General features: G+C 36.2%; 1 protein-coding gene, 1 long non-coding RNA gene and 1 other non-coding gene across 6 annotated transcripts; all 3 read left to right on the forward strand.

Annotated features, from left to right (window-relative positions):
- Positions 1–190,049: 190,049 nt before the first annotated feature.
- On the forward strand, positions 190,050–914,176 carry PCDH9 (protocadherin 9). Of its 4 annotated transcripts, XM_052705569.1 has the most exons (5): positions 190,050–190,498; positions 191,726–194,895; positions 511,897–511,962; positions 656,580–656,781; positions 909,535–914,176. In XM_052705569.1, the coding sequence occupies exons 2-5, from the start codon at positions 191,860–191,862 to the stop codon at positions 909,906–909,908; spliced, it is 3,678 nt and encodes a 1,225-aa protein (XP_052561529.1). In that variant the 5' UTR covers positions 190,050–190,498; positions 191,726–191,859; the 3' UTR covers positions 909,909–914,176. The 4 variants fall into 4 exon arrangements, with proteins under 4 accessions (XP_052561529.1, XP_052561525.1, XP_052561526.1 ...); XM_052705565.1 differs by lacking the exon at positions 511,897–511,962 and having other exon boundaries at positions 656,706–656,781; XM_052705566.1 differs by lacking the exons at positions 656,580–656,781; positions 909,535–914,176 and having other exon boundaries at positions 511,897–512,149.
- A 39,359-nt stretch (positions 914,177–953,535) lies between these two features.
- Positions 953,536–953,609, forward strand: TRNAN-GUU (transfer RNA asparagine (anticodon GUU)). Its single transcript has one exon. It is a non-coding gene; the product is annotated as a tRNA-Asn (tRNA).
- A 90,866-nt stretch (positions 953,610–1,044,475) lies between these two features.
- Positions 1,044,476–1,055,506, forward strand: LOC128092142 (uncharacterized). The gene is made up of 3 exons (XR_008211658.1): positions 1,044,476–1,044,561; positions 1,050,349–1,050,489; positions 1,054,664–1,055,506. It is a non-coding gene; the product is annotated as an uncharacterized LOC128092142 (long non-coding RNA).
- Positions 1,055,507–1,089,514: the final 34,008 nt, after the last annotated feature.

Genomic DNA, 1,089,514 nt, shown 5'->3' on the forward strand with positions numbered 1-1,089,514 from the left:
CCCTGAACCTGCTGTTTGTTAACAGAGGTCTTGTGGGGGATGTAAAGGTTAGAGGTGGTCTGGGGCGTAGTGATCACAAGATGCTAGATTTCTCAATTCTTGTTGAACCATGGATGGGAATCAGCAGAACTGCCACCTTGGACTTTGGGAAGGCAGACTTTAACCTCTTTAGGACCATAGTTGAGAGGGTCCCTTGGGAGGTAGTTTTGGAGAGCGTGGGAGCCCAGGAAGGCTGGGAATACTTTAAGGAATTAATTTTAAAGGTGCAGGAGCTGACCATCCCCAAGTCATGGAAGACAAGCTGATGGGCAAGGAGGTAGGACTGGCTGAACAGAGAGCTTTGGCTGGAACGCCAGAGCAAAAGGACAGTTTATGATCTGTGGAAGAATGGGCAAGCTACTTATGATGATTACAGGTACATAGTGGAGCTGTGCAGGGAGAAAATTAGAAAAGCCAAAGCCCAGCTAGAACTGAACTTGGCCACTAAGGTAAACAATAAATATTTCTATAAAAACATCAACAGCAAGAGGAGGGCTAGGGAGAATCTCCATCCCTTGTTGGACACCGAGGGCAACGTGTTGACCAGGGATCAGGGTGAAGCTGAGTTACTTAATGCCTTCTTTGCCTCAATTTTTAATAGTAAGATTTGTTACTCCCTCGGAATACAGCCCCCTGCACTGGTAGATAGAGATGGGGTACAGAATAGGCCCTGTATGATCCACGATGAGATGGTTTTGAATCTGCTCCAAAAGCTGGATGCTCACAAGTCCATAGGGCCAGAAGGATTGCACCTAGAGTGCTGAGGGAATTGGCAGATGTGGTTGCCAAGCCACTCTCCATCATTCTTTGGCAGTCCTGGCTAACCGGGGATGTCCCAGTGGACTGGAGACTGGCAAATGTGACTCCCATCTTCAGAAAGAGCCAGAAAGATGATCCTTGTAACTACAGACCTATGGGTCCCACCTTGGTACTGGGGAAAATTATGTAACAGGTAATACTGGGAGTCATCATGGACAAGTTAAAGGTCAACCAGGAGATCAGGCCCAGTCAGCATGGGTTTATGAATGGTAGATCATGCATGACAAGCCTGATTTCATTCTCTGACAAGGTGACCCACTTAGTGGATGAAGGTAGGGCTATCAGTGTGATCTATCTTGATTTCAGTAAAGCCTTTAACACTGTCCCCCACAACATTCTCGTGGAGAAGCTGCCTGCCCACAGTTTGGATGGACGTGTGCTCCAGTATCTGAAACACTGGCTGAATGGCTGAGCTCAAACAGCTGTGGTCAGTGAAGTTAAATCCAGCTGGTGGCCAGTCATGAACAGTGTCCCCCAGGGCCCCTTACTGGGGTCACTTCTATTTATGATTTTTATGAAGGATCTTGGTGAGGGGATTGAGTGCACCCTCAGTATGTTTGCAGAGGACACCAAAGAGAGAGGGAATGTTGATGTACCTGCAGGGAGAAAGGAACTACAGAGGGACCTGGATAGACTGGATTGATGGGCTAGGGTTAACTGTATGTGTTTCTGTAGGGTCAAGCGTCAGGTCCTGCATTTTGGTCACAATAACCCCAGGCAACCTTGATCATATAATGAAGAATAAATGAAATAATAAAAAAACAATGCTTCACTTTGTAGTTTGTTTTTAATTGATAACCGCTCATATTCCACATCTGTCACTTTTATTTTCCTGACTAGCTTACAGTAATATGGTCTTCCATTACTCTCTTGTGAGATTAATCAACCTTTTTTGGAGTTTATGTTTTCTCCTCGTTTCAGTACTGTAGTTCAGCAGGTGCTGTAAGATGTCTAGATTTCTTTTACAGTACACTTGGAATCAAAAACAAATAGAGAGAAAATTTCAGGAACAGAGATCTGAAATTTTCTCTCTTAGAAGTACTATGCACTTTTGTTTAACATATCATTGGCTAAACAACTAAGCAGATTTTGAAGAGGAAATGAAATATCCTTTGTCAGTAGTGACCGAGCTACATAGTGTCCTTCCTCTAATGGTCATAAAATCATTTAAGGAATTTTAATGAGTACAGGCACACCTTACATTTTCTCTATGAATATAATAAATACTATGAATATAATAAATACTATATATACATACATATTTTTTTTCATGGTTTTATGGTTTTGGTTATCGGTATTCCACATCATAACATCATGTGGCGCACTGGGAGTTAAAGAGTTAATGCTCCAGTTCCACGTACCTGTCCCAGAAGAGAAGAAGAACTACATACCCCAGAGAACTTTGCATTTGGAGGGGAGATAAAACACCTGGCAATGTCACGAGACCTCATTCTCTTCCCTTCTGCTCACCCTGATTGCATGTCTCACCTCAGCATTAGAGTAAGGCCTTCAGTTTTCGGAAACTCTCTCTGTTTACTTAATTTATTAGCTTCCATTCTAATCATATTGTATTATATAACCATAGAGAATCACATAAACATAAAATGGCCTTAGTTGAAAAGAACCTCAAAGATGATCGAGTTTCAACCCTCATACCATGGTCAGGGTCACCAATCACTAGACCAGGCTGCCCAGAGTCACATCCAGCCTGGCCTTGAACGTCTCCAGGGATGGGTCATCCACAACCTCTCTGGGCAAGCTGTTCCAGTGCGTCACCAGCCTCTCTGTGAAAAACTTCCTCCTAATATCCAATCTAAACTTCCCCTGTCTCAGTTTAAAACCATTTCCCCTTGTCCTATCACAATCTATTCCTTCTCCTTGTTGATACACTCCCCTCAAGTATTGGAAGGCCACAATGAGGTCTCCCTGGAGCCTTCTCCAAGCTAAGCTTCCCTCAACCTTTCTTCATAGGAAAGGTGCTCCAGACCTCTGATCATCATTATAGTGTGTTATCTTGCATTTCGGTATTATATTTGGTAGATTAATTTGTTTCTCCTCAGACCACTGTCACTTTTGTTGTTTTTGGGCCCATCTCTCTAATATTTTTCCTGTTTCCCTTTTCTGGGGTGAGGATCTGCAGCTCCCTCTGACCCGCTAGTCACGGAACAGGGCTGAACCAGCCCATAAACTGTTGACAATATATATAGCTATTTTGTTTTCATTGAAGTTTTGTGTTGTCATTCTGTTCCATATACTTGTCATTGCATGTTGAGAACAGTAAAACCCTTCCTGTCAGACAAGATCTTTAGGAGATCTAGATAAATGAAATATCTGCTCCAAGATCCACATGGCATTTAGACTACAAAATAGCACTGAGCTGTACAGGCTTTTCAAGATACTCTGAAACAGACAACTTGAGACACCTAATGAATTCTACTAGGAGGTTTTGTTATAAGCTTTTGAATGAGCTAGGATCTGCATTCAATTTAACTTTTACTTTTGGAGGTTTCTTTTTGTGGACCTTGGTATAAATATATTGTTATCTACCTCCCAGAAGAGGAGAACTAGAACAATAATTGTTCAAAAAGAATCATGATCTTTCTGTAACTTATATAATGTTAATGTTCAACCACTGTGAATCAAGCATACTTTTATTTCTAGCTCCACAAAAAATGGATAGACAAATGTCTTAATTTCTAATCTCCAATTCCTTCTGTTAAACTTAATTGTATTAGCAAAACCTTCATATCAAAACTCTTGTGGTAATGGAAAATTTCATCCTAGTTTTTACTTTTTATGGATTAATTTTCAAATTACAAAGAATGTGCAATTTACATATGAATCAGTTAAAGCATGAAGGACTACTCGACATTCTTAACATTCAGAATGCTATAATGATGCCTTTAATTTTTATCAAAATGTGCAATAAATATTTGTGATTTTTTCAAAATAACTCATGCAATAAAATTGTAGATAAAAAGGAACTACATTGAGATATACATTGTCCAATATCTCAGCATGAATGTAAATCTAATGATGTAAACGAAGTTGTCCTGTTTTTCAGAAGAAGCTAGTAGGAAATTCTTCATAATGACACTGATGTGATTGGGATCACAGCAATACACATTTGCTATTTCTTAAGATGACCACAGAAAACAAACAAAGCTTACAAATAGGAATATGAAAGCTTAGGAAAAGATCTAAAACATGGGCTGAATGTTTTTGTTTTGATTAGTGAAGCTATGTATCAGGAATTGGTTTTGTTTGTCTGTTTTCTTTGCAAAAAAAAGAGTTCAGCAACAAAAGCAGTCAATGCAATACGTACTTCATATCTTGGTATGCAACCTCACTAGCTGAAGTGGAAAAAAAAATAGCTAACGATTCCAGAATCTTCAGTTATTGTCATTCCACAGTCTTCTTGTTCTCTGAGAAATGGGAACTTAATCAAAGCTCTAATGACAACTTCCAGACACGGTAATAAAAGTAGTCTGACTCATAGAGGCAATGTGTTGTCTTCAATCTAAAATTTTCAAATCCATTCTGCACAGCTTTTCTCATGGAAATCCTCTGCAATAATCAGAAGAAATATGCATAGCCAGCTGTTATGACACAGGGTACTCATTTCTTAATTACTTTTTTTTTTTTTTTTTTTTTCTATAGTTGCATATATGGCATTATTCCAGTAGACTGAAAAATTCTCCTAACATACTTAGGTATTTGCAAAGTACCAGTAGCTGCACATAAACTTAAGAGAATACATTTTCTAATACTTAAAGTGTAGCAGAATATAACTATTCATACACTGCATCTTTTTGTCATTTGATATTTTATATCAAAGAGAAACTACCTAGAAGTTCTGTAGGGTTAGAGGGTAACCTTATTTTTCTAAAAGATTGTCTTTTTTTTTTTTTCCTCAGATTTATTTTTTCTAAATCCAGGTATATTCTTTTCTTGGGTTGTAAATGCCAAGCCTTCAACATAATCCCTGTCAGAATAACCAGTCCATTCATACTACCACAAGGCAACAAGAGCAACATGCATTTAGTAGAGAAAACTAAGAGATATAATAACAGAAATACTTCCTGCAGTTTCTTTATTTTTTTTTTTTTTCCCCAAAACTCATGTATTTTATGGACTTCAAGTACACTTTAGAGGCAGATGATGACAAGCATAAGAACAAATACTATTGTTATTTAGAGGATAAACAAGTGCCAAATATTTTAGTCCTGCTCTTTGTTGTATATATAAATATTTATTTATTTTTCAAATAAATTTCTAACATAATTTTCCTGTTCAGATATAACTTGTGTATATAAACAGTAAATCTGATTTACTGTTTATATTTTTTACTGAATTTACTGAAAATTTACTGAACAATTTACTGAACAAAAGTTACCCTTTAGACCTAATGGCTCTACTAAATAGAATTTCTTGGGGAGACCAGCAGAATAAATTACTCTTTAAACTGCCTACTTTCTCCATTTTATTATACCAGTGGTTTAGTTACAGGTAGATGGATAATCTCCAAATACCTCAGCAGTGATCAGTTATATCCGGATCTATCCAAGAATTTTTGTTGTTGTTGTTGTTGTTTCTTTGTTATAGTACTTCCTTAAGCAGTTTTGTGGATTTGTTTTACTTTTGAGGAAGAAAATTAAAATGATTTTGTTGTTGTTGTTGAATTATAATATTAGATTTTCCCCAATGTACTGGGAAAATAAGTCTTTAGTAATATCTACACAAATAAATAGTAAGAGAGTGCCATGACCCACTCTCTGACCTTTGATGGAGAATCTCATCTCTTTTCCATATGGTTAAAATGTCTCCAACTCCCTGAGAAGCTTGGTCTTACACAGAACACTACTAAGATTTCTCACCCATTCTGCTCCTCAAATCGTCTTTGTGGAAGTACTGTCTTTCAAAGTGTAAAACCAGTCATCACAGACTGATTCTCCTTGGTCATGTCTTTACTATCTTTACCTGGAAACTAAGTGAATATTCATGATGACATTTCTTTAAGAGGATTGCTTATTTTTCCTATATTTTTTGGAAATTTGGAAATTCCAATCTGTAGAAGTTCAGTGGCATAAAACAAGTCTTACTAACTTGCCATAATTTTTAGTATGAAGGTTCTTAAAAGGAACTGGTGTTATAACATTTTCTAGTTAAAGCATGTTCAAAGATACTAGTAATATGCAGTTACAATTGACCTTGGTAATTTTTTTTTTTTTAAAGTGCATATTTTTCACATCTGATAGCATAAATAATACTCAAAGATCCTAGTATTTTAACTTGTGCAATGTAACGTATTGATTTGCAAGTGCAACCTGAATTTTTTCTTTTATCTGGAGTCTGTACATAATATTAAAATAAATATGTTTTGTAGTGTTTGCTAACATTGTAAAAATTGTATTTTTAACTCTAATGTACTTTGATTACTGTTGGACTTGATGAAGAGCACTGACAAAAAAGCCTAAAAATAGAAATTTTGAAAAAGAAGAAAAGATACAAGTTTCTGTGAAGTAATTTTCTCATTTTTATGTCTAGTTGCATGGCATTTATTTCTTAATTAAATGTAAAAAAAAAAAGAATATATGACAAATAATCAAATTTTAAAATTCAACATTTGTATTCCTTAGTACAGGCTTAAAATTTTCTTTCACGGACAGCTTGTCAATAAGCTTATTCACTGAAATATTTACAGACATTTTGCAAAAGAGGATGTAAAGGATGTAAAACTCAGCTTAAGCACACTTCCATATCTTATTCAAGAAAGTACATAGACAGTCTTTTAGGTATTAACAAAGCTGTACAAGTCACTGACCTAAATAATTCATAGAACAGTACCAAAGCAGCCTTCTGTCAGTGACAGATACACTTGTCATTACACAGTCCATCACATCCTTAGTGAGTAGATCAGGCTCAGCCTATAGTAGGAATGTCTGACAACAACAACCCTGTCATGCTAATTGCTAGAGCAAATTTTATGTTAGCTTTATGTGGAGATAAAATATTTAAAGCAAATAACTTGGATAACCATGAGCTGGCAGTTTAGGGTGCTTTATGGAAGATAGATATTGAAATTAATTTATGCTTTAAGAATATGAACAGCCTATCAGGAAATGTTCATGGTATAAGCTGTCTTAAAATATTTAAATTTAACTGTTAGACTACCATAAGATTTTTTTTTCTTTTGCTAGGTCTATAAATAAGAAAACTATGGTAATATGCAAGAAATAGATAATTAATTAATAAAAAATAGGCATTTTTTTTATTCTAGATAAATTAATGTGCTTGCATGGGAGGATATAAATAAAAGGTATTGATAATGCAGACCAAACTGATAAATTGCCACCCAACTTATAACATTTCTCTTTTAGGAATATCTGTTAGTTGTAACAAAGAAATTGTGTCTTCTCAGGAGCATTTTCAATATGATCTCTCTGTCATTAGGGATACAAAAGACAGACAACCTTAATCTGGATGACTATCATGACTAACAGAGGGTGTGTGAAACAATGGCGTGTGACTGTTATTGGTGCAACCATTCCTAAAAAATTCTCAATAGAGAAACTCATGTACATATAACTGAGCTTTTATATAATCTCTTCTCAGTATTTCACATTTCACTATGCATTGGTGCAGTTTAGGTTAGCTAATGGTAATCTCAAAATAAATGAACCATTTTTCTTCAGATTCATTACAAGTTTGAAATAAATTGTTATTATATTCATGAAAAATATTTTACACATTTCAGATGAACATCTATAATTCCATTGCCTCACGGTCTACACAATATTTTTGACTGAACTGAAACTGCTTACTTATCTTGTATTTCTCAAAGCCTAGGTAAAGTATAGATTGTTAGGATTCCTTCAGTCCCTTATTGGACATTCATGCTATTTTTATCAGCTAGTTAACTTATTTTCTATTGCTGCTGGGTTTTCAAGTAAGTCTACCTAAGGTTACTAGTCAACCTTCTTTCCTTCATCATCAAGTCAGTTCTTAACAATGTCTGCTCTAGGAGTCCCAACACTGTAGGAAAGCAGGGTTTTGATTTAACTTTAAAAAAGATAGCACATACACAGATTCCTAACTGCAGTTCCAGAACAGGTCTATTAGGTGTATATCTCAATTAAAAGTTTCTTTAAAATATTCAGTCAAATGTAAGTAGATTAAGTAGATGTTACTTTTTTTGTTTTGTTTTGTTAGAAGTTTCTACATGATAAGGAGGTGTTTGTTTGGCCAGTGGTCTTAATGTGGTGTCTTGAAAAACAAGTCTATTAATTGGGATTATAGCATTATGGAATACATTTTAATTTAGAAAAATAAATATTGGAACAAAACTAGCATATTTCCCCTGCAAGAATGAGTTTGATTTAACTTCATTTAACATGAACATAAAAATAATTTGTTTTGTTAAAATAGCATTTTTTTCTCACATTTATTTCTGATAGAACACTGGTCTTCATACTTATTGTGTTATAATCAGTGATAGTATGCAAATACTAGGAAAAAAAAATTAGATGCATTTTTTCCTTCAGCAAAAAAACCCTACAATATAGTACTCTGATATACAAGAAATATTGGATACTGAAAAAAGAAAAATCAAATCTTCCCAAATTATGACTTTTATTCAATTTCTGTGTGACTTTATATCATTATTTTCTTCTTAAAATGTTGGCATTTATAAGAAATTGAGCCTAGAATAACAGCTTAGGGGCCCAGTTCAAGGTGAATTAAAACCCTGGCAAACTAATTCTCTAGATATTTGTAAAAGATGTGTTCCTTTCTTTACTAATAAAATGCACATACCCTGAGTTCTTCACCCAGAATTGTCAAGACTTTCTTCTAACAACTCCAGACAAAGTGGTTGATTTTGTGTCTGTCTTGAGAACTGTTTTTAACAGTTTTTGACAATGGCAAATGCATACTGTAAGAGCTGATTAAGCGCAGATCACAATCACATCCATTTTTGTATCAAATTCCTTACATAACAGATTTGTGGCTGGAATGTATGTCCAAAGTGGAAACCAGCTAACTTTTACATTTTCTTAAGTATTTGAATCTTCCCTCTGCATCCAAACCTTCCTTTCTCCTCTCCCAGGGGACGAATCTAACCACTAGGCTGGGGACAAAAAAAAAAAGGAAACATATCTTCCTCACATTTGTGATATTTGTAGAACCACACAGAATGATATAAAAGACATAGGGAAAGTAGAACAGGGCACATGACAAGGAAACACGATAATTGGACTAATAAATTGGAAGCAAGGAAATCCTTAATTCTGATTTCTGCTCCTACAACAGCTTGCTTGCTTTCCATTTCATAATATAAAAATATACTTTTTTAAAATAATCTTTTCTAAATGAAAATTTCCACCAGTGGCTTAATAGTAAGGGAACATCTTTTATTTATTCTTTCTCATCCCATCTATCTTAAATTCTTAGCTGCAGAGTCAAAGGTCTGTCAGAAGAGCTGGAGAGAGATCTCACTCCCTTTTCATTGCTTAACTCACTCTCCTGAGTGTTTGAACTGTCTCAGACTGAGGAATTCACAGAATTAAGATCTGTTACATCTTGAACCTGTGCTCTAGGCTATTCTGTACAAGGTGAACAACACTGGCACTTCCAGATATGTTTAAAGGGGGCAGAGGATGAAAAGATCCAAATCTCTACATGGAGAAAGGCTGTCAGCCTAAATGGGGGAATTTTTCACCCTATGAATCCCCATCTGAAAGAACTGGTGAATTTTGGGCAGTGAAGGAAATACATGATTTCCCCTACTGTTTCTGCTGGCTAATTTGTGTGTCTCCCTGCTTATTATGCTGCCTACTAAAAATCTCACTAAATGTATTGAATTCTTTCCTTGAACTGCAGATAGAAGATTGGCATCTAATGAGAAATTAAATATTTTGTTTTGAGATCCAATGCCTCTGACTGCTTCGAAGGGTAATTCACCTCACTAATAGATTTTTATATTTTTAATGAAACTCACTGTTTACATACAGCTCTCTTCCGGGACGATAGTGAAAATTCATTACATCACTACAGTAATGACAAGGCATGATTTGTTAGAGACAAGATTGTATTGAACATTTCTGAACACAACATACAAAGGAAATGATGAAATTCTCATTTTACTACAAGTTATTAAAAAAAGACTAAATATTACTTTTCATAGCAAAGTCATGTCTGTTTTGTAATATCAATCAAAACATTATCTCTAAGTTTTAGGCAAAAATATATGAAAAGCCAGATCTCATGGGCCATTAGTTTAAGCATTAAGATCTCCTTTATTGTACAGTTGCTGGTTTCGAATTTGCTTGGTTTTACTACTGATAAAATTCTTTTCATAGTTCCATGCTCAAGAAAAGCAAATGCACTAACATGAACAAAATAAAATCAGTCTTCAATACAAACAGCGGTGACAATGCTGTGTCAGTACCAAGTACTTAAAGTGTGTTAGACACTCATTTTCAATTTTATATGTAATCTATTTCATTTTAAAATACAAAAAAAAAAAATGTTCAAGTACAATTTTTGATGATTAAATGTACAACTTGTGGTAAAATGAACTTCAGATCAACATTTTTTTAATATGTCTGTTCTGTTGAAGAAATCATTCTGTAGGAAACACTCAAATAATTTCTTGCTCCCTACTTCTGAAAACCCTTATCCAAGATGACTATCTACAAAGTGCTAAGAGTTTATGCAATAGAATACAGACCAAGCCATCCCCTCTATTCATGAAAATTAAAAATAAAAAATAAGAAAAAATAAGAAAAAAAAATTAAGAAAAAAAAAAGTATTACCTGTAAGTATGGAGGTACACTTGTAAAATGAGAAAGGAAAATACCAGTTTTGCAGGTTTGTTGGTTAGCTTCAATGGATCACTGACGGGAGATTGAGTTTTTGTAGACATGGTCAGACAGAAAGTCAGAGGAAAAAGAAGAGTTCATGTCTGGCATGGTATCATCTCCTGGTCAGAAGCCATCATACATTAACAGTAGCAGTCATGACGGCAGCAGGAGCTTAAATCAGACGCTAACAGCAACACATTGATGGTGATCACCCCCTTGGATTCTTCCACAGATAAACATCTGGTAAATTATCAAAGATATCCTTCTTCTGAGGCCACTAACACCACTTAGTCTTTCATCCATCTTGAAAAATTTCAACTGAACAGCAATAATTTGGCAGAGATATAAAGAAATCAAGAACAGTGGCTGAAAAAATGGTGGAGCAACCATCCTCACACAGTGTCAGCGGTTTATGGGCTGGTTCAGCCATTCCGTGACTAGTAGGGTGGAGGGATTTTGCAAAATCTGCGCCTCCGGAAAAGGGAAACAGGGGACTCCAAAATAATTAAAAACAGTGGCAACGATCTGAGGAGAAACAAAGTAATTTACTAAATATAGCATCGGAATGCAGGATGACACACCATAATACAATATAATCAGAATTGAAGCTAATAAATCAGATATAATAAGAGCGAGAATGTCCAAAAGGTGCATAGGCCTCACCATAACACTGAGGTGAGATGCGCAGGCTGGTTGAGCAGCAGGGAGACAAAGAAGAGCAGACAAAAAAGAGCCCATCAGGTGACCTTGCCAGGAGTTATGTCTCCTCTCTGACCACAAAGCCCCCTGGGGTATGTAGTTCTCTTCTGGACAGGTACTCGAAACTTGAGTATTAACAGTTAAACTCCCAACACACTACATGATGTTATGATGTGGAATACCAAATAACCAAAAATCATAAAACCATGACACACAGTTTCACAGGCATATACGGATCCTAAATTTTCTGTTTCAAAAGAATTTCATACCATATTCTTTTAGTAAAGTTTTATTTTGTTTTGTTTTGGTTTTTTTTTAAAAAAAGGTTTTAGTTCTGCCATCTTTGTCCAGTTCTGTACATGCATATTTCCAGTGGAATCAGCAAGTACATTCTGTAAAGTAAATGAAGTTTGAAACTGGAATCAGTTCCTTCCTACCTTCAAATAATTTTACTGATCCCAGCAGCAGAGCTGAATTGCTTCTACTATTTCAAACAAGGAAATGTGAACAAGGAAAGGTGTATACCTTGTGTTCAGACAATTAGTCTACAGATAATATCTCTGTTTAATGCATGCTTTTGGGCTCATTGTCTAGACTTCTGGTCAGTCTAGACTTGTGGTTAGTAAAAGAAAGGCACTGCTAGAGGTACTATCACATTTAATTTTAAATCTGGCTCTATAATTCAAAGACACTGACTCCTGAAGAATTCTACTTCTCTTCACAAATTGTAAAGAGATCTCAGTTTATTTGCATTAATGACATCATCTCTATGCAACATTTATAAAATAATTTGAGATGAGCCAGATTCTAAATTCCAGAAGAGGGGTGGCCAGCAGGGACAGGGAAGTGATTGTCCCCCTTTACTCTGCTCTTGTGAGGCCCCATCTGGAGTACTGCGTCCAGCTCTGGAGCACCCAGTACAAGGAAGACAGGGAGCTGCTGGACAGTGTCCAGAGGAGAGCCACAAAGATGATCAGGGGGCTGGAGCACCTCTCCTACAAAGACCGGCTGAGGGAGCTGGGTTCATTCAGCTTGGAGAAAAGAAGGCTGTGACCTCATTGCAGCCTTTCAGTACCTAAAGGGAGCCTACAAACAGGAGGGGAATCAACTCTTTGAGAGGGTAGATATTGGCAGGACAAGGGGAAATGGTTATAAGTTGAGGGAGGGAAGATTTAGGTTGGATTTCAGGGGGAAATTCTTTACAGAGAGAGTGGTGAGGTGCTGGAACAGGCTGCCCAGAGAGGTTGTGGATGCCCCATCCCTGGAGGTGTTCATAGCCAGATTGGATGGGGCCCTGGGCAACCTGGTCTAATATTAAATGTGGAGGTTGTTGGCCCTGCATGAGGCAAAGGAGTTGGAGCTTCATGATCCTTGAGGTCCCTTCCAACTCTGCCCATTCTGTGTTTCTGTGAAATTGAGATTGTTCTACTGCATTGCTCATTAGGAAAAAAACAAGTTGTCCTTCACTGGAAAACAGACACTGCTCTCCTCTCTTTGCCCAAAACTCTCCAAATGTTAGTGGGTTTTTTGTTTGTTTGTTTGCTTATTTGTTTATTTTTGTTTGTTTGTTTGTTTTTATTTTATAAAATAGTACCCATTCCAAAGGCACTGTCACATTTTAAGTTTCTTTCCTGTCTTCATTGTCCATAATTTTGTGGTGCTTTAATCACTTTGAGGATCTCTTCTGCTCTTTTTTTATTATGACATTTACTCAAATTTACTATTTCTTCAAGTTCAAACTGAGTTAAAGATGGCTTTGCAATTAAATGATTATTCATCCAAATGCAGAAACTTATAATAAGCTGTTATTTGTCAACTAATCAGCCAAATAGAACAGTCTAAATTTAGTTACACAGCTTCTAAATCTTTTGCGTATTTACTATTCTTTACCACAAAGAGCAGCCTAGGAATAAATTACTCCAAACTGAATGCTAATCTCTGCTTTCATGCAGAAAGAAATATCTTAGGATTTCATAACTGTTATCTCCTTTTTTCATTGCCTGTACAAAATAGCAGTGTTACAGGGAAGGTAAAAGATTCTTTCTGTCTCCTTTCCTCTGTACTTCTTTTAAGAAAATGGGAAATAAATATATCTATCACAAAACACTACTTGACTAAAGGTATGACTCTTGTCCATTTTGGTTTAGAAGAATCCAAAGTTTTAGATCTTTAAAAAGTTTGTCAAGTTGGAAATGTGTCACCATTTTAGGACTATTTATTCCAGCTCTCTTTTCCTTGTAAGAAACAAGAACATTTCAAATAATACATAATTGTCCACATGTAGATCATAAGACATACACATGTAGAACATAAGACAAATATATTAGTTCTTCATTAAAAACTTAAGTTTACTCCAATTGATGGGGAAAAACAAAGTGCTAGAAAAATCCTCGTTTAGCTTGATTTCTTTATACAGTGCCTGATTAAGTCTTGGCAACACTGTCTATGGAGAGAGAGTTGGAACAAGATGATCTTTAACATTCTTTAAAATCCAAGCCGTTCTATGATTCTATGATATATGTGAACTGTAATCTAATAATACTTAATTTGTGATAATGCTTGACTTAAAAGATTGTGCTACTGTCATTAAAATGATACACAAAATTAATGTACTGTATTTTAAATTGATTAAAATGTCCATTTCTTAAATTTTCTTTTGTGAAAATGGTAGCTAATTAGAAAATTTTAATCAAATCAGCAATTTCTGTTTCAATCACATAGTAGTTTGTGTTTTTCCCAGTGTTAGCTCAGTTTTTTAAAATCTTACTAAGAAAATGCACAAAGTTTTTGCAAGAGACGTGTAATTGACAAAAATCCATTAAGGTGGAAGTCCAAAAACTAAAAAACATCTACACAACTGAATACTGTCAGTCTTTTGAATGTTGGATAATAACGTTTCAAAATGATCACACTGAATTATAAATCATTGGATTGCCCAAGTCACTGTTTTATGTTATGAAGTCACTCTTTAATTATCTACTAACTACTAGAACAAAGAACACAACATAATGTTTCTGATTATCTCTTTCAAACTCTCTGTGTTATTTGACTGGCCATGTGTTGTTTTCTGATCACTAGAAGAATTATTAGTCTGTTCCATTTCATTAGCTATAAGCCTGCATGCGATTGTTTTCTTAAAAGTCTTCACATCAGATGCATAGAAAAAAGATGCGATATATACATCTTCAGTGGTTTGACTGCTGAGTACAGTAAATTTTAAAATATATTTTATACATTATACATATATAATATTTAAATAAATGCTATGTATATTATATGTATGTACTATATATACATATGCTCTATTTTTTGTATTGGGTAACAACCATGCCAGATGTATCTTGCTCATGAGTTCCTAAGATCAACCACTGTGCAGTATAATAAACAATTAAATAAACATTTTCTATCTTTAAGCCATTCATGTTGTACTTTTTGCTAGCACCCACTTCAATGACTTCTCTTGGAGAAAGATTTTACAGTTTCGGCTGGGATGGAATTTTTCTCTTTAGAGTGTTTAGTATGTTTTTCATTCCAGGAGAAAAAAAATGTTGATAACACATCCTGATGTTTATTGTTTCTGCCAAGGCCATTCTCAGCAAAGGGCCCAAGGAGCGGAAAAGGGACAGAATTAGGACATCAGACTTAAACTGATCAAAGGGATATTCCATATCATATGGCATCATGTGGAAGGAGTTTTGAAAGAGGTAGGAGTTCACCCCTTTCTTCTTCTGCTGCTTGGGAGCATAGGTTGGAAGGTGGTGAATAATTATTTGCACACCACTTGTTAGATACATTCATATACGTATATATATATAAGTATATACATAGGCTATTATATATAACTATATAAAATCTATGTGATTATTATCCTTTTCCTTTGTCTTAGTAAATAGTTTTATCTCAACACATGAATTCTACTTTTTTTTCTTCTTTTTTTTCCCCTATTCTATCCCCCATCCCACTGGGAAGCAAGCAAACAACTGTGGGGTGCTGAGCCATCTTCTGGGTTAAGCCCCAACATCCATGCATAACAGTGAGTCTGAATCATTTAGTGATCCAATGGAAAATATCAATGGGGTTCTCCCACATTGAGTTTTGTTTGGCTTACTACTGCATTTTTGCTACCAGGCTTTCTGCTGCACTCTTTCAAGGTAGACAAATTTTGAATGTAAAATAAATTTTGGATATAAACAAACTGAATAGCCAGTTATTGTCTTGAATCAATGATTTGCTGTACTGTCAATGTACAGAATAACAACAAATACAAAATCTGTAGAGTTCACAATTGTTGCCATAATTACTGGTGTTGGAATCAAATCTGTTTTTAAATTGTGATCATGTAGTATGCCAGTTCTACAGTAAGAGACTGAATTCACACTGTTTGAAAAGGGAGAGAAGCAGGTGTATTGAGAGGCTAATGGAAGGATAATACATCCATCTAGTTTTAAAAAGAAATGAATAAGGATGCATATTCCCAATCTATAATACAAAACAATATTCAATAAAACAATAATTTCAAAAAGTCAGAAGAGATTATAGAAAATACCTCAGAAACCACCATTCATTAGTAAACACACATGATGTAAATTTAGAATACATTCTTTTTGTTCATTGGAAGCTCCATCAATATTTATTATTATATAATATATAAAATATATTATATTTTACAATTTATTATATAAATATTATATTATATTATATTATATTATATTATATTATATTATATTATATTATATTATATTATATTATATTATATTATATTATATATAATTTTACAATATAATATTATTATATAATTTTACATAGCTTTTGAGTATTTCAGTTATCCAAGTATTTTTAAGATGAAGTCTGAGTGATTTTGTAAATAAAACTTTTTCTCAGTGAATGGTCTTAATGTAATGCAAAATAACATACTACATAGTTATTTTTTGCAACTCACATTGAAATCATCAGCAACTCTAAATTACTGAAAGGCAATACATAAATTTGTCTGCAATACAGTAAGTAATTTTGCGTATCAATTATGCTGCACTCCATAGGAAAAAAAAAATGTTGGAAATAAGTTGATAATATTCATCTAAAATTACAGATTCTTCTGCATCTCCCAAGGGTAAAAATATATTAACTATGTTTTGCTGTAGTTGTTGCTCTTGTTGTTTTGGGTTTTGTAATTTAATGTGACAGTTATCAATGAAATATGTTTTTCATCATATTGAAAACTTATATCTGTTATGAACAAATAAATGCAGTTTTGACAAATAAGACTTTTATATATTTTAAAAACATATTCCTAAAAATTCTCCTTATTTTCACACATCTTTATGAAACTTTGAAAATGATAAAGAAAAAAAAGTTCCTTTATGAAAAATTCAATCAATAATAATAGTGATAAAAATGCCTTTAAAAAAGTGTTTCAAAATACTCTGACAGTGTTCTCAATGTACAACTTTTCAAACAACTAGCAGGTATTAAGTGGTCTTTTTGTGTTAAATGTGGTATTTGAGCAAATCCTTTAATTCTTCTTTTAATGCTAAGGACATTAAAATTGAGAGGTCTGAGTAGCTGCAAACTACTGGCTTAATTTCATCCACTTTATATTACAGGGTTTTTTTTGTTGTTCTTTCATTGTCGCTTTCATTTAAACAATCTGACCTTCAAACTCACGTATTTCTGTATTTATTTTTACCAAGCACAGTTTTACATTTTTGGTGACTGTGTAAGAAGATTGCATAGATTACCAGTTCCCACATCCAAATTAATGTCACATCTATAACAAAGTGGTATGCCCTTCTATCATCAAACACAATAAGACCGAGATTGGGAAATTAGTTAATATTAGCATATAGACCTTCTGGCAGGAAAAGGAAGCTTCCTACTTGGAGCTGGGCACTCAGCTGGGTTTGTGAACTCAAAGCTGCCACTGGCCTCATTATCTCATTTGTCTTAGTTAGTCTAAATTGGCAGTTATTTCCTCTTTGCAAATGTTTGTTTTTACAAATGGCCATAACACAAGGACTTTTTTTTTTTTTTTTTCCTGAAATTTAATGAAGAACACTACAGCTTTAAGTGACTTCCAAGGATTTTCTTAGGGAATTTAGAAAACTATCCTTTTTTCAGCTGACATAGTTAAATGTAGTATAAAGTTATGGAAAGTGAGGTTAGGAAACTAATGTGAAATAAATTTCCCTTTTTCTGTTGGAAATTTTTTTAAGTAATGTCAACATGTCTTGCAATGAAATATTTTGGAAACCATAACGAGATCAACAACAACAATAAAAAAAACATTGGCACAGTCATGATGATGTATGTACATACATTTAACAATGCCAACAAGAATAGGCAGGCAAGAAGGTTATTTCTCTTATTAAATAACATCACATTGTACTCTGGGCCACAAAATGACAGTGACAGAATTTTTCAGTTAACCATCAAAGAAAGCCATTGTACAAAAGAGATCTATAAATGTTACATAATATGCTTTTATGCATAGTGATATCTGGCACTGCAATCTGATTTCAACTCATATTCTGAAAATGACATTTCTAAAGCCTATTTTAAGTCCTAACAACGATTTTATGGCATAAGATGAATTCTTTTTCCCTTTTTCATATTTGCACATTCTTCAGAAGGATGGAGTTAAAATAAATAAATAAATAAATAAATAATGAAAAAAAAGAAGGACTTTTGGCCCATCTTTCAGAGCAGTTATACAAGAATAAATGAAAATGATTATGCAGAATAGAACTTATTAACTAATTATTTTCTGAAATGTTTTCAGTGGTAAAAACTGTTTTGCAGAAATAAGCTATTTATCTCTTATAAAATACTTCTGTGGCTTTATTGCCTTTCACTTAAATACTTTGCTGCCTAAGAACTAAATTGTAGAACTGTGAATGAGATTTTATTCTTTTTCATCCAGTGAGTGTATAACATAGCATGCATAAAAAGACTATAATGTACAGTTGCCCTTTCCAAGCAGAGTAGTCTAATTATGTTGTGGAATCAGGAAATAGCTTGCATGTTCCCATCACATGTCTATTAGTTTTGTGGATGCATAACTGGAAGATCCAGAGGCTGGGAGGATCCTAGCCATTTTTCCTTAATGCCAGTTGACAATATAAGTTTTTTTTAAGCTGAAAAGGTCTTTTTGTTTATTTCTTTCTGCTTATTATGTATTTCTTACATTTTGTCATGTTCTTAGCTGGTGTCTTCAAATGCTACCAGTCATGAAAGACTCAATCATATTAAGGTGTATTAAGCATGCTGTCTGGTTTTCTATACACACAATTCCTCCTTCAATATAGATATATTTTGTCTAGCTTATAAAGAAACTGAGGTTCAGTCTAAGAGATCCTTGACTATTCACAAAGAAATTTGGAAAGTATGCAAAAGCAGATAAACAAGTGACCAGAGAACACCTAGGTCTGAAAGGAGGAAACATAAGCCATCTAATGCCCAGATGATGGGAAGGAAGAAAATATATTTCAGATTCCCCCTTTTAAATATTTTGAATGTTATGGAAGCTAGTAACAAATTGAGTTTCTGGTCAACTTAATTACTTTTAATGTTGTTTTAATAATAATAATTCTTTAATATTGTTTAGATATTACCTATTTCATGGATTAATTCTGTTACTAAGTAACACTAGAACATAGAATTCCATAGTGCACGTTGTTGGAAAGGAATGCATATTGTACTGACTCTGTTATACAGCTCTGTATTATGTTTCTTCTCTAATCATTGAATAACTAAGAGAAATGACATAAAACTGAAGACATATCAACCTTTTTGTTGTTGGGAAAAGCTAAGCTGAAGTGTTTATTTTTTTAAATCTGTTTTATAAAGTAGACATAGGTCTTGTAAAAGTCAGCTTTTCCTCATGATCAAACAAGCATGTTAAGACTCATTATGAAGCCTGCTCTGAGAGTTGTATCTCCTATACTTATTACGCTGGCCAACAACATCAGAAGCAGACATTGGTGGTGTGGAAGTGGCCATGTGACAGGAGGCATCAGAAGGGCAGCTTGCCCAAATGGTGTTTGACATGGAAGTGCATATGAAGCAAAGGTGTGTCACTGAATTCACCCATGCAGAAAAATGACACATACTGACAATCACTGACATTTGCTGAAAGCTTATGGAGACCAAACAGTGGATGTGAGCACAGTGAGGTGGTGAGTGCTACATACCAGTAGTGGTGACAAGAACATGAAAGACAAACCACATTCTGGACAGGCATGCACAGCTGTGATGAAACAAAATTAACAGCATCTCAACCAGCAAATTTGCATCTCATCTGTGCAAATTGGCAGATTATGGCCAGGGAGTTGTGTATGGAGCTGGATACTGGCTTCAGTACATTAGAATTGGTAGTGACAGTGTTGAAATAACACAAAGCATGTGTCAAGTGAATTCCACATATGTTCATGCAGGAACAAATAAGAGTGTGTAGGTGGTGTCCTGGATCACTTAATTACCAATTATAAGACATGGTGTCACCCCTATGATTTGCAGTCAAAATGTCAGTCCATGGGGTGGCAACATGTGAATTGCCCATTGAAGAAAAAGTTTGTAATGCGAGTCTCAGCAGCTAAAGGATATGAAGTGGATTAGAAAGGATTGCTTCTTCTGGATTTCCTGAAACCCAGACAAAACATCAGCTCTAACTGCTACGTCATGATGCTAACTAAGAAGGCTCAAACTTCCATAGTCAGGTCAGAGAAGACAGTTTTGCAGTGTGATTACACCAGTGTCTCGCTCCAATTTATAGGAGGGAGATGAGGTTCTTTTAATATCTGTATACCTGGCGTGAGATTAAGAAACAACGGTTCATATCTTAGTCCAACCAGTTTGTTATAAATCCTAATCAGGGAGGCAGGGAAGGGAAGGATGGCGATAGGAAAGGTAGGAAAGAAGCAAGAATCGCGTAAAGCGGGGATAGTCACCACCAGGATCCTGCAGCGGTCCTGTTGCACGCCATTTTGAAGGTCCAAGGCAAAAGCAGCAGGGGGGGAAGATCAGCAGCATGGCCGGCCTTGGGCAGCAAGCAGGTAGCAGAGGCAGTCGCAGAGCCAATCCAGGAGTAAGCAGCAACGCTCAGGTAGCAGGCCCAGGAGAGTTCGTCAGAATGCAGGAACTCTGTAGTGAGGAATCTGATGTCAGACACCTGTCCTCGTGGTATTCAATTCCTCTTTTATCCTGCTTGTTCTCCTGCCTACTTGACATCCCTGGGTGCTTGAGCAAGAGTCGTGAGTATACCCTGAGATGGCCATCATCCTGAGATAAGTCCACACAAAAGACCACTTCACAGCTATTAAGCTGCAGCTCATCTTTCTCTGGTTACCCCTGGCCTTGTCCATCTTGTCCCCCAGACAAAGGATTTCACAACCCTTGTCCAGGACTTGTCCATCAAAGTTCTCCAGGTGAAGGGTTTCTCAACCCCTGCCCAGGACTTGCCTGGACTTGTCCATCTGTGTCCCCAGCAAGCTTTGAGACAATGATGTTTTATGGAATAATATCTTACAACGAGGCCCTGTACCAATTTGAAGACGGTGGAGCACATTGCCAATCTTGGTTGGATTGTTCTACTACATCCACCATACATTCTGAATTTCATCATCATAGAATCATGATAGAATCATTTGAGATGAAAGGGACCCTTAAAGGTCATCTAATTCGAGTCCTTCACAGTGAACAGGAACATCTACAGCCAGTCACTTTCTGACTTCCATCTGTTTGAGATGCTGAAGGACTGACCGTATGGACAACATTTTCATAGCACAATAGCATAAGCTTTCAATGCATCACAGAACTATAAGACAGTGGGTCACCTCTGTTGGTGCAGATCTGTATGACCACAGTATCCAGGATCTTGTTCATTGCTCATGAAAATGCACAGATAATGGTAGTGGCTATGCTGAAAAACAATGCTTTGTAGCTGTTTTTGTTCTACCAAATAGTGCTATTCTCTTTGTATCTATTGTAGATTCCATGGAAATAAATAGGAAGCATTGCTTTTGAAGTGATCTATGTATATTATTTATTTATTAAAATATTCCTCTAACTTAATGAGGAAAGCTAGGGATTTGTGACAGTTTAGGGGCATTTGTGATAGATATTCAAGTTATAAAAACTTGATTTTTTTTAACACCATTTTCACTGATCCAGAAGTCTCTCAATTTGGATTTATACTTTATCCTATCTTTCACGACATTAAAAAAAAAAAAAAAAAAAGCTGATATCTTCTAAATGCTAATATGAAATCACAAAAATAAGAACTAGTGTTATGCCAGCAAACTATAATCAAGGAAAATTGGTTGCAAAAAAAGTACAAGAGAGCCTCATAGCAGGAGAAGGCTTATGGAGAGACCATAAGTTAATTAGGTAGACACAGCACTGATCTTGAATAGAACTAGTAGAGCTAGTTCTTTGAACTTCCTGAATTCTTCTCTCCATATATTCAGGGTTGAAGTTTCAGTGGAAGTTTTGTTCCTATCACCAAAGTTTTTAAACTCAATAAATCCATGGTCTTTGTGACAAAGATGACAGCCAGTCATCACATCACCCATAGCACTCTCTCTGTTTGCAAACAACAAATGTTAAATTTGTTTCCCTTAATACCTGTACCAGGAAGCTATCTTTAATGTGCTTACAGAATTCCTTGGACTTGTTTGTATTGTCTAGTATGATATTCTCTGGGATGTTAAAGTCATTTGTAAAGACAAGGGTAGCTAATGTAGAGATAGATCTCAATTCCTTACAGAGTTGGTGGTCAATAGTAGACTCTCACATTTGTTTGTCACTTAATCCTTAACCAGAAGGTCTCAACTATGTCATCAACTTCAAGCAAAAGCCCTTCCCTCACACATAGCTCCACTTCTCCCCCTCACCTGCCCTGAGAGAGTTTCAAGGATTGCTTCCTTCCCAGAATGTGTCTGAGAAATGTGTCCTTGTTCAAATTTTTAAGAAGCTGCTATATACAGCATGGACTCCATGGGCACCCAAAGTTAAATCACTGGAACATCACCCATTAGAAGCTTTTTCTGCAAATCATTCTGTGCCCATCTCTTCATTGAACACAGTGAGCACTTCAGTATACCAAGGCCCTAACAAGCACTAACACAAACAGAATATGTCTCTGAAAAATAGGGAGGAACTGAATGAATAATTACACATCTTAAGCAACTGTTGAACTGAACTCAGAGGGTCTATGTCTGCCCTCAGGTACACATTAAACCTCCACTAAGTCTGTACCTGCAGTAGATGCTGAAGACAGAACAGTAGCAGTAGCACTGCAATTTTCACATTGATCTTATGTCTTATCACTGCCTGAAGGGAACACATTTAAGAATGACAGTTATGCTTAATGAATCTTTGTCCCCTCTAAAAGTACTGCCAAAATAAAATGTTCCATGTGATATCACAGAATCACAGAATCACAGAATTGTAGGGGTTGGAAGGGACCTCCAGAGATCATCGAGTCCAACCCCCCTGCCAAAGCAGGTTCCCTACAGCAGGTCGCACAGGTAGGCATCCAGGCAGGTCTTGAACATCTCCAGAGAAGGAGACTCCACCACCTCCCTGGGCAGCCTGTTCCAGTGCTCCGTCACCCTCACTGTAAAGAAGTTCTTGCGCACATTTGTGCGGAACTTCCTATGCTGCAGTTTCCAGCCGTTTCCCCTTGTCCTGTCTCCACTCACCACTGAAAACAGTCTGGCCTCGCCATTCTGCCCCCCACACCTTAGATATTTATAGACCTATAAACATTTATAGACCTATATAAACATCTATAAAAGCCTGATACTGAAATAGTGTCACCACTTTGTTTCACATAAAATAGGGAAATAGCTATCCAATGACAAAGACTTGTAGTCAACAGCAACTCCTTTAAACAGATAGTAGAAAGTTTTAATTTCTTATATCTCAATTTCCAATATCTTGAGCTGTAATTTCTCCAGGTCTTTCTTTTCCCATACTCAGCTCAGAATTCTGTTTTCCTAGTAAAAAGTGAGCAAGGATTTTGTTGACCAAAGTAGAAAAGCTAGCAGAAACAAAGGTTCAGACTGTAAATTTACGAATTCAGATTCTGTTACTTTTAGTACCATTCCAGAGTTATTGTAATGGTGTTTACTTTGTCTTTATAATACTCTACTTGCACCGGTATGAATCAAAGAAACATGCGAAAAGCCTTCATAGTTATTAATATGATACTGTCTTTCAAACTATTTTATTTATTCCCATTTTAACCATCTCAGCTTGGTTATCTTAGCTAAAAAAAGCTCCCACTCTTGAGGAAGGTCAAGGGAGGTGATCCGCCCCCTCTACTCTGCTCTGGTAAGGCCTCATCTGGAGTACTGCATCCAGTTCTGGGCTCCCCAGTACAAAAAAGACAGGGACCTCTTGGAAAGAGTCCAGCAGAGGGCCATGAAGATGGTGAAGGGCCTGGAGCATCTCCCCTATGAAGAAAGGCTGAGTGAACTGGGTCTGTTCAGCCTTGAGAAAAGAAGACTGAGGGGGAACCTGATCCAGGTCTATAAATATCTAAGGTGTGGGGGGCAGAATGGCGAGGCCAGACTGTTTTCAGTGGTGAGTGGAGACAGGACAAGGGGAAACGGCCGGAAACTGCAGCATAGGAAGTTCCGCACAAATGTGGGCTAAAGAACTTCTTTACAGTGAGGGTGATGGAGCACTGGAACAGGCTGCCCAGGGAGGTGGTGGAGTCTCCTTCTCTGGAGATGTTCAAGACCTGCCTGGATGCCTACCTGTGTGACCTGCTGTAGGGAACCTGCTTTGGCAGGGGGGTTGGACTCGATGATCTCTGGAGGTCCCTTCCAACCCCTACAATTCTGTGATTCTGTGATTCTCTACTATGTAAAAAGTGTTATTCCTATTTTGTTCACCTTTTGGAATATTTGAATCTCAAGATATTGCAGCATTCCTAGACTATAAGCAAAACTTCAAGTCCTCTAAAAGGATTTGCTTACCATCACTGAGATAGCATCAGACAGTTCTGAGTACCTTGGAGCTGAGGTACTCTATGTGGCAAATATTCACTTTGCAAGTATATTTATATTTTATAGTTTATTCTTTTTAAACTTTACTTCTTCTGCTTTTCTGTTAACTAAATTACTCTTTGAATGCCTGAAACTATTTCTGTTCATACAGTCATTTTGATACTGATTACTTATTATTTTCTACTAATTTGTCTCTGCCTCTGTAGTTATCTGTAGAACAGAGAGATTGTCTTCCACCTAGAACTTAAGTAAACAGTAAGCATTCTCACTCTTAAACACAACTGGATGTGTTTCAATTTCAGTATTTCATGTAGCCTAAGTTAATTATGAAGTATAACATACACAAGTATCGTAGTTGTAAAACTGTGTTTTGGAAGTATTCTACTAGTTCTAATTAGAAAATGCTTATGATTCTAAACTCTGAGTACTTTAATGGAAATTGAAAATTATTCTACATCAACACTGAGAATTTTCACGTTAGCAAACATAAGCTTATGACACTTCGAAATGGCCACTTTTTCCTAGTCGGAATGACCAGATACCCAGAGGCGTCTACAAACATTTATCCTTGAATATCTGAACAATTTCTTCAAAAAGGCTAGGCCTGAATATCTGATCCAGTGGTATCAGAGAATATTTGATATTCATTTCTCGTGCTAGATAACAATTGATCTTTCTGTCATTTAACTCTTTTATGTTTGCTTCTATTCTGGTTCTCCCTAAATTGCATCTTTTGACCGACATATCTTTATGACTGCTGAGCTCTCTTGATACATTCTCAGAACACTGCATCAAGATGGAATCAGCTTGTTACTGCATTATTTCTAAAAAACCTCATAATCAATCTAGCAACTTAATTTAATTATATATGGTACCAGTATTCTATTTTTTTCTTGAACTTTGCCTTTAGTGCAAGTTACTCAAGTTCTCCTTTTCACAAGCTTCTGGATACACGAAATCTTAACAGAAACCAGGCTCTCAAAAGCAAAGAATGATCAATTTTAGATCAGGAGTAACTTTTCTGTGCCTTCTGTGTTGGAGAAAAAAAAGTAATAATAAAAAACTTTTCTTTTTATGACACCTTATCTACATGAGAACATTTATTAACAATCTTTTTTTTTTTTTCTTTTTTCTTTTTTCTTTTTTTTTCCTACAGCGAAGAGTTAGTATCGGCACTCAGTCGAGTTAGAGAGCTCTCGACAGTTTCTTGTAGCATCAGAATAGTTCTCCGAATAGTTCTCCGAATATTTATTGTGTTCAACATACATCTCATATACCATTCACTTACAAGCCAGAAATTCCTGTCCCCTTATCAGTTAATTGGTCTAGCTTCTCCTAAACAACAGTGATAAAGGATGAAAGGTTTCGTAAGTGTGATAAGGTTAACAATGCATAGAAGACCCTCTGTTTACTCTTAGATACAGGCAGCTGCCATTTGCTCTCTGTCTTATACTCCAAAAGCCCAAGGTTTCACAATGATAGGGTCTATCAAGAAGTCTGATAAACTCTTTGGTGACTCGCTACAGTTGCATCTACCACACAAGTTAGTACTTTATTACAAACAAAAGAAGCACTTGCCTCTATGGACATGAAGATGATCATATATAGATGGGCACTGAAGTTTTGGCATTTGGTTGGATTTTGGTTAATGGAGTCTAGAGAACAACAGAAAAAAAAAACAAAAACAAAAACAAACAAAAAAAAACCAACAAAACTAGTCATTTTACAATGAACTGCACTGCTTGCTAAATTTCATTCACTAGTTATTACTAGATCCTCATTAACTTTAATGGTAACATAAATACCTTGATAAACATAGAATTGCACACAGAGAAAACTAAATTTAGCTGTCTGCAATCAGCATCTGCAGTGAGCAACTGCAGTCTATGACTGGGGGGCTGAATCCTGTTTCAAGTTGAGAAAAAAACACTTGGGAATGGAATTCAATTCAAGTAATGTATTTTGTCAATAACTTGCAGTAAAGTTTAGACGCTAGAATCTGAAGAGAAAACCAAGATTCAGCACTGTTGGCCCAGTTAGTGCAAAAGAACAGAGAGAAGGGGAGAAAATGGAGGCTACAAATGCTAATTAAGTAGTGCTACAGAAAATCATAAAAATTGTAATGTAAAACTGCTCAGAGCTAATGCAGTTCACAACTTAAAATCATCTTATACTTTGAAAAGTTTATAACATCCTATTTTGATCACAGTTTAATTCTTTATCCTGGATATGTTATGTCTAGCACATCTTACACAGGCTTTGCCCTAATTACCTAAAATAGTTCTCCCATAGTAATGCAAGGATTTCAATTTTACACCTACTGGATTAAAAAGCCACAACAGCAAGCTGTGTATGTGTGATTATTTCCTGAAACTCAATTTAAAATCATTTTTATAAAACCTTTGTCACTTACTGGAACTGCTTTATTATTACTGTATTTCATACTCCTCTTATTAATACAAATAGTAATTTTTTATATTTTTGTGTATTGCTGAGACTGTCCTTTTTTTGAATTTATCTGTCAAATATTCTACAAAAAGAATTCTGCAGAATTAGAAGATTTAAAAATATATATATTTCACGTTAATATGCTGTAAAATTATTTAAAGCATTATCGTTTCCCGCTGTGAACTGAGGAAACTGAGGCATTAACATCTAAGGCAGGAATATCTTCCAAGCACAAAATTAGTGGCAGAGACAAAATGAGAACTCTGTTGTCTTCAGTATGTGAATAAAGTTTCCTTTGTGAGTGGCAAAATTTCTTAACTCATGAGATTGGGATGTCTGTCTCTGTTTTTTTTTTTTTATCCTTTGATTCTTCATTGCCTCCTCAGAATCTATCCTTTCCAGCTCTACTGTTAAATCTGATTTTTCATGCCAAATTCCTCACTTTAGACGTCTAAACTGGTATGCCAACCCCTTCCTTATGGCCCGTGCAGCAGTTCATACACCATCCTGAATATGATGCTTCAGATGGATCCTGACTTCATTAGTGTTGATGTTTGTCTCTCATTCTGTTTTTTGCATTATAAATAGTGGAAAAAAATGGTCACTTTTAAGACCTACTCATCTCATCTCATCTTTTTCAGACCTCCATTACTGGAGCAGTGTATATCAAATCATAAAACTTAAGATGGCTAGCACAGATGCATGTACTTACAGTGTTGTTTTTGTCATACATTTAAAAAAACAAAAATCTTGCCCTACACTTTTCTCTATAAATTGTCTAAGCTCAGCAACTAACAATCATCTGTAAGTATATGGAGATCTATATGGATCTGGCAGATGTTTCACTCACTGGTCTTAGGCCCTCGTACTGCAGCTGCTGGCAGTCAGTCTTTTGTCTTCTACAGACTCTCAAATAACTGGACTCTGAAGATGTCTGAAATGAATACAATCTCCTCTTCCACACCTCCGCTTTCATAAATGTGCTACAAACTGGTAAGTATGCAAATTTTCACATATCCCCTTTTTCCTTCTCCAACTACCCCAGCTACAGCTTTCACTACTCAGCCAGTTAAAAGGTAGAATAACAAAATACTAAAGATATGCATGTACAAACCTGTAACATACATCATGTTTATCATACATCTTTTATGTTTGAAAATTCTATGGTCCCAAATTCTCCATCTTGCCTATCATTACCTCTTATTCTTCACCTTGCATCAGATTATCCCAAATCATTGAGGATTTTGTGAGTTAAAGTTCTTAGCCTTCAAACACATCAGGTAAATATGATACTAAGATAAAAACACTGCCAAAAAGAAGATTAATGACTTTTTGATTTTCATAAAGTGTGTAGGGTCTTAAACCACCAGGCTATATGAGTCATGCACTAGAGTAAAGATAGTTAATTGTTCATACTGTGTGTGTCCCTTCAGTTGTAGGGAAATAACAGCAGCCAATTAACAGAAAAAGTACAGATCTCTATAGTGATACTTTTAATATTAGTCACTTACATAGCATTCAGAATTGTTTGTCTCTTGAGGATTCTCCCGACATGCTCAAAAGAAGGACTGCAGCAAAACACTAAAAATATATGTTTTTTGTTTCTTGAGGCAAGCATGCTTTGGCTTGTTGTTAATTCAATTCCTTTCAAAGATACAGCCAAAAATCTTAAAACATTGTTTTGATGAAACAATACATTTTGACCTCAAAATGTTGAATTACTGCTTCTTAGTTCCTTTAAGCTTTTTTTTTTTTTCTTTTTTTTTTTTTTTCTTTTTAGAACTTCTGTTTAGAAATGGCTTATCAATGAGAAGAAAGGCTAATTTGTAATACTTTTATTTCTCAGGACTAATTTTTTATCCTACTGTTGTTAATAGCAAAATCTTAAATATGAAATTAAAATCTGACCATATTGTCTTTGGTTTCGGGAAGCATTAGGCATATATGGTCTCTTTACATCCCCTCCGTTTAGAAAGATGACTTAAATGATCTGCCAAAATCCTTGTCTCACTCACAATACACCAGATCTATACTGTATTCAACTTTTTGCTTCATAATTACTATTAGTTACTTTAGTAGCTTTAAATGTGCTACTAGATAAATGAAGGGTGATGGAAATATAGAAAGTTATTAATGCAACTCCTCCAAGCTTGAATTCCCTACTCACATTCAGGCGCTCTGTGTACTGATTCAAGGCACTTTAATATTACTCAGGACACCCAAGGCAGCTAAACAAGGTTCTAGCAGATATGAAGCACAGCTTGAAAAAGATCAATAACTTTCTGTAGAAGTAGAGTACTCAAGGGTATGTCCAGCAGCTCTAGAAGTGTACATATGGAGTAAAGAGCAATCCACTGGGAACTTCAGATATTATTCAATATTGTTTTTGTTTTTGTTTTTGTTGACAAACTATAGACATTTAATGTTGTGCATCACATTCATCTGATACTGGTAGATTTCACAAGTGACTTACAGAAACTATTCATTTTATAGTACCAGCATCTGTAGGTTCATTAGGATGCTCAGCAGTACCTAAAATGACACTAGACAACTGTAGTAGGCAGCCAGTGTCTTCAATTTGTTGGTTTTTTTTTTTACCAGGGGACACATTCACACACAGGGTCGAACTGTCCAAATCAAAATGCCTAATATCAATTTGTATTTAGCAAATACACTATATTTACTGGCAACAACTGCAACTGAAGCTACATTAGAACATCTTCAGTCACCTCTATGTAGATTTGGATTTCCTTAGCTGTGAGTTGTATTTTGTACAACTGAATCCTGCTCCTATACATAGAAACCTCTATCTATTTCTAACTGTAAGGTTATTACACATTCCTGTCATCACTTTGATGAAAATTGATTTCCTCTGTTTAATACTAGACTTCAGAATGAGGCTATGTAAAATTATCTCAGGTTGCACAGCTATCTAGTGATTTATTTTGGCCCCAGTCAAGAAAGCTGTATACCTAATTTAGGTAGACTAAATCGTCACTCATTAATATAGATTCTAGGCATTTTCAATTTATTTTTCCCAGTCAGTAGAGTAAGAAGTTTATTTTACTTGAGTGAATTATATAACAGGTTCCTAGAGATATCTAGCCAATGTAAATAATTTTTTTCTGGAGAGTTATGAATGTGTGTTAAAACATTTTAAATGTACACTGTCCTATGTAATGTGTATCTTCTGTATGTACAATTCCTTCAAAGCAAAACCTAAAATAGTCTCATATCATCATAAGCAACAGATATCACAATGTTAGAACCTCTTATAGTTTCTAGTGGAGTATATATAAAAATATTTTCTTTTAAAACAGTTTTGGGGTGCATTGCATTTATGTTGAGGTGTTTATAATGTAACAATCTACAGTTGACTAGTTGATTAATCTTACCATTATAAAAGAAAGCTGACATATAACCTACTTAGGATTCCTCTTTTTTTTCTCATCCCTCTCTTCACAGTGAATAGTATTACATATTCACTATATTTTTGACATTGCTCCTTCTTCTTTGATAAAAGCTAAACAGCAATGAAACAGGAACTCTTTTGAGTTCCTTTTTTGATGTTTTTAATATTATTTTGCTTCTGAATCATATTCATGATTTATTTTGTAAATTTGTAAGTTACACATGAAATTTTAAAAAACAAAACCGGCAACTTTGCACAAAATAACCCAATGTTTAAAAAAGTAGATATTATACTTTCTTCTATTTATTTGATCAATCTTACAATATGTGATGTTTGTCCTGAGTTGATCAGCAATTCTTGTATCTGCTAAAGAAGTATTTTATTCATTTCTATAATCTTGGGTTTTGTTTCATACCGAAGTATTTATTGCTTAGAGATCTGCAAGCTTGATGGAAGTGATTTAACTTGCATAACTTATATGTATTTGATTGTTCTATCAATTTAGCACACGTTTGACTTACAAGAAAGAGAGATAACTATTTTAAGTAATGCAGTTTCACAACAGTTTCATCTGTTAGAGGACAGAAAAGGATGCAAGGGGTGTCTTCATGGGAAGAAGTTAATGGCTCTGAATTTCATTCTGAAAGACTGTAAATCTTTTTAATGTGCTGGTTATCTACTCAGCTGTCTATATGATCTCTCTACAGTGTTTATGTATTGTATTCTTCAATGAGAGGAGGACATCAACCTGTTATCAGCCTCTTTAATGAAAGTTCTTGCAATCTGGAAGATTTTGGGAAAATCTATCAAAGAAGAAAACTACCTCCAATGAAAAACAGCTGTAATGGTGTTATCTTAAGACCTTTTGCCACCTTTTTTGGCAAAAATACTTTTGTTAGATCTACCTTAAATGTACACCAATTCATACAACTTACTAGAGCTGTGTAAATATCCAACTGAATGAATAGATATAGCTTTAGCTTATTGCTGATATTATCAATTGCCACAAATACTGTATTTATATTCCAGTGGACAATATATATTCCATTAAGCTTCTAGAATATTAGCCCCCTTACATACTAAAATTCTGCTAGCATGTCTGATCAGATTGCATGCGTGGGGCTAGATGATAACAATCAATAAAATATTATATAAGAGGAAGATACCACTTTAGTATATTTTCCTGATGGATCCTCCGTAAATTTCACAACTGCTATAGAAATAAATCTTAGTGATGTTATGTGTGTTAATGATTCAGTTCTTCATTTCAAACTCTGTGCAATCTCACTTGTATTTAAATAATACAGAAAAGGAGTAGCAATGAATCTAGCAACGTTTATTGCACACATAAATGCAATACTTCCCATTATAGCCAGGAATAGTACATGATGTTTTCAAAATAACAAGCGAAATTAGTTTCTAAGTAGAAATGAATCAAGCATAGAACATATGCATTATATATGTTCTTGAAAGGAAAATTGAATGTTTCACACTATACTGCGTGATTCTCCACAAGTCAGTTATAACAAACATGACGGATTCCCTTGTGATTTTATGGTAGGAAAAGCTAAAAAAAGTGAAAACATAACATTTTATCTGTGTTTTTTCTCTCTTTTAAGATTGTGGTAGAGAAACAAAATAAACAACAAAACATCTTAGCACAGTAAGACAACTTCCTTTAAAGGTAGCAAAGGGGAACTCTAGCTCAACTAAGAAGAATAAACAGTAGTATTGTGCCAGCCTAATTTATTACAAGTATCTGCTTTTTCCCTTCTTTAATTTTATAAAGTAAGCATACATTTCTATTTCTAAATATGTAAATTATTTCATTAATATGCATTTGACCAGGCCTGTCAAACAGATAATGTGGTTTCTTATAAAGGACTCTACTGTACGTAAGGACCAGTTTGTACTTCTATATGAAGTACAACAATTAGAAAACTAGAGTTCAGGGAAAAAAAGTTTTCAACAAGGCCAAATGCCAGGTCCTGAACTTTGGCTGCAACAACCCCAGGCAAAGCTTGGGAACTGGGACTGGGACGGGGTGGCTGGAAGACTGCATAGAAAAAATTGGACCTGGTGGTATTGATTGATGCTCAGCTGAACATGAGTCAGCAGTGTGCCCAGGTGGCTAAGAACGCCAATGGCATCCTAACTTGCATCAGAAACGATGTTGCCAGCAAGAACAGGGAAGTGATTGTTCCCCTGTACTCAGCTCTGCTGAGGCCTCACCTCGAGTACTGTGTCCAATTTTGCGCCCGTCAAAGCAAGAAAGACATTGAGGCCCTGGAGCGGGTTCAAAGAGGGGCAACAAAGATGGTTGAGGGGTCTGGAGCACAGGCCATATGAGGAGCAGCTGAGTGAGCTGGGATTGTTCAGTCTGGAGGAGGTTCAGGGGAGACCTCGTTGCTCTCTATAACTACCTGAAGGGAGGTTGTAGTGAGATGGGGGTCGGCCTCTTCCCTCGTGTAACTGGTGATAGGACTAGAGGGAATGGCTTCAAGCTGCACCAGGGGAGATTTAGTCTGGATGTTAGGAAATACTACTTTTCTGAATGAGTGGTCAGGCACTGGAATGGTCTGCCCAGGGAGGTGGTGGAGTCACCGACCTTGGAGGTGTTCGAGGAACTCTTGGATATTGTATTGAGGGACATGGTTTAGTGAATTCTATTGGTGATGTGTGGATGGTTGGACTGGATGATCTTGAAGGTCTTTTCCAACCTTGGTGATTCTGTGATTCTGTGAAAAAAAAAAGATTCTTTCAATTTCCAAAAATTTTCAACTATTCAGGACTCTTGACATGCAGAAAAGTTGTAAGTATCACACTGGAATGTAGGAAGTGTAGTATTTATGTTATCTGCTTATAAAGAGAATTTCTTTTCATAAAAACAATATGAAGAAATGTCAAAGATATTTGTGATTTATTTCAAAGTGTCTGCAAAATAAGAGCATTTCTACCAGATCTAGTTATTTAAAAACATGAAATCAAACACCATGGATTCATTTTAAAAAAAAAACAACATTTGTACCATGCTCCGAATTTAAGACCAAAGTCATCTAGATTATGAACCAAGCATTTTATTATTAAACTGTAGTCAAATAATATAGAGCAATGTATTCAGGAAATGGAAGTTTCACTATGATAGTATTAACCCTCAGCATTTACAGTTTTCAATTATCAAGCTACACACAACTGTACAAATATTTCAGTTTATTTATTTATCTAAAAATCTAAATAAAGTCTCTAATTGTCTTTTTTTCTGATTTATAATGCTACCTGGAGACCCTCTCAGCAACAGATGAAAAAGGAGCATGCACAGTGTCTGTTGTTGCAATTCATCTCCTAAATAAACTACTATAGAAAGAGAATTTTTTTTTTTTCCTTTCTAAAAATTCAGATGGGAGTCATTTTGTGAAGATAACCAAAAGTGTAAGAAGTAGGTGTACTATGTGTAACATTTGTATGACATTACAAACTTACAGCATTAGGAGGTATTAACTTACACTGAATTGCAGATCACTTGAAATAGGATGTAGGAACACAGTATATAGTACCACCACAATTAAGGCAATAGGAACCATTATTCATCTCAGAGAAAGTTAGGTAACATACTTCATGTCCTACTTAAGATGGTGTTACATATGTTCTTTAGAACCTAACTGGCTTTGTGATAAAATTATAGGGAGCTTACTCTAGAGAAAGCACTATTGGTCAGGTAGGATTACTACCAGAATTAAAGGAATATTGTATATTATTCACTCTCACTTATTCAGCATTCACAGGATAGTCCTCTGAAACATTCCATGTATAATTAGTTTCAAACTCTTAATTATTCCTTCTATTTGCATTTAGAATATTGTTAATTATTACCGTCTTGTTTCATTGCAATAAAGACCAAAAATTCCTGAAGAAATGTGGTGTTATATATGAGTTTCTTTCAGACCTGTGTGCCACTTACTGAGTTAACAGTAATATTTCTTGTCAACATGATAGATGTTTTTTTTCTTCGAGTTTTCCAAGAGTGTCACAGAGCTACATAGATCAATCTATGCCCATGACAGGGGAGCATTAGGCCCCTGCCACTCCCCCCTCCCCTGGCCCCACAAAATGGGAAGGGAAAAGGAAAAGGGATAGGGAGATGGGAGCTGAGCTCAAAGAAGGAAGAAAAAAACAGCGGCAACGATCTATGAAGGAAAACTTATTTTACTAACTATGATATCGGAATGCAAGATAACACAATATAATACAATCTAATTGAATTTGAGACTAATAAATCAAATAAGATAGAAGAGAGAGAGAGTTCCTGGGATCAAGTCAAAACTGCAAAGATTGGAATGGCTAGGAAAGCACCCTCCAGCACCCACTGCGAGGCAGTAAGAGACTGCCCCCCAGAAGGGCCAGATCCCATGACTTCCATGATGTACAGGGGTAGGTACCTGAAATTGGAGCATTCACTTTAACTTCCAGTTCACCACATGATGTTACGATGCGGAATACTGAAAACCAAAGAACATAAAACCATGACAAAGAGCTTTCCAGTAGTCAGCAATTTTAATTTTGGCAAATCTGCATAATTGGTTATAATGAAACATGATAGAAGTATTAAATCTGGGAATGGAACGATCAATACCCTGGACCTGCTGATTACACTTCTATGATTACAGCTCAGAATGTTTACAGTATTCTTTGATAGAAAGGTACATTGCTGAATCATGGATTATGTTTTTGAAATTACAGTGAACATCTTGTTTTACATAGGCTATTTGGATGTAGTTTTTCAGAAAACTCTTATTTTTAGTAAATATCTAAAAAGTTCTTTGCTTTCTCCTCAACTTAAAATTAATAAATTTCACCCAACTTTCAAACTTGTTAGCATTTCAATACTAGAAAGCTCAGCAATATAACATATTTAAATGAATATGATATCACCAGGGGCATCAGTAATTTGTCTTTAAATAGATATAACTAAATCTTTTGTTCTGAATAGGAAGAAACAGGGAAATTTTGGACTCAACAGTCTTATCTATTGATGATAAATATAAGACAGACATCTAGTTAGGTTAGATGAGTTACAATCTAAGGAACATCATGAGTGAGGATATACTAAGTGGTAAATCACAGTGGATATAGACTCTAGAGTTTATTTAGGAACCAAGCAGATTAGAGCTTCTATTCTACTTTTATTCACTCATTCCTCTCCAGCATTACGTATACTAGATTGTGACATTTCTTCTCTGCAGAAACATCTCTATTGGTTCAGGAGAACTGTGTAGAAAATCATATTGGCTCTTGCCATACTTCTGCCCACATTCACCAATATCAGGTATTATTAGAGAAAGGCTTGAAGATCTCATCTTTGGGATCTTCCTCTACTCCTGATATATTTCCTTTACCTTCTTCCTTCAGAGATCACCTCTTCCAAAACCTAAATATTCAACATGCATATGCACAAAATATGATCAGACTCTTCACTGGTATTTCAGTATCATGTTTCAAGACGTGTCACTTTTAATTCAGTCCAAGCTTTATCAGTGTTACTACACGCACTCATGACCACATGATAGCATTCACATTTAAGCTTTTTTTTTTTCCTTTTTTTTTTTTTTTTTTCCTACTTCTGATGGGATCATGCAAGAAATATTAGGGTTTTCATGGTATCAGTTCTTAATACAATGTAAAGAGCTTTGGAACAGATGTCAATACTCAGAAATTATTTTTTATGTTCATAATAAGTCTTCTAAATTTTTGCTTTGTCTCTGAAATTCTTATTTTTTATAGGATTATTACTTTCCACAGTCTAATAGGGTATTACTTTCCACAATCTGAGTATCACAAAACGAGTACTTTTTGACTACTCATATTGCTCACCATCACTTTGGGGCTATTCCAGATGATGCAACTATATATTCACAATGAGATAATTTATCAAAGTGAAAACCATTACTTAATTTCAATATTTGATCATCATATAAAAATTTACTAAGCAAAGCAGCAGTAAAAATAAAATAATAATAATAAAAAAAAAGTGTCTTAGTTTTAATAAAATGCTTATAACTGGAAGTCAAGACTGAGGTATAACTTGTGCTGAAGTGCTTAACATTTTCAAAAAAGATCTGAAAGATACTATACTGACAATAGTAATGAAGGATTCTATATACTAAAAGCTATAATCCAGCCAGTGTTCTCAGATTCAGAAGTTATATGGAAATTATCCATGGTAAAATAAATACTAAATAAAGCTTTATTTATAAAATTAAATGTCATGATGAAAAATTCACAAGGCATTGCAATTTATTGCATAATAGAACAGATAATTTTACACTAAAGCTAAAATATTCCATATTCTAGACAGAATACAGTGTCATTTTGTCTCATAAGGAATTCATAGTATTTTTATTGCATAACTTCTGAGCACCCCCAATTTTCTAAATGACTAAAGCTTTGAAAACACAAATCATCACGTAGCTGATTTCTAAAATACATAGGTATTCCATGAAAACAAGGGTCAGAAAAGGACGACAAATGAATGGTTAATTTGTTTGATGAGGCTCATTGCAGGTCAAATAGATCTGTGTGTATTCCGTGATCATAATTTCTCGGAAGCAGACAGGCATCTCTTTCTTTTTATCTGCCTAAAAGGGGCTGCTGGAGAATTTGTATTGATCAGCTTAGAAAAAAGTTCTGTCTGTATGTCATGATCATCATTTATCGGAAATGAGTAGGATGAACTTAATTCCATTTCAACGTGCAGAACTGTAAATAAATGCTTAGCTTAACTTCCAGATACACCAATAGCTGTATTTAAAACACCCTTCTTTTCTTACGAAGTTTTTGAAAACCTTGAGCCTGGTTCATCAAAAATGACAGCTATGCTTTTGAATAGTATGCTATTTATTCCTTTTTATACTGACCGTTAAGTTTGTCACTGACAACGCAAAAAATACCACCATGTTAGATGAGTGGAAAAAAGCACATTTTAGGTACTTGCAATGTCTCTCCTTATAGAAAAATATATATAAGCATTGTACCATTGCAGCATTTGTTTTCAATTCAAATTGCACTTTTCAACAAGTAGTTCACCTGACATATATTTCAACTGAAATAGATTAACATTGCAGAGCAAATTGATTTTTACTTGCTAAATATATGCCACAAATATTCACACTTTCAAATGATGGGATTTTCAGTGGATTTCTATAATGAGTATTGATTATTGCTAGTATAAGTCAGAAAAAAATACTTTAGAAATGTTTCATACTTGGCAGTCTGAATTGCTAGTTCTTCTACTGTTATATTTTTATCTGGAAGTTTATGATTATTATTAGCTGAATACTGCTGAATATGCTGGTGGCATAATGGTTTACACCTCCTTTGCAAAACACTCTTTCCTTCTCAAAGTCTTATATCAGCCTACAGGGAAATCAAAGTCTACAATGAAAGCCGATAGTGAGATAAAAAGAAATAGATATTTGTGTTGGAGTGTTGTTACGCGACACTATGGGGACAAATACGTTCTTTTGGGGACACTGGGCACAGTGATGATAGCACTATATTGTATAGAATCATAGAATCATAGAAGTGCCTAAGTTGAAAACGACCATAATGATCATCTAGTTTCAATTTGCCTGCCATGTGCAGGGTCACCAATCACTAGACCAGGCTATTGTGGTCTTTTTTTAACATAATTTTTGGGTCATTGTAACAAAGGTTTTTATAATTAGAGTAGGATGGTATTTTCATAATGACAATATATTTAACAAAATTTTAACAGTAATGTAGCACAAAATTTTTAGTACAGTTTAGCTTATTGCTTCTAATCACATTGGACTTTCTGAAAATCAAGTAAAATCTAAATACTTGTATAAGTATCATATAATAATCAGTCTAAACTTGAGACATATAAAGGAATACAAATCAATTACTTAGATCTCACAGGAGGCAAACAACAGTTGCGGTGTCTCATACCACCAAGGAATCACAGATTTTTCCATTCAGCAGCAGTTCCTCTACAAACATCATTTAAGATTTGTAGAGGCTTGATTTTATAGACAGGGCTCCATGTGATGTAATGTTTAATTGTTTCATGATGGGATCATCACAGGAACCTGGATGGCTGGATGCCTTGGATCTTCAAGGCCAGTAAAGAGGAAAGAAGGCAGCCTGGTGTCCAGGAATGCTGAGAGTGATACAGAAGAGAGGAAGTTTACCTAATGTGTAGTACTTCCGCTGCCTAATGAGGAGGAGAAAGGGGACTGATAAGAGACCAGCCAGTTTGGCCACAGAGAATGGCTTTTTACCTTATAAAATAGCATGATCTTCGTTAAATATATTTTCCAAGAATCAGAAGCAGGAAGTACTAGTCACACGTGTTCATTTCTTTGACTCATTCACATCTCATTCTTTCTACTGTTTTACTCTGCAGTCTTCATGATCTGTTTGTTGACAAAATATATAAAAACCTATACTTTCCTGAGGGTTTGATCATCTTGCTAGTTCTTGATTGTTCCGCTATTGAATTTTGAGATCTATAAGGTGAAATTTATTGGATGATACAATCAGCCTTGTCAAATCCTGTCAGTTTTGAAGACAGAAAACAACACTGCAGATTTGAATAGATTTCAACTCAAATAGAATTTTAGTAGATAAGTGAGTGCATCAAAGAAAGTGAGAGAGTCACAGCTGGATCAAACCAAAACAATGAAAAGATTGAATAAAATTAGGTCGTAATTTTATACATTTTTTTATGTTTGCTTGTTTTCTGAGTAAGTTTCTTTGGCCCTTGTGAAAGGAACGTTCTTTTTTATGCTTCTCTTCACTTTCTATTGAAAGGATACTGCATGAGAAGAAAAAAAGCAGAAAATGCCAACAAAAGCTTTATTAATTTAATATCAGGACAATAATATTCATATTACAAATAACAGTATCACCAGAAAACATTAGGAAGGGCTGTACTGACAAGAGTGGTCAAAAAGTAGAATCACAAACTAAAATACCAGCACATAGAAAAACTTGCAGTTCAAAAATTGTGTTTCCAGGGAACAACAATAAAACAAAAACAAAAAACACGAGAGAGAGGTTTCATAGTTCCGGTTAGCAACATGATGATGAGTGATTATACATACTTATATTAAGAATATACTTCAAAATCTTAGTTAGATCTGATGTTGAAAGCTTAACTTCTTTTGAGTTTCCAAATGACACAAATTATCTCATGTGGGAATTCTGAGCAAAAATTGTAAGAGTAGAGTTGTTTACAAGCAAGCATATTTTAATGTCCAAAAATGAGCTAGAAGAGTATATTAAAGATCTCTTCACCTTTTATGTAGAATTAATTTCACACTAGACTTTCATTCAACACATAATTTGTATTCATAATTTCATATTTTTTTCAGTGTGTTGTCAAAATCAGTGGTCTAAGAGGTGCAAATTATAAAAGATCTGAATGAAAGAAAAAGGTTGCAATGAGCTTCTTATAAGTAATAAATCATTGGAAAACACAGTCCAATTTTGCCATTTATTGTTAGTGGATTTTTCAATATTTAGAGTTCCATAAATATTATTTTTACCTGTTCTGTGGGCAATAAAGGAACAATTGCAGCATATAAATTGCTTCCCTTAAGTACTCAAAATTTTCAATACAAGATTAGTCATCAATATCACATGGTATTGTTTCTGTTTCTTGTGTACTTGACTGAAAAGAGAACAGCAGAGGATAGCAAAGACCAAGTAATAAATACATCGGTCAATATGTAAATATCTTTCTTTAAGTGAAGAAGTATCTACATTTAAAAAAAAAATGGTATTCCTCCAAGCATCCTTACAAGCAAGAACTTGCTTCTGTAAATATTTGCCATTTGAAAGTAAAAGCAGTTTAATTGCAAGTAAAGCAGAATAGAGTTCTTAGAGTTCATCCAGTTAGAATTTAAAAAGACACGTATAAATATTATTTCAATATAATTCTCCATATCTATTTACATATTTTCCCTTATACTTTTTAAATGCAGAGAAAATAAAATACACAGTTTTTAAACCAAACTTTACATTATAATTATTATTTTTTTCCAACTGAGCTTACGAAATCACAGATAATGCTTTCTGTTAGGGATTCTTGCTTGGCTTTGGTTTTTTTTTTCCTTCATTTATTATTTTTATGTTTTTAATACCCATAGTAAATATATCATATCTTTGTGTTATCATTATATTCCCTGTTGTCTTATACTGTATTTAAAGTTAAGTATCCAATTTTTGCTAAAGATCAGAAAAAAAGACTGTCATATAATCCATAAGAAAGTAATTTCCTGAATTCATTGGCCTTGCAGTTGATATCATAATGAAGCACAATTATTAGGCATTCAAATTAGCATCTCAAAGGTTTGTTGCCTGACAATGACATAACACTGTAACTAAAAAAGTAAATGTACTTCATACTTAGGGATGACCTTTGTCACAGCTGCCTATCATATGTCTTGATGATTTTATACTCTTTTTTTTTTTTTTTTTTTTTTGCGGAAAAGTTCAGTTTTTCAGCACGTCTGATGCTTCTGCCATAGAGGTATCTGCCATCTGCAATCTAGGTTCATCAGTCTGAGGAAAATGTCCAAACACTGGAAAAATAAAAAATACATTCTTTAAAAGCTTTGTCATTTAGAAGCAATGCAAAATACGAGGAGAGTTTCATAACGCTCATTCTTTTACTTGTGTATTTGATTAATAGTAGAATTCATCTAATCTGATTTTAACTGCCTTCAGGTTGAATATCTAATCTATCTATTCAGAGTTTGAACAGTTAAGAGAGAAGAACAGGCACCTCCAACTTACTCAGCTATCTCAGAATGCAACCAGATATGAGGTGAATGAATGTCCATGTAGATGTGTCACTACTTTTCTGTACTGGTGACAGAGAGCAGCAGTGTCTCTCTCTGACTTCAGGAAAAAATGTAACTCCAGGACAGTCTTTTAAACAAGCTCACCTTTGGGAAAATAATTCAATTTTACATTATCTATGCCCACAGAATCAGAGCTTTTCAGGATATGTTCACATGCTTCTATGTCTTTGAAATTATATAAACACTTGGACAGATACTGAATAGAAGTGGTGGGATCACAGTTCAGTGTTAATAGTGCACCATGAAAACAGGGGAGATTTTTTAATGAATAGTTAAAAATATACTTTTATACTGATTAACTTGACCAGTATTTACATCTGTCAGGCCAGATGCCATAGCCCTAGACTAAAGATAATACAAACAAGCAAACAAACAAACAAAAAAAGGGAGAAGCCTAAGGAGGTTTTTTTTTTTATGAAGGACTGGAAAATTTGATTCACTGGGATCTGATCATTGTTTGAAATGGTTTGGGGAAATGTATTGTGCTAATTTAAATAAAACCAGTTTACCCATTATTATTTATAGATTGGTTGACAATTCCAGCAAATCTGGATTGTACTAAAGTAATAAGTTGCATACCACATGAACTGAATACAAGACAGTTGGTAACTGGAATAGCAAGACTAGAATGTTTCTTTTTGTAAAGGAACATAAGTTCTGACAAAATTTGAGTGAGTTTTTCTTTTAATTGAGGTAAGAACTACAGTTTTATGTACACAAGTTACTTTGTTCTTTTAATATACTATATCCCCTCAAACATATAAACTTCTCTAAAATAAGCAGTAATTTTCAGGGTTTATAACATTCATTATCCCTTCTGCTTATCTTGTGTACCAGACTTGTTCTTTTTAAAAGGACATTTTTCTTCTTGATATTCCTGTTTACTTCTCACACAGTGCTTTTAAAGAGAAAATGTCACATTGTGATGTCTCCAGGTAACCTCCATGTAATGGTTTTTACCACATCTTTAGTTTACTAAAGGGCTTTTCAGCAGAAAATCCACTTCAAAGTACTACCAAGTCTGGAAATGAAACAAAAGTTCCGTAGTAAAGAAAAATCAATGATATTTCAAATAAACTAAGATTAAATCTAATTAAGCCAGTTTTAACAGAGAATTTTAAAGCCAAACAGTGACTTAACTTACCTGGTAGTAAAGCATAGGTACACCAAATCAGATGAATATAAAGCCAGCAATAAATGGCTGTATCCTTTCCGGTCAGATATTAAAAATAAATAAAAAGAGATTGAGTTGCTTTCTGACATCTTTATTCATGGTTACCAGTTACTTATTTCACAGGACATCTTTCTGATTTCAGTGTGATGAGAGTCACTAGAATTAAAATAAGCCTAGTGGCAGTAATTGGTTTTTTCCATCAATCAGATATATCAATTTGATTAACTGTCAAGCACTGAAAATCAATAAATTAAAAAAAAAAAAATCAATAAATTTTTAACATCTCAAATGTTAAAATGTTTAAATAAAAATTCAGTAAGTTGTTTCAAAATATGCAGGCCTTAACTGCTTTAACTACTTTATTTTGCACAAAATACAAGCTTTTAATTCTTTAAAATAGTATGACTCACTAAGGACTATATCCATTCATCAGTCCCAGCATGGGGAAAGGTTTATAGCATATAGTCAGCAGCAGGAAGATAACTATTTGACTTAAAGTTGCACATTCATTCCTATTTGGCATTTATAAACAGACTCTTGTTCTGTGCTCTCTAAATCTCATCTAAAATGCCAAGCTAGTAATTAGCCATTCATTTATCTTTCATCCAAGTGTACTGTCTAGTGAAGAGCTTGAAACATTAGATAACGTGCTGACATTCTGTACATATGCACAGTCTTTGTCTTAGTTGCCAGATAGGTCTGGCTAATTCTGCACAACCATAGTACACCCATATCATAAATTCAATGATAAAATAAAAGAAATCATTATAGCTGAAAGGCAAAAACGTTTTGTCTAAGCTACCTCGAACACTATTAGCAGATAACTACATAACAAAGTATTGAGTTCCAACTGTCTTATGATAGTTTACTATCTAAGTAGTCTGATTTTTTAAATGATCATGATCAGAGTTCAATTGGAGGAAGAAAAATGAGATAAGACCACATTTCAGTTACATTTACTTACTACTACAGCATTACTATTGAATTTACTGGCCTTCCTAGATGTTATTAAACAACAAAACTAATCCAGACACCTATATTCATATAAATGTTTAATAAGGAAGGCAAGATTTACCTCACTTATCTTTAACAGCATAAAGGATATGCATCTAATTTTGAGCTAGTCATCCACTGTAGGCTTGGTACTCTCCTTTGACAGTGAAGAAAGAGGGCTTAACATCTAATTTTCATTTAACATAAGGTAGGCAAGAAGAATATTGTTCTTCCTTCTGCAATATGTTCATTGCTCACTTTGAAAAGATAAAAAAATTCATCTTCTACTGATTTCTGCCAATTTAGAGAGCTTTTACCTCCAGTTCACTGGAAGTCCTCAACTTCAGTCACCTCTCAAAGAGCTGCTTTAGATTCTCTTCTTATGTCTTACAAGTCTAGTATAAACACAAGATCTTTGTGGCATATACATTTTTATTTATCAGGTAGTTATTGATTTCTACAATATAAACTATTAATTTCATTTCCAACTCATTCATATTCATTTATCTATATAAGTATTCATTTGCAATTTTGTTTAATCTGGTTACTGCCTTAAAATAACAGAAGAATATTTGTGTGTTTACTATCAGGATGTATGGTTTCTCCCTTCCTGTACTCTTAATAGTTTCAATCCTCACAAATTCCTATATGTTGTTATTGACTCTCATGCTTCTTTTTTGATGATTTGCCTTGGAATTAGTAGTTTCTTCAGGAGAAAAAAAAAATTATAAAACTTTTGCCAAAAATATTGCTAAATGTCAGTTATTTTCCCTAAACTTCTGCTCACTGGTGGCTTTTTTCAGTTCAATTTTCCAATGCAGACCATCTTCACAACAGCTGCACTAATAGCCAATACTCCATGCCAGGTCTTATTTTCTGATCCATAGAACACATTAAATCACTTTTACTCACTAGTTTGCCAATTATGTTTTTCCACTGGATGAGTTTTCTCCATCAATTAAAATTATTGGTGATCATCTAAAGTCATTTTCCTAGTTCATTGCCACAATTTCTGTGCTACTATTAAAGCTGGCACATTATGCCTTTACCAGCTGCCCTTAATCTGTCTGTTGATCTAAAAAGACCAAACTGATGTCTAAGTTTCAATATAGGATCTCAGAAACAACTATTAACAATTTGAGATCTACTTAGAACTTACCTTGTTTGTTCTTTTTGCTTCTTCTGCTTACACAGCTTTTGCATTCCCACACACTGGATCCTGCCCAGATTCTGTCACATAAATTAGATGGATCTCTTATTCCTTCTTGATTTTCACTGGCAGGTTTACTGTGTAATGAAGAGACAAATCTAAAACTTCGACCATATAAATCTTACCTAGATATTTCATGGTAAGCATTACAATAAACAACCCAAAAATCACTATTTCCCCTCATTTTTCTTTTTAATGAAGCCAGTCATCAAAATAAGTAAAGATTGAGACATAATCATAATGCTACTTCAGTAAATCTGAGAAATATGTGACTAACAATAGATCTCTATTAATGAATCGTAGAATTTTAATACATGGAAAGTGTCGTCCCATCTACATTCATAGGCATAATTCTGATGTCATTGCTTTAGTTTGTTTGTTTTCCCCGATGCACTTTCAGTGTTTCTATTTTTACTTTTTTTTTTTTAAAAACCTTTTTTCAGAGACTGCTGTACTTACTTTCTTGACTCCTCAGGAATATGCTAAATCTTGCTCAGTGCTGGAATTCGGAGGAAATATGAGAGAAGAAAAGCATCACTAAGCTGTTTAGTATTGAAAAATAAATCAAACAGTGACCTTCATTATCCACTGCATCTAAAATTCATGAAAATATTCAAGAGTAAAAATCAAATGAGAGTTAAACACTAACTTGATCCAAACTGCTTTAAATGAAGAAAGAGTGGCCACATCAACATCACAGGGCAGGTGTACTCTGTAGTCTTGGATCCACAAGTATGGTATTTCAAAGCATCCAAGACACATACCAGAAAGAAACATGGACATACACTACATCTCTGCACATTAAGGCTTCCTTTGGAAGGATATTGGAACACAGATGAAGAACTACAATGCATTCCAGATGATTTGAAAAGCAGGTGCAAAATGGTATATTTGCTCAGCAATACTAACAGCCTTTCTGACTCAAAGTATCTTTCTCTTACCATTCCTGAACTCCTAATCATTCCAAAATCAAAGACAGCTGATTCTGTGGTTAACCAAGACCTTTGATTTATCAAAATTTCTGCATGCTTATATATGTTCATATGGTTCATTGTCATATTCTCATATGCGGAAATAAAATTTTGTTACCATTTAAATAAAAGTTCTTCTCACATGATGTGCAATATCTTCTCTAGTAAGTTTTCTTTACTGATGTCTAAGTAGGTTGCACAGGCATTGAACAGAAGACCATATGAGCACTAAAACCCAAGCAATATAGCAGTTAAAATATTAGATGTCGATGTGGTAACGAAATTCCCAATTGAATTACACTGCCTTTTCATTTATACTGAATGAGATCTAGAATTCACAGCAGCAACCTAGTGGTATAAATACCCTGAAGACAATGGGAAGGGCACAAGAAGGGATTTATCAGGCCTCCCTGATGCCAACTTTCACAGAATTATTTTTGCCTCTCATAGGATCCTTCAGGAGCTTTGATACTTTGGCCTTTTTAGAAATAGGCAAATGGATCACAAATACAGTTCAGGATATGTCTATATGTTTGTGTTCTTCTCTTTGTCATATTTGTATATTATAACATTAGCATTAGTTCAATTAAATGTTTCGTGACTTCATGTTCACGATAAATTACGTAGGTTTATTGTTAGTTTTTAGAATCTTAGGTTGTTTCTCCCTTCAATTCCTTCATCTTTGGGTAAAATATAGTACAAATTATGTAAAGATAGGTATAAGTCTCACTTTCAGTTTTTAACATAAAAATAGGATCTAATTTTTCAATGGTGATAGAAATCAGCCCAAGATTTTCAATAATCATAAAGGAATAGAGAAAGAACTATAAGATTTTCACACCATAGAAAACTATTGTGTATATCTGAGATATTCTAAGAATACTATCTTCTCATGCTGCAAATTCCAAAACGCAACCATCATCAGTTTTCTATTTCTGTTTCCTGTAAAAATATGAAATTTAACTAGTTCGTAATTTAGACCAATTTTTTTTTTTTTTTTTTTTTTTTTTAATGAAGACTGAATTTGAGATGATGTCTTAGAATATGTTCTTCGGGAGTCTCAGGGGGTCTCTCTTGGAACCTGTGCTCTTCAGAATCTTTATCAATTACCTAGAAAGTGGGATTGAGTGTTCCCTCAGTGAGTTTTCTGATGACACCAAGCTGAGCAGCTGATATGACAGAAGGAAGGGATGCCACGCAAAGAAGTCTAGACAAGCTTGAAAAGGGGACCCATGAGAACATAATGAGTTTCAACAAGGCCAAGTACAAGGTGTTTCATTTTGGTTGGGGCAGTCTCAGACGCAAGAACAGACTAGAAGAAAAACTCACTGAAAACAGCTCTGCAGGGAAGGATTGGATATCTTGGTGAATGAAAAGCTGAACATTAGCCAGCACTGTGTGCTCATGGCCCACAAGGTCAACTGTACTCTGGGCTGCATCAAAAGAGGGGCAGCCAGCAGGGCAAGAGAGGTGATTATCTCCCTCTACTCTGCCCTCATGAGACCCCATCTGGAGTACATCTAGATCTGGGACCCCCAGCACAACAAAGATGTGGAGCTTTTGGAACAGGTCCAAAGGAGGTCCATGAAGATGAACAGAATGTTAGAACACATCCTACAAAGAATGATTGAGAGAGCTGGTCTTGTTCAGCCTGGAGAAGAGAAAGACATCATAACAGCCTTCCAATACTTAGAAGGGAACAGGAACAGGAAGGTGTCAAACTTTTTACACAAATAGAGAGTGATAGGACTCTTTAAACTAAAAGATGGGAAATTCAGATTAGATGTTAAAAAGAATTTTTTTTTTTACTCAGAGGGTTGTGAGGAACTGGAACAGGTTGCCCAAAAAAGCTGTTTGATCCCTGGAGGTGTACAAGGCCAAGCTGGATGGGGCCCTAGGCAGTCTGATCCAGCAGGTGATCTTAAAGGTCCCATAATAACCTAAGTTATTCTGTGATTCTATCATATGATTATTTTAACACATTAAGCACTTTCTAGCTTCAATCCTCTTTGCTAATAATTAGAATGAAAGTCATTGTAAAAAGTACCTTGTTACTTTGAAAGCTTTATTTGACTTTATTTCCTTGTTTGTTGCTTATATTTTCTGGTTCGAGTGTTTTATTATTTTGCTGTTGTTATTTTTGTTGGGTTCATTTTTTTATCCCAAAATTAATAGCTTAAAAAAATTAAGATGAAGAAGAGAATATGGCATTGGAATTCAGTTTTTGATTTTTCATTAATGCATTAATAATTTTTCACTGAAAACATTTGTAAGAAATTATTGTAGTTTACATTATATTTTCTATATTTTTCTTCTAACAAATTAAATTTGATTATTATTCCCGATTCCGATTTCTATATGCTTCATTAAGTGGATTTCAATGCATGCAAATATCTGCCTATAGCTCCTTTATGCATCATGAAACTAATATCCCATCATGAATATTAATTTAATTGAACTTACTTCAAAGTGGATGCTGAGCTGTCATTCCAAGCAAAGTTTCACTAATTCTTGCATAAATCTGCAAGCTCATAAACCTCTTCAGTAAATTATTTTGATGGGTTTAATCATTACAAGAGAACTCTTTGTATTAAACATTTATTCTTGTTCAAACATAAGTTGTCATGCTGGGGGAAAAAAAAAAAAGCTATTATGCTCTTTAGTTTGGTGTTACCAGGAATAGGAGCATTATGTAAGGTCAGTGTGTTTATCAGGTATTGAACTAGTTGGATGAAGAAAAGGTTTGCACTATGAAATTAAAAATAAAAAATGATAAAAAGAAATAAACATATATTAGACTCATTTAGAAGATATTGACAGAAGCATGATTTCTTCACTGAAATTCACATTTCTAACAGTAAGACTCAAAAACTCCTTGGAAAGATTTTGCATGATTTTGTCCCATAAAGTTTCAGGTCTTCTGTCCAAACATTTTCAGACTGACTGGCTTTATCATGAAAGTGTAACTGACTGATAATGCCAGCTATTCATGAGTCTCAGAAAGGCCAACAGGAGACAACTGGAATACAGATTTGTAATTGCTGTTCTTGAGAGGAAAATTAAAATAATGGATCTGTAAATAATGGAGTGCAACTGAATATGAATGAGAAAGTAACACCAAAGGACTTCGGACAAGTTTCCTCAGTAAGATCAGAAATGGCCTTGTATCTAACACATTTACATGAGGATCCATTTCCAATTTTTACAGACTAAATCAAATCTCTTAAGCAACATGTCTGTCTTATCAGCTTTTCAGCTGTAACAACCATGAAATATCACTTCTGTAAGGCATCTGTAACTAGAAAATTTTCGAAGTCCAATGCGATTGCCAAAAATTGATAAAATTCTAAGAGTGAATTAATTCTCAGTCAATAAGAAAGAATTTCTAGGAACACTTAGGCTTCATTGATGAAACTCAATGTTGAAATTTAAGGTTCCCACTTTAAACTGTAGTACTTTGCACAGCATCCAGATGAGACCATGATCTGAGAGACAGTGTAAAGATACTGTCTCAATGAACGGCCTTATTGTGCATAAAGTGATCCTCTCACAACTAGGTCAGCATTCAATAATATTAATAAACCTGGGGAGCTGTTTGTGTTTGTCCCAAAAGAAATATGAAACAGATAATTTGGAAAGAGTAGCTAGAGAAAGAGGAAACAAACCAGAAAATTGCATTAGTATCATAATCACATAAAATTCAGTCTAGCATTTTCTAGGTTTCAGTACTGTTGGAAATATCCAAATAATTTTTGTCAGGACGGTATCTCTGATAAAAGCAGATTTTATTCGCGATTGCAATGGCGGGTGTCCCGCAAGCAGGAACGCACCTATGGACACAACACGACAGCCTTTATACCCTGTTTTCTCCACCTTGCCTCCCCTCTTCCCCTGTTTCCCCACTGGCTGGGTACTCCAGGTTCACAATCTTATCAGAAGGTTTACATTTGATATTTACTTGTTAATTTATTTGTTATCTGGTGTCAGTCAGCAGCCATCCTGTTGTTTCCAAGATGTCTCGGTGCTCTCCTTGTCTGTTGATATGGTGATTTCCTTTAAAGTCTTCGTTAAACAAAGAGCACTGGGGGGGGGAGGGGATGATGCCAGTTGTTTCGATGTCTCTTCAGGCGCTTCCTCGGGCATGCCATGCCTTGTTCTCTGGTTTGATCTCGTGCAGGATATTCTTGCAGGATAAGTGATGTAAACTATCAGAGATCTTCCCCAAGTTAAGTAGAAGGACTCCCAAAAAGAACTATGATACCGGAGATCATGAAATAAAAAAAAATATATATTATCCAATTCTAATGCAGAAACATTTGATTCCCACAATACTGAAGCTATATGTAAGTGCAACTTTCATGATAACTGGAATAGAACCTTGATGTCAAGGCAAGATGAACAGGATTTCCAATACCTCCTACGAAATATTAGAAACAATTTGTTTATCCACAGTTCATCTGCTATACAAGTCAGCCCTTACAGGGCTTGAATCCGTGATCAAATGGGGCATATAAACCAAAGTTATTAATGGAATAACTAAAGTAAGTACAAACAAATCAAGGAATTTGGGGGCGGGAGGGAGGAGGAGGGCAGGAGGAGGAAGGAACAAAACAAACAACAAACAAACAAACAAACAAACAAACAATAAATAAATATCATCCTTCAAATCCACACTTCTCCAACTTAGAAGAATGTGGTGAAGGACCACGCCAAAGGTTTTGCAGAAGTCCAGATAGATGACATGTCAACCTTCTCCTGTCCATTGATGCCATTACTACACCATAGAAGGTCACCACATTAGTCAGGCATGATCTGCCCTTAGTGAAGCCATGCTGGCTGTCTCAAATCACCTCTTTATCCCATAAGTGCCTCAACATAGCTTCTAGGAGGATCTGCTTCATGATCTTCCCAGACACAGAGGTGAGGCTCAGCAGCATGTAGTTCCCTGGGTCATCCTTTCTTCCATTTTTTTTTCTTAAAAATGGGAGTAATGTTTCCCTTTTTTCAGTCATCAGGGACTTCACCGGACAAACATGGTTTTACAAATATGATGGAAAGTGGCTTGGCAACCACATCAGCCATCTCTCTCAAAACCCTGGGATGGATACCATTTGGCCCTGTGGACTTATATATATATTCAGTTTCATGAAAAGGTCTTGGACTTGTTCCACTGTTACAGTGGGATGAAATCCGCTCCTCTCACCCACACCTAGAGCTTCAAGGTACTATCAGACATGGGGAGGAGACTGAACACCAGTCTCTTCTGCTTGATCGCTCAGGTTAGCCACTTCAGAGCTCTTCCAGCTAGAACCGCAAAGACAAGCTACAGAGGGCTTTGGTTAGTTCCCTCATTCAGGGACCCCCAAGACAACAGAGCAGCCGGGCAGCTCTCAGCCAGGCAGTTCTCACAACAGCAGCTAACGCAAAGGGGGCATTGCCAGGGCAACAGCTTTGCAACCACCTCCCCCTCGACTAGGAAAAGCCTCCGTAGCCTCCGTAGCATCGCGTTCTTGCCAAACGGAGACAGAGGAGTCTGGGTGTGAGAATCACCTGGGCTGTTTTAACGAGGAGAAACTAAGCCACCCGTACACGGGACCACGCAGCAAGGATGGTTTTTTTCACTGTCAAGTGAGGGATAAGTGTGTGGTCTCCTGTTAATGGCCCGGCAACGGGGTAAGGGCAGAGCCAGCACTACCGGCAGCAAGGTGGGGCTGATCAGTCACACCCCATTAAGGCTATTTAGTAGTGTTAATGTGCCCGCTGGTTTGCAGTGGCTGCACCCTGCTGGAAGGTTACTGCCACAAAAATTGTGGAGACCCAGACAGAAGTCTCACTCAGAAGGCTGCAGCCAAGAAGAATGTGGAGACTCAGACTGAGGCCCCAACACAAGATGCTAGTATGCATGTCACTGGCTGTCATGACTGCCAGAGCCTGGCCTTTGCAGTGCCAGGTGATGGAAGCAGCACTTGTGTAAGATGTGACCAGCTAAACGACTTAGCCTTGTGGTCAACCTGAAGGAGGAGGTGGAGAGGCTGAGGACCATAAAGGAGTGTGAGAGGGAGACTGATTGGTGGTGCCAGTCCCTATCAGCCCCAAGATCTTGGCACACAACTGAGGCTCCACATGGAGCACATTACTTCCTGATGCTTTGCAAACAGGTGGGACAGGGGAACAGGCAAGTGGAGGAAGGGAATTGGCAGGCAGATGGTACTATAGTGAGCTCCCTGTCCTCTCCTCCCTCTAGCAACAATTTGAGAAAGGAGGAGGAGTGGAAATGAATACCAGTACCAGCTTGGCAAAGTGAGCATCCCCCATCCCAACAATCCTCGGCTCCCTAGGTGTCTCTGTGCAATAGGTTTGATACCCTGAACTCAAGGGAGAGGTGAGTGAGGGTGTGGAGGGAGGTCCACTTGTGAGGTTGCCTCAGGTGAAGCAGCCAATCCTGCACCTCAAGACTGCCTCCACCCAGAAGGACAAAAGGGTGGTTGTTGTGGGAGACTCCCTGCTGAGAGTAAGGCCCTATATGTCGGTCTGACCCTACCTGTAGGGGAGGTGTGTTGCCTCCGTGGGACACAGGTCAGGGACATTTCTAGGAAATTTCCTGGACTGATTTGCCCTTCTGATTATTAGTCCTTATTGATAGTTCAGGCTGGCAATGACAAAGTCACTGAGAAAAGCCTTAGGACTGTCAAGAAAGACTTCAGGGGACTGGGGCAGATAGTTGATGGAGAGGATGCAGGTGGTGTTTTCTTCTATACCTTCAGTGGTAGGGCAGGATACTGAGAGGATACAAAAACCCACCTTATAAGTAAATGGCTTAGAAATTGGTGCAAATACAGGAATTTTGTTTGTTTGGACCACAGGGCTATTTACTCAGCACCTGGCATGATGGCTGCAGTTAGAAGTAGCTGGTCTGTAAGGGGTAAGAGGATCTTAGCTGAGGAACTGGTGGGACTTGAAAGGTCTTTGAACTAGGTATGAAGGGGGAAGGGGACAAAATGAGGGCCGCTGGGGTTGAGCAGGTCATTCGAGGGCTTGTAGCAAACTTGATGGGTGAAGACAGTGGAATAGAAAGAGATGCAGTAGGGCAGGGGTATGCTGGCGATGCTGCTGTTCTGGGGGATCCTTGATCAGGCAGTGAGACGGAAAGCCCAGCTGAAGTGCCTTTATACCAATGCACACAGCTGGGAAATAAGCAGGATGAGTTCAAAACTGTGATGTGCTTGGAAAGTTATGACCTTGTTGCTATCATGGAAATGTGGTGGGATGACTCCTGGAATGACTCCTGGAATGACTCCTGGTGACTGGAATTACCACCATTGAGGGGTATCAGCTCTTTAGAAGGGATAGCCGAGGGAGGAAGGGTGGGGGAGTTGCCGTCTATGTCAAAGAGAAGATAGACTGGGGGGAGCTCCCTATGAGAAACAGTCAGGAACAGGTTGAGAACCTGTGGGTTAGAATTAGGGATGAGACTAACAAAGGTGATAAGGGTATACTACAGGCCAGCTGATCAAGGGGAGATTGTTGATGAAGCTTTCTTGCTTCAGATGCGGTAGGCATAGTGCTCACAAGCTCTTGTCCTGATGGAAGACTCCAACCATCCAGTTATCTTTGGAAAGACCCCACAACAAGCTGCAAGAGGTCTAGGAGGCTCCTGGTATCCATTGATGATAACTTCCTGGTCCAGGTATTGGACAGACCAACCAGAGGTAAAGTGTTGCTGGACCTGCTGCTCACCAATGCAGAGGAGATCATTAAAAGCATTAAGGTTGGAGACAGCCTAGGCTGCAATGACCACACCTTGGTTGAAATTGTGGTCTCAAGGGATGTGGGCCTGGCAAAGAGTGGCATCATGATCCTGAACTTTGGCAGAGCAAACTTTAAGCTGTTCGATGTACTGTTGGCCAAGATCCCTTTGGATGCTGTCTTTAAAAACAAAGATGTTGAGGAGAACTGGCTACTCTTCTAGGATCCCTTCCTGGCACAAGAGAGCACAAGAGTTCTCTGTCCTTCTGAATAAAAAAGTGGGCAGAGGAGGTACTAAACTGGCATGGCTCGTCAAGGACCTGCTGGGCACACTGAGGGCGAAGAAAGTCACGTACAAGCTCTGGAAACAAGGGCGTGTCATCTGGGAGGAATACAGGGAAGAATACATCTGGACTAGCAGACATGGGATCAGGAAAGCCAAGGCACAGGCAGAACTGAACTTAGCAAGGGATGTGAAAAACAGTAGGAAGACATTCTACAAGTACATTGGCCAGAAGAGAGAAGTCCAAGTGAGTGTACTTTGGTAAATGTAAAAGGAGAATTTGCTTCAACTGATGAAAAGAAGGCTGAGGTACTGAATGAGTTTTTTGCCTCAGTCTTCGCTGGCAGCCAGAATTCTAGTATTTCTAGTATTTCTCACATCCCTGAGCCCTGCATCCCTAAACTCTAGGTGGGGACTGCAGTGGTTAATCGCCCCCCACTGTAATGGCAGAGCAAGTCTGAAACCACCTCATGAGACTGGTTTTAAGTTGAGGGAGGGAAGATTTAGGTTGGATGTCAGGGGGAAGTTCTTTACAGAGAGAGTGGTGAGGTGCTGGAACAGGCTGCCCAGAGAGGTTGTGGATGCCACCTCCCTGGAAGAGTTCAAGGCCAGACTGGGTGGGGCCCTGTGCAGCCTGGTCTAATATTAAACGGGGAGTTTGTTGGCCCTGCATGTGGCAGGGGAGTTGGAGCTTTATGATCCTTGAGGTCCCTTCCAACCCTGACCATTCTGTGATTCTGTGAACGCCAGTGAAGACTGAGGTAAAATGCTTATTGAGAACCTCAGCTTTTTCCATGTCTTAGGAAGCCAATTCTCTGTCCTTATTATCAGAGAGGGAACGCTCTCCTTGATCTGTATTCTCCTGTTTATGTAGCCAAAGAAACTTTTCTTGTTATTTAAAATATTTTATGGAATCACACAGTCCCTGTGCCTCCTCCTTGAGCTCCACCACCATGCTGATCAGCTCATCCACCTGCTTCCATCTCACACAGGTGGAATCCCTGCTACCCCTGCCCTGGCAGCAGCAGGCTCACGCACTCCCTGCAGCTGCAGACCTGAACAGACAAATTTCTGGGCAGGCCTTCCATCTGGCTCGCCACAGTCTTCCTGGGGCAATTCTGCTACATGGTGGAGACCATGTTTAAACTTGAGTTCTCAGAGGCTGCCAATTGGATAGCTGGTCTACTGAGCATAAAGGAAGCACATACGTGCTGCTTGACCCTCTTCTCTTACCCACTGCTGCAGTATGGTATGGGCAGTACAGACTCATGCACTGATTTCCCCTCCCTATTCTTAGTGGGAAGTGACGCTGCTTGCATAGTGAGCTCTGTGGGTGGAAGCTAACTCACTGGCATAGGCACAACAGTTTTCTGACCTCAAAAAAGCTCTATAAAAGTTTTTTTTGGTGGCCTTTTCCACTTCAGATCCCTTGTCCAGTGCAGTCTTATCTGTTTTGAGCTGATCTCCACTGAGGCCTCACCAGCTCAGAATAGAGGGGTAGGATCATTTCCTTTGTCCTGCTGGCCACGCTTCTTTTGATGCAGCCCAGGATACGGTTGGCTTTCTGGGCCGTGCAAGGGCACATGGCTGGGTCATGCCTAGGTTCTCATCCACCAGTACCTCCTGGTCACTTTCAGCAGGGCTACACTCAATCTTTTTTTCATCCCCCAGCTTGCATTGGAAGTGAGAGTTGCTTCAATCGAGTTGCAAGATCTTGCATTTGGATTTGTTGAATCTGGTGAGATTTTCCTGGGCCCACTGCTTAAGCCTATCTAGGTTCCTCTGGATGGCATCCTGTTCCTCTGGTGTGTTGACTGCATTGCACAGCTTGGTGTCATCAGCAAAGTTGCTGAGGGTGCACTCAACCTCATTGTCAGTCACAGAATCACAGAATTGTAGGGATTGGAAGGGACCTCCAGAGATCATCGAGTCCAACCCTCCTGCTAAAGCATATACATGTTTACACATATTTCTACACAACACCTCTTAATTACAAGATCTGGAACTTTTAATTCTGTAGCTCTACAACCCATGGATGACAGAAGACTTCTGTCAAGCTGCAGAAGCTGGTGTTTCAGCAGGATTAGCAGCCACTCAATTGCTAGTGCACACTTCATACAGCACAGAATGCTCAGTTTGGAAAAAACCTTACAGATCATCAAGTCCAACTGCAAAAATGCTTAGCAAAAAGACAGGCCACACCTTTCTCCTATCCATCTCAGACCCAAACTCACCTTAAATTGATTCTGGTGAGGTTGCCTGGCTGACAGCTCAACGCTGACTTCAGACCAACATTTTAAGCCAAGCAGACTTCAGTAAGGTCTCTGAGAAGTGACTGCTGCCACCTTATTAGTTCATGTTCTATTCAACCAAAGAGAACCACACAAATGTTCAATTATCAGCAGCATTCTTCTTTACTTCAACCACTCCAGCTGACTTTGCTCGCTTTGTTTCGGCCTTCGATTTCTTCTTGTTGGGAATTTTGCTGCTTATGATGAAACAGCTGTTGTCCTAAGAATGAAGAAACAGTATTCACAACCCTGGTTTGGAAACACATCAAGAACAATTACTCATTTCCCAAGATTTTGGAACTCTTCAAAGAACTCGTTTCCACGATCATAATTCCAAAGAGTACACACTTCTCTCAAACCAACTTCCTCTCATACTACACATCAGAACCACACCAAGCTCAAGAATTCAGTACTCAAAGCATCATCTATTACTTCTTTAACACCTCAAAAGAGAAAAAAGCTTATAGTATTTTTCAAATTAACAAGTATTTACTCACCACTACTCTGACATCAAAGTCTTCTGGATTATCAGAGCCCACGCAGTTATTATCATCATCACTGAAATATATGAAATTGAAATCAAATCTGTACTTTTATAGTAGCACAGCATATATAAGCTATTCCCCTAATGCAGCACCACTTTCCCATAATGCATATGGAACACTACAGCTTATAGGTCTAGGGTGCTCCCACTTCTACACGAGCTTGCTCTCTGACTTTCTGGAACTAGATCCTAGCTACTGACACTGACAGAACCATTTCTACCACCACAACTCACAGATTTCTCTTTTCTTCTACTGGAGAGTGAATGCAGGTGCTTAGGTGCTGGCTGGAGTCAACCTCCACACTTGTCCAGGACTGAAGTGTCAAGATTTCGATAGCAGGGGGATCCCACCTGGGGTCAGTTGGGGAAGGATGGCATCTCATGGGGAGAGACACGCTGCTCACTAGAACAGGTGGCCCAAGGAGGCTGTGGATGCCCCATCCCTGGAGGCATTCAAGGCCAGGCTGGATGTAGCTCTGGGCAGACTAGTCTGCTGGTTGGTGACCCTGCACATAGCAGGGGGTTGAAATGTGATGATCATTGTGGGCCTTTTCAACCCAGGCCATTCTATAATTCTATGACTCCACATGCAGCAGGGATAGAGAGGCAGAGGCAAAGCTTTATGAAATGAACACAGCCCCCACTGCACTGCTTGGGGGGAAACTGTTTGTAGTTTCCTTTTAGTTCTCACTGCTTTCACCTGCTACTAATAACATTGGCTAAACAGATATAGCAACTAACAGTCCTCATGTCCTTGAACATAGCTGTTCTCTTGTGTATCTTCCAATGCTTCTTAGTGTGTAAAGAAGAAAATGCACTGATAGAGAAAGGATGGAATTGTATTTCAAGAATAGAGATTAATGCAGAGCAAAGAGGGAAATATAATTGATCTGGAGAGAACTGTCATTTGCTGAGACTTGGAATGAAAAGAAAAAAATGAAACAAACAAACAATAAACCCACACCAACATAAAAATAGTTACCCCAGGAAGGTTAAATTTAAAAATATTACATAATTTGAGGAAAATAAGTTCATTAGTGGTTCAATCTAGTTGAAGGAAAATATTCACTGAACAAAATGACAGTAAAATGGTGTCTTTCCTATATTTAGTAATAAATTTATTTGTTTCATATACTCACCACCTCTCAAAAAATTAATAGGTATATAGGAATTTTAGTGGAAATACTACAAGATTTTCCATCTTTATAACCACTGGAATGTGCAGAATGTTTCTAGATTTGTAAACAGATGAAGACGGAAAATTAAACAGTTGCTTAATATCTAGCTGAATTAATAAAATTATCAGACAAATATAATCTCATACTGAGTTTAAGTAGCAGGCTAGTCATGAACTGAGCAAAAATAAGTACAAACCATGATGGATTTGGCCATATAATACGCACAAAAATTATATGATTGGACCAGAGTAGTAATAGTATCAATTATCAAATAATATCAATTATTTCTAGGGATTACGTGAATTTTGCATGATTTGTACAATATATATGTGCTAGATGGGCTACAAAAGGAGCATTTGGACATTTTCATAGAGAAATAAAGTTGCAGCATATTCATATGTGGTTCCTTTACCAAAGGATTTCTGAATAACCTTGCAAGTGACAACACACAGTCCACTGAAAATTATAGCAGCTCTCCAGCTGTTTAATTTAGGATATGATAAATGGCATGCTGTTTGAGTTTCTTTACAACAAGAAAGGATGAGATGTAAAATCAAGCTCAATATCTGGCCTGCTCTTTCTATAACTTCACAGTAGAGTTATCAGAGACTGTTCCATGTGGAATATTTGAAGAAAACCTTACTGCTGTTAAAAACAGCCCAAATATATATCTGTGATATACTGTTTCATTTCAATGAGGGGTACTAAGAACCCACTGTAGTCTATACAGATCACTCCAAAAGTAATGCCTCCTTTTTATTTCAGTGGAAACAAAGAGCACAGTAACACTGTTTGATAGAAAAAAATCACAGCTACAAAACATTTTTTTCAACGTAGTCACTAGCCATGCATTTTTACCAGCAGTGAACAAGAGCCTAAGTGCCATGATCACAAAAATCTACAGCAGCGGAGGTGGAACGCTGTTTCACAGCTTCCACAATGACATTGTGCCAGGAAAATGTTGCCTATGCAGTCCATCTTTCATTGACTCAAGAACATAGAAGTCAGAAGATGCCAAATGTGGGCAAATCTGGTGGATGTGGTAGGACAATCCAGCCAACATAGGCAGTGTGCTCCAGGGTCTTCAAACTGGCATGGGTTCTGGCATTTTCATGTTGCAAGAGAAAGATCCAGCTATCACAAGCTTTGTGATATTCCAGTGCTGCCATCATTGTTTCTAATGCATTGAAGCCAATACTCCTCTTCATACACAGTTTCCTGCTCTTAATACTGCTATTTGCATGGGTGAGCTGGCTGCCTGGAACATGGCTTGATTTCCTATCATTGTCACTGCTGAAATGCGCCACCCGCTATCTCACTGTGCTTACATCCACTGTTTGGTTTCAACAAAGATTCAGCAACCATCAGTGAATGCCAATGTTTACATTTTAAAAATTTTTTTCACATGGAAGAATTCAGTGATACACCTTTGCTTCATCTATACTGCCATTTGGTCAGACTGCTGAAGGATGAGAGAAGAGCCCCACAGTAAAAGAGAGAAGGGCCCCACAGTAAAGGATGAGAAAAGGGCTTCACAGGAACTGGGGAATAGAGGTAGTTAGAGATAGTTTACAGAAGCAAATATGTAGAGGTTGTTAGAAGAATGGGGATTGTAGACACTGAGTCTGGTTTAATGAGGGGGATGAAGGCCATATAGATAAGAGTTTGAGAACAGCCTGAAGACGTCTGGCAGTGATATGATTAGATGTCCACAGGGCAAGCAAGAACTGGTTTGGGAGCTGCCCCTCCCGCAAGGTTAGAATTTTGCAGAGAGGGAGACTACAAGCTTTCGCAAGGAAGATGATGGTTCTATATTCCACAGCCACCAGGAGGGGACCTCCACGACTCACTATGCACACGTGAGGAGAGGGTCTGCATGCTAATGAATCATCAGGAATGTAATGAATATGTATCCAAATTCCTGGAAACGATTATGTATTAGTTCAGCCTATATCTGTAGTGTGCTTTTTCCTGACCATGTGCAAGTTAGGTGGAACTGTCCCCCTTGCACCAGTGTGTATGCATATCGCTAGTAGAAACATACCTGCTCTATATCCTTACAGGCTATATCACAGTTATGTGATTTCCACACGTCACTGCCTCTCTGCTGTTGGCTATTGCATGGTTACAAAATGTAACTGAATGCTGGTAAGAAGGTTCAACCTATGCTGTCGTACCACCAACATCTAATGTTGTGGGCCAAAGTAATAAAATAGGAGACAGTACTCTCAAAACAGATCTCATATTTGAAATAATCATAGTTATACTTCTAAAAATGGTAAGCAATATGTTGCTATACTCAGTGTGGTAAGTGATAAGTTGTCCCTCTGAAGCTTAACACATTTATACAAAGGGAGTTAAATAAAAGATAATAATTTTGAAATTTTAGAAAAAAAAAGAAAAAGTTTAATTATAGTAGACATTGGGAAGAAATATTTACTCTGATGACTCTGATGGTGGTGAGATGGTATGACTGAAATAGGTTGCCCAGAGATGTTGTGGATGCCCCATTCCTATGAAGTGTCTGAGGCCTGTTTGGGTGGGGCTTTGAGTAATATGATCTAATGGAATATGTCCCTGCACATGGCGTGAGGGTTGAACCAGATGATCATAAAGATCCCTTCCAATATAAACCATTTTATGATTCTATGAAATGTTGCTAATATGAATTGAAAAGAAGCAATGTGGCTTCTTCAGGCTTCACCAATTGATTGTTATCTTTTCTGGAGTTAAGCTGCTAGCTATAATTAATGCTGCCCCCAGGTAGTTGCAAGATTAACAAGTAGCTTTTACTCAGCATGTCATCAGAGGTCTCACTGGCCATGATAGCAGCAAGGGGTCACATTAATACAGATTAAATGGTGTTGAAAAAATTCTTCAGTTATAAATTTCTCTCTCCAGCTGTTTTCTCTTACAAATAAATCTGTTGCAGAAGTAGGAAAAAACCCTCTACAGAATGCAAATGTTCATCATCTTCCAATTGTCTTGGATTACCTTAGTGTTATTCATATCTGTTTCGGTCTTTATTTTATATAAATTACTCTTCACTATTCAGTTGCTTTAAATCCATAAAAAGAAGAGTGTTTGAGTTTCATGTTTGAAGCATTTGCTAGAGTATACTGTATTTATCATACACACTTTTTATGGTCTCTCACACTGTCACAACATTTATCTATCCCTTGATTCTTTTTCTCCTCTTGATACTGCAATTGTCTTTCTGCTTTTAACAGTATGCACTTTGCTGCTCTTTTCAATCCATCATATCTCATCTCAGTCACAGCAATAATAACAATCAAGAAATTAATAATAATAATTTTTAATTTGTTCTTTTTAGTGTTCTTTAAAGCACAAAGTTGAGTAAGTCACCTAGTTATCATCCCAGTTAGCAGGTAAAAAATGGTGAGTTATTTTAGATATGTTTGTAGAACTTTAGCGGTCTCCTGAAACTGTTCTTGAAGTTTTCCTAATGAACACAGTACATATCCATTATGTATCTATCTAGACGTGTCTGATGTTTATGAGAAGCTGATACAAGTTTGAATTTTATTGTAAGGTCAGGTGGCTGGCTTTGTTCAGAACAAAGAGAGAACAGGAACAAACTATTATGAGTGTAATTTGCAAAGTCAATGGACCAACCCCCGGGAGCAAAACTGGGAAATAAACTGACCGTATAGACATGCTCATTTCTTAATTAATCACAATGTAAAACAGAGTTCATGTTTAGTATCTTTTCATTATTGGCTGATAACTTCCATTATCATCTTCATCCTCCACACAGTTAGCTGAAGTTATTTATGGGTATTGGGGTGGAAAATTTGATGATATTTGATGTTATCTTTCAAGTCTTATAAAATATGAATTTTTTACCAAGCAAACTTTAAGGCATTTTAAAAGGACTGTGTCTGTGCTTGAGATGTCTGATTCCTAGCACTAAACAATGGCAACAAATAACACAAAATAATATTGATCTATCATTTGTTTCCTCTCTTGATATTTTTGTAATCTTTGTACAAGAAAGAACATGGTAATTAAACTAACTGCCTGATTCTAACAGCAACAGAGCCCAAGAACTCATGCAAGAATGTTTTCCAGAACTAATAATTATGCCATAAAGAAAGTACAAGATCACAGAATCAGAGAATGATTGGAAGGGACCTCTGGAAATCATCTGATCCAACTCTAATCCTCAACAGAAAGACTACCTAGACACTGCTGCCGAAGACCACGTCCAGGCAGGTTTTGAAGATCTCCAAGAATAGAGACTCCACAACCACTGTGTGCAGTCTTTGCCTGTGTTGTCACAAGCACAGTACAGTGCTCCCCAAAATTTAGATGGAATCTCCTGTTTTCAAGTTTATGTCCATTGTCTCTTTTTCTGGCAGTGGACACCACTAAAAAGAATCTAGCTCCATCTTCTTTGCACTCTTCCTTCAGGTATTTATCCACACTGATAAAACCCCTATGAGCTTCCACTTTTCTAGGCTGAACAGTCCCAACTCTCAACTTCTCATAAGAGATGTGTTCCAGTCCTTTGAGAATGGTGCCTTCCACTGAACTCTTTCTAGTATGTCCATGAACATACCATAGCTAGGAATAGAAAAAGAGTTGCATCTATAAAAAACTGACAATTTGCAGAGAGGTTTGGGAAGACAAATTCTATCTCCCAAGAACTGAAGATAATTTCATGCCTCCTCAAAGTACAAGATATATATATATAACGTATCTTGTTTTCTCTAATATAAATATACAGAGCTGTGAACATTTTTCTTCATGTGTATATATAACATAATATTTATAAATATTTCTGAGTGAGATAGAAAATATATATTACCAATGAATTCAGAAACATAGCTGTGACAAAAGCAAATATAGAGTATACTAGAAAATGTTAAAACTGAGAATCTTATTTCTAGATTTTAATACAATGTCTACATAATCACCCTTAGGTTTATACAGTTAGCTTATAAAGTGTGTTGTTAGAAAATCTTTGTAATCTGATTTATTGCTGCTAAACATATTTTCTTTAAAAAATAGCAAATTCACTATTTATTAAATTTACTACTTATATAAGTGGGATTTTGCACTGTTAGTAATCACTACAAATTGGTAAAAAATAATAAAATAAAACTTAAAAATGGAATATTAATACCACAGCAGTCATGCAGGCATCACTTAAGTAATGACTCATGCCACTACTCTGGTGTTCTGACCTTGCTGTCCCTCCCTAGATGAATTCTGCCGTTGTAATACTGACAGCCTTAACACTAATAGCCCTCTTGAGACCAGTAGAGGCAGCTTGAGATGATCTCAGAATGTTCAACATCCAAACCTTGAATAGCATCTGATTCATGAGGATCACAGAATCACAGAATGGGCAGGGTTGGAAGGGACCTCAAGGATCATAAAGCTCCAACTCCCCTGCCACATGCAGGGCCAACAAACTCCCCGTTTAATATTAGACCAGGCTGCACAGGGCCCCATCCAATCTGGCCTTGAGCTCTTCCAGGGACGTGGCATCCACAACCTCTCTGGGCAGCCTGTTCCAGCACCTCACCACTCTCTCTGTAAAGAACTTCCCCCTGGCATCCAATCTAAATCTTCCCTCCCTCAACTTATAACCATTTCCCCTTGTCCTGCCAATATCTACCCTCTCAAAGAGTTGATTCCCCTCCTGTTTGTAGGCTCCCTTTAGGTACTGAAAGGCTGCAATGAGGTCACAGCCTTCTTTTCTCCAAGCTGAATGAGCCCAGCTCCCTCAGCCGGTCTTCGCAGGGGAGGTGCTCCAGTCCCCTGATCATCTTTGTGGCTCTCCTCTGGACACTGTCCAGCAGCTCCCTGTCTTTCTTGTACTGGAGGCTCCAGACCTGGACACAGTACTCCAGATGGGGCCTCACAAGAGCAGAGTAGAGGGGGACAATCACCTCCCTGTCCCTGCTGGCCACTCGTCTTCTGATGGAGCCCAGGATACCATTTGCCTTCTGAGCTGCAAGGGCACATTGCTGGCTCATGTTAAGTTTTTCATCCATCAAGACCCCCAGGTCCTTCTCTGCAGGGCTGCTCTGAAGAACCGCTCTTTCCAGTCCATACAGACTGAAATGCCTGGGATTCCTCCGGCCTAAGTGCAAAACCCTGCACTTTGCTGTGTTGAACCTCATTAGGTTCACCCGGGCCCACCTTTCAAGCCTGTTGAGGTCCCTCTGAATGGCATCCCTTCCTTCCACATGTGTCAACCACACCACTCAGCTTGGTGTCATTAGCAAACTTGCTGAGGGCGCACTCGATTCCATCATCGATGTCATTGATAAAGATTTTAAAGAACTCTGGTCCCAAGACAGACCTCTGGGGGACGCCGGTCGTTACTGGCCTCTACTGGACATAGAACCATTGATGACAACCCTCTTGCTGCAGTCTTTCAACCAATTTCTTATCCATAGAGTGGTCCACCCACCAAATCCACATCCCTTCAATTTGGAGACAATGATGTGGTGGGGGACAATGTCAAAGGCCTTGCTCAAGCCCAGGCAAATTACATTGGTCACCTTTCCCTTGTCCACCAATGCTGTCACTCCATCATAGAAGGCCACCAGATTGGTTAAGCAGGACCTACCCCTGGTGAAGCTGTGCTGGCTGTCTCAGATCACATGCTCATTCCTCATGTGATCAAGCATATCATTCAGGAGGATCTGTTCCATGATCTTCCAAAGTACAGAGGTGAGACTCACTGGCCTGTAGTTGATACAGTGATACTTCCGACAGCCATGCACTCTCTTCCAAAGTGAGTTTTAAGTCTCACAGGTGACTAAAGAAAGAAAACGTTAGGTAAAACTCAGGAGAACTTTTGTCTTCTTTGTTTGACACTTGGCCTGATTAATATTAGTGTATATCTTAGAGATCCATTAGAGATCTAGTGATTAGGTTCACTATCGACTGACTTTGTATTAGCATAGCTTTTTTAGGGCTGTTTGCTGAACTACGTGAGCACAATTAGCAAAATAAATAAATAAATAAATAAAGGTACAAAAAATTAATAAATAAATAAAATTACCGAAAATAAATAAATAAAAGTACAGAGTGGAACACATATCTACTTTTAATTACTTTGATGAAGAGGCAGTTTCTCATGCTCACTTTTACACACTTTGAAGCTTTGCAGAAGTAAAGCCACACACTACATTGTACTTGCCAAGGTACTAATAATGAAGACTTAAGCATTGAAACACCAAAGTTGAAGTCGAATATAATCAGGGGTATTTATTTTGCAGACAGATAAAGAGGTGCAAAGTAAATAGGAGAAGTCTGAAAAAGAATTTGACAGTTGCACTAATTTTATGCTAGATTAAATAGAATCGAGGCACAAGAGAGTACTCATAAATTCCCTAGAGCAGAATATTCCTAGCTCATGGTCTTTGACAATGCCAAGAGGTTAGTACAGTTATCACAAAGTAAACCAAAGCTCATTTTAAAGTGTTCCTGTGGGAATAGAAGTCTAAGAGAATTATTATAGGTTTTGAAGACAGTGATAATCTGGCCAATCAATTGAATATAATTTGGCTAAGTAATAAGAATAAATTGCTAGAATACAGTGAAATTTGATTAATGATCTGATTCTCTGATTCTTGAAAAAAAAAAAAAACACCAAACATATTATCATATGCAAATATTGCATATTTTATATGCAAATACATTTTTAAGGATGGGTATCTTACAGTTTAAGTTACATATAATAAAGGGCTTCTTTACAAGGCATATGGAGTGATATATTAAAGAGAAATGTGTGAATTATTTCTACACACTAATGTTTCATAAACAAATGCTATGAGTAATTTGCAACTGGACAACAAATTTGAAATTGTGAACCCTTGAATCTCTTCAAGTATCACTGAATCAAAGAATGCCTTGTGTTGGAAGAGACAGTTAAGACCATCTAGTTCCAACCCCCTTGCCGCAAGCAGACTTGCCAGCCACAAGATCAGGCTGCCCAGGGCCCCATCTAGCCTGGCCCTGAATGCCTCCAGTGATCGGGCACCCACGACCTCTCTGGGCAATCTGTTCCAGCACCTCACCCCTCTGTCAGTAAAGAACTTCCCTCCGAAATCTAATCTGAATCTCACCTCTTTAGGTTTGAAAATACCTCCTCCACCACCCCCACCCCTTATTCTATCATTATCACATCATGTTAGAAGTCTACTTTCCTGATTATAAGCTCATTTTAGTACTGGAAGGCCAGAATTAGGTCTCCCCAGTGCCTTCCCTTCTCCAGACTGAACAAGCCCATCTCCTTTAGCCTTTCTTCATAGGAGATGTTTCCAGCCTCCTAGTTATCTTCGCAATCCTACTTTGGACACTCTTCAAGAGCTCCACTTCTGCTTGGGGCCCCAGGCCAGAATGCAGTACTCCGAAATGAACTTCATAAGGTCATAGGAGAGAGGGACAACCACCATTCTTGCCCTGCTGACCTCTTTCAATGCAGTCTAAGTAACTGTTGGCCTTCCAGGTTGTAAATATGTACTGCTGGCCCACATCAAGTTTATCATCCACTGGAACCCCAAAATTCTTTTCTGGAGGGCTTCTCTCAATCTCCCAGTCTGTACACTTACGTAGGATTGCTGCAACCAAAGTAAAACTCCTTGATCTTGACCTTGTTGAACTTCATTAGGTCCTCAGGAGCCCACTTCTCACGCTTGCCCAGATCCCTTTAGATAGCATCCCTTCTTTCTATCATGTCAACTGTACTGCTCAGTCTAGCATAATCCACAAACTTGCTGAGAGTCCACTCAATTTCACTATCTATGTCAATGATAAAGATTTTAAAGAGCATTGATTCCAAAATGGAATCATGGGAACACAGTTCATCATCAGCTGGCTTTTGGACACAAAACTGTTGACATCAGCACTCTTGCTGTGACCATCCAAACATTTCTTTCTCCAAGAAATAGTCAACTCTTCAAATCCACATCTCTCCAACTTAGACATAAAGATGCAGTGTGGGATCATATCAAAGTTTTTGCAGAATTCCAGGTAAAGTATCTTGAGACAGTTAACATTAATTCTAGGAAAAAGTATCAGATAGCTCTTTATTCTCTTTACATCTTGCCAATCATGTGAAAATGAACCTTAAGTTAAAAGTAGTGAATATGCTTATCACATATTCCACAATTCATTGAAGGTTTAGTCTTGAAGAGGTTATCACCTGTGGACGAAAGATTCCAGCTGCATATTACTGTTATTTTCAAATCACATTGTTGTTTAAATGAGAGTGACTAAGCAAACATTTAATCCATCTGCTTATGTTTTTGATGGTGACAATTAAGAGAAACACTCAAAGATCTGTAGTAATTGTTGAATTATCTGTTCCCACTATGAAATTTCAATACTATTAACTGAGATAATGAATAGAATCACTTTCATAAGGCTTTTAAAAGAACTTTTTGGACATAACTGGTACTCCAAAACAAGTTTTTATAACAAAACAATGCAATTAATGTGATTTTCAGAAATCCAAGTGGATGAATGTTTTCCAGATATCTCTAATTAGCTGAATACCAAAGTCACTCTGCCACTTCTCTAGTGTTTTGTAATCTTAAGCAGAAGAGGCTTGGAGATTTGTTCACGTAAGTCACGAGAAAAATGTGTAGAGCCCCTTTGTTCTATATTAGTACCTTTCCAGATTTTAGTGTGATGAATAGATGAGCAAATTAGTAACTACAATCTTTGAAATAATTTTTGAAGGGCTAAAATTGTAGGACATCATGTTCTACACGATATTGATGGTGACACCCTTAACGGCAAGGAATCTTGATTGTTAAGCAAAAGAGAACAAGAGACCAAAACTTGGTCCTCAAGCTAGGTATAACATATTAATTAGTGTCCACAATCCTTAAGAATAATAGTCTTTAGAGAAACATTTTCTTGGAATAAACTATTTGAAAAGTTTGAAGGCAAAATCATACATACAGTTAATTATTAAGCAGCATGGACAATGAGGGTACTTGTTTGCAGTGCAATTATTCAAAATTCAAGTCTAAAATGTACCTTTCATTTTCAAACAATCCTATCTTGAGTGAATCTTGCTGGAACAGTTTCTAGTAAATTACGCACAGTATGTTATAGTGTCATATAGAAGTGGCTTTGCCATTATTAAAAAAAAAACAACAATAGGGAGGAGCATCGCAAATTTCCCTTGTTCTTATCTATCTTGTTCTTATTTCCTAAGTCTTGTTCCTTATTTCCATTAGAGATAGAGATAGAGATTCACTTGAAGAATTTTAACTAGCCACCAGTTACCTTGAACACACTAAGACTAGCTAGTCTGGAGATATTCAAGACCCACCTGGACGCCTACCTATGTGACCTGATGTAGGGAACCTGCTTTGGCAGGGAGGGTTGGTCTTGATGATCTCTAGAGGTCCCTTCCCCTACAATTCTGTAATTCTGTGATTCTGTGATTGCCTTCAAACACTTCAGAGACCTGTTTACCAAAATTTACCAATAAATTTAAGTACAAAACATCAAGTGAAAATATCACACTGTTCCTTACTCAAATAATAATTTAGAAATCGATGAGAGGTAATATAAAGTCTTTTTCCTTCAATCAAGCAAGTGAAATATTTTCTTTTCTTAAGAGGACTGTGATAGGAAACAGCAATTGATGCACAAGCTAACAACATGTCTCTCACGCATTTTATTCAGTAGTGTGACATCTGCTACATTTGACTATCTGCAAGTCATAACATTTTTTACCACTTCTGCATAATGTTTTTGGAACAATATGAAGCATCATTAGTGTATTCCAGTTTCCAACATTATCGTCTCATGTTGCTTTATTACCATAATAAACTTGTGAATCATAGTAACTAACACAGTAGGACTCCTGTAGTGAATTCATTTTCATAACCTCGTTTGTTATCATAAATGTGATCCAGAAAACTGTAAAGTCAGCATTTCTATACAGCTTATTAATAAAGCACATTGCTGGGATGCATTAAAGCCTCAACAGATGTATTATAATGAAACATTCTACTTATAATTACACTTATGCTAACACTTAATAATAATTGGGCCTCTGTGTCTGTAGCTCATTTGCTCAATAGGAGATTTAGTCTTGTCAGAAGTAGCCATTTCCTCAGCAGGTGACCTGGTTGTAAACATAACAGAGTTTAAACAGGGCATGAAGTTAGTAACGGCATGAAAAGGGCAGATCTGCAGGTGGGGTTACCATCTGTGAAGAGGAAAATGTGAAATAATGAGATATATGGGCTTCTCTTTTTGTGGAAATCTGCTATCCAAGGGTGAAAAGAGGAGAAGCAAAGATAATGGATGAGAGAGGGAACAAGGTAGGCAGGTAAAGAAAAATCTTGACATTGAAGGAACAATTTGCTACCATGAACAATATATAGGGCTATAGTGTCAAGAATAAACAGCTGGTTATATATATTCCAGTAGTGCTGCCTGCTTTTCTTCTAGCAGAAAATGAATTTGAGATAGAATCGGCAGTTAATTTTTGAACCCCAACTTTTTCTTCAAGGGTGACATCAGCAATCTTAGCAACAGACTATTGTCCGTTACAGATTTTTTATCTCTAGTAAAAAGATAGTGATATAGTCTTATCTTAATCAAAAAACAATAGCAGCAGCCAAGCTACAAAACTATCCTTACACTCCAGAAATGTCATTGTACAATATGGAAACTCTTATGATTCCACTATAGCAACAGCTTCTTAACAAGCAGCTGTCTCTGTTCCTTTTCTAGTATGCAAAGGAGTGCAATGCATTCAAGAATTTGCAGAAATGTAGACAACCTAAGTGCCTTATCATTACCATCCCTAACAAATTACCAGCTGCATAAGTGGTACGCAATTTTGCAGCATGAGTTGATTTTGCAGTCCTCATTGTTGTACCCAGACAATAAGTAGATCAAGGCTGTATCTGCTTTTGGACTCATAGTGGAAAGATGAACAAGGTGGTACTTGGCTTTTACTTAAAGTAGAAAAATCTTTATGCAGGATTATTTTTTTCACAGTATTACAAATAGGTTTAGAATTCATGTAGTGAGCATTTTGAGACAACCTGTGGATCTGTGGAAATAATGACTGCACAAGCACATCCTCTTGTACTGTATTTTAACGCTGTATTCCAGTACAAGTAAGGTCTCTCACATCTTGTGGAAGACTGCTTAAGAGCCACTTGAGCATTGTCAACTACTGATCTGTTGGACATGGAAAAAAATCCCCTTTATAGTAAAATTCCAAGGTATTTGTAGATGTGGGCTGCTGGATTTGTTCCTACTCTGTGTGAATATATGGTGTGGGAAAGGAGGATTGCTCTGTTTCAAAACAGGGCATATCCTTTGTAGAATCTTCCACTGTAGTTAAGAACTCTTTGGCAAGAGGGAGGAGGAAGAATTTAGTTCACTCTTAAATACCGGTGAATCTCTGAATTGTAAAAGGAGCTGACAGCTTGCCTGTAAATTCTCAGTAGCTTTAATAATAACGTAGAAATATTCAAAAAATTGTTTTCTCCTACCTTTGTGTTTCTTCCTGCCAGATTGTCTTGAAAGACTTTAAGAAGTAATCAGATTGGGAGAGCTCTGAGAACGTAATGAGGGACCTCAGGAGGTTTGAAGTACTTAATTTGAAGGATACAGGGGTTGGATCACTGAATGAGACATATATCCTGAAGTTGGGATTGCACTAGAAATGTAGAAACAGAAATAGTCATCTGCTTTGGCTTATAGATTTGTTTTCTGTTAGGATGACTGCTCCTTTGGAGATGTTTATCCCTTTCCTTTGGGAGGTTTATACAACCATCTTAAACTGATGTTGATATGTCTAGGAGTATTTGAAGTGAATGCCACTCCAGGCATGCTACTGAAAGATAAGAATTAGTCTCTGGGAGAAAAATGAACAAAATCTGGCCTTCAGATACTGAAAGACCAGAAATGAAACCATATAGATCCAGTATTGATTCTTATCTCAACCTTTCAATGAAGTTCTGAATTAAATAATCTGAAAGCCCACATTGGCCTAAAATAAGTGCCTTAACTCCATAGGTGTATTTGCGTTTCATGGAATACTTAGAGCCTGAGATACCTAGGATTTTTTTTTTTAGTGAAGGAACTTGAGCTGTGTAAGGCACTCCTACATAATATTCCCACTTAGAGCTAGAGTTGTGAAGCACAGTTGGTGATGCCTCAGAATTACTCCTAGATCTGTTCATTTAAGCCCACGATATGCCTTTCTTAGGATACATGAAGGTCAAGATGCAAAAAAGCATGCTGATTATGTTTCTTTGAAGGACATTTGAGTCAATCAAAAATTATTGTCAAGTAATTTTTTTAAAGGGTAGAAATAGTATGTGTCACATATCCATTATGTCATTATCTACAGAAAGTATTTATAAGGACAGATTCTGTGTGATAATCACTACAATGCTAAAAACAACTAAATCAGCACTCTACACTTAATGAGTGTTCACTTCTCCTCTGAGGAAGTTAGTAATACAGTTTGCTTGTAGCAAAAAAAGTTTTCAAAATGTTGTTCTGAAGAATCAATATAATTGTTTTTAGTTCTCACTAATTTGATCTTTATTTTAAAATTATATATTATTCTTTTTAAAAGACAACACAAAGAACAATAACAAATATACATAAATAGAATGCAAAATAACATATTTTTATTTCTATCAGCTAAAATATTTTGATAATCAGTAGGAAAATATACATGTGACTTTGATATATATAACTTTGAAGTGTGTTTTTGGAATATTTGTTCTTTACTTTCTTCAGCTCGAGCATTTTCGGTATGAATTAGTGAATGACAAGAATACATTGGTGTAGCATTACATGAAATCATACTTGCTATGATTAACTTTAGATAGGAAACAACCCTGTCATAAAAATGCCTTCCATCTGATCAAAATCATTTATCTTCAGGCTTGAGTGATTGAACTCGATTTACCAAGGACGTAAGCCAGTTGTCTTTTTTTATTTCTGGCTTTCAGGTATTAGTGAAATATATTTCCAGATCTATATAACACAATAGGGATTTATTTATGGATTTATGGATGTTAAAATATTTAAATGCATTCTTAAGATTTTTAGATTTAGGTCTGCTTGCTCTATATAACACCCTTTTCGATGTCAGTGTCAGATTTGATCATCCACTTAGTAGAATAAGCATATAAGAAAATATTTTTTTATCAGTTAGATCAGTTCACTTAGTGCATTGTAATTCTCTAGCCCAACTCTCAATACTACAGCATTAGAGTTCATACGTTATTAGTTGATTATAAAGCTCTGTAATGCTTTCGTCCAATAGATCTCAATAAATTTTTCTTCAGAATTCATAATGGGTTTTTCTCCCACTGCTAGAAGAAATGGAAAATTATTAACTCAATAAATAGATTCTAGAATATTTTATAGCTGAAAACATCTGTCACTATGTTGTTAAAGGTTTGTTTTAATATTTAATCATTTGTGAAAGGTAGGAAAGTACATTGTCCAAAAAAGTAATAAAAAGAAAATAGCTTATGTATATTACAGTTCACCTTTAATATAGAAATATAAAACAGATTCTAAGGAAATTATCTGCCAAATTCTAGTGAATTTCAGGTTAAACCATCCTGTTACTTAAAACTCTTCGCAAGCACTTGTTGTGTCCTCACATTTTTTAGAAAAGTCATCCAGAGCCATCCAAACATATTCTGTTTTACTTTTGAAATAATATATTACTCAATGTATGTAAAGACATGAAAGTTCACTGGAGTATTTTAACTTTCTAGGTTACTAAATCACTTATTAAAAATATTTTCTGTTGTTTGTTGGTTGTTTTGTGTTTTTGTTTTGTTTTGTTTTGGTTTTTTTAGCAACCAATCTTTATAGATCTGTTTTCTTTCAATGTTGGTACAGCTTTAATTATATTTTCTTAATAACTGTTGATGAGATGGATCTTATTACTTCCTTTCCTAGACTGAAAGTAAAGTTGAATAATTAGTAACAGTTAACTTTGAAAATTAATATATGTATTTTAAAATCATATAGCATTCATGGAGTTGCATTGCTGTAATATGTATTAGAGTGGTTGAACCTTGAAAATGAACTTCTTAGATGTACAGAACCTGTCACACTGCAAACAGTGATGTATCTTGAAGTCCTGAGGGAATTAGCTGATGTAGATGGTAAACCACTCTCGATATTTGAAAAGTCCATGATTGAGAAAAAAGGCAGTGTCACAACTGTCTTTAAGAAGGGTAAAAAAGGAAGACCCAGGGAACTAGTGACCTGTCAGATTCACTTCAGTGCTGAAAAAAATCAGTGAAGTAGCATCTCAGGGTTCTGTACTGGAACCAATACTCTTTCCTGTATTCATCAGCAACTCTAACAGTGGGATTGAGTGCACCCTCAGCAAGTTTGTGGATAATACCATGCTTTGTGGTGCAGTTAGAACACTGGAGGAACAGTATTCCATTCACAGAGACCTAGGCAGGCTCAAGTAGTGGGCCCAGGAAAATCTTATGAAGTTCAAGAAAATAAAGTACAAGGTCTTACACCTGAGTTGTGGCAACCTCCACTATCAATACAAGCTGGGGGATGAAAGGAAAGATCACCGCCTCGTCAAAAAAGACTTGAAGGTAGTGATGGATGATAAGCTGGACATGAGCTAGCAGTGTGACCTCACAGCCCAGAAGGCCATCAACGGAATCTTCACCAGCTGATACAGGGATGTGATCCTGTCTGTTCTGTGCTGGTGAGACCTCATCTATAGTACTGTATCCACGTATGAAGTTCTCAGCAGATGAGAGATGTGGACCTGTTGGAGCATGTGCATGGCAGGGACACTGAAATGATCCAAGGGATGGAACACCACCTCTATGCAGACAGACTGAGAGAGCTTGGGCTGTTAGCCTGGAGAAGTGAAGGCTCTGGGGAGACCTAAAAGTGGCCTTTCACTGTCTGGAAGAGGGTTATAAGAAAAAAGGGGACTGATTCTTTAGGAGGTTCTGTTATGACAGGACAAGGGTAAGTGGCTTCTAACTAAAAGAGGGAGATTTAGATTGGAGATAAGGAAAAAGTTTTTTACAGTAATGATAGTGAAACTCTTTAACAAGTTGTTCAGAGAGGTTTGTCTCTGGACACATTCTAAGTGAGGGTGAATTATGCTCTGAGCAATCTTATTTAGTTTGTAGATGTTTCTCTTCCTTGCAGGGTAGCAGGATTAGATGACCTTCAAGAGTCTTCCTCCAAATTGAAGGAACTCGGTATACTTCATGTTCAGCTTTTTTTGTCCATCAGGACCCCCAGGTCCTTCTCTGCAGAGTTTTTCTTAATCAGCTCTAGACTGTACTCATATCTGGAATTGCCCAGATCCAAATACAGCTTCTTGCACTTGGCCTTGTGGAATCTCATTATGTTCCAACAGGCTCACTTCTCAAGCCTGTCCACATCCTTCTGGATGGCATCTCTTTCTTCTACAGGGTCAACCACACCTCTCAGCTTGTACACAAACTTGTGGAAGGTACACTTGATTGTACTTCTGATATCAGTAATAAGGATGTTGAAGAGCACTAGTCACAAGACAGACCTCTGGAGAGCATCACTACTCACCAACCTCCACCTGTACACAGTGCTTCTGACCACAGTCCCTTAGCTATCATTCTCCAATTGTTTATTCATTGAATAGTCCATATCTCTCCAAGTTAGAGATAAAGATGTGGCATGGGTTCGCATCAAAGGCCTTGTACAAGTCCATATAGATTATGTCAGTTGCTTTTCCTTTATTCGCTAGTTCTGGCATTCCGTATCAGAAGGCCACCAGTTTGGTGAGGCATGTTCTGCCCTTGGTGAAGGCTGGCTGTCTTGGTTCATTTACTCATTGTACATACATGTTTGTGTAGCTTCTAGGAGGTTCTGTACCTTGACTTTTGCACATAGGTAAGGTTCATGGGCATGCAGTTTTCCTGTTCCTGTTATCCCCTTCTTAAAAACAAAAGTTAAGTTTCCACTTTCCCAGTCACTGGGGATTCCTTTTGACCACCATATTTTTTCTAATATGATGGAGAGTGTCTTGGCAACCACATCAGCCAGTTCCTTTAGAACCCTGGGATGTAAGTTGTCCAGCCCTGTAGACTTGTACACATTCAGTCTCATGTGGCAGTCTTGGACTTGCCTTTCTCTTGCAGTGAGAGGGACTCTACTCCCCTGACCACTGCACAAGAGTTCAAGGATTTGAAAGACATGGTAAACCTGACTGATAGTGAAGACTGAGGCAAATAACTTGTTGAGTACCTCAGCCTTCTCCTTGTCTGTTGTAGCCAGTTCCCTCTTGTCATATATCAGACAGGAGATGTCTGATATATGTCTGTGTCTTGGTCTGTCTCTTCTGACTAATATATCTGTAGAACACCTTGTTATTTTTCACATCCCTTGCCTAGTTCCATCTGTGCCTTGGTTTTCCTGATTCTATCTCTGCATGTTCAGACAGCATGCCTGAATTCCTCTCAAAGGCACATATCCCTACTTCTACTACCTGTACATGTCCCTCTTTTCTCTGAGTTTGACCAGCAAGTCCTTGCTCAGCCATGCCAGTTTCCTGCCTCCTTTGCTTGATTTCTTATACTGGGGAACAGAGATCTCTTGTTCTTTCAGAAACAAATCCTTAAACAGCTGCCAGTTCTATTCCACTCCTTTATCTCTAAAAACAGCCTCTCAGAGGACCTTATTCAATAATTCCTTAAACAGATGCAAGTTCGCACTCCTGAAGCTCAGGGTCCTGACTATGCTCTTTATATTATTCAGTTGTGGTTTGAAGGAATTATGTTTGAAGGAAATATATCGTTTATGAATTAAAGATTTCAATAATAAAATCTTTTCAATAGAGTTTTAAATCGTAATTTTAGTGCATTTTTCTGAATTTAAGTTGTAGATTTGCTTGTAATATGAGAGCAGCATTTTGCAATGCAATTACTGTAATAATTCCTGTACAAGAGTTTGTATTAATTTAAAGATTATTTTTCTTGTTATTATTGACAGCAGTTGTCCTGGTTCCATCTGACAGAGTGTAAATAGAACACCAAAATTTTGGCTGTTACTGAGCAATGAGTGTCCACCCAAAGCTAGATAGGGCCACCTAGCGGGGAAGAACCACTGCCACTATCATGTGGCAGTAAGGGATGGGGTGGGGCCAGGACAGCTGGCCTGAATTAAGTGAAGAGTTATTTCATACTGTATGACATCATGTGGAAAGTATAAGGCTATGGGAGTTAGCTAAGAGTAGGCTGCTACTTAGGCATTGATTGGCGTTGGTTGGCAGGTGGTGAGACAGTTGCTAGCATAACGTCAGTCAGCAAGCGGTTCTGTTGTTAGCTGTATGTTGGCTGGCAGATAGTAATTGTACTATGGATATACATAAATATATGTGAAAAAATTTATACATAGTTGTAATTGCATTTTTGTTTCCCTTTTCCTTTTCTTTCTTAGTAAATAATTTTATCTAAACTTATGAGTTTTATTTTGTTTCCAGCTCTCTCTCTCATTCCATGGGGCACTCATTCCAATGAGTGAACAGCAATATGGTACTTAGCTGCATGCTAGGTTAAACTACAACAGTAGTATATCAATATTATTTTTTTAATGAAAATATTATTTAAAGTTTACTCTTCTAGATTGAATGTTCTCTACTAAAATAGTGACTTTTACAGAGAAAAAAAAAATTAGAATCGGCTAACTGTGTTTAACCATTAAATATTCCACTGACTTCATTGATGTATCTTTTGCAAAATACTCTGGAAAACATTATGTTCACATTCAAGATAACATTCTAGAATGTTCTTAAAATGTCTCTAAAATATTGAGATTTTATAAGTATTATCTGTTTAGATATTTAGACTTTGCCATGCAGAGACTGAAAATACAAAAACACAAACCAAAAGCTGTTAATTCTTTTGATTACTTAACAAAATCATGTCAATTTTTTTCAAGCATATCAGATTTCACTTAAAATTCAGTAGAAGTAAACTTTTTACAAGGTACGCATATATTACAATTATATTAACAACCACTCATATCAAAATGGAATGTTCCACTTCAGTGAGAATATGAATCTTAATAAAATACCCATACTTAAGGATGTAAGGCCTAATGAGCAATTTAATGCTTTGACTTTTCTGGATTATGTAAGTTAAAAATAAATAAATAAATAAATAAATAAATAAATAAGGGAGAGAAAACTTCAGGAATAAATATTTTATACAGTTTTATTGCTGTGATAATTTTTTGGGTTAATAGCAACTCTATTTGGAATATGCCTTTTAAAGTTGCTTGACTAACTCATAGCATACTGTTCTCACAGCATCTTATTTTTTTTTATATCTTGCGTCAGAAATAAGTATATATAGATTGTTATTTATAGCAGTTTAATATTAATTTTTCAACTTAATAAGTGTTAAAACTGGATATGACAAAGCAAGTTCACACTTCTTTTTCCTTCCAAAACACAAACAGTAAATCACAACCAAGCATAATTTCTGCTGTTATATATTGTAAAGGTTATGTTTATACTGTGAGTTGTGAATTAATGAGTTCTCTCAGCACCATAAACCTCCTCCACCAACACAAGAGCTAAAATGCAATAAATCACTGTTTATGTTCGGATATTTATGGGACAGCAAAGATTTAGGATTCCTCTAACAGGAAAACTACATGAATGCAAGAAGAAAAAAATTACAGCTTCTGTATGTTATAGTGGATGAACGGGATAAGAGCTTGAACATTGTTCGCACTTCTCTATAATAAAGACAATAATTTATTAAAAGCAATTTCTATAATAAAGCTTTTAGGCAATGCCTTGGCCAAAGTTGCTATATACGAACCCAGTATGTTTTCTTCTTTTGTACTGCTGAGGAACAAGACTATTACATTTTACATCTTTTTTATGTTAATCTCTTTGGTGTGCGGAAAAAAAAAAAAAAATTGATCCTTTGAGTTGCATTCACCATGCACTGAACACATTAAAAAATCTTTACATGAGCCTAAAGAGTATTACCTAATTCTACACATTCACTTTTGGGCATTCTGATTACTTTGGATGTGATTTCTCAATGTATTCTTTATAGAAAAGTATTATATTTTCCATCGTCAGTCTTTCCTTGTAATTTTCTTTCATCAACTATACATAAATTGTTTTATTATCTATCTAACTTTTAAAGAATTTTTTTTCCTATTTAATTTTTAATGTCTTAAAAATGTGAATTCAGAAATATTTTCACGATAATTTTATGCAAATGCACATACCCTCAATAGTTTATACTAATGCTTTATATTAATTGAGAAGTACCTGAAACTATAAGAAAAACATATAGCAATAGTGGAACCAGTAGCTTTTCATTTATCCAGAATTAACACTGACAGGCAGTTGTTCAAAACAGCAAAAAAGGGAGGCATTCTTATCACATCACACTGGTAAATTTTGGAACCGATTGCTATAGAATGTCACAGATGGCAAAACTTATATGAATTACAAAATCCCACAGAAAAGTTCAGGAAAAAATATGCATCAAGATCAAAGATGTAACTTGTGGTTTGGAAGTCTGTAAATTACTTTTCTGAAAGTTAACAATCTGTGTTAATGAAAATACTGTTTCAGGCTTCATACTCAACAGCATTATGTTATAACAGCCAAAGTATCTACTGTTTACTATCAACAAAACATGAAATTTTATGATCCTTTGGTCTGGATCTTAATTTACATTGTTTTACAACTTCTGTGTTCTGCTGTCATGTCAGCTTGCAGAAACCAATCCACTGCTATCTCAGATCAGAAGCAGTAAAATAGCAGTAGTTTCTATGTTTTTTAAACGAAAGTGAGTACAAGATCTTTTCTACAAATAAAATTTGAAATTTACATGATAGGTTGAGAAAGAGTAAGGTTTTGAAGAAAAACAAATGACATATGACTCTTTTAAGATGGATCTCTTTTTCAAAAAAAAAAAATTTGAGAATCACAGTATTCCCAGAAACGTATTGCTATTTTATAGATACTATTTCAGATTGACAACTTCTTAAGGATCATCCATGTCTCTTTAAGAAAATAAATCTGCACTCTTAAATTCTATACTTTTCAAGAGGAAAATCACTCTATTGTCAAAAACAATTTCTGTTGCAGTTCTTTCTCTTTTGAACCTCCAAAGGAAGTTTACACATCATGCTTATTATTTAAAACTCAAAAACTTTTATTTACTTAATGTCAATGAAAATTAATGAGACCTTCAGTCAATATATACCTCGGGGTGCTACATCTACATCCTACAAATACCTATTCCTACTCCTTTTCACTGACTGCAAAGAGAGTATATACTATAGTCTTCATTGAGATAGCCTATATGCAGTCTGCATGTAGTCAGATAATGACTTTCACCTGAGGAATAATATTATTTAATACAGAATTAAGAAGAACAAGCGTTTCATTTGGGAAGCAGACATCTGAAATCAATGAAGTCCCCTCTAGAAGACTGCTATGCTTACATAGACAGTCCAAAATTATTTTTAAAATATATGTATTTCCCCAGTTAATCAACAATCCAAAATATTCTTCCTTAGATTTAGATCAATAACTCAGAGTAGTGCTAGAAAAACATCAGCTCAAAGATTCTAGTGAAGTCTAATTCCTTAGCACACTACAAGTCATCTAGTTACAATAGTCATCCACTCAGTTCACCTTTCTTATTGGAAAAGAAAACAGTTACTGTAAGGCCCAGCAGATCAGAAGAAACAGAAGGATCAGTTGAATATTTTCAACTGAATAATTAATTATCCTGCTGATGTGATAGAACAGAATCATACCAAAGGGCTGATAATTCGTATCAGGTTTTTAATGAATTTTCTCCTTGTAGATAGCATCTGTTATGTTAAAAAAAAAAAAAAGAGAGAGAGAGAAATGAGCACAACCATATATACAAGCTAAATTATATCCATTCTCTGGTGATTATGGGCTGGACATTCTCGCAGAAAAACCTTTGAGAGCCAAATTCTCCAAATGTAAAATGAAATTAATATTTAGGATTTGGAAAAAAAAATAAAAGTCAAATGCATTAAAAAAGGAAATCACGCTGAAGCAAATTAAGCTCCAGTATTGACTTCATGCTATGATGTACATACTGAATCATAGAATTACCAAGGTTGAAAAAAACCTCTAAGATCATCCAGTCCAACCATCCACCTATTTCCCAATAACCCGCATCCCTCAGTACATCTAAACTCCTCTTGAACATCTCTAGGGATGGTGACCCCACCACCTCCCTGGGCAGTCTATTGCAGCACCTGACCACTTTCTCAGAGAATTATTTCTTAATGTTTAACCTGAATCTCCCCTGGCACAACTTGAGGCCATTCCCTGTAGTCCTATCTCTACTTACATGGGAGAAGAGACTGACCTCCATCTCACCACAGCCCACCTTCAGGTAGTAGTAGAGAGCTATATGCCACTCTGAAACTAATGCCTCCTATTTATTTCCATGAAAAGTACAACAGATAAAAAGAGCACAATAACTCTTTGGCAGAGCAAATTCTCAGCTACAAAACACTATTTTTCAACATAGTCAACACCATTAACAGATTCACACAGGGAATCTGATCAAGACACTCTACGTTTTGTGGTATGGCAGCTGTACATGGCTGTCTTGAACACATCTTTCATGTCACTGTCTCCACTGCTGAAACACAACACTCATCACCTCACTATAATATTATCCACTGTTTGGTCTCTATAAAAGTTCAGCAAATGCCTATGAATGGCAATGTGTGCAATTTCTTCTGCATAGAGGAATTCTGTCGTGCACCTTTACTAACTTCCATGACAGATGCCATTCTATCAGACTGCACCTCTGCTGCCATTTGTCACACAGCAACAAGGTGTAACAGAATATTGATGGGAAGGCTCAGCCTCTACTGCCATACCACAAATGTCTGCTTCTTACATCATGGATTGACATAATAAAATAGGAGAGATTCCTTTCAGAGCTGCCCTCATATATCATAACCTGAGAAGCAGGGCTCTCAATGACAGCAAATCTTTTTCCAGAATAAGAGATACTTCAGCATGCTGTGTACTTGCTAGTACAGAGTATGTAAACAGTGAACCTAGGAGCTTAGAAAACCAAGGAGCAAACTCTTCAAGAATTATCTGTATGAGGAAACTAGCAGCAGTAACAATAGACAAGAAAAAAAAAAAATAGAATAGAGACTCTTTCTGTGCAGCAATGTTTCTGCCCATGTTTCACACATCCATTGGAATTATATCATGATAAGGTACTTAATCAACACACTTAAGCAGGAGTACTATGACGTGCTGTCCTCTTTCAAAGACTTAATCCATCTTTCATGAAATATTAGGACAAAAAAAAAAAAAAAAATTATAAAATAATAAAATAATGTGCATGTTTCAAATTAATAGAATCACTGAATGGTTTCGTTTGAAAAGGACTTTAAAAGCAATCTAGTTCTACCCCATCTTTCATAGCCAGGGACAAGTTCCACTAGATCACTTTGCTCAATGCACCTTCCACCCTGACCTTGAACACTACCAGGGATGAGGCATTCACAACTCCTCCAGACAACTGTTCCAGCAGCTTACCACTCACATTATAAAAAATTTCTTCCTAATGTCCAATTAAATCTACCCTCTTCTAGTTTAACATTAGTCCTTCTCTTTTTCCTACACTGCCTGTAAAGTCTCTGTCCATCATTATTTAAGGTTTTCTCTACGTACTGAAAGTTGCAGTATAGTCTCTGTAGAGCCTCCTCTTGTCTGCCTCAACTCTCAAAGAGTCTTTGTAGCAGTGGTGCTCCAGACCTCTAATTATTCTCATAGCCCTCCACCACACTTATTCCAAAATGTCACTGTCTTTCTTATCCTGGGGACCCCATATTCAAACACAGTACTCCAGGTGGGCTCTCATGAGAGCAGAATAGAGAGGGAGATTCACATCTCTCAATCTACTGCTCACAATTCTGTATCTGTGTTTGGAATTACCTTAACCCAAATGGAAAACTTTGCTCTTGAGCTTGTTGAACTTACATGAGCTCACCACTCAAGTCTATGAAGATCGCTCTGGATAGTGTCTTTTTCCTATAACATGTCAACTATACCACTTATCTTGCTATCATTTGTAAATTTGCTGAGGGTACACTCAGTCCCACTATTAGTGTTACCAACAAAGAAATTAGCCGGTCCTCATTCCAAACTCAGTGGAACGCACCACTCATCACTGGTCTTCACCTGAAAATTGAACTGTTGAACTAAACCCTTCAAGTGCAGTCATTCACACAATTTCTTATCCCCTGATTGCTCCATCTGTCAAATCCATCTCTTTCCAATTTGGAGACAAGGATGTTGTGCAGGGCAGTGTCAAATGCTTTGCATAGGTCCAAGCAGATGGCGTCAGTTTCTTCCTTTAAGTACCAGTGTTGAAACACATTTTAGAAGGCCACCAAAATTGTCAGGCACAATTTGCCCTTAGGTGAAGCAACACTGACTGTCACCAGTCACCTTTTTGCTTTCCATGTACCTTACCATAGTTTCCATAAGGATCTTCACTATAATTTTGCCAGGCACAGTGCAACTGCCTGGACTGTAGTTCCCTGGCTCTTCTTTTTTTTTTTTTTTTTCCATTTTAATAATGGTTTTAAAAAGTTTTCCGTTTTCCAGTCCCTGGGAACTTCACCAGACTGCCATAATTTTTCAAATATGATGGGTAGCAGCTTAGCTTTTTCATCTGCCATTTGCTTCTGGACTCACCAATGCATCTCATCCTTTTATTACCAACATATATACATAGAAGATTTTCTTTTTGACCCTGATGTCCCTGGGCAGACTTTACTGTATCAGGACTTCAGCTTTCCTAATCTAATCCTGGGTGTTCAGACTGTTTCTCTGCATTTCTCCCAGGCTACCTGTGATGAAAATGCAATTTTAATCAATATAGCTGACAAACTGTGGTAACACCAGCTCTTTATGTCTTAATTAAGAAACTTTTTAGTCATTTGGATATGCAATTACTCATCTCTGCAGATTTTCTATAAGAGTTTACCACCCAGAATCTTTGAGTTTTTAGCATATAAAGGCTAGCAATCTATCCATCTCATTAAAAGCTAAGTTTCAGAGTATTTATAGATCCATCAAATTTCCAAGCTGTGCTTCTTGCCTGGGATGAGAACACTGTTATTACATTCATCATCCCCAGTATATGCCACCAACTATCTCAGGCAATTTTCTCTCCAGATTTTTACAAATGGTTTGTTCATGAATGCTGACTTCATTCTTAACAGTTCGGTTTAAATAAGATAAAAACAAAAGCTAAAATCCACTAACATTGAAACTGTATTGGCTGGTTCTGCTTTTCTTTTTTTTTTTTTTTTTTTTTTACCTTTCTCCAAGTAAAGTACTATTGCATTTTTTGCTATTTTGTATAAGAGAGAAGCAGTTTCTCTCATGATAAAGAAAATAAAGAAAAATATATACCAAAGAAAGAAGAAAAACAACTTCTGTTTGTTGACTAAAATTCCAGTAAGTAACCTCTCTCAGTGTTGTGCCTTACTTCGTTTACTAAACCTACAAAAGATGCTATATTAAGTACATCAAGTACAATCACGCTAGATTTGATCCAGTACAAGTTCTCATTCTACAGAGGTAAGGTCACACACAGAAGTGTTAAAATAAAAGGTCATTTAAATTCCATAGCAACAAGAATAACATTTTTAAAAACAGAGATATATAGCTAGACTATATTTTATATAACTCATGTTGTTTCGCTTAAGATTATTATGCCATTTTTCCTACTTTTCTGCCCTTTAGAAAGTGTTATGGTCAGAAAATGTTCTACTTCCATTTCTCATAAGGAAATAATTTTGTAAGACAACAGTTTCTTCCCCAGTGGTTTTGTGTGTGTGTGTGTTTACAAGTATATCCCAGTTTCTTTCTGGAGAATTAGGCTATATTTTTGGATAGTGGAAATCTACATGCAATTTAAGTGCCCAGATATTCTCATTGCATAACTGAGATACTACACTAAAATGTTGTTATTGTGTGACATATTTTATAACGATTAATGGATGATCACTTGCAACTTGCTGTAGCTGAGCTGCAATACACCAATGTGCTGATGGGTTAATAGGAGAAGGGATAGTCATATTACATATGCAGAATATACATTTCCATCTAAATTACTGTGACCATACTCTACCTATACTACATTAGGTGACAAAATGGTAAGGGAACTGTCTAAAGTAGTATTCAAATAATTACATTTCATTGTGAAATTGTGGATTATTTATTGAATACTTTATTGGAATTCTGAAATAGAAAGTTCATCCTTTTATTCCACTTGTGTTTATAGTTATTTACCACTTGATGAAGTAATGCTGTTAGGTCATACATTAGCTTGGACTTGATTGTATCATTTGCTGAAGCAAAATCTGATAAAATATAGATTAATATATAAAAACAGTAGGAGAGTTTGAAGCAAAGTGTGATAAAATAGTATTGAAATCATACACTGGAGATTTTAATAACATTGAGTACCCTCCTAAGAAACGGAATATAGAGTTTACACCACAGTCCTCTTTGTGAATCTTAGAAGAGGAAAGCAGGTGCAGTGTGCATTGGCCATACAACAAACTTTGCGAAATTCATTTTCACCACCAAAAACTTTTGAATGAAATCAATTTACATTACTTCCTACATTTCTTATCGTAAAACTTTTGGAACCAGCAACATTCAGGGCCTATGTGTTATGGAGACATGAGTTTATCTTTCAGCTAATATTTTGAATTCTGCACCAGATATTATCTCTAGATGATCACTGCTTTGTTAGTTTGAATTAACTGAGTCATCTAACTACTTGACAGGCTTTTAACATATTTATAAACTGGCAACTGCAAGAGTGTTTCACTGTTAAAATTTCTTCCTACAACTAAGAAAATTCTTAGAGTCGTCTTTCAGGATCTCTCATTTTCCCTTATGGCAATCCTTCCTGGGTCTACATAAGGGTCTTGCTGTGTTAATCATTTCTTTTATCACACACTTCTTCTGGACAAATACTTATTAGACAGTTTGGCATATGGTTGTATGGTTATAAGTGTGATTAATTTTAACTTACTATAACTATCTGAAAGATGAGACTTCTAATGTAAGCTATTTTAGATCTCTATGGAAGAAGAGAGAAATCAAAAGAGAAAGAAAGTGACACATGTCTGCTTAGGTACTGAAGCTGGATAACACACCTTTCAGGTGGCCTACCTTTCCCCATTAACCAACTGCAGTGAAAATCATGAAAATAGCCTAGCCTAGACTTTGAAACAATCTATAGCGTTTAATTTATATACCTCAGCATCCTGTTCCAACAAGCTTCCTGTAAACATAAATCTGAAATGAAAGATGAAGTGAAAGATGAACTTGGTATCGTTCTGAGTTCCACTTTATGAATGGATAGAAATATTGTTAATTCAGTTATGAAGTAACTTGGTATTTGTGTTCTGCAGTTCAGGCAGTGTTTTTTGGACTATATAATCCATCAGTGGAACAAATTTAACCCAGTAGCATATATGGTGTTTCTTAATTTCCAAATGCATAAAGCTCAACACATGTAAACCAGTAATCTGAATTTTTCACTGGAAGATACAATGACAATACAGTGAAGATTAGAAGACTTCTCAAAATCTTAGAACAGATTTTGTTCTCCCTTATGTTTTCATAGAAACCACATTTGATATGAATGATACAAATAGTAAATTCAATATTAAATGTAGTCTGAGTATGGCTTTTGTTTATTGTTATTCTTATATTATTTTCAATAATCAGATCAGGTAACAGACTAAAATACAAAGATCATAACTATACTAACACTCCTGACTTAAATTAGAAGCGACACTAAGGAGACAAAAAATACCTATGTGAAAAGAGAATCTTAATTGTGATCTAGTTGGTTTTATTAGACTTAATTAGGTCAGTGGAGCTGACCTAATTTTTTAATTAATAAATTGATTCAAGGCGACCACATGAATTGCCAGACTTTCATAAAACAGGCAAAATCATTATATTGTAGAGATTACAGAACAGTTTGTAACTAGTATTGTTTTCATTTAAATTACTAGGTTCTTACAGAACAATTATAAACTATGTTGCAGTGTAACCATAATGTAGGTGTTACTTATTATGGAGTTTTATATCTATCTATATAGATAGATATTTTTTTTTTCTACCAAGTTCTTTCATCTTTATTACATTGGAAAAGCTTATAGGTATATATATTTATCTCCCTTTTCCTGTATATTTTTCAAATAGAAAGTACAGATAATTTTAGCAAACAGGGCACATTATCAAGACCATGGGTAAATTTCTGAGAAGTTTTTTTTCTAATAATGCCTTGCAATCAGAATAGTTATTCTTTATAATCAATTCCACTGCTGTTATTTTAATTATTTTCACTTTTATGTTGCCTTAGAGAAGATTAAGTATTCCTAATAATTAGAGAACTTTTTAATTGGTTTTGAGTATTATAAATAAATCATCAAGATATTTCCCTGAAAAAAATAATTCATTGTAGACCTGATGAACTATTTCATATTCCCACAGGAATTTTGAACTCACTTGGGATTTTACCATTAAGATAAGGCATAACTTTTTAATATCCCTTAAAATTTGAAAATTAGTGCCATACACAAATGGACAAGAGAAGCAGGAGCCTTGTCTGTCCTGAAAACTTTTGTACAGAGTGCATGTACCCCAGAAAGCCTAGAATATATTTTTTTAAAATCCAGTATGTATAACTATATTTAAAATAAATTTTAGATTTCATGTCACTGAGTGGTATGATTTTTTCTTGCAGCCACCTCAACATAAGTTCCCATGTGAGAGCGTGCTAGTATGTGTTAGCGTATACTTTAAGTAAATACTCCTCTACAGAACGACTCAATACAGAATTACATCTGTGTAACTAATCAAAATTCCAAGTTTATGGACATTCTCTGCAGAAGAAACCAAACACAATTACAGATAGAAAAATGTCTTCCAGTTGTAAGTTAAATGGTATTTACCATCACTGGAACTGACTCATGGTGTTACTGTTATGAATCTTCTCAGCACTTAAGTTTATGATGTTGAAAGAACCCCATGATGTAAATCTACTGTTGACAATAAGACCAGGACTGGATGCTTCCTATGGGTTCCTCATGGAATTAATTGATGATTAAAATGAAAACAAGATTTTTTTTTGGAATCTTAGTACTTTCTTTGAATCATGTTTCTTCATGTCCCTGGGGGAAACAAAACCATATGGTAGGGTGCTTTCATTCATAAACTTCAGTATGTTAACTAGTACCATTTTTTACTTTTCTCATCCTAACTTTTGACTGCATTACTTTCTAGTTGTCTTTTTCATGAATATTTTGTTCATAATTCCTTTAGCAAGATAACCGAAAAGTAAATAGGGAGAGAGAAAGAAGTGTAAAAGGGTGAGAAAATATATGCAATGGTTCAAATACGTAGCTGAAGTTTTAAGTTGAAGGTTGACAGTCAGATATGCTTCAGAATTCCAGTACTTACTTCATCAGCTCATTACTACAATTTCCTAATTATTATCTCCAGTGGAATAATAATGTTTTATTCTCTCACTTTTTCCTACAAGAAAGGATTACAGTATCTGCAATGTTATTGTTTTTCTTTGTCTCAAGATTCAGAAGACAAACATATTTTCCATGTTATCCTTTGCTACATGCTATCTGTCCAGGCTGCTACTGTAATGTTAAGTTTTGTATTTAATGACTTTGTTTTCCTTCTTATTTTCTTCTTTGCATATTATAGCTTTTCTACACATTTTATTTTTTAAATTATTTTTACACCATATGCAGAGACAATAAAATTAAGACAATCAAATTTCAGTTTCTTTTCAGTGTGGCAGATCAGTTCTCACAATATAACACCTCAGGAATTTGTTTGCTTTAATCTTGATTTAAAAAAAAATCATCACAACTGCCTGCATGTACTGAACTAAATAAATTACTTATTAGAAAGAAGCTGTAAATAATGCAAGTAGGAAGTGATAAGGTTCTTTCATACTGAGTGCTAACAAGAAAAATGAGAGAGGGTCAGTAGTGTAATTATGAGTAATTTTTGAAGGGGAAAATCTTCCATTCAAAGGTGAACCAACCACACACAGACTAGAAGCTGCCGATAAAGGACAGTAATTTGTAGAATATTTGTAAAGAGATAAAGACATAAATACAGATAAATCAATCCTTTTCTAGTTAGTTTAAGTGTTTATGAGGTTGGGGAAATTTCAGATACTTAAGGAAAATTGTTTAAACTGTATCTAGCACCATAGATATCAAGTTTATAAATATATATATATTGTTTAACATTCTATGAACCTTGAGTGAATCAGCAATTAGACCTATTTTGCTATAGAAAGCTTTGCCAATTCACCATTAACTACTAACATCAGTGTAAAGAGTTCACAGGTGCTAAGCTCTTCTATGCCTGTTACGATAATTTTATCAGAAAATATGGGGTTCAGTGCAGAGATCCAGTCTGTGAGTACTGGAATGGTATAGAGCTACCCAGAGAGGAATAGAGAGGAATAAGACCTTTTCCAATGGTCTATACTTTAAAGGAACTGAATGACTCTAAAGTTGCAACTGTACAGTAACTGGAATAGTAATTTCTTGGCTAGTACTAGCTCAAGCAGTACACTTGTCCCTGCTGTGAGAATAGCAACTGCCAAAATCAATGCTCATTTTCAGCCACAGACAAAAAGCTCTGAGTTTCTCCTTGTGCTGTTCTGCAGCTCTTTCCAATTCTCTCTGGCAAGATGGGCAAATTAAAAAAAAAAAAAAAAAAAAAAAGCAGAGAAAATTTAGAATTAATGCAAAGACTCCAGCTGAACCAGGTACCTAAGTACATTCTCTCACTAGTAAGAATATGAGCTTCTGATTCACAGAACAATATGCTATTGTGTTCCAACCAAAATTTTTACCATCATTACCCAGAGACAATTTAAAATATATATAAATGTACATAAGAGTTCTAATTTAATGTTCACCAACAAAAGAAAAAATATATATCTCATAAAAAATATATTATATAACATTATATATTATAATATAAATATAACATTATATATTATATATATAATATATAATGTTATAATATATAAAAATATATATATAAATATATAATATAACATTATATATTATATATATAAAATATAATATTAAAAATACATATCTCATATATATATATCTCAAATACAGTTTAAAAAAACAGACTTTTTTAGCTACACTATACTCTCTGTGATGTTCTTTTTCTACATTGTAAAGAAAAATTAATAAGGATTACCTTATTCATGGAACAATATACTACAAATGAAACATCAGAAGAATAGACCTCTGTAGCAGATCATATTGTAATGCCTGCATTACATTGCTACAGCCTAAGATTTTTGTACCTATATCTTCATTTTACATGCAAGGTTGATAATGATTGTGAATGTAATATATTTTATTTGGATTTGCTGCAAGACTTTGATCAAGTTTTACATGACAGGACACAGCTTAAAGCTACAAATTTGAAAGATCCATATGAAGACACACAAAAAGGATTAAAAAAAAAAAAAACACGTTAAAAATAGACTAGTGATTATGTTTTGGAAAAAAATAAATTACTGTGATTTTATGTGGGTCAGTGTTCATGTTGGAAAGTGTTAATATCTGAAGAATGTGTGAAATAAGTAACAATACCTCAGTAACTGCTAGAAACGCAAAGAAGACACTTTAAGAAGAGAGGTGAGCTGTAGCTTCCTACAGCGGATAAAGTGTGGGAGGATTTGAGGTACCTCTTCTTCATGAAGCATGACCACATTTTTCAGGGATAATTTTTACCACACTCAGTAATTTCACTTTTTCTGCACTCGGAGTATTGCAGTCAGCAGCTCAATGTCAACTGAAAACCAGCGATAAGTGGCATTCCTCAGGGATCGGTACTGGGACAGGGGGTATTTAAGACCTTTGTAGATGATATGGACAGTGGGATGGAGTGCACCCTCAGCAAGTTGCAGACGCTACCAAGATGAGTGGTTCAATCAATACGTTAGAGGGAGGGGATGTTATCCAAAGGAAGCTGGACTGGCTTGAGAGGTGGACCCATTGCAGCCTCATAAATTTTACCAAAGCACAGTGCAAGGTCCTGCACCTGGGTCGGGGCAATCCCAAGCATAGATACAATTTTAGTGGAGAATGGCTTGAGGGCAGACCTGAGGAGAAGGATTTGGGGTGTTGGTTGATGAAAAACTCAATGTAAGCTGGCAATATGAACTTACAGCCCAGAAGACCAACCATATCCCACGGTGCATCAAGAGAAGCATGACCAGTAGATCAAGGGAGATGATTCTGCCCCTCTGCTCTCGTGAGATCTCATCTGGAGTACTGTGCCCTGTTCTGCGGCCACTAACATAAGAAGGACATGGAGTTGTTTCAGCAGGTCCAGAAGAAGGCCACAGAGATTATCAGAGGGCTGGAGCACCTCTCCTATGAGGACAAGCTGAGAGAATGGGGCTTTTCAGCCTAGAGGAGTGAAGGCTCCATGGGGACCTAACAGCAGCCTTACAGTACTTGAAGGGGGCCTACCTGAGAGCAGGAGAGGGACTTTTTATAAGAGCATGTAGTGATGAGGGAAAATGGTTTTAAACTGAAAGAGGGTAGACTTAGACTAGATTTTAGGAAGAAATTCTTCGCTGCAAGGGTAGTGAGAACAGGTGGCCCAGAGAGGTTGTGGATGAGCTCTCCCTAAAAGCATTCAAGGCAAGGCTGGATGGGGCTTTGAATCTGGTGTAGCAGAAGTTGTCCCTGTCTATAGCAGGAGGGCTGGAACAAGGTGAATTTAAAGGTCCCTTCCAACCTGATTCATTCCATGATTCTATAATTCTGTGATAATTTGTGTGGCACAGCAAGTATGTTAGGCAGCCTGAGTTTATGACTAGGATTACGACTATGAAAAGTTATTGCCTCCACATGTGCTTCGTACATTCACTTTCCCACTCACTGTCTCATGACCTGTATCATTAATGTGATCACTAGTGCTGTCCCCAAGGTTCTGCCATGGGGCAGAGGAGAGGTAAGAATACATTATGTCACTGAATTTCCTCTCCTTGATGAAAATCCATTAGTGTGCTCTGATGTCAGTCTGTTAGTTTATAGCACTGAAAAGAAATATATCTATATAATTACGTAGAAGTCTATAGGCCTTTAAAAATGTTTGTTCTAAAAAAGTTTTGTTTTTTTTTTTTTTATTTTCACATTCGTTTTTGTGCATGTCTTAAATGAAAAATAAACTGATAAATCCACATGGTAAGATGTAAATAAACTAGGCTATGTATCTTTACAGCTCTTTCAGGACAACACAATATATTAACCTTTTGTTTTCTTTTGAGTTTTATCCAGATTCAAGATTTGGAGATAGTAAACATGGTGAGAGCTGTGGCATTCCTAATTTGAGGTAGAAATATATTTCTGAAATAACCAAATTTTGGTAAATCTTGTAGCTTTTCTCACACTTGAAAACTTTTCCTTTCCACCACAGGACTTTCCATCATAACTCTCCTGGAATTAACTAGATCAAATTGGTTTTATAATCTTAATGTATCTCTGGACACACACAGGGTCTGGGGCACATCTTTATCTCCTTCTCTAGCCTTAGTGTCTGTGGGACTGTTCCTTACATTTCTTCCTCACTACTCATTGACTATGCGACATTTTCTTCTCTTTCTCAAAGACGGTTCTCCTTTGGCTGCTGTGTCAAGCCATATCGTGTAGTTGGAACCATCTGGAATCAGCTTCATCTGTCACAGGCAGCCCCTGGTCAACACACATGTTCACTTGTCACATGCAAAATATCTTTACTGCATAGGCATAGTAAATCCAAGAAATCTTTCTACCTATGAAGTTCTATCTCTACTATAAGCAGAGATCATTTGTATATTGAGAGTTTGTGAAGAGAAGCTGATTTGGATGTGTGACAATTATGGCTGTGTATTAGTGTATATATATAATATATATACTAATATATTAATATATTAGTATATAAGTATACTACTAAATGTTTAAAATTTGTGGATATTTCTTGAACAAAAAATTAGAATAGAAAAGAGAGCTAAAACTGACAATCATCTTGTTCAAAGATCAGTTATATTAATAGTCCGAGTTCAGCATAAATATTCAATTTTCTTTTAGTTGAGTTTTTCTTGTGAAAACATGTTCTTCTTGAACACTGAAAATGATTCTCCTTACCTCCGGATGCTTACTAGATTTTTTCCAAAGTGTGAAGTTTATACATTTTAGTTTTTAATGTTATGTATTATGCATAAATATTCCTCTCATACTTGTCTCAATCCAAATAACACCGTCTCATAGTGAGTTTTATTCACCAACTAGTACTTCCTCTTTACACAAAGGACTTTTTTCTTTGCTTTACTTTTTAGTCTATTGATTTTCAGTACTGTTGGTTGCTCATCAGTCCTTGCATGTGAAAACAGAGAACGTAAGAGTTTAGTTTATCTTTTTCTTTATGTTATTGTACATCTCCCTTTTAATTAATTATCAGCCAGAACTGCACTGTTCCGTGGCTTTTCTCAAATGTCTCTAGGTAAATATCTCTCTGTTCTGCTTGCAATGGATATATTACAATTTATCTTGGAGAAGTATCCCCAATTCTACTGAGGTTAATTACTTTAGATAGGTTTTCTCAGAAATTGCCTTACAATATATTATTTTGGATTTCTTGTAATCACAGGGCAGATGCTTTCATCTCAGATTTTCCATGAGATAAGTGTCCTCAAAGGTCTTAAACCTAAAGGAACAGCAGTATGCAGGAAATTGAAATTAGCTCATATAGGCCCAGATTCTATGCATATGTTACCTCATGGAAGCCAGAGGCATTTAGTCATTCCTATCATGGCTGACATTGTCCAATCTGTTTTTTAATTAAAAAGATAAATAAATAAATAGAAAAGAGAAGCAATGAAACAGCAGAACGTTTAATAGAAAGGCCACAGAAGAATGTCATACTTTAACACATAACTGTAATTGAAGAAGGATCTCATCTTCTTTAAATAAGATACAGAGAGAACATTGTTAGAGGTTTCATTAAACCCCATCAAATTCAAAAGAGTAGGATAAATTACATCTTTTGTCAAAAATAATGGAAATTATTAAACTTATTAGAGAAGTTTCCAAATTAGAACAAAATAACAACAGTAACTTGCTTGATTTTTTTGGTCAGAAGACCTCCAGAATCTATTGTTTGAGTTGCAGAGGTCAAAATGACATGAGAAGGAACAAGAAAAGAAAAAAGATGAAAATGGAGGGAGGAGAACGAAAGGAATGGCTCAAACACCTGATTGATAATAATTCTGAGAAAGTGCTATAAAAATATTTTGAGGTTTGAGCAAAAGAAAAATGTAAAACAGGAAACCATCTTTTGTCATTTCATTTCTATGCTATTTCATACAATTCAATAAGTCAGTATTTTGAATGATTTTCTTTGGAAATAGAGACATCACTTGCATTGGATCCTGACAACTGAAAAAACTTACAACAGCTCAAACTGTTATTGCGTCTCACTTTAAAAGGAGTAATATTAAAATTTAAATGGAAATCAAGTGATACAAAGATGTACATTGGTTTCTCCAAAAGTAATGCTTCCTATTTATTTCCATGGAAGCTAAAACAGATATTAAGAGTACAATAACACTACTTGTTAAAGCAAATTCTCATCTACAGAACACTATTTGTCAACATGGTCACCGCAATTAGCTGTGCATTTTTTGCCAGCAATGAACAAGAGCCTGCAAGTCCTGCTTATAAAAATCTGCAACAACTGAGGTGAACCACTGTTGCTGTTTCCACTGCAGATATGCACCACCCTCCACCTCACTCTACTCACATCCACTGTATGGTCTCCATAATCATTTAGCAAGCATCGATGAATGTCAATGGATGCAATTTTTTTTGCATGAAGGAATTCAGTGATAGACTTTTGCTTCACATACATGTTGATGTCAGATGCTATTTTGTCAAACTGTCCTGCTGACACCTGTCATACAGCAACAAAAGGTAATGGAATATTGGTGGGAAGGTTCAACCTGTACTGCCATACCATCAGTGCTCGTCTCTGACATCACAGGTCAACATACTATAATAGGAGGCATTTCATTTGAAGCAGCCTTTATGCTTTCCTTTATAATGGAAGTATATGAAGGGGAATAAAAAATACTTTTCCTTCCAAAAAATATATCCGTTAAGAAAATTGGAATATTTACTAGGTACATACTTGATAAGTGTAAAAAAGTAAAAAAGTATAATATTTTTATGGTTACCTCTTCAATGGGTTGCGTCGAAGTCACAGAACATTTTAATTTCCAAAGTTATACTTGAAATATTGTTAAGAACAAAGGAAACATCTCACATATGCAAAGCCAATAATGCATTATTTCCTAATTAAAGCCTTAACAAAAACCAAGCAAACAAACAAACAAACAAATGATTATTTGAGTTGCAGTGATTTTTTAGAATTATCAAGTCAGATATATACAAAACCTGTGCAGTGTTTGTCCCATGAGGATGATTATAGGACTGGAGCACCTCACCTATGAAGACCCTCTGAGAGAGTTGAGGCGGACAAGAGGAGGCTCTACGGAAACCTCATAGCAGCCTTTCAGTACTTAGAGGAAACCTACAATAATGATAGAGAGAGACTGTATCAAGCAGTGTAGTAATAATAGCAGGACTAATGCCATTAAACTAAAAGAGGGGAGATTTCATTGGACATTAGGAAGAAATTCTTCATTATAAGAGTGATGAGGCACTGGAACAGTTGCCCAGAGGAGCTGTGAATGCCCCTTCCCAGAAGTGTTCAAGGTTAGGTTGGAAAGTGCGTTGAGCAAACTGACCTAGTGGAATATCTAATTGACAATTTTAACCCATTAATAGAGGTTTAAAAGGACTTATGTCAATGATATATGATTTTCAAATAGACTTTCCAAACCTGAATATTGTATTCACTTCCCAATAACAGTAGTAGATTTAATTATATTATTTACTTTGTCACAGTTCATAGAATCATAGAATCTCCAAGGTTGGAAAAGACCCACGAGATTACCTAATCCAATCGTCCACACATCACAAATAGTTATGACTAAATCATGTCCCACAGCACAGTGTCCAAACATTCCTTGAACAGCTCCAGGGTCGGTGACTACATCACATCCCTGGGCAGCCCATTCCACTGCCTGACCACTCTTTCAGAGAAGTAGTATTTCCTAACATCATTTTCTGAATCTCCCTTGGCGCTGCTTGAAGCCATTCCCTCTAGTCCTATCACTAGTTACACGAGAGAAGAGGCTGACCTCCAGCTCACTACAACCTCCCTTCAGGTAGTTATAGAGAGCAATAAGGTCTCCCCTGAGCCTCCTCTTCTCCAAACTGAACAATCCCAGCTCCTTCAGCCGCTCCTCATAAGGCCCGTGCTCCAGACCCCTCACCAGCTTTATTGTCCTTCTTTGAACGTGCTACAGGGTCTCAATGTCTTTCTTGCAGTGAGGGGCCCAGATTGTAAACTATAAATATCTTGTGATACATATAGTCACTTTAAAAATCTTTTAAGATCTATTTGATTTGCTATGGTTCCTCTTTCTTAATTAGCATTAATCACTTCATCAAAGAATAGTTTGGGTTGGAATACTGGCAAGTTTGTCAGCCACTAGATCAGGCTGCCCAGAACCGCATCCAGCCTGGCTTTGAGTGCCTCCAGGGATGGAGCATCCACAACTACTCTGGGCAACCTGTTCCAGTGCCTCATCTCCTGATGAGTATAAAATTTCCTACTAATATCTAGTCTAAATCTCTGCTTCTACAATTAAAATCGTTCTCCCTTGTCCTATCATTATCAGACTGTGAAAAGTTGGTCTCCTTCCTGTTTCTAAGCTCCCTTCCCTTTAAGTACTGAAAGGTTGTAGTGAGGTCTCCCTGGGTTCTTCTTTTCTCCAGTGTGAATAAATCCAGTTACTTTAGCCTTTATTCCTAAAAGAGGTGCTCCAGCCCTCTGATCATCCGGATGGACTTCCTCTGGATTCACTCCAAATTCTTTATATATTTCTTGTTCTGAAGATTCCAGACCTGAGTGCAGTACTCAAGATAGGGCCTCATGAGGGCACAGTAGAGGGAGACAATTAGCTCCCTCATCCTGCTGGCCACCCCTCTTTCAATGCAGCCCACTTACAAATGGGCTTTTGGGTTGCAAGGGCACACTGTTGACTCATGTCCTGCTATTTCATTCACTGCACTACTTGGTGAGGGTACATTCAATCCCATTGTCTGTATGATTGATAAAGATACTAAACAGCAACATGGTGCACACCATTCAGCATGAACCACTACTTACTACCAAGCTATTGAGCTCAATCTTTGGCTGTGGCCATTCAACCAATTTGTTATCCACTAAATATAAATTCTTCAAATCCATCTCTCTCCAAAATAGAGATAAGAATATGATGTGGGATGATATTACAGGCTTTGTAATAGTCCAGGTAGTTGACACCAGTTGACCTTCCTTTGTCCACCTCATCATTGTCACTTCATCATAGAACATCACGAGATTGGTCATGGACAATCCAGCCTTGGTGAATCTGGGCTGGATTCATATCACCTCCTTGTCTTGCATGTTCGTTAATGCCACTTTAATTACTAATATATACAGTTGTGGTTTTTAATATACAAATTCTATTTAGAAAACCTCAAGTTCAGCAGGTGAACACAAATATATTGTTTTATTCAAAACTTTATGCTATTATTCTTTTATTAATCATGACTACAAGAAATAAAGGTAGTTGCTGACTATGAATTTTCCCACTTCATTAATGAGGTTGGTCAGGTTATTTGCTTTGGCTACACAATAATACTGAGCTTTGTAGTGGTACTGCAACGTTCTAATTGATGTTTTACAAATAGAAGCTAATTTATGAAATTAAAAAAAAAAAAAATAAGAAGAATCATATTTTCTAAATTTCCAGGAATACTATTTTGACAGCTCCACATTATACTTTCAAAACTGAATGCACTTCCAGAGAAAATTTTATCACTTCACCATGGTAATAAAATCTTCAGAATTGCAGTTCTTGGTTTAGAACAGGTGTGTTCAACCCACCACCTACAGACCACAAAGACTGGAACATCTAGTTATGTGGCCTGCCACCTACCGATGCACCACCATGGCGGCAGCTGCTTTCTCATCGAGTGGTCCAGCCCTCCAGACCCACCAGATGGGTGTGCACTCATCAGTAACTACCTAAACATCAGTGTACTATTAGTACTGTCTCAGCTGAAAGTGAGAAGAGGGAGAGTGGGTGCAGTGCAGAGCTAACCCTACCTCTCAAACTCAATCGAATTGAAACCTTTGATACAAATTGAAACCTGTATTACGTTACATGCTCTTGTGCCGCTTGGTGAGTAAAATGCAGTGATTAACAGTAATAACACTTCAGTCTAACGAGTGTTGTCTGTGATTCTGTGAAAAGAAAACAGCACTCCCAACAAAAGATACCTTGTGGATGAAAAAAGAGAGTTCTAAGAGAAATGGACAGAATACCTTTTTGTTGAGACAAATAGTATGGTACTGTGCTTAATTTGTAAGGAAATTGTGTCAGTTTTCAAAAATTGCAATTTGAAAAGATGTTATGTGCAAAAACATGCTGCCAAGAGTGTCAAGGAATGTTTTGTAAAGAACAAATAGTGGAGCTGAAAAAAAGCCTGTTATCTCAGTTTTTTTTTTCCTTTTTCTTTTTTTTTTTTTTTAAGATACAACTCAGACGTACTCTATTATAAAAGCTAGTTATGTAATAGGAAATCTGACTACAAAAAAAAAAAAAATCAAAACCATTTGCTGCTGGCAAGTTTATTAAGCAATGTATGGAAAACTTGGCAGATATGAAGATTTGTCCAGATTTGAGAAAAACAACAGTAAAAACAAAAATAAAAAACAGATTTTTCTAAAATCCGTTTGTCTCACGAGGTTGTAGCCAGGTAAACCGAAGAATCAGGAAAACCTCTAGAAATAAATTTGCAGACTAAATCTGCTAATTTCAAATTTTACACTTTGACAATCTATGAAAGAACTGATGCTGAATATACAGTTCTACTTGTCATTTTTATGAGGGGTGCTGACAACTAATACAATGTCACTGAAGAAATGGCTTCTTTGGTGCCATTAAAAGATACAAATCTCTTGATTTGTACAAACCAGTAAACATTACATTAAAGCATTTTTCTTTATCCTTTGTCAACATATCTGGTATAGCTACTGATAGTGCTCTGTTGGTGAAAAAAAGAACAAAAAAAACCAGCAACAACAAAAAAAACAGGACTTATAAAAATAGAATATTTAGAATATTTTATTGCTGCCAGCAACTCACATTTGATGAAACATTACAGCATCATACAACACAAAAATCGATATACAAAAGCTTTAAAAATTGATAATGTCATGCAAATCATCATTAAAGCTGTGAATTGCTAATTCCAGGAGCTCCTTAAAAGTAAAAAAAAAAAAAAAAACAAGGAAAGGAAAGGAAAGGGAAAAAAAAGGCGGGGGGGAAGGGGGGAAGACTTTTTAAATTCAAATTCAATTTTTCTACACAGCAATTGAGTACTGCCAGGTTTTTGTTTCCTGCATCTGTTTTCAGCACTTTTATTTTTTTTTTTTTCCCCTCAGGGTAATGATAAAATAATATAATAAAAAGCAATTTGGTGTAAACTAAAATGGAAAAATAAGCCTGATTATACATCTATAAGTTATTATTACTGACATGTATGCAAACTGCTAACTAGTGCTATGTGCCCTTCATTCAGCTTGCATTATTCCCTTGAGAAGCAGCACCAAAATTACTTGGGAAAAGTGAAATATAGCCTTGAACTAGTCTCACAGCTTATTTAATATTTAATAAGTAATAAGAATCCATCAAAGGATGGACTTTACCTTACCTGTGACAGCTGGAGGCAAGTACTGAAACTTGGCCTGAAAATTATTTTCTATGGAAATGACATGAGCATAAGAAACATGAGAGAAAAAAATGTTCTACTGCTATCATTTAAATATAGAGTAATCTAAGAATTGCTGACTTACTGACTTTTGCATTTATTATTACAAGCCCTCAGGTGTCAGGAGTTGTGGCTGCAGTCACATTTTTGTGCAGTTATCCATGTGTACAAATGTGAGTTAAGTAACTTTTAAGACTTTGATCGAGTTTCAGCTGAAATTTCATCTTTCCTGCTTGGTCGACCAACTATTTAGACACCATAATATCTGAGAAGTTTTTTGCTGTTATTTTGCGCATAGTTAAGAATATTGTATTTTATGTTATAGGAATTCATTGCCATTCATTGCCATTTTTGGGGAAACATACATACATTCAGCACTGCACAGCACTACCCTTATCCTGAATAAGCGTATCAGTTTATGTTTCAGTGAAAATATTAATCTTCGAGTTTCCTTTACAATATTCCCATCCTGTATAAATCTAGACTGAGAATTCTAAGAGCTTCTGATCACTTGCAGCACTGGAAACTGTTCCTATAAATATTTTTGGCTTGTGGGGGAAGGGTGAAAAATGAAAAAGAGTTGAAAATTCTTAGAAAACTTTGAAGTTTACAAGAGCAGACAAATGAGTGATTGAAAACTGTGTCTACACTGATAAATGTGCAAAAACATAGAGGATATACAGCTGAACCAGTAGTTCACCAAGGGTTCCTGAGCAACAATCACACAAAGAAAGCAACCTTCTGTCCTATGATCCTGGTTCCATTGCATTTGCTTCCTTGATGGTTGTTCTTTTTTTTTTTTTTTAGTTTAGTAAATGATGAGAGTGGATTTCAAATAGTGAAATAATGATTAGATAAGAGTACCAATATTTTTGAATATCATGACTCTTGAGCAATGTTATAATTTACCTCCGATAAGTAGTAAAAGTAGATTGAGTACAGGAAGAGAGCCCAGGAGAATTAAAATTAACTCCTACGTAAGTAACGAGAAATTAATTGAGCAAATTAAATTATCATTAATAATAAAATGTGCATAAAGATTGAAAATTCTGATTTTATCTAAGAATGAGTATAAGGCATGGTTCAGAGGTCAGGAACTCCAATACTATGCCATTTTTACACAGGTCAAGGTGATGTGTATAAAAGAAAAAATAAAAGGCTGTTAATTGGATACATTTGCAAGTATTTGCAGCAAGCACTATGAAGAAATAAAGACAACTGCAGCTCTTTAAGCACATATGAATTATTCGGCGAATCCACGGGAAACAATATGCATGTATTATCACACTAAAACAACCATAACATTTAGTTATTTAGAATGAGACAAAGGTGTGCAACTGATACATCAGTAGAAGAATTAATACTGAAATCCAAGCAATGAAAGGCATAAAACTCTAAACTTCCAATGGCATGTTTATTAACACTAAATGTATACATGAGAAAGACTTATGAAAAGGATAAAAATAAGAAAAGGTTTTCTAAACCAGGAAGGAAACCTGGGCTAAAAATGCATCTAGACAGATTAAACAAAAGATTTATTTTCATATTTGGTACTGTAAAACTTATTTTCCAGATGCATAAATGTAAGAGTCATACTCCTTGCAGAAGTAACATTTCTCTGATAAAGTACTAGAGGAACCAAATGATCTTATTCTGTGGGCCTAGGAGAGAATAAAAAACAAACAAGCAAACAAACAAAAAACAGCTAACGGAATATTAGAGAATATACAATCATTCAGTTCCCCTGTTTTAGACATCTAAGTGCAAGATTAAAAATTCCATCCTGCTTCTGGTTTTGATCTAGAACCTATGATAGACCACTGTTCAGAAGCAATGTAGAATTCAGAATTTTAAATATAAAAAGAAATAACCATTGATAGAAGAATTTAACTGAGATGACTTTGGTTTCTATGCCAATGGCTTTCATAGATTTGCTTTATTGAATAGCAGGTAAAATAGATTCTTATGATTTGCTTAGAATAATCTAGACTGAAAAATATTAGAGACAGACAAGAAGAAAAAACAGTTTAAAAAAAAAAAAAAAAAAAACAGCAGTTCAACTGGCAACAGGGAGGTGAGATTCTTTTTGTCATGTTTAGATCTAGTAAAGGACTGAGAACAACCTGGCCAGTTATATAGGCAGCAAAATCTTTGTTTAAGAGACTTGAAACTTCAGTAAATATTGATCACAACATATGGTTCCCATTGAATCTGAAAGCACTCTGAGCTGTGTAATATTCATTGGGTTGACTGTTGACTACACAATAAAAAATGTACATTAACACTATGTTGTCATTTTACTGTCAAGCAATATAGATAACCTTTAATGAACCAAAGAATGCTTCACATCTTTGGCAGAGATTTCAAAAGTCTCTGTGGTGTTTGTAATGAAGACAGAAAGATGCAGTGTTCTCATGGATTTTTTCACCTTTTAAGTTGAAAAAGTAACTTAGATATCTTCATGAGTAAAAAATCTGAAGTAGTTCCAAGTAGCAGTGAAAAGAGCATAAGCCAGAGAGAAGATCTATTTGTCTTACAAGACTTAGGTTGTTCTTGGACATATGTGGTCCATAACTAATATGACTTTCATTGACAATTTATTTAACTGAGTCCTAAGAGGCCCAAGAAGTAAGTAATTCTTCAACAATAATTATACTTCCGTCTTTAAAAAATCTGTCAATCCTAACAAGACGATGAAAAAAAGCTTACTGTGCTCTATCATCACTTACACCTCATACTGTCTTTCCTTCTTCTAAAATGCTTAAATGTAAGTCCTGAGTTGAAAAATATTTTATATCTTCTGATAATTGTCTTAATTATTTAATATATTTCATGACAAAGTAGTGAATTCAATACAACACCTGTTACTTACCTACTCTATAATCAACAGTTAGTTAAATGGAAACTATTAATGATCTCAAGGCACTCAGCAATGTCTCTGTGGAGTAAAGAAATGCTCTTTCAGCCACTCAATTTCAAATGCAGCACTGAATCATCGAACATAAATAATATCTAAGCTAATTGGCATGATATCTAGATCATCTCTAAAATGACTTCTGTAACATATATCAGCACAAGATTTTGACTGATTTTAATGGGAGCTATTTACCTGAATACTTCTTGGTATTTGGCCTAACCAGCATATCCATAATTATGGAAAAAGAACATGATAGCATATGAATATCCAACACTTGTGTCTTAATAATTGAGTGTGACCTCAAAATCCATTATATATCTTTGAGAATTGTATTAATCATTTATATTTACACTTGCTGCAGCCTTCATTCCACCACAAGTGAATTACAGGTAACAATCTGAGTGAAAGAAAAGAAAACATACCAACACAAAGATTGAACACAAATTGTTTTAACTGAGTGCAGTTCTGCACTACATTCCTCAAATGAAGATGCAAGTAAAAACAGCATAAAGCTATACCCACACTATTCTGGCAATAGTATTTAAGTGGTTAAAAAAGAACAACAGTGTTTAGTTTCTATTCCCTATCCCAAATTTGATACATATGTCTGAATAAAGATAATTACCTGATATATAAAATGTAGATAACATTATATTAAAGAAAAAAAGATTCCTGTAAACTGAACATTTGATATATTAATTTCTGAAAACATAAATATAAACTAAATGAAAGGCAGTATGGTTCTCTTAGGTGATATTTTTCCTATATAAAATAAAATCTTTCAATGCCAAGAATGAAGATGCTATTTGTTTTCTCTTTGTTTTAATCATGTAACAAGGACAATCTTTGTGAAGGAAGCAGGTGTGGTATAAATAATAACTAATGAATTTAGGAGGTAGGATTCATTGTATAATTTCAGTTTAAAAAAGCTTTTTTTCCCTAGTCTTTCAGGAACTGATCCAAGTCACACTGAAGTCAATTTGATTCTTTGCTCTGATTATTCAGTAGAGACTCAGAAGAGACAAAGTAAATAAGATACATCCTAATAAGTTCCACAGGAGCTAAAATCTTCTCCATGAAAATCAATATAACTTCTATATTTAGTTGTCTTTCATTGTAGTAGATTTAGATTTTGAGATCACTGATTTCACCTAGTCATCCATGCAATAGTCCTTAAAATCTGAATGTACTTAGAAATCCCATTTACAACCTGCAGACTTTCAGTACTTTATCTGAGTTTCTTATCTCACAGTAAGTGGAGATTTTATAGTTCAGAAAGAAAAAATTTAGATATATTAGTATCTAACTCCTTGGGATGTAGACCAGTAAGTCTGCCTTACATTTCCATTTCCATTTTTGCTCTACACGTACAGCATAATCTAAACCAATAAGCAAACGGACTAATCTGACCAGTAAGTAAAGCCATACAGTCTAAATCAGGAAACAATAGGTTGGCCATGGCCAATAGCTAAAACAACATCCAGTCACTTGCTCAATTTCACCTCAGCAGAAAAGGGAAGAGAACTGGAATGGCAAAAATGAGAAAAACTAATGGGTTGATATAAAGACAGTTTAATAAAGGTTAATAATAATAATAATAGATTTATTAAGAAAAAAAAAAAAGGAAAAAGAAAAATAAGGGAGAATAAGAGGGAGGGGAAGGGAACAGAAAGGAAGGAAAAGGAAAAAGATATGAAAAACAATTATTCATCAGCTTCTACCCAAAATTGATACCTAGCCAATCTACAAACAACAGCTGCTTTGGAAAGACAGTGTCCCAATTTTGTTGCTAAATATGGCATCAAATGATGCAGAATATTCCTTTGGTCACTTAGGACATTGCAGCTGTCCTGGCTATGCCCCCTCCCAGCCTTTTGCCCATTCCTAGTCTACTTACAATGGTTTAAAAATGAGAACCAGAAACAGGCCTTGAAATTGTGCAAGCATTGCTCAACAGCAGCTAAAATATTGATGCATTATCAACCATATGTTGAAAATGTAATGTATCTGAGAAAATTCCATAGTCTTGTATTTGGGGATTCATCTAGGAAAAAAGACTTCTATTTCCTCTGCACAGAGCTCCTTCTTTGTTTTAACATATAGCTGTTTAATATAAAATACTGAAACAATCTTATATATTGCCTGATTCTTTCTTGCCTAATGAATCTTGAATTTGATGCTGCAAAATAGCACAGCTTTTAGGATGTGAAAAAGTGGATGCTTCTTACTGAGAAAGTCTTATGCCTGTTTTTTTTTTTTAAAAAGAATATGGTAATTGAAAATGAATGTTCATGTTCAGATTGCATATTGTCCATGGAAATACTTGTGATTTTAACAAGAATGAAGGTAAGACCCTTGAACTGGACTTTTGCTTTTAAGTAACAGATCCGCAATAGTTCTTCTTTTTTATTTTTTTTCCTTACAGTATATGCAAAAGATCCAGGGACAGACTCTAACTCTTAATTCTTGTCTAGGTAATTACCTCCTAAGTAAGTTAATCAGCTTTCTCACCTACTGAAAGGACATATGAGTAAAAGGCAATTTTTGACACTAACACCTTGAAATGAGGAATAATACAAAGTGACTGATGAAACAACATATATAGCAATAAGCCATTAAGAAGATTCACTTTCCAGTTCTTGTAAATGTGATTTTATATCATGTGCAGTTCCATTTCTTCAGCTGAAGTTTCTGGCACTACAAAAAATTCTGAATTACAATTTTTATATCTTTGACAGCTAGTGATGCTATTTGCAGACTTTTACTGCTAATTATCCAGAATAATTTTCCTGATATTTTAAGACTACTTACTGCTTCCTATTGAACCCCTGTTTCCAGTTGCTTTAGGGTGATTTTTCTTTGTTGTTGTTGTTTTCTGTTTGTTTGTTATTTTTGGATGTGATATAGCTGTAAAAACATTTCAAATGTTTATATATGATAAACTTTATGGATGATAATCTGAAAAACTGTGTTCCCATCACAAAAGTAATTGTGCAGTGCTATATCTGGACGTGGCTTGGCTTAATTCTGATGACCGGCACTAAGCTGCAGCTGGCACAGCTGGCAGCAGCACACCTGCTGAGCAGAATGGGCTAATGAGAATATCTCACACCAGCACTCTTTTCCTTATTCTGTTGGATAACACAGCTCTTCAGCACAGGAAAAGTTCTTGTCCCTCTCTGTAAAGTCCTAACTCTGTTCAAATTTTTCAGAAGCCTGTTCACCACTTGCTCTGAAGTGGCAGCTACTGAAAGCACAGAGCATTACATAGTGAAACCCTCTATTTACTTGTTTATATTGCACATGCTCTTTCATTTACAAGGATTTGTACAATTTGAGAGTTCTCTTAACTGACACATACCCACATACCCACAGAAGTTCTAGATTTTACATATGATCCTGTGTTCTTCACTCACAGCTTTAATCAGCTTCACCTAGACCTTTAGGGAAGAATAATCTTAGGGCATGCCCCACACTGCATCAGCCCCTCCATAGGAATTCAGTCAGCATGCTATAGCTGTGATGATGAAAACAAAGAACGAGTCACAACCCATTGATCCCTGTATCATAAAAAGGTGAAATTAGGAATGGGAACCTGCCACTAGTTCAAGAATATCCAAAGTCTGCCACTAACTTGAAATATTTGTGAAGATTCATTCTTAACTATAAGCAAACTTTGAATATGAAGGGTTTGATGAAACACTTGATGTTTTATTTCTAACTCAAGTTTCCTATCTTTCCAAAAGCCAGTCTAAAAGATACGTTCCTACCTGAATCAGAACTTTCAAATAGTGCCTGTATTAATTGAAGCTAAAAATAATCACCTGTTTCTTTTGTTGGCCTTGCCATAGGTGAATCAAAGTTTCTTGAAAATGAACATGAATAATTAACAATGTATTCTCCCTTATTCCATTATCAAAAAACCTTTTATTTCCCAAAAAAGAGAACATAAGCCAATTTAAACAAGAGTATAGCTGTAGTAATTTGAATTGTAGGATATGCATAATTGAAACTGGAGTTAATTCTGCTTACATTCATTCTCCAAGTGCACCCTGCAAGCTAGAAAAATGAAAGATTTTAAAGTGCTTCACCTTGAACATCTCAGGGTTACAAGGGAATAACAATAAAATTACCAGCAAGGCTGTTAAAAATGATGTTTACATTCTATGATTAAAATAAATAAATAAATAAATAGATAAATAAATCAGAGAAACTGTGCTTGAAAAATTAAGGCCAATACAAGGTATGCAGCATTCAGAAGCTGTTTGATAGATGAAGTTCCATTCTGAACATGCCTGTCACATTGCAGCAATATCTCGTGACTGCTCCTGCTCATGGGATTAAAAGCATGCAGCAAGCATTATTAAATGGTAGAAGAAAATGCAAATCTAAATATTATTTCATTGCATCTTAGTGCATTCAATAGATGCACATAAAGCATCTGTGTTTGGGCCTTGTGATGCTTGTACTCCAGGCTACTGTCATTCATCTCTGCTCTCTATGGTGGCACAGTTGCAGATTTTCTTATTCTCTTGATGACAGTACACATCCCCCCTGCTATTTCAGAGCCTATTAGCACAGGTACTTAGCAAATGGTGTCAGGAAAAATCTAGGCTCTATGGAAATCAATGACAAAGCTTTTCATTGATTATAGTGAACCTTGCAAAACAGGGCTCTTATACTTTAGCTTATTGCGTTTCTTTTTATCAACATTCAGGAGCTGAAAGGATTGATCTTATGACACCTTTTATTTTTAATTTGGTTATGATGAAAATTTTTTTAATTAAAAGCCTTTATTCGGCAAAGCAAGAATTGTGGGAACTTACTTGTTAATGAAATCACTGTATTTACTATTCCCTTACAGTTGCTTACTGGAAAAGCAGCTAGGACATTTTCACATGTGTTACTACATATTTAATAAATTTTAGATCACACTGAGGACATGCAGCTGCAAATATTCTCTTAGTTTTGCTTACTGTGAGTATGTGAAAGGGAAATATTATTGTACAATATCACATAAAGCACAAGAACACATGCACACAAAAAATTAGCTTCCACTGAAATACATCTCTTCCTTTTATTTAGTATACCAAATACTCTTTAATGCTTAGTGCCCTAAACACTAATTCATTCCCCCCCCAAAAAAAAATCAGAATTTTTCACGTTATTATTTAATTAACGGTATTTGTTTCAACAAAACAAAAATTACTTTTATGTTAGCTATCTGATGTGTTTGATAAAGAAACAGTACAATGCAAACAGAAAAATATTTCTAATATTTTACAGAAAAATTATTCTACTATTTCAACTGAAATTAAAGAAATGACTCTGAACTTAAATGCAAATATAGACTTTTATAGAAACTAGTGATAAAAGAGTTCAAGAACATTCACTCTGAGTCATCAAAATGGCATGTCTTAATTAATTTTTATAACTTCAATCATATCATTTTATGTAATTATTAATGTACACGCCAGCAAATATTTTTACTAAAGCATTTCCTTTAATGTACAAGCTACTCTGTTGATTGTGATATGATTTTATGAAGTATTTTACATTTGCATACCATATTTCTGCAAAAGTCTGTTTCATTTAAAATATTTGAGACAGACCAATTCTTAAAAAGTTATTGGACAAGACTGTGAAAGTGAGTTTCTTAATTCAAGGCCTGATGAAATATCAGGATATTTCCGCTAATTCAGTGCCATTATCTACTGAGAGATCTTTTAAATTGATTCCATCACCTACAACTCAGTTGTTTTGAGTTGATCACTCCAGACTCCCCTCATAATCTACAAAAAGAAAAAAAATTGGCTGTGATTCATATCACTACAAGTAATGTGATTTCTGCCTAAGGATTCAAACTGTAAATTTTCTCTTCCTACAGTCCACTGACACTTCCTGATGTAGATGTCTAAGCTTTATTTAAAGATAAGCTCTGTTGGGTCAAATGACTGCTAGTCTCAGTACACCTTCCTTATTCAAGCTATTAAAAAAGCAAAATGTTGTACAAATGCTATAGGCCTTCACTGACTCATTGCATGGTGACATAACCTAGAAGAGCAAAGAAGGGTACAGCATGAAAACCTCACAGTGAAACACACTGAAGCTCTGAAGAATGATAGATTTCTGTTTTGTAGAACACTAAAACGAGGATGGATTCCCAGATTCTTTCAGTGTTATCATTAAGCTATGTAACTGCTAAAGAAAGTCTATCTTTTATATGTTTACCTCTGTGTGGAAGTAGTGGAATCTCCATCCCTGGAGGATTTTAAGACACATGTGGTCATGGTACTGAGGGACATGGTTCAGTGATGGCACTACGTAGGTGAACGTGGTAGTTGGACTTGATGATCTTGAGTGTTTTTTTCCAACCTGTTACTCTATGATTCTAAGGTCCAAAATGTTCTTGTTTGTAATGTGAGATGAATACTTCTAGAACGTGAAAAATGAACTCCTTTTGTGAACAGTTTGGCTCATGCTTAAAGTTTTCTATCTCAAACCCACAAAGTCACTGAAGGACTGTGGAAGAATTACTTTGACTTTGCTCATGCTGTCACAATTTTTTTTTAATTTTTTTTTTTTTTTAAACAGAATGTATTCAGATTTGAATTGATTGAAAACAAGATTGTTTTCAATGTACTAATACCAAAGTAGGAAATTTGGAGAGACAAAAATTTTAAAGAGTGACACATTTCCAGATCTTCTAATCTAACTGAAGATTTTATTTTAGCTTTCCACTGTTACGGTAACAGGCACCTTTCATTCAATGTGGAGGTAATCTCAGATCTTATTAGCTTTTCACTGCAGTATGAATCATGCCTTCCTTTACTCATCCCCAGAAATGGAAATGTGAATTTGAATTATTGCAATAAGAAAATTAAAGGTAATTTATATTTGTTTTGATGATTTTAGAAGATAGCTCCAATTTGCAGCCTTAGTAACAGGAACTGCACATCCATTTGTTAAAGCTGACTCAACAAACTGCTTGTCCCTCTGAATCTTATTTGGAGGAAAAAAAAAAACAAAAAAAAATATATGTATTAACTCATTATTTGGATATTTTCATTATGTCTTAATTATTCAAGTATCATCAGAAAAAGACATATTATAAGGTGATTTAGTTACTAACTGATCTGTTAAGCTATTTTTAATTGTCTCAATAATAAAATTCAAAAAAAAAAAAAAAGTTTCAGAAATACTCAGACAAAAAGCACCAAAAATCATCATTCATTTAAGAATATGCTTAATTTAATTTCATTCATTTAAGAATATGCTTAATTTTATTCTATGTCTAACATCACCTATTCAGGCTGGCTGGCTAAATATTTGCTTACATTTGTGGCAAAAAATACCCAGCATTGAGAGTAATGCCATGTGACCTGAAAAAAAATCCTAGAAGGACTCTCATTTTTATTTGAAAGATTTAGACCATGACTCTTTGTTCTCAATGTAGGAAACTGAAATCAAAGTTCTTTAAAGCCTAAAAGAAATGCATCTTATCCTTAGCTAGCATCACTTTACAGCTCAAACTTTGGTCTGTTAATTTAAATTGATTTGATGTGATGGAGCAGTCTGTGTTCTAAATGCTTTTCCCTAAATCACACTCAATTAAATAAAAAGCTTGCAATTTGTTGATGTTCTATCAGTGCCTAGAAGCTGTAGTATTTGTCCATATTATATAAAAGCTTATTTTGAAAAACAAAATGTCAATTTCTGTAATTCTCTTTGATATATCATTTGAATATCATTTTTCAAAACATCTCTAACCACTGAAACATTCCCATTCTGAGTGACCACATTCCATTATCCGCCTTTTTTTTTTTTTCTCAAGCACTTTGTTCAGTCCATGAATCCAGTCTGCTTTTTGCCCAGTACCTCACTGCATACATCCAGTTTCTCTGGATGAGATGGATTTTTCTCTAAAAAAAGAAAGAAAAAAAAAGATTACTTATCAAAGCACTGGATTTTGCTAGCCAGAATAAAATACTAGCACCTATGCACAACCCTCAAAATACTGTATTTTTCAGGCACACAAACAAAACTAGAACCTCCATAGTGACACACAGATTTGTCTGAAGTTATTTACTTGAACTGAATCATGTTTGGATTGAATCAGTGAATCTCATGCATTTCCAAGTCCCTAATATTAGTTAATGGTTGATCATAGGTTCCAATAAAATTTTTGACAACCTTCTTTAGTACAAAATCAAGTTAGAGCCTCTTTATGTAATAGAACACCATATGGTGATGCTGCCAACGCTATAAAATCATTGCATCCGTCTCCCTGAGACCCAGCTGCCTACAAAAATTTGACTTAATTTCAGTGCAGTGGAATAGTCTTATTTCACGATGACACAGGAAAAGGAAGCAGCACTGATTCAGCTGTGCAATTTCTCAACCTGACATTTTTTTTATTAAACAAACAAACAAAACAAAACAAAACAAAACAAAACAAAAAACACAGAACAAATCCATTAAAAAAAAAAAAAAAAAAAAGCATCTCCGCTCTTTAACTCCAGTGTGGATTCAAGATGTAGACTATGTCTCTAAGCAAAACAACACTCTGGCCTAGTTGAACTACTAACCAGGCTACTGAAGAAGAAACATTCCGTTTGCTGAGAACTTTCCCCTTTTAAAATAACCTGTGACTCCTTTCAGCTCTCCTGTGGTTATGCTGCAAATTTTCCAGCTCTGACATGAACATACACTCTTTCCCATTCTGGGCAGAGTTGTTCAAAGTCAATGGCCATGCAGCTAGCAAACCCATTGATCCACTGGTGTAGAACCATTAAGAGTTGATGGTCCTTGATTGCTCTATCAAAGCTTTCCAGCTACTGCTTCTTTACTAAATGTCAACCTCCTGCTTTAAAATGAATGCTCTAAACTGCACTTAATGTTAGCTTCAAAATGAAGCGTAAAACAAAACAGGGTATTCATAAAAATAATGTTAATAATAATAAAGTTATACATTGATAGGGACATAACCCCAAATCCTCTCTATATTTCCTGCCAAATAAAAAAAATGTAGATTGTTTTTCGTCAATTAAATACTTTACATTCTAACAAAGAGAAAGTGAACAGAGTTTGAAAGAGTACAGCAAATATGAGAATGGGACAGGGAAGTGCCTCTCTGAACAAATGGATGGATAATAGCTCTCTGACTTTATAACAAAAAAGAAAATCTGTTACTGAGGCTGAGCTAAATGAAGAGCTATTAGAATCTCAAGTATTGTCAGTCACGTGGCCAAGCCACTGTAAAGAGTCGAGTTGTATATGAGACTATTTAATGAGTGCAGTCAACTCACTGTTTGGCACAGTGTATGTGGTTACTGATAATTTGCACACTCAATCGATGAGTAAATTCTCATAATAAATCATTGATTTATTTTGTCCCATTTCACCCAGTCAGGCATATAATTACTCACAGTTCTGCAAAAAACAGAGACATTAAATTCCAAATATGCATGTAATCACAACTGCTTTTCAAATTAGCTATAATCTGTTAACTAATAATTTGCGGATTGATATTCCTACTAAAACAGCCCTCCCTTCATTGAAAGCACAGATGTATATCAATACAGCAAATGAATTTTATATGTTATCCTCTAAATAGTTGCCAGATGTTCAGCTGGTGTCACCTAGTATAGTTCTATTAAAGGCAATGTCAATTTATACCAGCTGGTCCATGTGACTACATGTCTAGGTGAAAGTGAAATTTTGTTATTTGTATACAAAGTCCTTTGTTCCACTTACTTGATTCTTCTTTAATGATAGAAAATTAGAGTCAGCTGCCTATGTTGTTTTGGTTTAAAAATAAAATGTACAGCCTAATGTTGCCTTTATATTCGTCAAAAGAATGAATTTTCAAAGAAAATGCAGAACGGGACAGTTATTCCCTGATGAGAAGGAGGACGAGCAGCTTCCAATTGAGTTAAAAACACAAGTGAAAAAAGATAGGGGAGACAGAGCACAGGAAACTCTAGAAGGACATAAATTCAGAGCAGAAAAATAATACAAAAAGTAATTCAGTATCAAGCAGTTGCAGATACAATGAGATGTAATCTCAGGTATTTGCATATGCAGTATTTTTTTTTTCCCAGAGTTTTCAAGGCTGACATGAATGTATACAATAGACCAGTCTCTCCCAGTCTTATATGAGAGTTTTGTTATGCCGCTTCTTGTTACAGCTTTGCAGTTTTTTTCCAAGCTGCTTTTATGTCTCATTTTGATATGCAAATAACAGAGGCTTAAATGTTAAATCATCTACCAAATAACATGACAATCCTATTTAATTCTGCCTTTCAAAACATTATTTTCTGGTTTTACTTAAAAAAAAAAAGAAATAAGCTCTTCTATTCAGATGAAAAACAAGGCTCCAAAGTGGGCTATAAACTAATGGGATGATTCTGAGATAAAACCAACCCAAGAATCAAAACAAGTGTTTATAATATTAAGATTGACAAGATCACAAAGGTATAATTATAAATAGTTATATATAAATATATATATATACAACGGAATAAAATTTCATTAAGACCAAGCCTTCCTCAGTCTAGTAGAAAACTGTCTCCTCGACAGAATTTTCTTCCCCTTGCTTTTAAGATATTATTTACACATATAAAAGAAGATTTATGATAATGTATTTTCAAGTGTCATGGGCAGCAGGAAGAGTAAAATAAATGTGTCTTTTACCTCCTCGTATGAAGAAATGCCATTGGAATGAATGCCTGATTAGAAGAGAATCTCTGTACTACAGTCTAAGAAAGTATCCCTATATAAGAACTGAATAATTGAATAAAAAATTGCACAGCACAATATCAGATGAAGTTGTGCTGCTAGGAGAAAGGCTTGAAAAGCAACTATCACTGCCACTGAAAGGTCCCACCCGCATAGGTAACAGAAATCACCAGGAACCGGAGGCACAGTCACACATAAATATGCTGTATCTCATGTTCACACTTCAGGGTGATGAACCACATAGTCCATCCAGGAAATTCCACAACAATATACGCTGAAAAAAAAAGCACCACAGTTGTCACAAGTGTTTTATATTGTCCTTTCATTTTTCAGGGAGTACTGGACGAAATGTTCTAACCAAATAGCATTCCATTTGAGTAACTAGGCAACAGAGGCTGAATAGTTATTGATTAAACTACACTGAATGGAATGAAATTGGTGGATTGAAAATTGGCTAAATGACTAGGCCTAGAGGGTGGTGATTAGTAATGCAAAGTCTAGTTGGAGATCATTAATTAGCAAAGTACCCCAGGTGTAAATACTGAGTCCTGTCCCATTTAACATCTTCATTAATTATCAGGGTAGAATATAACCTCAGCAAGTTTGAAGATCACAGAATCACAGAATCACAGAATTGTAGGGGTTGAAGGGACCTCCAGAGATCATCGAGTCCAACCCCTGCTGATGAGACAAGCTGGGAGGAGTGACTGATATGCCAGAGGCCAAGCTATCGAGAAAGACATGGATAGCCTGGACGAATAGGCAGGCATGAAGTTCAACTGGGGAAACTATGAAATTCTATACCTGGTGAGCAACAACCCCAGGCACCAGTGTATATGGTGTGCCACCCATTTTGCAGTTTGACAGAAAAGAGCCTAGAGATCCTGATGGACACCAAGTTGAAAAGAGTCAGCCGTGTGCCCTTGCCACAAAGAAGACTAATGATAACCTGGGTTGCATTAGTAGAAGTGCTTTCAGAGGGTAAAGGTCAGTCCTTCTCTTGTACTTCTGTTCAGGCAAGGCCACACTTGCAGCACTCTGTCCAGTTCTGGGCCAACCAGTTCAAAAGATACATGGATATACTGATGTACTGGAGATAATCTAAAGAAGAGTCACAAAGGTGGTTACGGGGCAGAAACACCTCTCCTATTAGGAGATGCTGAGAGACATGGGACTTTTAGCCTAGAGAAATGTTGGGCCAGATCTCATCAAGATCTACGTATCCCTGAAGGGAAGATACAAAAAGACAGAGCCAGGCTCTTTTCAGTGGTGCCTAGTGACATGACAAAAGGCAGAGAGCACAAACACAGAAACTTTTATGTGAACATTAATAAACACTTCACTCTTGTGAGGGTGATTAGAACGGGTTTCCCAGAGAGGAGCTGGAGTCGCTCTCCTTAGAGATATTTAAAAGCCACCTGGAATGCTCCTGAGCAACAGTGTCTAGGTGGCCCTGGTTGAGTGGAAGAGTTGGATGAGATGACCTCCAAAGATCCCTTCTAACCTCAACCAGGCTATGATTCTGTAATTCTCCTTGAATAATTCACATAAATTTATTGTGTGCTCTAATAACTGGAAAATAATGAGGAGTTTCCTTTACAAATAGGTTAATAACTGTGGTGATTTGACCAAAGTTGGGAGCAATATTAAGTAAGAAGCAATTAGCCATGACAGAACAACTCTTATGTAAACAAATCAAAACAAAAAAGCTGCATCTACCTATGAAATTAATCCTGAGATACACTTTAAGAACTCAGCAAAACAGCTGTTTAAAAAGCAAAGGATGATTAATACCCTTGTCATGGTTTGAGCTGGGAGAGAATTTTCTTCATACCTTCTTGTATGATGGCATTATTCATATTTTTGATGAAAAAACTGGTGAAAACACACTGACGACTTTGTTACAGAGCAGTAACAAGTAGCTAAGTACTTTTTTACTCATACTGTTCTGCCAGAGAGGAGGCTGGAGGTGCACAAGAAGCTGGCAGCAGACAGAACTAGGACAACTGACCTAAACTGGAAAGAGACATATTCCATACCATATAATGACATGCTTAGCAATAAAAACTGCAGTAAGAGGGAAGGGGGATGTTCCAATGTCTTCCAATGCAACCATTATTCATGATGGACCCTTCTTTCCTGGAAATGGCTGAATATCTGCCTTATGATGAGAATAGTGAATTAATTCCTTGTTTTGCTTTGGTTTAGCACATCATTTTTCCCGTTTCTACTCTACTCAATAGTTCTTGCACTTTAACCTTTCTGATTCTCTTCGCCATCCCACCTGGGGAGAGTGAACAAGTGAGCAGCTGTGTGGTGCTTAGCTACCTGCCAAGGTTAAACCTCAACATTTGTTCACTTAAAATTAGCAGATGGACTTCAGGGAGAAGAATGCAATTACTTGATTTGTAATTTGGTTCAGCCACACCCCAGTAGCATAGGTCTTCCATGGCCACAAACATGGAAACATAGTCTTATGATTCACAGACCTGCACTGTGATTACAGTATCTGCTTATAATTTTTGTGGGTACTTTATAGACTATTCTGATGCATAAATTGCAAAAGAGCTTGAAAATCAGTACATTAAAATTTTATGAAGATGGATCAAAAAGATTATCTTAAAATTTCTTCTGGGAAATGTACACTCGACGTTACAATACAAATTACTAGCAGTAAAAAAATCTAAACAGAGAGCATATAAAATGCTAAGAAAAAAATCAGTTTTGAATATCAGCACTTGATGTGGGGCATCTAGCTGTCAACTAGTGAAATATCACATAATACAGGTCCACTACTACTCTTTTGTTGAAAATAATCACTCCCTTTGACTGACTTTTCCAAATTAAGATCGTAATCTAGAGCAGAAACTGGACTCCTTATATCATAACATTTATTGACATTATTTAAATAGATCTATTTATATTTGGCAACTGAATCTCAATTGAATCAATTGAAGTTGATTAGCGAAATTTGAAGTGAAGGGACAAAATAAAATCATCTGCTGCTGGACCATTACTCTGACAAGAACTTTTTCTGTTACTGTGCTGTTATGCCCACCATGTGTTGGACAATGCAGTCCACGGTGCCCCTACATTTCTTTATAGATTGTAATGTTCACAGTGGTGTTCGTTACACAGTCTGCAGCCATTAAGAGTTGCTAAACATACTTTTAGAAGTTCAGTATCTGTGCTTTTCTTGCTTCCTGACAGACACTGAAAATGCTGTATGTGGAATCATTCCCTTTAGTCAGAGGAAAGTGTAGACATACGTAGTGTTACATATGTAGGTTTTCTTGAGATTTTCTTAGAAACTTCATAGATTTGTTTCAGGAAAAAAAAAAAAAAAAAAAAAAAAGTATTTCTCAGCTGGAGGGACTGTACAGATCAAGGTGGGAGGATATTGAAATATTGGCATATGGGATACAAAAAAAATTATTTTACAGTTTGTTTTACAGACTTTAAGGGAGAATCATCTAAACCAACATCATAAAATTTTGGAATGGAAATGTGTAATTAGGAAAATGCAATCAGATTTGATGTGAAAACTGGAGGGGTATTCATTCTCTGTAAACAAATAATTAGTGCATATATATTTCAAACAAAATCTGAGGAGTACATACACTGTCTGCAATATACGTTAATGACTGTAATATTCTCAATGGATGTCCAGATATTTCTAGGGAGTAAATAAATCTGTTACAGGGACCTGCCATTTTTCACAGTATTCTGTTTAGGGAGTGTAAATGTGGTATGATGACTGAGGAGCTGTCACTCATGGGAGTGTTTTTTAAATGCTATTCTCTACTAGAATGCTTTTATTTTCTACTCCTTCACTGAAGCAGGGTGAAGAATGACATACAGTTTAAGGGATGGAGCCTATTTGTAACCAAGTGTACAAGCATTAAGGAAATCAGAGTAAAAATAAAATGCTTAATGATCTGTTTGAGTGAGGACAGTTGGGCCTGCACAGCAATAGTTTACTAGCATTAATAGGTCAACAATAATGATACATCTTCTGGTCCAGAATAAAGCTCTCTACTAGGGGAATGTATGCTCCTCCTTGATATTTCTTTGTTTGTTTGTTTTTGTTTTTGTTTTGTTTTGTTTTTCTTCCTTGTATACAGTGTTCTTCGTTCAATGTGCAGTAAATGACTTTTCTTACAATAAATATTGTATGTCTGCTTCAAGACATGCATAATAATGAATGTTTTATAAATGAATACATTTTAGAGAGGCTTATGATAAAAAGAATGATAAAAATTATTTAGCTGGGTGTAAAAATCAAGATAATTATAATTCATTTTTCGACTTTCATTTATATGTAAAATATCATGTCTCCTTCTTAAGCCATATTATACATTTCAGAAAACTCATTACAGTTTTATTCTTGAATTGTAGCTTTTAAGTTATGAATGGCAATTTTTTATTCTGAAGGTTCCAACTTTGTACAAATTATTCTATGTAACTGCATAGGATTAAATTTTCAGCTATACATTATACGCAAACATTTGTAAATATATTGAGAGAAAAAAATCTGGAACTCTAAAGACAAATAGAAGAGAAAAAAAAAAAAAAAAAAAAAAAAAAAAAAAAGACCTACATGTACCAGCCACTGAGCTGGTAATCAAATCTGTAACATCATGTCTTGAAAGAGAATCATGGGATTGCATATTAAATACCTGACATTATTTTCTTTGCTCCCAAAGAGAATATGACTTTCCTGTGCAAAATATCCAGCCTGTAGTTTGTGTCCTGTGCTCTCAGCCCTTCAAATTGTTTAAGGCTTTAAAATTTAATCAAGGGATTTCTTAATGGAGGCTAAGGAAGAGAAACATCAGAAATACATTTGACAAAAGGGTAACAAATTTCTACTTAATTATTTACAATGACCCTATGCTGCTACTTAGAGACACAAAGTAGTCAGACTCCTGAGCATCACATCCAACAGTCTGGAAGGACAAGGGCATCAATTTGTCCTCACATCATGCAAACAGTTTTCAAGATTGCATCTTGTTGATCTTGATGAAATTACAAGTCTAGGATCTGATGCAGCATGCCAGTAATTTATGATCACAGGTCACTCCAAGCTGAATGTTTTCAGGGCACATCAAGCCTACTTGTCATTTGCATGCAACTCATTTTATCACCCAAAAGATGTTTTTCATCAGGCCACTGGGCAGACATTTACATTTCTGGAAAGCCTGTACTTGGAAAAAAAAAAAAAAAAAAAAAAGACCTATTTTCACCCATCACAGCATTAAAACAAACATCAATGCAAAATGTAATATTAAAGCAATTAACCTATTATCTTCAGGTCAGCTGTTTGCTATTTTGCCATTTACAGAACGACAAGCTCTCCCACTTGGCTGCTGATGTTTGGACTGGGCCAGATGTCTGTTCTTTCTAAATGCTGTTTCAGTTGATTATGTGACTATGAAGTGCCCTTTTTCCTGCCATTTGAGATTACTCCTAGTTAACTCTGTATCTGAGCACTTTTCCCTTATAATGTCTAATAAAGAGCAAGAAACAAGAGGTAAATTTTGCAGCTGTTATGTTGTATTGTTCTCTCTCTGCAAAGGTTTGGACAAGTTTAGTTTTCAAGACAAATGTGTCTTATTCCTAAAATGTAAGATGGGAAAAAAAAAAAAAAAGGTCCCTCCTGGTGTTCTCCTTTCTGCCTAATGACTATGGGGGGAGATAGGATTATTCATTCAGATTTAGGCATAGAATTGGTGATTCTCTGACATTATGCAGGATGAATTCTGACTGAGGCATGTATCTACTCTAGGGGAATACTATTAAGTGGGTCAAACCTTCATTAGGGTACTTAATACACAGGTTCTGTATATTACAGTGTACTCTAGCTCCTATTCTGGAAAATAACTATGGAAAATTTTAAAAGACTGCTTAAAGTGTTCTAACACAAGGGAAAAAAAACCATGTCTATACCACCTTCACGTTAGTTTAAAATAGACTAGGTGCCAAAGCTTGAAAACACCTTCCACAACAGGCTAACTGTTGCAGATTATGCATTGCAACTTGATGCATTAGCAGCTGCACTATACCAGTAGAATTTCACTAGTAAAATATTTGGAGATCAAACCTAAGTCAGATATCTTAATAGCAAAGGATGTGAATTGCTGTGATTGCACTATGCATACTTAGTCTCTGAGCTCACTACTCCCCAACTCTGAAAAAAAATAAAAAGAAAAAAAAAAGCAATAAAAAGTGCACGTGTGAGAATCCTTCTTTGTTTTTTGGCTCAAAGCTTGCTTCCTGAGGTATTTTGTATGATAAGATTCTGATTGATTTGTTGAGGAGGCAAGTGATGGGTGTGATAATCAACATCACTTTGGTAACATTTGAAAGCCCCTTCCTCCAGAGCTACTTGCTCTGTAGAAGAGTGGAAGAGAGTGCTCAGGAGTGTTTACTGGTGAAACATTTGGCCTGAGACTATACAGCTCCAACTTGATATGGGAAAACTGGGGAATGATACCATCATGTCCTGTGAAAAACAGGATGCAGATTGACATCCCTGCTCTTATCTGCTGGCAAGGCCTAGAAGTGGGAACAAAGGAGTTTCTGCTGAGATCCCAGAGACAGAAGCTGCCACTCTGTCTGACTCAACCACTTTGGATTTGAGCTGTCACTCCAAAGACAGCTGACTTAAGCACTTTGAAAGCATTGAAAAGGGGCCATCATTGCCTTGGCCCTCATTATCGTCATTGTCGTTGTCAACAGAACAACAATGCCCGATGACCCACCACTACTGAAGATCAAAGACTGAACTACAAACCACGCTGGATCCATGGTGGTGACTATGTCCCTCTTGCTTCCTATAAAGACTCCTTGCTTCTTCTTTCCAATCTTTTCTATCGCCCTCCTTCCCTTCCCCATTACCCTAATTCATAATAGTGTCCATCCTCCCCTTCCCCATTTCCCTAATTAAGATTTGTAATAAACTGGTTGGGCCAACATTTGAGCCATTATTTCTTTATCTCACGCCCGGAATATAGATAATAAAAGAACCTCCTCTCCCTCCTATAAATTGGAGTGAGAAAACATGATAGAATACTTACTGGACAATCTGAGCTAAGATGCAACCTGGTCCTGTTCAGAGCCATTTAAGTACAGTTTCTTACAATTATTTGAGTAATCAGATATGACACGTAGTTTGGACTGGATGTAGAAGTGTACTGGATGTAGAATTTTTAAACTCAAATCTCTTTTCACTTCTTTGTTGGTATATATTGTTCTGCTTCACACAATCTGTTGCCCTTGTATTTAATCAGCTTTCTACAATTAGACAAGCCTCTCCAGATTTTGTTATTATCCACCTGATAAGGCAAACAGCTCAATGAAACTTTCTAATGTGCCATTTTGTCACCAATTCAAATTCAGCAGAGGAAAAAAAATGTCACCTCTGTTTCTATTACACTACCAGAGCCATCACACAGACTTATAACGCAGGTCATACAATTTCCTCTGGATTGTTTTCTGCAACATTCATGGGAGATGAAGGTACAAAGAGCATCCAAGTTAATATTGTCTTCTGTTTGAAGAAACCAGATTAGTCTTTCAATAGTATAAGATTTGTTCCTAATTCATATATATTTTTGACTGAGAAATCAAGCATGCTTGGACAAAGTTACTCTTACTTTGCAAATGTAAACAAATATTACAAGAAACAAATATACTTTCTCTGTGTTCTCTTTTCCTAAAATGTATGTCTATCAAGCTCTGAGCAACAGTACCAATTAAATTAACCATAAAAGCTTGACATTTAATGTGGAAACAGATAACAAGGGAACACAAGTGACACCTTTCAGGGGATAAAGAAACTGAATGTGAGTCATAGCACCTGGAAACATCATTGATTCTGTATGAGACTTAAAGAGCAAATTATCTGAAGATTATAAAAATATAATTCCATAATGGATACAGCAACTTGGGTGCTGCAGTGCTATACGTCTGTTTTATAGGCTGCTGAATAATTTAGTAATGAATTTTAAAATTAGAATAAGTTACAAAGCATGATTAATATTACATGAAGTATTGTTGAATTTCATAGTATCAAAATTATGCCTGTTGTAGGGTGTTTCTTCCAGTAACGGTCAACTGTTTGTACATAGTCACTGCTTTTCCTAATTGTAAGTATTTTAGTGATGCTCTGGTGAGTGAAGTCAGCAGATGTAATATGGTATACAGCTCTTCCAGATGGTAAGCACTCCTAGCTTAATAGCCTAAAACAGCTTTTTTTTTTTTTTTTTTTTTTTTTTCCCCCTATCAATACCTAAAGCATCATTACAAAACGTTTTTTTTTTTTTTTTAACTGCAACTGTGAAGTTGGAAGAAAGTTATTGTAAATTTGTCATTATGTCATCAGAAAGACGATAAACACTGAAGCATTAATCTTGTAAATCTCTACCCGATCTTGACATACACCTGATTTTCTTTGAAGTTCCCCATGAGGGTATGGAAATTGAGAAAAGTGGTGCTGTTGAGGAGAAATAGGAACTATTTAGTTCTGTAACCTGACCAAGTGTTGCCATTTTTACCTTTTAAACTGCCATATTTATATGTTAACATCAGACACAAACCCAAAGGTATGTGAAATAGTGCAGCATAAAACTTCCTCTGTCATTAGAATATAAAAGAATATCTTATAAAATAAATTGTTTTTTGCTAACGTAATATGCAGTAATATTCCATAAGGATGATTTTAGTTATTTTTTCTTGCTATTATTTATATTCACAGAAATATTTGCTTGTATTCTGTTAGTAAATGCAGTCTTCCCAATATAACATAATTACTGAAACACTATTTCAAGATGCTGATAGACTTTTTAGTTATCATTCTGAAAGTAATAGAAGTGTTTTCATCTGACCCTTTTGGTGTAGAAAGGCACGACCCTTGGCACAGTGTTGCTGCTAACAGCTACCACTAACTACTTTCCTTATCAAAGTCTAATTACAGAGATTTAAGTGTCTGCCTGCCCAAATATAAACCAATATTAATTTTGCTTCAGTGTTACTGTCGGTCTCAGACAGCTGTGAAATGTAACATACTAGCTTGCTGTGCTAAAGAAGGAAAGAACTAGATGTCAAAAAATAAAGATATATTAAGTCCCAGATATATATTTTTTAATTTTTGTTGATGTTGTTATTAAGATACCTTCTAAATTTAGTTACCAGGTAACTAGTTGGGACCACCTTCTGCTTCTCCAAAGCACAATGAATCAAGTTGATTTTGCAGGCTTCCAGCTAAGCACTTAGCATGGATACAGACTGTTCTTTTTTTTCTCCCACTCCTGCCTCAGAACACAAGGTCACATCTCCACTCTTCCCTCCCTTGATGGGTACTCTCTAGCTGAAATCTGTTATGCAGCCATCTGTTTATTAACTATAAGCATTTTGCATCTGTAGAATATTTTCAGACATATCAACTAGCAATTGTAAAAAATTTCCATGTTCTGCACCCCAGTTTTGACAGTAAATTCTCTCTTCCTCTGCCTCTTTTAACCTTCCTTATTGAGCAAACATTGATCTTTTCCTTTGTGTTTCTTGAGAAAATAGGGAATGTTTCTGTTTCATATATTTTGTTTGTGCTCCAAAGTCCTTGCTGATACAATTATTGCAGTAATCTATCCAAGAATTTCTAAAAGCTGTTTTCTCTCTCCTGTCTGTGACTGATTGCATAGTGAGTATAAATCATTAAAGAACTGCAGTGCTAACACAGGTCCAAATTTTGGAAACTGAAATGTCATATTTAGGGTATTACAAAGTTTACTAAGGAAAATAAAAGGAATTGAAGGAAGAATCAGTAACACTTCCCTTTTTCTTATGCTACTGCAATTTCTGAGATTTAATTTGTTCTCATTAAAGTTACAAGTGCTCTTAGTGCTTCTACTCAGAGAATATCTTGAAGGCCTGTTTAGATAATTTACCTACACTCTAAGTCCATTTATTCTTGGCCTCATATACGTGCTGTATAAATATATATTCAAACTAAGAACAGATGATTGTACACAATGCAAATAGAGTACATTATTTAGAGTTCAAATTCCCAGACAGGATTATTTCTGTCTTCTTGCCTGCAATTCTGCAGTTTGCAGCATGTGGGTTCACAAGTCCTCCTCAGTTACCATCATTGTCTGGGAGTACATACACCATATGTTTTAGCAATGGTAAAGGAGTGATAGGAAGAAAGAAAATAGTCTTTCAGAGGGAAGGAGTGGAAACTTTCCAGGCATGATTCTGTTGCAGACAGGAGATTAGAAGTATCTTACAAGATTGTTTTTTAACGGATGAAGAAGATACAAGTATTATCACAACTCATTTGTTATCGAGAATATTGTGTCTTTTTTTTGTGTGTGTGTGTATTTTTAAACAAATCATAAAGAATTGACTGCATCATCCTAAAACAAGTCTCAAATTTTAAGCCAGTGAGAAAGGTACTAACTTTAACAATCCATTATTATTAACTACTAGGTGTGTGGTTGATGGGGAGAAATAGGCATCTCTTTTAAGACAGGTCTTTAAGATCAGTGGTGCTCATCTTAATTTTAAGTTAATTTTAGGAATTAGACCAAAAAAATAGTTGATTGTGAGAGTTAAACAGACATTGAGCTATACTGAAGACACTAATGAGTTGCATTTATACCACTGTAATTAATTTGTTGTATTATCCATATAAGTTACTGACAATTCTCTCTCTTTCATGAGTGTTTCAGAGTGTAGGTAAATTATCTGAATAGGCTTTTGATCTATTCAACAGGTTATTCTAGGTAAGCCTTAATGGTAGACTAGGAAGAAGGTGGATAGTACATGCAACAGATCCATAGTGACGAAATCCTTTCTTCTGTCCTTTCTTATTCAGGATGCTTGCAGGTAACCCATAATTCACTGACATCCTCAATATGAACACCTTCTGTACTACAGATTAAATTATCATTTAATTATTTAAATTATCATGTAATGATGTAAGCACGTCATATGGCTATGTATCATACAAATTACACAGTAATAATTATTTTGCATTAAAAGAACTACAGCCATCATGTAAATGATCAAAACTTCTACATTTTTCTAAGTGTAGCAATATTCAGTGGTCCTAAATCGCAAACATGAGGAACAAAATATTATTTTAAAAAATTCTTCACATAGCCATGACCTGACACTGCTTCAGACAGGGCTCTATGCAGTATGGAATATAACTGAAATAAAATATACGAGAGACAAATTTGTCAGAGACAAATAAAGATGTCTTAAAAAGTCTCTAGGCACAGATATTTTTATATGGCTATGCAAACAAAATACTAAAGCTCTGTTTAGCAGTGCATAGAATGGCCTTAACTTTAACTCTTTTATGCGAAATTCTAAATGGAAAAGGCATTAGTAATATATCTACTGTTGTTTATTTAGTACATGTCCACAGTCTTCTATACATTTCAAAGCATTATTTGCTGCTTTCTAGATTTTAATTAGTCTCTCAATCTTCCTCCAACAGAAATCTACCAGCTGTGACCATCAGTAATTCTTTTTTGACATAACAAAACATGTAGTGCTATATCCAGAGATAAATTAGTCTGGTGGGTTCAGAGACAGAAGTCAGCAAAATTAAAAGATGAATGAATTACCTAAGAGCAGAACTAGACGACTGAGAACAGAACCATTCTGTGAGTACTGTGGCATGGGTAGGTGTACAATGTAATCAGCGTAACAAAAAGAAATGCTGCGTTTCCAGTTGAAAAGACTCCAAAATTTCTATCCAAGCAGTATAAATGAAAACTCTTTCATTATATTTCTGGCCTTTTTCTACTTTCTGACAAATGGAAGTACAATTCATTTGAAATAATTTTGGTAAGCAGTTCATTCTCTTTCCATTAATCAAAACAGATATGTGCTTTGCATACCTACAAGGAGAGATATCTAACCTAGTTATCAAATATAAGTATTCTATATTTAAGAGCAAACATATTTTACACATTTTTGTCATCACCTCAAATCTGATACATCTTTATAGGTGTCCTTAAGGACAGAAATTTTGTCCAAAATGGTGCTGTAATATAAATATCTACGCTGCCTTATATCAACTGTGAGTCTGTAGATAATATTTGCATATAAAAGAGCCCTTTTTGACAGTGGAAAGAACAGAAAGGTCTGCGTTTTTCTCTATAGAAAGTTGATGTATTAATGCCAATGATGGGAGACAATAAGAGGAAAAGCTCATTGGTCAAGCTAATGATAACTCATCAATTACCATCACAAGCAAGCAGTCTTGATTTGGGTAATATTAATTTAATATAGTGACAATGAAGAAAGATCTGAGTAGTAAGAAATACTTTAAAAAAACCCCAAACAACACAACATACCCTTTATTCCCACCTTTTTCCAGGCTCAGTTTAACTACTCTGGTTAATGAAAAAAATTGCTCTGGTGTTGATTCCTCCATGGGTTGCAGGAGAATCTCTTCTGTGGTGCCTGGTGCACCTTCTTCTCCATCTTCTCTGGCTTTGGTATGTGTATATATACCAATATGGTGATTTCTCACAGTTTTTTCCTCACTTCTCACTGTCTGCATGGTATTTTCTGCCCTGCCTTATATACGCTTTCCTTGAGAAATCACCATTGTGGTTTGAATTTAGCCTAGAAAGCAAAATATCTTCACAGAATCACAGAATCACGGAATTGTAGGGGTTGGAAGGGACCTCCAGAGATCATCGAGTCCAACCCCCCTGCCAAAGCAGGTTCCCTACAGCAGGTCACACAGGTAGGCATCCAGGCAGGTCTACAACATCTCCAGAGAAGGAGACTCCACAAACTCCCTGGGCAAATGGATGTATCTTGATACATCCAACATGAAATTAATGAAAATGAAGAAGTATGAAATCTGTGAACTATTACTCTGTTACAGGAACGGTGTCCTGTATAAACAAAACTGAGTAAATAGCTAACTGGAATCCTCCTTTTACTCAGTTGTTCGTAAGCTACAAGCAGCACATTCAACTGCAAGAGATGATCACAGTCACTACAGCATAGATATTTAAAGGGTAAAACACAAGGCCTCTCTACATGCATTCTAGAAGCTCCTAAACATTCACAGGATGTATTTTTCCTCTATCTGTCTTAAAAAATTCAGAAAAGAAAACAAACAACAGCAGAACAGAAAAATGCACATAAAAATATACATATATTAAAGATTTTATTTAAAATTGGGAAAGAAATATGTACATGAGTTAGTAGCTCTGAAAGATCCTGTGTGAAAGAGATGCTTTGAGACACAAACCTATACCCCATAGCTTGTTCAATAGTATAACAAATTTCTATTAGTCAAACCCAGTAATAAATGGCAGTATCTTTGCAAGAGGTACAGAGATGTCTTTGACACTGCATTGAGGAATAGAGTTAACTTTGTGCTTAATTCTTATTCACACCTCACCTGATTTGGGAACTACATCCACTGAATAAAATTTATCCCACCTAGTATTAGGTACCTAGCCAAGCATTGCTCCTAACTTCTAAAAACAATGGATATCTGAATTACCTATGCCAGTTCAGATCTTAGCCACTTTGTTTGGTTGCCCAGATTACCTACATAAGGCCATACATAAGGTTCTTCTAAGGCCAAATTTAAAGCAGGAAGGTACAGGAAGGAAGCTATTTATTCCAGAGGGTGAGGATTTTGTCCGAGGTGGTCACACGTATTAACAGAAATGTGTGTGTGTAAATATGGAACACACCAGAGTAACATTGTGATACCATGGTTGAAAACTGAAACATAATTTTAGCACTCAAATTGAGGATAGATTTTTACTATATTTTATCATGCATTATATAATTACAAATACAGAAAAAAAACTCAGCTGGCTTTAGTTAAATGTAGTCCTCATAGCCCTTGCTTTCACAGATTTTAAACAGAAATGCAGGACGTGTTTAGTCAGCACAATATTGCTGGTTTTTTTTTTGTTTTTTTTTTTTAATAAATGACAATATCAACACATTGATAAAAACAGACCTGTTTCATCTAGTATTTTTGCCCCTATTTCTGTCAGGCAGCCTGTCTAAAACTGTCTGATTTCATGAAATGGACTATTTTATGGAGCTGTGGTAGTCATTCCATGGCTAAAGTTGTAAGTACCTTCCATTATAAGCTCAATTAGGCCCTTCCATCTAATTTTAACATCAGACTGTTCTATTAGAAATTTCTCTTGTGTGGTGTTCTAAAAGAAGATTATTTTTTTCCCTTTAGAAAGTTTGAGGGTAATTGGACGAGGCATCTGTGAGATTTGAGAGGCTGTAAAATCAATGGTAATTTGCATTTGTTACATTATCCTAATGTATTTCAGAACAGCATATCCCCAAAACAGCATGTTGCAGAAACAGCAAATGTGGTTTATTCTCCTATCTTCATTGCAGAATGAGGAGTTTATGAGCTTTACAGGACTAGACAGAACTACCAGGGCTAGGAAGAAGCAAAGCTTAAAAGATTCCAAGGAATTGGCCTGCTGTCAGAACTTTTGTTTAGTAGATATCCAGCGAAAGCAGATCTTTGGTGCATCTTCCTGCCTGAGACTAGTTAAAAAAAAACAAAAAACAAAAAACAAAAAACAAAAAACAACAGAATAAAGAATAAATAGAAAGATTAGATTAAGTTTTATCTTACTAAATATTACCTGACATATTTTTTCAGATATAATTCTTTTTTAGAATATTTGGTAAAACACAAGCAATTTGAAAGTCATGAAACTGTAGTATTCAATAGGAATATTAATAAAACTTTAGAATTAAAAACTTTAGTATTTTGTAAAATACCAACACCTCACTTACTTCTTTCTCCTGTTATTGATCACTATCACGTACCTTTCAGATATGTTCAAATACCATGTATTGACCTAGACTTGTAGGCCATGATCACATACAAAGGAATGAAACACAATTATAAAAACATAATATTAAATTATGCATACCACACAGTATTGAAATAATGTGCCAGGATAAGTTTAGGTTGGATATCAGGAAAAATTTATTTACAGAAAGGGTTGTTAAGCACTGGAATAGGCTCCCCAGGGAAGTGGTTGAATCACCATCGCTGAATGTGTTTAAAATCCATTTGGATGTGGTGCTCGGGGACATGATTTAGCTGAGGATTGTTAGAGTTAGGGTAGTATGGTTGGTATGTAGTTGGACTTGATGATCTTTAAGGTCTTTTCCAACCTGAGCAATTCTATGATTCTATGACTCTAATGGTATAATTCAAGCAAAAAGAAGTATCACTTGTTTGCTATTGTTGTTCCATTTCTCTAACTTAGGGAGCATTTTCTATAACATTTTGTAGAACACATATATTAACTACATAGACTTATCTTTATTTTTCTTTATTTTCACAGGTAATTAATATGATTTCAAATGTATATGTATAAAATGTTTAAGTAGAAATAGCCATTACAGGCTGAAGACTAATATCACTCACCAACTTGAAATACAGATCAAATTTTATCTTATATACACTGATATTCAATTAATATTTTATGTACCTTACTAAAAGTTTTAATGTACTGTATTGAATATACTTTTCATTACTTTTTCATAGAACATGTAATTATATCAGAGCAGAGACTGATTGTTCATCCAACTAATATAGAAGACATAGACTTCAGTGATCTAAAATTAAGTTTCAAAATACAAAGTAATTACCCTAAATTCTACTTATGCTATGAAAAGTGAGAACACTTCCAGAATGTAATTCAGACTACTTGAAAGCAAATATGGATGGAATTAATTTCCTCTGTCAATAAAATATGTTCTCTTTTTATTATTGGTGCACTCAATGATGAACTTCAGTTGCCTCAATTCTGTTTGATTTAGAGCGTTCTAGAATATCTGAAATGTCAAGATGGTATTGGCATACATGACAAAACACCTGTGGAGATTGCTTTGGAGCTGTAAAAGTGATGCAGGGCAAACCAAGATACTTAAAATGTCACTGTGTTTCAAGTCTGGGAAACCCAACACATGAAAGACGTGTCATGGTTTTATGATTTTTGGTTATCAGTATTCCATATCATAACATCATGTAGTGCACTGGGAGTTTTAACTGTTAATGCTCAAGCTCTGGGTACCTGTCCGGAAGAGAACTACATTCCCCAGGGGGCTTTGAGTTCAGAGAGGAGATATAACTCGTAACAAACTCACCTGATCCGTATTATGGTGTGTTATCTTGCATTCCAATACTATACTTAGTAAACTAGTTGTGTCTCCTCAGATTGTTGCCGCTGTTTTTAATTATTTTGGGGACCCCTGCTCCCTTTTTCTGGAGGTGCAGATTATGCAAAATCCCTCCACCCCTCTAGTCACTGAACCGGGCCGAATCAGCCCGTAAACCGTTGACACAGGGCAAACCAAGATACTTAAAATGTCACTGTGTTCCAGGCCTGGGACTCCCAACACAGGAAAGATGTGGAGCTTTTGGAGAGGGTCCAGAGCAGGGCCACAGAGATGATCAGAGAGCTGGAGATCTCTCCTATGAAGACAAGCTGAAGCAGATGGGCTTATTCAACCTGTAGAAGAGAAGGCTGTTGGAGAGACCTAATTTTGGCCTTCCTGTATTTAAAGAAATATTATAAATATGAGATAACTTTTTACACAAGTATGTGTGAAAGACAATGGGAATTGGTTTTAAATGAAAGGAGGAAAGATTTAGATTAGATGTTCAGGAAGCTTTTTACAGATGGTGAAGTGCAGGAACAGGTTGCTCAGAGAGGTTGTGGAAGTCCCATCTCTGGAAGCATTCCAGACTAGGTAGGATGGGACTTTGGGCAGCATGTAGTACTTGATGTAGGGGTTGGCAACCCTGCCTATGGCAGAAGATTGAACCTTAATGATCCTTGAGGTCCCTTCTAACCCAAGCAATTCTGTGATTTTGTGATTCTAAATTAAATGGTCTGGAAACAAAATTCCATGCTGCTGTCAAGTTTAAACTAATCACCCAGATTTCCTGTTCACTGAAATTTGACAAAAGCTTTTCCATCCACACTCATGGAGACAAACGTAAGCCTAAAGGGGGAATGGTTTTAAACAGGGGAGGTTTATTTAGTTTAGATATTAGGAGAAAGTTTTTCACACAGACCATGGTGACACACTGGAACAGGTTGCCCAGAGAGATTGTGGATGCCCCATTCCTGGGGGCATTCAAAGCCAAGCTGGATGCTCTGGGCAGCCTGGTCTAGTGATTGGTGACCCTGCACATAGCAGAGGGGTTGAAACTGGATTATCAGTATGGTCCATTTCAACCCAGGTGATTCTATGACTCTGTGAAAGTGTAGCTTTGTTAGTCATCTGACTTTGTACTTACTGGTGGTTTTTTATACATTACCTGGAGAATGGTTAGTACAGATCTGCCAATGGACATTACAGTGGCAATATAGTTATACTACCATAAGATAAAATGTATAATGAGTGGCTTTTACATCAAGGAAAGCAAGCATAATACTTAACTTGTGAAAATATCACAATTTAACAAAATAATTAACTGTGATCTAAAATGAAATTTTTCAGTCTCATTGACTTAACTGTGTGCTAAAACTTAGTACTTGAAAAGCTTTTTCTGAATAAAAGCTTAAAAGATAAAGGATAACAGAAGAGGAAAAAAAAAAAATAAATCACAAGAAATAAAATAAGAAAGCTAAAAATATTTTCTCTCTAGAGTAATACATTTTCTTGGAAAATATGTAATGATCTAACTGCAGTGATACTCCTCTTACAATGAAAATTTATTCTTAAATGATTTAGCAATGGCAATGTATGATGAATAAATTATAGATGAAGATTAAGTAAGGAAACATTAGCGTGTCAACTGCAATTTTTTTCTTTTCCTTTTAGTAATGGAATTAAGTCAAGGATACTTTAATGAAGATTCTAATGTTTGACAATCTAATAATTCCAATGTCTTAGTCCCATTTTACACAGATAATTTCACAATTCTTCAAAGTATTTATAGTTGTGTTTCGAAGAAAAACTGATATTATGCATCACATGGAAGGATTCCTTGAAAGAATTTAAGACACTTTTTTTTTGTTATGATACAAATCATAAGGTCTAGAGTGGTTCCTATAATTGAAGATTTTTTGAAAGTCTGAAGCACTTTGGGCAAATTTTACTGATCTACTCTTCCATTTCCTGTGCAAGTTATGTTATATAAATATTTGAATACAGTTATAGGTGTCTGTACTTAATGGACAACTGGAGCTATCAGCTGACTGCATAATGTTAATTCTGGAGTTAATGCTGAGATCCAAGCTCAGGACTTTTTTTTATGTTAGTCAAATTTACATTTTCACTCAAAGAAAGTCAGCTTTCAGGGTGATGTATTAAATACATTCAATTAGCAAACTATATGATTTTATGCAGCTTTTCAAAAATTAAAAAAGGAATACAAGTATACTGTAGCAAATTCATACTACATGCTATTTTGGTAGAGTCAATGCATTTAAACATTGTTCTGTCTGTATATCATTCTCATTCAGAAACAATATCATATACACTTCAAAGCCCCCTGTATTCAACAACTGCTTTTTGTGTCTATGTATTACACACTGCCATCTTGGTTTGCTGATAGCATATCAGAATATACATGCATATCAGAAGAAGATACATGCATTGACTCAAGACAATTGGTACAAGGTATGTCATGAACATACTCTAAAATAGTTGTCTTGGCATTCTCTCACAAAAATAACCTAAACCTAATGGAAAACCTTAACATTACTACAGAGGAATAGCTAGAACAAAAGATAAAAATTCAGTCTATAACTTCTTTGTTGTATTATATTATGAGAGAACTTTGTGTAGAAATTCAAACTCTTACTTAAAATTATCCTTCTGATTCAATAAACCATACTAATCTTGTAGCTTTGTCATTTTAACACCAGATGATACGCAAGTTTCCTCAGTGACCAGCTGATGGCAATCATATTTTCCGTTAAAGGGATGCTGTGTGAGAAACACCTTCCAAAAAATTCTTTCTGTATTCTTTAATGTTTTCATAAAGCAATACAGCATACTTCATTCCAAATTATTGCTCATCTTTCTTCAAACTTTTTTAATTAATATCTCCAATCAAAAGACTAACAGTCATTATCAGATCAATTTTTAAATAACTGTATCCCCAATGTAATGATTTTGTCATCCTGAAAATTAACTCTTTAAAATTCTCTCCCATAAACAAAACTAGTACTAAATACCAGGTAGGAAAATAGTAAATGTAGCCAGATAAACTTGAATTCATTAAAACAACATATAACTTGATAGATATTTAAAATGTTATAAAGTCTCTCTCCTTTTGCAATTTGGCATTAGCACCATCCTGCTTTTGGCAGGTATAGAGTTAATTTTACTCCTAGTGTCTGGTATGCTGCTTTGTTTTGGATTTAGGATGAGAATAATGTTAATAACACACTGATGTCTTAGTAGTTGCAGAACTGTGCTTATGCTGAGTCATAAGACATAAGAAGTTGGGAAGGGACAGAAGTAGGACAGCTGATCTAAACTGGCCAAAGGAATATTCCATACCATACAGTGTTGTGATAAACAATAAAACTGGGAGTAGTTGGCCAGTAAGCTGCAATTGCTAGGGGACTGTCAGGGCATCAGTCGGCAGGGGGTGAGCAATTGCTTTATACATCAGTGTTGTTGTTTCTTCTTTTTGTAGTTTTAGTTTGTTAGTTTTGTTTTACTATTTCTTATTAAGCTGTCTTTTTCTAGCCAGCATACTCTTGAGGTTTTCCTTTAAATTTTCTCTCCAATCCCACCGGTGGGGGGTGGAGAGTGAGCTGTGTGGTTTTAGTCACTTGCCCGGTAAAAACACAAGAAACATAATACAATTTACTTTACTTTTTATTTGTACTTTAAATGAAACTAAGCAAGGCAGGACTGACAACTCCTCATTCACAGAACTAATAAACTCACTAAGCCATAAGCCCTGCTTCAAATGAGGTATCATTTTTCACTTATCTTACACACCTGGGAGACATTAAACAATGTTTCCTATGAAGAGGACTTCCTTCCCTACCCAGAAAGCATATAGAGTCTGAAAAACAAGCTATTTTAAGATAAGTATAAGGTAATGATATTGTATAATAGAAGTGCTATGTGAGAGTTACATATAAGCAAAAGCCGATGTAGAAAATTCTGTAACTCAGATTTCTTCTGGCTGTAGAGATCTTGAGTATGGATAGTTGTTCTGCCTTTTTTTTTTTCTTTTTTTTTTTTTTCTCTACAATATGGCTGTGAGCTTTTATCTTTTACTATAAATCTTCAATTTGTAACAGGAAGATAGAAAATGTTATTTGGTCTGTGAGGTAATATAGATATTTTGTAGATCCTCTACTGGGCACTTACATTTCACAGGGTATGAACTGAATTACTCCCAGGTCATTTCCAGACCTATGACCCTACTATTTGACCTCAAGATGATACCATGTGAGATCAATTCTAAAGGTAATATAATTCAATTCTAATATCCAGAAAATAGCTTTGTCCAAGTTTTCAGTTCTATCATTTCAGCTGCACCATATGTCAGAAAAAACTGTAAATTCAAAGGGTCAAAGCTTAGAAGAAGTTCTTGGATAAGAGCTGAGGAGATAATTTGACATGACACTGAAGGATGTGAAATTCACATCTGAAGAAGGCCAAAGAGATGACCAGAGCTGATTAAATAAATAAAAAAAAAAAAAAAAAAAAAAAAAACATTTTTGCAATCAGACAGAGCTTTATAATACTCCATGTTTCAGTGCTGAAGTCTGAACTATTACTTGGTTAAATGAAAAATAACTTTCTCCTTCATTTTAGTGATTGCCAGACCAGGGCCCTAAGAGATCATTTGTCACACTCCTTAAATACAGGACAAACCTACTCTGCAGCACACACTTCCGCTTACAGTTTTCAGAAGACAATGTCTTACAGAAGTTATGATTGGAAGCTGTTTCTAGTTTGCCTTCTCATGATTGTATTCATTTTCATAAATGACAGTTGAGCAATATATCTCAGAGAGGGTGAACAGGAAGTGCAACACCAAAAATACCAAGCATACCTGAAACACAATACCTTACCCTCTGTCAAAGCACTTTTTGTGAAATACCTAGTTCCATATTTTTTAATAAGAATCATAAATAAAAGACAAAGAAAGAAAGAAAGAAAGAGAGAAAGAGAGAAAGAAAGAAAGAAAGAAAGAGAGAAAGAGAGAGAAAGAGAGAAAGAGAGAAAGAGAGAAAGAGAGAAAGAAAGAAAGAAAGAAAGAAAGAAAGAAAGAAAGAGAAAGAAAGAAAGAAAGAAAGAAAGAAAGAAAGAAAGAAAGAAAGAAAGAAAGAGAGAAAGAAAGAAAGAAAGAAAGAAAGAAAGAAAGAAAGAAAGAAAGAAAGAAAGAAAGAAAGAAAGAAAGAAAGAAAGAAAGAAAGAAAGAAAGAAAGAAAGAAAGAAAGAAAGAAAGAAAGAAAGAAAGAAAGAAAGAAAGAAAGAAAGAAAGAAAGAAAGAAAGAAAGAAAGAAAGAAAGAAACATTCACAAGCATTCAGGGAAGGGAAAATACTGAAGAGTAATCCATTCTTGAATTTTAAATGTTAACTTTATACAGCTGATTTTCCAAATAAATCATATATGTTCAAAGATAAAACATTGCATTAATATTAGATAGCTTTACCAGGGACAATGCAAGGATGTGAAGACACCAGACTATTTACAGATAGCAGGCTATGTTTCATAGGTAGTGCTAGCGCACACTGCTAATTCTAAGTATCAGATTGTAGACATCTCTTTGAATCTGGCCCTTGCATGCTCTGCTGACTTTCAACTCAGGATAGAACTAAATCCCACAGGTGTTGTTACGAGAAGTTCTTGCTTTTATCACAGAGTAGACAACAAGAGTCATTAAACTTTGATGACTTGAATGGGATAATGTTCAACAAAGAGATGTGTTCATTCCAGAATATTTTTTCTTTTGACTGTGAAAGGCATCATTACATGGTAACAAATAGTGTGGTAAAGACTTTGGTAACTTATCTAAGAATTCTGGAAAAAGAATTCTGGACAGATATAACAGACAGTCTTGCTGTCTCTTTCTCCTCTCTGGATAGGTGCAGTCCATAATAAAGCTTATAATCCTTCCCCAGCAGCAGGGCTTCTGGTAAGAATGCAGAATTCTCTAGCCATCAAGTTAACTTTCATCTACAACTAACACTTTGGTGACATGTGTGTAGAACCATTCTCCTTCCATTATGTAGATGAGAATTTCTCCCTGTTTAGTCTGTTCATGTGAAACCTAGTATGACTGGAGTGAGATAGATTGTAAGGAGGAGATAGTTGACTGTAGAAATGTAAGGTTATTTTATGGCCTGGAAGAAATATTGTATACTGAAAGGAAAGCAAAGTAGGGTCCTGGACTCCTTTACAAGTTTTCCCAAAGCTTAGGGATGTCTACCCGTCAAGATAAATCCAAGATCGAGAAGCGTGTGCAGGCATTTTTTATTTTATGTAATTACATTTTTCCTTGTGCTTGAAGAGCATGACTAATATTAATATACATTTCTATATGCACTAAGGCTGTAAAGTCAGATTGTATTATGCTATATTTTCATGGAAAAAAGGTGTTTGAAGGACAGAAAAGGCTGAACTGAAGCAATGACACCAAGAAATATTGCATTTTATCTATGTGAAGCAGCAACAGAGGACCTGTGCCCTGAAAGAACAACAGAGTTGATACCTATACTGCTAAATGCATTGACCCCAGGGAGTGATCCTTGCCCATAGAGCAAGAAGCAGAACAGACTGCTGCATATCGCTGAGCACTAGCTCACTAGACCAGTCTGGCTATATTCACAGTATATAAAAGTTTAACATAGAATCTTCTCTGACATTCATGTAGGACAGGTATAATTTTATTATTATAATTATTTTTTTTTAATTTTTCCCTAAGGAAAAATGAAAAATGTAAAGGCTGTTCTGCAGCATACCGAAGTGATCATTTTACAGTGTGAAAGTGAGGCCATGTATTAAATTCCCAGGGGTGTGTAGTTAGGGCTTGAAGGAAAGAGAAAAACGTGCTTCAGTTTTGCCTACTTCATCCTTAAAAAAGGGTTTCTGGACCACAGCAAGAATACATTTGGATGTTAGCTACTTGATGCATTGTGAGCTTCAGCATGAATTACGATTCATGCAATCTGGAGCAGCATGGGCCCTGTGTGCAGGAGGGAATTTGTAATTGAAACTGATTTACACCACAGATATGGGAAGTGCAAGAACGTACTCAAGCTAGGAGAAGTTTAGGAGCATTATCTCCCGTGTGTCTGGGGAAAATGTACCTAGGACAGGTAATAGCTAATCATCAGGTGTTTTTTTCCTTTTTAATTCAGTTTTATTTGACAGCAAGTGATTTCTGTGGCAGAGACAAAGTTTTACCGCATCAGAACAGGAATGCTAGGAAATAATGATTATCAACTCGTCTAAGGTTTTATATAAATGTATAAGAGCTTTCTGGATTAATTTTTATACCTTGTAGTTCCGTAGCATAGTAACAATATTTTATCTCCCTGCCTTGCCATCATATATCTAAAACTTTTCTTTCCTTCCAGCCACTTAACATTTAGGAAGAAAATGATTTTCACAATTAAAAGTCTTTTGCACTTTTTTTTTTTAAGTAATGCACTGTCTCTATGTACTAGAGGTAAATAGAGAGAACCTCTTCTTATTGATAATGTCTTGTTTGTTGGTAGACATCCCTACTACTTAAATACTTTTCATTGAAATGAGATAATAATTTTTAAAAAATGTCATTCAAAGATGATACAGTCCTTTAGCCTTGTACCCTTTCTTGGCACCATATGATCAGATCAAAAGAAAAGAGAGACTTAGGAGAATGTGGAAAAAGAGAAAAGAGAAAAGCTAATGCTCCTAAGTGAATAACATTTAGCCTTATCTATGTGTTAAGTGCCCAGAAGTAGCTTAATACTTGCTCAGCTATATTCATTACCTGCAGTTATTCACCAAGTACTTTTTCTCAAAGTAAATTATAAATCATTCATCTGAAGTGTTTATTCAATATGCAATATTATTTTTGTTCACACAAATTTTGGTCAATTAATGGATAAATGCAAGACAGTCATAAGATGGGAGTGGGAGTATCTTAAATTAAAAATTCATAGTTTACCCTCTCAAATAATTGTGATGTGAGCAGTAAATGTATTTCCAGTAGCAATTTTTAAGTAGAATTCCTGAAAAAAAAATAAATGTGAGTATTCTTAGAAAATGTCTTAGAGCTATTCTGTTTGTTAAAGTAGCCTTCTAGAATGGAAAACAAAACGAACAAGATTAACACAGTTCTTCCCTATCCAGAAAAGTATCTAACTAACAAACTAAATCAACCAACCAACCACTGCCATTACCAATAACAACAAAAACACTAAAAACCTGTCATTATTTTCATTCTTAAACCAATTTCAAATGTTTGGTCTTTAAGGTCTGATTTCTCCTTTCCTCCCATTTCCTTCTCTAAAGCACTCTGACATGCACTGAGCAACCATATCTGTGAAAATCTATCTGTAGCAACATAGAGGTCAGTTTCACCCTTTGGCCATGAGTCCTTGGAACAGTAGTTTTAGAAGTCTAATCTGGCCCTTTTTAGTAGCAAATGTGACAGCTCTTTGGCAGCACTCTCATAAACTCTCCCCTCTCTCATTTCAAAGTGCTTTATTACACGTCACATGTTATTTCTTAGAAGCCAGTTTAACAGGAATGATAAAAAATATTACAGCAGTGTATCAGTTCTGCACTCCTTCCAAGTCACAATATTTTGTGATGGTAACAACGGTTTCCATAGAGGACAATCAAGATGTTGCAGTGTTTGCTAGTACTTACTGCTTTTCAATCTTACTTCTGTTATCAGTATGCTAAACCCATTGATCACTCATTTGTATTGCACATGGACTCATTCATGCATACAGTGTTGAATTCCTCCAGCTGTTACTACTGTGCTTGTTCATAAAAGGGAATGCCCATGCCTAAACAACTTTTTGTAATTTTAATTACTGTGATGCAGTTTTTTTTCTCTGATATCATGTGTAATGGGGACCCAAAAATTATTTGGTCCAAAATGACAAATTAACTTTGAAGCTAAATGTGGAGTTAGAGACAAAATTACTGAAAGAGGGACAAGACGTAATGTACTCAAAGCTACTGTACAGACATAAGGCACTTATTGCTCCTGCACCTGATGCACTCACAAAACTTGCTAAGTTTATTTTTTTCTAGGTAATATTCATAACCTTTAAGCTGCTGACACTTACTTTCCCTTCCCTTTCTTGCCTTTTATTTTGTCCTTACCACTTTAATGTCTTTTCTAGTGGGAGGGTTATCAGAGTCTCAGAATTCTCAGCATCTTTTTATTGTTATCATAAACACACTCTTCAAAATCAGAAATGCCTGGATTTAGACCAGCAAACAAGTCTAGTGATGATAAACAGGTTCAGCCAAGAGTCCAGATCTCCAGACAAGAGCACAGCAACAGGTAATGCCCAAGGGTAAGGTGAGAAGTTGTCAGTAAGCCAGGATTAGTATTGGGTCTGGAATAAGCAGGGTCAGACATACCCCAGCAACTGCTGGGGAGGTATACAGTGATGAGGCAGGTCTAAGATCAAGTCAGAAAGTCAAGTCTGCAATATGCTATATTTACCATTTTTCCACTGATTTTTTAATTCCTCCAATTACAGTCAACAGCACCAGTACTAGTAAAGTGCAAAGTTCAAACAAAGTTTGACCTAATAGATATTTTTTTTTTCTTTTTGTATGCTTAACCATATCCTGTGGTAGTTACAATAATATATTGAAAAGGCAAACATTACAGGCTTGTTTTCTAGCTCACAGTATGGTATTACATTTATTTTGGATCTGTATCTTGCCTGATTAATAGAGGTATTCTGTACTCTTTTCACTAAGTATCTTCAGTATTATCCTTCTGAATACATTTTCTGAAGCAAGGTCACATCTTCCACTGTGTCTAGTAAGAGGATATTACTCTATTTCTCACAGAGTCCCCAAGTCATTCTTCTTTGCAGTTTCTGAATTATATAAACAGCAGATGTTCTGTGCCCCCGTCCATTTAAGTAATTCCTGTCAAGATCAAAATAGTAGTCTAAAAATAGCCTGTCTTGGCAAAAAAAAAAAAAAGAAAACAAAACATAAAAGACCCCATTCCAAAGTCTGGACCATAGGTCATGCTTTTCAGTCTTTACTCCTCTGGCCATAGGTACAAACACAATTCTAGTTCTTCAGGCTTTTCCTTGATTTAAAGAAAGAGATTTCCAGAGCACTTGAAATTCCAGCAAAAGATTTCATGCTATGAATTATGCTCAAAATAAATTTAAATGATTATACGTGCAGCCAAGAGGTAATAATCATACCCATACCAATATAAAAGAAAGAAAAATAAAAAGCAAAATATACACTATTGAGCTAGTTTTCCTCTGTTCAATCCAGAATTATTTGGGCCATGAACAGAAATAATAATAATAATAATAATAATAATAATAATAATAATAATAATAATAATAATAATAATAATAAATAGCTGCCTTTCTGTCTTTAAATAGAAAAATTCAAGAGGCTGTATTTGGTGACTGTAGGTCAAGTTTTAAAAGGACATGTGAAGACACACAGTTCTCTTACCTTTAATCACACTAATTTGTGTTTAGGTCCTGCTGGTACTGTGATAATCATTAGTACTTTAATTATCAATTTTTCTAGTCTTTATGTTGGATTTCTTTTTTTCTCAACTGAAGTTCTCATAAAATCTGTGTTCCATTTATGTACTTTTCATCACGTAGTTTATGGACCTTTGCAAATTCAGGAAAGCTACCAAAGGTAAATAAGCTGAAGTGGCAGAGTTTAATTCTGAACTTCACACTTTCATTCTGAAAGTATGCAAGAGGATGAAAAATTTGAATGTCACTTTTTTCTTGAATCTGTATCTATCACAACTGAGTAAAAAATCAGTTCAAAGCATCCCATGGACTGCATTAAGTCTGATAAGATTAAGATGATCTTCTCTGTCCTGATAAGATATAAACCTACATGTGATATACTGGAAAGCTATGCCAGCTTGAGAATTGTGCCTGCACAGTGAGTTTCTTTTACATGTGAAAATTCTTTTATATGCATGTGAAACTGTGATTTCTTTTAAAGCAGACAGATTAGAGCTGATTTGCGTGGACCAAGGACCCTGAAGATAATGCAGGTCAAAAAGTATCCCAGCTAACATTAACATTAACTCACATCTTCTCGCCTTCTGGCATAATGATTCTACCAATTTACAGTCATTTATACCTCAACACAATCAATTAAAGTAAGTAAAAAATATTCCAAGTGATTTTAATGCAGAAGGCACTAGTTTATACAAACTTATGAGTAATTTATGTACTTTCTCCACAGAAATTAATGATGTGGACAGTCTATTAATTCACTTATTTCACTCCTTGCAGGGTAATACATCTATGTGGTTTTATCTGAGTCTATTTTAGATGAGAATGTAAAGAGAAGCTGTCTTAGAAAGCACCTACTTAGACAAACATCTGGAAAAAGTTTCTGGACACATAGGAGAGAAAAAAAAAAAAAAAAGGGAATCATTTATATATATGACTCAAAAGCAACTCGCCATTCAGGAATAAATTATATAAAGCAACAGAAAATCTTCTAATGTGTCTAACTTTGCTGTATCATTCACATCAGAGTTTGCATGCAAAATTCAGTGATTTCCACCAATTTTCTAACAACCTGGTGAAACAGTGATTTCACTAACAGAACGTTACTAAGCATTACCAGTCTTAATCAGTCACACTTTATTCCATATTGTGATAATAATGAGAAACATTGAACACATGCAAGAATCAAAGACATACCTATATGGAGACACAGTCAGAAGGCTAGTTCCCAGCGTAGTGATTTGGACTGATTAATGTCGAAACTGCTTAAGTCTACCTCCTTGTGCAGCAGATTGACTACATTCATAGTCATTGGTATCCCTCTGGTCCCAGAGTATAGCCACCCTTACCCTTTGGAAAAATTCTGGTTAAGTGCCTGAAGATATGAAAGGATTGTTCTGCAGTGAGTGGGAGTAGTGATGCCTACACCATTAAATATTTTGTAGTAGGTGATGAACGTACAATAAGTACAAATCCAGCTGATGATGTTAGAGGAGTGTGGACAGCAAAACCCATTCAGACCCATTCTTATGTAGCATTTTTACAATGGATCCTTCAAGAGAGCGTTGGGAGGGACCTTTGGGGATTCCTGAAGGTGTCATTCTATATCCAGTAACTATCTTAGAGAAAACTACTACAAGTGGTCTAAATTAGAATCAAAAGCTGATGAGTAATACTAGTAATACTGTGTTTGGGTGATGGTAACTCATTAATTACTTAAAATCATTACTAAAAATCGTTTTTGAGTTCCAACAGATTTTTATTACATATAATACATAACGCTTTGTGTTTTGTGATTTAAACCTGATAGATAGCTAAGCTCCACACAGTCACTCACTCCCTCAGAGTGGTAAAGGGAGGAGAATTGAAAGGGAAAAATTAGAGAATTCTTGGGTTCAGAGAATGACAGTTTAGTAAGTATACCAAAGCTGCAAATAAAGCAAACACTACTTCCCGTCAGAAGACAGATGTTCAGCCATTTCCACTAAATCAGGACTCCATTACGTATAGCTGTTATTTGGGAAAACAAATGCCAATACTTTGAACATCCTTCTCCCTTCCTCATTTTTTCCCATCTTTTAGTGCTGAGCATGATGTCAGATGGTATGGAAATATTCCTTTGGTCAGTTTGAGTAAGATATCCTTCCTGCATGCCCTCCCAACTTCTTATGCCATCCAAAACTGCATCAGCAGGGCAGCATGAAAATCAGAAAAGACCTTAACTGTGCAAACACTGCTTAGCAACAACTAAACAATCAGTGTGTTACTGAAACTGTTTTCATCATGAATCCAAAACACAGCATTATACAAGATGCCGTGAAGAAAATCAACCCCTTTCCAGCCAAAACCAGTACAATTACTCATTTCAATATCATAAAATCATAGAATCCTCAGAGTTGGAAGTGATCTTTAAAGGTCATCTAGTCCAAAACCCCTGCAATGAACAGGAACACCACAGCTAGATCAGGTCGGCCAGGGCTTTATTCAGCGTTGCATGGAAAGTCTCCAGGAATAGGGCATCAATCACATCTCCAGGCAACCTGTTCCAGTGCCTTACCACCCTCTTTGTAAAAGACTTCTTTATATCAAACCTAAATCTACTCTCTTTAAGTCTGAAACCATTTCCCTTTGTTCTGTCACCACAGACTAAAGATTCTATCCCCTTCTTTCCAGTAGCTCCCCTCTAGATGGTGACAGGACACTATCAGATCACCTTGCAGCCTTCTCTCCTCCTGTCTTAACAGCCCCTGCTTTCTCAGCCTGTCCTTGTAGGAAAGATGTTCTATTCTATGTTTTGTGGCCCTCCTCTGGATGCACTCCAACAAGTCTATGTCTGTCCTGTTCTGAGGACTCCACATCTGGATGCAGTACTCCAAGTGAGGTCTCACCAGCACAGAGCAGAGCAACAGGATCAAATCCCTTGATCTGCTGAGCTCACTTTTGATGCAGCCCAGGATATGATTGGCTTTCTGGACTGAGAGGGCACACTGTTTGCTCATGTCCAGCCTACCATCCACCAGCATCCCCACATCCTTTTCAGCAGGGCTGCACTCAATCATTTCATATCCCAGCAATATATTAACTAAAAAAAAAAAAACAAAAGAAAACTGCTAATGAGAAATATATTACATAAAAAAACCTTAAATAAATTATGTAATGCTCTTACATTTATCAAATAAACTTCTAGAAGCATCAAGTGCAGGCAATAGATTAGCCTGACAAATTATTAACTCTAAATCAATGCTGATTGGTACAAATGATATTGTATTTCAGGTTATATATATATTTTTTGTTGTTGCTGTTTTTGCTGTTGTCCTTGTCTTATTGTTTATGGTATTTTTATTTTGTTGTTGGTAGTGGTGTTTGGGTTTTTATTTCATTTTGTATTTGTATCCCATATTAGAAGTTCAGCAATGACTTTTTTCACAATGAACATCAGGCCAGAAGACCTATAGTTTTGTACGTTGCTAAAGTTTTAAATGCTAGCACTGTGTCTGCTTGTGTTCTTTGACGTATTACCATGAATAATTAAAACTAAGCTACAACTGTCAAACATAAAATTGTGGCTTATATATGATGTCTTATTTTTGCTAACATTTTATTTTGACTTTGTTTATTTCAGGCAAAATTCCACATTACTTATTCATTCATCACTCAGCAGAAGTACTGTTTGCTTGTGTGTCTGTGTGTGAATAAAAAGTATAAATAACACACTGACGCTCCTGTTCATAATTTCATTGCTGTCTTTGTTGTATAATCCTGTTAAACCACTCACCAGATTTGCACAAAAATTTCCCTACGTTTGAGCTGTTAGTGCTTACGAGCAGTTTCTCTGCCTTCCTCTGCAACTACAGGTACAGTCAAATTCACAAAATAAACTGGACATTTCACTTAAGAATTTCTTGGAGTTTAGGAAACTTGGGACACTCACACGTCTGGTTTTCCTTTTTTAATTGCACATGGTAGGTTTTGTTTTTATACACTTAAAATCTTAAATCAGTTTAAAAGTGTTGTTGAGCATTTTTATCTTTGATGGTGCAGAGAACAGATTATCAGTGTACCCTTCCGGACTAAAGAAACATTGAACAAATGTTCCAGTCAACTTCCACAGTTAATTTCATCTTCTCATCTGTCCTTTCTTGCAAACGTGACAGTAACTACTGGGGGCTGTATTTTACTAATACATCATTAAAATTAAAGCAAAATCTATGTGAGCTATGATACATCATCCAAGACAAATAGTTTTATTTGCTGTATTTATTTGCTGTATCTAGCACCTTATTTTCACCAAGATTATAACAAGGTATTTTTTCAATTGCTGTGAAATTACCTACTGTATCCATATGTTAATTCTAATTCTAGTCTGCTGCGACTGCTTACCAACTAGGAAATGTAAAAAATACTGCCAATATCTTTCAATGCTAAAAAAATTACTGTTCTTTTAAATTGTCAGATTCTTTGCAGCAAATAAAGCATACTGCTTAGAGAAAAGCAAATGAAGCTAAACATGCACTTGATATTGATGCAGTCTACGCAACAGATGGCAACATGGATGCAAATAAAGTGCTTGTCCTTTTATTAATATTAGTTAATATTTACATCACTGGAATGCTCAGATGCCTCAGTTGGGAGCAGAGGCCCATTACGCTGGACACTACACAAATACACACTGGAACATTTTGTTCCAGTATCTCTATCTCCTGCTGCACACTAAACTCGCTGATTACTAATTTGTATTGCCCAGAGATTCATTCAAGCATACAGAGGGTTGATTTCCTCCAGCTGCTCTGAAAAGTTTATAGCCTAAGCAGTGGAAGAATGGAGGAAGGAACTGTAGAATCATAGAATCATCAACATCCAACTCCACTGCCACAGACAGGGCTGACAGCTGCTGGATCAAGTACTATACTAGATCAGATTGCCCAGGGCCTCATCCAACCTGGTTTTAAACACCTTCAGGGACAGGACATAAGGAAAGAAAGAAAGAAAACATTTCTTACACCAGAATACCCCCTCCACTTTCTTGTTTCTCAGGTTCCCTCCTTAATTTCTCATTGTTCCTCTTGTTTTCTTTCTCCTATCTCCTCCTCTTTGCTACATTGTCCTTACTTTTTTCTCCTTTGTTTTCATGGTCTATGCTTTTATCAGAACATCACCTGACATCCTCCAAGACTGGTGAGACTCTAAGTGCGCTAGAGGAGTTACTAATCATTGGCTGAAAACGAAATTAGGGATGCACAAAACAAAGACATCTGTAATTATTATCTAAGTTAGTGCATCCGATTTTTCAATTATTCTCTTTTCATTCAGAGGGTGATTTATTTTAAGTATGACAATTAATGTATTTTTGTATTGTACATAATCATTTCTCCACTGAAAAGTCTCTTTGGCAGATGTTTTTGTCTGAAAATTATTTCTACCAGGTAACAGAAAAAAGCTCCCAAAAGTTCATCCTTTTCCTCAGCAGGTGCATCATTCTGTCTTTCACGATTAAGCACTAGTGGTGTTTGAAACTGGATTTCAATCAGCTACTCTCTGATCCTGTGAATGGATATCAACTGCATTGGCACATAACAATATTTTCTCTCTTCTTTTCCTGCATTCTCACCTCTTAATAGAAAAAAAATTGAAAGACATTTTCAGTAGTAAGCATTTTGATTCTTATGACTGAAACACAAACCCAATATTGAACTCATAAAATATATGGTAGAAATCCAACTATCTAAAAAGGATACCTTTTATAATTTTTAAATTCAAGACATGGAAAAATCAAGCTTTGCATGGAAATTTTGTTGCAACATAACCTATAAAGTATTGTAATATAGGTATTACAGAGAAAATAAACATAAGTAAATTTTAAGTGCAAAAAAAAGCATTCCTTTCCAAGACAGAAGCATTTACACACTGAATGAGCATTAAACAAATACTTCTGAGATCAATGAAGATATTAGGAAATTATGCACATACAGAAAAAAAAAAAAAAAGGAAAATAAATATCACTTACACTTAGTAATAAGAATTTGTGTTTCTCAAAGTAATCAAGTGTTCCTGATAAAAATTAAATAAAATCTATAATATTTGCAGTTAGTCATCATTAGTTAAATCCAATTTCTGGAGAACAAACCACTTTACATCTCTTCAAAAATATCACAGGAATTGATTTGTGTGTATAGACACACAGAATTTATTTGATAAAATGTAAAATAGTTTTACTGCTAATAGAGTCTCTCTTCAGTAACTCTTGAGGACAAAAGAATTATATATTGAGGCTAAATGAAATACGTCACAGATTGCTGATCAGCACAGCTTAGTCTAAACTTACACTCTGAGAATCATAAAAATCAGTTAATAAGTATATTCAAACAGTTCTTTGGGAACTATTGGAATCACTACTGGAATCATCAGGAATCACTAAGATCTACTAACAGTGATAAATGAGGCAATCTTATATTTCATATTTCTGTAGAGAAAAAAAAAAGAAGAAAAAAAAGAGCTTTCTACTAATATCAAAACCAGTGATAATTGTACACAATTTCTATGCAGCTGCTTCTATGCAGGACTAACAATTCTGTCCTTGTTACTGTGGTACACCATCACAAGAAAAAAGATCTGCCATATTTTCCCAGACAAAACAAGAATATGCGGTCCCATACAAACACTTCCCTTTTACTGATATCACAGCTTGTCAGGGATTGTCACTTGTAAAATAGTTCCAGTAGGTTCATTTCATTAACCATGTTTGCTGTACATCCAATAGAAATATTAGGTCAATCCCTCACCCAGAAAAGCAAGGAAAAATAGATTTTCTGTCTATGTTTGATATACAGTATTTCCTGATTCTTTGGTAATAATTCTGGCTTTAAATAGAACAGAAAATAGGGAATGTAAAAAATGAGCTTAGCAATTCACATAATTGGAGGGGAAGGATGTTCTATAATGGACTTGGGAAGACTGGAAAATAGCTTAACAGTGATATTTGTGAAAGTTCCCAAATCACAATATTCTACTGACATGACTGCAAAGAGATGATATTATTTAACCATTATCTACCAACTCTCCTTCCTTATATCTACTATATCTTATTGTTCAGTATCAATAATCTGCATTTTGGACAAGACCACCTCTTACAACATACATGGTTACACAGGATCAAAATTATTATTGTTCCCTATCAGACACAGATAGAGTCTTCTGGCTTCAAACGAAGCATTCCAGACTTATCTGAATATACCCTCAGATTGCCTCAGTTAACATCTTACTCGGGTTTAAAGACATTACTACCAAATGAACTACTGTAAAAAGACACATATCAGCCATACACACATCTTTATATTTCTTTCCTGCTGGAATAGAGCTTTAGACAAAATCCTGTCAAGAATATCTAATGGTTACATGACTAGGTTCCATTGTCCAACTCTTTATCTTTCAGTTTGATGTAAGCAGCAGCTATAGAATTCATTCCCAAGCCTTAATTTTTGAAAGTAAATTTGAATGCGATGGCCTGATTTTTCTCACCAAAACATTTAGAGCATTTGCTGTGAACAGTGCATATTCTCCGTAAATTCCTAACGTTATGAATGCTATAGTAATTACAGCTTTATAGTCAAAGGCCTATTATCTACTTCAGAGTGCTTACCCAAACTAAGTTCAGATGGCTCTTTTGGCAGTGACACACTGCCGAATCAGAAGTTCTTGCTCCCCAGCTACAACTGGTAGTGCCATAACTCCTCACTGACAGCCTTGATGACTTTCCTTTTCAGACAGTCCAACTGCACAAGGCTAGAAAGGATGACAAGAACATTGTATAACGTCACAAAGTCAGATACTAGCAGTAAATCATAGACTTCAAATGCCAATAAAACTAGAAATAATGGATGCCACGTATAGTAGCTCACAATATGAAAAAAGTTTCTTTCATATTTTTTAAAACAAGTGTGACTAGAAAGCAAGAGAAGTATATTCTGGTGATGTAGATAGTGGCAGTCACTGCAGCTAAGAGGTCAGATTCTATTCTGGTTTATGTCAAGAACTCAGAAAAGTACTCTAGGTTAATACTGAGAACAAGGACCTGACCCTGAAAAGCTTATCTTAAAGTCAGAAGAATGAGCTTCTTGTCAAAGACAACTGGTTTTGCTTTGTGTGTAGTTCAGCCTGTACTGTGGAAGGCATAAATATATTGCTCTTCTGATGCATTTTACCTGGATTACAAACCATGTGTAATTAATGTTTGGTTTCTTTCTTTTTTTTTTCTTTCTTTTTTTTTTCTTTTTTTCTTTTTTTTCAGTACAGGAAAAGAAAAACAGATAAATTTTAGATGAAATTGTTCATCAGGTTGATTTCTATCACTACTGAGGTCTTTTATCGTTACAATTCAAACACATACTGATGAGTTGTTCTTAATTTAGCCTAGTTTGTATGAGGGAAGAAACATTCAAGCAGTGTGAAAAAGAAAATATAAGACAGATAGTAGTGTGGGTTGGAGGAATTTTTCTCACTCTTTTAAAAAAAAAAAAAAAAAAAAATCCTGCTGAAAAGAAGACAGGTTGTAGATTTCTCTCTTACAGTACTGTATGAGCTACATCATTTGCCATGTGTTACATTTGCCAAATGATGCTTATTAATAAAGTTAATCTTGAGCTATTGGCTAATTCATCTGAAGATTCTCTAGCACCCACAGATGATATAACTTTCTCTTAAATGTGAGTCATTCATTTAAACTAAGGAGATGTTTATTGCAATTTAAAACATTAATTAATTATAAATCTAAGAAAATGCCAGAAATAAGTGTTCATAATCCTTGTATTTTAACAGATGAAAAAGAGATTAAGTCAAATAATTAACCTTTATATGACAAAAAATGTCTAAGAGAATAACAGTTTTTCAGTGGATGTTAAACACAGTGAAAGAATAAGAGAAAGTAAGAAAAATCTAACCAGCAAAAAAACATAGTTGTTTCCAAATGGAATATATATTACATTACATATCACTCAGTACAGTAGCTGTCAGTCAATAATTCTCATTCCTTAGGCAGCATGTACGAATGTCACCACAAATCCATTCCCTTAATTACAGTATGAAATAAAATAAATTTTAAATGCTGATCATAGTTCATTAAACTACACTAAATAGCAAAGTGTAGTGACTTTACATTGCCTTTCACTGAAGAGAATGGCTTGTCTTTGGTTAAATAATGACCTTGCTAAATTATAAGGCAAAAAATAAACTGTTTTAACTAAACAGATATAGCCCTGTAATGTAAAATTACTGAAAAGATGTGATTTGGGGAAATTAAAGTTCCGTGTCTAGTATGTATTCTGCATGCCCTACAGCCTTCCCTAACCAGTAACTCCAAATTTCATTTAAATTGTAATGATTTCCTTTAAGGACAATTACGTTACCTAAGAGCAATGCATGCATAATAATGATGCTTTAGCAAGGTTCAGTATGAGAGTAATAACTGTTTATTAATATGATAATTAAGTGTTAATGCTTAGCAACCCAATTATATCTGTTAAAAAAAAACATTTTGAGCCAAATTCTAGCAAAAAGAATTCTATTTAAAGATTATAAAAAGCTACAAATGTCACAGTAAACCCACAGTTGCAGTTTAAAGTGCTGAATTTTGACTTCATTTACACCAGTCTTTGCTATAAATAAAAGTGGTCGTAAGGCCTTCTTAGTTCTAAAAGAAAATACCTTCATGTCAAGATTTTGAGGTTTCAAGAAATGCATGAATGAGCTATGAATACCATGAAATGTGAAGAAAATGAATAAGTTACATGCACGCTATAAAGCTTCTAGAAATCTCCTTTTAGATGAACTGCAGAATTTTCACATATTGTAATATTACTGAATGTTATAATCATTTTTCCTTTCTTTGGTGTAGAGTCTAGAAGTCTTTTCACATGAAACAAACACATGGATGTACACAGCACTGGAAAGGAGCAAGTTCAACACCTTCAAGTAGAAGGTAGACTAATATGATAGTGGTGATAGTCTGAAACAGAATAAGACAGACCAAAAAAACCCAAAAAGATATAACCAATGAAAGAATGTATTTATTCAGCAAAATGAAGAAAAATCTGAGGAGGAATATGAACCTTCACATCCAAAGATGTAGAATTGCACAGGAACTGTATTGAATTAGTGAACTGAGCATGAATACTGAACGTTAACTGAAGCAAGATATATTGAGATGAGGCATTATACTGGATATCTTATGATTGCAAGATACAGAGGGGTTTCATTTGGTTCCTTCATCCGGGGAACTCCGAGATAACAGAGCATGGAGACTGCCTAACGTGAAGTGGGCGTTGCCAGGGCAACAGCTCTGCATCCATGCCCCCTGCCTTAAAAAAGCCTCGGGATGGACAGGAGGAGTCGGGATGTGTGAATCACGTGGGTCGTTCAATAGTGGAGAAACCCTAAGAGACCCATTCATGGGAATACACAGTGAGGAGGGTTGTTATTACTGTGAAGAGAGTGGTAAGTGCAGGGGCAACTGTTAACGGCCTGGTAATGGGGTGAGGGTGGTACCAGCAGTAAGGGCAGCAGGGCAGGGCTGATCAGTCACACTGCATTAAGGCTACCCAAATAGTGCTGGTGAGGCTGCTGCTTTGCCATGGCTGCACCCTGGAAGAAGGCTACTGCCAGGAAACCCAGACAGGTCCCATGCACACATGAAAGGAAGGCTGCTGCTAAGAAAAATGTGGAGACTCAGACTGAGGTCCAGAAACAAGATGCTACTTCACAGGTCTCTGGCTGTAGTGAGTGCCAGAGCCTGGCCTTTGCAGTGCTACATGAGGGAGACAGAACATGTGTAAGATGCAACCAGCTAAATGACTTACTCAGCCTTGTGATTGACTGAATCACAGAATCACAGAATGGCCAGGGTTGGAAGGGACCTCAAGGATCCTGAAGCTCCAAGCCCCCTGCCACATGCAGGGCCAACAACCTCCACATTTAATACTAGAACAGGCTGCCCAGGGCCCCATCCAATCTGGCCTTCAACACCTCTAGCGATGGAGCATCCACAACCTTTCTGGGCAGCCCATTCCAGCACCTCACCACTCTCTCTGTAAAGAACTTCCCCCTGACATCCAACCTAAATCTTCCCTCCCTCAACTTATAACCATTTCCCCTTGTCCTGCCAATATCTACCCTCTCAAAGAGTTGATTCCCCTCCTGTTTGTAGGCTCCCCTTAGGTACTGAAAGGCTGCAATGAGGTCACAGCCTTCTTTTCTCCAGGCTGAATGAGCCCAGCTCCCTCAGCCTGTCTTTGTAGGAGAGGTGCTCCAGTCCCCTGATCATCTTTGTGGCTGGACCCTCTCCTCTGGACCCTCTCCAGCGGCTCCCTGTCTTTCTTGTACTGGGGGCTCCAGACCTGGACACAGTACGCCAGATGGGGCCTCACAAGAGCAGAATAGAGGGGAACAATCACCTCCCTCTCCCTGCTGGTCAGCCCTCTTCTGATGGAGCACAGGATACCATTTGCTTTCCAAGCCACAAGGGCACATTGCTGGCTCATGTTAAGCTTTTCATTCATCAAGACCCCCAGGTCCTTCTCCACAGGGCTGCTCTCAAGGACCACTCCTTCCAGTCTGTATGGATGCCTGGGATTCCTCCAGCCCAAGCGTTGAACCTCATTAGGTTCACCCGGGCCCACCTTTCAAGCCTGTTGAGGTCCCTCTGAATGGCATCCCTTCCTTTTACCATCATCAGCAAACTTGGTGAGGGTGCACTCAATTCTGTCATTGATGTCATTGATTAAGATTTTAAAGAGCACTGGTCCCAAGACAAATCCCTGGGGGACGCTGCTTGTTACTGGTCTCCACCTGGACATAGAACCATTGATGTCCACCCTCTTTCTGCAGCCTTTCAACCAATTTCTTATCCATAATGTGTTTGATCCACATGTGGATCAAATCCACATCCCTCCAATTTGGAGATAAGGATGTGGTGGGGGACCATGTCAAAGGCCTTGCTCAAGTCCATGTAAATGACATTGGTTGCCTTTTCCTTGTCCACCAATGCCGTCACTCCATCATAGAAGGCCATCAGATTGGTTAAGCAGGACCTTCCCCTGGTGAAGCCATGCTTCGACATGCCACGACTTTTCAAATATGATGGAGAGTGGCTCGGCAACCACCTCAGCCAGCTCCTTCAGAACCCTGGGATGCACGTCATCCGGCCCCATAAACTTGTACATATTCAGTCTCATGAGGTGGTCTCAGACTTGCCCTGCCCTTACAGTGGGGGGGGATTCACTGCCTCAGTCCCCACCTAGAGGTTTAGGGATGTAGGGCTCAGGGATGTGAGAAATACTGGAATCCTGGCTGCCAGTGAAGACCAAGGCAAAGAATTCATTCAGTATCTCAGCCTTCTCTTCATCAGTTGAAGCTAGTTCTACATTTACCAAAGGAGGTACACTCACTTTGGACTGTCTCTTCTGGCCACTGTACCTGTACAATGTCTTCCTATTGTTTTTCACATCCCTTGCCAAGTTCAGTTCTGCCTGTGCTTTGGCTTTCCTGATCCCATGTCTGCAAGTTGGATGGTACCTCTGTGTTTTTCCCAAGAGACACGCCCTTGTTTCCAGAGCTTGTACACGCTTTTCTTCACCCTCAGCATGCCCAGCAGGTCCTTGCCGAGCCATGCCAGTTTCCTACTTCCTCTGCCTGCTTTCTTATTTAGAGGGATGGAGAGCTGACCTGAAGGAGGAGGTGGAGAAGCTGAGGAGCACAAAGGAATGTGAGAGGGAGACTGATTGGTGGTGCAAACCCTATCGGCCTCCAGATCTTGACAGCCAGCTGAGGCTCCACATGGAGCCACGTCACCCCCTCCACCTTGCAAAAAGGTGATCGAGGGGAACAAGCAGGTAGACGGTGTTCCTGCTACCATGAGCCCCATGTCCTCTTCTCCCCCTAGTTAAAACAGTCTAACCAGACCTGACTTAGCATCAAAACCTTGTCGGCAAAGAAAAAACAACAGGTCATTGTCATTGGTGACTCTGCTGAAGGGAGCAGAAGGGCCAGTACGTAGATCAAACTCTCTACACAGGGAGATCTGTTGCCTCCTGGCAGCCCAGGTTAGAGATGTAGGGAAGAAGCTTCCTTCCCTAGTTTGACCCTCAAATTACTATCCGCTATTGCTGTTTCAGGTAGGCAGTGATGATATAGGAAGAACTCCCCTAAAGAAGGGCTTCAGAGGCTTGGGGCGACAGGTATGGAGTTCGGGAGCACAAATTATAGAGAATGATGAGGGACTAAATATGAAGGGCCAATGGATTAATAACTGGCTCCAAGCCTGGTGTGCCCAGCAGGGTTTGGGGTTTTTTGACCCAAAAGGGAGTAGCTTCTCCCACCAGTGTAAAGGGGTCTTAACATGGGAGTTGGGAAGGTTCATGGATAGAGCTTTAAACTAGGTACAAAGGGGGGTGGGATGTATCTGGGGTTGCTAGAACAGAGCCTGTGTGTAATGTGCCAGTGCTTGTAGGAGAGGGCTATCCTAGTAAGATCCCACAGTCTTGTGTCTTGGCGAAGGAGGAGGACAACTCACCCTTTTGTAGGAAGAACATGAGGGTTGGTGTTAGGTTGGCAGCTATGAAAACACCTGAGTATGGTCATGAGGGTTTTAGGACAACTGCCACTCAAAATGAGGCCCAGCTCAGGTTTTTACACTAATGCACACAGCATGGATAATAAACAGGAGGAGATGGAGGCCACTTAGCAGTCTGAAAGCTACGATATAGTCACCATCATGGAAACAGTGGAATGACTCGCACAGCTGGAGTGCTATGATAGATGGCTACTGACTTTTCAAAAGAGATAAGCAAGGCAGAAGAGGTGGTATTTCTTGAAATAGCCCTCTATTTTAAGGAAGACTGTGAATGTACGGAAATTAATGATGATGATGATAGGGTTGAGAACTTACGGGTCAGAATAAAAGTGAAGGCCAATAAGACTGATATTATTGTGGGAGTCTGCTACAGGCCACCCAATCAGGATGAAGATGTGGACAAGACACTTTATAGACAGTTGGGTGAGGTCTCAAGGTCTCTCCCCCTTGTTCTTATAGGGGACTTTAACTTCACAGGCATCTGCTGGATTTATAATACAGCAGATAAGGAAAAGTCCCATAGGCTTCTAGAGTGTGTGGGAGATAACTTCCTTAAACAGCTGGTGAAGGAGCCAACAAGTGGAAGCAAAATCCTGGATTTGCTGCTTACTAACAAAGAAGGTCTTGCAGAGGATGTAAATGTTGGAGGCCATCTGGGGCATAGTGATCACGAGATGTTAGATTTCTCAATCTTTGCTGAACCACAGAGGAGAGTCAGCAGAACTGCCACCTCAGATTTGTGGAAGGCAGACTTTAACCTCTTTAGGACCATGGTTGAGAGGGTCCCTTGGGAGGTAGTTTTGGATAGCATGGGAGTCCAGGAAGGCTGGGAATACTTTAAGGAATTAATTTTAAAGGTGCAGGAGCCGACCATCCCCAAGTCATGGAAGACAAGCTGACAGGGCAAGGAGGCCAGACCGGCTGAACAGAGAGTTTTGGCTGGAACTTAAGAACAAAAGGAAAATTTAGGGTCTGTGGAAGATTGGGTAAGCTACTTATGGTGATTGCAGGTACGTAGTGAAGCTGTGCAGGGAGAAAATTAGAAAAGCCAAAGCCCGGACAGAACTGAATTTGGACATTATGGTAAAGGATCTATAAATATCTCAACAACAAGAGGAGGGCTAGGGAGAATCTCCATACCTTGTTGGACACCGAGGGCATCATGGTGACCAAGGATCAGGAGAAGGCTGGGTTACTTAATGCCTTCTTTGCCTCAGTCTTTAATAGTAAGACTTGTTACTCCTTGGGAGTATCTTGGGAGTACTACCTACCCTGTGCTGGTAGATAGGAAGGGGGAAAAAAAATAGGCCCTGCATGATCAATGATGAGATGATTTTGGATCTGCTCTGAAAGCTGGATGCTCACAAATCTGTGGGGCCAGATATGGATTGCACCCTAGAGTGCTGAGGGAGTTGGTGGATATGGCTGCCAAGCCACTCTCCATCACTCTTCAGCAGTCCTGACTAACCGGGGATGTCCTGGCAGATGTCATTTGTCCTAGCAAATGTAACACCCATCTTCAAAAAGGGCCAGAAAGATGATGCTGGTAGCTACAGACCTACCAGTCTCACCTTGATGCCGGGGAAGGTTATAGAATAGATAAAATAGTTAAATGTCAACCAGGGGATCAGGCCCAGTCAGCATGGGTTTATGAATGGTAGCATAGGGTTATGAATGGCATCCTGCCTTCTATCAGGAACTGTGCAGTGAGCAGGACTAGGGAAGTCATCCTGCCCCTGTACTCTGCACTGGTGAGAACTCACATTGAGTATTGTGTTCAGTTTTGGGCATCTCGGTACAGAAGGGACATTGAGGTGCTGGAGCAGGTCCAAAGAAGGGCAACGAGGCTTGTGAAGGGCTTGGAGAATGTGCCCTATGAGGAGCGACTGAAGGAATTGGAGCTGTTTAGTCTGGGGAAGAGGACGCTGGGTGGAGACCTTATTGCTCTCTTCCAATATCTGAAAGCTGTTTATATTGAGAGCAGGGTTGGTTTCTTCTCACTGGTGACAGGTGACAGGACGAGGTGAAAATGGCCTTAAGTTGTGCCAGGGTAAATCTGGGTAGGATTTCAGGTATAACTTCTTTACAGAAAGGGTTGTTAAGCACTAGAATGGGCTCCCCAGGGAGGTGGTTGAGTCATTACCCCTGGATGTGTTTAAAAAACATTTGGATGTGGTGCTCAGGGACATGATTTAGCAGAGGGATGTGAGTTCGGGTAGTATAGTTAAGTTATGGTTGGACTCCATGATCTTTAAGGTCTTTTCCAACCTGAGAAGTTCTATGATTCTATGATTCTAGCTAAGCTATACAATGGTTTTCATGGGAAGACTGCAAAGACTCTATAATTGGAATCTTTGAAGCTAGCTGTCAGGCGTTACATGAGCGTAGTTGATTCTGAAGCACATGATGGCTCATCCAACTCCTCAAGACTGTTCCAGCCCTGTGATTCTTTCCTAGTTTCTTCTCCAGAGCTGCGTAAAAGGATTGACTATTATTTCAAATATTCAGAATTCTAATTAGTGGACAGATTATTTGCATTAATTCAGCCAATTACTCCTTGAAGTACTTAATATATCTGTCATTTAATTATTTCTCTTAACTGACCTGCAGTTTGAATAGCAAAACACTCATTTTTATCTCTCTGGCTGCTAGCTTTTTATTGTGTTTTTCTAATTTCTTGACAATAAAATGCTTAAAAACATTGCAATTACCATTCCCATTATCTTTGTTCTATCTATGACTTTGGAACAGAAGCTCAAGAAATAATTCACCCCAGAAAACCTAGAAAATTGCAGACAAGAATTAACCTGAAGCTAATGCCTGTTATGGAATTCTGTTTTTTAGATAACTCCATCCCCATCTCTTCAAGGCACATTTTTGAAAATGTTTGTTAAGGATGTTAAGGATGTTTCCTACCTCATCTTGTTTTGGATATAACTTTGAGGACTATTATTTTTCACATATTTGTACTACTCATGCTAAACTTGAGTTCAGAAATTTATATTATAATTATCAGCTCTTTTGATTTCCTTTTGGAAGAACTATCATTGTTTTGAAGATGGTTTTATAACCTACATCACAACAACTTCATAATGATTCAGTTCTAATGGGTAAAAAATACAACAGGGTTTAGTATTTCTAATAAGTTCTCCCTGTGGTGTCCAAACTTATGTCAATGAGTGTTTCAATAATGAACAACAGTTTTGCTCCTGAATCAAGACAGTGTTTTATTTGCAGTATATAGTATCACGTTAGCCAACATTTCTTATCAGGCAGATAGACGGTTAGTAGGCTTTTTTTCCTGTGAGAATTTGTCGGCATGCCAAGGTCAACATACAAGGGGAAGATCAGGGATGATAGATAATACAGGGATTGATTCAAAATCCACTGTAGTGATCCAAAAATTGTATGTTTACTCACTAGACACTAGTCTTTACACCACAGACATTACAATGGACAAAATTATAATATATCTTAATCATGGTAATTTGAGTCATAAAGATAATGGTAGGAGAACTGACTGACACAAAGTGTACTCTCAGATGTCTTATTAGCCCTATTCTGAGAGTTTCATTTGTAAGAGCTGAAGGAAGCAGAAAAGGAGCACTGAAATTTGTGACCTTTCATCACAACTGTAAATCATCTATAAAAAAGAAGGACGTAACACTAGCAATCTGTATTCTCCACAAAGGGAAACTTCATCCATCTCTTAGACGAGAAATGGATTCTTGGCAAACTAAACCAGCTGCGAGTGTTCTGACTTGTTTGAGCCAGCTATTTCAGTGTGATTCATTAAGGTCTATCAATACAAATTTTAAGATACATGAGTTTTCACTTATTATTTCAGAATTAGAAATCCTGTTGCAGAGAGGTGAATTAAACTTTGTGTTATTACAAAGCTGATAAAGTAAGAAAAAAGACGTATTTTCCTCTAACTCATTTATAGATTGTGCAGACGGAATATACTGAGTGCTAGAACTGCACTACAGTCAGAATCAGGAGATTCAGGAATGACTGGATTTATAGCTCTAAGAAACACAGAAACACACACATACATATATATATATAAATATAATGTATATCGTCATTAAATATTTATAAAGATAATTAATAACATTATGATTTGTGTTTAGTCTCTGCAGGGGAATTGCCCCCATTGTACTTATTTCCCCTTAGTTCTCTGTTATGCAAAAAGAGTAAAGTTGTACAGAGCAACCCAAAGCCCTTCCCACTGCAGCGCTGGTTAGGTCCTGAATCTGATAACCTGATCCTTCTGGTCTCACTTCATCCCAAGCACAGACACTTGGCCCTAACAGGGCATCTCACAGATCTTGACTAAAGCACATTCATAAGTAGTTTTGCAATGACTAAAGACAGTTAAGGAATGATCTACAAAATCTTTTTGTATTTATGTGGGTCTGTGTAAAGTTTGTCAATAGAAGACATTCCATTTATACTTCTAGGTGCAGATCTCCCTCAACAGTGGTAAGAAGCATTTGTTAACTTAGACCATATGCTATGCCGATTTCTGAAAGTCTGGAGGCTTCGCTGAACAAGCTTATTTCTTTTAGAGAGTTAATATCAGCAGTGTTTTATGTCTATAGTACCTAGTGGCTAAGTGGAGTCACCCAAACAGTGAGGGACGTGTGTTGCATTTGCAGCTCACACTGAGGAAATTCACATCCACATTTTAGAGTCCAGCTCAGTTCAGTGTTTAGCTTTCATGTGCAGCTGAATCTCTATAGGAACAGGAATGCAAAATCTCTGGTAGCAGGTGAAAAATAAGAGAGAAAGATGATTCATCAATCAGGTTTTGAGTGCACACTGGATGTGCAGGAAATTGGATCTGCTTCTGCTGGGCTACTATGCAGTGTTAAAATACATAGATATTAAATGGTATAGAGATTCAAAAATAAGTCTAGTTTCAAAGTCCAGTTTCCTACTCATATATTCTGTCCACCTGGTCTCATGTCTTTTTGCACACTGGTGTAGTTTTATCAGTAGCAATAGGAAACACCTATAACAACTGGGTTACTATACACAACATGAAAAAAAATAAAAGCAAAACACACATAGTAGTGGACATAATCCTCTCTGCATTTTTTTAACACTATTTAAACATTTAATGCATTAATATACCTTAAAACACAATAAAACCTAAACATTTTATTGTGTCTCAGTATTTATTTGCTAAAAATTAGTAAAATGGAGAAAGGCTGGGCTGTTACACATATCAGCCTCTCCAACAGACTCTTGTTCTGTTTCATTTAGTGAATGACACTGGATTTCACAAGTGATCCCAGACCACATTTTCTCTTAGTGTCACTTTGCCGTTTATTGTGTACTGTGTAGTTGGAGCTGGTATGCAACAACTTGTAGACTAATAAAGGCAAGACTGCTTCGTTCTCTTCAGCTTATCTACACAAAAACAATATCATAAACAGAAATTATTATTCAAACAAACAAAAAATAGATATATAAGAGCATAAAAATGAGAAGTAAGTTATTGATCTGTTTATTATTTTTCTCATAATGTTTTTCTGTCCTGGCTGAGGATGCAGTTTTCCTAGCACACATATAAATACAGAGGTGATTAAAAATTTTGATGACTAAAAAAAAAATGCAAAAATAAAAGCTTTTAGAGGAATAAAGCTATCAGGTGACATAAAAGACTGGGAAATTGGTGGCTGGAAAAGTAAACTGAAGTAAATGGATAGACGTTTGGAATGTAAAATTAATTAGAGGGTTAAAATGCAATACACTTGTGAGAAAAACAAACAAAAAAAAAAACCCTGTTTTTTCATTCATATACTTATATACATACATGAGTTCCATGTAAGCAACTAAAAGATAACACTGTGGCAATGTTCTCATTTATTTCAGGCTGATGGAGGAGTTCAGAACAATAAAAGATATGTTTCTCAAAGTTAGGAAGAAGAAATATAACTGAAGTGCAATAAGGCAAAGTCTGTAGCAGTGATAAAATAATGGAAGTATTTATAGTCAGAAAAATTATAGACCAGATAGTAAAAAAAAATAGATACCTGTTTATAAATGAAAGTATCACAATGAAGTGTGGTTATATTCAAAATCCTGAAGCATTAAGAAAATATTCTTAGCATCTCATTGTTAATTTTCTAGTCACTGAAAATTAGTTCTAAGTTCTTTTTGTTTGTTTGTTCTTAACACAAAAGCATACTTAACAGCGTGCATAACAACTGTCTCTACACAGCTGGGATTGATTTCATCATCAATCAGTGCCACCTTCGAGCCATAAATACTTGTACATGTCACAGCTGTGAAATAATATCGCAACAACACATTAGCATTATGCAACACTGAAGAGCTGAGAGTCATCAAACTGTATTGAGACTTCAGCACAACTTTTTAGCCAACTAGAGCCATTTGATATTATTTTTCCCCCATGTTGCATTGATGAGTAATAGAGAAATACATTTGGTAGCTGTGCCTGAGTTAATCACACTTTCTAGCCATGCTTTAAAATCAGTGGAGAAAAATGGAAACACTGGGAGATTATTCATCTCATTTTAAAGCAAGCATCTAAAATGGGTCAGAAATACTGCACCTTGAAAGGTCGTATTTCTATCCCTTGATTGTAAAGGGAGCTTACAGTGGCTACATCAAATGTAGATGTCACCACTACAAATCTCTAAAGTTTAGTTAGATGAATCCCACTGATAAATTTTAAAACTTTATTTTTCTACATGTATAAAATCTTGTTAACATATCCATGAGAACAGATAACGCTCCTCTGAGTAGTACTACTCTAGCTTGCTTCATCAAATCTCCCATGATTCTGCAAGAGGAACATACAATATTCTAAATATATGCACATTTAATTGTTTTAACATTTTCGGTCTTAGTCAAAATATTATTGTCTTCAAGGTAATATTTTCTGAAGGGAATTAATTATTCATCTCCTCAAAAAATGTAATGTTAAGGAAGAACAGCTTATGTCACTTAACTACAGACAGCTAAAAGTTAGAGATATAAGACTGAGACAGTCATCATAAGTTCCCTTGATAGTCACTGGAAAGAAATTGACACCTCCAAAGGACAATTCATCTAATCTATTCTAGATACTGATCTTAGGATGAGATGAATCTATCCCTTGAGGATCCCATCTCTCTTCATTCACGATAATGAAAAAATAGTGAGTTAGAGAAATTTAATTTTTTATGCCTAAACTAGGGCAGATTAATCTTTACTCTAGGAGGCAAATGTTGGGCTACTTTGCAGATAAATCCTGTAAAAATATAATAGGGGACAAATAGAAATCTACCCAAAATATGACAACATGACAGAAATCGGTGCATTTCTTAACACTGCACCATGTTGAATATATGTTCAGAATAATGGGCCACTTAAGAAAACTCAAGAAAATGTATGTCAAAAAGAATTTCCTGATCAAATACAGAAAGAAGATATCTGTCCTAAAGGAGACACATATTTACTGCTAAGAGTCATTTTAGGAATTCAAAGGACATGCCTCTCCTCTCCCTACTCCCCCCTCCCCCCCCCCCCCCCCCCCCAAAAAAAAAAAAAAAAAAAAAAAAGAAAAAGAAAAGAAAAGAAAAGGTTTTAGACTAATAATTTTTAGATTAACACTAAAATTAACCCTTCTGATATCTTTCTAATATTCACAGTCTAAAGAAAACCCAATCCCTGCATGTAAGAGACTTTCGATAAAGAGCCAAAGACTTCTGGGCAAATGCAGAACCTGACCTGCAGTGAATGCATGTTTGGAACTGAGAATATTTGAAAGAAACTACATGGAATATAAAATGAATACTGATTCAACTGCTCAATGAATTTACAAAAACTATCCCATGGTACATCAATTCAAATCAAACAAAGACATGTTTTAAAACTCTGATAATCACTTGCAAAATAATTTTTATTTTATTTATATAAAATTATACTGTTTATCTTGATCTAACTTGACATGAAGTGATTCAAAATGTTTCACCAGTTTCTGTTCATTTTTTTAAATAATGTTAGCTTAAAATCTAAACATCTTACTATCATACAAGAAGGAAACTAAACAAAAACTTTAGGAGATATTCTTTGCCACAAACAAAAACATCTCATGTGATAACTTAAAAATTCATAATGAAAGATAATGTCTAGAGGAAAAAAATTAAGTAGATTACTTAAATCTGTAAACTAGATATTTTTCAAGTCTATATTTTCAAAAATTTTTGTGTCCTTTTGTAAACACGCAGAATAGCTACCCTGAAGTCAGTAGCAAGTTCTCTTCCCTCATTCATTCTTTTCATTATACTGACTCTCATTTGTACAACACAAATAGCAACTCCGATATTTTACTTAAAATAGATGGTACTTGAATAGGTTGGGCATGAGAATGGAAGGAAGTGCCACCATTTTGCCCTATTGTTTAGTGCCGAGATGGAGACATGCATAAAACTATGTGAACACTAATGAGTAGGAAAGTACTGGGGTAAAGACCAGGACAGATCAGGCTGTGCAAGGTAACATTAAATGAAGTACAAGACTTGTCTCAAGAATACTTCTACTTCTCAAAAACATCAACATCATTTTGTTTTAAAGTATATTTCACTACAATTTGAATCATTATATTAATGCAGTACCAACAACCTGGACTGAAAATATTTTTCAGTCAATCTGTCTTCATAGACATATTGTTCTAGAGGAAATTTAATAATCAAATAAGTTCTCAAGAATCTTCTTAATTATTATTATTATTTTTTAAACTGTATTAAATAGGAGCAATAACTCCCCCCCCCCCCCCCCCCCATGAAATAAGTTCTCTAAAGACTTATCCTGATGAACGTAACTGTGCCTGCAAAATTTTACCCAGTGGATATGGCCTGATGCACTGACAAAGGACAGAAGGAAAATACTATTAAAATCTTGCATATAAAGACTAAAGCCAGAATTACACTATGACTCTTTGTTTGCAAACATCACAGCACCTCTGGAACTATCCACAATATGAAAGAGGAAACAGGAAAATTTCAGAATGGATGACGCAAGATTCTAATTTTTTTTAACCTACAGTTTATCAAAAGCTATATCAATGCTAACTAAATGAACCTAGGATTACAATTTTCCATAGAAATAATCTTGTTTCATAATGATTCTTTTAAAGTGTCCACAGGGGACATTAGAAAGAGAATGCCAGCCAGATAAGACACAAGTCTGATACAGTACAGCTATTTTAATGATACAATAAGGAAGTCATTAGAGATATGATCCAAAAGGTAGGTACTGAGCATAGAATTCCCCCAGTCCAGGATGCTGCAGAAGCTGAACAGATTAAGTTATTCAGAGAAATCTGTAGGGAAAGAAGAAAAAGGATATATTTGGCAATGTTAGATAGCTTGGAATTTAACTTTGAACATGGCATAAGCAGAGACAAGTTCAGTCAGAAATATTTCACAGAATCATAGAATCATGTAGGGGGAAAAGACCTTCAAGACCACCAAGTCCAACTACCATCATCTAATGTGTCCCATCATAAACCTTGTCCCTTACTGCCATACCCATGTCTCCAGCAATGATGACTCCACCAATTTCCTGCACAGCCCATTACCTCTTCACTAAGAAATACTTCTCAATATGCCATCTAAATCTCTCATGGTACAATTTGAGACCTTTTCTTCACCCCCTATCACTTGTCACCTTAGACAAGACACTGACAGACAGCCTCCTCATTGTGAGCTCCTTTCATGTAGTTGTAGAGTGGTAGGATCTCCTCTCAGCCTTCTCTTATCCAGATTAAAGAACTCCAATTCTCTTACCCCCTCCTCAAAAGTCATGTTTTTCAGTAGCTTATAACGGATATCTTGCTCTTTTCTGCACACAAATAGTCATTTACTTAACTGAAAACACGCACTTAAATTTAAAATGTTTTATTTTTTTCTTATACCAGACGATAAAATAATTCAACAACATAAGATTTTCATGTTACAGACTTCATGGCTTTCATAAATGTTTCTTTTAATTTTTACCTACATGCTGTATTCAACAGAATGATCCACGGTCTTTCATAGTGGGTAAGCACGCAAAGGTCACAGATTCAAATTCCACACCTGGCTGATCTACTCAGCAGAAATGCAGCTGAACTGTGGAAACAATTTCTGCTAAATTCAGCAGGTGCCCCAGATGTAAGTAGCCAGGAACCTCTTACTTCACTGAGACCAGTTTCTTTAATTTCATCCTTTCTGTGCACCACTGATTCAAACAGGTCTCACAAACAACATTCTATAATGTAGAAGACTTAATGAGAAAATGAAGCCAATGTTCTGGATTAATGCCTTCCCAAGTCACAGGCTGTTAAGTAGGTGCCCAGAACAATTTTCAGACACATTCTCTAATCATCAAAAGGTCTTTAGTATCTAAGCAATGACCTCAAGCATGATTTTATTAATGCTTGTGATTAACTTATTGCTACTGCATTCAGTTTCTGAAGAGAAAGTTGCTGCCAATCAGCCTTAAAATAAGCTTTAAAATCTTCCAACTTGTATGAATGTCAGTTAGACTGCTTACAATAGCTGATGCCAGGTTTTGACTATCAAATTAGAAAAATGTTGGATGCTGCACCAGTAAATGAACACACTTATAATTACAGTATTTGTTAATAAAAACACTAGAATATATTATTAAACACAAAAATTCAGAGCAAGTGCATAACAAGAAAAGATAAGTATAGATAATGTACTTTCATAGATACAATACACATTTCTTATAATCACTGTGGAAGAAGTGGTTCTCTTGAGAAATTTGAATACATAAAAGCTGGTGGTTAAAAATTTGCTGACATTAGAGAAAATATGAACATGAGGATTGGTTGGAAAAAGAATAAGGGGACTAGTGCAAGAGAATGAATTGGGTATGAAGGTTAGAGCAGAAAATTGGGGGCAATTAGTCTGGAACACTGCAGAGAGGACATTGTTCCTGGCTAGGACGTTTGCTGAGACTGCAAATCACATATTTATTTATTTCTGCTGAACTAGCCTTCTAAGTAATAAAGTGCTGCAAGGACACAGAACAAGAACAGTAACATAATTCATTTGAAATTAAGTCACAGCAACCAACCTATAGATAAATGGATAAAGAGCTACATTTTCTCCTGGCATAAATTGGTTGTAACGTCATTGGATTCAATGGAATTGTGTCTTTTTACATCAGCAGAGAATTTGTTCTACAACACAAGCAATAGTTTTGGCAGTTATGTGCTATTTTCAGTAACAGCAAGGCTACAGTAAAATCCCATTTGCAGCTCCTTGTTGATCTGTCTAGTAGTTCTGTCTAACGTCTGGAAGGGTCCCCCAAGAATTAAAAAAAGAAATCAATTTCGCTGCTGGTGACATCCAAAGACAAAGGTATGGAATGAAATTCAGACACTATTTATACCTAGCATTTTCACTGAGCTCAATAGCACCACTTTATGATGCAAAAATTTGGTACATTGTTTCCTGCAGTTCTTTGCCATTTTAAATTTCTGAATACTAGTGTAGTAATAAATAAAACATATCAAAATGTAGATTCTTTGACTTCAGCGCTGACATTTCCTTCACATAGAATTTAATCCATGGATGTATAAACTGGGACAACTTGTACAGATTGAACACTTAATCGGTTTTATTCTTAAGTGAAATACATTAAGTATTTTCTTTAGGCATCTAAAATATACATTGCAACTTACACTAATGATAATTTTTGATTTTATGAAATGCAGACTTTTACAGTGACCCCAAAAGGTGTCATAAGTTAATTGAAAGATGTGTCTCTGCAGAGGCATTGTAATTCTTTCTTGGTCGTAATTTCTTATGTATCTGCTTCTTTCTTGTTGTCTTCTTTTTGTTGTTGCTCATTCTTGTATTTTTCAGTTGAAGGGGAAAAAAAAAAACCAAACCAAAAACCATAAATCACTTTGAGAAGACAAATGGGACTAAAAGCAGCATAAGCATTGCTAAGAATGTGCCTTATATTCTAAAATATTTTTATATTTTTAATTAATGCTTATGACAATTCATGGAAACCAAGAAAACAGAAATGGCTTTTACAAAAAGGGAAAGCTTTATTTCAGAGGCACTAGCGATTTCCTAAATATTGGTATATATATTTTTAGCAAGCTATGTGAACTTCTGAGTCTGGTATACTATCTCCTTAAATTTCTTCGACAGTCTGCTTAATCACAGATAAAACAGAATGAGAATAAGAAGTTGTTACTGTCAATGCTGCTTAATAACAGTCATTTACTTAGAGATAAGACAAGTATCTTTTCATCTTTTTAAGTAAACAAAGAATATTAAAATAATCTTGTTCATATCTTCGTGTGTGACATTAATGATAGAACTACAGTTTACACTATAGGCTTGTAGAATCCAGTAAGTTTACGAATAAATGTTGCCTAAATGAAGTGTTGAAAAATTTGGGACAAGTTCAGACTTTGTGCTAGAGATCTGCCATGAATATATTCTGATGCCAGAAGCATTGCAACTTTGTTACAGTCATATGAGGCTACAAAGCAACATGCATACTGAGCTCAAACATCGTGGCTTTACTATATTGCTAAGAAGCCCAGCTGACTGTCACCTACATCTATAAGCATCTGAAGATCCACTACTCCCTGCCCAAACACAGTCTCCATAGCAGAGGTCCTGATGCAGTAATACTGCACTGTACTCTCAATGCTATGGATGCGCTGTTGAATGGCTGATCTCACCAAGGTCTTCCAGTATGCTCAACTCTCATACCTATTTTGAATAGTGTCAAAAACACTTGTATCCAATATCTTAGTAGTCTCTGAGAACTGAGGCTTTGAGAAGTACATCTTCACCTTTAACCTCAACCTACTTTGAGAGACATATTTACTCTATTGCTGTAATGAGAGTTGTGGGACTTTTCTATAGGCTTTCTTGCTGTTTAGTTTTCAGTTGTTAGGTTTTTGTTTGTGGTGTGTAAAAGAAGTATCTCAGGCTCCTGAGAATACTAGAGAAATATGGTATCGGAGAAACAATTATGCCTTCTTGAGGAAGGGGTTGAGGTCCTGGTCTCCTCTACCCTCAGCATTTTCAAAGAGCTAAACTATTTCATGTGACTTCCTGTTCAGCCTGCAAGTTCTGACACCTCACTTTCCCCATGCATTGAAAAAGGACAAAACATAATTTGGCTCCTGAGCTTTCAGAAGTTAGGCACTGTACTAGATATGCACTAGGTATATAAATCTTCTCTGCATCCCTATAAATTTCCCTGATGACCTGGGAAAGAAAAAAACATCTTGCCACACTTTTATCCAGTACAGTGTATTAATTTCAATCGTTACTACACTATAATTATAGTTAGGTATACAGAGAAGCAGATTCAAGGTTTCCTTTTCTGATGGCCTCTCATCCATATAGAAAAGTAAAATGTCATAGCTGTGCAGAACATGCTTCCTTTTTTTTTTTTTTTTTTTAAATCAGCGATGCATGCAAAGCATTAAACTATTTTATTTCCAGCCCTTTTCTAGGTAGCAATTATTTTCAAAATATTACATTCAATTTAAGCTGTTGAAACGTAATAAAAGCAGTGAATTTTGACAAGGAATGCATCTGATTTGGTAATAACAACTTTTGTCTATGTTTTGTTCATATCAAAGAAAGAAAACTCCTTTTTTAATAAAGGAATAAGTTCAGCTATTAATTAAATGCAGTCACTCACAGGTGAAGTGCAACAGATTTTCTCTCTTTTTTTTTTTCTTCATTTATTTTCTTAATTGTACATATCTGCTCAGCAATAGTAGGGGAAAAGATTATTTGAGATGAGAAAAATGTCTGCAACTTATTATGATATTTTTTTAACACCTGTCAACATCAGCAAGGTATTTTGTCAAGTTTCAGATTGAACTATAACAAATTTTAGAAAAGAAGAAAACTAAATTAGGTACCTTATACTTAAGTAAATCTGTAAGCAAAATGGCTTTCGAAGCCACAGATCAGTAGCTAGAGCTGCTTGATGAGCCACTCATTTAGGTATGAGCATGGGACTTGTTAACAGAGGCAAATGCGAGAGAAAAAGGAAGCCTCATGATGAAAGGGTTTAAGATGTCAGTAAAGCACATGTTTATGGCAGTAACATTAAGCAGTTAACTGTGATTCACAGCTTTAAAAGCAGAAGTCATTTAGCTTGCTAATTACAATAACAGCTGCAAAATTGAAGAGTTCTTCAACTATTTATGAGGTATGAAGACAAAACTGGAAACAAAGCATTAGAACGTTGGAGATCTGATCGTTAAGGGTTTTGTGCTAAAACTGTGTCATCTGAGTCCAGCAGCGTACCACCAAAAGGGATTTTAGAAACATCTGCAGACTTTTCTGCTCAATCTTTGTGTTGTATTGTAGTTTTAGTAGTTCCCAATCCTTAGACCTGCAGTTGATTGGTTTATCACACTGACCAAGCGTTTGGTATGTGACAGACCTCGACTGGATATTGTAAATTGAATTCTTACATGTGTGTAAAAGTTTTGATTCAATGAAATTGCAAATCCTTTCACAGGATGCCCAGGCCACAAAACATGGACATCTAGAAGAGTTATCTGAATTGTGACTTTTGACCCCTTCTTTTCTGTAGATAGCATGAACATGAGGAATTGCACAGTGTGTTATGCAGCAGATCGTGGTAGTCCACATTCAAGTGTATTTCCTCCTACTTTCTTTTCCAAAATTCCTCATTTTTCTTCCATTTCCTCTACAGATGTGAATCTGTTTTTGATCAAAATATATTGCATTGTACAACTCATTAGTTGAACAGCCAGCTCTGCAGTGGGTTACATACACCTTGTCACAGCCCTGCAAATACGCCAGAGATGCTCTGAACACAGTTTCTGTTTAACAGGACTTAGGAAAAATTCCTGTATCTTTTGACTGCGAGGGGGTTAGATTTCTTTCTTAGGAGAGTATAAAAGGTTCATTATTCATTTTCTTCTGATACATAGATAAAAAAATCTAGTAAAGTTATACACAGAAGGAATTTGAAGATGCCTTTAGATAGAGCTGTTCTGAGTTGATCTTACAGGATTAGCAATCATATTACAAAGCTGTGCAGGGAAATGAATGACAAGATATAATATCACCAAAGTAGATCATCAAAGTATATAAGCAGCCCTTTGATAGTTATCAAGCATTGGACAGCAACACAAAGGCAATGGAACTAAATACAATAAAAAATAAGTAGTGGTCAGCCACAGTCACGTTGGGAAATTTCATTCTAAGAAGTACTGTGCATGCTGTGGTATCTGCAGGAGAATGCAATTAACTCTTTAGAGTCTTGTTATTATTGTCTGTGTGAAAAAGATCTCCACGAAGTGAACAGGATATAAGCAACTCCCAGAACTATCTGAACGATACCCAAGAGCTGTTAAACTATGGAACAAATGAGGGAAATAAAAGAGGTAGCTGGTATTTTCTATCTCTGTGCCAGCTCAAGGACACCTAGAAATCTGGTTTCACTCAATACATGATTAAGTCTTATTCCTTTAGAATAATGGCTATAATAAAATCCACTATAGGAAATAATCCCTGTTCTTTCATTTTGCACCCTCATTTGGACTAAGAAAGGTCCCTTTGTTGGACTTTTTTCTATCTTCTTTCCATTTATTTTTGTCCCACATGCCAGCCTATATACATGAATAAAATCCACATAAAGTATGCAAAGGTTAGTGCAGATGTAGTGGAGAACTTGCCACTAAATAACACCATTTAGCTGATTAAGTTAAACTGCTAATAAAGCTAATGATAGAAACAATAGTTTTGGCAACAAGTGCTGAGAATCATGGAGGTGAATGTGACTGTTCCTTGGATCATATTCACCTTCTAATGTGCCGTTTTGATGTTCAGACAGCATGCACTGTCTGGTGGGGAAAAAAAAAAAAAGAAAGAAAGAAAAAAAAAAGGTGTTTCAGAGCTGGATAAATCAGTAATAACTGCAGAATCAGAGGATAAAAAGACTGTTTAAGATTCGGGGTGTCTCATGCCAAACTCTGAGTCCTCCGGAGAGTTCAGAAGCTCACAGCCGGCATCTTCTGGAAATGTGTCACCTTCAGTTGCTATTGATCTGTAGCTACCAACTGTTGTGCTGGAGATTCAGCTCACCAGCAACAAAGTATTGTCAGAACCAAAGATGTTGCATAACAGTGCACAGAACTTTTTGATGACTGAAGTAAGGAAAGAAGCATTTTTGAATAAGGTCAGAAATTACTGAATGATAACACATTTTCCTGTTATCTGTGAAAGTTTCACCATAGTGCAGTTGACAGAGGTGAGAGACTTCTCCAAAACACTGAGAAATAATCATATAAGCTATCTTTTTGTTTGTTTGTGTTAATACCGAAAAAGGAGCTTCTCTCTCTTATTTTTATTTTATCATACTGAATGTGAACTAATTTATTTAGTTTTGTGAAAAAATGATTTCTTTTTAATGTAAAAAAAATAAAAAATAAAAAATAAAAATAAAAAAATAAAAAAGCAGTCTTCCTGAAGTACAAAAACCAGAAGTGTTTAACAGGTTTTATGTAAAATAAATAAATAAATAAATAAAAATCTGAGATAACTGTAACATTAAAAAAGTCAAATTCTGTGAAAAAAAAAAGAATTCATATTATGAAGACTGGGATGCACACGTTGCTGAAGTGCACTTTAGTACTTTAGTATTATGCTCCTTCTTAAATTTCAGGTCTCAAAACTTACATACAAGAAAGTATTATTTTTTTTTGCTGTACTTGGTGGAAGGTAAAACTATAGATCACAGTATGGAGTCCAATTAAGACAGCTGAGCAGTGCTACCTTAAGGCCGTTCACAATAACTTTGTACAATTTCAAAAGCTGCACCTGTCACCAACAGGTGTTCTTTATAGTCTTTGAGATTATAGCAAAGATGTATTCAGACCACTGGTAGCTGAGACTTCTTGAGATCATTGTCTATCATACCCAAGCAGAAAAAATCCTTCATGCTTGTTTCTTTGAGGAACCCATTAAAAATCCACACATCTCCAAGGTAAGAGTGCTAAAGAGAGAAATGAAAAAACATGTTGATATCAAGAGGGAAGGCACCATTACTCCATTTGTATAGTAAGTTGATGCATAGTTGATGTCCTTATGATTGCACTGTAATATATTATTATATTATTGTACTGTATTGTTCAAGAAAAAGAAGAAACGTCTGGACAGAGTCCAGTGGAAGGCCACAAAGATGATTAAGGGCCTCGATCATCTCCCTTGTGAGGAAAGGGTGAGAGATCTGGAACTGTTCAGCATGGAGAAGACTGAGAGGGAATCTTACAAATATCTAATGGGTGAGTGTCAAGTGGAGACTCAAGAGCCTCGAGGCTCTTTTTGGTGGTGTCCAGTGAAAGAACAAAGGATAATAGGCATGGACTAGAACACAGGAAGTTACATATGAGCATGACAAAAATCTCTTTACTTTGAGGGTGACAGCAATGGAACAAGCTTCCCAAGGATTTTGTAGAGTCTCTTTCTCTGGAGATATTCAAAACTCACCTGGATGCTTTCCTGTGCAAACAGCTTTAGGGAACCTGCTATAGCAGGGGACATGGACTCGATGATTTCCAGAGATCCTTTACAACCTATGATTCCATGATTCTGCGATATCACCCATCAATGGTGGACTTTTCAGAAGGCTGTATCTCACGGTCCTGATTCTCTTTTGTCTGAGTTTCTGCATTTATTACCCATGCATTTTCCTTACATGTTAAAAAACTCACATTCAAATTAGAATAACATTAGTGTAGCAATTCTCTAATTGGTTAGACTTAACTTCAGATGGAGCAGAATTACAGAAAACAGTATTTTTCTTCCCTAATAGCCTCAATTTTATGATCAGCAACTAATTTCCTTTTGCTTTTACAATGCTTCGCTTATTCGTATTTCTGCTTTCCAACAAAAATGACTGGACAAAATTTATGTCAAACTTAGGCTATCGGTATAGTAAAGATTATTTTGACTTAGGAGCGTGCATTTACAGGAAAATGGAATGAGTAGAAGATTCATAAAAGCTAAGGCCCAACCTTCAGTATGTGCTGTATATTTACAGCAATGGGGGAAACACTGAGCTATTTAGAAAACCTGAAAAGTTCTGCAGCTGCTGAGGCAGTGTTATGCGGTCTTTTTAAAAGATGTGCCCTTCAGACTGCTTTCAGTGTCCTATCATGTCTTTTTCCATCTTCTGTCTTATAACATTTTCTATGCCTTGTAAACTGATAGGAATTCACTCCTCAATGGTCATACACAGAGGTTAATAAGCTCCCAACATCAGCTGACTTTGCACTCGAGAAGAAATACTCTACCCTCCATCCAGTTCAGAAATGTTACCTTCATATCCCCTTCCCTATTTTGGGAAGTCGTACTGACAGTAAGTCTTCCTCCACCTCAGCTCTTTTGGATACACGCAGGATCCATGCAGGCCATGCAGGCTGTTCCTTGTGCAAATTGCTGGTCAGCATGATGTGACACTGAGTCACATAGAGCCATTACGTAGATGACTCTACCTTTTTTCCTTCTGTCAGACCACAAAATAAGGCTTTGAGTGTTAAAAATAATTACTCATTAGAACACAGAGAAAAACAAGGTAGATATTACAATAAACATAAGGTTTGTCTGTTGAACAGCTTTAAACATTTGAAAAACAAATCTCTCTAACATCTAATGCGTCTGTCCTTCCTTCTGACCTTGCTCTGAGTCCAGCAGCTTTCACTGTGCATTGCAGCAAACTCTCTCTGGCTCTCAGAAATCTCCTCTCTGTCACCTCCGTGTCTGTGCGCTCTGCTTTCTCGCTGCTTCACACTCCAGCTGCAGGCTCCCTGCCTGCTCCACCTTGCACTTGCCAAAGGTTTTCCAGCAAAGCTTTTAAGCTTGTTCTCAGAAAACACAATCTCCCTCTCTCTTTAGAGGGTGCAAAATACAGGACAAAAAAAAGAAGCAGCTTCTGACCTTGCTATCCAGTGCAGCCTTTCACCAAACCACGCCGTGCACAGAAACTGTGAACAAACAAATAACTCAGGCTGTTTATCATGTCAGAGTAACAGGGTGGTGAATGGCAGGAAGGGCTAAAAGAATGTAAGAGATTATTGGAAGACAAGCAGCTAGTCGTATATGTATTTCTCCCACATTTCTGACTTTGTAAAATGTCATTCACTTATGTCTCAAGGAAGCAGACAACTTGCTCTTCTTTCAGAAGAACAGACTGGGAAGATACAGAGGATTATTATTACTCAGAAGGATTCCTTCTAAGGTGATAAAAGAATATAGTTATCTATACTGGAACAAACAGCAAGGTGTCTCTGCCTTGTAATATTAGAGGCAAAATATGACACTTCCTGTGACTTAAATTCCATTTTGTTATCCTTTGAAGACGTGCACAAATTCTACTATAAAATAAATAGAGCTTTGCACCCACAATTGAGAATGTTAGAGGTTAAAAAAATTCTTTACCTCTTGCCTCATTAGTGCCCTGCCACCTCTATATATTTTCATATATATGCAAGTTTATGCTGTAAAATGTGACCAGAAAGAGTTTGCTGTTGAAACGCTGTGCATTGTATCTGACAAAATACTGAGATAAAATGGAATTATGAAAAGGTGTGACATAAACCTTGGACAGTTTGTGGTGCTGTGCTAGGAGATGTACCTCATAGGAAACTATGAAATCTGTAGCCTAAAGCATGGCACCACTCAATCTATGCACAAAACTAATTTGTATGATGACAAAGTTTCAGTGAGCATATTCACATGGTAAGGCTTTTTATCATTTGAATGTACTGCATCAAAAGGGAAAGGATAAAAAGTACTCTGTCACCAGTTTGGACAGAGGTCTGTAGCAGTCTGCTGGAAAGGAAGCAGCCAGTAAATGGGAGAAAGGAAGATATCCAAATAGGTTCGGCTTTCTGCAGAGAACAATTAGAAGAATCAAGACAACAGCTATAGATTTTTTTCTCTAATGATATTTTCAATTGTAATCCTGAAAAGTTTTTACACAGTAATTAAATTAAATTTTGAGATGTCTCCAATTTACCATCATATTTTCTTGCCCCTAGCAATTACATAAATTATTGCCCCTAGCAATTAAATATTTTGAAGGATTTTTTTCTCACCTTTTCTTTCTTTTCCAGTTCCTCTGTTTCTTAGACAGCCATGAAAAGCACAAAAGAAATATTAATGCATATAACCTCCCCCTCTGTCACTCCTCCAACACTAATTTTTTAAAATATTTCAGAGTTTAAAATATTCAGAGAATATTTCACGGTTCTGAAGCTTACATAGGTACAAAGTTACAAATCACGGAAGTATTTAAAACAAAACAAAACAAAAAAACCACTATCAAGAACCAATGGGACTATCATTCAATGTACTGAGCCAGATAAGGGGGAAAAAAAAAAGAGAGAAAAATAAATAAACTTCTTCCAAATCAACTGTTTTTAAAAATACATGCATTTTTTGCATGCATCCTCTTTTCTTTGATTTCAAAGAAAACCTGTAATGTATCACTTATAAACATTTTGGCTATGGCAAATGTTTCTATATTTTTCTATAAACACTTAACATGTAAATATCGGTGGCAAAGACCATTCTCCTGGAGTGATACAAGAAGCACTGCAAAGCAACATTCTCTGAGTTTGTTGGGTTTTTTTTTGTTCTCAGAGTTCTTAGTGTCATTTCCTTTCTTTCTTTATGAACACAGAAGGAAGTGCTACTAAGGGTCTATTTCTGCAAGTAATGGGCATGCAGCTATAAAGAGACTTCAGATTTCAGGTAGCCCATGCAGAAGATCATGGCATTTGTTAAATAACTTTAAGTCTGACATTCAGAAGCAGAATTCCATCTGGAAACCATGTATACAAGTCCAGACTATTTACATTCCATGTTACCACTTACAGGCCCATGATTCCTAATCTCAGGGATAATCTGCAAAACTGGAAGCTACACTTGTCTGTATTTCTTCATGAAAGAAAGTATTAATTGAAGGAAGCAGTGATTATAAAACTTCATTTCCATCACAAACAGTGAGGCTGAAGACTGAAAAATCACAAGCAAAGTCCAGACTCTTCAGTACACATCAGAAAAAGATGAATTTTTCCACATTTTTTTCCTTCCTCTGTAGTTTCAGCTCTTTGTAAAAGAAATCTGAGCAGATAGAGTTGATGGGTGCCCTAAAATTAACACACCAAATAACAGAAATGCACACACCAATGTTCTATAAGCTTGTGATTTTTTTGCCAAAAAAAAAAAAAAAGAAATCTCCTGCCAAAACCTAAAAACACGAACTCAAATCCTTGGCATTTTCATCAACACATAACATAAATTATTTAGTTTAAAAAGTACAGGATGCTTTTCAAGCTGTAATTTCAGAATATGAAGCTTATCAGCTCCTCAAATCATAACACATCATCCTACCTTGCTCTTCCATTGAGACTGCATTTGGGATAGATGCCAATGTTACATATGATACAGCAGCAGTTTCAAATTGGTTTATAACTGACCAGCAGCAGTCAGAAATGATAATATTCCAGATGTTATGACAAAATGCGTCTCTACAGACAAGGAAATCTTATATTGGTATGAAACATAGAATCATAGAATCATAGAATCACAAGGTTGGAAACAACGTATAAGATCATCTAGTCCAACCATCTCCTCATTACCACTGCTACCACAAACTAAACCATATCTTGCAGCTCCTCATCCAGATGCCTCTTGAACACTGCAAGGGACAGTGACTCCACCACCTCCCTGGGCAGCCATTCCAGTGCCTGATCACTCCCTGAGAGAAAAGTTTTTCCTCATGTCTAACCTAAACCTCCTCTGGTACAACTTGCGGCCATTTCCCCAGGTCCTGTTCATTGCCTGGGAGAAGAGATCAAACCCCTCCTCATCACAATCTCCCTTTAGGAAGTTGTCAAGTGCAATGAGGTCTTCCCTGAGCCTCCTCTTCTCCAGACTGAACAATCCCAGCTCCCTCAGCTGCTCCTCATAAGACTTGTGCTCCAGACCCCTCACCAGTTTCATTGCCCTTTTCTTGACATCGGACCTCAACATATTTCCTGTAGTGAGGAGCCCAAAAATGGACACAGTACTCGAGGTGTGGCCTCACCAGTGCTAAGTAGAGGGTGATGATCACCTCCCTGCTGCAGCTGGCCACACTATTTCTAATGCAGGCCAGGATGCCGTTGGCCCTCTTGGCCAACTGGGCACACTGTGGGCTCATGTTCAGCCAAGCATCAACCAACACCCCCAGGTCCCTTTCTTCTTCACAATCATCCAGCCACTCATCTCCAAGCAGCCAAAGTGCAGGACCCGACACTTGGCCTTGTTGAACCTCATCCCATTCACCTCAGCCCAGCGGTCCAGCTTATCTAAATCCCTCTGAAGGGCTTCTCTACCCTCAGGTAGATCAACACCACCTCCCAGCTTGGTGTTATCTGCAAACTTACTGAGGGTGCACTCAATCCCCTCATCTAGGTCATCAGTAAAGATACTAAACAAGATGGGCGCCAGTACCGACCTCTGGGGGACGCCACTTGAAATGGGTCGCCAGCTGGACTTAACTCCATTCACCACTATCTGCTGGGCATGACCCTAGTTCCTTACCCAAAAGAGTGTATACCTGTCCAGGCCACAGGCAGCCAGTTTCCCCAGAAGAAGCCTGTGAGAGACTGTGTCAAAGGCTTTGCTGACGTCTAGGTAGACTACATCATCAGCCCTTCCCTCATCTATCAGTCTGGTCACCCAGTCACAGAAGGAGATGAGGTTGGTCAAGCATGACCTGCTGGCTGGGCCTGATCCCCTGGACACCACTAATGTGCTTGAAGCTCCAAGGCAACCTTGACATAAATTTTCAGCAAACATATTCCTGCCATTACTGCCTGTGCTATCCTATCAATTCAGTGTGATTATCTAGTCCAATACCATGAATCCACATTTAATAGATGGTTCCAGCAGCAATCCTCTGACACAATCAGCTAAAGCTTGTTCTCTCTATCTTCTTTACCCTCATCTGTAATGCTGCGTCCAAGAGTTTTCCAGTTCCATAAACTGGTGTGTAAGAGCAGGCATTTGCTTTATAAACTCCTGCTGTTTCTCAGCTGTTTATCAGTGCAACGGAGGATTTTCAATACAGCATGTAATTAACTGTTACTGAGAAACTAAAAACAGGAGCAAGAAGTGTTGTTGAAGTGTAACAGAGAAAAGTGTGATTCGTCAGGGTTCTTCCTTCCTACAGTTTTTAAATTGTACCATGTCTCTCCCACAAATGAGTTCATGAAAGACTACAGTGTTTTTCCTAGTGATCTCTGCTTATGGAAATGGAAATGCCTTGCTGACCTCCAGAAAAATAACCCTCTCTACACTACTTATAGCAAGGCAACACTGCAGATGTTTTCAGGACATTATGGCATGTGATGCATGGATAATTCAAGGACATCTCGTATGCATTCTGCCACAACTATTTGTTTGTTATGAGTTAACAAAATTCATTTTGGGCAAAAGTTAGATTTTGGGAAGTATTTACATCAAAGCTTTTACTCTGAGGTTTTACAGTCAGAGCTTCTGTATTTGTTTGGTCTTTTGCACTGAGTACAGAAACCATTTTTGCAAGCACTGAAACTGGTGGAGAGAGTCTGAGATATCTTGGCAGTGTCTTTAGCTCTGAAAAGACACCGTAAGTCAAGTCCTAAGCCACTAACAACTTGACAATGGCAAAACTTCACTGAAGTATTGTCAAGTGTCTGCACATATTAAATGTCAATACTGTTATTGAACTAGCAACTAGACTTGAATGCATGATAGTATAATCACTAATTGCAAATCTTGGTTTTAATTACACCAAATCTGAATAGATAGTGCTTTCTCTTTTCTTGCTTCCCAGTCTAAATCTTCTTTTCTTGCTGCTTCGTTTGTTTCTGCTTCATTCTTGGCGTTCTGACTACAGCCCTTTTTTCTCAATATACTCTCAGAGCTACCTAGTGCTTCCTAAATAAATGTCTGTTTCTACAGCTATGTTGCGCAAAGCATTACTTTGCTACAAAAGGAGCCTATTGCAAGTGATCACTGTTTGATGCTCCCATGGACCATTTCCATTTCCCCAGCTCTCTTATGACTGGAAGCCCAGCTGTTTGCTTTTTTCACTTCTTTCATTAGAGTTCACACTTTCTCTCCAGATACCCTACTAGAGTAACTGTCTTCCTACACCAAAACCCTCTGGAGATGTAGAAACATTAGTGATCATGTTAGAAGTACTAATGTGCAGAAACTTACCCAGTATTGCATTTGCTGTCTCTTGAGTTCAGCATAAAGAGCAGTCAGTCTCATAGCGCTCCTCAGTCTGAAAATAAAAGAGAGTGGATGAATTAAGAAAAGTTCTGTACAACTGTGGGAATGCATTTGTTTCTTCCTTATAAACACATTTACCACACTTAACAGGCAAACATCCAAATCCAGCTGAGTTCTGCTGATGAAGCACCTGTTCCTGTGGGGACATGGTTACTGCTTCTTTGCTAAGAAGCCCCATAGGATTTGCTTTTTTCCCACTCTCACCATCTTTGTATCTCATAACTAGATATATCATCTGTCCCTTCCTTACCTAAGAAAGTAAAGTCTCTTGATTTTATGAATGTATTTGAAATAAAAAAAAAACAATAAAAAAATGCTAGTGTTAATTTATTATTTTAATTGCTGCTACTACTCTGAGATTTGTACTCACCAGCCTCAAACAAGACCACAGATCCATTAACCTTGTCATGAAAGTTTAGGGGGGGGTCCTTAGTTCTGATAGTGTACAGCTTAAATAAATAAAACAAGAAAAGGTAAAAAGAAGTGCCATTTAAACACTCCACTGTAAGTGTAAGTAAGTCACTGAAATAGAAAAAGCATCATCTGACTGGCATCCTCTTTCCCTTAGCTTCATTCTGCAGCTGCTTGCAACTTTTCTTGCCAGGCAGTAATGCACTAGATGCAGTATTGTTTTTAATTATCTCAGTCACCATTCTAGTACTATCCATATTCCCATAACATGTATTAATATAGAAGTAAGCTTACTGTTGAATTCAAGTGATGTCAACATTTGTAACGGATGGTTACTTTAATTATAACAGATAAAGGAAAACTTTTTAGCCAGCATTATCTTCTGAAAGACTTTATCTGCAGCTAGTTAACTTGACAGCTTTACTGTAACTTTGTTATAATTAAATTTCTGTATCATATAACTGTCTTGTTTGATTTTATTTCATATAACAGTTTTTAATTCTTTTAATTAACATTATAACCTCATTAACCAATGGTATGTTTTTAATGCAGCTCATTTGTAAAACAGATATTAAGTTACATCCTAATGGACCCACTGCTCTCAAGTTATGTACAAATTGCACTCCTGCCTGACCCACGACTGAAATTAAACACAGCGTTAGATATTCAAATTCTTGCAAAATAACATGAAACTACCAGGAACAGGACTGGATGACACACACTTTAAAGTCCTTCTTGGCAAAGCAGGTAGGGAGTTGTAAGATGTGAAGCTGTTTCTGGTCTAGGTAAAAAATAAAAAATAAAAAAATTACAAAAACAAACAAACAAACAAAAACCACCATAAACCAGCTTTAGTTAAGGCAAGTAATAACACTTTTTGTAGCAATTTGTTATCTGTACTTAGAACTCTTAAAAAAAAAATAAAAAAAAAAGTCTTATGAGGAACCTGTACAGACCATCGTTTACTGATGGAAGGAGGGTTTGTTCTTACCACTCACTGCATCTAAGGCTGGTAACAAAAACCGCCTTGTAATGACAATTATCAATATAAGAAGGTAGTCCTAACGTGATTTTCTTTAAAGTCCTTTCAAAGATAATGCTTTGTAGCATATGTCCCCTACTATTGTTTGATGAGTTATTCCAAAGAATACATCACTTAGGAAGTAACAGGCAGTAGAAGCTAATAAAAATCTGAGACAGCAAAGTAAAATTAATCTTTCCAAGAGAAATGAATGCTAGTAAGTAGGCAATAATATCACTGCTTTTTCCAAACAAAAATATATTTGATGATGGTATATGCTATTACATATTTGCAACATTTGGCAATAAAATTTTAAAGGGTGAAATTTCAACAATTCCTATTTGCTGGGTTCAGCTGGGTTTTTAAAATATTATTTATAAATTACTTGGTATAATTTGATCACATTATATTAAGCACAAACAAGGGGTTATTTAAATATTCACAGGTCACAACAACACGCACATGATTCCCTTATTTTCTTGATGTCAATTTTACATACTATTTTGTCACCTTAATTGAACTAAACCAAAGATTCACAACAATAATGGATGCTAGTTTTATTTCTTTAAATGCTTGTGATTAAATTAACAACCTTAGGGCAGCCAAGCATTTTGTTGTGACAGTGTATTAGTCTTGCTAGTGTCTCAAAAGCAGAATGCTTTTTTTTATTAGTACTTTTGTTTTAAAATACAATTACTATGGCAACTATTTGTCTTCACGTTTTCACTTTGCTTGTCAAAATCTTTGTAGGAGAGATATTGTAGATGACATGCAGTACTTAAAAATATCCTCTAGATGACACTGTTTACTGCATTTAGAAAATGTGCAGGCGTTTATGAGAAATAGCTGCAAATTGAACCAATTACATTTGACAACCATTGTTTGAGTCTAAGCCTGTTTTATTGACGTCAGTGGACAAGATTTCAGCAGTTTCAGTGAAAATATGAAGAGGTCCTATTTTTATCTATAAAACTAAACAATAGTTTTGTATTTTCAACAGAAAAGACTGAAATTTAAAATGCAATTAAAATAGTTTTCATTGCATTCTGAGCTATAAAATGTACCATAGGAATGCTTTCTAACTGCTGAAACCCCTTCTCACACACACACTCTTAATTATTCTGGATGACTTTGTTTAAAGATGACACTGTATAAATATTAATCTTTTTTTTCAACTATTCTTTGTTCTGCAATCTACATTCAATGTAGCACAGTAAATTCGAGTTCATTAGATCAGCTAGTGCTATTTAGATGTAAATGTCTTTGAGGAGGATTAATTAATCTCTAATTCTGATTTTTTTAAGTCAAGATAATGAAGACATTTTCTGACATTTCTCTGATTGGGGAAAAAAAAAAAAAAAAAAAAAAAAAAACACAACAAAAAAAATACACCAAAAGCTAGAAATTCCCCTTGTGCCTCTGTATGAAACAGTTCATAGTAGCTAAAACTTAGAATGTGCCTGATCTTGGATTAGTAAATTAGGTTAGAATGCATTCCAGGAAGTGATTTAGTGGCTGAAACATCTAGGCTCAAGATGCTTGTCCCCTTTAGGGGCATATTGGTTGCCTCTAGAACCAATGGGAAGAGTTAAACATTTCGGAGTGGTCTCCTTTAAAAATGAATTACAGACTACTCTTTAAGCTAAATGGAGAAGAAGGAGAAGAAGGTTATTTATCAACAATCACATGTAGAGTATGTAGTGGTATGTGATGGAGCAGTGTTTAGAGCACCTTTTCAACTTGCACATTAAGACTTTGTTAAAGAATGTGAGAAACCTGTATAGAAACTGAAAGCAATTGTTAGTAGGCATGCTTTTCAATTACTTGTTACAGACCTCATACAAGTGGTAAATGAACTACCAAGAAGACATGAACCACAGGCTGGAAATCCCTGACAGTTTTCTAAGGAGAAGTAAAGATGAGAGGTTTTTTCCTCTGTCTTACATGAATCAAACCATACACCACTCTCCCACTGCCAGAGAATTCATGGAGGGTTTTGTTTAACGACATTCCTCAAGATTTTCTTTAATGACTGTTTTATGTACAGGACATAAGCAGTTCATGGAATAGAGAATACAGTGAGAAGAGGGGAAAAAAAAATAATCGGATTTGTAAATTCTGATAGGGCTTAGGGTATGTACTAGTTAGACCACGACTAAGAGACTTCTGAGCAGTCACAAAAGTAGGCCAATTTCTCAAAAATTTTACCAACATGAGTTGAAACAAGCTGTTGAGAAACTTCCTCCACTTTTTTATGAGGCCAGGCTTACAGGACTAGTTTTGAGGTAGACGTTTCTACCTAATTTTAGGCTATCGAGATAACTTTAGATGAAGCTTAGGGGTCTGATTGTGTATTGGTTTTTTTTTTGTTGTTGTTTTGTTGTGTTGTTTTGTTTTGTTTTAACTGCATAACTTCTTGGTGGTTTTACAGATTTAAGTAAGATCTACTTCTCACTAGGACGAGCAACTTCAGTGTAAATGAGGAAAATGAATTTGTAGCCTTATATCAGAGCTGCCTTAAGCTACATGGGATCACAGATCATCATCTGTAATGTTAGGGAAGATTTATGAAAATGAGTTTCATGTCATATTTTTGGGGAGGATCTTAATTTTCAGCATTACTTCATCTTAACAAAGCTAACACATGCAGGTTCTGCTCTTGAGATGATTTCCAGGTGTCTGGGGGCCCACATTTAGGCAAAGAACATTTGAAATTTAAGATCTTCCCTCCCTATTTTTAGGAAAACTGAAACACATAGAATCATAAAATCATAGAATCATAGAATGGCCTGGGTTGAAAAAGACCGCAATGATCATCGAGTTTCAACCCCTCTGCTATGTGCAGGGTCGCCAACCACCAGACCAGGCTGCCCAGAGCCACATCCAGCCTGGCCTTGAATGTCTCCAGGGATGGGGCATCCACAACCTCCTTGGGCAACCTGTTCCAATGTGTCACCACCCTCTGTGTGAAACTTCCTCCTAATATCTAACTTAAGCCTCCCCTGTCTCAGTTTAAAACCATTTCCCCTTGTCCTATCACTATCCACCCTTGTAAACAGCCGTTCCTCTTCCTGTTTATATGCTCCCTTCAACATCTTCTGAAAAAGAACCAAAGAGGTTCAGCTTCTCTAGTCTGATCAGAAGCTTACCTTCATCTAATCAAAAATAAAAAGAGAGAGAGATTACTCTGCAGTCACTTGAAAACAATGTTGAGCTTTGGCAAAAGCTCTGGCTTTCCCTTTATGAAATTTTACATTAAATGCATCCAAGTGACTGATGAGACTATCTGAGGAATACATGGATGGTTGCTCAACAGAAGAAGCAGAGGACATCAACTGATAACAACATGCAGAACATCAGACCAAACTGGATAACAAACACCTTTACGAATGGAATGGAGCATTTCACTCATGTTCAGAGACTTGGATTCAAGGCCAAATCCTTCCTGGGGAAGAGAACTGAAGTCCTGCAACTCCTTTGGTTCCCTTATGGTAGCACAGATATGTATACAGTGAAAAAAAATACCTATTTCTACAACTAGAAATGACAGTCTCCTCGTTCACTTCAATGTAATCATGTTAATAATATTTCCGTAGTTCAAAACAGTAATTCTGTCAATAACAAGCAAAATATTTTTGTACTGAATACAACCAATTACCCTCACTAAAGTCCTCTGGCACTCACACTATAAGAGAAAAAAATTAGTAAGATTCCTTACATTTATAAGAGAAGAATCAAGTGAGCAGTAATGTAACTTAAGCAATAGCTGGACTTCAGCCTTGAAATGACTGGTGTTCATTGAGGTGTGTATGAAGTTTACATAGTTGGAAAAAAAGAAGGACCTGGTAATAATTACTCGTCACTATGACAGTAGCATAAGTAGGGTGTATCTGGTACTTACAGTGACTGACATATCCCGTAATGACTGAAAGTAAAGGACATTCCCAATTACAGATATTTATTATTATTATTATTATTATTATTACACACATGTACTTTTTTCTAGCATCACATATATTTCATGTTTATCACACATATTTTCATGTTTTTACTTCAACAAAATATGTAGGTTTATGCTATGTATGTAAGCTATAAGAAAAAATGTTTAAATAGGACTCTGAGTAAACCTGAGTTACTGATTTGCAAAATGTCCTATCTCAGAAATAAGTATCCTCTCCTCATCACAGGACTGAGGTTTGCAGGCATGAATATAAACTAGTCAGGCAGAAGACCTTCAGTCTATCCAAGATTTAGAAAAGATAAGGGGGAAAGACAGAGATATGAAAAGGAATCTAAACACTGATCCCTGTAAATACTTCTGAAAATAACAACTTTCTGGCATATGTCAGATCAAGCTTTGCCAGGAAAAACATACAAACAAACAAACAAAAAATAGTGACAATTTCAAGCAACTCATAATACTGTTTTTGGGGGGATTTTTTTTTTTCTTCTGATTCTAAGGTTCTTCCCCAGGAGGGTGCATTTTGCTCACTCTGCCAGTAGCTGGACAGAGTGAAATCTGTTAGGCTTTGTTCAGGACCACTGTGGCACCTTCCTACCTTTGCAAGGACTGAAAGCAATCTAATCTATCTGTCTAGACAAGGCTTTTCTCTGGTCTGATCCTCCTCTTTGGTGTTGCTTGTGACATCTAGAAATTTGACAAGGAAAGCAATTATTGATCAGTCTGAGGTGTGTTTTGCTGTGATAATTGCCTAAGCATTGCTGTGCGATGCCCCTATAGATAGCTGCTTGCTTATTTCCTGAGGCATTTCGTCCTTAGAGAGACAGAAACATTGATAAGGAAGAGGACAAAATGACTAACTTTGATGGGGTTTGTGTTGAAATATCTGCTGCTTGTCAACATGGGAGGGAGAAGAGGTGATTTATTAGTAGTAAGAAATGAAACATAATGAAACTCTCGTATTCTTCTCCCAGACTATTTTCTGACTGTGACCACTCACTAAGTTCCCATCAGGAGAAAGTAGTGCCCCATTATCTTCATATTTTTACTTTCTGTATTGTAACTTGCCACATACCTCATAAAACATAATTCACTTGGAGGCTTTTAGAAACTTCTACTACTGTGAAACGTGACCAAGAAAATAAATGAATGCAACAATGAATACAGAGAAAACAAAATATGGATTTAAGGCAAATTTCAGTCTCTTAGATTTGTTTTCTCTTGTCCAAAGCATGAGTATTTTTAGGACACTGAAGAGTACAGAAATAAACAAGAAGATATATGGTGATGCCTAACCTATTCCCTGAAAGTATGTCAAGCACAGACCTGTAATTTTCCCCGTTTTAATGAGAGTAATTTCACTGGGATTAATCCTTTCATTCAGACTCAGCACTGCATGGGCACTCTGTTCAATTCTGGCTTCCACATCAAGAGAAGCTCTGAGAGGAATTAGCCTCCAGAAGGCCAAAACTACATCAAAGTGCTTCCCCAGAACATGGTGGCACGTACAGAGAGAGGGCAGAGCTGCCAAAAGGAGGAAGAAACACACCTTCTCTTTCATGGATCTCAAGCCCTGAAGAACAAACATTCTTTGAGAATCACAGCAATGCCACTGGGATACAGAAAGGATGCAGTTCAGGAATCTGCCCTCTTCCCTTCCACACATATATGGAAAATAAATGGGCGTATTCTGCAGGTGTTGCAGTATTTCCACCACTCGAACACAACACAAGAGATAAAACTTCAGTACCATAGATTCCTTGTTTAACTCGAATGTTAAGAGAAGCAGAAGTGTCAAAATCAAGAATATGTCATAACAGTACAGCACTTTAACAGAAATATATGTCTGCCTGCCCATCTGAAATCTAAAGAATGAAGCTGTGACTGTGTCACACAAGTATTTCCCCGGAGGAGATGGAACTTCATCAAGCTTCAATACCTTAGTCACTTTGTGCAAATGATGAGGCATGACCAAAAATCAGAAGTTGTGTAGGTTCAAATTTAGATGCAAAGATGTCAATCCCAGTAATGCAAGATAGTGTGAGTAGATATATTGATTCAAATTGAACATATTCGATTTGCAGTTAATAGAAGCAAAGAACAGGTCAGAATTTGAAAGCAGAAAAACAAAGTAAATGGTTGAAGGAGGTCTCATTCCACATTTTGGGTTTCATACTGATCCTTTCAGTGTTGCATCAACATTACTCCATCAGCCAGACTTACATTACCCTTTTGGTGGAAATGAAAACAATTTAGTAAAGCTTTCTTCAGCCATTGCTTTGTCTGAAAAAAACCAAAACCATAAGACTCCGTTTCTTTTCCTGTCTTTTTCCTCCCCCATTTCCAAATAATAGAACATAAATAAGACATCAGGTTATTTGCAGGTCTTGGAATACTTTCACCTTACACAAAAGCACACACTGGTTTGAATCAGCTTCTGTATTCTGATTCATCATCTACTTCCATCGTAAAAAATGAGAGTAACAAACAATAAAACATTTTTTTCTTTATGTGCCACATGCAATTACATCTTGTTTAAGTGGCCCAATAATTGCATTTTAAATGGCACTTCTTTATTATTCTCTTTTTGCCATTTCCAAATTGATTTTTATTGTTTCACTAAACAGTTACTAAAGCTTTGTGAGAAGGAAAAAAAATCAACACACTTTCAAGCAAACAATTCAACTCTGTATGTTAATCTGTATCTTTAAATAAGCAGCAATAATTAATGGGAGTTCGGCACCTTGCTGTATTGTACAGTGACAGGGATTAAACACTGGCACTGCAAAATGCCAGTTTTCTGCTTGTGCATTTGTAGACCCTTCAGAGCCATGAAATGACATTTGCAATCTTTGTCAGTCTAAAAAAAATGGCAAATTCAGTTAAATTTAGTTCTGCCATTCAAATGGAATAAAGGTCGTCACCTGCCCCTTTTGTGATTTGATTATCCGGGAACTGAGTTTATTTTCCACAAGGATGGTCCATTAAAAGGCCCCACTTCTGCAACTATTTACAACATTTCAGAAGCTCAAGTAGTTTCAATTATTCATTATTAACTGACTTCGCTATTGTTGTTAAAGAGTACACATTATACAGGCATAAATTGTTTGCTTAAGTGTTTTTCTTTTCCTAGAGCTGTAACAATCATTCTGCAAAACAATTAAAACACATTTTTTAAATGATAGAAATGAGTACATTAAATAAGCATCATGCACATTCAATTAACTGGCCTTCTGAAAGGCTGTACTTACACATGGTTTACATTACACAAAACATTTTTACTGACTTCATTTGAACAACTCAGTAAGTAAAAGCTCTATGTTCAATCCCTATGCCCAGGAAGAGGAAGAAACTCCAAAGAAAGCTCCAAAAATCCAGTCAAAGGTATAACATCTGGACAAAAGAAGCATACCTGTAAGGAGAAACGTGTCTGCAAGAATGTGAAAAACAGGCTCAACAATCCTTTCTGTATGCTCTTATGAAAGTTTGCAGCATTCTCCTCTTTGGCATTTATAAAATTCCTAAAGTTTTGGAGGTTAGGAGTAAAGTAGAAGATAAGCATCACTTTTTGGTACTGTTACATCATGTAAGAACTGGATTTCCTGAGGTTACCACGAGGCCAGATTGTGGTAGAAGCCTGAGTCAAGTCAAATGTCAGCGCAGAAAAAAACAAATGCTTGCCCTCTGAAGGTGAACTACTTCACGGTTTAAATATGTCTGCAACATGGGGAAATCTCACATCTTACCTGCCACACAGAACTCCAATCCTCTACACTTTCAGCAGACTGTTCAAGGAACAACCACGTCAGGAGCACTCTGAATGATCACAGCAGGAGTGGCAATTTGGCCTTGAATAATTCCTATTCGAGATGGGACCAAAGCTGTACTTGCATGTGATTTAAGCAACGTTTAAAAAACACTGCTTCCTGGGATAATAGTAAGGACTGCTAAATAGCTAGCACATAACCTGCTATTTGAACACATGCACAAAATTGTTTATAATGTATTTTCTCATTATGCTGGACTGAAGGGAATATGCTATAGGTGTGCTGTAGGTCAGGTTCCAGTGTTGCCGTTTGATGGCATGATGCTAAGAGCTCGCTCATTAGAATATGAATCAGATCTCTGCAGAAAGTGGTAGAACTGCAGGAGAGGAAAAAAGCCATTTTGCTTTAATAATAACAGACTGTAAGAGGTAATCCCAGGTACAAAATGATCAAGTGACCAGAGCCAGTTCAGTGAAGAACGATAGCATTTTGTGCTCAACACTTCAAGATTAAAGTCTTTAGTTAGCTAAGCATAATGTGAATCACTTTCATTTATAATGTATTGTGTGAGCCTGTAGCCAGTATGATACAACGTAAGCAATTCCATTTAGTGCAATTTGACTATAGCTAGTACAGAATAATTGGAGTCAGTTTCTAGCATGCTAGAATTCAAGTCAAATATGATATGGAAAAGAATTTGATACATAATAATATGGAGGCACAGATAACATGCAATGATGTGGATGAATAGTTAATATGCTGTAATACAAAAGTCATTCTAATAGGTTATGATGTGATTAGGAGACCAGTGTTTTTAAATGCAGACAAAGGCCTAATAATCACAGTAAAGAAAGGCTATTGAGGAACAGTATAAATAACAGTACATAGCTGCCATTTGACCAAACACCACGTCTTAGTTTTCCCAAATGTAAGATCAGCCAAATAAACATTTACTGGAGGATAAAACATGGCTACTCAAGTGAACATGGGAAATGTTGTACAGCAGTTCCTCAAATTTCAGAGACTGCATAATAGTGTGCTGTGTGATTCTGATTCCTGCTCAAGGACTTGAGCTTGTATTAATTTTCTTCCAATATTAGAAGTAGTCCTGACAGTTCTAGCCCCCTTGGTGCTCTGAGACACAATTTTACAATCTACTGTGCAAACACTGTAGCCTTTTTCAAGAGGTTAACAATGCATGATTAGTTAAAGAACTACAGCATTTCAAAGCAAGCACAGAAACATTAACATGGCAGAACTTCAAGTAAACACCTCCAGCTTTCTAATGTAGCTTCAGAAAACAACGGAAATGTTGTACTATCTATTTTATACTATTTGTAGCTTGAATCCAACCATGATTAGTTCTCTGTTTACTGTTTTTTTCCCTTCCTAACACAGGCTAACCCTGCATACATGAGAAGAACTCATTTATGAGCATGTGGTAATCAGTTCTGACTACAAGTTAAAGTCATCCTTGAGCAAACAGAAAACTATTCAGCTTAGCAATAAAGTTAAATAATTATTACCAGGCTATGTGATGTGACTACAATGTGACATTGAAATAACTATGGTGTGATTAGAATAAGAATGTTATATGTCTGTGATGTTACTAGAATGAGGCTATAAAACGTCTGTGATGCCATACTGCTGTGATATGACTAGTGTCAGAAAAAATGTGTGCATTATTAATGCATACATAAACACGCCATATTTCAGAAGCAGACTGCATTACACAGAAAGCTCACAGTCCTAATTATCTTCTTTATTAATGGCTGTTCTGCTTTGTATTTTAGAAGACGAAAGGATCACATACTTAATTCATTCACAGAATTCTTTTTTCTAAGTGGTTTGGCAGTGAGGTTGCTCCTTTGTGTCACTTGCTTGACTTTCAATGCTGGGGCTCTAGCCATCCTTCCTGTATTACATAATGAACATTTTTCTTAAACTATTATTAGATTCAGTTCCGTTTGCTACCATTACTTGATGTCATCAAAACCAGGATCAATTTTTTTTCTGTGTCTGTAATAGGAGTCTTTCAGACACAAATACAAAGCACTGCAAAACTAAGACTGCGTAATCTTTACACATCATGCAACAACAGGATTGCAGTGTTCACATACGGAGTGTATTATCAGTCTCTATCACTTCCAAGGGAATGTACCACAGTAATATCACTATGTGCCACACAAAACCAAGCCATGAAAATTACTGACCTCTAACAGATATGAGGAGCTTCCACAACTGCCTAACGCTGTGCTGTATGTGTGTATGTATATTGGAATCTGAAGGCAGGAGCCTGCATCTGAAAATGTAAAATCTTCTAAAATCTTCGAGGCAGTAACTTGGATCTCTTGCTGGCCAACGCTATCAACTGAAACAGCAGACACTTTTTAGTTACAATATCGCACATGAAAGAAGATAAATACCGATGTTATCTTTTCTTTTTGTATGCACATATATTTCAAAGGCTTAACCAGAAACAGCAGCCAGCGTGGCCATGTATCTGGGCATACAAATTGGATAGGTACTGTGTGATACGGCTTCCAAGTTCAAGCTGAGAAAAGCTAGCAGTAAAAGCATAGTCAAATGAAGATTCATTCATGCCTGAGAAAATGTTTTAAAATGCACTACATATAACACACCATATATAATGTACTATAATCATCCTCTTGTCACACTTTTGAGGTCAGTTGTATCATAACACATCGGCATTTTATTACACCGTCTTCCAGGCATGTGATGCTGCTTTGTGGCTAGCTGGATAATTCACCTGTGTCATTTACAGGGAAAGAGAAGTGATCACTTTTATTATTTATCAGGCCACAGAAAAGTGTTTTCCAGCTCGATGTTTAAGCAGACAGAAACACAAGCAGCTAAACAGCTCTCCCTTTCCTTCACTGAGTATCTCCGCTGACCCTTCGGGAAGGGGAAGGAGAAAGGTGTGCAGGCGTAAATGGGAGCCGAGACGTGGCTGGAGTCTGAGCAGCGTGAATTATAGATGAAAAGGCATGTATTAAATATAAAGCCGAACCACGCAGCGGCGGGCCGGGGCAGGCTGCTTGCTGCGGGCGGCGCGCCGGCAGGCCGCGGAGAGTGCGCAGCCACTGCCGCCCCGAGCGCGCTCCCTCCGCGCAGCGCGGACGGGCGCGCTCGCTGAACTCCCCCACTCCCACCCAATAAAAAAAAAAAGCCATAACATCCCTATTTTCCCCAGATTAGCCGCACATCCTCTATCACTGCTGCAACCGGCAGCGGGGCACCCCACACTCGCCAGGGCGGCCCCAGCTCCCCGTCGCGCTCTCGCCTGCTCCCGGAGCGCTGCGACCCGAGACGCACTCCGCCTCCCGCCCCCTCTCCGCGGGGCTCCGCGCTTGTTCGCCCCCTCCCTCCCCGCGCCGCCCGCCGGCCGCCCGCCAGCCGCCCCCACCGCCCGGCCGACCCAAGGAGCGACGTGCCCGGCGGCCAATGCCAGAGCCGCGCTCCGGCAGCCGCCTCCCCCGCCGGCGCGGACCAATGCGGTGCGGCGGGAGGGGGGGCTTAGCGCCGCGCACACCCTCCCTCTGGGCTTATTGAGAGTTATATCAAGAATTTCAGTTCAGAGAGAGAGAGAGAGAGAAGGAGAGAGTGTGCGTGAGAGGGAGACTGGAAGGGAGGAGGGAAAGCGCTGTCGCTTCCTCCCATCACTAAAGCAATAATCTATTAGGATTTTTTTTTTTTACCTTTGTTTTCTTTTTTTTTTTTTTTCCTTTTTTTTTTTTTTCTCTCTTTTTTTTTTTTTAATGTGTGCAACTATCAACCTAGAGGTAAGAAGGGGGAGAAAAGGAACGCCAGACCAACTCTGTCATTTCCAGTAAGAAGTTGCAGACTTGATGTAGCTGCCTCTGCTGTGGTGAGAGAGGGATGGAAATTGTGTGCAGTGCAGAGTGGAAAATACTCCCCATCTAAAGAAGTGCACCGGATTTTTGCTTGCTGCTTGTTTGCGCTGTTGCGTGTGCGTTAAGCACCCGAAGGATCGCCGCTTAATAGAAATGAAACATGGAGAGGATGACTAACGACGGAACTGTGAATTTGTTCCCTGGAGTTGCTAATTTGCCACCCCGAAGCAACACATATCTCAAGGAGGAAGCGTTTGGCTGCTGCTGATTTCTCCAAAACTGGTGGTTTACCAGATGCATTGTGCTGTATCTGCTGGAACAGATCATTGCTTAGCTGCAGCAGATCATCAAAGGTAGACAACCAACGTAAGTGCAAAGTTACCCATACAGCGTGATGCATTTCATTAACAAAATAATGATCAGAGCCAACACACAGTGTATTTATCTAGGGAAAGGATCAGTATTTCGGATTCAGTTGGTGTTGGTGGCAAAGGCTCACCTACTCCCTGTCTCTGCATCCCTACCTGCATCACTCCGCTGGAAGTAATCACGGGCAGCAGCTCCCGTGCTGCTTAATGCAGATAAGGTTAGTGCTGAGGGTGCCCAGTTCCCCCAAACTGCAGGTGCTGGAGCCTTGCTCCCGGGTAATTCACAGCTAGCAGAGCATGCAAACACAAGTCCTTCTGTCGCTTTTATTTATTTATTTATTTTCTTTATTATTTTTTTTTTAACCTGCAATATTAGTCTGCAGTATTTATGTGTGGCAGCTGCTAATAACATCCTAAAGGGAGATCAGTGTCAATGGAGAAAGGCTGAAAGGCTGTACCTTTTTTCCTTCCCTTATATTCAGAAAATATATTCACCCCCTCCATCTGTAAACATACTGGCTGCTCCTAAGTTGCGTTTGGAATTTCCAGCCCCCTTGGTTTAGACCGTGTTTTAAAACAAACAAATAAAGTTTAAGGTTATTAAACAGAAGGGGAAGTATCCAAGAGAGGATGCACTGGGCTGAAAGTGTAAGAAACTGTAAGTCCTGTTATTGTCTCATCAGTTAACAGGGATGTGAAGTCGCCAGTGACGACTGCTGCAGCAGCAGCATGTCCGGGTGGTTATTTCCCAGTACGATCACAGTAGTGGGGGATGCAAGGCACAGGGAACAGAGAGAAATCTGGTTAGCAAGAGCTGAAAAATGCGTATGGAAGCAAACAGCAAATGACATTTGGCAGCTGCCATAGCAGTTAGAATCCAGCAGAAGTACAGGAAGATTTTTACTTGCACCAAATGACTGGGTGGAGGAGGGTAGAGGGGAAACGCACGTTACGGATTACACGGTGTGCCAAGAAATTATTCAGAAAGTACGTGTTGAAACTGCAGCTACCCTTAATCCTGCAAGTAGTTATTTCTGTTCTCGCTCTCTGCAAACGCAGCCAATGGGATATTAGTGTATTTGTCCAGAGGGATTGCTTGTAAAGGGGAGCAGTAGGAAAGCATACTGCTGCAAGCGTGCCTTGCAAAAACAAGTAGTAGTTGGAAATTGTGGATTTGTCATACCTTAAAAACCAATAATGCTGTTCTGTGTGGTTGTGTTGACAGTGCTGTCTCCAAATAAGAAATGAGATGTAATGCATCCTGCAGTCCATGCATGCCTCCTCTTGCAAATTGCGCATCATTTCTGTGTGGAAACCTTTAAGTCCTAAAATCCAGGAAAAGACAATAAAAACATTATCATGGACCTGAGGGAATTTTACTTGTTGACCGCTTTGATTGCCTGTTTAAGGCTGGATTCTGCTGTAGCTCAAGAACTTATTTACACTATTAGAGAGGAGCTGCCTGAAAATGTCCCCATAGGAAACATACCAAAGGATCTGAACATTTCTCACATCAATGCTGCCACGGGGACCAGTGCCAGCCTTGTCTACAGACTGGTGTCTAAAGCAGGGGATGCCCCTCTGGTCAAAGTGTCCAGTACCACCGGGGAGATCTTTACAACATCAAACAGAATAGACAGAGAAAAACTCTGCGCTGGCGCTTCCTATGCAGAAGAAAATGAGTGTTTCTTTGAACTTGAAGTGGTGATTCTCCCCAATGACTTTTTTAGGCTGATCAAGATAAAAATAATTGTGAAGGATACTAATGACAATGCACCTATGTTTCCATCCCCTGTCATCAATATCTCCATACCAGAAAACACTCTGATCAACAGTCGCTTTCCAATCCCATCAGCAACAGACCCTGATACAGGTTTCAACGGTGTGCAGCACTACGAGTTGTTGAACGGGCAGAGTGTCTTTGGCCTGGATATCGTAGAAACTCCAGAAGGAGAGAAATGGCCTCAACTGATTGTGCAGCAGAACTTGGATAGAGAGCAAAAGGACACCTACGTGATGAAAATCAAAGTGGAGGATGGAGGTACCCCACAGAAATCCAGCACAGCTATCCTGCAAGTCACAGTAAGTGATGTCAATGATAACAGGCCAGTTTTTAAAGAGAGTCAAGTAGAGGTTCATATACCAGAGAATGCGCCTGTAGGCACTTCTGTAATTCAGCTTCATGCTACAGATGCAGATATAGGAAGCAATGCAGAAATCAGATATATTTTTGGTGCCCAAGTTGCGCCTGCGACCAAAAGATTTTTTGCTTTAAACAACACCACAGGGCTGATCACAGTTCAGAGGTCCTTAGATCGGGAAGAGACTGCTATTCACAAAGTGACAGTGCTGGCTAGTGATGGCAGCTCTACACCAGCTCGGGCAACTGTGACCATCAATGTCACTGATGTAAATGATAACCCTCCGAACATAGACCTCAGGTACATAATAAGTCCCATCAATGGCACAGTGTACTTATCTGAGAAAGATCCTGTCAATACAAAGATTGCCCTAATTACAGTTTCAGATAAGGACACTGATGTGAATGGCAAAGTGATCTGTTTCATTGAGAGAGAGGTCCCCTTCCACCTGAAGGCAGTTTACGACAACCAGTATTTGTTAGAGACCTCTTCCTTGTTGGACTACGAGGGCACCAAAGAATTCAGCTTTAAAATTGTTGCTTCTGATTCTGGCAAGCCCAGTTTGAACCAGACTGCCCTGGTAAGAGTTAAGCTGGAGGATGAAAATGACAACCCTCCGATTTTCAGCCAGCCTGTAATTGAGCTGTCAGTTTCTGAAAACAACCGTCGCGGTCTATACTTAACAACTATTAGTGCCACAGATGAAGACAGTGGGAAAAATGCAGACATTGTTTATCAGCTTGGCCCTAATGCCTCCTTTTTTGATCTGGATCGAAAGACGGGAGTTTTGACAGCCTCCAGAGTTTTTGACAGAGAAGAACAGGAGCGTTTCATTTTCACTGTTACAGCCCGAGACAATGGCACCCCTCCTTTGCAGAGTCAAGCAGCTGTAATTGTTACTGTGTTGGATGAAAATGACAACAGTCCCAAATTTACTCATAATCATTTCCAGTTTTTTGTATCAGAGAACCTACCAAAGTATAGCACTGTGGGGGTGATCACGGTGACTGATGCAGATGCTGGGGAAAACAAAGCGGTGACCCTTTCTATTCTCAATGACAATGACAACTTTGTGCTGGATCCCTTCTCTGGAGTTATAAAGTCCAATGTTTCTTTTGATCGAGAACAGCAGAGCTCCTATACCTTTGATGTCAAGGCAGTTGATGGAGGGCAACCTCCTCGCTCTTCTACAGCAAAAGTGACCATAAATGTCATGGATGTTAATGATAACAGTCCTGTTGTCATCTACCCGCCTTCTAATACTTCTTTTAAGCTGGTGCCACTCTCAGCAATTCCAGGATCAGTGGTAGCAGAAGTGTTTGCAGTGGATATCGACACCGGAATGAACGCTGAACTGAAGTACACAATAGTGAGTGGAAATAGCAAAGGTCTGTTTCGGATTGATCCAGTGACAGGTAACATCACTCTGGAGGAAAAGCCAACTCCTAATGATGTGGGGCTGCATCGCTTAGTTGTCAACATAAGTGATTTGGGTTATCCCAAATCTTTGCATACTCTTGTGCTTGTTTTTTTGTATGTAAATGATACTGCTGGAAATGCCTCTTATATTTATGACTTGATACGCAGGACTATGGAAACGCCTCTGGACAGGAACATAGGAGACAGTAGCCAACCCTACCAAAACGAGGACTATCTCACAATCATGATTGCTATTGTGGCAGGTGCCATGGTTGTCATAGTGGTGATATTTGTCACTGTTCTTGTTCGCTGCCGGCATGCATCCAGATTCAAAGCCGCCCAGAGGAGCAAACAAGGTGCTGAATGGATGTCTCCCAATCAGGAGAACAAGCAAAGCAAGAAAAAGAAAAGGAAGAAAAGGAAATCTCCGAAGAGTTCTCTTTTGAACTTTGTGACCATTGAGGAGTCCAAACCTGATGATGCAGTTCATGAACCCATCAACGGGACAATAAGCCTTCCAGCGGAGCTGGAGGAGCAAAGTATAGGAAGATTTGATTGGGGCACAGCACCACCAACAACCTTTAAGCCTAACAGTCCTGATCTTGCCAAGCATTACAAATCTGCCTCTCCTCAGTCTGCTTTTCATCTCAAACCTGACACTCCCGTTTCAGTGAAAAAGCACCACGTGATTCAGGAACTCCCTTTGGACAACACCTTTGTTGGTGGCTGTGACACCCTTTCCAAACGCTCTTCCACTAGTTCAGATCACTTCAGTGCCTCAGAGTGCAGTTCCCAAGGAGGCTTCAAGACAAAGGGCCCCTTACACACCAGACAGGTAAACGAGCACTTTTACTGGTCTATAAGTACTGCATACAAGTGCCCGATCAACCAGTATTAAAAGTGCCAGTATGTTCTTTTTTTTGTTTCAGTCTAATTTAACTTAAATATATTATGGGGGGGAAAAAAAAAAAAAACAACAACAAAAAACAACAACCAAATAAAATAATAATAGTAATTAAAAAAAAAAAAAAAAAAAAAACCATACAAAAAACAAAATCAAGAAAAGAAAAAAAACCTCAACCACATTATTGCTTACCTGGGGCTTACCCACACATTTTCAAAATGCCTCTGGTACTTTGGATTCTGAAGATTACTGATTGTTGTAGGGGTCCTTACATATGCACATGCGTATGCATAAACAGACATGTGTTGTTTTTTTTTTTTCTCCCCAGTTTTTGACTACCCAAATGTAAATGTTATTGAAGAAAAACCTCTTTTATGCCAAATTTCATTTAGAAAAACGTGACTGCTTTGAGATTGAAGGGATGTATACATTCAATGTCAAATTTCAGAGTGAGTTGGCTTGAATTTCTTTAACAGTTCAAGTTGATATGGAACTTTATTAAGTTAGTGCTACTAAAGGGGTTAATTTTTTTTTCCCTAACAAAGACAGCTGAATTTCCAAGCTACTTCATCTGCGAAGCATGTGGTTTGTTCATAGAATATAACTAAGCCATACAGAAGTCTTCCTCTGTTTTGAGTTTAAATGATTTTGTTGTAATAGATTAAAGTTGGTATTGCATAGACAGTTCCTTGCATATTTTGAAAAAATGGCCAAAGCATACTTTCAAAAGGATTGCGTTCTCTGAATACATCTGAATTATGCAGAAAGAAGTCAGCCCATTGTAAATATTTTCTCATCTTAGTAATGCATAAGTGATCTGTCATAACTCATTTTAAACTGTGAAATACGCCATATGAAGAGGGATTAGGAGGCTGAGAAACTCATATTTCAACCAAATCCAGCATTAGTTTTTCTTAGGTCTAATAATTCCTTGCTAATAAAGATTTAAATGCAGTGCTGTCTAATTTATTTTATTGGTGCTTGTCTTTTGCCACTAAATTAGAATGTCAATATAGCCTGTAGATGGCACTAAGGTACTATGTCGCTTACGCTGGCCTGGTGCCAGTCCTGCAGTAGGTAGGAAAAGGGGGGAGGGAAGGACTAAGCTGATATTCCAGCCAAAGAACCTTTTATTTAATGGTAGTTGCACTGGGCTGGTCAGTAGTTAAGTTCGTGTGTTTACAAAGCAGCTTTCCAAGTGCTTAGCTTCCACTGCACCAACTTCTTAGGTGTTAGGAATCACTGTTGTATGCCTGTTGGCACTGCACCCTCCAAGTTATGGTGATTTCTCAGAATTTTATTAGAGATACGAATCTTGCAGAATCAAGCAAGACACATTTAGGCTTGTCTTTGCAAAAAGATTTTGACAGTAGCCAAGTTTAGGATAAAGTCATTCTCTTGCTGTTGCATTAGCCTTATCTGAGATGAATGTGGTGTACCCAGAACTGTCTTGACTTTGGGTGTCTGTAAGGTGTCACACTAACAAGATACTAAGAATAAAACAAGCACTTTTGAGGCAGTTCTGCTAAAGTAACTACTCTGAGACAACCGATAACAGTGAGATACTGAAAACATCTAAGAAGGTTCTCACAAAACTGTCACCTTTCTAAGAAATTGAAGTCGTGGTGAACTCCAGTGGCAGTTTTTAAGCTGCTGTACAGCACCATATACATACTGTCTGCATAAGTTTAAGAAAAGATCTCATTTAAAACAAACAAAAATAATCTGTACAAGAGCTCTGCATAATCAGTGGTTACTTGGCTGAAGTTTTCATGAGATTTTTTTTCCCCTCGGTTTAGTTACAAAATGTAACACCTCCAACCCACACATTCCTTTTCTGTTCAGAGATGTTGTTGAATTATCTTAAATTATCTCTCCAAACTCTATTAAGAAACTCAGACTTAATCCCCCACAGTAAACTGGGAAATTTAAGGTTTGAAATATTATTTACCTGACAGAATGTATATGCTCTGCACAGTGAAATTGAATATGAGCAAAATATAATTTAGGAAAAAAACAAAGAAACAGAAAAACACCCTACAGGTGTATTTTTAGTTAGTTATGTTCATTATATTAAATGTATTGGTTTCATTTTAATAACTGTCTATGTTTCTCTATATGGATATGATTCAGGTTTCACTGAAGTCTTATTAAATCCTTTCTGAAGTCAGCAAATATTCATATCATGTGATTTGAATCACTCCCTGCAAAAGCTGCAATATTATGTCTAACTGCAAGTATAACTCTTCCTTAGGCATACAGTTATCTAAACTGAGTTTATGTACGTTTATTCTGTGGGGAAGGAGAAGGTGCTGCTGAGGTTTTGTTGTTTTTTTTCTCAATGATGCATGTTACAGGAAGTAACCTTATGTCCCCTTAACACTTTTGGCTGGAGGAGAGCAGCCAACAATGGCAGTAATCATTAGCAGTCTTTGTACTATTCTTTCTGTAATTCCTGGGATTAGGATCTTGACTAACATGCACTGGCACTGCAGTTAAATACTCTTTCATAGGTCTTTCATAAATCTTTTAAATAGATTTTTGTAGAATATGTCCTTTAAGCAAAATATTCAGACTTAAAATAGAAATCTTTCTGAACAGTAGTTTAAACTAATGTTGCAGTATTGGAAACACTTTTTCTTTTTTCTTTTTTTTTTTTTTTTAATTCCTTCATGAAGAGATATTTAATTCTGTTTTCTTGAAATTTAAAATAATTGTTTTCTTTGTCATATGCTGGAAGTTGTAGTAAATTACTTGTAATATAAGTTTTCTGTGTGTGGTTTGCAAAATGTGTGGGAATTGTGGAGAGTGTTGAAATAGGGAAAGAAATATAGGATTAGTATTTGTCTAAGAAATGCTAGCATCCTATGTTTCTACTTCAAATTTCTTTCAGTTCAAGCAAAATATACATTAAGTGTATCTTGCAGATGACTAAATTAAAACTGGTATGGAGATGAGACCCAAGTCCCCACTTGGACTTCATTTAAACAAAATCCTATTACTTCTAATGGGAGCTGGGCTCTAGAAATCTGTTAGAACTGGGACCTGTGTCAGAAAGCCTTTAGAATTCAGAAATCAATCGTTCAATCCTAATTTATTAATATTTTTTACTGATTCTGTGTTATTGTTGATAATTTTAGAGGAAATTCTGTGGTTAAGTCTTTTCTTCACATATCTCTTTGAATTGCACAGGTTGATGTTTCAGAAGTACCCAGTATAAAAACCAAAGCCTTCTTAAAGTGCCTATCTTGCAGTAAACCTGGTGGATGCTCTGAAAAGAGCATTTTTGAATACTTGAACTTGGGATTGTTCTAAATGCTAATTCACATAATTAGGAGTATGGAAAGGATGTTACACACCACCAGCTCATATAGCTAAGCTTCCAAAATCAGTGTTATGACTCATAAAGAATGCTGAAATCTATGCAGGCTTCTCAATCAGTGTTCTTTTCAGAATTTGATTGAACTTTAAAATGCACTTGAAATTAGTAAGTCAGTACACCAAACAACTGCATAGAAATATAGTAGAAAACGACATGTATTCTTCAGAGTGAAAGGCCTTTTATAAAAAGCAAATAAATAGACAAAAGCCTCCTACTCAGTATCATTAGGTTAACAACAGATTAAATAATAAAAGAAATTATGGCCAATTTGCTGTGGTTATCCCAGTTTTAAATTATAACTTTATTTAATCAGATTTGAAGCACAGCACTGGCAAATAAAACAGTTTGTAAAATAAGTTTCAGTGAAGGTTTTGAGCAAAACCTTCAGTCTACATTCCTAAGAAAACAGCATTTAGAAACGTGTTTAGCTTTCATTTAAAGTGATGGGAATGAAGCACATCCTTGAAGTCCAAATGACTTCAGATGTTGTTTTCAAGAAAGACTGCACACAGTAACTCTTATGAGTCAAGATGATGATTTGTAAATTCTGGAAATGTGTGTAGTTCCAGTACTTTCTGGAAGGCTGAAAATATGTTGTCACTGTCCTTCTACTTCTGTGTTCTGATGGTAGAAATTAGGATTTGGGGCTGAACGCATTCCACACTAAAGTCTTTTGGTTTTTATTTTTCTTTTTAATGATACAGTCAATAACTATGGAGCTTCCTTTATTCCTTTTTCAGTCAGTGGACTTTTTGCCTGACCAAGGAATGAGTAGCCAGGCTCCTGCTGATCAATGCAGATTACTTAAGCTTATCACATAAAACTTTCTGTTGGCAAATGCAGCTGATATTGTCTTATACTGCAATGTTTAAATTTGTAACTTTGGGGTTTATATAAGAGAAAAAAAAAATGCTGAAAATGTTAATAACTCTAATTTGATATGCCAAGAGTGGGAATTTCAAGATATACATGAAGGAAAGCTGCATTGGAACAGCTGTATAGAATTTACATCACCTGCAAATATTAACGTTTTGTAACCATAGCATTCCATAATTCTGTACATAATATTATTTTTAGTGACCCTGTTTTAACCTACTACTACTAGTAGGGAAAAAAAAGCAACAACAACAACAAAAAAACCACAAACAAACCCAAAAACACAACACAATTCCACTGTTTCTTTTCCTTTCCATGTTTAACTTGTTTTATAAGTTAGCATGGATGTTAGTCCTGGGTGGGGACTACTTGCCTGGAAAAATGCCTGCATGTAAAATTCAATTGTTTCTAGGTTCCATATATTTATGTATCTATATACTAAAATATTTGAAAAGTTGAAAATGCACAATGCATTTTCTTTTTATCCTTGTATAACTGAAAAATAGGTTAACGGATTTTGCTCAACTGTCTAAAGAAATTCATCTTTCAGCTGAGACCAAGCATGGAAAATTTCAGCTGAAAAGAAGAATTTTTCAGAAAGTTAAGAGCATGTGAAAACTGGGGGTTATAATGGAAATCTGAACATAACCTTAAGCTATAATACCATTTTCAGTAGTGACAGTAGAAATGCTAAACTAGGGTAGGGAACATTCTGTGTGTACAGATACAGACAGTCAAAGATTAGCAAGCTTCCTTGTTCTTTAAATGTTTCCCATGCAAAAGAATTTTATCGGATTCACTGGGGTTTCATCTGTACTGAATGTGCAAAACCAAAATTCCATAAATGCTAATAAATTTGTGGCACACATGGGAGAGTGAATTGGATCCGGAGAGTTTAATACTATTGGAATTCTGTGATAATGTTCTTTTGTGTATCGGAATAAGGAAGTGTCCTTCTTGTTTCCACTTCAGATTTTCACTTCCAAAGAATCTATTCTTCTAGCACAGCAAAAACATATCAGCCACATTTTATTGACAGCAGTTTTATTGTAGCTAGAGGCTTACAGTAAGCTGTTTATTGCTGTTCCCTAACTCAGTTGACAGCAATTGGGGAATTAATTTTCTTGCCCCTGATGTGCTTTCTTGGGTATAAACAACAGATGTTAAAGATATGAAAACTGTGACCCATTTACATGTGGCAACTCTTTACGGGCACAGCCTACCTGTTTGGAGTGCAGGTTTCAAACCCTAAGGTTTCCTTCATCAGTTCGAGGATTCTTATTTTTGCAATACAACTTTTCATCTGCACACATTCTCTTCAAGGACAAGTACGTGATACCTAATGGACCAGTCCTCATCTAGGTGAAATCAGTTCAAGAGCAGCTGAGTTCAAGTTTCATTTATTTCAGGATGTGCTGTATCTTCTCACTTTAGGATCGAATTGTACCCAATATGCGGAAGATAGCTGACCAAGTGGATCTGCCTGTTCTAGGTGATACCTGAGTTTTGGTGTCACCCTGCAAAATAGCAAATTTATTTTAAAAAATACACTCAGAAGTTTCATCAGTTGATTCTAAAGTGGAGTTATCTGACATGCATTCTTTAATGTCCATATCTTTGCCATAAGGAAAAGAAAAACAAAATCACATATTACTTTCTTCTTTTATTACTGTTTTGACTTTATGGCCTGTGTTGGAATGTATGCAGGATGATTCATTTTCATAGACCGATGTGTGCATTTAATCTGTTCATTTCTGTTTTACATCTAATAGCATTCCATTGACTGGAAAATGTTTTCTCAGTCTCTAGATGAGAAATGAATGAATGCTATCTGCTATCATATTTTACTGAAGCTGAGAGTGGGAACATCTTTGTTTCCATTGGTGTCTTTTAGCTAATCGTTTGCTGCATAAAGGGCGGCTTTAGTGTCTCACTTAACTGAGATTTTAAGTGCTTGTTTTGACACAAATATTATTGTAACTGTTCTTTTATAATTAAAATATCATATAAAATAGTTCCTTCTAGAGTAGCTGCAATATTTTTTTTTTCTAATGGGTGGTGTTCTATTAGCTATGAAAAAAAGGCTGACCTAGGACACCGTAAACGTATTACTACACTCTTGTGTTGGTTGTACAGTTACAAAAACTTGAGATAAATTGGTGTGCTTAGCAACTTTTACCTGTACAAAACCACTTGTAGATTATTCCTAGGATGTGAGGAGTCAGCAAAGCATTTGGCCCCATGTAATTTTGGTATTAATTTCATGTTGATCTTAATAGAAACATTTGTGAAATCTTTCTCAGTTTTTCTCTAACTTTCTTGGTAAGGTAGTTTAAAAATCTAATTTGTAGTCACACTGAAGTGTTCAAACTGTAGTCTTGGAAGTGTTGCTGCCGCTTTTTCTTACCTGTAGTTTCTTTTCTGACATGTGAGTAAAAGTGAGAGATCTGTTTTAAAGTTGACGTGGGATTTTTTGCATCTCCTGTTGACAAAGAAGGACAATTGAGTAATTTAGCAGTTTTCAGGAAATGACTGAGAAATGACTGCAGTTGGTGTGTAGCTTCTATAGTTTCCTATGAGATGATGTTGTACTTTTGCCATTTCTTTTGTGAAATGCCACACTGTTTTTATTTATATATTTTTTTGTGTGTATATGTATTAATATTTCTACTTGAAAGTTGTTCTCGAATATGCACAGTTCTTGCTATAACAGGAATATAAGGAGCTTTTTCTTAGAGTAGCTGTTCAGTATTTGATGTTAAATCCAAATTGAGATAAATCTGCTGATTAATGCCATCTGTAGCTCTTCCTGATGTTAACTGCTTTATAAAAAATGTAAGATAATACCAAGAGAATATTTTCGGAATCTAAAAAACATGTAAGATGAGTTGGGACTCATATGAACTAAAAATCATTTTATTTTGAGCAGAATTTGATAAAATGTGGAAGATCAGTTATCTAATTTTTCTTCCTTCCTTTATTCCTCACCCATAATCACAGGAACAAATCTAGTAGCGGTTTAAGACAGCAACATCTCCCTGCTCCAAAAAATTTAATTAGATAGTCTCTCTGGCTGATAGCTGTAAGAAAAAAAAACAATCAATATTGATTTGTAAAATGCTTTGTAGACACAAACTGATTTTCTTTCTTTCTTCTTCATTCCTTCTAACCAAATTAACTGTGAGATACTACCTGTATTTTACATTTTGCAGTATATTCATTCTGACTATGTCCTAGGCTTTCATATGTTACTAATTCTGTGGGGTTTTTTTTCTTAATTGTTAAAAAGTCTTTAAAAACTGCCAATTCGATACTTTCTGTCAACTGAGCTACTTTAGTAGTTTTATTTAGCCTTGTTTGGTCATATAGCCTTTATTACTCTTAAAAATCTAAAAGGAAATTCATGCTTCAGTTGGTAATAATAATTCCTACTCTTAACACCTCTTATAGATTGGTATCTGGCAGCAGTGTCTTTTAAATGGCTGAACCTGGCAGATATAAATTTCTGCCTCGACATCCATGCTTCTTCAAAGCTTGCAAGTCAGGAAGACAACTGGGTTTCTCAAGGAAAGGTGTTTCTATCATACATGCTTCTATATATGACCTATTTATCAAGGTATTATAATGAAAAGAAATTAAAGATTTGATACTGATCTTCATTTTAAGCACTGAGCTTTTTCTGAGTCTCCTTTTCCCTCTAGAATTTTTTGGAAGAAAGTTTAAACACCTTGGCTTAACAGAAATGGGTCTTGGAGCTACAGAAAAAAAATAAATAATGCAGAATTGTGAATTTTAATTACAGTGAATTCCCCCTTGATACTTAAAATAAGGTGTCTTCTGAAGAGTAGTATTAAACCCCTGGCTTTAGTACTTTTCCCCAGTCAGTGCTGTGCCAGTCCGTATTCTTGCAGCATGTAATGTTATGTTACATTAATGTAATGTAATGTATTTGAAGATGCGCCCAACTTCCAACTGTGGATCTAGCCTAATTTCTGCAAATGATGTTCAGAAATAGCAAACATCTTCCTTTGTATAATTTTCCACAGTATATTTAGCTAGTAGCACCTGTGTATGCAGTACATGATTTTGCTTCTGTTGATACTGTGGATGGATTGGTATGGTGTAACTTCAAATTGTATGTCAAATCATTGATGCTTCTCTGTGTTCACAGTTTACCTCTTCTGAAAGAAAATACTCTGTTTCAACTAGTTGCAGTAGCTGACCAATGCAGTAGGGTAAGATACATTCCACACTGGTGAAGACTGAATACAGTGAAGAGTATGTGCCAGTACTTTTTGTTTTGTTAGTAGAGAGCATGCGCCAGTCTAGCTTTCTTACTGAAGTCAGGAGAAGGATTTTAAGGGCAGGTATTTCTGTAGGTAAAAATATCATTTGAGTAGTGTATATGCCCACAGAAGATAGACAATGTGCTCAGTTACCTTTGGGAAAGTCTTCTTTACAACATGGATTTAATACAAGGGCTACTGGATCAACTGAAGCATTCTTTTTCTTAAGTTGTTATCAGGCCATTTGCACAGCTGACTATTTTAGGAAGACAGTACATTGAAACCCCAGTTATTTTCTTTTGGTACTGTGCTAAACATTTCTGTTTTTCGCTTCCCTGATAACTCATTCTATGAATGTAAGTAGAGAAAAAGGAAGCTGTAAACTTTTGATCTCTATCCTCTGTTATGTCTGGTCACTTGTATCACAGTGTAAAAATGCTTCTTTTACCTCTCTGTTTTAGGTCCATAGCAGTATGAATTTTCAGTCTCTTGTCAGATTGTTCACTTTCGCCATTTCAGAAATAGAGGTCAAAATATCATTGAAGTGCAAGTGTTGCCAGTAAGAGAATTTGAAATTACCTTCAGTTTGTGACAACAGTACCCTGAAACATGGATTGCTCTGAAGCCTGCAGAATCCAGAGCAGCAGGAGTTAGACCATGCACCAATAGTGAAGTTGTAGTCGTCTCCCATGTTTTTAACAGCTGCCAGATAAATATAAATAAATAAACGAAATCTGCATTTGCATAAGGACAGTAAAACTTGCCTGTTGAAATGTAATCTCTCCTGCATACAGGAGATGGACTTTCCTATTTGAGATTTCATCAGCTTCATCTCAGAAAGCTGTTACATCTGTCAAACACTTCAGTTTGAAATGAACACCTGATTTTTTTTTCTTCCTTTGTGTGCTACAAGAGCACCTGGTTGTCAATCAGTAGAAATACAAAACGAGTCAAGATAGATGATCCGCTACTGTGATTGGCATTTTATTTTTATTTTACAAGTCTTTTTTTCTTCTTCCAACTGTGATGACTAAAAAATGGCAACACTTGTCTATACTGTGAAAATAGATGAAAAAACGTGGATGTAGCAAAGGGAAGTGAGCTTTGATTCACTTTGATCCTGTTTCTCTTCACTTCTGATAGCCGTCCTTTCAAGTATTAGAACAGTTCAGATGGACAGCTGCAGGAATTGTAATTGAGAATTGTGAGAATGGCAATCTCAAGTGGTAAGTGATTGAGATTTAAATATATTATATGTTTGAAATTTAAAGACTTACTTTTTCTTCATTTTTACTAGAGAATTAATGCATTGCAACAAACTGTATGCAGCCCATAGTATTTACCTGGTAGAGCAAGACCGCTTCTGAATGAGCTGTATGGGCTTTCAGATACCTCCAGGTAAAGGGGCAGTGCAGGACTTGGAGTAATTTAAACCTCTTGATAGTTTCGCTTTTTAATCCACTTCCTTGATTACAGATCAGAACTTTTGTTTCTTGATGTGAATTTTCAATCCCTGGACTAAGAAACTGTCAAAAAGGTAGACTTTTTTTGAAGAATATTTAAATGATAGATGTATTTCCCTGACTCTGTTATTGTCTATTGATAGCAGCCCTACTGGACATCAGTGGATTTCACTATTACTCAGTGTTGTTTAAATGTAGGCTTTGGTCTTCTCCTGTGCTTTAGCAGTGGATTAAGAAATATTCTAATCTGTCACAGAGTATGAAGAAACTAATGGCATGTGAAGTATTTTAGTCTTTAAGATCTACTGTAAATGATATGAAAAACAGTGTCATTTGGCTGATGCTTAAATACATCCCTTTCTTTTATGATATACTGTCACTACCCTTTCTTGTTTCTCTTTTTAATCTCTTCTTTCTTTCTCTGAGTAATTTATTTATTTATTTATTTAATTTTTAAATTTTTTTAAGCATCCATTTGTACACACTAGAAATTTGATACTTCCTCTAAAATACTGTTGCAGCAGAGAAGTGGCACCTTTGTGTACAATGTGTTGTTACAAGTTCAGTTTGTAACCACACACTGCAATAGATAAGGACTGATGAACCAATTGGCTTCTTTAAGATGTGAAGAGCTGAAGCATTTGGAACCATATCAAGATAGAAGCATAATATGGAAAGTAAAACAGTTTTACACTAGCTAGATACTTGGTTTGTCTTGTTCCAATATATTTAAGAGAATCCAATTAGAGCAAATTGTAGTTATTATTACACATTTGAAAAGGAAATGAAATCCTGCAACAGGTAACACACATTTTCTGTCTGTAGCTTGGTGGCTTACTAAATTTGTGTTGCAAAATTTGACAGCAGAAAAACTAGGATCTGACTTCATAACTGTGGATTTGCAGCTATGATAACTGGGACAGTATCTTCTGGTTAAAACTTAAACACAGGAATTGAACAAACGTAACCCTAAGTTGCATATCAGAATCTGAAGTGTCTTTAACTTAGTGGACTTGTAGTACTAAGAGTGTGAATAGGATGAACAGAACTGGCTAGTATTTTAATGTTATGCACATACCTTTTAATACTGACAAAATCTGATTCATTTGTGATTGATACCATATAGGCATGTTACGTGTGAGTAACGGAGGACTGAAGCAAGTTTTGTGCGGTGCGTTGACTCATATTAATCGTATTCCTTCAGTGCAGGTAATGTCTGTATTGTAAAAATACAAAATCAAAATCCTCTCTATCCATCTTTACCTACAACTGTTGAAGTGCAGTGCGATACTATAGTACAGGTTTTCCTTCCAGATATTACCAGTTATTTTTGTGGCCATCCTGCATCTGTCATAGTTAAAACCAGCAGACAAAACAACTCTTTGTTGTATATTTTGCTTGGTTTTTTTTTTTTTTTTTTTTTTTTTTTTTTTTTTTCACTCTCCTGCTCCCTCCTCCCCCTCAAGGATTCTTCATGCTTTTCTCACAGGTGGCATAATGCATTCACAATTTGTAATAGGTGTGGTATCTCACTGAGACTTACATAGAAAATTGATTTTAAAAACAGCTACAAAAAAATATAACTCACAAAGCAGAACACTGGAGTTTGCAATTTGGTAACTGGATAGTGCTACTTGAATTCAGCAATTTGAAAGGGAGGTTGGAGTGAGAGATGAAAACATTTATGTATTGTTACATTTTAAAATGATTAAAAGCTCTGTGTGGGTGGATGTCTGGACTTGCAGGAAAACTTAGCCTTTTAATAAGAAACCTGGCAGTGCTGGAATGATATAAAGAATGCCACTGATCCTTGAGTCTGCTTGTTTAAAGCAGCATGCTGAGCAGTGTTCAACAGAGTGGTTTCATGCAATGCCTTCTAAGACAATTTATAGACGGTGCAGATTGATTGCAGGCCAAATACTTTTTGTTGCCAGTTAGGATTTCTGTCTGTTCTATGTATGTCACAGAAATAATTCCTGGTTTCAGAACTATCATTTTCTGGATTAGCAGAGACCAAATTGAAAAATACTCTGCATTCACCATTTCTCAATTGGTATTTTTAAACATTTGTAATGTCCTAAAGCTAGAAACTCAGCCTGTTTTAACTATTGTTGAAGTTCATTTCAGCAAGCCTCTAGCCACTGAAGAACATTATATCTTACTTCCTGCAATACTCAGTAAAGGTAGGATTCAGGAGGATCCTGTGCACTTTGTGCTGTTGTTTGATACTGTTCATGACTTTTGGACTTTGGTAGAGGTGCTGTGATAGTACTTTCAATTAAAAGCCATAGGCAACAAGCATAACAGAGGGAAGCCTTCAGACTACTTAGTATTTTGCCATTTTGTCAACTGGAGTAAAACTAGCATGAGAATAAATTGACTGTGTTAGTTTAACTGTGATCTTCACCCAAACACTGCCTATGAGACCTCAGCTCTAGCATAAAAGCCCAGCTGAAATGTTGAGGTGCTTTTTTGTGCTTGCTTAAATTTATCTCATTTTCTTTTGAAAGCAGCAGCATTAATTCTACTCCAGTTTTAAAGCCTTAAACTTTGGTTGCTCGTCTTGGATTTTCATTACTTTTACGTGTATACAGTAACATAGAAAATGAGAAACCTGCAAAACAAACAAACAAACAAATCTAAAACAAAACAAAACGTGCATATCACTGCATGTAACATTGCTCTGCAACTATTTACCACTTCATTAGTTTTTTCAATAGCATAGATAAGTTAGCATTGTCATAAAATTTGAACAGCTACCACAACCAGCTGAAGCTTATAAGCCGAAGCATAACAACTTTCACAAACTACATTAACTCTTGCAGAAGAAGATACAATTTTGTAAATAGCAACAACAACAACAACAAAAAAAAAAAAGCACATGAATTTTTATATCTATATAGCCAATTTGTTTGACATTTTCTCCAGTAAATTTTGCTGCTCTCAGAAATATGAAGAATACAAAGGGAGGAATTTATTTTTTATCTTAGTCTGCATAACTCAATTGACTGAGATAGAATTGGTCTCATTTACATTTGGACTGTGCTGTACACTCATTGCTCTTTGAACATCATGTGCCTTTTTCTCATTTTTGTTAGGGTTTTATCTTCACTGCAGAATAAGTGTATTTTACATCAAGATTGTTATTGTGAGGTAGCTGTCTAAATGTAAAATCCATGTGGAGAGAAGAAGCAGGTATTTTGTACCTTGATGTAGCTGGTTGAGGTCAGCTCTGAACAATACACTTGGGGTTGATGTCAGCTGGCTACGTACAGGTGAAACTATTATACTTTATCATTAGCAGGATTTTATACTGCATTATCTACTTCAGTGTAAAATCGTTTTACACTATCTTGCAATGTAAAGGTGCCTTTGAGGATATGAATTACATGTGTACTTATTTTAGGTTCTTTCATGCTCCTGAAGTGAGGCAAAGTGAATCTCTGCCCTGCTGTCTGGAAAAACCATACAGTTTAGTCCTGTGGTTGAAGCATAAAGTACAATCCATATTGAGCTTTCAGATTTATCCCAGGTGATATTAGCAGACATACACCTAAAAGTTCCTGCCAGGATTGCAATACTATCTGATGTAACTGCAGTGCATTTTTATGACTTCTTCAATTTTATGCTACTGTTTTGCAAACTTTGCATAATTACATCAATGATTACAGGTTCACACAGTGGTTATAACTCATACCCCAAAAATGGAGTGGTATGAAGCATCAAAATCAAACATTAATTTAATGCAGACCATTAAGTTGTGATGTTGATGGTATAGATCTGCCTGTATTCAATTTGTACATCACTAAGCCCCAGTATTTTATAGGGAACATGATCAGAATAAAACGTTTCATCCACAGTCTACTGAATTTTGACAATAAATGAGTAAAATTCAAACAATAGTACATCCATAACGGGGTAGGTAAACAGTCCTCAGCTTGAGTTGTCTTCTTCAATTTTTCTGTGATGTATTTTGAATCTGCCTTCTCCTAGGAATGCACTGCTCAGTATATGTCTCCCACCTTTGTTAAAATGTCTCCTGAATTTGCCCAAAGGCTTGAATTAATGTCAACTGAAGGGTTTATATTCCATTAAAAATGCCTCTTTAAGATTTGCTGTTTTTCCTAGTAAGCTTTCTGGATAAACAGTTCTTTTATATGTTGTGTTTCTTATTTAACTTTAAAAAAATCTCCCTTATATCTCTTAAATTATTCCTTTACCATTGTCTCCTGTCTTACTTTTTTTTAAATTTAAATTCAGTAACGTTTTTTGTTCTTTCCGCTTCTGAACTTCGTAGGTAATTTGCTTGCCTCGTGTCCTACACAAATATTCAATATGTGACTCAGCTAAGGATCCTCTCCTTTTCAGTATCTTTCTTTATTATTTTTCCCCTCCTTCCCCCCCCCCCCCCCCCCCCCCCAAAACAAAAACAAAAACAAGAAAAACACCAACAAGACAACATATTTAGTTCACCATCAGTAGTTACTCAGCTGGAGACATTTCCCATTCACATGCGATACCTGCTGGTTGCTGCTTCCAATTACGCCATATACTGGAAAGCCGTGCTGTTGAAGTATTGGAGTCAATGTTATAATCAAACTATTTACAGTGCTAGCAGTATCTCATGAAGGGTTCTGGACATTGTCTGATTTCTGCCATAAGCAAAATACTGACAAGTCCTTCTTTGTTTTGCTGCTTTTTCAGGTGGCAAAAAGCTAGACATACATTCATTATATTGTAAAATCACAACCTTCGAGATCTTGCTGAATCTGCCCTGCAGCTATTTATCACATGATTGCAGGGAATGAAAATAACATTTTTCCTTCTACTAGAATATGTTGCTAACCTTGAGGCGAGATAGTGCATAATTTTATGTGTGCCTAGTCTTGCTGTTATATATAGACTGTTCTGAGATGAATCAGTGTTATCATTTCCCAGAATTTAGCACTAGCGTTTTACCAGAGCCAAGGAGATTTCATATACTTAGGCTCTTGGCTGCGACAGTGACCAGGGATCCCAAGTCTGAGTCACATTTACACTAATGCCATTAGTGTATATAGTCATGGAAAAAGGCCAAGAAGATGCTAATATCATTTACTCCCAAGTTAAGAGGTTTTTTTCTAAGGTTAGAGCTTGCGTGTAATAATCTTTGTGCTAAAGCTGTCTGAGCCCAATTCTGATTGCGTATCCATAAATGTTGTATTTATGAAATTAGAGCAGTTCTATTGATGGTTTTGCTTGTAATCAAGAGAAGAATCTGTCTCCTCACATCTTTGTGTTAATCCCTCTTTCTTCCAGGAAACTGAAACATCTCTAAGACTCTTTTCTTTCCTGCAACGCCCATCCTTCCCTTGTGCTTTCTTGAGTAATCCCTGCTTTTTAATATAAAGCATTAATTCACTTTAAATAGCAGGAATTAGGGAAACCAGGTCTCAGTCCCTCGTAACGTTTATGAATTTAACCATCAAAGCCTACCTGGTGCATTTATGAGCATAGCTATAGTCTAGGCTTGCAGCTAATAGACTTCTTGGTTTAATTTATTCATAAGGTGATCTGCTGTATTAAACATGTTATTATATTTTCTGATATTACATCGGTACTTTCTGCCACGGCCCATTTTTGAGCCACTTAAATATATAGACAGCATTCTTTGAGTATTGTTTAAAGATAAAAATATTCAGAATATAGTTTCCAAACTAGGTTTACTGTGTTTCAGTTTTTAACATTTGTGACACTTTAACATCTTAGAAAGAGCAGAACAACTTGAAATTTATAGGAAAAGTGTTGAGGAGTAAGTGATGAAAACAACTGTAATTGCAAACCAGGGCATAACCATCGTTTTAAGAAATAACATACTTCTGAGTGTGGATGTGTTAGGATTGCCTGTGTCCTTGCAAGATCCTGTGCAGTTATAAACTAGACGTATTTATTTTCTAACCAGGGAAGGCAAAAGAATCATATTTTAAGTCCATGGATCGGTGGCAGTTTGAAGTAGTTTAACACAATAGTGAGATGCATTATGCTAAATCCAAAGCCATTGGAGCTTCAGATTATGCTGTTCTAAATTGCTGTGTGAATTTATTTTAGGTGTTTCTTAGTTGATTAAAGCTTCATAGAAACAAAACAAAAAACACCAAAACCAAACCAAGAAAAAATAAGAAAGAGAAGCTTGGTTTTACTATGTGTGTCAGGATAGCTATCCCAAAACATGAAAGCAGCAGCCTTCCTTTGCAGACTTAGCAGAGGCAGAGAATTAATGATAAATTCTGTAGAACACAGTTGGGCAAAATGCCCTCTTGTTTTATTGAGAATTTTGTTTGCTTGAGATCTGTTTTCCCCTTATCTGTGAGTTTCTTGTACAAACTGTGTTGACTCTGATCCAGTAAAGTAGAGCAAGCTTCTTAATCTGGCATGTTAAATAAAAGCTCAGCTGGGAAAGGAATGCAGCATTTTGTCTTTGCATTTCAATTGAGTTGAAACTTATTATTTTAAGCTTAGGCTGTGATAATAATCTCTGAGCCATGTAACATCACTTAGAAAATTAGGTGATAGATGCTTGGACTGAATGCAAAGATATGATGGGTCACAGCTTTCCTGTTAATAAAAACACAAATAAATAAATGCAACATTCAGACTTCCATATTCAGTTATTTGAAGCAACTCAGCTCTGACTTGCAGCACTCCTGCTGTTTTGAGTCACAGACCTTTCTTTCAACACAGACAACAAATTATGCTAATCTGCATGCTGGGCAAAAGCTCAGTTGTGAACAGCTGAAAGTCTAAAAGAAGTTTCACTTTTCACCACATCCTAGTTTTGAACTGCAATAGCTAAAGCAGAAAGGCTTGCTGCATCTAGAAGTGCGTGTTAGGCCATGCACCTCTTCCCTGAAATTCTGGCAACATTTTTTCTTCTCTTTTTGCCTTTCACCAGGGAAATTACTCATGTTTTATGCTGGTGGAATAAGAAAGACTTGGGCTTTTAATTTTAAAGCAAATGTAGTTTTCTTTTCCATTTGTGCTGAGACTGTACTCTCTGCCAACAATATGAAAGGAAATCACCAAATGTTCTGTAACTCTTTAAGCAATTATCACTGAATACTATGTTTCAGAATGTAATGAATAAATAAACACTTAAAACTTCAAAAAGAAAATCTAGCACAAATCATAAACAAGCTACTGATGCAAATACCAACATACATAATTTTTATGTTAATTCATATCAATTATAAAATATAAATACATTGTCAGTAATCTTAGGAATGACTTAGAGTATCTTCTTCTCCTGTGGTGAATGATGTGAGGCTGCATCTATGCTGAATGACTGTAACCTACTTTATCTCCCAGGAGTACTAATGATACTCAGTTTAATATACAGAAATATTTATTAAGAAGCTTACCAAAACAATATGGTGGGCTTAGACTAAGATCATACCTTAAGATCAATCCTTGAGTTGTACTCTGAATCATAAGAAGAAACAGACTATGTCAAATGGAAAGTGAGAAATAATGTAATCTAACCAATCTGCACGTTGGCAAAGTCATTGTACGCTGGCTGAGAGTTCTTTCCTATTCTCAGTTCATGTGGGTGTTTTGCACAATACTGAAGAACTGGCCATTATGATTATGCATGTCTTTTCCTGGAAAGCAGAAGTATAGGCAGGTTCAGAGAGGTCTTTATCAGCAGGTTAGTTACACAGTGCTGCTTAGAGTGAACCAGCAGGAAGAATATACAGTTGGCTGTATAAGTACTTGCAACAATGCTTTGTTGGGAATTGGAGTACGTAAGAAAGCGCAGGGGGAAAAAAAAAAAAAAATTTCTTCCTTCACAGATTTTATTGCTTCCCCTGAAACCTTCTGTCCATAATTTCTGTTGATTTTTGAACTCTCTGGAGTTTTTTGCTGGCTTTTTTTCCTCATATTTCTGGGAATTGTGACTTTTTAGAAAGTTATTGAAAGTTTTGCGACTCCTGCTCTTTTTGCTGAGGCTTAACTTTTCAATCACTTTAAAGTGCCTTGGTTTTTCTTCCCATTGTCTAACCAAAGACAACTTGAGTTTTTGCTTTTTTTTTTTTTTTTTTTTTTTCTCTCTCTAGTCCCAGCTGGAGGCTTACTGATATCGCCTTTGTTTATTTCATGGTGGTAAAACGTGGAAGTATTCACACAGAGTAACTTTTGCTTGTTATGTGGTTAATCACATTGAGGCATAGATAGGTCTGTTGTGTGCACTGGCTTGGGCTGCTTTAGAAACAGTTAATATTAGCTGTGTATACCTTAATTTATTTGCCTTTGGAATCTTAAACTTCAAAACCTCGCTGTTCCTCAAACCAATCAATTACATTCAGTTTGAGAGCTATTTTGAACAAAGCAGGCAATTACTTATATGGGATATAACATTGAATTGCCCCTGAAAATGAATTTAAAAAGAAAATACCTGTTTATAAAAATTGTATAAATTCTGAAATATCTTATGATAGAGAAATATAATTACTACTGTTTTAGTAAAGGATAACTGAGATGTAGAAAAACAGCATTGTAAAGATGGCACACATTTCCAAATCCAAGAATAGAATGTGAACTGAAGTCTATAAATATTAGATACAGTGGGCCTTCTATATAGGCCTGTGAATTAGATATAAAAATTGAAATTTCCATGGAAGAATACTGAACAGTTTTAGAAAGATGAGAATGCCAGCACAACATCAGCAGTTATTTGCATAGTATTGTCAGGGACAACTATTCTGGAGACAATTCAGTGAATCAGAGTGTTTGATTAATCAAATCAAGTCTCTGTTGTAGGAGTGCAAAGAGGTTATGTCTGCTGGCAATCTGATTTGAAATCAGATGTTTATGGATTAATGAACACAAGAAAATTGCTTCTAAGCCTCTTTTCAAGCAAAATTCTTGGTCTTTAGAAATGTGGGTAAGTAGGGAATGATTAGCTGGGTCTGACAGCACATTTATCCCTTCAAACATGCACTCTTTACAATTAAAGAAAATCTAAGCAATTAAAAGCAGACAAAATAAAGCAAAGAACAAAATTTACAAGCTGTGTTTGTTATTTTATTAACATAAGGTGATTAAGCAAATTGTAATCATGGTTTCATTACATTCTAATTGAACGATAGCAGATATAAAGATAACAGAGCTATATTATTTCATATCAATGAGGATCTATCTCACAGTCTGCTTTTTAAAGGTAGTCCAGGCCACATCTTGCACTATTATTAAGTAAAAGAAATAATTAAAAATATATGAATCTTTCTTTTTTAACAGTTGTTGTTCATTACATTATCTTGAAAATGTTAACAGTGTGCATATTATAAAAGGAAATGTGTAATCCATTTGAGCATAAAGGAAAGTTCTTCAGCTTTCATAGGAATTGACTCAGAAATAATTCAGGTACAATTTTGTGTTCCCTTTGGTCTCTTTCTTCTCTGAGAAGGCTATCTGCTTTGGTTTGATACTAAATTAGTTATATCTAAATGCCACCTTCATTTCTGCCCCCACTGAGCTTAACAGTTAATTTTCCAGGCTAGAATAAAGAAATCCTTGCTTTCATATTTTATCCGATCCCCACGGTGCAATAGACCAGTAAGAAGTGTGTAGTTCTTACCGAGTTAAGAGAATAGGAGTGCTTCTCTGAAGAAAATTGGCTGGCTTTCACTCATACATAAAAAAACGATCAATTAAAAATAGAAACAGCTGGAAGTGAACATCTTCCTCTTGTCAAAGGTGAAAATTGAAGTGTTCTCTGATTTGATTTTTTTTTTTTTAAAAGATAATTATAATTATTTTTCAATTATTCTTTTACTCACTAAAGTAACAATGATGGCATTACCTGGTTGGGCTTGTTTTTCAAAAACTGACTGTGCAGAATTTGAGGTAACTGCATGGACAACTGTGCACAAGATAACAGAATCCTAAGTTCACAGGGGAGTGAAATTTTTATTAGAACAATCTAGGGAAAGCCAGTCATCCATTAAAATCTGTGAAAATCATACAATTGCTACTAAATACTTTTGAAAAGCCTGCCTTCTCATCTCATATTAGACTCGGGAGGATCACAGAACTAAATCCTATGGGTGTTGGCTGCTGCTTCACCTGAACACTCATCTTATCTGGAGGTTAAAATATTTTCAGTGGAAACTTTAGTGATGGCAATCTGAAAAGCAAAAAAAAAAAAAGCAAAAAAAAAGCAAGATTTCAGCCATATTGTTTTAAAAAGCATAACAGGTGATTTTATATTGTTCAAGGAGAAAATTGGTGAACTTTGATCGGGTTTCATACTACATCATCATCTCAAAATTGTGTAACTTTTAGTTCTTGTTAGTATACCTCAGATTTTTTAACCGCACTACCTTTGTTAATTTTGTGTAAATTTATAGTTCTAGTTATTTATTTGAGCAGGAAAATAGTTCAGGCAAGGAGAATGTGGTGTTGCTCATCATATTGCCTTACCATCATGCATATGCATATGCATGTGCAGACGTTACAGATACACATCTGTATGCATATACAGGATTATATGTACTTACTGAAATATTGAAAAGGTTCCAAACCTTAAAAAAAAGATACAGTACTGTCCAAGGGTACATTAGTTCTAAAGTTCATGTACTGCTATTTAGTTAATGGTAAACGAGTCATAGAAAACTCACAGTCAATTTCATCACTTTCAGAAAGACTGTTACTTCTCTTTTCACTTACCCAAAACTGCTTTACATGTTCAAGTTAAGACCTAGTTCCTTAGATAGTACTGGACATTCTCTGTGTTTGTGAAAACAACTGAGGGTCTAACTTTATGACATTTGAAGATTTCCTTTACAGGATAAAAATAGATGCCAGACATTTGTCTGAAAATGTTGTGAAACTGCAGTCCAAAACAAGATGAGACTTGTCCCACACAGACATATTGTGCATATGCAGCCAGGATGAGTATGTGCTGTAGGAATGCCTGTAGATAGAGTCATCATAGAAGGTGGAAGAGATGATCAGTTTGTAATTGACAACCTCCTTAATGGGCATTTCACAGACTAAATGAGAATTGAACCTGCTAGGGATGTCACTAAGGCATTGGCTAGCATACAAAGGTAAAGAGTTTCTAACTGTAAGAAAACATGAGATGTGTCAACAAGAGTATTTATTATTCCATTTGGGTTTTCTTTCATTTTATTGTTTGTTTCTTGGTGTTAAAATCTTCAGGATCAGAACCACATGCAAGTTTGCTCCTGTAGGAGCTTTGCAGATATTTTCAAACCTGGGAAATATTTTCAGACTACAGTACTGAGCTGAGCTGTCAGATATTATGATTTCCATGTCAAGTTTATAGGACTATTGCACTGTATTAGAAAATAAAATCCTTGTCAGGATCATGGCCTGGCATGGTTGGGCACTGTATGTGCTGATGAGAAGGCCTGTCCTGAACATTTTCTTAGACAAAGTCTATGTGTAAACGTTGTTTGGGCTAACTTAAGCAGCAGTGCAGACTGGTGTGGCTTGTTTTGAAGTGCATGGTATTTACTAATACTAATACTAATACTAATACTAATTTTAGAGAACTCCTAAGGTCAGAATTAGACACATAAGCCTTCTTTTGCAGTCAGATTTCTCTTTCAGATATTGACTGTGTACTGTTGTTCAGCATGCATTAGGATCATTTACACTAATTGCATCTGAGCCTTTTATTTTCATATAAGAAACTGCACTTGGCTAAGTGTTTTACCATAAGAGTATCCTGCTGATTTGAAGTGTTGGAAAGCATACAAAGCTGTGTGACTGGTATTACTGGCAAATCATTTTTTTATTAAATTCAGCAGTGAGATCTCAACTGATTTTAAAACTACTCATAGAAAACAATTCCAGTTTTCCTCTCAGTAAAGAATTTGTTAAGTTTGGGATAGGCTTCAGTAGCCCCATCAAACTTGAACATGATTCTTCTGAACAGAATTTTCCACATTGTGCTCTGTGCCCATCAAAGCAAATGAATAAAACTAGTTCAGTGGTAGTGCATACTCCACTTATGGGTCAGTAAGTTTCATTCTACCAATAGAATGCTAAGAACCTTGACTGATGTGTGCAGGGCAGGTAGATTGTATTGTCACATTCATGACTGCTACTCTAGAACAGAGTAAAATCTTCCTAGAGTCTTAAAGGACAAGATATCAGTGAAAGTCAAATATTTCTAAAAGACAAGTCAGATCTTAGAAATAAAATGTTGCAGTGTTAAATGTCTGTGATAAATAGGAAGAGCTTTATTTTGAAGTTTCCTCTATTTAGCAGGTGATTCTGAAGATTTGTCTGTTTCTTTTTTGTTTGTTTGTTTTTGTGATTTGTGTATTTATTTGCCTTTGTATATTATTTCAGAATTAGAGTCTCTAAATATGTAGACCATTTTTTTCTTATTTAAGGATTTCATTTGGATGTATCTCTCAGCACAAACCATAGTGCAGTTAATAAACGAACAAGCTTTTCTGTAGAAAATTCAGTAGATAATCAATCACAAATCCTGGATAAGAGCTTGTAGCTGTTACTTTTCTGTGTCAGTAGAATTACTCTAAGGTTTACGGCTTCAATATAGTCAAGCAGATGCAAGGCTGATTGTTGTTGGTTGGTTGGTTGGTTTTCCTTAAAGCAAAGCAAAGCAAAGCAAAGCAAAGCAAAGCAAAGCAAAGCAAAGCAAAGCAAAGCAAAGCAAAGCAAAGAAAAGAAAAGAAAAGAAAAGAAAAGAAAAGAAAAGAAAAGAAAAGAAAAGAAAAGAAAAGAAAAGAAAAGAAAAGAAAAGAAAAGAAAAGAAAAGAAAAGAAAAAAAAAGAAAAGAAAAGAAAAAACTTCTGATTAAATGGAAACATAGGAGTACTCAAATCTGTGTTGGGATAGAAACCTTGTGGCTTGGTGTATGTATGCCTTGTCTGTGCATGTGAATGCACATGAGAGAGACAGAATATATATAAACAAATCACTTTGCAGTGTGAAAATATTGAATTAAAAGAAAAACAGAGGGGTTTAAGAGCATCTTGTATTTAACTCGAGCTCTGGAAAGTAATCTCTCCCAGTAATCTCTCTTTAACAGATTCAAGTGGAAGAAAGCCAAGTTGTTTAGTTGCACAATAGGTTGCAATCATGTGGGAGAGTTCCCAGTTGGGAGTTGAAAACTGAAAACCTGACATGCATAAATGAATGAAGCTACCCTACATGATGTGTTGATTTAAAATTTTCCCCCTCCTTAGAAGTACATCTGGGCTTCTGCCTTTGTCTGGGTACGGAAGAGGCAACACTTTGTGAGACGGAAAATAAGTATTAAATTGACATTTTGGATGTCGGTGATAATTTGTACTGACATTATGAATATTGCTTGATCCAAGTGGGCACTACAAGAGCCAAATTTAATAGACTATAGTTGTAATTTCCTGCCTTGCAGACTGCAGAGATGTTCCAGTGTTCCTTCACAACAACAATCAGGGATTACTAAAAAACAAGTCCACAGGATTGGGGGAGGATTGAAAGGATTAATGGAGTATGACAAAATTGCACCTGAGGGGGAAAATCTGTAGCAGTTTTTGTATGGTGTTGTGGTAGACGAGGCAAATTGGCAATTGCTACTGATCTTTACACATGCATGTCTTCAAAGAAAGTGTGTGAAAGTCAAATGGAATCCAGCTATGTGGCTAAGGCTGTCATAAACATTTATGTCATCAACTGCATAAATCACTTAATACTATCATTTTGAGTATTTCCATGATCAACTATATTAAGCATCAGTACACTGTAGGCCCTGTTCTAAATCATTTTTTATTCTGCTCTAACCTCTTATCCTGCTAAACTAAATCCTAAAAAAGATTAAAATGTAGAGTTAGCCTAACCCTTCTTCTCAAGAATAATTAAGGAATAGTTCTGTTTAGGAAGAAGGTTTTCAGCTTTAGAACTTTATACATATATATATATGTATACTTATGTAAATTGTTTTGTAGTCTTCATTTACATTCTAAACCAATGTTAAATAAAACCCCTTCTATCCCTCTAGTAACTATTAAAAGCAACAATAACAGTCTTAGCTGAAAGTTATTATGAGATATTGATGTATATTTAATAAACTATTTACTGCTTTGAAACATCAAAAGTTTGTAAACTGATACTTGGTTTCTTTTTTCACTGGCTTAAATCAAGGATGCCACCACTATTGATGGTAGATTTAATCAAATGTAAACAAGGAGAAGCAAGAGCAGAGCTATGCAGCTGTTTTTAAGAACTCTAACTTTTTTTTTTTTTTTTTTGGAAAAGAGCTTATCTATTACATACTGTTTATTACTGTAAGAAAAAATTGAGATTTGTTTTTGACTTACGCATGACGGTTTTAGATTAACAGATGAACTTAAACCTTCAAGAAATGTTTCTTTTTCCCAGTTTGGTACAAACATTTAAAGATTAAGTTTTGTCTTTGTAGATTAATGCTAGAGAGAGAAATTTAAAGAAATAAAAATCGCAAGCATCCATCAGTTGCTGTCTGAGGTCATCTCTCATGTATTGTGAACTGTTTAAGGAAGCTCTTCTTTAGCAGCGCTGGCTGAGGATCTTGTTATTATTTAGATTTGTTACTACAAGAACAGCAAATGATTCATTAATTCCATTAGCCGACTTTTCTGCACACTGGGAAATGTGAATGTAATTGTCAAGTATTCCTACTGTATACTTAAGCTGTCAAAGATGCTGGAAGGCTTCAGTTATCCTCTTTGAAGATACCAGTTAGGAAGGGGTGGGCTATTTTGTGTCTTTAAAACAGAAATGGGAAAAAAAATGTGCCACATGATATAAGCTAAAAGATTTATTTTTAACCAAAAGTGACATTGTAATACAAAAGCAGGATTCTGACTCATAAAGCTTCTGCACAGATTTTTTTTATTATTATTATTTATTTTTTTTTAAGACATCTTAAAAGTACAGTCTGTCAGTGTGCCATCATTGTTTTCCCTAAACCTGTCTTGTCTCTTGGAGCCACGCCAGGGAATTCTCCTTTCTGTTCTCTTTGGATTCCTCAGTCAATCCATAATGTCTCATACTGCGTACTGCTGCATGTTGTAGACAGGTGGGTGCAGCCTGATACAAGTTAGAAGGGATGTTGCACTCTTCTTGCATGCATGTAAGGCATAATCAGGGTGCATTTTTTTTAATGAACTGTCTGGTAGTTTAGCATACAGAAGAAGTGAAAAATGGCGTTTCATTACAAGCATTTCTTCCCATTAAGAGGGATAACCACCAAAATCTAGTTACTGCATTTTAGCATGGAGGAGCAGAATTTGAGAATTAGGAACTCAGCCAAATCTAGATTACATCTGAATTGGAGTGTCCGTCTAAGTGATCACTGCTATTGAATAGTGGTTTTGCGCAGAGAGAATAAAATTCTTTCAATAGAACAGACAGTTATATTGAAAATACAGTAAGGCTGTTGGGTGCAAGAGGCTTTTTTAAGTGAAGACCAGGAAAAGTACTTGAGCCTTCCATTTTCCCATGTGCTTAAAAAAACCTAGCATGCTCTCTTCCAGAGATCTTAATGTCCCAAAATTCTTTGATGGTGTTTTAAAATCCTCAGTTTGTAATTACAGATTTCAGCATATTGCTTTTATGCTAGCAATAAGGAATGCAAAGCGGCCTTGACCTCTGCAATGCTTTGAGCTGTTCAGATAGCACATTACAGAGTGGTTAAACATAACTCACATAACCCCATCATTCTCTAGTTAAAAGGATAGTAAATTTTTAAATTTATTATCAACTAACTAATTTTATGGTATGCTTTTTCCACAGTTTAAATGGCAGTCCCACATCCCCTATACATGGTTTGTTTAGTTTTGGTGTTGAAAACTTCACTTTCTCTTTAATGGTTTAATTTTGTATCATGCCTATAAAATAATTAGTAGGTCGCTGCTCACTCTTAGGTCCTGAAAGAGGAAACACATTTTACATACTTCTTAAGATGTAACTTTGTCACAGTGTGATGCTTTTTCTCTAAAATATCAAAAACAGAGAAGGAGGTCCATCTATTGGGTAAATTTTCCCTATATGTGTGATATAGTGTAATGAGTAATAAGTGTAAAGCACTTGATGTGACAATTTTCTATATAATGATTATGCAGTAGTTAGTAGCCACAATATACTATATTACTCCTGTTATGTATTTTGGAGGTGGACATTATGGATTCATAACATGGTTTAACTTGTATAAGTAGTATCAGTTTGTCTGAGGGATACTCTTCCCCCAGCTTGAGAAATATGAACTTACAGTGTTGATTTTTTGAATCTTATGAGCCACTACAGAGTGGAAAATATTTAAGGATAGCAGTGTATGTACTCCTGTGTGTTACTGAGTGTTAAATAAGCAATCAACTGATTATTAAATAAACTAATATATATATATGATGCATTATATTTATGCAAAAAAAAAAAAAAAGCTGCAAAAATCAGGTGAAGTGTTTCACTTACTGTAGTAATACGTACCATTGCTATGTATTTATCTATGCATAGTTTAGGAGAGAAGAAGATGCTGTTAATGATTCTGTAATATTTTCTTCATTGTAGTGGCCATTGAGTTAAATAAGAATTCACTGGTGTGTATAGTAATGAATCTTTAAAACTATCATTTCTAATCAGTGTTGGACAGTGGAAATAAAAAGGTATCCTCTTAAAAATGGACCTTTGTACACTTTGAGTTAAAAACTACATAAAAAGGATATAAAGTAGTTGTACATTCAAAATGTATTAAATTCCATTTTTGCTTTGCTATATTTTGTAAAACATTTCCATTGTAAACAGTATGCCTCTCACACATGTCAAATTGAAACTCTTTATTTAAAAAATATATACCTAATGTAATTAGAAGCTTATTGCACTCTCATAAATGTATATATTGTGACTTCAAAAAAAGTCTGTACTGAACTTTGCTTAAACTACAAGTATGTGGATTTCTTTCAAATTTATTTTTAATTAATGATATTAAGGATAAGATCCTTTCTAAATGTACTTTAAAATTCACAATAAAGTTTCAGAAGTTGTTTTGTACAATGTTGAGGCTTTGTGTTGAATTTTTTTTTTGAAATCTTTTAAACTGATACCTCGACTGAGTTCTGTGTTCCTTGAGCATGTGTAAATCTGTTTGACATCAACATGGTTAAAATCATACGTGTAATATTGCAAAATATAGTATCTCCGTTTACCTAAGTTCTGTCTTCATTAAATTATGCATTGCTGCTCTGTTGAACAGAGCAACTACTGGCACTTCTGTAATTTCTTCTGGAGATTCAGTCAGTATTCAAGCAACTCTGTACTGAAGGGTGAGATAAAATGAGTTCTCTGTTTTGTGTAACAACTTCATCCAGGAGACAACAGAGAATGAGTTGTATGAAATAGTTGAGTAAACACAGAGAAAAACTTGTTATCTTTAAAATATCTAAAAATCTGGTTCATTGTTCCCGGTAGGGAAGGAGGAAAAAAAAAGTAAATATGACAATATTGGAAAAAGATGCAGTGGTACAATATGTAGTCAAATATATTGCAAGCTTTCATTTTTATTCTCTGTCTTTTTTTAATGCTTTTTTATTAGCTGATTCAGTAGTTATTGAAATAAAAATATTAGTGGCCTCAGTGGGGAATATGCCTGAGTAAAGAGGTGATTAGAGCTCTGTAGAGCTTGGAATAATGATTATTTTTCCTTTCTGCCCTTTTCCCATCGGGAAAAAAAAAAAAAAAAAAAAAAAAAAAAAGATGACAATTGCTCAGATGTGGATGTTTCTATTGTAGTTTTATGTTTTGTGAAGACTGAAAATGTTGGGTAAGAGGATGATATGTTTCTTTTTTTCACATGGGGAGGACATATGTTAGTTCCTTTATATTTATCAATATTTAGTTGTTTAGGCTTTTAACTTTTTTACAACATATCACAAGCCTGTATAATCATGAGAGTTTTGCTTCTCATTAGCACTGTAGGTCTACATACATGAAGACGTATATAGCTTGATAGTTCCCATTTAGAAATCGAAATATAGCTCCTTAACTACACTAGGATTCTTACATATTAAAAATGTGATTCTGATGTCAGGTAAATCTGCTTTGAGAATGAGTTAGAAATCTGTATCTCTTTCAAAACTCCCTTACTTAGATGATCTGTTTAAATAATTAAAACCTTTTTAGAAATTATTTCATTATGCAGAACTTCAGTTAAAGTCCATGGCAAAATTAGACTTAATTGTCTTAATGTTGGATAATACTCAGATATATACTTAAAAAATGATGCTATTCCTACAGAAAATCAGATCTTTCTTTTCAAGTATCTACTTCAAAAAAGAATGAAGAACAGCTTTAAGTTGGCATAAAAAATAATCTGAGATTCAGTCTCTTAAAATATCCTCTTGATCTCTTTAGAGATAGATAGTTTCACCATACTCAGCTGTTTTGTTGGTTTTTTTTTTAGTCTAATAAAGTTTATCTCATTAAAGACGTGCTTTGTGGCTAATTCAATGCTCAATTAACTTAAAGCACTGATACTCTAAACTAGAGAACCATTTTCACATTTATTCCATGGAATGGGAATGGATGTTGAAGTAGTCTCATGTGAGGAAACACTGATGACCAAAAGGAGGTAGGATTATGTATTTTTCTTGCAAATACAGCCAGAAATTAGAAATAGTACTTCAGCATTATTGTGCAGAACAATAAACAAAACACTCATTGTCATTAGGAATAAAAATCAATGCTTTTTCTGGTTTCAGGCTTTTTTTTGTATTTGAGACCCATAATTGTCTCGTGATGTATGACTCTGTGTCTTTCTGCTAAGATTCGCATCTCTGCCTTCCTCATTAGGAATTATGAATCTTTTCATTGGGATACTATTGCCAAAGCTAAGTGATTAGTCTAATTTAGACCCTGATTGTGTAACCTGGGTTCACATTAGTTGGCAGTTAAGTCTGTGAATGGCACTGTTAAGTTCTAATATAGCACAATGGACTTGTAAATGCATACTGGTGTGCCAGGGGTTGTGTGATTCAGTACTGAATATCTTGACTCCCTTACACAGAATTATGCTGAATTCAACCACGCTTGAAGGGCCCTATATTCATCTTCAAATAACTTGCTCTCAGCAATTCCTATTGTCCAGCAGCAGAAATCCCATCCTGAGTTTTTTTATCAAGGATTATAGTACTGCCATTATTGTGGTTTTATGGTGATAAAAACAAAGATGCAGTTAAATTGGCGTATTGTATTTTCTTCACATAGTCTTCTGTATCAGGATCTTTGTTTAAGAGTCACATGTGAGACTGATGAGCACCACTTCCATGCCATTTAGTTATACTGAATACAATAATATTAACCATTTCTAGCTTCAGAGACAGATTCTGGGGGAAAAAAAAAAAAAAAAAAAAAAAAAAAAGAGGGAGAGAGAGAGAGACAGAGAGACTAGAGCCTGCAGTAGAAAGAGGTGGAGTAGGATGAACTAAAATATCTTCACTGATAGCCATCATCAAAGGGAAGAGAAAAAGAGAATTTACTGTGAACCCAGGGGAACAATTTAGTTTAGTTTTCAAACATAGATAAACTAAATAAAAATACCCTACAGAAATAACTCTGAATTCATTTTTATTTTGATCTTAAGCACATTACTCTATTTATAGTTGTAGATTTTTCTATTTCAAGTGATATGATCAATGCATACAGTTAGATTTAAAAAAGGACTTAACATTCAGACTCAGTTATGTCTGTATACATGCATTTATTTCCTTTTTTTTTTTTTTTTTTTTTTTTTTTTTTCTTATAGAAGAAAACATTTTGCTGATAAAGTTTCTGGAAGTGGTTGAATGTCTTAACTTTGCAGCTTTCTTGAAGAAAGAGAGAAGTTTCCATCTGCCTTAGTCTGAATATCTGATAAAAGCGTGCTTCATAAGAAATGAAGTCAAACGGTTTTTGTCTTTGAAAAAGGCTTCCCCTAGGTTTATGATGGAGAGCAGATATGCTGGAAGAACTTGTTCAATTTCATTCTTGCATATTCACTTTGCATTTAATACAAAATGTTTTCTTGCTTGCTACATGAAGCAGAATCTTGTCAGAGCATAGCAAAGAGAAAATACATAGTGGGCTTGGCATTCCCTGACAATATGCTTTCATTGCAACTTTAAAATGTAAATGTATGGAGAAATGCATGTCATATCCCATCATAGAGTTTCACAGCTATTGCATTCATTGCCACTAGTATGTGGCAAAGTTGTTCTTTCTTCTTTTTATAGCTTGTTTCCCTCTTGAATGAGACTATACAGTGAGTTATAACTGAGAGTAAATGTTTTGCAAACCTTAGCTGAGCAACAGTGGTCTAAGCTCCAAGTGTGTTAGATCATTAGCAGTTTAAATTAGTGACCAATGGTTAGCAGATCTCAGCACTACATTTCTTCTTCTCCATGTTCTTTCTTAAACTGCTCTGCAGCACAATTTTCAGGTCACTACTCAATGCCTTAGCAAAGGAAGTGGGTGGATTAGAATTCAGAGACATGAGAAATGTTATGTGGAAATTGTTCAGTACTGTTTTGACTGTGGCCAGAAAATATGCTAATTAAAAACATAGGAGAACATAATCCTTTTCTGAATCCAAATGGCTATGACAGTTTGTACAGTTGGGAGGCATGGGACATGCTTTAACCAGTTACAAAGCTATTTAGATGGATCAAAAAAATACAGCAGAGAAAGATTATGCCAGTGAATCCAGTTCCATATGTGTCACATCATCCTTTTTAGTTTCTTATTTTAATGTTAAATATTTGAAATACAATTTATCATTTGGAGCATATGTTAATTACAAAATAATGCAAGACCTCATTTTTCTGTCAGAAGCATTACTTTTTTAGTCTGACAGTACACAGCACTACGTTTGATAATAGCACTATCTGCAATTTGGAATGCTTTCTTCACTCCAGATTCTCCAAACTCACCTTTCTGAAAGCATGTTCAGAGATGAGAGACAAGTCCATGCTTATATGAGAAAATCACATATTCCTTAGTAAGAGAGTGATCACAGAGACCAGGTACAGAGCTTGCCCTAGAATGTTTTCACTTTGCAAACAAGAATGTCACTATTCCTTCCTTAATGGAATGTAGCAGGATAAGGAGATGGAGTTACGTGCAGTTCAGTGGCAAGATTAGGAGAAATCCATTTTACAACCAGTACACTTGGTATTTATCTTTGTGGTTGTTAAGTTTTTTGTGTGTTTTATTGCTTGTTTCTTTTTTTATTTTTGTTTTTTTCAATTGACATGCTTAATTTCATGGAGGTCTCTGGTCGGAGACTTACAGCTCTGTGGTGACTCATATCTGCATACCACGGGGGTGCAGTAAGAAAGCTTCAGTACCATCAAGTCTGTGTGTTGCTTTACTTGTTTATGCTTTTATGTGTGTATATATATATATATATATATATATATATATATATTTCATTTTGTTGTTTGTTTCTCTCATGTTCTTCTGGTCTTTCTAGGCATGCAAAAAAATTGTTTGAATTCATTTTACTTTGTTTTAATTAGTACTAGTAATTCTAATTAATATTATTTTTTAAATAGTTGTGCACTGATATAGCTTTTTTGCAGGATGACACTGTTGGAGGCAAATGTTGAATTCATCTGGATTTATACTTTTTAATATGACAATAATATATTACTTTTCTGATCTGAATCACTATACAAATACCATTGTAAACATCTTTCCTATAGACCATGACAGGAAACAAGGTAGTCTGTCTTTCTAAGGGTGACAGGAATGTCAGCTACAGTAAAAATAAATGGGAAATCAACATTATTTAAGAGAAAAAATAAGTCACTCATATCCAAAAATAGCTGGCTATCAAAAGCAAATATTTCACTTAAATAAGGGCTTAAAACTTTCTTTAAAGAGATCTATGTCAAGCATTTTAAGCAAAACAGTACAATTTAAACTAAAAATAATTTTAAAAACAATAAAAATATGAACTTCGTTAAGAAAAATCTGCCAAGAATTTTTAAAATAGTTTAAAGACACTTTCTAAAGAAATGTTGACACAGAATGCTATGTAAGAAAAGTAGTTTCTGAGAAATAAATGCTTTCATCTAGTATAATCAGCTGCCAGCTTTTGCTGTATTCTTGGGTTAAATTCATCTGACTGAGTGATCTAGTCATCTAGACACTCTTTAAAGTTAGTAGAGGGAAATGATTTGTTTCATTCCATCCTAAGGTAGGTGTTCCAAATCAGTCCTAAGTATTTAACCCTAAGAATTAATTTAAAAGGGAAGAGGAGTTAAATAGTTCATTTGTAGACATGTACCCTGTAAAGATCTAAGAATAGGTGAAATCACTTTTTCAAACATCTTATTTTGCTCAATCACTTTTATGAAAGTCTGTTTTTCTGCTTTTCTCTAAGGAATTTGCACTTCCACAGATTTCTTTTGTTTACTTTCCCGAAGGGATAGGATTTACTTTATCATTAAACCCTAATGTAGATTTAATGTGACTGAAGATGCAAGATATCAGCTTTAAGGTTTGTTGAAATATTTCTGGAGTATTTTTCCAAGTTTCATCTACTGGAGTGCAATTCTGAAGGGTATACGTTTTTATCTATGAACCTCAGTGGCGGTACAGTCCATTCCCACCCTCATCTCCATAACACCTTGAGGCACTTAACACCTTAGGCCTAGCTCGGTTTCGTTACATGTCAAGGATGCTGGGGACAGGGCTACCTTGGTTGTTCTATTTCTTTCAGTATAATTACTTTGAATCTTCTGCTTCATTGCTTTTTACTTTTTTTTCCAGGATGAAAAAGAGGATTTTAGTTTTTGATAACAGCAATAATCACAACGATAACATACTATAAGAGGGAAAAGAAAATTAAAAAAAATCAAGCTTAAATTCTGAAAGAAAGAACAGAAAGCCCATAGATATGTAATTTCAAAGATCTATAGATTTTCAATAAATGCACTAGCAAAATATTTATTTCACGGCAGGGTATGATCAACAGCCTGGAATTTGTAGAAAACACTGAGCTCTCAATCCATTCTGTTTCCCAGCTATTCTGCCCTTGGGAGCAGTGGAGCAGTCTAGAAAAGACTGCAACAGATGAATCCAGAAACTCCTTTAGGAACATAGCAATGAGCAATATATATCAGTGTTTCTCTACTGATGATATGCAGTAGGTGATCTTTCTCAAAACTCTGTTGCTCATACAGCATTAAAAAGACATACAAAAGCTTAGCATACCCATGGGGCTTGGGAGTCAGATTATTTCTCTCAGCGAGCTCGCATCTCTAAGTTAAGGACTGTGTTATGGATGTTAGCTTTGTTGGTATAATAAAGTCTCATAAAAGAGAAATATATAAAACTAGATCCATTACCATGGAAATAGTGAAAGGTCATTTCCATGGAAACCATGGAAGCTCTCATACCATAATTTTGAAAAAGCCTGTCTTTGAAGCTACAATGCATTTATACAATAAGCCTTGTTTAAAATTAAATCTATATAGGTAAAGCAATAGACATTTCAAAAATTCTTAGTACAGCCATTTGCTGGAAAGTGCATGAATATCAAACCCAGATGTATTACTCATTTTGGCTATGGAGAAGCTGTTCGGTATCTTTTTGTGCCTTTCCTCATGTTGCAAATTGCTGAGCTTTTTCACTGAGAGCAGTAACCTTTCAGGATTCAAGACTGAGGTTTCTGTTTTCTATGGTTTCCTTTACTGTCTAAACCTGATGCCAAATACTTTAACCACAAAAGAATGCTTTCTAATATATACATATATTTGTAATTAGAGAGCTCATTCAGGCAGAGTGATGAGACGATTTGCCTTTGTGAAGAATTTCTATAAAATGTAATATTTGTACAAAGAGCAGGTTTTTTAATAAATGACTGTGAAATTGTGTACAAGTTAATTCAGTCTAATTTTTTTGTTCCTTATCATCCATCATCACAATCTCTTTAGATTTTTCTTGAGACAGTTCTATAGGTAGTGCTTTTTAGAGACTTTTGAGTAGGATGTCAAATCAACTAAAGAAACAATCAGTCTGCAGGTGATGTAGAAATCTACTCTAAATAAGTAATTCTCCAGTGAGGCTTTTTTTTTCTTTCCCCCATAATGAGAGAGAATTTACTATTTCTGTGATGCCTCTATGGGTAGGTAGATGGGAAGAGAAGAATGCTGTGGCTTAATTAAAGATGAATTTCAGAAACTGGAACATGCATGCACCTGCTTTCAGTGTGGATGTACAAACAAATATGAAGTTTGGTTGTGAAATCTTTAGAAGTCTGCTAAACTAGCTTTAGCAAATAATTCAACTTCAGAATACTTGAGCATCAAAGGGAAAGAATCCTTACTTAAGATAATTTACATAAAATCATAATGAAGGTTGGAGCCAGACTACTTTATTTTTCTCTTATCGGGATCACTGAAGCAAAAGTGAGAGCATTCACTTTTACGTACCTGCTTTATTTTTAAAACAGCAAGAAGCTTTCAGACATCCTACTCCCCAGGGCTTCCTATAAAGTCAATGAGAAGAGTCGGTGATATCTAAGGTTAGGCAGACTGTGCTCTACAGGTCCTGCCCACAGAAGTATTTAGGAGTCTGTGCCCCATTAAAATCATTGGAGTGCAGTCTCTGAAATGTCTTTCCAAGCCTGACAATGCAGTTCTTTGATTACACAGGAAGCTCAGTGTTACAGCTTGGGAGGACCATCTGAATCACCCTTAGAAATAACAGTAGTTATAGGTCTATGGCTGCACTTCTTTTTCTTTCCAGATACTCTGAGTACTTCCTTTCCTGTCAGAATTTTGAAATGCTTTCTGAATACTGAACTTACATTTGAAGGAGTTTGAGATCAAAAAGTGTTAAGACCAGCATTTCTGAAGTTTTCACTAGTTCAACGAGATTTTATCAGTACTCAATTTAAAAAACTGTTGAGCCTGACTTCAGCCTGAGTCCAGGACAAAGAGAGCTTGCTGAGAATAGTATATGCATTAACTGAAAATTTGTATAAATTGTTTATCAGAAGATGTAACAACCTACAAGTAGGAAGTGATGTAGTGACAAAATGTATAGGACACTGTGAATAAGCTTTTCCTGGTTTGACATCCTGACTTAGAAGGCAATGATTAACTGAAAGGGAGAAATGAAGACACCGTGATTTTTAGTGTATGAGTAGTCATGTGCAGGGGATGGTCTTGGGTGGATTTATCATATGTCACTTCAGACTTTGAAATCAGAGATGTTTTCAATCAGAATATTCAGACATTTTTTAAAGCTATATTCAGTAAGGAAACAGCAGTGCAAGGTCTTGCCAAGATCCAGCTGGTCCCATTGTTTTAAATGCAGACTTAAACTTTTTCTTCACTGTATGCACCTATGTAACTCTTTCCATCTGGGATAGTGGGTACTTGAACTCAATCAGAGTATTCCATTTCACTAATATGAATTTAGTTCAGTGATACTCTCTGAGATTGGCCAAATACAGACGTGGATACTGCTATGCAGAAAGTCCACTTATGCTCCTTGATTGACCAAAAGAGGTAAATAAACACTGGAACAGTGAATTTTTGTTTGAATTCCTCCTCCTCCTCCTCATCCTCCTCCTCCTCCTTCCCCTTCCCCTTTCCCTTCCCCTTTCCTTTCCCCTTCCCCTTCCTCTTCCCCTTCCCCTTCCCCTTCCCCTTCCCTTTCCCCTCCCCTTTCCCTTCCCCTTTTTTGTTTTTTCCTTTTCTTCTTAGTATTCCTTACCACTGCTAATCCCCTCTGCTAATCCAAAACACAAATTTTGAGAGCAGAATTCCTTCTGACATCAGACCACCATGAACTGTGACATTTAGGTTGGGGTCTTTCAAAAAAGTCGTACTCGTATCCAGCCTTTGCTCCCTTGTCTTAGTTTCACATGTTAAAGAACTCCTCTTTCTTTTTTTAAACCATTTGAGGAGTTGCTAAGATGCCATGACATTGGTCAGGAAGTGTTCTGATCTACAGATTTCCTGGAAATCAAGTCACAGTATATTAAGAATTAGGCCAATGGCAAATAAAAATCTTGTTTGCTTATTTTGCTTGTTTGCTTTGTTTGCTTATTCTTCCCCTTCCCTCCCCGACCTGCCCATAACTTTTGTCCCAAGTCTCACTCCTGAAATTTTCCCACTAGGAAGTTATGTTCTCTTATATATACATATTTGCTTTTTGCAGGAAACTACTGAACTACTACAACAAAAAGTACACATATACTTTATTTATTTATTTATCTATCTATTGATTTATTTATTTAATCATCTACTGTTGCCAAGCAACTCCTTTTATTTGGCTTGGTTTTTTCACGTTTGGTCAGACTTAAAGCAAAATCAAGGGAGAATTCTGAATGAAATTTGTTTCATTTTTATACAGATAAACATATCAGGAGTGATATTTATAAGGTTTTCCAGTGACATGAAAACAGTTAATCCTAATGAAAATATTGAAGTTTCAGAATTTCAGTTCAGAGACGTTGCATATGAAGAATAGTTTGGAAGTCATTAGGAATGGAGGAGATGAGAAGAGACACACCGATGAGCTTTACTATAGGATTCCCTTTGTGTTCTCCTAGAGCAAGCTTTTGGGTATGTAGATTACTTTCTTATTTTGTGTAAGTTGGAAATAATTTCCTCCTTCTTGCAAAAAAAAAAAAAACAACCCTAAGTTTTTAGAAGACTAAGAGCCTCTGCAGACTTTTAATACTTTCACAGGTACTAGTTTAAGATACTAGTTTAGGTGGCATTTGTCTGTATTTCCCAGCCACTAAAATAAGGTATGAAGCAGGACCAGATCTGTTTTGTCTAGCCTAATGGGCCCAACACAAATGTTTTGCAGTTTCTCTCAGTGAAAACACAGGTACCAGGATATAACTTCATTTTTGATATTCGAAAGTCTAGATATTTTCCTTTTTTAAATTTACTTTTAAAAGAATATTGACAAATAATGCATAAAGTGGGTCTGCATTTATAAACTAATAATTGTCATTGAAGGAACTACGATATGTCTTTGCCATTATTATAACTAACTGTTTAATTGACATTTTTGAAATTAAAAGAAAAGAAAAATAGTTTTAAATTATTAAAATGGGTCAAATGATAATTTGGTGTTTCAAGTTCAAGTACAAAACGAGAACAGTATTTCTTTGTATATTTCTCTCTTTTGATGATTTGATAGTGGGAAACTGGAAAACATAAGTTTAATTTCTTTAGAGGGCATTCATCTGTTGAAAGGTCAAACAACAGATTGTCTTGAGATGACATTTTTGAACATTATATGAAAAGAGAGATGATAAAGATTGTAGAAAGAGATACAAGGAGTGTAAACTTAATAAGAAGCATTAAAAAAGAAAGTATCCATCATTTCAAATTTAAAATATATATTAAAATGTCAAAAGAATATTCATTTTAATTATCAATTTATTGTGAGATGAAGTGTATCATCATCCGTTATTGCTATTGTCTGAATTTTCTTTGATTACAAACATTATTTATATACACAACATCTTCAAGAGCTTACTGTCAAAGTCACATCCTATGTGTCTTGCTTTCTGCATTTGCAGAATATTTTACAGCAATGCTTACTACCAATTCTACAGCCAGTCTCATTTAACAAATAAAAATAAGCAGTGTGCATGTGTTTCAAGTTCCTTGATGAGAAGTAACTCTTGAAACAGAAGAATTTAGAGTATGTCAGGTGTTAAGCAAAACTAAAAAGATGCAGCTGCTAGAAAATTGTAAATTTCAAGTTATCTGCAGTCCGTATATCATATGAATCTCAGAAGCGCTTTAATTAAAGAAACAAGAGAAAATTGTCCTTGAAATACAGATTATGATTATGAAAAGTGTAATATGAACAAAAAGCAGTCATGCCAACAGCACTAAAATCTAGCTCCACCTATTCAAATTTGATGTTACTTAACAGTTATTAATAAAAATATTGTTAATTGTAATGTAGATTGGATGTATCTAAAGATTACAGGTGTGATATCTGATATGCTGTTCAAAAAAGGAGAAGACTCAATGAATTCTCTTACCATTCAAAGTATGACACTGGTCTCCCTAGGGTATGCTGTGTGCCAAAGATCAAAAGTGGGAAGAAACAAACAGTAAGGACATTCATTTGTTCTGGTTTCATGAAAAGTTCTCTCTGTGACAGACATTTGAGTTGCCTGGCAAGAACTGAGTAGGGATTGAGTTGAGAAAAGGAAATGGGAACTTCTTTCTTATCACCTCCCATATCCTCCTAAGATACAGGGAATTAGCGAAGCCATAGCGATTCTTTAGTAGGGCACGCAGTTCCTGACACTAGGCAAATTCTCCTCTGATATATCATGCTGGCCAAAGATTGGACTAAAATATAAACATGTATGCAACAAAAACCGATCTGCATTTCAAAGTAATTTGTTATTGGACAGTCTTAACATTGTCTTAGAAGATACAACTCTTCCTTGTCTAAAACATTAAATACACTGCCAGTGATAAATGAAGGGATATTACACATAATACCATAATAGAATCAGTGTTAATGAAAGACATAAGACCCATTTTTTTCATCACTGAAAACAGCAGTTAATAAAACTGTACCAAGCTAAGTTTGACTGCTCTTGTCCTTTCACAGTGTATAAACACAGGATACCTATTGACTTGTTACAGGATCCTGAGGATAAGATTTTGCCAAAGATACTTTTCAGGTCACCAGGATTGCTGTGTATGAACTGGAGTACAGGATCTTTTAGAATTTCTTTTAGTTAATGTTTGTTATGTTTTAATTATTTCTTTAATACTGAATAAACAGGTTAAGGATCATTCAGAAGCTTTTTGTATGGGATTTCCCCTCATTTTACTCCTTATATTTTTACCCATTTTGACAGGGTTTTGAAAAGTCTTTTTACCCTTTTTATTCATGTAATAATTCATTTATTTACAGGATTTTATTGCTACAACATTACTGGCAATGTAACTGAATATGTAGAATTATCAGTAATTCCTATCTTATTCTCATTATATCTATTCTTGCATACAGTAATCTAGTATAGAGTACACTTTTAAAATCTGTGTAGGTGTGTACATGTGTTTTATGATTTAAATGAAATGACAGATTTGGTTTTGTTTACATTCTCCTTCTTCAGGTAAGTGATTTTCCTACATGTTTGCTTTGGAAAGTCATTGCATGATTTTTTGTGACTACACAGAATCATAGAATGGCTTAGATTGGAAGGGGCCTTACCCCTAACATGGACGTGGTAGCCAACTACTGCTAGAGCAAGCTGCCCAGGGACTCATCCAACTTGGCCTTGAATATTTCCAGGGATAAGACATCCATGACTTCTCTGGGCAATGTATGCCAGTGCCTTGCCACCCTTTGAGTAAAAATATTCCTTCTGACATCTAACCTGAACTTCCCCTCTTTTAATTTAGTTTAAAATGATTCCCACTTGTCCTAGCACTATTGACCTGTGTAAAAAGTCAGTTTACCTCTTTGTTTAAAAGCTCCTGTTGAGTACTGGAAGGCTGCAATGGGGTCTTCCTGGACCTGGCTAAACAAGTCCATCTCCCTCAACCTTTCTTCACAGGAGAGGTGCTCCAGCCACTGATCATCTTCATAACTCTCTTTCAGAGCTGCTACAACAGCTGTGCAACTTTCTTGTACTGGGGCCCCCAACTTTCGATCTTGTAGTTCCAGTTCATCTCAGTGGCATCTCTGTTTTTAATGTGCATGCATTATCTCTGTCATATAAATATTATTTTACTTTGTTTGTTTGTTTGTTTGCTTGTGGAATGCAAGGCCAACTATCAAGCTCCCAATTACAATGATAGAGATTTTGTGAATGATCATTGGGAGCATAATACTCATTCAGAGTTTATTGGCTCCATGTTTAGACTAAATCACACATTGCAATCAGAAATAACTAGCTACATGAGAATCACTAACTTTATAGAGCTCCTAAGCTTTTCTAATTGCCAGCTATGTGAATACAAACTGAAAAACCACTTTTAACTTTCACATTTATTTTCCTAATAAGAATTCTGCAATTCACATATAGATAAATCATTTTGCTGATGAAGCATAAGACAAAACAGAAATTCAGCTCACTTTTAAATGATGTGTAATTCAAATAATAGTAAAAACTTGTTGTTAAAGATAATTGGCATGATTTTTAGACTGCCTGGGTGTATAGATCCTTAGGAGGAGAAGGGCAAAAATTAGTGAAGCTACTTTCCTGAGTTTGCTTTTAAATACCGTATGTAAAAGACATGACCTTAAGCCTAATGAAATGTAGATCCCCTCTTAACTTCAGAAGGCTTTGAATGTTGGGCTGCTTGCAGATTATAAAGCACTTACTTCTTGGTTCTTGTAAGTACATTTATGACAGTTTGTACGGTTCTGTATGTATAATACATATCATGGTAATACCCTGCTGAGACCAGACATTCAGGGCCTATCCTCCATCTTACTGGATTTACTTGCTTTTACCATGCACTTATAAAGTCCAGTTACTATCTGGCCTTGACTTTTTCAACTTCAGAAACATCTTTATGAGTGCAATTTAATGTATTCAAATGTTGTTGTTGTGTGAGAAAATGCTTTTTTAAATCTAAATTTACTAATTAATGTGGGCTATTTTTTTTTTCCTCAATATGCTCAGGGAGAGGTACTTTGACACTGTGTCAGTGTCAGCGGAGAGAAAGGTATGAAAGGCAAAAAGATCTTGTAAATAAAGCTTTATGATTCAAAAATAGTTTGATGGAATCAAGCACTTCTTGGAAATAAAGCTCATATACACATTTGATAAAATGTTTTGGAATAGCCAAAATCCACAAATGTCATGAGACCTCCCATTTCTTGTTTCTTAGCAGTTTATAACAGCTGATGCTGTGTAAGTCAAATCTATCAGAGGACACCTTTCTGCAAATTTCTACAGTCTGCCACTGTGGAGTTCCCCAAGGGCTCTGGAGAGACATGAGGAGAGGTGTTTATTATCGGCTTCATTTATTGAAGAAAACAGCTCTTACATTTAGTGGGAGGATCACAGCAGCTCAGTGAAACTCAGAGAAGTCCCTGAGCTCTGGATTTTAAATCTCCGGAGCTTGTTTGTTCTTTTATTTGCCTGTCATTGTGCACGAAACAGCATGACCACTTTTTGCCTCCCATGCCACAGTTGCCGGCGGGGGATCAGCAAAAGGCCCAGTGCAGCAGAGGGGAGGGGAGGAAGGTTGTTTACACAGATCCACTCCAGTTGGAGTTCATGTGGGAGAGATAGGTTTTAGAGACACACTAAATTTTTAAATGTGAGATCTGCGTGTCATTGAGCAGGAACCTTCCTCTCCTCTCCCTCACTGCTGTTATGCCTGGCGGAGCGAGGGATTTTCCCCCTACATCCAACTCCTCCAAATTCTCGCTAGTTTATGCCAAGCTTATCAGTTGACTGGTCACAGGGGAATCTTTTTAAGGGCTAAAACAGGCCATATCTGTGGCCCTGTAGGCAGTCAACTCATTGCAGCTCCATACCCATCGCCAACCCCACTCAGCAGTGTCACCTCATAAGTATTTTTCTATCTGTGTTCACAATTGCAAAAAAATAAAATAAAATCCACCAGCTCTTATGGAGCTCCCCTTCCTTCATACTTGAAGATCACTACTGATGCAGCAGTGACTGCTGGCATGTGATCTTCAGGCACGTTCCCTGGGAGTGGCACTTTGAGTACTACGGAAGGCTGGGTCACACATGCTGTGTTGCTCTTGAGGAAGGTGTAATTCACTTCTCTTTAGTCACTCAGCAACTTCAGTGGTCTCTTATCATTCCCCTTGGATGCCCAGCAGGTTAAATAAACAGCAATCTACTTGCTCCCCTATGATGCCTTGATCATTGCAGTAAGTCCGCAAAGGCAGAGGAAAAAAACATTTTATATGATCTCATGGATACTGCAGATTCAGCTTGGCCTTTTGTTGCTTTACATTGCCAGGCATTGTGTATCCAATATATCTGTGTGTTCTCTGTTATGCTATTTACATAAGCATGTGAAATTCTATTTGGAGATTGTACCATCCGAAAGACAAGAACAACATTCAGCATGAGATTCTTCTTATCTAACCCTAATTATCTGCAGTTATAAACAGAGTTCAGGTATAAATATGTAGTTGTAAAGAAGCAGGCAATAAGATCACAAGTCATTTGGTGTTCTTAGCAGTATAAAATGATGTACAGTTCCTTACTATGCTCTACTGAGTAAAGATACTAGTGCCATGGGATAATATTTTCTGTAGGATCAGATTATTTGTTTTTTATGTGTTTGATTGGAGGAGAAGTTGGTTCAGTATAACACATATATGTAACAGAGAATTGTAGAATCATAAAATGTACAATCATAGAATCCTTATAGTTGGAAACGACACCTGCAGACCATGTAGTGCAGCTTCTCTGCAGTGAGCAGGGACACCATAGCTAGATCAGCTTGCCCAGACTCTTATCCAGCTTTGCCTGGAAAGTCTCCAGGGATGGGGCATCAACCACATCAGTGGGCAACCTGTTCCAGTGCCACATCACCCTCACTGTATAAGATTTTTTCATTATATCTTAGCTAAATTTACCCTCTTTGAGCTTGAAACCATTTACCCTGTCACCACAGATCCTGCTAAAGAGTCTGTCCCCTTCTTTTCCTAAAGCTCCCCTTTAGATACTGACAGGCCACTGTCGGGTCACTTCACAGCCTTCTCTTCTCCAGGCTGAAGAGCCCCAGCTCTCAGCCTGTTGTCGTAGGACAGATGTTCCATTCCATTCATTTTTGTGGCTATCCTCTGGTTTCATTCCAACAGATCTACGTCTCTCCTGTACTGAGGACTCCACATCTGGATACAGTACTTCAGAAGAGGCTTCACCAGCATAGAGTAGAGGGGCAGGATCACCTCCCTCACCTGCTGGTCACATGTCTTTTGATGCAGCCCAGGAAACAGTTGGCTTTCTGGACTGTGAGGCATGTTGCTGTTTCATGTCCAGCTTCCAGTTCACAAATATGCTGACTTGGAAGGGACCTACAGAATGTTAATTGTGTTTATATTAGAAAAGTAACAACAACAACAAAAACAAACTAAGAAATAGTATTTATGCAGTATGGATAAATTACCCTTTACAGTACACATGATACTGAAAACTATACTACTGTGTACAATGTCTCTATAACGAATCACAAGCTTTTCCTCATACTAAGTCACCTATTTGTTTCATATTTCTTTCTTTTCACTCATATTTGTCTGTCTTTCACATTTGACTATTTTATTTGCCTATGGTTTCTTTCTCTCTGTTTTATCTGCCAGTCTAATCTGTCTAACCTATTTTTGGCTTCTATAGCTGGTTTATCACTACAGTATCTAGACATTAAATGCTTCAGTGCATTTCTGAAGGCTTTTATTTTAGTTAAATGACTTTGAACGCACTTAGGAAGTGTTATTAATTAGAATCAGCAACACAGTACAACTTCAGGTACTAATTAGACATTGCCCTCCCATAAATCACTTATAACTTTCCCAAATACGGAACATTTTAGCTAAGTGAACAATTTGGAGATGGAGAAAATCATTGTACGTGTTTTTGTAAATCTTTACTGAATACTCATTAGGTTTGACATGGAAAGAATATGGGATTTTTTTGGAGACCAAAAATAAATCTTACAAATAAATATCTACATTGTCAACTGTGAATTATGTACACTTTGTTCTTCCTGTGGAACTGTTCATGGGGAATAGGTCCAAATAAAGACAGAGAACTTAAAAAAGCAGTCTTCCAGTGGCAGTTTAGTTTTAATATTTTGTTTTCTTTTATGTTTGATATTATTTAAAAATTTTATATTTTTAAACACTTTTATCTCATGGAAATAAATTGCCTGTAATACTTTAAACAACCTTTAATTCTTCAAAAAAATATAAGTGTGCTTAAATCAGTCCTGTAATTTTCAAGCTAAGAACTTGAATGGTAAAGAAAATTTCCAACATTTTATGTAAGTATGACAACTTGCTTTATGTGTTTGATATTGGATCAGTGTTACTAATGAAAGCTCAAACCCTTGTAAACAAGAACTTAAATACTTTAAACACCTCAGAAAAGATCTTAGCATGTATGGGCCATGTGAGTTATGGGCAGTGTTACGCTGTTAGGCAAGGTTGCATAACCCTAGATCTACTTGAGTTAAATCTGCATGTGCATCCTTTCCCCAGAGGTTCCATGTCAGGGTTATTACCAGTGATTCACCATCTGTAATCCCACTTCAATGGCATTTTCTCAAGATAAGGAATTGGTTATGCTTTCTCTTGGTAGATTCAGGGAATAAATAAATAAATAAATAAATAAAAATGTCAAATATGTGACACTTCAGTTACACACAGAAGTGCTTTCCTTGGCAATTTTTTTACTGTGGTGGAAGTACTAGCAGGACACTTCAACAGATCATGTGCACTTAAGAAAATAAATTGACCTAATGTTATGAACTCAGTGGGGAAAAAAAACAGTAAATGTGATCTGCTTGAAGTCTGATTCTGCTCTAACGGGTTTGAAGAATAACAGCTCTGTCTTTTGTGCTGCAAATTTTGAACCACATTTTTAAACTTCGAAATTGTTGCAATGGCATTAAAAATTGGATGTTAAATGCAAATGTGCAGCGCTTTATGAGAGGAGGCTAAGATATATTTGCTTAACTTAATGATCTTCTATTTGCACCACATTAATCTTTACACAAAACCTCTATTTCTACCTTGTCTATTTCTTTTCTTATATAAGAGCTCAGTATTTTTCTCTCCAAATAATTCCGTGAAAACCTGAGCCAGCTTGCTACTTCTGGATCACGTTTAGTTTCTTATGATCCATTTTTATGAGCTTTATTATTTCAAGTAGGCCCTATTCTTCATGTTTCTCATAAAGTCAGGCAAATGTGAGTATATTCTGTGATTAAAATTGCAGCTAGTATAGTTTAGCCTCTTGACACGAATTTAAAATGAACAAGTTTTTCAAATTATTTTGCTTTCTATTAAGGTGCTGAAAAACAAGTAGGCATGCTTAGTTTATTCTTCTGCGTGACTCAATATTACTGTGAGAAATATTCCCAGTGTTAAAACTGAAGCAAAATAACTGCTCTCCAACTAGCACTTATTGGTGTTGAAAATACTAGAAGATTCTTTCTATCACGTTTACTACAAAGATCAAGGAAGGAACTTCTAAGATATTGCTGGAAGTAACAGTTTTTTTATGGGTGGTGAGAAATTGTCCATCTTTCAAAAATGGGTTGGTGTACTTCAGCAGCTATTTTCATTTAAACCTTGTTTAGACAAATTCGAAGCCCATCATAACGCGCGCAGCCTCAGGAATTCTATCTTCTTCTCTCGCGGCTCGGAGAGCACCGAGGACCAACCCCCAAATTTTAAGCTCCGCAACTTTCTGCTCCTCTATCGCACGCTGCGCAAGCGCGGATGTAAATGCATCCCATCTAGTGGGGTCTAAAATGCCCTGAGGGGAGGGAAGATTCCGCTCCTCTTCCAGGCGAGTAAGTACAGCGGCAATGTCCTTCTCAGAAGGAGCATCCTCACCGAAATAGTCCTTACAAGCTTGATGCAACACCTTAATGACGGATTCCATGGTTGTCCAGGGTGATCAGCCCTCCACCTTCCACAAGCTACCACTGTGGGATAACTTCGCAGCTGCGCTCACAGCCCCAGGGGGATCAGTCCCTCCGGCTCCTCCACCGCCTCACCGCCGCGGGCTCCTGCATCTGTTGTGCAACCGGCTGTCACACATTCACGACTGGGACATGGCATTATCACGTCGGGGTCACCACTTGTTGCCTTTGCTTCGGCAACCTCTGAATAATGTCCCGTCATGAAGTGCTCAGACAGCCCCGGCTAAATCACACGCTTTTATGACACCAATGTGGTGAGCAGCAAATGGCACTTATTGCAAGCAACACACTCTTCTTATAGTTGTCCCTTATATCACAGTGTTACCAATCACCCTTGCTACGGTTATCTGTGTCCAATAGACGTGTGGCATGTCTTGTCTTGCCATGTCTCATCATGGTTTCTCATGAGTCAAGGAGCCCCCGCAGAGGCTGATGAGTGACTGTTACAGCCCCCCTTTCACGTATTAGCTGACCACGCAAGGGGCCCACACAGATTACGCCTTGTTACACTGATGACCGTGAGAGCCCCCGCTTTACGTATTTTGTTGACTACATCTCTAACTTGTGTATTTTGTTAACTACATTAGACTGAGGCTAAAAATCTAGCAGCAGCATTTATCAGGGATGGACACACAGTATTTGCATATAGGCCAGATCAAATGATGGTCCATGATAAATCCATGTTTAAATTTGCATCTATATAAAAACTGAAATGAATTTATGACTGTCTAATGGAAGCGATAGTGGGCTTGATGAACACAGTCCGACAGCGACATGTTAGTTGCTACAGTCACCAGAAAGGTTTATCTCAGCAGACTGACTTCTGTACTTGAAAAAAAAATATCGTAAGAAGGTAGCACAGTGATTTATGAAATGTATCAGGAACTGAATCTCAGAGCTCAGAAATCTTCACATAACCTCCACGTCTGCAACTATTCCTGAAGTCATGTTGCTGAATCCTAAAGAGCTGGGAAAGAAAGCAAGCTTTTGTCAGAAGTAGAGCGTTTGCAGTTCTTTAGGAAGGCAGCTTTTGTTCAGCTCAGTGCAGTGAGTTGCAGCTCAGCAGAACTTTTTGTACTTTTTTTTGGCTGACATTGGACTGCAGCTGTGATACAGATACCTTTTCAATGGATCGTTGCTGAACAAAATGAAAGATTGAGACAGGGCAAATATTTTTATGAGATCCTCAGGGGAAGTAGGATCCCTGGAGCAAAGGGAGTGATGATCACAAATGCACATAGTAATCTGACATTCAGGGTTTACCTGAAATCTGAACTTTAAACTAAAGGACATACAGGTTACATTTAGTACACGGAGTATCAGAACAAGTGCATCTACCTTCTTTCCCTGTTACTTCCAGTACACTGTCCCATGGGCACAGCAGTCTGAGTGAATCACAGCGCCTCAGAGAGTCTGATTCCTATCAAATAGCCTTTCTTCTCCTAATTCATATTAGAATTATTCTATCAATGGATCACCAAATTATATCATCTTTCATACAGAGGCTTTTATGCAGGTGTGATCTGGAAAACTGAACTGGCTATGTATCTCAGCCAGCATGGTGTACAGTGTCCTTTTAGCTGAGTCATTTGACAGCGAAGCATCCCGTATTTTTGATGCTCAAAATATATGCACAAACAAGTACTAATTTTGTCAACATGTAAGCTGAATGTATATTTGTATGCATACATACATTTCCAATTAAATAAATAATTTTGCTGTGCTTTAGCAATGAACAGCAATTAGCTGTGGATAATGAACGAGTCATCACTTCACACAAATTGTAGGCTTAGAAGTACCTGGCACATTTGCAAAAGAATACAAAAAAAATATCTATTTTAAATATGTTGAAACTCCTCTGATGTTAGTGAAAAGTGGTGTTGGCTGATGATAGGCATGCAGTGCAGTTTTGGGCCAATTAATTCTCTGGGGTTAAAAATTATCTGTCTAATTGGTAGGAAAGGTTTCTGTCTTAAAACTGATTGCTTTATTTGTTTAGCTTAGTAAAGCAAGTCTTTATTGTGCAAATTACATGCAAGTTGTTTGTTCTGCCCACTTTTATTCCATGAAGATTTGACTTGTTATTCAACAAAAAAGACTTTTTCTGAAGAAAAGTATAAGAAATGTTATTCACAGCAGAGCAGCTTCTCTTGAACTCAACTTTTATTTCAAATTGAAAAATTAACTCCCTTTATCTAAAAATAAAATAAAATAAAAATTAGACTACAAAAAATAGTTTACAGCTCATTCTACATTCATTTAAGCATTTCAGGGTCACTTTCTTTCAATTGTGGATGAATTTTCTCACATATTAATAATGAATATGTTAGAAACATATGAGTTCAATTTCCCATACTTTGTCCAGGGCAAGTGAGTTACAGAAATCTCTTTTCCAGATCTCTACAGGGGTGCCTCAGTGAAAAAGATGACAGGGCTAAGCGTCATATCTGAAATACAAGTGGTTAGATTATCTATTCTGAGTATTTTGCTCTTGGGCACTATAGTCCTTGTAAACAGATGTTGGCAAAGTTTGAAATGAAAACAGAAAAAATGTAAATATCAGAGATTCCTAACAACTATTTTTTTCTTTCTCTCCCTCTTTAAGCTTAGATGACCACTGGTATAATAGTTTCTTGATTATTTATGAAGAGGAGAACATATAGAAGAAACAGCTTATTGTGTCATTCATACTGCCATACCTGTGCCCATCTACCACCCATATGACTCTTTAGCATTGAGAATTCTTTGGCCAGAGCTTCTAGATAAAAAGTAGCAGCAATTCAAATATTGCTGTGTTTCTGAGATCTTCTTCTGATAATGTAATATTTTGCAGCTGACATCATCCTAAAGATGTACTTTTGACTGATTTTTTTAAAAGAATGATACTTTCCTTTGCAGTCTGGTCCATTCTGGATCAAGTTCAGCATGGCGGCAGGTAATTTAACTTCACCTAGACTGATAGACTTCCCATAATGTGGCACGGTTTGGCACATGCAAAATCAAAATTATTGCAGTATGTGCAAATACAAGCATGTGCTCATGCATAGTGAATTAGAATTTTTCTCATTCCAGAGCTGTCAAAAGGACATCCATCCCCCAGTGCTCTCCTAAAACACCTGAGGCTACAAAAACAGCACTTTGTCACTAACACAATAGCTGTGTTTTGAAAACAGACTTAGTGGCATATTACTATTGCATCTGGATGGTTGTGAGGTGAGATCTACTGCTATGGACTATCACTGTGAAGTCTCTACTTATAAACCAGGAAAGACTGCACTCCAGAATGCTACAACTCTCTCTGTACCCTGTCCAACTTAGAAAGGAGGGAGTGCAGCAGCACCAAAGATAACTTTCTTAAAGTCTGACAGAAACTGCCAGACTTACTAGCTGGTAGAGGAAAGAGAATACACACTATGATGTGACTGATGGTGGTTATGAAAGTTCCAGCTCTAAAAGATCCTTCTCTGCAGATTTTCCTGCTCTTTTGCATGAATTAGAAATGGTTACTTGCAGTGCTTTTCCTTATACAGCAACAAAGCTGTCACACATTTTGTCTCTCAACAATGTTGGCTTGCATGGAATGCGAATCTGGCTCACAAGCAGCATGTAAAAGAGAGAAAAGTAAGACACTTAGCACCAGTAAGTGCCTGAACACTCTTTCTTCTTAACTTGGCATGAATATGATAGTATTTCAACTTGACATTGACATGAACATTTCAATGGCAAGACAGTAAGCCCTCTGATAAATCTATTGTCAGACTAGGAAACAAGTCTCTTTTACAGGGCAGCCTCTTTATAGCACTTATAGTAAAAATTAACCTTTCAGAAGTTAAGTTTCTGTTCAAGGGGCCAAAACAAGGACTGAAAGCAAGGATTAATTTCCCAGCAACAATCTTACCTTTTCAAATGAAAATAAAACACAGACAGGATTTTGCAGGAGGTATTTTCACAGATGAAAACATCCATCCTTTAATTTTTCTAATTAGATTCTGCATCCAGATGTGAACACAAGCAAAGAGTCTCACATGTGGAAACAACCCTTCTTTAAACTTTAGAAAATTCAAAGCAAAATAAAAAAGAAATGCATGCAGAAAACAATATTCTCTACAAGTTCACATTTTTAGGAGTAGACTTCAACGAGAATTGCTTCATTATGCTTAGTATTTTTGGCATGCAGCTTGAATATAGTACTCTTTCTGAGTACATTGCATAGAAAATCAGCTTTGATATAGCTCTCAGTGTCTTTTCTATGGTTCTCTGTATATTTCATAGTTCTCTGTTGCCATTCTGTTGTTTTTTTTTCTTTTGTTCCCCCCCCCCCAAAAAAAAAAAAAGTACATGCAAGTCTTTTCATCTGTCTCTCCTTCCTGATCTTTGTTTCCTTTTCTGTAGTTATAAGAATTTTTTATCAGCCTCTGAATCTGTTACTGTGCTAAAGCAGTGACATAAAGTGATAGCATCTGGAAGTTAAGTACAGGCATTATGCATAGAAATGATTCCTAAATCATGTATTCCACATTAAGTAAAATCTGTGGAAATAAATTTTTGTCATGGCTTGTAAGTAATGTATAAAATACTTGCCCAATACTGTCAAACAGTCATATCCACATTCAGAGTCCACAATATGTAGGTTGTCTGTTTGCATTCCATTCAGTTGTGTTTTTTCCACTTGATGGTGTAGAATCATTTGCTGTACATTCATCCATTTATTTAATTTTGAATGATCTTCTCTCTCCATGTATGGTCTTAAACAATTTATTAATCTGGAGATTATGGAGTACTTTTCAACCATTTGCATCAAGAAACCATTATTCCTTGCTGCTTTAGATGAATGCAAATTGTTTTGGTTTGTATATGGTGGCAAACTAGGACTTCTGCCAGTTTTCTTGATTGTTTTAGAGAATTCCAGACAGCTCCTTAATGCATGTTTAGAGTTGTAAGTCTCCTACTGATGGTGCATTAATAGCTGTCATCAGAAGTATCGTATAAAATATGATGGTGTCAGCAGTGCTATACAGAATGGCAGTCTCCTTGTGAACAGATCATACAGAAGAGCAAAAAGGATAGAGGATTGTTTTAGAACCTTGTTCTTTCTTTAGAGTCAGGGGGTGAGACCGTCACTTTAAATAATAGTTTTCTACTTCAGAAGATAGTTTGTTAGTTATTCTCTCTTCATGTTATGCCAAGGTTGATTTCTGTGTACTGGAGACAATAAATGTAATGCAGGAGCCTGATACATATTCATAATTTTGCTGTAAGTCTAAAGTGCTTTCCTTGTAAATTCATCTAGCTACAGATATTGTGAGCACCAAAAGCAATTACTTCACCCCAACAGTTTGGTCTAAAAAAGAATACCATTAAACTTCTTGTTCTATATTTATTGTTCTAACAGGGAACAAGAAGAACATTCTGCTGAGACACCAGTGCAAGTACCAAAATTAGGATGCTTTTATTCAATTATATTTGACAAAGCTGGACGCTTTTTTTTTCAATGTGTAATTTAGTAAATTTATGTACCTATCAAAAACAATTCATAGTGCTCTCCAGTGTTAAATTGTGGTAAAAAGGGAAGGCTAGGCAATTTTAGAAAAAGAGCAGTATGCTTTCCATTTGCAGAGGCAGGCATGAGTCTCTCAGAAAAGACTGCTAATTTTTCAAATTGTTGGTTTTCTTCTCCCTTGCCCCCTGACCCGCCCACACGCTATTAACCTACAACCAACAATCCATTGACTGGGTTCTGTATGGAGACCAGAAACCTGTATCTTGCCCCCAGTGCCTACATCTTGCTCATGAATACAATCTGTGTTAAGTCAGAGGGACAGCAGAATACAAAGAAAAGGAAGGTGTTATTTTATGGTGAAAGAAAAATTGAAAAAAGAATGGGCTAGCTTTCTAGGTGGATATTCAAAAGGCATGCCACCAGACTTGATATACAGAGAGATATATTTGTTCGTAGGTGAATAGAAGGAAGTCAAGCTTGTGACTTTATCAGATCAGAGGTCAAATTCATAGAATTGAATTAACACTGATGGATTGGTGGAAAGTCAATAGTGAAAGTTCCTGAGCATTATATATATATATATATATATATATATATATATATATATATATATAATTGTATGACAGATTAGACAATCTGACAATCTTTAGAAGAATAAAACATCAAATCAATTATTTGTTTACAAGTATTTTGCTAGTGTGTCAAAATCACAGTTGTTGAGACAAGGGAGGATAGTGATTCAATAATAAAGTTGCATGATGGAGAGAAGCAAAATTGTATTTTTTCCTATGTGATTCAAGAGACACAGTGTAAATATGATGGCCTGGAACTATTCTAACTCATGGAATTGTCTGCAGTAATTTCCATTACAGTGGACATTGACACTTTCATCAGGCAGGTAAGCAGGTAAAATAAACAGGATGAATCAGCTTGGGGAGATTCTTGTTTTTTCAGGGTTTTTGTTGGTTTGTTTGTTTCACTCTACAGGAAAGTTTACAGAGAGCCTCAAAAATATTTTGTCACAATGTGAATCTTAAAATCGTAGAATCACAAGATCATAGAATGGTTTGGGTTGAAAGAGACCTCAAAGATCCTCAGGTTTCAACCACCCTAACTTGGGCAGGGTTGCCAACCACTAGATCAAGCATTAAATTAGATTAGCCAAAGCTCCATCCAGCCTGGCTTTGAACATCTCCAGTGGGGGGGCATCCATAACCAAAATGGGCAACCTGTTCCAGTACCTCATCACCCTCTCAGTGAAAAACTTCCCCTTGATATCTAACCTAAATCTCCCCTCCTTTAGTTTAAAACCTTTCTCTCCTGTCATATCACTATTTACTCATGTAAAAAGTTGATTTCCCTACTGTTTGTAATCTCACTTTAAATGCTGGAAGGCTGTAACACAGTCTTCCTGGAGTTTTTTCCAGACTCCACCATCTCAGCTCCCTCAGCCTGTCTTAATAGGAGAGGTACTCCAGCTGTTGGATTATCTTGGTGGCTCTCTGGATCTTCTCCAAAGCTTCACATCTTTCCTGTGTTGGGGGCCCAGAACTGGATGCAGTACTCCAGCTGGGGCCTCACGAGGGCAAAGTAGAAAGAGACATTACCTCCCTCACCATACTGGCCCCTCTCTTTTGATGCAGCCCAGAATACTATTGGCCTACCAGGCTGCAGCACACTGCATGTTCATATTAAGTTTGTCATCTACCAAGACCCCTAGGTTCTTCTCAGCAGGGTGATTCTCAGTGAGTTCTTCTCCTAGTCTATTTACATATTGGGAATTTTCCCCATAGTTGGATGGTGAATTAAGATTTTTATTTCAGTGCTACCAAAATTCTCCACAGTATATTAAAATCTTGGTTTGCAAATTCTGTTAAATAAAGTCATTTACACGGAGTCATGCTTCTTTCTGTTCATGCATCATGCAGCTTATTTGGAGACTTCTGAAAAAGGAGTCTTGTGAATCAGAGACAGAAGCTCTATGGGTAAACCACAAAGTGATTTTTAAATGTTTATAAGTGGATTGAATTGTGTCCAAATATGTTCATAGACCTTGTCTTTTCTCAATCTAATGGCGTGAATTTCAGGAACTGTGCTTGTATTTAGGAATATACATAATGTGAATTGCTGCAAAACAGATCACCTTAAATATATTTGTACACAATATCAGATAAAATGCACAATTATATTTACATATTTATCATAAAAAAGCATATTATTTAAACAGAAAATTACTATTTAAAACATCTTTAACTTTTTTTTTTTTTTCTTTTTTTTTTTTTAATAAGAACAGCTGGTTTAGAACTGGTGCACACAGTATCTACAACAGTCCTTTTAAAAAATATGCTCTAAACAGTCTGGGAGTGGTGATGAATAAGGATGAAGAGAAGAGATGGGTTTAGGGACAAACCACTGTTTTTGCAGTGAATTTCAGGTTTTACTCTTACCTGCTTCAAGGCAAAAATATTTGCTTGGGGAACTTTGAATTTTTCTATTTCTTTTCTTTTATTTTTTTTTTTAATTAACCTTAGGACAAAATATGATTTCATGCAGCAATGGATTGATGGGATCACTTATTAAGGTGTAGAAAAGGAACCGTATCAACAAAATCTGTATCTGTAGAAAGTATTCTCCGGTAGTTGAGCATTGTGGTGCAGAATGGATGAGCTATGTCTGTGCATTAGAAATCTGGTTAGAAGATGTTGTTGTCCTTACCCCTTTACTATCTCATCATTATAGTTTAAATTTAGCTATTGTCACAATTTTCTGTGAAATATGAAATTGTCCTTTCCTCTGACCTGGCAAACATGCGTAAGTGGCTAGATGATTTGGCCAAGATGACATGTGAAATCTTTGGCAATAGCAGAAAATGAATATGTACCTTCCTGTAACTATTCAGTTATCTGTGAAATAGGATCATTAAAAGTCACACACAGAAAAGCATCTTACTTCTTTTGTATTAAGACAGATGTGGTATCTCAGCAGTGTCCATAGAGAAAAGCTTTGAACTCTGCTGAAGTTAGTTGTATACAACATCATTCCTAAAGCGTGGTAGCAAAGTTATAATTTTACAGGATTGGTGCATTAGGATTACTGTTTCAACTTGGTGTGATATCTGTGCAGATGACATCTTGCTAATTACTGAGAATCCAGAAAGATGAGCATAATGTACAGGAACTCCATACTGAAACCTCTTACAGGTATTATCTATCATCAAGGGAGCAGACTCTTTATTTTAGAGAATATTCCTTTAAATTGTTTGTCATTTTTTTCTTTTTCTATTTAGTGCTTTCAGCTGTTTTTATGCACCACTTTAAAAACAGTTTCAAATCCTGTATGGCTTTTCCTAAAAGCTTCATAGCTGACATGCTCTTAAAATGCTCTCTTCTTAGGCACCTGTTACAAGGTCTCTTACATGTGAGATGATGCAATGCAAATTATCTGTTCTTCCACATGCATGAGGGCTTTTTTTCCCACAAACAATTGTTTATTTCTCAAACAAATAATTTCTCAAAAAAAAAAATTCTCAAGCAAATTCTCATTGATGTGAAGTGAATCTGCCTGTGTCAAGAGTTGGAATAAAATTTGGCAGTAGATGTCAATCTGAAGAATATTGTTTGAATTTTGACTTCTGTTCATCAGCAGTACTTGCCATCATTGGTATTCAAGAACTATTTTGGACATTAAACCTTTTGCTTTATTTACATCTGTACTAATAAAATTTCCTGTAGATGTTTCATAGGAAGAACTATCACTGATAAATTTGTAATAGGGAAGCTTTCAAATCAGTACTTCTAATAAATTCAATAATATAAAAAAATAAAATAAATTTAGCCTTTTCTGAAAAGATAATGTGGTGAAAATGCTTCTATGAAGAAAGTCTGGTCTCCTATGAAGAAAGGCTGAGGGATCTGGGCCTGTTCATCCCAGAGAAGAGAATGCTTTGGGGAGACCTAAATTGTGGCCTTCCAGTACTTAAAGAAGGCTTATAAACAGGAGACAGATCAACTTTTTACATGGTCAGATAGTGATAAGACAAGAGGGAGTGGGTTTAAACTAAAAGAAGGAGGATTTGGCTTGGAGGTTGGGTAAAAATTGTTTACTCAGAGGATGATGAGGCACTGAGACAGGTTGCCCAGAGTAGCTTTGGATGCCCCATCCCTGCAGGTATTCAAGGCCAGGTAGGATGGGGCACAGGGCAGCCTGATCCAGGGGCTGGCAACTTTGACCTTGCAAGGAGGGTGGAACTAGGTGATCTTTAAGGTTCCTTTCAACCCAAGCCGTTCTATGTTTTTATGATTCTATGAAAATAGAACTGTTACAATGAGTTAGCATGGCCAAACCCCAAAGCTCTTTAAAATGAGATCGAATCATTTCATAGTTGTATCATTTTCAGTTGGAGAACTGTAATTCAGTTTTATGAGACCAATTTAATACATAGTTTTCACTGGAACATGAAGGAGGCAAGGAATAATTGTAATAATTTAAGATTACAAGTGTTTGGATAAAAACAAATGATAATTTTAACAGATCTGAATTGTCATGTGAGGTTATATAACCTGATTCATTTTTTCACTGAACAATTGCACATAACAGTTTACAATATATTTTCATATGTGGCCTTATCATTTTTTCCCCCTTAATAAATTATATTCCTCTATACAACAGAAATAATAGTATTACTTTGTCCCGAGGATATGTAAGATTTATGGAAAATAGTTATTCTCTAGGTAGAAGAACTGATATTATTTACTCCTTCACTTTGATACAGAGAAGGATGGTTATGATCTTCATGTACTTATTTATATTGCATGCATTTTCTTTTTCATTCATTTTCTGGAGCTGCTAGAGTAACTATATTTCTGAAAACTTGAATTTAATTTCCACTTGCCAAATTTAATGAAACTGCTTTAAAGAAAATTGTTTCTTTGTCAACCTGTTATAATTATGGTGACTAGACAGGTCATGTTTCTGAGCTGCTGGAATCAGAAGAAATCAAGAAAGGATTCTGGTAGAAAAGTATATTTTGTTAATAAGTATTTTTGCGTAGGTTTCCCAGTCACCTTTTCCAAACTTTTATAAAATTTAACAGTTGGTTCAGCAAAGATTTTTTTCCATGGTCATGAGTCAGGTAGCTGTTTTCCCCACTCCAAGCAGCAGTTTGTTTCTCGTTGATATTTATTTATTTTTTCCGAATACATTACCTACTACAAAAAATGCTGCAGACAAACAAATATGCAGTCACTTCTCATTCTCTTGTTATACATAGAGTGTTGCAAGGGCTAGGTTACACCTTATTTTTCTCATTCACTCAAGGCTGTAGCCTTTTCATCAAGGGGCACTGTTGTACTTTAAATTTTTATTTTCCAATACAGTCTCCTGCTGACTGAAATCTAGGTCAAAACCTTGCGACCTTATTCAGTACACATTCTTTCAACTCCTTGGCAGCAGTAATGTTTGATGACCGCAGTGCAGGTTTGTAGATCAGCCACTGAGATACACATGGAGCTTTACTGTTGCATTAAATTGTTTTTGCAAGCCTTTCTTATGCAAAGACTCAGGAGTCTATGTTGCCTGTTAAGAAACACTCAGTGGTTTTTCCAGAAGAGGAAAATCTGGGGTCACAGATTCTATCTGGGGTCACAGCAAAATGGAGCTGTTCTGTTTCTGACAATGGACAGCAGCAAGTGGCTAAGGAATAGCATGATGGCAGGGAGATCTCTGAAGTGACCTTCTGAAGAGCAGGGGTATTTATTTCTCACTGTTCCATTCAGAGCAGTTATCTAGGCATAGGTAGAAATCAGACCTCCTTCATTTAGACAGTAGGAGCAGAGGGAGTTAACTCAAAGTGATGGGAGTAGAACATGAATCAAGCAGGAGAAATACAGCTTGAGTACGAGAGAAACTACTTAGTGGTAAGCTGTATTAGAGAATCAGGCAGCTTCCCAAAAAGAGATGACGGATTTCTATTGCTTGTGGCATTTAAAGGTGAGTTGAGCAGAGCACAAGAAATACGTTAAGAAATACTCAGCCATCTCTATCAGAATGAAGCAGTATTTCTGGATACGAGTGTATTGCTACTCAGAAAATGATTGAAATATTTCCAAAATTTATTGAATAAAATAATAAAAAAAAGCATTATTTTTTTTCCTTGAGATTGGCCCTCTTTTTCTTTTCTAATTTTTTTTAACCTTTTCATCTAGTTTTGCATATATGTCTTAACTTTTACAACACTTGTTCAGTGTGTGATGAGTATGAGGATCACATAGCCTTTAATTACATATTGCAGGATATATACTTCAAACATTTATGCAGTTTAGGGAACTGGATTACTGAAAATGTATTTCACCATTTTCTTTTGCAAATACTAAATTATTATTCTAGCTAATGTCAAGTAGCATCTAGCTATGTGGGAGTAGCATTATTTAGATTGAATATCTAAATAAGCATTTCATAACCTGGGCTTTCATTGTAACTAGTTGATTGCATCTGCCATTTATGTTTTAATGAACACTCTGTCCAAAATGTCACTCAGCCTCTGGTGTTCCATAGTCTGTAGCATTTACTTTTAAAAATGTTTAATATGCAGCTGCCTGCTCACATTTATAGCACATCTCCATTGGAAGCCATCAGGTAGAAATAAGGCACTTAAAAATGTTGAGGCATCATACAGTTTTGCAATGAAGACAGTTTAAAGCTTTAGGCACTTATGTAACTTAATTTTTATAGAAGGGAAGAAAGAGATTTAGGTATTCAGAAGAAGATGAAGTCAAAGAGTGCTGTGCCAGGTGTTTCAGTCATAGGAAAGCTTAAAGCATGGAAGAAGCAATGTAGCAGCAAAGCAGGCCCGTTGAATAATTCATCACTGTCTTACACACTTCTGCTGCTGTACCATTATTTAGGAAAGAATATTATATTGTTATTGATTGCAGCACTTGCTGACACGTTTCATTTGCTGGGAGGTGTGTGTGCATGCTTTGTATTTCCGACACTTACACTATCAGCAGAGAAACTTATGTATGAGCTCTATTAAAATTTCAGAGGCTAAATGTTTTCCTCACAAACACACACACACACACACACACACACAGAGCATTTATCCTTAATTTCAGAGGCTAAGTGTTTTCCTCACGAACACACATACACACACACACACAAAGCATTTATCCTTAATGGTCCTGTTTTGAGGAGGAAGAGCTGGCTTCAGTCAGCTCTCAGGATCTTCAGGAACTCAGATAGTGTTTCCAGAGTGATAACATTTCTTAGGGGAGTACAAGCAGCTTTGCATTTACCATGAGATGGCAGGGAAAGTGGCTCCCTTCTTGTACTGCTGTAGCACCCTGCAGCACTATGAGAATACATAGGAAAGGGGCCAGAAGCATCTTCTGCCAGGACAGCCTGCCCCGATGTAGCCAAGATCACAGACAGCCCCACTTACACAAGCCAAACCCCAAGGGTGGCATAGTTATATGGATATACAGCTGTATACAAAACTAGATATGTGCCATTATATAAGCTTTTAGATTTATACTGGCACACTGTGAGAAGTATCAGTTTTTAGATTCCTTTCTGAAAAAGTGAAGGATATTTGCCTCGGTTAAGGAGAGGGGCAAGAAAGAAATAAACCACAAATATTTTTTCTCCTGATTTTTGTTCTTGCTGTTGTTTAAAGGAAATCTAGTGGAAATGAAAAAGATATTGTTACAAAATATAGATTGTCTAGAAACAGTATTGAGAAAATCCCAAGAGACTGTGGCAACCTTTCTGTCAAATGCTGAATGTGTAGGGGGGATCCTGTTCCAAATCCTTAACAGCACTAGAGATTGAATGAGAAAAACAGCTTGTATCCTGAAGGGAACCCTTTCCTTACCTCTCCTGCTTACATGCCCAAACCTATAAATAGCAAAAAAAAAAGGAGTACAGGCAAAACACAAGAGACCTTGAAAGACTCATGTAAAGAATAATCAAGTTTCTCGCTCCATTTTGAAAATACACTTGATGGAAATAAAATTAATTTTATACCAGGATTAATTCACAGTAAGATATTGATCTCTTAAAGCAAATGGCTGCCTGCTCAATGATTTCAAAAGAGTCTGGGCTCGCTCCTCATGTCTGGCTTTCTCAGGTGGAAAATCGTGAATAGATTAATAAGCAGTTGTTTCATAAATATTTACTTCTCAAATTTTGGAAAAGCCAGCTCACAATTAGCAGATTCAGAAGCTTAGCAGATTAGATTTCCCAGCGCATCAGTCATAGGTACACAGTATATTACTGCTTTATGTATGGAAACAGGTTTTGCACAGCTTGATTTTTTTTTAAAGTCTTAAAATACTAAATGAACACTGCTCAGTAGAATATTCAATAATGTAAATAGCATGTATTACATGTGTTTCTAGTTCTTGTTTGCTTTTGTTTGTTTGTTTGTTTGTTTGTTTGTTTTCTTTTATTGCCAGAAGGGAATTAGATAGTTAATATTTGGCTTATTTATTAAAACTGAGATGGCAAGACTGAAGAAAAGTTGTGGGCTTAGAAGAAACAATTTTAAATAGATTTCTGGTGGTTTTGTATTTGCAGTGATTCTGTATGGATTGCTCAATATCTGAATAGAAATTTGTAAATATAATTTTACAAAATTATTCTTCAAAATGCTTTGAGTTTGCTATGACAAAAGTACATAAGTGCTGCAGATTTAGAAATAGGTGCTTCAAATGATGCTTTTTGCATCAAAGCCATCTCTTATTTCCACAGTTTAGTTATTGTGATTTACCTAGAAGAAATCCATACATAGATTTAGTCAGTGTTTTGATTGTTGATAACCAGTGAAAATGAAAAGCTCTATATCTCTGGAACTTATTAAGAATGTTAAAAGGTACACCTTCATCATTATTTATTGTCTAGAGCTTCTGATTCATTTTCAAGATAAGTACTGGAAAAGTGGAATGCAATGTATCTTTTACAAAATGCTCAGCAAAACTCACAATAATGTGGTGGTGATTAGTGCAGTATGATGCTTACAGCAATCACATAGTACCAGTGATTATACTTTGGAGCCACTATAAAAACAAGCTGTTCCTGATGTGCTTCTCAAAAATAGGACAAAATGTTCTCCATTACTCTGTTGCTACTTAACATCGTTCTCTACGTCATTTCTTTCTTTTTTTTTCTCATGCCATCTGCAGAAAAACATGTCTCTCAACCTTCTAGATCCTGAGATAGCAATTTTCAGAGCTGTAAGAGGAATTAAGTCAGGTGACAAGAGGTGGTATGGTAAAGCCTTTCAAAAATATTGAGATAAAGAAAAAACTTGCCATCTTTGATTATTATCTTCAGTACAAGTAATTAAAACATTATTTACTCATATGGTCAAATACAAATTCACATATTTCATATTCTCTGGGGCTTTTCAGTCTAGAGAAGAGAAGGTTCTGGGATGACATTATAGCAGCCTTCCAGTACCTGAAGGGGGCCCACGGGGAAGCTGGGCAGGTAGCAACAGGAGGAGGGGAAATGGCTTTAATCTGGAAGAAAGTTGGTTTAGACCAGATATCAGGAAGAAATTCTTTACTGTGAAGGTGGTGAGACACTAGAACAGGTTGCCCGGAGGGACTGTGGGTGCCCACTCCCTGGAAACATTCAAGGCTAGGCTTGATGGGGCTTTGAGCAACCTGGTCTAGAGGAAGATGTCCCTGCCTGTAGCAGGGGGGTTGGAACGAGGTGATCACAGAATCACAGAATCACAGAATTGTAGGGGTTGGAAGGGACCTCCAGAGATCATCGAGTCCAACCCCCCTGCCAAAGCAGGTTCCCTACACCAGGTCGCACAGGTAGGCATCCAGGCAGGTCTTGAACATCTCCAGAGAAGGAGACTCCACCACCTCCCTGGGCAGCCTGTTCCAGTGCTCCGTCACCTCACTGTAAAGAAGTTCTTGCAAACATTTGTGCGGAACTTCCTATGCTGCAGCTTATGTCCGTTTCTCCTTGTCCTGTCTCCACTCACCACTGAAAAGAGACCAGCCTCTCCACTATGGCCCCCACACCTCAGATATTTATAAACCTGGATTAGATTCCCTCTCAGTCGTCTTTTCTCAAGGCTGAACAGACCCAGTTCACTCAGCCTTTCTTCATAGGGGAGATGCTCCAGGCCCTTTACCATTTTTGTGGCCCTCCGCTGGACTCTTTCCAAGAGGTCCCTGTCTTTTTTGTACTGGGGAGCCCAGAACTGGACACAGTACTCCAGATGAGGCCTTGCCAGGGCAGAGTAGAGGGAGAGGATTACCTCCCTCGACCTGCTGGCCACACTCTTTTTAATGCACCCCAGAATGCCATTGACCTTTTTGGCCACGAGGGCACACTGCTGGCTCATGGCCAACCTGTCATCCATGAGAACACCCAGGTCCCTCTCCGCAGAGCTCCTCTCCAGCAGCTCATCCCCCAGCCTGTACCAGTGCATGCAATTATTCCTCCCCAGATGCAAGACTCTACACTTGCTATTTGTTGAACCTCATGATCTTACATTTCCCTTCCATTCTAAGACTCTATGGTTCTATAAAAAAAATGAAAATTATATACTATAATTTTAAACTACTTTTAGTGCCAAAGTGCACAAATTCTTACACCTCTGGACTTCGGTCCTTTAGTCTTAGAGCAATTAAACTCATTCATTATGAAACACAGTGTTGTTTCCACAAAGAGGGCTCCTGTGAGCTAGGGAGCAGTGTGGACCAATCTGTCAGAAAACCTAAGACATGCTTCAGGTTGAGTGTGTCCTCTGCCTCCTAGAGTTGGGCAGAAGGCTGGTGAGGTGAGCATAGGCCCAAGCATCCTACTGGACTGACACCACAGCACCAAGCAGCCTGCCAGCTCTGGCTCTCTCCAGAGGCTGTATTTTACATTTTCATCTGCTTTTATTGCAGGTGAAAAAGAACGAGACAGCGTTTCTGCTGCAGGGTAGTGCTTGGAACTCTCAGGACCAGTGGGTGATGAGCTGTGAGCAGTGCAGGAAGGGCTTGAGCAGTATGCTTGAATTCATCAGGTTTTTCAGAAAGATGAACATTTGTGACCTAGTGACACAGTGAATGCTGGCATTTTTCTATAGCATATGTTGCTTCCTGGCATGTTAATGCCTTCTGTGCCCTAAAAACTAATGCCTCACAAATGCGCTGAACCACTTTGTTTGAGAAGCTCAAGGTATTATTCCACCTGTGATAAACAGGGCTGCTTTAGAAAAGATTAGCGGCCTTAGTGGGGCTCAGAAGTGTACTCTGTAATACTCTGACAAACTTTAAGCTTTACAGTGAATTATAACTGACATGATTGTAAGGAAGCAAATAGGCAAAGGGGCAAGGCAGCTAGAAAACTTTGAATGGGTTTGTTGAGTTGAGAGAAGAATAATGGGAGACACAGCTAGGAATCTTATGACAGGCTGTGAAATTGTATGACGTGAAGGTTTGTGGAAGTCAGTGAAACTGCTGGGGCTGAGCATTAAAGTAATTTCTCATTCACCAGGAGCACATGTGTCATGTAGCAAATCCCAAAGACTTTTAGCATGTACTGTGTTCTTCTACTTTGGTTCTTTTTGCTCTTTCAAATATGCTCACTCTCTCTCCCATACGCCTTCACTTTTCTCTTTACAGTTAGTTTCCTTCTTTTGCTTTTCAGTGAATATTTGATCAGCAGCTACTCGGGTACTATACAACTTCCACTCCAGGTAGCAATGGTCTTTTTCTCCCCTTTCCCCCTCCCCCTACATCTTTCACACTGACTTTTTATTCCAGCAGTTTTTATCAGTGTTGAATTCTTGCAACTCTCACTGGCACCACCATTTTCTTTTTTTCCTGTTCCACTTTAGCTTGCATTCTATATTTTATTCAGTACTGAGAGTAGAGATTGTCAGGTGCTTTATGATAAAAAATAAACAGTTGGAAACAAAGGCTTTTCCAGAAGCAGACAGAATTATTTATTGTTGAAAATATGTCACTGATCCTTTAAAATTAATTGAAATACTTTCAGTATTGGAAGCTCAAATATCACAAGGCTGTGAAAGAGCTTAGCCTAAAGCAAACTGGTGCCAATGCAAGGATCACAAGTGACTTATAGTCAATTGGTATTAGAGCTGATTGGAATCTGTGACACTTCTGTGAAAAATATGTCCCACTTTCTGGGATTAACTAGTCTTAATTTATATTTACAACGTGAAAATGGCTACTGTTGTCATAGGATATGATTGCCTTTCATATTCTGTAATGTATATGCCATGTAATTTACCATATAATGCAGCATGATTTTAAAGATTTTTCATCTTTCCTCTTAACAGTTAAGAAATGAAGCATATACTGCTTCTATGGCTTTCTCAGAGTAACACATGGAAATCTCTTTCAGAGCAAGGACAGGAGTTTCAATCTTCCAAGTCAGTGCCTTAGCACTCAGATAGTTGCTACTCTCTGACACTTCTCTAGTAATCGAGACCAAAAAGTGAAAAAGGGTAAAATGCCTATGATATATGAATCTTTATGTTGACTAAAAAGCAGAGGGAAAGAATTAACCTTAAAAAAAAAAATAAAATAAAAAAAAGGCCTTCAAATACATTTTCATTTTCTTGAAACTGGGCCAGTTGTGCATCCAGGGATTCAAGATTCATGGATTTAGGACAGCAAACACAAAGGTGTTTGCTTGTATATCCTACTGGCTGAACAACTCCCCTGGGATACAGGAGTCTTACAGATCTGCTTGTTGCATCTTTGAGACATTCTATATTAGAAAGTTGTTCGGTAAAAAAATGAAGATTAATGAAAATTACTCCTATCCCCTACTATGCTCTGAAATATGTTCAGGTTAAATTTTAGATATAAATGTAGCGGGTTTTTTTCTGCATTATTTCTATGGAAAGTAGATACCTAAGACTGCTTATACAAGAGACAGCAGGCGTGCGCTGAACAAATATTTAGGACATGGTGTGTCATGCATTCAGAGTACAGATAAAATAGATCTAATTAGACATTTTTTTCATCCTTTATTCAAATATTTTATTTTACATATATTTAAAAGAATGTTATTTATGTTTGCTGTATATAGAAGAGGTACAATTATGTACATCTGAGTGACCACTCTGCAGTGTACAGTGTTACTATGGCTCTGAATGTGGTGGATAGCAGGTGCAAAGAGAAAATATGGTCGGAAATAATATTGTCCCATTAATTAGTTTCCCATCACCACTATCTTTGTTCATGCATGTCTGTCAGTTGCTTTTTTTCCTATCTTAGTATTTACTTCTGTAGCAAATTTCAGCAAATATTCCTTTGCCAGAATTCTCAACAAGTCTCACTGCTACGCTTCCTTCATTTCTTCAGCTTAGGGGGGAACAGTGCCAGCCATCTTGCTCCCAAAAGTAAACAAGATAATGACACTTTTTTCCTTTTTCTTCCTACGACAATATGAGTAGTTATCACTTTTCACTTTGAAAAAATACTGCTTCTTAGAGAACAGCCCTGTTTTAGAAGATTTCATAAAGAATATAGTAACATGAATTTTGTAAATTTGGACTAAGGACAGCATCATCTTGATTGACATGTTTATACGCATATGTAAATTTAAAGAGCCACAAAGAATGAAAAAAACTTCTGTAATCAATGGCTATTTCAAGAACCCGTTCTTCAGCTCTGATGATAACTAGCATGACACATCTCATATCCATATAGCTATACTCTCCCAAAATTAAGATGAGCACTACCTTGCAGTCTGGGAACTGCCCCTCTTCCAAGGCACCCCTGAAACTGTGTTGTCTGTGACAGTGTTGTCTGTGTTAAAACTGACAAAACAACTGTGCTGTTACATATAATGGGCATGTTTTGCTCCTGTTTAGTTTATAAGACTGGATTAACATTTTATTTTGTATAGTTCAACAGGAAATGAAAGGGCATATTACTTACTGATAAATAATCTACATATGATAGTTTTCTACAATACCTAGTCTGACTCTCATCAATATCCTACTTCATAATGGTTGATATTTTGGTAGTATCCTTGTGATTAACCATTGATATTCAGAAGTCAAAGTCTGTGGATGCTTTCTCAGCTGGGAACCAGGCTCTAAAGGAACACATGGTTAATGTATAAAGCAATCATGACTGACTCTTGGAAACCATATGTATTTGAAAGGCTGTTATGGGAGTGTATGGTCATAACTAAGTAAAACTAGTATGCTTGGTATGCACTGTCTGATCATTCTATATGTATAGATGGGTCTAATTACAATAGTCATCGTTTTTTAGAAAAGGACATTTTTCTTCGGGTATTTCAGTGAGCTATATTAGTTGTAAAAGTGGGAAAAGATTGGTCCACTTCAGATACTGAGTTGTTTTCTCTTGCTTAATTGTATTAATCTGAATGACACTATTTCTTTTTCAGAAGTACTCTCTGTTTCTCCCTTTCTAGTACTGTAACTGACATAATATTAGCAGAACATGCTGCACATTCCTATGGCTACTTCAAAAAAAATTAGTGTCTAATAAAATTATTATTAAAACAACAACAACAACAACTTTTTGTACATAAGCACACATGTATGTTGATATGAAAATGTACCATAAATCTTCCTATTTCCTTCCCTCTTTCCTTGCTGCCTGCCTTCCTTCCTTTTTTCCATCAGACATAATGGTTTTCAGATTGTTCTCCTGTCTTGCCATTCAGCAGGGACATCAATCATTTTGATGCTGAAGATATTTTCAGGAAAATGCTCAAGTCTTTTCATATTGAAAGAAACTTGATTTAATCAGAGATCTGAAAACTTCTTTTGCCCGTCTGTGGAGTCTCTGAATTTGACTTCTCTTATGTTGCTACTGAAAAACAAAAATAAAGATATATATTTTGAAGAAGACATTCCTTTGGTTTCGCTTTTTTTATAAATAAAATGGAATGAAAATTATACCAATAGAAAATAATAGAATCATAAACTCTTTTAGGTTGGAAAGGATTCTTAAAGGTCATCTAGTCTTCTACAGTGAACAAAAACACTGTCAGCTAGATCAGGTTGCACAGATCCTGATCCAATTTGACCTTGAATGACTTCAGGGACAGGGCATCCACCTGTTTCACTGCTTCATTACCCTTTTTGTAAAGAATTTCTTCCTTATGCCCAATCTAAATCTTCTACTTCAAAATCATTTCTCCTTGTCCTATCAAAAACAAACCTTGCTAAAGGTTCTTCTTCTTATTATAAAGTATTATCATTATTATAAATAGTGTGTGTTACAGCCCATCTTTAGATTCTGAAAGGCTGTTCTCAGGTCTCCCTGCAGCCTTTTCTTCTCCAGACTGAACAGTCCCAGCTCTCTCAGCCTGTGCTCATGGGGGTGGGGGGAAGTGTATTCCATTCCTTGGATCATTTTTGTGGTCTTCCTCTGGATGTACTCCAACAGGTCTGTCCTGTACTGAGGACTCCATACCTGAATGCAGTATTCCTGGTGAGGTCTCACCAGCACAGAATAGAAAGTCAGGATCATATTCCTCGACCTGCTCAGCATGCTTCTTTTGATACAGTGCAGCATATAGTTGGTTTTCTGGGCTGTGAGGTCACACTGCAGGCTTGTGGCCACCTTGCCGTCCACCTTGCCATCCACCAGTATCCCCAAGTCCTTTTTGGTAGGCTGCCCTCAGCTTGTACTGATAGGAAGAGTTGTCATGACCCAGGTGCAAGGCATTGCACTTGTATTTATTCAAGCTCATTACGTTTTTCTGAGCTCACTACTAGAGCCTATCTGGATTTCTCTGGATGGCATCCTGTCCCTTGGGCACGTTGACCACACCACACAGCTTGGCAGCATCCACAAACTTGTTGAAGGTGCACTTGATCTCACTGTTGATGTCATTGATGAAGATACTAACATGATTTATTTTTTTTTTTTACTTTTTCTTTTTTTTTTATGGCCTCAGATACTGAGCATATGTAGCTATGAGAAGTTTACTGTTTATTTTTCAATCTCCTATGTTATTCCATTTTAGTACTGAAGCAGGAAGTTTGGCTGTGGCTGACCTCTATGTCTGCTTGAAGCCTGCTAAAAACACTCAGCACTTCATGTCTGAAATTAGCTGAGGGATTATACTTTCAGTTGAAAGGAAACACAGCATGTTTATTCGTCCAGTGTAGGTGGTGTGCTCACGTTTCTTCCAAATGCGATAAGTAAAACTAGGCAGGAGCTTTATAAGATGTATGACACAGTGCTGTGGTTAAGTTTATCAAAAATTATGTTTATATAGGCATGCTTGATTTTATCCATCAAGCACGTTATTTTTTAATCCTGATTGAAAACCCAGAGAACATTACTGCCTCCACAGAGGAGACAGAGCAGTACGATAGGTCACCTAATCAGTCCTAATACATAGTTCGTAGAAACAGTTCCATTATTGACTTCTATATGACTGTGTTCTTTCCTGATTGAACTCTTACTGAAGTGCAATACTTTTCTTATACTATCAAGTCCCTCAGAAAAATACCTATGAAATCTTTAAAATTAAGTCAAGGAATCTGTGTGACTTTAAGTAGTGTTTGTCCCACTTCTGTTGTACACTATTACCTTCTTATTCTGCTACTGTTATTTTCAGACTAGAATCTCCTGGGATGAAAGATGTGTTTTTGTTGCTGCTGTTGTTGTGTGAAACAAACAAACAAACAAATAAATAAATAATAAAAAATTGATTGCAGATTGCTATAAAGTTTGATTGAAAATCCTTCCAATCATTTAATTTGTGGGATAACAGAAGATTAGAAGTTTTATTTTCCTTGCATGGAAGCTGGTTCATATTCTTAGTGACTGCAGTGTGAACGGGATCAGTCTTTATTCATGCTATAAGGAACAACTACTACTGTGTGTTTATTTGTTTAAAAAAATTTTACTTCTCTGATAAAACCAAAATTGAATTAATTCTCTTGATTCATTTCTGACAAAGTATGGTTTTAAGTCATGACTGTTTCTACAAGTCTGATTAAAAGCCAATGACAACCATTGCTTTAATATCTCACTGATCACACTATTTCGCAAAGGCTGCATGCTCTCCTTGAGTCAATGAGAACCTTGCATTGATTTTGAGGGAAGGAAGATGAAGGCTGAAGTGCAATATCTCAGATTGTACATTCTGGTTATCAATGATAAATATTGACTTTTTTTCATGGCAGTTACTAGATATTATTTTCCCCATTTTACAAGTGACAAAAATCAAAGCTAAGGGGTTAAATGCCACAGGTGAAGAACAAGAAAGAACAAAGAGGCTCCAAACTGAGTCTTCCAGAAATTTGGCAGATACAGCAGACAGCAGCTAAGAAATTCTTCTCTGACACACACTGACTGAAGAGGCAGGGAAATGCACAGATATTTGTACTGAATTAGGTGAAGCATGGGTTAAAAAAGGCCAAGAAGCTTTTCCAGTCACAAAATGCAGTATGTGCCATTACTAATGAAGCCAGGGAGGATCCCCCCTGAGCCAGGACTTAAAGGGTGTGAGAGCTCGTGTCTGGGATCCTGATCCTTATGTTTGCTACTTGATGAGGTTTGACAAGGTCATACCAGAGTGCATGCATTCCTTCACCAGCACAGTGGGAAGTAAAATTGTAGTGTGCAGACACAGAAGCACCAAGTGAGCCTGCCTGTCTGGTATACTGCATGTAGGTGGGCTGAGATTGATTTAGCCAGGTTTCTCTAGATAACAAAGTAAGAGAAGGAGCTAAATGAGCTGGCTAGTGGTGCTCTAACCTTACGTCTTTTTTTTTATTATTATTCTTTTTTTTTTTTCTTTTTTTTTTTCCGAAAGACCTCCCACTGAAAAAGAAAAATTTCTTTAGCATTATTAAGTGATGTAACCAACAGGATGCACAGCACATGGAAAAGGATTTTGTTAACCTTTTGTGTAGACGAGTTTTGTTGTCTGGAGTTTTTGCAGAAGGGAGAAGAGGAAGAAAATAATAACTATAGGAGATTTTGTTCAAGCAAAATTGATATGTTACTAGGATTTCAGATTTCTGCTTTTCTTTTATGATCATTGTAGTTTACTAGACATTAAACTATATCTATCAGTTTAAAATAGCTGGCAAGGATTTTTGTACAAAGCTAGAAAGAAAATAGTATATTTGCCTGGTATTCCCCACGATCCATTTGTAGTATCCCTGTTACCTAGGAGAGGAAGACATATACCTCAGGTGTAGAAATCTAAAGGAGATAGGGAATATCTATAATTGGTCCCTGACTGTATGCAAAGAGAAGTGTTGAAGTGTTTCAAACAAGAAAAAAATACCTTCTTAGGCAATGTTTTTGCATTTTCACTAATTAAGAAAAGGAGAAGAAAAAAAAAAAAGCCACTAGAAATTACAATGCTTTTGCAAAAAATAGCCTGAATGTACAGTCATCAACCATAAAGGAGTGATATACATTTCAGATATATATATCAGTCTGTATCTCTGCATAACTATTTATAAATTCTCAGTATCACTGAGAGCTGCTGGGCTGCTAAGGACTTATGTTAAAAAGATAGACTTGCATTTAAATGCTGATCTCAACTTTCCACTAGGGACCACTAAACAGTCTTTCAGTGGGAAAGGCCAGGATCAGCAAAACATGAAATCATTATAGCTGCAGACTTTCTAGACCTGCTTTGTATTAAGCTTTTGAAAGGGACATTTGTTTAAGGATAAGATACTTTTATCCTGCCTCTAATGCTTAATCTTCTGCTATGGCAGAATCCCAGTGTTCTTACAGCAAGGTCACTGAACCAGGGCAGAAGCACAAACCTGTTTCTCCTCTCCAAACACCTGAGCCACTCTGCTGCAATTTAATTGTTAATGAACACCTACATTAAAAAACCTGGACATCTTCATTTAGATTCTACCCTTTACATCATAGTTCATCAAAACAGACCTATCTTAGGATGTAACACAGATTTTACATTGATGAGAGGATGATGAGGAGAATTTACTTGGGTGAATATCTCAGGGAGTATGCCAGCTTTTTCCTTCTTCACTTCCTTAACTGCAAGTAAAGAAAAGGTAGTGTTTCCACTCTCATGGACTGAGGAGTCATTCTCCAGCTTGTCATGGTCTTTCTGAATACCATTCAGGAATTTGGTGACACAAGCATCCCCAAGAAGCCTTGTGCACAACCCTCTAAGCAGGGTGTGATGTTTTCATTTTCCTGCAGCAGCTGAGAGAGGCTAGCATGAAGTGACATCCAGCAGCAGCACAAACAGCTGTTAAAAATCCACATGCATAACTCCAGCGAAAAAGGAATGTCAACCCATCCTAAGTTCAGTCATGGGCATAAATAATGTACCTCGACTTATTTTAGATATTTTCTGCAATTTAATAACAACTTTATTTTCACAATCTGAAGTCTCTGAACACCCAGGGACACAGAAGGGATCTCTTACCAATGCAGCTCTGTGAAAATTTGAATGAAGAATTGCAGAGCCTCTGGATTTTATCTGTGAGATGATTTATCCTCTAGCTGAACTGAACTAACTGAGACAATTTGCAGACACAGTCCCCATAGTCTGCAACTTATGGAAGACAAAGACATTTTTCCCAGCATGAATTTTTTATGACAGTCTTTGTACTGACTAACTGCACGTACCATCTAGCAGGAGGTAACTCATAGTTCTTTCTTCACTTTTCATGGTTATTGAAAAGATAGCAGATTCCAAGACACTTTTTTTGTATATCCCTTTTGCATCCTGTTATGCTGCTGTTTTCCTTCGGTGTTAAGCTGTTTACAAAAGGGATTCACCTTTACAATACTCAAAAAAATGGAGATGAAAACTGCAACAATCACCATGACTTCATGAACAAGCTGCTTCTTGCTGCCTTCTGAAGTAAGAGCATGTATACTTACTCTGAAGTACAAACTGCGAATAAGAATGACAGATACACCAAAGAGAGTGCTAAAAAAAATCTGTTGCATGTACATTCTAAGTACAGACCTCAAGGAAAAAAATTGGTTATCTTATAAAATCTGTATAAAAGATCTGATATGTTCCCACACAAAACAGGAATAGGAACTGAACATGTTGAGGGAGTCAGGGCTGAACTTTAGTTCAGTTGCCATTTAATATCTGCATGTATTAAAAATAGTAGCATAAAAGTTGATTGTTTAAGCTATTCAGAGATGCATGCCATGTATCTGAGACTATAATTTGACATCTGGGATATAGGAACTATTCTCAGTAACATATTTGCATATAATTCGATGATTAATGGAATAAGAAATGGCTTTTCTTAAAAATGAACAGTGGTCAAGGAAACCCTTATTCTCCTCTCTTTTTTTCCAACACCTGTGGGTCCACTTAAGTATTTATATACCTGATGAACGCTGAACAGAGGCACTGCAACAAAAAGTACTGTGCTTGGTAACTCAAATGCCTAAAGGTAAATCAGAATTGCTGAATTTTAGCTGTAAGTGAAATGTAAAAAAAAAAATGTCCGCATGTTTTGTGCAGTACCACATAATTAGCAAGGTACTTAAGCTTTCCTTCTTTCTCCTGTTGATCTTTTACATGTGATAGGTAGCATTCTGTACATGAAAAGGAGATAGAGTGCTCTCTGCAATTCTTTCAGAGTATTTCCATTTATAGAGATGTCAGAGAGCTTTTTAGTTATAACTCTGAGGAACATAAATGTCTGAGACTCTGAATTGATTAACATCTTGTGCATGCAAATCTAACACAAAAGAGAAGCTGACTTCACAGCAGATTGCTACCATATTAGCAAGCTCCTTCGAGTAGTTTGAAAAAGCGATTTGCTATTTCCTTTGGGCTGTGTAGCTCTCGGTTGCGTATGATTGTTTTTTCCCCTCTGTTTCAAGGATCTCCCGCTTTCCACCGCTACCAAAGAAGAAGCCTTCAATAGTTGCTGCCCACATTCTTCATGTTGATAAATAATATATGTAAGAATAATTTAAATTATGAAATGGAAACCAACTACTTCAGTCTTTCTGTCATTGCCTTCTTTGAGTTTTTGCAGCTGTATGGAAGAAGACCCATAGAATCTTAATTCAAATTAGAATTTCATTGTGAATATAGTACCTCAGAATAAATTAGTACAGAAAACTGTTTTGAAAAGATTCTTAAATTCCTGTTTAGCTGTCTCTGCTACGCGTGTATTATTGATTTAGTACTGGATCAAGTAAATTTCTACTGTATTGATGAAAATTTATACGGATTAATTAGCTTACAGACAACAATTAAATGAGGGCCAAATGAGCATATAACTATTTTACAATCTCATGAGTAGCAGTGGTTACTTTGGGTCAAGGATATTGTCAATGAGAGAACAACCAAGGACAAATAAGAGAGCTTGCTCTTTGCTCCTATGTTGTGTCTGTTCTAAATTTGGTTGCTTTCATGAAATTCAAACCTATCATATCCAAAAGCAGTTCTAAATGAATAAAAGTTTGTCTGGGAAGAGGGGGCCAAATTTCTAGTTGATATCTATTATCATGGTTGCACTAACATAAATAAGCTACTGTTCAAGGCGTTGATTTTGTAATCTAATTATGGTTTAGAAAATACACATGCACACTTGCGTATATGTAAGTAGCATGTATGCATTTCATTCTGGTAAGACATTTATATTAATGGAGGACATTTCTAATGGACACAGAAAGGAAAAATGCTCGTAACTCAAAATCAACACCATTTTTTATGTCAAATATAGCCCTAGAAATGGCAAAATGAAAACTGTTAAATATTTCATTATACATTTCATAGTAAAATAGGAAGAAAATTAGTTTTAGGAATCCATTCATAATTGTTTTGGTTGGCTTCCAGACTGTCCAAAATAATATGTTGTGAGGAAATCTTTGGTGAAAGTGTACCATAGCTACAACTGGTACTTGCCATTGAAGAAATTTCTTATTGTTGCTGAGATTAAAATGTCACTACAAAGAGAAAAAAAAAAAAGCAAAAAGAACACTCATCATCCAGATGATGATTGTGACCCTGCACATAGCAGGGGAATTGAAACTAGATGATCATCTAGTCCTTTTCAACCCAGGCCATTCTATGATGATGATACAGGTATTTCCTGATAGACTAACATTATGCCATTGACATAGTTATAGTCTAATGGTTGGTATTGTGAGCTCAAATACCAAAACAATATATCTGCAATACTGTAACCTCGTAAACTGAGTTAATAGGAATATCTTGACGTTGCAGTGTTTGGATCCTAACCTTAATGTCTTACTGGTCTGTATTGCCATTTAGGAGTCTTAGTCTTGGGACTGGTTCTGTTGACTTAGATATTATCCAAGCACAGAAAATGCCTTGGCAAGGCCAGAACAAAAGTATTATGTCTAATGTGGGGCTCCCGTTTGCATGAGAGACATGAAGCTATGAAGAGAGTCCAAAAGGCTGCGAAGATGATAAAGGGGATGGGGCATTTCTCCAGAGCTTGCATTCTTCAGCCTGAAAAAAAAAACAAACAAAAGAAGGCTAAGGGAAGATCTTATCAATGAATACAAGCACCCGAAGAAAGGGTGCAAAGAGGATGTAGCCATCCTCTTCTAAGTGGTGCCCAGTGACAGGACAAGAAGCAGTGACACAAATGCAGGAGGTTCCTTCTGAATGCAAGGAAACCACTTTTTACTGTGCAAGGGACTGAAAACCAGAACAGGTTGCACAGAAAAGTTGTGGAGTCTCTGTCCCTGCAGATCTTTAACATCTGCCTGGATGTCTTTCCATGAGCAGGGTCGGAAGATCAGATGACATTCGATGATATCTTCCCACCTCATTATTCTGTGATTATGTTAATTAGGGCTGCTGAATTTTTGAAGGTTCTGATCTTTCTTTATAGCCTCTTGCACCAGTGTGAAATTTCTGAGCTATCTTATGCATTCACTTGGGTTCATCTACTAGAGACATCAGCACCCAAAGAGAAGAAATGGTTGCCTTATTCTAATGAAGAATTAGTCTTATAACATTTCGTATGTAGTGGAAATTATACTTGTGCAAATATAAGTGTAAAAGATGCATCCATGCTAACTAACTTGCTAATTCCTCTTATGATAGAAATAACAAACCAGTTGAAAATGAAAACTGAAATTAGGGGCTTCTCATGGATTAAAGGCGTGGCAAGTCTGAGGGGACCCAGTGTTTTCAAAAATGATGTGAAATAAGACTGAAACTGCATCTAGCCACTGCCATGATTTGAAGCTTGTTCTTTCTCTTTAATTAAGAGGTCTGTTTCCAGTAGATTGATGCCAATGAGATAATTTTGAGATAAAAAGAAGATATAAAAATGTCTTGTTTGGTTTCAGGAAACATTGGTCGTGTGTGAGAGCGTATTTTCCACTAATTCTGCACATGGAGTACCTTAAATTACAAAGTATTAAGAGAGTAGGATAGAAGGGGAAAAAAAAAAAAAGGCAATCAGAAAGAGAAAAGCATGTGTGAGAGCTGACATCACAGCTTTTTCAGGTATCTCTTGAAGAGAGTGAATATGGAAGGGAAGGGCAGCTGTTCATCTGAAATAAGGTCACCAACAAATAGAATACCAGACACAGTTTTACTAAAATTGGGCCTGACTCATGTTGGAACAGTATGAAATAGTCTTTCTCAAAAGGACCAGTTCTCAAAAGAATTTTTTCTCAAAAGAGCTGGTTGGTCAGTCAGCTTTTAGAATGTCATATTTAGGGATAAGTAGTTGAGAAGTGCTATCATTAGCTATTCAAGCTTTCATTATAAAACCTTTGCTTTTCCTGTCTTCATGATAGTAATGAAGGTTTGCATGATAAAATAATGCTCAAGTATTTTGCCTTCTATTATATTTTTTACTGCTACTCTTCAGTATACTGCATGCCTACAGAGTACTATAAATATATCACAATATAGCTTGTTGTTTCTTATTATCAAGGTATAATGCAGCTGTTATTAGGACAATAAATTTTGAAAGCACTGAAACCCAATAAATAATAATACATCTTTAACAGAAATCCAAAATAAGAACTTCTAGTCATTTATAAAATACAACCTTTTGCTTATTTTCCTACACAAGCACAATGCTGAACAATTTTTAACATGAAGAAACTTCAACGTTCAGAGACTTAACAAAAGATACATTAGGCTGCCTTTTAAAAGACAGTTTCTTCTCTGAGTCTTTCTGAAAACTGAGGCTATTAACCAGTCAGACATTGATAGTATTCTAAGCACTGAGTTAAGTTAGGGAACAGAATAAACACAGATTTTGAGGGTAAAAAAGTTTGGGCACCTTGTAGTACAGGGTGCGAGAAAATTGATTAGGATAGATTTAAGGTTCCAAGTGAAAGAATATTTTCCTAAGTGGTACTTTTTCTGAATTCCTGTCACTCATACCTGCTAATGTCCTTTGCCACCCTCTCATTTTTCATCCTTATTCTCAATGGAGTCCTTCATGATGCTTGGATTCATTTTCTTGATTGATTCCAGCCTAGTAAAGCTCAAATAGCTGTTCTTCATGAAGATTTGGCTCATTATTTAGCTCTAATACTCATTGTTTTAATTTTGTAGATCTGTCTTATTTAGAAGAGTTGGCTAGTGTTTATTCAGCAGAGCCAAAGCTAATGGGGCATTCTGAAGCAATAGATTCTTTTGCTCCATTTTGGCAATATCAAATGATGTACTAAATAGTTCTTTAAAAAGCCTTCTGTAAAGCTGATAACACCTTTGCATTACTTAGAGCTATTTTTGTTTTGTTGCTTGTTTAAAATAGAGAAGGCTTCCTGTAAAGAACTTTGAAACTGGAAGAATAGAGATGGAAGGAAACTCATTTGCATTACTCTTCAAATTGTAATTAAAAAAAAAGGAAATAAAAATCTAGTTCCTTTGAAATCTTGAATAACTTCAGTTTGAGAACATTTTTATGTTTCAGTTTTTCATTATTTTATATTTTACCCTCAATTCTGGTATTTTTAAAAATATGCAAAGCAGCTACTAAGACTGTTATGCTATATCCTTGCATTTTTTGAGTTCTGTTGCTTTATGTTCCATTGCTGATAAATTATAGAGTAGATAATCTAATCATTTACATCTGACTAGAAAATTTAGTTGGATGGTTCTTACTCAGAACCACCATATCTTTTCTGGTGATTTTTTTTTACTAGCATTTTAAAAAAATCTGTTGGGTTTATGTCTTTCATAAGGTTGCTGATGAGATACACAATGCAATCCATAGATCAATGTAATTTGTATTACAAATATTGTGAACTGTTGTTATTTACAGTCCATTTCTAACTATTAAAATACTTCAAATGCTCTGACAATTAAAATTCCTACACTATTACAACTTTAACTGATAATTAGTAAAATTGTACCCACTCCATTTTCCATAAGAAACAGCAAGTAACCAAATAAGAATTAATGACTTTTGTTTTAAAATATTAACACAGGAAAATTGGGTATTGCAACATTTCTATTTGCTCTATCTTTAAGAAGGTTGACTCAGATTATGAATCTGTATTTGTCTTTTTTTTTTTTTTTAATCTCATGTAATTCACTTATGGCATAAAAATAATTAAACCCGAATGAAAGGTAAAATCCTAATCTGTTAAAATAAATAATAAGGCTGCTTTGGCTTCAAGTGTGAGCACAACTCTATCTTGATTGCCCACAAACATAATTCTGTAGTATCATGAATGTAAAAGCTTCTTATCTTTTTACATTATGATGATGACCTAATCTGAAGTAAATTAGTAGTCCATATTCTTTTCTCACTAAAGATATTTTCTTTACATTTCTTTTAAATGTCTTTAGTTTTAGAAGTGGATCTTTTTAGCTTGAGATATTTTTCTGCCATCTCAGAAAGTTTTATTATGAACTCACTGTAAAATTCCAAGCATGATTTATCCTCTTTAATTTTATTTACCCTTGCCTGTGTATTTCAGTCAGTTGTATTCTCAGCCTAGATTCTCTGTCAAATCTATGGACTTAGATGTCTCTGCTAAAGCTATGAACAGGAGATATATGTTCTGTTTACCTAAAAAAAAAGCACTCATCTGTATGCCAAAAGCTTCAGTTATTATTTAGAATTAACAATGTAAAATATGTAGTGCTTGGTTTTTTAGTACTTATTTTAGTTCTGTTTTAAGACAGAGGGCCAAAATCAGGAACAGTATGGAAAATTGTAATTCCATTGATGTTGGTACATTCAGCCCTCTAGCTCTGAGGCTAAATTGGCCTACTGCCTATGTATTTTAACTATCAGAGGATCTGAACCCAGAGCAATGGACACAGAAATCATTTGCCTGTCAGTCCTTTTCAATTACTTGACAGTTGGTATAGTATATTTCTCTACAGCAGTAATTATTGTTCTCAAGGGATAGTCAAGGCACAGAGCTTTTCTTTCAGACAATGCTTGTTGCCTCAGGGGAGAACAATAAACATGCAGATATTCTTAGACAGCCACTGCCACTCACAATAGCTGTTCCTAGATATACAATATCATAATACTGAGGAATTATATAATTTGTTTTAAGATTTTTTTTTAATAGTTGCCAAGAGCCTCAAAGTATAAACTAGTCCAGATATGCTGTTCATTTATTAAACTTCATCCAAATAGTATCAATAACCCATTGAAATGGTGTTGAGAGTTGCATAATAGATTGAAAAAAACATACACATTGCACAGTTAATTTCAAAGTTAGCTTTATCTGACTGGCATTTCTCTTTAAATAAATACTTCTAGATTGAGAGATCTAGTCTGAAGGTGAGAAGAGCAGTCTGCTAAGCGTTGCCATCTCTTGGCTTGGAACTTGACCAGCCAGTGGGCAATGAATAAGCAAAGCCACTCAAGCTGACACTTTTCTGGTGCCTTCTTCCTACATTCTGCTTGAGTATTAGACAAATTTGTTCATGGTTAACTAGAAACTTTGTAGCACAAAGAATAGTGGGCTCTGTCCTCAACAAATGTGAGGACAAAAGACTCAGCAACAAATGGGAATACTTTGCTATAGAATTCTCGCACATGGACAAAGTGGGCTAGGATGCTCAATCTGGGGTGCCAGCCCTGCAGCTTACTGGCCAGGGCAGTGAAGACTTTGATGCCATATTAAGCTACCCTCTCCCTCTGCACATATCAGTGTGACCTGGATACAGGAGCTGGAGATAGAAGTGGAATGGTCTGTCATTTCTTGTCATAGCCACTGCTGTTCAGAAAGTAGAATAAGAGATTCTAAAGTGGAGGCAAAATGTGCATTGCTATTATAAATGTCATTTGTTTAAACACTAAGCTCACTGAAAGGGTATTTTATCCAATTTCTTGCTTCTGAAAAACTAAAGGAATATGTCTGAGTGTTTCACCTCAATGAGCATGGTACAGAAAGCAAAGAAACATAGGTCAGCTCTTAGTTGTCGGTTTTTCCATTATATTATACATCACAAAATGAAACTTTCTGTGATTTACCATTTGCGTTGGTTATTGCTTTCATCTAATTTTGGCAAATTCATTTCTTTTTTTTTAATTAGTCTTTAAACCCCGGAATCCTTAACTCTGTCAAGATGTAAGTAAATTAGCAGAATTGATAATGAAATAGACCCCTGGTTCTAAAGGTGCTTTGGGTACTGTTGCTATGTCATTCTTTTAGTCAGTATAATAGTCATTTTTTGCAATTGGTTCTTTAACCAGTATATCTTGTTTAAAGTTTTTTTTCTTCTTCTTTTTTTTTTTTTTTAATTTATTTAGTAAATATAAGAATTTGAGGGATTGATTATTTGCAGTGGAAATTACTAACTGGATGACATTTTTCAGAGTTTTGTTTGAATAGACTTGGATTCCTTGACAGAAGTCTACACCTTTTTCATTCACAGAATTCCCACAGAAGCAGTCATTCTAGCAACTTTATCTCCTTAAAAGTACGTGAGTGACTCTGTTTTCAGGTTTGTCCTAAGATTTTACTGTGATCAACCAAGCTTCTATATGACAAGAATGAAGGAGGAATGAAAGGCCTCTTGCATCTTTTCTTAGAACTTATACATCTTCCTCTTCATGTGACTTTATGTGTATGTCTTTGTTGTGCAGAGCAGAAATACTCTAAGGATGAATGCGTGTTGGCAATAGAAAGAGGGATTGTCTGGAAACCCCATGTGGCCCACATTTATAAAAATGATGACAAAAATGGTAACAGACACAAAAAAAGGTTCTTTTTTTTTTTTTTTTTTTTTAGGGACATGGAATTTCTTCACTCATTCTTTTTGCAGGTATCTGTGAATGAAACAGTACAGGATTAGGTTCTGAATATTCAGTTTTGTAATTCTTTCAAAATAAACTCTAATCTGTGGACTTTCTGGTGATCTTATTAGGAAAAAAGAAAAAAAAAAAAAAGAGGTAAGAGAAACAATATGCTAGAGGTTTGCCCTGGGGGAAAAAAAAAAAAAAAAAAATTAACATAGTATCTTTATCCTTTATCCAAATAGAGATATACAGTGCAGAAGTATATATCCTTGTTTAAAAGATGAGCTTTGGAATAGTTGAGGCTACTGTGGCCCACAGCTGAAAGACAAGTGAGATAAAATTAAAGCTTCCTGAAAGAAATATAGACCTATTATCATACTCATCTACATTGTCCAAATGCATATGGTGACATTAACTCAGTCCTGCCTCTCAGAAATAGAGTAGGTGGATTTTAGGGTATTTATTCTTAATTAGCAACTTTAAAAAAAAAACAAAAAACACAGAAGATGGGTTTTTAGCTAATAAGATCTTAATCACATCCAAGTTCCCATCTCCCCAGCAAGTAAAGTACCACGGGATAGATGTATGTGCTGTGGGAAAGAAACTAGGCTTATTACACTGTTTGGTCATAAGTTGGTCAGAGCAACCAGATGAATATCTCATGCTTCTTAAAAGAAGGAGACTTATAATTGTCTTTTCATTATTTAACTATATGTACTTGCAATATTCAGGAACTATTGGCCATACATAGTTGACATTAAGTCTGATTTCAAAAGTTAAATCCTTAAAATAATTCATTTTTCATCAGGGACAGATGAATACTGTCTGACAATAAAACTGAGAGACAGAAATTTCTGAGTTGATTTGTAAAGTATTTATTAACTTGCATAAAAATCAAACTACTTAGAACTTTCACTAAATAAATCCCTTATTTCTGACTACCAACATATTACCCTTGGTAATTTGTTAGAATGTACAAATGTATCAGTATACTAAGGACTAAGTACAGCACATACATACAAAAAAAAAATAATAATAATAATAATTGAAAATCAAAGCATTGTTTTAGAGCAAATATAGTGTAACACATACTTACTGAGAGGACTGTGCTGCTTTGAAGTGGCTGCAGAGAAGGCTCGTTAGGTAGAATCAAGAATGGTAAAAAATGGCACAAATATATATGTGCGTGCTATCATGGATACAGTAAATGGAAAAGCTTTTCTATTTGCAGTTCTGACAGTTTAAAAGATAAGAAGTTGTGGATTGGACATCACAGAATCATAGAACCATAAAATCCTTAGAGTTGGAAGGGACCTCTGAAGACCGTGTAGTCCAACTCCCCTGCAATGAATAGGGACACCACAGCTATCATCAGGTTGCCCAGGGCCTTATCCAGCCTCGCCTGGAAAGTCTCCAGGGATGGGGCATCAACCACATCACTGTGCAACCTGTTCCAGTGCCTCACCACCCTCACTGTAAAAGACTTTTTCCTTACATCTAACCTAAATTTTCCCTCTTTGAGCTTGAAACCATTTCCCCTTGTTCTATCACCACAGACTCTGCTAAGGAGTCTGTCTCTAATAGAACTTGACTTGCACTGCAATTGAAAAAAAAAAAAAAAAAAAAAAAAAAATCTGGTAGGATAAATGGGAAAAATATTTTAAAATCAACTTTTAAAAAAAATAAAATCAGTGTTAGTCTGGATTATGAGGATTTTTTTTTATTTTTTAAAAAATATTTTTAAATACTGAGACTAGATGATGTTGTTCTAAAGACATCATAATGTCAGAAATAGACATAGTTGGTTTCCCTCTTCGCTTTATAGGGAAGTTTTGTTTTGTTGTATTCATTTGCATTTCTCCTTCATAGATTACTGAATATTTCAGTGCTGTAAATGTTGTGTGTTTTTTTGTTTGTTTGTTTGTTTTCCCAACCTCTCTCATCTTTAACCTGTGTTCTTGGTCCTGTGGTAGTGTGTGTGAGTAAGCAAGTTCCTTCACTTCAGTGACAATAAAAATAAACTATTGGAGCCTTTCTTCATATTTATCTGATTGTACTTTATCCAAAAAATACCTTCTACTTCTGTATGCTTATCTTCTCAAATGTATCTCCATTATGTTCTCCTGAGGATTAATCCATGTATATATTTTCTTTCTCAGAAATGATCTCCCATAGAGAACTAGTTCCTTTAAGGGTTTTCCCTTTCAAGGTGACCCACTGCAGGCAGACTTGGTGACTTTAATTTGTCTTTACCTTCCTCAGGCAAAGCAGAGATCACAATTCAGTAGTTTGCTGGCAAGAAAAAACAAACAGTGACAACCTTAAGCACTCCAGACTTCTTGAAAAAGCATTCAGTGTGTAAAAATAACTAAGTTCGTATTTATTTTGTTGGCCTTTTGACTTCAGATCATTTTAAGTTCACCTGGAATAATTTCAGACTCTGCCTTACAACAAGAGGTTCATACTTGTGAATAAGAGAAAAAAAAAAAAAGCCATAACAGAAATAAATCCTAAAAGATGATCCACAGCAAATTTGAAATGTGCAACTTCCCTTGAATATTTCTTCCCTTTACTTAGGAAGGAGAAACAAAGAGGGAGCATATTTGCAGTCTTTTATTCAGTCATTTTATTCTCACTTCTTCTCCAGAAAAGGTGAGATAAAGGACAGCTTATCACAACAAATAATCTGTTACTACAACAGGAGGCTTAACTTAGTTCAATCAGTGTCATATACAAAACAGAAAGAGCACTTCCCATGTGCAGATACTATTTATTCTCATTGTATTCATTGGGGAATTGTGTGACTTCAGCACTGAACTTGAAATACATAGTCAGTGTAAGTAAACTTGAAATATATAAAATCAGTGTAATTAATGTAAATGTACTGTTGTAGAGGATAGAGGATAAAATATGTTTATTTTAAATAGATGAAATTTTCTAGAAAATGGCTTTTTGTAATTCCATTGCAGTTATTACAGACAACAAGAGTTATAGTAATGATACTTCAGCTTTCTCAAAATAGGGGTAGAAAGTGGGCTTAAAAAAGCAAAATTTTAGATCTCTTTAGCCAGTAGACTAACAAAGCTAGCTTTCATAGCAGTATGGAAATGTACAAACATTTCAAGGTGTGCAGCCCTCTAGTGTTTTAGAGCTTAAATATTGTGAACAGTGGGACCAGTGGCTTTTCTACAGTGGAGACTGCATTCTGCTGCGCCAAACAACTCCAATATTTACAATATTAGCTGAAGTCTAGCAGTGGAGAGACCTGATTCAAGAAAATTACTCATACATCAGCTGCTTTGCATGTATGTTGCTTACATGAAGCAAGTGATAAGTTCCAGAAGCTTTAATAATCAATCCCACAGCTCACTGGAGAAGGTGTACTTTCTGAAGACAGATTTTGTCATTTACTTTGACAGTTCCATAGTTGCCAAATATATCACATAAGATCTGTTTATATTGTGGTATTTAGCTATAATCCTGAATTTTTTTGAATTTCATTGAATGTAATAGGACTGTTCTCTTCTATTTTCAATATGAATTTGGCCCACTGATTTAATTTAGTGCATTCTATTTCACCAGCCACTCCATGTACCAAATTTCTGAGGTAAAACATTTCCATAAAGGTGCCTGCATATACATATGGAAACCTAACATAAAACAAAACAAATCAAAACAAAAAACAACAACAACAAAAGAAACACCGAATATGAAGTTTTAGCTACATAAAGCCTATGTAAGGTGAAAACAGTAAAGCAGTTCATAGAATTATAAAATCATTTGAGTTGGAAGCAGCATTTAAAGATCATCTAACCCAACTCCACTGCAATGATCAGGGGCATATACAGCTGGATCAAGTTGCTCAGAGCCTGGTCCAGCCTGACCTTGAATCTCTCCAGGAACTGGGCATCTACCATATCCCTGGGTAATCTGTTCCAATGTCTCACCACCCTTATTGTAAAAAATTTTTTCTTTATTCCCACTTTAAATCTCCTGTCTTTCAGTTTGAGACCATTTCCCCTAGTCCTTTCACACCAGACCCTGCTAAAGAATCTGTTCCCTTCCTTTGTATAGACCCCCCTTTAAATACTGAAAGGCTGCTGTCAGGTCTCCCCTCCCCTTTCTCTTCTTCAGTTTGAAGAGCCCCAGCTCTCCCAGCCTGCCCTTCCAGGGGAGGTGTTCCCTCCCTTGGATTGTTTTTGTGACTTTCCTCTGGATGCGCTCCAACAGTTTCATTTCTCTTCTGTACTGAGGACTCTATATCTGGACACAGTACTCCAGGTGAGGTCACGTCAGCACAGAGTAAAAGGGCAGGATCATAGAATCATGCAAGGGAGGATCACCTCCCTTGCCTTGCTGACTACTTTTTTTGATGCAGCCCAGGAGCTTTTTGGGCTGCAAGAAAACATTGCTAGCTCATGTCCAGCTTGACATCCACCAGTACCCTCAAGTTTTTTTTGGCAGGGCTGTGTTCTATCCTTTCATTCACTGGCTTGTATTGATAGCAGAGCTTGCTGCGACCCAGATGCAAGACCTTGCGATTGGCTCTGTTGAACCTCATGAGGTTCGCCTGGGCCCACTTCTCAAACATGTCTAGGTCTCTCTGAATGGCATCCTGTACCTCTGTTGTGTTGACAGCACCATACAGCTAGATAAAATCAACAAGCTTGCTGGAGATGCACTTGATCCCATTGTCTATGTCACTGATGAAGAAATTCAAGAGCATCGGTATCAGTACCAAATGCTGAGGGATGCCACCTGTTACGTCCATCGATGTTATGTCCATCGAGGCTTTGAGCCATTGACCACTGTCCTCTAGATATGGTCTTGCAACCAGTTCTTCATCCAGTTCACCCATCAAATCTGTATCATTCCAATTTAGAGAGAAGGGCATTGTGGGGGACCATGTCAAAAGCCTTAATGAAATCTTGGTAGGTGACATTGGTGGCTTTTCTCTTCATAGAAGTCCACTAGGCTATTCAGACAGGACTTGCCCTAAGTTTAGGAAACTGACTTGACACATTTTCTTTCTTTCCTCAGAATCAAAATGACACCTGCTCACAGGGCAGAGTCTGTGACTCTGAATACAGTATTTAAAGTGTTGTACAGAGTTAGGGAAATTTGTATTTTAATTATATCTGAATTGAAAAATAGCATTTCTAGGTAATACTAGATAATTGTCTGCTGTATTACAAAAAAATTGTTTGAAGCTTAAGCTTAGAACAACTTTGAGTTCTTTTTGAAAAAAAAAAAAAAACTTTACCTATACTAGCAAAGATGTGAATCCATGGCCACCATATTAATCTCATCTGGTACAGTAATGAAGGACATGTAAGAAGGTGTAAATGAAAAAGATATTTCTAAACTAATACACTAAGACTTCTTTGTTTCCAATATTTATTTAGAAATCTGCACTTGAAAAACACTTTATAAATCATATTATTCTGAGCAAAAAAAAAAAAGAGAAGCTGAGGATGTCAGAAGGAGAAAAGTAGAGCTGCTTTGATTTTTCTCTAAGTTGAGCTCCAAAGCCTGTCATGTTTTTGAGCATCTGTGTGTTTGTGTGTTGATGTTTTTATCTATGATGCTGATAACCTAATGGCAAACATCATAAAAACTCTACCAGGAAAAAAAAAAAAAAAAAAAAAAAAAAAAAAAGTTGGCAAAGCATTTGCAACCACCCAGAGCAACAAAGGGGACTGTTCTAGGAGAAGTGAGAAAGCTTCTCCTGTATACTGATTTGTCACTTCCCTTGGGAAATAAAGACGTCAATGCATTTGCTGCCTTATGTGTAATCAAATCCTTCCAGGCAAAGACACAAGTGCTGTCCTTCTCCTTCCCTCTTCAGATTATATGCAAAAATGAATCCAATCTCACTTTTTTGTTTTTCTCTCAGCAATTCTGCAAATTAAAAGCTGTGTCCTGTAATTCGATTCAGTTATAAACAATCTTTCATTTCCTTATTTAAGAGTGTTGAATTTAAGTTTGTGGAGATGAATTTTCTAGTATGTTTTTTTTATGTGGATACATATATTTGCTTTTTACATGCAAAGCCATGAAAAATCAGTCACACTGAGTCTTTAGTTATCTGTGAACAAGCATCACAACTGAGTGCACCAGTGCACAAGCCATACAACAGTGCACAGTCACCTACTGATGGATAGCATATCCACTGCACTGCAGAGTGTTCCTTGAGTTATTATTATCAAAGGTGCAAAATTAGCTTTCTATTGCAAAATTGATTAGTTTTCTCTATTGTGGAGACTTCTGTTGAGTTTGATGCTCTGACAGCACCCTTAACCTATACTGGGACATTTGTCCCTTGGACTTTATTATTCCTGGCATTTTATTGTTCCTGGCATGGAGGAATTTAATCAAAGGTCATTTGGGACTTTCTCAGTATAGCCACATCAAATTCACATCTGTTTCACTCTGCAAAAAAAGGCCCATTAGTACTTATCCAACTAATACATTTATGTATGATTTCAACCTGGCTCTTCAGGAATGCTTTATGGGATGTATCCAGATGTGTTGGAATGCTTTCTGTTTGCTGTTATATCATCTCCATATAGCTCACTTTAAGGAAAATTTTTTGTGTATGCAAACTGAAACAAAACAAAACAAAACATAGTTTTTTGTTTGTTTGTTTGCTTGCTTATCTTCAATTTCTGGTTTTTTGAAGTCATCAACAGTGCTGAAAAACATATGAAATACAAATTGTATTCTCTATAAAGATTGTTATGAAGAATCAATCTGAGCTTCAAAAGCTTCAGAGAGATTGTTCTTTTGTTGTTTTGTTGCTTGTTTGTTTCTTTGGGGTTTTGTTTCTTAAGATGATCCTGTGTTCTCTTGATCAGAAAGCTGTAACTAGCAGCCATTTTGTTATATACTTAGAAAAAAATAAGAAGTCTTGAAGGGGAAAAAACTGTTTTGTTTAGTGAGAATCATTTATTCTTATGTTTCCTTTTCATAATTCCATTTTTTGTCACTTCTGTTCCTTTTTGGAAATTTAGTTCAGCTAATTTGTGAAACTAAAGATAGGGAAAAATAATTATAATAGCTGTTATATTCAGGAGATAATTTTTGCCTTTCCAGTTATGACTTGTTATTTGACAGCGTGTCTTAGTTCAGAGTGTCGCATCTTGAAAGCTCTACAGTCATTTTAGACCTTTGAAATCTCTTCATGAATACTTAATTTTGCATTTGTAGGGAAGAGTCTGTGCTGGAGAGATCTGTAGTACTGTTCAGTCTGTTTCCAATAGCTCTCAACATAGAGTGTGCAAAGATGCAGAATAAATTAGTATTATTTTGAAACACTGTTTGTCCACTGGTATGTCATCCCTTCAAATCCTTGCACTGAGCATATGAAATAGCACCAGATGCAGACAGTGATCTATGTTCCAGTATGTCTCCCAATTACCGTCATGAAGCTCTCCTGCTGACACTGATGTTTTGTGAGAAGAACAGAGAACAGCATTGGTTCCTGAATGTATGTGTGTGATGGATGGCATTTGTTCTGGTCTCTTTGTTCATCTAAAAAGGGAGTGAGAGGACAGGAGGGAGGTAGTTCTTTTATTTTGGAGAAGAGATCTCAGTGCAAAAGGTAAGGAGTGCAGCTCAGTTAAGCAGGAAGTTACAGTATGGGCAGAGGTCAGGGAGCTGGTGGAAAGTGCAGGTGGCAGACATAATGCAGAAATAGGGGTGATGACAAAAAACTTTTGAGGGACCCAGAGAGGGCTACCTAAAGTATACTGCAATCCCAATCAAGTCAGTTGCTCTGAAGCTAGGCCCAGACAGAAGGAGATGCTTTCACATATACGAGAGCTGAAAGGAACATTCCACATAATCTCACTTTATTTCTGTCATTTTACTTAGTTATTTCTATTTTCTCTGTTAAAATACATGGTCCAGTTTCAGGTCATATACAATCTCAAATTACCATTTAAAAATCTTCTGGAGTTTTTTGGGTATAGTATATAATGAAAGGGAGCGCCTTTTCATTATAAGTAAAGGGAGTACTTTATTTCAAAGGTCTGGCTGCCTTTGGCTCTTGTCACAAAAGATTGAATTTTTCAGAGCAGAAAAACGTACTTATTTTGTTAAACAACCTCCCTGAACTACTTGATGCCAAAAAAAAAAAAAAAAAAAAAAGGGTTTCTGTAATCATTGAGTCATCAGGTTGGGCAAACGACGCAGTTCAAGCATTTCTCTTTTCTTTCCCCCCTCTCTCTTTTGCTTTTAACTATTTAGGCTTTTTTGCTTTTTTTTTTTTTTTTTTTTTTTTTTTTTTTTTGAACAACAAAAACACACACACAAAAAAACAGCATATAAGATTACTTTTTTTTTTCTATTAGAAATAGTGTCTTGAAGACCTCAATCTGCTTCTGGAAACTGCGAAAATAAGCAGTAAAAGAAAGAAGATGAAAAAATATTAAATCACTTTCTCTTGTTCATAACTTCCAATAAAATTAAGTTTGAGCTACCAGATCAGTGCATGGTATCTTCAATGTACTGAACACCATGCTCTTTAGGCAAACCAGAATCCATAATAGAAGCAGTTCAATTAGAGGAGACAATTAACCATTTTACCCTTGAGTGTAAATAGATATGTGAATTAACTGAGTGAAATTTTCCTACTGAGTTCAGTTGTGCTGGAATGGATAAAATATTACTGGTTTGTGTATATTTTTTAAAAGTGAGGAAATTTGAATTGCTGCAGCAATTCTGGCAAAAATTCCCTTTCACCATTTTTTTTTTTCCTTACTTTTGAATTTCCTGAGGGTTCCAATTAATAAAGTCTGTAAGAAAAGCAGTAACAGTCTATCCACATTCCTAATGGACTTTCATTAGAAAGGAGGCCAACTTCTTGCCTGTTTCTGATCTTCTGTTTATTGGACTTAAAATCTGTCTTGTATCTGAAATCTTTATTTTTTTTCAAGATTTTTTACTAATAACTTCCTTGCCAGATAACCTCATTTTCATATTTCATACTGATTTCATGAAAAATTAGGGTGCCTAGGATGCCAACCAAACACGTAATTTCTTAACTAGAACATTTGTGAAAGACAAAAATCCGATCTATTTACATAAAATACTTACTACACTGTCATGGTTTTATGATTTTTGGTTATTGGCATTCCACATCATAACATCATGTAGTACACTGGAAGTTAAAGAGTTAATATGAAATAAAAGTTAATTGGAAGAGATAAAGTATAATCTTGGAGTTGGCTCTGTGAGAATGATTTGTTTCAAACTTCTCTGTGATGATAAAATAAATAATAAATACCTACTTCTTACTTGGACATTTTTTTAAGTAGATTTAAAAGCTTTTTGAAGGCTGTAACCTTGACTAACTCTGTTTTACAGATGGGAGGAGAAGGAAGCAACTTTTCTTACTTCACTGAACAAACTAATAGTAAAGTTGCAATTAGAAATTCAGGCCTCCAGGCTTCATGTCAGGGCCATCTAGATCCCACATAGAGTCAATAATGTAAAATGAAGGTAGTCTCAGTGCCTGTTCCGTATGGGGTATTATTAGATTTCTGTATTTGCAGAGATTTATATCTTTTGATTTGTACACGTGGCCTCGCAATTTGTACTGGGTGCATAACACAAAAACAGTAACACTAAAACATGGGAGATGGCTAGAAATTAATGATGATTATGGAAAGGAGACTTAGATGGAGGATTTGGCTCTTGTTCTTGATTTGCTAACTACTGAAGGAATTGAAAAACCAGAAAATGTGGTGACTAACAGAATCATAAAATCATTTGAGCTGGAAAGAATCTTTAAAGGTCATCTAGTCCAAGTCCTCCGCAATGAGACAGGGACATCTACAGCTAGATCAGGTTGCCCTGATCCAGAACCTTGTTCAGCTAAATCTTGCATGTTTCCAGGGACAGAGATTCAGCACATCTCTGGAGCACTTGTTCCAGTGCCTCACCACCCTTACTGTTCTTCCTTATGCCCAATCTAAATCTCCATTATTTTAGTTTGCAACTGCTTCTCCTTGTCCTTCCAACACAGATCCTGCTAAAGAGTTTGTCTCTTTCCTTCTTATAGCCTCCCTTTGAATACTGAAAGGCCACTATAAGGTCTCCCTGGTGTCTTCTCTTCTCTAGGCTGAATAGCCTCAAATATTTCAGCCTGTCCTTGTTGAGGAGGTGTTCCACCCTTTGGATTATTTTTGTGGCTGTCTTCCGGACAGCCACAAGTTCATGTCTCTCATTGACTGTGGTCTCCACACTGAAATAGCACTCTAGGTGTGGTCTCACCACTGCAAAGTAGAGAGGCAGGATTACTTACCAGTTGTGCAGGTCTTGCACTTGGTTTTTTACACTTTTTACATTATGAAGTTCTCTTGGACTCACTGCTCAAGCCTGTCTAGGTGTCTCTGGGTGTCAATCCATCTCTCAAGTGTGTCAACCACATCACACAGCTTGGTGTTATTTGCAAACTTGCTGAGGGTACACTCAGCCCCACTGTTTATGTCACTGATGAAGATATTTAAGACCATCAGGCCTTGTACGCACCCCTGAGAGGCACTACTCAGTATTGATCTCCATCCAGACGCTGATCCATTGACCACCTCTCTGGGTATGATCTTGAACCAGTTCTTTATCCATCAAACAGTCCATCTATTAAATCCATATCTTTCCAGTTTGTGCAGAACGATTCTGTAGAGGACTGTGTCAAAGGTCATATTGAAGTCCAGATAGGTGGCATCAGTGTCTCTTCCTTTGTCCATTGATAGAGTTAGATCATTCATAGAAGTCTACTGTGCTGGAACTTGTACAGGACTTGACCCTGGTGAAGTCATGCTGGTTGTTTTCTATCATCTTCTCTCTTCCATGTGCCTTAGCTTAACATCCAGGAGGATCTGTTTCATAATATCCCCTGTCACAGACATAAGGCTAGTAAGATGCTAGTTCCTTGGTTTGTCCTTCCTACTTTTTTTAAAAATGCATGCAACATTGTCTTTTTTTCAATCAACAGAAACTTTACCTGACTGCAATGAATTTTCAAATATAAATGAGTCACTGTACTAGTAACACTATGCGACATTCCTCACTAATGTTAATATGAATCAGTAGATACATACAGTCAAGATTTTCCATGCAGATTTTAACAAAATTAGTATTTGATTTAAGTTCAGTCATCATTATTTTTCTGTGCAGAGAATGAAAAGTGCATGCCGGGATATTTCCAGTTGGTAAAGAAACAACCACTACTAGGTGGGATAAGATGTTAATCTTACAGTAAGACTGGGGTCTCAACATGAATTGAACAAGTCTGATTTGGAGTATCATGTGCAATGCAGCACACAGCAGATTGCTCAAGGGGAAAATCAAATACTCAGAAGTTGAAGGGAGAAAGAGATAATTTGCTAGGAAGTCTCAAAACTGTACTCAGTTTAGACTCTGCTTAACCTCCAAGACACTTATGAAGACAAGAGATACAGAAAGTAAGGAAGAAGTGAGCAAAGAGAGATGTGAAAGGAAGGGTAACTAGATAAAAATAGTGGACAGAAGAAAATGACTAGGACATTCAAAATGATGAAGTGGAGGAAGGTTGACAAAAGGAAAGAGCCATTTTATGCTAGGGCAGATGTGGAAAAAGTCTCTTTTCAGAAGTTTTCCATCCAGCTACATCTAAGTAAAGTGCTCTCCCTTCCCCATTTCTCTATGTCTTCCCCATGCAGCCTTTTGCTAACCCCACAGTAGTGTAGGAAGGCAGGCTCAAAACCAGATACAAAGGCAAAATGTTTTGTTTAAAGTAAACTTCTTTGCTTGCATTAGATTTTAATTTTTGTCAGGCTGCAGTCACAGCTATGGGAAGCAGCAGCTCTGGCAGGGCTATGAACCAAGCAGAGTTCTGTGCTCTGGGCCGGTGTGGCAGTGAGTGAGTGAGGACTCTTGTGACAGCAGGATGCTGGGGCATTTCTCAGAGGTACCACCTATAAGAAAGCAGAACCAACAGGCTACTAGGTAAGTGACTCAAGGTGGCCATTCATTCTCCCACTCAGGAACTGTCGTAGTTTTAACCATCTTCATTATTTTGCTGCTTTCCTCTGGACTGACTTATTTTTCTGCTTTCTGGGGATAACAGAAGAACACAGAGTATTTAAAATCAGTGTATTTAAAGCTCTATTTTCATAATTGTTCTCTCTTCTAGTACTGTGAATAGTTCAGACCTTAATAATATTGTTGGACTTTTTGACTACTGTTGTACAAATGGTTTTATTGAACTGTCCAGAGTACTTTTTTCATCTTTTTCTCTGAATACATGTACTTAATTTAGAATCCATTTATACATAGAGGTAATTCACATTATTTCATCCAGTGTGTATTTCTTCGTCTACGCTGAATTTTATCTGTTGAGTTTCTTAAATACCTAACTTTGTTCAGCATTTCTGAAGTTCTTCCTGGCCTTCTCTAATCTTGAGTAACCCATGTCACTTTGAATGTGAGTTTTAAAGATTCCATTAATACTTTAAATGGTTTTTAATTTTTTGTTTTGTTTTGGGATTGGCAAGGCAATATCAGAAGTACACTGAGAATACCTTTGTTCAGCACAGCTGCAGTAATTGCTTCTGTCTCTTGTAGTTTGGAGAAAGTGAAATAAAGTGAAAATATCCATTCATAACAAGAAAATGTAAAGTCAAATAGGCACTAAGTTTTCAATATTTAATTTTCCACATTATAAAGCAGACTCTTCTTCTCTGCTTTCCCATAAATGCAGAAATGTGTAGGATTAATTAAACATTAAACCATAATTCTTCCTAAAAGAAAAGTCCTTACTAGTCATGTTTGATATAATATATTACCAAGGTGATCTTCTTCCCTATCTGAATTTTTCTCATCATTGGTTTGAAAACAATAGTAAAGAAATAAATATTTTGTTATCATATATATGTGTATTTATATATATTATTCTTATATTTTTAATGGAGGAAAAAAGGATATTATTTGGTAAATCTTCCTTTAATTAAATAATTGACTGCAGAACTGATTGCATAATGGAAATGTGTGACATTCATTGCAGCTACTGATTTAGAAATGAGACAGTGAGTCTGTGGAAAAAGGTTTCTAGGTCCTTAGGCTCTGGGGAAGAAGCATATTTACTTTCTAGTCTGTTTGCCTTCTAGAAAAGGAGGAGGAGCAGGGAATAAAGCCAACAGAATAAGGCCACTAGCATTTTTAGCTGATTATATGCAGTGTCAAGAAGGTGCTATTTGTATCTGTGGGATATTGCTATGGGCTGACAGAGTAAGAAAACAAGGAACATATGAAGCAAACTCAACAAGGCAAAAATATTCCATCAAGGAAGAAAACAAATACCAGAGAACTACATTTTTTATTTTTTTAATAGAAGTAAGTCATGCTTGCTTAAATTACTTAAGGATTTCATTTTGTAACCGTGAGATTATGAACATAACTATTGCCTTGACTGTGTTCTGTATTTTTAAAGCATTTGTCTCTATTACTAGCTTTGTTATTTTGCAGAATGTGTTTAGACTAAATGGAGTTAGTAACATAAGGAAAAAAAAAATTGGAGAAATAAATAGTCTTTATAAACCTACAAAATAGGGTGTGTGGGGGGGGAATGAGGGACAAAGATATGTACATGCACACAAATTACATATATAATATACTTATGTATTTTCAATGAATATATTTCCTAATATCATATTGGTAAATAATGAATTGTCAGGAATTCTCTGGACATGGAATTAGAGGATACTTTATTGAACAGTCTCAACATTTATCTACTTCAAACTGTCTATATTCCTTGGAAGGCAAAATAACTACTAATCCTTCAGCTCACACTTTACCTACTTTCTTTTTAGCAATAATGCTACTATTTATAGCATTTTTTTTTTTTTAATCACGCTATGATATATTTACTATCTTAGATCATATGTTAACAGCTCAACAAGTCCCATAGGAGAAGAAAGGAGACCTATAATTAATCAGATGCATAAAATCTAATCGTAACATCTATCACTATCTTTCCAAAAGGAAACCAAAAGAAGAGTGGAAAAACTATGCAAACTCAAGATGCAAACATAATTGGGAGCGGAAGTAAAAAGGAGACTGTGGCCCACTCAGTGGTATGAGTACAAAAACTCAACCTAAGGTAGAGCCTTTCTACTTCCTGACTGCCATAACTTTGATTAACCTTGCAATGTTTCAGCACAGGGTCATGCTATCTTGTTGACACTTTTCCTTTGAGATGTCAGTCACATTTCAATAACTTTCCAGTGTGGGCTTGTAAGTCCTGTCTCTTCATTGACTTTGAATGAGACAGGTTGCTTGTGAATGCAGCTTGGAGTGTCACTCAGATATTCTTGCATTGTGTTACCTTTGATTGACATGTCTGAAGTGGTGGAAAAAATTCAGAGTATTGAACCTCCCATTTTGACGGTGAGGACCCTTCATTTTTTATTATATATTTTTTTTTAATTCTAGAAGCTCTCCTCCCCTTCGCATAATAGCATGATTTCATTGTGATTGTTTTTTCTCTCTTTTTTTTTTTTTTTTTTCTTTTTTATTAACAAGCACAAGAGGGTCCAAGCCTGCAGATGTAGCAACTTAGCACAGGTTTTCACAGGGTGAAAACTGTGAGCTCCACTAATGGAAGATAATATGTTAATGATAAGAGAGAAAATGCATATTCGGGAAAGAATATTAAAAAAAAAAAAAAAAAAAAAAGTCCTATTGGTTTAGTCTTCAATATATGTAGTTTTATTTTATGTCGGGCTTGTGTAATTCCTAAGGGTTAGGCCAAAGCTCTTTAAAAAGAGCCAGCAAAAAGGAAAGAAAAACATTTTTAGTTTTCCAATGTTTATTATTACAACATAGACTGTAGCTGGTTTTGTGGAAGTTTCACTATGTAGTAGAATGCTGTGTCCCAGAACAGTGATTGTTCCAAGGCTGAGTTATTCAATAAGTTGATTTATAACATATGACTCCAGTTATAATGCAAGAGTTGCTCCATTTATTTTAAACAAAATAAATATTTCTTTGCTGTATCCACTTGAGGTTTGTAATCTTGTTTTCAGGAGTGCCCTATCTCACATAAATAGACCTACCCCCCTTCCAGTGCTAACAGAAAATGCAGGGTCCATGATGGAGGAGGGGAAAACTGCAATATAAAATAGTTCATATTTGTTTCATGGTGTTTCATAAATCTGGTTCCCAGGCAGTGGAGAAAAGTGAATAAAAAGCATTTTATTTTTCTTTAGCTACAACTATAGCTTTTTGCTCAGCGGAATGGACAGAAGTGTATGAAAACAGCAAGTGCTGGAAAGTAGTTGCAAAACAATAGCAAACAAAAAACTCTTTAATAACATAATATCCTGTAGTCAGTGAAAAGCAAGGGCATCATTAAATTCACAATAGAACGTATTTTTCTAATGCAAGTCATGAAGGAAGCAGTCATTCTGAGAAGCACAACAGGAACCACAGTCTCTATCTTGAGTATTGCCATGCCAAATTTTTGCATGCATGTCCACACATAAAGCTGAATCCTGAAACTGATCTGCCATCCGTGTAGTGATTGCACTGGGAAACTGCTGAATCTGGGGTGCTGTCAACAAACTGTACTGTGATGAGGAGAGAGCAAAGAACAGAGGTATGTTGTGGATCATTACATACAGTTTCAGTAGCAGGAATATTAAAAATAAAAAGTAAAAAAAATATCGTAACGGATAATCTGGTGGCTACAGAACCTGGCAATTGGATACCCTTGAAAGAACTGAATCCTCTCAATATTTGCGAGTGCTTGAACTACTGTAGAAGTGGGACCAGTTCCTGCAGCCACTGTTTTGTTTTTTTTTTTAAAGTGGTACTTTCAGTGACACTTTGTACAGATCTCAATTCACTACAGGTGCTTGAGAGAGCCAGCAAGGTCAACCCCACAGAAAAAGAGGCAGAAGAAAATCTAATTTACTGATCCTGAAGTACCTTAATTCCACTCTAGGTGTGAAACCCTTCATCTCTGTTGAAACATAGACTCTTTCTTATGAGTGAAGAAGCAGGACCTTAAATTTTTGAAAGTCTTTAGCATAAAAGCTGTGGGCCAGTTGCCAGATGCCCATCCATCTGAGCTGCCTCTCTTAGTTCCCATTCTCAATAGGTGAGGGGGGAAAAAATTAGGATGAAAAAGCTTGTGGGTCTAGAGGTAGGCAGTGGTATCATTTACTAATTATTGCAATGGGCAGAACAGATTCAGAACAGTAATTTAATTCGTTGTCAATTAAAAAAAAAAATTGGATGCTAAAAACAACAACAACAACAACAAAAAAACCACTATCTCCCCTTCCTCCTTGAGCAGTGCAGGATGGAACAAAGAATGGGGATTTGGGTTCAGTATATAACAGCTTCTTCCCTTCATGCTTTTCCCCTGCTCCATTGTCAGTCCTTCTATCAGAATGCAGTCCTTCAGAATAAACGTGTTCTAGCAGAAGGCCTACAATAGGCTACAGCTTGGATGTCTGCTCCAACATAGTCTTTTTCACAGAACCATAGAATGGCCTGGGTTAAAAAGGACTACAGTGATCATCTAGTTTCAATCCCCCTACTGTGGCCAACCACTAGACCAGGCTGCCCAGAGACACATCCAGCATGGTCTTGAATGCCTCCAGAGATGGGGCATCCACAACTTCTCTGGGTAACCTGTTCGATTGTGTCACTACCCTCTGTGGGAAAAAAACTTCTTCCTAACCTGAACCTCACCTGCCTCCCCTGCTTGACTTCTGCTGGGGGATGGACAGCTATTGCACTCTCAGAAGGGGTGTCCTTAAAGAGCTGCCAGCTCTGTTCTGTACTCATGCCTTTAAAGACAGTTTCCCAGGGGATCCTACTCAGCAGTTCCTTGAGCAACCAGAAGTTTGATTTCCTAAAGCATAGGGTCTGTTAGCTCTGTTTTTTGCCAGTCCCACATTCTTCAAGATTACAGACTGCAGAGCAATCTGTTCTTCTGCAGCTAAAGCACATCCTCCTTTTCTCCAATTCTGGGGTTTGCAAGTTTGCTTCTCACACTATTTTTCTTCTCTTCTCTCTTGTCTAGCATTTTGCTCTTCCTTAAATCTGTTTATCCCTGAGATGCCTCTGTCTTGGTTTCTGGACCCATCAAAGCACTGCAGTGGGGTCATTGGAGTCATCTGGAATCATATGTGTCTAGTGCAGGGTAGCCCAGGATGGTGTTGTAGCACCTGAGAAATTGAGATAGGTTCATAGATACTGTAGCAATTGGATTTCCAGGATTGGTACGTTATTTTAGGTAACTGTGAAAAATAACCCACTTTCCTTATAGGTATCAAGAGAATCTCAGGGTGAATTTCTAAGAAATAAGGAGGCACTATTTTAATTAATTTGTCTGTAAGATGTTGGATTAATCATATAACAAATCTATTCAAAAGTTCCATTTCTATTTATGTTTTCTCTAATTCCAAACAGCACGAGCATTTGTCAATTTTAATTAATACTTGTAGAATTTTTTTAAGGACTGTAGCAAAAACAATCTGTTCAAATTTGTGCAAAAACTACTGCTTGGACTGGAAACTATTACTTCTTTGAAGGCACACTGCAAGCAGATTTTGTGTTTTATTACGTAGCATATAATGGTACTAATACTAATATTAACCCTTAGCCTGTTTTTCTTCTGACTTACATACAAAGAACAGGAAAGTTGATCTGTAACAAGTACATGTATTCATTAGCCCATTAGCTATGATGAAAAACGTTTGTTGTTGTTGTTGTTTTTAAGTATAAAGCAGATAGATGCATTTGTAAATACCTAGACATCCTTGCTAGTAATTATATTCATGATGATTTTATTTTCATGAGTAGTTACACATACTTCTTAACACTCTGACATCTCTTCAAATGACTTTGAAAATAATGTTAACATGTTTTTCCTCAAAAGAGGTTTCAAATCTTTTGTTTCTTTTGTTGTTTGTTTTTTTTTTTTAATTTATGTATTTGTGTATAACATGCTACATATAACAGTAGTGCTAAAAGGTGTGTATGTGTACATATATGTATGTGTACGATACCTGTAGTATAATGTGTAAGATAAAACTAATTCTTTCAGAGGCGACTTTACAGCCACTCTAGTAACAGAAACTAATATGCTCAAGAAGAGATTTTTTAAAAGCACTCTGAAGCTCCGTGTGACACAGACTTCATTCTTCTTATACCTGTCTTGAAATCTAGCAGAGAAAAAAAAAAAAGTATTTCCCAATGGACAGCCACATGCAAAAAGAGAGAAAGCTGTGACACAAGTTTTGATATCACTCCAGGGGGTCATTATTTAACTCAAAAGCTCTGTGTATTATAATAAATGGCTGCAAAAGCCTTTTTAGGTATCTTTCTAAAAGAGGTGTTCAGAAACAATCTTCTAATATGAGCCTAATGTGTGTTTTAATATTAGATACTTACTGTACTATTTCTCCTGGTCTACTTTTATGTGGTTACTGAAGAAGTCTAAGGTGTATAAAATTAAGTGGGCAGAATCTTTCTTTAGGTCTATGAATGTGCATAACTTCTCTTCATTGCTAAGTCAAGTCGTTCATAAAAGCAACTTAAATGAGAGGGAACAGCTCTAAAGTAAAAGAGAGGAGATTTAAGTTAGATGTTATGAAGAAATTATTAACTCAGAGGGCAGTGAGGTACTGGCACAGGTTTCCCAGAGAAGCTGTGAATGCCCCATCCCTGGAGGCATTCAAGGCCAGGTTGGATAGGGCCCTGGGCAGCCTGGTCTAGTGAGAGGCAACCCTGCCCATGGCAAGGGGGGTTGAAACTGTGTGGTCTTTAAGGTCTTTTCCAATCTCAGCCATTTTATGATTCTATGATTCTTTGATAGCTAATTTGCCAGATAATTACGATGTAGGAGTAAATAAGTTGTTAAGTTAGACAGTCTGATTGCTGAGGGTACATAGATCACATTTAACTAGTGCAGTCAGTTGTGTAGTGAATACAAAGTAAAGAAAAATGAAGGGAGTGGCTAGGTTTTTATATTCATCTTTGAGTGGGAACAAAAATTTGCCTTTTTTTGCTAATCAGAATTTTCTAGGACTCTTGCTTTTTAGAATTACATCACAAGGAAATTTTATGAATTTCAGGATGAAGGGAAGCAAGGTTTTAGAAGGCAGCCAGTAGTTTTTGTTCTCTGCAGCTCTCGGCTTTCTACCAGTCTGTCTGAATCTATCTCATATATAATGGGTGTGTTTCTGCCACTCCTGCTGGGAGAACTTCATAGTCTGACAGACTTGTCATCGTGTCCTGGTTTCCACAGGGACTGAGTAGCTTAATTCCACTTTACTTCACTGTGTAAGCTATACACATCATACATTAACTTCTTCCTAAAGGAATGGAAAATACTTATGGTTTTGATTCCCACTGAACCAAGTGGGTTCTGCCCAGTTCAGCCCCTTACAGAGCACGTGCCCTGCTCTGTTAGATGGAACAACTATTTATGGGAAATGTTAGATTTGTTGTGATCCAGATGTGATTCAGGACTGTTCATTATCAGAATTCATCTGTCAAGCCTTGTTCATGGATTGTGATGGAGAAAAAGGTGTGCAGTACTAAGAAGGCAAAAGAATGGATTTAATTCTCAGATTAAGTTTCACAAGTTTTATCGTTGCTGCACATCCTCTGCACTGCAACAGCTGACTGTGAGAGTAATTGAAGTGGTAATTAAAGTGTAATTAGACTTGATCCATTGATGTAGATCAGCTTGGTTTCTGTACCAAGGTCATTTGAGTATGTGCCTAAGACAACTTAGATAAGCAAAGGTTAGATGTTTAGAAAAGCTCTTCTGTGGCACAGATAGTTAAGCAGCAGAACTGTTTTCTGATACTGCTGTCACTGCAGATCTGGGAGACATGAACATGTTAAAGGAAGGAAGAATTGCTTTCTTGTGGGTAGATGTGACTTCCAGCTATAGGATTCAGAGGCCCATAAAAGCAGTTGCTTGCCCTAAGCCATGTAGCTGAACTTCCATCAGAAGCCTGTGATAGATGAGAGAATCTAATCTTTCTCAAATCCTGATGCTCTCTTAAACATAATATTTGATCCACAGTTTTAGTTTATGGTATTTTCATTATTTTTTCAATCTGTCTGTCACTATTTATATTTCTGACCTACATACATATAGTTCTCTGTGAATTCAATTTAGATTCTTCTCATGCAAATTCTGTTTTTGCTAAAAATGTGGTTGTGGGAAGACCATCATAAACAATATATGCATTTTGTTTGAGTTTGTTCATTTTGAAGGGAAGTAAAATTATTTGCCTCCAAACTTTAAAAAATGTAGAAGAGAGAACATATTTAGTATTATAAGCAGCATCTATCATTCCTGACTCTTTATTTACATGGGCCTTTGGAGACAATAGCTGGGAAGGGTATCCTTGCAGGTGTTCCTGACAGAGTCTCTCCTGGTGTTATTCCAGTCATGCATGTACTTTGGGGCAAATATGATCTTAATTTCAAAGTCATGTGTTTCTTATTAGTTTTACTTCATTGTATAGTTTCATTTTAATTTCACTTGGCCTTTATTTTCTAACAGAAAAGTTCTATAGAAACTAGAAAATAAATTAAAAAGGATCACTGACACACTAGGAGACACACAGCTCAATAACTCATTAAGGTTTAGAGATGGTTATTACATATATTTTTATTCACAACATGCGAAGTGCGAATTCTCCATCTCTCTTTTGACTGTGCAATGTCAGTAAAATGGATTATGTTTTTTTCATTGCACAGGATATATTGTCTACTACAATCCATGAAAATAAACACAATAAAAATTGTAATGAAATGTTATTGTATAGAATAATTATTTGCTTTTAAAGTCTTACTATTTCAGCTGTACTAATTGTACAAGCTGCAGAGTTCAATTTTTTTTGAGAAAAAAAATTAGGAACATGTTTGAATTATTCATGTTTTGAAAATGGCCTGTATGACAGCTATTTTCATAACTCATTTTTACTGCAAGTTTAGCACATACCAAAACTCCCACTGAATTGAGAAATTAGAATAGTTATGATTTTACCTAAAGTATTCTCATGCTTTCTTTTAAAGAAATATCTTTCTTGTTAATATATTGCACAGTGTCATGAATGGGGAAATATAGACCCATGTCATCATATAAAGCTTTTATTCAGCAGGCTTTAAGAATTTATTCTCTTTAGCATGGACTATCTTGCTTTCTAATTAATAGATTTTTAATCTCTATTTCTCTCTAGTACAGGAAAAACCCAGACCACACATGAATGATACTTTCATAATAGACAGCTAATAAACTAGCAACAAAAAGAACAATATTAAGCCTGGGATATTTTTTTTCTGTTTTTTTTGCCTATAGGAGGGGAGAATCAGAAAATAAAGCCATCATCTCACTATTGTCTTTGTTCTCCCTCCGAGGACCACATGGAAATCTTTTGTTAAAAAGTCTTAAGTACCCTGGGTGCAAAAGAGTAAGAATTGAAAGAATTTTCTATTCAGGGACTCAAGTTGCTCAGTGTATGCAAATTAGCCTGGATCTTGGTTCATGCTTCTCACAGTCTGAATCCAAACACAGTTAGCAGCTGGAACACTAATACCCTCCTTGGAAGAATTAAGCTAGATCTATATTTATTCAGCATTTTTTTCAGGAATCTTTTTTATGCAATCAACAAGGATAATTTACTTGCAGCTTGCTGCTCTTCTATTGCAGTAGCAATGTTGATGTCCCTGAGTACCCCCAAATTAATAATTTCTTGATATATGCTAGGTTATATTGCTCTTTCCTGACCAAATAAACTAATTTAAATATGTTGCTTGTACTACACTTGGATGCTGACCCTAGTAAATTGTGGTGACATCCAGAAAATTACTCATTAGGAAAAGGTATTTAGAATAAATGAGCCAGATATTGAAGGAGCAAATGTGCTATAAATCTCATTTTTTATGTGTTTGATTTAATTTAAAGTCTCAGTTCTGGTCCGTCTTCATTTGGATATTGCTTTCTTCTTAAAAGGATTTTGAACAAAATATACATTCACCTGCCATGGTATTTTGAATATGCTCTTACCTTTGAGACACCTTAGATGTAGGAAAGTAGGAAAAGCATACTTGGCATAACAGTATATACATATATAAACACACACACACATATATATATATATAACAGTATATATATATATATAAACAACAACAGCAATAACAAAGAAAGAAAGAGAAAGAAAGAAAGAAAGAAAGAAAGAAAGAAAGAAAGAAAGAAAGAAAGAAAGAAAGAAAGAAAGAAAGAAAGAAAGAAAGAAAGAAAGAAAGAAAGAAACCAATTCCTAATGAACAACTCCTATACATTAAAATAAATAAATAAATAAAATCATGTGCCATATGGCAATTATGCCAAAAGACTGAATTTATTACCAAATAAAACTGCTGGCATATGCATTTCACAGTTTCCTCCATTCACAACTAGTGTGTTTTTAGAGGTTTTCCATAGGGTTAGTTGCCCAGACTTCTGCAAAAACAACAGTTTTTCCTTATTGCAGGAGGTGTTAGGAAATCAAATCCAACTGGAGCACCAACTGAGTTACAGGCTGGTTTTGTCTCAGCTGCATGGCACATGCCAAGTGCTGATTTTTCAGTGCAGACATTCAAAGAAGTGAATACAAAATTCTATTTGTTCTCTTACTGAATGAATTATCCTTATTGTGTTTTTTTGTTGTTGTTTTTTTTTTATTATTTCTATAAGATACTTAATATTTCAGCAGTCACTTTTCACTTTCACCACAGTGAAAATATTTTTACACATCACTTTTTCTTTTGATAAATAATCCTTTAACATCTTCAGATGTGACTTGTTTCATTGTCACTGTCATTTTATCAAATGAAATTATTTACATATACAGAGGTGTATATATAGATATATATTTACCTATATAGGAATTTGAAAATTCCTGTGCAATTTCTTCTACTGTTTCTTGATCTCTGTTAGCTTGCTAATGAATTCTCACAACCCAACATGATTTTGAGTCTTTAAAAATATTTTCTTAATATCTGAAAATCTGTGCCATCAATTTCCTTTAAAATCTATATTTTTAATTAAGTCATATTATAAAAAAATTTCTTTTCTTCCTTTCTCTCTCACCCACTGCAACCATTCATCTATGAAAGTGGATGGTTGCATCCATCTCAGATCAGATTTGTTCTCTGAGATCGTGAGTCTGTGATGCTGTTAATATGCCTTTAGCATGCATATTTAGACAATGTTTATATAGACCTTTCAATATAACTTGCATCCAACTTGCTAAACTTTTTTTTTTTTTCGTGCAGACACCTACTGAATGAACTTTCTTGGTGTTTTACAGTGCTTACTACAATCAAATTCTATTGCAAAAAGAGGGTGAAGGGGTAAATTAGAAGACATGAGATCTCCATGTTTTCACTTGGCCAGGCATGGTGACTGTCACAATTAAGTTGGAAGAGGTCCTTGAGAGGTGAGGGGGAATCCTTCAGCAAGAACAATGGTGTTTTTATTTGGCAGTAGGGGAAAAGATGCAAGGGAACACAATTGAGCTCCATAACCTTGCATGGAATGGCTTATTCAGCTATGCTTGTTCACCAATATTTCACTCCTGTTGCTGTGATTGGCATGGAGAGGAATACAGGAAAATGAGTCCACAGAAGCTCTCTTTACCGGAACAACTTACTTATCTATAACCTGTCAAGCTCACCAACAGCTAATGTCAGTATATTAAACTGTTTCTGAACGTATTCACACAGCTTACTTGGGAGACCAATTCTATGAAAAACATCCCTTCCTTTTTTCTCTATATCTTTGAATCTTTTGCCTCTCTCAGGCATCTCCTAATTTGCCTTCCTTGGCATCTGATGTCAAGGAAATAGTATAACGTGAATTTGTGAACAATATTTTCAGCAAGTTCACGCTGATATAGAATTTCCCTGAGAGGCAACATTAATAATGGGTTGGCACAACACATTTGCTGGAGTGGATTTGATGCCTTGATTGAGTTTCCGTGGTGCGTTTGTTGTTGCTTTGGGGAACGTGTGGATATTGGGTTCAACAGACCATAGAATTTTGAATTAACCTCTCTTTTCCTCTTCATGAATATAATGGCTTCACAATCTGTTCCTGCCTTGGCCTTTCATTTAAGGGAAAGAAGAGAAGCTTTAATTAAAAAAAAAAAAAAAGATTTTTCAGAGCATTGTGAGGAAAAATAAATATACATAAGGAAACGTTGATTCAAAAGAATTTCTTAGGTTACTTTCCCTCAAGAGCTTCCTGCACTGATTCACTATAAAATATTCAGTTTAGCCCTGAAGTGTAAAAGATGAAAACCATTAGCACTAAGTTCAGAAATGGCAGCTTGAGTTACACCCATTGTTTAGGAAGAAGCTTATGACGAATTTGAGAGACTCCTGGATAATTTTCAAGATTTCTCTTAAACCCAGTCAGGGGTCTCATTATAGATAAAGGTCTCTTTTTATGGGAGTTGTAATTGAATAAAGAAATTTTAGAAGATTAAGACTGAGGGGCAAAAAAAAAAAAAAAAAAAAAAAAAAAAAAAAAAGCAGCAAACCAACAGAAAAGAATAATTTATTTTTCATTTCTCATTTTTATTCCCTGATGCTGTGTTCAAAGAATGTTTTGATTGTTTTTTTTTCAGTTAACTAGAAATTTGCTCTCAGGGTTTCAAAACAGTAGAGAAAAAATCTGATCTTTACATTATTTCCAAAGCTGAAGAAGGTTTATGGTTTTGTTTTGTTTTGTTTTGTTTTTGTGGATGTGTTAGAGAGAGCTACACTCCTGAATTTGAGAGTGGATAGTGGATGAAAGAAAACAGTTACTAGCGGCTATATATGCACTGGTAAAAAATGTGCTCGGGGTTAACAGAAATTTGATGTATCAAAACTAACACGGTGATTTGTAAACTGAGGCAGAGTGTGAGCATGAAATTTATGTTCCTGCCAACGAATGTTACCTTCTTTGCACATCATTTTTGATCCCTACATTGTTACATTACAAAGAACATAAACACTACATTTACTCTTTATCTTCAATATTTCACCATATGTTTACTCCTTAAGCCATTTGCATATCAAGAAACATAATCAAGATATTTTAATTCATTAGATGCATACTTTAGCTCAATTTCACAGCATTTTCGTTGTTCATCACAGAAGCATATGTTTATTTGTAAGCTTTTAGTTTAAAATAATAATCAAAAATAGCCTGGAAAAAATAAGATTAGTAAAAGTTTTTGTTTTATTTTTAATGTGTTGCCTTTGCTTCGGCAACCTCTGATTAATGTCCCATCGTGAAGTGCTCAGACAGCCCCGGCCAAATCACACGCTTTTATGACACCAATGTGGTGAGCGGCAAAATGGCGTTTATTGCAAGCAACACACTCTTCTTATAGTTGTCCCTTATATCACAGTGCTACCAATCACCCTTGCTACGGTTATCTGTGTCCAATAGACATGTGGCATGTCTTGTCTTGCCATGTCTCATCACGGTTTCTCATGAGTCAAGGAGCCCCCGCAGAGGCTGATGACTGTTACAACCCCCCTTTCACGTATTAGCTGACCACGCAAGCGGCCCACACAGATTACGCCTGGTTACGCCTGGTGACCTTGAGAGCCCCCACTTTACGTATTTCATTGACTACATCTCTAACTTGCGTATTTTGTTAACTATATTAATGAAACATATGAACTGTTTTTCAAGTTTACTAGTTTGACCCAACCTTAGCAGCAAGACATTGATATAATCCTCAATTATTTATCTAACTATGTGATGTCCATGATTACTAAGGATAAATAAAGCCTTTTCATACTTTGTTTCCTGGGATCCTTGTTCGAAGTTGTGTAGGTTTTAGACAGCAGTTGAAATCTGGAAAAGTTAAATCAACCTTAGGGACAGACTTTCTGTACTCCAGCCTTGCAGTGAATAATCTGTCTGTAATTTACTTGCTCTAAGAATTAGCTCAACTAATACTGATCATTGTTTAGCTCTTAAGAAAACAACGTTTAAGGATAAACATTTTTAATCCCTAACAGACACTCTCAAAAGTAAGAATTTCCTTCCTTTGTTTATGAATCACTACATCCAGAAAAAAAAAAAAAAAAATAAAAGATAAAAGTTTTCCACTTTTCATTGGTTATTGAATGCTGCATGATCTTGTTTTCCAGATTTTCTTCTCTCTGTCTTAGCTCCATTGTTGCTGACAGCAACAAGCAGTAGCTGTCTTTGCAGCAACACTACCTTTAAGTACCCAAAGCACATGAAGAGTAAGTGGCCCAGCTGTTTTATTATCAGCTGACTTACTTAATACTGTCATTGAGTCATAGAATCATAGAATGGTTTTGGTTGGAAGGGATATTAAAGATTATCTACTTCCAAACATTTTGCCATAGGCCGGGTTGCCACCCATGGTATTGGGTTGCTCAAAGCCCCATCCAAGCTGGCCTTGAGCTTCTCCAAGAGGGAGACATTCACAGCTCCTCTGGACATCCTGTTCCAGTGCCTCACCGTCTTCCCTCTTTTATTTTAAAAGTGTTACCCACCCTATCATTACACTCTAAAAAAACTCCATTTCCATCTTTTCTGTAGGCCTCCTTTAGACACTGGGAGGCCAAGAGATCTCCCTGGTGTCTTCACTCTTCCAGCATGAACAAGTGGAGCTCTCAGTCTTTCTGACCAGCTCTCTTTTAAAGCAAACCATGATATGGTATGGGCTGCAAGTACACACTGCTGAGTATTTCATCAGTCAAAAAACCCCAAATCCTTCTCCTCAGAGATGCTCTCAATCCATTCTCTGCCAAGCCTGTATCTGTGTTTGGGATTGCTCTGACCTGACTCAAGACCTCGCACTTGGACCTGCTGGATTGTTTGTGAGATAACAACCAAACATTCCTACTCTCTTTTTTTCTTTTGCCTGTGTTCCTTCCATCTCCTCAGACAAGAGTCAGAATTGGTTGACAACTAGACCTTATTTTCTGAGTGGCCAGTTACCCTTTACTCTTAATTAGGGTACAGAGAGCTGAGAATTCCAAAAACTGTAAAAATATATGAAACATTTCTTTAAAACTGTTCTTCCCAGTATTTTTATCTCTACTGTAAAGTAACAGAGGGAAATTTTAGCAGAAGTTATTATATTGCCAAGTCCACATAACTGTACTTGATTTGGGAATCCAGCTCCTTGAATGACACAAAATGGAGGCAGCTTTGGTATCAAATCAGTCTGCTTTTTTACACTCAAATTGAAGGTACTTAGCTTGTTACCATATGGAACAAAAGTAATTACTAAGGATGAAAGGAAAAAGCAAGACAATTAGAATGCTTGATGTTTGTCAAAAAGCAAGCTTCTATATCTCAGAATGCTGTAATTCAGGTTTCATGATGAGGGTTTGTGGGAATGCACCAGAAGTAGTGATTTGAAAGATTTATTCACTTACTGCACTGACAAATGCAATGGAAACCTGTTCTGAGACTTGCTTTATACTCAATTGCTTCTTGTAACTGATTCATTTATCAGAGATTTGACTAGAAGGAACTCAGTGTAACATATTGATGTAAATCAGTGCAGAATGAAATATGTTGAATTTCATAGGCCTGCCTGTACAGCAGAGCTGATTATCTCTGTATCTTAAATATCAGGCATTTTCTTTATTTGCACCTGTTTAATTTGATCTTTCTGTAGTAGTATGGTAATTTATAAAGTTATATTGAAGGAATAATTTTAGATACACGGGAATAGTGTAAAGAGATTGCTCATAATTTCCTGTCTTATGTAAATTGTGTCAAGGTTACAAGAGGAGCTTTTTTTCTTTTTTTTTTGTGCCAGAATACTTTAAAAAAATGAGTATGTTTTAGAGCATTTTTTCATGTTCTGTGATCTAGCTTCAGTAAGAGTAGTTCTTCCATACAACACAACTCAGGTTTACACGTACATTCTTTCTTCGCTCTTCTTCAGGGACCCTTCAATTCTAAAAGCCACGAAGAAAATGGTCTCAACAAAAGTCCCAGAAGAAGAATCTGGGAGTGACCAAACAGAAAGAATAGGTTAGCAGTCTTCAGTCCCTGTGGTCTTTATTAGGTACTTTGATTTCACCAGGTATGCAACTCAGTAAGCAGTAGGGACCATGTTAGACTCCTTAGCTACAACGGGTTCACTAATCTTGAGTGAAAAATTCCTTAATATGGAACAGAACTCTCATTTGCCTGGGTTTCAGTCTGTGCTTTTCCCCAAACTCAGGAAATCTCCTGATTTTCTTCACCTTCCTTTATATGTTGATTCCTCTTCATGGCACAGTGAATAGGATCGAGTACTTCAGAATATGAGAAATCTGGAATCCCTATGTATTTCAGAAGTTTCTATTTATAGGATTTATGGTTATTTTCTTGAATAATCTTTTCTAATTTGAGGGTCATTAATATGTAAATAATGTGTGTACACACGGCTATGGTATTTTTATCAAATATCCTTATCTTGCCACAACATTTTACATGAATGTAAGGTTTCCGTGATATTCTCCAGTGAAATTTGCATATATATAAATAAGAAGATGGAAAATTTAAATTGAAAATGTGCTTTTTTTAGTCTTTCTTATCCAGGAGAAGACTTGAATAAATTTTATGTAGCATATTCATAAAATATTGTCTATTAGAAGTGGAATGATAGAAATATCTCGTATTTGCATCTTAAATTAAAAACAAAAATGCATTGATAAATATATAAAATATAATACTGGAATTATGATGAAAAAGTAAAGCAAAAGAAGTTAGGATACACACAAAAAATAGTTGCTTGTAGTTGACCTGAGTGATGTAAGAGTTAACTCACTAGTTGCCAAGAGAGCTGCATTACCTTTTTTGACTGACCTGCATGATACAGCACCAACTTGTCCAACAGGGCTGTGTTTTTGTTTATCTTTTGTATTGCAAAGACAGTTTCCTTAATTAAGATTTGTGTGATGACTTTAGCTGAATTTTTCTTCATTTACTCAAAGCCTTTAAATTTCTCAATAGTGCTTTTTATAGTATGCTAATTAGGGTTAATTTTACTACACTAGATGATACACAGATTTAGAAATGCATGTAACAATCCAATTTTGAATGGAGAGAGATCCTTTCTTGGCTTATTCTTGTAGCATGTATTTTCTGTTCTGACCTGCAATTCATGTATAATAAATCATTTTTAGTGCTGGCACAGGTGTCCTTTTGAATTTAAGTATGCTTTTCTTTCATATTGTCTGCTATAATTTTTTTCTGATGTATGGTTCATTATTACATCATTCTGGTGTGCAAGTATTTTTACAGCATCATCTTTTGTAACTGTTTCTAGTGCCATGGTTGACTTACCTATACTCATTTTTGAGTTTTGAATTCAAACTAATGCACAAACTTTAAAACACCGTATTTGAATGCCCCTTTCAATTTTTCAGCAAAATTTGAACCTATCTGTACCTGATTTACTCTCCAGTCTAAAAACAAATGGCCTTGATCAAGTAGTGGCTGAGAAAAGAATTCCAGAGCTCTCTGTAATTTCAGATACAGATAACTACTTATGGTTCTTTGCCTTACCTATGGGATTACAGTGCTGAGGGCTTGACTGCAGAAATTATTTATGGTAGTTCTTACACATACGGGTAGTCTTTCTCACAGGCTGCATACTTAAAGGAATACAGAATTTTCTCTTTTTGTTTAGTTTTGATTTTCCTCTCCAGTTAGAAATGAAAACAAATTGCAAGAAGAGAATATAGCTGATGATGGTTGAGAACTTCAAAAGTCACTTAGCTACCTATTCTAGTGTTTCAATATCATTCCTTAGAAGGATAGGGTTTTGAGCGTCTTGCTACAACTTTATATCACTACTTCATCATGGACAAGTAATTCCTCTTTAAAGCTACCTTTTATATCTTTTATATATTAAAAGATTGCTGTCATCTTTAGCTTTGAGAATCTCAGGTTGTTCAATCTCAGATCTTCCCGTGTTGGCTGGACTCCTGATAGTTCTCCTTTGGACTTCTTCCAGTTGGTTCATATCTCTTGAGCTGCTCAAAACAGGACAGAAACAATCCACCTCAAGTTTTACCAAAACTAGAGCAAAATAGAATTTTTATCTTCTGTATCCTGCAGATATTTTTCAGGTTATAGATCTGAGGATATATTTCCTGTAACAGAAAGAGACTTTAGATTTATTTTCAGATTAGATCCATTCAGATCTCTACATCTTCTCTTGAAAAGCATCTACCCATCTAATTATTTTCTATTTCACATTTTCACCAACTCGGTTCTTTTAGAATTTTGCATTCTAATCTACTTCACAATACAATGATGAGCCCAGTTTTGTGCCTTCTTTAAATGCAGTAAGTGTATTTCTCCATCATCTACAATATTATGAAAACTTCAAATAGATCAACTAGGGGAAAAAAAGCAAAATTAATGACTTTTACTTAATAGGCTAGTCATATATATACAGTTTTACATTCAAATAACAGTAGTTACTTAGACAACCTTTCCCTTTCGGTGTATTTTGAATGTCTGAGAATTTTCTGTGAGACTTTGAGGCTGTCTAAATGACCTTGCTGGCAACTCACCTAACCACAAGTGCTATTACCATTTTCTGGAAAAAAGTGCATCAAATGACAAAATTTGTTCTTAAATAGTTGGCTAAATTTAACTAATTCATTTTGCCTGTTTCTTACCTCCTTTTCATCCTTTTCATTGTTTCCAGGAACTTACAAATCATGCTGTTCATTTGTTCCAGGATTTTGTGACTTAGCAGCTGACAGTTTTGTTAGTCTTAAACTTCTGCTTCCAAACTTTGTTAAAGATGAACATTGTGTCTTTATATTTCCATTTTATTGTGTCTGCGTCCTTCACAGACTATTTTTCTAATGGTAAAATGATTCTGAGATGCCTTTACCAGTTCTCTAAATACTCTAGGAGAAAGTTCATTAAGAGCATCTGTTCTGTAAACTAATTTACTTAAGTACTCTACAACATTTTTGTCTACATTTTGAATTGAAGTCATTCCTTTGTTGTTTGTGTTAACTATGGTAATCATCTCCTCACTGTTGACCTTTTAAATTAAAATTAATGCAAAAAAGGTGTTAAATGCTTGGACCTTTATAGTGTCATCTGACAGTAACTTTACTTCTCCAAAGATAGCAGGATAATGCTTTTCTTTGTCCCTCAATTAGTCACTTTGAATAGACTCAGCGTGGTCAGCACAGGATGATTTTTTTTTTAAATTATGTTTTATCCTCCCAGTAGGCAGTTTAAACTAACTACTGAAGGGAATTTTCTACTGACCTTCCTATGTTTGCATTTGTTCTAAAATTAAAACAACTAGTATTCATGAAAAGTTTTGTACAAATAAGTGCACGTTATGAAACAAACAAATAAATAAATATTCAAGACAAAATTAGAAAAGCTGAACTCCAGTGTCCTGATGGTTTAATTTGTTTTTTGACACATTCAAACCTTCATTATTCCTGCACAATAAAAGTGAACAGCTAAGCAACTAGAAATCAGTTAACTGTGATCAGTAAGTCAGAGGATTTGATGATATAAGCATACCTGATTCTCTATTTACTACAGAAAACCTTCTATATATATGCTTGGATTTTCTGTAACAAATCCAGAAATTTTTAGCCATAACTATCCTACCAGGAGGGATGAAGATGTTATCAATCACTTGAAACATGAAAATGTTAAAAAGAAACAAGCAACAAAAAATGTAAAAACAAACAAAAACAAACAAACAAAACAACAGAGCTTGAATTTTCTTTGTTTTTTCCTTTAAATTTCAAATTTTGACAATATGATCTCTTTAAAATCATGTGTGATATTGTTTTTAAAAATAGTTAGCAAGCACACTCACTACTTAGCAGGTGGACAGGCTGTAATGGAGACAGGGCTTTCTAAGTAATGCATCTCCAAAAATATATTTCTCTTTCTCAGTCACTCAAGCAGAATCACCTGAATCATTGTTAAGATTACATGAAAATCTCACTAAGAGAATTGAAATAAATAGAATAAAATTAAAACTTAGTTTTGATAATACCTATGGCAATAGTTATATAACAATTTATTGCCGTATATTTGATCCTTTATAAACTGAGTTCATTATGCCATGGTAACGTAGCTGAAGTCAGTTTAAAACAGTTAAATAAGAATACTTAGACTATTTTCTAGAAGTAAATCCTTCAAAAATTTCCCTACTGCCTGAAGCAGAATGAGATTTTAGCATAGCAGTTAGCAGTCCAATTTGCAGTCTACCTGTATAGTGAAGAAATGGGAAAACTGACAACTAGAAGAATATACTCCCAGATGCGTTTTTCTTCTGATGGCACAAGAGCATTGAATGTGAATACACTGACGGTAGCTATTCAAATTTACTATTAGTCACTGGAAGCAGAGCTTCCTGACCAGGGAAGACTGGGATTTGCAATGCTGAAAATGTATTAAATCTGCCCTGGGGAACTTAGAGGGAGACTCTGTTATAAAGGAGATTAATCTTTTGGTGTGAATATGAGGAAAACAACTTGAAAGAGTGTGCTTAAAAGCTGAATCTTTCAGGACACAGAGAATCAGTCACCTATTTAAAATACTCTGCTATCAGGCCTTTGGAGATTTCAGGATGTTTTCTTATAACTAGACAACTTGGAAGAAAAACTTGCCCTATGTTATAATACAGGTTGTCAGTGATGCTAGGGTTGCTAATGCACCATAAGCACTTACAGGCAATGTACTGAAGCTGCAATAACTAAATTTCATGCCAAAAATGTCTAAATTATTTGTGATATTTTAACAGCTAAAATGTAGCTACAATATTTTCTAAGGAATTGAAAACATAAAATTGCATTTTACACTGACAGTAATTTAGACTTCAGAGAGGAGAAATGTTTTTAATTCATTCTTATGCAGATAGCATTATGTAATTCGTTATTGCCACAAGAGTGAGGTTTTTTGTTGTTATTTTTGAAACCTATGGACTGTTGCTTGGTTAGGAATGTCAGCTGCTAGCTTGCTGTAAGCACCACAGCAAGCAAAATGAGTGAAATGTGGTTACAGCCTTGAGCACCAAACATCCATCCTGTTTGCCAGCATCTTACAGGAGATTCTGAGTGTGGATGATACTAATTTATCACAGTTCCACTTATCACAAGGATGCAATTGGTCTCTCTGAGCTAATATTGAAAGAGTAGACAATGTATGCTGGAGTGTATATCCTGTAGCTTTTATCAATCTGTTTACTAAATACCGTTTTAAATAGCTTAAAATGTTTGCACAACATTACAGGAAAAGAAAAAAGCAAATTAAGTTGTAGAACAACCAACCAAACAACAAAATTATTTCCCTTCATGTCTTTGTATTTCAGAAAATATTGCATTCATTTCTCTGTTGTAGACATAACCATAACATTCTTTTACCATCTTCTAACAAAACTTTTCTACTGTATCTAAGAATTGAGTGGAAGCAACAGTCCCATCAGTCTTTTAATAATTGGAAGCAGGTTGCTCTACCTACGCAACATCTCAGATTTCACTGTTTGTCAGGGGGTGGTATGGCATGAGAAAGCCTTTCACAAATGCTCCAGGTTTCCTAAACCTTGCTTCTTGTCTTTATTAGGTCGTGTTTCATTAGCAGTAAAACTCTTTCTCATTCATCTGTTGATTAAATTGAAGGTTTGTGCAAATGCTAAGTAAAGTTTAGCTGATACTGGAACCTGCTGCAGACAGCATGCATTGGCAATCAAAATAAATTACTTGGCAATCAAAGTCAAAACTAAGGTTTTCAAGGGGTGAGTAACTATTCAGTATATGGCACAGTGTGTGTTTAAACATTTAAACATTGTTCTTTGATTTAGGTACACATTAATTGTAATAACCTGTTTCTTTCCACAACAATTTTTTTCCTGTTCTACTCTATCTATTCATTTTATCAAACTTAGCACCAAGTATCATTACTATTATCAATAATAATTTTGTATGCAATAATAATTTTGAGTGGTCTCAAACAAAATAAAATTTTGAATGTTTCTGCTTTTAAAAGAAGACTGAAGATTAAAAAAAAAAAAAAAAAAAAAAAAAGAAAGAAAGAAAACAATCCCAATTGGCTTTGAACAGTATTTTTTTCTTGATAATACAGTCTGAAAGACAATTTCTATGGCCTAATTAGTACATGGAAGCCCCCTCTTTGGCCGTGTTTGGAGAAGTGGCTTAGCAGTTTAGATGGAGTGTAGAAATCAAGAGAAATACATTTATGCCATAGAATCTGGTCCATAACCATTTGTTCAGTATTTTTTAAAAGATTGAAAAAATTTAATCTTTCTCCACCTATACTCCCAGATTCTGATTACTTAAAGTCATAGAATCATAGAATCACAAGATTGAAAACGACTTATAAGATCATCTAGTCCAACCATCTCCTCATTACCACTGCTACCACAACCATATCTCGCAGCTCCTCATCCAGGCGCCTCTTGAACACTGCCACGAATGGCGACTCCACCACCTCCCTGGGCAGCCATTGCAGTGCCTGACCACTCTCTGAGAGAAAAAGTTTTTCCTCATGTCCAACCTAAACCTCCTCTGGTACAACTTGCAGCCATTTCCCTGGGTCCTGTTTGTTGCCTGGGAGAAGAGGCCAAATCCCTCTTCACGACAACCTTCCTTCAGGAAGTTGTAGAGTGCAATGAGGTCTCCCCTGAGCCTCCTCTTCTCCAGACTGAACAATCCCAGCTCCCTCAGCTGCTCCTCATAAGACTTGTGCTCCAGACCCCTCACCAGTTTCGTTGCCCTTGTCTGGACACGCTCCAGGGCCTAAATGTCTTTCTAGCTTTGAGGGGCCCAAAACTGAACACAATACTTGAGGTGCGGCCTCACCAGCGCTGAGTACAGGGGGATGATCACCTCCCTACTGCTGCTGGCCACACTATTTCTAATGCAGGCCAGGATGCCGTTGGCCCTCTTGGCCACCTGGGCACACTGTCGGCTCATGTTCAGCCAAGCATCAACCAACACCCCCAGGTTCTTCTCTTTTTCACACTCATCCAGCTACTCATCCCCAAGCCTATAATGCTGCATGGGGTTGTTGTGCCCAAAGTGCAGGACCCGACACTTGGCCTTGTTAAACCTCATCCCATTCACCTCAGCCCAGAGATGCTGCCTGTCTAAATCCCTCCAAAGGGCCTCCCTACCCTCAGGCAGATCGACACCACCTCCCAGCTTGGTGTCATCTGCAAACTTACTGAGGGTGCACTCAATCCCCTCATCTAGATCATCAGTAAAGATACTAAACAAGATGGGCCCCAGTACTGACCCCTGGGGGACACCACTTGAAATGGGTTGCCAGCTGGACTGAACTCCATTCACCACTATCTGCTGGGCGCAGCCCTCTAGCCAGTTCCTTACCCAAAGAAGTGCATATTTGTCTAGGCCATGGGCAGCCAGTTTCCCCGGAAGAAGCCTGTAAGAGACCATGTCAAAGGCTTTGCTGAAGTCTAGGTGGACTACATCAACAGCCCTTCCCTCATCTACAGACTGGTCACCCAGTCATAAAAGGAGATGAGGTTGGTCAAGCATGACCTGCCTTTCATGAACCCGTGCTGGCTGGGCCTGATCCCCTGAACACCACGCACGTGCTGTGCCATCTCACCCAAGATGATTTGCTCCGTTACTTTCCCCAATACCAAGGTCAGGCTAACAGGCCTATAGTTCCCCAGATCCTCCTTCCAGCCCTTCTTGTAGGTCAGCAAGCCTCCAATCCTCTGGGACCTCTCCAGTTAACCAGGAGCGCTGATAGATGGCCAAGAGCAGCTCGACAATCACCCCTCCAGCACCTTCAGCTGAGGGTGTAGCCCATCTGGTCCCATGGACTTGTGGCAGTGCAGATGGAGAAGGAGCTCTCTAACCATCTCCACCTGAATCACCAGGGGTGTATTCTGCATAGCATCCTAGACTTACAGTTCAGGGCATAAAGTGCTCTGAGGATAACTGGTTTGGCTATTAAAGGAAGATGTAAAGAAGACGTGAGGACCTCAGCCTTCTCCTTATCCTCAGTGGCCACATTCCCTGCTGCATCAAGTATAGGATGAAAATTATCCTTGGTTCTTCTTTTGCTGTTGATATAAGAGGATTTTTTATTGTCTTTTACTGCAGTGGCTAATCTGAGTTCAAGCTGTGATTTTGCCTTTCTAACTTCCTCCCTGCATACCTTAGCTACTTCCATGTAATCTCCCCAAGTAGCCTGCTTCTTCCAGAGAATGTAGACATTTTTCTCCCTGAGTCTCAACAGTAGTTCCTGGATCATCCACACTGGTCGTCTACCCCTACAGCTTGCACTCAGGGACAGCCTGTTCTTGTGCCTTTAAGATTTCCATCTTGAGGAGCGTCCAGGCTTCCTGGACCCCTTTACCTTAAGAAGTGACTTCCATACCCTTAAGAAGCAACTTGATGCATATCTCCACAGCAGTTGTTTTACAATGGACAGTTTTTAACTTCACAGTTTGTTCTCTTGCTTGCTTCAGGAGGTTTTTACATTTTTTCAGTCTTCGTTCAATACTGTAACTTTCCAACATAATTCTGAGTAAGAAAGAAAATATAACTAGATTGTATGTGGAATTACAGTAGGTACTAAATATAGTAAATATAAAATTATCAATGTACAAGTCAACATCTTGAGAAGATGTTATTGTGATGGAATATAATTCAGCAAGGTAAACTTGAACACTTTGAATGGTGAAGTAGTAAGACTTGCTAGTTGTACTGTGAAATCCTTCCTCTTATTGATTTTATTTTTCTTGGAGAAAAAATAGTAATAAAAATGGATTATAAAATAAATAAAATCTACAGGGTTTTTATCTGCTACATAAAAACATTCATTTTTAACTGTCAAGACACTGGTCTTCTAATCCATATTAGTTAAACAGAACACTGTGTTGAAAAAGGAATTGCAGTTAAATCTCTAGCATGGCTGTATTTTTATGGAGGTAAAAAGACAGCTAGCAGAATTGGAAACGAGAACATTTCTTTCATTCTCTGTTGATACAGAGGACTCATTAAATCTCATATCAAGCTTGCAGGCACTATAGAGGTACAGACATTTCAGAGATCTTCAACCTCTTAGGAACTTTGGAAGTTAATGAGCCATCCCGTAGTTATTACTTTGTGTTTTATCAGGCTTTGCTCTAGGCTTTTATTTGATTTTTAGATTGTAATGTGATGTCCTGTGAGTGTATGCTGAATGACATCAGGTCTGGAAAAGCTGTATTCTCCAGCATTCCAGTACTGATGGGCTACACCATTCAAAACTCTTGATGCTATTTGAGTCTTTTATGATTCCCCAAGTGTCCCAACATCATTAAGCATTTCAGACAAGAATCAGTAAGGATTCATGAGCTCTTTGGAGTTTCAAGGAAATTTGAGCCAAGCTGAAGTCTGAAGCACTAAGTCCTACCAGTTACATTGGAACATTCAAATATTCTCTTATCTAACTGTAATATGAATAACACTTTATCTCCTTTACTTCCCTTCAGAGCCATAGGGCATTTTTTGTCCCATGATTGTCTCAGCTCTGTTCTGTTGGAGGCATTTTGTTGTCAAGATAAGGTGCAAACAGTCAAAATAGGAAGGATGACTAGCTGCCTCCATTTCCCACATATTTGGCTGACGAAAGGGACCTCTGGGACCTCTGCCTCAAATCCAATGAACATATGGAGAAAAAGAAGAACAGGATGTAAAGAGTTCAACCCCCCTTGTATTATGATTGTACCAAAGAATCAGAATCAAATAATTTTTGTAACATTTGGAGTCAGCTACTGATCTTACTTACCTGCTTGGTGTCTTCTTTCTGTGAAAGTCAGAAATGCTTAGGAAAAACAAAAAGAATGTTGTACCAAATGTTGTAACACTACCGGAATACTCCAACAAACTCCTCCAGTAAAGAAATACATCAGAAAATATTTATAAATCTAGCAAAAGGTAACCTCTCCCCATCTAAAGGTAACTAAGACCACCACTACAGTCAGTGGTGATTTATGCAATCCGCTCATGCATGGCAATAGAGTCAGCATTAAAAATGATTACTTGTCTTGACCACGTTGTGTGTTTGAACTAGTAGGTCTATGATAGAAGAAACTGAAGTTCACTCCTGTATTAAACCAGATCCTTTAGACATAGAAGTCAGTAGCAATACCTCTGTCTTCTTCTTTGAGGTTTTGATCAGAAACTCAGGAGCTATTTTCTTCATCTGGAAATATTCTTTTGGATTATTTCAAACAAAATTCAAAATTATTCCTCTTAACACATTCATTCTCCTCACCTGCAAAATTCTATCTTTTATTTGGAGACTTTATCCAAGTTTGTCATCTTACTGATTTTGATTACTGGTTTTAAAGTCAGAAAAAAAAAAAAAACAAAAACAAAAACAATTATCCTTTTTTTTCTGAAAATATATTTGTCATTCAAAATGGAATGACTACTGGAGTTCATTATCTTTTGAACTTAAGTAAAAAGTGAAAGAATGAGAGTCAGCGGAGTGAACAGTTTTTCCTTTTGGGGAAGGTTTAAGGAGGTGAGGAACTAAAAAGGCATTTGTTTTATAGCAATCAGGCATTCTTGTGCTGACATGCAGTGTTTTTCCACTCCAGTTGACATGGTTAGGCATCCTCTGACACCCTGGGGGATGTAAATCAGAGGCTGAGGAATTTAGACTTTTTACTCTCTGGAGAAATGTTCACGATATTTTAATGATTATTTATCTTTCCACCATACATTTACTTAGATGTACGTAGGTTTAAAAACGTATAAATACATATTCCCTTTCAAATATTCAAAAGGTTAAAAAGGAAAAAAAAAAAACAAAACAAATTGCCGACCTTTAGCCTGTATGGCTTGTTATCATTTTCCTATGCATTTTCCAGAGGTGTTCTAGGAACAGCCTGTTGTACAGCTGTTCTGCTCCAGCTGAACAGGTTCATAGGGAATGAAGAGCTTAGAGCAATTTGTAGGCAATGAAGCAAAAAGAAAAATCCACAAAGAAGCAGCTGATGTTAGCAGCTTTTAAAGAGATTGAAAGAAAAAGGTAAGAATAGGGAATTGAATGTAGAACAGAGAGAGAAGAACATGATTTTGGAAGAAATCTGAATTATGATTTTTCAAAACCAAAAAGAAGCTGCAGTGCTTACCTTATAAGCCAGGCTTTATCCTTTCATGCTTTTTACTGCCTGCCGAACAATGTATCTGCTTAGAATATGCAGACATTTAGCCAATTCTTTACCTTTATTGCACAAATGACTAGGAAGATGAGTCTGACAGCAAAAGCTGTATGTTAGAGCTCTGTCACTAAGAGGCATTTAGACTTGAATCAAGAAAGATGTTAGGACGTGCTAAAATTATTAATTTCATTATTTGTAGTAACATCTTTCTGAAAAGTAACCTGCATGTTAAACTCCTCAAACAAATCTTGCAGTGCCCGTTTTCCTTCTGTAATCTGGAAATAAAGGTGCTTAGTTCCTATAAAGATTATGAAGCTCAGTTCAGGGTATTTTTCACTATGGAAAACAAAACTCTTCATAGAATTGTGATTTATTACTCTGTCATTAGCATTAATAGAAATTGTTATTTGCATCTATTTCAACATTTAATTTTTCATTGCAATAGATCATTGAAAATTTTAAAGGGAAGACACACAGTATGAGTTTCCATAGCTTTGTTTATATCTTTATCACAGAGTCAAGTCCAGCTCCCTAACTTACATCACATCCCATGGGGATTGCTTAGAAAGGCAAGGAAGTTTATTAAAAAAGTGTAATAGGACACTAGATATTTCTGTGTACATATTTTCATAGGGACATGGTCTATACTGAAAATAAATATTTCATGATATAATCTGATCAATGATTATAGAAAAACAACAACACCTCTTTGCGAGAAAGAATGAAGAAAAACATTTTAAAATGTTGTAGCTACTGCATTTTTTAAAAACACATGCTAATGTTCCCTTTCAGAGTATGCTCGATACTCCTGAGGTAGGTAATAAATATGGTACAATGTCATGGAGCAGAGGGATGCATTATTATTTTTAATTGGTTCTTTTACTACCTGTGGGTACGCACAGACAACAGAACAGTGTATCAAACTTACTTTTAACCTTTAGACTTAGAAGAAGCTGGACAAGGGGTGCAAAGTGTATTTTAAGTTATTATCCTCACAGTCACCTCACTCCCTCTCTGTAACTAGTGAACATGAATGTTATCCAGTTTGTAGTGTCAGTCCCTTATATAGTGTTCCACTTAGACCTGTTGTTTTCTCCACAGGTTCTGTCATGCTTTTCCCTCTGCTTTGTGTGACATGCTATAGATTGTGTCAGATAACTTCAACATGATTCCTGCTTAGGGGAAAAAATGTTAAAAAAATTAAATGAAATCACTTTTGAGTGATGGTAAAAAAGTACAAGACTGGCATATTTTTTTTGAAACATACACGGGTCATAGCTCAGACAGAGGAGTGTGACACTCATGCTTAGAAAAAGGAATGGGATGTTTTTAAATACTGCAGGGTAAAAGAACTAGATAAAACAGAATATTCTTCTATTATGAAGACATTGTTATGCCTGAATGTTAGTATTTGCAGCACTGCTACAGCTCGTTTCTTAGTTTCAGATGATAGGTATTAACAGATAATAACCATTTGCAGAGGTAAGACAGAGGGTAAGCGAGGCTAAATTGTGCTTCTACTTTAGAGAAGCCATTCACATTGTGGACCAGGAGAACAGGGAAATTAACTTTGCTGTATATGCGGAGTGGAATGAGAACTATGTGTTTTCTTCCCCTATCCCTCTGCATGCTCTTTCACGCATATTCTCCAACCAACAAATAATGTGAAAAGTAATAATGAAGGCTGATAGAGAAGGGACCACAGTGCTGATAGCCTTTCTTCTCTTCCCTGAGAATCTGTGTTTCACAGTAAGGTATTAATATGAGCATGTTGGTGCCTTTACCAAAATTAGGCTGAGAAAATAATGTGGAGAAAAATAGCATTAAAACATCTTTCAGCAGCTTTGAGGAAGTAGCTAAAAAAAAAAACCAAAACATTGTTATCAAGAGAAGGAGACATATCTTGTGTTTTGTTTTTTTTTTTTTTTTTTAAAAAAAAAGAAAGTTAAGACTTTGACATTAGAAAGCACCAAAGCTAAGGAAAGTGCTAACAAACATTTTACTACTCCTAACTACTTCATTCAAATTTGTACTGTAGTTTTCAGATTAATTATTATATTTTCCCTGTCTAAAAGCTGTTCTGAAGTGGTGAAGAATGGAAGGTTCCAAATTCTGTCTTCACTGAAGCAGGTGTCATTAAGTGTCCAAGCATTTACACCATACGCGTAATTCTGCCTATGGTTTTGTTTGAGTAAAGCTAGCTCAGCAGCAAAGACAATTATTTTGAGAGAACTTTTATGTTACAGCTCTTTATTTTGCTACTGAGGGTTCTCTGTGTTTATTGACTCCATCCTGGGAATCCACCTCATTTCTTGGCTGCAATGACCTTTGCATTTATAACTTTTCATCAGTTTCCAAGCAGTCAGTTGAAGATGAATGCTGTGGTATTAATATGTTTATCAACAATTCTTGTGACCTGGACATAATTCCCTATCCTATCCCACCCCTTTCCCTTTTAAGCTCTGCACTAATGCATTTTGTTGAAATCCAGGAAAAGTATTAGGTTCATTGCTTCTCAGATGTTTATCAAGTTTTATGATTTTAGGCTTATATGGTAAATATATCAGATTGCCCTTTCGATCACAGTATACTGCTTTACTTTCTGCTTTAGTGTGAACACATCTAATTTCCATTCATTACACCATGTCAATGCTTCACTCTTATTAGTAACAGTAGTAACTGTAATCCAGTATTCTTCTTGCTTCAGTGTTTTTCAACCATAAACTCAGATTACAAAGGAGTTAAATACTTTTACCCCTGTCAACATATCAGGAAAGTGAGGTACTTAATTGGGAGGAACAGAAACAACTTGCTCCAAACTAAACTAAGATAGCTAAGCCAGATGAGGGGACAGAAGCCACAATTCCTGATACTCATTACTGTCATATATTCCCCTCAAAACTGAGGTTATTATGTCCCTGTGAGCCTTTTTAAACCACACTCCATTTTTTGTTCTCATTTCTCAGTAAGATACAGTCTCCTTGCCTATTTCTAACAAAAGTGATCGCAGGCAATTTTATCGAACAAATATTACATGATGATGCCTGCATAGATTTCTCCAAATATTGACATGCTCAGTTTAAATTAAATGAAGTTAATTAAGTTAATTCAAATTAAGTTTTTATATTTAAAATCTCTCTACTGGAAAATAACCAGATTTAAAGTTTGTGAGGGTTTTTTGCTTGTTCAGGTCTAGTTTATTTTGCTACATCCACATGATAAAGATAAACCTGAATAAGGCCTTGAATAAGCAGTACTATCTGTGAATATATCTTTTATGCTGTCTAAATATTATTTTGCAATATATAAAAAAGTAACATAATAAACAAATGTTTAAAAAATCACCTACAAAAATATACGCTCCCTTTGGATGTGACAGTGCCTCTAAAACGTTGTTAATAACTGGTCCTCTAGAAACAAAATCATTTCATTTAAAAAAAGAAAAAAAGAAAGAAAAAAACAGAGGCCGTCAGTTTACTCATGACATTTGAGTGGATTAGTGCCAAATTGCCTCTGAAATATATTCTGGTAGTCAAACTTTAACAAGAAAATACATACCAAAACACAATCTGTGTTTGAAACAGAATAAATTTTTGGTAATAATTTACTGAAACTAAATTTAGTTCTCTAAAAGCTTATTTATATGGAGACTTTCAGGAAAATTAATCTGTAAAAACAAATTTAAAGTGGATTAGTTAAACCTAATTAAGTCCCTGTATAGACGTTCATTCAGAATAAAAATTGCTTTGATTTGGTTTAACTTAACTCCCTTCCAAATGAATTACGACTACCAGAGATTTAATGTAGTTTAAATAATCTACTTTAAAAATTAAATGTAGAATAATTTTCCTGCATGTCTCTGTGTAGACAAGGGCTCTGGAAGAAATCTGTCTGTCTGACCCTTTCCCAGATGTTAATACAGGTGTAGACGTTAACAGAATTTCAAATACAAAGTCTTGTAAAACATGTTAGATCACTCTGAGTTCTGAAGTACTCTCTTAAAAAAAGAGACAGAATGCAGGTAACTAATCTATCTAATAGGGAGGAATTTATGATATGAGGGAAGGACTATCTTCTAATGGTGCCTAGAAACTGCAGGAAAAGTCTAATCTTCAGTTTTCAGGCTAACTTTTGGTGAGTGAACACGACTTCCCAAAGAGAAGGAATGACTGGAAATACTAATTTTCTACAGGTAATAGCAAGATGGAACATGACTTCTATCATCTGTCATCTGTTTAGAACATGAGTTCTTTATGCTGAGATTCCTGTTACACACCAGTAATAATCCCGTATAACCAATACAGTATTTATATTGTTCTTTGACAGTGTGTTTTGTAAAAGGATAACATTTCTTTCAAAATTTCAGAGTACAGTTTTGTACCATAGGTCTGAGTGACTGCCTATTTGAGCAGGCATAATGTCGGAGAGATTCTTGAAGAAAAATGACACCCATTTTTCCCTGTAGCTGTTCTGTGCGGGAATTAATATGGAAGCTTGGAGGAATGTACAGGCATGGTGACAATGAATTTTGAAAACATCTCTTCCAAGAAAGACCTTCTTAGTGTTTTAAAATAACTTCTCTCATGGGCAGGAGAGACTCAGATTGCAAATGATAACAGTAGCTTTTGTATTGGTGATTTCATAGACTCTTTTGGAGCATAGTAGGTAAATTCTTTTCATCTTGTCTTTTCTCTGCCAGTTTTGCAATCTTTCATTATTCCAATTGCAGTTCAGTTGCAATGGAATATATTTTTTTAATAAGAGACTTCAGAACCACTATAATCTGGGGCTAAAATGTTTTTATCAGAGTTAAATTATGCCCCTCTACTTAAATTAGTAGAATTAATTATACATTGGTAAATCCTCCACTCAAGCAGAATCCAGAATACTGAGAATGATATAAGAACCACTGTGAGACGAAAAAACTATGCATAAACAAGCTACTGATACTTAAGAAGACTGATAGTTCTGCATATGAAGTAAACAACAATTTCTGATGTAGCTGATTTCATTTTCAAAATTTCAGCAGTATTGTTCTGTTCAATTGATTTTTACGTGGTACAGTTTAAAAGCTGGTTTTGTTTCTCTTTCCTTGTTTAGTAACAAGCATCAGTAGACAGCAAATTTCCAATCACTATAATGAGAAATGTCACAGAAACACACATTGCAAGAGCACTAACTTTACATACTGATTGCACTGGATTTTGAAGGAAGAGGAAGGAAAAACAAAATAAGAGAATGGAATAACAGAATGATTTTGTGAACTACTTGATAATATCCTTCACATTTTATCTTTATATGAAATAAACCACACAACAATAATGAAACTATCAGTGGTGCATAAATGTCGTTCTCCACACCTTTATATCATCTCTTGGGTAAATGAAAAAATTCTAACAGGGAAAACCATAGTTAAACTGTGCAAATGGTGAACTGTAAATACAATGTTTAGGTCATTTCGAAAAAGAAGTTTTAACCAACAAAACCAGTTCTGTTGAGGTACTCCTCCTTCAGACCCACTTACAAACCTCCATCTTTTGTTGTCACACCTCTGTGAGCTGTTGCTACTTACCATGTCCATAGAAAACAAGCCCTATAAAAACAACGCAAGTTATTTTATTCTGGATGAGCACACATAATGTTCTTGCAAGTGAGTCAGATAAACCTACAGAAGAGGAGAAGTGGGAAAATGCTCCTTGAGTGAAGGGTAGCTTAGATGACTGCTTTTGAGTACATCTGACTATTGAGTTCAGGTAGTTCAGGTACAAATATGAAAAGAAAAAAAAAACAACAACAAAAAATGTTTGTTTAGTGTTCAGGTACATATGTTTATTATTCTTACAGAGTCATTCAAAACACTGAAAGTGATGTATTTACATCACATTTGTAACTTTGGTGCTGAAAATGCTTCTTCCTTTTCTTTTTAGTTTAGACTCTATGATAGATATTGCTTTGTTAAATATTTTCTGAAATCTCTGAATAATTAAGGCATAAAATAAGTGATTTAAGAGCAAAATGTTGTTTATAAAAGTGCACTTGTCAGTACTGGGGAGGTAAAAAGAAATAATCCTGCCGTGACAGTAGTCCCTCAGGAAGACCTTACCTTCCTGATATCATCCATGTTTCTTGTGGTTCAGAACACTTGTTAAGCTGAAAGAGGGGAAGAGGAGTGCATGACATTTAGACTTGTTGTAACATAAACCATTTCTTATCTCTTCCCTCAGCCCCTCTTCTCTGCCTCCCTTCTGTTTCCATTTACAACCTCACTATCCCTCCTGCCTCCTGGGACCACAACCTTAGTGTAATCTTTGTTCTTCTTGCTTCCCTCTGCATATCTGAGACAAACTGTTTCTCTCTCTCTCTCTATTTTTTTTTTTAGTCACACACACACACAAAATCCACATTTCCCTTTTTTTTTTTTTAAACTTCTAGAAGCATCATTTGTTCTTCTTCTCCTTTTTTCTTTTCTCCGAAGTGAATATTTTTATATCTCATTTCTATCTGTCTCACAGTTCCCATATCGGCCAGCCCATAGGGCTAAAATCCCAGGTGACACTACCAGTTCTACTTGTTAAACTTTTTTTTTTGTCATAAAGTGAACATTGTCCCATTGGGTTATAGAACTGAAGTCCTTTTCTTCTCTGTTTACTAAAAGACAATCTAAGAAATTATGCCAGAATGCACTGTTCTTCCAACCTAAACTGGTTCTCAGTAAGCCCAGATAGCATTTCTATGCCACTATCAACTTCTAGCTCATTTCACCCACAGTTGTTAGCAAACTTGACATGATTTTCATGTTAATTAGATGCTTGGCAGTCTAGGTTTTCATTTCTCAAATTTGTTAATCAGCCAAAAGTTCTTTTTTAGGATTTTCCAAGAAGCATTGATATCTTAGAAGAGCAGTCCAACATGCACTTTGCCTTATTTAGATTTAAAACATGAGCATCTCTATGCCTAAATCCCTTGGGGATCTGGTCTAGCTAGGTGCTCTGTGAGAAAGCTTAACACACACTGACAGCACAGAGTTTAGCAGCAAGTAGTCTTGACCACAGCCACTTACATTCAAAACAGGTTCAGAATATAAAGTAGTGCTGTCTTTCTTTCAGAACATTTGCCCAGGAAATGACAGATCTGGGAGGACCAGAATGATGCTAAGTTCCATTATGAGTTTCACCCGGAATTCTGTTGCTTCACTTCATTGGAAGAATATGAACAACAGTATTTGCATATTTTGTGCAGTGTTTTGAGATCAGTTGAAGAGAGCTGTTTAAAAAGATGAACAAATTTTAAGAGAAGCTTTGAAGCATCCAGAGTTTTACATTAATAGTTCTGCATTAATAGTTTTGAGGTGCAAAGAAATGCTGTTATAAATGGCACCACTTATGCCTTGTATTTTTCTGTCTATGCAATCACCAAGCAAATGCAGTAGTTAGATATCTTATTGCAAGTCCACGTGGGAGAGCTAAAAGTATGATGTTAATGCAGCTAAATTAAGGACCATTAAGCCCTTGTATGGAAGCTCTTATTGAGAAGTAGAGTGCTTAAGAGAAGATTTTTTTTTTTTTTTTAAAGTAATTTCTCTACATTAACTTCATAGCGTCAGTTGATTCATCACAACCTTTCCAACAGCTGATACCAGTTTTTCACAAAAGTAAATCTTTGGAATCAGACCCTGTGATGGACACAGTGGAAAATCACAGAGCACAGCAAAAAAAAAAATAAAAAAATAGCATGATAGTATAAAGCAGTGGATGCCTGCCCACTCAAACTGGGTGCTTGAGCTCAAACTTGATGTTTACAGCTGAAGTAAGCAGAAAAGTCTGTATGGCACAAGCTTTGGTAAAAGGATATTGGAAACTGTGCTATGTGAAAATGCTGTTGTGCATCCCATTTCTCCATGCAGAGGTTCCCAAAAGAATCATTTTCTTTATGTCTATGGTGCTTCTTCATGCTTTATTAATTTTTGGAGGGATTCAGCTTGGCTACTTGGTTGTCACTTTATTGTCCCAATAAATATCGACTCTATGTAAAGAAAAATATAAAACTGCCAGATAAACCAAACCATATCTTATACTCTAAAGTCAATACAAGTTCCTTCTCTGTCATTAACACAGGAATTCTGCAAACTTTTCAGCAATGATAAGGCCACATCATGGACATAAATGCTGATATTTCTATTCTCTGGAATCACCAATTTTATTTAATAATTAGATTTTGGTTGTTGTTTTCAGCTTTCATAACTCACTGATTTCAGTGGCTTCCAACTAATACATTAGCAATCTCCACCTCCACCCCAAACCCCGGCATTATACCTAAAAGTTTGTGAAAGTAAGCATAACTGTGTCAGTTTCTACCTTCAGGGTTATCAGTTATATTTCCATTCTTCAGTCATATATTGTTTTGCTTATTATAATGCTTAAGTTAATAGAGGAACAACCATAATGACGATAGAGTAAGAAACAAAAGCTTCTATGTTTCATGTGGAAAATAAACAGAATATTTTCTCATTCTAAGAGTTATCACATCTATGAAGGACAAATGTAATACTAGTTGTTACTACTGTTTTTAGGTTTTAAAGGACCTTAATAACTTCACTTTAGGAAGTGTTTTAGGAGCATAACAACCTTTTTTTTTTTTTTCCAATAAACGTCTTCTCAATTAAAAGCATTAAAAAATTAAAATCTTCTGTAGGCATTAGATAGGTTTCATTTCATTTGCATAGATGATGCTAAATAGATTTATTAATGTAATTCGGTCACTACTATCTTATAGCATTTAGCTAGGCATTAAGTGTAGACAAACAGAAGTAATATTTGAAAGCATTTCAGTTTAGGGTCATATAATTAAATTTTGATGCTGATCTTCACAAAAGTATCTACCTACGAGGGATAAGCATGACAGTCTTCACAGATAGATGCCATATCATGTGCATTTACTTTATCACAAGTTACAGCGAACTAGGGCTTGTGCTTTTTTCCTCTTCAGCTGTGCATTTTGTTGTTAAAGTGCACATAGACTTGCATTTCCCATTTAGAGAGATCAATATTTCCTGCCCTCCCACCCTTTATTTCTCTCTGCCCACCATTTTTCTTGTCAGATTGTGTTCCCCATTGCTGGGTGAGCAGTTTATGAGAAATAAACCACTGAGGCACATCAAAGCTTATAAGAGGGCCAGGTCAGTAATCCAGTAGCTGAGTTTTTCAATCCATTCTCTTTCAAGTAGCTTATTTTAAAAGATACAACAGAAATAAAACATTATTGTGTCTCCTGTTGATGTTTAACAAAACTATAGAAAGACCTTTTGCCTTAATAATGCCAGTGACATGCATTTTATCTTTCTAATTATTTATTTATAGCTGACATGAAAATGCTTCCCACTAGACATCGCTGACTGCATGAAACCAAGTTCTGCATTGCCTTTGTGAGACTTTCGTTATTATAACATGATTAAAATAGTACATTAATTATGCATCTTGCTATAAAACTGAATACAGAAGAGGAAATAAATACATATTAATAATATATTAGCTATTAAATTGTATACTTGTCATTTGAATGATATACAAACTGATACATCTTCAGTTCATGAAGACCACCATTCATGGACTTCTAAGTCCATTTACATTTCACTGCCATGGAAGGAGAAAGGTCACCTTGTTGTGCAGATGAGTACTCTTGAGATTAAGTAGCCAGCACAGCTTTATTATCAGGCTAAAATTTTCACTAAGATGTGGTTGTAGCATAAAGCCTATTGGCCTCTAGGATAAACCATGTGCAGCCTACTTTTCATCAAGATAAGTGTTTTAATTTATGAACATTAAAAAGGAGACACCTTGAAACAAGAACAATTCTGACTTTTTATTTTGTGTTTCCTTGTACTGCAGGAAGGCAGACTTTTATACTGTAGAGAAGCCAGCTACATTTTGCTGCACTGATGAAATATATTGTAGAAATAGATATTTAAAAGTTCTTATAAAGTGAGTCGTGATTAGATTGCTTAAAGAGGAGATTGTAAGACTGTATGTAAATAAAGCATGTGAAGAAATTATCTAGGAGTAATGCAATGGGTTCCAAAATCAGCACATCAAGGTGTCATTTCAGTTAAAGGACAGAGCCAATAGATTACAAAGTGCAACTGCAGCTGATTAGCTGCAGCAAACTTTCATTAAAATAAAACATTTACTTTCTTTTGGCTCAAGCTAGAATAAAAATAAATTTTTTTAATATGAGAGCTGCTTGGCAAGATTTGCTGTAGGAAATTAAATGTGCCTGGGAATGTTCATGCTAGTGAGGTCAGCTGTCATGGAGTGACCTATGTCCATATTATTAAAATCTGCTAGTTGACTATAGAAGGTGAATGCAGGCAAATTGCCAGTGGAGAACACTGTTAACTCCTGAAGCTTGTCTAAGAGATAGATGGGAGAGGCCTGTGTAATTTAACAAGTGTCTGACTTTCAGTCCTGAGCACTTGTTATTTTACAAGTAGTGGTAATGTTGTTGAGTGAGTGTCCAGAAAATAGAGATTTTCCAACAATTTTTGAGATAAGTTCCAAATTTTAGTTCCATCCTTAAATGTCATATGTATAGCTTCCCTCTTTCATAGAGTTGATATATTAGATATATTCTAATTCTAATTTTGAGTTCAATGTGAAAGACAGGGAAAGTTAGATCTTGTAAGGCTAGCTTAAGACATAAAAGCCTTCAACTGTCAGCTACATATGGATGTGTTTTCTCATTGGCTTATTATTGAACTAGAACAAATGAAAAACTTCAGAATAGGTGTGGAGTCTTAAAAGTTGTTCGATTAAACTTATTTAAAAGTTATGTCAGCTAAGATGTTAAAATAATTAATACTAACAATTTCAATAAAAGAGCAACAAAAATAGAATACTGTTGGTATTAATATGCAGCTCTAACTTGGGATTTGCAACAATAGATTTGAAAACATATAAAAATGGAAATAATATTTTATGGATTGCGAAAGTGAGAAAGAGTCAAGTACAGTGTCATGGTCAAAACTGACTTTTAGGTCATCTGGCAGTCAGCAATAGAATGAAGATATCTCAAATTCCACATTAAACCTCTATTCACTATTATGGCACCAGTGGTTGAGCGTATAGATTTATTTTTTTCTTAGATAATTTTCTATCCGAAGAAAACTGTGGTTCAGTGACTATTGAAGTCATGCAACATGAACATGACATCCCTAAAGTCAGGAGGTCAAAGCAATATGTGAATTTATACTAGACTAAAATGGCTTTCTTTCTTCCTGTCTCTTGTTTCTTGCATTTTCATATCTTCTATGTTTTCTCTGATTGAAGGCAGTAGATTACCCAGTCAAGAAAACTATCTGCTGAAAAGGAGATTCACCTGTATATAAACCCTTACTAACAAATATCTTATACATATCTTTAAAAAAACTTTCAGTGGAAATAAATCTGTTTATAGTCCATCATTATCGTTGCTCTTGAAAAGGCAGTTTTTGATATATTTTTTTTTTTTCCTAGTATCTAACCTGCATTTCCTTTGCTTCAGGTCCACACAGTCCTCTTCAAAATCAGTTCTCCAAGTCCATTTCTTTGCCTTTTATACCAACTGTTAAAATACTTGAAAATCACTAATGTCTTAACTGTGGAAAAGCTTGACTACGGCGTATATTAAAAAATGAATCTATTCCTTCTTTCACCACTATTTGCAAACCTTATATCAATTTAATTAAGACTTAGCAAACATCTTTACCATTTTTCTTTGAAAATGCGTTTATCTTCTTTCCCTTCTAGAAACACTTTGTTCATTACAGCAAACAAGAAAAAAAAATGTGAAAAAAAACCAAAAACCATTGTGATGTTGTACTGTTGTACTGTTCAATTTTTTTCACTTTGAAGCGGTGTTGCACAATTATATATTCACTGTTTGCTTTGTTTTATAAAAACCCTGGAGTGATTTCTATTAGAGAAAATGATATGCCTGGCTGTTGCATGCTTTGGCTGCTTTAGGGCAGTTCAGAGTAAGTAGGTTTGTATTATTATTATTATAGTTTTCTGGATTATTACAGATTATTATTTTTCCCTTTTTTTGTACGGAAAGTTAGAAGTAATTATACTCCAAAAAAAAGATGATACCATACCATTTCCATAAGGCCCATATGGTGTTGCTTGTTAACCTCATATATGTATAACATTAAATGTATAATTCTACATATCAACAGTTTGATCAATTACTTTTCAGTGGTGCTCTGGCAGTGTTTTATTTTCATAAATGCATGCAAATCCTTCTGTTTAAAGCATAAGATTTTCTTAACTTCTCCAAACAATCTAATGGTGTTCCAGCTCACAGAGCACAAAGAAAATCAAACAATATCAGAAGATAATTCCTTCTCAGCTATAGGGATGCTTTCCTTGTTTAAACTAACTCTTCAGCTTACTTTGGTAGTGTTTATATTTGTAATTACAGCACCTCCCAGTGTTCCTGTAAGTTATTGATTATGCTGCACTCATCCATCAAGCCTGATGAGCTGTAGAGAAAAAAAGACTTGACATTTACAGTATATTTATTTGTGGAGGAGAAGAAGTTGGAGCCATATCCCTGAAGCTTTATAAAACCCTCTTGGTTCCAGAAAATCTCAGAAATTTCCAGAAATCTGTAAATTTCATTGAATTATACCATTTTTCCTGGCACTGTCACCAACTGCTCTTGACATGTACATTAATGGAAAAAAATAGTCTCAAACATGAATATTGAAACCTCTGTCTAATTTCAAATAGAAATAGTTCCAGTTTTATCTCAAGACAGCACAGTTTTGAGAAATCTTTTGAAAATCCACTTTGAGAGGAAGTTCTTTGAAATTTGCTAAGATACCTGTGCTGAAAAATATTGCAGGGTCTGTATAGACTGACTGAAATATCTTCTTGAAGCTAGGGAAAGAATAACTGAAGTTTGATAATATGCATACCTTTGGTATTGATATGAATTATGTGATGCTTGTTTCATAATACAGAGCAGCAACATAGTGTAAGCTCTAGGAGTTATAACTTTTGTAGAGACAGTCATTTATGAGTTATGAACTTAACGAGTGTGTTTCCCTTGGGATTTGGGGTGATTCTTTCACTCTCTCCTCAGTTTGCATCCAGCTTTCTTTCTCAGTAGTGTCTGTGGCTTCTAGTCTTTATGTGGGTGGTTAGGGCACAGATATTTTTTGCTGAGCAACATGATTACATGTAAAAACAGACATGTGGATGTGCGCATGCATACACTGTCTCTCTGTCTAGCAACCATAGAAGAGTTGTCAAATCTGTCTAATGATAAAATAAAAATGCCATGCAAGAGAAGCCACTGCTTTGGGATTTCTTCATACTAGTTCTTTGACAATACGCCAAGGCATTACAACTCAGGCCCAAAATACAAATGGAGTTTGGAGTGAAAAAGGAGGAAAAAAGCAGCCTAGCAATGTAATGCTGAAGTGAGCGAATTGTTATTCTGAGAGGTGCTAGCAGCTGTGTAAGGAAACAATGGTGTAACATTCCTCTTTCATTTTCAGTTCTTGCTTGTTATCTTCCACGTCTGCATGCAGTCCCCTTTCATGAATAAGATGTGCTCTGATAAAGGAAGTGATGATACATGAAGTTGTAAAGTAACAAAGTGCGAAGTGATCATTGTCCTCTGCCTATCCTCACTGTATTTTCACACCATTAATGGTGTAACTACTAAGACTTGCACTTAGGATCTCACCTTTGTGCTTTCTGTGGTAGTGTCGTATTTGAAGTGTGATGGCGCTTGCTAAAGCACTGCAAAATATCAGGTAATTTTCATAATGCTATTCTGAACAGACACATTGTATTATTTCTCATTGTGTTGGTGGAGAAAGCAAGGTTAAGTGATTTGCTTCAGCTCAAACAAGAAGTCAGTGATTATGATCAGGCATTCATATTCTCGGTCTTTGAACACAGTTTACTTGAAATAACATCGTAATATTAAAAATCACTTCAAATTTTGCCATTGAGAAAAATTGCCAGGCTTTAATAACTAATTTTAGAATTGTTTGCATTAGCAAGTCACTTCTCTGTGTAAAAGTTTTAATTCTCCTTCTGCTAGTACTGAGATTTCTGTTTCAGATTCCTTCTCTTCATTCTCTTTGCTTTGTTTCTTGTTGCTGTTGCTGTTTTTTGTGTGTTTTTGTTGTTGGTTTGGTTTGGTTTGTTTGGTTTTTTTTTTTCCCTTCAGAGCTCTTTTATTCATTCTGCGTTCCTAAGCACTTTCCTCTCAATGAGACACTGTCTTTTTGTAGCAGTTGCCAGTTCCAGCCAGTGGAATTGTAATCAGAAAGTACCTATGATAACAGATTTATCCCCCACAGAGACCACACATAGTATGATGGTCTTCACTTAAAAAAGTAGATCCTGTGCACAGCTCAAGTTTGCAGCATGAAGTGCCAGAACAGATGCCAGAAGAATTTACTTTGGTTTGAGCTTTGTGAATTTAATAGTGTATGGTGAGTAATACAATCTCCATTGATGTTGCTGCCTGTGTTTTCATTATTTGAAGAACAGAGGATCAAGCTTCAGTCCACAATGTGGTAATTTCCCCCAATACCTAATTTAACGGAAGTAATTTCTATTTACACTATATCTTTCATTTGAGAAGCTCTCACACTATAAACATAAATTAATTAAGCTTTATGCTCTTTCTGTGCAGCATAGATAGACTTAGGAATAGTGTGGTTTAAACATTATACCGGTGTTGGGAAATTCTTCCTTTCCACATGCTCTGGGCATATTCAACACATGCATCAAATGCAAGAACTGGAAAGGATAGTATAGATAGTAGGACAGATTAGTTCTGCCCTACTGCCTTCTCAGAAGTTTAACTGAGTAAATTTGGGGTATGTCTTCCTTAAAAACATTTTCCAAATATCAAGGTAGTGGTTGTGTGCAGGTATAGATCTCCTAAAGGGGTTGGAACAATAACAGCATCTCCACTTGGCACCACCTTCTATGGCAAATACTCTTGATGTATATGACAGCTCTGTCCAGTTAGGTTAGTACCTTTTACATCTCTCAGTATAGGACACAGAGCAGCCAGTTAAAATCTGGAGTTTACAGTTCTAACACTATTGATAAATGTATTGTAAATGAAGATACTTCTTCTTTTTGAAACCCTGTTTTTTAATTTGCTGTAACTTGTGGTTTTGTTCGCCAACATATCAGCTCTGCTCTGAATAATCTATTGCCTAAAGCAGTAGGATACTGTTCCTAAAGAAGCAAACTGTCAGTGGGAGTAACAAAGAAAAGGATTATAAGGATAATGTCCAGAAAATGATTAACTGCTGACTTTTAAGTCATAGTGCTACACAACATACGTTGGGTCTGCAGACTGGAAACGTTGCACTAATTTTTAATGGCTGGATACCTTGTGCAGTTTTCCTAACAGGTACTTCTTCTCTAAAGTTGCATGATTTCCTACAGTGAAAAGAATGTAAGTTAATCTACCTAAAGAGAGTATATCTTGACATTTACCCACCACTAAATATATATCCTATTTGGATACTACCTATACAGTTTGGTTTACAAGCAAATGATTCAATTAATGGATCTTAAAGCTTTCTAGGAGGGATGTAGAGAACTTGCTGCTTCAGCAGTGGTTGCTGAAGGCATTTTGACCTCCTAAACTTAGAACACACATAGTGTTACAGGATGAATGGTCCTTATGTTCTGGCAGTGATTTCTATTTCCCTTCTGAGAAGTGTATGCATGCTCCAGCAGCAGCTCAGGCTGCTTACTAATCCTCGGGGAGGCTGCAGTGATGCTGCCATCTAAGGAGATACAAACTCCTTGGGTCTCAATACGTAGGAAACATGAGATGCTCTTCCTTCTGTGGTTGAATAGTAACCTGGTACAAATAACCTTCTGCTAGAATATGAGGGCACAGTGGAAAACTTTTTTTTTTCTCTTTTTTTTCTTTTTTTTTTCATTTCTTTTTTTTTCCTTTTCTTTTTCCTATTTATTTATTTATTTATTTATTAAGAAAAGCAGGATACATTCCAATGATTTGATGTTCTCAGCCATTAAAAGTCACCATGGATTTAATTCCTGAGACTAACACTGAACCACATGGAGCATTTCAGAGACCTAGAAGTCACTGATATCTAAGACACAGAAATGGGTTCCAATGCTAATATCTCTCAATCCCTACAGGTGAAGCTGATCGTTTGCTTTCTTGAAGATTTTTTAATTTTAATTTTTACAGGCAGCAGAAAGCTAATTATTATGGCTTTCAAAACTCTCCTCTACTGTTGTCTGATTTGATGTTCCGGTCGGCCTATTATGTGTTGTTAGGCTGTGTCAGTCGTCTTGCTACTTCTAGCTATCAGAAGGAACATCCAGGGGCAGGAAACATCCCTTAGAAGCTCCAGGGTTGTTTTATAGTCAAAGTCAGTCCTCCTACCTAGTATTACCATAAAAGTGATTGCAGGGTACATTTGTCTCATTTCTTTGTAGACTCTACCACTGACCTAAGTTGTCGTAAATTTATATGACTGGTCTGAACAAGGGTTAGACAGGTTTGGGTATTGGCTGTTATTTCTGTCACAGAATGAATCCTCCAAGGTAAGTAGAACTCAGAAAGGAAAAGAAATTCCTCTGAAGTCCTGTATCTGCATGTATGATCTTTGGTGAATTTGAAAAACACAGCAGGGATCTTTCCAGAAGCTTTTGCAAATTCTTGTGGTTTTACTAAAGCTGTTTCTTCAAAGTGCTGGAGCTTCCTGAGTAAGCAATTTTTTTTAGTACCCACTGGATTGCTTTTTATTGTATGCAAATTCACTGACACAGATTGTTGGTAGCTGAAAAAGGGGAAGTCTTTTTGTTTGATTTCCTTAACTTCTGCTTTAAAGTTACTACAGTCTGGGTGTCTATGCTAAGTTTAGTTCCTGTATTGGGTAGGCAATACTGTTAGGATGAGATGCTTGCATCTGTCAGAAAGTAAATTTAGTGTTGTAATTGTGCCATGTAATACTGACTGAAGTGGTACAAAATAAAAGGAAGAAACTAAAAAAATCCAAGAGGTTATGCTATCTAATTCTGCAATTGATTTTGAATTTAGAAGTAGAAATATGCTTTGCGTTGTAATCATGATTCCGTTCCACCACCCCAATCCCCATCCCAAAGAAGACTACATTCATTCTATTGAAATGTGGAAAGCTGGAAATTCATTTTTAGACTGTAAGAGGAAATGAAAAGGACTTCAAGATTTATAATAGAATTTCAATGTCTACTTGAAATCCAGGCTTGAATCTAAGGGCAGTCCTTTCAAGGAGCTGAATTACATCTGTGTATAATTTAATAAATGACCATTGTAACACAAGTTTTTGTACTGATTACTTAGTTCAATTACTCTAAACAAAGAATGCAACATTTTAATAGTCTCTGAAATAAATCTAGCCTAAAAGGATTGCAGAAATGTTGGAAAGATTAAAGACACTTTTATCCACAACTGAATGATTTGAAGCCAGACTCACCTAAAAGGTCATCCTGTATATCAGTACCAAGGTTACCAATTTAAAAAGCTTAATGACATCTCTTAGCTGATGGTTAAAATAGGTACTTATATTTCAGCATAAATGATAACAAGTTACTGTATGCAAAGAAACACTTAGCCACAGGTAGAGGTTAAATAGATTAATTGGTAGGCTTTTACTTCTATTTACAGATACTCCTATAAAGGGCTGGATTTTTAAAAGAAAAGATAGATGGATTAAACCACAATTTAAAATGAAACATTTATTTTTTCCATTTGAAATAATCAGGTCCCTCATTAAATGGCAAAGCAAGTTCCCCTAGAAAGCCCAGTATTTCAAGACGTAACACAATGTTCCAAAATTATTTTTCCAATTCTTTTTTTCCCCCCATTGAATACAGCTGCTTTCATATATTGAAAGATTTTATTTGCTCAGTAAATCTCTAGGTGCCTGTGTTTTCATGTTGTAGAATCACAGAATTATTTGAGTCAGAAAGGACTTTTAAAAGTTGTCTAGTTCAACTCCTTGCAACGAACAGGGACACACATAGCTAGGTCAGGTTTCTCAGAGCCCTGTCCAGCCTGACCCTGAATGTCTCTAAGGAAGGGGCTTCCACCACAACTTGTTCCAGTGCTTCACCACCCTCACTGTAAAAAATTTCTTCGTTATATATAGCCTAAATCTCCCATATTTAATTTGAAACCATTTCCCCTTGTCCTATCACAAAAGACCTTACTGAAGAATCTGTCCCCTTCTTTCTTATAGCTTCTCTTTACCTACTCAAAGGCCACTGTCAGGTCTCACTGGAGTCTTCTCCAAGCCGAACAGCTCCGGTCTTTGCCTGTCCTTGGTAGGGAAGTGTTCTTTCACCCTAGATGTTTCCTGTATCTTTTGTATAGTTTGTTTTGTGTGTCTCAGTTCATCTCCCCAGCTTTTTCAGAACCACCAGTAGCAGCCTGCCTGCCTGCCTTCCCTCCCTCACTCATTCTCTTTTCCTTCTTCCTTTCCTTCTTTCCTTACCTCTGTCTCTTTCCCTCCCTCTCTCCCAGAAGTTAGCCTTAACCAGAGCAACATGTTAAGGCTGAGAGGACAGGATACAGCTGCCTCTAAAAGCCTGTCAATGATGCTTCTTTTTAAGTGACAGGGAACTGCTAGCACAGCTGCACACTAAGGTGGATTTACACTTTTCACTGTTTTTTTTTTTTTCCCCTCCATATGAGAAATTTCTCAAAAGCTGTATAGAATAATGAGTTAACTGCTGATGCATGAAACTAAGTGAAGACACTACCTTATGCTTAATGGCAGTCTATGGACAGCCCTGTGTTTTAGAGCCAATTCTTTTTCTGGGGAGACATTGTTGAGGTCAAATATGGGGTTACTCTCTAGACTTTACAGGGAATTTGAGGAGTCTTAACTTCAGATCTGACAGTTCAAGGGTAGGAATGTAGTGAGTTAGCATTAAAGGTACAGCTTGTATCTTATTTCCTTTAAGCACATAATTGCTTCAATTTTGAAATTTTGATAGCTCACACAGTACTGTAGATATCAGAAAAGCAGTTAATTTGGGGACTTAATTTATGAGTTACGATCCATTTTAACTTTTTTTTTTTTTTTTTAATAAAGCAGAATTTAGTGGCCTCAGCGACCATTGTGCTCTCCTTTCCCTGTACTCTTCTTTTCCCTGCAGGCTCCATTAGTTACTAGTTTCCTCCAGTATGAGAAAACCAAAAGGGAATAAGGCAAAGCAGCAAGCCTAGAAAGACTGCAAGCTGATGTTTCTTTGCCTGCTTACTTCTGCTTTCCTTTCTCCTGTCTATTAATGTTGCTGCCATCACTCATATGGCAGCTATGGTTGGAGGAGGGCAGCTGGGGCAAAAGAGGACTCAGGCAGTAAGAGCAGCAAAAGCAGATGCTTCTGGATATTTGTTGCTGTGCTTAAAAATGCCATGTTAAAATCATATCTTAACATTGTAGATAAAAAATGGTCGTCATGTCCTTTCCGTAGTGTCAAGCTAGGCTGGTTGCAGAAGAATCAAACATACGTTATTTGATGTGATAGAGAAACTCTGTCTAAGGTACAGGCAGGAAGAAGAGATGCACTGGTTGGTAATGACTAACTTAATGCTAAGGGCTCAGCATATACGTAGTGAGGATAGATGAAAGAGGCTTGAGTTGCATCTGCCTGCATTTTTGCTCAGTACTGAATGGTCTTCTAAACTGAAAGTGCATCTTCAAAATTGAATTTTCTACTTGAAAAAAAACAACAATTAACATAAATGCATTTTGCAAGGAATTGCAAGCAGATGATTGCATTGTATTATTTTAATTCCACAACACTGTTACTGTCAGAAAATCTACTTCGATTTATGTTTACAAATTTATCTTTACTACAGTTATATTTTTCTTTATGTTTAACTTATTTCTGATTTGTGTTCTTGTGCTACAAATTGTGACAGGAAAAGTCCCCACCTTTAACTAGGATAACGATTTCATTAAAAAAAAGAATCTACTACTGCAGAGATCAAACCCTTTGGCTTGTAAATAAGCTGGGGAAAACACTGTCAAAATGATTAAAAGGTCTTTGAAAATGTAATTTTAACAATCAAAACCAAATTAACTACCAGTTAAAATGATTTTGTGCATTAAAAAGTGACTATAAAGTGTGAAACCAGTAGCTTCGTATGATGTAAGTTCATAAAAAGGAAACATCAAAGAAACACACAACTGTAAAATGCTAACAAAATATTTGGAAAATTAACTGAAGATTGGCCCGTAGGTGACCAGAATTTGTGGGAATACAAGAAAAACTGTTCAGAGCAAAAGCTGTGAAGCAAGATAAACAGCAAGAATTTATTTGAAAATTCTTTTAAAGAGATGCTCTAACTCGATTTAAATGAAAACACTTGCTTTGGTGTCTTAACAAATTGGGATGAGTTGGTAAGAAAACATAAAATGTCAGATGCTTTGACATGATAGAAAATATCACCTTTCAAACACCCAGCAGAATTTCAGAGTAGCTTCTAATTTGTTACTTTGCCAGTGCTGGGAAATGATTGCAGTATTTCCAAATGTCACCAGAGTAGTTTAAATCATGCCATACACAAGTGAATTTCTGAATATTCTTGTGAGTGTTTCCGACAACTGAGATCCTCTTCACTTCGGCAATTGTCTAAGCCAGAGTCTAAATAGCTCACAAACCCATCGATTGGTTTGGGCTAAAGGACTTTAATCACTTATATCACAGATTATGTTTGCATGCTCAGTACTTTGATGGGAATGAAATCCTCTTGTTAAGCTACTGTTGTGCTGAAGTCCTGTGTGCCAAAATATCTGCTGATAAAATCTCCAGCTCTCCTGTGTCAATATATGCATACAGCTGTTCATGTAGTGAGGCTTCTGGGTTGTGAAAAACCCTGTCTTTTGCATAATTTCAAAGCAGATATTCTTGCTCTTGAACCCTCTTCCTACTATCTTTCTCATGTTAAGAGGATGGACTCAACCTCTCTCTACTCACCTCATCTGCCAGAAGAGCTTATTGTTAAAATCCCTTGGTTTGTATGCCCGTAGAGAGGGAGAAGTAGCAAGGACAGATGACATTCCCTGTTCCTTAACTCTCCTGAAAGAATTCAAGACATGGCATGACAGTACATGACCTGACTCCTACTCCATTTGGAGCACTTGACTCCAGAAGTGGGAGGAAGTGTGTTAGGGATAATCATGGCACGATAGGCTGAACTATCTGAGCTGTAGGTTTTACACATCCCAATCTCTTCTCTTTGCTTCTGACTATTTTCTGCATCTCCTTGTTCAGGCTGCTGGCTTTTGCAAAGCTATTCTTGAGCACTTAAAATGGAAGGAGAGCCTGACAACGTATCAGGGATCTACACAATCCTTCTTTGAGTGCGAGACAGACATGTCATCACTGAGAATTGCAAATGCTTAGTCCCTCTTCATTTCATCCTGAGCTAATTAGTACTATGATTAGAAGAGTGGCTGCAGGCCATGACTTGCACTGCCTTTACCAGTGGTGGAGTTAAACCAACATAACTTGAGAAACTGTATGCTTTACCATCAAGACTCCTGTGAAAAGGCAACTTTTACTGGTATGTGATAAAAAAAAGCAGCGTTGTTTTTCATGGAACAGCCTTGCCTATTGTTCTGGCAATGTTAGATCAGATAGTGAACCTGCTGAGAAGCACTGAATGGGATTTGTTGGGGCAGCTGCCTCATATTGCTATCCAGGTAAAGGGGAAACTATAAAACCTGACAAGGTTAAAACATAGAATTCCTAGAAGCAGCCAGCACTAGGAATAAAGCGTAGGTTTCATATGGAGTAGCATTTAGTGATAGAATTAGAGGGAATGGCCTCAAGTTGTGCCAGTGGAGGTTCAGGTTGGATATTAGGAAAATTTTTTTCTCTCAGTAGTCAGGTTCTGGAACAGCTGCCCAGGGAGCTGGTTGGGTAAACTTCCCTGGAGGTGTTCAAGAAATGTTTAGATGTTCTCCTAAGGGATATGATTTAATGGTAAAATACTGGTGGACAGTTGGACTAGATGATCGAGGAGGTCTTTTCCTTGTTGATTCTATCATTCTGTGATTAATTCTATTTTTATTGATAAGTCAAGTACTCAATAGGGTCAAAGTTTTTCTTATTTCAAGGAGTTGGCCTATACTTTTGCTTGAAACAAAATAGTGAAACAGCTATCTCAATTATTTACAGAATGCTAATTTTATGCTTATATGTTGGCAGAAAAGTAGAATAGCATTAATTAGTCAGAATTATTTTCTAACACAAACATGTTTTCTCCCTTTGGCTAGGACTATATTAGTAAAGAAAACATCCAGGCCCCTCTCTGGTCCTCTGATAATGCAACACAGTTTGCATCCTTATGGCTAAAGCCTCTCCTGTTCTTTTGCCCTCATCTAAAGAATAAAGTCCTGATTTGTGCTGCCAGTTGGAAACCACTACCGGTTTCTTCTGTTTCACATGCAATACTCAGACACTACCTGGCAGATGCTATTTGGCATGCTTAAAAACTATGGGAGTGAGTGAGCTACCAATTGAACAGTTTCGGTATAATCCAAATACTGAACACATAATTGTGTGCCAGTGCTTGAGCCCTTGTGTTTTGTATTATAATTGTAGAGAGAGCCTGTTGTAAATGTCATACAACCAGTACGCAGGGCTCATGCTGAAGGAATAGCTAAGTACCTGTGCTGAGCACAGAACTTAATTACTAGTCATCTACATACATAAATAGTGCCATACAATATTTTTAGCTTAAAAGACTGTCCAAACATTGAGATGGGTTACTTAGGAGGATTGAAAAACCCATTTCTGCAAATGTTTAGGTAGGTTATATATACCTGTTAGGCAGGTATCTATAAAGAATACTTAATCATGCCTCACATTGGGGAGATAGCCAAGTTGATCTCTTGCAACCTAATCAGCTTTGTATAATACTGTGATTTTATAATGCTTCTTTGACGAAAGTTATGGCAAATAAATTACAAATCTCTCTTGTATTAAGTAAACAGTTCCTCTGTTTGTGTGCATTCACTGACATAGACTTACACAATAGTAAAAAACAATTTTTTTTTCATCTCAGAAATATTGATGTTACAAAAGATTCCTTTGTGTACTTTGATACTGAGATTTAGTCCGTATCTACAAACTCATCTGTAGTCATGGATGTAGAGTACATTTTAAGAACTAAAAAATAAAATTAGAAATACATGTGCACATTTTTTCTGTGATGGTTTAAGAATACTCAGAGACATTTCTTGTTTACTCAAAATTCTTATAGCGATAAAAGAAAAAGCCACATAAACATTTGATTTCCTATATAACTAAATATAAAAATTTCTTATCCATACATGGAAATGCCTTGATGTTAATTTCTTCTCCTAATTTCTTGTAGTCCATTTCCCCAAAGAGCATTCACATAGTATTGTCTCAGGATACACAATACTAAGAATTTAAGAAGTGTTCCTCTCTTCTGTAAAAATATTAGTATTTCAGGCTGTCACTAATATGAAATACATTTACAATTAGTACATAGAATGAGTATTTTTTTGCTAAAAATAAGAGCTATCATGAATTATGTCTTATGGAGGCATCATTTGAAAACTCAGTTGTAGATTCAACTAAAAACAAAGAATCCTTGGAATCCTGCGTACCAAAATCATAGCAGAAATCATGAACATTCATTTTTGTGTTAAATATCTGACACATTTTCTTGCAGTTTTTCTTTAGTGAGCATGAAAAGTTAGAAGCTTATCAGGTGGCGTTTAGTGTTTATAATACATTTGTTTGGACAGATGTGCTTGTAAAATTAACAAACCATCTAAGTTATTAACATAGTTCAAATAAAGCTTGTTTTATCTGTGAGAAGGAGACTGATTCTTTCTTCTCCAGACTTCCTAGAAGACAGACATTATTATTACAATTTATTGGGTGCCACTGTTTTGTGTGGATTGTGATTGCTGGTTCTCCTTGCTTTTTTTTTTTTTCCCTTGATATGTTTATTTATAGAGGAGTTATGAGACTGTGATTGAAGGTGGTAAAAATGGTCCCCTTGGGCTTGAAAAGTGACTGACCCCAATCAGCAGGGCTTGTTGTCAGTGATGCTGGCATCTATTCACGAGTGAGTGGAAAGTAGTTTCCTGTCAAGTTTAGTTAGGATGTTTTGTTATTTTTTCTTTTTTTTTATTCCTTTTTTTTTTTTTTCTTTAATCCAATGTCTTTGTTATTATGTACAGTGTGAGTCCTGTGCTGCCTTACAGATACAAAGAAGAAAGCCTACTTTTAAATAGGGATACCATTATAGCTAAATTTTGGTTCAATGGAGTTGTCAGTTAAGAACTTTCTATGGATGGTGAGGACAGATTTCTCCAACAGTGAGTCCTGTCAGGGACCTTTAAAAAGTACAGACTTATGGTTGTGTTTCCCATCGCAGTCCAGTCTCCTTTATCTTCTGCCTTTGCTGTTTGAAGCTAATTGTGATTGTGTCTTTGCACAATATGTTGTACAGATGATATCTGAGGCTACAAAGGTGAAAGAGAGAGTAGAGATGTGTCTGATGATGGCGGTTCGATGAAGAAGTACAGAATATGCCTTTGAAGGATATTTTTTGATTCTTAAGTGAAATACCCAAGGGGAAAAAAAAAAAAAAAGTGCAGTTTTCCATGCTGGACATTTATTTACTTTATGATTAATAAAAGTAAATATGTGATTTTGTATGGTTCTTTGTTTGTTTGTTTTTAATTGGTTGAATATATTTACAAAAAAAAAAAAAATTGTTGAGGGGATTGGATCCATGTTTGACAAGACGTTATTACCCCTGTCCAGGAGTGACTTCTAATTTCCTTTCAACATTTCTTCTGTAAAAAAGTCCATTTTCCTTTGCAATATTTTTCTCAGTATGATGGTCTGGCATTGACCCTTTACTTTTGATAGAACCAAGCAGATACAGTTTTCAAGTAGCCATTTTATTTCTTGTTGTTGCTTGCTATTGTTCCTTTTATTGTTCCCATGGTGAATGACTTTAACTCCTGTCATTTTCCCCCTCTAACTTCTACTGTAGAAGAAAAAAAAAAGAAAAAAGGGAAGGAAATTACTGGAGGAGAATGACATTTTTCACACTTTTTTGATGGTCAGAGAATTTATTAGAGTGCTCTTCTTGACAGGATGGTTTCAATTGCAATTCAAGATTTGTTTCAGATCTGAGTGAGAGCCTAGATCTGACATGGTGGACAGAGGTGGCTTTGTTTAAAATCTTCTCCCATAAGGTATGGTATTAGTTTCCTCTTTTGGAAGATTGCTGCTGGTTTTGGTTATTAAAGTGTTCTGAGACAAACAGGATTTTATTGTAGCAGTGACAAATGTTATTACTAGCAAAAGAGTTTAATTAGATACCACCTTGCTCATAGTGAGAGGGGCAAGGTCTGAAGTGGTTGCAATATCAGTTTTTTTCAGGATTTTTGGCCCATTTTTACTAGGATTTTTTTCTGCCTTAAAAAATGCCAGAACACTACCACATGCCAGAGGATTGCTTTTGTTTCCTGCACATCCAGAAGCAACTGTTTCTCTCTCTCTTCGTTTGCTACCTTTTGACACGCTTACAGTGAGGAATGATTGAATATCTGATTAACATCACGTAAGAAGCATTTTTGCCCAGTTTTCTGACGAGATGCCGAACCAGTCCAAATCCCTTGAGTCTTATGCAGGAGGTAATCCCACGATCCAATGTCAGCATAATCCCCCCAAGACAGCTTAAATATTTGTAGTTCTTTCTTAAATCAAGAAATCCCTTGAGGTTTATACCAATCCCAATTTAAAAAATGACTTGACCTGAAAACCCTGGAGGAATGTTTGAAAGAGGTTGTCTTGCCTGTGGCTTCTTGGCCAACTTGCTCTAATAAGACATGAATAAGATATACAAGGTCCTAATTTATAATATGATATGAAAATTATACATCCAGTGAAAGGCTAGGGGGAAAAAATAAGGGATGGCAATGGTGATAGAGACAGCATTTATTGTGATTACTAGAAGGGGCCCTCAGTGGGCTGGGATTATTGTACTTTAAGTGAAATTGATTTTGTTCATGATTTGATTTTAATCTAGTTTAGATGAATCAAATTCTACAAGGAACAGATATTTAATTTAGTACATTAGGATGAAAAGGACATCAGTTCAGAGAAGTTTAATGCGTATGATGTGATAAAAGCAGTATCTGATTATGAGAGGGGTTTTTTTTAATAATAATTCCTTGTTATTTCAGTATTTCTTGAATATATTTTTTCTCTGCATAATGTTTTTATTAAATCCAGCCAAGATTCTAGTCTCTTTAATGATATTTAAGCTGGTTGCCTGAGCTAAAACGATAATAATAAAAAAAATTGGAGGAGGAAAGGGAAGAAGACAGAATTCCAGACTTACACACTATTTTTTGCTAGATATCTGCAGTTGGAACAAACAGAAGATCCTCGCTTGCCTCCTGGGTACTTGCTGCAGGCAAACTCCTTTGCAGAACGAGTCATAGCTGTCTTGTTACAGACTGCAGTTGTAAACAGAAAGTCTGTAGAAACCAATCTCCTGCAATTTTCCAGTCTACTGTTTTCTAATCTAGGGGAGTTGGAATGCTTTGCAATTTGGAAGTTGGTTGCTGTTGAAGAGAGGTCTCCTACACTTCAACAGTCAGTACCAGATGGATCTGTTTTCTTAGCTTAACACCAGAGTTTCTGATAGCCATCCGTGCAGAGAATGCAGACAAAAAAAAGTTCAGATAGTGTATCTGAAAAAGAAACTCAACTTTCTTTTTCTTATATAATAATTTATGTGAAAAAATTCCTTCTTTCTCTCTTACTTGGCATCCAATTCAGAGGGTTATTGTAGGGTAAGAAGGAAATACTCTTGATTCTCTGGCTTCCTTACACTTTCTTAGCACATTTCTTTAGGTTGTTACAGATGAATCAGAGTTTTCTCATTGAGAAACGTTTTCTGTTTAGACGTCTAATGTCTAATCTTTTACGTGCTTGGGGAAAAGTTAGTTGTGGTGGAAGGGACTTTTGATTATAATCCAGATTCATAAAGATCTGCATGTGTCACGGTCATCTGCATGGGAAAATAAGGAAAACAAATAACGAAGGAGAAATCTTACTTCCTAGATGCAGGGCAGGACTTGGCAGAAAAGCATTTTGATACATCAGTCTGGAAACAGTTGATTATATGTCACTTAGCTGTGCTTGCTTGTCTTAAAACAAATTAGAAGTGCTTTTGCTCTCTTTCAAAAAAAAATATGTTTAAGATTTTTCATTTGCTGAAGTGCTTCACAGAAAAAAAAAGCAACAACAAGAACAAAAAAAGAAGAAAAAAAAAGAAGAATAAAAGAAAAACAGAAAGCAATTGTATAGATTTCACAGACTGTCCAGAGGATGGGACCTTCCCTTTCAGTGCTTAAATCTAATTGTATCTATCTTAGGCTAAAATGCATCCTTCTTTAACTTCCCCTTCTGTATTATTGGGGGAACTGTGGATAATTGTCAGATGCCTCCTGTTTGGAGGCAGAATATACGGTGCAGGAATCTCTAGAAAGGAGTTCACATTTATGTAAATGAAATTAAGATTTTCAAGAAGTGCATGCTGTCTGTAAAGAAAGCATTGGGTGTCCCTCCTTACTACATTGTTTTTAAGCTAGTGCCTATTAGCTATTGCTGTGGTCCCAGCACTGTGGTCACTGCAGTTCACTATCAGAGGCTAAGAGGAACTGTAAGAAGCATTTGAAGGACAGTGTGGTCTGGCATGATAGAGAGACAGTTTCCCTTTCTGGTTTGTAGGGTAGGTTCTTTTTTTGAATATCCAGTAAATAGCAATCCCTGCAAGTCTGATGAATCAGCACAAGTAGAAGTTTTATATTTTATTATCTTATACACATACTGTGCCCATGAGTAGGTGTATTGTTTCTTTCTATCCTTAAATGCATACTTGCTGTAAGCAACAACTGTAATGTGAGCATGCTATTTTAAAGCATTGAAAGTATATACATTTTTTTTTCTGTTGTTGATCAGTTGGCATGGGTAAATAAGACTACATTTTTTTGGATCACATGAATTTCACATGGCATTCGAATGAAGGAGCGTTAGATATGGTAAGGGACAGAGAACTGAGTTTAGTTCATGTTGTATCAAAAATCTTGGACTTCTACCACCTGCAACAACTATAGTTTCACTCCATCTCTTTCTTTCGCCTTGTAATGCTGGGAGTAATGAGAATTTTGTTGTCATTACTGACTGTAAGTCCTGTACTGAGATTACATCTGTTCATTTAGCTGGAGATTTTCAGGGACTTGCAAAAATTGATTTCCGTACTTTGGTCCCTCCATTTTGTGGTTTCAACTCAACGAGCAGTCTTCAGTAAAAAAGATTGCACTCTTACATTTATCTAAAAACAAACAAACAAACAAAAGACCTAGAACATTTAAAGCTAGAGAATCATATTTTCTTTACACTGAAATGCGTTTCTAATTTGCTGAATGCTTTAAAGCAATGTGTTTTATATTGAAATGCTAACCAATATTTCTTTAAGAAGAGAAGCGTAGAAGGGAACAAAATAAACACTCAAATCTGGACATTGCATTGATTAAATAAACTAATCTATTGTAATTAAAAGCTTGAGTATATTCTTATTTTTATAGTATTGTATTTCCTCGCTCATGCAGGGCTTTAAACTGCTTAAAACTATGAAAGGCTACATTCAATGTCACAGATGCATGCAGGAGAATGCAAACGGCATGACATGTACTTGTCAGTGTCAGCTGAGAAATGAATTGGCATGGATTGTTCAGTGGAACAATAAAAGAGGTGGTGTCTCTGGGACAATAGCTTTAGCTGGCAGAGCAGATGGACCGTAGCCTGGGAGATCTAACTAATCCTCTGTCAGAACAATGAACAAGAGTTTACACTTTAGTTGGCTACACTATAGTGAAGTAAAACAGAAATGTGTGTATATCAGTAATTCTGAGTGAGATCTATCAAGTGCAATAATTTTGCCTGCAAAGACTGCTTGAAATTTTAAAGAACTTGTGAGTGTATCAGCATAGATATTCACAGGATATCCAGAAAATTTACCTCTGTGAACAAGCTCTTCAGTCTGAAGTGATAACACAATTTTTGAATAAGGAATTTTCCACTAGAAGTTCCTTATAACTTCTCTACATTCAAATTGTCTGACATTCTCCTTTACCAACATCTGCCTAGGCTCAAATTTTGGAGTATATCTGGAGAACAGTGAAACACAAAATACACTGTTACACCCTTATCTGCATAATAATAATAATAATAATAATAATAATAATAATAATAAAAGTTTCTCTGTTTATTGGAAGAAAATTAGTCTCTGCATTTTAGAAAATGAGGTTGGAACTGGTAAGAATGTATCTTTTGCTCATTCTTTGGGTGAAGCACCCACATTCAGTCCACTCACAAGCACTGCAAAATAACTCAATTTGCCCTGGCTTGGTAAGAGCATTTGGCAGCTAAGGTCTATGATTTGTGTCTGAATTGAGCTTGTTTTGTGTCTCAGAAATCAGTGATGTGATCTGACTGCAGATGAATCAACAGTAAATGGAAATACCCATGTATACCAGGGTGAGCAGCCCTTTTCTTGTTCTATGGTCCTCACTCTTTGTCTACATAGGGAGGTTCTCTTCGTTGTTTTCTTTATTTGTCCACTTGATGTCTAAACAGAACTGAGAATTAAAGTCCAGTTTGGTTGCAGTGAGGTGAGGAACAGGCATAGAATATAAAACAGGAGCAAGAAGTAAGAGATGGAAGGATCCACCTGAGGGGCAGAGGGTGGCACGTGAGTACTGCTGCAGCTAGGTAGAGATGTGAGCATTGGAAGTAATAGCAAAGATGATAAATGATATTGGCAAGATAAAAAGGGCATATGAAACTGGGAAAGCTGTGGCAGAGGCTGGAGAAGAACAGTAGCCAAGGAAAATGTAGGAAATTGATGAGAAATAAAAACATGTAGTTGGAGAGAGTTGGAGAATATTCATGAGGGCTTTCTGGAAGTTTAGGTACTTAATTCTGTGGGGTCTGTAGAGTCAGTCAGATACCTACAGTGAGAAATTCAAATCAACTGTCTGTGCTAGATGTATGAATTCATCCTCTTCATTATCTGGAAAGGGAATTTAGAAAAGAGTGACAAGTGACTTAAACAAAGTTTTCATTTATGTTAAGGCTTGCTCACTGCACGATTCTTCTGATCTCAGTGACAGTCTGCAGTGCTCAAATTCTGATGTACAGGATTCCCCACACTCATTACTGCAGCCAAGACCAGTGGGGATTCTGTTCTGGGCATGTGGGAGGCTTCACAGCCCCAGCCACAGAAAAAGCAGGACCTGGAGCTCTGAAGTTTATTTCAAAATTCTGTATTTTGGTTTCAGCAGGTGCACATCAAATTTGCTTCATACAACATGCCTGGCAATGCTACTCTACTGCACAGTGATGTTGTGTGGATAATTGTGATATTGCAAAGAAACAACAAAGCTATAATGGGAACCCTTCAAGAACCCTTCAAGAGTTAACATTTTCATTTTTAGTCATGATAGGAACAACACACGCTGGTAGATAGGGATGGGGATCATAATATGCCCTGCATAATCCATGATGAGATGGTTTTGGATCTGCTCTGAAAGCTAGATGCTCACAAATCCATGGGGTTGGATGGATTGCACCCTAGAGTGCTGAGGGAATTTGGGATGTGGTTGCCAAGCCACACTCCATCATTCTTAGTCCTGGCTATCTGGGGATGTCCCGCTGGACTGGAGACTGGCAAACGTGACACCCATCTTCAAAAAGGGCTGGAAAGACGATCCTGGTAACTACAGACCTATCAGTCTCACCTTCGTGCCGGGGACGGTTATGGAACGGATAATCTCAGGAGCCATCATGGACCAGTTAAAGGTCAACCAGGGGATCAGGCTCAGTCAGCATGGGTTTACGAATGATAGATCCTGCTTGACAAACCTGATTTCATTCTATGACAAGGTGACCCACTTAGTGGATGAGGGTAAGGCTGTTGATGTGGTCTACCCAGACTTCAGTAAAGCCTTTGACACTGTCCCCTACAACATCCTCATGAAGATGCTGACTGCCCACAGTTTGGATGGGTGTACACTCCTCTGGGTGAAACACTGGCTGGATTGCCAGGCCCAAAGATTTGTGGCTAGTGGAGTTAAATCCAATTGGTCACTGGTCATGAGCGATGTCCCCCAGGGCTCAGTACTGGGGGCCACCCCTATTCAACATCATTATCAGAGATCTCAATAAGGGGATTGAGTGCATCCTCAGTAAGTTTGCAGACAACACCAAGTATAGAGGGAGTGTTGATCTGCCTGAGGGGAGAAAGGCACTACAGAGGGACCTGGACAGAATGGATCGAAGGTTAACTGTATGAGTTTCAGTAGGCCCAAGTGTTGGGTTCTGCATTTTGGTCACAACAACCCCAGGCAACCCTACAGGCTTGGGGAGGAGTGGCTGGAAAGCTGTCTGATGGAAAATTAACTTGGTCTGCTGATGGACAGTCAGCTGAATATGAGCCAGCAGTGTGCCCAGGTGGCCAAGAAGGCCAGTGGCATCCTGGCTTGTATCAGAAATGGTGTGGTGAGCAGGACTAGGGAAGTAATTCTGCCACTGTACTCAGCACTGATGAGGCTTCACCTCGAGTACTGTGATCAGTTTTGGGCACCTCAGTACAGAAAGGACATTGAGGTGCTGGAGCAGGTCCAAAGAAGGACAACAAGGTTTGTGAAGGTCTTGGAGAATAAGTCCTACAAATAGTGACTGAAGAAACTGTGATATGCTTAGGTTGTGGTTGGACTCAATGATCTTTAAGGTCTTTTCCAACCTGAGCAATTCTATGATTCTATGAACATGCTGGAAAGAGTGTATGGTGCATTTACTGAATACTAAATATGAAGTATATAAGAACTGCTATTTTACAAGCAATGTCTAATCTATGCAATCAATGAGAAGAAATAGCTAATGTCGTCTGGCAGTATAGATAAAGGAAAAGAAAACACAGCAGTTGTTGTTTTGGCATTCCCTAATTTCTGGTAACCTGATTTCATGGTGTTAATGTTCTGTTGTATTATTTCAGCAGTACAGCTTTCCCCAGTGTTCAGGCTACCTACTCACTCTCTTTATTTATTAAGTTTTTCTTGGAGAAAAAAGAAGCAAAAAAAAAAAAAAAAAATCAAAAAATTGCATGCTTGTTGGGAAGGAGTTAAATAACACAAGCCTTTCAAGCCTTTTTTTTCTACTTCGTTAATCTGGACAAAGTGTTAGATTCAGAATTGCCTACAAGGTTATCTACCCTGTTAAAGCTCAGAAGAATTTTCAATGATGCTCATTTGTAGTAATACCTGTTGGGGGAAAGAAAGAGCTTGTGCAATTACAACATCTCTTATAGCCATTGCTTATCAGTGTCTGCCTCTGAGTCAGGAAGTCTTTTCTGGCTTGAGCAGCACAGTGAAGAATGGCTCCACTGCCAGCAAAATGGAAACTCAAAACAAGATTGAGTTTAAATCCACAGCTGGGACTTGAACACTTGGCACCAGAGATCATAAGGTCATTGCCGTAAGACAGAGAACATTCATGCATAGTGTGTAAGAAACACATCGGTTTGCCAATCCTCACTGCAGATTTTCACTGGCTTGTGTATACTGTCCAATAGATTCCCATCTTCCTAACCTGCTGAAAACAAACAAACCAAATCTGCGTGAATTTTTTCCCTTTTCTATGGCCAGACGAAAGTATTTAACTGCAGTTATTTCATTATTGCAGTTGTTGCTTCCAACAAAATAGTACAAAATAGATTTTAATATGCTTTTGACAAAAGATACACGGTGTCCTATGATATATGATTAAATTGCTCAGGATATCAAAGCTTACATAACTGAAGATGATTTTTCTGTTGTTGTTGTTGTTTTGCTTTGTTTTCTTTTCTAAAACATTGTTTGGAGTTGGTGTGTCTTTTAATGTTTTGCATATTCAGCAATACATAACCACTGAAGTTAGTAAAAACTTAAATTCAGAAAAATAAACACAGATTGTTTAAAAAAGTAAGACTTAATTAATAAATAGATGGAGTATCACATATTTTCATTTCTCTATTTATTCAACATTAGGTATGTTAGCTTGCACAGTTCTTGGTAAATTCAGATGACCAAAAGGGAAAGTGCTTCTTTGTAAAAAGCCAGTGTGACCTCTGGAACTACAGTACATATTAATCTTACAGCCAATAAACTTGCCTGAAAAGTATATAAAATGCATTTTAATAGAATCAGAGGTAATTGTTTCTTGCTGTGAAAGAAAGATGAAAGATTCACTGAGATAGAAAGCAGAAATCAGCCTGGTTTCAAGGACTTAGGGTAAAACTTGATACTGTACAGAAGAAAATAGACACAGAGACAGATTTGGGAACCCGTGGACTGAATCTTCAGGAATTCCAGTGCATGCAAGAATTTTTAAATGAGAAATAAAAGCATTGATTTGTCATTCTTTAAATATTTTTTTTTGTAAATTTTGCAATTACTAATTTAGTAGTCTCCTACACATTTAATATGTTTTGTCTTTCCCCTAATAAATATGACAAATTTGTCAGAGATTAGATGTATTTTCAGCTATACTTTTAGACAGCAGAGAGTCCTCACAAGGGAGAGCTTCTGAATTCCCTAAGCTTTGAAAAACAGAGCTCACGCAGGATAATTGAAGTGCCAGACATAAAGCCATATTAAACTGCGTTTCGAAGATTAAGCTGCTCACAGACATCCATGCACTGTATAAAAACTAACAAGCCAAGCAACTGGTATTCTAAATTTTGCTTCCAAATAACATGACTGATTGTTTTATTTATGGTAAATGACGTAAAACTAAGAGCAAATAATACAAATAATGTACAGCAAAGACTGCCTCAATATCTGAAGAAAAACATCAGAGCTACAAAAGGTAGAGTTGAAACTTCTAGCATTTGACTTAAATAGTCCTTACCATTGTGAACTAATAGACAAAGAACTTCAAATTTGATAACCTAATGATCTGGAAAAAAATAAAAAATCCATCTAAACTGGATGAAAACTAAACACCATTTACAGTTTGCTGAGTCGAAACTTAATAAATAAACAAATATATACATATATATTTGCTTTTAAATTTTAAATGTGTTTTAATGTGCATAGTGTTTTGGATTTAAACAGGTTCCCCGAAGTTGCTCAGTGAAGCTAGTATTCTTGACAATCCAGCAACTTCTGTTTAGTGATCAGCTGCTTTGGGTTTCAAAGCAGCAGATCACTAAACAGAAGTTTAATTTGGGGTTTTTCAGATCTGTGGCTCTGGTAGGAATTGCAATTTTTGAGGTTGTCCTCCTTGCAGAATGAGAGATAAATACAGAGAGAATTGGACCGCTCAGCGCTTTTGGTCTCCAGGCATCCTCACAAAGCACCCCTGGCATGACTAACAGCCCTGATGGGAGTGCTTAAAACTCCCTTTCACATTTATCAGCAGTTCATCAATTGCAGCAAGCATGAACCCAAATATTTTTTAGTGTCAGTGAACACACAGTCAGAGGAGCTTCACAGGGAAACTGAATAGAACTTGCAGTAATAAGGAAAAAGTCACTTTTCTGTCATTTTGGTTATTTATTTATTTATTTATTTATTTAGTGTAGTCTTCTTAACCTGCCTTAACAAAGCTTCCCATCAAATCCCAGATTTTTCAAGGTGTTGATAGTTTACAGGCTGGGTCAGCCTAGTTCTGTGACTAGTGGGGTGGAGGGAATTAGCAAAATCCACACCTCTGGAAAAAGGAAACAGGGGATCCCAAAAAAACAGGGGCAATGACCTGAGGAGAAAGAAACTGATTTACTAAATATGGTATTGGAATGCAAGATAACACACTATAATACAATAAAATTAGAATCAAAGCTAATAAATCAAATACAATGAGAGTGTCTGAAAAGTGGATAGGCCTCACCATAACATTGAGGTGAGATGCTTACTCTTGTTGAGTAGCAGGGAGGAGAGCCTGGCGAAGAAGAGCACATCAGGTGACTTTGCCAGGGGTTGTATCTCCTCTCTGACTGCAACGCTCCCTGCGTTATGTAGTTCTCTTCTGGACAGGTGCCCAGAACTTGAGCATTAATACTTAACTCCCAGTGCACTACATGATGTGGAATACTGATAACAAAAAATCGTAAAACCATGACATTCCACCCATTATTCTACATCACTACATCATGCTTAATATATACAAACAAACTATAATTACTAAACATGAAACACACACATATACGTGTACATTTAATTACTGACTGCACTCCCCCAATATCAAATTTCCTTGTGGTACACATTGAACATCCCCATTCTTCTGCGTCACTCACCAAGTGGACCCAGGTTCTTGGACAAAAACAATTCCACAGTGAGGTTTGCCCTTCCCAGAGCTGGAAAGACCCAAACCGTTTTTCCTAACACATTCTTTACATGTACTACAGGGACCTTATCTCCCTTGACAGTATGCAGGAGCTGGCAGAACCATCTCAATTGATAGATCCTCAAGTGTTGACCAACCAGGTGGTTTCTGCCAAATGCTTCTCCCAATGCTTAAATGTTCTGCCACCCATTGCTTTCAACAGGGTTTTTAACAACCCATTGTAGCGTTCAATTTTACCAGAGGCTGGTGCATGATAGGGAATATGGTAAATCCACTCAATGCCATGATCTTTGGCCCAAGTATTTACAAGAGAATTTTTGAAATTAGTTCAATTATCTGACTCAATTCTTTCTGGAGTACCATATTGCCACAGGACTTGTTTCTCAAGGCCTGTGTTTCGGGTGGGCTACTGCATATGTTTCAAGCCACTCAGTGGTTGCCTCCACCATAGTAAGCACATAACACCACTGCGAGATTGTGGTAAGGTGATATAATCAACCTGCCATGCCTCCCCGTATTTATATTTTTCTAATTGCCCTTCCACCCAGAGAGGTTTCATCCTCTTGGCTTATTTAATTATGGTACATGTTTCACAGTCATGAATAATTTGTGCAACAGTGTCCATAGTTAAGTCCACCCCTTGGTCTCTAGCCCATTTGTATGTTGTGTGTCTTCCCTGATAGCCCAAGGCTTCACGGGCCCACCGAGCTAGAAATAATTCACTCTTGTGTTGCCAGTCCAAGTTTATTCAAGCCACCTTAACTCTGGCAGCTCAATCTACCTGATGGTTATTTTGTTGTTCTTTAGTAGCCCGACTCTTCGGCACATGAGCATCTACATGGTGCATCTTTATAACCATATTCTTTATTCAGGCACCAATATCTTTCCACAGTTCAGCAGCCCAAATGTGAATAACACCCAGTACCCTCCTAAATAAATATTAAATAAATATTAAAATTAGAAATTTAAACTTGCTTTTACTTGACACTGAATTTACCTTGGCAGAATAAAAATCAGGTTCCTAAAATATAATGGGACAGTAACCATTTAGCACCCACATCTTAATCATTCATTCCATCTTTCCATCTTTATGTATTAACCACAAAGCTTTCTTTCATTCTGATTTATTTTTATTGTACTTTCTCAGCAGGCTTGCATAATGTTACTTTTTTGTGGCTTCTGCATGCAAAGCACACACACTTGCAGTTACCCAGGTTTTGTTTGCTCCATTTCAGGGGCAAATGAATTTAAAGAGAAGTATCATGATATCTATCCCTCTCCATAGTTTCTTTTATAGCAGGTTGCAAGTTATGTTTGACCACTATTGTATTGCAGTAATAAACTACAATGACAAGAGTACTGATATACAAAGGAATCCATTAACTGTTTGTAGCTGTGATTTTTTTAATCTATTGTATACGCATTTTAGTATACATTGTGCTGAACAAACTGATAGCTCATACATACTACAAACCAGATTCAGATGGCTTCCCTCTTACAGAATAGCTTTGTCTGCCAGAACTGTTGTGGAATTGTACTGCTGACATTTCAGCCATTGAAAATGGCCTTTCTTTGCTCTAATTAGCTGAGACTGTCAGCTTTTTCTACGGAGAGAAATTTCCATGATATTTGTGGTAGTTCCTTCTTCAGGAAGAATTAACTCTGAAAGGCACATCTGAATAGAAAAACTTGTTACTACATGAATGGATCAGATGCACTGTGTCTGAGAGTGTGATGACTAGTGAACTCACAGATGGAGTACTCTGTCCAGTTCTGAACTCCTCAGTATAAAAAAGGCACAAATATACTGAAGAAAGTTCAACATGCAGCCGCCAAGGCGATCAAGGGACTGAAGCACCTTTCTCTTTGAGGAGAAGCTGGGAGAGAAGGCACAGGAGATTTTATGAATGTCTATAAATACCTGAAGGGACAGTGCAGAGAGGACAGAACCAGACTCTTCACAGTGGTGTCCTGTGCCAGGACAAGAAACAATGGGCACCAAGTGTTACACAGGAGGCTCTCTCTGAAAACAGGAATCGCTTCTGTACTGTGTGGATGATAGAGCACTTAGATAGGTTGCCCAGAGAAGTTATGGAGTTTCCTCCTTGGACATTTCCAAAAGCTGCCTGGACATGGTCCTGAACACCTTACTCTGGATATCCCTGCTTGAGCAATGAGTTAGATTAGATGAATTCAGAGGTGGTTTCCAGCCTTAATAGTTCTACGGTTCTGTGACTACTGCTGAAGACACACTGGCACAGGATGGACAGTTGGCTTAGCTCTGCTCAGACACATAGATAGATAGATCCAAGAAATCTTCATCAAAAACAAGTTGTATATATCTTAGGTTTGTTTCTCTGTGAGCATAACAGTCAGAACTACTGTTGGCTGCCCTGTAGAGATTTTCATGATGGCTATCAGGATCTATTCTACATACTGTGATTAGTCATTATATGGAACAGACTCATTTTCAGTGCTTTTTCTGAGTTTTGAGTGAAAAGTTATATTCCTTCTTTGAAGCAGTGCCTCTGTACAACATATGGCAGGACTTGCTAACTCTCAGATTCCAGGGCATATTGAAAATGATACACTGCAAGAAGAAGGGAGGTGTTACACTGCTGAATTCCCCAAAATAGAATCATAAAATGTCTTAGGTTGGATGGGATCTTAAAGATCATCTAGTTCCAACTCCCCTACTGTGGGCAGAGTTACCACCCACAAGACCAGGCTGCCCAGGGCTCCATTCAGCCTGACCTTGAATGCCTCCAGAGAGGTGTTCCACAGCATCTCTGGGCAACCTGTTCCAGTGCATCATTACCCTCTGAGTGAACAACTTCTACCTCACATCTAAACTAAACCTCCCCTCTTTTAGTTTAAAGTAATTCCTCTTTATCCTATCACTATCTGCCTTTGTAAAAAGTCAGTCTTTCCTATTTAAAAGCTCCCTTCAGGTACTAGAAGGCTGCAGTGAGATCCCCTTGGAGCCTTTTCTTCTTTAAGTTAAACAAAACAAACTCCCTCAGCCTTTCTTCAGAAGAGAGGTGCGCTAATCCTTTGATTATTTTCATGGTCCTCCTCTGGATCAGCTCCAACAGTTTCACATCCCTCTTGTTCTGGGGTCCCCAGACCTGGATATGGTGCTCCACATGGGGCCTTACAAGGGCAGAGTATAAGGGACAGACCACTCTCACTCTGCTGGCCACACTTTCTTTGATGAAGTCCAAGAAACAGTTGGCCTTCTGAGTGGCAAGTACACACTGTTGACTCATGTCCTGCTTTTCGTCCACTAGGACCCCCAAGTCATTCACTGCAGGGCTGCTCTCAAGGATTTCTTCTCCCAGTCTGTACACATATCTGTGATTGCCCAACTCAAGTGCAATACCTTGCATTTGGCCTTGTTGAACCTCACTAAGTTCTCATGGGCCCTCTTGATGACATCCCTTCATTCCACGGTGTCAATTGCACAACTCAGCTTGGTGTCATCAACTTGATTTTTGGTTCTTCCTAAATGATGGGTGTGTGCCTGGGGCCAGGCTGGGCCACTTAATGGGGAAAAGCCACCACCTTGATGGCATGGAGAAGGGAGTGGGCCATGAGTTGGACGTGCCGGGGTTGCACTCTCCTTTGCCTCTCTCTTCTGATCAATGTATCCCTCCTTACTGTTTCTTACACTCCTCCCCAAGTTTAGTTCCACATGCACCTTGGCTTTTCAGATATGCACATCTAGATGATATCTCTGTATTCTTCCCAGGCCACGCATCCCTGCTTGTACTTGTACTTTTCTTTCTTTTCTCTCAGTTTGACTAGCATATCTTTGTTCAGCCATGCTTGTTTCTTGTCTCTTCTTCTTGATTTCTTCTTCTGGGAGTAGAGAGCTCTTGTGCTCTCAGAAAGATATCCTTAAATTGCTTCTAGTTCTGTTCTGTTCTTACAATAACTTGCCAATTGCATTGCATTAGAATCTTCCAGTAGATGGATTCCCTCACTTCAGTAAAACATTCACTCTAAGCTCTCATTAAGTATCAACCAAATGTCACCATCTCCTAGAAGCATGCTCTAAGATTACAATTTGCAGCTGCTTTCTGCTTACTTGCAATGATAATCTGTGATAACTTCACTTTAAACTGATTTTTCTTTCCCTTCTCTACTTCCTCTTCCTCCTTTCTGTCCTCTTTGCTTGTAAGAGTTTAATTTTCACTAGCCTGCCAAAAAAAGTAATTATAATTACTCTAAATATCCAGTGGAGATCAGAGAGAAGAAAACAAATCATTTTTAGAATTCTAGAAAAAAAGATGGCAAACATAACCTGAATGTACTGACAGAATTGGAAGTGTGTGGGCTGGATCACTAATTTTCACTAGGACAGGCTTCATTAAAGAGAAAAATATGGTTAAATTAGACACACTTATGTAATGAAGTACTTGCCTATCTCTGATGAGCACTTCTGATTACCTGTTATTAGAATTCTTGTACACCTAAACTAAATTTGGATGGAAAACTGTCTACGCAGCTGTCAATTTCAGAAAGAAGCATTGCATTTGCTTTTCAGTATATAGTCATTTTATTTGACAGTAGGATGCTGGGCATCTTAACTGTAATAATAATGACAGTTTGTGTGGGATCGAACTATACATATACGCAGAAAATACACACTGGATTATATTATATAGATTTCTTGTTCTTTTTGTTAAATTGTGATCTGCTGAACTCCAGTGAGACAACATCAGCAGATTGCAATAGCAACATCCTAAGGAATTTTAAGCAGTTTACTGTTTCTGTTCACCAAAGTGCTACTGTACTACATTATACACTAGTTTTATGGTTATTAAGGCAGACTTTAGCACTTTTTATGACCTCTGATGGAAGATCTGGAATGTAGGTTGGGCAAAAATATCACAGATATACACTTTACATTATTTAAAGTTATGATGATAATTTGACAAAGACTGTATTCTTGCAAACTTGGCCTATACCATTAACTGAAAAGAAGAAAAAACCTTTTTTATGTTGCTATTCAAGATACCTTGAGATCATCAAGCTGAAATTTATATGATTGGATCAGAAATCCTCTGTAGTCAGTGAAAAGACACGTTAGTGCAAACAGACTCTATTAGACTGAAAATCTTCTTCAGACCTCTTCCCAGCTCTGCAACTCCTTATTTTTAGAGATTACTTTTTTCTCTAATTCTCTTTACTACTGAGTGTCTCTAACTGCTCTCTTGTTCTTTGTTTATTTTTTTTTTATTGTTGTTGTTGTTGTTGTTTTGGTTTGGTTTGGTTGTTGTTATTTGTTTGTTTTTCCCCTAATACCTTCCTCTTTCTGGGCTTTTGTTTTTTATCTCACTATTAACTTTCATAGACTTCTATTAATGACTTGACTTAAATTGCTGTCTTTTGTCTTCATTCAAATAACTCTTCAAAACTCATTCTTTTTATTGTGCCTTTAGGGAGAACCCTTTGACTTAAGTAAATCTGAAATGCAAATAATATACTTGGCAAATATACAATACATTTAATCACTTTCTTTGGAAAACTGTGGTTTTCCAGCATAGTACGGTATATTCTTATTTCCCAAGTGTTTTTCCTATATGCCATTTTCTTTGCATTCTCTGCTTTTTCTGTTTATTGTTGTTGATGAGCTTCTGCACCTGGTTTGTTTCCACTGATGATTTCAACTTTTTTTAACCGAAAGTTCTTTATTTCCTTACCTTCACACAATGGGGTTAATACCTCTGCATATATAGAAATGAACTGTGTGTTGTGCTTAAAAATGTGCTGATGTACTATGCTGCTTTGCTTTTACCGAGCAATCACATCTTTAAAACCTGAACAAATTTACCTGAACATCTGACTGAGATCAGAAATAAAATACATGTTAACATTGCATACTAATAAATTGTCCTGTGATTTTTTTTCTGATTTTTGAACATTCATTTTATGTTTCTCCATGTAAGTATAATGAACCTTTGCCATTACCTTCTATGGATATTGCTGAAGACTTCATTAGGAAAATGGTGACAGGTAGATAGGAATGCATTTTAAACCTTTTTGAATATTGAAAAAAATGAATAAACTAGTTTGAGGTAAAATATTTCTTCTTTCTGTATGCTTTAAAACATCTGTCAACCTTTCCCTGTCTGTGTCAGGACACAAGTGACATTTGAACAACAATTTTTGTTCACAAGTGGCACATCTAGGCTGTCTCTAAATTTTTTCTTTAAAAACAAGAGCGACTTCTCCTCCTGCCCCCTCACAAAAAGATATTTATCTATCTATCTATATCTATATCTATATCTATATCTATATCTATCTATATCTATATCTATCTACATCTATATCCATATCCATATCCATATCCATATCTATACACACATATATATATCCAAAACTTTAAACCCGAACAATTCCATAACAATACCTTTTCAAAAGAAACAAACATACAACTCATTCTTTTGTGGAGAATCAATCTTGTATTTTCAACAATTTTGCATTCAAATAATGATTTTGTTAGAGTCAAATGCTACAGCATCCTATTCATGGCAAAATGCTTCACATGTCATTTTTCTGTTTTAAGCAGAATTATAACATGAATCAAATTTGTTCAGGTTTTAATAAATTTAGTTAGTTTTTCGATGTTGGTTTATAGTTTGTGATACTATCGGAAGAAGCAAGAAACTCTTCTAAATTCCACTAAGCTCATTTGTGCAAACAATACTTAAGTATTAAATTATTTCTTTCTACCGATATTTTGCAACCAAAGTTGAAAGTAATAAATACAGAAACCAAATTCAATCTAGAAACATTTGAAGTGAAAGGCTCAGTTTTTCTTCAGCTGGGTTAGAGCTCAGGGTTAAATACAAAGAGGTTATTATGAATTTGCTTCTTAATAATTGTCATTATCACAAATGAATAGAATAATTGTTATATTTACTTTTTACTTGTGTACTCACATAAAATGGCATGTTATCTCAGGCAACAGAGTTGCCTTATTCTAATGAGGCATGCTGAACTTCTACTCCAGCAACATTCTTTTTATCAGATATGTGTAACCGAACACTTATCCATGAAGAAAATATAATGAGAAGAAAAGTAGGGCTGCTTGACATAAAATAATATTAAATGCAAGACACTTGCATGATGTCCTCTTCAAGATCAGAAACTTGTTGGTTATCATTGGTTACATTTCAACAGGAGGTCTGTTTTTTGTTGTTGTTGTTTTGTTTTATTTTTGTTTTTTTGTTTGTTTCCTTGAGATATGTTTCTCTTTACAGTTGACATCAAGCTTTCACATCAAACCTTCACATGTATAAACAAGATCAAAAGTTTTGAAAAACTTTAAATTCCTCAGTCAGCATCTCTTTTCATGAGCTCAGTCAAAATGCTACTTTACGCAGAGAAGTACGGCTGTTTTCCCTGATTCCTTGTAGTTATTTTTTGTAACCATGTGGAAAAAAATTATTAGTGTTACACTCTGAGGAATGGAACAGAATCAGACATTAGGGTAATGAATCTGGTCTGGATCATAAGGTCTGAATATAGAGGTATGGATTTATAAAAAATAGGCAAAATCTGTGGGATTATAATGGGATTGTAATATTCCACGCTTTTCAATTCTAAACTGGTTGTAGTTTTTTAAATTAAATATGAGTGGATTTTCATCCACAAACCTGCATTTGGGTAGCCTCTGCATAATCAAAGCTAGAGATGTGAGCAGGAAGGGTGCTAGAAGACTGGCAGGAAAGACACTAAAGGACAGGAATCTTTGGGTTAAATTCATACAGATAAATATCAGAAATGCTTGTTTCGTTCTGTTTTATTTTTAGAGATAACCTCAGGATCAGAAAACTAAGAACTTACTGAAAAATCAGTGAACTCTTAGAAAAAATATGATGTTTTCTGAATGTTTTATAGTCTCTTCTGTCATTGAAGAACCGGATTTTCTGCTGGTGAGAGACAGTATGGTTCAATCAACATTTAGTGACTAATACTGCTGGCAAAAATGGGATTGTGAGAGTTATATCTATCAAAATTAGGTTTCAAATTGAACTCCCTATCTTTGTTTATTTTATTTTGTCTAAATCTGTTCAAAGGCTGTTATTGCTTATTTCTTCCTCATGACCACTTGTTTCACTTGTCTGACCTTAAAAATATTAAGATGACATCAAATTTTAGTGCACAAGGCATTGTGATATGTTTTTAAGTGCTGCTTGTTTCTGTTTTACTAACTTGCTCTGTAGATCATCTAACTTCTCTGAGTTGAGCTGAAAGCCTTGTATTAGGAGCTGTAGCTATCAGTGGAAGTAAATGAGTTGCCACTAGTTACAACTCCTTTTTTTTTTTTTTTTTTTTTTTTTTTTTTTGCCCCTTAAGCAGCAGTAGTCAGGAAATGTGGGATAGGATAAAAAAAGTCAAAATAATTGGATCTAAGAAATCTGAACATACAGCAGAGATGTCGAGTTTCTTACAGGTAACTGTAGAATTTGAATAATTTAACCTTTAAAATGTTGTTTATTCTGTTGTGATCAAGAGGAAAAAATGTCATTCCTTTCTTTTGCTGATGCCATTTACAGGGCATGATTACAGATGCCTGGTGTAGCTGCTTGTGTACAAGGAGCCTTCAACTCAGTGAGGAGCCTTGCTGTGCCACGTAAATCATCCAGAGCAATTAAATTTATAAATAAAAAAAAAAAAAAAAAAAAAAGAAAAAAAAAAAAAGAAAAAAAGAAAGTGAGAGAGAGAATCACACTTGAATTTACTTAGTATCACTCTGGGCATTTGGCTAGCGCAACCAGATAAAGGAAATCTTGCATAGATTGAAAATAACTTCTGAATCTCTTCACAAAATCAGGACAATATTTTTGCTTTGCTAAATAGGAATTTGTGATTGCCCAATCTCCAGAACTCTGAAATAGGTGGCTGCCAAGGCAGATGCTATATGGCCCAGCAGTTCCCTGTGGGCTGAGAACTGGGGATGTCCATATAGAGGTTCAAGGATGAGATCCCACTATCATAGCCTGGAGAAGGGGGCACCAGAGCAGCGCCAGATCCAGGCATTGGGAACCTCCCCAGGCATGGATTGAGACACGGCTTCAAGTCAAGGCTAAGCTAGGTGTCAGGCCCAGACCCAAACCAACTGGATGAGGGCAAACCACAGGTAGGGATGTTGATGCAAGTGGTAATACCCACTCTTCATAACGTATTACACTGTTACATCCTTTCCTGTATGTGGAGAGGTGCTCACATTGCTGTTAGCCATTTGAAATTGCAGTTACAGGTTACTAAATCAAAAGAAACATTGGGACAATGGTATCCAGGTGCCAGTTTTTCATTTTGCAACCTCTCGAAGTTGGAAAGTTGCTATTCTGATGCTTTTACTTGAGGAAATGAAGCTCAGGCTATCACTGTCTGTCACACTGCATATTAGCAGTGCTAGAGTGCTGCCTGGTACTAGTAATTGCAGAGCTGGGAAATTTGTTACTACAAAGATCCTTATTCACAGAGTCATTCTCATACGCTCTTTGACAACATAACCACTGGTGAGAAGATGATAGTGTTCTGGTTAGTTTTAATATTCCTATTCTAGGAATGTCAACTGAAATGTTTTCATGGTAATGTGAAAATAAATGAAAGATCATATTCCTACTCAACAACACTTGAAAAGTCTTAAATCTGTTTTATCCTAGCCATATTTCAGCTGCTTTGAGCTCTGCAGGGGTCAGTTTTATGAACATGTCCAAAACATAATGAGGTAGTAACCATTGAGATGCATGGCCAACAGGTGATACCTACCCAACAGCTACTCAGCCTGTTTAGAGCAACAGTAGAGCCAGGGACATCAGAGATCAAACAGATTGTTTAATGCAGTCTCTTCCTTTTTAATTCTGTGTATCAGAATCATCCATTTAACAGTGAGTACAAATATTTGTGAACAACATTAGCTCTCTTCCCATGAAAGTTTGCTCATAGGATGGACAAGAAGGAAGCGCTTTGTGCACTTTGCTATTTGGGTCAGACCTTATGCACTTTATTACCCTAATGCCTTACAGGGAAAAAAAAAAAAAAAAAAAAAAGACTTGTATTTTCTGGAATGCATTGCTTCACCAAGTCTAGAATATATTCTATTATATGCTATGCCGCTTCAGATAGTCCATTGAAAATACACTGCTTGCCTTATGAAGCATGGCCTGTAGCATGCCTTAGGGCATGGCACTTGTGGGGCTAAAGTGATAGCTAAGTTACTGTATATGCACTGTACAGTTGCTCATACTTACTTCAACATAAAACAGCACATTTACACATTAGACAAGCACAAAATGGTCCATGTGGAACTACTTTCACTTGAGGCAAAGTCTCCTTGTAGAAGTCAGAAATATATATATATATTAATTGTGCAAATAAGCAGAAAAGAAAGAAAGAAAGAAAGAAAGAAAGAAAGAAAGAAAGAAAGAAAGAAAGAAAGAAAGAAAGAAAGAAAGAAAGAAAGAAAGAAAGAAAGAAAGAAAGAAAGAAAGAAAGAAAGAAAGAAAGAAAGAAAGAAAGAAAGAAAGAAAGAAAGAGAAAAAGAAAGAAAGAAAGAAAGAAAGAAAGAAAGAAAGAAAGAAAGAAAGAAAGAAAGAAAGAAAGAAAGAAAGAAAGAAAGAAAGAAAGAAAGAAAGAAAGGAAGAAAGGAAGAAAGGAAGAAAGGAAGAAAGGAAGAAAGAAAGAAAATTTGTATTCTTTTTCTGTTTCCAGGGGAGAAGAAGGGAAGTTTGCCCTTTTTCTCTGATTTTTTTTTTCTCCTTTTATTTTTTCTTTCTTTTTTTTTTTTTTTTTTTTTTTTTCAGGAATTGGAAAAAGGCTAAGATAAAACTTTTCTCAAAGGTGTAACCCAATTTCCATAGAAATATAAAATGCAATGAAGTATATGGGAAAGTGTTTAATGAGCAAATTTACTTTGTGTTTGATTTATGTGGAGCTTTTTGTTCAGATGGGCAAAAGGTGGAAAAAGAAACAGCTGTGTTATGATCTTTGTCTGGGATGAAAAAAGAATATCAGAAAAGATGGATATGCATTTCTCATTTCCTAGGGAACCCCTAGTCATTGGACATATAGGTAGCTGCATATTTGAATATATTCCAAGATTAATCTTCCAGCTTGTGTCACTTGCATTCTGCTTCAAACATTGGCATATGCCGTGAGGTAGTTTAGAACAGAAATAATCCCTCTACTATCCAAGTTTGCTGCTCCTGAGATTTTTATTTTTATTTAACTTTTTCACTATTTTAATACCCAGTTATTTTCATTCCAGATTTTGTTTTCCCTGAGGACTTTTCTAGAAGATACTTAACAATCTAAAATATAGTAAATAGTTTGAATTTTTTGGATTTAGCAATTTAGGTGTAGGTAGGCAGTGATAGTTCTGATAAGACTGTGATTCATGAACAGCAGGCAGTAATTCAAAAACCAAATTCTTGTCCTTTGAGCTTGTAATGCTCTATTACCTAGAGAAGAATAAAATAGAAGTCTCTCCCTGAAGACAATGGAACTACTTCTGAGAATGAAGCCACTGGGTTCCAGGCACCATACTACTAAAGTATGCTGCAAGTAAAATGCTTGCTGAAGTAGCTGAGGATTTTTTTTTAATTTTTTTTTCTTTTTCTTTCTTTTTTTTTTTTTTTTTTTTTCCTGTGACTACAAAAGCTTTCTCAGTTGCTTTTCAAAGTCTAGCACATTTGTGTTTCACGGAGAGCTCAGGACTGCTTCACAAGGGGTGGTCTCTACAGATGCCTGGGCCTGAATAGACAGGGTAATCTGGAAATCAACCTCTCTAGCATGTAGTGCACTGTGTGTTAAGCCCCTATTTTAATTTACAGTCTATAATATAGTTTCTTTGGCAGAGATTCATAAATCTCCATTTCATCTGTACGACGGCTGCATGATAATGGAGCTTTCTCGGGTGCTGCCTCTATCTCCACTAAGCCTGCCTCTTAGGATGTGTGGAATTTAGCAGTAGGAATATCATCCAGTGCCAGTCCTCACAGATGCGTAGCATTATTGAAAATGTGCTGGTGACTCACATTGTTATGCAGGTCCATGGTCATTAAAATTTTATCATACAAACCGTGCTGTCTGCACCGAGGAGGAATTGAGAGCGTTGGCAGAGGACAATCACATATTTTATCAGAATCTTCTGAAAAGGAAAAACCAGAAAGTTAAGATGAAGAAGGAACCAGAATGATACTCTTTTTAATTTGAATATAATTCAGTATCAAAACCCCTGAAAATGATATTTGTCTACTACACCTCATTTTAAGTTTTTCCCAAGAGTGGCTCAGTGTCCCATGGTTGCACAATAGTTCAAACCAGTTGCACATAATTTTCATATGCTTCTCCTGTAAGGCAGATATTAATCAAAGCATGCCACAGACAACTATAGCAGAAGGCAGCAAGCTATGGATTGTAATAACATTGATTTATCAGAGGTCAATGTGTCAGATTAATAGGTTTAGAGAGATGTCCATTTGTGGTGTTTCCTAGCACAAATACAGCTTGAAACTGTCAAAGAGCTAATTAAGCAGAGTATTCTGTAGGTAAGAGAATCAAGAAGTTTCAGCTGGAAAAAGAAAATGCAAAAAAAGAAAAAATAAATAAAGCAGCTAAGCCATTTATTGGCCAAAATCTTTCATTTATTGTTAGAAAAGGATCAAATGAACTGACTGCTTTGGACTGCTTCTGGTTTTACTAATATTTTTTTTTTCTTTGTACTTAATAACTTGCTTGTGCGTGCAGTATTTCCTTTTCAGTTACAATTGAAAATAAATTACAAATAGAATATTATAACATTAATTGCTTGTTAAATATCAAATAAATATTTAGGAAATGCTTATTCTGAAATAACTAGAAAATATATGAAAAAGTTGCATTTTAGATAAGTTTTTCCAAGTGGTAAGCCCTTCTCTGTTCCTTACTACTTGACTACATATGTGAGATAACTTGATGTACAGAAATTACCTGTATTTCACCCTGAAGATAAAGAGTTTCAGTTTCACATCACTTTTTATATGAAGGCCTATTTCTCAAGAAAAAGAATGTGCACTTAGATTATAATACATGAAATCAACAGCCCATTTGCAAACTTTAGTCTTACTGTTTTGACCCTATAAAAGTTAAGATCTGTAGCCAAATAATTTCTGAGCCGTATCTAGATAAATATAAGAGCTATTCTGAAAGTAATGCCTCCTATTTTATGATGTCAGCCTGCAATATCAGGAACAGATGTTGGTCATATGGCAGTAGAAGATGAAACTGCCCACCAATTTCTATTACATTTTGTTGCCATGGGGTAGATGATAGCAGAAGAGAAGTATGACGGAATGACGTCTGAAAGTGCATATGAAACAAATGTGTGCAATTGAATTCCTGCCTACAGAAAAAATGGCACCCACTGACATTCACTGATGTTTGATGAATGCTTACGAAGACCTAACAGTGGATGTGAGCCCAGTGAGGCAGGGGGTAGCGCATTTCTGCAGTGTAGACAGTGATAGTGAGTCACCTCCAATGCTGCAGATTTTTAAGAGCTTGTCATGCAGGCTCCGTTTGTCACTGGTGAAAATATACAGCTAATTGTGTTGAAAAATAGTGTTCTGTAGATGAGAATTTGCTCTATTGAATAGTATTATTGTGCTCTTTGTATCTGTTGCAGTTTCCATGGAAACACATAGGTAGCATTATTTTGTAGCCTACATAGCCTACATAAAACATACTTCTTTTGAAAGTGAATAAATATGAAGGAAAAGCAGATCTATTGCAGATTAAAAGTATTTCCATTCTCATGTTTTATGAAGATACAAACTATTTCAGTGTTGAATAGACTTCAATAATTAATGTATTCAAGAACAGGAAACTTCAATTTTCCAGTGGACAGAAGACTGACTGTTGCTTTAAACTACAAAAAGAGGGGCTTTTTCCACAAAGAATTAGGACTAGAGCTTAACACTTTGAAGGTGCTTAAGAAAATTACAAGTGTTTTCTGAGCAAAAAATATTGTATTTTCTCACTGAGTTTTAATGTTCATCCCTGGATTTAACAGTAGTTTCTCATTCTGAGTGTTTCTTCTGGATTTCTTTTTGCTTTTTAATATACATTACATATACAATATATAATACAATATATTGTATTACAATTACAATTGTAATACAATTATATATACAATATATAATATACAAAATAACATTGACTTCAGATCAGATGCTTAACTGGAAATTTTTTACCTTTGTAAAGGCACATATCATCTCAGTGATTTTATTTCACTTGGGAATTGCAAGTGTTGCATTTTTTCATTTTTGGCTTCTTTTTCTGCAGATGAGTGCACCCTTGTTCATGTCAGCATTAGGTTAGATTTGTATAAATAGAATAACTTTGTTATTTTGACTTGCCCCAAGTTTTCTAAGCACAATTTAATTTAAGCACAAATTTCACTCAAATAGGGTCATGCACTATGGTGAGAATATCTTCTGAAACTAGATACAAAAAACCAACAATGTTCAGAAAACTACCTGTCCTCTCAAAACGACTTTCTATTCTCAGGTGCATGTTTTGTTTTGTTTTGTTTTTATTTCCTAAATTTTTACAAGTGAACTATTTTGCATATATGAGCGTTACTTGCCCAAGAATGGCAAAATAATTTTTCAGAAAAGAGGAACTGCATTTTCTAGTGTAGCTATCTCTGTACCTTCATCTGATTCCACCTTTATCATCTGCAGTGCAGACCCTCTGTAAAAGAAACATGCCAGGTAGAACAGTGAATTTGAAAAGCTTTGTACGTCTTTCTTAGAGACCAGTGAGTTTACTGCCATAGGTTCAAACACAGTAGAAAGAAATAAACAAGGAGTTTTGCACAGATTTCTGTTTGCTTTTTTTAATTTACATTCCTTTGGATGATCTAGCTTTTCATAAGGATAATAATAATCAAGGTGAATATTATGGGTCACCTACTGAAAAATAACATGTTTCTCTTACTTGTTTAAATAAAAGATCTGCTATCTTTCCTGAATATGAAGAAATTTAAAAAAAAAAAAAAATACCATATGCTTACTTTCTATTAAAAATGGCTAGATAATTGTACTTCTGATCTTCTGATCTCTGATTAGTTTTTGTTGATAGGGTTGCTATCATGTGTTTTAAATTGAAAACTTGAAAATACTTCAGCAAAGTGAAGGCTCGTTCTCCCTAGATGCTTAGATTATTGTTTTTCTTGCTTGTTCTTGTGGAAATATTTCATGTCCTTAGAGCTGTAGTCTGCTTCCTTGCCAGAGAAGACACGCTCAATTCTTATTTATTTATTTATTTATTAATGCATATAACCTTTTGAAATTTGTAACTTGATGAAATCTATTCGGATTTGTTTTCGTGGATCTAGCAAAAGAGAACTCTGTGATCTCAGAACTCTTACTTTGCTTAATATTACTGTAGTGATAAGCTTTCATAAAGGTCTTTGAAGAATGTACTAGAAAAATTGTCATTTTCAGTATTAGCTGCATGACCTGATTTTAATTTGCTCCATTTTAAAATCAAGTAAAATCTATTTCAGTGCAATATTAGATAAAATCAAGTCAATGCAAAACATCAATTAATAGAAATCATGACTTCCTCTGTTGTGGACTGCAGGTAGAATTTCAGCTTCATATAGTATAGAAGCTTCACTAAAGTGTGAGAAAGTGGCTTTACAACACTTGAAAGCCTTCACTTGGGGCATTTATACCAGCTATAATCATCACTGTTATCATTTCTTGCATTCCCTTAGCTGTAGGAAACGATGAGTAAGAGTAATTTCATAACGTGTATTGATCACCCAAGCATTAATCTACTCAAACAGTATTTACCACTTGCTTAGCACTTTTCATTTCTTTAAACATAAACAGCCTTCTAAAAAGTTGAGTTAGTCTGTATTTTTTCATTTTCCTTACAGAGGAAAAGAAGCAGAAATGTGACTTGGTGACTTCCCCGAGTCATGATCTTACAAGGGCAACTGAAGTGATGTAGGCCCTTGTGCTCCCTGAAATGGAAAGAAAGGCAAAGTGGCCAATTTCTATAACTGTGACCGTGTCTGTTGTTTCTGTAAGAGCATATTTTTTGTCTCTGTAGACATTAGTTCTCCGAAAATAACAACTTCTGCACTTGCTCTTTCATACAGTTGTTTAGTCTCTGCTTATGCTGTTTCCAGGCTTGAAGAATGGATGCAAAAGCAAACAAACAAACAAACAAAAAACAAAAAAAAAAAACAGCCATGGTGTATTTCTAGGATTGAGTATGAGGTTTTGCTGCACATCCTCCTGATCATATACATACAGTCATTCATACAGAGCATACAGTCAATCTTAGGAAAAGGTGCTTGTAGGTAAGTCCAGTTCAGCACTATAGTTTTACCAGAAGTAGTACTTCATTTTTATCTCTTTCTGTCAGTACTCCAGCAGGAGCTTTCTGGGGGCCTTGGACAATGTTTTCAGCAGATAAGATAATATAGTGCACACACACTGATTCCTAAAAAGTGTGCTTTCTAGCATACCATGTTGATAGCACAGTAAGTAAACAGCAATAACTACCTCTCTGGCATACACATCCACAGCTATCGCTGAGGGACACTGCCATCCAAAACCTTTTCTTCCATGCTGTGCTGCACAGCTGGGCATGGGCACCGTGATTTACGGTCCAGTGACTGCTGTTCCAGCTACCCTCCTTTGAACAAAATTTTTGCTTCTAAAATAACCACTCTGTGCTTTGTTCTTTCTTTGAAAAAATCAACCGAGTTTTCCACCAGATTTGTAAAATCCCAAATCCTTTTGTTTCAATGTCAAATACTTCTTCCGTTGAGCCCTTTTAGATGTCAGGGTAAAACCTTCCCTAGGCTGATTTAAAGGCAAAAGACAGAAATGGGCCACTCCATGCTTCCTGTAAACAGTTTAGATGAGAACAATGCACTAACAGTTTCATGCAGTTTTCAGAGGCTGCTGAATTTGCTGGATTGCTGAGTCATTGACAAGCTGTCGCATGAACGAGACAATAATTTCTTTCAATTAGAAGCTCATACAGGCAGGAATATCTTTCAAATATCATGGAGATAAAATGGAAATTCTGCTCCATTTCAATGACTGATTTCTCTGCTGCCATAGAACAAGCAGCAGATAATGGAACTATGCATATTCTTACAGACATCAAACTTCTTCCCTCCTTTTCTTTTCCTTTCTTCCTTTCAATACTTCCTAACTATCTTTTCTAAATTCATTTTACCGTTGGCTGACTGTCACTGGTTACCATAGCAACAACCTCTGGTAGCAGCACGTCTAGGATGCCCGATGCAAGCATCTTCACATTTGAGCCTTGCCAAGGCTAGCTATTAATCCAGGGTTATATATTGGCTCAGCACTGCAAGATTGCTCTATTTTCTTCCCCTTTAGCTTGCTGCCAATCTGATTTTCCTAAGTTGGTCACTTTTCTTTCTGCACTTATCTATTGAGCAATCTGGTGATCACTTTCATTCTTTGATCTTTTCACACTGGTTATTTTGGAGGACTGGTTACATTAAATATCTTTAAAAAAAAAAAAAACAAAAAACAAAACTTAAAACACAATTCATTAAGGAAACTTTTTCTCAGTTTGTTTTTTAATGTAAAAGAAGGATTTGAAGTAATCTTTGGAGAAGTGTTCACAGTTTATTAGAGCAAATTTCACTTGCATTCTTTTCTGATCTTTGATATTGTCTTGCTCTAATTTATTAGAGGGAGAGGAGATTCTTTGATATATATATGTATATGTATATGTATATGTATATGTATATGTATATGTATATGTATATGTATATGTATATGTATATGTATATGTATATGTATATGTATATGTATATGTATATGTATATACATCCAACGTGAGTTTGAGAAGTAACGGTTCAAATGTTGGTCCAAACAATCTATTACAAATCTTGATCAGGGAGATGGGGAAGGAGAGGACGGACGCTATTATGAATTAGGGTGAAGGGGAACAGAAGAAGGGTGATAGAAAAGATAGGAAATAGAAGCAATGAGTCTTTATAGGAAGCAAGATAGAGATAGTCACCGTCATAGGTAAAGTGTAGTTCGTGGTTCAGTTGTTGATCTTCAGTAGAGGTGGGTCGTTGGCCATTGTTCCATTGACTACAACAGTGACCACGGCAAAGACAGCAATCAATTTCCAATGGCAGTACCAACTTATTTATAAGTACAAAGTGGTTGAGTCAGCTCTTTTAGGAGTGACAGCAACTGGCTTTTGGATCTCAGCAGGAACACCTTTTGTTCCTATTTCCCTGGCCTTGTCAGCAGATAAAAGGGAGCATGGAGGCACCAACTTGTATCTCGTTTTCATAAGATACAATGGTATCATCCCCCAGTCTCCCATAGTAAACAGGAGTTATTTGGTCACAGGATTTATCTTCTGCCAGTAAACAGTCCAGTAAACAGTTCTGAGCACTCCCTTTCAAAGGCAAACAGCTCCAAATAAATGCTTTCAAATGTAAAATTGTCCAGACAGTGATGTTGATTGCCACACAGCAACACCCACCGCTCATCTCCTAGAGTCTTATCACAAGAAATACCTCAGGAAGCAAGCTTTGAGCCAAAAAACAAAGAAGGATTCATACACATATGCTTAAACATTTTGCATGAGATAATAGTTACTTTTTTAGTAAGGTAAGGATAAATACATATAATATTAGAGTTTTTGGAGACAGGTAGATATTATGAAAGAGCTGTGAATGATGTGGTACATAATGGCAGATGTGAAAGGTTGAAATGCTCTTTAAAATTTGGTAAATCCCCCTACCTTCACCATGAAAGACCCCCTAGTAGCACTTTGCTGTAAAACAGAAGTAGCAAAGTAGTTAAGAGTAGTTGGTTGGGAAATGAGAGCTGAAAGAGAAAAGTGCAGTGCAGTGATTGGTTTGATTTGCTGAATAAATTGCAGTGTTCAAATTCAATTTGTATCAATAGAAAAAGCACTGTACACCTGCAGAGTCTGTCACACTTGGTATCCGAAACTCTGATACAGCTAGTCTTAAACAATCTTTTCACCATTGTCAATAATTAAAACAAAGAAACAAACCCAAACTCTAGATAAGCAGAATTTGCAAATTTATTCCACATATAAAGAAAAACAAGAGCAACATTTCTTTGGGATATTCTTCCCTTAAAAAATACACGACACATTTTAAATGTTGTGCTATTCTCAATGGATTACTTTAAAAGTAGCCAAGGGGTACTGTTCATTCAGTAGAAGGATTTCTCTTTATTAAATGTGACTGAAAGCTAGAAGCATAATGTACTGTCTTCTTAATATAGTAGAAATTGCACTTTGATAATTAGCACCTATGATGTAAAATGCATAAAAGTGAAGGCTTCTACATTTGCACTCAGGTAATTGATGTTTATCCCTATTTGTAATCCCTGTAGTTTTTTGTGATTGAGAATAGTTTCTAGGGAGTGGTTTTTTTTTTTCATTTTGGCTTGGATTGATTTGGTTTGGTTTTCTCTCAAACCTTCTTGGATAGGTTTTGCAATGAGCAATTCATCCAGGAGCTGAATTCTCCTTTTTTTTTTTTTTTTTTCCTGGAGTTTGGAAAAAACCCATCAGGTTTCTTTAGATGTATGAGTTCAAACTGCTGTGATAAGATGATAGGATAGGAGTTCCCAGGAAAAACTGGGCTGAACTTATAAATTATTGATATAAAATAATAATTCCAGAAAAAGGGGAATTAATCTTAAGACAAGGTATAATGTCTAATCTGTGGAAGCTTTCTTGGACAAACCCTAGTAGATTTTAGGGGAATTCTTCAGGACTTTATAAAGTTGTGGACCTGACTGAGGGGGCAATCAATATATTCTGTTATAGAGTTTCATTTAATTCTTGTAGAATGGAAAAACTGTAAATTATTTTTTTGAGAGAGTAAATAGGGCTTAGTGCATCATTTTACCTTCTCCTGCATATAGAGTGAGTAACTTCTGCCCTACCACGGAGTTGCTACACTCATAGCTGATTTTAGTCCATATCTTGCAAATTCTGTTGTTATATGGTAAGGGTTGCTCAGCCCAGCACTAAATAAAAACTTTAAAATGTTGCTTATTAATTACAGTTGACATTTGTGAAATACAATTGACAGTTGACGTTAGGGTCAGATCACTTTTTGATGAAAAATGTCCATTTGATAAATTTCAAAAAGCACTTTTGTCATTGGAACCCAAAAGACCTATGGAAGGTTCTATAAACTCCTTTTCAGCCTTCTTTAACATTAGCTTAACACTTGAATGTTTAATCAAAGTATTTGGTAATTAAATATTAAACATTGCCATTTTCCTCTGGACACTTAAACTAATATTAAAACAGAGTGAACATGAGCATCTTGTTTAATTATTTTTAATGGTTCCAGTCAAATTCCAGGACTGAAATACCAGCAGTTATTATAGATCCAAAGGAAGTCATGTTGCTTCTATTTATTCTTCATCACATGTATTTTTACCATGTGAGCTTAAAATATTTTGTGTTGCTTCAATGCATAATTCCTTTATACTGTATGGAAGTTTGGCATCTTGATACTCAGTTTCTGATGGCTGACAGTAAGGAAGTTTTGTACCTAACATAGGTAGAAGTGATAGTACATTGTCAGAAATATATTATAAATTTTGAATATATATCATTGAGTATTTTTAATTAATTTAAAAATAAACAAATAAATAAAAACCATATTTTTGCCCAATGGATAGTGTGAGAAGTTCACATTATAGTTTAACAGCCTCACACATACCCAAGATGTTTGGAAAAATTATTGTTTTAAATTTGTACTTCCATATGAAGCATTATATTTTAAAGAACATACCTAACTGCTTAGATTAATTGCTTTGTATCTGCTAAACAAAAAACAACAAACCAACAAACAAGAAAAAAAAAAACTTTGTTTCCAGTGGTGAATGATTGCAAGATGTACCCTTGGGTGCATCAGGCTCAGAACTGCTAGTTGGTCAGGGGAAAGGATTGTCTCGCTCTGCTCTGTGTTGATGCAGATTCACCTTGAGCACAGTTGGGTGCCACAATATAAGAAAGATATAAAACTATTAGAGAGCACCCAGGACAAGGTGTATGAGATGAACCTGAGGTCATTTGGTTTGTTCAGTCCAGAGAAGACTGAGGGGAGACCTTACAGCAACCTACAGCTTCCTCCTGAGTGGAGTGGAGGGCAGCTTCTGATCTCTTCTCTCAGGTGACAGTGATATAACCCAAGGGAACAGCATGGAGTTGTATCACAATAGGGTCAGGGCAGTGGTCATGGCACCAAACTGTCGGAGTTCAAGAAGTGTTTGGACAACACTCTCAGAAATGTGATGTGAATTGCAAGTGTGGAGCCAGGAGTTGGGCTCAGTGATATTGATAGGACAAGGAGGAATGTTTTTTTAAATTGAAAGAGGGATGATTTCAGTTGAGATGTTAGGAAAACATTTTTTAATCAGTGAATGTTGAGATGCTGGAACAGGTTGTCCATAAAGTTGTGGATGCCCCATAAATGGAAGCATTCAAGGCCAGGTTGGATGAGGGGCCCTGAGCAACATGATTTATTAATTGGCAACCTAACCCTGTCCATGGTAGGGGAGTTGGAACTAGATGACCTTCAAAATCCCATCCAATCTAAGCCAGTCAAAGATTCTATGATCCTTGTGGGTCCCTTCCAACTTCAGATTCCATGATCCTATGAATGTCATTGATGAAATATGGAAGGCGGTCCAAAACCAGAATATTTTGGAAGACCTTTGACAGCAGGCCTCTGAACAGTCCATTGAATCATGTTAAATTAAACTCTTTAACCTAGGTCTTTAACTTTGTTCAACAGTTAAACTGGTGGGTAGGCTGACTCACTACCTTCAGGCTACACAAAAGGAACAATTAAACACTCTTTTATATAGCCACTGCTGGAAAAGTCAGAAGCAGTGCCATAAAATACTTAGCTGAGTGGTAGTACTTGTGCCTACCTACCTGAAAAAATAAAAGGTGTTTTCTGAAATGGGAGTTCAAAGGCCAGTGGATTTATTGGCTACAGCTGTGAAGGTGAGTGGCTAAAAGTAAGAGCCGAGTCAAGGCCATTCTGCTGTAAGGATGACAAGAAAAAAAGAAAAAAGAAAAAAGAAAAAAAACAAGAACACTCTGAAATGGGGGGGAAAAAAAACAACAAAAAAAACCCAACCTCTCTCTTTCTGAGTTCTGGGGATGTTTTGCTGATAATGTTTCTTTCTGGGCATTAAAGCTGTATTCTGTTTACAGTTTTAAGACAAAGTCAGGTGTCCTGACATTTACTGTAAGTAAACAGGATTGTGTGAAGGAAATATTTGATGACTCCTTATTTTCTACTAGCAGAGACAGCAAATAAGTTCTCTGGTAATGGCAAAACATTCAAGGTAAAATATGCATGGCAGCATTAATTATTGCAGTATATTAAAATCTAGATGGATTGCTGTACTTGTGTCATGCTTCAAAAGCATGGTCTTTTCTTACATCATTTTTAATACATCATTTTGTCAGAAATGCCATATGTATGCAGCACTTGCCACAAATGGAGAGGTTTGCCTGCATACCTGTCAAATCTGTTCACTTATAGAAATCTATAAGGCACTTTGGCCAAAAGGGATTTGGTTTTCTAGCGACAGATTTATTGGTTTGCTGTACCTGTGTTCTAGGTGGATGGACAACAGCCCATTTTTCTGAGGGCTTTGTTCCTTTCAATCGTGCTGCTAATGAAGATGAGGAGTTTCTTTCTACACATCCTTACTGACTCTCAGGCCTTTTTGTGAAGAAATAAAGTCCTGAATTTTGATTTCTTTTATTTTTAGAACAAGAAGACAAAAAGTGTTGATTTATTTAACAAAAGAGATCAGTCTTAAACAATGAGGTAAATGATTCAGGAGGGTTTCTAGGTGAAACGTCAATAAATGTGATCACAGGTCATACCTACTCAGCTATTTCTTGATCAGTTGGCAGAGCTCTGTGTATGTTGGTTAAACAGTGCCATTAAGCAGTATGTTTGTAATAGAGACAGTTAAACCATAAAAGCCAAATACCTGAAACGGAATTACTACGCTAGCCACACAAAAACAGGGGCAGACAACTTCCTGAAGTTGTGACTTCTTGATATGTAGGTAAAAACCTACAAGTTAAGAAGAAATTGAGAAGATGTTAAAGGCTGTTCCTCTTTTTCTTTCCTGAGACTGAAAGATAAATAATGAATAACAGCAAAACAAGTCTAGCAGTAAGAGATGAGCTGCTTTTTCTGCCACGTGACAATTATTTGCTTCATTCATGCCTTGTAACTCTGCAGCTTGTTGTCAGTGTTTTTCTTAGTCTTCCTGTACAGAGCCCTGGAGCGTACCCACACTAGTTGTTCTTGGAACTGTATTGAAATAATATCTGTGATTCAGGCAAATGGAAGAGGTGAATGGAAAAGGGAGAAAATTCTAATTTGTAGTAACTGGATAAGTACTTCTCATGAACTTGCGTTTACTTGCTCTTCACAAAGAATTTTTTTTATTTCCCAGGTTGTAACCCTGCATGTGTTGCTTTTTACTTTAAACCAGATAGAGCCGTGTATGTCACAAAGAATTTATAAGAATGCTTGAGGCCAGATTTGCTACTGGCTTCCTGTACACATGTTCTTTATCAGAGTTATGCCAAAATACAGAGATATCAAAATAGTAATAATATTTACATATCAAAAGTGCACAAAAGTAGATGCAAAACAGTGATTTGTTAGGAGTTTGCTCATTGACCTTCCTGAATGATGAGCTGTAGCACTTTTTCCAAAGATTTGTGCTACTTAAGAAGGTTTACCTAAGGAGTAAGAATATTAAGAGATAACATTGAAACACAGGTAAGAGATAAGTTAGTGAGCTTTCTAAATGGATGACATAGATCTGTGTGTTGATTGCTTTCTCCTGTTTATTTATTGATTTATTTGGACCAGGGCATGGAATGGCAAGAGCTGTTCGGCTTCTTTTAATTTCTGGCCTCTTTGACTTCAAGTAAAACTGCAGTTGCATTTCCTTCATCGTAGATGTTCTGGAACGGAGTTGCTCACTACTTCTCATTGAATTCACTGAGAACTCATTCACTACAGATAGACATTTTACGTACTTGACAATGATTTGATTAGTTACTATTTTGTTTCAATCAGATCACATATTAGCTAACACATGTAGCTTTAAACTGAAAAAAGTTCATAAACATCTGTTCCAAAATATTACAAAATTACATCTTTTCTGAGATAAATTTAGATCTAAAATATTTTTAGCCATATATTTTGTTATTCTTGTTTTTTGTTGTTGTTTTTTGTTTTTTGTTTTTTTTTTTTGTTTGTTTGTTTTTTGTGCTTTTTTTTTTTTTTTTAAACAGGGCTTTTTAAAAAAATTGCTCTGTTGGGATATTTCTTAATTCCTATTAAATTCATAGGCTTGAAAACAAATTGGGAAATGGAGATGAGAAACTTATTCACGAATGTTAGGAATCAGAAATGATAGTCACCTTTTTTTTTTTTTTTTTTGTTATACAGTTTATTTTACTCTATGTTTTTAATTTCCAGATAACTTCATTTTCAACAAAATGTAACTGCTGAAGGCAGTTCTTCCCACAAGACACAATTATCTGCAACTCATATCCAGTTTACATTCTAATCCATTATTAGCAAGTGATGTTTTTGGTTCATTTGTATCACAACGATATTCTATTTCAAAATGTGTAGTCTAGTGAGATACACTACTTTCAAGTATATAAGTATTTACAGCATTTTATGCTTTAAAAATAAAAGGAGAATCTTTCCAAGCTGTTTTTCAGGCATCTCTCAGCAGAATGAAAGAAAATCATATAAGCATCAAGAAAGTAGTATGATAGACATCAAGAGAAAAAATGGAATATTTATTTTTGTTTATCAGATAATTTGAAAAAGTCAGATAAAGGCTATGTTATTCTTTTCATTTTAACCAGAAACTTTTTAACAATATCTACGTAGCAGGAAGATAATATTCATATATTGTTATTTTATATTCAGTTATTCTCATTTCCCAAAATGCACAGCTGCTCTGTCATTCTAAGACTTAGAAGTCACTGCATTTACGTTTTAACGATCAATGGCAGTTGTTGATCTGAGTCATTAATGAGATTTTGACTGCATCTGCATTTAAATCTTGTATATTCTGTAGGAGACAGAGTATGCTTGGAGAATGAGATTTCTGTCATAGTTATAATATCAAGTTCTACATGCTTAAGCTGAGAGGATTCTCTCTGCTCTACCTTGTGGAAGGTTATATCGTACAAACTTTCTGTTAAATGAGAAGGGGCAAAGGAGAACTCTTGCTGAGATTTCAAATACAACCTTTTGGTCTATGAGCATATAGAAAATGGCCCTCGGGTGAAGATACTCACCACTTCTGTGCTGAGAGTGAAATAGAAGAGAAGACTCCTCAAAGTGAAATGTGATTCTGTAACTCACTCATTTATTAAAATGCTATCTATTACTTCCTTTGAGGGCAGCAGAGTACCTTGAAAATGACAGATTGAGTGCACATGGTGTCACTTGGGGGATGTTTAATATAATGTCATAGATATTTGGGTGTAGTAAAAATCTAGTAAAGCTCTTAAAAATGGCAAATAATGATCTTCCCAAACAATATCCAAATTGTAGCTCTCACGCAAAAGGAACCTCTCCTTGTAGTTTGGTTTCTTAATGTGCTATCAGGGGGTTTCTGTAACAGTAATAGCTTGTTTATAAGTTAGAGAAAAAAAGTACATTTTTAAAAACTACACAGTGAATTATGAATAGCATCTGCCTTGCACTCTGCCTTCTATGATATATGTAGCCTTTGTGTGCTTTCACTCAGAGACTTGTTCTGTCTGCTTCATATCCATGGGAAACTGGCACTAGTTAATTTCTGCTTACCAGTAAGCTAAATGTAATTCTCAGTTTTACAAAGTGACAGAATTTTCCAAATTAGGAGTTAGTGAAAATGTGAAAAAAGATAAAACTCAGAGTTAACTATGATAGAAGATTTTTCTACAAGAAAACTTTATATTGTATTTAATCTTACTGAACAAGAAGTAGTTCTAAGTGCCTCACTGGGAATGGAAATGATTCTTAGTGCAGCCTTATATTTTTCAGATGATTACTAATTGTAGTCTGAACAGGCCAATTGCTGTTGCAAAGCTTGGACTACTAAGCATTAGGACAGGTGAGAAGTAGCTTCAAAGAACTACAGGAAGATGCTGACATGAAGTACTTTGAGCAATGTTTGGACCAACCTGTTATTTCAAATATCTGTATCTTGAAGACAAAGTCTGTAAATTGCCAAAGACAGGACGCTAAGAGGTACACTGAAGTTAAGTAAAAAAATCAACTAAATATTAGTTTTCTTTTTCAAACCTTGTAGGCCTACTACTGTTTTCTGTTAAGGCAAACAGTAATAGAATGTTAGTATCATCTAGGTTGAATAAAGCCTGACTTACAGACTCCCATCACTAGATCATGTTCCTTAGTGCCATATCCACCCATCTCTATGGATGGCTTCTTCCCTGGGCAGTACTTCCATTTAAAATGCTTGACTACCCTTTCTGTGAATACATCCTTTTTAAAGTCCAATCTAAACCTCCCAATCAAAATTTGAGACAGATTCCTTGTATCCTATCACTTGTCATCTGGGAAAAGGTACCATACCACCTTGTGGCGATTTTCTAGTAGGTTGTTGTAGAGAGTAACAAACTCCCTCTTCTCCTCCTCTTTTCTAAGTTCAACAAATCCAATTGATTCAACTGTTCATCATAATGCTTGTTTTCTATTTCCTTCACCAGTTCTGTTGTTCTTCTCTGCACATTCTGTGGCAACTCAATGCCCTTTTTTGTGGTGAGGGTTGATAACTGAACACGGTAGTTAAGGTCAAATCTCACCAATGCTGCATACAAGAAGAACAAACACTTTCCTAGTCCTGCTGACCACTCTACCTCTGTTGCAAGACAGGAAGCCATTGCCCTTGGTTACCTGAGCACATTCCTGGCTCATTTTCAGCTCTTTGTAGAGCAGCACCCCCAGGTCCCATTCTCTGTGAAACTTTCCAGCCACTTTTCCCCATGCCTGTATGACTGCAGGAGGTTGTTATTACCCGAGTGCAGGGCCCAGAACTTAAGCTTGTTGGATGTCCTGCAATTGTACTCATCCCATTGACACAGCTTATTCAGATCCCTCTATAAAGCCTTCCTAATTTGGTAACATTTATGACTTACTGAGGAGGTACTTGATCCCATCAGCGAGATCACTGATAAAAAAGTTAAAACTGGCCCCAAATTTGTGTCCTAGGGGAAATCGCTGATGACTGGCCACCAACTGGATTGAACTCCATTCACCGTGATGCTTTGAGCCAGGCCAGTTCTTCACCCAGCTTTCTGTATGCTTGTCCAAGCAATGAGCAGACAGTTTTTAGAGAATACTGTGGGAAATAATGTCAACTAATTCACTAAATTCAGGGTAAACATCCACAGTGTTTCCAGTATCCACTTATCTTATATAGATAAATGAAGGAGAAGGAGGTCAATAGGAGATTATAGAAGGAGATCAAATTATTCAGGCAGGACCTGGTTTTCCTAAATCCATGCTGGCTGCTTCTTCTCACCACCAATTGTCCAGTATATGCTGTGTGGTGGCACTTATGATGATCTTCTCCACAATCTTACCTTAGATCATTGTCAGGCTGCCAGGCCCCACATTCCCTGGAATAACTCCTTTTTGTCCATCTTGCATATTGCAATAACATTTACTCCAATCTACACAGACACAAAGAGTTACAGTGTCATAACTGCTGCTCTAGAAAAAGTGTATTGAAACATCCAAATTCATAATGTAATAATTGCTTTATAGATTATCCATTATTCAAAGTTAACTGTTCGAATCTGGATGGCATGGAGAGTTCAGGGACAGACACTACTTAAGAAATTTTTTTAAGAATAATTAAAGATTATGTCAAAGTTGAAAAGAACAGAACAGAATCTTCTCTTCTTTTTCAAAATTAATCATTTACTGATTAAGATCATTTCTTCATCTAACTTGTTCATACAAATCTTCTGATTTGACTGAAGATCTACTTTCAGTTCTTCTGCATCTTCTTCTACAGCTATGAGCTTTTGACATGCTATATTGGAACTGCAGTTGTGTTAGCACTAAACCTTGTTATATGAACATTTCAGAACTTAATAACTAGTTAGAATTTCATACAAGTAACTACAATTGCAAAAATCTAATTCTCTTAAAGAGTTTATGACTATGGAATAGTGTGTATCAGTCCTTTATCAGCCTGGATAGAAGACAGAATGTCCATAGCCGTTAGGTGCCTGGCCTCATCTAGTTGTTAAAAAACTCAGATTATAATGTGTTTAGGACTTTCTCCATTTATACTCCTTTATCTCATGTCAGGGATTATGATGGAAAGTAACAGAAACCTCTTCTGATAATGTTATCCACGAGCACCCTCATCTCATGAGGTAACTGCTTGCTATCAGAGACCCTTTGGAAGAAATGAATAAGCTAAAAGTACTGTTCTTATGTTTGAATACTGAATATTGTGTCAATGAGGAAAGAGAAATGGAGAACAGTTCAAGAGAGAGCACTGGTTACCATAAACTGAAAACTCAGTTAATATCATAAATAATATGGTCCTAAATGTATATCTCAGCAGTGATTCTACAGACTAAGTCTAATTTGCTCCAGAGATTGCTTTGTTTTTTCATCATTTATCTTGCTATTAATGACTATTTCAGTGAAAAGCAAGCAAGCAAATGAACAAAATACACCATACATGGTAACTATTTGCTACATAGCCCTATAATGCCCCTTGTAAGCTTAAAACCATGAAATTTACCTTATTGGTGGAAATAACTACTGGCTAAAAGTAAGGCTAAAAGTAAAGTCATGATTTCAAGCCTTATTCTGCAGATACCTTATACATGTAATTAATAAATATCATGATACTAATTATATGAGTAGGAGTTACAAATATGGCCCTTAGACAATTCAGAGTTCTGAGCAGAGACTAAGATACTAGTAATTTTGCTGCAGTCATTGCAAATTTTGTCTCACATTACTTGTGTTTAAATATTGGAAACATTTAATGTTAATTTCATATTATACAGAATGTCTGAACAAAGGAATTAATACCAGATTATATTTTATGGAGTAATATATAGAATTAGGTTTATACTGAGGCAGTTTGAGCAGAGAAATTATTTCTTATTGCTAACATGATGGTTTATTTTAACATTTTAAAAAAGGACCAATGAAAATCTTACATGCATAGAGTATATATTTATGAAGTTAAAGATAAGTTATATATATAACTATACTTAAAGGTTAGTTATGTTTATACTTACATTAAATATGGTTAAGCTTTTTGAATTGCTCAACCAGTTTCATGAAAGTATGGCTTATGTCTTCATGAGATTTACAGATCAAAAAAAGCTGTCCTTTACCAGTTTCGTCTTCCAATCATACTATTCCCAACTGACACACCTGAGAGAAAGTTTTTCAACTTTAGAAAAAACAATTCAGAACCACTATGCACAGTTCAGTATCTTTCACAGATGTATTGAAGTTAAATCATATTATATGCCAAATGATATGTTAAAAAAAAAAAAAAGAGCTATGAGCAAATTGAAAGATTTCTGCATAGATTTGAATATGATTCTTTTTAGTATATGAAGTTGCAATAATCTGGAGAACATAAAATTCAGTAGGCCTTAGTTTCAATACATTCAAGTGCATCTTGAAATTTCACCTTGGGCACTGAAGCTTAATTTGTAATTGAGCAAGTAGTACTTCTAAATTTGGAAAGTTCATTTTTAAGAAGTGCTGAGTTCTATATTGTAACATTCTGCACATTTATTCTTTTATCATTTAAAGTATGTATTAATTCTCTTTTCTGTTTAAAAAAATAAAAACTAAAAAAAATTGCCATAATGGAAGCAGATGTGATATACTTCTCAGTGATACTTCTTCCAAAACTTATTTTCAGTACACAGTGACACCAAACAAAAGTGTACTCTTTCTTCACCTTTATGCTGAAGTCTATTGCATCACTAGTTAATTCCATGCGCATTTCTACCTAATCTAATTAGAGCTAGACTTCTAACATGAAATGTTTTAATACACGGTAAGGGAACATCTATTTATTTGTTCATTCCAAGCAGAATGTGTGACAAAATGACACATAACAAATACAAGGTAAAGGAGGGAAACAACAAACAAACAAACAAACAAAAACAAAATAAAACAAACAAACAAAACAAAACGTGATTTAATGTGCAAAACAAGAAGACAGCATGCATTTGGATGAAATGGATGGGATAATGTTATTGTGGGAAACCTACGATTTGGTACAACCATAATGAAAAATTCTATCAATTATTTTAATAGTTATCTGTTATTTCGTAGAATCACCTCCCTCGACCTGCTGGTCATACTTCTCTTGATGCGACCTAGGATACAGTTGGCCTTCTGGGCTGCAAGCACACGTTGCTGCCTCACGTGGAGTCTTTCATCAACCAACACCCCCAAATCCTTCTCCTCAGCGCTGCTTTCAAGCCATTTTCTCCCAGCCTGTATCTATGCTTGGGATTGCTCCTATCCAGTGCAGAACCTTGCAGTTGGCCTTGTTGAACTTCATGAGGTTGACAGGGGCCCACTTCTCAAGCCTATCCTTGGTCCCTCTGGGTGACATCCTTCCCTCTACTGTGTCAACTGCACCACTCAGCTTGGTGTCATCTGCAAACTTGCTGTGTGTGCACTTGATCCCACTGTCCTTTAAAGATAGTGAAAAGCATCAGTCTCAGTACTGATTCCCAAGGAATACTACTTGTCACCATTTGTTTCTTTACTAAGAAAGTGAAGGTAAATTAGTGGAAATAATTTTCAGTAATTAAACACATTTTTTGTCTGAAAATAATATTTTACTTCAGGCCGTGCTTTTTAACTGATGACAAAATCTAGATCAGAGGACTTGACTTGTAAAGGTAGGCTGGAGGACTTGAGGAGGTAAAATAAAAAAAAAAAAAAAATCCAAAATGTTGATAATTTAGCTATACCTACTGATATTTCACTACTTCTCTCACCATATGAAATATAGAGATACAAACTAACTTAAGAGTTTATCAGTAAGAGTAAAATATCCAGAATTACAACTCATAATTCTGTATTTTGGCAGAATTAGAATCCACTTTTTGCATTTGTATGGCATTTAATGAGAAAAAAAATGCAATTCACTCTGTTCCCAGTAGATGGCTTTCAAATGAAAGGTATTTCACTGTTTCATGATTGTGGGATCATTAACAATGAGAATTAAGTCTTAACAAAATATAAATGTACAGAGCAATATACATACCAATTATCTTTAGCTCATATTGGTAAATATTCATAGTCTGGAAACACCTCTCATATTCCTGTGATACCAGCAGTATTCATACTTTTTATTATACCACATAACATATATTTGGGGTTTTTTCAGCCTTTTAAAATTTAAATCCGTATTGTTGCAAACTAGCTCCTTCTCTTCTGAAAGTGAATACTGTACTACAGTAGCATATTTACACCAGATCATGTCAAGTGCAATCCCATGGACTGTATTCAGACTAAAATATCTTGCAGACTAGCTGTAAATCTTCAGACATATCTCAATCATATGGTAAGAATAATGTGGATGTCTCAAAAGATAGTATTGACACAAGTCATTGATTTGAGTGCTTCATTGCAGCATTGTTCTGGATAAGGCAGCTTAAGCCAGGAACATAAACTGCTTATGCCACTTTATTTATTTGTTTATTTTCTTGGCAAATGAAGAAAATAATCACAGGAACATAACTGATTGATGACACATGCATCTAGAAGAAGAGAAAAAATAAACTGTAGCAAAACAGAGGCAGTCATTGGGGTAGATGAGCCAAGGCACACCACAACTTTCTTTGTAGTAGCTAGTCACACCTCAGCTCAGTTAGGGCTGCCACATTCTCTCTGAAATATGGTAAAGTACAGCATGGTCAGATATATTCAGGCAATCTTTATAGTATTCATTTTTTGAGCACTGTCCAAATTCAGCTTCTCTCTAGGGCAGTTACAGCCCTCCAGCATTTTGTTTAGCCTGCTAGCCCTACAAAGGTAGCTGCTCATCCTACCACCCCCAGTATTTTTGCTTACTTTGTAGCTACCCTCAACCTCCTCACAAAACTTGGTAGGTTTTGTGTTGGGTGGCTGTCAAATGAAAGCTATAGTAGCAGTAAATAGAACCTGTATAAATTTACCTATAGGGTTTATCTCCCTGCTATCTAGTTTAATAGCTTCTGTTGAATGATGCCTGTGACAAGTTAGTTGAATCTGAATCTTTGAAAATTGTAGGTGATCTTAATTCTATGTAACTAAGTTGTCTTTTAGTATAATACAACTAATAATAAAAAGACTACTACCATTTGCCTCCAAAACCTCTATTTTTATAATACTTAAAGGTTTTCTGTCCCTTCTCTATTTGAAAATGTAACGAAATTATTAATAGGAGAAGGAGGAATTATTATGGAACACTGTTCAAAATCAACAAGCTTGTTCCTACTAAGTATATTTCACACTATTTTTGATTCACTTTTCAGTTAACGTATCTGCTTTGAGAAAAAAAGCTCTTTTATACTTGTGTCTACCATTATTTACTTGCAGTGAAAGTCTTCCAATAGGAAAAGCTCAGGAAAGAAAAGCTGATGAATGGGAAAATAAATAGTTTAAGAACAAAAGGTAGGAGAATAATACCTTATCTCTCTGAGCAGCAAGAGAAGCAAAAAGAAGAAATAAATATGGTAAGGAAACTGTGGAGAATAAGAGGCATAAAAGGCAAAGTATGTCTTATTTGGAGATACTGCATATGTTTTACAACTGCAGAAAATGAAAAAAAGATGTCAGTAGCATAGCTGGAGATTAAGATTGGGCTTGAAGACAATTGGAACACATGGAATCAATTGCAAAGCTGCTACAGTTAAACTGTATTTGGTTCTGCAGCTAGAAATTGCACCATTGCTCCAAGTGCATGCCATGGCACATTGCTTAGAGCAACAATTGTGCTAAAGGACAATGGGTGATGCAGAAATACAGTCAGCTAACTGGGGTGAAGTGAAATATGGTAAAGTACAGGATAATTATTCTGTGGAAGAGAAGTCCAGAGCCCTAGTAATAGCATTTCAGTGACTCATTTTTACAGAGTCTTTCTCAAGACTTCCCAGATGTTTCCAGAGAAAAAGCAAACAGAACAAATCAAAGAACAAAATAATCAAATAGCCAAAGCAGGAAGAATCCAACTCTAGAGATCTTTTCTCCAAATTCCTTTTAGAAGTATTGTCTTTTAAAATATGAAACATGGGATGTAACCTCTCTTTCAAAACTTTTAATGGTTAGTCTGTGTAAGACTCCCAAGAATATCAAGAGTTGTAAGTGCCTTGTCCTTCTTTGAATCTTGGTAAGCTCTTGACATCAGTGACATCCTGTGGCATTGAGTTCCATAATCTAATTATGTGTTGCATTAAAAAGTATGTCCTTTTATCACATTTGGAGCTGCTGCTTTTCACTTTCACTTAGTGTCCTTTTGTTCTTGAATTATGAGATGCAGGACTACTGAAGCTCCTGATCTATTTTCTCTGCCACTTACCATTTTTATACTTTCATCATATCCCTTCTTATTCATCTTTTTTCTAAGGTTAACAATTCCATTTTTTTTCAGTCTTTTCATATGAAGGCTTCTCTGTATGCCTAATTATCGCAATCACTCTTCTCTGAATACCTTCTAATTCAGTAATATCCTTTTTGTGATGGGGTGACCAGTACTTCACACTATTCCTGAGGAGGGAAAATTATTGATTTATATGACATTATATTTTCTTTCCTATTCCTAGTTCATTTCTTATGTATCTTAACATTTTACTTGCTTTTTTGACGGCAGTGGCACATTGAGCAGGGCTTTTCATTGAACAGTCTGTACTGTGGTCCAGATGTTTTTTCTGAGTTGCAGCTATTAATTGAGATTTCAGGTGAAGTGTATGATTTGTTACACTTCTTCTCACCAAAATGCTTTACTCTGCATTTAAATAAATGATTTTCACTTCCTTTAAGGTTGCCTATCCATCTAGCTTGGGCAGTTATTCCTGAAGTTTCTTGTCTTCTTCAGACCTGATTACCAGACTATCTATCTATCTATCTATCTATCTATCTATCTATTTCGTGCGATTTGCAAATTTTGCCACATTACAGATAATTAATTTGGTTTTCCTTTCACATTAATATATTTTGAACACCTGGTCCTTTTATGGCCCTTGAAGCACCCTGATGTTAATTTTTTTATTTTTTTATTTTTTTATTTTTTTTTTCTGTAATGAAAATTGTCAATATGCGTGGGTTTTTTGTTCTTTTTTTTTTTTTTTTTTTTTTTTTTAATCTTTGAGAAAATTTCTGCTTCATTTTTCATCCTATTTCAGAATGATTTATTCTCTGATTAAGATAGAGAGGGAGTTAGTCTCTTGGCAGAAGCCTTGTTCTTGTCACATTTATTCATTGAATCTAACAAGGTTAGAGACTGGTTATCTTCACAATTACAGCTAAACATTCTTGCATTAGCTATGCTCTTTGTGGCCAAAAGTATGGAAATTCAGGATAGAGAATGAAAAGTAGTTAGTATGCTAGACAGATGCATGCAAAATTAAGATGGGAGCAAGCTTTTAACATAGCAGTTCTTAACCTTGTCTGGTTGATAATCCCAGCAAACCAGAATATAATCAGTCTAAATAGGCAAGGGTATACAAAGCTTACAAAAAATAAAAAGAAAACTCCAAGTTAAAGCTTTAGGCAGCTGTTACTTTTCCAGAATTTATTCCAAAGTCTGATATAAACCAAGGTGTTTTCAGATTTCTAGTCCCCAGAATTCCTGTGGAAAAGGGGAAAGGCAAACCTATTTTTAGGCTTTGTATGTCCTAACATCCCCTAGGCCTGCTTATTTCCTGGTGTCTCTTTCTCTTTCTCTCAAGCGTTCTCCATCCTCTCCCTGAGAGAGTCAGTGTCTGCTTCATCAACCCTGGCTGCCTACTGCATGCAACAGACTCCACCACCTTTCTTCACAAGGAAGATTGCTTGTGCAGAAGAAGGCTTCTCAGATACTTTGGACACCTTGCACTGATGCATGCCACTGCCTTGAATTCAGAAAAAGAGATCCTGAACATATTGGTGGAAATGTGGTCAGTCACTTGCAACTCAGACCTTACCTGTTTGGTAAAGGAAATAAGGACAATTAGAACTTCCTGTGATATTTTCAGAGCTTTATCTGAAGGAAATGAAGTAATTTCCATACAACAGTCCACTCAGCCCTAAAACAAACTATTATGGGTGGAATGGAGGTTAAGAACAGGTATCAAATCTATATTTTCTGAACAAGCTTATTAAAATGCTAGCAACATTTCTACAGCTAGTACTGAAGTTTAATGAGATTTTAAGTTAGAATATGGAATATAATCTATGGCTATCAGTGGACCAATTATACATACATATATATATGTGTAATTTGTTGTTGCTGAGCAAGCTATTTTGATATAGTCAAATATAAGATGCTGAATTATAAAAGTGTAACAGTAAAAAATAACCACTTTGACATTTATTCTTCTGCACAGCAACACACAAAAATATCAGTATAATATAACATAATCAGAAATACAGAGTTTTTTTATTTGAAGAATAAGAATAGTAACGTAATGGTGCTCTTCACTTAATTTTTAGAAGATTATAAAATACCACAGTGTTTATGCAACATAAGAAACTGATAGAGATAGAACACAAATTGCACAGTCATATCTACTAATGAGCATAATATATTAATGATCAAATATAAGAAATTGTACTGTGTAGCATTTAGTTAATTTAGGAAAAAGAATGTGTATCAAAAATAAGAGCTCACTGCAATGAATAAAAAAACCAAACAAATACTTTTCACAATATACTTGCAAAATTAACAGAAACTTAAGAAAAATTTATGTCTTTACAGTTTACCAGTCAAACATAAGAAAATGACTTAATGTTAAATGATTGAAAAATAAATTTTGCCGAAGCAATGCATATGGAAAACTGCAAATACTGAGTCTACTGTTGGCTTTGTACTGAAAATATCTATACTTTATATTTGCTGTGGACTAATATAACTCCTGAAATGTGTGTGTATTCAGGTAGTGTAAGAGATTAATATATGCTTTTTTAATGGTACATTTGGGAGAATATCACAAAATATTTTTCAACATCACTAGGATGCTGTCACTCATTAAATGGAGCCTGTATCCCACTGCTTTTTGTTGTAAGCCCAGATAAAATATATAAAGAAATAAGCACTGAGACTGTAACTGAAATAAATCCATATCTTGATAATATTCCATGGCAGAGTTGATGCATTTTTCACAGGATTTTTTGTTCATTTTATTTATTCTCTAAAACCTGTATAAAATAATATGAACATAGAAGAATTTCAACAGTGCTTTTCTGTCAGCCTTCGTGGTTTTCTGCTTTCCTGAGAAGAATGAATATTCCTCTGTGTTCCCCAAACCTCAGTAGGGTAATGAAAGTCGTGAGAGATGCTACATTTTTGAAATGTAGTTTTAATGCCTTCCTTCCCTGCCATTTTGTTACTGCCTAGCAGAGACTTACTTCTTGAAAATGGTGACAATATTCATATTTTTAGTATGAAAACATTAAATGAAGCAACACAGTATAAATAAGCTTTGAAGAACTACATTGGCTAACACACCTCTGTGTTTGGTAGGTCTTGTTTCATATCCTAATCCATGAAAGGAAACCTGTTAGCTTCAGCTAACATGGAGTTTCTATGAGTATTTGGAGCAGGCTTGAGTGATGGTTGTTGTTGTTTGTTGTTGGTGGGGTTTTTTGTTTTGTTTTGGTTTTGTTTTGGTTTGTTTTTTTTTTTTTTGTCTTAGAATTAGGATACATAAAAAATAACCCTTCTGAATTTTAGATGAATTGTTAACCTTTTTTTCTGAAATTCAGAACTATAAAAAGTTTCTGAGTAAGTTTCTTGCTTTGCTATCCCACAGTTAATCCAGAGCTGGGACAATGTATTGCTACTGCAGTTACTGGTGATTTCCCTCATGTATGCTATCATAGAGAGTTTTTAGGGTGTATCTTAATAGATTTAATAGCCTTATTATTTAATAGCAGGGGTAACTGTCCTATCTTCAGTCTCTAATTTGTTTTTCATCCTTCATCTGTTTTTCCTTAATTTCAGATCTCACTGATTTTGAACAATTAAATTAGACTGGCCTTTAACTTCTAGTTTTTGTTTCATACTGCATTGAGCAGGTACAACACAATAACATTCTTGCAATGTTAACATAGGGCTATAGAACAGAAAAACCTGAAATATAAATATATATAATATTTTCTTCTGACTTCTTCCTTAACATGTAAAACTGCATCTCATCAAGTAATTTCTTTCTATAACTTCAAAAGTATGCATATGTACAAGGTACTGGAAATTCTTGTCTGAAAATTATTTTAAGAAAGCAAATTAAAAATGCAGTATACGACCAGAAATTTGATAATAGTAATACTGTCAATATTGCATCGTGACTTACTATTGATAATATGTATTGATAATATATCACTATTGATAACATATATTAACGATATATGGAAAAATAATATTTCTCAGTTAAAAGAAGAAAAAATAAAAAATAAACTTATGAGGGAAACATTCTAATCTTCTGTAAAATAAAATGTTAAAGAAGCAATGGTTTGCACACAAAAATCTCTAAATTGACTCTCAGATTATTTGTTTTTTTGAAATTTGTCCATAGCATTAACTGAGAAATGTAAGATTTAAATAGGGTATATGACATCTTTCCACCTCCCAGTGGATTTGGTAAATCCAAATAAGTAGCTCTATCATGATAGGTAGTCTGTGTGTCTTTACATAGATTCAGTTAAAAAACTATTCTTTTTACTTAAAACCTGCTTCAAGATTCCCTCTTTCCATCTCCATGTGGTTCTGCCTAAAAGATCAATTTCTAGTAATTAGTGTGGTAGAAATTATATTTGATTAGGAACAAAAAATATTGTTATTTTGATTAAAATTATTTTCATTCATTTTACAAAAAAAATTAATAGTCATTGCTGCACACACATTTCTTTTAAGTTTAAAAAAGCTTGGATGGTCTTAATCCTTTTAAAATCTTTACAGAATATTATATTGTCTATGAGTTTACCAACATGACTCCTATTAATGGAATTCCAAGATAATTCTAATGTTAGGATATAGTCCCATAACCTTCTCCCTACCATTGATACAAAGCATTATACATTTTCATGCAGTGAACAGTCCGACTATACATTCTTTTCATCTTGCCTCTATACCTTTTCTATAAATTATATGTGCATTTTGCAAATGAGATAGAAAAAAAAAATTGTCTTCCTTTTCAGCCTCTCATCATGTTATCACATTTAACATTCTTTAACTAATTAAACTGGTACTTGATACATATAGTGACCAAGCCTTTTCTTATGGCTTTGTTGAAAGGCGTACTTTCAGAAGCTGACCTTGGATTACTTGCTGTTCTTGAATGGCTTGCAACTCCCAATATGTTGAATTACTTGTGAAATGTAGAAACAGTTTTAACATTAAATCCTGGTAGTAAAGAACTTAAAGTCTTATATAATTTGTGTAAGAGATGATAAAGTAAACAAAATCGATGATAAACTAGGAAATCATTCAGACACAGACAATGCAAGCCTTTTTGTGACACAGATTTAAAAAAAAAAAAAAGTATATGAATAGTACCCTTAATTTCCCTTTGTCTTGAGACTTATCAAAGTAATTGCCAGTTGAAGATCTATGTTGAGCCAATCAGGAATCCATTATTAAGCAAATGGATGATCTTTGTCTTCTTGGTAACAGTTGTATTTAGAACAACATGAAATGTGTTGCTCTAGTCATGGCTCTAATTGGCATCTTTGTTGACAGTCTCAGAAGAAAGGTCAAGGCATGGCTAGGCACGAGACAGATACTGTCTTGCTTGCAGAAGCAGCCTCCTTGGCTGAACGCTGCAATTTATTGATAGATACACTTTTTAGTAAATTTCTGTGGGTAAATATCTTATACATTTATTTTTTCTTTTCCTTTTTCTTCTTTTATGCTTGTCTTAATGCTACAGGCAGTATGCTGTGTTAAGTCTAGGTGAGAGAAAGTGAAATGATGGTGCTAAGATGGTGAAAAAAATATCTGCAACCTGAATGTTTAATAAATTCAATCACTGTTGACAGGAAATGTTTTACTCAAGAATAGGAAGGAATGCAAGAAAGCAGTAGCACTACCAAGACTGAGATACTTTAGTAACTGGAAAAAAAAAAAAGAAAAAGAAAAAGAAAAAAAAGTAGATATTAGAACACCTACGTTTAAAAATGTCTATTCCCTATGTAGTCAATTTCTATGAGGGAGGCACTTCTAGAGGGTGATTCAGAGCCCTAAATTAGTTGACTAAAGTTAGACAGTGTGAATGCCTCCCACGGTACCAATATGTTGCAGAGGGACAGAAAGGAGGGAAGTAAAGGGAGAAGAACACAGAGTGATAAGGACTATAAATGAAATAACTCTAGAGCAAAGTTTAGAGCGTTTGAAATAAATGGAGGTTGTTTTTTTTTTTGTATTTGTTAAAGTGAAGATGAATAAGTTTGATATAACACATGCTCCAAACCTAGTAGCATCTTCATAGTTAGCAAGCAATGGTGTATCACCTTCCACTGTGAATTTCTATACTGCACTTATTACATCATACATATACATATATTACATCTATATATACAGCTGTTCCCTGATTACTAGTCGATATGCGAGGATTAGCATACACATATAAATAATTACTGCTTGAAATAGCTTATAAGAGAAATAAAAATAATAAGAGAAGGCAAACAAAAGAAAGAAGAATGAAATGATCTGCCCAAAGTCATCAAGAATAATATCTCTTTCTTAGTATATCAGGAACTGTAAGCCATAATACCCATGATTTGCATGTGTGAAAGCATTTCTAATAAACACAACTTTTGGGAATTCATTTGTTTAAAAGAGCTTTGCCTTTAGTAAAAGAGTAATGGCACCACAGTGAACAATCTCATTTGTATTCATGATTGGATAGAGCTCTTGAAAAGATAGTCCTTTCAGAGTATTTATGACTCTTCTATTCTTGATTATAATAATTCATTTGGTTTGTAGGCACCATTTTAGAGAGAATTAAAAAATTCTGTATTCGTCTGTCTGTAAATTATTAGCTCATTAGTCACTGTAAAAGTGGATGACAAATCTTAATCTTTCATCCTCAAAACCAAAGGTTACTAAGGATAGACATCACATGTGTCACAGACTTGCAATTTTTTAATTTGTGTTTAACATCTATTCAGAATTTTTCCTGGTATTTAATAGGAGTGCCAAGGAGCTTTTTGGCATGCATGGACTTCCATGAACACACATAGTAATAGCGTGTATTTATTCATTTATCTTCATCTGTTATCTCATATTGTACAGAACTAAAAATAAAAATAAAAATAAAAATAAAAATAAAAATAAAAATAAAAATAAAAATAATTTGCATGTAACCGTCTATTGCTGTTCCTTTAGCTCTGAGCAATTTTCCATTAGATATTGTCATCCCTGTGTCCCTTATTAAAAATATTGTGGATTAGGGAGTCAAACACTGAGGGGAAATGGGATGAAAAAGAAAATTCTGTTAAAATTGGTGGAGACATTATTTCATTTGCTATTTGCCTTAATGAACTTTCACTTTCTTGACTCACTGTAATGTGGTTCAGTTTAGAAAGTTTGGAAAGTTCATATTCTTAGCTTTTGTTAAAACTAATATGTGAGTCATAGGTCATAGTTTCAATATTTTCCACTTGTGAACTGAATCACAGAACCATAAAATGGTTTGGATTGGAAGGGACCTTAAAGATCATCTAGTTCAAACTCTCCTGCCATGGGCACCTTCCACTACACAAGACTGTGTAAATCCTCATGCATCCTGGCCTAGAGCACTTTGAGGGACAAGGCATTCACAACTTCAGGATACCCTGATATCAATCTGTGTCCAGTGATTACTTTTGCATAAGTACACTATACTGGAATAAAGCAATGTACTCTTGATAGAATTTTGTAAACTGCATCATTATTTGACTTTAGGTTTGGCCTAGACCAATTGCTGTAGATGTAATGGTACTATATATATTATATTGTGGAGAAAATTGAGCATCCTATGACATTATAACTCTGTTGGATTTTACTGGACAGAAGACTTCATCTGTATGTCTGATAATTAGGAGGAAAAGGGAAACTTGCATCCTTTCATTTGGAAACAGGCGAGGAAAACATTAGGCAAATTATCTTTTCCTGAAAATACTGAAATAAATTTACATGGAGACTTCTCTTGTTCAACAAGAAGTGATCTTTTGGATTGCTACAGAAAGGGTACAGGCTACACGTGATATTTGATTACTATAGTTTTCTTTAGATGGGCTCATAAATTTTGCCTCTAAAAGAGAAAAAATGAAGTAACACATAATAGTGTCACACATTTAGCAAAGTGAGCTTGATAACGATTACCTATTTTTTTATGATTCTAGGAAAAAAAGCTAACTTCATGCAGTAGAGGATTAAGATTTACTTATGTTAACTTTTCTTAATAAGTTCACAGTTCTTCCCTGGCCATTTTAATGGAGAGAGTATTCAGATACATTAGAACACATTGGATAGAGAGTTTATCCTTAGATAACAACTGCAGAAATAGGTCATTGTTTTCTTTTGTTCTGGAGTAAAGATATAAGCCCTTTCAATTCACTGTTATCAGATTTCTCTTTGCTCTCAAGCAGGAGCTATATCTGTGTTACTGGACATAATAGCCCTGTAAACGTCCAAGTCAGGGAGCATGTTCCCAAAAGGATCCAAATTCCATGTTTTGGCAATAGGAGCACATCTGCCATGTCCTCTTCTCAGAGTCCTGCTAATCCTGGATAGGAAAAACCAGGACACACAGACAGGGCAGCAGATTCATTCATGTTCCAAGAGGGTAAGTTTAGATGCAGCTGGACCATTTTGAGCCATATATACTGTGTGTGGTTTTCTACGTTCTCATAATATGCATAATAGGAATATTTACATACTTGCCTACATACAGACTTACTCCAATTTAAAAATCTTATCATTTTTATATGCCTGAGTAACAAAAGTGTACCTCAAAATGAAGACAATATGCAGTATTTTCTTTAAAAATACCAAAACAGCTGGTTTCAGTTTGTAGTTTAAACAGGCGTAAAGAATTTTGTTTAAATAAAAACAAATAAACAAACAAACAAAAAAAAAAAACACAAAAAACCCTGTTGTTAAGGCTGAATCTATTATCCTTCCCTCCATCAAAGAAAGGTGATTTGGTAATCAAATAGAAGAAAAAGCACTTGTGAAATGAAAGCAACCATTGTAAAAAAGTTGTGTTTCTCCTTTTAGCAGTAATTAAAAACTAAACTACAAGATACTATGAATGTCATTTACTGAACCTTGTGTTTTCATCATACAGAATATATACTGCTTAATAGCTTCAGAATGTTTGGATCAACTTCTGTTCTGGTGTCCAGTTCTGGTGTCCAGCACCCTTTGGGAAAAGCCAGAAATATCAAAAAGCATTATTCACACACAATAAAGGAGAAAAAAATATGTTTTTATATCATGCCTTTTCTTCACTTTTTGAATACAAGACTGAATATTCCATATAAATATACAGTTTCTATTATAAAGCGTGTCTGCTCATCTGATTATTTGGTATTTCCTCAAGTCATCTAAAAAAACAGAGGAATAAATATAGTCTAGGTGAACAATGTTTTGTTTTTGTCATTCCTACAGGTAAAAATTTCATTTTGCTTCTTATGTTTCTATGCAACCCTAATGTCTAAAAGTAGTAACATTTCATTATTTGATAGTACTTCTAATTGCTTCTCACATCAGCTTTAGGACTTGTGAGGTGGCAGGTGTTACCTAGTTAGACTGAGGATTCAATACACTTAGCACTTTTTTGTTTTGTCTTGTGTGCTTTCTTTTAGATTGCATGTAAACAATCTGTTTCCTGATTTCCTGAAAATCTGTAAATTTCAATGGAAGTTTTAGGATTTTCTTCCTTTTTATTGTATGGTTTAAACATTCTTGTGCATTCAGAAGGATGGCAGCTGCATGAATTCCAGAAGCACAGACTGCAAGAAAAGTTTTTGGTGCGTGTCATTGCTCTCTGCTTTTGGACATTGCTTATCAAAACCTGTTGTTCTCATGATGTCTAACAATGTAACGTGTGGCAATGTGAGAAGGATAGCTGTTGAACACTAACATTTTAGAGTTCTGGAAAAAATGTGCTAATTATTTACTTTTTTTATCCACTAGTGGGGAAAGGGGGAGCTTCTGGCAGTTTTAACAGTGTCATTTACAATCATTTAGTTTATGTTGATGTAAATATATAGAGCAGCTTGACTGAGTTGTAGTGTTGAGCTGTCCTGCCTTATGTAAGCCAAATGTTTTTGAAATTACTTGTGGAAATCTTAAGAGCGTCTCTGAAGTGATACAGCAGGGCAGGGGCATATTGATTTTGACTAAGGAACTTGTAACCATATTTCCTAGACAAATTATGTATATATTAGTAAGGACAGCAGTTCTATAAGGAAACACAAATGAAGGTGCTGTAGATACTACAGTAGAATGGGAGAATGTATCATCTGACTGCCTGCTTTTTGTTTTCAAAGTCTGGCCTTAAAAAATTGAAGGACAGGAGAAAAATAAATTATTAATAGTACTCATGAAATTTTAAAGATACAAACATATCCTGAAATATAGTAGCAGGAGGGTGATAAACCCACACACTTTCTTTTTTTTATTATTATTATTTTTCACTAGTGGACACGTTCATGCAACAGCACTCAAGCACAGCTTCTTACTGCAGGTGCTTTTCCCATTTTGGGAGTTCACTGCCCTTGTTTTGTTAGCTTCAGCATTTTGAAAGTGTTGGCTCACCAGCAAAGCTTGCAAATATATCAATGTCCATGCTGCCTTTGCTTTTTGTATTTACTGGTGTCTTTAGCTTCAGGGTTTCAGATGCCCTTGAGAAGCTGTGACCATTTTTTACATCTGAAAGAGTGCCAATTCATTTATTAAGACAGAGTCTGTGAGGCCTGGATAAATTTATTCTATCTAACGTTTAATAAAACATTAAATTAAAAATGTGACTTATGCTGTGACATGCTTAACATTACCTTTCCAAGGTTTATATTGGAGAGTTGCAGGGCCCCCACTCTGTAGAAAGTAACATGCTATCAATCTGGTTCTGAGGTGACAAGGCCACTGGTGTTTTCCTGTGGAGGTTGTTTAATAATTTTTCACTGCTAGTATGTTCAATAAATAGATCACATCATTTAAGGCTAGTTTAATAGGTTTATGTGTTCCTTATAAATTCTAATAATGATAACAGTTAATAAAAGAATAATGAATTTGTGTTTGGAGATCTTAAGATCAATCAAGCAAATTAGGCCTGATCTATGGCTATTTTTTGCGGGGGCAAGTTGTTTGTTTTATTGTTTATTTTTTTAACTATAAATGTGCACACCTTGTATGTATAAGCCTATCTACCTGGTGAATTGTAGAATTTCTTAGTGTTTCACTTGCCATATTAATTTAAGTCTTTAATCTGAGGACAGGGCAGGCATATAAAGTGGTACATTAAATCAATATTATGTTGCAGATGATGTCTCCAAAGAGGGTGCCATTTATGGACGGAATTGCAATAATAGGAATAATAAAAAGAAATTGCATTTTGATCTTTCCACATGTTATTTATAATGCTGCTCACCCGTTTTAAAAAACATACAGCTCTCCTTGTAAAGGCAACTCTTTCCACAGAGCTTTGTCACATACTCAAAATGCGAAGTTTAAAAAAAAAATAAAATAAAAAAAAAGAAGAAGAAGAAAAAAGGAACAGTCCAGATAGCGAAGTCTTGTCAATTACTATTAGGATTCAAGGGAATCAGCCCTACAAAAAGAGAGTCTGTTGCTTCACAGGCATTTGCTTGGCATTTAAAATAGATGGTTGTGGTCTTGTTAGAGTTGCTGATAGTCGGGGATAACCTTGTTAAGAAAGTTAATAAAAGAGGAAGGTACATTTGGTTTGTATCCTTGCCTTATGTCTCATTCAAGGTCTCATTTTCCACTTCTTTTCAAAATTCTCCATATAATCACTTGAACTGGTGCAAACAAGGTGATTTTGTGGCTTCATAGCTGTTTCCATAACTATTACTGCACACATGGTATGCTGGTAAGGGATTCAAAGGATTGTTATTCATTCTTGGCTCTGCAACTATTGTACTGAGCATGCATTCACTCCACTATTTATCCATTTTCTAGATCTTTAAAATATAAATCAACCTAATGACCTTAGTAAAATGTTTGGATTGAAAATGACAGGTAATAGCATATTATATGAGATGCAAAGCAGTAGAAAATTGGGGCATTCATTTTTCTAGAACTTCAGCATCTGACTTTGTAACAGTTCTTTTTTTTTTTTTTTAATGTAAGCCTGTTGAGATGGGACCTAGCAAAAGCTATGTGATATATCCTGAAATGCAGGGAGGAGAAAATGCAATTTCTTTTATTATCTGTATTTTAAAGAAATCAACCCTAGGAAGGACTATGTACCTGAACCAGTCCCTGGCAACCTATACTGCATGTGACATTTCAAGGCATTTCTTAAGCCTTCCTCATTTCTGCCATAAACCAAGGCTACTGCCTCTCAAGATTGCAGGCAAGGAGAAGACCATGAGTTAGCAAGAAATCATTGCTCAGGCGGTAGTTACGTGTAGCTGCTGCTCCTGTTTATCTGCTGAATTACTTCCAGAAAAATTGTTTTCAGGGTACCTGCATGTAGGTGGAGAAAAGAAGTGAAGAGCCTGGGAAATACAGTGTTTGTGGTTATCACAGATAGAAAGATATGCAGGTGGAAAATTATGTTGCACTGTTGCTGAGTAGAAATAGAGTGGGAGGATATTGTAGCAAATGTAACAGAAAAAAATTTGGGCGTGGGAGTTTCATAAGATGATAAAAGAGGTGAAGGGGTGATAAACTTCCTCTGTTGCTGGACGAGGAATCATGCCTGGTTTGGGAGTATTTTATATACTGAGTACAGGTACTATTTATCAATAACAGGTGCTATCCCATTTCTGGTGCTGGCGGAAGCTGATTAATACTGTCAGTAATTATATTTATACTGACAAAAATAGGTATTTCATTGTGGTAAGCTGATCAGGTGCTGCAAACTGTATCATGCTCTGATATTATCATGCACTGATGCACACCATCAGTGCTCTTATCAGGGCACTTATTGCAGTGTTTATGATTTTCAAATTTGGATTTAGAGTGACTGCTTATCCTGTGGTAAGAGATTGCTGCTGATCCATTTCAACAAGTAGTAGTTGCCACTCAGTGGCATAGTAGTTGCCACACAGTAGCAGACAGTGATCTTTTTGTCCCAGTGGTGAGCAGTTATCTCTGAGAAGCAAGCAGCAGAGAATGCAAATTGCACTGAATGCAAATTGCACCTATTGCATAGCAGCTCACTAGTGGGATATTCTCTAAGTAGGCTTATCTTGGAGCAAGAAGTTTCTGCAGTGACTTTGTGATTCACAGTAGGTGATGAGCAGTGATAGCTTACTACTGGAGTATGTACTGATGTCAGGTGAGAAGCCTGAGGCTGAAAAGATAAGAAAAGCAGTAGGAAAATGGCATTCTTATAACTAGAAGGGAATTGGGTAGCAATATATATATATATATTCGTTCGTATACTATATACAAGTATGTGTATATTTGTAAGACCAAGAATGTAACAAATGGCCTAGTTAAGATTTTGAAATAAGGGGAGGGAAGAAAGAAGACAGGAAGAGAAATTGCAGCATGAAGTATTAGGTTAAAATTTGAAGTGGCTCAGCCATTCATTTGCTTCATGCACTTTCTCTTAGTCTAACAGATGTCTTGATACTGCTGTTACTGCAATCCACATAATATTCATGTTGTGAAGACCCATGAAATTTCAGTGAAATTATTCCTGAAACAAAGTTGGAGATTCAAACTCAGTACATGTGTGTATACAGAAGTCATTAAATACCTGAGAAGTGTTATTTTCTTAAGGATGGAAGGAGCAATAGGGACTGGCTTACATGAAGATAAGCATTAGGAATAGACACGATAGCAAGGTTTCTTCTTAGTGAACATTAAGTGTATAGAAAGGATGCAAAAGCAGACATATCAAGTCAGAAATATTTAGAAGAAAATATGGACACAGTATTGCAATTGTCTCCTAAAGAAATAACAAACAAACAAAAACTAGGAAAAATCATTGAAAGTGATACCATACTGAAGGATCCGTAGAAGCACGTAACAGAACAAACTAATATGCTTGATTTTTCTTTTTCTTTTTTTTTTTCTACTCCAATTTCTGAGGTTAGCAATAGCACTACAGTGATGCAAAATGATGTGTGCATGTTTGCATGAATTACTGGTCCTTTAAAATTTCACCTGATCTTACAGAAGGAAGGCAGATACTTGTTATGGGATTCTTTATTATTGAATAGAACTCATACTTGATGAGTAAGATATTCTTTTGCAGACCCAAATGAATTTTGTAGAAGGAATGACTAAGAAATTGTATTTCATTCCTTGTTAGACCTGTGATAACTCTTTACAAATTTCCAAAGTGTGAGTTTCATTTAAACTATGCACTCAATTTCCATTTCCTAGGTATGTAACTCATATGTATGGTTAACATTAGCACAAATACATTATTGCTATATTTAACTCTCCTTCTCTCGGATCTAGTTATTTCAGTGAACCTGGCAGTGACAAATCCTATTTCTGTCACTTTGCTGAACACTTACAAGTTCTGTGCAGCAAACGTTTGCTACTATTGAATGAGAATCCTTTTTTTAAGTAAATTGGGTACTTTCTTTTTTTTCCTGAGTACTCTCAGTCTGACGTGATTGTGACCTTCAAGTTGATGCTAATATTCATCTAAGGTGTGGCCAAAAAGGCCAATGGCATCCTGGCTTGTATCAGAAATAGTGTTACTAGCAGGAGCAGGGAGGTGATCATCCTCCTGTACTCAGCCCTGGGGAGGTTGCACTGTATGTGTTCAGTTCTGGGCCTCTCACTACAAGTAAGACACCGAGGCCCTGGAATGTCCAGAAAAAGGCCCTGGTGTCCAGAAAAGGGTAATAAAAATGGTGAGGGGTCTGGAGGACAAGTCTTACGAGGAGTGGCTGAAGGAACTGGGATTGTTTAGTCTGAAGAAGAGGAAGCTCAGGGAAGACTTTATTGCTCTCTACAACTGGCTGAAAGGAGGTTGTGGCAAGGTGGATTTCAGTCTCTTTTCCCAGGTAATAGTAATAGGACTATAACTAGAGGTAATGACTTTAAGTTTTCATAGAATCTTAGAATCACAAGGTTGGAAAGGACCTACAAGATCATCTAGTCCAACCATCCTCCCATCACCATTGCTACCAAAAGCAACTAAACCATATCTTGCAGCTCCTCATCCATATGTCTCTTGAACACTGCTAGGGATGACAACTTCACCGCCTCCCTGGGCAGGCCTGAACACTCTATGAGAGAAAAAGTTTATACTTACGTCTAATCTAAACCTCCTCTGATACAACTTGTGTCCATTTCCTCTGGTCCTGTTTGTTGCCTGGGAGAAGAGGCCAAACCCCTCTTCATCACAACCTCCCTTCATGAAGTTGTAGAGTGCAATGAGGTCTCCCCTGAGCCTCTTCTTCTCCAGACTGAACAATCCCAGTTCCCTCAGCAGTTCCTCATAAGACTTGTGCTTTAGACCTCTCACCAGTTTTGTTGCCCTTGTCTGGACACGTTCCAGGGCCTCAATGTCTTTCTTGTAGTGAGGGACCCAAAACAGAACACAGTACTTGAGATGTGGTCTCAGCAGTGCTGAGTATAGAAGGATGATTACCTCCCCACTGCCTGTTCCTGTTCCCTGCTATTTCTAATGCCGGACAGGATGGCATTGGCCTTCTTGGCCACCTGGGCACACTGTCAGCTTATGTTCAGCTGAGTATCAGGCAACACCTTTCCTCTTCACAGTCATCCAGCCACTCATCCCCAAGCTTATAGTGCTGCATGGGTTTATTGTGGCCACAGTGCAGGACCCGGCACTTGGCCTTGTTGAACCTCATCCCATTCATCTCAGCCCAGCAATCCAGCTTAACCAGATCCCTCTGAAGGGCCTCCCTACCCTCAGGCAGATTGATACCACATCCCAGCTTGGTGTCATCTGCAAGCTTACTGACGGTACACTCAATCCCCTCATCTAGGTCATCAATAAAGATATTAAACAAGATTGGCCCCAATACCAACCCTGGGGGACACCACTTGTAATGGCTCACCAGCTGGACTTAACTCCATTTACCATTACCCATTGGGCGCAGCCCTCTAGCCAGTTCTTTATCCAGAGAAGAGTATATGTGTCCAGGCAACAGGCAGCCAGAAGAACACTGTGAGTGACCATGTCAAAGGCTTTGATGAAGTCTAGGTAGACTACATCAACAGCCTTTCTGTCGTGTACAAGTCACGTCACCCAGTCACAGAAGGAGATGAGGTTGGTCAAGAACAACCTGCCTTTCATGAACTCATGCTGGCTGGGCCTAATCCCCTGGATGCCACACACGTGCTGTGTGATTTTACCCAAGATGATTTGCTCTGTAACTTTCCCTGGTACCGAGGTCAGGCTGACAGGTTAGTAGTTCCCTGGATCCTCCTTACAGCCCGTCTTGTAGGTAGGAGTCACATCAGCAAGTCTCCAGTCCTCTGGTACTTCTCCAGATAACTAGGAATGCTAGTTAGTAGAAGTTAGTAGAACATTAGGTTGATGGTGAAGAGCGGCTCGGCAATCATCCCGCCAGCTCCCTCAGCACCCTAGGATGGAGCCCATCCAGTCCCATGGACTTGTGACAGTCCAGATGGAGGAGGAGCTCTCTAACCATCTCCACCTGAATCACCGGGGTGTATTCTGCATAGCATCTTAGACTTACAGTTCAGGGCATAAAGTGCTCTGAGGATAACTGATCTGCCTATTAAAGGCAGATGTAAAGAAAGCGTTGAGGACCTCAGCCTTCTGTGGTAACATTCCCTGCTGCATCAAGTAAAGGATGGAAATTCCCCTTGGGAGAATTTCCATGAGAGTTTCAGGTTGGACACTAGGAAAAGCTTCTATGAAGGAGTGGTCAGGCACTGAAATAGGCTTCCCAGGAATGTGGTAGAATCACCATCCCTGGAGCTGTTCAAGAAATGTTTAGATGTGGCACTAAGACACGTAGTTTAGTGGGGAAACATTGGTGATATGTGGATAGTTGGACTGGATCATCTTGGAGGTCTTTTCCAACCTTGATGATTCAGTGATTCTGTGATCTCATTTACCTTCTTAAATGTCTCAAATTTTTGGACATTCTACTTGAAAGCCTGTGCTTGTTAATAACTTCCAGCATTTGAGTTTTCAGTTCATTTTATTTTAAGTTTATGAAAACTTTTCAGACCTATGGCTTTGTAAATACAAAAAATGCTGACTTGTTAAAGATAATCATGGCAAATTTCTGGAGAGAATTCTTGTAGAATAATTATTTTTTAAAAAACTTCAGATTTTAGGCGGAAGAGTTGTTTCTTCTATTTCCATCTAAGTTATTTCTTCAATGTTCGTGCTACAAAGAGGATTCTGGAGGTGTTTAAATGCCCACATAATAAATTTGACATGAGTTATTTGTGACTCACTTTAAACTTGGGATCAACACAACACATTATTTTTCAAAAAGTAAATTTGCAAATAAAATGTAGCAGCTAGGTTTTTATTCACTGAATGGTTTTTTGATTTTCAGGCCATGCCAGGAAGCATCACAATGATATTCCCTCTGGGTCCTTTTTAAACCGTAGGCAGTATAAAAGGTAAAGTAAAGGAACTTCAGAAAGCTCCAAAATGGAAATTTGGCAGTATTTACACTGAGCCTGTTTCTTTCCAGCATTTCCTGTAGCAGGGTTAAGCACCGAAGCATGAGAGTTTATTTTCTCAGGAAAAAAAGGAGGTTTAGTGTCCAGTGTAGCTTTTGATGGTCTTGTTATCCATATAAATATTTAAACCTTCTTTGAAACCTGCTGAGCTCTTAGCTTCAGTGATATCTTGAAGGAATATAATAAAACATGTTTCTTGACACCAACTTTCTCTTCTCCTGGGAATGAACTACTCATTATTTTGAGAGGTTATTCACCATGGTCTTCTGGCTCCAACAGACTTGATCAAATAACTTCCTACCAGAAACCTCTTATTCCCCAGGACTGAAAAATTGTTCTCTCTCTCCTCTCTGTTAATAGTGCTTAGGTACTAATGGATTGGTCTTGCAAAATTGAATTCATACCTCCTGACAGCTACCAGCTTAGGCTTGACTCAGTCAGCCATATGGATCATTTATGGACCATGGAGAGAGTCAGGGCCATGCTTCTTCAAAAATAAGTAAGAAAGTATGGTGTGAACTCTATAAATCCATACCAGACTTATAACAGGTAAAAGTAAATTAGAAAAAAGGTTAGTACATGTTGCAGAATATGCAGATTAATGAAGTAGTAAGGACAGACGGTCAGATTCTCAGAACACTGTAAATCAACATTCCTTAACTGAAGTTAATTTATAACACTTACAAAACCAATCCAGCATCCTTAGTGACAATGTTAGTATTTTCTTCTGGTAACAGAGAGACAGGCATCAGGAATGACAGTTGGTTCGTGGGGAAAGTTTGCTACAGAATACAGAGAAAAGACAACATGCATATTTACAGTGTGTGGAGAATTTAAAGGCTGGAGAAGACCTTCTGGAGTTTCTGTGTTCTGTTCCTTACTGTTACAGAGAATGACATCATATAATCCCATTCAATCTTTTTCTTAAACACAAAATGGTTATTTAAGGGTAGTGATATTTTAAACACCATTTTTCTCTGAGAACAGATTGATCGAACTTTAATCGCATGCTGCCCTCTGGTTTCCTTCACGATTTCTTATGCATGTTTCATTCTCAAGAAAAGAATTGTACATTGTAAGTGTTTCTGTTTGTTTGTTTCCTAGGTTTTTGTTCTTGTTGGTTTTTTTTTTTGTTGTGCTTTTTTTTTTTCTTAATACTACTATTAACCTTGTAAAGCTGAGAAAGTGGATGCTAATGTTCTCTTTTCAAAATCTATTTTTCTAAAGGCCATGGGACCCACAGATACTGCCTATGCAGCAAGAATCAGTAGTACTGAGTAATAAAATATGATCCACTACAGCTAGTAGATTGAGTTGATTCTGCATTGTACTGCAGCATGGAACGGCACTGAATTACTAGCTGAAGTATCAGTCAACCTGAGAGCATTCATAGCACCCCAGTCTGCTACTGAGGAAAGAGTGTTGTCTGCCAAAGCTTTAATGCTGACAGCAATGTACAAAGCCAGAAGGACAACAGCTTGGCTTACAAATAGCGTGCTGAGTCTGCAAGGACCAGATAGATTGAAAGACTGTCTTTCGACTTGTAAATTCAGAAAATTTGATAGTAAACCCTTTAGTATACTGAAAATTAAAAATAGTTTTATTCTGACAGTCATTTACAGAATAGGATTAAACTGCTGGTGAACATCAGCTTCCCATACAGAAGTTCTCAGTAAACTCTGAAAATCTTTGATGAGCACTGAAATCTAAGTTCAGCTCCAAAAACATTTGAAATTCCGTGTTACTGTTTTTAGCTAGAGATTTTAACTTGCTTCAGACAGTTTGAAGGAATGCAAACATAACGATGTCATGTATGTGTGTCTGAGATCTGAAAGAGAAAAAGGAAGGCTTTTTTAATCTTCCAAAATGCAGTTCCTGATAATTGATAGAGAAGATAGCACAGTTAAGCATTTGGCGTTCATTTCCTAAGCTCAGGCTGATTTATATGAATTCATCAAAGTTTTCCCTATCTCCAGGGAAGAATAAAATTAATGTTTTGCTGAGAAATGTTTTATGATATTTCTAGATGTTGGATGCTGGTTTTGTTGTTGTTGTTGCTGCTGTTTTTGGTGTGATTTTTGTTGCTGTTATTGTTTTGCTTTTGTTTTCTGGCTAACTTTGAAAGCCCCTATGGTCTTTTTCAGATGCTTAGCAAATTTGATTCAGGTACCATCAAAGCTTTGTAAGGCAATAGATTCAGAAATTGACTGTTAGGAGAGAGTAATAAATATATCAGACCGTTGACTTTCCAAAACCTCATGTTCCTATTTTCCCCATCAAATACAGTATATCATTAATGAGAGGTGCTATATTTATTAAAATGAATAATTTTGAAGCAAACCACAACACTTAATGTGCAATCTTTTGCTGAAAAACTATATAATATATACTATATATATATATATATATTTTAAACATTATCTGCAGAGGAATAGATTTCAGCTGTTCCAAGTATTAACTGAGTTGTAGTAACAATAAAGGTTACAATAAAGGTAGTATCCATAGGGGAAATGGGCTAAAAAGTTTTCACAGATAACTCATTTATCTGTCTGTCTATTTTGCTATCTGTTTGTCTGTCTGTCTATCAGCAGGCCAAGGAATCTGTGTCAGAAGTAAGTTCATAGCCATAGCTTCTACATAAAGAGATTAGGACAGAGTCATATGTAGGAAAAATGTACATTCAAGTCAAGTCTAGGGTCTAAGCAATAGTGCACATGTTCATTTTGTAAAATATAATCGTGAAGGGGCTATAGGTTTGTTTTATATTTCTGTTATCAGAAAGCTGCATTCACTACTAGAAAAAAATTAGCTGGGGAATGAATTCAGTAATTTCTTAGAGAGCTCACATGAAAAAAAAAACCAAAAAACTTGGACAATTAAATCTAAACTTTAGGATCTGTTTACTTGCTGTAGTATTTTGCTACATGAAAACTATCCAGGACAAAACCTTCTGGTTGCCCAATACAAAGCTGTCTGTGCATAGTCCTGATCAACCTTCTTTGAGTATCCCTTCTTGAACAAAGGGTTGGACAAGATTACCTGCTAAAGCAGTGGCAGCAGCAAAATCCAGCAGCTATTTCAGCCTATTGCCCAGTAAATGGCACCTTTCGGACATACAATATGAAATTAAAGTGGTTAATTGAACTGTATTAATTACTCAAAAGCAAGTGAAATTTAATTGCTAAATTTACCTATTGCATAAGTAAGCTGATATACTCATTATTCTAGGCTGAGTTTTCCTACCCATTGCAAGGCGCACTAATGTGAGGTTGTCCTGATCTTCGGGATGATTTTATTCAATTACAATGACTAGTACCAATTCACAGTTACTCCTGTGAAACAGATGGCAGCAGGGGGGCAGTGTGATACAATGGGTCTGACATGGAAGTGCCTGAATAGAGATGGAGCAGTGGATGTGAGCACAGTGAGGTGGTGGGTGGTGTGTTTCAGCAGTGGCAACAAGTGGGTCACTTCTGCTGGTGCAGATTTTTACGAGTGTGGCATGCAGGCTCTTGCTCGTTACTGGTGAAAATGTGTAGCCAGCCAGGGGTAGAGACTGTATTCAAAAAGAGTGCTTCATAGTTGAGGATTTGCTCATAGTGTTATTGTACTTTTAGTATCAGTTGTAATTTCCATGGAAATTAATAGGAGGAATTATTTTTGGAGTGATCTAAATAGTCTAAAAAGTAAAGAAAGTCCTGAATAATTAAATTTAATTAACCCAAACAATAAGAAATAAATTATCAACTCCACAACATAATGTAATTGCTCGATCTTGCTGATCTGTGAATTCAGTACTGTATTTATTAAGATATTTTGAACAACTTATGTGATGTCAGCATTATAGGAGACAATGACATAAAAATTACCATAAAGAAAAATCAAAATCTGCAAGCAACCTTAGGCTGTCTAAATTTCAGTGAAACAGTCCTCATGAGTGTGTTGTTATTTTGTTTGTTTGTTTGTTTGTTTGTTTTCAAGTTTCTGTAGTATTATTCTCTAAAAAAATAGGAATTGGCAGTTGAGAAAAAAACTTATTTTACATTGATTGGCCTCTATACTGTGGCTCAGGTGGAATATCTGCAGGGAAAAAAATGTTTACCCTTTTGTTTGCAGCAGCTGGAGATGTGCAGGAATAGATAAGGAGGAGTTAAAGTAAGATGAAGGATAGGATTTACTAAAGACCTAGAGTTTGCTGAGCAGTGTGGGAAATGGAGGTGCTGCCAGGTTGTAGGAAGATTGGAGAGAAAGGTTCTTCTCGTCCTCTCCTTCCTCATTTTCTCTCCTTCTCAGTTCTCTTTTTCAAAGCATGACAAAGTCACAGTAGACAAGAGAAAGATGAGTCTACAATCTTTTATTATTTCTGCTACATTCTAGGTCACAGTCAAAAGGAAAAATAAGTAGAAAATAACTCATTAGAGGTGTTATAAAAAAAGATAGGGGAAAAAAACAAAAAACAAACAAAAAAAAAACCACCAAAAAACAGATGGTAAACCTGAGGAACTTTTAGCCTAATTACTATCAGTAAGCATAGCTGACTCTGAAAGTCAGTTACTCAGATGCCAACCATCACATCTTGTGACATTCTTCCTTTGATAGCACCAAATGGGTGTGCTGCAGCATTAAGAGACATAAGTGGAGAATAGAATCAAAACGACTGTCAAAGAAATTTTTCTTTGACAACTAAGTTTGCACCTAACATTTGGGGTAGTGGATTGGAATTAATTCAAGGTATTTATCTTGGAATTTATCCTTTTTATCCTTGAAAACTGAAATCTTGTGTTTGGTGCTATGTGCAAGTGCATGAGGAAATTAGGGGCAACAAGTAACAACTGCAATAAATATAGCAAGTGTTCTAACTTGGATTTTTTCTTTCAGCATGCAACATTCATGCAGTAGTTTTAAAGTAACTTATATGTCATTGATAGTACAAGTAAAGCAGATTAGAAAGAGTGACTGTATAGCCACTCATTATGAAAAGAAATATTTAGTGTAATGACATGAGTATAGGAGTTACTAGGTCCTGAAGTGCTTCTGAATAAACATAAATATGTTCCAGTGTGCAAACATGAATATTCTAGGAATAGCACCATAGAGTCTACATGCATGTTGATATCTGTCTTTATCTCTTTCTATAAGTGCTGGATTTAAAGAAATTTTCTCAACATTATTCTCTCACTGGAACTGACCTTTCTAAGGCAAAACAGAGCAAAAAACCACCAAACTCTTAGTATCTCCTTTGTGCACTCCAGCAAGTTCATAAGGGCAGTCTACTCTGTGATTTATTTGAAATAGCAGGGTTATTTACCTTAGTTATTTATGTGATTTCAAAAGCATTAAATTAAGGATAGATTTTTTGTATTTTATTACAAAGGTAATTACGCTTTCATTTAGATGTAGACTGGCAATTAATGGGCATGAAAATACAGGGTGATATTATATAGTTTGCAGTTAGACAATTCGGGGAGTTGGGTAGGAAATGATGAATGATCTCCAGTTTTTGTGCATAGTATATTAGGTCAAAATTAGGTTTGTGGCTTAAAGTCTTTTAAAGCCTTCAACAAAACAGCAATTTTCATTCTCTGTGATCAAAACTAAGTTTGATATGATATTAGCAGCTGATTCATTTAGTCACTTGATCTCCTTTAAATGTCTTATTTCAATACTGAATTCTGTCCTTAACTTTGCACCATTATTTCACATCTTTATGTTAGGATTAGAACCTTTCATAGTACCTTGTGGTTTTGTTTAGTCAACATGACCTAATTTTGTGTATACAAATATACCTGTTTATTTATAAATGTCAAATTACTTCCCTTGATAGATAATGGTTTGTATATTAACAAATATTTTGTCTTTTGAGGCTCAAGATTATGTTTCCTATGGAAAGGCCAAGCTCAGGTTCCATGAACGTCTTTTATGAGTTCATACAAAATTACTTGATACTTACGAAGGATACAGAACCTTTGTTGCAATCTCTGTACAGCCTCATCTTTACAATAGAACTGCAACAATCTTGAAATTTGTGTTGTAAGGAGAATTTGTCAATTTGAATTTCTGTTTGAATTCCAAATTGACTAACTAGGTGTCCTGGTTTTCTGTAGGATAAAATTAATTTTACTACTACTACCGTATGTAGTGCTGTGTCTTGAACCTGTGACAAAAATGGTGTCTATTGCACACTGATGTTTTAGTTGTAGCAGAACGGTGCTTACACAGTACTTTGCAGGCTGTCCTGCTTGCATGAAGGTTGGGACTGGGATCTGGGAGGGAGCACAGCCAGGACAGCTGATTCAAACTGACCAAAGGGATGTTCCATATCGTGTGGAATTTTTGTCAGCAATAAAAGCTGGAGGAAGAAAGAAGAAAGAGGGGAGACATTAGGAGTTATAATGTTTGTCTACCAAAGAAAGTATTGTTTGTTTTGGAAACCCACTTTTCTTAAAGTGAATGAACATCTGCTTGCCATTAGGAGGCAGCGAATTAATTCCTTGTTTTGCTTTGCTTGTGAGTGTAGCTTTTGCATTCCCCAGGAAAGTTTATCTCAAACTACAAGTTCTTGCACTTTTCCAATTCTCTCCTCCATCCCACCTGGGGAGATTGAGTGAATGGTTGGATGGTGCTGAGCTGCCTGCTGGGGTTAGAACTTTTCCTTCAATTTATATTTACAGAATATCTGGGGAATAATTAAAATTTTTAGAAGTTGATAGGATCAGCAAAGTCTTGCATTAAAATGTTTTATGATATTTTACCAGTCACCCTAGATTTCATACATTGTTTTCCTGAATGTCATAACAACATACAAATAATTGTTACATATTTTTTTCTTGCAGTGTCCTTTTAGCATAGTTTGTGCTATGCTTCTGATGCTCAGAAGTTGGACATTGTGTATATATGGATCTTATTTTGAATTTTCAGAGATGGTACTTTTTTTCTCGTGCTGATGATTTTAAACATGTACTTAATGTGAGAGTAAGGAAAGAGTAAGTTTCTTCAAATTACTGTTTTCAAATAAATGATTTTTGAACAGGTCCTACATTAAAAAACAAACAAACATAAACAATCAGAATATTGCAATTTAAGACATTACTCAACCTTCTTAAAAAGCAATTTGTGTGGGAAATAAAATGGTTATTATAATATTGTGAGTGCTATTAATGGAATTAAATGAGGTTTTTATTTCCAGTAAATGACTAACTGTGCAGCAGACTATGCCACACCCTGCAGTTTCTCTCCCCCTTTTTAAGATTAAGAGCCTCAAGTATCATTAGCAATCAACGCAGGCTTTCCTACAAGAACAGTATCATTACAAATAAGTAACTTAACACTCTGCGCACGTTAAGGCACAGAACAAATCTTAGCACCAATTTGCTAGCACTAAAACCCATTAGAACACTGGCCCCAAAAGGGGCAAATCATTGAAAATGCACTAATTATCAGTCAGTCTCTTTGGAAAGATTTTGGGTCACTGCCAAGCATTATGAAGATTTTCAATAAGTTCAAACCGAGTTTTCTGTTTGGTTCTCTGAAAGAAACTAGCAGGTAGAGACTCAATTCTACCCATGCACAACCCCAAACCCTGTGGATTTATGGAAGTTTTTTTTTGTGTGTTAAAAGAAAATCCAAGTTTGATGTGTTACAGTGCGCTGCTGGGGTAGCAAGTAAGTATAGTCTGCCATCTCTGAAATGTGTATTTAGTCTGCACTTGAGACTTGAACCTGGCCCAGGTTACATCACCATGGCTACTTGCTTGTCCTTTGTCAGGCAGCTGAAAAGCGGACAGCAAAACATAATAAATGAGTAAATGTTTACACCAGTGTCATGACTGGTGCACTGCAGACTGTCTGTGGGGGAGCTTGTCTGTGAAAAATGGACAATGTGTGAATTTATGGTTCTGCCAGGTCATTTTCATGGCTAAGGGAATGGGTATAGTGGTTATCGACCAGCAGAGAATTTATATCTGGGATTGGCTATCGTTGTTCTGTACAATGGATTGTTTCTCACACGTCTCATAAATAATGTGCAGCATTTCATTCAAACTGATGAGTATAGCAAAAAGTTGTATTTTCTTCCTTCCCCCTTCTTGGTATTGAAGCACTGATGACATCTTTCCATTTTCTTCTGATGCTCTTACATCCATGCAGACTAAGAAAAGAAGATAAACAGCTATCAAAGTGCCTACATTTTTTTTTTTTTAATTTATTTTTATTTTTTTTTAAGCAGTCAGAAGCCATCTGTTACAGCATGTGTCCTGACACTGTCATCCTCACTGAGGCAGTGGTGGGACTGGGTTCTCCACACTTTGGCATCTCAAGATGAGTATGTTCCAGGCAGGTGGTAGAAAGTGAAGTTTCTGCTAAGTGGGAAATTCATTGGCTTCAGTGAAATTTCATTCATTTTTACAGTGCTAGGTAGGCAGACAGGATCTGAAGTACTCCTTCAGATAAGCAGACAATAATCTTCTCTTCATATCTGAACTGATAAAAGCAATTGCTTATGGTCAGATAGGTTCATGCTATGTAACTTGAAGAATCTATCACTCACTGTTTTGGTGAGAGAATTGTAGTCCTCCTCTCCCATTCTTTTCAGTGCCTTTCACAGAAGCAGGTGAGAGTGGGAGGAGGCAGAAGATGCTTTAAATACTCATGGAAATTCAGTGTAGGATTTTTCAAGAACATGTTTTCCATTTCTTAGCAGCTTCCACACAGGTAAACGGTGGAACACGTTCATGACAAAAACATGTGGCTTTGGTATTACGTGGCAGATAGACTTCTGTGACTGTCCCTATCTAGCCAATGTGTTATTTACTCCTTTTTTTTTTTTTTTTTTTTTTTTTGTAAATAGATCAGATTTCAGGTATATCCATTTGATTGATGCTTGTCTAGTGAATATGTACTATGGTGGGTCTCTTCCTTGGTGATACTACAGCATAAGTAGACATCCTCAGTTTGAAGTAAGCTAGCTTTTCTTTTCCTAACAATGCTGCCAAGAGCAGCACAGTGGGAGCTCCTTGCTGAGCTCCCTTACTCAGCACCTGCTAGATGGAGCATTCTGTAATGGACTGATATAATGGATACACTACTATGTAAAAATGTGACAGTTAGCAACTCTGGTCTAGTTTACACCACAGAGGTAATATGCTTCCTGGGGATTTTCACCTTAAAGAGTGCAGAGATCTGTGCAGGGTATTGTTTTCTTCCTTCAGCAATCTTCTCTGTCAGAACAAAGATGTTCCCATTCTTGTGATGCAAAGATCTCTCCTACTTGTTTTATCTCTGGAATTTTATTTCTGAGAGTATTTTTTACTCATTTCCAATGCTTTACTCATTACCTGTGCTACTGTACCAATGAAAGCACAGAATGGATTTATATTACAAAGTACTCGTCTTCATATAAGGGACAAGTTTATTTCAAAATGACCTGATGTGGATAAACAAATAGTGTTTGTTTGTTTTTTTCCCAACTCTTTATTTTCATTTAGTTTAGTATCCTTTGAGAGTATTTTAGATATTATCTATTCACTTTATTACTATTATAATATTTATTTCCTATATATCTATTTGCTGAGTCTTTGTGAAGGCAGTTTGTAGTGGCTGTTGCAGTAGATCACTATTCAATGCTACTTTTTTTTTTTTTTTTTTTTTTTTTTTCCCCCTGGATTCTGATCTCTTAATATATGGGCTAAAGAAGACTTGCTCTGGTTTGTGTTATTTATTTTGCTGTTTCAGGAAGACATAGTTTAGGCAGAACAAAGTTGTTGCCTTAAAAAGAGAACATGTACAAAATATGCGTATCTTAATTCTGGGAGTCTCAGAATTGAATTCATCAGAAGAGAATATAACTTGGTGATAAAGTAGCATGATTACACATTATAGAATTAAGCTGAAGCTTACAGTTTGTTCTTCGTGTTTTGAAGTATTTATTCATAAGTGGACCCTATCTTACTGTAATTTTGTTTAATTATTAATTATATTCCCTTTGTCATATACAGTAATTGTAAATGGATGTGGAAACTCTATTCAAAAGATGGAATCTAGCCAACAGTGCCTACACAAAACATTTATTACCACATGGCAAGGAATCACGCTGATAGAAAAATGGCAGAAGTATAGGGTGAAGGTATTTCTGTACACTGAACACAGTCCAATTTTAGCTATGTGTGGCATGTTTATGTTGGGGCTTGTTTGTTTTAAACATATTTTCACTTGAAAGTCAACTTAACTGTAGATGAACTATAATACTTCACTGGGATTTTTTTCTTGCTATAGGCTGCTAGAAGTATTTTCCTCACATTCCCCTAAGATGCTTCTCAGCAGCCAAAATTACTCTTCCTTGACCTATAGGTTTGAACCCAATTGACAGGGATCCCAGAACGCAACTCATACTTTAGCTCTTGATCTGCCTGGAAGCAAATCCTGCTGCTACGCAACTGGTGGGCTTAGGGAATGTATACATGCAGAAAGTCATTGCAGACATTGTGTCCTGGTTTCAGTGCAGTGTTTTGTTATCCATTCTGGAACTGAGATGAAATGCAAAGTAGTGCTGAAAGCAGGAGGCTTGTCACAGACACCCAAAGGAATCTGTGTCCAGTAATGGGGATCAGTAAGAAATCTTCATCTTTCTAATATGCTAAGCAGTTGAATATGCTTCCAGCTCCCTTACCTTTCAGTGACAAGGAGGCCTTGCTATCAGTTAGGTCTTATGAATAGATATGCTGCTGCCCAGCACTGCAGTTCCTTGCTGTATCTATCACAAATTCCAGTTAAGTTTTGTATTTAATCCCTGGGATTCTATCTGTGTGTTTAAAATACATCCCATAAGCTCTGTGAGAGATTACATACAGTATTCTGAATAAGCAAGTAGGATTTCTTGAATAGTACTTCAGATGTAAAAATGTCCACGTCTGGTTCCGTGGTTCATATTATTTTGATAGCATCCTCTAAAGACAGGAAAGATTACGTTCATGCTTTAGACAGAAAATGATTCTTCCTTTTCCTAGTATTTACTTTTTGTTTTGTTTTGTTCTGTTTTGCTTTCCAATAGAGCAGGTTGTGTATTTAAAAAGGGCTTGTAAGTGACTTGCCACAAGTCATAAAAAGGATATGATGATAAAGCACTTTCCTGAGATGTGGAATTCAGTCTCTAACGTCTTTAAAGATTTTGAATAACCCATCAGAACTCACTTATCTCTGTAATTAATTTTGCATCTACCGAGTAAAAATGGTTCCTTTTTTTTTTCTTCCTCTATTTTATATATTTTTGCTATTAAGATTTATGAGAGAAAGGTTTTTTTAAGCATGTTTCTACTGATGCTGTATCTTTTTCTTTTTCTTCAGATAATCCTCTAATTTAGTCAAATGAGACTGTTTTAACTGTTGGGAAATCTGAACAAAGAAATATAGTCTTTAAAGTGTAAAAAAATAAAGAATAAAGATGATTTTTTTTTTTACATAGAGATTTTTTTTTCTTTCATCAATATGAGGACAAATCCTACTTGTTATTTTTTCTTTTCCAAATACAAACATACTTTTCCATTTGTGTCTCAGTTTTACATATGAAGGGATAGTGCTGACTAAGATATATGTGCCTTATATAGAACAACATATACATTTTTAATATTTTGCATTCAAATTCTAGCTTAGACTATTCTTGTAGCTCTCTTACTATGAAACTCATGTGCTGTTTCATCCAGTGTATGGTTCAATCTCTAATGTGTGGCAAAGAAAATGAACATCTAACATTGATCATCAATGATGTTCTACCTTTTAGAACAGCTGGATTATCCTTAAACTCAAGTTTGTCTTGACAGGATAAAATAATGCACTGTACTTCAATCTTAGGGCAAGTTCTTACTTAGATGAGTATTCAGTCAGTTTAGTAAAGAGTAAAACAAAAGTAGTATTTTGCTATATTTTCCTCAAACTTAGAAAGTCCATAAATAATCAGATGTTGGGATAAGAGCTGGGAGAAACAGCAGATGTGTATAATAAACGTTCTGCCACAGTTACATAATTTGGTCACTTCCAGGGTCTGATAGCATCTGGAAAGATATTTTTAAATTGCAATTTTGTACCAAGACATCTAACTTTTACAATAGGAATGCACTGTCTTTACTTGTTCAGGTACAAAAAACGATTCAGCTTGCAGCATAGTGGGGAATAAATGTTTTCTTTCTGACATGCACTTCCTTTTATCCTTGAATATGCAGAGCATCTGAACAAATCTTCTATGATAAGCACCTATTCTGTATGCTCAGTGGTCAACTACTACATAGCAATTACTGCCATGAGTGCAATAATGATCATTAATAGTACTTTTATTTTAAAATATGCATTATCTCCCTGGTATAATTCAAGATGGTGCTGAAGGAATCAGTTCACCCTCACATTAACAAAGTTTTTCCTGATGTTCAGATGGAATCTCCTGTGTTTAAGTTTGTACACATCACTTGTTCTCCTGGAGCTGATCACTACTGAAAAAGGGTCTGTCTATCCTCTTTGCAATCTTCCTTCACAATAATAAGATCCCACCCTGAGCCTCCTGCAGGCTAAACAGTTTCAGCTCTCTCAGCCTTTTCTCATAGTCCCTACATCTTTGTGGCCTTATGTTGGACTCTCTCCACTACGTCCATGTTTCTCTTGAATTGGGAAACTCAGAACTGGAAACTGTACTGGAAACTCACTGGAAACAGTGAGGCTCAGCGGAGGAGAAGAACCTTCTTTGATCTCCTGGTAATATTTTGTCTAATGAAAGAGAGTACACCATTAACTTTCCTTACAGCAAGGGTACATTCTGGCCTTGCTCATCTTGTCCACAGGACCTCCAGATTCTTCTCTGCCAGGCTGCTTTTCAGCTAGGTGCTTCCAACATGCGCCTGGAGTTATTCCTCCCCTGGTGCAGGACTTTGCACTTCTCCTTGTTGCACTGGTCACACAGCTTCAGATTAATTAGAAAGGGAAGCAAATCCAGCAACAAACTGGTTACATTGCACAGATCATTTTAGTACTGAGTAGAAGACAGTAAAATACTTTTTGTTGTAGTCTGAGCCTTGAAAGGAACTTGTTGACTCAAGCAAGTAGACAGAACAGAGCCTAAAGGACACTACAAGGAATTTATTGATTTAGACAAACAATTAGCTTTTAATGACTAGAATCTGTAAGATCGAAGGGAACCTCACTCTGCTGAGGTAGAGCAATAGACTTTTTATCTTCAGTTCTTCTCATGGCCTCCCACAGTTGATTAACATCAGAAAAGGGAGGAGGGGGTGCACAACCACAAAAGCTCCCATTTAAAAACTCTTGAACTGTCTAGATGCAAGTGGGTTGTCAGCCAACAGTGGTCTTGGACCAACTAGATGATTTAACAGTGAACACAGTTTACCTTGGTTGACCTGCAACCACAGATCCACTGACCTCTCGCTGCAGCCTGTTTACATCTGCTCAAGCAGTTCCTTGAGCAGGACACACCTGCAGCCATGACAGCCCTCTCCTCCCTCAGGACCCAGAGGGACCTCCAGATTACAGAGCTCCCCACAGTCAGTAGTATGGACTGCTGCATCAGTAGTGACTGCTGTCACTCCCAGCTCCATATCACACAAGCACAGCTCCTGCCTGCTTAGGGGAGGACTAAAGCTACCATAATGACCAAACAGCTATGTGTGTCAATCCACAATTTTGGGGGTTGGTTCCGATTTACCTCTCTCCCAGGATCCGCATGAGGTCCTCACTAAAATGGCCAAAGATTCACCTTTCTGACAACCTACTCAGTGGGATGAGACAGGTTCATATTTATATATGAATATTTGCTGAAGTTCAACAGAGTTTTGAAAAGTAGCGCTATATTTATCGCCTTGAAATTTTGGTGAATTTAAATAGTATAAATGCCAGCTTCTCAAAATTTCTATTGTTTGTTATAGAAGATCAATTCTCAGCTTGCATTAGAGCAACTATTTCAATTTTCTTGTGCATTATAGCATTCCAAATCATTCCTGCAGCAAAAGTAATCTTACATTTTCCCTCTCTCATTCTTTTCTTTATCTCAGTCACTCTTACTGTCTTTTACCATGTACATCTTCTAATTTTCTACTTCTACCCATAGAAATTTCAGTTATTCTTCATGTTTCAGACAGCTGAATTTAAATTACCATGTGAGATTCTTTTCAGGATTTTTTTAAATAGATTGAGTACTTGTACAATCCCTTAACCTAGCACTTGGGTACTGGAATGATAAACCATTGAAATTGTAACTAAAGGAGACATGTCTCTACATTTGCAATGCAAAAAGCTTACAATATAAAAACAAAAACAAAAAAAAAAAAAACAACAAAAAAAAACCCACATGAGTCTTTTATAAGCAATTGTTGCTATTTATATAGCTGATTTTAATTTTCTTTATGCATATTTCAAAGAGCAATCATAATTCATAATACGATTCTTCTGAAAAGTTTTTGCCAGTCACTGATTTTAGGTTATACTTCAATAATAAACATTTTTAATGTAAAAAAAAAAAAAAAAAATCACTGAAGTTTTGAATTTGGGAACCCTATCTTTTATATGATGACCTTCTTAACGAGTCATTAAAATATGTGGTACTTGTTTTGTTCCACAATAAAACAATAACATGAAAAACTAGAGTCATCTGAACTGCAGGATTTGGAAGCAAGTTTTAGTATGATGTTACTTTTTATTGTGAGTAAAATAACAAGGAATACTTTGTTTTCTTTGGTTGAACACTCTGGAAAGAAATAAGAATATTATGGAGCTGTTTAGAAAATAAGTATCAATTTCGACAACAGATTTCATAGCCTACTGTATGTCTGTAGAACTTTGCATGACCACACAATGAAAAATTTTTGATGGTCAAAGTCTAACCTGACTAGCATCTTGCTGGAGTAAGTTGTCTAAGCCTTTTTTCAGCCATTCATCTCAGTGACTTTATGGATTTTGTTGTTGTGTATGTAGAGAAATGGTATGTCTTTACTGTTTTAATGAAAGCTGAAGGCAATTTTGTTGACTCAGATCATTTTTTATAAGGCCAGTATCACCTTCAGCCAAATCCAGAGTCCTTCTGACTTTCAAGTTCTCTCTTTTTTAGTAACTTATATGTATTGGCAATGTTTGAAATAGCATAGCATTAAGTCAAAAGCAAGTGGGAAATAGTGGAATCTGCCTCCACATCTAGAACAGCCAAGTGCATAGGTTAGTATGGGTGACTGGAGAATGAAGCAGTGACATGGAGGGGAGAACTCCTCATGCTTACAGAGAAGCTATACAAGCCTACAAGTTATAGTATCCCTGGTTCCTAGCCAAGATTAGAAGTGACATTGTTTTGTAACTGTATAGTTGTACTTTTTGTTTTGTGTTAAGTTTCAATCTGTTTTGAGAACTAATTAGTCAAATATTTCAGTGATGGGATTTTCTCAACATCAATGATCTCCCACACAGTGCCAACCTTAAAATAGCTATCATGCTGGTTTGATGGACAGGAGCATGATAGGAAAACTTAGGTTAACTTGGAATTTGCAATTAACCAATGGTATGAAAGCTAACTTAAGGCCAGTGACATTAACTCAGTTTTGTATTTGGGGGGAGTGATTTCAAGGAATGTGTGGCATCTTCTTTCAAATCATTTCCTCAGTGTCAAAGAAGATCATCTTATCTGTGTTTGCATATGTTGGGTGAAATTTGAATCTCCAGATAATTTCTCATTATTCAATCTCATGGAAACTATCAAAACTGCAATTTTTGTTCAGATTTGGCACAATCTCTTAGCAGTGCTCTGCATTCATCGCTGCTCTTGTATTTTTTTTTACTGGACAATTTTATTCTTATATCTTTATTAATGATAGATTTCAAGAAGTTTTTGAAAAGTGAAAAATTAAAGTTTTTATTTGGAGGATTAATTAATGCTTCTGCCCTGTGTCCTCTCTACCTTGTAGACTTATTTTTGAAATACAGAACCTGAACATAATGTCTTGGGGCTCATGCCATGCTACCTGTTTCTCGTCTCTCTGTAGGAAGTCCTGGTTAGTCTTCAGGCTTGTCTCACACTTGCACGAAATTTTCACTCAAAATTTGAACACAATGACTTCAATGTTAGCTTATATTTTAGCATCTGTCAGTTAGAGGTACTTTAATTCTGACCACATTGGTAGACATTTTTCGAAGAATTATAGAAATTACCATCTGTAGAAGCCTATTAAACTGTGTTGTATCAACCTCTACTGTAATGCTAGACTGATAAAAAACAGTGAAATCTCCAACATAAACATAAAAACATAAAAAACAGTGAAATCTCCAAATCATTCATCTTTTGCCTTTTGCTTTACTAGACCACATCTGTGCATGTGTGTGTGTGTATGTGAAATCTGGTTTTGTTTTTTTTTTCCACTTTCATTTGTTGTTTTCCCTTTTAGCTTTCAAACAGCTTTTGTTAAATATCTTAACCTTTTCTTGGGGCTTAGTGACCTCATCTTAGAGACTGGTATGCTAAGAAAATATTAACAAGAGCTGAAAACATTAATATTGATTGGAAGACTTGGAATAGGGATGAGATCGGGAGTAGTCAACAAAGATTCACTAATGGGAAATCACACTTGACCTGAGTAGATGAGAGGAAAGCAGTGGGTGTTGTTTGCTTTTACTTTAGCAAGGCTTTTGACACTGTCTCCCATAACATCCTTGTAGGCAAGCTTAGGAAGTGTGGGAACTGGACAGTGAGGAGGATTGAGAGTTGGTTGACTTGCAGAGCTCACAGCTGTGATCAGTGGCACAGACTACTTGTAGGCCTCTAGCTAGAGGTGTTCCCCAGTGATTAATAATAGGTCCTGTCCAACATCTTCAGTGACCTGAATGAAGCGATAGAATGCATGCTTGGCCTGTTTGCTGATGATATGAAGCTGGAAGGAGTGGCTGACACATGAAAAGGCTGCCATTCAGAAAGAAGAATAAGTACATGCACATAAGTACAACTTAGGGGATGACTTTCTAGAAAGGAGTTCTCCTGAGAATGACCAGGGGGTCCTGGTGGACAACAGGTGGACCATGAACCAGCAGTGTGCCATTGTGAACAAGAAGGCCAGTGGTATCCTGGGTTGCATTAAAAAGAGCATGGAGAGAAGGTTGAGGGAGGATCTCTTCCCCCTCTAATGTATACTGGTGAGGCCACATCTGGAGTACTGTGTCCAGTTCTGAGCTCCCCAGTTCAGGAAAGACATGGAACCACTGGAGAGAGTCCTGTAGAGGGCTACAAAAGTTATTAGGAACCCAGAGCATCTCTCTTGTGAGGAAAGGCTGAGAGACCTAGGACTATTCAACTTGGAGAAGACTGAGGGAGATGTGATCAATGCTTATAAGTATCTAATGTGTAGAGGTCAAGTGAATGGGGCCAATCTCTTTTCAGTGGTGCCCAGTGATGGAACAAGGAGCAACATTCATAAACTGAAGCATATTAAATTCCATCTGTACATGAAATATGACTCCTTTGCTTTGGGAGTGTTAGAGCACTGAAACAAGTTGCATGGGGAGACTGTGAAGTCTCCTTCTCTCCTTCTCTGGTGATACTCAAAACCTGCCTGGATGCTTTCTTGTGCAACCTACTCTAGGGAAACTGCTATAGTAGGGGGGTTGAACTAGATGATCTCCAAAGGTCCTTTCCTACAGTTCTGTGGTTCTGTGACATAATTTCCATGGCTCCATGGGAATTTCTACTTATTGCCAACTAAAGTAGTATGTGTGTATAATTTACTATTTTAAAAAAGTTTTATTTCAGAAACATGTATGCTTTCATCATTTATTATATAGTATGTAAAAATATCAGTTTTGAGTTGGTATTTTAAAGTTATTTTATATTTTGAAGTTTCTGATGCTGATGAAATGAGATAATTGATGAGGCAATTTGTGGTGTAGCATAAATATATAGCGTTCATCAGATAAAAACAAATGATTAGAAATTATACCATATTTAGTAGCGTTAACTTTTTTGCCCTTTATATAATGGCCTAAAAATGCTTCTGGAATGAAAACGGGTCTTTCCTTGAATTATATCCTCCATTAATGTTGCTTGTAATTTCTATTATGTATCACCAATTATATCTTGGAACTTTGCCTATCATAGTGGATATGCTGCTACAGTTGCAAAACTATTTCATCCAGAAGATCTGATGGCCTGGAACAGTGCATTACATTTACAGAAGAGAGAGAGAATTTAGGGAGAAATGCAATTTTCCAGAAAGTCTCTTGCTAATGGAGGTTGGATGCCTACCAGAAATGATGCTAAGGAGATCTGAGGTATGAGAGAGACAGAGAGAGACCTTCTGCTCAGTTGCCATTCAAGCTGTAACCTGCTATGACAGTTGTCAACATTGCCCTTTCTGATTTCTCCCAGTTGTATTCCATTTATTATAAGCATTTCAAAGAGTCACCTGCTGGGGAATCCAGAGGAGAGTCACTGCAGGAGTCTGGCTAACAGATTTAGTCAAAAGGATCCTTGCCTCCTGCTATGAGCAATAATTTAATGAGCACTTCACAGCAACAATATCAAGATAGGCATGCCCCTTGCTTTCAGTGGAGGGAACCAGTGAGAAGAGTGGGTTTCTAAAACTCATCCTCTGTTTTGCATCTGGGTTCTGGGTTCTTATCCTATTGCCTTATTACAGTTAACAGAGAACAAAAATAAGTTAAAAGCTTGACCTATGCTATAACACAAATAATGTTTGAAAACTGACAAACATTGTAGAGTTTTCTTATTGTTTCCTTGAAGGTCTTTTTGTCTTTTTTTTTTTTTTTTTAATTGTTCTTTGAAAATGAAAGAGATGTGAAAAAGTCAGTATCTAAACAATTCTGAAATGAAAATGCATGTTACTGAAGTGTCAGGCAAAAGGAATTCAAACTTGTGGCAGGCTGGATAAAAATGAAGTAGACCAACACAGGGCCTACAGAGTTCAAGAGAGATCTTTATTTAAAGATAGTATTTCTACCCTTGGGATATCTAGGTGGTTTACTCTGGTTTAGAAAGTAGATCCTTTTGTTCCCTACCTGGGCACCTCCCACAAATCCATTTTGTTGGAGTGGAAAAATTATATAGCCAAAAGATCATAAAACATTCTTTAGAAGAGAGCAGTTGTCTGCCTGAGAGTGGCCAAGCGTGACTATTGCTGGCACTTGTTTGGGGGAATAATAGAGGCCCTTCATTTAAGTAGAGACTTGTGAAAAGTACATTTTAACTTCAGTGGAGATTTCTGATGCATTAGTCTTCTAAATATTGTGGAATGGTTGCTCAGTGGTATATCCTGCAAACTCAGGTGAAATAACTAAATGACTAATAAAAGAGACTCAGAAAACACACGTGAGCACAGTATAATCATGTGCTGGAATACCAAACAAATACTGCTACCCACTGAAGGATTATTCAGCTTTGCAAATGAAAGTTTCTGCTTGCAGTAATAATTATTTATTTACATATGTGGTTAACTTTCTGAAATACAGACACATATTAATACCTGGCATATATTTCACAGGAGCAGACTTAATCACAAAGGAACAGACAGGTGACAGGACAAGGGGAAATGGCCTTAAGTTGTGCCAGGGTAAGTTTAGGTTGGATATCAGGAAAAACTTCTTTACAGAAAGGGTTGTTAAGCAGTGGAATAGGCTCCCCAGAGAGGTGGTTGAGTTACTATCCTTGGATGTGCTTAAAAACCATTTGGATGTGGTGCTCAGGGACCTGATTTGTTAGGGTTAGGATAGTATGGTTAGTTTATGGTTGGACTCGATGATCTTTAAGGTCTTTTCCAACCTGAATGATTCTATGATTCTATGATCATTTAACTTAAGTCACAAAGTTATCCTTATATTAATGTCCTGTATACTTACTAGAGGTCAATCCATCTCTTTTAGGTTATCCACTGGAGTTTACAATGTCTTCTGTACTGTGATCTTAATTTAGTTTTGTTTCAAAGGGTAATTATAGGAGGCCATTGCTAGTAAACTAATACAGGGCAAGCTGTTACTGATGTTACTCAGAAGTCATTGAACCACAATGCTGGAAATAACAGTTCATATCCAGGGGACTACAGGTCTGTCAGCCTGACTTCAGCATTGTGAAAAGTCATGGAGTAGATTATCTTGAGCGTGATCACATAACGTGAGAGACAACCAGGGGATCAGGCCTTGTCAGCGGGAAAAGGAAATGGATCTAGGGGTGTTTGTTGACACTCAGCTGAACATGAGCCAGGAATGTGCCCAGGTGACCAAGAAGGCCAGTGCCATCCTGGCTTGTATCAGAAATAGTGCAGTCAGAAAGACTAGGGACACTGTTGTTCCTTTGTGCATGTCACTGGTGAAGCCGCACCTCCAAGCACTGTGTTCAGTTTTGAACCCTGTGCTACTGGACAGATATTGAAGCTCTGGAGCGTGTCCAGAGAAGGGCATCAAAGCTGGTGGGGGGTCTGGAGAACAGGCCTCCTGTTATGGGGGAGCAGCTTTATGGACTGCTTAATGGGAGCATTTATGGGGAGCAGTTGAAGGAGCTGGGATTGTTCAGTCTGGAGAAGAGGATGCTTGGGAAACCTTATCACTCTTTACAATTGCCTTGAAAGGAGGTTGTGACAAGGTGGAGGATGGCCTCTTTTTCCAGGTAACAGTGATAGAACAAGAACTAATAGCTTTAAGTTTTGCCAGGGGAGGTTCAGGTTGGATATCTGGAAAAATTTACTCTCAGAAAAGCTGGTATTGGACAAGTCTGACCAGGGATGTGGTAGAGTCTCTGTCCTGAAGGTTTTCAAGGAGATGGTAGATGTGGCACTGAGAGACGTGGTTTGGTGGGCATGATGGTGGTGAGTCAATGGTTGGACTAGATGATCTCAGTGGACTTTTCCAAACTTAATAATTCTCTGGTACTACAATTGAAGTCAGGTTACATCACTGTATTTCTATCAGTTATGAAGGTGAAGAGTTCACCTAGAGTTATTAGAGCCTTTGCTCATAAATAGCCTAAAGGATGTTGAATGTCAGTTTGCTATGTCTGTAGTTTTTATACTTGTGGACATGATAATGAAGTTTAATATGCCATATAGTAGATCTTCCTATTATATCCTGCTTTGTTTGTCTTCTGATTTCTTCTTCTTGCGAAGAATGAAATTTCTTCTAGAGTATCTTACCAAAATATTAATTTTATGCAAAACAGCATTATTGAAATGAACTTGATCAATCTAATTTTCTCACTTATTCTAGGTCCTGCTCTGACTTTTCAGTTTCACAGAGAACAGACAGCTGGTTTTGTAGCTTGTAGGAGTGTGGATATCACTGAGGTCTAGATAACAGTAATGTGACTGGGAGTTAATTTGCTTGTCTACGTGCTCTGCATTATGGGGTGTATCTTTAGGTTTAACAGTTGCACTAGAAAGGCAGCCTGCTTTCAGAGCTGGGTAGTATGAATAAGAGGAGATAAGAGGATTCACAGCCAGAGTAATTTCTAACTGATGCTGTTAAACCTTGATTTAGGATATTTCTTCACAGCTTGGCCCATGCTCACAAAATGAAACTGGTGGACTGTGCTGAGATCATAGGCAGTGATTAAACATTTATGGTTAATGTAGTATACTATGGTATTGCTGCTGCCCAGAGGCAAAGCATTGTAATGCAGATTCAGTATAGCTGCTGCAAGAACTCTAAAACAAAAGGGTTTGTAGAGTTTCTCCTGCAGTACTGGCTCCTGGCTGTTCTCAAAACTACCTGCATTTTTCTTCTTCTTTATTTTAGAATGAGGAATGTAGAGGAGAAGTAGATGGAGGCTAATAATGTTCTAGAAATTGCACCTTCCACCATTTGTCTGTGCTTTGCACCTGTCTTCTTAAACTGTACTCTTGAGTGCATTAGGTTACTCTGCTTTTGTAAATAGGTTTATGCAACTGAATTCTGTAACCCTTGTGCAAGTACGTAGCTGTACTGGTGGTAGTGGCTCAGTTACAAGACAGACAGATTAATTAGAATATTTACTTGTAAGGGGTTACTGCTTGTTTAAGATATGGTTATAAACGTGTGGGTTCTAAATGTATTCTTGTTGTCTGTGTGATCTCGTTAGGTGTGTATAGAACAATCATGCTTTTAAAAGTTTTTTGTTTGTTTTTAGGTGATTATATGAAACAATTTGACTGCCAGCAGCAGCTGATATTATTTGAGTGTTCTGTGTTTTGCTTTGTTTGTATTTATTTGCATATCAGATATTATTGTTTGCATAAAAAGACTACTTCTAGTTTAAGTCTCTGAATGGTTGATTGCACACGCACTGTAACGTGGCAGTTTTTCACACTGTGTTGAGATTCAGTTCAGCTTTCTGTCTTGAAAAGTGTTGACTTGTAAATATTCACTATATCTGAAGAAAATAGTAAGATTGTAGCAACATGCTTTTGATGCTAAGTGCTATAATTGTTATGCTGGAAGTTTCCTTATACTGTCAGGTTGGAGGAAGAAAGAGAGACAGGGTGACATAAAGGACACAAATAATCACAAGTCTTCATTATGGATATGTAATAAACAAGTTACTAGTTTACTGCAAAAAAATGTATTTGAGGGAAGAAAAGCAGTTGTCTGCTAAAGTCATTTAGGGAGGAAAATTCTAATATGAGTTCCTGTGAGACATGTAGAAAATACTTAAGCCTGTCTTTGTCTGCATTTACTGCTTGAATGCTGGAATTACACTTTTAAAATTACCTGTAGGCATACATACAGTGTTGTTAGACAGGACTCATGGTAAAATTATGTAACTTGTCATATGATTATAGATTTTGCTCTAATTATTGATGGTATTTGAAAAGAAGCACTTTGTTGGCCAGACTTACCTGAAGGGTAATTATATATTGGTAAATTCTTAATTCACATGCAGCTAAATGCAGTCACATCTGAATGACGGCCTTTCCTCTGAAGAGGACTGGGGGACTTTTGCTGGTTTATTTGAGGAGAATATGGTCTGACTGGCTACTGTTTTAGATAAATTGCCTCATCTCATTTAAGAAGCACTGATGTAATTGTTGCTAGCATTTGCATTTTCCAAGTAATTTTCCAAAGTAATTTTCCCTAGTGGGAAGAAGAGGTGCAAAGCCACATCTATATGAAATATCAGTATGTCCAAAAAACAGGAAGGTTTAATATCTTTTTTCTAGAGCCTGGGGGAAAAGGATAAGGGGAGATGGAGGAACTGCAATACATGGAAAATGAAATGAAGGCCTTCACTGATAATGCCATTACAAAGGGTTGGTGTGGCTTAAAGGTTAAGGTAGAGGATTGAGAGTTATGTCTCCTGGAAGGCATACATACCAGTTACTTCAATTAGCTTGTCCTTGACCTTAGGTAACCTTCTTTGTAGCTTGATTTGCTTGCCCATGTTGCGGGTGTTTTTTTAGTTATTGTTTCATATGGATTTGGTGGGAATTGATTGTTTATAAAAGTCTTTGAAATTATCAAATGCGAAAAAAAAATTTGCTTGCATTGGAGGCTTTTGGCAATATTTGTATGCTTTTGTGCTATTGAGAATTTGCAAAAACAGGTAAAAAGTAATGCTTTTCAAATGTGACTTTCAGTGCTTTGCAATGTGTGTAATCGTTTACTGTGGTGTAAAGTAAGTGTAAAAATGTGACTGAACTAGAAGATAACAGCATTTTATGCTCATTTTGTCCAGATGCAGATCACTACACCATGATCTAGACAGTAGCAGATCAGGCTCCTAAGGTATATATAGGATCCTTGTACTGGACAGGTTGTTAATGGGTTGCTATGCTGAGTGAGGAGTTCCACTGAGAAACCCTCTTCCTCTGGGAAGACATTTCTCTTGGGATGTTGCTAAGCAATCAGACAGTAGCTTCTCTCTTACTGTACAATCTGCCTCAGTGATGGCATGAGACTTCATCCTGAAGGTGGAATAGTAGAATATGGCATCGTTTATGACTGAATGGTGCCTGAATTAACATTGCTTTTGAATCTAATAGATTGCCTCCTGATAGCTTTGAGCTGTACCTAGTGGACATAAGGGCTAGGTCATGCTTTATGCACTGTCTTGTGTTGAGCAGTATGTCTGTGCTTTCCATTCTTGCACAGCTCAAGGCTCTCTTCTCTGGATAAAATGGTTCTGAAAGAATGGCTGACAGAAGAGGCCATATCCCCTTCATTGCATACCACATTGTATGATACTGTGGGATTAAACTATATGCATTCTCATTACTAGAACTTTTATGTCTGGTTGTACTTCCTGTAGCATCACTGAAATGAGGCCCAGAGAGGTGAATGGCTGCAGAGTTAAGAGAGTCTGAAAAATAAAATGTTTTTTCCAATGTACAAGACTTGTTTTCTTGCTTTGTTTTCTGATTAGGAAAAGTTGACAATATGCAAAGACCGTTAAAAAGTTGTCACAGTAGTCCACCCTCAGCCTCCGTTCTCCGCTGGCTTTACTCACTGGCCATCTGGGGCTATTAAAAGGCGAGTGAGTTTTGCTAGGTTCTGGTATGAACAAAGTAACCAATGACATGATGTTTTAACTCTTCAGTGACATTATCAACAGCATCTGGGATTTTAAAAATTTAGATGGGCTAATTCCCTAATGAAGCTCCTTCAGTGTAAAAGACAAACTGTGTCTCAACCTAAAGTAGTATTGCATTCTTTAGGGAATGAACATTTCAAGAGGTTGCCAGGTGTATTTCAACTCAATAGTCCGTATTTAGAGCAGATGTCTATTCTATAATTGATTGTGTATATTTCTTATGACAAATAGTAGATCTATGTGTGGAGAAAGACAGCTGATGGACACTGTTGATCAAAGCATTGATATTTACATATGTCTCCTCTGTAAAGGATTCTTTGAAGTTAGTTGGCTTGCTAATTCATCCACTGCATTAGTTACAAAGCAGTGCTGAGAGAGGCAGTGTTTAATTTGTGTGTGAACAATATTTCAGTTAGTTAGGACTGGGTCTGTGACACCTCAGCCCCGAAGGTCAGATTTCTTTGGCTGATAGCTGGCTCTGGTTGACTGTCTTCTGGTGTGATTCTATGAACCGTATCAGTATTGATCAGAATAAAAGTGCTTTTGTGTCTGGGATCTTGGTCTTTGGTATAGAATAATTTTTATCTTGGCCAAATTTGTGCTTTGCCAGAAGAATTGTTGTAATTCTCTGCTTTTTGAAACCTTGTTTTTGTACGATATCTAGTGATAAAGCCTTATCAGCTATTTGTATAAATGGACAGGCTTAGTCTTATAAAGCTCTCTTAGGCAGTGTAGTAAGAAATTCACCGTTTCCTCAAGTGTTGTCAAGTGTCTATACTATATAGAGGTTTTGGAAAATTCTGTTGAAAGAAAAGGTTACACTTGCAGACATTTTTTAGTGTCTTTCAAAAGCTGCGTGTACCAAAGTGACCTGTTGTACAAGTTAGAATGGAGAAAAAGGAAACAATAAAGTATTGTTAGGGAGCATAGATCCCTGCAGTGCAGTGCTTACGGAGCACAATGCCATATTTAGAGATATTTCATGAATCAGCCACCTGTTAGGGATAGCAGATTAGAAAATCAGAATGAAAATCAGAGTTGGATCCTGAGGTGATCAGTGAAGTCTTCTGCCTGTGAATGAGAGGAGATTGTGGCTTTAATTTTCAATTTCTTGTACATGGTATTACTATCTGGGTTGGAATTACTCGTATTTTTAAGTGGCAGACAGTGAGGCAGCAAGTTTAAATAGTTATGTGAGGGTTTATTATGGAAACATGGTCCTGAGGAAATTTTGGATAGTGAGACAACTGTCAGATGGAAAATGGTCATCAGTCACTACAGGGAAGTTTTAGAAATCACCTGTGTCATGTTCAGTGAACGTCTCTGAGCTTTCTGGTTGGAAAGATCAGACCTACAAAGGAGAATGACTCAAAACAGGAAATAGAAGGGACAAAAAAACTACTCTAGGTGTTCATATGAAGCTTTGTAAATGATTTATTTTGTTTCTTAAACAGCCAAAAGGAAACAATTTGGGAATCTGCTAGACCAATTAAGATGCATGTGTGTACAGACTGTATCTGTATTCTAATGGTGTCTGGTTAGTTTTGTTATACCAATGTATGAACAAATTCTTTGATTCATTTTTCTTTTTGAGAAAATCTAATAACTATGGCACATGTAAGTATTACTTATTTAATATTTTTTTTTAACAGTTTGAAAAGATACCTATTTAATACAATCAGCATGTTTGTATCAAAAAATAATCAACTTAAAAGAAGAAATGTGTTCAGTTATCTGAAGGTGAGATACTTTATAAATAGATACAGGACTTGCTTTTAAAATTACAAAGCTAAAGAAAGCATAGTAATTTGTTCTTACTCAAGTCTTAACAATCTCTAAACAAGTCATAATTTTCTCCTGGTTCTCTGTCTAAACACACAGCCCTTTTCTAAGCACTGTGGTACAAAGTGTAGATCACAAGTAACTGCAGCATTTTTTTTGCTGTAGAGGAGAAATTTACTTTCTATAGCCCTAAGTAAAGCAAATGGCAACCATAGTTAGGAGTAAAACAGGCAAATATATATTTTTTTTCCAGTAATAACTATTAACCAACTGTTTAGCTTTATATTGTTGGAAAATATACTTTCATGTAATACTGATGCTGGATGATTTTTTGTCAAACAGTGAGAAGGGGATTATAAATCTATGTCAGTGTAGTTATTATGGTCCATCATTAACATGTCCACAACAAAGGCTCCCATATTAGTAAAACCGTATATTCACTGTGCGTTTTTTTTTTGTTTGTTTGTTTATTTTTGTTATACTTTCTTTTTGTTTGTTTTGTTTTCATCTGGAAAGCTTTATTAGCTTTGTATAAGTGTAATGGTCTATGCATGTTGCTGGTGGCAAATCCTATCCTTAGGTATGCAGTTCATTTAACAAGAAGTGAAATTGTCAGTTATGTACACGTGTGATATAATATTGTTTTTATCTATAAGGTTCTCTAATGAGACATAAGAAACTTCACTATTTTATTCTTTTCTGCTTTATAAGTGATTGGGCATGGATCTTACCTCCAGGTGTTTCTTCAGCATTTATTTATTTATTTTATTATTTTCTTCTAAGGGTAGTAAGCTATGAGATCCATGCTGCATATCATGCTGTGTTTTCAGTTGTCATTTTGAGACAATCTCCAGACAGTGAGGTCAGACAAGAACTGTATGGCAAATGGACCAGACAGTAAGAAGCTGGTCAAATGAATTAAAAACAGAATAAGTAGATAAATGTTCCAGAGCTGTGAAGTTGTTGAAGTAGCTGGCTCTAAACTCTCAGTCTTTTTTTTTCTGCCTTTTTCTCACATGCAGAGTTCATTTTCAACAGGGAGCTAAAACACACTGTATTTTTCTTTAAGATATTAGTTAAGATCTATTTATAAATCTTAAAAATGTCAATGCAATTCTAAGTTTTTAATCTCACACATTAAACATGATTTGTCATCAGATTTTGAATCTCAGACATACTCAAATTGTTTTGCTTTTTAGGAAGTATTTCACATGTTCTTTGCATCTTTTGCATAAAAGTTGTGCCCAATTATCTGTTAATTAGATAATCTGAAAATCTCACTTTTTTTAGTGACATTGGAGAAATTGATATTTCTATCTAAATATCTTGGCCACCTCCTTGTAGGAAAAGTGTACATAAACAAACAAAAACCAGTGAATTTTTCTCTGACTGCATGTCTAGGAAGCATGCACAGAAAACAATATTTAGGTGAAACTTAGATTAGAAATATAGCTACCCTCTTGTCTGTTTTTTTTTTTTGTTTGTTTGTTTGTTTGTTTCCCCCTGTGGTTACAGTCCCAAAAAAGTTTCAGTAAGGCAGTATGTTAATTCTGTTGCACAAAGAGCATCCCTGTTCATGCTTTCATGCCATGTATGAATTTCAGTCCAAGGAGCTAGATTATATATCTGTATTCTGAAAATTATAATATTTGACATCCTGTCAAACATAAGAGCCTAATATTTTCACATAATCTGCATTGATAAAACATCCTGAGCAGTAAGACAATTTGCGGAAGGTGTTAAACACATGTTCAGCTGAGATGAGAAGCTTATCCAGAATGCTCTTTTAATCTCCTGCCTCTGATCCTCCATTGTCTGCTCCTTGTACTGCAACCTGTATTACAACTGATTTTGCTCTTTTTTTTTTTTTTTTTAATAAGCAGGTTATTTGAGATGTCACTTGTAAAGAAAAATGTATATTTTTAAGTAAGGGGTTCCAGTAGACTTTTTCTTTAGATATGCATCAACTTATTTCTCAGAGGATAAATTAAATTCTCTACTGCAAAAGCTCAGGGGAAAAAAAAAAAAGAAAAAAAAAAGTTGTTTACACCCTTAAAAGTGTGGTGCCTCTATCTTGACATAGAGAAACTTTCTTTAAAAAACAGGATACCATTCCTACTCCTCTCCTTACTAAATTCCTATTTGACATGTTTATTCTCCCTTCTGGATCAGAGTTAGATTTTACGTGAAATGAAACAGATTTATATTTATAGGATAAATGAAGATAGGCCTATCTGGAATTTCAGCTTTTAAGGCTAGTCAGGATGAATATCCTGTAGAATCTGTTTGTCTTTTATTCTAGCAGTGATACAGAAGAGAGTAACAATTCATTTCGAAACTGGAACTTTAAAGTATCTTTAAAGATTCATATTTTATTTGATTTGATAAAGATAGAATACTGTTCTGCTTGCAAGCTCATGTCAGCTTCTGTTTTTCCTTGTAAAGCTGAAATCTAAGTCATTAAAAATCCACAGTTGCTATAGGTTTATTTGTTATAGTTGTTGTTTTGTTTTTTTTTTCTTTTCTTTTTTTCTTCTTTTTTTTTGTTAGGTTTTTGGTTGTTTTTTGGTTTTGTTTTTACTTGGTTTGGTTTTTAACGAATGGTGAGATCTATAGCACTGAACAGTGGACTAAAACTGTCTCTTACTTTAACTGCAGGACAATTATACCCTATTCTGTATATCTTACTCCGACAAAATTCAAATTTGCTTTTATAAACCAAGTCAGATCTTCCTTAGGTGATGAGTTTAGGGTAAGAATTATGAAGAAGGAGGAATATTACAAGAGTTCTAAACTGCTCATTCAGTTAATGCGGTTAAAATTCCCAAAATACATTTTTTTATTTTTAAAGTTCCTTTTTTAGTTGGCAACTATTTCATTTACTGTGCTTTAAATATAAAACAAACAAACAAACAAAAAACAAACAAACGAAAAAAAGCACCAAAAGCAGACAGAAAAAAACAAACCTCAACAATTAAAAATAACACAAAATAAACTGCTTCTCCTTCCAGAAGCCTGGATGGAGTGGGAGGGAAGATGCTATGTGTGAGTCAAGGGCTGGGCTGTGTGGAGCTCCCAGCTGGCAATAGCACGGTTGAGAGCCTCTGGGTAATGATGAAGGGACTAACAAATAAAATGGATGTCATTGTGTGAGTCTGCTTTTGGCCACATGGCCAGGATGACAGCACTGATGAATTATTCTTTAAGGAACTAACAGACATCTCTAGATCAGTTTCCCTTATCCTTATGGGTGACAACAACTTGACAGATGTTAACTGGGAATACCACACAGCTGATACAAAGAAGTCCAGGAGAATCTCGTAACACCTTGATAATAACTTCTTGGTACAGGAACTAAGGGAGACAATTAGAAAAGATCTTGTAGTTGAAGTGGAGATAGGTGGCTATCTTGGCCACAAAGCAGACAAATTTAAAATCTTAGGTGACTGGAGGAAAACACCCACAAAAGCTTCATCCCTACATGTGGAGAAAGCAAGCTTCAGACTACTCAGGGAACTAGTTAGGATGATCTCCTGGGAATCAGCTTTTGGAGTCTTTCTAACTCTCCCCTTCCCCCATCTTTACTAATTAAAGCTGTACTTGTCTGATTGATCAATCTGTTGTCAAAGATGTGTATCTCCCATTTAATGGATTCCAATTTTCCCAGTACTTGTTGATCTTCAAATAGAGTCACATGGTTATAGATGCCAAAAACCAGTGGTGCAGCCAGTTGTTCACTTGGAGAATCCATCTACTTCTGCAAACTTTATTCTTCTTTTTCATCCTTTATTCTAACTGGTAAGATGGAAAATATAATGGTCTATGCCCACAGACCCTTAATCCCCATTTGATAGTTTCCAAGTTGCCTATGTGGAAGAGCAGCAAGGGTTAATGGTTTCTACCTGCTAATGGTGTGAACAGTCTTTCCCCGACATTCCTGGTTTAAGCCCCTAACAGGCAGCAAACCTTTCTTGACAAGAGCTCAAGTTAAGTTGGCAGATGGATCTCTGACCCCAGTAGCAGGGAATCACCTACAGCAATCACTCACTGCTTTTTCTGGGTGATCCTGCATGGCACATGGTCCACTGGCTATATTTCTTCACTTGGAACCATGCTTAGCTCTTTTGTGGATAGATACTAAACCTGCTTGTTAAGTGCAAGCCTGCAGGTGGAGCAACAGACTTTCTTCTCATACGAGGAATGACCAGTTTACAGCCTTCATCTTCCATAGTCTTGGGACTTACTGTTTCACATGGAACAGAGTGCAATTGCATCTTCACTGCAGTGGGAGGTTAAGACCCTTGATGCTGTAGGAGCTTCAAGAACATCCTGTCTCTTACTCATCTTCATGAATGCTAATCAGCCTGCTTATTTCCTCCCATAACTTTTTTGACACGGCAACATAACTCTTTAACCACAGCAACATACCTACAGAAGAGAAGACCTTCAGCCTCAGGCACTCCCTACAATTTGAGACCCATTGGAGATGCCTCTGCTGCCGGGAGGTCTGTCTGGATGAAAGCCTCTGGCACAACTGATCCAGCAGCTCCAGCAGATGCAACTGCCAAGGAAAGAGTTCTGTGGCGTGTCAAAACCATACCTGAGGGTGAAAGTACTAACATTACCTCAATTCTTTGCAGAGTGCAAAGTATGAATGAGCTATTGTTGGGTTATTACATTAGCACTGACTGCTTCTGGAAATGAACTGAATGTTCTGATGAATTGTTATCTAAAATACACATCCCTCTTTAGCTGTTAGTTGCTTTCCAAGAAATTAATCTGCTGTTTTTAACAGACGGAAAGCTTGTGAGGCCTCATTTGTTGTCAACTAGAAAGATCTCTTACACAAATAAACCAGTTTTTATTGTAGTAAATGTTGTGAAAAGAATTATTTTCTTTTTGGAAGGGTGAGCAGTGTCTTCTGTATTTTCTTTGTGTATTAGTGGCACAGAACAAACTATTATGCATTAGAAATTCAATACCACATTTTTTTCTGTTGATAATTAGAATTCATGTAACCAGACCTACTGTGGGAACAGCATAAAGTCTGAATAACAAAAATCTACTTTTACAATAACAACAACATTGTTCCATGTATAAAGACTTAGGTCTTCATTTTAGAATTAAAAAGCAGAAAAATAACCTCCAGGTATTAATATTCCCAAAAGGCTGCCAGTAGTAGTCTGTAATGAAGCAAATGACTGTCTATATAAACTTGTATTTTCCTGTTGCATATTAGGCAGTAAGTGGGAAGTGTTAGCTTGAAAGATTGTATTGCTCAGCAGTTCACTCAGTAAACACAGGTAAGGATTTGATTAAACAACTTAAGACAATGTTTCTTAAAGCCAGTAATTTCCTCAGCTCTTCTGCACAGTTTTCTGAAAGGCTGTGTATTATAGTTGCAAAAAGATTGCTTTTGACAGGAACGTTCCTCATATTAGAGCACTGTCAAAACAGGTATATACACAAGGACAAGAAGCAGCTGAAATACATCGCTTGCTGAACGTATTGCTGGGCATGCTCAATCTGGCTATGAAGCTGTGTATCAGAGCTCAAGACATTCACATGACAGATGACTTTGGACAAGAATCTGCACCACTGTATATTATTATTATTATTATTATTATTATTATTATTATATTCCTTGTAATAACTTCTAGTAAACCTTTAAATCTGTTGTTTGTGCTTTTGGTATGATGAAGAAATTCATCTTCTTTGACCAAGATGGTGACTTTGTACATGTTGGTTGAAAGTATTGAAACAAAAAAGTAACCGATCTTACATTCAGTTTCTGATTTGATTTCATAAATTGTCCTTATAGTCATTGATTAGACTGAGTTAGACTGGATTTAGTTAGCATAACTGTCATATGCCATCCAGGTGTTTATTTTGTTTTACTGAAGTGAGAATGGAAATCTTTTGTTCATCATTAATAGAGGACAGGTTTGTTTCTCTATGAACCATTTGTACTCTTCACACTCAGCTAGGAATCAATACATATATGTTCATTCTCTTCTTTTCACAAAACTTGACCTTGTTGCATGGTGTATGTTGTTTTCAACTTCTGTTTCAGGAAAAAACGACTTAACATTTTTATCATCAGGAGTGATAGCCATCATGTATACAAAATTCTAAGACTAAGGTTGAATTTTTGAAAATCTAGTAGACACATGTAGGAATAGGAAGTCAGGTTTGTTTTTTTTCTCTCTAATCTGCAGCTAGAAATGGACAGAAGAAATGGACTTCGTCATTGTATGCCTTTGCAGTGTCTCCTATCTCAATTTAAAAGGTGTCTCTAATTTGGAAATACCTCACTTTACACCTGAGAAAGCCTAAGAAATACGGCTTCATGGCTATAGTACATCTATAGAAGCACATACATAAAGATTAACTGTTTGGGTTTCTGAATGCCAAAAGCATTCTTAACATTTATACATTAATCTTTTTGTGCCTCAGTTTACTGATGTGCAGTATGAGTAGAAGTAACAACTGTTACTTCTGAAACATAGTTAAGGGAAAGTTTTTTCTGAGAGAAAAAGTTCAGAAGTATAGATCACTCATTATTAGAGAGGATTTTTATGCCCAGCTTAACATGTGAGGAGAGAACTATGTTCTTTGCATTTAACTTGCTTAGGAACTGCAACAGCAGAAACAGGTACTTTTGTTATGCTGTTTTTTCCTCTCCAGTGCAGACCCTTTCCGTTGTAGACCTCCATTCCCACTGTGCTTCCCACCTCCATCATATCCACGTGATAAGAACTGAGCCACTTGCTTTTGTGAGTCTGCAGGAACCTGTAAAAATGGCTGGTTTGCAAGCAGTCTTAACTGTAGTTGACAAAATGACGCACAGGAGAACAAGAGCATTGTTAGCATTGCTAACATTCCAGCATTGAAGTTCATTGTACTTAACTCTCTAACAATGAATGATATGGTATGGCCACCTGTCTCGTGCTCCATGGAAGACTAGCTGGTCAAGTCATTATTTATCTGTGAAAACATCTGTGCAATTAAGCTGAATGCCAAATAGCATGAAGGTTCAGGTGATTGTAGAAAGTTTTAAACATACTGTTAAACAGAGAAATTTGATTATCACCTGGCTTTTGCAGTCTTGGCTGTGTAATTCGATAGGCATTGATCAGATGATTGGTATATATGCCACATGCATTAGGAACTGCTATACTGAAGTTAAATAGAAAAAGAAGTAATGTCTTTAACTGCTTTCTTGTAAATACACATCATCTTTATGTTGTCTTTCAATGGGAATTATATGGCTTTTTATTTTCCTTTCTCAATTACAATTAAAAATACTCTGATTTGTAATATAAAATAAAGATTTAGTTAATCGTATTTCTTACAAACAAAAGAGATATAAAGTAAAAAAAAGTGTTTTCTGGCTACATTAATAACTTGTAGATAGTGTATGCTGTTATTATATTGGTATTAGATATTATAGTATGCATAAGATGAGAATACCAATGTGAATGAAATGTGATTGCAATATGTTGTTTTTCGAGGAATGTAATTTTCTATAAAATGACTACAGATGTTTTAAAAACAAACATGATTCTCAGAACATGTGCTTTCCTAAAGATTAATGTTCATCCAGCTGTTAGGGTTTATTTTTTCTTTACAATCAAATTTTAATTTTTATGGAATCATGAAAGTTTTTAAACGTTAAGGATTAAATTGTGCTTAATTTCAAGTCAAAGTTTAAAAGGAAGAAAAAGATTTTTTTTCCCAGATCTTCAGTTCTACCTTTTCTTAAAATGTATCAGATTCAGCTGGGAAGCTTGTCAATGTGAGCAGATGTGAGATAAGTTTTTTGCTCCTCTGAAATTTTGCTGGAAACTTTCAATGGGAGCACATCTAGTAGAAAAGCTACAAGATTATTCATTTATTGCTGTTTGCTTTCATATTGCAACACTACTATTCATAGCAAAACAATCAGTTTCTACTATTTACACTTCAACCTGTGCATATAGTCAGTTTTGATATTGAAAAACAAAACAAAACAAAAAAAGCCTGTGTAGTGTTCCAGTAACTCATCTGCTAACACAGTCTTTCTGATTTGATGAATGGACACATTCTAAAGGATTCTCTACTATGATGTATTTCAAACAAATAGAAATATGTGTTTCATCCACACATCGGAAGGAATTATTTCTATTGTCACATATGAATAACACATTCTGAATATCCTGTCACACTGAGCTGCTTGTTTAAATCATACAGGGAGAGCTTAGTGGACTTAGCTTTGTGTTGTTCAGCTAAATAATTATATTCTCAAATACTTAAAACAAAATCAATCCAATATGACATTGTCATTTTGTTTGTTTTAAAAATGACAGTTCTCTTTTTACTGAGCAGTGCTGAAAACCAAGAATAATGGTCACAATTCTGTCTGTTAAATGTTAAATCAGTACTAAAAATTAGATACTCCAATGTACTGCTTTGGTATGCACAACAGACAACAGACTGTGTGGCTTCAAGCTGAAATATCTGAATAATACTTTGATTTTTATTTTTTTTAATTTTTTTTTCCCAAATTAGCAGCATTGAGTATCAAGGATTTCTATGAAGTCTTAGCCTGGAACATTTGCAATGTAAAAATGTTTGTGTCTGTATTTCTTTTGTCAGTGGAAGCAAAGCATAATGTATGCATACAGTATTTCTTGTGCAATTAATTAATTTTGTGTTCTTTGTGTGGGGTAGAATTTCTTACACACGAACACTCTCATCTGATTTGCTTCTCATTTCAATACTTGCATAAAGATTCTCTAGGCTTTCAGATCCTCTCTTTTACATATTTCATTTTCTTCTGATTCTGAGAAGGCATTGTATTGAGGGAGTCAACTGGCACAATGCCCACAATTAATGATGATAAGCCTTCTCTTGTCATTCGTTCTCTGCATTGTTGTAAGCATTTATGAGTAAAGGAACACAATGTTTCTATGCTTCTGAATATGAAATCCATCATTTCACTTCTTTCTTTTTCTTTTTTTTCTTCCCCTCTTCCCCCCCAGTGAGCGGATGTGTAGTTGAAGGAGGGAAAGGAGGCTTCATATAAAAGTTCTGTATGACCTCTGTGCAGGAAAAAAAAAAAGGTTTTGAATAGCAGAATATTCAGAGCTTTATGCAACGTCACTTCCATTGGTTGTGTTGTCAAAGTAACAAGGTCCTGTTTCAAAATCCAGGAAAGTCAGAAAAATACTTTCTTCTTGGTTCAGGAGATGTTTGAATTGATATGTTCTGATTTTAATGTTGCTTCTAAGATTAGAATTAAAGCTTCTACATCCGGTCTTTAAAAATACGTAGAGAACCTTCAAAGTGAGAAGAGATTTCTTGGATTCCTGCAGCTGTCATGGCTTACAGTTAATTAGAACTGGCTTTGAGGTTGTTAAAGAAGAAAAAAAATAAGATTATTCTTTTGATACAAGGTAAATAAAAGACTACATAGAAAAAGTATAGACTTACTCCAATTCTCTGCTGTATGTTATATCAAAGGAACTTTCCCAGTGGTGGAATTTTGGTGATTTTGGTACAGCATGACTTTATTTAGAATTTAGTCAATAGCATTTTGTGTTCTACTTGGAAGGCATTTCTGATTTTCTTACCTTTAAAAGAAGAGGAATGGTAAATTAATGATTTTGCAATTGTAGTATGGTACTAAGAGAGCATTGCTAGTGGTACAGTATGGCTTGTCAAAAAATTCATGTTCAGTAGATTTAATAGATTTCTTGACAGAAATATCTGCAGGTGCTGGGTCTATCTTATTACTAATGTAACATAGTTTGTACCTGGTTGTATAATATAGGCTGTTAGCGAAAATGAATGTGATCAGAAGATGTAAAGTAACACTACTTTATCCATTTTAATTAGGTGTTGTTAGGATATAGCTTTTTGCTAGTTGCTTCTAAACGTTTTAAAGACCTAGCTTATTACAAACCACACTCAGATTTTCTGATGTACTTGTTTAAATGTAACATTCACGTGTACAGATAGTCGTAATTTCAATGACTTGCTCTGTTGAACTAAATACCTGCTAGTGGAAATGATACCTGAGTAACATCAGCATTTTCAGTGTATTGACTTGTCAAATAAACCTACTAGAAAAATAAAGTAGGTAGATTTAAAAGATAGCCATGAACCATGGTTGTTTTGTGCATTTTTAGAAAATCTTCTATACAGCTGTTTTTTCATCTGTATTCAATTGTATTTTCCCACTGGAGTTTTGTTTGCTAGTTGGTTACTACCGCAGATTTGATAGAACTATCAATCAGAAACGTTGTAAAAAGGGACAAAGACAAACAAACAAACATACAAAACCACACAAAATGAAACAGCAAAACTGACTGAGAACAAAACCTACCGCATTTTATTTTTTATTTTTTTTAAATCTAGAAAAGAGCACCTATCAGAATGCCCTCATTTATTTGGATGCAATGGAGCTTTGAAGGGGCAAGACAGGTGTGCTGTTTTCAGTAGTGATAATTTAGTATGTGACACAGTTCATAAACTAGCAGCTAAATATGAGAACAGAATACATTTTGAGGCCAACTTAATGTGTTACTCCGTCCTGTAGAAATCAGAATATTTCATAACATTTTTATGTTGTTAACCTTCCACATTTGAGATGCTGTGGCACCACAGGGGAGAGGAGACTGTTCTGTGAGAGATGTGCCAGGACGTTGTCTGCATGCTCGGGATATCTCAGTGCTTCAAAAATCTGGACAGAAATCTGGACAGAGGGTGACAGTTGCTGAGAGGGAGCATTCTCCTGTACTTGAAAGGAGCTGAGAACTGAAGGTGGGGCACTCTATCCAGTTTGCATACTGGTTCTTCTGTTAGCTGCTGCTCCAGCAAATGAGAAAATGATGGCACAAATAAAATAAAATAAATAAATAAAAATAGTGCTAGGAAGTTTTAGTACTAAGCAGAGTCTGGTGAGAAATATGTCTGCCTGTTACGCTCTGTCTCTCAAATCTTTATGTTGACGTTTTCAGTGGTAGGAAAAGTTTCAGAATATACGTTAACTTCTTCCTTTGTTCTACTCTGTCTGGTGTGCATATATCCAAACGATTTTTTTCCTTTACTGTTTTGGAATTTGTTGGTCCTCTGAATGTCCTGAATGTATTTATTTATTTATTTATTTATTGCTTATTGCCTTTTGATCAGTGTTCCTGTTAATGTATTACTATTTTAATGAACTTTCCTGCTTCTGTAGCCTCTATTCTCTTGCTTTTATTGAAATGTGAGCAATGCCCCCTACACTTGATTCCCTCTTTATGTACTACTCACCAGCACAGCTTCTTTTTCTCGTTCTAAAGCATTTGTATAGAAACAAATTAGCTGTATATAAATAGGTCTACAATGACGTACCTTCTGCTTGCATAAGGCAGCCAAATTTCTACATGAGATCAAAGAGCTAGTTTACATGGGTAAAGGTGTACATTAGAGACAGAGCAGCTGCTCCGGAGTCTTTTGAACTCTCATTTACCACCTCCCCCTTCAAAAGCATGGTGTTGTGGCAGAAGTTTTTCACAGCCAACAGAGACTGCGTTTTTCCCAAACTGTAACCAGATCTTTGGTATCAGACCTCTGACATATGCTCAGGCTATATAATTGCAATTGAGCATGATTAAGACTTATGCAGGTTAAAACGCTCTGTGTTTGCACTTACCAAGTGAAATCACTTAAAGTGGGTGGTGTTCCTACATGTGCGAAGTACTCACCATGAACTTGTTTAGCTAAAAATCTATCACTTCTACCACTCCTAACTTTGAATAATCGTTTTGACTTGCCTGAAGTAAAATATAAATTTAAAAAAAAAAAAAAAAGCCACTGAATATTCTAAAAAAGTTCCATTTAAAAATATAATCATTTACAATTACATTTTGGAAACAAACAAACAAAAATAAAGACAACAAAAAATAGGAGGCTGTTTGCTGTCTCCTGAGAGGTTTTCACTGATAGCACAGTCATGTGGCCCTATTCTGAAATGGAGCTTTGCACACAACTGATTGTGACTGGAAATGAAGATGACTCTTTGTCTATTCTGTCATGTTGAATTCTAAGGCTGGCATTTAAGGATCCTTTTGAATGAGTAGCTTCAAATTGATTCAGTTTGTTGAAAAGCTTGAGGCCCACTGAATTGAAAAATAGCATTTAGATTGGGAAAAAAATGATAGATTTCAAGTCACTATACAAGTTTTGTGAGACAGGATTTTGCATTGCAGCAGTCATTTAGAGTATGTAGCTGCTTGTTTCAGCATTCTTTTAATTTTCTAAATTTTACTCACTAAAGTTAGAACAGAAAAGTATTTTTTTATGTGTAGACATATGTAGATCTCTCCAAAATAATGCCTTTTATTTCTATACCTTGGAATCTACAACAGATACAAAGAGCACAATAACACTAATTGATAGAGCAAATTCTCATCTACAAAACACTAGTTTTCAGGATAGACTCTGTCATTAGCTGTGTATTTTCACCGGTGATGGACTGCATGCCACGCTAGTAAAAATCTGCACCAGCCAAGAGGACTCACAATTGTTGTCTCCACTACTGAAGTGTACCACCCACCGCCTCTCTGCTTTCACATCCACTGTGTGATCAACGTTCAGCAAGCATTGATGAATGTTTGTGGATGCAGAAGAAAAAAAAAATCAGATGTGGAATTTTTAAATATACTTGCATGATTTTTGAGCATGATCTAGGTATGAGGAAGACATACCTTTTGCTGCTTAAGCAATGATTTGTCTCATGTACTTTCACACCTTCTTCATTTCCCTAAAATCAAAATTTGCTGGTTTTGGTTGAAAGCCAACAAATGGATTTGGAAAATTCTGTTCCTTAAATATCACAGCACTGATCGCACCCGTATGCCTAAACATTTATTATCCACCTTTCCTGTCTGTCCGTGTGCTTTATTAGCTACTTCTCCCCAAAGGAAGACAAAAAAGCAACCAAAATAAAACATTGTCTGCTAGTAGAGCAGTCTCTTGCTATACGACTTCAACCGTATTTGGGGATTTTAAGAAACTCATAGGCTAGAGAACAATTTGACCAAGTGGATACACATACCAGAGTTCAAGGCTGCAACCTGGTGCTGTCCAGATTGCTATGACAAACATAGCAATGGGAACCAAGATTAGCAATTTAATCAGAATACCATGTAAATATTCATAGAATATGTCACTTGCTGAACAGAACCTATAACATTACATGTCTATTATATTGCAGTTAAAGAAAAAGGAATGCCAAGCAGTGTGTGTGTAGACAACATAATTAAAATTCTAAAGCTTTTGGGGTGTCACATCATAATCTTCAGGTTTTATAGTCTGCAAGATTTTCCTATGTTTAATCACAGTAACACACTTCGGGGTAAAATGCTCTCATGGAATGCAATTTGGCACTATCATGTTTTACAGTTTACCGTAATATGGAACACATACTCCTAGTAAGTTTGTGGACTTTTAAGTGAAGATCAAGGATATCAATCATTAGAATAAGTAATGCTAACAAGAATATATTATCAGATATAAAAATCCCTATTTTCAGGCTTAAGCTAATTTGAAATTATTGAGAATATAAAAATTTAAGAATGGAAAAATGATAGGAATGAGATGATCTCAAAGATGCCCAACTGGTACAGTCAGTTTATTCTGCCTAATACTGGTAGCAGCTGGAGACAAGATGCTGGCTTTAAATGCAATATTGTTTTGCCTAAAATTTTTGTATCAGTTGTAAAATTCTACTATACTCTGTTTTTCTAGTTGGGCCTATAAGATTTTTAGTGTACAGATAGGCATCATAAGTAATAGTTAAATACAAGAGCCATCAGATTTCCGGCTGCTAATAGCTGTTGAGACTCCTGCTTGTCTTCAAACAGCACAGGAAGCATTGTGACCAGATTGATGCTTTTACAGAAATAAAAGACATTGTAGGACAGTGGGAAAAGAGTGGAATAGTTGCATGAAAGTTGTAGTTTAATATGGCTGCAGAAGGTGAATTCTTACAGAGACAAACTGAATTTCCTTATACATTTTGCATGTATAGGTGCTATGTAGCTGAGAAGCTGATTAAGGTAATGAATTGCAATCTTGTACTCAGTTTATAGGAGAACTCAGTATTGACATTTGCTAGCTACACATTAATATAATAATTCACTCCTAAGAAAAAGTGATCTAGTTTATTTATTTATTTATTTATTTCCAAAAGAAAAAAAAGCCTTTGGCATAAAATTTATGCAAAGTCACATTTCACCTATAGCCTGTTTTGTTGGTTTTTTTTTCTTCTCTTTTTCAAGCACATACCTAGTTACACTTTAATATTTGCAGTCTCTAGATTGTCAACATCATTGTATAATAACCAACTTATTATAGAAAGCTGCAAATGCCACGCTGCCAATCACTTGTCCATCACACTAACAGGTGCACTGCCATTGTCAGTGTCAGGCTGAATACTGGGGATCAGTTAGACAGGTGGAGTAATTTACTCATCTCACAGTGGCAGTAGGGTACACCTTATCAAGAGAAAAAGAGGTGCAGCTTGGCGCATTTGGTATTTAGCTAAGTAACTTGGATTTATATTCTCCATGTAAAAACGGATGAGCTAAATAGATGATACTCTGAAGAAAAACATACGTTATTTTAGATATTGTGCAAGAGTGTTTTTCCTTCTCCTTTACCTTGTCCACTCTCATTCTTGCCCTCTCTCCCCACCTCCAACTTTTACTTTTTACCACTGTCACCTTACCAGCTTGCTAGGTGCTAAATCCTTGTCAGATCTGTCAAGTCTACCGGATTATGACAAAAAGTAAATTTGACAAACGTCAATAGAAACTAACAAATCTGTGCATTAAAATCTTTTCCACTAACATTCTTTTTTTTTTTTTTTGGCAGTGTTTGGAAAGAGGTGGCCAGAGCATGCTGTGCCATTTAATCCAAAGGAGAATGAAAGTAAAAGTTGTTATATCAGTACTAATGTCTGTCTTCACCTGTCCTAGTCTCTATAACTACAACAGCTGTTGGTAATATCCAAAAAAAGTTTCTGGGGCCAACAGGGAAAGAAGCTGCTTTCTTTACCAGTCTCACACTATCAGTGAACTGGACAAAATTTCCAGTATTTTCCTGACTGGAAGATGGAATGCTTGAACAGATGTGTTTACATAAATAAAACATAGAGATCTAAGTGTGGTGTGGCTGTACTCATAGCTTCTGACTTAAACTGTGTGTGGTCAGGTAAAATATGTAATTTCCAGGGACTACTACTTTATGGGAAAACTCAGTATTGACATTTGCTGGCTACACATAAATGGAATAATTTGCTCTGAAGAAAAAATACTTTATTTGTTTATTTGTTTCAAAACAAAAGAAGCCTTTGGAATAAAAGGGCTATTGCAACAGGGATCTATGCATCTTCAAAGTCAGAATGGTAGGAGTGACCTCAGAATAACTAGTGGAAAGGAACAATTAATGGCTGTGTTTTGAACTCTCACTTTTACAGAAGTACAGAGAGCAGTAGTGTTGGGTTATTAGATGAGATACACCAGAGAGTAATTCTAATTCATTCATGGAATTTGTTAGTTTAAACAAAGTTCAGCTTGCTAAAATGTCAATTTTATTTATAATACTGCTAATATTAGACTTGACCTGAGTTGACAAGTGGATTTGTGGAGCTTTGACTGTCTTGGTTAGCAAATGGTTCCCATGATCTCCAATTCTATCATTTAAATTTGCCATTCAGATATTCTTGTAAACAGCAGAGTTTTCCCTTACTCTTTTCCATTGCTAACAAAATTTAATGGGCAGTGCTAAACTTCAGACAGCCTAGGGCACAGTATCATATTATACCTAATCTGATGTAATTACAGGCTTCTGCCAACAAGGATGCTCCCAGCTCTTGTGCCCTCGTGCTTCCTGTTGCTTATCTTGTATCCTTTAGAAGGAAAAAAATATGTTCTTTTCCACTAATCACTAAGAACCAACTATCTCCTGGCTGCAGGAGTGCTGGTATATTAAGAGGACTAGGATTATCTTTTTCGGTGGCAGGCAGCAATTAGGCAGAGGGTGAAGCTGCACTGGTGCTGTCCTTTTCTGTTTTGTTCCCTCTGTTTTGATTGGTATTATTCCCCATAAATTGACATGACTGCATTGCTGTCATGCGTTAACTTCTGAGATGTTTGGGAGCACTGTATTGTTATCTTTGTTTAATTAGAATGATGCTTACTGATATTAACAAGTAATATATACCTTGAACATTTTGCATATTGTAACAGCATGCAACTCTGAAGCTTGTGATTTGAAAAGAGATTTTTTTTTTTCCTAATGTCATTCTTTAAGTTCAGAGCCATTGGAAACTTTGAAAATAATTTATCAAAAGTATTTTCTTTTCAGATACTCATCTGAAATTCAGGTTACTGACCAGGAAAAACTGGAGAGTATGTAGTATTTGTGGAAAAAAATGAAACAAATTCAAGTGATACTGGGAGTAGCTCTTTCTATTGGACACTCTTTTCTCTTTGTGCATATTAATTTTACACTCTTGCACTGTAGTTTTCTAATACCAAGATACCAAGAAACCAAGGTCAGATCCTAGAGATAAGCCTGAGAGCTTAGGTACACAAAGCCCAAGGACTGGATGCACATGGTTGATCACATTCTGACTGTAGGACTAATGAAAGACCTTCATATTCCAGGCTTCTCCTTTTTCTGTCCCTTTCTTCATAGAGAAAATAAATGTTGTGCAGCCTGGTTGGATGCTAATTTCTATGATAATTTGTTAAATTTGACCCCTAAGGCACACTTAACTGCATGCAGGCACAGAATTTCCATCAGCATTGGGACTACAGTCTCTACAGGAAGAAAAAGTAGAAGTGAGATCATCCTCAGTTCCAGGTGGTTTTCACAACAAAGCTGCCAAAGGGACAGTGAAGTTCAGTAGACCAGAGGGTTTAATGGCATTTTGCCAAAATACTTACCTTGGGAAATGCTATTGCGATTGATATTTCAGGAAGTATTTGATTTCTTAGAACCAAAATGTTGAGATAACCTTCCAAAGGTATAGATCAGGAAACGTGGAAATGCATTCGTTGTTTTTGTGTGTGTGTGTGTGTGGGGGGGGGGTTCTTCATAATAATATACTCAGCAACAAAATGACTAAGAATATAAGATAAGAAACTTCTGCAATGGAATAGTCTGAAGATTTAGATTCAGAGTCCCCGATGCATGTTTTTCTCTCTCATCTGAAGAGGGATTAGTTCCGTTGTCACAGCTATATTGACTTTCTCTTCATTTTTCAGAAATGCTTTTAGAAGTGTATTATGCTATTCAGTGACAATAAGCATGCTAGTGTTATTTGCTGCTTGCCGTTCTTTCTGTAAGTGAAAACTGTCTCTAACACTGGCAGCTCAGCTCTTTGCATGACAACTAAATTCCCCTTTTATCTCTCACTCTTACAGTTCAGTTTCTAAAAAAAAAAAAAAAAAAAAAAAAAAAAAAAAATCCTCTCTTTCAGTGCCTTTTGAATATTTCCTCTATTTCTGCAATGTAGTACAATCTAACAGTCTTTTCCCAGTTCTGATACTACGGTTTCCCACCCAGTGATACAATTTTCTCATAACTATAACAAATGCTTTCAGATCTGGTGTGTAAAGCTAAATGTCTGCACCTATAGTGAATTTAATAAAAATTGCAGTTAAATATACCCCAAAATATACCCCATATGGATTTAAGAGCTGAGCCTTTAAGTAAGTTTGAAAATGTTGGTTTGTGTGTTCCATAGCCAAAAAAGGGGGAAGGAAAGGATTACACTGAGGAAAAATAACAAGGACTTTTTTTTTTTTTTTTTTTTTTTTAATCAGCATACATTTATGATGCTGTCATCAAAGTGTGCATGTGAAAGCATCTCTTTAGAAAAACTGAATTTTTTAACTACATGCTGCTACTTCAGTAGCAAAGCTGTACTGTAAAGTACTGGGAAGTTCTTCCTTCATTTTACTTTAATGTGTTCATAAAAGCTCTAATAATAACTTCATTTTTTGAGCTCTGTACTCATTACAGGCAGGATTCGGGCAGTGCTTACCACAGTTCACAGGAACTGTATACAGTGTAGCTTCAGAGTTCAGGCACTCTTTTGTAAGTGTGCTCTTTGTTTCAGTTTGATAGGGCAGTGAACAGAGACACCAAATTTCAGAGGGTTTATCATTTGAAGAGTAAATACCTTTTTTCTGCCTAGATATTTATCTTCATAAATCTGGCTATCATGATATGGAAAGTAAAAACATTTCAGATATATGACTGTCCTGATGAAGATAGACAGACCTGAAAACTGAACCTGATGCTTAGGCTGGGATATTGCACACGTAGCTGCAATTATTACAATATGGAAACCCTGGTGGCCAAATCCAGCTAGGAACAGTGTGCTCAGCTCATGTATGTGTGGCTATTCATTTTTTTGAATTTTTCCATTTCAGTTTAAATGCCATTTGTAAATGTTGCCACTGAAAGGCACAGGGGATTTTGTATCCTCTTTTGGTAATTGAAGTGCAATAGTGGAAACAGCATGTGGGGAAAAATATTTATTTATTCATTTATTTATTTATAAGAGCTCAGCTCTCCGTTCTTAGAATATGTTCTATAAGAGATATCTCAGTTGCTGTTTTTTGGGGGGGACACTTCTATTGCTACTGGCTTACATCTCCTGCTGAGAGCCACTGTGGAGCAGGGATTAGCTCAAATAGATTTTAGCAGATTAAACAAACCTCCAAGAAAAGCTTGTCTTTATTTTTTCTTCATCTTTCCACAAATAAATCAGAGACAGGAGATAAATTGTTATTTAGTATGTCAGCCATAACCAGTCTGCATCTCAGGAGGATTTTATCCAATCCAACTTACTGAACTATACATAAGGTACTATTTGAAAACCTGTGAAGGTAATATCAAATACATACAGGATGCTGAAGCTGTAGAAAGAAAACTGTATGTTTTGCTAAGTTTCTGCGCTGTTATTCGCAGTTTTACATTTCAGCTCTCAATCAAATCTTCCATTTAATTTTGCCACTGTTGTATGACTCTGAAGTGCATTTAATTTTTGAAACAGTGTATACTGAAAAAAAAGAAAAAAGAAAGAAAAAAAAAAAAAAAAAAAAGAAAAAACCACCAAAAGTTACACTTAACAAGATTTTTGCTAAACAACATGTTTTACTTTGTTTTTCATTAAAGGAGACAGAGTTTTTTTTCTATTCAATTCATGAAAAAAGTAACACGTTCTACATACGGGCCACACCACACTTCTGTAGATGCAGTATGATTCTTGCTCTTGTGTCTCCAAGTGCTGTTGAAGTCAGTGAATGTTTTTGCGTTTAAGTCACTCACTGATTTTCAAGACTGAGAAAATGTTCTGCATAGGTACTCAGAGCATACAGTTTAACTGGTGTAGAGAAATGAAAGCCATATAGTATGTCCTGGTGTACAGCCACAGATCATTGCTATGTTTCTATCCATAAATGTTGTTCTATATGAACAAAGCAAAACTGGCAGAGCGTCTTTGAAATTCTACTTGGAGAGTGAAAATAAAACTTTATTTGAAAGATAGACCACATGCAAAAGATTTTATCTTGTTAATTTTTTGCCTCGTCCTACCTGTATGTAACTGCAGGTATTTTTCCACATCTTAATTCTTCCTTTGCTGTTCTAGCTGCTTTCCTGATAGAATATAAAATTAGAATTCCATTTTGTCTCCAATAGAAATCTCTTCTTAGTTATTTCAGCCATCAAACATGATATAGTTTGCTGCAATTATGATTATATATTAATTGTAAAATACAAGTTCATATTGTGGAAAACTGTTTACAGGATTGCTTGTATATATTTTTTTTTCTGAAGTTGATCAAAGGTAGAAATTTTTGGGGGGTTGTTTTTGTTTGTTTGTTTGTTTGTTTGTTTTCCTGCAAGTTTTAGGAATAATTTTTTCCTTCCTGAATTCCTAAGCCTTTCAGAAAACAATTGGGTATAATTTAAAAAACATTTTTTTTTTCTTTTTTCTACAGAAGCAAAATGTTTAAACCATATGCTTACAGTATAGTTATACATTATAAATTCTCTCTCTTTTTTTTTTTTTTTTTTTTTTTTTTTTTTTTTGCAAGGCAACCACTCAATGTCTTGCATTTCTGAATTATAGTAACATTTCTAGTTATGGTAATAATGCCCTTCAAGCAATGTTGGTTCCTCTCAATCTTTGTATTTGGACACTCCTGAGAGTGTACAAATACAAATTCTGTAATTACATTCCTTTATGCTGTGATTAATGCTATTTTATACCATAAATAAAAACAAGTGTAAAGCATGATCGCCATTCCTGTCTGAACTGGGGAAAAGGAAGGAAACAGTTAATTATCTTCTAATCTTGGTCTAGGCTTCAGCTTTTAGAAAGTTTGTTTTAAAATAATTCCTTCATATTATTTGGAAACTAAATCATTTTTACAGCACTCTCATTTACTGTGGATGAATGATAATGAAATTAATGCTCATACACTGAAAGCATGACAGTGTAAATCATTCTTGAAAACAGCTACAGCTGCAGCTACATTAGAAAAGGTAACCCAGCGAAAATGACACTATGGAGTTCCATATTTATTCTTTCTCAATGATTTCCCTGTTAAATGCACCTAGCTTTCAAAAAATAATAATAAAAAAAAACATACTTTTTTTTTTTTTTTTTTTTTTTTTTTTCTAACTGCCAGCTGTTCAAACTAAACTGAGATCTCAGTCTCTTAGCTCTTACCCACACAACAGAATTTACTTATTCAAGCTTAGATGCCAGTACTTTTTGGTGACGGATGAGGCCAAATAAAACCAGCTCACTCTTCCATGCAGTAGCTTTAGTGGCATTACATGCAATTTGACTGCAATATATGAGAACTTTGCTAGATGAGGAAATTAATGCATTTTGGTGAACAGAAGCCACTGTATGAACTGGAAATGTCTTTTTTCCATCATACATTTTGTCTGTGCAAACTAAAGCACGTTGGAACAAGTGTGAAACTCATTATCTTTCCTTCATAGAGAGAGAAAATGGAGCTAGAAAGAATTTGAGTTATCCAGGTCAACTACTTTCATGGCCTAATGTTGATCACTTAAAGACTGATCATGTTTGTAGCCTCCTTTTCTGCCTAACACCCATCTTTATTTTTCACATATAACACAATGGGACCAGTATTTGATTCAATAAAATAGAAAGATTTGAAATAAAATTTTCGGTCCATGTTTTCTGTAAATATTTTACTTGGCAGAAGCTTCATTACACAATAAATGAGTCCTTTGGATACAGCCAACTGCTTCATATAAAACAAGCTCCTGTTCCTTTATTGCTTTCGGGAGAGAACAATGAAAATTCACTGTTACTGGCCACATCAACCTGAATGAAAGCCAAATAAGAAAATTGAAAATGATTGTCAAGTTCATCATATCTAATACAATAGAGGCAAATTAGAGTTATCAGCAGCAGCAGAAGTAGCAGCAGATTGCATTATAAATCATCATATCATTGACAGTCAATTACATTCAAAACTTTCCAAGCATGAGGCAGCAGCAGTGTTTATCTACTAACAAACTTATTCAAGCCAGAAAACACAGTGTGGGTGCATATGAATGATTTCTTGGGCATTTGAAGAGTTTGCCTAAAAAATAGAACTTAAGAAAAAATATATTCCGTGAAGGGTAGAGAGGATAAAGCCTGATTTTTTATGAAGTTATTATCTTTAAGCCTATTTTACCTTTCTTCTTCTACTGCAATAAACCCACATTTGTCTGTTGTCTGTGAGAGCCCTCCAGTAATGTCAACTTCTCTCCAGTCATCTCTGCTTCATTACCACTTCTGCTTTCACAAGACTTGTATCTCCCTCCTTAGTTCCCAACATTTTGGCCACTTCCCTTGTTCTTTTTTTGTTTATTTGTTTGTTTCAATTTGAAGAACATATTTAGTTTTTCTCCTTCAGGTATTAAGAGTAAATAAATAAGTAGCTTGTATTTTGGAAAGCGATTCCCATATTGAGTTTTTGAATTACATTTTAATTAGATAAATCCTAATGAAATAGATTGTCAGAAAATTAATATAACTTGGGAGAAAAATTCTGACAATTTTTTATCAGTGACTTTGTTGTATGGAATTTGTACTGACCCTCAGAATTAAACAGTTTGTCCTCCACTAGTATTTCAAATGGTTGTATCTTTATGCTGAGCCCCTAGCTATGAAGACGAGCACAGAATGGTATCAGAAGCTGTGGATTGCTCCTTACAACAGCCCAACTGTGTTTTCCATAAGTGTAGAAAGCTATGAAGCAGTAACAAAGTATGATGAAGTGTTAGGAGAGATCTAATATCCACATGCCTGCAAGGGGGTAGAGAAACTTGTTGGTTTTGAGGGAGAAGGTCTTACGATTATGGTTTTTTTTGTTGTTGTTGTTGTTGATTTGTGTTTTGTTTGTTTGTTTTGGTAATTGAATCTGCATAAATCTTCAGAGACTCTGTTTTAGGATTAGATTGTCTGCAGTTGTCCTCCTGCAAGAGCTCTACTTCGTGCCCTGGGCATAGCTATCTCCATACAACCCAGTCAGGTGGCTCCAATTATAATTTGTGTAGATATGCCTGCAATTCATTATCAATTCCAATTCTAAACTGACAAGAAATTTCTGTCACTAGCCACCCAGCCCTCAGCCTATCTGGGATGAGGAGAGCTTGAAGGTGAAGAGCCAGACTGTAACAGTTGCCACACATGATTCTTGAATTTCCTCCAAAAATCAGGACTGATGTGTGGGTCCCTCTATCATCAAGTAGCTGGAAGTAACACTTCTTGGACAGTTAGAAAGGTGACAGAGATAACTGCAGAGGGTGATTCAGATGTTAGATGAGTTAAGTCATACTGAAAATTCAAGACAGAAACTCAGATAATGTAGGCACCATGGATTTATTAGGGCTGTGGTCAGAATGAACATGAAAATAAATTCTTACTTCAACTTTATTTTAAAGCACTAATAAATTAATTTAACAGGTAGAAGAGAAGGGCCTCCTTAGCAGAGTCTATGGTAGGACAAGGGGAAATGGTTTCAAATGAAAGAGGGGAGATTTAGATTGGATATAAGGAAAAAAGAAAATCACAAGAAGGATGGTGAAGCACTGGAACAGTTTGCCTAGGGAGGTGGTAGAAGCCCCATCCCTGGAGACAGTCAAGGTCAGGCTAGACAGGTCTCAGAGCAACTTGATGGAGTGGTAGATGTCTCTGCTTATTGTAGGGGTGTTGGATTAGATGACCTTTAATGTTCCTTTCTAACTCAAACAGTTCTCTGTGATAACGCACAAGTGTATGTCCAATTTTACATATCTAGAAATGCTGTATAACTCTTAGCTAGTATCTGTATGAAAGAAGTAAGCAATGCTAATGTGGATACTGTAGGTACAATTTAAGTACCTGAGCATGGTTTTCTCAGGCAGTTTGGGATACCTTAGCATACTCCAAGTATATGGCTCATCTGGAATGGTGGAAGTATCCTCATAGTCTAATGTCCTATCTTCCACTTGAAACAGTGTTTATATTATAAACTGTCATACATGAGGATGTCTGGGGCATTTCAAAATGGCAGTAGACAATTTTGTATTTAGGTTACTCAATTTTCTTAAGTCTTTGGACTCAAATGTCACATTTTGAACTACCAGCTTCAAAACAGAAAACAGTTATCCGGTCAGCGCTGTAGTTTGTTTTTGCTTTAGTAGATTTTAATTGAGTCTGGGCTGAAACCTTAAAAATTAGCATAGTTTCAAATATTTTCTGTTTTGCTAAGTCTTTCGTGCAATTCTGACCATAAATCATATCTTTATTTATGTCCTCTCTCTTTTCAGTTTATACAAGACTCTCTTGACACCACTATTGAAATAATGAGTACTAAAATTAGTACGTAACCAATTTTGTAGAGGATTATGTTCCAAATCCATACTATATTAAGAAACTGTTATGTTCTCTTGCTTGTTTACCTTTAATGCCTCTTAACAGCTCAGGTGAAATAAAAAAAGTTTTTTTGTATGATTGTTCTGAATTTTTTTGGACTTATATTATTGGTAGCCATAAATAAGTCCTCAACCCAGAATATTTACTTCATAGTTGCTTTTACATCTTTCACACACTGAATTCTGTTGTATGGTTTATTCCAAAGGAATACATCAGTGTTAGTAGCTCTGTGGGTGATATTCTGAGAATGAATTAAGCCAGAAGGACTTTATTATGTTTACAAACATATATTTCAGTAACCATCATGGCTAAAATACCAGATTTCAAATGATGTTTTTAGATTACTTGAAACTGAAAGGCATTATCATTGTGTTATCATAAATATAAAAGGAAGCTTGTGATAGGAACATTATTTAAGATCTAGATTAGTGGTTTTAACTCTATAGAATAATAATATCCAAATAGCTGTTTTTGTTTCTGTTTTGATTCTTTTAAATGTTATTCAGCTTTATTAATTTTTTGGAACATGTTCCAGCAGATTTTCTTTCAAGTACACATTTTAAAATCTCAAATACATGAACCTGCTACTAGTGACTGAAATCTCGCTTAATGCTGTGTATGCATCTTTATCTTAAATACTGGAATTAGTTATGGAAAGCCATTTTTTTTAAGCTTACTAGCTTCAAGCATTTGAATTGAGTGTTTTTGAGCAAACAAGTACAAGGCTTTTACAGTGTGATTTTGATATTGTGAATTATTTTTTAGATTCCAGGAACTGATTTGATCTTCTTTTTCTCTTATTGAGGGGTAGGCATTGCCAACAAATATTTGGAATTATGGTCAAATACATTAAGCATGTTATTTGGTGTTTGAACATACTAAAGCCTCAAAAGCATACTAGTTCACAGTAATTTGTCCTGAATTTCATCCTTATGAGATGACTTTACCTTTGATGTTCGTCTTTACTAAATGTATTGTATACTCTTCATGGCCCAGCTCCTGTATTTCCAAGGAAAAGTTCTTTAGTTTTTCTGTTTTATGAAGTAATGTTATCTTTGTGCATTTGTTCGGGATTTCCTGATGCATTAGCGTAATGCTGGGATAGGGACCTCTGTTTGTTATTATTTTTAACTACTCCTCAGTGCAAAGCGTTGTATTTGTTAAAAGGCCAATTAGAACCTGTGTAAATGCGTATGTTCTTGGAATTCTGTGTTAAATAGGCAACACAATTTATGTAAAGAACTGCACCTTCTTTTATTATTTCACAGGAAGAAAAATGATAGATTGCCAAAGCATGATACATGCTCTAATTTTTGATAGAAAGAGCAAATGTATTTATATAAGGTCACTCAACTCCTGTAAGAAAGGTTATTAATGTGAGAAATTATTTGCTGAGGTGAACCACCTCTGTTAGACAGCAAAATTCATCATCAACATGAGACTCTGGTCTCATTTAGGCATGTACAAAGCACTGTAAAAAAAATAAAAATCAAGGGAATTAATGCTTTAGCCAGAATATTTTGAAGCTGTCCTAATAATAAAGCTGATGAGAAATGGTTTTGATTATGTCAGTAGAAATTATTTCTCTGATGCGATACAAGGTTTAGGTTTGCTGGATGTCAGCTATATTGACATGCAGTTGAGCGTGCAGTGACCCTATGGAATATCTTTACCCTCCTCCCTTTTGCTAAGTAGTAAGAACATGTTTGCAGGTGGTTACCGTGAAGTAGATGTAAATTGTGGCTAAGTGAAATTGCAGCTTATTAGACAAATTATGTGTCTTCTAACAATGGAGATTTATTTTATATATATATTTTTTCATTTAAATAAGTTTGTCTTTCATGTTGTCTTTGCGTTTTAAAGTAGTTCATAGTTCATCTGGTACTAAAATCAGTCTTCTGTCCCACTGTATTAGTATTTATTTTATTTCATATGTCTTCTCTATAGAGTTGCAAGGAGAAAAAAAAGGAAAAAAAGAAGTTGATCTTTTTTTCCCAATTGATAGAAATATTAGAAACTATTGTTTCTAAGACCCCTAAGTTCAATTTGCAAGTAAAGCTTCTTCAAGATGGTGATCACAGAATAAGATTCTAACAGTGTTTATTACCATTGTCATTATGCCTACATCAGAAGCTCTTTGATAACCTGAGCAAGAAAGAAACAATATGAAGATGGAAGAAAAACAGATACATAAGTATGAGAAATAATCTGAAAATATTAGATAAAATAGAGGAAAGTGAAAATTGTACATAAGTTAGGCAGTGGTGGATCCCATACATGCTTAAAAAAAAAAGAAAAAAAAAAAAAAAAAAGAAAAAAAAAAGTATATTTTCTTTCTAAATTGTGAACAAAAAAGCAGATAGAAAATGAAGTGTAGAAAATTGGCACAAATTTTTTAAAAAGAAAAAGTGCTGTTTTCTTTCCTTTGGTCTTCGTACATCATCATATAGAATTACTTGACCAGCTAGCTTAGTCCACAAATAAGGATTTCATCTGAATTTCCTATATTTTGAGAATTCACAAAGGCTGAGGAGGGCCTCAAGATTTAGAGGAACGTAAAAATATTACTGAGCTTAAAATAGTCTAGAGCAAACTATCAATGTCTAAGAGTGAATTTGAATCTAGAATGCTGTTGACAGGGTAAATGATCTATGGAAGTCTGTAGGTGTGACACACCTTGAGTTTTGTAGACTCTTTCATTCCATTCTATGTGACATGCCTGTAGGCAAGCTTGGATTCAATTTAATTTAATGATATGATGTGTAAGAATCAATCAATTAGTGTTAGTCTTCCTTCGTGCATATCAACAGAGTCCTGTATGCATCTGTCCTGGACAAAGAATTCTGATCAGAATTTTAATTTATAGTTTTGATACTAGGCTAAAATCATAAAGTATGATCATAAAACATTCAGATAATATCAAGGTTTTATTGCACTTGGGGAGTGGGAGGCTTCTTGGGGATCAGCATTCAAATTTTTGACAGCAGCTTTAAAGCAACAAGATGATACTTATTTTGTTGCACTCAGGGAAGAGAAATCAAATGCACTAAGCAGAGGGTATTTGCTGAATCAGATGATAGTAGGTCAGATATGAAACATGAAAATCCCATGGGATATATGAATAGGTGTACTGTATGCAAGATGTGGAAAACCACTATTCAGGGGGCCAAATCTAATACGTCATTTAGATTTGGTCATTATGGTATAAGGAAGAGTTAAGCAAGCTACAGAGAGTCAGAAAGAGAAAATTAAGAATCACAGAATCATAGGAGTTGGAAGGAACCACTTGAGATCACATAGTCAAACCCATCTCCTAACACAGATTCCCTAGAATAGGTTACATAGGAAAGTGTCCTGGTGAGTTTTGAAAGAAGCTCCACTACCTCTCTGGGCAACCTCTTCCGGTGCTCTATTACCCTCAAGGAGTGATGAGGACTTCAGAAGAAGTAATGTACTTGTATATTGATAGAATTTTTGTTGTTGCTGTTTAATCTTGTCAGGAGAAGATTTAGAGAAAATACAAGGCTTCAGTTATGCAAAAATATTTTGTAAACAGCACAGTGATTAATTGTTTTTCTTGATCACCAATCAAAAATGACAAATAAATGGAATTAATCTACCAATTTCAGTCAATAGAGGAAAAAATGAAAAAGGCTTACCATGCAGTAACCACTTTTTTTTTTTTTTAAAGTTTTCAACAGATTTGCCAAATGTGTGACAAATGAATCGAGTGTAATTTGTTTCCCTCCTTTACTGTAGTTGAAGTAAATATTCTCTTGAGATCTTTGACCAATTTTGGGCTCCCCAGTTCATGAAAGATAGGAAGTTTCTATAGAGTCCAGTAGAGAAGTATTAGAGGCCTGGAGCATCTCCCTTATGAGGAAAGGCTGAGAGACCTGGTACTATTCAGCCTGAAGAGAAGAGTGAGAGAGAATCTTACAAATGCTTATAAATATCTTATAATTGCATATCAAGTGAAAGGAGTTTTTTTTTTTTTCAGTAGTTCCCAGGGACAGAACAAGGGGCAATGAGTACAAATTGAAACATAGGAATTTTCATATAAACATGAGTAAAATTTTTATTTTGTGGGTGGCAGAGCACAGGAACAAGCTTCCCAGAGAGGCTGCAGAATCTCCTCTACTGATATTAAGTTACTGAAAACCTGTCTGGGTTCTTTTTGTGTAACCTACTATAGGGAACCTCTTCTAGCAGGGAGTTGGATTAGAAGATCTCAGAAGATCCCTTTCAATCACCATGATTATGAAATTTTATTGATCTCATTTTACAGCAATTCATATAATTTCATAAATTTTGTGTTTATTTTACCAGGTTTATTTTGTATTTTTCTGCCTCAATTTCTTAGTGTCACAGTATAATAACAATTTTACTAATAACAATTTTACTACATTTGGTAGTCATGCTGGGAGTACATGAAAAATTGTGACTGGTTACTGTGACAATGGAAGCCATATAGGTTTGTACTGTAGAGTGATAGACAGCTATTCTATGAAGTCATTGCAAAAATGACATCTCTGTCTTGAATTCTTGCTTTCTATTTCTGGAAATTTGGAAGATACAGTGGCTTCACAGAGTTATGAAGGAAACGTCTAACCTCAGTTGTTCCTCTTGGGACCACTTGGACAATTTTTGGAGAAGTGTATTTGCATATCTCCAATCAAGTGTTTGGCAAGTATGGGAAAAGTTCCTAGCTGCCACTTTTGACATCTGTAATTTTGGCAGCTGTTAGTCTTGAAGGGGAAAGAAGGGGGGAAAAAAAAGTAAAAGCACTGGTATTTTTGTAAAACTTGGGTGACATTTAATATTACCTGCTGAAAATAATAATAAAAAAAGGCACAAATAATATGGTGAGAAAAGGGTTCCAACAAATGGAGCAGATAATAGTAATTCAGTATTTTAAGGTAATTCTGTAAGTATTTAATCGCCAAAATGTTCTACTTTCAGCCTGTTAAAATGAAAGTTGAAATAAGAAATTGAATATTGAAGTAATGATGTTAAAAATACATTGTCAGGTGGGCTGGCAAACTACAAATTTTGGGCAAAATTAGTTTACCTAATGACAGTTTTCAATTTTAGGATTTCTGAAGGATTTAGAGAAGAAAAGTTATGAAAGGGAAAAATGTTGTTTCACATTTGTACTTGCAATATTTTGATTGCACTTCTAAACAGTAAAACAGACTTTCTGTAAATTTCCAGTTAAATGTGTGGTAATCTTAAGAATATACTTGATATGATTTTCATTGGTTATTGGCAGTGCTAAATCTATTTTCATTCACTAGGAGACTAGAGTCTTCTGAATGCAAAACTGATGTTATACAACATTTTACTTGAGTAGGAACCACGTAATTTGACCTGGAGGTCACACTAGATTTTCCCCTGTATTAAAGTATCATGGGTAATATTAATCTGTATTTGTCTTTTGTTTTCTGCTATATGTTTTCATGATGCATTGCTATTATAATAACAAATAGCCTGTCAACACACTTACTGGACCGCAACCCTCTTGGGATAATCACTGAATTTTCATCAAGACTGCAATGATTAGTGCTTCTGATTATGATAATCAAATAACTAATTAGCTATCATGTCTCAGAAAAGACATAAACTTACAAATGTTTTTGGAATATTTTGAGGGTGAAGTTTTTGTCTTTCATGTTTTTTGTTGTTTTTCTTTCTTTCCCAGAAAGCTTAGAGTATATAGGAGTGGAAATGGAATAATAAATAAATAAATGGAATAATAAATAAATAAATGGAAATTGCTTGTTTTCATTGAAAAGGAGCTGAGTTGTTTCTCACTCTGCCCTGCTATGTCAAGATCTATACTTCTGTTTCTTCCTTGTGTTTTTAGCACAGTGATTTAAAAATATAATAAAATTACTACTGGACTGGGCAACAAAAGATTTATTTATTTATTTATTTGTGAAATTTCTGAGATGTTAAAGCCTGTTTATACTTCAGCTTAGAGGCTTAGAGAGATCTCATCTTCACAGATTGCCTCACAGCAGTGCTGCATTGTAGTACTGAGACAGTGTTCTCACCTTTACATGCATTTTCTCTTTTTGTGTTTCTACATTATGAGATCTTGTGATGTTCCTTTGTTTGGGTTTCTGCCATCAGAAGTTAGTATCTGAGATTTCTGTTTGTTTGTTTAATAGTGATGACAGAGAAAGACAACATAAAGTATATTTGCTTTTGCTATAGGACTCATTACATGCAGCACTGTTTCCTTGTTCGTTCCCAGAACTATTGTTGGATCCGGATACTTGTAATTGCATTGTTTTCCATGCTGTCCTTCATCTGTGCTCATTTTAAATGTCACAGAGAGAGGTGGTGACATTATGCTAATTTGTAATGGATTCCAGTGTTACATTGCCCCATTTCTGTGACCTCAGCAAAGAGCACTTGCTGAGAAGAACAGAGGATGATTACCTCCCCTCTGAGCATGAACTAGCTGCTATGGCTACATGACCTTGGATTTAAAGTATAAACTCCAAAATTGCTGTGCAGAGGTTGTACAGGTTTCATGCCTAAAACAAAGACAGGATTTCAAAGAGAGTATTTTTTATCCTCTGTGGCTGAGTTTATAGATTCTTCCTTGTACAAAAACTCTCTCATTCAGAAATTCCCCTGCCTAGGCTTGTGAGATCAGTTCTCAGTGAATGTGCAAAGTAATGTGACTCACGTGTATTTAGGATATGCTCCTTAAGAGATATCAAGCTTTTATGGAAGAATTAGATGAAAGACTTAGTATTGCAGTTTATTATGAGTTTGTGGCTGGAGTTAGACTGTAACTGTATCAAGATAAAGATCTTGCCTGAAAGATTTCTGTGGTTTGATCCTCCTGAAGCCTAAATGCAGGAATTATTGAGCTCCTGACTACAAAAAGACTCTCAAAGCAGCCCCTGAAACTGTATCAATTCTATACTGCTAGAATAAAAAAATGGTGGCAGGATCAAAGGCATAGTTGAGCCATTACTGCTCCTTTTAAAAGAGAACTGAACAGGGTCATGTGGGAGGACCCTATGAATGGTGGAATTGAAGGAAGATTTCAATCTCCCTTTGAAAATACACTGGCATTAATATGTTTTTGAAGAGCATGAATAAGAAGCTCTACAGTCAAAGCACTGCTGCAGGAGCAGGTTTTTTGGCCTTTTGTATGTCAGTTACAATTACATTGGAGCTCCAAATACGAGGTGAGTAAAGCCTGAGGACATGATTCTGCATTCATTCCTTACCCAAACCTCCCCCTTACGCTCAGTGGGAGCATAAGGGGGAGTTTCGTGTTAGGCAACACTGCTTCAGTTCTTGAGTCTGGTTCACAGTGAAAGATAAATCCGTTGTGTAACTTCCTTATATCTCCTGAATCATGGGTTTTCTGAGTAGGAAAAAAACAGAAAAACTAAGTAGACAGGTTATTTTCACCAAAAGGAATTATAATTTTTCTTCAGATATTTGGATTTTAAAAGATCAGGTGCTTCACAGTTGGTGAGAGTCAGAAGCTATTGAGATCTGTCCGAGGAATAACTGGTATTTTAATGTAGTGCCTTATATTTGGAGTCTTATCACTAATTATTTTTATTTCCTTTGGATAATTAACAATTTATCAGTGGTACGGAATTGAAATCTCTAAGGCTATCAATTGATTCATTTGACTTTTTCCTTCAGTAGAATGGAAGTAAAACTATGTCCTGTACAGATGCAAAATGAATGTCGATTGTAGGTTACTGTATCGTTTTCCCGTCCATATCAAAGACAATTTATTTGTTCTAGAGGGAGTAAACCTTAGGTACCCCCTAAGGCTAGACTGTATGGTTGATTGAAAATAAGGAAAAATACCACGATTTTTATAGATATAAACAAACCAGTTATAAAAATGCCTTCCTATCTTTGTACTTAACATCTTTTTTTTTTTTTTCTCTTGAAGATAGTTTGTAATTGCTCTGCAAAATTGTTAGGGAAGAAAAACAGTACAGAAAGATTATTTTATATTTCATTATAGTGTTGTGTTAATTGTCTGGATTCGTGAATCAACATATTTTAAACTATCATCTTTATCCTGATCTGATCACTGTTTAAAGCTCAAAGTAAAAGACATTGTTCTCTATCTAAAATCTGAAACAATCACTTCTATGGGCTTTCATGTATGCAGTTAATAGATTAGGGGTTTTTTGGGCTCACATTTTTTTAAAATTTTAAGACCTTAAAATATCATGAAAATCTACAAAAGTAAGAAATACTTATTTTATTTTTCTATTCTCATAAATTTTTAAACATATTTGAGAAAAATATTAGTGCTTGAGCTGTTTGCTTCCATGTCCAATCACACTGATAACAGCTGCTGAAATGCATTTGCTTTTGGGTGGATTGTGACAGGTGCTTAAAAAGGTATTTTCCATTAGATTGTATTATATTTTTTTAATGACAGATACATTTGTATTCTGAGCTAATATACAACCAGATTCCATATTTAGGCAAGCAATCCTTTATTTAATCAGATACTAATGTAACAATGCTGTACTTCACCTGTTTCAGAAATAAACTGATCTCAAAATATACTGCACAGGTTTTTTAGCACTGTGATAAGGTCATATTCCATATCAAATACCTAAAAGGAGTTAGTTCTGTGATATAAAGAGAACTTCATAAAATTGTACTATGTGAATTGTATGTTCAGTATGCCTGCAATGCTTCGATCCTTTAGCAGAGTCAGTCTACTTAGCAGAAAATTGGATGAATTCCTTTAACTCTTAATGAAAATGTCTGATCTATTCTTCCTAAGGCAATCTTTGGACCAAAATGACATTTGTATTCAGCTGATTTTAAAGTTACAAATACCTACATTTCCTGTCCTAGTTTATTTAAGGGATAATTTTAAGGTGCATTCAGGAAATCACAGTGGCCGATAATGTAGATCTGTTGAGCAAGGCCTGCATGTTATCCTATTGTAATTTAAAACTTTTCATTACATTTTTCTTCTATTAAGTAATTTTTTGGCATGGCAATAACTGTGTGTGGGGAAATAGCAAAGCAGATCCATTATAAATCATATTTTAATGAGAATTTTGTTTAAGTGCATACCCATGACAAGTTGATCAGAAAGGGGAATGAAGTTCTAAGAATAGTGATCATCAACCATTTAAGCTGAAATTAATAACAGGACCAAGACATCTATAAAAAGTGTGATCCATGCAGAAGTGTTTCTGCATTCCTTCTACTTTGTGAATAATGACTTGAAATTTGATCCAGTTTGGCTACTGTAAGCTAGAGTGATTCAATGTGAATTTTTGCTTACCATTCTCCAGTCACTTATTTCTCTGTTTTTGTTTGTTTGTTTGTTTGTTTGTTTTCTTTGCACATTTAATGCTTTGTTGGATTTTAGTTGAACTAGTCTAGCTTGTATATTACAGATCATTTGCTAGGAACCTGCTGGGTTACTCACAAAAAGGGTGCTGTTTTTCAGTTACTAATTAAATCACCAACAATTCCATTGTAATTGTACATTTAATATATTTAACGTAGCACATCTGTGTTATGTTATTTTCAATATGTAACTGAAACAGTGTATTATACTGTATTTTTATTCTGTGATGACTGTAAAATGTGCAACAAATACACCTAAAATTTATTCACTGCTAATCTAAGTAGTATCAAATAATATCAGTTTCTTTATTTCTTTCTTCTTGTTCGCTTCAAAATAAGCTGCTTGAAGATAGATCCGATTTAGCAGTCATTTTCTCTTTCAATTTTAAATGTGTTTAATTATGAACATATGCCAGTGTTCTAAATGTCTCTAAGTAGAATACAAACTGCAGTGGAAAAAAATGGTATCAATATTTCATATCTTTAGGTCTCAGTTCAGTTTTACTATCATAATTTCAGAGTTAAAAGAACTGAGTTATTCGTACCATGCCATATATCCCTAAATCAGTCCTCATCCACTGCCTGTAAAATTTTGTGAACACTGTCTGTCAGCCCAGAAGTCTGGGAGAACTTTTTGGTGAAGACACAGGCAAGTAAGCAGTGAGTGTTGTTTCTGTACATTCTGTCACTAAAACATCCATCCTGTGTAGTAAAAGTTCCAATTTCTCTTATTCATCTTTTGATATCAGGGGAGTAGTAGTTCTTTTTGTTGCTCTTGATGCCCATTGCAAATGTCTACTTTTGGTGGGCTTTTGCTCTCCAGCTCTTCACGTTCTAGAGACATTTCTGATTTCCCATTGCAATTTGTCAGTGCTTTCACCTCTAGTAAAATGCCTAATATATATATATATTATATATATTGAAGCCATACAGTATTGTTAACTATATATAATTGTGCAATATTTCATGATATGATTTTATTCCATAATATTAGCATTTATTTGGGATGGGATTCTGCTGCTAGGATTGCTTCGGACTAACAAAACAAAGCAAAATAAAAATAATAAAATCTTTAACCGATCACTTCATTTTAGCGCTAAATTCTTTCAAATCCTTTCCCAAGCAGATATGTTACTTAGTTTTAAACATACGTTAGTGATATTGCATTTAAAATACAACAGTCATTTAGTATAATGGAATTAGCTTGTTTTTATGGAAGCAGGTATAGTTTCAACTTTGACAAGTTTAACTGTAAGAAAAATGAATAGCATTCATTCAATCTATATTTGCTCTTTTAGAAGAAAAACTTGAACACTGGCTTTAAGACAGTGTTAAGTATCTTTCTAAAGTGAGGCTTATCAAACATTACACTGTTACTTCAAAAAAAGGAGACTCACAGTCTACAAACACTGTGAGTGACTCTGCTGACTTCCACCTAGTAATAGCCCCAGATCCTTAAGGATTGATGGATGTGTATGTGCATACTAAATACTTCTCAGATTTCAAAGTCATTGATACAGATTTTGAATGTGAAAATATTCTACAGATCATATGAACAGATTCTTAAACTACTAGTATATGATACAGGAACAAGACAGCAGCTTTGTAAATTTTCTGACTTTTGGTCCGTTAAATATACTTTGAGACCTGCAGTTACATAAAGCAGTGAATATTTACTTCTATTTATGTATTTGCTGTTATAGTCCCACAGCTTTCTGTGGTATACTTCAGTCTTTGAGTAACTGCGCACTTACTCAGATTGGTTGGGATTTAATTCAAGAATATTTATCTCGAACCAAACTGGACTAAGTGTGCATCAGACAGGGTGAATAAACTTATACATTTTTCTTTGCATAAACACATAGCATGAGAATTTTGCAAGGATCATTACTACAAAAGTTGTTGAAATATTAAAATGGGAATCAGGGTCTTCCATCTTAAGGTTTTAGCCCTAGAAATATTTCAGAAACCAGTTCTGTGTTTTGAGCACATAAAATGGTTACAAATTGTTGTAATAATCTTCTCAGGTGTAAAATTACACAAATACATACATACTGTGTGTGTTTATGTATTTATGTATCAATCCACATAAATACTTAAATACCTTCTTCTTCCCAGAATAAAGCCTTATATTTAATCTGGATTTAATTTTGAAGAAATTTTCCACTTCATTTTATAAGGAACCTGAGGTATAATACTTTCCTTTTTCCTCCACTCCATGTTCTTTTAATTCTCCTTCCTCACCAAAAGATAACAAGAGGCCATACATTCTCTTTAGGGTTTTAAATTTAGAGCATGCTGTTCTTAATGAGGGAGTAGGAATTGGTGTTACTTGAAGCAAATAATTTAATAAAACAAAAAACAACAACAACAAAAAAAACACATTATGTTTTAGTGAAGAATAACAGGTATAAATGTGAGTGCTAACTCTGTCCTGATGTCTGATGGTATTATAATGCAGCCTCCAGCATAAATATAAAACTCTTCCCTCCTTAATTATACTGAATATATTTTGTACTGGTTCTATTGATCTTTTGAAAACAATGTGGATCTTGTAGAAATGGTAGGTAGAGTAACTAAATAAGAGCTGGGTAGTGGTACTGAAGTGCTTCTCAAACAAAAATATTCAACTATTTGTGTAACTGATGTAGCATATATTTTCAATATTCTAAAAAGCAAGTGAATATTGCTCTCAGTTTCATGACTTGGATTGTTATCAGCCTGTCATTCACAGGAAATTACATCCTAAAATCTCAATAGATAACATGTAGCTGCTGTAAAAGCTAGTGAGATGATGTAATGCTATGTAGGCTGCACAGACTGTTCCTCATTGAATATAGCATTTGGAAGAACTTTTGCCAATCACTGGAAATAGTCATTACATAATTAAAATGAAAGAATTGCCTTACTGAGTTGAATGACTCTAATTAATGATCTTAAAATAACAATGGTTTTCAAATTTGGATAAACCACTACAGAAAAGTAGTAACAAGTATCATAAATTACAATAAAATTAAAACTATTCTAATTTATATTACTATCAGCACCATTTTCTCCAATGGAAATCTCTGAATTTTCTTAGAGAAACTCTTATTTGCATTAAATTATTCCTAGTTCCGGATTTGATAAAACAGCTAATTCTGAAATAGAAAACTCAGAGTTCTATTTTTTATTCTGTCTCTGCATTATTTTTGAACCTAACATTTCTCATTTAGGTAGAATTTGGAAACACTGACTGCAGAAACTGTGTCAAGTATCTCATTCTAAGAGATGGACAAAATCCTTCTGATATTACTCACAGGAGTAGTTTAGCATAATTCAATGAAATTGGAGAGCATGTTTGATGATAAGAATAAAGGTTAGAAGAATGAGAAGAAAAAGTATCTTCCTTTTGCAAACAAAAAGCCTAAGTGCATTATGTGCCATGTGTCATTGGATGGGGGAATGAATTGTGTGGGATATGACAAGTTCCCAGTGCTATCTAATATGATTTGGGGAAAAAAGAAAAAAAAAAAAAAAAAACCAACCACAAAAAGAACCATGTTTTACCGTGACTTTTCAAAAGTAGTTTGCTACAATTCAGCAGATTCTTCAGAGAAATTACATGCTCTTCAGGAAAATGAACAGTTATACAAGGTAAGCATACTTGCTTATCCTATTGAGGCCTAAGAATTCATTCTTTCTCTGTCACAAGACGGAAAAGAAGGGGCATTTCAAAGGAAAACATTCTGAGTTTTATAGTGTTGCTATACAGATGTAATGCTTACTGACAGAGAAGTTAAACCTAAGGGACCTGTTCAGTGAACTTTAAAGCAAAGCAATACCTGATAAAGTTGGTAAATCATTTTCTATCATATTTATCATTATGAAATATTCTTACTTTGTGTATCAGTACTCAAATATCCACTATTATAAGGAAAAAAAAAGCTTCAAAACATGTCAAGACTTATAATTACATAGGCAGAGTGAGGATCAAGGTATTGTCCTAGAAGTATGGTCTGCGTTTCCTTCTGATTAACAAAGGATTTTTATGGAATATAAAAAATATATAGAATTATATATAGTTCCAATCTCCCTGCTGTGGGCAGGGTTGCCACCCACTAGATCAGGTTGCCCAGGGCCCCATCCAACCTGGCCTTGAAGTTTTCCAGGATGGGGCATCCATAACTTCTCTGGGCAATATGTTCCAGTACATCACCATTCTCTAAGAATTTCTGCTTAACACCTAACCTAAGTCTCCCTTCTTTTAATTTGGAACTATTCCTTCTTCTATCACTTAGAGACCATATGCCTGAGAGCTTTGTCCACACACCTCTTGAACTTTGGCAAGGTAGGTGTCATGACCACTTCCCTGGAGAGGCTGCTCCAGTGCCTGTCCACCCTCTTAGTAATAACCTTTTTCTTATATCCAACCTGAACCTCCCCTGTTACAGCTTAATGCCATTCCCTCAGGTTCTGCCACCACAGAGAGGAGATCAGTGCCCACACCTATGCTCTCATCATGAAGCTGAACAAATCAGGGGACTTCAGCTACTATTCATATATCTTCGCCTCTAGACTGTTCACCATCTCTGTAGCCTTCCTTTGGGCGCTCTCTAATAGTTTTTTCTCCTTTTTGTACTGCAGTGTTCAAAACTGCATAGAGTACTCATGTTGAGGCTGCACTAGTGCAGTGTGGAGTGGGACAATCACTTCTCTCGCTGTGTTAACAGTGCCAGACTTGATACACCCCAGGATACGTTGGCTTTCCTGGCTTCCTGGGAACATTGTTGACTCATGTTCAGCTTTCTGCCAAATCGAGACCCCCAAATCTCTTTAAATGAGGCTGCTTTCCAGCATCACATCTTACAGTCTGTATGTATAGTCAGGGTTGCTCCTTCCCATGTGCAGAATCTGGTACTTGCTCTTGTTAAACTTCATACAGTTGGTGATTGCTCAGCTCTCTAATTTCTCTAGATATCTCTGCAAGGCCTCTCCACTTTCAATGGAGTCATAGCTCCTCCCAATTTATCATCAGCAAACACTCAAAACAGTTTTGAGCATCCAAATAATTTATAAAGACATTAAAGAAAACTGGTCCTAAAATGGAGCCCTGGAAAACCCCACTAGTGACTGGCTGCCAGCCTGATGTAACCTCATTTATTATAACCCTTTGGGCCTGACCCATCAGTCAATTGCTTACCCACAGCATTATGTTTCTGTCAAGTTGTAATCAAGTTGTACGCTGGAAATTTTGTCTGGAAGGATACTGTGAGAAGTACAAAAGGCTATACTGAAATCCAAAATCCAAAAAGATTACACTGACTGTCTTCCCACGATCAGCTAGTTGGGTGACCTTTTGCAGCTAACCTTGCTGCAAAAGGAACCTAAGTTAAAGTAAATTATGTTAGTTAGCATGTCTTCCAGGAGTATCTGTTCTGTGGTCTTCTCAGGCACAGAAGTAAGGCTGACCAGTCTGTAGATCCCTGGGTCTTCCTTTTACCCTTTGCTAAAGATGACAGTGATGTTTCCCTTTTTCTTGACACTGGAAATTTCACCAGACAGCCATCACTTTTCAAAAATGATGGACAGAGGCCTTTTAATTGCTTGCCAAATTCAGTTCCATCTGTACCCTGGCTTTCCTGATCCCTCTCCTACACATCTGAATGGCATCACTATATTCTTCCCAGGCCACATGTCCCTACTTCCACTGTCTGTGCATCTCCTTATTTTATCTCAGTTCAACTAGCAGGTCCTTGCTCAGTCATGTCAGTTTCCTGCTTCCTCTGCTTGATTTCTTATGCTGGGGGATGAAGAGCTCTTGTGCTCACAGAAGAGTTTCACGCAAAGTTGCCAGTTCTGCTTTATTCTGTTTCTTTGTCCTTAAGGATAGTTTTGCAGAGAATAATTCCTTAAATAGCTGGAAGGTCAATTTTTTGAAGTTCAGGGTCCTTTCTTAGCTCTTTGCCAGGCCCACGTTCCTCGTGAATTCAACCAAGCATAGTCATTAGAGCACAGACTGTCTCCAATCTTAACCTTTCTAACGAGCTCCTGTGCAGTGGAGAGCACCAGATCCAGTAGTGCTTCACCTCTGATTGGTTTGTATAATGCCAGGAAGTTTTCTTCAACACACTCCATGAACATCCTGGATTGCTTTCAGCAAGCCATGTTGCTTTCCCAGCAGACAGCCATGAGGTTGAAATTCTCTATCAAGACGAGAGTCTGCAAGCATGAGTCTTCTTGTAGTTGAAACAAGAAGGCCTCATAAGTAGGCTGTCCTTGATCAGGTGGCCTGTAGTAGACACCAACCACAAGGTGCAGTTTCTAAAACCACCTTCATAATGGTGTAGAGGCACTTCAGTTTAGCTTTCCATCACATTACCTTCTTAGTGAAGCCCTCTCTAATTCTTCTGTGATAATTCAAAAGAGTATCCCAGCTGCTTTTGGCTCTTTGCTATTCAGAAGTACAGTTCCTCCCTCCACTGAATCTAGTTTAAATCTCTGCTATTCAGTTTCAGTCTAGACAGATTACAGCAACAAACATTTCTGCCTCAAACAGTCAGCCACATCCAATCCAGCATCTACATCTCTGGTCTCTCAAAGGTATGCCAAGATCATAGAACCCAAAACCCTAAGTGTGGCACCATCCACACAGCCAGTCATTGACCTGATCTGTTTACTTCCTTCTTCCCGAGCCTCAGTTTCCAAACAGGAGGATAGAGAAGTACACTACCTGCACTTCTGAACCATTTAACATCTTTCCTGGAGACATAACATCTCTTGATATTTTGGAGTCTCCTTGCTGCAGTTTTATTTGACACTACTTGAAAGAGCAGGGATAGTAGTCCTCTGGATTCACCAGGGATGTTAACCCCTTCTTGATATTGCATATGCAGGCCGTTGGCAGGCAGCAAAACTCACTAGAGAGATTATCCCTGTGGTAAATGGATGTTTCAGTACCTTTCAGTGAGGAGGAAGCGTCCTCTCTTTCCACTTACAAAGTCTACATAGTAATCATTAGCAAATAACAGGAATTGCCAAAAGCTGATGGGGAGGAGGTAGGTCCTAACATTGATCTCTTCAATGCTGAGTCACACTTCTTTTTATGTATGCTGAGTTTTGGTCTGCCAACAATTTGGACCACTGTAGGGTCAAAATTACAGCTCTTATAATGAGCCTTGTGTCCTGCCTGTTATGAAAACCCATAACCTAATAATATATTATCTCTCATCTCTGTGAAATTTTTCATGTTTGTGGGTTTAAAGATCACTGCATCTGAGCAGGGATCAGTAACTGATGTGAAAAGACCTTTGGATTGAGATCAATGCTTTGACATCTTAGCAATGTAGAAATAGGAGGGAACAGAACGTGCGAGATTTGTGGATTTATGTATTCATTCATTATCTGCTTGGGAATTGTGCAGTCACATTTCATATTTGCTTAAGAGTCTTGACATATTACAGAAGCTATATAATTAATAATTATATAAAATGAATATAAATAATTAATTTAGTTGCATTATTTTAAAGGCACGAAGAAATTTCCTGGATAGCTTGCAATGAAGACTTTCTACATAGCCAATGTAAAAACTTAGATCTAGGCAAGTCTCCTCACAGAGATCTGTAGTCTGGAGCTGTTTTTATTAAAAAGTCAACTTTCCTGTGTAACTTTTTAGGACTTTCTAATTTAGAGATTTTTAGTAATTTCTGTGGCTTGCTTCATTTTGAGTATCTGATGTTATCTTTTCTGCAGCAAAGCTTGTTATTGATAATCACCTTGAGCTATAAGTAGCTGACTGGTTTTTCATGATCATTTGGCAGTCAAATTCAGCGCAGCTCAGCCTAGCAAAATTGACAATATTCTTCTCACAACTGTGCAATTCCCGTGTGATAATTTCTCATTTGCAGAAGACTAGAAAAAGACATTATGAGGTATGCTTCTAGGGAGTCTTCATGTTTGTGTCACTGACTTTCTCCTTGATCATTTGGAGGTTTCTCTTTTATGATGCTGCTTCCTCATTAAATTTGTTGCCATTTCACACTGTGTTATTTTTCTCTCTTTTTAAATTTTTAAATGATTTTTATTACACACTATTAATTTATTAATACTGGTTACATAACATTAAAGAAGTGAAAAATATTTTAACAGTAATGTCACGAGGGCAAATGGTCCTAAAATATGCTATAGAGATGTAGCTTTTCAGTCAAGCAATTTAAAAAACTGATTAAGCCTGGCAACTCTTATTAGATTCCATGGTAAATAGATGTCTAACATTTTTGCTTGTCTGGGCCACACTGGGTGAAGTTTTTGTCTGTGAAGAAATTGTCTGTGGCTGCATATAAAATTGTTTGGCTTTTTTAAAAGAGTAATCTGTTTTCCAGAGTTTTCTGACTACTGATCACTGAATGTTACCAGATCAACTCGATGTTACAGAATTAATAATGTATTGTTGGGGTACTTGGCTCATTATAGGGTTGGGATAGTCTGTGATTACATAATAATTTTTATAAGTTTACTGAGACTGTAGTTTACTGGAACATGCAATGTAGGACTTTCATAAGATCTGCCAATATTGGGAAACGTAGTATGAAACTCAGTCTTCATTTCATAAAATCACAGAATCATAGAATGGCCTGGGTTGAAAAGGACCACAATGATCATCTAGTTTCAACACCCCTGCTATGTGCAGTGCCACCAACCACTAAACCAGGCTGCCCAGAATCACATCCAGCCAGGCCTTGAATGCCTCCAGGGATAGAGCATCCACAACTTTCTTGGGCAACCTGTTCCAGTCCATCACTACCCTCTGGGTGAAAATATTTTGACTATCTGTTTCTGGTGTTCACATCTAATTTAATTTTGGCTTTCACTGGTATGCTACTGTCTTAAATTCTCAGTGGTTTACAATTTCAAAAAAAAATTAACATCTTTCTGTGTTTCTATGTACTTAAAATACTGAAGTATATTCAATGAAATGCAGAGAGATACAGATACATATACAATATGTACATATACATATACATATACAATTCTCAGAAATGTTGAGAAAATTCCCATACCACCAAAATGTTACTGTTTTCTCTAACATTCATTGCACAGTGAGATGTTATTTCAGTACTGCTATCCTCTTTTTATTATAGTACCGAATGTTTTTTCCCCAGCAAACAGGGTTCTGTTTGGCAGCAGCTTTTACTGAATTCTCAAATGAAAACTAGTATGTAAGAGCATATGAACAAAATGTAATATCTTTAGCTGTGAATTAGAAAACTTCACACTGGGGTTTCTGTCTTTTCATTCATTAAAGTATACAGAGGGATCCCATTTTAATTGATGAAAGTGTATGTTTCTTTTATGTATCTGTTTGTACAGAGAAAAAAAAATGATTTCTAAGAGGCTGTGTTCTACCTCTAAGAGAAAATAAAGTTATTTAATATTGAGCATTGAAAACACATATTTCCTTCTCATTTTATTTCCAAATCAATGTTATACAACCCTTCTACTTAATATACCTTTTCAGTTTGTTCTTGAGAAATAAAACTCTTGCAGGATATTTGCCTTTTGCTGGCTTGGTATCTAGGCAATAATAATTTCATATTATACATTTTCCTTTTTTTTTAAAAAAAAAAATCTATTTAGTTTCTCATTATTTTTCAGTCAGGTGTGTAACATTTAACACCACACCTCAAAATGAAGTGTGAATCGTTATTATTTTTTTGTTTTTTTAAAATAATTACTTCCATGAAGAGTTTTCTTTTCCATTTTTATTTTTAAGGAAAATAATGCATTGATTTTGTAAGAACTTCTAACAAAATGAATTTTACAATAGAAGCAAACTGTATTTGTTATTTATCTCAATCAGAAGAACAAGGTGTGTGCTGATGAAGATTAATTAGCACTGGTCTGAGTTAAGAATTCCTTTTGAATCCTGTCTCCCTAAATTCCTGTTCAGAAGCATGACTTAGTTATGAGAAACTAAACTAAACTAAACCAACAAGCAAACAAAAAAAAAAACAAAACAAAACACACCTTGCCTGTATTGCTGCTGAAGTAAATGACGGTGTCTAGATTGGTATACACAGGATATTTCCAGCTAGAGATCAATATTTCATTTCTCTTAAAAGCTGAGACTTTCCATGTGTACTTTTCCCATGTGCTTTTCTATGAGTCAGAATTGTACTCAGTCTCAGTACAGCCAGTGGAGCTCTATATGAGCAAGGACTTCTTCAGTGGTTGAAGGCAGTTAAATCACTTCCTTACTACTCAAAGGAACAGGAGAAATGATTTGGAGGATCTGAAGCCAGATCATTATATCAAAAGAGGAAGTTGAATGTAAGGTTAATCATGTATGTAAACGTTTGTCATAGTAGGGTGTAGACAGGCAAGTCAAACCAAGTGAAGAGTTCATAAGATTAAAAATTCTCCATCAAAAATAATACAACCTGTGAACTCCAGAAGTGTTTAAATCTTGTTGTAATGTCAGGTGGTCTGCTCTTTATCTGCTCTAAGAATATACTTTTAATTAGGATTCAAATCACTGTAGGAACAGAGTGAATCACAAGTATTCAAAAATAGAAGTCCTTGCAGATTTACAGAATAATGCTTATTTTCAGGAGAGTTAATGGTGTATGAAAGCAGGTGGAAAATTAATGTTGTCTGCTTTACATCTGGGAATAAATGGAATTTGAGCATACTTAGGACAGGGTGGAAAATGGTGGGAAAAAGGTGTTATTCCACTCCTCCCATGCACTTTCAAGCATTTTTTTTTTTTCTTTAATAGAGGTTTCTAAAGCCTCTTCCTCTGTTCCTATCACAGTGCACATAATATATTTATTCTTCCTGACTTCTGTTTTTTTTTTTTCTTTTTGTCAAAATGATTGCATTTTCCATTCTACAGTTGTTCTTACTTTTTTTCAGCCTGTGTCCCCCTGTTGCCCCAACAGTCTTCTTTGTTTTCTGATGTTACAAATGCATGGTTGTGGTAGTTCTCCTATAGTGTTATCACATTTTGCTGAATTGAAAATGAAACTTTAAACATACATTACGTAAATGAATTGCTTCTTTCCTTGCAACATTTTTTTTTACACTGAGGGTGAATTAATGACAGTTTGTTCATATTAACTAAAACAACTTAATTAATCCTTTGCTTAATAACAGCATATGTAAGAATGGCCCTACTATACTCAGGGCAAGAGTTGACCTAGCCTAAAATCAGGGCATGACTGTTGTCTACATACCGCTTTTTTTTCATTTGTGTGCTTTTTGTTTGTTTATGTTTTAAACTTGTGCAATCTGTGTTTTAAGGGCCTACTGGATCAGAGATTGTATTTTATCTTTATAATCAATTGATTGTGATGGAAAATGATATATTTTTTGTTTTCTAGTGAACATATCAAAATTTATTTCACATTTCACTGAATTCAGGTGGCATCTGAAGTGAAATAGTTATTGTTTCTTTGCTGTTTCTGTACTTTTGAATTGTTAGTCTTCATCTGTGAGGTAAAATGTCTGCATTTAATTTGTTTTCTGAATTACTATAATGAAGGAAGTAATGATAAGTGTATATAATTGGTGTGATAGTAACATTATTGATAAATATATTTTATAACTGTCTTGAAATAGAATATGAAGTAGAGAATAATTTGATACCATCCATTTTAAGTAAACCTTTTGAACTCCAAGTTTGTAAAGCAGCATTAGATGAAATATTCTGCTTTTTCCAAATACTGTGATCTTAACATCCCACTGGAAGTTGCAGTAGGATGTGTTTCAATGCAAGTATTGGTTCCCTTTTGCTATCTTTGATGCTTCGGCTGTGATTTTACCAAGTCATCCAGTGTGCAATGTATGCATGTTTCTGATAAGACTTCTTCCTTGTGGAGATAAAATCCAAAAATCAATGTCAGATAGAAATCAAAGTTCTCAAGGTCTGAAGGATTGATGGAAAGTGATTTTAATGACTACAAATTTCAGTTTTTACCATGATAAATTTGGCAGAAGGGGCAAGCATGAAATTCCTGTGTGAAGATGTATGATGGAAATATTGGAAAGAGTTTAATTGCAAGTCAAGAGTAACATTTTGATGGTAAGAAATAAGTATTTTTTCATATTTCACCTGGAAATGTAACTCAGAAGTTGAGGAAATAAAGTATATGCCTGTACCTTTCTGAAGCTAGTTGATAACCACATTCCAATTACCTCTCAGTAATAAGAAACATAAAACTTAATTGCTTCTATTCAAGTAGTCATTTTTTCTAATTTAAACTTTTTTTTTTTTTTTTAAAAAAAAAAAGAATTAACTTTAAAAAAAAAAAAAAAAAACAAGCCAGAAATAGAGTTACTGAAGACACCATCAAAATTGAATGATTAGGGTAAAATCCCAAGCAAGGCCGAGATATTTCTTAGAAATGAGGGAATATAATCTACCTTTTTTTTAATTTTTATTTTTATTTTCCTTCATTAGAGTGCCACACACAATATTCTATGAGCTAGTTTTAATTTTGCCTTGGATCAATTATAGCTACATAGAAATGAAAAAGTTTTCATTGATAGCACTACTATATCCATATTCTTATATAAATATCCTTACATTATATTCTGATGCTTTCTGCTTAGCTCAATTCTTTTTTTCTCTGCTAAAAATTGTATGCTTGTACCATATATTGGATATTGGCACTTAAGAAGCTAATTTTAAACCATGATGGGAAGATCATTCAAATGAAAATAAATATGGTTGCTCTTTTTTCATATAACAATATCAAATGAAAAATGAGTAATAAAATTACAGAAAAAAAATAAATTGGAAATTTATTCATTACAACAGTTGAATTCCACAGGTACTAATGCTAAAATTGGCATTAAACATCTTTCTTTTATTTGCTGTGAAATAAAATTGCAACTAAGCAATAAATGAAGAAAAACAGTTAAAAAAATTGATGGCAATGATAGAAGTTTTCTGAGCATTTTGTAACATCTAGTGAAGTATGAGTTTGGTCTTTTTAATATTCTAGGGTATGTTTGTTTGTTTTTTGTTTGTTTGTTTGTTTTTAATGTATATTGCATTGAAAACACACTGCCTTCTGATTTCTTTAGAAGTCCCTGGTAAAGGTGGCCCTTTCTTATGTGCTCTTTTACAACAACTATGCTTGTCTTTCATGAAGTACAAAGTCTTTACATGCAGTGAGACTTTGAAATAACTCTGCATGCTGGGGGACATGGTCTTTTCCCAGTATGATTCAGTCTCAGTTATATAGGGATAGAACTGGCAATGTAGAATCTTCAACCTTGGAAATTTCCAAAACTTGATCACACAAAGCCCTGAGCTCTCTGTTTTTGCCCTGAAGTTAGCCACTTCTTTGAAAATGTTGGACTAAATGATTTCTTGAGTTCCCCTCTAACTTTCTTATTTTATAGTGCAAAGATGCATTATTTTAAAATAAGGCATTATTCCTCTGCTCAGATCAGACCTTCCTTGTGCCCCATCGCCATCCCCACAGTCAGGGCCATAGCTCCTCACAGTTAACACAAAACCCTTCGGTCTAGTGATGTAATTAGAAATTTTGTTTCCTTTTTTATCTGCTTCTACATTTTCATCTTCTTGAAAAAAGAACAAAACCATCATTGCAGACCAATGGGCTGTCATTTTGACTAGAGTCTGGCTTCAGCTAATTAGAAGTACTTGTAGTACTCAGTATATCAGTAGTAAAATTTTCTGTGGAAGGAAAAAAAAAAGGCACAAGAAATTCTAAAAAAAAACTATTGAAGCAAGATTTTTAGGAAGAAGAATGTATTTAGAAGATAGTGTCTAAAAAAATACAATAAAATCACAAATACAATACTAGTTCTTAGCTTTTATTTTTACAAAAGAATTGTCTATCCCATTTTTGCATTTTATATCTTGTTTTGCTCTCCTAGTTCTGAGCTGTTAGTGGAGGAGCTAACTAAAAAAGACAAATCATACATGTAGAAAGAGCTTTAGTGGGTATGAAACACTTTCTGAACACTGACCGTCTACTTTCTCTCTGAAGCCCCTACTCTGCCATCTTTCTCTCGCCATTAAAAGAAGCTTTGCTGGTCGCCCCTAAATGAGGAACCAAACGTGACAGCTCAGCTGATGGTGTTGACATTGGCAGCTGACTTGATGGACAGCACCAAACCTTGCCGTGGCCTATCTCCTGCTAATTAGCTGTTCGAAGGAACTCTGTGTGCCACAGGCACAGTCTTATCGGAAAAGGACATCTTTGCCGCTCACCCTGACAGCTGTGATGCAGCTGTTCATGGAGTGAATTGAGCATGGAGGGGGAGGGCAAGAGGCAGGGAGGATTTAGAACAAGTGACAGCCCCGGTATCTTTCATTGAAGCCATCCCGAGCTATAATAAACAACTGCAATGGAGAAGAGAGTAGATGAGAATCAAAATTTATAAAGTGAGAATGCATGTTATGCATGAAACAAGAATAGGAGTGAGAGAAAGGAAACAGGCTTGCCCCATGAGGGCTGTGTAAGTAAACTGGAGCTGTATGCTCTTGTGATTAATGCAGGCTGAGGGATACTCTTACAGCTTCAATACACAAACATTCATGATTTTCTGTAGATTGTATACGTATGAATGGATATTAATGGGAAAGTGTGCCAGGAAGTCCCACAGCTGAGCAAGACCAGGGCCTGAATAATTTATTGTGGTGCCATAGATCTGATGGCTTTGGAGACAGGCTGAGGGAAGGGTTATGGTTAAAAAAAAAAAAAAAAAAAAAAAAAAAAAAAAAAAAAAAAGTGCTTACGACTTGCTCTGAGTGATTATGGGTGAGGAATGGGAGAGTATGAGGAAATATTCTTGCTGCTTTTCCAAGCAAATACTGTTGGTGCAGAAATGCAAGTAGTGAAGTACATTTTTGTTACATTTTTACGTATTCAAGCTTCCAATGTACACTCCATTTAAATTTTTCAGACAGATATCCAATTTAGTTGAATATCAAAAAGACAATATAGAAATAAAAGTGTGGAATTAAGGATATAGAAAATTTAGTTGAAGCTGAAATTTTCAATGAGGTAGTAAGGCTACACTGAAAGTAATGCCTCCTATTTTATTGTGTAGGCCCATGGCATCACAGGAGGACGTTGGTGGTATAGCAATAGGGGATGAGCCTTTCTGCCAGTATTCTGTTACATTTTGTTACTGTGTGCCAGATGGCAGCAAAGGAATAGTCTGATAAAATGGCATCTGGCTTGGAAGTGTGTATGAAGCAAAGGTATGTCACTGAATTCCTTAATGTAGAAAAAAATACACCCATTGACATTCATTTATGCTTGGTAAACATTTCTGGAAACCAAACCTTGGACATGAGCACAGTGAGGTGTTGGGTGGTGCGTTTCAGCAGTGGTGACAGTGACAGTGGTTCATCTCTGAAGGTGCAGATTTTTACAAATATGGCTCTTGTTCATCGCTGGTGGAAATGCATAGCTAATGGTGGTGACTATCAGTTTGTTAGCTGAGAATTTTCTCTGCCAAATGCTGGTTGTTTTTTTTTTTCTAATGTTAGTTCCTATTACATTTTATTTTCAAGAGGTTTGATTTTAATTTACCATTTAACCTAAGAAGGAAAACATAATTTAAATATATATATATGTGTGTACATTAAAAGTTTACATGTGTACATATGTATACATTAAAAGGTTGTTATGTTTGTAAGTTTTCTCATTGATGTTAATAAATAGTTCAGATTAAATAAGTGAAGAATGACAGAGATATTCCCTTCCCTAGAACTTTTAAAAATGAGTATTAAAAAAGTTATAATTTAAATAGTTGTTTTTCCTTTGTGTTTCCTAGAAGCAGAAATATTAAAGCAAATGTTTTACTTGCAATATTTCAGTCCTAAGCAATGGTAAGGAGAATCAGATTGCCTAAGAAGTCTTGCTTCTAAAAAGTATCCAGAGTAATTTTACAATTGAGTGGATTAGTTTGTGATAGCATTGAGATTTGGGATGTTGGTGCAAACTAATTCTTTTTAAGGTTTTCCCTTTTTATTGCTGATTGCCTATGGGATTTACTCCATCCAACTTTTCTTTTCTCTACTGACATATAGACAAAATAACTAACAGTATGCTATAGTCTGTAGCCAAAAATGTCCCAAAGCAGATGTTTCTATTGTTATAGCAAAGAAACCACACATATGCTTATTCACACCACCAATGGTTTGTTTATACATTTACAACAATGTTTGCTATTACCTTCTATCCAGCACTGAAAATATCATCTTGAATTGCCAAAAAAAAAAAAAAGAAAGAAAAATTCAAATAGACTTAAAATATGTATTGAAGGAGATTTTCCTTATTTATACATATATTTAAATCTAAGACACTCAGAAAAACATAACATTTTAAATTCAAAAAAATATATATACCTTTTTAGTAGGACTCTTCACTAGCACTACTCTTACTATTTTTATTTGTCTATGGTATATCATGAACAGTATTTAGAGACACGTAATGCCTGATGGTGACATTTTGTTTATTTTCACTCCTAACTTATGGGGCAATCCAAATTATCCCATTGAAACCTTTAGATATTCTTCATAAATACATGATGTGACCACATAACCTGAGATTTGTATTTCGGATTTCATACAAGTCTAATGACAAGTATGAAATAAATTTTTAGTGAAAGTTATTTTGATCAGTAAAAAATCTAGTTTAAGTGTTGTTTCTAAATGGCTTATCTGTTATTTCAGATTTTCTTTCACTGATGAATTAGTGGATGTTTGTGTTTCTTTGGCAAATATTTCTCAAATTGTACAAGATGAGTGTGCTTTGTGTGTTTGGGTTTTGACATCTGTTCTATGCAACTGATTGTTTAGATTAATCACTGTAAACATAAATCTTTGATCAACACCTGCTCATGACTTAACTATTCATTGTATAGCATCAGATTTGGAAAATGCCTTTTTAAAAACATTTTCTAGTTTCAGCAGTAAGAAAGTCATTTCTGTCTTCTGAATTTGTGAGAGCTTGCCGTTACAATGTAAATTGCTATTTTCATATAAGGGATGGTTTTGTAACTTTATATAAGTAGGTTAGTTCACTAAAATTGAACTGATTTCAGCTGATTATTTTTGCTGTAGCTTAACTTTTATCAGTGGGAAAATGTTCTATATTCATCTGTTTTTCAATTAGCGATAGAATGCAATGTAATGTTGCTTAAACATGGATGGATACTGCAAAGTCTTTGCACCCTACACACTCTATTAAAATATATAAAAAATAAAATGAATTTTCTTAATGGATAGTTCTTACACATGAGATAATGACATCACTTTTACTTAGGTTATACACAGGCCAAGACAGAAAGAATAGGTTTTTAAGAGGTATACCTTGACACACTGTGCGAACTGTAAATTTTTTAGATACTGAAGAATCTTAAAAGCTGAGAATGTTATGTAAACTTTAAAGAATATAAACTTCGAAGAAATAAAGTATTAATGAAGAATAACATGACTTGCTAGCTCAAAGAGATCTCTTAAGAAGGTCATCAAGGATTAATGTGCTTAATAGTGCTGCTGCATGAGTATGAGCCGGGTGGCAGAAAGGGAAGGGTAGAAATTTTTAGCCTTGTTATACTGCCTAAGTGCCAAATCAATGAGGTGAAAGGAGGATGACTGTTTCTGATGACTGTTTCTTTCATTGTGTTCTCTCTGCCAATATCTGATAGTTCTTCACTGCTAATTTGACTGAAGTGCAGCAGAAGAACATCCCTCTAGGTCCTAGCTATTGCACGTACTTATCAAGAGTAACTATATTAGAAGGAAATCTAATTTTTCACTTAGTATTTCTGTAGTAGTGGGTTTTCTTTTAATTTGAGATGTTTTTTGTTGTTGTTGTTATTTTGTTGTTTTTTTTTTTATCAGAGATATGATGATCCACAAGCCACTGATGTCTAGTGTAGTCATAATCTATCAGATTTCTTTTCTCTCTGAAATTAAAATGGTGCCTCTGGATGCTGCAGATACAATCTGTTTGATGGCATGTATGTGTGTTTATGAGTTTCTAAGATATGAGCAGGAAGGAGCCGTTCAGAGAAGCACAGATTTTCATCTATGTATCAGATGTAGACAGTATCAAATCATAAGTATACGTGTTTTCTATGTAATTAACAGAACTGCATTAGGAATGCAGTTGCCAGAATGATTAAAGTGATTTTTTTTTTTAATTTTGTTTTGCTTTCCTTGTTTTCCTCAAAGTAAGTGCTAAAAAGCCATAAAGAGAAGTTTCAGTATTATTTTTTCAGGAAGGCAGTTTGCATGATTGGCTTGCCCCTGTTTATTTTCTCACGTCTTCCTTGTTCTTTTCCTTGCTCTCCTACTTTATTTCCTGTGCTTCTCTGCACTCTTTCCATCTCAGACTGGCTTGCATCATCTCACATGTGCTATTTCTAATATCGTTTCTCAAGCTTTGTCTCTTCTGTGTACTTTTTTGCTCATGCTCCCACCTCCTTGAACATTCACACCTGTATATACCTATTTTCTTCTTCACTCATTATCACCCACTCGCAGATTCATTCACTCTCTCACATGCTCTTTTGCTCTTGTCCCCTTATGCTCCCATTCTCTTATGCTTACTCCCTCATTCTCCCTCTTCCCCTTCTGCGCTCTCACTCGCTTCCATTTGCTCAGTCTCACTCCTGGTCACTTCCTCATGTCTTCTTCATTTTCCCCTCCTCGTCTCTTACCCTCTTGTCCTTTTCCTACTCACCTCATATCCTTCTCTGTGTCTCTCTCTGTAAGACCCATCCCTGCCCTGACTCCTCTCTCTTGCTCGCTCACTCATCTCAAACTTATTCTGCCTTATTTTTAAGGCAAAAAATATTATTTTGTTACTCAGCAAGTGACCAGAGATTAGTGACACAAAACAGTTCAATCACCAGGGACAATACTGCTTTATGAACCTCATTAACTGGATTCACAGGAGATTATTTTTACTTATGGTGGTCCCCGCCCCCTTCCACCCCCTTTCTCCCCCTCCCACACCCCCCTCTCCCCTCTCTCCCCCTCTCACCCCCACCCCCTTTCTCCCTCTCCCTGCTTTCAATCACATCGTTGCTTGAAGGCAAGAAAGTAGGGGGAGAGGGGGAAGAAGCTCATTTTGCAGCCCTGGTACACATAGGCATCACAGCACCAATCAATCAACACACATGCTTTCCCACTGAGACTCCCCTGTGACCTTGAGGAGTGTGACAAATGACTTAGAGGACAAAACAGATGGAAGGTTTGTGATAAAGCAAAAAAATATGTTCTTCTGGGTGATGAAGAAAAATAAAAATGGGGACTGAAGTGGATATATATTTGGTTTGAGCAAGACTCGATAAATTCTGTAACTACCTTTTTCTGTACTAGCTGTAGTTAGAGGAGTTTACTGTCACGGTAATCAAGACTTCTTCAATAAACCTCACTTCAGTGTTTACAGTACTTTTTTTTGTGCAGTACTGCAGTACTTTATGGCTTTGAGCCCTCAACTGTGGCTGGAAGTTGCAGTCGTTATTGATAACAGATTCCAGAGGCAGTATATCTCATCAAATTCCTGTTGAGGGAAAGTAATCAGCAGAGTGAACCACTTAACCTGGATTGACTTGATTCATTCTGAAATCTGCAGCATGTTAACTCAGTCCTGAGAACATTATTATTAATCATAAATGCCAGATACATTAATAACTGCAGTACAGCTATAGATATACTTTCAGCAGATTTGTATGTGTACATAGACTGTATCTTTTATTTTTTATATAGCAGCTGGAGTCATCAATCTTCAAGTATCTACACATGTAGTGCACTATGAGAAAGAGGATAAGTTTTCTTGAGCCCCCCACATGTACCCAACCTTAGGAAAAAACAGTGTCTATGAGTAGAAATATTCCTTTCACCACATTATTCATTCTGAGTGTTTCCTTCAGAATGCAGATTGGTGTTTTCATTACTGATTCATCCACCTTTCATCTTTTTCTAGTTTGTTCAGATCCTTATCGATATGTCTATTTCTTTCACATTAAGCCCCTTAGAACAACAATTGCTATTATATATTTCACCCAGGAAAACCACTGGTACTCCAGGTTCTGTAGTGATATACTTCTTCATCATAGCTCAGTCAAGAAAATAGTGACCTGGTTAAAATACAGACTGCCCAATAAACATTAGAGGTCTGTAATGTTTTCCTCTCCATGTTTTGTCATTGCATTCAAATCCATACCATGAGACTGATTTTCTAATCTTAATGCCAGAGATCAGAAAATTATTTCCATTCCAAATTCATTTCACGTTTTGGACAAAAGAGGTCTATTCTAAACAAATTTGGAGACTACACTTTTTCTAACAACTGGCCGCACTTTCCAGTGCAGGAAAAGGTATTTTAGTTCATTAATCTCAGTATCAGTGCTAGTAAATGCTCAGTGAAAGGAGGTGACGTGTTTGGGGAAGTAGGCAGCAAAATGGCATCATTCTTCTAATGATATTGAAGCTGGTCAGATTTACTGGTAAAATGCCCAGATCTCCCTTGTAACGGCTATAATCCAGTATATGTTTGATGTTTTCAAGTGCCAGAATTGCAAATCAGAAAAAAATAAACCATTACCTTATGGAGAGCTTGAAATAATATAGAGAAATATAATCCTATTTAAGGACGAGTGAATGACAAACACTGTAAGATCCCCGAAAATAACTGGAGAGAACAATCTGTTAGCATTCTAAGAGAGCTTTGTTAAATATAACAACAAGAAATGTGCTATCAGAGGACAGCAGATGCATCAGGAAAAAATTCACAAAGTTGCTTGTTCTTGGGGCTTTTAATGAGGTCAGTAACCCAGTCCTGTAGTACAATTAATTTCTTCACCAACTTACTGAGCGTAATTTTTTTCTGAAAGTGTGAGGATCTTCTCCCCCAGCAGATTTAGCTTCATTTTTCATTCAGGTGAAGCCAAATTGGCACTGTGTAACTTTGCTGCCCACTCATCCCCTCATTTGCTCTAATGAGGGCCTTCAGAGTGGATCTGTCTATGGAAAATGACAGACAAGTGGGATTATAGATTAGTCTGAGGTAACAAAACAAAACAAAAGAATAGAAATAGTTTAGGGTAAGCCATTAAGTATGTATTGTATTTACTAGGTGTATGCTCAATTAATGTGAGTAACTAATCAGTAAGCAATACTCTCTAGCTTTCTATCCTGTAGCTATTTTCAAATTTGGGATGTTTTATCCAATAATACCAAAAAGCCATTAAATGGTTTTTGAGAACTTCTGTTCTTGCAAGGAAACTTTTATTTATTTATTGTATTAACACTGAATATCATGTTGAAATTTTGTCTACTTGGGATTTATATATTTTATCTGGATCAAGTCAGTGTCTACCAAAAGCAGTTAAGTGACTTAAAAACTTTGGAAAGTATCTTCAAGGACAGTGAAACATGAGTATCTTGCTATTTTTATTATTTTGGGAATACAAGTCATGTAGCTCTGTGTCTCAAATAGATAAGGAAAATAGAACAGAGACTTGAACCCAGGTCATTAAAGCCCTCAGATAACACCTTAATCACTGTACCTATCCATCCTTTGGAAGAAGATTATTAATGCAAGTATTTTCATCATCAAAATCATTTTTCTCATAAAATAGCAGTGCACCTCAGCGAGAGTTTTTGCAGCTTCTGGGTTTAATACAAATTAAATAATAGGTTCTTTGTGTTATCAATGCCAAAAGCTTTCAGATTGACTTGTGTGCTGGTTTATCCTGAAAAAGAAAAGTTAGCATGTTTTAATAAAGAATGCATATCTCTTTATAAATTTTGTCTTTATATTACAGAAAAATTGAGCCATTCGGTTCATTCAGTTTACTGGAGAAGAAAAGAAATTCTAAAAGCAAGATCCTCAGACATATCTATAGCCTATTTAATGCAAGCACCATTTTGCAGGGTGAATGCAAGACCTGAATTTGGCTTTAAGACTAACAGTAACTCAAAAAATAAAAATAACTCTGGAAAGCATTATATGTGTTTATAATACAAGAAATATGACTTTTTTATAATTAAAAGTTTTAAGGGGATGCACAGTAAAACTGGAGCTTGACAGACTATAGCTGTTCTTAGGACTGTTTTTGAAGTGAACTTTATGCACTTTTCTTTACACAGAAAAATTCTGTTGCAGCAAGATTTACTTCATAGGAACATTTTGAATCATACTGATGCAATATTTGTTGAAATGCAGTATTTTATTTACAGTCTAATTTTACAGGACTGTTGTGGTTCTCTAAAGTTATACAGCTGCAGAAAACCTGCAGTGTGGTAACTTAAAGCCAAATCAAACAAAAACTTCTTTGCTGTGCGGTATCAGAAGTTATATTTTGAGGGTTGATTTTTCTGTTTCGTTTTGTGGTGGTGTTTTTATGGTTTGTTGTTGTTGTTGTTGTTGCTGTTTTTTTTTTTTTCCTTCAGCAGAGGCCCAGTGACAGTGGATCCTCGCTCAGGTTCTACAACCTTTAAATAATTATTAAGCAGGAATCATTTTGGTTGACTAAGGGTAAATGAGTCAGTAAAGAGGAACTGAGAGAAAAGAAGGCAATATATTACCCAACCAATGGTGACATTTATTTTGAATTAAATTTCTCAAAATGTGTGCTCAGAAGCCATGAGACTGCTGGGGTTAAGGAAAGGATGCATAGGAGTCAATGCTAGTAGATTTAAATTTAAGACATTCCTTATCCTATTAGTACCAGAAGAAAAACACAGTTTAAAATAAATAAATAAATAAATAGGATCCCATAAAGGAATGTGATCTGTATGTTCCTGACTCCAGTCTTTAAGAAAGAAAAGAAAAAGTAAACCTCTTGAACTGTAATGAAATGAATTTTATTTTGTAGGCACGAGGCCATTTCATTTCATTACCAGGATACGCTGAGCGGGCTGAAATCAGCAGGAACTACAGGCAATGCAAGCTGATGATAAGCATTTCATCGTGGCCCTAAACATATTAAATTTTTAGCTATAAATTTTATCAACAACATCTACATGGCAGGATAGCATTTTTCCCCTTCTTTCTTCAGTCCCCTCCCTTTTCTTTTTTTGCTCTGCAAATATAACTTGTGCTTCACTGTTCTGGAAACAAATTTAAAAAATCAATAAGTAAAAATACATCTACAATTTAGCTAGTTCAATAATTATCATTCAAGCTATCTCCTGTACTTACTGAAAATGGGAAAACAATGTTACAGCGTGAGCAAGTGGAACAATAGATGAGCCTCATTAGCTTTTGTGACGCTCTCCAAAAGATTTCCTCCCAAAACTAATAGCATATCCCAGGGGAATATTATTCAATTGAAGATCTCATTCCCACTTTCTCCAACAGTTTTACACAGGCATTTGGTTTGTAACAAGTGTATACAGCTTCCTTCTTTTCACCTCAACTACTATAAGGAAATTCATACTGTTCCTCTGTCTGGAAAAATGCAACAATGGCTCATGGAAAAAACATGTAATACATAATTAGGACCAAATCTATGCACTGAGCCTATCACACTTTAAAACAGGCCTTATGTGGCATTTGTCTCTCTGCAGAAAGTTTAACATTAAAAAGGCTACTTGTGAACAGGAAAAGAGTGCTCTCTTCTCTGTATCTGAAGTAGTCACAGCAAGAAGTAATTGGCTAACCTTCAGTGTGGAAAACTCTAGTTAGGACTTCCTTCCTATAATTGTAGTTAAGAATCATAATCTGGAAATAGGTTACCCGGGGAGGCAGTAGACTTGTCATTACTGGAAGGGAAGAGTTTTGACAACTATCTGTTATAAAAATCAGACTCCTATCCTGGAGTAAGAAACAAGAGGATGACTCCCTGCTATTTATTCAAGCCTTTTAATGTCATGACTCAAAGCAAGCAGTGACCATGTATCTTTAGAGATGCCGTTAGAGCATTCAGTTAGACCAGTTTGGATAATTCTGCAAATAGTAATATTGGTAATTTCAAGCTCTCTCCCAAATGAATTGCAGGTTCAGTTTTATTTTCTCTCCCTGAAGACTGCTCAAGTGCAGTAACCATCAGAAATGACACTCCCTCAGCAGCTTAGATTATTAACAGATTTTAGCTTTTTGGTCAAACTACTTCAAATTCTGTTTCCTTTATGATATCAAATAACCCTCTTGTTTTTCCTTTCACCTACTATTCAATACTTGAGTTGTATCTTTTGTTTATTCTTTCATGCACCAGCAAGGAAAAATTCCTTTCACTAAGTAGATGAAAGTTTCAGGCAAGTATAAAGTGACTGAATTTAGAAAATGACAAGGGCAAAATGAAAAATTAACTGACCCTATCTAATAATTTATTTGTTGACATTGCTTCAGAACCAGATATTTATTTCTTAGATCTTTTGATTATATTAGAATTCTTTGCAATTTAGTGAAGATACATGTAAAGATACTCTTAAAAATATACAAAACATCAAATTTTAAAAGTACAATTTTAATGAGAAAATACTTACAGAAACTGGAAACAGAAACAATTATTTGATTCAATAATCTTTAAGAAAGAAACATTACATTTAAAAAAATTCTGAGCTGTGAAAACCTACATGATCTGCACTGTTCAGTCAGCCTTTTCTTATACTCTTCTGTCCTCCTTTCATTCTCTTTGTCTTATTAATATATTGGCCTTGGATTCATTTCTCCTTTTTGTTATTTTTATAATTTTCACAAAGGCAAATTAAATCTCCTACATGACAGCATTATGCGACAGTTCAGCAGTTTCATAATTCTTACAAATATTCCAAACCTATTGCTGTCATAAGTGATGCTCTTCTGTGTGATTTTCACAGCAAAAATCTTTTTATAGGCAGCTGTGCTAGTAGTCCCATTCTCTGTTCTTCAAATGAGCACAATGAAAGAATTCTAATACGCCAAAGCTCCATATGAAATCATCTCATGCCTATCAAAGACTGAACACCTCCTGATGTTGTGTAACTTAAAGCATCTGTTCAATTTCTTAATGCCTCTTCTGTACCTTTTTGTCTCAGAATTTGTTCACTTCTATTTGCAGTGAGTGCTCTTCAAGCCAAGGCATCTTAGTGTACCTGTAGTTGCATGAATTTCTCATGATTATTCAAATTTTCCTTATGTTTTCGTACCATCATGTTTTGTTTTATGTTATTGATATTGTTCAAAAAAGCATACATGTAAAAACAAATCAGCAACTACAATTACATTTTTTTAGGACTATTGCTGCTTCCATTCTTTGTATTGTTTTGTAGCTATATAATTTACCGTTTTAAACATTTAAAGCTACCTGGTAAGTTTCTTTGCTAATTTCTCCTTCTGCTCATTGCTATTCTCATCAATGTCATTTGATGTGTTATTAGGAAATATTATTTACTGGAATTATATACCATTAGACAAATGAAGCTATTTTGCCACTCTCCAAAGTTGGTACTTTTTCACTTCCACCACAAGCTCTTAGACTTTTGACAAATTATAGAAACAAATGATGGCAAACCAAATTATCTTGTAGATTATCAGCCACCCATATTTTACTTCAAAACTTGGAAAATGTTTGTCACATTGACTTTTTTATCCTTTCCCATCCCCATCTACAACAAACAAATGTCTGAATCAAAATAATTTTTATAACAGAAGTCCTGAAACAGTTTTTAGTCTTAAGTGATATATGAATCTTATACTCCCCCTCCACTGTTTCACCTTCCCTTCAGTCTCCTGCAGCCAAAAAAAAGTTCCTACAGAGATACAAACTCTATTATGTGAACTACAAGCCTCTTGTCAATGTGATTATGTGGTGTTTTCAGCTACTGTCAATGGTTTTATGGCATCTACGATACCTATGCTCCCATATCATTTAGTTTTAAAAAGTCATAGTGCAAAATGCTGTAACAACTTCAGTGTTAAATAACAAGAGTGGCTATGTAGACAAAACAGTTTTTTCTTTGGTCCTTGAAAATCATTTAAAATAATATGATTGTCATACTACAGTGACTCAAGTGTGTGTGTATGTGTGTGTGTGTGTAGTAACAGTAATATATATCAATGTGTAGGACAGTATAGTAATCAGGGTAAACTGATGTTGACATTACCTGCTACAGTCTCTTGAGTTTTTCAACATCTCTTCTGAACCATGAGTAGAGGAGAACAAAAACTTGTACCTACACTGTTTTTCATATAGTCCTCTATGCCGCATGCATTATTTGCACAGTAAGATGTGTATTCAACCAGTCATAAACCACAGGTCTCTTCTAGAAGGTCTGTTATTCAGCCAACCACTTTCCAGATTTTATGAGGTTATTTGTTACAACACTGCATTTTTCCTTAATAAGTCTCAGAATCACAGAATCACCAAGGTTGGAAAAGACCTAAAAGATCATCCAGTCCAACCATCCACCTATCACCAATAGTACTCACTAAACCATGTCCCTCAACACAAAATCCAAATGCTCCTTGAACACCTCCAGGGTCGGTGACTCCACCCACCTCCCTGGGCAGCCCATACCAGTGCCTCACCAATCTTTCAGAAAACGTCCAGCCTAAATTTCCCCTGGTGCAGCTTGAAGCCATTCCCTTTAGTTCTATTACTAGTTACACAAGAGAAGAGGCCAACACCCAGCTCACTACAACCTCCCTTCCAGTAGTTATAGAGAGCAATAAGGTCTCCCCCTGAGTCTCCTCTTCTCCAGGCTGAACATTCCCAGCTCCTTCAGCCACTCCCCATGAGGCCTGTGCTCCAGACCCTGCATCAGCTTTGTTGCCCTTCTTTGAACATGCTCCAGGGCCTCAATGTCTTTCTTGCAGTGAGGGGCTCCAAAACTGGTGGTGCGGCCTCACCACAGCTGAATACAGGGGACAATCACTTCCCTGTTACTTCCTGCTGGCAACACTGTTTCTGATGCAAGCCAGGATGCCATTGGCCTTCTTGGTCACCCAGATACACTGCTGGCTTGTGTTCAGCTGAGCATCAATCAATACCCCTAGGTCCATTTCCTATATGCAGTCTTCCAGTCACTCTGCCCCAAGCTTGTAGCATTGCCTGGAGTTGTTGCAGCCAAAGTGCAGGACCTGGAATTTGGCCTTGCTGAACCTCATCCCATTGGCTTCAGCCCAGCTCTCCAGCCTGTCCAGATCCCTCTGTAGGGCCTCACTACCCCCAGGCAGATCCACGCTTCCAGCCAACTTGATGTCATCTGCAAACTTACTGAGGGTGCACTCAATGCCCTCATCCAGGTCATCAATAAAGATATTGAAGAGGACAGGCCCCAGCACTGACCCCTGGGGAACACCACTCATGACTGGTGGCCAGATGGATTTAGCTCCATTCACTACCACTCTCTGGGCCCAGCCTTCCAGCCAGTTTCTTATCCAGCCAAGAGTGTACCAGTCCACTCCATGATCTGCCAACTTCTGCAGGAGAATATCGTGGGAGATAGTGTGACATGCTTTGCTGAAGTCTAGGTAGACTACATCAACAGCCTTTCCCTCATCTACCAGACCGGTCACTAGATTATAGAAGGAGATCAGGTTGGTCAAGCAGGACCTGCCCTTTGTGAACCCATGCTGGCTAGGCCTCATCTCCCCAGTTGTGTGATCTCCCTCAAGATAATTTGCTCCACAACCTTCCCTGAGTCTCATGAGTTTTCTGTTGGCTCAGTCTTCAAATTTATCCGATTCTTCTGAATCAAGTCTCTTCCATTTATTGTGTCTAGCATTTCCCAGATTTCATCATATCTTCAGACTTTTTGAGGATACATTCTGCACAGTCCATTTTGACAATTAAGCTATTCAACTATATGAGAGCACATACTAATGATTGGGATACTCAGCTTGTTATTACTATTAGCCAGGTGACCAACCTTCTTTTTCATGGATAATGCAGCAGCTTTCATCCCAACTAAAAATTATTTTTCTATCCTATGTCTCTTTAGCTTCCAATTAAGGAAAATGTAGGATGCACCTAAAGCCTTACTGAAGTCAAGACAGATTACATCCACTGTTCTTAGTAGCCAGTCATTTCATGAGAGGTATCAGGTTAGTCAAGCATACTTTACTATTGGTAAATTAATTCTGAATATTCTGGATTACATTTTCATCTTCATGTACCTGAAAACAGAGTCCAGGGAGACATATTCCAGGGACTGAGCTGAGACTAGCCATACCATAATTTAATGAATCATTTTTCTTGCCTTTTTAAGGATGAGTGCAACTATAACATCTTCACAGATGACAGAGGTTTTGTCTAATTGTCATGTAAATTACATACAGGGGACAGTATAACATTCACATCGGCCAGCCCTTACAGTGCACACAGAAAAATCTCATCAGATCTTATGGATTTTGAGAAATCCAATGTGTTGATATTGTCCATAATCTTCAGTAAATTACTTTTGGTGTACATAATACGTAATTTCTTTCTATTAAGTAAGTAACACCTTTATTTTGAATTGATACAAATTTGATGGGAGTTAATTTTATTTTAGCAATAAATAAAACAGGTACATTTGATGAAACTCTGTTTCATGTTCTAAATTAAAGAAACTGGCACCACATTTTGAATGTAAAAGCCCTGTAAGTCATGTGATTTCTTTGTGTGTGTGTTCTCTTTCTATTATACCATTCTTTTTCTTTCTTTCCTCCTTTTCTCCCAACACTACTGTCTGTTGACATCCAGTCTGTAGCACTAGATCATCAATCTAGGCTGAAACCTTGAAGTTCTGCAGAAATCCACTGTTGACTGATTGAATGACTTAGACTCATAGGTCATTGTTCTCAGATGATATATATTTCCTGAAAACTCATTTTCCATAGTCTCCTATTTTTTTCTTACTATTTTCTGAATCAGTCAAATGATAAGCAAACTTCATTAGTATGAAGCAGTCTGCATCATATTTTTTCTGCTATTACAAATAATAGTTTGGTAGTACACATATGCTACAAGTTACATCTTTAGCCATACAGATATGGAAAAAATACACCAGTATATTTAAAAAATAAACTTCTAATTCTGATCATTTCTCAGGAAAACGAACGAACAAACAAACAACAAATTTGAGAAACTTTGACCTTTGAGCCCTTTTGAAGATATTTTCCAAAGTGCTAACAATAATTTCATTGTCATATTTAACACTTTGTTAAAGTAGTTGGTAGTTTGTGGTATGTTGTCTCTTTTTAAAGGCTTTGCAAATTTTCATATAGTTTACCGTGAAGAATCTTATAAATGCTATGAAAACTTGTTTTTTTTTTTTTTTTTTTTTTTTTTTTTCCCTTTCCCATTCTTATTGAAGTAGAAATCTGAATTTAATTAATTAGAGATTCTATTTAGAGAAAAAAATGCACTTTTACTTTCTGCACTTTTATGATCTCAAGTAAGGTAAGTGCCTGCTTCTCTTTTAACAAACAGTACAGTTGGAATGTAGGAATCCTTCAGTTTCAAATGGCCTATAATATATGTAAAACCAGATACCAGATGAATTCCATTCATACAAAGTTAATTAAACAGTCACAAATTTTAATAAGATCTCTTAAAATCTTTTAAGTCAGTTTTTAACATTCAGTAGTCTAGTATGGACAGTTCAAAATCAAGGTACTGGTTTGGGCTTAGACGTTACTCATTCTTGTTCTTAATACTAGCAAAAAAAAGATATATTTTTTTTGTAAGGCATTGTGATTCCATTAGTCCAGCATATATGCACAAAGCAGATTTCCAAGATGTCTGAAGTCATATAATGTAATATGCAGAGAAATTAAAAGGAGAAAAATAGGTTAATTTCAGTGGGAAAAGTAAAGAATCGATCTTTTGTTAGAACTCAAAACTACCAGAAGAGGTTTATAAGATAATACTGTAAAACAAAGAAAATTGCCTTGATAATCTCAACCTTCATCCTTTCTTTGTCTTTTTTCCCCCAGTGTCCTTTATAGGAGCACTTGCCTGTCACAGCACAACTTTCCTCTTGGCCAACACTTGGACATTTTCTGTGTCTTTTAGCATTACTGGCATCTTTCCCAAAAGTGAAAACTGTGACATTTTTATAACAAGACAAAAATAAAAGAGGAAGAAAGTGTCCTATTCACCCAGTTCTCCATGTGGAGGTTTCACATTTGTGGTTTTAATGCAATTAATCAAGGACCAAATGCATTTGTATTCTCTGAACAGCTCAGGAATACTTTCATATTTTCTCAGTGTAGCAGTGTGAAATGGTGCAGGATGCCAGTGGATAATAGTTCTGGGAAAGATATCTTTCATGCTAGGACAGTTCTTATGGTTTTGTTTTAGATGATGGATTGCAAGTTCTCCATCATTTGCAAGCTATAGGCTTTACATTTGCTCTCCACATTATCAAATTTCTCACTCAGTTTGAAAACCACAGCATTTTAATTGAAAGCAAAGCTAAACTTTCCTGCTGTACCAATGTGGGAAGGTTGTTAGAGTCTGAGAAATAACCTTCCCACTCCAAAAAAATGAACAAATATGATACCACGGTTTTCACCGTAGTTACCAATAGGGCTGCAAGGTGAGATGGCATACATTCAAGTGAAAAATATCAAATAGTAAGCCTTCTGTTACAAGGAACTCTTTTTAAATTCATGGACTTGGAAGAAACTGCAGATCTGAGGATTTAGTAACGTCTCACAATAGTGTCACTCTTCCTAGAATTGCTATAGAGGATACTTTCTCCGCTGAGGCTAGTTTCCATGTAACATGAAGATTACTGGATCTGTTTCAGTTGGAAAAGGGATCAGAACAAGAGAACTTGTACATTTGTACAGAAGAAGCTCTAATATCACATAGGTACAGCTCATCCAATGGCAGAGGCTCATTTAGCTCTAATGTCACACAGGAAAACAAATTCAGCAAGAAATGAATGCTTTTGGTCTTTAGCCTAAAGAAGCAGAAAAAAATGGCTACGTTGGCAGATGCTATTGACCAAGGCTTCTGGTTCTGTGGCTGCTGATTCTTCTAAAGAACTCATTTTCCTAAGTTTTGAAAAGTCCTGTTCAATGTGTCCCTGGTGGAATGATAGCCTAACTTGCAATACTGTTAATCATCAGATCATTGTTCCAGATAGTGGGAAAGCACTGGTGATAGCTGACTGTATAATAAAACTAGTTCTAATGGGAATTCGTGTTCATCTCATGCTATTCCAGTTCAGGAGAAGAATACGGAATGAGATATAGCTCCTGTCATATAATATTCTAGCTTTCTCTTTGATCTCTCAGCATCAGTTTTGACCACACTACTGCCAAAAAGGCAAGTTGTGCTCTTTTCCCTGCCTCCAGCTGTCTGTTCCTGCCACCTCTTTTGTGTCAGCACCAGTGACTGTTCAGCAGTTCAGGGAAAAATAATAATTTGGGAAGGCAGGTCGAGTTTTTATTCAGTTCAAGGAACTGACATAACTGGTCAGATACATCATTTAAGTATTGACATAGTGAAGGGTGTGCCCAGCAAAAGAAAAGGAAGTGAGGGCTGTCTTTCTGGTGACAGCACAGTCTGAGATAATATAAACCTTGTTGAAAGTTTATAAAGTGTGGAAAAAAAGTCAAACCAAAACAAAACAAAAAAACAACTTCTAAAAAATCTTCAGCTGGGGTTAGCAAATATGTGCTAAACCCAGTAGTTTAGTGAATGGCAAATGCTTAATTCTGTTGGTATCCACCCTTTTACTCTGGTTTGTTGGTTGTATTTTCATTTTTTACAATATCTGAAGATTTCTACTAGAACAAGTGAATTGGATAGTCACATTTAGCTTTGCTTATCAGTGTACAGTGATGCAACACATATTTATGAATGTAAATAATGCAACTATTGATTCATTTATGTATAGGAATTTGTAAGAAAAAGCTAATTTAAGATTTCCCACTTAGTTCAGGAGGTGCTGAAGCCCAGTTTTTACAGTGAAGTCAATGGAAGGAAGAATGAAGATTCCTCTACTGCTCTTGATGCCTAGTGGTACAGTTTGTTTTCAGAGGAGCATGGTTGTCATGGGAGACACAGTGGGAAACTTTGAGCTAAAGACACACTGTAGCACCTTCCTGTTGAACTCTAATAGTGAGAGAATCACTGCACAGACAGAATATTAAATTAGTGTATGGCTAACATTGTAAAAAGCTGTACTTGTTAAAATTGTGGGGTTTGTTTTGTTTTGTTTCTTTTTTGTTTCTTTTTTTTTTTTCTTTTTTTTTTTAAATTTTTTTCCTGTAATTGGATGCTGAAACAGTAACAGAAGAGTTCAGAATCATAAGATGGCTTGGGTTGGGAGGGACTTTTAAGATCATCTAGTTCCAACCCTCCTGCTACACGCAGGGACATCTCCCTCTAGACCAGGTTGCTCAAAGCCCCATGTGAACTTTGAGTCACTAACCAGTAGTTATTAAAGGCAGAACTAGACAAAACCAATACAAAACACAGCCCAAAACTTCCATGTGGCAGTTTAAAATAGATCTTCAGATCAAATTTTATAGTTTGATTTCAAGTGTGTTTAATGTGTATGTGTGGCACCCAGGGAATCAGGCCTAGCCAGCATGGGTTCATGAAAGGTAGGCTGTCCTTGACCAACCTCATCTCCTTCTGTGACTGGATGACCCAACTGTTAGTTGAGGGAAAGGCTGTTGATGTAGTCTACCTAGACTTCAGCAAAGCCTTTGACATGGTCACTCACAGTATCCTTCTGCGGAAACTGGCTGCCCGTGGCCTGGACATGTGTACTACATGTATATTCTTCTCTGGATAAAGAACCGGTTAGAGGACCATGCCCAGCAGGTAGTGATGAATGGAGTTAAGTCCAGTTGGCGACCTGTTACAAGTGGTGTCCCCCAGGGCTTGGTACTGGGGCTATCTTGTTTAATATCTTTACTGATGACCTAGATGAGGGGATTGAGTCTACCTTCAGTAAGTTTGCAGATGACTCCACATTGGGAGGCTGTGTCAATCTGCTTGAGAGTAGGGAGGCCCTTCAGAGGGATCTGATTAGGCTGAATCACTAGGCTAAGGTGAATGGGACGAAGTTCAACAAGGCCAAGTGCCAGGTCCTGCACTCTGTCACGATAACTCCATGCAGCACTATAGGCTTGGGGATGAGTGGCTGGATGACTGTGAAGAGGAAAGAGACCTGGGGGTGTTGGTTAATGCTCAGCTGAACATGAGCCAACAGTGTGCCCAGGTGGCCAAGAGGGCCAATGGCATCCTGGCCTGCATTAGAAATAGTGTGACCAGCAGGAGCAGGGAGGTAATCATCCCCCTGTACTCAGCACTGGTGAGGCCGCATCTCAAGTACTGTGTTTCGTTTTGGGCCCCTCACTACAAGAAAGACATTGAGGGCCTGGATTATGTCCAGACAAGGGCAACAAAACTGGTGAGAGGTCTGGAGGACTCGTTTTATAAGGAGCGGCTCAGAGAGCTGGGATTGTTTAGTCTGGAGACCAGGAGGCTCAGGGGAGATCTCATCACTCACTATAACTGCCTGAAGGGAGGTTGTGATGAGGAGGATTAGGCTTTTTCTTCCAGGCAACAAAGAGGACCTGAGGAAACAGCCACAAGTTGTATCAGAGGAGATTTAGATTTGATATAAGGAAAAAACTCTGTCAGAGAGTGATCAGGCACTGGAATGTCCTACCATCCATCATCCCTGGTGGTGTTCAAGAGGTGTCTGGATGAAGTGCTACAACATATGGTTTAGTAGCATAGTGGTAGTAAGGGTGATGGGAGGTTGGTTGGACTAGATGTTCTTGTAGATTCTTTCCAACCTTGTGATTCTGTGATTCTATGATTCCAAGTATTGAAGTTTTCCTTTATGGAAATGGAAGCCAGGAATTTGATTTCTTTCTTCTCATCCAAAGAGAAACAAATAGACAAGTGCATACAAGAGAGAGCATAGAGCGGACTGCTTTTTATAATAGAAACACAGAATAACTTAGAATCATAGAATCATAGAATGGCCTGAGTTGAAAAGGACAATAATTATCATCTAGTTTCCACCCCCCTGATGTTCAGGGATCACAAAGATTGAAACAAATTTTAAAAATCATCTATTTTCAATCTCCTTGTCATGGGTAGGATTGCCACTCACCAGACCAGGCTGCTCAGGGCCCCACCCAACCTGGCCTTGAACATACATAGGTATGGGGCATCCACCTCTTCTCTGGACAACCTGTTCCAATGCCTCACCACCCTCTGAGTAAAGAGTTTCTTCCTAACATCTAACCTAAATCTCCACTCTTCTAATTTAAAGACCATTCTCCCATGTCCTAACACCACCATAATGAGTAAAAAGATAATCTCCCTTCTGTTTATTTGCTCCACTCAACACTTTGAATTAAAGCTTTCTGTACAAAAAAAAGATTTTTGGTAGACTTTGTGATTAGAATTTCTTTGGGGATTTAAAACAGTTAGGAGAATAGTTAATATTATTCACTAGAAGGTCTTTGTACAACACTACTGAAGCAGTTATTTTTAATACTGTAAGAAATGTACGTAATTAAAAAAATGAATAATCAACAAATGTCTCTTCCCTGTCTAACATCTAGTATGGTTTTCAGAGTTTCTCTTAGACTTTACAACTATATAATTATTTTCTACTGTGCAAAACTGATAAATTTTATTTTAGATTCAGCATTCTATTTTTTAAATTATTTTCTTAAATTCAGAATTTAGAGGATTCTTTTAACTAAATGTAGAAGCTTTATCATAGCACCACGTGCAACTTATCTTTGCAAAATTGGACATAAGTAAATGTCATGGAAAAACAGAATCTGAAGTCATTTGTGTGCTAATACGTTCTTAAGATAATACTATGTGTAGTCTCCTTCTCTGGAGATGTTCAAGACCTGCCTGGATGCCTACCTGTGCGACCTGGTGTAGGGAACCTGCTTTGGCAGGGGGGTTGGACTCGATGATCTCTGGAGGTTCCTTCCAACCCCTACAGTTCTGTGATTCTGTGATTCTGTGATACTACATTTCATTGAAATAAAAGTTATATTCGATTTCGGAGATCATAAAAGCATCAAATCTGTTGGTGTATTATCAACTGCTATATTACATCAGAGAATTTTGTATCATATCAGGGAATACTGGATTTTCAACAGAACAATAAATATAAATGTGATATAGAACTTGCACAACTGATATTTATGAAAGTTATTAATAAAATAGACTAATCGTGAATGATTTTTATATTTTTTCTGGAGTTTAACTAATGAAAAGGCTGTTTGTGGATACTTAGTATGAAACTGAGGCATGGAACAGTATCATCCCTGGGCTGTCCTAGTTTTATGCAATTGTCTTAGGCAAAAAGAGAGAAATGAAGAAATGAACTGTTTTGTTTCTCTGTATTTTCAAGTTATCTACCATAGAAATGAACAACATAACAGATCTATAACCTTCATGGTCTAAGCCAGGCACGTCTAACCCACAGCCTGCATGTCTTACGTGGCCGGGGACATCTAGTAAAGCAGACCCACAAGATAGTAAGTGTTTAACATTATGATGTGCTTTTTAGTAATGTTTTTCATGAGTCAGTTGTGCATAGCTTGAGTATGAGCCACATTGGTGACAGCGGAATGCTTATGGAGGGGAGAACACAGTACATTGCTAAGCTTGCCTTTCACAGCCATCTTATACTCAGTTGAATTGAAATCTGTATGTATTACATGTTACATGCATTTGTGCCTCTTGATGAGTAAAATACAGTGATTACCAATAATATTTCAACCTATCTACATGTGTGTGTGAAGAAATAATTTTTTTGTTTTTTTTTTTAAGCAGACTTGTAAGTTTTCTTATTTATAAGGCTGGAGCACCTCCTCTATGAAAGGAACCAGGCTTGTTTAGCTTGGAGGAGATCTCATTATGGGTTTCCAGTACTTAAAGGAAGCATACAAACAGGAGAGGGAATGGCTGTTTATGTGGGTTGACAGTGATAGGACAAGGGGGAATGGTTTTAAACTGACAGGAGAGGCTTAGGTTATATATTAGGAGGAATTTTTTTTCACTCGTAGGGTGGTGTCACACTGGAATGTCACACTGCAACAGGTTGCCAAGGAGGTTGTGGATGCCCCATCCCTGGAGGCATTCAAGGCCAGGCTGAATGTGGCTCTGGGCAGCCTGGTCTAGTGATTGGTGACCCTGCCCACAGCAGAGGAGTTGAAACTAGATGATCTTGGTTTTCAACCCAGGAATCATTTTATGATTCTATGACTTAATTCGTAAACTTGGACTTGTATTCTTTTGTAAAGTTATTAAATTAGCACTTCCACTGCAGAAAAAATATCCAGAATACCAAATTTTGTAATTTTCAATGTCTCAAATAGCTCACAAGGAGTATAAAATGATAATCAAAATGGTGTTTTTTGTGGATTTGACTGCTCGTTTAAATGAGTTAAACTTGTGTCTTCAAGGTGAATATGCTATGTTTCAAATCATAACAGTGTTCAAAATGAAACTTAAATTATGGCAAGATCAAGTTGCAGCAAGTAAGTTTATGCATCTCTCTAAATGAGAGCAAAATGATAGATGCTGAAGTGCCAATCTTCAAGTTAGGCTCTGTCTGTAGTAAAATGACACAACTGGAGGACAGTTCACAGACAGTATTGCATTAACATGATTATGTAAGATGGAAAAGTCAATTATAGACTGTGTGTCTGCCTTGCAGTATTTTCCATTTCCTTCTCCCCTTACTCCCCTCATAATAGTAATAATAATAATAATAATAATAATAATAATAATAATAATAATAATAATAATAATATAAGGGAGTTGACCAGTTTAGGATATCATACAAATGCTAGTAAACTACTTTGGGAACTCTCTTGAAGAGACCTAAGATATCTGATCTGTTTTCATTCTAAAAGTCTGTGTTGAAATACTGTCAAAATGATGTTTTATGACATTCAAAGAGTTCCCTTTTGAAAATGACAGAAAATGAAAAGCATTCACTTCACTACTTGACATCTTTTAAAGAAGAAATCCATTTGGTGCTGTGGTACCTATGACCTATCCCAGCCAGCAGTTAATACAGACTGTTGAACTTATGCTTTCTTGGCTAGCAGTCAAACTTCTTTAGCTGAGGTTCTTTCATGCATACATTCCTTTTGGATCTAAATGGAATAGTGACAACAAGTTTTCTAAAGAAAACCTGTATATGAGAAAATTGCTTAGACACGCACAATCTTTTTTCCAGAAACTGTCAAGGATTTGTATTGATGCTTGATGATATGTTATTAACATGCTTACAGAATCAATTGAAAGGCAGCAGAGCAGTGCTGTTTATACTATTTGTGGTAATATTACCATTACTAATTACACTATATTGTTATACTGATACAAATCAGCTGCTAGCAATGTCAGGATTAGTATGGGATGGTATAACAAGCCAAGTTTTCAGACCTTTTCACGTTATCTTGTTGAAAAATGTTTGTTATCTTGTTCTTTGAAATAAATAGAACATGCTTGTTATCCAAAACGCTGCAAAGACAGCATGTATTTACTGACCTCTCCTTCCAATTTAGCCTTTTCTTTCATAAATTAGAACATTTTTGAAGACAAGAATACTATCTGAGAAGGCGTTTTTTATGAAGAAGAACTTTTCAGAACATAAAAAGATATCTTTTAAATATATATACATATATATATATATATTATAAAGAGAGAGAGAGAGATGATGGGTGACAACGGGATCAACACCTTTGGCCTACGCTGGACCATGTACTCCAAAAAAAGGAAGGTCTTGTGAGTGATGTGAAGCTCAAGGGCAGCCTTGGCTTCAGTGACCATGAAATGATGGAGTTCAAAATCAATAGGGTGTCGAAGAGGCTGTGTAGCAAACTTGCTACTCTGGACTTCAGGAGGGAACCTCTTTAGGGAATTGCTTGGCAAAGGTGATTTGGGATAAAGCTCTGGAGGGAAGAGGGACCCAAGAAAGCTGATCAGTATTCAAGGATCATCTTCTCCAACCCCAAAAGCAGTGCATCCCAAGAAAAAGGAAGGTGGGAAAGAATACCAGGAGGCCTCTGTGGATCAGTAAGGAGCTTACTTAGGCACGAAAAGAAAGTCTATAGGAAGTGGAAGCAGGAAAGAGCTTTCTGGGAGGACTACAAAGAAGTTTTCTGAGCAGACAGGAATCAGGTTAGAAAAGCTAAATTCCAAGTGGAATAAAATCTAGCCAGGGACTAAAGCTCAAGACCCTGAGTGGAAGAAGCAAAGCAAAAAGTAGGATTGCTACCCTGTACTTTAGGAGAGCCAACTTCGATCTCTTCCGGGACCTACTTGAAGCTATCCCGTGGGCTTGGGTATTAGAAGGTAAGGGGGCATCTGAGAGCTGGTCAGTATTTAAACAGCTTTTCTTCCAAGCTCTGGATCAGTGCATCCCTGTGAGCAAGAAATTGGGAAAAGGTAGCAGGAGATCTGTGTGGATGAGCAAGGAGCTCATGCTCAAGCTCAAAGGAAAGAAGAAGGTCCATGAAATGTGGAAAAATGTGGAAAAATGTCTGACCAGTTGGGAAGAATATGGGAATGTCAGGGCCTGCAGTCAGGTCCTGCAGGGATGCAATGAGGAAGGCTAAAGCCCGCCTGGAATTGAATCTGGCTAAAGTTATAAAGGATAATAAAAAAGGCTTTTTTAAGTATGTTAAAAGCAAAAGGAAAACTAGAGAGAATGTGGGCCCCTTACTAAGCGAGGGGGCTGTTATGGTAACGGGGGATGCTGAGAAGGCAGAGATACTGAATGCCTTCTTCCGTCTTCAGAGAAAAGGCTCTCCCTCAGGTTTCCCACACCCTGGAGGTTAGTGGGAGGGTCTGGGGAATGGGAGACTTCCCTTTAGTCAGGAAAGAGCGCCTAGGCAGTACAGAGGTCCACAAGTCCATGGAACCTGATGTGGTGTGTCTACATGTTCTGAGGGAGCTGGCAGAGGTGACTGCCAAACCTCTCTCCATCATCTTTGAGAGGTCTTGGATAATGGGGGAGGTGCCTGAAGACTGGAGGATAGCCAGTGTCACTCCGATCTTCAAAAAGGGCAAGAAGGAAGACCCGGGTAATTATAGGCCTGTCAGCCTCACCTCTGTCCCTGGAAAGGTGATGGAACAGCTGGTGCTGGATGCCATCTCCGGACAACTGGAAGGAGGTTATTAGGAGTAGTCAGCATGGGTTCACCAAGGGGAGGTCGTGCTCGACCAACCTGGTGGCCTTCTATGATGTTGTTACATGCTGGGTGGATGGGGGAAGAGCGGTAGATGTAGTCTACCTCAATTTTAGAAAGGCATTTGATACTGTCTCCCACGACATCCTTGTAACAAAGCCGAGGAAGTGTGGGATAGATGAGTGGACAATGAGGTGGGTTGAGAACTGGCTGACTGGCAGAGCTCAGAGGGTCGTCATTGGTGGTGCAGAGTCTGGCTGGAGACCTGTAACCAGTGGTGTCCCCCACAGGTCTGTGCTGGGTCCGGTCTTGTTCAACATCTTCATCAATGACCTTGATGGGGGGATAGTGGCCACGCTCAGCAAGTTTGCTGATGATACGAAGTTGGGAGGATTGACTGACACGCCTGAAGGATGTGCTGCCATTCAGTGAGACCAGGACAGGCTGGAGAGCTGGGCAGTGAGAAACGAAATGAGGTTCAACAAAAGCAAGTGTAGAGTCTTGCATCTGGGGAGGAATAATTGCATGCACCAGTACAGGCTGGGGGATGACCTGCTGGAGAGGAGCTCTGCGGAGAGGGACCTGGATGTCCTGGTCGACAAGTTGGCCATGAGCCAGCAGTGTGCCCTTGTGGCCAAGAGGGCCAATGGCATTCTGAGATGCATTAAAAAGAGCGTGGCCAGCAAGTTGAGGGAGGTGATCCTCCCACTCTGCCCTGGCAAGGCCTCATTTGGAGTAATGTGTCCAGTTCTGGGCTCCCCATTCCAAAAAATCAGGGACCTCTTGGAAAGAGTCCAGTGGAGGGCCACAAAGATGGTGAAGGGCCTGGAGCATCTCTCCTATGAAGAAAGGCTGAGTGAACTGGGCCTATTTAGCCTTGAGAAAAGACGACTGAGAGGGGATCTAATCCAGGTTTATAAATATCTGAGGTGTGGGGGCCATAGTGGTGAGACCAGTCTCTTTTCAGTGGTACGTGGAGACAGGACAAGGGGAAATGGACATAAGCTGAAGCATAGGAAGTTCAGCACAAATGTGCGCAAGAACTTCTTTATGGTGAGGGTGATGGAGCACTGGAACAGGCTGCCCAGGGGGGTTGTGGAGTCTCCTTCTCTGGAAATATTTAAGTCTCACCTGGACACCTACCTGTGCAACCTGGTTTAGGAAACCTGCTTTGGCAGGGCGGTTAGTCTCAATGATCTCTTGAGACCCCTTCCAACCCCTACAATTCTGTGATTCTGCGATAAAGGGGAACAAGAAGAAATTCTATAGGTGTATTAGTGATAAAACGAAGGCCAGGGAGGATGTGGACCCTCTCCTGAAGGAAGCTGGGGACCTGGTCATGAGAGATACAGAGAAAGCTGAGGTACTAAATGACTTCTTTGCCTCAGCCTTTACCAGCAAGTGCTCTAGCTGTACCACCCAAATTGCAGAAAGCAAAGGTAAGAACTGGGAGAAGGAAGAAAAAGCCTGCTGTAAGTGAAGACCAGTTTCAAGACCATCTGAAGAACCTAAAATTGCACAAGTCCATGTATGGAACCTGATGAGTCCATCCATGGGTTCTGAGGGAAATGGCAGATAAAGTTGCCAAGCCTCTATCCATCATATTTGAAAGTCTATGGCAGTCTGGTAAAGTTCCTGCTGACTGGAAAAGGGGAAATATAATCCCCATTTTCAAGAAAGGAAAAAAAGAAGATCCAGGGAACTACAGGCTAGTCTTTCTCACCTCTGTCATGGCAAAATCATGGAGCAGATCCTCCTGAAGGCTCTACTAAGGCACATGGAAAATAAACATGAGGTGACTGGTGGTAACCAACATGGCTTCACCAGGGGCAAGTCATGCCTGACAAACTTGATGGCCTTTTATGATGGAATTACAGCATCAGTGGGTAAAGGAAGAGCAACTGATGTCATCTACCTGGACTTAATGGACTTAAATGCAAAGCATTTAACATCGTCCCACATTACATCCTGGTTGCCAAATTGGCGATAAATTGATTTGATGGATAGACCACTTGCTGGATGGCCACACTCAAGAGAGTTGCAGTCAACCACTCAATGTCCCAGTGGAGACTGGTGATGAGTGGTGTTCCTCAGGGATCAGTATTGGAACCAATGCTATTTAACATAATTGTAGGCAGCATGGACAGTGGGATCAAGTGCACCACCAGCAAGTTTGCAGATGAAACCAAACTGAGTGGTGCAGTTGACATGCCAGAGGGAAGGGATGCCATGCAGAGGGACCAGGACAGGCTTGAGAGGTGGGCCCTTGTCAACCTCATGAAGTTCAACAAGGTCAAATGTAAAGTCTTACACCTGCGTTGGACCAATCCCAAGCACAAAAACCGGATGGTGGAGATGGAGTGTAATATTGTAAACCTCAGCACAGCCCCTTCTTCACCCTTCTAATATTAACATCAGTGTAAGTACTGGGATAAAATTTGTAACATTCAGACAGAACAGAAAATAAGATGAGGTTTACTAGAAACAAAATCTATGAATAACTGAATAGGAATATCTGTAACAGTGTAGTTTCTTTACGCAAATCTTGACAAAATATTTTTTTTCTTTTCATGACAGAGAAGTTATTAACAGAAGGCTCAGTCAATCACTTCCTAATGATTGTAATCAGGCTAATTTTTAAAGTTTCTTTGTGAGCATTGCATCAAAGTTTCTTTGATATCCTCATGGTCTTCATTTGGATTACTTCATTGCTGTTCTTTTTGGGGAGATAAACAGATCACAGTAAATTTGACACCATTTTCTTCAGGCTATTATCAGAAGTTTGTACTTCTTTTCATTGAATGGTAGCAGCAAAAAACTGTATCCCTCCTTCTCAAGGAGAAGGCTGTTCATAATTTGTTCACTTCTTAGTGAACTGCTTTGTCACCTGTGTAATTCATTACAAAAATGTCTCAGTCTATATGTTCCTTCCCAGTATGGATTCTAGCTTGCAGAAGGAGTTTGGAGGTTACAGGTTTGGAGTCAAAGCATTAAACTAGGAGAAGGAATTAGTACATTGAATCACTGTGCCTGTTTCAAAACTGAATCACTACTATCTTTGGGATTTCAGTAAAATGTGGGTTTGCATGACTAACAGTCTTCCCACCAGACTAGAATTCTCTTGTAAGGTGTAAAAGATTGTCCTTCACAACATAGTATGATGTCTCTGAGAGAAAGAGAAAGTGAGAGAGAGAGATGTTGTTACTTTTAAACAGAGATTATTTTTTTCTTTCTTTCTTTTTAAGCATACTGCCACTTAGCATTTAGAAATATCTGGAGACAGTGTCAGAAGTGAATGCCTTTTTTTTTTCTCCCATGGTATACAGTTTGCTACTGTAATGTTGCAGTTACTGAAATGATCTCTCCCTTGATCTCTCTCTCTCTGGATACTGCAATATTTTGTATAACTGAGCCTTCCATAGCCTTCACTGTAAAAGACTCTCACGCCCATGAAACATGGCATGTAGTACTTCAGCATCCACTGTTTTCACAGTGGATCCATAAAAGAGATGCACTGAAATGAACAGAGCCAGTCACAGCTGGTCAAGTAGTGGTTTGAATCTTTGACCTTAGTGTTACAAGTATGTAGTCCATCTGTGGTTTTTGGTAGATAAATCACATCTACTTTGAGCTAAATTGAAACCATCAATTTATTACATGTGGGAGTATTCGCATAGGTCTAAATAATACTCATTTGTTTCTCAAGAACCGCACATTATTCTTTGTCTTATATGGTCATGTCTTCGCTCTTAAGATAAGGATGGAAGTTTTCATGGAGAATTTTAGGGAATACTGAAGAAGCAAAAAATTAAAGAAAATTGTTATTTGCAGAGTGAGAATATAATCTTCTGTGGATGAACCTGCTTATAAACTGTCGTCATTAATAGTCAGCCCAAATCTATTGCAGCCATAAAGATCTCTACTGAACTATAGGCTGGTGAAGAGTCTGGAGCACAAGTCTTACAAAGAAGGAAACTGGGACTGTTTTGTGTGGAGAAGAGAAGGCCTGAGGAGACATTATGGATCTCTGCAACTCCCTGAAAGGAAGCTGTGGCAAGGTGGTGTTTGGCCTCTTCTTCTAGGTAACACTAACAGGACAAGAAGGAATGGCATCAAGTTGTGTCAAGGAAGGTTCAGGTTGGATATTAGGAACAATTTATTCTCTAAAAGAGTGGTCAGATAGAAGAGTGGTTGCTCTGGAAACAAGAGTGTGTCACCTGGGAAGAATACAGGAATGCCATCTGGACTTGCAGGATCAGGAAAGCCAAGGCGCAGGCAGAACTGAACTTGGTGAGGGACGTGAAAAATAATAGGAAGACTTTCTACAGGTACACTGGCCAGAAGAGACAGGCTGAAGCAAGTGTACCTCCTTTTGTAAATGTAAAAGGGGAACTTGCTTCATTGGACGAAGAGAAGGCTGAGGTACTGAACGAGTTCTTTGCCTCGGTCTTCTCTGGCGACCAGGATTCCAGTATTTCTCACATCCCTGAACCCTACATCCCTAAACCTCTAGGTGGGGACCGGGGTGGTAAATCCCCCCACACTGTGAGGACAGAGCAGGTCCGAGACCACCTCATGAGACTGAATGTGTACAAGTCTATGGGGCTGGATGGCATGCATCCCAGGGATCTGAAGGAACTGGCTGAGGTGGTCGCTGAGCCTCTCTCCATCATATTTGAAAAGTCATGGCTGTCAGGTGAGGTCCCGGATGACTGGAGGAAGGGTCACGTCACTCCCATTTACAAGAAAGGGAGCAAAGAGGACCCTGGGAACTACAGGCCGGTGAGTCTCACCTCTGTGCCTGGGACGATCATGGAACAGATCCTCCTGGACGACATGCTTGATCACATGAGGAATGAGCATGTGATCCAAGACAGCCAGCAGGACTTCACCAGGGGAAGGTCATGCTTGACCAATCTGGTGGCCTTCTATGATGGAGTGACGGCATTGGTGGACAAGGGGAAGGCAACCAATGTCATTTACCTAGACTTGAGCAAGGCCTTTGACATGGTCCCCCACCTCATCCTTATCTCCAAATTGGAGAGATGTGGATTTGATGGGTGGACCACTCACCCATCAAGATGGATAAGAAACTAGTTAAAAGGCCACAGACAGAGGGTGGTCATCAGTGGCTCTATGTCCAGGTGCAGGCCAGTAGCGAGTGGTGTCCCCCAGGAGTCTGTCTTGGGACTGCTGCTCTTTAACAATGACATCAATGATGGAATCGTGTGCACCCTCAGCAAGTTTGCTGATGACACCAAGCTGAGTGGTACAGTTGACACCATGGAAGGAAGGGATGCCGTTCAGAGGGACCTTAACAGGCTTGGAAGGCAGGCCCGGGTGAATCTAATGAGGTTCAACACGGCAAAGTGCAAGGTTTTGCACTTGGTCCAGAGGGATCCCAGGCATCCATACAGACTGCAAGGATGTGGTCCTTAAGAGCAGCCCTGCAGAAAAGGACCTGGGGGTCTTGATGGATGAAAAGCTTAACATGAGCTAGCAGTGTGCTCTTGCAGTTCGGAAAGCAAATGGTATCCTGGGCTCCATCAGAAAAGGGTTGGCCTGCAGGAACAGGGAGGTGATTGTCCCCCTCTACTCTGCTCTTGTGAGGCTCCATCAGGAGTACTGCGTCCAGGTCTAGAGCCCCCAGTACAAGAAAGGCAGGGTTGGAGAAGGTCCAGAGGAGGGCCATGAGGATGATCAGGGGACTGGAGCACCTCCCCTACAAAGACAGGCTGAGGGAGCTGAGCTTGTTCAGCCTGGAGAAAAGAAGGCTGTGGGGTGACCTCATTGCAGCCTTTCAGTACATAAAGGGAGCCTATAAACAGGAAGGGAATGAACTCTTTGAAAGGGTACATAACTGCAGGACAAGGTGAAATGGTTTTAAGTTGAGGGAGGGAAGATTTAGGTTGGATGTCAGAGGGAAATTCTTTACAGAGAGAGTGGTGAGGTGCTGGAACAGGCTGCCCAGAGAGGTTGTGGATGCCCTTCCCTGGAGGTGTTCAAGGCCAGATTGGATGGGGCCCTGGGCAGCCTGGTCTAGTATTGAATGTGCAGGTTGTTGGCCCTGCATGTGGCACGGGGGTTGGAGCTTCATGATCCTTGAGGTCTGTGATTCTGTGAAATACTGGAATGGGCTCTGATAGAGTCTACATCACTGCAGGTGTTCAAGATGTGGCACTTAGGGACACAGTTTAATGAGCTTGGTTGTAATGTGTTGACAGTTGGACTTGATAATCTTTGAGGTCTTTTCCAACATTAATGATTCTATGATTCTCTTCTATTGTTCTATTCTTGATTAACTATTGTGTTATGATGTCTTTATGTGTGGATTACATCTAGATGTCTGTCTTAAAAATAAGGAAGATATTCTATATATTCTAATATCTTCTATTGAAATTGTATATATTCAGTACCTCACATGTGATAACATTAGATACCTGTCAAATGACATAAACAATAAGCAGATGAGAACAATGAATTCTCTTTACAGTGCACAAAGTTAACTTATTTTTATATTTGCATTGTCTTTACATTGTTATTCCCTTTTTACATTTCATTTTATCAGTGACTAATCAAGTAACAGAGATTCCTTTAATAAACAAGTCAGAGACAAAAGCAGGAAACATAGGCCGATGGAGCAATGGTAACTAAGAAATGTGACTCTTGCAGAAAAGTTCTGATGATTTATCGAGTATTATGTTGCAAACACATAAGCTATATGAGAAATAGGCATGCCTTGAAAGTCAAACTTTGATTATGAAGTCTTTTTTTTGCTGTTTCTTCTGATGGCACAGATTTTTTTTTTGTGTGTGTGTGCTATCCAAGACATTTCTCTCACACCAATAGAGGTAGATTCTAGAATAGATTTAAAAAATGAGCAGTGAAAGATGTGCTTATTTTCTTTGCCTAAAAAAATCTTCGTCTTTCTAAAAACATAGTTAAATGGTTACCCAAGAAAATAATTGTATGCCTTATGAAATTTCCAGTTCTAATGCTGACTTTTAAATCTTAATTTTATTCTATTTATAAATTACAATTTAACTTGCAAGGTTTTACTTTATCCTTCAAAAAGTAGCTACGCCTATGTGGTTTGTTTTTGTGTTCTTTTTTTTATTATTTTTTTTCCCCCTGAAAACAGGCAATATTGCTTTTTCTTTTTTCTCCCAGGAGAAGGAATCATCACCATTAGGTATTATTTATTTAATATTTTTCTGTGATTTTCCATGTCTTTCAAATTACAACATTTAAAAATAAAGGCAAATAGTAGGCAAAATGATGAAGTCAATTTAAACAACGCCAGCTGGCAAAGACAAGAATGCAGTGAGTTGGCAAGAACTTATCTGATACTTCTTCAACTGAATGTTTATTACATAGATATTTTGTGTCTGCATATGTATGTGTCAGAGTACAAATCAGCCCATCATCCTAATTTCTCCTTCTTTCTGTTATCTGTTGCATCTTTTATCTTAACCCTAATTTAATATTATCTTAACCCTAATTAAAATATCAGTAGCTCATTATTCTTGAGTTCTTAAAAAATGAAAGCCATAGTAAAGAACCTTCAAAGATATCTTACCAGAAAGGTAAAATCCTGTGTAACAAACCATGCAGAACTATGTCATTTCCAGATGGCATGCCTCTGCAATATAGCTAGTGTATAGGCTCTTTAAATGAACAATTAAACATAGTGCTCTCCTGTTTGTTAGTTCTCACTTGCCCCTGTGCCATCTAAGAGTAAGAATTAAGAAATGTGCCATCTGAGATTAAGAAGAAAGGAAATAGTCCTTGCTAAGGCCTATTGGTGATCAACCATAAACAGGTCTCATACATTTTCCTTTCTTTTTTACATTATTCTTAGTACTACCTGATTTGACAAGCTACCATGCATTTTATTTTTATTTCTGTGCACGAGCTTATAGTAGTTCTATATGATAAAATTAAGAATAGTGATGAAGTAATGACATTAATAACTTACAGCCAAAAATATGGTATCTTTTTTTGAAACAACATCTATACAAGAATTATTGATTTCCTGAAGTGAGTGACCAACAGTCTAAAAATCACTGTGATTTATTGAGGCATCCATGTAAGGACATATATATTTTTTTCTTTTAGGCACTGTAAAGTTAGGCATACATTCTGAGTTGTGTGAGGCTACATGGGAAAATATGCTTTGGACTTCAGTATGTTAACTCCTTATTTCCTGCATAAGGATATTGAAAATCTCTTGGTTTTGTCCATTAATTTCAAGAAGGTTTGACTGACAAGAAAGCTTATGTACACACATTCACTTGCATAATTCAGATAGCTTAACCTCCACACGTGATGAGCGCTAATATTTTTATAAACTATTTGGAAATGTGAGTAACTGAGAATTTGGTGTTCAGGTAATTGAGGTTCTTCAGAATCAGAATCAGGGCTTCACTTGTAAAAGGGAGTTAAAATGTTTATGATAATAAAGTATATTCCTTGGACAAAAGTATGATTTCTGGTATCTCTATTTCTGAATATATGATCTTAACAAAAAAGGAAAAAAAAAAAAAAAAAGAACAATGGAATCTTAAAATGTTTGATTAATGGAAAAAGCTTAGAGCTAAGTTTGAGGCCTGATCTCAGAGCTTCTAGGCTGGAAAAAATGTCCCATTAATTTTAGTGGGAGTTTTGACTGCACAAGGACTTTCAAGATCACGTACTTTCTTGTTCATTAAAGGATAGAAAGTAATTAGAAATAAAGCACAGAAAAGATTTTATGCAGTATTGCTTTTGTCAGCTGAAAAATCCATATTACTGTAGGAGTCTTAGACTAATCTCTCTCCCTTTCTTGCATAAAATGATGACACAGTAGGTTGTTTTCATTACTTTTAGCAGGTCTGTTTTTCTGTCTGTTTCTTTTACTGGGAGAAAGCAACTGGCAAGTTGCTTTTATTTATTTATTTGTTTGTTTTCTTACTGTTTGTTTTGTGTGTGTTACTTTTTTTCTGTTCAACTGCAATCTCATCTATGATGCTGACTTTGTTATTTCCCTTCTCCTCACAAACTGTTTCCCTCAAAATATTCAACTTTTTGTTTCTAAGTTGTCAACGACAAAAGAAATAAAAAGTCTGTTTATTTTGATTGAAAGCTTTGATGATGTCATCACATGAAATAGAGGAAGAGTTGGAGAGATTAATAGAAAGTTTTGCAGAAACATGTCTTGTATGTTTGATGACAAAACATTTTGAATTTTGAACACTTCCTGAGAAAGAAGATATACATACTTAAGACAACCCAAATCCATGTCTAAAAGTTTAAGGCAGTCATAAGCCATTTAATGAATCATGAGTTTACTCACATTCAGTAATGGGAGAATTTTCTACACTGACTTCATGAAAAAGGGGTTCATCTCCTACTGAAACTGGCTGGTTTTTTTGTTTGTTTTTTCTTGCATCAAAACCTTCTTTCTTTCATAAATTCTTTCGTAATTTATTTCAGTGAAGCGCATGGTCCAAATTTAATTCTAGTTTCAGTTGTCACTTGTAAAACTAGAGAGCAGGAGCCACTTTCTTTACCTCTTTCTACTGTCTACTTGTAGGAAAGAGAAGCTGTAGAAAGGTGGAGAATCAGGGAAGATATTACTTCCCCTGGTCTATTTGCTGGCCATGCAGTATGTAATGATCTTAATTATTATAAAACCCAAGATAAAATATGTTTTACTTAGAATCATACAGTCTTTTGAGTTGGAAGGGTCCAACTCCCCTGCAATGAACAGAGAATCTACAGATAGATAGGGTTGATCAGAACTTCGTCCAGCCTGACTTTGAATGTCTCCAGGAATGGAGAGCATCCATCACCTCTCTGGGGAAACTGTTCCAGTGCAACACTATCCTTGTGATAAAAAAAACAAAAACAAACAACAACAACAAATTTATTCTATCCAATCTAAATCTCTCCTCTTTCAGTTTGAAACCAGTCCCCTTTGTCCTATTACAACAAACACTTCTGTCTGGCCCCTTCTTTTTTATAGCCCTTCTTTTCATACTGAAAAGCTACTGTAAGTCTCCCTGAACAGCCTCAGCTTTCTCAGCCTGTCCTCATAGGGAAGGTGTACCATCCAATGGACTATGTGGGGAAACAGTTGACTTTCTGGGCTGTGAGGGCACATTGCTGGCTCATGCTCAGCTTGCAATCCACCAATATTCTCAGGTCCTCTTCAGCAGGGCTGTGCTCAATCCTTTCATTCCCTAACTTGTACTGATAGTGTGGGTCGCCATGACCCAGTTGCAAGACTTCAGACTTGGCTTTGTTAAACCTCATGAGGTACTCCTGGGCCCACTGCTTGAGCTTATTTAAGTCTCCCTGGATATCATTCCATCCCTTGTCTGTGTGTCAATCTCACCACACAGATTGGTGTCATCTGCAATCTTGCTGCGGTTTCAATTGAAGAGCATCAGGCCCAGTACTGACTCCTGAGGGATACCACTTGCCACTGATCTCATCTGAATACTGAGCCATTAACCATCACTCTGTGTACAGTCTCACAATCAGTTCCTCATATATTGAGCAGTCCACCCATCAAATCCATATCTTTCCAATTTGGAGAGAAGGATATTGTAGAGCACCATGTCAAAAGCCTTAATGAAATCCAAATAGATGACATCATTGGCTCTTCTCTTGTCCATCGATGCAGTCATAGAAGAATATGCTGCTTGGTCAGAGAGGACTTGCCACTGGTGAAGCTGTCCAGATTGTCTCATGTTATTTCTTTCTCTTCCACATGGCTTAGCATAGCTTCCAGGAGGATCTGTTACTCTTATGTTGCAGTAGTCTTTTTTGGAAAGCAGTCATGTAGAAAAAAGGCCTCATATTTAATGATACCACATATTTGTCATTTCAGTTGGCAGTTTTTGTATGAATAGTGTTTGATTTCTGTTCATTCTTGTTTCATTTTGATGGCCTAGATAAGCTTTCAACTAACTATCTAAGGGAATGGGGAAAATATTCATTATTTGTTGTTACTGAAATTATTCTTGTGATTCCTTTCCAATTATTTTTTGTAAAAACAGTGCTTACTATTTCTGTAAAGGTGACTGATTTATGTAGAGGTGACATTCTAGCAAGTAATAAAATATTTGATATTATGGCACACAGTCTGACTTCAGAAATTCATCACTCTATCAAAGTGGATGGAACTGTGCAATATACACTCCAAAAAGAAAGCTTGCTCCACAGGGACCCTCTCTCTGCATTTTCACCAATTTAATTCTGTTGCCTTTGGGTGAACTGCACTTCATTTGTACTCATGTAAATGAGGAAAACAATCACATGTAAAGTACCAGAGGAGGCATAGGAAGATTTTAAAATGAAACATTCTCTGTGGATTTCACCTTTTCTTAAGCTACACTCACTGATCTCCATGGATTATATAAGTACCTTTAGATTCAGACTGTAAGACAAAATAACATTTCTGCTCGCATAACATTTTATTCTAAGTAAAATTTTAGATGGCAAAGAAGGGATCTTCTGAAGCCGGTTGGAAATGTAACTTCAGATATCAGAGGAGCATATTTTTGGTAGATATAAATACTTAAGATGACTTTCTGCTTTCAAGGGAAGTTACTGAAAAAGCTTTTAGAACTATGATATAATTCTCCAAGAACACAGAACTTGTATGAAATATCTGAGGTATCTGTTGGGAGTACTTTGGAAGAGACATGTTTTCTGCTGTAACTAAAAGCACTGTTTGATATAAAGTTTTCTGAGGATTTTGTTCACTATATGATGGCAAAGGAGTGGATAAACAATTCTGTACAGAATAATAAAATCCTTTTTGAATAGGGTGCACTGAAGGCTTGTTTGCAATTTGGGCTTTTTGCTCTACTAAGAATAGATTTGAAATTGTCCAACTTTCCAGATACATTCCTCTTAATTTAACATTCTCTCTGGGAAGCATTCTTTTCTCCAATAAAAGAGAACAGTAAAAAGGGCTGGTACTGCCTTGGTACCTTATTTTAGACTATATTTTCAAATAAATGTGATTTTCTGGATTAAATTGTTCAGACTTACTGTGGTTCTATTTGTTTGTCAAGGTGGATAAGCAATTCAATTCCTATTGTAATATGCAGTTTTGAAGGTTCTTCATACTTGGTAACCTACTGAACTTTCCCTCCACAATTATCTTACAGTCACACACGTATACAGCCATTCTTATTCAAGACCTGGAAGACATGGTATTTTAAGGTGCCTGAGAACTCTGAGGGAACCCGAAGTACATAGTGCTATTTATTTTCAGCAGTTAGTAACACAGAATGAACATCCATTAATGCTCCTACATTGAACGCATTTAGTTGTAGTTTTAAAGATCTGCTGTTTTTACTTTTTAAAGTCTCAGTGTTGATTAACAATATCCTAATAAAAAGCTTAATAGAGCATTAAATTAAAAAAGAAATCTTCTTCTTATGAGACAGCTATTTCAGCTGGTAGTTCACTATACAGAACAACAAAAAAAAAAATAACATCCTGCTATGGCATCTGAAAATCTGTTGCCTGGTGCAACAACATGTTACACAGTCAGCCTTCAGAAACCAAACTGATGTTTAACATAGCATTTTAGTGATACAATGCATATGTTTGGTAACACCAAGCTATGGCATCTGAATTTTTTGAATTTTTTTAATAAAAAGATATATATCTTCCTTCAACAGAAATTTGCTCACATTTTGCTCTATGTATGACCAATATTGGGTTGCTGGGGAGGTGGGCTATCTAAAGACCTATAGTAAGAATGACACACCTTTTTATTTAAATATTATTGCTTTTTAGGCACTGAAATTTGGAGATATGCCGAAGTACTTGTGGGAGATTTGGGTACCTGACAAACCATGGGTGGTAAGATACCAGATCCACTGAAATAAATAAAATAAACATTTAATTTTCAGTTAGGTAATTTGGGCCCTGCTGTAACTGAATTCAATGGGCAAAAATCCTGCAGGACGTAAAGGACATTCTGCAACTTTATTCAAGCTCATATCCTCTTTTTTTCAATATTTTCACACTGGTTTGAGGTTGAAGTAATGCTTATAGTGAACAAGAACTACCATCTAAGGGGAATGGGGAATTACTCACCTGAAGGTCGTAATACGATTTTTTTGTTATTTTTATGAAGATAAACTCTTGCCATCAGAACAAATCACAGTTCACAGGTGGGCCTACCGAATAGTACCATTCTCCAGCAATTTTCTTTGTTAGTTCTGTATAACACTCTGGACTCCAACCTAGTAGTAAGCCAAGGAAAATAACAGTCTCCTTTGAAGCACCATGTGGGCTTCTCTGAAAATGAGTCCAGCAGATGCTGGCTGTTGTTCACTTTCAGGGTCAGTAATCAGAGAACCAGGGTTGAGTGTTCTGATTTCTAAAACTCTGGAATAAGAGGAGCTATGGTCTATTTAGATTCACAGTTTCTTCTCTGTGCAGAACTCCAGTCTAATCCATCAGCTTCCATGCTCCTTCTTAAATAATAATAATAATTATAACAACAATAATAATCTTGTGTATGTGTGTGTCCTTATTTTATTTATTTCACTTGAGAAATAAAGTACAGTAGAATCCGAATAGAGCTTTCAGGATCTCTTCACTGTCAGCTTTTTGAAGAGAGCCTGTCTAAACTTAGATTACAAAATGCTATGTGGAAGTTCAGAACTATGATGTCTTTTGAAGGTTAAAAATAATAACTGCAATCTGAATTTGGTTGCATCTTATGATACTTTTAATTACATTTACGCTTATTTACATTTGTTCAAACTGAAAGCTTACAGTAAGTCTCTTCCTCCATCATTTAGCCTTCTTTCACCAAAACTAACCATTCTATGGCAGCTGCTTTAAGCTACATCAGAGAAAGAAAATTTCCTCGAAAATGACAAGTTTCTAATGACAGACATTCAACTTAAAATTATATTTCCTTGCTACAGAATACTTAGCTTTTTAGCCTTAATAGACTTTTTTTTTTCCCCCTTCAGTCTTGACATTTCACAGATAGGAGAATTGCTTTCATTTCCTACTGTAAAATATTCTGAATGAGATTTTTGAATTTCAGTAAGTGTACTATATAATACAGACATCTGGATATCGAACATATTTCTTCTCTCTGATTATAAGGAATGCTGTTTTTATATATTAGTTCAGTAACATGAAAGTTGAAGGAAATATTGAAGGAAAAAAAGATCGTCATATGCAGGACAAAGTAAAATGAGCATGCTAATAATTGGGATTAGGCTTCAGCTACTAAAAATGTAGGTACCTACGCATAAGTAGCTATACTTAAATTCCTATTTTAAGCAATGGAAAATTGATACCTAGTTAGTCCATTCTGAACTACATAAATTGCTCTGAAAGTAACACCTCCTATTTATTTCCACGGAAACTACTACAGACACAAAGAACACAATAACACTATTTAACAGAAGGAATTATCAGATGCAAAACTATAATTGTCAACATATTCACTGCAATTGGCTGTGCATTTCTGCCAGCTATGAACAAGAGACACATGCTGCGCTCATAAAAATTTGAACCACTATCACCACTGATGAAATGCATCACCCATCACTTCACTATTTGGTTACCATAAAAGTTCAGCAATTATGATTGTCAGCGGCTGCCTTTTTTTTTCCTGCATGGAACAATTCAATGACAGACCTTTGCTTTGTATGTGCTACCACGTCATTTTGTCAGTCTGCCCTTTTTTTTTTTGACACCATTTTGTCAGTCTGCCCTTCTGCTGCCATCTGTTGGGCAGTAATAAAATGGAATGGTGGGAATAATCAGACTACTGTCAGAACAACAGCTCTTCTGCCTCTGATGTTTTGTGAGCCAACATTAAACAATAGGAGGCATTCAGTCAGTGGAATATCAAATGGAACTAAACATGCACCTTAGCCTCTAGCTCTGTTTTTTTGATGCCTCTTTGGGTACAAGTTTGTACTGTTTTAGAAGTTGTGACTTCTAATACTTGATTTCAGTGGATACTAATTACAAAATATAGAGTCCCTTGTATAGTCTTTCATCAAAGAACAAGATCAATATTTCTCACCTTTTTTGAGAGGAGGTATAATTCTATACATTACCTTTTAAAAGCTGATCTTTCACGAGTTACAGCTGTCAGGAAAATCATTTTAATGGAAATTGGATGTTAACTTATAGAAACTAAGTTCTAAAGTCACTCAAGTAGAGGGAAATTTCCAAAGTTTTAAACTAATTTCTGGAAGATTTTACATGTTCTGAATTCATGCTCCTAATCAGACAGATCTTTTCAGTTAGTTAGTTTTAGTATATAAAGAGAGTTAAACAAAAGAGTAAACTATTTGCCATGCTTGTTGTATTTATTTTTTAACATATATATGTGATTATCTTTGCTCTGTTTGATGAAATTTAGGGTGGAATTTTTATGTTTTTTTTTTAAATTTTATTTTTATGCATTTTTATGTATTATTATTTTTATGCAATTATTATGTATTTTTACTTGTTTTTTTTTGTTTTGTTTTGTTTTGTTTTGTTTTATGGCAGCAGGCTTCATTCCCACTAATGTAAACATTCAGCTTTGAAAAATACTTTCAACTACTTGATTTATAGAAACCACTTACAACATTTTTTTTTCAATTTTCATACTGATATGTCATCATACTCTGAGAAACAGCAAAATAGTGTTGATGGTCCATAGAATGAATGAAAACTAATCATTTTTTCAATTTATTATTGAGAATGAATAAAGATGTTTTGCTTTTATTATTTTTTTATATTTTAATGGTTGAATTACCTGTGAGTTCTTTCTTTGCTCATGCAAACAGCAATTACATAGTCTCTTTCTGAAGACTTTTTGGCAAAGCACATTCACAAAGCAATTTCAGAGTAACTTAGTTTGTAACAGAAGGAAAAACAAACAAACAAACAAAGAATAACAACAAAACCCCTCCTAAAAAAAGGGTTCACACCCCATGGATTTTCTATTTTTTTGAAGTTAGATTTCAGTCATTGCTTTTAATGGTAGTTGGTAGCTGGGCCCTGTTAGATTAGCTGGGCCCTGATTAGATGCAGAAGTTTTTAGGTAATAGTATGGTATACCTGTTTATCAGCAGTTCAGATGCCATGATCTCGTGGATGAACTAGTATGGAATGGGATGGAAATAGGAACAAAAACACAGCACTCAGTGATGAGTAATCTAAAATGTACTTAGCATGTGAGACAAATTTTAGCAGATAGATGGCAATTTCACTTCTATGAAATCTATTCTACAGCACACATACATGACCACACACATACTGACATCACTTCTTTCATTCTAGTTCAGATCAACATGCAGAACCAGGACACTGACTCCAACTATGCAGCATGTCTGGGTCATGATTGGCAGCTGGGGCCCTGTACGCAGCAGCTCATGCTCAGATCTCTTTATGATGCTGGATGTTCATGGATGTGTTTACCAATGAATGGTTATTATCTTAGTTGTATGTTGCTTTCTAAATCATGTCGTTGGCATAAGCCACAAATCAAGCTAGTGGGCCATGCAATCTTGTGTCTTTATTTACATATCCTCAGGCCAGTTTCCTTGGTACAATCCATATATAAAGCCAACTAGCAGTTGTCACTGAGGGCTCTTTCACTCTCTGGTCTCCCACCCCACTGTTACAGCAGTGTGAAGTCAGCAACAATTTCAGCATGGATTACATGCATGAAGACATGCTTTGTCTTTAAGCTTATAGTGGGTTAATTTAGTTATTTGTAGAGGGACAGATGTAGTCATGGTGGCATTTATGTGATCAGTGCTTTTGAGTAGACTCTACCTCACGAGATGTAGTTAAAATGATACCTTCTAGGAATGTAATGATCCATTCCTTTGGGGAAGAGAACTCCCTCCCTATACACATCTGAGAGTTTGCATGCATACAGGGAAAAAAACAAAAGAATGCATGGAATAGTCAAAAGCAAAAGGAAGGGGTAGACTTGTGATGGATGGATGAAGTGCATGATGTTCATGACTGAGCTTGTCCTAAAGTTCTTTGAGAGATTAAAGAGATACTGAACTGTCAGTAAAGACATAAGTTAAAAGATAAAATCTGCGTGTACTCAGGTATCTCATCTGAGTATGTTCCTTGTAAATGGCTTGGTTTCCAATCAGTAGACTGTGTAGGAACTATTCTGCATAAAAAGTTTTTGAAGCTGTGTATTTTTCTCAACTGTTCAGGCTAGATGATAATTGATTGAGTCAGGATTCTGAGAATTTGAATGCTCTGTAAATTTTATTTTTGGAGTCTTCATATGTAGATGCTGTTATTAACCTGAAAGAAACTTCCAACAATTTGAATTTTGTTCTGACCATAACTTTCAATGCCTATCTAAAAGAAGACTAAAGAAAAGCCTTAACTTGAGTGTAATTCACCCAAGAGATGTGGGACTAACAATGATCTTACTTATAACTGGGTTTTATTTTGATCTTCTTTTCAAAAGTAAGCTGCTTTTTTAGTTCAGAATCATTTAAACAAATAATAATAAAAAAAAAAACTGGTCTACTAAGTACTATTTTTCTGTCTCAATTGCAGTTTAATAAAACTGACAGGTATTTATATAAAGGCTTCCATTTGTATCTTGACTTCATTTCTCCCTAATTAGTAGTGTTCAATGTACCATTCTGATTTTTCTTTCACCCTCTTGGTGCCTGCATCTCCCTATGGGTATCCCAGCTGTTTTCTTTTCTTTCTGTAATTGAAATTAAACTTGTTGCAGCCTGTAATTGTTAGTGAGTCTAACTATCTAATGTTTTCTGCGAGACAGATGTACTGCAGAAGCAGATGAAGTGCCATATGGAAAACAAAGTGCCCTACTGGGGTGAAGATAGATCTGTTCTTCTTTTGTTATATGATATTCCAATACCTTGATCAACAGGATCCTGTGTGTTTTAGAAAGTTAAGAGTGTGATATGTGTAGAAAAAATGACATATATGGTATACTAATTAACATGGTTAGGCCATGTCTGTCTGTTGCCTTAAACAACTGTACATCCAGACTGCTCATACATATTAACACTGTGGCATTGTGACATGGTTTAGAGACGGGACTCTGTATACTAGGTTGATAGTTTGGCTTGATGATCTTGAAGGCTTTTTTCATCATCGATGATTCAATGATCCTATTATTCTATATTATCCTCCTTGTCTGTGCTTTTCTCTTGTGATGTTAGCAAGTCCTATTCCACAGTCTGAACAGTGTTATAACAAGTCTAATGCCCCACTTGAGAATGTAAATTTAGATTTTATGTCTCAGCCTTGTTTTGGCATATAGTGAAAATCATAATCTTTTATAAAGAGTGTATCATTTTGTCTCTGGGGGAAGTATTCCCTACAAATCTGTTTTGGAAGCAGGACTCTGCTGTCAGTATTTAAATATATGACAGTTTTACTTTTTCTTAAACTATGTGATGCTTTGAATCAGAAAATCATAGAATCACATTAAGTTTTGGGTTGAAGGGACCTTAGAGGTTCCAGCCCCACTGCCCTGGACAGTGTTGCCAGCCTGTTTCTTAAAGCCCCATCCAACCTAGGCTTGAATGTCTCCAGAGGTGAGGTATCCACAGCATCTTCAGACTACCTGTTCCACTTGCTCATCACTTCTGAATAAAGGATTTCCTTTTAAGTAAAGAATTTCTCCCTAAATATATAAAATAAGATGTTATTTTTACTTATATCTGTCTCTCCATAAATAGAGATAGAAAACATCATTAGTCATGAATTATTAATTGTAAATAATATTTAAATATTTTAAAATATGTGGGTTTTGATCTATTAGATATCTCCTCTAGTTCCTACATTAAAGAGACTACATAGTTTAAATAGCTCTCTTCTTCCTCTAGCTTCTTTTCATGACAAAAACATACAGTAATTAAATATAGGACAAAAGGGAAGTCATAGGTTAAGAACTTGGCTGCTGAATTTCTTGAGATATTTTTGAGGCATGTTTTCTTAACAGAAATAATGTAATAGTCTCCTATGAGGATTTTTTTTCATATCTGATTTTAACAGGAGCCTCATGTGTTCCTTCCAGTGCTACTAACAGCAAGAGGTCATCAGTACATCTGAATCAGGCAGACTTAAGGCTTTGAGCAATTGCATCTGTAACTAAGAGTGAAGACCTAGCTTAAAGTCAAATATCACACTTATTCTGTACTGTTCCTTACTCTAAGAATTGTTATACCCTGTGTAAAGTTCAGCAAAATTTCTCCTGGGGTAGCAAAGTTCCTTTAGGTGTATCTATACAAATATTAGCTTTCTGGTGAATACTTAAGAAGAGATTTGGAGGAAAGCTAGTTATTCTCTAACTCTTCAGATTATACCTTGCTTCTCAGGGATCTGAGGAAAAACAGAGGTGGGACTACTTTACATTGCTCACAATCACAGTGAAGATTACTCTAACCAAAGATGTATCCATCATGGAGGAGAGAAAGAACTGAGTAATCAAATAATTTTAATTTAAATGTCATAACTACAATTAGAAGAAACATCCTTCTACCAAATTTTGTTGTGATTTTCCAATCTGTGTTTTGAAAATATCCTTGAGGATTTCCACTCTGCAGGAAGAAGAGAAAGAAAATATGGCTTTTCATCAAGTTTCCTGATATTTTTTCATTATATGTTACTCTAGGTTAGTGTGGGGCTGTCAGTTGTGTCCTGCGAACAGATCAGCTTCTAACTCTATCACCCCTTATCCTGAAAAACAATCTGAACCAGCTAATTGTACTTTCTGACTGACTTTAATAGAACCAAAAAAAGTGTCAGAAGGGGCAAAGGTTTTGTAGTATTATTATTTATTTTTTTTTCCTAACATCTTCTGACTTGTGTGTATGTGTAAAAGATCGATCTCATTTTGTGCAAAGTAGTACAATATTTTTATTGTTATTACAGTATCACCTTATTTGACGCTGTCTCATTCAGATTATTTATCTGATAATACTTTTAATAGCATTATCGGAGTACTTTAGTCAGTCAAAAACTGAACTTATATAAAAATGTGTAATGTTTAGGAAGATTAACTTTGATAAATTACACAGAAAAAAAATTATTACCCACTGAAAATTTATTTAAGAATGAAAGTTGTAAATGTATTAAGTCTAGGCATGTTGAAAGGACCTTCAGAGGTCATTTGCTGCAGTGCTCTAATCAGAGAGCTAATTTAGATGAGGTTGTTCAGGGCCTTGCTAAGGTTAAGTTTTGAATATCTCTAAGGATATCTCCAAGGCTTGCCACAGTCTTGCTAGGTTCCCTGTTCCCCAGTTTGATCACTTTTGTGAAAAACTCTTCCTTCATACCAACTTCCTTGTATCAACTTTTTCGGTTTTCAGTCTATCACTGTGCACCTGCAAGAAGTGCCTTGCTTTATATCTCCCTGTCCTACCATAATCAGTTGAAAGTGCAATTAAATCTCCCCTCAGTCTTCTCGGGATAAAGCACATGAAGCTCCTGTAGCTCCTTTTCATATGCTTCAGCTTCCAATCAGCTCTGAAGTAGAAAATATGCAGAATGTAATAGTTTATTTTTATTTGAAACAATAATGACTCCCTTATAACATCCTGCTTACTGAACTGGTTTCTACCTTCTGCTGTGGATTTCCCAAATTCTTCAGTCTCCCAAATCCTGGAACAGGCACACTGAAGCTGATATTCTTGAGACTGTCATTATGAGTAGAAACTTAGCTTTTCCTATGTCATATGTCATTAGATTCCCTATGACTTTGAGTAGCACTACCAAATTTTCCTTTGCCTTCCATTTGCTGATGAGACACCTTTCTTTTTATGATTCACAATCCTAGTCCTCATTAGTGTCAACTTCAAGAAAACACTGACTTCTGTAGCTTAAATAAACTCAGTCAAAATTCACTGTTATCAGTGCTGACCCTATGCAGTGTTTGCTTGAATTTGGAGCTTTTCTTGTGCTTCAAGGAAGTTGACATCAATCTGCCAGTACTTCTGGATTCTTTTGTCCTCCAAGGCAGTTTCCTACCAGACCTTACAAAGCAAATCCATGAAGTTTATAAATGCTTTTCAAATTTTATTATTGACTATTTTATTTTTATTTTATTATTTTGAGTAATTGGTCCTACTGAGTCCCTCCTCGAGTTCGTCATTCACCTGTATGAAAGTAGATTTTGATAACTGCCAAAAATCTCTTGATGTTTTTGTCCTTTCAGAAAATTGCCAGATATTTCACTTGCCCTTGATCACCACCCCAGTTACTCCTGACTGTAAAATTTCCAAAGTTTCCAGTTTTCTGAAGAAGGCTTCTTTTCCTTTTTCTGATCAATCAGTCTGTATCAGAAACTTGCAGCTGCACCCATCATGATCTTTACTTGTCAACAGTACAGAACACAACCACTTTCCACTTTTCCAGTGGAATCTGTACTGGTCCCCAGCAATTTGTTTTCCACTCCTGTTTGAGTACAGGCACTTGAGGCAAATACTCTGGCTGTGTTGTATTCACAGGGGATACTCCACGTCTGTCAAGCAGCACCCTCAGCACTTCCTTGCTTTCTCCTATTCCTCCTCTAATTCTCAGATTTTTGGTCACTATCTCCTTCCCCTCACTAGATTAGCAAGTCTAGTCTCACTTGATTAAACATCCCATGAAATAAATGTTTTCATAAATACATTTATATGTACATACAAAATATTTCTGCATTTATTTGTCCATGCATAAATGCTGCTAGCAGGTTATGAAGAGAACAGACACTTTGTGTGTGTTGTTATGCACTTGTGCAATAAAAGAGAAAGAGAGGAATGTAAAAACTTCGAGTACTAAATAATTCTCTTTTTGTTTGTGAGTATTGCCTTCAATTCTTTATCTTCTTTATGCTTTGCTGTCTGATTTTTTCAGATGATACAAGTTGTTTTGTTTTTTGTTTCATTTGTTTGTTTTTAAGTATCATTGAAGTGAGAAGCAGAAAGCAGTCATGCATATGCCTGGCCAATTTGACAGTGTTGGTTTATTGTTCTTGTAGAGATGGTGTTGAAATGTTTTGAAAAGCCTGGCCCTGTAGAGGGTTTCAAAACACAGGAGTTAAAGAGATGCAACAACTGCCATGTCCTTTTCTTCTAGAAATATAACTGTACATAAAAATGATAATTGCAAAATCAACATGCAGTGTTGTAAGCAAATTTGAACTGGAATACTGAACTATGCTATCAAAAAATGAATTTTACAATCCATAGATTTATTTTGTTTTAAAGCTTGATTTCCTTTGAGGGAAAAATGGTTTTCATATATCTAAATATTTTGAGGAATATATACATCTGTTACTTAATGTTATTGAGATAGCAGTCTCTTTTGGTAGGAGGATGTGACACGTTATGTTTTGTTTAATTTTTTTGTAAGAAATTCATTTTATAAGAATTCTCTGGGACATTTCTGTTTGTATACCATTATTCTGCGTTAATTTATTTTCCTAAACTAGTAGTTATTGTCAGTGGGAGAGAATAGTAACTATGCACAAGAACTATTCTTTTCAAGTTTTTTTTCATTGTCCAATCCCTACTAAAATAAACTGTCTTTCCATAGTGAAAGAAATGTTTTCAGATACATTTTTTTGTTGGGAAGGAAAAAAATTAAAAGAACATTATACTCCATAATTTGAAAGTTTTATTTTTGGTGTTAAATGCTAAGGTGGAGGAAGATAAAAATGTAAAAGTATGGTTCGCAACACTATACATTTAAGTCTTTTTTTTTTTTTCCTGTCTATATACATTGAGTGGACAAATAGTCTGAATTTTATAAGTATGGAAAGCATTTTATTCTGAAAATTGTCAATAGTTCTGATCCTTTGAAATTAATTATCAGTATTTAATAAGGTATATTTTAAATCCTCAAAGCTTGGACTTTCTTATAGCAGTCACAGAAGATTGACTATACACTTGTGGGTACATAAAAGTAGTGATCAGGAGATAGCATGAAGTGAAGTGGCTGTTACTGCACGTCCTTAGGTTTGACTGTGTACTCCAAATCACAGAGATTTAATACAAGAGTTTTTTTTGTTTGATTGTTTCTTTGCATGTTTTTCTTCTCTATACAATATCCACAGTGCCTTTTTTTGCCTTATACCATTCTGTTGCCAGAAACAGTAAACTAATTAATAACTACCCTTTCCTATATACTTCCTTAAAATAGAATAGAGTAAGTCATTATATTTTGCTTCATAGTCTTTCCCTGGCTCTCAAAAAACTCCTGGAGTCCTACCAGATTTTGTTAGGTTCAGAATCAGAGGCTTTATAAAAATGAATGCTGCCACATGTAATGGGCAGCAATTATTTTGTACACTTTTGAATTTACATAATTGGCCCTCAGTTTTTAATTTGATGTTTTAGATTAAATCTGATTTGGGGGAATCAATGAAAGGTGAGACAAAGTCTAGGCAGCTTCAGTGGTTAGAAGTCAACAGCTTTGACTGCATGCCAACTGACATCCAGGTTCACTTTTTATGTTTCACATATTTTTTATTTTCTAACCTTTTACCAAAACATTACTGCATCAAGCTTTGATAGTGGGAGGAAAGAATTAGTATGCTTAATAAATCATTGCTTGTTACCCTACATTGTACTTTTAAGAAGTTCAAAGTAACAGATGAAAAGTATAAGTAACAAAAATAGATATTTTACACAATTTCTGTCATGGTTTCAGCTGCTATGCCCGTTGCTCTGACAGCCTTCATTGCCACTGATTTAAGTCAAGTCATTGGTGGAGGGTAAAAGCCCATGGATGAATGTATACAACACAGAATGATGCATCTAAGCTATCTATTATTCAACTCACTGTTTACAATATTAATGTGGGACATTTTGTGTTTCCCACAAAATAATCTGCCTTTTTTGTATTTAGAAATAAGATGTTCGTTATGAATAAATACAGCAGTTAAACTGAATGTTAGCAATAAACTGCATGCAGTTAACAGAAATTTCCCTTTCCTCTCTTAATAATGGAATTAAATGTATGCTGTGGGTGTCTGTATGTTAAAAAAACAAATACAGCTCTCAGTGTAATTTTATCTATATATAGCTTGTGTGTGTGGTGTTATTTTTCCTATATTATTTGTCATGTGAAAGCTGATATGCAACAATCAGTTAAGTTGAGGGAAGTTTTATGGAAAGTCACCAACCCATCCAATAAAAAAACCCAGATGTGTGGAGCCTTACAATGTTCATTTCCATTTTATAATGTAAATCAATCCTTGAGATATCTGTGGTTCCTAACACAAGGCCCTCTAGACAATGTGTAATGTAATGACTTTTGGTAGCAATAGTATTAGACCAGAATTAGACCAGAATTAGAAATCATGATATCAGGAGATTGCAGGACTGATGGTGCCTGCTGATTCTTCATTGATTGCACAAAGGCCCCTGGCATATGTGCTGCACAATCCACACTGCAGCCTCTGGTTATGAAATGTAGCTTTTTGTTACAAGTAAATGCCTTCTTACAATATTTATTTTTTTAATTACATGTACAACTAATATTGAAGGGTCTTTCAGGGAATCTCTTATGTCATGTTTTTATTTTATTTTTTTCCAATTGGCTCAATCTATCCTGCTTGAAGTAAGTCTGAAAGAACAGTAGGTGTTTGATCTTGCTCTGATTAAAGTCAGTGCAAAATTGGATTTGAATTTAAAGGCACAAGTTCAGTCTATTGAGAGGGAAAAAAAGGAAAAAGAAAAAGGGAAAAAGAAAAAAGGAAAAAGAAAGTCCTTCCAACACATTTAGGATATTTCCAGTATGGAATGGAAACTCAGAAAATGAAAGCTTACAATTGTTTACTCACACTTTTATTTTGCTAGGCATTTGTTAAACAACCACAGACTTCTTTGACATGCTATTATTCACTGTAAATTTTGAGTTTAGAGAATCAAAAAGCTAGGAGCAGTAAATTAGGTCATTATTCTGTAATTCTTCCTATTCTTTCTACCTCAATATTACTTCTGGAATTTACATTCAAATTCTGTTTTTAAAATCTTGATATATAAACTGCCAATGATTCACTTTGGTACTGGGTAGTCTGTAAGTACTTAGTATTCTTTAAGTCAGGTTTATATAACTAAGATCTGTGGCTTCACTGTGAATGCAATGTGAATGCACCAGAAGCAAACTGGCTGAATAAAATATTTTGTTGTCAGATCTGTGAATTCCAACTTTAGGCAAAAAGCGGTGACCTTTGTGAGCAGTCCATGTGAGAAGATGTATCATCCCACAGGTGGATTTTAGGAATGCATAGCATGGACTGACTACACAGAATTCAGCGTGATGCACCACCAATCACAATTCCTATTTGGAGGCAAATGAAAGCAGAGGGGCCTGCTTTCTATTTAACCCACTTTCCGTATTCTTAATAGGAATATATATATATATATGTATATATAAGGAAGGGAATTAAGTTTTGAGATATTTAACTCTAGTATGCAGCTGCAGTCTAGACTAGGAGAAAAAGATGCTTCTGATGGGTGTTATTGGTCAGTGCAGCTCTTCTCCTCTATTACTACAACTTTCTGCATGTCCCAGCACACAGTTATGGATTTCGTTTCAAGAAGATTGGGATATAACAGAAATTCGTTGTGCAGCCTCTTCAGTAAGTCCATCTTGGGAGCGTGAGTCTAGGTGCTTAACATCCTCAGTGGTCCTTGCAGAGATCCACTGCATATTTAAAAAAACAATGTCTCATTTAACAGGTTATATATTTATTTTTCAGTGCTACCTAAAGATGAGGTAAAATAGCATTAGAAAGCTTTTGAACAGAATGAAATGAAAAAAGAGAGAAAAACAGGAATGTTTGTTTCTTTTTATAATTAGAGAGCCTAAGATCCCTGCAATGTACTCAATCATATACCCCCCAAACAACACTTCATTCTTAAGTAACACTTATCTTGAAAAAAAGCTGAAATAAAGAGCTAACCATTCCAAAGATTGGCAATGCACTTATATTGTAGTGACTAGACTGAGACATATAATTGATTGGAAATTACAACGTGTACTATTCTGCCCCATAGCTGCAGCTAACACTGCAGCATACAGAGGGTCTGAAATCACTGTCTGTAACTTCCATTAGGTCAATAGCAATTTTTCACATCTTGTGTTAAGAGACTCAGGGTGCACAGCTTCAGTTCTACTTATGTTTTGTTATATTTTGTTATCATGTGAAGCTTCATGATTCTTTCCCTTGGAATCAAGTGCTTCCTTGGTCTATTTATACAGGTCATGCTGTGTAATCCACAAAGATTCTGTTGTCTTTGTTTCTGTGAGGAAAATATAAATTAGTTTATTGTGAAGACAAAGTACAGCTCAGCACCCCACATAAGATGCTTTCTGAATTGAAAGCAGTAACTATTCTATATTTACAACACTGGCAGGGTACTTTTAAAGCTGGATTGCTGCCTGGGTTATTGAACCCCAGAATGCTAACATGAAATCCACAAAGGCTTTACAGTGATTTTCATACAATTTCAAATTATGCCTGAAGAAAGATGGACAGCTGTAACTCATAAACATTGTATGCGCAGATGAATTTCAAGGTCAAATTTTGTTCTGGAGTACAGCAGTAAGATTGATTTTTATTTTATTTTTAAATCTACCTGAAGATTACAAAATAATGAAATTTTGTTTTCAAGTTCATGCACAAGTGTCCATACTGTAAAAGGATCTTGTTAGAAGTCTTTTTTTTTTTTTTTTTTTTTTCACATATAGTATGGATTTCTCAGGCTATATCAATGAGTAGGAACATGAGTAGGAGAAGTGAATGTTTGTAATCTTGAATGAAAGGAATACATGACCAATTTTCCTACAAGATTTTATTTGTGAAATTTAAATCAATTGTGCAGAATAAATTTACAACAACTCTATCAACTTGCTGTATCCTGAAAATTGTGTATTTTTTTAAAATGATAGGAATTTAATAGCAAAAAAAGAAGTCTATTTAACCCTTTAATAGAAAGGTTACTCTGAAAGTAACATCTATTTCAATGGAAGCTACAAAAGATGCATAGAGCATGACAACACTATCTGGCAGAGCAAATTCTCAATTGCAAATCACTAGTTCTCAAGAAAGCCACCACCATTAGCTATGCATTTTCACCAGTGATGAACAAGAACCTGTATGCTGTACCCATAAAAATCTGCACCAGTGGAGGTGACCCATTGTCACTGTCACCGCTGCTGAAACACACCATGGACCACTTCAGTGTGCTCACATCCACTGTTTAGTTTCCATAAATATTCCGTAAGCAAATGTCAATGAATGTCAATGGGTGCCATTTTTTCTGCATGGAGGAATTCAATGACATACCTCTGTGTGTGTACACATGTCTATGTCAGACACCATTCTGTCCGATTGACTCTCAGCTGCCATTGGTTACATGGCAACAAAATGTAAAGGAATATTGGTGAGAAGATTCAGCCTCTACTGCCATACTACTAACATCTGCTTTTGACACTGTAGGCCAAATTAGTAAAACATGAACTATTACTTTTGAAGCAGCTCTCATGTAAATCTAGATAATAAATTATGTTATCACATTCTGATACTTCTGGAATCTTATATTAAATAAGTTGAGCTCAGCTTATGTCCAGAAAATAAGCTCTTATTTTCTGGCACTTTATACTTGCAAACTCCCGCTTGGTAAAGTGCATGAGTTTAAAGACTAAAATATTCCTTTATCCTTCAGTTCCCATTTTAGGATTTTTAAATCAGATGCTTGATCCACCTGTTCCGGGTTTAGCACAGGATCTGGAAAAGAAGGGATATTCAAGGACAGATTTTCAATTTACTTGATCTATCAGCTAATTATGAAACCAAATTACGTTAACAAAGACAAGAGGAATTGCTTTGCGGTCGGGGTTTGAAAGGTGATTGGTTGTCATTTTATATCATTTAGTGTTCTGAGGAGGTGAAGCTAATTTCTTTTCCATGATATCTAGAAAACTAAGGATGGGCTTCCTCTTTTCTACCTTTCTGTATCTGAAAAATATTTGTATATTCTAAAATAGTTATCACAAGTGTTCTCTATAACAGGTTTAAATCTTCAGAGAATGTTTCTTTCTTCTGCTTAGTTAGCTCTTGAGAACTGAAGTGAGGTGCTATACTGGAGTACTCATTTGCAGCACTTGTAAGCCCAAAATTTGAATGTCTAAAGTCTTAGCCTGGAAAAAATATTTTAAAACCATGAATAGTAAATTCAGTGTACTTAATTTTATCAATGACAACAGAGTTGGTAATGTGTGAGAGCTAAGTTTGGAAATAGCAGAAAAATTAAACCAAGGCAAATACTGGCCTCTAAGCCTTTCTTAAAACAATATGTGGTTTAGCAAGATGTATTCCTAGCTATTATATGATAGTATTTCTAGTGTCATTGATGTTATTTATGGAGGTTTCCAATTTGTCAATCATGACTTAATGCTTTGAAAATATATTTGTCAGCAAAATTTGTGAAATCTGATCTGAATACAGACTCTTCAATTCCCAAAAGATATAGATATATTGGATACGTTGAGGAAAGTGGGGGGAAAAAAGGCTTGACACTAAATGAAACATCAATATAAATAAGTATAAGTACTTTGTGATAAATGGATATGCAAAATGTAGCCCCTAAAAAGGCTTTTTTTGGACATCCTTGAAAAATACAATTACTTGACTTCTATACAGAGGGGCATTTACACAGTAATTTATTTTCAGAGGGAATTTTATATGGATTTCACTGGAAGTATCAACACGGTGAGTACTGATATTTTTACAATGGGTGTCACAGGTGACTGAAGGAAATAAAAAATCAACAATGAAAGTATCAGTTCTTCAAATATTCATAGAATCATAGAATTGTTTGAGTTGGAAGAGATCCTTAGAGGTCATCTCGTCCAACTCCCCTGGAGTAACCAGGGACATATACAGCACAATCAGGTGCTCAGAGTCCCATCCAGCCTGACCTTGAATGTCTCCAGAGACGAGGCTTCCACCCCCTCTCTGAGCAATCTGTTCCAGTCCTTCACTATTCTTATCACTAATAATAATAATAATAATAATAATAATAATAATAATAATAAATCCTTGCATGCAATCTAAATCTCCCCTCTTTCAGTTTGAAACCATTTCGCCTCATTCTATCACAGCAAATCCTGCTAAAGAGTCTGTACCCTTCTTTCTTATAGACCCCCTTCAGATACTGAAGGGCCACCATCATGTCTTCCCAGCACCCAGGTCCCTCAGCCTGTCCTTATAGGGAAATTGTTCCATCCCTGCAATCGTTTCTGTGGCATCATTTTTGTGGCCCTCCTCTGGACACACTTGTACAGGTCTATGTCTCTCCTGTACTGAGGACATCTGGACACAGTATTCCAGGTGAGGTCTCTCCAGCAAAAAATGGAGGGGCAGGATCACCTCCTTAACCCAGCTCACCATGTTTCTTTTGTTGTAGTCCAGATGCAGATGGCTTTCTAGGATGCCAGGGAACATTGCTTTCTCATGTCCAGCTTGCTATCCACAGAACAAAACTGCTTAATGTTTCTGAAGACTATTTAAATAGGAACAAGTGGCAGTCTTCTATTCTGGACTTGTGAATGAATGAACATCAGGTCGGTGATATCAAGTAAATCCCAAGTAACCATCACTGATAAATAGGAAGCCTCCTGGCAGCTATTGTTGTCTACTAGTCAATGGAGCACAACAGCCAAAACACCAAAATCATCTCAGAAGCCAGAGAAAGGGACTGAATAAGTAGGACAAAAACAGACATTTTTCTCTATTGAATTGCCCTTTTCAAGTTTTCCAGCACCTGAGACACAGAGCACTAGCTCCAGACAGAGCAACTTAGTATGAACAAAAGCATGCCCTGTGTTTCAAGCTAGATTCCATGTGTTAATTGCAACTCATAAGTGAGTTTCTATTGAAAGTAGATTAGCCAAAGTTCTTGAAAATATCCTGTAAAAACGAGATTACTCTAGGAGAAAAAAACAGCTATGTGGCTATTTTTATTTGTTTATTATTCTGTGGTGCTTAAAAATAGTAAAAAAAAATTTAAAACTGTTGGTGTGACATCACTAATTTTCTTAACAACTTTCGTGAAGTTCTAAGGAATTGCTATGTACAGTCTTTAAATATTCTGGTTTTTTTCCTGTGAATCAAGACCCTGTTGGTAAGATCTCTTCCAATCTCTATTACTCCATCTGAGACAAATAAAGCATACTTTCAAAGGAAGAAAAGATCTAAGCTGTGCAGATCCTTGAAGATTAAAATCAACAGCCTCAGTTCCTCTTTGTGCTGCTCTAGTGTTCAGCATAACTTAATATTTGTAAGCACTTCCTCTTAACAAGTGAATTGCACATTTTGTACAACAGAAAAGATTTAACTGTTCTAAGATGTAGCTTGAGTTTGAAGCCATCATATAGATCCAGTCCATCAGGACAGTAGTATGATGCGTTTTGTCCTCAAATGATTTCAGTAAATTAAAACAAGTAAATCAGTAAAAATATAAATATCTAACTATTTTATGCCTTTCATTTAATAATTGGTTTTTAAACACACCATGCCTATTGTGTTACTTGAAGGAGTACCACATTTAGATGTCTGGGTCTGTCTAGGAGTGGTTCATGTCAACAGCACTCATGCCTGAATCCTTCTGTGTCAGATTTTCTAGTGGAAAGTTTGTTGAAATTGTCCAGAATAAATAGATCCAAGAGATAATATAGCAACGGGGATGATCAGGGGTCTAGAATTTAAGGTTTTTTAAGTAGTAAAATTGTTTACCTACTGACATACAAATAGATTCTTCTGCAACTTGATAGACAAATTCTTAAGTAGCAACTATATTGTATGTCAGTTTACAAAAGCAAAATTATCTATAGGTGAAGGTTTGGGTAATTTTCACTTGGCAGTTCTTTATTTAGAACCTTGTTTTCTCAGGTACTAATTTACTAGATTAAGGCTAGGATATGTCATTCTATGTCATTCTATGTACACTTAATTTCACTTATGAAGCCAGCTTTAGCAAAGAAGTACTTCCAGCAGGAATTTCATCCTTCCAGAGATACTTAAGTCTGTAGAGAAGACATAAGTCATTGGTCTTCTACCTTTAGTAGGAAAGGCTGAATCCATTAGCTTTTATTATCCATTTATTTTTCAGAGTTTTCTCTCATGTCCAACCTTTTGGCTTGCCTGGACCACATTGAGCAGTGAGGAATTGTCTTGGGCTGGGTATAAAAAATATAGTCAATATATAAAAGTAAGAAAACATTTTTAAAATACATTTTTATTAAAGCAATAATGATAATAATAAAATAATAATAAAATAATAATAAGCTTGTTTAGCTTGGAGAAGAGAAGGCTCCAGAAATACCTCATTGTGGCCTTCACTATTTTAAGGGAGCATATAAATAGGAGAGGGTGTGACTGTTTATGAGGGTAGATAGTGAAAGGACAAAGGGAATGGCTTTAAACCAAGATGGGAGGTTTAGGTTATATATTACAAGGAAGTTTTTCACTCAGAGGGTTGTGATGCACCGAAACAGGTTGCCCAAGGATGTACAGGTTGTAGATGCCCCATCTCTGGAGGCATTCAAAGCCAGGCTCGATATTGCTTTGGGTAGCCTGGTCTAGTGGTTGACAACTGCTTGTGACAGAACTGCTGAAACTAGATGACTTTTGAGGTCCTTTTCGACCCAGACCATTCTGTGATTCCATGATTCTATGAAAATGTAAAGGTAGTGCAATATTTGACCTAGTTTTTGTAAAACTGATGCATTAGTCTGGTTTAGTGGACCTGGTTGCAATTTTTAGTGAGTTCTCAAGGGGTGTGACAGAGGTTTTTGGTGAAATTTTGCTCCTCCTGTACTTCATCCTTGAAAAGTTGTTCACAAATGTATTTGGTGCCAAAAAGTGATGATATAAATAAAGCACAATTATGAAGCAAGGGATATAAGAGAGGACTTATGAAAGTCTGCTAAGGAGACATGATCAGTTTTTTTGTGTTGAATATCTGTTTGTAACTCTACATTCAGTTTGAAAATTTGCAAGTAATGTATTTATGTTGAGAAAAATAGTCACAAACATACAAAAAAAAAAAAAAATATTGAAACCTATTCTTAAATTCTCTTGTCATATTAGAAATCAAGGGTGCCTATTTTTCACTGTTCACAGACTGTATTAGGCCAGTGTATCAAAATGAGTATAATCATTTGCTATAACTTGAGTTAACATTGCATTGCATGTTCCTTATGACCTGGTTTCAGCCCAGCTGATTGCACACTAATGCTTGGTTTTTATTGAATGGTGATGGGTACCTGAGGCTGGGCCGGACCACCTGACAGGGAAGAGGTTAGACATGCCTGGCCTTGTTTATGACAAGAGGCATACCAGTCCTTCCTTTAGAAGAGTTTGCCAGCTCACATGGCTGCCAGCCATTCCTTCCCTCCATATTGCATCTCCTGGATCTTTTCAGTCTCCTTGCCTCTCCTCTGAGCTCTTGGAGATGGTATCTTTAGAAAAAGGACAATTTCATGTTCCAGGAGGTTTTCAAAGTTTAGCCAACTATGGCTTAGCTGGCATGCTGAAGTTTGCAAGAGCATCTGTCAGAAAATATTCTACTTTTTACTGCTCTGTTGGAGGCTTTTAGGGGAAACTTGTGTATCTTGTTCTATATATTATATTAAAAATAAAAAAATTAAAAATAAAAAGAGAGAAAGAAAAAGGAAGGAAGAAAAAAGGAAAGAATTTGAAACTTGATAGAAAAGATACTTTCTCAGTAAGAAAAAAAACCCAGCAGCAAGGTTATTATTCTGTCGTTTCTCTCCTAGTCATTCTGCTTAGCACAATTTAGTCTAAGAATTTTTGCCCTAAACAAGTTTGAAATAGACTATCCTTAGATTGAAGGTGCTGGAAATGAAGACTGTAGGGTTACAGTGTCTGAAAATGAATTTTAAAATCCAAAAGTTAGTGTAATAAACATCAAAAGAAAGAAAAGAGAAAAAGGAAACAAACAAACAGACAGATTTCAACTGTGGGGTGTTAAATACACTTTCTTATTAATTAATACTCTTATAACTCAAATGTAGCAAATATACTTCTAAGCAAGATCGCATTCCTCATAGCAAATGGTTGGCTATATCCTAAAGGCTGTACTATTTATCAAGAAAACATAAGCAAATAACAGACCTCAGGAAGTTTTTAATTGTGTATTTTTTAACAGCTATACAAAAACAAAAAAAAAAAAAAAAAACCAAACCATTTTAAGCATCTCAATCAATTGTAATGACATTTTTTTTTAAGCCGAATTATTTTGGTGCTTTTACAGTTTAGCTTGTGGTGCACCTATATTTAATCCATCATGTATGATTATATGAAGGTAATTAGGTATCTGTCATTGACATGTACTGTTTCCTTCTGAAGATAGTGACATTTCAGTATTGAATAATGACTGGATTTGTATAAGGAATTACCTTCTGTACACTGGTGCCTTATCATAGAGCACACTTTACCTAAGCCATTGTAACTTTCTTCATGCTATTTCCAAAGAAAGGAAAGGGTGGAAAGGAGGAGCACGGTTTTGTGAGAAAAGATAGCATTCTAAGCTGCCATAAATTAGCTTCAGTTGTATCTGAAAGCTGGCATAGCCAACTACTATGGAATGGTTTGCTCCAGCATGTCTATCCATACATGACCAGCTTCATTATTGTCCAGCAAACAAAAGAATAAAAGCAAAGAAGAAATAATCAGAGCAGAAATTGTATCCTTTGTCTGAAACTTTTCAGTGAATAAAACCAAGAAATCATGTGAAAAATGTAATGATCACTGCTTTAGAGGATTCCTGCATTCAAATGCAGGTTGCCTTGCCAGGTTTTTTGACTGTTTATTTTGTTATTTTCTGACCCTGCGCAGGGAAGAACTTCTGACATACTCTTTTGCAATTCAGCAAAATACAAGATCTTGTAAGCTTGTTATATTTTCTGCAACTATGGAGGCAGAGATCAAATAAATGTTCTCAGTACCTCTATGCTCCATTTGAAAAGCTGATGAACTATAAAATATCTTTTTGCTTTGCTTGACTTCCACAGTGCTTCCTTAACTGGGTATATACTTCACGTGATATTAAAAATTCCTATAGGCAATGATTAAGGATTAAGACCCAGAGACTTTCTCTGGAACAATATATCCAAAACGTAGGGATTGTTCATTTTATTTTATTTTACTAGGTACAGTTGTTTTGGTTTTGTTACTTTTTTTATTATTTTTTTCTGCAACCACATTTAAAAGAAAGAAACAACGCTTGTATTGACTTAATATTTCCAGTTTTAATGTATTGAATACAAAAGGCACTTGCTTGCTTTTTAATTATGATTATTAAGATTATGATAGCTCTCAGTCTTTTTCTAATAATTTTTACTGCTGCTATACATTTTTTAGTAATTTGTAGTATTGATAGGGTAATATTTTCAAATGCAGTTAATGGCTTTTAATTTAGTTGTTGAGTTTGGGTTTTTAATCCTGTTTCTCTTTTCAAGTGACCATAGTGTAGTACTCTCTTTGCAACGGATTGCACTGTTCTTTTTGTCTGTCAAAAGCATCAGGACAAATATATCCTATGTATCTACAGGTAACTTTTCATACATTCTGTACAAAAATGAATTGCGATACTAGACATATTAAAATTAAGTTACATTGGGCCAACAATATTCCATCCCATTTAGAGCACAGCAGATAAACCTGAAATAGGTAAAACAGTACAAGTAATATCTAAAGTGAAAAGACTCATAAAATGTAAGATGTTGCCTGCACACTGCACCTTGTTACCTTGTCATCATTATCTATTTGATTTTTTCACCTCTTTCTAATTGCATCTGCCTTCCTGAACAGATTCCTTTTTCCACTTTGTAGATGAAATTCAGGTCTTTATTATTCTCTCAAACTGTGTCATCTTTAGGTTAAGTGTTAAATTTCAGACAGATTTCCTCATGAATACTGCAGTTCTAAAAACCATAGAATCATGGAACCATTAATGTTGGAGAAGAACACTAAGATCACCTTGTCCAACCACCAACTCATCACCACTATGCCCATGAACCCATGTCCTTCAGTGCCATGCATACACTTCTCTTTAACGTCTTCAGGGACAGTGACTCCACCACCTCCCTGAGCGGTCCTTTCCAATATCTCACCACTCTTTCTGAGATTTTTTCCTAATATCCAACCTGAATTGGATTATTATCTGAGTCACAGCACTACAGAAACAGATTTTATAGTTTATAATTATAGCTTACAGCTGAAAAAGAAATTAATGCATGAATTTGTTTTTAGTTTTGTCTCTCTTAAAACAGTTACTGCAGAAAAGGATAGTGAGTGCAGTAATACAGTTAATGACACAATTTCACCAAATCTGTCACAGGATGTTAAGCAAGTTTATTGTTTGACATATCTTTATGAAAATGCAAATTCTGGCATTTTCCCAAGCAGGCAAATCCTTTCCAGTCAACAGTGTGAAACATTAAAACTCACAGAACTATTCCAAGAGAATGTAATATTGCTAGGGCAATTTACTAAAATCAGTCAAAATTTAAACTTAGATAAAGAAAATTAACTGAAAGATTTTAAAAGGAACGAAAAAAAATGATAATCTGGCTTTCAGTATTGTCATTTTCATGCCTTTCCTACTTATCAGACCTGTATTTTCTCAGTATTTTTAGTGTTTAGTAGTGATCCACATTTTTTGCAGTCATACTTCAGAATTAAGTAATTCAAATAGTGTTTGAAACAATTTTCGCAACAGCTTATCAGTATAAACATAGTAACTCATAAATACTTGAATGTGATTTACATAAGTTTGAAGAACTGGCATAGTTACACTGTGAACTAAATAATGAAAAAAGGGGAAATGTTTTAGTGAAAAGAGGCTTTTTGGATCATTGGTCACAAATGGAGATATTCAACAAGTTATTTAAAGTAAACTATAGTGTATTTAATCACATTCCCTGTGATAATTAACATTACTGTTAGACATTTTTTTATTTTTTTATTTTTATTTTTATTTTTGTCTATGGCCTAATAGATTAACAACCAGTTTAATATTTAAATAAATAAACTATTACTAATTAACTATACAAGTCAGACTCTGACATTAGTGTGAAAAGTTAGGAAAGTTAGAGAACATCTAGGGAAATGAGAATGTAGTGTAAGAGATGGAAGAATAGTTAATGGTCAGGAGTTATCGGTTTTATAAAGGGATGAAAAAGCTCTACAGGAAAGTAATTAATACTTCTTAGTCTGTCTTTGGGGGGTGCAGTACTGTGAATCAAATTGAAATTAGTATGTAGTCCTGGGATTGCGTGCTGTGATAACATATAAAGTAGCACTACTTGCTGCTTTACAGATATTTTATATTACAGGTAAGACTGGACTACATTGGTTAGTATGCACTGCTACAGTTTATACAGCAAATCAAAATATTGGTGTAATTCTTGTTCAACAACAGAACAGGAACAGTTGAGCTCTTGTAGTATATGTTCATTAAAAGGCATTTCAATTGATTAAAAAGGATTACAGACCCACACTGGCTTTGTTTCTCATTTATTTCCAAAGCAGATAGTTCTGTGATTTACAGTTGCTAACTCTTGGCTTTTCAGCAAGCTAGATAAAGATGGGGGCTGTATGAAAGGACTGCTTTTTCTGATTAAGACCAAAGGGACAAAATGTCTTGTCTGTGTCGCACTTGGCAAAGAGCCAGGCAAAATTCTGAAAGAGTTTGGATGAAGCATGATAAAAAAGAAGTAATGACTTAACTAAACAGATAATATGCGAAAGGGATTACCATATATCTCCAGTGACTGCTTTTATATTTTCACATCCACAAAAGACAGAAGCTGATTTAAGGATTTAGATCTTTATTTCATCCGAAACGAATGGGACTTTCACTAAACTTTCATAAGTAGCGACTTAATATTATGGATCAAAAAAATCTCTACAATTTTAATAATTGGAAACTGGCAGATGAAAGGAACTGTTGCAGACTTCACCTAATAAAGAGAAGAATAACCTACTATCTCTATAGAGTCCAAAATATTCAACAGACATAAAAATCTAAACTCATTACATAATTTTAAATTCAGTACTATGAGTACTAGAGGCTTTTTGATACTCATTCCCACCATCAGTAACATACATATATGATGAGTAACATATATGCTTGAATTAATTTACTGTTAGAATCTTGGAAAATACAATAATTATAGTTTGGTAAAAACAGACTGATTCATTTATAATGGAATTGTATTTCCATTGAAAGGATATAGTTAAAGTATAAAGTATTCCTTGATGAGGAAGTCTAGTCATCGCATGAAGTCTGTAAAACACTATCTGATCACGTGTATGAAGTAATTTCATCAGGAAAAGACACTGTTGTCTGGAGAATGAGTGAGCAAACCAAAGGGAAAAAGCAAGACACTTAAACTCTAATTGGCATTACTGGTTAAAGACAATACAAAATTTTTAATGTATTAAAGACAGAAAAGAAACACTATAATTTCCCCATTAAAAGATAAAAGTGAGCATTCATTCTCACTCTCTTTTATCAAGACTCCATACTTCTCATTCCAAGCTGCATGTCTCTAAAAAACACGCATCCTTCAAAAGCTGACAAAACAGCAGAATTAATCAAGACTGATGTGTCCTTATTTCAGTTAGCTCCATGTAATCCATCAAAAATATTTATGCAAAGATTGGATTAGCTTGGAGAGAATTCTTAAATATTACAATTAATAATAAACACATGCTTGAGCTGCCAATGTTAAAAAAAAAAAAGTTGAATAAAAAAAATATATATATGTACTTATTTTCCTCATCTCTCCCCCCTCCCTTTTTTTTAGTTTTAAAATCCACTTCTTAGAGACTTAGTGATATTTCTAAAAGTCACATTACACTTGCTTAAAGGTCTATTAAAGTAGTCTATAATTATTAAAAGATTGTGGTCTTTTATTGTTATGAGACAAGCACAAAACAAGCTTCAGTACTGTGTGTCTGTACTTCTTCTTTTGAAATTTGAGCCTGTGTTACATATTTGACCTTCTAGTCAATTCTGGACTTCTCTTTGCCATTAGATTTCAACACAATACAAGCAGTTGCTCCTTAATGTTACAGTTTTAGAGACAGAAAGAAAAGCTGTCTTTGCAACCTATTGTAGGGAACCTGTATAGCAGGTTGGACTTGATGATCTCTTGAGATCTTTTCCAACTCCAGCAATTCTGTGATTCTGAGATTTTGCCTGTTCCTGGAGAACCTTACCTTTTCCCTAGAATGTAACTGATATGTAATTTGTACACAAGTTGATCATGCTTCTTAAGAACCGCACGTGCAATAATTTTAATTTTTTATACCTGTTTTTCTTGTAGAAAGTATAGAATTAGGCACTTAATATCTGTCATCTTTCATATTAAGAAATCAACTTTTGTTTTCCTCTTTAGTCAGCTACCACCTCTCCTTATGACTCCTTCTGTTTTTTCCCCTTTCTGATATTTATTTTCTATCTTAATTATGTTTTAAATATATTTTATTTTAAATTTATTTTCATTTTTATTTCCTTCCCTTGTTTATTTGATCATTGCAGAGGTAATAGGACTCATGTTGCCTTCAACACAAACAGAATAAGTTTTATTATTTTTCATTTCACTCGTTGCTTTGCATTAACAAGGAAATTTGCAGGTACTTTCTACATGCAGCAGAAGTTTGTGCACTGTTATCATAAACTGTGTATCTAAAGAAACTAAGCAAAAGTCAGTAGGAAGTGTGGAGCTTTAATTTGGAACATTTTAGCTGCACAGGAAGGCAATGAGCATTATTATGAAGGTTAAACAAGAATAATGATTTAAAAAAAACACAACTCTTTTAATCAGTGTATTTCCAGATGATAAAAAGAAAGTCAAAGAGATGAAATTGACAAATGTAGCATATAATGGTCCTTCTTGGAGCAGTACTACAGGGGCCTCATTAGTAGACATTTTAGTACAATCATTTTTACCCCTGTGGCTGTCACTTCAGACTACTCAGAAAAGGTGGCTCTAGGAGCTAATCACAGCAATGCCTTTCTCAATTTTATTTTCCTTGTAAAAATGAGGCACAAGAGAGCAAGTAAGTTCTAATTGAAATCAGAATTATCATTGCCATGGATGCATGCTGTGTCTGTAGGGTATGTTTTTGCCGTTAGAAAATTTCCTTTTTCCCCATAAGTTTGGGGACTTAAATGCAAAGTTGTGTTGAAGTCAATAACAGTGTAGATTTTTTTTCTGCAGTTTTGAATAGCTCCAGCAATACATTTCTTCCTTTCTTAACAGAAGAACAGTTGTCCATTTATGTTTAATATTATTAACTGTAGTTGATAAGGGGAGGGGCAGACTTCAAGGATGAGAAGTGCCATTTACATTGCACATTAAATTACAAATTGGCTCTCTCTTGCATGTAATTCCTTTTCCTTTAGAATTCTTCAATTTCTCTTACAAGAATAATAAGTACGATTTCCTGCTTGAAGTTTAATTGCCAACTTGAGAGCTACTGCAGATCTCTGTTGCTAAAAAAAATTGCATAAAATGAAAGCAAAGTATTAAACGAGTACTTTAAAGTGGGAAAAATGTTTTTTTTTCTTTAACTTCAAAGAAGTAACTGACTGTGATGGTCCATCCTGCACATACTGGGGAAAAAAAATACATTCCTGAAATTTCATTCTTCTTACCCCTGAATTTATATGATAGTTATAATAATCCCAATATTAATCTGGGGCATTCAAATGTATTTCCTCCCTTTTCTTGTGAAATAGTAACTTGGTACTCCAGAGAAAGCAACACAGGGAAATAGAGAGTTCTATAGAAGAGACGTCTTTTCATGTCTATTCATGTCCTAGAATTTTCTACCATTGGAGGACTTGCTATTTTTGAAGTAATGTGTTCTGGTTTCAACCAAGGCTATTGTAGAACTCCAGTGTTCTGGCTTTTGCTGAGTGACTGGTATTTACCCAATGCCAGACTGGGCCACTAGATGGGGAAGGGCTGCCATCATGGAATATCTCTTTGGCCATTTTAAGTCTGGTATCCTAATTCTCTTCCCCCCCAGCTCTTTGGTCCTTCAGGTGAGAATGGGCTTGGCTTTGTACAACTCTGCTTAGCAAATATAAACATTGGTGCATTATCAACATTTTTTTTCTCCCAGAACCAGAACATAGTATCATATCAGACATCAGAACCAAAGATAATTATCATCCTATACTTGATGCAGCAGGGAATATGGTCACTGAGAACAAGGAAGGGGTTGAGGTCCTCAATGCCTTCTTTACATCTGTCCTTAATAGCCAGACCAGTTATCCTCTGGGCTTTTTATGACCCAATCTGGAAGTCTGGGACGCTGCTCAGAATATACCCCCAGCGATTCTGATGCAGACAGTCAGAGAGCCTCTCCTCCATCTGGACTGTCACAAGTCGATGGGACCGGATGGGCTGCACCCTCGGGTGCTGAGGGAGCTGGCAGGGTGATTGCCGAGCCCCTCTCAGCCATCTATCAGAGCTCCTGGTTAACTGAAGAGGTCCCAGAGGATTGGATACTTGCTGATGTGACTCCCATCTTCAAGAAGGGCCATAAGGAGAATCCAGGGAACTATAGGCCTGTTAGCCTGACCTCGGTACCAGGGAAGGTTATGGAGCAAATCATCTTGGATGAGATTGCACAGCATGTGCGCTGTGTCCAGGGGATCAGGCCCAGCCAGCACGGGTTTGTGAAAGGCAGGTTGTGCTTGATCAACCTCATCTCCTTCTATGACTGGGTGACCAGGTTGGTAGATGAGGGAAGGGCTGTTGATGTAGTCTACCTAAACTTCAGCAAAGCCTTTGACATGGTCTCTCACAGGCTTCTTCCAGGGAAACTGGCTGCCCGTTGCATGGACAGGTATACACTCCTTTGGGTAAGAAACTGGCTATAGGGCCATGCCCAGTGGGTAGTGGTGAATGGAGTTAAGTCCAGCTGGCAACCTGTTTCAAGTGGTGTCCCCCAGGGGTTGGTACTGGGGCCAGTCTTGTTTAATATCTTCACTAATGACCTAGATGAGGGGATTGAGTGTACCCTCAGTAACTTTGCAGCTGACACCAAGCTGGGAGGTGGTGTCAATCTGCCTGAGGGTAGGGAGGCCCTTCGGAGGGATTTAGACAGGCTTGATTCCTAGGCTGAGGTGAATGGGATGAGGTTCAACAAGGCCAAGTGTCAGGTCCTGCACTTTGGCCACAACAACCCCACGCAGTGTTATAGGCTTGGGGATGAACGGCTGGATGATTGTGAAGAAAAGGACCTGGGGGTGTTGGTTGATGCTCGGCTGAACATGAGCCGACAGTGTGCCCAGGTAGCCAAGAGGGCCAATGGCATCCTGGCCTGCATTAGAAATGGTGTGGCCAGCAGGAGCAGGGAGGTGATCATCCCCCTGTACTCAGCGCTGGTGAGGCCGCACCTCGAGTACTGTGTTCAGTTTTGGGCCCCTCGCTACAGGAAAGATGTTGAGGTTCTGGAGCATGTCCAGAGAAGGGCAACAAAATTGGTGAGGGGTCTGGAGCACAGGTCTTATGAGGAGCGGCTGAGGGAGCTGGGATTGTTCAGTTTGGAGAAGAGGAGGCTCAGGGGAGACGTCATTGCACTCTACAACTTCCTGAAGGGAGGTTGTGGTGAAGAGGGATTTGGCCTCTTCTCCCGGGCAATGAGCAGGACACGGGGAAATGGCCGCAATTTGTATCAGAGGAGGTTTAGATTAGACATAAGGAAGATCTTTTTCTCTCAGAGAGTGGTCAGGCACTGGAATGGCTGCCCAGGAAGGTGGTGGAGTCACCATCCCTGGCAGTGTTCAAGAGGCGTCTGGACGATGTGCTCCATGAAATGCAACACGAAATGTTTTAGTGCTTGTGGTGGCAATGGTGATGAGGAGACGGTTGGACCAGATGATCTTACAGGTCGTTTATTGTGATTCTATGATTCTATGATTCTTAAGAAAATAATTTAATCCCAGCTGAAACTAAGACAAATGACAACATACTGACAGATGTGTATTCTAAACAATATAGGGAAGAGCCCCAGTATACTATACGAGTAACTGGTGAGCATGGAAAAACGCTTGGAGAGTTTTTCTTAAAGAGGGTGATACTACCGTGAAAAAGAGCCAAGTTTTTGTGAAGAGCTAGGTTAGATAAATTAGACCTCACTTTGGTTTGGCCTTTTGGTTGGGTCTTTTGAGAAAACAGAGGCAAAGTCTCAAGTACATTTCCACCCAACGCACACATATACACGTATATATATTTGTATTTTGTACGGTTTTACTGTATTCTAATACATTATGCCATGTTTATTTTCTTTCTGGAATAAATTAATAAAAGTTTCTTAACTAAATATCTGAAAGAAAACAGAAGCCATACAATTTTTCTTCAAGTCATGGAAGTGTGAAAACTTTTTAGTAACTTAATGACCTGCGATTTTTTGATACAGAATCACAGAATCATAGAATCATAGGGGTTGGAAGGGACCTCAAGAGATCATCAAGTCCAACCCTCCTGCCAAAGCAGGTTCCCTACATCAGGTCGCACAAGTAGGTATCCAGGCAGGTCTTGAACATCTCCAGAGAAGGAGACTCCACAACCTCCCTGGGCAGCCTGTTGCAGTGCTCTGTCACCCTCACCATAAAGAAGTTCTTGCACACATTTGTGCAGAACTTTCTATGCTGCAGTTTCTGGCTGTTTCCACACACTGCTAAAAGAGTCTGAACTCACCACTCTGCCCCCCACACCTTAGATATTTATAGACCTGGATCAGGTCCTCTCTCAGTCTTCTTTTCTCAAGGCTAAACAGACCCAGTTCACTTAGCTTTTTTTCATAGGGAAGATGCTTCTGGCCCTTCACCATCTTTGTGGCACTCCACTGCACTCATTACAAGAGATCTCCATCTTTTTTGTACTGGAGAGCATAGAACTGGACACATTACTCCAGATGAGGCCTTACCAGGGCAGAGTAGAGGGAGAGGATCACCTCCATCGACCTGCTGGACATGCTCTTTTTAATGCATCCCAGAATGCCATTGGCCTTTTTGACCAGTCAGCCAATCCTCAACCCACCTCACTGTCCACTCATCTATCCCACACTTCCTCAGCTTTGTAATAAAGATATCGTGGGAGACAGTATCAAACGCCTTGCTGAAATCAAAGTAGACTACATCCACTGCTCTCTGCCCATCCACCCAGCCATTTACAACATCATAGAAGGCTACCAGGCTGGTCAAGCATGACCTCCCCCTGATGAACCCATGCTGACTACTCCTGATAACCTCCTTTTCTTCCAGTTGTCTGGAGATGGCATCCAGCACCAGCTGTTCCATCACCTTTCCAGGGACAGAGGTGAGGCTGACAGGCCTATAATTACCCGGGTCTTCCTTCTTGCCCTTTTTGAAGACCGGAGTGACACTGGCTATCCTCCAGTCTTCAGGCACCTCCCCCATTATCCAAGACCTCTCCAAGACACTCCAAGAGAGCGGTTCAGAAATCACCTCTGCCAGCTCCCTCAGCACTCATGCAGTCCCACAGATTTATGAACACTGGTGTTGCCTAGGCATTTTCGGACCGCCTCTTCACTGACTGAAGGGAAGTCTTCCATTCCCCAGACCCTCTCACTAACCTCCAGGGTCTGGGATTCCCGAGGGAGAGATTTTTCACTGAAGACAGAAGCAAAGAAGGCATTTGGGTTCTGCCTTCTTGGCATCCCCCATTATCAAAACACCCCCCTCACTTAGTAGGGGAGTCACATTTTCCCTAGTCTTCCTTTTACTGTTAACATATTTAAAAAAGCCATTTTTATTATCCTTTTCTCACCTTGGCCAGATTCAATTCCAGACAGGCTTTAGCCTTCCTCATCACATCCCTGCAGGCCCTGACAACATTTCTATATTCTTCCCAAGTTGTCAGACCCTTTTTCCACATTTCATGAGCCTTCTTCTTCCCTTCGAGTTTGTGCATGAGCTCCTTGCTCATCCACACAGGTCTCCTGCCACCCTTTCCTGATTTCTTGCTCACAGGGACACACTGATCCTGAGCTTGGAAGAAGAGCTTTTTAAATGCTGACCAGCTCTCACAGGCCCCCTTACCTTCTAACACACTAGCCCATGGGATAGCTCCAAGTAGGTCCCGGAAGAGATGAAAGTCAGTTCTCCTAAAGTCCAGGGTAGAGAGCCAAGAGTCCACGCATAACGAACTCAATATTGCACAACAGCTATGTGCTATTACTTTCAAGGAATCACCTGCTTAAGAAACTTAGAAACTTTCACAGTATGCCAGTGTCAGCAAAGAAGATATTCATGGCATGTAGTTCTTACTGAGACTAAATGCTGAAGAGAAAGGATAAAGCTATTCATTGACAGAAGTTGTTATCAGAATTATAAATAAATGTAAAATCTTTAGACAGCTCCTTCAAGTATAATGTCTACTTTATCCATGATTTCCCATCAGTAGACAAAAACACGAAATCATATTATAGAGTAATAACTGGAATAGGACAGATTTCAGAATGCTTCACGTTATTCAGAGTGCTCTTGAGGCAACAATAAGAAAGGGAGTTTGAAAACAGGTAGCTATAATAGAAACTATTTTTCAGCTTTAGCTGAAGCTGATGCTATCACCTACTTCTTGTGATACTGACTTCTGTAGAGGTGAGCATCAGGAGTTATTAACCCAAAAGGTTATATTGACTGAGGTGAAATTAAGGCCAACAAAAGTAAAATAAATCTTTGTTCCATGAATGTCCAAGTCCAAGGACAGATGCTCTGAATTATTTTATTTGTCACCACCAGAAATACCGTTTTTGGAACGTGAGTGCAAGTGTAATGACATTCTGGTAATGACGATTTCCTAATGTTTTACGGCTTTTTAGAGGAGAATGGAAGAAGCAATTCCTTACTTAAAAAATAAATAATGATATAAAGTCCTATTAATTGTGTCAAATGTATATCTAACGTATTTTATTAACAAAAGATTCCATTTTGAAACATGGGAGGAACAAGAAGTGCTTTTGTAAGTATTAAATATTGATAGCAAATACTTTTAGGTAAAATTTAAGTGTGAAAAGAGAAATGGAAAAATATACTGCAAGCAACAGATAAATTAGCACTTGAGAAGTTGGAAATAGGAAGCAGAAGACATTTTTGATGTTTTCACACTAGTATGAGACAAGTTTCAGAAAATGATCTGACAAGTGTAAAGAAAGGGTATGGGTTTAGGTAACTTTAGAGGTCATGGAAGGAGCTGGTGGGAAGGAATCAAGATAAAAACTTGCTACTCGTCTTTTACTTCTATTGATGGTGTGGATGATAACATGAGTGCTTCACTGACTTTCTAGTCAGTTGTCTAGCTTTTGTATCTAAGAAACTAAATAGTCTCGTGACTAATTTGGTCCATTAATCTAGCTAATCAAGTCTGGTTCCTTCACCAATTGCAAAACTAGTAGCTTTCTTTTTTGTTGTTGTTTTTTGTTTTTTTGTTTTCCACCGAGTACCTCAGTTTATCTGGGGACACACTTACTTCCTTTCATCCTCCATACTTCTATGAAAATGGAATGGAGATTTATTAGAAGCATTTCTGTTACACAAAATGAATTGCCTTTTCCACTGCCTCCTTCCCCGGTATCTTGTATGTCAACGTGCTACCAAGAAGGCATGAATAGTTAGAAGGAAATACAGAAATACTTGGTAAGTGATGATCACAAAATGATCTTAGGGGAAACTATATCATTAACAGATACAAATTGTCAAAAACTAAGTCTTTCTCTTCAGTTTTCTTTTAGATTTTGTAATGGACTCTTCTTTACTGAATAACAGGAAATGCTGAAACATCGTCAGAATAGTATTACAGAATCACCTGGGTTGGAAGGGACCTCAAGGATCATGTAGTTCCAACCCCCCTGTATTGATTTTTTTTTTAAAGAAAATTTAATTTTGTCATTAACAGTTGTACTTAAATTCAGCTTACTTAAATATCATGATAAAGATATAAAGACCAAATAGCATGAGCACTGCATTTGGAGAAGCCCCAGATTCTTTCCTCACTTTTGCTTCCAAGTTGCCTTTATGGTTTTTTGTGTGCTTGATTTTTGCATGCATAAACACTTTTGTAAGTAGGACAGACCTCAGTATGGGTTTACATACAAGATTTAATTTTTTTTTTCTCTCTCAAAATAATTTCTCACTAGGAAAGTGTTTATTGAACAGCTTGGGAATATCCTCTTATCTAAAAGAGTAGATATATATATATATTAATTTTAAAGAAAGTAAGGTTAAAAAATTATGTTTGTATCACACACCATGAACATCATGAAGAATTTTTTAGTTCACAGCAATTTCAGTTTTTTTCAGAAACTGTTTAAGTTTCAGGACATTGCCCAGCCATTGGATAAACAACCTTCTATTATAAACTACAGTGTGTAATGTATATTATTAATGATGCTTTCATAGAGCTGCTTTTCATGATAAAAATGAAAGTTTTCAATTGTTGGAATCACATTCAGAATGAAGTGAGGGCAGTAAAGAATGAAGAGCCAGACTCCGCAGCACAACACTGTGTTCTGTTAATGCAGATGCTGTAATTTGTCTCTCAAGTCATTTACTCTGCTGGTGGCTTATGGAGAAAGACATACATTAATATTTCCAATAAACCTGATTGTAGTCAGATGAAATTTAAATGGTATGCAAGCAGGAAAGGAAATTAGGTCAGGAGAAATAGCCACTACAAATTAACAAGCCCACTGATATCCTCACCATTAACGTCATTATTTCCATCAGCTATTCCAATTATGTAGAAGTAAACATCAAATAATATGTTGTTAAATAAGGAGGAAGTGTAGTAGTTATCTCTGTATTTTCTTCTTTCTTTTTATAGACTGAAAAGTGAAGCACAAGTATGGATTTTCAAAATCACTAAAATCTTTGTGTGTGTGTGCATGTGGTTCTCTTTTTTTCTCTTCTATGATTTTCTGCATGCTAAGGATTTTATTCTGCAAGTCTGTCTCATGAGGAGGGAGATGAGCTTTAACTATGTATATAGAAACCAAACTACTCTGTGAAACTCTCACTTAACAATGATTTGGCTTGAGAATATGACAGAGGTATGAGCACTCTTTGTCAACAGTTTATGGGCTGGTTTGGCCCGATTCCATGACTAGTAGAGCGGAGGGATTTGCAAATCCGAGCCTCTAGAAAAGGGGAAACAGGGACCCCAAAATAATTAAAAACAGCAGTGATGATCTGAGGAGAAACAAACTAATTTACTGAATATCATATCAGAATGCAAGATGACACACTAATACAATATAATACAGTACAATTAGAATTGAAGCTAATAAATCAAATAAAATGAGAGAGTGTCCGAAAAAGCTGCAGGCCTTACACTAATGGTGTGCAGTTTGTATGAGCAGCAGCGAGAGAGCCTGACAGTCAAAAAGAGAGCCATCATGTGACCTACCAAGGCCTTATATGTGTTTCCCCTGAGCAGGAATGATAACAGAACAGCGAACAGTCTTTCGGGGAATATAGTTCTTCTCTTCCGGATAGGTGCCCAGATCTGGAGCATTAACCCTTTAACTCCCAATGGGATACCAATAACCAAATATTACAAAATCATGACAACTCTCTCTCTTTTTCCCTCACTCTGTGTTTCTCTAAAATCCATTCACATATAATGTGAGTTTGTGTATATATACAATGAATTAAAAATGCCGCCAGTGAATGTTCATACACTGAGAAATCAACTCATTCTAGATAAAAAGATGAATCTTAATACTCCCTTTGTCTAGTGTATATATGTTCGCATGCACATCCATACATAGTATATTCACATAGTCCAGAACAATAGGCAATCTTAATGTTATTTTTTGTGTTTACCCAAACTTACAGTCATTTCATACAAGAATAAAAAAGAGTGAAGAAAGGTGAAGAAAAAGACTGGAACTTCTTAAAGACTATATTGGCTTATAAGAAAATAGCAGTCAGGTGGAAACATTGCATATGATTCAGTCACTCCTTGCTTTAAAGTCCTATGAAAATTTAGAATGTAAAGATATTACAACTGAGTATCTGCAGGTATCTGTACACTAGAATGTTAATAGATCAGATGCGAATGTTTAGAAGACTCTCAAAAGCATCCAGTTTCAAGCTTCAAAATTACATTTTACTGAATTTATATTCATTAAAAATGCCCATTGCCAGTGGTCTGTTCTTAATCACTATTGTCCATGATAAGGTTATTTTAAATTGGTTCAGGTCTACAATACCACTGAATGGAGGTTTTTTTCTGATATCTATAATCCATCAGTTCAAAAAACAATTTGAGGAGGAAAGCCAGAACAGACTGCTACTGCTGTCTTTCTTCCTGCTCTTTTCCCATAACACTCCCCTGGTGTTCTATGTTCCTCTGCTTCCTCCCCTGAAGAAAACTGGGTGATCTCAGCTGCTCTTGACAATTATTTTTGGGATCACAGCTTGTACTAGTTCTGCATATTATGCAGGATTATTCTCTTTCCATCAGACACCCTGCCTGTTTGCCTGCTCTGCAGGATTATTTTGGTTTTACCAGACATCATTCCTGTATACTCTGCAACCTCAATTCTTAACTTGCAAGTTTTATTTATTGCAATTATTTTTTTTCATGCACCTTGTTTTTGCAGCCATATCACAAGTCTCCATCTGCCTTTTTGCAGTTAAGGTCATTATTTCTGTATTAAATCTGAGCTGCCTTGTGAAATGTTATTAATGATTTTGAAATGTTAAATTATGCTTTTATACTGTACCTGCTTGTTCTGTTTTTGTGGCCCGATGTCTGTGTTCAAGACGAGCAAGCACTAATTTTGTTGCTCAGTGTGCAACTAATTAATGCAGTAAAACCAAATAATGGATTGAAGACATGCATAATTTAATGAGTTAAAGCTCTATCTCATACAAGTGTCAACTGAAGATTAAATCTCTGGTAAAATTCTAAGCAAAGTCAATTTATATTTATAATTTATCTAAAAATAAAGTATTTCATTACAGCTTACTCAAATTTAAATAGAACTTAGGTTGTGTATTTAGCAGACACAGATTGAACTTCACCTTTATAAGCAGATATTAATGTTCTTAAAACTTAGGCAGATTTGAACTTTCTTCACTATATTAGAGCATGAGATCTAGCTGATCGTCAGTAAGCTTGGAGCAAGGCTTGCTGTGCTTGCACAGGGCTTCAAAATGATCAGTTTTTCTTTAACCACAAACAAAATAAAGAAGAAATTTTGAATGTCTCAAAGCAATTCTGAATATATATGTAAAAACTGTGCAAACTCATTTTTCCAGCATGTTCTTCTTAATACCTATTTATTTAAAGGAATGAAAACATAAAATATTTTTTCAGCCTTCCATAGAATTTACTTGAAATGTGAGAGAGAGACTCAGAAAAAGAATGCTGTCATTTGGAGAAGTGAGGAGACTGTCAGTAACAGGAATCACCTTGTGCTTCTGAGCGTGTTGTGTCTCCTATAGCATTTTCAAAAACCTTTGGGAAATTGCATGCGTTAACTGTGTATGCTTAGGAGACAGCTTTACTGTAAATTACTCGAGGCAGCTAAGCAGCAGATCCCCTTTGGCTGTTACTGTGTTTGGCTATATTAGTATGTCATATCTGCACACAGATGTTCAAGCTGATTTTTTTTACAGACAAGCATTAGGCATATGCAGGCTTCCTTTCTCATTTCCCTTTCCTCCCTTATTTTCCCTCTGTCTTCTTCTTACTTTCAATGTGACAAATATGCAGTGTTATCTTTCCAGATTATTATTTTTAATTCCAGTAGAATGGATAACTTGCAAACGCTCTCACAGGAACTTGGGTCAAAATGAGAAGCTAACAGTGCTGAACATCCTGATTCCCAGTAAAAAATTAAATTGTTGATTTCAAATTATAAAAACTGAAATTTGGAAGTCAGCTGCAAATCAAATTAGAAGAAGCTAGGTGTATTTTAGAAAAGTGTTCCAAATTTCTCTGATAACTTTGCTTCCAAAGCAGTCTGCTCAATATTCAACCAATGCTAGAATTGCCATCCATCTCCTAGTCTGTGGTCTTTGTAAAGAAACATCCTTTCTGTATAAAAGTACTTGCTATGGGTAGCCCAGTCCTAGCTAGTCACATTTTTAGAGGTGTTTTTATTTTTTTATATGCTTGGGGAACACAAAAGCACTATGTGTTTCACCATAATTAAAACTACTAATGTTATAGCACATTCACATGATGGAAAAATATAAATATTCTATTATTGTGTTATGGAAGCCTGTGAAAGGTTGGAAAGCTGGATTCTTTGGAGTAAAGGTCAAAAATGTTAACCACTGCTGTAGAACCAAGAGTTGGTATGAGATTACAAGCCCCATGTTGCAAGTAAAATTTCTAGTCATCAAATTCCTTCTTGTTTTGCCAGATCAATTTATTGGGATTGCATGTGCTTTGGCATCTTTTCTTGACATTCTTAGAGATGTAAAAAACATTAAAAGTTATAAGAGTAAATAACAGAATAAGAAACATTTAACTTGTACCATTTTTTCTAGCTCTAGTAACATAAAGCTTTAGAAAAGAAAAACACATCTTTTTCTTTGTAATTCCAGTTTTAGGAAGACTAAAGCTAATTATTCATGCAATGCCATGGTGTTGTGCAGAAAACATACTGTGTCTTGTTATGTAAAAACTGCTTTAATGAGCAAAAATACAGTATAGAGAAAGTGAGGACAATAAAATTTTGAACATTGATGTTAGGAGAGTTTTCCTTTCATTGGCAGTAAATTCTTTCAAATAATTTCAAGTTTTATAATTACTTGTGAGACTGTCCTAGAAAAAATAGCTTGGTGTAAGGTATGAAAGACAGGAGAAATTACTGGAAAATCTTTCCAGTTCAGGCTTATAAACTTATATTTGAGAAATCATGCTTTGTGTACTTTGCTTTTGGAAAATAATTTGGTATCTGCATTCAAATGCATTTTCAGTTAATCTTTGTCTGGATGCCAGTGGACTGCTGTGAATTTTGAACATTCTTTGGCTAAAACACTGAGCACACACCACAGCCATCCCTGCTGTGTTGAAGACCAGCTGGGAAAAAGATACATACTCTGAAGTTAAAATAGTCGGAACAGGTCCTGTACTTGATAACAGCTGAGTGCTGTAGTCAAATACAGCTATTGCAGCAGGATTCTATTGATTTATACTGGACAAAACGGGTGCTTTTATCAAACAGTTTTGTGGCTACTCAGCAGTCTGTGTCAAGCCATAGGCAAAGATTTTCAGGAAGTTCCTGGCATGCAGTGAGACAGAGAAAACTGGTTACTATACCAGGCAAATCGCTCAAATCACTTAGCAGCATGCCTGCCTCAGTCAGATGGAAAGCACATTCACATTATGCGGATTATACTGCAAGCCAGCGCAGCAGAAAGATTAGGCCTCACAATTTTCCAGGTAGTGTTTAAAATCTTTTCCCCAGCTGAAGGATATAGCTGACAGTTCACACTCCAGAGTCAAGTTAATCTGTAACATTATCCACCCATTTTGCACTGAGCAGTCCCCAAAGCAGTTTGTAATATGCATATGAACTGAACCATTGTTGTGATCAAATTTTAAATACCCTTGTGAAATGGGAAAAAAAGGAAAGATAAAATAAAACCCTGCTGCTCTGGTACTGAAGATTGACAGCAAAAAGAAAAGTGCTGCTTCACTGAATGCATGGCTCTGGCTATGGTGGCTGCATTAAGTTGCTGGTGGGACTTCCAGTCCCTCCTCTAATGAATGGTTAATAGCTCAGTATTAACTCTGTAGAACTGAGAGATGAAGCTTTCCTATTTTAGACCATTACGAAATCGTGGTGGTATGATATTTGAGTGATATTTATCATAAATTTTTTTGGTAAAGCATATTTGTTCAATATAGTTCACAAGCATCATTTCATTGGGTAGTGTATAACTATTTCACCACTGCAGCAGCTGTAGTGCAAAGTAATAATAAGAGTGCGTATTGCATTTGCTTAATTTTCTGGGTTTTAAAATTGGTTCTTGTCCTGGTGGCCAGACATCTCTGTGAATGACAGAGAGAAAAAGAGCGTCAGGAAGAAATTACCACTATGGCAAAAAATAGAAAACAACACATCATAGTTCAATTCTTTGCTGGCTTGATGCCTTCCTCAAGAGTGATTCACACCATAATTAGTTATATGCATTTATTTCATAGTAGTGAAATTCACTCTTGACTTTACTGTATACTCAGAGTTGATTCCATTTGTGGAACTGTATAATTCGCTTTAATAACCTGAACACCAGCAATATGCCATGAGATTAGTAAAAGCTTCTATACTTTATGACTATCCTGTTAAATTAAAGGGTTCTCTATTAGTGCAGTCTCTGGTGAATTAGGAGGAGAAGAAAAAAAAATAAAAAAAGAAATATGGAATTTGTACTGTTGCTGCTAATAGGCCAGTTTCTTCTCTGACCTCTTAGAAATTTACTTTTTCTTATTAATGCCTCTGTTACGGCTCATTCCTGAAGAAAAAAAAAAAAAGAGAGAGAGAGAAAGATTATTTCTCACTCTTTATTTCACATGGTCTTGACAAAATATTTAATTCATATTTCTTGATAGAGAAACAGAAAATCCTGAGGCATATTTTCCCCACCTTTCAAAAAGTCTTTTGAAAGTACCCACCTTTCAAAAAGTCTTTTGAAAGTATATTATGAGAAAAAAAATATATATTTATCTTTTATTTGACATACCTGTGTTTTAGGAGCATGTTCAAACCATCCTGCAATTCAAGAAAAGAAAACTGATGTGATCAGATTATCAGAGGTCTGGAGCACCTCACCTATGAAGAAGGTTCGAGGGAACTGGGCTTGTTTAGCTTGGAGAGAAGTCTCCAGGGAGACCTCATTGTAACCTTCTAGTACTTGAAGGGAGCTTATAAAAAGGAGGAAGAACTGACTATTTACAGAGGCAGAGAACAATAGACAAGGAGGAGCAAAATTAAACTAGAAGAGGGGAGATATAGATTAGATGTTAAATTTTCACTCAGAGGATATAGAGCACTGGAATATGCTGCCCAGAGAAGCTGTGGTGCTGTACGAGATGATCTACAGAGATCCCTTCCAAGCCATTTTCTTCTAATACTATATTAGGAGGATGAAGATTTCAACCCATGATTGTGCAAACTCCTTCTGTAAATATCACATAGATAATTAGAAAAAAAAAAAAAAAAAGAAAAAGAAAAAAACCCCACAATCCTAATTCCAGGAAAAAAAAAATATGCTAGTAATGATGTAGCTTCCCTCTAGGTTTGGTGATACAAAATGTATAATGAAGACAACAAGAATATTGAGTATTGGTTTACTTTTTAACTGGCAAGGTAAAATAATATATGACATAATATGAATTGCCTTTGATTTCAAAATTTTAATAATTTTTTAAGAAACTTCAGAGTTTCGAGAATCATTAGAAATCAGTATGAAAAACTACTGTTACCTCATTCTGCAAAATCAGCAACAAAACCATTAGTTGATTAAAACTATGGTATGAGTCTTAATTGATTTACTCACTTTATTGCACAAGTCTTTATTATGTAAATATTCATGTATTTTATCTTGAAGTAAATGTAATTATAATTCTGACACAAATATTATTTGCATAACAGTTGATCTCAAGGAGTAATTCATTAATATTCGATGAAGTGCTAATTTGTGCAGAGCTTAAAGCAATTGTAAACTTTATTTTGCCTTTAGATGTAAAATCGTTGCAATGTAAATATAACTGTAGAATTCTATTAATCAGTTTGAAAGTGTATCTGAGATTGAAATGTATATTCTTTTATTATTTTAACTATAGTGGATCAATATGAAATAATAATCACAACAGAGAATGGGTTTTCTAATATTCTTAACACCCTATTTAGCATGTACAGTGAGAAGCAATTGTATTATTTTATGAAGACTTTGTTACCTTCCTTGTTACCTGAGAAATAATTCACAGGATATTCCCTTCAACTTCTTATTAGAAATATAGAAAAAAGGAGCAGGAGAAAATTGCAAGATGTAAAGAACTGATTTTTGAGAAATTTTCATAGCAACATTTGTTCACACTATAGTCTTTCCATCTTACTGCATTATGAATATAAAATGTATTTACTACGGTTTTGAACAGATAGGGTAATTGTTTTGTATGCATCTACATAGCTGAAAATGAATGAAGCTGCACAAATGCAGTTGGTAATATATATCCAGCTTATATTTAACCCAATGCACTTTGTAAATGCCTATAGTCAAGTGAAGCTCTAGCTTGGTGATAACATTGATTTCTTGACTTTTTATAGACAGTCCCATGGAAAATACACAATTTAGAGAAACTGTAAGTTAACATAAACCAAACATGACACCGAAAATATTTTGTCTCCTAACACACTACGAATTGCCTATATAAAATGTATTAAAATAATACAGAATGTACTGCATATTAAAGGTGCACAGAACTTCCCACTGCAGATGATTCTGAACTTTTTCTCAGACTTCATAATCTTCTACTAAATTGTTTCTGGATTATCTGGAGAAAATGAGAAATTAAGAGAGAGCAAAAGGTGTATGCACTGCAGAAATGCCCATATCATCTAATGCAATTTGGGTGATCAGCAAGTAGAGATATGTGCAGTTCTCAGCAGTTCTTCCTTGAAGATTACTACCTGCTGAGAAGAAGAAAAGCTCATATCACTGTAGGAGGACATCATAGAAGTAGGTCAAATGCCCACAGGTGACTGATCAATATGGGTATGTTAATATACTGTTCATTCTAATTCTTTCTATTTCTTAGGTGGTTCCACCATCTTCTCCTTCCTACCCTCTCCTCCCTCACCTTTTTTTTTTTTTTTTCCTTTTAGTTTGCCCTAATATTGGCCTCCTTACAGATTGCCAGCCATCTGTCATTTAGCAGAACACTTTTGGTAGCAGACTACTTGCAGTATGTTGTTCTCTGCTTGTTATTCAATCCAAGTGCTCTATTACCTGACCTTTAGTAGTAAAAAACTGTATACGGTATTTTCACATGAAAGGATAACCTAAAGAAGTCTTGTTTAAAGATGATATTTCATGTTGGAGCAGTTAACTGGACTGCCAGACTTGGCAAACTTGGAGTAGCGTTTGTGAAGCCATGAAGAAATACAGTGACAGGTTACATTTTTCATTATTTATTTATTTATTTGTTTATTTATTTATTAATGTGAAGATATCTTGCAAAGGAAATGTCATTCATTATACTGCTACAAGGTACATTTCCTTAACAACTTCCATAAGAAGTTCTAATTATCAATTCTCTCATTTAGATAATAAATGTACTATTTTTTTATTACTAAATAATGTACTATTTTTTCACTTGCATGAACAATGTCATGGAATTAATGTATACTGACTATACTCACATGTTTAAGAGACATAGGCTTTTGCTTTCATGTAAAACAACAACAACAACAAAAACAATAAATATCCAAATAATTAAATTATAAATATAGATTAAAAAATGTTTTCAGAGCAAACGTGTACAGACTACAGTAAGTTTTCACCGTTATCTGCCTTCAGGTTTTTTGATTATGAATTCAAGATGGTGGAAGTGTTCTTCTGAGCCATTATTTTGAGCACTCTAAGGCTTCGTTTTACATCTAAAATCTCATGTTGATTTAACACATACACCAACTTTGATCTTCTCTGATCATATCTCAGCACCAGCTGTTTAAGAGATCTCTCGTACAGATACAGCACCCAAATCTTTGTTTCTATCAATAAACAAGATTCTACTTGACATCAGTTAAGCTGTGCCCATTTATATTGGTAGACTATTTGCCTCACAGGATTTATCAGAAGAACTTCAGTTTTTTGTTTTCTCTATCACTCAAAATAGAGAACTCTATTTTCTGCCGATTTGAATTGGATTTCAGCTGCAGAAGAAAGAACAGCTGCTTACAGTTGACCTTTCAAGCCTGCTTTGATATATCCCATTGAAATAAAGTAACTCTTAGAACAGTATTCCTTAGTTCAAACCTGTCACGTGATGAATAACTCCTCCCACAATCCTTCAGAAACAAGGAGGTGAGGGGAGAAGAAAAATAAGAAGCTTAAGATAAAATAAAAGAGATCCTGTAAAGAGGAACTTCAGTATTTGTACCACATTAATGCTGTTATTAGTGTGTCCATGAAGATTGGCTCCTTATTCTTTTCCTGTGCCATTTCCTTTCCTGTGAATTAATCATACAGTGTTTTCAAACTAGACGACTGCCTTGTCCTCTTTTCATAGCTGTGGAGTGTGGCTGGTGAGCAGTAGATGTTGCCACTTTGTTTTCCAAATGGGAGACAAGTTTGACTTGGCAAGGTTGCCAACTGCAATAGTAGTCTGGGAGCATGGTTTAACTGACTGTCACTAATTGAAGGAAGAAGACTAATGGCTACATATAATATTTCCACAGTAATGAGAGCATCACTTTGATGCTGCTGTGTTGCTCTATGAGAGACTAAAATGTTTTACAGGGATGGCAGAGTGGTATCACTCACAACCTCCTTCCACCCACACAGCCTAAATGTCATAATGTAGTGAACAAGCTGGCTTGGCTGAGGAATTCTAGACTTCTGCTTTTCCAATTCAAAATGGGAAGAAAAGTGGGCCTAGTGGAAAAACACTGGCCAGCTCCAACTGAATGCCAGAAGTACCACTTAACCAACATCTAATGATAAGTAGAAAAATGTCTCCACCCAGACCAGAATAATCAAAGAGTGATAGCGATTCTATATTGAAGTGATGGCATGAATTACTTCTGAAAGTATGCTACATTGGAGACAGAGATATTGTTTCACAAGTAATGAACACATCAAATTTATTACGAAGAGAGGAAAGAAACCACGTCAGCGGGTTCAGCATTTATGCAACTCACAAGTCAAAGACTGGACAGTAGCCATGATCTCCCATCAGAGAAATGATAGGTTTCACTCAGGAAAGTAAATCACTGCAAGACAGCGGACTGAGGACAGAATTGTCTGTTTAGACTCTCCAACAGATGCAGTCTATGCTCAGAATTGTTATAAAACATGTTTTCTCCATTGTATGATTTACTCTGGCTTAGAAATTCATTTTGTCAACATGAGCATGTTTACTGTTGCTTTCAAATTCTCTAACTTGGCAGACAGGCAGCTAAACTACAAAGAAATGTAGGACAGAAGCTGCATCTGTCTGCCTGCTTTATAAAAGGAAAAGAAGAGACTTCACGTGAAACTTTATAGCCAGTGAACAGTCTCACCAATCACTGTCCACCCTTACACATGTCCTATTCTAAGATAAGTAATGAAGAGGATAATAAGGTGAGAGTGGTTGGTATGTTATGATGCATGAGATCAGAAAAAGAGGAGGTTGTGCTTCTCCAGGTGATTTGGGGAGGATTATACATTTATATATCTATCTGGAAGATATTTAGCTAGCAGGAAACTTACCTGTGTAATCTGTTCTTATTCTGTTCTTTAGATCTGAAGACACTAAGATTTAGCAATCAAAACATCATTGTTAGGAAGTCCTTGTTGAGATTTTAACATGGAAATGTATTTGTAGAGTTTATTTGGTCCTTCCTGATTATAGACGTGATAAAGTGCTACTTCCAGACCAGGAAAAATCATAGGTGACATAAATGATTCTTAATTAATACCTTAACATCAGGGAAGTTATAAAAAGATGTTTATGTGCCAAAGGATTGGCAAGGTCATATTGTTTCTGGAAGAATATAGACATCAGATCACGCAACGATACTTGCTTGATATTATCTCTTTCATTTGGTACAGCTGCAAGACTTGCACCTGTCTCATATTTTAGGATTATATAGGTCCCCAGCTGAGGCAAACATTTGAGCATGCTTTAAATGCAGTTCTAATTAAAATCTTTTTCTCCCTGCCATTCCAACTTAAAGGCTGCTAGTCCAAATTAAATGCCATTAGCTTATACATTTTTCTCACTGCAGTATTGAGATGTCAGCCATAAATCAAAATCTTTTTATCTTCTGACTTTGATCCAATATGTCTCTAATAAACCCTTAGTTACACTGTTATGTAGAAGGGATGTAATAGGGTCCATGACACCATTTAGAACATGTTTATTTTAATAAGAAGAATTAATAAATTATGTTTCCTCTAAAAAAATAACTAAAACAAAGAAACAAACAAAAAAAAAGAAAAAAAAACCACCACCAATAACAAAAAAAAACAAACAACTCTTGTCTTCAGAGTAAAAGATTTTACTGTTGTTGTTCAGTAACAGGTAAATTAAGTCTAGATTTTCATACAGTGTATATTTATTAATAAGCCATTTGCCAAATTATCTGATTAACAATTTAATCAATGAAATGCAATTTAGGATTACTGATGATGTTAGTCTTATCTCTTGAGATTAGAAGTAAGTTTCCTGTAATGTAGGTTTGGAAGCAGTGCCAGGGCTGGTGTGTGTTTTCATACAGTTTTCTCTCAGTGTACAACGCGCAGACATTTTTTGACAATTATTTGCTGTAACATTTTAAAGAAGTGGTAGAAAGTTACTGGCAGAAAATTTAGAATCAGAGTTAGCGAATTCATATAGGATCAGGCATTCACAGAGTTAAGGTTATGGACATGTAAGATGAGATGGAAGTAGTGGGATACCACTAGCTGTTCTTCAGTGTAGATCTAAACCTTAATCCATGAAGATTGTTAAAGCCTCTGGAGAGGCTGGGTGACTGTGGTGACTGTTATCCTAAAAAACAGATGGTAAAGTGAGTGACACCTATAAATGTGCAGGCTGTGTTACTTCACTGACAAGATGCTAAGCCCTTCTGGCACTAAAGTAAAAAGACAGGTGTTTTTGACACAAAAAAGTAGTATTGAAACTATGCCTCAAGCCATGTGGAGAGTCAGAGCCAATTTTTCAAGTAGAAGTAACTAAAAATCTAAATTGGGGTATACATGTAGAAGCACGACAGCTTCAGACCTTTCTCATCAATAAATTTTTGACGAGTTCTAGTGCCTGTCTTATACCTGTAAAATTAGCCAATTGCCGTTCAAATAAAACTCACCGTTTCAAGGTTTGAACTGTTTGTAGCTTTGCTCTAGAAATCTTTTGCAGCTAATTTCCTAGCAAATGAAATGGCAAGCAGAATTTTTTGCTTTCTTTGAAAACTTCCTTTATGTTCCACAGTAGGATTTTTCAGTTACCTTTGCGTCTGCCTTAAATACAATATGAAGTTAATCAAGTACTCAGATACCATGTATTATAATAGCAATTAGCCTGTTTAGAGATTCATGTGGCCAACAGGGAAAGCACAATGGTGTAAAAACCGATTTAATGAGTATACTTACTTGAAAATCCATTATCACTTCAACAGATTACTTTGTTGAAAAAAGTATTAAAGCTAATAGCATTTAATCTACCTGCTTGAATGTAGTAATATTTTTCAGAAACCAGTAAAAATAAAGCTTCAGTAATCGAGTACTACCAGATGGTAAAATCTCAAGTGCAATTCTTTCTCTGAGAAATTGGGCTTCTATCTTTTTTCTACCTTCAAATTTTAAACACCTATTTATGTTTATGGATGAAAGTAAGTTGTTAAGCAATAAAAACTGCCTCAGGTTCGCACTGAAAGAAAATGCAATGGAACTCAAAATAATAATAATAATAGTAATAATAATGATAGTAAAAAAAAAAAATCCATGAAGAATAAAGGGAAGTCTATCTTCTCTTTGTAGCTGTGATGTGAATTACATCCACTACTTGAAAACAGTTTTTTTGCATTGCAATGGCAAGTCTTTTATGTATCCAGGAGCTGACTACTTCTTTTCCACAAATACAATGTCCATTATAGTCTATTCAAATTATCAGTTTCAGAATATCTTTATATACTTCACCCTTATTATCTCTTTTAGTTGGAGTAGTTCTCCTCTAGGCAAATAATCTCCTTGTTCATTTGTTTTGGCTGGATAGGTTATTATTACAGTTCTGATCTAAATGGTGTGTTCAGCCACTATGTGTTTCTGGTAACCAGGACGCTTTAGCAATGTATTTTATTATTCTATGATAATTAAATTATATTGGCAGGTGCAGAACATGTGGATGATAAAAAGGTTTACATCTGCACATTAAAATAAATCATAAGGCTTCTTTTTTTTAAGTATTGTTTCCCATGTTGCTCATTCAATGTCAATATGATAAAAAACTGTAATACAACAAAAAAAAATGATTTATAGGTCCGAAAGTAAGCAGTGAAAGAGAAAGCATGACTCCACAGTCTTCTGTTAGGGTTACTAACCTAGAAGGGGGTTTCATTTGAGTAGCACTACATAAAATCCCTGGGAAAAGGGTCTGGAGACAGGTTCTTCCCTTTGTCAGTGAGTGCTTGTTTTATTAGACTTTTCTCTCATAGCTATACATTCTGCATTCTTGGTTGTACAAGAGACCAATCTCTAAAGAAGATTAGAAAGTAGTTCTATTCCAGCCTGGTGATGAGGACATCTTTCAAGGCTTCATTATAGATTGGGAGGACCAGCTTTCCCTTTCCCAAGTAACTATTGTAGCCATGTAATTACTATGCTAAAACTGTTCATTAAAACCACATCCATTCTTCAATAGCCATATTTAAACAGCAAATATTGAATTTTACTAGGAACTGTTGTAATTTACTACATCTCATCTATTGAAATCTAAGTGAATGCTTATTTTAAGAAACAGTGTTATTTTCACAGCCAGAAGTTTAGATGTGGCAAAACTAATCTGCTTTTGCCACCATTAATCATAACTCTGTCTCTTCCTGATTAATTTCACACTTTTTTTTTTACTATTTATGCACTGCTGTTAATAATTTCCTTAATGTATGTTCAAATTGCTATATATTACCCAACTTCATCACAGAATATATCTTTTAGTTTAAATTTGTTTTCTTGCTTCTTCCTGAGGAGCATAAAATGGTATTTTTGATATGTTTGACAGCTAACCATCTTTTTTTTTTTTTTAATCCCTCAAGCAGATTGTTTTGTTTCCTAATAGTTCCCCAGTCAGTAAGAGTAAAAAACATAGTATTACTCATGAAAAACTCATTTTTATTTAATGTCTGATAATTTTTGCTCCCAACGGTATGGAAAAGGACTTGTTTCTCAGCCCTCATCTCTCATAAGCTGAGATGTGCATATGGATGTCTTTTGGATTAGTGTCAAACTTGAAGTGTTCTGTGATCCTGATTCTTTTTCAGTAGTTGCAGACTTTTATCCATATTAGCATTCATGTTATTCCAAGACTAACTAGGGGGAACTTCTTTCAAAATGAGCTTTTACTTTGACCTGAAAGGACACTAGAATTTTTCTTGATCTAGTTTCTGTACTTCACCCAGTTTGGCTTGGAAGACCCAGCTCTCAGTGAGTTGCACTTCTTGCCTGAGTGGCTACAGGGTTCAGTCGAAATCAAGCCCTTCATTTATGTGAGAAGTCACATTGTCTAGAACTAAAAGATTCTAAGATTTCAGCTGAATGCGTAGGCTTTAAAGTATAAAATTCTCTTTGGCTCATATCCTTCATGTAGCTGGCAGAGATGTGTGTAAGTACTAGTCATAAAATCATAAAATAATTTAGGCTGGAAGGCTTTGCTGGAGGTTTGGTCTGTAACTCAGAGAGCCCAAACCGGGCACAGTATTCCAGCTGCAGTCTTACAAGCACTGAACAGAGAAAAATGATCGTTGCCCTCTAAGTCTGACTACATTTTTGCTCAGTTATCTACCCAGTCTTCTTTACTAGAAGGTAACACTGCTGAGAGAACATTGAACATGTTGGTCTATAGATCTCTCCTAGGTCCTTTTTGCCAAAGCTGTTTTCTATCCAGCCTGCATTATTACATGGAGTTATTCCCTCCCAGGGACAGGACTTATGCATTGCTGAACTTCATGAGGTTTCTGTTGTCTGTTTATCCAGCCTGCAGATCTCCTTCTGAATAGATCTCTGCTTTTCAGTATGCAGAGTACCTGTCTCCAGCTTCATCTGTGCTCTTGCAGAGGGTGCACTCTGTCTCATGTTCTAGGTAGTCAAGGGGCAGTTAGGTGGTTAAGTTCAAACATTTAAAATTAGATCATAAATTGGTAATATATCTTACTAATATATTTAATTTGATTTCTGTCCTTATGTATTCCAGAAAATAAATGACATTTTCTAATTCATCTGAATGCAGCAGCAAAGCTTCATTAAGGATGGGGAGTTCATACAAATTATTATTAATGTTATTAATTTTGTAAATTGATGTCCAACTGCTATGGCAGTGGGCACTATATAGATTGTGCTGTTCAATAAATGTAAGTTTGGGAATGTCTGAGATTGGCAAAATTAAATGACTCAAAATGAATTTTGCAAAGAGTACAAAATCTAATAATGATATTGTCTTTATATCGGAAAATATTTAACAAGTTTTTAAAAAATCTCCAATGCTCTGGACCTAGATTTCCTCTTTTGTTTGAGAGCTAGAACATTAGGATTATGCTCATGTATCTAACGCCATTTCTTCCCAAGATTAGCATCTCATTGTAGTTTTCTTTTTTTAAAAAGCAATGTTTTTTTCATGAGATCTCCATCATTGCATCTTAGTATTTCTTGGTTGCATAGTGAGCAACTTGATATCTAATTCCTTATTTGGATAAAATATTTTTTTGTGAAATGCTCTATGTTGAATCTTGTGGGGTTGAGACAGTTAATCTACCTTTTGTACTCCTTAATAAACCAATGCATTTTATGCCAATTTATCTACTAATTTCATAATCGCTACCCATTGTAAATTATAAACTCAGAAACTAAAATCTCTAAATACATTTCATTACATTACTCTGTAAATAGTATGAAGCTATTATATATATTGATGAAAATGTTAATTCCATTTATTTAAACAAAGGAATGACACTTGCATGTCAGTATTACCTGTTATGGAATGCAGACTCTGCTAAGTGCATAGAATTTATGTGGGTTCTATCTAGTTCAGTATTTCACCTAGCAAATATACTAAGATATTGGTGATATTCTTTCACTTCACTTATTTTTTATAAAGATAGGAAGGAGTTTGTGATTATCTCACATGAATACCTGTACCACTTAGGCTCTGGGATTTCTTTTGATTGGTTAATTCAATTGGTTTATCTTGTTGGTTATTGGAATCTCTATTTTGGAAGAAAATATTTCTATTCTAGCAATATTCAGTGACAGTGAATGTCAGGGTACTTCTGAACTTTTTTTTTTCTTTTTTTTTATTTAATTTATTAAATAATAGGTTACATTTTAAGTATGTTGATTTAAATTTTTTAGTAATTTAATCTTGCTGTTACTTGTGTCTGTCAGATTAAAGCATCTGCTATCAGAAAATTAGTAATATAGCTAAAGGTTCTCTGATTTGATGATTTGATGAGATCCATTGGTCCACTTCTTGAGCCTTGAAACAATCTTCTAGTTCTCTGATCTTCCACATCCTGAAAGATTTCTTTTCTGATTCTCAGATGAATAGTTTACTATTCTAGTAGTGGGCATTTCTACATGATATACAAAAGTAATGCACTGGGCCTATTTTAACATGACATTCTGCATTATTTATATGAATAATTAGAATGCAATTTATGTTAGAATCACATTGACCTTTTTTGCTACCTTGTATATGAAACTCATGCTCAACCAATTATTCATGATGGCCCTTATATCTTCTTGGATGTAACTACTTCCCCAGAAGGTTTTTTTGTTGTTCTTGTCTCTTGTCCACCATCATTCCCAGCTGTCATTCATGTTTTTTTATATCTGGTCATGTTGCAATACATAGCATACTTGGACCCAGTGTTCCCCAGGGCTCAGTGCTGGGGCCTGTCCTCTTCTATATCTTTAATGATGACCTGGATGAGGACACTGAGTGCACCCTCAGTAAGTTTGCAGATGACATCAAGTTGGCTGGAAGTGTCTATCTGCCTGGGGGTACAGAGGCCCTACAAAGGGGTCTGGACAGGCTGGATAGCTGGGCTGAAGCCAATGGGATGAGGTTCAACAAGGCCAAATGCCTGGTCCTGCCACAACTTTGGCCACAACCCCAGGCAATGCTACAGGCTTGGGGCAGAGTGGCTGGAAGACTGCATAGAGGAAATGGACCTAGGGGTATTGATTGGTGCTTGGCTGAACATGAGCCAGCAGTGTGCCCGGTTGGCCAAGAAGGCCAATGGCATCCTGGCTGGCAGCAGAAACAGTGCTGCCGGAAGTAACAGGGAAGTGATTGTCCCCTGTACTCAGCTCTGGTGAGGCCACACCTGGAATACTGTGTCCAGTTTTGGGCCCCTCACTGCAAGAAAGACATTGAGGCCCTGGAGCATGTTCAAAAAAGGGCAACAAATCTGTGAGGGGTCTGGAGTACAGACCTCATGGGGAGTGGCTGAAGGAGCTGGGAATGTTCAGCCTGGAGAAGAGGAGGCTCAGGGGAGACCTTATTGCTCTCTATAACTACCTGAAAGGAGGTTGTAGTGAGCTGGGTGTTGGCCTCTTCTCTCCCGTAACTAGTGATAGAACTAGATGGAATGTCTTCAAGCTGCACCAGGGGAGATTTAGGCTGGACTTTAGGAAATACCACTTTTCTGAAAGATTGGTGAGGCACTGGAATGGGCTGCCCAGGGAGGTGGCGTAGTCACCGACTCTGGAGCTCTTCAAGGAATGTTTGGATTTTGTGTTGAGGGACATGTTTTAGTGAGAACTATTGGTGACAGGTGGATGGTTGGACTGGATGAACTTGAAAGTTTTTTCCAACCTTAGAGATTCTGTGATTCAGTGATTCTGTGATTCAAATTGCATCAGAATCCAAAATTCCTCCTACTCAGTGATTTGTTTTATTTATTCACTTTTCCCTTAATTTTCGTTTGTGTGCAAACTTCATATCTAATAATTTTGTCACATCTATTGATAAAGATCATAAATCACAGAGCCAAGGTTTATTTCTTGAAGGATACCAGTAAAAATAAACCTAGTTGATCATGATTCTCTGTTTACCGTTAGTTTTTTACAGTTAATTATTAACCACTTTTTCATTAATTTAATGTGTAAAGACTAGAAGTATTCTCTAGTTTCACTAGCAAAATGCTGTGAAGTGTTGATTATTTTTTTATGAAATAGAAATCAATGTCACTAAACCACTATTATTTTTTATTATACTACAGTTACCCTTGTCAAATAAAATTTTATTCATTTTACTGAATTTGTTTTTCATGAACCTATATTATCATATTTCCTAATCATATGTGTCTAAGTTTCTATAGGTATGTGATACTTTCTCAGAGTCAGAATGAAATTGACTTCTATAACCTTTAAAAAACTATTCATGGAATATTTCTGCCTTCATGTTGTCGTTGACCATTCCAACATGCCAGTCATGCCATCATTCTTTTGAATGTAGGTTCCACTTCTAAAATACATTTTTTTTTTTTGTTCTAAGCTACTCTTTAAAATTACAACTACTGCCTTTCTTGATCACTGAATCCTTTGAGATCTAGTAAAATGTTTTTTCCCTTATCTGCATATAATCCATTTAAAGGTACCTGCTGTTTCTAGAATGTCACATAAGCACTTATTTACATATTATCACAGACAGTAAAATGAACAGTAAAATTAATGTGCTTATCTCATTCAGTATTACGTTCATCACTGAACTGTGTCTTTAACATGGAAGGCAAAGTAAATTTTTGGACAATAAACATATCCTATTCATAGCAATGAAAGGTCAAAGACACAAGAACACATTATAAATAAAATATTCACAAGAAAGCTCTGCATTCAATTATGGTGGTAGCTTCCAGTACAGATTATTCCAGATTCTCCCATACGCCACTGTCCCAACTGCATGTAGATTAAAAGACTGAGGAGGCACTTATGACACCTTATTTCTTCTCTGAATGACCCAAAACTTATCTTGTTAATGATGGGGAAAAGGGTAGTGCTCTTAGCATACAGATGTCATTGTATCTGCATTCCTCCATTCTTGAAAACAGGAGTTTGGGAATCTGTAATGTTCACAGTTATTTGTGACCTCTGATATTATTGTGTTACTTCCAAAACACAGTTTAGAACATTCGACATCATAATAGTAAATTAACATTATACTTCATGAGGTGGTGAATTTTGTAACCTGTTCAGTCAAGTGTCATAATTCAGTTAATTTTATTTTAGGCATAAAACCTGTGAGTTTACAATAAAATGCTCAAAAGCATTATATCAAACAGTGTATATAAAGCTATTTTTGTACATAAAGCTATTTTTCTTCACTGTTACCTGCTGGATTTTTTAACTGCTGCTTAGTGTTCCACTGAGCACAAACTGCTGCTCTATTTATTCTGACTTTGGACAATCAAAAATATTATGTCATGCTTTTAGCTGGTTTCAGTGGGTATTGTATCACGTATAAAAATTGAGTTAAATATTTATAAGATTGCACGTATTCTTAAGGGATAGAAAAACATTATTGTAGCTAATGTGATTTGTGTTTACCTTTTTGCCCTCTGCAAACCATTTTCCGCACACCAAGGACAAAATTTAAGTTCTGAACTAATAAGCTCTTAAGAGTCCTTACTAATTATAATTTTCAGTCCTGCTTTTTTATTCCTTTGTAATCTCAGTAACCATTTTAACACCTTGTCAGGCATTCAGGAATTTCCATCTGTTCAGCCTTGTGCATTTGTGAAATAAACCCATCTGTACAGCTGATTAAAAATTGGATGTGGTCCATGTTTTGTCTTGATTCTGAAAGAAACAGTATTGCTGCAGCAGTTGTTGATGTAGGGACTGAGTATAGAATGGAACGTACAAGGCTAATGGAGCAAAATAGCTTTCAGTGTTTTCATTTGTATTTAATAATTGTTTAAAATAAAATCAGAGCAAATTAAATGTGACAAGTAAGACCAATTAGAAAGCCTGCAAAGTTCAATCTGCAGTTAGAATATGAAGATCTTTAGAATCACTGTCATTTCAATCAAGGTGAATCCATGATGACAGCAGCTTCTCACTTTTATAATAACATCCTTAAGTTTATTCTCAGAGTGCATTTGTTTCATGTTTGTTTTTCATTGGTGTGGTGGGCAGTCTTCAGTGGCATGCTTTCAGAAAGGAAAGATGGATGTATGATTCCTTATCTGCAAATTGGTGAAAATTTCCCTCCCTCTCTTCCTTCCTTCCTTCCTTCCTTCCTTCCTTCCTTCCTTCCTTCCTTCCTTCCTTCCTTCCTTCCTTCCTTCCTTCCTTCCTTCCTTCCTTCCTTCCTTCCTTCCTTCCTTCCTTCCTTCCTTCCTTCCTTCCTTCCTTCCTTCCTTCCTTCCTTCCTTCCTTCCTTCCTTCCTTCCTTCCTTCCTTCCTCCCTTCCTCCCTTCCTCCCTTCCTCCCTTCCTCCCTTCCTCCCTTCCTCCCTTCCTCCCTTCCTCCCTTCCTCCCTTCCTCCCTTCCTCCCTTCCTCCCTTCCTCCCTTCCTCCCTTCCTCCCTTCCTCCCTTCCTCCCTTCCTTCCCTTCCATTTTGTGGGGCATAGATAGCCCATTTCATGGGCATAGATTGATCTAGTTAATTCCGTGACAGATACACTTTTATAAAAAGAAAACAAAGCAACAAAAAGTGGCCCAGACAACTAACTTACTAGAAAGTTAAGATGAGAACACATGAACAGGGTGTGAATTATTATGTGTACGTGTATATTGAAAAGAAAAAGGAAGAGAAAGATAAGAGGTGGGAAGAGTGTAAGAGACAGTATGAGAACCTTTGTCATATGTTTTCTTAGATGAATCAGGACAATTACTATCACACGTTTGTCATCAAGCACCTCTCATCAAGCATCAAGCATGCTCATCTGTCTACCTACTTTTGAATATCAGAAGTAGTGTAACACAATTCATACCATACTGAAACGGGATATAAAATAGCAAAATAGGCTCTGATATTTGGTTTTGTAAGCTCATGTCAATGCAAGCAAATAAATCTGCATAAAATACCACATCACCATGGAAATATTCAAGGTCACATTTTATTGGTGCAATGTCCAACCATTCATTAGCATTGCATGAATATGACTATGATACTTTCATTCCAAATGCCAGTTCCAAATTTCAGACATCTCTTGCTCAAGGATATATGCTATCTCGTCACTTATGTTGAATGGGCAAGCTCTTCAGCTCCCTCTAAATGATGGGTGGTGTAATGTACCTATATTATTCATCTTTCGATGTTCAGTGCACTCTAAGACCCCTTAATTGTAGTGCACCAATAAGGAATATCATGTGGTTTACTGCATCAAACAACATCTGAAACTTCCTGATCTATGTTAAGTCTATTGACCTTTATTCCAGTATGCATATAGGACTTCTATCCATTCTAATTATTTATTATTTGAAAATCCTTCAGAAGGACACCCTGGATGAGAAATTTAGAGGAATTTAGATATATTATGATACTAACAATACAGCATAAGCTGCCAAATCTCATTAAGTGAAGCATCATAAATTTTTATATTACTAAAAATATATGTATATATATAGCTTTTTTTCAATCCATTTACAATAATCAATAGAAAAACAAGACTTTAAATATAATGTAAATGTAACTGATAACTATATTTAATACCATTGCTATATAGTCAAAAAGAAAAAAAGAAAAAGAAAGAAAAACAAAACACACAATGAACAAAACAAAAGAATCCAACCCTTAAATCCCAGAGTAACGCTAGAAAAGGAGGAAAATTCAGCTGCTCTGATGAAAGAATAGCATAGATGGGATTTATTCATAAAATCGAGGTAAATAATTGTTTATATATAAAAGTAATATTTTAGTTGCTTATTTGTAGAGGAAATTGTGAAAGTTTTATTTTTATTTATTTATTTTTATTGAAAAATGAAAATATTTAATACTGGGGAAAGGCAATAGTAATTATGCTCTGTAGAATTGTTGCCCACTGTTTTGTTGAATATGGTTCACTTTTGGTGATAATAACAATACGTCATTTAGTGGATTGTGAATTCCCTTAAGGAATTTATGATGTAACTCTGGAGCGGAACAAATCCCAAGTATTGACTTAAACAAGATAAAAACAGATTCTTCCTATACAGGACATGTGTTGCTAGTATATTTTTAAAATAATATATTTGGTATTTCAGTTTCAAGTTGTCCAGTTAAATTGTCTTGAATGTATTTCAATATGTAGTGAAGTATTTTAATACTTAGTATAGTGTAAGCGAAAAGATGGTAGACATGGTTTTCCCCTCCCTGGTCCTTCTCCTCTACCTAATTTAAACATTCTTTGGTCTCCACAGTTTTGAGGTATCAGCTCAGATAACTTCTAGGCGCTGTTCAATCATTATCATTATGTGAGGAATTTTTCCTTTAAGTCAAGTTACATAACTGCTGTCTCATATTCTGATTTCTTTAATAGACTAAGATACAGAGAGCTTTCTCACTCCATGTGGATTGAATGACTAAAGGTGCTCCAGGGAAGTACTGTGCTGAAGACAACAGAAAGAATTAATTTAAGCAATATCATATGTAAATCCCCATTGCCTTTTCACACCAGAATGTTAATTCTAGGGATATGTTACCCCACTGGAGTTTGTGTCAGTCTCAGACAGGATAATATAGAAGTATAACACAACTGAGGGAATAACTTCTAGGTTTGAATAATGCTGACTTTATTATGATAGTGACAAATTCACTAGCGGTTTACACGTGTGTAACATAGGATGCCATTTGGGTTATGAATCGTATAATAAAGAGAAGAACTTGTCCCAGTGTTTTTCACATGAAAATAAATAAGGCAGTTTTATAAGCAGTCTAATTTACATGATGCTGTATTTAATCAAGCTGAATGTAAAAGAGGTTTCAAGGATCATGTTTGTAACCAACTAAATTTAATAGGCTAAAACTTAACATTAATGTTCACCTCCTCCACCCTAATATATTTCCTGAGAAGACATCTTTTTCAGCCAAACTGTTTGAGCAGCTGATCTAAACTCATTAATGTAACAGTATTTCAGCAGAAGTCATGCTGATAGCTATTGGTTCATTAGTGTCTGAATCCAGAAGGCATATAGAAATAGTTAGAATCAACTGACAATCTTGGCTTCAAATGTGATGAACAGATAAGTAGGTTAACAGTGTTTTTTTGATATTTTGCCTGTGTTTTGAGAAATGACTGAAGATTATACTACGGTAAGATTTCTACTAGATCTCCTTCCTGATTGTATGTTTATTTATCATGCTTAGATACAAATTAAATGCCATTTATTAATGAGGTGTGTATTGTTATTGTAAGTCATAGTGCTATACCAAATTTGTCAAACAATTTCACTGACTAAAACTGACATCTGTAGTTTTGTCAGTAAATACAGCTATACCACAGTGTGGATGAGGCTAGAGGTGGTTTTGGAGACAGAAAAAATCATGAACAAGAAAAGCTATAAAATACACATAATTAAAGTCCAGAAGAATCATCAGAGGACTACGGAAACCAAGGAATATGCCTTCCTATAGGACGTGATGATGAGTTGCCATTAGCCTGAACAGTTTATTCCAGGCATGCTTTGTCTTTATCCTGAATTCATATTGTTAGACAGAACCTAAACGCAAAAAAAGGGAGGATACTTAGATGCAGCTGCAGGACAGAAGTACTGGGGAGAAATGGAGAAGAGGGAAAAGAAGCAAGAAGACACTTGCAAGCAGCATCTCAAACAAAGAGCTTTTGGATGAAATTCTGTAAGACACTTGTTAGCTGAGGTAGCATAGTTCTTAGTAGCATAGTCCTTAGTCTTCAAAAAACTCATCATTCTAACTACAGATTAATTATGCAGGTAGAGCCTGACAGCTGGAGCTTGACAGCTTGACAAAGACTGGGACATGATGAAGTGAATGTGATGTAATTTAAAAAAAAAAAAAAAGAAAGAAATTCAATACACATTTTTTCCTACTTTCCCAATTGAAGGATGGCTTGAGATCTCTCAAAAATATTTTACTAAACTGAACACATAGCCACAGGTAGCACCATCCATGTTTGAAGGAGAAACCAGTAATACATTTACAACACGTGTTTCTAGAACATGCTTCAAACTTTTCTAAATTTTTAGGACTGATTAATTGCAGCCATAATTCTCTGTCTTCCTATGGAGAATACAACTTGTTTTACATAAAAATTATACCATGTATATATACCCATGTATACTCCACAATATTTTAAAACATGTTCAGAATGCAACCTTCTGCTTTATAGTACATACACTAAGATTGTGAGTTAGAATTGAAACAGTTTGTTGTGCATGCAAATAAATTTTGCAATTGAAAATAATTTGTCTTGATCTTGAGTATTATTGCTTAAGAAAGAACATCTGGTACTTTTAGAAAACATGAAATTTCTTTGTTCTACAAGCATTTTCCTACCTGTAAAGGCAGAGTTTAAAGCAAGAACTTAGACCAGTTTTTGTGTTGTACTAGTCAAGCTTTCCTACTCGATTTCCAAGCTATTTTGTATTTATATATTTATATAAATACTTATATAAATATTAAATTATACTGTATTACATTATGCTATATTGAATTCAAATATATATTTATATAAATGTTGTGTTTAACTTTTCTTTATATTTTGCTTTAATTTTATTTTTATATTATTATATTTTATTATTAATAATTTTTAATTTAGTATAGCATTCTAAGGGTAGATTTCATTTGAAACACAAGATTTGACTGCAGAAGCTATCATGGTGGAGGTATGTGTTAAAATAACAGCTCATTTAAACAGTAATCACAGAGGGTGAAAATGTATTTGAACTACTAATGTGCAGAATAGGTACATGTGGTTTATAGGTCAAAGTATAATAGTGTGAACATTTTTTTGATTGATACAAATTGTAACCACTGTTGTCAACTTGGCTCCAAGAATCCTACGCAGTTGGGGAAAAATAATAATGTGGTTTTTAACGATGCCAAAGTACTTCAGGATATTGCTTCACCAAATATTAATTCTTCTGTGCAAGTTCCAGTTTCCTTTTAGTGCTGCCCCCAATTAAAGCTTTAAGCACTTAACCTGTAGTTGTGAAAAAAGCAGTTTATGATGGGTGTAATCTTACTCCCAGAGGTCTAATTATCTCAGTTGGTTCCCAATTAATCCATGAAGTTGTTAGGTCTTCCTTTTAATTAGATCTGTTCTTCTTGAAGAACAGTTTTATTTTTCATACTTCACTTTATTATATCCTTCACTGGAACCCTGCAGGGTGGGAATACTACTTTGAAATACTCTTATTTGTTTGATTGCTGATTGATTCTTAATGAAGATGATGTTCTTTACCCATAAATTGGATTAAAGTTTGGTTTGGAGATTGCAATGAAAGTCCTTTAAAAATGGAAATAACGTAAATATGAACCAAATGGAGAGTGTTTTTAAGAGATGCCATAGGAGAAGGCATATATAAGAAAGCTTCATATATAAAGTCATATTTTCTTCCTTGTTTTCACATGTGAAAATTTTTTTTTATATATAACAAGAAGTTGCAGTTAAGAAAAGAAACTTTATTAAATCATCACTCAATAAATGGAATATTATCCAAAGACTGTGGAATTTCAGTCACTCTTCCATTCATGTTTCAGCCTCACATGACAGAAAGCTGCATAAACTTAGCTGGCAATTGTGTCTATGTCCCCTGTTGTGGTAGTGAAACTCAGTTTATCCCTTGAAACAATGGAATGCTTACAGAGAGGAAAAAAGTGATCAATTTAACTGTGGAATTTATCCAACTAATGGAAGTCCATTTCATGCCTGCACCAGTTTCACTGACTCTTCTGCCTATGATGCACAGCTTTTTTGCATCAGTTTGGTCTATTTTTGTATCAATTTTAGAGAGAGTGGAATTCACTATTAAGAATTGCTTAATAATAAATTCAAGATTCTTATCAGAAACTGTATAAACCAAGTTTAGTATTCCTTACACATAATTAGTAAGAGTTCATTGAAGAGAGCAATATTCATTGAGATGGGAATGAAAATAATAAGGAAAATAAAAACATAATTAGTGTTCATAGATTACATTCATGTCTACAAATATGCATTTTGAGTAAATTACATAGGCTATATAAGGTGAAAGGGGAATTATATTACAACTAAATTACATAGGTTGTACACAGGTTAGAATGGGAAATAATTGTTATAAAGAGAAAAGGCTCTGATGTATTTTCTGAAGTAATTGGTGGCAGTGTTATGTAGCAGTGAAGTCATCATTCATTTATTTCATTCTTTATAAGTAAGATAGTAAGTAAAAATACTGGATTACCTTGACCCTTTCTATTAAAAGGTCTTTTTTGTTTACTGTTCAACTAATGTAAATTTTTAGTTTCTAAGGGGAAGTTTTTCAATAACTCTCTGAAGTTTAAAAAAAAAAAAAAGTTTGTGGCCTGATGAAACTGTGGAGAACATTGATTTTTGCCGCTACATTTTTAGGCAGAAAGTTGTGATATCACACTGCATTGCTAAGAAATGGTGTCTAAATGTGTAACTAGAAATGGAAGTGAAATGTCCCAATATTTTTTCTTCTTGAAGTTGTTTACATTTTGTAGTGACTGAATGTGTAACCATACTTGCAATCTTAGCGTGAAGTGTTCTTTTAATTATAGTTAGTGTATACAACATAGATGGATAAATATTCTGCCATACTCCTTAACTGTCAAACATACTGATACATGTGAAGAAGAAGCTTACAGCTAATGTTATAGTGCAGATTGCGGACACTGGGCCTTACTTAGGCCTAACCCACAGCATTTTGACATCACGGGGATACCTGCCATCCTTTTCATCTACCCTAATCTTTAACTTACACCATTATCATGGTCCTGGGACTTCATGCTAGCAGAGAAGCAAGTGTATTCTAGGTAGTGTCATTAATGCACAAAGCAGATGGCAGGGGTAGAAATAAGGTCCACCTGCTCTGCTTTCTGTCTCCATTATAAATAAGACCTTTACTGATACCTATGCAATAGGAAATAATGAAGAAAAAGAATTTCTTTGAAAACACAATGGAGTTTACTAAGACTAATCATTGCATTCTTATCCATTCAAGCCAAAATGTAGAACTTGCCAGTAGATGGCATAACCCTGCCCATCACTTATCAGTTCTTCCTCAAGTAAATGAAAAGAAAAACAAAGTGCAGGCCCAGAGCAGTGATCCTTGAAAGTTAAGTGCACTTCAGGGACAATGTGATGAAGCTGATGTTGTGGCTGTTGGCAGGTAAATTAAAAGGGGATGAAGAAAAGTATAATTTCTTTGTAACAGGAAGAATTTATACAAATATGTTCTACCCCCAAAAAACATTAGGTAATTAAAAATGTTATTTTGTGGTGCAATTATTTTTATTGTGTGTGAAATTTTTAGTTGATTTGTATTAAAAGGGGGATTGCTAATTGTGAAATCGAACCTCTGAAATTTCTCTGACAGACCTTTGTTCATTATGCAGTAATTAGAAAGGCACCATTAGCATCTATGCTGTGAACTTTTCAGTGTAGTTCAGGACACATGGTAGTATAGCCAATTAAAACAAAAACATTTAAGTGGGTAAGAAAACTATTAAAGCCAATTCATTAGACCTGCATATTTTGAGGTCAGTGGTACAGAACATGCACATCAAAGCAGAAAAAGCTTGAGTCGCTAATATGCCCCAAAGCACTGAAGTGAGCAGCATTGCAGATTGTGAATTTGAGAGGTAGGGCAGCCTTAGGGTACTGATTACATTGATGAGGATATGGTAATGACTTAAGCAGCTGTCAGGAGTTACAGAGACCAAAATCCACAAGGATGTGTGTCTAAGTAACAGATGCCTTTAAGACTATCAGTTTTGCTACTGTTCAGTAACTTACAGCAAAACTTTAATGAGATGACCTCCACAGCACTTTGTACATAGACTAGGTTTTCATTTTTCAAAAGCCATTTTTCTTGCAGCAGTAGATGAGCTCAGATAGATCCAATTGTAAGAGTTACTAGTAAGAATTTCAGACCAGAGAAAAGCAACAGAGGGGAAGAAAATGACTTGGAAAAATACTGAGTTGTAAAATATTTCAATCAATACAAGGCTCTTTTAGTACTCTATTCAAATCCAACCGAGATCAGACAGCAATGGAAAGCCTCTTTAAGGCCAGTGCCACACTGTAGAGATGTGGTCAGGTTACTGTAATGTCCAACCATATTTCAGATATTTTTGACATTCTGATCAGAGATTTGTACATCAAGAATCAGAGACAGAAACAGATCAGTCAACAGCTTGAAAGGACCTAGAGAGTGAAAGCATAATTTATTTTTGGACACATTTGTTTTCTCTCAAATATTTGCCATCTAAAAGTTAGGTGCTAGGTCGAAACTCACCTTTCCGGGTATTTATTGACCTGTGTGGAAAACCAAGCATCTCAAGAGAGTGAGTCATACTGTCCAGAACAGCTAATTGTCCAGTTGTTCTCTGAAGGACCTTTTCCTTTTGTCTTTAGAAGTGTTTTGGATGATTAATTTAGATTAGATGCCTAACTTGTGGAAGGCTAAAATAACAGGCTTTGGACAAGGGGCTAAATAGATAATGGGCCTGTGACAAATTATTGAGTTAGTAGCACTGTGAAACTAAAGATCCATATCAATTTTTTCTGTATCTCACATTACAGCACTTGCAGACCACTTATTAACTATATACAGTTGATTGTCTTTTTCCCATTGCTGTAGTTCCTACAAATGTTCCACCACTAAAACTGAATTGTGCTACCTGTTCAGTATTGTAAGTAGCAGAGCAGGGTGCAAAGTGGTATTGGCCTCAGGAGAAGAGTGGTGAATCACTGACACTTGACCTCAGTTGAGCTTATATAAAGTGCTGAAAAGTCCTCATACTGATTATAATAATTCTTCCGGGATCACCATCCTTTCCTCCTGTAGCTCATATGCAGCTCTTTTAATGAGCAGTTCAGTGATCTTGTCTACAGTGTGCACAGAAGTGAATACAGTTGAGAATCAATCAGCAGTGTGATTAATCACTGTGAACATAAGAGCAGGATACTGCCGACTGTTGGCATGCAGTGTTTGATTTGAATGCATTTATCTGGGGAGGTAGAAGCCTCTCTTTATTCTGACTGAAGCAACCCTGCTGCTTCCAACAGCTGCTGAAATCAGGCATGTTTCATTGCTATTAACTCAACATAAGAAATCGTTATCATTGTGCTGAGGTGCTGGACACATATCATTCTTCCGTGTCTGTATTGTAAAGTAAAATTAAGAAGACTTTTCTGCTTTCAGACAATGAAGCTATTACTATGTAAGGGTTTGGTTCTAGTTAGTTAGAGAGTTCAGTGCTATTTTTTCACCTTGCAAACAAGGCAGGAGATATTCAAATTAGTAAGACTCAAGAGTAAACTAAACAGTGCATTGCTCTCCTTTATACCAGGTGTAAACAGCTCTCTAAGCTGACACTTTATATGATAAAAATCAAAGATTTGCATATTATTCTTGCAACTCAAAATTACACTGCCTTTTCCCTGCTGTTTTTGTCAGAACATTATTAAGTTTTTTTTGTTTGTTTTTTTTCTTGTTTTGGCTCCCCATTCAAGGTGATGAATGGTTACTTCCTTTTGCTGTCAGCCAGCCAGTAAATAACCAATTGACAGTAGGAATATTATAGGATCAAGTCCCTTTCCTTTTCCAAAGTCTTTTGACTGGGAAGGCAAGCATTAAATCTAACCTAATCTATTTACTGCAGACTGCTGTCCACCAACCTTCTATGTGATTGTCTTCAAAATGAAATAAATGGCAGTAGAGAGTCTGTAGCTGAATAATAGCATTCTTGTTCTTTGAGATAATTTAAAAATCTCACCATGCTCATCAAAGGTTGATATTGCTTGTGGAATGATCCCCGCTTTGTCCAAAGATGTTAGGATAATTTTTTTTCCAAGTTCTCAGAACCTGTTTCATAGCCACCCGGTTTCCAATTGGTACTTTGGACTCATATCCACCATTATAATCTGCAAGTACCTCTCCCAAGAAAGGAACTCTGAAGATACTGTTTGGTTTTATTTTAGTTTATTTCTGTTGTTATTAAACATTTAATTAAGATAAGAGTTATTATGATCATTTACAACATTATTTATAAAAAATGGATGGATCTCTAAACCGTTACCTTTTTATTCCTATTTTGATTATTCTGTGTAGTAACAAATCTTGGAGGGATATCTTCATTCCTTAACAATAACAAGCTATATGTTTATTTTTATTTTCATTATTGTTACTGTTATTATTGATATTTTCTTTTTCAAAAAATAGATGCTGTCAATTGAAGTTATCATATAGGTGACATCTCTACTCTTAACCAACTAGAGAATATTGTCACAGTGATAGATTTTTTTTTAATATTCTCAGGGGAATATCATCAGGCTAGGAGCAACAAAATCCAGTTTCCAGTTTTGATAGTATGTAGCAAATTGCATACTTGCTCTATTCTGATATTTATAGCTTTCGTTTAACATTTCTGTTCCCAGAGTCATGTATTTGATCTTTGTCTTCAAGTGATCTGATCAACAGAAAATCCACCAAACTGTTTCAGGAGGATGTTACCTGTTTATTCAATTATCTATAGGCATATTTAATGTGTTATTCACAGAATCACAGAATCACAGAATGGTCAGGGTTGGAAGGGATCTCAAGGATCCAAGCTCCAATCCCCCTGCCACATGCAGGGCCACCAACCTCCCCATTTAATACTAGACCAGGCTGCCCCGGGCCCCATCCAATCTGGCCTTGAACACCTTCAGGGATGGAGCTGTTCCCCACAGCCTCTCTGGGCAGCCTGTTCCAGCACCTCACCACTCTCTCTGTAAAGAACTTCCTCCTGACATCCAACCTCAATCTTCCCTCCCTCAACTTAAAACCATTTCCCCTTGTCCTGCAGTTATGTACCCTTTCAAAGAGTTCATTCCCCTCCTGTTTGTAGGCTCCCTTTAGGTACTGAAAGGCTGCAATGAGGTCACCCCGCAGACTTCTTTTCTCCAGGCTAAACAAGCCCAGCTCCCTCAACCTGTCTTCGTAGGGGAGGTGCTCCAGTCCCCTGATCATCTTTATGGCCCTCCTCTGGATCCTCTCCAACAGCTCCCTGTCTTTTTTGTCCTGGGGGCTCCAGACCTGGTCACAGTACTCCAGATGGGGCCTCACAAGAGCAGAGTAGAGAGGGACAATCACCTCCCTGTCCCTGCTGCCACCCCTCTTCTGATGGAGCGCAGGATACCATTTGCTTTCCGAGCTGCAAGGGCACACTGCTGGCTCATGTTAAGCTTTTCATCCATCAAGACCCCCAGGTCCTTTTCTGCAGGGCTGCTCTCAAGGACCACATCCTTGCAGTCTGTATGGATGCCTGGGATTCCTCCAAAAACTCTGCACTTTGCCGTGTTGAACCTCATCAGGTCCCTCTGAAAGGCATCCCTTCCTTCTTGTTGTTGTTGTTCTTTATAGAGTAACAGTTAACAGTTCATGCAGACAAGTAGAATAGAGAAACCTAAGTGGATTAAGTTTCAAAATTAGATACCAGTAGGAGCTATTAAGTATCTTTAAAAACCGTTGTTTTATGTAATGATCTAAACCAGGATTTTAGAATTTAGAGAAAATTAAAAGTGGTTGCTAACTGATCTATAAAATCTTACCCGATCTTTTAATTTTGTTTGGCAAATTTCAAATGATCAAAAGAACATTCTGTTTCTACATTAGTATATATATTCCCAAAGACAATGATATGCAGTTTTTAGGGAAAGATTAATATTTATTTTTTTCTTTTTGTTTGAATCAAGGAAATCTTTTGAAAGTAGTAATCTTAGTTGTATAAGCTTCCCTGCTGTTTTGGATGTTCTTCCTGATAGTTTTTAACAGTTGCATGATGACTCCGGAGTTGCTTAAAGTCAACTCAGTCATTTCTTATTCTCTGTTGTACAATCTTAACTTGCATGTTAAAAACATGAAGCTTGGAATATTATTAAAACACAACTTCAGAAGCTAGTACTATATTTGGCATTGACTCAACGATTACCACCTAATGTCTTGAAGTTTATCAATAACTCTTTATGTGTTAGAACATACAACATGGCTAAGAGTGGCAACTATTTAATGATGCTTCATTAATTTCAGTGAAATGCTTGGAGGCATATTTTCAAAATGCCATACTGTTATCATTGTTCTGGGAATACATCATGTTTTGCAACAATTACAATATCCATTGGGCAATAAATCAGTTAGTTATATTCCTCTAGGCCAAGAAAACGAGCTAAATCGCTGTTTCAGAAACAACTTTTCCCAAGATCATTTAAAATGAGGAGGATTGGAGATGAAACATTAGTACAGGATTAAATTGAAAGGCCAAGTGAGGTATATATAGGTACAACAGAAGGGCAACATGGGGACTGTGAACAGGATTCCTTCTGTTACAGTATACCACTAGAGATAATGAGAGTCACAAAATGTGCTGTAAATAACTTATAGCTATGGAGAAAAGTGAAATAAAATAGGTACTTATGTTCTCTGAATTTTAAGCAAGAAGATGGCCCTGCAGTTTTCTTCCAGATGTGGAGGCAGGGAAAAAATAGAACAAAACCCTCTGGCCAGATATGCTTTTAGCTCCTGATGTGCCTTTGTCCATACTAATATTCTAACTTTGTATCCATTAACAGATTTTGATCAGTGAAATCCTGTGTTGTCCTGAAAATAAATAAATAAATAGATAGATAGATAGATAGATAGATAGATAGATAGATCAGGAATTAGTCCTTGATTATTCATATAGAAACGCACGCATGAGTGCATGCATATTTATTATGCGTGTTTTCCTTTTAATATTGTTTTACAGAGACTTTATAATTTTTCCCCCACCATTCCTTTAATTCTGATTAAAGTAAAATGAAACTGCAGAATTGACAAGTAATCAAAAATAAGGAAACATCATTTAAGTTAGAAACATTGTAAATTTATAATAATCTTTAATGCAAAATATTATGTAATGTATGTAATATATATAATATAATATAATTATAATATATAAATATTTTAAAAATGTAATATATGTTAATAATATAATATAATATAATATAATACAATATAATATAATATAATATAATATAATATAATATTCTGTAATGTAATGTAATGTATCATGAGACTGTGCTGCTTTGAATTGTTGAGTCTTTATTCTCAACTTATTCTCGATTTATTTATTGTGGGAGGTATGTGTATGCATATATAAAAATACACATGCATATAGTTACCTATAGATGTTTATTTCTCTCTATATACAAAATATGGAGAGAAAAAAATACATGTATATACAAAAATAAAAATCTATAACTATCTTTATGTATATATTCATATGTATCTTACCCAAGTTCATTGATTTCTATCTTCTTCAGTAAACCATACATTAAACACATGCTTCTGTGCCCACACCTAAATATGGAAATTGTCTAACTTTTTATCAAACTAATGATAGGTAGATTTATTAAGTAACTAAGTATACTACAGGTCAGAGATTATATATAATATGCAGGAAATAGATCAGGAACTTTCTTCAACTTTAATCATTATGTAAATGAAAAACTTTGAAATTATAGAAGTTTTAGAGATATAAAATTAAGATATAATTCCCTATGTTTAAAATACAAGAAAATACTGGAGCATAAGAAACTGCAAATCTTACTTTTAAAGTACATATTTTCAGTCCGGAGGGTTGATTGTGGAGTCTGGGGAATGTATCTACAAAGATACCGACAATTTGCTAGAATTCTGGAGATGAAGAAGACTGCAAAGATTTCTTAAATAAGACACAGCAACAGATTTGGAATGAACAGAAATGTCAACATTTCATTGTTTATTTTGATTGAAGATAACTGTGAAAATGATGGAATCTCCAAAGTGTGCGTGCTTCAGAATTTATGGAATTCACTCACACAGTGAGAAATCCGTATTTTCTATATTTGGCTACTAAACTCTTGAGTAGTACTGGTTAATATATTTCAGTGAGTTCTTTGCTTCTAAGAAAATGCACCTTCCAGAGCTAAGAAGTAGCACCTACAGTTATTTATATCTTTATGGGTATGTCAAAAGTGTAGTCAAAGGCATGGCTCTGTGCACATGTTCAACCAAACTTTCAACTAATTCATACTGGATGTCAGAAGAGCTGCAGAATCTTGTAAAATAGGCATAATTGGTAAGATACAACTGTGCAAGTTGCAGTGTGTATGCAGTCCCATGCATATAGTACATCCAAATTGCAGTGACGCCTTTGGTTGAAGAACACACATGCCTATCTCACCAAAACTGCCTCTAGGTCTACTGTGAAAAAGGTGTCGTGGTATAAGGACAACAGGAAGTAATTTAAAACCTTTCTTTGAGACAGAGCTCACATTAAGGGAACGTCTGATATATGTAATGTATGATTACTAATTATGAGTGTATTGTCAGATAATTTCCAGTGATTTCACAGTTAACATGAATGAAACTCAAGAATGTCGTTAATTTATAAAGTTGGAGTTAATAGAAGTTTAATTCATTAATTTTAATTTTTAAACATATGTTTACATATGCATATAACTAAACTTGAATATATTAAAACATGTCAAAAAGCATTACATATCTCTATTTATCTTTTGCTAAATATTCTTCCCATTTTGTAAGGGGAAATTGATTCATAATCTTTAGACTATCCTGAATGAACTTTTAAAAAGCCAAATGCAAACATACATATAAATCTGTGTTCCAGGATTCTTTATCAGTTAAATTTCGAATATTACAAAATGCTTTTGTTTTTGTGAGAAAGTTCTGGAGCATCCTACTGACTGTTGCAACTTTGGAAAATAACAGTGTTGCTGCCATACTGTATTTAACATTATCAAGACCTGAATTTTTCTAGGCTGTTTTTTTGTGTCTGTCTGAAGTAGTAACCCAGATTGTTTGTGCTACAGGTAGAAGCACATTTTCTTTTTTCAGCCTAATGTCTGAGGGAAATGCTTACAATTTGATTTGATTTCTGGTATTAGATAACTGCAAGGATATAGCTCAGTGAGGAACCACATTAGAAAGATGAGCACCTGTTGTAATGAGATCCTGATAGGAGTGCTATGAGAATGATTAAATGTCTAAAGAAAATATAATCTCTGAGGAAAGTTATAGAAAATTGTAGTTGTTCAGTCTAGACAATACAAAATTTCTGAGGTCATAAAAAATAAAGACTAAAATCAGAAAAGGAGAAACAAACATTACAAAATATCTTGAAACAGAAAGGATACCTAAGCTCTGTAGATGAAGGTGTTGAGGAACTTTTTAAAAGTTCACTGATGAGCATTTTTGAAAGTAGACGGGCATCAGCTAGGATAGAAACAAGTGTAGTAGTTTCTGTACTGGGGAAAATTGTCACAAAATGTGATCATTTAAACTCTATAATAGCCTTTTATTTCCATGATTACATACTTGATCTAATCAGCAATGGTTTCAGTTTTTTGAATTAAGTGAAATATATAGGGAATTCTATGCAAGAGGGAGGTAAATACTTTCTTTTGCACTTCTACAAAGAAAACAAATAAAGTCTATTTTCATCTGATGCCATTTGCAAATAAGCAACTGGTCAGTATTATTACTCTCAAGGCTGATTTGGATGACTTTTTGGTGTAGACTAAATTGTTTTCTATTCTAATGAAATTTGCCTTTAAAAAAAAAATCTCAGAAGTAAGCAGTAATAATTTACTTTTTATAATCATTTTCTTCCTTTTTTTTCTATTTTTCTTCCTTTTTTTTTTTCTTTTTTCTTTTTTTCTTCTTGTACTTAGAAAGTTTCATGCTTATTTCTTGTATTTTTATTTTTTCCTCTAGGTGCATTAGAATTCATATGATAATGAAGTATTTATGAAAATAAATGTTTTGACATGATTAACTATGAAGACAAAATGAAGATGTGACTGAAGTTTTGTCAATACTTTGAAAATCAGAATATGAATATAGAAATTTCTTGTCAGCAGAGCAAAACTTAAGTGTGGACAGTTGAAGCTTTACTGTTGAAAGAAATGGTACATTAAGAATGAGAAGTGTGAATCAGCAGTGGGATAGTTCCTTTTCTCTTTCCTGTCCTTAAAATGATTTCTAGCAAAAATGTTGTGGAAAGATGCATGGTTTATATATAGTGGGTATTAAAATCAGCCTACAGCTGAATCAGTATTTATCATAAACAAGGAACCTTGAAGGGGGTAGTTAGAACCTAAGGTAGAGGTTAGGAGGCTAAGAGACTTGTAACTAGAGGAAAAAATATAAACTTTTCTTTTTTCCAGTAGACAGACAGTTGTCTGCTAGGCTTTTGAACTATTAACTTCTTGATTTTCTAGCGCTCTTTTATGTTACATGATCTCAGTCTATTAATTTCAGCATTTTTCTTAGCAAAATAATATTCTACATTACTGTAACTTGTCTGTTTTTGTATGGTTTTCAGAGATCAAGTCTAGAAGTTATTCCTGGGCTGCATCAAAAGAGGGGTGGCCAGAAGGGATGTGATTGTCCTTCTCTACTTTGCCCTTGTAAGGCCCCATCTGGAGTACTTCATCCAGGTCTGGGGTCCTCAACACAGGAAAGATGTGGAGCTGCTGGAGTGGGTCCAGTGAAAGGCCACAAATATGCAGCATTCCAGCACTAGAAAGGAGTATATAAACAGGAGGGAGACCAATTTTTTCATCGTCTAATAGTTATAGACAAGGGTCAACGGCTTTAAACTAAAAGAGGGGGATTTTATGTTACATGTTAGGAAGAAAATTTTTAATAAGAAGGTGGCGAGGAGCTGGAAATTGTCACTCAGAAAAAAAGTGAACGCCCCATCCTCAGAGATGTACAAGGCCAGGTTGGATGGAAACCTAGGCAAGCTAATCTAGTGGGCAGCAACCCTGCCCACAGCAAGCGAGTTGGAACTGGCTGATCTTTAAGGTCCTAAGCTGTTTTATAAATTCATAGATTTAAATCAAGGAATGAAATTGTTTCATTTCTGCATCTATGTTTATAAGTGATTAGTAAATAATGTAAATACCTATTTCATTTAGTTAATTAACACAGATACAAAGTTGTACAATTGCAGAAAAGCATTCCAAATTATTGTAAGTACTTATTTTTTTCAGAGGTTGTCTGTGTCTAAACAGTAAGTAGATTAAAAAAAGACTTATCAAGAGACAGAGGAACTGTCCCAAGTGGCTGAGTCATCATAGAAAACAAACTGTACCAAAATCAAGAGATTATGTGAAAGGATAGAGAAGCACTTCAGCAGGTGGAAGGATGATGGAAAATTAGAAAATAAAATTTAGATCAAGTTACAGGGTTCTTGATTGATAACTCCTCCTAAGGAAGACTATTCTTAAACCTTAAGGATTAACTTAAATTTATCTTTTTAAAAATAATTCAGAATGATTCCTCTAATGTTTTATAGGAAACAGTTTTAACCTCTGAATTTAATAGACTTGTAGCTGATTTAAGATAAACTATTTCTCCAACTTGCCAAAAAGACTGGGCTATTATTAGTGCCCTTTTCAACATATGGTATTATATTCTGTCAGTACTTAGGCAGGACAAGGTTCTTTTTTTATCCTGAATCCCACTTGTACTTCTAAACTGATGATGCATTAATTTTGTTACAGAAATCTTGCCAGATCTTTCTCATTGCCTAATGATTATCTGTGCTGTAGCTTATATTCTATTAGTTTCCCAGAATTCAGTGTTCTTTAAAGTTATTGAGTGATTTATTTTTGCACTCAGCAGACTCTGAATTTTTTTATTATTTTTTTTTTTTTAACATCACAAATAGGATTCTTGGGGAGGTGGAGGAAGTATTTAAAGGAATAGAAAGATGAGCAACCTTTTTTAGACTATTTGTGGTTTTTTTGCTTAACTCCTCCACATCCTTTTAGGTTTTGTCACAGAAAAAAATGGAAAGTTTCTCTAAACAACTATCAATACATGATCTTAAATTTTACCCTTTTTTTCCTACTAGAAAATAAATAAATAAAAATAGTTTGTTCTCTCTTTTCAGCTAATAGCAGTTTTAAAACACTAAGGAAATTATCCTTACACAAAATCCTATTTCTGCATCATCTCCACCTTGCTAGTATTGACAGTCAACCCAAAAAACCATTAAGTTAAAGGCCTATGGTTAATTCTTGAATAATTCTGTTGAAGGTTTGTATAAAATGCATAAGCATGTTGATGGAAAAAGAAAATCTTATAGCCTACACATTTAATGCTTATAAATTAATACTGAGCTAATTAAGGCATATATGCTAGTGTCTGTTCAATATGTGACAGAATGAATACTGAATACAAATTAATTCATTTACTAATACATGGGGAAACAGAAAAGCCTGGATATTAAAAAGAAAACAAAAGTTTCTTTCTGTAAATTCAATACAAAAGCTTTTCTGCAGATGATCAGGAACTAAGACTGAAGACTTCCTAAAATATTTGAGAAATTGGGAGAAAAGAATCTTAGAATCTTCACTTTTTTTTTAAAGCATCAAATTCATGACTCCAAATAAAAGTTTAGTATTGAAACAATGTGAGTACCCATTTTTTTGCTGGGGGGAAAAAATAAAAAGTAAAAAAAGCTTGAAATTTTAATGACATTATAATATGATAATGCTATTTCTTATTATTTAGTTTGTCAAATGTAGACTTCTTCATATTCTCTCAAGGGAGAAAAATGTCCAGAGCAGAAAGATAGAAAGATTAACTGGAATAAAACTTTGAACATTCTTATTCCGTTGTACACATTTTGTGGACTTCAGTCAGATTTGTGAATACCTAAACTTAATTAACCTAGTACGTAAGTTGAATCTGAATGAATAATAAAAAAAAATCTGTCTTCGATACAGTATTGTTATGACAAGCTCATCAGTATAACATTAGCAGTAGTCTCATCACACAGCAGTGTTCACCTTTCTACTGACTAATCCGTTATGCAAGGTTATAAGCATTGTGGTTCCTGCAATGTGTGAGACTCAGAAGTGTAAATAGGATGATTTTTTTTTGAGATGAGCAAGACAGTCTTGACCTGTGCTTTTGGAAAGTAAAAACTGTAGAAAAGCTCAATGGTGTGATTTTTGCAATTTATATGGATATGTCCCTGTGATTTAAATCTTTGGGGATCTTAAACTAGTTTCTTCCTAAAGGTGAGAAGTAACCTTATTCAATAGAAATATTCTAAAATGTTACTCACAATGAAGGTAAAATGTGAATTCATGATTACAGGAATCAGCAGTTACTTATAAAATATTTATCATTAATATTTGGCAATACACTCTCAGGTATTTAAAAAAACCTCTGTAATTCTTAATCCCCAATCAACAAGCCAAATGAAGAAGCCAAATGAAGCATTGTATTGATTTTACTGAGATTCTCTTGCACCACTAATACACTACATAGCAAATTTAAACCCTCTTCTGATGCATTTCAAACTATTTCCAATACCTTAGCTACCTCACAGTGGAAGACGCTTCTTGTTTATTAGAGGCTAAAAATGTGTAATGAACCACTTTTGTCTTTTACAGTGGTATACTTGCAGTTTCTTAACAGTATTAAAAACATTAGAGATTTTTTTCTTATATGCCCGTTGAGCTCTCAAACACAAACCATCTGGATTATGAGACTACTAACGAAAATAAAGAAAATGAAGAGAATATATGAAAATCAAAACCATTGGTGATTCAGACTGTAAAGAATTCCTGAAATAAAATGAACTTTTGCTTCTTTAAGGCTCCAATCCATCTAATGCAGTTAGTTACAGTATCTCATTATTTTCAGATGTTGGGATGAGCAGATTATAGTTTTTGTATTGTAAGTAAGGAATTGATTTTTATTAATCAATAAAGTACTTTCATCAAAGGTACTCTGTTGTAGGGATGGTGTATTTATATATGTATATATGTATGTATGTATGTATGTATGTATGTATGTATATATATATATATATATATATATATATATACAAGAGTGTTTTTTAACATTGACTGCAATCTTTTTTTTCCCTTATTTCCACAATGCTCTGTTTTTATAATTTCTCTTATTTTACATCTTCAGAAACATTCCAGGAGAGTTATGATACTTTGCATGACTCAAGAAACATGAACAGTAACAATAATATTTTATCACTTTTTTAAATCAGTTTTCTTAGTCAAAAGTTTGAATATTAATCCCTTTATTTTTCCAGAATGAGTCCACATACAATATTTGTCCTTCTCAGCCTCAACTACCAGTACATCTATGAGATTTTAGGCTTTTCCATCCTGAAGTATATCTTAAAATAGCTTGACTGCTTGATATAGATCATTGTAAAATAAACAAAATTGAGTCCTGGAAATGCATGAAAGTTGGCATGAATCTATCTGCTGTTGACAGAGCAGGATTAAGTGTCTGACTTCTTTTAGAAGAGATTTATTCTTCTCATCATACCAATTTTCAGTTTTCACATTTTATGCCTGGTAGAATACATTTCTGAGTTTGGTCCAGATGTCTCAAAAGCAAGGAAAGTAAAATCCCTCTTACATGTTCTTGTTCTTTCAATAGCTTCTAGTTCAACAAACCTTCCTCTTATGAATCTTAGTTATCTAACTCTAACTCTATCAAGTTTTCTCTGGTTGCTTTTTCTTTTCTTGTTGCTATTGTTGTTTTGTTTGTTTTTGGTTTTTGTTTTGTTTTTGGAGTTTTGTTTTGTTTTTGCATTTTTACAAAGTATTCAGCTGTGTTTTGTCTGTTGGTTCCTTTGTGGCATCATATTTAGAACTGTTCATCATTTAAAAATAATTGTAGAATAAACACAAATTATTATGGCAAGGATGAGGAATAGCTGAAAGTTTTCTGTAATGTATTTCATTTAAGCAAATTGCATAAGCCTCGTATTTTTTATAGTTTAAATATGTCCTCCATTTTAAACTTAGTGAGTTTCTTTGTTGGAGTAGTGAGCTTGCACATTCTCTCTTAGGAACAAGTATGGAAGACAGAAATATAACATTTTAGAAACTGTTAGAAATATGTTATCAAGGCCATAGAAACAGATAGAAATGTGACTATTCCAAAGATAAAGAACAAACTAATAGATAGCACTGATGTTTCTATTGCTAGATATACGAGAAGTTCTTTCACAGCAGTTTTAGGAGAATCCGCTATCTAAAATGCCTTAGGAAAGAGTAGGTGGTTTGAGACAGTGGCAAATAACGTTTTAAGCACAATTTGATATTTTTTTTAAATAAATAATTATTAAATTTCCTAATTAAGAAGTATATACAGAACTTCTCTTCCATTGCATTTTCTCCCTTGCATCTTAATTGTATAATATTTAAAGCTGTGTTTTCAAAGTGAAAAACTTTGTCTCAAGATGTATGAGCATGACAGAGCAATGCTGTTCAATTTCCCTTTGAAGTTCTGAGAAAAGTCTTCTCATCATATTGTGTGACAATTTCTTAATGAGAGTGTGTTGGTGGAGTAGAAGCTCAATGATTTTTTGTATGACTGGCAAAGGTTTCCTTTGAGTTAAAAAGTCCGTGAAAGCAAACTATAATGCTTATATTGATCCAGACACCATCTATTGCTGTCTTTATTACATTTGTTTATTTTACCATAATTTATTTATAACTAAATTACTTGGTGATGTCTCAGAAAGACCAAAAGGGGAAAGGATATTTTTCTGATTATCAAGAAAAGGAAAGCGGGGAAGGGGAAATAGAGAAACCACACTGATTTTAAGTGTTAAAAGCTTTGACACAAAGGGGAAAAAAGAGAAGATACGTCATATAAAATATGTACAAGACCTTCTTTAGCATAATGCACAGTTAACAATCAGTTTATATAGGAACAGATTATAAAATTTCATGTTGTTCAAATACGTTGTGGAATGAAGTCTCTTCACCACTAAATTATTTACACATCAGTTTGAAAAGTAAATAAATGCTAAGGGCCTCATACTTTTTTCTTTCTTTTGAAAAGGCATATATAATTTCTTGTTGTCAAAAGGCCTGTATCATTTATGAACTAGATTTCAGTATGATTTGTTGAAAATTAAGATTTTTAATTTATTTTATACACAATCCAGAGACCTCTGAAGAAAGGTAACCAATCAGATATTCATTGTTTCCTTGGAAAAAAATGCAATTTTGCATTAAAAAAATGGAAATAATAATTTTAAAAAAAAAAAAAAAAAATCAATCAGGACTAAACTCATTCATCCTTGTGGCAACTCTCATGAAGATAGAATGCAGCTGTAAAACATAGAAATATATTGTACTATGATGGGCAAATTTTGCTATTAGCACTTGATACGATATCATGGAATCATAGAGTGGCCTGGTTTATAAAGGACCATAATGATCATTAGTTTCAACCCCCCTGCTATGTGCAGTATTACCAGTCACTATACCAGGCTTCCCACATCCAGCCACATCCAGCCTGGCCTTAAGTGCATGCAGGCATGGGGCATCCACAACCTCCTTGGGCACCCCGTTCCACTGCATCACCACCCTCTGTGCAAAAAACTTCTTCCTAATATCTAACCTAAGCCTCCTCTGTCTCGGTTTAAAGCCATTCCCCCTTGTCCTATCACTATCTACCCTCATAAACAGTCGTTAAATATATATGAACAAATATCAATTCCTCCTTCTGAAACATCACCCTATAATCATACATGTTGAAGTGCTCTAAATGAGCAGCATTTCCATGTGTTTCTTGTACTGCCAGTCACAATCTCTGTTTGACATCAGATTCTTCTCTGCACTGCAAAGTTGTGTGCATTTGTGCAAAGTGACTGAAGTAGTCTCAAGAGCAGATCTGCTCATATTGATTGTCACAGTAGTATGGGCTTCAAGGGAGCTACGATGATAGTTACTGTCTTGTCTGATTGCTGTCTTATTTGAGTGGATCATCTGATTTTGCAGAGATTTGCACTGCTTTTGCAGGAGTCTAAATGATCACTCAAGGTAGAACACCACAGAGGTTGAAGCCTTTCGTATGGTTTGCTACTATATAAAGCTTCTCAAGAATCACAAAAAAATGACAGGGTGAAATTTAATACATAAATAAATATATTTTCAGTGTAAATTCTTTCTAATTAAGGTTTTTCTAAGCTAATATTTCATAAACTTTTTTTTTTTTTCATAGTCAGGACAAAAAACAGCAGTAAATAGGAGGAAATTTTAACAATTCCGTATCTTTTCCAAAATATATAGCTTTTTTTTTTTTTTTTTTTAATTTCACTACGTGGAACTTTACATGGAGCTTCAATTGGTATTAATTAAAGCTACTTCCTGGGTGGTGAAAGATAGAAGGTGAAAATTTTGTTAGGATGCTCTACACTATAACTAAACACCCTGGTGTTTTATTGCTAATTTTCACATTTTCATTGCAGTTCCTCACTGCTTTGTTGGACTGTGAAGTTATATTATACTGCTATGAAATGACATAATATGCTCTAGTCTGTTAAGTGGGAGATCTTTTTGTTTGAGTTCTGATTTAAAAGCTCAGTGTTCGTGCTATTTACATTTTAAAATATTTTATTCCTACAATGTAGTAGAAGAAATGAACAGATGTCAGCCTTTTACCACTTATGCCAATCTCTGGTAGAAGGACATTCCCTCTGGAGTTAACCTGGTTGAAGTATTGAGTGAGTCTGAGCCATGGTCTAAGTATCTACCCATTAACCAGAAGGTGCCCCTGAAAGGTCTAAGTCAAACAAAGAGGTAGAACTACAATAAGGCATACAACAAAACAGCTTGTTTTAGAGCTGCTGCCTGTAGGATAGCAATTTTCTACAAAAGTGTTGTTGCTTTCTCGATGTTTTTGTGTTGTTAATTTTTTTTTCCCTTTGGAGGGCTGTGATAATAATTTTACGATGGGATTTAAATAAAAAGTTATTTAAGACAAAGAGAACTTAGTTAAAGCAAAGAAAACAAACACAAAACAAAAAATAAAATCCACAAAACGTTATAGATTACAAAGCTGACCTTTGCATTAGCTTCCCTTTGACAAAGAGAATATATTATTTTTGTAGAAATTCATAGCCTCTGATTAGCCTGAAAAGGAATTACTTCAGCCAACTCAATTGTCTAAGAACTATTGCAAAATTGTGAACCGGACATTTAGCTCCTCCTGCAGTCAGTGGGAAGAAATAAAAATCCATTAATTAATACTCTGAAAATAATAGGTGTCTAACAGCGGTGAGAATTTTTGGAGGAAGTTTTTGTACTGAGCTAAGAGGGAACCTCTCTAAGAAGACAAGACTCAGATGATTAATATTAGATGAGTAAGGCTAAAATGCTTCCTTGGCCTTAATATTAACACATTCCTCTCTGCATATATATTATCTCACACTTAAGATATATATTATCAAGTACCAGTCATAAGAATTCAGCATTATTTTGCTGTTGGGTTTCAGGACTAATAGTGTTTAAGTATGCCGTATGGAGGGAGCATTAAGTATTTTTCCTTTTTTTCCTAATCCATCTTTAAGAAGTTCTCCATCATGTTCACAATTTCAAATGTAATTTCCTTTCTCCTGTTAATGAACTGAATGTGGGCTTTTTTGTTTGGTTGGTTTTTGTTTGTTTGTTTTTTATTGTTTATTTATTTATTGTTATTGTTTTGTATTTGGTTTTGTTTGTGTACTCGGTATTTTTAGAAATTATATACTTACACTGGGAATATCTGTTCTCTGATTCATTTAATCACAGAAGTCACTTCAGATTTTTTATATCAGTTTTTCATATTAAAAGCATAAATAGTGGTTTCTAGTGTCTTTGTCACATAGATCCTTGAATACTACAATGATAAAAACACGTGTGACTACAGAAAATATTCACAGCTTTAGTTGAGGAAGACCTTAGACAACACAATCATGAAGAAAATCTTGAGACACAAACTCCATAGAGATAATACACAGTTAAAAGCTAACTATTAATTAAGGGCAACACAAGTTTATCTTAAGTTTTGTTGGTGATACTAGGCTATCTCCTGTAGTTAGTAAAAATAAGCAGATAAACAGCTTTTGGGCACGCAGGCCTCCTCTTGATTCTATTATGTACAGTTCTGATGCAGCTGATTTGTGAAAACAATTACCTTAAAGTAAAATACTTAAACCTTCTGGAATTATTTTTATGTTCAATTACCTGCTTTAATACAGCCTTTGGTGTATTTTATAATATCAGTTGTATTTGTTGTATAGTTTATTCAGCAAAAGTGGGACTTGCAAGCAAATTAAAGATGCTGCCAAAGGGGTAAATCATGTCTCATTCTACGGACATTACTATAGCATGAGTCGTATACTTATATTTGTGGTGGGTTGGCCTTGGCTAGAGGCCAAACTTCTGCTCTGTTTCTCACTCACTTCTCTCAGTGGAACTGAGGAAAAATAGGCTGAGAAAACTCTGGGTCAAGACAATGACATGGAGATTGCTTAACAGCATCCCTCGCTGGCAAAAAGGACTTGATTTTGTGAAAAAATAATGTATTGGCAGTTAAAGCGAGTTCAGGTAGTGAGAAGCAAAGATTTTAAAACAATACTGTTCCGCCTGTTTCCCATGTTCAGCTTCAGCCTTTTGTCCTGATTCCTCAAGCCCCACTCTCAAGAATTCTAAAGTGATGGGGAAGAGTATTGCACTCAGTCCATAACATCTCCCCTCTTCCCACTCACACTTTTCCCCTGCATCAACAAGAGGCTCTTTCCATAGCCTTTTGGCTTTCACAATAAACCTGCCCCACTACAGCCTCCTCAACCACCTGTGAAGGCATATGTGCCTGGAGCACCTCTTCCACTGCTACCTTTCTGGGTTTGTTGTATACAGGGCTGTTTCTTATTCCCTTACTCTTTAGACTGCGGTGCAGCATTTCGCTTTTTTTTGAACAGCTTTTTTTGAGGTACCACCATCTTGGCTGTTGTGCCCAGTCGTGCCCTGTGGTGCAGCCATTGGTGCTAGCGCAAGGAGGCCACAGTTCTCTTCAGGGAGACTCTGCCAGCTCCTATCTGCCAGTACCTAGGAATCTCCTCCAATATAGGTGCCTGCTGTAAAAATCCTACTGTGTGTAACTGCCATCATTGTTTGCAGAAAGTTTTGTTAACCTTTCCATGAGACTTGAAGTAACAATGGACCCACCCTGGCATGAACAAAGGTTTTAGAATGATGTGGAGGCAAAAGCAGTGTACATTTCCTAATGAATGTGTAGTATGAATTTAGAATTTGGTTCTCTTGGATTCTCAGGTGAACAAATTACCATTTCAACAAGAAGATGTAAATTTAGATGGGAGAGAATGTTGTAAGATACTTTCAGGTTTGACAGTCATCTGGTTGTTTTCTGTTTTATTTTGGTTGTTGTTGTTGTTGTTGTTGTTGTTGCTGTTGTTTCTATTTTAGATAGTTATTTCTATGCAATGAATTAATATCCCGGATCCCTGTAAGCCATTTCCCCCCTTCATTGATAAAGGAAATATTGAAATAATTACAATTTCCTTAATAATCAATGAGTATTCATAATTGCAAGTTTTGTGACTGTTCTGTAGAACGGAACAGAATATAGACTGAAATCCATATTTGCCCAATCATATTTTTAGGAAATTCTAGAGTCTCTGTCTCTTTTAAAGTAATTATACACCCAAAAACTGAGAGAAAGGAGAGAAAGAGAGAACAGAGACTGAGAAGAGGAGGGAGGGAAAGGGAGGAGAAGTGCTATGACTGTATAAATAGGGAAAATTGCATTTCATTTGCTAACCTGACCGGGGTTTGACAATTAATTGCAGCCTTCTTAGCTATTGTCTTTTACAGAAAGATAATAGTTTGAACAATGTATGGGGTTTTATTAGTCTATTGCAAGGAGAACGTTTTTCTGTTTTGCACTTTGTGCTATTAAACTGCTATTTATGAATGTAATAGTCAAAGAAGAAGCCACTTTCTGCTGTGCATCTTAAAGACAAAAGAAACCACTTTGCCTTTTCCTGTGCTTCTGAAAGCAAGGCTAGCATAATCGTATATTTTTTAAGGAGGGTGACTTGTGTGCAACAAGCATTTATAATGATACATCTTAAAAGCACAAGTCTTTTCTAAACTGATTTGGTCAAGATTATAATACAGTTAATAACATGAGTAGACCTGGTATTAGCATCACTGTTGGTAACATCTTAGAAAGAATTTAATCATTGCTAGTATAGGAAACCTTTGTCTAAATCTTAAAATATCTCTACGTTGCAAGGCTATGCAATTGAGGCAGTGAACAGATATAGTCCTTGCAAAGGACAAATTGTGTTTAAATGCAGGTTATTCTCCTAGATTTGTGGATTTTATTTTTCTTCATGGTTTGTGCAAGTAATTTCAGATGGACAGCCAGATGGATTGAATAAACAATAGAGTAAGACATGGAAAACAATCAAGGCATTTTAACTTTCCTACCTAACTTTTCTAAAATCATACTTGAACTTCAGAAACAAAATGCAAAGCGCTCCCTTCCATTAATATTGAAAAAAATATATTTCCCTTAGTACACAAGGAATAGTGATTGACTTACATAACATGCATAGAATTCTCTGTAAGATACTTCTTGCAAATAGCTATTTTATTCTCTACTATATAAATATAATGGATAGTAAGTAATCCATATGTGTTCACAGTTTTAAAAAGATGTGATCTCATCCACTAACAGAACAGAAAGAGACCATTTGGGTCCCAAATCCAATCACTTGATAGGAGGCACTTCTCTGAGACAGCTAAGATACAAGAACAGGTGCTCCGTATTTCAGTGGTTGGAGTGTGACCAGGAAATGAATTGACATCAATATAACTACGTGTCATTATGGATCATCCAGGAAACCTACAAAGACCAACCTGGGTATTTTTAAAGGCTTCGTGTAGATGTTACCTATTCCAGTAGGTATAGAAGCTATAGGTCCAGAAGCTTTTTTTACTTCTGCTACAAGTAGCAGAATTCTTTCTCTTTCCCTAACCATCTCTTACTGTGTATATAACAGTGAAAGTAACAATATTTGAGTTACCTCAAGGAAATGAGATTGAGCTGTGTCTCTAAAACCACTTTATCTAAAGGTTAATATTAATTAGTGTGGAGTCAATATCACTCTGATAAGTTTCTTAGTTTAAAATAAATGACAGAAGAAGAGCTAGTACTACGCTTGTGAACATTACAACAAGAGAAGACAACACATTTAAAAGATAAAATCAACAGACTTTGGAAAATCAAATCATATTTCAGTTGGAAATGTTACAGATGGAGTTTTATTCCCATTTCTGCTTGCAGTTATATATTCAGTATTACAGTTGCTTAGATTGTAAAAAATAAATGAATCTCGGGTTTTATTGCATAAACTCTGAATATGAGACCCAAGTCATTAAAGGTCAGAAAATGCATTGGTTAGCTCACAGCAGCCCATGAAAGTGTAGTAGGGTTGGAGGAGAGTAAGAGATAATACATGTATATTTTCCAAGTTCTTTAGGAATGTATGACTGATTTGTCAAATAAATACTATTTGGCAGATCTACTTCAGTAGTGATTTAAAGAAAAAAAGGTGCTAAACTCACAAAGAGCCAAGCAAATGTTTTCCACAATGAAAAAAAAAGAAAAAAAAGAAAAAGAAAAAAAGTATTAATTTAAACTAAGGGTGAGCATAGACCAACCTTTTTTTCTAATCTGCATGCCAGCCTAGACAGTTACTGGGATCTGAACCACAGTGCAAAAATAACTTTTAGACTGAAACCACAGTGTTTATTATAGCTAATCAACATTTTCCTGAATTTCTTTACTAAAAATCTAAAACCACAGCAATCGCTTTTGGAAGATGAACATGGCATAGAAAGGAATGATAAGTAAGACTGAGAACTAAGCAGGACCAGAACAGACTGAAGTTAAAATTACTTCTGGATTTGCACTTAGGACAGCTCAAGTTTTATTCCTGCTTTAATACTTCAGATCTATAATTGCTTAAACTATAAAATTCCAATTCATGAATGAGAATTTTTACCATCACTCGTGTTCTGTAACCCGTGAAGGAGATTATAATGAAAACAAAAATAGCTGTTTCATGAGCTGGAAAGGGATCATGAAAATTGGACCTAAGAAACAGGTATAATAAGGAATATAAGATAAAATAAAAATGTTGCTTTGTTAGTTTGGATCAAACTCACACAAATCTGGCTGTTCATGGAGGTTAAGCACCTATTGCAACTCCTGAAATAATCAATAACAACAAATATTGCAGTCAACTTTCTGGAATAACTTTAGATATTTCAAATCAGCACATATAAGACAGCTCTAAAGATTTTTAAACACATCGCAAGTAAAATAGTATTCTTTTGATTAAAATTGATTACTGTTTTGATTTTTACATATATGCCCAGGTTATTATTTTTCCACTTCAGATAGATTAATTTTAAATTTTTACTTCTTCTAAATTTTTTATAAGAGCTGAAATCATATGAAGGATTACTTCCTCCCTGGGAGATAACAGCATTCCAAATACTGTATAATCTCCCTATTTTAATGTATCGTAACCCAAACTACAACACAACAGAACTCTAACTTAAGAGTGACTTATTTGTTTCTGTGCTTGTTTATTTAAAGAACTGTATAGAAAGCTGTAAGTTAAGTAGGGTGGGTTGTTGGGTTATTTTATCTCTTTTTTTTTTTTAATTAGTTGTTTTTGTTTGTTTGTTTTGTTGTCTATGTATGTTTAATACTGCATGGTGTCTCAGATAAACAAAAAATAAGAATTTGTAAATGGGAAAAGAAAAACAAAAAGTATCCTCACACCCCCTTCTGCTGCCACTTTTTTGCATGTATTCTCATTCTTTGCTACAAGTAGGGATGTTCTAACACTATCCTTGCCAGATTGTTCCTGAAAAAGGAGCAAAACTAATGACAGTGATTAATTTCTTAGTATGATTTTTTAATAATATTTACTTGTTATTTGTACCTAAATAGTAGGTTGCACTTCCATAATGATTTCTGTATAGTCCTTTTGTTTTAGTGGTTTTATATTCTATATAGTCTATAGACAGCTCTTCTACTGGCTTTTCTTTTGCTTTTCTCTGAGCTTTCTTGTAATAAAAGGATGATGAACTGATACTACTGAGGATATTACTAAGCTACAGTCACAGTAAACTAGAATAGAGAAGAGAACATTTCGTTTTTGCTACTGGTGTGTAAGCTTGCCTTGGAAAGTACATGGCCTTGGAAAGTATTTTTCAACACCACTGCTGAAGAATTATTTTTTTGTTGTTAAATATCAGCATTTGGATTTATTTTATTCCAGCTAAGTTATCAACTGAAACTTGCTGTTGCTCACATATTTCACTTTCTTTTTAATAATTTCATATTTTATTATGATAAGGTCATATGTAATTTTTGTTATCTGAGTACAGTGCAAAATATTAAAAATCCATAAATCCATGCCCTATTTTTGACAGAGGGTATATCTATCTATTATTACCCAAAATTGTCCTTTCCTTGGAGTATACTTACATTTTTAATTCCAGTGGCACCAAAGCACATTCATCTTCCAAATTTAATTGTTATTGTACATTTCCTCACAGGACGTTTTCTGTCCCACCTTCTGGTTTCTTCTATCAGGATAAGTCTTTCTATCATCTTTCACATCCTAAGAGGTATTAAAATGGAACACCTGCTACTGTGACTCATTTAAAATGTCTCTGCGCAGTCTAAGATGAGAGATAATAAATATGTCCAGGCCATAGGGGATCACAAAGGAACCAGGAGACAGTATTGGTCAGCATGATGGGCAGTGGTCTCAGCATGACAGCACCTAACCTTATGCTCCGTTATTCCTCTGTGTAAATGCTCAGCAAATGTCACAAACCTGTATGTATGCTGCAAACAGTTTGTGGCAGGTACCACATGCTGCTGTAGGTCTGCACAAAGCCACTGCAATGTTAGTTTTTAACAAATAATACTACTGATTCCTTTCACTCTCTTCCCTTCACTCCCCTCCCCCCCTCAAAAAAAAACAAACAAAAAAAACCCCAAAGGATCAACACCATACAACATTTCTGCACAGTTGCCAAAGTCTTTTCTGCTAGAAAAATTATACACATATTTGTTTGTTTTCTGTAAATTAGACTTGATTTTTTTTTCTTGGAAGAGAATGGAAATTCCTCTCACCCCTATCGGTTTTGAATATTAATTCATTTGGTGGTATTTCTAGCTCTAAGAAACCCTAGCTAACCTACTTATAAATTCCTTCTTTATCTTCAGTGCTTTTTTTGGAAAGCTTTCCTTTCTTAGTAATAGTTTCTCTTTGGTTGTAATGTGTGTCACCCATTAAATATATGAATTTTACTGACTTTAATCTCATGTGAAGTTGGAAAGGACACAAACAATGGATGGAGTTTTATGACATCTTTAGAAGTGAAGGGCATGGCAAAGGCACCTGTATTTGCAGATGAAGAGGATCTGTCTATTTCACACCAAGAGTGTAATTTTCTACATGGCAAAGAATGCATTCCTGTCATGTTGTCCCATGGGTTATTTTTTTCTTTCCTTTTATTTTTTTATTAGTATTTTTTTTAAGAAACTTGAAACAAGGTCATACATTCTTCAGAGAACTAAGCTAAATAAAATTTAAAAAAATATTTAACAACAATTGTTTTTTTTAACCTTAATTGGAAAACAGTTGTATAAAAAAACATGCAAAAAACAAGCAAACAAAACCCAAGAACTTTGTGCTGCTGTACAAGAAAATATTTTTTATTTTTTTAATAAAATACACCAAATAGTATGTATTTTTTCCTTATGTTTTAGGTTTGCATTTTTGGCTGATCTGCTGAGGATCTGATGTATGTCTTCTACATATTGTACTATATTTCTTATTAAAAAAAATCTTTCCCAAATATTCTTGTCAGTAGAAACAAATTTGGAGAATAAAAATAGGAAATGAAGAAACATCATATCTTAAGCAAATCTGAATTTTAAAAATGTAGGCAATACAGCAAAATCACAGCTGTTGGAAGGAGTATTTCTTAGGTTCATGACACATTCTACCTTCCCACTGAATACTGCAGAAAATAAAGATTCAAAAGAGACATTAAATTCAGTCTAGTTGCATTATGGAATAACATAAATCTTTTTTTTTTTTTTTTTTCGTGTGTGTGTGTGAAATGTGAACTGTACATTCCTGTAGAAATTTTGTCAACATTTCATAGATGTAACACTGAATTGGGAATAGCTGAAAATTAAGCAGTATGGTATGATAGGGGGAGTGAAAGCTTGTCTGAAGCAGAAAAAGGCTTATGCTACTAAGACTGCTCATAGAACAGATAAAACTCTTCTCCCCATTTTGAACACTAGGAGTGTTGTTAGTCTTAGAGGCATTATGTGTCCTTTGTAACATCTATCTGACTATAAATAAAACTATGATGTTTTTATTTTACTTTTCCTTCCCTGAGGCAATTTTTCAACTTTCTATTCTTCTTTCTTTATGATGTCTGTCATCATTTGGAAGTGATCAGAAAAATTCCTTGCAGCCAAACTAACCAAACATAACATTTTTTCAACTTTTCTTCATGCCTCTGGAGAATAAGCAAACAATTTACGCTATTTAGGTAAACCTAGCTAAAGACTGAGTGCAGAGGTTCTTTCATGTGGCCTATTTCCTTTCTCACTGATAAGTAAAAAGATAATGTTCACCAGTTGGGAAAAGTGTCTTTTTCAAGTGGACAAATTTTAAGTTATTTAGCATCCTTTCGTTCCAGACAGTGGTAAAAAGGCCATGTTATCAAAAAGATGTTTTCTGGTATTTTCCTACTTCATTAAATATTCTTTGGAAAAGTAAAGGGATATTTTTTTCTTTGGAGCTTTTGCTTGTCGGAAAAGTACAGAGAATGTGACATGTAGCTAGGGTCCTATGTAGAAAAAAATGACAGAAGAAAAAGACCCACAGCTATTTTATATTTTAAAAGTTCGTGACTGTGGTACAGTTAAAGAGTAGATGTATCATTTGCAGCTAGAATTTCTTAGAAGGTTTTAGTCACCAATCCGTTGCTTCAGAATAAGCCTTCTTTTACTAAAACGGTATATAACTTGTCAAATGCTATAATCAACCAGTTCATCCAGGCTTACGGCAAAATTAAAGAGCCCCAGGGATTTTCTTACAGCTAAAATATTCAGTCTCATTTTTTATCATTTTCCAAAATGTACTGTGACCTCTTAAGTTGTGATGGGCCTGCTTCTACTTTGTCCTTTTGTGGAATTATAATCGACTTTTCAACCCAACCACCATAAATTTAGTTGGGGGGCAAGCTTTCGTCTACATGCTTAGTTTCACTGAAGCATGTGGAGTCCTGTGTGGTCTCACTACAGCAGGCAGATGTCAGAGTTTTAGCTGTAAGGCAGAGTTTTCTGTTCTCAGGAGATTGCATCATTTCCACTTGGTTGTGGTGCCCAGAGCATAATGTTAAATTAGTTTGTTTTCCGCAGGATATTTGCAGTTCTAACATGCAGTTTTAGATACTCTGTTTCTGTTTATGTGTGTATTCTTTGATAAATAGAAAGAGTGTGTATATTAAGTTCATATGTGTCTACCCACAAGTATAAATTTCTGCCTAAGAAGTCCTGCCTGCTCTTTTCTTTCTCAGCTTTTGAAGCTTCATTGTCAATACAAGGACTTAAAAATATAATGCATAACTGACCAAATAAAGTTTGAAATTGTTTAAATATTTGTCTGTTAAAAAAATTCTTTCACTCTATTTGCTTTCTGTGAATATTGAATCTCTTTGGTTTTCTGTGCTGACAAGGTTTGACTCTGGGTCTGCCAAATAAACATCCCTGGAAAAAGACAAGGAGAACACAATTTGAAAAGGGCAAGGAATGTATGCTGAGCACAGCCAGTGTCAAAATACTAATTACCTGCTCTTGTGGCTCATTCGATATGATGAGACTACATTTTCTTTCAGCCTAAACATTGCTGTGTTTCTCAGAGATGTTCAATATACAGCCTTTAGAGAAATCTGCATCAGCCCTGCCTTGGCTAGTTATTTGAATGATTTGAAGAATAATTCTTCCCCACAGATGAGAACAGAGAATAACTGAGAAAACTACCTATAGATAGCAACTTCTGTTTGTCATCCATCTCTTGATGGTTGCTTATCCTTGTATAATTTTCAAAGTGCTTCACGAAGAGCCAGCTCATCACTATAGGTTGCGTAATGTGATTTCCTGCAGATGATCTAATTGAAGTAATTGAAGTGGGTTTATTATTACTATTTACTAACTGGACCCATAGTCTTCCTACTGTATTCTCAGACTGAAGCAAAGTCTGGGCAGGAAGAGTGATGGCCATTAGTTCTTCACAACTGTGGAGAAAATAAAGAAGTATCAAAGCTAAGCTGGTAATCAGATGGGTGAGTCAGGGTTAATTTGCTATTAGAAGGTCTTTAAATTTATTAGCTGCCTGTCCTTTAATTAAATTTCTGTTGAAGGTCAGATTTTGCCTTGATGCCCTCCTTAGTTTTTCACTTAAAAATAATGGATCTGATAAAAAGACTTAAACCTAGAACAGAGCACAGGGAAAACTTCAAGAAACATATTAGCATGTAAAAGTGAGGGATTCATCTTCAAGGTGACAAATTTCATGAAGTTCTGTACTTTCAACATGTCAGTGATAACCCATGCTGTTTAGACAAGTAATATACCAAAGCTGTAGTAGTTGCACTGCTCTTAGCAGCTGCCACAGAGTAAATACTGTTGGAGCAAAGAGATTGCTGATATAAAATTCTGGACACCTTGGTTCCTCTTCATTTCACCATAACTTTGTTGTTTTGCCAGTCATCAGGTATATTTGGGAGGTATCTGGACAACTGTCTATCTACTGAGAATGTGCTTTTGATGTCGCACAGTTCTTGTCCTAATGTATTTTCTTTCTCTCTTGCTCTTTGGAGTTAAGCTCTGAGTTATAAAACATAAATGTAGTTCATGAATGTAGTTCACTCTTTCTGCCAATGCTTACCAGCATTTTGCTAACACAGTCTTTCCAGCAGATTACAGTGTTTCTTGGATTGCCGCTCCCTTTGAATTACGTTGGTTCTCTGTAGGAATCACAAGTGAGACATCAGTATATCAGTAAGAGTCAGCAGGAATAAGAGAGTACATCTTTCTTAGTCCTAAAAATGCTATTCAAAACATTTATAGTTGTATTTATTTATAGTCTATTTATAGTTTCTTTAACTAACCACAGAGCCTGTGAACAACCAAGAACTGCTATTCAAATAATGACAGCAAAATAATAATAATTTTTAAAAATCTATATTCAAGGTCACGTTTATATGGTCTGAATTTCCTTGGGGACATGTTTACAATTGGAAAAGAAACAAACAAACCAAAACAATACAAATATTTTGCTGTATCAAACAAGGCCCATTTTTTAATTGGACATGTACAGCAGTTTTATTTTATTTATTTTTTTTTTCAATTCAATCAAAAGGAATTGTCAACATCATATCTGTGGTTAGATACATAAATTTAAATTATGAATTACTGAGCTACTGTCAAAGGAGTTATTCTACATTAACACTTCTCAGTTAAGAGACAGAATTTGGCCTCTAACTGATGCTCCCAAAGCCCTTCAAGCTACATGGGAAATTGCTAGTCTAGTCCAAAACAATTAAAACATATCTCACTAATGGTTTTAGACAACTTTTGTAACATCAGTCCTCACTAGAATTATATGCAGGGAAAAAAAGATGATACTGAATTGGAATTGTCAGAAGGATCTGCAACTTTCTTTTGTGAGACCAGAAAATATATGCAGTTGATCTTGTTTCTTAAATCCGTCTGAACTTCCTATGAAGTTAAGATTAAGAAATCAGATTAAAAACACTTGTACTATAAAGCGCTCTTGCTTATGTTGCTTTCTGAAACTGCAGGTATGAAAGTAGGATAGCGTAGCTGTACTGTTTTGCCAGGCTGGCTGGTAGTTGCTGCTGAGGGAGATCATTTGCACATCAGAGAGTGCATGTGCCAGATATCAGTTTTCTCCTACCAGTGGCTTTTATTATCCTTACTCTTTTTGGTGGCAGCAAAGTCTTCTGGCTCTTCCTTCCAGGTTTGCCCCTTTCCATTTATCAGGATGAGCAAAAGATTTGTCATTGTACTAAGGGCAGGAAGGATTAATTTTTTACTTAAATCTGAGTTCTCTGTTAAAGTTAAATGCCAGAGTTTGGCAAGTGTGGTTCTGGGAATATGTGAACATATAGCAATAGTTGTAGACTGTGTTTTTTATATATTGCATAAGCTGCTCTAAGTCATGTAGAATAGCATGAAAAGTACAGTAAGGAACAGCAGTGCAGATGCAAGCTTTCCAGCAGCATCAAATAAGAGATTTTTACTTTAATTATATTTTTGAAATTTCTAAAGAGCTATTGACCCCTCTTGGCATGCTTAAACAGGATACCATGAAGTGTGGTTGCTGTTGTGCTTGTAGACTTTTTATGTTAATGTTATTTCTATTGAAAAATTTAAATTTATTCACCTGATAATTCAGCTTAGAGTTCTTGCAAAATGCTAAAGATTCTTCGTGGTGATCATTTTGTACATTCTGCACACTATCATGTGAAAACATAAACACAGTATAACATGCAAACACATTCATTTAAAGTATTCAGTAAAACATGAATTTTCTGTTTGTAGATACATATATATACAAAATTGTACATTTACATTTGGAAACTTACAGGAAAGTAGCATTAGAAAATGTCTTGATGACTGCGCTCATCACATATGATTTGACACTTGAGTTCTGACTCACTGAAGTACAGTTGTGTGCTATAGTGAAGATTATAGTCATCTAGCAAAATTAATACAATTAGATACTTTTTCAAGAAAAAGAAAAAAAAATGCTTATAAATTAATTTGTCAACAAAAAGAGTTATAAAAATAATTCAATTGTCAAAAGAAAGTTAGAGACAGGGACCTGTTACAGCGCATCCAGAGGAGGGACACAGAAATGATCTGGGAGTTGGAGCACCTCCCCGATGACAGCCTGAGAGAGCTGAGGCTGTTCAGCCCAAAGAAGAGAAGGCTCTGGGAGACCTCATAGTAGTCTTGCAGTATCTAAATGGAGGCTATAATAAAGAATCACTGAATCATAGAACCATAGAATGGTTTGTGTTGGAGGGGACCTCAAGGATCATCAAGTTTTAAACCCCCTGCCACAGGCAGGGTTGCCAGCCACAAAGTGCTAGGTCAAGTACTAGATCAGATTGCCCAGGACTCCATCCAGTCTGGCCTTAAATACTTCCAGGGATGAGGCATCCACAGCCTCTCTGGGCAATCTGTTCTAGTACCTCACCACAATCTTAGTTAAAAAAAAACTTCCCCCTGACATCTAATCTGAATCTCTCTCCATTTAGTTTAAAACCATTTCCCCTTGTCCTACTGCTATCTACCCATGTAAAAAGTTGATTTCCCTCATATTTATAAATTTCCTTTAGATATTGGAAGACTACAGTGAGGTCCCCCTTCAGACTTCCCATTTCCAGGCTGAACAAACCCAGTTCCTGCAGCCTGTCTTTACAGGAGAGGTGCTCCGCTTGGATCATTTTCACAGCATCATTTTCTGGACCTTTTCTGAAAGCTCCACACCTTCACTAGGGGTCCCAGAGTTGAACACAGTACTCCAGCTTGGGCTTCATGAAGGAAGAGTAGAAGGGGACAATCACCTACCTTGCCCTGTTGGCCGTTCCTCTTCTAATGGAACCTGGGATACACTGCTAGTTCATGTCAAGTTTTTCATCAATCAGGACCCCTAAGTCATTCTCAGCTGGGCTAACCTCAAAGAGTTCTTCTCCCAGGTTGTATACATATCTGGGATTACTTCAAGCCAAGTGCAAAACCTTGCCCTCGGCTTTGTTGAACCTTATAATGTTCACAAGGGCCTCCTGTTCAAGTTTATTAAGGTCCCTCTTAATGACATCTCTTCTTTTTGCTGTATCAACTGTACCACACAGCTTGATGTCATCAGCAAACTTGCTGAAGGTGCACTCAATTCCATTATCTATGTCACTGATAAAGACATTAAAAAGTACCAGTCACAAGGCAGACTGTCCTTGGGGACACCGCTCATTACCAGCTTCCACCTGGACAAAGAGCCATTGACCAAAACCTCTTGCTGTGACCTTACAACCAATTCCTTATCCACCGAATAGTACACCCTTCAAATCCACATCTCTCCAATTTAGACATAAGGATGTGGTGAGGACCATGTTAAAGGCCTTGCAGAAATCCAAGTAATTGACATCAGTTGCCTAAAAAGGGACAGATTCTTTAGCAGGCTCTGTGGTGATAGGACAAAGGGAAAATGGTTTCAAGCTAAAAGAGAAGAGATTTATGTTGGACATGAGGAAAAAGTTTTTTACAATAAGTGTGTTGAGGTAATGGAACAGTGCCCAGAGAGGTGGTAGAAGCCCCGTCCCTGGAAACATTCAAAGCCAGACTAGACAAGGCTCTGAGCAAGCTGATCTAGAAGGAGATGTTCCTGTTCATTGCAGGGAAGTTTGACTAAATGACCTTTGAAGGTCCCTTCTACCTCAAATGATTATTTGTTCAAAATACTAAAAACTGAGAAATGTATCATAAATAATTTAAAATGTAATTTTGATGCTGCATAATATTAAATGATGTCCATTGAAAAACTCAATTAAAAAAAAAGTAACACTCTTCCATCAAAAACTGTGTATTATATCCATCTTGACCTGAAAATAAATATTAAAATAACTAACTCATACTGACAAATCTGCTATTACATAATGTAATTAAGACAGTAAGTTTTGATAAATGTTGTAAATAATATAAGAGTAATTCTGCATGTATTACTCTTTTAGGTAAACCAATCCCAAACATTCATTAAAAGCTTTGGAATGGAGAAACTGTGTCTCCTTTTCCATGAAACATAGTTCTAAAAACTTGATTTAATGTAGTCAAATCTGTTTCCTTACAGTATTGAATCTGTGTTGTCCCAGCCAAACTCCATTTATTTAGGTTTTAGACTGCAGTCGGTTTTCAATTCAATTTTTCCTGTCATATTGACTGATTGTATACTGCTTCTGTATGCTTTTAATAGCTGTCATGTGCTGCACAACCATTTCAGCAGTAGTTGGTTTGCAGTTTGCAGGGCAATCAGAGTTTCTAAATAAAAACCAGTGTAGAATTTGAAGATATAATACTGTTAAAGAAACAGAAACAGAGCAAGAGTTTGTTTTGAAAATGATCTTTGAAGAACGGGATTTAAACACTGAGATTTTGATACCAGTGTGTAAGTTTTATGCATCCTCAGCACAAGTAAACTTTCAAAAAAAAAAAAAAAAAGTTGTGAATTTATTAAAAGAATACTGAAAGTCTGACATCCTTACACTCTTCTTTTGTTACTTTCTTAGTAAGTTTACTTACTGAAACTTGGACATTCAAATGAGAGCTATTGACCCATCCATGTAAAGAAGATGGCCCCATCAACTATGATTCTAAGATGATCCTAAGGTCATCTAGATAAGCTGAATGAATGCTCTGGACATAGCTGCAAAAGAGGAAAAATTAACTAGCTCCCGCTGAAAGACATCTTCTTGACATCTGAAGTGGGATGAATTCTGTCAAAGTCTTGAGATAATGGAAGTATGAAATATGAGAAATTTGCATTTAGGGAATGTAGTAACTGTTGGATATTCTTTAATGGTCACAGTGATTATCCTGAATTTTACAGCTATTTGGAAGAACCAGTATGATGTGTAGTTGAAAAACAAAATAACTAGAAAGCATACCATTTAATTGAATATTAGAATTTGCATTAGGAGTTGGACCATCAAATTAGTGGGCACACCAATCCAGTGATAAACTTAGAACGGGTATCAACACCTTTTACATCATTGAACTCAAAATATTTTTTATAGGCAAAGAGTAAGGATAAGTCAGTAAGTCAAGAATTTCTTGCTAATATGATTGAATGCACCTTTATTTCAAACTTCCATTTGCATGACGGTCCGTAGGTAAGCTGTTCACAGCTGTGAGGTCTGCAGTGCTGGCCTATGCCCTGTCTCACACATACATTCCTCTTGGCCACATGCTGTGTCACCACTTCTCAGAGCCTCTCATACAGGGCCAGTAATTCTTTGCATTGTTATGTTAGAAACATAAATCTCTCATTTCACATAGAATCATTTCTTGTTACTGCTATCTATGCAAAAGCGTGGTTCTACTGCACAGTTTTTAAAAAAAGTAATGTAAATTTGCCATTGCCACCTAGTCAACTAGCAAAACTGCTGTCACAGCTAAACCACGTAAAGGAAGACTGCAGACCCAGGAAATATCAGACTTAACAAACAGATAATAGGGAGTAAGTTAAATGATGGTAATGATAGAAAACAATGAATAGTGCATATTTGACTGTGAAAGAAGAAAGACCATCCCAGTCATTTTGTTCCATTACACAAGCGTTTACATATTGCATTTCACCACTTGCAACATAGGTCAATTTTATTTTTATTTTTTATTCTGTATACTTTCTGATGTTACTATTTTAATCTAATTTTTGAATTTAATTTAATGTAATTAAGTATATACAAGACTCAGTCTATAACAAAGTCTCCTAAATATTTGGTATTAAAGAAAGTATCTATGATGCGACTATCTTGCCAAGAAAAATTGATTGGCTGTTTTCAGCCATTAAATCAGATTATACTCTTAAATTTGAAGGGCTGTACTAGAAAAAAAGAAATCCGTTTTTAAATTTTACCACCAATGTTGCTATTATGTTACTAGTTTTCTTTTTAGAAGTCTCAATGATCACACTGAATGTGATTCTATTCTCACACTATTGATAATTTAATAATAACATTGATTTCAGTCATATTGTTCTTCTGCCCAGCAAGAGCACAGAATAAGATTAATTCACCAAAATTATTTTATTGCAATTTATAAGAACTTATTATTTTTTCCTCTAAGACATTATCATGGTAATTTTAGTAGGGAATAGGTTAAGATAATCTTCATCTAGTTGAGCAAATAGAGTCAGCCTGCTGGTGTGTTATATAGCCCGTCTGTTCTGCCAACATATTTTTGACGAGCTTCTTAGAAATAGCTGCCTTTATGAAAGTGACTTAGGGTAGGGTAGTCTGTAATTATGCTCATAGTAACATTGCAAGTATAATGAATAAAGAAGAAAAAAAAGACATAGTTCTTTAATGGGACCTCTTGCAGACTTCTGTCTCATTATGTTTACAATCTGCATAGAGAATAGTGTCAGATTTAGAGAGCAGATGAGATTGATTTACTTTTCAGGCCCTTATACCCATCCTAGTTATTGCGTTACAAATGGCAATTCTTTCTCCCCTCTGAAGGAGCACTCTGATGAGCGTTTGCAGTGCAGGTGCCAGGGCTTAATACGGTAAGTGCATGTCAACTAGTTTCTTTCATCACATAGTCAAACTGAATAAAACAGCCATTGCACACAAGGATCTGATACATGGTTCTACCATAACTGATATGAGCTTAAAATTGATAGGTTTAGAATGACTAAGAAATCTGTCATCCTTTTTGTTTAAGGATTTCTTTTGTTATTTCAGTAAATGTAGGAATGATAGGTAGATGTGAAATGGAAATAACATGTAAACAGATGTTTTAACACTGCATAATTTTTCAATCTTCCCAATGCCTAAGACAGAGTTGAATGGTTCTTCTCTCACTTCCAACACTTCTGTCTAACTTATTTGCTCATGTATTTAATGCTCTATTATTGAACAGCAGTAATGTTCTTTGTAGTTGGTTAAAATTCATTTATAAATATCACTTGACAATGACTGGATAAACATGGCACTTGGATAAGTAAAGAGAAATAGGATTTGATATGATTTTATTGAGAAAAAATATTTTTTACTGTGTGGCTTTTTCCTTTTTTTCTTTTTAACTTTCAGTAGACTAAAGTAAGAAAGAGAGGAAGTGAGCCAGTGTAAGATTCTTTCCAGAATAATTTTATGTATGTTATTACTAAAAAAAAAAAAAAAAAAAAAAAAAAAAAGAGACACAATGTGGGAAAATTGCTGTTGCAATGCTATTACTCTGCATGACACAGTGAAAGGCTCTTGAGATCACTGTAGATGATGTTTCTCAAATCCTCTAAGTTTGAGTTCTTGTCTCAGAGAACACCAGCTTCTTCTTCAGCACCTAATTCCTTTTGAGTCCTTATAATGAACTTTGTCAGATCTTGTCCCAGATTTTACTGGTTAACATTGGTTAATAGCTGTTATGCACACCTCAAGTTACTTATTTTTCTATGTTCAATTCAATCCGTGTTCCTTTCAAATATGTTTGAACATACTCTGAATATGCAAAGAGTGTTATGTCTGATTCTTTGACATGCAGTATATTTAGTGTAATTATTAGGAAACTATATCAATAATTATTGCAATATTCATTACTTATACAACAAATATACCCAATACACATTAATAATGCCCAATATTCATTTCTAATTTTGTTTATGCTTTCTAATTTTAAAATGTAGTTTTATAATTAACATATCTTAGGGAATGTATATATGGCAAGAATGGTATTCGCATTATATTAATAAAATTATCCTAATTTTAATAAAATAAATGGGAAAAAAATGAAGGAAAAAAAAAACAAAACTGAGATGGGATGTTTGGGTTAGAAATTAGGAGGAAGTTCTTCACCGAAAGGGTGGTGACACACTGGAACAGGTTGCCCAAGGATGTTGTGGATTCCCCATCCTGGAGGCATTCAAGCCAGGCTGGATGTGGCTTAGGGCAGCCTGTGTTTGGTAGGTCTAGTGTTTGGCGACCCTGCACATAGCAGGGGGTTTGAAACTGAATGATCATTGTGATCCTTTTCAACCCAGCTTGTTCTATGATTCTATGATTCTATGATTTCATTTCACCCATATTTGTAGCACAACCTCTTTGCACAATTAAACGGACATTGGTGAGCCTTAAACTTCCATCATTGCTAATCAGATTCCACTGAGTTATTTAGCTGAGATAGTTTGTAAGCTGTTTGAGTGTTGTGATAAGACTTAAGATCCATAGAAATAATAACTATATTATGAGTGTGGCTGTTTTTTACTTTGTGCAGTGCAGGGTGATATTTAAACATCTCTACAATTAGATACTGTATCATCAGTTCAACCTGAGCATGTGCAATGCATAAATATAGTCTCATATTCCCAGAATACCAGTGAATTTAAGACTCTATTGCTAAACTGAAGTGGGCCAGAGGTTGATCATGGTCCAGAAATTGAGTCAACATCTGAATTCCTTCTACAGCAGATTTCTCTTGTAGAGACCCAATCAATTTGGATAGTTCTAGAATAAAAAAAAAAATTAAAAAAAAAAAAAAAAAAAAAAAAAACCATAAAGAAACATAAAAAAACAACTCTGCCTGGTTTGAACTTTCCTTGTAAATCCTGCACAGGCAAATTCTAGGTACTTTTCATTATTAATGTTCTCTGCAATCTTTGTTTAATTATCTTTAAACTACTGGTAAATTCCTATTTTTTGTCCTGGATGAAAGTTATGGAATGCAACACAGTATTATCAAAGGCTTCCTTGATGACATGTACTTTTCATAAAGGAATTAAAAACTTTTTATCAGAATTAAATCTTGCATAAACATAGCAGAGGCTCTCAGAGTACTTGTGCAAAATGGAAACTGAAGCATAATGATGTGATCTGCACTCCAAATTGTTCAAGTGTTCTTTAAATTCTAACATTATACGGAAGTCAAAATTTTGCATTGAGTTCACACAAAGGCAGCAAACATGCAAACATGTAAAAATGAGTAGTCTATGAAGTTACAGAAATATAAATCAGCATGAATGCAAAAATTCCAGGAATAAAACAAAATGTTTACTTTTGGACATTAACTCCCCTAAGTTCCTCTAAAATAATGGAATCTGTAAACTTATTCTTTTGCTATTTTTTTCTTCCATGAGAGATTACACTGCATAACACATGATATACATAACTGTAGCTTTTGGAGATGACATTTTGCTCATCATTTTGCAGAATTTGCTTCATATACTAACTATAATTTAAAAAGAAAAAAACCATGAAGGGGAAGTGCCACTGTACCATTTGCGTTATGCAACAGAATGAGTACAAAATTTCAATCCATATTTTAATGAAGTAGTAATGTCAGTTTCTCATGTACACTGAAGAAAACTTACAGTAAATGGGAATCAAATTTGACTGCATATTTACAGCAATTTAACTGGTTAAATAAGAAAATACAGCTTATTTTTCAGAACTGTGAATTTGAATTCAAACTTTTGATTCAGATTAAGTAATTATTTATTTTTGCATTTACTTGCTTAAATTAAAGTAGGAGGTGTTTCAAAGATGTAACAACACAGTATCATGCTTGCAGCACTAATTGCAAGGCAGCTTTTTCAAAAGTATGTGAGAACATTAAGATCATCCATGTCATCATTCTTGCCTGATGCATAATTATGACCCAGTGCTTTAATTTGAATTGTCCAAGGGAAGGTTGAATTAACCTCCTTGCTAGTAAATATAACAGCTGGGATTCTGTTAGTTCCCTGCAGAGATCTTCAGGCAATATTTATCAGAAATTTCAAGTGCAAAATAAACTGTTGTGCTACTACAGCCCGTCTGCTGTGATATGTGTGCAGCTGTAATAACTGGCAATATATAGTTACGCAGTGTGAATTTGATTCTGTTACACCTCTCCTAACAATGACACTTGCACATTTCACATGTTCTGATGTGCAGACATTTACTTGATAAATATAATTTTTATAGGAGTGTGTAGCATATGTTTTTCTACTGTAGAGACCAACAACTTTTTTTCAGATAAGAGTTAATGCTGGTAACGGAATTGCTGATGTTGTGCAATTCCCTCTCTTCATTACAAAGCTTCTGGTTTGATTTTTTTTTCCATCTATCTGGATGTGTCACTGTGCTCTTATGTTCATACTGTAAAGATATCCTGATGGTTGATCAGGGGTATTCTAAGGTTAGGGAGTTTGAAAAACACAATGCTCTTAAGTTGTGCAGAAATACATAAAAATAACAACAATTATAACAATATTAATAAAAGCAATAATTATAAAAAGGTTACTTCTGCTGTGACAGAGAGTTGATGCTCTGTAGCACTCTATGCCAGCCCAGCTCACCTCCAGTGAGATGAACTGTTTTGTCAACAGCTCCATCTGCAGCCCATGGGCAGCTGAGTGCTGTGTGCTGCCATCCTGGGATTGCTGAACACAGTTGTCTGTTAAAATTAGTTTTGAAAGCCAACACCTTAAAACACCTTTTTGCGGTCGAAATTTTGGCACTGTCAGGTTTTATATGATTTCTGAGAGTATAGCCGTAGGCTCTGTCAACGGAAACTCACTGTGAAAGAAGCAGGGAGGAAGAGAAAGGAAAAACGAGCTATCATGGTTGCTGAAGGCTTGCAATCGGGCATAATAAATTCTCCAGTCTGCTGCTTAAAAAAATACACAGAAAATTTACTTTTTTTTTTTTTTTTTTTTTTTTTTTTTAAGAAATTATTTCTGTGAATGTGCCTTTATCTGCAAAAGCCACTAAGCTACTGGGGACTTGGTATCATCTTCTTTGTGATCTGAGAGTGAGAGCAGAGTAACTCCTTCTGCCAGAGCTGTGATTTCTGTTGTTTGAATAACTTCTATGTGCAGCAGTGCCAAAGTCAGGAAGGCTGTCTTTGGGGTGAGGGGAAGAAGTTGGCATGGATTTAGTTTATTTTTAGCCAAGGTCTGTAGTTCAGCAACACTAGAGGGCTGTAGAAGTCTTCTCTAGTCATGTAGGAGTGAGAAAGTTTATTATGGGTTGTTTTGTTTTTTTTCCTGGGGGAAAGTTGTGATACTAATGGAAGAGTACCTCCTTGCACTGCCTTTTGTAAGTCAGGAGATATAAATATTAAATGACTTCAAATAAGGAGAGTGCAACAAGTTTAGTTACCAGTGCAGCTATGTTGATCTGTATCTTTGTATGTCCTGGTTTTTAATAACATAGTAATTGCCACTATTTTATAGGCCTATTCAGAACAACATTTGTCTCTGCTTTCCTTGAAACTTTAATTAGCAGCATGTAAGTTTGGCTTTTTTGTTTAGTTGCTTTTATTGTTTCGCTTTCATACACAGAGATATTTCTAATGCTGCAGTCTCTGTGTACATAGTGTTAAAACTCCTTATGTTGTCTTCAGAACACCTTCAGGTATCTTTTTTGACCTCTTGGTGCCCTGAGCAAATTAAAATGCCATTCACGACAGACAGGAACATTAGTCAGCAGGCAACAGTCGTTTATTGGCTTCAGAATACAGAATACACAAAACCTTCCTTTCCCCTTCTCACTTTTGATGACAGCAATCCTACCTACCTGTCTGTAGAGATGGATGGGGTTTTGGTATATTGGAAAGATTAACAAATTTAGATCACTTCAGATAGGTGTGGAAGTGAATTCTTCAGTGAAAGAGCACACATATAACCTTGTCATTAGTTCCCTATCTTTCACTCGAAGGTGATTCAGTGCTGTCAGTAATTTCAACACATGCAAGTGAGACCATCTCACAAAATAAATAAGTAAGTAAATAAATAAATAAAATAAAGATGGAGGCTTCAAGTTATTTTGGGTTTATGGGTCAAAAGCAGCACTTCAAACTACATTTGAAAAACAACAGGCAGTCAGAGCATATTTGGAGAGCAGATGTCAAACACTCATAAAGGGATACAAAACGTATCAAGCAGAATGCCACCTTCCTATACCAGATTGTTTCCAGGATGATTTAAGATGCAACCCAATGTAGAGTTCATGTCAGTAGTCAGTTCAGCTACTTGATAAAATTGTATAAATTCGAATGCGAAATTTTGATGACACAATGTAACACAGAAATATGATTATATATGAAAAGAAGAGAATAATTGATCCCCATCATCTTGAGTGTTATTAGCTCAAATAAGATTGCACTCAGAAGGGAGCAATACTTCAATTTCTCCTAAAAGAAACCACCTCTACTTTCAAAGATGTAGAACTCAACAACAACCATTCATTCCATACATTAGATTTTAAGATCGCCGCATAAAGTATGAACAGTATAAATTAATAGACAGATTCTGCTCTCTGGATAAACCTTTCATTTTAGATGCATATTTTTCCCCTTATAACACTTTATTTACAATAGATTGTATCTTATTTTATATATTTGTGGAAATTTTGGGGATTGCAATAAAACTAAAAATTTGCTTACGTAGCTTATGTAGGATGATGGACCATTTTCATAGAATTTTTCATAAGGAACTCTAGTATGTTTCACGTATGTATTATTTTTGAGGATATTATTATATTATTATTTTGAGGACATAACACCATTTATCAACAGTAAACACGTTATAAAATAGAAAGCAAAAAATGCATCACCCGTTCTGCATTTTTACTATCTTCCAGAATAGTCAGCTTATTAAATGTTTGTGTGTGTGTGTTGATAAATGTTATTAGCAGTTCTGGCTGCCACATTCTACACCATAGCTATCTGCATTTCATCATGATGTCATCAAAAAAACAAACAACAACAACAAAACAACAAAACAAACAAACAAAAAAAAAACCAAAAACCAAAAACCAAAACAAACAAACAAACAAAAAAAAACACATATATACACATATATACACATATAAAACCCAAAGGATGATGGATCAAAAACCATCCTCTGCTAAGCTCTCATTTCATGGGGGAACTAGATGATCTTAGCTGTCTTTTCCAACCTTAATGATTCTGTGATTCTTTCATTCTACTATATAGTTAGGTAGGTAAGCTGCTCTGAAAGAAATGCCTCCTGTTTATATTTATGAAAGCTACAGTGGATACAAAGAGTAAAATAACACTATTTGGTTAAGCGACTTCTCAGCTACAAAATGCTATTTTTCAACATAGTCACCACCATCCTATTCAACAGTGATGAACAAAAGCCTACATGCAACTCTTTTGAAAATGTACACCAGCAGAGGTGACCTGGTGTTTCACAGATACTCTGATGTATCTGTGATGATACCTCACTGTTGTTAGGAAAACAATGATATGATCCAGGAAACTGTCACTGTCAGCCTCATATTGATTCAATAGGTTCTGACAGACTTGGAGACAATGCTCTTTCTGTTCCCATATGAACATCTGTGGAACTCACCTGACATAAACTTTGCAATATTCCAACACTGTGACCATTGTTTCCAATGTACTGAGGCTGATATTAAGCTCCATACTTAGTTTCTTGGTTGTAATCTGCTGATTCATGTGGCTGTGCTCATTGAAACACTCTTCATTTCACGATGTGATAACTGTCAATGGGTATCCACCTTTTCCACATGGAGGAATTCAGTGAGACACCATTACATTATACAGACTTCCATGTCAAACATCATTTTGTCAGACTGCCCTTCTGCTTCCACCACATGGCAACAAAATGTAATGGACTGCTGGTGAGAAGCTTTGTTTTCTGCTGCCATACCACCACCATCTGCTTCTGACATTGTGGGTATACATAATAAAGTAGGAGGCATTACTTTCAGACCATCCCTCATATATATAAGCTATATATGTACATATACTTTGTGGATTACAATCAAAAGAATTTTGATTGGGAGAAGAATAACAAAGCTTTTGCTAGTGTTTTCAACTGTAGAAATACAGTGCTAGTAGGTTGTCAACTATTACTGCAAGGTATTGATTAAAAGAGAGAAAAACAATAGATAATAGCAGTAAATGGAAACAAAATTACAGGAAAAAAACACATTTTTTCTTTCTTTTTTATTTTTTTTCTTGATACTAGCAAAATTCTATAAATTTGATCAAGCAAACTGGATAATAAATAAATGTTCAAAAAAGAAGTTGCAAAATAAATGCAAATATGCATTTATATAAATGCAAAATAAATTCCTGCTGTTACAGCAGCTAAAGAACAATTTGAGGCAATCTAGTTCAGGTTTGAAAACTATTAAATATTTTGTTCTCATTTGATGATGCATGCATATGTAGTGCATATGTAATGTTGCATATGTAATGTTTACAGAGCACTTGAAAGCCCAATAATCATCTGATTGAAGATATCAGGGCTAATTGTCACGGAGTTAATTAGATCAATCTATGCCTGTGACAGTGGGACAAAATGGGTAGAAAAAGGGAAAAGCAATAGGGAGATGGGAGCTGGGCTCAAGGAAGGAAAAAAAAAATAAAAAAAAAACAGCAGCAACAATCTATGGAGGAAAACTGATTTTACTAACTATGATATCAGAATGCAAGATAACACAATATAATACAATCCAATTGAAATTGAGACTAATAAATCAAATAAAATAGGGGAGAGGGAGAGTTCCTGAGACCAAGCCAAACCTGAAAAGCTTCGTACGGCTAGGAAAGCACCCTCTAACACCCACTGCAAGGCAGTAAGAGATCTCCCAACTAGGAAATGCCAGATCCCATGACTTCCACGATGTACAAGGACAGGTACCCGAAATTGGAGCATTAACAGTTTAACTCCCAGAGCACTACATGATGTTATGGTGTGGAATACTGAAAATCAAAAAAAGCACTAAAGATATTCTGTGATATCAGTTATTTAATTTCTGTATTGATTTAGCTGAATATAAGCAAGTTTCTCAGCATCAAGTGTGAATAACATAACCAAAGTGCATCATATTTGAATGTAAAAATAAAGTCAAAGCTAAATATGCCATGTAAGGTGAGAAGTTGTTGGTAATAAAGAAATGAATGTCTGATTCTGATCTGACTTGGTAAACTCACTTGAATTCCAGTGCGATCACTGTAAAATGTGACGAAGATGGAACACATGAAAAGATGGAAAACTATTCAAGAAAGCAGTCACTCTGAAAACATTGCAAAGAGAAAGAACAGACAGTTAATGGAATGTGAGCTCACAAAAGTGAAAGGATTTTAGAGATGTAACTATGCAAATACTGAGTAAGAATCAGCAGATTATATTGTCCAGGCTCAGAGCATTAGTATGACTATTTTATGAACATTGTGTTCTATCTGGTGTCATTGGTTAGATAAACAAAACACTAAATGTCAAAGAAAACAAAGGAATGATTGAAAGGACACGAACACGTGTTCTGCAGTGAAAAGCTGAGCTTAGTATAAAAAATAGACTCAGTTGAGATTTGATTAGAATCTATAAATAACTACATGGATAAGAAAAAAAAAAATGATACTATAGGTCTATTAATTCTGTATGCAAGAATATATTAAAATGTGGCTAAAAGCAGAATATAAACCAAATCAAACTGAAAATAAGATGAATACTTAAACTAATACTGGAAACTACTTTCTGATGGAATTGATGGATTTTCTGTCACTGGAAATATAAATGTGACCTTTATTCATTTTCTTCTTTTACAAATACCGTTCAAATCAAGCTTAAATATTGAATTTGAAGCAGAAATAATTAAAGTATATTACCTATGATAGGAAGTCAAATAACCACTGTATTATTTCCTGTCCCTAGAAGCACATTAACTTAAAATAGAAACAATGCACACTTTCTTTTAATTTCCTCTCTGTACGCTGTTAGATGATGTGCTAATTTGTTGTCTTCTCCTGAAAATACTGTGTGCAGAGAGCCTCCTTTTAAGTCAATAAGATTAAGGGATATGGGGTCGTATCCTTAATATAAAATATAATTTATATGGATATTGGCTATCTTCCAATTCACACCATAACAAATTCTACTTACCTGAAAGCATACACATTTTTTTCTTCCTCTCAGGCTTGTATGGCATTGCACAATTCACCAAGTGCATTATGGGAGGATATCATCTTTCTATGGAGGATTAAGTATTACGCTTCCCCAGAGGCAGAATGCCAGACTGATTTGATGGACTGGTTTGCCACACTTACAAATTGCATATTCCAGAAGCACTTTAACCAAAAGTTACTGTTTGTAGTATACCATCTGCTGAAAGTCTGATATATCTATATTTAGATGATCATTGCAGTTATTTTGTGTAGTAAATTATTCATTTAAACATTGTAGTGGACACTTCACCACGTGAAAGCTGACTTCTGCTGCTTCTGAAATTTCAGTTAAGTGGGATAGAAAACTGATGTATAAAAGCAAATACATTTTCACCAATTTTAATCTATACAATTACTTACATCCATACAAAAATATGTGTCAATGCAATCACTATTAAAATGTGAATATATGAATATGAGACTCAGCAGATATGCAAATAATAATGAATTCAGGTAGTTCAAAGTAGTGGTGCGGGGATTGCATTACTTTGGAATGACGGTTTATAGGATGTAATATCAAACTGAGTATCCTGAGAATACTCTACCCTGAGAATGAGGGAAAGCAATTCAGAATGTGCCGCTGCAGATTTTTTTTTTTCTTCCTATTACTTTTTTGTCCTTTTATCACATGGGGTACTGCACAACTTCTTTGTGAACAATGACTGGCTTGCAAGTTAAGCTGTGAATATTGGCAGTGTTTGTCAGCTAAAAACTGTGCTAGGCCAATAGCTTGTGACTTCCCACTGGGCCAAAAAATGTACCTGTTGTAAGTGTCTCATAGACTTACTGTCAAAATTGAAGCTTTCTTCATTGTGGGATTTTCAGATTGCCCACTCCTGTACTGTAACATGTCCTAACACCAAATTTAAATGAAAGTTGATAATGCAGATTGAAATAAATTAGCAATTCTCATAGGTATTATGAGTTGTGCTGATAATGGTTATTTATCATATTGTATCTAAGTAATCTACACACTTACAAATTAGAGAATATCAGGAGCTGTGAGTTGGGGGTTATAGTTTCATTCTGTTTTTCTTTTAAGGTTCTTCTTATCAACACTAGAGACAAGATGAACTGCAACCTCATATGTTCTGTGACTGTCTAAACATTCAGAATATTACTTTTGCAGCTCTCTGAAACAGACTTTGCTGCTCCTTGTAAACCCATGCATACTGCCTATCAGCAGCTTCAAAGCAACTCTCATGCCTAAATAAAGAAGGCATCACTAAATAACTTTGAAAGGTAGAATTAAAACACATGTAGTATATTAGAAAATTTCATTACTCTTTCAGATATATTGGAAAAATGGAAGGAGCGTGGAGCTGATTCTGTTTTTCAGAATCACTAGTAAGTTTGATACTTGGGCATCTGTGTGGGAGCAGGACACTTATTGTGATAGAATGTCATGTAATGTATAGCTTTCATAGCCTTGACTGCTCATTCATGATGGTCTCCAGCATTATAATTTGAATTTTTTTTTAAGTTTTGCTTTGAAAGACCATATTACTTATATGGTGGATACTATAGTATTACTATGGTCTGGTAGCACCAAAATCTCACGGCTGCTGGGAATAGATATTTTTGAGAGAATTTTCAAATAAGGAACAGTGATAACTTCAAACTGAAACTGTTGTTCTAGTGGTAGATTCTTTTTGCAATGCTGTGATGAATGCACTGAAATGTCCTCTGCAGATCTATGCACTATTCTGATAGTCACTCAAAAAAATTTGTCAGAAATTAAATAAAAACTTAAAATAGTGTATCTATATGTAGAACTCAATCATAATCACTCAATCATAAAAGCAGAAGTTAGAATTATGTAATGTTTAATTTCTGTGAGCGATTTTCTACTTTCTTTCTTTCCACATAAGCTAAGAAAAATATTGTCATAAAAAAAGTTTCCCTATTTGGAATAAAAATGAAAAGAACTGTAATGTGTGAGGGTTTCTTTGTTGTTGTTGGTTTTAATTTTGTTTTGGTTTATTTTATTTTTTTTAAATAATCACAGAGTACGTGTGCATAATTTGGAAACACTAATTATGTAAAGGTCACAGAAAGTTTCCATTTTTTAAAATATCCTATGATTCCTTTTTATAAAGCATATTAGTAGGCAATTTCATGTGGTGTCATTCCAATTCGTTATCTTAAATGGAAATATGTGGAGTTTATGCTACTGTAGAACTTTTTATTCTGTTATTTGCTCTTTTTGTTGATTGACACATGTCTGAAAGTCTCCTTAAGAAACAATATAATTAGTCTATTTGCATTGCCTGGAATTAGGTGACCTTTGGTTTTGGCATTAATTAGACCATCCCTGCTGTACACTGTTACTTTCTGGTAGTCACTAACCAGGCAGAAAAGGAATCCAAGCAGCTCATTTAGCAAGCTACAAAAGACTTTCAAATGCCATTTAAATGAACAGGAAATTATAATTAATTGTGTGGTTTCATTTTATCATTCAAATATATAGGGTACATCTAGGTGTACATAAAGAACCTAATTATTACTAAACTTATTTATATCAGGTATTGTAAGGACAGTCAAATAGATTATTTATGTTGACCAAAACAACATCTATTTTATAATACTTCAAAGACTTTATTTTCTCTTTTTTTCTTTTTTTCTTTTTTTTTTCTTTTTTTAAATAAAGATATTTAAAGGTAATGTGATAAATTTTGGTGTAATATTTCTACACTGTTCACAGAGAGTTAGTAAAATCTGTAACAACCAAATTTCCAGGTACTTGTATGCTTGTTCTTATATGGATGATATGTTCTTGCATGAATCTAGTCATGCAATAAGATAAATCTGAATTGCCATTAAAACAAATTGAAGGTTTCTGCCTTTATTTCTAGCAGTTAATTGAGGAACCCAAGTTGATAGCCTAGATTAAATATACTCCTGGTTTAGGTCTTGCTTGTGTGCTTCAAGTTGCATAGTGGAATTAATCAAAATTGTAAAGTACCCTTAGTAAATGACACCAGAACTGAATTCTACACAGAATGTCAGGACCGTGTTGAAGATTTACCAGTAAGTAATAGCTGCTTTGCATCACCTCATTAAAATAATTGATCTATCCTTTTTTGTCATTGGCTTTTAACACTGTAGTGCTAGAAGAAAAATGAGGCTTGCCCTTAACGCTTGACTTGTCGTTCACCGGACAGTATTAAAAAACAGAAATTACTGTAGTCAGCTAACCACTACAATTTGTTCTCCACTTGTTGATCATAATGAATTTCAATTTAAGTCCTACATATGCAGGAATGCTGAACACAAACAAAGGATTTCTTTCATAGGATAATCAAAACCTTCTCTGGGGGGCAAACAGACATCAATCCTCAAATATTTTTGTGAGATAAGTATGCATTATCTTTTTTTATACACATATCATAAGAGTTATTGTGTTAGCTCAGTGTACTGAATATATATTATAGCTTTGCATGTTATTTTATGTCTCCACTTTTATTATTAGCACATTCAGAAGTTGTATACATATCATTCAAATTACAAATTAATGTTGACGTAATAAAGAATTAAGTGATTTTAATCTAAAGGAGCAGAAAACTTTTCTCTGACAACAACACTGCTTCACATCCTTGGCCAGTAAATGTTTTAGGAAGAAGAGCAAAATGACTTTTCTTTTTAGGTAAAAGACTTATTCTACTAGTTTGAACATCGAACTTCTGCACTTTGTAACAGTCATCTCTCTATAATCAGAATAGATAAAAATAGATGCACTGTTCCTTGGAGATGCCTTTTCCTCTAACCTAACCTAAACCTCCCGTCCCAGTTTAAAACCATTCCCCCTTGTCCTATCACTGTCCACCCTTGTAAAAAGACATTCCCCCTCCTGTTGATATGCTCCCTTCAAGTACTGGAAGGCCACAATGAGGTCTCCACAGTGCCTGCTCTTCTCCAAACTAAACAAGCCCAACTTCCTCAACCTTTTCTCACAGGAGAGGTGTTCCATCCCTCTGATCATCTTAGTGGCCTAGTGGCCCCTCCTTAGTGGACCTGCTACTTCCTTCCTGTGCTGGAGGCCTCTGGCCTGGAAGTCATAAATATGACTAAGTGATAGCAATAATATGACTAAGAGATATTTAGTAACAAAGATTGAGCTAATTTATCTCTTTCTAAAAAGGAAGAAAAAGCTGTAAAACTGGATACTACATTCATTTCAGGTAAACTTGCTTCATTAATCATGTCCATATATGATGTAACAGGTGAAACAGCAAACAAATGAGAAAGTGATCACATTGAGAATATCAACATTTGAATAGATTCTGCAAGAAAAGAAATCTGCTTCAGTCTGACCATTCATGTATTATTTTTGACAGAAAAAGTAGACAGGTGATCATAAAAGGAATACATTCATTTAGAAAATCCATGATTTGCTGTAAAAAGTAGAAGATTGACAATTTGCACTTTTTTTTTCCCCTCAGGATTCTTCTTCTTGACATTTCACAGTCTTCTGAAACAGTGGTTCACTGAGATGTCAAATTTATAAATGTAACATTTAACTTAAAATGTGTACTTACTTTTTTTATTTTGTATTAGTAAATTTGTTTTAAAAACATTAGAAAAGCTATTCAGTTATCAATAAAACTGCATCACATGGATGAACACTTAGAGCAATGTTGGCAGGGTGTTAGCGTTTAATAGATTAAACTGTCTAAAACATTAGGCACTTAAAATTGTCTGATGAAGTGGAAAGACACAGGTACCTCCACAAACAGCTTAATTTTACCCATTTGTATTTAAATGTAAATAAGTCACAATAAATGATTATTTTTTAAAAAATATATATATTAAGATCTATATCAGTTACATTTAAGTAGGTTTGGAAAATTAGCTGAGATTAGACACTCAACTTTAATAATAAATGTTAGCTGAGATGCATGGTGCGCCACAAGTTTGACATTGTTTAAGTGCTAGTTGCAATCCATACAAAAAAATAAAAATAAAAAAACGTGACCTCTCTACATATGATACATCCTAAGGATAGTGACATTCGGTCGTACCACTTCATTAGTTTTACAAAATATTCATCAATCTCTACACTGAGATGCAACATAAATTCTGAAATTCTCAATGGATTCCATATTGATGTTGACTCTGAATGATGACCTCTGAACAGACATGAACAATCGCTATATTGCTGGAAGAAGATAAAACAAAACAAAACACAGATCGCCTTTCATTTTAATAATTACCTAATAATACCTCTCAAATTTATCATAGGTGATTTCAGTATCCAGCTGCAGCATATTAGTTAATCACTTACACAAAACAAAACAAAACAAAACAAATAATTTGTGTAGTAGGAAATTGTACAGTGCAAAATAAAAGGATAGAAAGTGAAGTTTCATACATCATATAATATTATTTTCTATCACAAACAGATTTCTGTTTTTGTCATTGCGAGTTTACTAAATCCATTTATTTGTGAGCTGTTGGGCCAAAAAAAAACCAGTGTTTATTTTCCTACTAAAAAAAAAAATTGTAAAATCTGTTTAAAAACTGTCCAATAAAAATACCTGGTTAGCTAGGTTTGAATAATACAGAATTCCCCTCTTTTTACAGAAACCTGTCCTTTTATAGTTTCCCTGGCTGATCAGATGCAAATAAAATCTAGAATTTTGCATATTATAAAATTTTGTGAGCTTCTGTAAAATGTGTTCTAACAATCTATGCACCTAACCATCCAAATGCTTACAGAGATATATAAATATACAGACCTGCTTTAAATATGCAGACACAAATACATAGGCTGTGAAACTGAAATACTTTGTCAAATGTATTTTAGTTGTAAATGAAAGCTAACTAGAATTAGAAAGTATAGCAATATAAAAATTCCAGTTATTTCATTTATGGTTTAAAAGGATTTGTAGGATACTCCCGTGTTTTACTTCCTTTTTTTTTTTTTAAATGGGGAACATATATATTATTCATGAACAGCTTCTGTGAATTATAGGTGATGTTGGTGTCACAGTTATATTAATGCTACACCTGCTAAACCTGTTAAGATAACAGGTGCAGAATGGAGATTGGTAGAGCATGAAAAGTGCTTGCCTTTCATGTATGTACACAGCAGTTGCTAGTTTGAAGTTGCCTGGAATAGCACATATACAATTAAAATTCAGTATTTTCTGATTCATAAGCAGCAAACAATATTTCCATCACTTGCAGGTTGAACTGTCTCTTACTTCTTTTCCTAAACAACATCTTAAAACGTAACCATTTTATTTACAAAACAGGAGGCAAAGTTTCTAATGATAGTCCATGAAATCGTGGTTCTGAATGTTAAACCTAATAAAAATCTACACAAAGGTCTACCCACAGAGAATGGCCTTTTCACTTTTTTTTTTATACTTTAGCATCGTTACAGGAGAAACAGTAACAGCATACCCCTGCACGTAGAAGTTCCAAATGAAAAACAAAGATTCTTACAGAAAATGTTTGCAAAATTGGGATTTTTCTGTGCAAAATGGATTTTTTTTCCTCCAAAAAGATAAAGAAAATAAGTCTTTCTCTGATCATATTCAGAATGACTCTCGAAGTTCACCTTGCTTTAACTGTTAAAGGAAGACTTTAATAAAAGGTGTTGCAATAGATTTTTGAAATGTAGTTTGAAAAGTAACTTGAGACGTTGGAAAATGTAAAGGAAAGGTTTTCTGTTATGCTATGAACTTTCTACAACTCTGGAAAAAAATGCAGATGCTTTTGTGAGAATTGCTCAGAAGGATTTAAATTACAAACCCATAGAATTAGGAATTTAGAAAAGAGACCAATTACTGACCCTTAGCTAATAAAGATATTTAACTCCTTTATTAAATTCACTGTTGGCATTATAGGCTTGGAAGTACTGAGAAGAGGTTTACAACTACAGTTTGGTTCAGGATTAGATTTTGATGTGATTTACTAGCATTATCTGAAAGATTCCCCAAAAAATAAAACATGCAGTAAATATAAAATTTCTCATTATCCTCATTTAAAACAAAAATATATATTTCTAGTGGAATTTGCTCTAGCTATATGTGTATATATATATATATATATACACATATATATATATATACACATATAACTAGAGCAATATATATATGTATATATATATATAAAACTACCAATTCTATTTTTATTAATAAATATTTTAATTGAGGTAACCCGTATTTATCTGTGCTATGTGTAAGAAAAAATTGTAGACTTTTTTTGTTTTTCTTCTAATCTGTACTGGTTTTAATTACTTGAATTTTAAAAAAAAGAAACACGGTCAGAAGATTTCATCTGCAAACATCTTCCCCTTCCATTTTCTTTCTTTCTCTTCAAACTAAGAAACAGAAGACTTAAAACTTATTTGAAAGTTATTAAAACAAAATGTCATCGACAGCCTAAGATGTTGAAAAAGAAAGTTGTCACTGACATTTTACCTATGCAAAAAAGATTTCTAATCTTAAGACATGGAGGTAAAAATGACAGATAAACAGCGAATAGAAGTACAGTATAAAGGTGTCACTTCTCTTTTGCAACTCCAGCTGCTTCTCTCCTTAGCCTTATTCAAATTTATTGCTGATTTTTTTTTCAGGGCTATAAAATCCTGGAGTATAACACAACCTCACACAATGCTTCCCTCGACTTTTATAGCAGAGGCATGATTTACTATTGCAATAAAATCCTGCTATCAGTATTTTCTAACTGCTTTCATCTCTTTTGTTTATGAATAAAATGTAAAATGAGATTCCCATCTGAATATATAATTGAAGGCACAGTTACTTATATGCAAAATACTTGAGGAAACTGAAACAGATTTGGCTGTGTTAGTTTAACACTGAAATGAAAACATCTCATGACATATAATTCTTATCTGTGATATCAGCAACCTCAGAATTTAAGACTGCTAAAACCCATGTGACTCCATGTTTGAGTTCTGCATCAAAAAATTATACAATTGCTGCTAATTTCATAATATACAAAGGTTGCCCTGAAAGTAATGCCTCTTATTTTATAGTGTTGGCCAACTATGTCAGAGATGCATGGTGGTGATATGGCAGTAGATGTTGAACCTTCCTGCCAATATTCTGTAAAATTTTGTTGCTGTGTGACAGATGGCAGCAGAGGGGCAGCCTGACAAAATGGTATCTAACACAGAAGCACATATGAAGCAAAGGTGTGTCACTGAATTCCTCCACGCAGAAAAAAATCACAGTCTTTGACATTCATCACTGCTTGCTGAATGTTTATGGTGACCTATCAGGGCATGTGAGCACTGTGAGGCAGTGGGTGGTGTGTTTCAGCAGTGGTGACAGTGACATGAAATATATGGTGATATATAAATTTTCCATTGAAGAAAAAGTTCAAAACACAGTCCTTAGTGTGTGAAGTGATATGAACCGTATTTTGGGAAAGGTGTGATGCTTCTGGATTTCCTAGAACTCAGACAGACCATAACTCTGACTGCTATAGGACAACTCTGTTTAAACCGAGGGCTTGAACTTCCAGAGGAGAAGACAACCTTACTTTTGGAACACAGTAACACCAGGTCCCAAACCAAGACTGTGGAACGCAGAACCGTTCTTCCACAGCCACTGTATAGTCCAGATTTGGCATTTTCTGAATTCCTTCTGTTTGGACAATGGAAAAAAAAAAAAAAAGACATTTTATTCATAAAAAATACTGCCACTCATCAATAAATAATAAAAAAAAATTCCACACTGGATCAGACTTCCCCCCCCCCAACTTTGACTTAAAAATGGAAGTATGGAATTAGGAAAGAATAATAAAGAACAATACTGCACATTTCTTTCAGATGTGATCACTTTGAATGCCACATCTTGGAAGCTTTGGCATTAAACCTCCTTCCCCATGGCTCAAAATGAAGTTTGGTTTATAATAAATTCAGTGAGGTTTTAAACACAGGTCTGTACATTGGAGATGCAGCTTAGCATAAAGCTTGCAGTCTAAAATGCGTGGCATGCAGAAACTGTCAGATACACAGTATGGACACAGAAAATGGACTTATGTTCTAACTTCCGTGTGCAGGGTTTTCAACATGGAACTAACCTAGGCATTGAGCTGTAAGCATATTCTGTTGTTGACTTTATGCTTTTATTGTGGTGCTCACACCAAACCTACATAGTGTTTCTCTGCTGGCTTCTCTTCTCAAATGAACAGTGGGAACTGCATTTACTATTTGCTACTAATTCTTTCTCCTGTTTGCTGTCCTGTCAGATTTATTTGAAAGATTTTTTGGAGCAGTAGAAGAAGTACTGTTATACAAAGCCTGCCATTTCTAAGAAGTGTTTATTATTACAGCTCTTTGAAAAACTTTTTTTTTTTTTTCAAGGAGGACCTTAAGCTTTTGAAATGTGTCTTCCTACTGAATTGCATCTAAATCTAAATCTGAAAATTCATAAGAAGAGATTAAAAAAAAAAAAAAAAAAAAACAGATTAATCACTTTTATTTAAATTCTATTTTGCACTGTGATACACAGAATAAATACAAAATAGAACAGGTTGACTTGTGGCTGCCTGTGACAGCATGGTTTTGGATTTGCTAACCTAGTAGATCCCTTTCAATTCCATGAATAGCAATTTCAGAAGACAGGATTAAAGACAGTTGACATCGTCAGCTTTTTGCTTCTTTGAAACAAAATTTCAGCAAAATTAAAACACTGAGTTGTTTCACTGTTACAGTAGAAAATGAATGCTTCCAACATTTTTTTCTTCAAAGTATGTTTAATATACTTCTAGAAAATAACTTGTACAAGTAATTACACTGCCATTTGGTAAGCAGTACGCATACAGAATAAAACTTTCAGTTTGTGCCAGCTTTTTTCATTAACATTAATTGCTAGAAGGTGAAACTGTGCTGCTGCAGTTGAATTGCTCTTAACATATCTCAGTAATCCTATCCTCTGCCTGCATTTTTTTCCCCTAAATATGGGCTTTTAACTCTCATTAAGCGAAAAGATTATCTCATTTATGGTAGCAGTTGTTGGTGAATCGTGACATTAACAGATGGAAAAGGGCAGGGTGAAGAACCTGAAGGTTGTGAACTTGCTATCTGTTGGTCCAGTATAAATTCATAAAGAGTCTGAACAAAGAAACAAGAAAGTGAACTGTCATGCTAGTGGACTGTGACTCAGCTACCTAACAAAGCATTATTTGAGGAAAGGCAAGAGGTTCATATCTGTATGCATTAAGTCTCTCCTACAAACAGTGTAAAATAATAATAAGCATTCAGGAAGAACATTTTAAGTACAACTATTCCAAAAATGACAACCTGTTGCATATAAAGGGGAAAAGGCTTGTCTGAAGTCAGCAGCCAGGACAGTGGCAATGCAGGGAATAAAATTCATGTTTCCCAATTCTTAGCCACTACAGCAAGTACCTTCTTAACACTAGACAAAGTGTGTATAAATCATTTAGCTCATCTAATCAATTGCCTGCCATTGCAGAGGAGTCTGGATTGGGGGCATCTGTTTTTCTCATTTTCTATCTGCCTTCGGCAAAAAGCATAGTCTTCTGAGAACTGAAGTGCTAACTAAAGTCTTTGGGCTTAATTTAGGAGCTTGTGGGTGAAACTTAATGGTTTATGATATATGGGAGGTCAGAGCAGATGATCTAATAGTCCCCTCTCACCTTAAACCATATGAAACTATGTAGGCTCCTGAAATATGATAAAGCTAATAACAGTGTCACAGATCACAGTGATAAATGCTGAGCTAAACCTTCTGCTTGGCTGCAGTCTGAGAAAAAGCCTGTGAGCATCCCAGTGCTGTGTAGGGATTCAGCCTGCTACTGCATGCCAGACAAGAGCAGCAACAAAGGAACCTGAAATAGCTGCACCTAATATAGCCAGCATGTTTTATTAAAAAAGAAAACTGTTAAAACTCATACTTAAAAGATGTATGCTAAATAGTACATTTGAGGGTGTGGTGTGCCAAAATGAAAACCTCAGTTTTTATTCTCAAGAATGAAATATGTTCTCTATAGAAGATGTTTGACTTTCTGAGAGTCTTTGGTTTAGCTGTATACACCATGACCATGTTCTGTTATTTTTTTCTCTTAAAAAGTTTATTACTTTGCCTCAATTCTTGAAGGACTAAGTCCGTTATTGTGACTTGAATTGAGGAAATTCTGGAAACTGGAATATAAGTGAGTTTCCAAAAGGATTGCTTATGTTACTCTGAACTCAACATGTACCAGTGAAAAGTGCTGCTAAAACAAAGGTTGAATGTCCTAGATGACACACTGAGCAGTATGCTTTATTCACTACAGTCTGGAATTGGAGGCTTCACTGAAGTTTGCTGAAAAACTACTATGGATTAGAAGCTAATTAGAAAGTTAGAAATTAGAAGCTAATTAGAAAGCTTCAGCAGTGGGATAATTTTGATTGCATAGAAATATGTTTGCTTTTTGTGTACATATACCAAGTAACACTTAGATGTATAGAGGCAAAACGAAGGTAAATGAAAACCAGATTTTGCTCCTGAGAAATGTACAGAGGCATCATCATTGCATTTCATCCCAATTGTTGTCATCCTTTTCTCCATGTCTTTTCCTTCACTTAGCAGCATGACTACTTTTGATATTGCTTTGAAGGATTGCTCAGCAGGTAGGTCTTATGATGCAGTACACAGCATGGCTAGCTCTGCTGTCCTTGTGTAGTAAGAAGGGCCTAATGCCTTTTGAAAATTGACAAATGTGCATTTAGGGAAGAAGGATTTTGTGGATAAGCTTTATTTTTTCTCTCTTTTTAATTTCAAATCCTTATATACTGTCATTAAAACATAGGTAGGAATACCTAGATCATCTTTATGATAGGATTCTGGATAGAAGTGTATGAAATGAGATTGCTTTTTCATAAAATGTAAGAAAGAGGTGTTGGTATAATCAAAGCATGAGATAAAAAGATGGATATGAATTTTAGTTGTACAAGCATAGATAAGAAATGTCTTTTTAAATGTCATATAGAAAGTGTGCTTTAGGTTTAGTCAGGATTTCGATATAAAGACCTAGATTAAGGAATCTAGAGATAAATACTACTTACATATTATTTTAATTCATACAATAAACATAAGGAATCAGAAAATTACAAAATAACAAGCAACTGGCAAATTCATTTTTTTATTATTTTCTTCCTCCCACTGATAAATTTATATGCAAACCCAAATTCTAAATCCAAAGAATACTTTGGATCTAGATTATAACATTCTTAGGAACTGGAAATGAAAAAGAATGTTGTCCTAGCCAAAATAAAGTCAAGGAAGGAATTCCGAGATATATTTATGTTATCAAACACAAGTGCATATATTTCAGGAATGTGAAACTTTCCTTGAGCATCCATATTGACTGTGAGAATATAAATCATTTAGTTCAGCTCAGAAAAAAATCCTAAAAATATAAAAGAAACATCATGCAATAATTGTCAACTAACAAAACTAGGATTTTGATGGGGTTTCAGCTGACATAAAATGTTATTCTTCATCTTGCTCTGGGTTTCTGCCTAACCACAGCTTTAGACTGTTAATGGCAAAGATGGAGAATGCACACATACATACTGTGTTATACAAAGTGACTTGCATATTCTGATTCAGAATCCTACATCTTCTTCCTCCTTTCTGGTTATAATGCATATAATATAAGACCTATATTGTATGTGACTGCAGATCTGACGGTTGGAAGTGCCCTTCTGGCTCTATTCAAAATGGAAAAATGAAACAGTACAATGAAACTGGCTTGTAGAAAAATACTCACCTAGTAATCAAATGGGACTATTAGAAATGTTGTATTAAAAGAACTATATTGCTATGAAAGTCTCCCCCACCTTTTCCGTGCAATACAGCATTATTCATGTTTGTCACTACCTCAAAAATTTCAAATAAAAAATTGAAGAGGGCAAACACACATTTTTACCTACATATATTGTTGATTTCTATTTATAGAACTGCATCAGAATGCACATATAGAAAGCTTATCCTGCAGCTGAAGAGAATGAATATTGTTGAGACACATTAAAACTCATTTTGTTTTTCAGCTCTGTTGAATATTACACATGGCCCAGTATGTCTTAGGGTTACTCTAACAACCTCACACTACCTAAGGGAGCCACATCCCTTGCTAGTGCAATCAATACAGTAATTCTGTCTTGCCACAGATTTTCAAAACTTACTCAGCCTGGCACACTACTTTTTAGGTTCCAGGAAAAAGCTGTCAGTGCTTTTGATGATGAGAGGTTTTTCTCATTCTTTGCATTTAGCAGCCACCGGGCTACAAAATCACTTCTCAGCTTTGTGGTTGCAACTCACATCTCGTGCCAGCTTTAGGTCATTTAAGTGCCTGTACTGAAGAGATTTTGGGTTGTATGCAAGTTTTAAATCCAATCCTATTTCAGGTTCGCAAGATTTAAACCTCTCTGAGGAATTCTATAGATGTAAATCACCCATGATATATAGATCTCAGATTTTCCCTGATTAGTTATATCTCAGTTCCCATAAAAAATGGTTATACATTTACCAATAGATTTTTTGTCTAGTACACATAGATAGCATATTAGGGTTCCTTCTGATTATTGCTGACTGCAAAGAAACACTTTACCCAATGACAGGAAAATACTTTTTTCCAGCTGTAAAGTTAGAATATGAATCAAAGAGTATAACTTCTTTGTACACTGAAACTTGCATTTTGTATATGCATGCATATATTATTAATCACTTATGGATGCAATTTATTATTTGCTATTGAAGTAACATGTGTAACTGAGCCGTTTGAGATGAAGTGGGTGTGGGGATGTAAAATTTAGCATTAGCTTAGAGGAATTCAATGAAAAACTTTATTATATTTAACTCTAATGACCTTGTGGTGATAAGAGATGGCGTACTTTTTTATACAGACTATGTTACATTTGTTCAGTGCCTCCTATACTATTAATCAAGAGGTGAAGTCCGGCAGGGGAGAGATGAAATTTTTCTGGATTTGTCCTGTTCTTTCCTTGCTAAAATGAAACACCAAGTAGCAGAGAGTAAGTGTTCACCTTTTGTGAAAGTCTTGCACATGGATCTATTTAATTGCTTTTCCTGCTTAATTCTTGAAGCAATACAGTGAATTGATAGAACAGGTGGTATCTCTTAACAGATGGATACTACACGCTAGCTGTCTTTTAAAGAACAGATGATTTTGATATGCCTATCTGCTATCTTACTGTAACTGGGTTTTGAATGAGGTCATCCTAATTATGAATCATTTCACAGATGAGTGACTTTATTCTACTACCAGTAAGAGTGATACTAGTCCCCTTTTGTAACATCTCTGTTATCGCTTGCAAGTATCCTTTCCCTCTTCTACCTCAACAGTTAAGATCTTTCTATCTACCTGTTTGTTTTAGCATAGTAAATACCAGATAAAACAGCTTAAGCTTACTTTATGTAGGGGAGGAGGCAAAAAGAAGAAGTGGAGTGTGCGTAAGTGAATTTTTAAACCCTATCTTCATGCAAGCAACATATTTTCTTGGTGCTGGCTGTCAGGAATTCAATGTCAATTGGATGATACCTCAGTTTCCCCAGTCTGAAGAGGACATGGAATGGGATATAAGAGAGAACTCTGATGTAAGATTAGAAGTTCATGACAGATGGTTATATTTTCACAATCTACTACTAAATTAAATTAGATTTGTGGATAAAAATTTTGTGAGTGAATTTCATAAATTCATTTCAGACCTTTTCATTTAAACTGACAGAAGCAAATTATAGTACTATAGCACGTGCATCCATGATTTCACGCTTCTGCACTCTAGGAAATGAGAGGAAAATCTCAACAGGTTTCTCCCTGGTAAAACATTTTTAATTAGTAAACAATTCTGAAGCTGCACATTCAAAACATATCCTTACCATGCAAGCCATATTGTCACTTCCAATCACAGCACTTTCAGATTTTTCAGTGAATGCACAGGCCCACTTTTCCTTTTTTCCAAAGAGTGGAGAGAGTCAGTCACTATTGATGTTTCTTGCCAGTTGGACTACCATAAAAACTTAGCCAAGTAATCCTTTGTAGAGAAACATTACAGTATGAAATCCATGAGGTTTAAAAATAGAAACTAAACTGAGTGTTGAAAAATGTGAGGAAATGTCAAACTAATATGCATTTAGTTTAATGGAAGTGTTGTCAAAAATAATGTTTTCCAGTGATGGGTTTAACAGAGAGTGAAAAACAGAAACTTGAATGTATTTCATGACATCAGCTTTTAATTCATAAGGAGGAGAAGCAATTAAAGCTCCTAGGCTATGATAAAGAGTGTTAAGTAAAATGAACAGGAGAAAATTGAACCGCAATTCCAAAAGATTTGAAAAGACTTGGTAAACGTGATTGAAAAAAATGTTGTATGGAAAGCATAGTCTGCTTGTTGTTGTTTTGTTTCTTTGTTTGTTTTCACCAATTATTTTGATCTTCTTTCTCTTGGCAGAATTATATATCATACTTTTAGTGTGAGTGTCTTGGCAAGATATCCTCTTTCCCTACCTGTTTCTAAGTTGTAGTGGTACTAAGAGCAACAAATATTTAATCATCATTTTAATGTCGCAGAATTCAGCATCTGGAAGCCAATATTCACGCTGTGAGTGGTAACTCAGTTCAGCCCCACTGTGTGTAGGAATTACAATACAGTCTTTAATTACGTAACCATATATTGATCATTATTTCCAGAGAATCACGATCCTATTCAGTGCACAAATAGTCAACCGAAATTAATGAGCTAACCTCAATATTTATTTTTCTCTTTGCTTTTGTGTTGATGTTATTTGCTGCAGTGTTCGTACCTGTATTGAAAGCAGAACTCTTTTCTTGGGGAACTTCCTATGACATTTATCATCGATGTATTGGAATGCTTTACAAATATTAACACATTTATTCTTCAGTGCAGAATCAAAAGGGTATTAGTATCCTCTGCAGCCTTGGAGAAATGGAATGTATGCCAAAGCTGCATACTCAGTCTCACCTTTCTGACCCTAAATAAACCATTTGGGAAATAAAGAACAGAAACTAAAGAAAAAAATCTCCTGACTTCAATGTTATTTAATGTTATTTTAGATGAAGTTATGTAGACACAGTTTTTAGTCACTGGAAAATAATCAAAGGAACTGGTATACTAAAAGGAAGTGATAAGGAATGAGGATGATGTCTCAAACATAACACCTTTGGCAAATGCCGATTTCTCTCTATTGTATTGAAAACCAACCTATTCTTTTCACCCCAACTGCTTCTTTATACTAAGTTTTAGAACTTTCCTAGTATCATAGAAACATTTTGTATGGTAAAGGCAATGACAAAATGTAATCTGGAGTAGGATTCATTCATCTGTGGCAGGAGACTATTGTTTATCTTTCATCCTATATCTTTTAAAATGTAGACTTGAAACAAGTGATCCATTTCTGCTTGCAATAGTACAATTCACTATTGAATCTTGGTTCATCCCCAAAAGAGGTTTGTCTGACTGTACTCAACCAGGGATTGTTTTCTCTTAGAAAGTTTATTTTTTCAGTTTTCTTCTCTGTAGTATTCCTAGTTCTGCACCTGTGCAGATCTGCCAGAGTTTTCTCCCAGCTTTCTAATAACACCTTCTTTTCATCACTTTCTTTTTCTCTCATTGGTAAATCGGAATGGATTTTCATTTTATCTTTGGCTTCTCACACAGCCTTGATCTTACCCTTTATCCATTTATTTCATTCTTCTTTCCTACCTACAAGTTTCAGATTGCCTCCATGGCCACAGTCATCTTCTTTCTGTCTCATTTCAGTCATCTCCAGATTCAACTGAATTGGCAGTTATGTGGTTACAGTGTACATTCCTTGCATTCTCTGCAGAAATCTAGTTTGTGTTCCCATGGTAGTCTAATTATTGTTCCACCTTGTGCCAAAGAGCAAAAGAAAGTGCTGTTTCTCTGTAGGTGACAGTTTGCTGGAACAATGTAATGCACTAAAACAGACATTCAGGTCTGTTTTCTCAGATTTTTACTGCTAAAATGAGAGTAATCAAGGAATGAAAACAAACAAAAAAACAAACATTTAAAGGCATTATGAAGTCTGGCTGAAATAAGTAGTATGATAATTCATCTCCCCAGATCACACGTGCTGATTTACAGTAATGAAACATTCCTATAGTGTTTACTTTCTTCAGTTTTCCACAGTCTTAACTGCTGCAGAACAAAATTAATCTCCTCGTCAGTCTCCTACTGCTCAGAGGGTTTTGAATAGCAGCAGGAAAACATGACAAAAGACTCTTCTCAGTTTTAACTCTGCCATAGCCTGTCAAATCTTTGTGTTACAGCTGTCTGTCTGCTGATTTAAAAAAAAAAAAACAAAACAAAACAAAAAAAAAAAAAAAAACTGCATTGGTTTCATCCAGTTTATAGTTTTGAGACCTTCTTTTCAGAATTTTTTTTTTTTAAGCTGAGACTGTGCACAAGCTGATAAGGCCTGGAAGGAGTGAATATATTCACTAATAACTCAAAGCAAATTTCCAGATTGACATTAATTTGATTCACCGATACAAGTGGACTGGAATTAAGTATTATACTACATTTTTATATCCTGATATTTCTTTATGATGAATATCTCAGAGAATGTAATGAAATTAAACCAAATACTAGAAACATGACAAGAAAGTGATCCTGATGAGTGTTCAGCTGAATGAACATAGATAGGCAAATGTGCTTTTTCAATAGTCAAGTGTGTCTCAGAGGAATTAGGTAGGTGAGTATTGGCACGTAGGAAGCTAAAGCATTATCCATTTTAAAAATATGATTCTTCTGAGATTTTTAAAATACTTTTTTTTTTTTTTTTTTTTTGCCTTGTGCAGTTGTATGTTGTATTGTTGACATCACTTAAAGGATTGCATACAATGACGCTTCATGTGAGTATCAGAATCCTCAACTTGAAATATTCTATTGCCTGTAGCTTGCTTGTCATTTCAAAACAAAATGGCAAGTGAAGAAAGATCCTTATCCTGTCAAGCTTCACTAATATGTTGCAGCTTCTGTAGTATTCTCCTAAAGTGTCAGAATGCTCTGCAGAATGTTGGCATCATTCAAAAATATCAGTAGTTCACTACCCCAATACCTACCTGCTATTTTTAAGCATCTTAGAAATAAGCTGTTATGTTGGAATTGCTTTGACCAAGTCCTTCAGGTACAACAATTGCAAAGAAATCAAACTGCCATCTCTCTCCTTGTCCAGGAAGACCTGAACATTCTAGCTGTCTCCGCAGTCAACTCTACTGGAATTTGAAGAGACACTTCAAAGCTCGATTGTTGGTATCCCAACCCCTGTTAAACTCTGGACAATGCCCAGAAAATTGGTTTCAGAGCAATATTTAGAGTCCAAAAGAACATATCTGTTTAATCTGGCAAAAGCCATCTCAGCAGTATTATTAAGCCACTGAGGGAATTTTCAAATGCCATTTTCTTTGTTCTTCTTCCTTCTGGCATCTATTCTGAATTGCTCACAGATCAGAGAGATGTGAAAGTCCCTTATGATTAAGGGACTCTTTGTGAAAGTGTGTGGGTGGCCCTATGCCAGACCATTGCTTTTCATTTCTCTAAAACACTTTACCTGCAAATGACAGACAATAGAGTGACTGAATAAGCTGTTAGAAGGAAGGTGAAAGACAGGAAAACAAACAAACAAACAAACAAAGAAAAACATCTTGGATTGTTGGTGGATTCACAAACTCATGTGACTATTCTTCCATACTTATTCCAAGACAAGATAGTGGCCATTGAATTGGGCATTACTTAACATAACTGTTGCCATTTAGAAATCTCTTTCAAAAAGAGAAAAATCTCAGGTCACCTGTTTTAAGTTAGAAGCTATTTAGCTCTACTGGTGCTCAGTAAGCTGTAACTGGCTATTTTCAAGCATTTGTGAACAATTTGAGAGCAGATGATACTATTGATTACAGCAAATAGGACAATGATTAATGACGTTGATATCCTTCCATTGCCTCTAAAAGAATGTGAAATTATATTTATGGGTCCATATGTTTTGATATGGGCATCTCCGCACTGCAACTCTTGATCTAAGTTAATTAATACACCTTGTGTTAATTAATTAAGAATTTCAGGAGCACCAGGGATTGTGAGCAGGAAATAGATTGGTGGAGTAACTCCCTGCCATATCTGCAAGAAAGGCACCGGGGTGATACATCCCAAATAGTGGTGTACCCCTCCCATGTTGCCACTGGGCATAGAGATGGGACCTAAGAGATGGAGAAGAATGGAAACAGATCTCATATCAGCATCACAGGTAAACCCCCTCCCTGCCAGCACTGATTCCCCAGCTGCCCCTGTGCAATAGAATAGTAGAATGGCTTGGGTTGAAATGGACCATAATCATTATGCAGGATTGCCAACCACTAGGTCAGACTGCCCAGAGCCGTATCCAGTGTTGCCTTGAATGCCTCCAGGGATTGGGCATCCATAACCTCCTTGAGCAACCGGTTCAAGTGTGACACCACCCTCCCTGTGAAAAACTTCCTCCTAATATTTAGCCTAAATCTCCCCTGTCTTAGTTTAAAACCATTCCCGCTTGTCCTATCACTATCCACCCTCATAAACAGCTGTTCCCCTCCTGTTTATATGCTCCCTTCAAGTACTGGAAGGCCACAATGAGGTCTCCCCGGAACCTTCTCTTCTCCAAGCTAAACAAGTCCAGTTCCCTCAACCTTTCTTCATAGAAGAGGTGCTCCAGCCTTCTGATCATCTTAGTGGCCCTCCTCTGGACTCTTTCCAAGAGTTTCACATCTTTCCTGTTCTGGGGGCCCCAGGCCTGGACACAGTACTCCAGATGGGGGCTCACAAGAGCTGACAATAGACTTGAGACTCTGGATCTTGAGGAAGGGGGAAGTGAGGATGCAGTGGAAGGTGCATCCAGAAAGCCATCTAGGGTGAGGCAGCTGGCTCTATGCCTTGAGACTGCCTTTGCCAAGAAGAAAAGAGGGGTGAATGTCATAGGCATCTCTGTACTGAGAGGAATGGAGGGCCCTCAGATCCTGCCCATAGAGAAGTGTGCTGCCTCCTTAGAGCCTAGGTCAGGGACATTACTAAAAACTTTCTGGTCTGGTTCAACCTTCTGATTATTATCCTTTAATGACAGTTCAGACTGGAAGCAATGAAGTGACTGAGAGAAACCTGTGGGCTGTAAGAAAGGTATTGGGGTAGTGAGTTGATAGAGCTGGAGTACAGGTGGTGTTTTCCTCTATCCCTTTAATGTCAGCAAGAGACACTGAGAGGACCAGAAAAATAAATCTCTGAAATATGTGGCTGAAAGGCTGGTGCCATTGCAGGAATTTTGGCTTTTTTGACTATAGGGAAGTTTACTCAGTGCCTGGGCTGATGTCTGCAAATAGGTCTCACCTGTCTTAAAGAGGGAAACAAATTTTAGGCCAGGAGCTGGCAGAGTTCCTTGAGAAGGTTTTAAACTAGGAGTAAAGGAGGAAGGGGATGAAATGAGGCTTCGTAGTGATGAGCCTGCAGGAACAATGTTGGGATTGAAGGTAATGCACTCAGCATGGGCGACAAACAGGAGGAGCTGGAAGCCATCACGTGGCAGGCAAACTAGGACTTAGTTGCTGGTACTGAAACATGAAATCACTCCTGCAACTGGAATGTTGCAGTGCATGGCACTTCAGAAGGGACAGGCAAGAAAGGAAGGCTGGTGGCACGACTCTCTATGTTAGAGAGTGTTTCAATGCTATTGAGCTCAGGGCTGGGAATGATGAGGTTGATTTTCTACTGGTAAGGATCAGGGGGAAGTCCAACACGGGGACATCCTGGTGAGGGTCTGTTAGAGACCACATAATGAGGGTGCAGTGATGGGTGAAGTGTTCTACCAGCAGCTGGAAGAAGTTGCATGATTGACAGCCCTTGTTCTCATGGGGGACTTCATATTGAAAATATAACATAGTGCAGATGAAACAGTCTAGAGTGTGTGGAAGAGAACTTCTTGACAGAGTTGGTACAAGAGCTTACTGGGGAGGAACCCAGCTAGACCTGCTGTTCACAAACAGAGAAGGACTGTTGGGAGTTGTGAAAGTTGGGAGCTACCTTGGGCAGTGACCATGAAACAGTAGAGTTCTCAATCCTTGGTGAAGTCAAGAGGGGGCCAGCAAAACTGCTATTTTGGATTTCCAGAGGATAGACTTTGAACTATTCAGAATACTGGTAGGAAGAATTCCTTGGGAGTCTGTCCTGAAGGGTAAAGGGCTCCAGAAAGACCGGTCACTCTTTAAGAAGGAAGTCTGTGTTGTTAGAGTGTTACTTTTCACAATGTGACTCTTGTCTCCTGAATTGATGACATTGAGACAGTGGGGAAGAAGATCACTGTGAATGAACAGGGAGATTTTCCTGAGACTCCAGGAGAAAAAGAGAATCTTCTCTGTGGAAGAAGGGACAGGCCACTCGTGGAGAGTACAAAATTGTTAGGATGTGCAGGGAGAAAATTAGAAAGGCAAAAGCCCATCTTGAACTCAACCTGGCCACTGTATTAAAAGACAATTTTTTATTTTATTTTTTTTACAAATATAACACTGTTTGATCTAAGCTTGCCAATTTCACTTATATAATATTCTTGAAAGTAGATGCACTTCCTTCTGTGACAACTGTGATTCTACAGATATGTGTGCGTGTAGCCAAGTCTTCATCAACATATTGAGTTTATAAGTATACCAAATGCTTTGCTGTACAAGTGTTTTTTAATTCAGTATATTCTACTATGCAGTGAGAACAGATATTAGGGAAAGGGAAAATATATACATTTCAAATGGATATAAATGAAAATTGATCTTTATTTTAATTCTGTCCTCCAAAACAAAGTATAAATGCTGAGAATAGTAAGTGTTCTAATTGTAATTTTCAGAACCCTCTAATGGTATTTCTCATATATTTATTTATTTAGCAAAATGCATGTGAAAATTTCAACTCCCCAGTCTAATTAATTCTCCTCACTAAGATTCTGACTGGCAAGTCTTCTCTAGACTGAGCTTTTGTGGGTTTGCTGCTCATATTTCTTAATTATTTTGGTCAAAAAACTCTCTCTATGCTCATTTGCCTCAATTAATTTTGCTCAATTATGATTGGATATCAAGCAAAAGTCTTTTAAGAAAAAAATTCCATTAGTTTTTGCTTCTTTTACCCTCTAGACTCTTTCATTGGTTTTGCCAATATGTCTGCTTTTTTGGCACACCTGCTTTTGCTGTCTAGATTGTGCTAGTTCTTTTCCCAGAATCAATCGTGAGCAGCTTGCAACCAAATGCCTGATTAAAAAGTTAGCAGACCTTGAGTGCAATTACTTCAGCTCTATGGCATTCACGCATTAAACCCAGTGTTAATTGTTTCCCATTTTTGTAACGATCCTTATAATAGGATAAAAACAGAAGAGATCATTTCTTGAAGTTAAAACAGCAGAAAATAAAGACATTTGCTCTGATTAATCATCTCAATATGAAATTAAACACAAGCACAAGTAAACATAGAGGGTCCTTATGCTGGATGCCAATGAAATTGGCATTGGTTCCATTAGCAAAAAATTTATTCTGAAGGCTGGAACAACACACATTTTTCACAGTTAGACAAAAAATAAGATTGAATAAAGCAGGATTTTTGAGTTGCTATTTCAGAGAACATCTACACTTTTATTGGTGTAAGTAGTATCATAGATACTGTCTATATCATGCTGTGTGTACAAATATTCACAATTTTCTATAAACGAATAATTCTGTTATTTCATTTGAACTGCTAATGGATGGTGTCTTGCTGCTTTAATGAATTTTTATATTTGAAGAAACATTAGGGTTTTATGTTTGTTTTTGTTTGGTTGTTTTTTGGTGGGTTGGCTTTTGTTTGTTTTTGAGAAGGAAAATATCCCTAGACGATTTAGTGCCATTAAGTAGTACACATAACTGTAGTTATATGGTTATATTAACTTATTACCTTATAGTTCTGTTTTGTCTTTACTTCATCCAGTCCAATCAGATTATAAATTTTGTGGAGGAACAGCATTCTTCTCTGTGTTGTTAGCGTGTTACTTTTCACAATGTGACTCTTCTCTTTTCTCCTCCTTTCTTTCCCTACTCAGTGTAAAATTTAAAACCTTTTGCAGTAAATAAGAAATATGTTCATAATTCCTATTTACACCTCAAATTACACAGTAAGAAAATATTTATTCTTCACAAATATCTGTGTATTTTCTACCTAAGCATCTTAAATTAATTTGTAGACAGCATGTTATCTTTTATAACTATCATGCCTAGCTGAAACAGGCAATGATCTCTCTCACTTATCATAAATGTTGAGTGAGGGCAGCTGGCCCCTGTCAAGAGGTAGTAAGTACCTGAAAATAGACCTCAGGTACCTGATTCTGAGCCTTAATAGGAAACTTTGTGTTGATTACAGTGACTGACACTGTATTTCTCATGAAATCTGTCACAAAGCCCATCTTCTAACTTCACATCCTGCACTTTAACCACATGATTGCCCTCCTCCCCTGGGTTGGAATGACAGCTTATATCCTCTCACATGTTAGCTTCTCTGTCATTTTCTGTTTAGCTTAGAAACTCAGTATCATGAATTCTTTAAAATGCTACTTGTTTGACCTGGCCCCTGATTTTAATTGTTAAGATTCAGGCTAGCATTCCAGATGGTCCCACTCTACATGCGCTAACAAACTGGACCTGGTTGGTATTTAGCTGTTTCTAAGGAAAGTGCCAGCTGTTAGTAATTTTGCTTGTTAGTGAATATCATTTGAGATTATACCACTGGGTGAAGTCCTAAAGGATATTTGGCATTATTGCACTAGTGAATATCTGTAGCCAGCATTATTGAGTTAGCAGTTTCATCTTATAAGGGGGAAAAAAAAAAACATTCAAGAAATCGGAGCACATCTGTTTTCCTTCGTTTTTTTTCCTAGTGTGGGAAACATTTAACTTCTTCATTACAAATTTAATTATGTACAGTTTGATGTTGAATTTTTTTTTTTTTTTTTTACCTCTGTTATTAACACTACTGTTCAAACTATGCTATACAGACTTCATAGTTTCATTTCTAGAGATTTTAAACTTCATGATCCTAAAAAATAATGATAAATAACTTTGCCTATCTTAGAGGAACAACCATATCCACTAGTATTTTGTGCAGTTCACATTCGGTGCTTACGGTCATGATACATTAGGCACAGAATGAATTCTTTAATCATTTCGACTGTATTCCTTTGAATAAAAACAGTTACAGTAAGTATTATCTATGAGAGTTCTCATGGAAAAGAATATTTTAGGATCAGAACTTATCCAAACATAGTTTTAGCTGCATTTTTTCCATAGTTACACTTAGGAAATCTTCCAAAGAAATTCTGGATACCAAAAGGACTAACGACCCAATCTGTGCAAATTTTGAGTGGTTTTCTTTAGCCATTACATAACTTTGAATTCGAGGGTGTATTTCATACATAGTTCATTGGTTAGACCATAGCAGTTTCATCTTCTTTTACAAAACAGGGAGAAGAGCTATTAAAATAATATATTTAACCCACACTAAGAAGTTCAAACACACAGTTCAGCGCATGTAGACATGCACATTGACATGTGAAACATTTAATGCCAATCCTAGGTGACTATTTAATATATTCTAATCTTGTTTAAGAAGCCATATTCAGATTAAATTTTTATATCAAAAGAACAATATAGTACCATCTTCTGGAAAAAAAAAAAATCAACACATCAAGGAAAGAGTGTTTGATGAGTGTCTTGAGTACAAAAGTACCTATGAGTAACATAACTTCAATCAAACAGATTGACAAATTTAGAAGCATTTAAAGAATTGTCTGTTAGGAAACCTTTGAATTTTATTAGTTTTACTGCAAGTGAAAATGTTGATAGACCAACCACAATCCCAATGAAATCAGAAGGAAATTTTCCAATGAATTTACTAAGGCCTGTATTTATTCCTTCTAAAAATTGACATTCAAAATAATGTCAGCAGGTATAAAAGTTTGTATTTCAGAGAATTTTCTCAGGCTTGAATTTGTTTTGTCTGCTCCTTTTGATTTATGTTCACTTTTATAGTAGCAGTAAAATAATAATTTAACAAGTTATCACCCTACTTGCAGTTTCTATGAAAATCTCTCAGACTTCCTGTCTATCAACAATAAAGGTCAAATCACAAGCTTTGCATGCATTCTTATGTGACTTATTGTCATGCTTTTGTGATTTTTGGTTTTCAGTATTCCACATCATAACATCATGTAGTGCTCTGGGAGTTAAACTATTAATGCTCCAATTTCGGGTACCTGTCCTTGTACATCGCGGAAGTCATGGGATCTGGCATTTCCTAGTTGGGAGGTCTCTTACTGCCTTGCAGTGGGTGTTAGAGGGTGCTTTCCTAGCCGTACCAAGCTTTTCAGGTTTGGCTTGGTCTCAGGAACTCTCCCTCTCCCCTATTTTATTTGATTTATTAGTCTCAATTTCAATTGGATTGTATTATATTGTGTTATCTTGCATTCTGATATCATAGTTAGTAAAATCATTTTTCCTCCATAGATTGTTGCTGCTGTTTTTTATTTTTCCTTCCTTGAGCCTAGCTCCCATCTTCCTATCCCGTTTCCCTTTTCCTTCCAATTTTGAGGGGCTAGGGTGGACCAAGGGGCTTACTGCCCCCCCTGTCATGAGCATAAATTGATCTAGCTAACTTGGTGACACTTGACAACTTCTGAAGACTGACATAACGTGGCTTCCACTGGCATTGTGCTCTGTGATGTATTCTATGCTCTGATAACTAAAATCCCAAAATATCACCAGACATTTTCTTCCATCTGTCATGGTAGTATATGTCAGAAGGAATCCTGATATACTACTTGAGAAATTGATATCAAAACAGCCATTCAACTTATTTCAATTTGCCCATAAATATATTTTAATCAATATTTGTTCCAATGCTGAATTCTCACTCAGAAACACATTTTTTTTTAATCTCTTCTGTAGACAGATATTATGTAGATCATAAAATGATGTAATAGCAATACATCTTTTTTAAAAAAGAAAATGAAGCCTTTTTTTTTTCTTCTTTTTTTCTTCCTGGAAAACAAAGATGTGTACATGTGCCTCTACAGTACTTACATGAAGTGCAATTTTACCCTTTTTGCCTTTGCTTCTATTTACAATAATGTTGTTTCATAAAATTATATGTGAAACAGAATGTTTGTGCTTGTCAATTTGCCTGATGAAAAGCTAGCATTTGCAAAGTATGTGTAAATTACTCTTGAAATGTTAGTAACTGCTGGGCTCAAAAGTCAATCTTTGGTTATCTTTAGTAACAGACATAGTCATGTGCTCCCAGTGGAAAGTACACAAATAAGTCCATTACATTTAAACACTGGGATCAAGGGTGATGACATACAGCAAATTCTGTGAAATGAGAAACTTGGTAATATGTAAATTAGAAAAAAATGCACCAATCACTAAATGTTTTATGCCCAGTTTAAATATCTCATGTCCTCCTTTATCTTGGTTTGTAGACACATAATCTTGAAGAACTCACTGTTAGGCCAAGATCACATGAAGGTCTGTACTTATGAGTAAGTGATGTAGTTAATCTATTTCCAGTAGAAGCTAAGCAGAAAAAGATGGCTATAAACATTAGCTAAAGTAAAAAATGAAATAAAATAAAATAAAATTAAAAAAAAAAAAACAACTTTTGCAAGCTTAGTCTTTTAAGTCACTAAAATTAAGAAATTCATTAGTGTTAGTTATCAACATTAAACTCACCTGGCACAAATAAATAAAATCATCAATACTGAACAAGAATGTGAACAACTAAATTTGTATTTTAGCCTTTTCCAGTGGGGCCTATGACATTAGCAGCATTTTCTAAAGCTATCTTGGTAGTCAGAGTTCCTGTTTTCCCTGTAAGTTTTAATAAGTCAAGAGCTTGCCATATGTAATTTGTGGAGAATATTAAAAATTGGGTAAAGTGCAATAATAATAGCGATTCTTGTCAGCTCTCATTTTACTTCTACTTGAGACAAGCAGAAAATACATTTCTAGTTACTCTTACAATAAGATGCCTGTGAGAGTATCTGCTGTTTTGATAGTACAGTAGCATTGCTGCCTTTGTGTAGATGAACTCCATACAGAAAGACCATATTTTTCCCTCTTTCGTATTCTTTGCTTCTAAATGAAGTTTCAGCTTTCTTAGTGCCTGAGCTCCTCATGTGTGTATTTAATGACATAAACTGCTATATAGCAAAACCCTAATATGGTTACTCTTTTGTATCTTATTTGGCATGATAATTTAATGTATCAAAGATTTGCCTTTTACACTCAGGGTAGTCAGGATAGCATAGATATGAAAGACCCATTACCAAGCCAAAAAGGCCCATTCAACCACTGAAAGACCTAGCCTTATCTGTGGATTTAGCTTTTCAAGCTCTGACATAAGACACTAGCAGTCAGATGTACATATGTGTTACCTGCGACAAAGGAAGAATCTGTATAAATATTTGTTGCAACATGCATTGTTCCCTGAAAATTTCTGAAGAAATTATTTTCTGTGACATATGTTTACTTACGTAACATGAAAATTCCAAAGCTTTGAGACTTCATCTGGAGAAAAAAGTAAAAAATAAAATACAATTTAGAAATTTACTCTCACGGAAGCAGTTCATCAGGACACTGTATCTCAAGTAACAAAATATAGGTTTTCATTGTAAAATTGCATTATAGTCTAGTTTATTTTTTCTAGTAGAGATGTAGGTATATTTTGACTGTGGTGTTTTAATTAATTTGTAGTGCATGAAATCAATTGGGATAATAATATTCATTTCACAATTAAAATATCATATATATAATGTATATAATATTATATATAATTATACAAATACATCTTTCCAGAGGTGTACCAGTTTAACAGATGCATTCTTCATAGCAATCATGTCCACTTTCAGCTTTTCCAGTGTCGATCCATTTATTTAATGTGACAACTACAGTGTCCATTGCGTTAATAGATGTACAGCTGCTTTCTAGAATCATAGTGTGTAAGCGGTCTTATCCTCAAAGGGCAGTATTGCTGCTGTTTCTGCTTTCAGTGTTTGCAGGAGAAGACATGACTGATGACTCAGAATTAATTGTAACACGATATGCTGTCAGTGACAGATATCTGCTACATCCACTAGTACTACTTCAGGAAGCAGTGTTCTAATGTACTATTCCCCCTACAGCATGCCTGTAAATTTAGAGCCTCCTTCCTCGTTCTCTTCCAATCCCCATGCTAGTACAGCAATCAATGAGAATTCAAGTTTTTCTGCACATAATGATACTCATTTTATCCATGAAGAACAACACTAGGAGTACTGATTGTCTTACCGTGTTGTTATTCAAAGTCTTAAACTCTCCTTTTTAAACTCTTCCTGTCTCATTTCCTCTTTAAACAGTATTAATCTGAGTGCCTTTAAAGTCCTGTGGCACAAAAATTCCTAGTGGACAGTTCATTATTTGCTGTTAAATTGATGGATTTTGAATAATGTCTTTCTTCTTTGATACACAGTTAAAAACTAGAGAATTCAAAATCTGGAGGCAAGTTATAACATAGAATCACCCCAGACAAAAGATTACTACCATTACACAAAATCCATGGACTGCTTTATTTCCAAGGTTACATGCCATACTAAGGAAAACTAAAGGAGTAGAATAATAGGATTTTTTTTTTTTTTTTTTTTCTCATCATGCTTTTTCCCAAATATCACCAGGAAATTTCCTGCTCCTTGGTAGGAAAGTGTATCTTTGCATATCTTCTGTAGTGACTGACAGTGATGAAGGCATATATCCACAGCTCTTCCGTAACAGTACTTCTCCCCAACCATAGTTCATAGAATCAGTAAGATTGGAAAAGACCATCTAAAATCATTTAGTGCAACCATTCATGTGGCACTAATATTGCCCACTAAACCATGCCTTTAAAAGCATAGAGGGAGTTTACTTCCAAAAGCGTAGAGAGAAACTTGAGCTAGAAAATTCATAACTGATCTGAAGACAACACAGAATTATCCTCGGCTTTTCTTATCAGATTTTATTAAAAACAAGATGCAAAATCAAGACATGATAACTGATGTGATACTGTATGTATTGATTTAGCCAATCATTAATAAACCTTAACCATTAAAAAAAGCCAATGGAATACGTCTATAACTGAAGTAACTATAAACATAAGCTGTGTAAACATAAATTGCAAACATAACAGTCTATATTTTCATAACTTTGTCATTTATGTAAGACAACAATAGTTTTCTTGTATAAGCAGGTTCAAAATAATGTACATTCCTCAAATGGGAAATATTCTTTTTTTTTTTTCTTTTTTTTCCTCAAATCTGGAAATGTAATTTATCGTTAAAAGAAACTTCCCAGAATTTTATTATCTTACTCACATTACTGAAGCTAGATGATTTTTACAGAATATAAATCAGGACATATTTATTCTTATAATTAAACTAGTAAAATTTCAGCAACAGCTGTTTTTACATTTTCATAGTTCATATACATTATTGATCAACACATGCTTTTATTAATGTAAAACTTCTGGGAGTGCAGAGAACTTATGCTGGTTATCATTATAATTGCTACAGTGCTTCTGCAGTACTTCTTCAAGTGAGTGCACTTGTAATGTGTTTTATCTGTCTTGCTAGGAGGAGCTCATCAGCAAAACCAAACTAAACAAACAAATTGAAGATCAGTGAAGTCTTTAAATTACTAAAGATCACATGAAATATAATTCCATTACAACTGAATTGTTTACAGGAGAGCTTCTTTCTGTGCTGTAATGTTCCAAGCTGTAATACAAAGAAGTTTTTCTCTAAATGTGCCACAGAAACAGATTAGGCAGTTCACACTCAGTGCAGTATCTTTTGTTCATAAGATCTTTTTCTTCAGGTTCCCATGTCCCAGTACGTAACGAGAACTATAGTTTCAAGTACTGAATATCTAAAATCACATCCTTAACTGATGAAGAATACAATGCAAGATCTGCGTTTTCCTACTGGCAAGTTAACTTTGGGCATTTACGTTTTAAAATTCTGGATTTCACGTCTCTCTATTATTAAGGAGTAAAACATAAAGTTGGTGAAAGGATCAGTCTGCCATGAGTCTCCTAGTTGTCAAATACCTTATACTTATCTAGTCATCTGCAGCCAATGGCTGAGTATAGACACCTCAAAAAGCCATTTTACTGCAACTTTTTGCGTGGCAAGAATCTCACTAGAGCTACCTCTCTTACTCCATTAACTATGAATTTATTTAGGAAAATGTCCAAGTCACAACAATAATTTTAGCAGGTATTTATTTACAAATTGCTACATGTTTAACGAATCTTTTCTAAGGTTTATTTTCCCCAGAGTTTCTGGTAAGAAACATTTAAAAAATATACCAAACTGTGGTTTACTGTAGCTATTTGGTTGAATAATGCATCTGAACAATTTTTAATGATTTAGTTTAGTTGCATATTGAACTATTTTCTGTTTTATTGTGTACAGCAGTTTCTTTTCTTTCCCCCACTTGCCTTTCCATGCATCTGAGAAATTAATTTACATAACTCTGGGTTTAGAACTGATTTCCTGAGTCTCAGACAATTAATTCAGGGGGAGGAGTCTAAGACAGAAAATATTGACAATTTAGTGCTGTTTTAGCAGACACCAGACTGAAGAAAGTAACACTCTGATTTAGTCTAGAATAAATTGTACAACTCAGCTTTCACGTTAGGTCAAGTTTACCTTACAGTTAAGATGATTTCAGGTAGGTAAGTAACTGCCTATTGGAAAAATGAGTGTTTGCATACTAATTGAAAATGCAATACTTAAAACAAAATAGATAATAGCTTCTGTTCTGTCAAAGAAAAAAAATGAAAACAAGAAAGAAGCAGGTACACAAACAACAACAAAAACAGAGGGAAAAGTGAAGACTACTGGTTTCATGAAATAAACTAAAGGAGTGTTACAACTGTCACAACTTTAAAAAAGGGAGAAAGTGATCACAAAAGATTATCAGAAGCACAGGATTTGATTGCAGTTCACTGTTTCTTTGTTTATTGTGTCTGCAAAACTAAAGGAACTGCCCAAAGAATGGGGCTGTTTACTCTCCATACTTAGATGTGCTTAGGGCCATCAAGCGCACATTTTCTCCCCAGTCAGTGGGAGAAGGCAATTGAGACAATCTGTCTCTGAGTCATTCTTTTCACACTAAAGACGGGGCCAGTTATCTTCAGCCTAAGTAGTAACAGACATACGAGGTGATTATATGTTTCCTTTTAATACATTGCAGTGTAATTTACTGATTTGTACGACATTTTGCTACAGTGAAATTGAGTAGAAGAAATCAAATGGCGATCTGACATAAAACAATGTACATTCTGGAATCGATACTAACTTTGTTATGTTAGGGAGAGAAAACAGGAGAATATCTAAGCACTCAAACTACCTACATGTGCAGCACGGTATGAAAACTTACAAGGAAGATATAAAATAAATTGCCTTTTTTTTTTTTTTTTTTTTTTCCCCATCCTTTCCTTAGCCTGAGAAATTGATGGAAACCTTTCCTACCTCTGTCACTTTGGTTCTCTGGATGAGGTATCAAAATGAGAATAGAGACTGGGTTATCTTGTGATTCAAGTAGGATCCTTGAATGAGGACTGCTGTAGCAAACTTAATTTAGACATAATAAAGAAAAAAGAATCCTATTTCTCTTAGCAAATTTCTGGAAACTACTGCACAGTTTGTACAGAAAGTGTGAGATTGAGCCAAGATTATTTTAGAGAAGCAAGGAGCACTTCTTACTAAGAAAGGAGAATAATTTTACTTTATACTAATATTCTTTCATAAGCTCAAGTGAAGCATGAAGTAAGAAAATGTGTATAAGATCACTGGGCTGAATTATATGAAGCTGTATTTGTGGTCTTTTTGGCCTTCCTGCAGGATATACTGTACACTTTCCGAGGTCACAGTGAAAAAAAATACTGAAGATTCATTTTTTCAGTTTGGAAAATAGAAGATTATAAGGGGAATTTATTGTCAATCAGAACTGAAAATAATAGCAAACGAGCAAAAGAGCTATTGTTTGTTTACAAAACAAACTAATACAGCAACCATATGGTAATTCAGAGACCTTGCCAATTCTTTCTGGAGCACATACAAACATAGGTATGTTTCTTCAAGTTTCCTGTTGTATTTTAGTTCAAAAAATTATCTCCTATCCCAGATGATTCAATTGCCGCATTAAAAAGGTGCACCCTAAGTGCTTCCAGCATAGCACTTAGAGAAATCTTATGAGAAAAGAAGGGTTTAAACTGTTTTGTTTTTTTTAAAACCCTATTTTCCTCCCCTCTGAAACTGTTAAGCTTGGTTTTGTGACTTCATTTCTATTACAAGCTTGATATCATCAAAAAATTATATCCACAGTTTAGTACATGAACCAAGAGTCTTTCTTTTAATCCTGAGAGGAACAAACTTTATCAAACAGACGTTTTCCACAGAGGACCTCCAAAGAAGCACAGTTGTCTCTTTCATCCTTACAACATTTTCTTAAACTTGTACATAATTTCTTCTTCTTCATTATCATTTTATAGGATTTTTTCTACTATTTTCTCTTGATACTATTTTCAATTTTTCTTCTTAATTTAAGGGTGGTGTTTAAGTGTCAAAAAAGTTTTTGATGTATAGATTCTTCTGTATCTTTTTCATAAAGATTACTTTTCTATGTTTGTATTTTGATCTTTGGTAGTGCGAATAATTTTGACATAAGGAAAATATTCCCAAATTGTTTTCTTTCTCTTTATTTTTTATTTTATAATGTTTGTTTGTCACCTTAACAAAAGAATGGCATAATAGTTCAGAAAGGAAGGTGAAATATTTTTTGTTGTTGCAAGTGTTTGCCTTTGAAGTATAGATCTCACATACAATTGAAGATGTGTCATGCTTGAATAGGTAGTCTGATATGCAAACATATGGTCCATTCTGTACAGCTTAGTTTGACTTTGGTGTGAATGAGATGTTTTGATGGCCTCATCTAGAAGGCCAGAAATCAAGGCTCATAGCATGCAAATATGTTGAATGGAGAAGCGGACATTTTGTTTAGCTACCTGCTTTCTAATCTCAGAAAGAAGCTAAGCTGGTAGTGTAGAAATGTTTCATGGTTTTGGTTTTTTTTTTTTAATTGTATCTTGTTTTATCATAATGGATAGCATCTCATGCTGAGTCATTGTGAGAGACATTCAGTAGCAGAAACAATAGAGTAATTATTTCTTGGCTGCTTGATTAGTAAAATCAAAACAATAGCCATGCAATGAAGTCTGATTTTCAGAATACAGCAATTTTACCATGGAAAATCTCCTCTTAATGCCGATTTCTGTAACTTTGTTTGATTCAACTACGTAATTGGAAGTAAAATACATTTTAGAATCTAACATGCAATGGAAGCACTGAATAGTTTTGAAAAACTTGTGCTTATACTTCCAGTGTAAAATTCTATTTACAACACAGCTTGTAACTCATCTGCTATAGGACATTTCAGGCATTCATTATGATGTGGAATAGTCTTTCCTCAACTTCAGATTTAAAGCACTCAGGTCAACTAAATAACTTACGTTATTTACAAACCACTTTCTGCCAGTGTTTGATGGTTTTTGTAACATAAGTCAGCAGGAAAACCTGCCAAATTCTCACCAGTACTGGCATAGTCTGAGTAATGGAGGATTCGTTACCCAGTGTGCAGTAAGCCAATTTCATACATAGAGATGAGATTTACAGCGAAGTTGCATGAGTTTGGATCTAGGTGGCCTTTCACAAAGCTAGCACACCCTGGGACTTTTGCAACGTTATTTAATAAATATTAAATATAATAATTAAATATTATATATAATTATATTTGTTTATATTATTAATTACATTTATTTTTATTTAATTTATATTTATGTAATATAATTAAATGTACTGCCCCAATACAGCCTCAATTTACCATTGGTCAATAAGATAGGGCTAATCTCCCTTTCTACAGGCCAGCTAGACGTGCTAATTAACTACATGTTTTCTCAAGATTCTCCTATATTCAAAAACAAGTTTAGTCATCACACTGTGATTAAGAGCTTCTCCACTTAAACACTTTAACACTTTCAAGAATGGTCATACTGACTTAGATAAAGGCACACATTTGCTATATGTAAAGATGCACATAAAAAGGTTTGAACAAAGTTTACCAACAACACTGGCCCAACTATTATAGAAATCCATGCTGAGGTCCAGTACCCACAAATTCTTTTGCTTAAATAAGGATTTCAGGATTGTGTTTTTTATACACAAAGCTACTTTCAAAAGCAATAGATTTGTATGGATTGAAATCACAAATTCTAGTGTCAGAATATGTTTTATGAAGCTAAGATTTTCATAAATAAGGTATTTTGGTCCAAAATACTATGTTTTCTGACTAGCATGCAGCGTTGAAAAATTATGAAACTGCTCCAGATATTTGTAGTTATTACTTTATTTCCAATTAGCATTCCTTACATCAAGAAAACAGAAGTGAGAAATACGTGACAGAAGAGTAAGATGCAGCTAAGATGTATTTTTAAAATGCTTTCAGTATCTTGAAATAAAAATGTGCTAATGAAGAAAGATGTAATATGCTACGCCAAGCACAGGTTCTACTTTTCTGTGCCTGTGCCAATATCTCTATCCTTTTCCATCCATTCCTCCCTAACCCCTCAAGAGCTTTTATTCTTAGTCATTTTCAAGAATCACCACTATTATTTATGTCTATCAATCTTGCAAATTACAGTTGTTAGAAATTGCCAGATGTTGTTTAAGTTCACTTCTTTATTTGTAACTAGACCAGTTTCATGTATGATTGATTTAATATACTTTTGCTTGTTACTACTATAAAAGTATCAGCTGGCTGACCACCTTGTCTGGAATGAGAAAAAAAAAGTTCATATTACGCTTCAACACTTTTTTTTTTATCAACACTAGAGTTTGCTATTCTTTGTCACCATCTAAGATACATAATTATTTTTTTCTGTGTACCTCTTGTGGGAATGAAGTCATGGTTCACCTGGATGAGCTTTATGGAATCTGCTGCAAAATGTGATTAATAGAAGAATGATTCAGTACATCTGATATCAGTTGTTTTTCTGATTTTTAAATTCAGCCCAGGTTCAAAGACATATTGATTAAATTGTCCTGGGTTACATACTAAAATTATTTTGACACAAGGGTTTTTTTTATTTTATTTTTATTTTTAATTTTTTCCAAATGACACAAATGATGTTTTTAATTGAGTTTTCCTTTTAATTTTGAGTTTTACAGAACAAAGATATTATATTTTCCGATTAAAAATCAGATCTAAAGAAAGCCCATGTATTGCATTTTTTTTCCCCCAGAAATGATGATTTATGATCAAATATGTCACAGATTGTAGATTTGAAGGTTGGCCATGTGGTATGGAGATGAACCATAGCCCTACCTCATGCTGTATGTACTTCTCCTAAATATACTATAGTATAATTAAAACTGTAGTTTCTTGTTATCACTGATTCTAGAGTTGTACCATGTATCAATGTTTTTTAGAATAAATTAATTATATTTAGGTAAAAAAAAGTTCAAAGCTTCCTTTGGTTGCATGAGGAACCAAATAAAATTATAAAAATATAAAAATAAAAAAAATATATAGTCTAAGCATGCTCTAGGATTTTCTCCTGAAAGAAGTCCCTGATATTATTATATACAGAAAGTCAGTATGCCTTGGAAAGCAAAAGCCTTTTTGTGAGTGGATAGCTTTTTAAAAAAAACAGTTTGAACATGTTCAGTTATTTTAGGAATCTTATGTGTCCAAGGAGTCGGAGAGGCAAGGACAACCTTGCATTGTAAGGATCTAACTCAGCCTGTTTTCATTAAAGATTTGTGGAAGGTGAGAGCATCTGCTTCATTAATCAAGGGCATTTAAATAATAATTAGAAGGGGAAGCCGTAAACCAGGGACACACATTTTGTAGACAAGGGAGACAGTGCCAAGGACCAAAAGTTTCCAGTCATTAGGCAATGGAAACTTTTCCAGCAGTTTTGGAGAGGGCCAACCTGGACTTTGTAACTTATGAAAAGGGTGAAACAAGGGAATGTGAGGATTTGGGATATTTGAGGGACAGTGCCAAGTTTATGAATGAAAGTTTAGGGGAAGGAGACTGAAAGGAACAGAAGAGGAACAATCAGAAAGGGGTACAAAATGGGGCTGATCACCACAGTCTGTCTTGTGTTATCATTTAATCTCTTAACTGTCTCTCCGAGTAATCTCACTCCTTGTTCTGTGTGTGTCAGTACTGCAAGGGCTCAGCAGCAGCTCATGGCAGGACCTGAGTGCGTATAAATGTTATCAAGAGCCATAACCAAGAAAACTCTCTAAACCAAATGATACTTTAGAAAGCTGACACTGTTTTTTTCACAGCACTGTGTGCACACTGATCTCTCAACAAGGCATGCACACCCCAGAGCTAAATCACCCTCATTATATACATTTAACATATGAATATTATACAATTCCCACAAAGTTCTCTCCTATTTCATGCATGTTAAATCTCACAGTGCACCTGCATCTACCAATCAAGGGATTCTTGCAAGGGAGTCTTTAAGTTTCCCCCATAGATGTTACTGATGTCAAGGTTCACATATGACTCATTGGTACCTCCTTGTCTCTTAGATTGCTCTTTGGTGCCTCTCCACAGTGTCTTCACAAATGGGCCTGTGTTTACCAGTCTGGAGTATCAAGGGGCCTGTTCTTTGAATATGATACAGCTGGAGAGCCAGGTAGTGTTATCCGAACAGGCAGAGGGGCTGTGTTGGTGACTGAAGCACCCATAAGTGTGCTGTGTGCTGGTAAGCCTGGAGGTGTTCAGGCCTGCTGCACCTGCCAGCCTGAGGGAGGAGAGTATGGGCTGTGAGAGCAGCACTGGGCATGGAACATTCTTTAAGACACTAATAAGATTCCAGTTGATGGAATGGATTGTCTTCCCCTTTGAGTGACATGATATGTCTAAAGCACTGGCTTTGAGTCTCTCTTTGTGGAAGGCTTTTCCTCTCAGTGTTTTGATGGCATGGCTTAGTCTGACATTTCCTGACTGATTGCATGCTGCCCCTTCGTCACCTCTGAATCTGGATGACTGTTTAAGGGACCCTCAGAGTTTTGTAATTCTTTATGATTGGTGGGGTCCTTATTGAGATGCTTGGAAAGCCATACAACCAAACTTATATATCTTTTTCTTATCATTCAAAGTGCGAGCTTAAAAATTTACAAAACTGAGGAGTTGCCATATCAGTATTCAACCTCTGCCATTTTACAAAGTGACTGTCAATTTAGAGTCAGAACAGATTTTGGCTAGGATAAGGAGCTTTTTGGTAACCAAGATCAGTATTTCTGCTTCACAGCCCATGAAACTGTCCATTTGTATAACTGCATTTTTTTTTTTCAGTATATTTGGGTGGTAAATTAAGTGCAACAGTTTAATTATCTTCCAAAATGTTGAAATGTTCATTTCTCCTCTTTAAGGACTTTTCTTAGTCATTCATATTTTCTTATGAAGTCTTTTAGTTTAGTTTAGGTTAAGAAGTTAATCTCCTTTTCCTCTGCTGCTTACTGATTTTACTAGTGACATAAATTCTTAACCTTGGAAAAACAGATTTGTAAATTTGGGTTACTGAAAATAAATGTAGGAAGAGAAGATTTTTTTTAAGCTGTGTGCTTAAGTATATTTTTTTCAAATTTAAAGGAAAAATATCTGTTAGTGATTAGAGAAATTGTTCAGGGTGGCAATTCCATAGTGAAAATACTGGAAGAAAAAGTATTGAAGCTTGAAGTAAAAGAATGCTTACTGACAGTATATAGAGTTAAGATTTCTGTTGGTATAAACTAATACAGCTCAGTGACTCAGAGGATCTGGGTTTTTGGGTTTTTTTTTGTTTTTCTTTTTTGTTTTTTTTTTAAGCTGGATTCCAATCCTAAAGCTAGGAAAGGAACTTAAAAGTAAGATACTAATTATAAAATCACAGCCAAGAGCAAATAGTACATTTATTTCTATACTGACTTGCACGAAAGTAATTGAAAATTGACTTAATCAAGTATCTGTGTCTACCCAAGGGAAATGAATAAAAGGAAGCCTCATAGAAAATATTGATCATCATGTAAAATGGCAGCAATTACCATTAACAAATAGTTTTTAATAAGCAAACATACAGTTAATACTATTAACTCAAGGGTTTCTCATAAAAAAAAAAAAAAAAAAAAGCGCTAAACAAACCGTTGTTAAACTTACTGCAAATTTTGTGAATCTCTTCACTTTAAATCTTTCTAGCTAACCAGATTGATCCGATTCAGCAGCTCCCTGCTGCTGAAATTCATTTTTGAAGAAAGTTGTGCTTAACTTAATTTAACCTCCCTCTTGAGATGGCCTTGAACTAGTTGTTTCTGAGGCTTCAGAAATGCTGTATTCTGATCCTTGAAGACTTGTTATATTCCTTTCATGAATGCTACAGCTGCTAGTGCTAAACAACTCACAATAGTGCTAACGGCTCTGGAGTGCACAGGGAATTGCTGCATTATACTGTGGCCACAACTCTTGAAGTCAAGCTATTTCTCCAGATGAGAATTTCACAGTAATGACCAACTAAACCAAATGCACAATGTGGATTTTTATTTTTTATTTTTTATTTTTTTACTTTTGCAGTGACTTTTTTCTTTCTTAAGAAGCTCAAGAAAAATTACAGTTCTGGCTGCCATTCTCCGTGTTCCTTTAAGAAATATACCTGAGTTGTAATTTTATATTTCTTACAGAACTGATAACTGCATATTCCATCATTGCATTCTTTGATTCATTGTTGATCAGTGCAGTTTCACAGTTACATTATCAGAGTTAAATGTCTGTATTAGGTAGAGTGCTGATATCAGTTCAGTATCCATGTAAATCCTTCAATTCTTGAAAGATGACAAAGTAAAAATATACATTTTTTTTTTGTTTAACTTGGTGGGCTTTTTTTTTTTTTTAGTTTCAATAATATGAGCAGTGATAGTATGGGTTTTTAAGCTCAGGAGAGTGTATTTATTACATTTTCCAATGTTTGCTTTTCATAACAGTTTGCCAATGTTTATTTCTGCTTATCAGGAAGTGTTCATAGATCGCAATTTTTAAATGATAAGAAACATACCTAAAGGTCTGCTGATCACTTTCTCATGAGAAGGTTACTTCACATATGAGCACATGAGTACTTTTGTCTGCTGTCTTCCCTGGGTTGCTCTAAAAGCAAGCAAAAATAAAAATAAATTTAAAAAATCACCAGCAAACTCAATTGCCTCTCCAGCACTGCCAGGAAACTAGTTGTACTTCAAAAGTTTTTTTAAAAAATCAGGAGAACAGAAAAGAAGAGCACTAATCAGCATGTCCTGTGCTCTTCTTTGTAGTCCCAGCGCCGTGTTACATTTCACCTCCCCGATGGCTCCCAGGAAAGCTGCAGTGACAGTGGTCTGGGAGACCACGAGCCGGTGGGTGGTGGAACCCTGATCTCACACCCTCTCCCTCTGGTTCAGCCGCAGGATGAGTTCTACGACCAGGCCTCACCAGACAAGAGGACTGAAGCTGATGGCAACTCCGACCCCAACTCGGGTGAGTCACTGACAGAGCTCTGCTTACCTGTATTGCTTTGGTCACTCTTTTCCTTCCCTTTCAGATTTGTTAGAGATATTTTTAAGCACCTGCATGAATATTTGGTCGTCTAGCTTATAATGCTTGGTAGAAGATAATGTGGTTTGCTTGAAGTTCCCCGTGTTGTAATTCATCTGAAGAAACAGAGACATGTCCAATGAGAAAAAAACAGCTCCAGGCAGTTTTGCATGGTGAGAATGGATAGAAAGAAGGAAATCTTATGAAGTAGTCTGCAGTGTTGTTGTCATTTAGCATTGGGCTTTTGGAGGTTGCCCGGTCACATACCTGTAATATCCCCTTCTTACTGCAAGGATCATATGGTTTCTTTGTTAAGTTGAAATGGCATGATCTGCTTTCTGGAACATTTTTTTGAGCATTTTAATGCAACTACTAAGCATGTACCTACTTTGGCAAGTGGTTTTGGTTTTTTTTGTTTGTTTGTTTTGTTTTTTTTTCCTTCTTTGCTATAATAAATTTACATGATTGCAGTGTTTGTGACAGTCAGTACCAAAAAAAAAAAATAAAAAATGAAGTGAGGTCTTATCAAAAGCTGTGACTAGTTCTTGGCCATTGCAAGATGGAGGCCTGGGCACACTGAAAACTGGAGGAGGGCAATAACACTGCCATTAAGCTTTCTGTTTTCTGTCTAGAATGTGTAGACAAAGGTTAAAAGCCCTGTCTCTGCTCTTGGAAGGTAATTGAACTTGCATTCTCCTGCATTTTGGGAGTACAGAAATAAGGATTAATTTCTTCCTCTGACATTTCTCCCTTTTTTATAGATGATTAAATTTTTAGTGAGTCTGTACAACAGGGAAGGAAGGTGGCACTGGGATCTGCTGCACAAAATTCTGACCTGTGTTCTCATTTGGGCAGAACTGGATTTGAATTACATTTAAGTCATGGTAAATGAGAACGTAAACGATGAACTATTGACCTTAGGAGCATTTATTTATTTTTTTTCATACTTTTTTAAGGGAATATAAAGAGGATATGTGGGATAAAACTATAAAACTCTGGGGAGGTGGGAGGGGGGAGGGGAAGGAAAATCTTTCCTGTCTGAATTTTGTTCTGTTTTTTCCCTTCTCCTTCGTGTTTTTCTGGATCTGATAGCTGACTCTTTTCTCCTCTAAACGGAAGTATTGTTGGGTCTATCACCTTAAACCTTAAGTCTGTAGGAATGCAAAGAACTGTAATAGATTAGCAACTATGAATGCATTGACTCTGGAGCAAAGAATTTACATTTGTTTAAGTGAGGGAGGGTCTTAAGCGGAATTATCCTTTTAATTCTCTGACTGCATGAAGAATTTAACAAGATCAGAGAGGGGGTTTAAGGCATCATTGCCTGGATGACACTTTCACATTGGCTTTGCAGACTCTGAGTTGCCCATTTTTTCTTTATGTGACATAAAATTCATAGAAGATTTCAAAAAAATGTGCCCAGTAAACTTCACGTCAAGTTACTAAAAATGTGTTTTTACAAATTTTTTGTGAAGCTTGTTGTTCAAATGAAGAACGTTAACTATGATAAAGAGCTATTCATCCCTAATACACACAGTATTGGAACATCAGTGTGAATAAGTGTTATTAAAGGCTATAAGAAAAGTTTTATTATGTCTGCAGTTACACCCAATTTAGTCTTGGGAATGCTAAATTAATGAGAAATTTATGAAAATATAGCAATCAAACTTTACTAATGAATAGTGGACTATTGACATGCAAGCTTTTCACCTTTTATCAAAATGAATTAGAATGGACATTGAAACAGTGTAGTCTATATCTCATAAAACCTCACAAACTACAAGGGGAATGATGTGGTTGCTAACGTGACAGAAATCATCCTAGAAAAACCCGAAGCAGGAAAGGAATGATGTTGCCCATTAGATGGATTTGACTTTTATATCTTATTCAGCATCAAGTTATTGTTTAGGCATTATGCCTAAAGTTATTTTGGTACTGGATACATTTTTGGATGAGAAGTGAAATGGAGTATAAAGCAGTTTGTGGTTATTGAAGATCCTGTGACATTTTTCAGAAGATTGGACAAAAAGGTGATTGGACAAAATTGCTCTCTGGGCATTTACATATGTTCATGGTTAATGTAACTGACATAGTATTATCTTAACATTGTATACCTTGACACTCCTAATTTTAACTTCCAGTTTTATTGCAGTGAAATGCAATAAGAAGAGACAGTTTAATTTCACTGACTGTTTAAGGGATTTCTGTTTATGAAAACACTTTGAATTCTGAGGTAAATGATACTACTATAATATAAGGTAAAAATCTTAATGAAGACTAGTAATACTCCCATGTATGTGTAGTACATTTAGATTGTACAGTTGATGAATAGTATTTTATTATTCTTTTAACTATTTCAACTGAAGAGAATTACAAGAATATTTTCTAATGATCTCAAAAAATCTGCAGAAAAATATACAGACTTTTCCTACAGTATTTTTATGAAAGTTTGCTGCAGTTCATGGGAAAATGGGTTAATCTTAATGGTAAAGTTGTTGCCTCAGGATGAGAGTAATTTTAGTAAATGGCTTTAATGCTCAGTAAATTACGTGGTTTGGTGTTGTACACTCTGTAGTTGTGCAAATAAAAGTTCATCCATTGTTTGTCAATATTAGTATGTTGTTATTTTAGTTCAATTTTGAGCAGTGACCAAAAACTTCAAAACCTGCAATGTTGAAAGTGTATGTGGGAGTTAAAAGTCTCAATAACTTATTATATGAATGTAGGAGAAATCTTACTATCTTATTTTCTCGACACTATTAACTTCCACAGAGAAGAGACAGAAACAATTGCATGGTGTAATGAAAAAAAACATACACAATGAGAGTAAATTCATTGGACTAATCTTAAAGCAGCAGTCTTTCTCACTGGGAGAAACTGAAATGGAGAGAGACTGCAAACACTAGCAGTGTCAGCCACTCACTGTCACCATAGTTATGAGGGAAAAGCAATAACACACAAATATGAAATAAAAATTAATTTTATATAAACTTGAATAGTGATGTGTGCAGTCCAAATTTATACTTAAATGCTTTTTTTTTTTCTTTCTTTCTTTTTTCCCTCCTCAAGTGTTTCATTCTGTTCACTAAGATATCTTTTTCATTTCAGCATTGCATGATCTATATTAATCAATTGTCAGGGAACTACGACGACCCATCAGTTGTAATTTACTAGTTCTACCTTTATTTCATTAGCACTTTGTTATGCTTTTTAGGAAGGGTCTCACCAGTGAGCAACACTTCAGTTTGTTTAAAAACAGCATATCACTACAGAGTGACACTTGCATTTAGTTTCGTTACGCATTATTAGGTGATAATAACAAATAATACAAATTTACTACAGGAGGTCTCGTTATTCAAGAGCCATAGTTACAATGATTTAATTTTGCATATATTATTGATTAGTAAGGCAAGCCTTGTGTATGTTACAGTGTTTTATTGAACTTAAATGCAAAGATTAAGAATCTTATCCTTGTCTTGCTGACTATGACTTTGCCAGAAACATGGGCCAAGAGAATTTATTTTTATTTTTATTTTTTTTTTTTTTGCAACCGTGATGACAAACAGGAGAAGACTGCAGATATTACATTTCTTATAGTTTGTTATAAAACCAAAGTATGCACAGTAAAGGAGAATCTGTACTTTCTTGGAAAGTACTGTTTTTGAATAATCTGAATGTATATACATACACATACATTTCCTATAAAAATCAAATGATGATATTCCAATGATCAACCATCTATCTGATGAAAGTTATTTACCTTTTAGTTTCTTCAAGACCTTGAACAATTAACAATCCCATTAACAAATCAACCAACTGACAAAAAAAAGAAAAAAACAGAAAAAAATGGAAAAAAAAATCATTTTTAGTTGTACAACTTAAGATCTTTTATTATGAAAAATCCTGTTTTAAGTGGTTTGTAATGTGTTTAACATGAAATAAGTGCACTATTAACATAAACATCTTTTTTGATTGGCTTTGTTAAAAATGTACGGGTGTCTGATGTAATTTCATATGAGTTATTTCTTCCATTGTCAGTCTAAAGAAAACTGTGTTTTTGTTTGTCAGCAGTCAGGTGCAGAATGTCATTTTTCATTATTATCAGTGTGGTTTTTATCAGCATCAAGCAAAACCTTGTTAGTGGAAACTCTTTTTCAGCGTGGTTTACTATAGGTTGTCAGGGACTTAAATTTAGATTGAAATTGTTAAATGTATCTAAGAGATTCATGCAGCAGCTTTAAGATGAAACTGTATGAAGGAAAAATGTGCCTCCTAGTGTAAAGAAGAGGTAATACACACTTTTGTCAAAATGCTTGATAAATCGCATTTTGATAGCTGCAAGCTGTGGATGTGATTCATTTTTCTTCAAAGGGATAAAGAGGAATAGCATATACTTAGAGAAGTGCTAGAACTGCTCTGGGGAGGAAGCCTACAGTACGCCGTGGATGAATATATGCAATAATTGCAAAGGTTTAAAATCAGACAGAAATACATTATTTATATTTTCTGATGTATGTTTAGGAAACTAAATAATGGTTTCCTTATTTTTATATCTCATTAATAAGTAGCATCAATATGTGTTACATAACATGAAGTAATAACTTTCTAAAAAATGTGAGATACAGAAGAAAATGTGATTTGAAGGTCATCCCTTTTTCTTTGCCAAAGAAAAATAGTTGACCTTTAAATTAAGTAGAATATTCTATTATGCCCTAAGATATTAATTAAAAATTGTGAAGCAGTTGTAAATTGTTGGAGGTAATAGTGTCTATCAATAATGCTTCTTGAAGATAGCTTTCTTCTTTTCAGTGTGTTAATATTATATGGGTAAATCTGCCTGATAAATACCCAAGTTCTCACATTTTAATAAAACTAATACTGGAGTGGTTTAGTCAAATGATGTCAGGGGTATTAAATCATACTATAATTCCAGTAATAACTAGGAATATCTCTATGGCAGAGGTTTAATTATGATTAAAGTTCAGAGTAATGACAAGACTGTCTTGTATTACACTTGGTCATATGATAAGGTCCCATGTGGAGAAGCTAAGTCTCTCATGCAAAAAGCTTTGGTTTTATAGTGTCACTGTCATTACACCCAGTGGGTGATGATAGTTTAACCTTGCAGGCATACCCTCTACAAAATCCTTCCTTTTATTTTGCTTCCTCAAAAATTGCTTCCTACTCATACTGGAGTCAATAGCTGAACATCCTCAGGTGTAGGAAGAAATGCTTGTGTTAATGCTTTCTCTTTAGATAAATCACCATCCATAGCTATCCTTGTGTTTTCATAATATGAGTCTCTGTGTGAACTAAAATAGGAACATTTGCCTTTGAGCCATTTCCTCCATTTCATTAAACACAAGTTCATACCTCACACAGAATCTTACCCTGTCACATTTAGCTACAGGCAAGTAGGAGGAAGAAAAGCTGGAGTCAAGATGGTGAATTAGCCTACTGAAGAGTTATAAAATAGTCTGAAGTCTAAATTCAATTTTAGTCCATGCATTTGTTTGTTTAATAAGTTAAATAAAAGCTGAGAGGCACTCTCGGAGATAGAAAGTGCCTCTTTTCACATCTCCTTGGTACCCCCTTACAGTGAGGATTATAAAACTATCTTGCTTTAGAAAAGCTACTGCACTACACCTAGTCTATTCTCCTCTCCTTTTCCCCCTGCACCAAAGCTAAGTGGGGTGTAAATTGGATGGCAGAGCCATTGTATGGGAAACAGGAGGGGAACTTGTCCCATTGCTTTTCTGAAATGAGCACTTAACATGTCTGAACTTGCTTGCTCCTGCTGCCATCCAAGACAAGGAACTGCAGGTCTTCAGAAGTGAGTTCAAAAGGCTAGATGGGGAAGAGGATTACTCAGACTTGGAAGGAAACATTAGAATGGTTAAAAGATTAAAAGAATGGCAAGACTGCATACTAGGTAAAAGCTGATGACTGTGACTGCCATCACTGCTTATACCTATGTCTGTTTAGGTCCACAGATGCTTTTGGTAATGGTATATGCTAAAAAAAAAGTCTGATTTAAGGAATGAGTAACCACGGAGTGGTGCGGTTGACAAGTGGAAGGAAGGGATGTCATTCAGAGGGACCTTAACAGGCTTGGAAGGCAGGCCCGGGTGAATCTAATGAGGTTCAACACGGCAAAGTGCAAGGTTTTGCATTTGGTCCAGAGGGATCCCAGGCATCCATACAGACTGCAAGGATGCGGTCCTTGAGAGCAGCCCTGCAGAAAAGGACCTGGGGGTCTTGATGGATGAAAAGCTTAACATGAGCCAGCAGTGTGCTCTTGCAGCTCGGAAGGCAAATGGTATCCTGGGCTCACTCAGAAGAGGGGTGGCCAGCAGGGACAGGGAGGTGATTGTCCCCGTCTACTCCGCTCTTGTGAGGCCCCATCTGGAGTACAGCATCCAGGACTGGAGCTCCCAGTACAAGAAAGACAGGAAGCTGTTGGAGAGGATCCAGAGGAGAGCCACGAAGATGATCAGGGGACTGGAGCACCTCCCCTACGAAGACAGGCTGATGGAGCTGGGCTTGTTCAGCCTGGAGAAAAGAAGGCTGCGGGGTGACCTCATTGCAGCCTTTCAGTACCTAAAGGTAGACTACAAACGGGAGGGGAATCAACTCTTTGAAAGGGTTGATAACAGCAGGACAAGAGGAAATGGTTATAAGTTGAGAGAGAGAAGATTTAGGTTGGATGTCAGGGGGAAGTTCTTTACAGAGAGAGTGGTGAGGTGCTGGAACAGGCTGCCCAGAGAGGTTGTGGATGCCCCGTCTCTGGAGGTGTTCAAGGCCAGACTGGATGGGCAACCTGGTCTAGTATTAAATGGGGAGGTTGGTGGCCCTGCATGTGGCAGGGGGGTTGGAGCTTCATGATCCTTGAGATCCCTTCCAACCCTGACGATTCCGTGATTCTGTGAATTCTGCAGTTATTTTCCCACATTCATAAGAGTTCTCTTCTCATATGGCTCTTCTTCTTATCACAGTGAACCCAACCTGCTGTAGAGATTCATCCCTTTTTGAATTTTTAAAGTGTTATAATTATCTAACCTCTGATGTAGCACAGTACATAGAATTTCACTGAAGAATTCCTAAATCAAGTCTACATTTTAAAATATTCCAGTGGCTTATTTCCCTTGCTGATAAAACTGGATACTGTATTCCCTGTCTGAATGCATTTATCTTCAGTGTCTAGCTACTGTCTGTGAGACTGCAAGGCCCTTTGTCAGTGGAAGTCTTTCACTTCCAAAAGTGCATTTCTGAGACCCTAGGAACTATTTGACTCGTACAGCCTAGTGCATAATACAGGTCGAGAATACTGCCCAGTATATTATACAAATTTCTGTGTCTTCTGGTCAAATCTAAAGCTTATATTTCAGAATGATGTGTTGATTTAATCATTTCCATTGTGTGCTTACTGTCACCTGTATACTTCAGATGCTTTTAAACTTTCTATTTGATAAACTAGTGTCTATATTTAAGACATGGTGTGTGTGTCATCTAAGATCTGTAATGAATTGACTATTATTTTGTAGGCTTTTGAATTTTGCAGTGTTTATTCTTCAGCAATTTTTATTTATTTATTTATTTATTTTAAAATAATAGTCCCATATCAATCCGGAACATAAAAGTAATGAGTTCTTCAATCCTTTCTAATGGGTTTACAGATAAATGACATAAAGGTAAATAACAGAATAACCAATTTGAGCTTCAATTAAGAAAATGTAACTCTTACAAAATACTGACAGTCTTTTATATCTGTTTCTGTCTTTGTAATTCCTTGCTTTGAGCCGAATAAACACTCTTCTCTGCATCATGAATGTGCCATTGAATGGTATTTTTCAGCAGTAGAATAGCAACAGATTTTTCTTTTTTTTTGCACACTTTCCATGAGAAATAAAGCAAAAGTGCAACTGAATAGATACATTTTTAATCATGGTTAAATACACTAGAAGGGTTTCATTAGCATTTTAGGTGCTTTATCAGATAAATATATTTAAGACAATGAACCTTCTAAAAGTATGATAGTAGTGTTGGAGAGTTTTCATGCTGCTTTTTCTGAAATTCAATGCAAGTTATCACTGCCAGCTATGACTCTTTGTTACATTGATACTAAGATCCATTTTCTGATATTTTGCATTCTGTTTTTAATGGAGTCTTAAAGGAAAGATTATAGCTGTGAGCATGAAGGTGCTGAGTTTAATGCAGAATTGGTAATTTCAATATTCAAGTGGTTATAAGTTGTGAGTAGAATTAGAATTGCTGATGGCTCCAGTGGGAAGAATAAACCCTATGCAGCAGGAATAAATACATTGCACCAATACTGGCTTGGGCCTGATCAACTAGAAAGTATCTGTGCAATTAAAAAAAGTGGGGATCTTTCTGGATGACAAACTGACCATGAGCTAGCAATGTTACACTGAAGAAAAGAAAGCCAGCAACTTCCTGGAATGCTCTAAATGGAATGGATCCTTCCCCTCTGCTTAGCATAGGTGAGTCACATCTAAGTTCTGAGTTCAGTGCAGATTTCCTAATATAGAAAGGAGATGTGTATAAATACCTGATGAAAAGTGGAGAGGAGGAGAGGTATGGAATCAGACTCTCAGTGGCATCCCAAATGAAAGAAGGGGGAAGGGCCACAAACTGAAATAGAAATAAATTATTTTTTAGGGTAACAAAACATGGTTTAGTAGGAGCTATTGGAAATAGGTGAACGGTTGGACTGGGTGATCTTTTAGGTCTTTTCCAACCTTGGTGATTCTATGATTCTATGATTCTATGAAAACAAATTGAAAACAAAAAACCTACCTTCTTAATGCCATTGTGATACAACTCTGCACTAAATTTCTCTGAGTCCAAGAATCTTCATTCTTGGACATTTTGAAAATCTCTTCTGACGTGGCCCTAATGACCCTGGAAGGTTAGCAAACTCCAGAGGTCTGTTCTGACCTGTTCAACTGTTCTGTGATTCTGTGAAAAACACAAACTTTAAAATACAAATATAAATAAAGAGATAAAGAAAAATCTTTTTTTCTGTAAGGCAAATGAATTCGAAGTACAGAGTAAATGTGTAAGACCAATGATTTGTCTGGCTCAGTACTTTTGTGTGGGCAATGGAAGGAACTATATATGAAAATCACTTCAGCTCCTAAGGTAGATTTGAAAATTAGTCAAGTAAACTTCAATGGTGAGTTCCTATGTCCTACAACTCTTTGTGAAAGAATGTAGATTTATAGGCCTCAAATAATTTGCTATATAGACAGTTAGGGCTACTTGAAATAATGTGAGTTAACCTATCTCTTTTTAGCTGCACTGTCTTCTTTCTTGCTTGACATCCACATGCAAATACATTAGGTAGCCCAGGATATTTCTGGTCTGGCATTGCATGCTAATGGAAAAGCAGGAGAAGTGAGCTTTAGATAAAGATTCATTCAAAAAGGAGTTATGTTTAGGTAACTACTGATAGGAGAGTAGGTGTTACATATGTAAACTTTTTATGCACCTATAATTCATTCAGATGTGAATTAGATAATCTGAGCTCCCACTATTGACAGTGGAGATTTATTCAGTATAGTATCTGATTCTAGACATCTATTTTGTTACCAGAAGTGTGTGTTTACACACAGAGAGACAGACGTTGAGAGTATACCTACTAGATTGCCAGTGTGAACTGGGAGCTTAGACACTGAAATTTAGTTTATTCAAAAAACAAAGCAAAATAAACAAACAAAAAATTCAGCTTTTTCACCGCTCTTGTTGCTAAGGGAATAATATTATCTTTTGAGAGATTTAACAGTTTTTCTCACACATAATATTTTCTAAAGCAAAAGGCACTTGCTAACGTATTGCTTCATTTTTTTACTGTACTAATTACGAATATATACCAACTTTTATATCATTTATTTCTTCCCCAATATAAGTGACATTAAAGCATCCTATATTTTAAAACTAAAAATCTATCTTTTAAAAATCTAAAGAAAGATTTCTAATAAAATTGTTGTTCCTTGGCCAGTTTCTTCTTCCTGCAAACTATCACCAAGTACTTTCTGATCAGTACGGAGTCTCAAGGCATTTTGAAAAATAGCATGTCTTGAATGCAAAAAAGTTTTACATTTTGATTGTTTCTTTAAGAGTGACCATACAGGACATTCATGGAATCCAGTCACAGAATATTAAATCCCTCCCTCAAGCAAATAGCTTAATAAGCTTTCTTTATAGGAGAAAAATCTACTCTTTTGGAAGAAACAGTCCATCGTCTAAAGAAATTCCCATATATTTGTACATGTGTCCTAAAGTTTACAGCTTTGATATAGTCTTGTACAGAGAGTAGTTCATCTTATTATACTTATTTTATAACGTAATTTCTAAAGATTCTGTGTTTGCTTCTTTATGTATAAGGAGAAATCTGAATATGAAGAGAGATTTCTTGATTAAGATCTGAGTGTTATATGGACGGTGAATATTATCTTTTCTTTCAGATATTTATCTTATGAAAGACTATTTTGTTTCTGTGCATAAACCTGTTTGTTTTAAATATGAGGAGAAAGAGGAGAAAATATGAAGTGGATTGAAAGCAAATAAGGGATGATATTTACAGTCCTAAACCTATATAAATACAAATTCTAGAAGTAAGAACCACAGTTGAATATTTTACTAGTCTAAAGCTTTATCACTTTTCATACTGATCTAGACAAATGCATATTAAAATAAGATAAATAGGGAGAAAGAAAAGAATTGTAGAATGCTGTGTTTGATGTGTACAGCTTGCCAAATTTATTTATTCTTTGGTACTAAGAAGAAGTCATGCCTTCCATAGAAAAGTCATTCAGATGTGGAACTATCTTAAGTTTCCAAACTTAGGTTATATTTACATATGGCATGGAATTAGAGATATGTACAAAATCCTCTTTATCAAAGCCTGGGATCTTTTCCTTCCAATCTTCAGTCAAACAGATAAATGAAGAAATGAAGAAATAAATAATATTTTGCCACGCCTGGAATGTTAGAATTTTTTTCAGTTTTGTCATTGCCATAAAAAGAGGAAAAAAAAAGAAAAGAAAAAAGAGGTTTAATACTAGTTACTAGAGCACAAATCCAGTTTTATTTCATCAAAAAGTAATACCATTCTTGTACTCCAAAGGAATTCTGCAATACAAACTCAATCACCTTGAATGGAGATGATTACTATACTCATATAGGAAGTACACTGTCAGGGAGTTGATCAGATCAATCCACGTCCGTGACAGGGGTGACAGGCCTCTGCCCCCCCCCCCCACCCCAATCCCACAAAAAATGGGAAGGAAGGAAGGGAGGAAAAGAACAGCGGCAACAATCTATGGAGGAAAACTTATTTTACTATAGTATTGGAATACAAGATAACACAATATATACAATTTAATTGAAATTGAGATTAATAAATCAGACAAGATGAGAGAGAGAGAGAGTTCCCGGGACCGAGTCAAACCTGAAAAGGTTGGAACGGCTAGGAAAGCACCCTCCAGCACCCACTGCCAAGCAGCAAGAGAGCGCCTCCCCCACCCGGAAGGGCCAGATCCCGTGACTTCGGTAATGTACAGGGATAGGTAGCTGGGATTGGGGCAGTGACACTTCAATGCCCCGTACACTACATGATGTTTTGATGTGGAATACTGAAACCATAAAAAAAAAAACAAACAAAAACATAGAACCATGACATTCCACCCCTTATTCTACATCGTTACATCATGCTTAAAATATATACACATATATATACAAACAAACAAAAAATGATTAAAATGCATTACTCACACATGGATATATATATATATATACATAGAATTACTGACTGCACTCCCCTGGCATCAAGTTTCCTTGTGGTACACATTGGACATCCCCACTCTTCTGCATTACCCACCAAGTGGATCCTGGTCCCTGGGCAAAAACTGTACCACGGAGAGGTTTGCCCTTTCCAGAAGCTGGAAGAACCCAAACTGCCTTTCCTAACATGTTCTTTACATGTACAACAGGGACTTTATCTCCCTCTACGGTATGTAGGGAACTGGATTGGTTAGGACCATCACGATTGATAGATCCTCTGGTATTGACTAACCAGGTGGCTTCTGCCAAATGCTTCTCCCAGTGCTTAAATGTTCCGCCACCTAGTGCTTTTAGCATCGTTTTTAACAATCCATTGTATCGTTCAATTTTGCCAGAGGCTGGTGCATGATAGGGAATATGGTAAATCCACTCAATGCCGTGATCTTTGGCCCAAGTATTTACAAGAGAATTTTTGAAATGAGTCCCATTATCTGACTCAATCCTTTCTGGGGTGCCATGTCGCCACAGGACTTGTTTCTCGAGACCCAGTATGGTGTTTCGGGCGGTAGCATGGGGTACTGCATATGTTTCAAGCCATCCAGTGGTTGCCTCCACCATAGTAAGCACATAATGCTTACCACTGCGAGATCGTGGCAAGGTGATATAATCAACCTGCCATGCCTCCCCATATTTATACTTTTGCCATCGCCCTTCCTCCCAGAGAGGTTTCATCCTCTTGGCTTGTTTGATGATGGCACATGTTTCACAGTTATGAATAACCTGTGCAATGGCATCCATAGTTAAGTCCACCCCTCGGTCTCTAGCCCATTTGTATGTTGCATCTCTCCCTTGATGACCTGAGGTCTCATGGGCCCACCGAGCCAGAAATAATTCACCCTTGTTCTGCCAGTCCAGGTCTATTTGAGCCACCTCAATTCTGGCAGCTCGGTCTACCTGATGGTTATTTTGCTGTTCTTCAGTAGCCCGACTCTTGGGCACATGAGCATCTACATGGCGCACCTTTACCACCATATTCTTTGTTCGGGCAGCAATGTCTTTCCACAGTTCAGCAGCCCAAATAGGTTTACCCCTTCTTTGCCAGTTATTTTGCTCCCACTGCTGTAACCACCCCCATAAGGCATTTGCTACCATCCATGAGTCAGTGTAAAGATAGAGCATTGGCCACCTCTCCCGTTCAGCGACATCTAAGGCCAGTTGGACAGCCTTTACCTCTGCAAATTGGCTTGATTCTCCTTTCCCTTCAGTGGCCTCTGCAACTTGTCGTGTGGGGCTCCACACAGCAGATTTCCATCTGCGATGCTTTCCCACAATACGACACGACCCATCTGTGAACAGGGCATATTTCTTTTCATTCTCTGGTAGTTCATTGTATGGTGGGGCCTCTTTAGCACGTGCTACCTCTTCTCCTGGTGATGTTCCAAACTTTTTACCTTCAGGCCAGTCCATGATGACCTCTAGGATTCCTGGACGGCTGAGGTTCCCCATCCGTGCTCGTTGTGTAATCAGTGCAATCCACTTGCTCCAAGTGGCATCAGTAGCATGATGGGTGGAGGGAACCTTTCCTTTAAACATCCAGTTCAGCACTGGCAGCCGAGGTGCCAGAAGAAGCTGTGTTTCAGTACCGACTACTTCAGAAGCAGCCCGAACCCCCTCATAAGCGGCTAAGATCTCCTTCTCAGTTGGAGTGTAGCCCTCTTCCGACCCCCTGTACGCCCGACTCCAGAATCCCAGGGGTCGGCCTCGGGTCTCTCCTGAGGCTCTTTGCCACAAACTCCAAGTGGGACCGTTTTCTCCAGCAGCGGTATAGAGGATGTTCTTTATGCCCTGTCCCGTCCGTACTGGCCCTAGGGCCACGGCACGGGCTATCTCCTGTTTAATCTGTTCAAAAGCCTGCTGCTGCTCAGGGCCCCATGTAAACTCATTTCTCATTCGTGTCACATGATAAAGGGGGCTTACAATGAGGCTGTAGTTTGGAACATGCATTCTCCAAAAGCCCACTGCACCCAGAAAAGATTGTGTCTCTCTTTTGCTAGTGGGTGGAGACATGGCAGTGATTTTGTTGATCACATCTGTCGGGATGTGACGACGGCCATCTTGCCACTTTATACCTAGGAACTGAATCTCTTGGGCAGGTCCTTTCACTTTGCTTCGCTTAATAGCAAAACCAGCACTCAGAAGAATTTGGATTATTCGCTCTCCTTTTGTAAAGACTTCTTCTGCTGTATCGCCCCACACAATGATGTCATCAATGTACTGCAGGTGCTCAGGAGCACTGCCCTGTTCCAATACAGTTTGGATCAACCCATGGCAAATGGTTGGGCTGTGTTTCCACCCCTGGGGCAAACGGTTCCAGGTATACTGAATGCCCCTCCAGGTGAAAGCAAACTGTGGCCTAGATTCTTTGGCCAAAGGAATGGAAAAGAAGGCATTAGCAATGTCAATGGTGGCATACCATTTGGCTGCTTTTGACTCCAGTTCATACTGGAGTTCTAACATGTCCGGCACAGCAGCACTCAGTGGGGGTGTGACTTCATTCAGGCCACGGTAATCCACCGTCAGCCTCCATTCTCCACTGGCTTTACGCACTGGCCATATGGGGCTGTTAAAAGGAGAGTGAGTTTTGCTGATCACTCCCTGGCTCTCTAGTTGACGAATCAATTTATGAATGGGGAGCAAAGAATCCCTGTTGGTGCGGTACTGCCGCCTGTGCACCGTTTTTGTGGCAATTGGTACCTGTTGCTCTTTTACTCGCAGGAGCCCCACAACAGACGGATCTTCTGACAGGCCAGGCAAAACAGACAGCTGCTTAATGTTGTCTGTGTCCACAGCAGCTATTCCAAAGGCCCATCGATACCCCTTAGGGTCCTTGAAATGCCCCCTTCTGAGATAATCAATACCTAGTATACATGGAGCCCCTGGGCCCGTCACAATAGGATGTTTTTGCCAGTCCTTACCAGTGAGGCTTATCTCAGCCTCCAACACAGTCAATTCTTGAGAGCCCCCGGTCACTCCAGAAATATGGATTAATTCTGTCCCTTGGTGGCTCGAGGGCATCAGAGTGCACTGTGCACCAGTGTCCACCAGGGCCTTATATTTCAGTGGTTCTGATGTGCCAGGCCATCGAATCCACACAGTCCAATATACTCTATTATCCCTTTCCCCCCCCTGACTGAGGGCAGGGCCCCTCTATTCATTACCTGTGGTAACTGGGGCAACTGCACTGGTGGTTGATCTGTTTTGCAATTCTTTCACCCGGGCTCGTAGTACAGGAGTAGGTTGACCGTGCCACTTCCCCATGTCTTCTCCATGGTCACGCAGGTAATACCATAAGACAATTCGCGGTGTATTATTCCTTACTTGAGCCGGAGAGCGTTTGCTTCTAACAGCTGAGATCTTTGATGGTGCACGTGAGAAGGAAGGTTCATCGTCTTTAATTAGGTGGGCTCGCATAAATTTCATCATCTCCTTCACCTCCTTCGCTAGACTCGTTTGATTATCCTGATCTTCATCAAGCGTCTCTGATACTGCTACAGGTTTGTCACGGTTAATCAGTTGAGACATTTGTTGCCGCGTTTCATTCAGTTGGTCCGTCACCTTTGAGATAGCGGCTACAGCTGCATGAATGGGGGATAGCAACTGTTGATAGTTTTGGAGTGTAAGAATTAATTCATAAATTAAGGGTGTTCTCTGTTGTTCTTGGTATCTGTCACACGCCGACATTAGTGTAGAGGCATATTTGTCTGGTGCTGTTGTCACGAGTTTCTGCCATATCTCAGGCGTTGTCCTCACTTTTTCAGGGTCGCGGTCTTGGCGTGGATGGTTAGGAACAAAGTTAGGGTCATACAACATTTCCACCACGCCTATTTCCCTCAAATACTGGATACCCTTTTCAACTGTATCCCATTTTTTCATCGCAATCTTCAAACCGTTTTTGAAGGGATACTTTTCCTTCACAGCTATTAAAACTCGTTCCCAGAGGGAGGCAGCTTCATCCGAACACCGACTAATTCCTCTATCAATAGCTGGATCTCTGGCAATGGCACCTAGTTGGCGAGCTTCATTACCATCCAGAGACAAGCTATGGGCCCCACTGTCCCAACAGCGAACCAACCAGGAAACAAGACTTTCATTCGGGTGCCGTGTAAACTCCTTTCTTGAACCTTGGATTTCAGTCATCTTCAGAGGCCGGCGAGTAGTAATAGAGATCTCCTCTTCATCACTCTCTTCTGCATGTCTCTTAGTTTTCCCTTTTGCCTTTCGCGATGGTGGTGGTTCTGAGGAGGGCCCCTCGCCTGGATCTTCCTCCACCTCCTCCTCCTCCTCTTCTCTTTTTCGTTCAAGACGCGAAGACACTCGTTTCCATTTCTTGCCCTCCACAGGAGCAACTGGTATTGTTACTGGTGTCTCCTGTGATCGATTAGATTTGACTTGGGGATTTTCCCCTTTGGCTTGAACCTCAGCTCGGAAACTCTCTCTCTTCAGAATGGTATTATATAGGGCACGGTAAGCACAAGCCAAACCCCAAATAAGTTGTACCTCCTTAGATTTATGTAAGCCGCATAGTCCCTGACTCAAATACTGGCTTAGTTTCTCAGGATCCCACAGGTGTTCAAGAGTAAAATCCCATGACACTGCGGGTCCCCATGCTTCTAAAACCTCTCCTAAACCTCTCCATATTCCCTGCCAATCATCATTCTCTAGTTTTGGAAGAGACTCCTTTCCCTTAATACGAATGCATAGGAATACATTCAGGAAAATTGATGACATGCACACGCACACCAACATGACTATTAATTCAGGATTCAAAAAACGTTTGACAAACCGAGAAGAAAACCCGGAGACTGGTCTGAACATCGTGTTGTTGTTGTTGTTCTATAGAGGTAGCCGTTCCATTTGGGATGTAGTTGTTTGTGAAATTAGCCATTCCTTCGGGGATGTAAATGTCAAAATTCAAATCATACCACATTGCAAATAAGTAAAACATAGGTGTCTCCATCAGTGCCCTTAGATAGTTATATACGGATGCAATTCCAAAACACACAAGTGTGAGATGGATTATTGGCCAGCAGGTTGTGACTAACACCATTGCTTTTAATCCTTTACCCAGCACCCCCACAATAACGAGTGGGTTCATCGCTAGCGCTTGCTAAAAGAGGGTTAATGAATTGAAGCTAACAAGAGGGGGAAAAAAAAAAAAAGAAAAAGGCACTACTCAGACTAAGTAATGCTCAAAGTTTACAAATATCCCAGAACACTGGCAGTACGCCTAATCTTTCAAGGTCAGGTTTTCCAGCACAGAAACCTGAACTACTGATAATGCTCCCTAACGAAGCTCTCTAAGAGCAGAGAGAAAAAAAAGATTCGTTCAAAAAGCTAAAAAGCAGCTTGCCCCACGTTGGGCGCCAAAAATCTGTCAGGGAGTTGATCAGATCAATCCACGTCCGTGACAGGGGTGACAGGCCTCTGCCCCCCCCCCCCCCACCCCAATCCCACAAAAAATGGGAAGGAAGGAAGGGAGGAAAAGAACAGCGGCAACAATCTATGGAGGAAAACTTATTTTACTATAGTATTGGAATACAAGATAACACAATATATACAATTTAATTGAAATTGAGATTAATAAATCAGACAAGATGAGAGAGAGAGAGAGTTCCCGGGACCGAGTCAAACCTGAAAAGGTTGGAACGGCTAGGAAAGCACCCTCCAGCACCCACTGCCAAGCAGCAAGAGAGCGCCTCCCCCACCCGGAAGGGCCAGATCCCGTGACTTCGGTAATGTACAGGGATAGGTAGCTGGGATTGGGGCAGTGACACTTCAATGCCCCGTACACTACATGATGTTTTGATGTGGAATACTGAAACCATAAAAAAAAAACAAACAAAAACATAGAACCATGACATTCACTTATGAAAATTTATGCAGATGTACTATTTAACTACAAATATTTATTTTTCCGTAGGTCAACTCACCAATCATTTTAAAGAATTTTCCCTTACTGAATGATCTCCCCAGATAAGTAAATACTTTAGTTATAAACAAATGAAACAACTGAAAACAAACAAACAAACAAACAAAAAAAAAAAACATGAAAACCTCAATTTTATAGTCATCATGTATTTTTTTTTAATATCCAAAATCTATATAGATAGATAGATAGATAGATAGGTATATATAACATTAGATGTTCATCAATTACTGAGTTTAAGGGATATCAATTTATTAATCAAAACTCACGTTATTTCAATTTAAAAGGTACTTGTGATGTACAAGTGCATGTCCCATTATTATTAGACTTACTGTAACACAGTAAAGTAATACAGAATAGATATTATTTTCAGAGAAGCCAATACAATTTGAGCAGTGTTTTGCTTGTTTGTTGTTATTATCATCATCTTGAAACTCAGCCACTTACTAGTTGTGACTGTGAATGGAGTCTGGCAAGCGCAGTATAGTCATTGTCTAATGGGTTGTGCCTACAGTCTTTCAATAAAAATGAGTAGATAGTTAATAGCACTGTGGTGTTACCAGCAATTTTAAAGCCATTTGTAGGTTAGATTGTGAAATTAAAAGTGTGATCAAAACGTTCCCTGCACTACCGTTTTGGTTTTTTTGTTTTCTTGTTTTTTTTTTTGTCTTTTTTTTTTCCAGTTGATTTAACCGCAGATGCCTTGGTTCATTCAAAAGAGGAAGCAAATGACTCAAAAATAATCATCTACACCACAGTGGATTAGTCATTTCACAGTTTATATATTTCCCTTCATGAGAAATGGAGAAATACTGAGAGATAATTGCTTTGTGCCTTTACTCCAGATCTGAGGTTTTTTTCAATATCATACATGTATGTCCTTCACTACTGCTTGATTGTGAATGAACATTATATATTTTCAGTTGTAAACAGATAGTTGTATACAATATTCTGTTTTTAATTGACTGCATTGTTTGGAGAAATACTCATGAGAGTTTTTGAAGAAGAGTGAAAATATCCAACCTGATAGATGAATATAGGTCGCTGTGCCAGCTGTAAAATATACATATATGTACATCTATGCATATAGATTTTCACAAATAATAGCACATTCAGCTAAGGTGTAGGGGTTTTGGAATAATCTAGCTTTTTACTAATGACACTGACTTTTGGCTATTCAGCCTCCCTTTCACTTTTAAAGGGATACACGATCTAGATGATGGACAGCTAAAATGCACCAATGGTTACATTCTGGTTGATTTGCGCAGTCAGATAAGAATAATGTGGTGACATTCTCAAGAGTTTCTAGCAAGAAACCTACACTTACAAACTGTTTCTGAATATACAGTCTTCTGTGTTGCGGCATAGGGTGACTGCTGAATTTATCTCTGAAAAAACTAACAGTCTCTTAAGTCGTTATGCATTATGCACCCTTAAGCCTCCTAGCATATAATATGAGATATGGCTTCAAAAAAAATCGAAGTACTATAGTATTAAAAACCTATATTGGTAGTCGCTTCCTATCCTTAAAGACTGTTTTTTGAGCTACTTTCTGCATAAATTGTGGAATAAGTCTTGTCAGAACAGACAAATGTGATGAAGAATGTGTCTTTGAAGACACTTGTGAATTTATCCATGTAATTTTGCAAACAAAAACAATATTATGAAAATGTTCTACTTTGAAATTAGTCTGGCTAGTTAAAAATGAAGAATCCTGAAACAGCCAAAATGTAACTTTCTTTGTGTGTTTATCCATTTTTGGGCTGAAACGTGAGAAGCTGATTCCACAAGAACATGCATAAATAAGTGGACAACAGAATAAATCCTGGTAGCAATGTATGTTAATATCCATCAATGTTTCTTTCATTTAGAAATCAATGTGTTTGGGTTGGAGATAGAATATATTTTTTAGTGGGTGAGATTCAGGAGTGTCTGTTGGTATTGCCTAATCTGCAGCACAAGTGCAGAGAAAGAAGTGAAAGAGATTAGACGGGAGAGGCAAAGAAAATAATGTTTAGGTGTTTGGAAGATGTCAGGTAAAATGCCAGCTGGATAGATTATACACAACAGTGTAGGAATGGTACATGAAAAACAGAGTACTGGAGAGCTGACATGAGTATAGGTAATTCTTCCATGTACGTGGAAACATGTTAGAACAGCTCTGTGCTGCTCAAAACCCAGAAAACTGTTTTATTTATGGCTCAAAAATATCCATGAATCATTCTGCCAACTGAGCAAACTTGAAGGGAAGAACATTTGTCTTTAGAAGCCTGCAAAATTCCACAGCAAACTGGAAAACTACCCACGTCAAGAAAGAAGGTGCTTATTTAGGTGAAGATATCATGCTACTTAATTCAGCTTTCTCCCTTTATGGTCTTGTCAACATGTGCCTGTCATAAATGCCAGTCTGCTCAGACTTGTACGCTGGTGTGTTTAAGGTATATGGCATCTCATATATTTGGCAGTTTGCTGACAGCAGTGTACAAGTTTTCTGCTCAGATTATCCATTAAAATCTCTATAATTAAATTGAATTTGTGCAATATGAAGAGCATATATAGACTAGCCAATGGTATTACTCTGTTGATTCCAGATGTAACGCTTAAGAGCAGATAGCATTGACCTATAAAATGCACTGAGGAAATATTTGCATATTGCACATCTCCACTAACCCTGACAGTATCATAATAACAGGGTTGGTTTTGTCTTTGTTTTCATATTGTATGTAGTATTATTTCCCAAAATGCAAATAATTTACATACATTCTGTTTTGATGTATCTGAAGTACACTTATTGTGGTAGGCATGGTATGTAGTATCTTCATTGTTAGGACAATATGATTGAGATATTATGAACAAAATACTGATTATTAATATAAATTTAGCATGCATTACTTCTTAGCCCAGATTAAATTAATCATTTAAATTATTTACTGGTTAAGAAACAAAACGCAAAAAATAAATCCCTTTTTTCAGTAGAAGAGATAATTGACAACTATAAATTTGGATTTAGTGTCCACCTAAGTAAACAACAGTGCTTTTTGTTTCAGTGGAGTTTTTTCTACAGCTGTGATCGTTTGAATCATCAACTCATAATCAAAAAGGGTCTGTTTGTATGCCTAGTTATATGTCTATAGATGATGCTTCAGCAGAATTCCAGAATAAAATACTTAGGATCAGTTAGAAAAAAACAAAAAAGAAAATTAATAATAATAAAAAAAATAAAGTAAATAATCTTGAGCTTCTTTCTGTAATTGAGAATCAGTTTTACTGATATTCTCAATTCTGAGAAGTTTGCCAAACTAAGCTGTTGGTCTGCGTATTAGAGGGCAAAACTGAAAGGAACTTGAAAATAGTGCTTTTTGCTGTCATGGTGAGTTGTGTCCCATTATGTCCCATAATGAAATGGAATATTTTGAACGGAAGAAAAGCAACAGTTTTTGTTTGTTTGTTTGTTTGTTTTGCTTTGTTTTTCAAGGTTGCTGCCTTTTCAGACAAGATATTTGAGGAAAGTTTTCCATATTTACCACTGTAAGCACCTTTGTTTGATGATTGGAATAAAAAGTTAATTAGCATAAAAATCTACATTTCTAACCATGTGGGCATAGGCATACGAGCTTTTTGTCCATATCCAGCAAATGTGCCAGCAGGATGATCTAAGTGTAATGCATTTTGATTATTTCCAGATCCATCTTGCATAGTAGATTCGCTGATACACTGTACTAATCAAACCATTTATATTCAGCCATATGAAGTGTAATAAAGAATTAGTACCTATTACCTTTTCATGTTTGCTCAAATGTTTTCACATGTTTCTTTACAAACTCTGCCACTCAGTGCCCTTTCAGCTTCTGAAATTAATTCACGAGGTGCTACCAGTTTTATCTTCATTAGCTTGTCATGTCCAAAAAAAACTTGGCATGCAAGAATTTCTCTGTGTGAAGATTAATTCAATCATTAGACTAACATTTGCTGCACTACAAATATCCATTTCAACCCACTGAATTTATTTAATATCTATGGGCACTGATTAGTATTTTTGCTCATTAACACGCTGAACCTGCAATATAAATCATGGCCTTAAATTGTTTGTGTGATTGTTCCTTGAACTTTTTTTAACCTTTCTGGTTCAATTGCTTCAACTAGCTTAAAAAAAAGATAAATATTTCATTTTTCACATTTAGTCTTGACTGTAAATCAAGAAAAAAAAAAAAAAGTGGACATTTTCGCTGCATCCAGAGAGTCTCTATCTCATCTCTGCCTGTCTGTATGTTATTAAACAGGTGTGTACATTTTTATTTTGCCACCACTTATGGTTGAGAGGGGAGAAATATAGTCAGGAATGAAGGACTGAAGTTGAGCCACAGAAGAAGAGGATAAGAGTAGAAAGATTTGTAGTGTTTTGTCTTTTCTTTCTTTTTTTACCATCCTTCTCTCTTTTTAACTTGCAAAAAATTAAATTCATTTTCCCACAATTTAGACTGTTTTTATGTGTTATTTCCTTGCCTTATATTGATCCATGAGCTTTTTCATCTCGCTTTTTTCCCAGTTCTTCTGAGGAGGGGAAGAGAGAGAGCAGAATGGTTGGGACTGGCAACAAAGTTCATCTCACCACAGATGGTTTATAATATTTAAAAACAGTTGCCCAGGAAAACAGCCTTAGAGTTTGGAGAAAAATATTGGTCAATAACTACTATTACTTACTAGTTGTCCCGCTCCAATTTATAGGAGGGAGAGGAGGTTCTTTTAATATCTCTATACCCAGCGTGAGATTAAGAAACAGCAGTTCAGATGTTGGTCCATCCAGTTTATTATAAATCCTAATCAGGGAGATGGGGAAGGGAAGGACAGTGACTATTACGAATTAGGGTGACAGGGAAAGGAAGGAGGGCGATAGAAAAGAGGAAATTAGCAAGAGTAGTGTGAAGCAGGGATAGTCACCATCAGGATCCAGCAGTGGTCCCATTGCACGCCATTTCAAAGGTCCAAAGCAAAAGCAGCAGGGAGAGAGCAGCAGCAGCATGGCCAGCTTTTGGCAGCAAGCAGGTAGCAGGAAAAAGTCTAAAAGCCAATCCAGGAGGAAGCAGCAGGACTCAGGTAGCAGGCCCAGGACAGTCTGTCAGCATGCAAGAATTCTGTAGTGAGGAATCTGATGGCAGACACCTTTGTTCTTCTGTTTGTTGTTTTTTTTCTTCCCTGAAATCAGATCAGGAGGCATTGAAGATGTTTTGCACCATGCTCTTCTTCCCTTCTATCTCTCAGCTGTTACCACTCATAATGGCTTATCCAGAAACTGTGAAAATTAATTCAGAATAATAAATAATGCATATCTAAACCTGAAGAATGCATTTTAAAAGCTTCAAGTTTTAGAAACTTTCCATTCACATTGCACAAAGTTTTTTGTTGTTGCTGTTGTTTAAACCCAGGAATATCACTATAATTTATTTCCAGGTGGGCATATTTTTGTGCTTCAGATGCCTGAGTCCGGAAGAGCATTCTGTTCTTTACTTTTCTTAAAAATTACTGTCCAAATATACAACTGTGAACAGCTTAAAAGGAAAAACTGTAAACAGCTGTCACAGAATATGTTAATGTTTCACAAGGCTTCACTTGAAATCGTTTTTCTGATGATGCCGTAAGAGACACTGCTTATGTTTCCACTAAAGGGAGCCTTATTCTCTGCTAAATAGTGTGTGGATCTTTCGTTCCTGATGCTATTTTATTTAATCTTTTAGATCTATTTTTCAGTTGGTTGAATAGTCTACTATTTAATATAGATTCAGATAACCTTTGAAAATGGCTTTTCCTGATGTTTGCTATGCAAGACCTACTTTCCAAATACAAACAATAGCATTCTTGAGAAGGTTTTTATTTTATTTTAATTCAGTTGCATGTTTTCCCTCTTTTTTTCTCCTAATCTGAGAACAACACTTTTCTCAAAGAGTAAATCCACAATTGTTTGTGTCACTTCCACCTTCTGTCTTTACAACTGAAAATCCAGATGTAATAAATACAGTAGCAGAATAAAGGCATGAAGAAAAGTGTGGTAAATAGAGCAGTCTGTTCAGAGTGCTCTCTTTTGTGGAGTTAAAAAATAAGTATTGACTTACTATGTTATATGACACCCCATGGGTCAGCGGCTCTATGGGGTCTAAGTGTCTTGGGATCTAGTCACCCTTTGGTCAGGAGTATCCTTTAGGCATATACACAGATGTTATTGAACTCAATGTCATTGTTTTTTATTATTGTTATGGTCAAGCTAACCTGAAAGTAGTTTTCTGTACCTCCAGAAGAATCTCTAGAGGTAAATTCCCAAATGCTACACTTCTAGAAAGATTCTGCTCAGTTTTTAAAGCTTTCTGGCTAGATTTTGACCTCTCAGGATAACTCTCTGAAACTTTTCCTGTTTTTAAATAATATTTTGTGATTTAATATTGTTACTAAAGTAATTATTACAACTATCATAATTGCAGTTAAGATTCTAATTTTCTAGTGACTCCAGAATTTGGCAAACATTGCCTAGTTAGTATGGCAATTCTGTTTTTACACAGTGTTCATGCAGAGAAGTTCTGCCGTGACAGTTTAAGTTTAGATAAAAGATTGATTCCATCTTTTGATCTTTACGGTATTCTTCAAACAGGATGAATTCTGAGCCATATCACAAGAATAGTATCTGACTCCCAGAGAGTATTTAAAATTGGATTATAGTTTATCTAGACCTGATACATGACCGTGACCACATAATTCCCTAATTAGGACTGTTTAGCCTGTTGGGCTTTACATGAAGTTCAATATTCATTTCAGTCAAAAACACTATTAAAGCAGAATTTAGAAGTCAGTAATGTGAAAATCATGATTCTTGAAGCTAAGCTTTATAAACCATTTAGTTTATTGCTTGATCTGTTTGAAATTCATATAAAAAGAAGGAGCAATAGATTTGTAGTTAGTTCAGACAAATACATTTTTTTCATGTGCTACTCCTTCTTTACAGAATTTTCAAAGGTACAGTGTAGTCTGCATTGAGACCAGAAACCTGCTAACCACTGGAGATGGATGAGAGTGTCAGCTGAATTGTGGTGCGTGAAGAGAAAAGTGATTCTTTAATCACTCACAAGCATTATACAAAAATGTAGCTTTTGATACAAAGGAACAGCATGCTTGCCTTTGTGATACATGCTGATCATCAACATAAAGAATCCTTAAGATGAGAAAAATGCTCTGTCTGTGACTACATGTTTTGTGAGATTTCTATATTAAAGATACGTTGGGGAGAATGTGTCATATGTTTTATTCAGTTCTGATTTCAAATATGTTTTTTTTTTGTTTGTTTTTTCCCCAACAATATGTGCATGTGTGTATGTATGTATTTCTGTGGTTCTTCCCTTTAAGTGTAAAGTAAAATAAAAAGTAATAACACTGAAAAGCCGATGGGCAAAAATTGATTCATAAATGAGAAAGTGGCATTCATCTCGGCGCTCTTATTGGAAACCTAAATCTCAGTAAATTTGTAGCCTAAGGATACAATGGGCTTAAAGGATTTCTGTCTCTGAAGAAAAATTAGAATGCCTTTGAGGTAAGGTAAATGGAAAAGGTTGTTTGGGCAAACGTTGAGCTCTAGCACTATTAAATGTTAAGCACCATCAGGGGGTATCTCAGTCATTAAAGAGAGTGGCACGTTGAAGATTGTTTCAAGCAGAAGAAGAGTTATGGATGGCTATGTGAAGGTGGCACAGTGCCACAGGGAAATTGTGTCAAGCAAGAGGAAGATTTTTTTTAAGTTATTGTGGGAGAAAAAAGTACTGAAATAGTATATTTTCCTTACCTGTTTGAAAGTATTTTCCTCAAAATAACCTTGTCTTTTAAATGAAATCTGGCATGCTAGCTTTAAAGTCCATTGTACAACTTTCTACATACTAGTCAGCCTTGATCGTTGGTACGTCTTGTTTACTTACAGTGTAAATGTAAGTACCAATTTAATCTGAAAATAAGCATGTTCACTTCAAATCCAACTATTTAGCAGTCTTGACTGACTTGGAAGTGTTTTATGGAACTTGTGTGTTAGTTTTGTATATAATTAAAGGAGATCTCAGGGGTTCTGCAAGCAGCCAGTAAGTTAAGCTATCTGGTGTGAGAATAATGTGTTGTTGTCTAGGGAAAGAAAGATTTAGGAGCCAAGCAGCCAATCTAGGATTCCTGTTTCAGCCAACAGAGCTTGAGAAATGAGCAGACATGAAGTGTTATATCTCTAGACAGTAGTTACCAGTTTTCTCATTACACTAGCACATCCTCCTGGCTGCTCTGCAAACTGGCCCTGAGATTAGAAGCTCTGCAGGAAGCTATCTGTATTCTCACAGTTGGAAATATGTTGTTGGGATGACAGCAGTTACATGGAAAATGGGTATTAAGATAGTCTTCAGCTTTCCAAGTTTGCCTTAGGTATTGCTTAAAGAGAATAGCAGATAGTATAATCTATGTTGTAATCCTGTTTGAGAATAAACAGCAAGAAATTCCATTTTATCTTCTAATGCACAGTACAGTGGCACAATACATTGTAACATGGGAGGACCTTAGGGTGAGTGACCTCTCTTCCAGGTCTTCATCACTTCCTATATTATTTGTTACCACGTAATATCCTTGCAGCTACTAGAGTCAAATTTTGAATATTTATAAGAGAGTTGACCTTTCAGTTTCCTTTGAACTGTCTTAAACAGCCATGAAACCCACAGATTACAAGGACACACTTATCTTGCTGTTACTGTACACTAGGATTTAATTTTTTTTCATCATCCTTTGTTTGGCACTATTAGAAATGCAGTAGTCATCCCTTACATATTCCTGTGTGTATGCTCCCTTTAAAAGGATCTGTTTTATAGAATACTTCATCACTGCACATGGCTTTGTTTACCCTCCTATATCATTTTTGATTTAAAGTAGATTAAAAAGCTCTATCTTTTCCATCATTGGACCACTTGTACAAATTTGTTTCTTTATACCAGGTTATGAGTACAGTTTTAGAGAGACTGCCATTTGCTTTGTGAAGTATAGACCAGATTCATTCTCTTTTTCCTGCAGTGATAACATCATTTGACCAAAAGAGAGAGATCAATATAAACAAAGTCACACCAATATGCCAGCTGAAGTATGAACCATCATAAAGCACTGATGCAGTTGTTCCAGGTTTGCCAGACACTTAGTAAGCACCAACAGTAGAACTATCAGTATAGAAACAGGTGATGGGTAAAGGGGACAAAGTGCTGGTCTGTGACACAGTATCACACATAATGAAGTTTGTCAGGTGAATTTCAACTATATGTGTGTCTTGATATCTTCTCTAAGAGACAATTGTAAATAGCTGTTATTTAGAGATTTAATTCATGCAATTTTGATTGCCAGATAAGACTCTAGACCTGAAGGTAAATTCATTTTGATAAATGTGAATAAATGAATTACAAGAAATGACCATATCACCATTATATTATATTGACTATACATTAACATCTCAATTATATTGAGATATTATATATATCTATATATATAAATAATATTATATTATATTATTTTAGTAGTGCTCAGAGGTGGAATTAATCCAGTTGTTTGAGACAGGAGCAGGAAAAGTACTTTTGTTAGCAGTATTATTTTTATATGTTCTACATTATCAGGACAAAAAAACATGTTGGCAGAAGGTATGTATAACTTGTAGTGCAGAGATAAGATTGGGTGGATGGGACTTCACTCACTCACATTTCTCCAACGTTGTTCAGAAGAAATTCAATTTCAAGAAATGAATGTGTTCTCAGAAATTGATAACATAGCAAATATATATAATCGTGCATTCAGAAAACTAATGTGGTACTTTACTGGATTTGCTAAGCTCTTTTTTGATGACAGAGTAGCTCTACAATTCTTAGCCAGCTTGTTCAAGGTATTTAGTGTCTTTAAAAATTAAAACTCATTATTCCTATTTCATATTTAATACAAGCCTTAAGAGTTCAGAGACTAAAATGCTGTGGAAGAAAAAGATCATTTTCTCAGTAAGATGTTATTTCACTAACCTTGCAAGAATAGATCCAGGTGATGTGAACTTCTATACCGTTTGCATTTACACATCAACTTGGCAAGAGGAATTAAAGAAATATATGTAAAGCCCTGAAGTGTTAGATTCATTCCTTAACTAGGAGCTTTAGGCTACAGATTTAATGCCTAACTTCCGAAAATGTTAAATATCATACATATTAAGACTACTTAATTCAGATTTAACAGTAGGACTTTTGGAGGCCTGCCATGTACAAAGTAAAGTGAGAGAAGTAAGCACTCCCCTGACATTAAAAGGAGCCATCACTCAAAATTATTCCTGCCTAATTTGAAACCGTAGATTTGCACGCTGAAATCCTATGGAAGCTTTGTGCTTCAGTTGAAAGTTTATATTAAATGCAGAATAAATAGTCCTTAATACAACATGCCTGTATCAGCAAGAGAGATTTTTGCTTTGTGTTTTCGGAGCTTGAATAAGCTCTTCAATTGGTGAAACCAATGAGTCCATTGGTCCTTACGGTTTTTGTTAAACTGTGATTATTGAATATAAAGAACAGAAATATCAATGTATGATTAGTAATAAGATAATATCTGTTTCTTCCAAGCCAATGTGGTAGTGATAGACAATGAATAGCTGTAAAGCAAACTTTATAGCATTTATGATGAGTGTGACACAGTTATTTTAGTAGTGCATTTTTTTTTCCTAACTTAGAGTAATGCAGCATATATTGAAGTTGGACATGATCATTAACGGCAAAATGAAACTCAACTGAAAACTTTCATGATTCATGTTTTGAATATAAATTGTTATTCTTGTGAAGCTAGAGGCAAAGCTCATATTTACATGAATCAGACAATACATCTTTTTACATGATTCTGTTTAGATACATTTTTAGGTATTTGGTTTTTGAAGTAGATTAAGAAACAAAACAATTTAGACACCTATATTTCATGAGAGATTACATAATCACGTCCATGTAAAGAAGAATTTCCATGAATTCATCATGCTAACTAGAAGGATGCCTATGATCAAGAGTTAAAAATAATCAGAACAAGGATCGTATACATCACTAGACTTAATTGTCCATTTTTGATTCAGATTAAATTTCTACAATTAGGCTGTGATTTACAAAATCTAGTTCTAAGATTAAATTTAATTATCTTCTGTGGACCTGAATAAGTAGCTGAGGCATTAATAACGCTGGTGAAAGAAAACAAGGAATATTTGCTTTTACATAACAGTCTATTAAATAGAGCATCACCCAAGAGAGCAGGAGATGCAAGGATTGCTTTGAGGAAGATGTATAAAGTGATAGTGTCATATTAGGCAATGGTGATGACGAGACGGTTGGAGTAGATGATCTTAAAGGTCATTTCCAACCTTGTAATTCTATGATTCTATGATTCTATGATTAGAGAGATGAGCACTGAAAGATTTTCCTGAAAGAATGGGGATCCTGGAATCCTACCAGTTCTACTACAGAAAGCTGCCTCTCCCTTTTGTATTTCAGAGATCATTTTATAGATAATAGTCATAAACTTACAGTGTATTCAGAAAAGCTTCAATAGCAGTATCAGCCTATCCTTTTCCTGCTTCTGGACTATTTTCTTACATGAACGTTTTTCACTATATATAGAAATGTGGAAAACAAAGTAGAGAGGAAAAATAATGGAAGGAACTGGCAATATGTAGGAGAGGACAAATGATTCCATGTGCAGTCTTCTTTGAGTGCAGAGAAGATGCAAAATTTTTTTTATTTATTTAGTTAGTTATTTTAGTATACATACTTGGAATATAAGTGGGCCAACCCACTGATAGCAATTCCATAGTCTCATGAAATATGTTTGATCAAACCTAGCTATTATAATCATAGAATCATAGAATGATTTGGCTTCAAAGGAATCTTGAAGATCAACTAGTTTACCTGCTGCTATAGACCTCCCTCTAAACCAGGTGGCTCAAAGTCCCATCCAACCTGGCTTTGCACACCTCCAGGGAGAGAGCATCCACAACCTTTCTGGACAACCTGTTCCATTGTCTCACCACTCTCACATTAAAGATTTTCCTTCTAATATCTAGTGTAAATCTACCCTTGTCACGTTTAAAGCCACTTCTCCTCATTCTGTCTCTATGTGCCCTTATAAAAATTCCCCTCTCAGCTTTCCTGTAGGCCCCATTCAGGTACTGGGAGGCCGCTATAGGGTCCGCCTTGAGTTTTCTCTAGACCAGTTTGGTGCAACAATGATAGGAAGTAGAAAGAAGAAACCAAAGCCATACTTAATGATTCACAAGTCCATGGAGCCAGATGAGCTTCATCCTAGGGTGCTGGTGGGGGTTATTGCTGAGCTGCTCTCCACCATCTACCAGTGCTTTTGGTTATCTGGAGAGGTCTCAGAGGATTGGAGGCTTGCCAATGTGACTCCCATATACAAGAAGAGCCGTAAGGATGATCCGGGGAGCTACAGGCCAGTCAGCCTGACCTCGGTACCAGGGAAAATTATGGAGCAAATCATCTTGGGTGAGATCACATGGCGCATGCATGGTGTCCAGGGGATCAGGCCCAGCCAGCACAGATTCATGAAAGGCAGGTCATGATTGACCAACCTCATCTCCTTCTATGACTGGGTGATCAGACTGGTAGATGAGGGAAAGGCTGTTGATGTAGTCTACCTAGACTTCAGCAAAGCCTTTGACACAATCTCTCATAGTATTCTTCTGTGGAGACTGGATGCCTGTGGCCTGGACAGGTATGCTGTTCTTTGGATAAGGAACTGGCTAGAGAGTCATGCCCAAGTAGTAGTGGTTAAAAGAGCTAAGTCCAGCTGCTGACCCATTACAAGTAGTGTCCCCCAGGGGTCAGTACTGGGGCCCATCTTGTTTAATATCTTTACTGATGACTTGGATGAGGGGATTGAGTGTACCCTCAGTAAGTTTGCAGATGACACCAGGTTGAGAGGAAGTGTCAATCTGCCTGAGGGTAGGGAGGCCCTTCAGAGGGATTTGGACAGGCTGGATTGCTGAGCTGAGGTGAATGGGATGAAGTTCAACAAGGCCAAGTGCCAGGTCCTGCACTTTGGCCACAATAAACCCATGAGCACTACAGGTGTGGAGATGAGTGGCTGGATAACTGTGAAGAGGAAAGGGACCCTGGGGGTGTTGGTTGATGCTCAGCTGAACATGAGCTGACAGTGTGCCCAGGTGGCCAAGAGGGCCAATGGCATCCTGGCCTGCATTAGAAATAGTGTGGCCAGCAGGAGCAGGGAGGTGATCATCCCCCTGTACTCAGCACTGGTGAGGCCGCACCTTGAGTACTGTGTTCAGTTTTGGGCCCCTCGCTACAAGAAAGACATTGAGACCCTGGAACATTTCCAGAGAAGGGCAACGAAACTGATGAGGGATCTGGAGCACAAGTCTTCTGAGGAGTGGCTGAGAGAGCTGGGATTGTTTAGTTTGGAGAAGAGGAGGCTCAGGGGAGACCTCATTGCACTCTACAACTTCTGGAAGGGAGGTTGTAATGAGGAGGGGTTTGGCCTCTTCTCCCAGGCTACAAACAGGACCCGAGGAAATGGCCACAAGTTGTACTAGAGGAGGTTTAGGTTAGACATAAGGAAAAACTTCTTCTCTCAGAGAGTGGTTAGACACTGGAATGCCTGTCCAGGAAGGTGATGGAGTCACCATCCCTGGCAGTGTTCAGGAGTATCTGGATGAGGAGCTACGATATATGGTTTAGAGGTTTGTGTAGCAATGTTAATGGGAGGACTGTTGGACTAGATGATCTTGCAGGTCATTTGCAACCTTGCGATTCTATGATTCAATGATTAGGCTAGGCCACATTTTTTAGGACTATGTCAGAAAATACACATGCACCAATTCATAGGAACATAGCAAAATCAAACAATTTTAGTGTTCAATTCATCAGGAGAATCTGTACTAAGAAGTAGGCAGTATTGCCTTAGAACCCATTTGAACTGTCTAGGGATAGGAACTGGGAATAAAATTGCACAGGTCAAGGTTTCAAACTGAAGAAGCGGTGTTCAGAACCAAGACTGAGAGCCAAGACCTCTGTAGGTATAAAACTACAAGGCAGTGTACACCTTTCAAGATATGCTTATGTAGCTCTCAATTGGAGGCATCCAACTGTTCAAAAAGCATAGTAGGCACAATAGAAGCAGAATATGTATCATATGTATCTCGCATTCAGGTACAGTCTCCCTGGGGAATGGCTGCTCTTTCTTCTCTTCTGTCTGCAGACAAGCAATCATTTGTTAGGTGGCCACATGCTAAATTGTTTGGATAAGCAGAATTGCACTGCTTTCTTGGCTGCTTCAGTTATTTCAGTTCCAACCACACCATGCTCCTCTGTGGGCTTCACTGCACTAAAGAGCATCAGTGAGGATGAAAGACAGTAAGAATGTTCACTATTCCGTTTGTAAGCAAAGAAAAAAAAAAAAAGAAAGAAAACTTTGCAGTCAGTGAGTCAGTGTAGAAACCTGCCAAAGAGAATTTGAAATCATCCAATACCCTCCTTTATTTTTGTTTTTCAGTTGGGTAGAGAAGAAGAGAGTTTAGTCGTCAAACTGAAATCTCATTAATGAACAATTAGATAAAAATTCCGCATGGGAAACTTTAAGATTTTCATTCCTTTACTTGATTTTGTATACCTCCCCTTGGAAAAGAACTGAACTATTATGCCAGTACTTAATTATTGTATCATTTTGCTCTTCTTTGGCTTGTTTGGTTGGTTTTTGTGTTCCACTTCTCTAATTTAAATTCAGGTTTGTATTTCTTCTTTTAATTAAATTGTATCTGTAAAGATTATTAATTATGTAATCATATAATCCTTTTTCGATTGTTTGCTCCAAAACTGATACTTTCCTGGATATCAATAAAAGTTGCTGAAAATCACGGATATAATTTTTTTTAAAGAGCAAAAACCTTGAATTTGAAAACATTTCTCTTTTTTTAACCGCTAAGTCATCCACTACTGTGCAACTCAAGTGGAACACCCACTCGTAGTAAAAGATGAAAGCCATCTCCTATTTCTAGAACAGGTTTCTTCTATTTTGGTTGCTCTGGAGCTTTACTGTCAAAATATAGATATGGGCACCCTTCTCCTCATGTGTTCCATTGGTGGAGGGGATCCCAGGTCAGTACAACATGTATAGAAGGATATTATATTCCCATCTTTGCAAACTCTAATGTTCAAGGAAAAATTAAAGTTAACTTTAAAAAGGTAGTCACGTTGAATTTTGATATCATGGTCAATACACTGTTATGACTGTGAAATAAATTTGAGTTCAGTAAAACCAAATCCAGCAGGGCTTTCAGTGCCTACAATGTTTGTTTCTTTGTGAGACTTATTAGCAAAAAATCAAATAATTAAGAACAAATGATGCAAGGCAAGCATAAATAATTGTGTTTTTATTTTGTTCATATGATTAGGTGGAAATTTCCAGTTATTTCGGTGCTTCTTCCTGTTTCTCATGTAACAGCAAATTTCCATGTTTTCTTACTTATTACCAGATATGTAAAGATTGTTTGAGAACTTTACAAGTACTTATTTACATGTGTATTTTACCATTTGCTTTCATTTCATTGAATCTTTAGAACTTCAAATTTTGTTTTGACTTTTTTCTTAGTAACTTCAGCCAAAAGATTGGTAGAAGGATTTTTTGAAGGATGTAAGTGTTAAATATAATATGGTTGGTATTTATTACTTCTCTGTAGACATGTTCTTCAAAGTAAAGCAAAAATATGGATAAAGACGAAAGGGAATATGAAAACAGGGAGGATATTCATCATTTTTAAGGATAAAAATTGTCTTCTAAAGAGTGATTTTGCAGCATGTCTGGAGGGGATGATTTTGTTATTCCTGAACTTGTGCTTCAGATATTTAAATGTAATTCAAATTAGAGTTTTGTCACTTTATATGAGTTTCTAAGAAAAACATCTTTGAACTATTCCTTTTTCCACTGTATATCTTTCAATAACTGTTTCATAAACTAGTGAATGATTTGGAAACATTTGGACTAATAATTTAGCAGTAGTAGGTATTCAATAAATTAGATAGTTCTCTGATTTTATTTATTTTTTTAAAGGACATAGTAACAATCAAAATTGAGTAAGATGAAAAAACCTAAAAAAAAAAAAAAAAGCAAAAGGAGACACTGCAAATAATTGTCATTTAATATTTTCCCAATAAAGCATATCTGTTTTAATTATATCTGCTAACTCTTTTTTATATACATGCTACATTTACCTTGCTTTTTTTTTTTTTTTTTTTTTTTTAATTTATGTAGCTCTTCAATTACTTAACACCACTCAGGAAAGGAAAATTGAAAAGAAGTTTGATTGTAGCAAAATAATTGATGCCCCTTTAGGTCTGCCCCATGAGAATGCTCACATAATATCCAAAAACCCCTTGCTTTAGGTCTCACAGTTTAACTTGTCAATATGTAATTATGATTCCAAAACACAACAGATTACTCTGCAGTTATAGCATGGTTTCAGCCATGCAGAATGGAGGAGAAACATCCATGGCTGATCAAAGGAATTGTCCCATTAGTAGGTTTTATATAATAACACTAGGGGACTAGACCTGTCATTGTGTAAATCTGTTCAACAACCTGACACAACACATTTTTTCAGATAGCCTATTTAGTGAAATCTAAAAGAACTTGAATCTTAATTTTGATTATTGCCACAACACTTATAATGCAATGGTGTGTTTTTTTACATACTTTTTGTTTCTCTTTCTTTAATAGTTGTTGGCAATATCTTCTTGGGCAGATTGGCTAAATAACTCTCTACAGATGACATTTTTGTCACATCAAAGCATTTTCCGTTACAGATTGTAATTGATTTTTTTATGGTTTTATGATTGCTTAACATTAGTATGGATTATGAGTAGCAGTGTAATTCCTCTCGCAGAGTAGAGAGGATCAGTTCTGGTAATACCTCTTTTATTAGTATATTAGAAAATATTCAAACTTCCTCAATTCTTTCTGCTCTATCAGCAGTTCATCTACACTGACCAAACTGAATCTTTTTGATTCCAACACATACAAATTATTTGTTGAAATGATTATACTGATTGTTAAATTGTAAGCAGGTCCTGGTACTGTGCTTTGATTATGAAGTCCACGGGCCTTCTATTAAATCAGTCTATTTTGCAGAAGAAAGCAGTGAGAGGCAGCTACACTTTTTTTCTCTGCAATAGATATCAATTTAGTTAGTATCAGTTCACTGTAATTCAGCACATGGTTCGGTGCAATCTTCAATGAAACTGTATTTCCTCCCTTAACCTCTTCCAACTAAACTACCTCTTTTAAAGCTGAGGAATACAAGCGCTTCTGATGGGAGGAAAGTTCCTGCTATTATCTGCTGCCTAATTTGAATAGCAATGACAAGCATCAGTCATACACTTAAAAAATCAAGAACATACATCATTAAAATTACCTTCAAAGAGGCTGGTTTATATTTATGACTTTGGCATCACTGAGACTGACTCACAACTTCAGGCAGCTTGACAAGCAACATCTTCAGCTAGCAAGCATTTGGTTAGTAGAAAATGCTCAAGACAAGTCCATCAGAGAGGGATGGACTGCAAGTAGAATCCTGTCAAGCATATTCAACTGTATTTGAAATAACCTGCATCAAAACCAAGCAAATGATCACCTCCTAACTTCATAAAGTCTCGTGAATAAATGTTCAAATGTTCCTGGTTTTCACCTTTATATTTTGTATTAGTATTGTAAGACATTGCTATACCATATATAGATTTTAATCCTTTGATGGTACTTCCTGAAAATTTTTATTACCCTAAAGACTCCTGTGATACTCAAAAGAGTTGAAGGATTATTTCAGGCTTGCTGCCACTGACGTCTAACAGTAATAACATATACATCAATTGAAATATACATATAAATATACAATATATGCATCAATATTAAACAACAGAGTGATACATTATAATGGAATAAATCCTTAAGAAGGCTAAAAAAACCCAAACATTGTGAATACTGCCTGATAAATAATTAGTTTTATTTATGGATTAAATTGTTTTGATGTATAAGTATAAATATTAGAACCAAAGCCAAATTTTTTCTAGTTGTTTTCTCGCAATTGAGTGAGTCATACAACCAGTTCAGTTTAAGTGGATATAACTGTGTTCTTTGTTTGAATACAAATGCTTTCCATTTATTGATATCCCATAAGCATTTTTTAAAATTTCGTATTGTGTTTAAGTTGTTGCATTTTTCCTATCTATGCAACTCACTAGTTTTCATTTAAATAAACGTAATTATGTACCTACTGAAGCAAGGATAATTTTGAGAGTCAAGGGAACAGGGAGAAAAATACACTTTTTGAAGAGAAAAACTCATAATAGTTCGAAAAATGTGTTTTTTAAAAAAAAGTTTTTTTTTAAGTTAAGTTGCATAAACAAAGTGTGGTAAATATTGTGTTGTATTTGGTTGCCTTGGTAATAGGTCAATTCTTATAACATATCAAAGCTTGTCATTCTGTTGCTAGCTATCTAACTTGCTAGGAAGAATATGACACTGAATCTTCAAATATAAAATGTATACTAAGTTTGATAAATTGTTCTCTATCTCCTTCTCAAGTTCTTTAAAAGTATTATACAAAGATTGCTGCAAAAGCAATGCCTTCTATTTTACTGTTGGCTCACAGTGTCATAGGTGGATGTTGGTGGTATGGTAGTAGAGGCTGAACCTTTCTGCCAACAGTCAGTTTTCATGCCATGTGACTTATGGCAGCAGAGAGGGAGTCTGACAAAATGGCATCTAAAATGGAAGTGTGTTTGAAGCAAAGGATTGTTTTGTTTCATTAGGAAGGTTACATTAAAGCTACTTGCAGTTAAAAATAGACAACTGGAATTAGGGCTTTATCCTTCAGCTGTCATCAGCTCTTTTGTTTCGTTATTGTGGAGCTACTCTTCTAGCAAACAGACTGCATCTTGATAATGTCCTTAAGTGCAATGTTAAAAATAACCAATTTTAGAAGTTAATATTACTCATATTGAATAGAACCATATTGATGGAAAATTGTATTCTTTTTAGGAGATGATGCAAGTGAAATTTGAATCTAAGAAGGAAATGTTGTTTAAGTGGAGTTTTCATTAGCAATTGTCAATCTTCTCGAAGTTTCACTATTCAAATAGCAGTATGATCAGATTATCTATTTTTTCTTGAAAGTTTCTATAAGCTTTCCTCAAGAAGTATAAGAAGTAGATATTTCAAAAGAATTCTGGCTTTAAGTATGTAGTATTCCACTGAATTGTATTCCTTAATGTTTGACCAGACTTTTCTTTTATGATTAGTGCCCTATGAACTACTTATAGCTTATACTTCCTCTGAACAGTTTTCCTCCTCAGAATGTTTATGTTATCTTATCTCCATTAGTATCATCCTTCACAAAATGATCATCTTCTGAAGTTTGTGTCATACATTTTTTGTTTTCATATAGTTCCTCCTACTGTCACCTCTGTAAAATAATCAGTAATGAAATAGCTAAGTCACTGAGTTTTTAGTCTTCCATAACTAATATGTCAGTATAGTTGAATTGTAGTTTAGATCTTTCTGTTCTTGAGGTATAAGAAAAATGAAAAAGATCTATGGATAATTGGTCAAATAAGTCATAATAAGCTCTGATTTAATCCCATCTTTTACTTTCTGTACTGTTCCTGTCCTGGAGCACCAACAGATATTAAATGCCTAATTTGTTTAAGAAATCTAGTAGTGTGCCATGCAGTTAATTCACTTTGAACAATTACTAACAGGGACTTAGAAGTGAACAGTACCACTCCTTTCCTTTTGCTAGGGGCACTCAAAGAGGCTGTGACTGATAGCATGTTTAGTGGTGGTGAGAGGTTTCAGTCTGTGCTGGGAAGAGACTTCCCTAAAAACCCAGAGGCTTCAGAAAAGGTGCAGAGAAACACAACTGCCAACTGTCTGGTGCTGTCAGTGTGTGTGCACCAGAAATGTCTTATGATGTCTGCCTTAGTGAAGATGATTTTGGATGAATATGCAAAATATTACCATGATACGTTAATCTTAAGTGCTTCTGTTTACACTGGTTTTTGTTTGTTTTTGAGGAAAGTCTTGTTAATTCCGTTGATTTTCTGATCGTATACAGTGGTAGTATGTACCTGAATTATCTTTTCTGTTTTCTGCAAGAGATCTAGAAATCAGGTGTTTGATTCAGCTAGAAATTGATCCTGATAGGCATGGAAAAACTGTGTTCATCTTTCAACATTATAATTTACATGGGGACTTCTACATAAAATAGTAAGAGCTCCTTTTCCACTGCCTTCAGGTGTTTTCTGTATGACTGTCTTATTGACAGATTTCTCTGTAATCCCTAACACAAAATTAAAATCGACCTGTAAACTGGAACAAGTGTTAAGCACTCAATTCACCCTCTACTAATAGCCTTTTTTTCTCCCATTCCTTTTTTAATAACACAGAAGTTCCTTCCTAAGTATTCAATGACATTATGAGCTTTTTTTCTGCACTAAACTGTGACAACAGTTATGTTAATTTATAATGTGATATTTTCACATTAACCCTTTTGTTCAGCTCTCTGAAAGTGGTGGTTTTACCCTGATCGGCACGCAAACTTTATCACATCAGTCTCTCCCCCACCTCAATGAAATGGAGAGAGAAAATAGGATGAAAAAAGGCTCAATAGTTGTGGTGAAGACAGGGAGATAACTAACTAAGTACTGCCACAGGCAAAACAGACTCAGTGTAGGGAGATTAATATAATTTATTACCTATTACTAATAGACTAGTGCAGTGAGAACCTAAAAGTAAACTAAAAGCACCTTCTCTAGTTCTTCTTCTAGTTAGGACTAGAGGGAATGGCTTCAGGCTGCACTAGGGGAGATTCAGACTGGATGTTAGGAAATACTACTTTTCTGAAAGAGTGGTCAGGCACTGGAATGGGCTGCCCAGGGAGGTGGTAGAGTCACTGACCTTGGAGGCGTTCAAGGAACATTTGGACGTTGTTCTGAGGGACATGGTTTAGTGAAAGCTATTGGTGATTGGTGAATGGTTAGACTGGATGGTCCTGTGGGTCTTTTCCAACCTTGGTGATTGTGATTCTATGATTCTATGATTCTCTTCATTCACCCTCTTCTACCTTCTCCAGGAGAAGTGCAGGGGAATGAGGAATGGGGACAGTCCATAACACTTTGTCATCTGCCATTCCTTCACAGTCTCTCTCTGCCCCTGCTCCACCATGGAGTCCATCTCACAGGATGCCATTCTTCCCAAACTGATTCAGTAAGGGTTTCCAACAAGCTGCAGCTCTTCCTGTACTGCTACTACATGGGTCCATACAACACGGGGCCCGGCCTTCAGGAACTGCTTCATCACAGGTCTCCAAGGGCAGCAGGTCCCCTAGCCCACCTACTCCACCAGGGACTCTTCTGCAGGGGCTGCAGCTCCTGCCCAGAACTTTCAGGTCACATCCATCTACTCCACCATGGGCTGCACATGATGTGCTCTCTGTGTTGCCCCTTGGGCTGCGGGTCCACTTCATGGCCTTTCAAAAGGCTGCAAGGAACTTCTGTTCTGCACTTGGAGCACCTCCTGCCCTCCTTCTGCACTGACCATGGTGTCTACAGGACTGTTTTCTTTCCTACTTATTTCTCCAGCACTGTTGCACAACAGTTTTTCTCCTCCTTAAATCTGCTCTCACAGAGACACAATCAGTGTTGCTCACTGGCTCAGTGCTTGCCAGCAGCAAGTTTTTTGGAGCTGTCTGGAACTGACTCTTGTCTAACATGGGTCAAAGTCTGGGCTCTGCTCACAAATGCACCACTGCAGCCCACCCACTACCAAAACCTTGCCATGTAAACCAAATACACTGGGAGAGAAAACAAAATAAAACAAAACAAAACAGAACAGAATTGTTGATGTTCAGCGCTGAAATAAGCTTCTGTATCTACAGGAGCTATGATATCAAATTCATAAATTTAAATGATCAGACTCCTAGAAAAACAATGGGCAAATAACAGAATAATCTCTTCTGCCACTCAGTAACTTCTATTAAACACAGTCTAACTTCTCTTAGAGTCATAGAATCATAGAATCTCAAGGTTGGAAACAACCTATAAGATCATCTAGTCCAACCGTCTCCTCATCACCATTGCCACCATAAGTACTAAACCATATCAGCACGTCATCCAGACGCCTCTTGAACACTGCCAGGGACGGCGACTCCACCACCTCTCTAGGCAGGCCATTCCAGTGCCTGACCACTCCCTGAGAGAAAAAGTTCTTCCGTATGTCTAAAAATGTCTAGAAATCTTCTCCCCTACCTGACTAGGTTATCCCATGATCAGAGTACCATATGTTCTCACAGAAAACTTAAGCTGTCTTAAATCTGTCATTTTTAAGAGCAGTTTTATGCAGTTTCTTCACTCCATTTTTCCAGTAAGGCACTCGATGTTATGCATGTTTTGACCCTATTTAAGTACTGAGCCCTCTGTATATCCATATTCATACTGCTCAGAAGTCAAAAATCGGTGACACATCCAAGGAAGACAAAATATAATTCAGTATCAGAGACACACCAAGAATGCAGAAAGGTCTACAAAATGAAACTGAGACAGGTATTTCTGCTTTACAAAAGAACAGTCTTTCAGGAAAGTATAGTATTTTGTGCCATCTGAACTTCATGAGTTTGAAGGTGAATGACCAAGTCAGTCCCGGCTGGATAGCCATTTGGAAACAGTGATCTAGAAAAAAGATAAAACATAGAAGTACAAATTACTTCTTTTTTCTTTCTCTAAGATATTTGATGTAGTAGGATAATATGTTGATTAAGAATTCGATTCCTCAATTTTTTTTTAGTAGAGCAGTTTTTGCTTCTCAGAACCGAGACATTTTTTAAAATATTTATTTTAAATTATTTTTCTTAACTCAATTACATAAAGCAACATTTTTCTTAAATACATAAAATATATGGTTTTTGCTGAGTGACATTTTGTTTGCACATATAAAAGCACATAAAATTATGTCAACTTACATTTCAGTAAAAATCAATATTTTTGTATCAGTGATTGATATAAGCTCAGTGAAATTTCTGAGAGATCCAAGATTCCACTTGATTTTTGTTGTTTTTGTTGTTTGTTTTGTTTTCACTTTCTGGTAAGATAATAATAATACAGAATAGAGCATGTATTAGATCCAGCAAGAATTTTAATTGAACCTTGTAATGCTTGTAATTTGTATCCAGTTGTCCCTCAATCTAAGGTTTTCAATTAGGAGTTTTTCCTTGGAAAGAAAAATCCATTGTTTCTTCATGTCCTTCTCCTCAGCACTTCTCAGTACTCTTTTAAATTAAAAATGATGCAGGCAGGCCCCAAATTCTATTTCTAAATGTTCACCACTGCTTTGACATCAGTTTTTAAAAAGGAAGCATTGCTGCATTAGTTAGGGGCTAGTAATGTCAAACTAATCATTGAACTACCTGCCACTGTGGAAGTTATGATGGTTTGTCATCACCTCAACTTGAACAGAATAAGACAGGCTTCCTATACAGAGAGGGAATGAAATGCAGTGATCTTCCTCTTTATTAGAATCAAAAGGAGGATTTCAAGACCAACTGGTCATATTTGCTGGCGAGTATGAGCATTTTTATAGTCTCAAGCAGAAGAATACACTACATTTTAAAATATTTAGTATTATTTCTGTATAGCATCAGAGTTAAAACTGTTTTTTAGTAAAGGATGGGACAACTATAATGATGAAAGTAAGTATGTAGTGTGCAGTTTGGCCTTTTTTTTCCCCCTTCATTTTAAGGCATGTTTTGTTCTATCTCTGGTTGCAGTGAATTGAATAAGTAATAAAATGAAGTTACATCCTGTGTGTACAAGCATTGTTATTTTTAGTGTTTCAAAAAGCCATTGAAATTCTGAGTCCTTTGTTCTGTCTTGCTTTTAATACTGCCTAGAAATGCCTACAGCATTGAGAAAACTAGAATATGAAAACATTGAAAAGGGATTCCACAGAAATTTTAATTAAAAACTTCAGCAAGATTTATCTCCTCTTTGTCAATGGTCTGTAACTTTCTTTTTAGGAAAGCATTCTTGTTGTCCAAGTCTGCATTATGCTTCTTTCACCAGCAGTAATGGTTCAGGTTCCTTATGGAATTCTGTAAAACGATGAACTCTATGAAAACACTTATGGAACACCTGAAAAAAGTTTTACATGACTTCTAAACCTACTTTGCTGTAGTAACTTACAATCTTCAGAGAGTCAGATGATAGGAGGAACAGTAGTAATAACATGGGCAAGCTGGTTGTGAAAGGCAGAAATTATTTACGATGAAACAAACTTATCAAGTCTATGCAAAGAACAGGGGCAGCTCCAGAGCAATAGCTTGTTAGAACCACATTTTCTTTGCTTTTTCTTAAATTGGGTTAAAAAAAGAAATGCTTCAGAGAGTCCCATGTAGTGTACTGAGAGCTCAGGAATATTGCACTGTATTTTGCATAGTTATGGAGTTTTGTATGATCACAGGTTAACTTTCTGAAATGAACACTGACGTGAGACATTACCTTAGGTTAAACAGCGCAATGTAACATCAATTTTTTATACATATGATGAATCAATTTCAGAAGTGTTCTATGACACTAGTTTTTTTTTCTCTCTCAGTCCTATCTGAATTCTCACCTTTGTGAAGTGTTACAGAAACACCTGCTCTATTTTCATTGTACAGACTCATAACTTTTTCTATTAAACTCTTTTCTATTCTATTTTATTCCCATTTGGTAGTATATTTTTAATGGATAAAAAATATAAATATATTTTTAAAAAATTAAATATATAAAGCTCTGATGGTCTGTAAGAATTAAACATTGCATATAAACTTTGAGGTGGATAAGTTTATATGATAAATATGTAGACAAGTAGACAAATACACGTAAGTGTAAACCATTAACAGCATTTTAGCAGATTTGCATTTCAGAATAAGCTAGATTTCCATTGCCAAAAAGACAGTGAGAATGTGTAAAAGCAGTAAGGCTATAAAATAGGCAGTTTCCCAATATCTTTAGTTTCCTAAATATGTGCATTTATTTTGCATTTAAATTATTTAATTAAAATTAATGACTTGAAAACTAATATTAAAGATTCTTGATTTATTTAGGTAATTCAATAATTCTGCTAGCTGTTCGCCTAATTACAGAAAAAACAATCTTGACTAACCTCCATAGATGTTTGGTCTGATAACTTATGTCCTGTATACAAATAGGAAATTAAAAACATTTATTTATATTGGTGATTACTCAGGCTTTTATAATATATATATGCACATGTATAAGAGAATGTTATTTTAGGGTGGGCTACTTCTTTTTTCCTGTTTCTGAAATGAATTTTTTTTCTCTATGTGAATTCTCTCCTGACCTGAATACAAAATGAAAAAGTTTATAATGACGTAAGTTGGCAGTAAAATAAGTGTTACCATATCTGTTCTAACTCATTTTAGATCTGAATGCAATGCCAGAAATAAAATAAAATAAAATAAAATAAAATAAAATAAAATAAAATAAAATAAATCCTAGTCTTTTTTATGATTTATTTATTTTCTTAGTCTATCAAAATTTGTGTGCAAAGACCCCTGTGACTGTAGGGTTATGAGATGACTGAAACACAGTCATAAAGTGTTTAGTTCATTTACTTAAGCACGCAATTTTAAATTGCCACCTTAAACTGATAGATCTGAGGAGTTTTGTGATGACTGAATGACTGTATGTTCATCCAAAATTTGGATATAGACTCTTTTTTTTTTTTTTTTTTTTTTTAATGGGAGTAATTTCCTTGTGGTGGATGGCCTGTTGTCTTCATCTGTGTAAAAAGTATGTCCTCTTTATTTCAAGGTAGCGCACTCAAGGGGTTAACTAAACCTTGTTTTTATAGTGAGAAAAATAATTGGTATTGATTAGCAGTTGGTGCAACATTGCTAGAAGGGATATTAAAGCCTTAAAGTACAGTACAAAATGATACTGAAAGCATCATGTACTCCCAAGGCTATTCTATACCAACCACTCCTGTGTTTGAAATGTCCTCTTGATTTTGCTTATGATTCTCAAGAGCTTTGCTGTACTTAGTGATTCCAAATTGTAAAGAACATTTAATTAGTTAAATGGGGGCTAGGGTGAAGGGGAATTACACCAATGTAGAGACTGTTGTCTTTCTCCTCAAACAAAACTTGAGAGCTATTTTGTTAAGGAAGAAATTATTAAAGAACTGGATTTCTGGCTATATCTTTTATACATCTTCATTGTAAGTGAAAACAAAGTGACAATGTGACAGCAAGGGACTGGAAAGTACATGTTTCTTTCTCTTCTTGTGTAGCTAATTTATATTCTCAATCAATGCATCCTCATGCTGAGCCTGGAATAACTGGACTTTGCATAAATGATATCCCAGTTAATCCACTCTTATTTGTCATTTACAATTTAGGAAAATTGATTGTCTAGAAATGCTTTAAAAATTATGCTAAATATAGAAGTAACTCAAGGAAAACTTCTATTATACTTCTATATTGTAATTAGAACAGAGGTTATGTATTCTGAGTTTCAATATTTACTCTCTTCACTAAGATTGATACTAACCCTCTTTTTCTATTTATCAATTTGAATATACTCACTCATGATGTTTTGTAATGGTTTCAACAAAGGAACATGTAATTCAGTAAAAATGTTAAGCACAGGCAAATGCTTTAGGGCCTTATTTAGACACTTCTTAGTAGAGACTTAGAACAGTGTGATCCGACTCTATCTTGTACCTGGATCTGGATCAAGAGGTACTTTTGCGCTGCCAGGTGGCTGTCAGAGGCCAGAAGTGGATAAGGAAACTGGAGTGAAATCTGTATAGTTGATGGGGGGACCCCAAAGGAGGTTTTCCAACTCTGTGGCTTTTACAATTGTATTACCTTAGGTTAGAAAATTAGAAATTGCTAGGAGGTAAGCTGCAATTTCACTGAAAAAAGGTTTAGTGGTAATTTTTAATACAAAATAGGCAGTGGTAGTCTCCTGGTAGTAAATTCATTTCAAGCAGTAAATTATTTGTGAGATTTTGCACAAAAAAACCCACCAAAATGGACTCCTCTAGAAGAAGGTCAGCAAGTGAAGATATACTGTAACAGAACTCTACATTTTCCTTCTGGTATTTCTCCTTAACTTCAGTGTATTATGTCATACACTCTGCATGAAGAGGCTGGGATTAGAAAAATACAGCACAACATCTGTATTTTTGTCTATATATATCTGTTGTTTCTACCTGTAAAAATAATGTCCTTTTCTCACTAGTATACAATCATATGTCTACTGTATGTGATTATTGCTAATAAAGAAGTTCTTACAACTTCATTTTGTCGTAAGGAAATAAATTGGATCCATCATAATAGCAATTTTGCTTAATCTAAATGTATTCTCGTTCACATTAAAACTTGTAAACATACTATTTAGGAGATGCAGGGTAGGACATTAACTTTTCCCGATAAATAAATACTACTGCATAATGCAATGATCAGAAAATAGCTAAGTAAATTAATTCCTTCTTGCTGTGTTGGGAAGTACTTGAGTACTATCACAGCACATTATACTAACTAGATAAATGGATGCACTTGTCAAGTTTCAATTTGAAATAGCCAATCTGCTCTAAAAAGTGTGCTGTGTGTAATTAAATCTTTACAAGTTAGTCTTCCCTACTCGAGGGCAAGCTTTGTGTGCAATAATATACTATTTACTATGTTATTGGAGTAGGAACGTGTATCCTTGTTTCAGGACCTTATCAGTTGTACTAACTCAGATAGTATCTGTACTCTATAATGAAACACACAGCTTCATAAGCACAGTGCTAGTAGTTTGTTGATACTTTTCTGGGGCTACACTTGAGTTTTAAGTGACTAACGTGAAGGTCATACTTATTTTTAAAAGTTTGTTCCAAAGTGATACTCATTGTAGTTTCTGACTTGATAGGCAAGGTGATCATCTTTATTCTGTTCTCTGAGGATATTAACTGTTTAATGTTTCTTTTCTGCAAACATACTTTTACTTGGTGACATACTATAATATATTCATTATCATTATATTTCAATTTTAGGGTAGAACATATGCTATAATTTAAAGATATTCATAGTCTATTGTGACAAATGTATGAAAAATTCACTTAGAGATCTTATGAAAATTGTTTTAATCATTTATTTTTTCTCCTGCCCATTCTCTTCAGATCTATTATCTCCTATTCATTTGTTGAAACTCCAGTTTTCTAGGAATTCCAAGAATTTTTTTATTTTAAAAATATACTCGGCTATTGTATTTTATAGATGGTCTAAACTTATATTCATCAGTGAAAGAAACTGCTGTAAAGTCTTGTAGGAATGTAACAGTAACTTGATTAAGTTGCTCACTTAGAATGAAATGGTGACAAATTAAGCTGAGTACTGAGGCAAAGTGCTTGTGAAAATATCTGTGTAATTAAGACACATAATAATCCACTAATAAATGTTTTTCCAAATGATTGCCATCCAGCATTAAGTAAGGATCAATGATTTGTCAAACTAGTCATTATGAGAAGTTACTGAAGAAAAACTTTAGACAGCAGTTCACTGTAATCAACAGTAACCAACAGTAACCAAACAAAATAATCTACTTTCTACTAGTTATTTGATCTGAAAGCACAGAAATATATGCACAGCAATTCAGGCATGCATCAAAGCAGAATTCACATACTGCCATGACAATTTCTTGAGAAAACATAGTTTTCAGTTCTGATGTTGGACAGTTCACATATAACTCATACTATTATCTTTGATGAAGGTACAATCAGCAGTATTTCTGTATTTATGAAAATTCTCTTATGCATTGTCCTGCCTTTTGTGCAGTGAATGATAGTTTTCAGGCCTGTTCTTGTGATCTGTTTGAAGCAATGTGGAGAACAATATAATTTGATTTCCTGCAGAGAATTTAACAGAGCCTAGCTATATATGTAAATGGGTATGTCTGTTCTGGTCAATGGGAGTTGAATATGACACACCTAAAACTTATCTGATTGCAAGGGTATTCATATTGTCTTTACTAAAATATATAAATAATTTTCATGTCAGCTTGTATGTCTTATGGAGAATGTTTTTCACGAGAAGGTGTGCAATGTAAAAGCAGAATAAAACACTGAAAGTAAGCCTTCCATCTTTGGACAAGTAATTGTCCAAATAAGCAATAAAAAATCCTTGACTGTGTTCCTCCAGTGTTATAGGAAAGTGAGGATATTTCTTGTCATTATCGATCACAAAATCACAAAATGGTTGGGATTGAAAGGGACCTCTGAAGCTCATCTGACCTACTCCTTTCTCAAGCAGGGACACCTATGTTAGGTTTCCTAGGATGAGGTTTTGAAGGATGCCAACAATCTCCCTAGACTTCACAGTAAATAAGTATTTCCTAATGTTCAGATTGAACCTTCTCTGTTTCAGTTTATGCACGTTGACTTTTGTCCTGGCACTGGGCTAGACGTAGGATATTAAATCTCTACTCAGAGTGCACCTTTGTAAACTGTAGAAACTGCACAGTAAGTTGTTTTTTTCCCTATGATTTTGAGTTTCCTTGCAAAAAAGTACAGATTATCTTCACGTGCTTAAGATCTGTATGTGAAAGAAATAAATAGAAAGGAAAACTGTGAAGTTAGCTGATGCTGCAGAAAGCTACTGAAAGGTTGAATGAAAAGCTGTTCTTTAGTCCGTACTGTCCATACAATGTCTTTTCTAACCTATCTGTCCTCAGGACCATCACTCAGGTTACTGCCCTTGTTGATTTGTAAGTTCTCCTCTGAAGCTTTATTGTACTTTTCCTTCTTAAAAACTGAACTACCCAAATTTTACTTCTTAACTGTAGTAGCAATAATTTAATTAAATGGAATCTCAATGAATTGCATTTATTTCAGACAAGAGAATTTTGTGAGAATTAATAGTCCGTTTAAAAATAGAAATGTAAAAATATAAAAATAAATATGTTTTTGCTTTTTGCATTACTTCTTATCTTTATCCATCAGTAATATTACTTTAGATTCTTAGATTTATGCATTCAATTTTAATGAGAGTTCTTAATGTAAGATGGCACTTAAATGTAACACAAGAAATGCATTTTTTCCACTAACTGAATTTAGTTATTTGGAATAATGTAGCCTCCTCACTGAGGAACTGGAATGAAAATTTGAATATACGTACCTGTGATTTTTTAATTAATTTACTACTAACCCACTCCATAGTTTTGAGCATGCCATTTTTTCCCCTCTGGATTTATGTTTTTCCTCAAGATTTCTGCCCGATTTTTCTAGTTCAAAAAATATCAATTTGGTCAGGAGACTTTTCTTACTACTCATATACCTAGTGCCTGACTTCACTAGAACTTTAATGCCTCAAAAATAAGAAAAAATATGCCAAAGAAAACACAAACTCATTGCATATGGCATTCTCTTCTAGTCTTTGTGTTTGTTTTATAAGAGAGATTATGTCTGGAAAGACCAATTCTGAGAGAAGATTTACTGTTAACTGTATTGCTGTGTGCTCTTTAACTTCACAGCTCAAATGACTTAAGATCAAAACTGTAATGTGAGTATTCTTTATACACATTACATTTTTCTATTATGAATTTGTTTTTTTTCTTTTCCAACTTGTGACTTCTGAAAGACGTGAAATGATTTAATCAAATAGATAGATAGAAAGAAAAGAACTGTGATAAGCATGAAATGCAGTGTAAGATGTAATTTTCCACCAATTTGATGACTGCCTTCAAAATATATAGTTGACTGAAGATTGAGGTTGAAAATAATTAGTTTTGTTACCAGTGTTTGTGGGGTGAATTAGGATGCAACCTGAACAAATGATGTTTATTACAGAACTGTATTCATTTCTAGAACAAAATAATGAAAAGGCAAGATATTTTGCTATTGGAGCTAATTTCTCATGAGTTTACAGTTGAAAATATTAATGATTTTTGCATTAGTCTTAGCTCTAGGAGATTTAGTCTTTTTGACTGAGAAATTAAATGGCAAATTGTGCATTTTTAAACAATAGAGTGATGAGATTTGTATAAGCTTCTGTAATTTTAGCTGAGTTTATTATTTTTTCCCCTAAGATCTGTAAGCCAGTTCTTAATCATTGTAAGAATTGGGTAAGTCATTTTGAGTACTTTTTATTATTTCTCTAACTGAAGAAAATGATCTTGCATAGTCTCTTTTTCTAGTGTTACAGTGAACACAATAAAATAAATAAGAAATTTGATATTACCAGGTCAAGGAAGGGGGAATTCATATTATTTAAATAATAGAAAGAATAGAATGAATAGAATGCAAATACCTGATTTATTTTTAAAAAGGAAGACATATTTCTCTGTGTTATTTTATTTTATTTTATTTTTTTAAATTTCAGAAGCATATGCAGAACCACTTTCACATTTGCCCTTATTCTTCCATCTGGAAATCCACAGTTAGGTGTTAAAGGCATGAATCTTACAAACAGCCTCCAAATATTGCTGGATTGCTTCCTGCTGCTGCCAAGAAGGGTAGATGTGAAACACCACATGTGGTAGAGAAAATTCTTCATTGCAGCTGTACTGGAGAAGCAGTGACAGCAACAGCACCAAGACACTGAGGATTACTATTGCTGTTTTACTGTTTTATGTTCTTCTCTTCTGATGTTTGTCTAGCGCAGAAAGAAGATAAGGACAATTGAAGTGACGTGACCTATCACCCCATATGTACTGTGGCAGTTCTCTCTGTGTGCAATGGACCCAATCACTCCCTGGGTAGCATAACACATAATTTTCATTGATTTTTGTGGCAGTTGAACACAGGCAAGCAAGGGCAAAATTTGGTCTTTTGGCTGCCATTATTTTTTGCTTGAAGATTGCAAAGGCAAATAAAGAGCTGTGTGGTTCCCTTCCTTCTGAGTAAACTACTGTGTGAAAAAGACTGAAAAAAACCAAAAACTTGCTGCAATGTCATTATCAGTTTGAAGTCCCAGCTTGTGTCACTGTAAAAAGAAGGGGAACATAAGCCAAGTTTTTGAAAATGTCAAGAATTATCTCTGCTTTGTCAGATTTGAGAGTGGCGTCATGGGGCTTAATTAGACATCGTGTAATAGAAAATGCAGGGGTGTTAGTCTGTAGTGAGTGCCTTTCACAGAGATATAAACATTCATGCTGCTACATTATTCCACATCTTTCCAGTGAGCTTGTGAATGACCCAAAATATAAAGAAAGATTATTCTACAATGAAATGCCAGTATAACTTCTCTGGTATAAATTCTTCCCTATTTGTTTCTTAGAGATTTTTTCCAAATCTACTGGAATCAACTACAAGGATGAAGATTTTAAAATACAGAAGTCTGGAATTATTTCTTTAACTTCTGATTTGTTATGGGAAAAAAATAAAGATTCTACTGCACAATTACAACAATTTTCAATCCTTCCCACAATCCATAGCCCCCATTTGACAGCTCTGAGAGTCTTCTGATTTGTAGGATATTGAAAGTATTGTATTCACAGCTCAGCTATGCATTTCTGAAGATGTATGTGTAGGAGCTTCTCTTCTAAATATATGTAATGTCCTGATACCAATATATAGAAAGGTTATGCAGATTCCTGAGTTTTGGACTTTGACGAAATTTAACTTTAGGAACATGTACTCTCTGATAATTATAAGAAATAAAAAAATTAAAATCAGTGAGTCTAAAATAAGCCCTTATACTTGTTTTTATTTTATTTTTGTATGATTTCAAGGTTTTGTTCTTCTTATCCAACATAAAGCTTCAGATAATACCAGAGGACTGAATTTTAAATAATTCTTAAGGGGACATGCAGAGCTAATTGTGCTGAATTATTTGAGTGTTAATAGAATGCAATAATTGATGAACCGTTGTAAAATGCCACCTAAGATACATGGATGTAATAATGTGCTTTCCCTACTGTGATGCTTGAATGCATAGTAAGCACTGGTAGATATTTAGGAAGGATTATGATAAGATGCATGGGGGCTGTTAATCATTTTTGCAATAATCCTAGAAATAATATTTAATAAAATAAGAGCTTTTTCCCCCAAAGGTGGAATTGCATTGATGTAAAACTGCCATGTGAATGATATCTCTTTCATAATACTTGAAAATCTATAACCCTTTCAGTTGCATTGGTTTATACAATGCTCCTTCTGTGTATCAGCACCTATTTTTTTCCTTCAGAACTTTCAAGTATTCTATGCTCTGTTTTTTTAGGTGCTATTTTAAGATGACATTCCTCAAACCTGAGATTGCACTTTTAATAAGTGTCTGTAGTGAAAACATCTTGTATCCTCACTGATATCTAGAGACTTAAACATTTTTTATGTAGAGTAGTGTTCTGAAGTACTGAACATAGAATAAGAAAATCTCTTTTCCTGGGCTCATGTATTTGCATACTGCTTTATTTGATGTATAGAAGCATAAATGATAGATGTCGGGAGACTTATGATGTTGGGCATTGTCAGATCTATGGAGAAATGCACACATAGATCTATGGAGAAATGCATGACAGCTCCTGTTACAACATTGGCTTCTGAGTTATAAAACAAAACAAATTCTTTTAGAAGTCAGGAAAACTACAATTTATACCTGCTTCTAAAAAAGTGGAACTGACAACTTTTGCATTCATACATTCGCTGTGTAAATATTCTTATTACTATGCTGCTACGCATTACCATCACTAAGATTGAAAAATACATACCCCAAATATATACATTTATGCATATATATTTAAAAATATATGTTGTATACACACAATCTGCATTTGGCACTTTTTTTTTTCTCTCTTTTTTTTTTTTCACCTTCACAGATGAAAGCTTAATTTATTTTTTTTTTTTTTTTGTTTTGTTTTGTTTTTCTGCTTCATCAAATATGTGCAGCTGAGATCTTACCAAAGGGAGTGAAGTCATGTTCTCCTGAATGTTTAGCACTTAATTCTCCTAGAGATACTTTTATCAATATATATATTTAGATGCAGCGTTCAATACTATATCTGTTGTGCTGAAAGACAGATGATAAATATATTGATATTTTCAATGTCATATGTTCAGTGGTGCTGTCAATCTCATGATGCATTTTATAACTTTGAAAAAACTCCCAAGTTTTTAAGAAACAAACCAAAACAAAACAATATCAAAACAACTTACCAAGGAATTGAATGAAATTTATATATCTTAATCATAGAATGGTTTGGGTTGTAAGGGACCTAGTTCCAAACTCCCCTTGACATGGGGAGGGACACATTCCCTTAGAAAATAACATTGCTATATAATACTATAGCCATATACTTCTCCCTCCCCTCCCCCCCCTCCCCCCCCCCCCCCCCCCCCCCCCATCTCTCTCTCTCTCTCTTTTTTTTTTTTTTCTTTTTTTTATTCCCCCCTTTCTTTTCTTGTAGCATCCTGGTAATAATATTATAAAAATATCTTTCCATAGCCCAGGAAGAGGTCTTAAAAATGAACAGTAGTTGTCCTTAAGTACTCTGCACTAGAACAGAAGAAAAAGAGTTCTATGTAGTCTTCTTTTTCCTAACAGCTGCTAACAGATTTTGTAGATTATGCAATACTAAAAAGGGACACAAAGCAAAACAACATAAAGAGAAAGAGGTGCAGCTGTAAACATTTATAGCTAAATGTAGGTATTGTGTGATTTTATTTCCTACCTTATAATTACAGATACATACTTTAGCCTAGCTGGAGTTCCTCTGTGAGGAAAATGAACACACCATCAACACACACAACTTTTCCCTGTGAACTGCTCCAAAAGTAATGCCTTATGTAATATTGTATTGGTCCACAACATCAGAGGCGGATGTTAGTGGTATGGCAGTAGAGGTTGAACCTTCCTACCAATATTCCACTACATTTTGTTGCAGTATGGCAGATATCAGCAGAGGGACAGTCTGACAGAATGGCATCTGACATGAGATTGCATGTGAAGCAATGCTGCGTGATTTAATCCCTCCATGTAGAATAAAGGCACTCATTGATTCATCAAGGCTTCATGCCAATGGAAAATGGACTGTGTAGGCAACATTTTCCTACCAATGATATGATACTATTATAGCATCTGTGAATCAGCAAGTCACCTCTGCTGGTGCAGATTTTTATGAAGGTGCATGAAGGCTCTTGTTCTTTGCAAGCAAAAATGTATTGCTAATGGTGGTGATTTAATTAATGGTGGTTGAAAAGTAGTGTTTTGTAGCTGAGAATTTCTCTGTCAAACAGTGCTATTGTGCTCTTTGATTCTGTTGTAGTTTCCATGGAAATAAGTAAAATTATAGAATCAAAGAAACTTCTGAGTCAGAAGGAACTCTTAAAGGTCATTTGGTCCAGCTCTCCTGCAATGAACAGCTAGCAGCTAGATTGGGTTGTTCAGAGCCTGGTAATAGTAGGCATCACTTTTGAAACAATGTATGTATTCACATATATTAACAAACAAACAAAAGGCCTCTAACAGCCAATTCGTAACATCTGACTTTCTCCTAATTTTCAAAATAATGTGCTGCATTGTAACCTGTCACAGTAGAATCATAGAATCATAGAATCATAGAATCACCAAGGTTGGAAAAGACCTAAAAGATCATCCAGTCCAACCGTTCACCTATTCCCAATAGCTCCTACTAAACCATGTCCCTCAATACAACATCCAGTCTTTCCTTGAACACCCCCAGGGTCGGTGACTCCACCACCTCCCTGGGCAGTCCGTTCCAGTGCCTGACTACCCTTTCCGAAAAGTAATACTTCCTCATGTCCAGCCTGAATCTCCCCTGCCGTAGCTTGAAGCCATTCCCCCTGGTCCTATCACTAATGACACGAGAGAAGAGGCCGACCCCCAGCTCACTACAGCCTCCCTTCAGGAAGTTATAGAGAGCAATGAGGTCTCCCCTGAGCCTCCTCTTCTCCAGGCTGAACATTCCCAGCTCCTTCAGCCTCTCCTCATATGGCCTGTGTTCCAGACCCCTCACCAGCTTTGTTGCCCTCCTTTGAACACGTTCCAGGGCCTCAATATCTTTCTTGCAGTGAGGGGCCCAAAACTGGACACAGTACTCGAGGTGCGGCCTCACCAGTGTTGAATACAGGGGAACAATCACCTCTCTGCTCCTGCTTGCAACACCGTTTCTGCTGCCAGCCAGGATGCCATTGGCCTTCTTAGCCACCTGGGCACACTGTCGGCTCATGTTCAGCCGAGCATCAATCAATACCCCCAGGTCCATTTCCTCTACGCAGTCCTCCAGCCACACCGCCCCAAGCCTGTAGCGTCGCCTGGGGTTGTTGTGGCCGAAGTGCAGGACCCGGCATTTGGCCTTGTTGAAACTCATCTTATTGGCTTCAGCCCAACTCTCCAGCCTGTCCAGATCCCTCTGTAGGGCCTCGCTACCCCCAGGCAGATCCACACTTCCAGCCAATTTGGTGTCATCTGCGAATTTACTGAGGGTGCACTCGATGCCCTCATCGAGGTCATCAATAAAGATATTGAAGAGGACAGGCCCCAGCACCGACCCCTGAGGAACACCACTCACAACCGGTCGCCAGCTGGATTTGACTCCATTTACCACCACTCTCTGTGCCCAGCCCTCCAACCAGCTCCTTACCCAGCCAAGAGTGTATCCATCCAAGCCTCTGGCTGCCAGCTTCTGCAGGAGAATGCTGTGGGAGACAGTGTCAAAGGCTTTGCTGAAGTCTAGGTAGACCACATCAACAGCCTTTCCCTCATCCACCAGATGGGTCACTAGATCATAGAAGGAGATCAGGTTGGTCAAGCAGGACCTGCCCTTCATGAACCCATGCTGGCTAGGCCTGATCCCCCGGTCCCCCTGCACATGCCGCATGATCTCCCTCAAGACAATCTGCTCCATAACCTTCCCTGGCACCGAGGTCAGGCTAACAGGCCTGTAGTTCCCCGGATCCTCCTTACGACCTTTCTTATAAATGGGAGTCACATTGGCAAGCCTCCAGTCTTCTGGGACCTCACCAGTCAACAAGGAGCGTTGACAGATGATGGAAAGCGGCTCGGCTATCACCTCCGCCAGTTCCCTCAGCACTCTTGGGTGGATCCCATCTGGCCCCATCGACTTGTGGCAGTCCAGTTGGAGCAGTAGGTCTCTGACTGTTTCCTCCAGAATCACGGGGGGGTTAGTGTGCTCCCCAGCCGAGATTACCAGGTCAGAGAGAGGAGTATCCTGAGGATAACTGGTCTGACTTTTAAAGACAGACGTAAAGAAGGCATTCAGAACCTCCGCCTTTTCCTTATCCTCAGTAGTCACATTCCCAGCCTCATCCAGCAAAGAGTGGATATTCTCCTTTGTCCTCCTCTAATTTATATCCATCATGTAGCACTGGAGTACCTGATTTGACATAATGAGATTTGAAGGCAAGTATTTTATACAAAGAAAATATTTTTATAAATCATGAGGATGCACATGTGTGTTTGTGTATCCTTGTTTATCTTACTATTAATGCATAAAAGCCATATTTTGCACACAAAACTGGTGTGACTTCAATCCACTATACCAAAGACAATGAGTTCAGAGTAAAGCTGCGTCCTTAGATCACCCTGCTACACTGCATCTCCATTAGGTAGTGTCACTCAGACTTGTTTGCTGACATTAGAGTGATTTAAAGGTATTTTAGTTCTGAAAAATGTATTAAACACTTTGTTGTTGTTGTTTTCCCATTTTTTTTTTTTTTAACTTTGTATCATCTACATTTCTTTTATATGTACGCTTACAAACAGGATATTTTTTTGCCCAGAGGCAAAACTTGTGAGGTTCAGAACTACCGCTCATTTATTTTCCTTTTTCATTATTTATCTTTGTGTTGTAAGAGACTAACAGAATAATTGTGATTTGAAGGAATCTCTGGAGGTCATCTTGCCTCTTCAAAACATGAGTAATTTCAGAATTAGATCTGGTAATATGACCTTTTACTTTTTATTATTCAAGCATTGTGTTACCACAGTTGGTGAGTATCATAAAGATCATGTTACAGCATCCAAATTTTTCATTTCATAGATGAGCCTTTTACTTCTTCTAACTTAGGGTCTTGTATTATATTTTATGTAACATAAGAAATTTGTAATGCCTACAGAAATAACAAATAATAAGGGAGGAAAAAAAAAAAAAAAACAGGAAAGATAAATTGCACATGAACATGATGTGTTTTGTTGTCAAAAAAAGAATAGTCTGTTTTGGCTGAAATAAGTAATTTTTATTTATTTATTTATTTATTTAAAGATCTTTTTTTTTGATGATAGTAAGTTAAAACACAGATTGAGCTGATTTTAGTTTTGTTACTTAGATTCTGTTGTTTAGGATCCCTTGAGTACTTCTGCAATTTAATAAAAATTTATTTTTGAAAGTTAGCCAGAATGGTGTTTCTCAGTATCCTCAAGTGAATCCCGTAAACTCTCATGTATAAGGTCTGTGTTTTTGAGTTCTAGGATATATGTAATTCTAAGGAAAAATGTAATCACAAAGTACAAATTTCAGAGCATGAGAAATTTGACTGACCTTGTCAATAGGCAGTGGATTTTCCCATTTTCTTCTTCTTGCATCTTCCTCCCATGTGCTTCTGCCTCTAATTACTTGTTTTGATGCTTGTCAGGTCATGAATGAAACAGGCCAAGGCAATACTAGTTTCATATAGGAAACACAAGGAAGGCTTCATTCCTCATGGATAGTGCAAATCCCAAAACTGATAGTATAGCAGTATTTTTTTATTATTCTTTTTTCTTTCAGATCAAACCAAGAGTGCTATGGATAATTCATAAAGTTCAAAATCCAAAGACAAAACATTTAATTTTTTTTTCTCACCAGTAGAAAATTCCAAAGAATAGAAAGAGAAGAAACAGATCACTGTGAAAAGAGTACTGCATGTATTTATTTTTTAATCATAATATCGTAATGAGTCTGTAGTAACTATATTTCTTTAGGAAAATACAAGATATGTAAGCGTGCTTTTTAACCACAAGGAGAGGATTACTGAAATCCTCTCTTGTCTGTATTTTGGGTGTGTATAGAAACGACAGCCAAAATTCTGTGTAAGATGGCTCATGAAGAGTCAGAGTTCTAAATGAGTAGTAAATATTACAAATGATGAGTAAAATATCCATAAAAAAAATAAGAAAATAGCGGTAAATGGAAATTACAAACTTTCTATTGAAACTCTCAGTATGCATAAACAACATTTGAATCTTATGGATAGCAGTACACTGAATTCAGCTTATTTATCCATTTGTACTCAAACAGTATACTCAAACATTTTTGTCATGTCACAGACTATGTAGTTACGTGGAGATACATTTTTTTCCAAAGAATCAATTCCTTGCTACATTATTATGATTTCATTTATTTTTCTATTTTATATCTTTTCTTTTTCTTTTTTTTTTTTTTCTTTTTTTTTTTTCCTATCTATGTAGTCTATGACTTTCACAGAACTGTGTTTTTAGAAATATGGTGTGGTGAGGCTGTGTTAGCAAGACAGATACAAAACTTTACTGCCAAATGTGATAGGAATTGTTGTGAGTTAATGAGTTGTCATATATTATTTTGACAAATTCTGATGGATAAATTACATACACTTTTCACTTACTATCTGGTAACTTTGGAAGAATATATATCAGTGTTTCTACAATTTGGCATACAATTGATTTCCCCACTCTCTTAAGAAAGGCGTTATGCTAAAGGAGAAGATAGAAAAGAAGAAACGTTTTCCCTGAAAATTCAGTCATATAAATTGTTTATAGCACTTCATTAAACTAGTTGCTGAATAAGAAAGGCTTTCTTTACACTTCAACAACAACAAAGCAGCAAGCTTAAAACACGTGAAAGGAAAAGGACAGAAAAGAATCACAGGATCACCAAGGTTGGAAAAGACCTCCATGATGTTCAGTCCAACTGTCCACCTACCATAAATATTTCCCCACTAAAACATGTCCCTTTGCACAATATCTGAACACTTCTTGAACCTCTTCGGGGATGGTAACTCAAACACCTCCCTGGGCAGCCTGTTCCAGCACCTGATCACTCATCTAGAATGCTATGAATTATCACATATGCTGAAAGATACATTGAAGCAAAAAGACATTCAACAAAAGGTGATGCAACCACAGGAGATGGATAGAAGTTCTGCTGAAAAAAACTGAAACTACTTCAAAAGAAAATGAATATATGAGGAATATTATAGTAACATATAACATAAGTCAAGAACTTCCATGTGACAAATTCTACCTCTTTCTAAGCACACACACAAAAAAGAGAATAGTAAATTGAAATGAAATGTAATTAAATCCAAGAATTTGTATCAGTTTACTACTGTTTTTCATGCAGATATCAATGGACTGAGGAGCTCTCTAGATACGATGTGGATTAGACAAAACTCTCAGAGTTTTCAAATTATCTTAAAGAAATCATAATGATCTTGACAACAAATTTAACTATTGTTTCTGTAACAAATGGATAAACCACTGTTTTGAAATGAACATTTCAAACTTAAGTATTCTCTGTCTTTTGGATTGAATAACCCTAGATCTGACTGATTTAGGTTGCCTTTATCTTTCTCTGTCACAGAGGCCTCAATAGTGCTGAGTACAGGGCAGGATTACTTCCCTAGTCACAGAATCACAGAACCACAGAATTGTAGCGGTTGGAAGGGACCTCCAGAGATCATCAAGTCCAACCCCCCTGCCAAAGCAGGTTCCCTACACCAGGTCGCACAGGTAGGCATCCAGGCAGGTCTTGAACATCTCCAGAGAAGGAGACTCCACCACCTCCCTGGGCAGCCTGTTCCAGTGCTCCGTCACCCTCTCTGTAAAGAAGTTCTTGCAAACATTTGTGCGGAACTTCCTATGCTGCAGTTTCTGGCCGTTTCCCCTTGTCCTGTCTCCACTCACCACTGAAAACAGTCCGGCCTCGCCATTCTGCCCCCCACACCTTAGATAGTTATAGACCTGGATCAGGTCCCCTCTCAGTCTTCTTTTCTCAAGACTGAACAGACCCAGTTCACTCAGCATTTCTTCATAGGAGAGATGCTCCAGGCCCTTCACCATCTTTGTGGCCCTCCGCTGGGCTCTTTCCAAGAGATCCTTGTCTTTTTTGTGCTGGGGAGCCCAGAACTGGATGCAGTACTCCAGATGAGGTCTTACCAGGGCAGAGTAGAGGAGGAGGATGACCTCCCTCGACCTACTGGCCACACTCTTTTTAATGCATTCCAGGATGCCATTGGCCCTCTTGGCCACAAGGGCACACTGCTGGCTCATGGCCAACCTGTCATCCACCAGGACACCCAGGTCTCTCACTCAGTCCTGCTCACCACACCATTCCTGATACAAGCCAGGATGCCATTGGCTTCCTTTGCTACCTAAGCACACTGTTGGCTCATACACAGCCAACTGTCCATCAGTAAAGCATGGTCCCTTTCCATCAGGCAGCTTTCCAGTCACAGTTTTCCAGTTTTGAATCTTCTGTTTCCTTTCATATGAAGACGAGAAGATACTGTTAGGGGCTCAGTCTGTGGGAACTTTTGGTGAAAAGCTAATTCCTGGTCCCAAATACAAATTCACTGTTTTTGCTGATACATTAGAATTATTTACACTTTCATCAAAAATTATCTTCCTGAAACTCACCTAAATCTAATAGTTTTGTCCAGGTCAGTCCCCAAGTTCATGTTGTTCTGCTGGTAGAATTTGTCATCCCTAAATAGTTCATCCATCAGATATTTTGGATAAACTTCTGTGCAATTGCCACATTTTCAAAGCTAATGTCTTGGCAGCTAAACAATTCAGATTGTTCCAGACCTTTTTATTTTATTTTTCAGAGTCTTGTACAAACTCACAGTCTGCATAACTTTCATAAACATTTCTAATCAACTAATCTAACTAATTGCACTGCTAATTGCTGCCATTGAATTCTGTGTCTTCTGAATTTTAATTTTTAGATTTATTCTTTCCTGAGCCTCCTGGTCATTGTCAAGGTAAACAATTAGTTGCTAATCTGCCAATTAGGGTTAGCCATCAGTGTGTGCTGAAGAGATACCAGCTTCATCTTTCATGCAAAGTTAAGAACTTGCAGCTGACTTGGCTGCCTGTTTGAAGCTGAATGGATAAAAGAGTCCATTAAATCATTAACTCTTAAGAGCCCATTAAATCATTAACTTTCTTTCTGGACATAAGTTTTATAATAACATGATTCAGGGATCAGTGGCCAAAAACATATGTCCTGTTGTTTCAGTACTAATACCAAAGCAAATCTGAGGCAAAAGTTGCTGGACAGAGTCTGCCACTGACTTAGCATGTAAGCCTTGTACCAGAAAATGTACTCCCTTCAACCACTTCAATTTAAGGAGGTTTGTTTTGCATAGGTAATATATGTGTCCTTTCCAAAGTGCTCAGTGGTGCATCCTTGCTGTCTCTGGCAGAAACTTTTGGGATCTGAAAGCTCCCAAAGGGCTATTAAAACATAACTTTTGCTATAATTTATTTATTCTTTAAAGATACATCAGATACACTGCAAATCAATTCTATTGCTAGTACTGTTGTGAATTTCAGAAAATTCACACTGAAGAGGCAGCAGAATTACATGAACTATTTTTCATTTTAAAGAGGAGAAAAGATAAGCCTTTAAAGCAGAATTAAAGTACTACCTAGCAAAAATTGCAAAAGAAAATGTTTCCTATTTGAAAATTATGTGACAGTCTTGGTTCTATTTCTGTTATGGAAATCATGGAATCAAAGAATCGCTGGGGTTGTAATGAATCTCTGAAGATCATCTATTCTATATCCCTGCCAGTTTCCCTGGAGTAGGTTGAATAGAAAAGCATCCAATTGAGTTTTGAATATCTCCTGAAAAGTAGATTCCACAGCCTTTCTGGGCAGCTTGTTCCAGTGCTATCATCTTCAAAGTAAAAGCAGTTATTTCTCATGTTCAGAGGAAACTTCCTGTGTTCCAGTTTATGTCCATTGCCCTTTGTCCTGCCACTGAGCATCACTGAAAAGAGACTGGCCCTATACACCTGACAATCACCCTGTAGATATTATGTGCCGATAAGGACCCCTCTCAGTCTTCTCCAGGCTGGACAGTCCCAGGTCTCTCAGCCTTTCCTTATAATGGAGATGCTCTAATGCCTTTAATCACGTTTGTGGTCCTCTGCTGAATTTTATGTATAAGTTCTCTGTCTTTCTCAAACTGCGGAGCCAAGAACTGGATACTCCAGATGTGGCCTTACCAGGGCTTCCTTTGATCTGCTGGGCACACTTTTTCTAATATACTCCAGGATACCATTGGCCTTCTTGGTCACAGTGGCACACTGTTTACTCATGGCCAACCTGTTGGGCAGCAGGAAACCCATGTGCTCCTCTATAGAGCTCTTTTCCAGCAGCTTAGCCCTAAGCTGTACTGATGCATGTGGTTATTTCTCTCCAAGTGTAGGACTCCAAACTTGCTCTTGTTGAACCTCATCAGGTTCTTCTATGCCCACCTCTCCTGCCTGCCCAGATAAATATGTATTGCAGGTTAGATTAAAAATGATTTTCATTATTTTTAGCACAATCCTTTTATGTTCAAACCTAATATATTGTATAGAAGAACAGTAAATGGAACATGAAGACTTGAAATACTTGGACACGGCCAGCACAATGTGTCATGCCTAGTAAGAATTACCAGAGTTGCCTTACTGCAAGTTTTAACCATGTCACTAATAGAATGGGCAGCACTGGAGAAGTATGAAAGATTATTCTTTCCATCTAAAGTTCAAATGTTGCAATCAAATTATGAGGTCACATATCCCACCAATTTCAGTAGAAGACTGATTTTGGTGAGACAAATATGTTACTAACTGTTTTTGCTATCAGTATAAGATTCTGGTTTTATCCAGAATCTTACTGCTGCAAGTGTAGAAGTTATTTGCTAAGAACAAGTTAAATGGCCAAGCCTTTTACTTAATAGATGGCAAACAATAATCCAGTGTGCTGGACATCTATAATCAAAGACTCATTAAGCTAAGCTAATTAAATAAATACAGTAAGCCAAATAATTAAGATGAAAGTCATGACCTGTAATGATCTCAGGTCCTGTCTATGACACAGAATTAATCTTTTATCATGCCTAATGGCTGCTTACATATTTAATGCCTCCTACAGTTACTATCCTCCCCAGAGGGAATCCTCTGTTTCTTTCCTTCTTTCAGTTGTTCCTTTGGGAAAGTGTGTTAATTGCTCTTACAGAGCAGCGAAAGTAGTTCATGTTTTCAGAGCTTTTCCTTTGTCATATTTTTTTTCTTGATGACAGTCAGCAGTGTAAGTGTACATCAAATTTTAGTTTTGTCCTCAATTGTACCACATGTAAGACTAAGCCCAAGAGTTCCTCAGAGAACTTTAAACTTGAGATACTGCATAAGAAGTACTTAATTTGCTGTTCACATTGTTCAGACAGCATAACTTATATTTGATTGGGGTTAATGAAAGTTCATTTGATACACAGTTCAGGTCAAATTTAATTTCTTGTGGAAATTAAATTGAATTTCTTGTGTACCAGCAAAACAGGTACAGCCATATTAAAAGTGCTATCATAATCTACCAGATGTTTCTCAATAATGTTAGGGAATTTAGAAAGTTTGTTACCTTCTTGTTATCTGCTGCTCTGAGCAGCAGGAAATTGAATATCAGGTTTGAATTCTTTACATTTATTCTGTTCTTCAGTTCTGCTATAATTGAGAAGAAGGTGTTTCCTTCAGAGTTCTAATTCCCTGAGAAGGAGAATGTGTCCTGTGAGATTTTCATAGGCTCTTACAGTACAAATGATGAGTTTCTGAGCTCAGGAGAACACTTATCACCTTCACTGCTTCAGGGAAAGATTAATATCATGGACTTAGTTTCCTGGACTGCAGCCCTTCTAGACTAACAGACATTTAAAGAAATTGATAAAGCCGTCCTTTCCTGAAATCAGTTTCATCTTTTGAATGGATACTGTCTCCATGAATGAAGAGCCAAGGAACTAGCAAAAAATGGTTATCTTCTTGTAAGAGACAAATCTTAGGTGTTCTGTTTAACTTCCAGATATCAGCTTACCAAAAAAAAAAAAAAAAAAAGACTTCTGAGACCACTGATAAGCACCTACTCAGCTATGGCAACATAATAATACTTTAGTATACTTACTAATAATACTTACTAATACACGACAGCCCAATGAAAAACAGGATAGAGAAGAAAACACACACAAAAAACTCAGCAAAATATGAGATTGTGCCTTAACAAAAAAAAAAACCAAAAACAAAAAACGACACACACATATTTGTATCTTAAATATGTGTGTTACTCCAAAATTAAGTCCTTTGTTTTATTTCCACGGAAACTACAACAGATAAAAGAATCAATAACACTATTTGATAGAGAAAATCTTAGCTACAAAACATTTTTCAACACAGACAGCATCATTAGCAATGCATTTTCACCAGTGATGAAGGAAGAGCCTGCATGCCATACCTGTGATAATGTGCACCAGTGGATGTGACCCACCGTCACTGTTGCCATTGCAGAAATGCACCACCCACCTCCTCACTATATTCACATCCACTGTTTGGTCTCCATAAATATACAGCAAGTGTCAGTGATCGCCAGTGAGTGCCATTCTTTTTTCTCCTCGGAGGAATTTATTGGCACATCTTTACTTCATACGCACTTTCATATCAGACACCTTTTTGTCAGACTGCTCCTTTGCTGCCATCTGTCACACAGCAACAAAATGTAAAGGAATATTGGTGGGAAGGTTCAGCCTCTACTGCCATACCACCAACATCTGACTCTGATGTCATGGGCCAGTGTAATAAACAAGCAAGCATTATCTTCAGTGCAGCCCTTAAACTTGTTATTTCTCATTCATCGGGGGTAGTTTTAAACATGGTTCTGTTGCCAATAACCTCGTTCTGTATCCTCCCACTTACATGATTTGCCATTCAGCTGCTTCTCTTCAGCACATCCTTTAAATGAGCTAAGCATTTTTCTTGTCTGCATGTTTTAAATCAGGTAAGCATACTTTTCATACAAGATTTTATTTTTTTCCTTCTGACAGAGTGAAGGCATTTTAACAATAAATGGATTTCATTATGTCCTGATTCAGTAAATCATTTAAAGATGTGTTTAGTCTTCTGTAGCTTGTGGACTTTACATATAAGATGTTCAGCTAGTCTAAGTTAGCATAATTTCACTCATGACTGAAATCACCGTGATTTATACCAGCTTTAGAATTGGCTCAGGTTCTGTATCAAGAGCCACAGGGGGTTAGTGAAGTGATCTGAATTCATTACTTATTATACCTTGTGTGAGCTCATTTTTCAGATTTTTCTTTATTTTCAGATTTTCTGAAGATACAGGAAAATGTAACACACCATCTGAACTTGCAAATCCATGAACGTCAAGTTTTTCTATTAATTTATTTTCCTAAGTGACAGCACTAATGGTTAGAAATTATTTAAATCTAGAAAACGGGGAAAGTCTAATTTAGACAGAAACATGAGGCTATGTTTAAGCCTGTTACATAAAACTAAAAGAGAACTGATCCAAAGTTAAAGGCAAGAAATCTCCACAAAAAGCAAACATTTGAAGCGCTTCGTATCATCATTTTAGAGAGCTTATCGTGACTTTCATTCCACCTTTTGATCAGTGTTGAGAAACTGCTAATTACCTGAGTAAGCATCTTACACGTATGAGCTCAAAATCCAGTAGATACAAGGGACCACTATTATTTTGGGTGAACTACTGAATTCATACTAAATATATCTTCTCTAACATCTGGAAGATGCTTGAGTAATCTAAGGCAGTGGTATGGTTATGGTGGTAACACATACAGGATCTATGTGGAAGTCCTTATAGTGATCTTTCATCCAGTGACCACTAACGCACACAGCTGGAAAAAATCAACTGTAATTTCAAGGTTGAATTTGTGTAAATTCATTTGATAATTTTTTTCAGTCTGGAAGATTGAAACTTTCTGCTATTGGATCTCTCACTCTGTGTGTGCAAGTACATCCAAAAAAACCCCACCACGTGCAAGTCAAATACTTACCTTTTTTTTTGTAACAGACCTTAGAGGTGGCTCCTGTGTTTTCTTAACAATTTTTGAAATTTTTTTGCTATGCTCTTTCTATGTGCATCAACTCTGCAAAGTTTGAAATGTTGTCTCTGCTTATGGCACTGAGTAGATTGCTGTAATACTTCATCCTGATTTCCAAATCCTTGCCAGATATGGCAAAGACCACGGGCTCTCAGAGTTCCACTAAGGCAGTCTGCTGCACTACTTCAGCCAGGAGCAAGGCAGTTGGGGCAATGGGGTGGGCACATTTGCAGGTACCAAGCATTTCTATGGGGACAGGGTTACTCCGTGGCCGAGCATATCAGCCTGCAGATGGGAACAACTCAGCAGAGCATACGGTCTGCAGAGTTGTTGGGAAGCTACAGACTGGTCCTTTTGCCTTCCCTAGCCATGAGGGGGTGGGCAGGGGCAGTAAGTCCTGTGCGGGTCCAGAGGATCCTGGCAGTCTTTTAATAAGCCACTACTATCAAAGGCTCCTAATTCAACAACAGCTTTTGAATTGTTAATTCCCAAGTGCATTTGCTCTTATTTGCTCTATTAAAACACATTTTATTTAGTGGGGCCTTTGAGCTCAGTGATCCAAATCACTCTGTAAGAGTCACTTGTCCTTAGTATTTATTTCTCCATCAATCTTCATGTCATTTGTAAACTTCACTAGAAAAATTGGTGCAGAAAAACTACTAATAAAAAATGCAGCAGTAGTGTAGGATTTACAAACCCTCTCTGCAGGGCCATTGCAGGACTTGAGTCAGGAGTCCAGGATAGGTAATAAGGGAAGTAAGTAAAGGGGAGAAGCCCCTTCTCTTTCCTTTTGTATGTCAGTAAAGATACTGTATTGTGTTGACACTGAAAGGTGTCATTTGGCCATGTGTTCCTCTGTAGCTCTTTCCATAGAATCAAAGAATAATAGAATGGCTTGGGTTGGAAGGGGCCTCAAGGATCCAACCCCTCTGCCACAGTCAGGGCTGCCAGTTGCTGTCCATTTTCGTGCACATCTAAGGAAACATGGCCCATTGTGTCTAGTGCAGATGCTCAAAAATGCTCAATAGTAGTAGTGCAGTGTTGTGTGTGTATAAGTTTTGAAGGAGTATATCAATACCAGTGAACTTGTGGATAAAGGGATGATGATGATAAAGAGTCCAGAGGAGAGGGTCCAGAGGAGAGCCACAAAGATTATTAGGGAGCTGGAGCACCTACTCTACAAAGACAGGTTGAGGGAGCTCGGCATACTCAGTCTAGAGAAAAGAAGGCTGCGGGGGGACCTCATTGCAGCCTTTCAGTACCTAAAGGGAGCCTATAAACAGGAGGGGAGTCAACTCTTTGACAAGGTAGATAACTGGAGGACAACGGGAAATGATTTTAAGTTGAGAGAGGGAAGATTTTGGTTGGATGTCAGGGCTATGGAAGTTCTTTACTATGAGAGTTGTGAGGTGCTGGAACAGGCTGCCCAGAGGGGTTATGGATGCCCCATCCCTGGAGGTGGTCAAGGCTAGATTGGATGGGGCACTGGGCAACCTGATTTAGTATTAAATGGGGAGGTTAGTGGCCCTGCATGTGACAGGGGGGTTGGAGATTCATGATTCTTGATGTGCCTTCCAACCCTGGCCACTCTGTGATTCTGTGACTCTGTGATAAAGCAGTGTCAAGAAGGTCACTGCATATTTAACGTTATGGGTGACTGTGCAAAGTCAAATTGTTGTAAGTTTTAATCATTCTATGTAACAATCTAGGAGTAATATTAACCACAAAATTTTATTACATTTTTTGTACTCCTCTGTCTGATGCCCAGGACTTACTCACTACAAGTCACTCTTCTTCCAGCACTTTTTAAAACCTACAAGGGTTTTGAAGTGCAGTAAACTTTCTTATTTTATTTTTAAAGCTATTAGAACTTCTCAGAACTACTGACCTTATTTGATAGGGAATCAAATGTTTTTGCCTTTTCTAAATCAAATAGAACACACATAAATGAACTGTATTTGGGGAATAAAAGAAAAAAGCAGTTTGTCTTACCATGTGAAACGTCTGCTACAAAAATGTCAACATCTTCAAAACAGAATGAAGTGCTAATGATAGTGTAACATTATAAAGTATGCAATTTTATGTAACTGCCTCTGTCTTCTTCTGTTTTCTATCTTTGAAAGTAGATAGGGAAGTAAGAACAAAGCAGTTACCTAAATTAATGAAAAGCACGAGTAGAACATTTACATTGTCTACTCGTGTGTAGGGTGGAAAGCTCTATTTAAGTGCACCTTTGTCTCTTATCTGGACAAGTAGGATAACTAGTGAGTGTGAGTATCCATTCCTTGTAACCATATAAACCCCATCTCTGTCTTTTGTTAAGCAGAAAAACAATGATAAAAAGAAGGATGATTTGCGCTCTGACAGTAACAATTCTCTTTAAAAGACTTAGCAGTCCTTGATGGTGTTTAATATATAACTATATTGTATCTCATTTACCTTTAAGATGAAACTGCATAAAGAAACAAAAGGGTTGGCTCACCAGGTTTTAGCTGCAATTGGGCACTTTATGTTACACAGATCTCAGCAGAGCCTGCTATTTGAAATCTTCATTGTTATTCAGTTTGTTAACATGACAAGGATCAAAGTATCTAGGCTAAAACACTCATTTATTCTAATTAGAAGAGCTACGCTTATCCTTTTGCAGGTTTTATCCTTACAGTATGTATAGCTAGCAAACGAATAATTGGTAACTTAGAAAGTTACAGAGAAAGGTATATCAGAATTTTTCTCCAGGGCCTCTGTGATTTGATGCAGAAGGACTAGAGGTTTAAGAAGTAATCAATTTTTTGCCTCAACTCATTTATTTAAAACAAACAAACAAACAAGCAAACAAACAACAATTATAAAAGCAACAAATAAAAACCCAAAATTATTATTTACCGAGAGGTCAGTTTCTAGCAATTGGCCAGGTAGCTGGACACTGGTTTTGCAGTTGAAGATATTACAAAAACAAAGGATACTAAGTATGTACACCTGCAATACCTGATTTCTACCTGCTTTGATTCTTTTTTCCTTTTTTTTTTTTCCTCCTAGAAAAGCTTGAAAAGGCAAGCTTTATGTGTTAGAGCAATTGATTTATTCCAAACAGAAACAGCTCTCTGGTATATTGATTCTTGGACCATTTTATTTGCTGTCCGTCATGTTCTGCAAATTATTTCTGTTTAATTTAAATTACCTGACCTTTTAGAATTGCAAAATAATTGTGTCTTTTTTAGAATGAGAGATGAGCTGACACTGAATTTCTCAGCTTGCTCAGCAGTTTGAATATCATATAAATATACAACCAATTGCTTGAAAATAAATGATGACTGTGCATATTCTTCTCAATTTTGTATCACCTCTTATACCATGCTCAAATCAGAAGCAACCTCACAAATTGTAATTAGGTTTTGGTAAGATAAGTGATGCAGTGTTCTTTAGGAAACTAATTTAAGTTGTATGATTAAAATTATACGCTCCTAAATGTCCCAGTGTTACATCTTGAGCTTTCATTAGACAAGACTAACTATTTATCTAGTGTGTCAACAGGACAGTTAATGGGCAGAGTACGGGACAAGTTAGGATGGTGCTTCTTTTGGTGGGAAAGTAGTGACTAAAATTACTACGAATATCGTGAAAGGTTTCTTCTATTCTCTTGATAGGAACTAGTAGACCAAGTCTTCCGAGACTCAGTGTGATTCTGTCCTGTAGAGAAAGCAGAATTAATGTAGTATCTATTTTTAGTTAACAAGAGTAGCTCACACCTGACACCTGCATCACACCTACGTGTGTGGACGACTCTCAGAAAGTTGTGCAGTTCAGTGTCAGTCTCAGCTGGGAAATGGTACTTTTGGCTGCCACCTCAAATCCATGAAGTGAAGCAGGAGTACTCACATACTCAGGCTCTGGTCTCAGATGTGAAGCAGCAATTACAAGCTGAGATGACTACAAGCAGATTTTCAACTGCTGTTGCCTGCAACCTGCCACTCTATCTACTTGACATACTGGAACTCAGGAGATTTTCCTTTAGGTCTGGGAAAAACTGTCAGTATCAAGAGATGAAATCTATACTCTGAAATGAAAGATTTAAAAATATGCTCAGTCATTGACCAAGAGCACAAACCCAAGATAAATACTAAGCCCCAGCCTATTTCCTGTCCTTAGCCACACACCAGAACTAGCCATGAATATTGGTAAGAATTGATACAGCTATCTGAAATGCAAGCATCATAGTGAGTGAGCTAAATTTTGTATTGATTTATTATAATATTAAAAACAAAAAACAAACAAACAAAAAAAAAAACAAAAAACAACAACCCACAAAGATTTACTATTTTATTTCTCTTTTTTCAGGAATAAAATGATGACATAATATTTTTATTATGTCCTTCTTCACAACAGGTTGTCCTAATGCTGAACTATGTTTTCATATTTATCAAAACAAGGTGAAAATAGTTGCGCTCAAAAATCTTAAATTGAGGTAAACTTCTCCTTTATTTCTGAAATCACAGATGTATGTTTTTTATTCATACATCCATATATAGGATGACAGGTAATGGCCTGAAGTTGCAGCAGGGAGCGTTCAGATTGGATATTAGGAAAAAAATATTCTCAGGAAGAGTGACAATGCATTGGAACAGGCTGACCAGGGTAGTGAAGTCACTGTCTCTGGAGGTTTTCAAGGTAAGGGTAGACGTGGCACTTAAGGCATGATTTAGTGGGCTTGGCGGTTGATGGTTGGACTAGAAAATCTTAGTGGTCTTCTCCAAACTTAATGATTTTATGATTCCACATACCCCTTCAAGCCCTACATGGCTTTGTAATCTTATCTTAAATGGTTATTGTCTTATGCTACAGGGGAAAAAAAAAAAAGAAAAAAAAAAAGTATAACTAATGATGTTCTGCTTATGTTACATCTGAAGTGCCACTGTTTCTTCAACACTGCACTGAGGACAATTTAGTCGCAGCCCTGCTACATGCAACTCAGAGGTACTTCAGTGGAATCTTGTGGTAGAGATAATTGAATTCAGAATCACAGAACCACAGAAACACCAAGGTTGGAAAAGACCTACAAGATCATCTAGTCCAACCATCCACCTATCACCAATAGTTCTCACTAAACCATGTCCCTCATCACAATGTCCAAAAGTTCCTTGAACGCCTCCAAGGGTTGGTGACTCCACTGCCTCCCAGGGCAGTCCATTCCAGTGCCTGACCACTCTTTCAAAAAAGTAGTATTTCCTAACGTCCAGCCTAAATCTCCCCTGGCCATTCCCTCTAGTCCTGTCACCAGTTACACAAGAGAAGAGGCCGACCCCCGGCTCACTACCCTCCCTTTGGGTGCTTATAGAGAGAAATAAGGACTCCCCTAAGCCTCCTCTTCTCCAAACTGAACAACCCCAGCTCCTTCATCCGCTCCCCATATGGCCTGTGCTCCAGACCCCACACCAGCTTTGTCGCCCTTCTTTGAACCTGCTCCAGGGCCTCAATGTCTTTCTTGCAGTGAGGGGACGCAGCACTTGAGGTGCAGCCTCACCAGAGATGAGCACAGGGGCACAATTACTTTCCTGTTCTTGCTGACAACACTATTTCTGATGCAAGCCAGGATGCCATTGGCCTTCTTGGCTACTTGGGCACACTGCTGGCTCATATTCAGCTGAGTATCAATCAGTACCCCCAGGTCCATTTCCTTTACACAGTCTTCCAGCCACTCCGCCCCAAGCCTGTAGCGTTGCCTGGGGTTGTTGTGGCCAAAGTGCAGGACCAGTCTAAATCCATCTGTAAAGCCTCACTACCCCCAGGCTGATCGACACTTCCAGCCAACCTGGTGTTATCTGCAAACTTACTGAGGATGCACTCAATACCCTCATCCAGATCATCACTAAAGATGTTGAAGAGGACAGGCCCCAGCACCGACCCCTGGGGAACACCACTCTCGTGACCAGTCATTGACCAGTCACCAGCTGGATGTAGCTCCATTCACTACCACTCTCTGGGCCCTGCCTTCCATCCAGTTCCTTATCCAGCCAAGAGTGTACCTGTCCAAGCTATCCAAGCTATGGGCTGCCAGCTTCTGCAGGAGAATACTGTGGGAGGCAGTGTCAAAAGCTTTGCTGAAGTCTAGGTAGACCACATCAACAGCCTTTCCCTCATCTACCAGAGGATCATAGACAGAGATCAGGTTGCTCAAGCAGGATCTGCCCTTTGTGAACCCATGCTGGCTAGATCTGATCCCCCATTTGTCCTGCACATGCAGTGTGATCTCCCTCAAGATAATCTGCTCCATAACCTTCCCTGGCACTGAGGTCAGGCTAAAAGGCCTGTGGTTCCCTGGATCCTCCTTACAACACTTCTTGTAGATGGGAGTCACACCGGCAAGGCTCCAGTCTTCTGGGACCTCACCAGTTAACAAAGAACACTGATAGATAATGGCAAGCAGCTCAGCTATCACCTCTGCCAGTTCCCTCAGCACTCTCAGGTGAATCTCAGTTGGCCCCATGGACTTATGACAGTCCAGCTGGAGTAGTAGGTCTTTGACTGTGTCCTTCTGAATTGTGGGGGATTCAGTCTGCACCCCAGCCGAGACTACCAGGTCAGAGAGTGGAGTACCCTGAGGATGACTGGTTTGACTTTTAAAGACAGATGTAAATAAGGCATTCAGAACCTCTGCCTTTTCCTCAGTGGTCACATTCCCAGCCTCATTCAGTAAAGAATGGAGATCCTCCATAGTCCTCCTCTCACTGTTGATGTATTTGTAAAAGAGTTTCTTGTACCCTTTTTACCCTAGCAGCTTTCCCTCCCCGCCCCTCCCCTCCCCTCCCCTCCTCTTTGCTTCCCTCCCCTTCCTACCCCTTCCCTTCCCTCCCCTTCCCCCTGTTCCTCCTTCCCCTCCCCTTCCCCCTCTCCCTCTCCCCCTTCCTCTCCCCTTTCCCCTTTCCCCTTTCCTCTTTCTCTTTTCCCTTTCCTCTTTCCCCTTTTATCTTCTTTTCTCTCTCTGTCTCTCTCTCTCTCTTTTTTTTTTTTTTTTTCCCCAGCTAATCAAAATAAAGATTTTCTTTTTTTCCTCCTCCTGCCATGGCTTAACTCTATCTTACAGTTTTGTCACAAAAACAAATAAGACCTTTATTGTATTTGTATATTTTTAAAACCCAAAAATAAACCGGAGTGAAATTATAGCAATATTATTTATTTGTACTATATACTGTGGTATTATAAACACAATAAGTGATAAGAACATTCTAAAAGTACTACTTCTTTCTGTCTGGAGCAAATTGGGTTTACCTTTTCCTGACTTCTTAGCTGTGCTTCTGTTTCTTTTCTTCCTCCCTTGCTTCTTAAGGTTTTTGCCCCATCAGTTAGACCAATTCAGCCAATTGCTGAATCACATATGGATGGAGATAAACATTAACTTAGAGAATGTAATCTCTACTAGTAAGCAGTATCTCAGTGTCTGCACATGGAGGCATAACTTGGTAGAAAAGCAGTAGCAATTTCTTAAAATGATAATGAGAGATAAAGTGTTTATCAGTCATGAAATTGTAACTGGGAGATACTCATGATTTTACAGCTCCCACTGACATGTTGGGTTTCAGCTCTGTACTTAAAACATATTAGACAACAGCATCTTGGAAGTGTCATGCCTGAGGTCCTTCCTGTAGCAGTTGTTCTATGTTATTTTGTATTGTTACTCTTTAAGAATAAATTAGAATAATTCTGTAAGATAAAATTAGCTACCTACCTGTCAAAGAAAAGGAATAACATAGAGAGGAGTGCTATCATGGTCTTTTTTATATTACTAACTTGCCATTCCAAATCATGGCTCTGGAGCTGCCTTCTTCCTCCATTAAGCATATAGAGAACATTAAGATACCAGTTTTATTTTCTAACTAGCAAATAATGTGGACTGATGGGAATAAACTTGTAAAGGGAACAGTGTTTGTACTACGTATATTTCAAAGGTTTTATTTTGAACTAATTTTATTTTTTCTATTAAGTGTCTCTTAGTGGTTGGAGCTCATTAGAAATATTTCTACAGTAGTAAGTTGCCCAGCAGAAAAAGATGTGCAGAGTGAAACAGATGGTGTTGAGGATCCTGTGTTCTCACTGTACATGTTTTGGGATATGTGTAACTCTTGTTAGTAGACTCTGTCAGCTAATTATGCATCAGCAGTAATGATGACATTCAGAGTGTTTTTTTGTATCTCAGTTTAATCTAGGAAAAATACTATTTGTGTTCCCCAAGAATTCATTACGCTCTGAGCCAAAGAAGAGTAAGAGAGATGCTCAAAGAGATTTCCTTTCATAGCGTACTCCTGATGAAAACTATAATGCTAATGTAAATGCACCCTACTCAAACTATCTAATTAGGCTAGATACTCAATAGTTAAATCTTGATTCATACTGAACCCTACTCGACTTAATAAATAGTCCTATTAAAATCAATAATGAGACTGCTTTGCAGTGAAGTGCTACCCCATATGAGTAAGAACACGAAAATCTATCTTGAAGTACTAATAACAGTGTTCAAGATCCATAATTGATGGACTCATTTGCAGACAAGAATTAATATATGAGCTTTTGTCTTATCTTTTTCTTTATTAAACTGAAATAGAAAAAATTAAGCTATTGCAATGCCTGCTTTATGGCTTTTATTCTAGGTTTTCTAGACTGTAATTGTTTATGTATCTATGGCTAATACAAACTTTACTAAAAAATCAGTCATCCCAGGGTTAAACATTCATGGAATCGGCTGGTACTGACAGCAGTTAATATAGTAGTGATTAAAGAGTGCTTTGAAGGTATGTTCTCCAAAGCAGAATGTTTGGGACATTTAACCTTAAAGGAAATGGCCAATGGCAAATAAAAGATTTGTCTTATAACAAGATTTCTAAAGGCACTGTTCAATGCCAAGCAAGGATGACAAGAATAATAATATATAATTCTTTTTTTTTTTTTCCTTTCTTCAAAAGTAACCCCAAAACTCAGGTGTTTAATTATTGATCCAAGTAATATTTTCCTTTTAAACTCATCCAGGGGCTAAGAGCCATTAGTTAAAGCATCTGACAGAAATTCTTCCTAAAGGATTAATGAAATGAACTCTTCAGCAGTTTGCAAAAAAGGATTTTTACACTAATAGATTAAAGAAAACAGACATGTAAAGCATACTGATTCACACACTAAGAATAATAATTACACTAAGGTTTTTTTTCCATTCCACCTTTCCTTGTACACCACTTCCAAGTGATAAGTGGTACATTAGTCTAATCCTAATGATAATTAATGTTGCATGTGAAAACAAAATCATTTTCAGGCTGTCTGCTATCTTTATTCATATATTATTACTTTACCACCCAGTATGTCTGTTTATATAAATAAGATGGAGCAATAAGTTACTACTCATTTCAAGGAAAGATAGCGTAATTATAGACCTTGCTGTTTATTTTCCTAGTGAGTTTGTAGATGTCTGTGGGTTATGTGTATATAAAAATTGCATGCTGTTCAATATATTTATATTTATGAGACAGCTGTGAGGTATGGAAGTTCTCTTATGGCTATCTTAGAAACCTGTACCTTTTCCTGCACTCTTTTAAGTCATCATAGAAGTCAGAAAGGGTTAGACACCATAAATGCTTTTGAAAATCTAATCTGGTGCCCGTCTGACTTTCTTGGAGCCTAACACCTTTAAAAATCAAGTCCAAAGTAACTGCCAAGATATTACTGGAAAATAAAGGATTTTAACACAGAGCCTAGGCTTATGCCCCAGCCCTTGGATCACTTCTCTGCAGAAGTACTTTCTCCACCTTTCTGCAGTCAAAATTTTTATAAATGTCAATGGGAGCAAAATTACTAATATTGGAGTTATGAGCCAAGTGGGGGAAAAAGCCTGCTTAGATAAATTTTATTTTGCAGTTTTGCAAGCCATTTTTCAATAATCCACTTTATGGCTCTCTGCAACCTACTGAATTGTAGGATAGAAAAGTACAACTGACATAATTTACCACTAAGCACCTAAAGGCAGACTTTCATTTTGAGAGTGGTAAAGAAGGAGGAGAAAATTAAATGGGTTTATTTTAAGCCTCATAAGCAGTATGGCTTGCCTAAACTGCTATTTTTGGTGTTTTGTGTAGAATCCAGAAGCATACAATGGAATTCCTTTCTACTGTAAGATTAAATAGACATTTTCACTTGAGTGTACACAAGGAGTGAAACTGCGGCCCCATTCAATCTGATGGAACTTTTTCTATTGACTTCAGTGAGACTAGGACTTCACCCCAGGAGTGTACTTTCTGGCTAGCTAACATCTTTTTTAATGTACCCCCTACACAGCCTATTAAATATTCTTGTCATTACAGAATACAGAAGAGCCCATTTTCCAATTTGTCACGCTCTGACGAGCACTCTTTCATAGAGCTCCCTTCAACCCCTGTTGTTTCCTACTTACTAGTTAGAGCATGAAAAAGTCAGTGGGTCAGAGGTTGCTTTCTCAGTCATTACATATAACATATAACAGCTAACAGGATATGAAAGTAGCCTAACAGGAAGCCCAGCTTTAGTCAGAGCATTTTGGCATACCTGGTCCATCTAATATCTAAAGATTTTTCCTGTAGGAAGATTTTAGTAAATATCTACATATATATATATGTATGTAGATATATGTGTATGTACATAAATATATATATGACACATGATATAGATGAATAATTTTAAACATCTGGTCTATGGATGACATAGTGAGAGAAGGCACAATGAGGCAGAATTGAAAAAGATATTTCTGAGTGTGTCTTCTGAAAACGTAAGAGAAAGAAAAATGACATAGATTGTTAATGACTATATATTTTGTCATTGCTTAGAAAATGAATTTTTAAAATCTGTAGTGCATTTTGATAACTCTGAAAGCAGATTACCTTTGTATATCTGTAGAAGCACCCAAGAATCTGTACCAGTGTATGCTGCTGTCTCTGTAACAATGCAGTGTCTGTTGCTGTTCCACGATATTGCCTAAAGCTAAATGAAAGGTGAAGGAAAGACACTTGAAATCAGCTATTTCCCCCTAACAATATTTACTAAAGAACATTGGAGGGCTGGACTTCATAACAATTAAATTTAAGAGGGTAAAATATGACAACTGAAAACTGAAGCTGACTGCAGGTTTTTGTGCTGCTCAGAGTGATTTATTCTGGATCTGATGGGAAAACTTCAGAGCCTATCTGATGCAGTTACTTTCGTGTTTATCTTCTGCTATGATATTCATGTTTAGGAAATGTTTCCATTTCTTTGTATAAAAAAAACCTGAAAATAAAAATCTTAAGGATGTGAATAGAACGGGGAAAAAAAAAAAAAAAAAAAAAAAAAAAGGTGAATTAAGAAATGTTCATTTAAATGTAACTCAGAAAATATATGGTCCTCTATTCTTACAATTTTCTTATCATAAAAATTGCTTCAAGAATCACAGAAGCTAGTACAAATAATATAGAGCCTCATGAGTGTATACTTATTTCCTTTGTTTTAACAGACACTTACAGAAATGAATCCCCCATGATCATGTTCATCTAAGGTTCAAAATTGTTTTTTCTTTCAAATATTTTAATGCTAAGTGCATATTTTTAGCTCTTGAAAGACACCTAAGTCATAATTTGAAGGAGGATAAATAGAAAACAGTTTAAGTTTTAGGTCTTGGAATTTCTACTGTCAACTTAAAAGATTTTTTTTTTATTCTTAGACTACTTTTCAAAACACTGTGTTGACTGTATACTTTCAACATAGTGTGTTTTTCTTAAAATCATCCACTTGGTACTGCTCCAAATTTTCCCTGATCCAGGTCTACACTTTATTTTACAGCTTGTATAGATTACAAGTTCTATTTTAGGATTTATGTTCAAAGCATTCTACAAACAAAGAATTCTCTTAACTGTAGTCAACTGAACAATGATTTCTAGATCCTGAAGTGATTCTTGCTTTATTTGGGGAGGTCTAGAGACTGTTTATTTAAGATAGGGCAGGTTAATATAAAGAACTAGTATAGGCCTGATCCAACAGCAGGATAAGAACTCTGTGCCCTGCATATCTAATGCACTCAACAGTTTTCAACCTGATTTACTCAACATATTGTATTGTTGCTATGGTTACTCTACACTGTGCAGTCTCACACGTGGTCAATATATATATATAAAGAACAGTACATATTTATATCAGAGAATTTATTGCAGTTTATCTTTTGGGATGTTCTAATTCACTGCTTGAAAACCTATTAAGGTATATGTACAATATTCAGAAAAAAAGAAAACAGCATCAACTTCCTATTATTTTTATTCAAGATGCACCAGAAATTTCAAATTATATTGAAACCTTTCCCTCATCAAGTGAATAGCTATAAAAATATATACAGTGCATCTTATTTTGTTTGTTTGTTGTTTTTTTCTTTAAAATGTAAGAACAAGTGCTAATATGGAATAGTTAAGGTTGAGGTCTGGGTTATTCAATCAAATATCTTGTTAAAACATATGATTCCTTTTTGATTTTGTTCCTAGGTGTGGGTACAAAAAAAAGTGAGCTAGTGAATGGTTATGTGATTGGGAGCATGTTCTTTTAAAATTCATTTTAATTCTAGACTTCCATCCTGTAGTCTCACAGTTACAATGAATTTTAGAATGCAAATCAACCATGTATATGTTCATGTTTTGCCTTTGAAAACCAAAATAAGACAGGAACCAGCTCTTAATGAGGTCTGAGCAATTTTCAACTATATAATTTGTTTCAATTTCAAACCCTTTTTTTGTGTGTGTGTTTTTGTTTTTGTTTTTATTTATCACATATTCGACAAATGCAGATGGTGAGATTAAGTATAACACCACAGTGATTTTCAATCCAAAAGGCATCATTTGGACTGGGACTACAAAATTTTGTTGCTAATGTTTTGTTGAAAATTCACAAAGATTTCCTCCTACTTTCTTTGCTTCAGAAACATAGGTGCAATCAGATGAGAAGGGTTTAGACGTCAGCCTAGTTTAAAACATCTTAAAGGTGAATTCTGGAGAGATTTTTACTTGTGGCTTAAACAACTGTCGTATAATTTCATATTCTCACAGCATTTCCTGTACATCTTACATGCACAGAAGGGAAGAGCAGGCATTTTCCAGCCATCCCTAGCTCTTTTTAAAGCTAGATTATCTCTGTTGTACCTGTTCTACTTTCTATAGCCCTCAGAAAAATTGTCCCAACTCTAACCATATCAGATTTTCTTCTCTTTCTTTGACCCTTCTAAACCTCTGCAATCATTACAATGAAGAAATGGCAAGTAATGAGGCATGTGAACCATCAAGAGTCAGATACTGAGCCTTTCTAGGGAGAGGTGTAACTCTCAGTCTGAGAAATTAGAATATGCTTGGAGGCCTAGAAATACTTTTTGCAGGTTTTGGAACAATAACTGAAAAAGAATAGTTGAATATGCTTGTGAAGACTATAGTCACTTTCTGTTTAACCAGAATAGTTTTATCTACCCTATTTCGTGTGTTGCATCGCCATCCATTTCTCTAATATAAATGTTCAAAGAATGCAGAGAAAACAGGGTGTCTACAACTTGAGTCATGCCAAATGAGGTGGCTCTTTCTTTTTTTTTTCTCCCCCCTTCCATTTTAACAAGCACATTATGGAAAAAAGAGATGCTATTTGTCATTGTCTTGTTTTCTCAGGGATGAAAGAACTGTATTAATGTAGCACTAGAGATTTATGCATAAAAGGATAAGTAAAATTCATTATTATTATGAAAAAATAAAATTCTTGTATTTTTGTTCCAAGTTAAAATATATTACAGTTTTAAGGATAGTGTAACAGTCTCATATATGTACCACTTAATATAACTTATATCATTTTTATAAGGTTCCTGGAAAATATTTAGCATTGTACATGAACTAAATTGTGTGGACATAGTCAAAGCTAACATTACTATTATAATCATGATTATACTTTGAGATCATGTGCAAGTATGCAGCCCGAAATTTAAGCACAATCTTTCCTTCTGGCAGTGGGAGCCCCACTGAATTGTCATCAATCTTTCTATTGTTTTGTGCTACATACCAACACCTGAGATTGTATACCTTCAAGTTACTAAGTCTGTATCTCTGGCTACATCTGCATTATGTGGTGAAGAGCAGGTTTTGCTTCACAAACGCAAGCTGCCAGTGTTTCTGACCATGTTGTTTTCTTCAGCATAGCTATGGCATGGGCTCAAACCACCTCTCCAGTGATTAGGAATTGCTGTATAGCCTGTGTGTGGCTCTGGTATGCTTGATTGACAAAACTGCAGGAACATGCCCATATACTGAGAATATATAGGAACTTGGGCTTTGTGCATACCTGGACGTACCCTTGGGGATTTCTATTTTAATTAAGGGGTAATCATAATTTTGAAAGTTGTCATGTGTGCTCATTTAACTATTGGCAGGTCCCACATGTTTTATTTTCTGATCACACAGTGTTGTATGTTAAAGGAGGGGAAGTAATTCAACACACAGAATTGCAACATGAATCCTGGATAGGACATTGAGAGGACCTTCACCTAGAACTGCAGTAAAACAAACAAACAAACAAAAAACTTTCTGTTGTGTTTCCTTTGTCTAAAAGTGATGTGGCCCAGACAATGCATCTGCAATAGACAAGGACAAACAGTGAGAGGAAACAAAAGTGATAACCAAGGACATTCTGTCTATTATGATATTATACAGAACTGTCAGGAAAAATTAAATCAAAAGGTTGTCTAATCTCAGAGGAGAATTATACAGAACTTTAGCTAATGTATACAATACTTTACCTAACTATTGTGTCATATTTTTACTTTTCATCAACCACCTCTCTTTTCTCTCTTTTTATCAATTTTCCATATTATTCATGACTAAAAAATGGGTGAACATGACACAGATGCCATTTTAGAGGATGCAAGACAGGTTAAAATCAGATTGGAAGGGGCTGTTAGGCATTGTAGTGTGCTCAGCATTGGATTTGCTGCCACATTAGATGAAGACGATATATATTGTAACTGAACTATTGTCAAGCGCAAATACTAGCAAAGTAACATTACAGTACAAAATCCTAGCATGAATTTTTTCACAGCTGCATTAATTCAATAAAAACATAAAATGTATTTTGGAGAGCATTAGGTGAATTAATTCAGAAAAATACACCTAATTGGCATGAATGATTGCTATCAATTTCTGTCTTAGAACTTTAAGAAATCAGGATTTGAGAAAGATTAAATATCTACCTAGAAAATGATAAACAGTGAAGCTTTTTTTGAATAGTGTGAGCAAAGTTACCCTCTTCAAAGCCTGGAAATTTTAAATTGCTGTTTCAGGATGGAAAAGATAGTTATTTGAAAATGTACCTAGCCTCTTCCTGAGTTTTATGTGACCCTTCTGTGTCTTAAATAGCAATACTACATCTTCCCACTGGCACCCTACTCACTCAGTATTCTCAGTAGTGTCCCAGTGTTATTATGTACATTGCTGATGTCCGATTGCAAACAACCATTGCTAATCGGCTTACTCCAGCTTCCATATATAACTTTTAAAGAGCTTATGAGGGTAACCCATTGAGATTAAGGAAGGATAAGGCCTGTTGTTTTCGGTTACCTGACAGGCAGATGGAAATGAACCTACCTTTCCATACAGCAAAGGCAAAAGTGGTGCAGCTTTCTATCAGTAATTCTCATTTATCTTTAGTGTGTCAGATTCAGTGCTTTATCATCAAACTCACTGCCTTATCACTGCCTAGACTCCTATCAAGAATATAGCAAGAACTGAGTTGCCAGAGTTTCAGACGTTGAGCATTTAGTTCAGTATATGCTGTATGTGATTTTTTTCTGCAGTGATTTAAAGTTGTCCTTTATAGAAATTGAATTAAACTACTGACATAATAATAAGTACTTAGAAAACAAATGTGAATTTAAAAAGAGAAAATGAGTTCTACCTTTAAAAGGTGGTGTGAAAGGACTGAATGTGAACAAGGAGGAAAAAAGCTTTTAAAAATCAGTGAGCTTCCAGACTGTTCATACTTACTTCAAAAGAAAAAGTGAGTAGTAGAGTATTTTAGAAGGTCTGAAGTTTGAGGAAACAGTACTGAGATCACACCATTTCACTGCATAAAATACCAAGTCTCTTATGGAATATCTTTGAAAAAAAGTAAAAAAAAAAAAAAATAGCATGTATGTGAAATTAAAAACTTGCAGTTACATATATATATATATCTATTTATACTGACCTGTCATGGTGAAATTAAGGATATGCACACGTATCTGGAAACAGATAAATATAAGTGTTCCTTTCTTACTCCTAGTTGTGCATTATCTCTTAGAAGGGGTGGTTTTTGAGAAGCTAGTATGCTTACTGTACTTATTTGCACTTACTTGCTGGTGAGATATTTGCACAATCTTAAGATATATAAATAAAAAACTGTATTTATGATTTAATGTGGTGATGCTGATCTTTGACCATGTATATACTATACAAATAAGCATATTTATCTGTATTTATACATATATACTGTGTATATAATTAGATTAAATATACTATATTTTTGTATGTAATATACATACATAATTTTGTATATATCCATCATTAATATGCGTAAGAACTTCTTTACAGTGAAGGTGACGGAGCACTGGAACAGGCTGCCCAGGGAGGTGGTAAAGTCTCCTTCTCTGGAGATGTTCAAGACCTGCCTGGATGTCGACCTGTGCGACCTGGTGTAGGGAAGCTGCTTTGGCAGGGGGTTTGGACTCGATGATCTCTGGAGGTCCCTTCCAACCCCTACAATTCTGTGAATATAACTAAGGATATAATGATTCTGGATAGTTCTAAATTGAAGCATTTGGGAATAAAATAAAGAACAGTTTGTGCAGAGTTAAAATTTTCATTTTTCTGAAAAATTTCAGATTTTCAGTAGAAATTAGAAATAAGCAGATTAGAAATAACAGAAGAGTTTTTAAGTGACAGGAATATATTGCTACTGTCTTTATGGAATCATAGAATTGTGTGAGTTGTGAAGGACCTTTAAATGTCATTTAGTCCAACTCCCTTCAATGAACAGTAACATCCACATCTACATCAGGTTGCTCAGAGCCTGGTCCAGCCTCTCCTTGAATGCCTCTAAGAACAAGGGCATCTACCACCTCTCTGTACAATTTTTTTCAGTGCTTCATCACCTTTATTATAAAAAACTTGTTCCTTATATCTAGTCTAAATCTTCCATCTTTTAGTTTGAAGCCATTTCCCCCTTTCCTATCACAGCAAGCCCTGCTAAAGAGTCTGCCCCTTTATTTCTTGTGGCTTTCCTTCAGACTGAAAGGCCTCTATCAGTCACCTCAGAGCCTTCTCTTCTCCAGAACGAACACACACAGCTCTTTCAGCCTTTCTTCACAGAGGAAGTGTTCCATCTCTCAGATCACTTTTGTGGCCCTCGTCTGGATGTGCTCCAACAGATCTTTGTCTGTCCTGTACTGAGGACTACACATCTGGACACAGTACTCCAGGTGATGTCTCACCAGCACCAAGCAGTGGGGCAGGATCACCTCCCTCAACTTGCTGGCCATGCTTCTTTTGAAGCAGCCCTGGATTCAGTTGGCTTTCTGGGCTGTACGTGCACATTGCTGGCTGACATCCAGCTTGCCATTCACCAGTACCCACAGGTTTCCTCTGGTGCTTCTGTATTTCAGGCTCATGTACCAAGCTAACTTAAATGCTAGCCATGTTAATTCAGAGCTCAGAGTAAACTCGTTTTCCTTCTTTGAGCATCATTCCTTTGGCAATCAGCAGCAGAGTAACATATTTTCCTCCTCCAACTCATGAGGTATACTAATACATTAAAGGTTACTCCTGTATTTCCCATCCTCTCATGTCTGAGGTGTAGACAGTGACATTCAGATGCTCTAAGATGACAGAAAAGCCAAAACTTCTAAAATCAGAGGTATTTTTGAAAAGGTAGGGTTTTTTAAAGGGATAAGTGTAATATAAAGATTCTCCTTTAGAGCATGTATGTACAATATAATGTTCTACTGTACTGAATGTAACCACACATCTGTTCACCTTGTAGCCTCAGTGCAAACTTGAAGATTTTCACATCTTTGTTGCCACAACTTCAACGCTACCTGAATCATCTATCCTAACTGTGACATATGTCATGGTAGTTTTATTATGTTAAGAAAAAAAGAAGCTGTGTTTGCTTTACATAAACAGATATACTAGTTAAACATTATCGAAGGTGACTTATGGAAATATAAATTGCAGAATTAATTTTTCAGTATCTCCAACTCATCCTTGTATGTTGATTGAACCTAATAAGACAATAAAACATGGCTACATTAAAATAATTTTTTGATGTCTGACTGTTTCTAAGATATCATGAAAGAAAGACTACTTTTTCTCTGTGGATTTCTTTCTTTTCTTTGTTATGTAAATAATTGCCTTTGTTTTTATCTGATCAAATCCAATTACCTCAGATTCTACAATGCCCAAGAGCTTTTTTCTTTTTTTGTTTTTGAATATTTCTCTGTTTTGAAACATTAGAACTCTTGAGTTAATTTGACCTGTTTTCTTCTTTAAAAAATGTTGAAGTTCCATTGCTGAACTAAAATCTTCAATCAAAACCTTTGAGTATAAATATGATTTTTTTTTGTTTGTTTGTTGTTTTGTTTTGTTTTTAATTTCTGGTTGCTAGTGAAGTCATAGGTCTGAGTTTCAGTCTGACATGCTGTTTTTCTGTGTCATGAGATCTACCTTTTTCTCTTCCCTGATGTAACTGGGTTTGTAGCACCTGCTGAGAAGTCTAGCCAATAAAGAGATGTACAGGCATTCAAATTCAATTTCCACAAATCACTGCAAATTTTTGAAAGTCATATTTTTTAAAGAGCCAACTGAAAAGGTTTTGATTTTTTTTTTTTTTTTTTTGTATTTTTTTTTCCCTTCCTTCTCCAAAGAAAACATTAGCTGATGAGTTGTATCCTGCTGATGGTTTCTTGAATTGCAGACAAAATCTCAGCACTGCCTTGTGGCTATGTGAGATGAAGGTAACTGCTATGGGAGTACCTAGAAAATGAGTGAAAATGTGTGTCTCACATTAGAAAATATGAAACTTGGCAGGTTCTGTAGCTACTGAGGCTAAAATTTTCCATGCTGGCTAGTCACCTCAGGAAAGACGACTTGAAAAAATCCGCCAAAATGGTTCAGCTGTTTCCAGCAGCTAGGCTGGAGAAAAATGTGTTGTTTTTCAGTACCAGATTGTAAGTGACCTTGAAATTTGGCAGAGGAGTGGCACTTCTGTCATAGATGTTTCTTTTGCTGTCCTGTGGTAATCCTGGCCAATTTATCCAAGTTGAAAAAGGACATATGTTCAGTAGATACCAGCACTTTATTGCTATTACCGTTAACAAATGAGCATAGTCCCTTATAGTTGCTAGTATTATCCAGATGATGAGATGCTGTACTCAAACATAACAAAAATGCTTCATTCAGGGCAGAGCTGCACTGGTGAAGCTGAATGCCCCTGATGTGATCTGCTTTGAACAAAGACTGTCTGCACATTTAAATGGGGGCAAAAGAACTGGTCTCTCTTTCACTTGCTTTTGTCCTGTCTCAGACCCTTTTCTCCTCTCCTTTAAAGTCTGGCTAGCTCCGGCACAAGGCATCTGAGCAGCCAGAGAGATGAAGTGGTAATAGGAGCTCAGGGAAGGTTTGGCAGGATAAGGAACAGTAAAGAAGGGAGCTGGGGGAAGAGACAGCAAGTGAACTGAATTTAATTGAAGGAGGAATTAAGCACTGGAAACCGTGGAGAGGGGGAAGGAAAAGGAGTGAAATGGGACTCAGTACACAGTGGTAAAGCAGGTAGAAGGCAACAAGGGTACAAAAGCAGAGAAGGTTGCTGTATATAATGTGCATAATGATGTCTGACTCAAGAACTGCAGCTCTGTGACATTTTTCTTCAGAAATGGGTTGTTTCTGGTACAGTTTTTCCTCAAAATCCCTTAAAAGCTAAGCTATATAGCTAGAATTTTCCATTTCCCTTCAGCAGGGTATTCGATTGTCTGAAGAAATGGTGCATTTCAGTCCCTCTCAGTCTGTCAGTATTTGAGGAGTTATTAACTTAGTTTGCTTTTTCTCAGCCTTTCGAAATCTGACATGGATTTGTCCCACATCTCCCAGAGGCTTCTGTGTGCAATTAGCCATTGGATTCACCGAGTAATTACTTCATTTTTCATGTAAAATGTGCTTGATTTATTATATACTGCGGAGGGGATGGCAGAGGTAGGTCAACAACAGTTTGAGGAGATTAGCAGGGAGATTCTCTGCTGCTGTGTGCCGCCAGTCCTCAGGGACACTGTCTGAGTGGGAGCAGTGCCATTCATGCCTTGGCAGTGGTGCACCATTTGAGTTTGCCACTCCTCTGTGGTGTGAATATGAGGGCCCGTGGGGCAGATTGTAATCCCTACCCAGGTACAGGAGCCAGCAGGCTGTGGAAATGATAGAATTGTGTAAAAAAATTATGTTTGGAGGAAAAAGAAAAGAAAAAGGACTTATTTCTCAGTAGGAGTTGTGAACTGTATCAGAAGCTGTCTGCCAGGCAGAGGCAGTGTACTGGGGGAAAAATGTTGACTGTCATCTTTTCAGACAGGTATTATTTACTCTCAGTGCTCTGGGTTAATGGCTTTTTAAATAGTGGTTTTAAAATAGTTATGCTGGAAGGACGATAGGGAATAATGAGACATTTTTTCCCCTCAAAATAAAAAACCATAGAGGAACTTCTTTGCAAAAAGCATTAGCTGATAAAGATATGCATCTGTTAGATTAAATTCTGACAAAAGTGTCTTCATTCATTATTATAGAATGATCTCTCTAGAAACAAACAAACAACAACAACAACAACAACAAAACAACAAAAAATTAGTTTTGGAGCACCTTATATTTACTGTGCTTTTATATCGATAGCATTAGTGTTCATCATGATTAGTATCTTTTTTAAAAAAAAAAACAACTGATTACATTTTGATTAAAATCCTTTAAGATTGAGAGTTTCAAAACTGAATTGGAGAAAGATAAATAGGACTAGAGGCCGCTTCTAAAGAAGGAGATACTTAACTGTAGGCACAACTGAAGAAGCAGCATGATATATTATGAAATTCTTAAAATCTGTGGAAGGTTATTGGACCATTATTTTTTTTAAATAAGATTAGTATGTACTTTTACATACAACAGTAAGTATGAAAAAGAGAATGCTAGGTGAAATTCTATGCTTTTGCTTGTGGGACCAAACAAATAACTAAAACAGTACTATTTGAAGTGAATGTATTTGGATGATTCTTATCTGCTAAGTTTATGCTGTCAAGTCTGGCTTATAACATTCCTTTTATGAGAAACTAGCCAGAAATATTAGGTTATGGTGGTGGATGCATGTGAGCTTTACAAAGATAATGAAGATAATTTGTTATTTTATTTTGCCCTACTTTGGAACATGCTTACTCTTTTGCTTTAATTCTATCAATATATAAATTTATAATTCTAATCAATATCAACATATAAAGAGATGTAATTGCACTGAGGACTTTTGCTATCATATAACATTTGTGATACACAAAACCTCAGAGTTTGTATATACACTCATATACCTATATACCACAGAAGCTCACTGTTACCATGAGATAGGAAATGAGGAATATATTTGTACTACTTTCTACTGGTTTCAGCTGGGACAGAGGTCATTTTCTCCATAGCCTTTGCTATGATGCTATGTTTTGGCTTTAGGAGACAAAAACTGTTGATAACTCACTGATATTTTAGTTGCTAAGTGATGCAGTACAGACACAAGGATTATTGAGTTTTTTAGTTTCTCATATTGTCCTGCCAGTGGGAGAGTTGGGGTGGGAGGGATCACAAGGACCTGTTATATATTATTGTTGTTATCATTACAATTATTTCTCTCTTCTTTTTCCATCTTAGTAAATAGTTTTCATAGAGTTCTACCTAATTTTTTTTCTGATTGTCTACCCCATCTCCACTGGGAGAGAGGGAAGTGAGTGAAAGGTTGTGTGGTGTTTAGCTTCTTGCTGGGTTAAACCACAGCACAGTTATAATGGTGTATTAAGAAAATATGGTGTTAAAACAAACAATGCATCAGCACAATCCCTTTATTTAACTCGCTTATGTTCCAAACACAGTGAGCAACTCACTGTCCTAAGAACCATAACCACAGAGAAATAACCAGTATTTGTAGTGTTTTCCTTCTATTTCTAGGGGTAAACAGAATGATCAAGTAAATCTCTCACTAACACTGACTTTGAGTGCTCTGGGAGTGATTACAACTTGTACAGGATTCATAGAATTACACAACAGAAGTTTTATGTAATCATATATTTCTTGAAGATTTGCCAATACTGTGAAGCAATTTTGTCAGAAAAGCTTTGTTGAGGATTAATGGGTGTCAGTCCTGGCATGCAGACAAGAAGCAGTCCTCCCTTGGACTTAACAAATCCTATGCATGTCGATAGTCAAGTGAGCACGTATAGCATTTTTGGTACATAGCTCTATTTTCTGCATTCCTTTTTGTTGTTTTTCTTTAGTAATATTGTACAGTATATATATATTTTTTAACTGAATTTTGTTGTTGTTGTTGTTCTGTTTTTATAATTGTCTGAGTTTATATAATGTTTTCCAATAAGTCACAAAGTCAAAGCCCCCCACTCCTTTTTTCATTTTTCACTTCTTTCTTTAACTCCAATCATAAAATAGAATTAAAAAAAAATCCATAAATTTTTGTGATATGAAGCACATAGCATGTGAAATCTCTAAATGATGTTAGGAAGAGTCTGAGTCTAATTTCTTGTATGCTGATGGGGTTTGGATGTCTGATTTATGTTCAACAAATCCAGACAAGTGATTAAAGTGCAAATGTACCCTTTTCTTCTAATTTTGGAACTTTTCAATTTTTCCCGAGAAGAAGAACAAGAAGGAAAAAAAAAAAAAAAGATTTTCTGGACTAATAGTGAAAGACTGAGTGAAACATCTTAAAAGACTGAATTGTGACTTGTGTGCAGAACACTTTGCGAGGCTGCTGTCATTCTGATGTTTGAAAAATGTCCATCAGGAAAAAAACAACTTATCTCTTTAGATCATTTTAAAAATCAGCACTGTTTTGACTATGTGGCACGAAAGTTATGGTTACCACAGTTTTCCCATGTAATTACAGTAGGCATAATCTGCAGTATCATTCTAATAGTTTAGTAAATACTCATTTTTTACTCTCTTTTCTTTCACTCAGGAAGTATACAGTGCCTGACTGATATGGGGAGAAAAAGAAAGGCTCAACTCATCATCAGTGTAGGCCTAATTTTTTATCAGCTTCAAGTCAGCTTTGCTGGAGGTGCTGTTTGTTCAGATCTTCCCTTAGCCTTGGTCCGGTTGACTTGAGTTTGTTGTCCATTTCTGGTTGATCTTCTGAGTTTGCCCAGTTTGATCTGATGGTATAGGTATCACTTAGAATCACAGAATTATAGAATGGTTTGGATTGTAAGGGACCATTGAGACTGCCTAGTTCCAAACCCCTTGCTATTGGCTGGGATACCCCCAGTAGACCAGGTTGCTCAAAGCCCCATCCAGCCTGGTCTTGTACATTTCAAGGGAGGGGACATCCACAACCTCCCTAGGCAATATATACATGCAATGCATATGCATATATGCAATTACTGGAATATCCAGTATCTTAATTTACTTTCTCAAGGTAAGAATTTGGCCAGATATTTTCAAGGCTGATTACTCATTTTCAGCATATATTTTGAACATTATTCTGTCCAATACTTTTTGCACAGATCACTTTTGATTTCCTAAATATAGCTTTTTGCACTTTTTCCTCAACTGATGTCAAATTGATTAGACACTAATGGCCTAGTTTGTCCCTAGACTGTTTTCATCTGAGAAACAGAGGCAGGATAGTCACTTTACAGCCCTCAGAGATTTCAGTCTGAAATGAGATAATGTGGAAAACCTACTAAAGTTTCCGTACTTTCTCTCCACTCTACTCAATCATACAAACCATTAACCTATGATAAAACTTTGTTGCATATTCTTTAAAATATGCTTCAGCCTGGATTGACTAGTCTTACCCTTCAAAGGAAAGTGTTTGCAAGCTCTGATTGGGTTTCTCAGTAGAAAAAGCAAATTGAACTCTGTGTAAACCGACTATAATTTATTTGGTTCTTATTGCAAGTGACACTTGAATTAGGTTTTGTAGGTGGCATCCTAGTCCACTGGTGTATAGTGTACTAATATGCTTAACCAGTTTATTACATTTCTAAATAAATTCCTCCTTCAGTATTTTATTAACAATTCCTTTCTTCGTTGTGCTTTGCACCCATTTTTCCCATTCCCTTTTGCCACATAATTGACATTTATTTTACTTTTAGTCTAGGGTTATTTGGGTGTACTTTTAGAGGCTTTACCCGTTCTTTTCTTCTGTGTTTTTCTCCTTTTTTTTTTCCTCTCATTTATTTATTTTTTAATCATGTATCTCTAGCTGTTCCATAAAATTTCCTAATAAGCCTTATGCCTCATCTCTTTAAATTAATATTTTCTGTCATATTCTTTTCCTGATGTCTGATGTCCTTAACTTGATCAGTCTTTCTGCCTCCTTTCCTCTAACAATGTCCATGTTGTTTTTGTTTTTTTTTTTTTTTGGGGGGGGGGTTGGTTTTTTTTTTGGATGTCTCCTCTGTGCCTCCTCTGGAGACTTGTAGCTGATCTGCCCTTCAGAACTTAGCATTCAAAGACAGACATGATGAATGGGACAGAGGGTGGTAATAAAGATCAGGGTAAAGCAGAAGGACAGAACTTGTTATTCTTGTAAAAGCTACAGCAAGGTGGCTAGGCAGGTAGTTGAATGTTACAAGCTTTTAATCACAATATGTAAGAGAAAGAGAGAACATATCTGAAAACTCTGTAACTCTGGAGACAATCTTGTAAAATGTGATTTTCTTGGCACAGTTGGATAGCCATTCACTCAAAGTAAATAAGCATCAATGAGTAATGAAAACAAAATCAAAACTATAATCTGATGTGTGTAAGAAGAGGGAGTATTTGATTGTAAAGAAAATAATAAGCATTGTGCAACATCAGTACTTATTAAACTGTGTCTATCAGAGACAATTCAACTCCTTTTTCATTTTCCATTTCTTTCAACTTGTTTGAATATAACTTGATAATTTCTCTAATATGATGGTGATGAAATAATGAGAACATCAGCTTTTAAAAAAATAACTTAAGCTTGTCTCTCTATTTATGACTCATATTTCTTGCATATATAAGTACTATGTTAAGATAAATAAATTACTAACATTAGTTTATGAGAAGAAAACATAAGCTATTAGTAACAAGCATTTCATATGGTGTAATATATGAGGCTGTCTGTAGTTACAAAACACATTGTTCATTTATTTCCTACTAACAAGAAGGCTTGAGTATTTTTAGGTAACAATTGAACTCCACAGTAGACATTGTATTTCAACTAACCACCATCACCTGGTTGACCCCATAATAGCTGTATTTGGGTGTTTGTTTTTTGCATCAAATACACTCAATTTTGTTGGAAATTTCTTTAGATATAGTACGTTTTTAAAAAGTCTTCTATATTTTGCAGCCCATTTTTTATAAGAAAATACAAAAATGTTAAGAATGATGTAATGCTGATTTTTTTTGTTATTCAGTCATTTAAACAATTCTACAAAGCTGGTATCTCTTCCTCAACATACACTGGAAAGTGAAAAGGAAAAATCCAGTTCAGAATTTGAGAGGCACATGACATTCAATATCAGCATCCCATTACTTTCTGCATCTTACCTGACTATATAATGCTCTCTGGAGTACATAGGATCGTACCTTAATTAATTTCAACATATTTAGAATATTGGAGATTTAAACACAACAAAATTCTTTTTTGTTTGTTTGTTTATTTTTTCCTCTTTACATAATATAAAGTAAAAAACACAACTTAATGTTACATATAATTGATTCATTTTTGTAGATGCATATATGTGCAACAAGCAGAGCATAGACAATATATTAGGGTCTTACTGGAAAAAAAAAGGAAGAGTTCTACCCATTAACAGACTTCTCAACTGATGAGATACTTCCTAAACTGTTTTATTTTTCAAAGAGTGAGGCAAATTTGTACTGGAGAGGAGGAAATTACACTTTATGTGCATATGCACCTAGCACCTAACTCAGTCAGTATTATTGGTTGGGTATGAGTCCTCGGAAACTGAACTAATATAGATGTAGATGTGTAGAGCTACAGATCATACGTAGGCACCAATAATTGATTGTTTAACGAGCCACTGAAAAGCACCCAATGCCACTTCTTTGTGTTGTTCATTGTACTTTTAAAAACAGTGTGGAAGTGGTATCTCAGAACAGTTTTGAGTCTATCAGATCTAACAATTTTGTTCCAGTTCCAAAATGGGATTGTATAATTTCTAGAAATGACTGACTGGAAACTTCTCCTTATAGCTTGATGCAGAAAACCTCCCCATAGTCCATTTCCTTTCAAATTGCTTGGGAAAATAAAAGCTAAAAATGTGAAGAAAATGATGAAGAGGAATTTTTTCACTCTGCTAGTAATGTTCCACAACACACAAAGCTAAATACTGCATTTTATCTCTGAGTGTAGCTCAAATGCAGACTTGTGAAGAGTGCGAGAGCCTGGATTAATTTAGAACTGATTGCTCATTAATCTTTGGAATAGTTGCCCAAACTGTCTTCCAACTGCAGGGGAGGCAATTGGCTGCTAACATCAAACCTCGCTGTGCAGTATTCAGCTCTTCTTTGCTACAATATTTAGCCTTTTGTTCAATGTTTACATACACAAAATTACTTGGAAAATATTGCTTAATGAGCTAGTACAGTTGGACCAAAGGAGTTAGACATTCAGTGTCTGCAAGTGGGTGGCCAGTGTGAACCCACTTGAGCTGTTAGATGTAAAGCATAATTGTTTCTCAGATTTGATTTCGTGAGACAGAAACCTCTGACTCCATGGAAACAGTGAGGAACTGCTTGAGCTGCTGATTCAGAACCAAGGATAAGATGTGAAAAGAGTGGATTTAATAATGAAATATTTTGCTTTCCCTAAACCACAAGAATTTGATTTTTTCTCTACAGCAGGATAAAGAAGCAACACTTTCTATCTATGGACAGAAAGGCGGTTAAGCCTGTTTTAGCTTCTGGCCTTTCCTGCTGACTATCTCATCTGACAATGAGGAAATGATGAACTTTGATATGTCCTCTCCACTGAGCAGGAAAAGAACTGGCAAGCATGTTTCCTAATCAGTATGTTTGCTTGAGCAGGTGGGAACTGTTGTTTTGGCTCACTAAAAAACACAGACTATTTGGTGACCCATATAATTATTTCACTGTTTTCACTGAGATTCCTCTTCAGTTTGAGTGAAAAAAAAACCTGCATTCTTTGAAGGTCACACAAGGTGTTGAATGATGTCATACTAAAAACCAGATCATTAGAGAGACAATAACTGACCAATTCTATTGGGGGACCTTACTTCAGTATCACTTTTTTTAGCTTGAAAGTATCATGAAACATCTTAAGTTCATCAGCTTTTACCTTCCAACTTGGCAGAGAAATAAAATAGAACAGAAAAATCGTATGCCATGTGTTGAACAACAAAAATTCTATTTTTAGATGGGTATCTGACATACAAAAATGTCAACATAAAACTGTTCTTAGTGAATTAACAATTAGAATGGTATTTATTTTTCAGAAATAGATGCATTTAAATGTTAGTATTATCATGACTGGAAAGCAGCATACTATTAAAACCTAAATAAAGAACACGTGATTTAAAGACTGCTGGCCTCCAAGTAATTTCAAGGAGCCTGAGGACAAGGACTTTTCATGTTATGTTCCTTTTTATATCCCTATTCTGGCAGCAAAGGACAAATTGAGTAATGGGAAACTCATGCCAGTCAAAAACATTTTATTTAGTGTGATCCCTTGTCAGGCTAATGTAAAAGCATATATCTTATTTTAATGGGACTGCCACTGATGTGTCAAGAAAAAAGAGTAAGTTGTGGAGCTTTAACATGTTAGTCTTTCTGTCTTGAAAAGACACCTAAATGTGAGCTGTGGTTGCTGTCTGCAGCCAGATGACCACAATGTCTAACAATGGTCAGAACAGTTAAAACAGATGTTCTATCATATATTCAAGTCAGAGTTAAAGAGTTTTAGGTGCTGTGAGCCCTATTATTGTAGTGCAAAACATTTTAAAGGAAGGAATATTCCTTAAGTGAGTAAAAGAAGAATAATCACAACAGGTACTTTCAAGTTTTTTATGTGCTTTCAGTTACTACATCATGCACAGACCTCTAACTTCTGTAATGAGACATTATGTTGTACTAATTGCCTATCTGTAGCATTTGATATTTAAGACATACCATTTGGTGAAATAAATAACAGATTTGGGTTTCTGGTGACATGTTTCATCATTTTATTTCTACCAGTTCTGCAGTTTTCAAAATTTTCCCTTTGAAAAAAATTGAGTGCCATTCTATTTTCTTTGTGGTAAAGAATGAGAGTAAAATTGTATGTATGTATGAAACATTGCTGTCATCATGGAAATTTTATTTTATTTTTTTATTTCCTCTCTGAATCTAGTCATAGTATATAGTATAAAATTTATATTGTCATGTTATATGAACATCTATGAATTGAACATTAGTATGTAATGGTTATTTTAATGAAAGCGAAAGACTACTTTCTGATATCTGGCTCCTGTCATAGCTGTAATTTTCTGGGAGAAATATTTAACCATGTTTAATCTGCTGTCGGTATATTATGTTACAGTCACCTCACTGTGTCTGTGTTTTGAAGAAAGGCAACATACTTAGAAATAACATACAAATCTGACTATGTAGGTGCATTTGTTCAAACACCCTGGCACACAAGCTAGCTGCTGATACTCTTCGTAGATGTCAGAAGCAAGCTATCTGTTATCTCATCCTGTTTCATTACAAATAGTCTCCTATTACTTTCTAGCCTTAGTGTGCTTTTACTATATTTAGCCCCTTGTCACTTAACTCTTCTAATTTGAATGGCTTTCCTTGATTCAGAGAAATAAGAAAAAATGTTGAGATGTCTGTTTTCCTTAGTAAATCTTTGCTAGCAGACCAGGAAGATCCTTTTCTCCACTATTCCCACAGCATTACTATTTCATACTCTTACCTGCGACTGTCAGAATAGATGTATGCAGCAATGCTTACAGGTATTATAAATACACGTGGAAACATACTAAGCCCTTAAAATACTGAAAATGTACCATTCCAGAGATAAAATGGTAGTGACGGGATGACCCGTAGAAGTCACATCTTTGAGTGCTTATCATGTCACCTAGAATCTCTGAAGGACTGCATCACAATATATAGTATGTCCCCACTGAACTTTTTTTATTTCTTTTTTTTTTTTTTCCCCCCAAAGATCTTACATGAAGAAGTGACACTTTTTCCCAGTGAATTATTTAATTCTGATGCTGGTCCACCTGACCTTATTTAAATATGAAAATTGTTCAAAGACTCCTTTGAAGTTAAACCATTAATTACTTTTCATACATGGTTTGGTAAATTTGGGCATGGGTTGTTGCTTTTCTTAAATCTTTCCTGATTTTAAAGACCAGACATAAAAGGAAAAATCTGAAACATGGAAACAGGACAGAAGGAAAAAAATTGATATCTGTCAGAAGTCTTTTTTGAAGACAAAATTGTGGAGAGTGATTCAAAGGCTTAATTGTAGCAATTTAATTTTTTAAAGCCTAATGAGTTAGAGAGATGAAATAATGACTGAAATAGTGAGACATAGTGGTTAAACATGTACTGCATTGTTGCTGATTGTAAAAGAAGTTTTAGTTTTCATATTCCAAAATTCACACTCAACTCTGCTTCCTTTTCTATCTTTCTGTTATATCTCATGGCCCAAGCAGACAAACCACAGTTACCTTCACGTCTGTTTCTCACTGTCAGACACCACAGTTTCCTAGACTCATATCGTCCTGTTTCCATAATCAGTGCTTCAATTCTCACTGCTTAGCTTCTGACTGTGCTTCTTCTTTTGTCTTACTGAAACAGTGATCCCTGTTTTTCTATGTTGATTAGTTTTTAGGATATTTAATTGTTCCTCCCACTTAAAAAGGATAATTCTCAGTATTAGCAAGATCTGTGCAGACTGGAGTTCAGTGTGCAACATTTTACTGATTATGAGAAAGACTATTCTATCACTCTTTTCCACTGATATTTCTCTCCCATATCAAACACTATCTGTCAAAATATTGAAAAACATCATATATAAAAGCAACATATTAATCTAGATGATACATTTTATTCCAACATGAAATATTCTAATTAATATTTAAATATTGACAAGTGGAAATAGGTGAAACTTCAGAACAAATGAGAATAAAGTTATTCTTCAAATATAAAAGACTAGGCCTACTAGTAATGCTAATGTGCTATAGAAGATGGGTAAAGCCAAGTAATATTTCTTAAAACCTGAAATCAACAGTTATAGTATAGACTAATCATAAAAAAACATGAAATGGAATATGGTCTCTGGTTATGAACAAAATAACACAGGCAGTGTTTCTGTTTCCTCATTAATATCTTAAGGAGTAATATGTGGAACAGCAGCTGAAGCTACTACTTTGGGAATTATCAGTATTTTTAATCGTGCTAGGTAAAGAAATCCCTCGGCTTTGCCTAAGGGTCCATTACATTCCTAAGCAGCATAAATCTACTTATACAAATGCCTCTGTCTCAGATCTCTCTACTTAATTGTAACCACAGTGTACCAAATGTACTGTCTCCAGCAAGGTGTTATTAATACAGAAGCTCATGTATTATCTATTGAACTTCTCTTCTTCAGGGAAATATAAATTAAATTGTATTATTATATACTTCCTTCAGTTAGTAATAAATGAGAAGAAAAGAGAAGTAATCTTTGTTGATGTACTAATTCCATCTAAAACAAGGGGAATTCAAATCACATTAGGCTAACATGTAAAGAAATCTAATAATATTAAAAAAATATTTTCTCAGCCTTAGCAAAGATCAGTTAGTTTCTTTTCATGCTAACATGTTTTGCCATATATTACATTCACCTTAGCAGGAGTAGCCCCATGGAGCACAAGAATAAAAATAAGTTAAAACAGTGTAATCTACTAAATACCCCTTTTTAACCATGAACTCTTTAAAAATAAGTGCAAGAGAAATAAGCGTGTACTTTCTATACAGATTATTCTGGATTTGAATTGTTGCTATTATATTTGTGTAAGACCTTTTCTGCCTTTACATGGCACCATTTTCTTTTTTAATGTGATTCAGAGATCTCTGGCATTGGTGTAAACTCAGTGATAACTATGACAAGATATTTCAGTTGTTTTATAGGAATCTTTAATTTTTTAGTTATGCTCCACTATTTTGGATGTGGAAATTATAAGGCTACATAGCACCTCTGAAAGAGCAACTTACTGATCACTTTCACCATCACCTTCATTGTCAATTCTTGCCCTCCTAGAGACAAATCCTAGCTTTTTATATCATTAGAAGTATATTGGTTTGGGAAATATTTGGTATTGATACTCCCTACAGGTTGTTAATCAGAGAATTGGTGAAATAAGATTCAATATTTTTCAAATAAATTTAACATTCACTTTTAGAATTAAGGATATATCATAAGTAATAGATGGCAGTGATATATCATAAGTAATAGATGGCAGTGGTGACAGACTCCAAATTCTATTCAGTGACGATAAAACTACCCATGAGCTTAGGGCAGTTCAGAAACAGGTACTTTACAAATTCCTGACAAAGGAAATAGAAAAATAAATTATTGAAGAATAATAGCTTCTTAGCAAAAAAAATATTTCCTCAAGACTTTCACCACTTAAATGAAAAAAAGTCTGAAAGTCAAATTATTTTATCTAAGTCATATGATCTTCTCAGATCTGGCCTGTTCTCTTTTCAGTGTAGTATCTAGAATTCACTTAAGGAAAAAAGTTTCCTTTATAATATTAATAGCAACTTCTGCCTGAGGCAACACACTTCGAACACTTCTACGTGGACTTCTGAAGAGAGATTACTACCATATAGCATTGAGCAGTTAAAACTGTTGTTTTGTCAGTGAAGCTGTGCTGCTGAGTGACCTAAATTCCTAAGAAACAAGGGGGATGTGCTCCAACAGTTAGCATCACCACTTCAAAGTGAGGTGTGACCTAAGGCAAATATAGTGGTTAGGACCTTTTAGGAGGCATTATGATTTTTTGCTTTTGAATCATTCATTGAATTTTTTCTTTCACTTATAAAGATTTTTGCTGATTACATTATGTTACTTAATGCTTAAAATAAATAAATAAATAAGCAAACACAGGATACAATTGAAACCTGGAAATTTATCATTAAAATCAATGACTATACTATATTTTCCTTACTGAGAAAGGGTGGTTGCCAGGTCAGCTAATGTCATTCCAGCTCACTTAAGCACAGAAGGCTTTGTTTGACCAGATTGCAGTTTTGCCCTCTTTAGATTGTCTGAGTCTATTTTTAAAGATGCATCTCAGCCACCAGTGCAGATACATCCAAAGAGACTGTGTGCATCTCTGAAATCAGAATTGAAAAAAAAAAATGTCATGGTCTACCTAATATTAACATAGCAACTTTTCTAATTTTAGTAAATCGATACCAAGACATGACCCTGCTTTTGTTTAAAGAACAGTACAGACACATCTAACCAAGACAGATACTGCTTCTGTCTTAAAACGTTTCTTTAAAGGTATCTTATTTGAGGAATACTTCTTATTCAGTTTTAGATAGAAACTGGCAAAGGCTTTTTTTTTTTCCTTCATCTGTCTAGTTTTCCTTCTCATATATATATATATTTTTCTACTGGGAGAAAATGAATTGTTTAATGAGGGAGAAGATTAGATCCTTGCAAAAACTTTGAAATTGAATTTTGCAAGTCGCTCAGCAGTCAGACTGTGTGAGTGTAAAAGTGTAGAAGTGGAGTGGGGTATCAGATCCAGAAGCTTAAGGCTGAAACATAATTTTTATTAGTACAAAGTGAATGCTATACCCTTTCCTTTTCCCTTCCCCTTCCCCTTCTCTTCACATTTTAAATTCGAATGACAAAGCAAGGAGCTTATTCTTTTCTAGTGTTTTAATCCAAATTACAGTACCTTCTGAAATGTAAAGTAATGCGTTGTAACTTGTTGATTGAAAATAAAATGTGTAATTCTATTAATAGAGTTGTACTTAGTCTGTTTGGGGACATGCAGTTAAAAAAAAAAAAAAAAAAAAAAAAAAAAAACAGTTTGGCAATTAAAAGCTGGTAGATGAAGGACATAGACTGTAGAAAAAAAAAACTATCTCCTAGAACACCAGATTCCTTACATTACATCTACAATTTAATAGATTAATTCTACGTATGATTTGAAAATTGTGTTTCATTGCAGGACTGTGAGAGAATCTTTTTCAGTGAACTCTTTGTGAGAGTAGTGGAAATCCTGACTTTTGCAGTTTCAAGGGCAAAGCAAAGCATAATCTTCTCATTTTCAGGCTATTTTTAAGCTAAAAAGGGTCACATCATTTGTATGCTGACATTTATTCTATTGTTTTCATTAAAGAAAGAAGAATGAGAGTCTGAGAAATCTTGAGCTGTACCCGATAAGAAATTTGTAAAAGATGACCCCAACCTGTGGAAGATGATTTATGAAATCATGATTTTCATTATAAGACTTAGTGCTGAGTCTGTTGTTTTTGATTGATATGCCTGGAGCTTATAGGATTTTTTTTTTTTTTTTTTTTTTTTTTTTTTGTCTAAAGCAAAGAGCAAGGGCATTAGAATTTTGCTGGAGAACAAAGTTATGTAAAACGCATCCAGGTATCACTGAAGATAAAATGACTACAGAGAAAAAAAATAAATAAAGCTTTGCAAATTACTGTGTAATGCATGTAAAGTTAAAATTTTAAACAAAACTTCAGGGCTAATAGTTTTCAGAAGAGAGCAAATATTTCATTCTATACTCAAACAGTGAATGTAAGATATTTCAGATAATTTCATTCTCATGTGCTAATCTGTCTTTACCAGCAAAATTAAGGGTAATTAAAAATGTTCTTTAAAGTAAAAAAATATAGAACTTACAATAAAAACAGTCATGCTTGTTCATATTGTCAGGTGTGTTGGCTAAAATGACTGCATTGTGCACATCACTTTTATTGGGGTTACAAAATGGTATCACTGATGTTTGAGATACTGAAGATGTCTAAACTGAGTTGACAGCAAAATATGTCCTACATTAAGATGTTGTTTAAATTTCATAGAGTTCACCCATCCTGTTATCAATGTTGAGGTAAATGACAGTGTAATCTGTCTCTCAGTTTTAAAAGTCTAAATTGTGAAAGTAATACCCTGTGAGTAAAAAAATAAATAAATAAAATGTTCTGCATTTTTAACTTGTGCCAAGTTCCAGTTAGGAAGAAAGGTTTCTTTGTTTGGAGAACTAAGAGAACAAAATAATTAATTCGTTTTTAATTAAATGAAATTATTGATGAATAATAAACTATATCTATGGAAAACAGGATGAGAGCATGTGCTACAGCAAGATAGTAGACATTGGTTCTATTTGCTGATAAATCATTCCTGTGTAAGTTAAATCATGGAGTCATGAAACACTAAAATAAAGGATAATCTGACTCTCCTAGCAGAGGCCCAAATATATGATTAATATTTAGTTATCTTGTGATACTTCACAAGTACCGATACATATTACACCTACTGCTAATGATCTTAGCAGATGAGACAAAGAACTTCACTTTCGAGATTTCATCCCCATCTATTCAAAAGTGAAAAAAATCCACTTTTCCATAGTATCCACTGAAAATGAAGTGAGAACAATTAAGCTAGATGCCAAGTGAAACTACTACAGACAGAATACCTTCTAATTACACCTTAGGAACTTACAATGAACTTCAAACTTATGGATTCACCTGCATTTGCTGAGGGCTAAGAACATGCAGATGGTTACTTACAGCACAGATGGATCAGCACACTAATGTTTGTTAAGCCTCATTTATTTGCTCATATGCCTGAGCCCTAAGCGTGCCATTTTCCACTGCTATGAATCAAGGTATATACACACACCTGAAAAAGAAAGGGATGAGGAAGACATAGAAAGATGATGAATGGAGAAGGAATCCTTCTGATCACAAGGCTTGGAACCTGTTCCTTACTTATGACCTTTTGTTCATATGTCTGATTATCATGTGCACAGTGGTATTTAGACACAAAATGACTATTCATCTTTATTTACATGTGTTTTGCAATGATAGCTTTGTACTTTAAGTATAAACTGCTTTAAATATAAATGTAAACATAACAATCTGACCCATATACAAGAAGGGGAGCAGGGAGGACCCGGGGAACTACAGGCCGGTGAGTCTCACCTCCGTGCCTGGGAAGATCATGGAACAGATCCTCCTGGACAACATGCTCGATCACATAAAGAATGAGCATGTGATCCGAGACAGCCAGCACGGCTTCACCAAGGGAAGGTCATGCCTGACTAATCTTGTGGCCTTCTATGATGGAGTGACGGCATTGGTGGACGAAGGGAAGGCGACCGATGTCATTTACCTGGACCTGAGCAAGGCCTTTGACATGGTCCCCCACCACATCCTCATCTCCAAATTGGAGGGAAGTGGATTTGATGGGTGGACGACCCGATGGATAAGCAATTGGTTGAAAGGCCGCAGACAGAGGGTGGTGGTCAATGGCTCTATGTCCAGGTGGAGGCCGGTAACAAGTGGTGTCCCCCAAGGGTCTGTCTTGGGACCGGTGCTCTTTAACATCTTTATTAATGACATCGATGAGGGAATTGAGTGCACCCTCAGCAAGTTTGCTGACGACACCAAGCTGAGTGGTGCGGTTGATACGGTGGAAGGAAGGGATGCCATTCAGAGGGACCTCGACAGGCTGGAAAGCTGGGCTCGGCTGAACCTAATGAGGTTCAACACGGCAAAGTGCAAGGTTTTGCATTTGGGCCGGAAGAACCCCAGGCACCCGTACAGGCTGGGAGGAGTGGTCCTTGAGAGCAGCTCGGCAGAGAAGGACCTGGGGGTCTTGATGGATGAGAGACTGAACATGAGCCAGCAGTGCGCTCTGGCAGCTCGAAAGGCAAATGGGATCCTGGGCTCCATCAGGAGAGGGGTGGTCAGCAGGGAGAGGGAGGTGATTGTCCCTCTCTACTCGGCTCTTGTGAGGCCCCATCTGGAGTACTGTGTCCAGGTGTGGAGCCCTCAGTACAAGAAAGACATAGAGATCTTGGAAAGGGTCCAGAGGAGGGCGACTAAGATGATCAGGGGGCTGGAGCACCTCCCCTATGAGGACAGGCTGAGGGAGTTGGGCTTGTTCAGCCTGGAGAAGAGAAGGCTGCGGGGTGACCTCATTGCAGCCTATCAATACCTGAAGGGAACCTACACCCAGGAGGGGAGTAAACTCTTCAGAAGGGCTGATAACAGCAGGACTAGGGGAAATGGATCCAAGTTGAAGGAGGAAAGATTTAGGTTGGATGTTAGGGGGAAGTTCTTCACAAGGAGAGTAGTTAGGCCCTGGAACGGGCTGCCCAGGGAGGTTGTGGATGCTCCGTCCTTGGAAGTATTCAAGGCCAGGTTGGACGGGGTCCTGGGCAACCTGATCTGAATGTGTATGTTTGGTGGCCCTGCTAGGCAGGGGGGTTGGAACTACATGATCCTTGAGGTCCCTTCCAACCCAGGTGAATTCTGTGATTCTGTGATTCTGTGATTCTGTGATTCTGTGACTCCTTAGAGTTGGAAGGGACATTTAAAGGTTATCTAGTCTAACTCCCCTGCAATGAACAGGGACATCCGTTGTAGATCAGGTTGCTTAGCATTTTCAGGACTTCTGGCATTCATTTTGTGTATGAATATGTATTTTCTGCATTCATTTTGTGCATAGATTTCTGTAGGCATTATATTTACTTTTAGTTCAATGCAAAATCTGAATAGGTAATCTGAAGTTGTTCCAACATAATACAACTCTTAGTAATGCAATGTAAAGGAAAAACAAAACAACAACAAGAAGTCAAATATGGCAGCTGAAAGGTTTGGGGAAAAGGTTTTGAGTCTTGTTGGCTGTTTTTTGGGTTTTTTTTTTCCTTTCTTTAATTATACGATTTTGCAATATCTCCTAGTAAAAATTAAACAGACTTCTTTTTTTCATGAAATTAGGTTATGCCCTTCTGTTTTGAAAGTGAAAGATTGAAGTCTTCTTGAATGCAGTGTATTTTTTCCCAAATTTTATGATGAGAATTTGCACGAACTTTGAAATAGAAGGTGATACTGCTAGTGATGTGATATTAAAACAGCTGAATTTACAACTGAAAAAGATGCATGAAAACAAATGCTCACACATCTTCAGTAGGATTATCACTGTCACATATATTTTAGTATTAGAAGTTAAATTTTATCTTATTTTTTAAAATCTGTCATTGCCCTTTTGTAATGTGAAATGTGTGTAGTCCAACAATAATCCAAATACACACCAGTGAAAATCATGAAATGAGATAATGAGACGGAATGAGCAAATAAGTAAAATCTTAGGGGACCATAATAAAGTAGCTTGTGTGATTATTAGCTACTAATACGGAACCATCTCTGGACTAGGAAATCTACTCCATTCCTTTAAATAAGGAAGAAATTTTTCTACTGTTTAAACAAAATGTACCAAATCATGTTCTTTCTAAGTCTTTCTAAGTCAAACTCCACAGATTTGTAAACATGTAACAGTTTATAAACAGGAATTTATGTATGTAGATTCATATGTAATATATCTTCTTTCTGTTGGAGAAAAACTTATGCAAAAGATGTTTTATTAGAAGAATTTAAGGATGTTGGCAATAGCTTAATTGATATTTTTTATAGACAAAAGGATTGCATTCCTTTTAGTTTTCTATTCAACATTTCAGAAAATTGCCTAACAAAATTGACCCAGCTGGAAGTGTATTTATTGTTGCCATTCTAATACTTGAGGAAGAAGTACTTTGCATTAGAAAACATTTGATACTACTTGGGATAGTTTAATTTACCTACTTCTTCTTCTTTTTTTTTTTTTCCCCTTCTTGTTGCATACTAAGGTATGTGCTAAATTTTTGAGAGAAACTAGGAGTGTCATGATAACCGAGTAATCTTTCTTCCAACTATCTTCCTTAGATACATTAGATTTAGTCCCAGAATAAGAGAGTTAATGTCTGGCATATGAAATGGGCATTTAATAGCTAGATGATGTTGCTTTTATTATCTCATCTTGGAGATGAATAATCTATTGGGATTTCAGGTATGCATACAATCTAAGAGAACACGCTAATAATTCAGGGACAAAGCCTTAGCCATTACTCAGGGATAATACATTATGCCAGGGGATAAAGACTTCAATCATTTTACTAATGCTTGTGTCCTCTTTACGTAGTTTCCCCTTACTTAAAATATGAATTCTGATCCATGAGGAACCACAAACTGTTTTGCTGTTTGAGTTATAAATATAAAGTAATATTAAAAAGTGCTCTAGTATGAGATAACTTTTTATATTTCCACATTAACAGCATTGATTCAAATTTCTTTCTCAGAAATCATTCCTGAAAGATTATCGTTTTGGTGTGTACTTCTGGTAAACATAATTAAACAATAATTAAATATTCCTAGCTGTGCTTTTCCTCCAAAAGAACCAGAGATTTGTGTGTTCTTGTTTGTTTTTTTTTTTTTTGGTTGGTTGGTTGGTCAGTTGCTTTTTAGTAATTAGTAGTTTGAGTTTTTGCTTTCATAATTTAATTCTGACACCTGCTTAGATGGAAGTCAAGTTCAGTCTAGAAGGGATTTTTTTACTTGGTAGCTTTTTTATGGAGAGGAAAAACATTAGGCCAAGACCTACTTCCATGTAGAAGAAAAGCCTAATGAGTGAAAGTGATACACAGTACAAAGAAGATAAACATGAATGTTGTAGATTTAAACACAAGGCTATCTGGAATTTTTCAATCTTATAAAAGCAGGCTCATGTGTATGATATGGATCAAAGACAAAACAGATCACTAATTTAACAGAAGTTAGAAATTCCTTTATAAACAGGAGTGTAATGTAGTAGAAAAGCGGTGTTGATTATTTTGTGCTACTGGATGGAAATTCTACTTGGAAATTGAATGCTATGTAATAATACTGAGTCCTTCCATAAAAGTGAAGAAAAATCCCTTTATACACGGTGAGTTGACCCAACAACTTTCAGACTAGCTTTCAGAGCTTCTTTTAATCCTCTTGACCAAACAAAGGAAACTGAAAATTCACACATTAAATTGGGAGAAACCTCTTACTGCTGAAGTCAGGAGTCCAAATCAACGGCTTGAAGCCGTGCTTTAATCAAGCTCTTAGCTGATGTGTTCTTGAAATTTTTTTTTTTGTAATTGAAACTAGTGATTTTCCTTACTGATAAAAGAACTAGTACCCATAAGGGGCAACAACTATTTATTATAGTCTATGGTTCTTATTTAAATCCGATACAATCTGGAGCCTTGACTATGTCTCATATATATTGATGAATTCCAAGAAATACCTTTTCACTTTTACTGTCTTTCTACTGGCAAATATTTTATAACCTGCCTCAACTTTTACACCTTGTTTGTGATAAAGCAATGATGAACACTACAAAATATATCCAAAACTATCTTTAGCATAAAACACAAAGTTAACTTATAAAGTGAGAAAAAAAAAAAAGAAAAAAAAAAGAAAAAATGAGATGCTAATGAATTTACAAGTGGAAATCCCTTCTCTGAACACAAAGCTGGATTTCTGAAAGGGCTGCACTTTTTATTAAGAAATATGTGAATGTATAAATGTGCACTTTTGCTTCTTTTCACTTTTTTTTTTTTATTTTTCTGATTTCACAATTTTATGAAACTCTTATTTACTTATTAGTTTTTAGACTACTTCATGATGATTGAAAGAAGGGAGGGCAGATTTTTAATACAGCCATTTCTACTAATTTCTTCATGTTAATTACTTCAGAGGAGTCTTGGGGGAATAGCCACATTGAAGGAGGTGATCCTCTCCCTCTACTCTGCCTTAGTGAGACCACATCTCAAATACTACATCCAGTTCTGGGCTCCCTAGCTCTAGAAAAACAGAGATCTTCTACAAGTTCCAGCAGAGGGCCACAAAGATGATGAGGGGCTGGAGCGTCTTTCATATGAGGAAAAGCCAAGAGATCTGGGACTGCTCAGCCTGGAGAAGAAAAGACTGAGAAGGGATCTTACCAATGCATATGAATATCTAAAGAGCAAGAATCAAACTGCTAGGGGCCAGGCTCTTTTCAGTGGTATGCAGTGACAGGACAAGGGGAAACAGGCAAAAACTAGAACACAGGAAGTTCCATGCAAACACGTGAAAAAACTTCTTTACTGGGAAGGTGACAGAATACTGGAACAAGCTGCCAAGAGAGGATATGGAATCTCCTTCTGTGGAGATATTCAAGACCTGCCTGGACAGTTTCTTTCTCAACCTAATGTAGGTAACTTGCTTTTATGGGGAGGTTGGACTAGATCTCCAGAGGTCCTTTCCAACGCCTATGATAGTGTGATTCTGTGATTTTCCTGAAGCCCTTTGCCTCTCTACAGTTTTCAAGTTTGTAGGTAATTTTCCAAAAATTTGACTGTAACTGCCTCCCCCCCATTCCCTTCTCCACAAAGAATTTCCCTTGTGAGGTTGCATTCTTTTCTTTGCTTTTACATGCTGCATCAATGATTTTTCCTACTTAGAGTGTTCTGAGAAAATTTGGCCTAGGGGGAAATTTAACATTTTATCTTTATTTACTCTGACTTTTTTGGTTCCAGAGTGGATGAACTCTGAAGTCGATATGTAAATTGGAAGTTAAGTCTCAAGTCATTACATCCATCTGAGGATTTAACTGGGCCTTAGTCATTTCTGTAACCACTTCTTTGCAAAAGTAATTCTTCTTCATTTTAGAAGCTGCCAAAAAAAGCTTAATTTTAGAAGCTGCATTTTTACCTGCAGAAAAACTCACCACTGTGAGGAACTTTAGATCATTCAAACCTAAAATCTGCTACAATTTGTTGTCATTTTGTCGGAATAGCTACATGTTGAAGATATCAGTCTGCGTGTGTGGTAGGCTAAACTTATGTCAAAGGAGCAAACCTAGACAAAACAATAAAATGCATACTGCAATACTGGAAAAAAATAATCTATATTCTAATGTTCAGGATAAATGATTATTTGACTGTCCAGAATTGATAAATAGACATATTGAATTTTTTAAATGGAAAAAAAAACCTTTGGCATCGTAAGTACATATTGCCTTGAGGAACTTCAGTCATTTGAACCTGAAATGGAGTCCAGGGATGAATATTTAATTTCACTTTCCTTATAAGTGAGGTTGAATCACTTCTACAAGTCTGTGGGTGACAGTTTCAAATTTTGACTCAGACAGGCAATCATCAGAGAATAACATTACAGCAGGGTAAAAAGTTGGTAACTTAGTAATGACATTTTAATATTACAGAACAGTAATAAAGAGACCGACAGTCCCCTGTGAAAGCTTCTGTTGACTTACTAATCAATATCACCATAACAAGCAGCATATGTAAAATCCTACACAGAGTCTGTGCCTGAGGATAGAAGAGAAATGCATTCCTCACGTTTTCTTGGTTTGCAGATTATGGCTGTTTCTCTGTGAATGATTCAGAGCAGTACTATCTCAGCCTGCCACAAAGACTGCAGACACTGAAAGCCCTGTGATGCCCCCTTGGGACTTTCACACTTGTGGTCAAAACTACCCTCATTTGTCTCATCCTCATATGAGTTTTCTCCAGGGTATCTCTTTACCTTTTATAGGCCTGGGGTCAGAACATGGTAGACCACAATATTCTGCAATTAGCATAGTGGGATCTGTCAGCCATGAGCTCATCTCCACTGCTTTCCTAATAGGCTAAACACTCATTAGCTGTGTCTGCGTACAAATCTAGAAAAGGTGTCGGTGCAAAGGAAAGGGACATGTTACTCCAGGAAAAGCAAAAAAGAGAGAGAGAGAGAGAGAGAAATGAGAATAAATAAAATTGAGTTGAAGCAGACAGAATATAAATGTAATTTTATGACTATGCATGAGTTCACAATGTTTTGTTGTAATATAAATGAGACAACTGTCCTGATGATGCACTGTTATGGCATAAATCTGAAACTGCATGTTGCTATGGAATAACAATTATACAGTCTCCTGGTTATTCATTCAGTATTTCTTTAACAAAATCAAAGTTGCATAAATAAATGTGATGTGTTTTATAATACAAAAATAAGCTGTGATTGTTGAACATTAAGACTTCTATCCAAAACTGTGAAAACTTAGTTCAGTTATTCAATGAGCAAGATATTTTTAAAATTGATTGATGAATACCTTTATTGATAGTTTTAGATAAGAATCTTACATAGCGCCTGCTAAGTCCATTTGATTTCAAAAGCACGATGTGGTCTATACATTGATCTTTGTTTAAAGGAGGCGTGTGTGTGCATGTGTTGAGGTGCAGGATACATATACAATTTTCTTCAAAATTTTTCGGAGAACATTTTCCTTTTTTTTCATATTTGATTTTGCCTAACATAAACAGCTTTACCATTTGGATTTCAAAACTAGTTGGATGAGTGAAACAGTGAAATAAAGAGAAGAAATTAAAAAAAGGAGAAGCACTGTCTTCTGAGAAGACAGAGTGTTACTGAATCTCATACTAATTGATTTGTTAATATTAGTTTACTTCTTAGCCATTTGGGATAGAAAAGAATAAAATAGGAGTAATCAGGCTTACATGAGAAAGGGAGCATCACTCCTCCTTGACTATAATGAAGGTTAGTAAAATGCTCTTCCTGTTTTCTTACTAGAGTTGATTCCTGTAATTTTCTGAGATCAGCAGATCTCCTCATATATCCTAAGTGTGTATAGCAAGTGTTTTGCTGGATGTGGTCTAAATTGCTTATCAGAGTCTCTGTAATCACCATAACAGAACATTAATAGAAATCCACAGTTGTGTTTAGGTAAAAATATACAAAAATACACCGCTAACCAAGCAACAGCAAGCAACAAAATGAAACACTGACACCAAAACAAATCAGAATTGACCTTTTTAAAAACAATTTTCAAATCTTTTTTTTTTTTTTTTTAATCATAGGTCTGTGGTGGCCTTCTATGATGTTGTCACATGCTGGGTGGATGGGGGAAGAGTGGTAGATGTAGTCTACCTTGATTTTAGAAAGGCATTTGATACTGTCCCCCACGACATCCTTATAACAAAGCTGAGGAAGTGTGGGATACATGAGTGGACAGTGAGGTGGGTTGAAAACTGGCTGACTGGCAGAGTGCAGAGGGTCATTGTTGGTGGTGCAGAGTCTTGTTCAACATCTTCATCAATGACCTTGATGAGGGGATAGTGGCCACCCTCAGCAAGTTTGCTGATGATACGAAGTTGGGAGGATTGGCTGACACACCAAACGGACATAAGCTGCAGTACAGGAAGTTCTGCATGAATGTGTGCAAGAACTTCTTTACAGTGAGGGTGACGAAGCACTGGAACAGGCTGCCCAGGGAGGTGGTGGAGTCTCCTTCTCTGGAGATGTTCAAGACCTGCCTGGACGCCTACTTGTACGACCTGCTGTAGGGAACCTGCTTTGGCAGGGGGGTTGGACTCGATGATCTCTGAAGGTCCCTTCCAACTCCTATAATTCTGTGATTCTGTGATTCTGTGATTCTGGGAAATACACAGTTAGGGAAGACTTTTAATTTGTAGAAAAAAAAAAAAAATGTTAGCTGGCTCACACAATAATGAGACTATTGAATAAGAAGCAGGAAGCCTCTTGATTAACATACTGAATATAGGTGACTGTCAATATAACAGATCTTGCATAGTTCACATTAAGAAAAAATGGATATAATCCCAAAGGGAAACTCAGCAAAAGTTAAATACAGGTCTTATTTTAATACAACTTAATAAACTTGGAAACAACAGCCTTCAGAATTCAACATCATTTTTAGATTTAAAAAATTCCAGCGTAGTATTAGTTTTAACTGTAGCATTAAGGTGAATACATAAGTGAATAGGTTTCTAAATATTATCTTTGATATGATTTATAATTCCTTTTGATATTTCCTATCAAATTTCATTGGCAACTTCGTACTTCAAAACACTGTGCTCTTTATACATTTGTTGGAATTGTGTTCTGTGTTACCTCTTTGAAGGGTAAATGCCTAAATAAAGAAAACAAAATGAAATATTACTTTTGTCAAAGGGGTGAACGAAGGCATAAGATTCTTGGTTTGGCAATAATTCACCAAATAATTCACCAAAGGGTGAACATTGTTTTCTCTGAAGTGAATGTATTAAAGTATTAGCAATATGTCCTTGAAATATGCAGGGACACTGGTAAAATAGAATGATTTAATAAAAATGATAAATATCTAGACTTTTGATATTTGGTACAATATTTCTATACATTTTCTTCTACTAAGAGGATTTGCAAACAATATTCTGTACCTTCATAAACCCTTTTGCTATCAGTTTTTTGCAAATATTAGCATTTGCGGGGAATACACTGTTGCAACTGGAAATTCAAAATCAATTCTCCTTTGTCATCAAATTACAAAGTATTTGCAATCAGAATTTTTAATTTTCACTTCGTTCTTTTGCTTTACCTTCCCAGCTATTTTTCTTAGTTTATTCACTTGTTTGTTTTTTTTTTTTGCTGTTGTTATTGTCAAGTGTCTGTAACAGTTCCACATGCTGTGTAAGTATACTTAACAGCATAAAAATATGTTTCCATTTCCTCATTATTTTTCTTGGCTTGCTTCTGCCGTGAAGTATTTGGGAATCAAATCCAAGTTGTGTGCATGTCAGATAAACCACCGTTTCAGAGGCTATGGATTTGTAGGTAACAAGTGAACTGCTGCATGTGAATTTTTTTAGCTTAGTATTTATGATAGTTTGTCCTCTTATGGTTTTAAGCTTTTCCTGATAGAATGCTGCTGTGCCCAGTGAATATAGAAAATTTGGTCTCCATCAAAACTGCAGTTGTTGAACATACTTCATAAATTAACAGCAAAAATATCATTCAGAGATTGATCCTGATCTCATTCTATAACAATTGCTGATGCAGTTCTCACTGGTTTCAGTTGAAGTACTTTGACTGTGATTCTTTGTTTGGTCTTTACTTTTGCACCAGAAAAGATGAATGAGGATGAAAATAGCAAATCTTCTACATTAATTAAAAGAATAAAATGGCAAAGAAAATCTTCATGCAGAACATTGTCAAAAAACATTTTGTTTCTAGGTTGTCTCTTTAACTGAATTTTATTTTTATGTCCAAGACAAATAAAGAGGATAGCTATATAATGCATGTTTGTACTACTTCTGTCTCTCTATATGTGTATCACCTGTAACTAGTTGATGTTTTGTGTTTCCACCAAATATGCAAGTATGCTCCTGATTATCTTGAATATTTTTTCTACTCTGGAAGGTACTGCGATCAAGTAGCATTTTGAGAAAAAAAGTTTAATATGAAAACAATGTTAATCTGTGTTTCTCAAAGTGCAGGAGTCTGTAGTGTGTAATATGACTGTCATTACACAGAATGTCTTAATATTTTTGGTTTTTTAAGCAAGGATTGTGCATTTCATCATTAAATCTGTGTGCAAGAAAAATGAATATCACATTATGCTAAAGAGCTAATATTTTTAATTTTTAGCATTATTAATTTCACATGCATCTGATGTCACGAAATCGAGTTGAGCTAAATATTATGGGAAAAATATGACAATCTAAAAGCTTGCATAAGGATTCTGGAGTATTTTAGGTACCTTTCTGAAGAAGGTTCTCCATCCATGCTATGTGTTAATTTAGTGATTTATTTGCAGTTTGACATTAGCAGCAGTACAGACCATATGCAAAATAAATATTCAGTAGCTGTACATTTTTCATATGAAATATCAGTGATTTCTTATCAAACTGAGAAAATTTTTATCTGCCCTGCAAATTTGTGGATTATGCCTGTAAAACAGCTGCAAACAAATTTATAACAGCTTTTATTCCAGTTTGGTTGACTTAAAGCCAGTTCTGAAGTGCAAGGTGACTGACTTGATCCTGCAGTAATAGCTGTGAGGTTTTGCATCTCTGAATGCTGGGACTTAAAAAAAAAACAACCCTGCAGCAAGTATGGTTGTGTCAGTAGTAACTATGTTTGGCTTTGTGGCTGGCCAGTCACAGTGGGAGAAGCAAAATAAATGAAAGTCTGTTGTACATAATAGGAAGTGGACAGCTCATTTCCAGAATCTCCTGACCTCCCAATCTGATCTTGTGCTTTCTGCCTTTTCAGAGCAATTTATGCTTTGAAGACATTTGTGTGACCAGCCTCCTGCAAAGTCACTAACTGTGGTTTCTCATCTGGATGTGTTCTGCTAGTTTGAGCACTAAACATTTTAAAATTTACTAATTCTGATAAGCAACTGGTGACATTATGATGGAAAGTATGTTTTTAAAGCTATTAAGTACTTAGTGTGTGTATATCCTGTATTTCACTTATCATTTGACAGCAAAGTAATTGCAAAATGAACATTTAGATTGGATTGAGGACACCATATGATAGAACAGCTGTGGGTGGGAAGAAAGACAGGCTTAGTAGTACATGCATTATGTCAAAAATACTAAATAAATAAACGTTGCCAAGCTGACAGAATGTACAAGGAAGCAATGGTATTTTCATGTTAAATCTTCATGCCTGACCTTTTATAACACTTGCCATGTGACAGGTTAATTTCTGAGTCTTGAGCAAAAACACCTCACGCAGTATCAGGTAGAGTATGTGCTATTCATGGACTACACACTAGACCTTTCTGTAGGTGGTGACAGTTAGATGACTTGTGTTTAAATTTAAGGAAAGCTTATGTATTTTGCTTGATCAGCACAACAAATAGTTATTAATATAATATAATGCAATATAATGTAACCAATATAATTAATAAAGAATGTATTAATAAATATATGAATATACAATTATTTATTAATTTTATTTGCTGCAAACTTTCATTTTATAGAAGTTGGCAAATTCATACTTCAATAAATAAATAAATAAATAAATAAATAAATAAATAAGGCTTTATTTTTTCAGAAAATTTGCCCAGACGTGTTCTTGGGACTGTGTAAAGGAAAGAACCCTGTGAACAGTTCCTTCAGTTGTCCAGGAAAGACTCATAAGCTTCTGTAAATGATCAATCTGAAGCTTATTTGTAGCTGAAATTTAGTTGTTGCTTTTTTTTTTTTTTTTTTTTTTTAAGAAAATATTTCTCAAATCAATTTTTTTTAAATTAATATATCCCCAAATATTGTTGTATTTCCTATATAAATGTAAATCTAGTGTCAAATGTAAATGAAAAAATACTTTATTTGAATTTTGTCTGAGTAGTTCAGCTCCTTTTAATGAGGTGAGCTATTTGCCTCATTAGTGTAATTGCTTTGCTGCTCTGCATTATTATCTTCAGCACTAGGCTGTTTTCCAGCAACTATTGTTATACAAGTCATACTAATTTGTACGTTTTCACTGTCCTAATATTCCACTGAGATACTACTTTAATTAAAACATGACCTTATTATTCATAACTAAATGTGAAGCATAACCTTTTATCCTCAAGGAATGTCATCAAAGGTTGCATCTTAGTTCTGCATCAGATCAATGACTGTCATGCAGGATGAAGATCCTATCATCTGTGAATGGCATCTGATGGTAATTTATAACATTACCTGCCAACTCATCTATCTTTAGAGACATACTGTAGTCAATCTGCATCTTTCCCTAGAAGCTTTCATTTAGCACTTCCTAGCCATCACTCCCCTATGATAGTCAGGAGACAATTCATAAAATCAGAGTGAATTAACATGTTTATATGTGTCTGACTTGGAAAGGCAGTAAGCAAGTCTCCAAAGGCTGAAATAAGTTTGTATATGCTGTACCATCAATTTATTTTGTTATTGTACCCAGAGAGGAACCACTTTTATTTTAAAAAGTGAGTAGTTCTGCTTGAAAACCAGAGATCTGTGAAGCAAAACTGAATGGTTGGATCTATCTCAGATGAGCAATGAATGGAACACCCTACAATAAAAAATAGCTACCCTCAGGTCAGCATAAAAATTCATTACAGTGGTAACTGAACATACTGTAAGAAAAATAACTGATGAAATAACTAAATGGAGAGCACAGTGGCACATATGAATGTTAAATAAGAATTTTTTTGCCTTAGTGAAAGAAAGTTTTCCAGGAGTTAAGAGTTAAAGCTATCAGCTGATAATCATTAACTTGTCCATAAAGAACATCACTGTTTTCACCACTGTACAACACAGGAAAGTGTACAATTATTTTTAGAGGATGGATGAATTTATCTATTTATTGTAATGTTGTCCTTGCTGAACATCTTTAACATATTTTGCCTTACATTTCTGTCACAGATAAGCTAAAAACAGAAATGCCCATCATAGGCTAATGCTGTTAACAAAGGTCATTTAATGAAATAATTTTGTTTGCTTGCTTTGCTCATTGTTTTGTAGGAATTAATTACTCTCACACATTTAGAAGGACTAGTCTAATCTAAAGGTCAACTGGCAATTACTATTACTTTCTGGTACTGTTTAACTCAGATGGCAGGACACAGGGCTATAGAGCTAAGTATTCTAAGCTAGTAACTGAGCTGTAAAGGTAATTTTAATTTTTTTTTCAAGTTATGAAGGGAATTTTATTATTTTTTTTTCAAGTACTCACAATTTCTGTGAAGATCAGCTAGAATGAGACAGTTCTATTTTTTACAGTACAATGAAAAGATATTACTGAAACAGCAAAGTTATAAAATAGCAAGGGAATAAAGTTTTAATATTGAAAGAATCAGTATAATTAGAAGTATCAGTAAGTTGCATGCTGCAATACCTAAGCCGTCTTCAAATTGACTGGAAAGAAAGAACATAAGAATGTACACTCATTGAAAAAAGTCTATGTTTTTTTTCCTATTATAAACGGAAGTGGTCTTCATAAACATCCATGAACTTTAAAGTCAAATTTCAAAAGCCCACTAGAAGATATACCATATCAAAAATAATTTTTAAAAAGTGCTGCTATTTCTATCTTGCAAGAAGGAAAACGTTCACTGATATCATATGCTTTGTATTAGCTGTTAAGAATGACTTTTCATACCTTCTAAGTATTCGTTTTTTTCTCTTCTGCCTCTAATTTTTCAAAGTTCAGTCACTTCATTTCTTGCACAGCCTCCCACTTTCATAAAGCATGCGTTGGGATTAGTGTAGTAACATCTCTCCCTAAGCAAAAAGAAAAACAGATGTATAAATAGATAAATCCTATGTAGACAGACATTGATAAAAAGGACAATTAGTGTATTGTAACAATTATCATTTTTACAGTACAGCCCAGTAATTCTTTACTGAATTCATTATAGAGAATTTAAATATATAAATAACAGGTTAATTCTCTGTGAGAATGCCATAACACTGAATTTTGTCATTGGCTTTACTTAGTTTTTCTTTTAACCTTTGAGAGATAGTTTACTTGAAATGTTTCACACTCATTTTATTGAATTTATTTCATAGTAGTTTATCAGTTTAGAAGGACAGCAGTTTCTCTTCCTTCAAGGCAGATGGGTATCTAAATCTTAGCAGTCTTAGAAGTATATCATCTTGAGAGTGTACTGCAGAAAGGAGAAAAAAGGAAAAAAAAGAAAAAAAAAGGAGTTAACGAAATGTGTTTGCTTTGTAATAACTGTCTTTAAAACTGCTATGCAAAGATCCATAGATGCTTATCAGTGACCTCATAAATTTTGCTTAATTCCTAAGTGAGAAATACTTATATATTTCCTGATTTTTTGGCCTTTAATAACCACTTTGAACTTTGATTTTGGTGGTGAAGATGCCATATTAAAATAGTAATTCAGGATTTCATTCTTTACTAGAGTCTTTGAGAGTGGTACAGCAAAATAGAATAATAAAATATCTGGTAAAGGAAGCTTAGCCTCCTGTTCATCACTAACTCTTCCAGGTTGTTTTCAGCAGAGCTGTCACCAAGCTAGTCCCTCTTTGACAGCACAGGGAGTTACACCAATGCAGATGCAAATTTGCCATTTCTTAATTTTGTGAGATTCCTGCAAGCCTATTCATTCTGCCTGTATTAATCCTTTTGAATAACAGTCCTATACTCTAACACAGCAATCACCCACACCAATTTGGTGTTCCCCACAAACTTGATCAGAATGAATAACTGAGTTGTATGATCTTACTGTCTACCTGTGGCAGATGTAATTAAATTATAATCATCTGTGGGAAAAAGAGGTGCCCACACGTGTATGTTAATTTGAGTTTGCATATATTTTTAGAATTTAGAAAAGAGGATCTTCAGGATTAAACATTTTTTTTCTTCTTTTTACAAATAAAGACTGTGAAACTTCCCATATATGTCATTCAAGTTGAAGTCATACATTCTAATGCAGTTTTTCCACCAACACAGCAGAAGTCAATGTTTCACAGGTCAGCTCTCCTTTTCCCTACAGTAAATTGATGATCTGTTACAGACATCAACTAGTGTCTCATCTAAGCTTTTGTTTGTTTTATTTGTTTTTTGTTTGTTTTTTTTTTTTTTCTTGTTAAATCATAGAGCTATGGAGATGCAAAATCGTTTTCTTCTGAGAAACCAGTGAACTCAGGAGCAGTTTAATTCCCCTACTGTAACATAAAGTACTGCTGCTCTATTTTTGCCCAGTAGATTCTGCCTAAATATTGTATTTCAGTGATTTTAACATTCTATTTGTGCAAATCTTCCCACCAGGTCTCAGTAATACCAGTTAGATCATAAAAGAGCAATTCCAATTCCGATTTCTCTTTTTTATTACCCAGAATCCTAGCATTCATGTATAGACAACTAAAGCAATTTTGTTCAAGCTACTTGGTGCTTTGATTAATTTTATTCTTGACATCTTGATTTCATGCTAAATGAGTGTTTGCTTGTTTCTCCTTTACACCCTCCTTAGTTGTTAGTTTCATGTCCTTTGAGTGGCTAAATCAACTGATTCAAAACAATTTCCTTGAATTCAGATGGTGAAATGGTATTTGTGCTAATATGGACTATAACAGATACTCATACAAAGACTGGATGCATAAAAAATTTTGTATTTATTCTGTGGATAATATTCATTTTAGTAATGTAAGTCAGGCATCTAGTCTAAGCTATTCTATATTTTTCTGTTTCTCCATGGTCAGTAGAGAAAGATATCTCCATTCTCCCAATTTTTAAAATGAAATGAATATACATCCGAAATGTCTCTGCTGGTGGAAGTAACAACCTGGTTAAAGCCTCTGTTTCAGTGCTGACCACTGCAGTGCTGCAGCAGGAAGCAAATAGCCATACCTATAAAAATGTCTTTGTCTTAGAAACTTCATTTGTTTGTTCTCAATAGAATGTGGTATTATTATCACATTTATTGTTAATCACACTCTTCAGTAAATTGTAGGTTATATTGTAGGAAAGCTAATAAATGCATTATTCAGGAGAAATTGGTAGAATTCTTTTAAATCAATCCATGTTTTTTTACTTTAGGGTGTATCACAAAGAATATTCATACTGTAAGAAGCCACATATGTTTGTCAAGGCTTGTCACCATTATATAAGAGAGAAGAGAAAAATAAACCTAAAAAAAGTAAACACCCAACAAAACAGTTATATTAGTGGAAGCAGACAGCTGTGGAACTTAGTCTTGGAATAAATATTTTATGTGAAATGACAGTAGCTGTGTTCTGAAGATTATATAAATGTTAGAATAAGAAGACTTTTGGATGCCGTACAACAAAAATCAAGTTCCAGAATTTAGTGTGAGAAGGAAGAGGGATTATAGTGGCACAGTACTCTGGGATGCTAAGGAGTGATTAGAAGTGGGAAATCCTCAGAAAGTGTGACTTCTTTCTCAAAGTTAGTGTTACGCACTAAATTATGGTTTCCATCTTTACATCTGATCTCTTAATAGTTCAGGATATTGTGCTACTCCTAGGACTCCATTGCAACTTAAAAAGTCCTCCTTGCTGTTAACTAAACTTTGCTTCATATTTCATTGCTGATGTTGAAATCTTTTCTGGAACTGTAAGGGATTTTGTTTGTTTGTTTTAAGCAATATTTCAAAGTTGTCATTTTTAAGGTGGCCATAACAGATGCCATTTTTACTTTTAGATTCTATAACTCTAACCCTCCCAAAAAACACTGCTAGTGATTAAACACTCAACAAGATAGTTAGCATATTTCCTCCTACTTTCTATTACAAATAATATTTCTACTTGTGTGGACTGGAAAACAGAATTGGGAAAGATTCAATATCATACTGTTCATATTCTGTCAATGTATCATGTCTTTTGCTTTCTCATTGTTTAAACTACAGAAGAGTTTTCAAATCTTCAGTATTTATGTCTGATTTCTCAAGACAGTGTCCAGCAGTGCAAGTATGCAGACAGGACTGTGATCCATGCTGTGTTTAATCTGCTCTGGGACATCAGCATGAAATAGCTGATTCAGCCACTAACAGAACTCCCATAGCTCTGCGGAGCTGGCTTTGAGGTCAGCAGGGGTCCCTCGTTAAACAGGAAGAGATGCTCTGATGATGCTTTCACCCTCCAGTAGTGCTTGTTGCTGTTCAGGTCAAGGACTACGCTGGGCTTTGCCCAGAAGCTTCCTCTTCCATCTGCAGAGGCTGATGAAGAAGCAGGTGGTTCTCTGATTTCCCAGAGCTGTTCTTGTTTTTTCTCAGCTGTGTTAGTTGGTTATGAGGTAAAGAGCATTGCAGATTTTCTTGTATTTCAGCCTCAAATCCCCTGTGCTATGTCATAAACATTTGGAAAATAATAATAAAAATGTAATGTTTTAATATTGAACACAAGGTTGGAGATAACAATCTAAGGAATATACTGTATGTGAAATAAATATTTTTAAACACAGTAATAAATTTTCTGAGTATCTCATAATCACGAACTTGCCTAATACAGTCCTCTTTCCAGAGAGGTGGAAATAGAGATACTTGCAAGCTAAGGCTTACTAGTGCCATTTGCTAGATTGTAAATCTGGTTTCAGATGAGTTTATCTTCTGTACCATTCATGTCAAATGCTGCTCCAAGATATATTGGTTGCAGCCCTGATGAATTCCTGAGCTTGTGTAAGATGTCAGTTGCACTGGTCAGAAACGTAGACTTCAGTAGAAGTCAACTGTAGATACCAGTTTTTCTTTAACATTTTACCACTATCAAAATTGTGACAAAAAAAAAAAAAAAAAAAAAAAAGAATACTGTAATACTGTCACTTTAGTGGTTGAATTAATAAAGCAGTTGAAGTAAAAGCAGATTAATGCTGACTCATTTACACATGAGGGGGAGGAACAGCAGAATATATCTGAAGCTTTGTCTTTGTAAAGTTATGATCCTTCTCTTCTCTAGCAAACCTGGAAGTAAAAGAGTACCATGCCTCAGCAACCTCTAGTGTACAATATTCGTAAATGCAATGAGCATAGAAAAAAAGATCTTTGTCATATTTTCACTTAATATCGTTGTGTTCTGAATAGTTGTCTCTGCAGCACTTTCATTCTGAGACAACATAATTTATTTTTGTCAAAGCACAATGTTTCTTTGTACTTAAAACAGGTATATTGCTGCCCTCAATGAAACAAATTAAATTGTCAACCAGAGCTATATTTCTAATAATTAATTTACTTTTTTTTTTTTTTTTTTTTTTTTCCTAAGGAGATGTGGGAAACTATTTATAACTCTGAATGAAATGCTGCTTACCAGGTTTTCAAAATTCAATATGTAACTGATGTATGTCCATGTAGTTTCTTGTTTTTACTGTTCTCTGTGTTATTACAAAAACTCTTGGGGTCAGACACTTTGCCTGCATAAATCATTAGAGCTCAGTTTGCTCTAAGGCAGGAACTTAATTTCATTACTTGTTTCTCCAACAGTTACTAAGGTTTAAAATATACTTATAAAATACTTTGAGAAATGATTGAGTGTATTTTTAGTAGATTAAAAATAACCTAAGTTTTTCAGTGGAAAAAGTACAGTTTTTTCTATTACATGGCTGAATGTGCTGAACAAGCAGAGATAAGAAAGAAAAGTTAAGGAAACAAGATCCCACTACAACTAGAAAATAAAACACCATCAACAAAACTAAAGGAAATTTGTTTAATGGAAGACAATATTCTGAAATGTAAGTACTGAACACCTTTTGAGCAAGAAGTTCCATTGGTCACTTGTGAAATGATAAGCTTAATTGGGGCAACTTTCTATCAGCTAATAATTGGCCTAGTGTTCTCCACTTTCAAGTGTAATAGTTCAAATTGTAAGATCTGACTTTTTGAGAAAGAGCCATTTGTTGAAAACACAATTCAGAAATCTTAAAGTTTATTCATGTCATTACTACTGAAAATTGTCCCAGGAAATACTTCTGGCATACGTTGATAATTTTCAGAAAAAGAGAAGAAAGAATTAACCTGCAATATGCAGTGACTGGCATTCGCTGGGAAAGTTTGAGAGGAGTTCATACCCCTGCTTTGCCTTAGTAATGTGGGAACTTGTGCATTTCTTGGGGGATGTGCATCTCCAATCCCTCCTGGCCCCTTGTTGCCAGTCATTCTGGAGTAGATGTGGCTCTGTCTCTACTGCTGAGAAACTTTCGAAGGCCTTTGATTATTCAGCTGTGGCAGGAGAAAATTTATTAAAATTTTTAAAATAAATCTTTATGGGAAAGTGACGCCCCAGACAGCATTTTTTCATTGTCAAGTCTGTTTTATTCCAACAGTTGATGGTATGTCCCTATCTCAGATGAGAGCTTGCTCCTATTAAGCAATCAATAAGCCCTGAACTCTTTAGAAAAGAAGGTTAGGATTTTGGATGTGATATGAAAAATGTTTATTACTTTCTGCAATTTTGTGATGTTCAGCTAAATGCAAATTGTTCCTCATTACATTATTTTGTTGACTTGGTCTTTTGCTTTTCATCCACATATTTATAAACATATGATAGCAATTACAGTATCAGTAAGAATAATAATCCAGCAAAGCAAAGCCAATAGTCATTGTGAAGAAGTGTATAAGAAGGACCAAATTAATATCAGAAAACTACAGTCAAGCTACAGTGAAGAAATAGCCTTTTTCACTACCATTCTTATAATAAAGTCTCTAAAACATTAATAGCTACATGCTCACAACAAGAAAATTTGATAGTTGAAAGGAAGGAGTACTAAATGCCTATTACTTCAGCAATGCATATTATTAATGAACATAATAAAATACGTGAATTAGCAATACAAAGTAGAATAGCATATGAGAAACACTTAATAGTCTTGCAGGGGAGGAGGTGGAAACCCCATTGCTTGAGTTATTTAAAATAGGAGAAAATGCAGCATTTTAAAGAAGCAGTCTGGACTGCAGCCTTATTGCTGGATTGAATGTTACGGTATTCTTTCAAAATCAGACAGAAGTGGATAGTGAATTTAGCAGATTATGATGGCAGTGTGAGTCAGGTGCTGAGTATTTAATGTCACATATGTAAGCTGATCTTTTGAGAGTATCATCAACGAGCCCCAAAGGAACAGAGATACAGATACTTATTTAAAATTTATTTTATTAGTGCCAATGAGGAATTCTGAAATGCCAACTCTGAATTGCCATTAAAATGTCTCTAAAATTATTTTGTTGGGTGTCTCTGGGGCCCTTAGAAAAGTTAATTATGACAAAGGATGAGAGGGACAGTACCTATAGAGGTGTATGTGCTACGTTTCTATTGCTCTGTGGGAACAATATAAGAAAGAAAACTGGTCATCAGATTTTCATGGAATCCTGGATTTGTTTGAGTTGGAAGGGACCCTTAAAAGTCATCTAGTCCAACTCCCCTGAACTGAACGAGGATACATACAGCTAGATCAGATTGCTCAGAGCCTGGCCAGCCTGGCCTTGTCTCCAGGGACAGGGCCCTGGAGACAAGGTCCACTACTTCTCTGGGCAACCTGTTCCAGTGCCTCAGCACCCTTACTGAAAGAATCTTCCTCCATATATCTAAACTAAATCTCTCCTCTTTTAGTTTGAAACCTTTCCCCTTGTCTTATCAAAACAGATCTTGCTAAAGAGTCTGCCCCTTCCTTCTTATTGTCTCTCTTTAGATACTAAAAGGCTGTTTTCAGGTCTCCCTGGAGCCTTCTCTTCTCCAGGCTGAGCAGCCCCAGTTCATTCAGCCTTTCTTCAGAGGGAAGATGTTCCATTCCTTGGATCATTTTTTGGTCCTCCTCTGGATTTGTTCCAGCAGAACCATGTCTTTCCTGTACTGAGAACTCTGCAAGTGGGTGCAGAACTCCAGATGTCTCATCAGTGCAGAGCAGAGGAGTAGGATCACCTCCCTCCATCTCCTAGCCACAATTCTTTTGATGCAGATCAGGTTGGCATTCTGCGCTGTGAGAGCACATTGATGGCTTATGTACAGTTCACCATACACCAGTATCCTCAAATCCTTTTTGACAAGGCTGTGCTCTATCCTTACATCCCTCAGCATATATTGGTCGTAGGGGTTGCTGTGACCCAAGTGCAAGATCTTGCACTTCGCCTTGTTGAACCTCATGATGTTCTGCTCCCACTGCTTGAGCTAGAGGTTTACAACATTATTTTCCATTTGAGGGATAATGTATTTGATAGTTTCCTAGGGAGAAGATGTACAGAATATTAATTTCTCACAAGTTCTCAGGATGTGTACTGAATGGCATTAGATGGGTCTTGCATACTCATACATTTGCTTACTTTGTAATATACTCAATTTGTATTAAAGTACAAGTTTTCAAAACAATTTTGTTTCATCTTGAACTGACATTTTCAGAGTTAGGGCAATTGAAATTTACCAACTTGACTGCACTTGTTAATTCAAGTGCACATTTGAAAAGATTGAAAAAGCTGTTACAATAGCTTAACTCCAGCTCAACAATTTGAGAGCCAAGAGTAATGTAGAGTTGAAGTCATTTCTCTATTATCAGAGGCTGCTTAAATAATCTGAGGATTAAATGGAATTTCTGGGTAGACCAGAATAAAAGAGCTGATTTTTTTTTGCTGTGCTGTCAACTCTTCAGTGAGACAACAACACTTTTTTCCCACATAAATATAAGGCAAGGTATTAATGCATTCACAGGAAATCTGTGGGTGTCTTTTGTTGTTGATGTTGCTAGATATATATATATACATATTTTTCAAATTGTTTATTTTTAATTTAAACAGGAGAAAGATTGACAACCAGGACAAACACAATGGCAAAACAAAACAACACAGTTCCGTCTATTTTCATAGTTTTCTGAACTGGTGGTTTTTGTAAAATACTAATGGCAAATCCTAATGATCTTTACCTGTTTGTGAGAAAGCAGTGAGTTAGAAATGAAAAGCCAGTTAGCTAAGTACAGATGGATCCATTTCAGAGTTGCATTTAACAACCACAGTATACATTCCACAGTCCTTGTGCTGTAGTGGCATAGGTAGTATCATCATTGATTTGGCCTGACAAAGTCAAAACAATTTTCTTATAAATCTTATACATATCTATATTCCATTATGTAGGCTTGTAATTATTGCATTTTATGATCTGTAGACAGAATCCTGTCTTTAATATAGCTGACATTCACTTAATAAAATAAAGTGGGAGGCAAGAAAGAGAACAACATATTATGTTGCAGATTTTTTTTTTTTACAGAGAAGCTTGGTTCATGGATATTTCAAGTTAGGGGACTACAGCTTTAGGATTGCTACTAATCAACATTAGTTATCTTTTTTTCTTTCACGTGTAGTGAAAGCATACATATATTAATAATTAATTAATTATTAATTAATAAAGTAATTAATATTTGTGTAGTCAGGTTTTTTTAATACCTGTGTGTTTTTTTCACAGTTATTGCTTTATGATTTTAGAAGTTTGCTTCATTAGAAATAAAGATGACGTTTAGCGATAAATGAGCTAAGTAACTTCATAATGAATTGTTCATTGTTATACATGAAGTAAGACATCTTCACTACTTTTAAGAATTCTTATTCTTGCACCAAGATCAAAGCAAACATAATTGGAATGATGATAACAATGCTATAAAATATAGAAAACTGAGGGATGGAGAGCCCAGACCTTTTAGGTTCTAGCACAACAAATCTTGAAAAAAAGAGTGCCTTCAGAGCTACCCCCTCCCCACCCAGCTCCCCCCCCTCCTCCCTCCAAAAAAAAATAAAATAAAATAGAGAAAGCACTGTGGAGTATTTTGACAAGTATTTTGACAGTGTGTTTAGCAGAAATTCAGTGAGTCAGGAATAAATTCAGACCTATTAATTTTAATATGTTAAAGATTTTTCTTATATAAGCATATATGTGGTGGCAAGAAAGAGCAGTGTAATAGTTGCTCACTTCCTTTTCCACTACAGCTATGTATTTTCTATCACCTTAAAAAGGAGAATTAATCTGCAGTCCTTCTGGTCTGAAAGACCTGTTTTTCTCACCCTCTATCCTTCTGCTTGAGAATCTCAAATGTATTGACTAATTTACCAATCAAATCTCCATGAGACTGTATTATTGCATTTTCAGCAGATATCACTTCTCCATTTGAACCCATATTTTTATTTGGTGTCAAATGCAAGAAAGCCTATGATGTTTATCCAAGGAAATTTCTGGATTTATCAGAAACTGCTCTCTCAATCCCAACTATTTCATCTCTTACACAAGGGAAATAACTGTTCTCTTTGGAGGAATGGAATGAAAGAATGAATCCCATTTCATGAGTTAGGCTACTTTGCTCCAGCCCTGTTGTGACTTTATTTTGGGATAAAATTTGAGCTGTTTGCTCTTACTTGCTAGGTCTTATCCTAAGTCTACATAGGGTTTCTAGGGTGAAAGAATATATGATGTACTCCTGTGTGTCTCCTGAGAAGAATGACCAAGTGCACACAGCAGTGCTGAAAAGATTCTATCAGGTAAAATCTAGCAATATTCTTGCCATCTGTGATTATAAACATGTTTTTCTCAATAAGCTGAGAAATACACCACTTTCCAACTTGTTCTTTAATTGTACTGAAAGATACTGGAGTATTTCATGGTTTCTTTTGCTTTGGTATTGCTACTGATTTAGGGTTAACAGTGCTTTTGTGTACCATCTGGAGACAGAAATCTTTCTGTAAATCTATCAGAAGGCAGCAGTTCCCTTGGGAACTGGGTTAGGGTAATGAGTCAGAGACTATGCTCTTGCAAGTCTCTGGACACTGTATCTTCCTATAAATGTGCATCAGAAGGCAGAATTTGACCCTTAGCAATGAATCTGAAAAAATATAGAGGGTGTAAGAGTTACTTTCTTATCATATTAGAACAGAGCTTCTTAAATTAAAAACAGGGAGAATAAAATCAGTTCCTAAATATTTTTATGAGCACTTCTTATTTAAAGAACTAAATTATCTCCACTTCTCCACTTCCTCTTTTTTTTTTTTTTTTTTTTTGCAAAGGGCATTGAGTTTGACCTATTATAGTTGGTTCAGTTAACATCAAAAGTACTGCTGAGTCTCAGAACTTTCGCCATCAGCCGATATTTTCTGAGTGTCTCTCTGTGACTTACTCACACTGTAACATAGGAATGGGCACTGTTTCCTTGATGTTCCTCAAAAAGGCAGAAGAACTTGGTTTTTTTTGTTGTTTTTTTTTAATAGTAAAACAGCAACAAGAACTTAAGAACAGAAGAAAAAAATGCCATTCAGTTAAAAACATGTTTGTTCACTAAATGCATTTTAAATATTCACAGTACTTCTGTAAAATACAGATATAATTGACATAATGTTACATATGATATATAATGATATAATTTTATGCCTCCATTTGCTCTTTAATTTAGATCTTCCTTGGTCTGAACAACATCTTTTTTAGTCTTATTCTTGTGTATCTCTAACATCAGCTCCAACATATACCTACTCCAAAGTTATGCCAACATTTATCCATCTAATTTATAGCAGCTGCTGCAATTGAGAGTACTAAAATTAAGGCTGCAATCACCTACTTTCTGTTCATGAAGAAATAGACATTTCCAGAGGATGCATCATTAATCCTCTGTAAGAAGTATCTGTCTCTTAGTCAAAGTCTGTATGAACTTACCATGTTTTCACTTATTACCTGAAGTTAACTTGGCTAAAATGCTGAGCCTTCAACCCTAAGCAGTGACCATCGACAGACAGATTTGGAAATTAAGTTTGAAAAAGGAAATAGCAGAGCAAGTTTCTTCACAGTAACAAGTCAGTATGCAACAATCCTGAGGCCACAACTGTGCATGAGGCCATGGCTATGCATGGCTAAGCACTGAATACTTGCTCATTCAGTGCTTGACACTACTGCTTAGACTGCCAAGCAATGTCACAGTTCTTCTGGATATTTTATAAGAAGGACAGACCTAGCCACAAGGAAGTTAACTAAGAAATGAGAGAAAAGGGAAGCATCAAAGAATTAACTTCAGTTCAATGAATAGTGGAATATTACTGACCAAATACAAATGCCAACTTCCACACTAGAACTGTTTAGTTTGGATGTGTGCATTTGTGATAATTTCACTTTGAGAAAGAGCTGAACTCCCACCACATCTACTCTCTCACTACCCCTCCTTAAAGGAAGAATGTGGGGAGAAATTACATTAGGGAAAAAAAAAATCAAAGATGAGATACAAAAATGAAACAAAATAAAAAATAAAACATAAACAAATTAAAAAAATAAAACAAAATAAAAAAATCAAAGATGAGATACAAAAAAATCCTAATCATATCAAAATCCTAGCCTCTGCCCCCTAAGCCATGGAGATTTTACTTAGGTGGTTTGCCTGATTGTAGCACATATTTCACACTCATGGGTGACCTGTGCGGTGGCCTCAGTGTTTACATCCACGCAGATCTCTCCATAGATGTCCTGACACTCCATGGGCTCATGCAACAGCTTACTCTTACTTTCCCAGTCCAATTTGACTTGAGACACTTTTTAAAGCTCAGTTCATCTGCTAAGTATTCTTCAGTGGTATGACTCTTGGTCATATGGGCATCCATATACCATACTTTTACATCACTGTTCTGCTGTTGGCTGGCAGTGTCTTGTTACACTGCAGCAGCCCAGATGAGTTTGCCTCTGATCTGCCAATTGTTCTGCTTTCATTGCTGTAGTTATCCCCACGGCATTAGCCACCATCCGTAAGTCAGTATAGATCAGCACAGAAACATAGAATGGCCTGGGTTGAAAAGGACCACAATGATCATCTAGTTTCAACCCCCTCCAGCTATGTGCAGGGTTGCCAACCACTAGACCAGGCTGCCCAGAGCCACATCCAACCTGGCCTTGAACACCTCCAGGGATGGGGCATCCACAACATCCTTGGGCAAGGAAAGGAAGGGCATCCTTCCAGAGTCACCACCCTCTGTGTGAAAAACTTCCTCCTGGTATCTAACTTAAATCTCCCTTGTCCTAGTTTAAAGACATTCCCTCTTGTCTTATCACTATCCACCCTTCTAAACAGCCATTCCCTCTTCTGTTTATATGCTCCCTTCAAATACTGGAATGCCACAATGAAGTCTTCCTGGAGCCTTCTCTTCTCCAAGCTAAACAAACACATATTGAACCACATATTAGGTTTTCATGGGCCCACTTCTCCAGCCTCTCCAGGTCCCTGTGGATGGCTTCCCTTCCTCCCAGTGTATCAACTGCACTGCTCAGCTTGGTGTCATCCACAAACTTGCTGAGAGTGCACTCATGAAGATGTTGAAGAGCACTGGTCTCAAGACTGACTTCTGAGGGTCACCACTTGTTACTGGCCTCCACCCTGACACAGAACTGTTGATCACAACCCTTTGGCTGTGTCCAGCCAGCCAATTCCTAATCCATTGAATATTCCATCCTTCAAATCCACACCTCTCCAATTTAGAGAGAAGTATGTGGTGAGGGACCAAGTCCAAGGCTTTGCACAAGTCCAGGTAGATGACATCCACCGCCCTTCCCCCATCTACCGAAGCCATCACTCCATCATAGAAGGTCACCAGATTGGTCAGGCAAGTTCTGCCTTTGGTGAAGCCATGCTGGCTGTTCCAAATCACCTCTTTATCTCGTGTGCACCTTAACACAACTTCTAGGAGGATCTGGTCCATAGTCTTCCCAGGTACAGAGGGGAGGTTCACCAACGTGTAGTTCCCTGGGTCTTCCTTTCTCCCTTTCTTAAAAATGGGAGTAACGTTTCCCTTTTTCCAGTCACCGGGACTTCAACAGACAACCGTGATTTTTCAAATATGATGGAGAGCGGCTCAGCAATCACATCAGCCAACTCGTTCTGAACCCTAGGATGGATATCATCCAGTCCCATGGACTTATATACATTCAGTTTCATGAGGAGGATTCAGACCTGTTCCACCATTACAGCAAGACAGAAACCACTCCCCATATCCTCACCTAGAGGCTCATGGTCCTGGCAGACTCGAGAAGCTTGACCATCCATGAAGACTGAGGCAAAGCGCTCATTGAGTACCTCAAGTTGAGTACCTTGAGTTTTTTCTATGTCTCAGGAAGCCAGTCCCCCATTATCTTTTATCAGAGTTGTAACACTCTCCTTAGTCTGTCTCCTCCTGCCTATGTACCTGTAGAACCCCTTCTTGGTATCTTTCACAGCCCAGCCAAGTTCAGCTCCATCTGTGCCTTGGCTTTCCTAATCCTATCTCTACACACTTGGACAACAGCCCTATATTCCTCCCAGGCTATACAACCCTGCTTCCACTTTCTGTACATTCCCTTCTTTTCTCTTTCTTGATTTAAGCTGCAGGTCCTTGCACAGCCACAACGGTCGCCTGCCTCCCCTACTCGACTTCTTCTGCTGTGGGATGGAGAGCCGTTGTGCTCTCAGACGGGTGTCCTTAAAGAGCTGCCAGCTCTGTTCTGCACCCATGTCCTTAAAGACAGTTTCCCAGGGGATCCCACCCAGCAGTTCCCTGAACAGCTGGAATTTTGCTCTCCTGAATCACAGGAGATCCATCTCTTCATTTCCAGTGTGGAAAACAAATAATGGATAATAATCAAAGGGCTAAATAACCAGGTGTTAACCATGTTCTTAGCAACATCTCTCACCCGGGGACCATGTAGGCAACACACCTCCCTGGGGGAGTCCTAGCAACATACCAGGCCCTTGGGGCCCCTCAGAAGGGAGTTCCCTATGACAGCCCTTCTTTTTCCTGACTGACATTGTAGCAAAATGGGGAGCAGACTGATGAGCTTTGGGCAACCTTTCCTGCACAGGTGGACATTCACCAACATTCACATACCCCCAGTCCCTCAGTTCCAGAGCCTCATACCTGTTATGTAAGGGCACTTGGGAAGGTGGGACAGGCCAAGGGGCAGCCCACTTGTTGCCCCAAACAGGGATTTGTTTCCATCCCTCACTATTTTTGCGGTTGCCCCTTCCCACCTGACTGTGAGACAGCAGATGATCCCCCATTGCTTGAGAAGCATCTCCCCCACACCCTTCCTGTAGGAATGGCAGAGTGTGACTCCACCAATCGATCCCCTTCCCACAGTCCCGGATGCTCCTCAGCCTTTCTACTTTCTCCTTTAGCTCTACCACCAGGCTGAGCAGATCATCCACCTGCTCACATCGCACACAGCTGGTATCCCGGCTGCTCTCCTGTGGCAGTGACAGGGCCTTCAACCTGAGACCTGAACTGCAGCATGGACATTCATTCTTTCAGTCTGAGTCTCCACGTCCCTTTAAGCAGCAGCTCCTCACTGTGTGGTGATCATGGTTGCATCTTGGTGTTTTCAGTGAATAATGACCCATTGAGTGACCCATTAAGTGCTAAGTGCTAAGCCCCCTCCTATCCTTCACATATCTCACAGCTCATTCTGGGATAGGGATCTGGTGATAAGAATAGTGTCTGTTACCTGCTTGTCATGTTCAGAGACCTTCTCCTCCTCTTGAGGATGCTAAAGAGTGCTAACTATTGTGTGATACCTGCTTTCCAGGCCACAGCAGTGTAATGAGCTATAACTCTGCACTGCCAGGATTTGGATATTTCTTTCAAATACCTTTTTAATTATTATTATTTCTTTTTATTACTATTTTTATTTTATTATTATTATTTTTCATTCTACCCTTGCTCAGAGATGAAGTTCTGAACAGTCTAAACAAAACCGTGACAGGTTCCTGCAAGTATTGACTTGCAGAATCAAACTTATAATCATGAAATAATTATAAAGCAGGTGTGTTTATTTAGCACTGCACACACACCAGATGCGAGGGGGGGGGGGGGGGAATTAGGGTTAGGGTCAGTCCTTCCAAACCTGCATGATGGATGCAGATAAATGAATGAATACATGTATATTTATAATATCTCTAAGAAAGAAGTTGTTATTACAGTTACTTCTAGGAATTCATTATAATATTTCAAACCAATTCTATGCCCCAAACTCTATCCCAGGTGGTTGCCCCAGTGGTTGTGGGGATGAAAGCTGTATATCTTCCTTGCAGTGTACTTCTGACCCCAAGTGTAGTTTGAGAAAGTATTTCGGCTACAACTGGTTCAGTTTCTAGAATGTGGCTCCTTGGATCAATCAGCAGGCTGCTTGGGTTATAGTTCAGGTACCCCACATCTTTCCTATTGTTTGTGCTCAACTACTTTTACAATTCTAACAATATAACAAATTAGTCCTTTATTCAGTATCTTCCCACATACCTTGTCATTCGCTACCACACTTCCACAAGGCAGATTTTTCTGTACCATTTTTAATCAATTGTTTAATCTTAGGAAAAATCAGAAAAACATTACGGAGACCTAGTAATAAAGGCATGTGAGATACCCGAGGATCTTCAAAATACTGAAAAGGTTGTAATTAGTCCATAAGGAAAGGGAGAAGAGGTATGGTTCTTTATATCCTCCATCAATTGACTTCCAGGGAAGAAAAAAAAAGAGAGTGTAGTTGTTAATATTCTCCACCAGATAGTTCCCAGAGTACAGAGATGATAGCAATGCAAGGCCCGAATACCAGATTAGGCTCAAGGCCAATACTTTACAGCACAGAAAAAGGGAAAAAAAAAACAACCAAAAAACAATCACAGCCATTAATAAGCTCTCAGATCTGATATAAAGCAGAAGAGAGAACATGGCACAGATTACATAAAACAGGATCACATAGAATATTCGGAGCAAACCAGTCAACATTGTGACAAGAATTTATTACACAAGTAAGTTTCCTCTAAAGTGTTCTGGTCTAATCTGTTCTTATCACAAGCTTTTGAGCTCCATGTTGGGCCAAGCCCAAAGGGACTTTGATCTTTTCACCCTTACTGTCAGCTGAACTCCACCACAACCACTTTCACAGTTCCTCTTCTCAAAGGAACAGACAAAAAAAAAGAAAATATGATTTAAAAAAAAAAAAAAAAAAAAAAAAAAGCTTATGAGTTAAGTATAATTACATTAGGTAAAAAATTAATAATAATAAAAACAATCTAAGGCTGAATAGGAGAAAAGAGAAAAAAAACTATTTTTCTCACTAGCAGGAGATGTTCAGCCATGGCCTAGGAAGCAGGACCTCAATATTGATAGTGGTTGTTCAAGAGGACAGGTATTTTCATAGTCAGCAATAAAAGCAGGAATTTTGCTTTTATTAATAATAAAAGCAGGAATATTGCTTGTATTGCTGACTGTGACATTATGTGGGTTATACCTTTGGTTGGTATAGGTCAGCTGGCCTAGTCCCCTCCTGCTTCTTGTCCACCTGCTAGCCTACTGCCTTTGAAGAGGTCTGGAGAGAGCCTTCATGTTCTACCAGCACTGCTCAGCAATAGACAACACATTGGTGTCATATATTGACACTGTTCTGCCCACTAAAAGAGAGCATAACACTATATAGGCTTCTGTGCAAAATATTAACACCATCACAGCAAGATCCAGTACAATATTGATGTTAAAATTAGTTTAATATAATTTAGGGTTTTGTAAATGTTCAGAAAAAATCTTCTAAAAGTGAATTGATGACACAATGGCTTTGACAGTTACAATCCTGTCTGGATAAGGAACTGGCTGGAAGGCTGGGCCCAGAGAGTGGTAGTGAATGGAGCTACATCCAGCTGGTGACCAATCATGAGTGGTGTTCCCAAGGGGTCAGTGCTGGGGCCTGTCCTCTTCAATATCTTTATTGACGACCTGGCTGAGGGCACTGAGTGCACCCTCAGTAAGTTTGCAAATGACACCAAGTTAGCTGGAAGTGTCAATATGCCTGGGGGTAGCGAGGCCCTACAGAGGGATCTGGACAGGCTGGAGAGCTGAGATAAAGCCAATAGGATGAGATTCAACAAGACCAAATGCCGGGTCCTGCACTTTGGCCACAACAACCCCAGGCGACGCTACAGGCTTGGGGTAGAGTGCCTGGAAGACTGCATAGAGGAAATGGACCTGGAGGTATTGATTGATGCTCAATATGATTGATTCATATTGATTGAATATGAGCCAGCAGTGTGCCCAGGTGGCCAAGAAGGCCAGTGGCATCCTGGCTTGCATCAGAAACTGTTGCCAGCAGGAACAGAGAAGTGATTGTGCCGCTGTGCTCATCTCTGGTGAGGCCGCACCTCCAGTACTGTGTCCAATTTTTAGGCCTTTTACTGCAAGAAAGACATGGAGGCCCTGGAGCGGGTTCAAACAAGGGCAACAAAGCTGGTGAGGGGTCTGGAGACCTTATTGCTCTCTATAACTACCTGAAGGGAGGTTGTAGTGAGCTGGGGGTCGGCCTCTTCCCTCGTGTAACTGGTGATAGGACTAGAGGGAATGGCTCCAAGCTGCACCAGGGCAGATTTATGCTGGACATTAGGAAATACTGCTTTTCTGAAAAAGTGGTCAGGCACTGGAATGGGCTGCCCAGAGAGGTGGTGGAGTCACCGAACCCTGGAGGTGTTCAAGGAATGTTTGGATTTTGTGTTGAGGAATATAGTTTAGTGAGAACTATTGGTGATTGGTAGATGGTTGGACTGGATGATCTTGTAGGTCTTTTCCAAACTTGGTGTTTCTGTGATTCTGTGATTCTGATTCTGATCACTAATGAGTTTTGGAAGCTAAGACCAGACTGCGATTTAGCAATCAGCACTGAGATTTTAAATAAATAAATAAACAAATAAATAAACATGTTAATTATTCTTGCATATTCTTGCATCTGGTTTTATTCATAACAAAGCTTGTGGGAGTCCCTTGAGCTAACTTGAAATTTACGATAAGTAGCCAGGGCTTATCCATCTCTTAGAAAGAAAAAAAAAAAGTTGAATGTTTTCTGTTAAAAAAATTCAATAATGAAGTATTCAGTATAGCTGTTGGCAAAAGTGTGTTTTTAGGTAATACCCGGACTGGGGAAAAAAAAAGAAAAAAAGAAAATAAAAAGCTAATTAAAATATCTTGTTATTTCCAATACTGATTTGTCTTTACTGTTGGTTCTAACTTTAAGGAATCATTCTGCCCAAGAGCAAAGAACAGAATACTGGTTTTTTTGACAATAAGGGCTAAAAGAAAAATGAAAAATGAATCCCTCCAAATGGAAGACGGACATGAATGAGAGAGCCTGGAGCATAATCAACACTTAGTCAGAATGAGTCAGAGTATCAATAAAGTTGTACTTTTTATCACATTGAAAAAAAAAAAAAAGTAGATATCAAGGTGATTGTTCCTTTTTCATTAATGAGGGAGATCTGGAACACTTCCAATTTCAGGTATTTAGGTATCAGCAAAATGAAACCTGGACTGTATTAACCTCATAATCAGTCTTACTGTTAATCATGTCTCTGTGTATAGTTAGATCTGATTTCAAAACTGCTGTATTTTGCAAACATTAAAAAAGCAAAAAAAAAAAAAAAAAAAAAAAAAAAAAAGCCCAGAAAGCTTCTGTATAGTTCTCCCTTAATTGTCTTAGGGACTCATTCTACCACTACTATTGCTATTTCCCACAACAACTGGCCATTACATCTTCTCAACAGCATGGCCATCTGATTTACAAGTTATATATTGTTTCTGTCAATAAGCTATCACATAACAAAACTACAGGATGCCTGTTCATATAAGGGCTCCTCTGAAAATAGTCCTTCCTACTTCATTACGTTGGCCCACAATGTTAGAGGAAAATGATGGTAGTATGGCAGAAGAACCTTCCTGTCAATATTTGGTTACATTTTGTTGCTGTGTGACAGCTAGTTCTCAATCTGTATGTAGAAGTAGGAAGACTTGAAGAGAGAGATAATTTGATTTTTTAATTTAACTTTGTTTATTTCTTGGTTCTACTCAGAATGAATAATTATTACCAACAGAAGGTGAAAAAAATCCTTTCTTTTTCAGCCACCTTTTTCATTTCTCAGGTCTGATAACATTTCCAGTTGATGGGAGAGAGAAAGGTGAGGGTTTTCATTATGTCACACATGCTCAGTGACCTCTTCCCTTCCCTTCCCTTCCCTTCCCTTCCCTTCCCTTCCCTTCCCTTCCCTTCCCTTCCCTTCCCTTCCCTTCCCTTCCCTTCCCTTCCCTTCCCTTCCCTTCCCTTCCCTTCCCTTCCCTTCCCTTCCCTTCCCTTCCCTTCCCTTCCATTCCCTTCCCTTCCCTTCCCTTCTCTTCTCTTTCCTCTCCCCTCCCCTCCCCTTCCTCTTTCAGTGGGAGATCCTTTCAGTGCTTGATGAAACTTGAATGCACATTCCCTGTGAGAGTGCACAAGTACAAAGCCTACTCTGAAAGTAATGTTTCTTATTTTATTATGTTGGCCTACAACATCTGAGGCAGATGTTGGCAGCATGGCAGTAGAGGCTGAATCTTCTTGACAATATTCTATTGCATTTTGTTGCTGTGTGACAGATGGCAGCAGAGGGGCAGCCTGACAAAATGGTGTCTGGCATGGAAGTGCACATGAAGCAAAGATGTGTAATTGAATTCCTCAATATGGAAAAAAATTGTACCCATCTACTCTTGCTGAGTATTTATGTAAACCAAACAGTGGATGTGAGCACAGTGAGGTGGTGGATAGGGCATTTCAGCAGTGGTAACAGTGATCTGAAGGAAAAACTGTGTTCTGGACAACCATGCACAGCTGTCATAGCACAAAATGAAGAGCATCTCAATGTGTTCTTCTGTGTAAATAAGCAAATTATGACCAGGGAACTGTGTATGGAGCTAAATTCCAACATCAGAAATGATGGTGGCAACACTGGGATGTCACAAAGTTTGCACCAGATGAGTCCCAATAATGTTCACACAGGAACAGAAGGAATACCATATGCAAGTTTGTCAGGACCTATTAAACCAATGTGAGGCTGAATAGTTTCCTGGATCGCATCATTACTGGTGAAAAGACATGATTTCCCCACTACAAGCCAGAGTCAAAATGGCAGCCTATGGAGCGGCAATATGTGAATTCCTAATAAAAAAAAAAGTTCAAGACACAGCCCTGACTAGGTAAAGTTCTTTGCACTGTCTTTTGGGATAGGAAAAGAGATTCTTCTAGATTTCCTGGAACACAGAAAAACCATAACTCTAACTGTTATGTCATAGCACTGACTAAGCTGAAAGCTTGAGCTTCTAGAATCAGGGCAGAGAAGAAGAAAACCTTTCATTTGCAACATAACACCAGGCCCCACACCAGTTTGAACAAGGTAGAGTACATTGCCAGTCTTGGCTGCACTCATGTACCACACCCACTGCACAGTCTGGATTTGGCACCTCCTGACTTCCATCTGTTCAGGCCAATGAAAGATAAACTACATGAGCAATGTTTTCCTAGTATGATGCTATCACAGCAGCGGTGAAACAGTGGGTGACCTCCACCAATGCGGATTATTATGAGTGTGACATGCAGGCTCTTGTTCATCACTGGTGAAAATGCATAGCTTAATAGTGGTGATAGGAAGTATCTCAATCTCTTTCTTAGAGCATCTTTACCCACTGAACTTCTGTGAACTATTTAAATATTTGTTGAATTGGAAAATAGATTAAGCAAGTTCTTATTCCATATATAAAAGGATGAATAGTTCTCCAGGAAGACTGACTAATTGGCTTAAAGTATTTTTTTCTTTTCCATCTGAAAATGGATCACCTCCCAGATAGTAAGGCAGAAGAACTACAAAATGACAAAACTGAAAAACCTGTGATTCATCACATCTGCTAAAACTGGGCTCCTGAAGCCTTTTTTTTGGTGGGAGTCTTCTATGTATGGAATATATAAATACTCCTGTAAGCTGTGATAGAAATACTACAACAAACATCCTGGATAGACCAGCAGACTCTGTCAAGCTATTTATCCCAATTTGATAGCTATTTGACACCATCTCTGCTGCAGGACCATGAATCACAGTATCACAGAATCACAGAACCGTAGGGGTTGGAAGGGACCTCCAGAGACCATTGAGTCCAATCCCCCTGCCAAAGCAGGTTCCCTACAGCAGGTCGCACAAGAAGGTATCCAGGCGTGTCTTGAATATCTCCAGAGAAGGAGACTTCACAACCTCCCTGGGCAGCCTGTTCCAGAGCTCTGTCACCATCACCGTAAAGAAGTTCTTGTGCACATTTGTGCGGAACTTCCTATGCTCCACTTTCTGGCCCTTTCTCCTTGCCGTATCTTCACACTCTGCTGAAAACTGATTCTTCTCTTCCTTTTGGACATTTCATAGTTCCTTTAGGCATAGCCACACAAGAGTGGAGCCTATAGCAGGTCTTTTGCCTTCTTTCAAGTCTGTCCTCCGCAATTTGCAAAAATTTTTAATTGACATTTGTTTGTGGAAATGGCATTAACTGTCGTGTGTGCTGCATTTTATAGATACTGCTGAAATTACTGAGAGAGAAGCCACTGAGAGAGTTCATGAATACAATATGATCTTTGATCAATTTTTGGATTTGAACATGCTGCTTTTCTGTGCTGGTAAATTAATGTGCACAGAGGATAAACATTTCTTGAAGAATACCCACTGGAAAGCCATAGAGTTACATTTGCAAGTTTGTCTTCTGGTAGGTTTAACTTCAGCCATGGCACTGAGGCACATTACAAAATTTTTGTTGCATGTTGTTAGCTCTGATAGCATGGACTTCTATGATCTCAAGGTGGAAGGAAGGCCTGAATCAGAATTATTCCCAGGCAGAGCCTCTGGCATCTGCACATGAACTTGACATATAGGCAGTTGAGTCCAAAGTGGAGATGTGGATTTGACAACAGAAGACATTTCCATAATTCTCTTATAACAGCAGTTTAGGAGATCAACGGCTCTTACCTATGACTTATTTTGAATCAAGCTTATTATTCATTAAAGCTGATGGAACTACTTTCTTTTATACCAGCTGAAGATTTGTGTTAAGTATGCACTTAGTTTGACCATCACATATTTTCACAATAAATGTGAAGTGGAATGTGTACTTACACTACAACACACAGAAAAATATGGACTCCTTCATTAATTAATTATTTTTATATGACTTTTACAGAACTGTCATTCTTCTGTTAATGTAACTGAGTGAAAGTGATGGCTGTACCTTTCTAGCTACTGTGCTATTTTGCATAGATGCTGATTAGTAAAGCAGGTCCTAGTGTGAGAACAGTGCATTTACAGGTCGTTCCTGCATGCCTTTAGGGCTACCAGTCAAGCAAACAGAATATTGAGGTTGTTAACACTGGCAATCAAACAAGTTTTAAATGGAATGAAAATGCATACACGAGAGTAGTAGGAGCTTCCTGGAGAGGTATTTTGTGATTACAGTGCTGGGAGAAAAATGGAGTCAAAGTAGCAGGTGATGATAGCTTTCCTTTTTAATTTAGCAGCATTTCAGATAACAAACATACCCTGAGAATTCCTCGTTCTAAATCTCAGTTTAACTAGCAACATGGAAATTCCCTCTTTCCTGAACTTTTCCTACTCTGCCTACCATCTTCTCTTATAGTCATTGCTTCAATGTATATTAGAAAACTACAGGTTAGTGATTTTCTTGGGTTAGCATTATGACAGGCAGATCTTAAAGGTGTTCCTAGCAATGAAGAAAAATGCAGCTCTGTAACTGGTTTCTGCCATTAACTTTTCTAATTACAATGCTATTCAAATTTTCTCTTGTGTCTTCAGTTGCATTATATAACATATATAAATGTATATATAAATATATAAATATTAAACATCTTTTTAAAATTACAGTTTGTAATAGCTTTATATAAATATATATTATATATATATATATATTTCAATACAAATACTTTAAAATACACAGTTTTGGCAAATATCCACAACACATAATTTATAAAATCATATGAAATTTAGAATGCTATGCATAGTATGCATAAAAATAGAGGTGTGAATTAGATTTAAAAATGCATGAATATCTTATTTAATGGTAATTCTTAGACTTATTGGCTTCCGCCAAAACTATATATAACATATGTGCAGCAAAGAGATTTTCAGAAGATACACATTTATCTCCTTTTCTCTTTTATTTTTGTTTTTTTCCTCTGTTTGTGTGGATTTTTAATACCTGCAGGTATCACAGTTTGTCCCTGCTTGATAATAATATTATGATGAAAAGGAGAAATATGAACCTGTACTCAAAAGACCTGGATAGTGACACAGCAAATTAAACGTTATAATGCACCTCTGTGCATGGATATACTAATTTTATTACTGTAAACAGTAGTCTTTTTTATAGCTTCATTGAGATAATATTATATTTTCATATTGAGGGGAGTAGCTGTCAAAACTACAAGAATGGCTGAACACTCTAGATTGTTCTTGCCATGTGAAAAATGCAGAGCTTTTGATTATGTCAGAATCAATCAGCATGAATAGTTATAGAGGTATCACCAGAAAGCCAAGTGTTTTGTCTTAAAATCATGCAGTATGCCATTAATTATTTTATTTGCCTTTTCATCCACTCCTCTCTGCATTTATGTACTTGTTGACATCTGTACTTAGTGGAGTGACACACAGTCTTCCCTAGAGCAGAGCCCTTTGAGCATGTGCATTATTGTGTTACTCAGCTGGAATGAATATATTGCTCTAGGTCAACATATTCATATAGTCAACCACTTAAAGGGCACTGATTCACTTCTACCCAGAATACAGCAGGACGCTAAATTTCTGCTGGCGGCATTATCAGTACTAAGCTGAGAATACTGTCCAGCAAAGAATGGTCAGAAGATCAGGATGTTTTTGTGCTACTCACATCCAGTTATTTAAAAAGTCTAATATAATATCAAAGTTTTGGCATTAGATGTCATAAGTCATCATCTGAAACATACATTATTTGGATATTGTTGGTGGTCTTGTGGTCTTCTGATAATTAATCTACTGCCCTTAGAATGATTTACATGTGAGATTATATGCTAGGTGTGTTCTTCATTAAGCTGAATATTAATAATGGCATCCTAGTTCAAGGAAACCATATCAATGTTATGATAGGAAGAGGGGTCACATTGGCTGTGTTCAAGTGTTGTACAAAATAATCACATTTCTCTCAAGTCACAGCTTATTCATTAGAACAGTCTTCAGATAATGTTCAAGAGCGAATCAAAGTTTTAGCATATTTTTCTCTTGATGCAGTTTTATAGTGTTCATCTTGCTTTTCTACTAAAATAGAATGAGTATATGAAACTTACTCACTTGTCCCTTAACTTCTGTTCAGTAGAAGGATGGAAAGAAAAAGATAAATAGTAGCCAAGCCACAGAAGTTGAGTGTATTTTTTAATTGCAAATTACAAAGAAATCTGTCAGTCTAAATTTGATATGCATACTGTTATGTTTACATCTTTCCTTCAGAGGCATGAAAACAGGATAACACGTAATGATGCTCCTTCTCCTAGATATTACAGCATGTTTAATTATCTTGTCACTGTTTAGTAATGCCACGGAGAATATTTGAATGATGACTCAATCAAAATCTTTAGGTTACTTGTGGTATCTATATCATATAATCTATATGAAAAGAGTTAGTAGTGATGTTTCAAGAATTAGTTAAAATCTGATTTCATGCCTATAATTAATTTTTTTGTAAAGTCTCATTGGAATGGTAGGAAGATGTCAGAGCTGAACTGTTCATTCCGTACTGCTTGCCAAATACCAATATTGGAGAATAAAAGACTACCTAGTCTCAATATTCTTAAAAATGTACTTCCATTGAGAATCGTGGATATTCTGGAATCCTTCCATCTTCTGTGCTGGAAAATATGTAAAATGGCCTAGTAGTCATTAGAAGCCATTTTCACAAATAAGTAGGAAAATGGAGAATATTTACACTAGCAATTGCACTAAATTAAGAGAAAATAGAAAGCTCTGAAAAATTAATGCTGAGTATTCTGTTGAGACACCAAAATTGTATTTTAAAATAGGTAAATGTGATAAAAGTGTACTTTCACTTTTGTGTTTCTCTGGCAGAGGAGCACAAATTAATTTTGTTATAAGCATGCAGGTTTCTGAATCCTTCATTGAATTTCACCAAGGGTGAATAACTGCTATAATAGTATTTTCATGCTCCCATGGCTATGCAGCTAAACAGAATTATTCTACTATGTTAGCCAATGCAAATCAAAATTTGTCAATAATCTGTAAGTCGAAGATTGTCAGTCTCCATGTTTGAGTGAATCCATGTGTAAGGAGGTGTTGCAAAGGCATTTGATTATCTGACTCAAATCTATGTTTCATTTCAGTAAATCAATTGTTTCACCAATGTATAGAATAATCAGGAATTTCAGAATGACCAATTTCTCTTCAGATGCCTGGCTATTTAAATTGGGTTTATAACTCCTTTATCAACAGGAGAAATAACTTTGTGTGCACTATAGTGCAGCTTTAGTTTTACTTAACAATTGTTTGCTCTTGATACTGCAGTTTTTACTGAAGAAAACTCATTCTCGCTTTGTGAAAAAAAAAAAAAAAGGGGGGGATACAGAGCCTTTTTGTCCTTACACATGATTTTACCCAGTAAAAAGAACAGTTTGAAACTTCTCATCTAGGGCTACAGATCTCTGGATTCTTTTCATAAATCTATATTATAAAATTTTGACCAATTAGTTTAACTTCTGTTTCCATCTGTCGTTTTGCTCCTTGTCTGTTTTGTGTACACACAAAGGTAATTGTCTTGTTCTGATTATCAGAGTGAGAGAAGATTCTTTGATATTTGTTTACCTGATTATTACAAATCTTAATCAACCAGTGAGATGGGGAAGGGAAGGCTGGCGACTATTACCAATTAGGGTGATGAGGAAGGGAAAGCAGGCAATAGGAAACATAGGAAAGGAGCAAGAATTATGTTAAGTGGGGATAGTCACTACCAAGATCCAGCAGCATCCCATTGCATGCACTTCCAATGGTCCGAGGCCAATAGAGGAGCAAAAGCACAGGGGAGAGCAGCAGCAGAGTGGCCAGCTGTAGGCAGCAAGCATTTATGTGACAGTCCAGGAGAAAGAGTCAGGTCTTGGGTGGCAGGCCCAAGAAAGTCCATCAGCAGGCAGGTATTATGTTGTGAGGCATCTAATGTCAGACACCATCCTCTTGGTTGTAGGTCCTTTTTTAAAAAAAAAAAAAATCTCCTTCTTCTGCCAATGTGACATTCTTGGGCACTTCGTTAAAAGTCATGTGGAGGAATTCCTGGGTGCTTAGGTAAGAGTTATGTGCAGCATCCGTGAGCATGCAAGTAAGGTTATTTCCCTCAAGATGAGCACAGGCAAAAGAGTGCTTATTAGACATTAAACTGTTACTCATTGCCCCTGGCCTGCTAATCTTCAGTCAAAAGATTTCTCCAACTTTGACTGGCACTTGCCTAGGCCTGTCCATCTGTGTTCTTCAGACAGAGGATTGCTTGAACTTTGACCAGGTCTTGCCTGGACGTGTCCATCTGTGTTCCTCAGCTGCCTTTGAGACAAAGGTGCAAAAGAATAATCTCATACAGTAATATTAGTCAAAAGCATGTCTCCTCATAAATTTGCAGAATATCTTGGATATATCTGGTTTCATTCAAGAACTCTGGAGAATTCTGTACTCTGTATTATCATACAAAGAAATAAGTCAAATTTACAGAAGGCTTGATAGATAATTGTTTATGGGCGTTAAATAAATCAGACTTCTAGTGAACTTGGAGAAATTTGTATTGAAGAAATCTAAGAAGACTTTTGGTCTTCTGATTGTCAGCTAATTATCTATAATTTCTGCTCAATAATTATTATTTTTGCGCTTGAGAAACATAATTCTTTATCTACTCGCTCCTACCTGCAATTACACAGAGATTGAGTAAAAGTGCTTAACACGGCATTTAAGTATCCTTCCAGCAACACATTATTTAAGACCTGTGTTTACTGACAATACTATAAGCATGCTGTGAAGGTTAAGCAGAGAATTTAAAAAAAAAAAAAAAAAAAAAGAAAGCAATCCTCCTACATGTTTTTCCAGTGACATTGTCAGCAAATAACCTGACATTCACATACTAAGTGCTCTGATCCAGTCAAGCTGAGAGAGACACAAAAATATCCAAACAATATACATAGATATATTTGCGTTTTTCTATGGTAGTTTCTTCTCTCTAATGAACAATGCATGTGATTTGTTTTCTGTAACAATTATTGGTCTATATATATATCTAAGATATAGTCCATGTATGTCTGTTGCTAATCAAAAGGAAAAAGTGGCATTCCTTTTCATGATTGTGTGATCCTGAAATACAGATCATAGGATTAATAAACCAGATGACCCATGCAATATCAATATATTTGTTTATTTATTTATTTATTTATTTTTATTCAATATCTTTAGCAGAATAAAGCACTACTTCACTAGCAATCTCATGGTATGAACGTTCATTTACAGGACCTCTTAATCTAATGTAGGGTATATTTTAAGGGAAACGAACGCTGTGTGTTTACAACTTGGCCTTGTTAAAATACTTAGGGCTAAATGACTTTTGCAAAAAATAAATGACTCATTGTGTAAGAGATAGAAGAATTACTATAATGGAAGAAATGCATGTTATCCATTTCATTGCTACTATTTGCAATGAAAATTTGAAGAAATATATATGTTACCTTAAGATCACTTGCATAAAGTGTCTGCATAAAAAGACTCATTAGCATATTTAGTTCTTATTAATACACTTAGTTTTGCTGGGAACTTACTGTATTGCAAAGCAGTAGGACCTTCAGGTAAAGTTATTCATAATAGCCAGTAATCAGAGACAGAATAATTGGTTTGTTCCTAAAAAATTAATAAACAGGCTGTTGTTGACCAATGAGGAAATTACTTCAACAGCAAGGGAATGCATTAGCAAAAATTCTTCATTTTTAAGTCAGTCGTAGAAATATACAACAATTCATTAATAGGAAAGAAGGGAACAGAATACCCTAACAGTTATTTTCTAAATAATATTTTTCTTACAAATGATTATTTACAAAGGCTTGCATTAATGCATTTTGAATTTCTTTTTGTAGCTTGCATCTGATTGCTTGCATCTTTAAATAGTTCTCAGGTCAGCCCATATGAAATTTATTTTAAATAAAACTCTTTGAAACTGTTTGAAAGCATAACTTTTAAATGTTTGCATCTATTTTAAAATATTATGAACATTTTCTTAAATTTTATTTTACAGAAAAGAGTCGGTATTAACTATGTGATGAATCTCTGTGTACACGGCAATTACAGTACCTTTTCCTAAGGGCAATGGAGTATGTTCATTTTCACATTTATTAGAATGAACTTGCTTTGTCTGTCTCTAATATTACCAATTCTCATTTTAGAGTAGATACTTATCTTTCTTTAAGCAAAGCCCACACAAGGGAACTGTGGGAGAGAAAGATATAGCAAATAAATTCATCATCATATATATATTTTTAAAATTAAAATTATCTTGCCTTTGAGTCAAACAATTACCATAGCAGTATTCAAGAAGCTTTTCCTTACTGACTGTAGTATTATATTTAACAGTGTTCAGCTCTACAACACATTTGTCTGTAATTCTATTTTGTATCATCACCATATCATCTCATGCAAGAGTGGGTAATGGAAATTAATATTGTAGTGATACCCAGTGACACTAATTGGACTAGCTTACTTTACTTCTGTTGAGGAAAGAGGATTGTCTTAAAATTGTTTTAGAAGACTTTCAGGAGAAACAAATACAATGCATAATGTATTCATTTGTCTGAGATACTAATAATTTTTTTGTTTTTGCAGAGTGCTATTAAAATGCCTAAGTATATGGGGAATAAAATTGCATTTTGTACTGAACTGAAGAGATAGAAAGAGTCAAAAGATTAATGAGAAAGGTTTAGACGTGGAGGTTATAGGAAGATGAGTGGACGATCACCATGTAAAGAAAGAAATCCACATCATCTTGACTGGCAGTCACTTAAAATTAGCTTTTGTTATTTTAATTGCTATCATGAAGGTGTTTGCCAATTTATAGAAGATTTACTAGTAATATTTTTTTCTTTGTCATTTATCTTAGTCAAGAATTAAAGAAAATGATACGGCTAAAGGGATCACCTAGTGAAGTTCTGGCTAGTCAGTTTTATCATTAGCTAAATCACATCCGCAGATATCCAGATGGATATCTGGATTATAGTTTATGTAAATGTGCCTCCAGCCAGTAATATCCATATGGTCACTTAAGTGGGTATATGGGACTTGAAATGCAATCCCAGTGGTACCTAAGGTAATATTCCTCTTCAATATATATATGTACCTACCGTGTATTCCAAGTTTAGACTCAGACTGTTAATAGAATCTTTTATTCTTTCATTGTCTTTGCGCAAAGAAAGCTATTACATATTTGTTGCAAGAGAGGTGCTGAGAATATTTGTATGTATGTTATTTTTTCATGAACTGTGAGTTAAATAGCTGCAGGCTTTTTTACCCAGAGGCCTTTTCTCAAGGTAGAGGAGCTATTTCATTCCTCATTGAGATTATAGTAATGCTAATAGGAAGTGAGATACGACCTATCTTCCATTCTCCTGAAACAAATGGTAGGTTGTGGAATTTTTTTTTTCATTTCAGCAAATATTTGGAAGAAGGCTACAGACTGGGTCAGAGAATCCCAGAGGCAAATGGTTGCCAAGTTGTATCTGTTTCCAAATTATGCAGGATTTTTGTTTCTCACAGATTTAGTTTAGCTTTAATGACTTTGTAACTTTACCATGTGTTTTTTTTTTTTCTTCTTTTTTTCTTTTTTTTCTTTTTTTTTTCTTTTTTTCCCCCCTGTAGTAACTGAGCCTTCTGAAGGCTAGGCTTTTGTTTGGGTCTGAATTCATGCTTGAAGTAAAGATGAGAAGTCAGGGATGTATCCACTCCAGTGCACAGCCCCTAAGAAACTTGCATAAAAGTAAATATACTGGAATTTGGAGGCAAATCAAAACTCAGAAAACCAGATTAACCTCTTGTGACTGCTAAGCCTCAGGGTACCAGGTCAGAGTATTTTATAATTGAAGTAATGGTGCTACAAACTGGAAACGTGGACACAGGACTATGAAGACGACTGCCCATTGAAAATATACTCTGTGCTGCAATTGAATGTAAGTTAGATACTGACTTCTCTTTTGATGGGATCACATGTATGTATGTACAGGTTATTTGGAATTGATTATATTTATCACCAAAGATGTTTTATACATTTTGGAATTTTTATGTGTGAAAGAGAAGGCTGCTGCTTTCTATATGTTAAGTATGGTAGCGAGGGCCAAGTGAACTGTTACTATATGGATTTCTTGTAGTAGCTGGAAATGTCTGCTCTGTGTTTCTTGTAATGAGAATGCCATGAGCTGGTTCTATGTTGTCAGTGCTCAAACTCTCACATTGTATAGAGCTACAAGGCTATGAAGTAGAAAGAAGGTGATAGACCACCAAAAAATCACATGCATTATTTTTTGAACTTAATGAATTCCTATGAACTCACATCTCACAGACTTGAAACTGCTTTTAGAATGAGTTCACATGCTTATCAGAGTTCACAAAGTGACAGGGGAATGCAAAAATAATTATCTGCTTTTTCCTTGATTTGATTTCTTATCCCCTGTCTTAAGACTTCTTGGATTCGGCACTGGAAGAGTGCTATCTTTGGGACTTCAAACAAGACAAAAAACCATTTAAATAGTGAAAACTAATGCTTTCAGTGAAGTATGTATTTCTTTAAAAGACATAATTTCCTAATTTAATAGCAGCCAGCTTCAGTATTATTTGTGTTTAGTTATACTGCAGTAAATATATTCTTAAACTTTAATAACCTATCAGGCAAAGCTTATTGTATTATTAACTATTATTGCTGTAAATATGTTTGGGTGTTACATGAATGCTACAAATTCATCCTACCTACGCATGCCCAGCAATAGGGAGAGGTGTAGGGGACGTGTTGAAGATTCTTTTCTTCTAATTATTCTTCAAGTCATATCCCTTCTAGTTCTGTTTTGTTTTCAGTAATTCAGTGTAATCATTTATCTTCATCTGAATATAGAAACCTATGCTGCTGGCAAGGTCTAAGAGAAGAGAGCATTTAAGAATTGTATGAAGAAACACTATTTACAGAATAGGTTTTGTTTTATGAGGGAGAAAAGATCAGGTGGGAAAATAAAATGCTTAAATCCACCTTCTAGTACTGATCCTAAGAATGTCCATGCAGTGATTATAGAGCTCTCCTTGAATAGTTGGTATTTTTTACTCCTGTAAAGTAAAAACAGAATGCACTGTACTGTTTTCCTTTTAAAATGTTTCAGAAAAGTAGTGAATCAAGTTCTTCTTTCCAGGTGAAAAACATATTCCACTGCATATAGAGGGAGTCTAAGGTAGACAGATAACATAAATATACTATTCCTAGATGGCCAAAGGCAAAGGAGATGAATGTCATTACATTTTTTTCTGTACACAGCAATAAACTACTACTGTGTTTTAAGCAAACAAACTTGCCTTTTCTTCATGCTAGTAGCTCACAAATGTCAAATTCATCATTTTCATCTGATAAGTGGTAACTCAGCAGGCCACAGTTATTTAGTTACATTTTAATTTTTTCCTTCTCTTTTCTTCCTATTGCTTCCCTCTCTTCTTAAAGAAGGCTGATAAGTTGCCTTTGCAGTGAACTCAGTATTGTCTGTGTATCAGACATGCCTATCAGTTAAGACTCCTAAGGTGCCAGTTTGTTTCTAACTTTCAGATGTTCTTCAGGTGTGAAACAGATACTGAAATGCTCAGATTAAGTGGAGTAGCTTCTGGGTAGCCCCTGAGTCTGAACAATAGCAGAACTTGAAGCAGATATAAAGCTTTTTGGAGGGAAGGGAGAGGGAAAAAATAATAATAAAAAAAGAATCAGTAAATCAGTGCTTGGATACTAATTAGATTTTTATGGTCTTCATCTTAAGATATGTTCTATTTGTAATGGACTTTGTGTACTGTCTGGTCTATCTTTGCCTAATTTTCCCATCATCAAAACACAAATACTCCATTACTAATATTTTGAAAGGCTAAAATTATTAAAGAGTGTAAAACACTTTAGGTCTGGGGTTACAGAGCTCAGCTGTTTATTATATTGCTTAAAATAAAACATCTATATTTTTCTGTGATATATCACTCTTCTCAGGAGAATTAAAGAAATAGAAAAAGCTGTGCTTGACCCACAAATGGTGACTTTCTTTGAGTGACTCAGCTGAGGTGTGATTTGACAGGGTGAATTTTTGCGAAAGCAATTATGAATGTAAATTTTTATTGGATTTTTTTTTATCTTTCCAATAATAAAGATATTATTTATTGAATCTCTGTGGGGACTTGAGGTCAGTTCTCAATGAATTACATTGTAGCATGTTTTTATTTTAAAATAGCAATGATTTTTTTCATATTTGTAACCTAGATGCTTCTGGAAAGATTGGAGTGATAAACCACATACAAGTACTTACCTACTGCACTTAAGAATGTGTGTTCATTCTACCTCTACCCCAAAAAAATTAAAAACAAAAACAAACAAACAAAAAAAAACAACTAAGAACAACAGGAGGCCTGAAAAGGAGAGATATATTACAGAATCACAGAATCACACAGAATCACCCGGGTTGGAAGGGACCTCAAGGATCATGTAGTTCCAACCCCCCTGCCTAGCAGGGCCACCAAACGTACACGTTCAGATGAGGTTGACCAGGACCCCGTCCAACCTGGCCTTGAACACGTCCAAGGACGGGGCATCCACAACCTCCCTGGGCAGCCCGTTCCAGGGCCTAACTACTCTCCTTGTGAAGAACTTCCCCCTAACATCCAACCTAAATCTTCCCTCCTTCAACTTTGATCCATTTCCCCTAGTCCTGCTGTTGTCAGCCCTTTTGAAGAGTTTACTCCCCTCCTGGGTGTAGGTTCCCTTCAGGTATTGATAGGCTGCAATGAGGTCACCCCGCAGCCTTCTCTTCTCCAGGCTGAACAAGCCCAGTCCCTCAGCCTGTCGTGATAGGGGAGGTGCTCCAGCCCCCTGATCATCTTAGTCGCCCTCCTCTGGACCCTTTCCAAGATCTCTATGTCTTTCTTGTACTGAGGGCTCCACACCTGGACACAGTACTCCAGATGGGGCCTCACAAGAGCCGAGTAGAGAGGGACAATCACCTCCCTCTCCCTGCTGACCTCCCTCTCCTGATGGAGCCCAGGATCCCATTTGCCTTTCGAGCTGCCAGAGCGCACTGCTGGCTCATGTTCAGTCTCTCATCCATCAAGACCCCCAGGTCCTTCTCTGCCGAGCTGCTCTCAAGGACCACTCCTCCCAGCCTGTACGGGTGCCTGGGGTTCTTCCGGCCCAAATGCAAACCTTGCACTTTGCCGTGTTGAACCTCATTAGGTTCAGCCGAGCCCAGCTTTCCAGCCTGTCGAGGTCCCTCTGAATGGCATCCCTTCCTTCCACCGTATCAACCGCACCACTCAGCTTGGTGTCGTCAGCAAACTTGCTGAGGGTGCACTCAATTCCCTCATCGATGTCATTAATAAAGATGTTAAAGAGCACCGGTCCCAAGACAGACCCTTGGGGGACACCACTTGTTACCGGCCTCCACCTGGACATAGAGCCATTGACCACCACCCTCTGTCTGCGGCCTTTCAACCAATTGCTTATCCATCGGATATATATTTATATTTATATCCATCGGATATCACAGAATTGTAGGGGTTGGAAGGGACCTCCAGAGATCATCGAGTCCAACCCCCATATATATATATATTTATATATTCTATATATATATATTCTATATATATTCTATATATATATATATATTCTATATATTTATATATATATATATTCTACTCAATATTTGCATGCAGATGTAGAATATAATGATATATATAATGACATATAATGCTATATTGCTAAGAACAAAGAAGTACAAATCACAGTATGCCTAAGATGCTATTCTTTTAAAGTGAAGGGAAAGAAAGAGAAGGGAAAGGTTGGGAAAGCTAAGGAAAAAAAATAAAACAAGAAAAACACCTAATTTCTGATGCTCATTATGCTAGGCTATACGGATTTTTCTTTTGTAGCATATTAAATTGAGTGTAAAAAAACAAGTTACACTGGTTCTTAGCAGCTACTTCAAGATTACAATTTCAAAGAAGAAAAGAAGCCTGATTTTGAGAAAGCATAGCTTTGTTCTCTATTCTGAGTTATACAAAACTGTATTAATCTTGAAACTGTAACTGTTCCATTGTGTAGAGAATTGAATTATGAAACTGCTGTTACAATCCTTACTATTTTCAGGTTCTTTTGACTACTTAATAGCACCAGAAAGCAGTTACCGTTTTTGAAATTATTGAGCTCAGCAGCTATCCCTGTAGTTGTTCTTAGAAAAGCAGATCATGATCCTATTCAAATACCTACTATATCTTTTTATATGTAAACTAACCTAGGAATGTTCACTGTGAGGAACAGATGCTCCTCCAGTTTATCCTTAATATATAAATGCATAATTCTTTCTGAGGTATATTAAAAAGATTGTCTTCACTTCTTAATTTCTTTATATTAGGCTCCCCTCTACAGCCAGGAAGCTGAATAGATGTTAGGAACTGAAAATAGGCTGCTAAGATAGACTAAACAACAAGATGTGCCAGCCTGCAAGACAACATTTTGTTTTTCGTTAAGCATTACTTAATTACTGTACTTTAGGTGAAATCTGTTAGATTATTTGCAATGCACAGCTACTTTTTTTAAAAATATCACATAGAAAGTCATTATTTCTAACACACTGCTGCCTCTACAAATAGCCCTTGCCATGTATCTATCTGCTACTTACTTAAATAATTGTCTTTCTTCATGGCCCTGTTTCCAAATACTTCTTTCCTCTTGGCTATGATACTCTACTGGTTCCTTAAGTCTAGGTCAAGTTTATTTTTCTTCAGTCCCATTTATACCTCTTTTACCAATTTCTTTGAAGTGTCCTTATCTGAACTAAATATGATTTTGTCTACATTGCTGAAAGCCAGCATATATAAATTTTCCTCTTTTATTTATTTATTTTTTTAAAACTTGAAGGATTTTCAACTGTATGCATAACTCATTCTCCTTAATCCAAGGACAGACCAGGATTTTTGTTGTTGTTTGTTTTTGGTGATTTTACCTTTGTTAGAAGTTGTAAACAGCAAAAGCCTTCATGTTTTTTTTTCTCTCCCTTGTAAGTGAAGGGAGCATGCTATTGTGACAGCATGTTTCACAAAAAGCAGATACTGAATGCTGTGTATTTTTTTATTTTTATTAAAGAGTATACTAGACCAAGTAAAATAAAATTTTGTAGCTGTTTTTTTTTTTTTTCTTTTTTTTTTTTTTTTTCAAAGTTCTGTGAGGTGTCTGAGTCAACAAACTTATCTTTCCTTCCTGGTGAGGAAGCTTTTCTTAAAGCATTAATTGTTGACTTCAAGAGATTTCCTGATAACTCTGATTTTTTTTTTTTTTAATAAGTTTTGCAGAGAGAAGGGGCAAACACTCAGAAATTAGAAAATGACTAATTTTTATTTTTTTTTTTAAAAAAAGCAAAACAAGCACATCCATCAAAGATAAATATATTTTGGAGAAAGAAGCTTTCCTGAGTTCAAGGCTTTTTTTTTTTTCTTTTTTTTTTTTCTCCCCTGGTGAATCTGAAATCTGAATTGGTATTCTTTCTGTCATGCAGTGACTGTACTGTGATTGGTTGAGCAAAACTGTATTCAAATTTTAATAACTTTTTTTTTTTTCCCTTGGGCAAAAGGCATCAGAGGAAAGAATGAGTTCACCTTATAGCTTGTGAATCCAAACAAAACTATTTGACAAGTACCAGTGAAGTGCTACTACTTTTTTAATGCAATCAGAGTCAGGGTTTCATTGGTTGGAAAGGACTTCTGGAGTTCTTCTGTCTGACACCCTGCTCAGTGGAGGTTCAGTTAAAGAAGATTGCTCAGGAACCTGTTCAGCTGCATTTTGAATGTATTCTTATCCCTGTATTTATCCATTATCATGTTTTAAAAAATAAAAAAATAAAAATGCCCATTCAGTCTTCCACTCTCCCGCATGGAGGAGTTAGACCCTGATGCTTGTGAGTCCATTCTAACTCAGTTTTTTTAAAGAACTTGACTCCATTGCCACTAGAGTGTTTTACTAGGTACCTTCAGGAAGACCAGCTCTTTCTTCTTTGTGTTCTTCCAGTGGATATGTGAAGGCAGCAAGGTCTCCCCTGAGCCATCTCCCCCAGGGGATGTAAAGACCAAGTAGCCTCTCTCATAATTTGCTCCCTTGTGACCTTACTGTACTCTGGTAAATTGTCCTGGTTTGGTTGGGACAGAGAAAGATTTCTTATAATAGCTCATATTGTGTTATGTTTTGGATTTGCAATGAGAATAATGCAGATAATAGAATAGTTTGAATAGGAATAGACCCTTACAGGTCATTTAGTCCAACTCCCTGCCATTAACAGGATTTCTACAACTAGATCACTCAGAGCCTGGTCAAGCCTGGTCTTGAATGTCTCCAGGGACAGGGCATCCACTGCACCTCTGGGAAAGATATTCCAATGTCTCATCACTCCTATTGTAAAAACAAAACAGCACAAAAAACTTCCAGCAACTCTGCTGCGCATTTCTGCAATCAAGAGCAGTAAGAAGAGCAAGGTGAAAAGGAATTGGGTGACTTGATTACAACATTGCCATTACTGAGCAAAAAACAGTTACAGGGAAACAAGAGAAGACATGTAATCTTACAGTAATGTATGGTGGTGAAAGAAGCAAGATACAGAAGACTGCTGTTTTTTTTTAGGTGAAATTTATCTATGTAGACATGTAGAATGGATGTTCTAGTGCACAAATGACAAACTATGGTTGGCACTCTTTAGTTTCTGATATACCAACATACTAGAGTATATCAATACCTTATTCCAGTAGAAAGCCAGGGTGTGCAGGGTGTTGATAATAAGCACAGTGCCTAGAATCTGTCTGACCTGATGCAGATTTTAAACAAAATACCTCAGACTCCTTTATCAGCACTGATAATGATGAGAAAATCCTAATGCAGATGCTAATAACAGTCAGATAATTAATGTACTCACCTCTATCAATTATACTGATGAGACTTGTGACAGCATATGGACCTCATGGTAGCACCTCATTACACTAACATCTCATTGCAGTATTGTTTGTTGGCTGCTGTGCAGTGCTTACGCTGAGTCAACATCTTTTGTGTTTCTCAGATTGCCTGATAGGAAGTAGGCTGAGGGTTCATGAAAAGATGGAAGGGAACATGGACAAGACAGCTGACCCAAAATGACCAAAGGAATGTTATGTATTGTATGATGTAATGCTCAAAAATAAAACGGCAGAGGAAGATGGCAATGGATGGGGCTACCATCCCTCAGAGCAATTGGTCATCAGTTAGATGATGGTATGCATAGTGTTTTGCATCACTTGATTTCTGCATTGCTGTGAGTTTTGTCCTTTTTTCTCTTCTCTCCACTTTTTTCTCTTTTTTTTTTTTCTTTTTTTTTTTCACCCGTCCTTGTTGAACAGACTTAATTTCAGCACACAACTTTTCTAACTTCTGCCCTGCTGATTCTCTTTCCCCCATCCAGGTGAGGAGAATGAGAGGGCAAGTGAGCAAGTGTCTTTGGGGTTCTTAGTTGTCTACTGGGGTTAAATCACAACATACATTCATTCAGACTCTTTCTTTTGCTGGGGAGACCAAAACAGGACATCACATTTGGGACATGATCTCTCACCTACCTAATAAAGGACCAGTTTCCTGGATCTGCTAACTACACATCTGCTAATGCAGCTCAGGATGTAGTTGTCTATTTTTGCTGCGAGGGTGCACTGCTGACACATTCAATTTGTCTACCAGAATTTTCAGATCCTTCTCTGTCAATCTGCTTTCTATCCAGCCAGCCTTTAGCCTATAGCACTGCATGTGATTATTCCCTAGAGAAGCAGGAGTTTACACTTTTCTGATGTTCATGAGGTTGCTGTCATCCCATTCCTCACACCTGTCCAGGTCCCATTGAATAGCAGCCCTGCCCTCAAGCATATCATCTGTTCCTCCTAGTTTAGTATCATCTGTTTCTACCATTTTTATATCATCTGCAAATGTGCTGGTGTTGTGTCTCTCATCCTCCAGGTTGTTAATTAAATCATTAAGCAGTATTTGCCCCAGTAATATTACATTTGATTTTTTTAAACTTTTGATTATTATCCTTTGAGACCAACAGTCCACCCAATTTTTCACCCACCTTACTGTCCACTTTTTAAGCCCATAGCTCACCAACTTGGCCATACAGTCAATGACTATATTGGATGTCTTGTTAAAGTCAAAGTGTGCCACTTTATGATGAAAGAATAGCCAGTTCTGTTATCATGGCATCAGGTTGACCCATAAAGTGAACTTATTGATTAACATGTTTCCAGACATAATACAAATGGCTACTCTGAATCTGAGTTTGTTGTCAGCTAAATTGTGCAAAAGATTTATTTATTTATTTATCTATTTATTTATTCATTCATTCATTATTCATTCATTCATCATTCATTCATCATTCATTCATCATTCATTAATTCATTCATTCATTCATTATTTTTCCCATTCAAAGAGCAGAGGAGTGAAAGAGGCCTTAGAGATGTTTTCTTTGTGATGATACTGATACGGAAGGATCTCTTGTCAAGTCTCAGTCAGTGTTAGGTATGATATAGGGTCATTGTAGAGGCTATTGTTGCTCATAGTCTCCTATCTTCATTAGGAATTAGCCAACTCGATGAAAGAATTGTCCTTCTACTGTATGTCAGACCTTGACTCACCAGTTATATGTTTTAAATGAAGTTCATATTTCCTAATTTTAACTCGTTATCTAAATTCCCTCTTTAGTGACAGAAAAGAAATGAAATAAGACTTTTCCAGGATATGTTTCAACTAATCTATAACTAACAGGCACGTAACAGTGAAATGAGATTATTATCTATAAATACTAGTTCTTCATTTTAAGTGTAAGAAACTCCATCACTCTTAACTGCAGATTTAGTGAGATGAATCTCTCATAGAAAGATATATCTTGATTCTCTCCAAGATATTCCTGCTACAACTCAGTTATTATTAAGTAGATGAAAGAAAAAAATCAGATTATACTCAATTCCAAAATATTCCAGTCCAGAGGTTGTCAAGGATTTCATACAGCTTATGGTGCATTGCGTCTCGTGCTAATAAATATATGTGTGAGTTTCCTTCTGGTTCCATAATCAGTATTCTGTTGATGTTATCTGAAAAATTGTTTCCTTTTACTGCAGTGTGCCACTGTTTAGGTATTTTGGAAACATGTCAGTTTTCAAAGGATCAAATCTTGCATGAGTTGAAAATAATGGAATTTAGCTATTGCCTTGAATAGATGCAAAATCAGGTCTTCAGTCTTCTTGCTTTAATGTGATTCTAATTATATTACACTTTTGTCCTTCTCCTGTGCTTTCCCTTGCAACATTAAACTTAATTTGTTAATTACCCAACATTTGCAAATTTGCCAACAAGGCAAATCTGGAACTCATTTTATTTCCTTTGCTGCTTGCTCTCTGTTTTCTCTCTTAATCAAATAGAGGGATAAGCATCTGACTACTCTCTTCTAGGCACTGCGTCCTTTACTAAAGTCTGGTATACAGCATTACCTCCTATGGTCTTTTCAGTTCACCTTAGAAGTATTGCTTTAGTTTTAATCTGATTCAGAAGGACATACTAACTACTAACTAGTACTCACTTTACTGTTAGGAATAATATTAAACTTGATGAAACTGCTCATGATGAAGGTTAGACTTGTAATTACCACTGGTAGGAGGGAATGCTTTCAAAGAATATCCTACTGCAAAGATAAGAACATTTATTAAATTGCGTCAATGCTAGCACAACCACTTACCTCTTGCTAATGGTACATCTAAAAAAGTAAGCAAATCTAAATGCAGAACTCCATCCTGCATATTTCTTGAAATATTACTAAGTACCACCTGAGGAAAGAACTATCATAAATCTCAGATTAGCCACAAAGTAAATATTTTCAAAAGTTACTCAAAAAGTTATACTGAAAAATCTAACCATTTTCTCTAAGCAATCTTTAGTTCTTTTCCATGTTTGTTCTATTCTTGGCCTTCTTCTTGATACTGTCAACAAGAATGTTGGTTGTAATGCAGATATCTGTCCAATAGGATGTGAGCTGAGACTGTACGGTCAAATTCCATAAGCAATTGGATAGCCATCATCCAGTAATGGTGTTTAGTTTGGTCATACTAATGAACTGGATCGCACACAAACTAATTTTTTGTCAGAAGTTCAAAGGTCATTGTCTTTCTACTGGTCTTTATATCATTTAGTAGTCTGGATTTTTCTGTTTGTTTGTTTGTTTTCCTTCCTTTTTTTTTCTCTCTTTTTTAAAATATAATATTCCTTTTTAACTCCATTATAAATCTTGTTCTGAAGCCCTATTTTTTCATATGAGGTTTTATTATTATTATTATTATTATTATTATTATTATTATTATTATTATTATTATTCCATGCTTATTTTCTGTAATTTAGATCCTCATAATTGACCAGATGTCTTGGGTGTTGAACTGAACTAATAGCAAATAAATACTTTGTCTCCATGCAAGATTAGACCTGATGTGAAAGTAACCGTGATTGATTCTCCATATGCATCAGAATGATTCTTTAACTGTTCATAGCCCGTGGATTTATCATCCTGGAGGTTCTGATCTCAGACTGCTTTAGGAAGATTTTTAGATTTTGAGTCTTTTCTCTGCAGCAGCATTCTCTGAGGCTCTGAGAATTTTTAGTATAATTGAAACATTGAAGACCATGACATAAGCCAAATATTTTGGGCTTTCTTTTTCAAGCCCCAAGAGCAATGAGAACATGGCAGCCCTGGATTCATGACTCTGGAATTTGGGTGGATTTTTACACCTGCTGCTGTCTGCCTAAAGCCCCTCAGCTCAAAACTCTGTTGATCAGATATCTCTCAATTCCACAGTGTATTAATGGTGTGCATCCTCTGATCATTTACATTCAATAATAGAATTCACATGTTTATATTTCTGGTAGTATGTTAGAAAATGAGTACATTTTGACATGCTCCGTTTCCTCTGTCATGGATTGCAGTAGCAGGAATGTAGCATAAAAAGTTTTTTAAATTGTTTTCTTCTCAAGATTTTTTATTCTAAGAAACAGAAAGAAATAATCTGAAAAAATAATAATAAAATACAGAAATATTTGCAGCATGACCTTGGAAAATGCATTTGTCCTTGCTGCTTGAATAATCTACCCTCATATTTAAGCCTACTTTTTTTTTTTTTTTTTTTTTTAAGATATATGATTTATTCTGGCATGAAATTCCCAAGACCTGCAGCAATTTTAGTTACTCCTGTTAGCACATGAAAACGTTGGCTAAAAATTATATACAGCAGGTGCATCTTAACTATAGTTCATTGTACTTCATTCCTTTTACTGAAATCTTCTAATCCTCAATACTCCTGATTTAAAGAAAGAAAAAAAAAAAAAAAAAAAAAAAGGAAAAAAAAATAGAAAAAAAAAGATCAGCAATTAGAAGAGGGCACTGTAATCTCCTCATGGAAGTTTTCCAGTAGTTAAAACTGTCATTTTTGTATGCCTCTGAGCCACAGTATGTAAAAGTCAGTCTTACTAAGATATAATTAGAAGTGTAGGATAATTCTAATGCTGTTTTACAACTGATGAAATCTGCTTCAGCTCTGTCTACCACCTGATCACCATGGTAACCATTACTAGCCAACAGAGAAATTTAGATCAAAAGGAATTATTATTTATCTTCCCAGTCCAGGGTGGATGTCTTATGTTAAAGTTTATGAAACAGGTTGAAGGATTCAGGAAGGGTAAATGTTAACACTTAATGCTTGTGTCAGAAAGCACAAGTGTTTTATTATCAAAGTACAACTAGATATTCGAAAATCAGATATTAGCAAATTACAAAATCAGCCATGCACCCCGCAGGAAGTGTACATAAAGGTAGCTTACTGGATTGAAAAGAGCTGCAAGAAAAGTTGACATAAGAAAACTAAGTATCTGTTTCAAGGACAGTCAAATGCTAGTTTAAAATCTAATGCTGTAAAGAAAAAGGAGCAAAAGTGTTTTACACAAGTGTTTTGTGTATTTGTTTGATTATGCGAAGATAATACTCATTATTTGTAATAAATACTGAAAGCTAAGTATTCTTCTTAAGTTTGAGAAGGCTGTCAAAGTAGAAGAGAGATGATGTATTTCCAGGAATTCCCCATCCCTCAAAGCAGATGCAAACTGAGCAACATTTGGTGTTTCTAAGATGTGGGAAGTTTTTCAATTCTTAAAATTATGCTTATACCAAACACTAATGCCTCCAAAACCATAATACTTGTATATTAAAAATGAACTGTTACAGTTTCCCTGTGCTTCATCTTCAAGAAAGACTAAAAAGTGCAAACATCATAAAGCCGGAGCAAACATCATTGTTCTTTATTGCATCCCAGTGGGAAATAAAATAACTCCTTTCTTATTGTTGTCACCCTTGGTGGCCAATTAAGAGCTTTTTAGATTCCAGCTGAAGATTTGGCAGGTCTACTGTTTTAGCCACAGTGTGGTGAGGAATATGATAAAAGTTAAATTAGAGTTCAGCACCTGTGACTGGCTTGGCTCTGTTCACATTTGACACTAAGCCAAGGCAGTGACAAAGTGAGAAACTTACTTTTTTTTTTTTTTTTTTTTTTTCCTTAGCAGTCAAAGTCACCTTAAATACAATTTCACCTATCTTTCCACATTTATATAATGTTGCTCCTATCTTTGACTTCTGTCTTGCTCACATGGACAAACTAGTGCTATAGCATGTTCCTTTTATCACAAGTATGGCTCAAGGAATTATGCAGAATCAAGGTAAATTCACTTTTTAATGGCAAAGATGTACCCATAACATTTACTGAACTTTACTGTGATACACACTCTTGTTTATGGGTGCTTAAAAAAAAAAAATCTTTTGATATTCTATTTGAATAATAAATTATTTATCTGTCCTGAGAGGTCTTTCAAGATTTTAAAATGTTGTGGTCTATTTCAATAGAATGAAGGCTTTTGTAATAATCAAGAAGAAAACAACTTATTTATGTCAGAATAGATATTTTTCTGCTAGTGTACTTTCAGAGAATGTGTGATAACCTTTTTTTCAAAATGGTGAATCAGGTAAAGCAGAGATTTGAAACTGGCACTCTAAAGTAAGTTATACAAGTCCATTTATTGACTCTGTAGGGATGGATTTCTCTTAGTCTCCTTGTGGTTGTCTATCCTTGATCTTCTTATTAAATAAGCTGTGGAACAGGATCTAGAATGTAGCTGTTCTTTATCAGGAGTGAGTACTCTAAATCCTTCATTTTATGGAAATCAAGATAAAAAAAAAAAAAAAAAAAGTAGGTACATGTAGAGAGCTAAAAGCAGTGGCCTTTATCTTACAGGAAGCATCTATGTTTGAGCTACTTATCTAGTCTCCAAATACAGTCCGTAGAACAAAAGGCAGTTCTAGGTATAATTTGTCTCATCCTAAAGTAGATATCTAGGAGATAAAAATAACTGCATCTGTTTCTGTCCATTCATTTAAAAGAAAAATAGAATGATTTGCTCTGTTCCCTATGCTATAGTTTTGTTAAAGTAGATAAGATTTAAAGTCCCAACATTTATATGGTCTAATGTATTGGCTGTTCATATAGAAACAGATGGGGAGATGCAGCTTCTTCTGAAAGATTATCATAGGACCACAAAATGATACCGGTACTTTACAGATTAGACTAGCAATAGAAAATGGTAGCAAAGTGTACTACCTTGAGCAATGTATGGTATTGAAAACAAGCGTTCAGACCACATCTCTAGGAAAACAAAGTGCTTTTAATTGTATCTTTGTAAAACACAAGTAACTATTGAAAATATTTCTAAGGCTAAAATTATGTCAGTTAATCACTTGTTCAGTTAACTATTACTTATATTTTATTATCGAATTTGATCAAATTAAAAATTTAGTTAATTCTTTTTCTTCACCTACATCCATTGCTTTCAATTTTAAGCAAGATTACATTACAGAAATGGTATTTGAGTTGTAGTATACACTACTGTGCTTTTACAGTATCAAATTAAAGTGCTGAAATTAATAGATTGTGTGCATGTGAGTATTTATAAATGTATGTAGGCATCCACACAATGTATACTAATATAGCCATAGGTATATGTTTGAATAGGTATGTATTTTCCTTTCTTAGAAACATGACCTACATAAAAGATAAATATTCTTGTATCTCAGTAGAAAGATTACAAGTTACTGACTTATTTTACATGAATATATAATTTAAATCTTCATCTGATTTTCTAAATTTTTCTTTTCCAGTATGTATTGAAAGTTGTTTATTTATTTCATTTCTGTGCTTTTCTTCATATTCATATTTTTTTAATCCACTGTTTTTCAGGTTACTGCTAAGGAATAGTATAGTGTAGTATCTCTTGAATCTACTATTTTAAGACATTTTTCTTGGGAGAATAAATATTAAGCACAAAATTAACAAGCATAATTAACTGGAGAAAACAAAAGCATGAAAAAAATATTTAAAATAGTAAATCTGGGACATTATAATGTAAGTCATGCCTAAAATATGTGTTAAGGCACAGTTCTGCCTTCATTCATATGCAAATATTATGTATTTGAAAGAGAAGGAATCATAGGTGGTTTATTACCTACTAAGATTTATCTATCCCATTATAGCTACAGCCCAGAGGGTGGAATGCTACAGAGAAGATCTATTAACACAGCTGACTAAAAACGGAAATAAATTTAGAACTGAAACTTTAGATAATGGGTCAGTGCCACAGTTTTCAATGCTGTAGTTTGATCTGCAACTCTCCGTTACAGGTTTGGGTAAAGAAATATTGCAGTAAAATTTAGCCTCTGGAAAAAGGAAGTACAATTCTTGCTGTTTATGAAGGAGAGCAAAGATCAGACTGTGCCTCAGAAAATCATAGCAGTCATTCTTTCTACCCTTGCTTCCAAAAGGAAAGTAAGCTATATCAGTTGTGGATACCTGATTTATACTTCTTGTTGTGATAATTCTGCTATGTTAGCCATTTCAATATGTCAACTGAGTAAATGCTCTGATTGTGTCTCTATCCACTTATTCCCACTTTCCCAGAGTCTTCAGAAAAAAACCTGCAGTCCAGGGAGATATCTCATTTAAAAAAAAAAAAAAAAAATTGGGTTTGTCTTACCATGTCAAAGTCTTTATGGTAATGCAGATAATAACAGCAGTCCTGCTGTCTATGCAGAGTTTTCAAAAGGTAAAATCAACCATTACATGAACAGGTCAGGGATTTCTGTGTTGATCTTACACTTAGCTAAATAAATTTTGTGTACATGCTAAATACATGAGTAATTTCTCTGAGGACATCCCTTGTGAAATTTATGCTCACTGAGGAAAGGCACCTTATGAAAAGCCAAGAATTTACTGATTGTTTAAAACCTAAACTCTCTGATCAAGTTGGATCACAGGAAGCTTTAACTAGGAAACTACGAAGCATTAAAAGAGACTTTACATCACTTAGAAGGATGTTGAAAAGGTTGGGAGAACAAGTACTGTTCTCCTCTGTCCTTCCATTTTGAGACTGGGACTCAGGAAGAAGGAGATTGAGACATTTGAATAATTGGCGGCATGGATGGTGCCACACTCGGGGTTTTGGGTTCTGTGATCTTGGACAGGCCTTTGAGCGCTGGGACATGTTGACATAAGATGGGACACAGCTGAACTAGGTTGGGCAAGAATATTCTGAGAAGCAAGGTGACTGGACAGGTCATCAGAACTTTAAGGTACATTCTGTGGGGAAGGAAAAGATTTCTAAGAGATAGGGAAGGGCCCAGGAGCACTTTCACTTTAGAATGCAGCAGGAAAAAGCCTCAGATTTGTCCCAGAGGAACTCAGGAAAGCTCCTTGAAGAAGGCAACACTGCTGATAGCCTGGCTGAAGTGCCTCTACACCAGTGCACATAGCATTCAAAATAAGCAGGAAGAAATGGAAACTGTGGTGCAATTAGAAAACTATGACCTAATTGCTATCACAGAGACATGGTGGGATGAACTGAAACACTGAACCATGGTGATCATGTGCTACAAGCTTTACAGAAGGAGAAACAGGCAGGGAAGGAGAGACAAGGGAGTTGCCCTCTATGTTAAGAAATTGATAGATTGTGAAGAGCTATCTCTGAGAAATAGCTATGAACAGATAGAGAGCTTTTGAGTACAAATTAGGGACCAGACCAATACAAGACATTTGGTAGCTGGGGTCTACTACAGGCTGCCTGATCAGGGGGAATTTGTGGATGAGGCCTTTTGCTTCAACTACAGGTGTTGCATTTGCAGGCTCTCATCCTCATGAGGTATTTCAACCACCTGGATATCTGCTGAGAAAGCAACGTGGTGGGCTGCAGACAGTGCAGGAGATTCCTAGAGGGCACTGACCAAACTCCGGTTGAGTTTGTGATCTTGGTGGATTATGGGCCTGGCAAAAAAGCAACATTAGGAATCTGAACTACAGGAAAGTGAAATTCCAGCTTTTTAGAGAATTATTGGATGAGATCCCCTGGGGAGCTGTCTTTAGATACAAAGGAGTGGAACAGAGCCGGCAGCTTTTTAAGAATGTCTTTCTTAGAGAGAAATAGAGCATAAGAACTCTCCCTCCTCCAGAATAGAAAATCAAGTAAAGAAAGGAAGAAACTGGTATGACTGAACAAAGACCTGCTGGTCAAATTGAGAGAAAAGAGAGATGTTTATAGACAGAGGAAGCAAGAATGGATGGCCTGGGAAAAAATACAGGGATGCCAGTCAGACATGCAGAGATGTCATTGGGAAAACTGAAGCACAAATGGAACTGAACTTGACAAGTGAAAAATAAGGACTTCTACAGATACGTCGGTGAGAAGAGACAGACCAAGAAGAGTGATAAAGAAAAAGAGAGATCTGGATTCAACAGAAATGGAAAAATATTGAGATTTTCAGTGATTTGTTTGCCTCAGTCTTCAAAGCCAGTCAGGCTTCCATGACTCTCGTATCCCTGAACCTTTAGGTGGAAAGTCATAGCTGTCAGGCAATATTCCCAGACTTGAAAAAGGGTAATATCAGTCTCATTTTTAAGAAAGGAAGAAAGGAAGACCCAGGAAATATGAACCAGTGAGCCTCACCTCTGTGATCATGATTCACCTCTGTGATCATGATTCACCTCTGTGAAGATCATAAAGCAGGACCTCTGGAAACCATGTTAGGACATATGTAAGATTAGAAGGTGATCCAAAACAGCTTCAAAAAGAACAGATAATGCCTGACCAAATTGGTTGCCTTCTACAATGGAGTGATGGTATCACTGGACAAAGGAAGGGAAACTGATATTGTCTATCTGGAATTCTCTAAGGCATCTGACATAGTCCCATACCACATTCCTATCTCTTAATTGGAGAGGTAGGGATCTGAAGAATGAACTATTTCATGGATAAAGGTCACAGACAGAGTGTTGTTGTCAATGGCTTTATTGTCCAGGTGGAGGCCAGTGACAAGCGGTATTCCCCAGGGGTATGTCTTGGGACTGGTGCTTTTCAACATCTTTATCAATGACATACTCAGACTGAATGCACTGTCAGCAGGTTTGCAGACAGCACCATGCTGAGTGGTGCACTGGATTGTAGGATCATGGAATGGCTTAGGTTGAAAGGGACTTAAATGGTCATCTAGCTTCAAGGCCCCTGCTTTGGGCAGGATTGCCAGTCACTAGATTAGTCTGCCCAGGGCCGCATCCAATCTGGCCTTGAACATCTCCAGGGATGGAATATACACAATTTCTCTGAAGGAAAGGATGCTATATAGAGGAACCTGGACTAGAGAAGCTAGAGAAGTGGTCCCATATAAACCAAAAGAGGTTCAAAAATGCTAAGTGAAGTTATTACGCTTGAGTCACAGTAATCCCACAGATATGTGCAGACCGGAAGAACTCATTGAGAGTGGCCCTGTGGAGAATGAGCTGGGGGTCCTAGTGGATGAAATGCTGGACATGAGCCAGCAGTGTGCTGCATCCTGGGCTGCATCAAAACAGGAGTGGTTAACAGGGCTAGGGGGGTTATTGTTCCCCTCTACTCTGCCCTTGCAAGGCTTCATCATGAAGCTACTGTGTTTAGGTCTGGGGACCCAATCGTGAGAAAGATCTGGAGCTTTTGAAGCAGGTCCAAAAGGAGGATCATGAAGATGATCAGAGGACTGGAGCACCTTTTCTATGAAGAAAGGCTGGGCTTGTTTCAGTTGAAGAAGAGGAGGCTCTGGGGAGACCTCATTGCAGCCTTCCAGTATTTTGAAGTAGCTCACAAGGAGGAGAGAGACTTTTTGCATGGGTAGAAATCCATTGCACAATGGAGAATGATTTTAAACTAAAAGAGGGAAGATTTAGATTGGATTTTATGGGGAAATTTTTCACTGACAGGATGGTGAGGTGGTGGCATAAGGCTACCCATAGAAGTTTTGGATGCTCCATGATTCAAGTCCAGTTTGGATGAGGCTCTGTGCACCCTGATCTAGTGGCTGGCAACCCTGCCCTCTGAAAGAGGGTTGAAACAAAGTGATCTGAAGTCTGTTCCAAAGCAAGCCATTCTATGATTAGTCCAATTACAGTGTTTGTAACACCAATAGACAGTCTTATATAAATACTTTCTGGTATAAATATTCCTGGTAATAACAGTAAACAATGAAGTATACAAAATTTTCCAGATCTATCTGCTTTTGCTGGTGTTGTGTTCACTATCCCAACCTTGAGTTTGATGGCACCTCTCTTATTGCGAAGAATGTCATTCCATTTGCATTGCACACTATTTGTATTATAGAATAACATTATATATCCACACCTTCATTTATGAGATGAACATCCCTTTTGCAATTTCCTTTCAGTTTTCTGAATGAATAGGGATGTGTTTGAGCCCAGAAATTCCACAGGTTCTATCCTTTCAAAAATGTTTCATTTGAAATTTGATTTAAAATTCATCTTGGAATGTTTGTCTTAGCCAAATGAGAAAATCACGACTGTAAAGCCATGTTTATATCCTTTGCCAGTGACAGGATCAGCTCCACTATATTCTTTAATGAAAATGCTATGCTAGTATGGTAGTCAGTTGTCAGAGAGTAGCTAACTGGAACTGCAGAGAAAGGACTGAGGATCTTCCGTTAGCAGTCATCATCAATGAATGTATTCCAGGAATCTGAGTTAATGCAGTGGCTGCACTGTTAAAAGAGAAAGCTAAGACTACCTTTCTCTCTTTTTTTTTTTTTTTTTTTTCATGTCTGTTATATGGAGTGTAGTCATCTATCATCATTCTAATAATACAAGGGAAATAGTACCAGAAGAAATGCTTTCTGTGATCTAGAGTAATAAAACATAAGCCTGTATATTTAGCAAGTTACTAAAACAGTGAGATTTTTAAATCATAGTGTTGGCCTTCCTTTTGTCTTAATGATTTCATTTAAACTAATATGATATGAAAGCTACATGACAGTGTATGATCTGAGAGCTTTACTGCATTAGTGAACAGGAACAAGCTAATCTCATGAAAGTTTTTAATACGTCTTAAAGTATTATCAGTTTTAATATATTATTCACTTTCGTATGTTATTAGGGAAAGGGGAGTTGGGTAATGTGATAAGAAACCAATTAATATGATACAAAAGCAAGCTGATGATAAGACCTTTGTTCAGAATATTGGTGGCTTTGATAAAACCATAAGCACAGTCATTCAATAGCTTGTTCATTCCAATTGTGATAAGTTACGTATTTCTTTTTTTTTATTTTAAACATCCACTGTGGAAGAATGTAGGGATTTATTTTTTGCTCCTTACAAAGCTCGTATCATTATCAGTAATGAAGTAACATTTTCGAATACAGTAGATTATCTATTTCACTGAGAATATCTCAATTTCCATACCACTCATAAAACTCATAGGTAACTAAGACATTTTTATTTTATCTAGAATATTCACTTTCGGATATTATTCCTTCTATTACTTTCTATGTGACCTTTTAAATATTATAATTACCAACTCAAAAAATATGAATATTATATAATTACATCTAGAATGAAATAAATTACTGATTCCATACTTTTCTTAGGAAACTTAACTTATCTAATCTCATTCTTGAAGATGTGAATCTTTAAAATAATATGCATATTTTCAGACTCTGTGTGTGCTTCAACACACTTACAAATCCTTAAATTTTAATGTACTGCTAGATATTATTATGTTCAGCGGTCTAATGAATAGTTTAGCATAATATATAAATATATAACAAAAAGGATAAGTTGGTAAATTTTCCTTTATTTTTTTTCATGAGGTGCTGCATAACATTTTATTATGCATAATTGCTATTTCTCCTTAACACGTATTGACTTTCTCATGTGCTGTTGTCATATTGAAGCCCTGTATCTTTGAAAGAAGTAGTAAATCCTACTTTGAAGGCTGAGACTATTTTGACAGACATTTGTCATTTTGAATTGTGACTTATCTGGGATCTCTAAAGGTTTGTCATGTTTTGTCACTAAGACTACAAAATATATATTTCCTTTTCTGAGCTTTTCCCATTAAGGCAAGTCTATTAATGGATGTATTGAGAAAAAATGAAGTGGAATATTTAAATAATAAATAGTTACGGAGGAATACAATAAAAAGAAATTGGTGGAAACAAGCAGTGCTGAGCAAGTGAATGAGGAAGCTCAATTCCTCCTATCTCACAACACAGGTGGGCAAGATATTAAAGTAAAATGAACAGTACAAATTCTAGAATTACTGAAAGTAAGTTAAAATTCATTTCTCTTTCCATAGACAAAGCTCATTTTCTTGAATTTCTGATCATAAGGTTGGCACCCTGTGCTGGAAGAGAGTAGGACTAGCATATGCTGTCTTCTAAGTCATGTTCAAATATATTCAGGGATTGAATTCAGAAGACACAGCTGACAATTTTAAAACTAGAGAAGAAAGATGAATTCATGATTTAAAATACAAAAACTAATCATATTTTTGTCAACTTTTTAAATTGGTAGCCAAAAGAAAGAATCATTTGCTATTTCAAAGTTAAAAATTAAAACCTCCATCAGGGTGTCAGTGTTTCTTTTCTTTTCTCACTTCTCTCATCACAAATGAGATAAAGTTGTCCTTTCCACAATAGATGCTATACTCAAGAAACCTTGTGATGAAGGCATTGATAAGTATGTTTTAATTCTATTTTAATTACACTAACTTAAATATTTTATTTTAAATTGTTCTTTTGTGATTTTCATTCTCAGTTCACTAGGTTCTACTCTAAACATCACTGAGCTTGTAATTGTTTGAAGCACAAATAATAAAAACTAATTTGTTGACATTCCCTGAAACACTTAGGAATCCAGCTGAGACTTAATGGATTTCTCCATCCTCTCCTTAAGAGGCAGTTTCTAGTCTAATTCTTTCTCTGGCAAAATTTTTCACTGATGCGTAAATTCAGGGATCAAAAGGTTATGAATATAGCTCTTTGCTGCCCTATTTATTCATCCAGAGTCATGAAAGCTCATCCGGAGATCCTGATCTCTTTTAAATGGGGAATCTTTTCAATGGAGAATACACTAAAAAGAATGAATTTACTTCTGTCTATAAATGAACACATTTGGTATTGTTATTTACCACTTTTTTTCAGTTGTGATAAGTACTATGAATATGACCTCTCAAATAATCAAAATAGTAGCTGCAGTCATACTAGATTTGGAAAACGTGAAACACTAATCTAGATAGACTTCTTCTCATGAATCTTACAAAGTGTATATTTCTGTTTTGTTTTCTTTTGTTTCATTTTTCTAAAAAAATATTTTCTTGATAAATTTATATATTATTTGACTCACAAGTTTGTGAACTATTATTATTCAACAATATGATTGCTAGTTTTGATTGCCGTAAAGTTACTTCCTCGGGATGAGTTCAAAGTTGTTTGCTTACTTTAGCTGCTACATTTCCTAGTAGTCCAAGTATCTAGTGTATTTTATTTATTTATATATGCACATACACATGTGTATGGGAACTAGTAGAGGCTGCTGTAAGAAAAGGTGTAAGAAAAAAAATAACACTGTCTTAGTGATTGATCTCTATAAACACTTCCCATTACTGATGCTAACTATCACTGATTTTCTGTTTCCTAGGAAATCTATGATTTTTACACTAAATTTTAAAATTACTGTTTTTACCTGTAGTTAATTGTCCTTTCTCATGTCTTCATGGGAAAAAAACCTAAATGTCATAGGTAGGGACATTCTGGATAGAAATGAGGAATTGGATGTTTCTAGGGGAATGAGCTCAATTTAAAGGACTATTAAAATCAAATGAGGAATGGGATGTTCTCTGTAAGTATCAGTATAATTTCTGAATGGACCCAAATGAGATTGCTGCTGCCATATGAACTCAGGAAAAAAGTTTGAGAGGAAAAAACAAAGATTACAATTAGTAGAAGGTGTAAACTCCTGAAAGTAAGTATACATATAGGTAAAACAACCATGACTTTAAATTCGATGCCCACATCTGAAAAGACAGTTATTGTATCTCCTATTATAGGAAGTGGAGATCAAGCCATGATAAGAAAATACCTAAGGCTTGATTGAATTGCTTGCAAAAAAGTGTGTAGTGCTGCATTGCATAAGATGCAGTTTCTGAGAGAAATGTGCATGAGTCTGTCATATTAAGACACAGCACTGCCAGCTTTGATGGAAAAAGTCTTGATGAATTCCATTTAATAAACAAACAAACAAACAAATAATCCTATTTTGTTAGTTTATTCATTGCTTAATAATCTCCATAGCAATAATCAGTTTCCACACTGGCATTTATTCCCCTAATTTATCCTCTTAGGAACCATGTCAGTGCTCTGCAAAGTTAAAAGTTCACTGTATCCCTCTTCAATTACATGTAAATTTCATATAACTTTCAGGTGGAACATTATTGAAAAGCAAGATAACATTGACCTATTTATAATTAAGGAACCACAAATGCTGAAAGTATCCCTGAAATTCCCCTTGTATTTAGGAATTAAGCATTTAATCAACAATTTTACATTTAACTTGCCATTTAAAACTATGATAATTACAGGTTATCATTTTAATTTAGTTGATCATCTGCTAATTTTCATTTAATAAATGTATTCATTGAAATACAGGGAGATTTATCTTCATGTCTGTGACAGTTATCAACCTAACTTGATACTTTATGTAGTTCAATGTCAGAGAACATTTAATATAAATATGTCTTTGTGTATATAGCTGGAGCTCATAAAGAGTCTAGTAGACCTGACTGCTAAAATAGAAATACAGAACTGCTGCTCTTTTAATTATATTACTGAGTTTGTTAATGAATTTTTAACACATTACTCCATTCACAGTTGGTTTCTGTCTACAGTTTTTCTTTGTTTCCTAGAACATCACAAAGTGGATTGAGCTTGAGTTTGAGCTCAGCTCTTTTAAATTCTGAATAGAGATGGAAAACTTGCAAAATATGGTCTTGAGACCCCTTTTTAAAATGGCATCTCTGCTGATGATGCAAGGAAACCCCCAGAAACATATTCTACTTCAAATTAATTTATTAATTTAATTTACCTCCTAAGAATATTTAATACGCCCTTTTTTCTTACCCAAAGAGAGTAACTTTGTAGTCAAGTTTAATTGGATCACCATTATTTAAGGGGTAGAAGAAATGAAGTATTTATTACTCCATCACTGTCACAGTGAATTAAAAAAAAAAAAAAATGCAAACAAAACCTCCATCTGATCTTGAAATCATTTTAACAAAAATAATAAATAAACAAATATTTTTGATTAAAATAAACTGCAATATGTCATGTAGATTTACTCTAATCATTGTGAGTATTCCTAAAGCCAAACTACTAAAACAAAACTCTGAGATGGTGAGGCTTGGACAAACTTTGCTAAGATAGTATTTTAAATGAAAGAAGGGGAAGTAACTGTGTGTAATTGGGATGGGGTTCTCTGCCAGGTTGGTAAGAAAGAAATCACACGTGTAGTCAGTATTTCAAAATCTTGGTGGTTCCAAGTTCTCATGACCTTTTTTCATTATGGATTACAGCCTTTCACATTCAATATGCAGAAGATACAGTAGCTTATTTTTTTTGAACTATTAATGTAATGGACTGGATACTTTAGCTAATATTGTTTAAAGTAATCTGTTGGATGTCTTTCTGCTCAAATTGATCACTAGCATGAATAACATTTTCAGTACTTCTTTCTCCCAGTGTTAGTGGGGACTAACATATACATGTTGTAGTCATATGTATACATGGTGAAGTAAATAAGCAAGCAAGATAAAGGTGATAAGAGATGGTAGAAGCCAATTTGAGTTCCTTATATTAAGACAATAACATTATTAGTACCTCTAGTATATGCGATAGTAAGTGTTTGTTCGTTTTCTGGGTGATGTTCAGGGGAGAGGATGGGAACAAAAATCTCACAAAGCTTAATTAATTACTAACTTGAATAATCAATCCTCATCTTTCAGTAATTTTAAGGTAAGTCCCCTCCCTTGAATGGAAAGAAGAACAGTTAATAAAGTTTATTTTTAATAGATTTGTGAATTTCATTCTGAATTTCCCAGATTTATCAGTATAAAGTTCACCATATTCAGTATACATTAAGTTATTTTCAGTATCTTGGTGACAAATTATTTCATTAACACTTGTAATTCCTAAATGTATTTAGGAAAACATTTCAACAAAACTCTCACACTAAAGGAAGTTAATGTTTTTTGCCTGTAACAGTATCTGGATCATAGGAGGACACAAACATTAAATCTGATGCAAGATTACAGAGTAGGATGCTTCTTTATAATCTCTACGTAAACAGGATAAAGAAGAAAACAGCCTTCCTTCTAATAAACAGTACTAAACATAAGGACTAGTAGAAAATAAAGTTGGGGGAGAATTTGTTACCCAAGTCTTCCTAAATGACTTAGTTATTAAAAAGTGATCCTAACGTAATATTTGAGAAATATTACTTTGAAGACAATTTAACTCCATGTTTAATTGAAAGATGGTAAACTTAATCTATCATGTTTGCAAAAAATTCCAAACACAGTCCTCTTCAGTGATCCTAGTTACCTAGTTGTACTGCAATATTGTACTGTTGTACTGTTAGTCATCTGCTAGTTATCTGCTGGTGTCAGCCTTTGTCTCTCTGGAGCCTGTAAATAAGCTTTGCTCTCAGTTACAGAATAGTCACTTGTGTTATTATTGTTACTATTTGATAATAAAGTCTTGGTATGTGAATTTCATTTTATCCCAATTGCAGGTAATTTCCCATCACTGTAATCAAGGTAGTGCATTTGAAAGCAAACTTACTTTCTGTGGAAAGAAGCAGTAGTTAAATATTGCTTATGAGATATAATTGGTTTAGTTGCAACTAGGAGGAGAAAATCATTGTATTACAAAGTTTGTTTTTTGTTTATTTAATCCTATCATTTTATTCTGTAGGAATAGTTGTATCCTTGAAGCTTAATGAATTTGTCGTCTTGCTAGTGTTAAAGGAATTTTACTATTTTTTTCCCTTAAATAAGAATTGACACAACATGCTCAGGACATCTGTGGGCTTACATTTCCCTCCACTTTATTTGGTGTAGGAAATTATTTCTTAAATCTCATCTACAAATTTATCTTCATGAATAAAGAAATTGGATTGTCTCTTAATGACTGCTTCTTAGCAGTCATAGTTCCAAATTCATTCTTTGACACCTCTCAAAAGTATCTGAAAATAAATGGAAATAAAATTCTATCAAAGACAGTAACTTTTTAAGGAAAAGTGTGTCAAAATTTTAATTTCATACAATGAGATTTGTGATTAAAATAATCCAGCTTGTACTGACAAATAATTCAAATTTTATGCCTAAGAATTTGGTGTAAAATCAGACCATCATCATTATCTGAATCGGATGCTAAAAGATGTAAAGATGAATGGTTAAGATGTTTAAAACATAAACAGCTGGATAATTATATTAATAATCTCTCTCCCATCTTTGGTCTTTATAGACCTGCATTACAGTGAAAATGCGAAACCTAGAGGCAAGTGAACTGTATGTAAGGTATTATTTGTGCTATAATAATGCTATGAAACATCATACTGGGCAGCTACTCAGTCTTTGCAGAACCATGTCACATCATTCCAACTAATGATTTATCTAGCCTTTGCTGTAGCATCTGCAATGACAGTACCTTGACCAAATGCCCTTAAGGAGCTTATTTCTGCAACCAATCGATCCTCATGTTAAGACCTTTTTCTTATTTGCTGCTACTACTTTTCTATTCTTTGCTTCTAGCTGTTGCCCCCTGTCCTCACCATTTTCTGGACTAAATAAATCCCTTCTTTCTTTTATATTATTACCCTGTGGGTAATTTAACGAAACTGATCATATTCCTAGGATTTCCAGTTTGATATACGATGCTTGATCATTTAGCCTCCCTTCATACGGTTTATTTTCTGGCTATAGTGTTTCATTTGATCCTTCCTTTTATATTTATCCTTTTATTCCTTCAGTTTGTTCTGTGTGATTCATTATCTGTGAGAAACTGCATTGTGGGTACTGGGTAGCATTTAGAAACTCAGTCAAAACATGCAGCTTCCCTGCCTGAGGCAGAGTAGTAAAAGTACTTCTGTTACTTTTGAAAGTGGTCTCTGTCCTCAGGGTGCTGGCATTATAAAAACTTAATCCATGGGGTATGCCACATAAAGCAGTCCCTATGGAAGAAGAGGCATAAAACCAAGTAACATGTAAGACTGCACTCACACTTTGGGAATTGCATTTTGAGCTCTGCCACGGTTTATGCCGAGGGATTAAAACATGGGTGGCACAGGACAACTGAAGAATGGTGAAGGGAAGAATTTATCAGGATGCTCTGACTAGGAAATGTAAATCAATTGTTTGCAGATTTAGACTGGTGTCATGAACTTACATTCTGTAAGCTTTCCTCTTCTTTTGCCTTCTGTCATGTTACTCTTCCATTACAACTGTCTATACACCTAACTGTACTCATACCCTCATGGAAAGACAGCATAATAATTCCTACCTAGGTTGTTTCTCAGGGTATAAATTTGAGTCTCTTTGCAGCATGTCAAATCTTAACATTCCTTCAGTAATGAAACTTCTGCCTCTCCTAAAAGTGAATGGGCCCGAAGAAACCAGGCTTGATATACTTCATGCCCCCCTCAGCTGATAGCTTTATAGGTGTCTGGAGTATGTGACAGATAAGTTTACACTGTCTTTCTCTGTGTATGTATGTGCTTGTAGACATTCTCTCCTCACGTACGATCTGAATATAGACAGTGGTGAAATTACCACCAATACGTCATATAAATCTCAGTTGCAATGCAATAAAGTAGACCTTGCTTTTTATGTGTTTGTTTTCTTTTATTTTGCTTCTCTAAGTGCATGCAGCTGAGGTGTTGCCTACAATGACTTTATTACATCTAAATGGGAAATAATCTGCAGAATTTTAAGGGAGATTTAAGACTTTCATGGTAGAGTTATGAGTACAGCAGGTAGCAGGTATGGTAGTACGGCAGGTATTCCCTGCCGTTAGGTCCAGTATTGTTTTCACTTTTCATTTTTAGCAGTTGGCTGTATCTGCATCCCTCTAAACTCAAGGAGCTGATTCTATGACAAGCGGTACAGAGGAGCTCATGTGTGCATCATGATTCAGAGCTAGACCAGACTTGCTGCATATATGCTATGTAGTGCATGGAATTATGTCCCTCTAGTGCCTGTCACCCTAAGACAAAGTGGTTACATCTTGTTTGCTTTCTCTGATCAGTGTCTGAAATACTATGAAGTCTTTGATGCAGTCGTGAGAATTTTAAAGCACAAAATGGAATTTGAGGGTGACCAGCCCTTAGATGTGACAGGCATGATTACTTGAAGATACAACCTGTCATGTTAGAGAATTGTGTAGGACAAAGGAAGCAAGTCTGATGTAGTGATGTCTGTACTATTTATTGGAAACAGTCCTTAGTATGAACTATCCTCAGAATCCTATTCTGATTTGGTTTTAGAGGCAATTAGTGGGTTTATTGTTGGGAATGATCTGAGATCTGTGAAAGCCAGGTTCACTCTTTCTTGTTTGTGAGGTTTGACAGAAGCATGAACAAGCTACAGGAAATGGAGTGGATCTACCTTCTTGATTGTTTTTGTTGCCTATGCATTCCCACGTCCCACTTGCAAATTGCAACTATAACTGCTATGCTTCCTTAGCCATAAAAAGCCTGTAGTGGAAATATTGATTCAACAGCACTTTAACACTTGTGAGTGTCTTGCTCTCTCTTGCTAACTTGGAATTTTTATAGGCTCTTCTTCGTGACTTGGAATTTGAGCAGATGTGCAGAAAGACGAAGACATTATTACTGAATTCAAAGAGATTTTTCACATCAGTGCATTCTAAGCTGCTTAACTAGATGGCTCTTTTTTTCTTTTTTTTCTTTAAAAAACAACAACAATGGAAGAACATGATGTGTAAGCATAGGAAATCTGTCATATCTGTGCTGATATATCTATTCTTTCAGACTGTAAAACCCTGGTTTTATATGTGATTTCAAGGGAATTGTAGAGGTTCTACACCCAAGAGATAAGAAAGCACTATAAGTTAAATAAGACAGTATGAAAGTCATTTCTGGACTAAGAATTCCATTAACTCAGGAGAGATGCGTCTGTCCTTATCAGAAGGTTTAAACACCAAAGGAAATCATAATTACAGAACTGTAAATATACATAGTACTTTAGTCACAAATAGCAAGTCAAGGTTACCTTAGTTAATTTTTAATATTTTGAGGGACGTAATTACAAAAGCACTTGTCTCCCCTTCAGCTGACTAAAGGCAGCACAACAATATCTACTTCCACTGCTCGTTTCTTGTCCTAACCTCCTGCACTGTCAACTTGGCTAAGTGGAAGGAGTAATTCTTTAACAAATTTCAAACATTTAAAAGGTAAAGGGAGATGCATTGTGCATGTTTATTTACAATTAACTCTAGTTTTCTGTGGTTTAGCTTGTGCAATTTCAAAATTAATATAATCGTCAGTGTAAACATAGACCAGAATGCTAATGTACTCTGACTGAATTCAGCGCAAAACTGCCTGAACAGATAGGGCAAATCTGCTGTCTGCAAATTTTGCAATCTAATGTCATTCTTCTAAAATTGTATGCAGTATCTGGTCAGGTGTTATTATAGATTGGTATTATTTTGTGCTGCATAGTTGTTTCTCGATATTGATTAATTTTGAACAGAAATTGATATATTTCCTGTCATACTAGCTACTATTTATTATGGTACGCAGAAATTGAATTGAATTATGTGACACTAAGAAGAAAGATCCTTTCTGATGAAGTAAGACTCAAATTTTTACTAATATTGGCACATATAATAGTTTTTTTTTAGTTTAAACACTGGACAGATTTTGATGGTGGTGTTTTTTTGTTGCTATTATGTTTATTTTGTTTTGTTTTTTGTTTGTTTTCTTCTACTTCCCCTATTAGGGGGATCAGATATAAAAAAAACACGTGATTTATATTTTTTCGTGATATTTCTGACTTGATCAGAAAATAAGCCTCCAAATCTTCCAGAAATCTGTTTTCCTTAGATTTCTGCTTACTTAGTGGATAGTTAAAGCACATTTCACTGTGCCCTGTAGTTCATAGAATTTTACTTTAATAATGTTTAAATTCAGAGAAAACCTTGTATATTTCAGAACTACAGAAATTGGGATATTGCACACGCTTTGGGAAAAACTATAGATGTGTTATAGTCAGGCTCTAAAAACAAAATGCATAGTTTATTTGCCTATAATATGTTCAATAAGACCATGAACTTAAAATACGTATTTTAAAAGATTTTATGACAAAACAGGATGCCACCTTTTAGAATATGTTCAGTGGTGTGCTGAATACATAAACATGTCTGCAGAGATTTCTGATGATGAACAGATGATGATAATCACTAATCTCTTCTTAGCTATTTCAGGTGTGTATTCTTCTATGCGTAGCTATCTAGAAGTGCATACCACTATTTTAATGTGTTTCTGAAAATGTAGCCTTGAGGAATCAAACCTCCCATTAGACATATCCGAGCAACTCCCTCGAAGTCACTAAGAATTAGGTGTGAAAGCATTTGAGGGCTGATCAAGTCTAAAGGCTCTTCTCTGAAATTCTCAATGAGGTTTAAGGTTAAGGTCATACAATGATGTTTCAATTGTGTTGGAAAATGCTAATGCAGTTCTAGGCTAAATCTTTTTTTTTTTCCTTACAGGAAGCCTAACACGTATTAACTTGTGATGTTGCACCTTTTATTATACAAGTATGACCAATCTACAAATGTACCTTTGTTGGAATTCGATGTCTAAGCCTTTGTATCCTAACTACTGCAGGAAAAAAGTTCTTGTATGCTTTTTGTTCGTTTGTTTTTAATGTCAAATCATTTTGACTGTGACAAAGGATGGAAAAAAAGTTATTTTAATTCCTTATGTTTTCCACAAAAATTCTTGCTGCATTTATCCTTCACTTGCACTCCCATCCTCCTTTCTTTTCCAAACTATGGTTTGGTCCTTCTTTTGCAAGAATGTGAAGGTAAAAAATGAAGTATTCTATGCATTTCCTTTGGCTTTTCTTTTGCATCAATAATTTATTTATTTATTTTCAGAAGTAGAAACATAATTCTTCAAAATGCTCTACAGCAGAATGCTGTTATCTCTGTTTCTACTGTTTCTCTGGAGCAAAGCCAAAATGTGAATAATGATAAATTTCAGTTTCGTTGCTCTCAGAATTATCCAAAGAACAATATTCAGATCAATTTGAAAATACGTTTGAAAAATATGTGAAGTGAAACAGTGCAATCTGAAAATTATCTGAAAAATCAAAATTCTGTACATAGATCGAGTTTCTTGGATTTTGCTTGCTGAGTTGCTGCTTTTATTTTAGATTTCAGGAAAAAAGACATAATGGAGGTCTTAAAATTTTTCAAAGCTTTTTGAGCAAAAGTAAGGAGAGAAGATTTATTTTGTGCTGCATAAAAACCTAAAGACTAAAAGCTGTTTAAACGTTTTTCAGCATTTCATGAAGAGCTTTTGCTCTTTATTTCAATTCATGATCTAAAAATTTATTTTTTCTCATTGTTACCTGTTGAAAAAAAGTTCTCAGCAGTTCACTTAACAAGTTTGTTAAAGTGCTTTTCTTTCCTGAAACTATCAACAACACACTATGTTATTCAGCATTTCAAGCAATTTTTACCTTCCTCTGTTGCTTTATTAATTTTTTCTTCTCACATTCTCACTCACTTGCTCTCACGCTCTTGCAGTATTCAAGTATAGTAAGGAGGCTGTGTCAGCCCCTTTCTACTGCAGACGAAGTACTCCTAGGTTCCTGAAGTCCTCCTAATTTGGTTTCCTGAAATGAAAACCAGACTCTGTGGCCCCAAGTTTCATCTTTCCCTTCCTTCTCTTCATTTATTTCTTCTGAATTATGTAGTAATTGTTGTAAGCCTTAAACAAACTAGAACTGGAAAACAGTAGCACTTTTTTTATAGCTTGTGATCAACTGAATTCTCTATCAGATGTCTACATGTGAAAAAATATGTATTCTTATATATATGCATATACATATATATAATAAAGACACTAGTAATCCTTGTACTTCAATCTGTGGGATATTTTGAGCATCTGGCCTGGACTGAAAATAAAATTTTATGTTTTCTTACCACATATTTTTCACTTCAGGATGACTTGTCCTAATTCAGACTGGTTCAGACCTAGTCTTTTTCTGCAAGAAATGATTCCTACATTTTTTTTCCTTCCATTTGTAAGAATTCTATATAAAATTTGACTGCAAGTTATTCATTTAGGATCCTGAAGCAGAAAAGAATGTAATAGTGCCCACACATACCAAAATTCCTATAACAGTGTTAGTTTTTGGTGCTGTGAACTACATATATGCTGCTGAACACATCAGTTCAGGGCAGAGATGAGTGGCTTCTGAGCCAAGTGGTGCACAATTGTTCATACCCACGTGATCTGGGACTGTGCCTACTCCACACATTACTGAGTTGTGGATTGTCCCCAGCTGGTACTCTTGTAAGAGCCACTAGAATCATAGAATCATAGAATTGTTTGAGTTGGAAGGGACCTTTAAAAACCCTCTAGTCTAACTCCCCTGCAGTGAATGGAGACATCCACAGCTAGATCAGGCTGCACAGAGCATGGTCCTTGTATATTTCCGGGCATCTGTCACCTCTCTGGGCAACTGTTCCAATGCTTTACCACTCTTATTGTAAAAAACTTCTTCCTTGCATCCAATCTAGATCTCGCCTCTTTTAGTTTGAAACTATTTCCCCTTGTCCTGTTGCAGCAGATCCTGCAAAACAGTCTGTCCCTTCGTTCTTCTCATAGAATCATAAAATTTCTCAGGTTGGAAAAGACCTTCAAGATCATCAAGTCCAACAGCAAACCAGACACAAAAAGGGCATTTAACCAAGTCTCCCCGAAGCCCTCTCTTCTCCAAGCTGAACAGCTCCAGCTTTCTTAGTCTGGACTTATAGAAGAGGTGTTACATTCCGTGGATCATTTTTGTGGCTCTCCTCTGGACATGCTCCATCATGTCCATGTATCTCTTACAGGGATCTGAATGCAGTGCTCTAGGTTTTGCCTCACCAGCACATAGTAGAGGGACAGGATTGCATCTCTTGACCTGCTGGCCACACTTAGTTTGATGCAGCCCAGGATATGGGCTTCAAAATATTTTAAAGTACAAAGGTCATGTTACAAACCATCAAAGCAATGGTTTTATCACATGAAGCAGAGGATGTGTGTTATGTTTCAGATGTGATATGGAGACATATTAGATTCCTCAAATGCCAAGATTTTTTCAGTCTACCAGCATTAGTCTGCTGGGACTGTGGAAACAGAGAGCAGAACAGGGTGAAGGGATACAAAACTGCTAGGGTTACATCTATGCTAAATTTTAAGAAGAGTCTCTGACCTGACCTTTCCTATAAGTAGTATATCCTAGAGGAAGCTGGATGGAATGCAGCAAATAATTCTGCAGTCCAGGTGACTAAAATTTGATTTTGCTCTGGTCTCCTTTTATTTAACAGTAGAGATATGTTCTCTTTTTATTTTTTCTTATCTGTTTTCATATTGCACCACTGAATAGTAGCATCACTGTTTTTAAGGTTGACCTAATCTTTGTCATTGAATCAACTTTCTTCTGCATACTTTAAAAAGATTCATATAAATCTATACACATGCACGAGCCCAAATAAAACTGTTTTCAGTGCTTTCAGATATCTATGAATTGAAACATTAGAAAGAAGAAATGAAGAAATATCCTATTTCTTCACTATATTTATTTTACCTCCCTTTCATTTAACATTTTCCCCACCAGCTCCAGAAACTTATGAAGTATTTGCTTAACCCTTGAATTTGTATTTGAGTTTTGTTTCTACCATTTCCTGACTTACTTCATTGAGTTTTATAAACCATGAAGCAGATAGCTTATAAATCCTAGAACAAGCTGTAGTACTGGGGTTATCTTAGCAAAAGGAGCCTTAATGCTCTAACAATTTTTCCTTTATAAGCAGTGTCCGCATTGCAGTGTGGAGCCAAAATCATCACATGCTTCTTTCTCTTAATCTCTTTAGTAGGCCCTAAATTCTAGTTTTGATTTATAGTTTCCCAGTAACTAGTTTCTAGTTCCCTACTCAGCAGTATCACAGCCCTCAAGTTGCTGACCTGCTCAGCAAGCATTTTTGGGGAAAGCTGTGGCACCTGGCTGATTTCCAAGTGTGCCTGGGCCTCCAGTTATTCTGGAACTTCACGGTTCAATTATTTTGAACTGAAGTAACTTATCTTACAAACTGAGTAAAAAAAAGTGAAAAAAAAACAACTGAATTTGGAGGATGAAAAAAAAAAGCCTGAAGTGCATGACCAGTATTTGGAGTGTTATTGTATGGACAGTTAATGGGATATTTATGCCTTGTAACTTTCTATTGTGTCATACGTGTCAAAGCTGACTCAAAGGAAAACACAATGAGAATATCATTTTTTTTCTGAAAAGCTGACTGCACCATTAAATCTTTCCTTACTTCTTATTAGAAAAAATACTATAAAACTCTGATTTTCAAATCACAGCTTACATATCCTAAGGAAATAATAACTTTTTTCTTTTTTTTTCTTCTACTGCTTTTTGATATCCTTTACCTGATTGGAAGCTAAAGCTGAAATCTAAAACTGATTCTCCAGTTCTGCTGAGTTTAGACGCTTTCCTGTTGAAAGAGAGGAAATGTATAAAAGAGTGTTTTTCACTGCTTATCTGTTTTTTCTTTTTTTTTTTTTTTTTTAATATTTCCAACTAACTGGCTTTAAGAAAAAACTCATGTGAAGGTATTAACACTGCAGATGGTTTTGTAAAATACGTTAGTACTGAGATGTTTGAAATACATGACAGCTTTGTACAACAGTATCTGTGCTTGGGAGAAATCTTGACGAGGCTCCTTTTTAACAGCAGGAAAATGCCATGTTCAGTGCTCACTTTTTTTGTGGTAGATCTTCACTGCTGCAAAAGATCTGAAATTAGTTTCTTCTGAACAGCGAGTGTCCACTTCTAGGTGTTCTCTCTATTGTCTATGAAGATAAATGGACACTTCAAAGGAACAATTCATGTGACTTGGTTTAGATATCCACTTTAGTGTGAGATGAATCACATCCAGGGAATTTCTATTTCTCTGACTATGACTATAAAGTAACCCTACTTGTCTTCAGATACAAACATCCCTCTAGTAGAGATAAGTGAAGTTATTTAACAGAGATCATACCCTTTTAGTGTGCTAAAGCCTCAAATTTATCAATGAGTATTATGTTTAATCTAGTGAGCAGTGCTGATATGGATTTAGAATTCAGATGGTGTTAAAAATCTCTGCAGAGTGACAGAAAGTGCCAGAAGATAATTTGTAGTTTTGACCTTATTTGATTGTAACCAGCCCATGATTTACGTAACCAAGGTTTACTGTCAACAACTGCAGCAGCAAATGTATTGTTTTTACAAATCTTAGAAATCTTAATCACCTTACAACAAGAAAGATCAGTTTTAGGTTTTTCTGTTAGTGTTCTTTCTTTTTCTTTTTTTCCTATTTTTTTTCTCTCTCTCTTGCTCCCTCTTTCTCCTATTATTTTCTCCTCCTTTTCTGTCATTCTTAAATAACACTTTGAATCATTTTAGAAATTCAACAAAATCACCTGCAGTAAGTCAAACTCAACTTTTCATATAAGAGGTCAGCTACAACTGTAGGAAGTTTATCTAAGTAATTTGAAACAAGGCACAATGAAAATAAACATCTTATTTTCTATGAAATTGATAAGTAATAAACAAATAGTTAAGGCTGTAGCAAAGTCTAGAATTATATTTTCCCTGTGATTGGCATCACATATGAGGCAGCAGCAGATTTCTCCGTGGCTGTTTGCACTAGATGAATGCTGCTGGAGGGCATGGCAGTAGAATTGGCTTCCATTACTTACAGTTATATAATGTACTTGGAATGGAAAAAAGGATGCTTTTCCATTAGAGAATCCAAAAAGCTGTGTCCCTTACTGAACCCAGTCTTTAATATGCAGGGGAGAGCTTTGGGAAAGGGAAGGCAGGGAGAGAGTGAGCTGTAACATAGTGCTGTTACACAGCTTCATAGAAGTTTTTCATTTTTTTCCTTTGTGCCTCCTTTTTCCTCTTGCTGTGCCTGAGCATACTAATTGCTTCTTTTCCTCTTCCTTGTTCTGCAAGTGCTTCATATACTGTACTGTGCAAAAGAACACGTTACACTGGAGCTTAAAGACTGAAGGTCGCCTGATTGTTTGGCATCAAGTTAGTGGAAAGGTTTTACCTTCCAGTATTCTTTAAATGTGATATTTTCAGTTGTAGCTGTACTGTGAATTTTCATTTTTAAAAATTATTATTATTATTATCATTATTATTATTATTATTTTAACTTGAATGGATGGTGTGCATCTGAAGAACAGTGTTCCTTTTTGCTCTTTTAGTGGATTTTTTTTTTTCTAACTGAGGGATGTGGAGGTCATATGAGTTGTGGCCAGAAGTGTTCCTTGGAAGACCTAGCTTGAAGTTATTTCAATAACCCTAGAAGTACCAGGTCTGTGAAATCAGCTTTGTTTAAGGAGTGGCAAGCTAACGTGTTTTCTGGTGGTATACATTTTGTAGCCTGATTAAAATCCTTGCTGCTGTTTGAATTAAAATAAAATAAAATAAAACAAAACAAAATAAAATAAAAATCATGATAATTTTCTTTCATGAGAAAAGTCAGAGTGGCAAATTCACTCTTCTAAAGAAAAAATGAGTTCGGCAGTTAGAAACAATAGTAATTCATAAGATACCATATTTACACTTGTCATTGGTTTGACCTTACTGCCTCACAGAATCAATGTTCCTGCTGTACCTTGTAAAAGTGCTTCCATTCATGAGACACACATAAAACCCAGTGACTGCTAGGTACTGTGGAATATCATGCATTTCCTCTTAAATGTCTGATATATCAGTGTCTTGAATAGACACAGATTTTATCGTAGTAGTTGTAAAGAATTCCTATAAATGGTCTGCCTATAAATCATCTGCTGTATCATGACTACATCAAAAATGATACAAAATCATGGAGATTTTCAAATATAAATTTGTGTATTTTATAAATGTGTGTATTTTAAAGCAATTTCTTCTTAGCTTCTTGAATTTGTTTTTTTGATAATATACTAATATTGAAATTTCTGATATATATTTTCTTTCTCTTGCTTTAAGTTTTTATGTTTTAATGCTTTACATGCATTCTGTATCACTAAATACAATCATGATACTGTTTTACATTGTTAGGAATGAAGAATTTTTGCATAAGTGAATCTAACGTATTTCACATTTTTCAGACCTTGTCATCATTAATAGGAGCTCTGGTCTATAACATGAATCATCACATCTCTGCAGTGTCCACTAAGAGGACTTAAGAAATAAAAAAAAACCAGGTCAATCAACAACAATACTGCACATAATTATAATTATCAACTACTTAAAATAGGAGAATATTTAAGAATACAATTTCATTGCATATGTACATTTATGTATTCTTTTACTTTACATATAAAAAGTATATACCAAAATTAATTATGTTGTAAATGGGAAATAGAGTTTCCACTTTTTAGAATAAATCACGAGATCTGAGCTTTTTTCTTTTTTTTTCTATTAAAGTTTACTCCTTTACTCTTTAACAAAAACAAGAAAAAACAAACAAACAAACAAAAAACCAAAACACTCTTCAATCAATAAACTGTATTTAGATATGCAAATGTTCTTTGTCTGGGAAAGGAGTATTAATCAGTAGCATTCAGACTGGCACTGACGGGCAGTATGAGTTGCCCACTGAGAATATAGTGACTTAGGAAGTGATTTGCTTTTAGGCAGAGATTCAAATCCAGGACAATGGCTCTACGTTTAGGAAGAAAGTGATCATTTGTCTAAATCAGGTCTTTATTTAGACAACAGATGACAGCTCTCACTGGCTGCAGTGAGATGAATTGACTGGATTTTCCTGCAGCTCTACCTCAGGTCACATGGTAAGATGGATCCACGTGAACAACTAGAGGACAAAGAGATAGGATAAGAATGCAGAGAATAATCTGAAAGTGAAGTTGTATTTTCTGTAGTAATAGGTTGAATCCGCATTTACAAAAACACAAATGAAATAACATGTTCACTTTTTAATATATTTCTCTTCCATTGGACTCTCTCATAATTAATGTTGAAGTTATTGGAAAACAAAAACAAAAACAAAAACAAAAAACCCCCCACAAAACCACAAAACCTGTAATTCATAGAATCATAGAATCTTTTGAGTTGGAAGGGAACTTTAAAGTTCACCTAGACCAACTCCCCTGCAGTGAGGCAGGGATATCTGCAACTAGATCACGTTGCTAAGAGCCTGGTTCAGGCTGACTTTGAATTTTTTCAGGGACTAGGCATCCACCTCCTCTCTGGGTATGGTTCAGACATAGTGATGGTAAATCACTATTCTAAACAAAAAGTATTGTTGCCTCAATAGCTTTGTTTCTTAACTGGTTACAACTTTTTCTCATCTGGTACAACTGCAAGACACTAACGAACATACAAAAAACACTGCTTCCTTCCGTCATTTACAAATCTGTCTTTACTGGTCTGCTGGATGGTGGAAATATTTTGTCTATTTTTGAGCAGGCATTAAGTGAATAGTTTCAGGGATCTGTAAAAATGTTAGGATTCAGCTCCTTTTTTGTACAAGACAGAACTTTTGGCAAGAACTTAGTTGACGAGTGGACAAGTGACTAGGGAACCGAAAAGTTAATATTAACATAGAAAAAAAAAGGAATCTGAATGGTTCTGTGAAGTGTTTTGTTCACATTATAGAGTGAATATGCTTAACACCATGTTTAATATGTCAATAATAGACATGGATTGTTAAGTCACAGAATCCCAAAAGAAAATATGCATATGACTCTTTACTGTTTAAGTAAAGCGACATATAAATACAAATAAATTTAACTCAGACGTTAAATACCACACTTATGCTTTTCCAAACAAAATCAACTTGTTTTTGTTTTTCCAAACAAAATCAGCTTGGTGTGGCTGCAGTACCTTTGCAATTCAAGATTTTATACCTGTTGAGGAAAAATAATAAGTATTGAATTTCTGGAGAAGCATACATTGTGTTCAAAACATAATTTGTATGTCTCATCTGGTTACGAATAATTTCAATCCTAGTAGATATTTGTATGTATCTAGAACTTGATTTCCATAAGTGGATCCAGTACTTGTTTAGACAGGAATGTATTTGAAATAACTCCAAAAATAATTTTGATTCTTCCAGTCTTTGGTTTCATATCCATACTGCATCTTGATGTGTATCTTATCTTGCTTCAGTGCTGCTATTGTTTCAGCCTAATAATGGTGATTTAAGTGCAATCATAATTTTTCCAACTTATTCCCACCAGCCTATGTTTATAATCTTTTAAGTCCTGTTTCAGTTCCAATCTTATTTTGAAAATGTTTTAATTTTGTCTCAACATCGTTATTTAAAAAACATTTTGGGATAGAATTTTGCACAAAACTCAGTGTTTTTTTTTTAATATTTTTGCGCACATTCTTCTTCCTGAAAAAAAAAAAAAAATATATATATATATATATATATGTGACATCCTTTAAAGTAAATAGAATTAGCATAATATAATATTTCATGATTCTTTGCAGAAGAGTTGTTGCCTTTGTTTCAGCGACCCTGATTGAAGTCTCCTTGTGAAAGTGTTCCGACAGCCCCGGTCAGTTTCACACGCTTTTCATGACACCAATATGGTGAGCGGCAAAATGGCATTAATTGCAAGGAGCACACCCTTCTTAAAGCTTTCCCCATGCCTTAGGGCTACTACCGTTATCTCTGACCAATGGACATGTGGAATGTCTTGTTTCTTCCTATTTGGTCTATCCTATTCTTCTTTCTTATCTTCAAGACATTTGATGCCATGGTTTCCCAGGGGCCAAGAGGCCCCTGTGGACCCTGGAGACTGCCACAGCCCGTTCAGTTAACTGCAAAGAGTTACTTCAATCTTATTTACAAAATGGTCTTTGCGTTCATCTCGTGCACTCATTGCATTAATAGATTTTTCATCTTTACAATAAATGTAAAACAAATGTAGAATTATTTTATCACTATAAAACACTATTTTATCTTCTAAACCAAATGAGCTTTCTCCATGTCTAGCTTCAATGGTGGAAGAACATATAATTTTCATTAGTGTTGGTTTCATAAACATTTTGATTAAATTTCATTACGAAATTCTTACTACTTTTTCATTTTAAAAAAGATAGAATAAAAATATAAAACAACTAGATCAATTTTTGTGATGAAATGATCAGGCAAATGGGAAAAATCTATGCAGACAGATTTAATTATTTAAACATTTAAATAATCTATATTTTCTATGGTTATTTAGAGACAAAACCTTATGTATTTAATGAGCAATATATGATCATTAGTGTTTCATTGTAGATACTTGCATCATCTTTATCACTGCATTTTCTAATTATCTAATTTATTTGTTTACCACATATCCTCCTGCCAGGGCAAAGCAAATTAATCTTATTTACTTAATATAATGATTGAATGTTTTAATCTTTTCCTACACATCCTGTATCACACGTATATCATAATATTGAATTCCCATTTTTCTGAGCTGTTGTTTTACCTACTTTTGAGTACATGGCTAGAATCGTATAGTTCAAATCTAAAACATAGTTCTAATTTTATTATTGCCATTAACATTTTATTCTGTTTCCTGAATCTTCTGATAGGATTATCCAAAAGAAGGCATTTTCCCAAAATTCTCATTCCCAGTTGTCCATATTTACTCTCTATAACTAGCTGAAAGGAGATTGTAGTGAGGTGAGGGTCGGCATCTTTTCCCAAGTAACAGAGATAGGACAAAAAGGAATGTCTCTAAGTTGCTCCAAGGTTGGATACTAGGAAAAATTTCTTCTCAGAAAGAGTGGTTAGGCATTGAAATAGCCTGCCCGAAGAGGTGATGTAATCACTGTCTCTGGAGCTTTTCAAGGAAAGGGTAGGTGTGGCACTGAGGGACATGGTTCAGTGGGCATGGTGGTGATATGTTGACAATTGGGCTGGGTGATATTAGTGGTCTTTTCTATCCTTTATGATTCTGTGATAGGTAACAGCAGCATTATACTTGAGTCATTTGTGAGCAACTATTTTCTATGAATTTTCATGTTTTTATTGAATCTGTCAAAGTGGCTTCCACTGACTGTTCTTACAGATATATTTTTTTAGCATTCATACATAATCTTGGTCAACAAGCTCCTGGCAAAAAATGGAAATCGCATGAACCTAATGGAAATACAGGCACCATAGCATACTTCTGTGGTTGGCTGTCCTCACATGCATAACCAGTGATCTTTGCTTCATTGTATGCCCCAAGCCAAAACAATCCAATATAGTAAGCAAGAGAATGAAGAGATAGGAATGCTTTGAAAGCAAGGAATTTACTGTGATTAAAAGAGGATCTGATGAAAATAAATATGACTTGTATCTTCTTAAGAAGCTTTATGGTTCCCAGCCAAAACAACAAACATATTTTCTGAGTGTCCAGTTTAGCTGTGTGCTTTCACAAACAGTTATGCAAATACCATGGGACTTGAAACAAAAATATTTGTATGCATGCTAGTATCTTATTGGCAAGAGAGAACTCCTAAAATACATTTCTACACAGTATATGATGAATTATTCTGCTGATTAATTCTGTTGTTTATAGGTTGCTGTAGGCCACAGTGAAGTCATGAGCATGGTCATTCAAATACAAAACACTTATAAATTCTGGCATCAAAGAAAACACGTAAACTTCTTGCCATGCAACGTTAACTTGAAACACTTAACCTGAATATTAATATCTATGCCAGATGTTGTGAAATAGGTTGTCTTTTTTTGTGGAAATAATGACATACATGACTGCAACTGACAATCCTTGTTGAGACTGATGTGTTTGAAACATTTACTTTGTTCACATAACAGAAAAGTGATGACAGTGATTTCTGTGTGTACTTTAGCCAGATCAAGGAAAATTACTGAAATAAACCATAGAAATAGCTTAAAGAAATCATGTGTGGCAAAAATTGTGGGTTGTTATTGCAGTAGGTAAGAAAGTTTGAAACTGATCATATCTCCTTCCTTTAGTGAACTCAGATTTCACAAGTTCTTGAAGATATTTTAAATGATATAAATGTATGCTATTCAGTGCTGAAACACAAAGTGTTACAATTAACAGAGTGACTCTTTATGAATAATAACACCCTGATAAGCCAAGGAAGTACTGGCAAAACCTTGGTTAAAATGTTGAGAACAGCACTGCTGTAATACACAGCTTTTTTACTTGAAGTAGTTTCTTCTTATATGTGTGTGATCTGCTAAGAATGTAAGACACTGGGGTATCCTATGCACGGCAAGGAGCAGTATCTCTGAATTCAAAAGGATGTGTTCCATGTAAGTGCAGCAAGCTAAAATACTTTTTGTGGCTAATTTCTCAAAACATCTATTCGTAGGCTTGGATTTAGGTTTGATCTGTATATTAATTATGAAGAAAAATATAGCATATGTCTTAAAATAAATATACTCAATACAGGTAAAATGTTTTGTTCTGTGATTTGGAAATTGGCTTTAAGCAAACCTTTTCAAGTTTGTTTTTCTAGCTAACTTTTAGGTAGTTACATATTTTATACAGAACAAAGAATACATGCGCAGTTAGAGACAGAAGAAAAGAAGCAGGCCATCCAAAAAGCACCTATGCTGCCCACCCAGCAGGATCTCAATAATGGTATATGAATTCGGTGATTGAACCAGTACAATCTCTTAGAAAGGAACTCACATGCACTTAGTGTCTCTCTTTTCAAAATCCATTTGTAATAAATTATTTCATGGCAGTCCTTTAATTATTTATGATACCAAATGGTCATTCAACATTCCGACTCATGGCTTTATCCACTTAGATAAGCATACCTATGAGCTGCATGGCTTTCAAAGGTTCTGGGCATTTTCACTTCACTCAAGTCTGTTTTAAAATACTCTGCAGATTGCAAACAGAGGATAAAACTGAGTAGCTGGTTTAAAATCTAAGCTATAATTAAATATAGTAGAATTGAAATATATATATATTTATATAATTGTACATGCATTGAAACGTAGGTATACTATGCACAGAATAAGTTTGTTTTAAATAAATACATAAATCTTGCCTCTATGCTTGAGGGTTGTTTTTATTGTTGTTGATTACTCATTCTCCATAAATATGCTTACTTCATTACAATTCTGTATTATGATTTATATATATATATATAACAAATGTTCACTATTTTTAACCAATAGCATTTTACCTGAAGAATGAATTCTAGATCATTTGACAGTTTTAACCATAAATTACATTATTTTGTTGTGAACCAATTAATTTGTCATATAGGCTAATTACATTTGTTTACTTCCTGGATGTTCAATATTATAGTATTTATCACTATTTGCAGGTTTAATTTATAGTGCACACATAGAAAATATATATGTCTCTTAAAGCTACATGCAACTAGCCTGTTGGTTTCAAATAAAATTGACTGTATTTAAGCAACTTAGACTTTGTCAGGTCTTTGTACAGAATATTCAGAAATGTAAACCCAGCTTTCTAAGCCTCTTCATTGTTCTACATAGTTTTTCAAGGGAATTTGTTATCTTCATTTACTAAGCAAAACGTAAGGTTGAATTTAGACAAACTAAATATGGTTTTATACACAAAAAAATCCATTTCTGTTTCAAAACGTTTTCAAAGGTATTTTCTTAAAAGAAACTGGAAACGTGGCACATGAAATACAGATACGCTCTTAGACAAAACAGAACTGTGTATTCAAGGAAAGTTACTGGTACCTGTTCTGTTTGAAAATATTACTAATATGTATGTCTGTATTCCCTTGCAATGTCAACACAAACACTTTAGTACTTTAAGCTAGGTAATAGCATAATTAATTGTTGTATCATATCCATCTATGGCAAAACAAGAAGCAATGACATTTGTTTGCATGTGAAAGTTTGGTTAGATATGAGGAAAGTCTCCGTGATTATGAGGAACATTAAACCTTTAGAAAGACATAGGGATAACAAAATATGCCATTCACTGGAGAGTTTTAGAGGTCAATAAGGTTAATATATAAAATACCAACCAAATAAGCATGTAGATGATAAAGTTCTCTTCCTCCTGTACCATGTTCTGTAATATCAAATTCAATAAAAACAAAAACAAAAACAAACAAACAACAACAACAACAACAAAAGAAAGAAACAAATTACAATTCATCAAGGATTGTTTTTCAAGATGATTATTGGTAACATCCTAAATGAATAATAGGACAAAAGTATCATTTAATTTCATAAATATAGGTGCTACTTATGTCCATTAGCATAGAAACCTACTATTCAGGTGGCTGATATAATTACAATAGGGAAGTTTTCTGCAGTAATTTATGTAAACTAAATTGGAAATCTGTAGCTAAAAAGAATTGAGTACGGGCATGATGATTTCAATACTGGGTCAGTGTTAGCATGACTGGTGAGGCTGCATTTCAGATACTTACTTCCTCTTGAGAATTAAGCTATGGAGATCTACCAGGACAATTTTCTGCAGTAGCAAATAAGCACCAGGAATTTGTGGTCTATTTTGAAGAACCTCCATATTCAAGATGGAAATGGACCGCCTTGCAAAATTGGAGTGCATCCTAGGGTAAAGAGCTTGAAGAAAATCTACTTTTCCTTAAGTAGAAAACTAGTCAGTATCATTAGAGTCTTCAAATATGACATTAACAATTGAGATGAACATCTGGTGGTATTTGATAATGGTCTACCACTGTAAATAAGGTAATATATTTCTCCATAATGGTTCACTGCCAACAGTTCTCATCTAGGAATGAAACAAGATGACCGTTTATATTCCCAGTTGGCTGATGTTGCAGATTTGTGTGCTATTACTTTTGGTGAAGCTCTAATTCGGCCTTCATATTATCACAAACTAAGCACATTGCTTTCAAATACTCTGTGTGACAATCTTTGTTATAATTATGTTTTAAGGTCAAACATTTTGCAGATATATTCAGTTGTGTTCTATATTCACATATACTTAATTTCTGAAGGTACAGAATTTGTCTCTTTCCTCCTTGCTACAACTGCATGCTTACTGTTCTCAAAGGCTAAAAGCATAAATTTCCTGTTGGATGCTGAAGGAAAGCTGTAACTTTTGTTCTTTTAACAACCTAAAAAAAATCTTAAAGCCAATTAATATGCAATTGAAACAAATCCTTTTTCCTTGTATGAAGTGGAAAATGCTCTAGGGTGTGGATTCACCATCAAACTTACCAATGGGAATTTTGCTAAAGTATGCAAATTTAGGAACTACTCTTATTTATGAGTCAATGTTTTTTGTTTTGTTTTCATCAGTGGTGGTGTGTTCCTGGATGCAGCTGAAATTCAATAATGTTTGAGTTCACATTTAATGCTAGGCACCTAATTAAAGTGTTAAGGTCTAGAGGATCTCATGCCTCTAGACTTCTTGTATTATTATCTGAGAAAATAGTCTATCTACTGTACTTTGGAAGTGGATGGGTTCGCTCTCAGTTGCTTAGTGTTGTCAGAAGATTATGACAGCTTTGTTAAAGGCTTTCTCCTCACCTGATTTCCAACATGTTGAGAGGAGAAGCTAAATAATTCCAATTTTCTATAAAAACATCTGTGTTAAGGTGCCAGATAGGCTTAGGAATCTGTGTCAGAATAGGCTAGCAAGCAGCAACTGTTATGCAGTAGGCTAGATTTGATGATTTTTAAGATCCCTTCTGCTGTGTTTTCCTTGCTAAGATGCTGTGCAGATGTCTGTGGAATGCATGTGATCGCTGTGAGTGTAGCATATTTGACTGAATAAAGTAAAAGTGTGTTGTATTCTTGCTTTTACTGTTTTATATATTTTACATATATATACACACATATATTTTTTACCGTGTGTTTTGTGTGTGTACCTGGGGAGGGTGAAGGGTGAAGGACAGCAAGCTTGTTCATGATAAATGAATTGCTGCAGCAAAAGGCATTGTATTGCTTGCTAGGTCTACTTGTCGTTAAGAGGAAATACAGTTGTAACAGCATTTCAGTTTCTGCATTACATGCTTTTAAGTGCCTGTCCACTAAGAATGCCTGCTTTCACTGATTTGAGGCAGGAAAGTTGGCATATTATTTCCCAGTGCTCTGTACTCAATGTTGGCTTCTATTAAGTGTTTCCAGACATGCAGAACAATATTTGAAACAAGACTGTTTGAACTAAAATGTAATTGGACTCATTTAAAGTCTTATTACAATGAAATCTGACTTCCTCCTTGTAATTTGACTTGTAGAAATCTCTAAAAAAAAACACACTACCTTTTGCCACAGGCTGTACATTTAAATTCTGCACTAGGTAAGCATAACGGGAAAAGAAAGTTCTGACATGGATGGAGATCATATCAGCTCTGGCTTGATTAATTATTTCCACACAATCAATCGGCACCTTATTTAGATAACTGGAGGCACTCGCTAGTTAATTTGTGAGAGTAGAACAATGAGGGCAAGCATTTATATGACCAGTCAATACTCCAATTAGAGTTAGAAAGTCAAATGCAGGTTTGAAAACAGCTAGTAAAAGAAAAGCAGGGGTGATGGAGCACTAGAATAGGCTTCCCAGAGATATTGTGTGCTCTCCTTCTACGGAAATATTCAAGACTCATCTGGGCACTTACGTGTGCAACCTACAGTAGGGAACCTCTTCAGCAGGGAGGTTAGGCTAGATGATCTTTTGAGGTCCCTTCCAATCTTTGCAATTATATGTTTCTGTGAAATAACACAACTTCTCTGTTCTCAGATACATATTAATATCAGTGACTCAAGTGATCTGCCCCAAAAACATTTATGCAAACTATTCATTTACTTCCTAATACATATATATGTATATATATATGTATATATATAGCAGGTTCTGTAGACACTTAAAATAGTTAAATCAAATAATAATACTGCATTCACATAACTAGCAAACTTGCACTGTTTTTACTCACTCAGTTTCTGGCATATCAGGACTTACTTTGACCTGAAAGAAAAATTCTAGTTCTAGGAGATAAAATCACTTACCTCTCATGTAAACTTATTACACAAACTGAAAAACATTGCAAGGCAGATGTTATAAAAAAGGACCAGTTACTGCTCAATAAATTGCTTATGTAGTGATTAATTCACCTGCAATATATGTTGGCTGAGTCAGTAGACTAACTTCTGTACTCAGAATATTCTGTATTTAGAATAAATGAAATACTAAACTTACCTCTTTGTCAGATAGAGAAGGATAAACTGGATGAGGTTTTGGAACAACACTGTCAAAATTACATTACAGTGATTCTTCATAGTGTCTTTTAGTTGGTAAATGTCTGTTCATGAGCAAAAGAGAAATAATCTTTTATGTAGCATCATGATTCTCCACCTTCTGCTCAAGAGAGTAAAGAAGCCAAATTCAAACTCTAACATTTCAGCTAAGCCACTTTTATCAACATAAGACTGATCTTGACAGAAGCTTGCATAGAGAAAATAAATTAAATAAAATGAACAAAACTTTTTATATGAAAAAAAGAACTTTCTGTTTAAACTTGTACAATATTTGGTTATTGCTGTTATTTTTCTCTATTTTTCTATGTAGTGACATTTGAACCAAAATATTATTACATGAAATGGTCTACGGAACAAAATTATTACATTTTTATTGGTTTCTAAAATAAAATTTGGAAGGATAACTTTTGTGTGTGTGTAAGAGAGAGAGAGAGAGAGAATCACAGAATCGTAGAATCATAGAATCATAAAATCATAGAATCACAGAATGGCTTGGGTTGGAAGGCACCTCAAGGATCTCCAACCCCATTGCCACATGCAAGGCCATCATCCTCCCCATTTAATACTAGACCAGGAAGCCCAGGGCCCCATCCAATCTGGCCTTGAACACCTCCAGGGATGGGGCATCCACAACCTCTCTGGGCAGCCTGTTCCAGCACCTCAGAAGTCTCTCTGTAAAGAACTTCCACCCAACATCCAACCTAAATCTTCCCTCCCTCAACTTAAAACCATTTCCACTTCTCCTGCTGTTATCTACCCTTTCAAAAAATTCCCTCCCCTCCTCTTTATAGGATCTCTTTAGGTACTGAAAGGTTGCAATGAGATCACCCCATAGCCTTCTTTTCTCCAGGCTGAACAAGCTCAGCTCCCTCAGCCTGTCTTTGTAGGGGAGGTGCTCCAGCCCTCTGATCATCTTTGTGGCTCTCCTCTGGACCCTCTCCAACAGCTCCTTGTATTTCTTGTGCTGGGGGCTCCAGACCTGGATGCAGTACTCCAGATGGGGCCTCATGAGGACAGAGTAGGGAGGGACAATCACCTCCCAGATGATGAAGGGGGGGAATGATGAAATGGTATCTCTTAGATAATGTCAATAGCATTATTGTCGCCAGGTTTTGATATAATAGTAACATCTTCAGTGTCATTCATATGTCATATATTATTTGATATTTTTAATCACAGCCCAATAACAACAAATTTTAATTTGAGTGAAATGCTATCATAGAAATCATCATCACAGCTGAAGTTCATAAGTACTATGGCATAAATATAGGTACAAGTTTCATACAATGACAAAAAAACACTGGGTAACCCAGTCAATTTAAAAAAGCTGAGGAGCCTCATTTTTACATGATTTACATGATTTCCATAGAAATGATCTTTTCTATAGTGTATTTTCCTGCTGTTGCCAAATTCAGAGAGAGAACAATGATTCCCTATAACATTAAAAAATAATATAATTAAAATTATTTATCTTCCAGTGTGCATGCTAATATTTAAACAAGAATTGCTTCATGCTGCAATTGGTTTATTACTAATTCAGTACTGGTTTCCTGTGGAGATTCTCCCAGTTCCTTGGTACAGCTTTCAATTATTTGCTACATTAAGATTTCAGTAAGCTGCACATTGATCTTCCTAAAAGATTATTTTACAGGTTTTCAGTCTTGTGTGATCTTTCTTGTTGGGCAAAAATTAGATAGATGGTAGGTGGAGATTACAGAAAAAGAGCTGTAGTTTTCCTAACTCTTAAATGTTACAACCGTAGCAGGAAAGAACTGTTCAGTTCATGCGTTAAACCTATGAACTGGGAATGTTTAGCCTAGAAAAGAAAAGGCTTAGGGGAGATTTATCAACCCGAGGGGAGGATAAAATGAGGATGGAGCCAGGCTTTTATTAGTGGTGCTTACTGAGGTGATGGGCACAAACTGGAACACAAGAAGTTCTAGCTAAACATCAGGAAATGCTTCTTTACCTGATGGGTGTGTGGGCACTGGAACAGGTTGCCCAGATAGGTTGTGGAGACTCTCCCCTTGGAGATCATGTTCTTGAGCAACCTACTCTAGGTATTCTTGTTTGAGCTGGGAGGAGTGGTCCCTTTAAACTTCAATCATTCTCTGATCCTCTGAAAGATCCAAAGTGTTTAACAATTTCTGAGTTATATGTAATTCATGGAATAATTGGCGAACTATACATTCAGGATCAATACCACCGGTACAGGTAATAAAATGTAGTACTAGGTACCTATAAAATACGATTTCACAACTATGTGGTTCTAATTTCAATCTGATGAACCCAAGAAGTTTTGACTGCACATACACAACTACACAATATGTGCACATTTTGTGCACCTACATCTGTGAATGTGAGTACCTCTGCTGAAAAATCCCTGAGGGGACTGGAGGTGGTGGCATTTTTTATACTTTGCTCCCTATAAACTACTGCTTGTGAGAGGTCTCATGGACTCACACAGGTACTCTGAGATGTGTGTTCCAGGTGTGGCAGTGTGTATGGCACCTTGCAGTGTCATCCCACAAATTGGAATGGGACTGCTTGCACCATCACATGGGAAGGAGAATCCAGTCCTAGATAGAGGTTGGAATGCTGTTAAGGTGATTTTTGGCTGCTTTGCTACCAGTTTACATTCCAAGATGTAAATCATGCTTCATGCTTCTTTATTCTTCTGTTCGAAATGTCTCATTTTCTTGAAAGTCTCTTTGTAATTCTATGATTATTGTTTAATGAATGGTCATTTCATGAAAGCCTTATTACTGATAATTTCATCTTTAGTAATCTGTTTGGGGCAACAATATTTTAGAATAGGTAGTTTAGGATATGCCATTCACTCACACTTTCTGGAGTACCAAACAACTATTCTAAAAAGGTTTAAGGGGAAGAATTTCCAAAAACATTAGGGTAATCTCAGGGTACCTATTTTCCAGAGAATGTGTAAATACTTGGATTCTGACCCATATTCTAATATTGAGTACGTTTCAGCTTTTAGTGTGGGTAAAGCTTGCTTGAGAATGAATTAGAGAAAGTGGTATTTGCTTGAGATTCCTCTGAAAAAAAATCATTTATTTTCAAGATAAAAAACTGTTTTAGGGGTGTGAGAGCATAAGAAAAGGAGGTTATATTTTTCAGTAATCTCATCTCTATCCTTTCCAGTCTGATTCTCTTCCAGCATCTCCTACAGAAACTGTTGAAGTGTTAATGTGTGCACTTTATACATGGCTGTATGCCAAGCTGTAGGATTTTGTTATAATTCTCCTTTCTAACACTTCTTACCATATTGAATTTGTCCTTGGAATGGACGGCATCATTAGGAATGGAGATTTAATTATAGCTACTTAAAGACGACTTAAGAACTATTGTTTAATTTACTGCAGTTTTAAAGTGGAATTAGGAAAGTAGTTGTGAACTTCAGAAGTTTAAAAATACTGGCAAATTAGATGTTTTGTCAAAGGTTAGTATAGCAAAATTTCATTCTAATGGAGAAGTGAAAAGAATTAAGACTCTCAGACAATTTTTATTTTTTAAATTCTATTCTTTTTTTTTTAATTAAGAAAAATAGATTAATTAAATCAAATCTTTTCACTATACCACATTGTTGTAAATGACCTAATGGGATTTTGCTTATCTTTTCACCATCATTCATCTCGCAGACCTATAGATATCTACACTGTACACACCTGCATCAGAGATGGTCACCCTTTATATTTAAAAGAAAGATTCTAATTTCAAGGCATAATTCACGTGGCCTATTCTAGATGGCTTCTTTAGGTTGAAATGCATCATGTGCATATTTTTTATTCGGTGTAAAAAGTGCCTAGGGCTATAAACTCAGATGTAGATATTTAATTTTGATATAATTAATTCCTCTTAGACTGTCTTGTCAACCATAAAGCATTTGCTTCTATTTAAAATAAGTCTATAAGTTTTTTTGACAGATTTCTTTTCTTTTAAAAAATATTTGATAGTATCTATTTGAATCTTATTACTGTAGTGCCTGTATTTTTGAGTTCTCTTTTCTTGCCTCTACACATGTGAATCTGAAAATTCCCATAGTCTGTTACAGTACTGAAAACATTGTAAACTGGTAGCCTGTGCCAATTATGTATCTACACTGAGGGGAATTATTTCAGTGCTTGTAGTTTACTTTTTTTTTTTTTTTCTTACTGTGTGGAGATCCTTCTGCGTAGACAGATATCTCTATGGATTTTGATTACTTGTTCAGTGACTTGAATGAATTAAGTTCTCCATTTCCCTTTACAAACCAAGAAAGGATAACAAACCAAAACACAACCAAGTCAGAATTCCCTACTGTTACAGAGTGAGCTTTTCTGCCACCATTTGAAGTCAGTGAATAGTCACATCCTTAGCAGTCACTATAACAAAATATTTCTAATTTACAAAATAAGCACAGAGAAAATAATAATTAAAAAAAACCCAAAACTTTGCTATTTGGAAATTATGAGTGATTTTGATCTGGCATACAGCATGCCAGTGCATGCATCTACATGTGAGAAAATAAGGCTAGCAAGTATGCTTCATTTTGTTATATTTCACAGCATTTTCTCATTCAGTTATTTATTTCTACATAGAAGAGTGTTTCCGCTGACTTATTAGGTTTCTCAAATGAATGGTATTGGCATTTTTGGCACTGAGATAATTTCCCCTAGTGGAGGGATAGCTTGGAAATGCTTCTCAGTCTTTATCAAGACTTTTGTCAGAGAGGAAAGGAGGTAAAATAACATCTTGAGGACCATGAAGGAAAGGCAATAATGCAGATTGTGGTGTTTTTCAAATTTGTTTATTTCTTTCACAATATTTTATATAACAAGATACGGCTAGGTTCAGGTTTCAAGGCTAGACTCAGCCTTGAATAAGTAAGGTTGGGGTATGTTGGCTGCTTTTCATGCTTTTCCTCAGATAAGAGGTAAGCTCAGGGTAGATCTAGAAGGTGGGGAAGCACATTTCATGGTTTTACACAGCATTACACTTATTCTGTAATTTTCTGCAAATGGCATACCAATGTTTTTTAACAATGATACTTACTGGAGCTGTAAAAGAGTTCAGAGCTCAGAACCCTTCCAAAGAAGTTCAGAGGAAAGACAATTTTGTGCTATTAGTATATACTGACACAAAGCTGTGGAGATGGGCACTACTGGGAAGCAAAAAGCAAATTTTCATTTTTCTTTATTCTCCTGTTGCTACCCCTGCCATACTTAGCATAATAGTGACATATACTATTGCTAGTCAGACAATTATGTAGCTTAATGAAAGCTACTTGCTTGTGCAATAAAAAGGTATAATTCTTAGTGTTCAGTGATGTCTTCCTGATTTTTGGCTGGTGACAGTGCTCAGAGCTTTGCTAATATTACTTAATGATATCTACAAGAAAGCATAATTTGATACCTAATGTTGTGATGAATATTCTGATGAAAATAGTTTCAAACCATAATACTCTCTCCTTTTTAAAATAGTTTATTGTATCAATTAATATTAATTTTGTGACCCTTTATATGGAACCAAGTTATGAATAACCAAGTTTCAACAACACTATGAACTATGCAATGCTTTATTCTCAATGATACTGCAAAAAAGCAACATTTCTGTTACCGTTACATTTATTTTTCTCTGAAATATAAAGTTACACTGTCCTCACAGTTCTCACTGCTCTCAATTATTTTTAACTTTGACTTACTGTTGAAACTGGTTCATATTATCGGTTTCAGTGTGTGATTTCAATACATTTTTGCTCTCTGAACTTCAGTTCATAAATCTTCAGCACGTAACCGAAATTAATTTAAATCTCAGCCTTAGAAGAAATGGTATTTAATGGGTTTTTACAAATTGCCCAAGTCTGTTTACACAAAGAAAGTAATTTTTTTTTCCATTTGGTGTAGGAATGAACTAAGTAAATTCAACAAGTTTTTTAAAAAATCAAAAAGCTGGGTTTTTAAGATAGAACATCACAATATTTCCTAACTAAATTTCTAAAGCATGCAAACATACAATCCAATATTTTTGAACTGCATGATATTCCTCAGACAATTAAGTAATTTTCACTTGTTGCCAAATTTTGCAATTCCTGCAGATATTACAAATCTTTAATTTTTTTTTTTTCTTCACCTTCCCTCTCCTTCCCCCCCACTGAGTACAACTGTATCAGGATGTTTTATTTCCTAAATGCAAGATGTTAATGGAACGAAATTCTGTCATCATAATCCTTTTTCATTTTTCTTCTTCTTTGCCCTGGAGTGTGTTTAGCTAGGTTATGTTTATAACCGAATTAATTGGCATTGGTTCTGCATTGTCAGATCAACTTTCACTTATGCTAGAAACCTGAACACATATATTTCTGAAATTTGGAAGCTGTACCATAAACATTTTAATAGATGCTAAAATAATTAGAAGTAGAATTTTATGCTGCCATTCTTTTCATCATCTAACAAGAATTTTAAAATTACTACTGAGCAAAGAGTCTGTCTTTATAGAAATAAGTTTTAATAGACAGAAAATGTTAAATTCATTTTAAGTGTAGGTTATAGAAAAAACTGTCTTATGAGATCATGCCTCAAAATATCCCTATGTGTTCATGTCTGACAAACCAAAATATCTCCTATCAAATCATATTCTATACATATGCATATTCTGTACATTTTCAAATATTCTTTAACTTTCAACAAGGAATTATTTTTTCATGTCTAATATCTAAGACATGAATGCTTGGAGCTTGGACCATCTGCAAATGAACAACAACCTGATGTGAGACCACACATGCAGTTGAAATTAGATGTAATTTATCTGCACACATACTAGTGAGTCTACATTTATTAAGTAAACAGTGCAGATTTATCGCTGTATATACAGCGTATTTATAGACAGAAGGGGAAATCTTTCCACCATGAAAACAGTCAAGCACAAGTATCCTTGAGAATCTGTTCAGAATTATCCCTCAAGGTTCTCCTAAATGAGTAAAGCCCTGGGCAACCTTGACTAATCTCATAGCTGATGCTGCTTTGAGCACAAAGGTGTTAAGAGACCTCCTGAAATCTTGCTATGCTGCCATTTAGAGAGACCTGGACAGGCTGGAGAGCTGGACAGTAAAAAACAGGATGAGGTTCAACAAAAGCAAGTGTAGAGTCTTGCATCTGGGGAGGAATAATTGCATGCACCAATACAGGCTGGGGGATGAGCTGCTGGAGAGGAGCTCTGTGGAGAGGGACCTGGGCATCCTGGTGGACAACAGGTTGGCCATGAGCCAGCAGTGTGCCCTCGTGGCCAAAAAGGCCAATGGCATTCTGGGGTGCATTAAAAAGAGCGTGGCCAGCAGGTCGAGGGAGGTGATCCTCCCCCTCTACTCTGCTCTGATAAGGCCACATCTGAAGTACTGCGTCCAGTTCTGGGCTCCCCAGTACAAAAAGGACAAGGATCTCTTGGAAAGAGTCCAGCGGAGGGCCACAAAGATGGTGAAGGGCCTGGAGCATCTCTCCTATGAGGAAAGGCTGAGTGATCTGAGTCTGTTTAGACTTGAGAATAGACGACTAAGAGGGGACCTGATCCAGGTCTATAAATATCTGAAGTGTGGGGGCCATAGTGGTGAGACCAGTCTCTTTTCAGTGGTACGTGCAGAAAGGACAAGGGGAAATGCACACAAGCTGCAGCATAGGAAGTTCTGCACAAATGTGCGCAAGAACTTCTTTACGGTGAGGGTGACGGAGCACTGGAACAGGCTGCCCAGGGAGGCGGTGGAGTCTCCTTCTCTGGAGATGTTCAAGACCTGCCTGGATGCCTACCTGTGCGACCTGGTGTAGGGAACCTGCTTTGGCGGGGGGTTGGACTCGATGATCTCTGGAGGTCCCTTCCAACCCCTACAATTCTGTGATTCTGTGATTCTTTGCAAATCTGAACTCTTTGATTGCGCAACTCTCTTGTGTTGAGACATGCTGTTCCCAAGACATGATTTCAGCTATGTCATAAATTTCCAGAGCAGGTCTGATTCTTTATAGGCAAAACAAATTTTGGTCTTGAAACCTCTGATCAGAAGGAGATATTTGAACTATTTTGTTAGTGGGAAAGCATCCAGGAGTGCCTCTGTAGCTCTGGAAGTCATTGTACTCATTGTCATGACCTCATTTCACTGCTTTCCAGCTAGCAGCTGCAGATTTGAGGGGGAAGCCTCAGGTAATGTAATCACTTTGACTGAACATGTGCTGTCCCATTTATGTTCTGGAAGTTAAAAGAGGTCAAAATGGAATTTCTGCATGTCCTATAGCACAGATACAAGAGGACAATATGGCCAAGGACTTTCTACTTTTGAATGTAAGCAAGAAAAATAGTGGCTTTCATTTTATGTTAGAAAAATGGAACAATATATTTTTTCAAAGAGAAAAACTGAATATGAAAGTATATATGAAAGTAGGTTAAGAAAGAGTTTGTTTTATTCTAGGGTAAGTGAAGAAGAACAAAAATTGGAGTTTTTGTTGTAGATGCATTGTCTGGAATTAAACAGGAAAACTAATTTTTCTTAATGACATTCCAAAAGCAATCAAGTTAAATTTTTTTAGCTTTGTGATTCTATTTATTTATATAGAGTCTCCTTATGGTATTTTTACAATATTGAACGTGTTGCTTTTAATGCATTTTTGTTTTGATTTTTCATCAGCCAGAAAGTTCATTAAAAATAGTAGTAAAATAAAAAATAATAATAGCTGGATCATAGTCTAACAATGTTTTTATAATTGTTTAATTTAACATCTTATTAAAAGAAGTATTATTTAAATATTTGGATAAAATCTGTACTTAATATATTTTACTTTGTATATATCTGACAAGCTTGTAGACAAGCTGTAGACAACATATAGACAACAGCTTGTAGACAAGCCTAAAGACAAATGTTGGTATCTTTGCTATGTTTAGAAATACTGCTGTCAGTGTACCACTTTATACCTTACAGTAATTGCCTCTGAAATTAGCAGGTATCATCATTCGTTTCAATGATTAAGGCACAGTTTGCATAAAGGTTAGATCAGGCACGTCTAACCCACAGCCTGTGGGCTGCATGCAGCCCAGCACACTTGGCAAAGTGGATGGCCCCTGCCCTGCACCATTGCAGCAGTGCCTCTTCCCCATCTAGTGTGCATGCATAATTCAGCAACAACCAAACATCACTGTTATATATATATATATATATATTTTTCTGACATTCATATACATTCAACGTGAATGCATTACCTGCGACTTTTCAAATGAAATGTTTAGAGCTCTAATCAGACATTAAAATAATCCGATCGTGTCTCTTTACTAGACTTTTATAAGCTCTCTTACCAGAGCAAAACAAACCTCATTTTACAATCACATCTTATCCATGTCACTGCTTTTTGACATTACGTACACTCGTGAACAACTGTTTTCAAGGATGAAGTACAGAAAGAATAAAATTGGATCAAAAATCTGATGAGTACCTTGAGAATTCACTAAGAATTGCAGTCACTGCCATGAAGCCTGACTGATCCACCAAGAAAAAGATCAAATATTCCACTAGTTTGATCTTTTGTTCTCTTTTTTTTTATGTTTAAACAATTAAAAAAAAAAAAAAACTAAAAAAGTTTTATTACTTAAATACATTAATTATATTGTTTATTTTATATGTAGCCCAAGACAATTCTTCACTCAGTGAGGGAAAGGAAAGCAAAAAGGTTGGACACACTAACTGCTAGGATATCGTGGCTTCAGAAGTTGTTGCTGCAAATGCATTTTATTCTAAACTAAATTTAATTATTTTATCACAATGAAAGAAGAAATATTATAAGAAAATACTTCATGATTTAAATAAGAATTATGCTTTTTTTTTCTGTATAATTTTGTAAAACAAGAAAGGTTAATCTTGTATATTTTCTTTTACTAGAGATTTCAGGCATATTTTCCTGAATAAGAATAGAGATTGTATTCTGTAAACAGCTTTTGCTTTGGAAGATATGAAATTTGTTCAACGCTTCCCTTTTAGATCTTTTGTATTAAGGCTCTGTTCATAGGCACATCACTGAAAAACCTTCTACATAACTTAACTGTCAATAGTAAATCTCTAGTGACAACATAGGTTTTGTTTACACCAGCTAAAACAGCTCCAGGGTATATTTCCAGCCAGTGGAACTGAAGTGTGTACATTGTTAAACAGTTAGATTTGCCCCTCACATGGCTTTGGCCTAGGCCAAATAAGACTCCTCCAAGCAGCTTCTGGGCACTGTCCAGTAGTTAGAGCATAGCAACGACCATCCCTCCCAGGCAGTCCAGATGTGCCTTGGCCTGACATGATTGTTTTGGAGAGCAAAGGAGTTAACAGCCACAGTACAGTGTGTTCCATGTTGGTTGATCTCTAAGCCAGAGAACGGTCCCACAATATTTAAGGTATGAGTTAAGTCACAGACTAAGGCTTGTTTTGCTATTCTTTCCAAATCAAAAATTTCCAGGTGATGATCTTTTATCCCTTCATTTTTGTTTGTTTGTAATTTGCTTTGCTTATTGCCTCAGAGGTCTTTTGGGTTTTTATTCATTTGTCTTCACCATTTTGACATACTCTTATTTGGCAATGTGAAATTAAAGAAGCTATTAATATACTATTCATGAAGTATTCTGCAGGAGGTTCTTTACCAAAACTGAATGTTTTGTAGCACATGCTTGTATACTATTTTTCCTCAATCTTTTCTGTATCAAGCCTTTTCTAAATATAAGCCACTCAGTATGTTTTCCTTGCTGTAGTGTTTCATTTTGAGCTTTGTGAATGTTTTGTTCTGAGATAATTGCTGTCCAAGTTTCCACATGAAAATAATTTTATCCAGTCATTCCTCTGATAATTTATGTCCTTAATTAGGATAGAGACTGTCATGAGTGAAATATTGATGTATAATGCTTGTATACTCATGTGGTAAACCTGTGGCAGTAAAGTGCATACATAGCATAAGTTTGTTTTATTTTAACACCGCACTATAAAGTAGGTAAGTGCCAGATGACATGGTGCATTACTAATGTGCGACTTCTATTTTCTCTTAGGGTTTATTCTTTATTCTGACCAGATCTTGAAGATCTATATAATTATATAGCTTCTTGGTGATGAAAGTAAGAGGGAAAAGGCACTCAGTACAGTTTTATCAGAACACAGAGCAAGTAACTGATATATGATTCAGAGACATATTATTCCCATACCGGAAGATCTGAAAAGCCCTTAAAAAATATTGCTTTATTGCCAAAGTGTTGAATGACAACAATTCCAATATTTCATGTTTAAATTCATTTTCATTTAAACACAGAGTTTTGTACTCCATTTCTCCTTGGGGCTTTTCAGCAAAGTTATTTCCATAGTCATTCCTATAAAGAGGAGGTAAAAATGTAACCCAGAAACACATTTTGAATGAGTATTTCTGAGTAATTCAGCTTCCTTGGGAAGTATATTTTTATATCTAACTCCTTCTGCTTATACAGGGAGAAAGAATATCATCATTTATAGTTTTGTTCCTAGAAAGGTCTATCTTCAATCTCTCTCCAGCAGCAATTACTCACAGAACTATTAATATTGCTTTGAAAGAACTTCTGAAGCACTAGCAAGTGTCTGAAGGAAGAGGGATTTTCATATGATTTTAGTCTTCTGAAAAACTGTGAGATCCAGTTGCTTCTAATTAATCAATTTTTTTCTATAAATTTGCCATGAATTAATTCCTTGTAAAACTGGAAAGATGTAATATTGGGGCATATGTGTTTTACATATTTATTTTTCTAGGTTTTAGAACAAATAAATGATTCCTTATAAAGAATTTTTAATAAAGTCCTAATAATCTCATAATTTCATGCACTGGCTTTAGGATAACGCTAAGAAGTTTTCATATACTCGTTTCTAAATCTAAATTGTTCCAAATTCTGGGAGTTTTTTTTTGGAGATTTTTTTCATTATCTCCTTGCACCTTGTTGCGAAAATAATCACTGTGTCTAAGATCTTTGAGGAATCTACCAATTTTTCAGCAGGTGATTGCTTTTGTTTAAGTAGTGCATGCTGAAAGTCTGTTATAACTATTTGTACATTAATTACTCTGAGACTGTTGACATATATAAGACAGTAATGCAAAAAGCGAACATGTTCAGATAAATTTCCACATTAACACATAATTCTTAAAAAGCCTACTCATGGTTACTGTTTATTTCAGACATCTGAAGTCTTAGTTGTACTCCAGGAGACTGATTAAATTTCTTACCATGAGATGGGGGAGTAGAAAAATGCATACCAAATAGTAAAGAACAGACAGTTTTGTGTGATATTTAAAAAAAACCCGAAACAAACAAAACAAAACAAAACTTATTCCATGAACACTCAGAAGACATCATTGGCAACAGAAGGACTCAGAGGTCTCATTAAAAGGAGCATTTGGGCACATGTGATTTTTGCCAAGAAGTGCTGACGGTCTAATCTAAGACTAGACAGAACAGTAAACTGAATGTGATGAACAAGGCCATATGGTGAGGAAGAATTGGGATGCCAAAGCAAGCAGTACATGATGGATGTTACCTCGGTGACTAGGACATCACTGTAAGTGCTTTTATATGACAAAAAGCAAAATATAAGAATGTATCCACAACAGCTAACAGCAATACCCGATTCAGAGAGATGATAAAAGAATAATTCTATGGGGAATTCTTCAAAATATCTGCTATTAAATCCTGTACTAGGGTCTCACAGGAATTACATAGCAATAGATATTGCTTTTTTTTTTTTTTTTTTTTTTTTTTTTTTAATGCAAATAGTTGTATATTGTAAGAATTTGCTAGTAATATGTTGCAGATAGATTTTTTACACCATTTTTCTTTTTACAGATTTTTTACCTCATTTTACTTTTCGTATGTAAAAAGATCTGACAAGTTTCAGATAGGTTTTATTTTTCTTTAAAAATATTTTGACTTCTAAGTTTTCTGAATTAGTTGTTGACAAGGAATTTTACAATTTTGCTAAGAATAGATATATGCACTATCAAATACAGAAATGTATTATGACAAAATTCCTAAACAACAGGAATCAGTGCATGCAAAATTTTATAAACAATGCCAACTGGACTCAAAGGTATATGTTATTTCTAGCTAAATTTTGATAGGTTGTAAATGCTTTATACAGCTTCAGTGACATTTTCTCTTTTCACTCTTTCCTTTTTGCATTTTAATATTCATAGATAAGATACGTAACTTTAAGTGAAATTCCAGTGCTAAACTAGATTAACTACTGGAGGACAGCTTCTTCAATAGGTCACATATTTTTAGTGTTCTATGTAAAATGCTATTCATTGCCAAAGGAGATTCTGGGAGTACAGAAGAGTTGGAGAGCAAAAGGGTGAAAATAATTAAGAGATGCTGATTAAAAAGCAGCACAGTTAGGAATATATGGGATTATTGTAGCATTTTAGATCATTTAATGTCAGAATTAACTTTTTTGAGTTCTTCAGCAATGCAATAACATGAATAACGTGAATATTAGTACTTCTCTAGTACTTCTTATATAGTGATGGTCAATGCATTCCTGTCCTCTCTGTTAGTCTTACTAAGTCTTAGTGATTAAATATGAATTCCTTCTTCAATCCTTGGTTCACTTTTTCTGTAGAGAAACTTCATTTGTGCACTTTGTTTCCTTTTTGTGTTTGAGTATATATGTGGGTCTGAGCAGGCATAATAGTTGCAAAGGTTCTCCTTCCTGCCAGAAAGCTGAGCACACACTTATATTTTAGGCTTTAATGCGTACTTACTAGAATGTGCCATTAATACCTCGTAGGCAGATATCTAACTGATCTGGTGGCTAAGAATCCGTTGTTTAAACAGCATATTAGGCTGAAAGCAAACAACTAACAGAATTTAAAATTAAGCTAATTAACTACTTTAATCTACCTGATGCTTTAGGCCATGTCTCTGTTGCAGGAATAATAGTAATTAATAATAATGGTAGTGTAAAACCTTGTTTTCCATTATGAAAATTTTGATTTCTGTGGAAGTCAATAAATAGGTGCTGATGATCCTTTCATTATTAGGACAAGATTATATTCTTAGCAGTAAAATGCAATGGAGATAACTTTTGAATACTGACATTAAATTACACCAGTTCTAAATAGTTTCTTTGAGAAAATTTAAAATATCACAAGCCTTTCTTTAAATATTGATGTTCATCTCTGGCATATTTCTTAATGAGGATTTGACTTTAGAAATTTCTATTTTTAATTAAATATTAATTCTGAATTAACCGGTTTTCTTACTCTGTTTCTGTTTTGACAAAAATATGCTGTTAAAATAGAAAAATGTCTTATCTGAAGCTTTTGCAATTAGTTCATCCCTAAAAACATATAAAATGAGTGTGAAACAAATGATGTAGTTCAGCATTTAGCCCTAATTCAGCAAAGTTGTTTAGTTTTGCTTTCAAGTGTACTGCAGGTCTTTTCTGAGAGTCCAAAGAAAATTTTCTTCTTCCTTACAAAAATGTTTATGGAAACAGCAATTTATGCAAGAGAATTCTGAGCAAGTGCATTCTGCTTTAGCCAAGGAATGAGGTGCTGTAAGAATCAATATCTTTAGAGTAGAAAAATTAAATTTGTGGTTAGCTTATTTTCAGAGAACCTTCTTGATGGATTAGAAGTCGTCTGCAGATAGGGTTGTCTGTGTAATTAAGCTTAGATTCATCGTACTACTTGGTATATTGTCAGGCGTCTCAATGAAAGTTTAGAACCTGCTAGCTGTCTACAATTAAGAGACAGAACCTGCAAAGTGTGATTCAGTTTATAAATATGCTGAACTAACTAACTGAGAACATACACACCTTTGAATATGCTTTTTCCTAGATCCTTCATGCACTAGAATTGTTGGTATTGTAAGTCTAGTCCTCAGATTCTGGATAGAGAATTACAGTAGCAATATCTATTTCTGTAAATAAATTAGATTTCTAAGCAACTTAGATACTGAAAAGCATTTTCTATATAGGCTACGTTTTGCTAGGATGTTTTAATCTGCTTTTCTGCACAAATAACCCATGTGCCTTTGTTGAGTCTTAGTCTTAATTTTGTTTTGATCTTGCCTATGTCTACCAACTAGATTTCCAAAACAGTAAGGTTTTCCAAGACTCTTAATCAGTGTGAGATTTATCTCAACTAACTCCATCAATATCAATGTTTCTTATCTAAGTTCAACCTAGCAAAGTTCCTTCTATTATCAAAAGAAAGAAGCAATCATCTCTAGGGGAAACTGATCTGACCTGCCTCTGAAAATCATTTTGGAAAGGAAGGAATTGCCATTTAAATGTTGCTGTGCAGTGACTGACCAGTAGCTGATGTCACTGTTACACACATAAGGTTAGATGAGAAGAATACCATTGGTATCCAAATTTCTGAGTGCTGTATTATTTTGCTATTAGCCATACTCTCCTGTATTAATCCGGGTGCAGTATCTCATGACTGGAATGCTTATATTTGGCATTCTAATGCTACATACAAATTTATTTCCAAAGAGTAATTCTCTGCAGTTAGGTTTATTTTTATTTTGGGGTTGTAAATATATTTTCTGTCATTCAAATTGAACATTCTTTCTTTATATTTCAAAAATGCTTTACTGGAAATGTGCGCACAATTTATCTTCTGAATTTTTCACCTCATTTTATTTTTATTTCTTTTTTTCTTTAATTCTAACTTTAAAATTATTTACTGTTTTCTTGCATACTTTTGCTAAGTTTTTTCTTCCTTTCAATTTTTGCCTTTGCTTTTGGCTTCCAGTATTTGCATGTATGTACAGTCTAATTGAGTCATATTGTTAGTATAGTAAAAACTTTGATGTTTGTTCTGCCTCTAGTTTGAAAATATTTTGACTGGGTATAAGTAAGAAGCTTTTACAGTAAGGGTTTAAGTCACTGGAACAGGCTGTTCAGAGAGGTGATGGAGCATCCATGCCTGTAAGGACTGGGCTCTGAGCAACCTATTCTGGCTATAGGTGTCCCTGTTCATTGCAAGGAAATTGACTGATCAGTCAGGTAACTTTCAACTACACGTGTGTTTTCTTTTGGACTTAATTGAGCATTCTTGCAGGCTGCAGGAGCAGTTAGATGCATGGTGATAAAAGTTGTTAATGTAGAAATGGTTATAGAAATAGATGAAGAGTGGAGATGATGAGATTGAAAAAAGAATTTTTTGCCAGCATGCTCTAGTTGAAATTTCTGTTGGAAAAAATGCTTGAGAGCCTACATATGCTTCACGGACAAGTTGCATTATGTTGTCATACTTGAGTGGGATGTTTTGACAAGATGACCTCTAGAGATCTCTTCTAACCTCAACCATTATGTTATTAAGTGAAATGCTTATTTCTTTTATGAAAGATGAAATGTTCTGACTTCATTGGTATCTGAAGAAGGCTACTTTAACATGCACACAACTGAGGCTACTGATATAGTCAAAGCATTTTAGAATCCATGGTGCAATTATTAAAAGCAATTCAACACATTGTCTACGTCTGTCCAAATCCTGTGTGCTCAGCTCTGCTTTTGCTCTCATAAATCCAAGCTATTTGAAAAAAAAAAAAAAAAAAAAAAAAAAAAAGGGAAATTTGCTAATAGTGTGTCTTTAAAAATCTGGTTGCTGAGCAGTAATATGCTGGTTTCTGCCAGGGACTGCTGACCAATAAATCTGATATAAATTAGATTTCTGCCAGGAATGACTTGTATATACACCCTCTCTCAAGAATTGCGCAGTCAAAATAATTTTTTTTATGAAAGCTTTTGGGTTTTGCTTTTTCCTGTGTTGTAAGTGAAGTTTCCCCTCTGTTTAGAATATACTTTTGAAAACTCAAAGCTCAGTACCTCGTATAAGACTTTTCACTCATATTCAGTGCCTCTGGCTTACAAGCAAGTGTCATATGGTTGCAATTAAAAGAATGTCACAAAAACTTCATTGTAAATAGGGTAACATATGCTCTTAAGGGGTTTACTACAGTTTCCAGTGCTTTGAGTCCTGCTGGGATTGGTAGTCACATCTTTCACAGCTAGTCAGTCTTCCTGCCTTAGATATGTCAGCTGACAGGGTTCCAGTTAAAACATCTTCCGGAAATGTTGACAAGTGTTTGAGCAGGGAAAGCCAACTGCATGAAATAAATGACTGAGGAATAGCAGCGGCAAGTTCCATTCCAGAGGTAGTGCTTCTATCAATCAAGCAGGATATGGGTGGCACTTGAGAAATGTTTCCTGGTGAGGGATAAGTATGGGGAAGGAATTCAGTAATTCAGCCTTGAGCTGTGGATTCTGCCATAGGCTTACCAAGTATTAGCAATCAATTGGGACAGTGAGTACTTAAAAAAGAAAAAGAAAAAAACAAACAAAAAACAAAAACCACTGAACCACTGATAGCACATAGAAGAAAGAAATACAAGGAGACGTGTGACATTCCTGCTTATCACACAAAGCTAAACCTGAACAAATTTGTTCCTTTTACAAGAGCAAATTGATGTAGTGAGGAAGATTCATCCTGGATATCTGTATTTTTTAAAGAATTTGTAGCTGGAAAATTAGCTGGGTATATTTACAAAGAGATGCCTTGAAGAACTATTTCCTTGTTCTGAATTTGTTAGAACAAATGCAGGCACTTGACTCAAGTTCTCAATTCACTTTGGCACATGTACAATTTAAATTTCCTAGATTTCTGCATAATCTTTGTATCTAATATGCAGAGAGAGCAGGGAAATCAATCTGCAAATTGCATGTTCAAAGATTATAACAACATATTGCCTTTCGGCCTTCCTTCATGCAAATTTTTTCCCCCAACTGAGGTTTTTTTCCGTTTATTTTAATTCGTTATTTGGCAGTTGTGCTTTCCTTCCCAAATGGCTCATATCTCTGTATACACTAGTCATGCAGTTCTGGCTGTCAGGAAATTTAGCAATTTAATGTGGTAGGAAGAAAGTAGCTTTTATTAATTATTATTTTCCTGTATAACCCAAGTACATTATTTCAGCTATGAACATTAGAAAGAAATGCTACTTTCAATAAGATTCTTATTTCATTCTGTTCTATGAACAAAATCACTATTATTTGCATAAAAGTGTTACAGATATTCCCTTTACTAGGTATGTTAAAGTTCTTACAAGGAAGTGCTAAGATTCCAGATGATGTTCATATCAACTAATATTTTAGATTTGCTGCCAAAACTTTATTTGGTTACTTGGCAGTGATGAAGATCATTTATTTGGTTAGGTTTATGTTAATAGTGTATCTGCAACTCTCAGTAAAATAAAAATCCTCAGAAATCTATAGCAATTGACAGAAAAAAAAAAGTTCTAAAGTTAAGACTCTATTTTCCTAGTTAAATCTTCTCATACAGGAGAAAATTTGATTGATGAAGTTTAGTAATGCATCTTGCTTTATCACAGAATCATAGAATCATAAAATCATAGAACGGTTTGAGTTGGAAAGAACTTTGAAGATCATCTTGTTCCAGCTCCCCCACTGCAGGCAGGGACATCTCCCACTTGATCAGGTTGTCGAGGGCCCTATCAATCCACAACCATGAGTATTAGAAGAATGAGACATATGTCTGAGTAATTGTTAGGCTTGGAAAGAACAGAAACTGACCATATGGTGTGGTGGTTTCACTCTAATGGGCAGCTGAACTCCACTGCACTGCTCTCACACTTTGTCTTCTCAAAACTAGAAGGAAGAAAACAACTCATGGGTTGAGATAAGGACAGGGAGAGCACTCACCAATTGATGGCATGGACAAATCAGCCTCAGCATAAGGGAGAGTAATGTAAGTTATTGCATATTACTGACAGACTACAGTAGTGAGAAACTCAAAGCAAATTAAAACCACCTTCCTCCTTTCTACCATCTTGTAACTCTTGTCTCTAAGCAAAACAAGGGAATAGGAATGGGGGTTGCAGTCAGTCCGTAACAAGCTGTCTCTCTCCTTCATGATCATTCTCTGCCCCTGCTCCATCCTGGAGTATCTCCCACAGAATGTCATCCATTCCAAATTGATTATATACATGCTTCCCACAAGCTGCATCTGTCCAAGCACCGCTTGAACATGGGTTTGTACCACAGGGCCTGTTCTTCAGGACCACACTATGCTAGCACAGATCCCAATGAATGGCAGCTCTTCCAGCCCTCCTGCCCCACTGCAAGCTGCAGCTCTGGCCCAGGGCTTTCTGTCAACAGGCTGTGGCTCCGCACTGGCCTTGGAGGCTGCAGGGCTGTTTCTCTTTTTCCCAACTGCTTTTTCACACTTTTTTTCAGCCATTCTTAAATCTACTCTGACAGAGACATAATCACTGTCATTCATGACTCAGCTCTGGCCAGCAGCAGGTCCCTTTTGCAGCCAGCTGGAGTTGGCTCTTATCTAACATGGAGCCAGTGCCTTGCTCTTCTCACAGAGGTCATGCCTGTGCTTTACCAAAACCTTGCCATTAAGCCCAATACATATAAATAATTTTTTAGGATAAAGAAAAAAAAAAAGAAAATAAACATTATTTTTCATTATCGGCAACAAAAAATTCTTAATAATTTTAAAAAGAGTAAAAGCAGCAGTATTTTGACAATAGAAGAGTATTGCCAACATTAAGATTGTGGTGGCCTTAGTCAGAAGAGGAGTTTGTCTTCTTACTCACCAGACATTTTTTTTCAGTGCTTTGTAAAGATATGACTGTATTATGTATTTGGGGCAAAAAAGGCCATGAGAGGAGGTTTGTTCTCTCTGTGTGTAATGCCTAAGATAATAGGGCAAGAACCTGCTTTGACTAAAAACATGACAAAAAGCCTCCTGTCTGTCAATAAAATCTAGCACTGCATTGCTGCTTTTGTATAACTTTAAATGATTTAAACAAATGGGAAATTAGAATAACCCATGCAAAGCAGATTTTGTTTATATAATTTAGTCTCACATAACTGTGTGTTGTTTCCTATCACAGTTGCTCTCCTCAAAATAAGCTGTTTCTGGAATCTTCTTAGGATGCTTTACTACCATCCAGGAACAATAGCTGACATAGCTTACAGATGTCTATAGTTTTAAGAAAATATTAGCGAAAATGCAAATATTAGAATTTTTTTTTTTTTTTGCTTTTTGGCCTTTTTTTTCATGGAGCTCTAACTAGAAATCCTATAATATTGTTTACACATGATTTTATTTTGTTCTCTTGATAAGGTTTCTTAATCATATTGCACTGAATGGTGGATCAGAAACACTGTGTAATTGTTAGTGCTACTAGACAGGACTGTCATCTTACACATGGCTTACAATCACTGCTCTGTCAAGGTCATAGTCAATGAAATTTTTTTCTACATGAATGAAATAGAAATATAACAGTGATTCATCAGTGAATACGTCTGCACTATGTTCTTGATTTAGATCAGTGTTTTGAAGCACATCATCTGTGTCCCTGTTAGATTGTGCATTGCTTCATTCTGCCAAGCAGTTTTGATGCACAGAATCCTGGTATAAGGTGGACCTATTTCAGAGAGACTTAGTCTGGAAGCTCAGTCCTCTTCCACTTGGTAGTTTTTGTTCGAGATACAAAGAACCTTAGTAGTAGCAGGTTTGATTTACTACACTACAGCTGTTGCTCAAAATGACTTGCTATTGTGGGCATAGCCCATGCTAACAGACGGAACTGAAAAACTGAAAGGAAGTTATCCTATCCATTATGTCAAAATAAGCCTGGCTATGAAAGAATTGAAACTTTTACTTGACTTCAGTGAAAATTCAACCTAAAGCATTTAATCCAAACTTACTTTTTTTTTTTTTTTTTTTTCAAGAAGTGCGAGTTTTCTAAGGAAAAGACCAGAACTATCCCTGTCAATCCCAATGTTATAAGATTCTATCTGAGCACAGAGCCATATTTAGAGCACAGCGTGAAGGTGTGTATGACTAGGATTTTCAGGTAGATACCTTCTAAAATCTGGGATTATTAAGTGATATTTTTAATAGCTAAATTTAAAAGCTCATATTCTGTTATGGAAATGTGCAATTAATTTTAGTTTATGCAGAAGAAAGACTGTTTTGAATTATACACATTTACTTGCGATATACAAAATTTGGAGCAAATGGAAGACTCCTAATAGTGAAACTGTGAGATTAATGCAGAGTTCTTCACATCAATTTAGAAACTTCTTCCGAAGTTTCATCATGTATCCAATATAAGAATATAGAGGACATTAACTTGAGTACTTGAGAATGTATATTAGCAGGCCCATTTAAAAGAATTGTCATCTTTTTGCTTTTGATGACCCTCTCTAAAGAGTGAGATTGTGTAAAAGAATTGACTTGGCTTTGAGTTACAAGTGTTACATGTAAGGATTTTCCAGTTGCCAGGAAAAAAGAAATAACTTTGATAGAGTTTCGATAATTGGCTGAAGTGTCATCAGAATCAAACTACCTAAGAGTACAAATAAAACACATGCTTTTATTTACTAGTAATAGTCTGAGGGACTGAATTTGACAGTAAGATTGAGAAAAATTCTGATCACTTTGTTCACTGAAATTGTTCCCACATAAGTTCAAATACTACGAAAGTACTTCAGTTAATGCTGTTTTCAGCATATTTTCAGACTACACGTTAGTTTGGAATATCTAATTTAAATTTAAAAAAGATTGATCTGTCTTCATTCCTTTGTGTTATATATCTGTGAGTTCACTATGTGGAACTCAAAACTTTAAAAAGTAATGTCAAAAGTATGCTCTGTCAAATACAGTGAGAGTGCATCTGGTCTTGCAATCCTCTTTTTCTCAATACAAAGTTAAAGTGATCTGAGAGACCTTCTGTATGGCAGTCATGAAAGCGATAACCCCTTATGAGCACCACATCTTGAGATTAATAAACACTCTCCTGGTTCCAACATCTGGAGTGAGAGCTCCATTTTGCATTATATGACCTTGGTTGAAGCACTGAAACAGAAGTGCATGTTACTGAATTTATAACTTGCTATTAATACCAGCTACAAGGAAATAACACACCTAGCTATTTTCTGCATTCTTACTTTATCAGTATTATTTTACAGCTTTATTCATGCAGGATGTATACAAAAGAGCATCTTTACCTCTGATGTTGTCAGTGTTGTTTCTACTAAGCTATTAAAAGGAGAGCTCTCTGAATGATGCCCTCATACAACCCCTTTTTGTTCCAGGGCCAAATTCAATAGCTGTTGATGTCAACTAATATTGAATTCATTCAGTGTCTAACCTTTATTAACCTCTATCCAACATGAGATAGATAGTCGCCACAGGTAACCTATTGCAATAGACAGCAAAAGGTAGTGTACTAGTAACTTCTCATTATTGTTCATGTTCAGTTTCTGAGTTCATATGTTTCCACGGTGGATTTTCTGGATGTTTTCTTTTGAACACAATTTATCTTCATTAGTTCTGTTCTAAAAGAATGGGACTTACTCACCAATTCTGTAGCCAGTAATATTTTTATTGTTGTTCAGAAAAGACTCCTAAGGGCAAGACTATTTTATTTTTTAGGGACATGCTGTGTGCTTTCACCATTATGAATGATGACTTTGCTGCACAAGTGGAAAAATTGTAACTGTCATATATTTTCATGTATTGCCCAAGTCTTTTGATTTATTGTAGTATTGTATTTTATATTGTATTGCCTTTCAAACTATCCTGGAGAAGGACAGGGGTGACATCCATTCATTGTATGTGTAGTGCTTCTTATGTGGTATTCATAAAGTTTTAGAAGTGTTTTGGAGGATCAGCAATCCTCCAAGATTGGCTGGCTTATATGCAGCAACTGAGGAAATATGGAGCAGCAAAATATTTTTCTCCGCCTTTAGATTTCACTTTTCTTTCAATTTGTTTCTGATAAATCCTTTGAGACAACACATTGACTAAGAGCTATTAACAGAGAAACTTCAGGATATGCATACTGATGATAAAGAAATAATATTCTGAAGAGCCAAAAACTGACCTTTCTTTAGACCACATAATGGAGTCACAAACAAAACAATAACAAGAACAAAATATTTTTAGAAACATTCTCTATGATATAATGAACAGCAATAGAACACAGCAAGAGATAGATAGATGTTTCGTGATACAGGGCCTGATTATTTCTCAGTAAAATTTTTATTTTATACACTTCTAATAGTTTGTACCCAGTGAGTGTCTTCTGATTCATATAACTTAAAGATTCCCATCTGTTGAATTGAAGTATTCCACATGGTAAGTTTAATAAAATAGCTCAATAGAACACTTCAGAACCTAGTCACATAATAAAGCTTCATAGTTGTGGATTTTGAGACCATCTGTATTGTGAATACAGCAAGTCATTCACATCATTTACCATACAATAACAGTCAGGGAGCTATTTTAGGAGCAATGGACCTTACATTGCTGACATCTAGCAAGAAACTACAAAATACAATTTATTTACTTCAGTGCTTCACAAAGATTAACTTTATCCTTGGGAGGCTAATAACCCTAGGCTCCCTTAATAATCCATGGAAAGAAAAAAAACACTTGCAGTTGATTCTGAGCAGAACTCTAACTTGAAGGATGCAGACCATTTGGAAAGAGTACAGAAGGGATCAGGAAGAGATTTCAAAACAGCGATCTGCTTGAAAAGACTGTAGAAATTAGAGTTGTCATGAAGGAGAAATGAAAGGCAATATTAGCATTTTAAAATACATAGCAAACTGTTGAAAAGTCTGTTCCCCATGTAGATAGTCAGAAAAAAAAAAAAAAAAATACAGCAAGGCTTCATATTAGACAGTAGGAAAAAAATTATAACAGTTTGGAGAAGAAGGCAGGCTGAAGGAAATTATCAGAATAGGTTGCAAGGTCTCTGCTATATAACAGCAGGTGATTCAAATGTCTGTCAAGAATGTCATATATAGCAATGGTTTTACCTACAGAAAAGAATTGACTAGGTGACTCCTGGAGGTTTCTTCTGTTTTATAGAATGGGTTAGGGAAATTAGTCTCTTCTAACAAACTGTTACTTTTGTAACCATTCCTTTAGTGTGCAAGATCATCCATGAGAGATTGTAAGGATGCTGTACTCCTACCTATAAAAGATCATGAGATCATGAATTCGGCACTTGAAATCTTTCTTATGATAGCACTTCATACATGCACTTGATTCAATACCATCTTCTTGGAGTACTTATTCTTATTAAAGCATCTGATGTTATTACCTTCAGTATTATCTTACCTCTGTTCTCTTGAGATATTTGATTCTACAAGCAATTTTACTATAATTCAGTTTACTATTCATTCTGATAATTAAAGCTTTTTCAGTCATCTCTTCAATAGTCCTTGATATTTCTACTGAAAAAAAAACAAGCTCAATGACATCTTGTGAATGTAATGAATTTAATTTTGTCATTAGTACATATGTGTAGTATTAATAATATTGGATTTATTTTATTTGTTTTCTTTCTATAAAAGATGAAGTGTAGTTAATCTCCTCATCCCATTTTAAATTGTTTTTATTTTTTATTGTTATTGTTATTACTTTCCATCTAGTATATGAAATCTGAAGAAGCTACACATCTCCCAGCTCAGCAGAAATGTTCTTCTTTTGTTGGATGTGCATAACAGTTATCCATTATATAGCACTGTAATATACATACATACTAAATAAATGAATAAAACGTTGGGTAATTACATCATACAGTCACTTAGAGATGATGCTGTACTTTCATAATGCAGCAAGTGAGTCAAGCTATGAGAATGGTAAATTATTGTCATGTGAAACATCATCAAGGTGCATGATACCCAAGAGCAAGACAGAAGTAAACTGGCAAAAATATGGACAAGAGAACGTAGGATTCCATGGCATTATGTGAAAGGATCATAAGCCACATCCGTTGCCATTTTCCTCAGCATTTTTCTTTGTTTTATTCTGTCCATATGCATATGCTTTAGTAAGAAAAGTTAGGTGATCTGAATTTAGGTCATAAAATGTAATATGTAATGTAATAAGTATAATAAGTATATAATAAGTATATAATAAGTAGAATATTGCAGATTTTTTTTTTTTCCCTTTATATATATAGTTGAAAATTCTCCTTTGAATATCTTATTTCAAAGTACTTTTGTGACAAAGTACTTCATGACAAAGTACAAGCAGTTTTGTTTCTTTAGAGTTTCACGCTCTTGTGATTGGAATATGCTTTTGTTAAAAATTCTAGTCTGATAGATAAATACATGATATATATGCATAATCAGATTTTAATACACAAATAAGTGGGTAGTACTTGTGACTTTAGTCACCTTGGAAATGAAAAGTGATCTGGAGAACTGAAGAGAGAAAAAGGTATATAAAACCAGTTTAATATGAATTCATTTAGTTATATTTTCTTTTTCTTTTTTTAATTAAAAAGAAATGCAAGTATAAATTTTGGCCGTCTAATCAGGATTTTAAATGGTTGAGATTGACAGAGCTTCAAGCATGTGGTCTTCATGGGAGAAATTTTCTATCAGCTAGTATATGAACCATGAAATTGCTGAAATCAAATGGAGTTTCAGGATTCTACACAGAACACAGGCAGTTTTTCTTTGTTTATAGCAAAGTATAAAGCAATATGCCTGATAAGCTAAACTAAGGAGAAACATTTCTGCAGAGATGTGTTGTTCTTTTTTTCTCTCTGAATCAGAGAACCAAATTTTCTGCTGCAATAAATTGCTGCAGATTACAGTTTTATTCAAGGATTGCTAGTGTACAGTCTGTGTGTCTTCCATTTACTTAGCAGTGTTTACTATCCTATAATTCTAGGCAGGTTTATCTCAGAATCTTCTTACCAATTATATACCTGATACCATTGAGAAAACCAATTTTGTGTCACTGAGGATGGTAGAATTGGCCAGTGGATTACACAGTGTAGCAAAGGTAATTTATTTTCCATGTATTTCACTGAAGGAAGTGAATAGTTAAAAAAGCATAAAAAAAAAATAGCTGCGAGAACTGGAATTGATTTGGGATAAAACAAAGTGTCTGATGGAAAACTCTTTATGTTTTCATTGACCATATAAGACCAGTCAGCCCAGGGCCCCATCCAATCTGGCCTTGAACACCTCCAGGGACGGGGCATCCACAACCTCTCTGGGCAGCCTCCACTCTCTCTGTGAGGTGTTCCAGCACCTCACCACTCTCTCTGTAAAGAATTTCACCCTGACATCCAACCTAAATCTCCCCTCCCGCAAATTAAAACAATTTCCCCTTGTCCTACCGTTATCAGCCCTTTCAAAGAGTTGATTCCCCTCCTGTTTGTCAGCTCCCTTTAGGTATTGAAATACTACAATGAGGTCACCCACAGCCTTCTTTTCTCCAGGCTCAACAAGCCCAGCTCCCTCAGCCTGTCTTTGCAGGGGAGGTGCTCCAGTGCCCTGATCATCTTCATGGCCCTCCTCTGGACGCTCTCCAACAGCTCCCTGTCTTTCTTGTACTGAGGGCTCCAGACCTGGACACTGTACTCCAGATGGGGCCTCACAAGAGCAGAGTACAGGGGAACAATCACCTCCCTGTCCCTGCTGGTTACCCAAGAGTCTGATGGAGCCCAGGATACCATTTGCCTTCTGAGCTGCAAGGGCACATTGCTGGCTCATGTTAAGCTTTTCATCTATCAAGAACCCCAGGTCCTTCTCCACAAGGCTGCTCTTAAGGACCACTCCTTCCAGTCTGTATGGATGCCTGGGATTCCTCTGGCCCAAGTGCAAAACTCTGCACTTTGCTGTGTTGAACCTCATTAGGTTCACCCGGGCCCCCCTTTCCAGCCTTTTCAGTTCCCTCTGCATGGCATCCCTTCCTTCCACCGTGTCAACTGCACCACTCAGCTTGGTGTCGTCCGCAAACTTGCTGAGGGTGCACTCGATTCCATCATCGATGTCATTGATAATGTTGGTAAGGAGCACCGGTCCCAAGACAGACCCCTAGGGGATGCCACTCATCACTGGCCTCCACCTGGTCAGAGAGCCATTGATGAGCACCCTGTCTCTGTGGCCTTTCAACTAGTTTTTTATCCATCGAGTGGTCCACCCATCAAATCCACTTCCTTCCAAGTTGGAGATAAGGATGTGGTGGGGGACCATGTCAGAGGCCTTGCTCAAGTCCAGGTAAATGACATTGGTCACCTTCCCCTTATCCACCAATGCTGTCACTCCATCATGGAAGGGCCACCAGATTGGTCAAACACGACCTTCCCCTTGAAGCTGTACTGGCTGTCTCAGATCACACACTCATTCCTCATGCAAAGAAACATGTCATCCAGGAAGATCTGTTGCATGATCTTCCCAGGCACAGAGGTGAGATTCACTGGCCTGTAGTTCCTGGGATCCTCCTTGTTCCCTTTCTTGTAAATGGGATTTCCTAACGTCCAGCCTAAATCTCCCCTGGCACCGCTTGAAGCCATTTCCTCTAGTTCTATCACTAGCTACACGAGAGAAGAGGCCGACCCCCAGCTCACTACAACCTCCCTTTAGGTAGTTATAGAAAGCAATAATGTCTCTCCTGAGCCTCCTCTTAATAATTGCATTTTCTAAATGATAATCTTTCTAATCCTCATAAACAATAACAATCCAGAGAAGATGTCATAATAATAATGATAATGATATAAAACATGTATTGAAATTGAAGTTATTAAAACATTCCTGAGTTGTCTTATCTGTCTGTCTGTCTATCTATCTATCTATCTATCTATCCATCTATTTATTCCCCTTGCTTTATCTGTTATGGAAATCTAGTTAGATCTTTACAAGTTGGTTATTTTTAAAATAACTTCCATTAATAGACTTTGGAAAGCAATAATTATCAAAATCATACTTTTCCCTTTTTTTTTGTTCATCATAGCCTACAGTAAGAGTCAGCTTTGTTACTCCTGTAATTGTTTAGAGAAGAGGCAATGTAATTAGAATTTAGGATAGGAAGATTTTCCTGTGAGTAAATTTCCTGAAGAAAAGAATGTTGTTTTGTTGTTGTTTTTTGCTTTTTGTTTTAGTTATGAACTCAATTGAACTTACATTGTAATCAGGAAACATTTTGATGAGTAAACAAGTACAATAGACGTGACACACTAATACCAGAGATTCAGTAGATCAGGCATGTCCAACTTGCCGATCAAGGCCACACGTGACCCTGGACAGCTAGTAATGTGAGCCAACATGATCATAAACTTTGAAGTTTTTTGTGTCATTTTTAGCAATATTTCTTCACATGTCAGTTGCACGTAGCTTGAATGTAGACTGCATTGGTGACAGCAGAATGCTGTGGAGGGAAGGGTTCAGTGCAATGCTAACTACACTGCTTGCACCCATCACACACATTGAGTTACATCCAAACCCAATTACACGTAATACGAGCTTGGGCTGGCTGGCAGGTAAAACACAGTTATTCCTAATAATATATCAAGTTACCTACGCATGTGTGTTCCTTTGAAGATCCGTGTCTTCTTTGTTATTAAGCAGACATGCAAGTTTTCTTACTTTGACAAAAATAAAATTGCAAAAAAAAAAAAAAAAAAAAAAAAAAAAGTCAATACGATTTTTGACTGCATATGACTAACAGAGTATCATCTACTAACAACAAATGGAATGTGGTGTGCAGCACAGGAATTTTTAAATGCAGTTCTTGTAAGGGCTGCAATGACTGCAACATCTGCAAGGTCACAGAAAAAAAAAAAAAACTGCAACAGTTGCAGTCTCTGCAGTCAGCAGGGTAAAATATTTTTTAACAGCTGTAATATAGGAAGTGCAAAAAAGTATTTTAGTGCATTAGCTAAACATATTTCTGTAAACACTGTAAATTACGTAGTCTTGCTTTCCATTTGGATGAAGGAATTTGAAGATATGTTTGAAGGTTTCCAAAAAAGCCTCATTTTTCAGTTTACATAAATGCATTACCTACAAATTTTCAAATTGAATATATGAGGCTGAATTCAGGCATTCAAAGAAAAATGTGATCATGTCTCTTTGCTAGATTTTTCAAGACAAATTTTGCTACAGAAAAATATCCCTCACTTCACAACCACACCTTAATCATGTATCTGCTTTTTGGAAGTAAGTACAATTGTGAATAACTGTTTTCAAGGATGAGGCACAGGAAGAGTAAAATTAGATCAAAAATCTCTGATGTGCACCTTTAAAACTCCATAAGAATTGCAGTTACTGCCATTGAGCCAGAACTGATGCAACTACTGTTTCTCGCAAATCATCCTTTGTTGGCATATCTTTTCCATTGTCAGAATGGACTACCCTTCTACCATAGATTTGGGGTTGAAATTAGCAGGGTGAGATAGTGATGGAGAGAATAGAATTTCAACAGAATTAATCACATATGATACTTCCGGATGTCACCTGCTAAAAAACTTCTAACAGAAGGATACTGTGCTTGTTAGTTGCAGTCTGTTGATCCCAAGTTAATTCTTCTCTTTTATGTTCTTCCATGCTAAAAGAAGCAGGAGAAGGTCAATAGATATTAGATGCCATTGGACTGTAACACTCAGTTCAAATTAAATCTCAGAAGCATGTGAAAGGAGGTGTCTGGAAGTTTAAATTGGATCCTATCCCTTGGAATCATAGAATTATAGAGTGGCTTGGGTTGGAAGGGACCTTTATGATCATCTAGTTCCAATCCCTTCACTCTGGACCAGGTTACTCAAAGCTCCATACAGCCTGGCCTTGAATGCTTCCAGGGAAAGTGGCATTCACAACCTCACTGGGCAGCCTATTCCTGTGTTTCACCACTCTCACAGTAAAACATTTCTTCCTGATACCTAGTCTAAACCTACCCTCTACCAGTTTAAAACCATTTCCCTCGTGTCTCTATCTTCTACTCTTATCAAAAGTCCCTCCCCAGCTTTCCTGTAGGCCCCCTTCATGCACTGGGAGGCTGCGTAAGGTCTCCTCGGAGCCTTCCTTTTTCCAGAATGAAGAGCGATAGCTCTCTCAGGCTGTCCTTGTAGACAAGGTTCTCTAGCCCTCTGATAATCTTTGTGGTCATGGTCCAGAGGATAGCTATCTCAGTGTCCTTGTGCTGGGGACTCCAGAACTGGATGCAGTACTATAGATGAAGTCTCATGAGAGCAGAGTAGAGGGGCAGAATCACCTCTCTCAACCTGCTGGCCTCACTTCTGTTGATGCAACCCTAGATGCAGTTGGCCTTCTGGACTGCAAGTGCAGTATTTTTGGCTAAAACTGCAAAGCAGATATTTTCTTGCCAAGAATCAAGTATTTTAATTCATATATCTAGATGCTGGTACATCAGAAGATCTGCAATATGGATTCCTTATGTTTGTTTGTTTGTTTTTGTTTTAGTTTGACCTTCCTAACTGGATGTACATTTGCAGTACTTTCCCCTTTTAGAAACACCTGAACCATGAAAAATTCTGCTTTCTGTAGGAAATACAAAACTAAATTCCCACTTTTTAAAAAATTTTGATTAGATTTTTTATTAGTCTAGCACATGTTACAAAATTTAGGCTTTTTTTTTTTTTTCATTCTAGCTCAAGTAATGGTTTCTCACATCTGTTTCTGCCTATAGAAAAGTCTGGCAAATACAGGTACAAATGTATAGGCAGATAGGATGTGTACTGCATAAGAAGAGTTGACAGTAGAGGACACAGTGTTTGAGAAGCTATGCTCCAGTCTATTTCATGCCAAGCTCAAGGTAAATTTTAAAAGTATTATGTAAAGGGATTATATAGAATAATTTGTGTAGTCCCACAGAAAGCACTAGCACACTGTTTAACAAAAAGTAGACTGTAATTTTTCTCATTCTTCTTTCTCACCAGGTTTGGTAAAAAAAGCAAATAAAAAAAGTAAACTATCATCAGGCAGATACTAGTGATACAGGCTAAGCTAGAGAGAAAATATTCAACAACGTAAAAGCCATTAAACAAGACAGTGTTTTGTTTCACTTTTAAATGTGAAAGTCATATGCACTGCTGGATTTTACTAAATGGATTTTCTGTTTAGTCAATTGTTTCTTTTCACAATATTCAGCCACCTAGTGACTGATTTGTGCCAGATGGCATTTCTCCAAATATGTGATATTTCCAGGTTTCTGTTCACAGCTTTCTGGAGACAGACAGATATAAGTACACCAGCATGTCCCTTTACCTGTGGATAGATGAGAATGCATGAGACTGAGACTAATTTAATAGACTAGAAATGTAATAAATAGCAAGAATTTATTAACTATATTAGGGTAAATGAAATCAGTATTAGAAAGCTAGAGAAAAAAAAATAAGATAAAAGCTTAAATGTTCTTGAAAAAAAGTAAAATTTGAAAACCAGGAGGATAAATCTATACAAAACAAAATAAATTACTCTGTTGTAAAATTATAAAATAAATAATGTCATTAACAGTGGTGTAAACTCAGTATCAGTGTTCACAGTTGCCTATAATGAACTTTAAATAACTGTTGCATAACTATTTCAGCTGCCTAAAGTACAGAAGAATCTGATAGCCATCAGATTAACAGAGCTCTTGCAGGTTTTGAATTAAAGAGCCCAGAAAGGTTGCTGTAGCGTTGTTCATTCAGTATCCCTACTACATCTGAACTTCAAATGTAGGTCGCCCACACAGAATGGAGAAAAGACAAAGAAATCAAGGTTTCCTGCTTCATCATCTGTACTGGAGACTGTAATTCAGGAATTTGATGTAAGCCATATCTGACCATTGTGAAACTTAACCAAAGGGACTTTCTGCCCAGAGAGGAAAAATCGTGGGAGAAAAAGACATGCAGGTTCTCTCCTTACCAGGGAGAAATAATCATTTTTATTCCGTTTTTTGTTGTTGTTGTTGTTTGTTTTTTTTCCAAATAAGGATCAGGTATTGGTGATTGACTGGACTGTAGCCGAGCATAAGAATGTTCAAGACACAGAAGGGTATTCATTACAAGTACAGTGCTCCAAACGCTGGTTGTGACTCTCTTCGCTGTCTGTGGGGGAAGCCCGAAATTAGCTCTTCCTAATATTCCCCAGTTACCAAAATATGGCTATGTGGTATCTTTTAGAAAAGTTTGCAGGATTTTCAAACCCTGCTGTTTAAGATCTGTAGAAGTTAGACCATTAGTTTTAGAAGACCATTAGAAGTTTTCCTTTTTATTTTTCTGTCTCCAAGGTTTTGTAGCACTATTGATCTTCAAGTCAATGCATCATTATGTTGTTCTGTAAGACCACTCATACCCTATTGCTACACAAGTGCGGATACTGGAAAAAAAGTATATTTTTATGGAAGCCATACTTGGATTACAAATAAAATCAAAAGAAGGCAAAGCAACAAAAGGAATCTGGAATCAATAATATTTGACCTTATGCAGTGTTTAATTGTTTGGTTCTTCAAGTCTTTAAAATGGTGGATTACTTACACTGGCTAGTAGAGTTATTCTACAGCAACTATGTGCCTTTGTATTGATCAGACTGTATCATGATTACAGCGTAATGGGTAGTTCAATTGGGAGAATTTACTCGAGCTCTTGTTACCTGGTCATAAACTAACATGTCTATGGAGTGATGCAGATCTGCACTTCTGTCCCAGAACTGAAAGATACTGAAACACTAGTATTATGAGATAAAACAGTGTTATCAAACTGAAAAGATTAGAGCTGAAGTACGAAAGACTTGTGGACTGTGAATCTGATGGAGTTCAACAAAAGAGCAGTCAATAGTTTTGCTTCTTTTTCTTTTTGAGTCAATTTTGCTGTCATTATCTGTAAATATATGCACATATACATGTTGAAATGCATGCTTTCTTATGCACATGCATACTCACACAAGTTTGAATTCATACTGTAAGTCATATTATGATTAAGCAATGTATATATACATCTTCTTACACTTTCTGTAGCCTTCACTAAAGAAGGAATATATTTTTCTTTCTATTTCAATTTCTAATCCTAATTCTTCTAGCTTTAATTTCAACACTGGCAAAATTTAGGACTTCTGTTACATGTGGACTGTAGATTTCTAGCTAGTGACAGCAGACATTTACCACATAGAGATATTTTTCTAAAAAGAACAAAAGTGCTTATTATTCATAATTTTCTCTGCCGAATATATCTTCTTATTTTTATTGTTAACAGGAATTCCTCTACTTACTAAGCCTCTAGCTTGAGGAGGATTATAGTAATGTCATAACCAAGTACAAGAAATCCTAAAAAGAACTCATTATAGAAATAGTGTGCCCATTATTATTACACAAATCACTCAGCAAAACATTTATATTTTCATTAAACAACCAGTTGGCTCCTGTATGCTGGTATACAACCATGATGACTTCAGTTGAAGAGAAATTCAGTGCTGCAGTGCATAAAATAAACACATAGCTGTTAACATGACATATTTAGGACAAAAGAAACATGCATACAGTATTTAAAAGAAAAATAGCATGCAGAATATTTTTGGATTTGAGACATGGTACAATTTGTTCGTATAAATCCTTTGCAGTTTCATTTTCAGTTATGAATTCAGAGCATACCCTACAGCACATTCTCATGCAAGACCTACTAATTGAGGGAATTCTTTTTATTATTTATAGACACTGCATTAGCTTAAAATTCTTCACATTTCACAGTTTCTCTAAGATGGAAAAACAGAAGTTTCGTAGGAATTAGGGCCACAAAGATGGCAAAGGGCCTGGAGCATCTCACTTATGAGGAAAGGCTGAGTAAACTGGGTCTGTTCAGCCTTGAGAAAAGGAGACTGAGAGGGGACCCGATCCAGGTCTATACATATCTAAGGTGTGGGGGGCTGAATGGCGAGGCCGGACTCTTTTCAGTGGTGAGTGGAGACAGGACAAGGGGAAACGGCTGGAAACTGCAGCATAGGAAGTTCTGCACAAATGTGCGCAAGAACTTCTTTACAGTGAGGGTGACGGAGCACTGGAACAGGCTGCCCAGGGAGGTTGTGGAGTCTCCTTCTCTGGAGATGTTCAAGACCTGCCTGGATGCCTACCTGTGCGACCTGCTGGGGAACCTGCTTTGGCAGGGGGTTTGGACTCGATGATCTCTGGAGGTCCGTTCCAACCCCTACAATTCTGTGATTCTGTGATTCTGTGAATTCTGGAAGTAATTTCAGTTAAATACTTTTGACATTACCTCTTCTCTGTCTGTATAACAGAATCACAGAATCACAGAATGGCCAGGGTTGGAAGGCACATCAAGAATTATGAAGTTCCAACCCACCTGCCACATGCAGGGCCAACAACCTGCACATTTAATATTAGACCAGTCAGCCCAGGGCCCCATCCAATCTGGCCTTGAACACCTCCAGGGACGGGGCATCCACAACCTCTCTGGGCAGCCTGTTCCAGCACCTCACCACTCTCTCTGTAAAGAATTTCACCCTGACATCCAACCTAAATCTCCCCTCCCGCAAATTAAAACAATTTCCCCTTGTCCTACCGTTATCAGCCCTTTCAAAGAGTTGATTCCCCTCCTGTTTGTCAGTTCCCTTTAGGTATTGAAATACTACAATGAGGTCACCCACAGCCTTCTTTTCTCCAGGCTGAACAAGTCCAGCTCCCTCAGCCTGTCTTTGCAGGGGAGGTGCTTCAGTGCCCTGATCATCTTCATGGCCCTCCTCTGGACGCTCTCCAACAGCTCCCTGTCTTTCTTGTACTGAGGGCTCCAGACCTGGACACTGTACTCCAGATGGGGCCTCACAAGAGCAGAGTACAGGGGAACAATCACCTCCCTGTCCTGCTGGTTACCCAAGAGTCTGATGGAGCTCAGGATACCATTTGCCTTCTGAGCTGCAAGGGCACATTGCTGGCTCATGTTAAGCTTTTCATCTATCAAGAACCCCAGGTCCTTCTCCACAAGGCTGCTCTTAAGGACCACTCCTTCCAGTCTGTATGGATGCCTGGGATTCCTCTGGCCCAAGTGCAAAACTCTGCACTTTGCTGTGTTGAACCTCATTAGGTTCACCCGGGCCTCCCTTTCCAGCCTTTTCAGTTCCCTCTGCATGGCATCCCTTCCTTCCACCATGTCAACCGCACCACTCAGCTTGGTGTCGTCCGCAAACTTGCTGAGGGTGCACTCGATTCCATCATCGATGTCATTGATAATGTTGGTAAGGAGCACCGGTCCCAAGACAGACCCCTAGGGGATGCCACTCATCACTGGCCTCCACCTGGTCAGAGAGCCATTGATGAGCACCCTCTGTCTGTGGCTTTTCAACTAGTTTTTTATCCATCGAGTGGTCCACCCATCAAATCCACTTCCTTCCAAGTTGGAGATAAGGATGTCGTGTGGGGCCCTGTCAAAGGCCCTACTTAAGTCTGGTATATGATATTGGTAATATGTGTCATATATGTATGACAACACCGGTTTTACCTGAAGAAACACTCTTCTAAGCTGAGAGCATGCCTCTTCTGTTAATGCAATTATTTTTTCACCAAAAATATGGTGGGAGAGCAAATACAACATAGAATGGGTATAACAGACTATAGACTGAAAGGCAGATGAAACATGTAGAAAACACTTTAAAAACAGCTGATTACCCAGTGCTGTTTGAAGGAGATTGCTGATTCATACTAAGTGTCCACAACAAGATTGAGTAGATTTATCTGGAGAAAATAAGTAAAAAATTATTTACAACACAAAGATTAATTCTCTGTGTGCACTTAAAGGAAATCTCTGAGACATTTCTGTTTGGATTTTTCCTGTCTGGAAAGACTGTGAGAAACACAGTTTAACAGTGAACTCTGAGAAAAACGTGTTTCAATGTTTTGTCCTACAAGCACCATTTTCTTCACCAGATGTACCTCTTGTATTTGGAAGACATTTTTCTTATGGGTGACCTTTCAAACAATCATCTGTAAGCAGACAAGTGTAATGAATCATCTTCTGTTTTCACTTTTCAGTTCCACTAGGTACCTGTGACAGAGCAGTTCATTACAGCATTTTCGTTTGGAGGTTGCCTCAAATATTCTTTTTCTAGTTGAAAGCCATTTTTAACTCCTTGAGGGGAAAAAAAAAAAAAAAAAAAAAGCAACGAGCTGGGATACTATTTGCAGCAGTAACACTTGTTGCTGGAAATATATTTGAAGTCATTTGGGTTTTCAAATGTGGACCAAAATCTGCAAAAAAAAAGACTTGCTCCTTCCCTTACTCCAAGTTCATCAGAGTTTGTTTTCACTAATTGAATATTTTTGAATTGTTTGCTCACGTGAATAGTTCCAGCTAATCAAAGTTATGTTCCTCTTTCTATTAACTCAAAGTTACACAAATTTTAAAAAGTCTTCGACTGATTTTAGCTATACAGAGAATATACCTGGGTCTGTGTCAAGGCAATGAGAACATCTGGATAACCCATATCTATGTGAGCAAGCACTGTCAGACCCAGAGAGGGTGTAATGCTGGGAGTGATCCCTGTCTGTTCTGAATTCCCAGAGAGGCCAGTTGTCCCATTAAAGAGGGAGATAAATACTTGACAATGAGGCCACTGAATAACAAAATTCCCATATCTCGATTAAAACCTCAGGATAGAAAAAATTGTTATTTTTACACTTCAGCATTACAAATAATATGTAGTTGATTTTCTGAAACAGTTGTCAAAGAGTTATTGTGATTATAAATATAATCATAAAAATTGTGTTAAAAATTTGAATATTTTTGTTGACAATAAGTTCATGACTTTAAGATGTTATGTTGGCACAGCATTTTTTACTTAGTATTTATCATTAGACTTTTTTTCTAAATAGTGTGTGTGTGTGTGTGTGTGTGTGTGTGTTAAGAGTTGAGGTATAGCAGAGGAAATTAGATAGTAAAATTTCAGCATGAAAATATGTGAACAACTGAATATACATCAATATTGTTGTAGAGCTTTGTTGTTGGTTTTCTTTTTAAATTGTTCACAGATATCTCATGTCAAACTTTTCTTTTGCTATATCTATTACTGAACTTCGACGTAAAAAAAGAAAATATCACATTAAACTGGGGGGAAAAAATAATTGACTACTAAAAGCAGGGATTCCGATATCATCTACACCAATACATTTGAAATAATCCTAGTGGAACTCTTATCAGCTTTAGTTTGATATCAGGCGGATGCGAACAGCCAGTAACTTACATATATATCTAAGAACAGGTGCATCAATAAACAAACAGCAGTATCCAGCACTTGCTTTCTTTGTGCAGCAGGACACAGGGAAAGGGGCAGTCTTGTTCTCCACTGACTATCTGACACTAGCTATTTCTTCATTCCATTTCAAAAAATTTGGAATGCCTCCAATAACAGATAGAATGCTAAGATTTGCATGAAACCTGTTACTCAAAAAAAAAAAAAGAAAGAAAGAAAGAAAGAAAGAAAGAAAGAAAGAAAGAAAGAAAGAAAGAAAGAAAGAAAGAAAGAAAGAAAGAAAGAAAGAAAGAAAGAAAGAAAGAAAAAAAGATATTTCAAACCTTGCAATTAGAGATCACTGAGAATGTAGCCTTCCATGGATAAATTTTATAAATTTTATACATCTAATGTGGCCTTAGAGAATCTAAAGGATCATCTCAGAGGTCTTTTAGCGTTAAGTTTATAGTATGCATATGTGTTGCATTTTCTTCTTTTTTGAACATCAAAAGCTCATCTGGCTAAGAAAGGATTTTTGTAAATTTACTTTGGTCTGTGAAAATTCTCCAAAGAGATTTTCCCATGTTTAACAACAATTCAATCTATGCAAGAGCTATACAAGCCTGACCATCATAACTATGTTACCAATAGTTTAAATCACATCATATATAAGCTGGCATTGGGTCATAGCAAAATATAAAACTGTTATTGCTGTGCAGTGATGGATGGATTTATCTAATAATATCAAAAACTGATATTGATTCATGGAGGCTCTTCTACTTTCAAAATAAGCAACCTTCAGCTTTCTTTCAGAATTTGTTGGGGGAGAGGGAGGAAACCATTTCACATTCTTGTTCTAGCTAGATCATTCAAAAGCTCATGTGTGTTTATAGACACAAACCCTTTGTGCTAGTTGTGTGATTTACAGCAGATCAAATTCAGTCTACATTAGAAATCATTGTCTGGAATACAGTATAGTATAATGGTAGTTTGCAATATGCAGAAGATAACCTGGGGTCAGTGGTAGCCAAGAGAGTGTTATGCAAGTTATGTTTGCTTTACTTAAAACTATTTTACATCCCTTTGTAATGTGTAGGTGACATGATGCACACTGTGAATCTTAAACATTTGCATTTTTGTTCCTGCTTCAAGAAGGAAGAAACACTGTGTTCTGTATTAATTGGATATCTTTGGCTCAAGCTTTTAAGTGTGACAAATGGAGATGTGCCAAACTGCCTGAAAGTAATTCGGGCTGTCAGTGAACCACAGTGGCTGCCAGTTTGCAGACAATTTCTAGTCTTCTTGGGTCTGTCACATCTCTTTCACACTACCTATTTAGCATTTGAATAGAGAGCCAGCACTCCGAGACATAAATGAATGTATTTGCCTTTAATATGAGAGTGTCTCTGTGAGGACTTGTGTTACATTGTGCCACACATCATAAACCAACCCAAACTTCTGCAATGACACAAATTGCAGACAGGTCTCCTCAAGCAAGCAACAATTATAGTGCTGCTGGAAGCCAAAGAACATAATTAATAAGCAGCGACTCTGATGTTGCCACATAATTTTCTCAAGTTGGAATGATGTTTGTGTTAGATTAGCTCATTCTCTCCAGGACACCTGAAAGTATATTTACGATAGAACAAACAACCTACCCCTGCGGATGCAACAGCAGAAGGCTTTGTTTCTTTATGAGTTTGATCCAAAACAGCCTTATGCTCCTTAGTTTACAGGAAATACAGGGTAAACCTTTTATTTACAAATAAGGAACACTTGCCAAAATAGAATAAAAAAGCAGCTGATTAATCAGCATGCAGCTTTCATCTTGAAGGGCCTCGCTGCCTGGACCTTTTTAACATTTGGAAAATTAGCCTTAGTGAGAGAAATGCCTTGGTGTGGAAATGCCTTTGATAGCTCTGTGATTAAGTCTATCATGATTTGGAAAGGGGGATAGTACCAGGTTTGAAAAAGTCTGCATGACAGAACAGAGAATGTTCATAGCTGAGAAAAAAATTACCTCATTATAGCTCTGTACTGTTGCCCTTTGAAGCAAAATGAGAGAAAAGCTTGCTGCGGTACTTCTGCTGATAAAATCTGCTTTCTGGAACATGACCAAATATCAACATATATCATCTACGTGAAGTAAGGCAGTCAAAATAGATTAGGAATATTTTGGCAACTGCTAAAAAAACACAAATAAGGAACAGTGCCCTGCTAGTTCAACCCTTAAATTATGCAGCTGTTCATTACCAGAATTATATATCTCATGCTGCACTTTGGAAGGATGGCTTGGTGCACAGAGCTGGAACAATTACTGAATTATAGTACAATAAGAAAGACCTCCCAAAGTGTCACATGCGTGTAGAGGATGATAAGAAAGGCCAGCTTAAGTTCCTGGCATTTTAAAGAAGGCAATCAAGAAACCCTTTGAATTCTTTAGTTTTCTTTCCCTGCAGTTCATCTACATTTTTATGCAAGTCTGACAAAGCATCCCATTCATGTGTCAGCACTCTCCTCTCTAGATGCGTTAGTGTTTATTACAGGCTGAATTTGCAGATGCTACCATTTGAAAACAGTAATAGAGCCAGTTGTGTGGCCTTAATATTTATATAATTACTACTGATTTCATGCTTCCCTCCCCTGTTTCTGAAATAAAAATGGATACAGTGTAGCAGTGCTCAATACAATCCTGTAAGCCTAAACTGTTTTGCTATAACAGGCTTTGAATTTCATTCTGACATTAAATATGTTGTTAATCAGCTTAATGTTAATGAGTGATTTGAGTGACATATTTGGCACATTTTTGTACATTTAGCTAGGATCTGATTTTTTTTTTTTTTTTTTTTACATTAATCACACATAATACATATACTCTGAAGAGACTGCTTAAATCTTCCATATTAGCTGATTTGAAAATATTATGTTGCATTTTTTATCCCCAAAAGCTTATCTGACTATGGTCTGGAAATCAGCCTAATAAAAATCTTCATATGCCTTATACTTTCAGGTAGCGTTTCTTTTTCTGGATTTAGATCATACTGAGAATCCTCATACTCAGATTCTTTCTGTTTGATGAAGCAGAATTCATAGTTTTTTCTCGTTAAGGTATTACTTATCCAGAAAGAAATCATTTTGACAGAAAGAATTTCACTGCTCTTGTATATTTAGTACAATAGTCTTTGATGTGTCTGTGTGTTAAACACTTCCCAATACAGATATGACAAAAGGAAGGTAATTTAAGAAGAAATATCTAACTGATTTCATGGATGGAAAATAGATTTCAGTTATTTCTCTTTTTTAAGCTTTAGAAAAAATTAATTTAGGAATAATTAATAATTAGTAGACCAGAAGAGCATTTAAGGAAGCAAGCTTTGTTGTACAACTGTTATGTTTTATTATTTTTTATTATTTTTTTCTAGAGGTTTGAAGGTGATGTGTTCAGTGAATTCTTCTATGTAAATCATGATCAAATTCTAAGTAAACATTCTGCAAAATCCTGCAAAGGAATTATGAAGGAAGACAAATGATTCAGTATGTTGTGTAAATCTTATGTGACATTAAAAAAAGAAAGGAAAAAAAAAAAAAAGGAAAAAGGAAAAAGGAAAAAAATGTATAAAGATGGAAAAAAAAACCAAAAACAAACAAACAAACAAAAAAACTTAAAGGTCCTTAAAGGATAAGCTAAAAAAGGCTATATGTCAAGGGTTTGGGAGTTTGGGAGTGATGTATGAACACAGAGGGAGCTCTTACAGCACAGCAATGCCTAAGAAACAACACCCCCATTATGAGAGCTGGAAGACACTTTTACTGCTTTTATTTTGACATAGCTGTGTTCACACAGTAGCTTTACCAGAACTTCTAAGGATGCACAGTGAGGGTTCTTACATCTTTTATCTCATATTCCATTTTCTTTGCAATGTAATAACTGAAAACACTAAAACACTAGAAGTTTGTAAACTGCTGTTATCAATAAAATTTCTGTTATACAGATGGGGCAGAAGTCACTTTTCCCTTTGCTACTTTCTCAGTGATCCACAAATAAGATTCTTGAGTAGAAAAATAATTAAAAAGTCATTAATGCTTGTCTCTGGCTAGTTGAAGAAGCACCTCATCACTGCCCAAGAAGCAAAGTGCTTCCTTTACAAGGGAAGCTGTAAATGAATTCTGCAAAGACAGCTTAAACATCTTTTAGATTTAAGAGATTTTTATCAAAAGGTAGTAAAAACATCTGTCCTTTTCCTACTCGGTTTCCAAAATGTAAGTAAAGATCAATCAGAAACAAACAAGGCCACAGGAAAATTTGTCATCAAGACATTAACTGCAATTCCTTTATTTCATTTATTTATTTCTTTATTTTTAAATCATGCTCTGGTAAAGTATGATCTGCAGAAAGCTCTTGTGCAGGCTTCTGGTTTTACAGACGCATGCTCACACTGTGAGCAATTTTTTTGTGTGTGTATACTGCTCTGCATGCATAGTGCTTGTTCTGACTGATGCTGGTCTATGAATGGAGTTACTTTACTTTTGTATTATTTCCTTGTGGCTAGTACATAAGGTCAGCAGAAGGGACGCCTGTTGTGGTTTAACCCAGCAGGTGGCTAAGCACCATACAATCCTTTGCTCGCTTCAACTCCTTCCCAGTGTGAAATAGGGGAGAGACATAAGAAAAAAAAAAAAAAGAAAAAAAATGTAGAACTCATAGTTTGAGATAAAGCTATTTATTAAAAAAGAAAAAAGGATAATAGTTATGTCTGTATACACGTATGTGCTTGTGAATGTATATAACAAGTGATGTGCAAGTAATTGCTCACCACCCCCTGACTGATGCCCATCTAACCCCCTAAGCAGTGGAAGACAGAAGTGAACTCTCACCTCCTACAAAATTCCTTCTGCTGGATGTCATGTGGTGTAGAATATCCCTTTGACCAATTTAAATCAGCTGTCCTAATTCTGTTCCCTCCCAGCTCCTGGGGCACTTCACTGAGAATAACTTCAGCTCAGTACACCACCACATAGCAGCAACTATATACATGTGTTATCAACATTGTTTTCTACTAGAACCAAAACGTAGCATCACACCAGACACTCTGAAGAAAATAATTCCATCTCAGCTGAAACTAAGGCAAAGCTTCAGTGCAGGCATGTGGTTTTCTGAAAACTTTGTGATGGAAAGGCTACTGAGAAGAGGCAAGAGATCTAGTCCTAAATGTTGGACAGAACACAGAGGTTCTGTCATTTCTTGTTAAATTTTTAAAAGCACAGACATTAATTTAAAAGTAAAAAATGACATGCTGTTAAGATTTTCAGTACACATTTTCAGGGTCTTTGCAGTCATAAATTATCACCATTACTACAACATTAATAAGTTGTTTCCTGAAAATTTAACTGGGAAATGTTGCAATTGCACTTATAGTTTTAAAAAGCTCTATGTAAGCATTTATACATACACATATAATATGCTTATACATGTTTTAGCAACATGTTTCATCCCGTGTGAATTCCTTTTTTTAGATAATAGAGCTTTCAAACTGGAGTAATCTAATTCTGGGTGCCTTTCAATTGAAAACTTTATTGGATTTAAAGGTTCAGAGTTCTGGTTTTGGTCATTCAAGCTGAGGTTTGAATAACATTATTTGACCTGACTGGATATTTGAGCTTAGTCTTCCAACTTTTTCTCTCCCTTTAGCTTTTGAGATTTCTCTGCTTGCTATAATTTATTTAGCGTAATACTTTATTATAACTAGACTAAAATTACTGTGTAAATTGAGAGAAAGGCGATCTTTCTACTAAAAGCTTTCTACTAATTAAGTCGTCAGTTTTTGCTTCTTGTTCTGGCAGTTGCCTGGTTAGCAATAAAATACATTGCAAATTTATAGTTAAAAATGATGTAACATAACATTTTCACTTAAAAGCACAAGTTTAAATAGTATTCTTATGTGTCCTTAACAGATATGTATACTGTAGAAGACAGCCTTTAACTTTGGTGGTGCTATAACAGCTTGCTAGAGCTATCGTTTACGCTTTCTGTAAGCTGTTCTTACTTGAGGAGAAGGAAATAAAAATATTAAAAGCTTCACATTCATTTTATCATTCTTTCTTCCTATGGATATTGAAGAGACCTTTTCTCTCTGAGATGAAATTCAACTTTTCATGTCACTGAAGAATGATTTTCAGATACTATGGGAGAACAAAAGAGAGCATTTCTAAGCAAGTGGAGTGCTTTCAGCACAGGTAAGGAAAGCATGACACTCCCCACAGGTCTGACTTGCTAGAGGGGTTACTAGTTTGTCATCTCTAGCACAGTTATCTCTGTACTTAGAGTGACATAAGAAGACTCAAGTTTGGATCTGTGAGTTACAGATAACTTTTCCTGAGATCAAACTGAGAAGAAAAAAAATATCTCTATTTTGGCTTTAAACATCTACTTTTAAGTATAAGGCTGTTGTTATTATTGACAAGTACTTCTTTGTACCTGTTTCTCTCACTCTCCAAATTCTATCATAAGCCATTAGCTCTAGACAACTGAAGAGGAGATTTTTATAATATATATATATATATATTTAGCAACTTTGAATACTTGTTTTCTCTTTATGGCTGCTGCTGCTGTTAAAGTATTTATAACCTTGATTTTAAATAAATAATCCCTCTGTGTTTCTCTAAATCAATGTGGTTAGAAAACCCTTTCTCCCAAGGAAATTTGAATGAATGCCAATTTAGCCTTGCAATTAAAAGGCATTTTCCTGCTGGAGATATGCTTTGGCTTTGGCTGAAATATGAGGATCATTCTGACAGTGGTTCTAGAGTAAAGTGGGAGTAATTCAGCTGAAATCAATTGGTATTGGTGAAAAAGAGATTAAAATCAGCCTTGGCATATATGAAACAAGCACATGTTTTATCAGAGGAATCACAGTATGACACTAAGAATGTGCTGAGAATAATTTTCCACTAAAGATTTAAACAATGGCAAACACATCCCTGATAGCTGTTTTAAAAAGAAGTCAAAATTTCAAAAGAAAAGAAATGTCACATATCAGCGAGTGAAGTACACAGAGAATTCTTTAATTATTGCAGCAATTGTTTACTTGAATCATGAGACAAATAGAACAGACTGTGACAAAAGAGAAAAACATATCCTGTGTGAATTCTTATTCAGGTGGGAGGAAAGCCCACTCTTTCAAATAAATCACTGCTATTGTAACAATTAATCATAGCATGCTTTACAGGAACCCCATCTTTTGGTGGTGTTTTCCTTCAGGGCGACATCAAATGGCACTCTTTGAAAAGAAATTTGTTTATGAGTTCTATCCTCTTTTCCTCTTTGTTTTGGCATTCAGTAGTCCAGAAAGTAGCTGAAGTACTTATAGGACTTGCATTGCCTTGGTATTAGTGTCATGGAATCTGCAATCCGCTGCATTGCCCTGTAAGGTACCAAAATTCTATTATCCTCATTTTATAGTTGAGCAGTAAAGATGCAGAGGGACTAAATGACACAGTTAAAGTTCTCTTTTGATTCATGAGAAATTTTGAAAGATCTGTCTTCAGTTACTTTCGTTGCAGAAGTTAAAGCTCCCATAAAGCTCACATATATGTCTTAGCTAGGCATTTTGGGTAATTTAGTAATCAGTGGGGAGAAGTAGACAGGTTACAATTCATCTCATCTTAAAGTAAAGCCTGAAGGAGTTCATCTGAATGAAATTGTAGAAGAACCTGTTTAAAAAATCTAGACGATGAGCTGAAAGATATTCTTCAATTACAAATGCCAGTGTTTCATCAAATCGTCTTACTTCTAGTGCTATCTTACACCAATGAGATTTTCAAAATGAATGGAGTACAACATTAATACTAAAAAATTTTACCTTTTTTTGCTCAAGATACTTATTCTTAATGCTGCATATGGTCTCTGTAAGAGTTTATAAATCCTTTTATCTACCTTTTATCAGAAACTAGAATTTGACTATAGTGTCTTAATGCTTTACCACATGGAATAACTTTCTTGTGTATCAGCTGCCATGCCTTTAAGTCAGTCCTTCAGAAAAGAGATAGAAGAATATAAACTTCCATTAATATGCACAATAAAAACAAAACTACTGTCTTCCTCATCAAATTTTTCACTAGTATAGGAAGCTACATTAGGAAGGTGTTCCGTAGTCTGTTTTCATAGAACCCGTCATCACATTTATTCTTACGCTGAAGTATTTCTTAATTTACAAAGTCAGTTCAAGTGTTTTCCCTCTCTCTTCACTGACAAATGTTTTTCTCTCTCTGGTTTAATTCTTCTGAATGAAACAAGTTAAAATTTCTGAGTCCTCTTTAGTAAGAAAGACTCCTGACTGTTTTCATTTCTTGCAGTCCTTAACGTCTTCTTTAACATTTTCTTTACTGATGATAGTTCATAGTTTTGTGGGTAAAGACCATGTTGTATAAGCCCTTCTCATGCATTTCTATCACTGTCATCACTGAAAATATTATTGAAAATATTATTCACAATTAGTTCTGAAATTAAATTGCGAGCAACCTCTTCCCAGCCCTCTAATTCCCCTTTCAGAACTGCATATTCAGTCCTTTTATCAACCTACAGGTTCTGTTTACTTATATAGTAGTTAAACTAAAATTATTTCCTATATGGTACTTCACATCCTTTACTCAAGTCCAGAGAGATGAGATTTACTCAATTTCCTTTGATTCTAAAAATGAAGTAACTTACCATAGTAATCTAATATTACCTACCATTCTTAAAATTGATGTGGCAGTTCTTCCTGTTTTTCAGTTGTCATGGTATATTTTCCTTTTTAATTCTCTTTAATTCCTTCAAATCGATTCATATAGATTGGTGGCTCCTGTGCTTACATTTCTTTCCTCTCAGTTTGGCTGTACACTTATAAAAATTCCATCAGGTAGTACTATCTCATACTTTGGACATTAATAACATCAGTTTGTGTTGTATCTGGATTTTTCTTTTGATTGATACGTAAGTTTTTGCTATCAACACTGTAGTAAATGCCTTCACGGTAAATAGTAGGTATCAAAAACAGAGTTTACTGAATATGAACAAAGAAGTTTAGATGATATGCAACACAGTTAACATGAAATTTAAGAAAGTATTTCTAGTAGGTGCAGGCCGTGCTTGAGCTAGGTATTTCTGCATACAAGTACTGCTCAATCTCATTAAACAACAAAGATGTCTTACTACTTTTGTCTTGAAGCTGTGAAAACATAAAGGTTTACTTAATAAACTGACATAAATTCCGTAGAATACACTGTTGATGTATAAACATTAAGATGAAGAGTGTTCATAATAAGGCCTTAAAGAAAAAGACCACTGTGAATGGGATGAGGAAGCCAGAAGTAAAGACATTACAAGTGTGTCATTCCCATGTTCTTTGATTGCAGAGGTATAGAAACAGAGCATAATGTTTCTTTGAAAGTCAAACTACTGAGAATCTGCAAAATGATTGTCTGAGACTGTGAAATGGATTCATCAACAAACAACAACAGCAACAACAATCACAACAACAAATGGTGCTGCAGAAAAACTTTCATATTCAAGGTGTGTGCCAGGTGTTTTCCACTTTCAGTGCTATTTTTCTCCCCCCAAGCAGGGAACGTTTTCCATTTTAATCAGGAATGCCGCTGATGCATTACACTCGAATGGGGGACTAAATGAAACATATGATGTAATCCATCTTTTCAAACTTATTTGAAAAGTTTGTCATCTCAGTTTGCACTCCACTAGACCACTAATATTAGTCAAATTTTCAGTTCTCTGGAGTAAATGATTATTTTTCTATTTACTTGGACTGTACTGAAAACTTCACATACATGTGCAGGTGGCCAGGTCTCACCAGTGCAAAGCAGAAGCGCAAGATCACCCCCTTCAACCTACTGACAATGCTTCTTTTGATGCAAGCTAGGATATGATTGACTTTCTGGGCTGTGAGGGCACACTGCTGTCTCATGTTCTGCTTGCCACCCACTGTTATCCCAAAGTCCTTTTCAGCAGGGCTGTGCTCAATACTTTCAACCTCCAGCATGTATTGGTAGTGGGGATTGCCATAACCCAGGTGCAAGACTTTGCATTTGGATTTTTGAACCTCATCAGGCTCTCCAAGGCCCACTGCTTAAGTCTGTCTAGGTCTCTCTGGATGAAATCTCATCCCTTGAGCATGTCAACTGTGCCACACAGCTTGGTGTCATTGACAAACTTGCTGAGAATGCATTCAATCCCACTGTCAATGTCACTGAAGATATTTAGCAGCACTGGTAGATATTAAACAGCACCAGTGCCTGACTCAATGGTAGAACCCTGGAGTGGAATGAATCCTTCAGTAGTTATGGTTCTGTAATAATCTTAAATTTTATACCTAAATGATACACAAAATAAGTCTTTCACTCATTAGAAGTTAAGTCTTGTGTCTAAATGCAAAGGACTTATCATGCAGAGAAGATAATGGGAGTAAATTTTTTTGTGGAAAATAAAAGAAGGAATATTGATAAGAATTGAAAATGTGTAAAAAAAGAGAGAAAGCAGTGCTATATATAGACAACTCAAAAAAAAGTCCTGAGCTGAAGAACCTGAAGTCCTTGTTAAGAGGAATTGGTTTGTTAGACAGAGAAGTTAAATGCTAAAGGAATGACCTGTAGTTCGCTAGAGAATTGATCTGTCTCCTTCAGTGCACGCTTTCCTAAATCAGACTTACCAGTGAAATTCATTTTGTGTTCTACAGAGACAAAAGATTTGGCTTTACAGTCAAAGGTAGTAGCAAAACTACAACCTATTTCAAGGGAGAAGTATGTATCTGGTGAATCTATGAAGACATAGCTGCCAGTTTCTGTTATCCAGCTGAATAAATGGTCAAGGAATACTTCTGTTTGTGTGCTAAGAAAGTGTGCTGACATCTCAACTAGGACATTGTGATCTTAAGTGTTTGCTGTTGTTTCCAAATGACTAGCTACCTCTGAAGTTACCATTTAATAAATTAACTTACTTGATCTGAGGGTAATAATAATCTCAAATGTGTCTGTTTTCCTCTTAAATACAATTTTATAATAGTTCTTCTAAAGATACATTGTTGGCACAAAGCCACCTACTACTGGATGGGGTTTTCAGGAAAAGGCTGTATGTTCTAACCAATTGCTAGTGATCCTTTTCAGAATTCTTCAGTTCAAATCAGTTATTCAACCCAAGCACAGGACAAAGGTATTAACAGAACAATAATTCTTAGGTGTTTTGACAAGACATTTTATAATTGATAATTAACTTCTACACTGGAGGTCATACAAGGGAGGTAGACATTAAAAATTTGAAGTGAACTAAATGCCAAACTGCAATTTCTTATTTACTTTTCATAACTAAATAAAGCAGCAATAGTGATTTTGCTTTTTTTTGTTTTTTGTTTATTTGTTTTTAACACGAGAAAAACATGAGTTCAGAATGTTAAACTGAGTTGCTTCATAGAGTTTTTTTTCTAATTCTTGAGTTCTCCAGCATGCTCAGAAAGCACAAAGCTGTTCAAATTGTCCTTTATTTTTATAAGCTAAATGGGATAAATGTACAACACAAATCACCAAGTATGTGCCAAAATATACTATGCAATGGAAGATGGAAAATAGAAACAGTGAATTCAGAAATATGAAATTACTGTTTTACTTTGTCTCAAATTGAAACTCCATGGAAATTCCAAATATTCATAGCCTTTATTTTGTCATATTTATCTAAATGGTCTGATTTCTATATGGTTTGACAAAGAGTATGTGTTTCTATACACATTAAATGAATTCTGAACAGGTAAGCAGATCTTAAATTGTGACTTTATACAAAAGCAATACTTTAAGGAAAACAAAATGAACATTTATCTTTATATGCTCCTGTCCAAAATGTAAAAATTGCTTTAAATGTCAACCAACTGATTTTTTATTGTTATTATTATTTGAGAAATCCAACAGTGTACAGGCATAAATGAGAATATAAAGAGTCTTTTACATGTGTATGTATTCATGGTCTTTGTTCATAGCATCAATTCTTCCTTCTGCAGCTTTCTAAATATATCTAAGTCCATTTTAAATAAGATTTGCTTTATTTTTATTACCTATATGTTTCTATGTATTTATTTGCTATATTCTCTTAATATTTGTTGGTTTAAACATGTATAAATATCTGTAGATATCAGCCAGTATATTCCTCCAAATTTACTGGTAGGAATCTACCGTATGTGCACTTCATGCACAAATTTCCTACAATCTTTTCACTGTATTCTTGGTTATAGATGCAAGTTAAAATGGCCTATTTTTTTAGAATCTTTTGCATGAATAAGTATAATGCAGTTAAAAAAAAAAAAAGAAGAAGAAGAAGAAGAAGATGATGAAGCAAGTGAAAGAGTTTTGGAAAGCTTACTTTGTTGAAATTTTTCATTAAATAGAAAGAAGATGATAGAAACTTTTGCACCTCCACTAAGTGTGGATTCACTATTCATATGACATGTGGTTTGATTTCCTCTCTAGTGTCACAAAGATAATTTTTTTCAGTCTTCCAGGTAAGACATGAAAGTCTGGAAGTGCAGCTCTCGACAAGAGTTATGACAGGACTATGTGAATAACAAAAATAAGTAGAAAAATAGTGTGTGATATTGCTTCCATATTACTTTTCAGCATTTTGTATATAATGACTAAACATCGAACAGTTTCTTTCTGAGGCATAGTTTAATATAAATGTGTTTTAACACTGGAATATTTGTTTAATGGGAGTTTTACTATAGCCTATATAAGCTCATTATGAAACATATGGTTATATCTGTTGTGAAAAATGTTGCAAGTATATATTCATATATATTAAGGCAAAATAAGAACTGTAGAATCGTAAAATTGTAAAAAAAAAAAAAAAAAGTTCACCTGTCACCAAGCATGGGTGGGACTCTGAAGTAAAGGAAAAGTACTTTCTAATATTTTTCATGCAATATTCCTGCAGTTCTAACAATTCTACTGACAGTAAACTAAAGGTTACACAATGAACTAAATGGGATGTGGCTATATAAGCAGAATTAGGAAATGGTTCTTTTATCTCTGGCATATGTGTCCTGTGAAATTTGTAAAAAAAAAAAACAAAAAAACTTTTGTGTGTGTGTATGTAGAATGGAAATCAATGTCCAGAATACAATTGATTTTACTATGCACCTAATTTAAACACTTTCCTCAGATTCATCTAGTTTAAGTTTTCCAGTTTTACATCTTAATTCTATAAAGGGAAATGTATTTCAAAAGCTACTTATGTACAAAAATACACTTACAATAAGGGCATTTGCAACATACTGAGTTTAATCTATATTTGATTTTAGTCTGAATTGTGGTGAAGAAAACTAGGAAAACATCCAAGTAGCAAGAAATCTACTTTAGTTTCATACATTTCAACTTAAATTTATCTGTTTGTGTAGTTATAATTAACCTAATTATGGAATGGATTTAATTTTTCTATGCACAACTAGTCTTAACTATATTTTTTAATTAGCAGTGGTTTTCTTTAGTCAACTGTAATATATATACATGCATTTTGTATTGTTGCTGGACCAACTCAGTTGTATAAGCATAGTTTTCTTATGACGTTGCTTTTTTTTCCCCCTCTATTTGTCATTTGGTCCTTCAAGTAAGTTATTTTTTATTAAGAAATCATGGGGAAAGTGTTTATTTTGGCACTCAGTGCTGTACAGAGGGGTTAATCTACTGCTGAAAAAATAAATAATACCAAGGAAATAGAGCTGAATGTCTAGAAGTACAAGCGTTAGAATTTGAACCTAAACTACTCTAATTGTTCCTGATCGCAGCTTTATGTTAAATTTTTGCTTCAAGTCCCAAAATTAGTAAGTTGGGACTTTTTTCCTAAGATTAGAACATAGACTTGTTACATTTGGAGATAAACTGAAAACTGCATCTAGGAAGCTGGGCAAATATTATAAAACTGTGCTTTGTTTTATTTGAGAAAACATGAAGCATATAAGAATGCAGAAATGTACTGATATCTGGGACAAGATTCCCAAAAGTCTGGAACAATTGTACAACAGTAAATTGTATGGTTGTGGCAAAATAATGTTTTCCATAAAAGCTAGATCAAATGAAGATATCACTATTTATGATTAAATAATTGTTACTGTGGCCTCTAGCCTGTCTTCTGCGTGTATCTCTGCATGGCATCTGTGGTTGATAGTAAGAGCAATAAATTTCAGTTTTGGAAATTGTAGTTCTCCATTTATTTTCATCAAGTTATGATGGATACTTGGTCAAATACTACTTCTAGAACTTGCTCAAAAGAGCAGAGTTTTATATCACTTTAAAACATGCAGTGACCTTTCTAAGAGAAAGTTAGAATACAGTATCTCATATCAACATTTTTTTTTCTTTTCGATAAAGAAATACTTGTTCTGAAGTTATCAAGAACGCATTAAACTATTGGTCAGATATTACTACTAGTGATATTAGAGAAAGTGTGGAGATACTTTGGTATAGCAAGAGAACTGGAGATATTTGGGGATAATTACTGAATAACTCATCTAATAAAATGAATATAAACCAACACAAATACTAGAACTTAATACTTGGCTTGAATTTCATTAACTTTGTATATACACTGAGAATAATCTAGAGATAAGTACTGTAAATAAGACTGGATGTCACTGGACTATGATAAAGTTTTCCTAGTGTAAAACTCACATGAATTTGTGGTGGAGTAAACAACTAGAAAAGATACTATTTTTAATCTGGACCATAGCGTTTAAGCATATTTATTCTTCCATAATTTCATGTTTTCAAATCTTTTGACTGCATGACCTGTCCTGTTTTCAAGTCTTCAGGAAGCCTCAAATACAGTTTTCTCTCTCATAAGTAGCAGCATTTTGGAATAACTCACCTATTCAAAAATGTGGAGAACTAGAATCATTTTGGATTATTAATTTTCTAAAAAATGATTTGATTGTAGCTGGAACCTTCCAATGAGTCCTTACAGGCATAGGAATCCCTCTTCCTGAGTATGCTTCAGATCACTGACATTTAGATATTTTATGTGCACCTTCCTTGTTTATTCACTGGCCACTGGAACCACATTGTTTAAAACAGGAAACCTTTATTAAGCTCCATTTATAAGAGATCCGATTTTAAACTAACATTTTCTAGAATGGCAACAAAAGACTAGACAACATCACATACATTTTAAACACATAGAGCGAGATGGGTAATTGCTATTTCCTTTTTTCCATGGATTTCTTTTTTATCAATTAAAAGAAATGACACTTCTAGAAAATGACTCGGGTCTTCAGATAGCCGGTTTGCTCTGTGCAAATTTCTCTCTACTTTGATAACAATAGGAGTTTAGCATGAATGTGTAAATGACTTGGGCACAGCAATTAAGTTGCTCATTTTGTGGTTTTTCTATCCATTTCAGTGACAGAGGAGGTGGACTAGTTAGTCTTTAAAGGTCCTTTTCAGATTAAACCTTTCTATAATTAATTCTATGAGTATGCTGCACACTGTTTATTCTTTCTTGCTAAATTAATTTTTATTAAAATGAAGATAAAGGAATTAGATAGGCAAACATATAGGATACATAAATATATAATGTATAAAAATAAAAATATTGAAAATTTACATAATGTACATACAAATAAAATACATAAATATATCAATATTTGAACATATGTCATATTTCATAATCCATACATGCATGATGTATCTTAATTCAGTTATTGATTAGTACAGCCAATGGATATACTCAAATAAAAATGCCACACACCATGCCTGCTCTGAAGACATGATTAGTATTTATCACCTCAGAAGATCAAACTTCTACTGGAGAACAGACAGTGATCAGGAAAAACACCTCTTTCATTTAGACTTCATTTAAAAATTATAACATTCAAATTAGATGCAAGTTGACTTGTTTTACTTTTCCTTCATGAGCTAATGGTCAAGTGCAGTGTAGCTGCTTAGAATGCTTATAACACCATGCAGTAGTCAATATTATTCAGCTATCTTGCTGACAATAGCTTCTGCCAATAGACACATTCTGCTAACCTTTCTCATATCAGATACCTTTTTAAGCATTGAATACTGCCTTTTCATATTCAATATAGAGAAATTATTCACCAGAATTTGATTTTATGATAAAAAGTAGACAGAATCTTTCAAATTGAGACTCAAGTTATTTTTGACTGACAGCAGATTCATGTTTGTGGCATATTAATAGATCAAAAAATGTGACCATGTCAGAAATATTGCTGTCTCACCAGGTTACCTGTAAATCAATGCAATGAAATGTTTTTATCAAATGCCATAAATATTTAGCTTTTAAAGAAAAAAAAAGGTAGTAAATGATTATGACCATGGGAAGCTGTACAAATATTTTACTTTCACCATTCATCATCACATTTGGGAATATCTGAATATATTTAAACAACACAATAAAGAGCTACACAAGGAAAAAACATTTCATGCTGAAAATGAATATTAGCCCAAATACATGAACACTGACTGTGCTTTGGTCTCATTAAGTAATCCAATCAAGTTTAGGAAGTTCATCTGAATCTGGATTTATTAGATGGCCCTGCTAAAATGAAATGTATAGCAGTGAAAAAAAAAAAAAAAAAAAAAAAAAAAAAAAAAAAAAAAGCAAGCTAATTTTGAGGAAATAGAATGAGATAGCATACTTCATGGCAGTACCTTCAGAGATGAGAAGATGGATGACTTCCATGCCATGGTGAAGGCATGGAATTCAAATATATAAAGATATGCTGTCTGCTCTCTGTGTATCATAAAAGCTATCCAAAGAACAATAGCCTCTTGGGGAGCATCTGCTGGCTTGGTTGCTCACGTGCTACTGTATTTGGTTTCTCTCCATTTTCAAATGTTGACTTTTCATTTGTGATTAAAGAGTGATATCTGTATTAGGGATGTGTAAAACATTTACTCTTTATTTATTTACTAACAAAACTTAGATAGATAGATAGATAGATAGATAGATAGATAGATAGATAATTTGGTGGGGAAGGTAATGTTTTTTTGTTCCTTCCTCTTACCCAAGAAGGTTACTGAACTTGAACTGACTGAAGTTGGGAATACATTGTGTAGTCTGTGGTCTGTTTCTTTATTTGGTTGCTTGCTTTCAATGACAGAATGCACTAAACAAGAAAAACAAGCCAGATATTAGTTTGCATATTCTATATTTCTAAAAGCCATGATACATTTGGCTTTGTTTGTCTGTGAATATTTATATAGAATACAATTTTATATTTGTATTTGCTGGTATATCCCTCATTAGAAACAGAAAGTACCTCTAGATTATCTAGTGAGGCTACTTTTTAATTTTTTTTTAATTTTTATTAATACAAGGTATAAGGTTTCACCCAGTTAAATATTGAAAAAAAAAGTATCAAAGATAAATAGCGCAGATAGGTTTTTATAATCAGTGAAGAGAACTGAAGGTTTGAGCTGTTCACAGGGTAGCAAACTGCACTATACCTGACCATAGCTGATTTGGAACAGCTGCTATGGCAGCTTCTTACTCTCTTGATTGCATAGACAATGTCTCAGTGCTGTGGCTTGCCTACAGAATGGTCCTAAATACAATATTTGTCTTTTCATCTGTTCGTAAAAACTAGACATTGCTAATCAAGCTTGATTCATAGTATGTTGCAAGCTCTACAGTGAGATAAGGTATACACTGAAGTCTGTGCAACACAATTAGGAAATGGACTGCATGCCATCTTTTACAGACAACTGAGTACTAGAATTTGGTTAAACCTGTGACTGGAAGCAACCAAAATGAGCAACCACTAGGCTATAAAGAAGTACTTTCTTTCTCTGAAATATCTCAAAGCTCTAAGACCCAAATAAATTCATTATTAAATGATTTCTGTATAAAACAACTAGAAATAAAACAGTAGTAATATTCAGCTGAGCTGATTTCAAGGGTTTTTAGATCGTAAGAGCAGAGAGGTTTAATAGTAGAATAAACCTTCAATTTCTAGACAAGTTGTTTTGGAGGACTTCATGGGATTACTGAAAACTCTAAACTACAAAATGCTATTAAAATTCTTTATATACTTTCTTTAAGTGTATTTGCTTAGGCATAGCAACATGCAAATAGCCTTCTGGCACCAGCATCTAGTTTTACAGTAAAGGAGGTTTTTAATTCGTATCTGCAGAAATGAGCCACAAAATTCTTTCCAAGGAACATGTGAGTAAACAGGTCTAGGAAAACATATGCTGTAGTCCCTGAAACATTGTAAAACAAATTCAAATATTTGGAAGGTATGATTTCTAGAAAATTGTCTTGCCCTAGACAATGCAGGGAACTGAGAAATTTGTCCAGGCTGCCTGTGCTTCAACATGTGGTCTGTATGGTACACTAGTTAGAATCATAGAATCACTGAGGTTGGAAGAGACCGCTGAAATCATCTAGTCCAACCGCCAACCCATCCCAAGCACATTAGGCTTTGTCTAAAAATAGTTGATAATTATCATTATTGCTAAATATACAATATTGTCTGAAACAGTGGTAGCAGTCCTATCCAGTGTTGCCACAGATTGTGGTGTTATGTGCTTGTCACACTTGAGCAGGGAGAGGAAGAGATTTCATATTATAACATGTCTCCAAGTCTCCCTAATTGTGCCAGTAGCTGCTGTTTATTTTCTGTCTCTTTAATGTCTCATTTTAATGTCTCTAATTGTCACGTGCTTCAAGGAACTGAATGTTTTCAGAAGTAAACTTCCTCTTGTAACTTGGGACTTCGGTCCACATCGTTTGGACTTTGTCCAGCTCTGGTTGGCAGTGCATCTCTACAATTGCTCCTACTTCTTGAATACATACATGTGGGAAAACATATATGCGTTTATACATGTATGTCAATGCATAACAAATAATTTTTTAGCAAGACTGAAGATGATTTTGGTCTGTGGGAGAAATGAATCTGAATCTATCTATCTAAAAACAGCCTATTGCAATCATTCAAAACTAGAACCTCTTGGCGTATATATGTTAGTTGTACTCTTAAAATGCCAATTGCATTGAGAAATTCAAGATACGAAGGAAGGGGAACATTTACTTTCGTAATCCTGATTCAATTTAGGCATGAAGCATTTCAGTCATCAGAAGACTGAGGCAGTTCTGTGCAGAAGCAGAATTTCAATTACTTGAATAATCTTGCATTCCAAAATTGATGAAGCCAAAGAAGTCATCACGCATAGTTTTTGGAATCTTTTTGGAAGTACGAATCTTAGCCACCTAGAGTTTAGTGGAAACTATTTATATCACTTAAGTATTTCACAAAATTGTGTAGAAAATCTTTTTTTTTTTTTTTTTTTTTTTTGTCTGGCTTTCCTGTCTGGTAAGAAATTGCTTTACTAAGAAAATTGTTGAATTTCTGTATTCTGAGCAGTACCTTGCACAAACCCTCTCTCCTCAGTTGACTGTCCCTCTTGTTGTTAATGATTCTAACAGCTAATGATTCTAACAGCTTATCTTTGGTAAATAATGAAGATACAGGCTAACCTTATGGTATTATTTGGTAGTAATAATGAAAAATAAGCTAGGACAAAACAGAAAAAAATAACTATTCCGGGCTTGATCTGCTCTTGAGTACAGAATGTGGAACATCAACAAGAAGAGACAGAAGCAACAGATTACAAGGTGCTGGTGATAATTATATTAAAAAAGATGCAGCAGCAGTGGACACAGGGACCTTGGAACAAGGTGGTTTGGGGCCATGACATTGATTATTTTAACAGTATTGTTTTAACAGTATTGAATCTTTCAGGTGGAATAGGCATGTAATAAGATACTGAAAATATATTTTGGTTGTAATCACTGAAGAATCTTTCTGCTAATAAGCAATATCTAGAGAACACAAGTAGCATAACATGTGACTTTTCAGTCTTGGATTTTTCTTTTCTTTCTTTCTTTTTCTCAGATTATAAGAAGAACAGGCTCTCATTCATTTCACTGATATCCAAGAGGGAAAAAAAAAAAAAATCAAAAGTAGATTTTTTTATTATAAACTGATCTGCAATTTTTGTATTTATTATACACAGTAATTATAAAACATCCAAGAAATGTAATAATGTCATCTCAATTCCAATTTATATAGGAAAGGCTGTAAAAATCATATGGTCTCAGAAAAGATTATTAAGTAACCCTTGAAAGCTTTAAAAAAGCTTTCTGTATTTGAGCTTAAATAGAGCTGAAAATGTTGTGACTGTTGTTCTTTTCTGTTTAAGAGGTAAGCTGAAAAGTTAAATAAATATGATAGTCTGAAACACAGCTGTGGCCATGTTTGAATACACTGGTACTTAATGTCAGTGCCCCCAGGCAAAGAGCACTATTATTTTATTTTATTTTTATTTATGTTGAGAACACAAAGCCTCACTGATTTGAACTCATTGTCTTGACTCTTCAGCACTAAAGAAAGAATTTTCTGGCTTTAAGCAAGAGTGTTTTAAAGAAGCAGGTTGAAAAGCAGGTGGTCAACACACCAGAAGCTACTCGCTAATTGCAGCAGTAAGTTAATCAATGAAATAACAGTTTAGCTTCAGGGTACAATAAAAAGTGATAAAAGACCACACCATTAGGGTATGACTAGCTATTTAGTGGCATACATTATTTTTCTTCTTACACCTGTCTGCTTATGAGGACACAAGTCATGCACCTTCTTGTCAGCTATTAAAAGAATAAAATAATAGCAAAAAAGCATTTTGGGGTAAGACTCGATATAAATATTTACAAAGACAATTTAAAGGAGTATTTGTTATGCATTTTTGTGTTTGCTTTCAAAACAATGAACTCCAGAGACAGATGGCTTGTACAGTTTTATCAGCATTTGTGTCATTATGTATTCAAGTAGCCAAGACTGATAATCAGCCTTATGTATTATGAATTGTTCAGAGAACAAATACTTTGAAAAAAACATATCAAGAAAGTACTTCACTGTGGACAAAACTTGATAGAGAAAATTCAGCGACATTTTTATGAACACAAATTAATACAATTATAAATTTAAAGGATCAAGAACAGGTTTTTAAGTGGGGTCTTTGTATGTAGTAATAAAACAACTTCAGAAATTGAGTAAAAGCTACTATTCATCTGTGGTGGAGGAGAAAGATAATTATTATTATGTGAAAATTCTGCTTCACAATATAAAGCAGCCAACTCTTCAGAAGCTACCCATGGAAATGGAAGATTTCTCTTCTATCATGTGCTTCATGATCATTTTGCTTTATGCTATTGAATAACAACCTGAATGAGAGTCTTAGAAAAAAAATAAACCTTTTATAGTTGAGAACGTAACTACAAAAAAATCTGAAGAAAACCATATTGTTAAGTGTATATATATATATATATATTTATTTTTTTTTGTAAGTGAGGTCCTTTTTTTTTCTTCTCAAAATTTATTTTCTATCTTTTTTCAGAGTCTCACAGTAGGAAATTTTTAAAGTCCTCTCACTTGTCATCATTCCCACTATTATCAGTGATAGTTACAAAAACATTGGGTTTTTGTATCTAAAAGACTTAACTGGAAATGAGGTGAAAAGAGCACTGCAAGCATTATGAATGAAGCTGCCTTCTCCAGAACCAGTAAGCGCAGTCATGAGTAGCAGCTCAACAGCAACGTTATTACTTAAAAAAAAAAATCTTCTCTTAAAAAAAACAAAAGAAAACAAACAAGCAAACAAAATTAACAATATGGATTTATTTTCCTCGTGCCATGTCATAAAACAGAAGTAGTTAAATAAATATTTTTAATAACGTAAGAGATGATGCTTTGCATTTTGTGAACTTCAACTTCACAATATTTTAATGAGGCAAGTAAATTTTCCCTGCATTTTACAGAACAGAAAGCATGAAACAGAGTACTTGAAAATATACACGCTCACTTGAGTAGAAACCCAAACCTCTTCCCCAAGTCTGGGCAGGCATTTCATTCACAGACTTTTACGTCCAGGCACAAGTAGAAGAGTGTTCAGACTTGCACCAAACCCCATGGCTTTTTGAGTAACTGTTCCAATACAGCTAAAGGAATAGCACTGGGGCTGCCCTGGAGTTCCTAGCCCTCTAATGAGAGTGGAAGATCTCTCTACCCACAGCTGTCATTTGTCACCTACACCAATCAAAAAATAATAATCTGCGGAACTGACTACAATACATTGCTATGTGGCAACTTAAAAAAAAAAAAAAAAAAAAAAAAACTGAGAAAAAATAGCAATTATGAAATTAATTGAGATAAGTTGAGTGCTCAGGAAGGGACTTGTTATTGTGGGTAACTTATTGTACATGCATAGTGTACAAGAGAATATTCTTCAGCATTGTAATGCAGAAATCTTTGTTAGTGCCCTCACTTATTTTGCATCTCAATTCAATTGTTATAAACAATTGCTTTTTGCTGGTACATCACTGGCATTTTTCTTGATTTATACCACTTCTCAAGATGCTTTGTAACTTCACTTTTCCTTTCTCCCCTCTAAAATTCTTTCTCAAAAATCAATCTGTTGATTTCATGTTACTGGGCTTTTTAATCAAGGAAAAATGTCTCTAGCTCTTCAAATGTCTACAAAATTAGCTAGCTGATTTACTCTGGAGTTGAGAAAGGGTGTTTTAAAAATCTTGCTCAAAATTGCAGCACATTTGGAAAAATATATTTCAAATAGTGAGAAATATCTCACAAAGACACATGAAGTAGTTTCTCTACATTTTTTACTATCTTGTCCTTCCTCAAAAATCCAATCTGATTAGATGAACAAGTTCAGTCAGTTAGGAATACAGTATGACAGAGAGAAAGTTAGTGCTACTGAAGATATTGGTTACCTGTCTGCTAGACTGCAAGATGCCTTCAACTGGCCATCTGTGTCCTCAGTGGTGTGTCAAAGACAATGAAGATATTTAATATGCATAGTACATTACTAATCTTAATTTCAGTCTCCTGTGCTTTCACATTTCTGACTTAAACTAGTTATGAGAACAACTCTTTATGATGAACAAGATTTATATAACCTTCCTTTTTTATTTACCCTTGATTTTTATGGTTGCTGAGATGTATGTTAATGGTCAGAAAAATTACATTTTTTTACTTTGTTTTCTGTTGCAACACTTGAAACTTTTGCAAGATTTTCATGTTTTCACAGTAAATCCTGGAAACTTTAACTTGTCTCCTACTTTTTGGGAATATCAGAGCTTTATTTACTGGGTATATGTCTAAAGCTGTGTATTAACCTATGTTTGTACAATAGTAAAAATATAGAAACTTTTGGCATTCAGATAATACCCTTGGCAGACACATTTTCAGACAACAAAATGTTTCTTAAATTACAGTATACTGTTAAATTGTCAAAGCATTAAAGGCATAAGGTGAGATCAAAGCATAAGCATGCATCCAGAATATAGGCCTTTACAAGGAGTATAAATTCTCGCTCAGCATCTGCAAGAGTGATATTTTCACCTACCTACTTCTGTATTCTCAGTGTGATTGAAGAGTTAAGTTTATTCAGAGTAGAACCAAAGACTGATAATTTAGGGCTAATTTAATCATCTTTTGAAAACTGTGTATGCATATATGTAGAGATTGCATGTCCAGAGTACATGGGCTATAAAGCAATCACTTCACCACAATGAAGAAGTATCTAGGATTTACCATGAACACAACAGGTTTTGTGAAAGACGCAATATTTTTTTCAGAATCATTGTAAATTTTCTCAGGAAGTATATGTGTACGTTTTATGTCAAATATCAAAATCTAATATGTCATTTTTTCTCCTCTCTCTCTCTCTTTCTTCTTTCTGTTTTGTTGTTGTTATTTTTATTTGTTTGTTTTTCTTCTACTACAGATGGGCCTCTTGGGCCAAGAGGATTAGCTGAAGCGACAGAGATGTGTACTCAAGAATGCCTGGTTTTGGGTCATTCAGATAATTGTTGGATGCCTCCCAGCCTGGGTCCATACCAACAGCCAAAGTCTCCTATGTCTACCTTTGCATCTCAGAAAGAATGGGTTAAGAAGGACAAATTAGTTAATGGACACACACTGACCAGGACCTGGAAAGAAGATAGCAACAGAAACCAGTTCAGTGATAGAAAGCAGTATGGTTCCAGTGAAGGCCATTTCAACACTGGCAATCACATGACTGATATTCCTCTGGCCAACTTGAAGTCTTATAAACAGGCCTCAGGAGCTGCTGAGAGTCCAAAGGAGCACCAGCTATAAGAAACGGTTACTTTGGGCCAATGACTTTAGCCTACTTAGACTTGCTAATACTGTTTGTGTGTCAGAGCTTTATGTACTGAGTAGACCTCTAGAACTATGCTTTGCCTAGCAGAGATATGCATATCTTTATGTTAGCACCGTGGAAGATATGATGTCCTGCAAGATGAAAGAGTTCCTACTAGTTGTGTGGTTTTGTTAAATAGACATGATTAAACTCTGCAGCAATCTCTCCAGTTTGAGAATATTCTTTTATTGTTTGGTTTGTTGTGTTTTGTTTTTTTTTTTGACCCTGGACTGCTGCTATGAACAACAGAAGATACATTTTGAGAGTGGGAGAGCGAGAAAGCTCATTGGATTGAAATGATTGAAAAGAATATCCAGTTAGAAAATTGTGCTTTTGTTGTCATTGATCTATGCTGGGACCATTATACTTGAGAACATATAGCAAACAAAACAACTGAAACTGTAAACATTAAACCTATTGTGCTATTAATGCTAGTGGACACTTATAAGTCAATCAGTGTTCAAATACTTGTAAATAGAAACAATTATTACTTACAAAATTTGTGTACTTATAACATTCACTTGAAAAGATACGGTAGCATATTTCTGTGTTTCAGAGTTGCTTTTTACTTTCTTCATTTGCTTCCTGTTGTTTTGCTTTCATTTTCAGTGATGGTGTTTCTGTGTTAGTAATCTGTCTGACACACAGTGTTCCAAGGAACTCAAAACACTTGTGTTAAAAGGAGAAAAAAAAATAAAAAATAATAATAAAAAAAAGATTGATGAGGTGAGAGAGAAGGTTGCTGGTAGAAAGGAGAGCAAGAAGAAAAATGTTTTTTTCTTTCTAGTAGTAGCGAGTGATGCAGGCATTAAGGTAGTTTTTTTTTGTTTGGTTGGTTTTTTCCAAATATTAAGCAGAGAAAGGGCATGTGTAAGGGCTTTAAAAAATTGCAACTTTTTTTTTAACTTCCATTCTGTTTCATAAAACAGGGAAACTGCAGAACAGAGGAGTATTTAGATTCTTGTTGATACAGTGAGTAAGGGAGAAAGCTGCTAATATGGAATCCTTGATCAAGTTAGCTTCAGCCTGGAATTTAATGAGTGGCAGCTGACATTGATCTCAGCTGGAATTTATGAAGGAAATTATAGAGGAAGAAAATACAATAATCATGTTTTTCCAATTGGGCAAGTGTGTGTCTATACTTAAGACAGTTTGTATTGCTGAAACAGCAGCATTTGTGTGGATCTTCATCTGCGTTAATGTTGTAGTAACACGAGCGTTTTTAGACCATAGCCAGAGAATATTTAATGTGTTGTGCCTTCATGATGTAACAGAGCATTCTCCTGGTAGGCTAGTTGGGGGAAATAAAGGGTTAAATCTCTAATTATTGCTGTTTAATTGTTTGTTATCATAGTTGGTCAATGCCTGGCAGGTACCAGTATCATGTCACCTCCGTCAAACCAGCAGAGTGACTACTAATGTTAATAAGATCTAAGTTGCACGCAAAGCAAATCCAAGTCCAAACATTCTTAGATTGTTTTTGTTAAAGCATGACAGATTATTTACACAAATAAATAGCATGCAAAAGTTTAAAAAACGTCCTTGCAGAAAAATATAAAAAAGCAGAAGTTATGCCACAGTGAAACATCAATCTTAAAATAACAGTTAAATAACCTGAAGGTGATTTTATTCTTACCACAAACACATTATTTTTTTCTTCTTTATTCTTTTGTACATAGTAATTCACATTATTTTCTTCTTCCACATTATAAACGGCATTAAATGGGTTAGGGGTGCATTGCTTATTGCAGTACTTATGTCAGTTTGTGAGGGGTGTTTGATGACTTTGACAGAATAAATATCTAACCAGTTATCCTTGTTACTGCTTTGCCAGTTCAACATTATTTAGTTATTGAGCTCTTGCAATAAATGTTCTGAATTCCTGATTGTGTTGTGTTAGTTCTTGGGCAGATGCCTAAGGGACATGATTCCTGTTGTTTCTTTTGTTATTTGTTTGCTTCATTCTGAATTTCCAGGTTTTTGTTTAAGCATATCATGGTCCATTTGGTTCTCATAGATATGTATTAGAATGGAATATACACAAATGATAAATGCTGAGGGCCATATTCTGTTGTTCCTCTAGTAAGTAGGAGTTTGTTTAAAAGGATTATTTAAGTAGCATAAAGTTTTACTTACCCAGAACAAAGATGACATAATCTGGCCCAGATTAATTAGATATGCATAAATACATGTAATAAGCATTCTTTCACAAGTCTTTGTACAGCTAGCTTATGGAAAGGTTAGCATTTAGCACAGGTCAGTGTTCCTTTTGAGAACAGAGAAAACACAGCAAATACTTTCTTACAAGAAAGTGTGCAAGATTATATAATGACTTTTGTTGCAGCGTGGTGGAGGAAAAAAGGCAAGCAATCTTGAAAAAGAAGTAACAGTAAAAGTAACCTATTTTTGAACACGCTGAGTTTCAAAGTAGAGGTGCATCAAGTTCTATATTAAAACTAGAAATACCATAAATATTTGCAAACTCAAATAACACCAACTATTTTAAGTGCCTTTTTAAACAGATTATATTTGAAAAAGAAATCTCTGAAGGACAGAAATTTACTTCTTCACAAATCAGAACTCACAATGATGCTAATAATGCCACAGAAAGAGAGAGTACTATTTTGCTGCCATCAACCTGTGTAGGAAGAGCACAAATAAATATGATTGAAATTTCTTGCAGGTAATTTCTTTCCCATCTTGGTTTTTTTTTTTTTTTTTTTTTTTTTTTTAATAGTTCTAAATCCTTAAAGCCTCAACTAACTTTTATATACTTATCATATTAAATCAACAAAACAAACATGCAAGAAATAAAGAAATAAATACCTCTAGCAATGAGGACTCAATCCCATCTGTAAACCAATGGGTTTCACAGCGCCTGAAATTGGCTCTAAGCCTATATTCAGAATGTACTCATTCCTTTTGGTCAACCATGAATATTAGTACTGCTGTATAAAACAGAAAAATAAGAATATATATATGTAAATCAAAGTTAGATATTGATAGGAATTTAGTGATATTCCAGACGAGAGACTTTAAAAATAAAAAGCTAATCCCACTGCACAGAATTAGAAGGTGGCTGAACCTTACTGAAGTTTTCTACATATCTTCGAAGTAAAAGATAACTTAAAATTATTGGTAAGCTGGCATGATATGGATGCCATTCTCATGCCAGTTCTAGCTTTGTTTCTTCAGATAGGAAGATTTATTTATCATTGTTATTATTTTACGTACACATTTGAAAGGACTACTAAAAAGATAAACTTTTTTTCAAAGTTTCATTATTTTTATTGTTGCTGACCAAAGCTCTTTATCTAAATAGAAAGTTTATGGATTTTGTTAATCCTTAATCTCTGTCTGTGTGAAACTCTTACTATTTAGAACATCTTTCCCAAGCAATTGTCTTGAAAGACAAAAATGTATATGGAGCAGAATTAAGGAGTGCTTATATTAAGGAGAACATCAATTTTAATAGATATGAAGACAATGATAATGATCACATTATTTATCCAATGTGGTGATTATCTTTTAGCAAGTTATGAATAGGAATCATGATCAGAAAGAATATTAGGACTTGACCATAGATTAGACAAGACTAATAGTAGTTTAGAAGTTTAGGGATACCTCTAAAATGGGTTACAAAAATATTCCTAATTATATAGGAACACTGCAGTGCTATTATATCCAGTCCAGACAGAAGAACAAGTACACTGTGGTAAGACTAACTTGCTGAGACCACAAAATATTTACCTGATTCAGATGATAGATCTTCCTTCTGACATGTAGACTTGCCCTGAGAAAGATGAACAGTAAAAGTTCTCTTGAGCATGTGTGCTCACGTGTGCCAATTCAGATAGTGAAAGCAACTACGTACTCACAGCATCATCTCTAAATGCTAAGTTATTTCTTCTTTAATACAGTTAGGCATAATTGTATTTCAAAACCTCAATTTTATTTAATTTATATGCTTCCTGTCCTTTCTGCGGTGTAGAAAGTTTTCATAACCAATTCTGGAGCTGTGCATCATGTTTTACTCTGTAGGAAACATGATACAATATCACTCAGAGATGTAAATCAGTTAAATTTAGTGGAAAGTCAAGCTCAGAATAAATTAATATTAGATTTTCAACATTCACTGCTGGTCACTTTTGTGAACGTACCCATCAAATATAATTATCCCATAACACTGCGCCTCTTTTTTTTTTTTTTTCAGTTTGGCTTCTCCAATGTAATACTTACACAGCTTTTATTTATTTATTTATTTATTTATCTCTTTTTTTTTTTTTTGTTCTCAACCAATTAGGCATAGCAAGGTCATGAAGCAAAGGAACAGGTTCTGACTTTTCAAGCTATCATGAACCACTTGTGAAGAAAAATGTCAGGATCTGGCCCACATTTACTAATAAAAATAGCAAATCCTTTAGTATGCAGTAGATTAGCAAATGCTTGAAAAGAAACAAATTTGTAATCTCGAAATTCAAAAAACTCATTGTAGTTTATCCATAAACTGAAATTAATGTTAATAAATGCAGAATTAGAAGCTTTTTTTTTTTTTTTTTTTCATGTAGACACATCACTTCATTGAAGACTAATGGAATTTATGTGCCGATAAAGGCATGGATCCTTATCTTGCAAAATACTGTGCAGCTCTCTGAGACAATTAGTGCAGTTGATTTCTCTAAAACATAGCACCAATCACCCTTTTGTAGAAGCTCAGCATTTGACAAGACAGCGTCCACAGTGAGAATAATATCACAGACATGCATGCCATATGCTAAGTTTTGAAGCATGAATGCTTTCTCTAACTACAACAGTTCATTTCTCTACCTACAGCTTTAACACTGCTACTTAATTATCCTATAACAAAAGTATGCTTTTAACTACCAGAAAGGATCTCCATTTCTCATTGTGTACTAGAAAAAGAAAGAACTGAAATAAATAAATGACCCTTATCTTAAACACCATGACTTATTTATTTATTTTTTTTTTTTTACCACAGCCATTTTTACATCACCTGTTGTGCCTAGGTATTGCAACACATTCTAATATTGCATGGCATGTAAATAGATACCTTAATTATTCATAATGATATGATTATATACACACATATATATATAGATTATATATATACTTAAATATTATCAATCACATAATTACTCAGTATTATTTAATGGAATTTTGGGATTATTGATTTTGTTGTTTGATGTACTTTAGAATGTATGAAGCAGCATATTCTTAAGACTACCCTCACCAATGCTTTTGATTATTTATTCATTAAATAAAGTGCTTTCTTTTGCTTGTTATAATCCTGTTTGTACAACCATGTGATAATGTTAAATGGGTAAGTACTGTACGGGAATTATAACTGTTTCTTCTTTTGTCTAAATATATACCTATAACAATATTTATTAGTGATATGAGTTTTAAGAATGTGTCTTTCTATGTGTTTACTTTCTCCTTGCACATAGTCCAAGTCAAAAGAAAAACTAATATAACATTTTCTCATGTAACTCTGAATGCCCCAATGACTTTTAAGTATCTGTTTGCCTCTACTCACAAATGAAATTAGGATGAAATCTATACTCTGAATCGGCTCTAAAATAAATGTATAATACAATCTGTAGTAATTGTTTACTATAGTTACAATAAATGAACATCCATTCTTCACTCTTTAGGAAAAGATAGCATAAGCCTAAATTGGGGGAGGGGTAGAGTCAAAGAGTGCTATATTAAATAGCTGATTTAACAGATGATTGAGAAACCTGATAGAGCCCACTTCCATCTTTGTACTGTAGAGAGAGCCAACTAGAATGAACTCAAACATTTCTTATAGACAAAACTGAGAATTGTTTTTGGTGACTCTTAGCTACATTAAAATAAATGTGAATTTTTAACTTAAAAAGCTAGAATTTCACTTAATATCACATGGCAAAATTCATCTTCTGCCTTTTCACTCAACGCAGTATTCCACAGATAGGTTATTGTTGTCTTCTGGAGAAGCGCTGCAGTACCATAAAATGGTATACTGGACCTAAGGCAGTTGAGGGTTCCTAGTGTATACCACACTGGACATTTTGGTTTTGTATTCACATTCTTTCAAGAAGTTCTAAATTTATGCAGTATGTACATACATCGCTCAAATGTATACACTAAAAAATGTATCTTCCTGTCAAATGTGTATGAAGACCAGAAACAATGTCAAGTGATTTCAATAACAAAGGCTAATGAATTATGAGTATCAAATTGTTAAAAAAAAATTAGTTACAGATAGCTTGCAAATTATCCATAAACTGAAATTAGTAAAAAATCATGTTACCAATTTGCAAAGACCATCAAACAAAGAAGATAATACACAATTGATTACATTTCAGATTAACTACTCTGACACTTCTACCATCTTTCTCACCTCTCTCCTCTTATGGAAAAGATCATAACTGACAAAGATGTAGTAGAAAATAATATATTTATTTCCATGTGCTATGTTATGCAGAAAGATATAGGTTATAAAAACAGTTGTGTTTTCACCTGATATTTCAATTAATTCAAAGCGACATTAAAGAATTTTAATCACATGAAAATAAAAATCCAATTTTGTATGAATGGAAAAAATACTTTTTTTTTCTATTGCACTTCACTGTTTAATTATTGTGTAATGAGTACAAAGGTAGCTGTAAAAGTGACGCCTTGAAGCTACAAGAGATACAAGGACTGCAATAACATATTTGGTAGAGCCATTTCTCAGCCACAAAGAACTATTTTTCAATATATTTACTACTATTAGCTACGTGTTTTCACTGTCAATGAACAAGAGCCTTCATACAGCATGCTTAAATCTGCAACAGGTGACCGTGTCTCTCACCACCCCTTTAATATATCACCCAACACCTCACTGTGCTCACATCCACTCTTGGATCTCCATAGACATTCAGCAAGCATAAATGAAAGTCAGTGGGTGCAATTTTTTCCTCATGGAGGAATTCAGTGACACACCTTTGCTTCATACTCACTTCCATGTGAGATGCCATTCTGTTAGACTGCCACTCTGCTGCCATCTGCCACATAGCAACAAAATGTAATGGAATATTGGTGGAAAGGTTCAGCCTCTACTTCCACACTACAGGTATCTGCCCTATGTTGTGGGACAACATAATGAAGTAGGAGGCATTACCTTTGGAGCGGACCTCCTATTATATCCTTCTTAATATTGAATAAAGAAATTTTTTCAAGAGAGTAATTTCAGGTTAATAGCTATTGCTTGGTGTTTTTAATAATACTGTTTTATAGTTTGTTTTCTTTGGGAAAGAGTAAGTTTGGATTCTGTTTACAGTTTATATACTTTTGAATTTTTTTTTATTTTTGTATTTTTTAGAACTTTTTCCAGTTGTATGATTTATCACATGGAATGGCATAGGTTTTTGTTTTTTTCTTCATGATCTTGTACTCCTAGAACACTTAAGCTATCTTCAATAAGTAGTTACTTCTACATTATTGATAAAGATCATGCATAATTACTGTCCACCATGTGGTGTTAAGTCCTCAGGGGAAAAACAAAAAAAAAAAAGGCAATCACATAAAGATAATTGGTTTTGTTTTGTTTTGTTTTTTCCACATACACACAAAAAAATCCCACAAACCTGAACTGTGTTGTGAAAGCAAAATATACAAAGGTCTATACATTTAGCCAGAACTGCATTCTTATACTGACTGATTTAACAACACACTGCTTGTTTTCTTCTTTTCTTCAGGAACCACACTGAAGGACATAATGGACAGTTATACTTCCTGATGGTTCTAAACTTTATTTTCTAAACTTTATTCTGAAATCTGATTGCAACATGATGAGTCTATGGACCGGTGTGGGATACAATCTTAGATAAGTCTTGGGTTTCTTAGTGTTAGGTGCACAAGAGAGCAACCTTTAAAATAACCTCAAGGTTTCTAAATAATAAACAGTTTTGTTTTAAGACTTCCAGAATATCCCCAAGATTAGAAACTAGTTCTCTGCTACATAGGGAATCAGAGAGCAGAACCTGTTCTAAACTTAGTAGCTAAAAGCTGTCTCTAGATCCTTTGCCATGTTAAATAATTTATCACTAATATGGAAAACATGAAAAACTCAAAAAAACGATGAATGAGAATGAAGCTATTATGTGAACCTAATTGTTAAAAAACAAAGCAAGAACAATACAATAAATAAGTAAATAAATAAATATGTGGAAGGATGGGAGAAAGATGTGTTCAAGACTTTCAGATTATTTTTTCTTTGTAAAACATCTAACTGAAGACAAATGCAATGCTAATATTGCTTCTTTATTTATTTGTTTTTTTTTGATGCCCCACTGTGTATATCCCAATTACCGTGCTGAAGGCTGACTCAGTAAACTTATAGGCAATATTTAACATAAATATACATTCTGTCAAAAAGTGGTTATTTTGTGAGGAGTACAAAGAAATTTAATTTCTCTGCAATTTTAGAAGATCAAATGCATGATTACTGTTTATAACAGGCTTGCAGTCATGGACTGTAATTCTTTGGTCCTGAACAATTGCATAATTACTAAATCAACTATATTAGCATTGGGAGTAGTCATGGATGATTTCAAAAGGGACAGTACTGATTTAATGAGGTCTCAGTCTGTAAATTTCCAAAATTACTGAAATTCTGCTTAACACTCATTGATGTGTTGGTGTGTTTGAACCAACTGCTAAACAAAAGAAGCGCTTAAAAATGAGAACAAAACAACAAAAAAGAAGAAAATTAAATTGCATTTTTCAGGATATGCAGCCACCAAAACACTATTTCCTCTCTATTTTCCATTAATCTGGCTGGCTTTACTATGGACTGGTTGATGTTGAATCTACTAAACATATAAAGATGTCATTCGCTCCAGTACTTCTTGTATTTCAATGCAAGAATAAATATGATAATAGGCCCATGGACGAAGAGTAGCTATTCTGAATTCACTGCTCTTCTCCTATATTTGCCACCCCATTTATTTTTTTATTTTTTTATTTTTTTTACTTTTTTCATAATTGGCAGCAACTGATCAGATCCAGAGGTTGTGAAGATGGTATCTTGCCAAAATAAATAGTTGGCAGTTCTGTCAATAGAGGAATTTGTAATACTTTGTGTAGCTTTTTTTTTTTTTTTTTTTTTTTTTTTTTTTTTTGTAGTTGTTGTTCTTCAAGTTATCTATTCTGCAAAGGTTCCTGTTTTAAAAACTCCCTTTGATTTCAGTGGGAGATAGATTAGTCCAAACAGCAGTGTTCATGTCAGCGGTCATTACACCAAGTAAGGATGAAAGGATATGTCAGAGTAGTCATAGAATTCTTAAACTCATATGCCCCCAAGTATTCCTTCTGTGTAACTGACAATTACTCTACACTGAATAGTAAAAGGGAACATTAATCTTAGCTTAGAATGATCTACACCAAATTATAGCATGTAACTATAGATACATCAGCACTACATCTTCCTATGGGTACTAAAATTAGCAGGTGACTTCCAAGAGTTTTAATTTCCTATTAAGTGTTTGCAGATGTAGGCTTTATGCATATTCAGAGTTCCAGTGTTTCCAGCAAGTTTCTCCACTGACTTAGAGAAATGCTGATTCATTGAGATGTTCACTAGCTCTAATCAGTTAGCCTCTTATCCTCAAAACACGACATCCAAGCCTGAAATGCAAGTGAATAGACACATTCTCAACCTTTCCTAAGAGATGGAGAATGGCAAGAGCTAAATCATAATCCTTTGAGTACTTTTAATATATACATTTATATACATGTATATACGTTTTATATTAGCCAGTACTCTTGCTCAGGATAAACACACTTTGTGCTGGCTTTCACTGACTGTATAAGGTCCAAGAACGTGATTTAGCTGATGCATTTTTTACCGAAGAAGCTTTCTTTTTTTCCAAAACCTAGACTGTATATTCTTCTTATTCTTTCCATGTTCTGCCAGTCATCTTTCAAGTTCTGAATATTCAAAATAACAATGCAGTAACAGCTCAATTTAAATACAAGTTGACAAATCTATTACATACTTTCTAAAATTCTTGACTATGCAACTGATTCAACTAAATAGATATCATCCTGAAATAGATATCCATTTTTAATATCAATTCTGCTACTAAGAGGAAATTTTACATTCTGTTTGGCAAGTGTCTGGGGTATCAGCTGTTGTGATACTCCAACTCTTGTTAAAATATCATGAATAATCATGTGGGATAGACATTTCCAATAAAGATGCAATCAACACAGTCAAACTAAGGAATGGGTGGAGTGAAAAACTACAGACTAAGATACTCATCCGAAGTCAACATCTCCCACAGTGCTTGAATTAAAAATATATCTATACAGCACTCCAGAAGTTCGTTCAAATGAGTCCAGGCAATTACTCTTACCCTTCCCTGCAGCTTCCAATACATGTATGTTGCCTCCCAAAGTCTATAAACATAAATTTGTAAGATTTCTAGAGAAGTGCCACCCAAACAATCTCCCCTCAAGCCCTCTGCATTACAGATAGTGTTACTAGTACTGTTTGGAGTTTCCACAGTCTTGGACGCTACTACAGTAAAGAAGGGAAGACTAACACATCTCAAGGAAGAAGTAGGTAGATTTTACGAGCAATTCAGACTAAGCTAAGGCAGCAGTAAGATACTCATAAGGAAACTATAACCATCACTGACTGGTAACTTGTCTTCTGCTGCTCAAGAACCACCAGCTTCTTTCAGGTAGAGACAGTGGCGTTTGATAAGCAGCATGAAGCCTCTTTCCCTTTGAATGGATATTTTTCTTTGCATCAGGTCTTTCATTATTTAGCATTTCATACAGGAAGGGGCAGTGAGCCTGCTTAAAAGCAGAAACAACTGCACAAATAATAAGTGAACAGCGTTAAAACAAATGCTTACTTGATGATGAGATTCTTCATTTTGTTTGTCCCGGGGGAGGGGGGGGGGGGGGGGGGAAGCATGACAGAGGACTCTGTAGCACTGAAAAACTCAATAATGTCCAGCTTATGAACAGAGGCCTACATTCCTCAAGGGGAAGATAAACAGAAGGATTTTGCACATTATAAAGAGCAATCTGAGTGGACTGTGAGCTCATATTTGTTCTTGGAATGGCACTGTTTTGCTTTAAGAAACAAGCAAACAAAGAAAAAAAAAAACCCAAACCAATCCAAACAAAATAACTACATTAATCTAAATAGACCAGAATGAGCACCTTCAGAAAGGAGAAAAAAATCAGTCCTCTATCTATTTCTGCTCTACTGAAGAATCTCCTATTATATCCAAGGTGAGTGACACATTTTATCAAATCACAGACTTCATAATCCTGTAGGACCTCCTCCACACTGAATCTTTGTAAGCTTTCCGGAAAGAGTGTTCTGTTTTGCCCTTTAGTTGGTCAGGCAGCCAAGGCTTCATTTTAGACACTCTTGATTGGTACTCACAGCCCCAGGAAAAAAAAATAATAATGGGCATGTAGCTAGAGAAAGCATTTTGTGAATATATCTAGAAATGGGATGTTAACTGCAGTGTGTATGAAATGACTGAATCGCAGATGTGATAAAACAGTGTTGATATTTTCTGAGTCTGGATTTCTAACTGGAGATGTCTTCTGCATATAAATATACATATTTTTGACAGTGTGCATGCAAATGTCAGGAAAAAACATTTGTTACAACTCTGATGAGAACTAGAATACCTACAATCCTGCAGGAAATTCACTTTTAATCAGATGAATCACACTTATTGTAACTATTGTGACCACTGTTTAGAAGGATAAATAGGATGGATTCGGGTGTTTTTTTTAGTCAAAGGTTTAATAGTTTCCCTACATGCTAAACACCCTCTGATACTTAATTTCCCATTGAATTTTAAAGCTAAAAATAGAATAAAATCAATTCATTCATTCATTCATAATTTATGTATAATGAAAAGATAATGTGTACTTTCCTGCATTGGCTCGTTTGAACTGAATGTTATTAACATGCCATAGAAACAGTATTTTGTTGTTGTTGTTGTTGCTGTTATATTGAAGAGACTTATTGTAAATCCAGAAGGCAATTGAGGTCATACACAAATGTACTAGTTAGTTCCATGTATTCTGAGATACTGAAAACTTGATCTCAAATCGAATGAAATTAATTCAAACTTGCCTATCATACTATAAAAGGAAAAAATATTTTTCTGCACAACTTCATTGAAGTATTTTTTTAAAATGCCATTTGAGACTAGATTTACTATATTTCAACCCAGGCTTTTAAATTAATACCAATACATTCATTTTGTCTTGCTTCAGCTGCAATTTATGCAGATATTTAAAACTAAATTTCTTCTTTACTTAAATGAGAGACAATACCTACTGAGTGATTTTCACAAAAGGAACCATTCTTTGAAAACAACTTTTGTTTGTTTGTTTGTTTTTGTTTTGTTATGCTGCCCTTCAGGATTGAAGAAAATACTTCCCATTGTTTTGTTCAGAATTAATTTAGGAGCTGAAAAAATCAAAACAATTTAAAGCAAAGCAGAACTACATTAATGAAATGACATTTTTTTCCACTAGATTTGCATGTACTCCTAAGTGTTCTTGATTGGTTTTTTTTTGTTGTTGTTTGTTTGTTTGATTTGTTGTCATGGTTTTATGTTTTTCGTTTTTCAGTATTCCGCATCATAACATCATGTAGTGCACTGGGAGTTAAAGTGTTAATGCTCCAATTCCAGGTACCTATACCCCTATACATTACAGAAGTCATGGAAGCTGGCCCTTCCAGGTGGGGCGGTCTCTTACTGCCTGGCACTGGGTGCTGGAGGGTGCTTTCCTAACCGTTCCAAGCTTTTCAGGTTTGACTAGGTCTCAGTAACTCTCTCTCTCTTCGATCTTATTTGATTTATTAGTCTCAATTTCAATTAGATTGTATTATATTGTGTTATCTTGCATTCTAGTATCATAGTTAGTAAAATAAGTTTTCCTCCATATATTGTTGCTGCTGTTTTTTTTTCCTCCCTCCCTCCCTCCCTCCCTCCCTCCCTCCCTCCCTCCCTCCCTTCCTCCCCTCCTCCCTTCCTCCCTTCCTCCCTTCCTCCCTTCCTCCCTTCCTCCCTTCCTCCCTTCCTCCCTTCCTCCCTTCCTCCCTTCCTCCCTTCCTCCCTTCCTCCCTTCCTCCCTTCCTCCCTTCCTCCCTTCCTCCCTTCCTCCCTTCCTCCCTTCCTCCCTTCCTCCCTTCCTTCCTTCCTTCCTTCCTTCCTTCCTTCCTTCCTTCCTTCCTTCCTTCCTTCCTTCCTTCCTTCCTTCCTTCCTTCCTTCCTTCCTTCCTTCCTTCCTTCCTTCCTTCCTTCCTTCCTTCCTTCCTTCCTTCCTTCCCATTTTGTGGGGCCAAGAAGGAGGGGGGAACGGCAGCAGCCTACTGCCCCCATGTCATGGGCATAGATTGATCCTGTTAACTCCATGACATTTGTTTTTAAATATATTTTTTTCTTAATATAGGTGCAACGGATGTTCTCAGATGAGCAGGATCACTAGTACCAGGATGGCCTTAGTTCTCTGGTTAAGATTTGCTTTCTGCCTCCATTGGAGAGCCAGATGTAGTCAGATTAACCTGCACTTCCTTCACTTTGTAACGAAACCAAACGCATAGGCTAGTAGGGAACAGTAGTGGCCTCTTAGTAGGAGACCTCTGTCCTCAACAAGACGTTACAAGAACCTTGCATGATTCTGCTAGTAAGTTTAAGTTCAGCTGTGTCTCTTCAAATAGGACTGTGTTGTACAATCCTACTGTTTTTGTGATACACCTTGATTTTTATTGCTTGAGGTTGTATTTTAGTGTATCCTTGAAGTGGCTCATCTGTCTGTTCTGGCCGTGGTCTCCTTCTTCAAGTCCACAGCTCAACAGCTGCTGTGGGATACCAGTGTCTTTTACCCTAGGCATGTGACCAGCCTACTGCAGCTGTTCCATGATGATCATGGCTGCAGTCCCTGGAACATAGCTCTACTTTGAAACTTTCTTACTGCAAATTTTATCTTGCCATCTGATGCACAATATGGCCCACAGATGGTGCAGATGACATTTGTCTAGAAGTCATGTATGTCATTACCAGTCCATGTCTTCAAACCATTCAGCAAATTGCTGCTTTGTAGACTTTTAATGTGATCTACCATTCAGCACTGAGCTGACACTGGACATTGAAGTAACCTATATTTTGAACCTCATGATGCAGTACAAAAAGTTGTGTTTTATTCTAGGCTTTCTCAAAGATAAACTATTAGTAGTAAAATCAGGGGGACAAAATGGTATTGCTTTCCTCTAAAGTTTTTTTTTTTCTTTCTTTTCTTTTTTTTTTTTTTTCTTTTCCTTTATCCTGGCTTCCAATGTTTAAAATAGGAAATATTCTGCTTGCCAAATTCACAAGTCTGCTATGAATTGATAGCATGTAAAGAGCATTTGTGTTACTTATCTCTTGCTATAAACTAGCAAATGCCTCATGTAAGGACCATACTTTGATCACAACTGGCAGTAGGGAGTTAAATGTCTAATGAATTTGAGTGTATAGATAAAGAAGTAGGCTTACGCTGACAGAGGACATCTGCTTATGTATAGCAAGTGCTAAATATAACTAAGGTTATAGGACTTGTCTAATATGTTCATATCATTCAGGACAATGAGAAAATGATAAAATTTAAAAAAAAAAAAAAAAAAGCTATCTCAATAGATCTACCATCTTTGCGTTATCTACAGAGAAAACTTATGCCTTAATGTAAATGCTCCTTCTCATTTGCTGCCTTCCACTCATTCCTTTGACTTTGAAAGGGTAACTAGCCAAACACTGAGATCATATAAAGTAGAGTCCAAAACTTTTGTTGTCTTATCACTGTTCTGGCTTCAGTTTTGCAGATAGGTAACTCCTCTACTACTAGCCAGATGGATAAAATGCAGATACTTCTGAAGTAAGTCCCATTCCTGTAGTGATTTTTCGTGTGTGTGGACATACCCTCCAGAAAAAGGAAAAAATGTCTGGAAGCTCTGTCCTGTCTTTTTTATATCCCATTGAAACTAAAGGGTAAATATTATTTGCTTTTGTGTCAAAAGTCTAAGAAAGAAAAGAACAGAAAGCCCTCTGTCTAAAATACTCCTCAGACTTATTTTTGATGGAATCTATTTCATCTATTTTATCAATTTTTATGGAAGAGAGTAAAAGAGATCTCCCAACTTCAAAGGTTATGCAAATTCATTAATGGTATATACAGTATATGCTGCAGGGTTGTTTTGTTGTTGTTTGTTTGTTTGTTTGTTTGTTTTCCCCTCCAGGTTTATTACAAACTACATAATGCTAGGGTATTAAATTTGACATGGACTGTGTTGTTCTCTTCTGAACTGACGTTAATTTTTCTGATTATAATCTATATTATAGTAGGTGATTAGAGTTGATAAGTGGTTCAGGTGATGGTACTGCTAAATTACATACTGATGCCAGAGTACTTTTCCTTTTGCATTATTTTCTATTTCATTTTAAGATTTACTTATTTTATTTTTCTAATGTTTAAATTAAAAACCAGTAAGCTTCCAATGGGCTTAGTCTTATTGACTATAGTTTATTTAGCACCCACAAATATATATGAGTAGTTCATATCAAATTATTCTTTATGAAGATTGTTGCCTCTAATGTGCCATTTTTTCTCTGATTCTCCTCCTCATTTGTCTACATTTATTAGCTCCCATTGAAGTTCTTGTCTTTTTCAGTCTTCTCTAAGGAAGCACATGTGGTTAATTAAACTGGCTTAACTAGTATATGGAATCACGTAGGTTCCTGCCAGATCCTTTGTAAGCTATCATGTTTCATCCAGTTCTTTCCATGAAATTGGCAATTTGTAAGTATTCCTCAGATTTGGGCATCAGATTGTTTGCCATTTAGTCCAAACAATAAAGAATGCCAGTGCTAATAATGTTCAGTGTAAGGTTATTTCCCGTTTAGCAATGGATCTTTTTATTTCCTCTGTGAAGGAAAAATATATCCTATTTCCTAAATACCAAATTACTCACAGTAGCCTTTAATCCTTATCCCATTACAAGTCTCCTTAAAGGCTTCATAAAAAGTCCTTCACAAAATGATGCCTTGATACCCTGAAGGAAGTCTAAGTACTGCTTTGTCTTTATTATTTTGCTGGCATAGCTGCCTCACTTTGTACTCTCCACAAAATTTAAAGTGAGTTGACAGAGCAAAGAAAAAAACAAAGAGCTTCCTAAAATATAAAATAAATCACTAACAGGCTACATAGACCTTGTTGTTTTTCAGTCTTTCTGCCTTTTGGAAAACAAAACTAAATTCTACCTTCTGTCTCTTACTCTCCGTTGAATATTGCAGTTGTGAGACTGCAATCATCAGGAATGAACAAAAATATTTGTAGATAACATTTCCCTTCTTTTCCCTTCCATCCTCCTATGTCCAAAACCAGCATATATGAAAAGACTTCCAAGTGCAACTATTTCAAATAAATTGAACCCCTCCTATAAGTATGTAACAAGTCTGTTTTTCTCCCTGAGGATTTATTAATTTAAAAATGCTCTGTATGTACTTGTTTGTTTCTACTTAAAAAATAGCCTCAAAGGATACACTAGAAATTTATAGCATTTATATATGTTCATTTATATATGTTCAAGTAAGTAAAGGTCTAGTTGATACTGTTATGGGACATTTTGATTGATTGCTGTCCAAAATTCTTTAAGTGCTGTTTTCTGTTTTAGTGCAAGGATTTAGGTTTGACTGTTAAAACACAACATAATTGTTTTAAAAAGTCATACTCACTGCAATTTACTGAATTATCTATGCCACATATTTCTGCTACTTTGTTTCTGATCATCTGGTTTATACTACTGTAAACTTAACACAGATGCACTTTGTGGATTTTCAAATATCAAGTTCAATAGGTAATGTTTATAGGTTATAGGCAATAGCTTATTTTTGCTCCAGAATCCAAGAAAACTTGCCTCCTTGGAAAATGAAACAATTTTTTCATGAGGAAGGGAGCTAGTGAAGATTCCTATATCACAGACCTACGGAGCAAGACACAGAACATCTGGAAATAAACGTGTGCTGACTAAGTCTGCTAATGACTTGATAGATCAGCATGTTTTATGCTACTTATGCTATTTATATAGATAAATTCTAAAGTGCTAGGAAGAGTACTTCCAATTTAAGTGAGTTTAAATTATGTTTATATAGTTTACTGTTTAATATATTTTACAGATATTTGCAGTCTTCTTTAGAGGATCTCCTTGAAGATGACCCTTTTTCTTCCAGCCATAATACTTTAAGATTTTCAGAGAAAAGGCAGATTCTCTTTACATTTGAACAACTCCTGATGCTGAAGCAGTTCAAATGAGAAAAATTTCAAATGTCTCATTGAATCATTTTGCCATTTCTCTCGTTGCTTCATGATGACGAATAATCCTGGTTCATTTGAGTTTCATTTATAAAGCAGGGCTTGTTTTTGTTTTTGTTTTTGTTTTTGAAGTCTAATGATAGATTACTGTCATGCATGGTACTTCTAGAGGCTTAATAATGTGATTTGTGTCTTTCTGAGTGGGAGCGTTGCATGTTTATCAACAATTTAGGTAATATTACAAAGCTTTTTTTTTTTTTTTCCTGTTTTCTGAATATTTCTAACTAACGGAGGGTTCCACTGGGGCTTTTGGCATGTAGTTTGTTTGTCTTCATGGTACTGGGAAAGCGTTTTCAAATAGCATCTTCTCTGCTTTGCACAATTTTTACTAGGGTGTTTTGTTTGTTTGTTTGTTTTTCTATTTTGGTTGTTGTTTTCTTTATGTATATAATTCTTAAACTCTTCTACCTCTAAGAAGCCTTTTGCTTTGATAATAATCATCCGCTCTTTTGTAAAGAATTGCATTCACAGGAACAAAAGCAGTATAACTGAAAAGCTAAACATCGGTATTTTTATTATGATCATAGAATCATAGACTCACAGAATCACAGAATGGCCTGGGTTGAAAAGGACTGCAATGATCAATTAGTTTCAACCCCCCTACTATGTGCAGGATCACCAACCACTAGACTAGGCTGCCCAGAGCAACATCCACCCAGGCCTTGAATGCTTCCAGGGATGGGGCATCCACAACTTGCTGAGGATGCACTCGATGCCATTGTCTATGTCACTGATGAAGGTGTTGAAGAGCATTGGTCCCAAGACTGACCCCTGAGGGACACTGATTGTGACCGGCCTCCACCCTGACACAGAACCATTAATCGCAACACTGGTTGTGTCCAGCCAGCCAATTCCTGATCCATCAAATAGTCCATCCTTCAAATCCACACCTCTCCAATTTAGAGAGAAGGATATGATGAGGGACCATATCAAAGGCTTTGCAGAAGTCCAGATAGGTGACATCCACCGTCCTTCCCCCATCCACCAAAGCCGTCACTCCATCATAGAAGGCCACCAGATTAATCAGACAAGTCCTGCCCTTGGTGAAGCCATGTTGGCTGTCTCAAATCACCTCTTTATATCGTGTGCGCCTTAACAGAACTTCTAGGAAGATCTGCTCCATGATCTTCCCAGGCACAGAGGTGAGGCTCACTGGTCTGTAGCTCCCCAGGTCTTCCTTTCTCCCTTTCTTAAAAATGGGAGTAATGTTTCCCTTTTTCCAGTCACTGGGGACTTCAGCAGACAACCATGATTTTTCAAATATGATGCGGAGCAGCTTGGCAACCACATCAGCCATCTCATTCAGAATCCTAGGATGGATATTATCTGATCCCATGGACTTGTATATGTTCAATTTCATGAGGAGGTCTTGGACCTGTTCCACCATTACAGTGGGACAGAAACTGCTCCCCGCACCCTCACCTAGAGGCACATGGCCCTGGCAGACACAAGAAGTCTGACCTGTGAAGACTGAGGCAAAGCACTCACTGAGTACCTCAGCTTTTTCTGTGTCTGAGAAAGAAGCTTTCCATTACCTTTCAACAGAGGGGGAACACTCTCCTTGGCCTGTCTCCTCCTGCCTATGTACCTGTAGAACTCCTTCTTTCATGTCCCTCACCAAGTTCAGCTCCATTTGTGCCTTGGCTTTCCTAATCTTATCTCTGCATGAATGGACAACATCCCTGTATTCCTCCCAGGCTACACAACCCTGCTTCCACTTTCCGTACATTCCCTTCTTTTCTCTCAGTTTAAGCTGCAGGTCCTTGCACAGCCATGATGGTCACCTGCCTCCCCTGCTCAACTTCCGCTGTGGGATGGATGCAGAGCCATTACGCTCTCAGAAGGGTGTTCTTAAAGAGCTGCCAGCTCTGTTCTGTGCCCATGGGAGAGTTTCCCAGGGTATCCCACCCAGCAGCCAGAAGTTTGCTCTTCTAAAGCAAACTCTCCTAGCTCTGCTTTTGTCTCTGCTCAGGCCTGCATTCTTCAATATCACAAACTCCACCAAGGCATAATAACTACAGCCCAAGGTGCCTCCAATCTTAACCCCTCTAATGTTCTCCTCTGCATTAGTGAGCACCAGGTCCAGTAAGGCTTTATCTTGGTTGGTCCATCTGTTACGTGGACCAGGAAGTTGTCCTCAACAGACTTTAGGAATCTCCTGGATTATCTGCCACTCGCCATGCAACTATCCCAGCAGATATCCACGTGGTTGAAATCCCCCATCAGAACAAGAGCCCGCAAGCATGACACCTCCTGCAGCTGAAGCAAGAAGGCCTTGTCAACAGTCTCCTCTTGATCATGTAATCCTCCTGATCCTCCTGATCCTCCATCATCCTCTTGATGATGTAAACTCATTGTTTAATTTTGGGAGAAAAATCAGGGAAATCTTCCATTACTTACATGAATAAGAGGCAATTTTTTATTTTGGTGACTGTTATTTGCTCTGAATGAAAAGAAATTCACAGAGCCTGGGAATTTTTAATGTTAAAACAATGCAATTTTGAAAATGAAATTTCTGTAATAGATTGCTCACAGTTCAAGAAAGGCATGAAACCTTTTTTTCTCTTTATATCTTATTGATGCAGTGGTGGGGAAATCCCTATCACTACTGAATGATTCAGGGACTTATCAGAGCCTACCTGGGCTGATTCTTCAAGTTGATATCACAAAAATATGCTCCTCCAGATTATCCAAAAGAATGTGATAACCCCTGAATTTTGAAGGTGCACATTCTCTTTTTATTACCTGAGAAATTTTCTGTGTAGCTACCAACACAGCATGGTAGCAGTGTTTCATAATAATAGAAATGTACTACTTTATTTATCATCTTAGGGAAGTTTAGGATAACAAACTGGAAGTCATATATGCATCAGATGGTTAAAAGGTCTCTTGGTGGGAGCTGGGTGAGCAAACTGCTCCTCATAGGAAGGTCAGAGCAAGTCTGAGACTACCTCATGAGAATGAATGTGTATAAGTCAATGGAACCAGACAATACATACCAGGATTCTGAAGGAGCTGGCTGATGTCACTGTCTACACCACTTTATCATATTTCAAAAGTCATAGAATCATAGAATCACAAGGTTGGAAATGACCTACAAGATCATCTAGTCCAAAATGTTTGTCTTGGGGCTGCTACTCTTTATCACAGATGACATAAAAAATGGGATCAAGGGCCAAACTCACCAAACTCTCGGGAAGTTTGTGGATGACACCTAACTGAGTCAGTTGTGCAGTTGATATGTCAAAGGGAAAGGATGCCATCCAGAGGGACCATGATAAAGTCGAAAGGTGGGCCCATGTGAACTTTATGAGGTTCAGTGAAGTGCAAGGTGTTGCACTTGAATTAGTGTAATCACACATATGTACACAGACTGAGAGAATTCACTGAGATCAGAGTTGACAAGAAGAACACAGGGGTTCTGATAGACAAAGACTTAATATGAACCAGCAGTGTGCACTTGCAGACTGTAAGACTGAAAGTATCCTGGGCTGCATCAGAAGAGAGATGGCCTGCAGAGCGAGGAAAGTGATTGTCCATCTCTACTCTGCCATCATGTATGTCAGGTCTGGGATCCCCAACACAGGAAAAATGCGTACTTTTGGAGAGGGTCCAGAAGAGGGCCGCAAAGATGATCCAAGGGCTGGAGCACCTTTCCTAGGAAGGTAGGCAAAAGGAACTGGGCTTGTTCAACATGTAAAAGAGAAGGCTGTGAAGAAACCTCATTGTGGCCTTCCCGTATTTAAAAGAAGTTTATAAACATGAGGGAAATAACTTCTTACCTGCATAGATAGTAATAGGACAAGGGAGAATGGTTTTAAACCCAGGGAGGGAAGATTTAAATTAGATGTCAGGGAATATTTTCACTGAGGTGCTAGAACAGGTTGCCCAGAAAAGTTGTAAATATCCTATTACCTGGAAGTGTTCAAGATCAGACTGGAAGGGGGTTCTGAGCAACCTGATCTAGTGGTTGTCACCCCTGCCCATAGCAGTGGGGTGGAATTACATGATCCTTCAAATCCTTTCCAACCCAAATAATTCTATGATTCTGTCAGCTACCAGAAGCACAAAATTTTACATCAGTTCTGTGTGTAAGCCAGGATCTGAGCCAACTGTTCAGGGCGTATGTAAAGCACACAAGTATTAGGTTTGGGTTTTTTTTCGATATGGTTTATAACAGAGGATTAAGACTTGCTCTATTCAAACATACTCTCCTTATCTCTATTACACAAAAACAAGTGACAACTTTCTAAAACTTCTAATTCCTGTTATGCTAGGAACACTACAAATGCCTATTCTCTAGAAATATTAGCAGATTTCCAACTCCCTGTACTGTCTGCAATTACAACTCTTGTCTAAAAATTCCTCTCATGAAAAGTGAAAGTGGAGTTGCCAAGCAGTGAAGTCAAAATACTCAACCATTTAGAAAGACTTTTGAGGCCTGTACCAGGACTGTTCCCTGTCTGTCTGCACCCAGTGTCTTCTACAGAAGTAATTGTGTGAGAAAAAAATGTGTGAGCTACCATGGTAAGTAATTTCTGCTTTCTTCTCTGAAACGTGAAACCAGCTCTTCATTATGCTTTTGTTCAGTTCACTACCACTCTCTGGGCCCGGCCTTCCAGCCAATTCCTTATCCAGCCAAGAGTGTACCTGTCCAAGCCAGAGCTACCAGCTTCTGCAGGAGAATACTGTGGGAGACAGTGTCAAAGGCTTTGCTGAAGTCTAGGCAGTCTACATAAACATAAAAAGACGAGCCTTTCCCTCGTCTACCAGACGGGTCACTAGATCATAGAAGGAGTCATGCTATATCACACTGAAATAATTTAATGAGACCAGGAGAACCAGGAAATCTCATTTTTTCCCCTTCTGCGATTTCTTGAACAGGTTCTGCGACAGAAAGCTGTGACATAGCAATGAAAAGCAGGGAGTTTAGGATTTTTTTATTTTTTTTTTTTCTTTTTTTAGGAAACTGTTCTAACTTTGTACAAGACAGATACATGACTTTTATTGTTAGGCTGAAAGCAGTGTCAGCATTTCTACTTTGCAGTAACCCTGACCATAACTTTATTGAGGAAAGACACTGTAAGAGTCTTTCGGTGGCAATCATGCAGAGAGACTCTGCAGGCAAATTTCTGGACTTGCTCCAGTCATTACACATTTGGAAAGAGCTTCACACAAAGGTATTTTTTGCATGAATAGTCCAGAGGAATAGGTTTCTGGACCAACTGGTGTGTAGCTAATTTTAAAAAGTCAGTTTACCATAACAATTATTTTATGGACTGTAGAGCAGATCTCATTAAAGTAAGAAGTGAATCATAAATTAAAGGAGAACCAAACACATTAATGTCTAATATTGCCACTTCTTAACAGGAACGTTACAAATGGTAATGAGAACACTGTCTTTCTAGGGGAATGTAGTAACTATGGTAAAAATGGAAATGTATTCTTATGCATGATATTTTAATGATATTTCCTCTGTACATTTTCACTATATATTATATAGTTTATTTTTCTGTACTCAAAGACCCCTGGATTTTCATCCTAATTATTCTGTTATGGTGGTGTTTTGTTTGTTTGTTTGTTTGTTTTGCTATCCCATTATTTTCTTTTTTTTTTCCCTTTTTTTAATGTTTTTTTTTTTTTTTTTTAATTTAGAGTTACACATAGTTTTGTCTTTGCTGAAGTGTGGAGCATTTTATTATTATTACTATCTTATCTACTTTATAGTTTTTGTATTTTAGTTTACTTTTTGTAAGTCTCAAAATATTTGAGTTCATCTAAATGCATATTAGAAGTAAATGTATATGTATGTTAGTTCTTTCAGCTAATTGGGTAAAAAGGCAATAAATGATCACCTCCACAAAAGAGACACCTCTCTGAAATGAATCTGATTTCTTTTCTCCAGGAAGCTCATAAAATGGATCTAGTGTCCAGAAATGCTACAGCAATATGGGCTAGGTCTTAAAAATGTAGCATGTACTGTAACAGCACAATAAGTCACTACCTGAAAGGAGGTTGTATCAAGCTGAGGATTGGCTTCTTCTATGCCGTCATAGAATGAGAGGTAATAGCCTCACATTGTGCCAGGGAAGATTCAAGTTGTATTAGGAAAACTTTCTTCTCAGTAGGAGTGTGAGCTATTAGAACAGGTTGCCCAGGGAGGTGGTGATGTCACCATCCCTGCAGCTTTTCTAGAAAAGGGTAAATGTAGCACTGAGGGACATGGGTTATTGGGCATGGTGGTGATGGATCAGTGACTGGACTAAGTGATCTTAGTGATATTTTCTATTCTTTATTATTTTATGATTCTATGATTCTACATGTGGAAGACTAAAGATATGTATCAATTGTATCTATCACCTGTATCTATTTCAATTCGTTCAATAACTGAATCGTTGTGATTTAGTTTTACATCATTACTTTTCAGTGAATTATATTCTACAGATTTTACTACATTTATGGTGCTGATTATTTAAAATACTAGAGAAATGACTTTTCCCCTTGTTTTCAAGTGCTAAATTAAGTAATTTAGTACTTATTAAAAGAAAAAGTTCATTTCTGCATATATATCGCATATGAAAGCCAGATTTCATTTGGGTCCTTCAGTATTCTTTTTTTTTTTTTTTTTTTCACTTTTCCCCCTTTCAACTGCAGTATTAAACAGCAACAGTTCTAGTCACCAGAATTTTTCCCACTGCCTTCAGTGAAATCCTATTTAGATCTGAGCAGAGGAATTTTTGAAAATCTCATTGACTGTTAAGCAGTTTTGAAAAACAGCATCACAGAGGTGCCTATAATTTGTTTGCTGTCCAAAAGAAAGAAAACTCTTCTCATTCTTTTTAATAATTGTAATAATAGCTATTCCTGTCATACATATTTTATTAATCTTGGATTTCTGTGCAGAGGGGATTGATGTCATAATTTGCACTTACTTATGAAAGATATAAGTGAAGTAATGGGAAATGACTTGTTAACCTCACCATTTGTGCAGGTTTTGAACACTGATCTGTGGCCCAAGATGATTTAGCAGAAGAATGATGCTTAACCAATTGAATTAAAGTTTGGGGAAATCATCATAAAACATACTTGAAATGAGATAAAATGATATCTTGGATTAGTGTCAGTTAAGCAAATTCTGTAATTAGAATAAAAATAGCACTGCCGTTCTCCTGAGTTCAGACTACCCTCAGTAATTAAGGGCTACTCCTCTCTGCCCTAGGTCCTATAGAGCCTTGCAATAGTGGATTAGGTGAATAATTCTTATGCCTCATATTCTAGCGTGATAACTAGGACAAAAGGGTTGAAACAAATATGTTTAGCTTTCACTTGATTGCATAGGTGTGTGTTGAGCTTTGGATTTGCTTATGTCAAAAAACTTATTAAAAATCCAAAATCAGAAAAGAAAATACTGCTTAACTTCGTATGACGAAAGTTTTCACAGTTTTCATTGCTAGATTGAGAGCAGTGTTAGCATTACTGTGTTGTAGTGACTGCATATAACTTTGTTGAGAAAGGAAATTGTAAAACCATGTTGTTTTTTCTTCTCTTCAGTGTATTTGTATTGCCACCTGTAGGTGTCAGAGGATTATCCTATATGTATAGAAGTATTATAATCATTTCTGGTATAAAATCTATTGTAATGAAGATCAGAATGACTTAAAGACTCAAGTTCAGATTTCTGTGTGTTTGTTACTCAGACTAAGTGCTAGAGCTTCCATTACTGTCAGAAAAACTTAGAAAGAAATTCAGCTTGGGGCTTGACTGAATCACCTGCACATAGGTAAATGTCACTGATTTGAGACTTCCTAAGAAAATCATGTCTACATGCATGAGCCTGTACATAAGACATGGGTCTTATAAGTGTCTTTCAGCCCTCTGAAATAATAGTAGATTCTAGAGAGAGTATTGTTACACCAACTCAAATAGCCATAGATAGAAATATGTGGGCAGTTGAACTGATTTGATCACTGAGCACAGTGGAAGCTATTCTTCCAATATACAGACATTTACATACCCACATTAATGTTTTTTAAGTAAAAACAGAATTCTCCTATAGCAGTTATATTATATGACTTTGCAGGAATAAGATTGATGGAGAAAGTCAAGTAATAAGTCATATTTAATTATTTTTTTTTTTACCAGAAAACAAAAATAAAAATATATAAAAAAAGAATAAATCTAGCAAATCTAATCTAACTAGCTTACCTGAAAAGAATGAAGATCAGAATTCACATAGGAATTGAGCCAATGAGCTCTCACATAATCCATTACCAGGATATCAGCAGATAACATTGTTCTAGTTGCCTTATGCAGCCTACCATGATTTTCAATGCCAACTCCAGAGTATGAGTGACCTGTGGATTGTATGCTATACTTGTAATTTCTGTGTAGACTCCTTAGATAACATAAATTAATTCAAAAGACAGTCGTTGTATTCTGTGTTAACTGACTCAATGCCTTAATATTCTGGCTGTGAGAAGAAAAGAGTAATATATATGACTGAATTTCTGGAGAAATAATACTAGGACTAACAAGAAGAAAAGTAAGTCCATAGCAATAAGCAGAAGTATTCACTTTTCTAGACTTTTGATAGGAAGTGTTATAAAAAGAATTAAAATCAAATAATGTAGAGAGGATGATAATGTCCAGGGGAGATCTGCCTGATCAAAGGGCAATATACAAACTTCAGCAAACTGATTAGTTAATGGTATGTAAGAGCAATTCTGTTTATGCCATAACATGTATATCATTCAACATTTTTAGAGAATCAAAGAAGAAAACATCCATAAATAAACATTTTGAATGACTAGAATACTTTGCTGTAGAGTTAATTTAATCTATCCTTAAATATATTTAGCCCTATCTGATCCAGTAACTTCAATCATACATTATTGTCACTGCAGTGGAAGAGACACTTCACAGAGCCCATAAGCCAGACTCTTTTAGACATCTATATTAAGATGAGATGAATATTTCTTTAGAACTTTTTCTTCTTCACTGAGTAAACACACAACTCTCTTCTGCTTAATTCCAAGAGAAATATCAGTTGACAATGTTGTCAATTGATACCCTTCATACTGCAGAGTTTTCATTTGCACAATCCTTTAAAATCCCTTAAATCTCTGATGTATCTTTTCAGTATATAGGAAAGAATCCTTGAAAAAATTGTGGCACTGTAAGCTAATTGACATGAGCATCCTGAGCATTCCTAGATTTATATATTTATCCTCTTAGATGTGATTGCATCAATGACAATATATGTAAGAGTCTCAATGACAACTGAACTCTTCAAACTGAGTAAGGCAGAAGTGATAAAAATAGGAAGAATAATATGTTCATTTTAGTAAACAAAAGTTACTGATTAGTGAAGTTAAGGAAAGGAAAACTTGCAAGTATACTTCAGACATTTGCAAATTTTCTCTTTTATCATTTTGTACTACTGTGAAAAACAATTGTTATTATTGCTTAATAAAAAGAGAGAATATGTCTCAAAAAAAAAAAAAAAAAAAAGTACTTGAAATTCTCTATAGAGACAGTGACCAGGAAAACAATTAATTTTATCACCATCCATTTTTTACTATGGTGATAAAATAGCACAGACTGTTTAGCAGATAGGTAAATGTACATACAGTATGAAATGTAAAACTGCTTTTGTGCTATTGTTAGCTCACAAGGATCAAAAAGGAAAGGTAAATTACTATCAGATCATGGTTTGTCTTACATAAATAGACCAAGGTAATTTGATTCTTAAAATCCTTACAAATCTATTTGGAGTCTGACCTGATATTTTAATATTATGATATCTTAACTTGAAAAGTATTGCAAAAATCATAAATATTGATATTTTTTGTTGTTTTATCTAGACAGCTAGAATCTCGAAAGAAGAAAAGACTATATGTTTTTATGAAAACTGAATGAAAAGACAGAAGCTTCCATTGATATTTTAAAAAGTCAATAATGGAATACAAACTGTCTTCATGTAAGCTTGTGTAGTTGGATAAGATTTCTGGGAAAGAAAATTAATTTGAACTGAAGGTGTACAAATTATATATGTAGCTAAAAAATCCATAAGTGAAAAAAAAAGAAAGAAAAGGCCATTTGAGTCTGTTCCTGCTTTCTCCTGACACAAATAAGAAATCATCATTTAGTGATGATATTTAACTATTTTGCTAATGTACTTCAGAACATATCTGTCATGTTCTGCTGGAACAATAATTTATTGGGTTATAAAAAGCAAAATACGAGCTTAGTTATACATATAATGCCAGATGATTAAATATACCTAATAAAGTTATATATGCATAGACTGTTTTGTTATGCTGGATGCAGAAAACACAATTGCCAGTTTAAAATTACGTGCTTCATTCCTTCAGCATTATTCTTTAAGCACAGATTATTCTGAATGAATGTTAGCACATGTTCAATGTCAAAAAGTGTCCAAATATTGTTGTCTATTTGTTTTCCTGAAAAGAAGAAAAAAGCTTATAATCCATATGGTAAAGGGTGAACAGATTACAGATAGCACTGTAGCATGACTCTTGAGCATTCATTTATTTAAGATGCAAGAAACAAATGAAGCTGAACTTTCTTTCTCAGTGTTGATTGTGTATTTTGTCCTCTGCTAGGGGCAGAAGTACTGCTGTGTGATGCTGTCACTTCCTTAACAGTTGTAACTTGGCACTGTGGATATTGTCCCTTCAGCAGGGAACCTTTAATTTGGTGGAAGATCAGAAGGCACTGCCTGAGCCTGGCATATTTATAAACTAACATATGTTGCTTCAATACTCAGTCTTTACTGTCCAGGGCACTAGGATGAAAACAACATGTCTAGTGCATGCCTACATCTATAGGTTTCTTTGTTCATTTATGTTTTTATTTTAAGCATATTTTTAAGTTCATCTTGATTAATTTCTCTTGTTTTGTGAAAGCCTTTTTCATATTTTAATTAAATATAGAGATATTTTTATTAATGCTTTTTTATTGCTGTTAATGTTAGCTTAGTTCTATCCTTTGCAGTCAGATGTGCTAAGCCATGAAATAAGTAGTAAAGTACATTTTTATCTTTCTTAAAATTTCAGGATGTAATTTTCAGAAGTACAAACAAATTAAAGAATTATATTTCGATTTTGAACTGACACTTAGTAATAGCACATTTTTAAAATTGTCTTTCAGTTTCTCTAAATCGCTAGGATTGTGAGGCACCTCTAGTCCAACCCCACTGCTAAAGCAGGTTCCCTGCAGTAGGTCACATGGCAAAGTGTTCAAGTGGGTTTTGAGTATCTCTAGGGAAGGAGACTCCACAAACTCTCTGGTCAGCTTGTTCCTGTGCTCTGCCATTGCATACAAGAAGTTAAAGTACATTCTGTGACACTCTAAATAAGACAGACACTACTTATTCTTAGTAATGGATATTTGTGCCTGTAAAAATCAGGTCAGGAGCAAATTGAAAGATTGAGTCTTTCATATTACATTTTTCTCTTGTATCAAAAATCACAAGAGTACTTGTTAGACGTGATTTCATGATGAAAATATGATAGCAGAGAAAACTTTGTCAGTGTACTTTTGTCTTATTATCACATTCCTCATTGAAAGTTCATTACAATGTCTAGAAAGTCATAATCCATGTATGTATCAATGTTGAGATCTTCAACTTTACATCAAATTGCATTGCCCGATATACTGTAGTAAGCAGTAAGATAACTACCTACCAGTTTTCATTTTTGCTATGAAAAAGGAAGGCTTGTTAAAAATACAGGCTATATTTTACATTGTAGAATTGCTTTTTGCATAATATTACCTTTTCTGAATGCAAATGGAAAAGATACATCCATGCACCCCTTACAGCTGACTGACGTTTGTTTGTTCATTTTTTTATCATTTATAAATAGAAAAAGAAAAAGTGCATTTATATTCAAAGGAATACATTTCTACATAATAAAACAAATGCTGCAGTGTGATCCCTTTCAGGCATACAGCTTGGGAAAGCAACTGCAAGCTTTTTCTTACTTCACTGCTATGCTTTATTGCTGAAGTAAAACACTTCAGGGAGGTATTAAATATGCATGCTATTCTTTTTTCTAATTTTAGTGTGAAAATTACCCTCAGAACTGTGTTTATACAGTATGCAAAATAGAGCAGATCTGTGGCAGAGTTAAGAAACCCATGAGGAGGTATCAAAGTTTATGCATCTTACTTCAAATTAAATCTCTGTACCAGCGGGGCGTTTTATAGAGGCAAAGAGATGGGCTGAGAAATGTGTTAGGTGCCTTGTGCTTAGTTGTCATTTTTACCCTTTGCTTTTTAAAACTGAGGAGTCCAGTTAAAATTGTTCATGATAACCTCTAAAATTCTATTTGCTGACAGTTTTTATGGTTCTATGAGTTTGACTTCAAATAATTTTAAGTATCTGCATTAACAACAAAAAAATAGTATGTCATACACAACCTCCTCTTGTGAGATTTTAATTTTTTGCTTTGAGACTAAAAGTCTGAATCTAAAGTCCAGTTCTGCAAGCATAAATTTCTCTGGGACATAGTATTTTTTTCCATTTACTGTATTTTTAAAAGCAATATTTTTTTAATTTCTTTTCTAAATGGTGTATTGGCTCTTATTTTGAAGAAGGAAGTTAAAAGTAATGTTTTCCTAGGGAAGAAAAGAAGAAATCTTAAAATGGTACTTAATTAATGATTTTATTCAGGAAGGCATGTAAGCACCTGCTTCAAATTGATTACTTAATTTGAGTCCCATCAAGATCAGTGGGAGGTAAGCAACTTCTTATAGTGAAAAAAAATGACTAATACATTCAGAAATGTCTACAAGTATGCATTTGGAGGACTAAAATATCCATTTGCTCATTCACTGACACTGCAGTACTGTGTTCAATTTGGAGCCAATGTAGTCCTTGAAATACAGACCCAATAACTTGTTAAGGACTTTTAAATAGGCAGTAGGATACCAATGATATATACATATATTTTTCTAGTCAAGTGTAACCATGAGAAAATAGATATTTTACTGCTCATCTAAGTACACTGAATAATTTCCTTTTTTGCTAAAATGCGACAAGAAATAACTTATTGAACCAAAGAGTGAATCTCTGTTCCAGAATGAGGCTGAGGATTGTGGTAACATCTGTATACGTAAAAGCTAATGCTCTTCTCTTTTCAAGGCCTGATCTAAATTTCACTTAAATCTTTCCACTGACTTCAGTCAACATAGAAGTCTTCTTTTATGACTTTCCTGTAGGCAATGCTGCTGGGGGGCTCAGCATGAATTGTACATGACCAAAATCCAGAAAAAAAAAAACAACAGAAAGAGTATTGGGCAACAGAGTTATTAGAGTGATCAATCAAATTTTCTGTTTTTGTTATTAACATACAGTCTTTCACAAATCAAGATTAAAATAATTTCTGTTAATTTCTGTTTCTAAATTCCATTAACAGCAAATCCATTTGAAAATAAAGTTTTTCTTAGGTCTCTTTATGATGTATCACATGAAGTTTGAATGTCTGAGATAGAGGCAGTACGAAACAGTTTAATCAGATTCAGCAGTACAATACAACTGCATTAGTAATAGAAATACAACATATTTTTAGCATGTCTGCCACTATCAATCCACTACTGGACATAGGACTCCCCATGTCTTGTATCTACTGCAAGAACTGGTTAGTCCAAACCTCTGCTGTTCTTGATTATTTTCCAGGCTCTGTTTTTCTTCAGTTCTTTTTAGTCTTCTGCTGGGATTTCCAGGTTTTGGCAACCATTCCAGAACTGTCTTAATCAATCTGTCATCTTTTCTTCTGGTGAAACTCTATTACATGGCTCTTGCTGATCTGGATCTTCTCATATGTTATTCTTATATGTCCAATCCCTTGATTTTGTTCCTTAATTATTAATTTAACTCTTATTAATGCTTTTATTTTTTGTCCTTTGCAAGCTATTTATTTATTTATTTATTTTCTTTCATGTTTGGAAATAATATCTCAGTTGATAGATACAGATAAGCCTGCAATAACTTGTATGTACATATAAATGCTTTCTTTTGGGAGACAAAAAAACCTTTTATTTTCCTTCTGAAAGGAGTATAAATATCTGGAGGGGTAAGAAACTTTCTTCTGGAATTAATCACTTAGAAAATAGATGAGCTATTCATATATTTTGAATTATACACAGGGATGACAAAAGGAAGAAACAACCTAATAAAGTTTTTTTTTTTTTTTTTTTTTCTTGAACTGATTGGTTCTTTTTATTTTCAATAAGAAATAAATTTTCTGAGCATCTCAGAAGTCAGTGTTACTATAGTAGTACTCGTGTCACCTGTAGTGATTTTCTACACCTTGATGTATTTCTTTTATTAACTTCTAAATAGTTCAGAATGAAAGGTTTCCTATAGTTGGAACCTCCAAATAGTTGGGGTTTGTTGCTGAAGGATACAAGTGTTAGAAATCAAGTATGATTCAGAAATTGTTCTTCTTATGTCTAAAATTCCTCTCTGTTTATAAGCAAACACAAATATTTTCAGGAGATAATGTGCTTATGTGCTTAATACTTTAACTTGACCAAAGCCTCATTGAAAAATCTTTGTCCACTGGTTTATAAACCATCTCACCAAGTTACTTCAATCATACAGTAACAGTGTTCAAGTTTTGATGCACTTCTGTCCACCTCTTTATGAGAAATACATTGATTAACTGAAGAGAATGAAGAAACAGAAGTGGTCAGAGGATTAAGATTATTGATTTAAGACAAGCAGAACTTAAAAAAATGTGAGTGTTCATAGATTTGCTAAGAGCAAATGATGATAATGCCCTGACTGTCCCTCAAAGATGTACATACTTAAGACAGAAAGAGAAAGTATCACAGAAAAAAAATGTGTAAGTAGTCGGAAAACAAAATAATGAAAATAAAGCAGTCAAAGTTGGGGTGAAGATTAGAAATTTCCTAATTTTCCTTAGATTTCTGATCTATTTGACTTGAACTGTGATGGGAAAAGCCTCTGTGAGATGGACCATTAGAACTGGAGAAAGCAGAATACGTGGAATGACTGTGTCTGTTAAGATAGGCAGAAAAAAATATATATATTCAAAAAGAAAGTACTTCCAATCTCTTATTTGTATGATATTGATACTAGAGATGGAGAAGGAATTAAGTAAAAGTGCATGTTAAGGTTGAACCAAGTAAAAAATACAGTGTGCTTGGTTTGACTTGAGATTACAAATAAGAGGACAAGATTGTTCACATCATGGCATTCAATATACAAAAACCCCCATTAACTGGAATTTAGTCACATATAACACTCCTAAGTGCCACAGAGTGACTCAGTCTGCCTTCCTTTCAGAACTGTTTTACCCTGAAAGTCATTAGTTGCTTCTCTTCTTAGCCTGAATGCTTGCTTGCCAATGACAGTTAATTTGTCATGCTTGCTCAGAAGTGCCTCTTCGAAGGCACAGGTACTTCACTTCAGTTTAGAGCCTAGATGTGACTCATATGCATGATCTAAGTGCACTGAGAAACTCCAAAACGTAAATGTGATTTGCCACTGCCAAGTTTGTGCATAAATGTCTTGTCTCATTTGATAGCTGTGATGTAGCTTAAACATAAAGTAAGAATTTGTAAGCTTGGTTTTTTGACCCTGTCAGACTAGAAGACTTAGAACATGCATGTGACTTCGAACACTGCTGTGACGGTATCCTCAGTATCCTCAGTAGAAAAGCCTATGTTTTTGAGGCTAGATCATTGTGAAGTCATAGAAGACACTGTAATGAAGTTAGAAATAATGTAGACTAATTTTATACAGCAGTTAAGGCTCATATGTAGGGATTTGGAGTAAGCGTAGAGAGATTATGAGATAGGCGTTAAGCTCTGATGTTATTTCCAAATTTTATTATTTTTTTTTTTTATACAGCATTATCACTACTTCATCAAATCTTATCCTCTGGAAGAGATGAGAAATCTGTTTGACTTAGGCAAACACACTGGATTTTCCTAGTATTTTCTGCTGGTTCCTATCCAGAAATTAAAATCAGAGTCTTCACTGATTCTGTAGGGAATATGAACACTCTGCTTCTATCAGATATCTTAAGTTTTATTACACTGCTGTTTAAATCATTTATACAGAGTAGAATCTCTATATTCTACACACAGTGGAATTTTATTAATTATAGGCACTGAAGTATAGAAACATACATAAATATTCATTTATAGAATCAGAGTTTATTCATTTATAGAATTAGGGTTGTCAGACATAACAAAATCCTTCTGGTTGTTCTCATATGAGAAGCAAGGAAAAGCCTTGGGAGTTCTAGCCCAAAGCCTGGGGTCCTATCAAAGGGCTGTAGCATCCTTCTCCAGACAGCTGACTGAAGTAAGGATGAAGTAAGCAGAGGGTGGCCTAGCCACTTGAGGGCAGTGGCTGCGTTATTGCTGAATATTCAAGAAGCACAAAAATTCACACTGGGCCAAAGAATTATCCTATTAATATCTCATACTGTCTCAGCTGTGTTGGAAGTAAAAGGCTCTCACCACAGAGGTTCCTCAAGTATCTGGCTATCCTGGTAGAGCAAGATGATGTAGGAATTGTGGTGACTAACACTGTCAACCAAGCATTGTCCCTCAGCAGAATCTCAGGAGAACTGGTGTTACATGACTGCCTGGTGACCATTGAGGCAGTGTATTCCAGTCGACTGGACTTGAAGGGCGAGCCATTGGAGGTTGCTGAAGACTCCCGGTATGCTGATGGTAGCAGCCTTGTGCGACAGGGTGTATGCAAAGCTGGTTATGCCATGATGACTGCTAGCAAGGTAAGAGTCAAAAGCTCTTAATCCAAACATGTCAGCACAAAAGGCAGAAATTATAGCCTTGACCTGAGCATTAGAATTGGCAAAAGGAAAAAGAATTAACATATGGACTGATTCTAAGAGTTATCCTTCCTGCACCTGGCGCCGAATAGACATACTTGCTATGTAACTACTTTGTGGTTATAGAGTTTATTCCACAAGTCAGTAGCAGCATTGTTGCTAGGAAAATATTGCCCATGCAGCCATGTAGTTCTTTTTCCATTAATTCAAAGAGATGGAAGCCTGGAAGAGCCAAATCCAGACTGTAGATCAGTCCAGTCAACATTAGCAATGTGCTCCATGGTCTCCAAAACGGAATAGGGCCTCATAGAATCATAGAATCGCCAAGGTTGGAAAAGACCTAAAAGATCTTCCAGTGCAATCGTCCACCTATCACCAATAGTTCTCACTGACCCATTTAGTAAATATGCCATCATTTGCTGAAAGCTTATCTATTCAAGACTTGATCTATGAAGAAATTTTGATAAAAGTTTAGATCTGGCTTTGAGCAACCTGGTCTATAGGGAAGTGTCCCTGCCTATAGCAAGATGATTTTAGATGTCTCTTCCAACTCAACACATTCTATGATACTATGATGTCTCGAATGTGAGAGATAACAACATTCTTTAGAATGTTTAAGAACTGGATTGTAGAATTAGGTCTTCTTTAATTAGGATTTGGCCCATTTTACATCCTTTCTGAAAGTTCAAGGACTGAAGGTTTTGGGTCTGTGGAAAATTCATTTGATGCTGACCAACTAACCCAATAAGAAAAGTTTTTCTGTAGATTACTGCTATGTATCAGTATATCAGTATGAGTTTCTCTTGTTGTTGCTTGTTCCTCAAGTTTTTGTGACTTCTAACACCAGTGGTGGTCTGGCATTCCAATCTGTGTTTCTTCAATTCTTTCATAAAATACCGCTCAGGAAAATGGCCAATAATGTATTACCTAAGTTAGAACATATGTCCGCTGTGTCCAGATAGTATTTCAGTCAAAACTGTGAAACACAGTGAAAGAACTGTGTTTCACTTCACAGATTATGATCCCAAACTAGCATTCCGTACAAAAACTGACTAGGTTTACAAAAAATTAGAGTATATGCATATATATTTCCAATTTTATTACTGTTGCTTTCTTCCTGGCATAGAAGAACAGGAGACGGAGGCCAGAGTTAAAGATTTCTGTAGTACATGGGCATAAATATAATACTGAGAGACAAGAATGGAAAGCAAAGGTGAAAAGTCTTCCTGTATTGCTTTTCTGTGTGTTGAAATGTGATTATTTCAAATATTTGCCAAGGGCAGCTCACCTTGAAAAAAAAGTCTTCTCCAAGTACTAACTCTGAAACATGAAATCCTCTGACCAGAAGTTCTTTCTCTTGAAAAGTAATAAAGTTAGACTAAGTAAAATCACATTGTGAATAGGTGTTAAATATAATACTAATCATAGATATTCTAAGTAGAAAGAATGAAGCAAATTGTTGTTGCTGACTCAGTACTCTTCTTTGCTTTTTATGGTATATAGTAGACCTAACTCTGCAGTTCACAGAACATCATTCCTCTGAATTGGCATCCATTTTGTCTTTGAATTCTTTTTTATGAATCTGTCATATCAGACTAAGAATCAGGAGTTTCTCGGCAGGATGAATTATACATAAAAGTTCCTAACCCATTATTGAAAACAGAGGTGAATTTCTTGAGGGAAGAGTGATATAAATAAATGAAATTATGTAGTATTAATTGTGAATATTAATTAAATATTTTAGGCAGGAAATTTTGAGCAACAGTTTTGAAAGTGACTACTTCATTTATATAATACATGTGTGTGTAGGCCTTTTTAATTTAGCATTCATTACCTGGTTGCTACTATTGTTTCATAAAGGCTTGTACAAAATCTAGAAGGTCATTGCACTGGCACAGTTTTGAGTGGCCTCAAGCTGTTGGTTATTTTGTAGGTTCTGTTTAATTCTCTTTTGTTTTCAAGAAAGTCATATGTGCCTGCAGATGATGTTTAATGTTTGTTATTTCTGGATGAATGAACTTAATTATCTCTAAAAATCATTTCATCAACAGATGTCTCCTCCTTGTTCCTTTGTTTCTTCATTATTTATTTATTTATTTATTTATTTATTTATTTATTTATTTATCTGTTCTAGTGTTCCCTCTCTTCTTATATCTGATAGATTTCTCCTCCAGGGCAAAGCTCTATCACAAAAACAAAAATGTGTAGCTGTTTAAAATCCACCACTGAGCTCTGCAAACTTTCCCCGGTGCATGTTCGAACATAGCCATTAGGTCTGTCCAGATAGCTTAAAAACAAAAGAAAACAAACAAACAAAACAAACAAACAAACAAAAAAAAAAAAAAAAAGAAAAAAAAAAGAAAAAAACCACACATTTTTACAGAAAAGAGAGAAAAAATGTTCAGGGTTCAAAAATCACGAGGTATACAAAGAGGAGGTTATCCTTCTAAGGTTAATGCCACTATTGATAGCATTTAGATTTTCTGGTAAATATTCATGATCATATGCAAAAAAAAAAAAAAAAAGTCAAAACTTTAGATTTCAAAGGAAAATACAGAGCTTGCATTTGTACTTTAGATCTGGTGAGAGGTCTGGAGAACAGGCCTTATGAGGAGTGGCTGAAGGAGCTGGGGTTGTTCAGTCTGGAGAAGAGGAGGCTCAGAGGAGACTTTATTGCTCTCTATAATTTCCTGAAGGGAGGTTGTAGTGAGCTGGGGGTCGGCCTCCTCTCATGTAACTGGTGATAGAACTAGAGGGAATGGCTTCAAGCTGTGCCAGGGGAGATTTAGGCTGGATGTTAGGAAATACTACTTTTCTGAAAGAGTGGTCAGGCACTGGAATGGGATGCCCAGAGAAGTGGTGGAATGACTGGCCCTGGAGGTGTCAGGAATGTTTCCACATTGTGTTGAGGGACATGGTTTAATGAGTACTAGTGGTGATAAGTGGATGGTTGGACTGGATGATCTTGAAGGTCTTTTCCAACCTTGGCGATTCTGTGATTCTGTGATTCTCCAATTTGAGACAACTACTCTTATGCTTTTGGCCAACTTTAAAGCCAAATTCACGAACGTGTTTTAAAGACAAATCAATGACAATTCTCAAAATTGCATTTCTCATTAAAATCTGTTCATTTACATACATCTTCCATTGGTATGTTGACATAGAACATGGTTTCTTAAAAAAAAAAAAGTCAACAGCACATCACAAAATTAGCACTGTCTTTAACAGAAATTCCTAACATTTATTTTGAGCACCATGATCAAGACAATTATTATTTTTTTTAATAGTATGTCATTTTCCCATTTCTATAAATTTGTGTAAGAACCACATATCACACTGAGACTTTCAAAGAATTTATTATCTTAATTTATATAAGCTACATCTTTTTTCATGAATCCTACACCACAGTACATATTACAGAAGAGAATATTTTCAACTGCCTTTTCATTTTAGTATTAGTACTACTTATCAATGTATTATTATTCATAATACCTAAAAGCATATGCCATGGATCAAGACTTGCTTTTGTGTGGTATAAGCACATAGTGAGACAAATGTCCTTTCTTTGCATCACTGACACTGTGAAAACAAGACAGTAGGACATAATTGTTGTTGAAAGGGTTGTACAAGAGTTGTAAAAATACAAGAAGCTCTAGAATAAATGGTTCCATATGAGTTAATCTCCCATTAAAGTCAGTGGAGAGAAATAGATACTTCTAAAATGGGGACCTAATTTAGAGATCAAAAGCAAGAAAAAAAAAAAAGTACAACATGTGTATGGGTATTTCCTTTCATTTAGTACAAAAGGGTGCCATGGAAACTAATTCAAACAGAGAATTCTATAGTGTGTACTGTGCAAGTTACATGAAATAAGTCATAAAAATAATGAAAGAACATTGAGGGTGTTTCTGCAACAAGAAAAACAAACCAGATAAGGGAAGAAATATTATCCTGCAGCATTGTTACTCACATATCTTTTAATATGTCATATATTTTTTAATATAAAACAGCTGTATCATAATGAAAATACTAAACTGAGACCTGGACTACTCTAATTTTGTTAGTATAATCATGTTGGAGCAAAGTGCCTGAGGTGTAAAATGGATATTACGCAAGGGGAAATAGTGCAGATTTGCTAACAGAAAAAGAAGTGCCCTTGTTTGTATATAATTTTTGCTTGCAAGAGTTTAGTTAAGATGTTGAGGCTACATACCTGTTATGATAGGTGGCAGAATATTCATCAGAAACAATTATTACCTGATTTACAGGGTCTCCACATTCCCAAAATGTGACTTTCTTTTTACAGGTCAGTTTGAAAGATGGTGCACTTAACCATAAATACAAGTATGTTGTGTCTTAAGAAGCAAAAATTATCATCAAAGAACAGATACAATATTTATTGTTTATTGAAAAATCATTGTGACACATTGATCTTGATCTTGACAGGTAATGGGATCAAGTGTACCCTCAGTAAGTTTGCTGATGGCACCAATCTGAGTGGTGCAGTTCATACTGCAGAAGGAAGAGATGCCATCCAGAAAGACCATGATAAACTTGAAAAGTGGGCCATGTGAACATAATGATCTTTAACAAAGCCAAATGCAAGGCGCTACATTGAGTCAGGGGCACTTACAGATGTGTATATAGAGAACTCACTGAGAGCAGAATTGCCAAGAAGGAGTCAGGAGTCCTGGTAGATGAAAAATTTAATATAAGCCAGCAGTGTGCACTTGCATATTGGAAGGCCAACAATATCCTGGGCTACATAAAAAAGGGGTGGCCAGCAAAGTGAAGGAGGTCCCTGTCTACTCTAATCCTTGTAAGATCTCATCTAGAGTATTGCATACAAATTTGGGGCCCCCAACACAGGAAAGATGTGGAGATTATATACAGAAGGGAAATTAATTTTTTAATGTATCTAGTGAGAGGACCAGGGGGAAGGGTTTTAAACTGAAAGAAGGAAGAATTAGATTAGATGTCAGGGGGAAATATTTCACTGAGACGGTGGTGAGGTTTGGGAACTGGCTGCCCAGAGAGATTGTGAATGTTGATATTTCTGTCCCTGGAGGTATTCAAGACCAGGTTGTATGGGGCCCTGTGCAATCTAATCTAAGGCTTGATCAAGCAGTTGTCAACACTGCCTGTGGCAGGAGGGTTGGAACTTGGTGATATTTGATGTCCCTTCCAACCCATGCTATTCTATGATTCTGTGATTCTACAATTCTATGATTGTATGATTCTGTGATTATATTATGATTCTATGAAGATTCTATGATCTTGATAAACTGGAGGACTGGGCAACCACAAACAAAGAAGTGCTGGATTCTACACGTAGGACAGGACAGACTGTTGGATGAGGGGAAGGAGAGGAGAGCCATGGAAAATGATCTGGCTGTTCTGTTTGACAGCATGTTGAATATGAATTAACAACGTGTACTGGCAGCCAAAAAAACCAACCATGTCCTGAGGTGCGTCAGGCACAGAAGTGCTAGTCACTTGAGGAAAATGTTTGTCCCACTCTGCTTTGTGTTTATGCAGCCTCACCTTGAGCACTGTGTGTAGTTTTGGGAACCACAATATAAGGATATGAAACTATTAGAGTCCTAAGGAGAGCTTCAAAAAGGATGAAGGGTCTGACGAGTATGACGAGTGGATAAGTTTACTTGGTTTATTTGGTCCAGAGAGAGGAGTCTGAGGGGAAGCTTCATGGCAGCCTTCAGCTTCTTCGTGAAGGGTTGGAGAGTCAGGCATTGATCTCTCTGATGGCAACAATGGAACCCGAGGGAACAGCATGGAGCTGCATCAGGGTAATGTCATATTGGGTGTTAGGAAAATATTTTCAGTGAATGCATGGTCAGGCACTGATATAGGCTCCCCAAGGCAGTGGTAATGACCACAGGCTGATTGAGCTCAAGCATTGTTTGTACAGTGCTCTCTTTGTCGCTTCAATTCTCCTAGCACTGCTGTCTGCCGTTTCATCTAGGCATGGCAGTTGTGAAAAATTATTTATTTATTTATTTATTTATTTATTTATTTATTAAAATCTTACTTCACGAAGTTACTAATAAGTTATACCTAGTAAAAATAAATGAGAATCAAGTCCAATTGGTTTTATTTATACCCATATAATGTAAGTGAATATACCACACAGAAGGTAAGGCATTTGAATAGAAGAGAAAATGCTTGTCTAGTTTTCTTTAGAATGCGTAATACAATATTTTCTTCCCTCTTTTCCTTCCTTTTCAAGATGAAAATATAAAGAAGTTTGAGTTAAGGAATTTTTTCCTTGCTTTTCTGTGTTATCAAAGTAGGGGAAAAAGAGGAGAAACATAATTTCCTCTGGCAGGCATATGAAATAGCAAAAGTGAAGTAGGTTTTATACTGGTGCAGATTGTGTATTAGCTTGAAAAAACTTTGGTCCTCATTCTGACTCATTTTTTGGAATTAAGAACATTATCACAAGTTATATAATTGAAACAATTTGTTCCAGGGTCCTTAGCCAGCAACAAGACAAATTACACAGAAATTCTCCCACTATATTTGTTAGAACAATGTAATACATGCCCAAGTGCACTGGTAGCAACAAAGCACTGATGGTATTACTAAAACACTTAATTAAATTGTTGCTCATGCAGTAAATACAACATCAGACTCCCAGGCTTGTCCTACTGTGGTGAGGGACATTAAAGCTACATAGTAGACAATGGAAACAAGGACATGCTTCAGGCATAATGAAGAAACCCAAAAAAGAAAATCCCAAAGAAATGAGGAAACAAAAGCAGCCCATAACACATAATGCAGTAAAAGATATTGGATCAAAACTGTTTTACTTTCCTTTTATGTAAATGAAATTCCTAATGAAATTTTCTGCAGCAGAAATGAATGCATCAAGAATTATATGGGTTGATCCAAAACTAACGCCTTTTATTTCCATTTAAACTACTACACCTACAATGAACATAATAACTCTATTTGACTGAGCAAACTTTCAGCTACCACACATTGTTTTTCAACATCCACCATTAGCTGCACATTTTAGTCCCTGATGAACAAGAACCTGCATGGTATACTCATAAATAACTGCACCAATGGAGGTGATCCACTGTCCCTGTTGCCACTGCTGAAACACACCACCCACCACCTCATTGTGTTAGCATCCATTTTTTAATCTCCATAAGCATTCAGCAAGTGCCGGTGAATGTCAGTGAATGCAATTTTTTCCACATGGAGGAATTCAATTACACACCTTTGCTTCGTATGCACTTCCATGTCAGAAGGCATTCTGTCAGACTGCCCCTCTGCTGCCATCTATCACATGGCAACAAAATGTAATAAAATATTGACAGGAAGTTTCAGCCTCTACTATCTCACCATCAGCATCTGCCTTTGATGTCCTGGGCCAAGACAATAACATAGTTGGCATTACTATTGGAGCAGCCCTCATATGTACTTAGGAGATTATAATAATGAGTAAGAAAATGAAAGAAACTAAACTTCTTTTTTTTTTCCTTCCCCCTTCCCCCCCCCCCCCCCCAAACATCTTTCATTTCCTCATATAAGAAACAATGAGTTTGTAGTTACAAACAACTTTGTGTAATTAGGAAGATCTGGATAGCTATACTGTCTTGCCTGTTACTAAAAAATTTATTTCTTTGTTCTGATAGATCTATTTCCTCAGGTATTCTAAATTTGAATTTATTGCCCTTTAAAACCACTAAATTATAAATATAGATATAAGAGAGATATAAGAGAGATAAGAGAGGGAAAAATCCTTTGCTTATGATATTACCATTTAATTCTTCACTGTGTGAGTTGGGGTGCATAAACAAAACAAAACAACAACAAAAAAAGGAATGAAAATGACAATGAGATTTTTACTTGAGGCTGTATTACTCTTTGGAGGACTAAGAATGGTTTAGTGAAAGAAGTCCACTAAAAAATGCAGTGGTTCTTTTCTTTAGTGCTTTCAGCAGGTATAAATATGTTGCGTTGTTCCATGATGGTGATGATACAGACTGACACATTCCTGCTCACAGCATTTAGATATAAAATCAGGCATAAGTGTGCCTGTCTGCACTTAATTTCATAGCTAAGGTGGTCTTAGAAGACTGTCTGCCATCAGTTTGGAATTCTTCCATTCTAGTCTCCTGAAGGAAATGAGAATCAGAACAAATGGCTTTAGAAGTCAGATATTCTTTTAAACTTCTCTAGTTTAAAGTATTTGATGACATAGTAGCACATCAATTCATAATTCTGTGCTTTCTGTTTTTTATCCTCCATTGTGATAGAAGTGATGAATGGCATGAATTTGTAACAGACCAAGTAATATTTTAGTAATTCTACATTCTAGTTCACAGTTTTCTATCTAAAATATTTAATGACCATGTGTTTTAAACATGGGGATAGTTTTAGCCAAAACACATAGTTTTGTATTACTTTGTTCACAGCTTAGAATCACTTCAATTTGTTTCCTTCCATAATATCATCAAATTGTGACAAATTGTGTATTAAAACATCTTTAGGATACTGGATTCTGCAGAAAAGAAGGCCATAAGAGTCACTGTTTATGAAACAATAATTTGTTAATGGATGAAGATGTTCAGGAAAGCGGGGCAAAAAAAAAAAAAAATGTGTGGGGGAGAGGGTAGGGCTGCTTATCTTGCTAAGAAACTTCTGACAGTCTGTCCTTCTGGAAGTGCAGCTCATTTCATAATTGCTGATGGGGACTGACAATCAAAGTACATGGCTGTAGGAATCTGGAACAGAGAAGATATAGTAGCATTAGTAGAAGATAGGGAAATGAAAGGGAAAAAAAAGCAAATAGAAGCCGAGGCTGATGTTGTTTTTTGTTCGTTTCTGGTTTCTTTTTTCAGTTTTTTTTAATTATTATTATTTTTTTATATGTTCCTCTTTTATTTTCTTTTATTTCCTTCCCCCCCTCCTCCCCGCCCCACCCTCCAAGAGTACTACCACTTCTTGATAAAGGGAAATACAGTTAAATATAAATTTTATATTTTTCTGCTATTGTTTCTACCTACACAACTTTCTCTTTCTTTTTTCTTTTTCCTTTTTCTTTTTCTTTTTCTTTTTCTTTTTCTTTTTCTTTTTCTTTTTCTTTTTCTTTTTCTTTTTCTTTTTCTTTTTCTTTTTCTTTTTCTTTTTCTTTTTCTTTTTTTTCTTTTTCTTTTTCTTTTTCTTTCTTTTTCTTTTTTTTTTCTGAAAAAACAATATTCTATTTTATAAATAGATTTCATAGTTTAAGAGAGTCTCTGTGGCGCAATGGGTTAGCGCATTCGGCTGTTAACCGAAAGGTTGGTGGTTCAAACCCACCCAGGGACGCAGGTGTTTCCTTCTCCTCTTTCCACTTACCCTTTTTACTCCTTTCTCCTTCCTCCTAGTCCTTCTCCTTTCTCCTCCTCTTTTTTCTTTTCCCTTTTACTCCACTACTTACTCCTGCTAATTCTGTGCTGTTGAGTAGGAATTTATTTCAACATGCAGTCTTTCTGTAAATTGTGATTCTAGAGAGGACTTCCATTACCTCCTCTCACCTGATTTGTCCTAATTATCTTCGCAACTGCTATCATTCTGTTAAGTATGTTTGAAAACAGACTTTTAAAAACTCATTGAAGAGGGATGGACAGACAGACGACTGGATGTATAAGCATATCTGTACATAAATTACACAAGCTGCACGACAATTTGAATAGCGTCAGTATCCTAAAGATCCATCAAAAGAAACAAAAATCTTGGATAGAGTGAATTCTAATAATGCTAAGGAAATAGTGATATACTTACAGCTTATACAGTTCTTACATCAAACATTTAAACAATTACACTTTGTTAAAAATACACTCAAAAGTTTACATTTTGAAAGTTTTTCCTCAAATGAAAATGCCGGTAAGGGAATATATTTTCTTAACTGATTTTTGTTTTTTTCTGTATTGTATGTCTCATCCCAGAGAATTATCTTGGAAGTACTTTATCTTAGAAATAGCATCATCTTAAATCTACTAGTCTTTGTAGTATCTCTAACAAGATTGATAGATGAAATCATAATGAATAACATTACTGAACACAGCATACCATCTTTTATAGCCACATTGTTTTACATTATAATTTGTCGGTATTTCTAGTTATTTTTAGTATGCTTACCAGTCTTAAGCTTTCTGTGACATCTCTCAACATCGAAATCTTATGCTACTTTACTCTTTGAGAAACTGTAGTGACTTTCCATTTGATATATTACTAAGTAACTCCAGATAAAAGGACAATATTACATTTATATTCCTTTATTGCTCCTATCTTCTGTAGAAAGTCTGGAACTGCTTCATGGAGATCTCTGCAAATTGATTTAAGTCTTCTCTTTGAGGAATTTCAAATATATTCTTCTTCAAATAGGAAATTTCACTATTTCCATGACACTTTCACCATGAGATCAGGGTACCACAGTCACATATAATAGAAGACACTATAATTTGTTTACATATGAGGTGCTATATCACTACTGTTGAGATTAATCCTTTTTCATTTTTCAATAACGCTTAAAATATTTGTCTAAAGGCCTCCTTAACTCTTTTTTACCCAGTTCTTCCAAATTAGTTTCCAAGATCAACATCAATCTAACTAAAACAAATTTCAAAGTATCTTTTAGATACAGAAAATAAAAATTCATGGTTTTCACTGGTGCCAGATTTTTATTTGATAATGCAAGTTATAACTAGTTTTCTACAAATATTTAGAACTACTAAGTGATAGGAATATTAAAACCTTACTAGACAAATTGTTAAGATTAAGCTTTCATGTGCTATGCATCAAAATGAACCTCCTTTCTTTAACAAGATCCTTAAATGTATTATTGATTAAATAACTGGCACTTTCATTTAGATTTACAAAAGAAATTGCATCCCAATAATTAGAATATTTCCACTACTAGTAAAAGGCAATAAAGTTTTTACAGATCTGCCAGTCTTTAGGAAGCTCAGAACTTGTCACAACTAGTCTTAGCTGACCTAGTTTTACCTTGTTATAACATTTTCCTAGTGGTGAAGCAATCCCTGTTTTCTTTTTCCTTAGCAGTTTATTGATCAGGCTGAGAGAGGTCTGTCTGACATGCATGGAAAATAATATCTGAAACTTTCAGTAGGGTAAGAATAGTGAGGGAAGCAAGCTAAGTTTCTGCTTAGCTCAGAGTAAAAAAAAAAAAAAGTAACATTCCCATTTGTTGGACAAGAATGCTAAAGGCTAAGTGGCTCAACAGGTAATGGAATGAAAACAGGCTGGAATAGGAACAGAACAGACATAAAATAAGATGAAGATGAGTAAATTCAAAATTTGAAATTGGACCCCAGGTTTGCTGATCCCACAATTTTTTTTTACCATAGGAAACATTAAGCCATAGGATGATAATCCTACTACTACCACCTCTACAACAACAGCAGCAGCAGCTACAGCAACAAATTAAAGTATCTTTTAAAGTTTGGGATTGTTTTTGTAACTATATAGAGTTATGATATGTGATGCTGATGTGGTATGTGATGGGTCTATTCATCTACAGATTTCATGTACTTTATGTACTTCAATGACAGTGATAAGAAACTTGATGAAGTCAGGCTTGGAAATAAGTGCATGTGCCTTCCCGTTTTCTTGAACATTTCTTTGCTTCCTAGAGATGGGAGCACTCAATTTGAAAGCAACTATGCTTACAATACAGATGAAAATAAAAATATAGATAAGTCTGGAAGAGGAGTGAAGCTGAAGCTGAGATTTGTATTTGTTTCTTATAAAAGCCTGCTTTACAGTTTAAAATCTTTACGTTTTCAGAAAATGTCATTAATTTAGCAACACAGAACCTTTAAATTATGATCAATGCTACTTTAAAATTTTTAAAACGTGTTGTGTATATCAGCAGACCAAATTGATATAACAGACCCACCATACAGACAGGAGAAATTGGATGAATTATATTTCTGAGATGTTTTATATTTCTCATGAGAGAGAAAATTCTCAGTTGGTGTTAAGTATTTATTAAGACTAAGACCTCAATATTTATTCAACGGTTATTTTATTACTGAAAAACGTCACTGATGATCTACTCTAGAAAAGAACTGGTAAAACAGAGTTAAAAGATTCTTCAGAGTTAAAATGATTCTTCAAAGTTAAATGACTTCTCAGAGTCTTAGTTTTTAGAGAATTATATTTCATCTAAAATATATAAGAGCTCATTCTGCTTTATAGTTCCAGACTGAAGCATTTTTCCACTACTTGTTTCCTACCTTCTTTTTCTGAATCTCAGTGTCTGCTGCAGAGTGTCATAGAAATTTTCCTATATAATTTTAAAAAGCTTACTTGTTTTCTAGATATCCTCTTAAAAGAATTTTACTTGCTTGAGAAAGGTAAAAGAGCAATGTGTCAATTATCAGAGTGCTGACAGCAGCATGCAAAATAATACAGTGAAAAACTCTTTTACTTTCACCTGTTCCTTCTTAAGATGGTCAACAGGAACTCATTATTGGAACTTCCCTCATTATGCAATAAAATGTTTCTCCAATACAATATGTTGAGGATTTAACTGTACTTTAAAACAGAAAAAGATGTATGAAAATTTAATTGCATAAGCTCTTATTTTATTCAGTGTAACAACACTATATTGCAAAGGTTTTGTGACATAGAGTTAGAAAGTGCGTGTGCTTTAAAAATGAGAGTATGCTGTTACTGATTTTCTGAAGGGATGAAAATATATTTCAAAAATATAGCAAAAATATCATCGCCAGATGGTGCACGTTTTGCTACAGTCGGTGTCATTACTGAATTCTTATTTAAAAGTCCTGGGAATTTTAAACAAATGAGGTTACAAAACATAACTGAGCTAAGTCAGACATCTCAAAAAATGGGTCAGTAAGGTGTTAGAATCCAGTTTTTGTTTAAAGGAAAGCTTGGATTCAAGGTCACATCAAAGATAGAATTTAGATGTGCCAGTGTTTGGGAAACTGCTGTCAAATCAGCTTAACCATAGTGCCTAGAATCTTAAAAAGAGTTTTTATTGTCCTGAAGCTATTCTGGATTAAAATTTTATTATTATGAATATTTCTGCTTTGATTTTTACCTTTGTGAAAACAGAAGCTGAAGAGAGACTCCAGTCAACTTTGGACTAATCCTAAATCATAAATCTATGGAAAAGTTTCAGCTTAAGAAATCAAACAGGAATTTCATTTTGCATGTTTCAACTATTATTTTTAAGATTTTTCAGAAATCTCTTCTAGTATGAAGCTATCTTATTCAGCAGCTGATTCATACTAATCCTTTCATATCTGACTCAAAGAATCTTGTTTTTTAATGTGTTTTCCTTTGAAATAGAAACTCTAGAAAACAACATTTTATGCACTTCATTTAAGGAAAGTCTTGTACTTGATCTAAAATTCAGTTGTGATTTGTCAAATGTGAAATTGATCTACATATTACTAGGACTAATCAAAATACCCAAAGTATGTACTTAAATATACATATAAACTACAGCTACATTAGTTTTCTCAAATGAGATGTTGATAGAAGCAGTCACTGAACTGCAAAATAAATAAATTAACAAATGCCACTTAAGCAGTTGATTAGTAATACATATAGAAATACAGTTATTTTGTTTTCATTTAAGGCTGGTTAACACAGTGTTGTGCAACTTATTCCAGAATCCTTAGCAGAAGTTGGTGATTTTTCTCTCTAACATTAATCATGTACTTACCAGGATTCAAAGCCCTTTAAGAAGCAATTGAGATGGACACTTTACGGAGCACTTCAAAAGTCTTTGCAAGTCCATCCTCTAATAAGTCTTCCCTTCTTATGTGCAGTATGTAACTACAATGCTCAAGACTGCTGACACTCCACTATAGGCTGAAAGCTATGGTGTTCAATTCAAGGATAACTGAATTAGATCTTATGTTAGACTAGATATTCTTCTGATTCCTGGATGTTCTCTAATGTTTGAATTTCACTCCCAGTTATAAAAAGTTATGAAATCACATTCTATAAGCATACTGGAGCAGATTTTATTTTATTTTATTTTATTTTATTTTATTTTATTTTATTTTATTTTATTTGTTTATTTATTTATTAAGAAAACCTTTGTACTCTTTTTTTTTTTCCTTAAGAAAAGTAAAAATTTTAAGTAGAATGATATGAAGTATGAAAACCACTAAGAATATTCCTATATCTCCTGTTAAATGAGTAAATGATAAATGTTTCATTTATAGATTTTGAACAAGGAAGTTAGCATATTCTGCAATTGTGTAACAGGCACAACAATTTAATGCTTGTGGAATTTGCAATGTGTTCTTTGCAAGAGGAAAACTAATCATACGATCTGATGAATTGGTTTGTGAACTTTGATAAATTTGGATAAACAGAGATTCCACTTGAGTAATATTAAGCAGATAGGTAGACAACTAAGACATGCTACTCAGATCCCAAAATTCAGTTAGCAAACATCAGTGATGTGGAAATCATACATAAGAGATAGAAAGTTTCAAATATTTTATAAAATTCTGCTATTCTGAGGCAGTTGATGAACATTTTAAAAATGTAGTTCATTGTGATGTTGTTTTTTCTTTTATATCAGCCTTGCCCAGCAATGTGAGGAGTACAATCAGCCTGTGAAAATGCAATATATAGATAATTCTGTTATGTACCTACTTATATGTAATGGTCATTGATTTTCTGTATTAGACTTTGTGTATTATAATGCATGTAAGTTGGCATGTCAATTATGTAGTAATTTAAAGTCCTGTGACAAAGCTGCAGACCACCCTGAATAGATTGCTGTCTCAATACCTTGTCAAAATTGTACTTAGAGCAGGAAAATTTGGTTGATTGAGACCCCAGGAATCCATGATAAGCAGATAACTGCTCTTTCTTAACATTTTCAGTAAAACCAATAAGTCAACTCCTCAGTAACTATAGAAATAAAAACTGAATGCTGCTGTGGTTATCTTTTCTTTTCTTTTTTTTTCCTTTCCTTTACTTATGAAAAAATTGATCTGCAAAGAGAAATTTTTCATCTCCCTGAAAAACACGTTATGCCACTAAGTAAGAAAATGTGAGGGGAAAGTACAGGAAGGACTTAGAGCTCTTAGAGTGGGTCCAGAAGAGGGCCACTAAGATTATCAGAGGGCTGGAGCACCTCTCCTGTGAGGAAAGGTTGAGGTAACTGGGCTTGTTTAGCTTGGAGAAGAGAAGGCTCTGGGGACACCTCATTGCAGCCTTCCAATACTTGAAGAGAGCTTATAAACAGGAAGAGGAATGGCTGATTAAGAGGGTGGATAGTGATAGGACTAGGGAGAAAGGTCTCAAACTGAGACAGGGGATGTTAAGTTTAGATATTAGGAGGATTTTTTTCACCCAGAAGTGGTGACACACTGGAACAGGTTGCCTAGAGAGGTTGCGGATGCCCCATCCCTGGAAGCATTCAAGGCCAGGCTAGATGTGGCTCTGGGCAGCCTGGTCTAGTGGTTGGTGACACTGCTCATGGCATGGGGGTTGAAACTAGCTGATAATTGTGGTCCTTTTCAACCCAGGCCATTCTATGATTCTATTATTCTATGATTCTATGAAAGAGTGGAACACCTTAACGGAAGAAATAGTTGCTGGTCTGAGTTCAAATTGGAAAAAATCTCAAATTATTGCACAGTGAACCAATAATCCTGGTTATAAGCAAATTTGTCTACAAATTAGCTGATATGGTAAATAGCAAATGCAACTGAGATTCTTAGTACAATCCGTATTTCACATTACAAGCCATTGGACTTCTAGGTCTAAGTCAGCTTTCTTGCTTGCTTCTTTTCCTTCTTTCTTTCTTGCTTGCTTTCTTTCAGGAAAGTAGTCTATTGCAGTCAATTAGCTAATCCTAGTTTTGATCCAATGGAAACATGAAAGCCAACATGGGATTGCTGCAGATGGATGCAAAGCAAGCATTTCCTTCCCCTTCCCTGCGGGGGAAAAAAAAATATGTCCTTAGCCACTTCTAGCAATAACTTTATTCTCCAAATTGAGTATTACAATAGCTGTGTAAATTAGTGATGCAATCTGTCTCATCATCCTGAAATTTTTATCACAACATAAAAATATAGTTTACTAGAGAAATATACTTTAAAATTAAATGCATTTTTAAAAGAAGCTAAGTATTTGTGGTTGTCTTTCTGGATATTTGACTTTTGCTTTTATAAAGCTTTGATCCTGTACCCTGTCAAATTATTTTTAAAATCCATTTTTGCAACATGCTTTATTGTTTTCATACAGCAATAAAGATCTGTAACAAAGATGTAAAATACACAGCAAACTATTGTAGGTGTTTGGTTTCAAAGAGGATATGTAGATTCCAAGTCACAAGGTGCCTCATAGTAGTGTGGCAGAGTGTTCAACAATTTTTGGGAATACTGGATATGCAGTTTTTCCCTCTAAGCTGCAGCTATCAGAAATTCCAAACATTCTAGGAGAACTTGAGAGTACAAGGAAGCTAAGTTACATTCAAAACCCCTATTTTACCTTTTATTGAGACTGTGGCAGTTGGACGGGGGATGTCTGAATCTCAGCCTTTTAACAGTGATTTCCACTGAACTGCCTAACATGAAATATATCTGGAAGAGATAATAATAATAATAATAATCTTTTTTTTTTCCCTAAAGATTACATAAAACGAAGAATCATAAACTGGGTTTCACACCTGTTTATTCCAAACAACCTATGAATTCTTAAGCATTTTTGCAATTTTAATCTGGAGCGGTATAAAATTATAATATTAAACTCATTTGCAGTGCAATGAAAATGAGAACTACATCGCCAATGGAAGGCAAAATTAATCTTAGAATGCTTGGTGTTAATACAGTACGTTGTATGTACATAGCAGATACCTATCAGAGCCAGTGAATATTTTGTGATAAGTAGCTCAATTTCTCCTTATGTAGCAGTGTTTGCCATCCCAAAATTTTCTTAATATTTTGCACTTCAACTGTTTGTTTTGTTTTGTTTTGTTTTGTTTTTTAAATTAAGACAGTCTTGGCAACTTTTGGCATATTTCCATCACTATTCTATTCATAAACTCACATTACCTAGAATAGCTTTCTTTGCAACTACAGTAAATATCTCAAATGCATAATAAGTGAATGTATTCTAAAGTGAGTATTGTGGATTTGGACGATTTTGACGAATTAAAATAGGCATTGACATCATACATATTAACAGTTCCATTGGAGCAGTGTCTTTGTAAAATGTCAATTCAAATAAAGAATAATATCTTTTGTACATGGAACCTTGTGAAAGCAATGCTACATCGCCAGAATAGTGTATGTAACAAAATTAATTATGAAAAAGTTATGTAAATTCATAGCAGCTATTTTATTAACATTAACATTAATTTGCACTTGTTTCTTCAAACAGTGCAACGCTTTTAAAGGTTAAGCCACAGAGCTTTCCGGATGCCCACATTAACTCTTCAATCAATACTGATATCCTTAAACCCACCTCCAAGAAATCGCGAATTTTACTCAGCATCTGAAACTTCATTAGTCTGTACTCATAATTGTCAAATATCGCGTATACTCCTTGTCTCTCCACAAAGCAGAGGGTTTTAATCAAATCAGTGCCATCAGACATTGGAATAAGTCATTATTTGAATCAGCAGCTCCTAATCCATGTAGTTTAAATGAGAATCATCCTCCTACTATTTCAATGGTGTCTTAAAAACCTATTGCAGTTCTAGGTGATGCATGCATAGTACAGACTGATTTCAATTGCAAGTCATCACATGCAAAAATATAGAATGCTGAAGCTGGTCATCCCTTCTCTCCCCTTACAAGCAGGATGTAACAGGAGCATTACTCTGTTTTAAGATTGAAGGAATCCTTGTTTCCTGAGATGTAAAAAGAAATGAAAATAGTTACTACAGGATTCAAAACAAATAATGTACAGCCATACGTCAGAGATGATAGAAAGAAATTTTAAAATATGTGTATTTAAAGTAAGATCCACTTCCTAATTCTTTTTTCTTGTTACAAAATAGATGAATTGTTGATGCTTATTCAAATCAATTATACAAATTCCTTTGGGTTGCAATTATAGACTATTTGCAAATGACACTTCCTTCTGTACTGCTTCTCTTTTTTGAGGTTTTGCTGATATCTTTCTTCAAAATTTGTCTTTTACTTGTCTATTACATTTAATATCACCTCAGGTTGTGTACTATTGTAATCTCTGAAGAAATTATAGGAGCCCTTTTGTAGACTAAATGTCATGTCTTAAACTCAACTGAACTATTAGGAAATCATTATCCCTTGAAAAAAGAAACAAACAAAAACCAAAAAAACCCAAACCACCTCTTTTCTGCCTGGAAAAACAAGGAACTAATCTTACTGTAAAGCCTCTCTGTACACAGAATTCTGCAAGAACATGTAAATTGACAAGTATGCCTGACTTAAATATGAAAACGGAGTTCATGCTTTCTACTGATACTAACTCCTGAATGAGTTCAAAGAAAAAGGCCTTCTCTTTACAGCAAAATAAAAGAGGAACAGGGACCAGTCCCTGGCTCAGAGCTCATGCAGCAATGACTGGTTTTCATCATCAATGCCTGGAGGATATTGTCACAGAGACAAGACAAACTAGATGCATTAGCACATATTAGATTCAGTATGTGTCTCCTCTGGATTCCAGCTGAAGCCCACACATTCAGAAGGCATTGCTCTGTGCATATTTTTTTCTCATAAAATGTTTTCAATACCATGAGAATACTGTTGAAGTTCAACACAGTGTTGTTTTTTTTATAGTAAGAAATTTACATTATACACTACATGCAAAATCTACTGCTAGTTTGGAAGACTTTGAAGCACTAAGGAAGTTAAATTCTGTTCCAATCATATTTTCCTTTTAAAATTTCCCCTGTATTTGCTCTCCTCTGATTGGTGGTTTGGCATTTTTTCTGAGACTTCTTATTGACATGAGTAACATTTTGCAAGGCAATTAAGCTAACATTTGGCTGAGTGCTGTGGAGGGCTTTCTCAAAAGGAAAGGTGTAGCCAATAACCATGTATCATTTTTGTTTTAAAATGAGTTTTCAGAAGGTAAGCTCTGAAGGAGCTTGCATCATAACTTTATTACATATTTTTAAATAGTTATGTCCCATCTACCTAAGCAGATGAACATGACTCCTGAGAGAGCAGTTTCTTTAGAAAAAAATCTATGGAGATGCACTTTCCATATAACACAGCTAGACAATTTTTTCCAGTATTGATTATCTTGGGAATATGTGAGTGCTTAAACATTTCACTCTCCAGAGTAATTTACTGAGATATACTAAATATTCAGACTCAGTTGAATGTGTTAACCATTAAGCACTCCACTGATTGCTTTGTAGTAGTTGTTTCTGATTGACTTTTGCTTAAAGTATGGCACATTAAAAACATAAATATCAGCTGAGCAGATCTTTGGTGCTTCAGCATTTATTTTACCCCTCATTTTAGACTCGTGTAATGGCTGCTGAACAGTAAAACGAAAGTAGGAGTCTGTCCACGTAATCCCATCTGCATTGGAATATGTGTACCTAGCACTCTCTAGCTACTGAAAGGACATCCAACCTACATTAAGAGAGATTAGACTATGTAATCCTCTGATGATCAATTCTAAATATGTGTATAAAGTAAATAAGAAAACAGCTAAGATGCCATGGATTTCTCCTTGCAGGTCTGCAGACGGTACACATATCTCTTGATTAGTTTTACTAAAAATTTCAACACATTAGGTGGCATGGATAGATTGTCTGCCAAATTAGGTGCACTACATTTCAGTCTCAATATCTTCAGAGCACATTACCTTCAGAATCAAAATTGTGAAGTGTCTTGCTTGTTTTCTGTAAAGTGACCATGAATTGACCCCTAATACTAAAATGCGCTAACCACAATCAACTTTAAATAACAAAATGGTACAAAAAAGCAATTAACATAAATTAAATTAAAACATAAATTTTAAACAGCCAGCTCTTAAAAAATTCTAATCACTTAGCTACTGACTCAAGATCTAATACTGTTGCTGTTGAAGTTAGCTCATATATTATTTTAATTTCTTCCAGCTAGCTTGCTAGTTCCTAGTTCTTACAGTAGCATACGTTACTGCAGCATCTGAATGTCACTCAGGAAATAGTGGGCACTGTAACAAATGACCACCTATCCACATTTTTCCTCGTTCATCTTAAGGCAATTAGAGATCAGGATACCTCTCTCTCTTTTTCTCTTCTCCTTTAACTTCCATTCCTCATTTCTACCTTAAATGCTATTTTTATTTTACTAGAAAGTGTGTTAAATGGTAGCTTATTTTAGTCTGTTCAGGTAAAAATTTTATTCCATTGAGAAAGTGCTGTAACAATCTTTTGAACTTTCCCAATGTTGTCAGGCTGACAGCTCCTACAGAAAATAGCTGTGAAAGCAAATCATCACCAGGAAGAGAGAGACCTTCAATGAGATATCTCAGGGATTAGAGATCAACAGAGATTAGTTTTGAAGGTGTCTGACATGAGAGGACACTCTCAGATGTCATTACATTAAGTAATGTTCCAGAGAGACAAGGTGGTGATTTATTTATTTACTTATTTAATATTTTGGTGCTAATATCGCAAAGAGAGCTATTAAAATATTTTATAATGCCAAACACGATAACCATTGGAAGACGGAAGAATATTTTTCATTAGCCACTACTGAAAATAACTATTATTTTTCCTCATTTAATAAACAAACAAACAAACAAACAAACAAACAAACAAACAAACAAAATAATTTCCTTATCTGGCAGTCTTGCTTTAAAAAAATGTAAAAAAAAAGAATACAGGCAGCCCATTTGAGAGTCAAACATTTAAAGTACATTTTATTAACCAATCAAATAAGATGCAACTTGTTAATGATAGCATCAGAAATGCAAATCAAGGAAAGATGGTAAGAATAATATAAAGACACAAACAAATAGATCTTTAAATTTAGCTTAATTTAAGGATACAAAATCAAGTAGATCAAGCTCATCTACCTCTGAAATATACTTTTTGTATATGCTAATTACGACCAGTGAAACCTTGAGTCTTCTGTTTATGTACATTGCACTATTCACACCACAGTTTAGATTTTCACAGTTGTTACAAAAAATCATTCTTAGTCCATTACTTTAATTAATCTCCGCTCATTACCAGCAAGGTAGTTGTTTTGTGAGTGGAAAGTCAAAGGAGAAGACTTATAATTAGTGAAGTTTTAGGAGAAATTGTGGGAAACTGAGACATTAAATATTTCCTACCCCTGGTAAAGTTCCTTGATCCGTAACAATAACAATGACATCTCTAAATACAACCTTGAAAAAAATACTTCAGGGCTTGGAAATCTGGTGTATAACAGAAAATGTCATTCACCAGCTGCTTTCTCATTTCTTAATAAATTAAGGAGTGTTACTTCAAACATATGGTGTTACAATGATCTAAGTACTCTTCCAAGATTGTGAAAAATGCACCTGTTGGTATAAAAGAAATATGTAATTACAGAAAGCTAGTAAAAAAATACAAGAAAAACAAACAAACAAACAAACAAAAAACCATCCATACAAACACTGTTTGAAATCAGTGCATTCTGTGGAAGAAAGCCAGCACAAACTACCTGATCTCTCTCTCATTTTTCTATGTATCTTTTATAGCTATATAAGATACGCTGCATGAAAATAGAATCATAGAATCATAGAATCACAAGGTTGGAAACTACCTATAAGATCATCTAGTCCAACCATCTCCTCATCACCATTGTCACCACTAGCACTAAACCATATCTTGCAGCTCCTCATCCAGACGCCGCTTGAACACTGCCAGGGACGGCGACTCCACCACCTCCCTGGGCAGCCATTCCAATGCCTGACCACTTTCTGAGATAAATAGTTCTTCCTTATTTCTAATCTAAACCTCCTCTGATACAACTTGTGGCCATTACCCCGGGTCCTGCTCGTTGCCCAGGAGAAGAGGCCAAACCCCTCCTCATCACAACCTCCCCTCAGGAAGTTGTCGAGTGCAATGAGGTCTCATCTGAGCTTCCTCTTCTCCAGATTAAACAATCCCAGCTCCTTCAGCCGCTCCTCATAGGACCTGTGCTCCAGACCTCTCACCAGTTTCGTTGCCCTTCTCTGGACACACTCCAGGACCTCAACATATTTCCTGCAGTGATGGGCCCAAAACTGCACACAATACTCAAGGTGCGGCCTCACCAGTGCTGAGTACAGGGGGATGATCACCTCCCTGCTGCTGCTGGCCACACTATTTCTAATGCAGGCTAGGATGCCATTGGCCCTCTCGGCCACCTGGGCACACTGTTGGCTCATGTTCAGCCGAGCATCAACCAACACCCCCAGGTCCCTTTCCTCTTCACAATCATCCAGCCACTCATCCCCAAGCCTATAATGCTGCATGGGGTTATGTGGCCAAAGTGCAGAATCTGACACTTGGCCTTGTTGAACCTCATCCCATTCACCTCAGCCCAGTGATCCAGCCTGTCTAAATCCCTCTGAAGGGCCTCCCTACCCTCAGGCAGATCAAGACCACCTCCCAGCTTGGTGTCATCTGCAAACTTACTGAGGGTGCACTCAATCCCCTCATCTAGGTCATCAATAAAGACATTAAACAACATGGGCCCCAGTACCGACCCCTGGGAGACACCACTTGAAACAGGTCGCCAGCTGGACTTAACCCCATTCACCACTACCCGTTGGGCATGGCCCACTAGCCAGCTTGTTACCCAAAGAAATGTATACCTGTCCAGACCACAGGCAGCCAGTTTCCCCAGAAGAAGCCTGTGAGAGACCGTGTCAAAGGCTTTGCTGAAGTCTAAGTAGACTACATCAACAGTCCTTCCCTCATCTACAGACTGGTCACCCAGTCATAGAAGAAGATTGGTCAAGCACAACCTGCCTTTCACAAACCTGTGCTGGGCCTGATCCCCAAAACACCACACACATGCCGTGCAATCTCATCCAAGATGATTTGCTCCATAACTTTCCCTGGAACCGAGGCTAGGCTAACAGGCCTATAGTTCCCTGGATCCTCCTTACGGCTCTTCTTGAAGATGGGAGTCACATTGGCAAGCCTCCAATCCTCTGGGACCTCAGCAGATAACCAGAAGTGCTGATAGATGGCCGAGAGCAGCTTGGCAATTACCTCTGTCAGCTCCCTCAGCACCCGAGGGTGCAGCCCATTCAGTCCCATGGACTTGTGACAGTCCAGATGGAGGAGAAGCTCTCTGACTGTCTCCACCTGAATTGCTGGGGGCATATTCTGAGCAGCATCCCAGACTTCCAAATCATGGCATAAAAGGCCCAGAGGATAACTGATCTGGCTATTAAAGGCAGATATAAAGAAGGCATTGAGGACTTCAGTCTTCTCCTTCTCCTCAGTGACCACATTCCCTGCTGCATCAAGTAGAGGATGAGAATTACCTTTGGTTCTTCTTTTGCCGTTGATATCTTTATAAAAGGATTTTTATTGTCTTTTACTGCAGAGGCTAACCTGAGTTCAAGTTGTGCTTTTGCCTTCCTAACTTCCTCCCTGCATACCTTAGCTACTTCTTTGTAATCTCCCCAGGTAGCCTGTCCCTTCTTCCAGAGGACGTAGACTCTTTTTCTCCCTGAGTCTCAACAGTAATTCCCGGCTCATCCACACCGGCTGTCTTCCCCTACGGCTCGCCTTACGGCACTCAGGGACAGCCTGTTCTTGTGCCTTTAAGATTTCCATCTTGAGGAGCGTCCAGGCTTCCTGGGCCCCTTTACCCTTAAGAAGCAACTCCCAAGGGACCCGTGCTACAAGTGCCCTGAACAGATCAAAGTCCTCCCTCTGAAAGTTCAAGAAGGTAGTTTTGCTAGTTACTCTTTTGACATCCCCAAGAATGGACAATTCTACAATTCTGTGGTCACTCTGTCCAAGACTGTCACCAACCTTCACTTCTCCCACCAGTTCTCTGTTAGCGAAGACCAGGTAATATATGTAGTATACAACTCAATTTTCTTATAGACATACTTTTATTCTATTAAAAATTTAAGTAAATAACAGAAAACTACATTAAATATGAATTAAAGTTAAAAATATAAGATGAAACCACTGTGAAATTTTTAACAGAAATATTTAGTAATCATAAACACACATTAAAATTTAAAAAAAATAGTAGTCCTAGATGTTGTACTTAAAAATTATGAATACTGACTCTAATAATCTGTAAACTTGCTAATATCACCCTACAAAGCAAGAAATGATCCCTTCAATAACAGAATAGCTAAAAAAAAAAAACAAAAACCAAAAAAAAAACACATTTGCATTATCTGCCAATTGAGAAAGGACAATGAAAAGTAGAGAAGAGAAAAGAGCACAAAATAATGCAAGAATTCCGTAATGACAAAACAATAATATGGACAGGTATTAGCATATTTTTTGTTGAATGGGCAAAAAAAAAAGCAAAACTGTTAATCAACAGAACAATAATTTCAAGCTTTCCTTACTATTATTTTCCCAAATATATCAATAGTGCACACCTTCCAAGCCTGTATCTTTCTCTCAGCAGTCACATGATGAAAAATAAAAAAATGATTTTTTTTTTAACATATGATTGTATTCATGTCTACATGAAGTCCCAAATTGTTATTTCTGAAGAGCTGAATGTTGTTTTACTTAGGATTAATTACTGAATTTGATTAGCTGATATGTTGAATGCATTTGTGTATTTAATACATACATTTAGATGTATAAGTATGGTTTCTAACAAAATTGTAACAAAACCAGTCACTAATAATATGAAGCTGGCTAGGTGGATTTTAAGGGAGGTGAATCTTTTTCTATCTCCTGAGTCGTGCCTCCTCTAGTCAGTAGGGGTCATATCCTCAATGGAGTCATCCAAGACTCAGAAGAATAATACACATCAAATTATTGCGAGATTTCTTATAAACAACTAATACTCAGAGGTAAAATTGGCTAATTTGATAATGATGATTAATAAGTGTTACAGATATGACAATTTTTGGCAACAGCTACTACAAGGAGTGAAAGCAGAAAAGAAGAGAAAAAGATTAAAAAACAGGGAAAGACAGACAGAAAAACAGACATACGGACGCAGATACACAAACATAGCAAAATAGAGCGGTTCACTACTCTTTAATCCAATGATGTCTTGGTCATGCTTATCTTTGGTAGTGGAGAGTTGTCCAAGATTGCAGTGTTAAATTGGTGACTAACGATAGAAACTGTCCACAAAGTGTTTCAATTGTGTAGTGTTGATTTGAGACAATGCATTCCTTATTAATCTCAGACAACAATACCGGTAAAAAATGCTATACTGGACACATAACAAGTAATCTATTTTTTTAAAGAACAGGAGCTACTTGATATATTAGTTGTCATCAGGAGATCTGCATAAACCTTGAGAGATGGGCCAAAGTAATAATAATTAAAACTAAGATTGCTATAATTAATGACCCTTCAGAAAAAAATGTGTTCAGCTTGTCATGGATAGGAAAAAAAGGAATAAAACTTAGTTGACTTATGGAAATTATTTCTAAAGAGATAAAATTTCAAAAATTACAACAAAGTCTACCAGCATTGAATTCTGACAGTTGACACATCAAATTACGTTCTCATGATCAATTCATTATAGTGATGAGTTTTAAAACTGCCATCAAAATTTGAAATCTCCAGTATCCCTCAAGATTTTAAATTACCCTGGCCTAATAGTACATAGTTCAGAGAATATAATGCATAAATCAAATGTTCCTACTGACTTGGTCACTGCTCAGATCACAGGTTAAATGTTGTTTTCTTTTTTCAGTTTAGAAGATAAACCATGGTGCATGTCAGTAAATATGATTTTGCCATTAGTAGTAGAAGGCCATAGACTTTGCACTGACATGACACTGAAGGTTGTCAAACACGTTTGAGCTTGCCCTGGCCTGGTTGTTTTTGCCTCATCAGTACAGCCAGGGGACTTCAGGGAGCAATTAATCTCATCCTGTGGTAGATATTTGAATTTGTCCTGTCAATTCATGATTGCTTTAATTATATTTTTACAGATTTATCCTACATACTGTAGATGTGCCCCATAGCTTTCGTTCTGGATTCACTGCTACTAGTTGTCCTTGTGACAAAGTAATGTAACCAGTACTGGGAGACAGAATACATCAAAATTATTCCAAGGCATATCTAGATGTTTCCTGATAAAAGAACAGGGGCAATGTGTAGGCAGCATGAACATAGCCTGAGCCCATCTCACTAAGAAACAAATATAGCTACTCAGTACAGAAAGCCAGGTCTGGAAAATCTTCTTGACTTTTAAGCTCTTTGGGTTTGCCAAATTCAAATAAGTTGAAATATAATCAGAAGAAATAGCAACACTTGCCAGAGCACAAGGCTATACTATGACTTAAAAATATCTTTAAAAATCTATAGCTCAGATCCTATAATTTGTAATAGATCTGCAGTCAATTTTTGGCGAATTGAAATATGTCTATATATTTTCTTTCCTTGTTATCATATTTTTTACTTTTATCCAAATTTTTATCTTCAATCTTCTATTTTATTTCTAATTACGTAGAATGGCTTTGTGTGATTTGTATTCTTTTTGTCTAACTAATTGCCATACAATATCTCCCCAAAACAGATGTTTACTATGCAATGAAGTTTAGCTATTTGATTCCTGATAAATTCAAAGAGCAGTGCACTACTGAAATCCTTGTTTGAACAGTTATGAGGAAGAAATGAAATAACAACTTCAGTGTCTACGAAGAATCTTTGCTGTTCAACTCATTCAGTATTCAATGGCTCATCTTGCTGAGCTGCAACTTGCGTGCTTCACTGGGCAGTGTAGTATCATAATTGGCACTGCTGGTTAACTCAAGAACCATCATCCATCAATTCGCAGACCCCAGTATAATATGAAATGGGATTCAGCATGCACAGTTGTTTTCAAATTAGGAAGGAAGGAAAATTCTGAGAAAGAGAAGGATGCACCATTAAAAAAACACCTTAAAATAAAAACCTCTCAATTCATGTTCTGAGTATTGCTTTTAGTCTCCAATCAAATAAGTGGGTCTGAGGCTCCTTTGCTTCATACAGTGTACTTTTGTTTACTCGCCTGGAATCCAAAGAAAGAGAAATGGTTGAATAATGAGAAATTAACAACCAACCAAACAAAAAACATATATCACAATTTGTGTTTTTTTTTAATTTTATTTGGTTTTGTGAATTTGTAATTTTTGTAATTTTGTAATTTTTTAAAAGAATACTGTCATGGAGTTGACCAGATCAATCTATGTCCGTGACAGGGGTGACACGCATCTGCCTTCCCCCCCAACCCCAGTCCCACAAAAAATGGAAAGGAAGGAAGGGAGGAAAACAGCAGCAGCAACAATCTATGGAGGAAAACTTATTTTACTATAATATCGGAATACAAGATAACACAATATATACAATTTAATTGAAATTGAGGTTAATAAATCAGACAAGATGAGAGAGTTCCCAGGACTGAGTCAAACCTGAAAAGCTTGGAACGGCTAGGAAAGCACCTCCAGCACCCACTGCAAGGCAGCAAGAGAGCGCCCCCCCACCCGGAAGGGCCAGATCCTGTGACTGCTGTAATGTACAGGGATAGGTACCTGGGATTGGGCATTAACACTTTAATACCCCGTACACTACATGATGTTCTGATGTGGAATACTGGAACCCAAAAATAAAAAAAAAACATAGAACTATGACATATACAAAGGATGTAATAATTTGAAGGAACAGTATATTTGTATACACATCGTCTGAAAGCATTATGTAACAACAACAAAAAAATATTCAACAAAGAATGTTTCCCGTTTTATAGCTGTTGGATATGAAGACAAAATAATGTAAGTTCTGAAGCCATTAAAGAATCAAGTTAAGAACATTAGACTAGAAATTATTGAATATCTCATCTGTGATGTCTGTGTACTTCTGTATTTCTCCTCTTACTGAAATAAAAAATGTATTTGTCAATCATTAAATGAGACAGTAATTTAAAAAAAAAAAAAAAAAAAAAATCCAAACATTAAAGATTTTGAGAAAATGAACTTTCAGATGCTTAACAAATGTCTCTGAATTTTGGTGTAATCTCTATTGAATGTTAGTGCTTCAGTTTGTATACACCACATAGTTAGGTTGTGAATTTTGGTTTTAGTTTAGGTACAATATTGTACAAAGTGTTTGGGATGTTGAATATATAAAGAAGTATTTAGAGACAGATGAGAAAAGGCAGAAATGTGCAGTAGGTTGTACATTAATAACGAGGAAGAGAGATTGAAGTGAATTTTCAACAGTATAATTTCTTTACTTTGACACAGAACCATATATACATCCATGTCCTGTTGGCTTGGTTTTTTACTTAGACAAATCTTTTTTTTTTTTTCTCCCCCAACTTTTCCCATTTTCTTGGTTTACCTAACAGATAGCTAAGTCAAACCATACTCATTTTTACAAAACAGTCTTGTGCCCATGACACAGTGTCAGGGCTCTAATGGAATGACCAGCTTCACTGCTCCTGCCCAGTCCCTGTGACTTCCCCCCATTTTAGCTGTTGTGGCTGTCAGTTGCTACTCAAGCAGTGCTGCAGCAGGACTGATCTCCAACTTTTCATAGGCTTCGTTCAGCCATGGTCTGTGTTGAGCTGCACCCCACCTCATGGCTTTGGCATATTTCACTTCATTTAAGAAATTACACTGCACGAATCAATTTCCAAGTGCACCTACACTTCTGTAAAATAGCTAATCTCTTATTCAAAGTTAATAAGACACAATCAGAATATGATTTTTCTCACTTTATTTGAAATCCTCATGGACACCGAAACTGTGCTGTATATATCTACATAGGCCCTGTATGATTAGATGGGATCCCATTATCTGTATTTCACACATACATTCTTTTGCAGAACACTCGCTCCTTCTCGGGTACTGAAATGCATTAAAATGAATTAAAAAAAAAAAAATAAAAATCAGGGGATTAAGTAGAAATTAAGAGGAGTTTCAAATATAATATACTTTTACTAATAAATCTCTCTCTCTCTCTCACTGACTTACTCAGTTCCATGTAAAAATCATGAGCCACATGGTGACAAAAAACTCAGCAAACTGAAATCCTGATAATTGCTAATGGCTTCATCTACTGCTTCTTTGGTGGTACCATCCAAAGAAGTATGGTACTTCTTTTTACCATCCTCTGTGGGAACTTTGAATACAAATATATTCCCAGTGTTTTCTAGTTCAGAATAAAAGAAGACGGCAAATATGAATTCCACCTTTTCTGCTCTGTGTCTAGAAAATGTACAATGATTCAGGAATATTTTGCTGCATAGATACCACAAAGCATGTGGTGATGGTACCTACTTCTGTTCTTTAAGCATCCCAAAAACGTATGATGTGTCATCTATGATAATAAATGCAACAGACTGCATTTGGTAAAAAATATATTCTAGAAATATAACTCAGTGTTCTAAAGTAATTACATAAATGTGAGTCACCTAACACAATTACAACTTTATAATGTGACATTTCAGAGGCAAGAAATCTGCATATGACTGTATAAGAAACTTTGAAGATATTTAAATTTACATCATTCCTTTCATTTCTACTTCTTCTTTAGATGTAAAATGGTCTTTTTATAGCCTTATCTTCAGTTTTTAATTTTCAAGGTAATGTTAGCATTATCTTTCAAGTAAAAAGGATACAAAACTCATATAAATGACGAATAAAAGTCCTTTTCCTACCTCTCAAACATAGGGTGCTATCTGTTTCAGGCTTCATGATCTAGCTTTCACCACCATGATTCCTGATTACTCATGACATTTTGTCCATTAGAGAATGAGATTCCTTGAAAGGTAGAAATAATTATCCAGAAGTAGACTTTAACTGATAATCTGTTGTTGGAGAAATCAAACTAGTGTAATGGACGAAACAACAATTACAACATTGGTGGTCTACTAAAAAAAAAGAAACAAATCTTTGAAATTAATGTACCACAGATCTCAATGATCTTCTCAGTTGTCTTTGTCATTTCTAATTCACGGAGCAAAGCTTGTTAGCAGCTGTATGGGAACTGCCATGAGTCACGGCCTGAACCTCTGATTGATCACCTGAGGCGAGCATTGAGTCAGCTAGAGGAGCACAGGTGAAGGCAATTCACCTGTGCTGCTGGAAGGGGTGGAGCCTGATCCTATTTAAGATCTGGCTAACAATAGGGAAGGATCTCTTCTAGAGATCTGCACTGCTGGAGGTTTGTAAGTGAGCCTTGAATACAGGTAAGTTTTCTATCTGTTTTCTTTTTGGTATTGTAATCTGTTTTGCTGATTTTTTTTTTTAATTTTGTTGTTATTGGCTTAATATGTGTTGATTGTACAGCAGTGGAAAAATGAAACTAAAAACTATATGTTTTGTTTGAATGCCTAGTAAGAGTTATGGACCATAACTTATATGTGTAGAATGTACAAATTATTACTGGAATTATGCTTTCATAGAGTAGTTATTGATAGTGTAGGAGTTATTGTAGTGATACTCATGAGGTACTATGTCAAAGAAGCTTATTAGGAGTAAGAATATATATAGCTTCATTTTAGCCCATTTTTAAGCATGCATTAATATTTTTCTTAGTCAAAATAATTTAATTGCTTATTTGAATGAAGAAAATGTCAGTATAATACATATAATCTGGTTCCTAAGCATGATGTGTAAGTATTGTTCTTAGTTCTAAGGCAGCTAAAAAACATTGTTAATTAAAATTATTTTATGCCTAGTAGGGGAACTTAAACACTTGTTTGGGTTTCTAAAAATATAAAGTATTGACATGTGAATGCATTTGGGACTTCACAAGTGAAGCTGTAGACTCCTAGGAGATCCAGAAAGGAAACAAGAAGGATAAGCACAGAAGTATACAAGGTGGAGGAATAGATGAAAAGAAACCAGAAACACAGAATTTAGAAATGAAGTGTCAATGAAAATAAGGTATCAGGTTAAAAGTGATGGAGTGAGGATATTTGTGTGAAAATATAAAGGATAAAACAAGACTTTTAAAAATGTTACCTAATTTGAGGAATTAAATCTGAGGAGAAAGGAAGATATCCTATATTAAATTTTCAGAGATTTTGCTATAAAAACTTCTGACATGAGTTCTGTCTTCAGATAAAATGCAGTGAGAACTGTATACAGTCAGAATATGACCTTTTTCTTTACTATTTTAGGTGACTTAAAAATATAGACAGATCATAACAACAGAAGATGGAGGATTATAAGCATAGCCTGTTCTCTCTGTTCTGCCCATTGTTAGTTCTTACCTTTTTCAGTTCATTTTGTGCTGTGCATTTGTTGTATCTGGGAAGGTTACTGAGTCCTACAATCAAAGCTGAAAAAGAAAGAGGTGCTAATCATATGTACAGAAAATGTTTCAGCTTTCTTATGAAAGAGCACAAAAAAAAAACTAATGGAATCAGTTTCTTTTTTACTTTTACTCATATCATGGTGGTGGTCAAAATTCTATGAATTTTAATTAAGATAACATATTTTAACTAAAAATAGCATTTTTTTCTTCTGCATGAGAAATAAATACTGATCTCCGAAACAAAAGAATTGCACAAGAAAATCATTTTTATAAATCAAGTGTTCAGTGAAGCAGTAGCTGTGAACTTCTTTGCATTTAGATCTCTGCTCAGTTAACTGGTCAGAGGAGGAATGCTCTTTTCTTCCCTGAAACAAAAGCTACGATTAACTGGAAGATATTCACTCTGAACAGTGACTGCCAGCATGAAGCTTCAGCACAGTGGCATCCGAGTATCGCTGTGAAGAAATTAAATCCAGGTAAAGTCTTTCACAGATAACTTGAAGAAATATTATTTCTTAGATCAGTGCAAGAGGGCTTTTTAGGAGAAAATATTTATGTCCCATATGATCACCTAATAATCATTAGAGTGTTCTCTTGTGGAAGGAAGGAAGATGCTTTCTCAGTTTTTATTGTATAAGTTAGAGAAAATGAAGCACACAAAGAAATGAATTGACATCTCCAGGAAATAAGTTGGCGTATGAGTATTAGAACAATACTAAGGGAGGTATACTGTTAAATGAACCCCTAAGGACAGGAAAAAGAAACAGAAGTGAAAATTCTTACGAAGAGATAAGGAGAGCGAGCTAGGTTAACAAGATTGTGCTTATGGATGATTTGATTTCAAACTATTTCAACCTCCCTGCTATTAATTGAGAAATCTCTGAGGCATACTGTAGAATGGAGAAAAATTGAAAGATCTAGGATTTATAAATGATTGCTTCCTTGAACCACAGTGTTAACAGCTCAACAAGGAATAATTTCAGCTTAATCTAGATTGAATTTTAGCCAGTGGCTAAGGTAATAGTGGTAACTTATTATGTATTTGTATACGCTCGTGGTAAAACAGAAGACAGTAAAGACAAATGTCCACAACACAGTTTTGTTGTTGTTCTTGTTGCTTTTCTTAAATAGTGTAATTGGCAATTGTATACAGAAAGAAAACAAATGAGCATATGAAGGAATTGGAAAAATGAAATAAAAATATAATGATACAGAAAAAAAATGCAAGTAGTGAAGTGAGAACCAGTAGGTGCTAGAATCAAAGAAACTTCAGTCTAATCTGCACTACCTGATAATACACTGAAACAAATAAAATACTACTGTGACAGTTAAATCTACCTATAAGTCATTCATTTAAAAGTGCTTTGACATATATGCAATTCTAAAATGTAGTTCATGTGTGTAACAGCTTGAACAGTGGAGACAGTGTCATCCTTAGTTACAACTATGCGTGGTAGACTGGAAAAAGTATGAGGAGGTGTAAAGAGGGATGAAGAGAAGCAAAACTGGGTCATTGTTATAAGAACTGAACAGGCTTTGTGTTCATCACACAGGTCTAAAGCAATATTCTAATTTCCCTCTTGTATCATAACTATCAAAGCACAGGTATATAATTCAACATCATTAGCTCTACAACATAATATTGTAAATAAATAATACATATTAAATTCTATACCCTAAAGCTTAATAACTTTTATGATCTTGATGAAAACTAGTGAGATCAAAGTCTACAGAATCTTTAAAATCTAAATTACACTGACTGAAGAAAGCAAAGTCTTGTAAATGTGCATTGAGATAAAGGCAGTTGTCTGTAAGGAAAAAAGTGCTTACTGATTTTTACTTTACATTTCCTGTAAGTTCTACAGATGTTTTGTTATTCAAGAGATACTTTATTGCTGAAACCTGAATTAATAGCTAATGAAATATATAGTAGCAGAATTTATATAAAGATTTTTGTTGTGTAGCAAAGCATTCAGAATCGTGAGATCTCTGAAAAGTTTATATTTTATATATTTTATAATATTGCCTGATGTTTCATTCTGTACATTTTTTTAAAAAAAAGAGTGAAGATATTTGTAAGAAAGAAAAGAAAAATGAGTAGTTTTGAACAGTGAATTGAGGTCTTATCTGAAAGTAATGCCTCCTATTTTATTATGTTGTCCCATGATATCAGGGAGATATTGATCATGTGGCAGTAGAGGTTGAATTTTTCCTCTTATATTCTGTTACATTTTGTTGCTGTGTGACAGATGGCAGAAGAGGGACAGTCTGACTAAATGGCATCTGATATGGGAATGCATATGGAAAAATAAAAAGAATAACTGAATACTTCCATGCAGAAAAACTGTACCTACTGATACTCACCGATGTTTGCCAAATGTTTCTGGAGACCAAACAGTGGATGTGAACACAGTGAAGTGGTAGGTGGTGTGTTTCAGCAGTAGCAACAGCAACATGAAAGGCAAATCATGTTCTGGATGGCCATGCATATTTTTAGGAGCGTTACATGCAGACTATAGTTCTTTGCTGATGAAAAACATAGTTAATAATGACCATGTTGGAAAAGAGCATGCAGCTAATAATTTATTCTATCAAATAGTATTATTGTGCTCTGTGTATCTGTATGTTTCGTGAAAATAAGTAGAAGACAGTACCCCCAAGAAGAGGCTGCTCTGGTGAAACATGAACAGAGTCAGAAGTGATGGTGGTAGTTTAAAACCCAGTGTAATCTCAATTTCAACAAAGACTTTGAGAGAAGTGACTCCTTAGCAGAAGCTCAAGCTGGGGGATCTTTCCCAGACTGGCTGAACAACAGCAGAAAGTGCAAATTCAGTAGTGCAAGATAAAGAGAACACCAGCCCCTTGCTCTCAACAGAATGCATGAAGCTCTGATGTAGTATGTGGGGAGCCAGGATTGACAGAGATACACCTCAGGAAGTACAAAGGCAGATTCTAAGGAGCATGAGCAAACAGATTGGGCAAATGGGAAGTGGCAGTCAGTGGAGTGGGTACAGCAATCTGTGGCAGTTCCTGCAGGGAGGATTTGTACTCTGAGGGTTAGAGAGGGGACTTCAATGTGTCATTATCATCTTTTAAATACAGGGTTATCACTCTCTGATAACAGAGATCTTCATCTGTGGATGACATCAAGCTGTGTGATGCAGCTGACACACCTGAGGGACAGGATGCCATCCCAAGAGACCAAAACAGGCTTTTAACAATGGGCCTAGATGAACCTCATAAGTTTCAAAAAAATCCAAGTACAAGGTCTTAAACCTAGGTTGCAGCAAACCACTTCATCAGTACAAGCTGGAAGACAAAAGGATAGAGTGCAGCCCTGCCAAAAGGGATCTGGACATGGAGTTGTCAGTGTGCTCTCAGAGCCCGGAAAGCCAACTGTATGCTGGGCTGCAGCAAAAAAGAAGGGTGGTCAGAAGGTCAAGAGAGGTGATCCTGTATGTCTTCTCTGCACTTGTGAGATATGAATTGGAGTATTGTGTCCAGATGTGATGTCCTCAGTACAAGAGAGGCATAACCTGTTGGAGTGTGGCCAGAAGAGGGCCACAAAAATGACCCAAGGCATGTAACACCTGCCCTGTGAGGACATGATGAGTGAATTGGGGTTTTTTTTAGCGTGGAGAAGGCTCTGAGGTGACCTCATAGCAGCCTTTCAGTACCTAAAGGGAATTTCTAAGAAATAAGGGGACAGATTTTTCAGCATGTCTGTTGTAATGAGACAAACTGGAAGAGGAAAGATTTAGATTTGATATAAGAAAAAAGTTAAGGGTAGTGAAGCACTGGAACAGGTTGCCCAGATCTGTGATGAATACCTATCCTTGCAGACATTCAGGGTCAGGCTGGAGCAGTCTCTGAGCAACTTGATCAAGCTGTTGGTGTCCATATTCAATGCATGGAAGTTGGACCAGCTTTACCTCTAATGGTCCATTCCAACTCAAACAATTCTGAACAGCAATGGAGTACTCCTGAGAAACTGTCCTTAGCTCTCTGAGTGATTTTTAAAGTGACTTACGTGCATTCACCAAGAGGTTTTAGAAGAATAATTGAACCTTGCTATCATACTGAACAGTAGCAGTATGCATAGGTGCAGGCATGAGATGGAAGACAAGTATTTTCAACACAGTTACATATGTCCTGAAGAAAATTAATCCATTACCCTTGTATACATAAATCTTTCTAAGTGAGGAATGTTCATACAATCAAAACATTCTGATCTGAAAGACCCCTGAACTCAGTTCATTGCAGGCAATGCAAAAATAATTTAATGGGTCTGTACTTCATTTCTCTAAGTGAAAAATTAGATAACACTATTTCTCTTTCCTTTATCTACTGTAGTTATATAAAAGTTATGTTCTTTTTATCATGATATGCCCCATCTCATAGCTGTATATGTTATATCATGGTGAGAGTCTAAATTGGTGAGCATTTCATTATGCTATTTTGTCGAAAAATAATACAAAATCTTTTTCCAAAAAAATTTTATGCCCAGTTCATCATCCCCAAACACCAACATTGATAAGTTAAATGATTAATACCTAATATATATACTTTAAAATATGATACTAATATAGTACTTTGAAATGGTTATTAGAACAAGGACTGCAACAGAAGAGCAAGAAAGTTTTTGTTTTCCAAGGGAGAACAAAAAACCAGCAACTGAATTTTGGAGGAATCTTAGTGCAAGAAGAAGTAGTGACCTCACTGAGAAAAGTGTTGTCTCAAAGTATTTAACTAAGGTTATCACTTGTCAACAGTTTATGGGCTGGTTCGGCCCAGTTCAATGACTTGCGGGGTGGAGGGATCTGCAGGTCCATGTCTCCGGAAAAAAGGGAACAGGGGACCCCAAGACAACTAAAAATAGCGGCAATGATCTGAGGAGAAACAAAATAATTTACTAAATACAGTATTGGAATGCAAGATAACACTCCATAATACAATATAATTACAATTGAAACTAATAAATCAAATATAGTGAGAGAATGTCTGAAAGGTGGATAGGCGTCACTGTAACACTGAGGTGAGATGCGCAGTCCAGTTGAGCAGCAGGGAGGCGGAAGGAGAGCAGGCAAAGAAGAGTGCATCAGGTGACCTAGCCAGGAGTTATATCTCCTCTCTGTGACCACAAAGTCCCCTGGGGAATGTAGTTCTTCTCTTCCAGGCAGGTACCCAGAACTTGAGCATTAACAGTTAAACTCCCAGTGCCCCACATGATGTTATCGATGCGGAATGCAAATTATCACAGAACATGACATCACTGAATTTAAGGTTTCATGAAATTCAAAAGTGTGGTACAGAAGACAGCTTTGAATGTTATGATTAATAACATTAATATGATAAGAGATTATTCTTTTACATCATTGTCTCAAAACTTGCTGAGGGTACAGACAGAGAAGTCCAAACAAGTCCTGGGCAAGGACTGAGAAATCCTTTGTGTGAGGGACACAGATGGACAAGGCTGGGAGCAACAAAAGAGAGATTAGCTGCAGATTTTTGGACAGGAAGCAGTCTTTTGAATGGGTTTATTTTGATTAAGATGGCCATCTCAGGATGTGCTGCACATGACTATTACCCAAGTGCCCAGGAATGCCATGATGGCAGAAGAAGAAGAATAAAAAGGGGACCTATAGCCATGAGGTTTAGGTTTTCTGGCAACAAATTCTTCATGTAGAAGAAGAGGTTTCTGACATGAGAAGCCTCATCACCTGCCTCTCTCCCTCCTGCACTTGCTCTGTGCTCTACCAGCATGCTGAAGAAGAACAAAGGCGTCTGCCGTCAGATTCCTCACTATGGAAGTCCTGCATGCTTATGGACTCTCCTGGGCCTGCTACCTGAGTCTTGCTGCTTCCTCCCAGCCCTGTGACTTCTTCCTGGTACCTTCTTGCTGCCCAAGGCCAGCCATGCTGCTGCTGCTCTCTCTCCCCCCCGGTGATCTTTGAAAGGTTGTGCCACGGGACTGCTGCTGGATCCTGGTGGTGACTATCCCCACTTAGTGCAATTCTTGCTTCTTTCCGATCTTTTCTATTGCCCTCCTTCCCTGTCACCCTAATTCATAGTAGTCACTGTCCTTCCCTTCCCCGACTTCCTGATTAGGATTTATAATAAATTGGTCAGACCAACATTTGAACCGTTGTTTCTTAAATCTCACACTGGGTATGCAGATATCAAACAACCTCCTTTCCCTCCTATAAACTGGAGAGAGATAATGAGTTAAGAAGGATTTGGGGGTTTGGCTACTTGGTAGAATAAAGTGCAAAGACAGGCACTCATACAAGACTATTTGTTGCCTGGAACTCTGATAGATTATTTATAGAATTTAGAATACCGAATTATTTTTTTTATTTACCACTGTCTGAGTGGTGTAACTGTATCTACACACTAATACTGACTTCTCTTTTTAAATGTGCAGTTCAATTGATTCAGTATTTTCTTAACCTCATCTTTTTCAATGAAAATTCTGGGAATTATTCCTTCTTGTATTGATTACATCTTCGCCATCCAGAGAAAAAGAGAGAAACAAAATTAAAGAACAGCATTAATAATAAAACCTGCTTAAGATGTTTTCACTGACATAGGTTCCTCCAGTACATCAACCAAGATTTGGGTATAGTGATGCCTTTCACCTTTCTCAAATCTCAAAGAAGAATTCTAACCTGAAGGATGTAAGGCAGCAGTCTCAAGTATCTTGACTTTTAAGGAAGCGAAAGCCTAGTTTTCTGTGAATACTGCAATTCCAGTCCAGTCTTACTCTGGTAAGTAGGAATTGTTCAGCCCTGAAAAGAATACCAAAACTAGACTGAGTAAATCCAGTCTCTAACTAATTGGAAACTTATTTATGTTTGTGATGTAAGAAATCACATGTAGGATCAGCTATTGATAAGTAATGAATTTAAAAAGCCCTAACCACTGATATAGAAACTACTTTTGCTATCATTGTCTTGTTCTATTGTGGGGACAACTTTTGAATATAATGATAAGATAACCAGAAAATTACTAACATATGAAAAAAACAAACAAACAAACACAATTTTGTTTTATAATATTATCCAGAATTTTTAAAATTGTCATACTTTTTATTAAATTATTTAGTAGGGAACCTATGTGACATCCAGTGATTTTTATCTTTAGAACAATGATATTTATTTTCCCTGTGTATGTATGAATTAAAAAGAAAAATGTAGTCAATCTGATAACACAATCTATTTCATAATACATTTTCACCAGATTGAATAAGTGTTGACGCACAGAAGACAAAAAATATTTCTAAATCACTGCTTCTCATGTATTGTGGAAATCAACATTTCTGATACAGAAACAAATGCTTATGTCTGTGTTAAATGTAATGAAATTATCTGCTGTTATTATTCATTAATACTCTAACCATTTTCCCCTAAGAAGTATTTAACAGTCTAAGAAGGAGCATATGTTTGTGCAAATTATATTCTCCCTTAAGATTTCATAAGAAGCTCATGATAATAAGCAATTATGCAGTACTTCTTTGGCTTAAACTTTTAGATTAATCACAGGAAGGTTTTGTGCATAACCTTATTGCCAAGAACACATTTTATTGTGACAAGTTTATCCTCAATTAGGTTTTGATAAAGAGTCTTCTTTGTACTATTAAGCATGTTTTTGTTTAGTATAAAGATAGTGTATTCTCTCTACAGAAATATTAATCTGAAAGATACTCTGTTGAATATATTACTTTTCTTGAATAATTAATTTGATAAAACTATTCTTCTGATTGGTCTCCTTTGTATGCATAGCTTAGCTTTTGATGATTAAGATGACAAGATAATGCAGTGCCATTATGCAAACACTGTAAACAACAGGTAAGCACCATGCAGCCAGTGAAGAAATGAATCTTTTGTAGTCTTGTCTTACTGTTTGTAGATGTCAGCTAAACCATATTTAACATCTTTTTCTGCAAATAATTTGCACATTTGAATAGTTCTGTACTTTTTGTTTGAAAGAAGAAAAAAGTCTAACAAAAAATTCCAGTGTTCTATACTTTTATTTGACATTATCAAAATGTACCACAGAGGCAATATGTCATGTTATGTCATAATACAAAATGACAAGCTATGTACAAACACACGAGCACAAGATTTTTTATCTGGTATTAGTGAAAGTATGAAAGGTATAAATGTCATCATTTACAAAAGGATTAAACAGCATAACTAAGAATGAATAAAATCTTTTAAAGAGAGCTCCGAAATATTTATATTTTATAGATAATGAGAATAGATGATTTAGAACAGGAACCTTATTTGTGATAAAATATCACCATTTAAGTGGTTAGTTTTTAGTGATAATTGTAGTTGCTCTCACATTGACTGAGCATGTCAGCTTCACTAGGTGGAAAGCAAGTAGATTTATATTGTGTCTGCAGCACAGAAGAGAGCTGTTCAGTTGCAGGTTGCTTTTTACCAAGTAGCAGATCATTGTGAGAGCGTACTCATTGCTGCAAGTTGATCACTGGTGAATTCTCAAAAGAAGACTAGGGTCATGAATAAACTTTTCCAGCAGTTTCCTAAAGACAGTACAGGAATTCAGATCTTCAGCTAGCTGTATATGCAATGGAAACATACCATACTTGAACACAGATTTATTTGGATTATAATGCTATGTAGCAGAGAAACAAAAGAAGGAAATAAAGGTTATGGATAAATGTTTTTAACTGTTGATTTTTGGATATGTATAATCATGATAATCATACTTGGTAATTTAAGCAACTATGGTGACATTGTTTGCTTCAACATATCTCACTGAGATGCTCAAGACTTAGCTCATTTTTTCATCTCTAGTTTTAAAAACTACAGAGATATAACAGTTGTCAGAGTGCATGTTAGCTCAGCTCTCTCAGGTACTTATCTTCAGGTAACAAGATGAGTTATTTTGTTGTGGTTTCTTCTTCCACTCATTATGAAGCAATCTAAACTCAGATGAGACAGAACCTCCCTTATGATGCTGTTCTGGTAGCATGAAAACACTCTTCATTTTTTATTCTGTCCACTAAAAGGAGGAGTTTGGATGATTATTTAATATGAACTAAGTTGTGCTCTTCATTTTTATTGAAGGATAAAAATTAGATCAGTCTAGCTCTTAAAGTACAAAATATATCTGTTCAACATCCCATATTAGAAAACAAATTTTTTTAGTATGTCTTTTAAAAAAAGATAATGAAACTCCATTTTGTGTATCTTTATATTGAAGGTTACTTAGGACTGGTGAAGAGAGACAAACCAAATAGTTGGTTTTCAACTGTGTTCTTTTAGGTAATACAGTGATTTTACTTTGATTTATTATCTCTTTATCTTCCTCTTTACTGGAAATAGAAAGAAAATCATGAGTACATCCAACTCAATTACTTGCATTTATTCTATACAGAGATTTTTATCTAACGTTCTGTCAGAAACAGGTATGAGCATAAAGCTAATGTTACCCCCCATACTGGTTTTATCTGGGATGGAGTTAATGTTTTTCATAGTTATCTGTATAGTACTGTCTTGCATTTGGAACCAAAACTTTTGATAACATACCAACTTTTTACCCCACAGCATCAAGGCCTGCTCTGTTTCTTGTGCTGCTTTACTGGAGAAGAATCTAGGGATGCAAAACAATCTGGAAGGGCATATGTCATACCAAGGACAGCTGACCTCAACTGATGGAAAGAATATCCCAGTATCTATGACACTAACTGTCTCAAAACGTGGGCCTGTAAGAACTTAATGAGGTTCAACATGGCCAAATACAAGGTGTTGCACTTGGGTTGGGGCAATTCCAGATGTGTGTGCAGAGTAGAACAACTCTTTGAGAGCAGTCCTATGGAAAAGAACTTGGTAGTCCTAGTGGATGAAGAGCCGGACATGAGCTGGCAGTGTGCGCTTGCAGCTCAGAAGACCAATTGTTTCCTGGGCTGCATCAAAAGAGGGGTGGTCAGCAGGGAGAGATTATCCTTCTCTATTTTGCTCTTCTAAGGTCCCACCAGGAGCACTGCATCCAGGTTTGGGGTCCTCAGCATAAGAAGGATGCAGAGCTGTTGGAGTGGGGCATAAGGGGGACCAAAAGATTATCAAAGGGCTGGAGTATTTCTCCTATGAAGAAAGGTTGAGGGAGCTGGGCTTCTTTAGTTGGAGAAGAGAAGGCTCCAGGGAAAACTCATTGTGGTCTTCCAGTATTTCAGTCGTGTCCAATCTCTGGCCCACAGGTTGCATATGTCCTGGCACAGATCACAATGTGGCCATCCCCTGCCTAGTACCATTATGGCAGTGGTTCTTCCCCACCAACTAGCCCCACCCCTGCCTGTTGAGCACAGCTGTCACCCAGCACCAAACCAAATATTGGTGTGCTCTTACCTCTCTCTGGGCTGAAGGCTCTACTACAGGATGCCCAGTGAAGTTGTGGATGCCTCATCCCTTGGAGGTATTTAAGGCTAGGATGAGTGGGGTCCTGGGTAGCCTGATTCAGTGGCTGGCAACACTGACCATGGTAGCAGAGTTAGAAATAAATGATCTTTAAGGTCCCTTCCACCTAATCATAGAATGGCTTGCACGCTGCAGTAAAAGCTGTGGGAAAGAGAGAATGCCCAGCATTACAGCATCTGTCCTCCTGTATAACTGTCCTTCCCAAGCAGGATGTGAGCGATAGCTGTCTGCACATGGAAAATAGCAAATGAACACATTATTTTGCTTTGTTTGCATGTGCAGCTTTATTGGTATTACACACTATGTACTTTCCTCAGATACTTATTAATCTGTTGCTGAAGTATCAATTCTATTAGCAAGACAAAGCAAGTGCTAAAAGAAAACCTCAGTGGTTAGTCACTTGAAATTCTATACAAATGTTCAATTGTTGTGTATTTCATCAGATATTTCCAGAAGTCAAGTTCTGCAACAGTATTCAAAGACTCTGTCGCCACTTGATCAATCTCATTTCAAGCACTCCTTTTGGGTCAATTACCTTCACTTTAGGTGCTCGCTTGGCTTCTTTTCGTCAGTGACTTTGCACTGCATTATTATTTGTTATTATTACTTTTAATATTATTTTCCCAGATACATAATACATTAATTAAAAGGACAACTAAATTTATGAGAACTTCATCTATCCTCTACATCAGATTAATGTGTAAAATGCACTTTTAAGTGGCACTGAGTGTCTGAGAAGTAAAGTCTGAATTTATTGCACTGTTTACCAGATGCAAGTTTTACACTGAAAAAAAAAAACAAACAAAAACCTGGATAGCAAACACCATATGTTCATTAATTCTTCACCTATGAAAAGTACTGTAACTTATCCATAGAAAGACGGAAATAAGTAGGCGTATTTACTTCTGTGAAGTTTCTGAGGTGTATTGGTCTGCAAGTTCTCTTAAAGCTATGAAAAATAGACAACTAGGGAACTGTATTATTTTTTTGTCCTGTGCAGACGCAACAGCAGAAAACTGTGAAATCTCATCTATAATATTAATTCTGTAATTGGAGAAATAAAATTTATAGCTTTAACAATTCTCTTAAGAATGACAATCTAAAGAGTGCTGTTTAACATCTTACTGGTGCTATTTAACATCTTTGTGGGCAATACAGACAGTGGGACCAGGTGCACCCTCAGCAAGTTTGCAGGCAACACCACGCTGAGTGGTGCACTTGACATACTAAAAGCAAGGGATGCTAACCAGAGGGACCTGGACAGTCTTAAGAGGTAGGCCCATACCAAACTCATGAAGTTCAACAAGGACAATTGCAAAGAGTAAACTCAAGCACAGATACAGGATGGATGGAGAATGGCTTGACAGCAGCCCTGAGGAGAAGGATTTAGGGCTGTTAATTGATGAAAGATTCAACATGAGCCAGCAATGTCTGCTTGCAGCCCAGAAGGCCAACCATCAAGAGATGTGTAACCAGCAGGTTGAGGGAGGTGATTCTGCCCCTCTACTCTGCTCTCATGAGATCTCACCCAGAGTACCGTGTCCAGTTTTGGAGACCTAAAGCAGGAAGGGCATGTAGTTGTTGGAGCAGGTCCACAGGAGGGCCAAGAAGAGTGTGGAGCACCTCCCCTACAAACAGGCGGAGAGAGCTAGCGCTCTTCAGCCTGGAGAAGAGATGGCTCCGAGGGACCTTATAGCAGCCTTTCAGTATTTGAAGGAGACTTACAGGAAATCTGGGAAGGGACTTTTTATTTAAAAAGTAGCAACAGGATGAGGGGAAATGGTTTTAAACTGGAAAAGGGTAGATTTGGACTAGATATTAGGAAGAAATTGTTTACTGAGAGGGTGGTGAGATCCTAGAAGAGGTTGCCCAGTGAAGTTATGGATGCCCCCTCCCTGGACGCATTCCAGGCCAGATGGGGGTTTGAGCAATCTGGTCTGCTTGGAGGTATCCCTGCCTGTAGCAGGGCTGTTAGAACTAGAACTAAGAAGATCCAGGCAATTATAGGCCAGTCAGCCTCACCTCTGTCGCTGGAAAGGTGATGGAACAGCTTGTGCTGGATGTCATCTCCAGACAACTGGAAGAAAAGGAGGTTATCAAGAGCAATCAGCACGGGTTCACAAGGGGGAGGTCGTGCTTGACCAATCTGGTAACCTTCTATGATGTTGTTGTCTCTTGCTGGGTGGATGAGGGGAGAGCAGTGGATGTAGTCTACCTTGATTTCAGCAAGGCATTTGATACTGTCTCCCATGACATCCTTATAACGAAGCTGAGGAAGTGTGGGATAGATGAGTGGACAGTGAGGTGGATTGAGAACTGGCTGACTGGCAGAGCTCAGAGGGTCATCGTTGGTGGTGCAGAGTCCGGTTGGAGGCCTGTAACCAGTGGTGTTCCTCAGGGGTCTGTGCTGGGTCCGGTCTTGTTCAACATCTTCATCAATGACCTGGATGAGGGAATAGTGGCCACCCTCAGCAAGTTTGCTGATGATACGAAGTTGGGAGGATTGGCTGACACGCCTGAAGGCTGTGCTGCCATTCAGCGAGACCAGGACAGGCTGGAGAGCTGGGCAGAAAAAAAATGGATGAGGTTTAACAAAAGCAAGTGTAGAGTCTTGCATCTGGGGAGGAATAATTGCATGCACAGGTACAGGTTGGGGGATGACCTGCTGGAGGGGAGCTCTGTGGAGAGGGACCTGGGTGTCCTGGTGGATGACAGGTTGGCCATGAGTCAGCAGTGTGCCCTTGTGGCCAAGAGGGCCAATGGCATTCTGGGGTGCATTAAAAAGAGCGTGGCCAGCAGGTCGAGGAAGGTGATCCCCCCCCTCTACTCTGCCCTGGTAAGGCCTCATCTGGAGCACTGTGTCCAGTTCTGGGCTCCCCAGTACAAAAAAGACAGGGATCTCTTGGAAAGAGTCCAGCGGAGGGCCACAGAAATGGTGAAGGGCCTGGAGCATCTCTCCTACGAAGAAAGGCTGAGTGAACTGGGTCTGTTCAGCCTTGAGAAAAGGAGACTGAGAGGGGACCTGATCCAGGTCTATAAATATCTAAGGTGTGGGGGGGTAGAATGGCGAGGCTGGACTCTTTTCAGTGGTGAATGGAGACAGGACAAGGGGAAACGGCCGGAAACTGCAGCATAGGAAGTTCCACACAAATGTGCGCAAGAACTTCTTTACGGTGAGGGTGACGGAGCACTGGAACAGGCTGCCCAGGGAGGTGGTGGAGTCTCCTTCTCTGGAGATGTTCCAGACCTGCCTGGATGCCTACCTGTGCGACCTGCTGTAGGGAACCTGCTTTGGCAGGGGGGTTGGACTCGATGATCTCTGGAGGTCCCTTCCAACCCCTACAATTCTGTGCTTCTGTGAACTAGATGATCTTAAAGGTCCCTTCCAACCCAGACCATTCTATAATTCTATGATAATGGTTTTTCATGTAAATTTTGCACAGTAAATTCAGTTTTTATGATTGTCTTAATGTCCTCATTATAAAACTAATGTAAAATTTGTCTTCTGACTGTTAAATTTGTGCTTTGTTGTTGTCACAAGAAGACATCGACTTGGTCTTTAAGCTATGATACTTTTGCATTCCTTTCAATTTAAATGTTATTCTTTCGCAATAAACATTTCACATTTTGCAAAAAAGATGAGTGCGTGTAGGTAAATTTCAGTATTAAAGTAGTAAAGTGACACATAATTCAATTGCCATATAAGCTCAGTGCTGAAGTTGCAAACAAAATAGTTTTCTGTGTTACACACTATGTGTAGTTTAAATTGATATCAAGTGATGTTTGCAATTTGGCTGTAAACAAAGGTTACAGACCATAGCAGTAAAATTAATTTATTACTATCATTTGATGACCTTAACTATAGCATATGAGAGTAAGGGTCAAATTTTCTCTCCAGGCTTTTCTGATACATTCATACTTCTTGTTTGTTATTCTTCAGTACACACGATGACTCCTCTTTCTCTTTCTCTTTCTCTTTCTCTTTCTCTTTCTCTTTCTCTTTCTCTTTTTCTCTTTCTCTTTCTCTTTCTCTTTCTCTTTCTCTTTCTCTTTCTCTTTCTCTTTCTCTTTCTCTTTCTCTTTCTCTTTCTCTTTCTCTTTCTCTTTCTCTTTCTCTTTCCTTCTTTTTTTAATTAAAAAAAAAGATCTATTTCCTGATATCTGTTTAACTGCCACCATACAGCAAAAAGAAGCTGAAAATAGACAATGCCAAACTGCTAAAACTTTTCACACTGTAATCTTCAATTTTACAATACATACTACTCCAATCTTTAAAAAAGTTTTTCTTTGCTATATATTTGAAATTTCCCTGTTATGAAATTAATGTGCATACATTTTGCATATTGCAATTTAAAATATATATATGTATACTAGATACTCAAATAAGCTTTTCTTAAATGGAGGAGGACTATGAATTTAAAAGCTCACACCTGAATAGTATTAATTAAAGTGTTTACTGTTCAAAATATAGTCGAAGTTTTGGATCTCATCATGAAACCAGAATTTAAGCATTTCTGAAAACAAGATTACATTGATGCTTTATGAGATGTTTCTATTAGAAACAAAGAGGAATTTATCAGCCTGTAGGGACCTAGCCATTATCCTCCAATTCGTAGTTGAAGCATTTAAAAGTCATAATAGAAGTGAATAACTAAGAATCCCATCATAATTGGTAGTTGAAGATCACATCATTGTATCTTACAGATAAAGCATGAAGCACAAAATCAAAAGTACAAAAATTAAGTATATGGATGAATGAAAGAGGTACCCAAGACCTAGTAAACTGCCATTTCTAATTGTGCTTACTGTATTAAAAGTATGCATATATTTATCCTGACATGTGATCCATCTTAACTTCCTTTAATGATTTATTATGCAAATTCACAGAATTTTCAGAACAAAGTAAACATTTTGTTTCAACAGAAAAGAGCATTGCTTCTTCAAATTCATTCCATAGATATATTGACATTGTTAAATGTCTAAATAGGCTTGTATTACATTCAGAGCTTTACTCATAATAAAGTATTATCCTGTGTGATTGTCATTAATCAGGATTTTCAGCTGTTCCCACAGTTTTTGAAGGGAAAATTAATATTTTTTTGGATATTTCTCTGTCTTATCCATCTGCACCTGGTCCCCTAGAACGAAAATTAGAAAAAATAAAATTAAAAAAAAAAAAAATCAGATGTGTAATTTGGGATTGTCTGTAATACGAAGTACTGAGTATGGTGGCTTTTTTGTTTTGTTTTGTTTTCCAGCACAGAGTTTATGTAGAAACCTACCATTTTCCTGGATTTTGCTTCTCATTTTTCAGTTACATGATTAACCCTCAGACATTTTATCACTTGAATTGTAGCTGAAGTTAAAGGGAAATAAAGTTTATGGAAAGCAAAAATTTCTAGGTGAGTATATTATTAATACACTGAAAGAGGGCATGGGAAAAAATAAATGAATAAATAAATAAATAAAATTTAAAAAGCTCTCTATGTTTTCTTTTATGCTTTTGACACTCAAGACAAGAAGAGCTAATGAAAACTGCTACAGGAAGAAAGAACACTGTCTCTACTTTCTGCTAGTGACTTTTTTCAAAGTAGATAAAAAGGAAATTTGGAGGAAAAAGCCCTTTAAAATGCCCTTTCTTTGCCCTTTCTTTCTGTGAAAACTTTTCTGTGTTTCTAAAAATATCATTTTTGAGAAGGAAGACTTTAGGTGACAGCACTCTCAAGGTGTAGAAAATCATGCTCCAAAACTGTAAGAAATGAAGAGTGGAAGTGAAATTTTAAGACAGGAAAGTTTTAAGTGGAAGGTAAAAAGAGTAGATCAGTAGGTAGAACTGATTGGAAGACTAGATAGAGGAACATAAAACAAAACAAAAGGAAAAGCAAACAAAAATACATACTTATTTATTTTGGTATTAATGTGATAATCATGAGGTAAAAGTGAGATTCTTAGGGAAGAGGTGATGTGAAGATAGACATCCCACATTTTTAATATCATTTTGAGCTGTGCAGACCCACATTTTTTCCAGAATACACTTGCAGATTAGATTTTTCTGAAAAATGGTACTACCTATTTGTCTGTGTGTGTTGTAAGCACGTTTCTAAATTCATATAGTTTTATGAAGTATAGTCTGAAAGAAGTATATGATCTTAAAATTTGAAACATTAATTAACCTAAGGAGGAGATTTCAAAGAATAAATGATAAGAGAAAAATGGTACTTTAAGTAACAAAATGACAGAAAAAGAAAAAGAAATAGGAAAGAAAAGGAAAAAGAAAAATGAAGAGGAAGATGAAATAGAAATTTAGTTGCATATATTGCAACTATATATATATCATGCATATATGAATTTACATGAACACATTATTCATGTTATTTCCATCCTAACAACTAAATCAAATATGAACACTCATTCTTCTTGTTAATACTTTAATTGAACATATGTTTTGTACGTAATTTGCCACATGGATTTAATACTTAAAAATAATAAATAACAAAGGAGCCGCAAACTCAAAGATAACCTGTGCCAGTTGAAAGAATAGGATATGAACTCAGTCTTACTAGCCTTACCTTAACTAGTAAGGGTGAATAAGTCTCCACACATTCAAAAAATGGATGGAGAAGTAGTCAGAATTCTGAGGTGGAGGAGGTAGGAATAATGGCACACTAGAGCTGTTGAGATATTAAAAGATAATGCAGCTGGATAAAAATATTATCTGGGCATCAAAGTTTACAGAAGTTAAAGAGAGTATAAAGGAGATCCAGAGGTGAAAGGAACAAAAGGAGAAGCAAGGTTAGGACAACAGTGAAAAAAACTGTCTACAAAAACTGGCATTCTAATTGCCATCACCAGCAAAAGTAAAAACACTACTGCTTGTTGCAGATGCTGGTTGAAACAGAGCTTTAGTGTTAAGATGGTTTTGGAAAACAAGACTATCACCTCCATTATATCTACTGCTGTTAACACAACAAACTAGGTATGAATTATATGGAATCTTCATGACATGCTCTGCTTCTTGTTTATATCATCAGTCATTCAGCTGTTGAGCTTCTTTTCTTGGTATCTCCCTCTTCTCTTCCTTTCACCCCACCCTGTACTCAATAATATTTAGTTGCAAAATGACATTTCCTTATATAGTGACAATCTATTCACTCGGAAATGATATTTGTATGGCACACTGTGCAATGGTTGGCAATGCTTGCTGAACTGATCGAAAGAAACAAAGGAAAAACATATAATGGTCACTGATTTTTGTTTGTTTGTTTGTTTGTTTGTTTGTTTTATTGTTGTGACTACTGTGTGCAAAGTATTGTACTGACAAATATATATATATATTTTTTCTGTCTTCCTGGGATCAATATTAAAAAATATCGCCCAACTGCAACGTACATAGTTTCATCTTCATTAAATTGGCTTTGCAGATTCCTGGTAAAGGAGGCTACATGTTCCCTCTCATAAAATGAGCTACTCTGAAAACACTAAAACCACTACATGTGGTTTTAGAGCAATCATGTATCAAGTAAGGAATTGGATGTACCACACTGTATGCATAAAACTCGATTTTAAAAAGTATTTTTTTCTATCGCTGCATTGCTTAGAAGTTATTACCCCATCATTTATTTACTTAACTACTACATTATTTTTTATTATAATTAGAAATTAGATTTTGAGGGAAATCCTGAGCCTACTGGTATACTCAAATTTTCAACTAGGAGTTTTCTTTTCGTCTAATAAAAAAAAATGTTCTGAGGAACTGTATATATGAATGCATTTATATATGTATTCCATCAAATGACCTTCAAGAAGCATCTGCCATGTGTTCTTTCAGATAAGATTCCTTATTCACTGCAGAAACAAGAAAGAGTTGATCTGTTCCAGCAGAAAACACTATCAATAAGGATCTTGTGATTTTGGCTATTTATTTCACTGAATTTTGTACCGCTGAATCTTAAACATAAGACTCGTTTTGAAAAATACCAAGATTCAATGTTGGCTTTGTCATTTATAATAAATTAAAAAGGCTAGATAAATAGAAAGTGGCTGGATGCTTGTACTAGGCAAAGGAAACTAGGTGAGAAGTTCAATTTAATTGTCTAACATAGTTACTTTATGTGCCTGAGAAATTCTGGGACATCCATACAGGATTTACAATCAACAGAAACCCCAGTAGGATACTCAAAGGTTTCTAGAGCAGCAGCTGGAGGGCAAAGGGAATACTCTACGGTATCTCAAGTGGTATTGAACACTCTAAGCCTAAGATGCTCAATTTTCTTCTTGGCTGCAAGTATTTATTAGAGTTAGCCTGAAATTCAATTGTTTAATGTTCTGCTTCAGACCAGATATAGGATCAGTTTTTACACTTGCATAGAGAGTTTCTTTCTCCATTTTCTCTTTCTTCTTTCTAATGAAGAGTTTCTAATTGGATCCTTTAGGCATTCAAATATCATTTCTTAGGTAATAAACTGCTCCTCAGAAAGAGTAAGTCAACTAAATGCTAAACTGTATGGGCAGACTTAAATTAGTCAGGTCCCAGACTTACACCACTTAATTATATTCAGTTAGTATCTTACTTCAGAGGTTAACTGATCGACAGTTTTGAGTATAGCCTTAATTTAATATGCAACTCTCTCACGTCTCATGTGACTGACAGGGAAGTGAATGTTATGGCAGTGCTCAGCCTAATGACATCTAACTAAAGAAGTCCAGAGAGTAAAAACAACTATCCGGGGTCTGCCTTACCTCCTGAAAGAAATTAGTCTTTGCTCACTTTAGAGGGAGCTTTCAGGAAGTGTTGTTCTTAGTTCATTGCTCACTTTGGTGGTATGAATCTGGCTTTACTGTACTTCTCAGAGCTCTGTTCTCTTAGGAAGATACTTTGTTCAATAAGTCAGTTGTTGCACATGGCCTGTTTCATTATCTTAATGATAATTATCTATGACTTTTCTATCATACTATTATAATTTCTTTTGAGAAAGGATAGCCTCTCAGAAATGAGGACAAAAAGAACTGTGTTGTTGCAGTATGGACACCCATTAGCAGCTTCTCATCTGGAGGAAACTTTTAGTGACAACATTAATGAAAAAAACAAATGTATTTACTCATTTAAAGATGCTGACATAAATTCTGGAATAGTTTCATTTTTAATTTTATTTTTTTCCTCAGCTCACAAGTATCCTGTCAGTTTGATCTGAGGTTAGTTTCAGACAAATTCCTCTCCTTCAAATTTGTTAAATGATATTTCAGATACTAAATCATATTACAAAATAATCTTCTATTCCTCTATTCCTATTACCAAGTCATAATGAAATATATATCTCCTTATTTATCTTTATGTAATAAAAATGAGAAGGGAGATGTTAAATGCTTTAGTAATCTGATTCCAGTTACATGGTTTACTTGATTTTCCTGAATTTCTTAAACTTTGTGTATGTGTTTGTGCCTTTTTTTTTTCCTTCACTTTCTGGGGTGGATATATTCATTTTGTATGATACCAAATGTGGTCCTGGAAATGTCCTTTTAATTAAAAAAAAAAAAAAAAAAAAAATTAGTATAAAGACCAATATTCTTAGTTGCTATAGTCCTGTGAGATTTCATCTGAATTATTTTTGATGCATGGATATGAATTCATGAAATATAGAGCACATGTGAACAAGAAATTTATAATAGGTTAGATTTTGCCTCAGTCTACTAACAAGACCAACTTTCCCAGCCCTTTGGCAGATAGTGACAAGGAGTGAGATAAAACCACTATAATCCAATGGGAATCACAGAATAATAGAATCATAGAATCTTTAGAGTTGAAAGGGACCTTTAAAGATCATCTAGTCAAATTCCCCTGCAATAAACAGAGATAACTACATCTAGATCAGGTTGCCCAGGGCCTGATGCAACCTTGCCTTGAAAGTCTCCAGGCACGGGACAACTACCACATATCTGGGCAACCTTTCCAGTGCTTCACCACTCTCACTGTCAAAGACTTTTTCATTATATCTAATCTAAATCTACCCTCTTTAAGCTTGAAACAATTTCCATTTATTCTATCACTACAGACCGTTTTAAAGAGTCTGCCCTTTCTTTCCTGTACCTCCCTTTTAGATACTGACAGGCTGCAATCAAGTCATCTCTCAGCCTTCTATGAAAGAGCCCCAGCTCTTTCAGCCTGTCCTCCCAGGAGAGGTATTCCATTCCTTGGGTCATTTTTGTGGCCCTCTTCTGGATGTGTTCCAACAGGTCCATGTCTCTCCACGTCAGGACACGGTACTCCAGGTGAGGCCTCACTAGTGCAGAGTAGAACAGCAGGATCACCCCCCTCGACCTGCTGGCCACACTTCTCTTGATGTAAAACTTGTGTCATCAGCAAACTTGCTGAGAGTGTACTCAATCCCACTGTCAATGTAATTGATAAAGATATTAAAGTGTATCGGTCCCAGCACCAACTCGTAGGAAACACCACTCGTCAGTGATCTCCATCCAGACATTGAATACCACCACTCTCTGGACTCAATCCTGAAGCCAGTTTTTCATCTATTGAACAGTCTACCCACCAAATCCATATCTTTCCAATTTGAAGTGAAGGATGTAAATGGGATACTGTGTCAAAGGCCTTACTGAAGTCCTGATAAATCACATCAGTGGCTCTTCTCTTGTCCATTGATTCATTGACACCATAATAAAAAGCAACTAGGTTGGCCAAGAAGGATTTACCCTTGGTGTAACCATGCTGGTTTTTCCATATCACTTCCCTGTCTTTCATATACCTTAGTATAGTTTCCAGGAGAATCTTCTCTGTGATCTTTCCTAGCACAGAAGTGAGACTGACAGGTTAGTAGTTCCCGAGGTCATTGTTTTTACCCTTTTTAAAAACAAATGTGATATTGCCGTTTTTTCAGTCACCAAAGACTTCACCTTATTGCCAGAACTTTTCAAATACCATTGAGACTGGCTTGGAAACTACATCAGCTAATTTCCTCAGGACTCTGGGAAGTTATAAGAGCTGTATGTTTTGAATGTTCATAAATTCGTGCGGTCAGGTAATATTCTTCTAAGAGTTCTGGAGGAGCTGGCTGAAGTGATTGTCAACCCATTTTCAATAATTTACCAGCATTCCTGGCTAACCTGGGAGAAATTCCTGTTTTCCAGTCTTATTCAATATCTTTCCCACTATTGTTCAGTATCTTCATCGACAACCTTGATGAGGAGATAGTGTGTATCTGCAGTAAGTACGCCAGTTATACAAAGCTGGGAGGAGTGACTGACACACCTTAAGGCCATGCTGCCATTCAGCAAGACCTGGATGGACTGGAGAGCTGGGCAGCAATAAACCAGATGAAGTTTAGCAAAAGCAAGTGTAGAGTCTTGCATCTGGGAAGAAATAACTGCAAGTATCAGTACAGAGTGGGACCTGACCTGCTGGAGAGGAGCTCTGCAGTGAAGGACATGGGAATCCTAAGGAATGACAGGTGGTGATGAGCCAGCAGTGTGCCCTGGTGGCCAAGAAGGCCAGTGGCATCCTGGAGTGCATTAAAAGGAGCGTGATCAGCAGGTCAAGGAAGATGATCCTCCTCCTTTGCTATGTCCTGGTCAGGCCTCACTCGGAGTACTGTATCCAATTCTGGGATCCCCAATACAAAAAAGACAGGGACCTTCTGGAGAGAGTCCAGCAGAAGGCCACAAAGATGATAAATGGTCTGGAGTATCTCTCCTGTGTGGAAAGGCTGAACAACTGGGGTCTTTTCAGCCTTGAGAAAAGAAGACTCAGAGGTGACCTTATTAATGTTTATAAATATCTTACATGTGGGAGTCAAAGAGACGTGGCCAACCTCTTTTCAGTGGTCTGTGGGGACAGGACAAGAGGAAATGGCCATAAACAGGAATATGGAAAGTTCCACACCAATATGCAAAGGAACTTCTTCACAGTAACGGTGATGGAGCACTGGAACAGGCTGCCCAAGGGGGATTTGGATTCTCCTTCTCTGAAGATATTCAAGACCCACCTGGATGTCTATCTGTGTAGCTTGCTGTAAGGGGCCTGCTTTGCAAGAGTGTTGGACTCGGTGATCTCTGGAGGTCCCTTCCAACCTCTAAACTTCTATGATTCTGTGATTCTGTGATTGACTGGAGTTTAGCAACTGTGACATTGATTTACAAGAAGAGCAGAAAGAAGAATCCAGAGAATTACAAGACTGGCAATGTGACATTGATCTGAGTGAAGGTCATGGAACAGACCATCTTAAATGCCACCCCACAGCACATACATGACAATCAGGTGATCAGAATCAGCACAGTGCAGGTTTATGAAGGATAAGTCCTGCCTGAGTGAACTTATCATCTTTTACAGTGAGATGACCTCCTTAATGGTAAGGTTAGGAATGTTGTTTTCCTCAATTTTAGTAACACAATTAACACTGTTTCCCACATTATTCACTGGAGAAACTGGTTGTTCATAGCTTGGATAGTTGTGTGGTTTGTTGGGTGAAGAGAAGGTTGGATGGCCAAGCTGAAGAAGTTATGGTAAATGGTCAAGAAGATAAATGGCATCCTGGCCTGCATCAGAAACATTATGAGGAATTTTGTTATGAAAATATTGGTTAAACATTTGTAATGGGTTGCCCAGGTTAACTTTTGAGTCCTCATTTCTGGAGATATTAAGACATATGCAGGTGTGGCACTAAGGGACACAACGTAGTGATGGCTAGACTTGATGGTTTTATGATTCTGTGATTCTATGATTTTGAAATTAAATACTGTATGCTGGGCAATACTGAAAAGATTTGGAGAACTGCTACCCATTCAATAACATGTATTCACATATTTATTAAAATCAAATTATGTAAATTTTACTCTATGTAGCATATATATTTCAAAATACTTTCTTCTATATCAACACAGATTTCTCATGTTCATTTATCTTAAATTAACTGTAATAATATTTTTGATATGCTAAGGCTAAATGTAGACTATACCTATCAAATTTCCTCTGAGAAATCTAGTATATTATCATATCATTTATATCTAATTAGTTCTATCTTTTAAAAATATTCCTTAAATATTTTATCTTTTACAGCAATTAAAATCAGTAAATGAATGGTATGTGATTCTACAAATAGTAACACTTTCTACATTCTCTTTCAGGAAACCCTCTTTCCTAAAGTTAAACCACATTACATTTAAAATTTATTTATGAGGACAAAAACAGCTACTATTAATGACTGTGTTAAATATTAAAGGGTGGTAGTTACAGACAATAATGAAATACAGAAATAGTATGCTATACCTCCTGATAAAGCAGGAAATAAAAGGGTAGTCTAAAACAAATAAAACAAAGCTTCCCAGAAATGGAAACTCTCACATACCAGTTTTCCACTTGTCCAGAAATTTATCAATATAAGAAAAAAATAATGAAAAAAAGCTCCAATTAGTAGAAAAAACTTACTTCCTGAAATGGTATGGGAAAAACAAACAAACAACAACAACAACAACAAAAACTATTTAGGATGAATTACAATAAGTGTTACAAAGACCTACAATTGTCTTTGAAAAAAGAAACACACACAAAAAAAACCCTGCTACAAACAACACAACAAAAACACTTCCACTCCATCCCACTCTCCCCCTCCCAAAAGAGCAAAATAAAATAACAACCTAAAAAACTCCACATAATTTAAATCCCTAAATAATTGCAATTCAAAAATAAAAGCTGGAAAAAAAAAGGAAAATAGTGAATGTGCTTTTGCATTAAAAAATTGAATAACTTAACCAAAGTGCAAAATACTCTTGTTAAAATAAACTATTAAGAATTAGATTCCTTTTTCATTATGTTTGCAGATTGCAGTGCTATAATAGTTGGTAATGAAGTGAATGTTACTTCTTTATAACTTTTGTACCAGAATCTGACAGAGTGATAAATTCGTTCAGATTTTATATTCTCATATGGTGGGATATTTGAATACATGAAAGCTAAAATATCATACAGAGCTCTTAAGGTACAATTAATTAACTCAAGTTGTGCTATGAGACTTTCAGTCTGTTCCTTTCCTCATCCTTTGCTGATTGCTTGCGTATGTTTTTGTTATTTTTGTTGTTGCTTGCATGTTCGTTTTTATCAGTTTCATCTCAATTCTCTGGGCACAGTTTGAGATCGATATCAATGAACATTAAAATTCAAGCATTAACTGGAATCTCTTAACATGTATTTAGTTAGGTCTTGTGGTGAAATATTCCTCCTGAGACTAGAATTTGAAAGAACTGATCTGCTTCATAATTTCTTAAAAGGGAATGTATTTTATTTTTACTTATCTAATGGAAACAATATCTAGGTTCTAATGACCTTGAGCTAGATAACACTCAGGCAAATACACAGACTGAGATAACAATACTATTTCTATAACACATGATCAGTCACAGACAACCACTGACAAACAGAAATTTATGGTCAGTGCTTGAAGTCATGTGATTAAGTTCTTGCCTTTCCTTTTGGACAGAGATTGATTTAGCAGTCCAACAGTACTTACTGCACACTTTTTTTTCTAATTAACTTAATATCAAGATCATCCTTTGTTTCTGTGAGCTGGAAGGAACAGCCTTGCTTCATCTTTTTTTTTTTAATCCTTCCAAATTAATACCTGGAATCCCTTAGGCACTCAGGTAACTGATGGAGGTATAGGAAGAATTCTTAATAAACAAATGTCTGAAATGCCAGAATAGATATCACCTCAGTGAGGAAGAAACATTGGAACATATTCATTAGAAATACACATATCATGGGAAAGTATGTAAGAGGAACATTTACTAAATGCATGTTAGATTCCAGCACCTTTTGAATTCCATATGAAAATATTTTTTTTAGTATACAGTGTGTAAGCAAGGCTTCTTACAAAATGTCATATGTACTGCAGAATCATTGAATGCTTTGGGTTGAAAGGGGCCTTAAAAGACCATCTAGTTCCATCCCCTCTGCCATGGACAAGGACATCGTTCACTAGATCAGGTTGACTAAAACCATATTCAACCTGATCTTGAACACTTCCAGGAATGGGGCATACACAGCTTCACTGGGTAACCTGTTCCAGTGCTTTGCTTCTCTCAGAGGGAAGAGTTTCTTTCTTATATCTAGTGTAAACTTAACCTTCTTTAGTTTAAAACTTATTCCTTATCCCACCACTCCCTGCAGATCCTATAGTGATGTACTAAAGTTTTCCTTGTCAGATAATGTAGAACCTGTTTGTACTCAAGATTTTCTTGGGATTCCTTTAGCAGACTTCTAGAATTCTATTTATTTACTTATTTTCTTACTTATTCAGTTTACAACCAATGCATATTCTTCTGTTTATTACACTTTTATTCTGGATTTCAGTGTACTCAGAGCAGAGCTCAATGGCTCTCATTCTTTAAATACTTAGCAACAAGATAGAAAAAGCCTAGTTTCAATATTGTAACAGCTGAAGTTAGGTTCCCGCCTTTTTGCTTGAATGCTGGAAAATCTGGGCACAATCATTTGTTATAATTCTATTTGGTTCTTTCATACAGGAAAGATGAGGTTGGACTCTATCAGGGAGTTAGCGTAATCTTCAACTCACTGCTTTAATTTCCTTGATCAAAGACCAATCAATGTAAAACAAAGCCTTGCAAAAGTCTCTTCATTCAGAAAGTTGAGATGAGCCTTAATTTACTGACCCAGTTCAGTCCCTCTCTGTATAAGTGGTGATCTTTAAACAGCTGCTTAGTGTCACTTTCACTGTTTTAGAAAGGAGTCCATAGTTTAAGGCCGCCTTCTTCTTTAAGAAGTTTGGATCTCCAGTGCCGAAAGGCCTTTTAGTTACTTAGATGTAGAGATACTCTACTGTTGAAAATGCACCAGTCTAAAGGCAGTAGGAAGGTTACACAGAAACAGAATGATGATGAAGAATGTGATATTGGAACCTTCCACTTTCTATTTATCTGGAAGGGGAAAAAAAGACAACATATGTTTTCCTGCATCCTTAAATTATTTTTTTTCTTCTTTTTTGGCCAACACATCTCCAGTGTATAAAAAAGACAACCCATGATTACAAAGATCATCAGAGATGGAATACTAGGATCTGCAGTTCTGCCTTCATTCAGAATCATTCTCTGTTTAATACAATAAGTTTGAGTTACATTATAGATCAGTAGCAAAGACTGATTCATGTCACACTTCAATATACAACACTTTAGTGTAATTTCAGATGATCATATAAATTTAAAATATTAGTAGCACATATATTGTTCTTTGATTATAGTGCAATCTATTTTCACATATCAAAGTTGCTCTGAAAGTAATGTCTCCTATTTGTTTTCATGGAAATTACAACGGTTACAAAAAGCACACTATTTGATAGAGTAAGTTCTCAGCTACAAAACACTAAAAACTTTCCACCTTGATTGGGAAACCACGAGACTGACAAATTCAGGCCTCTACTGTGAAGAGATCCCTTTAAACTTTCAAAAAGCATTTTAGGTGCCCATACAGAACCTCACAGAAGCTTCTTATTCAACAAGCTAACAAATGATGAATCATTTCTAAAAAAAAATTCTGAAATGTATCGTCTTTGTCATTGACTTCTTCAGTCTGAATAGATTTATAGATATAAATAAGAGTTAAAGCTAAAATCAGAACTACAAATGATGTATATTATGAATGTTTGAATATATGTATATATATTGTTTCATTTTGGTTTAGGTATTCTTTCTTTGCCACAGTTAAAATTTAACAACAGAGTCTCACAAGATCTATCTTCCTTCCTTCCTTCTTTCTCTCTCCTTTCTTCTCTTTCCTTCCTTCCTTCTTTCCTTTATCTTTCTTTCATCTCTCTAACGCCCTTCCTTTCTGAATTATGTAAAGATCCTGGTACATACCATCTTTGACAAGTCAAAATTATTTTTTCTAGACAAGTGTCAGATGTGTCAGGTTAGATAAGCTTTCCAGCTTGTGCTAAAACTTGAGCAAGAATGTTTAATTTTAAGACAACCTTCCAGAGTTTTACAGCGTAGCACTACTAACCTACAGAGGAAGTACATCTGGAAATTGAATGATTCATTGAACTTTCAGAATATACCTCTGCAAGTTTCAAAATGTATTAACGTAACATGCTAAATGATAGTACAAGATTCAATGGAATTGCAACTTTCTAAGTTACAAGATGTAATTACAAATTCATAGTTATATACATAATGATTACAATTATTTCTATGTGTGTTTAGATAGGTATAAACAGACACAAGCAGTGTGAGCATTAAAGCTATGTGCTTTCCCAATATTAAAAAAAATATTTTGAGGTTTGCAGAAAGCATTTTTGTTACTATTTCGGTAGTGATTTTATGTTACTGTTAATACTGACATTTTATTTTCTTTACTCTTTTGTTTTTCTTTTAGTAGGTTTGTCAGATATTGAAGATCAGTTCTACTAAGGTGTATTATGGAAAAATGGTACATTCCTATACCAAGAAAGACGCTTTGTCAATAAATCTATGGAAATTAATGATAAAACTAATAATTTTATTAACTCCAAGGTTATTTATGACTGAAAAGAGGTAACTGCATCACAAATAATCATTACTTAGGTACTTAGGTACATTAATGATTACTAAGTAATCATTACTTAGGTAGTTTGCCCCATTCTAGCGTCTAAATAAGAAAATATTTGAAAGAAAAGATTGAAAAAAAAAAAAAAAAAAAGAATTGCAGAAAACTGATTTGGAGTAAAAGCATACATATAATCAACTTATTTAACTCTCAAAAGACAAGCTGATTACAGTCCATTAGTATCTAACATAAAAAAAAGAAAAGTAAAACAACAAACACAACATTTCTAAGATACACCTTTTTTAACATAGCAAGGAAAAGTCTTCTAAGATACATTTTATTAATCATAGAATCATAGAATCACCAAGGTTGGAAAAGACCTAAAAGATCACCCAGTCCAACCGTTCACCTATTCCCAATAGCTCCTACTAAACCATGTCCCTCAACACAACATCCAGTCTTTCCTTAAACACCCCCAGGATTGGTGATTCATTAAAACTATCTGCCCTTGGGTGTGCAGAATCCTCTGACACTCAAAGTTTTAAATAACAGACAATACAATTTTCACTGAAAAGTTATATGTCTCAGGATAAAACTATGAACTTGGTGGAGAAAATTCCAAGTGAAATTCCAGTGGGCTTCTTTGTACTATAAATTAGAAGAGATGATTACAGTGATCCTTCCCAGATACAAAATCTTTGAGTACACTCCCTGACTGTACTCAATTCTATAATCTAACAATTCTAAGATTCTATAATTCTTCTAAGATTCTTCTAACAAAATCTAAGATTCTATAATCTAACAATTTTCACTTTAGGTTGAATCTCTACTCAGGAAAGGAAACTGATTTTAACTTTCTACTTTGCTTCAGCATGTCAAAGCCAAGGAGTGAATTTGATAAACAGAAAACTTGTGAGAAATGGAAGAGACAAAAAGCAAAACAGATACAGCTTTCTGGCTTTCTTGGAGTGCAGTAAGAACTGAAACAGGAATATTTCTTCTTCTTTTTTTTTTTTCTCCTCCCCTCGCCCTCCCCTCCCCCATTTATTTTTGTACTAGATTGTAGATTTCTGTGAAACAAGGTACAAACTAAAATGTATTTAGAAAAGATTTTTTTTTTTCCAATTGAAAATGGATCTTTCTTGCTTGTTGCTTCTGTTTTGTAGCTCAATACAATTATCGACATCAGATGACTAAATTTAATGCCATTACCAATGTCTATTGCAATTCTTTGTGCTTAAACCATTTAAAAATAGATCCTCCCTTTAGTAGTCCATTCCCAACCATATATTCCAGCCTTTACAAGTCTCTTTGATGAGCAGTTGCACAGTCCTTGGTGAAACCCTTTCAATCAAATAATGAACAATGGAGAATTCTGATATGCTCTGACGTGTAACTTTCATCATTTGCTTCAATTAATGTTATTAAATTTATATACATAGAAATACATACCATACAGAAATTTTACTAGTAATTTGCTAGGTATTGTCACTAAAATTCATTATTTATATAACTTGCTAATAAATATAACTCATAAGTGTGTTTACTAGTAAATATCAATATCTTTATCCATTAAGAGATACAAGGATTCTGAAAATTAGATTTTGAAATGTCTAACTTTATTCTGTGAAATGTACCTGTCTCATTTGAGTGCCTAAACTCTCATGCAGAATGCCAGGACAGCCACATACCTGACAATGGGACATGGAAAAGAATATCTGGAAAACAACATTTATTGTCTTTGTCATGGTTCTATGTTTTTGTTTTTGTTTTTTTTTTTATGGTTTCAGTATTCCACATCAAAACATCATGTAGTGTACGGGGCATTAAAGTGTCACTGCCCCAATTCCAAGTACCTATCCCTGTACATTACAGCAGTCACGGGATCTGGCCCTTCCGGGTGGGGGGGGCGCTCTCTTGCTGCCTTGCAGTGGGTGCTGGAGGTGCTTTCCTAGCTGTTCCAAGCTTTTCAGGTTTGAATCGGTCCCGGGAACTCTCTCTCTCATCTTGTCTGATTTATTAATCTCAATTTCAATTAAATTGTATATATTGTGTTATCTTGTATTCCAATATTATAGTAAAATAAGTTTTCCTCCATAGATTGTTGCCGCTGCTCTTTTCCTCCCTTCCTTCCTTCCCATTTTTTTGTGGGACCGGGGTGGGGGGGGGGGCAGAGGCCTGCCGCCCCTGTCACGGACATAGATTGATCTGATCAACTCTGTGACAGTCTTAGTTAACCAAGAAAGAAAAGTTGGAGGCAGAGGCACATTTCTTCCTAAGTTGTTGCCAACATGACTGCTACTTGGAACGAATAATATGCAATATTCTTACAAAAACAAAACCAAACCACTGTTGTATTAAAATGTGATTAAGAAACTGTTACAGATATTGTTGTCACATACTATTTGAAAAATTGAGATTAATTTTGAATAAAACAAACTATTACTTTTCAATATTAAGACATAAGTAAAGACATTAAAATCCATATTTTACAGTATAAAATTTATTAGAAACTAATTGTATCTCTTTAGGGTATCACTAGCTACAGTTAATTACTATTGCAAAATGTAGATTGTCATTTTACTGTCTGTATAAATGCCACTTAAGATTTCTTCTTAGATTTCCTTTGTTCTCTGTTACCATTATTCAGTATTTACAATATTTTAAGATAACTTATTTTTTACATGTATTTAAATGCTTAAGGGTACAACCTTAGTCCTCAGCATTGAAATGCTGAGACTATGGTTTCTAGTGAGATTTTTTCAGTCTGACTTTTTTAGTCTTCTCTTGCTAATTAACTTGTCTGTGACCTTCAAACATTCTGGAAGGAAATACTGAGATGATACTGTCTACTAGAAGACTTTAAGTATGTCTGCTTTTTGTACGCTCTTTTTCTCTAAATGAATCTAAGGAAAGCAAGAACGAAATAGAATATTTATTTCTCTTATCATATACATCTTGTCATTAAATAATTCTGTTTTAAAAGACTATTTTTCCAGCTTCTCTCAGTATGTCTTTTATCTCATTCTGGGCATGAGTGGAGGGGAACCTTGTCAGAGAAGGAGATTAGAAAGGATGAAGAAATTGAAGTGAAGGACAACAACAACCTCTCAGTGGAGACTGCCACTCAGAACTGGATTTTACCAAACTTTGACAAGACTGGGCTGCAGAAAGTTATGCAGGTTATTTCAGCTCATTATCAAGAATAGCTATTGCACTAATAGTGAACACTACGCTTAGTGAACACTAATTACGCTAAGCAAATACTGGAAAGAGACACAGAAAAACATACTTAGAATGATTTTATATGACTTCCCATTTAAAACAAGCAAACAAACAAACAAACAAAAAAAAAAAAAAAAGAGGAAAAACTTTCAGATGTATTTGTTCAAAATAAACAAGTTACCTTATTCAGCTCAGAGACTGAGAGGTTGCCTCATGGCAGCCTGCAGCTTCCTCATGAGGGGAGCAGAGAAGCAGGTATCAATCTCTCTGGTGACATCAGTAGGACACAAGTGAGTGACATGGAAGGAGGCTCAGGTTGGGTACTGGGAAAAGAATTTTCAATGAAGAAGTGGTCAGGCACAATAACAGGCTCCCCAAGGCAGTGGTCACAGCACCAAGCCTGCTGATGTTCATGAAGCATTGGGACAATGCTTTCAGAAATATGATTTGAATTTTCGTTTGTCCTATTTGGAGCCTGGAGTTTGACTCAAGGATCCATGTGAGTCACTTCCAACTCAGGATATTCCAGGATTCTATGGTTCTATGAATATTAATCCTTAGTTAGAAACCTGAAAATTGAAAAAAATATTCTTGAAATATAATATTACCCCCTTCCCTTTGTTTTAGTAAAGGTATGAACATGAACACACATTGTACTATGTTGGTATAATATACAGTCTTTACCACTGACCTTAGAGAAAGATGCCTATTTAGTTGATAGGCATAAAAACAGAATCATAAAAACATAACTTTATTTTTTACTACCAGAGTAAAGCTCTGTCACATTTATAATAAATTATATAACAAAAACTACATATGAATCCATTTCAGTAATAAAGAAAAGACAGGCTAGATATACTAAAAAGAAACATAGAATTCACTGTGACATTTAAACAGCAAGATCTCTGTTACTTAATGGCCTGGACCAGCCAAACATCTATAAGTACCAATTCTCTCTCTATATATACCCTCCTTCAGGCATATCTATACTTTTAACAAAGATCCAAAAAGTATTTTGTTGTTTTTACCTCTGGAATTTATTTATTTTTAATAATTTAACTATGTGTTCAAGATGAGGAACATAAACATTATAGCAAGAGATCAATTTTATTGGTCTGGTACAGAGTCAAATTTATGCTTAAAAATATTATACCTTTGACAGAGTGTTGCAGTTTAACCAGGCAGGCAGTTAAACACCCTGCAGCCCTTCATTCACCCCTTTGCCTCCCAGTGTGATTGGGAGGGAATTGAAAAAAACATAGAATTTGTAGGTTGATATATATATACATATACATATATTTATATACACAAAACAAATGATGCACATTCACAAGAGTTTGTTTACCACTTGCTAACCAATGCCCAGCTAGTCCTGGAGCAACAGCAGCTCCCCATGCCAACTCCTCCTATTTTTATTTTTTCCTCACATGATGTCATACGGTTTGGAGCTCACCTTTGGTCAGCTTATATCACCTGTCCTTGTTCTGTCCACTCTCAGCTCCTTTTGTGCCCTCCCACACCTCTTTCTGGTAGGACAGTGCGACAAGCTGAAAAACTGAAACATCCTCCGTACAGCACTTCTTAGCAACAACTTTAACATCAGTGTGCATTGTCAGCATTTTTTTTTCTTCTAAAGCTAAAACATAGCATTATACTCGACACTATAAAGAAAATCAACTCTGTCTCAGCTGAAACCCAGACAAGGGATATATATCCACTGACTCCAATGTCATAAATATCACAGAATCACTCCAGTTAGAAGGAACTGTTAAAGGTCATCTAGTCCAACTTCCCTGCAATGAGCAGAGACACTTACACTAGATCAGGTTGCCCAGAGCCTGGTCAGCCTGACCTTGAACATCTCCAGGATTGAGGCATCCACCATCTCTGTAGGCAACCTGTTCCAGTGTGTCATTACCTTGCTGTAAAAAACTTTTTTCTTACATCCAGTCTAAATCTCTCGTCTTTCGAATCATTTTTACTTTGTGCTATCACAACAGACCCTGATAAAGATTTTGTTCCCTTCTTTCTTATAGACTCCCGTTACATACTGAAAGGCTACTATAATCATAGAATGACTTGGATTGGAAGGGATCTCAAGGATCACCAAGTCCCAGTCCCCTGCCACAGGCAAGTTTGACAGCTGCTAGAACAAGTACTTGATTAAGCTGCCCAGGGCCCTGTGCAATCTGGCATTAAAAATCTCCAGGGATGGGGCATCCACAGTCTCTTTCTGGGCAGCTTGTTCCAGCACCTCACCATTCTCTCACTTAAGAAGACTTCCTCTGGAATCTAATCTAAATCTCCCTCCTTAAGTTTAAAACCATTCCCCTTTGTCCTGTCACTATTTATCCTTGTAAAAAGTTGCTTTCTATCCTGTTTATAAACTCCCTTTAAATACTGAAAGGCTGTAATGAGGTCTCCCTGCAGCCTTCTCTTTTCCATGTTGAACAAGCCCAGCTCCTTCAGCCTATCTTCATAGAAGATAGCTTTGTTCCACTCCTTTGTCTCTAAGGACAGCTTCCCAAGAGATGCTGTCAAACAATTATTTAAACAACCACAGGTTCTCTCCCTTGAATTTCAGATTCCTGACTTCACTCTTTGCCAGGCCCACATTCCTTGAGATCATGAACTCAATCAGGGTGTGGTCACTGCAGCCTTGGCTGCTTCCAGTCTAAATATCTTTAATGACCTTCTCTGCATTGGTGAGCACCAAGTCCAGCAATACCTGAATTGTAAAGTTATCATAAATGGGCTCCAGGAGTGTCCTGGATTGCTTGCAGCTTGCTGTGTTTTCTTGCCAGATTATATCTGAGTGGTTGAAATCCACCATCAGGATGAGAGCTTGTGAGTATGACACTTCTTGTAACTGTCACAGGAAGGCCTCGTCAGCAGGCTGCTCTTGATAAGTGGCCTGTAGTAGACCCTGACCACCAGCCGTCCCTTACTGGTCCCATCCTTAATTTTAATCCTTAGGCTTTCAACCTGTTCCTGGCTGTTTCTCAGAGGGAGTTCCTTGCAGGCTATCCACACTCATTAACATAGAGGGCAACTTTCCCATTCCTCCTACCTTGCCTGTCCTTTCTGAAAACCTTATAGCCCTCAATGGTGGTGTTCCAGTTATGTGAATCTTCCCACCATTTTTCTGTGATGGCAAAAAGATCAAAGTTTTTGGAGTGCACCATGGTTTACAGCTCCCCTTGCTTCCCACACTGCATGCACTGACATAGAAGCACTTCAGCTGGGATTTTGGGTGCACTGCCTTCCTAAAGGAACCCTCCCACAAACCTCTGGGACAAATCTGAAGTTTTTCCTTTTTGCTTCCTGGAGTGACAGCGTTTCCTTGCTCTTCTCTGTCACTCAGCAGTGACTCTCTTCTAGCAGCAGCTCCAGTTTAAAGCTCTCACAGTGTGCCCAGCTAGTTTTGCACCCTAATATATTCTTGCCTCTGCTTGTCATTGGTTTGTTAAAGTTGCTACCTAAATCTTAAAAGCCACAGCCTTGAGCATGACTCCACTCACAAAACCAGTCATTCAACTAGTCTGTTTCTCTCCTGTCCAGATCTGTCTCCCACTGGGAGGACTGAGGAGATTTTCACCTGCGCTTCTGAATCCTTCAACAACTTCTGAAGGGATGTAAAGATCTTTTTGCTATTTTTTAATTTCCTGGTTGCAGCCTCGTGTGACCCAGTTTGAAAGACCACAAAAGGATAGTAGTTGTGTGGCTTTATCATACTGTATATTGTCTTCTTGATGTTCCTAATGCAGGGTCCCAGCAGACAGCAAACCTTTCTAGAGAGGTTATCCAGGCAGCAGATGGGTGCCTCAGTTCTCCTCAGCAATGAATCTCCTATTACTAAGACCTTTGCCTACTCAGATCTTTGGTTCAGTTTTCTTTATGCCATCACCCCTTTCCACTTCCAAACTGCTATTTGTAAATTTTTTTCTCTCACACCAGAGCCTGAAATAGCTAGTGGAACTTCAGGTGCAAGGGGGAGGTTTCTCCTTTTGCCCTGAGCAGAAATGAGGATCCAGCCCTCCCTACCCTGCTCATGTTTATCCTCTACTTGGTATGAAGCCTGCTTATCATCTAGTTGGGCCCCAGGTCAGGATGATTTATCTGCTTACACAACCATGTGATACCAGGCATTAATTTCGCTCTGTCTCCTGTATTCATCTCAGTCTGGTGACCTCCTCTCTTAGTCTGGTCAGCTGCTCATGAAGACTATCCAGTCGGACACATCTGCACCCATGACACTCCTCACCTACCCTACTCCATGAATGACCTCTATATTCCAGAGCTCCCCACAGATAAATGTCTAGGCAGTCTTCTTGCTTCTCAGGAGGTCCGTCTGGGTGCACATGTCAGCCCGGAGAAGTTGTGGGTACCCTATCTGTGCTTCTGCCTCTGGCTGTTTGCCATGTCGAGTGGTCACCACGTTGGTACTAACAGAAAGCTTTCCCCTAGTGACTCAGGATGAGAAGAGCAGCTAACCCTTTTCAAACTCATGTGCAAACAGTTCCTTGGTGCTGCTCCTGGCTTCCCAGCCTTCTTCAGACTGAACAGACCCAGCTGTCTCTCCCCTGCCTTCACAGGAGAGGTGTTCCACCCTTTGGATCCAGGTGAGGCCTCACCAGCAAAGAGGGGCAGGATCACCTTCTTTGACCTGCTGACCACACTTCTGGATGCAGCCCAGGAAATGGCTGGCTTTCTGGGCTGTAAGGGTACATTGCTGGCTCATGTCCAGCTTGCCATACACCAAGTCAGTAAGCAAGCTTTCACAATATAGATATGAATTGCTAATTTGTGTAATTTTCAGATGTGACTTCAGCTCAGATAGTAAGGAAATTAGAATAATTATTTCCTCATTTCCAGATTTTTAAAATTTAATAATTTAAATGACCAGGGGCAGCAACATCTCTTCTAGATCTAAATTTTGCTCTGCTCCCAGATAAACACTCTGAAAAAAAATAAAAAAGCCTATGAAAGGCTATCTTCATTGTCTTCCCTCAGCAATGAGGGAAAAAAAAATATTTTATTTGTATTTGAAATGTATTAAAAAACTTCAATAATTTTTGAAATTTGGGACAAGTCAAAAAGCTATGCTGGTGATAGGAGTATACTACAGGCCAACTGATCAAGGGAAGACTGTTGATGAGGCTTTCTTACTTCAAATGTGGAAGGCTTTGTGCTCATGGGCTCTTGTCCTGATGGGGGACTTCAGACATCTGGATATCTCTTGGAAAGACCTCATGGCGAGTTGCAAGAGGTCTAGGAGGCTCCTGGAATGTGTTGATGATAACTTTCTGGTCCAGGTGTTGGACAGACTGACCACAGGGGAAGCGTTGCTGGACCTACTGCTCACCGATGCGGAGGAAATCATTAAAGGCGTTAAGGTTGGAAGCAGCCTGGGTTGCAGTGACCATGCCCTGGTTGAGTTTGTGATCTCAAGGGATGTGGGCCTGGTAAAGTGTGGCGTCAGGACCCTGAACTTTGGAAGTGCAAACTTTACTCTGTTCAATGGACTGTTGGCCAAGATCCTCTGGGATACTGTCTTTAAATTCAAAGATGTTGAGGAGAGCTGGCTACTTTTCAAGAACGCCTTTCTGAGTGCACAAGAATTCTCTATCCCTCTGAATAAGAAAGCGGGCAGAGGAGGTAGGTGGCTTGGTAAGGACTTGCTGGGCGTGTTGAGGGTGAAGAAAGGTGCATAAAAACTCTGGAAACAAGGGCATGTCACCTGGGAAGAATACAGGGATGACATCCAGACTTGGGGACGTGGGATCAGAAAAGCCAAGGTGCAGGCAGAACTGAACTTGGTGAGGGACGTGAAAAACAATAAGAAGACATTCTACAGGTACACTGGCCAGAAGAGACAGGCCAAAGCGAGTGTACTTCCTTTGATAAATGTAAAAGGGGAACTTGCTTCAACAGTCGAAGAGAAGGATAAGGTACTGAGTGAGTTCTTTGACTCGGTCTTCACTGGCGGACAGGATTCCAGTATTTCTCACATCCCTGAGCCCTATATCCCTAAACCTTTAGGTGGGGACTGGAGTGGTAAATCCCTCCCCACTGTGAGGATAGAGCAGCTCCGAGATCACCTCATGAGACTAAATGTGTACAAGTCTATGGGGCCGGATGGCATGCATCCCAGTTTTCTGAAGGAACTGGCAGAGGTGGTTGTGGAGCTGCTCTCCATCATATTTGAAAAGTCTTGGCTGTCAGGTGAGGTCCCAGATGACTGGAGGAAGGGTCACGTCACTCCCATTTACAAGAAAGGGAGCAAGGAGGACCCTGGGAAATACAGGCCGGTGCGTCTCACCTCTGTGCCTGGGAAGATCATGGAACAGATCACCCTGGATAACATGCTTGATCATATGAGTAATAGGTGTGTGATCTGAGACAGCCAGCATGGCTTCACCAGGGGAAGGTCATGCTTGACCAATCTGGTGGCCTTCTGTGATGGAGTGACAGCATTGGTGGACAAGGGGAAGGTGACTCGTGTCACTTACCTGGACCTGAGCAAGGCCTTTGACATCCCCCACCACATCTTTATCTCCAAACTGGAGGGATTTGATGGGTGGACCAGTCAATGGATAAGAAAATGGTTGAAAGGATGCAGACAGAGGGTGGTCATCAATGGCTCTATGTCCAGGTGGAAGCTGGTAACGAGTGTTGTCCCCCAGGGGTCTGTCTTGGGACCAGTGCTCTTTAACATCTTTATTAATGACATCGATGATGGAATTGAGTGCAATCTCAGCAAGTTTGCTGATGATACCAAGCTGAGTGGTGCGGTTGACATGGTTGAAGGAAGGAATACCATTCAGAGGGACCTTGACAGGCTAGAAAGGTGGGCCAGGGTGAACCTGATGAGGTTCAACACGGCAAAGTGCAGAATTCTGCACTTGGGCCGGAGGAATCCCAGGCATCCATACAGAGTGGAAGGAGTGGTCCTTGAGAGCAGCCCTGTGGAGAAAGACCTGGGGGTCTTGATAGATGAAAAGCTTAACATGAGCCAGCAATGTGCCCTTGCAGCTCGGAAGGCAAATGGTATCCTGGGCTCCATCAAAAGAGGGGTGGCCAGTAGGGACAGAGAGGTAATTGTCCCCCTCTCCTCTGCTCTGGTCAGGCGCCATCTGGAGTACTGTGTCAAGGTCTGGAGTCCCCAGTACAAGAAAGACAGAGAGCTGTTGGAGAGCCACGAAGATAATCAGGGGACTGGAGCACCTCCTGTACAAAGATAGGCTAAGGGAGCTGGGCTTGTTCAGCCTGGAGAAAAGAAGGCTGTCGGGTGACCTCATTGCAGCCTTTCAGTACCTAAAGGGAGCCTATAAAGAGGAGGGGAATGAACTCTTTGAAAGGTTTGATAACAGCAGGACAAGGAGAAATGGTTTTAATTTGCAGGAGGGGAGATTTAGGTTGGATGTCAGGGGGAAATTCTTTACAGAGAGAGTGGTGAGGTACTGGAGCAGGCTGCCCAGAGAGATTGTGGGTGCCCTGTCCCTGGAAGTGTTGAAGGCCAGATTGGATGGGGCCCTGGGCAGCCTGGTCTAGTATTAAATGGGGAGGTTGATGGCCCTGCATGTGTCGAGGGGGTTGGAGATTCGTGATCCTTGAGGTCCCTTCCAACCCTGGCCATTCTGTGTGATTCTGTGGTATCAATTTTGTTATTTAATAATTTAAACAACTAAAAATTTATTTTATCCTTGATAAAGCAGAAGCAATGGTCTTGAAAGTCTGAAGATCCATTGTGTTAGATAGTAAGCAATTTCTACAAGATTTTTGAGAAATATTTTCATCTTTGAAATGTGAAAAGCTGCCATCTGGAGCTTTATTCCCACTTTTTGCTGAGTAGCACTCTCTTGGCTGCAAAGCCAAGTCATATGTTTGGGAACAGCTTATTTATGTACTCTTGAGCTTCCCTTCACTAAGTAATTTTCAGTGCTAGTCAATCTTCCAAGAACATGGATTTGCAGAGGCAAAGAAGAGATTGGAAGGCTTTTTATGTGGAATGGTCTGGGTATATTGCTTTTGCATAGCCACTTAATCCACTGCCTTTTATTTTTCAAAGTTTTTTATTAGTATCTCATATATACTGGTAGAAAAAGAAACCTAAATGTGACTGTAGTCATATTCCTATGTGAAAATTAGTAACATACAATGAGATTTGAGTCAGCAGTTTCTACTTGTCTGTGCTTGTAACAGAGCTAACATACACGGTTTCAAAAAGGATTGTTTTGCAGATGCAATGTGCTGATAGCTTAAATCACAACACACTATCTTTTTAGACATGAGTAGTCCTGAAATTAGAAGAAAATCACTGCTGTAATTCTGACATTCGTAGAGTTGTATACATCTAGTAGTATGGAGTAATAGATATTTTGGAATAAAAAAAAGAAAGTTCACTGAGTTTATGCCAATAAAGATGTTTAGCCTTCATCTGTTTCATGGTAGCATACAAGTCCAAATTCTGAGAGCTATGAGTAGATCTTTCTTGCTTATGGAATTCTGTTGTTATTTTTGTATAGAAGATAACAACAGAAGGAAAGTGTAGAAAGTCATCTTATCAGAATATTCAGAGGTTTTCAGGATTGACAGTAAGGATAATGATTTACTATATATTACTGTGGATAAATCCCTTTAAAATTCTGCTCTACTTCCACACCTTTTTCACCTGACCTCATTTTCTCTAAGTAACAGTGATGCAGAAGAATCCAGCAGAGCACAAACTAAATTGATATTTATCTCAATTGATTAGCTGTCTAGCAGATTTGATTTTTGGAATTGATACCTGAGAGAGCTCCAATTCATTAGTGTTTGTCCACTTGTGATTAGAAACTGTGGGAGGCCTAACCCCCACTTTTAACTGATCCAATTTCACATTCCTTGTAGCCATTAAGTGTGTTAATGGTATCTTAATACCTGCATTAAGCAACCAACTTAACAACATGCTACAAATGACTTTAAATCAGCAGGTGCCAAACTTAGTGAGGAAACAAAAAAAGACATGATTGCTGCTGCAGGAGGTATATGAAGTAATAAAATGTCGCGATTGTTTATCAGAAAGAATTATCATTTGATGATAACGTGATCATTATATTATTACTATCCTTTGTTACTGATTGCCCCTTCTTCACTCAAGAGTATCACTTTATGTTAATAGCTATATTTTCATATATTCTACTTCGTAAGAAAGCAAGGTTTCCTAGTATCTTCACTAGAATAAGCTTGCAGATTGCAGGCCATGTTAGTAATATGTGGTGCTAGAAAGGCTTACTGCATTTTATGCTCTCTTTATACAGGCAGTTTCCTTAAGAAATCTTTCTGTAAGATGTATAAAAGCAACCTCTCACTCTACCAACATGACATTTCCGAGGATTGGTATGACTATAAAAATAATGTCTGGATGATACATAGCCCAGATTTTTATTAGAATTATTATTATATTGCATTTTCTGTATTTTAAATGAAAAATATAAGAATTAAAATTCTGTTTTAGAAAAACTATCAAAAATTTTCTCATTTCTTCTACCAAAATACACGTGCCCACCTGTTATTTAAATTTCAGAGCATGGCTAAGTTCCACAGATGCAAATTTTTAGAATTTTATCGTTTGCCATAATCTATCCCATTCTGAGTAACAATATGCCTAAATCCTGACTGTTTTCAGAAATTAATGGTAGAAGTATCTATGTTCCCTAGAGGGTTTAATCTGTGAAGCATTGTGAGAATGGTGCATTTAGCATGCACATATTAGATTAGGTTGTCATACAAAATGGAGTTACTCTAGGCTCTGTTATTGCACAACAGAGTAATTGGCAGTAATTTCCCATTATGTCTGAGGAAGAAAAGAGAGTTCTGGGAGAGAAAGAGGAAACATCTGTTTGAAGCCATTTCAATGTGTACCCCATACAGCTGGGGGAAATGCCAGAATTAGAACTATTTCTGGGAATTCCTGGTTAGTATTTAAAAGAATATAGAAGAAGAGAGAAGATACAGGGGAGGAGAAGAAAAAAAAGATAAAGTGATGAGGAAAAGTAAGAATTCAGGGAGGACTGCTGGCAGGATAACACATAAATATCATCTCCTGAGGGGGGGACGAAAAAAAAAAAGTGTGAAATTTCCAACGTTTTTAATGATGTAGAAAAATCAATTTCATTGTCTTCTGGCATATCCATAATATGCAAGTAAAATTTGAAACAAATGATCTTCAGAAGAGAAAATAAGTTATTATTTGAAACAAAGATATACGAATATAGAAAGATACTTCTTCTTTCCATTAACATTACTGAAAAACAAACAAACAACACAACCAAACAAAAAAAAAAGCATATACTGGATATACATTGTGCAACTGACTGTAAAGCAGCTAGAACCTAGATACATCCTAGAAGTTTGCTTGAAACACTGGAACATTCAATGTCAAAGAACCATCGTAAGATACTGAGGTGTGTTAGAAAGATAAGCATTTCTGAGAAAAAAATTGGGATGCCTGATTGCTATCAACTACTATATTCTAAACAAATGTGGAGTTCTATTGACAGACCAACTCTTCCTTCTTTTTCAGGAAAGCATCAAGCACTTCCTTTGGTTGCAACAGCATGACATTTACTGTCACCCTAGAGCAATGAAAGGGAAGAGCTGTGTTTAGACAGCTGGACTCAATGCTTAGCTGAGAAGTCACGGTGAAGATGTACTCCCTCAGAGACAAAGAATTGAATTTTTTGGACATTAAGCTCAAACTAGATGTTCCTGATTAGTTTACCTTACAGGAATAGTGTTTCCTATGAAGTATCCTTTGCTTATTAATTTCTCAATGTTTTGGGTGCTTAGCTTTAAAAAGAACTATTAGTAAAAATTTTATCTCATAAATATGTATATGTTTATACAGATACATTTACATAATGACATTAAATTTGTTTAATCATTTAGCTGAATTAACAGATTTTCATGACTGACATAATTATTTGTAATCAGCAAGTTGCTGTGTCAAAGCCCAGTGTTCAAAAGTAGTATGCAAGGTAAACGAAGTACTCTTGATGCTTATGCTTGATGCCACAAAATTTTTCTATTGGGAAGTAACAGTACAAATGTTGGTTCAATAAGGCATAACGTGATTGTATTAATAATACTTAATATGGTAGATTTGTATTATCCTTATAATTCTCATGTATCACGTGTTGATTCAGTACAAAAATACTCAGATACCCTTCAATTAAGTAGTTGCAGGAAAAAGTGTTGGAGTCATCTACAAATCCCACTACAAAGACATTAAAAATATTTTGTATTTTTATGCTTTTTAACAGAAGTAAAAGAAAATACAACCATCATTTAAAAAAAAAAAAAAACAAAAAAAAACAACACAAATAGGAATTTGAGGAGAGTAAAGACAGCAATGCAGACCTGGCAAAAAGCAGAGCTAGGAGAGTTTGCTTCAGGAGAGCAAACTTCCGGCTCTTAAAAGAACTGCTGGGTAGGATCCCCTTGGAAACTGTCCTTAAGGTCATGGGTGCAGAACAGAGCTGGCAGCTCTTTAAGGACACTCTTCTGAGAGCACAATGGCTCTCCATCCCCTAGAAGAAGTCAAGCAGAGGAGGCAGGTGACCGTCATGGATGTGCAAGGACCTGCAGCTTAAACTGAGAGAAAAGAGGGAAATGTACAGAAAGTGGAAGCAGGATTGTGTAGCCTGGGAGGAATACTGGGCTGTTGTCCGTGTGTGTAGAGATAGGATTAGGAAAGCCAAGGAACAGATGGAACTGAACTTGGCAAAGGATGTGAAAGATAACAAGAAGGGCCTTTACCGGTATATAGGCAGGAGGAGACAGGCCAAGGAGAGTGTTCCCGCTCTGATGAAAGGATGAAAAGGAACTGGCTTCCTCAGACATAGAAAAAGCTGAGATGCTCAGTGAGTGCTTTGCCTCAGTCTTCATGGGTGGTCAGGTGTCTCGTGTCTACCAAGACCATGAGCCTCTAGGTGGGGGTATGGGGAGTGGTTTCTGTCCCACTGTAATGGTGGAACAAGTCTGAATCCTCCTCATGAAACTGAATGTGTATAAATCCATGGGGCCGGATGATAGCCATCCTAGGGTTCAAAATGAGATGGCAGATGTAATTGCTGAGCTGCACTCCATCATATTTGAAAAATCGTGGTTGTCTGGCAAAGTCCCTGGTGACTGGAAAAAGGGAAACATTACTCCTATTTTTAAGAAAGGGAGAAAGGAAGACCTGGGGAATTACAGACCAGTGAGCCTCACCTCTGTGTCTGGGAAGATTATGGAGCAGATCCTCCTAGAAGCTGTGTTAAGGCGCATATGAGATAAAGAGGAGATTTTGGACAGCCAGCATGGTTTCACCATGGGCAGATCTTGCCTGTCAATCTGGTGGCCTTCTATGATTGAGTGACAGCTTTGGTGGATGGAAGAAGGGCGATGGATGTCATCCACCTGGACTTCTGCAAAGCCTTTGACATGGTCCCTCATCACATCCTTCTCTCTAAATTAGAGAGGTCTGGATTTGAAGGATGGACTGTTTGATGGATTAGGAATTGGCTGGCTGGATGCAGCCAAAGTGTTGTAATTAATGGTTGTGTCAGGGCAGAGACCAGACACAAGAGGTGTTCCTCAGGGCTCAGTCCTGGGACCAGTGTTCTTAAACACCTTCATCAGTGACACAGATGATGGCATCAAGTGCACCCTCAGCAAGTTTGCAGATGACACCAAGCTTAGCAATGTGGTCGATACAATGGAAGGAAAGGAAGTCATCCAGAGGGACCTGGACAGGCTAAAGAAGTGGGCCCATGAAAACCTAATGAGGTTCAATAAGGCCAAGTGCAGAGTGCTGCACTTGGGTCGGGTCAATCCCAGTTGTTTATACAAATTGGGGGAAGATCTCCTTGAGAGCAACCCTGCAGAGAAGACCTTGGGGTCCTGGTAGACAAGAAGCTGGACATGAGCCAGCTCTGTGCGCTTGCAGCCCGGAAAGCCAACTGTGTTCTGGGCTGCATTAAAAAAGGGGTGGCCAGCAGGGAGAGGGAGGTGATTGTCCCCCTCTACTCAGTTCTTGTGAAGCCCCATCTGAAGCACTGCATCCAGATCTGGGCTCCCCAGTACAACAAGGATGTGGAACTCCTGGAGCGGGTCTAGAGGAGGGCCACTGAGATGATCAGAGGGCTGAAGCACCTCTCCTATGAGGAAGGGTTGAGGGAATTGAGCTTCTTTAGCTTGGAGAAAGAAGGCTCCAGGGAGACCTCATTGTGGCCTTCCAGTACTTGAAGGTCTAAGAGATTATTCTTTTACATCATTGTCTCAAAACTTGCTGGGGATACAGACGGACAAGTCCAAACAAGTCCTGGGCAAGAGTTGAGAAATCCTTTGCCTGAGGGACACAGATGGACAAGGCCAGAGGCAACAAGGGAGAGAAATAAGCCACAGATTGATGGCCAGGAAGCAGTCTTTTGAATGGGCTTGACGAAGATGGCCATCTCAGGACGTGCTGCACATGATTTTTACCCAAGCTCACAGGAATGCCATGATGGCAGAAGAAGAAGAATAAAAAGGGGACTGACAACCATGAGGTTTAGGTTTTCTGGCAACAAATTCTTCATGTAGAAGAAGAGGTTTCTGACATGAGAAGCCTCATCACCTGCCTCTCTCCCTCCTGCACTTGCTCTGTGCTCTACCAGCATGCTGAAGAAGAACAAAGGTGTCTGCCATCAGATTCCTCACTATGGAAGTCCTGCATGCTTATGGACTCTCCTGGGCCTGCTACCTGAGTCTTGCTGCTTCCTCCCAGCCCTGTGACTTCTTCCTGGTACCTGCTTGCGGCCCAAGGCCAGCCACGCTGCTGCTGCTCTCTCTCCCCCCTGGTGATCTTTGAAAGGTTGTGCCACGGGACTGCTGCTGGATCCTGGTGGTGACTATCCCTGCTTTACACAATTCTTGCTTCTTTCCTATCTTTTCTATTGCCCTCCGTCCCTTCCCCATCACCCTAATTCACAGTAGTCACTGTCCTTCCCTTCCCCAACTTCCTGATTAGGATTTATAATAAATTGGTCAGTCCAACATTTGAACCATTGTTTCTTAATCTCACACTGGGTAAACACATATTAAAAAGAATCTCCTCTCCCTCCTATAAATTGGAGTGAGACAGAAGAGAACATATAAACAAGAGGGGAAATGGCTGTTTACGAGGGTGGATAGTGATAGGACAAGGGGGAATGATTTTAAACTGAGACAGAAGAGATTTAGGTTAGATATTAGGAGGAAGTTTTTCACACAGAAGGTGGTGAAGCACTGGAACAGGTTGCCCAGGGAGGTTATGGATCCCTGGAGGCATTCAAGGCCTGGCCAGATGTGGCTCTGGCCAGCCTCATCTAGTGGTTGCCGACCCTGCATGTAGCAGAAGGGTTAAAATTTGATGATCATTGTTGTCCTTTTCATCCCAGGCCATTCTATGATTCTAGGATTCCATGATTCTACAAGTAATGAGATCACAACTTCAGTGATAGTGATTGTGCTAGTAGGTGAGCATTTAGCTTCAATCTAATAATGAGAGAGGAAAAGGAAATGATACAGGTCAAAGACTAAAAGCTTCTAAAAGACTTTAAGAGAATGGCTAGTGAAACCCTGCTACATGTATTTTTTGCTTCCTAATCTATTTTCCTGTTTTCTTGATCCTATTGAAAACTCCATCAGGCTGAAGTGGTAGAAATAATTAATAATTGTGCTGTGTTAGCCATTAGGAAATCTTAAATTCATTGAAAATTTTCATTACTTTTTCCCTACTTGTTTCTCTATTTCTTGATAGATTTCCCATGGGGAAAAATCATTATTAGCTGACTAATGAATACCTGGATAATAAATATAAATTATGAAAACTCCATAGACAGCTATTAGACAAGATTAGAATAATTCAATTCTTCATTAACTCCTTGTGGTGAATATTCCATTATCTTGTCAAGTGTTTGTTTTTTTTTTTTTTTTTTTTTAATTGTTTTCTTTTTAAAATTATTATTAAATTTAATTTATAGCTTGTTTTTCTAATAGAATATTGGAAAAGCTATAGAAAGCAGATACACATAAATAAAAACCTATGTTAAGAGTTTGCACAGAATTCCAGCCAAATTCTTAGTTAGTGTTAACTGATTTTCCTCCAATAAAGTTAATTATGACATGCTGGTTTATATAGAAGGTCTTGGCTTTTGGTTTTAAAGAATTCTCGGAATTCTTTAATTCCTAATCAGATAAAATTAAGGAACTCTATCTGATTTTGCATTTGCAAGTTGCTACAAGCCTAATGTGCTGTAATCCTGCTGTGAAAACAAAACAAAACAAGACAAAACAAAACAAAAACAGGGTGGGAGGTTTTTTATTTCAGTGCAAAATAGGACATGTAGTCTACACTGAGAGACTTCAGAACTGAGCAGTTATAATTAGAGTAATTCAATGGATGAATGACTGGGTATGTACAACTTCAGCTGATGTAGAAAAAAAAATTGTGCTGACATGTTTTCCATTCATAGAGAATGCTTTTTTTTTTTTTTTTTTTTTATATATATAATAGTTTCATTCTTTGTGCATGAAAATTGACATGTGAAGATAACTGTCATTGCATACTGTACTGTACATATATGGAAAACATGAACAGGCTACAGTTTTAAATATCTATGCATTCAGTATTTCATTAGAATAGTTTTGATGACAAGCTGTGAGAAGGTGACAAATTGTCTACACCTCAGTGTAGAATTTTGAGTTACTTCAAATGCTTTACAGGTGAGGAGCTGTATCTTTACTTAGGTTTTACTGAGCTTGTTAAATTTCAGAGAATGCTCTGATTCTCATGGTATGGAAATCAGTGAATAGAATATGAAAAGAATGTATGACATACGAATATATGCATTTGTTAGTATATACAGAGATCTCAAAGTTAGTGTATTATAATGTTCTTCTATATTCCAGCTCTAAAATTTTTTGACAATAGTTTGCCCTCAAGAAAATAGTTTTCTTACTTAGCTTCTTATCCTAGAAAGGATTTTTGAATCAAGTGGGTTTCCAAGACACCTGAAGGACTCACTCTAAAAGATATTTTAAGGACAAGCATACCAGAAAAACTGGGCCTTTTATAACATGCAGCTATATATTTTTCTTGGAGTGTTTTGAAGTGTTCATTTTTTAATATACTTAACTTGAATTCTCATAGCCCTTCTCAGAACAATAGCCTATTCTATTCTGCATTACCATATTTTCCCTTTGTAAAACTTCCTTCCTTCCTTCCTTCCTTCCTTCCTTCCTTCCTTCCTTCCTTCCTTCCTTCCTTCCTTCCTTCCTTCCTTCCTTCCTTCCTTCCTTCCTTCCTTCCTTCCTTCCTTCCTTCCTTCCTTCCTTCCTTCCTTCCTTCCTTCCTTCCTTCCTTCCTTCCTTCCTTTCCTTCCTTCCTACATTCCTTCCTTTCCTTCCTTCCTACATTCCTTCCTTCCTTCGTTTAAATTGTTCAGAACAGAATCATATCTTTTCTGCATGTTTCTGAAATGAGACAATATTTTTTCCTGCTTGTAGATGGTAATTATTCTGTAAGTACAAATACAGCATGGTATTATAACTGTGTATCTAAATGATGTAATCTAAATAATGCAAATAATTACATGATGTTGTGTGAACTTGTTTTTAAGTTAAATTCAGGAGTATTTGTCCTCTTTATGAATGCAGTAATTACACCTACAGGTATATCTTTATGTATCTACCAGACTTGTAATTTTTGTCTTAATCTGACAAATAGTTAATATTTAAGTAATTTTCTGACACAATACTAATCTAGTTATACCTTAAAGACATTTGCTTCATTTTCATAGTTCATTTTTCCCTTCTTTCCATTTCTTTAAACTCAAAAGAAAGAAACGGGAACTGTTTGTGGGAGTTTTGTTTGAGTTAAACTGCTTTGTTGAAAACTTCATCCTTAGGCAGTGTTTGTAAAAATGATCAAAGGAATAGAAATTGCTCATTCTTGTTGAAGCAGTTTCACTTCAAGAAAATATTTAAATGTTCAGTATAAAACTGATCGGAACCCAAGCCTCAGTTATTACAAGGAGCAGAGTTGAGAGACACTCTTATTCTTAGTCTCTGATCCCTCCTCATAGGAACATTTCAGGTTGAAAGGGATTTCAGTAGATCTCTAGGCACATATGAAAGCAGGGGCAGCAACTGGGTCAGGTCATGTTTCTCAGGGCTTCTTCCAGCCAGGTTTTGGAAAACTCCGCTAACTCTCTAGAAAATCTACTCCACTGTTTGACTAATTTCCTTGTTGTGAAAAATGTTTTTCTTTATGGCAAATCATATCCTCTTTTATTTTAACTTATGTCTGCTGCATTTCATATCGTACTTGTATGATTGATGTATTAGTATGTGCATGTTCAGAATTGTTTTATTTTGACTTCACAGGTTATTCTTAGAGCACTATCAGGCATCAACTTATCAGACCTGAAAGGTAGTGCCAGTATCTTGATCATGGCACAAGGCAGTAAGGAATTTCTTATGCTGGCCCTGTCGTAAATTAAGCTACAGCCTTTTTATGATTGCAACCGTACACATACATCTCAAAGTGCCTCTGTATTGTCATTCTTAATGATGTCTGTAGACATCGCTTCACCTTTCTGTCTCCCTCTCATTTTTCAAGAAAATGCCAGAGACTCTTTTTTTATTTATTTAAATAAACCCTTGTTTTACATTCTCAGGCTATGCAGTTCTTATCCTACATTCTTCACTCTTTTAGGAGTTTAAACCTAAAGTGTAGGAGAAAATTTCTTCAAGCTTTTTCATTCACAATGGAATACACAGACTAGAAAATGTAAGTTATGAATTGCCCTGGAAGTTAAAATACATTTCTGGTTTTCTCACTCCTAAAGTTTCTAAGCTAAACTTTCTGTGTCAAATATGAAGAGATTTTAAGTTCTCTACTTTCACAGATGTGATTGTGCTTCTGCTTACCTGAGAGTTTTCCTGTTTGTTCGTTTGTTGGATCACTGTCAGAATGGTTTGGGCATTTTTCAATTTGTTTGCTCATTTGTTTTGTTTTTTTTTTTTCTTCTTTCTTTAAAAGTCTATTGCCCTTATACATCTTATAAAAGTGCTCGCAATTCACTGGGTCTTCTAATTGAAGTGAAGGACACTTGTTTGCACTTAAAAATAACTTTGAGTGAATTTGTCATGTACTGTTAATAGAAGAACCATCATTAGGTTATTAGCACTCCAGAATAAATCTATGGTTAGTACCTTATTTACACAGACTGAAGATTATTGTATCCATGTTTGGCGACCTTGAAGCTGCATTGTGTTCAGTGCCCTTTTTATAACCTTAATTACCAGCGAATACAGAGCTTTAAAGAAATACTAACATTTCACTTTAACATCCACAATAATCTATTATAAAACCAGCTAAGCCATTCCCCAAATACAGAGAAATGTTATTACATGCTCAGCTAGCTGTCAAGGGGCCATGAGTCAGTAGCTTACAGTTATCAAAAGTAACAAGGTTGTTCTGAATTTTCTTCCAACAAAGCCGGCCAGCTTATGAAGGGATTAAGCTCTCTTTGATTAGAACAAGCAGAACACATCCTTCCCTTTTAATTAGCATTCCCTTTTACTTGGTTTAGGCTGGTAATTTGATACTCATACTAGCCAATGTAAGAAAAGACTTGCATTTTTGGTCTATCCTGGAGTATGATAGTAATAATATATTGGTGTGCACTAGATAAAATGTGAACAATCTTACATATCATGTTCAAAGGCCTAAGAAAATCCCAAGGGCACAATGTCAATAGATACAGTATAATAATATATGAATTTAGTGTGACATGAGATTCTGAGAGCCTTTAGGCACAGTATATCGCCCCAAGGCCACAATCTTTTACCTTCTATCCTAGAAAACGAAAAAAGATATTATGTCAGCTTTATTGATATTTTAGAAGTTTACATTTTAATTTCTGACTTAAGGCAAGACAGACTGAAGTAGTGGAAAAATGAGTGGAAAAATATGTCCAAAAAAATGAAGTGTTGATATCAAGACAGACTGGTGTAGAAATATCCTTAGCATGTTGAAAAGAAAGAGAAAAAATAAATTTATTGGAACAGAGGTGATGGTACTTTGACTGTGGATTTCCTGTCATCACCTTTCCCAATCCTCTCTCTTTCTACCTTGAAATCTCAGTGTTAATTGGCATTTAATAAAGATCAAAGAAAGAAACTACAGATTATAGAGTCATTTGGGTTGAAAGGTACCTTTAAAGATCATCTATTCCACTCCCCCTGCCAAGTCTCATCCAATCTCATGTTTAACATTTCCTATGACAGGACATCCACAGCTTATCTGGGCAACATGTTCTAGTGTACTGTCACACTCATAAAGGAAATATCTTCTTTATGTCCAATCTGAATCTACACTTTTTCAGTTTAAAATCATTGGGCTTTGTCCTGTCACAAAATGCCTTTGTTAAGAGTCACTCCCCATCCTACTTGTAGATTCATTTTAAGTACCGGAAACCTGCAATAAGATCTCCCTAGAGCCTACTACTTTAATCCATCATCTGATCATTTTTGTGGCCCTCATCTGGCACTGCTGTAGCAGGTCTGTATCTTCCTTTTGCTGGGAGTCCCAGAGCTGAACTCAGTAGTCTGGGTAGAGTATCACAAGACTGGAGTAGCAGGGGAGAATCACCTCCCTTGACACGCTGGACTCTCTTCTTTGATGCAGACCAGATTGCAATTGGCTTTCTGAGCTGCAAGAGCATATTCCTGACTCATGTCACACTTTTCACTTACCATTACCGAGTCTCTGCATTTTTCTTAGTAGCAATCTTCCTTTCACTTGTGCACAGGACCTCTATCTGGGTCTCCACATTTTTCCTGGCAGTAGCCTTCCACCGGGTTGCAGCCATGGCAAATCAGCAGACTCACCACCACTATTAGGTTAGCCTTAATGAAGTGTCACTGATCAGCTCTGCCCTGTTGCCAGTAGTGCTGGCACTGCCCTTGCCTGGTTACCAAGCCCTTAACATGTGCCCCTGCACTTATCACTCTCTTCATAAAGACAACAAACCTCCTCACTGTGTAGTCCCATGAATGGGTGGCTTACAGTTTCTCCGCATTTGAATGGCCTATGTGATTCACACACCCTGACTCCTCCTCTCCATCCCTGAGGCTTTTTAAGGCAGGGGTGTAGATGCAGAGTCATTGCCCTAGCAACATCCATTTCACATCAGCTGCTCTTGAGAGAGCTACCGGACTGCTTGGTTATCTCAGAGTTCCCCGGATGAAGAAACTAACCAAACCCCCCCTTTACCTTGTGGTCAGTCACTGTAGTTCTGGCCGGGACAGCTCCGAAGCAGTGAAACTCACTGATCAAGTAGTAAGTACGTCTCTGCAGGACTGCTCTCAATCCATTTTTTCCACAATTTGTACTGATAATTGTGATTGCTCTCACCCAGGTTCCCACCAACACTCTCACTTTGCATTTGACCTTATTGAATTTCAAGCCTATCCAAGTCCTTCTGGATAGCATTCCTTCCTTCTAGCATGTTAACTGCACCACTCAGCCTGGTGTCATTTTCTAGCTTGTTAAGCATGTAGTCAATTACACTGTCTATGTCATTGATAAGGACAACAAGTAGTATTAGTCCTTAAAGAGACACCACTTGCTACTGACCAGTGTGCTTCAGAAGTCACTTCAGTTAGTTATACAAAACTCCAAGTGCTATACTGAATAATTATCATATTAAATATTTTCCAGAGATTTGCAAGTTACCTGGTTGGTTTTTTTTGAGGGGGGAGGGGGTTACATTTAATTGTCATATATTTTAAATAAGCCCCCTGTGTCCTATTCAAATGTAGCAATTGAGATTATTTTCTTAAACGCCCCATTTTCTTGTCCTTTTCTCCTTTCTTCTCTCCTTGGTTCTGTACATCATATACAAAAAATCAATTTTATTTAGTCCAAACAATGATGACAGTTTTGCAAGATTGTCTAATATGTTAAATGAACAGCTGTTCATCTTCTGCTTTTCACTTATCCAGCACTGCTGCACACTCAGTTCTATCCTGCAATCTGCCTGTGTAATTACTTCCTAGCTCAGTTCAATCAAAATGGTATTATGCTTAAAAAAAAAAAAAAAAAAAAAAAAAAAAAAAAAAAAAAAGCTGAAAAATTTCTCTTTTGCACATCAATTGAAATTAGGGCTCTTAAAGATAGTACTCTGTCTTATGTCACCTCTTCTCTGTACTGGAGTGGAGAATTAAACTGACACATATAGACCATATTTTTTGTAGGTGTTTAGGCCTTCCTTTTCAGTTTATGCTGGGATTTGTGACTTCGTGGCTAAAAAGATGGAAGGATAGTTACCAGTCCTATTGAATTTTACAAGCCAACACTGTTTTCTAAGAGCAGCAACTGATTATTTGATGTCTCACAGCAGCATTAGATTTAAGAAAGAATGCTAAGAATTACATAGAGTAACTTGGGTTTTGTCCATTGGCCTTTTATTTTAATTGTTTCATTTCTTATTGGATTATTCAGCTGCCTATAGGCAGGAAGAAGTATAAACTACTTGTATACTACTGTAGAAACTCAACAGCTGAAACTGCTCCTCCCAAGGCTCTTGCCTTTTGACACATTCTGTATTTTTATTTGATCCAATCCATTCTGCCTGACAGAAGCATTCAAAGGACACTCGTGCTGTTGGGTTTTCATGCTGCTGCAAGGACCTAAGCCATTATAACAGCTAAATTGTGCATGCTTAAAAAGTCTGCTTTCTCAGAGACGACTAGTATTTTGAAAAAGTTCAATTTGAAGAATATTTTTAGTGATAATAATTTAAAATTATTTGCATTTGAGAATGACTGAACATCAGAGAAGTGATTAGCACTTTTTTTATAGTTCAAGAATTTCTGTGTTTATGAATGAGATAGTTTTGTTTTAGATTGCTGTCAAAAATAAGAATATGTGTGATGAAATATCTTCATATTTCCAACACAATGTTTGTTTCTCCTTAATTTATATATTTATTATATATATATATATTAATATTTTTTTTATAATTTATATATATATATATATTTTTTTTTTGGTCCTTTGTGAGTGCATCTGAAGAAGCATGTAAAAATCATTTGAAACTCTCTTCTTAGGTGTGATATACGTTTTCAGAAGGCTTTTTTTTCTTGAAGGATAAGGTATAATGAAAGCATTTCTTTTTCTTTTTCTTTTTTTTTTTAATAGCAACTGCTAAGACATTTAATGGACTGTGAAATAACATATTTATGTTATGATTCTCTAATATCTGAATAACAGAGTTAAGGTAGTTTAATGGAACTTGGAAAATAGCCATCTTCCTTCAAGAATATGAGTATAGATACAAAGTGAATAAGATCTAACATTAAAGATAATAATAGATGAGTTTGGAAGTTGGAAAAGAGCCCAACAAAAAATTATCACAGAAAAATCCAGTATGTGAAGAGAGCTTTAAAAGACAGGAGATTAGTGTGTTTTATGTGGTTTCTTAGACATGTGAGTTTCTTTTATACATTGGGATTATAAACAGGTAAATTCCAGGAAAAATGTTTGTTTTCTCTTTTACGTGGGTCCCAAACATCTATTGAGGAATTTATTACATGAAAAGGAAGAGGACATTTGTTGTTTATTGATGTGACTAATTAACACTTGAATTTAATTCATAAATTCTGATTAAAATAAGTCAGAGTACTACCCAGTAAAATAGTTACTAGATGTATGGGAACTATTGAATCATGGCCAGAACCTCTGATTGATCACCTGAGGCAAGCACTGAGTCATCTGTGGGAGCACAGGTGAAGGTAATTCATGTAAATCATGTAGATCCAGAGGTAATGTGTGCATACACACATATGTGTATATGTATACAGTGATCTACACATACACATGTACATTGATCACTTCAAAAATGATTCCTCCTCTTTATTTCTACGGAAATTACATTATATAGCAAAGAGCACAGTAACATTATTTGTTACAGCAATTTCTTAGCTATGAAACACTATTTTTCAAAATAGCCATTAGTGTTAGCCGTACTCTTTTGCCAGTGGTGAACAAGAGACTGCATACTGTGTTCATAAAAATCTGCACTATCAGAGGTGACCCAGTGTTTCACAGCTGTTGTGGTATTGGCTTGGTTTACTGTACTGGGTCTGAAGGATTCCATCTTCAGTCTGCCCCTGAGCCCCAAAGTCAATTACTATTTGCATTTGAACGGGAAGGAAGGAGAACACAACTTACATGGACAGTACTTCCTCAAGGATTCAGAAATAGCCCAAATACATTTGGGAATCAGTTGGCTAAGGATCTGGAGCAGCGGGAGCGCCCACCCAGAAAAAGAATTTTACTACAGTATGTAGATGATATTTTAATGGCTACTGAAACAGAAAGGTTATGTGTGACGTGAGGGCTTACAAGGCTACCACCTTAGGGTTGTCAGACATAACAAAATCCTTCTGGTTGTTCTCATATGAGCAGCCTTGGAATAGCCTTGGGAGTTCCAGCCCAAAGCCTGGGGTCCTATCAAAGGGCTGTAGCATCCTTCTCCAGACAGCTGAATGAAGTAAGGATGAAGTAAGCAGAGGGTGGCCTAGCCACTTGAGGGCAGTGGCTGCGTTATTGCTGAATATTCAAGAAGCACAAAAATTCACACTGGGCCAAAGAATTATCCTATTAATATCTCATACTGTCTCAGCTCTGTTGGAAGTAAAAGGCTCTCACCACAGAGATTCCTCAAGTATCTGGCTATCCTGGTAGAGCAAGATGATGTAGGAATTGTGGTGACTAACACTGTCAACCCAGCATTGTCCCTCAGCAGAATCTCAGGAGAACTGGTGTTACATGACTGCCTGGTGACCATTGAGGCAGTGTATTCCAGTCGACTGGACTTGAAGGGCGAGCCATTGGAGGTTGCTGAAGACTCCTGGTATGCTGATGGTAGCAGCCTTGTGCGACAGGGTGTTTGCAAAGCTGGTTATGCCATGATGACTGCTAGCAAGGTAAGAGTCAAAAGCTCTTAATCCAAACATGTCAGCACAAAAGGCAGAAATTATAGCCTTGACCTGAGCATTAGAATTGGCAAAAGGAAAAAGAATTAACATATGGACCGATTCTAAGAGTTATCCTTCCTGCACCTGGCGCCGAATAGACATAGAGTTTATTCCGTAAGTCCGTAACAGCATTGTTGCTAGGAAAATATTGCCCATGCAGCCATGCAGTCCTTTTTCCATTAATTCAAAGGGATGGAAGTCTGGAAGAGCCAAATCCAGACTGTAGATCAGTCCAGTCAACATTAGCAATGTGCTCCATGGTCTCCAAAACGGAATAGGGCCTCATAGAATCATAGAATCACCAAGGTTGGAAAAGACCTAAAAGATCATCTAGTCCAACCGTTCACCTATTCCCAATAGCTCCTACTAAACCATGTCCCTCAACACAACATCCAGTCTTTCCTTGAACACCCCCAGGGTCGGTGAATCCACCACCTCCCTGGGCAGTCCATTCCAGTGCCTGACCACCCTTTCTGAAAAGTAATACTTCCTAAGGTCCAGCCTGAATCTCCCCTGCCGTCGCTTGAAACCATTCCCTCTGGTCCTATCACTAATGACACGAGAGAAGAGGCCAACCCCCAGCTCACTACAACCTCCCTTCAGGAAGTTATAGAAAGCAATGAGGTCTTCCCTGAGCCTCCTCTTCTCCAGGCTGAACATTCCCAGCTCCTTCAGCTTCTCCTCATATGGCCTGTGTTCCAGACCCCCTCACCAGCTTTGTTGCCCTCCTCTGAACACGTTCCAGGGCCTCAATGTCTTTCTTGCAGTGAGGGGCCCAAAACTGAACACAATACTCGAGGTGCAGCCTCACTAGTGCTGAGTACAGGGGAACAATCACCTCTCTGCTCCTGCTTGCAACGCTGTTTCTGATGCAAGCCAGGATGCCATTGGCCTTCTTGGCCACCTGGGCACACTGTCGGCTCATGTTCAGCTGAACATCAATCAATACCCCCAGGTCCATTTCCTCTACGCAGTCCTCCAGCCACACTGCCCCAAGCCTGTAGCGTTGCCTGGGGTTGTTGTAGCCGAAGTGCAGGACCCAGCACTTGGCCTTGTTGAAACTCAATCCATTGGCTTCAGCCCAGCTCTCCAGCCTGTCCAGATCCCTCTGTATGGCCTCGCTACCCCCAGGCAGATCCACACTTCCAGCCAATTTGGTGTCATCTGCGAATTTACTGAGGGTGCACTCGATGCCCTCATCGAGGTCATCGATAAAGATATTGAAGAGGACAGGCCCCAGCACCGACCCCTGGGGAACACCACTCACGACCGGTCGCCAGCTGGATTTGACTCCATTCACCACCACTCTTTGTGCCCAGCCAGCTCCTTACCCAGCCAAGAGTGTATCCATCCAAGCCTCGGGCTGCCAGCTTCTGCAGGAGAATGCTGTGGGAGACAGTGTCAAAGGCTTTGCTGAAGTCTAGGTAGACCACATCAACAGCCTTTCCCTCATCCACCAGATGGGTCACTAGATCATAGAAGGAGATCAGGTTGGTCAAGCAGGACCTGCCCTTCACGAACCCATGCTGGCTAGGCCTGATCCCCCGCTTATCCCGCACATGTCGCATGATCTCCCTCAAGACAATCTGCTCCATAACCTTCCCTGGCACCGAGGTCAGGCTAACAGGCCTGTAGTTCCCCGGATCCTCCTTACGACCTTTCTTATAAATGGGAGTCACATTGGCAAGCCTCCAGTCTTCTGGGACCTCACCAGTCAACAAGGAGTGCTGACAGATGATGGAAAGCAGCTCGGCTATCAACTCCGCCAGTTCCCTCAGCACTCTTGGGTGGATCTCATCTGGCTGCATAGACTTGTGGCAGTGCAGTTGGAGTAGTAGGTCTCTGTTTCTTCCAGAATCACAGAGGGGCTAGTGTGGTCCCCAGCCGAGATTACCAGGTCAGATAGAGGAGTATCCTGAGGATAACTGGTCTGACTTTTAAAGACAGACGTAAAGAAGGCATTCAGAACCTCTGCCTTCTCTTTATCCTCAGTGCTCACATTCCCAGCCTCATCCAGCAAAGAGTGGATATTCTCCTTTGTCCTCCTCTTACTGTTAATGTATATAAAAGAGTTTCTTATTCCTTTTCACCCCAGCGGCTAGGTGAAATTCAAGCTGGGCTTTTGCCTTTCTGATTTCACCTCTACACATCCTAACGACTTCCTTGTATTCATTTTGAGTGGCCTGTCCCTCTTTCCACAGGCGGTAGATTCTTTTTTTCTCCTGGAGCCTCAAGAATAGCTCCCTATTCATCCACACCGGTCTTCTTCCCCGCCGGCTCATTTTGCAGCTCAGGGGGACTGCCTGCTCCTGCGCCCTTAAGACTTTCTTCTTGAAGAGCAACCAGCTCTCCTGGACCCCTTTACTCGCTAAGACTGAATGCCAGGGGACTCCCCCTATTAGTCCCTTGAACAATTCAAAGTCCGCCTTCCTGAAGTCCAAGGTAGCAGATTTACTGTTCCCCCTCCAGGCTCCACCATGAATTGAGGGATCTATCATTTCATGGTCCAAGACAGCCTCCAACCTCCACATCTCCCACCAGACCTTCCCTGTTTGTGAACAGCAGGTCTAGTGGGGCAGTTCCTCTTGTGGGCTCTCTGACCAGCTGTATCAGGAAGTTGTCCTCTATGCATTCCAGAAACCTCCTAGACTGCTTCTTCTGTGCTGTGCTGTACTCCCAGCATATGTCAGGGAAGTTAAAGTCCCCCATGAGGACAATGGCGGGCGACTGTGCAGCTCGTGCCAGCTGCTTATAGAATACCTCGTCTGTCTCTTCATCCTGATTTGGAGGTCTATAACAGACGTCCAACAGGGTGCCTGTCTTGTCAGCCCTTCCTCTGATCTTTACCCAAAGGGATTAAACGTTATCGTCCCCAGTCACAATCTCAGTAGTGTAAAAGCATTCCCTAACGTAGAGAGCCACACCGCCACCGTGCCTTCCTTGCCTATCCTTCCTGAAGAGTTTGTAGCCATCCATTGCAGCACTCCAGTCGTGGAAGCAATCCCACCACGTTTCCATTATGGCAACTAGGTCATAGTTTGCCTGCTGCACAATGGCTTCCAACTCTTCTTGTTTGTTGCCCATGCTGCGTGCATTAGTGTAGACGCACCTCAGCTGAGCCCCTCGCCTCTCACCTAATCCCAATACCATTTCCCCAGGCTGCTCTCTAGCAGGCCTGGCTTTATCCCCTTCCCCCTTGCTATCTAGTTTATAGCTTTCTCTACAAGTCCCGCCAGCTCCTGGGCAAGTATCCATCTCCCTTTTGGAGACAGGCAATTCCCATCAGCAGACCTCAGGCCAGGTGCTGAGTAGACTGCCCCACGATCAAAGAATTCAAAATTTTTGCACTTGCACCAGCCTCTCAGCCATGCATTTATAAGATGGCTTTTCCTGGTCATCTCAGCGCTCGTCCCTGCCACCAAGGGAGTACTGGCAAACACTACTTGTATGCCCACTCCATCAACTAACTTCCCCAGTCTCCTAAAATCATTTTTTATAATGCTCAGGCTTCTAACAGGGATCTCATCACTGCCAGCCTGAACTATCAATAGAGGGTAATAATCAGAGGGGCGGATAAGGCTGGGGAGTTTTCTAGAAATATCCCTGACCCGGGCCACAGGAAGGCAGCACACCTCCCTACGGGTAGAGTCAGGCTGACATATTGGACCCTCTGTTCCTCTCAGAAGAGAGTCACCTACAACTACCACTCTCCTTTCTTTCTTGGAGGAGGCAGTCTTCAAACACAGAGGTGACCGCCTGACCTTAGGCAAGCTTGGCGGCAGTGCTCCCACGTTATCATCAGTCACCACTCCCTCTGGTTTCAGGGCTTCATACCTATTACAGAGAGGGACCAGGGGAACCGAGGTAGGTCGGGATGGGGGTTGCCTGCGATGCCGGGATGAGACCAGCTGCCATTCCTCCTCTTCTTTCAAGCTGTCTCTCCCTGTTTGACTACAGTGAGACAGAGGGTCCATTATTCCCTCAGTCTGGGTAGTGCAATCTCTGCGCCTTTCTCGCAGAGAGTCACTCCACCAGTCAATCTCTCGCTCGCACTCTCTGATGGTCCACAGTCTATCTACCTCATATTATCATGTTGCAAGAGACAGGTTGCCGTCTTCTCTGGCCTGACTCTAGAAGTTTGATACTTCAGCTTAGTCAGAATCATAACATGGCAGTTAGAGTTGATAGTTTGTCCAGGTTCTGGACAATCCAAAAGGAACACCCCTTTCCTATTTCAAAGGACAGTGTACATCACTTTACCCATGGAAGCCTGTGTCTTGCAATTTTTCTTTGGCGAATTCATATGTCCACACTTCATGGACTGGCCTTTTGACTCCAGTTCATAGTGGTGACACCGCATCTTGTTGTCAGTGATGATGCAATCCAGGAAACTGTCACTGTCAGCCTTGTATTGCCACCATTGTTTCCAACTTCCTCTGTAAAACTGATTAACTGTACTGAAATAGAAGTGAACAAACACCTTATCAATATTGCTTGTTTGTGCTATCCCTCACTAACATCTGCTTTGTACTCTAAGCACTATTTGGCCTACTTAGTTATGCTAACAACTGAACAGTCAAATACTTCAGTGTTTTAAATAACAGCATAGTGACTGTTCTCCACTCCATGTTTACATCTGCTGTACAGTGAAATAAATGGGCATCTTACAATGTTTTTCATGGCTCTGAATGATTCTACTTTTTGCTATGAAAAAAATGAAAAGTTTTTATTTCTGCATGGTCAGTGCTGTTTTGTTTTCCTTGAGTAGGCCTGTTATATCAGCTAAGTGTGGTAGCTTCAGATTTCATATTTCTTCAATTAAATCACAGAATCACAGAATCACAGAATCACCTGGGTTGGAAGGGACCTCAAGGATCATGTAGTTCCAACCCCCCTGCCTAGCAGGGCCACCAAACGTACACATTCAGATCAGGTTGCCCAGGACCCCGTCCAACCTGGCCTTGAACACGTCCAAGGACGGGGCATCCACAACCTCCCTGGGCAGCCCGTTCCAGGGCCTAACCACTCTCCTTGTAAAGAACTTCCCCCTAATATCCAACCTAAATCTTTCCTCCTTCAACTTGGATCCATTTCCCCTAGTCCTGCTGTTATCAGCCCTTCTGAAGAGTTTACTCCCCTCCTGGGTGTAGGTTCCCTTCAGGTATTGATAGGCTGCAATGAGGTCACCCCGCAGCCTTCTCTCCTCCAGGCTGAACAAGCCCAACTCCCTCAGCCTGTCCTCATAGGGGAGGTGCTCCAGCCCCCTGATCATCTTAGTCGCCCTCCTCTGGACCCTTTCCAAGATCTCTATGTCTTTCTTGTACTGAGGGCTCCACACCTGGACACAGTACTCCAGATGGGGCCTCACAAGAGCCGAGTAGAGAGGGACAATCACCTCCCTCTCCCTGCTGACCACCCCTCTCCTGATGGAGCCCAGGATCCCATTTGCCTTTCGAGCTGCCAGAGCGCACTGCTGGCTCATGTTAAGTCTCTCGTCCATCAGGACCCCCAGGTCCTTCTCTGCCGAGCTGCTCTCAAGGACCACTCCTCCCAGCCTGTACGGGTGCCTGGGGTTCTTCCGGCCCAAATGCAAAACCTTGCACTTTGCCGTGTTGAACCTCATTAGGTTCACCCGAGCCCAGCCCTCCAGCCTGTCGAGGTCCCTCTGAATGGCATCCCTTCCTTCCACCGTATCAACCGCACCACTCAGCTTGGTGTCGTCAGCAAACTTGCTGAGGGTGCACTCAATTCCTTCATCGATGTCATTAATAAAGATGTTAAAGAGCACCGGTCCCAAGACAGACCCTTGGGGGACACCACTTGTTACCGGCCTCCACCTGGACATAGAGCCATTGACCACCACCCTCTGTCTGCGGCCTTTCAACCAATTGCTTATCCATCGGGTCGTCCACCCATCAAATCCACTTCCCTCCAATTTGGAGATGAGGATGTGGTGGGGGACCATGTCAAAGGCCTTGCTCAGGTCCAGGTAAATGACATCGGTCGCCTTCCCTTCGTCCACCAATGCCGTCACTCCATCATAGAAGGCCACAAGATTAGTCAGGCATGACCTTCCCTTGGTGAAGCCGTGCTGGCTGTCTCGGATCACATGCTCATTCTTTATGTGATCGAGCATGTTGTCCAGGAGGATCTGTTCCATGATCTTCCCAGGCACGGAGGTGAGACTCACCGGCCTGTAGTTCCCCGGGTCTTCCCTGCTCCCCTTCTTGTATATGGGAGTGACGTGACCCTTCCTCCAGTCATCCGGGACCTCACCTGACAGCCACAACTTCTCAAATATGATGGAGAGCGGCTCGGCAACCACCTCAGCCAGCTCCTTCAGGACCCTGGGATGCACGCCATCTGGCCCCATAGACTTGTATTCATTCAGTCTAAGGAGGTACTCTCGGACTTGCTCTGCCCTTACAGTGGGGAGGGATTTACCTCCTTGGTCCCCACATAGAGGTTTGGGGATGCAGGGTTCATGGACGTGAAGAAGACTAGAATCCTGGCCACCAGTGAAGACCGAGGTGAAGAACTCATTCAGCACCTCAGCTTTCTCTTCATCTGTTGAAGCCAGTTCTCCTTTTAAATTTACCAAAGTTGGTACGCCCGTTTTGGCCTGTCTCTTCTGGCCAACGTACCTGTAGAAGGTTTTCTTATTGTTTTTCACGTCCCTTGCCAAGTCAGTTCTGCCTGCGCCTTGGCTTCCCTGATCCCACGTCTGCAAGTCCGGACGGCATCCCTGTACTCTTCCCAGGTGACACGGCCTTGTTTCCAGAGCTTGTACACCCCTTTCTTCGCCCTCAGTTCTCTCAGCAGGTCCTTGCTGAGCCATGCCGGTTTCCTACCTCGCCTGCTCACTTTCTTATTCAGAGGAATGGAGACCTCTTGTGCTTCCAGGAGGGCATCTTTGAAGAGCCGCCAGCTCTCCTCAACATCCCTGTCTTTGAGGGCAGCGCGCCAGGGGATCTTGGCCAGCAATCCATTGAGTAGCTTGAAGTCTGCTTTTCTAAAGTTCAGTGTCCTGATCCTGCTCTTTGCCAAGCCCACATCGCTTGAGATCACAAACTCAACCAGGGCGTGGTCGCTGGAGCCCAGGCAGCCTCCAACCTTGACGCCTTTGATGATCTCCTCGGCGTTGGTAAGCAGCAGGTCTAGCAGCGCTTCACCTCTGGTCGGTCTGTCCAATACCTGAACCAGAAAGCTATCGTCAATGGATTCCAAGAGCCTTCTGGAGCTCTTGCAGCTCGCCGTGTGGTTTTTCCAACAGATGTCCGGATGGTTGAAGTCCCCCACCAGGACAAGAGCCCGTGAGCCAGACATCTCACGCATCTGGAGCAAGAAAGCCTCATCAACAGCCTCCCCTTGATCAGGTGGTCTGTAGTATACCCCTAACACCAGCTGACCTATATTAGTCCCATCTCTAATCCTAACCCACAGGCTCTCAACCTGTTCCTGACTGTTTCTCGTAGGGAGCTCCTCACAGTTTATCCAATCTCTGACATAGAGAGCAACTCCCCCACCCCTCCTACCTCGCCTATCTTTCCTAAAGAGTCTATAGCCATCGATGGCAGTATCCCAATTGTGGGAGTCATCCCACCATGTTTCTGTGATAGCAACAAGGTCATAACTTTCCGAGTGCATCACAGTTTCGAGTTCCTCCTGCTTGTTACTCAGGCTGCGTGCATTGGTATAAAGGCACTTCAGCCGGGCTATCCGTCTCGCCACCTTTATAAGGGATCTAGGATCCCCTAGAACAGCAGCATCCCCAGCATCCCCCTGCCCTAGTCCTTCCCTATGCACTCTGCCGTCATTGCCCATGGAGTTTGGAAATAATATGTTTATGAAATATTTACATCCTAATTTTAACAGTCTTGCTTTTTTTTCTTCTTGAAAGGATTAATTGGTCTTTTGTGGGAAGAGAATAATTGTTTTTATTGTTTCAGTTATTAGAGTTTTCTTACAACTCCACCAATGTTAAGAACCATATTGATCTGCTGATTTTTTTTTTTTTGAAAAAAAGAAAAAAAAAAAAGAAAAAAAAAAGAAAAAAAAAAAAGAAAAAAAAAAAGCTGCACTGGTATTTTCAAGAATCATTTTCATTCTTCAATAGTCAGAAGTATGATTAATAAACATAGAGCCTCTCTTATTCCTGGCAGCTTTTCAGTACCTGAAGGCTAATTCCTTCCTCAGCTAAGTGTCAAATACGTGTCTCATTTAGTATATTATAAATTTATCTTTGTGCACCAAAATATATTATCACATGGAAGCAACAACATTTAAAGAGAACTGTTCCCAAACATTCCTGAAATGTGTAGCTGCTTCAACTTTTCAGTAATTCATATTTCTGAGATATTTTAATAGTTAAAAAAAGAAACATATTTCTGAAGCAGTGAAATTTATGTTAATGGAAACATTTCTTTTATGTGGTTGTGAATTCAAAATTTTACATGCATCTTAATAATTTCATTCTTTCATAAGTTTAAGAACAATGAGAAACTTTATGATCTTCAAGTTAAATGTTTTAAATTTAAAATATTTTGGGATTTTCTCTCCAAAGAACTTCACTTTGGAAGTAACCTGAATGTACTAAACAATCATTAAATGACTGGGTAAGAGACACAAAACATAAATGTTAATTGTAGGAAAAGAGAAAAAGAAAAGTATTTTTATTTCTGGGTACAGCTAGGTAAATTCCCTTCATTTTGACATTGATATTAACTGTAATATTAGCATTCATTGTGCCAAGCGGGGCTTCAAAAAACAACATGGTAAAGCACTAATTTTCACTAATTTCTAAAAACCTTCACAATTATTTTGGAATTACAAATTCACTGGGAACCTAATGTTTCTGTAAGTTGGATCCAAGGTAAAGCTTTCCAAGGAAATCTGTTAATAGGAAATTTCTGGTCCTGTTTCATCCTGTTTTTATGTTCAAGGCCAGCCCCAGATCTTCTCAGGTTTGCTGCTGGACTCAAAGATTGAAGTCTTTTTTACTTCAGTAGGCCAGAATCTCTGTCTTACTTGTCTGACAGTACAGTACAGAATTCAGTGAAAGTATTACCTGAATCACCAAACTCCTTTACACCGTTACACGTGGGGCTTGTGTTAGAAAAAGGCTTTTTTTTTTTTTTTTTTGAGTTTAAATTCTTGTTGCACTGCACACTGGGGAGGGAGGAGGGAAATCTTCAGCCTGGAAAAACAGTGTAAAAATAATTATCTATTAAAATAGACCTATAGAAAATATTTTGGAATGGCAGCTGAAACCAGACAAGACGACAGGGGAAACCTCAGATGGTTATAAATGTCTATGTTTAGAAATGTGAAATTCAGTACTGAATTTCTGCTCAGGATAAGTTTACCTTGCTGGTGATGTGTACTTGAAGCCCAGAAAGCCAACTGGGCTGCATCAGAAGAAACATGATTGGCAGGTCAAGAGAAATGATTCTCCTCTATTCCATTCTCATGAGGCCTGGATTATTGTATTCAGCTGCACGAGAAGGACATGGACCTATTGCAGTCATTCCAGCCTTGAAGATGATCAGAGGACAGAAACATTACCACTATGAAAACAGGCTGAGAAAGCTGAACTACTTCAGTTTGGAAGAGGCTCCAGGGAGACCTCCTTGTGGCCCTCTAGTACTTAAAGGGAGTTTATACAAAAGATGGAGAGGGACATTTACACGTTCTGTAAGTGATGGGATAAGGGGGAATATTTTTCTACAAACAGGAGACTTACGTTGTATGCTAGGGGAATTTTTTCATTCAGTGTGGTGAGGTGGTGGAACAGGTTGACTAGAGAAATTGTGGATGAGCCTTGCCTGGAGGTGTTTAAGGCCAGGTTGAATGAGGACCTGTACAGTGAAATAATTATTTTTATCTAGTAGTTGTTGTCAACTTTGCCCATGGGAGGAAGGGTGAAGCTAGATGGTCTTCAGATGGAGCTTTAAGGCTCCTTCTAACCCAAGCCATTGTATGATTCTTTGATTTATTATGTCTGTAAGTCATCTCATGTCCTTGCGTCAGCTGCACTGGAGACACAGTATTTTCTTTGTATATCTATTACGTATTATAAAAGGTTTGGGAAACTGAATCATTTATACTGAATAACACCATTCACCATTTACCTTTATAACTAATGGAAAGTTCTCTAAATCTCCAAGGAAAAACATGTTTTTAATAATGACTGTAATACTATCTAGTATGAACGTTCTGGTTAAATTCAAATCTAGTCAAAATAATAACTCTTTCTCAAGTAGTAATGAGAGAAACTTAATGGAAGAACTGCTGTGATTACTGTGTTTAATGGTTTGGAATAACTGTCAGGTCTCAAAAGGTTTTTGTGGGTGGATTATTACTGACCATGAAGTTCAGAAAAAATACATTGAATGCAAAGGAATAGCTGGCAATACACTAAAGAGGTTTTCTGCTCAGAGAAAATAAATTAAATCTGAACAATTTTTTCAACCAATCTGAAAAAAAGATGGATTGTGTCTGCAAAATTGAATAATTCTCTATTTGTTGTGAAATCATCAACAGATTATTTATACACTACCTGGAATTCGCATGGAAATATTGTATTCTGAGCAAGTGTTAGAGAATACCCCTTGGCAGTGAAATGTGAGCTTTTAAATGTCAGTAGTTCTACTTAAGACTATTTCTTATTCTCCTAAGCTATATTCACGCTTTGAACATTGATAGATATTACTATTCATAATAAAATACTCAATATCACTTCACTACTCCTCCTGCCCTAATAATTACTTGCTCTACAGATCAAATATCAAATTGTAATGACATAGTTGCAGCAATGTGAATGTTAAGATATTTCAGTTCTAGTTCAAATAGGAAAGTGAATTTCAAAGTCAGCAGGTACAATAACTGTCCAGTGTTTTCTTCCAGTTTAAACTGTGGAAACTATGCTAATGATAGCATCCACTGAGGTTTTATCTAGCATAGTGCAAAATGAAAGAGAGATTCAAAATTCCAACTCAAGATTACTTTGAAAAATATGAGTTAATGTTATCTGCTATAGTTTTGGCTAAAACTCTGAGGCATCTCGTATATGCACTCGTCTTGATGTTGCACTTCCCTACGTATCTGAAAAATATTCAGCTACAGATCCACAATATTAAACATAGGATCATAAAACCACAGAATGTCTTACTGCTCTTATAGCAGCTTACAGAGAACAAGCTTAGACTGAGTCAAAATAAGATCTCGAGCAGCATTTTCTTCCATTACCTCAACAAAAAGTACTATTGTTCTTCCACTTGGGGTCCTGTACCAAAGACAAGCAAACAACAACAAAAAAAACCATAGAAGAACCTCATGTGCTCCCTCCAAGCTTACTACTTTAAGAAGAATAGAAGCAAACAGAACAGAATAAAACAGAATTGTTTATTTGAAGAAATCCACAAAGATCTTTAAGTACAACCTGCCTGACCAGTTCCTTCATTGTACAGCCCAGAAATGTACACAATATTCAAGGTGAGGCTGCACCACTGGGAACTGTGCTGGAAAACTCCTTTCCTTACTGGCTATGCTGTGTTTAACCAAAAATAAGGTTTGGCTTCTAGGATACACTGCAAACTCCTGCTGAGCCTATGGTCTACCAGTACCCTCAGAACCATTCTTGCAGAGATGCTCTTTAGCATCTCTCAGTCTGTACCTGTGTTCAGCATTACTCTGTCCCACGTGCAGAATCCAGCATTTATCTTTCCTGAGTTTCAGGCCAATCCAGGTTGTTCAGTGCTCCAGTGTATCTAGATCTCTCTGCAAGGCATTTCCTTCTATCAGGAAGTCAGCAGCAATTTATTATCATCAGTAAGTTTCACATTTCACTCTTGCATCCAGATCATTGATGAATATGTTGACCAGAACAAGCCCTAGTAATAATGAAGTCCTGAGAACACTGCTAGTGGCTGGCTGCCAGTCAGATGTAGTCCCATCTACTACAACCCTTTGAGCTCTAGCATTCAACAAATTAGCATAACATAAGCCTATTCAACTCATAGGCAATCAAATTGTCCGTAAAAACACTGTGAAGGACAATATTCAATGACATTAAAATTCAGAAAGATTACATGCATTTCATCCCCTAATTGTGTTACTTTATTGTAGAAGAATATAAAAATAAAAAAATATAAAAAAAGGTCAGAGTTCTCCTACCTACAGAATAGCTGATCTATGCCATCAGCCTGAGTGAGTGGTTGATAGCAGACACTCATGGTGATATCTGCTTTACTATCCATCCTCTTAATCCTCACCCAAATGCTCTCCACCACATCATCCTTAGCTGCAGAAGCTGTATAGTCTAATCTCTGCCTGCAGACAGTGCAAAATCTCCAACTCCCTTGCCTTGCCTGTCTTTCCTGAACAGCTCATAACCCCATATCCCCTCACTCTAGTCCTGGGACTCATCCTATCAACACTCACTAATACCAATGACACCATAACTTTGGGAAACGACTGAAAGAACTGAAGTTTTCAGTTCATCTGATTTGTTCCTCAGACTGTGTGCAATGATATGCAAGAATTTCAGATGTGCTTCTCAAACCTAAGTAAGCCTTGGTGCAGAGTAGATGCTCCCATTAGCCTCTATGCTGTCAGACAGTGCTGTATCATCTCTTGGGTTGACTCAGCATTCCTAGCTGTATTCCCCAGGGGGCTAAGGAAAACACTGTCTGTGCTTCTCAATACTTCACCTTCCCAGAGCCTGAAATCTCTTTTGATAGATCTCAGTCTTCTTGCTGTGGCATTGTGTGTGCCTACATGGAAGAACAGGAGTGGTGTTTTGCTTCAATTTATAGGAGGGAGAGGAGGTTCTTTGATATATGTATATCCAATGTGAGATTAAGAAACAATGGCTCAAATGTTGGTCCAACCAGTTTATTACAAATCTTAGTCAATCAGGGAGATGGGGAAGGGGAGGCCAGCGACTGTTATGAACGATATGGATAGGAAGGTGGGCGATAGGAAAGGTAGGAAAGAAGCAAGAATTATATAAACAGGGGATAGTCACCACCAAGATCCAGCAGTGTCCTGTTGCACATCATTCTCATGACCCGAGGCAAAAGCACAAGGGGAAAGCAGCAGCAGCAGCGTGGTTGGCCTTAGGCAGCAAGCAGGTACAGTGACAGAGCAAGTCCAGGAGGAAGAGCTAGGTCTCAGGTGGCAGGCCCAAAGAGTCTGTCAGCAGGCAGGTATCCTGTTGAGAGGCATCTGATGACACACACTTACCCTCATAGTTGTTGTTCCCTTCTTTATCCTCCTTCTTCTGCCAATGTGGCATTCCAGGGTGCTTGAGTCAGTGCCTCCTGAGATGGCTATGTCCCTCAAGATAAACCCACACAAAAGACTGCTTCCTGACCATTAAGCTGGGACTTATCACTTCTCCTTGCCTCTGGCCAGCAAATCTTCAGACAAAAGATTTTACCAACTTCCACCAGGACTTGCCTGAACTTGTCCATCTGTGCCCTTCAGGCAAAGGATTTCTCAGCCCTTGACCACGACTCACCTGAACTTGTCCTCAGCAAGCTTTATAAGGATTTGCTGCCGAGACTAGCTTTGGAACAGGTAAGATTACACTGGACAAGGGATCTGGAGTAAAAAAGCTCTTTTTAAACGATTTTTGAAGCCAGCAACAGTGCTGCACTTGTGCTGGGGAACTGGCAGCTTGTGAGCAGGCTCCTGAGTCAGCAGGGGTAGAGCTGGCACATTAGCTGCACAGTTTAAATACCCTATGAACATGTCATCACCCTCTCTTGATGGTCACATCTGATACTAAGCTTTAAATAGCTTTGGGGAGCACCCTAGGTGAGTAACCATTTTTTCCTCTTTTTTCCTCTTCTCAGCGTCACTTAAATTGCTGCCTTCATCCTCATGAGATCAAATACTAGGACTGTCTCAGTAGTGGTCATACTGGATTGATTTGTGCATATCAAAAAAAGCAGAGCACAGCTTCATTGTTCTGTCCCTTTCTTGGACTTCCAGATGCTTCTCATTCTCCCCCTTCAGTGATTTGATCCCATTGATCCCAATGAGTAGCAATCAAAATACAGTTTACTGTATGTAGTTAGTATCTTGAACTCTGTGAGGATGATAACATAACATAAACAAGAAAAAACAAACGGCTTACTTTTAGGTACTCTATCATAATCAAGGGATGGTACTACTGCTGTGAATGGAATGTAAAAGACAGTTATAGAACCACTCAGGACAACTTAGTCAAACAACATGTGGCCCTGCCTGTGTCAGGTGGATTGGAGCTTGATGATCCTTGAGGTTCCTCCCAACCCAAGCCATTCTGTAGTTCTATGATCAAAACTACTAGTTGGAGTTAAGCCCAATTTACAGAGCCTTTCAAATTTAATAGAAAAAATGTAGAAAGCAATAACTTGATAAATTGATGGAGTCTCAAAAATATGTCTTTTAATGTTTTTCACCAAAATTCAGAGAAATATTTTTTTCTTATAATACAACATGAATGTTCATTATACCATACGGAAAACATGGGAAGAATGCTTTTATAGTACACCTAGTCACGTGACTGCAGAGATTAGAAAACAAATCTGTGTGTATGCGTTTGTGTAAATTTTTGGCTTTCCATTAGGAGAAAAAGGTGGAGTGAATGGTGTCTCATTTCAATTTGTATGAGGGAGAGGAAGTTCTTTTAATATATGTATACCCGATAGTGAAATTAAGAAACAATTTTTCAAATGTTGGTCCAACCAGTTTATTAAAAATCCTAGTCAGTTACAAAGCTCCCTTACAAATCTCCCTCCCAAATCTCTACAAATCAGTAAGGGAGATGGGGAAGATGGAAAATAGAAAAGAGATAGGAAATAGAAGCAAGGAGTCTTTGTAGAAAGCAAGAGAGAGAGGGTCACTACCAAGGGTTCCAATGTTGCTTGTGGTTTGGACTTACTCTTCTATAATGATGGGTCACTGGAGGTTGTGTTGTTCAGTGTACAATTGCTCTTTCCAACAACATTATAACCTTATCTATAATCCAGAGTGGTCTGTCAGCTCTCTTTGGAGTGACTGTTTCTGGCTTTTGAATCTCAATAGGAACTCCTTTGTTGCCATCTTCCAGGCTTTGCAAATTTTAAGTCAGCAGATGAGAGGAATCTAGGAGATGCCAGTTGTATCCTGTCTGCATAGGATGTAATGGTATCATTTCGCAATCTATCCCATATGGCTGGAGTCATTTTCTCCCAGGCAGTCTTCAGCCAATTAACACTCCTGAGCACTCCCTTTTGAAGGCAAACAGTACAAAGAAATACTTTGAAATGTAAAACTGTCCACAAAGTTATGTTGATTGCCACTTGGTGACACCCACCACTCACCTCCTGCTTAGGGCAGAGTCCTGTCCCAAGAAATCCCTTGGAAAGCAAGTTTGAGCCAAAAACAAAGGAGGGTTTAAACAGATGGAAAGAGTCTTCTGGTCCTTCTTTTATGTTTTTTTCAGGTGAAGACAATTTTAAGAGGTTGTTGTTGGTTTTTTGTTTGTTTGTTTGTTTGTTTGTTTTCTGCAAGCGAAGAACAAATATGTTGTTTTGAGTGCCTTTTCTCCCTGTGATGTAAGAGAAAGAAGAATTTGATCAATTTTCTTCCTGCAGAATGGCTTGAAGGAATGAGGGGACAAACTTTACAAAGTTGTATGCGTGACTGGATTTACATTATAAGACTCGGGAATTATGGAATAACTCAATAATTTCAATCATGAGAGAGTTCTGAAGATCTGGTTTAAATTCCTTCTTAGCTATATTTGAATTTAAAACTAGAGCATGTTGTTCAGCATCTTGTTGAGTTCTGAGTATCTTAAAAATGGAGATTTCTCAGGCTTTCTCAGTAACCTGGTCCAGTTTTTGATGCCTTATTGTAATTTTTTTTTTCCTCGATATGTAACTTGTTGCAGCTTTGTCCACTGCTTCTTGTCTTTTTGCTGTACACCTCTGAACACAGATTCTGTTTTCTCTGTAACTGTTTTCCAATCATTGAACACATTAGTTGGATCCTCCATTAGCCGTTTCTTCTGTCCTTGTATGTCATATGCTTTACAACCCTAGTTTCCTTGGTATCTCTTTTTTGGATTCACTACTCTATATGTGTTCTCAAAAGTGCCAAACAGGGAAAAATGATCACTTCTTTGACTTATTGGCAACCAACTTACTAAAGCATTCCAGTTTATTCTTGACCTTTTTTTTTTTCCCCCCTCACATCCAACTTATTGTCTGTCGCAATCTGTAAAGCTGTTTCCTAGAGATGTGGTGCCCAGCCTATACTCATTCATTCACATTCTATACCAAAGGTCTTAGCACTTAGATTTTATAGAACTGTAGACTCTTTTGCATTGGAAGGACAATAGGAAACCATTGTTTTTCAATCATGTTAACATGTATAGAAACGATAAAAGCTTGAAGACTTTCCTATCACTCCAAACAGTGATGTCAGATTACTTTTACGAGATCGTAAATCTTCCATTTGCTGTATATACAAGTGTTGCTGCCTTATAATTTCTGCTAAAGATTATCTCAAATATTTTTATAAAAATAGATAAAAAGGTGGATTGAGTATGCTAGGAGAAGAATAAAAATATTATTTTTACAGAGAAATATTACTAAAAGTTAAAAACTTTTTTTTTTTTTTTTTTTTTTTTTTTTTTTTTAAAGCATATATTTATGTTCCTTCAGGTAGGTCACTGCTGGAAATCACGGAATATTTTATGAGAACATATAAAATATCTGGTTCTTACTTTATAAATTATATTATTGAGTTTAGTAATAGACTGTCTATTTTTAAATAGCTGTCTGTATGCACAGAATCACAGAAGAATTTGGATGATTTATGGAGTTGAAATGAAATTTAGTCACCTACAACAAACATACCTAGGAATTTGCCCCTGTTCTGTAAATTACTTCAAGACTGGGATCACTTTTATCTTTTTGTCTATCAAATGCCTATAGAATTCAGCTGACTAATTCCAAATCTTTCTCCTACTTCACTGTTTTCATATACCATGAAAAAAGAAGTGTCATTGTTCATTAATCTTGCAGGTTTATTACACAATAAAAGGATAACAAGATTGAATAATCCTGGGAGGGAGGTAATAAATAAATACATAAATACATATTTTAAATGAAACTTATTCTTTGAAACTGTAGTATTTAGACAGAGTTGAACAGCAGAAGGAAGCACATCTTTTTTTGTTTCTTTACATTTGTAAGTATATCTACACAAATGACATTGTTCTTTAAATTAACATCTCTGAGGCTGTAAGAAAGTGTACTTTAAAGAAAATGCGGGGGGTAAGTTTTATTTTAATTGACTCTCCAAAGAAATGAGTAAAGGTCAGAGTTAAAAACTAATGACATTCTGAGAAAACTTTATTACAGAAATAAAATTTCACTATTTTCTAGAGAATATTGTAGTTTGCGAATTACAATTTGTATGGAAAATTATAGTGGTGTGAAGTTGCCTTAAGAATGTTTGAGGGATCTGAACTTGACTTTCTATATCTCAGATTTCTTATGTTATGCAAGTATATAGTTCAAAGAGCTGTCATGGTATATCTAGCATAGTTTTGTTTGTTTGTTTTCTGTCTTTTCCTTTTGCTCTTTTTTTTTCCTTCCCAATGTTTAAATGCCTTTTAATAGGTAGCATCCTATTTATCTTCATTTAGTTTGTCTTGTTTTAATATCTACCTATTCATCTTAAGTCAATTTGTGTTTTTGTCTACACAATGTTATTTTGTTCTATGTTAATTGTATCACTTTGTAGAACATTATACCATAACCCCATGAAAAAAATCTCAATAATCTTCAAACATGCTTGAAGCTCAGGAATTAAACCTAAAAATTTCACTGATCTTTTGATGATTTAAAGTCTGAGGAGTTTTGCACACTGAGAGCGAGCTACTGTAAAACAAGCACTCACATAAAGCCTAGTTGGCGTTTAAAAGAACACACATTTACAAATGCATACACAATTCCAGCCTAAAGTAATATATAGACATCTATGAGAAATACAGCTTTAAGAAAGCAATATGTATTGACTATCCACTGTTTACATGACTACTTCATATAAATGAATCTGAAAATTTTGAGCAGAAATTCGGATGGGAAGACAATTCAGGCTGTCTCCCTACTATATTGGATCAATAGTTAATATTTTAGGAGGTAGAAGAAGAGCAATTAGTTTGGAAGATAAAATTTTAGACCTTATAAATACTCTGCTTTTCTGAGATCATAGAATCATAGAATGGCCTGGGTTGAAAAGGACTACACTGATCATCTATTTTATTTCAACCCCCCTTCTATGTGTAGGTTCGCCAACCACTAGACCAGGCTGCCCAGAGTCACATTCAGTCTGGCCTTGAATGCCTCCAGGGACAGGGCATCTACAACCTCTCTGGGCAACCTGTTCCAATGCTTCACCCCTCTCTGGGTGAAAAACTTTCTCCTAGTATCTAACCTAAAACTCCCCTGTCTCAGTTCAAAGCAATTCTCCCTTGTCCTATCACAATCCACCCTTGTAAACAGCCATTCCCCTTCCTGTTTATATGTTCCCTTCAAGCACTGGAAGGAACTGTTTAGTTTTTAGCTTTGGTATCTTCTATTAATTCTGAATATCCCAAATAATTTACTGCCATTAGGTATTAATACTGTGCAATCATATTGCCTACCTATGGAACCTGAAAGAAGAATGAAATACTTAGCAGTACTGAATATATTGAAACATATTATCTGAAGTCAATAGGATTCCTAAGTGTGCAGGAAAAAAGAGTGAGATGGTTTATCAAACCTTTATACTTCACAGAAGTAAATCCTGTATATCTTGTACAAAAGCATATAAAGGTCTCTATAAGAATCATGATTTATTCCTGATTAATTTCAATGGATAATTCTCTTCATATTTAGAATTGGTGAGCAAGATTGGCTGACTGTAACTCAAAAATAAGTCTTTCAATATCTATACTTTCAATATGTCAGTGGTGTCCTGCAACAATAACCACGTTGTTTCTGAACTCCAGTTTAACATAGGACACTGACAGATTTGTCCAATAATGTAGGACCTTTTATTTGTAATCTAGGGAAATGTCATGCTGTGCTTTGAAACTGAGAGTAATAACCTGATATCTGAGTTCATGGACTGCATTTTCAAACCTTCATATATTAGTGCAAGCTGCTGACAAGCTGAAATATGAAAAATATGAGAAAGTATGTCTGTAAAAAGTGAATCCAAAATATCTTCAAAAGTGACCTTAAACTGAGTAACTCATTGTTTGAAACTACTCACAGTTATCCCATATTTTATAATGGCCTAAGTAAAGTTGGCTAACCATTTTTTTTTCACTGTCAGATTTCCCATAGCATGCAGATGATTTGTACCATTGTACAGATTTGTGATCCAAGAAAAATAGAAGTTCCATAGGGAGAAAATAATAAAGAGAAGCACCAAAAGAAATACCCATTTCACACAGATATTGGGAGTCAGCTTGTGGTAAGTACTTTTAGTTCAGATATCTTCGTATTCTCAGAACTATCTCTTTATAGTGAACATTTTATTAAGCTTCATAAAGTAATAGATGCTGTTTTTGCATTAGACCAGAAACTCAACCTAATGAAAGAACAGAGTTCATTTTTACTCCTGTGATATTACTGATTTAAGGATATTATGGCATTTTGCTTCAGTTCACTATGCAGTGTGAAGTCATCGGTTAAGCACCAGATCAAAGACTTACAGTACTCTTCAAAGTGCTGGGGATTACAATCTGACTTCCAGAGGTGAAAGGTAAAGAAAGAGAAAGACAAATAAATGCCTGATGGGATGAGTCGGTTAAGCCTATAGCATAGTAGCAAAGTCTAATGATATATTGAAAAAAGCAAACAACCAACACACATTATAACTTCCAGTAGTAGTAGCTGTTGTTTTTTCTCATTTGTTTGTTTCATTTCTATAGAAAAAAATACTACTAAACAAACACTGATGCAAGTATTTTCCATTACAGTGGATTCTTAATTTCAGGGGAAAAAAAAAAAAAAGAGAAGTTTGAAATTGTTTTTTATTCACTTTGTGCCAGTTTCATTTTATTAGTTTTCATAGTTACATTGCAAAATCACATGGATTTTCAAGACACTGGTCAAGTGATAGAAGGTTAGCATACATGGCATTGTTATTATGACTTCAGTACTAACGGTAGTCTTTCTTTCCCAAAGTCTTTCAAATTCTTTATTCCATAATAATGTGCTGCTATATCGTGCCTACTCAAGGACAGTGTGTTATCTGGCAGCTTGTAGCTTTTTAATGGTCTGACAAAAACTTCTCTTTCTTTGTAGTTTTACCATAGCACTTTAGCTATACCAGCAACTTGGAGTCTGACTATGCTGGCTCTGTTTGCCAGTATGGGTGTCTCTCGATGGTATTCTTACATCCATTAGCAAATGCTGAAGTCTAACTTCCTTGAAATTCCAGTATGCAACGAGACTGTGCAGTTTAAAAAAAAAGTCACATTGGAAAAAATTATATATTTAGTCAAAAGAAGGAAAGCATGCTGTCTTGTAGGTACACTGAGGCAGGAACGTAGTAACTTCAACTAAAATATAAAACAGTTCATATGAATTACTAGTAAAAGGGATACCTAATTGAGTGCTTTTCTTCAGGGAAAAAAAATCACCTTAGGATTTGAATAGATGAAATTGCTCTGAAATTATGGTGATACTGTAAACGCCAGTAATTCATATGTGTGGTAGAATAAAGTAAAGTGAAATATCTATAAAAAATTTCCAACTCACCTGAAAAAAAGAAAACTTAATCTCTCTCTTTACTTATCTTTTTATTTATTTCATTTTTTAAATTTTCCTCAGGAAATCCAGTCTCTAGACCAACTTAGATAAATGTTTTGGTTTAGATTTTTTTTTTTTCTTGTGCAAATACAGGCAAGCAGATTTCAGTACAGTTCATTTTTTACAAGTTAACCTTGACACTTCCCCACTTTCAACAGATTTCTGACATACAAGCACAATTACTTAAGTATTACTTAACTTTGATTTCAAGAAATGACCTAATACATCAACATGAAAAGAGGCATATTCTTCCTATGCTAGGCAGTCCATCACAGTTGTTTATTTCCATTTAAGCTGTAGTTTATTTAAATGCAAGAGTGGTATACAACGACTACAGAATGCATGCTACTAATATTTATTAACTCTGGTTATTTGTCATAAGAAAAAAAAAAAAAAAAAGGGAATAAGCACATAAGCAAGCACCAAGACAGGAAAAAAAAAAAAAAAAAAAAAAAGTACTAAAGCATAGCGTTTCTTTTTGGAATCCTAGTGACATTTTTGGCCTTTGTTTCACCTTTTATTAGAATCAGGTCATTATAGAACAAATTTATCTGGAACATTTGAAAATAGTCAGGAAGATTGTATTGGCGTAGCTTTTAAAATGGGGGCTTGGGGGCCGGGGGGGGGGTTGGAGGGTGGAAGGGGGCAGAATTATGGAATCTGCTAGAATAAACCAGGGGCTTCTAGTGGGAAACTGAGGAACTGAGGCTGCATTTACACTGCTTTTCAGTGCCTGAGACTGTTCCTAAATATAACTGAATTCACTTGTATAAACACAGTCTGAAGATATGGGTAATTTAAAGCTTAGTATAGCGGTACTGAAGGACTGTAGAGTGTCTAGGAAAACAAACTGAATTGTGCCTTCATATTACCTCATACAGTATGAGACATAGAGCCAAAACAATAACAAATGCTGTGTGAGGAAAGGCTGTAATATTGTAGGAGAAAAAATCTAACAAGAACAATGACACCAACTGTCAAGTCCTAGTAAGAATAAGCAGAAAAAGTAATGCAAACATCCCAGTAGTCAGTGGAAGATTAAAATGAGCTGTTTATACTTCTCAATGAAACAGGTTAACCTTCAGGTTAGTATTAGTAATCTGACTTTAATTAGTTTTGACAAAAATGTCTTCTAATAACTGGTTAACTGAGTTTGTCAACCACAACAAAACGAGATCTCACCCTTGAATAATAGAGAAAAATTTAGAGAGACCACTACAAATTAAAGGATTTCATATTGTCTGGGGCTGGTGACTTTCAGCTCACATTACTTAGACTACTTGATAGAGTCTTAGAACTATTAGCAACTTATTTATTTATTTATTTATTTATTTGAGAAGTATTTCTATAAATACATGAAGTTTTATCAAAAGACTGGAGGCAAGCTACTTTGGTCTCCTCTTCAAAAAATAAAAGTAGGGAATTATAAGACTGTCATCTTAACTTTGTCATCCAGAACAAATTCTGAAAGAAATATTTGGAGATACCTGTATGAAAAAAATGAGATATATTACAACCAATATGAATTTATTCAGAACCAATCTGTGTCTATTTATAGAATGACAGAGGATTTATAAACAGAAGAGCAAGAAAGGTATTGTATATCTTAATTTTAGTAAAGTCTTAATCAAACTGCTGAATTCTGTGAAAAATGCAAGCATAGTAATGGGACATGTAACCAGAAGGTAAAACTTGGAGGATACATAGAATGATCTGATATTTGCACAGTGCTGCTGAAATTTCAGTAATTATAGTACTTAAAGTTTTGGGCTCTGTATTTCCAGAAATATTCAGACAATTCTTGGGAATGGCAAGGAAGTAGTTGAGAGACTGATTAAGTTTCTATGTTTAATCTATAGGATGAAGTGAGTAAATTAGTAGGTGCAGTTTAAAAATGACAAAGATAAGTCTGAGGAGTAAATATAAGAGCAATTTTTGTTTGCATAAAAAGCATTTCTGAGAGAGAACACTATTTTCCCACTATTTATTCCAAGCCACATAGACCAACAAGTAATGAAGTTTAACAGCATAAAGGAAAGAAAATGAGATAGAGGAAAAAAATTTAAAAGCTAATGCCTGGCATCTATTATTGCAGTGATTTAGGAACCTTAATCATTAAAACTCCTTAACTGGAGGGTAGACAGAGATATGTCAGTAATGACTACATCTACTTTTTGGATTAGCTTTTCTTTCTAAAATTATCATTTTATGAAGTATAGTGACCTTTCACAAAATGGCCTTTCAGCTTATACTTCCATGAATATGCATAGGAAGCTTAAACCAGACTTTGTGGTACTCAATTTCTTTTTTTGTCTGTGAATGTTTTTTATCCCATTTCTCTCACCTCTTGGCATGCTGTGATGTCCTTTTAATAAAAATAAAATATTCTGAGGACAAATATGAACTTTTCTTCGCATTTTTAGAAAAAAAAAAAACAAAACAAAAAAAACCAAAAAAAAAACCCTGAACAAATGTAGTGTTGAATAACTAGTGAGAGTTCACTGTAATAAGTTTTCCTAAAATGTTAGAAGTGATAGAAGAGTTTGAATTAGTTGTGAATTGACATAGACTATTCAACTTGTGGACTGCTTATGAACATTTAATTTTTCTTACAAAAACACTTTTTTAAAATTATTATAATTAAATCGTGGGGATACATTTTCTAAATGATTGTTCTTTTGCATTGTAAATTCATGTTTCTCCTTATTTGTATGGTCTCCTAAGTAAGAAAATAGAAAATGACAAATCCAATGGCTGTAGCTCCCACTCTTCAAATAATAATTTTTTTTTCCATTAGTTCTTCTCTCCCTTTATTGAATTTTATGTTCTAGGTGGCCAACAAGGCTACAAGAGTTGGTGGCAGAAAAAGAAATGATTAGTAACTGTGCAGAATTGTGACTTCAGAGGAACTAAAAAACAACTGCAGTGCTAAACAACAGCCAAAGTTTGGAGCACCACTGGGCACACAGAAATGAGGATGGAGTGGTGAGTGAGAAGAATCTTTGTAGGCTTCCAAGCAATCAGTTTTCACGAGTGTCAATTAAAGAGTTGCAAATATCTATTTTCAGGCAAACTTTGTCTTACTGAGATTGATAAAATAGTCTTTTGATAGTTCTGCAAAAAATTAATAATATTCTGTTATTTCTTAGCTCATCAAAAGAGTTCTCATGTTTCTCAGCCAGTTCCATTTTTGTCATGAATAAATGGCTTTTTCTCTAACATAAGAATATACATATGTGAATGAATCTATATGACTACATGAATTAGCAACAGAGTACCTCATATTTACTATTCCTTCATGAATGGAAGAATTTAGATTCCCTTTAGTGAAAAATATTTTTTAAATAGAAATATTTAGCAGATGGTTTCAACCAAATCCAGGAACTTCTCACTTTTCTTTGTAAGACACTAAAACAACATAATGCTGAAACCATTGTTTCCTTTGTATTGTCCATGACTCACTTGATTTAGGATGGTTAAAGTACATCTGAATGAGAGCTTAAACAAATAGTTCAACTCAATTATGCAGAGAGTAAGCTTAGGCAAATGTTTTATAACACAGCATCACATATTGATAGCACTGAATTGTGAATTTTGATGCTACTACATTTTCTGGCAGATAAATTTTGGGTTTTGATTTTTTTTTCCTTTGTTCCATCATGTTCGTTTGTTTGTTTTTTGGAAGCACTTTCTGTGTTGTTGTTGTTGTTTTGTTAGGTTGTTTTAAAGTAAGTAGTTTCCAGTTCTTCATTTTTATTGCTTTTCTTTAAAGTCTCATTTATTTATTTACTTTTTTTTCTTAATTATTCCTCCACTCCTACTTGAAGCACAAAAGGGTTTTCCATGATTATGATCTGTACGTCTCTACTCACAAGCTTCTGACTGCAAGTCATCCTTTGCTACAACTGTTGAAATTAGTTGTATAGTTTTCTTGATGTGAATTCTCATGCAAAATACGGAATGGGACTATTTACCAAATTGATCAACTTATATATATATTTTTTCCTTGTCTCCTGTCTTTACAGCTTTTCGGACTCTGTATAGTTTCGATGCCTACACTTTTCATAGCTATAGAACATTAAATGCCAGAGAATAAAAGTTAAGGCAAATAAAAATAAATAAATTAAGAAGCTTTCTGTCCTACTTCATTTTCTAGTCATTCCCCTAACTCTTACAAAACAAGAATCTTGTAATTTGAGTCTAAGTTTTCCAAAGGAAAAAAATGAGTTCACCTTTAAATATAGTGCATAGTTTCTGCTTTCTGCTTCCATGAAATATTCTGCAGGAAACCTACTTTACAAATTGCGGTTGAAAGTTATACAAGGTAATATGTCTGTTAGCAAAAAGAAATAAAGAGATACAAATGCTGAAAGCATTCAGTTATTGAAAATACTATGAAATCTTCCACCCAGATGGACTGATAGTACATCAACTTTTTAATGTCATAAATATCACTGTCTTCTCAGAAACACAGCAACAAAACATACAGACCACTGAATTCTCCTTTCAGAATTTCCACTATTGAGATGCTGCATATCTAGAGAGCAGCTCTTCTGCAACAGGATGATAGAAGTAGTCTACAGAAGGGCAAAAAGTTCTGTTAAAAATTGAATGAATCTTATGATGATGATTTTGAACAAAAATGGCATAATATTCCTTTCGATTATTTTTCTTACTTCAGATAACTCTATTTGCTATTTAAAAAAAAAAACCATAAGAAATAATTGGAAGCTAATTGCATTGTTTTTAATGGAAAATATATTTTCAAAACCATAGGTAGTCAATAATAACTTAAGCAGCCAACACAGCACTACAGAGTAGCAAACCAATTGTGAAGAAAGACATTCAAGTAAAGTAAAATGAAGTCTACTGATCCCACAGAGTGGTACATGTGTAATGTAACAGCAGATGTCATTTTAATTATTCTTAAAATGACATACAACACATACCCTCTTTTTTTTTTTTTTTTTTTTTTTTTTTTTTTGGCTTAATCCTATGATAGGACAAATTAAGGGGTAATGATTATGTATATGTGCTGATCTTACTCATACTACAGGAATCTATGTAAATTTTGATTTCCCTTCTGGTTCTACAGCATTAACCGGTAATTAAAAATGTTACAATGAATGTTACATGTATAAATTCCGCAGGCAGCCTGAACTCATCCTAGTAGTACTGGCTGGATATGAGAGAGATCCAGTGTGTAAACCAATTACTTCATTTTGGTGTTGTGCTTAAGCTAATTTACCCTACAGCATAATTTTTATGTCAGAAATGCTAACCCATTATAATCATTCCAATTTGTTGTTCCAAATAATGTGTCACAGAATGACTTGGAGTCAGGATAAAATATTTTGTATTTTGTTTTTCCTGAGGAAAATACAAGGACAAGCATATTTTCAGAATGTTGATGAAAATCAAATTTCATTACTTAGCTTATTTTATTTGTTATAATGTAAACTCAGCACAAGGAAGATTGTTCTCACAGTTGATTCCATTTCAATTATTGCCAAATTCTTTAATCTAGAACAAAATATGAAATGCATGTAAATCTTGAAAATATGAAAAAAAAAACAACAAAAAAACTTTCACTGGTATAAGTCTTTCTTTCACAGCACTGGCGAACAGAAGCAAGATATTCATTTCATAGAATCATAGAATGGTCTGAGTTGAAAAGGACCACAATGATAATTTATTTTCAACCCCAATGCCATGAACAGGGTCGCCAACCACTAGACCAGGCTGCCTAGAGCCACTTCCAGCCAGGCCTTGAATGTCTCCAGGGATGGGGCATTCACAGTATCTCTGGGCAACCTGTTCCAGTGCTTCACTACTTTCTGGGTGAAAAACTTCCTCCTAATATCTAACCTAAATTTCCCCTGTTCAACTTTTAAATCATCCCCCCCTTGTCCCATCATTATCAACTCATGTAAACAGTTGTTCCCCCTCCTGTTTATATGCTCCCTTCAAGTACTGGAAGGTGACAATGAGGTCTCCCCGGAGCCTTCTCTTCTCCAAGCTAAACAAGCCCAGTTTTCCTCAACTCCAGATGGGGCCTCACAAGAGGTGAGTAAAGGGGGACAATCACCTCCCTCTCCCTGCTGGCCACTCCTCTTTTAATGCAGCTCAGAACAAAGCTGGCCTTCCAGACTGCAAGTGCACACTGTTGGCTCATGTCCAGCTTCTTGTCTACCAGGACCCCAATTCCTTCTCCACAGGGCTGCTTTCAAGGAGATGTACTGCCAGTTTGTATAAACACGTGGGATTGTCCCATCCTAACTGCAACACCTTGCACTTGGACTTGCTGAACCTCATTAAGTTTTCATGGGCTCACTTCTCCAGCCTGTTCAGGTCCCTCTGGATGGCTTCCTTTCCTTTCAGTGTATCAACTGCACCACTCAGCTTGGTGTCATCTGCAAACTTGCTGAGGATGCACTCGATGCCATCATTTATGTCACTGATGAGGATATTGAAGAGCACCAGTCCCAAGACCAACCCCTGAGGGGCACCACTTGTGACCGGCCTCCACCCTGACACAGAACCATTAATCACAACCCTCTGGCTGTGACCACCCCTGCCAATTCCTAATGCACTGAACATTTAGTCCATCAAATCCATACCTCTCCAATTTAGAGAGAAGGATGTGGTGGGGGACCATGTCAAAGGTTTTGCAGAAGTCCATGTAGATGACATATGTCTTGCTTCCCCATCCACCAATGCTGTCACTCCATCATAGAAGGCCACCAGATTGGTCAGGCAAGATCTGCCCTTGGTGAAGCCATGCTGGCTGTCTTGGGTCACCTCTCTATACGTTATTTATGTTCAGCAAATAAACTTGCACAGACCATTCTGCACTTCCCAGATATCATATTTTTAAATGCTGATATTTTGTAAAGTTCATAATTTGAAGGCTTTAGTATTCCCATTTCTCTATTCTGTTTAAACTGTTCAAACAGGATGGAAGGCTTTGACATAGTTATTGCATCTCCCTTGTGTTTTGTAGATAGGATTTTTATAGCTAGGTGCTTCCTGTAACTGCTCATAATCATTTATTTCTGAAAATACTGTTACAAATTCCCTATCCATGGTAAACATTTAACTTAGTATCAGCAGGGTCTATAAAGTTATCTGGAGGAGATTTTGGTTGTGAAGTGCATATGGGTTTTATTAAAAGTGGTACAAGTCCTTGGAAATTATGTAAGCATCCTACCAACATCAGTCTAATCAGAACATTATTTCTACTCTTTTACTATAAATAACTTCAGTTCAGAATGTGTGCAGGGAAGGGAAGAGTTATGTGACCAAATTTCACTACAAACCGTTCTTCAAATGGCACAAAGTGACATTGCTAGTGAATAGAGGGCGCTGACTGTTATCTGTGGTTAATAACTTCTCTCACTAGCCCCCATTCAGCTGCCAGTTAACACAAAGACACGTCTGTATGACTTTTAAAGGGTCTGAATTAATACACCCAGCTAATCAATGGTTTCTGCCCCTTTCACAAGGACACTGGTCTGTTACTATTACTGGATGCTGTCAACAGAAAATGACATGGGAGTTGCAAAAGGTAAAATGATGTCAATTTAATCAGAGAACAGACAAAAGGCAAACAATGTTGCCGTGGAAAGGAGGATAGCAAGGAGACTCAGAGGTTGGCTTAAGCCTCTCGACAGGTCCCAGTGAAACTAGCTTGAAATTCAATAATACAAAATCTAGCAATGTGACATAGAAGATGAGAATTGTTGTTTCCATTCAATTAAAATCAGTGAATACTCCTGGCATAAAACAAATTTGACAAAATATCAAGAGGTTTTGCATTGAAAGTCAAAATATTTTTCTTCTAAACTGAAAGAAGACAGAAGTGGTAGAAAAGTTTGTGTAATTTTTTTCAAAATTATATTACATGAAATTATTATTAATAACAATAATAAAAAACTTCCTGATTTTCTGTTCATTGTGAAGTTAAACAAAACTCTACAGATTGAGATGATTTCAACATAAAAATGAAGCAATTTCATCTGTTTACATATCTATGAAAATTATGTGTAATGAGTTTATCATTCTTCTTTTTGAAATTTGTGCTATAATGTGTACATAATTTCCCTAGAAAATTATTTTTTAATAATTATTATTTATAGACAAATAATATGATATCATATCAGGTCATATATGAGTAGAAAACTGAATAAATGAGCAACTTTCGGACTACGTACGATTTTACATCCATTCTAGTTACACACATTTGTAAGGTGGATCTGTAAGGACATCCTATACTGCCAGGATACTGCATCCTTACCCATGTTGACACAAAATATGCGTCTTCTTCCTCTCTGATCTTTATTGGAAAGAATGCCTGTGTTGACTCAGAGAAAGATCCATGTAATCTCTTCTGATCTGCCTGCTTTAGGAGAATTAGTTTGAAATGTTCCACAGCCAAGATACAGTTTTATAAACATTTAGGCTCAGGTTCTCTTCGTTGAGCACTGAGCAAGATCTTGTATGTTTCTAGATGACACAAATCCAAGGAACTATTTGATGCTTCAAGTTATTAATCAATTAGAGACACTGTGTGATTCAGTCCAAAAACTACTCAAAAAATGAAAAAGAAGCTCCTTGCCAGCTTAGTTTTAAAATATTAAATGAATAACTTCAGTCTTTCATGTGTGTACATGAAAACCAACTGCAATGAACTATAAATATGATTTTTAGAGATCAGAAAACTCCACGGATTCCTCTGTTAATCATGTAACCAATAAAGAGATTAGTAAGAAATCTTTATTTTTATTGTAAATATGAATTTTTAATTTGTTACCAATTTTATTTGTAAACAGGTTGCAGGCTGCTCCAGTTCCTTTAAAAATGTGGTCAGATGAACCAGCTGTTGATCAATTATTAGAAGTATAAGAAAGCTTATATTGATGAGGTCTTTCGCTAATCTCTTTGATCAATTTTCCTGTTGTGTTTTACTGATTACTTGTTGGCTTATAGCAAGATTTTTTCCATATTTGCAAAGTTTTACAGATGTTTAGTCCCTTGACCTACATTATGTGACTAATGTCTGCAGTTAACACTGCAGTTAAGTTCACCAAAGGCCCTTCTGATCATCTGCTTGTCATGGCTGCATGTAAACCACTTCAAAAATAAATGAAAGTAACTAATCAAAATGACTTTGTAAGATGTAAAGTGACGAGGGCAGGTGTCAGCCTGGTGATGGCTCTTCAGTATTATAGCATCCTACTGTGAAAAGCAGCTGGACTCTAATTTATGAATGAGGATTTGTTAAAAAAAACATCAGTATAATCTTGCATAGATGATTAGTCTGGTGAAGAGCCACCTAAAATTGTATCCAGCGTAAGGCAGAATTCTTCTAAAATAGTATGGTTACTCTATTGTGTGAGCAATTTTTCATACTTCAACACAGTTGATAGTGACAAGTTGATGGATGATACAACTGTCTAAACTTACTATGTTCTTCAGGACAGATTACTTATCCTTGACTTCGTCTATCCTAAAATCAAGTACCTGAAATATAAACTGAACATATAGGCACAAAAAATAAAAATAAAAATAAAAATAATAATAATAAAAAATCTAAGAGGAATTACAAACCCCATATAGAAATATTTTATATGATAATGGGAGAAGATACTGGGAGCAGATATGATACATTTCTTTAGTAAGATACATGACTTCCAGTGTATCTGCCTTTTTTGCTGGCCTTTACTAAGTAATTATTTTTAATTAGATAGTAGATATTTTATGTCTAAATTACTCAATAACATTTGGAAATTAATATAGATGTACAATAAAAGCAGTAGATGCTGAATAAGTTTGTCAATATTTAGGGTGCAACTCAGCATGTAACTCGTTATAAGATACTTTCTATGAGGTGTGATGGAAATTGATTGTTTTTCTGAGGACTGCATTAGTCAGATGTATTCTACTCTTATAGCTCTTCCCAAATAAATGTAATTAAATTGTCCGTGCAACTTGCATACTTAATCTTTTTTTGTGGCTAAGAAATGAAACAAAATTAAATAAAACAAAATAGAACGTTTAGATCCCTGTGGAAAAAACACATTGCTTGTAGTTTCAATACAACAAAAATATTGGTGCTAGAGTCATGGGAAATAAGAAGAGATTTAAAAAAAAAAAAAAAAAAAAGCATAAATAAGAAAAAAAATCTTGAAAATGTGTGATTTGTTGTTTTGTTTCTTTGTTTATTTTATTGTAATAATTGAGCCCGGTTGTATCCACTATAGACACAGTTCCAGTATTATGAATCCGGGTTAAAGATGTTTCCCAAATAGCATTTTTTTTGTCTCTTTATACAGAAGTTTGTAATATGCTAAGTACATACTGAAAATTATGCTTCTGTTTTTGAATTCTGAAGGGAGTCTAAATGTTTAGCTCATACGAGTATCTACACCACAGAAGTATAAAGTTATTAAGGTTAATCCCATCTTCTGCATATGTTTAAGGAGAGATATTACACTTGCTTTTAATGCAAATGTCAGCAAAATCTTGCATTAGGATCTGGAGTATTCGTAGAAAAACTGTTTTGCTTCTAGCATATTTAAGAGGGTTCTTTACATTGTATTATCTTATTAGCACCTTGTTGAAACATGAGAAAGATGTAATTTGTCGTATTTTTAGAGATCATTAACTACCTTAATCATTAATATAGCTTGGACATTCAGCATTTTAATAGAAAGCAGTCTAGTTTCTGATCTCATGCTTTCATAGCACTTTCTGGGTTCTAAGATTTTTCATCAGAAAAGTCTATTGAAATGTTAGAAAAAGAAAAGACATCTCAAAACAAGCAATACAGTACATGACATATCTTGCCTATTTTCAGATGAAGAACTGCCTATTATTGATGCAGTCAGTATTTCACAGTTTGAATGGATTTAATTCCTAGCAACACTGAAAACTCAATCAGAAAGAGAATAACATACAGGAGTACTAGGCAATACAGCATCAAACATGAAAATATAGGGGGGCTGAACTATCATATAATTCCAGGCAATTCTTAACATACTTTTAAATTCCTCTCCATTTCAAACATTATATAGAATTTCTAAAGTTCAGCAATATTCTTTTTCTTATATATACACCATCATGTCACATTTTTGCCTTTTTCTGCCTTTGCAGTGTAAACTATGGCAGATGACTTTATAGACAGAATCACCACTGAAATGTACAAATTTATAAATCTGTGAATCTACAAAAACTACAGTTTTTACACTCCAAACAACAAAATATCTTCTCAGGAAGTTGTCCTGTGTTCCATTCTGACATTTACTTTTACATACCTTTTTGAACTCTTGTACAATAGTTTCCCAGGAAAGGTAAAAGTCTGAGAATGTAGTAGTAAAAGAGGAGAATAACACAGGGACACAGGGACACAGATTAAGAGCTTGTTCACTCTAGGAATGTGTCTCAAAAATTCTGCAAGGATGAAAATGTAACAATGCAAGGAAATGCAAAAGGAAAATTCTGCATGAGGAGTCTTCATCACAATTAGGGAGAAACTGTTTTTTAACTTGCATGTGCGGAGGACAACTGGCATTTTCAAGAGAAAACAAGAATGTTGTTGTGGACACCATAAGCACCTCTAAGGAGGTAGAAGAGTATATGTGTGTGAAAAGAGGGCCTTAACTGAACCCTGAGAGACAAAATGGTAAAATGCAAAGTGTGGATGGAAGAATAGAGCTATGTAAGACACATATTAAGACATATATTGACTTTAAATTCTTTATTCAGCTGCTTTTGTTATATTGGGAATTATTTATTTATTTATTATTTGTGTCTAAAAGGAGGCAAAAAAAAAAAAAAGATTGAAACAGGTAGTAGTGTATTCAAAGCACAAGAAAAATATCTGTCACTTATGGGACGTTCAGAAATGTATTGGAATATTTCTGTTGATCAGGGAGGTTAACTGTTCTGAACAGATTGCCTATAATTGGAGGAGTTGACTGGAATGTCTACCACTGCTCAAAGACCATCTGGGCACTGGTTGGTGAGTGATGAGCAACTGAATTATGTATTACTTGTTTTGTAAATATATATATATATATATATGTATTATTATCATTACCGTTTAGTAAATAGTTTTTATCTCAAGCCACCTGTCCTACTGTATTGTTTTTAATTAAGACATAAAGTGCAAATTATGCATATCAAAAAAAATTTCCAGCAAGGAAATTATTCCATCCTATTCAGAATGCAAACACAGTGCTAGTGGTTCCTTTAAGATATTTGATTTTCTAGATTTAAATGTCAAACACCTGTACTTGTGCAAGTGCATTCAGATTATACAGCATACATCAATCAGATTTTATCTCTTTCATATTATGGAAACTTTCTGTAAAGACCTTGGTGATGCTTCCTGGAAAACTTTGAAAATTCATTTCCAAATAATTTGGCAATTATTATCATTTATTCATTTCTCCTGTCTCACTGTAAGATGCATCATTGAAGATAACAACTATTGTATCTCTATTATGAAAATCTCTTTCAAGAAGTAATAATCCATCCTTCTTCCCAACAACTTTTCTGAGTCACAAAATATGCTACTTTATTCCTTCTATTATTTAAGAGCATGTCAACGGTTTATGGGCTGGTCCGGCCCAGTTCCGTGACCAGCAGGGCGGAGGGATCTGTGGATCCGCGCCTCTGGAAAAGGGGAAGCAGGGGACCCCAAAATACTTGAAAAAACAACAGCACTGATCTGAGGTGGAACAAATGATTTTACTAAATATAGTATTAGTAAACTACAAAGAGAGAGAGAGAGAATCTGTTTGAATTGTATAGACCTCACCACAATCCTGGGGTGAGAAGTGCAGTCCAGTTGAGTGACTGAAGTACAGACGGCGAAGTGCAGATGGCGAAACGCAGGCGGCGAAGCGCAGGCGGCGAAGCGCAGATAGCGAAGCGCAGATAGTGAAGAGCAGGCAAAGAAGAAGAGCTCAGGTGACCTTGCATGGAGTTATATCCCCTTGCTGACCGCAAAGCCTCCTGGGGAAATGTAGTTCTTCTCCGACGGACGAACATTCGGCAGATATCAAACCCCACCCCCAGTGCATTACATGATGTTATGGTGTGGAATACTGATGACCAAAAATCATAAAACCATGACATTCCACCCCTTATTCTACATCACTACATCATGCTTAACACATGGGATTACAGACTGCACTCCCCCAACATCAAATTCCCTTGTGGTACACACTGAACATCCCCGTTTTTCTGCATAACCCACCAGGTGGACCCAGGTCCCTGGGCAAAGACAGTTCCACGAAGAGGTTTGCCCTTCCCAGAAGCTGGAAAAACCCAAACTGCTTTTCCTAACATGTTCTTTACATGTACTACAGGGACCTTATCTCCCTCTACAACATGTAGGGAGCTGGATTGGGTAGGACCATCTCGACTGATTGATCCTCTGGTGTTAACCAGCCAGGTGGCTTCTGCCAAATGCTTCTCCCAGTGTTTAAATGTTCCGCCACCCATTGCTTTCAACATGGTTTTTAACAACCCGTTGTAGCGTTCGATCTTACCAGAGGCTGGTGCATGATAGGGGATATGATAAATCCACTCGATGCCATGTTCTCTGGCCCAAGTATCCACAAGTGAATTTTTAAAATGAGTCCCATTATCTGACTCAATCCTTTCTGGGGTGCCATGTCGCCACAGGACTTGTTTCTCGAGACCTAATATGGTGTTTCGGGCGGTAGCATGGGGTACTGCATATGTTTCAAGCCACCCGGTTGTTGCCTCCACCATGGTGAGCACATAATGCTTACCATTGCGAGATCGTGGCAAGGTGATATAATCAACCTGCCATGCCTCCCCATATTTGTACTTTTGCCATCGCCCTTCCTCCCAGAGAGGTTTCATCCTCTTAGCTTGTTTAATTGTGGTGCATGTATCACAGTCATGAATGATTTGTACAATGGCATCCATAGTTAAGTCCACCCCTCGGTCTCTGGCCCATTTGTATGTTGTGTCTCTCCCTTGATGACCTGAGGTCTCATGGGCCCACCGAGCTAGAAATAATTCACCCTTGTTCTGCCAGTCCAGGTCTATTTGAGCCACCTCAATTCTGGCAGCTTGGTCTACCTGATGGTTATTTCACTGATCTTCTGTAGCTCTACTCTTGGGCACATGAGCATCTACATGACGCACCTTTATAACCATATTTTTTGTTCGGGTAGCAATATCTTTCCATAGGTCAGCAGCCCAAATAGGCTTGCCCTTTCTTTGCCAAAAATGTCAACGGTTTATGGGCTGGTCCGGCCCAGTTCCGTGACCAGCAGGGCGGAGGGATCTGCGGATCCGCGCCTCTGGAAAAGGGGAAGCAGGGGACCCCAAAATACTTGAAAACAACAGCACTGATCTGAGGTGGAACAAATGATTTTACTAAATATAGTATTAGTAAACTACAAAGACAGAGAGAGAGAGTCTGTTTGAATTGTATAGACCTCACCACAATCCTGGGGTGAGAAGTGCAGTCCAGTTGAGTGACTGAAGTACAGACGGCGAAGTGCAGATGGCGAAACGCAGGCGGCGAAGCGCAGGCGGCGAAGCGCAGATAGCGAAGCGCAGACAGCGAAGCGCAGATAGCGAAGCGCAGGCGAAGAAGAAGAGAGCTCAGGTGACCTTGCATGGAGTTATATCCCCTTGCTGACCACAAAGCCTCCTGGGGAAATGTAGTTCTTCTCCGACGGACGAACATTCGGCAGATATCAAACCCCACCCCCAGTGCATTACATGATGTTATGGTGTGGAATACTGATGACCAAAAATCATAAAACCATGACAGAGCAGAAGGGGGACATTAATGGCAGTATTTCCATTTTGTTCACTCTAGTTGCGAGTGTCTTTTTCAGTCCTAAAGCAATGTATCTAGCCTAAGACATCCCTAGAGGAATAGAATAGTGACTTTTTTTCCCTGTTGTTCCTCCAAAATATATGTGCATAATTTTGAAAAATATAGAAATGAAATGTTATAAAGTAAATCAAGTTCATCATTCTTCAGGATAGCTAATCAAGCAACACACTCTGTATGTGCTTGGGTGAAACATCATGTATGATTACTAGACTCAAGTGGGTAAAGTCCCACTTGCTTTTAACATTTTGCTGTCTGTGATGTGTACTATCATTGTTTTTATCTGGTCGTTATTCTCATAAATAACAGTTAACTGGTAAAAAGAAAGGGTGAAGGCTTGTGGCAGTGTGATTAGAAAGAAATCTGAATAAGATTACATAATCCTTACATCAGATTATACCCATATACTTTTTGAAAGAATGGAGGGTGCAAGAAAGACAAGAAAATGAAATACTGAATTAATAGCCTTAAATAATCAATTATAAATGAAAGAAAACATCTAAATAGAAATCCTAGGAAAATATTCAAAGCAAACAGTATTCTGTATGCTGTGTCTTTTTCCCCTAAGTATTTTTTTATGGAATATCAGAAGAAAAAATTATTCAGGCTGCTGGTACACTATGGATTTTTTGTTGTTGTTGTTTTCTTACCTGGCTTTGTTCAGAAAGGAAAATAGTTCATTATATGGAAGACTTTATGTGAAATCACATATATCTTACGTATTGTAAAATACAAGCCGAAAATTGAGGTAATCTAAATATCTAATTTTTGTTTGCTTTACCTATCACTGCTGTCCAATCTCTATCTATGAAAGAAAAGAGAAAGGAATTAGCATTTGTTTATGATTAAGTACAGTTTTGCACTTAACACAGAAATGTATTTTTTATGCATGAAATATATCATGTAGTGCCCAAAATTACACCATCACTACCAGTAGTTTTGAGTTTGATCTGAATTTTCTTAGAAAAAATCTGTTTCTCAGTAATATGAGTTAATATGAATTTTTATTTTATTTTATTTTATTTTATTTTATTTTATTTTATTTTATTTTATTTTATTTTAAATATTGCTTTCTATCAGAGTTAGATGGGCATTATTTAACTAAGAAAAATTCTTCAGACTTGCTGCTTGGCAAAAAAAAAAAAAAAAAAAAAATCAGTGAAAAATTCTATGTAGACATGCTCTGTTCATATATATATATTTAGTATTATACATAAATGAAAAGTTAATGTCAGTGGCTTGAAGAATTGGCCAGTTTTTCACAAAATGGCATTTCAAGAACAGCAGATTTTGAATAAGATTTTTACTGATTTTAAAGCTTCACTATTCACATGACATTCCACTCCGTTTATTTCTTCATGTACTTTCTCTTATCCTACATTTTTCTGCATATAAGAGAATTCTACTTAGCACATTTTTTACTGTCCTTGAAGCGTAGGAGCTAGTATTATTTTCTCTCAAATTCTAATTTAATTCCCCCTGATGCTCATTATAGAGGACCTGGAAGGCTAGAACCTTTATCCTGTTTATTTCAAAGGTTCCAGAATTTCAGTTTCTTCTTGCTTTTGCATACACAGTTGAAAACAAGAAAACCCTGCTTTAGTCAGCAGTTTAAAGATAGCTGATTAGGTTTTACAGAACAACAAAATCAGCAGTGTCAATTGTGAGAGCCAAGTCAAAGTTTCCTCTGACAAAAGCGTCAAGGCTGGCAGAACAGAAGTGATAAGCATATAGTTATCATTCTTATTATCTTTGCATTTTTCTAACCTGTTATCTGAAGCAGATTATTAATAGCAGGAAATTGACAAAAATGAACAAAGACATAGGAAAGCTATAACCCATTATAATTTTGGTAAAGCTGTTTACCTGACAATGGTTTCTTGGTTAAGGTTATTTTAAGTAATGCAATGGAAGACAGGAATATTTTCTCATGAGTTTCCTGACAGTGGATTTTCATACTTTTTTACTTAGAAATGAGATTTTTCTCTCCACAGCAATGCAAATTATGCATTTCTACATTTTAACCTTTCTCATTGGTTTCCTCTGTTGATTCAGCAATTTTGATACCATAGAGAAACTTTCAAGAGTCAATGATTTCTCATCTCCTTCACATTCATGAGTGCAGGTAGATTTGTTAGATTATTTGTTAGGTTAGAGATCCTGTACAGTTATTGCTAGTGCTGTTTCAAGTTAATGTTAAAATATAAAGAAGATCAGTTGAAAGGGTCTTACAAAGATCATCAAGGCCTGTGATAAGTGGTGCACCACAGCAGTCTGTCTTGGTACTGGTGCTCTTTACCATTTTTAGCAATGACAGTGATAGTGGGATCAAGTGCACCTTCAGTAAATTTGTGATTGCAGTTGGACTTGATGTTCTTTCTGGTCTTTTCCAACTCGAGCAATTCTTTGATTTTGTGATTCTATGAATAGAAGGAAGAGATCCCATCCAAAAAGGGCCTGGACAAGCTTGAGAATGAGGCTCACATAATGAGGCTCAGCAAAGTGTTGCACTTAGACTAGGGCAATTCCAGGTACATGTACAGACTAGGAGAATAACTCGAGAGCAGCCCTATAGAGAAAGACTTGCAGGTCATAGAGGAGGAAAAGTTTGATAGGAGCCAACAATATAAACTTGCAACCCTGAAGGCCAAATGTATCCTGGGTGATATCAAAAGAGGAGTGGTTGGCTGGGTGAAGGAAGTCTTCTACTCTGCTCTTGTGAAGTCTAATCTAGAGTTCTGTGTCCAGACCTGAGGCCCCAGCAAAAGAAAGATGCAGAGCTGTTGGGTTCAGAGGAGGGCTGCAAAGATTATCAGTGTGCTGACGCACTTCACTTACGGAGAAAAGCTGAGGGAGTCGGGCTTGTTTAGCCTAGAGAAGAAAAGGCTACTGGGAGATTTCACTGCACGATTCCAACACATGAGGTGAGCTTATAAGCAGGAAGGAGACTGACTTTTTATATAGCCTGTAAGTGACAGAAGGAAGAATGGTTTTAAACTTAAAGAGCGGAAATTTAGATTACATGTCAGGGGAAAAATTTTCTCAGAAGCTGGTGATCTTCTGGAACAGGCTGCCCATGGACGTTGTAGATGTAGACAGACGTGTTCAAGGCCATGCTGGATGGGGCTCTGGGCAACCTGATTTAGTGGCTGGCAGCTCTGCCCATGGCAGGGGGGTTGGAACTAGATAATCTTTAAGGTCTCTTACAGCTCAAGCTATTTTGTGATTCTATGATTCTATGATACTATGACTGTCCATTTCAGGGCTAACAAAAAGTTAACACATATTATTAAGGGCATTATCCAAACGCCCTTGTTTAATACTGAAACCCATGGGACATCAACCAACTTTTTAGGAAGCCTGTTCCAGTGTTTGACCTTCATAGTAAATAATTTTTTCCTAGTGTCAAGTCTGAACCTCCCTTAAAGCAGCTTTATGCTGTTCCTGCATATTCTCCAGATTCCAGAGAGCAGTGCCTGGCACCTCCCATTTCACTTCCCCTCATCAGGAAGCTTCAGAGAGCAATGAGGCTCACCTCCTAACCTCTTCTTCTCCAACTGGACAACTCAAGTGTCCTCAGACTCTCCTGGTAAGACATGATTTCTAGCTCTTTTACTAGCTTTGTTGCCCTTCTCCAGATGCATTCAAGTATCTTATTATATATATACATATATATTTAATATCAGAAATGCATACTGTGATCAAGTGAGGTTGCACTAATGCAAAAAATAGTGGAAGAATCTTCTCCTTCAATCAGTTAGCTATACTGTGTTTAATGCAACCCAAAATTTTGTGATAAAGATACAGGCATTCCTTTAACAATGTTACTAAGTCTTGTCTCGAACAAGAAAGTGGAGAAAATCAATAGCTCCCAAAGTATAAATATGTAAATTTATATGCATATATGTCAGATGCAAAATATGTTTTCACTTATAGGCCTAATTATATAACGCAAGTTAAATAAGCACAACAGGAAAAAGAGTAGGCATTAAAAAAACTGAATATTGAAAATAAAAATTATAAACTAAGCCCATATGTACATTTATGTGTGTATATATTCATGACAGACTCACCTTTATCACTGCTGTAGTATAGTTATGTTCTTTACATAGAGAGTGAAAATGAGGTAATATAAATTTCTTTTTTTCAGTTTTGGCTGTCTCATTCTTCTACTCTGTATTCATTGTCTATACAGTGGCAGGGAAGATCAGAGCATAGGAAAGATCTTCTATGATATCCAGCAGAAATGTTGACTGGTTTTCCCTGGAATATTGCCATCCAACTCAGTTATGAAATTTCATATTCTTGTACATATCAACTTTTCACATCAGTTTTATATGTTTTCTATTCTTACTGTCAATTCTTTGCTTGCATTAAAGAATCCCTAACTCTATGGAAGATCCAGTGACCACAGGATCCTAAACACAGTCCTCAAAGTAAAGAAACTCTCTCATTAGACATTACCTGTTCTCTCGTGGAGGTTGTTAACATCTTTAGCCTAGTCATGTAGAACCACGATAATTGATCTCAGCCTGGTTACAGATGGCATAATTCTTCTGCAGTTTTTTAGCCAGCAGGAATTAATACAGATCTATCATTCCAAAAGATGAATTAAACCAAAATGTACAGAAGCAGCTCTCAGTATTTTAATTTTATTTTATTGGAAGTTTTACTCATCTACTCATTACTTATTGCTTATTAATAACTGTTGCTAGAGATCTCTTTCATCTTCTTCTAACCTTTTTCCACCTTCTCATGGAAGTGAAAAATTTCATAAAAAATACTAGCTATGACAAAAGTTCCTTAACTTCAAGGTGAAAGTATTAACTATAGAACATCATGCCACAGAACAGTCAGGCTTAGTGGTTCAGTTAATCATCTCAAGAGTGAGCAAAATTGGAATATCTACACTAAGTTATTTTGCACAGTAACTGTCTTTGGCTCCTCCTAAACCCAAGCAAATACACTAAATAACTCAGTGTCTTGAAAGGAATTGTTTACTTTTTGATAAATTTCTTTTTTTTTTTAATGGTGGAAAGTGAAAATAGATTCCCATCTATCTACTTTAAACATGAATGAGAATTATGATTTACCAGGCAATTTTAATATATTTGATAAAAAAATGCATTATTTACTTCTAAAGCTCCAAGTTCTGACTGCTCAAAAACGTGTTCATTCATCTTTATCTGGCAACAGTTCAAGTGCAGTTATGGATTTGAAATCTAGTGCAGTCCATAGTTGTTTTTAATGTAAGTATTCACAAAGTCTCCTTTTTTTTGAATCAAGATGAAAAATGATATTTACAAAATTATTATAGTACAGTGGAAAACCAGAAATAAAAGTTCTTGACATAAGCACATGAAATATCATATTCTGTCGAAACATAACTAAAGCATAGATCCCATTGTTCAATTGACAGTTATACTTTATTCTCCACACAGAGAATTCTCTCGAGTGTGATTCTGTTGTTCTTCTCATTTTTCTTACACATATATATTGCAGATGAAGCACTTGTAATATCATGCAATCTCTTCCTGGAATACGACACATAGAAGTATTTTAATCAAATTTAAACATGTCAGGTCAACACTCAATATTTTAAGGGGAAAAACAGACAAACAAACAACAAAACAAAACATGGCACTAAAGTAAATTTATTGTATCTGGAGTTAATTCAAATAAAAAATTCAGTGATGGTGTAATGAACTGATTGATGTGGACATTCCCAATTTTTTTTTTCTACTAAACCCCATTATCACAGATTTGTATACCCTGAAAACAATAGTGAGGTTTTACTAATAATATTATTGTGAAATAATGTGTCAATCTTCTGCATATTATAGGTTGCAATGCAATAAACTAATAGTTATTACATACCTTGAGTTGAGTACTGAGGTGCCAAAAACTGAACACAGTACTCAACATGAGGCCTCACCAGTGCCGAGTACAGGATTACTTCCCTAGTCCTGTTCATAACACTGTTCCTCATATAAGCCAGGATGCTACTGGCCTTCTTGGCCATCTGGGCACACTGCTGGCTCATGTCCAGCCTACTGTCCTTCAGTACACTAAGGTTCCTTTCCATCAGGCAGCTTTCCAGTCACTCCTCCCCAAGCCTGTAGGGTTGCCTGGGGTTGTTGTGACCAAAAATGCAGGACCCAGCACTTGGCCCCATTGAAACTCATACAGCTAACCTTGGCCCATCGATCCAGTCTATCTAGGTCCCTCTGTAGCACCATTCTCCCCTCAGGAGATCAACACTCCTTCCCAACTTGGTGTTGTCTGCAAACTTAACTGAGGTTGCACTCAATCCCCTCATCAATATTGTTAATAAAGATGTTAAATTGAAGTGGCCCCAGTACCGAGCCCTGGGAGGCACAGCTAGTGACCATCTGCCAACTGTGTAACCTAGTATAGGGAACTTGCTTTATAAGGGGAGTTAGACTAGATCAGTTGAGTTCAATCTATTGGCTTGCCTCAGCTGCATTGGGTTAAGAAGCATTATCTAGGGCAGCATCTATGAAGGTTAATCCAAAAACAACGTCTCCTATTTATATCCATGGAAACTATGACAAAGAGTACAACAACACTATTTGATAAAGCAAATGCTCAGCTACAAAACAATATTTTTCAACACAGTTACCATCATTACCTTTGCGTTTTTACCAGTGATGAACAAGAACCTGCATGCCACACTTGTACGAACCTGCACCAGCAGAGGTGACCTACTGTTTCTGTTGCCATTGCTGAAATGCATCATCAGCTCACTGTGCTAGCATCAGCTGTTTGGTTTTCATCGACACAAACATCAAAGAACGTCAATGGGTGCATTATTTTTTTTCTGCATAAAATAATTAAATGACACCTATTTGCTTCATATGCACTTCCACATAAGATAGCATTTTGTTAGACTGCCCCTCTGCTTCCATCTGATGCATGGCAACAAAGCATAATGGAATGCTGGTGGGAAAGTTTAACTTCTAACGCCATATCACCAACAACTGCCTACAAAACTGTGGGCCTAGTAATAAAATTGGAGGTTTTACTTTCAGATAAGCACTTTCATTTTATTTTGCTTTTGTTTTCAAATGCTTTGTGGATTAGTCTCATTGGAATTCTTTCCAAAGAATGTGCCTCACCTTCTGGAGATTTCTATCTGTTTTATAAACTAGATGAGGTAATTTTAATTATGCATGTGTGTTACCTAAAATTAGATGACATATTTTGGGTCATCAAATAAAACTAGAGGCATGAATCATCATCCATATACACTGCATCTATACAACTAGAATGAACATTGTCTTTATCTTCATTTTCATGTTAATAATTTTACTTGAGATCTACATAATAAGTTATTTATCCTTATTTTGTGAAAATTATCACTCTTCAATGTTACAGTTCGGCTTTGATGAACTTGCAGTAGAGAGCTTTGTCTTTCATCTAGCTTAAGGAATTTTAGCAGCTCAGAAGGTGTATTTCTTTGTAAAACATAGCACATGCTACGGTTTTATATAAATGACTGCTAGCAATAATGGTATAATTTTTTTTTTTTTTTTTTTTTTTTTTTTAGGGCTAACATATACTAGTGGTGAAACACAAACTCAGTTCCTTAGTGAAGCTTGAGTAACAGGATTTTGTACGAAGCACAATAACAAAATGAGAGCATATAAAAATATCAGATCTTATTAGTAGATATTTCACATATTTTGAATTTTATTGAGAATAAGTCAAAACAGTAATACATTTATCCTTATTGCCAAATCCTATTTTGTGAGTAGGGTCAGGATTCCTAGGAAATTAGGTAGTTTATTCTTAGTATAGCACTAGATCTTCAGCAAGAGCTATTGTCCTTGGTTTTCCCTTCAGTCTTGAAAGTTCATTGATGTGAGTACAGATGAACAGACTGAGGGTGTACAAAGGCACAAAAACTTGTCACAAAAAGAAACATAAAGAAATTGATATCAGAAACATCATAGTCCTTGAGGACAGTAGAGAGATCATAACAGAAAGAGTGTTGTTCTTAACAATATTTTTTTCTTGTGCCTTGGGCAGAATAATTTTGCAGATGATGTGCTCAGTGACAGAGGTAATATGATCTTTTTGAGATCTTCTACTTGTATATGAGACTTCTAGTTAAAAGGTTTTTTTAAAATTTGTCCTAATTACACAAATATAGCAAATATGCTATGGCGATAAATTGCCTTTCAGCTTTCATGGCAGAACATTTTAAGCTAAATATTCACCTGCTGTCTTGATTTGAGTTACTGGTGCTTTTGTTTGTTTGTTTCTTCATTTGTTTACTTATTTGAAGCTGTCTGTAATAAAAACTCATCTGACCCAATCAAGCAATCAAAGGTCAGGTCTCAGTGAATCGCTTCCAGTACAAGAAAAAAACAGATGAATTTGGATCAGGTGTTTCTGATACAATCTTAGTGGTTATTTATAAAAGAGACATGAAGCTGCAGATCCCCCACAACTCTCAGCTAATACTTCTTGCCTTCTGTGCTTATCTATCATTATTTCTCTGCTTTGTCTCTCTGATGGCACTTCTATTCACTCTTACAGATACACTCAGAAATTCTGTGTCTTTCAGATTCATGAAAGTGTCATAGGCATCCTTGGGTACTTTAGGTGACCCACTCTCTACAACTTCTCAAAGAGGGGAAACGGAGAGGAAGGTGCCGGTCTATTCTCCAGCTGCACCAGGAGAGGTTCAAATTGGGCAGCAGGAAGGAAATCTGTACTGTGAGAGTGTTCAGACACTGGAACAAGCCTTCTGGAGAGAAGGTTCATGCTCCATGCCTGACATTGCAAGAAGCATTCAAACAAATATTGTTCTGTCTTAATTTTAAATATATATATGCCTCCAGAATTACTTTTTCTTTATTATTATTGCTAGTTTGTGGATACTATCATTGTTGTCTTCCTATCTTCTTAGGCTAAACAAACAGCATGTGGATCTTATAAGACTGTAAATAAGGAGACACTGGGAAAAATTTGAAAAGACACCCATGTGTTAATTACTAGACCATGATATAAAGATATTAAATGTATTTCCAATAAAGTTTCTTTAGAGTCTAATCCACCTTTAAAGGAGCCTACACTGCCTAGAGAGAAGTTTTATCACAGAAAAATACAAGACAAGGACAGCAAGGTACACATGAACTGGAACACATTAGTAACTAACACAAATTTATCACCAAACAGAATGCTAAGTTTTTCACTGTAAAACTAGATAAACTTGTCTGGTTTGTTCATGCTGCTACAAATACAGTGAGTGAAGTCATTTTTTACTCTCCGTCAAATGAAGCAAATAAAAGATGGATGGAGACAAGGGGATAGTAAGCATATATGTATATTTTCTTATGGTGGTTGCATTCCCTAGTGATTCTACTGAATGATGGAAGTTTCAAGTAAAGATCAATGACACTGAAAACTGGTTTATAATTGAGTCTGACAACTAATACGATCTCAGAATTGCCGTGCTGCAATCTACTCTGTCTCTATTGGTTCGCAAACATTATCCTTATAACAGTTAAGCCAAATATAGGAAAAACAGATGTTCCTCATAACCAACAACTAATTTATAACCACAAATTTATAAATACAGAAAAACACTGAATGACAGTTCAAAGTGCATCTCATCAGTAGTTAAAAGAGTAAAATATTTGTTAAACTATCGTGTGGCTTCATCAAAACAACTATTACAGACAAGTCAAAATCTTTATTTATGTTTCTGGGGAAATGGGATTATAGTTGCAGAGACAGCTAAAGATTAAACTAAAAAGGTGGAGGAAATACTGACAAAATTCATTCAGGCAGAATATCAGCTCTTTGATAGAGAAATATACATTAAATTGAACAGTTACAATATATGAAGAGTTATAAACAGATGGACATGAGCCAGCAGTGCGTGCTTGCAGCCCAGTAGGCCAATTGTTTTCATGGCTGCATAACAAAAGGGGTGACCAGCAGGGAGAGAGACCTGATTTTTCCCCTCTACTTGGCTCTTGCAAGGTCCAATCTGGAGTACTGAGTCCAGGCCTGGGGACCCCAGTATAGGAAGAACGTGGAGCTCTTGGAGCGGGTCAAGAGGGGAGCCAATAAGATGATCAGAGGCTCTCCTGTGAGGAAAAGTTGAGGGAACTGGGCTTGTTTAGCTTGGAGAAGAGGAAGGTTTGGGGCGACCTCATTGCAGCCTTCCAATACTTGATGGTAGCATATAAACAGGAGGGGGGATAGCTGTTTATAAGGGTGGATTGTGATAGGACAAGGGGGAATGGTTTTAAACTGAGACAGGGGAGGTTTAATTTAGATATTAAGAGAAAGTTTTTCACCCAGAGGGGGTGACACACTGGAACAGGTTGCCCAGAGAGGTTGTGGATGCCCCATCCCTGGAGGGACTTAAGGCCAGGCCAGATGTGGTTCTGGGAAGCCTTGTCTAGTGGTTGGATACCCTGCACATAAGAGGGGGGTTGAAACTTGTTGAGGTCCTTTTCATCACAGGCCATTCTATGATTCTGTGATTCTAAGATTCTATGAAATGAATACACATTGAGTAAAATAAAGTTATCATTTCTACATAAATTGTTCATAAACAAGTTAACAAAATTATCAAGTTAGACATGTAAAACAGAGAGAAAATATAGTTTAGCTGCTATGAATGAATGATATTCTTTCAGATAGATTAAAAATATTTCCTGAGAAACTTTAGGAGCAGTTGCACTACCTCAAATTTCTAACACAGTATCTTACTACTAAAAAGATTGAATAGTGGATGCCTTGGCATCCACTATTTTCAACATAATATTAGTATGAGCACAAGACACTTAGATACTGGCAGATCTTGCATTTCCTTTGACTGATGCACTGTGGTTGAGCATATGAATACTGTGATTCTGTTTGACTTACAGTGATGTAGGTTGACTTTAGCCCTTTCCATATGTATATGATGATTTGCATTACAGTAGTGTAAAAACCCATGTAGAAATAATTATTTCATCTAGGCTGATGAAGAATAGTATCTTAAGTAATTTATTTCAATAGTCCTCTGATAATTTCTTACGCTTGTGAATGCAGTGATGGTGAGAATACCATCTTTGTTTTTGTACTGTTTCATCTTACATTAATTGAGTAGCTTAAGAAAATCTAGTCCCTGTATAGGAATCCTTGGTTTTATGGCAGTATACAAATAATTTCACATTTAGAAGTGAAAGTTGTGACTGTTTTTACTAGTTTGCTTTATGTTCTTTCCTGAAAAGAAAAACAAAACAAAACAAAACAAAACAAAACAAAAAAAGGTAAGAATCTTAGTGCAGATATTGTCAAATATATCAATTTATCAAGACTTAAGAAGAATTATTTTAGCCTTCATAATATGCAGAAATACCTTAATGTGAAAAAAATGCTACTGTAAAAGTTGCATTAGTCTTCAGTGGAATGTATTCATCCATTTTATTGTGTACGTCACCTCTCCCCTATTAAATATAGTTCCATTTTAATGACCTGCTGACATAAATGAAGATTTCACAGTTCTGGAGTGATGAGAAGTTCTGCTGAAAGAGCCTGTGAATAATAATTCTCATATCATCATCAGTGAACATTCTCCAATACTTAATAGGGATCTAGTTGAAACTCTCCCTGGGAGTTCTCAGTTTCATAACTCACTATGCAGAGAGATGGCACATTTATTTAATTCTTACATAATAATGTCACAGTGTTTCTGTAGCCGAAGCTCTGAAAGCACTTCCACGATATCTTTTTTTTTTTCCTTTTCCGCAGTGGTTTATAGAACTTGAAGAAAAGATAGTCTATGGTTTTAGAATTTGGCTTAAAGAACCACTGAAGATGCATCTTATTTAGTGGTTGAACATGAAATGTAATATATAAAGTATCTATTAATTCGATCTACAGAAACAGGGGAAATTTTCATTGCCTCTGTAAAAAAATAATTTCTATGCTTACTTGTATATATAACAACATTTTCAGTGAGCAGGTACTGAAATAGTTATTGTCTCAAAATCTGATGATGCCCACAGGCAGGCAATTTTAAGAAATATGAAGTTACATTCTGTACAATACTGCATTCTGCTGTAATATTGATATAATTTATTAAATGTAAAGAATTCACTGAAAAATTACATGTCACTTTAATTGCCCTTAAGGAACTTTAAGACAACTGGATATGCATGGAAATGTTGAAAATTGAAAACTGAAGTGTAATGCTGAGGTTTCCATATTAGGATTCACATCAGAACAGGTAATTACTAACTAGTTGGCTGATCTTGTTCGACTCCCTATCAAACATAATGTCTTCTCAAAATCTTGTAATGAAACTATTAAACATAAGTTGTCAGAACAGATTAGGAATGTCATACAAGGGGTAGCACTCAGACTAATGTAAATTTTGAAGATGGTTGCAGGCTCAAATTCAAATACGTGGAATCATAGAATCATAGAATGTTTTTGGTTTGAAGAGACCTTCAAGATCAACAAGTTTCTCTCCCCCCCTCTGCTATCAGTAGGGACATCTCTTAGTAGATCAGGTTGCTTGAAGTCCATCTAATCTAGTTTTGAATGCACCCAGGGAGAACAGCCTGAACAGCCTCTCTGGGCAGCCTCATCCAGTGTCCCACCACCCACACAGTAAAAAAAAAAAAAAAAAAAAAAAAAAAAAAATCTGATATCTAGCTAATATCTTTCCTCTTTCAGTTTATATCCATTACCCTATGGATGTACCATCCTATGGGTACACACCCCTATAAAAAGTACCTTCCCAAGTTTCCTGTAGGCCCTCTTCAGGTACTGGCAGGCACTATAATGTCTTCCAGAGCCTGTTCTTCTCTAGACTGAAGAGCCCCAGATCTCTCAGCCTGTCCCAGTAGGGGAGGTGCTCCAGTCCTCTGATCATCTTCGTGGTTCTCCTCTGGACATGCTCCTACAACTCCATGTCTTTCTTGCACTGGGGACCCCAACAACAGAGAACACAGTACTCTGGATGGAGTATGAGAGCAGAGTAGAGGGGCAGGACCATATCCCTTGAACTGCTGGCCATGCTTCTCTTGATATAACCCACAATATAGTTGGCCTTCTGGGCAAGCACACACTGTCAGCTCATACTGAATTTCTCATTAATAGATATCTCTAAACCCTCCTCCTCAGGGCTTTTCTCCAGCCATTATCTACCCAGACTGTATTTGTGCTTAGGATTGTCTTGACCCAGGTGTAGGACCTTGCACTTCGCCTTGCTGAACTTCATGAGGTTGGTATGGGCGCACCTCTCAAGCCTATCCAGGTCCCTCTGGATGGCATCTTTTCCCTCTGTCATGTACACTGCAACACTCAGTCCCACTGACCATGTCACCTATAAAGACATTAAATATTAAATAGATATTGAATAACATCAGTCACAGCACTAATTCCTGAGGAATGACAGTTGCCACTGGTCTCAATTTCGACACTGAGTTGTTGAATGCAACTCTCTGAGAGTGACCATGCAGCCAGTGTGGTCCAGAGTGGTCCATCCATCAAATCAATTTTTCTCCAGTTTGGTTACCAAATACTCTGCACAAGTCTAGATGATGTCTGTTGCTCTCTTCCTTTGTCCACTAATGCTGTATCTCCATAAGTCCATCATAAAAGGCCACCAAGTTTGTTGTTGTTTGTTGACTTGCCCTTGGTGAAACCATGTTGGTTACCAACAATCACCTCATCTTTATTCTTGTCAGTGGTTTACGGGATGGTTCAGCTTGGTTCCATGACTAATGGAGCAGGGCGACCCTCGGATCCAAGCTCTCAGAAAAAGGGGAAGGGAAAAACTGAGGGAGATGGGCTTAAAAACAAAACAGCAACAACTATCAGAAGAGGAAAGCTAATTTACTAAAACAGGTATCAGAATGCAAGATAACACAATATAATACACTATAATACAATATAATTGGAATTTGAACTAAAAATCAAATAAAACAAGAGAGCGTCCAAAAACCAAAGGCCTTACTAATGCTGCAGGTGAGATGTCTAGCCAGGATGATCAGAAAGGCAAAAGAGAGTGAGGGGCATCTTGTGATTTGCGAATAGTTTTATCTTTCTCTCCAAGCAGAAAACAGAAACAGAACAATGCCAAGTTCTCTAGGGTATGTAGTATGCAGCTCTTCTTCTCTTCTGAGAACCAGGTACCCAGAAATGTCAGCAGTACATAGAACTGGAGCATGAACTCTTTAACACCCAGTGCACTACAAGATGTCATGATGTGGAATACCAATAACAAAAAATCATAAAACCATGACAATTTTCCGTGCACCTTAGTAGGTCCTTCAGGAGGATCTGTTCTATGATCTTGCCAGGCACTGAGGTGGGACTGACTGGCCTGTAACTTCCTGGATCTTTTTTTCCCTTCTTGAAAAGTTATGTTTCCTCTTTTCTGGTCAGTGGGAACTTCACTAGTCTGCCATAACCTTTCCAATACAACTGATAGTGGCTTGGTAAGATAATCTGCCAGTTCCCTCAAAAATTGTAAATGGACCTTGTTGGGTACCATATACTTTTTATTAGGACATATAGTGACAGGATAAGGAGAAATGGTTTTAAACTGGAAGAGAGTAGATTTAGACTAGATATTAGGAAGAAATTCTTTACTGTGGGGGTGGTGAGATCCTGGAATAGGCTGTCTAGTAAGGTTATGAATGACCCCTCTCTAGAGGCATTCAAGGCCAAGCTGGATGGGGCTTTGAGCAACCTGGTCTAGAGGAAGGTGTCCCTGCCTATAGTAGGGGGATTGGAACTGGATGATCTTGAGGGTCCCTTGCAACCCAAACCATTCTATTATTTTACAATTCTATGACTTATGCACCTTCAGGTTCTTCAGATGGGCTCAAAACTGATCTTCACTTACAGCAGACAGATCTTCCTGCTCCAAGTTCTTACCTTTGCTTTATTCCTCATGCAATGTGACAAAATTTAGTTCTGAGTTTTAACTTTCCTAATCTGATCCCTGGCTGCTCAGATAACTCCTTTGTAGACCTTCCAGGTTCCTGCTTCTACTTCATATACACTCCCTTTCTGCACTTAAGTAATTCCAGGAGCTTCCTGTTGATCCACAGAGGCCTCCTGGCATTCTTCCCTGCCTTTCTCTTTCTTGGGATGCACTGCTTCTGGGCTTGGAGGAGGTGGCCCTTGAATACTGACTAGCTTTCTTGAGCCCCTTTCTTGAGCCCCTCTTCCCTCCAGACCTTTCTCCCATGTCATTCTGCCAAGCAGTTCCTTGAAGAGTTCAAAGTCTGCTCTCCTGAAGTCCAGAGTAGCAAGCTTGCTGTACACCCTCTTTGATGCCCTAAGGATCTCAAAGTCCACTATTTCATGGTCACTGGAGCCAAGCCTGCCCTTGAGCTTCACATTACTCACCAGCCCCTCCTCACTGATGAGGATAAGGTCCAGCATAGCACTGTTGTCTTTTTTTTTGGGGGTGTCTGTACATCTTGGTAGAGAAAATTATCTTCAAGGTATTCCAAGAACCTCTTCAAGTACTAGTATCCTGCTGTATTGTCCCTCCAACAGATATTGAGGTGGTTGATGTCCCCCAGGAGTATCATGTTTTGTGAATGTGAAGCTGCTCCTATCTGTTCATAAATAGCCTAATTTACTCAGTCCTCCTGGTCAGGCAGCCTATGGCACACATAGCTATGTATATTATGCATTGGATAAACCTACAATCACATGGCCCTCAGGGAATATAAGTGGAGAAAACTCAATCCTATATTACTGTCTATATGCTTAGATATACCAAATTCAATGTATCCTATGTTTCACCATGACTGCTAAGAGCAATTTAATATAGAATAACTAGCTGATCAGAAGTTGAAATGATCACTTCCATACCAAATTATCAGTACTTTTTACTTTGAGTCAGCTAACAATGAAATGTGTTTGGTAGACTTGTGTCTAGTAACAGCAGTTGCTGAGAGAGAAAACTGAACAAAGATGCATAAAACTTTCATAGTAGTTTTCTATTCTTTCTGGGGATCAACCAGAAATGATTGGTTACTGGAATTTTTAGATTATTATTATTATTTGTGCAATATTAGGACAAGTTGTTTGTGTCTGATTTTTCTGTGACTGAAAATTTCAAAAACTGTGGAAATTCCAGTGAAAAGTCACTGCATAGAGATTTTTAAATACTTTGTAATATTTAATCCATTAAGGCCTGTTGAAGATTCCAAATCATCACAATATGAACTCAAATATATCCATTTATTGCTTAGTTTATCAACATCAGGATTATGCTTCCTATTTTTTTCTAGCATATTGTTTATTTTTGTAATGCTGGGAGATCTGTAGCTATGTTTTTAGCCAGAAAAAAGGAATTAAAGTGTTGTCCTGATTTATGCTTGTTACTACAGTGGCACTGGCTGTCCTAAGGCAGAAGAATTTGAAGGAAGCACTACTTGCATTCTTTTCATTTACAATAAGAACTGCTGCAAATCAGGATCTGGCTTTAAAAATCTGAAGTAATAAGGAGATTAGCAGCCAACTCTTTAAAATGTGACAGTTTTAACAGCTTCTGCTGTACCAGATGCAGTATACCGCTCAAAACCACATAAGTGTACCTTAGGAAATGTCATTCTATCAGGAAAATAGTTACATTTTTTTTCCATTACAACACTACACACACTTAGAAGCTTTTAAGATAAAAACAGAAACAAAATATAATTCCTTAATATCATTTTGAATTCTGTTGTCTAAGATGGCAGATTAGTTCAAAACAACAGTTACCTTGATAATAAACAACTGCAGTGAAAGGAGGATTAATTAATTCAGATAAAATATATAAATTATATGAACTGACTAATGTAGCAGAAATTACTGGGTGCTGATACTGCTGTTTTAATTATTTAACACATTAATTAATTTCAAAGCTACCTTTCTGAAAGTCTACAGCTTGACCAATATTCATAGTGTAGAACATGCCAAGAGAGAAATTTTGCTTAGTAACAGTTTTCCAAAGGCTGGAACTGAGTCTTCAGACAACTAGATGTGAAGAATGTTAAAACAAAATGTCAATTTCAATAAGCAATGTAGAATCTAAATAATTGTGTGGTGTACCTGCTTGACCACACACTGAGAAACAGTTTGTTTCTGCCAGCTTATTTCTTTCTCAGAAGATTCTAGGCTTTTTGTTAATTTTTAATATGGTTTTGAATTTCTCTCTAAGAACTGCAGTAAAATCAGTGATAATGGCTACCTCAGTTTGCACAGCTATTAGACACAGCAAGATTCAGTCATAACTCACTGAGAGGAGATCCGAACCTTACTGAATTTGAGATCTCCTTGCATTGCACTTTATATTCCTCAACATGTCTATATTTTGGTGGTAGTAGGTTACTTAATTTTTGAAACCTTGAATGATTCCTGGATTACATCTAAAATAATGAATGAATATGTAGATTTTTCTTAATGGGTAGGTTTTGTAGTCTGTTCATTGTAACTATTGAAGCAGTGTCTTATAGCCTAGTAGAGAATGAGAAAGAATGTCTACTAATATTATGCGTTTTGTTACAGTTAATAGTTATTCCAGTGTTGATTAGAACACCAGGATTTAAAAAGAGTAACATCTATTTATGCCATATTTTGGTCCTTAATACCTATTATATTTAAATGCTTCACATTTTGTGACAATTGAAGTACTTCTTACGCATTTCTGGTGAGTCGGCAGGGACTTTACTCTCCATGCAGTACTCTAAAAAGACTGAAATGAAGATATTATATATTCAAGACTACCTGCTGTAGTGATTAATTCTATAAATTACTAAAAAAAGATACAGCTTGCAAGTTTATATCTGCTGCATCACAACAGACAGTAGTAACACCAATATAATGACTAAAAAACACGTTCCTGTAAGAATTTTCTTCCCTCACCATTTTGATTTGTTCTTCAAACAAAAACACCTGTAGCAAAAATTTCCCAGACAAGCTAGAAGACATAGAACAGAAAAGAGAGCTTTAATTACCATCTTCAGAATACCTCCATCATACATCAACACCTTTTACAATCATCTTAATAAAATTTAATTGTTCTTGTTTTCACTTGAAACAAATTGTAATGTTTTGAGAAATCTACATGCAATTTCATGGACCAAGAAAGAATATCTTTTTAAGAAAAACACAGACAAAATAGTTGTAACCCCTATGAATGCTTCATGTTGTATATTTGAAGACATTGGAGGACAGAACAAATTTCTGCAGAAATTTTTTCAAGTGATCCTTTCTGCAATAAAGTTGCTTTTGCAGGCTATTCCTTCTGAGACTACAGAAATCTACTACAAAAATTCTTTGTAGGCTAAATCCCTGCTCAGTTAAAAAAAAAAAAAAAAAATCAGAAAATATGTTCTTTAATATATTCTTTAATTTTGGTTCTATATTAAAAGCAATTTCTCACAAAAATCCAAATAAAATGTACAGCAGCTGTAATTGACTGACTTACCCCACAAGTATTTTTTCTTTTTTAAAATACTTTCTCTCATCCTGAAAGAAACATGTTACCTACTCTGCAGTGTCTCCCGGTGATTAGCTTTGGCAGTTTTCTGTAGAGCATGCTGCCAGCTGGGATCCTTCTTCATAGAGTTTTAAAGTTTCAGTATATTGTAAAGGGAGCACAGATGCATTATTCCAATGGGAGGATTCCCGTCTGGGACTGAGGCACTGAGAAGCTGAGTTTTATAGTACCTCAGTCATTTGGCAGGTCTAGCGTTGAAATCATTAAAACTGAACACTTGAGAAATTAATATTAGTAGTAACCCTACAAGGGGCTCACACAAAATCAGAATTGTTGTTACAGCCTATCTACAGTATGCTTAGTTCAGTTCAGAAAGAATTTTCAATGTCATGTTATTCTAGTTCTCTGAATGTGGAAGTTTTACAAAGGGAATGCGGGCACTTGCTTAATTGCAACTACACAGGCAAAGTGGCCTGTGAGTTACTGCTGGCAATGCAAGAAGCTGTTTAAAACCCTATATATTGCCTGGAGTTTCTCAAATGGAGTTTTGTGGGGGTGGGTTGACCTCAGCTGGCTGCAAGACACCCACACAGCTGCTGTCTCACTTCCTCTCATCTAGGGCAAGGAGAGAATGAAAAGGGACTGAATAAAGACAAGGAGATCACTAGCACAAAACAACAATTACAAAAAACAAAATACAAAAAAAACCTAATAGATTAGGATGATGAAAATAAATAAGCAAACTAAAATAACTTTGCCCAGGCTTAGCTTCACTCCTTCATTCCTGATTCCTCTGTTTCCTCCCCATCAAGCATCAAGAACGGGGTTATGATCCTCATTATAACATTATGTGTTTGCTGCCCTCTATGTTATTAGAAGAAGAGTTTGCTCTGGTATAACTTACAGTCATTCAGAATATGAAAATGTAGGATTATATAATTAAATTAGCTCTTTTGCACAATATTAAATCTCATTCATGAAACAGGATTTATTTTAGAAAGTTGCTGTCCATCCAGAACAAATCAACATTGCTACTAAAAAAGCTCTGTATTTTCTCTTAATTCAAGCCAAGCATTTAGTTTGACTAGAAAAATGTTATTTCTATAATAATAAGAGAAGTTGTTGTGGTTTTGTGATTTTTTTGTATTCCATATCAGAACATCACGTTGACCAGTGGGAGTTAGAGTTAATGTTCTGGTTCAGTTTACTGCCTTTTATGGGCACTTTGAGTATCCTGATGGGAGGGGGAAGGGTGGCATCCCTGGAGGCCTTAGCAGGAAGAGGAAGTTGGGTGGAGCTCCTGACAGGGCTCGAGTGTCTTCCTCTCTCCCTCTGGCCCTGGCTCAGCCGTCAGCTTGCTGTGTGTGCTTGTCTCTCTCATTTTGTTTGATTTAGTTAAATTCAGTAAATTATCGTTCCTCCTCAAATCGTTGCCATTGTGTTTTCTCTTTGTTAAAACTATCTGCTAGTGCTCTGTCCTTCCCCCTCTCCCCGAGTGCACGTGGCCTGGGGCTGGCCAGGTTGTGGCAAATAGTGTGGCACTAATACTCCTTCCTTTTTTTTTTTTTTTTTATTTGTTCCTTTTTCCTAGGGCCTTTGCCCCTGTCACGAACTTGTATCAAAAGATAACTCCATGACAAAAGTAAATTACAATCAATTTAAAAAAAAAAAAAAAAGGGAAAATTGTCTTTTGGGAAGTTATTCATTGCATATCTTGACAACTTTAAATAGAAAAAGATCCATATTTCTGATGGCAGAAATTTACTTTATGCTAAATATATATATAAAAGAAATCAGATTTGTTTCATTTTGTTCCAAGCTTTAGACCCGCCAATCTTTTCTATCCTTGTAAATCTAGCTCTTGAAATGTAGATGATACCCTATGGTTTTAATAAACATCCCTTACATAGAAAGCTTGGAGACACATAAATCCAGAGGAGTAATGTAATATGCACCTGACTCTAAGAAATGCTTCCTGGGCTTCCTAGGGACCATATGGATATAGCTATCATCCACATTTCCAAGGGTGCATCATGTGTTCTAACCTGTAGAGCTCTAGATTATATAAAGGCATAATAATCACAGTTTTTTAGCTACACAATTTTGGTACTTGCCTTTTAGTATTAGTCCAGTGGAAACAAGATTGTTTTTTCCTTATTTTTCTTTTTTTTTTTTTTTTTTTTTTTTTTTTTTTTTTTTAAAAGATTTATTTTCCTGTGCATTTTAATCTATGTTTAACTATATCTACATCCAGGAATAGCTTTTTCTTCTAGGTACTGGTACATAGAACTTGAAATTTCCCAGATGGAAATTCTGAACAGCTGAGTTTCTGCTGCTTGCTTCCTGGTACAAGAAAAAGCATTTGTAGATCAAGCAAGGAGCAGATGGAGAACAATTGGAGTATATAATTATTCAGCCTGGGTTCCTTTTAAATGAGTAGGCTGAACTCTTTGAATTTGGCTGGGAAGACAGAGGGACAGAGTAACAAATGGTAGATAAACCTTCCAGTAATTCTTTAAAATAGATCTAGGCAAATATGTGAAATAAGTTCATCAGTTACCAAGGTCTCTTTTTCTGTGAACTTCAAAATCTGGCAAATCACTCTCAATCTGCTTTTGAAGTCTGAAATTAATACACAGCCTACCCAAACACTTCTATATTAATAAACTACACTGATTTCATTATGTTACCTGAGGACTCCATCTGGTGACTTTTCTTTACTCTGCCAGATTTAGAAAAGCTACAGCCCTGCTATGATCTATTGCCAAAACATAAAATCCACCATAGCAAAGTATTAACACATTGTGATTTTTGCTCTTTAAAGGTGAATAATTTAGTTCCATGACTTTCTGAAACTGCCCTCATAGGAGTATTACATTTTGTAAGCTGAAGGCTAATAGGAAGAGTAGATGCCAAAATCATTATCTAGAGACTTACAATTATTTTCACTAACTATTGAAAATTAAATGAAAAAAAGGAAAATAGAACATCAAAGCAAGAGTAATAAAATACTGTGAGAAAAGAAAGCAAATCAGAAGAATTTAAATACCAATAAAATGTGAAATCAGAAGCAAACATAGGGCAATAAAATATGTCAGAAGATGAAAGGGGAGAATTGTACCTGGTAGCCATACCTAAATTATGTTCTGAAACTGCATATTCAAATCACAAATGATAAAAATATTTTCTCTTCAAAAATTTCCATGAAAGGAAGGATGCTAAGACAAAAATGCATGACAGAAGTTGTTTCTACTAAATCTTAGGCATGCATTCCAGATCAACTCATGTTCTGTACAGAAGAAGTATGAATAAGCAGTAACTGAAAAGCAGCTACATTTGAGTCTAATATTCTTACAGATCACTGTCATGGAGTTAACTAGATCAATCTATGCCTATGGCAGGGGGGGCAGTATGCCCCTGCCCCCCCTCCCCTGTCCCACAAAATGGGAAGGGAAAAGGGATAGGAAGATGGGAGCTGGGCTCAGGGAAGGAAGAAAAAAACAGTGGCAACAGTCTATGGAGGAAAATTTATTTTACTACGATATCGGAATGCAAGGTAACAGAATATAATGCAATCTAATTGAAATTGAGACTAATAAATCAAATAAGATAGGAGAGAGAGAATTCATGAGACCAAGTCAAACCTGAAAAGCTTGGAACTAGGAAAGCATCCTCCAGCACCCACTGCAAGGCATTAAGAGACCACCCGGAAGTGCCAGATCCCATGACTTCTGTAATGTATAGGGATAGGTACCTGGAATTGGAGCACTGGCACTTTAATTCCCAGTACACTACATGATGTTATGATGTGGAATACTGAAAACCAAAAAACAAAACCATGGCAATCACTTTTTTTTTTCCAATATGACATAAATGAATTTGACAAGATTATTAAAATCTTACTATTAATTCACTTCTCCATGTTTAGGGCTGAAAATGTATTTTAAATATGAAAATGTGTTTTAAATATATCTTCAAATGTAAAACTCTTATTGTTGGGTTGCGATTGAGATACACTTGTGCTATTATCACAAAGAATTCAATTTTCTTTTGTTTATTTGTTAATTTGACTGCATTGTAGAGATCCATTTAACACACTGAAATACAAAAGTTCAACTTAACAAGTACACAGGAATACACATACAAATAGCAAATCAAGGAAAGGCAGAAAAATTGAACTGTAGATTATTTTATACTTTCTTTCTATAAAAAGTAATAAGTATTAATTTGCTTCAGCCAAGCTGACATTGGTATATATACACATAGACCACTGCAGCCAGGCATGCTGGCACGAACAAAGCTACA

The sequence above is a fragment of the Tympanuchus pallidicinctus genome, unplaced genomic scaffold, assembly GCF_026119805.1.
Source record: "Tympanuchus pallidicinctus isolate F22 unplaced genomic scaffold, pur_lepc_1.0 scaffold6, whole genome shotgun sequence".
Classification (NCBI taxonomy): Eukaryota; Metazoa; Chordata; class Aves; order Galliformes; family Phasianidae; genus Tympanuchus; species Tympanuchus pallidicinctus.

Bases quoted from the DNA above. Each gene is read 5' to 3' on its own strand.
- PCDH9 (XM_052705569.1), top strand. From the start codon at position 191,860: ATGGACCTGAGGGAATTTTACTTGTTGACCGCTTTGATTGCCTGTTTA. The intron at 194,896-511,896 runs GTAAACGAGCAC...ATTGCTTTTTAG, and splicing joins GCCCCTTACACACCAGACAG to GCACTGAAATTTGGAGATAT. The intron at 511,963-656,579 runs GTAAGATACCAG...TCTTCTTTGTAG, and splicing joins TACCTGACAAACCATGGGTG to TCCCAGCGCCGTGTTACATT.